Source organism: Bacillus rossius, chromosome 3 (assembly GCF_032445375.1).
Source record: "Bacillus rossius redtenbacheri isolate Brsri chromosome 3, Brsri_v3, whole genome shotgun sequence".
Lineage (NCBI taxonomy): Eukaryota > Metazoa > Arthropoda > Insecta > Phasmatodea > Bacillidae > Bacillus > Bacillus rossius.
In genome coordinates, this window is record NC_086332.1 from 41,362,580 (window position 1) to 42,480,268 (window position 1,117,689).

Genomic DNA, 1,117,689 nt, shown 5'->3' on the forward strand with positions numbered 1-1,117,689 from the left:
TACGATACAAATAAGGTTTTTTACTCCACCATGGACGATATACCGTGGAGGTATTCCTATAAGGAAAGGTGGATCGCCAGATTAAAATGTTTGGGAACCACTGATTTAAAAGATTTGTTTGAAAAACATAGTAATTCCAAGTGACAGAATAAACCACTTCAGGGTGGTCGGTAGCGCACACAGGGACAGACTGTGAACTTTATCGATGATCTCGTCCGACAAGTACCCGCATTAAAAACATGTTCTCGTGGCAGCGGCAGCGGCAGTAGTAGTAACGTGGTGGTTCTGGTGCACCCGCCCTTCAGAGAGGTCCCTCGGGAAAGACACACGGCCGGATGCGCAGCGCGCGATCACAATGCGGCTCTCCGCGGGCAAACACTATCTGATATTCATATCGCGGGCCGGCAGGGGAGGCGGCCGTGATATGCGCTCCTCACCTGTTCGCCCTCGCCCCTAATAACTCTTTAGTGAGGGGCTGCCCCCTTTCACGCAGCGACCGGCACTGCGCCCTTTGTTGCGCCTCCTTCCTCCTCCCCGGCTGACGCCACTCGGTGGCCGTGAACTCCGCGACCACGTGGCTGGGTGAAGCAAAGGCAAGGAAGGGTTTTACGACACTCCCAAGGTTATTTCGATTAATTTTCTTGTTGATTCATCACGATAGCCATTTTTTTATTTTATGTTTCGCCTCAAATTTTCTCAACAGATATTTACGTCACGCAATGCAGTAATACGTTCAAAACGGCTGCCGCCTACGATGTACTCGAGGAAAATTTAAAATTAATCAAACCACTTGCTAATCATGAAGTAGATATTAACTAAAAAAAATAACAACCTTATCTTACCTTTCCGGAGAACTGACGGGAGAAACTGAAAGGTTGGCTTCAGCACCGAGTTTATTATTTTTTTTCGATCAGGCAAACTGACAGATGAACTCCGCGATCGTGGGGCTGTTTTAATTGTATGCGTGGTCGCATTTTCAAAATGCGCCTTCACGAGAGACCCGTAATGGCGGTTGAGGCCGGGTTCTCGCGGAGAGCGAGCGAGATAAGCGCTGACCCCCCCGCCGGACCGCCGCGCCCAATCAGCGTCAGGGTGCGCACAAAGCCCCATTCAGCGGCCGACCCCGTGTTTGCCGACGTCATCAGCGCCATCGCGCACGCCCCGCTTGGCGTCTATCGCCGCGCCGCGCCGCGCCGGCCGCGACTCAATTAGATGCACGGCGCGACCTTTTGTGCCGGCGTCTTTCCGCTCCGCCTGCCCGCCCGCCGTTCACAAATATTTATCTCTTGCCATCGGTAGGCCGACTACCCACCTGGTCTTTGTGCGCGCCTCGACCTTTTTTTTTTAGAAACTCATTTCGCCGCGTCGCAAGGCTTCTATTTCACTTCGGATAGCGGCGATTGAAAAGTGGTGGCCGCGGATCCAGACTCGAAACACCGCCCATTGCTGTTCGACCTTGGTTCAGTTCGTGGAACCAAAGGTTGAGCCAGTACCTACCGGTTCTTTGAACTTTCTAGGGTCATTCCTCGTCAACTATCAATCTGTAAATGTCACTTACAAAGGGGTGCCGGGAAAAGTTCAGATTCAAAAATATCTGGTGTTTTTAAACAACCAAAGCGAAGAAACCTGTTTCTGTGGCCAGAAGATGAAAGGAATTTTGATGCTTATATCTTACTAGCTTTTACCCGCGGCTTCGCTCGCGTTGATATCCTCAAATAAGTATCAAAGATCATTGCAAAGAAAATAAAATAATATGGTAATTGTTTTTTTTATTGCGCGACTGGGATCATCAGTATTTAAAAATTCTAAGATACAATTTAGCTTAAAAAATGAAAAAAAGCTTTATTGAAATATGTTTCACTATTACAAAACATAAATAATTTTAAATAATAACATTTTAAAAAGTTCAAACTATTAACGTATAATAAATTATTTTTTCTTTAAAAGAGCTTAAATCATAGTATTATTCTAGGATGCTCCTGTATACTATGTTATAAGTTTTTCTGTCCGGTGTAAGCATGTGTAGATTTCGGGCATTGGACACACGCGAACAGGCTACATGGGAAAAGCACGGCCTTTCCAAATGAACCCCTTCTACCGGCAATGTTTGCCCTTGCGCTTTGTTGATGGTAACAGCAAAACTAAGCCTGACGGGAAACCGAAATCTTTTGTATTGTAACTGTAGATCAGTGGAGATAATTGGAATTCGAGGTATGATAACAATTTCCCCTTTACCGACACCTGTTAAAATGGTGGCACCAAGTATATTCTGCCCCAATGTATGATCCGAAGCCTCGTTCCATTACATAGTCGAGGAACATCTATAGGTATTTCGCATAAGCATGACTTGTGCATTTAGTTTCATTTGAAGTTTATGTGAGGTTACATCCGAAAGTTCAAGTGATGATTGTATCTATTAACAAATACTCCTTAATTTGCCCTTGCACCTCTTTTAAAATATAAGTGTTGATTTTATTAAGAATATCATTTTTTCGCACCAATATTGCTCTTGCGCGTAACCACTTATCACTATTCAAATTTTGTTGTAAGTCCGGGAAAACTTGGGTAATAAGATCCACATCATTTTCTACTAAATTACAAAATTCTCTTGAAATTAAAATATAACCTTTAGCATCAACGTCCAAACAACCATCACCGAAGAAAATAAACAGACACCTAACCTCTAAAATTAAAACAATTTTTAAGTATTGCTTGGCGGTGACAGAAAATTAAAATTGAATAGTGAATTTACCGCTGGTATTACAGTATTAGATTGGTGAATTATTTAATTTACTTTTTGAAACGCCAGATGGCGTTAAATTTCATTCAACTTACTCAAACTCTCAGTCGGACGATCATACATATCAATAACAATTTTTTTGCCCTTCAAAAAAATAAATATTTTTAATTTATAAAATGTGTCCTATTTCCTTTACTATACCCTTGAAAATATGCGCACAAAATTTCACGATGATCGGTTGAGTAGTTTCCGCGTGAAAGCGTAACAAAAAAAGAAACAAACTCACATTCGCATTTATAATATTAGTAAGGATGAATGTTTAACTTATTAAAACAATGGGTGCGTGTACTTATGTTATACTAACTTGGCGTAATAAAAAACTAACTTTAATTCTGCAAGCAAGTATTAATAGAAATTAAATAATAAAAGGACAGGAGTGATATTATAAATATGTTTGGTAAACTATTAAGTTAATGAAATTTAAAAATAATAAATATATATCAGTTTTTAATATTAATATAAACACAATTATAAAATTATTTATATAATTCAGAAAATTATTCTAGATAATTTTAATTAATAATGAAAATCAATAAGTATGCTTAAGGTTTATTCTAATTTATTTATTTTAATTATTTACTAAATAATATAATTTTTAAAATTTTTAATGCCAATAAATTAAACATACGTGAATATAGTCTCAATTATATACTTAAATACGCTTTAAAGTTTATAAACATAATTTCTATCACTAATATTCAAAATAAATAAATGTTTTTAATGTTATGGACAAGCATTCAATATCAGTCACTAAAGTATATGATTTAAAAGAACATCTAATTTTTATTTGTATGTAACCTTTTATTATCCTGTGAATATTTCGTTGCATGGTGCGCGCGCTTCATAAAAATGCACTCTCATAATTTTTTCATAATGCGCCTAAAGAAGTAGGCCCTATAACTAAAAATAAAAACATGGATGCGTGGCCACTAAGCGCGTTATAAGTGAAACTTCGCAGATTAGATGCATAATGAATTTTTGCTGTTTTAATATTTGATACACGCGTAATCGTGCGTTGAAAATACACCTTTATTTACTAGTTTATTTACGTGTCTACAGTGGAATCTAAGAATGAATTAATGGGCTTATGATAGCTAAAATATTGTATATAACCATACTGGAAATGTCTATACAAATTGTCACAATTCTAACGCTAACGCCGTATAAACCTCAAAGTTGAGAGTTCAAAGTTATGAATTACGAGTTGCAAAAGTTAGGAAAAGTATGCGAACGAATGCAAAAGTATACAAAGTATGCAAAATAGTACTAATGAAAAGTATGCAAAAGTATGAGAAAGTATGTAAACGTTTAGAAAGAATATTGGAAAGTATACGGAATCATGCGCTGCTTCTGGCATCTGTAGCCGGCTGTAAAGATGTTTCAATTCAAAACTTTTTTTTTACCCCGCGCCACCGAACAATATTCATTACATACGTTACGCACGCAAACTCCGTTACCTACTCACGTCTGTTATCCTATGATTCTGATATTACTCTTTCGGCTGTAAAAAAAAAAAAGTTTCACCTTCAATATTTAATGGCAAGTACAATTGTTGACAGCAAAATATTGGTACCTGTTTCTGTTTGTATACTTTTGTCAGATAATCCCAAGATATTTATAATTTAAATTATCTAATATTACAAATATGGGATTTAATAAAGAATTTACACCCCTATTGGCATTCTTTTGGAGCGTAAGTTATTCTTTCCAGAATCAGTTTAGAACCCATACAATACGCTATAACAAAACTAGATACAACACATATCTCGCATTAGCAGGCCTACACGTAATTCATCTTTAACACGGGGTTAACTCGCAAATAGCTTAACTGAGCGAGTTACTTCAAGAAGCTTATTAAGTCTGTCTCCACGTGCAAAATAGTAATACTTAGCAGTGACGTATCAGAACCAATTTGCCCTATTACAGAACACCTCATTTACGCAGGAAATAACAATCTTACAGATTAGGAAAAAAGCTAATGTGATTAATAAATGAGTTATAAATATTTTATTTAAATCAGATCTTAATCTTAATGAAAAATAGATTTTTTTAGCTAAATTTCTTATGAGGCATCATCACCTCACAAAACTAAAGCACTGTGTTCGATACATAAGTTACATTTTTTACTTTAATTGACAATGAAGATAGTAAGACGGTCAGCTTCGTATAGAACTTTCTCAATGAGAAGCTATACTAATAGTTTCTGTTGCTACAAAAATACGATTTTACTTCTATAATTAACGTGTTAAATAAGTGTGTGTATTAGTATATAACCACAAGTCTAACCATGTGTGGCACAATAAAATGTTATGATTATGGAACACTTGGCTGAGTCCAACTACACATAAAATTTTAGTTCAAATTCTCTAGGAAGGTGGATGCTTATTACACTATCGCTTTCTGTTGACTACATTCCGGGTTCGCTACGGTTCGAGTTCACTCTGTCCGAGTTCACTCTAGTTCAAGTTCATTCTAATCTGAGTTCCTGAGTTCACTGTCCACTCTATTCTAAATTAATTCCAGTCCTAAACATTACTTTACGGATAATTACAGTTGCTTGCATGTGAATTATGAGCGGCTGCATGCTTTACTTAGTCCCAGGAGTTAATAAACTGATGAAGTGGACCACATAGCCCAAGCACTGGGATCGCATGGTAGAATTTTTCTCCCCCAGTGCCTAAAGCTTTCACTGTACCATTCTCTTGTCATGAAGGTCTATGTATGTATCCTGCTTTCTTTAATGCGTGCCATATTTCCACCCCGCGCCTGTGACCGAGTCACTTTGTCCATGCAAGTTCTACTTGGGCGCGCCTAGCTAGATTAAGTCTAGAATTAAAAGAGAGGTGGAACTGACGGCGCTTATTGCTAAAGTGGCTGACCAATCACCAAACAAAGCTACCCTTATCTGTATATTTTGCAAGCTCAAGTCCTTAGGCCCTTTCAAGGGACAAAGGCGGTCGAGAGGTCAGGTAACTCGCCTCCCATCGCAACTATCCGGGTTAGATTCACGGCCGGGGTCAAACCCGAAATTTTTCCCTAGTTGGTAAACTTGGCGGACGTTGCTATGGTCCGTCGAGTGCTGCCGTTCCCACACTACTTCCCTTTGATTCCGCTTCATCACCATCCATCGCTTCCAATGGTATCGATGCCCACGCTGTTCAAATTTTAACCTTAAATTCACGAAGAACTTTGGATACCAATTATTCCGGAAAAATTGTCAATTTATCGTCATCTTTGCAAATTTACGAGAACCAAAATTAATTTACTTTAACTGTGAATCCACAGGTGTAACATTGTCGTACAAGCAAAACACAAGTTCTGCTCGCGCACTTGTGTGTTTACCTGGTCCATACAGAATAAACCAAACTCGGAAATCGAAATTTGGTGTTGTTTCTACGAAGATCCGGCTATCTGAAATTACGAACGCTTCGTTTATTTTGAGATTAATTCTTCGTTGAAAATTCCGTATATTTACTGTAGCTTCTAACAGCGCATTGGACGCTAAGGACTAATTAATTAATTAATTAACTTACCAACCCAGGCCTCTACTCGTGTAACTTACTCATCGCTTTTTCAACACGCGCGTAAAAAAGTATAAGTTCAAAAATATGTATAAATGAGCTTCGTGTGTGGATGGCATCGCGATGTTTGCGCAGACGTGATCGTTAGTGTACAGTAAGCGCATCGCAGTCCCTGTGCGCCGGGCCTCGCAAGAGACGCAGGCCGTACTAGAACTAGTAAGTATTGTGAAAGGATGTTTCAGATGTTCTCAACCATAATGAGCAGTATGAAACATACTATTTTCTATTTTCTTTTTTTTACAAAATGTAGCTGTTGCAAATAATTACTCGAAGCAATTATAATAGTAACATAAGTCTGAAGAATTATGAAACATTTTACAATTTACAATTATTTTAAATGTATGTAACTTTTTTTTTTTTTGTAATTTTAAGGAAAGCCATTTTCATTCAAATAAAAAAAAATAGCTGTCTTTTACTTTCTGGCGTAGGTATTTTGTCTTCAAGGGACACGCGGGGGGGGGGGGGGGGGGGGAAGTGCGCTACATTCCGGGTCGCGGGCGTGGGCGCCCTGGCGGGCCCTCGGTAAACACACCCGCGGGGCTGCGCGCAAGGGCGACACACACTCCCCGCGCCCCGCCCCCGCCCCCGTCATCACGTGCTCGGTAGCTCTGGCTGGAACCACCAGCGTCCCCGGCGGGCGAAGGAGAAGAACCAACCCTCGGGGTGGTAACACGCCACAAGAATAATAGCCTACGTTTAAAGTGCCACTCCCATTTATATCTCAATGAAACAATTTCGCTGCGGCCACAAACTTCGCGTTGGTTTGCATGTTCAACGAAACTTCATTCAGACACTCATTTTTCCGTCTTAAGTACTTTCTCTATTAGGACTATTTAAGATTTTTAAAAAAATTTGTTCAGCCCCGACATGACGTACCTATACCAGATTTGGGAAGCACTTTTAGACCGTGAAGTCCTGTAAGATGTTTTCAACTAATTTTGTCGTGACGATGTTTGTCGGTCGGATTCAGACCCACTCTGTAGTTACTGTAGTATTTTATGTGTTACCACCATTTTCTTAAGAAAACATGCTAATAAATTTTGTTTAACAGGAAAACAAACTAAGATAAAAGGATTTTAAATGTTTGACGCAACAAGTAGCCTACTGATAGTAAAAAATTTGTTGTCTGTAAAGTCGGTTTACGGACAATAGCTTAACGTGACAACTTTATAACAAAACATTTTTGAAATGATTGCATACTTTTATGAATAAAATTGAATCATTTTTATTGAATTATCACTTATTTGTACGGATACAAAGAAGGAGTGAAATGAAATCTACAATTTAATTAATAAATTAACTTTTATTTGCATTCATTAATTCAAATATGTTTATTACTTTAACGAAGAGATTATTTTAACTATAACTTGTATAGATGTTTACTATTTAACTTCTTCCAATCTGTGTTATTCTGTTAAGGATAGGACGATGATAGGAAAAGTAGGAAACGAATGGGAGTGTTTCAAGGATGATGTGAAGGAAAATGGCTTACCGAAAACCAAAACGCAGTCAAAAATAATATATTTGCGCCACGGACTCTGCAGCAATGCTAGGAGGAACGGGTTAGCAAAGAGCAATGAAAATGTTACATTGAAATGCATGAAAACAGAATTACGCCTCGGACTCGGTCGCAATGCTAGGAGGTTCAGGTTAGCAAAGACCAATATAAAATGAGCGTAACGGGACACAGCGAAACCGGACAATGTGCGTAACGGGACGCTTTTTCGTTTGTGCAGCCGGCGTTCATCGATTTATTAGACGTTGTCATGTCAAAAAGTTTTAGTTTTACCAAAATTTAAAAAGTATCAAATTATTGAAGTTTAATCAGTAGACAAGTTTTATCACTGAATTAAATGCGCGAATAATATTGCCATGTATTAAACATAGAATTTAATTGAAAATGCTTGCTGATTACAAACAAAAATACAAATAATTACACATTTCTCCCTGAAGTAGTTGTTTTCTCTTAGAAACACTTTTACCGTCACGCACTAGATCCGCGTCCATCTCAGCGCTCACAAAGGAACGAAGGGCTCAGTTGTGCAAGTTGTTCACGTTGATGCTGGCAGATGCCACCTCATTCCACAAACTGGCTATTTAGCCTATACCGGTGGTCCAGTTTAGGCGCCGGTCCAATACAGGCAAATTTCCCCTAACATAAATATAATGAAATATCGATTGTTATCACAATTGGCTGATATACTAACAGAATGACAAATTAGTCAGCCATCCTACTAAAATTTTCAATAATTTTCAATAAACACTCATTAGAAGGCAATGTTTAACTATTAAATATCTCCTTGGCAACCAAAGCAAATTTTTCAATGTACATCACAAAGAAGCTATGTTTATGTTTGGCTCTGACTTGCTATCCTGAAAGATATATAAAAATATAATTATACAATACTATCCTTACTAACATTAAACAGTAATACATTAATTACAGTTATTTCTGCTAATGATTTCAGTTAACACAATTTCAACACAGTTTCAATATAAGTACATAGACTGAACTAAGCAATGATATTTTAATTCCAAAGAGAAATAAATAGCAGGAAATAAATTGGTATTAAGGTTAACTGTTTTACCTCCTGGGTTAAAATACAAAAATAAATAAAAATAATTTATTCTGTATACCTGTAGGCGTACAACAGTTAATACTATAAATGTTCCACACAAAAATAATAACCTAAAAAAATTTCAAAACACATGAATTTGTGTATATATTTTTGGCTTAAATGACTGAAATCTTTCTGTAAATACTTCTTACAAACAAACATTAACCTTATTGAGCTTATTCAACATTAGTATTATATCATATAATTATATGATAATGTTATTAAAAATAAAAAAAAATTAATTATTCAATGATATTTGAAGCACGGACCTCAGGCTTCCAACGCGCACACAAATTACCACCATGCTACCAAGACCGTTAAAAAATAGGAAGGGGAATATGTATTATAATTGTAAAGGCAGTTATTTTTAGGTCATTTAAAACTTTGGACTACATTTTACTGTGACTGATTTAGTTTACCAAATAAATTTCAATGCGTATAGTATGTAGGCCTACCATAATATTTACCAAAGTGTCGATATCCGGATTTATGTTGCTGCACGTACGTCCGCCTTTTTTTTTTTTTTTTTTTTACTTTTACGTGACAACGTCTAATAAATCGATGAACGCCGGCTGCACGCACGAAAAAGTGTCCCGTTGCGCACATTGTTCCGTTACGCTGTGTCCCGTTACGCTCATTGTACGCTTGCGCCGCATCTATCTCTCCTCCACTCAATTGGCTTATGCGTCCGAGGAGAAGAAAGACAGCGGCAACACACAACTTACATCTACATGTGAACTGTTTCGTCGACTGTTTATAAAGTGAAGTGAAAAGTTAATGTGGTGTTCATTGCTTATTACAACAACAATTTAGGAAATAAAGGTTAATTATTCTTGCATTTTAAAAATCTGATTACTAGTATAATTTCAAGTACTTATTCTTTTATTATTAAAATAAAAATGGTTCAATTTTATTCATAAAAGTATGCAATCATTTCATCAATGTTTTGTTATGACGTTGTCACGTTAAACTATCGTCCGTAAATTGACTTTACAGACAACCAATTTTTTCTCGAGGTTTCTGAAACTTCTGCGCAGACGCAGCATCATTGTTGCGCATTTTCGTTCCCTATTAACGAAATTAGTCCAACCAAATGCCGTATACCGAGAGCTAAGGTATTTACACACCAATAAGAACAGAAGTAGGGTGTTTCAGCTACCGCCTGTCGTCGCATTCTTTCTAAATCGAACATGAAAGGACGCGAGCGACACATTTCACGTAAGGATTCCTCGGCGATTCTGTAAGGATCCTGCCAACTATTCGCAATGTCAACAAAAATGACTGAAATCTTATAAAGATGCACTTCATAAGGATACCTTAGCCTAATATGTCCCTTTAAGGTGTTCTGAATGAGCAAGTTCGGGTCATTGACCAGATATGGATGCAGACTACACGCACGAGTTGTACGGTAGAAATGTTTTAAGTCCATGATAAGGCAACAAATTTCACACTCAGATTACATAACGTCTGTTTTAATTATTATATAAGTATATATATCGTTACTTGAAATGGGGAGTGCTTGTGATTAATTTTTTTTCCCAGGCAACTTCAATTACGTGTGTGTGTGTAGTTTGCGTATACATTAATGTGATAAATTAATTAGCTTAATATGTAGGGTTCAATAATGAATAGTGTTTTTAGTTTTTAAAGTAATACTCTTTTGTTTATATAAATTTTAGTTTTTGTAAATTATAGTTTTTGTTATTGTTTATCTATCTTTTTTAAAATTTTATATTTGTATTGTGTACTTTTTCTATGTAAGGAAAGATATCATTTAAGAGTAGCCTACATAGCCTATTGAAAAAAATAATTAATTAATCTTTGTTTCCCTTAGTTTAAAGTGTGAGCTATTTTCTTATCTTAGTCATTTTTTTAAGTGATCACTTCTTTGTTTTACTATTTAAAGTTTATTTTTATTTGTAAAAATTATTTTTTAAATCTGTAATTAATTGTAAGACAAGGCGGTGAATATGCCTTAATTTAGCCAACTGTAAAAATAAGACAAATAAATAAATAATGTACGTCGTGGCGGGTGGCTCTCGGTACGGTTTGAAATTATGAAATCTCATATCACTCTGTATGTCCGAGTTACAATGCAGTGAGTGTTTGATATTTGATTGCTAACATGTTCTTTGTAATATTACGATTTTACTTTGATGTATCGTTAGTAAATAGGCTAAACCCTCATATCTTTGTTTACGTCAGATTAAACTTTATATTTATTCTGACATCTTAAGCTTATGATTGTCTCGTGCGCGTAAACAATAATCCGTGCATACAATAACTTGAGTCTGCGATTTGGCCCACAGTGCTAAATTAAACTTATCATTGTGACGAAACGAACCAAAGAAGTTGCATAACATTTTTAGGTTCATCGATTTTTTTTTGTAAGCTGGTGAGGGAGATTTCCAAATCAAGTGTCGGTAATTAAGGTTATTTCTCAGGTTGGAAAATTGTGTTGAATAAATGTCGGGCCTTTTTTATTGTGATAAAATGCGAAAATAAGATTAAATAATGAGATTTAAAGCAGTTTTATGGATAAGCATACAGATTTAATTTTTTTTGTAAAGGTTACGTTAAATAAAATATTTTTAGTTTCCCACCGTTTTTTCGGTACAAATATTTTATCCTGATTGATTAAACAAGTGTATCACGTGTTTGTAGACTCGGTTAATGTTGGTCACAAATAAATCGCTACTGCGAAGCCTCTCCTGCGCTTCTATATTCCATCCACGGTCAGATTGCCACAGACATTTGTTCTGAACCTACACTGTAAGACACCGTTCGAAAATGTACCATGCGTATGCATATGAGTTGTACGAAATTACGAATGGGAAACATATTTCTCACGAACCAATAGTATCCCTACGATGCATATTTGTTTAGGAAACAAGGTAAATTCATAGTAATTTTTTCATAATCACATGGTAGTTTCCACACAATGTGTACGTATGTTAATATCGTATTAAAAAAATTAAAAAAAATTATAGTGTGATGCTAAAATTTTCATTAGGAAAACCATTGAAGCGTACAGAACATAAGAACAAATAGCGAGATTGCAATACAGCCTACAATTAATGTATTATAATTACATTTATTAATTAAAGTAATTTACAGTAAACGAACACAAACATTAATGAAGAACAATTATGAAATATGGTTTCTTCTAAAACACATATCTTCAATTTCGTGTAAATTTATGCTAGGGAACGTTGTTATTAATCTTCCTCGGTACTTCAAATAAAATAAAAAAATATCCTGTTTAGAATTAATTAGAGAAAATTTTAAATAAATTTATTACTTTTGAAATATTATTTATTTTTCAGAAAGGATTTTTTTTTTTTTTTTTGCGGTTTTCGGTTTCTTTTATTGTTTTCATTTGAATGAGGAAGTAGGCTCTACTGCGTTTCACTTTCGTTCATGGTTGTAAAATACTAAATAAAATATTAAATCTTAATTAGTTAGCTATAGGTGGAGATAGTGACTACAGCTTGCGTGTATGCCTAGAACACTTCAGTTCACTCATACCTAAGCTTTGTTTCTGCATATAAATAATTTTAAGTGCGTGAACAATTTCAAACACAAACAAAATGTAAACTGAAACGCAAATAAATAATAATGTACAGTGAACTCGCTCAATATTTCCCCTAACCAGGTCATCAGTTCGCGGTGCGTTAGGGGCAACGGTGCTTTGGAGGCCAGCCTACCCGCCTCCCGTCAAGCCGATGATATCCTGGTTTTCATTTGTGATTGGGAAACAAGGCGAACGTTGCCGTGAGAAAGGGACATTCCTGTCGCTGTTCCATCTCACTTTTACACCCATCTGTAAAGCCTCAGTTACGTTGAGCGACTTTACCAGCTACTCGCCTGCGAGTCCACTAATTGCTAGAGACATGCAAAATTCGCGGATTCATTTCGCGATAGGCCAGCATCAAAACAACTATACCTTCGTACCGCTTCTGCGACTGGCCCACATTTTATCCGGGGAACTGTGAGCCAATGGGAAACACTAAACCAAGAAAGTGCCGAATTACGGACAGCCTAGTTGAGACGTCTCACGCGTCAGTAGCCATTGAACAGGTGTCATTTCCGCGAGTATTTAAAGGACTGTGGAGTCTATCCTAGAGGTCAATGAATCCGTGAATTTAGCAGGTTGCACTCCGTGTATTATCGCCGACTCTTTGACTCGCCGCTAGCTTCCGTCCACGGAGTGAAGTTGAAGGCCAGCAAGTCTTTCTATTTTTCCTATCACTCGTTGCCACAACTGTGATTTGTTTGTTCGTAGAAGTCTCAATGAACAGCAGAATGTTCGAAACTTTTTAAAAAATAAACAACAATGGTATGGTTCCTTTCAAATAATAACAAAAAATCTTAACTTAAAAGCAAAGTTGTTGAAGAATAAAACTGTTAACTCACTAATAACACGGTAAACCTCTTGTGAGCGAGTTAACTTGTTTCACTTTCCTTGTGAGATTCGATACTCGCTGAAATAGTGATGTCACACATACACACACGTGTTATTTTTTCACCGGTGATAGCTAGTAAACTCACGCAACGTTATTTACGCTCAATAATGCTATAGCTATTTAACTAATTCTTGGAATGGAGCAAGGTAACGTAGTGATAAGAGACTGACCACTCGAATGGACTCACTATCTAGGCAACCCGGCCTCGTATCCGGTTATTATATTTTCATTGCTATAGAGTGACATATAGACCTGATATATTTTCATTGCTTTAGAGTGACATATAGACACATTTTCATTGCTAGAGTGACATATAGACACATTTTCATTGCTAGAGTGACATATAGACACATTTTCATTGCTAGAGTGACATATAGACATGAGATTTAAAGAGATGTATAAATATGGGTAGGTATATAGAGGAGCGGGATAGAGAGATACAGAGATAGAAAGAGATGGAGAGGTGTATATATAATGTAGATACAAATATAGATAGATATATAGATACCTATATATAAATAGAAATATAGATAATTAGAGAGATAGAAAGAGGCTTTGTATATTTGTAACTAGGACAAACAAATAACAAAACAAAGTTGATTGAGGCACTGAAAAGCATGCCAGGCATTAGCTAGTATTTAAATCAATATTAGAGCAGGGGAGAAAAAAATATTTTACTATTTATAATGGCTTGGCGTACATTATCGTCGAAACCAAAAGGAAAATATATATATATATATATATAATGACGGAGTGTGGACCATTGTGAATCGCTTGGCTTGTTGACGGACAGAATGGATGGCGGACGGACGGTTGACGGACGAACGTGACGGATCATTGAGAGTCCAGCTTTAATGTATCTTATGACATCGTTGTCAAAAAGAAGTCTTTATATATATTTAAATTAAAAAAATATTCCATCCATAATTTGTGCCCCCTAATGATACCGATGTCTTGGAGTCACGAAGTGAAGGTGGGTTGATAAGCCAGCGTGACGTGCGTCACTCTTGCTCCAGGGGGGTCGGGGGTCCTCGAACTAATGGTCGAGTCAACACCGCGCCTCGCCTCAACCCTCCCTGCTCCACCCTTCCCGCGCCGGCCCCTGGAGTTACTGTCGTCTGCAACCCGACACCGGGCGGCATCCATGCCGACCCCGCCGCGAGCCCTGCCGCCTGGCTACAACTGGCCTCCGCGCGCCTTCTAAACATTACGAAAATATTGTTTTTAAACTGAAATAACAAGCTTCGCGAGGGAGAACATATAATATGATTTATTCAGCCACAGCCGCACAGGTCGTTTTGGTTATTTCAAAATTTTTAAAGTAATTAATATTACTTAAGGTCTATTTCCTTTGTCACGATAGCTCTCTTGCGTGTTGCTTCAAAAATAATTTTGTCGCCAGATTTTTACGTACTGAGTGTCATATGGTACCTGCAAAATGATTGTGATCACATGTTTTCATTTAGTTGATAGCTCGCATAAAATAACGTTTAGTTAATATATAGATACCAAAATATGTGATCAAACAACAATTTGCCCTAATTAAATCCCCTAAAAAGGGGGTTGTCTGTAAAGTCGGTTTACGGACGATAATTTTACGTGATAACGTCATAAAAAACATTGATGAAAAATTGCAAACTTTTTAATTTTTAAATATTATTTACATTTTTTTGCACATTTAATTTAAATAATTTTTTTAAATATAATCACGAACAATTAGTTGTAGAAATAAATTGAAAACAAATCAATGTCAATAAATTGTTAATTTGAAATGAAATTGGACAAATAAATCGAATTTTTTAAATTGCTCCTTTAAAAAAACCCGCCTTAACTTGTTTGATATTATACATATAGGCCTAAGATTTTCTCGCACGGTGGTTGGCCGGTTCTTGCACTCTCGGCTCAGGCGGAACGTGACAATGAGTAATGCTTTTTCGTGCGCGCAGTCGGCTTTCATCGATTTATAAGACGTTATCACGTCAAAAATAAAAAGAAAAGGAAATTATTAACATGGATATCTGACTGAACTGTCAAACGCGTCAATTATGACGGATGGGTAGCCACCATGATAGGATGTGTCTTCATCACTGAACTTATTCAGACATCCTAATTCATTTAATTTCCCCACCCTTGCCCACAGTTCCCATCAACTGGCATTCCTACGACGAAAATGTCGTTGAGCAGTGAATAACAACTGATGAGGTTCATTCAGTGGAACTAACTTCCTCTTTAGCCTTCCTGCCGCAGCATCGGAAACTCACTGCCTTATGCCAGCCAAGGTGCGACTTTCTCGAGACCATTCTGGGTGGCCAAATATAAACGTCTACATTCGACATCATTCAAACCATGAGGGTAAGAAGTTATGGAGTGGTTGTGTGCGATGTTTGTAATGGAAATATTCTAACTCAAATTTATAACGGAACCCCCCCCCCCCCCCCCCCCCCCCCGCAGTTTTACATCTGAATAGAAAAACTTTTTTTTTACAATGAAGTTTAACGATAATGCCGTGCTTATGTATGGTTAACATCTTTGTTTAGCAATACTTACTACATTATGTTTTTTTTTTTTTTTTTTTTTTTTTTTGCGATACTATCTGGTGAATTTGTTTCAAGTTTGAATCCGCCTATACGCAGCTATGGTTTCCGCAAATCAATTATTGTTAACCAGAGTGGCTTCAACTTCAGGACGGATTCCCTACAGTTCACAGGGATGAGCCGGAAGTTAACCGAAGTAAAAGGTTATAGGTTAGGTTAGGTTCTGTTCGGTTAATGTAATATATAATAGTCTTTTTTTTCCAGGATGGTAGGTTGGTAAAATGAAAGGTTGGTTAGGTTAGCTTTATTTAAAATAGTATGTGACCGTAAAATACACAAATCCTTGCAATGTAGTGGCTCAGATCAGTTGCTTGATGAAGCAGTCCCAGGCAGTCATCTGACCGGCAGACAGGGATGCCCGCACTTGCCATGGACCCCCGGGTCGCTAGGAGCTCCAGGCTCCGGTCATGATCCTAGATTAGGCCTACTTGACGTTTTTGAGGGGGTTTAGGGAACATGAATAGTAGCTTCGAAGAGGTGTGCAGATTAAATGGCCCTGAGGCTAAGTGACTGTATTAGATTATATTTTAAACTCTAGTCACCTAGGCGGTGATAAGTTACTATACTGCGTGGGTCATTCAGCCCTTCTTAGGGAGGAGGGGGGTGAATTTTATGAGTTAAATTGCTTTCAGAGCAGTGGGCCTTTTCTGCTCGGGTCTTGATTTGTTTCATTTAGTTTTAAAGCTGGTTTGGACTTTTTTTTTTCCAATTTCTTGTTAATTTATAGCTGCAATAGAATTTACTGGGGTCTGTTTGCTTGGTGTTGTTTACGTACGAGGTTCCCAAAACCGTGGGCCGCTGACTCCCTCCCTCTACCAGGAGTAGGGGGGCTAGGTCTGTGGAGGTGTCGAGTCTCCTCGACCCAGGACTGGCTCGGAGTGTACCTGGAGCGGCGCAGCGCTGCAGACACCATCTCTGCCAGCTACAGCACCGCACCGCGCTGGTTGACGTGCTGGAGGGAAGCAGATCAGGGTGCTGCCAGTCGCTAGGGGGCTGCTTCCCGGGATGTGCGGGCTCTGCCGCGAGGTATGGGTACCGGCCTCCAGCAGGCGAGTCACTGAGGGAAAGGTTTGTTTGACCCAACAAAATGATTTTGTCAACTCAAATGCATGTTTGGTTAAACGTAACAAATCATTTTTTTGTTACTTACCGAGTTTGGTTAAACTAACAAAATATTTTGTTCCACCAAGTAGATATTTGTTTCGCCATATATAAACGAATATTTGTTTGGTTCGAGCAAACATTTTTCTCTGTGTGGCCTACTGGCTGGTGGTGGCGCTCTCTGTGGCACGGATGTGGACCAGCCAGCACTGGGTCGGGTGGGGCCGGCCGCGCACAGTCGGCGCCCGGCCTCTCTGGCGCCCCGGAGGACAAGTGCCAGGACACTCCCTCCCCGCGCTGGTCCGCAGCAGGCGGGTGTGCTGGTCCCTCCTCTCAGCTGGGGCCGGCAGTGACACTCCTCGCCGCCGTGCGAACAGCAGCCCCCGCCGCGGGAAGGACGCCTGTGGCTGGGCGCGCCGGAGTCTCACAGGCTGTCCCGCAGCTTGCCGGCTCGGCGTCTGGGTCGGGCTGCGTTCCTCGGGCGAGATGACCCTCCCGCACGCGAGGAGACAGCCTCGAAGGTGTGGCCCGCGGGGATGCGTAGAGGGCGGGCGAGAGTCGATCACTCGTGCGGCCGACATCTCGAATGAATTTCAATGGTGGGTCGAGGTCTTCGGCCAGCTCTGTTGAGGTCTTCCGTGTCTTCCGAGTTCCGCGTGAAGACCGTGGTCCACGTGGGTGTGGGAGTCGCGGGGGGACCTCTGAACCGAGTGCAGGTCGGCAGGTTCTGTCTGACAGCAGCTGGCTCTAACTGGGTGTCGATGCTCGCAGGTGCCTGGACCAGTGGCGTAGCCAGGATTTGTGTATGGGGGGTGTTAAGAAGCATGGCCCCTCCCCGTATTGAAGCGGGTTGGTGGGGGGGGTGTCCTCCCCCGGGAAAATTTGGATTTTAAGGTGTAAAATAGTGCTATTTTAGCCGTTTTCAGTACTTAAATTTAAATATTGTAATGGTAAAAATTTTATTAATTTTAATATGAAATTTTTTTGAGTGATGCATAAGAATTTTTTTAAAGATTTGGTGCTAAAGGGGGGGGGGTGAACCCCTAACACCCCCCCCCCCCCTGGCTACTACACTGGCCTGGACCACCACGGCGAGCAGCGATGCCTCTGCGTCAGCTGGGGCGCTGCTCGTGGCGAGCCACGAGGTCCTCGCTGTGCAGCTTCCCCTCCCGCGAGTCCCGCGAGTCCCGCGAGCCCCGCGAGCCCCGCGAGCCCCGCGAGTCCCGCGAGCCCCGCGAGCCCCGCGAGCCCCGCGAGCCCCGCGAGCCCCGCGAGCCCCGCGAGCCCCGCGAGCCCCGCGAGCCCCGCGAGCCCCGCGAGTCGGGAGGGCTTCGCGCGGCCGGGGACGCGGCGAGGCGGTGAAGCTGAGCGCCCGGTCGAGCTCGAGGCTTGGAGTCCGTCGAAAGTATTCTTGAGTGTTTTCTTCCTCGGCATTATTTTTGAAAGATTTGTGCAATGGGAGTGCATGACTTGATGTAAGCTTTCGGACATAGGGACGCCATTGCTAAGCACAATTGGACGTAGTTATGCAAAAAGGAACCAACCCACAATTTTGTTATATTTTATTTGAAAATAAATTAAAATAGTACAAGGTTGATCGTACCGTCGTTGCAATTATTATATAAGTATTTATACTAGACCATTAAAATTATACCCACATTATGTTATCAATACGAGAATTACAATTTATAATTAACTTTAACTTCAAACTACTCAGAATAGGTTTCATGTGGGTTGGTTCCTTTTTGCATAACTACGTCCAATTTGTGTTTTTGTCTTTTGTGTTTTTTTTTTTTGTAGTTTTCTTCTACAGACATACATGTGCTTAGCAATGGCGTATGTCCAAAAGCTTACATCAAGTTCTTCCTCGGCGCGGTGCTGGAGCGACGGCAACCCCCCTTCGCGCGTGGCCGTAGCGAGGGCTCGCATGCTTGCAATACAGTGTTTTTTTTCACGAGCGATCGGCAAACTTCGGAGAACTTTGGAACTGTGTGGTTGAACGGCAGTCTTCCCATTTGGGACAGACACCCACTCCGTAGACTAATGTGTAGTAGTTCAAACCCATCTCTAGTAATTCCTAGGACACATAGGCTATGAACGAATAGTGACTGATTTGGTGTCGCATATTATGTTTGATACGTGTTCTTAAAAAACCGTGGGATTTTTTTTTCACAGACACGCGATATTTCGATATTAATGTGTGGTTGAAAGCATTATAGTACAAGTTCTTTTAATGACGTTGAAAGAACAAATGAAAAAATATAACCTATATATGAACCAACTCTTTACCCTAAGTAAATGCAGCATACTTTAACGACCTCAGGAAAGTAGTTTATTTAACACAGATCAGAATCTATTGCAAAGGTAAAATTTTATTTCGTTTATTGACTGAAAAGTTACGCGTGGTATTATAATAACCTCTTACAACAAATTTTCCCTTAATTAGTTAAGGCGAAGTGCCTTATGTGTGTAGTGTTTATTTCATAATAACCATCTTCAAATAGGCTGTGTGGTAAATTTTGTTGTAAAATGTGCGTTTGATGGGTACTGTTTTAAAAATGAATATAAATAGGTTAGATAAAACGTTTGGGAAAATCTTTGTGAAATTCTATTAATAAATTATTCGTTGCTACGTGTTCTCCTTTTTTCTTTATGGATGCGAAAGCTGGACCCTTGACCAAAATCTAGAGAAAATAATGAATGCTTTTGAAATTTATCTGTATCGCCGTCTGTTACCCATGCTCTGGGTGCTAAAATTTTCAAACAACGAAGTTCTTCTTCGAATGAGGAAGCAAAAAGAACTGCTGCTCACTACAAAGCAAAGGAAAGCTCAGTATCCAGAGCACGTTACGAGAGGTGAGAGATACCAGCTATTGCAACTCATCTTTGAAGGGAAGATACACGGGAAAAAGGTATGTTGGGAGGATGAGGAGGAATTCGTGGCCGAAGGTCTTTCGGAGATGGCACAACTGCACGTCAGAACATACTCTCCATGCTGCAACATCACGCCCAGAGCCTGCTATAACCGCCAACCCCCGTTACGGGAAGGCGCCTTAAGTACAGTCGTGTTATGAATTTTACTTCTTTATTTTCTTTTGTTTCGATTAGTTTGGTCACGCGGTCAATCACAAAGACTTAAGCTGGGTTCACAATTATAAATACATAAGCGAGTGCATAACAGGCCATGCACACGACTGTGCACAAGACCAGTGCGGAATCGGTTCATATCAGTTGTACGAAATTACGAATAGGAAACATATTTCTCACGAACCAATAGTATCCCTACGATGCATATTTGATTAGGAAACAAGGTAAATTCATAGTAATTTTATCATAATCACATGGTAGTTTCCACACAATGTGTACGTATGTTAATATCGTATTAAAACAGTATTTAAAGGTAACAACGGTTGAAATCTTACTTCTAATTTCAACCGTAAAATTGATGTAACTGACAAAACATAACGTGCTTTTGTTTTTATTTGCGACAGCAGAAAATGAAATTGGAATGAACACTAACGTGGATTATTGTTCAGACATCTGACTCTCGGTCAATGCACAGTAGTGTAGGTCTCCCGTGTCTACCGCGAGCCAGTGCAGTGGGGAGTGCGCATGCGCGGACGAGCCGTGTTGTGTTGCCCTCGAGTTCCCCGAACCTCGACGAGGTCTCCCCCCCCCCCCCCCAACCAACCCCCCTCAACATTTTCGAGCCGCCGGTACAAAGTGAGTGTCGTCGAGTTGACATACTTCATTCTCTTAAAAGTGTTCCTTCCAGGCCTCCTTGTATAAACTGGCTTTCGAAAATAATACTATGCTCCAGCCGTGGAAAGAGACTATGGAAGAAGGCTGTCCTTTTTTTTTTTTTTTTTCATAAAAAGCTGGAGGAGCGGGCAAACAGAATATTGTTTCTTTTTCCGATGCCGCTGGTTCTTTAAAAGGCGGACGGACTGGACTCCCCGGCAGCCATCTTGCTGCGCAAACACTCCGCGCTCAGGGATATAGATTACACATTCCGTGCGTGTACAGTCCGAGCACGAAAAGCGTAGGGCACGGAAACCGAGAACACCTTTTTCGACGCAACAGTGTTTCCGGGTTCGGCAGATATTTCGCTGGCTGGGCAAAATTGGTTACTTGTAGAATTACATGTAGCTAGGCGCAGTAGCGGATCCGGTTTCCAACTGAGGGCGGGCGGATGACCGCAAGGTTTTAGCGTGTACACAGAAACAAACAAATTTCTGTAGTTTTACGAAGGATTATTTCGGAAAACAGTTGTAAACGAAATATTTAGTAACACTACAAGATATATAATGTAACTTTGTACAACATATGGCTATGGCTATTTTTGAAATACGTTTTATCGATATAATACTGAGAATTTCTGACAAAAAATTGGCGGATTGTTTTATATGTTAATTCATTTTTCATTCAAGCATAACTTGGAAGAGATAATCGAATATTCAATAATTGTATTTTATTTTGTATTATTGTGCTTATTACTGGAAAGCTAAGCAGGGAACAACTGTTTACAAATAACTTTAACTATTGGAAGTACTGGGTCAACACAAAGCATAAATGCCCGGGTAAGAATCCGAACCCAGAATTACTGCGAACACTATTTTGTAGTTGATACAATAGTTTTCATGTAAATGTACACAAATACAAATATCTGTAATTTTACATGAATAGCTACACATGTTCCATTTACAAAATATAAATTTACAATGTTCTGAGTACCTCCCAGTTTAATGGGCAATTCGAAATGTTTAAAAAGTAATAGCTCATTTAAATGCAATTTTAACGCTGTACCGATGTCTTGAAAACACATCACAAAAACTATGGTTTCATAAATTTTTTTAGACACTAACGTTTAAATCAATTACAGTACACAACACTAAAAATAATAACATGATATGCATTACAAAAAAATTACTGACTTCAAAGGTTAGGCGTGAACTGGATTAGATTTTTTGTATCACTCCAGTGTTTTAATTTTTTAGTTTTTTGGTAGTTAAAGAGGGGGGGGGGGGAAATCTCCCCCCATTTGTCCCTCCCATAGATCCGTCATTGTATTTGAAAAATTTCTACACATAATCTTTAGGCTATTCCATATTAGATTGGTGATATCTGAACTTTTTGCAATACTTTCATAGGCCCTAGTTATTATGAATAGGCATTCAATTATTTTTGGCTAGTAAAATGTACTTTTTTTTACTAATAACAATAGTACCTCGGTTATGACGTTCACAGCTATTCCAATTTTGTTCAGAGTATAAAATAAAACAAGAAATACAAGAAGAAATATATCATAACAGTGTTCTAGATAAGCCGTACTGAAAATTTTAGATTTTTAAAGTCAGGAACAAAATCGTGTTCAAAAGTCTTTGATCTGTAGATAAGTGAGGCAGTGATAGGAGAAGTAAAATAATTTGTTAGAAACGGAATGATTGATAATGAAAATTCAGTTCTCGATACCACGTGTGCGATTTATGCATTCATCTGACTGTACAATGTAAATGGCAAATGTTCAACTTTGAGTGCTCAAAAGAAATTTTAAGTGTTAACTTCACGTAAGAGCGTCCGTTTGAATAACAGTACCAACTTTTACTTGAAATTTCTAATGCGATGTACCGTTATGTGGTGGATTTCATGACTGATTATATAGCCACCACTTACTACATTTTACAGGCATTATTAATAACAAATATATATGAGTGGTCCAATTAGAGATACCAGTTGTCCAATTAAAGAAACCGGTTGCCTAAAGTGAACCTATTGCAGGGTCTTGGAAAAATATTTTTTTCCCACAAAATGCAATTATAAATGTTTTTTAAACTCTATATTATATTGTAGAAATGTATACTTAATAATAACCAAGTATTATTTTCTTGAAACCATATGTTTGATTCAACAAAATTACAACATTGTGGAAACTGGTCCAATTTTGGAGACTTTCCCCTATATATTTGAAACGATAACAAATATGGCTAAATGTTGACATCATCTTATATACATAACTGGTAACTATCAACTCATCTGGAGCGGGTGACATCGGCCCGAGTGTGCGTGGAATTGTGGAATTCATCCTGGAGGTCATCGCATCCTGAGAATTTTCCCGGTTTTCTAGTTATAACTCTTGGTTTTTCAGGTTCGCGTTGGTCGCGTCGCGCCAGCCGCGCCGAGGTGATCCCGGAGTCGTCTCGCGCCCTCGCGGCGGCTCCGGGCCTCCGGGAGCAGGGGATTGTGCTCCGGGAACAATGCCCGGAGCCCAAGTTGGGCCGGGATCTCAGTCGCTCTCTCCCGGCCGGGGCCGCCTTCCACAGAGCCGAGCTCGGTAATAAAGTTGATCATCATCGTCATCACTTAGTAATTACTCGTCCCCCTCCTCGGTGGCCCTTCCCCCATTGTGTCATCCCCCCCCCTCCAATTCTACCCCAGATCCTCCCCCGCCTCACGATTCAATTGTATGCAAAATTCTAGGAAGTTAATAATGTCACTTGCGCTGCGAGTCTGGAGGTTCTGCCCCAGCGGGGCGGCCCGTCCAGGCGAACAACCGCCCAAGTCGCGTCTTCCTCTCGTCGGCGGTGCCTGCGTCCTCTGACCCCTCTGACCCCTATGACCCCTCTCCAGCCGAGCGGATGACATTCCTTTAGCCAATTTGTTTTTCCTTTTGAAGGCTGGTCAAAACATGCACAATGTACATACTTTTAGCTCTCTGCACTGTTTTTTTATGGAACTGAAATTATCATGTAAAATTACCTACATTTGTAAAATTGTATATTTGAATGAAAACTACTGTATCGCTACAAAAAAAAACTTTTGTTAAGGTTATTTGTAAACCGTCCACTGAATAGCTTTCCCCATATCACCTGCGCACATTAATGAGCATGATAAAAAAAAATAAAGGCCAGTTTATTTAGATTATCTTTCCCATGGTTAAAAAAAAATTGTGATTGTATTAATCAATCATTATTTAATCATTTTCGTATATGTTCAGTATTGTTTCAAAAAACGTATTTCATACGCCCAAAAATAACTAGTAGTACCTACTACAAATTATTTATTGGCAACTGGTTTCCAATAGAACTTTTTGTAAAACTAAAAAAAAAAAATCTGTGTAAAAATAATTACTTATGTAAGTATATAAACTACTACAAGTCCTTACTTGATATTCTTTAAATATCATCAAAGTGTGTTTAAATTTAATTTCATCATAGTTATTTTAGTGCGTCACTTTTCTCGGTGATCATTCAGTTTTATTACAAAATAAATATTTATCGAGTGCTCCAGGCAAACAAACTATCCGTTAGAAAAAAAAAACTAAATTTCAGAATTACATACCTACACCATGTGCATGCCCATCAAATGAGGACCGTAAAATTATTTAAAATATCGTTAGCTCGCCTATATTTATTTTGACATAGCCTACTTCGGTCACAGTTTGTACTTAGATCTGAAATAATGTTGAAGTGTTTCATAAATTAAGAAATATTTCACTTTAGAAAATTTCTAAGCATAGTCATATCTTTAAAAATGTGTTCTATTTTTGGAAAGATATTATTAAAAATTTAGAAATTAATCTAAAAACAAGTGCGCTGGATATGAAATGCCATTGTCGAAGACACGATTGCAGGCATATGTGTGTTTTAATATCATTAAACTTATCAGATGGTTACAGCAAATCACGTTTTAACTGATATTTTTGGAAATTTTTAGGAATACCAGCTTTGGTTTATTTGCTCGGATAGTTTGTTGCTGCAACTTCCTCAAGGTTGATTAGAAAACTCAAGGAAACCTCCATAAATGCAACAGTTACCCTGTAAAGGAGGACGCTGCTTTCAGTAAGTCAGGCTGGCACAATGTCCATTTAAAAAAAAAACAGTTTTTTTTTGGTCATCCGATTTGAATTGAAATTCGCGTCCACCGTCCGGCAGGAGCCACAGGCTAATTTGTGAAACCCACGACGCGGTGTTCAAATGGTTAGGAGCGCACCGGAGGCCAGAAGGTCCCGCAAGTACGTTCCCGCGGAGAGGAACAGAGGTAGTCAGAGGGGCATGTGTCGTTTTGCCTAATTTTAGGCAAAACGCCGTTTAGGCAAAACGCCGTTAGGCAAAACGACGTTAGGCAAATCGCCGTTAGGAAAATCGCCGTTTGAAAAATCGGTGTTAGGCAAAACGCCGTTAGGCAAATCGCCGTCAGGCAGAACTCCGTTAGGGAAAACGCTGTTAGGCAAATCGCCTTTAGGCAAATCTCCTTTAGGCAAATAGCCGTCAGGCAATTCGACGTTAGGCAAAACGCCTTTAGGCGAAATGACTTTAGGTAAATCGCCGTAACGAATTCAGGTTTTAGCAAACCGCCTTTAGGCAAATCGCCTGTTACTCAGTCAGAGCGTGGTGGAGCCTGAAAGCACCCACTTGCGCGAATCTCCCACTCCAGTTTCACTGTTTTTTTTTCCTTTTGTGATTTTCCGACGCGGGGTTGCAACGGTCCTGAAGGCTTCGCGGCTGCAAGTCCTTTACTGCTGTTGTTGCCACGTCAGCTCCGTGCGCTGAAGATATTGCCAAATGTCCTACAGCAGCAACAAACAATCATATAAGAGGATCATACCTGCTGATATTATACATAGTAAAGTGTGTTTGTCTATTTGTCCTTATTTCACGCAGCAACGGAGCAACGAATCGACATGATGTTTTTGCATACCTACAGATAGTTTATGAGCCGGAGAGCGACATAGACTACATATAATTATGAAAATCCATCCCTAATGGAGTGAAAAATTGATAAAATTCAGTGTTATAACAGAAAATACTAAGAGGTAGGTCGTAGACACACAAACAGTGAGTTTTTGTCATTCCTCTACGTCCGCCACACGGTAAGGTCTGGCAACTTCCTATCCTTTTCCTTGGCGAAACCCATCCCCTTAGTGAAGCTCGCGGCTGCTAGCGAACTAAAGGCGCTAATAACAGTTTAGTTGGGAACTTCGTCAATACATGGCGTTGCCTTGAATTTGAAACGTGCTATCGTTTGGTGCGTCCGTCACGTCTTGCCTAGGGGTAACGTGTCTTCCCACTAAATTAAGCCTAAGATTGGCGTCCATGTTTTGCTGATGCGTAGCCTTGATGCACCGATACTGTGGAGTCAACGGGACTTTAAAATCAAAACTTCCCATTTTTCAAGTGTATGTCCTACAGATATGAAAATCGGTAGTGGTGTTCCTCATATAGTGTTAAGCTCGGACAATGCCGGATACTTCAGCTAGTAAACAATACAAATACGCTCATCACTTTTAGCCCCTGTCACATTCCAATCTTCAGGGGTACAACTCAAAATGACGATAACTAACAGTCAAAAATCAAAATTACTAAACATATATAAATGTAGCAAACTGTAGAGTAAATAGGAGACGAATGTATCAGAGGGCAAAGTAAAGCCACTTCAGAGAAAATAAGTGCAACGCGAATTCTTACTGTATTGTTCTGAATTATATTTCAAAGTATGGCAATACTTTTGTAAAAGAGTGTACATTTGATAAAAATATTTTAAAAATTAAATAGACTTAATAACTAAAGTTTCAGTCTCTACAAATGTTCTTTTATTTGGGTGTGCCACCAATTTACTTATTTTTACGTCTGTACGATTTGCGTCTTGGGACGACTCGTAAATGAAAAGATTTCAAACGTGTATCTACATTGTTGAACCGATTGTGAACTTGCAGGTTTGACACCAACACATCCGGGAGGAAAATCCATTCAAAGCTATAACTACAATCTCGTAAAAAAAAAAATTAAGTTCTAAAGTTTGATTTCGTAAAAGCGTATTTGTGGAGCACACCTAGTGTAAAGATCCTGTTACTGCACCACGCCCACCTCCTTCCCCCCTCAGGCACAGCAGTCCGCGGCAGCGATTACACTGCGCGCGGCGCACCTAGTTTGTGCGCGAGGCTCACTTACACTAAGCGCGCAATGCCTCGTTCTGCCAGTCACAGCGAGTATAGCTACAGTTACGGGCTCTTTAATTCCTCCTGGCCACCTCTGATTCTACTCCCATGAAGGTCCAAAACTATTCCATAAGCTAGCCACACAATTTTAATATAGCTAATAAACTGCTTTGGGAAACTACAAATTTATTTTGTTGTTATTACTAAATGTTTGGCTGTGTGAATACTAAAAAAGTGTAATGTTGTGGATAAAATTTGATTTTATTTACCTTGTGTGCCTACTCGTTTCTGGTTACTGAAATTCCTAGTGGCCAGGAAGTTATACGAACTCGAGAAGATTATTTTTAGTTTATTTATTCATAAGTGCTAAGAGGATGCGAAATAATACCATGGATATGCCGAGGCGTCGTATGACGAAGCGGTATCATTTTAATACATTTGATGTAGCCACGTTCTCTTCTACCTATACAGAATGTACCTGAAATACACGTTCAAACTGAGGGCAAATATACAGGCCATGCAAAGGAGACAGAAACTTCTTAGGCTCGAAAAAGCTTCTGATTAACGCTAACGCTGTTGCTGTGCACATTAAGATACAAAGAATCCCTGTCAACGTTGAATGCCATATTGTAATTTTACACAAGAAATCATACGCATGTATGTATGATGTGTTTGTTTATCATGTACATGATCACTGATCGGACGTTCTACGTAACGTAGATCCAGTGTAACTCATTGTATGAGAAAATCAATGATCCCCGCGATAAACGGAGGCATTACCAGGACAATTGTTGGGAAATTTAGGCATATTAGCAGTGGTACATTTCCTATGCATTTGAGTTTTTTCTATAAAAATTTAAGAAAGGTTATCATTGGATCATGGACTTCCATTACGTGATGGGAAAAATTTATCAAATAAAATTTCAGAGTGCGAAGTTTTTACGTGTATTTAAGTTACATCGTGTAGACCCGAACAATTCTGACGGGTCCTTTGTGAACAACTGGCTGACGAGACGCCGCTCCAGATACCAAACGGAGCATGCGCTTTCTTGAACGAGATACATCATGTAGCGCGTCTTCATCCCGTCCAGTCTCATCCTTTTCTTTTAGTCACAGCTCCAGCACATTCAGGGCGTGACCATGTCCTGTCCATTAAGGGAGAGCGATAGTAACGGAAAGAAGCCATCTTGGTTTCACCAATGTTTAGATCGTAACAATCTTAATATATATAAATCCTGTGTCCTGATGTTTGTTTCCAGTGAACTCTTCACCAAGTCAACCGATTTAGATGAAAATTGGAATTTATGTGTAATTTTTTCCAACTTGAGAGATAGGATAGTTTTTATTTAGATTAATGGTCTTAATAATTAATAATAAATAATAAATAACCGATCGCCATGGGTAAACAAAAAATCATAGATCATAAACATACAAACAGTAATTGTGTGACATTTCTCTATATCCAACACACTGTCATATAGCGCTATCCGTTTCGCTTTAACTCGCAGACAATAAAGCTCCATGTGTTTAGCCCGGGCAACGCCGGGTACTGCAGCTAGTTTTCTATAGTTTAACTGTCAAAACTTTGTTTTTTAAGCATACACAGAAAAAAACTGTCCGTACTTTTACAATAGATTCCTTTGGAAACAAGTGAAAACCAGTTGCCAAGAAATAGTCTGTAATACTACAAAGCAGATATTGTAACTTTGTATAACACATGGCTATGGTTATTTTTGCATATATGAAATACGTTTTTCAATATAATAGTGAGCATTTATTATTAAATTATCGCATATTATTATATTTTAATTGATGTTTCATTCAAGCATAATTTTTTAAACCATGAAAAAGATAATAGAATATTCAATAATTGTACTTTATTTTGTTTTATTATGCTTATGATGTGCGCAGTTAATACAGGAAAGCTATTCGGGGAACTGTTTACAGATAACTTCAACTATTGGAGGTACTAGGACAACACAAAGCATAAATTCCTGGGTAAGAATACAAAATAAGTATTACTGCGAACACTGTTTGATACAAATTTACAAATGTATGTAATTTTACGTGAATGTTTGTTCCATTTACAAAATAATTACAGTGTAGTATGTAATTTAATGGAATACCTTAAGGCAAAACTGACTAGTTACTACAAATATTACATTGGGTAAAATTGTACTAGTGAATTTATTGGTGTTTAATTTTGAATTTAATTTTGGGAATGACTGGAACTGTGAAATATACTGTAAACAGACAACAAGTGATGGTCATTAAAAATATCTTTATAAGCGATGCCTGCCATAGCAAAGGATATTTTTTAATAGTATACTAAAAGATCCAAAATTGTTATGACATGAAAACTTCTGCACCTAATATGGCTGATTTTATAAACAATGCACAATTTTGTGGAGAACTTTGTAATGAAATCATACCAGTAATTCAGATATATTTATTTTGTTCTTCATTACCTCATTCCGAAAACTAACCAATTATTGATAAAATTTCACATTCAGTGAGTGTAGTTTCTGAAACCAATTACGAAAATAAACTTATTTAAAAGGCTAACCTATAAAGTGGTGGTTCTATTAAAGGGACGACGGGGGAGATCCCTACCTTTTTTTTTACCGAATTCCGCTATAACTAAAAATAACTGGAGATATCAATTAAATTAAATACGTAATAAATTTGTAAAAATGTGCAATTAATTTCAAACTATTTGACTCCCCATTTAAGTTGGAGGTATTTTATAACTACCGTCCATACCCCTCCAGTCATTCGCTAACTTCCCCTCCCCCCCCCCCCCATTTTCCAAATCGGCCTTTTCAAAATTCAAAATTGGGCCCGCACTGAACGCCCATTGCACTTTTTCCTATGACATCAAGTTGTAAAAATGACTTCCTAATTTTCTACCCATTTAGCTGCAATTTTGCTGAGCCATTTTTTAACCTTTCATAATTCAATTACAGAGGAGTATTTTAAAGAAGCAGGCTTGATAAGTATGACAAATATAATTTCTGTTCAATATGAGTTTGCTCATAAATCATCGTTAAATAAGGCGAGTTTACTCATTTATGCGTTCCGTATGATTTCAAAGATGCCAGCGAAGAACTTTCTAACTGTTTTTAAAATTATTTTACAATAATTTTAATTATTGTTCATTGCTCTATCTTAAAGGTCAGCTGATTACCACTGGTGACCAGAGAGCGACAAGCTATTGGGGTGGAAATTTTCTGCACCCTCTCTGTGTACTCCGATGGCTCAAAAGTGTCAAGTTCAATCGTAAATAACACCTTACTGTCAGAATGTGTACAGTACTGCTAACTGATTTAATAATTCAATAACTCAGTCGTGTGTGTTAGGATTTAATAATCAAGCGCCTTCCATATTTTACAGACCATACCCCTTCTCTAAAGTCATGGAATTATGTCTAGTGTTTGATTGGAGGGATGATTAAGCAGAGATATATTTGAGTGGATAGATTTTTGAGTGGAGACGAGTAAGGTAATGACTTAAGGGGTGTCCAGGCCAATCCAACCAAGATGCTGTGCGAGGCGTGTCTCGTCAGAGATACATATATGCCAAAGCTCTTTCGTCGCTAAAATCACCACTTTATACTGGAAAATTCACCTACTATCACTTCTGTAGACTATGCGTCTCTTCCATGGGCTTGAGCTACCATATTTTGTTGCAATAAACTCTAAAAAAAATTTAAAAAAATAAAAAAAATTGAGGTACTCAAATCCCGCCGCATTAAGCACTAACATCAAACCAACATTATATATATATATATATATATATATATATATATATATATATATATATATTCGGACTACAGCTTCGACAAAATATGTGGTCGCTTATTTAACCATACAAAGCGAAAGTTGCTGAAAAGGTTTAGGTACTTTATACAAGGTTTGTTTTTACATTTTTTTATAAATATTTTACTAAATATTAAGATTTTTTCTATTATTTTTCCCTGCTCTTTTTGCGCAAATTTTGTGGTTTCTTTTATGTATCTTCCATTCCATGCATAGCGGTGTTGTATTCGCCCCTGTGGTTAGACCACCAGCAGTGCAGGCAAGGCTGGCTTCGCCTCGGCCGGCAGAGCGCGGGTGAATGTAGTAGAGGGAGTTGTGCGGTTCTGGTCCTCGCCCCGAGGTGATACGCTGAGGGATTATATGGTGAGAATGCCAGGCAAGTACCAGGCGTTTCTAATTAAAATGTACACAATATTGAGTGGTAGCGGGAATAGAGGGGGGGATGGGAGGCGGACGCACTCACCCTACTCCCTGCAAATTGTACTCCCCTCTCCCCATTCCCCTCCACCCGCCCGACCCCGCGCATACAAATAGGTCGTGCTACATGCGACACCCATACCCGCAGAGGAATAGGGTGGAGGGTGGCTAGTGGCGGGTTGGGGATGGAGAGGGGGGGGGGGGTGTAGGGGTGATCAGGGATCTGGCATTCCAGCGAGCAGGCGTCGCTGCAGGGAGCTCGCTGCAGCTAATATACCTCGGTGTGTGGCGCCGCCTTTCCCGATACTGTGCACACCCGCGCCGCGTCGCGGTGCGAAGGAGAAGCTCCACCAGGCCTGTTCACTCTTAAGGCTCGGCCCCAAGCTTTATAGTTGGTATTTACTATTCTCCACGTCGCTGCTGCTACTACGTATATTTAAACAGGTACAATGTTGTCACCGCGGACTTTTATTAGTTCAAGGTTTGACCAATTTCCCTTCTTCTCTTTTAAGGCGGTAGAACAACATGCCTGAAAACTGTGACACAACGAAAATTTAACTTCACATAATCGAATATTAAAAAAAAAATCATTTAAACATTGTTCGTGTACCGACCTTTATCCTAGCATAATCCTCAATTTGGCGTTTGTATGAAAGTTATACCATAAATACTGGTGGAATCGCGTTTATCCAGGATTAGCATATAAATCCCTACCTACCATTTAGTTGATTTGGATTTTAACGTGTCTTGCACTATATAGCTAAGCATTGCGTATTATGTAGCCTATTGTTGCAAATTTTATCGCTAACTATATTATGTAGTCATTTACTCTAAGAAAGCCCACATTTTCTGTATTGCTACAGCTGAGTGAGGCGAATGTTTTGACTTCTACATGCCCTTTTTTTAATATTCCTTCACATAAATATGTAATTAGTAAAAAAATTATTGTGTGAGGATGAACAGTAAGGTTGTTTGAAACTTATCAGCTCATTATTTACCGTTTACGTTAAACATGTTTTCACTTGCAAACTTTTAAAGTAATTTAGTTTTCTTTAAATTACACAAAAAAATTATTTTGCCTATTTTTCTTTTGCACAGTTTACTGTCAAATTAATTTTTTGTATCATTTTGGTATCATAATAAAAGAAAGAAATGTATTACAAAATTAAATACTATGCATATAAAAAGTTAATAATTCCCACTTCTTCATGTTTTGGTTACTATACCTGTAACATAAATTTGTGTAAACTTACTTTTATTTTGGTGTCATAATTCTTCAATTTTTTAAAAGCATTTCACGTAATTTAAGTATAACATTGTTGCTGATTATTTGCTGCGACTTCTGATTTATTTTCTTATAGAAGCAAACATCTAGAGAATAAAAAAAAATACATATACCTATCACTTCTAAGATATAACTTATTGTTTTGTTAGAATGAATTTGTGTTAATATAATGAAGTAATTTCAATGATTTTGTTTTCTTAACAATTAAGCATCAGCTTTTATTAGAGAAAAGCGAGCTTTCTGTGTGTGTTTGCTTCAACAGCTGTGAAAAACTATTTTAGATAATTATCAGAGCAAATTAAACAGCAATAAATTACATAATATAATCTAAAAAATGTTTTGAATTACCTATTAGCTTTTCGATGAACTGTTAAAATTAAGGTACATTAAGCATGCGGATAAACATTTGATGGCAATTTGAGACAAATTTTCTTGTCCACTTAAATCCATAAATAACGTTTGAATGGATCCCGTTACATTTTTGAATTGGATGCCAAAAAAAATTCAGTTAATGTTTTTCGGTAACCGAACATGCCGCTGTACTGGCGGTAATAAATAGGATCCATTTAAACTGAGGGTTGTTAATTTTGCCTGGAATGTTATTTTATTCTTTTTTAGCTGTAGGTACCATGTTATTATTGCGAAACAATATAGGTAAGCAATGCTGTCAAAACAACAGGAGGTGGAATGAGTATTGGTGATCATGTCATTTTTATTTATCGCTTAATTGTTTTTCACGGAAAAGTTTATTTTTTACGCAAACGAAATTGCCAGGCCAGAATATTTCATCTCGTAATTTTGTTGGAACATGAAGTCAGAAATAGGTAACCGTTTATCCTAGTGTTGTGCCGTATCTGCACTGGTAAGCATTTTAGGTTGATTTTTAAATAAAATTCAAGGAAAACAAGCTGGAAATGGGGGGGGGGGGGGGGCAAGGAAACTTCCGGTGTCCGGTGAATGTTATTTTTTTCATGTACTTCCGTTTTTCATCGAATAAAGCATCATGTCATTGCTGCAGAAAGTTTATCACTGGACCCTCACAACTCTCACACGTGGACAAAAAGTGATGTAATTCGCGAACTGAGTGCCTCTCTATTGAATTACTGTATATTCTTAATGCTCAGCGAAAAATAAATATTTAAACAAGCATCTAAATTCAGCCTGACATGGCAACCAGTGGTCCTGGAAATGATATCGTGCAATTAAATACCCTGAGAAGCTAGTCGAGAGAATGTCTAAATACATTTTAATTTTAGTTATTGGTACCCAAGTTTACGACTGCAGTAATTTACAGTTCTAACGATGTGAAGCAAACTGTTAAACACGGTGTCCAGAAACTCTGTCAAGAAGAGAAGGACTATGTCAGTAAAGGTTCTGGCTGGTCTCTGTCTAGTATAAACCGATTGGAGCTAAGAATTAGTCATTTCACGCCTATGCGGACCTAAATGTTTATAAGATTGCTAACCTTCGCAGGTGATCCTGTAGTAGAATAGAAATTAAGTAATAAAATTTATTTTGTGAAAGTACTTTTTGGTGTTTTATTTCTCGAACCTGCCACTATTATGCTAAATTTATGTTATATTAAATTAATTTTATATCGTCCCAGGATCGAACCAAGTTTAGAATCAATCATTACTTTAATGAGTGAATTTTTTGTTGAGTTTTAGATTTTTTTCCCGAATCTCTAGCTAAATAATTACACGATTCCTAGATGGCGTCCAAATTTCCGGATGGCGGGCACCTCAGTAATAATAAATGATTACTGCACTCTAGCGGGTTAGAATAAAACTAGCATGATGAAAATGTACTCTATAAAACGAGAACACACACAAGATAGTGTCCTCCAGCAGGCGAAAACAATATGGCGGACATGACGTCATACCAGCTGACAATATATACCTTGGTATTGGTGGTGGAAGGTTAGTCTGCCTGCGGCTACCGTGGAGGAAGTATATGTCATTTTTTTTATTGTTGGTCTTACCAGGTTCAAACCGAGGACTGAAAGGCGTAAGTGCAATTTTTAAATATTATTTTATTAAAATTTGATTAATAAATTTTTATTAAATTTTTTGAAATTTTTTCCAAATTTCTAGCATACAAATTGCAGTTTTTCAAGATGGTGGCCGTAACAAAAAGTGCAACATTCTAGAATCCAATATGGCGGATGTAATGTAAAGTGTAACGATGACGTAATAGTCATTCAAGATGGCGGGCATTACGAAAACTGCCAAATTTATATCATTCAAGATGGTGGTTGTAACTATATGTGCAACGGGTTTTTTTTTAAAAAAATATTAAAAAATTTTTTTTTTTATAAATTTTAAATTTTTTTCATTAAAATCGGATAATAAATAAAGATTTCCAAGATGGTGGACATGATGTCATACTTGCTGACGATATATACCTATACCTTGAAGTAAGTGGTGGGAGGTCAGTCTGCCGGCGGCTTCCGTGGAGGAAGGACCTCGCCGGGTTTGTCCCGAGGACTCCGAGCTCCATGGCGTAAGTGTACATTTAATTTTTTTAAATAATTTTTTATTAAATTTATATTATTACATTTGATTTTTAAAAAAAAATCCGATTTTATAACATAACAATTACGAATTTTCAAGATGGTGGCCGTAACGGAAATTACAACATTTTTTTGAAAATATTTTTTAGTAAATGTTTATTAATTGATTTTTTTTAAATTTTATAATTTTTTCATTAAAATCCTACAATAGATATAGATTCACAAGATGGCGGCCGTAACGGAAATTGAAACGGTGACGTCATTATCCACGATGACGTCAGAGGCTTATCGGAGGATGCTTAAGCCTATTATGTATGTGGACATTTCTAGCCCTGGTATTTTAATGGACTAAAAACGGGAAAATTTCCCTTGAAACGGGAATTTTTCTCTCGAAAAGAGAATTTTTTTATTTTTTAAGTTGTTTGAGATTTTTTGGCGGAATTGTTTTCCAAAAAAATAGAAATTTTGGCGAATTTTGAGGAATTTTGGGCAAATTTTGAGGTTAAAGGTTTAGGACAAAATTCAAGGTCAAGGTCATCCAAGATGGCCGCCGTGACGTCACAATCCAAGATGGCGGTCGGCACCACGGCACTACCGCCTGGCGCCTGGCGCCGGAGGAACATTTACATACTACTGCTACCAATTTTCACGTGCTAAATGTTATTAGTTTTTTTAAAAATTATGCATTTATGAATAACTATTCAGATTTGTTGTTTGTTTGCGCCATGTTTAGTCGCCATAAGTATTTTTTTTATGTACTCCTATGACTCAAATTATACTATCTGATTGCCTTAACGCTTTTTTCATCTGAAATTACATTAGAATATAATATAGCTATTGTAATTTATAATAGCCTACTGTGATATACGTCTCGTTTTATATTATACACTCACTTTAAGGGTGAGATGTTTCAGCTTTTCTTTCTTTTGCGAGATTGTTTCATCATGTTTATATTTTCATCTTAAATTTACGAAGAACGTTTTTTCACTATTTACCCATGGAACTCCTCGAATCTTGAAATATTATTCATTAGATGTTTTGAACAAAAATCATCTCAGAGTGCTAACAAAACCTTTCAAATCTGTTTTGAATCTAGTTGTCGAATCTTCCACAGGAATGTTTATTATGTTCACACCGGGGCAATTTAATTAGAAGTCGGGACCCAGCTTAGTTTCTAAGAAGATCAAGAGTTATCACGTAGAGACCTGTAAAATTCGCGGATTCATTTCGCGATAGGATAGAGTCCAAATACTTTTGACATTGGTTTGCTTCAGTGATTGGGCCACAGTTTATCTGAAGGACTCTGAGCCAATGAAAAATCTTTAACATAAGAATTAGCGAATCACGATCATTCCAGTCAAAAGGTGTTACGAGTCGGTAACCAATCAGCAGATGTAATTTGCACGAGTGCATAGAAAATCATGGAGTCTATCCTTTATGGATTTGAAATCGACAATTTTACAGGTCTCTAGTTATCAGGAAACACTAACAACTAGAGATGGTGGCAATCAAATCCTCAAATACCATCAAATCGTTAGTATTTGAAAGATTCTATATTCGATGAAAAAATAAGAAGAAAAATACTACAGGAAATTATATGAATTAAAAATTCAACACTGATAACTTCTGAAGTTTATTAGGTCAATTTTTCATATCCATCCTGTTACCATGCCTCAAGATATCGTACTTTTAACATGTAATCAATATTAATAACTACAATTTTCGAGGCAAAAATTCTATACATTAGATGAAATGAAGGAAAAACTACTGTAAATGCCTATTTCCATTATTAAGAATTCAAATTTATATTGTTTTTTTAAATTTTTGACTCTTTGTCTGTTTGTTCGAGCATCAATCGAAAACTAATTGATGGATTTTGATGAACTTATTTTATTAGAAAGGTCTTTGACTAACTTAAAAACCAGGATGATTAATTATGATGATTAATTATATCTCTAAAACTAATTAAGTTAAAGAAAATATATTCAGTACCAATAATTAACTTACAAAACCATTCAACCGAAAAATTTAAATTTGCAAAAAACAACTCATAGGAGGTGAAAAAAATGGGTAACTTATTTTAAAGATGAATAATAATATTTTCGAGTTTAATTAAGAGTAACAAATGACATTGGGTAATATTAATAAACATATAAATACAAACAACCACGATATTTTTATTTTGCGAAATTAAACACCTAAGGGGTTAAAAGGGGGTAGGAATGTTTTTAAGATTAATAATTATATCGCCCAATATAATTAAGCGTAATAAATGATATTGGGTACCAATAATAAACATACGAAAACTACTACTAGCAATTTTATTTTAATATTTTGCGAGATTCAACCCATAAAGGGTGAAAAAGAGGTAAATATGGTTTGAAGATAATTAATTATATCTCTGAAGCTAACCAAGGATAAATTAATACATTTTAGGTACCAATCATAAACACACAAATACTACGAACCAAAATTTTACCATTTTGTGAAATTCCAACCCTATGTATGAAAAGAAATGAATATGGTTTTAAGATAAATAATTTTAATTTTGAATTAAATCAAGCATAATAAAAAAGGTACCAATAAAAAAACATACTAAAAATACCTACCACAAATTTACCATTTTGCAAAATTCAAATTCTAAGGTTCGTAAAAGGGACATATGTGTTTTTAAAGCAAAAAGCCAATACTTCCCAGCCAATTAAAACTAGAAGTAAAAAAACTCAAAAACTTGCATCTAGAGTTACGTATTGCTTATTTTTTGCGTTTAGTAAAATTCGTCTTTAAATGGAGGGGGGGGGGGGGGCGGTGAAAACGGGGTAAGTTTTCATTTATTTAAAAAAATCATTTTAAGCAACTAATTAAGTAATACGTAAAAAGTATAATAGCTAAACTAAATATTATTTTACTAATTTGCAAGATTCCGCCACTAAGGTATGTAATGGGTTTAAATTTGGTTTAAATAAAAAATGCATAATTCCGAATAATAGATCGAAGGGTTAGAAATTAAGAATGTACAACAAATATATAGAGTTACAAATTGTATTTTTTTTCTTCCGGGTTTCGTCTTTTAAGGGTGTGAAAAGGGAGTAAGTTTTGTTTTATCATAAAAAAACTCATTTCTTCGTAGCAATTAAAGTTGGATGTAAGAAACTTTGCATGAATAAAGTAAATAATTAATTATGTAGAATACTTTTAACATTTATCGATATTCAACCCCAATGGCAGTAAAACGGGGGCAAGTTAATTTTGAAATCATATATCCAAAAATTAAGATTAAGGTAAGAAAATGAGCAAGTATAATGTACACAATTACGATTTAATATCATGATTTAACTTTTACCATTTTTCTATTAAATGGTGAAAACGCGGTTAATTTTTTTTAGTATAAAAGTCATATCTCTGAAGCTAATCCAGTGTAATATAAGTTATGTGACATGAGTTATAAACATGTAGCATTTACCATTTCTTTTTACAACTTGATTAAGTTCTACTTTATAAAAGGTGAAATATTGTATATATGGTTTTAACATTTAAAAATAGTATCTTCTGATCAAATTAAGTTATTTTTTTAACATATTAGAAATTATAAATAAACTTACCTTAAGCTACCTTCTCTTATTCAACGTTCTCCGATATATCACCTCTTAAGTTGTAAAATGCAAAAATATTAATTATTTATTTAAAAAATAAAAGTGTTATGGAATCCATTAACACAGTAAGTATTGTCAAGATAAATTTAACTCAAATAAATATATATTTAAGTTTTTTATAGTTATTTTGGAGTTCATATTTGCGCTTAAAAAAATAAACGGGATCAGTCGGTTTTTATTTTTTGGTAGAGGATATTGCCATATTTACTTAGTTCTGATCTTTTACATAGAATCCGTGTGGGGAAAGAGGAGAGGGTTAAACAATTTGGGGATTTTGTTTAAATAATAGGCTACTAAGTAAACTAAGAAACAACTAATACATTGGATAATAATTTGACGTCAAATAATGATGTAATTGTATCAAACATTTTTAAATAATGGGAGGTATTTTTAATAAGATGAAATTAATTAATTACTCCAAACATAGCTTTAACCACAGTAAAAGAAAGTGTTAAGTGTAAACGATTGCATAATCTTATTTAAAATGAAATATGTGCGTGTTTAACAATTTTTTTAATTTTCTACCTCATGTGATTAAAACTAAGTAAGTGTGATTTCATCAAGCTAAAATATATAAGTTACTTGAACACTTTATAACACAAGTTTTAAAATCCGATATTTGAATCTATACTAAAAGTTAAAAAGACCTACGCATATACAATTTTAAAAAAATTCATTCTTAAACTGTTATGTCATGTAATATCCCTTTTATGCACCTGGCAAATTTATTATGTCTATTTATATAATAAAAATGATTGGAATTAATTTCATACATTTGTTTCAATGGTAAGATATCAGCAATGCGATTTTGACTGATGGTCACTTTCAGTTGTTAAATCTTGAGGAGTTTCATCGTCAATAGGTAATATTGCTTACATCACTACCAATTTCTTCCAACCACTGAGAAAATGTTTTTTTTTTGTAGTTAGAATTAGTTTACTAACACGTACTTTTTGCCATATCTAGTCCTGAAAAACTTACCATGGCGTAAATAAATTCCAGACTTACACATTTACTGTACCTGGGTCTCAGAGAGACAAAACACAGTGTCCACTGGACGACGGTTTTTGGCCGACTGACAGCTCTACAGCATCACGCTCCCTCCTTCATGATATGAAGGTAGCAGCTCGAAGTAATAAAAAAAACTTGGCGGTAAAAAACAGAATTCCTATAGTCACTCATAATTTACAGCAACTTGGCTACATAAGGTTACGGAGAGATTATTTTGGAAGGATTGTTTGAATCCTTAGCGGTAATATTTTCTCCCCCATTATTGTTGTCTGTATATATTATCGACCAGTTTGTGTTACTTTTCACGTGTGTTTAATGTATTTAATAACATTGATGCATATGTATTTATGACTTGTTTTAACGAAATCATCAAACAAATTGATAAAGTATTAAACGCAAATAAATTAAAACCTAAAATATAAAATTTACTGGTTTTATTTTCTCAAACAAAATAATTTCTTAAATTAGTTATATGTAATGTTGGAATTCTAAAAGTTTACTAGTACCTGGGCTTTCAAAATTCAGTTGTATATAGGTACATAAAACTTAGCTACTCACAAAAAAAAATTAAAACGATGGGTTTACCGGTCGCTCTCCTTCGCAATATCCGTGGCTACGGTCCTGGAACCGGAAGCCCGTCACCGCTAACCGAGCAGGGGGGGGGGGGGTAAGGCATCTCATCAGTCGGGGGGGCTGGCGCGGCGCTAAATGGAGATGTCACCCGGGCATGGCGTCTGTCTTATCGGGGTCGAGTGGGGAGTGTTTCACACTCATTGAATAATTCATCTAATTAACCAGGGGTTGGGCGAGGTGTGGCGGCGGAGGGATTACCGGCCCCCCGAGATGGCTGCCGGAGGGGAGGGGGAGGAGTGTCCGCGTTCGCATTCACACGTCAGGCGCCAGGCGTCGGGGCGCTGACACGGGAGGAGGGCTCGCAGTCGCCGGGCGTCGCGACGCTGAAGACCCCGTACACACGCCGCTCCCCCCCTCTGCCCCACTCATCGTCCCTCTCGAGGCCCGTTCCTGTTTCCTCCCCTGCGGCGAGCACGCAACCGCGCCTTGCAGACAACCTCCACGCCTCATCTCACAAACAACTCTTTCTATGCAGTCATAAGGGCGTTTTTACTGAAATGTTGTCAGTTGGAACAGTATTGGGCAGAGGGGTGACGGGGGTGGCCGCATCCTGCCCACAACCTCTACAAACAAAATATTTGAAGATATATATATATAAATACCAATCTACACCATGTCACACCTAACCTTTGAAGACAGTTAAATTTTTTTTTTTATTAAAATCTATTATTTACATATTTTTTGTGCTACTGTAACGTGTTCTTTTTTTAACTTTACAGAAGAAAATATATATTTAATAATAAACATTTTTTCAAGGCGTCAGAAATGGGTTAAATAAACCCTTTAAGGAATTTTTTTTTACAAAATCTCGCTATTTATATTTAACTGGGAAATCTCCTTCCCATTTCATAGTACCTACTGCTTGGGGGGGGGGGGGAGGCTGAGACAAAGTTGTTGACAGGAATGGCTGTAACTGTTCAGATTTTGCTGTAATGCACTATTGAATAGCGTTTAAAGTGGTTTTGTTAATATTATTTTACAGCCTGCTGGGTTTCGGCAGCTACTTCTTTCACGTGGTTTGCTTTATCACAGCCCACCCCGTCATGGGGCTTTGCCCAGCGTCTATACCTTTACTCCAGTACATCTCTCACACCTACACCCCATTCAACTACACGCTTCAGTGAAAACAAGTAGACACTCGCGAGCAGGCAATGTACACTTGGCCATGGGGAAAACACGGAGTACCCAAAAGTATCCCCACAACAGTGAATGTTCACTCATATGACTTATTTATTGTCATTGAAGATGCCACCCACTGTAAAAGTATAAGTGAAAATCTTTTGGTAAAAGGGAGTTGGTAGTTTTTGTATATTAAACAATTCATATCAGAAACATTAGTCAGCTACAGCTTATTTAGCTTCGGAAATTTTTTTTTAATATAAAATATAAAAAGTTCCATTTTACCGTCTTAGCGATTATTAAATTAAAAATATATATAAATGGCTCACTACGTTGTGTATGTAAATAATCAATTTTTACCTTCTCCTTTAAAATATTTGGTTGTATAAATATTCATGGATGAAACTGAAATTAATTCCGGAAAATGACAAAAAAGGAATTTGAAGTTTTACTGTGTTTATTGCGTCCTTTGAGAGTGAATTAGCGTGACGGTGAAACATTGGTCTCGAAATTACGTGCCATCGAGTCCAGATTTCTGGCTTCCCATTGCTTGCAGAATTTAGCTCTGGGCGAATGCTTGGTTTGTCCATCACAATAGGGCCGACCAGTCACGATGTAAACTCATGATAGGGCCGTGGCCGAATCCTTTCACTGAATTCCCTGACTTGTGACTGAATGTCAGTACTTAATGTTCCGCTGTCGACGAGACGGAGAAACCAACCTCACGATGTAACCTCATGCGTACAGATTTGTGACAACATCGTGGTTGCGTGTTCAAGGCATAGCTCTACAATATTACAGATATCCTGCTAACGTTACCTAATTATTATGGATATTTGGATTTTGTATGTTTGTTAATTTATTTTATTAAATCAATGATTTAGTTGAAATTTGCCACAAAGAACTATTGGGCCACCACATTATATATAAATGCGAAATTCCATTCCTAAGATGGTGAAAAAATAATAAGTTTGGTTTCATAATAAGAAATCACACAATTCACCGAAGCTAAACATGAGGACTGTAAGATTTTGGGTATGAATAAATTACATGGCAAAAAGACCAACTGTGTTTGCTGAAATTATATCCTTAAAAGTGTGAGTTTTATAGTAACAAATCATATCTTTGAAGCTTATCAACTAATCTTTTAAAATTGGTAGGCATAAACTGGGCATGAATTAAATAAAGTAGTATCTAATCCTTATATAACTTCCATTTTTTGACACAACTGTTCATTCCACAAAGTACAATAAAAAAATGACTTTCTCTTCTTGTTAGCAAACCGCATCATCGAATGTCTCAACGTGATGTTCAAGACGGTATAATAATCGTGTATGTCCTGTAAATTGCTTATATAAATTTCTCATCAATCTTGAGTTTTTAATGACGAAATAAGTCCCGCATGTTCATAATTTTTTCACCCAATTAGCTAGTCTGCCCTAGAAGGTAGCTACAATAGTGGCAGTCGAAACGTAAAATACGTATAGGTACGGCTGGGCAGGCACCCAAGACTCTGGCCACGAGGTTTGTTCCGTTTCCAGAACAAAGAAGGATATTTGCAGCTGCGTGTGGAGGAGGCGGGGGTTATCATCGCGCGGCGCGGGAGGCTGGTGTCGCCGCGCCGCCCCCTCTTCGCCCCCGCGTCGCGGCAGTTGGCTGAGAGGCGGGCCAATAGCGGGCGGCGGGAGCCGCGCAAGGAATATTGAAATGTCAGACACATGCCACGACGCGACCCGATATCTCGCTATCTGCTATCTCCATCGGGCCGCGCGCCGCGCCTCTCATTATCCCGTCCCCCTCTGTCTCCGGCTGCCCCCGGCTTGGGGGCTAGTGTAACACCGCCTTCCTTCGTCCCCCCTCAGCGCTCTTCGGCATCTGAACTCCGGCGACCAGCATCGGGAAGGGAATGATTAGCGTTGTTGTCTAGAACTACCCGCGCCGTGTTTCCCGTCTCAGCTGGTAGCTTGGAATATCTGATATCCTACAACTTGTCTGATCAGAAAGATAACTGTATATATTTAGATTTATTTTTTTTTCTGAGCTTTTTTAAAACACGATACATCACAGGATTTTACATTTCATCAAGAGTTACGACAATTGTTTTTATTCCACTGCCAGTTTTATTGGCCGCACTGAAGGAAGACAGGTGGAAGTGAATCTTGAATATTTTCCATAGTTGAAACAAAATATGCACCTACTATGCTTCGTGCTCGTCCTGTAAATTAGTCCGGTTTGACTTTCGTCTTATTGCGATACAAATGAACGGTGTTTTATATCTGCGTTCCACGCCGTTAAACTTGCTGACTTCGTAAGTGAACTTTTAAAAAATGAAAAAAATATAGGTATAAGTATGTATATCTCACGTATATCTCACACACTTATTGCATAATTAGCTGGAATAGTTTTATTTCTAACGTTTTTGTACGGTATGAATAAGGAGAATCAAATGGAATATAAAATTGGATTTTTTTTTTTTTAAGGTTTAAAGTCCATTCTTCTGGTTGCTATATGTTGATTAGGTTAATTTCTTTCAGAAAGAAAAAAATATTTATTCTTACCTGGCCTTTTAAAATCCTCAGAATTGTAATATTTTTAAAATGCTAAATAAAATAAAATAATTTTTTCCCCCCGAAAGAATTAAAACCATATCTCACAGTAACCACCAGCATTGTTTTTTTAAACATAGAAAATTTCCGTTATTTATTCCATTTTGTTCTACTTATCCATACTGAACAAAAATGTTCAAAATACAATTTTTTTCAGTTAACTATGCAAAATGTATGCTATAAATGTACACTTTATTGAAGTCCGGCCGCTCAAAATGTTTACAAGTTTAACTGTGGTAAACGTACATATAAATTAGTGACCTAGAACGGGACACTCCCCCTTAAGAATTATTAATAAATAAAAATAACTATAATCTATCTTGTGTTAGACGTCTTTGTTTGCATATAGGCCTATGCAGAACTAGCTAACAACCCGCGGAGTTTTTCGCGCAGTTTCAGGGTATTGCTGATGTTGCGCCATATTATCTAAGTAAAATATGTAGGCTAATTAATTACGAACATTTTTACGAAAGACACAGACAGAATAAACAGTTATGGTGTATGAAATATTTAATTATAAAAAATCCGTTTAACAATAATATTTTATTATGTTGATATGCGTAAGCCGGTTTTAATTCTTAGTAGGCTATAGAATAAGTATCCTATTTTATAGTTCCCGGTTTAGTGTGTTCGAAGATATATTTTACCTTGATGAAATCACACTTACTCCCTTTACTTTTCATTTAAGATTATCCCATCGTTTACACTTACAATTTAATTTTGTTTAGTTGTAACTATGCTTAAAATAATGAAATAATTTGACTGTATTACAGACATTTTATTTTAAGTTTTTCTTAATAAATTGCATCTTAATTTGAAATGTATAGTAGAGTTATTAAATTTCTTAGCCAGCATATGAGTTGATTCTTAGTTATTCTTACTATTAATTAAAACAATTTTTTTAATTTTTCACCCCTCTCCTTATTACCCATAATGATACCTATGTGAAAATTCGTAACTTCAGATTTAGTAAGTAAGGCAAATTCCGTTAAAATAAAACCAAACTCCTTCCGTTTTTTTACCGGCATGAAATCGAATATTTTTATAATAAACTTACATTTATATAGAAATTAAAATGATCTTGCCAATATTGATTTAGTGGATTCCATAAATTTTAATCATTTTTAATAATAACCGCCGCTATTATAACTTAAGAGGTGATATTTCGAAGAATGTTGAATAAGAGAAGGTAGGTATAGGTAATATATGTTGATTAATAATTTCCACTATCATAAATTAATTTTGAATTTATCAGAATAAATTATTTATTAGTGTTAAAACTATATTTGCAATTATTCAACCTTAAAAAGTAGAATTACAGGAAGTAGTAAAAATAGTTGATAGATTATGTGTGTTTAGAAATCATACCGCATAACTTACATCCCACTTTATTAACTTCAGCGATATTAGTTTTATAATAAAACAAAACTTACCCCTTTTACACCCTTAGGGACGCAAACTCGCAAAGTGGTAAAATAATGATGTAAGGTATATTTTTTTATTATTCTAACCAAATAATTTACGACGTACTTAACTTGTTTCGGAGATAATAATTTTTAAATAAGTTTAAAAACGTACTTTCACCCCTTTAAATGACGAATTTTGATATATAGACTATATATGTAGGTATATATGTATATATAATACGTAACTCTACCAGCAAGCTGTTCTATCATAGTTTCTAACCTCAAGTTCTAAAATAATCGGAAGTGTTTATTTTTTTTTTGTGTTAAAACCATAATTACCCCCTTTACCCCACTTAGGGGTTGAATTTCGTAAAATCGTAAATTATTTATATTCAAACCATATTTACCCCTTTTTCACCCTCTGCAAACTAATGATATGATGCGCCACAGAAGCCAATGAAAAGCACGTAAAAAAATTTACATCCGACCGAATCATATGTGCGACCCGGAGAGAATGTGATACGTGGAAGCATATTTGAGACCAGAAAAATTCTTGGATTCATTGGCGCTAGGCAAAAAATTCAAATACTTTTATCTTGCGATAATTTTGCTATTGGCTCACGGGTTCCCTGGAGGACTCTGGGCCAGTGAGAAAGAGACCCTCGGCCAAAGAAGTGTCGACAACTCTCGAGTCAACGGCCGAATGAGAAGGGGATAGTCGATTAAGCATGTAGATTACTGCGGAGTCTGTCCTAGAGTTCACTGGAACCGAGAATTTTGCCCGTCCCTAATCTTAATGTAGGTGGCAGAGGCATTTGTTTTCTGCGAGGAAAAAAAAATATCTGAACGCTAACTAGACTGCGCTGCAGTTTTCCCGCTTCAGCAGCTGTTGCTTGTAGCCGGCGGCTGTCTGCAAGAGAAGCCATTGCCTCGTTCGGCCGCGGGTCATTCAGGATGTGTTTGCTTCCGCATATTCTAACCGCTGGGGTTGATGTGCCAACAGTAGGCGTGTACCTGAAAGAGAAATTCTACCAATCACGAAACAAAGACGACGGACGCTATAGTTTTTTTTTTTTTTTTTAAGTCACAACTATAGTCTCGAAATCTTTTCCGAAAAATACGCGCTGCTAACCACACGGCATTGACTGTATTAGGATGTGGAGTAAAACTGGCACCAGGTAATGAGGCTAATTTTTTGAGATCTCTAAAAGGCGCTTCTGAATTTTACCGATAAACTACGCCTTCTGGTTTATTGCAACAAAATAAGTTGAAAACGTATGTACGAAATGGGTCTTTGAAGTTGAAGCTGTACATTTGTCTTGTAATTAATATAGGAAGTATTTAATGTTAAAAACTGAGGGCCTGGATTATGTTTAATTTAATGAAGTTCTACAGCCACCATGTTGCAAAATTATTTCACTGAAATAATTGGAGGTAACATCTGTATTTTTTCACATATGTATTACGACTCTCAATTATTTCAATGAAATAATATTTCGACAGCAGCAGAATCCATTCAATTAAACATAATCCAGACGCACAGTGTTCTATCTAAAATACTATTTTTTATTTAAAAAAAATTGTTCAGTCCTAACTTCAAAGACCTATACAAGCTTGAGAAAACTTTAAATCATATGTCGTACTTATAGATCTTTTCACTAATTTTGTCGTAATGAACCTGCAGCCCATAGTTTGTCTGCTGAATTCAGATTCACTCTATGTAAATAGAAGCATGGAAATTTCGCGGATTCATTTCACGATAGGCTAAAATACAAATAGTGCTAATTTCTGCCTCTTCTATTGGCTCACAACTCATCTGGAGGGCTCTGAACCAATAAGAAACACTCAACTAAATCTGTATCGAATCACAGGATACTACGTTAGAACCTCTCACGAGACAGCATCCAATGATCAGGGGACAGTTGCCCGAGTGTGCGTGAAACTGTGGAGTTCATTTTAGAGGTCATTGATAGAGACCTGTAAAATTCGCGGATTCATTTCGCGATAGGATAGAGTCCAAATACTTTTGAAATTATTTTGCTTCAGTGATTGGGCCACAGTTTATCTGAAGGACTCTGGGCCAATGCAAAATCTTTAACAGAAGAATTAGCGAATCACGATCATCCCAGTCAACAGGTGTTACGAGTCGGTAACCAGTCAGCAGATGTAATTTGCACGAGTGCGTAGAGGATCATGGAGTCGCGAATTTTTCCGGTCTCTAGTAATTATTTTGGGACGATAAATGATTGACGAGTTCGATGCTTCACGGTGGCGATCCAAGTTAGATTAAAGCCGGCGGGTTCGAACCCTGATCCTTCGCAAGAAGGGAACGATGCGGTCGTCGTGCTTGAGTCATTCGTTCGCCCGATGACCTCGAGGATGGACTGCACAAACCCCTACGTGCTAGGGCAAATGTCACATCTGCTCCATTGCCTACTGACTTGCTAGACCTGATAACTGCGACGCCTGTGATTCGAGAATTATTTCGTTGATTGTATTCGATTGGTTCAGAGTACTACAGATAGCTTGACGCCCAGTCGTAAGAGCGTCATAAAGGTAAGCGAGTTTGAATTCTAACCTATCGCGAAAGAAATCCACGAATTTGGTCGATCTCTACTTATACCTAGAGACCGGAAATATTCCCGGAGTCATTTCGCGACAGGCTAGAAGCCAAACACGTTTACATCTTTTCCTGCGTCTGTGATTGGACCACAGTTGACTAAAAGGACTCTTAGCCAACGAAAAACCATCAACGTGAGACGTATCGAATCACAAGCAACCCGGACAACAGGTCTCCTAATTTAGTAGCCAATGGGCAGGTGTCATTTCCCCGAGTACGTAGAGCATTGTGGAGTCTATCCTGGATATTTACGAAACCGCGAATTTCTCCAGTCCCTACTAATACCTAACTTTTGCAGATAGTCCTTGTTTTCCTATTTTGTAACCGAATCTTATCTATTTTGTAACGGATTCTTATCATAATTTGAGAAATTTATTTATGGCAGGGAAATGTAAACAGTTAAATTTCAATATTTATTTCCTTCTTTTCTGCGGCATTTCTCCCGCTACATCCTCTAGTTGAGAAGTACGTTCCACACTCGACTGGGCCAATCAGAGTGCAGCTGCATCATTTCGAAACGTCCGTGGTCCGGGTGTAGGCCCACATAACTACGCTGTGCTAGGTGTATTTCTTTAAACCATATATGAAAATGTTGCATAGTTTGCAAACTATAGATACTGGGGTAAAAAAATCGCGTGATAAATTATCATCTCTTATCGTAATAAAGGTTTGAGTATAATGAGTAATGTAAATGTATATATTTAAATATAAGTACCGGGGGTAATATTTAGGCATATTCCTATATAAAGCCCCAACCCTAAAGCCTTAAGTGGAATAAGTCTGTGTAGCTCACAAGCTCTCCACCTTCCCAGAAACACCACGAAAATATACAGTTAGCTGACGACGTAGCTGTTAAATTAAAACATAATGGTCTTTCATTTTATTTTCTAAAACCAAAACTCACAAAATGACTGATTTTGTGTTTATTTACAAGCATGTTTTTGTGTTGCTTGAAAAGTAGTACCTAATTATCTATTCTTATAACAACGGGGTGGCAGGAATTTTAAGTGTCCAAAGTTTCTCGTGGTAATTTACTTGCAGTAATTGTGATTGCAAACGAGTAGAAGTAGCCATTCCATTTTGAAGGAAAAAAATTAAATGTTTTGTCTGATCTGTACGTCTGCAATGTATGTTACGCAATTTATAAACAACTGCAGCTTTCTAGACGAAACCTTTTGAAATATAACCTTATAGCATACTGTGACGGATAATGGACGTATTATGTTGTTTTATAAGGAGTGATTTGAAGGCAAAAATGTAATTTGATTTTTTGTTTCAGGTCATTTAGCCTACATTGAATAGTCTTTCATATTAGTTAAATATTTTTAATATCAAAATAATTGTGTAACCTTTAGGTATGATTTATTATACGTACGTATTTATATTACAGAAAAAAAATTGTTTTTATTGCGGTCTTAAAACTCAAAAATTAAATAAAAGTCAACCTAGAACGTTATTTGCCTATGTACTCCCCCTCCCCCGATGTAAAAACAATCTTAAGTTCTTACTTCCAGGTTTTGTTGTTTCCATAGAGATATAGAAACTAAAGATACCTTTTGATGTCTTATCGGTACTTACCTGAATGCCTAATAATGCTTTAAAAAGTACTAAAATGTAACCCAATAATGACTGGTGTGACCTAGAACGTTTTTAGACAATTGATATAGGCCTAACTTCTCATACTTATAGGCCTACTTATTAAAATAATTAATTGTTCTCATATTTCAAAAACTGACATTTCCCCGTTCGTTGTTTTTGGAACAACTCAAATAATTGATTTAAAATATACGTGCTATTTTAGCTTATGTATTAGTCCAAATTGTCTTAACGTATGGTTACCCATTTACTATAACAATATTTTTAATTGAACATTATCGTTTTAGGCAATGACTGTTTTCCACCACCAAACAGATGTAAGTGGGAGGAAAAAAACAAAGAACGTAAAAGATAAAATTTCCGGGTAGGTCCCATCTTTTTTGAGCTCATTCTTCCTTCTTACTCGTTATACAGACCGTCCTAAGCCAAACGCAGATGACTTTTGTTAACGGGTGTTGGTTCTTGGAGAAAGATGTGTTTAGACAGCGTGGCCACTGAAATCTTCTGTACTGAGCGGCCGTTTGACGTAGCATTATGTTTTCCTAAATAGCTATATATGAACTGTCCTTCTGTTCTCTAGAGTTTGTGTTCCGTTGCACTCTCGGGCGTGTTTTTTAGTTTCGAAGGTCCGTGTGTTGTCGTTCGAGATGTGTTTGAACACTCTGAGCCATGTGTGTCGCCATCCGTGCGTGGAATATCAAGGCGTGCCAGCGACGAGAAAAACAACACTGGCTTTTCTCTTTTTAAGAGTATATATATGCACTGACCAATGTTTGTTCAATTTTTTCCCTATAATGTTCACTGTAATTTTTTCAGCATACGTTGTTTTTTATGTAAATTTAAACGAATTTCGTTAAGATGGATTTGGATAGTGTTCGCGGGTATTGTCGCCATCGGGAGTTGCGCATACTGTTAGAGCAGAGCAGGAGATTTTAATGTCTGCAGTGTCTTCAGCAGCAGGGCAATGGTTGTCAACAGTGCCAGTGACATCGATAAAGGGCGCGGCAACTAACGGTGTTCCATCATCGAACTGTATGTACTGTGACGTCAAAAACTTTAAAACTCGTGACTACATCGTACACCATTGTAATAATAACTCTGAAGGCACTAAATATCAGTGCAACGGGTGTTGTATTCAGTGCATACGTTATGGAAGATTGAAGAAACACATCAGGAATAGTGATGGACTGGTTGCGCATTCATCGGAACCAAAATGTATCTTCTGTTGCAAGACGTTTGTGCACATGTCCAGTGCGAGGCATCATGAAATAGGCTATATCACTTGAAACTGAGTATCTACTCTGTGCTGTGTTTTGTATGTGGTAATCAACTGTCATGTGGAAATTAGAAAAGCCCTGAAATTACATTCCAAGGTATGCAAAGGACATGCTATGTTCGCTAAGCAGACTGTAGAAATTGAGAAACGCTAGTAATTTGTTTCTTTTGGTTCTTGTAGTAGAGTAGAAATTATGTAATTTTTTACATGCTTTATATTAGCTTCACCTGTATGTTTGTCCGCCGTCTGTAACTCTGTCTGTCCGTCTGTAACTCTTTCGACTAAGAGTGAGTGACTCATCACTGTAAAATGTCCCACTCATTTCATTACGTTCGTTAGCCGAGCGGTCTAAGGCGCGCGACTTCTGTGACGTCAGCTTTCGGATTCAGCGATCGTGAGTTCTACTCCCGGCCACGCCGAAAAAAAAATGTTTTTTTACCCCGGTAAATTCTAATATTATATCCATACATCTAACTGCAAATGATTCGTAGAGACTTTACCATTTCTTTGTGACGTTGCAATTCCAAATAGTTATCTCAGATGGTAATAGGTAGTGTCGGTAACTCATTTCCCTATGATAATTATACATAAATATAGTTTAAAAAACTAAAAAAACATGCTTTTAAAGAATATCAAACTAAAAAGTTAAAAATAAATATAGTTTAAAAAACTAAAAAACATGCTTTTAAAGAATATCAAACTAAAAAGTAAAAAATAATTTTAAAATTAAATTTATGACAATAGTATATAAGCAATACTAGTATAAATGAGAAAAAAGCATGGGGCGCTTAATATTCAAAAAATATGGCAAAAAGCGCCTCAAGCTTTTTTCTCATTTATACTAGTATTGCTTATACACTATTGTCATAAATTTAATTTTAAAATTATTTTTTACTTTTTAGTTTGATAATCTTTAAAAGCATGTTTTTTAGTTTTTAAAACTATATTTTTATTTGTAAATTTGTTGTTTTATTTCTTAAAATTGTCATGTTTCTGGTATTTTTAGTTAAATTACATTTTATTTAATTGATCAAGGATCGAACCAAGTACTTTATGCAATCGAGTAAATCATTATTTTAATAAGCGATTTTTTTATGATTTTTGGATATTTTTTCCGAATTCCTAGCTTAATAATTACAGATTTTCAAGATGGAAGCCAATATGGCTGACATAATGGCGGATTTCACGACAGTTGACTGCCTGTTAATAAATACTACTGCACTCTAGCGAGCAAAAATTAAACTATTATGGTGGCAGAGCCTTCTAGCAGATGAATACAATCTGTCAGATCCAAAATGGCGGCCTCCAGCAGGTGAAAACAAGATGGCTGTAATGACGTCATATTGGCTGACGTTATATCTTACTTGGCATAAGTGGTGGGAGATCAGTCTGCTTCAATGGAGGAAGGGGCCATCGCCACTTTTAATCGAATGACATCGCCGGGATTCAACCAAAGACTCCATGACAAGGGTACTATTTTTTATTAAAATTTTAATTTATAACTTTTTATAGATTTCAAATTTTTTTGCGAGTTTTTTATTATGATTACGGATTTTTAATATGGCGGTCGTGACGTCATAATCCAAGACTGCGGACGTGACGTCATCCAATATGGCGCCTGGGGCCAAGATCGAGGTCAAAGCTGCCCTCCAGAGGCTTTTTTGATACTTGACGACGGGAAATTTTTGAATTTCGAGAATTTTTTTATACCTATCTCAGTGATACATGGAGTTTACCTACCTACATTCTAGCGGACATCATAATTTATGGCTATGAAATAAATAATTAATATTTTACTCATAATGTATAATTATGCATTTATATTATGGTTATAGCGTAATGTAATTACGACACAAAAATAATCCAAAAAATTGTTTAGTTGCAGTAAAAAAAATAATATTAGGTATATCTTAGGAATCGATAAAGCGTGATTGAAATGGTTAAAACATGGTAAACGCTAAGTGAGTCAATAAATTAAGTATGTATGTACGTAACAAATAATATGTTTAAATTCAAGCATTACCTATAATGTAGATACATAGCAATAAACTGTCTAAAATTGTATCAAATCTGCACGGGAAAACTAAGATTTTTTATTAGCATCTAGAGTAGCATCCCTAATTATTTTTAGGCCTTCCTAACGTTTTTTTTTTAAAATATCGAAATAACGATGGCAGATCAAATAAAAGCATAACAATTTTGTTTGGTCTTATAGCCTTGTGTGGTATTACACACAGCACACATCCCATTCACGCGTATTCCACAAAAATACTTCAACGGAATGTGTGTCATTCCAGCAAGCACGTTGTTCACTATCATCACACCCTGCTCACATCTTTAGACCTATACCTACTGGTATCGGTACCACAGTTATAAAATAATAAAAGATAATAAGATTGTAAATGTTGTGGGGAAAGAATTTTAAACGCCCGAATTGTCAAGTTGTAAGACTGCAATTTTATCACAAGAGCAATCTTTTTTACATGCACTGATTTTATCTTTTTGTTTTTGTCAATATTAGTATACCTTCATCGCAGGACAGTTCAAAAATTTCTCATAAAAATGTGTTTGTGTACCACACGCTGATAATTCTTGGTTCTTGCAAACAAGGGCAATCGCCTACTTGTCGGTTTTCTCACAGTCGAACCTTAACTCTTTGTAGCCTACAAGGGATGGAAACCATTTATTCCAAAAATAGATTAAAATTTTTCCAGGCTAAAAATTACAGATATTGGATATGTTGGCATCGTGATATTCAGGATATTCATAAACCTAGTAATTTTAATGCTAGTTGTTAATTCATATTTAATTTTGTTTTATTTCAAATATAAATATAGAAACATTAAAAGCCCACTTTTTCAGAATTGTTTATTTACAATACTTTCATTAAAAAAGTAATATAAAGAATTTTACCTTCTTAAAGTAGGTATACCATTCCGGAAAATGAATCGTTTTAACTTTATTTACTGTCTCACAAAAGCGTCCCAAGATAACATGCATAACTAGCAACTTAAAGGGGCAGAAAGTAAGCTAAAGACAGGTTATTCAGAAAATTTTAATTAATAATAATTATTGAAAACTTTCCTTCTTTATAGCAGGGATCACGCATTCAGATATGTTCTGTAAACTTTAAAACATTAAACTGTTAAAAAATTTCACTTTAAATTTACGACAAATCACACAGGTTGCCTCGTATTTTTAAGTATTATCTTCGAAAATTTACGGTACTGAGTTAAATTATTATCGACATGACTCAATAATAATCTTATTGTACACTTAATATTTTTTGTTAAATATACAGAAGAAAACTATTTTTTAACTTGCACGCTTGTGTTTGCTCTGTTTGCAACGAAACACTCAACTCAAAGACGAAATCAGACGTAGTTCTACGAAGATCTAGTTATCTGATATTACGGAGATTACTTAGTTTATTTCAGCTTAATTATTCGTTGAAAAAAGCTTATATTTACTGTTATTTTTAACAGTGTATCCATTTAAAGTATTGTTGCAGTAGTTTTCATGGACGTCGATCCGGGGGGGGGGGGGGGAGGGGCTGCCCACTTAGAATCAAGAAGCCCTTTACTGGGGGAACCCTCTTGTTGCGCTTGCAAAAAGCGTGAATGTAGATCGGGTTTGATAAATTTAAACTTTAAAAAAAAATTGTTTATGAAAAACTCTCAATATATTTTCAAACTTTTCTGCTTATTGCATGTATATATGTAGGCCAAAATATACGCAGTATATCCAGAAATGACTTGTTTCTGTTAAAAACCATGCGCAAAACTCTCGGGCCGCTATAACACCCCCCCCCCACACCCCCCCTTTCAACAGGGAATATCCTACAGATCTTCGCCCCCGGTAGATGTAATCATTCTCAAAAATGAAATCAGTACGAAATGATGTGCAATGCTTTAAGGCTAAGACCCATAATTTTGCAGCCACCAGGAAAAATTTATACACTGTAGGTAAAAAAATAATTAGTTGGTAGTATTGTAAATAAAGCTTTGAATTTTGTAGATGTCAGATGGTAAAACAACTGTTGCTGAGGCCTGAGAACTGGCGAGGTTACGTGTCGTGTCAGTCCCCCTCAAAGGGCGAGCGGCCGGGAGATGTACCCACCCGGAGAAACAATACCGCACCCAGCTGCTGGAGGCAGAGGGGAGAGGGGAGTGAGGGAGTTACATACTTGGTTGGGTTCCTCTCGGCCGATATGAACAGATATAAGGTTTCAAGGCACCCCGCGCCATGCAACAGTGGCCTATGTGCGCGGCCTCGCCTCGCTTGTGACCGTCCTAGCTCCCTACTCCCTCTTCCTACTCCAAATTCCTCTTCTTTTTTCATACGTGTGTACATTCAGGGCGCTTGACTGGTGATCTGCAAGTCCCTGTTTCGATCCCCTGGCCAGGTCAAGGGTTTTTGTATGTGGTAAACTTACCAAACGAGTTCATGATCTCCAGGGACCGAATTCCTTCTTCCCTAACCTATCCGCCTTTATCGATTCAAGTATTGATCTAATACTACTTTTTTGAATTATGTTATTATAACTAATTAATTTAAATAGCTGCATGTTTTGTGATAGCACCGGGGAAACTAGACGCAAATAATAATGTCCAAAATATTTTTCTTTCTCTTTACCCCCAGTCGAAAATTTTTACCTCCATAGGGGAAATGAAATCCTGACTAAGGGCATGTTTTGAGATGGATATGCAGGTGCGCCACGGTTACCTTCGTAGCGGCGTTACCTGGGGTTAGGAAATTCAGATAGGATATTCATCATCGTCAGAGGCTGCTGTTGAAAAATCAGAGTCCGGGGCAGGGAAAAAAAAAATCAATGAACCTGTCGCTACGAGTTCCCCCACGCCGTTCAAAACTACAGCGTAGGCACGGAATTCCCAACGAGACTGCCCTTCAAACAGACGAAGGGCTCTTCATTTCTGCATACAGCTTCGAGAAAAACTACGCCGTATTCGGACCTCAGAGTTTTGTACTTATTTGGTTAAAATGTGCACGTGGGAGATTGAGGGGTATTTTTATTTCTGTGGATTTAAACAATTTTTTTTTTTGAAGTTTCCTTTGTGAAGCAGTGGGTTCTTGACTTTGAGGTTAAAAGTTATAATAATGTAGAATATAAAATAAAATAAAAAACAGAAACCGTTTACTGAGTAGGCCTGTGTTCGATCTCGATGCTTAGTTCCTTGTTGAACTTCACCTCGCCAGACGCAAGGAGGTTATTAAACAACCCATCGTCACCCGGAAAAGGGAAAGAAAATTAACAGCTCGTGTATGTTCATCCACAAGTGAATCGGTCGTTTCTAATTAGGTCTTTAGTTAATTAACGTTTCATATGGAAAGAAAAAAAATTTTAAGGGCGCATAATTAAACAACTTGGTGAGAGGAAGAAAATATATTTTATAGGTACCTACATATCAATATGAGTGGGTATTTGTAATATCAGTTTTAAAAAATCCTTCAGAATTATTTTTTTCGTGGGTGAACTTAATTTTGGAAAACTATTGACTGAAGCCCTTTATGCATGCACTGATTCGATTCTGCTTTCACCCCTTTGACGAACCTTTTTTTACCCCTCATACGCCAGTGGCCATAAATTTTATCCTTTGAATTAAAGCCCAGTTGAAGCTACCACATTATTTTTAATGGCAATTATTATTAGGATAAACTCATGACTTGATAGCCACACAATAAAATGCAAACACCAACATAAGTTCGTAATTTTTTTTCCAAATGAAACAAATTTTAGTCTACCGTCTTAACCCCTTGACCATCGTTTACACTAAATATCAAATTTATAAGTAATGAGAATACAATTTGCATAGTAAAATGTAGATTTGTGGGGTTTTGTCGTAACTGTAAATTTACTCTGACAAATAATTTGTTACTTTTACAATGACTTATATGTGGAGATACAAGAACAGTGTATTGACAAAAGAAACATGACGCTGTTTAACTTAACTCTTGATGTGTGTGTGTAATTTTATCTATGTATCCACGTGTGTAAATTTAATACGTTAGTTATTGTATCTATTAAAAAATGAACATTCGTACATTTTTTACCAAAGCCTGTAGCACATAATTTGTTTTCTAGAAACATTAGTGTAATATTACACCAAATGTCTTTTGTTTTTAAATGACACGACAAATATGTAAAATTGCTAAACCTTTGGAATTGCAGAGTTTTTTACACATAAATAGTTTTAAAAATTTTTAAGAATTTGTCATATGAACTCGGTGTTTCCACAGCTGTATGATGCATACAACTAAGCTTCTATGGTCTCATCTTAGAAATGTTTATTCCTAGAAATGTATAATTTGCAAAAAAAAAGTTTAAAAAGCCAACATCAAGTACGAGACGAAGCCTCAAGGAAATAAACCCCTGGCTTTGTGCGCGGGAAGAGTATCTGTTTGCTCGAGTGAGTGGCTGTGTAAACCCCTGATGCGGGAGGGGGTTAAAGGCTGCAACAGGAGAGTGAAGAGGTATAGCAGTAGTAGTGTCTGGGTGAAGGATGAGGGAAAGGGGGGGGGGAAGGGGGTTTGTGAGCACTTGAACAGATTAGTCATTGCGCGGTTGAGGGGCTTCGCCCCTCGGCACCCCACATTGTTACCAGCCACTCACCTGCGCTGATTAGAAAACACCCTCGCGGCGAACCTGCGCCCCGACTCCCTCTCGCTGGCGGAAGTCTCCTAGCAACACGGCGGCAGCGCGGGATCTCCGCCGCACCAGACACCCGCGGCGGGCGCGGCCTCCTGACCTCGCTGACCTCCCGGTGCCGTGTGCACTGCGCAGTGACGTCCGTACAAGGATCTCCCCAGTCATCAATTTCAATAGTTTCGACCGTAAGCGTTGTACAGGTGTTGGTTCAAGGTCACAATCAAAGAGTAACTCAAAACAGTTTTATACAAGAGCACGTGTGACTACTGCTTTGTTGTTTTTGTTTTTTTTTCCTCGCTTGCAGTGCGAAAGACTGGCTACTTTCCCCCAACTAGTAGAGGGTGAACCTGTAAACTTTATTTGGCAACAGGATGGAGCTCCTCCCCTATTGGGATCTCTTTGTACGAGAGTGGTTGAACGTCGAAGTCCCTGACGACGACTCTTTTTCGTTGCGGCCTCCACGTTCACCTGACAGACCACCGTGAGAGATTTTTTTTATCCTTTTAAGACTTTACAAAATATATTTTTCTACGTTCCGCCGCTACCAAATGAGTTGCCAGAGTTGAGACACAGAATTGAAGAGGCTATTGCTTCCGTTACTCCGGACGTGTTAACCGAATTGTGTGAAGAATATTGGACTTTAGGTTGGATGTGCGCTGTATAACTAAAAGTGCACGTATTGAACATTTGTAAAATAATAACTTTGGTTAGTTTACCTTTAAATTTGACGTATGAATTGTTGGTCAATCGTCTAAAATAAAAATTTATAATATACCATGGAAACTGGGACTATATTTTATGGACATTCTGTATAGCCAGCTGCATCTCAGGTGTCACTGGCCACACTGAGCTTTGCTCGCTGTGTTCGCTATGTTGACGATCCTGTTGACGTCACCGGGTGTTTCATTCTCGGCTATTTTTTTTAAAAACGTCACCGATGTAGCACATGCGCAGATAATAGAACAAACATCTGTTTTCGCGCGAAATTGGGCTGTACTTCAGCGTTTTCTTTTATATGAAGTTTTGTTTCGATCTCAGTATTGTGCTTTAAATTGTCATGTCGATGGAAAAGTCCATTGAAGAAATGTGAAAATATCCATGTTTATGGAATAAACCGCAATGGAAGAATTCTAGCAGGTAGGATATGCTGGACAATGCCTGGGATTTGATTTCCAGAGAATGCTATCAAACTGAGCTGTATTTATTATGAAATAGGTAATCCGTAAATTTGGTTTGGTTCTCATAAGCAACTGCTTCACAAAATGATGAGACTGTTTCAAATTATTTTCTTTTTAGTTCAACTTCATGAACCCATTTGTTTTTATGTTTAGGTAAATACTGTGAAAGCCAGCAGAATATTATCATCGTCGGAATCATCACTCTAAACCCACGGCATACGTCTCTCCGACATCGCGAACTTGTCTGATCTGTCTGGCCACATTGCATATACAGCGAACATAGCGAACATCGCGAACATCGCGAACATAGCCTAGCTTTCTGCGTGGCCTCGCCTAGTTTCGCCGCCGCGTGGGTGGCTGCGGTGTTCTGTTACACTGCTAACAATTACAGTAATTTTATGGACTTTTTGACGAAGAAGAATTTAACTCAAATAAACAAAGAGTACTTCGTAATTTGTAATAACTTAATCTTCGCAGAAACTACGTCGTGTTCCGACTTCCAAGATGTATGTTTCGTTCTGAACACACACTTGGACAAAGAGAAGAGTGTTGTTCTTACTGTGGACTTAACCAGTTATTGAATGTTTCGTTAGTAAAAGCAAGAATATTCTTCTGGTTTTATGCTCAAATAAATTGAACTCAGTGTTCGTAAGTTCAAGAGGATAGCCGTATATTTAACGAAGATCCCTGGATAATTTGTAACCAGTTTTTTTTTTTCCGTAAATTTAAATTGAACATTTCTAACAGTGCAGTCGCGCGAAGGCACGAGCGCACACACACCTGCGGCGAAATGTTCCGTTACTCCGTGCTAAGTGGCGGCAAAACTACCCTACTTCACTGTATCGGTTGCACTGGAGGTAGTTGCTCATAGAAATTGAGGTAGAGATTGTATACGCCACCTAGCAACCTTCGTCGATTACAGAGGGTGGTAGTCAACTTTGGTAATCAGTTGCGGTATTTGTGTATAAAAAGCAAAATTAAAAATTTTTGAAAAACCCTACGACGAATGTAAACGTTATAATCGAAAAAAGATCAAATTAATTTTTTTTTTAAAAAAACCCCGACTAAAAGTAAGTAAGTAACGAAAGATGAAAATAAAAATCAATATTTAAAGTGAATAGGTAGTAAAAGGTGAGGGTGAGCTTTTTAATATTAGTTTGATAAAAAATTGGATTTTGTTACGGGAACGTATGTAGGACTTACTAACACGACAAAATTTCTACATAAGAGAGTGATTATATGTATTTTCGTATTCTAAGTATGCGTGGGTTAAATTACTATTTTTTTTTTTTTTTTTTTAAGAATTTGGATACAAAATTCCGTCAAACACAAAGCAGTCTCGCAAAAGTAATACAATATTTATGTCACGTGATGTAAAACAATCACATTTTCAAAAATAAGTTAAAACATTACACCCACGCAAAACGTCGCTTGAAGTGGGATGTGTCATGAGTTAATGACTGAACTGGCAGGCGGTCACAAGTACTTACGCAGAACCGTCCCCCCTCCCTTCCACCCTCGGACGACAGAAGGCTGCGCTACACGCTGCAGGGGTTTGTTTATTGATTTGACGCTTGAGATCAGAGAGCCGACACACACGCCAGTACACGTCTGCTGCTGGCGGGGATATTGTTTTATCTCAGCTCTCCGAACACTCTCCCAAGCTTAACCTGAAGCTAATTAGCGTGACCATGTAAGAAGTTACGTAGATACGCCGTTGCAGAGAATGTATGTCATTTAATCTTCACCGAGCTACCCAACCCCATTGGCAACAAGTACTGAAACATCGCTTAGGTATGACCAGATTTTACAACCAGAAAAAACGATTTATTATACAGAATCTAGATATCCAAAAATACACGTTTAAAATGAGGTTGCATAAGCACTGCCTAATTGCGAAGGAAGCACGAATTTAAGTGAAAATACTGTAGGTCTGGAAAATCTTCTGTTTATCGCTATATAGCCGTTACCGCGAACCACTGGATCCCTGTTATGTAGAGTGTCATGCGGGCACGGTGCGTAACACACCGTGAGTTTGGTTAGTTGTGTATCTTGCCGATATGGAATCCCACACAACAGGAATCCAGTCTATGTACTGGTACATGGTTAAAAGGTACCCATATTTTAGACGTGTATTTCAGATAGCTACACTCTGTACAGTCCAGTCCATGAACGAATGAATTTTTTCGACGGATTAATGTAAAGGCATTAAGCTGTAATTCCACACAAACTATTCCACTAGAAAAATAAAAGTATTTGTTTTTCCAAACAGCTAGGTTAGACAACCATTTCACGGTAATTTTCTCAGAAACGATGGAAGAATACTCAGCTGTCAATATAAAACTTTGGTGAATTTACCTGCCAGAAAAGTGCACTCGTTCTTGGGTTATAGTATAGTATGTTAAGAATGCCTTTGCGAAGATTGATTTATTTGGCGTTTTGCACTCCATGGCTTCATTTTCGTCATTTAAATTACTTGAATTTTACAAATAAAATCGTCTTCTACAGAACGTGTATCATCAAATTCACGCTTTGTGACTTACAGTTATTTATTTAAAGTTAGTTATTGCTCAACGGTTGATGTTTCATTATTCAATTCAAAGATTTGCTAAGGGCCTGCGAAAGTCAACAAAGTAAGCTTAGGCCGAAAGTAAAATCCATATGGGAGTAATCTGTTTTACGATATCAGGGCTAGATAGAGTGTTCAAACGGCCATCGTAGGACGTAGCTTCGACTTCATTGAAGCACAGCTGCTGTCCAGTCTGCTGGTTTGGTATGGTTTTATGTCGCACGGTTGTGCACAGAGGCTTAAGGAGAAAGTATCTCTGAGAATAAAGTGGGCTCCGAACCGCCTGGGTACCGACTTAATGTTCAGTTTGAGTCGTGCTGGGATGTGCTGGGATTCAACCCACGACCCTCAACACATTAGTACGACGCTTTGAGTTTAAGTCTGGCTCTCGTGAGCAATAAATTTATATATATATTATATTATATATATAATTTCTAACACTCCTGATCAGATTAGGTCTACGTCGAACACCTTTTCTTATTCCCTTTAGATAGTTTATGAGTCTAAGATAGTTTCTTTATTATTACAATAACGACGTGGAACTTGCCTAGCGCCGGTCATTTTCATTCTAGACTAAAGTGGACATTTTAATATTTTAAAGTTCTATGATCAATATTTTAGTGCATTTTGAGTTATCTCGGTAAATTCTCAACATTCAGACTAGTCTTATGGAATTTTTTTTTTTTTAACAAATATAGTTTTGCATCAACCGTAATTCAAAAAGTTGTGTTTTTAAGTATTTCTATACGTAGTATTTTTGAAGACATTTTTTTTTCATGTTATCATGCTTTATTGTGCTGTACAAAATCTTTATACTGTTGTTTGTGTTTTGCGGAGGATATTTAGTAAATTCTAGATTTTTAAGCTTGGTTTAAATCTCGGCTCGATTTTATACTTAATATTTGATTTATAGCCATAAATAGACCAACTTCAATTTGTATGTAAACTTTTTAAATAAAATATATTTATTAAGTATACCTTGTGCTCTGTTATTAAATAAATAGTTATCATCTACGTAATTATTTGGTACAGTGTTTTTTACCTACACATTAATGATAACTATAAAGAGTTCATAATTGTGCATATTGTTTTTGTCTGTAAGTTCGACTTATCTCAAGTTGTTACATTATTAATTTTTCTTTAGATCAGGTTTACTATTAATGGGTCTATGAAGAATTTGTTTGCTTGCCTGTAAAAATGCAGGTATTTTTATGTTAATTTAATATCTAAATAATTATTAGGTACTCAATTTGCTACTAATCGAAATTGGGAAGTGTAAGAATTGTTACAGGATAAATTGCAATAAATAAATAAATTGAGACAGTTTTCAATAAAGTCTATATATTTTGTCTGCCAACATTTAATATTTATAATTGCAGTAGTAATGAGCATCATCATTATCATTCGACTGGGTCGCAGTACACACAGAAAACATTTAAAAAAAGTTCGTCATTTTCGCCGTCAAATGTCTGAGGTGTCGTTTTCGCTGCTCTCGTCCAAAACTACACACTAATTATTGTACATTGATACAAGTGATGAAATCTTGGTGATAACATCGTTCATTTCGGATATAAGATTGCAACTTCTTATATTTACAATAGTTACGATCACATAAAATAAAATTACAAATATTCTACACATTTAGTACGTAGAAGTACATCCTAAAATGTTCAACATTCGTTATTTCAACCCTTATTTACATACGTTTTCATGCCAGACACCTCACTTAGCATGCTAGGGTGTAATATTGTCTTAGCAGTTGGCTGCCGGTTAAGTCATTCTGAGAAGTCCTTTACGATGTCATTTTGCATAGGCTCTACATGCATTTTAGAAATTCCATTAACTACCAGGCGTGAGCAAATTGAACATGCAGAGAAAAAACTATCTCATTTTCCGAGTTTCAGTTTTCACCCTTCTGGGATTACTTGCTTAATACACACACAAGTATTAAATTTATCTGATGGTCTGGTATTGGTCTTGCAAGCTGTGATTGTAAGAATGTTTGCAAAGAGGGTAGAGCAAACTACGTCTTTCGATAAACAATATCCAATAAATTATGGGAAAATTTAATAACTATGAATTAAATAGTTAATTGATTATATTTTTGAAATTCTTGAGAGACAGAATCTAGCAAGCCAAATATAATTTTATCAGTATTTGTAACACACTAATTTTGTGACTTGTATACAGAAAAATAATAAGTAGCATTGGGACAAAAATGTTCTTTAACATAATTAAACTCATTTTAAGATATTTTTCAAAGCTCAAAGATACTTTTTTGTTTACACATTTCTGTCCATAATATTTTGTGTAGATAATGTTATATGTGCAGTTGTACAGAACACCATATAATATCACTTGGTAACACATGAGAATACAACAGCAAATTATATATAATATGCAGTTGAGTTTAAATGCTAAGTAATAATTGTATTTACTCTTTTTAGTTAGTATTTTAATTATGAAATTGAATATTAAAATAATTAATTTGTGACCATTTTAGCTTTCGCCTATATAATCAAGGTTTATTTTTGTAATAATGTATGTACCTATCTACCATAATTGCAAATTTTTTCAACCATGCCTTCCAAACCTGCATATAAGTACTGTCTCACAGCATTGACTGTTATGATGTTTAAAACTGAAAACCTGTGTTATTAAAATTTAATTACTGAAAATATTTTTGGATTATGTTATCATGTAAGTAGTGTACGAAAAAAAAGTGCACTTTACGACGAAGGGCATATGTAATATAGTAGTGTATTACAGTGCATCGGAATTCTGTATTAAAACTGTATCGACAGCTTCTGGAGGCTAAAACAAACAGAAAATTCCCACGGAAAATACTTAGTTCGGGAAGGTCATTCCAAATTAAAGCTGAAATTAAGTACGCACAGTGCACGCGCAAGTATATCCAGCTGCATATCGTCCGGCGACTAACACTGTTTATTGCGGTAGTTGGAGGCGCTGTAATACGATCGCCTGGCGATATGCAACATGCTGAACACAAGTGTGCTTTTTCAGTTACGTGTTCAATTCAAATTTAGTAATAAAAGGTTTACCTTTTCCGGACCTGTTCTGGTTGGGAACTCCAGTTAGTTAAGCGGTACTGTGTAGTATTGTGGCGTGTGAGGAGACTCGGTGGAGGACTTGCGGCGCTACTCCGAGTACGAGGTCTTGTCGGAGCCGGAGGCGGAGCCCGGCGACGAGGCGGCGGCCTTGTCGCCGCAGCCCGCCCCCGGCCCGAACAGCTCGTGCGGGTGCGCCACCAGCGGCAGGCCGTACTCGGGCGGCGGCGGCCGGATCACCGTGGGCAGGTAGCCGGTGCCGGCGTACGGCGCGGCGAGGAAGCGCCTGGGCGGCTGCGGGCTGTAGCGGTGGAAGGGCGGCAGCGGCGGCGGCGGCGGGGGCGGCGGGCCGACGAGCGACAGCGGCGAGAAGGCGGACTTGTGCGGGTCGTCGGGCAGCGGGGGCGGCGGGGGCGGCGGCGAGCACACCAGCAGCTCGATGGCCTGCAGCACGTCGCCCTTGCAGCGCTGCAGCACGGCCTCGACGTCGCCCCGCCGCCGCGATGGGAACACCCTGAGCAGCACGTCGACGGGCGAGCGCTGCTGGTACTGCGGCTGGTACTGCAGGAAGTGGTGGTGGTGGTGGTGGAGGAGTGGCGGCGGACTGGGCGCCGGCCGCTGCTCGCACTTCTTCGGCAGGGACAGGTTCTCCGGGAGGGACGCCTCGCCCTCGTCGGAGCCCACCTCGCCTTCCTCGGAGCCGGCGTCCTGCTCGGGCGCGGCGAGGCGCGGCTCGGGGGACGGCGTCGCCGACACCGACAGCGGCGGGGCGGAGGGGGCGGCAGGGGGTGGTGACGGGGTGCGGCGTTCGTCGTCCTCCTCTTCATCTGGGTCGTCTGCCGATAGCCGCGGCCGCTTGGCGCCTGCAACAAGTGCCGGGGTCTGGTCATGCTCGTAGCGTTATCTGACCTACCCTGCTACCATGTATCCCAGGACCTGCTACTTGCGCCATGTACCACACTCTGCTACAACTAACTACTGGGAGAGCAGGGTAAAGTGGCCAGGGCGGGCAAAGTGACCATCGGCTGTTACTCCGCTGGTGAGTGCTGAAGTCTGGTGGCGAGGATGTGAAACATTTGTAAGATACGCCATTAGTGTTCTGAGAGCACCCGGCCTGTTTGCAGTGAAAGTTATTTGATTTATTAAGGTTTTACGGTTTTTATTATTTCTGATGTAAGGTAAGTGATAATTACTGTTGGTCATGTGTAAATGCTTAGTAATGCCATAATTATTTAATATAGCCTAGCGAAAAGAGCTAGTTTTATACTTTATAACCACATATTAATAACTGTAGAAGATGTCATAGGTTTTTTCCCCCGCTAGTTTTTGTGTAATTGCGTCTCAGAGGGCAAAGTGGCCAGGTGGCTGGCCACTTTGCCCGACTACATGGCCATTTTACCCGACCGTATGTTAACTTTGCCCGAACTGTATATTTAGCTCTATTTATGTATTAAATGATAAAAGAAACTATTGAACATTTTAATTCTTTTAATCTGCACTATAAATGTTTAACGTATATGGCAATGTGCGTGTGTTGTTTTCGTGTAGGCTACGACCTTACACCAAACTTTGTCAGCAGGAGAGGCTTGGCAGATAAAATCGCAGTACGTATCTCTAGGACGGCTCACATTTCAGAAACAAGTGCAGGTGGCCGAAAATGTTATCCCGTGATTTAGTTTCTTTAAGATAAAATAAATTAGCATTACAAATATCGAAGTGTTGCCTACAATGGATAGCATATCTAGAAGCCTGATTGGCGGTTACGGCCAGGACAGGCGGGCTCGAAAGAGGCGGGAGGCCACGTGACCCCACATGCGCAGAGCGCTTGAGTTCAGCTCATACTGAGGTTTCTCTGTAACAACCCTGGGACAGTTGTTACTCAGTTCCAAGTAAGTAAGCTGCTTGGAGAAACATTTTTACGAGCAGCTTTGCCAGCTACAGCTATTAATGGATTTCGGAAATGTGGTATTGTTCCGCTGGACCCTAACATATTTTCCGACTCAGATTTTTTCGTTGCAAAACCCACGGATATTTCATTGGCCAATGTTAATCCTGTAGAAGTTTACAGTAACGATGATGCAATGTCTGATGGCGGTGAAGAAATAGCTTAAGGAAAAGATGTTACAGTGGGTGGTGTAGTTGATACAGCTGCTGGTAATGAAGGTACGATGACTGACGGTGAATGTACAGCTGCTGATGGTGAAGATACAGCTGATGTTGATGAAGGTACAGCTGCTGGAGGTGAATACAAAGTTGATGGCGGTGAAGATACAATTACTGGAGGTGAAGATGTAGAAGCTGGCTGTGAAGATGGATAAACTAAGAGTGGAAAGTCCAAAAACATTAGCAAATGTCTATATAAGAGTTCAGTGACTGGTTCTGAACCAAGCACATCATTTGCAATATCTCCAAGAGATGGAGTCCGTACAAGAGAGAACTTTTGGAGGAGAAGTCTATAAGGGAAGGCCAAAATAACAAAAAGAGAACAAAAACAAGCAACTAAAGTCAAAACAAAACATTAACAAATCTCAAAACCCCCCAAAAAAATAGAATTGAAATGATGAAAAAACCTGCCAAAAGTAGGCGAAGCCTTTTCAATGAAGAGGACGAAGGTGAGAGCGATGACGCTGACTGCTTATATTGTTTGGAAGCATATTCAAACTCAAAAAAAAAATGAAGTGTGGATTAGGTGTTCCGGATGTCACCGCTGGGCTCACGAAAGTGTGCTTGCTGCGAAGAGGAAAATGGTGACTTTTTATGTGAAGGCTGTAGCCGCTAAACTGTTTAAGTTATATTTGATAGGTTAGGTTTTAATTTTTAATTGTTTCTTGTTTAAGTAAAGTCAAGACATTTTATTTGAAGACACTTAAAACTTTAGCACTCTGTTTGTTAACATAGTGTGAATGCAATTGCTTTTTTAAATCATGTTTTGTTGGGTTTTTAGTTCGTAATATTATTTTATTTAGATATTGTGGAAACATTTAATTTTTTAATTCCATCACCTGAACTTGCTAAAAAATTGTATGTACACACCTTGGTTTTATATTTATTATTATAATGAGTTGTGTTAATGTTTTACCTACGTCGAGTAAAATGGCCAGTCAATGGCCATTTTACCCAACATATGCGGGCAAAGTGGCCATTTGGTACAATTAATTAAAAAAATAAATAAATAAATAATGGTTTGCAAGATATAAAGAAATTAATATTTTTTTGATTGTACGTAAACTATATTATATAAAGGTTTATTTTATATTTCAATTTTAATTACAATATAAAATTTATGTATCGTTTTATCTTAGGATGGCCACTTTACCCTGCTCTCCCCTACATTAAAAATATATATAACCACGCTCTGCTACCAACCACCCATCAACACCATGAAACCTTGCATCATTGAATCTGCTACTTATTAGGGAGTTATGTGCGATCTTAGCCATGTTACTAATTAATGCACTGTAAACGTTTTTGTAAATTGAACTGAAATAATCATGTAAAATTACAGGTATTTACATTTACATAAAAGCATCTGTACCGCTACAAAAAATGTTTGTAGTAATACAGGTTTAGGATTCTTTCACTGGCATTCATGTATGTTTTGAGTTGTGCCAGTACCTACTTTAGTTAAAGTTATTTGTAAATATTTTCCTGAATAGCATCCCAGTATCAATTGCGTTCATTAAGAAACATAATAAAAAAAATTAAGCCCAACTTTGAATATTCGATTATATTTTCCATAGTTTACATTTTTAGCTTGTATAAAACATTAATCAAAATTTAAAATTACGCGCCAATTTTCGTAAGTGCGACAAAGAAAATTCAATATTGTTTACAAATAAGTATTTCATATATGCAAAAATGACAATAACAATGTGTTGAACAAATTTACAATATTTTTCTTGTAGTATTACAAACTATTTCTTGACAACTAATTTGAAAAAGCAATATTTTGTGAAATTACAAAAATTAATTCTGTTCGTAAAAATTATAAAGTTTTGTGCGATTCCTGGTCTATTTGTGATTACCATGTTTGTTCAACAATATTGACTAAATATAACAAACACACTTTTGCTATTCCGTCATTACGAATTCCTTTTCAATCTTGTTAGCAGTGTTCTAGCAATAGCCTCGCAACGGTAACGTTACACCACTGGTTTGAAATTTTAAACCCACCCAGCTAATTTTAAATATGCAAACGTTCTGCTTACAAAAGGCTACGAGTTTCTATTTCATTACACATAGAACGCAAATTACTCTTTAAAACAAAATTATTAATATTTTTTTCACGTTTTCGATTGGGGTGGGGTGGAACATCAATTAGTCTACTAATTGATGCTGAAAGAATACATTTTTTTATGCGGTTTTAAAAGTTTCGTGTGTCTTATAAGCTAGTGTAGTTTCCTCGCGTTTGTTACGTGCAGCTTCCTTGCGTCCTTGCGCTCTATTGCGAAGTTCCATCCTCGGTTTTGCGGGAACGAGCGAGACCTCGCTGTAGCCCACTGCAACATTGCGCATCATGGTGATGGTGAGGGGTGATGGAGGGGGGGTGGGGGTAAATAGTGGGGGGAAGGGGGAGGGGGTGCTCGCTAACAGTTATTAGCGGACATCGGCGCGGCGACGGGCCGGGATATGAGCGTGTCAGGGATTCCAGCACGTTCCGGAATATGCGCAGGGCTGGGGGTACGAGGGCCCTGCTTATTGCCGCCGCGAGATATATAACTGTAGCGGAGGTCACCGGGCTGCGAGGAACAACCCGACAACTCCCTCCCCCGAGCGAGCTGGTCCGACAGGGTGGCGGTTCACTTTGTTCTTGATCTGGCTGTGGAGCCGGCGTCGCATATTTCCAGCAAATCAAGTTTTCTTTAAGGAATCACTATTTAAAAAAAAATGATACCTAAATTGCCAGGTACCAACTTTATTTTTTTCCTTCGTATTTGGTCTTTTAACTCAAATTTAATTAACCAAACAGCCATGTGCCCAATGGGAAAGTACGGATTTGTTTTTAAAATTACCTTAAATGCTGATACAACTAACTTTTATTTATAAACACAAGTCTAAACACCAATTTAAATATTTATAACTTCAAAAATGACAAACTTTAATTTTATATTTAACCCCCTTAGGATATGAATTTTCAAAAATCCTCGTTTAGTGCTCACCTACGTTATATAAAGAACTCCTATAATTTACAAAATTTCATGCACAAAAATAATATGAATTTAACATTTGTGTAATAAGCAGCCTACAAAAAATTACAACTTCACATTTAGTACTCTTAACGTAACGGTGTGTATGTTGAAATTCGAAATGAAAAACTTGCGTGCTATTTATTCCATCAGTTAATTTTGACATCTATTAAAAAAATAAAGATCACACATGGCTCCATGGACAAAGTACTGTAATAATGCCAAATAAAGACTTCTTCGTTAGAGCTACGAATATTTCACGGATTTTTTGGTTTAAAAAGTATAAGTACTGGAAGTTATTATATCTAACTTACACGTATTTCAAGTTAATGATTAGAACACACAGAAAAAAAAGTTCTGTAATTTTACAAAAGATTCTTTTGGAAACCAGTTGCCGAGAAATATTTTTGTAAAACAAGAAAGATATCGTAACTTTGTACAACACATGACTATACATTTCTTACAAAAAATGTTTCACTCAAGCATATTTTTTTTCCTAAACCAAGGAAAAGTTAATCGAATATTTAATGATTTGCTTTATTATCCCATTAATGTGCACCGTCACTACTGGTAATCTACTGAGGGAAGGGTTTACAAATAACTGTAACTATTGGCGGTACTGGGACAACACAGAGCATAAATGCCCGGGTAACAATATTTTGTAGTTATACAGGGAAGGTATTTTAATGTTAAAATTTACACATACCTGTTATTTTTCATGTGTACATACACACATACAAAGTGTACCCGTATCTACTCGACGCATGGTCGCGAGAGGGCGCAGTCGGATAGGCGGTTGTTCTACCCAGGGACCGCCTCCTTCATAACGCGGGTCGTAAAGACTCGACGAAGAAGCAGTCGCTGGACCATGGCCCCAGCGCAGTTGGAGCGAGAAGGGGGGAAAGGGGGAGGGGGGTAATTCGGCTTGCTCGCTTCGGCCTCGGCGGTCGATTAGTCTCCTCCCAATGCACCACGAGAGCGAACCACGTCCTCCTCTCGTATTTAAGGCTGACCACCACACACTGGAATTTCCAACACAGCATCTGCCAGTAATTATCGCTTGTTTAGTGTAAATTCGTCCCACAGAGATCAGGATTTTTGATAAGTTAAGCAAGCGCCCTAATATTAGGACCGAGTAAAAAATTTTCAGACCAACTGTGTGTTGAAATTTTTGAAGCATCGAGGGCCCTGTAATTTTTTCGCCAAAATATTTCCAGAAACAGCTGTGTGTTAACTTTGTATGACTGTCTGTGTTCCGAGTTCAGCTGGGTTTGTTTCAGGTCCTGCATTTTCCAAAGTCAGAAAACAAACCCACGGCCGTCCAGCGCGAACGTAAACGTGTCTTAAATGGCCCCGACCAATCCGGAAAATTGCTTCTCTTGCAGACGGCCGCCAATTACAATTGGATAATCACTAGCACAGCTGTATACCTTACTGCAGTCTAATGAACAATCAGTTTTTTTTTTCCCCCGCGAAAAAATAACTCCCCCTTACGATCAGATTTTTATTTTTTTTTTCCGTGAAAAATAAATACCCCTACGTGGCACTTCACATCAAGTTAGCCATCAGCAATGGAAAATAAGCCTACTAATTTTCGGGAATTGTTCATGCGTTAGTACTACCTATTTATGCTGCTCACGGCCAAAATTTAAATTGCAATAATGTAACTATGTAAACGGGAAAAAAAGTGTAGGTAGTTTGTTGGCCAACATGAAGTCAAAGGATCCCCGGATTTTCGCGACCACACTTATATATTATTACAGCTAATTCATTTATTTTTCAACGAACAATGCTCCGCGAATAAAGGAATAGTCCTTCGCAGTCTAAGATAACTTAATCTTCGCTATAAATACGCTGTATCCCGACTTATTGTATGTCTCGATTAAACAAAGTGAACATGCATGTCGAAGAACGATTTTTTTTAGGTGTAACATCTTATCTCTCGGTATACGGCGAATGGTAATTTCGTGAATGCAATTGGAAACGGAAATGTGTAACAACCACGGTGCTGCCATCTGAGATGGATGGTGTGAAAATAGCTCATAAAGACAAAGTGAAAACCTTATAGTATTAACTTTTTGATTGATACTAAACAAGATAAGCAGTGTTTTAACAGAATTCCTTGTCGAAAATCAGTTATAAAGCCGGGTTTTAGTTTTATGTCTAAGCATTTTTCGCTTTTATCAGAGGCATTTCATTAAATAGTTTTAAATTTATATCTGCAAATCAAATGATTCGATAGTTGGCGTAGCTTCTCCGGAAGAGAATTATAGAGGCGGGTGTTGAAACCACGTGTGATTCGCGTCCAGAAATGTAGTTTCAATCAAAATTTGCGTATATTTATCACGCTCGGCATTATCTATGTGAAAGTTTTGTATTATAAGCGTATTTGTAACATGAGAACACATGAATTTGCTCGTTACCGAGGTTAGATGTTTCACATCATTGGCGAATACTGAAATATTCGCTCACAATATTTTTTTCTCATTTATCTACCCGTGGATGATTAAATTAAAAGAGGATATTTTGCACAGTATGATAAACGTTACCTTGAGTCGGGTTACTCTACCCCTCCCACAAAACCCATAGGCACATTCCGTCACTGTGCCATTTAACTGTTTCACCCCTCGTCCGTGTACGATGGCTAGGGACCGGAAAAATTCGCGGATTCAATGACCTATAGGATAGCCTCCATTATCCTCTGCACATCTCAAGTAAACACGCGTGTTCATTGGGTGCTAAATTGTGAGGCGTCTCCACTGGGTAGCTTGTGATTCGACGCTTCTTTGGTCGATAGTCTCTCATTGGCCCAGAGAGCTCCAGTTAAACCGCGAGCCAATAGCAGAACCAGCAGAATTATACACATGTTTGAATTTCAGCCTATCACGAAATGTATCCGCGAATTTTTCCGGTCTCTAACGATGGCGAAAATTCCCGAATAAGCAACGAAGACATAAGGCAGTAATTAAAACACCAGAGGTGGCAGAGGTCGAGTAGTTAGACAACTCGCCTCCCACCAGGGCGGTCCGGGCTCGATTACCGACGGGGAAGCGTGGCGTACGTTGCCCAGACTGTGGGTTTTCTCGGGGTACTCCCGTTCCTCCATCAATTCATTCCGTCACAGCTCCATATACCATTTCATTTCACTCCACGTACTCTCCAGGCTGGCCGGAACGACAGATCTGTCTCTAGGGCATGGCAGCTGGCTCCTGTGAGTGTCAGACCCGTTCCATCCATGCAGACCCTGCCCCCAGGCGGGAAACTACTTGATTTCATTTCAATTAAAATACCCACATGCTCGTTGGACGAAGTCACACTGTTAAGTTCATTATGATGGTGCATTTGCCGATGATTTCTTTTAGAACATCCCGAAGCGTGAGCTACCAATTATTTCAAGACTATGTATGATCTGATCACACGCTGCTAAGATTGGAAAGAACGCATCGTGCATGAATGACGAGAATGTAGAAACAATAATAAAATCTGAACGATTTGACAGAATTAAATGGTGTTTGTTTTGTCGGGTAGATATTTTCATTGCGGAGACCTGAATGTACAGAAAAAATCAATATAGTTTATAGCTTTAAAAAAAATTGTAAACTTTTTAATATAAAATAAGGGCTTTAAACCCAAAAATAAATAAATATGAGAAAAAAATGGCTGTAACTTTATTAAAATCACATGAGTAAATCCTCATTAGTAACCAAATCTTAGAACGAAATATTTTATGATTTTCTTTTACAATGGCATTATAAAATGTTTTGATAAGTTAAAATTAACTTAAAATTGTAATACCTATATGTTTCGTTCTAAGATTTGGTTATCGTATAGGTTTATTTAATCTTATTTTAGTCATTTTAAGCCAAACCTTTTTCAGTTCTTTTTTGTGCCAAGCCCTTATTTTATGAATAATCGCTTGCAATTATTTTGTTTTTTTTAATCCATAGGTATACTGTATTGACATTTTCTGTACATCCAAGCCTCCGTAAAGAGAATATATAGCTGAGAGAAAAAAAAACATCTAATATGCCAAATCGTTTATATTCTATTATTGTTTATATATTCTGGTCATCCATGCACGGTGTGACCTTTACTGTCCTTTTAAGGTTTGGGAGGGGGTTGTCTTTTTATCCTGATATTAAGTAAATCAATATTACTTATAGCTATAGTATTCAAACAACGATTTATCGATCTAACAAGTGTTTAAGGTATTGGTAGGCATATGCATTTATATTTCAACCCTGGCATTAACAAAGAACATGTCTTAGGGTACACAGTTTTGAATTTACCGTTCGTAAGTAGTATAAAACTATTTATTTTTACTAGATCATAAATGAATAAATAAATGAAATTCCTTTTCCTAAAAATACCCAATAACTATTTTTTATTTATTTATGACTTTAATAACAAAAATAAAGCTGTCTACAACAAATGCTACATGCAAACAGTTAATTCAAAACTGTATAGGTAGGCTACTACCTACACGATTACATGTTCTTAGTTCATACTAAGATTTGAAAATTATGTCGCTCATAACGTTATAAACACCATCAAACAAAATCAAATAAACACTTATTGAAATTGTATAACCTTGCATAAAAAATTTACAGTAGTTATGTATTTTTTTCAATCATGAGTAAATTCACGGGATTATTCAAGCAAAATAATTTAGGACACCACCTCATTAATAATCCATGTTTAATACATATTTTTCAAGCATGCGATACTCTAACGGGTTTTGGTTGTTGCGTTTCGGCACGTTAAAACAATTGTCAAAAGCAGAGTCAATAAATTTAACTGTAGGGTACAGTAGAGAATATAATGTATCAAAAGCTAAGCCATAACTTCTGTTTCAAGCCTCGGAAGTAACTATAATTTAGCTTGTCTGGACGCACGTTTCCAAAACATTAACTTCATCAAGTTAGTCCTTTTGACAACCAGAGGATAACATACAAGAGCATTTTTTCATATAGGCCTACATTGGCGTGTCTTCAGAAAATAACAATTTCTGTATTATGGAAATCAGTATAGGTTGCAGCCCATATAGTACAATTTTCCCTAGAAGTTTGAACATGCCTACTCTCACGTGTACACCGTAAAAATATTTTCGTATTTTTACAAGGAACGTCATTGAAAACTCAGTTGCCAACGATATCATTTGTAAAACTGCTAGGCAGGGCTTTGTACATTTTTTTTTAATTTACAAAGATCTACTTTGTAATTTTACAAGCGATATCCAAGGATTTTTATTAAAAAAGTACAAAACTTTTTACTGTTTTCTTCACGTGGGCTTGATTTTGAAGCAGTTATTTTTTAAGTAGGACTATTTCGATTCATTTCCTAAGTAGTGAACTACTGTTTTAGTCGTTTGTATTGTCACCCGTTAAAAACCAAAATATCTATATTTTTAGTATTTTATTCCTTTTGCTCTAAATTGTACCAGTAAGCAATATGGACTTCTTTTTTTCACTCAGAAAAATCGAACAGAGGAAGAGTGATACTGAATATTTTCTGTAACATGTATCAGGGGCAGCATTGATCGAAATTCAATAACAGCAACAGATCGCTCTAAAATTTATTGCGTAACATCCGACACAACTGATCCCTATATTTACTGTCTCGGATGGCGGTTTTTGTTGGTATAGAATTTCAGGGTCTTAGTCTACAGACAAATTTTTTGCTCCATCTATTATAAAGCTTCGGTCTCACATTACATGTCGTTCAGTTCATTTTCTTGTCAATTACATGTAACAGCTCTCTTGAATATTTTTTGTTTGATCACAAATTACTTTTTCAAATATATTTACTAAACGTAACCACGTATGTGACCAAACAATAATAAACACTTGCATGATTTTTTTACCATGGTTAGATAACGCATAATAAATACTGTTCCTGTGTATGAAATGAAAGTTTTTGTGATGAAACACAAAATGCAAGAGAGCTATCGTGATAAATTTAAAGGAATAGTCATTTAGTAACAGTAATGACAAGAAAATGAAATGACCATAAACATTTTTTTTTTGTATTTTTTCACTTTCGACTGCGACAGTAACACAAAACCACACGGGACAGATATTTTGGGAAGTAATCTGGCATGGCCTATCGTAAGAAAGCATCCCAGCATTTGCCTGGGGTCGTTTAAGGAAAACCACGCTGTTAGAAATTATAGCAAATTTAACGGACTTTTCATCGAAGAATTTAAATCAAATAAACGAAGAGTTCTCCGCAATTTCAAATAACAGTATCTTCGCATAAACTGCGCCGTATTTCGTATGTAAACACACACGTGGACAAAAGAAGAGTGTTTGTTCTTGCTGTGTACTTAACCAGGTTTTGAATTTTTTTTATACGAGAATATTCTTTTTGGATTCATGTCCAAAGCAAGTATGAACTCGGTGTCCGTGAAATTGCGAAGATCCCTGGATATTTTGTAACCAGGGTTCTTCGCAAATTGCAGGTGAACGTTTTAACAGTGTCCGGGGAAATCCGGGTTCAGTGTGGTTTGGTAAATGAAACGATGCGAGGGAAACTGCCGGATGCTGGGGGTGGGGGTGGTGTGAGTGAGGTAGGTCCTGGCGGCGAAGGGATAGGAAACGTAGGGGGATAGAGAGAAAGTGGAGATTGGAAGGGCGGCGCCAGAACAGTATATATACACACGGGCGCGGGTGTGTGTTGCAGCGATGATTTGCGGGCCGCAGGAGGTGCTGAAGGAGGAAGACAAGGCCGACGCAGTCAGCGCCCGAGGATACAAAGGGTTTGTACCGAGGGGAGGGCTACAGTCGGACCACCCCGTCGCGGACAATCGCAGCTCGCGGGGATTTATGCCTGGGTTTCGCGCTGGGACAACCACCACCTCACCTCCCCCCCCCCTTCCTCCCTCCCTCACCACCGCACGTGCGCGTGATAAGCTGCGGCCGGGAACCCGCGCCGATATATCACGGACACCCTAACCCCCCCCCCCTCCCCCCTTCCTACCCCCTCGCCGAGGGGCAATTGTGCGCGGCAGTCATTAAGGACAGCGCCAAACCTTCCCCCACCCCCCTTCACCACTCCGGTCCTCTCGAGAGAGAGCTGTGTTCAGTATTCAGTGGCGGCCGCCGAGGTTGTAACTTTGCAGCGGCTGTGGGAGAGAGCGCGCGACAACCCCTGCCCCGCGGACTTGGGTCGCTCTCGAACCGAGCATTCCTCCGGGGAGACCAGCCCCGAATGCAGAATACAGTAGTTCTGCCCGCTGCCAGAACGCTAAATGTCAGCTGAAAAGGACGTCGAAAAAGTTTTTTTTTTTCAATGATATTACAGAAACAATTTTTTTTCTGTACTTTTACAAAATATTCTTTTGGAAACAGTTTGTAAATACTACAATAAAGATATTGTAACTTTGTACAACACATTATTATATTTATCATTGCATAAATTAAATCTTTTTCTCTAGATAACACTGAGTATTTCTTACGAAAATTGGCGCATAATCTTATATTTTAATCGATGTTTCATTCAAGAATAAGTTTTTACACAATGGAAAAAATAATAGAATATTCAAAAATTTGGACTTTATTTTGTTTTGTCGTATTTATTAATCTGCGCAGTGTATAGGCTACTGTAAAGCTATTCAGGTAACGGTTTGTAAATAAATTAAAAGATTTGAGGTACTGCGACAACACAAAGCATCAATAAATGCCCGGGTAAGAATCCGAACACATTTTGTTGTAATGATACAGTTGTTTTCATGTATAGCCTATGTACAAATATAGACATTGCTGTAATTTTACATGAATATTTCTGTTCCAAATACAAAAAAAAATGTAAAAAAAACTTTTATTTGACGGAATGATTAGTGTGGAATGTGATGATGCTGCCCAACATAAATCTGTCGAAAGAGTGCCCTCCTTCTCTGAACAGACTGTGCAAATATTCGCTCTCGAGTTCGCAGGAGCTTGGCGCGACATTGCACGTGCGAGGTCTCGACTTTAAGGTCGATTCGTCACGCTTCCACACAGCGCATTTTCGCCTTTGTGAATGGTGAACTCACAGAACTTTCGCTCTTATGTCATAGGGAACTTCTTTATTCCATCTGTGACAATGGGGTTTCAAGCTGGCTTAACCATAGTTACTGGGTACAACATAGCCAAGTCTGGTTAGAGATTTCAGAGTCGATTTTATTTCGTACCTAGCCATTTTAAAAGACGGTTAAAAATCTTTTAGGGAAATTTTCGTTCTAAATACTCTGAGAATCTATTACAAAAACGCATACGAACCAAGTAGAATGTTTATATACCTATATATAATTTTCGAAGCTAACAGAAAAAGAGATAGCATAATATATTTTCATTTTGGGTTGAAAATTTTTTACAGGCTTGCAAATAGTTCATTCGTGGTATCCCGATAGCTTTCAGACGTGTAGGCTACCTATAACCTGTCGATCTGACCGGAGCTTACGCCATGATCTTGGGAGGTTCCGTCGTCTGTTTGATTGCAAAATGGTTTATGATGTAAAATTTTACCTACACCAATATTCACTACAAGAACTTTAATTAATTTTTAAAATAATTTTTCATAGTTGTGACTATAGCCTATATAGGTACATATATATACATATAAACATACACATATATACATATACCCACACAATTTAATCTCGCAGCGGTACAGAACTCATAGTTAGGTGCCATGACGATAGTTGGTTTTCTATGCTTTCATTGGTTCAAAGATCAGTTGGATGATTTCGAGTAAATTTTCCATTGTTTCAATATTCCATGTCAGGAGAGTAGAAAGGTTAGCAATCTTAATCTTCATGAAGGGAGAAATTTTTTGCCTCATGTAGGCTACATTTTGTCACTGTCTGAAATTTGAATTGGAACTCTTTGTGGGATGGACGTTACACTCAACTGTAGGTGTAGGCCTACGGAGTGGTGCGACTGTTTTATTGTTTTATTTTGTGAGCTAATTTCATCAATAAATAAGTGCGACTAAATAGGCCCATGGGTTGCGCTTTGCTTTTTTTTTTTTTTTTTCGAGAACTCTAACGTGAACATTCAAATCTTGCCTGTTTTTAAATTGGCCAGGCTGCGTGTAGTAGTTTTCAGTGGTTCGCACTGTGCGTCGAAGTGAACGCAAACCCGGGGCGAAGACGAGAAGAGGACGGGGTCTGAATGTATTTAAATAAATAAATAAATAATGCCAAGTCGGCGGCGCAGCGAATGGCGGGGCTCGAAGGTATAGGTAGGTACAAGTGACGTGTCCAGGGGGTGCAGAAACAATGCCCCACCCCCGAGCGAGCCTGTTCACGAAAATGCCCGCAGAAAACAGCGACCTCTGTCCTTCCTCGCCCTATCCGGCCGCGCGGCCACTCCACACTGTATGCGTTTTTTTGAAATAAAAAAGTATTATAGCTGGAGAGCGCTCTCCAGCAAACCTTTTATTAAATAAATAACTGGCGGAGGGCGTACGAGAGGGTTAGGGGGGGGGGGCAGGGGCGTATAAATAGAAAGATCTGCTCGCGGCCGGCTGATATGTATATACGTGTGTATATTTCTTTGCGAGCGGGGGGGTTGTAGTGGCAGCAATTTGTTGACCAAAGCATCCTCCCCCTGCCGGAACACTGCGCCAGTATCCCAGTTCCAGCGCTCATTCCCCCCCACCGCCCACCCCTTCCTTTTCCAACCCCTTGCCCTCTTGACCACCGGGCTGGATCTTTTCATGTGGTAATTATACAATTGTAAAATGTTGGGTTGGAAATCCTGCCCGGCCCCGGCGGAGCGGTGGGGCGACCGCGTGCAACAACCGGCCAAGAGCCCGGGCCTTCCTGATTGGCCGCGCGGGCCCGCCAATCGACGGCCCGCACGACTATTCCCCTCTACCCCTCCTCTAACTCTTTCACCGCCTTAACCTCTTCCCCTTCTCCTCCCCCCCCCCCCCCGGTTAATATACGTACCACTACAATAGCGAGTGAGAGAATCTTCTGCGAGTAATTAATTTGAATAAGGTGACCGCGAGTTGGTGCATCGGGACTCACTCAGGAGTGGATAGAGCGTCATGTCTCCTGTCGCCAGCAATAGGCAGTCGGCAGTTGACAAAATTACCCAGTCCTTAATCACTGAGTCCCTGGCCTCAACTTCCTACGCATTTTAGTCTACGATGTTGTGCGGGCTGTAGGATAGCTTAATCTAGATGCTACCCTTTCTGCGTGGCTTAGACCCAGAATTATTAGACGTATAGACTTCTGCCTGGGACGCACCTAGAGTCTTCCCTAACCCAGACCCCTCCTACAAATACACTTAAGTTTAAGTTAGGTTAGGAAAAAAATAGAATCTTTTACTTGGCGGCAGTTGTAACTCTTTTAAACAGCCAGTGATACCACTGTTAAGGTACGGGTAAGATACGCGAGCTTCGTGTACCATGCACTACGATGACGTTTTCATGGTTCTCAGAATGTACCATCATTTGGTTTCAACGAAAATAATTCAGTGAAAACTCGATAGTAGAAAACGATGGCTGTGGCGAATTGGTCCACTTAAGCGGTGAAAACGTGTCAGTATCACCTTTAAGTCAAGACAAGATATAGTCCTATATCATCAATCTCAACTTCTAATATTCGTTTGGCTGGATTGATACGTAATTCCAGGATTTTCAAACTATTCTCACGTGCAATTTTGCTATAGGTTCTACAGGACGTTAAAATAAATGCCAACACGGAACAAGGAAAGAGTAAAATCCTGAATAAGTCATTCAGCCTGCATTATAAAAAACACAAATGAGATATCAAGTCAAGATATTTTAGTGTACCATTATTTTGGATTACTCGTACTCTGATCAGTCACTGACGAATTAACTTTTCTTTCCATTTATTTGCACTACATAGGCCCTACACGACAGCCATCAATATTAAGTTGGTTTTTATTGACGTGTTTTGAGAAAAAACAAGTTTACCTTATGGAAATTTAATATTTGTTCGGCAAAAATAGTTATCCGTGAAATTACTTAACAGATTTTTTTAAACGAAGTTAGTAAGCAAAAGTTTTAATATAAATTAATAATTATAGTATTCCGCGATGCGACGGAAATAAAAAAAAAAACTTTATAATCGGAAGTTTGTCGCGTCCCGTCCGCGAATCTTGTCGACCGACGTCACAAATGTGTCGATCTTGAATGTTAAAAAAAAATATTATTCAAATTGGAATGTCAGTTCATTTTCATGGCATGGGCGATTTTATGAAGCTAATTAACGCACAATCCTCAGTTACTTTACACGTAAAAAAATTTATGAAATATTATTTGGCATATAACACCTTTTTTTTTTACCGTGAACAGCTGTATTTCATCCCTTGCAGTAATTATTGCTGGATGGCTGTATAATAAGATAATATTGGGAAGGATTTCAATAAATTTGAATGTATATGATCATATTCGTACTGTTACGAACGCAGACAGGACCGTGACTGTGTGTGAGAACAGGCGCGAGGTAAGGAGCGAATCACTGTCGAACCTAGCTCCAGTGAGAAGTGCGTACTGTGGAACTTGACAGACATTGAGTAACTTGCGAATAAATATTTTTAAGTGATTGGTTTTCAGACATTTTTGAGTTCATTTATTTATTAGTAATGTAAATATTAGTAATTAATAAAACTGTTGTATAACATAATTGGGCTATCCCTTTATAACCCATTTTTCCCCCACATTATATTCGAAACAATACTAAGGAAGTTATGAAATTTTTAGTAATAAGCCAGTTTTTTTTAACTCTTTGCACTAGTGGTTACTTGTATCAAAAATTATTCCAACCAAAAGTTTAAGATAATATTTATAAGGCTTGATAGTGTACACAGTAAAAATAAATGAAACATGAGTTGTTCAAACTTACAGATGATTGTAATTTTTTTTAAGATTTTAATCTCTTTATAAACCATTAACCTTAATGAAAGTGTAAAATTTTATTATTCATGTTATATATTATATATACATATATGGATATATATATATAGGTATTTCATTAGTTAGAATCAATTTATAATTCATAAGGTAATTTTATATTTCCTTTATTTTGGTTTTTGTAGTTTCTTTGGCATGTATTTTTTATCATATTTGATGTTTGTTGTCCCATATTTTTATTGTGACTGTCTTTATCTATATTATTATGTATGTTATTTTTCTATAATATTTTATGTAATATTGGTGCAGTGCTTGCCTATTAAAGGCCATGGCTGTAGGCGGGCACTCAAATATTAAATTAATTAACTTTTTTTTAATTTCAGTCCTAGTGTTTTCAGTAATTTGCAGTACTTAATAGGTGGTAATATTAATAATGTTTTAGATAAATAACTGAAATTAGGTATATCTAAAAGGTTTACAAAACAAATTAATAGATTTTATTCTGTACCTACACTGTTAGAAATTGCAGTAAATTAACGGACCTTTAACGAAGACTTAACACCAAATAATCGAAGAGTTCTTCGAAATTTCAAATAAATCTATCTTCGTAGAAATTACAACGTGCTCCAAATTCCGAATTAAGTACGTGTTTCGTTGTTGACAACTAAAACACACGCGGAAGAAAAAAAGAAGTTTTTTCTGTAGACTCAAAAAGTTCTTGAATGTTTTGTTAGCATAATAAGATTGTTACTGTTAATTCTTATTCAAAGTAAGTAAACTCAACACCCGTAAACTTACGCAGATAACTGTCATTAACGTAGATCCCTTTATAATTTGTAACCAGCTTTATTCGTAAATTTGAAGTAAATTTTTCTAACAGTACATAGTAAGTATCTAATGATTTTTTTTTCTACTTGAACCCTTGTTTTCTCCACCCCTTGCAATTGTATTAAAAAATCTTTCCAGACAAAATTTTAGATAACAGTTTTAAAATTTAGATAAAATTAATCATAACGGATTTGAGAGTGTACATAGAAAGTAAGTAATTAATTATTTTTGTCCCTCGACCCATGTTTTCCCCCACCACTTGTAGTATAATTGTGTCAAAAATAGTTTCATACAAAAACTTTAGGTAATATTCAAAAAAGCTTACAAAACATTTTAATGGATTTGATGCTGTCCTAGTAGCCTAAGTAAGCTATGAATTTTTGTTCTTTATCCCCTGTTTTATCCACACTGTGAATTAGTGTTTTTTTTTGTATCAAAAATTATTTCAGGCAAAATATGTATACATATATGTGGAAGGATTATTATAAATGTTAACAAATTTGTTGATGTACATGCAATTTATGTTAAGATTTATTAATGCAATCCTGTTTTTTAACCCCTTGCAGTAATGGTTGGCAATTTCCAAAAAAGAATTAGGGCAAAAGTTATGACAATTCTAACGGATTTGAGTGTGCATAGGAAGTGAGTAATGATTTTTTGTATTTTAACCCCTGTTTACTTCAACCTCTAGCGGTCTTATCATTGTTTCAGAAAAAAGTTTTAAATAGTATTTATCCCTAAGATTAACAAAAATTAATGATTAATAGTGTCTCTGCTAAGGAAGTTATGTATATTTTCTTGTCCTTCAACCCATATTTTTTTTTCCCCTTGCAGTAATGGATAAACTTATCAAATATTATTTTTAATTTGTCTAGACAACGATCTTGATATTACTCTCACGAGGGTTATTAACTTAAAACGGATGCAAAATTTGTGATATTAATGGAGTTACAGTGATTCTTCTGTTTTTTTTTTCAAAACAAAACAAAAAAAAATTCAATTTCTACCCCTTCGGTCTGATTTCCCCTTTTAATGAACTCAACTGAGTTTTTTTTTCATCCCTGTAGTTAATGTACCTATCATTTTGGAAGTGATATGTAGAGAATTGCGGTAGTTATAGTATCCATAAAAAAATATGTATTTTGGGATCCATGGACCATGAAACGAAAAAAAAAAATATGTAAACGTTTACCGTAAGTCGCATCACAGTAACGGCTGCAATAAGTTAGGTACCTACGTGTTAGTGTTTAGTGCGTGCTTTTTAGCCTGGAACCAGAAAATAACTCGTAATTTTACACGTATCCAACTTTGATAGAAGTCTAAACAAATGTTGCTTTCAAGAACATTTTTGTAAAGATGGAGTTTTTTTTTTTTTTTTAACTCAAAATTTGGATTGTAGAGTTCCTTGGGAATACACGTGTTTCGTTGGGTGCGTGAATCCGTTTCCCTCCACAGTCGCTGGTCGCTCCAGCGGTGACGTGGCAACAGACAGCGCGCATTCATGCGTCCGTCGAGGGCCTATGCAGAAGGCCTGGCGCGACAGCTGCCGGCGCTGCTAGGGGACATCCGGCGACGTGGGGCAGTTGAGGGGGAGGGGGGAATATTGCCGACGACTATATCACCGGCAGAGAGAGCTGCGGCGGGATATACAGCGGCCCCTCATCCCACGGCCTGCCCGTTCATCTACGTGCGTACTAGTAGGTATAAGGCGCATAAATAATAAATTTCTAAATGTTCGTGCGTTGTAAAATCTTTAATCTCCGAAAGTTCTTCTTCACCGAATGCTTTGAATTTTAGACACAACGTTGCAATCGAATACGCGCGTGTTTTTATACACCTATGTCACACCTGTGACATGTTAAAAGATAGATAAAAATATAGATAGGTAAAAACATAGATTTTTTAATATTTCCATTGAAGTAGAGTGACGTATATATAGATATAGAAAGATTTAGAGGTATAGGCATATAAAGGAGAGATATAGAGAGTTATAGAGGGAGATATATGTATATATAGAGATAAAGATATATATATATATATATATATATAGAGAGAGAGAGAGAGAGAGAATTAGAAAGAGATAAGACATGCTTTGTATAATATGTGTACCTACTTCAAACAAATTACAAAAAAAAATTTTTTTTGAGGCAACGCATGTCAGGCATTATCTAGTTAAGGTATAGAGAGTGAGTGTCAGTTTGTCTGTAGGAAGTAAACACGAAAACTACTTGACAGATTTAAAAAATATATATTTTACTGTTTTAAACCTATATTGCTCCATATGGACATAGGGTCTGCTGTATTTAAACAAAAATGTAGTATATGATACATCTAACTAAACCCGGAGAAAAGCGATCAAACTGACAATGTTTTTGGCTCTCACTTGCTAAGCCGTACAGATCTAACAAAATAACCTAGTGGACACGTAATCTATCTTTATATTCTTGTATACCTATATTATATAATCCTATATATTACATATAGGCCTAATTATTTATCTTATGTAGGTATCTTATATATTAACATTATTTTAGAATCTTAATCCAGTATTTATGTAAATTATCTTTGCCACCACATAGACCCAATTTTGATAATATAAATTCGAATTTTAAGGCCAGTTACGAATAAATTAGTTTAAACTTGACATTGATTTATATCTTAGTTTTTTTTGTTTAAAATATTTTTCTACCCGTTCGAAGCTAGATACAGCAGTCATAAGTACATAGGTAGGCCTACTCATTAAATAAGTCACATACTAGCCTACTTTTATCGTCCAATATACCTCAGGGTGCCCGGGTTCATGGGCGCAAATCTGTAGGATTTCCAGGGGGGGCCCGTGAATTCTGTGGTTTAAAAATTTTGCGCTAGAGGTCAACCGAAACAAGTCTTCTCTGGATGATAAGCTCGTATGTTATACACTTAATTTTTACGTAAGTGATATTAACAATAAAGCAGAGCAACATATGTTTTAGTAATTATTAATTAATGACTATAAGAAATGATCTCTCAAACATGTTTGAATAATTTGCTAACCTAAATACATAAAATATCCATGAAAAAATTTATTAAAATAATATACGTTAATATAACGCTGTCCTTCCGTCTGTATATCCGTCTGCCACCAGGCTGTATCTCATGAACCGTGATAGTTGGACACAAATACTAAAAACATAGTAAAATAAATATTTAAGGAGGCTCCCATGCAACCAACGTGATTTTTTTGTTCGTTTTTGCTCGATATTGAAAACGGCAACAGGTAGACGCTTGAAATATTCACAGAATATTTAGTTATATATTCACTTTAAAATAAATGATTAAATTAAAATAAAACAAATATTTAAGGGGGCTCCCATACAACAAACGTGAAAACAGAATATAATTTCACAAATGATGTATTTCTGTTGCCGCTATAACAAGAAATTCTAAAACAGAATAAAATAAATATTTAAGTGGGGCTACCAATCCCATACAACAGACATGATTTTTTTTGCCGTTTTTATAGATAATGGTACAGAACCCTTCGTGCGCGAGTTCGACTCGCACTTTGTCGGTTTTTTTTATGCCACATCACATAATTACTGCGATTCAAATGCTGTTCGTGAAATTCTTTGTTCACAGTTTTTGATGCGCCCTAAAAACCCAAAGCTCCAAAGCTAATAAACGGATAAACATCAAATGAACGAATCATATTAAAACCCTTAAAGACTATTTTATTTAGTAAAGGCATCAACCAGGTAAAAAAGAAAAAAAAACTTAATGACACAAATGAAAAATCTCGGAGATAGAACTATGAAATTTATCCTACAGCTAATTGAACCACATACATTTCTCGGCTTATTTTTAGTATAATCAGTATTTTGGCAGTGAATATTATTTAGTTAAAATATACCGCTTGATTAGTTATTAAAGAGACGCGTTTGCTTCCTTATTAACTTAAATACGGATGTGTAACGTTTAAATACTTCTTTCTCAATCTTACTTCTGTTTACTCGTGCAGTGTTACAGTTATCAAATAACAAATGTTATAAAGTGATTATCGGCCATGAATTGTGAAAATTATCGTTTGATAATAAAAGGGGAGTGATTTTAAATTCCATATTGACGAGGAAAAAAATTATTCCCTGTATATTCACATGTAACGTACAGAGCAGCTAGCCTTACAGAATGGAGATGAGCTAAAAAAATTCCAGAAAATGGTATATAAGTTTCAGTTCGTAAATAAACTAAATTCTGCTAAAATTACTGTTAAAGTATTAAGTTGTTTATTTACTGGAAAAATAACGTTACATAATCACTTAAATAAAATATATTACCTAAATAATAGTCACTACTTATAAAACAATCAAGCTTACCAGGTGAGAATCAGATTCTTTTTTTCCATTTCTTCCGTGTCACGAAATTATCCATGTTGATGTTTGCCAAGAAAGCAGAAGACTGGCGCACACGAGAGCAAAACCACTTTAAAAACAGACTACCTGAAACCTATAATACTGTCGTTTCAGAGGACAAGGTAGTGTGGGTAACAATGGGGAGGAAATGCTAACGGAACCCTACCCTAGCTTCGTCCTTTGGAATGAACGGTTTCTAGGAATTAAGGGTTTCAAAGTTCTCACTGGAAAACTCCATACCATGGCTTTCGCAGAAGGGGTAGGGGAAAATAACTACGGAACTCGAAGGTAGGAATGTAAAGCATGTCAAAGTGTCTGTCGTCGTTGTAAATAATAATCTGATATATATGTTGTGTACACCATTAACTTTAAAATCACGAAGTGGGCCCCCCCAAGGAGGGGCCCATGAATTCCAAGGGGGGGCCCGGGCCCCCCTGGCCCTCCCGGGATCTACGCCCATGCCCGGGTTAATTGATCCATCCTTTATCATTTCGGCCAAAAAAGGATAAGTATAACATTAATGTTGCAGATAAACCAAGAACTCTTATAACAAAATTTAATGCTACTTAATAAATTTGCATGTGTAGTTTACATAACATGAACATGAACTCACAAGAATAATTTTGAAGCAAACAAAACTTTGAAAGAATTTTTTAAGTCTACGAGAAAAACACTTTTTTTTTACAGAACAAGTAAATCGGAATGGGTATAGTTTTTACGTAGTTTTCTGGAAATACCTATTTTTGAAGAACGCTTCGTTCATTGTGAGATGCAGTCTTCGATTAAAAGTCCGTAAAGTTACTGTGATTCATGAAATTTTACTTACTGAAATGCAAAATTTCTTATCTCATATACACTCCAGGAGAAATGAAGAAAAAATGAACAGATCAACTAAAACTTGACAAATACGTCGGTAGAAAAAAACGTGGATGATGTTCGAATGGAGAAAGGAGCATTTCTCTACACTTCGAACTGCTGTTTCCAGGGCAAAGCAGGACCTATCTGCTTGCTGTATATTCAAGCATATGTACAAGTGGCAGCCCTTTATACGTCTTAATGAACTTGAAGGTTTCACATATTCACACAAATATTGGTTTATGTTCCCTAACGATGCGTTTCAGTAATATTCCTTCACTTAAACATGTTTCACTGCTGCTGTTAGAGTTCAGAACTTTTCTACATTGGCTGCCAACAGTGTGAATGTTGAGATATACTTATACAAAGTTAAGGTAATTGTATTTTTCAAAGGTTTATTTGAAAAGAGCTCTTATCAGCGGGAATGTACTCTTATAGAATAAAGGTAAGGCCTTATTTCAATGAACCAAATAGTAGTGTAGGTTTTATTTCAGTTACACCATCAAGAATGCAGCTTAAGAGCATTTCTAATCTGAAATATTTAAATTTGTAAGAATTTGCAGAAAATTCATGTTCTGATGGATAAATGTAGCTACTAAAAATTTGAAACGTTTTAAAAAGTATTAAATGATTTAAAAAAGCTGTATTCTAATATCGTATATTAAAATTATTAGTTTGAATTGTTTGGCTTCTGGGTTGTAGCCGCGTCGAATGCCAAGATATCACCGACGTTTCGGTCGACGTTGCAGTCAGCATCATCATGGAGCAGTTACCTACTGAGTTTATTGCAAATTCTCCTGCCTCAGTAGGTAACTGCATGGGGGAGAAACTTTAATTGCAGAGATTGAGACCTAGTTTTTGAAGTAGTTTTGGGCCCACCTGCTATATTGTAGCTTTCCAAATATATTCCTAGCATAGCTACATTGATTGTGAGAAGTAATGCATCCGCTATTACCAGGCAAACAAACCAATGAAAAATTAGTTTACTTTATTTTGGTAGCCTAGTATTTTCTGGTTTGGCGTACCAGAAATACTGCATCTACTACTAATTCACATAGGACATGCTTTTTTTTTATTACAAACCAGTATTAAGTGTTTTTTTTCACAGTAATTGCCTTCCACTTAGCAATTAGTCGTCAAGTAGTTACATTATCATCATACAGCTGAAACTTTGTATTTGGACCTCCCGCCCGAAATATTTTGCTAATACACTCTAAAAATGGTTTTGAACTTTTACAAGGATAGTCCTTGGAAACCTTGTTGCCAACGATATCACTTGTAAAATTGCAAGGCAGGGCTTAGTACTATAGGCTATACAGTTTTAAAAAGCTCTGCCTTGCAGTTTTACAAATGATATCGTTGGCAACTGGGTTTCCAAGGATTTTCCTTGTAAAAAGTTTTAAAAAAAATTACAGAGTAGTTACGGGCCCACCCAACAGATAGAGTCACATGTCTTGCAAAACATGGTTTCAGTTTCCACTGTAAGCGTCGCACTCAGGGGCGTAGCCAGGGGGGGGGGGTTAAGGGTTCAACCTCCCCCCCCCCCTTAGCACCAAATCTTAAATTAATTACTTATTCATCACTCAAACAAATTTCATATTAAAATTAATAAAATTTTTACCATTACAATATTTAAATTTAAGTAGCCTACCGAAAACTGCTAAAATACCACTATTTTACACCTTAAAATCCAAATTTTCTCGGAGGAGGACCCACGGACCCACCGCTTTAATACGGAGGGGGGGGGGCATGCTTCTTAACACCCCCCATACACAAATCCTGGCTACGCCGCTGGTCGCACTTATATATCTCCATCTTTGTTCTACGGGCAGACTGATCCCTGAAGATGGCGACTGCAACGTCGGACCGAAACGTCAGTAATACTTTCGCCTTCGATGCAGGTACGACCCAGAAGCCAAGCAGCTCTCTGCAATGGCCCGCGAAAAGCCTGCGATATCTTTATTATTCGATTTGAGTTGCAAACCGAAACTTTTCGTTCCAGAGAATTGAACCTAACTTCCAAGAATCACAGCAAGGCTCCGGAGTGTACTTCACGACAGCCCGTGGGACCAAGCGGGAGGTTCGACTCACTATTGGGAGTCCCGTTGACCCGCCGTTGCCAGCAGTTGGGCTGGCTCAGCAGGGATAGGTTTTGTTGCAGCAGGGCCGGTACTGGGAACAAAACCAAACATAGGAGCACTCGGGGGAAACCCTTCTGCTGAAGAGAGGGAAGACCAGCACAAAAATAAAATTTTAAAAAAAGGAGAGTAAGAGACCTGGATTATCACACATCTTCTACTATAGGTGTGATTTGATAACGCACACTCGGGTTTAACGAGAAAAAAAAATACTAGCACATTGATGACTTAACGTTAAGCCAATAGCAGCTTGGTAGACTGTTGTTAAGTCATGTGCACGGACGTAGCCTAAATCTGTAGGATTCGCAAGAGGGATCGCGGAAATTCACAAGGGGAGGGGGAAATAAGAGTTTTATGCGTGGGGTTAGTCGATACAAATCATCTCTGGATATAGAACATAGTTTATATTTTTACATTTACCATCCACGTTACATAGTCACGCTTTTGCAAGCGCAATAGGGCCCTTTCAGTGAAGGGCTTCTTAATTCCATAGGGGGGGGGGGGGAGGGAGGCAGGCCCCTTACCATCCCCCTCCCCAACGATCTACACTCACGATCATGTGGGTAGTCATTTTTTTTAGTTTAATCCGAGTAAGGGTCCGTAATTTAAGAGATCACGCAGACGTTGCTTTGACCCCTTAATTGTTAAAGAGAGAGAGAGAGAAGTGAGTGTAAACCACGTGTCTGTGGGAGAAAGAAGTTGAAAGAGAGAGAATTGGAGTGTGGGGTGGAAGAAGAATCCAGAAGTACTTTGAGGAACCCATTGACCAATTTAATTACGTTTCTTGGTTACGGGTAAAAAAATATATTCAAGGATCCATTCGCAAAAGAAGTTCTAACCGCAGGCTTACGTACGTGTTTATCACTTAAGTTTTTACTGTAAAAAAATTTTGCATTCCATGAAAAATGTTTTGATTAATTTTTCATGGTTGGTCGTGTGATTTAAAAATATATTTTTTTGTGTAATCATTTTTTTCCATAAAATTAAATTGCATTTCAGGTTTCGGTTGAAACACATTTTTATTTGCAATAATTAACGTATTCAATTACACATTTGTAAATATTTGTGAAAATACGCATGCAATAAGTATTCAATTAATACTCTAATGTTACTACTAAAATTTAGTTTTATTAACACAATTAAGTCTTCATAAAAGTGTAAAAAATATATGTTAGGGTAAATTTGCAACGACCAATAATCTTGCAAAGAAATCATTAAATTTATTTACGTGTGTGTACTGTTTGTATTGTACTAGTTGAACACATCGTTATGAAAGTAACATTTTATAAGTTACTAGTCCTACTTCATCACTTCTTAGTGTGCACGATAGTCCAGAGTTTAGGACGATAGGCTATCATTTCGTAGCCTATCAGTTCACTCAGTTTACTAGAAGTGTTTGTTTGGATTATTAAATATAATAAAACTAAAAATCCGTTTCTCATAGGCTTACACAACGTAGATAAAAGGACTTTAACTGAAATATATATAGGTATATTTCTTTGGAAGAAGTAGGTACAAATTAACATAGGCAATTCGTAGTTTGTGTCACTTTACTAAACTTAGTATATTTGTTGTTCCATATGTAGGCCCTAAATATAAATACTGTAGATTAAAGGTACTTATACCAAAGATTTACCAAAACATAGCATCTGCATTTTTACACTTTTGAAGGTATTTTTATTTATAAACACAGTTTAAAAAAACAAAAATCATGTGTAGGTGTAAATGTACACTAACATCTGTAGTGACTCGATGCCACATTCATTTGTGTGTTAGAGTGCCAAATTTTTTGAAATCTCCAATAGTTTAGTGGGTGTAACAAAAAATAATACACCCATCGTCTCAAAACATTTGTCATAGCACAAAAATTAATGTCCGCACGACACCGCGACTCCAAAATAAATCCCTTTTTTTGAAGGTGTGATGATAACTTACTAAAATGGTTTGGCCGACTACTTTGCAAAAAAAAAAAACTTTTATAATTGAAGTAGAATAAATTGTATTTTTTATCGTGCTCACGATAATTATTGTGATTCTTTTTTTTTTTTAGGGGAACGCCATCAGTTTCCACGTCCACACAAAGTGTGCCTTACGCCCTTCTGGCCGTGGGGTGGACGGCCCCTCGACTAGCCGCACTAGAGCTCACGAGGAACACTCCATGAATCCAGTGGACGTAATTGGTCAAATTAAACTGGAAATAATATTAGTTTAAACTCTCTACTTGTGCCTGCCATTCCCTCCCCGTGGCCCCTCCGCACTTATCGAGAAGTCCTTCCACCCTCCCCCGTCCCCCCCCCCCCCTCTTATCGTACCCAACACGTGCCCGCACGAGCCCCTGGCAGGCGCGCGACGCTAATTAACAGTTGAAGAGCGGGCTGTTGATTGCATGTCCGGCGCCGGCCGTCAACGACGCGACAAGTTACAACTGGCACCGTGGACGAGCTTGGTGCCGTGTACGAGCTTGGCACCGTGTACGAGCTCGCTGTTGTGTACGAGCTTGGCGCCGTGTACGTGATTGGTGCCGTGTACGAGCTTGGAACCGTGTACGAACTCTGCACCGTGTTCGCACTTGATAGCGTGCACGAGCTCGCTGTTGTGTACGAGCTTGGTGCCGTGTACGTGCTTGGTGCCGTGTACGAGCTTGGCACCGTGTACGAACTCTGCACCGTGTTCGCACTTGATAGCGTGTACGAGCTCGCTGTTGTGTACGTGCTTGGTGCCGTGTACGTGCTTGGTGCCGTGTACGTGCTTGGTGCCGTGTACGTGCTTGGCACCGTGTACGAACTCTGCACCGTGTTCGCACTTGATAGCGTGCACGAGCTCGCTGTTGTGTACGAGCTTGGTGCCGTGTACGTGCTTGGTGCCGTGTACGTGCTTGGTGCCGTGTACGTGCTTGGTGCCGTGTACGAGCTTGGCACCGTGTAGGAACTCTGCACCGTGTTCGCACTTGATGGCGTGTACGAGCTCGCTGTTGTGTACGAGCTTGGTGCCGTGTACGTGATTAGTGCCGTGTACGAGCTTAGCATCGTGTACGAGCTTGATAGCGTGTACGAGCTCGCTTTTGTGTACGAGTTTGGTGCCGTGTACGTGATTTATGCCGTGTACGAACTTGGCACGGTGTACGCGCTTGATAGCGTGTACGAGCTCGCTGTTGTGTACGAGCTTAGTGCCATGAAGTAGTCTCCTGCAGAAAAATGTTGGGGATTTGTAACACAAATATTTATGGTTATTTTTGCATTATGTATGATACAAACTTTCTTGACAACTGGTTTCCAAAGGAATATTTTGTGAAAACACAGAAAAATGTTCTCTGTGTATGTCGGTCTTCTCTTCTCATCGACAACGTGGTAATTGGAGACGGTAAGAGGTTGCAAAATTAGAGTGGAGCACTGAAGGAATGAATGGGCGGGAGGAAAGGAAGTATCCCGAGAAAACCAACCAGCTCACGGCAACGTCCACCAAGTTTCTCATTGGCGAAATATAAAATATCCTGATTCGTCCCCTCTGGGAATCGAATTCGAATGAGCGTGGTATGAAGCCTGCTTTTCTCCGTTTTTAGAGTATGTAGGTTATCTCATTGTGCGAATAGGTTCCTTCACTGAGCGAAGCCAGGAGCAGTCCAGGTCGTTCCAATACACATTGTCAACGCTCAGGCCACTTTCAAGCTTTTTTAAACAGTCAACGTGTACCGCTAGTTCACTGAAGAGATGAGCGAAAATGTCGATAATCTTCATGAACTTCGTCTTTATATACGCCACTTTCAGAATAATTATCGCGAAAATACGCATGAGCTAGCTCTAGCAGTTTTTTTGTACTCGTGCAAATTCTCGTGGGAATCGCCTTGATGTTCTCTGAGAAACAGCAATTCGTACAGACCTGGAGTTCCGTATGTTTAATAATACTCTGTATAGGTATATGATATTCAAAAATTATATTTCATTAGCGCCGAGGAACCATTTATTATGGATGGAAGCCATGTCTCAACTAAAAATTCTCGTTTCCAAAACGAAAAGATAGCAGCAATGGGTTGGTCCTAACAAAGACTTAAAAAATATATATATCCTTTGGGCTCAGCCTACTGGTGTAGGTAGATTTAGAAGTACCTATTTATTCTGAAAATGATATCTGGATATTTCTTTAAACTGTAGGAACTTTTAAAGAACTTAATGTTCATTACATCCAATATGTTCTCCAATATTCCAAATTGATCGGTTAAACATTTTTTCACATTCCACGCAGCTAAAATGCTTCGAATGTTTTTAACTCAAAACATCCAGCATTAGAACTATTTTCATATTATGTCTACTAAGATAGTTCAGAATTTGACCTTCAAACACTATTTTTCTTTCCTTGAATTATTACATGGTAGTGTAAAAATTTGCTTTAGACTAAGGTTTGAAATAATATTATGATAGTTTGAAAAAAAACTCGAACGAATTTGTTAAAAAAAAAGTTTGAATTTTTTTTTAACCCCTGTTTTTACGGTTGGTAATAGTTTTTTTTAAACCAAACATTGTTTCAGCATAAAATTTATATAATGTTAGGATTTGTACAATGGTTTTGAAAGTATTATCACTAAAAAATTTATGATTTTTTTTTTTTTTTTGTATTTCAATCCTTCATATTTCCACCTCTTGCAGTCATGTTGGTTACGTATAAATTTACTTTAGAAATAAGTTTTAGACAATATTTATAAACTTTAAAATAAAAAAGAACATCAGTATTATATATTGGGGGTTCCTGCGCCTGGGTCCAAGTTGAGGTTTGAGGATGGGTTCAATCACCAACCGTCCTGAAGTCACGGCAGCCATCTTGGATTACCTTGACCTTCGACCTTAAAATTTGCCTTAACCTTGACCTCAATCACTATTTTGAATTTCACCATCTTAAAATCGAGCACCGAACTCCCCGCAAGTTGCCATCTTGAATTCTGATGCCACATACGCCAACTTGTATGTGTATTATCTTTGAAAGATTTGTGCAATGGGAGTGCATGACTTGATGTAAGTCAACTTGGATGTGACATCACAGTCAAATTAAAAAAATTACAAGTCCAATAATGTGTTTTATTTTTTATGTAGATACCTTATTTAATTCTCGGTCAGTAGTAGGCCTACATTTAGGTATATAATAATTCCTCCGGGCGCTGATGCCAGTCCGCCATATTGGCTTGTGACGTCACGGCAGCCATTATGAATGACTTTGACCTTTGATCTTGACCTTGAATTTTACCTTGGCCTTGACCTTCAAAATTTGCCCAAAATATGCAAAATAGACAAAAACCTCCAAATTTGCCAACAATTTGCCAAAATCCACCAAAATTTCAAGTTTATAAAAAGGGGGGGGGGGGGTAATCCGCCAAAGATCCCCAGAAATCGGAAAAATAAAAATGTCCCTATTTCGAGGGGGAAATTCCCGTTTTGAGGGAAAATATCCCGTTTTAGTCCTCAAAATGCCAGTAGCTTGAAAAGACCTCAAAGTGCTTTAAATTCCGCATCTACAAGCCGCCCTTAGGACAACGTGGTTGCCATTTAGAATTGTTACGTAAAAGTTGCAATTTTCGTGAATGCTTCCATCTTGAAAATCCGTATTTTTATGCTAGAAAATCGGGAAAAAATTAAAATTAATGAAAGCATTTATTTTAATAAAATTATTCCGCCATTTTGAAAATCATCCACCATTTTTTATAATTCTGAAAAAATTTTAAGTTAATAAACATTAGGAATTTAAAATAATGAAAAAAATAGTTTTAAAAAAGCACTTACATCATGGAGTCACTGGTTATAACCTGGTGAGAACAAAAAAATGGCGACGGATCCTTCCTCCACGGAGATCACCGACAAACTGACTTCCCACCACTAATTCCAATGTAAAGGCGGGGCAAGATGGGGTGGTTAAGGGATTTCGTAATATATTTAATAAATTATTTAGCAGAATATGTTTTATTATGAATACATGTTAACATTGTCTTGTTTTCTTTCAAACACATTGGTCAAAATGCTTATAACTTTTTACATTAACGAAAAAATTTCGTTTTCTCAGAGAGTGGCAAATGCCCCATCTTACCCCGACCCCCGGGGTAAGATGGGGTGGTTGTTGGGGTAAGATGGGGTATGAGTAAAAAGTTTTAAATGTGAAAGGTTTACATGTTATAATTAAAGTTTCAACATAATAATGAGTTATTATACATAATTACATAAAAACATTAGGTATTATCGCTCACAAGAACTTTAAAAGTACCTATTAAGTTTGAAACCTTAAAGCAATAAAGTTTTGAAACAAACCATTGCCATTAAACACACGCTTATAAGAAAGATTTTCATTTTCTTGCTAATAAAGTTTAGATTTTACTAAAGTGAACCATTTAGTTTTGCTTACAATGTTCACAGACAAAACTGACTTCATCATCTTCATCTTCCTCTCCGGCACATGAGCCGTGTGCCCATCTGTAGCAGTGTCTACATGACACCCATCCTTCATTAGACTGAGTATAAAAGTAGCCGCAGTACAAACATTCTGTATCACAATTTCCTTCACTGTCTGAGCTATCCACATCCTTTTCCGATGAAACATTTTTAGATTTTATTTTTCCTGCTCTTCTCTTGGCCTTAATCCCCTTACACTTTTTTGGCAAATTTTTCTTCAGTTTTTTGTCAGATAGTGTTTTCTTCTGTACTGTCTCATTTTGCAGTTTGCCCTTCCCTGAAAGTTTGTCTTCGAGTTCTCTTTTATAAGGAGAACTTGTAATTATCGCTGTTTTGCCTTTTCGACATGCTACCTTCCTAACGTTTCTTTTTCCTACATGAGGAATGGGCAATATTAGATCTGGAGAAGTGGTGAAAACACTCATCTTCCCTGAGTCACTGAGGATGGAGTCGTCTTGGTGGCTCGAAGGCACAAGATGATGTGAACATCCAGGTTCGTTGTTGACTTGAGACGTACCAGGGTCAGCTGTTGTTGCCTCGCTGAGTGCACATTCATTACTGACAGTAGGATAGGTGTGGTCAGTAGTGTTTGATGCATGAAAAGCTGAGTCAGGAAAAATATCTGAATCAAAAGGATAAATTCCTGTTGCCTTGAAGCTGTTTATGGCATTGCTCATTGTTGCAGCTCTAATGAAGGCTTTTCCTAGAATCTCAGCAATCTGAAACATAGTGACCGCCTTTCCTGGGTGCGATCTTAACCAGTTTGTTGTCTCTTGGTCATAATATGTGCTAAGAGGTTTCATAACTCCAACATCAAGGGGTTGTAGTCTGTGGGTGCAGTGAGGTGGAAAACACATTATAACCACCCCACATTCTCTGGCTTTATCGAGAATGTTTAAGTTTTGAACATGAGTTGAATGCCCATCCAGCAGGAGGAGAACTGGACGTTCCTTTGATGCACCTGAAAACTGCACAAAACTCTCAAACCAACTTTCAAAAATATCTTTCTGCATCCAGCCAGAAATGTGGCACTGCGCCCACATTCCAGGAGAGCAACCGTTTAGCAGTTCGGACTTCATCCTTTGCCTTGGGTACACCAGCATGGGTGGCATAAATGTGCCGGCAGCATTCATGCATAATTCAACAGAAACTGTTTTCCCTCTGTCAGCTGAAGTCAATGCTCCAACCTGCTTTTTTCCTCTAGTAGCAATAATTTTAGATGTCGATTTGGGAACAGCTGAAATTCCAGTCTCGTCACAATTGTAAATTCGGTCTGGTGTTAAGCTGTAGCTGTCATAAAGTTCTCCCAGCAACTTATAAAACTGCGAAATATTTTCTTTGTTGAATGCTGTAGCACGAGCTATCGATGTAGGCTCGGGCTTCCGAATCGACAGATCAGGATTCCTTCTCAAAAAACCGGCCAGCCAATCTGCACCTGCTTCCTGCTTTTCTTTATTAAAATTATGTTTCTTATTATTTTTTTCAGCTAGCTGAAAAGCCAATTTTTTCAAATCATTTGTTCTGAGACCAAATAGCCGACTTTCCATGTGCTTTACATAAGCTGCCAGCTCCTTTTCTTCGTCCATGGTAAATACGGTGGTCATGGGACCTAACTTTTCTCTCACGCTTTCCACATCTGTCATCTCATTCTGCTCATTTTCTGTTCGATGTTTTCGTACCTTACGTTCCAGTGTGGTTTGTGGAACATCGAATATTGAAGCAGCCTTGTAGTAACCCATTCTTCCGCTCAGAACTTCATTCACTGCTTTCATCATAGAATCATCTGACCAAGCTCCTCTGTTACTGGTCCGTTTATAACAGCGAACCATTTCTGGAAAATAAAAATAAATACATTCAATTCACTGGAAAATTCCGAGTTTATAAACAGAACTATGAACATTTAAAGAGATACATTTCTTATTAATCTACTTTTGAATTTTGGATGATTTACATGTAATAATTAAATTTAAAACACAATAATCAGTTACGATATGTAATTACATAAATTGTCGGAAGACTAAAAACATAAAAAAATGCTTGCATGGATTTTAAAATTATAAATTTAGAAACCAATGAACAATTAAAATTTCAAATATACCTAAACATTATAAAAGAACAACAGTTTGTAATAAAAACCCTCATTTTCATATTAATAAAGTTTCATTTACAAGAGTGATCCATTTAGTGTCACGCGCAATGTTCACAAACAAAATTTATCTTCAGGATTAATTTTTTATTTATGTAGGTCAATACTGGGGTAAGACGGGGTACCTCCCCATCTTACCCCGGGCATTCGTCCCCGTCTTGCCCCAAACCACGCCTTATAGGTTATACCGACTTAGATTAGTACCAACGAACGATAAAATTATAGTAAATACTGCATTTAAATCCATAAAAGGAGCACTATTGATGGTATGATAAATTTTATTTAGATATATTAAAGCAACTTACCGTTGGATGATAGTAAAATGCTGAAAATTACATCAACGTCGGCGAATAATGCAAACTTGTATGTGTATCATGAACAACTGAAGAGAAAATGGCTCCAACGCTGGTATTGCTCTCTACGATTACTTTGATTTAGTTCCAACTGTCACCGCTAGATTGCAACAGCTGGCAGGTTTGGAAGTGCCACTACCCCGTCTTACCCCATATCCCCATCTTGCCCCGCCTTCCCCTACCTATATATTGCGTCAGCCATTATGAAGTCACGTCCACGAACTTGTTTTAGTCTGCTGGAGGCTGCCATCTTGGATCCAACATATTGTTTTCGTCTTCTAGAGTGCGCTACCACCATTTTAGTTTAATTTTTAAACACTTAAGTGCAGTAAATATTTTTCCAAGGCGTCCGCCGTCTGGTCGTTTTGGCCACCATATTGTAAATATGTATTTATTAAGCTATAAATAAGGGGAAAATTCCAAAATTCATCAAAAAATCACTTGTAGATAATGATTTATTCCAACGATTATATTCCTTGGTTCGATCCATGATCAATAGAACAAAAGTTATTTAATTAAAATTACCAGAACAAATTATCACTCTAGTATTGCGAACCCCACGACCATGCACGCTCGACGCGCGCACAGTTCACAGACTGCCCGCCAGATCGCTGACGTTGCGTCGCCGCCTGTGAACACAGGCGCTTGCTTGTTGCCGCTGCGGCCGTGCAGTTTTCTCCGTCCGCGGCGCGCATCCCGAGTCAATCTTTGTCCTCGCGACGAGGAGAAGATTTCCATTTCGCCCGCGAAACAAAGTCGCGCTTGTCCGGACAAACCACCGTATAGTCCGTGTCGCGTAACTTGCACCGAATTCGAACAGTCCTTAAACGCATAGTACCAATGGTACTACCCATTTCAAAAACATCGCTTGCAGAGCAGCGACATGATGTTTGCTTAGCGGACGCTACAATACCTGTCGAGTAGCCTACGCATTAACTACCTGCACTGTAAATTTTATTTTTGTAAATGGAACTGAAATAGTCATGTTAACTCACAGATGTTTGTAAATTTGTACATTTGCATGAAACTTTACATACAATTTTCGCAGTAATACCGGGATCTGATTCTTTCCCGGGCATTTATGCTTTGTGTTGTCCCAGTATGTAGACCTACCTACATTAGTTACAGAGAGGTATATTTGCAAACATTTCCCTGAATAGCTTTCCAGTATTAACTGCACACATGATAACATAATAAAGTTAAATAGTTGAATATTTTATTATTTTTCCATCGTTTCAAAATTTATGTTTGTATAAAACATAAATCAAATTTTAAATTATGCTTCAATTATCGTAAGTGCGACAAGAAATATTCAGTATTGCTTTGGAAAAATTATTTAATATAGGTATTACAAACTATTTCTTTACAACTGGTTTCCAAAGGATTCTTTCGGAAAAGGACAAAAAAACTATCTGTACGGCTGCCATGCTATACTCACAAACGTGTGCATGATTTCAGACGACATAGTGTGTTCATTGGTCGCTGTCACTGTTCATCTTCTCTCCGGGTTGCAAATAATTCGACCTTCAGAGGGCAGGTAAGTTTTCCCACGAAAAAAAAAATGTTGCAGTCTAATAGGCGTTCCACATTTTTTTCGCGAAAATAAAATTCCTGTCCCTACATTTTGACTGTCATCGAAATAATAACGCGAATTTCATAGGCCCCTAATAACCACATGATTTTTAAGACCTAAATAATTCGCATATTCATTTTGTGATATGCTTAACTTAAAATAATTATACTTTTCCGCTGTTAATCTGGAGAAATCTTGACCAATTAGAGTCAAGCAATCAAAGAAGTATCGACTCACAAGTTACCCAGAAGAGACGCCTTACAATTCAGCAGCCAATGGACAGGCGACATTCGCCCGAGTATGCAGAGTATCTTGTAGTCCGTCCTGGAGGTCATTGAACCCGCAAATTTTTTGACGGTCGCTGATGATTTAATTATGGATAGGGACCGGAAAAATTCGCGGGTTCAATGACCTGTAGGACGAACTCCATAGTTCTACGTACAATCGGTCAAATGCCACCCACTCATTGGCTGCTGTCTTGTGAGACGTCCCAGCGTAGCAGTTTGTGATTCGATAAAGCTTTGGTTGGGTGTTCCTCATTGGCACAGAGTCATCCAGGTGAGTTGTGAACCAATAGCAGAGGCAGCACTGAGGTATAACGATTTGTATTTTAGCCTATCGCGAAATGAATTCGCGAATTTTTCCGGTCTCTAATTATAGAACATTTTCGACATGACAACAATGGCAGATGGCTGCGCAGACACTGTGCACGTGTGGACCGTCAGCTCGGAGACGAGTTGGCGCGGGCACAGACTGTACCTGCGGGAGCGAGACGACCGGAGACGGCGCACTGTTGCCGCTGTTGGCATTTAGGAACCGTTTCCTGGACAAACACTTGCCCGCTGTTTGCGCCGCGCCGCCAGGGCCGGGGCGAAACCTCGTCTCCGCGCGTCAACAGAGCGCAGTCGGCCCGTGTTCACAAACCGCGCGTCGCACGCGGGAACGCAACAAACGCAGAAAAAAAAAGTTTACAAAATAAATAAATCTACTTTTTTTAACAAGCCTTTATAAAGTTTACCTAAGTCGCAAAAACGCAACGCAAGCATCGGACAACTCTCAACTCCTTGCGTTCCGTCTCGCGTTTCCGCCTTCAATGTTCGAAGTGAGCGTTCCGAAACTTTCAGACGTGTAGGCATACGTTCATGTACACCGAAGACTATGATTTTCCTTTTACTAGCCGTATCACGTTTTCACTTACTAAACTATTGCGCAGTGAAAGAAAATGACTTTTGTATAATCAAACTATTATTATCTTTGAAAGATTTGTGAAATGGGAGCGCATGACTTGATGTAAGCTTTTGGACATACGCCATTGCTTAGCACATGTTTTCTTCTACAGACATACATGTGCTAAGCAATGGCGTATGTCCAAAAGCTTACATCAAGTCAATCAAACTATTAAAAATATCCCACGTTTTAATGAAGAAAAAAAAACTATTTAGGCATAGGTATACTCAGAAATATCCTGATGAAGAAATTATTTTTCTACTGTTTCATAATTCCATGTTGTGATGGTTTGCGAATTTCGAGCTTTGTAAATGATCATGGTATTTTTGTGTCGGTTGAGTGTTGCGTCCTTGAGTTTCTTGCGTAGTTTATTAACCCGGGCTCAAAGCCTTGGTTTCGCCCACCATATTGATTTGATGAAATTTCACGTCATTATTTTAAGTCAAAAATTTATATACGGATGTTTCATTGCTTCAGACCTGCAAAATCAACTTATATTTCCTAGCGCCAAGCTATAGGATCCATACCCGTGAGCGTTATCAAGTGTTCATTTTCTGCTGTTACACTCCGCCTTCTCTTCAGGTCGTAAAACCATTCGGTTAGATGTTTTCCTATGTGTTTGTAATTGAGTCCTAGCCCCTCAGAGCGTGTCAAATAACCCGTAGGTCAATGACTAGAGACCGGGAAAATTCACGGATTCATTTCCTGATATGCTAAAATTCAAATAATTATAGCCTACCTCTATGCTGGTTCTGTTATTTTTTCACTGTTAATCTGGAGGATTCTTGGCCAATTAGAGACCAGCCATCAAGGAAGTATCGAATCACAAGTTATCCAAGAGAGACGCCTCACAAGTCAGCAGCCAATGAACAGGTGACGTTCGCCTAAGCATGCACAGGATCGTAGAGTCTATCCTGGAGGTCATTGAACTCGCCAATTTTTCCAGTCCCTGCCAATGACCAAGGAACGTTCAAGCGTACGAACATTTTCATTCTAGACTGTTACCAAAAATTGCGCCAATTTCGCAAGTCTCTATTCCTTGCATTGCATTTTTATTTATTTCGCTGCTAGATATACGCCGTGAACAATTATTACGAGCAAAGTAATAAGCTTACATCAAGTTGGAAATAATCTCCTGGAAAATACTCTCCTCGGCTAACGATGCGCACTCGTCCTAATGTCGAGTCCATCACTGGAAGCATTCCTGGAAGGGCCTTCAGCTGCTCCATCGTGGCCCTCTTAATGTTGGGAATGTTGTCCAAAGGTTTTCCTTTTAGCGCGATCCATTTTTGTGGACTCATTTTCGCAATCTAAACGTTATGTTAATGCGTTGTTCGAAATCTATGATCAGATATATGGAAATTATGCGAATTCAATTAGTCGCATGTTAGAATGCAAACCTTCACACTCTCGCGCTGTGTTCATGATTGGACCGCAGTTATTTGGAAACGCCCATTTACGACCGTGAACCAAAGATGCTCATCTAGGAGAGAAGTAAGCGAATCAGATAATGCTAATTAACAAGGATAATAATTTCTCGTTAAGAAAGCAACCCATGGGAAAGCAAAGAATGGGTTGAGCACACCTATTCTATCCTAAGGCCAGAAAAATTTTCGGGTGTCTATCAATGATGCGTGACAGACACGGCAAACACGATCACGCTCTTCCGGCTCTGGAAATCGACTGACAAGTCACAACTTGTTCAAACTTGACACAGGCAATCAGGCTTATTACTTCCAACAGTTGCTGCTATAAAAATTCATTCACCGTACATTTTTTTATCACACCTCGTATTTTTTCATTTGTAAATCACTCAGACAAGTTTCCGCAACTAAAACTTTTCGTTCCACTGGCCTATCAACTGTGTTCTGAACTAAAAAAAAAATCAAAATCCTGAAGGTGGGTAGTTTTAGAGCTATAAGCATTTTTTCAAAACGTTTTAAATCCCTACCTGACAAGTCACAACTTGTTCAAACGTGTTCAATTTAGTTATGGAACCATCGATAGATTTTGCGGAAATATTTCAATATTAGTTGTGTTTTAAAACACTGTAGGATGGTCTGTGTTCCCGATGCATGTCCACTGTCGGCACACAAATCACAGCAGCTGTGCGCGGAAGCAAACACGCCCTGAACGGCCCGACCAAATAAGGCACCGGCTTCTCTCGCAGGCAACAGCCAATTATAGCGAAGACACCTCTGGCGCTGACATACCGTGTTGAAGTCTAATGAGTGTTTAGGTCTTTGCACGAAAAATATGGTTAATTAAAGTCAGCAAAGTATTTTTTTTTTTTTTGCAGTTTAAATAGTGAAAGTTATCCGATTAAAAATTGTTGCCGCGTAAGTCGTTCGAAGAAATGTTTCCTAGAAAATATGGAATGTTTGATTTTATTTAGTTTTTTTTTTTTTTTGTCAACAGTAGGGTTATTTATGATTGCGTAGCAAAAGTTTTAGTCACGGAATGTAATAGTTTGGTGCAAGGTGAGGATTTAAAAGTTTTAAAAAAATGCTTATAGCTCGAAAACTACCCACCTTCAGGATTTTGGTTTTTTTTTAGTTTAAAACAGTAATTTACTGGTTTATCAACTGCTCTCGGCTTGACGTTGATTATGAGATATTATACACATGCCCCTAATGTTTACTCACTACAAATTAGTTTTCTGTACTCCCTGACTGTTAAAAATTTTCACCTTAAATTTACGAAGAACGCTGTTTATAAATTATCCAGGGATCTTCGAAAATTTACAGTACTGAGTTAGCTGATGTAGAACATGAATCAACAACAATAATCCGATTATACTAACCAAAATTCAATATTTTGTTGAATATACATTTAAACATTACTTTTTTTTCCTTTCACGCATTGTGTTTACCCTGTTTACAACGAAACACTCAACTTGTAACCCTTCTTCCTACTTAATTGGAAGAGGGGTTGCGTCCCCGACTCACTCTGGGCGCGAAGGGAAAAAATAAATATTAAAACCAGGCATAAAAAGCTAAACAATATAAATTCCCCACACCACTGCCCAGGGGTCAGGCCAAAAAATTCAAAGGATATAATAGCAGAGTAACCATTAAACAAACAAGAGGCAAGACTTTGGACGTATGTTATTAAAAAATAGAAATTTGCAAAAATAATTTTTACTATACATAACCATACAAGCTTAGTTACAAAAGCTGACGTTAATAATGGCAGCATCTTATCCCCATTTGCGATACTAACAATAACCTTTAAAAAATCGTAAAAATATAAATACTGATAACAACAAGTATAAAAATATATAAGGGCGTGAGGCGTGGCCACTATAAAATATCAAAATATACTGACTGCCCTAATACCAAAAATCAAACAAGACAATCAATATAAATATATAAAAAATTTTACAATAATAAAACTGAAGTACAAAAAATTTATTTAAATAAAGTTTTTAAACTCTCAATCAACGGTTTAGTCTTTCTTCAGATGTTCGTTGCTAAAGACTTGCCAAAAAAACAAAGTTAATATCCTAGGCGTGCGCTGGCTTCCTGACCTTCCTCACCAACTCCAGAGTCTAATGCCACGCCGGGCCATAGGTACGAATTCACAAAGGCGTGAACGATGACCAAAAAAAAATTATCTTATTTTTTTTTTTAAGGGAAATGTAGCAAAAACTCTTCACGTAACATAACTATGTTACCACCGAAGTTTTTATCATATACTTCAAACAAAGTCTTACTTCTTTATTAACTTGCCAATGATTTCATAAAAACGTAGAATGGCCGCACCAACCAACATCAGGCTGCGCATGTAGTCCAATACCGATCGCATACTTTTAATAATACTGCACAAGCTGATATATTAGCTAAATGCAACTTTAAGTATGCCAATTCCGAAGACAAAGTCTCAAAAACAAATTGCAAAATGTTCGTTTCTTCCAAACTTATACTTTTATTACAACTACAGGCAAACGGGCGACCTTATTAAAAAATCCCACACTGGAACAACGTGTGAAACAAATGGGCCTCTTCACCAAACAGGCTAATAAAAGTTCCGTCCAAATAAAATTTAGTATGGGAAAATACACAGTTCACTAGGTTTGCCAAAAACCAGTGCAGCACCACGAGGGTAAAAATCAAAATCGCGGCCTCTCTTTACCTTGATTTCTTCTGTACCACAGGGCAATCCATTTGCCCTGTCACCCATCGTGGAGCCTCCATCCCAATACTCTTCGTCGCCCGTTGCCGTCCGGCATACCAGTCCGCGCCGTCACATGGCTCTGTCCACGACGGTCGCTCGGCACAAACTCTCCCCAGGCCCCAGCTGATTTTTTCTTCCCGGCAAGCCGAATGTCTGACGTCATCAGCCAACCGCCGGGCGCTCGCCAAGTGGTAATTACGTGAAACACAATCGATGTTCTTAAACTCATAATCGATAGCTACCAAACGGCGTATAACTAATTAACAGAAACAAATATAACTAAAAAAATTTACAGATAAATTAACATTTATTAAAAAAGCGTAAAAATACGTGAAATAAAAAACCATATAAAACTAGAGACCAGCAACAAAAATAAATTACAAGTAAAAATGTGGCCCTGCCGGCCACAACCTCCGCCTTGAACAAAAAAAAAAATTTAAACAGCAACCTTAAAAAACTAAAACGTCAAAAAAAAAACCTTGGACTTGGAGACAAAGTATTCTCAAAAACTTCTAATCCAACAAACCAGCCCAAACTCAAACAAACAAACCTGCAACAAGGAAAACTTGCCTCCAAAGCCTCAGTCAAAATTTCAACGCTCAAAAAAAAAAAAAAAAACAAGAGAAGGATTTTCCAACAAGTAACGGAAAAGACAAACTAAACTCACAAACCGAACAAACGGGATCTAAGTATGCCAAAACAAAACAAACAAGCTCCAAAGTCAAGACCGAAACGTATTAGACAAAACCTTCTCTCTCAAAATTATCAATAACTAAAGGTTGCAAACTAAAGCAAAGAACTATAAAAACTATAACCTCACAGGAAAAAAATCAAAACCATCACTGGAAATCTAAAAGACCACTAAAATTCCTGGTGCTGATCCTGCTCCCGCAGCTTGCAAATTAGCGTAAACCTGTTCTTTGGGAAGTTTATAAATCCAAGAAACTGCCATTATTAAAAAAATCAAAAAAGTCAGCAAAATCGCAAAAGTCCAAAGTCTCTGCCTAGCAGAGTGGCGCAGGTTGTAACCCTTCTTCCTACTTAATTGGAAGAGGGGTTGCGTCCCCGACTCACTCTGGGCGCGAAGGGAAAAAATAAATATTAAAACCAGGCATAAAAAGCTAAACAATATAAATTCCCCACACCACTGCCCAGGGGTCAGGCCAAAAAATTCAAAGGATATAATAGCAGAGTAACCATTAAACAAACAAGAGGCAAGACTTTGGACGTATGTTATTAAAAAATAGAAATTTGCAAAAATAATTTTTACTATACATAACCATACAAGCTTAGTTACAAAAGCTGACGTTAATAATGGCAGCATCTTATCCCCATTTGCGATACTAACAATAACCTTTAAAAAATCGTAAAAATATAAATACTGATAACAACAAGTATAAAAATATATAAGGGCGTGAGGCGTGGCCACTATAAAATATCAAAATATACTGACTGCCCTAATACCAAAAATCAAACAAGACAATCAATATAAATATATAAAAAATTTTACAATAATAAAACTGAAGTACAAAAAATTTATTTAAATAAAGTTTTTAAACTCTCAATCAACGGTTTAGTCTTTCTTCAGATGTTCGTTGCTAAAGACTTGCCAAAAAAACAAAGTTAATATCCTAGGCGTGCGCTGGCTTCCTGACCTTCCTCACCAACTCCAGAGTCTAATGCCACGCCGGGCCATAGGTACGAATTCACAAAGGCGTGAACGATGACCAAAAAAAAATTATCTTATTTTTTTTTTTAAGGGAAATGTAGCAAAAACTCTTCACGTAACATAACTATGTTACCACCGAAGTTTTTATCATATACTTCAAACAAAGTCTTACTTCTTTATTAACTTGCCAATGATTTCATAAAAACGTAGAATGGCCGCACCAACCAACATCAGGCTGCGCATGTAGTCCAATACCGATCGCATACTTTTAATAATACTGCACAAGCTGATATATTAGCTAAATGCAACTTTAAGTATGCCAATTCCGAAGACAAAGTCTCAAAAACAAATTGCAAAATGTTCGTTTCTTCCAAACTTATACTTTTATTACAACTACAGGCAAACGGGCGACCTTATTAAAAAATCCCACACTGGAACAACGTGTGAAACAAATGGGCCTCTTCACCAAACAGGCTAATAAAAGTTCCGTCCAAATAAAATTTAGTATGGGAAAATACACAGTTCACTAGGTTTGCCAAAAACCAGTGCAGCACCACGAGGGTAAAAATCAAAATCGCGGCCTCTCTTTACCTTGATTTCTTCTGTACCACAGGGCAATCCATTTGCCCTGTCACCCATCGTGGAGCCTCCATCCCAATACTCTTCGTCGCCCGTTGCCGTCCGGCATACCAGTCCGCGCCGTCACATGGCTCTGTCCACGACGGTCGCTCGGCACAAACTCTCCCCAGGCCCCAGCTGATTTTTTCTTCCCGGCAAGCCGAATGTCTGACGTCATCAGCCAACCGCCGGGCGCTCGCCAAGTGGTAATTACGTGAAACACAATCGATGTTCTTAAACTCATAATCGATAGCTACCAAACGGCGTATAACTAATTAACAGAAACAAATATAACTAAAAAAATTTACAGATAAATTAACATTTATTAAAAAAGCGTAAAAATACGTGAAATAAAAAACCATATAAAACTAGAGACCAGCAACAAAAATAAATTACAAGTAAAAATGTGGCCCTGCCGGCCACAAACTCGAAGTCGTAACCAGGCGTAGTTTCTACGAAGATCCAGTTATCTGAGATTACGGAAATATTTAATTTATTTCAGGTTCATTCTTTGTCGAAAAGTCATAAATTTACTATAGGGTAAATGTGGGAGAGATGCCCCAGTGGGAGACATGCCCCAGGCTGTCTACTTCGCAAGCCTCCCACCAGGGGCAAGGTCTGGCTATCAGCGTGTGTTCCTGCCAGTTGGTACTGAACGAGCCAGGAGAAAATACGTACATGTTTTGTGTGTGTTTAATAATTTCGCTCCGAAAAGGTAAGAATAAATGTTATGTGTATGGTGTTATAATACAGTGTGCGTGCTAGATGTATGTTTCGTACACAAGAGACCTAAAACCTGTATTTTTTTAATGTGAGGTGAAAGTATGTTCACTGCAGAGAACTTAACCTCTTTCGCAGCCATATTGCTGTAGACACACAATTTAAATTCACGTGGGGCATCTCTCCCACACAAAAGGATAGATGCCCCAGTTGACTATGGGAGAGTCGCCTCGAATATACCTAGGCTATGCTAGAAAATTGTGTAATTTATACCAGGTAATAAAATATTCTCATGACAGCTGTGTTGCTTCTCAGCGTTTTGAACATTATTCCCGTGTGAGAATATGGGAGAGTGGCTTCAAAAAAATTGCTTGAGTGTTTTTTTTATTTATATACACCGTTTTGAACTGTTATCAGGAGTGGCGAACGAAAGGATTACCAAGCTACTTATTTTTGTTAGTTATATCTGCAATTTAATCACTTTCTTAGAGGAACGGAGGATTTAGTGATAACAGGAGGTGGATGAACAAGAAACAGAGATAAAATAGCTTGTTTTAAATGCAGAATTATTTTTGAAATGACTTAAAGAGAAGTTCTTGCCCAGGAAAATACTTGGTAAACACTCCTGATTTTGGATGGACACCCATCTCACCTAAACAGCTTAGAACTGCTCGATTTTGCTGATGAAAATGACATTTTACTTTTTTGTTTACCAAGCCACACCACACAAGCAAGTACTCCAACCTCTTAGTCGCAGTTTTTTTAAGCCTCTAAAGACATTTTTCAAACAAGAAGCTTCTAATTGGATGCTTCACAACAAGAACAGAAAAATCTCAAGACTGCAGGCAGGACTGCTGATTGGAAAGGCCTGGATGAGAGCTGCATCAATTGATACTGCCACAGCTGGTTTTCATGCTACAGGAATACATTCATTTAACCCAAATGCCATGCCAGATCGCTTTTTCAGCATTTATGATATTTCAAGATCTGATCATCTAGAGAAGACTTCTGTGGAAAAAGATGAGGACACCCCAACAGCTTCTAGGCGATACGCAGCAGGAAATATGGTTTCAGACACAATAGTGGATCCGACCAATGAGCCAAGGCCTGGGATTTTGGATAGAGCTGCAGAAGTATCATCTGCACCTTCCTGTTCACCGTTATTACTAAACAGGACTAATAATTCGGCCACAATTCCAACCACTGCAGGAAATGGAATGCGAAACCCAACACTTGGGATGAATTCACCAACGTCTGAATCTGCAACTATAGACAAACCACAGATTGGCAATGTTGACATGGCAAAGCAAACACCCACGAAGCATTTGATGGAGTTGAGTCCAATTCCTACAATCCACAAATGTAGTATGAAAAAACAAAAGCAATCAGCAAAACTCATTTCAAGTGACGAAAAGAAAAAAAAAATTGGAATTAAAGAAAGCTAGACAGAGAAGGGGGGAAAGAAAAAGAAAGCTCAAAATGACGAAAAAGAAGTATTAGCATTGAGGACGACAAACCAAGATGAAGAAGAAAACGAAATTTGTGTAGACTAAAGAGAAGTTTGATTGGATTGAGTGTGTTTAATGCAAAATGTGGTTGCACGAAATGTGCACTATGTATGGCTCTCAGTGTAACATTTGCGGCCGGGAAGAAAAACGCCAAAAAATGAAGAATCAGTACATTTAAAACTTCTAAACTTCTGATTTGGACGTATCACTAATGACTCAATTGGTAAAGTGGTTTCAACAACACTATTTTGTTATCATAGGCCTATATCTATAGTGTGATTTAGTACAACTTTCTTCATGGGGCATCTCTCCAACATGAGGCATCTCTCCCACATAGGGTGGGGCATATCACCCATAGATGGCCAAAATACATATGTTCACACGTTTATTAATTATATTGTTATAAGAAGTGTAATACGTTACTGAATATTTTTCCTACAATCTTCAAAGAATTTGAATGTAATTAAAGTAATAACAGCCTTTCTGGGCTATTATGTGATTTTGTAATGAAATTTTTTCCTTAGGTAGTGCATTTATCCCACATTTACCCTAATTTACTGTAATTTCACGATTTCACGATGGGAGAAACTTGCCATCCAAAGGAAGAGTAGGTGCTCCTGGTATGAACGAGAACAGGCATGTACGTGGAACCCTAGCTGCCAGCGACACCTCTCTGGGACGAAGGACCGCCGGGAAGACAGATATCGTACGGTCGCAGCTACAGTCGAGGTGGAATACTTGTATATGCACTGTTATAATGCGTTCGTTAATTTGTAGTACTAGTGTAGAGGCGGTCTTGACCAAATGAAAACCCATTTAATTCAGAATAATCTCAATTTATTACCTTATTAAACAAACCAAACACTATCAGAGTATTAGGCACGAGACCAGTAAAATTCGCGGATTCATAATGCGATAGGCTAGGATTCAAATAATTATTCCTCGGTGCTGCCTCTGCTGTTGGCTCAAAACTCATCTAGAGGACTCTAGGCCAATGAGGAACTCTCAACAAAACGTGAATTTTCCTGGTCCCTACTTATACACTGTTAACACAGACTCAAAACTTATAGATTAAAAAAATAACATGCCTGAATTTTATGCATTAAACTTCAACAACGCATTTTATTTACTGTGGGGTTAAGGGTTTTTGCAATACAAATTTTAAAATTTTATAAATTTAAAATTAAATGAGAAGTTTCCAACGCCTGAGGCTCCGTATAAGTAGGGCTAGGTATTAAAAGTCTAATATGGTGTCCAAGGGGGTGATGTGTGGTTATTATTTAAATCCAAAATTGTGGAATTAAAAATACCAAAATTGTCTGTAACCCGAGATGCCAGGTTCAATATGACAGCCAGGGTCAGGGTCATTCAAGATGGCAGCCGGGCTCAATGGCCAAGGCCAAAGTCAACTGAAGTCAAATATCATCCAAGGTGGCGGCCGTGATATCGTGGAGGATGGCGAATCGACACCTCGGCCTTTGTCCTGCGCCAGAACCTACCAAACTATACTACTACTACGATATTTGAGATCGTTACAGAATAGTTGTTGACCTTCGTCCCGTAGTTTCCCTGGGCGCGGTGCCGAGCTCGCCAAAGAGTGGGTGCCGCAAGGGGGCAGGGGGCAGGGGCGCAGGGCGCCGCAGAAGGCCTGTCTCCCGGAGCCGACGTCGAGACGGAAGACTGAGCGTTTGGTTTTTTTTTTCTTTCCGTGAAAGAAGCTGCGGAGAGAAGTGGTGGGGAGGGGAGGGAGTCGGGGTCTCCTCCGCGCAGCACATCCAATTTCCTGGGCGGCGCGCCTCGCTGCTGACGGGACGTCTCTTCAGTCGCCAGTTCGATTATTTCTGCCGTCGAACCAGACCGCTTTCCCGCCCGCGCCCCCGCGGCAGCGCAGTTCGCAGTCGTTCCTCCGTCGCGACCAGCACCGGCAACACTGTGCCCGCTGGGGTGATGCCTATAGGCGGGGGGCCGTCGCTTTCCCGTCGTGAAGACATCGCGCCGTGCTGTCGGTGCTTCCACGAGTGTTCCGTTTCCCTGAAAACTTAGTGCGATTGTGTAAATATGTAAAATAATAATAATAATAGTTCGGAAAATTACGTGAATTTACGTGCTTCCAACGACAGAAAAATAAAATCCGTAAAATTCCGAGAGACAAAATATAGGCTACCTAAATATCTTCCGGAGTCCTTCGTAAATTATCGGATGTTTTGACCGACACTTTCCGTTTCTCGTTACGCAAAACATTCATGGGAACTTACGGAACTTTTTGTGAATTGCAATTATTTAGGGCCTATTAATCGATTTTTTTGACGTAGTTTCATAATTTATAGTAATTATAATAGTCACACAAAAATCCAACAGACAAAAAATTTAAAAAAAGGTTAAAATAAAATAATTGAACAAATTCTAAATATTACAAATAGCGATTTCAGATTACTAACTTAATCGAATTACAGATCATTTACTTTGAAAAATTGTATTGCTAGTGGTATATATATGTGTGTATGTATGTATGTATATATATATATATATATATATATATATATATATATATATATATATATAGTTTGCAAAAGGTTTTCCTGAATCCCATTTGCAACTTCCTCAATCTATACCTGCCTCAGCTCTTGCCGAAGTTGGTGCATAGCTGAACCTGGTTACAAAAACCACGGCTCAATAAATGTATTTAAAAAAACTTTCCTGTATACATAGGTATACGCATAGGCTACACGTCTACCTACATTGGCATTTTCTGGACTTCACATGGGAAAAGGGCAGTTAGGTAGCCTTTAACCGAGCGAAGCCAGTAACTGGCGAGTCACTTGAACTTTTTTTTTAAAAAAAAAGAGGTAAAAAACGTTCCGGTTTTAAATTTAAAAAAAAAATGTATGGCAGAGAAACCGTACACAGCAAAGTCTACAGTTTTTTTTTCTCTCCCCAAAATTAAAATTTTGTATTCAGCTGCTCGCTTTTATTGCCTCTCGTTGTTTCTGAAACGGTGCCAGAGAGGGGGAGGGTCGTTTGAGGAGGAGGGGAAGGAAGGTTAAAAAAGGGGGGGGGGTACAGAGGGGGAGAGTTGCGCTGAGATTGGAAATAAGTGTTTCGTTTCAGGGCGCGGGCGCAGACTCCCCTATCTTTCTCTCTGTCCCTCGCAGCCCTCGCTGCGTATATATCCCTGTCTCTTCCCCTCCACTCGCTATCCCTCGTGTAAAACGACGCCTCGCGACCCGACTTTTTTTTTATTTTATTATTGCTCGACTGTATTCCTCGGGCAGATACCCCCGTCCTCTTGCGCGCAAGAACGGCGCAAGACTCCTTTAGTCACAGCGACAACGCATAAATAGAGACCTGCAAAATTCGCGGTTTCGATGGCCTTCAGGATAGACTGCACATACCCCTGTACACTCGGGCAAATAACGCAAGTTATTTGGCTGCCGACTTGTAAGTCGTCTGAGCTGGTTTGTCTGTGATTCGATCCTTCTTTGGTTGAGGGTTTATAACTGGTTGAGATTCGTCCAGATGAACAGTAAGCCAATAGCAAAATTATCTAAGAGGTGTATGTGTTTGAATTCTAGCCTGTCGCCGAATGAATCCGCGAATTTTGCAGGTCTCTACGCATAAATAGGTGCAGGAATTTTTTTTTTCGAAAAAAAAATTGAAATCACGGACGCTCCTTGTGATTAGCGGCCGTTCTACAAAAGAAGCAACCGCCTCATTTGGCCGAGCCATCCAGGGCGCTAATGATCCCGCACAAAACTGATTGTGATTGAAGTGCCGACAGAACACGTGACACCTCAAACAAACTCAACCTTTTATCTTTCACACAGACGATGTTGCGGTGTTTTAACACACAGCTACTCTCGAAATCTTTCCGCGTAAAATACCAGCCCTCTTTGCATGGTACGCCAGATGGAATAACGTTGCCAGCCCGTCGTCAACTGTTATCTTATGCGTCACTTGATTTATGCTATCGCTATAAATAAGTGAATCAGTCCTCGAAGCAAGATAAAATAATAACTGATTTAAAATAGTAGTTAAATTTATTTTGACGAATTTTACTTTATTAGTTCTTGCAAATTAGAAAATGTTTCATAAATGTAAGTCTCTCTGTGTCTTGAATCATTATTTTATGTCCCTAGATTAGAGTAAACGATTTTTATTAATATGCATTTGTCTTGAATCATTATTTTATGTCCCTATATTAGAGTAAACGATTTTTATTAATATGCATTCTATAATTTTGTATAAAATATGTTTCAGGAATTCGAGGATATATAATTTTAAGGCTGTGTGTATACGACCATTTATTCTTCCATGAGTTCTAAAACACATGTAGCCCGTGTTTTATACGGTCAAAACACCATACAAATAGTTATCTACACACATGTGATGCGGTTTAAAACCACCGAATTCACGAGAAGCCAACTCATCTACTCACAAGTCAGTTTTATCTTAAATAGTTTCTTTCACAAAAAAAATATATTTGCTAACAATATTGTAAATTTTGAGCATGTATAAATTTGTGAACGTAGGTATGTATGGAGTGTTCCATAATCTACAGTGAATTCCAATCTTAATTAACACAGATATTTACAAACATGACAACTCGCTCATTAAACTGAGCAATAAACAATCGATGCTTAAATCTGAGGCGCCTCACAGTAGTATATAATAGCCGGTCCTGAAACTGGTTTCTGGTTGTGGTGCTTGGTGCCGAGCCACATCTCTGACGTCACGTCTATCTGTGACGTCACGGCGGCCATCTTGGACGAGCGTAACGTGACAATATGCGTATCGTGACACTTTTTCGTGCGTGCAGCCGGCGTAACGGGGCACAGTGTAACGGGACACAGCGTAACGGGACATAACGTAACGGAACAAGTAGATCACGGCAGCCATCTTGGATCCGCCATCTTGGATCCGCCATTTTGGATGACGTCATTTTGTTTTCTAGAAAATTCCGGCATTGTGTTGTCCGCCATATTGGATGATGACGTCACCGTTGCAATTTTCGTTACGGCCGCCATCTTTAACTTTTTTATTTATTATCCGATTTTAATGAAATTTTTTTTTAAAAATTATAAAAAAATTTAAATAATATAAATTTAATAAAATATTTATAAAAAACAAACATTATCGATACGGAGCTCGGAGTCCTCGGTTCGAACCCGACGAGGTCAAAAAATTAAAAATGGCGACCGATCCTTCCCCCTGTGGTGGCTGCTGACAGAATGACCCCCACCACTTTTTTCAAAGCATATATATCGACAGTGAGCATGACGTCATGTCCGCCATCTTGAAATCTGGACGCCATCTTGAAAATCTTTATTTATTATCCGATTTTAATGAAAAAAATTCCAAAATTCATCAAAAAATTAATGTATTTGAATTCTGTTTGATAATATCGATGTACGTCCTTGGCTCGATTCCCGACGAGAGTAAACGGTCGATCCTTCCTCCACAGAAGCCACCTACAGACTGACCTACCACCACCAATAACTAGGTATTTACCATCAGCTGGTATGACATCATGTCCGCCATCTTGTCTTCATCCGCTGGAGTCCACCATCTTGTTTTCGTCTGCTAGAGTGTGCCGTTACCATGTAGTATAATTATCTGGTCACCATACTTTTGTCCTCAACTGTTGACATTGATCATTGACCTTGGCCTTTGACCTTGACCTTGACCTTTGACATTGACCTTGAAATTTGACCTTGACCTTCAACTTTGACCTTGACCTTGAAATTTGACCTTGACCTTGAAATTTGACCTTGACCTTGAAATTTGACCTTGACATTGAAATTTGACTTTGTCCTCGAAATTTGACTTTGTCCTTGTCGACCATCATGGATCCAACATTTTATGTTCAGTAGATGCTACCAGGAGCTACCACCTGCTGGAGTATGCCATCTTGTGTGTGTGTACTCGTATTATAGAGTACATTTCCATCTGGATAAATTTATTCTAACCCGCTACAGTGCAGTAATCATTTATTACTGTGACACACGCCATCTTGAAATTTGGACGCCATCTTGAAAATCCGTAATTTTAATGCTAGATATTCGGGAAAAAGTTAAAAATTCATTAAATAAATTTGTAATCTATATACTGATTGATTGGATCGACTAAGGTCCTTGGTTCGATCACTGACCGATAAAAAAAACTCTAATATTTTAAAAAGAACCACTAAAGTGACAGGTTTGAGAAAATAAAAAACACCACAAGTTCTATTAAAAAAAATTTATTACATAAATTCAATACACTACTACAAGTACATAAAAAAAACACTGACAAATTACTAAAGCCTTTTTGGATTCCTCGATTCAAACAGTCTTCTTATTGTACGGACTAAGCCTTTTACATGTCTTTAAATGTCTATCCGATCAGGTCATCACCGCAGCCAGAGACGGACTGAAGTTCATATCACTTATATTATCTCATTAGACGGTACAACACATGAGTCAAATCAATAACCATGTTCATTATATGTCTCGGAGCATTTTTTATAATGACGATGTAAGCTATCGAGACGTGAAATTAGTTTATTGCACTTATTGCACTGAAATTGTATTCTTTGATCATTATTAGAACAACCGCTTCTTTCATGTCTGCGAGCATTTGAGGTGATAGTAAATGATGCTCCACAGTATTTGCACTGATGCGAAGTACGCTCTTCATTAATTGAAGAATCCATTGCTGATGATGAAACTTCAGCTGATGGTGGAACAGCACATATCGGTTCGCAAGAACAGGTAATTACGCGACTTATGCACCAGAAGAAACAAACTAGGCGATCCTTACACCACCGACGTCAGTAACAAACCGAGCGTCCTGCTGTCTAGGACTCGCTTATATACATGCACCGTATGGAATAATACGATAGTCAAATCAATATCAATTTACTAAAATACTAGAGTCAAAACAACATTAAAAAATAGAAGCACCATCAACAAAAAAGGAAGCAAATTTGGACGCACCTACAAAAAAGGAAAAACAAAAGGAAGCACCGACAACGAAAAGGAAGCACCGCCAACGAAAAGGAAGCACATTTGGAAGCACCGACAACGAAAAGACAGCACCGACATCGAAATGGAAGCACATTTGGAAGCACCGACAACGAAAAGGCAGCACCGACAACGAAAAGGAAGCACATTTGGAAGCACCGACAACGAAAAGACAGCACCGACATCGAAAAGGCAGCACATTTGGAAGCACCGACAACGAAAAGGCAGCACCGACAACGAAAAGGCAGCACCGGCATCGAAAAGGAAGCACATTTGGAAGCACCGACAACGAAAAGGCAGCACCGGCATCGAAAAGGAAGCACATTTGGAAGCACCGACAACGAAAAGGCAGCACCGGCATCGAAAAGGAAGCACATTTGGAAGCACCGACAAAGAAAAGGCAGCACCGACAACGAAAAAGAAGCACATTTGGAAGCACTGACAACGAAAAGACAGCACCGACATTGAAAAGGAAGCACATTTGGAAGCACTGACAACGAAAAGGTAGCACCGACAACGAAAAGGAAGCACATTTGGAAGTACTGACAACGAAAAGGCAGCACATTTGGAAGCACTGACAACGAAAAGGTAGCACCGACAACAAAAAGGAAGCACATTTGGAAGCACTGACAACGAAAAGGCAGCACCGACAACGAAAAGGAAGCACATTTGGAAGCACTGACAACGAAAAGGCAGCACCGTCAACGAAAAGGAAGCACATTTGGAAGCACTGACAACGAAAAGACAGCACCGACAACGAAAAGGAAGCACATTTGGAAGCACTGACAACGAAAAGGCAGCACAGCCAACGAAAATGCAGCTCATTTGGAAGCACCGACATCGAAAAGGAAGCACCATCAACGAAAAGGCCGCACCATCAACGAAAAGGAAGCACATTTGGAAGCACAAGTTACGAGAACTTAGTCTTAGTTAGAAATCTGAATACAAGAAAAAAAAAACATTAAATTTTTATAATTGCAATTATTTATTTCTTTACATTATACAAATACAAGTAAAACAAGCCATTATTATATGTAGCCAGCTTTCCTCAGTTCTTTGAGTATGATTGATATTTCTTTGATGCACGAATAGTTTCCTGCACAAAGCGAGTCATGTAGAAGTCTTAGCCGGTCAACCAATATGTTTGGATCGTTCCATGAAGTGTAATCAGTCTCTTCTACCACCATCTTCATTGCTTGATTATTATAAATATTATTTTCTCTGGTGTCTTCCGTTTTAACACCATCCTCAGGGTTACTTTCATCATCTAGCCAGCGATCATCACAAGCTTGATCCGATTTATTTAATATATCACGTTGTTTCCATCGTTTCGGTCTCAGGACACCACCACAGTCTTCGATCTTGCCTGCTTTAGTTGCTTCATCACAGTCTATACCTTTGTCAACAGCCGCAGAGTCGCTGTAGCAATCACCGTAGAAGGCATCATCTTCACCTAGATTACCGTAAGAATTCGATGTCGATGATGTCGAAGCGTCTTCATCGTCTTCATGCTTCCTTTTTAGGAGTCCATCATTTTTACAAAGTAGGAAAGATCTACTTGAATTCGGCTGGAATGTATTCTCACTTTTTACGTTAAAGATTCTTCCATTGTCTTCATTCTTCCATAAATCATAATTGTCCTTCAATTTAAGTTCTTTGTCGAGATCGGAAGAACCGCAATCATAATCTCTCCCAAGACAAGGAAAATTATTGTCGTAATGCAGATCACTCTTCCTTAGTCTAGTAGAGCCATCGTTGTCCTCTAGCTTGTACACAGGCTTGACGTTACAAGTTCTGTCATGTCTTTTTAAGCTCTCTCTCCGCGTAAACGACTTGCTACATCGAACACAACTTATCATATTACGTAGTGGATTTTTATCACAGTCATTCTTCTCGTGTTGTCTTCCATTCTTTCTCAAGATAAATTCTTTGCTGCAAAACTTACACCTGTGTCCTTTCGTTACAGCAACAGTCACCGAATCAGGATTCATATTAGTTACTGAGACTATGGTCAGATGCAAACTGAATTAATTAAATTAGATACATTACTTAAATATAATTTTTAATATTTCATCTGCAAGAATTAAGTTACATCATACAAAAGAAATTGTTACATGTGGTCTCGATTATTAGCATGTGATGTCGCCACGTGTTGTGTTGAGTCATAATTTATTTAGTTGTTTTATGTGGTATGCGGGAAGCTCACTAACGATCGCAAAACAAGGATGGCTTCGCTAGACATCAAGGAGAAGGAAGTTTGTCTTACATGTTAGTGCTCCACGGATGTCTCATGACATATTATTTGACTGAGTAATGGTTGCTTAATTTTTATTTCCACCTGGTAAAAAAATTACAAGTGCTGATTTAGTAACAGATATTCTCGAATTAAATGTAACTCTAAATAACACGTCATGACTCATTAGGTAAATATCCGTCATGCAGAGAGCGGTTTCTCATAATAGACAGAAACACTTGAAGAAACCACAGGAATAATCAGGAGTTCATGGAGAAATCCATCATAATATTGAAAAAATAATAGGGAGCACACGGAGAAAACCATCTCACGTTTCTTTGTTATCATATAAATACAGAAAAAATATTTAATAATAAAATAAATTAATAAAAAAATTTAAATTGAAAACAAATTAAATTGAAAGCAGGAAATAATCAGGAGCACACGGAGAAAACCATCATATTATTGACATGGATAATCAGATGCACTCGGAGAAAACCACCACACGTTTTCTTTGAAATCATAAAATTACAGGGAAAAAATTTTTTAAAAATAAATAAAAAAAATTCAAAAAAGGAAAAAATTACCAAAATACATAAAATTCTGGCTTGTACTAGAACTCTATCTTTGTTACACAATGAGAAGTTCACAAGCTAGCAGAATCTATTTATGTATTTTGGTAATTTTTTCCTATTTTGAATTTATTTTTATTTATTTTTAAAAAAAATTTTCCCTGTAATTTTATGATTTCAAAGAAAACGTGTGGTGGTTTTCTCCGAGTGCATCTGATTATCCATGTCAATAATATGATGGTTTTCTCCGTGTGCTCCTGATTATTTCCTGCTTTCAATTTAATTTGTTTTCAATTTAAATTTTTTTATTAATTTATTTTATTATTAAATATTTTTTCTGTATTTATATGATAACAAAGAAACGTGAGATGGTTTTCTCCGTGTGCTCCCTATTATTTTTTCAATATTATGATGGATTTCTCCATGAACTCCTGATTATTCCTGTGGTTTCTTCAAGTGTTTCTGTCTATTATGAGAAACCGCTCTCTGCATGACGGATTTTTTACCTAATGAGTCATGACGTGTTATTTAGAGTTACATTTAATTCGAGAATATCTGTTACTAAATCAGCACTTGTAATTTTTTTACCAGGTGGAAATAAAAATTAAGCAACCATTACTCAGTCAAATAATATGTCATGAGACATCCGTGGAGCACTAACATGTAAGACAAACTTCCTTCTCCTTGATGTCTAGCGAAGCCATCCTTGTTTTGCGATCGTTAGTGAGCTTCCCGCATACCACATAAAACAACTAAATAAATTATGACTCAACACAACACGTGGCGACATCACATGCTAATAATCGAGACCACATGTAACAATTTCTTTTGTATGATGTAACTTAATTCTTGCAGATGAAATATTAAAAATTATATTTAAGTAATGTATCTAATTTAATTAATTCAGTTTGCATCTGACCATAGTCTCAGTAACTAATATGAATCCTGATTCGGTGACTGTTGCTGTAACGAAAGGACACAGGTGTAAGTTTTGCAGCAAAGAATTTATCTTGAGAAAGAATGGAAGACAACACGAGAAGAATGACTGTGATAAAAATCCACTACGTAATATGATAAGTTGTGTTCGATGTAGCAAGTCGTTTACGCGGAGAGAGAGCTTAAAAAGACATGACAGAACTTGTAACGTCAAGCCTGTGTACAAGCTAGAGGACAACGATGGCTCTACTAGACTAAGGAAGAGTGATCTGCATTACGACAATAATTTTCCTTGTCTTGGGAGAGATTATGATTGCGGTTCTTCCGATCTCGACAAAGAACTTAAATTGAAGGACAATTATGATTTATGGAAGAATGAAGACAATGGAAGAATCTTTAACGTAAAAAGTGAGAATACATTCCAGCCGAATTCAAGTAGATCTTTCCTACTTTGTAAAAATGATGGACTCCTAAAAAGGAAGCATGAAGACGATGAAGACGCTTCGACATCATCGACATCGAATTCTTACGGTAATCTAGGTGAAGATGATGCCTTCTACGGTGATTGCTACAGCGACTCTGCGGCTGTTGACAAAGGTATAGACTGTGATGAAGCAACTAAAGCAGGTAAGATCGAAGACTGTGGTGGTGTCCTGAGACCGAAACGATGGAAACAACGTGATATATTAAATAAATCGGATCAAGCTTGTGATGATCGCTGGCTAGATGATGAAAGTAACCCTGAGGATGGTGTTAAAACGGAAGACACCAGAGAAAATAATATTTATAATAATCAAGCAATGAAGATGGTGGTAGAAGAGACTGATTACACTTCATGGAACGATCCAAACATATTGGTTGACCGGCTAAGACTTCTACATGACTCGCTTTGTGCAGGAAACTATTCGTGCATCAAAGAAATATCAATCATACTCAAAGAACTGAGGAAAGCTGGCTACATATAATAATGGCTTGTTTTACTTGTATTTGTATAATGTAAAGAAATAAATAATTGCAATTATAAAAATTTAATGTTTTTTTTTTCTTGTATTCAGATTTCTAACTAAGACTAAGTTCTCGTAACTTGTGCTTCCAAATGTGCTTCCTTTTCGTTGATGGTGCGGCCTTTTCGTTGATGGTGCTTCCTTTTCGATGTCGGTGCTTCCAAATGAGCTGCATTTTCGTTGGCTGTGCTGCCTTTTCGTTGTCAGTGCTTCCAAATGTGCTTCCTTTTCGTTGTCGGTGCTGTCTTTTCGTTGTCAGTGCTTCCAAATGTGCTTCCTTTTCGTTGACGGTGCTGCCTTTTCGTTGTCAGTGCTTCCAAATGTGCTTCCTTTTCGTTGTCGGTGCTGCCTTTTCGTTGTCAGTGCTTCCAAATGTGCTTCCTTTTTGTTGTCGGTGCTACCTTTTCGTTGTCAGTGCTTCCAAATGTGCTGCCTTTTCGTTGTCAGTACTTCCAAATGTGCTTCCTTTTCGTTGTCGGTGCTACCTTTTCGTTGTCAGTGCTTCCAAATGTGCTTCCTTTTCGATGTCGGTGCTGTCTTTTCGTTGTCAGTGCTTCCAAATGTGCTTCTTTTTCGTTGTCGGTGCTGCCTTTTCTTTGTCGGTGCTTCCAAATGTGCTTCCTTTTCGATGCCGGTGCTGCCTTTTCGTTGTCGGTGCTTCCAAATGTGCTTCCTTTTCGATGCCGGTGCTGCCTTTTCGTTGTCGGTGCTTCCAAATGTGCTTCCTTTTCGATGCCGGTGCTGCCTTTTCGTTGTCGGTGCTGCCTTTTCGTTGTCGGTGCTTCCAAATGTGCTGCCTTTTCGATGTCGGTGCTGTCTTTTCGTTGTCGGTGCTTCCAAATGTGCTTCCTTTTCGTTGTCGGTGCTGCCTTTTCGTTGTCGGTGCTTCCAAATGTGCTTCCATTTCGATGTCGGTGCTGTCTTTTCGTTGTCGGTGCTTCCAAATGTGCTTCCTTTTCGTTGGCGGTGCTTCCTTTTCGTTGTCGGTGCTTCCTTTTGTTTTTCCTTTTTTGTAGGTGCGTCCAAATTTGCTTCCTTTTTTGTTGATGGTGCTTCTATTTTTTAATGTTGTTTTGACTCTAGTATTTTAGTAAATTGATATTGATTTGACTATCGTATTATTCCATACGGTGCATGTATATAAGCGAGTCCTAGACAGCAGGACGCTCGGTTTGTTACTGACGTCGGTGGTGTAAGGATCGCCTAGTTTGTTTCTTCTGGTGCATAAGTCGCGTAATTACCTGTTCTTGCGAACCGATATGTGCTGTTCCACCATCAGCTGAAGTTTCATCATCAGCAATGGATTCTTCAATTAATGAAGAGCGTACTTCGCATCAGTGCAAATACTGTGGAGCATCATTTACTATCACCTCAAATGCTCGCAGACATGAAAGAAGCGGTTGTTCTAATAATGATCAAAGAATACAATTTCAGTGCAATAAGTGCAATAAACTAATTTCACGTCTCGATAGCTTACATCGTCATTATAAAAAATGCTCCGAGACATATAATGAACATGGTTATTGATTTGACTCATGTGTTGTACCGTCTAATGAGATAATATAAGTGATATGAACTTCAGTCCGTCTCTGGCTGCGGTGATGACCTGATCGGATAGACATTTAAAGACATGTAAAAGGCTTAGTCCGTACAATAAGAAGACTGTTTGAATCGAGGAATCCAAAAAGGCTTTAGTAATTTGTCAGTGTTTTTTTTATGTACTTGTAGTAGTGTATTGAATTTATGTAATAAATTTTTTTTAATAGAACTTGTGGTGTTTTTTATTTTCTCAAACCTGTCACTTTAGTGGTTCTTTTTAAAATATTAGAGTTTTTTTTATCGGTCAGTGATCGAACCAAGGACCTTAGTCGATCCAATCAATCAGTATATAGATTATAAATTTATTTAATGAATTTTTAACTTTTTCCCGAATATCTAGCATTAAAATTACGGATTTTCAAGATGGCGTCCAAATTTCAAGATGGCGTGTGTCACAGTAATAAATGATTACTGCACTGTAGCGGGTTAGAATAAATTTATCCAGATGGAAATGTACTCTATAATACGAGTACACACACACAAGATGGCATACTCCAGCAGGTGGTAGTTCCTGGTAGCATCTACTGAACATAAAATGTTGGATCCATGATGGTCGACAAGGACAAAGTCAAATTTCGAGGACAAAGTCAAATTTCAATGTCAAGGTCAAATTTCAAGGTCAAGGTCAAATTTCAATGTCAAGGTCAAATTTCAAGGTCAAGGTCAAATTTCAAGGTCAAGGTCAAATTTCAAGGTCAAGGTCAAATTTCAAGGTCAAGGTCAAAGTTGAAGGTCAAGGTCAAATTTCAAGGTCAATGTCAAAGGTCAAGGTCAAGGTCAAAGGCCAAGGTCAATGATCAATGTCAACAGTTGAGGACAAAAGTATGGTGACCAGATAATTATACTACATGGTAACGGCACACTCTAGCAGACGAAAACAAGATGGTGGACTCCAGCGGATGAAGACAAGATGGCGGACATGATGTCATACCAGCTGATGGTAAATACCTAGTTATTGGTGGTGGTAGGTCAGTCTGTAGGTGGCTTCTGTGGAGGAAGGATCGACCGTTTACTCTCGTCGGGAATCGAGCCAAGGACGTACATCGATATTATCAAACAGAATTCAAATACATTAATTTTTTGATGAATTTTGGAATTTTTTTCATTAAAATCGGATAATAAATAAAGATTTTCAAGATGGCGTCCAGATTTCAAGATGGCGGACATGACGTCATGCTCACTGTCGATATATATGCTTTGAAAAAAGTGGTGGGGGTCATTCTGTCAGCAGCCACCACAGGGGGAAGGATCGGTCGCCATTTTTAATTTTTTGACCTCGTCGGGTTCGAACCGAGGACTCCGAGCTCCGTATCGATAATGTTTGTTTTTTATAAATATTTTATTAAATTTATATTATTTAAATTTTTTTATAATTTTTAAAAAAAAATTTCATTAAAATCGGATAATAAATAAAAAAGTTAAAGATGGCGGCCGTAACGAAAATTGCAACGGTGACGTCATCATCCAATATGGCGGACAACACAATGCCGGAATTTTCTAGAAAACAAAATGACGTCATCCAAAATGGCGGATCCAAGATGGCGGATCCAAGATGGCTGCCGTGATCTACTTGTCCCGTTACGTTATGTCCCGTTACGCTGTGTCCCGTTACACTGTGCCCCGTTACGCCGGCTGCACGCACGAAAAAGTGTCACGATACGCATATTGTCACGTTACGCTCGTCCAAGATGGCCGCCGTGACGTCACAGATAGACGTGACGTCAGAGATGTGGCTCGGCACCAAGCACCACAACCAGAAACCAGTTTCAGGACCGGCTATTATATACTACTCCTCACGTAGTATTTTGGAACGAGGAGGCTATGAATCAACTCATGCTGTTTCCGTAGGTATCTATACCTACGTAGCGAGGATGTGTCCTTGTTTTCGTATCTATAATTTTTAATTTTCATTATTTAATAGCTACCTAATTAACAAGCTGTCTTAGAATTTAAAATAAAATTTAAAGGGCTAGAAATTCAAGTTAAGAATACGAAATATAGACAATAAAATTTTAAAATATGTCATGGTTGATTTAATTCACAAAACATTAAAATAGTCTTAAATGAATTATTCCGAGGAATGGCCGTGCTACTAGCGCGCCTAGACCCATCGCTGCTGCCCGGTTTGGGACCGGGTCTGAGTAAAGTACCTACTCACCGAGTAGCATATGTAACGTAGCACACGATCGTGGCCTGTGTATTTTCTCAGAGTGCTTCATTCTCATGCTTCGTATTTCCTGATCCCCAGTCCAACCCAAGGTTAGTAACCTTGAATTTAATCAAATCACGCGAACTTTCATTGCATTTTTTTAATGGCGTCGAAAAATAACTATTTTTGATCGCAGTGTCATGTTTATGTAGGTTGGATACAATTTCCGCAGGAAAGTGCCGATTTTTGGCGTTAGAAAGCTAAAATATTTTCACAGAATAATTCCACACGATTTCGTAAGTGAACAGTGAACAAATATTTATGTTTTGTGTGAGACGATTAACTGATGCGAGGTGTCAAAAAAATGAAAATTGGCAAAAACTACTGGAAAAAATTATTACTTACTTTAATGACAACACCTCCAGTTTCCTTGCTTTTTCCTGATTTTAATTACAATGTCTCCAGTTACCTTACTTTATCCTGACTTCAATGGTCATTCTTCCAGTTTCCTCGCTTTTTCTCGACTTTCGTGACCTGAAGACACCCGTAACCTCTCTACAATCGAATTTAGAAGAAAAAAGCGAAACACGTTTTGTTACTTGCTATGACAGTTATTCATGTTCAGTTTCTTACATCCCTCTTATTTTTTACTATAAAATCTAACTCACTCCTTGTTTACCCCTTTTGCAGTCAAATCTTGAGGAAACATTAAAACATGCAGCAAATCATAAAGCAAATATGTGTTTTTGCTCTCTATCAACTTTGGTTCCGCTTAAACTATTTACATGAAAATTCATATCTTTGTGTTTCTTTTTTTAGCTTCCATATTTTATGTTTGTATATTTTTTTTAACTTGGTTTGCAAATATACAATCAATTTATTTAGGCACTAGGTGATCAAATCTGCAATAACTTTAAAAGCATGCGTCACATAACAAATAGGCTATGTGCGTGGAGTCCGCGCTTGACAGAAGTGAAACTTCTTGCTTATTAGTTATAAATAGAGATAAATTACTAATATTTTTAATAGAATAAGAGATAATAATTGAGAAAAGTAGGGACGCAAATTAAACAACTCTTTTCCACACAATTAAATAAATTGTAGATTCTTTGAATAAAAATTGTAGGTACTAAAATGTTTTTTTCGTAAATTTAAAAAAAAAATGTTTTTAAACAGTTCTTAAACTTGAAGCTTGTCGATAATTAGGTATTTATGCAGCTTAACTAACTGTCCAAATGGACGTGTGTAGTCTGAGGTAGGTATATGGCATGTTAAAATGACAACATGGCATACGAACTTAGCTCAATGCTACTTTGTTGAGCCACAGTTAAACCACAGCTACACTCCGATCGAGAAATATTCACGCCTCTCAGTTGAACTTAACATTTACACACTCGGGGCTCTTAACTATAACACGGTGTGTGATTTAGTTAATCAAATAATAATTCGTGACATATAATTACCTATGTCAAACTAAAGCGTGAAAAGCATTATATCAGCAGAAAATTTTAGGTATACAGCTAAAAAAAATACATAACACTGTTTAACAATACTGCTTTACACAAGTAAATTAAATTAATAATACATTCATGAAAGAACAACATTTTCTTTCGAATATGACCCGTGGCACGGTGCATAACAATAAGTGCAAACCATGTTGTGTTGACCTCTGTCCAAATATTCCCTAAAGTTGGGGGGGGGGGGGGGGCGTCTGGCGCAGGCGGGTCCCTACCGCAGTGACCCGCCTATCCCTGCAGCACGGCGGGGTTCAACCTGAGCCACACGCCGCCACGTGGAGCCCGCTCAAGGCTGCTCCAGCGATCACCGCCCGCGCCAACGGCCACGGAGTGGGGATAGCGCGATTCCCACTCCCAAGAAACAATCACTCAAATGAATGTGCGCAAGTGCACGAGGGCGCAAGAGCAATTGAGCAAGAGAGCAAGAGAGCAAGAGAGCAAGAGAGCAAGAGTGCAAGAGCGCAAGTATGCTGTGTCATTTGTACCTTTACCTGCCGTCTCCTATATCGGTTCCACCACCACGTACTTATATGTTCTCCTCCTCTCCCGGTTCCCTCAATACATACCTAGCTATTACCCCTCATGCGATCGGAATTTTCGTAACGCTCGAAAATTATTATCCCCTTCATCAAAGAAGTTTCATTTCAAAAAATGTAATACATACGACAAAAAAGTTTTTAATTTTTATTATCTATCAGTATAACACTAAATGTAAATGATTTGAACAATTTTTGGGGTTTAGTAGCTGTTAGCCTGTTTCTGAATGAACAGTAGGTACAAATAAATCCATATTTGTTTATGTAAACTTATATTCTTCTCAGTCAGGGCTGCTGGCTGTAAAAATGACGAACAAGCACTCTACACTGGTATCAAGAAGAGGTCTGTCCCCCCCTCTTTGAAAGACAAAGAATAGAATTGTATGTCCCCATGAAATCGGCAGCTGTGCAAGCAAGGTACTGAAAGAGTTCATATGGAGCACACGGTATGTGAAAGTGAAGCTAAACAAACCGGACCGTTGTTACGATACGCTGAGAAGTCTTAGTTGTGTTTGTGAAGACACAATAGCACTCGTTATAACTAATGTGACTATTTACAGACTTCATACCTCCTTTAATGTAGTTATATAAAAAGTACAACATTTTGTATTATTATTAGGTATTTTATAGTTCGTAGACGGGATTTTTGTGCGGAAATAAAAATATTTACTACTTAAGCTTCTAATTCTGAGACCACAGAGGGTGAATAATTTTAATGTCTATTTTTTCAAATTTACCTATTATGAGATCTGAATGGTGGATCGTCTTACTATTATTAGGGAATTACTATATTTGCAGGGAACTTGAATTAAAAGAAATATACTCTGGAAGATAATTCTGTTTACTTATTTTGCTAAAATCGATAAAATAATTTCCACATTTCACAAATAAACAATCAAACTGATAATTATTTTGGATTAATTTTAAATTATTTGCTTTCAACAAAACATTATGCACTTATTTACCGGAGATTTAAATAAACTTATTTTTAAAAGAGAGGGCCCCTTAACAATAATTGTTAAGCTTGCAAAACAAAATTAATTTCGTAAACTTTTATATCCTATAGTAAAACCATGGAGATTTATCTGTCTTTTAGAAATGTTATCATAGTAAAAAGTTGTCTCTCCTTTCTGTGGTTGTAAATACTGCAGGCCAGTAGCTGACTTGAGCTTAACGTGCAGGTCAGAAATTAGGGGAGAGCCGCCCATCTGAAGCACGAACTGACGGTGGGCGTCGATACTGGAAGATAGAAGTGGTGCATATGGGCCCGAAACTCTATGAAGGGGAAGGGGGAGCTGGTACCCACAATACTGTGGGTAGGTCAGCCGTCACACCATGACGATGGCAGATACGTCGATTTTCTTGAAAATGTAATTCAGGGAACTTAAGAAAGATGCACTGCACTACATATATTTAGAAAGTAGCAAAGTCTGGGAGTACTCTCCCATTCGTTTGAGAACTACATCCCGAAGTTATTGACCGTTCACGAAAAACTTAGACGGAGTGTAGTGGAGACCAGCCGCTCTTGTGGGAACAACGCGCAGTTAGACTTCCACGGAAGGGCACAAATAGGAGGGGGCCTTAGTTCCTAGCCCTTGCCACTAGAGGACTTAAAGGGTTCCACCAATGGGAGCTTAGAGCATTCAAAACCTGAGATTTGGGAAATTGGGGTTTTTGGCGACAAAGTGGTAGGTGACAGTGAGTGACACTAGGTGCCGGGGAGAGGAGAGGGAAATCATGCAGACGTCGTGGCGACAGAAAAAAAATTAGGCGGGCGGGGAGGGGGGAAAAATGCCATAGTGGCCGCTTGCGCAGGTCGGATGCATGGCGCCGTGCGTGTCTGCGAGTGGAACGGGAGCCAGGATATAACGAAAGATGCAGCGCTTGCGCCGGGGGCTTGAGGTTGTACGTGATGGCAGGCGAGGAAAAACCTGGCATGCTGCCAACGTGACGAGGTACGGCGTGACGCGTCCGACCACTGCTGTCTGACCGAGTACTGGTTAAAGTTTGAATTGTAAGAGCTCCGTGGGGTGCATAAATTAAAGAAAATTAAAGATGAGCCTTTCGATGCTCATCAAAAACATGAATAAAAAAAATTAGAACTGTGCCAAGCAAAGTCCTATTTTTCGGCACAACGCCTTGACAATTCCTCTTCCGAATATGGTGGTCATAAGATACACTCAGTGCTTTCCGATGAATAAGACAAATAAAAAATGGTGATTTCAATATGAAGCCGTCAGTTGTGCCTCTTACATCCCCCCTCCCCCTTTTTTTCTTTAGCGTACCAACTACTGCAATAGCACCACGATTATTTCGTAATTTTTTATTATTATCTCAAGCTACCTGTACATCACAAGACCACTTTAGCGTGCTTTTTGGCCGATGCCAAGGTCAGAGGTAAAGCTGCGGAAAATTTGGCGGTTTAATTTGGTCGCAAGCTATAGTGCAAACTTCCATTCTCTCGCATTGTGATCGTGATTGGAACGCAGTTACTTTGACTCTCCCCATCTACGACCATGAGCGAAAGATGTCCAGCTGTGAGAGAAGAAAGCGGTCGGGCAGTCCCGATTTACAAGAGCGGAACTTTTCTCGTTAAGAACTCAGCCGACGTGAACGCCAACGTTGGTAGAGCAAACACAAGGCTCTGGATTGTAGCCTGGCGCCAGAATAATGCGCGAAATATCCAGTGTCTCTAGTCAGAGTCTTTGCTTGGACTGGGCTGCACTTGATTGGGTCAGTACTTATCCTTGTTTATTACTGGCTCAGGTTCTTCCAGGACGTATAACAGTGGCGGCTCCAGTGGGTAGACCTGGTAGCCCCGGGCCTACCCGACATTTTCAAAATGGAAAATTGGAAATAAGTTTTTTTTATAAAAATACACAATTAATATTCAACGTTAGGTTTATTTTGAAAACGGGCCGTTGGCAATGAAATGAAACTACACATTCGCCTGCAGAATTGTCAAATTTAATTTAACGTACGAGTCGTGTTGTAATATTCACCTTTATACGAACACTAGTTCAATCCTAACAATTAATTTTATGACCTTTATGGGTGTGAAAGATTATTTTATTGACATACAATCATGCGTTTATAATACTTCTTTTGATTATACATATTGGACTTCAGAGAGAAATAAATTACTCCCAGAAAGCCATAAAACTTACAAATTTTCATCTGAATCTTAAAAATTCCCCGGATCATCCTCTGATGTGGGGGCCATATCCCTGGTACAGCCCGGACTCCCATAACTGTGCATACGCCCCTGTGGTACAGGGACTAAACAAAAAATAATCCTGAATCCGCCCCTGGCGTGTAAAGACAACTACTCTAGTCTAAACATTTAAGAGAAGCAAATGTGTTTCAAGTCTACTTTGCCCCCGAATAAACCCGCGAAATCCTGTTGTTCCTCAAATTGCCAAGCATCAACGGAATGTATTTTTTCGCGAAAAGATTTCGATAATAGCTGAGAGTCAAAACACTGTAGCATAGTCTCAACTTTCGTGGATGGCTGGGTTTATTTCAGGCACATCACTACAACCACGGCCATCCAGTGCGGAAGCAAACGAATTCTGAATGGCCCGGCCGAACGAGGCAATGGCTACTCTTGCCAATTTCAAGGGGACAATTCGCAAGCGCAGGCATACCTTATTGCAGTCTAATGAGCGATCAGATTTTTTTTTCTCTCTCGCGAAAAATTCACGTTTATTTATTTATTTACTTGTATCTTCGGTGTTCGGGACCAGCAGCGGTGGACGTGGGTCGTTGTTGCGCGGCGGGCGACAGTCAAGTATACACACTGTGTCGGCCGACGAGGGGCGGTGACATCGCAACCCCCCCTACCCTTCATCAACCCCCCCGGAGAGCGGAGAGGGTTGGGGGGAGGGATGACGGCCCTACAGGGAGGCAATTAGCACCTGTTGAGGGCCCTACACGCCGCCGGCTGACGACACCACAGATAGCTGTCCTGTGCCGAGCCCTCGTGAAGAATATCAGTCGACGGGGAAACACCCGGGACTTGCCGACTATTCTTGCAACGGCTAAGGGTTTTTTTTTGAGGGCGGGGAATAAATTCTAACATCTTTTAAAGAACGTTTATAGCGATGTCAGATATTGAAATATATATCATGGAAACTGCAATGTTGTAAAAACATTACCAAATAATAATGATAAGAAACTATTTGTTTTAATCGAAAAACAGATTCGTGAAATTTTTTGTTATTGGAAAGGGTGGTTTGATTTTTTAGATGTGCTGCTTTATTTGTATATTTTAATATAAATTTATAAATGTGAGGAACGAAGGAGAGGGCCGAAAAACATACTTTGACGCCTCATGTTTACTTACTAAGGAGAAAAAAGGGGGGGCGGGCAGTCACCCTCTTTGGCCTCTACCCCCTCGTGTTGGCACGGCCATGTGAAATACCCTTATTTTGAAATATATCATTCATCGGTATAATACTGCCAAAGTAGACCAAGTCAGAAAGTGGCAAAAATGGGATGAAATTACTATCTGCCGAGATATATCTGGCAGAAGTTAACCTCGAAAAAATTCCCTAGCCATTGTCTTAATCAGTACACAAGGAAATAAAATGTATGTATTTTAAACCAATAAAATTAATGAAGTTAACTTATTCATTTTTGCCACTATGTACGCAAAATGTATTTTCAACTTCATTTGTTGCGAATCACGCGTAGTCTCCGCACCCTCTGCTAGAAATTCGCTGTCAGAGCAGCTAAGTTGACAATTAAATCATTTCAATAACAAAGACTGAAAATTTAAACTGTAGGCCTAAGCATGATAAAATGGCTCAGATAAAAGCGAAGAAGTTTTTAAAAAATAATTAACACTTGCTTCGGGCCTGATTTCGACAAGGATTTTTATTATAACACTGCCCATCTTGCTAAAATTCATTAAACCGCTAATATCATAAATTTTCCTTTTGGATTGGTGAACTTTGGTTCGCGTCATCCACCACAGATGGCAGCACCGTGTTTGTTACACATTTCCGTTCCATGCGGCTTCCGTTCCATTCACGAAATTACTCCAACCAAATGCCGTATAGCGAGAGTTAAAATGTTTACACATCCAGGGCCGGTGCAAGGTAAATTGGCGCCCTAGGCGAAAAACCTTAATGCCCCCATTCCCCCCGCCGGACACCCCAAAAAAAATGTTCCTTGCCTCAAAATACAACACGTAAGCCTAAGATTTTGTCAACAATCAAATGTAAGCAGGCTTGTGTTTCTTTTTTTTTTTTTACTTTTTTACTTATTACAAATCATAAACAGGTCACCGTGGACTTTAAATAATTACTTATATCAATATAAACATTCCAAACTGTTACAAAAATCCATTTTCATCTAGTTTCAATAATCGTTAAACATATGATATGAGCTGTTATGTGTCGTGCTGCGCCGCCCCCGGCTACTTGGCGCCCTGGACGCGCCGGCCCTGTACACATCAAAACCTATCCCCAGCCCACTAAAAGAAGCCTATTCGCGCTGCGTAAAGCTGGGAACTACGGGCACCTCAGCTGGTAGTTTCGGAACAGCCATCCCACTCGACGACTGTGCGACATTCGCCGTGTACAAGTCTGGACTGCTTTGGCAAAAGCACGCACACGGAAAACGCGCACGGAAGTTGTTTTCGCACAAACAGATAGCAACTGCTACAATGTAGAACATCACAAGCACAGGAAAACAGCAGCTCGCAGGAATTGTCGATCTTCTAACTTTCATCTTTGCTGAAGATACAATGATTTCTGGTCGTGGCCAATCAGCAGACACTAAGTCAGCGGCATAGAGTAGCGGATGATTGTTCTCATACGTGCATATCAGAGATAAACAATGAAACCTATTTGAATATGATAGGTCTACGTATTTGCAAAGCTTTGTAGTTAAAATTCCTAGTGCTTAAAAAATAAACAGTGGAAAGTAAATTGGTGTTTTGAGATAAACAACTGTGTCATATAGCTAATAATAGCTAAAAAAATAAATGTAAAACTTTTAAACTGAAAATTTTGACAGAAGTAAATGAGGGGGAAAACAAATGAAAATTTCGAAGAGTTGTGTTTTGTGCGTGCGCTGCAATTGTGCTGTTTGCACGCTGATTGCTTGCTATAGTGAATGTAGCCTAGGATTAAAGAGGATCATAACCCATCCACCATCTTGGATTTTTTTAATTTATCCTCAGCTTACAGTATCTAGATATTTAATATTTCTTTTCTTTCTTTTTTGTCTCGACGAAACACACGACCTAGCTTTTTACACTATTTTTTGAAGTTAATATTCGCGGTCTATAGTAAATATTACGTCATGTGCAGTTACCCACGTGACAAAATCAGTTTTTATATCCCGGCATTTACATACTGAAACATGTTAGTTAGGCACAATATAACAACTGCAAAAACGTAAATAAGATAGTCCAAATATTATTTAGGAATTGTTAAAAAAAATTGGATGATGAATTTAAAATATAAATTATATAAAATCATTCTACCACGAGTTGTTTAATAGGTACCTTTTGGTAAGGTGATTTTCTAATGAAATACAGGATAATTGTTTATCAAACGAAATACTTTCCTCGGTCAAAATTAAATGTGGTTGTCTCTCAATTTACAAAGCACGGTGAAAATCTAGAGCTTAATAAACATGTCGATATTTTTCTCCTATGACGTTAACGTATTTTCTGGTCACCGAATTCTTTAGCTCACAGCGATCAGAACAGTACATACCTGACTACGCCTGCGATGAACCACTTGGAGTAAGGCAACCTCCGCGATAGTGGCGTATTGCTAATTGTCAGAAACGCTGGCGCTAGACGCGTATTGAAATATAGCTACCATAGGTAGTATATTTATAGAGGTTATCAAGTTGCCACGAGTCTATTCTATAAAGTTGGTTCGATAAATATGTCATTATTGTTTATAAATCAATTATTTACGAAATTTTCTATCATTTTTTTTAAAAGAGATTTATGTGTACCAAGAACGTAATTCATGGCCCAAATTTGTCATTTTCTAATTTACTAGCTGCAGTACCCAGCGTTGCCCGGGCTGAACACAGGGTGAAGGGGAACTGTTTAGAGATCAGATGTAGTTAGTAATTGTCTTCTTAAGTTGAATATCAAGTGTGCAAAATAATTTATATTACTTTCAGATCCCGACAGACGTTGTTCTGCCAGTTTATAGTTATTTACCTGGTCTGTATGTAATCTAGACTCTATAAAGCAATATATAAAAACTGAAAAATAAGGGATTACTAATATTGAAAAGATTCCATTATCTAGCTAATGCTCGGCATGCATTGCAATGCCTCATTCAGTTTTGTTTTGTAATATTTTTGAAGTAGTTACACATATACAAATAATCTATCCATGTCTCTAAATATATATTTACCTTTATCTACATCTATAGTCCTATATATCTATTTATCTCTCTATCTGTATTTATCTCTTTATATCTACATATATAGGCCTACCTCAAACTATCTCTATGTATTCTATATGAGGGTACTGATTGCTTCCTTGTTAATATCACACGGGTGTTTTTTACTTGTATGGGAAAATTAAGAATGATAAGGCATCTAGTGCGTGGCAACAATGTTAATAGGCAATAGAAATAAAATTCTAGCGCCTGCGGCGTTGTCAACACATACTTCGTACGTGTACTGCATGTTGTATCTAACCCCCGCCAACGGATTTGATTCTAAATTGGACTTTTAGTAAGGATCCCTAATGTTATTGATAATATAATATAGCCTATAGCCTTTCTCGATAAATGTACTATCCAACACTGAAATAATTTTTCAAATCGGACCAGTGGTTCCTGAGATCAGCGCGTTCAAACAAACAAACTCTTCAGCTTTATAATATTAGTATAGATTAATCAAGATGTATAATTTTACTACCACGAAAAAATCCGTGCAGGTGAAACATCAAAAAATCATCTGAATAATATACACGTGTAATACTAGGTATATTACTGAACGTAATAACAACAATAAAGAATTTGTTACTTATTCCTACGTAGAGAAGCGCAAATTTTGCGTTCTTTTCTGATACCAGGGTAGACTGCAGGCACTTGGATGTAAACCTATATATATATATATATATATATATATACTAGTTCAGTTCAGTAGGTAACTCCTCCCTGATGATGGCGACTGCAATGTCGACCGAAACGTCGGTGAATTATTCACCGACACGGTTACAACCCAGAAGCCAAGCTACTTCAAACAATGGCCGTGAAAGCCTGCGAACATTATATGCATATATGTATATCCTATCTATGGTGTAATTATTTACTATTATTTTTAAGTATTTATTATTAATTTTTTTAATAATTTTTTAAAACAAAACTTAGCCTCGTACGTCTGGAATAATGTAGCTTTATACCTAACAATGAAATAATTCTTGAAATCGACAGTGTTCGAGTTTACTTAGAACAAACTATTACTGTAAATAGCACACACTCACACATCCACATAGGTATATATATACATACACATATATATACACATACATATACACACAAACATATAGGTATATACATACACACATAGGATACAACCGTTCCTAACTCCGTGATAATAGGTATTAGTATAGATAATTATGTAAGGAATTCTGAATAATGAAAAAATGTGTACTTTTTGGACAGGTTTTAAAGTTCATAACTTACTACTATTGGTTTCAAAATTTAAACTGCGTTTCGTTGAATGTGATGCTATTAACCAATAACGATAATAAAAGTTTTATCGTCAACATTTTTGCTATTTTCAGTCTTATTTACGTCAGAAAATTTTAAGGGTAACCAAATGCAATAGAAAATAGTTTATATATTTAATTTTAGTGCAACACATTAACTCACATTCCGTATAATTATTTTTAAAGATTATTAAGTAGTAGGGTCTATAACTGTGTTTAGACCATTGTTTTCTTAACATTAATACATCATATAAAACAAATGTCCAACTTATTAACCTAGCATGCTAGGGGTTTTACTGAAATTGGATTAACGTGTTCAAATTCGTTTATTTTTTATTTGGACATTATAATTAATTACAGTACATACCACTATGAGGTAGCACTTGGGATAAAGACTTCTACCACGATCTCTAAAGTGGGTTTATGATTTAAATGAATCCTAACTGAATGCCGAGTTTTGTTTTATCGACCCAGAGTGCCGAAACGTTGTTGATTGTGTGTTTTAATGAACTTTTTCATAATGTTATTTGTAATGACTGGAGCCGTAAAAGGAAAGAAATATTTAATTAGAAAACTTTTTTCAAAGCGTTTGCGGCAGTGCGAAATGTAACACAAAAACGAATGGTTCGTTAAATACGAGAGAAAAAAATTGTATTCTCCTTTTAAAGACTTTTCAGCATCTGAAGTGAAATAAAACAAGACTGAGTGAAGAAAAATACCAGGTTCGTTCATTTCCAAAAGGTAATCTATTAATATTTTTTTGAATGGAGCAAGATACAGAAATATTTCAGAAAGCTGGTTCTTGCATGAAACAAGGACATAAAGTTCGTGCATTAGTGAGCATAAATTTTGCTCAGGTATTATTTTTACAATAGCATCGCACGTCAGTAAGGTATGTGATACAGTCAACTAGTACCGGAATGATCGTACTTATACATTGAAAATAAATAATTTAAAGATATCAAGAAATAATAAAAATATGTCAATTGGATAATATAAAAAATAATAATTTAATCTAATTGCATGTACAAATACTTGTTTGGCCATTTTTTAAAAATCCTTTAAAGTTAAGAATTGAATATAGAAAAATATTTGATACTTTTACAAAAGATTTCTTTGGAAATGAGTTTCCAAGAAATAGTTTGTAATGCAACAAGAAAGATATTGTAATTTTGTACAACAAATTACTATGGTTATTTTTGCATATGTAAAATAGATTTTTTAGAGATAATACTGAATATAAATAGTTGTGCTTATGAAAATTGTTAGTTATTGATATTTTATACAGTCATAATTTTTTTTTAAATGTTGGAATAAATATTTGTTATCTAACAATTAGCTTTAATTTTTTATAGTTTTTGTTAATACTGGAAAGATATTTAGGGAACGGTTTACAAATAACGTGAAATACTTATTGGAGGTACTGGGACAACGCGAAGCACAATTCCCGGGAAATAACAATAACCCAGTATCACTGCGTCCAATTTTTTTTGTAGCGATGCAGTTGATTTCATTTAAATGTACAAATTTACAAACATCTGTAATTTTACATGATAATTTCAGTTCCATATACAAAAAAAATATATATGTATAGTTCTCAGCAATAACCCTCTTCTTCTTTAACATGCGTGTTTACCTTGTTTACAATGGAATACAGAACAAACTGCAAGTCGGAACCCTGCGTATTGATTCCACGAGGATAGAGTTATCTATGGAACTACGAACTCTTCGTTTATAGAAGGCCCATTATTCGTTGAAAAGTCCGTAATATAGAGTTAGCCTATTTATAAAAGTGTATTGGGGGTTCCGATGTGTAAGGTAGCTTTCCATTACGTACATGGTTTGTGTTGTTTTTTTAGAACTTAGGGGTGATTTGGCCTAGCAATTTTTCAATTATAAATATTTGCACTAAAGCTCCCGTGCGAAATGTTTTGGTTTGACGTGGCATAGGACTCAGCTTTGACTAATTTTTGAAATCAACACTTATGAACTGAGGTGATTATCATGATAGTTGTAGTCACCCGCGTTAAATATAAGTTTTTTTTCCTCGCGGTGCTTACAGACTAGAGCCTGTTAGTAAATAAGTGGTTGAACACGGTGTAGAATACCTGGGAGATATGATTTATGCCTTGACATGCCATAAATTGTAATAAATAGTTCAAAATTTAAATCATAACAAAAATATGTAAAAATCCAATATGGTGGGGCCTAATTCCCCTTAAAGTTGCTTCTCATCCTATGTGACGATACATGTTGTCGCATGAAGCCCACACTCCTGGCTAGGGAATGCAATCTCGAGACGAGATCGCTAAGTCGAGATCTCGAGGGATAAGAAATTCGATCTCGGCGAGATATCGGCATTTTTGAGATTTCTAATGGATTTCGAAAAGTATTGTTTTAATTAGATAACTGAAAAATTATTGAAACTGCTTAGTAGTTGTGATTATGATGCGAGTAAGATACAACATGAATTATTGAAAAAAAAGTCTTTATTTTTATAATTTTTTACTTATGTTATGTTAATGAACACAAAATTTCAGACCCGTAAAATCTCTTATAAAGAAAGTGCTTATTTTAACAAAGATAATGATAGTGAAAACGAAAATTTACAAAAATTGCTATTTCCAAAATCACTCCTAAACTAGGAGTGAATACGAGTGATCACTTATAACTAAATTATTAAAAGTGATTTTGGAAATAGCTTCTTAAAAAAAAATAGCGCTTAGAGTGCTGTCGGATAAACGGCATCTTATGTCAGTCGCTATGTATCCAGCGGCTGTAAAGGCCCTCTCATATTTAACGCTAGTTGGTATCAGCGTGAGCAAGCTGTTGTATGCAAATTGCAAAAACATTCCACTCGATCCTTCACTCATAGATATCCATCTCGTTTTTAATCACGGACTCTAGCTTGTTTGTAATAGTAGCAACCCCCCCTCCCCCCCCCCCCCCCCCCCCCGCGAGAAAGGACTTTTACAGGCTTTCAACGTATCTTCTAGTTCCTCTTGAAGACTTCTATTTGATCTTACAGCAGCACGTAAATTCATATCCTCTGCAATCAATGAAAGAAGCAAGTCATCCTCGTTTGCCAAGTTTGCTGCAGTACCGGTATTTATTTCATTACCATAAGTTGAGCTCGAGACTTGAGTAATAGTACCTATCTGGTTGTGTAGTGCTGCGATGTAATCGTCTGATTATATTTTTAATTTCCTTTCTTATAATATACTTGCTAGGTTATTGAAAAGTTTCGTCGCCATTCAATAGTCCTAAATCATCCTGATAACTAGCCAAATTTTTTTAAATACAAAAATGCAGCAGTTGCATTTATACGACGCTCGGAGATACGCTTTTTCATCGACTCGGCTAGTTTTTCTGACAGTGGAGTCTTCTGGTCCTCTAACTGGTGAAGCATGAACCGCAACGTATATTCTGCACTTACTAAATCTGTATCGTGGCGGCACAATACCTCGACAGCCAGTTTTATTGGCTGGAATGTATTTTCGAAGTCGCTAAGGACTGCATGTTCTTCATCCGTGAAAGAGTAATCGGAATTAGAACTGAGAGAGAGAGATCGATTAAAGCCTTGGCCACACACTGTTTTACTTTATTGTATGTGCTTATCATATTGCAAAGGCTAGACCAACGAGTTTTACAATCAAGAACCAGTTTAATTGTCTTGCCACCAAACTCCTACTGAATGGAATTCTGAAGGATATCATTCTTGGTGGGAGAGTTCTTACAAAGCTTGACACATTTTCTTAGTTTTGCTACAATCGAATGGTACCTATTCCGAAGCCAGATCAGCTTGTCTTACATGTAAATAAAAGTATAAACCATCGTAAATATCTGGGTTATCTTCCAATTCTTCCTCTTCTTCTGTGCTGTGATTCGTGTTTTGTTCAGGATTAGGTTCTATATTTTTTTTATAAATGATGTCTGTTATACCCAACTAATAGTAATTTTTTTATTTCCCATTTTTTTTACACTTTGTTAACCATATTCATTTAATTAACCAGGAAATTTAGCACTCACGAAAGCAAACTTGTATGTGAGTGCATCTAGTCACTTCAAATTACATGCGGTATTTTGACGATTGTAAACATTTGTAAATGTATAATAGCTGAGAAATAAATATATAAAATATAACCTAAGAAACTTTACATTAGTTATATAAAGATGAAAGTTAAAAAGAGCAAATTATTAAAATTCAATATTATGAATAAACAAAAAAGTATAAATTATATCATTGTTACATGAATAAATGAAAATATAATTAAATTAAAATTAGTATTTAAGTAACGTACAGGTACAAAGTTATAACAATATATAAAACTTACTTAAATACTAAAGCCATCTCTTCATCAGTTAAATTATGTAGCCAAATATTAACATATTTTTTATTTTGAAAATAATTTTTTGTTTTTAGTTTTGCATGAAGAATAACAACAATTTTTGGAAGCAAAAATTCTAAAGATCTCTGAGATATTGTTTTATGAAATTGAGGGATTTGTAAATTTATATTCTGTCTATGCCATGTAGGATAGTTATGATCTATATAATTTAACTGATTATCCCTTTGATACATTTTAATTATTGCAGCTCTAATAAACAATATTTTGATATCAAATACATTTAATAGTTTAATAAGTTCCTTGGATCGGTACATGTGGTTTTGTTTGAAAATAAAACGTAAAATAAGTTTTTGAATTGTTATAAGTGGCTTAATTGTCGTTTTACTCATCCCTCCCCAAGCCAGAATACCATACTGCATAACAGACTGAAAAATAGCAACGTTTACCATTATAATACCTTCAATAGATAATATTGTTCTTAGTTCAACGAATTTATACACCATTTTTCGAACTGTATCCCGTGCGCGTAGCAAAGCTGTTGAAGTGGTTCAATCAGACGTCCGATTTTCTTCATGACACTGGCTCCGTCTGTGGTTATACCAACTATGTCATTGTCTAGGGATACATCATAATCTGATACTTTTTTCTTTTAAAAGCTGAACACAAGACTCTGAGGACATACTTCCGAATATGCGCGCCAGTCCAAGATTCCAGAAAGTAGGCTGGTTGTTGATAGTTGTATGAACATTAATATTCAGAAGCGCCTACTCATTCCAGACGTCCATTCATCAAAAGAGAGTGTAAATCTATAGTCTTCGTTCTTAAGCTTTCGAAGATCTTCTTTCACTTTTATTTTGAGTGTCATACCATAATTCATCACAATTAATTTAATAGTGTTTGGTGAAGAAGGTAACTTATAATTGTTACCTTTTGAAGCAAAAAGATTCTTTATGTCCTCGGATGAGCAGAAAACTCGAAAAGGCAGTCCATATTTCGGTACCATTCGAAAAATCATTTTTTTTCTTTCACAGTCGGATTGAAAGTAATCACTGATTTTAATATTTTTAGGGGGCGTTTGGCATTCGCTATTTTCTTGAGCCTCTTTGTCTATAGGTGATGGTGGCACTGACGACATTGTAGTAGACATTGACGACGACGGCAGAGACGACGACGACGACGCAGCATCAAGTTGCAGAGTGGTTGATGTCCTTCAAACTCCCGCATTCAATGTTTTTGTGTCAATTTTGTGGATTGACTTCATATGGACATTTAATCCTTTTGTGGAACTGGCTGAAGTTTTCAGAATAGCATTACATATTTTGCATTGGGCTGTCAAATTATTCACCGCTTTCTTAAAATATCTCCATACCGGCAACGAACTATGTAACTCCATGTAAGGTTCATTTTGATTGGTTGTCGACATTTTAGTATTAACTTAACAGTCTAGCACTTGCATAACAAAATAATACAAATTTTCATTCAATTAATCCATAAAAACACGTAATTTAAACACACCATGACAGTAACTGCACAACCAAAACAATTATTGTAAACAAACAAGTGCCTGCACGCACTCGAATATCTTCCGCTCACTTACTCTAGTCAGAACTATATCACTTATTATTTTCTATTCCGCTCGCCCAACATCGTGAATACTCGGGAATAGTCGGGATAGTTTGCGTATGCAGTCCGACTTTTTCCTTAGCCAGTCAGCGACTCGCAGAGAACACGCGTCATGCGTCGCTGACTACTGCCGCTCGATCTCGTCAATCTCGGCCGAGATCTCGTCATTTTATGCTTCCAGATTGATCTCGAAAAATGAGGCGAGATCTCGGATGACCGGGATCTCGCTAGATCGAGATTGTATTCCCTACTCCTGGAGGTGCTTACACGGAGTTTGAATACGGCTAATAGGGGGCTAAAGGAAGACGTGAAAGATCAATTTTAAGGTTTATTTAACATATAGCTTGGGCGTATTTTGGGTTTAGGTATTGATTGGTGTAGAATATCTCTGGAAGCAGTGCCAAGGAATGCTTCGTGTAGCTTTGGCACTATACTCTTCCTTGATTTTTAAGCCACAATAAGATACGGAAATGTTCTGTATTTAAAAAGAAATTTACGAAGTAAAATCCCATTCCCCGACATTCCAGACTGCATTAGTTAAAACGATTCATGTAGGATCACTGAACTCCCAGCACCGTTCATTTCAGTGACTAGAGCTCACTGATTTGAAAATGGTGTTTCACTATCTTTTGCGTGAATTTCACTCTTTAAGCACATGTTTATATTGAAACCCGTTGATATAATCAGTCAAAAAAAATAGCCAGAAGTATTTTCAGTTATTATACTTTCATTTATTCATATACGGAGTTTACGTTTGCGTAAATTTACTGTGCAGTTCAATGAATTATTTTGACACTACACTTTAAAACAAGATGAAAAAAAGAAGCGCCTATATAGTACTGCCTGTAAAAAGCCACACAGAAAGAAAAGAGTTGTTTCGTAGCAAAACGGATAAGATACCGTACAACAGAAGTGGGGCCGGGATTTTATTTCGGGAAAAAAAAATTTCGGATCACTTTGCCAATTTTTCTTTTAACTTGGCAACCTGAAAAATGCTATTTTACGTTTAATCCAAAACAAAACAACATGGATTACAAAACCAAATCGTTTTTGAAGGACGACCACCGAAATTGCGAGGTAGGGAATAGGTTTATACAGGTTGATTCAGAATTCGTGTTGGATACATACGTTTGTTAGAAAAGTGAAACTCACCACACAATGTATGCTCGGAACTCAGCCAATGAAGCGCTAGGAGGCGCTTTCCAGAAAACTTTAGGCAAACGCTCAGATAACAGCAACCGTCGTCATTTTTGCGATGGATCTCCGACGAGATGGATGGCTCCGTGAATCAGGAGACGGCAAGACGTGCATCACACGCACGGGCCGGCGGGCGGCGGCGCAAAGATTGTACCGTTTTACAAGACGTTCGGTGAAGCCCGTGTCGCTGTTTGCGGCCGCAATTATGAGCAGCGGTTTCGATGTGGGTTTTGTGGAATTTTCCTGTTCTTGCTTCCCATAATTTCCTAACTCAGCACATGCCGCCATACAGAACTCCACCGGTTGACTTTCGAGCATGTTGCTTGTCCACTTGTGTTCTATCACCCCCAATTACGTAATCATGTAGGTACACAAATTTTGAAACACTATTTATTCTGACACCCTCGTCCGTTTTGCCACATCCCTGATGGTGTCGTAGTTATATTCTAAATTAATTACGAATGCCTTAAGTATAATTGACACGATGTCAGAAGGCTGGAGAGAGTAAGATCGCAGTAGGAGCAGACGCGTACGAATGGGTGAACAAGGGAGAAGGCGATAGAAGGCGTATGCGAACGAGGGGGTGAAGCAGTAAGGCACGAGGTGGTCTCGAACAGACGAGTGGAGTAGATGAACAAACGCAGAGACAGACAGAGGAAGAGAGAGAGATCGAGAGAGAGAGACGTATGGATGTTAAAATGGTGAAAGTGGAGCGGGAAAAAAAACGGGGGGGGGGGGGGGGGGGGGTGGTTTGTTGTTGGCGAATGTTCGCTAAAGAGTAAAGCAAACATTTTTTTTTTTTTTTTAATATTTGTCCCTCTCATCATACGTAGGCTATTCAGACTTTTATATACATTAAAGTAATTTTTTAAAGAATTTTTTTTAACGTTTGTATGGCCACTTTGTAGACTATAACACGTGAAACTCGCTCTCACACTGTGTATTTATTGTTATGTCATATAAGTTTTTAAAGTGCTTTTTCTCAAATTTAAACTCGATATCTCCCTGGAATTTTTTGTTCTGCCAAAAATTTTCAACCGATTATTTACTAAGTTCAGGTAATATATTTGGTGCAAAAAGTCACGAAAATTATGATAATCACAAATAATTGCGAGCCTTTTTATACCCATGATATTAGGCTACACTGAGTGAATATCTGTTGAAAATATTTGTGGCATAGCAACAAATGCAAGGTCGGTATAGTGTTGGAATTTAAGTTTTAGCCCTTAATAGTAAAAACCATAAAATGAAAACTTCAACAAGGCGTGTGAGACTGCGGTTTAAAGTTATCAATACTCGAGTCGTAAATGCCACTTCCTTTTTAGTCAAGGTTAATGAGACGTGTATATAAACTTCTGTCAAATGCTGCATAGGTGCCTATTAAATTCCACAGATGTGATCAATTTATTATGCTTTGCCTGACTTCGACCGACTTCAATAACGTTACGCTGGTGAGTGAGAAACGTGTACTATTCTACTTATGGGCCTAAATAAAAGAAGATTCACTACGACAAGTTTGTGAATAACGGAGCTTACAATTAGGTGAAGTCCTCTACAGGTTTTTTTATGTTATTTAAATAAAATGACAGAAATGTTTACCATAAGTCTAAAAATGTATTATAGGTAACAGACTCTGTTGTTATAATAAACCAGAATTATTTGATTTCAATATTAATATGCTTAAGAGTTGGACAGTTTCAAGCAAAAACTTAGAGTATAATTTTTACTATAAGCGCCCAGAAAAGTATAATAATGTTAAAGTATAAACACTCTAAGTAAAATATAACCAATTTTTTATATTCAAAGTAATCAAATCGGCACGAATTTACGCAACAACCTTTGATTGGCAATAAAAAGTGACAGAGCATGCATGTAGAATGAATTTGAAACTAATATACTTATGTATTGTGTATATAATTAGGTACATTCTATGCCAAAACTAATACATAAGTCAACCGTGTCGGCTGTGGCTCGGTTATCAAAAGTGCCACTGCGCTGTCCTACTAAGTAACACTCGTCTCCGCATGAGACCGCTACTGACTGGTCTAAGCGATTATAGAGACCTGCAAAATTCGCGGATTCATTCGGTGATAGGCTAGAATTCAAACACATATACCTCTTAGATAATTTTGCTATTGGCTTACTGTTCATCTGGACGAATCTCAACCAGTTATAAACCCTCGACCAAAGAAGGATCGAATCACAGACAAACCAGCTGAGACCAGCAGCCAATGAACTTGCGTTATTTGCCCGAGTGTACAGGGGTATGTGTAGTCTACCCTGAAGGCCATCGTAACCGCGAATTTTGCAGGTCACTAGCGATTAAGTAATCGATAGATGTGTTAGCCGCCCGAGTGAAATTAAATCCCAAGACTTGGGTGGGCCATATACGGTAGAGGTACCCTAGTTTCCTAAGCCCATACATTGGGTTATATATAAAGAACTTGTAAATGTATTTTTGTTCTGAGACGCTATCTTAAAACCTAACTAGTAGTTTTTTTAATTTGCTATTTTGTGTTTTGAAGTTTATGGATCCAACAATAATTCTAACCACTACACAATCGAATTACTAAGGACTATTTCTTTATGTTTTATGCATTTCACGCCTTCGTAATAAATATTGCCGTTAAAAAATCCGAAATGAAATATTTTGTGGTAGTCAGGCAATTGGTGACTATTGCGTCTTGACCCAAATCAAACAAAACTGACCATTAAAGTATGAACTATATATATAAAAAAAAACAATAGTTTAAATATATATGCATTTTAAGGCGAATAACTGAAACGTAAGATTACTAAAATATGTTGATGTTAGGGCTTTTGGACTAGATAATATTTAATCATAAGGGGAGTACCGAAATACCTCTTTGAGTATAGGTACTCATAATTTTTTAATTTTGATTTTTAATTTCAGTTAAAAATAACTACATATTTCATTTTTTCCCCGTTGCACGTTTAAACACGTTGTAGCATCCATAAGGACGGATAATTATAAAGAATTAAAATTATGTCTCAATCGTTAACGTTTTCAACCTTAATTAGGTATTTATAATTTAACGTTTGACAAAGTAATGGGTCAATTTACTTGAAAAGTTTTGATGAAAAACTTTTGAACACATAGATCTATTCCTGAAATATTATTACGATGAACACATATTTTATTGTTTCTATAGGTAGGTATAGGTACCTAATTCAGTTGACTCAATTTAGTTAGCTAAATAAAACAAAATTTTAATAAGAGTTATTTATTGCAATGAATTATGTATATCGGATCTTTTCCTAGGATCTCACGGCTCTGCAACTCACAGCGCTGTCACAGCACAGAAGAAAGACGAACGAGATAAAACGGCCAATCACAGCGCATGTCCTCAACCTGCGCGCGCACATAGCACCATCCAGCCCCGCCACCACACGCGCCATGGTGATTTTTTTTTTAATTTTATAATTAATTAATTAACTAAAACATTTTAGATTTTATTGTTTTATCAGTAGAGCTGTACTTACGATATGTTACATTTACGTGTTTTTTTCTCTAAGTAGCCTTTATTTAAGACTATGTTGAATTAGTGAATAAAATATATTGATTATGTCGTGTTTTTATCGTTTTGAAATTTCATGTTAGATACAGAAAAAATGCATGTCGTTACTAAAAAATGAGAGAGGCTGTTTACTTAGTATTCGGCTCATCTCACACGAAAGTATGCCGACCCCTGCGCTGCACATTTGAGCACTCAAACATGTAATTATGCCTACCTACCAGTCACTGAAGTCCTCGGTGGCCGTAATCGCTAACTCGTCGCGCGCATGCGGCGAGGGTCGCGGCTTCGATTCCCAACACCCCAAGAATGACTCAATGTTCACGAGCATTAAGTGCCAACTATACCTACTCTTGGAGGTCCCGTCGCCTTAAGCCTCGGTGCGCTTGATCGTGCGACGCAAAAACATATGAAACAACCAAGTAAAAACTGACAATCAGTAAATTGGAGCAGTTTTTTTTACACGTGAATAATTAAAATTAGGCTGCCAATCTGGTAATCCTGCTTGTGAAAACGTAAAAATTAATTAATAAATAAATAACACGCGTGGTGACACGTCCCGCGACCCGGCTGTTAAAAAGTTTCGCCTTGATTTTGTTAATAACATTAGTTGGCTACGTATTATATAGGGATCTTCGTAAATTTTTAGGATATAGCTTGGTAATTACGAACACTTAATTTACATCATTCGAGCACGAACTCGCAAGTAATTTTGTATCGTGTTATCGAACGCCTTCAAAAACTTGTCAAGTCTACTGTGCAGCAGAAACACGCTCATTCCTTTCACGTAAATGTTTAATTTTTTTTTTTTACTATGGAAATCAGAACTCAAAGTCGAAATACAGAGTTATTTCTGCAGTGTTAAGTATTTTCACCCTGAATTTACGAAGAGCGCTAATTACAAATTATCTAGGGATCTTCGTAAATGTAGCCTACCTACTATTGTCTTCGTAAGTTTACAAGCGTTGAGTTGACTTCCTTTTAATCATAAATCAACGATGATAAATTTATTATATTAACTAACGTTTTAAGGCTACAGGAAGAAAAAAAACATGTTTTCCCCTTCTCAAAGTGTGTTTTCCTTGTTTACAACGGAACACATTACTCGGAAAGTGTAGTTTATAGGAAGATTAAGTTATTTGAGATTACGAAGACCTCTTAGTTCATTCAAGGTTGATTCTTCGTTGAGAAGCCAATAAATTTATTGTAATTTCTAACCGTGTTGGAAGATAGGACATTTAGGGGACTATTAAGAACCCTTCGTCGAAATGTACGTACATTTATTAGGATTTCTGGTAGGGTTTATCTTCTGAGCATCATACCAAGAAATTACAAAAAAAAAGCTGTAGAGGCCTACGTTAAAATTAATCAATCATTTGGATCGGCTTGATTGGTGTTAGTATGAACTTTCTTTTAATATAATTTTATTACAAAAACCGAGTAATGAACCTTTTTTTTTTTTCATATACAGACACCAATGTTTTTTTTTTCAAATAATGCAACGGCAAAAGTACACATTGAAAAACTAATATTCTAGCAGTAAATAAATTTCAAAGAAAGGGGATGTTTGAAAATTGCCTTCTCTTGTAAGTAATACCTATACTTCGCGAGTTTTCAGTAGACTCAAATTCCTATACCTTACATTGTGTATGTCTAGTTCTTTTTCAAATTGTTACCTATTAAAACGGTGCCTTGAAAATATCAAATACCTATACTTATAGGAATATAATTTAGTTACCTATAGCTAGTGGCATGCATATTTCGCGAAAAGATTCGGAGACTAGCTGAATGTTAAAACACTATAGAATCATTTGTGTTTCGTTATTGTGTTAGTTTCTTTCAGATAGGCCCTACATGTCAATTGTTACACCAATCACAGTAATTCTGAGTGCTGGCTCGGTCAAATAAGACGACTTCTTTTACAGAGGGCCGCCAATAACGAGGAATAAACCGCTGGTGCGCGTATACATTGTTGCAGTCTAAAAGGCATTCATATTTCTCTACGAAAAATGCCTGCTCCTAGCTGCTATGATTTTGCTAGTTTAAATGTATTTCACATTAAACGAATAAAAAATATCAAAGTAAAATTACTTATTTCTTTATAAGAGGGTATCACGTAAACATAGCCTATAGACCATGTCCATAAGAAGATGCTTTAATTTCAAAAAAAAAATTATATAGGCTATAAATACTAGAAGCCTAAGTTTGAACAAGACATAAAAACGTTTATATAGCCTACCTACCTATATGTACTTGGTCGGTAAAATAAGTCAAATAGGCATGTCTATTATATAAGTAAATCCCATATGACTTGTCAGAAGTATATTATCTTATATAAAATAAGTATATTGAATGAATATTTAATACTCTATGAAAAATTAATGATTCACTACAGATATAATTTTTAGAAAATATAAAAGTAGTATATTAATGTATTTTCAGCACCAGACTTCAAGACTGAGGTGCCGAGGTGTCGACCGCCATCCTGGGTTGTAACGTCATGGCGGTTTCCCGAGGCCGCCGCGCGGAGTGGCGCGAATAATTATCGCCTTTCTGGACTTTTCGGGCATCGGGTCGGCCCAGGTGACGCGACACTTCCAAACCCCCTCCCCCAGTCTGTTCCATAAAGACTGCCAAGAGTATAAAAGCAGCGACGCCGGCCTCCACGAGAGTTCCGAGCGAAGAGCGGAGCGGCGGAGAGAGTGACACTGGCGATACCCGTGCGATGAGTGAGAAGTGAAGAGGGCAAGTGGCCCTGGCTGAGCGAACCGGACCTATCGGGAGGCGGTACCTGTGAGTGAAGGCCTGGCGAGCCAGTCGGGTGCGACGAGCGATAGTTGAAGACTGTGCTGCGGCGCGGCGTGGGTGAGTGTGCGGAGGAAGCGTATAGAGGCGGACAGAAGAGCCAGCCACTTTCGAGCCAAGCTCCGGTGGAAAGTGTTTTAATGTTTCAATTATCAGTGTAAGACTAATTGTGGTGGACAGAAATCTTCAGTGCATTAATTAAATTTATGGTGTAGACATTAGTAATAAATAAAACTGAACCAATTAATTGGGCTATACCTTACGAACCTAGTTTACTCCCCACATTATACTCGTAACAATATGTTATGTGTTAAATTACACAAAATCGTTTTACGGCTTAGATCATGCTAGAAAAAGTGTGCATAAAAGTCAATAGTGACTTTATAATTAAACTGAATTGGGTTATTTCAATGGCTTCCCTTCAAACTGTTAAAAAATAAGTACCTAGCTATCACTTTTTAAAACTTAAAAAAAAAAATTAAATTTTAATATATACTAAATATTTTTGAGTTGTTTACACTCCAACACGAGGTTTGTAATTCAAAGCGCTGTGTTTAACTGCATAGCCTACTGGCAAGTGAAACGCAAGGTGAAACCAATAAAATCAATGAAGCGATATTATTAAAACCCGCTTAGCTATAAGGAACATTTGATCTAATTAACAATTAAAAGCAATAATTAAATTACAATAGTTTTGTTTTTCCTTTACTTTAGAGGGACTGTGACTTTAAATATTAGTGTGACAGATTTACATGACTGATAACGGTTTGAATGTACTTATATTGTTTACATAAATTCGGGTTTATTTTAGTTAAATGAAGTAGATTGATATGAATAATATCCGTTGTATTGATCAATAATTTAATATAATTATGTTTTTCCTTGTTATTATTTGGTACTGAAACAATTATTGGTGGATCCATAATAGGTATAGTTCCTGAAAATAATATGTTTGACAAAATGTTTTAAAACTCTCTACTGAGCTAATGTAGCGACACAAACATTCAAACATTACTTAAATCTTTTCCCACATATGTAAGTTTTCTTGAATAAAATGTATATATAAAAATGTATTTTGAGCTACTTATTCTAGAATGTCACTTCTAAGTGTTAAATAGTCTATTTCTTACGGAATTATAAATCAGGCATTAATTCATAGCTTAAGTGTCTATTAAAGATCCAAGAAACTAGCGATATTTTCCCAATAATTAACAATTGGTATTTTGGCAATGAAGATTATGCATCCACTTACAGATGTAGGAAGTATTTATGTATATACCCCACACGGTTTTGAATACTTGGCTTTATGGGCTAGTATGAAACCTCATATTCTATTTAGTTATTTGAAGGCCTATGTACTAAGATAGATACTACTAAGTCCCAATACACAAAGCCAGCGAACATGATGTTAATAAGTGTTTGTAGGTATTTTAGATTGACATAAATCTGCTTTGTCGTATTGGAGCATATTGCGGTAACCTACTACTGCTATTAAAATATTGGCCGAAGGAACTATATTTTAATTCAGGAAATGATTTTAGTATAAAAATGTCTCTATTAAACACAAAGTTTTGTAATTTTCATTTAAAAAAATATAAATGTGTAGAGGTGGGTCTTTAGACATTTGTGTATGTATGTATGTGTGTATATATATACATATATATACACCCATGGCTGCTTAGTTAAGAGAAATAAGTATAATGAAATTTTATCCAAAAGAAAAGAAACACTATAGGGAACTGCCATTGTAACACGACATCCCTCCCTGCATGCGCGGATAGAAAAATAGCTCATCATTTTTATTTCCCGTTGATTGTGATGCACCGACTTATCCATTCAGCACAGACGAACTATAAACAAACCGTCTGGTGCTGCGTCGAACATGTGAAGCTCGTGAATGTGGAACACACTACAAAACGGCTTTCTTCGCCACAGCAAGAGGTTTGTTGCAACGAACAAATATTTGGTTTAAATTATGAGCCACTGCTGAATTAATTATATTTGCTGTACACCCAAAATTTTATTTGACATTTATATTTATAGTAAAAAGCAAGCTTGCATTGCCATTAAAATAGTGCAATAACTTTCTTAAGGTCCAACCCAGCTACTCTTACAATAAATAAAAGTCTGTGTACAAGCCAAATTATTGTCATCTCAAAGAAATATTAATTTTCAAACAAAAAATATATAGATCTTATAGAAATAACCTGGGAATGTTTACTAACGTTATATAAAGTTATGATGGTATTTTCAATTTGAACAAAAATTTGGTTTGGATAGCATATATGTGTCGTTGCTTTAAAGAGAGTGTGTGTTTGTTCTCAACAAAGGTGAACACACGCTTGAACAAAAGAAGATCGTTTTTACTTTAGACTAAACCAGTTTTTGAATATTTTTTTAATGTAAGTACCAAGAATATTCTTTTGGACTCATGTTCAAAGTAAGTGAACAACTCAGTGTCCGTAAATTCACGAAGATAGCCGTAAATTTACGAAGACCCCTGGGTAATTGTAACCAGCGTTCTTCGTAAATCGATGGAGAAAATTGTTAACGGTGTACCTATACCTCGTGAAAATAAATTTTCGATTCTCGGTTCGCTTCATGTCTGTGATGCGCACAGAAAATAATATTTTCTGTATTTTCACAAACAATTATTTAAAAATCATACACAGCATTCAAACTACCTATTTCTTTGACCCTTTACGAACGAATCAGTGTGAATCTTACAATTTTTGTGGAATGTAATATAAGTAAATAAATATGAAAACATTGGAATAATGCATAATTTTCACCAGCATAATTTTAACCTAAACCAATACAAGCCTGTAGATAAATTCATTGTTTATGTTAAACATTCCGATAGCATGTGTGATTTTTTTGTAAATAATACACTAACGTTGCATAAAGTTTAAATAATTATAACTAATTTTTAGTCCAAATTATTTTATTGTGTAATTTAATTGTTATGTGCATATAAGATACCTATAGAACCTCATAATTTGGCGTTAGATTGCACCATTCGGCTAGACCTATAGGCCTACTTAGGGACTGAAAAAATTGGCGGTTTCCAGGATAGACTTCACAATCCTCTACGTTTACGGGAAAATGCCACCTGCTCTATGGCTGAATTGTGAGATCTGTTGTCTGAGTTGTTTGTGATTCGATACGTCTCACGTTGAAGGTTTTTCATTGGCTCAGAGTACTTCTAGTCAACTGAGGGTCCAATCACGGACGCAGGAAACCAAAAGGTAGCTAAGCGTATTTGGCTTCTAGCCTGTCGCGAAATGAATCTGCGATTTTTTCCGGTCTCTATGTATATTCTTGTAGGTATCAGTTGTTTTTTTCCTCTAGGAAAAATGACCACATGGGCTAGATTTGCCCTTAGCGCGGGAAACGTGCAGAAGTCGAGGTTTGAAGTCTGAGCTGTCTCGGGTCCTGAAGACATCGCGAGGTGAATGTAGGTACGCCTTCGTGTTTTATTCACAAGCGCCGAGACGTGTGGTAAGCGGAATCCGGAAGAAATCGCGCATATTTCGCGACCGGCTACAATGTAATTTCTTTATAATATTTTTTTTTTTTGCAAATGGAACCGAAATATTCATGTAAAGTTACCGATATTTGTAGATTTGTGCATTTACATTGAAACAACCGTATCACTACAAAGTTGTGTTCACGATAATCCTGGGTTCGGATTCGTACCCGGGCATTTATGCTTTTTGTTGTCCCGGTACCTGGTAAAGTTAAAGTTACTTCTAAACCGTTACCTAAATAGCTTTTCAGTACTAACTACGCGTATCAATAATCATAACAAAGCAAAACAAAGTTCAATTACTGAATATTCGGTTATCTTTTCCATGATTTAAAATATTACGCTTGGATGAAACATCAATTTAAATTTTAAATTATGCACTAATTTTCGTAAGAAATACTCACTATTATCTCTAAAAACGTATACTTGCATAAGTAACCATGTTGCACAAAGTTACAAAATGTTTCTTGTAGCTAGTATTAAAAACTATTTATTGGCAACTTGTTTCCAAAGGAATCTTTTGTAAATGTACAGAATTTTTATTTGCAGAATCCAAACGCTTGTAAGTATATGTTGTGTCTGATATTCACCCGCGTTTTTCTGTGCCCATCACAAAAACATTTGTGTTTTGTTAGTCCTAAACCTAGAGTACTTTTTTTAAAAATTGTATTTGGTAGAAACCTGTAATATTCTAGTCATTTTATGCTGGCACCGGGATGAACTCCACTCAATTGTACACGAATAAGTCTGCGTCTATCGTCCATTGGCTGCTGTCACATTTCACCGTCCGGGCTGGATGTTGGCCTACCGGGCGCATCAGCACTACTTCTGGTCCAATGAGAACGCATTCCAACCTCTCTCCAAATAGCCTAACAAATAAAGCGAATTTCGAACGTCACTAGTAGGCTAATTCTTTAATAACATTGATGCAACTTGTTAAATAGGCCTATATGTCATTTTAATTGTGTATTATTTGAAGTTATATTTCTTTAGGCGCGTTATGAAGAAAAAATTATGAGAGTGAATTTTTACGACACGCGCACAACATGCAACGAAATTTTACATAGAACGAAAAAAAAAAAAGAAGGCTAAATACAAATTTTAATTATATTATATGTGCTTTTAAGTCTCATACTTAAGTGATTGATATTAATACTGTTCCGTATAATTAAAATCATTTAGGTATTTATTGTGAATATTAGTGATAAAAATTGTGTTTAGGGATAAACTTTTTCAAGTGTATTTTCAAGTCTATTTAGGTCTATATAGCTAAGTGATGTTATTTTCCCGTATTTATAACGATGTCAGGTTGCTTTTAAGCTTCCATTGTAGCTGGCAAGTAGTGTCTGGGGAAGGTTTAGTAGTCTCCTGGACGTTGTTTACATGGGAGTATTTGTGAGGTTATGTTCCCGTAGCCTACAAATAACTTGTTTTCAAAAAATTTATAAACTATTATATTACTATAGAATAATTAATTAGAATTAATAATTTATAATAAACATAAAAACATTTATGTATTTATTATTAATAAAAATAAATTTATATTATTTTACTAAATTAAATGAGTAATTATATCCATTGAGTATTTATTTCATTTTTTTTTAATTTGATTGAATTGAAACGTTACCAACCGTATTTTTAATATCACCTCCAATTCTTTTTAATGTTTTGTTTCAAATAATTATTTGCATGCAAAAATAAAGTTAGTTTTTTACTTCGCCAAGTAAGTATAACTTCTGAACGCGCGTAGGTACGTATGTAGCCTACCTACACGCACCCAATTTTTTTGTTTTTGTTTGCATATCGTACCTACCAATGTGAGAGAAGGCGTGCGACAAGTGTACATGCTGTACGAGCCCTGTGGTCACACGGCGGGCAGCCAATCAGCGGGTCCCGACGGCTCTGCCAGGCCCTGTGGCAGTGTAGAGCCGGTGCTTTTCAACTGCATTTCCCTTGCGTGTGTGTGGTGTTCTCAGGGCCGGCAAGAGGGACGAATTCCCCGACCAGAGGGGCCCGCTGGAGTTTCAACATTTTTTTTTTTCCCTTTCAAATAGGACGAAAATTAAAAAGTCTATTATTAAAAGAGTTCGTTCGAAACCTTTCAAATCACGCGAACGTGCTGATCGCATTTGCAGTTATGGACACGGTAGTGTTTACAGTTCAGAAATATTTGTTTTAGATGGTGTTTTTTTTTTTTTTTTTTAAGTTGTACTACCTTAAATAAAAGGAAAGGAGTCCGAAACAATTATTTGCTTCCAGACCTCACGACGGCCCTTATAATTTCCCGTTTTATGCCTATGTGGAAATTTATGGTAAAAGAACAATTAGATTTTCACTAGCACGTAACTTAAGTGCCTCCCATTTCAGGTCATGATTTTATATTTACAGTAATTACAGGTCAATTTGTGGAATTTTTAAATGGGTTAACATTCACGAAATAAAAAAAATATATAGGCCTACATACCTCGCATAGATACCTTTTGCATAATTAGTTGCCAAAGTTATATTTTTTTAAACGTTTTTGGGCCGTACAAATAAGGAGAAACAACTGGAAAACAGGACTGAAACACTTTAGGTTTAACTGCAATGCTACTGGCTACTTCAAGAAATGGTTAGAATTTCTTTCAAAAAATATTATTTAATTTTACTTAGAATTTCAAAATTCTCAAATTTGTGAGGATTTTGACAGCCAAGAAACATAAAGTGAGTTTTTAATGATATAAATGCAAACCATATCATGAAGTAGCCAGTAGCATTGCAGTTAAAACTAAAAAGTTTCAGTTTTGCAATAAATGAAATTCTCCTTATTTGTACAACCCAAAAAAGTTAAAAATGTAACTTTGGCAGTTAATTATGCAAAACGTATTATGCTGTAGCCTATATATTTTTAATTTCATGAAAGTTAAACCGTATAAAAAGTTTACAAGTTGATATATGATTAATATAAATATAAAATCATGACCTGAAATAGCAGGCACCCCCTTAAAGTGCTGGTCAATACATATCACAGTTATTATTTAGTAAAAATTATAAAAACTTTCAAAGATTTTACTTCCACGTATAATGACGTGATTCTACCGGAAATTTGATCGTGAGCGTTTGTGAAATTAACCCAGCTAAGAACATAAAAATTTATTAAGAGACCCAGGTTGGCTTAAAAATCTGATTTGAAAGAATTAACTTTTTTTTTAATTTGCCGGTGGAGGGCCTCAATAATAGTACCTAAATAAATAGTCCAGGGCCCCGCCAAATCTACACAGAACAAATTTGTTGTTCTTTTACAAAATATTCCTTTGAAAATCAGTTGCCAAGAAATAGTTTGACTTGATGTAAGTTTTTGGACATACGCCATTGCTAAAAACTTTTTCTGTTGAAGAAAAACTAATAAATAAAATAAATAAATAAAAATACCCAAAAGATAACAAGAAATAGTTTGTAATAAAAGAGAGATATTGTAACACATGACTATCTATGGTTATTTTTGCATGTGTCATATACCTACGTTTTTCGAGATAATAGGCCTACTGTGTACCTATCTATTTCTTACGAAAATTAGTGCATCAATTTTATTAGAGTGAAATTTTTCTAAACCACGGAAAAGAAAATCGAATATTCAGTAACTGGACTTCATTCTGTTTTTATTATGCTTTTTAATGTGTGCAGTTAATACTGGGAAGCTATTCAGGGGAACGGTTTACAAATAGGCCTAACTTAAAACTATTGAGGTACCTACTGGGACAACACAAAGCATAAATGACCGGGTTACGAAGAACCCGAACCCAGTATTACTACTGCGAACACTATATTTTGCAACGATACAGGTGAACAACTGCACAAATATAAGTAGGCTATATGTAATTTTGCACGAGTATTTCTGTTCCACTTGACCAAATCAAATAGTAAGTAGACTTAATTGCTAAAGACCGGAAAAATTCGCGATTTCAAATCACTAAAGGATAGACTCCATGATCCTCTATGCACTCGTGCAAATTACATCTGCTGATTGGTTACCGACTCGTAACACCACTGTTGACTGGAATGATCGTGATTCGCACATCCGTCTGTTAAATATTTTTTCATTGGCCCAGAGTGTCCTTCAGATAATCTGTCGCCCAATCACTGAAGCAAAATAATGTCAAAAGTATTTGGACTCTGTCCTATCGCGAAATGAATCCGCGAATTTTACAGGTCTCTAGTGATTGCAGCCTAGAGTGCAGAGGCTCGATCGCGCAGCCTGAGCTGCGGTTCCCCGGGGGGCGAGGCGCGTGTCCGCCCCCGGCTCGCGGTCAGCCTTCCCGCCCCCAGGCGCCTCGCCGCCTCCTTCCGCGTGTGCTTGCGCAGTTCACTTCACAGACCAACTTACAGCTTATCATGTGGCGTCGTGGTACTATACCTACTGGTAGCAGTTTGAGTGATATTCCTTGTTTCTCGTTTGAGGCAAAAATAATAAAGTATTACAAAATAAATTAACAAATTAGCGTTTTAATCTAGAAAGAGACTGTAACCCATACGGCATACCTATACCTTTATACAATACTTAACACCAATAAAAAAAAAGTTTTCATTGAACCACAAGGCAGGTAGTTTTGACACGCCGCTAAAAACATTACAAAATTTAAACGACCCGGACCCAGTCGCGTGGAATATCTACGACCGGAAGGTGAAATGTGGAAGGAGCCCCCTGGACTTGAACCTATAATTGTGTACAAGTGTGTGGAGTTGATCTTGGTACCTAGGTACCTACTAGAAGGATAAAAAAAACGCATATTTTGCAGGTTTCAATTATTAATTGTTGGGTTTTTAGCCTACTTTTGATCATGGATAGGATAATTATGACAGCTAGTAAATCTAGAATGTCTAGGCATAATAGTGTAAGTCAAAAAAGTGAGTTTTTCAGGAAAATTTAATTTTTATTTTTAACATTTCACTTTACGTCCTACCTATTTATTTTGTTCCTACGTTTTGTGTACCTAGCTATAGGCTACAGTGTATTTTAAAAATACATTTTTTAAAATATAATTTATGACACAGCTTAAGTTTGAGTTTAAGTTCTAACTAAAAATTTATAAGAAAAAGGTATGACATTTTTGCCAGTTTTTGACCCATGCTTACTGTTTGGCCTAAACAGTCTGCAACTTATGATGAAGTTTAGACGTATACTTATACCTATGCGTGCTCTCATGTGGCTAGGTTGTGGAAACTGAGCTTTAAGGCCGGGTTTATAAACTATGCAAGGAAAACAACCAGCACCAGAAAATTAAGGTCTTTTATAAAGCACGCAAGTCGCGAGACGTTACTAACCCTAAAATTAAAAAAATAAAATGTAAAACAGTAGAAAACAATTTTCTATCTCGGGCTTCTTTGAAAATTCATATTTTTCATTAAAACAAAAGATACTTATTGTCAGAAAACCTAATTTGTAGGGGCCGGAAAAAATCGTGGATTCATTTCCCGATAGTCAAAAATTAAAATATTTTTATCTTTACGATACTTCTGCTGTTAGCACGCGGGTTACCTGGATGACTCTAGGCCAATGAGAGAGCCTCGGCCAAAGAAGCGTCAAATCACGGGCAACCCAGACTAGACTCGAGTCAGCAGCCAAGGAGAAGGGGATCTTTTGCTCAAGTATGAAGAAAACTGTCGAGTCTATCCTAGAGTTCCCTGAAACCCGACTTTTTCCGGTCCCTAATACGTAATTTGGTGTAAGTATGTGTGATTTTCTTTCACTGCGTGAAAATTTAACACGTGTAAACGTTGTGTACCTATAGCCTAATAATAATATACATCGTGGTTTTTCTATGCACAAAGCATCTTCGTCTTAATAATTTCGGAAAACATCTGTTTGAGTATGGCCGTCTGAAACGCCAGCCAAAAGCGTTATTGCGCCGATAGGTAGTCGTCAGTACCTGAGGGCGCGGTGCTGGCCAGAGGCGCCGGGGGCAGCGGGGCGGGCGGGTACAGCAGCCCCAGCTCGCGGGCCTCGCTCTCCTCCTGCGCCTGCTGCCTGCGCAGCGCCACCTGCGCCGCCATCACGCGCTGCCGCTCCGCGATCAGCGTGCACTTGGCGCACGCGCAGTCGCGCCAGCGGCAGTAGCGCTTGTGGCCCTTCAGCGCCGACACGACGCCGTGGTTGCGGCAGCGCGCGCACTTGGGCGTGCGCTGGTAGCGCTCCGTGGCGCGCAGGAAGAAGGCCGGCGGCAGCGCGCCCAGCACGCCGTGGCCCGACATCAGCGCCGACACGTCCACGCCGCTCGGGAGGCTCATGGCTCACTGGCGCGGCGCGGCCGGCGGCCGGGTCTGGCCTCCCCTCCCCTCGCGCGCTCCGCCGCCCTCCCCTCCGCGGCTCCCCCGGGCCAATCCCCGCGCGGCGGCGCCGAGCCAATACTGTAGCGGCTCGCGGCCTCGCCCCGCCCACCCGCCGAGCCCCGGCCACCTTGTAGCCGTCCGCGTCTCCGCGCAGCAGCGGTCTAACCGCCGCCTCTCCGCGTGAGCCATCGTTTCAACACATTACCTCTTTATATTTTCATCTCTGTATGGGCCGGTTTGTTCCTGAGCGGGAAAACTACCAAACAAGAATTATATTATTCTTTTGATACTACTGTTAAAATATATCAGCTGGAAAAACTCATAACCATGTAGAAAACTTTATTTTAATCACCAAATATTATTTGTATACTATTTAAAGCACGAGCAAAATAAACAATTTTTTATATTTTATTTTCCTATCTATTACCTAACGCAGTTAGGGCTACCATTTTTTCCAGGACTTTCGACAAACTTTTTGTATAGGTAGGTAGGCCTACTACAAAAAAAACCTGATATTACTTCTAAAAATAGTTAATAAACTGTTTTACTGCATGTAAAATACTGTTACAACTTTTAATAACACAGTTATGTGATAGAAATAATATACCTATAAGTATTGTCAGTTTGTACCTAAAAAAAAGGATACAACAAAACAATCCCAGTAATGTATTAAATTGTAATAGCCTATAAGATAATGTTGGAGGAACTGTGTGGAGGCACCGGCTCAGTCTCCGAGGCTGACCGCTCGCCGGTTTCCGCTGTTCCGCGCGGCGCTGGCACGTGCCTTGTCGGCGTCGCACGGCTCGCAAGGGGTCAGTTGGGAGACTGCGTTATGCGAGGACACGAGATGGCTGGGTGGAGAGAGCCGAGGTCAGTCCAGTGCAGGTTACTCAGAGCACTAGAACTGCGTTAATAACTATAGCTAAGACGTGGAGTAGAGTCTGTAAGAGGCCACAAGTCTTACCACGGCGCGTATGGCAAAGTTATGGCATGCTGTATGCATTCTAGCGAGAGAGAGAGAGAAAAATGGTATACTGAGGACAGGGAGGTCAAAAATTATGGTAGGCCTACGTGGAAAAGGATGAAGATAAGAATATATTACTTAAAGATGTCTTACAGCGCAGAGAGACTGCCAGACATCGAGAGGAAAGCAGGCAACTCATGCTACATTAACCATTTGTCCCTCCTCGTTGACTTTCGCAGACACCACACACACACTAGATCTTCCACCTTCTCCAAGGAAGGGCAGGGTGGAGAGACATTGTGGGTGGGCGGAAGCTTCTCAGTGGGCTAGGTATAAGTACCTGCGCCAAATATGGCTTGTATCCCTTATATGGCCTAGTGATGGTAAAATGTAGGTACTTGGCTCAGAAAAATCCGCTGGTTAGCACTATTCGACTATTGCACAGCAGATAGTATCGACTGTTTCCCGTTAAAGGTAATATAGAGTTTCACAGGTACAATGACTCGCTACAGAACGTGTTTGTTATGTTTTGAGAAGTTGACTGACGAAGCTATCTTATTTACAGACATAAAAAAATAGATTGTTTTACATAGGCTACATTAAATCATATAATAAGTTATTCAACTTTATCATGTGATGTTCAGAATTTTATACTCTTTTATATGGTACCTAGGTAGGTAAACCTAATGGGCAATTTTGTCATTTGAATAAAATATACGTAATTTCAGTGCGGTTATGCAATTAACTGTAAGTTATCCTAATATGGCCTGTGTATGTCATATTATGGTAACATATGCAATAATACTATTGATATTTGGTGAAACGTTTTTAATTTTATAAAAAAGAATTTTGATTATTTTACACAATTAGAAAAGTACTTCAGTGTTTGTATGCATTTATGAGAGGTATTTTATTGTTATAAATTAAATTATCTTAAAATGAATAACTTTTATTAACGTCTTTCTAAATTATTCTATAGAGGAAATTAAAATTTTAAACGTTGTTAGTAGGATCTATTTATTTAATTGAAAAAAAGAATATTATTCGAATGGAAATTATTTAAATGATTTTTTTAATCTGCTTAAAGAACGATTCTGTGACTGTAGGCCATATTAAGAGCACTATGCCATATTAAGTCTACAAAACTGATTCTCACAAAAGGTTTTTTGTTATATTTGCTATATTTCAAGACACATCTTATAGTATTTTGCGAATACACAATACAATGCTCTACAATACAAGTGTGTTATTCACTCATTTATTCCTTTGGTTTTGTGTGTAGACACATTCAAACTTTTGCTAGGCCATTTACCTATAGGCCTAACGGCAACGAGAGACAAACTAATTTAATGTCATTGACGCTGTGAAACGTTTATTTGAAGAAAAAATAAACTTTCATTGAGAAAACTCACAGCAGATATTGATCTATTGAGTACCAAATATATATAGGCCCATATAATACGTACACTAAGGTCTATTTGAAACTATCTTAAGTTCACTGAATTGTGGACGTAGGCTATAGGTAAAATACCTGATACACCCACTTAGGCTATATGCAGATAGGTACTGAGTTTTTCTTTAAAGTCCTCGAATTAATATTTTGAGAAAGGCAAATAAGTGTGCCTATAGCTATTAGGCCTATTGTTGTAACACTTCTGGTAAAATAATAACGGCTATAAGAACTTATAGACATATAAATAATTATTTACATTATTTTATTTAATAGGCTATTATTTTTCTCTTATTAAATCATTTCAGAAAGTTAATAATTCTGAAATTTTAATTATTTTTTTATTTTTCGAACCAAAAGTTTTAACAACCGCTTGAATTATTTCAGAGATGCAGTCGCCATCATGATGGAGCATTTACCTACTGCTTTCTCGCGATGTGTTTACAGCTGAGAAGGTGACAAGGTGGGTTAGAAAAGTCATTACAACTCACTTTAATGTAAATTTCTCTTTGACCATCTAATATAGAGCACTTTACATTTCTTACTTTATTTTTAAGAAACTTTATTATGCTTTAAAAAGATTCAATTCCTGTACAAATTGTTTAAAACCCCTTATGAAAACAAAACTAAAACACGAATCGTGCTGGTTCAAGAATACATTAAATATTTACCCAATTCCGAAAACTAACGTTCTTCGTTATCTCACAAAGAGGCGTTCTTCAATTCCAACTACAGCCAGAGAAATTGCGAGGTGTAAATAAAAGGAGACGATATGAATCTAAAAAAAAAAAAAAAACTTTAACTTTTAACGAATAAAAACCTCCACACAATGAAACAAGTTAGACTGTATCTCGTACGCCATGTTGATTTTTTAGTGGTTTTTTTTGTCATTACTTTTAATTAATTGTAATTCCTAAAATTTTTAACTCTACTTATGCCTCCCTCGCATTTATTTTTCTGCTACAAATATTTTCAGCAGGTATTCACATAGTGTAATATCATGGGTGTAAAAAGGAACGCATGTCTTCGTAATTATCATCGTTTGCGTGCCTTTTTATACCGATTATATTAAGGACAAGTTGACGATGTTAAGAGTTGTTCATTGTAGACTTGTAGTAACTACTTGAAAAAAAATTTTTATTTAAATATTATCTAAACTATTCTGCCTCAGTAACGGGGAAAAATGACAATTCTGAACAAAAATTGGAAAATATTATTTTTTAGAATGCTGCAAACGTCAGTAAAATAATTAATTGGACATTGTGTAATTTTTTAAACAACATGTTACTAAAGGACTATTGTGTTTAAAATTGTAGTTAAAATTTAACTAATAACTCAAAGTCTGCGTTTTTATTAACAATAATCACACACAAATTTTCTTCCTTCAAAATTTTAGCAGTCCTTGTGCCACCTTTGTGGCATTTGCAACACTCTTATCCAGTCTTCTGATGGAGGGTCAACATAAATCTCATAGAACGCAAGATTCTGCACTATGGAAATTTGAGCTGTGGTCAAGCGTGTTGAAAGTTGGCGCTTCTACGTTTTTTTATGGGAATCAAACTTTAGTTTCTTAGAAACTATGACACTTTTTATGAAACTTGCACATTGCTTATGACTTCCATTTTTTTTTTTAATAGGCAATGTTTTAAATCAAAAACACTTCTGCACAGTTTTGGTTCAACGGGAGTAGAGTTTATTGGAGGTCCTAGCTCAGCGGAAGTTGCATTTCTTGAGGGTCCTAGGACAATGGGAGTACCATTTTTGAAGGTCCTTGTTCTTCAGTTAGCTCTGCCTCGAGTTCATCAGAAAATCATTATTAGCCATTTCTGAGGGTCAGCCTTTAGGTTCTGTACACCGAGCAGTAGCATTTTCACTTACGGCATTTTCCAAAACAAGATCCATGATCTGTGATTATCGGTGCAGCAAAATCATGTTCGTTAAACACTAGGCTCGATTCCACATTCTTTGAACCCTTAAACTGCATTACCGACCGTAGGTGCTATGAAATAAGCAGTGCTTAATAGCTCACCAAACCTTTTTGACATTAATGGTTGGCCCTGGAGTAGTGACCATTAAGTTGACGCAAGCTTGGCTGTTATAGGTCTTTTACAGCGTAAAACATGAAACATCCAGCAGTTGAAGACGATGGGTAGTGTGTGGTGGAAATCCAACCATGGTGGTATGATTTCCCCGGCAAAAGTTTATAACCTCTACTGTTGTGTATGATTTATTATTGTCTACAATCAACAGAACATAGGAAGATTCACTGGAATGTTTTATATGAAGACTGACATGTTTAAAAAGAACACAAATATTTCTCCATTGTTCACCCATTAGCACTGCAATGCACGACGGTTCTTTGCGCGGCTCTTTCCACAAGTTCAGATCGTTATTTTTAGAATATTTTTCATTGTTGAACCCTGCACATTGTGGAACATATAGCTCAATAAAAACACCAAATTTATAACAAAATTGCATGCAAATACCAAAAATAAAACTGTGAAAAGGTCTTGGGGCAAGATGACGAGTCGTCAACTTGCCTCAGTCAACTTGCCCCGATCGGCAATGTTATAAGTCATGGTTTTTATCGATAGGATTAACCAGAATAAATTATTAATTTATAGTGATTGAGAAAAGCACATTGTCTAAGGTAATCATGTATAGCATAGAATAACCAAATATTTTACCTATTAGTCCATAAGATCATACGTCGAGGGTCTTGAAAATTACAACGTTTCAGACCAAATACCCGAACATCATCTAACAAACGAAATGGCAGCAGCGGTTTCACTGTGCGAGTCCTTGGTGTCCAGCCGTGTGGAGTACTAGTAGTGTCCGTAAGGTGGTGCTACCTAGCAGTAAGACCTTAAACTAAGTCGTTCGTGATCTTGCCCCGCTCGTCAACTCGCTCCGGTCTCCCCTGCAGTATTACACTGAGTGAATGCCAGCTGAAAGTAATTGTGGAATTTGTGGAAGAACTACAAATGCAAGGGAGGTATTGAGTTTAAAATTTCATAAACTGCTTGGGAAAAAAATTAATCATGAAAAAAAATCAAAATGGTGTGTGAGATGAGCCTTAATAACTGAAACCTTTCTGAAAGGGAAAAAAATGAAGTGAAGTATAAAATAAGGTGACAATACAGGGCCACTCAGCTTGTAGGAGCGCGAGCATAGCGAACACAGAGGACACTGCAGCATTTCGTTTCTTTCGTTAAATTTTTCAAAGTAAGTTTATAATAAAATCACCCCAGTATTTTATGTAATTTTTTTTCAATTTAAATTTTTTTATTAATTTATTTTTTTTATTAAATATTTTTTCTGCATGTATATGATATCAAAGAAACGTGAGATGGTTTTCTCCGTGTGGTCCCTATTATTTTTGTCAATATTATGATGGTTTTCTCCGTGTACTCCTGATTATTATTGTGGTTTCTTCAAGTGCTTCTGTCTATTCTGAGAAAACGCTCTCTGCATGATGTATTTTTTACCTAATGAGCCATGACATGTTATTTAGAGTTACATTTAATTCGAGAATTTCTGTTACTAAATCAGCACTTGCAATTTTTTTTTACCAGGTGGAAATAAAAATTAATCATCCATTACTCAGTCAAATAATAATGCTATGAGACATCCGTGGAGCACTAACATGCAAGACGAACTTCCTTCTCCTTGATGTCTAGCGAAGCCATCCTTGTTTTGCGATCGTTAGTGAGCATCCCGCATACCACATAAAAGAACTAAATAAATTATGACTCAACACAACACGTGGCGACATCTCATGCTAATAATCGAGACCACATGTAACAATTTCTTTTGTATGAGGTAACTTAATTCTTGCTGATGAAATATTAAAAATTATATTTAAGTAATGTATCTAATTTAATTCATTCAGTTTGCATCTGAAAATAGTCTTAGTAACTAATATGAATCCTGATTCGGTGTCTGTTGCTGTATCGAAAGGACACAGGTGTAAGTTTTGCAGCAAAGAATTTATTTTGAGAAAGAATGGAAGACAACACGAGAAGAATGACTGTGTTAAAAATCCACTACGTAATATGATAAGTTGTGTTCGATGTAGCAAGTCGGTTACGCGGAGAGAGAGCTTAAAAAGACATGACAGAACTTGTAACGCCAAGCCTGCGTACAAGCTAGAGGACAACGATGGCTCTACTAGACTAAGGAAGAGTGATCTGCATTACGACAATAATTTTCCTTGTCTTGGGAGAGATTATGTTCGCGGCTCTTCCGATCTCGACAAAGAACTTAAATTGAAGGACGTTGATTATTTATGGAAGAATGAAGACAGTGGAAGAATACTTAACGTAAAAAGTGAGAATACATTCCAGCCGAATTCAAGTAGATCTTTTCCTACTTTGTAAAAATGATGGACTCCTAAAAAGGAAGCATGAAGACGATGAAGACACTTCGACATCATCGACATCGAATTCTTACTGTAATCTGGGTGAAGTTGATGCCTTCTACGATGATTGCTACAGCGACTCTGAGGCTGTTGACAAAGGCATAGACTGTGATGAAGCAACTAAAGCAGGCAAGATTGAAGACTGTGGCGGTGTCCTGAGATCGAAACGATGGAAATATCGTGATATATAACGCCCCCAAGCTAACAATGTATCCCGTGAGGGGAAGTGTCGTGACACCTCCTCCAGTCCCCTCCCTGAGTAACACACTACAGGCGGGAGCGGTACACTCAGTGAAAACTGTTGTGGACCTACGTCAATAACACAGCCACTATATTAGCTGATTTCACGTTTCGTTCCACCTATTTCCTACATATTCAAGTGAAATACGTTTGTTATAGCATACACATCCGCAAAATTAGAATATAGGTACCTTCAGGTTACATGCAAACAGCAACTGGTCCACAAACATAACAAGTAGACAATTGCTGTTTGTTGAACATATAAATACAAATGGAATGGCATCTGGCTTACCATTTACATCTAACGCACTCATAGCACAACAAAGATGTTTAATTAATACACTTGTACTTACAACTGCCTAGTTCAGACACTCGAAGCCTGAAAGTGCACCATCCGAGGATCTTCCACCACTGTCATCACTGGAACTGTCAGTATCTTCACAAACATCGCTTTCACTTCCACTGTCACCGTCTAGACGTATTATAAATTTTTCCATTTCCTCTTCAATGCAGTGGTCGTTTTTCCAGTACTCCTCTTCTTCTCGTTTAACATGTGACACAGCTGCCGTCCAGTCGTTTTCACAAATGCTGTTAATGGCTTCTTCTGTCAACATTTGTATATGGTCGGCTTTTTGTGAAACTTTTTGTCCGACACACGAGATTTCACAATGTTCCAGATATATTCAATTGCATTTAAATTACAATGATACGGTGGCAACCTGACTACTTCGTGACCATGTCTTTCAAGGATGTCTTCCACACGATATTCCGGAGACGGGCGTTGGCACTTGACGATGTTAAGTAATTCTGACTTTGTCATGTCTTCTTCATAAGCAATGTTGTTGCTATTCAGCCACTCTTGAATTTGCGCCTTGCGCGATGCCACAGTCGGGGCTTTATTAATCTGCACTGAATGGTAGGATGCATTATCCATTACAACAATGCAATGTGTGGGAAGATTAGGTATAAGCCGTTCAAGTACCCACTTGGAAAAGTTATCATAATTCATCTCATAGTGATAATCTCCGCTTTTACATTTGGATTTGAAGATTAAGAATGCGCCAGGAACAAAACCCGAAACCGAACCAGCGTGCACAATAATCCATCTGTGTGCTGCTCTGTCGTTCTTAAGTACACCCTGCGTATCTGGATCTTGCCAGAATTTGCTCACAGTGTATGCTTCATGTATCCATGTTTCATCAACATATACAACTGGTAATTTATTCTCACCTAAACTGTCATTTTCCCTCATTCGTCACAAATACCTTCCCCTCCAAGCGACAATATCTGTCCTTTCCATCAATACTAGTCTCTTGTCTTTGCATTTATTAAATCGGAAGCCAATCTGTTTTAATATTTTCCGCAACGTTTCTCTACTTCCAGCAAAATCGATTTCTTTCCACAATACATACAGTAATTTCTTCAATGTTGGCACTTCCTTTCGATAGGCATAAAAGTTTTGAACTGTACGTCGAACAACACACAAATCAAAATCACCCAGAACAATTTTTTTACGGCTTGTCTTCCGTTGTTTGCCCGGTGTACATACTCGTGTATATGTTAGTTTTGCTATGCTCATTTCCTTACGTATTTGCATATTGTTCCCACAGATTTTCCAGTCGCAGCTGCAGCTCGTTTTGTAGCATTTTCGATGGGATGTGCGTGTTTTCCAGCAAGCTTCTCTGCATCAAAATATGAAATAACATTTCCTATAATTTCACGTGCTTGACTATGAATAGTCGGACGCGTTATCCTAGATGATACCATTATTGTATAACGTTATTAATGCATATATTCCACTCGATAGTTGATAACGCAAGCAGCAACCTTACATTCCAATTCGTGAACTCACACGTTAACCACGCCGGATGAACTGACGTGTTCACTTGTCACGCATCGCTGACTGTACTTGGCGATAGCCGGCTCGCCACCTGCTGCTCGTCACCGATTGGCCAGGTCAGCTACTTACTCTGTCTCTCTCGCGCGCGACCGCATTCTTTCGAGATACATTGTTATCTTGGCCGAGTTATATTAAATAAATCGGATCAAGCTTGTGATGATCACTGTCTCGATAATGAAAGTTACCCTGAGGTTGGTGTTAAAACGGAAGACACCAGAAATCATAATATTTATAATAAACAAGCAAGTAAGATGGTGGTAGAAGAGATTGATTACACATCATGGAAAGATCCAAACATATTGGTTGACCAGCTAAGACTTCTACATGGCTCGCTTTGTGCAGGAAACTATTCGTGCATCAAAGAAATATCCTTCATACTCAAAGAACTGAGGAAAGCTGGCTACATACAATAATGGCTTGTTTTACTTGCATTTGTATAATGTAAAGAAATAAATAATTTCAATTATAAAAATTGAATGCTTATATTTCTTGTATTCTGATTTCTAACTAAGACTTAATTCTCGTAACTTGTGCTTCCAAATGTGCTGCCTTTTCGTTGGCGGCGCTGCCTTTTCGTTGACGGTGCTTCCAAATGAGCTGCCTTTTCGTTGGCGGTGATTCCAAATGAGCTGCCTTTTCGTTGGCGGTGCTTCCAAATGTGCTGCCTTTTCGTTGACGGTGCTGCCTTTTCGTTGTCGGTGGTTCCGAATGTGCTGCCTTTTCGTTGTCGGTGCTTCCAAATGTGCTGCCTTTTCGTTGGCGGTGCTTCCAAATGTGCTGCCTTTTCGATGACGGTGCTTCCAAATGTGCTGCCTTTTCGATGTCGGTGCTTCCAAATGTGCTGCCTTTTCGTTGTCTGTGCTTCCAAATGTACTGCCTTTTCGTTGTTAGTGCTTCCAAATGTGCTGCCTTTTCGATGACGGTGCTGCCTTTTCGTTTTCGGTGCTTCCAAATGTGCTGCCTTTTCGATGACAGTGCTTCCAAATGTGCTGCCTTTTCGTTGACGGTGCTTCCTTTTTGTTTATTGTGCGTAGTAGAAAATGTAGTGACTAAATATTTACTAGCTCAAAACCTCTTGGCGTTTAAAATATTTTTCAAGGTCACTTGGTCTTTTAGTATGTCTAAAAATGTCACGATGGACTAATTGAATATAATTAGCTAACGACGAAGAAGGTCATGCGGTCCTGAAATGACTAGCCTATACGTCTGATATTGACATGACTCGGTCTCATGGTCTGAAGACAATTAAGTGGCCTGTATATGTGGCTTTGTACATGAACGGCTTATATGTTATTCAGATTAATGAAAAATTAGACTTGCATGTTAGGCTAATCGGCACTGTATTTAATTCGTTGGTCAGGTATATTGTCTTGAGTTGATTTTCGTAGAGTGAATTATTAATAAACTCCGCGAAAGGTAATGGAAAACAGAACCTAAAATTTATTTAATAATTAGTTACAACTGTCACTGGTCTGAAATCGAACCGTGGACAGGAATCCATTGATTCAATTTGTATATTAATAAATGATTTTTTCGGAGACTTTTGGAATATTTCCCGCATTTCTAGCTAAATAATTACATGATTTCAAGATGGCGGCCAAATTTAAAGATTCCAGGCACCTCAGTAATAATAATTACTGCACTGTAGCAGGTTAAAATAAAACTAGCATGATGGTAAGACGAGTACACACAATATGGAGTCCTCCAGCAGACGAAAACATGATGGTGGCAATGACCACTAGCAGGTGGTAGCTCCTGGTAGCATGTACTGAACATTAAATGATGGATCCATGATGGTCGTCAAGGTCAAAGTCAAAGATCAAGGCCAAGGACAAATTTCAAGGTCAAGGTCAAAGTTCAAGGTCAAGGTCAAAGTTCAATGCCAACAGTCGAGGTTAAAGGTAAGGTGAACAGAAAATAATACTAACATGTCGCCTGCACACTCTAGTAGACGAAAACAAGATGGTGGTCTCCAGCGGACGAAGACAAGATGGCGGACATGACGTCATACCAGCTGACGATGTATACCTTGTTATTGGTGGAGGTATGTCAGTCTGTAGGTGGCTTCTGTGTAGCAAGGATCTGTTGATTTTTTTTTTTGCTCTTAGTGGATTCGAACCAAGGACGGAAATCGATCTTATCTATCAGTATTCTAATAAGTTAATTTTTTGATGAATTTTGGAATTTTTCCCGATTTTCTAACATAAAAATTACGAGTTTTCCCAAATGGCATCTAAATTTCAAGATGGCGACCATAACGATAATTGCAACATTAATAGGATCCAATATGGTGGTCGTAAGGATGGCATCGTACTTAACCGAGATGGCTGAACGAAACGAAACATGCATCATATATAATCCAAGATGGCAACTGTAACGATCAGTGCAACAGTGATTTTTAAGTAATATTTTATTAAATTTTTATTATTCAATTCGATTATTTAATTTTTTTATGATTTTTAAATTTTTTCCCGATTTTCTAACATAAAAATTGCGGATTTTAAATATTGCGGGCGTAACGGAAATTGCAACGGTGACCTCATAATCCAAGATGGTCGTTCTGTATCAAACAGGTAGTGCTATTATTACTTAAAATTAAAACAAAATTTCAAGTCCGAATATGCATGTTAATTATTTATATACCTTATTTAATTCTCAGTCCGGTAAATGTCTTGATAGTCGAGCGGTTAAAGGTGTATGTTTTCCAACCTAGCGGTCAGAGCTGCGCTGGTTCGAATCACAGCGCTTCCAATGTATTTTGCATAAAAAATTAAATTTAATATGTCGATAAGGATCATAATAGCTATGGTAGGTAATGGAACATCGACCTTATGTGATGAGACAGAGCGACACTGGCACTATCTAGGAACAAACAACAGAAACAAAGTCGACGGTATCCAAGATGGCGGCCTCCAGTGGAACAGAAAAAAATCAAGAGCGATGCTGGCGCTATCTAGGAACAAACAACAGAAACAAAGTCGACGGTATCCAAAATGGCTGTCTCCAGCGGAAAAGAAAAAATTAATATGGCGACAGAGACAAAATTTCATCATAATGAGTGGGGCGATAGATTTAAAGATGGCGGATTCAAGATTACCGCCGTGATCTACTTGTCCCGTTACACTGAGTCCCGTTACGCTGTGTCCCATTACGCTTATCCAAGATGGCCGTCGTGATGTCAGAATCAGAGATGTGGCTCGGCACCGGAACCACGCGTCGGCGCCTGTTTCAGGAGGAACTATTATATACTACTCTCGTCGCCAAACGAAAACCATTCAATTAAAAGACGTCAAAATTTTTAAAACAAAACTATGAAATTTCCTGCCAATGACTATATCAGTTAATGTTATTTATGTATGTAATTTAAAGTAAAAAATATTTTTTTATCATGTCCTGTAGACAGTCAAGCGGCAAATGCAGACCAAAATGTAGTATGCAACAAATGGAGGGTATCAGCGGAAGAAAATATTGCCATCACCCGGGGTCTTGAACTCGATACCCGGGGTGAGCCTAGTAGTTGCTGGTGTTTCTGTTGAGGTGTTTGTTCTCCGGGAGGGCGCCAGGCTAGTCTTAAGCGTCTAGCCGTTGTTGTGGTGGGTCGTCGGCCCCAGCGTGCACTACTAAGCTCCTAGGCTATATGGTGGCTGAACACAATGAACACACACACGTTTTTAAACGGATGGGAAACGCGGGGAACGGCACGTCCATCCTAGTTGATGACCCGTTGTCGACTGCCGTTGACCGCGGCCGGCCTAGGAGGGGGGGCGGCAGCGTCAGCCTGCATAGGCTAGGCTAGGGGTGCGGTATCACAGCGGGGTAAGGTACTGGCGGGGTGGAGACCGGGCTTCACTGTCACAGGCGGTACGACGTCAAACGCCCCCCCCCCCTGGAGAAGCCCGGTCTTTCCCTGCGAACGGTACCCCGCAGCATGGTTGCACCCCTAGCATTGGCAGCAGGTCCAGGCTGGAGGCACTTGGAGTGGCAGCAGCTGGTAGGGCCCGCGCTCTGCTCACAGGTCATCCCGCTGTGTGAACACGGGGGCTTCTTCAGCATACCGGGCGCCCCGGATTGTTCCCAGGTGATAGTCTGCGAGGTATCTCGGTGGCCGTCTGACCCGTTGGGGCCGTCCGGTCAGGTTGTCATGTTGGCGGAGGTCAGTTTGGATAGCTGACGTGGTCTCTTCACTTTCTGGAATCCCGGGTGCTGCCAGACCACTCGAGTTCTGGTTGGTTCGGTCCTGCTCTGGTTCCATTGCGGGTGGTGACAGCGCGTGGTCGCTGCTCCTATCAGGTGTGGTGTCTGCGCCTGTGAACAGCCTTGTTCTCATTTTTCGATGCATTTGTCGCTGTGGGGTCATTGGCTCATTGAGGCCATTATCATCCAGGTGACACGGGTGCTGGGATGGCCGGCAGGGCTGTTCGTTAGCCTCGTCGTTCGGCTCGATCACATGGACAGTGAAGTGGGCATCCTCCAGGGATGCCAGGTGACCCCAGGCACCCCGGGTCAGTGACACAGGTGCATCGGGTTCAGTCTTGTACGGTTCGGTCACGACCGGTGGTGTACTTGGTGCCTCGTCTGCATCGAATGTCGTTTCATCCGCCGAGACATCAGTGATAATTACTCGTGGTAATTGTTTGCGTCTGAACCGTCGGCGTGAGACTTGCCCACCGTTCTGGTCCTCGTCCCCCTCACCCTCAGGGGTGGTCGGATCGTCCAGTTCTCTCCTGGGTGCTGGGTGTTCTGGTGGAGTCAGTGTTACAGGCGATTCTGGAGCCTGTCTCCCGGGAGTTTGGCAAGGCGCAGGTCATCACGATGAATCTTCTTCACCCGCCGTCCACCTAGGCGCACGAGGTATGTGGTCTGGCCCAGGCGTCTCTGTACTGTGTAGGGGCCTCCCCAGCGGGGGGCCAATCCTGCGCAGTAATTACGTGGTGTGGCCGACAGGGGATGGACACGCACAAACACTTGGTCTCCTGCTTGTACGGTGGGTGGCATGTGGTTCGTCGTTGGTGTTATTTCCATCGCGTAGACTTTTTGCCGTTGGCGTGCTTCTTCGTGTGTGGCTGTGCGGCGGCGGTCTCGCTCTTCCGGTCCTTCTGTCGGGTGTGGTACTCCATGCGTGGCCCATTCACCGGGCAGGGGTAGATTGTGTCCCTGAACCATCTCGGCGGGTGTTCTACCAGTTGCCGCATTCACCCGACGGCGCGTGCAGAACAGGGCATCTGAAATGTGCCTGTCCCACTGCGCATGGTCTGAGCTGAGGCGTATGCGCATCTGTGCCTTCAGCTCCTGGTTGCGGCGTTCGGTGGGGTTTGCCCGCGGGTGGTATGCAGGTGTGGTGTGGTGCTGTATTTGGTGGTCGTCGCACCAGGTCCTCCACTGTCGGCCCAAGAACTGGCTGCCATTGTCGGAGAGGGCTGACTGCGGGTAGCCCCAGCGCGGCAAGAACTCTTGTGCCAGGATCTTGGTGATGGTGGCGGCTCGCACATTTCGACAGGGATAGGCCTCCGTCCACCGGGTGAACAGGTCAGTTACTACAAGCAAGAACCTGTTCCCCCTCGGTGTTCGTGGATATGGGCCCATCACATCCAGTGCTATTGTCTGGAAGGCTGTGGTGGGTTCCCGTGGCCGCTGCTGCTCCTCCCCATCTCGCAGTCTTGCCTTCCGTGATTGACAGACTTGACATTCGCGCACGTACTCGCGTATATCGCTGGCGACTCCGGGCCAGTGGTAATATTGGCAAACAGCCCGCTTCGTCTGATCGGTGCCGGGATGGCTGGCTAGGTCGTGGTCATGGTAGAACCGTAGTACAGCTTCCCGGGCTTCAGGTGGTACGTACGTCTTCCAGTCCACTTGGTGTCCAGGTGTACGGCACCACACTGTCCCGTCTCGTACACACCAGGTGTCATGTTCCCCCATCGTCGCCTGTTGGCGCCGTCGATTGGCCTCTGGTGACGTCCCTTGGGCTTCCAAAACTCGGCGGTGGACGTCGGCTGCTGTACTCGGTGGTACGTTGTCTTCCTGGGCATCGGCTGTAATCCGCGTGCATGTTGCATCTGGTTGGGCTTGCCTGTTTTGGTGGCTGGGTGGCCGCATATACTCCCAGTCTTCATGGTCGGCTAGCTCGCTGTTCTCGTCTGGCTCGCGAGACAGAAGGTCGGGCAGCTGGTTGTCTGTTCCAGGGACATGTTCGACTTCAAAGTCAAAAGATTGCAGGAACAATGCCCACCGGATCAGCTTGCCCTTCCTTCCCTGCATGGTGTGCAGCCAGGTCAGGCACCTGTTGTCGGTGCGGAGCGTGAATGGTTTTCCTTCCAGGTGCGGGCGGTACTTCTTCACGGCCCACACGACAGCCAGGCACTCCTGCTCGTTACTGTGGTAACGACACTCTGCCGAGCCGAACTTCGCACTCGCATAGTCGATGACTTGTCGGTCTCCATTTTGGTCCAGATGGAACAGCACAGCTCCCACTCCTAGGGCACTGGCATCGGTTTGCAGGTACAGGTGGCGCTCTGGGTCCACCCGTGCCAATGTGTGGCAGCTCGTGAATGCGGCCTTGATGTGGTCAAAGGCATTTTGTGCGATCGCATCCCACCTGTAGCGCAACTGTGGTGATAAAAGGTCTGTGAGTGGAACAATGATACTTGAAAAGTTGGGTATATAGCTCCTTAACCAGTTAACCAGTCCCACGAAACGTTGTAGCTGTTTGCGGGTCTTCGGCACCTCAGCCTCCGCGATTTTCTGCAGGTGGACTGGTTGTGGGCTGTTGCCTGCCGCATCCACCAAGTGCCCTAAGAACTCGACTTTGAGCGCCCCGACATGACACTTGGCTGGGGCTGCTGTTAGGTAATGTGTCGCGAGCCGCTCTAGGACGAGGGCAAGGTGGCGGATGTGGTCCTCCCATGTCTCGGAAAACACAATGACATCATCGAGGTAGGCTATGGCAATCTGTCCCACAAACCCCTCTAGCACCCGCGTCATCATCTCCTGGAAGGTGGCTGGTGCGCACTTTAAGCCGAATGGCATGGCCCTGAATTGGAAGCGCCGCCCATCTGGTGTTGTAAAAGCAGTTTTACCTCGGTCCCCAGGCCGTATGGGCACCTGCCAATAGCCAGCCTTGAGGTCAAGCGTGCTGAACACTTTGGCTCGTCCTAAGCCTGCGATGGCGGCCTCGACATTGATCTGGGGCGGAGGTGAGCTAATGGTGATGGCATTCAGGGGCCGGAAGTCCACACAAAAATGCAGCGAGCCGTCCTTTTTCGGGGCCAACACCACACATGAATTATAATGGCTATTGGAGGGCTCGATGACGCCATCCCGTAACATTTCTGATACCTGCTCTCTGATGGCGCTCTGCTCTCGGAAGCCATATCCCCTGGGTGGTTCATGAATGGGTTGATCATGCATGGTTGGGATCCGATGCTCTGCCACTGTGGTGCGTTGCAGGGGGTTGGCAAGTGCAAACACATCCTGCCTCTCTTGCAGCACCTTTTCCACAGCTGCCTGATACTGCGGGGGTACATCGTGACGCAGTTGCGCCAGTGTAAGCGGTTCGCCAGATGGTTCGGGTGCGAGCCCCGTGGCATACACTGTGTATCGCTCCCAGGTTCCCACGTGGACTCGTGCAGCCTTCAGCTCCACCACAGCATCATGCTCTGCCAGCCAGGGCTGTCCTAATACGAGGTCTTCATGCAGGTCCTCCACAACAAGGGCAAGAACTGTGGTCGACATTTCCCGAAGGTTTACCTGGAGTTCGGCTTGGCCCATTGTCATCCCTGGCCGTGTAGTGGTCGCGAGGCGCAGCTCGGCACGGTAGGGTTGGAGTGCTCCCGGGGGTACCAGGCTTGGGGCGACAAACACATGGCTCGCACCTGTGTCGACCAGTGCCGCCGTCGGCTGGCCATTCACCTCCACCGGGATGCGCAGCAGGTGGTCGTGTGGCCGGAACAGTTGGCCCAGCGTTGGTGTGGTACCTGGCATCATCCTGATAGGTGGTGGTGCAGGTGGCATTGAGGGCATTGGTCCTGTGGCCAGTGATGCCGTTGGTAAGGATGGTGCCAGTAGCACTGCTGGTGGTGTGGCTGGTGGCGCCAAGAGTGAGGTTGCAGCAGGTGGTGCCCTGGCTGAGGTCATGGCAGGTGGTGCCGAGAAGGGAGTTGCGGCAGGTGGTGCCGAGGAGGGAGTTGCGGTAGGTGGTGCCGAGAAGGGTGTTGCGGCAGGTGGTGCCGAGGAGGGAGTTGCGGAAGGTGGTGCCGAGAAGGGAGTTGCGGCAGGTGGTGCCGAGAAGGGAGTTGCGGCAGGTGGTGCCGAGGAGGGAGTTGCAGCAGGTGGTGCCGAGAAGGGAGTTGCGGCAGGTGGTGCCGAGGAGGGAGTTGCGGCAGGTGGTGCCGAGAAGGGAGTTGCGGCAGGTGGTGCCGAGAAGGGAGTTGCGGCAGGTGGTGCCGAGGAGGGAGTTGCGGCAGGTGGTGCCGAGGAGGGAGTTGCGGCAGGTGGTGCCGAGAAGGGAGTTGCGGCAGGTGGTGCCGAGAAGGGTGTTGCGGCAGGTGGTTCCGAGAAGGGAGTTGCGGCAGGTGGTGCCGAGAAGGGAGTTGCGGCAGGTGGTGCCGAGAAGGTTGCGGCAGGTGGTGCCGAGGAGGGAGTTGCGGAAGGTGGTGCCGAGGAGGGAGTTGCGGCAGGTGGTGCCGAGAAGGTTGTGGCAGATGGCGCCATTCTCGCGGGGGGTGGGCCCCTCAGTCCCGCACCCCCGGTGGTCCATTTCCCGACTGCGGCACTGTCTGCTGCTGGCGTAGTGGTGGGGGAAGTGGGCATTCACTGTGCCAGTGATATGCCCCAGTGGCGCAACCCCGTTGGCACTGAGGTGGCCGCTCATGGTTGCGTTGCGATTGGTTGTCCCGGCGGCCTGGCTGCGTGGTGATCTGGCGTGACGCCAGTGCATCCTCGATGGCCCGCTGCCGCCTGGGTGATGATTGAGGCTCACTCGGCCTGGCTTGGTGGTTGGTCACTGGTGTGCCCGGTAACGCTAGGCTGTGGTACCCCCGGTCTGTCATTGATGGGTTTCGGCGCCACACTATCTGGAGGTTTCTTTCAATGGCCACTGCCTGTTGCACATAGTCTTCTACCGAGGTGTGTCGGTAGCAGCGGAGGAAGGGCTGAAGCTCATCACGCAGCAGGGTGGTGACAGTCGGCAGTGCTGCCATTGGTTCTGTGTTCGGCATGATCCGCCGAAACAGCTGCAGTTTGTGGGCGACAAACTGCTCCACTGGTTCCCCGTCTCGCTGCTGTCTCCCGTAGAATTGGGAGGTACACTGTACTACCGCCTCTCCTGTGTCAAAACGCTGCATGAACTTGGTGGTGAACTCCGGCCACAGCATTCCGAACTGGCCCCAGAGGCTCCACCAGTGACATGCCACGCCCCGCAGCTGCTCACTCGCACGTTCTGCCCATTCGTCAGATGGTATTCCCGCCCTCGCTAGGCGCACCTCGCATTGCCGTAGAAACTCGCCCGGGTTCTCCTGCGGCAGTCCACTGAACTCCGGTAGTGTTGCTCTACCCGTGTTCGTCACCATTCGCGGTGCCCCCCATGTGGCGCTCAGGTCGGTCAGTGATGTGTGTTCCCGTGCCTGCCTTGGTTTCTGCTCGCGCTGTGCGCAGTTTGCACACTCTGTTGTTTCTAATTTATCTGATGGGTTTCCCGTGGCGGTGTGCGTGATTGGTGCTGTGGTCACTAGGGCAGGCGGTGCAGTTGGTGGTAGCCCCGCTTCGTCCTTCCCTGGCCACACAGGATTCCATTGCATTTCCCATGTGGACTTTACTGTTTCCCGCTTGATCGGGAATTTTAAGGTGTCGGGTGCGCATCGGCATGTGTTATGCCACGGTAGTGTCCCTGTTAATAGGTCCATGCCCTTAGGTAGGTAGCAGTTTGCACAGACTGTGGTTGAAATGTGTGGTAACATTTTACCGGTGAGCAATTGTGTTGTTGATGTCACTGGTAGGTGTCAGTTGATTTAGTGTAGCTAATATAATTTAGAAGGATTCGGTCGCGTAACAATTTTTACCAATATAAAATAAATTCACACACAATGTCCGGTGCTGTTTGGTGTAGTCGGGGTGCGGAATCGTGCGCGCGCACTGGAGGGAGGGGTGGCGCGGTAGGCCGCTGCCCGGACGACCGCACAAAGAGTAGAGCGATAACTTCGGCTGGTGGGAGAAGCAGGGTGGGCTGTAACGGAGTTCTCGCGGTGCGGGGGGGAGGGGTGTGGGCCGCTGCCCGGAAGGTCGCACAAAGAGAAGAGCGTTAGCTCCGGCTGGTGGAAGGGGGAGGTCGGTCTCGCTCCTTTGGAATGTCCAGAAGTGAAAGGGAGGGGAGCCCTTTGACCACTGTCCTGGTCGCGCCTGTCTGTCTAACCCCAATTCCTTCACACGCACGAGATGGCCGTTTCACGCGCACTGGTTTCCTTGGTGTTGGCGGATCGCGGAAAAACACTGGAATTATTAATTTTTGTCACACGCATGGGCGCCAAATGCCATCACCCGGGGTCTTGAACTCGATACCCGGGGTGAGCCTAGTAGTTGCTGGTGTTTCTGTTGAGGTGTTTGTTCTCCGGGAGGGCGCCAGGCTAGTCTTAAGCGTCTAGCCGTTGTTGTGGTGGGTCGTCGGCCCCAGCGTGCACTACTAAGCTCCTAGGCTATATGGTGGCTGAACACAATGAACACACACACGTTTTTAAACGGATGGGAAACACGGGGAACGGCACGTCCGTCCTAGTTGATGACCCGTTGTCGACTGCCGTTGACCGCGGCCGGCCTAGGAGGGGGGGCGGCAGCGTCAGCCTGCATAGGCTAGGCTAGGGGTGCGGTATCACAGCGGGGTAAGGTACTGGCGGGGTGGAGACCGGGCTTCACTGTCACAGGCGGTACGACGTCAATATATACATTTTATTTTCGTGCACCTGTATAATACTAATGTGAATCGATGTTATTTTAGCAGTAGATAAAACACCCAGAACATTTCGGCGGCGTGCGGTACAGTGACAAGTAGAAACATCTCTGTAGGTTTAGCCACACTACTTTTAGGTAGGTATATGGTTATTTCAATTTTAAAATTTTCTATTTGTACAGCAGATTCTGATAATTGACAACATAATACTCAAGCACATAATGTATGCATTTAATACAATTTCATTTAATATAACAATGACTCTAGGTTTGGTTTATAATAATTTGTTGCAAAAGTACGACACATTTCAGCAACAGTATGAAATATTTAATACACACAACACTTGCAATTGTAGATGTTGTTACATTTATCCAGAAAGCAATAGAAATAGATAGCTACATATTGCATTGGGCAAGCTTAATTTCTGAATTCTTAAGTTAATAAAAATTTTGTAGTTTGGCAAAAATGTAAGTAAAATATATATTAATAAACTATATTCAAACAAGACACACAACATAATAGGTACACATGACTCAATGTTTAAGGCTTTGAACGTGACATTATTTAAAGTTGACAGTACCTAGGTATTACAATTTGATATATGTAGGCTATTACGTAGTTCTTTTAATTTATCGTAGCTCGTAGCTTCAAATTTAAATTCCTATTGTATAAGAAACACTCAGTTCCACATTACTTTCAAATCTGTGCACATGTTAACTTATAACCATTTAAAAATAAGGCGATAACATTTGATCATATGATGTAAATTGCACCTAATATGTTATTATTAAATACATGGCTGTACAAATAAAGTTGTCTTCCCATCTACAATATCTTATAGTTGTTGTAGGCCCCATTAGTTTGCTACTTTCTTCATTTTTATTCGTTTTCTTCTATTTTCATTCAACGTGTTTTCTGCAGTAGTGTTAAGTTCCTTAATTCTAATAAAGGTACGGGTTCCAGCGAAACACTGCACAACATCGTATGGCATGCTGTTCCCAATCCTGTGTACAATTGCGTCTGTAACTTTCCTGAATATGTTTTTTTCTTTACAAATGTGCTTCCCATGAATACTAAGGAAGCATCCTTCAGCTATGACAATGTTGCTCATAAATAATTCTTCTGTGGGGGTTACCAAACCCCCCGGGATACGTACTGTATGCGTGCTGAGGTGGCAAATTTGTCCCTCCCAGTTCGGGATATTGGTTTCTAAATCTGTGGGCAACGTATAAGGCTATATACGCTAAACCTTCGTAAGACACTACTTCTCTAGGAATAATGGAAGTCTCCATATCTAATGCGCAGTCTTCATCGCAATAGTCGATAGATTCCCTTAAATCCTTTAAGGTTGTTGTGATTTCCATCTCCTTGTGAAGTAATTTTTCATTTCTCATCCGACCCCACTAACGGAACGCACCCCTAGCTGCCATGGCCCACCCGAGTCAGGCGAGCCCCTGATGCAAAGGTAGAACCAAGGGCCGTGTATAATTAATCAAACAACTCGACCCCAGTTCATTAACAATCAAACATAAATTAATGGTAACTCCACTATTAATTAAAAACCCCGCCCAAGGAAAGTGCGACACAGGAGTGCCCGAGTCACTCACGTGTGAACTTACCTTAATAAGTTTGTGAGTGCCTCCTTTGTGGCCTTCAGCCTTAATTAATTATAGTGTTGTGTTAACGTAAATATTACCTCCCAGTTTTTTTGTGTGTAACTAGCCACTGGAGCAGTCAGCAAGTGCCGAACAGTCTCTGGTGTGACTTAATATTTAAACTTAATTTACGTAAATTAGTTAACAATAATTATTAAAGAATATCTGCAAATCAGGTTAATTAGCAATAATTAATGTACGAATTTAGAGCTGCTCTCAGCCTTTATTATTAATATAATTTCCGAATAACGGAACTTTAGCAACTTTGGCGTGAGAGAACGCTGAGACCTTCTCTCGCGCCAAGGGCAAACGCCAGTACCGAGCGACTCGCGGACCGGGGCGACGTGCGTTCCATGGGGAGCCATCATCCTTTGTCCACACCGAACAGTACTTCTGGTATGTAATTATAGTCATACAACCCAAACCTATTTTCTTCTTTACGTTACCTCCCTGTGCGTCCCAGGTCCTTTTAGGTGTAGGGCCTAACCCAGCCGCTTAACTATAAACTCCCCTCAGAAGACATTACGTGGGGTAGTTTATATTATGGCACGGGCCGACTCCCACTACCAGTGAACTTTCATTAATGTCGAGTGCACAGGCGCCGACGAAAACTACATGTAGACTTTGTATCTAATTTAACTGTGGGCCGCGATTCATACAGGTGAATCGGGGCGCCGCCAAGATAGCAATTTTCGGGATTGGCCACCTCCAATCAAACTCCCCCTTTACCTCGGCTGGCGTGAGGGCTTAACTAGTGACAGTGCGTCAGAGCACTCATATTGAACTATGTGTAACTTTGTAGGGTAATTCCTTGTATGCCGTGCAAGTGTAATGTAAGTGTAATTTGCGAATGTAATCATTCACCTGATTAAACAACCACTCCGCACCCTCCGTGCGCGACGTGCTTAAGATAGTATAAATCTCGAGTTCGTGTTTGTTATTGTATTGAGCCTCCCTATCCCAGCTAGGAATCAGTGTATTATGCTGCACAGGGCCTGTGATGTGATACCAGCTACGGGCCCCTCCAACCACGAACTTCGCCGAAGTTCCTAGCGGGCCACGCAGGAGCAACGCACCCAAGAAACCCAAAATTGGTTAGACGCTGAGCTAACCTGGCGCCCTCCCGGAACACAATTTCAATAAGAGCCAGTTTCCCGCTAGGATACACACCCGGTCTCGAACATGAGAATCCGGACGACGGCACCATTATGGTACTTTTCCGTCTTTTTTTCGAAGAGGCCAGGTGGAATACTATCATGATAGTATTTTTCCAGTATGACAGTCTTACGCACCCCCATTCTACACACTGACTATTCTGAGTTGAGTATAAATAGCCAGTTGGATCTTTCGTGGATACAGGGACGACATATTTTTTTAGATGTTTGGGTTTTCTGTTTTGATTTATAGTCATTATCTTATGTGTCACCTTGATTATATTACAAAATATTTTATGATGATAGCTACAAATGTTCGTAACAGTCATCTATGAGAGGCTGCGGTACTAACTTGTCAATATAGGTCCGATACTACCATAGAGCACACTTAGTTTGTAGGCCCTTCTCTAGTATGTGGAAGCACTAATTGAGGTTAATATAGTGAATGTGGCAACAATTCAAGTCAGACACTCACTCCCTAACTACTACGATCACCAAATGAGTATATTTATTCTAGTAGCTCCCCATGCTACTGTAATGAAAGGCATTCAAACTATTGAAATTATCTGGATGGTAAAACAGGAATTTTGTGTTAATTAACATTTTTAAAAACTGTCATGAATATGGATTTTTACTCACTTTGATCACTAGGTTCATATACAAATGGTTGATTATTATAGAGTTCGTGAATAAAAACAAATACTTGCCATCACCCGGCCTCTGTAGAGGGCCCGGGAAGTACCTGATGGGTGCTACGGGCGTCGCGGTGCTGCTGTTGTCTGGGGGGGCGCCAGGCTAGTGAGACACTAGGCCATTGATGGTGGGTCGTGGGTACTCTGCCCCCGCGTGCTCCGCCAGGTACGTGGCTTGAAGTCTACCCTGAAATCCCCTGAGGCTGCTCGGCCGTGTGGAAGACGGGGTGGCGCGAAATAATTGCAAAGCGACACTGGTTACGTTTATTTACGTTTACTTAACGGACTTCTCCGGTGGTACACATGGGTACGTAGTACTCCCTATGTGTACGCTACATGGTGGCAGAACCGCTAAAAACACTACGCGAATGCGTTTGTGCGACATCTGACCTGTTGTACAGTTACATTGGGCGAACCCTACCACCCAGGCAGACACACCAGCCACTCTACTCGCCCTAATGGAGCATGTGAGGCAAGCCCAGGCTGACGACCCCGACATGCAACGCGACCTGGCCGCGTGTGGGGAAGGGGTTCAGCCCCATCAGCATAGTCTGGACGGGATTTTGCAGAATCGGGCCCCAGGTGATATGGACAGCTGGCAGATCCATGTGCCCCCTGCGGCGAGGCAAGGGGTCCTTCAATTGTTTCACGACCATGATCTGGCCGGCCACCCAGGGGCTGAACCGACCCAACATGCACTCCGAAAGCTGTTCCACTGGTCAGGGGTTGCGCGGGATGTCCGCGAGCACGTGCGCAGCTGCCAAACTTGTCAGCAACGCAAGGCGCGCCGTACAGACGGGGAAGAACAGCAGTGCCCCCGATGACCGTAGGAACCCTTCCATACTGTGGCCCTCGACGTCATGGCGCCCTACCCCTGCACGACCCGGGGAAAGCGCTTCCTCGTTTGACCACCGATGTATTCACGCGATGGTCAGAGGCATTCGCCGTGTCCAACGCACACGCATGGACGATAGTGGCCCTCCTGGACAGCGAGGTGTTCCCCCGCTATGGGTACCCAAAGACACTACTCACAGGCAACGGTACCCAGTTCACAGGGAGATATTGGGCGGCAGACTGCCGACGCTGGGGAGTTGAGCATCACACTACCCCGATGTACCACCAGAGGGCGAACCCGATGGAGCGATGCAACCAGGACATCAATGTTCAGTTGCGCCTCCACCTGGGGGATGATAACTCGAAATGGGACGTACACCTGCCCAAGTTGCTCTACTGCCTGCGCCAGTGAGTCAACGCCGTTACCGGCCATTCCCCCGCGGAACTGCTCCACGGTCAGGACCTCGCCCTACCAGGCGAACTGCGGGTCGCCGAGGCAGCAGGGGCAGTCACCCGCCCACCAGCCATTGACCTAAGGGAAGAGGCACGATGGCACCAGGCCCAGTTCCTGGCCACCCGAACCCCACAGTCAGCCACTCCCCCAACACCACTGGAGCCAGGGCAGATGGTCTATGCCCGGTGTCACCATCTGTCGTCCGGCGGGAAGAACTACTACGCGGGGCTGAGCCCCAAGTGGGTGGCCCCCGGGAGGTCTTGCGATGCCTAGGCCCCACCAGATACCTCATCCGACTCCCAACAAAAATCCACAGGGATGACCTGCGTCTCGTTTCCACCGCCGAGGATCATTCTGAGGGTGGGGAGTGCCCAAAGGCCCCCACCCCAAGTGCACCAGCCTCACGAGCCACGTCACCAGTCGGCCAATCACCCTACCACCAACCCACCACCATGGACACCACATCGCCATCACCACTCCCATCACCAGCTCCCCATCCTACACCACCAGCCATGCCACCAGCCACACCACCACCCACCACCTCACCTGCCAACACGCAGGACGTGTGCAGGCCCACCATCATAGCTGACGCACCATCACTGATGTCACCGTTCACATCACCAGTCACATGCCCCATGTCACCCACCATGTCACCCGTCACGACTTCCCGCCATCTTAGCCGAAGTGCGAGAAGCGAGCTAAGGGGACTTGGGCGTCTGATTGACAGGTTGGACCCAGGGGGCGAATGCCCCAGCGGGCCAACTACCACGACCACTCAGCCATCCCCCGAGGTATTTTAACCTCCCAACCAGCCTGAGGTCAAACAGTCCCACCGAGCACGCAGGGCGCCGATGGGAGGATGCTGTGCGGGCAGCAGCCAAGAGGTACCCATTGCTCCTCCCGGCAGGGGGGAGGGTGGTGACCAGACAGCCCCCGGAGTGGGAGGAGGGAACGTTAGTGCCGAGGGACCATGACAGTTCACCCGAGCCCGCCAAAATCCGGGGCACCTCAGGGAGTTCATTTGGCGCCCACTATGACCACCAGTAGACCGGAAACCACACCCCGACGTACCCCACCTCAGTGTCATGTCTCTGCTTCCCCTGTTCGCCCAAAACCCAGCAGCCTCGGGACCAATCCCCCAAGGCAGTGTCAGCCTCAGTGCAACGAGGCAATGTGTGTGACCGGGGCATCGATGACCATAGCAGCCTCAGGAAAAGGGGGTTATTTGACGCCAACCATTAGTGCTCCTCGAATCCGCACAGACCTCTATGGCGCGTTGCTGCCTCGCCCCGAGCGTGTGCGACGTGAACACACCTGGGTGCAGGGTGGTGCAACGCCCCGAACATAAGCTGTCCCGCCTAATCGACTGTCGCCCGCGCGATAAACGACCACGGGGGTACTGTGAGGTGACCTGATTATCTGGACTTTGTAATCAACTTTCAGCACTCTTAAAACCAATCTTAATTGAGTAATGGCTATGATTAAATGTTATTTGTAATTCTGGACTTTAGCGCGATTAGGCGGCGTGCATGGCCCGGGATTACTTTTGCACACGACAGGTTTTCGCGGGAGCGAGGCTGGGGAATCGTGCGGACGCCACAGCCATCGCCAGTTGATCACCGCCCTCCAAGGAGACTAGTCACGAGTCGCCCGCGGAGCCTCTCGACCTCCGCCCTTGCCATCTCTACCGGAATTGCGTGAGTTGAAAACCCGTCAGCTCCGAGCGGAACATTAGAGTAGCGCGGCATAAGCCCATCAGAAACATGGCCTATAGAGCCCGGCTCCCAGTAAGCGGGCCATGCACGACGCAGCGCATATATAGCGTTCCTTATTATAAAACACTCTAAATTGAGCCTATGCGTATCTGTTACAACGCCCCTAGCATAGCTTCCCTGGTGGCTAAAACAGCCGGGGGTAACTCTGACGAAACGACCCCTACTGCCTGCCGGCCACGTGGCGACGTCCCGCCCTGAGTCAAGAGTCTCGGCTACGCACTAGCACATAGTAATATTGCTAGTTGGTGCCCAAAAGCAACTCCACACCCTTAAAATAACCTCGGCAGAAAGCAGAGGGCGTCAATACATTACTTACAGAACAAAACACGACCCTAATATCACACAGTGAATTCGCCGCTGCAGTCTCGCAGGCCGCGGTTACGAGTGGTCTGGATACGGCCAGTAACGTAAGTCTTAGGGTGGCTCAGTGAGTGTGACCTTAAGTTACACTTACTTGTGGTTGCAGCCGGCAGGCGTATGCGCGGCGGTTTATGCAAAGCGTGTTGGCTGGAGTCGGCCAGTGCCGTACGTGGCGTGGTCCGCGATGCAGTGCGGAACCACTAACTAAGGTGGTTGGGATAAGCCCGGACCCACAAAATACACGCCGAGTCGATGTGAGCAGCTATGAAATAAAAGAAAAGGTTTAAGTTGATACCGTCCCCGCTACCTGTTTTGAAAATACGATAATTAAGAAGGTTTTAAAGAATTTTGATCTCAAAGGCGGGGTTCCTGGCCTCGTGGCTGCAGGCAGGGACGTGTCGGCAAAGGGCTCCCCGGGCTGTTATGACCTCCCAGGACGCCGTATTAAAGAAAACACACACGTACGTTTAACAGATTTATTACGTCGCACACGTTACACTTCTCTACATCACATATGGCACTCTCACGCGACTGGCCGCCTTATCGTCGACCTCCACTCAGCCTACACCACCCTCAATTGGCGGTACTCTTTATGGTCGCTCGGTAGCCCAGCGGCTAGTACTTTAAGAGGGGTAGGTAACACGGCGAGTTACAAGACGAATGCTCGGGAGAGCGGCAAGTCCGTTTCTGCACACGTGGATGTTTGTGCGGGACGTAACACGGGATACACTAACATCTGGTTATACAAGTTCACTTAACAAAGAAATACTACACTAGAGTCACTAAGGGTTAGTCCCGAGTTCGGGGTAAAGTTCAAGTGTCCCACTTAGGTGGTCACACAAAAGTGGCTAATCCGCGTGGTGGCGAGGACCACGTTATGCTGGAGATGGGCGCGGCGGAATCCGGCGGGATATCTCGTCCGCGACCGTTGCACGTCCCAGGTGATGAATCGTTATTAAACTCTGTTTCGCATTCGGCACTGTGCCGTCCCGCGTGGGCAATGAAGTAGTTCCCCGAGGTTTTTTTTAATAGCGTGAGGCGCAGGCGCCACGACGGGCTGCCTTAACAATTACACTTACGTAGCACTGGAAAGACTCGATGGCGAGTCACACATTTTAACGAAAGACCGCACGAAATATCGTACGGCCGGTTCGGGCCGACCGGGGAGCTGTTGATAAAGATTTGAAGATAGTTACCTATTGCTGTTAACGTGGAGATGGCGCGAAAGATGAATGCTCCCCGTGTGCGGGGCTGCCGGCCCAGGTGAGAGCTAGATCGCTACTGACTATTCTCCCTGGCCACCGGGCCAGGGAGGGGGAAAAATCCGCGGGAAACTGCGGAGCGCGGGAAGATGATTCTGGCCAGTTTTGTGAACGATATTGGTTTACAAAATGATTAGTTAATTAACAATAATTATTGGCTATTTTAAAAGTTTTAGTTTTTGATTGTTTTATCAAATGCATGTACACAGACTACCTAGTTGCGCAGTGCCACACCCGGCCGGGCGCTTTGCACACGTAGGAGGCCGTGACTGACGTCACGCCGTTCGGGGCACTGCACTACGTTGCACGCACGGGCGTGTTCGTGGCACGGCACTGATCAGGTGTTGAGGACACATAACAGCCTGTGCTCTCAGAGGGAGCACCGACGGCGGCATCAAGGTATTAAAATGACTGCAGAATGACCGATCGGTGAAACAAAGTGAAAGGCTGCTCTCGGACACACGTCTTGACCCGGCACAGAGTGGTTGGAGACTGCCAAACATGGCCGCCTCGCAAGGAAGGGAAAGTTTCGCGTCCTTTTTGAGTCGGTGCCAAAAACTTATATTAACTTAATTTGTTCCAGGTGCCCAATTAAAAGGTAGCACCTGGTAATTGGGTGCTTAAGGCTTAACAATTGTTTTAGAGTAATAGGTATTTAATTATTTGAATTGTGGCATCAAGTTGGCGACTGTAAATTTATTAACATATTGTCTCACTGTGAAATGTTTTAGTGGGATTTCTCCTTGTCCGACTTGATCATTGTCACGGGCACTTTAATTAAGGCCAATGAATGTTAATGAGGTTTGTTGTCTGCTCCGTGCATGTGGTGCTCGCATGGAGTGGCTACGACGCACTTGTTTAATGTCTGGTAATTAGTAATTTTGTCCTAATGGCTTTTCCCTTAATTGTTTTATGGGTTCGAGCCCCCAGGGTTCTGTTACCTTAAGTTTCTTTACGTCTATTGGGGTCTCGCGCGAGGCTCTCGCCTGACTCATTCCCGCTGGCCTGGGGGTGCGCTCCGAAAATTGGATCGGGTACTAGCGATGCGGAGCATGGGCTTAGAGGCCATGGTCGGTACGACGTCATACTATACACCTGTAACGTATTCAACTAAATCAACATTGAAACTGATTTATCTACGAACGCCCTAGATGTTAATACGCCTTTAGGCCCTTTTTGGAACGTAGCCATTGCCAATGAGTTCTCTCTTGTAATTTTTTTTATAATGTTCCCAAAAAAATGAGGATTTCCTCATCTCATCAACGAATATTACAGCCCTTATTTTAGAAAGTAAACAGTGATGTTAACGTCTATGGTTGTTATGCTTATAAGGTTTTTTCTCTGTTTGGTGGTGGTGCATCGTGAATATCTTGAGAAATGATTTTAAGTAATTTAAAAGGAGAGCGATTTACAAAAAAATTAAAATATAACACTCTAAAGGAAGTGCAAAGTTTATTTTAGTTCAGTTTACAGATATGTTCTCAAAAAATGTGAGGTTAAGGATAGGACAGTTTTTTTTCCTTGCGACTTGTTTTAAACAAAAAGTAAATTGGACTGCCTATTGAAAGATAGCGTGTGATATTTATTACGTAACTGATCCTGTAACAATTAAGGTATTTTTTTTTCAAGAATCACTAAAAGAATTACTTTTTGTGTATACTATTTTTATTGCTAGTCCCTATGTAGTATCATATGCTCGTTAGTGCCTCCAGAGCTACTAAAGTCGTAACAAGAGTTAAAGGATGGTTTGTAGAGCTGGAGAATGCTAGTAGCAGGATTTGGATGTACCCCAATGGCGGCTCTTCTGTGAAGTAATAATAAAAATTCCAAAAATAATTTTTTTTTTTACTAGAGACATTCATGTATGTACACTGAAAATAGCGTTTCTAAATTCCTATTGGTTTCTAAGAAATTTCATTTTAAATATTATACTAAATAGCCTAAACAGTGAAGCAGCCATCACAATGTTGTGCTTTAACTGCGCGCTAGTTCAGAGAGATACCGTGCTAGAATACCAACGAGCATTGCACTTATCATCCCGCCTCACTAACTAACACAGATACACCCCTGATTAGGTGGGGCCCTTAAGCCCTCTAGACTGTTGACATCAAAGTGGAAAAGCTTTTGACAGACGTGTGAATCATTGTGTATAGCTTGACTTGTTGAAGGACATAACGGATTATTGATAGTCCACCTTTACTCTTCGTAACGATATGACAAAATGTGACAGTGATATGCTGCAGATGGCAGAGAAGGATGGCAGCGGGGGGGAGAAGCTGAAGCCGGACAGCGTGATCTCAGAGCAGGAGCGGGAGTGGGCCCAACATGCCCTGGCGGAGTTCTCCAAGGGCAACTACGGGGCTTGTCTGCAGCACCTGTCCAAGCTGGAGGCAGCCCGCCCCCAAGACACCAAGGTGCTGTACAACAAGGCAGTCGCCGAGTACTACCGCAGCGAGCTCAAGAAGACGGACCAGTTCCGCAAGAACATGAACGTTGTCTGCGCCCAGGTGAGCTCTGGTTTATGGCTTAGTAAGGTGTCCAAATTCATAAGTTAGATCAGGGAAGTCTAAGTAAATGAGTTAGACAAAGGCTTATCTGTACCACTAGCCTATAAACTGTGTCATGTGTATTGAATTTGTGTTCAGTCTTCATTTGTTGTAGTGCTGGTTTCGAGTGGGGTTGTTTTTATATTATTAATGGGAGGTGGAATTTCATCTGTGATGGTGTCTTGGAGTGTGATATAAGTAACATAACTGTGCGTATAAGTAATTCTTCCTGGGCTTTTTGGTACCTTGGTACCTGAGGAATCCTTAAGTACATGGTGTCTATGGCATGTTAGGAAGTAGCGAAATATTATTAAAACCTGGAGAAGTCAGGAAAAAGTCTGGGAGTCTTTTTGTGGGTTTTGCCGGATGCCCTGATTAGCTAAGTTTGCAATAGTACGTCAGTGGTTGTTGTCACCCATTTTGGTTTAAATGGTTTCTCTCTCTCTCTCTCTCTCTCTCTCTCTCTCTCTCTCTCTCTCTCTCTCTCTCTCTCTCTCTCTCTCTCCTCTCTCTCTCTCTCTCTCTCTCACACACACACACACACACACACACTCACACTCAACTCACACTCACACTCACACTCACACTCACACACTCACACTCACACACATCAATGCTCCATTCTCATCGCCTCACCCTTTATTGTCTGTGATGACCCTGCTGTCAATTAGACATGTAACCGTAAGTGCTTGTACTACGTGTACACATGTCATGCATTTACATTCTAGCCTTTGAGTGTTTGTTTTTGATAGCGTAGGTTACTGTCATTGCGAAATAAGACTGGATGGCCGTCAAAAGCCGTAAAAAGTTTTGATTTCCAACAAGGTCACATGCACAATGTAAAATACAACTGTGTAAACAAATGCAGCTGTCTAGTTTCTGCAGCAGCCACATGATCGCAGCAATACAATCACCCTCAGAGAGTTCTATATCCAAACACTCTTGTGTTTTAAACATGTTTCTGTGCATGTTCCCTCAAGTAGAGCAGTGTCCCCAGTGGCGTAGCCAGGATTTGTGTATGGGGGGTGTTAAGAAGCATTCCCCCCCCCCCCCCCCCCCCCGTATTAAAGTGGGGGGTCTGGGGGTCCTCCCCCCGGGAAAATTTGGATTTTAAGGTGTAAAATAGTACTATTTTAGCAGTTTTCGGTTCTTAAATTTGAATATTGTAATTGTAAAAATTTTATTAATTTTAATATGAAATTTGTTTGAGTGATGAATAAGAAATTAATTAAAGATTTGGTGCTAAGGGGGGGGGGGGGGTTTGAACCCCTAACCCCCCCCCCCCCCCCCCCCCCCCCCGCCACCCTGGCTACGCCCCTGAGTGTCCCGAGTGTTGACGTGTAGGGTTTGCTCGCAGGCTCACGTGAGCGTGGAGGAGGTGGACTCACTGGAGGATGTGGAGCACTGTGTGATCTACTACAGCCAGGCGGTCATCCTGTTCCACATGCAGCAGCACAGCTCCGCGCTCGGCATCATCAACAAGGTGTTCAGCTTCATAGAGCCCATGGGTGAGTGGCCCGTCGGAGGTCATGCCATGTTGCTCGTGTGATTAGTGGTCCAGCGAGATGATTGTGAACATTTATTCTGCGATATGTGACACAGTGTACAACAAAGTTCACGGAGATTACCACAGAAGTGAGTGAGTACAAACACAACCTTTTTTCAGTTTAACTCTGACTGTTGATGACCTGTCTGAACCTTTCAGAGTGTCATCATGCATTTTTGACGGTATTTATCGTACTGGTGCTACGTTATATTTCACATGTCTTATTGATTGGTAGGATGACACAAATAAAAAGTTAGATAAGTACTTTAATCATAACATGGTGTGAAATTTTTTATTGACACAATTTTATTTTCACGTAGTCAAGTGTCTTTATAATACATCCTTACTGAAGTTTAACATGAACAATAATTGTAGTTAAGAACTGTTACTGTAGTAGTTTTATTTTGCAAATGTATGGTTTATTTTTTGGTGTGGCATTGTGCTTATTAGGCAAAAAAAGACACAAATTTTGTACTGCGGCTTTAATTTGAATAATTACAAAACAAATTGCCCAACTTCGAAATTCTCGTTACAAGAAAGTAAAATACTGGAACTAAATAATGAGTAAAACTAAATAATAATGTTTTACTAACAAATTAGTTTATTGAACGCACACATTAACTGTTCATTGGTTTCTTGCCCTTTTGATTTTATTGTTTTATACAGTAACTAACAAATCAAATGAATTATAATGAGACACTTTCCTTATGTTGGTTTGTACCTGTTTCAGTTGTGCAATGGAGAATACTGCGTGTTCATAATCACCCTGCTGGCTGATACAAATAGTCATTTAGGCCTACCTCTCTAACATTTTTGTTTTCCTTACTTTCATTAATAAAGATAATGAATATTTAGGTTGTTCCCACAACCCTTTGTAAGTGTTCCTAGTGGCTTCTATATATGGCTTGATAACGTCAAGTCTGTGTGAATGTTTCAAATATAACTGGGCTACTTTGTGCCTTATGATTCCTCTTGATGTACACTAGCTGTAAGAGAAACAGATTTATTTAGTAGGTTTCATTTCAAGTATTACGTACTTGGCTGCAGTCTGTAAAGACACAGCTCTGCTTTTCTTAATCGTTTGCCAACGTTCTGGGATGTACCAAGGGGTATACAGGTTGTTGAGGCTAGCTGGGAGGTGAGGCAAGTGTGCTGTGGACTTGGTCGCAGAGGAGAGCCTGGCGCACCGTGTGTGCCTGCTGCTGATAGAGCTGCACCTTCGCGCCTTCCAGCCGGGCAAGGCGCTCACGCTCATCCAGTACATCGAGAACCAGTTCGTGCTGACGGAGGGCAGCAGTTTGGGTGCCGACAAGGACATCAAGCCCTTGGAGAAGGAGGGCAAGGAGAAAAAGGTGCGGTTCGGTTCGTCCTTCGATGCTCGTGGGGGGGGGGGGGGGGGGGGGGGGGGGGGGGGGGGGGGGGGGGGGAGCGAGGTGGAACTCGGTGAGGCAACGGACTCGCGTTCTGCAGGACTTCGGGGTTCGGAGCGTCGCTTCTCCGTGGTTACCCTGTGGCTCCGGGCAAATGTTTGTCTGGTGGGGTCTAATCCCGATTTCCTTGAATTTAAATCCCTGTGAGTACCTTGAATACCCCTCGAATCTGAATCTAGGTTCCAAGGGTCAAAAATAAAATATTAACTATCGTGTTGAAATATGATACCATTTAAATGGTTGTTTCACATACTAAGTTTCCATAATCAATATACATTTTGTAATTTTATTTATATAATTACATTTTAATAGTACAACATTTTGGGGAATGGTAACAGGATAGGTATGAAGAAACAATTTGACCTAGTAAACTTCACAGGCTATCAGTTTTGAATTTATTTTATTTTATTTACCTCTAATTTTTTTTTTAATTCTTTTTATTTTAATATCAAATCCTTTGAATACTAAGGATTTTATGGTATTTGAGGATTTGCTTGGCCCGTTCCTATTCCTTACTGTGGGTGTGGTTTGCAAAATGCTTTTGAGCATTCACATTTTAAGTCATTGAAACTATATATTTCATTGTAGCATACCCAACCTCACTCTTTTCGGGGGCCAGATATTTTTTAAACTAATCAGAGAGCCAGAAATATGTGAATTAATATTGCATTTCTTACAACAACATTTTAATATTGTTATATTCTGTGGCATGTGATAAAGAAACAAAAAATACTTCTTTAACAAATATTATTTTTAAAAATCTGGCAAGTATTATCATAACAAAATATACAAATTAGTGATGGCCCGATATTCAATATTCAATATCAGAGATCGGTAATATCGGCACATTTTTCAATATCGGACATCGGCAAATACTTTCGATATTTTGATAACCAATGTTTGCTCTTGCTAATAATACTTCTCACATAACCTTAACCGTAATTGTAAGCTTATTTTCCGCGGGCGTAATTTATCTTTCTTCACGTCACCATATTACCTAGTAATTCCAAGCATATTTTCCACTGAAACAATTTTAAGCCTTTTTCTTCTTTCTGATACTGCAATGCATCCCGACGGTACAATTCTTCCATGTGTGCACAAATCCCAGTCATTAGTGCTTATTTATTCGTTTCAGATATTCGCAAAATGTTTTCGCTTAATGAATTTTCGAAGTTCACTAAGTGTACATAAGTTGAAAACATAAACAAAAATAATTACAATATTTAATTTAATAAGTGGTGTAGCCGTAAGTATACATGAAGAAGAATAACGTTGCTGCTTGATATAACAGGCATTTTTTTTCCGTGTCGTTTCAGGGTCGCCAACTGCTGTTCTATACAAAGACGTTACGTAAGTTTTACAAAAGCTAAAATATGAAACGTGTTTAAGTAGGGCAAGTTGCAGCAAAGGTATTATGTTGGCTATATTGAGTGCATTGCCAACAACATAAATAAAGATGTGTGGTTTTATAAAACTCTGCAGTACGTTTCAAAGTTGTATTGAAATTACTTTTCACGTATTTTTAACGTGCTTCGCACCAATAAATGGAGTGATACACTTGAACAATGGTCACAAAATTTGCTAATTGAAGACCTTCCTTTCTAGCGTGTCATTTACTGTGATGAAATTTTACAAAGGGCCAAAGTTAAAGACATATTGTCAGCTGCTGGGCATGTTGAAATTACAACCGATTTGTGGACGTCTGGTGCTGTTGGTGACTTTATTAGTATAACTGCCCATTTCATAGATGAAGAGTGGGAATTCATTCATCTGTCTTTAGAATTGATTCCATTTTGTGGTGCCAATCACACAGGTAAGCTCATAGCCGACAACATTCAGGCAGCCCTTTCTGCATGGGGTATTGAAGAAAAAGTGAAAATAATTGTTTCAGACAGTGCAGCGAACATGAAAAATGCTGTTTCTCTGCTACATTGTATCATTCATGTTCCTTGTGTTCAACACAGACTGCATTTGGTTGTGAAAGATGGGTGCATGAATCTGTCTGCTGTCATAAAATTGACTTCAGCAGCAAAACGAATTGTGTCACATTTTCACATGTCTGTTACATCAACAAACTTGCTTGCCAGGTCAGGATTACTGTGCTGTCGGCATTTGTAGTTTGCTCAGAGTTGATTATTTACTGTCACTTTTCATTTTCAGTGCACTGTTTCCTAGTTTCTAGCAGTTTTGTTTCCCATTTCATGTTTGTGCTTTTGGTATTCCCGTTAAAACTAAATTGACGTTCCATAATCCGGCATGGCAATAATCCCGAACATGCTGGATTAAAGACCTGCTGTATTTGACACTCAGGCTATTTTGCACAGTCATGGAAGAAAAATTCAAGCAATACTATGCAGGTTAATGAAATATAGTAATATGTACTTTCTTTTGCCTCAAGTCTCGACTGTACGTTCCAGCAACTGGCAAACAATGCTCAGAATAAACTTACAAATTTGAATATGTGTAATCTGTCAATAATTGTACATACCATATTTACCCGAAAATAATGTGAGACTGAATATAATGCAACTCCAAACTTTTTGATTTTTAGTATATCAAAAAGGCTTTATGGATTGGAAATCACAATTCAATTACTAAGCACTTGAAAAGTATTTAGATTATTAAAATTATTCCATATTTACTAGATCCTTTCTGGTGCCACATTCATCAGTAGAGTGATGTACATAGTCTTTCTTGAAATACCAAGCTGCAGTTATAAAAAAAATGTGTTTTATGACTGTACTTCCTAAGTGGTGGCAGTTTAGAATGCAAAGAATGTGGTGTGTGGTGATGTACGGAGGTTGCTGGGAGAGTGAACAAGGAGGGGGGGTGTTCGCCAGCAGCCACAGTGAGGAGGAGTAGAAAGAACCCAGTGACAGACTCCATTAACACCCTGTCCTTCATCCTGCATATCTCATCTCTCACACCTGTGCAGAGTCAGGAAGCCCCGGACTAAAGTGGCATGAGTGAGGCAGTTTACAGGCAGAGCGTGTAGTTTTACAACTAAGCTGTTCCAATGGCAAGATACACGTTTATGATTATAATGCATCCCCCCCATTTTCAGTGTCCACAGTTTTGGTAAACATCGTACTAATATTATATTCAAATAAATATAGTATTTTTTAAACTCTTAAACTGTGTCGTTAGACTTATCTCAAATGTTTATATGCGGCATGCAACTTTTGTCGAATGCTATGTATTCCTTCACTGCGATTCATGTGTGTATTCGAACTAATTATTTCGGCACATTTGACCTTTACTTAAGATTTGCAGTAAGGTTTGGACATGTAAAAATCTTATGAATTCTCCTGTAATCCAATGTGTCATTGAAATTTGTCAACTATACAATTTTTAGTGTACATATTTATATTTTCCCTCCCCCCTTTTTCATCTTTTCTACTTTCTGGTTGATATTTGCATTTCCTTTTTCTGCAGCAGAAGAATTAATTGCAAGTTCATGAAAAGTCTGTGGTGGACTATAGTTACTATATTTGTAACTTGTAGGCAAACCAAACCTGTGACTTGTGGCTGTGGCCGCCCTGCAGGTGCCGGCGTGCGTGGACGCAGCCACGGAGGCGTTCAGAGTGAAGCTTCTGAAGTACCGGGCGCGCTGCTACCTCATGACCCACGCCCTCAAGGCCTGCAAGAAGGAGCTGAAGAGCGTCATCGCCTCCGGGGGCCTGGTCAGTGGGACCTTCGCCCCTGTCCGGCCGTTGTGCCCGCTCACTGCACGCATGCGAATCAAACACCTGTTTTCTCCCACCACTTCCAACAAATCAAAAAAAAAATTTAAGTTTACAACCATTTTTCAGAACTAAAATAATTTTAATTTTAACTGACAAACTTACAGTTAAATATGTTTATTCATCATGTATGTACCCCAAAAATGAGGTTTTCATGTAAATTCAATTTGCATTTTCTTAATTTTTCCTTCTAATTAACATTCTAAATCACACCAGTTACTTGACTCCTTACTCACATGCATTAACGTCCTGCTACAACAATTACAATAAGCATTCCTGTATAAAAATAAAATAATAGTTTCAAAAATTAAAGATTCAACTGCAATAAGAAAACTTTTATGACCAATCAGAAACAATTTCATAAAAAGACAAGTTGTGTCCAAATTATTATTACTATCTTTGTATTGACTAATTTTACTTATTTAATTAAAGGTTTAATTAATGTTATTGGTTTAAGTGTTTTAAAAACTTAACCAACATTATCTGCTGCAAGCTCTTGCAACCAAAGCACCTTTTTTCTTGTTCAAATATTAGATATATGCTCAGTACTATGTACCATAGAGTACATACCTTGTGAAATAATTTAAAACATTTTCAATTGCATATGTCTATGCTTTTATTATGGATGACATGAAGTTCCATAAAGGGTGCTACACTGAATGGTTAGGGGCTTAAGGCATAAAACAGAGAATGCTAAGGGCGAAACTTGACTCACCCTTGTCCAGCCTCTATGGGACTTTCAGCTTGACAGTATAATTTTTTGTTGTAATATTAAAGATGGAGGCTGCCTGAATGTCCTTGAATATAAAACAATTTTTAATAAGCTGCTGTATTGAAAGAAAAAATAAAGATGGGAATTGTCTTCTTCAAAAAAAATTAGGGATTGGTACTCGTAATATGTGTAATGTAACACGCTAGAAAGAGGTAACAAACACTGCAATGATAAATCTGAGCAAACTAAAAATGTCGGCAGTGCAGTAATGCGAACGGGCTGCCAAGGCCAATAGCTGGAGTTTAGCTGAAACAAATCCATACGCAAGAGGCTCCATTGGTATTAAATTAAAGAATGTGCTTGCTGAACAAGAAAATGCTGAATAAACAACATTTCACTGGGTGTTATTGTGATATACTATATGTATAACTATTCATGAGCATAGTAAATGAAACTTTTTTTTCCTTGTTCTTTCCCAGTGTGTTAGTTTAACACCAAAATGCAAGTTAATATACACCATGTAGCACCGAAATGCAAGTAAAATGGTGGAATTAAGCAGCATTTAACCAAAACTTAATTCAAATCATAAAAAAAGTAATCTTTTAATGTGTAAAATTCAAGGACTGCCATTATTTATGGACAAAATTTGTACCAAAGTGAAAGTGCATGGATCAGAAAAATTAATTTATTGTGCATCTCAAATTGAATCACTTTAAAGCCACAGATATTCACTAATTTATTTTTATTGCTCTCAATGTATTGGTTTTAGACTAATTTCATACAAATTATTTTATATTAAAAATACAGCATTTAAATTTTACCATTATTTTGGTGGAGTAAGTATTAAAAAATAGCTTTTATTAAAAATAGAATCAATAACACCGAAATCTTGTATTCTAAAAACAAAAGTGAACCAAAAATAAAACCAAAAAATCTTGTCTCTAGTGATAGTGTTATTTCTATCTTGACACAAGTTTTAGGCTTTTGTCTAGCTGTTGTGTAAGGGTAGTTTCTTGACCATACTCTCTGATGCTGTTTCAGACAATTTCGTCAGTATTTCTAAAGGCCAATCTGGAGTACCAGAAGGGCAGCTATGAGAAAGCTATCAAAGTGCTAAACTCCATGCCTCAGAATGTCCCTTCTTTCAAGTAAGTTTCCAGCAATACATTATTTCCATCCTTTGAGCAGTTGAATGTTATTCTTTCAAGCTGCATTTTACTGTGTAGTTTTTTTTTTTTTTTTTTAGCATGATCCTACTTTGGTTTTTTTCTCTCCTTTTTTGTGTTACTGATTTTATGTAATAGAAATATATTTGTAAGTTTCTCAATTTATTTTTTGTCATAAATGACTTGGTTGACATATTTTTTCCCCCACTCAGTAATAGTTACCATCTGATAATACAGGAATGTATGATATTTTTGCACCACGTATTTGTAGCACTGTTTTATTATGTAAACCATACAGTTGGAATAGCATTTCAGAGAACATGTTTGCACTCCAGACTTGAAGTATTGCTTTAGTATTTCTGAACACATTTTAGAAACACCTTAAGCCTTAAGGGGATTGGTGCAGGACAAAAAACAGTCATTCGTCAGAATTTGTTGGAAATGAGCTTAAGTGTTTCATAAACGCTTGTTTATTACTACTGTATGGCCAGCCAGCACGTATATAAGCTAGCGGGTGAGATTTGGCAAGTTAGTGGCGAGAGAGCTTCTGTGAGGGGAGGTTGTCGAATGTTGCAGCTCTGAGGCCTGCCATCTAGCGGGAATCTTTCGAAGGTCTTCCACAATATCGCCTTTCTCTCTCTCTCCAACACGGACACCCAACCAGCTCTTATCGCTTCCCATCTCGCCCTATCCTTCATTCTCGGATCAGGTAGCCGCCCTTCCCCGCGTAGACTTTCGTGTTACTCCAGGAAACCAAGATAACCTGTGAACAATTTGTCCAAAGCTGAATTTTTGTACTGTGGTAGAGTTGACTATGCTTAATAACATACCGAAAGTTTACCGCTGTAGACCTTGTGCGTTATCACCGAAAATTTGCATTTAAGTCCTAGGTGACAGCAACTTGCATCAGTCCATTAAAATGCTACCCATTTATACAGTTTTTAATTTAGACTGTCCATAAACTTACCAAATAATCTAGAAACTGTAATACACCCATTAATGTTAGAAAAAATTTAAATTTTTAATATATATGATATAAAGCGATTAATTCACGACATATTTTTTTTTATCTTTGCCACCCAGATAAAAATACGATTTACACCGATTTGAAAAGCCCAATGCGAAAAAAAGTCTAAATAAATGTTTTTAATTATACTTTTAGCTTTAAGATAGTATATTTATAAAGAGTCTAGCATAATTAGTTGCCTCATTAAAGCTGCCCGAGCGTTGCAGTGTACTGCGGCCGTACTGATCTTTCACGGCCGGCGGGCTTTGAAACACGCTGCGTACTGCGACACTCAATAAACTTGGTCTTATTTATGGATTACTTAACATATATTTAATGCATATGATAGGGTGTATTCATGTTACATCTATTGAGATATACATATTATTTTTTTTATATATGAATGATTTTTGATACAATAAAATTAACAATGAACAATTTCTGCTTGGAACTTGTAAATCAAAATTCTAGAGGACCTCTGGTTTTATATATGTGTGTTCGTATTTTATTACAAAAATTTTATTATTAAAAATTATTTTAATACCAAAAAATATAATTATTTTTTATTTCTAATACATTATATTATTTTAGATCAGAACTGTGCAAAATTTTAATGTAGCCTATATTATAAAATATATATATATTTAATTGTATGAAATTAGTTTACTATATAACAATTGAAGAAAACGATACACAGTTAATGTGCTTATTGAGTTTTGTCACTTTTATAACATAATTCGTATGATAATATTATTTTTTTCCAGAAAATAAATAATACATAAGTTGTGTTGTAAAATGTATTGATAGAATTACATATTTAGTATATTTTTTTTCTAAGTTAATTCATTGGAGTGCTGCGCCTAGCTTACTTCGTTGAATTGCTAGTGGCAAAGAGCGGTGGTGGATGTTTTTGCAAGAGTTTGACCTATTTTATGACCCAAGCTGTGAGAGGGTGTTCGTCCCAGAAATCCTAACGGTCAAGGAAAATAGCCTTTCTCTGTAGTCACGTACGGGTCTGCTACTGGCGCAATATCGTCAGTTTATCACAACTTTCCGGGAAGTTCTATTGTTGTTATTTATTTATAATTTAGAAATTAAAGAGTCGATCATACTATCATTTTTACCTAAGCAAATTGCATCCTGGAAGATTTTTTATCTACGTTTGCAGCAAAAATCACTTGCAGTCAGGAAACTTTTATTCTTTCAGAGTAAAATTCAGTCTGGAATTACCATACATTAAAAACCTTAGTTTTCTGGAGCAAAAAACGTCCCAGCACGAGCGACTGTAACACTGCTGCACCACACACTACGCAGCTTGAAATACATCAGTGGTCAGACTATTGTACCAGACACTCAAAATATACACATTTAAACCGTTAAAAAAAAAAAAAAAAAAAAAACCCAGACAATATTTATGAAGTGATTTTGACGTTACGCTCAACATATTTATGTAACATGTAGTCAAATTTCTATAAAAAATATTTTTTTTCTTACCTTTTATCATTAAAATTACCAATTTAATAATAGGACGTTTAAACTTTGAGGTGTTTATCACAGTTACCATGTAGGACATTCTTTTATATTACTTTGGTGCCATCATGAGAACCGACTTAAAAAAGTATTAAAGTTATTAAATTTACGAAACATTTTTGTGGATCATTGTAGAAATTATCATTAAGGACTCAACTGCTCATTTATTGGTGTGATCATAAGGTTTCATCGGTAAACTTTTGATGTGTTACTAAGAAATGTTCATTCTACTACTGTACAAAATTTTTCCTGTGGGATAATTTTCCATGTATTAAAAATTTTTGTTTCTTAACAGCGAAATTCGTCTCGACCCGAACCTACTTCGACAACCTCGCAATAGTATACACTACGCGGCTCGGATCGCTTTAGTGGTCAGACTAATTGTATGAGACACTTAAAAAATATACCAATTTAAAGATGAATAAATATGCAACAACGATTACTTCAAGCGATTTCCACGTTGGGCTCTTTAAGTTTATGTAAGATGTATTTATATTTCCTTAAAATTGAATGAAAGTGAATTCGTTAACTTTAATGATTTAAAAGGTATATTTTATAGAAACATGTTTAAACTTTGTCCTTTTTATCACTATCCTCAAATAGGGCAATGTTTCTAGATTATTTTGGGTTCCATACTGACCGTCTACTCCATAAACTGAATTTGCAATATCCATTATTGTGGATCGTTGCAAAAAAATTTCATTTTGGACTTAACTGCTCGTTTTCGGTGTGACACACAAGGTTTGCGGCAGTACTTAAACTTTTGACGTGTTACTAAGAAATGTTCATTCTACTACTGTACAAATTTCGGCTTTGGGATAATTTTCTATGTATTAAAAACCTTTGTTTCTTCACAGCGAAATTCGTCCCGACCCGAGCCTACTTCGGCAACCTCGCAGTAGTATACACTACGCGGCTCGGATCGCTTTAGTGGTCAGATACATTGTACCAGGCTCTCAACAAATAAACTAATTTAAAATTTAAGAACTAAATCGTGATCGTAAAATGGCCGCCATGGTGATTTGCGAATTTATGGAGAAATAAAAGCAGTTAAAATCTTATGTAGTTTCCAAGAGACATTATTACATCACCAATCATCTTAAGTAACAGGTTTACAAAATTTCAACATATTCATTAACTAGTCAGTTTTTTTTTCAAATGTGTTAGTATTAACAATCTGGACCATATCTAGTCGGTGAGGTATGTATTGTTACAGACTATCTGTATTCCGGTATTTGGATTTTAAAGCTACTTAATGATTCGCTTTCAATGTCTATTAAAATATACCTAATGCTAATTACAGGAATATTTCTACTCGATTTCAAAATTATAATTCCTGAACATTTGTAGCGGACACATTTCAATGTAACACTCACTGATTTTCGAGTTGTGTTGAGGTTTCGCATGCCACTTCGTGTACACGAGATGGCCCCTGCTCTGGTAACAATGAGTCATCACAACCGGTGCCGTCTGTACGAGCGTTTTCACAAGTTATCCTGAAATATGTTCTTAAATATTAATTCAAGTGAATTCTTAAAATCCTACACACCTTATCTTAAGTGTCGTAAATGAATCGTTATATTTTGTAAATCCATATAATATAGGAGCCAACATGGCGCGAAGCGATGGACGCGATACGAATAATATATTTTTTTTTACCAACCACTACATCAGTAAATATTTGTGGTTTCCATTCGCTATGAATTCAAGCATGTAACATGTGTACTGCTTCTTCAATACGGCCACAGTTAAATGGGAGGCTCTGAATCACTGAAAACTTCTCAACAAAATCAACGATGAATCACAGGCATTACAACAAACAGTAGTCACAAGTCAAGTAGCCAATGAGCAGGTGACATTTTTCGAGTCCGTAGATGATTGTTGAGACTATCCTACAGGTCAATGGCAATGCGCCCTTACGCGCATGGTTAATACCCCGCATGAGTAGAGTGTAAAGGCGTAAGCCTGAGATATATCTAGGTCCTCATCTAACCGCGCACACTTAGATTTAACTCAGGATAGGGTGAAAAATGTTTACTAATTTTGCAGTCCTCACAGTCACCAACGAAACGCCAGCAAAATAAATAAATAAGGCCACGAATATTGTTCGTGAATGAAGGCGAAGCTGATACTTTGGAAACGTTACCAGCAGATATTAAATAATGTTTAACTATTATTTACGTAGCTTACTTCTTAAAACTGCATTCATGTAAACTGATTTTGTGTGAGACTATGTTGAGTGTTTTCTGCTACACTTATTTTTCTGAAAAAAGTCTATTGTGGCTTAATAAACTTGTTAACATTGATGCCTGTCATAAAAAAAATTCAAACGTAATTATACGGATACATGTTGAGTATAGTTTATGAATGGTTCACGCATTGCTGTAAAAAAAAAACATGTTTACAATTTTACACATATTTCTGTTGTCGCATCGCGTCCATCGTGTTGTACATACGCAACTCTGAAAAATAAATGTATGATAAAAAAAGCTATAATAAAATAATCTCTTATCTTTCTTTATTCTTTTTTCTAAGTGCTATAATGGCTTTCGATAGTTTTGTTCTTTTGTGTACTCTGCTTGGTGGAGGTTTCTTCGGCATTTTATTCCTGAATAAATCTCACGCTTACAACAAAAACATCTAACTAAATCACTGTGCTAAATAGTAACAGAGAATAACCATTCAATTATACGCCGAGCTAGACCAAACACGTTCTCTTATCTACTGAAAATGAGTACGTTGACCATATCAGTTTCCCGCGAAATCCCATCTCCCCTTCGTAAACAGCAGACAGCTGTGGCAGGCTGCAAAAAGTTAGAGAAACTGTCGCAAGGTGTCACTACTGTCCAGCGCGCTCCATAATTCCTCGTATCCGAGCTTGCACGCTGCTCAAATTTCTACAGCTACGTTTTTACTTTAGGTCCGACTGCAATAAGTTAAAGATTAAAATAAAGTCAATCATTCAGCCGACATATATGTAGGCGTTTGAATTACAAATGAAAACGCGAATGTTATTAAATTCGCAAATGAATATCACGCAATTTCATAGCAGCTCATTTATTAAAATTCAAATTGTAAATACGTTAAATTAATAATGATTACAGATAAAATAATGGTCACAGTCATATCTTCCGTGTCTGAAAATTTATCTGCGAAAGTTTTACCACTGAATTCTTTATAGTTTATTAATAAAGCTTGAATTTAAAAAATTCCCGAAAATCAGCAATAACTTAAATTAAAATAAAAAATAAAAAAATAAATTTTACACCAGAATGGTTCAAATGTTCTCTAGCAGCTGAATCATTAACAAATATATTGTTTTTTTAATACGATGCTGGTGCACCAATCCCCTTAAGGTACTTTTACTTATTTCTCAGGATTATAAGCACTAGTTTTTCTGGTCATTCATTTGACAGTGTGTGGGAGAGACAAGCATATGGTAGAGGATGGTACTCTCAGAGCTGAATGTGTTGGTGACTAGAGCCACACTAATTGCCCTGCTTATTACTCCTCGCAATGTCAAAACTAGTCATAGCTGACTTTTCATGACAGCCTAACTGTTGAATGTTACAACGTAGATATATACCGTGTTTTATCACATAATCGTCGCACATTTTATACCAAAATAAAGTTTAAAATGTAAGGGTGCATTTTTTATGCGGAAAAAAAAAATTGTTAGGTAAAGTTATTCATAAAAACAAAACCCATTCATGGAAAGTACGTTTATTTAAAAATAGGAGTATATAAAAGCACACGGAACAATTTAAATTAATAAGTAATGCAACGAAAACCTTTTTTTCAACTTTAAATGGAAAAACAAAATGTGAATGCGAGCCTAAACTTGTGTAACTATCGTCATAATACACATCACAAAAGTGTGCAGGCCAACAAATGTAGTTAACTCAGCTCTTGATAGAGAGCGCGCGTTGCATGCAATTGGCGAGATATCAGTATCGATATTCGACTACATGTGCACGCTCTATACGGGAAGCAACATAACCAAACATGAATGATGCTAACTAGCGCTGGCTACATTTTTATAAGCGGTACACTGCGGCGACGCAGAGAACAGATAAAGGTTATAACGTTTAAAAATGTCTTTACAAGAAATTTCACACTTCAGACAACTTCGTATTTCCGTTAATTAAATAAGTTAGTGGTAATGTCAGAATAAGTATTAAATTTCTACTTTAAAATACATTGTTTTATACTGAAAAGATACCTACACAAAGTGCTCGGAATCTAATAGCGGGACCAAAAACATCATTCGATGTTTATGTGAGAGGTTTTTTAATCCAAATTTTGACGCCCTAAAATATAGGTGCGACGATTGTGCGATAAAACAGGGTATGTCCCGCATCACAAATTTTCACCTACTAGGTAGTTTGATCCAGACTGTTTACAGTTATACACACATTTAGGATTATTTGCCTTCATCTTGAATTTTTTATATATTGAGCCACAGCTAGATGTACATCTTCTCTTTTAAAATTTTGTTAAATTTAACATTTTTTCAGCAGACTGGTTTTATGGCTGCTGTTGTCAGTTTATTTCCTCCTTGGGTTAGAGACTAAAACCTGTTGATAAATACCAGATCGTTACAAGGTATATTAGTAAAGGTTTATGAAATTCGCAATTGCGATAAATGCTAAATAGATGCGAAATTTTTCAATTACTGCGATTATTTGTGATACTTCAACATTTATTAAATACAGCGAAACCCCTTATTTACGTTACCGTTATTTACGTTTTCTCGTTATTTGCACTATATTCTTCAGGTCCCGTTTAGTTCCCATTTAGTCCAATACAATACTTTCACGCGAATTACGTCTCAAAAATCGAATCCATCCCGCTATTTACCTCACGTAACAATACAACCATAGTAGGACTAAAAACATTGTGAAAAACGTAACGTTTATAGTCGGCAACGAACATTTTAAATCGCAAAATATATATATTTTATAACATGAAAAGTTGCTTTTATTTCTAAACATAAAATAATTTAAGCCTAGGCGTGTAAAAGTTCGAGTAATTATAGTAGGAGACAATCTAAAATGTACTAGGGAAAAACGTAAACTCACGAATGTATAAACGTAACGGGAATATTACGACTTTACGAGGCTGCTTATAAGCACAGGATGTGCACTGATTAGAGAGATGCTTAAACAACGTTTTGTTTGTGTGCACGGTCGTAAGAGCGCTAGTGTGCTCACTGCTCAATGTTTGTTTACGATTCGTTGCCAAGGCTCATTTGTAATGGCGGAAATTTTTCTTTCGTATTTTTGTTTAGGACTTTAGGTTATTTGCGTGCTACTTGCTTATTGCTTCGTAGGTGGAAACTGGAAAATATCTGGCGTTTATTTATTCAATTATTTAGTGGTCATATTTTCATTGAGGTAAGATTGTTAAGTTGAGTATAAAATTACGTATTCAGTAAAATACAATGCCGCCACGTGTACGAAAATGCTGTGTGCCTGGTTGCGATGATAAATTTGCTGTTAAGACACCGCTTCCCAGTTTACGAAGAAACGGTACACAATGAATGGATACAGAGAGTAAACGTCGAGAAGCTGAAAACTCTCCACCCTCTTAATGCTGTAGATGTGATTGCAAACTTCAATAGTAATGCTAGCTTGTGACATAGGTGGTTTTAGCATAAATAGCTACTTAGGTCATTCTTCCACCAATGTTTATACGGTTAGTACTGTGCACGGCCACAACAGCGCTGCAAATAGCGTTCTAGCTGTAATTCAGAGAGTGGCCTTTCTATCCCTCCCTCTCTTTTCTATGCTTATAAGTTCTGATACTATATTTATGTCACAACTTAGCCGAGATACTGGTACGAGACATAAACTTCACAAGATAAAATGAGCGCAGTCTTGTAACTGTTTTATATGTATTTTATAATTTCGAAAGTATTGTACAGTTGACGCATGTTTTTTAAACTAACCATTTATTTCTGGGGATCGTTTATAATTAATTATTGGTATCAAGACATCAAGATGAACGTAAACTTGAACATGTCACGGCAGCGAGAAAACTGGTGCGTATACCAATAAACTGGTATTAGAACTGGACAAAACTGGTACACGGGAGGTGGAGCTTATATATTTTTTCCGCTAAACTCGCATCTATTGGCTGGCTGCTGATGGAAGGTCACGAGTCTGGGCAGAGCGTTGAGTGAGTTATACTGCGCATGCGCAGCTCAGAGAACAGAGAGAGCCAGCCGGCGGCTACGCCGCGCCATAACAGCTGATCGAGTACAATGACCTTTCTCCGCGCACGGCGCGCTATTAACGGTAAATTTACAATTTGCGGCCCTTTTTTTTAAATTTTTTTTCTGTGGTGCAATGCGTATGTGTAATGTAGCCCGTATTTGTTATGAACGCTGCAGGATGCGACTGTATTTTAATTAACTTTAACGTATTTCTTACTTTTTCCTTTATTTACACTTTTTTACTTTGTCCCCATGAAAAGTGCAAATAAGGGGTTTTGCTGTAATTTCAAAACATGCAACTGATATCCCCAAAAATCACGAACTCCATTTTAAAATTCACTCTGTCATTACTTAATACCTATGTGCGTTGTACATATGCTTTAATTATTTACAACAAAATCAACAAAAATAAATGTGAGTAAACAATTTTTTTAAATGCTACAAAGTGCTAAAAATCACAAAATGGAAAATGCTAAAAATCACATAATAGATGCTACAAATTAAATTTTTAAATGCTCTTTTCATACACCTTTATATATTAGCTTTGGCTAATTTATAGTATCTCATTCTAAAATTTCAACATTATGATAAGTAACTCAAAATTTAAATTATAGAAAAATTTGAAAAACCTAAGATGTAGGGGACAAATCCTTTATAAGGCTCAACTCCACTTGCTATTTTGGATTGTTGCATTTTCATTCTTTTTTTCTAATTATTATGAATGTTTTACCATACATACAAGCATCATATTTCTTTTTCACTTTCTGTAGTAAATTTATTTAGGGTATATTTGTTAAAAATAAGGCAGATATTCATAATTTATTGTTTGGCCTTACTAATTGCGTAATGGTTAATCGCTCAGTAGCGGCCAAGCATCTGAACCGGACGATGTGTTGGCATGTGTGCTCCTTACCGTCATTGTGTGCGTGTTTAAGTCTACGTGAGCATGTGTGAGACCATCACATACCTAGTGATTATCATTATTAACATCATTATTTACTCTTCATTAACTAATCAACCTGATTTTCCAGAGTTTTCACATCACAGCACTTATCAGATCTAACTTGATTATTATTCAGTAATATAGAACAAAATTAATTCATCAGATAACAACCAATTAGAAAGTATACAAAATAAGCTTACCAAACTTTTCATTCTAAAACATTTTTCTCCACCTAAATTAACTTCTCTTTCTGAATGGCGGGACTATCTGGACTCAATATTTATAAAACACTGTTAAAGGTTCAAAATTAACTGTAAATATGTCCTTGATAACACTAATATAAGGGTTCCTTAATTTCACCGCCATCTAAAATCTACTTTATGTACAATTAATAAAATCAATGATATTATTTTTAAACTAGTCAAGAACTACAAAAATTTGATCAATAATGGTAAACTTGTAAACAAATTATTAATTATTTCAGTTTTCTGTACCCCGTTTTCAACAACCCTTCTAAAAATTATCAATAAATAAAATAACTTCATTTAATTAATTTTCTTTATGTTATTATATTATATTACAATGATAATTTCATGCTCGGCTGTTATATTTTATCCTCGTGTATATACTATAAAATGTATAAAAATAAATGTCTTTCTATCATTGTTAATCATAAATTTTCTTGTATAGTATGATCAATTCGTTATTTGATTGTTTGTTGTGTCCGTGTACACTTTTTTTCTTCTTGTCCTTGTGTCTTGTTTGATTGTTTTAAATTTTGTGTTATTGTTTTTCTGTGTTTTTTTTTTTATTTGAATTTTTGTGCACACCCTTGAAACCTCGAGGTGTTGGTGTGCATGTCACAATTGTAATAAATAAATAAATAAATAAATAATTTCGTAATGTGTATTTCCGATGCTGGGTTATGTATACAATGCAGAGCCTTAGTCCAGCACGGTGCTCCGTCGCAGGGACGCAGGGGAGAGCCCGGCGGTGCTGTTCTACAACGACATGGGATGCATCCACCACTACATGGCCAAGCCGCACCTGGCCTGCTTCTACCTGGGCAAGGCGCTGCAGGAGAACGACGCGGCCGTCCGGAGCCTGCCGCGACCCGACCCGTCGGAGCCGATCTCCGGCCGGCCGCTCCACACCCTGGGGGCCAACCGCAGCCACGAGGTCCTGTACAACCTAGGCGTGTGCTTGCTGCACGCGGGTCGTCCCGCCCAGGCCTTCGACTGCCTCACCGAGGCCGTGCAGGTCTTCCATGTGAACCCGCGCCTCTGGCTGCGGCTGGCCGAGTGCTGCATCATGGTCCACAAGCAGGTGCCCGATATTTGTCCTCGCGTACCGTTGACTGCGAGGTCACTGACACAGACCAGGGATGTTTGGAAAAAGCTTTCGAAAAGTAATCTGCCATGGCTTATAGTAGTAAGGAAATTCCCCAAAAAAATTTTCCTCGGGTTTGAATCCAAGTTATGACCAGCTTGATTTGATATTTATCACTCCGGGCAAATACTGAGATGAGTCCTCATGAAGTTCTTGGCTGATTCCTTTCCCAGTATTCCTGATCTGTGTCATTGTGAGTTGTGGTCTCTGATGACTCTTGGTAAGACTTAAAGGCACAACAGCTAAGCTGAAGAAAAAGAAGCCGCTCTGTTGTTTCGTAAAGCAACAAACAAACCTTGGGTTCGTGTAGGGGTAGCGTCAGTGCCATGGGGGATGGAAGGAAGGTTGTGAGATGGGCGCATGCTGTTGCAGAGCAACAAGCCGCATTTCGAGGTGAAGGAGCGCAAGAAGGAGCTGGTGCGGAGCGTGGTGGGCAGCGGGCCGCACCGAAAGGTGGTGCTGAGCCCCTGCCTGTCGCAGGACACCCGGTACAGCTGCGAGGGCCAGTCGTACGCGGTGCCTGTGGCGACGCTCGAGTTCGCCACGTTGTGCCTGCGCAACGCCCTGCTCCTGCTGCCGGAGGAGGGGGGGCTGCCCGCCGCCCCCTCCAACCCCCTCGGTCCCCGCGAGGTGGCCATGCTGCGCTGCTCTGCGCTGGCCGACAGCGCCTATGTGGGCCTGTGCCTGGGCGATTACGTCACGGCCCTGGGCCACGCCCGCACCCTGCTGGTGCAGCCGGACCTCCCCGGCACGCACAGGTGATGACATGAAATAACTAGCCTTGCTTCACTATAACTATGTCTTTCATTAATTACAAATTACAAAAAAAATTTAAATTTGGTACTTAATAATGAAAGTACCTACTTTGTATTGAACTGTTACTAGATGTAGAATTTTTTGTAGGAATTAGAAAATATAATGGTTCTTAAGACCTAAAAATGTGATATATTTTGTAATGAAATTCCACTCTACAACCATTATAATCTCGTGTCATCTTGCCGTCAACATTTTAATTTTGTTTAATTTTCATAGTTTCGCAATTTACGTACTTTTTTTAATGACTACAAATCCACTGTTTCTCCAAAAAAAAAAAAAAAAAAAAACTAGTATTCTGTTGGCAGCCTCACTTTAAACCCTTCCCTCCACTCAAGCCACTGAACATTACCATAGTTTTCTGCAAATTTATTAGGAAGAAGTATTGTATTTAAAAAATTTATGTTTCAGTAACAAAATGGAGAACATTAAAGGATGTTATAAATATTTTAACACTGTGAAATTGTATGCTTTATTATTATTTTTTTAAGTTTATTAAAAAAAAAATGTTGGTATTCAATTTAAAATTGTAGTGACATTCTGTTAAGTATGTCAATCAAATATTTCTCCTTTAGTTTTGTGTCCTAGCTAACAATTGTTACATACACATTATGTGTTGTTTAATTATAGTGCTGAATATTGATTTATATTGTAAGATACAGATATGTGTTTATTTTGGGCAGTTATAGATAAATAAATTGATAAAAGAAAGTTACTAATGATTATTTTAACACATTCAATAATCAAAAAAAATCACTTTAACAGCATGATGATGGTCTCAAATATTGAAGAGCTATTACTGTATCTAGTTTATATATTTTTTATTTTTTACTAGTTATTACCTAGTAAAATTAATTTACCACATATTCCAGAAGTGTTGTGATTCTTTCTAAGAATGTATTTATATTTAACCACCATATAATTATACTATAATTGTGATGAACTGCCAAGAAGTTAAGGGGGGAGTGCATGTTGTGTTGGCAGAATGCTAGGGCACATGTACGCCGCGGAGGCGCTCATCTTGATGGACAAGATCTCGGAAGCTGTGGAGCACTTGAACCCAGACAATGTGCAGGACCTCTCCCTCGTGCCTCCCGTCAGCGACGTACGCGAAGCCGACCACGAAGGGGAGGAGCGCAAACCACTCAGAGGTACGCATCACTTGTCTGTCACCCCACACATGCAACGCTTGTTCAGGTGATGGTTTTTTACTTGGGAATGTTTACCAGACATTTGAGATTAATAGTTTTTTTTTTTGGAGTGTCAGTTATATTCAGTAACAAGTAAGAAACAATCTATGACTACATAACGTATTGTAGTCAGTGTAGATTGGTGTCCGTCTTGGCTTAGGGTGACGATATTAAGAAACTCATTTATTATTCTAAATTAAGGAAAGAGCAATAATGACGTAAACTCAAGTCCTCACCAGCAGGTACTTGCAGACACACATTCACCACACACAGACATTAAGAAAAAAATTCATGGTGGTTTCTATATTTTGTTGGTTTGACCAGTTTCCTGAGAGGTGTTGCTGACTGCAGTGAATGTTGTGTGTTGCAGGCTGGTTCCCCAGCTCTGTGCCGACAGCTCGTGCTACCATGCAGTACAACCTCTCTGTGGCATTTGCGATACGTGGAGAGTTAGACAAGGCTGGAGAAACACTCAAGCAGGTAAGAATATGGCTATGGCACTTCTAAAACTTAATTTACAGTGTTAAAATTTGTGAGGCTGTGGTAGTCAGTCATGAAATGGTTTAGCAATTTTATTCAGAGTACAGCGGAGCTGATATAAGATGTTTCATTTTGATGTTTTTTCCTAGTGTGAGTACTGTAGTTTTCACCATTTAAATTGAGGTAAACTTTACAAAATTAAAAATTAAAAATTAAATTTTCACCTTCAAATGAAACATGAAACCATTTTTAGGCATTTAATGAGGAATTTTAGCATGGAAAAGCAATAAAAAAGGATTTTATTTTTGCTTACTCTCGGATAATATTTAAGGACTTGACAGCCGTGATTCGGGATGAGGGAAGGGAGAAGTGTATTTATGGTCTGTGCATGGAACTTATTGAAATGCAGGTTTATAAACAAAAGAGGAGAGATTAGTTTTAACTGCTTTGCTTTTAAAAATTATAGATGGCAAGTCTCGAAAACTTGAGCTGAGTTGAGTGAGTACATAGCTTCAACTCGACTCTGCTGAAAAGCAGAGTTCATTGTATTCAATGATACAAGTACTTTTTAAAAACTCTGTATGTACTATTTGACATGTGCAAGGAGCATGAAATTACATATCACATTTTGGAAACCCTTTGCAGTTAAACCTCACATTTATTATCTTACAATTAACGTTTCCCTGAAATTTATCCAATTTTTCTTAAAGTATGGTTACTTTACGTACATATGTAATTACACTGCCAAAAAAATGTAGATACATCCCATATATTTACATCTTAAACCCTATAAATCAACACCATTTTGGAATAAAAGGCCAAAAGAACACCATACATTTGTAACTTAACAAACAAACTTCAAAAATAAAATATTTTAATGTCAGCAATAAATTTTTTCTACAACAGGGTAAATAAATTGTATTGATGTTCGGCACAAACATTTAAAATGTGGAATGGCATTATTTTTGTTTTGTTTTGCTCTATGGCCCTTTTATAATCTATTTTATTACCATTTCTTTTTTAAATATTTTAATGTTTCAAAATACCTAAGTATTTTCATTTTTGAAGTGGGGAAAATTTTTGCTAACCATAAACAGGAAATATAATACCAGTATTGACCTTTTTGTTGTTCCTATTTACATTTTTTGCTTTGGTAAATTTCGTAGTTTATATACAGTTTATAATACTCTTAATTTACTACACCTAAAATAAAGCTTTTGCAACTACTCAAGATAGATTCGATTTTTAAGGACTCTGCTAAAAAATAATCAAGTCTGGACTTCACGCAATCTCACCCATCTCTTTTGAATAGGAATAACTTTTGCACGGAACTAGGAACGAGAGTCAACCAGAACCATGTTCGAAGCTGGAGGAATATAAAAGTTGAATTTCACAGCATCAGTAAATTGTGGCTGGCTTCTTATAGATCGGAAAGTTTCCATAAATTGAAATGGAATACTGCAATGCCTGCGCAAATTGCAGAAGAATGGCTGCAGTGTTGGTCATGAAATTTTACATTTGAAAGTGTAGGAAATTTCACATGAAAACAATATTGTTGGGGCACAGTTCACATTGATAGACACTTGAAGATTGCGTAAATTGCCAGTTCACTGACATTTACATTTACTTATTCATCATAATAATTGGAATTCAAACAATTTCTTTTTATCGGTGACTTAAGTGAAAAACTTTAGTAAGGATCATACTACGTTCTTTTAAACTCAAATGTTGCACAAAATGTGTGACGTAGGCTCAGATAAATACTGTTTGTTTGAGGTTGTAATAAGTTCACTGTTGTCATAATTTAGAGATGATGTTACATTTGAGTTATTGTATTATATGCACAGTTGTGTGAAAATGTTTTTTTTATTTTGTTATAATTTTTTTTAATTCATTATGAATTACCTAAATATTTTTCAATCTTGAATACCTATTTTGAAGGTTTATACAGTCCTAAGAGTTATGTTTATCGAATTTTATTTCACAACAGCCAAGAATGGTGAACAGGAGTAATCCTGCTTACCTGACACTGAATGTAATATTGAGCTGTTGCTAATTTTCTTTCTGAATGCATATTATGAGTTTTGATGATGTGAGCTTGACTTGTATTAGTAAAAGAAACTAGAGTTTTTAAGCAAGTATGATGTGAACTTCTTGCTTAACGCAATATATTTGTTCCAGGTATGGATCTCAAAGAACCAGATGTGTGATATTCCTGTCCATGTCATAATGCTGGCTCTTTACATTGAACTACAACTAGGTGAGTGGGTAGTGAACTATAACATACACGTTCTGCATATTTATTTTGTTGTCAACATAACTCCTGTACTCGGTGCACAATAGAAACCTTTTTAGTAATACAAATGGAAAACCCTAATTTTATTTATTTTCATGTTCATTGTACTTCACTTTACTATTGTCTCATGTAATGCTCACAGGGTAGGAATTTGCAGCTTTGTTCACTTTCCTGCACTACAATTTTTGCTGTCCCCTTCAATAGTGCGAGAAAGAATTTTCACTTTATTTTGTTGCTTTCTGTATAAGTGTAGGCATCCAGTTATATAATTGCCAAAATTTTATATATAATGGCATAATGGCTTATTGACTGGTAAAGGAAGAATAATAAACAAGGAACCATTTGGCAGTTTATACTCACAATGTTAATTTTTTGCCACCCTGTACCACCAATTTTCAAATATTGTTTCCCACCAAAAACTGTGTTCATCACACTAGTCTAAAGTTATTTGGTAAGCTCAGTTTTATAACTGATCATCTGACGTCATTCTTTGAAATAAGATAAATGGGGAAAACAAACTTGAATGTTGTGCCTAACTCTTGCTAAAAATTTAGTAACTTGACAGAGAAAATTGCTTGCTACCCTTCATAGTAAGCATATATATTCTAACTTCAATAGAAAACTTTAGATGTGTGACTTAACAATATGTCTGTATGTACAATGGTTACTGCTATGCCTTTTGAACAATGTTGGGTGAGAGACATAATGTGATTTGAATTAGAAATAAATAGTTTTTGAAATATGTGTATCAAGAATTATATTGGTTTGGATTTGCTAAATGCACTTGTGAATACAAAAGATATAAGCAAACTCTGTGTTGTATTGTGGAGTGGGAGAATAGTGATGGATCAAAACATAAAGTCACATGACTTAGAGTTTTCCTTTGTGTAATTACTAATTACTAATCTCACAAATTCAATGTATTTTGTAGGCCTTTTAAGGCATTTAATAATAAATTAATGATTCTCGTTGCCATAACACAAGTTTCGTAACATGTTGACTGGGGGGATGATGTGCCACAGGCATGTTATGTTGTTGAAACATTGACTATCAAAAAAAAAAATTGCTCACAAACGAACTCTAATTATTCATACTTACCAAAAATATTAATGTTTTTCAAACCAAAAAGACCACAAATTTTGTTTTGGAACATAATTTGCCTATTATCACAGTAGCTAATAGACAGAAGATTAGGTTGTGTTTTTTATATCCAAATTTGGTGAAATTTTGTAAATGTGATGCAATATTCAACATACAAGATGTTGAAATGTTACTTAGAACTTTATTCAACAAAATATTGTATGAATTAGTGGGACAAGTCACAACTTATTTGGAACAAGAAATTAATCAGCGAGTTTAATTCAATTATGTAAATGGGTAAGAAGAGGTGTCTTGCATTATGAATTAGGAAACTTGATTAATTTTTACAATCCATTTTGTTTGAATATTTTGTTAGTGCTTCTTACTTAAGTACTAAAATAATAGTATTCACTAAATTTTTTATTTGAGTTAATACAATAATTGTAGCAATTTGAGTGAAATTTGGTTAAAAAGTGATTGTTAAGAGTTATAAGAGTTATTTACCCTCTAAAATCTAATTTTACTACACCTTTTATAGTATAAATATTAAAAAACACTACTGGTGGCCTGCAACATTGTTTCGTACAGCCTGCCTGAAGATTTTTTTCAACAAATAAATATCTCGTAAATTGTCATTTATTTACAGTTTTTTGTTTGTACATACTTATATGTAGAACAAGTTATCAGAAAAAAACTGTTCGGAAGTTATAATATTCTCACAGAAATATTTAATTAGTATTATTTACATTTTGCAATCTATTTGTTGTTTCTGGGTCATTGTTATTGACCTAATAGTTTATATTTTTTTGTAAATCCCGTACATTATTTTTCATTTCTTCAAAACAGAATAACATAACATTAAAAAATTGTTGTAAGAAAAATATTACTATTTCATGTGAGTCAGGCCCTCAGATTAGTTTAAAACAATAATATCTGGCCCTCGAAAAGGGTGACATTGGCATCGCTTTTTTTTTAATGTACAGGTCAAGCTTTTGTTCATGAGTATAAGACACATACATACCTAAATTTGGTGGTCAGTGGATTGGTGGTGAAAGTCTCATGCCATGGTGTGCAAGGTCACCTGATGCAACAATCTTCTGATTTTTTTTTCTTATAAGACCATGTGAAATTCATAGAGAGAGAGAGAGAGAAAGAGAGAGAGAGAGAGAGTGTGTCTGTCAGTGTCAGTGTGTGTCAGTGTCAGAATCTCGTTGAGCAGATGCATGTTGCTGTACACAGCACACAAGCTATGCCTGGCTTGTGCTGGAGTCAATGTCACAGCGATGTTATGCCTATACTGACGTTCTTGGTAGAGTAGTGCACTTTTTTGTGATTTTGTATAGTTTTTTATTTCCTTTAATTTTTTGACATATGTACATAACTTTTGAAGTTCATTTGGCCTCCTCATTGTTTTTTGATGCACCACCATAGCATATTGTGTGTAGTGCATGTTGCCTACTACTTTTCAGGTAAATCCATTTTCATCTTTTTACACTTAAAAACGTATGGAGTCAAGGAAAACAACATGCTTGAGATTGTTCAGACTAGATAAATCTTTTTTGTTAGCTTTAATGTATGTACACAAAAAAAAACTGATTACAACTTAGGCGTATGAAGTTAAATTCAAAATAAATAGCTATCTATCATCATTCATTAATGAAGAAAAATTATTTTGCCAACATTATTTTCACAGGTGTTCTAAATGAGATATTTTAAGGATGTTTCTATTTTTATTCTAATTGCTTGTGTTGATTGTTGATTAGCATCTTTAGTATCTGCATATTTTTCTGTTTCATTATTGTTTTCATCACACACTCGACTACCAAAAATGACCAGATAAAAGGAAATACTAAACACCTAGACCTGTAACAACAATCACCTTTTTCAGATTTTGTTTTGATTTAAAAAAATAAATTAATGATATATTTTGTCACTCATCTTTTTCCAATCCCCCAACCCCTTTTCACTCATTAACTAAAACTATGAAAAATTAAGGAATTTGTAGCAAGCATGCTATCCCAGCATTTGCATGTAGTGATTTCAGAAAGCCATAGCAAACAAAACTGAAGGTGGCTAACCTGGGATTGGAATCCATGTTCATCCGAGTCCAGTGATTTATTGCTGCACCATGTAGCTTAGTTACTCCGACTTATGATGCTATCATTGAATCAACACATAATATCGCATTTGTTCACTCATTCACAAATTACTCCTGATACATAACCTTTATGATACATCTTTTCTAATTGTTTGAAAGATAAAACATCAGGATTTATTATAAACTAGAATAATGTTTTGTTGCATCTGTCCAATACAAATACATATGTACAATTGAATTTTAAGATATTTTTGAGGAAATAAATGTATGACATTTATATACAAAACCATAACAAACAAATTTTCATCATAAATTAATAAATGTAATATTGTATACCCTTATTTTTTGATTATAATTTGTCAGAGTAAGGGAGTATAATTTTAGAGGATTTGTATAATTTCAACTCTGTGGAGGCACCAATGTTGTGCAGTTATGCACACCAAGACATGCCGCTCTTGCAGTTAGTTTTGTTCTCTGGAGCATAGTTTGAAAATGCTAACACATCTCTTGGCAGCATGGCAGAGATCGAATGAGTTCAGTGTTTTTTATGCAGGGACACCACATGGTACGGTAGTGTAGAGAGAGAGAGCCGATGTCGGTACACTGCAATATTGTGATTTGAGTAAGAGAAATACATTAAGCAACTAAAACTTGGTGTAGAGTCTGTAAGGCATCTCGAGACTTACCGTGGTACACTGTTGGTGGGTGCTCGCGATCGAGTCTTGGACTTGGGTAGAATAGAGTGTGCAGCGAATAGACTTCATGTACAGAGCTGAGCATGCAGATGACAAATAAATATTCAGGTCCTTGGAAATACCTGTCGGCGTATTAATTGAAGGACACTATGACTAATTCAAGTGAAACCTTACAGTCAGGTGACAAGTACGAAGATCACAAACCCAGCACCCTCCTCTCACCTCAACTCCTACATAGCATCACTCTTCCTTCATCCCCTTTTAATCCAGTTTAAAACTAGTGGTATCAGAACTTTTTGTTACGTTAAATGAAAGAACATCTCGGCACATTACGAAAGGTGTCGGGTACTCCCGTTTCTCCTTACGAGTCTTCCCTTCAATGCTCCATTCTCAGCTCATCACCACCACTATATCCAGCGACTCCAAATGTTTACAAGATGCTACTAAGCCCTGATCCATTCACAAACACACACTCGGATGGAGCAGGTTACTGGTATCCCCATGTCCCGTTCTCGGGCCCACTGCAGTGGCTGGTGTGTTAACTGCAGGTCACGCAGACACTGCCCGCTCAATCATCAAGCAGCACGCCTTGCAGTACCGGTGAGGCACGCAGCTGTGGCCGCTGCTCACGGGAGCGATCTGTCTGGACGGACTACGTGGGAGTGCGTGCTGCTAGCCACAGTGTCTGTCAGCGTGGTCCACAGCCTGATATTTAGGTTGACGCCTGCCACATATTTTACTGAAGCCACTAAGTTATTGAGTATTCGAGTGACGACCATGGATGACTTAAAAAATAAATACTAAAAATCAAGTTTTTTTTTTACTTTTGCTTGTCATATTTAATTCATACATTAATGAAAATTTATTTAAATTTAGCAAAACTTTGCTTGTACCACATATGAACCAGCAGTTCCAAAATCATATGAGAATATAAGAAGTACAATCTCTCACTCGACTATTTAATAGTCAAGATATTTTTTGTATGTGATGATAACTAAGGCTCTGGAAGGATTTGCATGATTTAGATACATAATTGGCTGCATGTATCTGGTTTTGTCAAGGTACACTACCTTAATATCAAGCTTCTAAATCAATGTTACTTTGCTAGATGGGTGTATGTTATAATGTAATTATAATTTATTAATTAACTGGCTTGTCATTTAATGACAAACACCTGCCACCTTTCATACCTATATCAGACCTGCCAACATTCAAATTTAAAAAATCTGAGGTCCTCGATAAAAAATTTCAGGCCCATAAATAGAGGTTAGATATAAAAAACAACAAATGACAATCTTTAAATTTAAGTGACATACCTGTACATATGTTACATGGTCTCCGTTTCAAAATTTATTTCAACAAATTATAGGTTACAGATTTAATTTAGTTGAACATAATTTAGCGCTGTCATGTAGTGATCATGCAGGGCCGCAACTAAAAAAGATGTAAAATAACATTCTGCTCGTGTAACACTATTATCACTGTTCACAGCAAAATTGAATTTTTTTATTGGAAGCAATACACTTCACGTGTTAGTTGTGTTTTTTTGTAGCGACATGTTTCACAATGTCTCCTCTTCCACTAAGCGAGATAGAAAAATCAGCATGGCACACGCTATAAAACGCAACATTGCTTCCTTTACGTGACTTGAGTATTGATGGAAACTCGTTACTGTAAGCTTTCGTAAAACTTGTTTTGTAACTTTTACAAACAAAATCTTGGCGCCCCGAAAAATCGTGAGGAAACACTATTTTGGCGTGAGGGCGTGAGATGGACCTTAAAATCGTGAGCCTCACACCAAAATCGTGAGAGTTGGCAGGTCTGCTATATAGTTCAGTTAAATTCATTGTTTTTTTTGTTAATTTAAATAATTTTATGGTTTGAAGTGCACTGTATACTTACTACCTGTAGTAATTGTTTTGCTTTATGCTATTGATGTCAGTGGCCAATAAAATAATTTTCTTATCTTTAGAAAGGCTTGTGTGCAGTCCTGTTTTTTTTAAAATATATATATATATATATATATATATATATAATCTGTTAAATTCATACACCTATTCCATTAATATCTCTTGTGTTGACATAAGAATAGTGCATTACTATAGAAATACTGTAGATGTATTCAAAAAAATGTGTTGAAATTTATAATTATTATGAAATTGAGTAAACCTACAAATTTTTTTTAAGTGTTAAGTACATGCATTGTGATTACATACATAAACATAGTGATTTTACAGCTTATAAAATTGTTACAATCATAGGCACAGTATTAAGTTTTAGGAAGGCAACACTTCATGCAGTAGACCACCAATTTATTACATTCCCGGCAAACTGTTTGAAAGTAGGTAAATACGTCAGGTGGTTGATCACATTTCATTAATTTTTTTTTTTTCCATTGCTAATGACTATGGCCAATTGGTAGATATGTGATGTAATTGCTTAATAGTCTCCATTTAAATGACGATGACAAAAGCATAATGACCAATATAGGCTCTATATTTGGAAAAAAAATTTATTTAAGGGCTTAAGAGGGGTTAAGCAAGAAGATATTGACAGTTAACAACTCTGTAGTTGATGAAACATCAGGGGTGTAGGGACAGGGGGGACATGTCCCCCTGAACTTTTTGGGTGGAGGGGACTGTCCCCCCGAACTTTTTGGGTGGAGGGGACTGTCCCCCCCAACTTTCTAGACCGTGATATTATTTTATAATATTATTCTGCCCAACTTTATTTGTAATTTCTTCACTCATCAAATTTTATCTTAAAATTATTATTGTTTCCTTAACATCGATGTATCCAATGGTTAAAAACAAAAATTGCTTAAAAAGCGCTATTTTGCACTTTTAAAATCAAAATTTTCCGGTGGAGGACCCCCGTCTTAGTAAGAGGGGAATGGGTTTACATAACATCAAAATCATCATTTGTCCCCCCCAACTTTATGAACACAGCTACACCAATGTGAAACATGTCACTTATTTAGTTACTGTGCATGAATAACTGGTACGTTAACACTAATTGCATATAAATATTCCTGGCCACAAAAGGAAATCATTTCAAGTATGTATATCTTCATCAGTTGAGAAGATTGTTGTCCCTACAGTTGTTGTGGCCAGTTACAACTGACAAACTACAGTTTCAAGAGTTTTGTTAATCAATATTAATCAGCAATCTGGAACTAGTCAACCTAGTATAAAAAATAAAACCTTCATGAAACTTCTACATGCATTGAATAGTTATAAACCTGTTTTTATGAAATGAATTGTGTGAAGCTTTAAATATTTATGTATGCAAGTATTTTACAAATGGATTATAACATGCGAACTAACAATCAAATTATAAAATTGTGTAAAATACATTTGGCTAGTAAAGTTTTCATACTGCTGGTTTGTTATAAGTGAATAGAATATTGTTTCAAACTCTAAATCCTATTGTCTCAATTGCAAGAAAACGTGCATCCTTTCATTTACAATAAGTACATCATTTTACCATTTTGAAACAGTTTCTGCATAATTTACCATATTTTGTCATCTATACTTAAGCTATTAATAATTATTTATTTTGAGCTTGTGTTTTGTGTTGAACACGTTGTGATTTATTGTAGTATTTGTGCAAATAAAATATTGTTGTAATATTATAGTCTAATTATTATTGCAATTAGTTTTCCCCCTTTCCAAATTGTACCTTTACACAATCAGATAAGGAATTATTGTTTGTGCATCCATTCTGATGGCAAATAATCATGGCAAAAAATCTTTTTCAATATTTTTGCACTGATCACTATTTTTCTGGGACAAATTAATGCTGTGTTCAACCTCAGTTGGGTGGACGTTGGGACAAGAGCGAGGGCTGTTGAGATCTGAGCCACTCAGTGATCTCTGGCAAGCCAGAGGTGGTGCAGTGGAGGGGTGTATGTAGAGCATCAAACCAGATACTCAGTTGAAGGACTTGGGAGCACCTCACATATAACCAACCAGTTCTCAGAATTCATTATGTTTCATACTTTAGAAAAAAATTGAGGTAAAAATCCTTCAGAGATAAACCCCGACTGCTGTGTCTCATACCTATAAGACTACAGACTTTAACCATCTTATCACTGCAAAGAAAAATAAGTTAAAACTCTTTTTAGGAAATTCTGAAATAACCAAAATATATTTTAGACATGAAAATTTTTTTTTACATTGTAAATAAAAAAAAAATATAATATGTAGGAGACTTTATTCAACCTCAAAGGTTTGTTAACATAGCAAAAGTACAAATGACATTTCTAAATTACTACAAAGTCAATCATGCTCTTATGTACATATCTTAATTTGCATGCAGTCATGAAATATTACAGTTCTGTATAATTTCTGATGTTTCAGCACGTCAATATTTTTCTCGTCATAAAATTTATATAGAAGAAATAATAATCAAACTCAAGAAGTAACACAAATTTAGTGTCTGCCGAACAGACTATAAACATATAAAATGAAATTTCAGACAATAATGTTGAATATTGTATGTTGTCACTTATTGATGATCTACCTTCATCATGAAACAAGGCATAATAAATAAATATCCTTAGTCATTTACCACCGAAATACTGATGACAACACATTATTGAAGTAATACTTTTAAATGGATAAATTTCTATGGACGTGCAAAACTGATAAAAGAGTACCACTGTCAAACATTCAGGCATAAGTAATTCACAAACATGTTAACTTTTAAAATATAATATCATTGTCCTTCAAGGTGGCAGCATAGATAAATGGGTGGGCTAGCCATTTCACATTACTACTGCTATAGATATTTAATATAAAATTTATCTCAAATTCATGATATGCAGTGTTGCATGAAAAGCTATTTTAATTAATTTTAAATGCGCTATTCTGTAGTTGTTTGGGAAATCAAAGTGTACTGGTTAAAACTACAGAAAAATCTCATAATCAACCTGGGAAAAAAAATAGTTTTAGTATTCCATGGAGAAAGTAGGATATCTGGAAAAAAAAACTTTTTTATGTAAGGTAATGTGTTTTACCGCATAATCATTGCATTGTTTTTTTAGAGCGTAAAAGTTTGGAAAAACAAATTCTCACATAAAAATTGCATGATGTTTTTGGTCCTGCTATTAGGTTCTGAGCGCTTTGTGAAGGAAGTAAACATGACCTTGCCAAGATCACAGGACAAAGTACTGTGCTACAGTAATCAGTTTTAAAGTTTCCACCGGGCAGTGTGGTAGTTATAATGGGAATATACACTAATTACAAGTACCCACAGGATACAATTTCCCATTCAATACGGTCAAATGTTTTGGCCCCGCCAATTTTCTATAAGATGTACTTCTCCCCCAATAAAATATCTATTTTGAAGTTGAAATCCATTATTAAATTAATAGAAATACAAAGTTGTCCATAGTGTAATTTTTCTTTCAAAGACTTTACTAAAGTTTTAACATTTAATTTTTTTTCATCACAGCAGCATAGCACATTGGCATCATCATAGTGCGTGCACATAATGGGTAACATCAATATTGATCGCAGATTGCGAGCTGTCTCGTGCCGAGTAACTACATTTGATAGCCTGCACTCTTTCATGGTTAGTGTGTAGGGCTTAGACGCTACTTATGGGAACACTTCATTAGTTAAGGCTCTTTTTTTTTTTTGTTTTTCAGTTTTCATTTGAACAAAATACGGTTTTGTTGCAACAGGATTATTTTGAATGGTTTGCCGTGCTTTTGTACACACTGCTTTTTAATTAAACGTACTTTCTATGCAATATGTTTTGTTTGTCTGTAAAACCACCTCAACAAAAATGCTTCTCTCACATAAGTCACTACTTTTCAAAGTTGATTTTAGCATTAGATGTGCGACGCTTATGCGATAAAACACGGTACTATAGAAGGTTCCACTGTGTACCATCTTTAGGTGAAACTGCACTATGACATAGCATATATTGCTGAACAAGTTTTCTCTGTTTATCTGTTGGGTGTATTCCATATAGCTTTATATTTTTTCTAGAGTTTTGTATTGTGTGCACAGGCATACCCTAAAACTCTGTGGTTACTGTGCAGACTACACTCACTGTATGGCTAAAACATATAAACAAGCACTGCAAATTTTTAACTCCAGTGTTTTTCTGCAAAAGGCTATTAAATAGTCAAATAAATTTTTTTATTCCATTTTGTAATTTAGGAGCAAAATGCATGTATGCACGTGAGGTTGATAGCTGATGACTAATGATACATATGATGGTTCCCTTGTAAGCATGCAGATGGACAAAATTATTCAAGCTGCCACCTTGTACCGGATAAAGTATTTATAGTATAAAAGAAAGAATCCTAGTAACCACTTTATGAAAAAATTCATCACTACAGACTACAGGATATTTACTTGTAAGCTGGATACCAATATTCAGATTAATTTAGTTTTGAAAATAATTGTAGAACAAGTTTGCAGTAGTAAAATTAACTAAACCTGCGGAAAGACTGCAAGATTACAACAAAGTGACAAAGCATTCATCATATACAGTAGTCCTGATTGGTGAGAAGAGATCATAATACCAAGTAATATGATATGCAATCAGTTATTTGAAGGAAAAAAACAATGGGTGAAACAAAATATCTGGATCTCATTTTCAAGTTGTGTTTGTACTTTTATATCACAAAGAAACAATATTTTACGACCATATTCTCAAAAAGTCATCTCCGAATGTTATTTATTCCTAATTACGTATAACTAATTTTACATGATATTCCTAAGATAAAAAGAACATCATTTTCACTCCAATTCTAACAATTTAAATTTCAAAAATTTTCCAAGTTAAAATGGTATACATGTATATTAAAATGTTCCGAAATATAGATGGAAATAAAACAACTACACTACACACAAAAATAACAACTCTAAAACATATTACTATTTATAAATCACAACAAATTTAATTCAATATAGAGATAGCAAAATTAATGAATACATACACTTCAACATAGAATAGTAGTATGTATGACAGTGCACATCAAACCCTGCATAGGGACTAGCACTTGGCCATCAGGGCAGCAAAGGAGGAAGCGACAGTGCTAGACAAGACAGACCAACATGCAAGAGCGCCCCATGTGAACACCCATATCCTCGTCCATTCGTCGAACATGGCGGAAACACACCCCTGATAGACAAGCACTCTGCTCCCCGAGCATTTACTTTCAACATCTGTGGGCACACACAATGGATTGTTTGGCTTGCTTCCTATGACACAATCTTTTCTAGGTTTAGTCAAAGAGAAAGTAAGAAAAATTTTTTTACTGGGTGCACGAGCCCGGCCCCTTAGCGTCCGTTAGTTAAATTAATGGACCACTCACCTCCCACATGCAGAAGACAAAAGAGGCACCAATAAAATAAAATGTAACACGGCACATTGAATGACAAGCTTCTCTCAACCCTGGCCAAACAGTTCACACACCCTACAGCAAAACACCCCGGACAAACCTGTCTCCCTTCCTGTTTCTATCGCAGCTGACATCTTGCTGGGACCGCTACTGCCCTCGGCCCCTTCGGACGAAGACTAGCAATCGTGCCCTCGTACCTTGGCAGAGCATCACCGACCCAACAATACCCAGCCCCGAAGGCGTTCCCCGAGAGACGAACAAGTGGAGAGAACCGACCACTACAATGCCTCTGCCATCATGCCTGGGAGCGCCAAGCAAATGTGCTCCCTCCTTTCAATGTGACAAGTCACCACTTGCATAGCTTCAGGAGTGCCAGTAAAAGGAAGGGAATACTTCCAAATTTAAATTTTATTCTGTACAGGACATGATTTTTGGAAGAGTTCTAAATGGCTTCAGAACACTCGAGACTACACACAAGACAATTCGCATCAATGCAAGGCCCACAAAATACATAAAAAATTTAATAAAATCTTGTTAATCAATAGACATATATTTATGGCTATCTTATTTAGTCTGGCACAATAAAACTTCCTATTTCAAGGAATTGCATAAATGGTAGCTGTGAATCTGTCAGTTACTTCCAAACTACTTTCACAAGTTTCCTTGAGTCACCCTGCATGTACAATGCTCCAACACAACTGGTTCATTGTTTTGCACCATAAAATAAACAAAAGTTCAGTCTTGTTTTAATACACAAAATATACGTAATATACCAGTCATAATGTTGAGTACCTTTTGATTTATTTGCAAACAAAATATAAATTGTGTAGTAAACTTTTATACATAGACTAAACTACATTAATGTAAAATTATATACAGTATTAACTACAGCCTAAATCTGTAGTAATTACTAGGCAATATAAACTTGATAATCAAAACAAGATGCAATTCAATAAAAATCCAAATGATCAAATAAATTTACTTAAACAATAATTCAATAATATAATGCAATTTTTTTTTTTTTTTTAAGAATATTATACTATCAAGACTGTATCATGAATAGGAACTTATTTCTGAGCAAACAACACCTAAAAACAAAGGTATTCTCCTACTGGTAATTGCCACACAAGACAGGCTTATTTTCACAATGTTGAGATGTAAGTCTTTCCATTGGAGTAATCATTTAATTACATATGTAATGAAAGTTATTAGGGGATTAATAATACCCAGTACAATTCTACCACAGAACACATTAGACAGTGTTTAATTAAATAATTTAAAATGTAATTCTCTCAGTTGAGTAAATAATCACTTTCTGCTTGATGAAATACTGAACCCAGACTATGTACATACTGGTACCGACAGACGTCTGTGCATGCCTGAGCGGGAGGGAAGGGAGGTTAAGCTACTTGAAGGGGGAAAAGAGATGCACCCTCAGATCAGACTATGCTATCAGCTGTTTTACAAATACATATAAGCTATGACGAGTTCAGTTGCGTAGAAGGCTGTTGAGTATGATGGTTACACAGGTACGGGAAAGTTATTCAAAGCAATGAACGAGTAATTATAGTCTGTGGTTCAGCATTGTAATGAAAAGGCTAAAAGAGGTTGTCTTCTAGAGCCACCTCAGACTGCAACAAAAAGAGCTGCCAAATATACTGGCGTTAGTGAAAGATCTTGTGCATTATTCTTAAGCCAGCAGAGAACAGTGGAATGAACCCCAAACAGCAAACGGTACAGTGAAAGAAAGTTTTACGGCATGCAAAAATTTTTTATACTTAACAAAATTAGGTTGATGTCAGTATACATTGCTTAAAAATTTATATTTAAAATGCCTTACTGCATGCCACTTCTGCAGGGATTCACTACCAAATTTTTCGAAATAATTTCAGCAGTAAGCACGCTAATAAAATGCAGTTAATACGAGCAAGGTTGTTAACAGTTTCATTTGAATAATATTTTGGATAGCGTGAATTTTGTAGCCATTTTATTTCTGTAACATATAGAAAATAAATATAAAGTTATTGTCCTTTTTTCCTTTTCTAAGATACCTACATTTATCATAACTGCGTTTAATTTAAATTCAACGATACTTATTTTTTCCCGTTGCATTTGATGTAATCAGAAGAATTTTATTCAAAGATACAAAACAAAAGTTTGTACAGAGCTTCAAAATTTCGACAAGAGAACTTTATAAGTTAACATTTTCTTAAAACAAAATTTTGTATTCATGTATCTTTTTGTAAATCCCTGCAAAAGTAGCATCCGGTAAGGCATTTAAAATTGAAATTTTTAAACAATGTATACTGACATTGACCTGATTTTGTTTAGTATAACAATTTTTTGCATGTCGCAAAACTTTCTTTCACTGTACCATGCTTTTCAAACCGTAATCTTTGAATTTTATTTTATTGTATCCAGACACTGTAGATACTTTCCCATAAATGCTGTAGTTTTTTTCTGATAAAATTGTAAAATGATATGTAAGTACTGTTATGTATTTTTGTACATTCACTTACAGAAAGTAACTGAATTTATACAAAACAAAAACACAGTTATATGTTGTCGCTAATAAACGCCTCTGTGTCCTGTACTGTTCTCCAATGTTTTCTGTTGTTACCCAAGAACAAATACCAAATGCAAGCGTATGCCACCGGGCTGTACTGTTGTCGCCCGGCCACAGACTGGGCCATGAAGAATTTCAGCATATCAAGTAGGAGGGTAATAGCGTATTTAGACGTCTGCCGGTACCTACCTGTACTTAAACTGATAAGAATTATACCCATTTGGCTTGATGTTTTGAGTCTCATAATTAAAACTACATTTTCAATTTTAATGTAACTGTGTACAAATATATTCTACTGCTTACTTTGAAAAGATAGTGAAACTTGATGATGCTACTATCCAAAGCTTAACTATTTAGGTAATTAAAAAGTTTTGAGTGTGATGAAACACAAAATGTTCACAGTTAATGTTCAAGTATAGTTAAAAGTGAGCCTTTTCCGTAGAAAAGACCTTAAAATTGTACATTAAAACATGAGACTTCCAGTAATAAAACATATTTGCAAGGTCAGACATGTGTTTCCATTACAAAAGTCATTACCTTAAAGAAACCACTACCAGTATGTTAATAGCAAGGATAGTGTATCGTTCAGAAATTGTGCATGTTGTACCTATAGTTTATTCCTTGTGTGTAGCACAGTACCTAAATCTTAAAGCAGCAGAAAAAAATGTTTTGCCTGTTATAAGTGACCTAGTTTTTACTTGCATACTACTGGCACATAAGTTCTACTATGGCAGAATCATCGTCCAAGTGAGCCTAACTACGATTACTTCAGTGTGACCCATCCCTACACAATTGATCCTTTTCATAAAACACCAAAATGCACCACTTCAAACAGCATTTAAATAAGCAGAGTATTTACATTCTGCAATCTGCCTGCTAGAACTTTCTGTTGATCCTTACATTCGTACCTATTTTAAATTACACGTAACACTCACTGTGACTGTGTCTAACCACTATTAAAACTCATTGCGGAATAAAGGATGAACAAGAGGTAACAACTTGCAGTTCAACAATACAATAAATGCAAACAAAGCATTGTAGGAACTAAGCAACCATGGTCCACTTCACATGTGGTACATCTGCCGATACTGGTAACAAAGCAGATTAATAAAGTTACATGCCAAATTATATTTGCCTTTCTTCCATACAATACAGATGGTGTTAAATTATTATTGTTTTAAAATTATGTTGGTAGCAATGACTTAACTTTTAAAAAACACTATCCTATTGTTTGTAGAAGTAACATATAGTAATTGGTTAAAATCATTTTCTTATTTATAAAAAAAAATTGTTACATTTTCATTGCTTCTGAGTTTCCCTGTTTAAAATATGAAAGCAGAAGTAGGACAGTGAAACAACATCCAGTTGAAGATTTTAAAACCTTACCAAACAAAATAGTGCGAAAAGCAAGATTGTCAGAGCCAGCCTCTCAAAATTCGACTGGGTAGCAACTAGGCCTGTTAACCAGATTGGTGCTACGAGCCGAAACTACTGTGCAGTGCATAATGCCCAAGTTAAAACTCCTGAGGTAGGCTTGTTTGAAACACCGCATACCTCATCAGAATGTTGCGAAACAGAAACTGGGCTCTAACACAGCAATTTACTACACATACTATAGCTACAGATACGGTACTTCACAACTAGGTATTTAAAAAAGTTTTTGGCACTTATGTTGGACACGTACACACCACTACTGATATTAACACATACAGCTGCTAGAAACAAAATTATTTAGATATCCAATTTTGAAATTCAATAATTTCCCCCCATGTATCACCATGTATTGATCCATAACAAAAATACACAATAGTGTTGTGTTTTACAAAGTATTAACAGTAGATAAAACATTGCACTCTCAATTGTATACAATTCAATTGCATGTATATGTATGGACTCAACTACAGAAAATGCGATTAACTTCTCAGAAAGTTGGACCACAGTAAAAATCTCAAATATCTTTGAAACTATGCATATCCTAATGAGTTGAAAAAAATCTAAATATACATCTATTAAAAACCATACAAAATTTTTTGCACACATTGCTTTGATGTGTACCATGACACCATTAAAATGTAGGAAAATCTAAATATTTATTCATTGCAATCACATGATTAAAAATTAGTCAGTCTTATGGTTTGACAAATCTGTACATCAGTCTTTGATAGTTTTAAGAGGCACATTTTGTCTACATCCATTTACAGTTACTGGAGTTAGAATATACTAAATAGGGCAGAATGAAGCATTAAAAAGTGAAATATTTTACAACACACTATAGACCATTGAATTTAAAACATACTCCTCTTTACCTGACTAATGTGCCACTGTTAAAAAACAGTATAGCTGACAACTAAACAGTCTTATAAATCATATACAATTGATTTGGAGATTAACAGGAACTATTTCATGATGCCTAGGCATTGCAGTTGTTAACATTAAATAAGCAAAAAAAGTATGTGGTGCAGTATTTTTCTCAGCCTACTAAAAATATTTTAACAAGAAAGTTACACATATTTTTCTCATCTGACAGGCATTAACGACAATTAAGGGTAGTGAATAAATAATATTAAAAACATTTTGAAAAATTCTCAAAATTTGTCATTTATCTATCTACATATTCATTTATTTTTTACTTCACATCATCAAACACAAAATATGCATCATTGAATCATTAACATTTATCATTGAAACCAAATTTTTATCCTTCTCTACTTCCTCACTATCTGGCCACTATGGATGTCACAACTTAAGGGCATTCTACATTTGAAATAACCAAACTGGATGATATTATTCTGATACAAAGATATATTTCACTGATAATACTGACAAACTTTATAAAATTGACCTGTAACTAAGTGTACGTAGCTTATTTTCTCACAATTTTTAGTTTTTTAAGTGCTCACAGCAAAACGTTGATTAGGGCTGTGTGAATATCCAACATTTTCAACATAAAAAAATTAACACTTCAAAATTACTAATTTATTATATGAACACAGCTGCTAGCTGGCTGAGAACATCTGCCTCACATATGTTTGGCTGTCCAAGTAACATGATCCGATTTACGTTATGGCTTCCAAGTCATGATTTAAATCCTACTAAGTCGGGTAAGTCACTTCGCAGACAAGCATGAGAGCTAGTATACAGGTTGAGACATATTTCAGTGAACAAAAACAAGTTGTATAAATTTAAGTACGTTGTCACTAAAACTAGTGCTGCAACAGATTTTTTGTTTGATTGGAAAAAAAATTTTGGAGGAGATTTTATTCTTTTTTCAACATGGACAGAGGTAATAAAACAGATCACAAAGTTATTGGAGTAGGCGATTTTACACGTAGTGCTGTGCGGAGAAACTGCAAGAGTTTTGTGCGGCAAGAAAACATTAAGAGAATACAAATAGTGTTTCAAACCATATCAGAAACAACTTTATGAATTTGTTGAAAAAAGTTAGGGTTATTCTAGAAAAATGTCAATAAAAAAGAAATGTTAGAACGTATATTTCATAATGCTGTCAGAACCATAGCTTATGCTACAAACAGTGCAAGTTACTGTTAATTATTATGCACCTAGTCTGAGAGTAAGGCTTGGTTCCGAATGTTCTGCTAATTTATTTACAAGCCAAAGTAAAAGGTTGGAGAGTACTGATGATGAAATTGTTATCTTCGCAATAGTGACAAAAGTCAAACTTAGGCTTTTAGTATAAAATGGACCAAAAACAAAATTTATTAAATTACAGTGCATAACCAAATCATTTGTCTGCCACCCATATGAACTGATTTAGCTGGTATGGAGTGGTATGAAAAATTAAATTCACTGAGAATCTCTTTCACTATAATCTAGTGACTAGATGTCAAAAACAAATGTGTGAGTTGTTCAGCAGTTATTCTGCTGACAAGTGGGAAGAGTGTTGCTAGCATGTGCAAAATATTAAAGAGGACTTTGTGAAAAATAATGGCAATACGGCAAGTCACACACAGACAATTAGGAAAGTTCTCTCTCTGATTCAGAATACGTTAAGTATTTTTTTATTCTAGTTTTTATGGTATGCAGTGGAAATTTTGTACTTCTGTTTCAACGATTTGAAGCAGAGCATACAGTACATGCACAGGGTCACAGAGCTATTAGAATATTTAGGGGGGGGGGGGGGGGGGGGGGGGGGCAAATCCCCGGGGCCCGGCCACCAGGGGGGCCCAGAAAACAGAGGGGCCCAGAAAACAGAGGGGCCCTGTTTCATTTCAAGACTTTGAAACGCTTAAATTTACTTTGATAGCAAGACAAAAATTACAAGTCTGGAAACCTCAAGTTAAGCAATTTGTTCGTATCACATTTACAATCTTGGCCACGGTAACTTTATACAAACAAGTCTGCCTGGAAGAAAAATGTGATAACAGACTAAAAGGAGAGACAAAAAAATATATCTATCAAAATATTTTGTTGCATCTTAGAGGCGGCAGCTTGGTATCGCTTGACAGAAGAAAGTTAAATACCTGATAAGGCAATGAAAAATCTGCTGGCCAGGATAGGTGAATGTTATGTGAGGGAGATGTTATCCAAGATAATAAGCAGGACAGCTTCTACTGCAGCCAGTAACTCAGATTTACTTACGCTCCTTTATTTACCCTCCATGTGTATGTGTAATTTTTTTGGATCCAGTTGTCTCCAGTTTGCTTGGAATATATCATAGATTCAAAATCTCATGCAAGAAACAGTGGTGTGTATCACTGAACATGCAGATAATAAATAGGGTAGCTTAAAAAATATTTGTTACGTGACACATGCAAGACTTAACAGAAGAAGTCTAGTACTATCTTCAAATAATTCACAAGTCTTAATAGTTTTTAAATCTACTCTGCAGCCTGCTGTACAAATGCTCAACAAATTAACAGAAACAATATTGCTAATTTATTTCCCAATATGTGTGTTGCACTGCACACAATCTGTGTACTTTCAGTTTCTGTTGCTCAAGCAGAAAAATCTTTCAGTGTGCTTAGCAGAATAAAGAATTGCCAGAGAACAACAATGGATAAACAAAAACTTGCTGATCTAGGAACATTATGCATTGAATCAAGACTTGCTTTGAAATGTTTGCTAATGTGAAAGCATGAAAAACTAATTTCGAATGATTATTGTTTTTTAGGTTGGTCAATATTAAATATGTTATATTTTAAGTTGTTTGGTACACACAAATTGTTAAGTTTTAAAAATTTAAATTTCATCATAATTTTTGAAAAGTCATACAGGGATGAAAATGAGGTTTTATTGAGAGAAATTTAAAAAACACTTGGTGTTGTTCTATCTATACAGTACTATAATCTCTTAAAGGTTTGCAGTCTTTTGATTATTTTTTTTTTAATACAAGGGGTTAGCAGTCTTTTGATATATATTTTTTTTTTTTAAATACAAGGGGTTTGCAGAGTTGAGTACTTAGTAATAGAGAGGTAGTCCGACAAACTTATTTGCACTCAGGCCCTTAACTTCTCTCGACAGCCCTGCATATGCAAGATGAGTTCTGGAGCTCTTCCGTACTCGGTGCTATTAAAAATGACTAGGTACACCATAAAATGGACTCTGCTTATCATTATCATAGGTTCTTCAACCATGCCCTTACAAAGGTACCTATTTAAATTTATGAGATTTGGAAAGTCACTTGTACAAGTATCCTGGGTAAACAACTAATTCAACATTTATTAAAAGTAAACTAAATTTTAAAGAAAACTTGGCAAACATACTATTTTTTATTGGCTTCAATTATTGATCCCGATAACCAATTTCAAAATGCTGGGATATGAAAAAGTGACCAAGCAAGTGATCAATTGAAATTCTATAGCTACGCAGCCACTCTTCCGAAACAAACTCAAGCACAAGGTTTGGTTTGCCTGCTTTATAATGGTAGGGGAAGACATTATGCACACAGCAAAATCCAAGAACGCTCTTTTGCCTGTGTCACATTGAACAGTAATAAAACAAACTGACTGAAAGTTAGGATACTGTCATTGTACCAGAGGTCACTGCTAACTGTGAACTGTTAGCTTCTGCCAATTGTATTGTTACTCATAGCTTCCCTAGATGCTGGGAAACCATATGACAAGTAAGTAAACATGTGTTTGTATGTACATACATATGTGTATGCACTCTACATGCTAGTCCTGATTTCAACATAAATTGACCTAAGTACATTGTATTTGAATTGTCTGGAATAGTTTTAACTAGAAAAAGAAAATATTATGCAGCCATTTAACACTGATTCTAGATGTTACTTTTTTTACACTAGATTTATCAAGGGTTTTTTTTTTTTTTAATTTTTTTTTGGAAGAAATTTTTAAAATGTTTTTGTTACATCAATCTTTTTTTTGGTTATTTTTGCTAGTTTTGCGAGGTTTCATTTAAAAATTTTAATTTGATAAAAACTAAGAATAAAAATGACCAAATAATCACAGAAAAGTAAATATTTTAAGATCAACACCACATAGCTATGAATTTTTAATACAAGGGACAATTGGGGGGGGGGGGGGGAATAACCTAACAGCAAGGTGAAACACCTGCAATAATATTTTGTAAAGAATTACCTTAATAAGATTATACTTTCAGGTGACAAAGTTGGTACTGGACATATCTAGTGCTATCTATTGAACTTGTGTGATGACACTCGGTTTTCATGCAAAAATCTTGAAGCTTTCCAGTATTATTCTGTAGCGTATTTCTCACTACATAACTGCCCTGTACATTACACAGAATACTGCACCACACAACCATAATAATTGCTTTACTTAAATTACATGAAAAAATGGTCAGGAACACAAATATCAGCCTGTGAAAGTATTGAGTTACTGTCCATTTTGCACTGGAACTGCCTTTCCTTTCTCTTAAACATCAGTTTCAAAATCAGTCTCCCTAAGGATGCAAACCACACAGCCTTAGGCCATTGCTTATAATATTGTCAAAATGAAAATGACTTTTCTTAAAAGTCACTTAGATTCCTTTGACACCAGGTGTGCTCTTTGCACCTTCCCTTATACCTATAATATAATATATATTAATATGTATCAAAACTAAACAATTATATTTCTCAGAAAAACATTTATACCACTTATTTACTCCCTGCCCCAACCGCTCCCCGAATTGTTGAAAGAAACACTGCACAAAAACAGTTCTGGTATGTACAATGTTGCAAAGTTGGTGTAACTCTGATGTCAGTATGCATACATAACCACAGTTCACATATCAAGAACGAAGTTTTGAAATACATAATTCTGATGTATTAAATGGCACATTGACAACTACACCCCTCTTACTGAAGTGAATTAATGTCATTAACAAATAATAAAGGATATTCAAAGCATCTTACACAAGAACAATATCATGTTGAAATTTCTAGCACAATCACCATACAATGTGGGTTATTTCAAATAATTGCCTTCACATTAACATGCTCCCAAATGCTATGTCCTAATCTTTAACTCTCTGCGGAAATAAAAGCAAAAATGGTTATGTTACTCCATGTAGAACAACTATTAAGAAATTGATAATATTTATGTTACGTGTGACCTTTGACTATTACCTACTAATGCTTGCCAATATTTATTATTTACTTGCTCAAGAGTAGAAATCAAATATTAGAATTATTTAATCTACAGGATACTGAAGTACACTACAGCGCACCCTAAATTACTAGAGAGAGGTAGACTAAAATCCCGGACACAATCAACATAAGCATTTCACAAGTACAACACAGTATTACACATAACATAACAGTTTAACTTCATGTATTTTTTTTTAACTAGTTACAATCGTACACTGTAGTAAGCATTTACAAAAGCACAGTTTTAGTATAGAGTACAGCTTGCTGTAAGTTTTAACTCCTGCTTAATGTATACTGTTTTTTTTTTTTTTTACAAAAACCTAGTTATGTTTTCAGCAATTCTTATTAACTACATTGTCATTTGAGGACTTTATTAAATAAATGAGAATAACCATCTATTGACTAGATTGTGCCCAATACTTCTTTTTATGTTCACACTATGGGGTTAATTATATTTACTTCAGCATGTAATTTTGATATCCCACAATGACTTATTTTGTAAATTACCCCCCCCCCCCCCCCCCCCCCCCCACCACCACTTTTTCTCTTTAGATTACAGAATGCCAACAACAGTAGCAATTAATTCAAAACAAACTAAAATATTATAAAAAAAATAATGGGGTTAAGTGTAGGTCCTTTCTACTCATGCCCTTGTCTTGTTTCGTATTGTGCGCTTATCTCCATTAACTATCACGAGTAAATGTTAATGTTGATTGTGGCCCAGTTTTGAAAACAAAACAGTGTATTTAAAAAAAAAATTGATGGTTAAAAGTTACTCATTAACTACCTCATATCATCATATACAATAACATAAGAGCAAAGGCCATTAAATATTATAAATAAATGTTCAGTCAACTAAATATAGAACAATAGCATTCACCTAGACATCATTATTTAAATTGCATATTATTTTTAAACAAAGAAGGAAATAACATTGTAGTTAAACAGCAATTTTTGTAAGCACAATGTAAAAGAAAACCGTAACAGCAACCTAGACTAATTTATCAAATAGTTTGCAGACATCATCTCAGAGAATTAGGTTTGTAATTTATCTTTTTTATTTTGCATTACAAAGGAACTTGACTACTGTGTAATTGAGGCTATAAACTAGTTGACAATAAAATATATATTTTAAAATAGCTACTGTGTGAACTGAGTATGTACATAAATGCCAAATAAACATCAGCAGTATGTAGTTTTTGGCATGCTCAGTCTTATGTTCCTATAGGCCTATGCTGAATACAGAAGACAGTCTTTTAGGCATATCTGCACATCTTTACTTTTAACCTTCAAATGTTCCACACTAATCTCCATTCAGTCTTCACATGCAGACAAGATGAATGTGTCACGATTTTCCATTTTACACGACAATATAAATTTCGGTTACAAATTCTGTTTTATAGTAGCTGGCTTGGATTGACGGCCAGAAAAGTTTCGCAGCAATGTAAATAAAATATTGGTTTGACATATCAAATATGTGATGCACAAGATATTTTTTTACATTATGTACAGATTCCTGAAGAGACATATTAGTCATGAAGCAGTTCTCATATTACTTGCATCCACACACATAATGTGAACATTTTTCCTGTCTGCCCATTAAAGAATGTTTTCTAAATTTACTCTCAGTCATGTTCATCAAACTGGATTAAAACAGTTTGATGAAAAATTTTTGTTCACCCTCTTACTTTAGAGCAAGTCAATAAACAAAAAAATTGAGTGTTTTGATTGTTTTAGTAAAATCTACTTAAAATAGTTACACATAATAGTAAAAATGATCACATGTATAGTATAAAAAAAAACTTAAAATACCTGGACCCTGTTGTTCCCAAAATCAACGACGATGATCTTACCATCAGGTGACAGACACAACCCACTCGGCGTCTCCAATTCTCCTGGTTTTTGTCCTCCAGAGCCAAACTCGTGCAAGAAGCTCCCATTGGCCTCGAATATCTGGATGCGGTTGTTTCGCGAGTCCGCCACGATGATGTGGCCTTCGTCGTCGACAACAACGCCCTGGGGGCGGCAGAACTGCTTCTGGCCCGAGCCCGGAGCACCCAAGAAGCACGCATTGTGACGGAACTTGGTGTCTATGGTGACCAGCCGGTGGTTGTTGAAGTCCGTGATGGTGATGTCCCCGTTGTGGTTGAAGCATACACCTCTCGGGGAGTCAAAGTGCCTCCACATGGGCTGCTGCTCAAATCCAAACTTGTTGAGGAAAAGGCCCTTGGAAGTGAAGAGCTGGATGCGGTGGTTACGTGTGTCCGAGACCACCATCAGCCCCTCCGCATTCACCGCTACATCCCACGGGTAGTTGAACTGCCCGTTCTGGTACCCCCTCTCCCCAAACTTGAACAGGAACTTGCCAGCGGGGCCAAACACCTGCACCCTGTGGTTATCCTTGTCGACGACCACGATGTGACCCTGGGTGTCCGTCGTGACGCCGGCGGGCCGGTCGAACTGCCCCGGCTCAGAGCCCTTGCAACCGAACTTGAACAGGAACCTGCCATCCTGGCCGAACACCTGGATGCGGTTGTTGCTGCGGTCTGCGACGACTATGTTCCCCGAGCGGTCGCAGCAAACCCCCCAGGGTCGCAGCAACTGCCCGTCCTCCTCCCCCTCCTCGCCGAACACCAGCACGGGCTTGCCTACGTTGGCGTAGTCGCGTGGCGTGTGGACGCGCACGTGGAACGGGCTGCCAAGGATGGGCCGGCCACGGATGGTCACGTGGACGGTGTGCAGGCCCTCGACCAGAGGCCGGTAACTCACGCCGTAAGTGCCGTCCTCGTGGTCCACGACGTCCGCGTAGCACGAGCCAGAGCGGCCGGGCCCGGCCACCGTCGTCACCACGTGGTCCGAGCCGCGTGCCCGTGGCTCCCCCAGGTGGTCCTTGGCATGCACGGCGAAGGCGGCAACCCGGCCCCTGAGCGCCCGCACGAGGCCTTCCCCCGCAGCGAAGCTGTGCGCGGCACTGGCAGAGCTGCGCACCTGGCCGGCTGTGCTCAGAGCACGCAGCAAGCCTGCATCCGGCTCCAGGAATGCCATCTTGTCGTCCTCGGCAGGCTGCAGGAGCGGGGGCAGGCGGTCCAGATCCCTGGACACGCGCTCAAGCGCATACAGCACATCCACGCCGCTGCCGAACTTCACCTCCTTCTGCAGGGCGTCCCGGGAGCTGGCCAGCTGCACCAGCAGGCGGTGTAGCCTGTCCCTCTGTGCCAACAGCTCCTGGCTCTTCATGGCCCGCACCTGCCGACACACCACCCACGTCTGCTGCACATCTCACTGGACAAGGAGCGTGAAGATGGTCGAGGCGTAGGAAAGGAGACGTTTCGGGACAAACTCACATTTCACCATAACAAAAATCCTGAAATTTGTTCCCTAAGGAAGGCTGTGTTAGTGCACATTTTCATAGAACTTCAAAGTTACTCCTTACTATAAAGGTTAAGTATCCCAAAATGGCTGCAAAACATGTGCTACTACCTGTAAGTAAACTAAATACATTAATCTTTAGTTTCTCATTAGATAGCCCTACAGGAGGCTCACATACTACTTATGTACAGTTCCAAAATGAGGTAGTTTCAAATGAAAACAATAATGGGCACTAAAAAAATTGAAAAATTGGCTTAGAAACTGTCAATATTCTAGTGTGTGCTTATATTTTGCATTTGCGCAAAATACCCTGAATATCGTCCATACTCGAAAGATGGCGACCTTTAAACTCTGGTGAAGTTTTTTTTTGTATGAGGGACAGATGTTTCTGGTTGTTTGCGCATGCGCGAAGACAGCGGCCAGGGCCGGTGCAAGGTAAATTGGCGCCCTAGGTGAAAAACCTTAATGCACCCCCCCCCCCCCCTCTCCACAACCCACAGACAGCATAAAAAAAAATATTCCTTGCCTCAATATACATCACGTAAGCCTACTAAGATTTTGTCAACAATCAAATGTAAGCAGGCTTGTGTTTTTTTTTTTTTACTTTTTTACTTATTACAAATCATAAACAAGTCACAGTGGACTTTTAATAATTACTTAGGCCTATATCAATATGAACATTCCCAACTGTTACAAAAATCCATTTTCATCTAGTTTGAATCATCGCTGAACATATGATATCAGCTGTTATGTGTCGTGCTGCGCCGCCCCCAGCTACTTGGCGCCCTAGGCGGTCGCCTAGTTCGCCTGTACGGACGCGCCGGCCCTGACAGCGGCGACGTGGCCAGGATGGCGGACACAGCCCGGCGCGGCGCAGAGCGCGGCCGAGGAGACTGACCTTCTCGACCTGGGCGAGCAGCTCGAGCTCGCGCTTCTGCGCCGCGCCGACGACGCGCTGCGTGAAGGCGTGCACGCCGCCCGCCGCCAGCTGCGCCGCCAGCTCGACGGCGCCCGCCGCCGCCTGCGCGCGCGCCGCGGCGTCCCTGACGGCGCGCAGGCCGGCGTCCGCCTCGGCCAGGGCGCGCGCGGCGGGGCGCGGGTCGTCGTCGCGCGGCGCCATCGCCTGCAGCAGGTCGGCGATGAAGGTGTCGGGCGGCGAGCTGGACGAGCCCGGCGACGAGCAGGACAGCGCCGCGGCGCCGCCCAGCAGCGAGGCGCCGGCCGGGTCCGTGGGCGAGGCGGAGGCCGACGAGGAGGACAGGTAGTGCGCCAGGCCGTTGGAGGAGGGGGCCATGAGGAGGCCCGGCGAGTCCGCGTCCAGGTTGCCGGGCGAGTCCATGTGGTGCAGGAAGCCGGCGCTCATCCTGCGACACCGGCGCGAGCAACACGTCGTCAACGCTTTACGTCAAAGCGAACTCACGCAGTGTACACCCTACTGCCTACTGGGGTTTCTCCAGGGCCGGTGCAAGGTAAATTGGCGCCCTAGGCGAAAAACCTTAATTCAGTCGCTTAGGGACATAGCGTCTTGACATCTTACCTTTCTGCCGAATCTCATTACTGGTTTTACAACTATGCTGTGTAATATGTAGGCGAGTGCATGGTCTCTAAGATTACTCAACTTTCTGTGCATTACTATCCTTCACTTAATACCCAAACAGGAGCTGTAAATTTTGAACATAGAACCTGCTACTGAAGCAATAATTTTTTTCTGCACAAATCACAACCAATTTACTTTCCCATAATTTGTATCTTATATAAAGTCAACAAAGAAATCCCCAAGATAAATATATATACACAAAACAATCCAACGAGATGTCCTGTATGGATTATCATGTGAACCAGATACATTGGAAATGACGATATTGTGTGGCACGCTGCTACAGAGAACTTATCGGACAGCATGATAGGGCTACACAATTCAGGCGTATCGCACAGATGTGTCTGCGCAAATTGTGACTGGTCCCTTATAATGCAAGTCGTAGCAGTTGATAAAATACTGTACATACACTTATTGGGGTAAACTGAATAAAATTGAATTTTTTTTACAATAAATATAATTTTTTATAGACAAAATACGCCACAATGGTAGTTTACGAGAGTTGTCGCACGGGCGGCGAGGCTAATAAACACTCATCTCGTATGTGGCTCCGAGGTTCGTGGTCCGAAAAAGGATGGCAGGAAGGAGGGTGAAAGTCGAGGAGGAAGGGGGCGAGGATTATGGGATATCTTTATCTTCACCCGGCACGTCATCGCAGAGCGAACACCAGTGCAGGGCGTAGGGTGTCGTCAACGGTCTGTGCAGCTATAAAGAAAACTATTTCCGTGCCTCGTCTTTGCAAACATTTAATCTTTTTTTTAATTATTGGCAATTTAAATGGCTTCTTTTAAATATCCCAGATTGTATTGCATCCATATTTAATTTTCTAGCCAATTCACTGTGCAGCTAGATCGACACAATTTGGAGGGGGGGGGGGGTGGAGAGAGGCTTCCTAAAGAGTTCACGAACAGGCTTTAGTAAGTGTTCTGATCATACATGCACATGAACAGCAGCGCCTTGTTAACCAATGCCAAACTGACCCTCTGTCGTCGACGGAGTCGGGAATATTCGACAAAGCAAAGCAGTTGCCGCAGACACGACAGTCCTGACCTGCTAGAGTCTGCTAACAAGTCGGTATCTACACTCTTGGGCATGTTCAACAGTTAGCGTGGACACATAAAACCGGGAAGAGCTCGAATTGTTTATAGGAGTCACTTGGATTAGGCTTGGAATCCGACAGCCTCACGGACTAAGTTTTCTTTACATAAATTGGGTTTACTACTGGGTTGAAAACGAGGTCATCGCCGGTGGACAAACACCATTATGGTAAGGAAGAACAAGGAGGCTGTAGAACAAAGAGAGAAAACACACTAGCATGAACAAAACACGATCTTTCCTGAATTCACGACGGGACGAGTGAGAAAGCAGGAGGAGGAATGGCGCATGCGCAGAGAGTGCCGAAGAACAGAGATAAGCAGCAGGCCGACGTGCCCCAGCTCATTCGAGTGCAATCAAATGTGGCAGAAAGACGTGTGCTGGAAACTGTTCACTAACGGAAGTGCGTGCTTTCGGGCGCGTGGGTTGCGAAGAACTTCGTGAAACCGCTGGGGCTATCAGCAGGAGGGTTTTTTCTGGAGTTGATTTCTCGGTACGACAAATGTATCAATGTTGGTGGCGGTCATGTGGAAAAATAGCTACACGGTCGTATTTTGTTATCACATTGAATATTTTTTTTTGTAATATTCCCTGTGAAAAAAAATACGAAACTTACTATCGGAACGTCCCTCGTAAAACCGTCCCAGAATTCACCTGGGGTGATCTCTGTAAACAAAGGCGCGGGCTCGGCTCCAGGGCAGGGTAGGCCGTACAATCGCCCAGGGGCCCCGCACCAGCCATCATACTATCGATACTGTCGACATAAAGGTCTGTCATCAAATTGTAGACTCCTAGTCATTTTATAACGATAGACATCATTTATTCGAATTTAAATTTAAAATTTACAAAATTTCGTAAGATAAATTAGCTGGCTTAAAAAAAAGTTGTTTTAAAGAGTTTGTATTTTTTTAACTTTCCAAAGGATGGCTTGGGGGGGGGGGGCGGCTCACTGAAATTTTCGGGGGAGGGGAAGGGGGGAGCCACGCGGCCCGAGAGTTTTGCACATGGGATTAACCGATACTGTCATCTCTGGATACAGTGCTTGTATGTTGTAGCCTATACTGCCCTCTTTTTTTTTGTCTACAACCTACGTGCATGCAATAAGAATAAAACTTAAAAATATACACACATTTTCCCGTAAGACATAGTTCTGACATAAAACCCGTTTCAAAAGTCACGCTTTTGTAAGTGCAGGCAGACCCCCCTCAAGTGAGCTGCTCTTGATTCCAACACCCCCACCCCCCTTTCCGGATCAACGCCCATTGCTCCCGAACTGCAATTTTTCTCTGGGGGCTGTTCCATAAACCACCCCACCCCCCTCTTCACAAATCAAGATAAGGCCCCTCTCTAAACTATAGGGCGTCCGGGGTCCGGCAAAGACTAGAGCGCCACTGCCACGGCAGCACCGGCAATCAAGAGCTGGGGCCTCCCGCGTCGCGAGTCCGGCGTTCCAACGCTCAGCCCTCTCGCTCGCCGCAGCCATCTTGGACTGCGTGCGCCGCAAACAACATGAAACAAGTTGTACACGTGTTGACTATCGGCGTCTTTCCTCGGGAAGCCTAAGATGTACATCAAGTTCAGTCCCTGCCCGAACACGCCCGAATATTCACCTTAGGCCAACCTCGGGTTTATTTATGTATATTTATATTTCTCTGTTTATTTTAATGTAGCTATAGTAACCTAACTAACCGTAACCTAACGGACCACTTTTAATATTTTAATTCATTTTTCCTGCGCAAAAATAAAACAAATCCCGAGGTTGGCCGAAGGTGAATATTCGGGCAGGGACAGAGCTTGATGTACATCTTAGGTTTCCCTCTTTCCTCCCATCCCAATCGCTCTACAAAATCGCAAACATGAAAACTGTTTTTTTTTCTTCTCCTTCGTTTTAAAATGCGATAACCGCGTCGTAAGTACATAAGTAGTTAATTAATAATAAATCTAAATGTAAGTATGGTCAAAAAGTTCATAATACGTGTACGAAAAATCTACGGATTTTTTTATTTTTTTCGTTCGCATGTGGAGTAGCAGCCCTAAACGTTTTCAGGGCTTTGTAAAATTGTATTTAGTCGAAGTTAAATTGAGGCACAGAAACTATTGAATATAATCCGAAACTATAATTATTCGGGCTTTTCTAACAAATGTCATGGAGCAAAGAAAATCTGAAAGTATCCAATCTCTGCTCAATGCGTCAATCCGTTTTAGTGAATAGCGACTGGATAATCTCGCTCATTTAGACATATAGTCTATAGTGTCCACCCCCTCATAGATGTGTGACCATGTGAATGCCCTGAAGCCTTTGAGTACCCTTAAAAAAAATTCTTACTGGAGCTCTTCCGAAGTATAAATTTCCCCAACAAAAAATTGGTTGTCCGTAAAGTTGGTTTACGGACGATAGTTTGTGACAACGTCATAACAAAACATTGATGAAATTATTGCATACTTTTATGAATAAAATTGAATCATTCTTATTTTAATAATAAAAGAATAAATACTTGAAATTATACTAGTAATCAGATTTTAAAAATGCAAGAGTAATTAACCTTTATTGCCGAAATTGTTGTTGTAATAAGCAATGAAAACCACATTAACTTTTCACTTCACTTTATAAACAGTCGACGAAACAGTTCACGTGTAGATGACTTGTAATTAATTCTAAAAACTGGCGTTTAGCTATAAAGTTTAAATATAATTATGAACAAGTTTTCATATAAATAAACTGTAACCAAATATCTATCATCAATTATATGAATCACCATATTGTTTAGTCAATTGTAACAACCTATTATTACTGCACTCGCCGACAGCGTAACGGGACACTTTTTCGTGCGTGCAGCCGGTGTTCATCGATTTATTAGACGTTGTCACGTCAAAAACTAACCATGTTACGTTGGCCCTGTGCAAGAAATAAACGGCGGATGTGTCCTTTCTGCACCACCTCACTGTGTTGACCACGGTATGCAGGCATCTTATCGCAACCGAGATCGTCCTTACCGTAAAGTGCGTCATTCCGACGGCCGAACAACATGCGTCTTCCAGAAGAAACACGCCACGACTACCCCGACTTTCTAGGTCGTACCGCGTCGAAAATGGTAGATTGTACCGACTGCGGCGCACAGCGAGACGTGAACACAATCCAACATTTCGACGCTAGTCGGCCTCGAAAGCCAAGAACGTTTATTATTAGTATATTTATTCGACTTTTGTTTGGCGCAGTTAAGAAGTGTACGCCTTCTCTTACACGGAATCACATAAACATTTTATATCCAGGAATCAAACATTTAACTAAATACATTACATACTTAGTTTATTACTAACATAAACGATATAAAATAGTGTATTAAATATTAAAATAAATTTAAATAATAACCTAAACCATATGTAATATTGTTTTAAATAGAAAAAAATAATCAAAATTATGATATTGTCATTTTCACTCACTCAGTATTTATTGCCGTAGTTACGTGTCTGTGAATTTAGAACCAATTTTTTTTTTTCCTGGTAGACCGTTGGTGTCTATCATCCTGGTTGAAGCGTTGCAGAGGCGAGATACAGTAAAAGCTGGACTCACAATCACCCGTCCGTCACCGAGCCGAGCGATTCACAATGATCCGCACGGCCGTCAAATACTTTTACATGTTAATGTTGCCAACAGACTATAGATCTTAAAGATTGGTCAATATTTATCTTTATATATATATATATATATATATATATATATATATATATATATTGTGTGCGTGTGTATGTCACTGAACTCCTCCTAGACGGCTGGACCGATTTTGATGAAATTTTTTGTGCGAGTTCACGGGGATTCGAGGATGGTTTAGATTCACAATTGGATATTTTCTCTCGATTCTGAGTTAAGAAAAAACTAAAAAAACACGCTTTAAAAGCAAAAAAAACTAAGCATTGTTGATAAATAGCTTCCATGGCAACGGGCTTTTCCATTGTTGTTGCCTTCTGCGTAAACATGGGAAAGGTTTTTGGTAACGGCAGTGGCGTGCCCAAGAGGAGGGGTATGTATAATGAGAAGATACAAAATGTCCAGCGTAGAAATACTTACCGCCATATGTACATTTGGGCAGGACAATGTCTGTCGGGTCCGCTAGAAAGATATATAGAGATATATATGTAGAAAGATATTTAGAGATATATATGTAGAAATATATAGAGAGATAGAGATATAAATAGAAAGATAGAGAGAGTTATAGAGATATACATAGAGAGATAGAGAATTAGAGAGATAAAGAGAGATGCTTAGTATACGTTTAAAAAATTACAAAAAAAAATTGATTGCGGCATAGCAACGCATGCCGGGCATTATCTAGTATTGTATAAATATACTATATTGACATTGTCAGTTGAGACTTAGTAAATCATTAAATTGAATTTTTTCCGCTGATATTTATTTAAAAAAAATTTCTAGTTGTTAAAATATGTTCAAAAGTAAGTTAATAACATTTAATGGAAGCAGCTAAACATATATAAATATGCTTAAAAACTTTTTGGGATAGAAAATGTTGCTGACGATAGGTATTTTTCTAACAATTTGGAGGTTATTTCATCAGTCCGTCGAAAGTTAAAGCTTGGTAAGGTTTTGACGGACGGACGGGTGACAGACCTATGAGACGGATGATCGTAAGTTCATCTTGACTGTGAAGGATTTAGACCATTTTTGGATTTATGGACGGGTAGGCTATTAGAAGTTCACAATTTGATTTTGAACGGGTCCTAAGATTGTGCCGCGAGCTTGAAACAACTGAGCCTAGTTTAAAGTAAGAGTGCAAGTGATCACGCATTTTAAAATTATAAATAAAGCTAATGCAAATATTTTGAATTTTTTGCAGTCGTTTTCCCAGTTAGTCTGCCATGTCACTGTATATTCTATCGCAGTAATCAATATGAGGCAACAATAACGACTGCACGATGACCTCTGAAGTTTGCAATCTATGCATCTCTCTTCAACCGCAGAAGACAGTGCTATGCCTGCCTGCCTGCCTGCCTGCCTGCCTGCCTGCCTCCCCCCCCCCCCCTTTCCCCAACCGCCACCATATTAAATGATGTGTTACCTCATTTTCAAGCCATAAGTTTTTATCTGGGACCATTTCTTCAGGTGTATAAACATCGCATTTGGTGTTCTGTATCGAATGTTATCGCCAGATAAGTGCTAATTGCAATATGCAATTTGTAGAGTCAAACAAAATTGCACGACTCACTCTTTATAAGTTCATTTTCTGAGTTTCCATAGCTGGTTAACACACTTAATTTTCCATCAATTTCTTTAAGAAAATCTGCATTTAGCGGGGGGGGAAAATCAATATAGACGATGAAGCCGAACCTTTGTACAGCCAGGGTATAACTGAAATTATATCCACAGAGAATGGAGAGTTCCATTAAGACGTGATTCCATCCGGAAATTTTACGACTGCCATCGTATTTTGACGTGAATACATCTTATAATAAGGATGCTGGTATAAAAAGTGAAGAGTAACGGGAAAAAATATATTTTGAAACGTTATAAAAATATAAAACGGGGTTAGTGAATACGAGTTGTGCATGTATATCGGTGGGGTATGGAATTACGCATGCGCCAATTTGTTTCAGTTAGGTCACTACGAGTAACACAAGTTTCGGGAACGTTTGATTCCGGGTGACAGATTCATCGCTGCCTTAGAACCAGATTTTTCTAACGCACATTTTGTAAATTTTTCAGGAGAGTGAATTGAAAGTTTACACTGATACATTTTGTATGTACCTTAATTGATTTATATTAACTCGCAGTATTTATTTAGTTTGATAATCGAACAGCCATTCCTGCAAATTAGAAGACAATTACTCATTGAGTTGTTAAAACAGAGTATATAAAGTAAATACGTGCACCGGAGTTAGAAAAAGTAAGCTGTTCTTTAAAGGAATAAAATTTCGTTAGTGTTCTAACTCCACATTTGTTATTTTGGAACATGCATTAAACTTTTGAAGTTAGGTTTGCCTTTGTATAAAGATTGTATTAATGTACAAAATATGAGAACTTATAGTAATTAATTAATCAATTAAAATGTTACACAAGTATAACAGTATGATAATAGGCATTTCAGTTCAAACAATTATACTAACTACAACTTATTTGAGAATAGAGTTCCACAATATTTTGTCAGTTGCACTAAAATATGTATACAATGATTTAATGTCCTTTACTTTTGCTGCATCTAGTTGAGGTTTTCCTGTCACAATGGACGGAGATGGTAAAGAAGACGTTTTGCTTTTCTTTGCGCCTCGTGAAGACGTTCGTAAAAGTAAAGACACTTTGTTCAGTAGAACAGCGGGCTGTAACGTTGTTATGAACAAGATAGAGCCTTCTCCCATTTTATAAATGATGTGTTTCACTCTACTGAATGGTACATTGTTCAAATTTGTTAGTTTGGCTACAGTTTTGAAATTTTGAAAACTCGTATTTGAACTACTTTAAGTTTTTTCGTTGATCGACAGTTTAATAATGCTCTATGACAAGAGGACTATGTAGTTCAATCCCACGGAAATGCCTTTCAATTACGCTATGGAGACTATCCACCTCTTGCACACAGCTGTGTCCTGGTTCTTGAAATTTTTGTTCAATTTTCTTAACTCAACTGTCATTTAGATCAACAAAGTTTTTCAGAGCTAGCGCCATAAGTGAGTTCCTGTTTTGTGGTACACACGAATCACTCCAAAGTATAATATGCTCTAGAGTAGGTGTTTGTTTCACTATATTTTCCCAGAGTTTTGTTACAGCTGATGCAATGTCGTTTCCTGCTCTTCCGGCAATGCCATAAAATGCAATATCCTTGTTTGGTTCTTATGTCATATCCTGTTAAGTTATAAACACAAAGTTTACGTGTGTAATAGAAAGAAGATGTACTGGATTGTGGACATGAAAGTACCTTCTGAAGATCGGAACACACTACTGTATAATTAATGAGATGGAAAATTTCAGCCTTATCTTTAAGTTTCTCTTCTCTAGCAAACAACTTTTCTTCTTGATGCTTATTAAACACCTGTTGTTTTTCATTTGGTATGGTTTCAGTATTTTCCTTTAGGGTTTCTAACTCTTGACACATATCACATTGGTCAGTTTTTGGTACATGAAACCCTATGTTGTATTCAATTGTGAATATTTCATTATACAACCATTTACTTTGTGGTTCAATGGGTGGTTCTTTCAAAATACATTGTTCTCTGTACATGTCATACATCTTAGAGAGATTAAAACCCTGTTCAAAATATTTTCTAGATGATTGTTGCCTACAATAGTGAGCAGGTACTCTGTGGAAGCTGTCTATGTGATCTCTAATTACTTGTCTGTCTGCCTCTCCAATACGTTTTGAGGTTTTCTTTCCTCTTTGATCACCACCTGTAGGGGTTCCTGTCAACCCAGGCTTCTTTTTGTCATGAAAATAGTTAATGCGTTGCTGACTGATATTCAAAACACCAAGATAAAAGTCCTTGCAAACCCTTATTTTATTCCCACTAATATTAAAATAGTATTTAAACGAAAATGTTCTTGGCCTGTTTGAATTACTTTCTTTTCGAACCTGTTTTTTTTTTTTTTTTTTGCTATTCTTACAGTAGTCATATCATATAAATGGAATTTTTCATCATCAGTAAGTGAATTAAATTCTATAAAAATTTCTTGAGTGGTTTCATTGTCTATTACACATGCACACTTATTTCTGCACTTTGTGTGATCTCCCTTAATAACAATCATTCTTTCACTTACCTCCTGATCACAGATATTTGTTATGCTTTACCAGATTGTCTTAATGTCTTCCTAACTGTTTGTTTCCACATTTTCTTATTTACCTTCCTTTTCTTCGTTATTCGGGTCTCTTCAGGTAGTATGTTACCTTCAGCCGTGTTCTCTTCTACCTCCACTTCTGCCAGTTGTGCATTGTTTCCATGGTTGGTTGAACAGGTTGCTGTAGTTGTAATTACTTCAACAGCATCTTCAATGGATATCATTTCATCTTCCAAGACTTCAAACACGGCAATTCCATTCTCATCAGGCCTAAAATTAAAACCAATTTATCCTATGACACATTTTAAATGTTTAGCAAAGCTTGTTGGTGTTATTGTGTTCAAATAGTAGTTGCATTGTTTTTTTTTAACATAACGTTCTGATATACTATGTAAAAAAACATGTATTTAAGATTCTTAGATCATCTATAGGCTATTACTTTCATTTTTGATTACTTGTCAGACTACAGAATATTTTCCTCTGGAAGGTTAACCAAAATAAGTAAAGATACAAAGTTTGCATCAAAATATCCTTAAGTAGAAGTAACACACACATGCAAATGATTGATTGTGGTTGTTCAATAAACTTACCTTCCTGAACATACAATGTTTTGCCAGCCATTAGAAAAATCTTCATCTGGGTGTATTTCATCGCCGTTCAAAATGTCTGTATCAGCCATTATACAAATGTGTTTCTTACAAATTGTACTCAAACACTTTGAATTTTTATACTCAGTCAATAATACTTTTCCAACAACAAAACAATCACAACAAACAATTCACCTCTGCATGGCACAGATATTAGGCGTACCCAGGGGGGGGGGGTTGTTTTGAGGGTTCAACCCCCCCCCCCCCCCAAATAAAGGCAAGAATATTATGAACACTCATGTCATTCGAAACTCATTTTCTGAAGTTCCACACCGAGCGACGAGAGAGAACGTCACCAAGCAGCCCAATTGGTAAGTTAACGTAAACAAATTTGAATTGCAGTGGTTGGTTCATGAATGGTCAGTCTAAATTCTCAAATCAAGGTGATTGGTCTATGGAATAATTAGTTCAACTCTACTTTGATTATGTTTTAGATTTGCTTTGTAGAATTGGGCATTGAGTAACAGTAGCGATTGCGACCTAATTTCATACAAAACTCCATAAAACTATTAAAACGTGGGAGGGGGGATGTTTTTTGGTCGTTTTGTCAAGGTACTTTCATTTAAATACTGTACGTGTAACACGAAGAAGAAAAGTCGATTATCGCAAGGTGCTTAATTTCAAAATTGAAAAGCTGAAATGTAAATTTTTCGCCTTAGATGAAACGGACCTTGCTGAGTGAAACGTGTTGTGAAGTTGTGTTTGAGTCAGTAGCTCAAAAAAGGCCTCAACTCAATGCGTGGGTGTTTTTAGCAAATATTGTAATATAATATAATTTAATATATTTGCATAATATATTAATTTTAATATAATAAAATAATATAATTTTAACATAGCGAACGCTGGCGACACCTGACTTCAGCCATCCACCTGTAAGGTTGATACGCCCCCCCCCCCCCCCCTTTCCGGACGGTGCTCAAATAATCGAATATAATGTTAATGCCGCCACACGCAGACTACTTCGGCCCCAACGCGCCTAAGGAATTTTAAATTCAAAAACTACTTTGAGCAGTTAACAACATCGTAATTGTTGCAACCAAACATTTAACGAATTTTTCCAGCTATAATAAATAACTACAACAGGAGAATACTTGAAAAAAAAGTACATTTTAAACAGCTATATTTCCTATTCAACATGCGCTTATCCTATAAGACCAGGACCTGCCGCTAGAATGCGCTGCACAACGTGTCTCCCGTTGTTCCGTTGTTTTGACAACTTTCCGTTCTTGTTCTACTACAATATTATTTGTTTATAGTCTGTAGTTCAGTCATCGCTAGTTAGTTAATTGGAGTGCAAACATTTTTTTTAACTTTTACAAACAATAAGTTATTTTGGCCCGCTAATCGTAAGTAAATGATTGAGCATACCTTGTTAACATATTAATATAATATTTTTATATGATAGTAGTCCAGAGCCGATCTTTGGCTCACCTCCGCTAGAAATATTTCTAAATCGCGACGCATGAAAGAGAGGTTAGTGTGCTGCAACATGTTTAATTTCCAGTCCAGATTAAATACAGTATTTATTTTAAATATTTGTTTTACGTATGTATATTTTAATTGTTTTAAAACTCTACGCTAACTCCGCTCTAGGCGTTGGCCAGACTTTGAACAATAGCAATCCTAATGACCCCTCTAGGGAGTAATGACATTTTAACGTAATTTTATAAATTATATGTGTAACTTTTTCATATAAATATTTGTCAGGTGTTGTTATTTTTAATTTAACGTATATTTTTGTGTTCCGCACCATTGTTGAACGCGGAGTTTGCTTAGTTAAATTATGAAGTTTGAAACTATTTTAAATCTCGGCCAATCAGGAGCCAGCTTTAAAAATGTATCAAATTTTAAATCAACTGATTTAAGAAAATGTAATAGCCTATTGTGTTGAAAAGACGTCCCGTTTTGGACTTAAACCGAATCCTGCAGATATAATAGCTTGAGGCAGGCATCCGAACTAAAGGATGACAAAAATCGATGTACATTAAATAAAGTTATATTGTTAAGGCTTTATCCAGGATAGAGTAATTAGGTGTGATAAATATACGTGGGTAAGAACGGCGATATTCATTGAACTGAACTTTATGTGTACCATGTATCCCGCCTAAGGAAAGGATTTACAATATAGCCCATGTGTTATTTATTTGAAAAAGAATTAAATAATAAATATTAAATAAATAATATTAATATTTTTATTAATTATATATTCTTCACACAACTACGCCTACCCAAAGGAGTGTACGAGTCTCTATATATCTACCGACTGAAAAACTTTGTTAAAGCTAAAGTTAGCCGCAAGTGTATATTTTGAATAAGTCTCAATTTTACACCCATGCCTTACCCGGGACTCAAATCCAGAACCACTCGCGCCGTAAGCCGGTGTGCATCCGACTACGCTATTTACAAAACACTGCTCGTTCGTTATAATATTTTTCCATGTCAATGCTGAAACTGTTGAGAAAACTTAAAATTTGGGGGGGGGGGGGGGGAAATTATATGTAATTATATTACTTAAATAATTATGTAAAGTAAGTACTTGAAACTCATCAAACTCTAATTGTTTACATTTCGGTATGTATTTTCACATTTCTAGAATTACCACGAGTAATTATAACACTTCCGTGACAGACCATTTTTGTTTCAAAAAAGAGCTTTCGAATGTTTCTTTACGTAAGCTAAGAAATAATTTTTGAAGCAGCTGAACAATTAAACATTTATACATTTTAATATTTTAAGATGCGATATGCATACACCTAGAAGACATTAGGAGATTATAGTTTCGTCCGCTCATTCGTCAAAAGTATAAAGTTATCAAGCTTTAGATGGACGAGCGGATGAAATTTTTCGGTCCATCTTCGCTGCAGGTCACGTAATTGACGAATGGATGACGGATAGACGGAGATGACGGGCTATTGTAATTTCGGCCTTAGTTGTTAACACCCTTATAATCAAATAATACAGCAATTATTCTATTGTCATGACAACGTCAACTTATTAGGCATAAGTTTGTAAGTGCATACGCAGGTCCATTTGGTTAACTATTTTTTTTTTTTTGGGGGGGGGGGGGGGTGTTTACATATTTTAATATTGTAATGTGAACTTACTTAAGTGAATTGAAAGAAAAATTATATACAAGTTACAAAACAACAATAGCTCAGGTTTTAAAAATGAAATTTGAGACTATTCTATTTATTTACTCAAGAATAAAATAAATTCATTGGAATGAAATCAAAGGATGAAGGGATATTTCTACTAAGTTAGGTTTTATATTATTTTACTCTTTATTCAACTTAGTGTTTTTTTCCCAGCTGGGTCTGTCAAAGATCGCTTTCCTTATATAAACAAACCTTACTAAAATATAGTCCATGTTTCTCAATTTCCCAGTTAGCGGAATGTTTAATTTTTAGGTTCGGTATTTTTATTTTTTATTAATAACAATGCTATTTGTTGTTGTTATAGGTTACACTGTAAAATAAAAATTGGGGGGAAAAAAAAGAGAAAAGTTACCGATGAAACCACAGACATTGCCCACGTGGAGCAAGTGTCTTTTTGTCTTTGCTACCTGAATGCCAATCATTTAAACAAGCATGAAGTCAGAGAAGCATTTTTGGATTTTATTCCGACTACTGACCTGACAGGTTTGGCTAACCTTATTGTAAGTGGTTTAAAGAAGAGCGGAATATATTGCCGCTATGTAGTTGGCCAGGGATACGATGGGGCAGCGGCAATGAGCGGAATGTTTCATGGTGCTCAAGTGTATGTACGGGAAAAATGCCCTTTAGCTCTCTATGTGCACTGCAGTTCACACTCACTGAATCTAGCAATATCACATTCTTGCTCTCAATCTGACATCCGCAATTCTGTTGGTGTAGTGCAGTATATTGGTAGCTTCTTTCACAAATCAGCTCAACGTACAGACATCCTGAAAAGAAAAATAAGAGAACTTCTTCCAACTGACCACCAAAAAACAGTTCTGGCTATGTGTGAAACTAGATGGGTCCACAAACATGATGCAGTAATTCGCTTCAAAGAAATTTACGATGCTATTGTGTCAGCATTGGAAGAGTTGCAAGAAAGCCACAACAATGATACAGCGCAGAAGGCATGTCAAATGCTGAGTACGTTTCGATCGACCAACTTCGTTATAGCATTGTTTATCTTGGAGAAAATCATGAGCTATACTATAACCCTTTGTAAACAACTTCAGGCAGTCGACTGTGATTTGATAAAAGCGTTTAATTACATTGATGTAAGTATTAGCTACCTTGAAACGTATTAGAAATAACGCCGACGACGAGTTCCAAACTATTTTCGAAGCAGCGTCTAATGCTTTGTTACAAAATGCAGGAATCATACAAATGCCTAGCATAGCAAGAAGAAAAGTGAATCGTATGAATGCTCCAGCCTGCGATGTTCAAATCTACTACAAAATCAACTTTTTTCATCCCATTTGTAGAGCATGTAATAAGCCATCTGAGTGATCGGTTTTCCAAACATCGGAAAACCATTACTGCATTATGCAGCATTTTGCCCCACAACTGCGTAACTTGTACTAACACAGATATTGACGAGTGCATTGCTACGTGTGCAGCAGTTCTGCCAGAAACGAATGCTGCAATTGTCAAAGCTGAGTTTGAAATCTGGCAAGAAGCGTGCCGCTCTGACTACAGCACTAAGAGTGCTGTGGAAGCACTGGACCAATGTGACGCAGGCTTGTACCCTAACATCCACTGCCTCCTAAAAGTCTTGGCGACCCTTACCGTCTCAACGGCAACTCTGGAGAGGAAATTTTCTTGCTTAAGAAGATTAAAATCCTATCTGCGAAACACCATATCTCAGGAAAGACTGAATGGATTGGCCTTACTGAATGTCCACTACAACATCCACATCGACCCGGAGAATGTGGTTAATGAATTTTCAAAAAAAAGAAAAAAAGAATTTTTCTGTAAAATGTTTGTAAGCTTAAAAAAGTTTAACCCCCCCCCCCCCCTCAAAAAAAATCCTGGGTACGCCTATGAGTTAGAACGTGCTGTTTCTGACTCTTGTGATGAAAATATTTTGACTCGGCTGCTACACGTGGATAGAGAAATAGGAGTTAGAACAATAGATGTAAAAAAAATAGAAAAATAAACAAACAGGAGTTAGAACAGTCTGGTTCTAAGGCAGCGTCATCTAATTAGAGAGCAGATCACAAGCAATAAAACCAATGTTAATAAAATAAAATGCAGTTTACGCAGAAAATAGTGAAATATTTAAACAAAAAAGTTTACTACGTACATATCCATCAACTGTGAGACGAAGTTAAAAAGAATAGTGCGAAAAAAATTACTATGACGAGGCATATGGCAAATTTATTCAATCGGAATTGCAAGAAACGACGATTAGAAGAAATAAAAGCTAGTGACGTTTTCCAAAAGGAGCCACTCGCCGGTGCCGAACGGACCAGACGTCGCAGGAAGAGGAAGAAAACCAAGATGGCCTAGTACGAGTGCAGGCATCAGCGATAATCAGCCGCGGCCTGGTATGTGTGAGACAGTAACAGAAATTATATTCATATGGAAATCATAAAACAGTTTGATTGGAACAACTGTTTTCTTTTTTTAACTACCGATTTACACGACGCATTCACGCTAAAAACTAGCGGCCATGTTGTCCCGACACCCGTGCGCGCGCAATTTTATGGGGTATTTATCACCCGTTCGTAACTAATTATTCTGAGTGTGTCCCTCTTAAAAATTGTCATTTGAAATCGTGGTACCAAAAATGTCCAAACCAAATTTTAATTTTACCAAACAGACTAGTGGAGGTTCCTCGTGCATACCGGGGGGAAAAAAAAAAAAAAGGAAAATTACTAGCGTTCAGGGGAGGGGGGGGGGAACTTTGGGAGCCTCTGGTGGTGATTTCCTTTGTATTCACAGCAATTTTTTTTAATCACCCGAAGAAATCGCTTTTTTTTTTAAATTAGAACTTCACATCAGTGAAGAAGGATAAACTCATTAGTTGAATAAGGACACGTGGTAATTTAAAAACAAACCAAAAAAAAATAACTTGCCAAAATTGCGGCCCGGCCGGAAAGAAAATAAAACAACCTGCTCCGAGGCTACCGTGACCTTGGCAGCGGGCAGAACCGCGGAGCGAATACCCGGCCAGCAACCAACCAGCGCAGCGAGGCACGAAGAGAAGTGAAAGCGACGGGGTGGCTTGTCCCTTCCTGTTCCCCTCCCTTCTCCCCCTGTCGTATCCCCACCCCGGGGGTTCTATCCCCCGGCGCCAGGGGCCGATGTTTACTGGCAACCGACAGCTTCCCGACAAATCTACCACAAAGACATTCACCCGAGCTTGGTGTCTTGCAGCGCAATTCCATCAGCTGCACCCGACGTGCACTGTGTCGTAACTGGACGACAGTTATGATTCTTACAATGGGGGAATATCGTTTTAAATCAGTATTTCGGACATACGCCATTTCTACACAGTTATGTTAGTACCAGGCTCTGGAAAGAACTAGACAGGCGACAAGGCAAGCAAAAAAATCTTAACTCATTTCAAACACAGGCTGAAAAAAAAAAAATCTTTGGTACACTTACATACTATGATCTACTGATCGATTTTTAGTTATCTGTAAATTAGCTTTTTGGTTAAATGTTGCAATAGTTATCTCTTGTTTGTGAACGTTTAGTCAAGAGCTTAATTCTGCCTTATATCTTATTACCTGTTATATCACATATGTTAATGATATGATTTTTTTCAATTTCAATAAATGATTTTATGTAATAGAAAATGTGGTGTAAGTGTTAAGAAAAGGCTTATTGCCTTAACTTCACTACCATTAAAGACGAATATATAAAATTAAACAGAAATATCCGTAGTAAGAAAGAAAGCTGAATAGACGAACACAGAAAACAAGCCAAAATCAGCCGATTTAAGTGTTAAATGTAAAAACAGCACACAGAATTCCTTGGAAGGAATTAGAAAAATGTCACATTTCTAACAACGATGAGACAGTTGCAACTAAAACAGTAAATATAAACAACCACCTTGGACAAAACAGCGACAGACTTGAGGAATCCAACGACGATACTAAACATATAATCTGGATAATTGTACGACAGTAAAATTCAAACATGGATTTCAATTTGAGAGTCTATTACTAGCTATTCGTGGGCGTGACGTCATTAGCCAACCAGTATTAATTACATATGACAAGCAAAACTCATATTTGCCTCACAAAAGGTTTGTATTGTGTAGATATTTTAATTCTCAAATCACGTTGCTATAGTGATTTTTATTATTTTAGTTTGAAATCAAATGAATCACTACTTTTTTTCATTGCAACTTTGTATCACACTGCAAATTTTAAACAGCAATGCCAAGGATCAGTTTTAAAAGTAGATCGGGCTTCAACTTTACGTGTTGTATCCGAAATAACGGTCAAGTCGGCGAGTTACTGCACAAAGCGAATATGTACACATGAGTGGCTGCGCTGGTAAACTCGCGCCCAATATAATCGACGCTGACAACTTGAGAAACATAAGTTTCGTTCATCTACGAGTCAGGCATCTTCGGGTTTTAATCCGCTGTAAAAGTAAAATGTATGTTAGGTTATGTAAGGTTTATTAATTTTTTTATCGTCTTTATTGGTGGCAAAGTTAAGGCGATACGCCACATTTTTTATTACATCGTGCATTGAAATTTTACAAAAATAAGCATAACAAACATATGAGATAAAATAAATAATAAGAGCACCATTGAGCTTTAATTACATGTTCAAAGATAAAAGGAAATAACTATGAAATTTAGCCAAAAAGCTGATTGACGGGTGATTTGTAGGTATGTTACATAAATAAAATAGGTTTTAACTGGTTTAGGTTAGTTATGTTTGGTCAGGGACATTTGAAATACTCTTCAGAAGGCAAAAATAACGGATTCTGGTAAATAAATGCTTTTTTATTTATTTATTGTGAACGCGAAGTTGTACGAGTATGCGGCGATCGGACATGTTCTGTGACTGACCGTGAGTCGATGAATCTTAGTCTTCCCTCACATCTTGGGTGTATTTGGTGAAGAATTCGTTTTCATATTGTTGAGAATGTTAAGTAGGAAGTACAGGGAGCGGGTGGGGTGGGGGTTAACCGAGTGTTGTGGACGGTCAGTGAGGGGTGGGCGCGTGGGTGGGAGGGAGAGATCGAGAGATGGAGCAGCGAGTAGTTGCCTCCCCTCCACTACCCCACCCCTCACAGCACCCGGGTCCCCAAACATGTTCAAGGCTACGGCACGCCGCCAGGCCCCCACTCCCGGACCCGTCTCACACGAGCCAACTTCTGTGGCATCCGCCTCTGGAAGGAAAAAGGTTCGAATTTTTTTTTTATAAAGAAAATTACTAACTAGCTATTTCGTGCCAATTCTGACATGTAACTTCTATCGACGTTCTTGGTTTGACAACTGAAGCCATGTTCCAATTGTTTTCGCACTTTGGAACGTCACGATGGTCACTTATTTGCATCTTGCACTAGTGGCAGAAAGTACGCTAGTTTAATACAAACCTAAAATGAAATTAATAACAAATACCGTACCTTTCGAAACAATTGTTTCATTTTTCCAGCTACTGTTTCATATTAGCATAATCAAAATAATACATAAGCTTTTTTTTTATTTATTTGACATGCTTTGGTGTATTTAAGGCGTGTAAGTCTTCTCTAACACTGAACCATATGACATTTAAAAAATACCATAAGTAATATCTAGCAATCAAACAAAATGTCTACAAAATTACAGCAATTATGTACTGATGAATATCTACAACTATGTGGATAAAATATGTAGCAGGATTAGAATTATTTCTTAAGTTACTGCACTTTTAAAAAGAGAGGTCATCAAGAGAAGACAAGACACTCAATTACACAAGGATAGAATTCTAAGGATTTAATATTATTTTTTTTACATTCGCCATTGCTGGTTACAATAATTCATATAGAAACATCACTAATGGACAAATATGAATACGCAAAAAGAACACAGAAAACAAGCCAAAAGAAGCCCATGTCAAAAGTTAAATTCACAGACAGCACAGCGAATTCCATTAGTCAGAACAGCACAGACAAACACGGTGGGCGATAACGACGAGACAGTTGCAACAAGAACAGTAAATAAAGACGGACAACAACCTTGGACAACGCGGCGACAGACGGTCCTACAAAACGATATTCTGGAGACCACAACGACCACACGGAAGGATGCAGTGTGGGCTTCCTAAGACAAAAAAGCTGCAAAGTTTCGGGAACTGACACCCGCCCTCGTCATCAGGCACAGCCAGATGATCTTTCGTGAGGAAGGAATCGCCCATGGTCTGTAGCAATGACCATGCCAGCAGAACACCTGCGAGAAATAATACTAGCGAGGGCTCTGACGCGCTATTTCGATACGGCTTTTCGCTGGCAGAGTAAGCTCAAGTCTGGGTCGTTAAACATGTCTCAAATTTGTCTGTTCTCAAAAGTAGTACCACTGATACTCATTTTCAAACTGTCACTTGCAAAGCAACACATGATGTTCGTTTGATAACACTGACAGCCATATAAAGTTGTTTGAAAACACTTTGACAGAACAGCGTTGTAAAAGAACTGTTGAGTCGTGTTATAACACTTACTCAGCATGATCACTTTGCGGCTTGCCTACTGCGGGAGAATGGTCTTAATGTAATACTACATCATATTGGCAACAATTGACTATGTTTTATTACATTTCAGCAGGTGTGTGTGCCAATTTCGAGTTAAATACAACTTAGTTTTCTGTTCATCTATCTTTGCTTATTTATTTTGGATTCAAGTTTTTTTTTATAGCAAGTATTATTTTATATGCTTTATTATTTGATTTTTAATAGGCAATGTTAATTTAGAGAAATGTAAATACATGTTTAGTTAATTTAGACAAATGTAAATAAATGTTTAATGTGGTTAATTGTAAGAAAAGGCGAATCGCCTTAACTTCGCCACCAATATAGACGATAAATAAATAGGCGACACACAAGAATATACGAGTATACGTTTGTTATCATCGCTACACTGTGAGGACAAATCTCCAAAGTGGGCAAAAAATAACTTTTCCGCAAATGATCCAGAACATTTTCTGCTGATAGTGGAAAGGCGATGTCAAGTTTTTATTTTCTGGTAAAAGTCAAGAAAGAGTGTATACATGAAATTACTGCTTATTCCAGGTATGCGCAAACAAACTAGGGCAGCTGGTTATAGTATTTCTGACGGGTAACTTCTCATAAACGTTCTTAATTTGATAACTAAAGCTATTTCCCAAATATTATTTTATTTGCATTTTAGAACGCTTCGTTTGTCACTTATTTGCATTTTGCACTAGGTCAGAAAATACGAGTTTAATACAAATATAATACGAAATTAAAACAACATAGTAACTTTATAAATAATTAGTTAATTTTACTAGCTACTGTTTCATATTAGCATGATAAAAATAATAAATATGTTAACTGTTATTTATTTATCGACATGCTATGGCGCATTTAATGCGTGTAAACCTTCTCTAGCACTGAACCATATGACATAAACAAACAATAGGGATATCTAGCAATCAAACAACTAATAAATTACAACACTTACTGATGAATAATTTACCAAACAACATCCAAGTTTAGTACAAAAATAAAACATGCGTTTTAAATGAAAAAAAAAAATGATTAACATGTACATATTGAAATCATAATATTGGTTTCGCTTATATATCCGAAGCAATTTCTAACAAACTTATCGCTTAAAGATAATGCTACTCAGTGCTCCAACGTGATAAATCTGGGAGTTCTGATAAAACACATTAACCTGGAAGAATCAGATAATTCAAATTAGCGAATAAGTACATTCCTCCCTTCATTTCTTACTACGGTTAAAAAAATTCTCTCTTCTAGTATGGAAACAATTCTAGTATAGGCCATAAATATGCCTTACTTTGATTAATGTGATGTCTAGTTGTTTCCTAATCCGACAGATAAACTAGATACGCGGCTTCTAAATCTTCAAAACTGACGTATGTGTAGAATTTATTTTAAACCTTAAATTCAGAGAAGATCTAACCCAATACTATCAGCTGCTAAAATTGTTCAAACTCACTCAAAGACGCAATATGCAAACACTTATCGCTTATAAAGCACTGCACTACTTTAGTTATTCACTGTCTTGTCCATTTTTATAACTTATGTTTATCTGTTCAGTAACATACCTCTATTAATTTTATGTGTGTGTATGCTAATGGTATCAAAGTAATGCAAATTACCTGTATTTCTCCTACGGCCCCCCCCCCCTCTTCCGGGTTGACAAAGTCTTTTGTACCCTCCAATTTAATTGCAGCAGGTTATGTCTATATCAGGATAATATGTAAATTATTTTTTTGTGGATTATGTTTATAGCGATATTTTGCAACCGTGAGTAGTAGGCTCTGGAATAAATTAGACCAAGCGACAAGGCAAACAAAAAATCTAGCATCCTTTAAGTACAGGCTGAAAAAACATCTTTGTAACAACTGCTCACCATGACCACTTCGCTGTTACCCTACTGCTCGATTCTGTGTGTGAATGTGCGAGTGACTGGTTTTAATGTAGTAGCACCTATTTTTTTTTTTTCGGCTTTGATACTATTTGCTGTATGTTTAATTACTTTCCTTTGTATGTATGTCTATGCTTAGTTTTTAATTAATTTAAATTAGTTATCGTTGAATCTTTTGCAATAGTTAATATTTGAATATTAAGTTAAAATTTTAATTTGTTCTCTTAATATTTAGTCTATATCATGCTTAGTTTTTAATATTCAACTCTTAGATGTAATTGCAGAAAAGTGGTTAAGTGTAAGAGAAGGCGCCTTAACTTCGCCACCAATAAAGACGATAAATAAATAAATAAATAAATAAGCTTTCCAGCATAAATATCATCGTCAATTCTACTTTACATTTCTTCTTTATATTAATGTTAATTTAAAAATGTGGTTAAGAGTAAGCTTTGTCATGCACCACGTTAAAAACTATAATAAATAGATGTGTGTCGCGAAGTGCCGAACGCACAGCGGGAAGTTGGTTCGTGTGAAGCGGGCCGCAGCGGGTGTTGTTTCCCTGACCTGCCTCACCCAACCCCTCCCTCGCCACTCCGCGTGACGTCACTCCCTCCCCTCGCTCGCGCGGCTCCGGGCACAATCGATAGTGGCGCGGGGCAGGTTCGGGACTAGGCGTGGCTGCCGCCATGCCCTGCTCCCACGCCCTCCCGTGAGCTTCAATCGCGTACCCGGGAGAGAGGGTCCATTATGGTGGAAATCGCAAGGAAAAGCAAGTGAATAAAAATGATTTCCTGGCCAATCAAGTTTCACACATCTGTGGCGTCAGCGCGAGACAAAATTCCCGGGCGCATCAGACATCCGTAGCGTTGCGGGCGCGAGGTTACGGTAATGCGCGTCATTATTTTGTTTTCCAAATAAGGTGTTTCTGTTTACATTTAATTTAGCTGTGAAATATTTTTAATGTATTCACGCAGTTTGTTTTTCTTTTCTTTCGAATGAGCCTTAAATTAGGATCAAAACATATTCTCTCAAATGTAGATTTAAAAAAAAAAAAAATTGTCAACATTGATGGCTGTCGTATAGGTATGTGGTGCCGTTATATAAAATGGTCAGAAACAATATAAAACATACTCACAAAAACACGATATTTAGATGTCGCATTGAGTCCATTGCGCTATTTTGATCCTACAATAACACGGCGCTATCAAAACTCTCCCATGAAAACTTTTTTTTTAATTACAATGTTTTCAAGATCGTTATATATATATTTTTTAATTAAATTAAACATAAAGTGTTAATTTTTTGCTTAAATCTTTACTGCCCATTATTGACTATTGTGAAGTATATGAGATAATTTAACAGAAAATCTGGCATCAAAGTTACAAAGAATCCAGAATACATGCAAGTCGGTTTTTAAATAGTTAAACTCTTGTTCATTATATTTTGAAAAATTTTAGCCCAGATAGTTTGTGCAACCAGGAGTTTAGTTCTTAAACTATTAAGTAGATTTCTAAGAAATACCACCTATCATAGCCGATACCATGGTGCGACTTTCGAAAAACCTTTTTTTATATATAGTTTTACGTTTCATTGTGCATAGACCCCAAAACCATCAACTGAAATATATATATATATATATATATATATATATATATATATATATATATATATTAGTGGACACGTAAACTGCCCTAATTTTTCACAAAACAATTCCAAATTAATACATAAAATATTAACACTGAAAATGTCGGTCGAGTTCGTTAATGGGAAATATCCGACTAAGGGCTAGAAATGGCGAAAGTTTTTTTTGAAAAACAGAAAAATCGCTATAACTACCATAATATGATGAATATCATATCCATTTGAAAGTATTATAACGCGAAGGAGTAATATCAAAAACTTATGTCTAAAAACATTTTTTGATACGACCAACCTTAACTGCAAGGAATTAAAAAACAATGGTTGGAGGGGGAAAAAATCATACCTCCCTTCGTAGGCACAACATCGAATTAGTACAAATTATGTATTGATATTATAATTTTTATCTAAAACTTTTGTTTGAAACAATATTTGATTAAACGAACCATTGCTGCAAGGGGTTGAAAAAACAAGGTGTAGAATACTCCCTTTGTAGATATAGGTATTATCAATTCTGTTGAAAATGTTTGAAAAACTTAAAATTTTTATCTAAAACATTTGTCTGAAAAAAATCTTTGATAAGACGAACCATTGTTTAAGGGAGTTGAAAAAATTAAGGGGTAGAATTTAAAAATAACAATTGAATAATTTATGTACCATGTACAATGTTAATTCATATCTTAGTAAGCACTATCAAATTCGTTCCAATTGTTTGTAAATCTTATAATTGTTATCTAAAACTTTTGTTTGAAACAAATTTTGATAATACAAACCATTATTGCAAGAGTTTGAAAAAACCTGGGATTAGAAATGGAAAATAAATAAAACTTTCTTACAATGTACACTATCGAATCCATTCTTATTTTTGTTTAACTTTCTAAATTTTGTCTAAAACATTTGTTAAAATGAGTTTTTATCCAACCAAACATACTGCATGGGTGGAAATAACAAGGTTTGAAAGTAAAAAATAATCATTATTTATTGTATGAATCATAAACTTCTCTAAAACTTGGGTTGAAACAATTTTTGATGAAACGTATTATTACCGTATAAAAATGGGGTTGAAATTAAAACAAAAAAATTCAAAACTTTTGTAGTATCAAATTCGTTTTAATTTATTTAAAAAATCTTATTATCTTAAAACTTGGTGCAAAGCAAATTCTTATACGACAACGCTATTTGTGCACAAGACGAAAAATATTGTTTGAAGGTCAAAAAATTAAACAATTATCTTAGTTTGCATATAGTATTAAATTCGTTCTAAGCTATTCAATACTTGATACATTGAGTTAAAAATATTCGTAATATTTTCGCTGCTTGGAAAATGTGCAAATGTTTAATCGATCATTTTGTAATATAGGAAAACATAAAAATGTTATGTTCATTAAGTTTTTTTTTTAATGTTCCAGAAGTTTATAGTAGTTTTCAAAATATTTCCAGAATAATTAGGTACTTTGAAATATACCTACGCCTGTTTGGCTGTGCCGACAAGGATTTTTATAAGTTTATGAAGTATGTTTTTGTGTAATTGTGTAGTAATACGTTTAACAGCCTTAACTTCACCATTAGGTCAATAAATAAATAAAACTTAACAAAACGGTTTAACGGCACACATCAACGACCAATCAAAAACCAGCAACTTAGCTCTCGAACAAGGCGCGGAGCGTAGGCGAGGTTACACTTGGCAAGTTTGTCGCAAAGAGTGGATTGGCCAAGTGTGCAGCTAGTGAACTCGCTTGACTAGTGTATTCTATTGACTCGCAAGAAAGCGCACTTAACAGCAAACCCATAACATCAAGCAGAAACACGCGTGGAAAAAAATTCTGTCGTGGCTTTAATTAAAGTAAATCGGTGTTCCAAATAACCAATTTTGGTCCTGGAACCAACTGGACCAGGCGACAGGGCAATCTAATAACTTTCCTACCGTCGAACCCAAGCTGAGAATGCTTCTTTGCAACATCTACTTAGTATGATCACTTCGCGATTTGCTTCCTGTATTATCTGTGTGTAAATGTGAAAGTATATATGCAAAGAAATTTTTTTTAAAATTTTATTTAGTTTGGCAACATGTGACGTTACAGCTTTAATTTAATTGCAGCTTATGTATGACTATTTTAGAGTTGTATAAAAAATAGGATTTTGATTGGATTAACACTTGTTTCTAACCAATTAACAATCGCTTAATTTGTCATCCAGCATATTACCTATCTTATCATAAATTCTATGTTAGGTATGTGAAATATATATATTTCGAATAAACACTACCTACTGTAGTCATTACCGGTGCGACCTCCGAAATGTTTCTTTTTTTTTTTTTTTTTCGTTTCATGGACTATAACCCCAAAACTTTATTCTATACTGTTACGAACGTGAGCAAGGCCACGACACGCGCAGGTGCAGCGCTAGCTGGCTGAAAGGTGGCCGCTGCAACATGAGATGTGCTGCGCGCACCCGCGTCGCCGTTTCCCCCCTCCTTCCCAACGCTCCCCGCGCGACGCTGATAGCTAAGACACCTGACTCCTCACAGCTGCGGAGTTACGCGAGCCGCCGACACGTGTTTCGAGAGATTTCTGCCGTCGTGTCGGCGCGGAATGACGCGACTGGCTCCGGCCGCGCTCGTGAGTTCTGGAAATGGCGGCTGATATATAAAACGAGGACGGCGGCTTCGGAGTAGAGAGTTGGAGAGAGAGCCCAAGCGGGAGCCTTCCCGCGGCGGAGTTTCCGGGGCGATAGTGCCGCGGGTGCGGCAGAGTGGCGAAGTCCTTGGACGAAGGTTACAGGGCAGGGAGTGAGTGAGTTCAGTGGAGTCGGGAGTTTTCCCGCGGCGGAGTTTTCGGGCGATAAAGCGGCGAAGTCCCTGGACGAAGGTTCCAGGGCGAAGAGTTCAGTTCCGGGAGATAATGTCGCAGGCGCGGCGAGGTTCCGAGCGAGGCGTCGAGTGGGTCCTCGGCGAAGGCAAGTGCGTCGGCGGCGGCGGAGTGCGGTGACGAAGTCCCGCGGCGGAGGTCCACGAGGGGTGCTGCGGCGAGAGTTGCGCCAGAGGTGCGGCCCAGCGAGGTGTGCGGATTGTAAGAAACGAGTGACTGGGGAAGCAACATTAGTTATAAGTACAATTGATTGACATTTTTAGATTATTTGCTAGTAATGTAGTAATGTAAATAGCGGCCATCAATAAAACTGTGTGTGTAGTAAAATCTATTAATTGGGCTATCCTTTACGAACCCGCGGTAAATCGTAACAATAAATATAAAATACACATACATAAACATGAGCTATAACTGCTGTAATTTTGCACGAATCACTTTCAAAATGATACATTTTATAAAGAGTTGTACAATCTTGAACGAGGTCATTAATGAGGAAAATCGAACCAAAGGGGTAGAAATGGGAAGAGTTACAGAAAAATCGCTATAACTCTCGTAATGACAAATATCGCATCCATTTGAAGTTATTGCAGCTCGCGAAATCTAAATCAATTTTTGATACGATCAACCATTACTGCGAGGGGCGGAAAACAAACAGTGGTCGAGGGGGGGGGGGGGGGATGCTTAACTTCCTTAGCAAGTACACTATCGAATTCATTCAAATTTACTCTAAATATTACATAAAACGTTTTCGATTAAGACCAACCATTACTGCAATATGTGGAAAAAAACAGGTATTATACACTATATATTTATATATATATATATATATATATATATATATATAGACACACACACACACACACACAGAATGAGTCTGAATTAAACCGACAAACTTCCGTTGTGGGTTCATTACGAAACAAGTTGAAAACCTCTATACTACTTATGGTTTTAAGTACTTCCCAAGTCTCTTCTACGTCTTTGAAGTTGGGACCGAACATAACATTTATTGTAAAGTAGCTGTACACAATTTTTTTTGAATCTGTATGAAGTAAGTACACATATACAAAGCATCGCTCTTTACCTCTCTATGTCCCTCTATTCATTTATATATGCAAATCTCTATTTCTCTATATCTCTATATATCTATATCCCTCTATGTATGTGTTTCTTTCCATATATCTATATCCACATCTACTATATATACATCCCTCGCTCTATTTTGCTAAATATATGTGTGTGTGTGTGTGTGTGTGTGTGTGTGTGTGTGTGTGTGTGTGTGTGTGTGTGTGTGTGTGTGTGTGTGTGCGTGCGTGTGCGTGCGTGTGCGTGCGTGTGCGTGCGTGTGCGTGCGTGTGCGCGTGTGATCTCCCTCTATGTCCATTTCTTCCTATCTTATCGTTTTCTTCACAAAACAGAAAACGAACACGTATTCATTTATATATATACTTATCTATACTTTTATCTTTCTTTTTACCTGTCGCAGAAGTGATATAAAACACGCGTGTATTCTAATGCAACGTTGTGTCAACATTTCAAAGCAATATTTTCTAATTGTTTAGTTTCACAATTTTTGAAGTGAAACTTCTTTGGGCGCGATTAGAGTAAAATTTCTATTACAATTTCATGGTCTAATTTAAATGCATCGTCTTTCGTGAAACAGATATAAAAAGAACACAAATCGGGGTTTGAATGGCCAAAGACGTTTCACCACTATCCCGCTTTATTTTTATTTATTCAATTAAAAAAACGCGCGTATACGAATGCAAAGTTGTGTCAAAATTTCAAAACAAACTGTGAAAAACTTTAGGAGATTTAAGATTTTGTACAAGTGTTAATTTACAGTTTTATTTGTATAGAAGATAATAGAGAAAGTATTTAAGATGGACCACTGGGCGTCTGGATTATGTAGAAAAATTATTTCTTTAAATAACTGGGGCAGTAGTATCACAAATATAAGTTGAAAATAAACGTATTATGTACTCATAATTATTGCAATAAAATAATTTTCCTACAGCCACAAAATTCGCAGTGATTGTAGAACAAAATGAGTTGTTCAGACTGGAGGCTGCTCGTGGTTCCTAAGTCACTAAGCCAAACCATGGCATGACCGGGACGGACTGGGAGAGAAGATTCTGCAATGGTTTTCAACTGCCTTCCGTAGTTTGGGCGTGAAGGGACAGCGAACACCTAGCCTGAATCCAGGATAGGACCTTCATTCAAATTTAATTAATTTTTTTGTTAATTAAACCGTCACCTTCATCTACTTATTACAGACTCCATTGACGATACAAATTTAAACCCACGCCTGACCCCGGGACTCGAACCCAACAGACCTTGCGTCGAAATTAGGCGTGTTACCGTGGTCTGCAAACCCAAGCGAATTTCCTTTTTCCAAGGAAGTGATTCAGTTCATCGTGCAGAGCAGTTTTCCGCGCCGTGACTTCGATAAGTATCTTCTTCGAGGCAAACAATGGTCAAGTAGCGTTGGTGGTGTAATGGTCAGCATAGTTGCCTTCCAAGCAGTTGATCCGGGTTCGATTCCCGGCCAACGCACTTTTTTAAAAATTATTTTTTCTACTCTTTTCAACTGTTTTATCTAGAACTCTTCAATTTTTTTATTTTTTTATTTCACAATATTAATAATATAATGTTATACTAACATTAATTTAAAATTATTTTATAATATATAAAAGTAATTTTTTTTTATTTCATAGCCATACAGTATATACACTAGAATGTCGTTACACCTTAACCCACACATTCACGGATCGATTAACTCTTGTTTAAAAATAAACTGTCCCCTTCAGTGGACGAATAGACAAAGGGTTACAACAAATCTGTCAATTTGTTCTGGGTCGAAAAAAGTCTTCTTTGAGATAAAAGGCCTTTAATTAAAGGTATCAAGATGGTCACTTGCGCCAGTCACGAGGTGAATGCATCAAAACTTTCGTGATGTTAATGGACTTAAAAAAAAAAAAAAAAAAAAAACTTACGTACCAATTCGGTGTTAATAAATTACGAAGCTCGTCGGAAGTAAAATTGTCCATGAAATTTGTCGTGGGGTCGTTTGTTTATCGCTCGTTGTGACTTTTCCTGTATTCAGTGTCTTACCGGCGGGTGGACAGGGAGGCTGCGCCCAGACGCCTGCCTACACAGTGGGTATATATGCTCTACTCACTGTGGTCCACCTCCACGCTCGTCTTTTTGGAAGTCCAAGAGTTTTACTTTTCTTTCCTGCTTTTCTAATTCTATTGAGGACCCTTTGTGCTGAGATGTGTTGTATATGTTACAGTTGGTAAGTGTGTTTTTAGTATTGTAAAGTTGGTGTAATTTCCGTGTTGCGAATTTGTTGTTTTGTAAAAGAATAGCCTGCTGGGCGTTCAGTTATATTGTGGTGTTGAAACAGTAAAGTTATAGAAACGTCTATTGTCTTATTTCATTACAGTCACAACAAGATGTAAGCTGCTGAGTTGCTCCAGCGAGCGACAAATTAGTTTTTGCACACAAGTGTTTCAAAATTCGTGATATGTACGCTGGGCAGTTATGGGGTGTCGGAACGCAACTGGACGAGTGAAAGTCGACGCACGGTGTATGCTCGGAGCTCAACCGGTGAAGGGTGTTTTTTCCAGCACGCTCACCCGATACCTCGTGTCTCGACTTGATCCTCTGGAAATCACGCGAGGAGCTTCATCTGTGACGGATGTCCCTACGAATCTCATGAGGACCTTGTTTCCCGGGTCCCCGTTGCTGCCGCCGTCGTTCACGGTGGTCAGTACATCGTCGGTGCGAATGAAGCCTGCTAGTCACTGTAGGCAGGATTCGCAGGGGAGCAGGGAGTTTTGCGGGGGTGGTTTCAACCGACACAATTAATCTATGGATAGGGTGCTTGTATGTTCTATACTGCCCATATTTGGGCCTATACGCTAACAAGCAGGAAACTTTTAAAATATACATAAAGTTTTCCATAAAACACAAGTTCTGACGTTCACGTTTATCAATCCTTGTTCACAGTTACGATTATGAAAGCGCAAATAAGCCTCCTCAGCGAGATGCTTCTTAATTCCAGGATAGGCAAAAGTTCATACTAAAAAAAAAATTATTAGTACGTTTCGCATTATTTCAGCGCTACAACAATTTCACATAGTACCATACATTAAAATAATTTAAATCAATGAACAACACCATTTATAAATTAAATAGCTGTTGGCCTGGGGTAAATAATGGTACACAATATCGATAAATGCGTCCCTTCATTTTTTTTTTGTCGTAACAGCAGAAATAACACTTTCGCTTCGCAATCAAGCGCCTTCGATAAATGATTCACTGCGCATTGTCTGAGTTACATTAAAAGTGCAAAGCATCGGCGAAAACGAAATACAATGCTTCCATTGTCCAGCACCGCACGGGAGTCGAAGTCTTTTTTTATATCCCACTTCCCGGCTGTCAGCAGGCGGCAACCATGTGATCCTAGCGTCACCTCGCGCCTTCAATAACACGTGGATAAAAACCGTCCGATGCACCGCTCGGGACAGCAGAATATCGCTTCGTTGCGAACATACGTTTCTCACCCGCGCGACGAGCTAAACCAGGGACTAACTACGTGGAGGGCAGACGGAGGCCTGTGCCTTGACACCACATATGACGGAGGGCGTGGGGGGGGGGGGGGCCTCTTAACTGGCAGTCATCTTCACTATAGATATTTACTTGAGTATCGTGTTAGAACCGGGAAAAAAAATGTTGGCGGGCAGATGAGCTGAATTATTTTAATTGAAAGATACCGCCAGGTATGTCGTCAAATATTTACACAAATTGTATTTTTCGCGTACTATCCAAATTGCTATGTATTGAAAATGAAATGACTGTAAATAAATGAAAGTACTTTTTTACCATCCAAGTTAAATATTATTTTTTTAATCGTGGGATTAATATGTGGTAGCGATATGAGTATTCTCGGGAAAGGTTTCGGTTTGGTTGGTTTGATGGGGAAAAAAAAGGGGGGGGGGGGGAAGGGCGCCAAGAAGTCTAGTTACGTTCCTGAGAAAAACTGACGAATATTCAATATAAAGTGTGTGTGCCTGTCATGCAACAAATGTACGACAGCCCTCAACACTTGTAGGAAATGTAACACTCAGTTGGCGTACGTGTACTTATTTAAGTGCTCTCACAAATAAGTTTAGAAAACACACCCTTCAAAAATACACGAATAAACAACAGTATTACCAACGCAATAGTTAAACCATATTTTGAAATTAATATTCTGACGTTCATTTTAGTAGAGTCGCGGGGGAAATAGAAAACATTTCTAATCGGGAAGTCTGTTTCGACCGCCATGTGTCGCGCCCAACGTCATGGATGCGTTGAACGTGATTGGTTAGAAAAATATTCGCGTATTACGCGTCGCGCCATTGTGATTCTAGAATAAGCTGGACTTTTTTTTTTAGTGTTTTTATTTCTGCACAATCAATGAATGGCATAAAACATAGTTAATAGCTTACACGATTGACCATCACACACGGCGAAACGGAAAATTCTATAATGGAAAAAAATATAAAATAAAAATTGCGACGACGATTGACTTCCATCGGAAACAATGTGCCACTTAGCTCACTGTTTATTGGCGCCCAGTGCGTGACTTTACCAAGTCACAGTTGGTGGTTCCTGCCCATTAGATGGGCAAATAAAGACGTCTTGATGGTCCAACTAACTGGCCACGCAACTGGGTGATTTGAGTTCTATTTTAAGAGCAACCCACGCCACCGTGCAAGACTGGGAAGTTCGGTGTAACGTATTTCCCACGCCCGGTCTTAAGAACGCAGCTTTGAGAAACCACGTCAAAGCCACGTCCGACGTCATCATCGACCCCAGCTCCAAGAAACATTCCTGGTCACTGAGCGGACTTTATCCCCCGAACTAACACAACCCAAACCCCCTCATCCCATATGTCATGACATCATCTACGCCAAGGAATGAAACACAAAGAAGTGAGCCAGTTCCTCAGAAAAAGACACTGCTACGTGCGAGGGATGTGGAAATGAAGTGGGGAGGAGGGGAGGATGATTCACAACACTTTCTTACAAAGCCCGACTAACAACGTGAAAACTGTGTTTGGTAACAATCTAATCTAGAAACCAAAAAAATTTGCAACCAAGAACAATGATTTGGGTGCTAAAAATAAATAAATACTACGAAAATGAAACAATTCAAATACAGCTCATAATCTCAACTACATGCCGAAAGGAGGAATAGTGTGTATATTGTTACGAGTGGGTGGAAACGGGTTCGTAAGGATAGCCCAATTAATATTTTACAGTTTATTTACTTACTACTAACATTTACATTACAAATGAAATCATCATACTTAAAATGTCTGTTCACTAATCACTATGTATCTGCCAAGTCCACAGTTCGCACTCCTCACTGGAGCTAGTCTCAACAGTAGTTCGCCCCCTACCTCGCGCCTGTTCACACACAGTCTCGCGACACTCGGCCGTACTCGCACGGTCCCGTCGCTCCGCGCCTCGTCCTCTTCGCACCACACTCCACTCGCCTGTTGGAACTCTCGGGACCCCAGCGGAGGCCGGCTTCGCCGCTTTTATACCCCTGGCAGTCTTTCTGGAACCGACTGGAGTGGTCGTGACGTGTCGCGTCATCCCAGGCCGTACCCGACGCTCGAAGCATCCAGAACAGCGGCGCTTATTCGCGCCTTTCCGCGTGGTGACCAGTACGCCCGCGGGATTCCCAGGCCGCTAAGGGATAGGTAACAGCGCCAAGGAGGGAGGTGGAGAGGCCGGGCCACTCCAATCCCCGAATGTATGCGCGAGTGACGTCAGTGGCCGTGCGGGCCCGCCAGGCCGTCCGGGTACCGGGCGCGTGTCGCGTTCTTGCCTCCCACATTCGTAACATTATATTGGCACCCAATTCAATACAGCTAATATCCTCGCGGTCACTTTGTTGGACTGTTATGGCGGGTGGAGTGGCGAGGATGTGAACCTAAACAACAGAGAGTTCAAAAGGTTGTTGGCACACCAATACCCTTCGTACATCACTCAATGTTTGCGAAAGTAAAAACGGATTAATCACGCGGGTACACCATCTTTTCAAGATTTCTGAGACTGCCACACATGGCAACACCATGTTTAGGGACACACTTCCGTTCCAATCGACTTCCGTTCCCTTCACGAAATTACTTCTACCAAATGCCGTATACCGAGAGCTAAGATGTTAACACATCAGAATGTAATATAAGATTTTACTATGGTTTGTAGCCTATCGCTGTGAATACTTCAGAGCGATTTTTAATTATCAATGATTGATTCTTCAAAAGAACATTTCTAACAGTATGATAAACGTAGCTGAGTATCGAACCCACCAGGGTTCCCACCAACTTGTTTCTGTAAATTTCCCTGAGTTTTCCCTGTCCTATAATATATTTTCCCTGTGCTAAATTTAAAAAAAAATGAAATAAACTAATCACAATAAGAATAATTTTACATAATATACAGGCATACCTATGCTACTAACATAAGGGTATTATCAGCTATTTTATTACCTGCTAAATTGTTGTGAACATTTAGACATACATAGGCCTAATGTTATACCACTTCTGCTGCATAGGAAAAAAATGTTTAGGTATCTTGCATATTCAATGTACATTCACAAAATATTACAAATATGTACTGGTTATTCTTTAAGCCCAATAAATATTTTTCTTAATTTTTTTAATTTTCATCTCTAAATGCTCTTTTTGTTTCTCTATTTCCAGTTTTTTATTTAGCAGCTCTTGAATTCCTACAGTCTTGCGTTTTCTTTCTTTCTTACAATATCTGTCCAACTTCTTGTCCTCTTCTTCATTTTGACATTTTTACTCCAGGGCACCTTTGTACCATGAAGCTGCTCCTCTGGCATATTTGATAATTTCCTGATATACTTGAATACAATTTTCACCACCAGCATTACTAACTCCATCCCAAACTCGTCGCAGGCCAATCAAAGATTCCTCATGGAGATTTTCAACAAGCATCTCCTTATTGATGGAGAATCCAGATTCCACAAAAGCATTACCATGTGAGAGAATTAATATAATTTTCACTGCAAGCCATATATCTTTAAACTGTTCTTTTCCAATCAACATATCTGCAAAAAAAGTGTCCAATCTGTTATTGTGTACATGAAATGATGCAAGTTTGTCAGAATTGATATTAGTAACAAATTTGGTAAACTGAACACTAGCTCTATCAGATTGAAGAGCAGTTAGGTGCTTGGCAGACATAAGAATTTGCAAACATGTATCCATGCTTGTCCTACACTCTTCCTGTTTGTCCAACAATTTTCTAGGGTCCAAACAAGAAGCAGCTTTAACCATTTTGTATTTTATTGGGCTATGTTCAAGTTTCTTGGCAATCTGAACCATGCATGTTTTGCATTCTGTTAGGAACCTTTGTTTCTGAAGTTATTTTACATCAACCACACCTAACTCATGCTTTGCAGCAAATCCAATTTTCAACTTTGCGAGTGGAAGTCCCAGACTTACATCGTCCAAATTAATACTAATAAAGTAATAAGCTGATATGCAGTTATCTTGGCTTTCAAAATTTCCATATTAATGAAACGTCCCAGCAACTCTCTTAGCAAGTCCTCCAATTCCTTATGCAGAGATGGTAACATTGGTTTTAATGTTTAGAACTTCTTTAAAAATGGTTCAAGTGAAGAAGCCATTGTCAGGAAAAAAAAACTCAGCTTAGCTAGCAACAAAGGATCCCTCAAACAAACCTTCACTTTCTCAACAAAATATGTAGCAGGTAATTTAATGGTCTTAAAAAAAATTTTCAAGTGAGGAAAAATTTGTATTGCTCTCTCACACACTGGGACATTTTCCAACCACCAACAAATCACAAAATTTGATCAGAAGAACACTGCAACTTGTAACTTGTCTGAAGTCTGATCGTCGAGCAGGTGAGTCTTTGAACACAGAATATATGGCCCTTAAAAATTGAACAACATCCCACCCGGTCTTTCTAAAACCCATTTGAAAGGCACCATGAACAACATGGAGACCACAAGATCCCAGGTCTAATATCTGGATCTTCTTCGCACACCTTAGTTTTTGCATTCAATTTTTTCATGAACAACCAATTGACATTCGGCCCATCCATGGATACTTGTATAATTTTGGATAGTTCCACATCCTTTAGTTCCTGTTGAAACCCTTTTAAGAGATCTCAGCTGTAGAATGGCCTAAAAATGAAGAATTCCAGTACCTGGTCATTACTTGATTTTTGTTGACGTCCCATATACGTACAGCTATGTCCATTTGTTGTACCTTTTATACCCTATTGAAGGATTCATCAAAGCATGCAACAATGTATTTTGTGAATCTGATTTCATCTGTAAGTTTGTGGAAAAAATATGGGGCAAGTAACTAAGTATGCAGTCTTGGTACTACTAAGCTACATTTCTGGTGCAATGGAACTATATGGAAACATTTTAGCAAACAAATTGCTTATTCCTTGTTGGCTATTAAAACTGTCTTTTTTCATAACAACATGTAATGCCCACAATATTTCTGCCTTTCTGACATTACTGTCTCCCTGAAAATGTATTTTATTTACCATGCCTGAAGATTCCTCTTTCAGAGCACTGAATGATGATGATGAGTTAACAATGAACAGGATGCTGGTGTGCTGGATGCTAATTCAGAATTTGGTGCTGTGGAAACTCTTGAAATAATTGATCCCTTCGTTTCTTGGTGATTTAAAGGCTTTGTTAAGTATGCTGACATAGATGCAGAAATACTGCTCGCAGTAACCAACTGTTTTTGAAATTTCCCTTCTTGATGGCTCTTCACATACTGCCTACCCATACTACTCAAAGAAAATACCTTTTTACACAAAATACACTTTGCACTATTTTCATCACCCTCAACACGACGTAGCCACTTTTTCCAGTCAGGAAACAGTGATCCATCTAGCCAAGCAGGATTGAATTTAGACATCGTGAATGTCACACAATTATCCACTCAGACTATCAAGAATAGGCCTAGGCCTAATGTAGAGTAGCAAAACACATTCGATACTGAATCGCTTAGTCTCATAAGTTTCACCGTGTTTTCATTGCACAATTAAGGAAACTGAGCTAGCACACACCCGTGAACGTAACCTATATTTCTAATGAGAAAATAATAAGAGGACCGCCGTTGATTTCTTCTGGGAAAAAACACACTTCTCACAATTGACTAAAAAATTTCAAATATATTTAACTTCTTCTGTAGAACTCTTGACTCAGAATAACACAATGTGTAACTATTTTAGCGGTGTTTTTGTTGTGTTTGATAGGCAAAAATCTCGTCATGATACCATAATACTACCAACAACACAAATTACAGTGATACAAAAACACCACCACAGCTGAAGCACTTTTGAAAAAATACATCTAAATAAATGAAAATATGTTCACTAAACAATCTTCAAAAAGTTTCCAGCATACTGGATACTTCAAAGTTATGACACAAACGGCCAAACGTATACGAACTACGGTGCCGCCGTTTTCTACAACTGGCTTGGCGCAGCTCGGCACGGTCCGGGGCCGCCTAGCATGAAATTCGGCACGTCACAGCTGTATGGTGAACCAAACTTTCCCGGGACTCGTGGCTTATCTATTACTTTGATTTACATGTACGACCCGCACCCCAACTTTCCGATTTTGTTTTTAAGAAAAAATGTGCTTGTGATACATGTATTAATCAATATATAAATATATATACACACACTGTGATTGCCGCACAACAAATTTCCCTGAGTTTTCCCTGTGTTTTTGACCCATTTCAATTTCCCTGAATTTTCCCTGTTTTCCCTATCGTTGGGAACCCTGCCCACGATCTTATGGTTGTTAGAATAGTGCCTTAACTTCCTATCCATCGTACTAATTAAAAATAATTGTGTAATGGGAATACCACTTTCGTAACCTAACGTCAATTAAATGGGATTTTGTCAGTATAAATTGCAATGTAAATTATTTTTTGCAGTTCCTTGGTAGCTGTACATCTATAATATAAAAATGAATCGCAAAATGTGTTGGTAAGCGCATAACTCAACAACGCCTGGACCAATTTGGCCAATTCTTTTTTTTAAATGTTCGTTGAAGTTCAAAGATGGTTTTTACGGCGAGAAAAATTCGAATAATTGCCGGAAAAACCCTAAAACCAGCCCTTTTTTTATTCCCATACAAACGTTTATTGCTATTGTATTGTTACAAGCACTCACTGTTGTTTAAACAATGTAGGTATGTTCCTAACGTCAAAGAGTCAATTTGCACTTTATTACCTCTGTACAAAGTTCAATCATATCTATCAAAACAGTGTGCGTTGGAGCACAGATAAACAAAAAAAAAACGAAATAGAATAGTTCAATTTGGTCGGCTTCGCGATATTATTTTATTTGTTTTACTTTAAAATGCATCAGTTTTCAAGCCATTACATCAGTCAAACAAAACCAGTGTTACCAAAAGTGTTTTATAAGTTTAAGTTTTTATTATTTCATATCCCTATTTTAAATACGGCTTGAAGGATTTGACTCCAAGTCATATCAAATTTTAAAAAAGTTGAAACAACAACAAACTGTCAATGTCAGTGTTTTTTTTCTTGGATTTTAGGTTACCTACCCTAATGAGTTTGCTTTTGTCAACTGATACACGAAACAAATTCTTACCTATATAGTGTTTTGTGCAGTGTTTATTTACCTATGATCGCTAATTATTGCATGTGACAAAATATAATATTATAAATGTGAATGTAAGTTTGTTTGTTACGCTTTCACGCGAAAACTACTTAACCGATCATCATGAAACTTTGTACATATTTTCTTGGAGGTATAATAAATAAATTAAATAATTCGCTAATTTAATAATATAATACCGGCGGTCAAATACCTACTATCCAATTTTATTTTTCTGTCACCGCCAAGCAATACTTAAACTTTTTAAATTTTTGAGGTTAGGTGTCTATTTTATTTGGTGATTGTTGTTTGGACATTGATGCTGAAGGTTATATTTTATTTTCAAGAGAATTTTGTAATTTAGTGAAAATGATGTGGATCTAATTACTCAATTTTTTTGAACTTTTTAAAATGTTAGGATTGAATTTTTTTTGTAATAGTGAAACATATATCAATAAAGCATGTTTTCAGTTTCTTTGAAGCTAAATCGTATGTTAGAATTCCAGTCACGCAATAAAAAAAAAATTACCATATTTTATTTTATTTGCAATGATCTTTGATACTTAGGACATAACGCGAGCGAAGCTGCGGGTAAAAGCTAGTTTACTCATAAATATTTTGCACTTTTGCAATGTCTACAAGTAGACTGTAGTGACAAAATTAACTGGACGCGGTTTAATTTGATGCTTGTTAAGTGTAATCTCATCCATACATCAAAATGTGTAGTTTTACACGTTTGTTATTGTGATACGTGTAGGCCTACACTCAAGCAATTTTAATTAAGCCTATAACACAATTTGGTTTTATATAAAATTTGGTGTAAAATTACACCAAGAGTACTAGTTTTTAAAAATTACTCGACAAATTGTAAAATTACTCAACCTTTGTAGATGTAATTTTGCGAATTTTAAAAACACCCACCAACAAAAGGAAATAATGTTTGTCAGTATCTTTTACGGCCACGAGTAGCAAGCACTGGAATGAATTAGAAAAGGCGACAAGGCTATCAAAAAAAAATAGTCCATTTCAAGCACACGCTGAAAAAAAATCTTTGGAACGCCTACTTACCACGATGACTTCGCGGCTGACCTAAATGCTATAATCTATGTGTTAATCTGTGTGTTAATCTGTGTGTGAATGTATGAGTGACTGGTTTTCAATGTAATGCTGCTTATTGTTATCTTATTTTGACATATCCAGAGGCATTTTTTAAAGTGATAATTACTTTCCAGCACGTTTATGCATATGCTCAATTTTTAGTTACATGTGAATTTAAATTTAGTTAAATTTTGTAATTGTTACCTCTTATACTTCGAACAGTTAGTTAAAGCTCTATTCTGCTTTCTATTTGCTATCTTATCATCTGTTATGTTTATGTTATTCTTATTATTGTAAAATTTCAATGTTTAATGTAATAGCAGAAAATGTGTAAGAAAGAAAAGAAGTATCGTCTTAACTTCGCCAGCAATAAAGGCGATAATAAATAATGAGAAAGCAAACAGCGGACAAAGTTGATCCATTTTCCTCCTTTCCCCCCCCCCCTGCCCCCCAATTTCCGGGCAAGGAAATAAATTTTGCTTACGCTTCTGGCTACGAGATAGATTTTAGAAGCTAAAAGCTCAACGACGCGCCAACTACAGTCCGCCTGGACGCGTGTTTTTGACAGCTCTGTTGGCAGATGAAGCCGTCCCAAGCAGCAGAACAAAAGCATTTTGCGTTCCGGGAAGAGCCCGCGGCGACCGGCGCGACCCCATTTTCTCCGTTCCCGGAACCCGCCCTCAAGAGAACACAAGGAACGACGCGCATTCCACCGCCGCGCCGGGTGGCGGCTAGGACAGGTCCCAAATTAGGTCTCTCTCCACTCCTTCCGCGACCAGCGACCAGCCAAGAGCGTGCCGCGAACTCCATCGCTCGCCGGTGCGACTTCGCCGTCCGAGGAAATTACTATACTAAGTTGGCCTTCTGGCCAAACGGCGCGCAGAGCTCCTGGCGTTAACGCGCCATTTACAAACCGCTCCGCATTTATTACAAGTGTGTGATCACGAATAGCATTTTAAGACCCATTGTATGTTTCTACAAATAAAAGTTTCGTTCCGTGGTTTCGTATACAGCGTGTATTTATGGACAGTGAAAAAGGCTAAAACAGGTGTTTTCAGGTATGAAAAATTCGAACACACAGTGGTACAGGGACGTGCAGGGAGCCTTTATGTATAATATTCCAACATAGATTTTAGGATCACCGCTACGATTATCATATAGGCGAGCTACCGACGAGAAGACTGCACACCAGTTCGGTGCCTGGCGCGTAGAGGCGTGTGATGCGAGAGCCAGTGTCACCCTTAGCGACCGCGCGCTTTTAACCAGAACTGTTGGTGCCTGATGACTGGAACAGATGCCAGTTCCCGAAACGTCGCAACTGTTTTGTCATAGGAAACCTACTGTGTTGTTCATATCTGCTTATCTTCATCGCTGTGTTGGAATATTTGCTGCGCTGTCTGCATTTACTGTTATTGCTGAAACTTAACCACCGTTGTTAGACCACTGTTGTTCGTCTGTGCTGTTAATTCTTTTTTTCATGGCTACATTCATTCCACGGACTTCTTGGGCTGTCTAATATTTAAGTGTGTTTTCTGTGGGTTTATGTTTACATTTCTTTTTTTGCATTTATGATTTTTTTTCCTCCATGACAAACAGTGAACGTATTAAGGGCTCCGCCTACCCGGCCATACATACGGTGTGCAGAGCTTCAGGAAAAACAACGCGATTTCAAAACTACTCAAGATATCCGAGTGGGGTCTGTTTGCGAAAAAGCATCTAAGAGTTCGCTGAGGGCCGAAAAGTACTTTTGATTTCGGATTAAGTTATTAAACTATATTTTTATAAGAGATAAATGGCTAAAACGCGTGTTTTCAGAGTAATTTTAGGCTTGAAACATCTGGTACAGATTCTTGAAAGCACTTAAGGGACTTGCATTACACATTTATCTTAATTTCTCCGCCCTATGATGTTACGGTCACCGCTTAAATTTCACAGTTATCCTGTGACGACGAGAAGACTGCGCGCCAGTTCAGAGCCTTGCGCTTAGAGGTTATACCGCGATAGAAGCACCAGCGAGCGTCGCGCTTATCACGCCTTACTAACACACATACATCCCTGACGAGGCGGGCCCCTTAAAGAGTGTAATTTAGACACATGTAAAACCAATATTGTTACGATTTATTAAAATAAAATAATAAATCGTCGTGTGGGAAACTACTGGGTTCGTAATGGATAGCCCAATTAAAGATTTTACTACACCAGTTTTATTGATTGCCAATATCTACGTCACTAACAAATGATCTTCTAAAAATGACCAATAATTAATTACACCTAAAGAAATGTCTATTTCCCAGTCACTCCGTTTTTACACACCGCACACATCGCTGAGCCGCACCCATTGTGGACCTCCGTCGCGGCACTCCGTCGCCGCCGTCGCACTTCCCTTCGCCGAGGTTCGCTCGACGCTTCGCTCGGAACTCTCGCCGCACCCGTGGCACTCTCGCGTCCCAACTATCACTGAGAAACTCCTCGCCCAGGAACTCCGCGGCACTGTCGCCGCGGAACCAACTGGCCTGGAGGCCGGCGTCCTGGGCTTATATAGGCCCAGGCGCCATTTCTAGAAGTGACGAGCGCGGCTGGGGCTAGTCGAGTCATCCCGCGCCGACCCGACGCCAGATTTATCGAAAAAGGCGTCGGGAGCTCACGCGACCGCAGGCGGAATTCCCACAGCTACCAGGTGTCAGGTTAACGGCGCCGAAGCAGAGCATCGCGCGGGGAGCGGAGGGGAGGGGAAGCGGCGACCCTTGTAATCCACCAGGCGCGCGTATCGCATGTCACGTCAGCGGCGGCCACGTGACGTCAGTGGCTGTGCTGGGCCGCCAGCCAGCTCCGAACCCGCGCGCGCCGCGGCCCTGCTTACGTTTCGTAACAATATAGGCACCAAGGAGGTGGTCTCTTTAGGTCAACACTGTGGTGTGGCATATTAGCAAATATCGTAATAGGACAATATAGGAAACACTGACCAATTAACATTGGCGAAGTGCGAGACACTTTACGGCATTGCTTTCAAGCTTATTTTACACTCCACGCCACTAGATTCCACTACTGTAACTAATTTCATGCAGGTAAAAAAACGCAGGTACACTCCACACCTCCAGGTTCGCTGACATCACTTGTCTCGCGCATTTCTTTAACAGTTCCCCATATTGTCCCTATTACAGTATTTGATATTATGGTGGCTAACAAAAGTTTAAGACCACAGGCTTTTCAATTTCATTTTTAGTTATAATTTAATGATTATTTTGTGAAATAGTAAGACATTCATCTATAAAAAAATTGCGATATGACATTTAATTTTCAAGATTTAATTATTAAATTTCCAATACTTACTATACAATCTTACATTTTTTATAATAAAAAATGTTGTAAATACTAAACTTTTTGGTTGATTTCAGTATCAATTTTTTTTTCCAGTATTATAAGATGCATAAAATCATTTTTAAAAACTAAAAACATTAAAAATTAATTACTTTACACTTTGAAAGATATAGGGAAAAAAAATTAAATGTATTTGCAGGTTTAAATCTAAATAAAAATGTTGTTGATAGAGCTAGCGAGACCGTATAGGCACCTATCAATAGCTTGTACAACAAGCTATGAAATAGTGCCCATAAAATTTCGCTAGAGAGATAAAGAGCAAGAGAGAAGGAGCGAGAGCGAAAGAGGAGAGAGGGAGAGAGATTGGGAAAGAGAGATGGAAATAGAGGAAAAGAGAAAGAAAGGGAAAGAGAGAAAGGGGGAAAGAGAAAGAGCACGGAAGAGAGACAGAGAGGAGATAAAAATAGAAAGAGATTGCGAGTACTCATACGTCAGGTCGGCGCTACTGGAGTGTCGCAAAAAAAATTCTGAATAAAGTCGACGTTAGTACTCATTGTCTCTATACCCAATATCAATGCACAGTAAGTATCGGAATTGTCTCTTACAAATCTCAGGGTCGTCGTGAGAAACGAAAGGCCCGGGGGCAAAGGGCGAAGGGCCCGCCTCCCGTTACTAATTGTACCATTACACCAACCCTAAATTTAAAAAAAATCTAAATAGTAAACGTTACCATGGTCATAACTGTAAAGATTATCTGCACACATCGCATACCTAACTTATAAGATTTCCAATGGATTATATTAGCTATGTAACTGTAATTGTTCTACAATAAGTATAGTCTCACACATTAAACTTATTTCGATTCGAAACTTACCCCTCCCTCACAAAAATGCAAGACCCCCGGGAATTTTGTCCCCCCCCCCCCCCTTTTTTTTTTCCACTTTCGCTATCCCTTTTCACAAAGGCCCTGACGAATCTACTGAGGTGCTGTAAGATAAAAAAAAAAAGCTTTTGCTTCAACATTTTTGGCACACAAGATTTTGCTTAGCTAACTAAATCCTGTTCCGTATTTATCTGCTACAGTTATTTGGTTTAGGTGTTGAATATGCTACACCTGTAACCTAACCGTATTCCTAGAGCACATTACCGTTCCCAAACCCTTAGACTGTCAGTCCCTTAATTTTAGGAAACGGATTTTGGTGACCAATCCGTGACCCATCTATTGCCCAAACTGCTACACATGCGCATGAGTTCAATTTTTCAGTGAATTCGTCCAGATGGCGGACCCGCGTCTGGCGCCATTAACTCGTATATTCACTTTCGTGAACATCGGAGGACGTATCAAGCGTGTCTGTGTGCCAAATTGAACTTTATGGTAGCGAAACTATCCTGGTAAACACTGTCCACTTTAATGGTCATAACAAGAAAAAAAAATTCAACTTCAAAAAGTACTTGAGAAAATTTGAATAACCGTTTTTGCCATATTTTTGTTCGTAACAGAGTGGCGAAGTGCAAAGAACAAATAAGCATGAGTATAGTTAGTAGCAAGTTCGAAACCGGACAGCGGGGAAATTTGTTTCAACTTAATAAAACGTATTATTGCATTTTGAACACAATAATTCATGTATAATAAACTAAATATTATTTGTTTCAGTACAGTGGCGGATCCAGAGGTTCACCTCGGACGGGGGAACTCTAGGATTTCAGAATAGCCAGAGAAAAAATGTCTTAAAATTACTACATTTGTATTTAATCTACTCACACTACACATAACATCCAACCACCAGATGTTATGATTCTACAAGAAATTCATTAATTATATTAAAATATTTTATTGGTTTCAGAAACAATCATTTTTGTCGGAAATATTAATGTAGCCGACAACTGGTTTTTCGTGGGGGGGGGGGGGGCACTTGCCCCTGGTGCCCCTCCTTGGATCCGCCACTGTTTCAGTAATTGCTATAATAAATTCTAATACACATCTCAGTCTGTTGGTTTGGTTATTTCATGTAAGGTAGGCCTATGGCCCTTATTCTTCTACTTATAATAAAAAATAATCATATAAACAAAATAGAAGTAATAACGTATTTTCTGTTTGAACAATTTTGCTACCAAAGAATGATAATTGAAAAAAAAATGCCATCAGGTTTGAACCAGATACGCTGTGGTTTCTCCCATTACTCAAGTGCAAACGTAAACAAACAAATAATGTTGTGCATCAAGTAGCATGCTGGTTCCGCGATGTTTAACTGTTTTTAGCCTCGCGCAAGGCACAGTTTATTAAAATGGCTGCCGATTTGTCACCTTGTTGGGAATCGGGTTGGACACGATCTGTAATAACCCCGCGAGTTTGGTTTCTGATGTGGCCCAACATGGCCGTGCTTATTTGCCATCTCACCCGAACGTCTTGGATAATATACCCCTAACATAAGGGCGTCGCCAACTCTGAACTGATTTCTACGAGTTGTTTTCTGATACGGTCCATAAGCAACAAAAGTACGAAACTTTCCAAAACTGTAGAAGTCACTCGACCACTGCCTCTGTCGCGAACCGTGAAAATACTGAAGGTAACATACTGTTAAGATTTATGTAGGTAGAACTGAGTTCGTAAGGGATAGCCCCATTTAAGTTTTATTAATTAATAATATTTACATTAATAATAAATTATTGTACTTAAAAATGATTATTGTCAAGTCACTCAGTGTCTGTCAAGTTCCGCAGTTCGCACTCCTCAATGGAGCTAGGCTCAAGAGTGGTTCGCCCCTTACCACGCGCCTGTCAACACAGTCTCGCGCCACTCAGTCGCCGCACTTTCACGATCCAGTCGAACTCCGCGTCGCGCCAATCTGGGGCCTCTCACTCTTTTCGCCGATGTCACACCTTTGCCCACGGAACTCCGGAACTGTCGCGGGACTCGCTCGGAACCAGGGGCGTAGCCGGGGGGGGGGGGGTTAGGGGTTCGAACCCCCCCCCCCCCCCCTTGCACCAAATCTTTAATTAATTTCTTATTTATCACTCAAAGAAATTTCATATTAAAATGAATAAAATTTTTACCATTACAATATTTAAATTTAAGAACCGAAAACTGCTAAAATAGCACCATTTTACACCTTAAAATCCAAATTTTCCCGGGGGAGGACCCCCAGACCCCCCGCTTTAATACGGGGGGGGGGGGGGGGCCATGCTTCTTAACACCCCCCATACACAAATCCTGGCTACGCCATTGCTCGGAACTCGGCACTCTCGCGGCACCCCGTCGCCGAACTCGCGCGGAGGCCGGCGTCGCGGCTTAAGCACATCAGGAGCGTCCTTCTCGAACCAACGAGAGCAGCTGTGACGAGTCGCGTCATCCCGGGCCGACCCGACGCCCGAAACATCGAGAGAGGCGGTGTTCATTCTCGCTACTCCGCGCGGCGGCCCGCGAAATTCCCAAGGCCTCTCAGCGATAGATAACAGCGCCGAGGCAGGACGACGAGGAGGAACAGAGGGGGGGAGGGGGTAGCGACAACCCTTGTAATCCGGCCAGGCGCGCGAGGCATGCCTTAGTCAGCGGACCGCACGTGACCCGGGGCGTGACGCCAGTGGCCGTGCAGGGCCGCCAGTCAGCTGCGAACCTGGCATCGTGGTCTGGTCTCTCGCGTTCGTAACAATACACAAGGCCTGAGCATTTTTTAAAAGAAGAGCCAACATACAGACGCTACAGAGTTGCAACGCTGACAAATGCATACAGCAAGTATGTACATGAAGTTTAAAAAAAGAGGTGTATTTGCATATGTACAGGTATGCACGTTAAAGTTATACTTACTTGGCATAAAACAATAACTTTAATTTTGAATGAAAATAATTAACGTAAATAAAATATTAAAAATGCTAGAGTGATATTATAAGTACAGTTGGTAAAGTATAAATTCTATCAAATTATTTTTAAAAAAATACTCAGTATTCAATATTAATATAAACAATCAAACATGTGTATAAAATTAATTATTTAATTAAGTAAAATTATTTTTATTAATTTTTTTAATTAATGAAAATCAATTAATATGCTCTGTGTTTATTCTTATTTATATATTTTAATTATTCGTTAAATAATTTATAATGCAAATAAATTATACACATGGCAACATATCCTCACCTACATAAATACACTTTAAAAAGTTTATAAACACAATTTATATTACTAATATTCCCAATAAATAAATGACTCCAGACGAGAGTCCGCCATCTGGACGAAATCAACCAAACAGTGAGCAGATCAGCAACGGACAGGAAAACAAATTCCGTTCTCTAAATATAAGAGACCGGCCGTGTCCTATCGTGCACTAAGAATACGGTTAGGGTACAGGTGTAGCATATTCAACACCTACGCCCTTATTTTTGTCTCTTGGAATACCGACCGTAGAGGCGAAGAGGCGTGCAATGTGCAAGCCAGTGTCGCCCTTAGCGCCCCCGCGGTTATAGTTAAACAAGGACTTTCACGAGGCTAGCAGCGCTGTAGAGATCATCGGAACTGGTTAAGACTAAGGAAGCGAGGCGGCCAGATGAATCACAACAGAGCAAAGGCCAGCAGATGTCGTGTCCGACGACAAACCAAGAACGACAAGGAAAGAGTAAACATTTACTATATAGCCTGTCATGAAACTTGTCTCAAATTAGGCGGATCTCGAAAGAAGTAAATTTAATCTACTTATCCTTCCACTGTTGTATCAGCAACGTTTGTGAACAACTTGATGTGGTTGTCTGTTAGTAAAATTACGAAATGTTTGCAAGTATCATTTCTGAAACTACTATGTTCGTAAACCCAGGGGACCCACGGAATTTATGGCTCCTCACAGGAGGGGAGGGGGAAGGCGCTTGGGCTTGCGAATTCCTACCTATGGAAGGGGAATCATAAGCGTAATCACGCGAGAAATGCTGCAGATTTGCGCCCCTGTAGTACGATTGTACTATTTTTGAGAACTGTCAAATATGAGACAAGTTACATGAAACGAACTAATTTGGCTTCTGGGTTCAGTCCAAAGAGTGAAGGAATCCTGAAAAAGCGACCTAAACCTCGAGAAATGAAAACTCGATTCCAGGAAATTATGAAAAGTAGATTGGATCGAGAAATGGCTGGGGTGCATTCAAGCCTGGAACATGAATGCCATACCTACTCCTTTTATGCCTGGCACGGAAATTTTGAACTACTAGAAATGGCTCCGATAAAAGCGAAAAAGACTCGAAAAAAATCTTTTAACTCCCGGCCCTGGACCTGAATTTCGATAAGGAATTTTATTAAAATACTTTCCATCTTGTTAAAATCTACTAAACAGTTAATACCACAATGTTTCCAGGACCTTTATTACTCAGAGGTCTGAAAGTGAGTGAGTGGTCTTATGCTCGTTACGTAAGTAGCTAAGCCGGCGCAGAATTTTTTTTTAATATTCATCAAACCAATATAGTAAATTTAAATAGTTACTGCTGAAACCAGCACAGTACTGTGCTGATTCAACATTATATGTTATTAAAAAGGTGGGAAAAAAATTCCAAATGGCGAGATTAGAAACGTCCCTTGAGGTTAACAACGCGCGCTCTACCGATGTGCTAACGAGCCCTTTGTAATTACAATTAGAATATGTATTATAATTATTGTAATGTAGTGCCAGTTTTTTTTAGATACCTACTTTAAAACTTGAGATTACTTTTTACTACTACTATTTTAGTTTGCCAATTATATTCCGGGGTTTTCACTACCATAAAGTTTTAACTAGCACACCAATACCCTAATGTTTACTAAAGTAACAATATATATTTCTCTCCACTAGTATTAAACCCAATATTGTCCAGGCCTTAGGCCGGTATTCCACTGTAAAATATTTTATAGGTAATTAAATGCTGTACAGTGCAAAGAACTAAGATTACAAAAATAATTGTGATTAAGGTTAAGAATTAATATAACTAAAACAATATACATAGAAGCCAATTTTTTTTAAAAATCTTTTCAGTATAAAAAAATGGGAAAGGGGGGGGAATCATCATGACCTCTAGCAACGGAGCCCACAGAATGATGTGGGGGGCCTGTCATCCATAGTAATGTTTTCTTTAAACAATTCAATGTCAGAGCTGCCAACCTCAAATCACACCCATCAGTAATGGCAATTAGGTATATGAAAAAAGTACGCGTAAATCATGCACGATAAATTTTTCCTGGGGCATTATAACACACTCACAAGATAAAACAACGACAATAATATGCAAAAGAAAAAGAAAAATATGAATACAATGCAAATTAATACATAAAAAAATCTATTTGAACAATACAATCATCTGAATATGTAAGAAATATTAATAATTTTACTGGATATTTTGAATCTTCAATTCAATGTATTCAAAGTTAAACTTTAAAACAACTGTCTTTTTATTTGCTTCTTTTATCCTGGTTCGATAAGAAATGTCATGTAAACAAACAAGACAAACACAAGGACTTGTAAACAATAACTGCGTTCGTTACTTTCGTTTCTTCAGATGTAGCGAAAAAACGAAAATATAGATTTATTGCTAGTCACGGCTTTAAAATGTTCTGCATGTTTCTATGATTCAATATGCCGTCTACAGTCATCCCTTTCACCATGTGCAATCGAAAAGTCACACGCGCATACATTACAAAACCGTGGCGTTCCAAACATTTAAAAACGACAATCATGGCCATTCTTTTGAATATTTAAGTGGAAAGTTCTGAAGTCTTGCGTGTTTTTTCCCACAGATGCACATTATTCTGTCTCACGCTTCATTTCTACAACCGGCACTGAAGAACACAACACTATCGAAAAAAATAAAAACATTTTCACGTCTGTAGACACGACAAAAACCGGACAAAAACACTATGATGAAAAAAATGGCTTTCAAGAAATAAATTAATACAACACAGGTTAGCCAAAGTACCGTACAAAAATTATCGTGATGTAAGTAGCCTTCAAACGATAAGTCCGAGGATATGTACTAGTTGTATCGTACAACGGACGTAATACCATCCCATTATTATTTGAAAACACGAGAATTAATTTACTTATTTCGACAGTACATCGTACATGCGCACACTTACTAGTTCCGTTATTTGAGCAACCAACCGAAGTATTCAAACAGCGTTCACGAAACACGCACAGCAGAAACGTAAATTTTTCCGTTACCATGCAGCACAAAGCCTCGTTTCCGTAATAAACTAGCGATGTTCCGTAATTCCGTAATTCGGGGTTAAAATCCGTAATAATTACGGAAAATCCGTAATGGTTGGCAGCTCTGCAATGTGGTTAATAAGTTTAACTGTTTAATGAACACTTAATACACTACAAACAATCAAATGCTATGCAATTACTGACTACTTCTTTGACAACAATATTTTATGTAGTGTACTTGACAGCCTAGAACTTTTATAAAATAAGCACTAATAAAATATTTTATTAAAAGATGGAAAATATATTTTATAAAAGATGTTTTATAAAATATTTTACAGTGGAATACCGGCCTTAATTATGACTCACTTTGATAATTGCAATATCTTGTTCCCTGATCTGACAAACTAGCTAAGTGACTTCAGAAGCTACAAAACTGCTGTGCAAGATTCAAACAAATTTCCGAGACCATCTAACCCAATACTATAAACAGCTAAAATGGTTCAAATTCACTCAAGGACGTATCCTTGCCTATAAAGCACTGCAGCCGGAATCTGTCAGCCAATATCAATTACATACATTGTCACCATAACCATGACACATTGCGCAAACAACTCTATGCTAGCAAACAACCCCCGTACATTTATCTAAATATGTATCAGGATAATTTGCAGCTACGAGTAACAAGCTCTGGAAAGAAACTACACCAGGCGAAAAGGTAATAAAAAACTAGCTAATTTCGCAAACAGACTGAAATAATATTTTGGAACACCTTTTTACCATGATCACTTCGCGACTTAATACCTGTTTAAATCTGTGTGAGAACGGGTGAGTGACTGGATTGAACGTAATGTAACTTATTATCTGGTTTTAGTAATGCGGGCTCTTTGACAGTTAATTATTTTACAGCACGTGTATGTCATCTGCTGAATTTTTATTTACCTATAAATTAGCTTTTTGGTTAAATTTTGTAACGATTGTAAGAAAAGGAGTATCGCCTTGACGTGCCCCCCCCCCCCCCCCCCAAGAGAAAAAGAAAAGATAAATAATATTCCCACGCTTATCCCAAAATAATGTAGGGGTTGTAATGATGTCCGCATCATGTTGTTGACGTCACGAATATTATGGTATCTCGTAGACTACTCCCCCATAGTCGTATCCCGCCAAGACCCACTAATGAACTCCTTGCAAACATCAAAATTGTGAAACTAAGATAATTTTTATTAATATGTTTCGTTAATATTTGTTCACTGCTGCATGGATTTAATTTTTATATTATATATACATGTAATTTATATATATAATTTCTAATCATGTTCTAGCCTACAATGCAGTACTGTATCTACTTTCCTAAAATTCGCAAGTACTTTATTTTCACTTTTCCAAGAAAATTTACGTAGTTAATACGCTTTTATGGCGATTCTTGATATACTAATTAATAATAAATAAATAACATGCATTTCAGAGAAGATTGTTGCTGAATCATGTAAGTGCCTTTAACCTTATATACCATGTTTAAAATGTCACGTCAACCCCTCACGCTTGTTTAGCGAACCAGTTTTAATATCATTACGTAATGAATGAATAAATAATCTGTGGCTGATAAAATTGTCACGTTAATGCAACTCTGTTTATGATATGCGTTCCTCCTATTTAAAAGACCAGTAGAGAAATAAAAGCTATTTTAGTTGGAAGCTGTTTGAATACGCACTGGTCCATCATTAACCAAACCACTCGACGCTGCATAGTCCACAATGCCTACGTCTCCGCTCACGATGGGTATTGGTGATTACGCTTAGCTGCTTGCCTCCAGTTTCCAAACCTCCACGCACAACCCACTGGCCCACCACGTGATTTTAGCGCAAATGGGATACTGGCGGGGGGGGGGGGGGGGGGATGGACAGCGGAAATCTCTACCCTCCGAGGACAACCATCCGTGGGTGGCAACAACTTTGCTCGTCGCAAACAAGTCGCTAGCCGCCGCAATGCCGCAAAGATCAAGAATATCCATCCACCTGCTCCTTCAAGGATGCTGAACTGCTTATTGCATGCTACAAGCGCGGACACACACACACACATTTCTGGCGAAATATTCCAGCACAAGTTAAGATTTCACAATAACGCCCGTGCAAGAAAACAGTTTTCACTCGAGTTGCTCAGGCACCGTGTACAGCAGACGCTTAACGAAACTCTAGTGACGTAGAAAACAGTTTTCACTCGAGTTGCTCAGGCACCGTGTAAAGCAGACGCTTAACGAAACTCTAGTGACGTATTTTCACCGAGAAAAAAAAAGGTAAAGGAAGGTGACGAGGGTTATCAAACGTTATCACTAGCTACTCCGTCAGTTGATAACTTACATAGTTTTCTGAGTTAGGAATGCTCGTTAAATCATAGCTAAACAAAGAACGTTAAACCTTGTTTATCCTGGCTAACTGTAACTAAAGGCAATCCGGATAATCTAGGTAATAAACAAAACACAAATTTTAAACTGGCAGACTTATGTACAGTTGAGTAAGGTAAAACAAACACATGATTTGTAACAAAATTACATAGCATGCCCTTTATTGTTTACAGGTCATTAAACAATATAAAAAGTATGAATTAAAATCATTTCTAAAGAAATAATTCGTCAACTTTCTTCTGTTTCAAACATGCATGGCGTTTGAATGAATCATACTCAGGGATATTATCGTGTTCTATCCGTCTTCGTTTGGATAAATGTACAGTACAATCGTCGGTTTTATGTGAACATTATATTAAATATCCAGAGATCTGATCCGGATCAACGAGATTTTACTGTACAAATTTTCAGAAAATCTTAATATATATAAATCCAGTGTCCTGATGTTTGTTTCCAGTGAACTCTTCACCAAGTCAACCGATTTCGATGAAAATTGGCATTTATGTGTAATTTTTTCCAACTTGAGAGATAGGATAGTTTTTATTTAGATTAATGCTCTTAATAATTTATAATTAATAATAAACTGATAACCAATGTATAAGATTGCCAGACAACTTCTGTACAGTTGTACAAAATAAAAATGAACTGATCGAGAGTGTATTTCCGGATATACTAAATAACTATTCAAATCACAATTGGCTAAGTAATCGTGTTATTTTGGCAGCACAAAATGTTGATATGGATCGAATTAACTACCATATACAACAATTATTACCAGGTGATTTGATGTCGTTTAAGTCAATTGACGCTACTGTAGATGAAAACGAGGCAGTGAATTTTCCAATTGAATTCTTAAACACTCTGGACATATCAGGAATGCCACCACACAATCTTCAATTAAAAATTGGATCACCGATTATTATTCTGCGTAATTTGAACCCCCTTAAACTATGCAATGGCACACGTTTGGTTTTGTCTTTGATAAATCCTTTCTAAATTACTCAACCACAGCAACGCGTGGCCGGGTCTGCTAGTAATGTATATAAATGAATTGTATGTAAACATCATGCAAGCGAGTAACCAGTTCAACTCTTTTCTTTTGTAATAGTCACTCGACGAGCTAGCGACGTCATGCTTCGCCCTAAGCAACCCATCTCGCGTCCGTGTGCGTAGTTGCGTTATCAGTTTCGCCGTGACGTACAGAGTCGGAGGCCTGCCGAGGCCGGCCACGCCTGACCTATGCCATGCCCACGCCGGCCGAGGCGCCGGTATTGATTGCGGGCGGCCACGCACCAGGGCAGGCGCCCCTAACCTACCCCACTGCTCGCCCCCGACACACACACACACGCGCACTCACTCACTCACTCACCTCGTGCACGCATCTCGCCGCCAGGCTTCCCCTCCCTTGCGGACTCTCCCTTGTGTCGCTCCGACACACACGCGGCGCGGAGCTGGTCCCTGCCCCAGCGCTGTCTACCCTCCTACTGGCCGCCGGGGAGAGCCGGAGCCTGGGCCGAGCCACCCCTCCGGCCCCTCCCGCGCCCTCCTGCAGCGTCGCCAACATTGGCATCCGCGCACAAACTAACCTAGCTCACAGTCCCCACGGCAGCGGCGTTGCCACGTCGCCGATACTCCCTCCCCGGCCCCTGAGGGGAGAGGGAACTCCTTTCCTGGAAGTAGGGGTGTGCTGCCTGGGGGGGAGGGATGGAGGCGGGATTCCGGACAACGTTTTAAGGCTGTTCCGCGCACCCGTCGCACGAAGGTGCGACACATGAACATTTCAGGACTTGATGACGCAACGGGCGATACTTATGTAGTAAAGTCGTGTACCATGATTGTAAGTTGGCGCTTAATTTTTGTTATTATTAGATTGTAGAGCAGCTGGAAGTCCACTTCTTAAGTTTATCAAACATAACTTCATAAATTAATTACAGATTAAGTTGTAATCCTCCAAAATATATACCATAAACGTTAATTTATTATAACTTAAAGTAAATAATCACATTTTTTCCTATCCAATACGAGAAATAATGAATTTCACTTTTGCACTGTACCAGAAAATTATAAATGAATTCTGTATTTCATGATGAGTTCTGACTTAATATTTAATATTTTACCTGTAATGTATTTACTGGAAACTAATAAAGCCACGATAAAAAATGATTCTCTTCATCTTTATGACGAATTAACTATCAAATAAAATAGTTCACAACATCATTTATATCAAAATGCCACCTTATATAGTATGTGAAAAGCACTTTCGAAATTTTTAAAAATTATTACATGTTTATAGTTCATTCGTGCTAGTCTTAACACTTTTGGAATCAACCTTTGAAAAATCGTTGGTGTGAATAAATGTTTATATTCTATGCTTGGTATACATTCAGTTAGGTTGGTACTTGGCAGTGAAATAAGAATGTTTCAAGTATTAATGACGTATAAAAAGTGTAACCTTATAACTGGCAGTTATAAAAATTTCAATTTTAATGTTTTATACTAAAAACAGTTTCATGGTGACAAGTCAATACACATTTCGACGTGCCGACAGTAAAATGAAGTTGAAAGTAGATCTCAACCACCTATGTAGCCTGTATCATTTTTGAAGCTATACCAGTTATATGAGTATGTTTATATGACTCTTAATATTAAATATAATAGAGTATAACTTTTTATGGATACTCTTGGATTACCACTCTGTGATGGTAATTTCATAGGTTATTAAAGGTGTTGTTAGGCGCCATCTACACAACTCTGAGCTGTCAACAACAAATATACATTGCACGCAGGGCCGACTCGCTATTTTTTTTACTAAATAACTACAGATACTTGTATAAAAATAACAAAATTTTATTAAATGAAAAATAGTGAAAATGGAAAAGAAAACTATTATCACTGCACCAGATGTCAATATACATTAACCCAGATCATTCCAACATTATTATTGTAAATAAAAACAAATAAAATGCAATTTCAATTGGTTTTCATAGCGTTCCCAGTGTGGTGGACACAACACAGCAAATCTTTTCATTCGTCGAACCCTGTACTCGGGTGTATAGAAATCGAGTAGATTCAAAGTTGTTAATGATTTTAATTAATTTTCAGGCTAAAAAAAATATCTGTAAACACTCGAGAATCTGCGTCCCAGACCAGAGGTCTGGTCTGGAGAGTTCGTGCGTGTTAATTTGCATGTATAATTGATTAATGAGCGATCTGAATTCTGATTGTAGAATGGGAGGGTTTCAGGCACGGGCCTTGAGGTGGGCACAAGTGTCTAGCGGCAGCACCGCTACTTCCTGCAACTGGCTGCTAATGCCGAGCCTTTCCGAAGTTGGCCGATCGGGAACTCCTACCCCTTGGATGTTTTTTTTTTACGCGCGCGTTTTTTCTCTCCAGTATAAAAAAAAGCCACATAGACTGTTTAGTGGATGGTTGGTTATATTAGGTAAGTATAGATACATTAAAAATACTGTAAAATCATCTTATGGTTGCTTAGCAAATAACTTTTTTAATATGTAGCTATCCAGCGCTAGGAAACCGTTTACATGATTTCACAGTATCTTTAATGTAGCTATCCTAACCAAATCAACCGTCCACAATATTTTAAAGTATTTATAATGTAGCTAACCTAATCTAATTGACCATTAGTTATCATGTCCTTACCTGAAAATTACAAGCTGCGTAAAATTGCAAGGGAATATGGGGCGTCCCGAGAATATTTGTGGAAGACAAAGACTTCCTAGATTTTATACGGTATGAAAAATATACAAATCCACGAAGTAAGTTCCTTCAATTAGGTATTTTCCTCTAAAAACAATTACAAATAAATACCATTGCCTTGTTTATGGTCTTTCCTTTTATCAACACCTCCATATTTATTTACAATGAACCAAAAAAAAAAAAACGAAAATGCACGATTGGACGTTTTGCTCTCTCGTCAGTGAAAAGAAGGCTTCCCGTTGCGGGATCGCGCCGCCGGCCCCGGAACGAGCGTGAGCGGTGCGGCATGTGCAGCCAGTTGCAGGAAGTAGCGGTGCTGCCGCTAGACTCTTGTTGAGGTGGGCCCCGTGGCTCAGATCCCACTGCGGTGTGCTCGACAGGAACACGGCAGAGGTGGGGCAGACCTTGACCCGACCCTTCGTGCTCCGGAGACAATGTCGTCCCCTCGGAGTCAGGGCCGTCGAGAGAAACAGGGCTCGGGGGCAACTAATATTGTCGGGCCCCCTTCACATTATCGAATGCACAACTTTTCAAATTCCCACAATTTAAAAAAAAAAACCGAGCTAGTTTTATCAGTACCCGCCAGCAATGCGTTAATATCGGTAACGAGCAAACTCGTGTGTGTTCTAATGTTGCAAGTACACAATTATGAAACGAAACTCGGAAACGAAATTTAGCTGGGAAGTCTTTAAAAATGATGGCGAGCTTGATAATGTACGAAAATTGTGTTTTTAACGACATTTCCGGACATTCACAGTTAATGGCACTTGCTGCTGCACCGGGCAGGGGGCAGAGGGGGGGGGGACACACTTCAACCCAACACTGGGCGGAGAGTGGACATAGCGGCGCGTGGTCTCAATTCTTGGGGCTGGAGATTCGACACCCTGTGCCTTCTGAGCCCCTGCCAAGTCGAGCAAGCCACAGCAGAATATAGTTGCTGTGGTACTGGCAATGCCCCTGGAGTACTTCTCACGGCTCAGGCAGCGGGAGAAATATCTGCATGCGATCGACTTCCCGTGGTCGAGAGACTTAAGACACACACGTACGCGGGCTTCATCTATCCCGGCCTGTAGCACATCATGTCCTGTGGTTATCACATGGTGGGAGGAAATTATGAGACAAATACACGTTAAGCCAGATCTCGGTGAAGGCAGTAAGTTATTTCGCGTGATGCAGGGTGAGCTGCTACAACACCTGGAACTACAAACCGCAAACGCAGTGATGCATGTTGAGAATGATAACGTAACAGTCCAAACGTCTTGTTTTCCAAGTTATGCCTGAGAGATGACCCTATGTGTGTAAAGGAAGTGGTTTACGATTGTCGGCTAGGTGCAGTGACGGGTCGTGTACGAATTAGTTTTGACCCTGGACGGACTCGCCGACGCGTGCCTGAACTGCTCTCTCGTTGGCCGCGCCTCAGGACGCATTTGCGTAGCTGTGTTCATAAAGTTGGGGGGGGGGGGGGACAAATAATGATTTTGATGTCATGTAAACCCATTCCCCTCTTACTAAGACGGGGGATCCGGGGGTCCTCCACCGGAAAATTTTGATTTTAAAAGTGCAAAATAGCACTTTTCAAGCAGTTTTTGTATCTAACCATTGGATACATCGATGTTAAAATTATTATTGTTTCCTTAAGATAAAATTTGATGAGTGAAGAAATTACAAATAAAGTTGGGCAAAATAATATTATAAAATAAAAAATATCACGGTTTAGAAAGTTGGGGGGGACAGTCCCCTCCACCCAAAAAGTTCAGGGGGACACGTCCCCCCTGTCCCCCCCGGTTCCTACGCCCCTGCCAGGTGGAGAGGGGAGGTAGATGGCCGTGAGCACGGGTTCGAGTCCTGACTGCAACCCCGCCAAACCACCCAACTCACGCATACTTCAGGGGTCACCAAACATCCGTTATTTACATCACCATTAAAACCTGATATCTATTTTCGCAGCCAGTGGCAGTGAGCGGCAATCCGCGGCCTGGAACTCTACGTGGGCCCGCGGTTCGATGCCCGGATCTGGCACTCGGACCTCGAGGCCCGCACTGGCTGTGATGTCAGTACAGTTGCAGCTCACCTTGCGGCGGTGTTGCCTGATCAAGCAACCGGTCTGAGCCGTGTGGTAGGGGAACCGTGCAAGGAGAGGGAAAGGTGTCGGGTAGAAGCAATCCGGCACGACGACGAGAACATAACTATATATGTGTTTGTATATATGCATGTACTTATTTACAGAACATAATGTTAAGTCCTATATGCAGGGGCGTAGCCAGGGGGTTAGGGGTTCAAACCCCCCCTCCTTAGCACCAAATCTTTAATTAATATCTTATTCATCACTAAAATTTCATATTAAAATTAATAAAATTTTTACCATTACAATATTTAAATTTAAGTACCGAAAACTGCTAAAATAGCACTATTTTACACCTTAAAATCCAAATTTAATACGGGGGGGGGGGGGGCATTCTTCTTAACACCCCCCATACACAAATCCTGGCTACGCCACTGCCTATATGCAACTTTACAGTAATAGGAATGAGTATCTAGTTAGTTGCGGGATTCAGAACTTGACGATAACTTTCAAATGCTTAATATAGACATGCTGCAGCATTTATGTCGCAATTTAGCATTTTAATGTTAATTAACGCAGGCTCTTCGATGGCTGTGACTGCTGAGGTGACTTGTTCGAGGCTAGTTCCCTCGGCTCAAGACTTAGTGCATGAGAGTGAGACGAGAAACCAGTAGTAGTCCATTGACAAGTTACATTTGGGGTTGCGTTTGTCAGATGACGCAATTTTATTTTTTAGATATGAAGGGGGGTTAGTGTAAAGTTAAATCCAAGTTGGTGGGGTTGCAATCCTTGTCCCACGGCCGCCATCTTGGAAAAAGGGGTTCAAATTGTTTTTACGGTTTATCTGCCAAACTATAGATCTCGCAAAACAAATTATTCAACATTTTTTGTTGAAAATAAAATCATCTATAAGTTTTGTCTAGTAACGTTTAGTCGTAGAACCATAAATAAAAAAGTTATAAGCGAAAATCCATAAAACTTTGAGAAATAAAAATCTATTTGTCAATATAAAGTTTTTTTCTAATCATTTTACAAAAAAATGATATCAACCCTTTTTGTAGATGGTGTTTTAAGGAACTATTTTTATTATAAAATTTTTTAAATTTATTTATTAGTTAAGGTTTTACAGCGCTGCGAAACGAATACTATTCTTCAGTATTCATAACTATACATAAATATAAATATTGATGATTTGCCATAATTTTTAATCATATTGTTATTTTTATAATTGTTTAATTATTGATAATGCAATATTGTTATTAATTAATTATTGACTCTTCCCCACCACCTACGAGGTAGTGTCTGGAGGCGCGTTTTGTTTTTACGTGGTATCCCCAGTAGGCATAATCCACGGTGATTTTCTAAATCACAACTACTCTGTCCTCTGTCTGTTTGATGGACCAGGCTGCGGCTCAGCATCTGGTTGGCTTTCTATATTAAATGCTTGATGGAGAACCGGAGAAGGAAGTGGCGTCAATGTCGGCGGTTCATCTTCAAAATAATTTTCTTCAATTAATTTCGAGAGCTCCATTATGTTGCTGCAAGTCTCTCCAGAACAATGGAAGCACACCGCAGAGCATTTCAGGCCTGCTTTTCGACATCCACACATCGCTCCACAGTTTCCTTTCCATACGCAGAAAATTAATTTTAGAAGCTCAGTGGGTGCTGGAGGTTTAGAGCTCTGCACTGGCATCAAAATTTTTTCCACATTTTTTCCAGCCCCAGTCTTCAGGATCGTTTTAATTACGAAGCCATGACTGGACCTGATGGTAGACTCGGAAGCTATGAAAGCGAGCTGTATCTTGTGTTGGAGGAAGTGAAGATAAATTAAATGTACTCTTTGTCACTGAATTGGCGAATTGTTTATATCTTAGGCTGTCAAGAGAATTATCACCTTTATTAGCCACCATATAAAGAGATAAAAAAACGTTCACCAATGGCAGTGAGCAAAGCAGGGTCAACTCTCTTGTTGAGGAACAACTTTAACAAAATATAATAATAATAATAATAATAATAATAATAATAATAATAATAATAATAATAATAATAGCAGGCAGATGTTCTTTTACTCCCAAACGGTCACTTGGGTATTTTCGACCTGCGCATTATTCTCGGTAATGACACTCTCAATGATTTGACCTTGTTTAAAAATTAATAAATCCAAAGTTTTGTGATGGAGTGTCAAATCAATAATTAATTAATAACAATATTGCATTATCAATAATTAAAAAGATTATTATAAAACAAATAACAAGATGATTAAAAATTATGGTAAATCTACACTAATATTATAAAGAGGAAAATTTGTATTTTTGTGTGTATGTTTGTAATGAATAAACTTAAAAACTACTGTGCCGATTTCAAAATTTTTTCCACCATTAGAAAGCTACATTCACCCTGAGTAACATAAACTATATTTATTGCTAGAAAAGATAAGGAATCCTTACTAAAACATTAGTAACGTAACCCAAGGTGTAAAAATAATGCCATAAAACATCTTACATCGCATACGCTGCGGAAACTATTGATGATAGAACAAAAGTATGTCCTACAATATTAAAGAACATATCATTAAATACAAAAAACTTTGCGATACTATATGTCCAACTATTATCGTTATGTCACAATAACCTCTTTTTAAATTTTTAAAGTTGATAGACCATGTTATTCATACTCCTGTTTCAAACGCTTTAATTGTTTTGCCATGGAGGTCGGAATGTTGCCTGGCACAGCCATGCTTGCGACGCGCGCTATGGTTATCTATGGATGATAGGTTTGTTTGCGTTTGACGTGTCACGAGGCTCTTTCCTCTTTATAATCTACACTATAATAGTAAGTATTTATCAAAAGTTCTATTCGTTATATGGATGAGAGGTTTGTTTACGTTTGACGTGGCACGAGGCTCTTTCCTCTTTATAATCTACACTATAATAGTAAGTATTTATCAAAAGTTCTATTCTTATTTTATCTTGGACAATGAATTAGCTCAAACTGTTAACAGTCTATAAATTCTTATAGACACAATCTATCCCGACATCGAAAATCTCACAGAAAGAAATAATTGGCTCTGTTCGAGGGCGATAGTGTCACCGAGCAACGACTCAGTAAATGAGATAAATAGAATGATTATGAAAAAAGTACCGGGTGATTTTAATTGTTACAAATCTATTTACACCGTATGCAACATCGAAGATACAGTGCACTACCCACAAGAATTTTTAAATTCGTGAATGCCTAATAAATTAAAATGGTCGATTAGGTCAGGTTAGTTACATTATAAATACTTTCAAACTAAGCGGACATTAAAAATAATGTAAATTAATTTTAATGGTTGTTTAGTTTTAAAGTATTTATAATGTAACTGACCTGACTAAACAAACCGGGACAAAGGATGAACAGTTGGAACTCACGTAATTTTTTTTTACTTATTAGGGGTCGGGAAAAATCACGAAATATCACAAGGGGGAGGGGGGTATAGCGTGACCTTGACTTGCCGTAGCCAGGCAACAATATCCCAGCCCGCCGCAACATGAACCACCCGGCTCGGCTTGCCAGTCGCCAGTAAGACCATTGAATGGTAAGACTGATTTTGGCGCCGAATACATGCGTAAATCACATATAAGCCTTTCCTTTATTATTTTTATGCCAGTGAGAATAAACCTGCAACCTTAATGTGTGTCTGGACATTTTTATCACTGTGCTTAATTTTCCAGAATTACATTAGATTATACCTGTATTTAAAGATAATATTCTGAAATTTTTAAAAATATTTTGTACCAAAAAAAATACACGTGATTTATTGGGGCGGGGAGGGGGGAGGGGGGTAGTCTAAAACCTCACCACAAATCACTAAGGGGGAGGGGGGGTTAAACATTTGCTAAAAAAACATCACGTGATTAATGGACGACCTCTTACTTGCGCAACAATATCCAAATAACAATAATAAAACATTACAATTTGAAACGTTAAAAATCTCACCTAAGTTAGAGGCGGGTACAATTCCTTTGCCATTAGTAGAAAATGATGTAGTCGTTCACCTACGTCGCGAAAAAAAAATAATAAAAAATTGATACTTATAAACAAGAAACAATGGTACACGCCGCACGAATGCACAGATATTGTGATGAAAATAAAAAAATTCTATATCTCCTAAAGTATTTGGAATTTCTTATCTCCGCCGGGTTTAATGCAAAGAGGAAGTTAAATAGCATATAATAAAAGTATTTTCGGATTTTTAACATTTTTTCCGCAAATACCGCTAAACTACATATTTACCAGAAAGGTAAGCCCTCCCAGTATGTGTAATGGCACAAGACTTTTGATAAAGGAATTACGAAACAATGTGATTGTAGCAACAATCATCACTGGGCCCGCGGCCGGACAGCTCGCTCACATTCCGCGAATCCCGATGATTCCGACAGATTTGCCTATATCCTTTAAAAGGTTACAGTTTCCTGTGAAGATATCGTTTGCCCTTACGATAAACAAATCACAGGTACAAACTTTTTCGATTGTTGGCATCGACCTAAGAAAAGAGTGGTTCTCTCATGGGCAATAATTATATGTTGCCCTTTCTCGAGTATGATCTCCTGAAAATCAATATGTTTTGTTATCACCTACAAATACCACTGCCAACATAGTGTACAATGAAGTTTTAAGGTAAATTTTTTGTAAAATAAAAGTTAGAACCAATAGAATTAAATTAAGCTTTAACATAAAAATGTAAATACAGAAATGTAAAAATTACACTGACTTAGAAAAACTCTTTAAAATAAATACAGGCACCTAAAACAAAACAACAACAAAAATATTAATAAAAAAATGTAAATATATAAAAAAACTTAGGAAATTTAATTAGGTAGGATCAGATAAAAATGTAAAAAGTAATATGTCTCCCTTAAGATTAAATAAGTTACTTTAATAAAAAAACGATGAACAAATTCGGATTGTAAGTATACATAGATGATGTGATACTGTGTTAAAAAATTATAGAAATCAAACAACAACAAAATGTAAATAAAAAGTAAAAATATGAAAAAAATATATTGTCCACCCGTGCGAAGCCAGGACGGGCCACTAGTCATTAATATTTATATTTATGTATAGTTATGAATACTGAAGAATAATTCGTTTCGCAGCGCTGTAAAACCTTAACTAATAAATAAATTTAAAAATGTTTATAATAAAAATTGTTCCTTAAAACACCATCTATAAAAATGGTCTGATATTTTTTTTAATTATTAGAAAAAAAGTTATATCAACAAATAGATTTTTATTTCTCAAAGTTTTATGGATTTTCGCTTATAACTTTTTTATTTATGGTTCTACGACTAAACGTTACTGGACAAAAGTTATAAATAATTTTATTTGCAACAAAAAATGTTAAATAATTTGTTTTGTGAGACCTATTGTTTGGCATATAATCCGTAAAAACAATTTGAAACTCTTTTTTCCAAGATGGCGGCCGTGGAACAATAGTTGCAACCCCACAAACTTGGATTTAACTTTACACTAACCTCCCCTTCATATCTAAAAAAATAAAATTGCGTCCTCTGGCAAACGCACGCTAAGTAACATTTCAATGGACTATAGGCCCATCCTCAAAACAATGCAACATTGTTCATTTATCTCGATGATGGGATTTTGGACGAATTATTTCTTTAATTAATGCTTGTAACCTAAAATTCCACAATTTAACTCAGGTTAAGCTATGTGTAAGCTATACACTTCACAGACAACTCGCGTTGCGAAAGCGTACAAAAACATTTTATTGAAATACAAGTATATTAATTAAATACAGCTGCTTACTAAATTTTTTGGAGTTATATTTCTTTAGGCACGATATGGAAAATGAGAGTTAATTTGTACGATGCGCATGCAACGCAATTTTCATAGGAATATGACGTATCCACGTGTATGAACATGGAACCTAAAGTATTGGTGTGTCAAATGAATCTTTATGGTAGTGAAACTACCATGGAATATATTTGGTAAACTAAAATAGTCATAGTAAAGAGTTATTTAAAGTTTTAAAAACCTAACAATCTTCCGTCAGGCTTCTAACGTAGTGGTTATAGTGCGCGGTTAATTAAGCTATAGGAACGTGGTTCATAACTTGGGAAAAAAAAATTTCATTGCAGATTACTAGAACATACAAGTGTGCTTTATCATATTGCTATAATATTATTAAATACACAGCTAAGTTCATTACTTAAAGTAATATTAAATTAAATACGTCACGCATAGGTAAAAATAAAACATTATAAATGTATAGGGCCTAACTATAATTTAATACTTCCTATTATATATGAAACATATAGTCAAAGGTGTGCGGAAACTATGAAGTATTTTTTTTTTTAAAGATTTTTAGCCAGTTAGTGTGTTTTTTTGTATTGATTGTGAATATTATTGATAGATTTTGTGTTTATAATTTTACGGTAGTGTATTTATATAAGTGAGGTTCCTGTTAGAATAACCTTTTTGCATTTAGAAATTTTTGTCATTCAGCTTATTTACTGAATAAGATTAACTCAATTATTCTTCTAAATAAAATGATTAATTGATACATGTTTTGTTACAGTAAAGCCAGTTCAGTGTCTTAATATATTTGTAAAACTCCTCGACCCCGGAGCAACCCCCGTACGACTTCACACGGGGAGCACCAAGAAAAATACGTACTCCCCCATTTGGAAGCCACCCAAGAAGTGTTTTTTTGTTTCCACCCACCGTCTCTTTGGTAACCTGACTTGTTGCAAGGGATTGTATTCCATCAGACAAATGCCACCATTTGCCTGAGCAATCCGCCTTGGAGGAGCTGGGGCGCGAACCCGGTTCCTACAAGATACAAGTCAGGCGCTCTACTCCAGAGCCAGAGGGTAGATCGGCAATCTGCATTCTTCCTAATACTGACAAGATGTAAATTTAAGAGTGTACTGTAGTTATTAACACATGTTTAGTCCTGTGCAGTTGACTTGGCAAGCAAAGGTGACATTGGCCGGGACACGTGCAGGTGTAGAGCTGGCTGGCGACTGCCGCAATATGATATGCGCCGCGCGCGCCATAACAAGGATTGTCGCTTTCCCCCCCTCGTTCACCCCACTCCCCGCACGGCGCCTTGCCTTTGACACGTAACTGACACCGGACAGCTGGGAGTTACGCGAGCCGTCGACACGTGTTTTCGAGAGATTTCTGCCGTCGGGGCGGCTCGCGATCACGCGACTGGCCCCGGCCGCTCTCGTGAGTTCTGGAATTGCACCGGGCCCTATATATATATGCCCGAGGACGTCAGTGGAGTGGAGTGGAGTGGAGTCAGTTCGGAGTGTTCAGTCGGGAGTTCTCCCGCGGCGAAGCTTCCGGGCGATAGAGTCGCGGGCGCGGCGGAGCCCCGAGCTAAGTTGCGAGCGAGGAGTCGAGCGGATATTCGGCGAAGGGGAAGTGCGTCGGCGGCGGCGGAGTGTGGCGACGGAGTCCCGCGGTGGAGACCCACGAGGGGTGCTGCGGCGAGAGTTGCGCCAGAGGTGCGGCCCAGAGAGGTGTGTGGAACGAGTGACTGGGGAATAGACCTTTCTTTAAGTGTAATTAATTATTTGCCATTTTAGAAGATTTTTTGTAAGTGACATAAGTAGTGGCAATAAATAAAACTGTGTAGTGTAATAAAATCTTTAATTGGGCTATCCTTTACGAACCCGTGGTAAATCGGAACACCATGTAGAATATAAAAATTAAAAAAACACACACACATGCGCGAGAGATGTGTAACATTTAACTTCGGTAAACAGCAAATTCAAATGTTCTCATGTTGGAAATACACTATTAATACGAAACTTGTAGACGAAATTTAACGCATAATTCTTTAAAATAATGCCGAGCGTGGTAAACATATGCAAAATGTGTTTCCGCACCCGTCGCTAGAATTAGCAGCAACTACGTCGACCATCAAATTATTCCATTTGCAGAGATAAATTTTTAACTTTATAATGAAATCCCTCCAATAAAAGCTATGATTTTCGACCACGAATTTTATTAAAAATTTTCCCCTGCTATGCGCCACCGATGTAACATTTCCCTTCAATTCACGAAATCACACCTACTAAATGCTAAGATGTTACACAACAAAATTTGACAAACGTGTTTTTAAATCTTATACTTAAGTGATTGATATTGAATACTGGTCCATATAATTAACCAAATTATTATTTTTTGTGAAAATTAATTATTTAAAATTAGTTTATAAATTTTTTAAAGTGTATTTATATAAGCGAGGTTGCTTGTAGGCTTCTGTTATCGCTGGCAGGAAATGTCTGTTGAGGGTTTAGTAGTCTCCTGGCCGTTTACATGGGAGTATTTGTGAATTATGTTCCCATTTGTACAATTTATTTGCATTATAAATTATTACATTACTAGCTGCAGTACCCGGCGTTTCCCGGGCTAAACACATGGAACTTTATTGTCTGCGAGTTAAAGCAAACTGGATAGCGCTATATGACAGTGTGTTGGACATAGAGAAATGTCACACAATTACTGTTAGTATGTTTATTATCTATGATTTTTTGTTTACCCATGGTGATCGGTTATTTATTATTAATTATAAATTATTAAGACCATTAATCGAAATAAAAACTATCCTATCTCTCAAGTTGGAACAAATTACACATAAATGCCAATTTTCATCGAAATCGGTTGACTTGGTGAAGAGTTCACTGGAAACAAACATCAGGACACAGGATTTATATATATTAAGATTATTTAGTAAATAATAAAAAATAATAAAAATTTGATAAAAATTTGGTATATATATATATATATATATATATATATATATATATTTTGTTTTCTTTAATAATTAAAATTTATACACATTTCAGTTTTTTATTGTATACAGAGAATGGATTTATAGTTTGGTTGATTGAATTTTTTGTTTACTAACTGTCTTTTTATTATTATTTTTCCAATTATTATTTGTACGCAATATAAAAGTTAGTTTTTTAATACCCCACTTCTAACGCGCGTAAATAAGTATACACACCCATTTTTTTTTTTTATCAGTTTAGGATAAAAGATTTGTTTGATGTCTCTGTAGTTAGTATTGTTTCAAATTTATTTAATTTATTTGATACTACACTCCATTTAAACGAATTCACTGGATAAAATTGATTAATGTAAAGCAGAGATGGATGACTTGGCCCATGGTAATTTTTATGTGTATGTATGTATACACATTATAATTTAATTAATTTCTGTAAGCTACCTTCGACACAAAATTTTCTGTTAAACATTGTAGCAGAAATATAACTAGTTAGAAAAGACTTTTTATAGATATCTACTGCAATGTAGCATGTAATTGAAAGATAAAATTTACTATTCTGACTACAAACATTGGAAATTATATATGAACTGTTAACATAAAAGTCGTTGTTTCTCATGCAGATTTATGTAACATTTTTTTTTCAATAATTTCCACTTAAAAAGTCAGAAAAAACTAACTATTAGTTTGAATCATTAATATATAAAAATAAACCAAAAATTCTGGAAAAAAAAGTGTGTTGTGCAATTTTTTATTTAGTAACTTTACCAAACAATTGCATTTCTCACTCCAAATCGCCGTCGCATTTAGTTTCCTTAGTCTTGGAAATAGCACTAAACTAAAACCTTCACTGTCTATTCATTGTTAACCGTTGGAGTCTTCTGAAATAATATTTCTAAGTCTGTTTCAAAATCTGCAGCAATTCACGTGTTAACTTGCATTAATTTTTGGTTTCAAGCCGACTCTGGTTTTGTGCTTCTTAGCCTTATCATGATGGCAATCTTTTTTTCTACTTCCCCCTCCAAGATCAAAACAACTGTTACCTTCATAAAAATTCGCCACAGCGCGACCCCCTTTTCACAATGTCCCTAGACGTAAACACCCTCCTCCTCCTCCCCCGTCAGTGCCGCGACCAATCCCAGCGCGCTTCAAGGGCCAGCACGCGAGTCAGCCTAGGGTTTGGAAATACGCGGTGTTATTGAATTGTATGTCAGAGTTTTGCTTTCGAAAGGTGTTTTAGCTGTTGCATTGATATTCTATTATTATTACTATATGTTTAAGGTTTTGTTTGCTAAATTCATTTGTAAAATCTCTGAAATGGTTTACGCACAGTGATTTTTACAATTTAATTTTAAATTTGAATTAAATTTACCACAAACATATTGATTAAACAAACCTGAAAGCATATATGGCTGTAATTTGTTTATGTGTATGTAACAGTAAGAAAAAAAATACAATTTTTGGTATTTTTGGTTGTAGCGCTGGCAAAAAAAGTATTTTCGCTGTGGCATCGCCAACTTGGCCGTCGCACTAAATATTGTTATTACAGCGCCATGCGATATTTTTCTGTGATTAAAGCGTAGATCACACATCAAGTGATTCACAAAAGGCCACAACATAGTGGCTACTAACAATTTTATTTCATTCGTAGTCATCCCCCCCCCCCCCCAAAAAAAAAAAAAAACGCCAGTGACTCCACAGCTAGTCACTGTTAACTTCAAGCATTCCATTAAATTATATCCTATTCTTTAACGAAATCGAATTCTGACCATCAAACGATAGAATTATTGTTATGGTCTAAAACTCGTTGAAACCAATTCCGGTGGTACTTTTCCATGCCATGTTTGAGAACACACGAAGAAACGCACCTTCTCCATCTCGGAACTGTTCCGCTAGCCGATGGCTCTATTCCGTTCATTCCACACATATTCGGTATTTCAGATTGAGACCATGAATTTGAAAAAATTCCAAGGTCAGTGTGTGACTTAATGTCATGTTTTGCAACTGCGTGTTTTCTTTCTCGACAAGTGTCTCCCGGGAACCGCCCCTGGAGGCGTGACCTCCCGCGAGGCACGGAGGTGGATGTCAGACAGTCCTCGCAATCCTCCACCACAGAGCAAGGAAGACATGGTCGCCACTCAATAATATAACCAACGCTCTTGTTTTCTTTGGAAATCAGAGCGAACTGTGCGGTATTCAGAGGAAACCTAACGACCTAAAAAAAATCTTTAACTTTTCGAAACAAAAAGTTGGCTACCTTGATTTTTTAAATTTATTTATTTTGGAATCGTTCTTTGCCGGGAATTTTCACCATAAATGTTTCAGATTATCTATTTTCCAATGCGGAACAACCAAAAACACTATGTTAAAGTGCTTTATCATGTGTTTCGGAACTTAAAAAAAACTGCATAGCCGCAAAGCATGAGTGTTTGAAAATAATAACTTCAGTTTCAATCGCAAAAAAAAAAAAAAAAATACACACGTGCACGGGGCAGCCGTGCTTATTTCATTGCTACCAACATAGTACAACGTTGTCAAAAATGTCTTCAAATATTCATATTTAGCAATTATACTCAACACGTCACTCCATTAATACACTTTTCCATAAACTGTAAAATTACTTTTTTTAAAGTTATGTTAAAATATTTCTATGTTTTCTTTGTATTTAAAACTTAATTTTTGAAGTTGGAATTTCTCAACTGCACAGTTGTTTTTTTTTTTTTTTTTTTTTTTTTTCCGGCGATACTCCGCCTACTCAGTTGCGCGTAGGGTTACCAGACGTCCGGCAAAAAGAGGACATGTCCTCCTTTTTATGTATTTTTTTGCGTCCGGCCGGATTTTTCTTAATGCTCCAAAATGTCCGGCTTTTTTATGAAGTGAGATAATTCCTGCAGTTACACTCTGAGTAAAGCGCGCGGTGCGCGGTAATGCGCTGTCCACAGAGTCACCCCACTAGTAAGTAGTTCTATGACAGCTTGACAGGTAGCAGCACATGCAGAAACACGTGTTTTTAATATGCTGTATATGCGTAGTTTTTTTGATTCTTTATACTGAAACTGTATTAAATGCCAAAACATTGTAAAATATCGTACTCCATTGTAATCAATTCATGGCTTTTTTAAAAAAATAAATAAAATATTGTCCTCCTTTTAGTGAAATGTCCTCCTTTTGCGAGGTGAATGTCCTCCTTTTCTGTTATCAGTGTCTGGTAATCCTAGTTGCGCCCCTTGGCCTCCGCTCAGACGGCGTCTGGTCCGGCCGGGGCGCTGCCTCGCGCCTGGACATGCTCACCTCCTTCGCGCGGGCGACCTCTCGGGGTCTCCCCCAGCATGCGGGGTCAACCAGGCAGACGTGCGGTGCGCAGAGCTTCAGAAGAAGTTGTTCGACATATCCGAGCGGCGTCTGTTGATGAGGGCGGATGTGTAGTTGTGTTTCCGTATTTACTTTTATAAACCTTTATTGTTAGAAGAGTGAAAAGGGTTAAACACACTTTTTTCTTTTCTTTTTAGAATGATTATTTAAGACATGAAACACCCGGTGCAGAGTCCTGAAAGCGCTTCCAAAAAATTTCAATACATTTTTCTTCTTCTTAATTTCCCTGTCAGAGTTGTCTCATGCACGACGAGAAGACAGCGCGCTAGGTCCCGTGCTTCAGCGGAGGATGGAACAGGAGTTCCTAGCCCGCGGACGGAGATCAGCTCGGCAATGCCGAGCTCTTCCGTTTACGTTGATCCGTGCGACCAATACAAGCCGAGTATTTGGCTGCGGTGGTGACCATGGTTTTTTTTTTACGTTCTAAACATGTTAAAAATTGTTTCAAGGTAAAATCATATCTAGTATTCTATTATTATTGTGTGGTTAATATTTAACAGATATGTAAATTCTTCCCGTGCTGTGATCCCGAAAAAAAAAAAAATAATACTTCGTAAATTTTGAAATGCAATCTCTTTGGTTGGCATTTGTTACGTTCCCGTGCATTGTGGAATCAGCAGAGACGCGGTAGTCTCCGGTTCCGTGCCGCTGTGGAAGGGGCCTCAGAGGCGATGCCGCACTGGGAGAGTCCACGGACGGCCCACAAGGAGGGGGACTTCTACAGCATCAAACACGGACACGTCACCGCCGGCTGACCGGCGGGGCCCGCGAGTGACTCACTCGCCGCGTCGCTGCACCCGCGTCACGGCGCCTAGCGAGCGTGGTAGCGCGATAAGCCTCCGTGCTCGGCGTGCTGTCGCGGAGCTGCGCAGTTCTGGCCGACGGCAACGGGCGAATTCGTGCTGCGTTATAACGCGAAACTCGGACACGAAATTTAACACAGAATCGTCTAAAGAATATCGGGCATGATAAACATATAAGCATACTAGCTGCAGTACCCGGCGTTGCCCGGGCTAAACACATGGAACTTTATTGTCTGCGAGTTAAAGCAAACTGGATAGCGCTATATGACAGTGTGTTGGACATAGAGAAATGTCACACAATTACTGTTTGTATGTTTATGACATGATTTTTTGTTTACCCATGGCGATCGGTTATTTATTATTTATTATTAATTATATATTATTTAGACCATTAATCGAAATAAAAACCATCCTATCTCTCAAGTTGGAAAATTACACATAAATGCCAATTTTCATCTAAATCGGTTGACTTGGTGAAGAGTTCACTGGAAACAAACATCAGGACACTGAATTTATATGTATTAAGAATATGGTGTTTTAATAAATGACATGTTGTCCATAATTACATATTGTTAAAAATAAGTTTGTAACATTACTTTTATGAAAATACACAATGAAAGACTAGCGAAACCATAGTTGAATGATCAAATATTTATTTAAAAACATTTTTTTTCATGTTCTTATTAGGTACAAATGTGCGCGCACGCAATGCTATGGAAACCCATTCGAGTTGTCATTGCGCGTGTCAGCAGTTTTCTTCATTTGGCATCGTGCGCGCGGCAGGCCGCCATGATGGTAGTTAGCAGTATAGTTAGAAACTGGTTCCCCCAACAAGCACGTGGTACTGTGGATAGGCCTACTGAAAGCAATCATTCAGAATTTATTTCAATCACAAGGGTATCTTTTTCGTTGCCATCTTCCTCCCCACGCACGCACGCACGCACGCACGCACGCACAGACAGCCTGCCTCCCCTTCCACCCGGGGTCAATTTTGTACTGTTGACTCAAATTTGGACATTTTATATTTTGATACATAAAATTAAAATTTTTAAACTGGATGCACAATTACTGTAGTTTCTTTTCGTGGGAGAAAAAACGTCAGATTAGTAGTGTCGATAAATAATGTGCTATCATGTTCCAAAAAATATAGTGTTCACTAACTTTTGATGCTACTAGGGAAGCCCCTTGGCTGTGAACTGCCAAGCAGTCTTCTCGTCGTGCATGGGACAACTGTGACCGTGACATATGACGGAAAAATCGAGATAAAGTTGTAATGCGTTCAAGAGTCTGTACCGGTTGTTTGATATCTAAAAAGAACTCTGAAGACACGCTTTTTAGCAATTTTAACTCTTCTAATAATACAATTTAAAAACTTTATCAGGAATAAAATCTACTTTTCGACTCTCAGCGAATTCTTAAATGCTTTTCGTAAACAGAAACCATTCGGATATCTTAAGTAGTTTTAAAATCGTGTTTTTTTTTTCCTGAAGCTCTGCACACCATATGGGTGCCTAGGTAGGCAGCGCCCTTAATTCACAAACAATTACGTCCGTAGAGTTGGTGGTTATCTTTTGTCTCAAACCTTACTCTCCAAAATAGTTAACAGTGTGGATAACTATCTTATCGTAAAAATATCATCTTGTTATATTTGGAAAATATCAAATACTTACGGCCTTGTCAAAGAGTAATTCACCTCAAATAAACGACGATGTTCTTCATAGTTCCAAATGACTAGATCTTCGTTAAAAAAAACGGATAATCGCGACTTTAGAGTTGTGTGTTCCGTTGTAAACAGGGTAAACAAACGTGAAAGATTTTGTTAACACTCCAAGATTATTCTTGTGAGTCCATGAACAAAGCGAGTAAACTTAGGACGCGGTTACACGGAAATATTAACTACTTCAGGTAAACATTTTCAGCTTTTGTGTGCGGTTACACACAGTCTGAACATGTTTCGTTCGATGCCTTTTCTCATTTAACTTGAACAGGTTTTAAAAGTAGTTCAGAACGGCATCTCTTCTAAAAAAGCCTCTGATTGGCTGTTGAGTGTTGAGAGTACAAACAGTCCTTTGCGAAAAAGTTAGATGGCGGATGTTCCTGGCACAAGTTCGTGTAATATTTTACCGACTGCAATTAAACATATCAACAGGTAAATATTTTGTTGTTTTAAAATTGATGCTGACAGTAATACTCTAGCAGAGGTACACTTTATACCAATTGGCGTGTGACCCTACACTTTCACGTTTGTAAATATGTTTACTTAAACATATTCACCGGAAGAAGTTCGTTGTTCTGCGTAACCGCGCCCTTAATATATCCGTAAATTTACGAAGAATTACGTAAAACGACGAACAGTCCTCGATAATTCGAAACAGATGTCCTTCGTAAATTATTACAGGTGAATTTTTAAAAGTAGGTATGTGCAAAACACGTAAAGCAACTTAGATTTATCAGTTTTTGACGTGACGTCTAATAAATCGATGAACGCCGGCTGCACGCACGAAAAAGGATGACTCAATGTCCCGTTACGCACATTGTCCCGTTACGCTCATTGTACGCTTGCGCCGCATCTATCTCTCTTCCACTCGATTGAAACAACCATCGATTTGACTTTTTAGAGGCACATTAAACTTGAAACACTCCCATTCGTTTCCTACTTTTCCTATCATCGTCCTATCCTTAACAGAATTACACAGATTGGAAGAAGTTAACTAACAAACATGTATTAAAGTTGTAGTTAAAATAATCTCTTCGTTAAAGTAATAAACATATTTGAATTAATGAGTGCAAATAAAAGTAAATTTATTAATTAAATTGTAGATTTCACTCCTTCTTTGTATCCATACAAAATAGTGATAATTCAATAAAAATGATTCAATTTTATTCATAAAAGTATGCAATAATTTCATCAATGTTTTGTTATGACGTCACGTTAAACTATATTCCGTAAACCGACTTTACAGACAGTTTTTTTTTTTTTTGGCTTGCAGTTGCAGAATTTCATTTCAGCGGTTTGGTGGATCGGAAAATAGAACCACTCTGTCCGCTGTTCGGTTTTTTTTTTTTTTTTTGCTGGTGTGAATGACAGATTTTCTTTTTAAGTTTTCGGGAAGAAATATAACACCGACCTAGAGGTTTTTCTGTATTAGTTGATACTACTGGAGTACGTCTTGGCGGGTCGACTCCCTAGAGCTCAGCGACCTTGTAATCGACACGTCCTTCCTTGTCTGCTCCGCAGATAACAACGGCCTGGAAGTCTCCATGCCGTTCCGAAAACATTGGTCGAGAACAATCTTACGTACGGTGAAACACAGCGCAGATCTTAATGATACAAAGATGCGATAATGCTTTACGGTAATTTATTATTTAAAGGTAGTGCACTATTTGCTCGACTGGGCAGCTTAGTTAAACATAGTTAAACATAGCTATACAATTCTTTAAAGTTAAGAACTAAATTTGTAATTGTGGTTTGCTGTAGGAAACACAATTAATTAAGACTTGCATGTAACTCCCTCGCTGATGCTTACTTTTCCATTTGGTTTGGCTGAAATGTGAAGACGATCGACATGACACTTTCACGCGCTTCAAGAACCTTACCACTTTTATGCACACGGGTTGTTATTTTTTCCATAACAGCACTCTGAAAGAACCATTTTAGTAATTTCGAGGGGTCCGAAAACCATATTTATAACAAACCATCCTCGCGTATTTTATAGTCTCCTGTTGTTGTGCTTGCTTTATAAACAAGAGAGGCTCCAGGAAGGAAACCCTGCCTAGAACCAACGCTTAAAACTATCAGCCTGTGCGCTGCATTTCCTGTTGCCATTACCTACACCTTCAACGTCACCTTTCTTTTGCCAACATTTCTGAAAGGTTAAATTAGTGTCAACCCAGGATTCATCCATGTCAAATATATTCTTCCCAGTCTCCCTGCACTGTTTCATCTGAGTCAGCTACCGTTATCGCCAAGCAACAACGTCAGATCTTTCGAGAAGAAGCATTCGCTTATTTTGGCTTCTTCTCCACACAAAACCCATTTCTTTGAGTATTTTACGCAGCGATGTATTTCCCTAACTCCATCCGAATTTTTTCTTACAAAACTGGCAGTAGTTTCCTTGTCGTTTTTTTACTGCATAAAATTCGTGGCTGGTGTCTCTGATCACTCTTCTATCAAAGTCATCAACTGACAACAAACGTTTCCCAGTTTTTTTTTTTGGCTTGAAATGAATAATTAAACATGAGAGGCTGTTTAACGGTCAAATAAAGGAGTGATATATATGTAAATATAAACATATAAATTGTAAATAAATAATGTATTAATATAATATACATTAATATATATCATAAAATCATATATATCATAAAATATATAATGCAATATATAATGTATATAATGTAATATAATATCATGTAATATAATGCAATATAATGTGTAGCAATATCGGCTACACTTGTAGATAAAAAATATTCTAACAAGCGGTGCAGAAAGTTTGGAAAATTGCCAAATGCAAAACAAACAAACCGCGGGTGAAATTACGGGGAATGCGTTGAAAAACTTATAATGTTGTTGTTTGTTTTTTATTTGGCGTCTCTCTGTTGTGTTTTCGGATGCGCGAAACTGATCTTTGGCTTATACCTGTGTATCGCGCAGCTCTTTCGGTTGCATTTGTTAGAGGTACTAACAGACATATGTTGGCAGCTTCTTCATCACAACACTGGATTACACTACTTCTAATTTCCCGCTCCCCACTATGTATTACTTTATTGTATCTTGAACGTCCTGCGTCGGGCTCCATTGTTCACTTCAGACTGAGAGCGTGGCGCCTGATGTTTTTGCTATGAACCGCATAGCGGCTGATGTGCGCGCGCAGCTGCTTCCCCTCTCATTTACTCTTCCCCGCTTCCCCGCAAAACGACACGCCAAGACGTCGCGGCCCTACAGTACCATTGCACTACAGTAACGAGAGCGCGATAGTGCGTGCTATCGACTTCTGTCGCCAGATCGTCTTTCCCGCGTTTCGCGACATACGACACGTCCCTTATCGACAACGCTTCTGGAGTTGTTCAGAGACAGCGAGATATCTATCTTTCTCTACTCCACGCATCTCGGATGCGTATGCGAAATCGGAGAGCGAACTGCGGAAATGAGATATTATCAGTTTTTTTTTGTGCCTCGGTAGGAAACAAAAGAAATGAAAGTAAGTTCCCAGTCTAATTTCTAGATCCCGAGTCTCGGTTCAGTTGAACACGGAGCGCCGTCTCACGCGAGTGTCGGTGTGCGTGGCTGTCGTCCAGGGCCGGCTGCGGCGATCAGCGAGCAGAACAGGTCCGCAAGGCAGCGGCGACCGAGCTCCAGTGCCGCCAACGTGAAGGATTCCTCGTGCAGAGCATTACCAACCCAAGCTCATCTCAGCATTCAACTAGAGGTGTAAAAGTAACGAAAAAAAAAGCGTACCCGTATGTATTCGTTAATATAACATTTAGTACTCGTTACTATCGTATCGTTACGTTTCTCGTTACTTCTGATACCGCATAACATGCTATGGTATGTTGCAGCAACGAATCGAGTCGTATTGCGTACGCGTACAGTATGACGTCGCGTAAATAATAATAAATAGAATATAAACAGTTAACAATATTTGATAATTAACAGTTTTCGTTAACAAAGAAACAATTAAATCTCTATTAGAGCGGTTTTATTATGTTATCTCTTTTAAGATAAAAACAAAAAAAACGTGAAAATACGCGATAATAAAAAACATACATATTTCTAATTTGTAATTTCTTATAAACAGTAAAAAAACTTGGACGACGAATTTCCAAATTATACTTTACTTAATAAACAAACATCGTTCTTTGTAACGTAAATTCATCGAATATGCGCGCGCATGCGTGAAACATACAAAAAATGCGAGTAACGAAATCCAGCCGTGTGTAACGTTTCGTTACTCGTTACTAGATGTCGCACCCGTTACTCAGTACCGAATACATACGGTTTGCTACAGCTCTACATTCAACAGTCCCGTGTGCCGCGATAACTATTGCGAGGTAAACGTTCCTCCTATACAGAGCGAGTCTGAATACGATCAATTTCCATTGGGTGCAGATTCAACACGAAAACAATATCTGAAAAAAATATATATACATACACGACTTATAAACAAGTTATTAAAAAAAAAAATAGAGAAGCACTAAGCATCTGGATTATGTTTGATTTTGAACAAATTTCTACAACCACAGAAAAGTTAGTCACTGTCGTAAAAAGATTTCATTGAAATAACTGATAGTAACAACATTATTTAAGATATTTCAATGAAGTAATTTTACAACACCGACGAGTTTTGCTGTGGGTTGTATAGCATTGTAAAATGTAACATTGTAAAATTAAACTTTCTCCAGACGATCAGTATTTCGTCTTAAGTACTTTTTCAAATATTTGCAAAAAAATGTCTTTAAAGGTGTACCCATATCAACCTTAGAAGGAACCTAATATAATATTAACTTAATTAATTAACTTAAATTAAAAAATAATTTAACTTAGTTAAAAATATATTCAACTTATTTTTTTTGTGATGAATCTGTAGCTGGAGATCTTCGGTCAAATTGTTACTCCTACAAAAATGACCTTATTTCCTCAGTGTAAACAGCCCTTGGTCAGCCTTAAAACGCAACGTATTTTAACTATTTTTTCCGTAGTCACCGTTACATCACTCTCGCTCATGTGCTACCGACTATCAACATTGCCATTATGAGTCTGCTAATAATATATTCTGGACATACATGTAATGATATTGTACAGTATTCTCCAGGCGGCGTAAAAATTGTGACCTAAAACGAAAGTGTTATTGAATCTTGTTTGACACAAGTTACTTATTAAAACTAAAAATATTAATATACGGAACATAAAATAACATATTTCGCATTTGAACATCTCGGAAAATTCAAGATAATATTGGCCTGTTTAACATAACTCACGTTGAGTCCATGGGCACGCACCTTAGTACTCCCATTGAATATATATAACTTATAGAAGTCGCGAGGGGATACGATTTATTCTGCCAGTTTTGGAATCAAAACTGAGGTAGTTGCAAGCTCCCCCGCCAGACAGCTCTGCTTTCGAAAAGAAGGCACTCGTGGTTAGTGTCTCCCACGCTAGAGCGCTATAGTATCGCTTGTCTCAAGGTCGCGCGCGTATTATCTCTCTCTCTCTCTCTCTCTTTCTCTCTCTCTCTCTCTCTCTCTCTCTCTCTCTCTATCTTTTGTATTTTGTTTCCGTTGCTGTGTGGAGGGCCAGCGCATTGACAAGGCGGAAGGTTATGCTCGTCAAAACGATACGTAAATATATTGAACACAAATGTATTTTGTTTAAAGAACCGAAAGCAAAAAAATATTTCTTGAAATATTACACAATTATTTAAAAAGAGCCACATATATCAGTACTTCATTGGTGTTGGATTCCAGATGGTGTAATAAATATTGTATTTGAATAAAAATCGGTCCAATTGGAAATAAAATAAATATTTTATTCGCCAAATTAATTAAAGTACCTCATAGAATCCACTTTAATATAAATTCAACCAAATGTATGCAAAGAGGAAATTATAAAATACCAGACACTGTTATATAAATAGCTGATCAGTGTAAATCTGTGCACGAACTTAGTCATGCATTAATAAAAACTTTAGTAAGCTCTAACACAAGAAACTCGTTTTTATCGGGGAAAAATATTGTATGTTAAAGAAATAACTAAACAGTAAACATGTACATACATAATATTTATGTTCGCATACGTGCAGTGAATATTATTTTGCAGTGATAAATTAATATTTTATTAACATGGCTAGATCTAAAAAACAGTTTATACAAAATTTTAAAAATATTTACTACCTATACTTTTCAGAAGTAAAGTTGGTTTGTAAATTCTCCTTCAGGAGCATTATAAAACACAGTGCATTAAATTGCGTTTCAAGTCAAATAAAAAAAAAATTAAAAATGGGTGGAAGTAAAATAAAAATACCACAAACAAATGATTATACGTACTATTTTATCATCTTTATAATTTACAAATAATGAGGGCCCAGTAACTTTGAGTTAAGTTGGTGTATAAAACTCTAGCGAAAAACAGTTCTCTGTGTTCTAGAGTTGTTTGAAGAGTTTATTTACATGCACAAAAACTTTCAATGTAAAAAAAGCCACATAATCATCCTACCATAGTAGGTGACATTTTTGACAGTTCGTACAACGAAATTTGTGACTTTGACATATGAATTATATGAAGCATTAAGAATTTGTGAAGCAATAAACAAAACTAACACATATTCATGTAGTGCAAGACTAGCTAATCATGTATTAATAACTTTTGTTTATTTTACAGTAAAATATTCAGCGGCCAAAGACTTAATCCGTTGCAATAAATGTAATCTAAAGCCATCTTAAGTGAAACAAACTGTGGCTAAATGAGGCCCAGTAATTTTGAGCGAAATTGTAATCGTGCAAGTTCCCATGTACCACAGCTGTATTTACCTTATATTATATGTATATGCATAATAAATTTAAAGATCACTTAACAACTTAAAAATAAATAAAACAGAGTAAAATATAAATTTCAAAGAATTATTTCATTCTAAATATCAGTATATAAAACTCTTCCATTGCGTATACATTTTTTTAACTTTTACTTCCGTACATTCTTAACGATACGAAACATGCACAATGCCATCTAATGACATTTAACAAAACTATTGTGTTATTGTCCCTAGGTATTCGTTACGTATACGTTTTATACGTTAAGTAAAATAATCTCATTAGTAAGTACTATTTTTACAACATTAACTAATGTAAAATATTTCATTGTCGAGCTTTAGCAAACGATTTACACACGTGCGATCACTGACACGTATAGAGGAAAGTTTATAAATCAATGACTCGTTAGAAAATGTACGTGTTTGTTTCATCATCTGTGAAATATGTAAAAATATGATCGTGTAAAACGCAGAGGAATAATCAACTGTCATATGTCAGGACTGAGATTATTTGTCAGAAACGTTTGTTGAAAGCTTTCAAACTAGCAATAGTTCTAATGAGGGAATAAATAGCCGAGTCAAAATATGCTAACATTTCGCTTGTACTCGAATTAAATCCGATATTTTTGTTACACTTTGCACGTATTCAGTAGTGTCCAGGGGAATTAAAATCAAAAGTCATGATGAATAGGAAGTGAGGTAGTCAGAAACTAGAAAGGATTATAAAAAAAGGCATTTGTTTTTTATTTTTAAAAAAATATCTCGTAAATGAGTAACCTTAAAAGAAAAAAGGTTTTAATAAAAAAATGAAAGAGTATTAAAAATCCTATAAAAATTATTTTCACTTTTTCATTTCTATAATATTGTTTGAGATAGTTTCACTTAAAAAATGAGTTTTTTTATTTATCTCAAACCTTTTTCCTATAGCAACTGACCTATATATTTGTGAACCGTGCCTCTTGTATGCCAAATGCTGTCACTTGACTTTACAAAACATGTTTAAGCTAGAGTCCATGATGACCCCAGAATTAAACATTTTTACATGCCAGGGTTACTTCTCAAAGAAAAGAACTGATAGCGTTTGGTCAGACAGACCACAGAACAGACTTAAATGCGTAACATGAAAATTGTTGGAAGCCTCACACGAGGACGAGGATTCACTGACAAGTTCTTGAGCGAGTGGACCTTGGGTATGACTGCATTTGCATCTGCTCATCATTGAAGAGTTATGCGCTACTCATTTTATATCTTTGAACGACTAGATTTCTGACAATATCGAAGAAGTAGGGATGCAACAGATTAATATAAGATCTCTGCTTAGCTAAATAATCACCCACCATTTCCTGGAACACAACAAATCATCTATATAGCAAATGGACTAGTAGGGGATGCCACAGTTACCTTTTTCAATGCTATAGTAATTGGCGAGCAATCAATACAGAATAATGTTGGAAAAATTCTAATCAAGCATTGTCACGAAAAGATCAAGCTCTCCCTCGGGCGAATATTAGCTACACTATTACATTCAATTGTAATAGCTCATTTATCATTTGTTAGTTTTCCAGAGGATAACGATAAGTGAAGAAAAATAGGATGACTTGATCATGTATATGCAGTATGAGTTGGCTCCATTTCATTTAGCTCTCTTTGACGAAGCTGGGATACGCAAAACCAAGAAAGCAACCCTGTACATGTTTTATGTGACGAGGGAGAATTTGGACTTGGAGAACCCTGACTTTGTTCTTAATGGTGGATTCTTACTACACAGTCATATAGCCGATAAGAGGTACTGATTCCTCTATTTGCCCAAAATATGTCAATTACATTATCATTTCCTATTTATCATGACTGTTGATGTGACGTTCCGTGCAGACCACTGAACAATTGAAACACAAAATCATAAACATCGGATTGAATTTGAGCGCAAAATATACTTTGACTGGGCTAAAAGTCTATAACACCTCGTGTTTAAATGCGTACCTAATTTTTAGAATCTCAATATAAGTGTCTTCCAGGTGAATTTTTTTTCTGGATACATAATAAAATATTTTTGAATTTAAATTGTTCATAACTTAAGTAATAACGGTAGAATCCAAAGTATTTTAAACAGTTTTATCTACTTAAAAAAAGTACGGAGGTGGTTGTGTGGACCAATGTTTACCACGTTTTTGTTTTTATTTTTGTATAAAACAAAAGTTCGAACTTAGGTTTTTCTTACACTAATCCACTTAAAAAGTATGTTCTCTGGTAAATAAACGCAAAATTTTTCACATGACGTTTTTTGACAGCGATCATTAAGCTACTAACATCTTAATATTGTAAAGTAATAAACAAAAAAATACTAATGCAGCTGCAGTCTATCTACTCACAAATAATTAATTGTTTAGTTATTTATTAAGCACATTTTGCTATCTATCTTAAAATTTTGTTGAAACGCTTGCCAAACAAATGCATTTTATGACAGACGACGTGGGTAATAATTGGCTAAAACTTTGCGTTTATTAAAATTTACATCGAAAATTAACTAGCGTTCACTCGGTTTTAGTCAAAATAATGAAATTAAAAATATGTGGTTGCTGTAATATAATTAGTTTTTTAAAGTAATTAAAACGTGGATATTTTAAATATAATAGAAAATAATTCTTTACTAATTCATATTAAATAATTAGGACTTTCCTCGCATACTTGCGTCAACTTTTTTTTTACACAGTATATAACTGATAAATAATGTAAAACAAAATTGGCAAGTTATAATTCACAACTTCCCTGTCATTATTTTTCACTGGAAAACGGAACATTGATGTGCCTTGTGAACCGATCCTCGTATTCTGACAACCCGTGTACGCACATTTATTACCCTTCAGCATGTCTGAAATTATAAAATTATCAATGCGAAATAAAGTTAAAATAAGTAGGTATTTAACTTTTAAATTAAATCATATTTTAAAACTCAACACGGACTGAAGGCCTGATACAAAGTTCTTAGGAGCTAATTTTCACGTTACTAGGGTACACAATCCCTCGATACAGTGATCCCAGTAACTGTCTTCTCCCGGGGTTTCGTGGCTCTCAAAGGCAGTGGTAAGGAATACTTATCGTCAAGGTCGCCGAACGGTGCTGATACCAGCTTCCCGTATATGGGAGGGTGACTGGCTGGTTAACCTAGTACGCCCTAAGACCGCTAGGGGCGTGCGCTGTCGATACCCAGCGATTGAAGCGATCGCAGCGGCGGAGCTTGGAACTACAACAATTCTTCTGCGAAACCGGACAGAAAATTTAACCTGGGCTCGCGACTTCTATACATTATATATATTCAATGGTACTCCTCACTGTCATGAATATTGACACGCACAATGCATTAAACATCTGCATTATTGCCAGCAGTAGGATAGGGGTTTTTAATTAAATGAGTAACATCACGAGTAAGATGAGGGCGCATAATTTATTGTTATGTGATTCCTTAGTCGCACTTGCTAATAATTATGTAAATTATTATTTACCACCAGTAAAATGTTTTCTGAGCTTAGATGAAACTCTTAAGTGTCTTAAAATACACTTCGTGCGTGTTTTTCATTATTAATAATAAAAACATTACTTTTTCCGCTCATATTGCTGAATTTTTTTTAATGTGCTATGCCTATTTCCTGTGATGGAGTCGACTGTCAATGGCTAAATACAAGAACATATTACTACTAATATACCTACATAATATTTAGTTTGTAAACTTCTTGGATATAAACAGGAAATAATATTAGTTGTAAAAGTAGTACCATTTCAATATACATTAAAAATAAGTCTTAAGTCATGTTTTTTTTTTAAATTATGACTGCATATTTAATTAACTGCAGTCACGGTAATTGTAACTTGAAAAAAATATGCTACGAATTTTCATTCAATAAATTTAACGTGTAATTTTTTCATACATTTAGAGTTATGTTTTAATATCGTGGTTTAAAGTTGGCTTTATTGGCAATTTTCAAAATATTAAAACAATTTTTTACAAAGAAATTAGATACCTACATATCTAACATTCTTAACATTTTCCAAAAGAATTTTCAGTAAAATTCCGAAAAATAATACAATTACTACAGACGTTTCTTGTTTTAATCTGAAAACAGTATTTATAAATTCCTACTTGTTTCTGAGATATTACCGATTAAAATGTTGCATTACAAAGTCTGTCCATTGACGTGGCCGCCGCCATTTTATGCTTTATTTGCTTTGCTGATCCGTGTATAAGAACGTGTACATTTTGTATTTAGATTTTGTGATTCAGTGGAAAGCATATTAAAAAAAAGATACTTGAGTCCCTAATCGTCAACCATTATATATATATATAATATATATATATATATATATATATATATATATATATATATATATATATATATATATATGGGGCAATATTCAGGCACGGAGCGCCGACCTGTTACGTGCGATAGCACCCATCAAGAGTTGACGCCTGGGTTTGGATGCACAGTAGGGACTCACGTATTGTTTTAACTTTTAACTTAACTTCCACTGCGTCACAAATCAAATACAAAATATACACGTACTTATGGCGCCAACCGAGTCACTGCACAGACTACGTAATGCAACCTATAAACGGTAATTTCTCAGAAACCAGTAGGAAATTTAGGATTTGTTATTTCAGGGTAAATAGAGGAACGTCTATTAAAGTTCCAAAATAAAAAAAAATTCTGATTTTTATTATTTTATTTACTATAAAGTCGTGACTTTAGAATTTTAGCGAATTTTCACCCTCGGTTCAAGTTTTCCGTTTTTAAACCTTTGTCCATTGTTAGACAGACTAGGTGGTACAATATAAGTCAATCAAATGGCGTTGTCGGGATTTACAGTTATTTTATTTGTTTCTGGTTATGTTTTGTACCTGTAGGAACTAAATCAAACATGGACACACACCCCTACACCCCTTTATAAATGTTTGGGGTTGTGACAATCTATCAGGAAAGAGAATAGCATACAAATAATCCAAAGAGAAATAAACACCAATCTGTATGTCCTGCGATTGGGGGTGGATTATAAAGGGGTGGGGTTGATTTATGAAACATTCTGACTCCCCCAGTCAAGCCACACCCATCTCAGAATGTCACCGACCTCGCCATTTTGTCCTGGCTATGCGCTTATGAAGTATCAGTAAGTTGCTAACATGAAAACAAAACTTGTTAGACATTTTGTAGTCAGGTTACATTATACGGTAACATTGCTATGTTGGAAAAGTCCGTATCTCTTCATTGTTCAGTATTGAAAGGTATAAAATATGTGAAAATATCACATTAATAATTATTTGACAAAACAATGCCTGAACGTATTTCATAAAAAGTTAAAAGTTGATTTCCTATTGTTAAGAATGAAGTTACTGGCCCGATTTTTTTTGAGTTGTACCTACTTATAAGCTTTCCATGGGCAAATTAGTATATATATATATATATATATATATATATATATATATATATATATATATATTCATATACTAGCAACACTCACTGTATATTGTTGTAAATAATTTTCATTTGCAACAAAAATACTAATTAAAAAACATTTAATTGTTTCTAAGTACAGTAGTTATATCAATTTCAGTGAACTAAGTAATTTAAGTGAACTAAGTTGAGTTTCTTTAATACGCGTATTTTTCACAACTTGCTTGAATTTTCTAACAGCACGTAGCTCTGATATTATAGCTTGATAATAATTCATATTCGTTGTTTAATATTTTCCATGACACAAAATTGCGGTATAACTTAATGCATTTGATTTGAACTCACCTGTCAGTAGACTCTCGGCTGCAGCTACGACTGACAAATTAAACAAACGAAGGTGCCACTCACTCCTGAACCTACTGCGGCACCGCTGCACTTCGTCTGTGGCACGCAATTGTACGCAAAATGGCGACGCGCGCTTTCCTGTTGCAAAGCTAGAATTAGCATACATTCACTTTACACTCACGACAAAACTCATTTTAACTCTTACAAATTTCTGAAATAACAATCATTCTCAAGAAACCAAAATAATTTGTATTGAAATTTAATTTTGCAGTTGTTTGTAACACTTCGTTTACTTTTTTAAATTATCATCTATTTTTTACTTTTACAATTTTTCAAATTTATTTAAGTCTTATTCGTAACTTTTACATTCCAAAAATCTTCGATTACGTTTGTCATATTGTGAAGATTGTCTACTCTTCTCGTCTAATTAATGTTTTTAACTACGCAAAGCAAAATGAATTAAAATACCATTTTAATGTGATAACAGAAGTTATATTTATATTTTTCGTACGTTAGCCAAAGTTTAATTTGTTTCTTCTTTCTTTTACGCAATGAACAAAAAAAATATAGACAGTTAATTTGTATTTTTCAAGATTATGATATCACTACACATAATAAATATTTGGTACGACAGGGGCTAATTCAAATAATTTATATTAATTAGGCGTATGTTCCACGAATGACAGGTCATAACACATATAGGTACAAGTGAACTTTCAAAATTGTTACTAAGCTCATTCATGGATCTAAATATTTTAAACAGTCTTAGGTTGTAGAAATTTATATATTAGTTAGCCCTATCAATTTTACAATCAAACTTGTTTTGGTTATTGACACAAGACCGTCAATAGATGTGGGTAATATTTAATTCATATTCATAAACGAATTAAATTGCAAATGCTTAGCTTAAAAGTATTTTCAAAATCCACCAAGAAATATAAAAAAATTCAATAAAACTGGCGCCTTTCTAAGTGAGATTTTATTAACTTATCGTTAAACAGAACTCGTAGGCCTAGAAAGCTATTTTGAAATGCTTGTGTAAAATATCACTAGAACACTCTGAATTAATTGATTTAATTCCAGATATAAGAGACATTGCAACTGCTAGAGCATTATAAAATCAGCTCAATGTATGAATAATTTATGTTTGCAGTAGCATAGTAATTTAATGTAGGAAAAAACCAATATCTTAGATTATTTTTTATTATAACATTAAAAATTAAATAATAACGAAATGCTTATGGACTCTTTAAACCTAGCTAGTGGGCTATTACCTATATACTGATATATTCTTTTTTTATTCGTTTGGCATCATGTAGCTTCATAAAATAACCTTATTTTGAAATCTGTCCTATAGTTTATAAGTTTACTTCTTATAAACAAACATGCAAATAAAACTCATACACACTGTTCATAATATTAATATATATAAATTGTTTTTGACAAATTTTGTTTGCATAAGCCCAGTGACGTAGCCAGGATTTGTGTATGGGGGGTGTTAAGAAGCGTGGCACCTCCATCCCCCCGTATTAAAGCGGGGTGTCCGGGGGTCCTCCCCCGGGAAAATTTGGATTTTAAGGTGTAAAATAGTGCTATTTAGCAGTTTTCGGTTCTTAAATTTAAATATTGTAATTGTAAAATTTTTATTAATTTCAATATGAATTGTGTTTGAGTGATGAATAAGAAATTAATTAAAGATTTAGTACTAAGGGAAGGGGGGGGGGGTTGAACCCCTAACCCCCCCCCCTGGCTACGCCCCTGTATAAGCCTACATAAATCATTACTACGCCAAGCTTGGGAGAGCGTGGTTTGTTAATGTGCTGAAAAACTGTGTAATAAAAAGTAACTATGCCCTTGCATTCTAACAAAATAAAATAATGGATTATAGGCTAAAGGTCCTAAAACAAGCCTAAATAGGTCACTTCACAGGTGGTGATACTAAAGGTTTTACTTTTCGCTTATTAGTCACGAACCGGGCGCCAACCAAATGGTTAAAAATTTAATAATTTATAAAATATGTTGTGGTGTGATCACCTCAAATGGGGTTACAGTGGCCTGGAGTGCTTGTGATGAGGTAGTCATTAGTCACGAACTGTGCGCTAAAAGAGTGGCTAAAGTGTAATAATTTATTAAATAAGTTATTGCGTGGTGATCACCTCATATGGGGCTGCGGTGGCCTGGCGTGCTCGTGATGATGTAGTCATTAGTCACGAACTGTGCGCTAACAGAGTGGATAATATGTAATAATATATTAAATAAGTTATTGCGTGGTGTATTCAACCTCATATTGGGCTGCGGTGGCCTGGCGTGCTCGTGATGAAGTAGTCATTAGTCACGAACTGTGCGCTAACAGAGTGGATAATATGTAATAATTTATTAAATAAGTTATTGCGTGGTGTATTCAACCTCATATTGGGCTGCGGTGGCCTGGCGTGCTCGTGATGAGGTAGTCATTAGTCACGAACTGTGCGCTAACAGAGTGGATAATATGTAATAATTTATTAAATAAGTTATTGCGTGGTGTATTCTACCTCATACGGGGCTGCGGTGGCCTGGCGTGCTCGTGATGATGTAGTCATTAGTCACGAACTGTGCGCTTACAGAGTGGATAATATGTAATAATTTATTAAATAAGTTATTGCGTGGTGTATTCAACCTCATATTGGGCTGCGGTGGCCTGGCGTGCTCGTGATGAAGTAGTCATTAGTCACGAACTGTGCGCTAACAGAGCGGATAATATGTAATAATTTATCAAATAAGTTATGGCGTGGTGATCACTTCATATGGGGTTGCGGTGGCCTGGCGTGCTCGTGATGAGGTAGTCATTAGTCACGAACTGTGCGCTAACAGAGCGGATAATATGAAATAATTTATCAAATAAGAAATGGCGTGGTATATTCAACCTCACATGGGGTTGCGGCGGCCTGGCGTGCTCGTGATGAAGTGGAGCGGTCGCACCATGGTTCTATCGGTGACGGGGCTCAAGCTGACGCGACTCGCGAACCGCTAGTCGGTAACCAAGTTGTCCTGAGACCTCTGAAATATTGCTACACAACGTTACATTTATCTCAAGGGCCGCTTACGCGGACATAACGTACGGTGCGCAGAACTCCAGGAGAAACCACGCGATTTGAAAACTACCCCGATAACCGAGTGACGTCTGTTTACGAAAAGCATTCAATAATACGCCGAGGGCGGTTGAGTATTTGTTTACGTATTTCGTTATCAAACTTAATTTTTAGGAGAGTGAAAGGTGTGAAACGCTTGTATACGGAATACTTTTTAGGCACGAAACACCCAGTAGTACCGAATCTTGAAAGCACTTGAGGGACTTGCAAGACACATTTAACTTTATTTCTCTTCCATATGATGTTATGGTCACCGCTCAAATTTCGTAGTTTACCTATGCACGACGAGAAGACCAGGCGCCAGTCCACAGCCTTGCTCTTAGAGGCGACACTTCGCTAGAAGCACCAGCGAGCGTCGCACTTATCATCCTGTCTCACTAACACAAGTACACCCCTGACTAGGCGGGCTACTCAAGGTAAGCTTTTCAGTGCATGACCATGCAACGTAGAACTCTAGGTTGAAGTTTCTAGCTTGAATTTTTTTTTATTAATCTGTAACATAAAATACTACAATACATTTGAATGAATAAAACAGCGGCGTCTTCTGTGGTCGTACACGCTGATTTAGCACTCAGCGTGAACCGTAATTCTGCACTTTAGATTCAAAAGAGCTAAGTTACAATTGGGAAACTTCACGAGAGGGTGTAAACACTACTCTTTACTGTGTTTTTCACTAACATCCATACGTGTGTGGCCAGCAAGAAGGGACTTACGATTTATATATTCCAGATGTTTTTTTTTTTCCCCCAACAGCCACATGCAAGGCAATGGGGAGAAACTAAGGTTCCGGGTAAAATAATTTTGACGGGCCCTTACCCCTATTGCTAAAAGTTAAATTTTCCAACGCCACAACTCATCATAAAAATGCAATGACTGTAAAAGTTTTCGTGGCATAACTATAAACGTGAAAATTACGCATCAATACCAAAACGATCATTGTATGTTCGGATAAATACAATTTTCTACATCACTTTATTTCCAGAATTTTTTTTTTGACCAGTTAATGTGGCTTGTATCGATAAGCGCTGTCCTACGAAGGGAACTTTTTCTTGCAATTGTACGTTTTCAAGTTGTTGGCTTGGGGAAATTTTTTAACTTGCACCCGTATTTTTATTTCGTGAGAAAAATGTTAATTTAATATAAAATAATTTCAATGATATACGCCGGATACCTTTCTGCTGGTAAACACTGGTTATAATATATAGAATACTTACATAAACACATTAAGAAGCCAATAGCTGATGTCAAATATTACATGCGCCTAGACAGTACAAAGAATTTCGTTGATTTAATATAGTTAGAAAATATTACAGCACAGACGAATACACTGGGCTGACAACGACGAGAGAGTCGCGACAAGAACATTAAATACAGAAAAAGAAACCTTGAACAACACAGGAATGAAACTAAACAAATAATCCGGACAGCCAAGCGATAGAACAGCGGAGCGCAGACGAAGGTTTTTCTAGGGATTCTTGTGTTAGCCAGAAATGTTTTTTTTTATTTTTGTCCATGGAATTAATTGAAATAAGCATTTCCCAGTGAAAGAATAATTCAAATAACGTGTTGCGTTCTGTGCTCTTTTCTTTCCTTCGTTTTTTGCCAAGCTTTGTTGACCTGAAATTGATCCTACAATCTTATCAGGAGAAGACGGATCCGATCTGATACTGACGATCGACTATTTCACCCATCTCTCTCTTGCTCGCGCGAAACTTAAGAAAGGTTCAGTCTTTTTCTGAAGGCCCCCGCCTACCCGGGCACGCATACGGTGTTGCAGAGCTTCAGAAGAAACCACTCGGTTTGGAAAATTGCTCAAGACATCCGAGTGGTGTTTACGAAAAGCATTTCAGAATATTCTGAGGGCGGATGGGTAGTTCAGTTTCCGTCTATAGTTTTTTTAAATTGTATTTTAAGAAGAGTGAAAACGCGTGTTAACAGAATAAAATTTTAGACCTGAAACGCCCGGTAAATATTATTGAAAGCACCCAAGGGCCTTTGCATTACATTTTATTTTTTTCATTTCTCCGCCATCTAATGTTAAGGTTACCGTTCAAAATTCCATAGATGTCCTATATGCACGACGAGAAGACTGCGCGCCAGTTATGCAGTCTTACGCTTAGAGGCGACACCGCTCTAGAAGCACCAGCACTCAGGGGCGTAGCCAGGGGGGGGGGGGGGGTTAGGGATTAAACCCCCCATCCCTTAGCACCAAATCTTTAATTAAATTTCTTAATCATCGCTCAAACAAATTTCATATTAAAAATTAATAAAAAAAATTACCATTACAATATTTAAATTTAAGTACCGAAAACTGCTAAAATAGCACTATTTTACACCTTAAAATCAAAATTTTCCCGGGGGAGGGCCACCGGACCACCCGCTTTAATACGGGGGAGGGGGGGGGGCATGCTTCTTAACACCCCCCATACACAAATCCTGGCTACGCCACTGCCAGCACTTATTGTTCAGACGGATCACCTGGCGGCCCCGGATAAAACCTGCACGGAGACAGTAGTTGTGTGTTCCACGGAGACCCCACACAGCTGCCGGTGTCTCCGACACGCCGCTCCGCGCGGAAATGTGCTATCAACACAAGCGGTTTCGCTTTACAAGCAGCTGCAGCTGTCGCTACGCTGTGTCGCTGCGCAGAGGCGGACGGTGTTACAAGCATGCGTTTTGAGGGTCGGCTTTCATGTCAGGCACATTGAAACCATGATATAGCAGTATTTAAAACATTGCTCGAAAACAAATTCGTGAAACTATAATCGAGGTTCAGGGCCTCAAGTAGTGAAGTTGTTTGTCAGCTTTCGATGCGAGGTGTTCTGGTTTCGAGTCCAGGGGTAGGATAAGGGTGAAAATTTGTGTCGTCTAAATTTGTCTCAGAAATGTGCCAAAAGTAAATAAAAGTGCCGAATTAAATAAATGCATATCAATATAAAAGTTATAAGGGGTTGGCACATAAGTCATGAATATTACCAAATTAAAAAAAAATTAAATAAAATTAATGGGGAGTAAAGTGTCTTGGATTAGAAGACCAATCAGGTGAAGATATTTCTAATTTTTTTTTATGTTGTCCATAACCGGATATGATGTCCCTTTAGTTTTGAGCTGCGACTGGGAACAGCAACATGTATAAACTATCAAGCAGGCTTCCCCGATTGCTATATGAAACTATTAGTCTCGTATTGAAGGGGCACAGTCTGTTGTAAAAATAATCAAAGCAGGTGTCACGCAAGGCAGTATTTTAGAGCCTGTTTTATTTAATATATTTAACCACGACATGTCTAACCCCAATCATTGCTTAGTACAGTTTGGCACTGTTCAGTAGGTCGTGCAGTTTAAATCTTGCAGCAGAAATACTACAAACTGCATTAAATTCACTAGATCAATGGTGTACAAAATGGCGAATTAAATTAAATCCTACCAAATTCTAAACCATAGTATTTACGCGGTAACACCCCAAGCCACTAGAAAATAGGCCGCGAATAACTCTATTTATTCAGTAAATTACGCATAAAACCGTAGTTAAATACCCAGGTGTTCACATGGACCGAAAACTACTATAGCGCGGCCTCAGACGCGAAACTAAAGACAGCTTTTGCACGAGTAATGACACTATATCCGGTCATGAGTAGGCGACTAGGTAGCACTGTTAAATAAACCAACTGTAACTTAAGCGGCACCAGTGTGGGCAACAGCAGATGAATCCCATCCAGTAAAGTTGCAGAGAATACGTAAAAAGTGCATTCGTATCGCGACTAACGCACCTGTGTATTGCCCCGTCAGGACCAAGCACAGGTAGCTTAAACTCGAACTCCTAAAGGACTATTATATTAGGACTGAACAAAAAATTCTACGATGAATGTAAATTGAACGTGAATCCGTATATTTCCTCTCGGCGATCACGACCCGTACTTGCATCGTTAATATAAAATTCCGATTTGAAACTTGGCACACAGGCCACCGTAGGCACGCTGTGATTGGCCGGCTCGCTCGGCCAATCACAGCGCGGCGTGAAATTCCTTTGAGTGGACCCCAGTTCCGTCGTTGCGGACTGGTGAGAAAATTTACTCCGCGATCAAACTTCAACTTATATTTTAATAAAACTTAAATATATAGTTAGGCTACTAATGCGTAGCAATAAAGAGCGTCGTACTACAAAATGCAGCCCTCTGCCCTAGCATTCAGTACAAATACACACCTATCAAGTTGGCGATACCTATACCAGTGGCAAGCTGCTTGCTACCGGAGGGCGCCGTTGCGTGGCACGATCGTAATGACTTACTAAACTTATGTAAATATGAATGCCTGCAGTTCCCGGAAATTTTAATACGTTGACAGGTCCTCTATAAGGCCATGTTTTGCTTATGTAGACGTATGTTTAGTGTGTAAGTTGTATTAATCTTTTCCTCCCTAGTTTAGGTGCTGTCTGGCAGCTGAGTGAGTGGCCCGGTACAGCCACTCACACCAGGGGCGTTCGCGTCCCTGGTTTCAAATTCCAGTCCTGATAAAAAGCAAAATGGACCACGAGTCCAAGTACCCAAACCCCCGCATAGTAGACTCTTCTCTACTTTGTCCAACTCTTCATCCAGACCATCTGTCTCCTGTATTTTCCTACACTTAATGCATGCAAACTTGCTCCCCACATGACTGTGCCCAGGGTTTTCCCGGTGTCTATGTATGTTTTACCTGGACCCAACTTAACTAGTAGTTTAGCCTAGATTTAAGAGTGAGGGGAGTTAGTCATGGCATCTATTGCTGCTATGGCTGGCCAATCCGCTCCTAAAACACGATGCATGGTTTATCCCAGGCGTATAGGTTTCGGCCTGAGACACACCTAGGTCCCCCCCCCCCAAAAAAAAACCCTGACCCTCCCAAAAACATTTAGTTTTAGTAAATTTAGGAGAAAAAAACAACAACAATGTTTAACGAAAACGTTGCATTAAAATTTGGCCTTGAAATTTTACCCCCATCGCGTCCAAAGAATTTTCACCTCAAATTAAAAAAAAAATCTTAAACTTGGTCCTTAGTTTTATCTTTAGTATGGTTCCACCACTAGCCAACCACCTACACAGTGTGGTAGGTCGGTGGCTAAACCAAATTAAGTCACAGAAACAATAAGGCAAAAAGCCAAACAATTTAGCAGGTACACAATTTCATCCATATATCCTCTAGGCAGGAGATAAAGGTCCCACGGATCGGATACTCCAAATCCAAATTGCAAAGGGTATCTGGGCGGCACTCAATAGAGCGCAGGTCCAGAGCACTCTCAACACGTCTTGGAGTCGCACAATGCAGTCGTCAGTCGTGAACTAGTCATGGGGGACGAGAGCTACGAGTCGCCTCGGGGCTCCGAGGAAGAAGGCTGGACGTGAAGAAGTGAAGGTGGGTCACTGGTTGGAATCCCGCAGCAGCGAGTGGGCGAGTGGTCCAGGGCTCGGCTCGGGGTATCGCGCGGCGTGGAGACGTGTCCTCGGAGACCCAGCGAGTAGCGAGTAGCGACTGGAGCGAGGCGGGCCCGCCGCCCGACCACACCAGCACCGAGGCCGCGGCGTGCTCGCTGCCACCTCTGATTTAGTTCCTTGAGCCCAGCGAGCTGGCACCAGCTGCGAGGACCAAACCAGGTCGCCTCCCAGAATCTGAGGTACACCCGGAGGTCCTGAGAATGGTTTTCCCAACCTAACTAAAACTGAGTGTATTTGTTTGGGAGGGGTCTGGGTAGTTGAAGACTAATCATACTCGGTTCCAGCCACGCAGAACGGGTAGTATGCATCATGTGCTTCGTTCGGGATTGGCCAGCGATGGCAGCAATCGACGCCATGACTAACTCCCCTATCTTAAACTCTAGACTATAACTAGTTAAGTTGGGCCCAGGTAAAACCTGCATAGGCACAGGAAAAACCCTGGGCTCATCCATGTGAGTTTTAATATTGCAAGCATTAAGCAGGCAGATTCAGTACAGTATAGGAAGGATAGTCAAGGAAGAAGAGTTGTTCAGGGTCAGAATGTTTTAACCAATCTGGGGTCGGGAGCTTGGATCTTGCGGTCCGCATTGGTGTTTGTGCGCGTCTGGGTAGGTGCCACTGGCGCATGCGCCTCTTTACGGCGGGTGACTTCATGGAAAGGTGGATGGTATTGAGCGCATATTAACAATAGTTATTGTAAGTTAAATTTACGTTAATTAATCGCGAACTGGCGCACAGGGTCTCACTCCAGAAGAGATAGAGTGACAGATTGCCTGTTGCCAGTAAAAGTATGTCGAAAGTTAGCGAAATTATCAAATCTGCCATTGAAAAACCCTGGATCCAGCATCTATGCTTCAGGTGTAACGAGTTAGTTAATGTAGAAATTGCTAACCGTGAGTTGTTGCGTCTGACCACACTCGGGAAGGGACAGAGTTGCAGGTTGACCTGTATAGCCAGTAGGCAGTTGATCGGTCGGAAATATTAATCCAGTCCTTCGAAGTGGGGCTCTAGCCTAAACTTCTACGCATGTGTGAGCTCCAGTGTCACCTGAGACGGCGGCAGTCCGAGAAGAGGCTGCCCGCCTCGGGTTCCACAACAATCACAGTCACCATCAACCTACACTATCTTAGAACTTGTCTGTTCATTCACCCAATACGACTAGAAACCACAGCCAGCTAACAACCTACACACCCGTAGGGCTTAGGCAGGGTAGGCAGCCCCCTGAAACTTTTCCCACTGGGATTCGAACCCACGAACTCAAATCACACTTACACATATTCTTCCACCGTGCTCCTGAAATCGCCCTCAGCACAGCACGGGTTCGAGTCCTGACTGTAACCCCCGCCAAACCACCCAACTCACAACACCCCAGGGTCACCAAACATCCGTTATTTACATCACCATTAAGACCTGATATCTATTGTAACAACTAGAGGCAGTGGGCGGCAATCCGCGGCATTGAACTCTACGCGGGCCCGCGGTTCGATGCCCGGATCTGGCACTCGGACCTCGAGGTCCGCAATGGCTATGATGACAGTACAGTTGCATCTCTCCCTGTTGCGGTATTGCTTGATTAAGCAACAGGTCTGAGCCCAGAGCCTTAGGCTGTCGACGACGGGGGAGTCACAAGAGAGCCCCAGCCCCGGAGTCGACGGCGCCGGAGCAAACGGCGAGGACTGCCGGCAGGTCTTCTTTTAGGGCGATAGCATAATTAACGCTTCTTTGTGTCGTAACTGTTTGGTTAGCGAGTACAGCACTACTCGCCTAGCGAGTAACGTTTTTAAGTAACCAACCTATCCAACAAATCAGTCTTTGGTGGATACCAACTATACTTGCCCAGTGAATAATAATAATGTTAATGGATATGATTGACAAGCGAGGTTCCGAATATTAGTTCCGTTTTATGGATTTGTAATGAAATGTAAACTCAAAACTTAAAAGAGTGTCACTTATATGGCGTTTGGTTAAGATATATCTATCCATCATGTCACAGTAGCCTACATGCATTTATTAATCGTTTTCTATCATTTGTTTTTAGGCTGGTGTCGAAGGAAAACACAGCTGATGCCAAACATGCTCTAGGAAGATGTCTGGTATACGTTTTTGAAGTTCTGGCTCAACAACATTTTTATTGTAAACGATGTAGAAACTAACCGAGATGGAACACTGAGCGTCTGAATTATGTTCAATTGAGCGAAGTTCTACAAACACTGCAAAATTTATCTCTGAAGTAAAATAAGCTGTGGGTTGAAGAACTTCTTTAAATTAAACATTATCCAGACGATAAGTGTTTATATTAAATACTTTACTATCTACAATAAAATTGTTGTACACCTCCAATATTGGGGAGAACTTTCGACCACAAGTCTCAGAGATGTTTTTAACTTATTTTGTCGTGATAAACCTGCAGCCGAATTTGTCGGTCGAAATCAAACTCACTTAGTTTATAATGCACTAGCTAATGCCCGGCATGTGTTGCAATGCCTAGTTCAAAAATTTTTTTGTAATTTGTTTGAAGTATGTACACATATCTCTATCAATATTTATCTGCATATATATCTACCTATCTATCTCTATAACTCTTCTATATCTCCCACTATATCTCTATATATCTATGTATACACATCTATATATCTCTGTCTATTTCTCCCTATCTATCTTTATATATTTCTATCTCTCTTTTATATTTAATGCAATTAAATTCTGTCATGCGTGCTTACACTACACTGAAAACACACGAACTGCCGCTAAATATATGAAACACACACATTTGTTGTAACTATTCGCGCGCCATCTATTGTAAAGTGGTTGTACTAATTCAGAAACCTTTGCGGAACACCATATAAAAGAGGAACTGTCGAAATATTTACTGGTAATTATCCGATACGACTCGAGCGCCACCTGGTGTACATTATCCCACATAGACAGTAACCTTTATCGTGTTTCAATGTTCAAGTGTGCAAAATTTCATAGAAATCGGATGAACAATGCGTTCACAATGAAATGGCGAAATATCATCAAGAATAATATTAAGTTCTGCTTTAAGAATTGGCTTTATCGAAATCGCACCTAGATATTTATCTTTCTCGTGTTTTAAAGGTCGAGTGTGCAAAGTTTCCTCGCAATCGGATGAATGGTTTAGGACAAACAAACAAACAAACAAACAAACATTTTAATTTATATATATGTAAAGTTACCCATCGTCATTGCAAGACATCTCCAAAGTACGCGACGCCCGACTAAATTTATAACGCTAGCCCGCCATTCGCGGGCGTGCCACGGGGTTGCCTAAGTGTAGAATGTCAGGCGGCCTTTAGCAACGAAAGCAATTACCGAACTGCTTCGATCCTGGTACTATTTTAGTATCAGATTACGTAGTGATGATGTTTATTTTGAGGATTAGTAATTTCAAAATTATTTCCGGACTTAAACGGTTGTAGAACTGCGCCGCAAAAATCTCATGCTATTAAAAATAACCGGATAGATAACCATGGAAAGACGCTTTGTGTTTGCATGAAAATTTGTTCTTGTGATGTCTATGAGAAACAGGAGGATTTCACGTCACACTGTTTATTTAATAGTATTGTGGGCTCCGAACCATTTTAATCCCGACTCTATGGCCATAAGTCAATGGTCGAAGAGGGAAGAAATGTAGATATGGAAAGAGAGACAAAATGATTACTAAGTTAATTATTCTCCTATTTAAGGGTGCGACGCTCGGTGGTGCATCTAGCGCGGTTTCACCTCTATGCGCAGTGGACTGGCACGCAGTCTTCTCGTAGTGCACAAGGTAACTATGAGATTTGAGTGGTGACGACCATACATACATGAAGATAAAGGTGTGATGCAAGTTCTTCGAGTGCTTTCAATAATCTGTACCGGGTATTTAATGGCTAACAATTATTCTGAAAACACACGTTTTAGCCATTTTTCTCTCTCCTAAAAATACATTTTTTTCAGCGCATCCTTTTAATCTTTCCGTAAACAGAACGTACTCGGATATCTTGAACAGTTTTCAATTTTTTTTTCCTTGAACCTCTTGACACCATACTGTAATCGCGCCCCGCGTATTCAAGGCCCTGAAATACTTCACTGGAGTCTGATTCGGCAGTAACTCACTCTTTTGTTTGTCGCGCACCGCCGTTCTCGAAAACTCTTCCACTGCTTCACTTGCGCGCCGGGCCACGAGCCGAACAGTCGCTCGTCACCTCGAGGTCGCAGTCGCCGCCACACTTGATCGCGTGTACCGCCAAAACCGAAAGACTGACCAAACTCCGCCAATACCTTACCGCCATCCGGAGCACTCAGTTATGTGTGAGACCAGAAACCGAGGTTTGTACGAGGGACGTTCCGAAAGTAAGTTTCGTATTTTTTTTTCACACGGAAAATCTATCGCGAAAATAAATTACACAGTAACATCATAAACTATACAGCTTGAACTATTTTTCAACATAGTCACCACCAACATTGAGATATTTTGTCGTAGCGTGCAATCAGTTTGGAAAAAACCTCTCTGGTAAAACACGGTGCCCTGCGATGCAAGAAATTGTCGCACAGCCTGCTCCACCTCAGCATTGTTTTGGAAGTGATGCCCCGAGAGTGCGGCTTCCAATGCAGGGACAACAGCTCACACTTCCATTGGCGACCACGTTGTCAGTACACTAACGCTGCCATCGTGATTGGCACTCGAATAACCTCGGGCACGCTGGTCTGCTACTACTGTTCTCTTCTTCGGCGCTCTGAGCATGCGTCATTCCTCCTCCACTGACGCTAACAGCAACGGGTGTGGATTCTTATGGTGATTGTTTGTTTCATTTTCAAGAGGAGGGGGTGGTTGTATATAAAAATACAATATGTTAAAATTTTAACACACATGCATTAAAAAAAACACACACTAGTTTTGACACTTACACACATTACTCTTTCAAAAAAAAAAGACGGAACTTACTTTCGGAACGTCCCTCGTACATCTCACCTTGTGCATATTATAACAAATGCACCCCACGCTTTTGTAGAATCACTTGGATAAACAAGTGGGGTGCAAGTCCTGTGGGATTAATCAGGCACACGGCGTAAGTGTTGCAAGTTGAGATAACTAACGTTTTTTTTTGTTAGAGCGCTAACTGGCGTGATGTAGTGTCGTGTCGGTGAGATTAAGTGGCTTGCGAGTGTGCTCAAGTGCAAGTGGTTATTTCAACTCGGTTGTGGCGTGCATCGTAAAGCTGTGCGAACCACTCCGACGAAACCCAGTAGACACTTGCGTGAGTGAGACCTGACATTCGCACAGGCATTTCATCATGTGACTGTGCTACATACGGAAAAAATAATGGGTGCGTATACTTATGTACGTGTGTTAGAAGTTATAATTACTTGGCGTAATAATAAAAGACTAACTCTAATTTTGCATGCAAATAATTAATAGAAATAAAAATAACAAAAGGACTAGAGTGATATAAATACTGTTGGTAAAGTATAAAATCATAAATTTTTTTACATAAATACTCCATATTCTTTATTAATATAAACACGTGTATAAAATTAATAATTTAATTTACTAAAACATTCGAGATAAATTTTAATTAATAATGAAAATAAATAAATAAATATGCTGAATTATTATTCTAATTTATTAATTTGAATTTTTTATTAAATCATAATGTAATAATGTATAACTTATAATGCAAATAAATTATACATACGGGAAACAAACACTTCCATGAAAAAGGCCAATAGACTACTAAACCTTCCACAGACACTGCCTGCCAGCGACAATTTAAGCTTACAAGCAACCTGACATCGTTATACACACGGGGACATAACCTTATTTGAAAAAGTTTAATAACACAATTTATATCATTAATACTCACAATAAATAAAAGTTTTTAATTATGCAGATGAATATTCAATATCTATCACTAAAGTATAAGATTTAAAAGCACACATAAAATTTTCATTTGTATGTAGCTTTTTTTTATCCTGTGAATTTTTTTTCATGCGCGAACATCGTAAAAATTCACTCTCATCATTTTTCATGACACGCCTAAAGAAGCATATATTAAAACAAGAATTTACATAGTGTTAGTGCACTATTAGCCACACTATGTACCGAAAATGCTGCCTTCCAAAACAGTAAAATTCAGGGCTAAGATATTTCTGGCTGTAGATAACTATCCTTAGATCTCAGAAGTAGTAGAAGTGGAGACCTGAAATGAACGAAAGTTATTTACACAATTAAAGCCATGTATTGTTGGTAATTAAGAGTTCCAGATTATGAAAAGCCCTTGCCAAGACCTCTTTTAATCTTTATTTTTTATTGGTGGTGGCGGATACAAATTTATTTTTTCAAGAGGAGGGGGTGGTTGTATATAAAAAAGACAATATGTTAAAATTTTAACACGCATGCATTAAAAAAAACTTAACACTAGCTTTGACACTCACACACTTACATTGGCCTACAGCAGCAGCTGTAGGCGACGTGGCTTTTCACACAGTTGAAATTGCAGATGTTGTAAAAGCTCACCGTGCATCATGCAAAATAACTGCGCCTTCATTGAAATTTTGCACAAAAAAATTTCTCAACTTTTGGAGGGGGAGAAGATATTTCCCCCTACCTTCTCTCATTGCGTCAGCCAATGATTTTTCTTAGTTATTTTACCCTGATGGATAATGCATGCCTCTTAGTCTGGAGTCCTAATGGAAGCTGCCTACTGGTTTTCCTACATGACCCTGGCTTGACAAGGTGAGCTTATTTATTTAGGGAGGGACATATGTAGGTGCGTCTCCGGGCAGAGCCTACACGCTTTTTCATGCTGGGGATTAATAATGCAGAAAAGGGTCGCATGCATCGTGTACTTTGTGCGGAGATAGGCCCAACAAGGCAGTGGATGATGTCACGACTAATTTCCCTATAGGCTAACTTGTTATTTTGATCCCCCCTACTTCCCTGTATAACCTGCATATATACAGTGTAAACTCTGTGCTCAGTTATTCGTAGTTCAACAGGCATCTGTTGTGAGTGCAGGAAATTGCAGAAAGAGAATTGCTCGGATGAATAGGTGACGTCATGAAAATCCTCTTTCACCTTTCCCCAAATGCGTTGGTAAATTGTTCCATTAAACGATGGTTTATTAAAGCGTCTTAAAAATTTATTATGGTATTTTGTAGTTACTTAGTCGTTTTTTTTCTCACAGAAATGTTAATCTTGTAACTTAAGATAGTTTTACTGCATTTATTACAGTAGTCATTTTAGTTAGCACATAATTATGCCCAGAGACGAGTCTCACTCTACCTATGATTTAGTACGCAGGACCGCTAATCTAGGATAATTGGCGCTCTCAGCGATCATAAACAATCATCAGTTCCGAAAATCACATCACCGACACCGGCAGGACGACTATTCATATTGTTACGATTTATTAAAATGAAATAATAAATCGTCGTGGGAAAACTAATGGGTTCGTAAATGGATAGCCCAATTAAAGATTTTACTACACATTTTTATTGCCAATATTTACATCACTACAAAAATCTTCTAAAAATGCCTAGTAATCAATTACACTTAATAAATGTTTATTCCCCAGTCACTCGGTTTTTACACACCGCACATCAAACTATTGCCGAGAACTCAACTCCCAACTGAACTCCGAGGCCGGCGTCCCGGGCTTATATAGGCCCAGGCGCCACTTCTAGAATTCACGAGCGCGGCTGGGGCCAGTCGCGTCATTCCGCGCCGACCCGACGCCAGATTTATCGAGAAAGGCGTCGGGAGCTTGCGCGACCGCAGGCGGAATTCCCACAGCGCCTAGACAGAGCGTCGCACGGGGAGTGGTGGGGGGCGAAACGACGACCCTTGTAATCCACCAAGCGCGCGCGGCAAGTCTCACGTTGCGGCGGCAACATGACGTCAGTGGCCGTGCGGGGCCGCCAGCCAGCTACGAACCTGCGCGCGTTGCGGCCCTGTTTACGTTTCGTAACAATATGTATCTGAAGAATTTGGTGATTCTATTTGATGCGAATTATATGACATACACATTTGTCAAAACTTGCATGTTTTCACATCTTATATTCCGAATCATAATTATATTAACAAAATATATGGGCTCAAGAACTCTTTTCAAACAATCCAAAACAAGAATTTTTTTTCTGATTATTTATTATGATGATTCACACCTATTACAATTCTGCTTCAAAGCTAGTTTCAAAGCAACTTTTTCTACAAGTGCTGAACACAATTGGTTTGATCATGTCCTGTGAGTGTTCGGTAATGAGCTTTATAATATTTGGTTTGGCCTTCCATTGATGGATAGTAATCTGTGTTATACACAATATTCATTTTACCATTTAAAACTAAAATTGTAAGATTAGTCAAGTGTTAAAACAATTTACATACTTTTAATATTATAGTTCTAATGTGATGAATAATGTAAGCACACATTTCTTATCACAAATTTCTAAATTATACAAATCTATATTTACTAATTATTTTGTAAATCAAGACATTTGATTTTAGCATGAATATAAAGGTTTTTCTTTACATGAGAAGGCCAAATTAAATATCAAATGACCAAATGTAATTTCCAATTATTATAAGTATCGTGATAAGAAAATGCACACAGCTTGATACCCAAGGATCTATTAAAATTATTAATACTAAAATTTATGAAAATAAAAATTTATTATCAATAAACAAATATTAAAATTCAAATCAATGGTTTGAGTTATAAATTGATCATTGCAAACCCGTTTACAACTCAAATAAGAAACACCATTTAAACTCAGTGTGTAATAAAAATTATTTTAGACCTTAGAGCTGAAACTAAATATTTTTTTAAAATTAAAATGTATCGAAACCAAAGCCAACATCTCATGGGAGCTAGCCTAGTGAGAGAAATTTACACATTACGATTTACATGCTGATTATCTGATGACCTCGACTCTACTAACTGACCCATGGTCTGCAGAGGGACAGCACCTGGTTCTCCGAATGAGCAGTTAACGACATCATATTCGTTATGACTGGCCGTCTCTTTCCTACCAGACTGATCCTAACCCTTACAAGATAACATAGGCCGGTATTCCAAGAAAAGAAAATAAGGGTTTGGGTGTTGAATATGCTTCACCTGTACCCCAACCATATTCCTAGTGCACGATGGGAAACGGCCAATTCCTTATTTTTAGGCAACGGATTTTGGTGTCCTATCCATTGCCTTTCTGTTTTCCAAATTCCTCGCATGAGTAGAGCTCACTCTTCGTCGATTTCGTGCAGATGGCTGAACCACATCTGGCGCCATTAACTCGTATACAGTCAATTTTGTGATCATGGGGGGACATACCAAATGTTGGTGTGCCAAAAGAAAACTTATGATAGTGAAACTATCCTGGAATACTTTTTGTACAATTTTTGTATACTTTTAATGACAATAAAAACAAATAATCGCAACTATAAAAGTACTCTAGAAATTTTAAAATTACACCATCTGTAAAAATTTTGCCATATTGATGGTTTGCAAACATCCATTAGAATGCTTTGAAATCTGGATCTAGCCTCGTTTATTTAAACTGTTGATTTTTTTGTTACCTAACAGGGATTGAGTTTAGACACTTTCTGTAGTACGATTTGCGAGTTAAGGTACAGTTGTATCCCAATAAGGTAGTGCTTATTCGCAACCTTACCCGCATGTCCTGGCCAGACTAAGCTCGGACTTATGGATTGTACCCCTTTTAACAAGTGCTTGTGTATCGTACCAAAACTTTTAATGTACAGGCTGGGTGTTGTTGTATGTTTACATGAACATAATATATACCTATACTGTTTAATGAACCGGTTTATGTTTTGCAGGTTAGTTATGGGAAAGGAAAAGGACTATTACAAAGTGTTGGAACTTTCGAAAGATGCTTCAGACGATGAAATAAAGAAGGCGTATCGTAGGCTGGCTTTAAAGTACCACCCAGACAAGAACAAATCTCCCGATGCGGAGGACAAGTTCAAGGACGTGGCGGAGGCATACGAAGTATTGATCGACAAAAAGAAGCGGGACATTTACCATCAGTCCAGTGATAAGGGGCTGGGGAGAGATACCCATGTGGGTGGCAGGTACACTGACGGCTCGTATACCTCTTACACCTCTTGCATCTTCCACAGGAATCCATGTGCTACCTTCGGGGAGAGTTTTTGCACATGCAATCCATTTCAGAATGTCTTTTACATGTGCGATTCGTTCGCGATGGCGAGCAACCTGCAAAGGGCCAAGGAAAAAATGCAGGATCCGACGATTAAGCGCGACCTGTATGTGGATCTAGAGAACATCCTGCATGGCTGCACCAAGAAGATGAAGGTCTATTGGCACGTGCTACAGCCAGATGGATCGGCCCGCAAGGAGGAAAAGGAGTTGACGATCAACGTGCAACCAGGGTGGAAGGCTGGCACCAAGATCTTATTCGAGCGCGAGGAGGACCCGGACAGCATCAAGATACCTGTCGACATCGTCTTCATCATCCGCGACAAGGCACACCCCATGTTCAAGAGGGAGGGCAGTGACCTTCGCTACACCGCCCGCATATCCCTCAAGCAGGTTGGCACATTCTTACAGTCTTACAGTATAATATTGATGAATTGGTTATACAGTTGATGTTAGACCTGCATGTGGTAACGTTACTCTGAACTAAAAGTAGTGTTTTAAATTGGTTTGGCTATCTACTTAATTTGGTAAATATTCGTGTGACTTCTTGAAACGTGCCCCTACCCCAAAATTTCATAACTTGATAGTTATAATTGGAGACACTTGAATACAAACTTAAATTCCACAGCTGTTACCATAATTTGTATGGAAAATAATTTTTTCTGTCAAGTAACACATGCTTTCCTTAAAATTTAGTACTTATTTTTGTTTTTAATAATTATATGAAACATATTTTTGGCTAAGTTCTATGCAGGTAAATTAAAAATAATAATTGCTGGTTATGCATGGTAAAATGTAGTTTTACAATGTTTATGTGATGTAACTGGAGAGTTGCCGATAAATACGATTAACTTTGTGATGGGACGCATTTGCTGTAAAGGAGCATCATTTGAATTTGGTTGCTGTTTGAAGTACCTAATCATTTTAAACTATTTGAGAAAAATAGTGTTATTCTTTATTTCATTTACAGTAATATTAGAGATGTGTTTTAGCAGTCTTAAGCTCCTATTCTTATATATTTGTGTCTTAAATAAAAATATGGTCTCCTGAAAGAGATAACCACTTAAAGCCAGAGGGTTTATGCAAGACTCAATTTCCATCACCAACGACATCAGTGTGACATAAACATAGTATGAACTAACAGTTTATTTACCTATAAACTGATTTACAAATTTTTATTTTGTGGGTAGTTATACAATTGTTTCTTTTTCTAGCAATTGAATGATATTTTTATTAAGTTGTGGACGTAATTATTTATAGATAGTATTGAAAATATGAAATTTATGGGTAGAATGTTAAGTATTTTTTTATTTCTCATTCGAGGATAGTTAAAAAAAAAAACATTGTTCATGATTAGTAGCTGAGGGAGCTTTCTTATATGATAAACTAGCTGCAATACCCGGCGTTGCCCGGGCTGAACACAGGGTGAAGGGGACCTTTTTCGAAATCAGATGTAGTTAGTAATTGTCTTCTTAATTTGAATGTCAAGTGTGAAAATTAATTTATATCACTTTCAGATCCCGACAGATGTTGTTCTGCCAGTTTATAGTTATTTACCTGGTCTGTATGTAATTTAGACTTTATAAAGCAATATATAAAAAAGCTGAAAAATAAAAAGATTACTAATATTGAAAAGATTCCATTATCTAGCTAATGCTCGGCCTGCATTCCAATGCCTCATTCAGTTTTGTTTTGTAATATGTTTGAAGTAGTTCCACATATACAAATCATCTATTCATCTCTCTGTATATATTTATCTCTATCTACATCTATATACATCTATGTATCTCTATATCTCTATTTATCTCTTTATATCTACATATATACTTCCCACTATCTTTATATCTTCTATATATGTCTCTATATAGCTCTATACATCGATAGGTATATCTCTTTATCTAACACATTTTATTCTCTATACCTCGCTCTATCTCAACTTATCTCTCCATCTCTATCTCTCTCTCTATATGTATATATATATATATATATATATACACACACACACACTATATCACTCTATCTCTGTCTCTCTTTTATATTAAAATTAATTGTGCATTGCGTGCGCACTTATACAACAAAACAGACGAAGTGCCGCTATGTAAAATGAAATAAACACATTTTTTGACATGATTCGTGCTCCAACTATTGAAAAATAGTTATACCGTCTCAGTAACCTTCATGGGCATGCGCATAAAAAATCACCAAAATTTCATCGCAATCGGATGAATGGTATAGGAACGCATTCAACACAAACAAACGAAAATTAAAGACATGACAAACGCATCAAACGATGGTGCGTTTAAAATTCGAGGCAACTCTATCTATTAACGAAGTTAAGAACAAAACTGTTATTAGCGCCTTTATTTTGTTAGCCGCTGCGAGCTCCACTAAGCGGACTGGTCTCACCAAGGAGAAAAATATTAATTTGCCAGACCTTACTACTGTGCCCGGCAGTTATCTTAGCGTCTGAGCTCCCTAGTCCTGTCTGTGGGGTAGGGGAGGGCTAAGAGAAAGCGATACCCTATTGTCAAGGTCAGCGGCCAGGTTTGTACTAGCAGCACAGAAAACATTCGGCGCGTGACTTCCTACACTACGTAAGTCTGTATCCACGCCCGTGGGGACCCCAGGGCGGTAAGGCCTTTTGGCTAAGAGCGCTGGGTTACCAAGCCAAAAGTGAGAAATCCTATGAATTATACTTGTACTACGTAAGTGTAACATTGTGTAAATTGCAGTGATTGTGCTCGAATATTTGTACTCATCTGTCAGGAAAAGTAACAAACTATTATCTGCACCTGCAACGTTTTACTTTGTCCCATAAAATATACTTACGGTGTTTGCTAATTATTATGCTAACCAAAATTAATTGAAATGTTGTTAACTCAGTAACTAGCGAAAACCAGAAACGATTTATTTTGGAAAACTAGGTCACTTAGTATGTTAAATAAATCTAAAACTATGCTTCTCAATTCATTGTGTTCTCAAAGTTATTTTTTAAAAAAGGTCTTACAAGAAAAAGCAAACGACCAAAACATTACGCATTTGTAGCTCTCTGCGCGAAAGCTATCTCACAGTTGATGACGCAGGAGCCAGTCTAGCCCTTATCGTTCTCCGGTTTCCGTACCTAAAACGTGCCATTTAGCGCTAGATTTACATTTAACTAAACATGGAGCTTGTTATATTTGCTGCTTTAACTTCATGTCAGTCGTTTAGGAAACACCTGACTACCAACGTTAATGGCATTTAAAAAATGCCTGTGTATGTGTGGCTTTATATTTTAATGCACCTTTAATCGATTATAAATACAATTTGCATTGTACTTCCACTTTAGAATGCATATTATAACCTTCAAAACCTCATATATATTATATGATTTGTTTAATGTAAGTGTGAAGTTCTCTTTCCATGATAATTGATTGTATTAGGTGACGAAAAACAAAATTAAGTTAAAATTAATTAGTATTATTACTATTCGATTGCCAGCATTCATAGAGTACAAACAATGCAGAACATATAACTTACAATGTTAAACTTTCCATTTAAGCTACTTTTGCGCTTTTTGGGAGTAATAGCAACTTATACCATAGAATAAACGGTTTTTATTATTTCCCGCTCTCCGCTATTTATCACTTTACCGCGCCTCTGCGAGCTGCCACCTTCTCCTTCCATTTTCGGGTATACACTGAAGGGCGATATTTTCCTAACAGCCACTACATGGCTCTCGGCTACGTGTCGCCTGCTTACCCCCTCTTCTTTCTCCCGTCCCGCTGTCCCCGCACCAGCGCGCTGAGAGACGCTAAGATAACTGCCGGGCACAGTATGTGTATGATCGTGTCAGACATAGAGAAATGACACTCACTATTTGGATGTCTATGACCTATGATTTTTTCTGTTATAAAATGAAATTATCACTTTTTCACTCCCTTAGGGATGGAATTTCATATTAATATGGGGTCTATGTGTTAATCCAGGTTATAAGCTAGCTGTAGGCCAAATTTCATTCAAATTCATTCAGTAGTTTTTACGTGAAAACATCCATCCATACTTACAAACTTTCGCGTTTATAATATTAGTAGGATTAAAATCTCAGTCACTATATTTAACATTCTTAAAACATATTTCATGCATTAGCACATTACATAGACTCAATAAACTCATTACCTATTTAATACTGATAAAATAATTGCCAATTATTAAAAAAATCCCTATTATTTAATAATATTACAGTTTTATTCATTGAGTTTTTTGTCTTAATAATCTTGCTAAATACATACTGAATCGTATAAAACTCCTTAACCACCATTATGTTGAATGAGAAGTTTTCAGTATGCACGATGTTAAAAGGTTAACATACAGTCTTAACTGATATTATGCAAAAAATTGTATAACTTTCTGGGGGGGGGGGGGGTGTTTATAGCCCCTATACATCCGTTGCATCTGCCACTGGAAACTAACTAAACCCCTTGTATACATGTTTTTTATATAAATATTTTTTTTCAAATCCTCTTTTAAAATAAATTTCTGTATCCATCACTATGTGCAATATTCAGTGATTGGAACCTGCCTAACATTTGATATCAGAATTCTGCATCCACATTCTTCAGAAGACAAGTATGTCTCCAAATGCTCTTAAAACACTATTATGTGTGATGGGTGTTGCAGTTGACTTACGGGCGAGTGTTGTTCCACAGGCGCTGTGCGGCACTCTGATAGAAGTACCGACGCTGAGTGGGGAGAAGATCCCACTGAACCTGCGACATGAAGTGATCAAGCCCACCACTGTGAAGAGGATCCAGGGCCAAGGGCTGCCCTACCCAAAGGAGCCCAGCAAGCGGGGGGACCTCCTGGCATCCTTCGACATCAAGTTCCCTGATACAGTTTCGAAAAGTGCCCAGGACATACTGTGCAATATGTTACCAAAATAATTGCTTCATTTCATTCTCGCTATTTGCATATTCACATTATTGAAAATTTTCAAAATTGATTTTTTTATTTGTGTGTAATATTTTTATTATTTACTAATGTGAAAGATTTTATTCTACAGATATTTTGAAATATGTGTATGTTAATTATCGCTACTGCCACTTCTATTATAATAGTTTATTTGTCAGCAGAGTGGGCTGTAGTGATTTTTTTCCTTTATGTATAGGGGTGATATAGTATTGTGTATAAGTTATTTCGAAGTCCTACCTCGCTCTCTTTAAAGACAACTTGTTCCATTCCAAACATTGTTCTATACTACCAGTTACAGGGTGTCGAAATCCTGGGGATTTTGTGCCGCGGGTAAAAACTAGCATAATGAGATCTGACCTGTGTGCTATTTCATAGTGGCTGATAAGTAGTATATTGAGTTAACTCGGCAGAGGTACCTAAAGTGTAAAGAGCCGCCTACTCCTAATGGATTTTACACTACTGTTAATTAAGGAAAGGGGGTTCTCTGACATGAGTGAGTTTTATTGTTTACACAACCCTCTTACATGTGTGGTTTGAATGTAGTCTGTTCCATCTCGTTCTCTTCGCATCACATGTTCTACTGGACACTTGCTCATGTCTCACAAGGGTGGTTAGAGCAGCTGCATCGTAGTAGATAAATGGTGTGGCCAGCGCGATCTGATGCGGGCTGTGGGGCCTTAGCAATGAACACTGCATGGTTGTGAATGAAGACTACATGGATGCAGACTATGCCGAGTTGCAAATATAAATATCCTACATCCTACAAGCTCACTACAAACCATGCAAGTCATTGCCATGCAGACACAATTACTTTAATTAAGTGTGTTAGGTATGCCTCATCTAAATATTGTACACTAAACTGCCACGAGGGACGTTAATTAAGGTAATCGTCATGTGGGCAAGACTAATGGGTACCAAAAGTTCTCGTCCAGTATTAAATGAAAAGAACATTGGTTGCATGCATCGCTTATCACGGCGGCGCTTTGTGGGCAAAACTGACAGTCTTACATCATTAAGCTATTAAGTTGAAGCCTGAGTTACGCACCACGACCAGGCAGTAAATCATGTAACACATGGTCACAAGTCCCTTGGCTGGGGTTGTTCGCGGAGCCAGACACGAAGGTTTAAGCTCCACTGTGTCGAACAATCTAGCCCTTTTGCTGTTTGAGAGGCAACTCCTCGAGCCCCCTAGTGGCTGTGCGCCACTCGAAGTCGTGAGTTAGCGGTTCGTCGGATGTAGGCTATGTTTGAAATACTATTGCACCAAGTCAGGATGGTTTATATATATATATATACATACATACACATACACACATACATATGATATTGAATGATTTAATTAGTCTCATTACATTCTAGTAACTAATGCAGAAAACTCAGTCCATTTTCGCGCGGACATAGTCGATATCTCGGCTGAGACATGTGTTAGTCTCGTTGCACTGTATTGCACTTGCCACTAATGTCGGAGCACAATGGACTCTGCGACTAGAGGGTGCACCGACGATTGTCGTTGATGTGGAATGATCCACACTGCTGTATTCCAAATTTTCACAAATGCATAAGCCATACTCTACGTTAAATTTCGCACCCATAATATTTGGATCAAATACCAAAAGCCTTTTTGTTCAGAACAAACCTCGCACCAAACCTTTTAAAACCGAACTTATGCCCTTTTTTTAAAAACTTCTATTAAATGTTTTCTGGACTTAATTAAAGAAAATTATAAATTGACTTTTATGTTTTCTTGGAAACAAATAGCATACTTAGTACCGGGGCTAACTTCGGCCACTTTTTTGGCACTCTTTATTATTTTAACAAAAGTACTGTCCATAATTGCAAAATGTCTGTAGTATATTTTTAACTGTACAATATCAGGTTTTAAGGTATATGCCGGTAACCATCTTAGATTTGTGACACCACACCCAATATCTTGGAAGACCTTGCCCTGTTGATGTTGTCATCATCTTGGAATCTATAAATACTAAAAAAAAAAACGCCATTTATAATTTCGCACATTTTTCATGGTGAGATTCAAGCTGCCATCCGCATTGTATGTACATTATCTTGGCTTTTAGTATTGAATATAACACAACTAAAAAATTGTTAATTGATTACAGAAACTTCTATCACAGAATATACAAGTTTGGGTTAGTTTCCCGATGGATGTAATTAATTAAAAAAAATAGTGACATTATCTTTTACCAACATCTGACTGACTACTACAAACTTTATCAAGTAATCTGTGACTCCTAAAAATGTGACATCAGGTGCCAAATTTGCCACCATGTTGTATTCTCTTTCCGCCTGCTTGAGTATGTTAGTGTCGATCACCACCTTGCTTAATTTTGTATCATCTAAAATGCACTAGTATCAATTATAAAATCGTTAGATACATTACAGGCTGTCGTATTACTTATCGGTATTATCGGTAGCCATGTTTAAATTTTTTAATATACACCCAAAAATTCAAGGTTTTCTTTAATATTTTAAAAATGAGAAAAACTTAAAGTTACTTTAACAGACTCCTCATCGTTCCACTTTAAATCCTTAACAACAGCCATTATCTTGAAAATCGGCAACTTTTAACTAAAAATTTCCAATAATTCCTGATTAATTATTTATTTAAAAATACAATTATTTTATTAATTATAAGTCTTTGGTTGTATCAATGAAGAAGGTAAAAAATAATTACAAATACTTTATTAAATTGACTCACCATTCATGTCATGGTCCCAAGACATAACTAATGTGCAAATGATGTATGGGTGCTGTCAATTAAAACATTATTATTGACTTTTCAAGTTCATCATGGTCTAGTTAAATTTAATTCAGTTTAATAGTCTTAAGTCTAATTTCATAAGAGATTTCAAAGATACTCCAAGACTTATGAAAATATTATACTATCTACACTGTCAGAGGTCCATTTTCCGATGGAGTGGAAACATGGCAGACGTCGCTTAGAGGCAGTAGATGGTGATGTTGCACGATGCCAGTTCTCGGAGAGATGCCTCAACAATGTGTTTCACTGAAAATGTAATGTGTACACCTGTTATAATTTTCATACGCTAAAAAGCCAGCTCCTGTATGTGAGTCAGCAAAAGCTAAGCTGCACCTGAGTAGTGGTAAGCGAGTCTAGCTACAAACCTTCGGGAACATGATACAACTAGTGGGAGCTAGCAATCAGTAAGAACGCTATCAAAAATTCCAGAAAGTTTTGCACAGCATTTTCCTTGGGAGGGATAGGGGTGGGGGTTGAAAAAGGCCGCGAGTGAGATGTTGTGGCAACAGTACACAGACAGGCAGAAACAGTATGAGGTTGGACATGAAGTCAGCATGAGACAAGAAGTTGTAAGTGTCTAATGATGGACAGAGCATACAGCAAGTTCTAAACACAGCCTAACCACAGCTCGTAGGTTTGGAGTGAGTAACCAATGGGTTAGAAACTGGAGCATTTTTGCACTCATTATACTGTCAGAAGCTTATAGATAGAGACCTGGAGGAAGTAATGGTGATGTTAGCGATTAGATGATGATCTGGGAGAGCACTGAGTTGTGAGTAGAATTCGGTGATCGACTGTATGAGCCAGCACGGTGAGTCTCTTCATGCCATGGTAAGGTAGTCGGAAGAGGTAGTGTAAGAGACACTAGAGGAACGAGTATAAAAATGCTGAGCGAGTCATCACTCGCTGAGCATGTGGTGCTGTCAATGCAATGAGAGGCAACTCTACAGAGGTGTCCTGCACGGGGAGTTCGAGGAGGAAGTTCAAACGACATCGAAGGTATAGAAATGCCGATTCGACGGGTGAGTAACGTTTTTGCTAGGTGAGTCCAGCCGTTGCCATGTGGAATGAGGATCCAGGAATGCGTTATGATCCAGAGTTACGAGTTGTGTACAAGGAGCGAGCGAGTCGAGATGCTGCCGAGTACATTCGCAAGAGCAATCAAAACTTTCCTCGGATAGATTACGACCTTAATGGTTAGTACCTTTTTTTTTTTATTTCAGTCACATTCGCCATTGGCGAGTGAACAGTCACTAATTAGCGAGTTATTATTTTAGTTAAGAGCAAAAGTTGCCATTTACTAGTGTAAAACTGCCAAAAAAAATTATTTAGATATAGCCATTTCATGTATCCATAACTTGTGTTCCGTTGGAAATCACTTTAAGAATAGTTAAACATTAATTTTTGCATTGCTTTTCATGTTTGAATTTTTTTTAAAGCAGTCATAAGTGATTGAACTATATGCTCTTAAAAATCGTATATTTGGCAATTTCGAAAGTTTAGAGAAAGTATAATTTCTCAGTGCCGAGTTAATGAATTCGGTCATTTTGAGAGTTAAAAGTAAGTATATCTGTGTCCGAAGTTAATGACTTTTCTTTATCATTTTGTAGGAATGAAATGAAAGAAGATCTTCGATGGCTATTCAAGAATTATATTTTCATGTTACAAAGAGATGAATGTATTGTATCTTGATTGTGAATGTTGTATTACCGGGAATTGTATGTTGCTGGTTCCAAGTCCTCTTGTACTTTCTCAATCATTGTTATGAAAAATCACAAAATTTTTTACCCACATTGGGAGGGAAAATGATGGCTGAGAAGCTGGCAGATGCAGTTACTTTTTTGCCTGTGGGCATACCCCTAATGTCAACCACTACAACCACACTCCAGTTGGGAATAATAAACAAGGAAGGAAATGATAACGACTGGGGTTGGAAAACAGTACTCACAGAACCTGTGATAGCTGGTTTGTGCTTTATTGCAGCACACATACACTAAGTGCAGCGACATCCATGTCTCATAACTTTAGCAGTTGGGAATTTGTACTCTAACCTTGCAATTGCCTTTAGTCCAAAAGTGGTGTGTGATCACATGTCGCCAAATTATTAAATGAAAGGGCTCTGAAATTGGCTCTTCCCCTTGTTATCTGGCCGAACACCAGACCATGCGAGTTTAAAAGTAATGACGTAAGTAATCCCCACTAAAAAATCAAGCTAGTTGCGCGAGGAGCCTTTAAAGAAAAATATATGTTGAGATTGTAATTTTTGGGCCATTGTTTTAAGCCTGTTCCCAAGTACCATTTGTGGCATGCTGAAACTGTTGTAGAGCGCCTTGGAACTATACAGCTGTGATCAACGGTTGTACTGCACTGTGTTTGCTTAGATGTGTTTTAAAAATCATAGTTAGCAAGACAACTATGTTAATTACCTGTATTAATTGTATTTTTCTTTTCTTACATTTACAGTAAGATAGACAAAAAAATTAATTTAGCTGTTTTAATGGTGAAACTTCTATAAATCTTCAGCCTTTGACACTGAATCTCGAGCAATGCCTTCAGACTCAGTCATTTTTCTGTCCTGGTAATGTATGAGAGTGACAAAACTGGTCTCTGTGGGGGCATATCAGGTCCCCATAACGTGGGCCAACTAGTAGTCCGGGAAGCTTCCACCGCAGAGTTCTCCGACGCAGGAGCGACCTCGTTCAGCCTCACTGGGTCGGATTATCAACTCCCGCCTCAGAGTGCGAGGCTAATATTTTATAAATCTGACACCAGGCAAACAACAACAATCTAACAGTCAGCAAAGCAACCAAGCGATGTTCGCCATGTCTCCACACTCGGTTGGAGACAGGTCCATGTCAATGTTAGAAAATCAAATTATTGGCAATAAGAAACTCTAAAAAGCAAAAAAAACCTAAAAGATGGAGTTCAAAGATACAGCATGAGACTGCGACTGTGGCCTTAGGTGGACTGTAAGGACTCCAGGATGCCACTTCCGAATGCACGGACGAAAGTGACATGAACAACAATTAAATTCTAACCTTATTGTGGCCAGTCTGTTTCAAAATGCTTTGAAAAGAAAACATTACTGACACTGAGCTTTAGCCATCTTCCTTGTTCAAGGTCTTATTAGAATGTAACAATCGCACATCACTGATGTCTGGCTGCTGTGATGTTGCACGAGGGCGCGCCCTGCTAGTGCGGCATGCAGTAGACAGTAAAAAGAGGGCTGTAACCTGGATTTTAATTTAAATGTCAAGGAAATACGTGATCAATACATTACTATTATTAAAAGAAAAAATGTTCTGTTTTCAAACAATTATTGAACAATAATTTTTTCCAACTTAATATAGTGATTTATTATTATTTTTATTCATTAGGTACAATGTTCCAGAGAGCATTTCTCCGTTTTGGAACTGCATGCATATGTAACAACATTGATTTTTTTTTTTTTTTAAGTAAACAGATGCACTTTAGTCTGTATCAGAATGAGATCCAACTTAAACAATATAAATTTCACAGTTAACACAAATATCCATAATAAATCTAAGGTAACAATTACAGTTTATCCTGTATGAACTGAGATAAACACTTGGACACGATCAAATGCAAATTATAAACTTAAGATATTCATGATACATTTAAGATAACAAATGTACTTTAGCATGTAAATATTGTAATGAGACTTAACATAAATACTATAAACTACTCATGTAAAATATTCACCATACATTTAATATATTACAGAGTATTATTTTCTTAACATGAGTAATTTAGTAAGATTTACACATTCTACTATACACACTGTAAATTTATCGTCCTTACACATACAATTTAAATAACTTGACAATCAAATTTTAAAATTAAAACAAACCAAATACACGTAATCGAATGAAAAACTGGAGAACATCAAAAACCAAAGGAATCCTTGTCATATTAAATTAATAGAATCCAAGTAACATGTTAATATACAATAAAACAACCAACAACCATAGGCGTGCGCAGGACTTCAGTATTGGTGGTGCCAGATTACACAACAGCCCTGTCATTCACGGACCCGAGCCTAAAGCGTGGGTCCGGGGGTCCTCCCCCGGAAAAATATGGATTTGAAAGCGCAAAATGGCGCTATTTAAGGTGTTTCCGAACAAAAACATTAAATACACAGATGTAAAAATTTTTACATTTTTTATGACAAATTATGGCTTTGAACGTTATAATCGTCAGGAAAACTACTAAACTATTTACAGTTTTAAGCTTTGTTGAGCCATAAAGTAAATTGCACAAATTGTTTGCACGGAATTCATGCTGGTGGCTTTGAAAAACCGTACTTACATGTTTTCTGAAGACGCGAAATAAATGCTAGAAAAAACATTCTCAAATGTTAAGTTTTAAAATCAACAAATCAAGGGAGTTTTTGTAACATACCTCAAATATGCAAAATATTAAAATAATAAAAATACGCAAATAAGAGTGGGCAAAAGTTTTAACTTTTGGAATACAACAAAAATGTTTTGTCGGCGACTGCATATAAGTCATCGAGTAAGCCTTTTCGGGATCAGGCTTTTTAATTTTAATCACCCATTTATACATCATACAGACATATATATACAGCAATTAACGAACCATACAACTGTCAACTAGTGAAAATAAAATTATAATTAATTAATGAGTGATCATAATAACAAACACAGGCTGTACTCGTGTACTCATTAGAACAGTAAACTGATGAGTAAACAGTAAGAGTAAACACTACACAGTAGTGCTACCTGGCGGACGGTGGCTATTATTCCGTGCGTCTGCCGAGTGGAGTGAACAGTGGACACCGAGCGCGCATTCTATGTAATTCGAGGAGAACTATGAGAAGTATTTACATTTCAGAAGTTTCGTAGCCGCGGCTCGCGTGTACAACACAAGTAACTGCAACTGGCTTGTTTCCGTGTGTATAGTTGGTTCGATTGATAATTGATATACTGATAATGTTATGAGCACATATCTGTAACTCGACACGATTGGAAAACATATTTTTTTTTGGAAATAATACGGATTTTTGTAAGTATGTATTATTTCTGCTTGTAAAAAATAAAATAACGTTAACACTAATGGTGGTGCCAAGGCACCTGTGGCACCTACCGTGCGCACGCCTATGCGCCAACATTACAAAACACACACACACACATATATATATTTAAAATCAAAGGTTGAACTTTGTAATGAAATGCCTCCGATGATATACGAATCCCGGCTTTGGATATGATTTTCGACAAGCAATTTTATTAAAATGCTGTCCATCTTGTTAAAATTCACAAAACAATTAATACTCAAAATTTTCCCAAATAAAAATTAACAGGATGAATGTATATATATATATATATATATATATATATATATATATATATAGTGGCGGAACCAGGATTTTGGTTTGGGAGGGGCTTGACCCAGCTGAGGCTAGGCTCTATCAAGGCAAACACAAAAACAATAGTGGACCCAGATGCTTTTGGAGGGGGCTTGAGCCCCTTAGCCCCCCCCCTTCTGGATCCGCTACTGTATATATATATATAGACGTCGAACCAAGTGCCTACCTAGCTCCCTACAGGCCGTTATGACGAGGCAACTCCCCTCCTGCCCCAGTTATGCGTGTGTGGTGCAGTGTAGCCAAGGCGAGGGGGGGGGGGGGGTGTTAGGGGCCAGTTAGGCGCAGTGGTACCAAGTACGACCCCAGCGACGTGGGCGATGTTTTTTTTTTTCAGCAGACAATTTATGTATCACAGAAGAAACTGAATTTGTATGTATTTTTAGTTTTATTTGAAGGGTCTTGTTCTGATTGTGCACTGGGCGACTTAGGTCCCGCCCCGCCTGCGACACGTCACGAGCTCCGCGGGAGACGTTGAGGGGAGGGGGAGACGCGTCAGGAGGGGTAGCGCCGCGCGCGGGCGGCTGCAGTCGTGAGCGAGTCACTGGCCTGGTCGGTCGCGGAAGTGGAGAGGTCGCGGTTTTTTCCCAGTGCGGGTGAGCATAGTCATTCAGCGTCGCTGGTCAGGACGAGGATAGGCCTTTTGCTAGACGCGCGGAACTACATGGCATCGCCAGTAAAACCTAGGCTGTCGTAATTCATTTTGTTTATAAATATAGGTTGTGAGAACCGCGATTGGCCCTCGTGGCGCGGGCGCCCTAACAGACAGTTACGAGTCAGACGCGAGAGACACGTCTCGCAACACACAGAGACTTGGAGTATATCCTGAACATCGTGTAGCCAGTAGACTTCGTGTCAGAGCCAGTAGCGCATTGATTTGCAGTGCGGCACTGATCGGCATGGCACAGCTCACGGAGCCGGGCTTCCCTCTTAGACGTGCACAGGCGGGGACGGGGTCAGCCCCATGTATCAGGGTCGGTGTGTTAATAAACCAGCAGTCGCCCATTGAACTTGGACATTGTGATTACGAGCACCAGGTTAGCTTCCCCCGGAGGCCACGAGGCCTGAACCCCCCTCTACCTCGAGCAGTCGGGCAGCTGCACCCTTCCCGGGGAATAGCCTGGACGACTATATATATATACACACACACACACACACACACACATACACGACACACACAGCCTTTAATGAAACCCACAAAATATAACAGAACATTAATTTTGTTTGACAAAAGAACCCAACAACACCATAAAAAGTAAAACAGCAAACGATCTGAAATAACATATACTGTAATACTTCACCACAAAAGAAACCAGCTAAACACTGACATCACCCGTCGGTGCTCCTCTGTCGCACAGGCCGTTATGCAACATCGAGGCCCCCCTTCCCCTTTTAAACCTGGTGCATACAGCAAACACACTAGTGGCGTAATTTAGTGCAACGAAGTAAAAAAAAACCCGAGGTCGATGAGTATAGCCGCCCGCGCGAAGTGTGGATGTGTGCATAAACCTCGGCAGTGTATATAGCCTATTCGTCCACCAGACATAGATCCCAGACATTTGTAATTCAATGAAAAATTAATTGTGAATTTAAAGTAACTTCATCACTTGTCTTTCATACTTGAAAGTATATTGTTCACAGTCGACTATACCCGCAAATCTCAGCCCAAGTCGTTCCTGCACTCTAATACTTCGCGCGGGAATCTCTACCCCGGGTAGCTCCGTGCTGCCGGGGCCACATCATTCGCTGCTCGCTCGGTACAGAGGTCGGACGCGGCCGTGCACCACGGGGTTTACAATATCTTGCCATCTCCGACTGTAACCTCCATAGCGTTATGTTTTTAAATACGTTTGCATATGGCCTTTGGCCAGCTTTGATTTCGGTACGGTTGTAAGGAACCCACCGCATAACTTTTTCATTCGTTCCGAGTAACGCGTTCTCGAGTTTTAGGTTTCTTACCTTCGCAATTGACAGGCAGTATTCGCGTAGGTACATATCCTCGGGTAGGAAGTAGGTACTATTCGTGAACTTTTCGAACTTAGCCCGAACTGGGCTGCCTATGGACTAAATGTGCCATCTTTCTGCAAAACTAGCTAACTACCACTGTAATCTGCAGTATGCTACATTCTTCCGCGTGGGAAACTTGCTTGCGAGAGCCCTCTACCCATGCTTAACCCCAGGGAATGTTTCTCACTTGTGTAACATCGTCTCCGACTAGACATTGAACAAAACTAAACTCAACTACTCGCGAGATGTGTCAAGCTATCGATGTCGGCGCTTCTTAGTTTCCCGCACCGACTCTCTACCAGCTGCGAGTGTTATATTGAAATATTTGTGTAATGTTTAATGTTCCATTCTCTTTCGTTCGTATAGTGTTTGTTGTGTTCTACATCACGGACGTGAGGTATCAGTATGACTGTAACTTCGTACAATAATTCTCGGACATTCGCATTCCCACGGAGTAACCAACGAACACTCATCCTCGCTGTCACACCCCCGCTCTAGCTGTAACTGCAACATTTCTATATCATAAATACGTAGATACGTGCTTTAGCACTGTCAATATCCGGGCTGAGTGTGGTGGTAGCACCAAGTAATAAATCAAAATCTACTTGGAGTCACATTCTTTCACTAGAAAAAAACTACCGCTGTCACCAACCACATGACCTGAATCCCCTTTAGAACTCACTGGGCACTGATATCAGTCTACTTGAACCACGAGACAGCCATACAGTAGCAACACAATACAATCTGTTCAAACATAGTTTTCAACAGAATCCATCAAAAAACAACCTACAATACTGGAATATTTGGTTTTTGTTTTGATTATGATATCCTGCCATTTGTTGATGTGAATTGGTGGTTGTTTGTTGATCGCTGAGGATACCAAGTAGACTAAATTAGTGAACCCTGTGGGCCAGTTCACAGTTCGAGCTGAGTCGTCTCCAGGTGTGACATCATCAAACTGCTGGCAGGAAACGGAATTTTAAGTGGCAGAAACTCCTTTCAGCTGTTGTAGCCACCGGAGATACTAAGTTACTGGTTGGTTGACTAATTTTGTAATTATTACACTGCAAGCTCTGTAAGATTGTATTTATTACACACATCACTGTACATGTTGCTACAGTAGACTTGGCCAAATAGCCTAAATTGGTGAGTCCTGTGGACTAGTTCACAGTCAGAGAGGAGACCCTCCTCTGGGACGTGATGTCGCCATGTGGCAGGCAGGAATGAATGGTGTTTAACAGAAACCCTGGTTGTTACAACAACCGGGGTTCTGATTTTCATCACAACATTAATTCTGGTATGATTGTTTTTATTGAGCATGACACTGCACACAGTGATACTGTCCTATGCCAGAACAGTGGTCACACATGGTGTGATTACAGTTACACTCACATAACAGTTATTAGTGGTTGAAATAGAAATTTACATTTTGAGGGCTCATTGGCCTTGGAACAGAAGTGTTTAGCACTGGTGTTTATGAAATTCTGCCCTGAATGGTCAATAGCTGTACACAAACTGCAATGTGGTAATGTACTATGTTTGACTAGTTGTACATTACATTACAATTATATTAAAATTTTGCGACTTTTTTTCTAAAAGTAGATGACACATACAAACCCTACAATGTGTAAACACTCAACACTAAATAACTATGTACTTTAAATGTGGATAATATTTATGAATGAATTATAATTAACCTGGTGTTTTCGGCCCTAACTTAGTATAGATTCCACATGGACTATGAAGGTAGAATGCTCCGAAAGTTCTCCTGCCATTTTAAGCAAAGAAGACAAACAAAGGTAGCCCTATGCAGGTGAAACTGTAAGAAAGCTTAGTATCTAAAGTTCATGTCGTGAGACCTGGAAAAGTCTGTTTTCAGGTTAAAACTGATTATTTACATATTGCACTGAAACATCCCATATGAGGGTACAAAACGTTATGTGGTCGGTGAGCTCAGGTCGACCGTGGAGGGCTAGCCGCGTAGCAAAGGGAAGAGATTATTTAAATGATGCTATTGCTGAAACGTGAATGGTGAATAATGGTTAAATGCTTCACAAGCGGCATGCATTAGCCTGGTTGAAAGTGGAAGATAAACTGAGCGCTGGCTACTCCGACCTTGCTTCCTGCACCAGGCCAAGATCGCACTAGTTCATAATTAGATTAAATCTTAATACAGAAAAAAATGTATTGAAAGCATTGTCTATTAATCACTGATTCACTAAAATAACAAAATACACTATTGAATTGATTTCCATAGTGGTTGTTCAACTCATGACATTCATTGTACCATGGTCCGTCTAATGTGCATTCCGGTCATCACTACGCGCAAATGGGATTAAACGAACAGCAATGGGACATAATGGTCTGTGCGAACTGTGTGAGTACCAATGGTTGTCTTCAATGTTTACATTACTTTCGTTAAAAAACGGAAGTGGCAATAATTTATTAGAAGGCACTTTGGTCTTACTTCAGAACAAATGTTGTACATCTCTGCTCTCTGAGTTTATTTGGTAAATCACTGTTTGTCCATTACTATCGAAAGCGATGCTTATTACATGTGGCTGGTGGTGGCTCGTGTAGAAACATACCAAGAGAGAAAAACAAACACTAAAACCCACGAAACTGGAATCCTAAGACAAGAAAACTGCTCCAGTTTGGGCAATGTAAATGTAATATGCATAATTTATTATGTGGTGCTTGGAACTAAGTTAAACTAACAGCACATGGGCTGTGAAACTGAGGGAAACCAAAGTCCTCGGACCAACTTAGCTAAAACTGAAGGCACTTACATGGTGGCCCAGTGCAGGCGAAGCTGAAAAACATCTTGGCGACAGCAATCATTACATGAGGCCCGGATACAACCCGCATTTAAAGAATGCGAAAATGTGTCCTCCGAGGGCACATATTAGATTATGCTGATGATAAGCCCCTAGCCAGCCATGGAAGGCTACCCCCAGGGCCGATGAGAAAAAGTGGAAAAGATGTGATGCATCTTGAGCGACACACAGTTAGCCTTGTTGAAAGCGAATGTCGAACTGAGAGAGGCTGTGGTTTCCGCTTCTTACGAAAACGTGCCACATACCAGGTCACAGGCATGATTAGTTATTGTTTACTACATCACTTTGTTTAAAATTGAATTTCAATGCAAAAATGTGAGTTATTGAAATCTCTTCATCACTGGCTACATGGTTACTCTCACATGAGAGATTTAATTTATATAGGTACTTCTTAATTTATGAATTCTCAACTTATTTTTTGTTTTAATCGTGACCTACATATTTACTTTTTTTTTTGAGATCTGAATCAACCATGACTTCACTATATTGGTTTTATGCTTTAACTGCCTCCATCTGGTGGTACTGTTACTGAGAACCGTGTTGAACTTAGTGGTATTGAAGTGATTTACAGTAATTTAAATATGAGATTGGTCCAGGAGGGAGCCAGGTTAGCACAGATGTCTAACTCAAGTGTTGGTGTCGGTCCCCGGCTCCAGTGTGGCTAACTAAAATCGGTGGCTGCATCTGTTGGTGAAGACTACGAACTAATGACATCCTTGAGTGCTCCCTTCTCCGCATAGGTACCGGTAGTTGATTTCTAAGGAGGTTCTGGTGGGCGTGGTTTTATTCACACGAGTCGATGGGCAGATACTCAGTCTAAGTTGGTATGCTACAAATCACACTGGGAACACTGTAAACACATGTTGCACTTGACATTACTCATTAACGCCCTCTAGCGAGCGTCCCGCTATAGAAAGATTGTGTTCCGAATAAGTCAGCCCTATTCTCTTTTTAAAACTCCACTGTGAATTCGCGCGACGAAGGAGAAGTTACAACAGGAGGTGTCACACCTTGCACCGCAAACTAGTCCAGGTGTCGCGGGTATCACTAGAGGAATAGGAAACCCTAACAAGGCAGGAAAGAATGGATGCGAGTGTGTCAGAATTAGGTGCCCAGAGGATTTCGTAAAAACAACATTTTATTAACAGCAACGTTCTAACAAACAAACAGCTCATCTAGTTCTCGAACTAACATTGATCTTTTGATGCGGCACCCCTGAGTGGTGGGCTTGAATACTCGTCGTGGACGGCTATAACACAAAAAACACAAAAATTAACAATCTATGATAAATTATCAAAGCAACACCCTTAATAAAGTCGCCTGCCCCGAGTGCTTTAGGGGCAGGTATCAGGGTTCCCTAGGGCCTAGCCCATTGAAGTACCGACGTTGTGAGCGACGAGGACAGCTCCGGTTACCAGCCTGGACAGCTGGCAGAGGTTGGGTAGGCCTCCACCGGACCGCGGGTTCGCTGGGTGATTGAGGAGTCCCAGTGTGAGGCGGGAGACCGGGGTAAGCGCCAGAAGTGATGACAACTCCAGAGGGCTAAGGGAGCATCCAACTTTCTGGTTAGCTGAGTGGAGTAGGGGGCCGGAGGTGGTGCATAAACTGAGATGGGTAGCCTCAGTCCCTTTGCATAGCTAAAACCTCTAACGCTCTTCCTGGTTGCGTATGCGGCGTATCCGCATCCATGCCCATGGGGGCCCCAGGGCGGTAGGGCGAAAGCTAAGAGCGCTGGGTTAACAAACCAAAAGGAGGGGAAACCCTCTATTCAGTCTATACTGTAGCCCCCACTCGCTCGCCCTCCTGGAAGTTGCCTTTGCACTCTCCTATTACGACTTCTAACTTGAGACTTGAATTCAAACACTATCTTCCTTTTCTTGTCTCTATCAATGTTTATGCCATGTAGAGGTGTCACCAAGATGAAGTCCGTCGGGGTTTCTAGGCGGCAGCAATTCCACGATGTTGACAGCGTAGGGTGGGCAGCGGTGTCCGAGAAGCAAGGCGGCCTGCCTCGGTGAAGTCCCAGTTGTTCTGCCTTGAGGGAACGATGGCCGACTTCCTTTTCCAGCGAAGCGGCGTGCAGCCGATGACGCCCGACCGCTTCCGAAGAAGCCCGACCACCAGCCGCAGCATTCAAAGCCCCCCCCCCCTCCCCGGGTTCTCTTGTGTTGCGCGGGCGGCATCCACAGTCTGTTAGGGGCACTGTCGATTCTGAGTGTGTACGAAGGTACACACGTTACACAGGTATTCGTGGTTAATTAAATGCCGATGGTTTCGGTTGATTAAAAAGATATACTACCAGCACACAAAACTCAGTGATGTATGCATTACTGCTTCCAAAAGTGATGTACATGTCCTCTTTGTACTGTGAACTCCTGAAGACTGCTGCAAGAGTGAATATGGTGGAGAGAGGAGGAACAGTGCGCTCGTGTGCCACATCCATAAAATAATAATAAATGCTTTACGTAAAATTTAACATCTAAAATCTTGCAATTTACTTAGTTAAATTACCCAAGTGGGGAACGAATGACAGAAGATATTAATTATCGTGTGTTATCTATATGGTAATTATTTATTCGAAAAACTCAGTCAAATCAGAGACTGTTCGTAGACTGTGTGCTACTCCGTTGCCTAAATCCAGACTATTTATATATTATTAAAATACACTCAGTGAGCACTACAAATTAAATCTGGCCTGGGGCCGCCAAAGTTATTAAGGCTTTCGTCAAACCAGGTACTCTTAAGTGATCACATGCATACTTAACAATGCACTTCCTTTTGTTAATATTATGACTTTACAAAAATTATTACAGGAATTACATCCACTGTTACTTATACAGGTACCTAACAAATGGCACGGAGCACTTACTTAGTTGCGGTCACAATCACAAACATGACTCGTGCGGTTGTGATGCAGGGATTGGTACTGGAGGGGTAGAGACAGGGTTTACTATCATAGGAGATACTACATCAGGACTTTTCTACTGTTTCACCACAAGGTCAGAGACTTTAAAAGCAACTTATGCACACACGCAGCAGCCAAATTATTTCAGCTTTCATTCTCTTAAGAAAATTTTCTGTGCAATGGTTTATGCTATGTACTATTAATAACCACGATCAATAATTTTAATTCATTATATGCCATCGAGAGTAATTTGAATTTGTGTTTGTTTGTCTGTTCGTTGGTTATCGTGAAGGCTTGATTTGTGATGTTTTTAAGGGGGCGGGAGCCAAAATCTCTTATGTCAAGACAACAGAAGGGTCCAGTTGATATTGTTTTAATTCATACATTTATCAGCTAGTTCGACGAAAGTACACATTTACTAAGAATATAATTAATTGAAAAACTTTCACTGTATCAAATATCTTTTGGACACGTAAACAGTTATGGTCACGATAAAATTTACATGATTATACACACACACACACACACATACATATATACATGCCTGAAAATATTATTTTCCTATACTCTTTAGGTTCTCTCGATGGAATATGCCTTTTATAAGGTGGTTTTACGATTTAGTATCTTAAGAATTATAAACTTACTCTGTACACTGTCAAGCAAATAGTTAAATAATATTTAGTTTATGATTAATTAGTGATCGTTTATTGCAACTAATAAATACGAGCGATATAGCAGCCATGTTATTTAAGCTGAAATATTGTATTCTCAGGTATCATTTGCATTTTGAAATGGATTTAAGTTTATTTAATCGTTTGACATCTAATCCACTGCCTCGCGGATCGGTATTGAATGATTGCAGTTGTGCCCGGCGTCAATCAGTGATTTCGTGCACTGATACACGAGACTATCTCAGGGGGGATATTGGCCACGTGGCTGGAGGCAGCGGTACGTCGGCAGAGCCGACTTCTTGTGCCCTTACTGGCCGTCTCAAGCGTCACACACATAGTAATTAGTCACTACAGGAATGTTCAGAGAGTACGGAAATAAACTATAAAGTACACTCGCGGGGTTTATTTTACAAAACACTCTCGTACATGGTGCTGCCCAGTAGCTGACCTGTCCGGAGCATAAGAGAAGCTCTTCTGGCGCGTGATGGGTTGTTGGCGAAGGCTCCACGTGTCCCGGATCGTGCATCCCTCCCGGAGAGTTGAGTTCTACTGCTGAGGCCGCGGGCTGCTCGCAGCTGCCCAGACCATTCCTGCGCGAATTCCGCGCGCCAAAACCGAAAGACCGGACAGTCCAACTAGCTTGACGTAGTTGCACAGTGAACAATTTTGAGCAGACAAAAAAGCCTTCCATGGTTTATAAAAGTATTACCGTAAATTGTTACCGAATTTATATCCATAAATCGGCGAAGCTTTCCCCCGTCCTACATCGATAGCGCCCTTTCGCGTCTATCGATACATCGTTGCGGCGCGGGCCGGTCGGCGCACTGCACTGAACAAGTCGACACCATGGCAATGAGCAGTAATAGCCTAAGGTACCGGAGGGAGCCCCAACAGGTGTCATCATGATGTTGATTAATAATTTGTTTAGCAAAACATTTTTATTCATGGTGAAATTTGTTGTGCACCTATTTACTTAAAAAATAAGAAAACACCAAACACAAGAGCTGGTATTAATAGTCTTGATGTCGTACCGACCATGGCCTTTAAGCCCGTGCTCCGCACCATCAGTACCGTATCCCGTTTTCGGAGCGCACCCCTAGCCTAGTCGTAATGAGTCAAGCAAGCACCCCGGGCGTGACCTCAATTAACTGAATTAAACATCAGGACACGAAACCTCGGGGGCTCGACTACGGAAAACAATTCCCAAACGAGGCATTAAGACAAAATTAATTAATCACAAGCAGTGAGCAAGTGCGTCGTAGAGACTCCGTGCGTGCGCGGCACGCACGGAACAGAAAGCAAACCTCAATACTAGCCACAGCGGCTACTGGCCTTGATTAATTGGCATGTGATAGTAGTGTAGCCAAACTAAGGGAATTCAAACCCAAACAGTGCACATTGGGACAATTTATAGTTAAATTTACAGTCACCAACTTGGTGCCGCTTTTTAAATTATTAAATCATTTAAAACAACTGTTAAGCCTTAGGCAACTATTTACCAGGTGCAAAGTTTTAATCAAGCACCTGGAACATGTTTTTTACTCATATTATAACAAATTAGGTTATTATAAGTTTTTGGCGCCGACTCGCAAAGGAGGTGAAAGTTGCCTCCCTTGCGAAGCGGCCATCTTTCGGCAGTCTCCAACCACTCCGCGCCGGGAACAGACGTGTGTCCGTGGGCAGCATTCAAGCTAGTTTCACTGATTATTTTTATTCTGCACTATACCTTCATAACTAAATCCTTTTATTAATTCACCGCTGCCCACGTCGACTCGGCGCGTATTTTGCGGAACCGGGCCTATCCCGACCGTCTTTATTGTGATACCGCGCTGCGTATCGGATCACGAAACTTACGGTACTGGCCGACTCCAGCGAGAGCATTTTATTTAAGGACGCCGTTCATATGCCTGCCGGCTGCACTATCACGCAAGCGTTACTCCAAACTTAGGAGCCCGCTCATCGAGACCCCCCTGCACCCGTTAACTTTCGGTGCTGGCCGTCTCCAGCGAGCATTGACCTACGTCCCGCGAGACTGCCGCGGTAATCATTTCAGTGTCGCGTAGTGTTGTGTTTTTTTTTTTTGGTTTTTGATCGTTTTGTAAGTGTAACTGTGTAACCGCTAGACGTTGCGAAGTGTTGGTGAGAGTGTTTGTAGCGGGACTGAACCGCGGAGCGAACATGTAGAGCGTACCATGTACACACGCGGACCCCTGGTGAAGCTCTTAAATTAAACGTAATTCTCACCAACTTGTGTTACAATCATTTCCGTAGTCTTCCGTCCTCCACACGGCCGAGCGGCCTATACAGCCAAGGGAAAACCATTCAGGTTAGATTTCAAGCCGTGTACTTGCCGGGTACGCGGGGGCAGAGTACCCACGACCCGACATCACCGGCCTAGCAGCCCGCTAGCCTGGCGCCCCTCCGAACAACAACAGCATCGCGACGCCCGCATCTGGATAAGCTACCATAAATATTAGTTTAATAAAAATATAATATTTCACTACACAGCAAAATAAATTTTAACATTAAATAAGAAAAATTTATGTTTGAAATTCAACAATAAGTTTGAACGAATATAATAGTGCAAGCTACGTAGGATGGAATTTTAAATTTTTAAAATATCTTTTGTTATTTCAACCTCCAACGAGATGTAATAACTTCATTTAGATCATTTAGATGATATATTGGTTTTTTATGGGATTTAGTAAAAATGTTACTATCTATTGAATCAAATGTGTAAATTTATAAAATTTCAGATATTTCTTCTAAAAGTATGTAACCTATAATTAATTTTTGATATTTTACTTTCTGCATGTCACTTGCAAACAAATAACTTAGTTGTCTTAGCATTAAATAATAGTAGATTTATGGTTAAAGATATTGAATTGAAACTCCAGTTACATAACATAAAAAGGATAAAAGTGAATTGGGTTTTGCTTTTATGTAAGGCTAACAGGCACGTAGTTGAGTTCCTATAAAGGCTTCGTTTATTCATCAATAAAATAAGACATTCATTTCCTAATATAATTGGTTAATTTGTCTTGTTCAAGTTACTTGTGATTCTGTAATTGAATTTTTTTTAGAAGTAAAACATATGTCACAAAGCCTGCCGAGTATGAAATAACCAAACCAATGGACTTAGCAATATATTTAAAAATATTATAACAATTGATGCCGCCCGTCGGTGCTCCCTCTGATCGCACAGGCCGTTGTCTCTCCTCAACACCCGATTAGGACGAGTGCAAAGAACACGCCCGCGCGTGCCATGAAGGGTGAGTTAGGGCAGTGCGCCGAACGGCATGACACTAGTCACGGCCGGCTGTGTTGTGCGACGCACCCGGCCAGGTGTGGCGCTGCACCATCAAAACATAGTGCACATGTAATTGTATTTCAGAGAAAAACTAAAACTTTTTATTTCCTTAAAAACTCTAACTACCTTATTAATTCATGTTGATACAGGTGCTTTTGTGTTACGACGCTGGCCGTCACCATCTTCCCGCGCTCCGTAACTTTCCGCGGGAAGTCGAACCCTCCCTGGCCGGGTTGCCAGGGAGCGGAGTAAGTCGCAGTCAAGCACTCATCAAAACCGGCAGCCCTGCGCACGTGAAGTTTTCACCTTCGCGCCAAAACCAACATGTAGTGTTCTAGGTAAACTTTCTTAATCCGTTTTCATCCGTTCCACGGCCGGCCTTAACCGACCGTGCGAGATTTCGCGCGGTCCTTAACTAGTTGATTATGGCTCAGCCATGAGCATTTTTCGCATTTTACGCAATTGCTCTTTTTTAGGGTACCACGCCAATGGACCCGCGCTTCAGCCTTAGTAAATCCGGTAGGAGTTTGGACTTTGCCCACGCAGGGCTGCTCTGTAGCTAAACGCGTTCACCGACATTTAATAACGACTGAGTTTCTGGGATGTGTAGCGGCCGCGTGTGAGTTTTCCGTGACATCGATACCACCGCATCCGCGCTCAGCACTCGTGCCCACTACACCACAGCGAGGACGGAACTCTGGTAACTATTTCCAACCCAACCTGAACTCAACATCTTAACGGCTTCATTTCGCTCCTCAGAGCGCTTCCCGATCGGGATTAGTCATACAGTGGTAATCCTAGGGTTAGTTTCAGCCATCAGACGCATGTAGTGTTCGCCGGTGTCAAGGGCGTGCTAAGTGCGGAAATGTCCGCCATGTGTACTAGTAACTTTGTAGCCGTGTCTCGCATGCTACAACCACAGTGATTCTCTTGTAACAGATGGTTACGGCTCATATATCCGAGACACAAAGTATAGTGACCGTTGGCCAGGGGAAAAGAAACCCAATAAACAAAAAACACCCATATAATTCTCCACTCGCCCTCGGCGACATCTCTTTTTATCTTAATTAACACACAAAAGCTCACGCATTCTACAAGGCCTCTCAGATGGGCTAACATGAGGTGATTAAATTATGTTGTCGCATTACAAACATCAACGTTATCACAAGGAATGAGCATAATAAAACAATATGAATTACACGACTAATGAAGGCCAATAATATGAAATGCTAGGGTACAAATACGCCAGTTACATGCGTATACAATCTACTATCTATATATATATATATATATATATATATATATATATATATATCACAGTAAGGAATTACGTTTAGACGTCGCAGCCACGACAATAAATAATCATGCATAGAATCTCAAAAGTCTCATAAGACATTAAGTACAATAAATACAAACGTGGAATAGTCAAATAGGCATGAGGCGTGCGGATCAAGATCAAACGACCCTACGAAACAAGCCCACAATCAAAAACGTTCAAATTCCCGGAAACCAGAACAAGACGCAAAAAAGATACTATATAAGGCAGACATAACTACGCATAATTACGGAAATATTGCGCAACTAACAACTGCACATGGTAGCAACCGGCAAAACAGTAAGCAATCAAAAGGGAAAATCAAGAGCATCCCACTATAACCAAACGATACTGCAATAATACTGCCTTTAGAAAACGAAACATGACTTTTCCAAAGTGAATTTCTACAGGTGGCGGCCGAAACGGAATTTAGAAGAGTAGGCACACAACGATACGTCACCTTAAGGCATGGCTAATGGCACGGCCACCTCGTGCGACGACAATCCTGAGAATATACCGAAGAATTACCCCTCAGGCCAGCTACTGCCGAGCTCCGCACACCGCATCATACCCATACTAACTTGTCTAAGAGCAACTAAATAATGAACGAGACCCAGCGCGCGCAGCCGCTTTAAAAACCTCGCAGGTGGTGCTGAGGTCACTAAGGCACTAGAGGGGAAAGAGGAGTGGAAAGGAGTGGGGAAGAGGGGAAGGTCGCCGATCCGACGCATGTGCGAAAGTCAGGGCTAAGTACCCGCTTCATCTTCATAATTATTTAGGGTAAATTGTAGGCATTTTAATTATTTAGTTTTGTACTCAACTGCTCCACTGTCTGGCGAGCTCTTAAGATTATCCCCCCGACGCATCATGCGCCGCCAACTCACGTATCACTAGTTTCAGGATAGCCTGCACTACCCTGGTTGGGTATTTCGCTGTTTCCGCAAGACGCTAACCAGTGCCGCCATTCGAGGGCTGCGTGTGCGGAGATGAAAAGGTAGACGATGATATGGCCAGTGGCGTGATGGCGCCATGTACTATGTGACGTGTTAATAAATTCAGTTGGACTCAAGTGTTTCCTTTTTGAATCGACACGGTGTCCTGGGTGGCCTAAACAGCCCGGGGAGTCCTTTGTCGACGCGTCCTTGCCTGCTGCCACGAAGCAAAGAACCCCGCCCTCGAGTTAAAATTCTAAATTCATTAATTCAGAAATCAGGCAGCGGGGACAGCGTCATAATTATACAAACAAAAATATTATCAATACAATTTTTCTTACAGTTATATTTGTATTCAATAACCTGTTACTAATAAAAAGAAGTTTAGTATATGACATAATTTGAATCACAGATACAACTTTAACTGGTTTTCTGTGTCCGCTATCAATCACCCTAACCTCTACACTACCGAAGTTCTAAGGATCTTCAGAGGAAGATTATTCATTATTAATTTTGGATGCCACAGACTTTTTTTTATTATTTTTAATGGATTCTGGATGACAAAAATGTAGATTTAATTTTTCTGATGGTGATATGAACTTTATCAACCATAATTAAACTCATCGTCTTCCACGTCCTTTTTAATTGTTCTGTTTTCAATATGTAAATAGATGGGTATGTTTAGCACTTGAAAATGTAACCAACAGTCACAAACAAACACTAAACTCATTTAAAACACATATCAATTGCTGCGGCACTTCATATAGGATTTATAGGATTTATATGAGTTTAAAAATACGAGGTTCACGAGAATCAGCCATTTTATACACTGCGATCTGAACAAGCAATTGCTTGAGACATGTCTGCAGTGGTCTGGGCAAAGACTGTCTTATTCGTGATCTTTATCAAGGTCTCAGCGACTATGAAACATGCTTATGCGATGGTATTCTCAAGCAACGACTATGATACGAGAGAGTGCCCTCCCGGAAATAAGAAATATGGGACTATCATAAGATGGTCTTCATCAAGACTGTCTTGTTTGCGATCTCTTGAGACACTCTCAAGCAACGTCTATGGCACCCAAGTTTTTAAATAAGAATGCATAGAAGAATTTCTTGACGAAGGAATTGCTCAAGACATAAATATAAATACCACCCCAGGCTTCGATTGAATCTTAAAAATTGCATTTCAGCTCGTCAGCTAGAATCCATACACAATTCAGAATCGAGGAATTTTTATTTTAATATATAAGTATTTGGTCATGTAATAGTAATATCATTAATTCCAAACAACCATAAAATTGTATGTAAGTAAATAAATTCATGAATTGAAAATACATATTAATATACTCTTATAATAATAATAATAATAATAATAATAATAAACGACGAATGTATCATTATTATTAACTGACAAAATTATAAAAAAAAACTAAATAATCAAATCAGATCTTTATTTTAAATTTACATCGATCATTATTCTTTGTATTTTATCTTTTATAAATGTGATGCCAGTAATTTAGTCCCTATTTATTTCTTATTTCGTACAACATCATTCCCTGCTTCCAAATGAAACATTATTTCGCGCCAGTAACACATTATACTGTGCTTTGATTGGCGCTTCCCTTATTTCTTAAGGAAAAAGATAAATTATAACTATCTCTTTTGATTCTCAAGTCAACCTTATGTTTCTCAACGACCCTTTAAATTTCCTACACGACATTTATAAACCTTTCCGCTAGTTTGCATAGATTCAAATGTTAAGCGAATGATTTTTTCTCAATTCGTATTCCTTAATTTTCTTTCGTGAACTTAACATTAGCATAGCATTTAAATGATATCACAGTAGAGAGAGATTTTTTTAAAAAAAGAAATTTCATTGATTAGTTTGCGTGTTTTGTTTCCATAAAAGACATCCGTCTGTCAGAGTATTTTTTCGGTTAAAATGTTTAGACTTTTATTAGTCAAGTTGATGTGTCACTTGTAGGGAAATTATTATTTTAATATATCATTACTACCTCCATTAGTATGGAGAACCTGAGCGTGTGTTTATTTTGTTTGCGCTTGCGCACTCTGAAGTATGAACTGCTACATTCACAGATGGGTACCATGTTATGAAAATTGAAACTTTAATTTTGGTTAAATAAATCTTATCTTGTAATGATTCAAATGATAATTCAGCTGAACGCAATGTATATATTTATATTTTGGATTAATTTCATAACTTTTATTTAACACTTAATTAAATTTCTTACGCATTGTAGTTTGCTATGGCACGTTGGCTCTGGAGCTGTGCCAGTTTCCAGAATATTCAGGGCTGTTACAGCACGTAAGAATTTTACGCCGTTCCCCTCCTCCCCCTTGGCCCATTTAGTTATTGGTTAGTTCTCCATTGCTGAAGGTTAGTGACAGTCGTTTTGTGACGTTGTACGTTGTTTGCGTTGAGTTGACTTATTCGTGTTTGAATTTGAAGATTTATTAGTTACAAACGATAAAGGTGAGATCTAATGTAAAAATTTTATTTGCCCGAAACTTATTTTTAGAACTTTGTGCAGCAGATGGCAAGAAGATGGTGATCAAAGTATGAGATGCTATTTTTGGTTTATGGTACTTGGATGTAGTTTGAAATTTGAGTCAGGTTAGTTTCCAAATAACAAGGTGCCGTATGTCGGGATTTAATTACAGTGCTTTTATATGTGCAATTTAATTTTTCACTGGCGGATATTGAGCTTAGCGTGACTATGTTAAGTACATCACTCCTACGCTCGCCACCAATATATTGTGTGGGCCTAGGCGTAGGCCTAGCGCATGTAGAGCAGTCTGTAACAAGAGTTCTTAACCGTGCTGGGGAGTATCTAACGTAGAATGTATTTAAGTATGTTACGTACAATATTTTGATTAATGTTGCAACGGTAAAACATTGCATTCATTTGTTTCTCTTGTGTTAGTTTTCGTTTTATTTGATTAAAATCAAACATACAGATAAACATTTGTTATAAACCATGTTATGGTACTGCTTCAATTGGTAATTATTTGACGTCGCGGCTTTTTAAAAGGCAATAAAAAAATCGGGAAACATGGTTCCAAAAACACTACACACGTCCCTAAATTTACTCCCGAGGGATGGTTTCGTAATCCCTACTAGTTTGTGAAAAAATTAAAGTATTATATCTTGCATTACAATACCTGTTATTTTACGCTGCCGTTGCCGCCGCCATTCAATGTTTACCCGCGATAAATAAGAATATAAATGTTTTCCATATACTAGAGACCTTCCTAAAATAACTCTGCAATGGTTTCTTAATTCCTTACATTAATTGTTCGTGTTTACCCGTATGGGTTTTTAAATTTTTTTGGAGAATATTAGTCATTGTAGGTGTTTTAATAATTTACCTAATTAGTTTAAATGACTGTATTCATTTGTAAGGAATTTTTAATTCTTGTATTTCATATTTGTTTTATTACAATAAGTAATTGTATTACAAAATTGCATTTAAAGTACATAATATTTTGAGTCACGTGTATTCATTTGTAAGGAATTTTTAATTCTTGTATTTCATATTTGTTTTATTACAATAAGTAATTGTATTACAAAATTGCATTTAAAGTACATAATATTTTGAGTCACGCAATAACTAATAAGTCTAATGGGAGCCTAAAATTTGAATTGAATTATTAACGTCGTTAATTTTTTGTGAGGAATACGAGCTGTGCACTGAATTAGCTGACACATTGAATTTTGCAGTCTTTCCAGGGTATTCTATAATTACAGCCTTCATATTTTCTATGTTTGTAATGACAGGTGTTTCATGTAACCAAGTTTATCTTTGGATCCTGAGGGCTACATCGTGATGGCATGATCCTGTTGGCTTGATCCTTTGGTACATGCTTGCTTCAACTTTTTTTGAAATTATTTTTTTAAAAATATTAATTCCACATTTGCAAAAAATAATTCCATGTCACATGGTAATTCAATGCTGTAATTCATTTGTGGATGCTTGTGCTGAATTGAAAATACACAATTAAACATTTTGAATGCTCCATAACTGCATATCAAAGGATGTCAGCCATTTTTGTTGACAGAGTAGTTAAGAGGATCCTTACAAATATATATAACGCAGTCTCCAATAAAGGACCCTTACATGCTCTCTTGTGGTGTTTCAAGGCATGCGGTTCACGTTCAACTTTTAGTCATGGTAATTTGTCTAATAGACTGACTAACTATATTTATTTTTTCTTTTCACTAAGTACATTTTTGAGAATTGTATAAAAATATATTATGAAAAAGTTTTTGGTGGATAACAAACTAGTAATAATTGCTTAAACATATTTGTATTCACACATCAGACTATAAGTAAAGTGATTTAGGATATATTTTATTAAATACAGCCTTGACAGTAATAAGCATTTTGGTTAGGCTTCAATTGAGATATGCATTTTTGATATGACTAATTAATTTGATATGCATAAATAAGCTGTCAATCATAAATACATTCTAAAGTAATGTTTTGATAAGTTGTTAGAAACCCAGTATTAGTTAATAATATAGGTAATATATGTGATTTCTTTACACTTAATTCAGTATGTGCAATTACATGAATTTTAATTAAGTTGTTTTGTATAATAATGGACATTTTTATGATTTGCAGGTTAGTGATGGGAAAGGACTATTATAAAGTGTTGGGGTTGTCGAAAGGTGCATCAGATGATGAAATAAAGAAAGCATATCGTAAGCTGGCATTAAAGTTCCACCCGGACAAGAATAAATCACCCGGGGCGGAGGAAAAGTTCAAGGACGTGGCAGAGGCGTACGAAGTGCTGAGCGACAAGAAGAAGAGGGACATCTACGATCAGTTTGGCGAGGAGGGGCTGAAGGGAGGCACGCCTTCAGGTGGCGGTCCCACAGATGGCTCGTACACCTCGTACACCTTCCACGGGGACCCGAGAGCTACCTTCGCGCAGTTTTTTGGCTCGGCCAGCCCCTTCCAGGCGTTCTTCGACATGGGTGGTCCGGGTGGGAACCGCATGTTTGCGTTCAACGAGGATGACATGGAGATGGAAGACCCGTTTGCGACGCTGGGCAACCGGCAAGGTGGCGCCTTCCGCTCGCACTCGTTCAACTTCCCCGGAGGCTCGCCGAGCCGCGCCAAGGACAGGGCGCAGGACGCCGCGATCGAGCACGACCTGTATGTTGCTCCGGAGGACATCCTGCGCGGCTGCACCAAGAAGATGAAGATCTCGCGGCGCGTGCTGCAGCCGGATGGATCGGCGCGCAAGGAGGACAAGGTGTTGACGATCAACGTGAAACCAGGGTGGAAGGCTGGCACCAAGATCACATTCCAGCGCGAGGGGGACCAGGGCCGCAACAAGATACCTGCCGACATTGTCTTCATCATCCGCGACAAGGCACACCCCATGTTCAAGAGGGAGGGCAGCGACCTTCGCTACACCGCCCGCATATCCCTCAAGCAGGTGGGCACATTCTTACAGTCTTACAGTATAATATTGATGAATTGGTTATACAGTTGGTGTTAGACCTGCATGTGGTAACGTTACTCTGAACTAAAAGTAGTGTTTTAAAATGGTTTTGCCATGTTATATAACGAATGGTCGTTTCTCTGACACCTCCCACTCCTAAATTCATATTATTACAATTTGACAGGTATGTTTTCAATCATTTTAAGGTGAGTACAGGTAATGTAAAATAATGTTATTTGACTAAAGGATTAACCACAATATTCATGTTATTATTAAAAAATATTGTAATATTATCTCTAAAAAATTTTTTTTAAAATTCCTGTGAATGGTTTGTCAATATTATATTCCATTTAATTTCGCATGTTATACCAAAAAATATAATGGTTATGCAATTTAAACAAGGTATCCACGTTTCAGGAAAAGTTTGATCAGGGAATTTCTTGAAATCCTATAATAGTCAAGGAAATTTCCATTTGATCATACTTAGAGAGGAAAATGTTATGCTATCAATAGCTAAAAAATTTTTATCTAAAGTTTTTTATTGCATAATTCACACTGAAATGGCCTATCATGTGAGTTTCTGTTAGTTGTAATTTTTTTTTCATACCATTCTAGTTTAAATTAGGTATAATAATTATTATATAGAAGCGTATGTTTTTTGCAGTAAATTGTGAAATGGTTAGTTTATAAAAAATAGGTGAAATTTGAAATTTTGGTCAGTCAGGGAAATTATGTTACAGGTTTTTTGTAGACACCTTGTGTAAGAATGTTATTTAAAAAAAATCTTTAAATTTTTTTACTAGGTATTTGTAGATACCCTTGTATAGGCAGAGTTATTGAACTTGAAAGAAACTTTTAAAATTATGCATTTATGTTAAAATTCCTGATGGGCTGGTGTGAATAGAATTGTTCTATTTTTCAATGGTAATTTTCACTATGATGGTGTATGTAAAATTTAGTTTGGCTATTGATGTTTTCAATAGCTATTTCTTAGGCTAATGCTGCACATGTTGGTTTGCAGTTTAATAAAGTTTGTGTTAACATAGAGTATTATCATTAAGTATGCAGATACATTTGGATGGGATATAATTGGTGGAAAGGGCCATAGTTTGTAGTTGGTTGTTTGAGCACATACTCACCCAGTTGAATAGAAAGAAATAAAATATATATATTTGGTCCAGTTCTGAAATAGATTGACCCACTTGTAGCCAGCTGGTATGTGCAAAATTTAACTTGCTTGTGCCAACGAGGTGAGTGACATAATAGTCGAATGTACAAATTATTCACCTACAGGCTGATTACAAATTTTGCTTTCATTAGTAGCTATAAATTTTTTTTTTTATCATGAATGGTTTTTAGCTTGGTTGGGAAAATCAATTGTGGGTAGAAATAACCAAGTTATATTATATTGTGGAAATTATTTCCTTATCATTCAAGGATAGGCCTGGTTATTTAGGCAACCTTCCTGTACATTGAACATTCTTTAAATTTAACATTCTATAATTGAGATTTCATGCAATAACATATTTCATGCACTCTAGCCCTGCTGATAAAAATAAACAATGAAGAAATTGATTCACATTTATCTAACAATATTAGTTTCTTTCATTTGTTTCTTTGTCAGATGTTATTTTGTATGATGAAAGGTGAACTGTTAAAAAAACCTAGAATTACAAACCACAAAGGTCGATACGTATGCTTGTTAAGAATGGTAATCTCAGTGTTCAAAAAATTATTTTTCAGGGGGAATAAGTGGGGAAAAAAAATCATTTAAACACGTATACTTTAAAAATGCAAATTTTTTATAACTTTCTGGGGGTGGGGGGTTTATAGCCCTTATACATCCCTTGCATCTGCCACTGGAAACTGCCCAAATCCCTTGTATAGATGTTTTATATAATATTTTTTTTTTCAAATCCACTTACAAAATACATTTCTGTGCAATATTCAGTGATTGGAACCTACCTAACATTTGATATCAGAATTCTGCATCCACATTCTTCAGAAGACAAGCATGTCTCCAAATGCTCTTAAAACACTATTATGTGTGATAGGTGTTCCAGTTGACTTACGGGCGAGTGTTGTTCCACAGGCGCTGTGCGGCACTCTGATAGAAGTACCGACGCTGAGTGGGGAGAAGATCCCACTCAACCTGCGACATGAAGTGATCAAGCCCACCACTGTGAAGAGGATCCAGGGCCAAGGGCTGCCCTACCCAAAGGAGCCCAGCAAGCGGGGGGACCTCCTGGTGTCCTTCGACATCAAGTTCCCCGACACCCTGTCGCAAAGCGTCAAGGACATCCTGTACGACACGTTACCCAACTAATGGCTGCGTTTCATTCTGACAGTGCTAGGGTGTGTGCGTTAATGAATGTGTTTGACTTTTTTTCTGTAAATAACTTATTAATTTTAAAAATGTATTTTTTTTTTTTTTTAGATTTATCATGTACGTATGTGCAAAATGTGATACTACAGATATTTTAAAATGTGTATATGTATTTTGTTCTGCATTGTGAATGAATGGTAAGTGTGCTTGCTGCTGCTGCTGCTACTTCAAGTAGAATAGCTATTTTGTTCACAGTGAGCTGTAGTGTTTTATTTTTCTTTATATAAAGGGGTTATCTAGTATGGCATAGAAGTTATTTCTAAGCTCTACCGCGCTCCTCTGAAGACCCCTTGTTCCACTCCATCTGTGGGATGGTAAGCACTGCCGTATATGTCTGCTACAGGTTCTGGTGAAAGTAATGGCCTAGTTAGTGTCGCTGCAACATGTTGGTTTCTCTGCCAAATGTTGACTTGTTACACCACCATTACATGTCTGTCAAAAGCATTTCTTAATACTGGGTGTGTGATATTGATTGTAAAATTTGTAAACTTAACAGACTGATTTAGTGACTGAAATTGTGTGCAAATTCAGATAAGTTTTTTGTTACTTAAGAAATATGCAGATGTATTAAGAACATCTGTGTACTGTATACAAATAAACCACATGGTTTTTACTAATCATTTGTATATTTTAATTTTTTTTTATTTTAGGTAAGTGAAACATTGATCACTGGTATTCTTATGTGATTGTTTAGCTATCTTGCATAGGAGATATGTATGAAATTAAGCATTCATTTGGCATAGCCTATGTTATGTCTAAAAAAATTGGTTTTGTGCTCCACTTTTAAGGGGAATTTTTTTTTTATATCAAGGTTGTTAGGTTGAATACAGTTCTGAATATTGAAAGGAATACAGTTTGCTAAACTAAGGTGAGAAATTTGTGCGAACAGTAAAACCTATTTTTGAAATTTTAAACTTGAAAAACATTTATGTATTTGTTTTGGTTTCCTCATGCATACCAATAGTGGGGGAAAGAAAGGCTAATGCCATGGGCTAAAACAGAAACTATAGCACTGATTATTACAAGAAGTGAATGTGATAGTTTAAACAATTCATTTACAATCATCTACCACCACGGGAATAAGTTAAAGCTATATTGCAGCATTTATATTAATGAGCTTATTTTATTACTCTTTCATAGTTTTTTTTAAATGAATTTAATTATGTTAATATGTATCAAATAAAAATAAAAGAAGAATAAAAAAATTAAAACCCTGTTTGAAGACTTCCATATAATGTATTCTCAATATTAGGGAACACTAAAAACATCTGTATTAAAAAATTTACAAATGTTTAGAAATTCCACAGCAAAACTGGGATTCCTAACAAGTTGTTGATCAAACAGCATATTACTTGATTTTTTTTATTCGAAAATATGCTTATTTTTTTATATTGGTTTTGAACACCATATATGATAAGTGTGTTCCCTTACACAGAGTATTTTAATGTTGAAGATAATTTATCATAAAAAATTAGTACACATTTCGTACTAAGGTGACAAGATAAAATGTTCGAGCCATGCACCATTTCTTATTAAGTAAACTGTTACCAATGCAATTTAGATAGCGTACAATCTCAAAGAGAACAGTTTGCGATATCACTTGAAAATCACTTATTTGATTTGATTGTACACAAGTGTTATGGTAACAACTGTGCTCATAAACTGAATCAAAAAGAGGTTTGGAACAGAATACGCAACATCATTTATTTAGAATATAATTTTGATTGAACCACTGTTTGTATAAGTGTTTATTTTAAAAATCCACTATGTAAATTGTTTTCTATATACAGTAGAACCCTGTTATAATGTTTTTCAAGGGAGCACAAGAAAAAAACATAAGCAGGAAAACGTTATAAGCAGGAAATTTCAATTTAGCTCTTAACAATGTTTGAGCTTTGTACCAATGGACTCACCAAGCTATGTAAACAACTTTAATGTTAAAACCAGAGATAGTATACTTGATACATGAATTTTCTGAAACAAGCCAACAATTTTTCAACTTCGTTTTGTTCCCTGGTTAAATTTTGTTTGTCTTTACAGATACACTGCCACATTTTTTGTAAAATTGTCTCACGATTCATGATGACAACATTAAGAGTGAGAACGTCTACTCCTTCGCCACCTGAAAATGTTTAATTTTGGGATTCCTACGTATGAATGAAAAAAAAAAATTATTTGTAAGCAATAGAAAACACATTTAGTTATGCCCTCGCTCAATGGTTGGCAACTTAAATATCGTAGGACTATGTACGTGCATCTGAATACCCACGGGAATGGCAAGGAAGAGAAGAGTTGACTAAGGGTGCCAACTGACACGTAACTATGAACATTGTGTACCTTCAGTATATTGCATAAAATTGTATTTTAACAAACTTCTTGTATTGTATGGCAGTGATTGTAAACATAAACATACATAAAGGAAACTTTTTATCGTAAGTGTTGGAATAATTTGGTTTTAAAACATTTTTTCCCCATTTATGGAATGTTAGAAAGCAAACATTATAAGCAGGAATATACACTATTTATGAACGTTATATGCAGGAAATAAATACATTGTCCTTATGGGGGAAATATTGGGACTTTAAAAATATGACATTATAAGCAGGAAAACATTATATGCAGGAACATTATAACAGGGTTCTACTGTAGTAGTTTTTAGATTTACAATTTCATTTATACTAACAGCATACGAAACAACACAAAATACATTATCGGTTCTATGTGTGTATAGTTTAGGAATACATATACCGTACATGATAAAATTACCATACAAATTTGTCGATTTTAGCTGTGGTAGGCCACAGGCTGAGATATGGTCACCACAATTGCTGCAGGAAGCCAGGTATTTAATCTTGGCAAGGGACGTGATGTCACCTCTCGGCTGTGACATCACCTGAGGCTAGCCCATGGAGTTGACAACACTGGTAGGCTAATCCCTTTCAGTCGCCCAGCACAGCTCAGTACGGTCCGGGTGCGACAAGAGGGAGGCTAGATATTGTAACTGCGATAAGACACCAGCCCCTGTAGAGAAGCCTCCGCTACGTAGCGGTATTCGGGCGACTGCATTAGCCTTCCAGCACCCTTAGTGTGAGAACCTCACATAAGAAGTATAACATTTAATATCAGCTATAGTAGTCTGCTGTTCCATTTTGATCTGAACGTTCATTATGGTTAACTTTTGGAGGGTGGGTTTAAACAAAATGTACACAAGTTTAAAATTTCAGTCTAAGATAGTTTCATTTTTTGTGAAATTTTTCCTTCATATTTTAGAATTTAATTTTTTGTTTTGACCAAAGTATAGGAAAACCAAACATGCTACTTTCTGTATATGCCTTGTGTTACATGCTTGGGTAAAGGGGGCATATGTTTTGTCCTGTGAGGCAACCCTTTGTCAGAGTAGAAGGAAGAATTGCCTGAGCTGTCAAGATAAAAAGATAAATATGTATTGTGGAAATTATTCCCCGTGTTTGGATGCTGGTGGTTTCTAGTAAATCCATTAAAGTTTTCTTTGCCACATTTTACCATAAGGCTGGCATAGCATTGTGTGCTGCATTATGGACACTAGATGCCTAATAAATCTACGACTGTTCTAATATTTGTTCAATTATGTTCCCAGGTACGTATATACACTGTTAAATAAAGTAGGATGATATTAGTTGCCTATGAAAAACCATGCTAAATTTGTCTATCTGTAGTTTTCTCCAAATTCATGTTGCTCAGTGCAGTGAAAAATAAATATGCCACATAAATAATCCTTAAAAAGTAAAAAAAAAATCCCTGGAAATCTTTTTACCCTCCCAAACAGGGAAAACATTACACATCAAGAAACTTTTTCTTAAGTCTGGGATCCCACACAGCAGCAATATTACAAAAAATTGTAAATTATATACTAAAAGGACAGGGGTGATCAGAATTCTCATGTCTTGTTTTTTGACCACACGAGGTATTTGGGACACCATAACAGCCACAGTTACTAGGTCTAAAGTATGCTCTAACAGCGGACAAGGTTTTTAATCAGGCGATGATAAAAGAGAAATCAAGTCTAGCACCCTTACTGGCAATGCTATACCTTCATATTCTTTCAAACGGCGGCATCTATCCAAACACACTGCAGATGCTAACCCTTGCTAGGTCCCTCCCAACTTCAAATTAACTGCAGCAATTCTGAAATTGTGTGACCAGCATGGTGAATTCACACTAGCACCAATTTATATTATGTACTTGATACTTCATATATTATTTTATAACAAGTGGAACATACACTGCTCAGTGTTTCGGTGACAATACGTACATGAATAGTACAAGCAAGATTTATACAAATATTTGGCAAACAAATTCCAGTGATTATTATTTCCATGTTCTTGTAAAGTAGCAAAAACTCCACATGTTTTTAGAGCAAATCTCTCATAATTATAAGTATCTACATTGCTGCCTAAAATGTGTCCCCAAAAGACATATGTACTTGAAGTGTATTACTTTTGATGCCCGCAATCAAGTTTTAGCTCTTTAATTAAGAGAGCATGCAGAATAGGGCTCTGCAAATGTGACTTTTTCAATGCAAATCAAATATTTTAGGAATAGCGAATAATTTGCAAATATTTTCTAATTAAGTTATAAGTATAAATCTGAATAATTAGTCAAAATTTGGCATATTACAAATTATTGTTTAAAAGAGTAATGTTCTTTAGCTTTATAAACATTTTTATTACTCAAGTAACATGTAAATTTTTATGTCTCTTCAAATGGTTTAGTAATAAAACACAATCAGTGATATAGAAATGTCTTCATCAAAAGCCAAGCCTACACCTTGCCATTAACATTACATGAATTGCAGTGCAAAAAGACCAATTCCTTTACATGTTCTGGATCCAGGCATTGCCTCTTGGAAGTGAGAATGTTCCCAGAAGCAGAAAAACAACATTCTGAACTTCACTTCTGAAAATTAAAAACTGCAAAAAAAAGTTTATGAAAGTAAACAGATCTTCGATGTATGTTTTATTTTCTGCAATAAATAGTCAATTACCAATCAATATATCAAAGAGTTGTTTATTACAACTGCTCGTAAGCATGGTCAAAATTTCTGTTCTCAGAGTCTTTTGGAATCAAACGTGTCAAGGCAAAATAATTTTTAATGAATTTTGTTTATAGTGTATTTTTAATTTTATCTAATTATTTACATAACATTTTCGGTAGTTTAAAACGCGATTGCGCTGGAGCAATTCTAGCAACACAACTCTCTGGCCATGGGCCGCTCTGCTGGCCATAACCACAAATAGACATGTTTTCTTTTTTGCTGTACCCATGATGGCCGCTGTGTTTACTTTTCTATCGTTAAAAACAATTCTCTAGATTTGTATTAGTAAAATTAATAGAATGGTGACCAAAGAGTATGTGTGCATTAGTTTTTAAAGGTTTTTATGAAAGCTGATGTGCTGGCATTGTTTTAAACAGTTATACACTATTATATGGCACATGGCTCGCCCAAATATTCTGCTAAGGATAACTGGATATAATAAATTAATTATGCTACACATCACATAAAGTTTGCAGTTAAAATCTTAAGCATTTATGATAATTTTCATGCTACATTGGCTGTAACTGTTCTCAGTATGCCCGGTCACGAGGGTGTGGACACACTCGTAGTGAAAGCGTGCCAGGGCTGCCACAGCGGAGGATGGCACGGCGGGGCGGGCGGCAGTGCCGAAGGGACCTAACCTAAAATTTGATGTAAGTAAAGGTCCGCTTACAGTTTTTTTCTTTCATTAAGTCTCTCAGGAAAATTATTTTTCGAGGTTCGACATATTATTGTATCACAACACGTTTTGTCAAACAAAAGTAATATTTTAATACATTGGAAATATTTGCACACCCCTAATGCAGAACTGGCTTTAACAAAGTTTCCGCCACATTTATAAAACTCAAAGGATTAGAAGGGGGGAGGGGGAGGAAGAGCATTAAAAAAAATAATTTGTTACATATTTGACATGCAACAAACTTAAATCACGTACCATTAATTTGCAAACATTGCAATGTAATCTCAATTACATTTGCACAGTTTTATTAAAGTATGGTTAATTTTACATAATTATAATGCCCAAAACATTTCTTCCGCTATTCAACTTTTGATGTGATGTTCGAAAATGCACATGTATTGCCATTTTAGAAGTTGAGACATTCTGTTCTAACCAGGAAATGGAGACGTAAAAAAAAATAGTTAATTTCCTTTCTTTTCAATAAGAGTATACTTAATGCGCATGATTTTCACGGCCACTTACACTGCTTAAGATATATAAGATTTTCTTGGAGAAAAATAAAATGTACATGTGTATACAAATATTGCTTGATTATGCTGCAAATGGCAATATTTTTTTTTGTAAATTGACTGGTTTCCTTAACCACTCTCACCTTTATAATCAGGAGGGCTATGAAGATAACCCTGAAGGAAAGCTTTTATGAATAATTATTTTTTTTATTGCATCTTTGCAAGGCCTCTATGAGTGATGTGATACTTTAATTAGTTTATCAGTTGTTCACTGTTAAAATACATGGTTAGGTCAGGTACATTAAAAATGTGAAATTGTGAGACCCACCTGTTAGGCTGGGATAGCTACATTAAAAATACTGTCTCACATAAATTAATAATGTAGCTATTTTAACCCCCTATTACTAGTTAATATAATTTTAATGTAACAATTCAAAAAATGTTCATAATTTTTTATGTAGCTCATCCAGCCATTCTCATCTTTTGTAATATAGCTACAGCAAAACCCCTTATTTGCACTTTTCATGGGGACAAAGTAAAAAAGTGTAAAAAAACGGGAAAGTGTAAATAAAGGGAAAAGTAAGACATACGTTAAAGTTAATTAAAATAAGTCGCATCCTGCAGCGTTCATAACAAATACGGGCTACATTACACATACGCATTGCACCACAGTAGAAAAATTAAAGGCCCACAAATTGGAAATTTACCGTCAATAGCGCGCCGTGCGCGGAGAAAGGTCATTGTACTCGATCAGCTGTTATGACGCGGCGTAGCCGCCAGCTGGCTCTCTCTGTTCTCTGAGCTGCGCATGCGCAGTATAACTCACTCAACACACTGCCCAGACTCGTGACCTTCCATCAGCAGCCAGCCAATAGATACGAGCTTAGCGGAAAAAAATATATACTCCGCCTCCCGTGTACAGTTTTGTCCAGTTCTAATACCAGTTTATTGGTATACGCACCAGTTTTCTCGCTGCCGTGACATGTTCAATTTACATTCATCTTGATGTCTTGATACCAATAATTAATTATTTATGATCCCCAGAAATAAATGGTTAATTAAAAAAATATGCGTCAACTGTACAATACTTCCGAAATTATAAAATACGTACATATAAAAAAGTTACCAAGACTACGCTCATTTTATCTTGTGAAGTTTATGTCTCGTACCAGTATTTCGGCTAAGTTGTGACATAAATATAGTATCAGAACGTTTATACGCGAGTTTACGTTTTTCCCTAGTACATTTTAGATTGTCTCCTGCTATAATTACTCGGACTTTTACACGCCTAGGCTTAAATTATTATATGTTTAGAAATAAAAGCAACTTTTCATGTTATAAAATATGTATATTTCGCGATTTAAAATGTTCACTGCCGAATATAAACGTTACGTTTTTCACAATGTTTTTAGGCCTACTATGGTTATTACGTGACGTAAATAGTGGGATGGATTCGATTTTTGAGACGTAATTCACGTAAAAATGGGTTGTATTGGATTAAATGGGAACTAAACGGGACCTGAAGAATATAGTGCAAATAACGGGAAAACATAAATAACGGTAACGTAAATAAGGGGTTTCGCTGTATTCTAAACCAATCACTATTTAAAAATTGAAATAGGCTAATGTTAAACTACTTCATGAATCACAACTCTCTTGTAGAAAACATCCAAGAAAGAAAGAATTTTTACAGATGCCTTCTTTCAGCATTACCATCTACGGATATCATAGGGTTAAAAATCATACAAAATGAGAAAAACACTGTTTTAACTACATCTGATTTTTTTTCTCAATTAACCATACAATTTTCCTTGACTTCAAAAGTCTTCACATCTACTGAGTTTACCAGAATCCAGTGGGAATAAAATGATTTTAAAATAAATTATAAATAGCTATGATTGACAGTTATATTTTACTTATTCACAACTCAAAATATATTAGTACTGAACTCTGCTCGACTTGACTCGACCCAAATATTTTTCTGTACTTTTTGTTTGGCTGTAATATTTCCTTCAAAACGTAACATCTGCTCAATGTAACAATCTTCCTGTTGATGTTGCCACTTGCTATGTTCAATGTGTGCTCATGTTACTAACCTTACTGCAATTGGCAATGCAACTTCGATGAAATTCACCAAGAGACAAAACAATGGCCATTTTGGTGGGAAAAAATTACACATTGTGATGTCACCGTACGGTGCAAACCACTGTTGTAACTTTATGTCAATACATATATCAAGTACACGAACTTGTGACAATTTACAAAGTGCGACAAAGAAACGAGACATTACGTAGGAACGTCACCGTCGCCCCGACAGGAAAGGTCCACAGAGACTGCCACGAATGTACACTTCATTAGTCCTCGTCAGTACTAAAGACGCGGTGCGGTGCGTCTACCCGGAGAAGCTGCTGATGAACTCCTGCACCACCTTCTTGAGCTTGGCGTCCGTCTCCTCCACGATCTTGCCCTCCTTCGCGATGCTGGCCAGCAGCGGCTGCTGCGTCGTCCTGCAGCACATGACCCGACCCCTCCCCTCAGCCTGCTTCCCTTTCATCATGTCTACCGAGGAGCACTTTCAATTTGTGAAGATTAATACCTTCAGATTACACTACAATCAAATCCAAAACTCAAATTTCGACACGAAACCAATCAAATCGGTACATCACTACCGACAACTTAACCAGTCTCATGTAAACAAAACATTTTTTTTTTGAATCTCAAATGCTCATAGTTTTTAACAAGATTCTGATTTTAATAATTTAAAAACAGGTTGGCACTGTCACATTTTTTTTTCCCTATTTCTGTTTAGAAATTTTGAATTATGCATGCTAATTGGCAGAGAACTGTTTTCAAGATACATGTACATCAGTACATGTTAAGTAACATTTTTTTTTTTCACAAAAAAAAAAAAAAGGTAAAAATACAAATAGGCATAGGTTTTAATGGATGAAAGATTCACAAATTTAGCATAAGTGCATTTATTAGGCCTTAAAAAAGCATCATATCTCACATTGTTAAAATAATTGTTACTAGCTACCACAGTAAATTTTTAAGTATTACTAAAAATAAATGATACATATACAAATTAATATTAAAATTAACTATCATTTGTATATGGCCTTCAAATTCAATATATATTTTACTAATAACTGAACTAAACTCCATTTGAAGAATGAAAAAAATAAAGACTTTTTATTTTGAAATAACAAAAATTAGATATGCTGGAAAAAAAAAAAATTTTACTCACACCCTCAAGTACACATAATGAAGAGATGATTATTATTAGAAAATTACAAGTGGAGATGATTGTGAAAATTGCTTAGGGGCGCATGCGGGCTTATAGGGTCATCTAGTCGACATCAAGGTCATTCAAGACAAGGATGACGAGGCGAGAAAATGGATTACTGACAAAATAGTAGGTGGATGAAACCCATTGGCTCAAGGCTTCGTCTACAATGTTGTCTGGTCTCAGATTCACGTACTTGACGTGCTGGAGGAACTCGCGCTCGAAGGCGGTGATCTTGGCGGGGTCCAGCTTGTCCAGGTGGCCCCTGACGCCACAGTAGATGACCGCCACCTGCTCCTCGATGGCCATGGGCACGTACTGGCCCTGCTTGAGCAGCTCCGTGAGCCGCACGCCACGGTTCAGCAGCTGCTGCGTGGCTGCGTCCAGGTCTGACCCGAACTGGGCGAAGGCGGCCACCTCACGGTACTGCGCCAGCTCCAGCTTCATGGAGCCGGCCACCTGCTTCATGGCCCGCGTCTGGGCCGCAGAGCCCACTCGGGACACCGACAGACCCACGTTGATGGCCGGCCGGATGCCCTTGTAGAACAGCTCAGTCTCCAGGAAGATCTGGCCGTCCGTGATGGAGATCACGTTCGTGGGAATGTATGCCGACACGTCACCTGCCTGAAATGTACCGCAACCACTACTGATCAACAATACCAATTTTTTAAAAAAATTTGTTTAATGTTCTTTTTTATTTGTTGGGGTTTCAAGTCTGTTCTTGATGGGTCCAGTCCGAATCTCAAAGAGTGCCTCAAATCCACCCCTTGAATCCAAATATACATTTCAAGAGTCAAAAATAAAATAAAGAACAAGAGATAAATTTTTTGTAACAAATATAAATACTTATTCACAGTCGGTTTGCTGTTTCTGAGATTGTTGGTTACATTTTAAATTAGGGGTGAGCCGATCACCACATTTGCTGATGCCAGAAATGTGGTACCGATCATGCCGATTTTTTTGACCGATTCGTGCTTTTTTAAGTTGGTTGTAAAATATGCTCCAAATTACTTGAAAAGTATTGCATAAAGATACAAATGTTATCACTGTTGGTTAAAAAAATATATGCACTTGTTTACGCAACTTAGACAAAATTTTATTGTATTGCATAAACAAAATTAATAGAAAAACTATTCTTACAGGGATCTTCAACGAAACTGAATGGCTAAGTCCTTGCACACCATTTCGGTTATAAGTCGCGTAATTTTAACAGCTCTTGGGCTAGTTTATGGAAGTGGTGTTTTCTTTGCGAAGAGTTCTAACACCGAAGTTTGTTTCAGTCTGTCAGACTTGTGTAGCTTGGCAGGCGTACTGTGCATTTTAATTCTGGCACCAGAAGTAGTTGCATCCGACATACTTTCATGACTTGCATCGCTGTCTGTCATTGTTTCCATTTTCAATATATCTGCATTTATTTCACGATCATGAAATGACATTAAATGTCTCGGCAAATTTGTGGTGTTGAAGCCACGTGTCGAATTTCCACCACGTGAAATTTCGGCTTTGCAAAGGCTGCATCTTGCTTTCACCTCATCACCTACAACAAGGGTAAAATGTTTCCAAACAAAGCTGCTTTTCTTTGACATTTAGAATCAAAATGCAATATTTAACTGGAAAATATAAACTCCAATTTTTAACTCTGACTTTCAAGACATTAACAAAATGACTAAACAAAAAAATGTGATAAATACTGTATTCTGTGACTGTTGTGAACACGCCAGACAGTCGAGGTCAACTATCTCAGTTTGTTACACAATTGATTAGTAATGACTTGTTTTCAATCGAGTCGTCCATATACATACGCATGTTTTATCGCATAATCGTTGCCCCGTTATTTTAAGAAGTTCAAATTTGGAGGGAAAAAAATTCGCAATATGTTTTGGTCCCGCTGTTAGATTCTAACTGCTTTGTGTATGTAGTTTTCCCATATAAAACAATGTATTTTATAGTTGAAATCTATTATTCATATGGATTTTACCGTTTACGTATTAAATTTACAGAAATACGAAGTTGTCTGATGTGTAAATTTTCTTTTAACGATGTTTTTAAACGTTTTAAGCTTTATCTGTTCGACTTTGTCGCCGCTACGTATCGCATATAAAAATGTAGCCTGTTGGCATTATTCATAATTAATTATGTTGAATCTAGGGATGGGTCAGGTCGGTTCTTCGGTTCCCCGATTCAAGGCCCCCGGACCGGAACCGTTTTCGGGTACTGAAAAGATCGGTTTTTTAAAGTTACGGGGTTAAGGTTCATTTTCAGTATTTTCACTACACTTTAAATTTAAAGCACAACCGTTCGGCATAATTATTGTTAAGACGTGTTTCAATGATTTATTTAATGGTGTTTTCCATTACGTATAATCGTATGAATAATAAATAGGTAAACAAAACATTCCGCATACCTAAAACAGACGTTACCGTACGTACATACCTCAGGCGATACTCAATGCGCTTAAGAAAATTGATGCAATCACAGCCATAACTATGTTCTATATTATATTTAGTGCCGGGATAACTTTATTCTGTAAATACAGTAGAACCCCTGTCATACACTTTTCAACGGAGGGCACAAAAATGGTGTATGATGCGGGAAAGTGTATGAAAAGGGAATGGCAATAATGAAATTTTTTTCCAATCTAGCATACCAGCACAATGCCAGATTAAACATAAATACATATGTGTAAATAATTACATTACATTACTGAAATATATGAATTCATAATTATATTATACATATAATAAAACCACCAGAAATGTAAAATACAGTCCATAATCAAGTAAAGCTGACATGAGAAACAGTGGCCTTAAAAAATACAAAAAAATCCAATCGTAAAAAAACAATAACAAACGGGTATATTCAGTTCAAAGATAAATGACTGCACAAAATATGAGATCCGTTCCTTGGTAAAGCACGTGCACCATTTTCATGATCATTTCTTGTTTGCGCCACTAGTCTCGCTTGGTGCTGGCCATAGATGCTACTAGCGAAGTGCACAGTCTTCCTGATACTATCCAAATCTATGGTGCAATAAAGTTATTTTCTTACGTTTGCAAATGTAAACAATGATCGTTTTTCAAAATAAAAGCATTAAAACGGAGTTTATAAGGAGGAATATAAAAAAAAATTTGTGAACTTTAGGACTTTTCCGCTTCGTAAAAACGTATGAAACGGGAAAGTAATGGTTTTATAAGTGTATGTTCCAGGAAAGTAAACCATTGTAAATATAGTACTTTCGGCGGGACCGAAATTAATCGGTGTATGACACGGGAAAATGTATGAAACGGGAACGTATCATCGAGGTTCTACTGTAAATGTAGCACAATACAGATACAGTAGAACCCGTTTATAGTGAACCCGCCTATAATGAATTCCTGTTTATAGTAAATTTCCGTCTCGGTCCCGGCAAAATGATGTGAGGTTATGTATTAATTTATTGGATATAGCGCACAACTTTTGTCAATGTTGATACGTTTTCCCGTGTACCACGAACAAATTTTGCCGAGATAATGCACATTTATCTCAAATATTTTCATATAATTACAAGTATTTTCACAAAACGTCTATTCTGGATCACATTGTTTTTCTCCCCAATATGCTACTCCATTGTCCACTGTTCATAATATAAACAAGTCGTAATCGAGTGGCCTCGGTAGGCTACGTGTAGTCAGAAATGGTGCTCAGTTTGGTGAAAATAAAAAATAGTTTTCCCTGCATAGTTAAAGAATGGGCGAACGCGTGTACATTTAATAAGTTATCAAAATTAAACATAAATTACCGTCACACAAATACGTATGTACATTATAGCAGCAAATTCAATATTTTTACGTCTCATTTTTATCATTCACGTTTCGGACATTTTGATCGAGTAAGGTTTTTAAGACTACCACTAGATAGAACTCAGTGGACTAAATTTTTCCATATAAAGTAAGAAATTTTCGTTCCAGCTTTAGCAACTGCGATACTAAATGATACGTAGTGATCTTTGATGCGCCAGACTCGTTATTTTCCGTTTATTTACTTTTGACGGTAAAAAGAATTTCGTGTTATTAAACTGCAAATGTGCTTCAGTAAGAAATACGTACATAAAAAAGGGTGAAAAACGCGTTAAAAAACGTAAGGCATTATCTGTGCGAGATAAAGTGGACATTATTAAAAAGGTAGACTCCAACCCCACTGTCCCGCACGTGTTAATATCAAAGGAACTGGGAATTGCAACATCCACATTAAATACAATATTAAACAAGCTGAACAATCTTCTTTCTCAAGCTGCGAATACGTCACAGAGTATTAAACGCCTGAAAAAAGGAAAATACGCCGATGTCGAAGAACCATTAATAGAAAGTTTGTACATGTGTAGTGTATTAAAAATAATATCTGCATTTGCTCATAAAACTGTTGCTTTGAGTATTTTCATTCGTTCTTTTCTTGGCTTAGGCCTATGTGTAGTTAAGATTATGCTTTTGAGTATGTATTGCCAATATAAAAGTTTTCCCAGACATAAAGTTTCCCCTCTATAGTGAACATATAAACTACTCCCTTCAGATTCATTATAACAGGGTTCTACTGTAATTGAAAAATTTTCCGAAATTTCCTTCTTGGTCATATGGTTATATTCATTTAGTTATGGTAATACGTGGCTGCGCTGCCATGTTTTTGTGAACAGTGACCAACTTGCCATGGATTACACAACTTATCATAAGTTTGAACTTATAAACTGTAAACGTTATTTTACCATTCCAGAATTAAACCATATGGTTTTAAATGTATTGTAAAAATTTAAGTAAACAATTAACACCCTTTTAGATGTTAATTTAACATGATACGGTACTTATTTTACAGTAATTTTTAAACAGATGCGACCAATAATACCGGGAGGTTGGTACACAGCCAGAACTTCGACGTTTTGTTTTTGCTACAGTCGTGGTTTATGCGATAAATAACACAGGCCTGCGATGAAAAAATTGTTTGGAATTTAAAGGGTGATTCTTAAGTATTTTAGTGTGCTCAATTCAGGAAAAATATTTTAAAAAGTCCATCACGTACAGTTTTTTTACAAAATATACTTACCGTACAATTGTTATATTACAATTTTCCCCTCAGGAGTAAATGCATACACTAATGTTTTCTGATTTTGTATATTTATAATTATAATTGCGGGGTCTAATTAGTTTTAATTGTTTTAAAGATTTCTGGTATAAAAGCATTAAAGTTCAAGAGCAGGTGATAAAGATGACTTTCGGTAGAGGAATGAGAGCAGCCAGGGTGAAGAGGTTCTTGGCCGCCAGACAGCCAAGAACATGTTCAATCAGGTTCTAACAGGATTTTTCATGTTCTGTCCTTCTCGTTCATAGCACTTCTTACTTTCCTTCTATCATTCTTCCCTTGGTGTGCCGACCTCCGTAGCGTAGTCGGATGCACACCGGCTTACGGTGCGAGGGGTTCTGGGTTCGAGTATCGGGTAAGGCATGGGTGTTATTTACAAGCTACAAATTGATTGATTAGGGCATGATAATGATTCGAATATGGACGAATTGTACAGAGATTTTATTGATAAGATATGATAAAAGAAAAAAAAGCTTCGTATAAGGGCACGCTCATTTCTGGCTGAACGGGTACCCCCCAAGGCCATAACTATCAAGGTAGAAGAAGAAGGTTCCCTTGGTGTTGACACAGTTAACGTGGTCTTACAGTCGTATAAAATCTAATTTGCTCTTGGTTTTGTTTGTGTGTGTTTTTTGTTTTTTTGACCACTGACTTATTTATTTATTTATAAAATGACCTCCAGAGGATGTCGTGTTTCTCCTGATAAGTTTTGTTATATTTGTGGAAGTTTTATTGTGAAAAAACAACAGAGAAATATTACTGATTTTGTGAAAACAGCGTATTTTGCCTATTTTGGTATGAAGCTAGGGGACCAAGACAAATCGTGGGCACCACATAAAGTGTGTTCTATTTGTGTAGAAGAACTTCGTCAGTGGACCCAAGGTAAGAAAAAATCTTTTCGATTTGGAATCCCCATGATCTGGAGAGAGCCTCGTAATCATTCAGATGATTGCTATTTTTGTTCTTGCGATATTCAAGGTTACAATTTGATTAATAAGAAACAGATTTTTTATCCAAATATTCAGAGTGCTATGCGTCCTGTTCCCCATGGTCCAGATATTCCAGTACCCGTTGCTCCAAAGTCATTAGATGATATATCACTACCAGAAACATCTGAAGAAGAAATCACTGTTTCAGGTGATGAAGAATTCTATATACCTCAAAGTGAACCTCAACTGTTTTCCCAATGTGAATTGAACGATTTGATCAGGGATTTAAGTTTATCTAAAGAATCTGCTGAGTTGCTATCTTCTCGACTGAAAGAAAAAAATTTATTAGCTCCAGGTACTTCTTTCTACTGGTACAGAAACCGTGAAAAACATTTCACTCCATTCTTCACTCAGCATGAGGAACTGGTTTACTGCCATAATATAACAGCGTTAATGGGTATGTTTAATATTGAGTATAATAGCAATGAATGGCGTCTTTTCCTTGACTCGTCAAAGAGAAGTTTTAAAGGCGTACTTCTGCACAATGGTAATAAGTATGCATCAGTACCAGTAGCCCACTCTGTTTACTTGAAAGAGCGTTATGAAAATTTAGAAATGATATTGTCAAAGATTAATTATAATGAACATATGTGGACGATTTGTGGAGATTTAAAAGTGATCTCGATGTTACTGGGACAGCAGGGAGGGTACACAAAATTCCCATGCTTTATATGTGAATGGACAGTAGAGACAAAAGTTCACATTGGATTAGAAAGGAGTGGCCAAGAAGAGAAGCATTAGTACCAGGAGTTAAAAACGTGTTAAGAGAAAATCTTGTCGAACCAGAGAAAGTTCTTCTGCCCCCACTCCACATTAAATTGGGTATTATGAAGCAATTCGTCAAAGCATTGCCAAAAGATGGCCCGTGTTTCAAATACTTGGGAGAAAAGTTTCCAGGATTGTCTGAGGCGAAATTGAAAGAGGGCATTTTTGTCGGCCCTGATATTCGTAAGTTGATGAAAGATGATGTGTTTGAGACGAAAATGAATATAACAGAAAAAGAGGCTTGGCTTTCTTTGAAAGAGGTAATAACCAAGTTTCTAGGAAATTATAAGGACCCTAACTACATGTTCATTGTAGAGAATATGCTGACTAAACTGAAAAATCTGGGTTGTTCGATGAGTTTAAAACTTCACTTCCTGAATTCCCATCTTGACTACTTCCCACAAAACCTAGGAGCTGTGAGTGAGGAACAGGGTGAAAGATTTCACCAAGACGTGAAAGAAATGGAAAGGAGGTATCAAGGTCGATGGAACATTACTATGATTGCTGACTACTGTTGGATGCTGAAGAGGGACTTACCGGACAAAGTCTACAAACGAGAAAGCCATAAAAGGAGCTTCAAAAAGAAGAGAATGAGGCATAATGAAGACGAATAAACATACAAATTGGTCATATCATACAGTAAATGGTGTTAAAAGCGCTCTAAGTGATTTATGAACAATAAATTTTATGATAAATAAAAATAAAGTGAAGTTTCTTGATCATTTATAAAATTGTATTATTTCTCCTAATTTTTATTTGCATTTTGTAGGAAAACCTTACGTGATGGAAAAAAACCATGGTCATATTTGGATTCAGCACACTTAAAAATATAAAGTTCAGCCACCAAATGTGAGACAATTTTCAAAAATTCGAAAAATGCAGGCCTGTGTAATTTGTGTTATTGGCACGTAAATTAATAAAGGAAATATTCAGCTTTGTGCACGAGGAGTACGTTTTGTTGCAGTAATGTCGTCTGCGTTTTCTTTTTTCTATTTTAATTTGAACAAAATATTTTTGTTGCGCGACTTATTAAATGGTTTGGTGTGGTTTTGTTTACTCTTTTTAAACAAACATACTTTTCATGAATATGTTTATTTTTTAAGAATATCTTTACTTTTTTTTTCTGCAGAAAAGATTAAAACACGTAAGTAACAAATGTTACTCAAAAACGTCAAGCAACAGTTCTGAAGCAAAAAATATGTCGGCGCTTTTGTGTTACGTAAAGAGAATTTTTTGTCTTCAGAAAGCGGTAATCAGCAAAAAGGATCAGCATGCATGAAGCCGATCATGCAAATGGCAAAATGATCAAAATCGGCCGATCTTAATAATTGGCAATCGGCATCGGCTCACCCCTATTTTAAATAGGTAATTCGTAACGTTTTTACAGTATTTTAAATGTTGCTAACCCAAACCAACTTAATTTACAATATCACATCTTTATACCTAACTTTATCATTTGCTAAAATGATAAACTACTTGAAGTGTCACAATGCCATCTTGCAGAATACAGTAAAACACCGTTTTAACGAACTTCATTAGAGCGAACAATTCATTACTACGAACTATGCCTTTGGTTCCGCCAGACGTCCATATAACATAACGTAAAAAAATTTCACTAGTACGAATTTTCTCGCTCTAATTTTTAAAATATTCTATAAATATTCATTTGAACGAACACTTTTCTGCCCGGCACGGTAAACGACAAACGGATAAAATCGTCGCCATTCACCCACAAACTGCCATCTTATTTATTTTGATACGCGCCATAGATGACTGCAATGGAATAGTGTTGAAATTAATGCACAAAACTGGTGTAGCGACTATAGCGCTGCATTGTGGTATTCGCTGACATTACTCTTTGTTCTATGCTCGCACGACGTGTATCTTATGCGAAATTCTACATCATAAAGTATTGCTACACACACATCTCTGATCATTTCCTTGTTTATTGTTTGAGAAACGTGAAGCCTACAACTCACGTAGTTTCGGTTCCCTACCACGTTCGTGCAACTTCGGATTTCTCTCAAAAATTGAAATTTAAAAAATCAAAGGGTTAGGGGTCAGTCACAACATGCTTGTTTTCATTGGAAACTTCTGATTTAGCGGCTGAAGTAGCGTTAATACCAAAACGCAAAACTTAGGAAACCTTCGGAAATTCTTGCAGGGAACCGAAACTACGTGAGGTGTAGGCTTCCCTTGAGAAACGTGGCTATACTACGAGTATAACTTATTTTTACATGTGTCGGGTCCATTTGTTTTTATAGTTTAAAAAACCGTACTACTGAACATGTCTTCTAGGTAACGAAAGGCGATTGATGTGAAACTTGAAATGTTAAAAGCAGTAGATAAAGGAAATAAAGACTGATGTGGCTAAAAAGTTTGGTATTTCCAAATCAACATTATCCACAATTCTCACCCAGCGATGCAGTTTGGAAGACAATAAAATGTAAAAAATTTTTTCCTAACTTTTAAATTTTATATTTTTCATTTATTACAGCATTTTTGCAAACAGCTTGTCTTGATTCCAAAGGTAGGCTTACTGCTTTGGCAAACAACTTACCTACGTATTTCTGTATTGTACATATACATACTAGTATGTATGTATGTATCTTGATCCCAAAGTATAACTGTTAAAGTAATTGATGCTTGTACCACTCATATTGGTATAAGATTTTCTACTTTGTTTTTTAACAAGATCGAGTTATGTTAAAAACCCCAAAACAGGCAATCGTTGTGATTTCGGTATAAAGAACTTCATTATAACAAACTGCCATAATTTTGGTCGCTTTGTGTTCTTTATAATGAAGCTCTACTGTATTTTGAAAACATGGCAGGAAATATTTTTAAATTTGTAGTACTACCAATATGATTACTGCAATATAAATTTATTTCCATAATTGTAAAAATCTATTTGCATAATTTGGCAAAAGCCCTCCATAAGAAAAACCCAGTTTTTGCCATGTTCGGTAGACCAATACAAGAACTGCAACCAGCACGAACCTGTGTCTCAATGACGGGAAGAGCGGTGAGGGAGCCGCCGCCATTGGTCTCGTTCATCTTGGCGGCGCGCTCCAGCAGACGGGAGTGCAGGTAGAACACGTCTCCGGGGTACGCCTCTCGGCCGGGCGGTCGTCGCAGCAGCAGAGACATCTACAACACGCACCAGGTGCTGCATGCTGAGACATTCCTACATCAGTCGGGAGATTATTCACTGTATTACAACTACAGTACTATACAGTAGGCTTCAAATATGTTTCCTATGTCATAGTTATTATGAAAGTGATATTGTTTTTACTAGGGATGTGATACTTAAGACTGTTTTCGGTTCGGATCTGGTTCTTAAAAATTAGTTCTCAATTTTAGGTTCACCTCCACACAACTTCAAGTCACATCAAAGATACAGTATGTCCTAATAAATGATGGGTTTGTTTAATATGACTTATCAGCACCCCGCTTTACCATAATCCATCCACAAAGTCAAGCCCCTAGGTAGCACAGTTGCTTTACATGACACTAGATGCTGGATCAGCACTGTACCAACATCCTGTGACGCAGCAAAATCTTGTAATACATTCTACCTAACTTTTTATTTTTGCAGTCAGTATTTAATTTAGGTATACCAATAAAACAATAGCTTGAGAAAAATTTAAATATTTGTTCAAAAACGATTAAGTAAATGATAAAAAATTAATAAAAATAATACTGCAGTAGTAGTAGACCCAGACACAAAATTTCTCGGTTAAATTTGGTAAAATTCTTAAGTAAATTATGAATTTCTTTAGTTAAAAAGAAATATATAAAAAACCAAGGGACATGTACATTTATATACATAAATAAAACATAAAATTAAATTAAAAAAAAATAATCAAGCATTTTCTACTTAACTTGATATTTTCAAAGATAATTTTAATACTTGTTTAATAAATGTGGGTAGATATTTGTACGAAATAATAAAAGGGCCCTCTGTCTTGCAAAACCCAACCCCTCAGAATACTGGACTTATTTCCGTCATTGGGTAGTTTGGCTTGAAAATAATGTACTGGGAAAAATACCCCATTGAAGAAAGGGGTGGAAGTGATGGAAAAACGTGGTCAGCCAGCACTGGAGGAATGAGAGAGGTATAAGTACCGGCCTTGAAGATTTTAGAGCGAGAGAGTGGGCAAACAAAGAAGTTTCATAGTTAGTTTTGATCTGCTTTAAAAATGTCTCATTGCTTATCTAAGTTTTAATAACAAAATAATTATTTTCTTAAAGATAAAAAAACCACAGAGACAATTTATTTTTCAAATTCTAGTTGCCTGAAACCGAGATAAATATGTCATGGTTCAGTGTCCCATTGATATGGTGCATTAACACCTATAAGTTTTATGACTAAAGAATAAATTAAATGACTAAAAATTTGTGGATATTCGAGAATACTAAAAATTCTGGAATTAAATCATTTACAAAAAAATTTACAAGTCAAAATATATTTAACTTTCATTACAATTCCCACTGCTCAATAGTGATGGGTAATTATAGCAAATTCACAAATCAAAATTTTTTCTGGTCTCTAGATAAAAGTGATATAAAGCTGCAAAAGTCAAAAGTACAGTGAAACCCCGTATTTACGTTAACGGTATTTACGTTTTCCCGTTATTTACCTCCTCTGTTTTTGGCCCAATTTATTTTCCATAAGGCGGTATGTAGGGATGTGCGAAAGTGACTTTTTCCACACGAAATGAAAGTGAAAGAAAATTTATCAAGTTTCGCGAAAGTGAAACGAAAATGAATTTTTTATGAGATAAATATATTCTTAACGAAAGTTAAGCGAAATTATTTAATTAACAAAGAAAAAAGTGCCCCAAAATTTGCTCTTCAGTAATAAATTCTATTACATAAATCATTTTGGTACCTTTTGATATATATATATATATAAATATTATTATTTAATATAATCAACATCCGCCCTAGACCACACAACACAGCCCCATGTCACTCGTAAATTTCAAGAATCAATCCAGATCTTTCAGCGCACAGACTATTTCCTTTACAGTCGTAATGTCGCAGTCTATGATAATATATTTATCACGTGCATGGTTTTGATGAAAAAATACGTGAATACTGCGGAACGGCCATCTTGCACCACTGTCACACATGGCTAGCTCAGGAAGCTGTAGACCAGGCAAGGGACATGGTCAAAACAAAACATAACAAATGGTTGCTGCCAAGTGGTCATTACACGCAGTGACTTGTTGACCTTTTTGTCTAATTGGCTGTATATTATGAGGATTTTATATGCCAGTCAGAGTATGTAAAATTTAAATAAAGCAGACGACAATGTTTTTGTTTGGCTGTGCGCGAATAAAAGTAGGTACGTTCTTTGTTTATGTGTATACGGTAAATACTAAATACTGTACTAACAGTTCTGGAATGTATGTTTTACGAATATAGTACCTACACTACTGTTTGAAAGCAAATGAATCAGGTAATTTTTCAAATATTGCATGATTTTGTTTTGATACCTAGGCCTACTGTAATCACGGTTGAATTTTGTTTACTTTATCTGCCATGTTTGTTCAAATTATGATTTTACCGTATTTTCATTAATGTGAGTTTTTTTCATCACCACGTAAATTAATCTTAATGGAAATCTTTTTTCTAATTAATGTCTTTATATGATTTGCATATGTTATTACATTATTAGTAATAACAAGCAAATCATATAAAGACATTACAGTAGAATCTCAGTGCTAAGTACTTACAGGTACCTCAAGTTTTTGTACTTAGTACTGAAACATGCATACATATCTTTACAAAGAGAAAAAAAATATATAAAAAATTGCTACAGGAGAGTCGCAATGCCATATGTATTAGCAACTGCGACTTGCTTTTTTCCCCTTGTCTAATTCTCTGAGTATATCCACTTTTTCCTTAAGCGTGAATTGCTTTCGTTTCTTTTATCTCCAGGATCATTCATATTGTAGCACAAATACAATGCGGTGCCTAAATAACGTAACCTGAAAATAAACTCAACACTAACAATAAACAATTCCGGCACAGACATCAAACAGTATTTTTAGCGTAGCGTAACACTTTTGTCTAAATAATTAATACTTCTCTCGAACTTCCGTCTTTCGATGTATCGAATGGTGTTGTGTTGCTCACGTCGCATACTACGTACAGTATAATCTATGGTTGTGCGCGCAACTGTTTGTTAACTTTGTTTTGAAAATTTAGAGGTTAGAAAATACGTTGCGGTGGTATTTGTGTATCTTTGTTCTACTACATTAATCATTTAGCTGGAAATTTATTTACCAGTTTAAGTAAATTTTGGTGTAGTAATGCCACGCTACTAGTAGAATTTTTACGTTATAGTGAAAATATGATACTTTAAACTGAAACCGTTTTGCATGGCGAAGATACGATTTTTGGCCGGGACTTAAAAAAAATTCGTTAAGTGAAATATACTTTATAATAAGGTACGTTATTGTACCGGTATTCTACTGTACATTTTTATTAAATTACGAGTTCTTTTTCAACTAGAACAAACGGAACTTCGGTAAGCTATTGAACTTTCGTTTGGCTCGAAATATTTTGCTAAAAACGAACTTCGACAGATGAAATTCTAACCGAAATCGAAAATGAAAGTAGCAAAATTTCGATTTCGGTATCGGTATACCGAACATTCGCACAACCCTAGCGGTATGTCGTTTTCACACTTGTTACGTCGGAAAAGTTTCTTCATTCCCGTTATCAACGTCTCGTTCAGTGTTTACAAACATCGAAACATGGCCGCCATAGAAGAAAGATACATCAAAAGCTGCGTATGTGAATGAGTTCGCGCCGTGAACAGTGCAAGTAACCTTGCACAATTCACAATGACTTCTATTTCCACAGCTTTCCGCTACGAGCGCTGGTAGTATCATTGGCTTTAGCGGTAAATGTATTTGACACATCTTTAACTCTTTGTCGTTATTAATATCTGTGAGAAAATGGAGAAAGTGAAACTGCAAAAAACTATCACCGTTTGCGATGAAATTAAAATAACTTATAAGTTAGACGAATATGTTGGGATCACGTGTGGACCTTGCGAAAGAACTTTCAATCCCTGTGAGTACACTCAACACCATCATCAAAAGCCGAGAAATCATCACTGCAAATGCCGCACGATGTGGGACAAGTGCTAAAAAAAGGTAAATACTGTGTTTTATCGCATAATGGTACACGCGTGTAATTGTCGCAACCATATTTTAGGCTGTCAAAATTGGGATCAAAAAACTTCTCGCGTGAACGTCGCATGATGTTTTTGGTTCCACTAGTAGATGCTGAGTGCTTTGTGTACATATCTTTTCCGTATAAAACGATGTATTTTAAAGCAGAAATCTAATATTTATTCGGTCATTACCACTTAATAAATTAATGGAAAAATACGAAGTTGTTTGACGTGTATATTTTCTTATAAAGACTTTTTAAACGTTATTTCCTTTCTGATCGACTGCGTCGCCGCGGTGGAGGTATAATCTAAAATTTAATTTTGGTCATTACCACTTATTTATTTAATTAACGGAAATACAAAGTTGTCCGACGTGTAAATTTTCTTTTAAAGACGTTTTTAAACGGTATTTCCTTTATCTGAATGTCTGCATTACAGCGGCGTACCGCTTATAAAAATGTAGCCAGCGCATCATTCATGTTTGGTTATGTTGTGTAATGTTGCAGAACCCTGCCCTCCTAATTAAATAATTTTTCTTTTAAACTATTCTCATGAATGTAAATATTTCTTTAAAAATCTTTCTAATTATATTTTACCGTTTGTTATATATTTTAGGGTTGATATTTTTCACTTGCTATGTTTTTAAGAAGGTATTTATTATTTTATTAGACATTTTCTATCATTAGTAATTTTTATGTAATTATTCACAAATGATCCGTTGTACTAGATTTTTACCTGTTTAGGCCTACTTTTACAGGTTTTTTCTCAATAATTTTAATTTTGTAAAGTAATTCGTATTATAATTATTGTTCTTAAATTTTATTAACGTGTTGTAATATAATTATAAATCACGGGACTGTGTCTGGGCTTGTGTGATGGTTAGAAAGAGAGGCATGAGAGGCCTGGAAGTGTAAGTGAGAAAGGAACAGTGCTTCCCCGCCAACCGAGATAAAGACGGTAATTTCCCCCCTGCATGGGAACCGAGTGATAACTGCTGTCTCACGGTGTGGGAGAGAGAACGAGAATGGGAGTCCCCGATTTCGAGGTGAAATTGAAAAGAGACTGATCAGGGGAAGCCCAGAGTTCTGTGTGTAAAAGATTTTTTCATGTGTTGTAACTTGCTCTGTGATTGGCTGATATCTGTAGAGTGAATGAAGCGTGCGTGTGATTGGTCGGTGAGGTCATGTGACGTCTACTCCCTGCGTGGAGGAGACGAGTTCATGAGATCATCAGTCGTCTGTCGATCGCTGCCACAGTAGGTCGCGTTCGGTGGCTTCTCACTAAATTATAATGTAATGTACTAAGAGATAATTTCACGTTGGTGGTCGGAGCCAGGCCGAATATTAAGTCAACCTAATTCGTTTTATTTTCTTTCGGACAATGAATTAGAAATTGCGGCCACCTTCGTCGGCAGTTGGCTCGGGGCGGAATTCGTTTTCGCTGGGTGCTGTCCTCTTCGAGGTCGCACCATCTTCGTGTTCTTGCAGTAAAACACTACTGAAGGACTTCATCTACGATATTATTTTTCGGTAATTTCTCATCATGCGAACTACGAGCATCTGTTCGACGGGCATATACATGTGGAACGAGTGAATGAACAATTGTAAGTGTTTGGATTCGTCGGGGCATTCTGTTTGGAAAAAAATAAAAAACAACAAAAATTACAATCGGCGTTGAACTGTTTATTTTGTATATAACGAACCGTTATAGTTGCTTCCCGCATAGAGAGCGCACACGTAGTCAAATATCTATATCTCGCCGATTGGATGCAACGCGCTCTCTCTGTCAGGTGCAGAGTTAACTGCATTCTTTCGTGGCAAGTGTGTACTACGACACGTTAGTTCACGTCAGATTCAAGTGGCTTGCGTTCGCGTTAAGAGTTTTGGTCTTTCTATTTAAAGTTGAAGAAAGGTTTTTGTTTAAGGAATTATTAATATAGATTGTTTGGCGTGCTCTTATATACTCCACCATTTTTTAAATAAACGTACTTTCCATAAACGGGTTTTGTTTTTATGAATAACTTTACCAAACAAAATTTTTTTTTTCCTCCACATAATCGTTGCACCCCTAATATTCAAACTTGATTTTAGAATAAAATGTGTGACGATTATACGAGAAAACACGGTATGTAAGGACTCAAATTTCAAACAGCTGGAAGATATTCTTCTTGAGTGGTTTTCTGGTGCACGTGCCACAAATTTACCAATTAATGGTACAATACTGAGAGAAAAAGCACGTGTTATTGCCTCTAGGCTGGGAATTAGGGATGGGACGAATCCACATTTTGGTCGAATCTGAATCCTTGTTCGAATCCTCAGTGTTTGTCATCGAATCTCGAATCCCAGTCCCACACTAAATTTCACATGTTATTAAAAAAAAATCACATGTGTATTTATAAAATTATAAAATAAGTGCATAGTGTATGTACACCTGATATAAAATAGACAAATAACCTCAAAAACCACACACGTAAGTTTTTATCCGTCTAATTCTCTGTTACATTTATCCTTCCTATGTTTTCAATAAAATACGTTTGTATAACAGACACCATTTAAAAAAAATTAAGTTTTTTTCTGCAATGTTATATTATTGAAGGTTGGAAATGATCGAGTAGTTATGCTAATTGACAAAATGCAGCGTAGTTTATCTTATGTTTGTGCTATTTCCGTTACCTTTATAATATTATTTAGGTATACAATTTTTTAGAGCTGGATGAACCTCAGTTCTCTAGTTTCGAACTGAATCGAACCATAGCAAAAAAATTTCGAACCGAGACGAACCAAACCTCATACAGAAATAATTGTTTGGAATTAAAATGAACCGACCACCAGCATTTTGGTCTTTAACTGAATGGTGAGAAAGAAAAGTTCTCCAGCCATATGTAAAATTAAAACATATGGCTTAGCTTTATTAAATTGCAAAACATTTTATAAGTTAAGTTTATGCAATAAATAATGAAGGAAAGAAAACAGTTTAGAGAAAATCATTTTGCATTTAATTTCTTTATATATACTTTTAATTCATGAAGAAGTTCCATCTAAATTTCAAAAAGACTAGGTATCTTCCTTTTTCAGTGTACACTAACCTTCATTAAAAAAATATATTATTATAAAGATGACGAACATTCAGCATAAGGCCACATAACATTTTTAATAAGTAACACTTTTTAATAGGACATTAAAAAAAAGTCGAATGTGAATTAAGTTACCTATCTACATTACAAAACCCGCTGACTGCAGTTGCTGTTTTCTTGGAAGAATGCTGCTCGTCAGAATAAACTTTAGACATTTTTTGGGGTGGTTCTGGGTCATCTGGGTCGTCATTATCTTTTCTCCATTTAGAAAACTTCAACGACGTAAGCCTGCTCATCGCAAATCACCTCAAGAACAATAATTTTGTTAACGTAACGTAAGCAGTGTGGTTATAGAAATTTGCGTCGGAAAAAACAAAACACGAGAAATAATGATGGCTGCCGCAACTACGCTAGTCAACTTAGTACCGTACTGTAAAATTTACTGGACCAGTACTTTTAATACACAAGATTAAATTAATATTTTCAGTACCTGACTGTTATAACCAAAAAGGCCAAAGAAAATAAATACATCCCAGTAATTTAAAATAGGTACGTAATTTACGTAATCATTTCCTACCGCATTTGTCTTGTGTAAACTTGATCACGTTAGTTTTGCCGAAATACGAGAGTTCTCGTACATGCGCTTTAGTTTAACGTATGGGTTACGCAATCTTTGGTGATTTTACAACACTTCTCGTACACGCACTATAGTTAAAGGTATAATATACAATACCTTTGGCATTTGTACGATAGTTTATATTACGTAGTACGAGAAATGCATACAAAAATCTCTAAAGTAAATAAAAAACAAAGCGCGCCTATATGAAAAAAATTCTATGCGAGTTATGCGACAATTAATAATTTTTTTTTGTCTGCACTTGAAACTGTTGAGGCGACGATTATGCGATAAAAGTAGGATTATTACATGTAATGGAATTTTGTTGTGCTGTTTTGTGAATGGTCTCAAATGGGTGTTAGAAAATTAGAAAAACGTAATTTTTTTTAAATGAACGTTCGGTTTTTCGAATATATTTTATGAGGTTTCGAACCGAACCGAACGTAAGGGTTCGGTTCGGTTCTAAATTTTCGAACTTCGCCCAGCACTACAATTTTCAATTACTACCTAAAACTCTTAAAAACCCACCTCGAATCCTACTTCGAATCCCACCTCGGATCCTACGAATCCTCGAATCCATAGGATTCGGTATATTCGACGAATCCAAGATTCGAAAATCCCATCCCTACTGGGAATTCAAAATTTCTCAGCTTCCAATGGATGGATTGATCGGTTTAAGCAGCGTCACAATGTAGTTTACAAGGTGGTTTGTGGCAAAAGTGTGGATGTGGAGACTGTGGAACATTGGAAGGAAAAGCTACAGGAAAAAATTGCTGGGTTCGACCCGAAAAATGTTTTCAATGCTGACGAAACGGGGTTGTTTTTCAATGTTCTACCAGACAAAACCTTTATTTTTAAAGCGGAAGTGTGTCACGGAGGTAAGCTCAGCAAGCAACGGATTACTGTGTTATTGCTTACCAATGCAGAAGGAAGTGAAAAATTCCCCCTTTATGTCATTGGCAAAGTGAGGAAACCTTGGTGTTTTAAAAACATCAAGTCACTCCCAACAAAGTACGAAGCAAACATCAAAGCCTGGATGACCAATGCTTTGTTTCAGAGCCAGTTGCATGCATTTGATTTAAAAATGGCTTTGCAAAATAGGAAAGTTCTTCTTTTCATAGATCAGTGCTCTGCTCACAAAGCAACCATCCAGCTTCGCAACACTGATATTGTCTTCTTCCCAGCAAACTGCACGAGTTAGCTACAGCCCCTTGACTTGGGTATCATTCAGGCATTCAAGTTTTTGTACCGCAGATATCTAGTTTCAAGGGCAGTAACAATGCTTGATGTTGGAAAAGACCCTTCTTTGATGAAGATAAATCTGCTGACTGCATTGAATTTTAGTGCAAGAGCCTGGAAATAAGTGAAAACATCAACAATTCAAAACTGCTTTGCAAAAGCTGGATTTGTGTTCCCAGGAAAGGCTTACACTCTCAGTGTAGATGATTACAGTGACATTGAAGATGTTGATGGACATGAGAGTGTGTTGCAGGAGAAATTATTTCAAGATTACGTGGATGTGGACAGTCAGGTGATCACTTCGGAAGTGCAATACATATAGAAGATATTGTAAAAAGCCATGTCAGTACTTCTCAACAGGATACTGACGAAGATGATGAAGTGACAACACCCACGAGTAAAGATGCTCTTGCTGCTATTCAAACACTGCAAGACAACATTGGAGTATCTTCTGGTGAACACTGTGATGGTGTTTTTGATAATTTTCATACTTTAGAGAAGCAGATCATGTGCATGAACACTCAAAGATGCAAGCAAACCAAGATTTCTGATTATTTTACAAAGAAATAGGCCGAAGTTAGGCTTGAAAGTTGATGTACATAAGCCTACAAAACTTTTTTTATGGTAACATTCTATCATGGCACACATTGCTTCAATGCTGTATTCACACAATTTTATAAGTTATATGTTGTAAATTTAATTTTGTTTACATAGCCCTAATGAAGGATTTTTTTGTAAAGATATTTCGTTTACAGTGTTTTTTTTTTTATGTCTCTGACTACTAAAGTAAAAGGAGTGCATTAAACCAGGTATGTTACATTTTATAAATATGATTCCCCCAATTTACACTTTTTGTCTCTGTTCCCCTGAAAAGTGTAAATTAGGGGTTTCACTGTAATATCTACAGTTAATGTAATGAGGTTGTATTAAGTTTTCCATTGGTTTACTTTTAGTTGAAATATGTGCTAGTGAAGAAGCATTGCAGTAATTCAAATTTGAATGATTTAAATAGGGATGGGGCGAATCCTGATTTCCTCGAATCTGAGTCCTAACTCAAATCCTCGACTGGAATTGCAGAATCTCGAACCCAAACCCGAATCTTTTAACAGATGATGTCCACATATCTAATGTAAGCGAGATGTATTCTGCTTGCACTAAAAGTCCCTTGACTTTATCCAGGGTGGCCACTCTTCTGGGATAATAAAATTCCTGGTTTTTTCAAGGGTGGTTTTTATCAATATTTGCATACAATTTGCATTTTTGTTACACAAAGCACACACAATATGATGTTTTATTGGCGTTAAACAATAGACAACTTAACTATAGACTTAAAAATTAAATTAATGAACTTGCTTAAAACAAAACCTACCACCAACAAAAAATTTATAATCTCACGTCACAAAAATTACTTGACACCAAACGCACGTGTTTTGCCCCTCTTGCGTGGCTGGCTAATGCTGTTCTTCCCATACATGCTACCGATATTGATTTTAACATTACACAAATTGCAAATAGCATGTGTCCTGCACTTTGGATCTTTCTCCACCCATTCAAACTCTTCCGTATATTTGTCATTGTACGTGGTGACCGAACTCGTTGACATTTTGATAGTCTGCGCCAATTACATGTTAGATTAAAAAATTCAAAACAACGTCCCGCACAACTAAACTTTTTAAAAAAAACTCTAGAAAAGTATCCGTGATACCGTGACGCAACAACATGAGCGCAAAGTAAAAACAAATATACATACAAAACTAGTGCTACCAACATGCCGTGCGAGAAATTACTACCACCCTACAACAACATTTTCAGCCAAAATGCTGTTGCTTTTGAATACATAAACATATTAAGTATGGAAGTCTGAATTGTTAACAGTTTCTTACGTACTACAAAAGTTTTTAAATGCAATATGAACAAATTGACTTTCACAAAATATAGCACACGAGCATACTGTCGTGCTTCGACGGGTGGTGAACGTGCTCATTTAACAGCCGTATGTTATTGCGATCGTTACTTCATAAAAAAATCCCCGGTTCTAATAAAAATTCCTGGTTGATTCCAGGTATTCCTTGTTTTTTTTAAGAAATCCTGGCTATTTCCCGTATTTCCCGATTTCCCGGTTGGCTGGCCACCCTGCTTTATCACATGTAGTTTGGTACATTTCTGGTATAAATGTATATAAAGACAAAAAGTTTTTCTTGAGAAATTTCAGTTTTAGTACAGATTAGCGGTTAGGATTTTTTCTATAAATAAGCTAGCGGTCTGCGAGCCTACGAATTTTACTTCGAGCCGAGCTCGAGCTTTTGTGGTACAGTTACACTTTTGGGAAATTATTTTAATCTTAAACTTAGTATAATGTTTGAATTAAGTATTAAAATGAAGTGGGCATATTAATTTTGGGTAACTATTTACAGCGTGTGTTTACATTTTGCACTGCTAGAAAAAAAATAACATTTTTTTTCCATTGAATCTTACCTGTTTCCATTGGTTCATTAGTAACTGATATCATCCAACTAACATAACCAAGTATGTGTTTGTGTAAATGTAACTTATCTTTGGAAAAATTTCATCCTTGTCAATTTTTCTGGAGTCCTTACTGAGCTTCAACAAACTTAGCACCAAAAATCATGTTGTTTGAAAAGTACATTCACATTGTTTCAACATTTCCACTTTTCAGCACAATAATTCTGAGAGAGATTGTCACAGAGTATTAAATTCTGTTCTTTAATCTATCATGCAGAGCAATAATTTGTTCTGCACGTTCAGGAGTTAAATTAGCTCTACAATTGGAGATAGTGTTTCCAGCAAAAGAGAAGCGTCTCTCGCTGGCAATCTGCTTGGCTGGAATGGTTTAGTAAAATTGCTTAACCTCAAAATTAGTGTCATAAATATCTGTAACTGGTCATTAAAGTTTAATCAATTGAAAGTAATAAAAATAAAAGCATTTTACTTCATTCAATTTACACTTGCAAAAAAAACATACACACAATAAACCTACATGGAAATTAAAGTCTTTTTCAATAGGTATCCTGAAGTCTGAAATATGTTTACTCATGTCATTAAATGTAGAGCTGTATTGAAGAAGCCGATTTTGCCAATATTTAGTTGAATCGGCATTTCTGCCGACTTCCGATACAGTACACTCGTTAATTTTTGGCCGATATTACTGAAAAACGAAAGAGACTGCCATAACCTAAAAATCCACAAGTACCATTTTCACTTTTCGTAGTAGTACTGCATTCTTTCAGATCGCATTATTTCTTAGCAACATGTGCCAACCGTACATATCAAAGTTTAACATCCTTTTTTTTTTTCAACAATGTTCTTTAATTTAATATGTCATAAATAAATAATACATTACTGTCACGGTAAATATACATCTCAGTTGTTACGGTAACTATAGTGCAAATATGGTAGCTATCATGCTTCTGTAGTAATTATGGTATTCTACAAAGAATCTTTAGTTCTTTTTATGGTAATTATCTTAAAATAACTATTGGGTTTGTACTGTAGTTATGGTGCATCATCCATATTTCTTCGTACAGGAAAGCACCAGTACAACGAACTTCAGTTAAACGAACACTTCACTTAACCGAACTCATTGTTTGGTCCCGCCAAAAACGTATATAATAACCTTGAATTTTGTTTCATCTTAACGAATTTAACATTTGTCTGTTTCTTCCTGAAACAAAAATATTCACTTAAACGAACAAACTTGAGGCAAATTTTGAAAAAAATTACCATCCAAAAACTTGTACTTTATTTTTAATTTTCTTATTCAAACGTAACAGCGTGTACGTAAACAAAAACATAACCTACTACAGAGCTGCCAACCATTACGGATTTTCTGTAATTATTACGGATTTAACACCGAATTACGGAACATCACTGGTTTATTACGGAAACAAGGCTTTGTGCTGCACGGTAACGGAAAAAATTCCGTTTCTGCTGCGCTGTTTCGTGAACGCAGTTCGAATACATCACGTGTTTGCGCAAATAACGGAACTAGTATGTGTCCGCATGTAGCATGTATTGTCGAAATAAGTAGATTAATTCTCGTGTTTTGAAATAATGGGATGGTATTACGTCCGTTGTACGATACAACTAGTACATATTCTCGGACTTTTCGTTTGTTGGCTACTTACATCACGATAATTTTTGTACGGTACTTTGGCTAACCTGTGTTGTTTTAATTTATTTTTTGAAAGTCATTTTTTTTCATCATAGTGTTTTTGTTGTGTCTACAGACGTGAAATTTTTTACGTTTTTCAATAGTGTTGTGTTCTTCAGTGCTGGTTGTAGAAATGATGCGTGTGACAGAACAAAAGTGTATCTGGGGGAGAAAAAAAAGAACGCAATTCTTCAATACTTTCGACCTAAGACCTAACTATTCAAAAGAATGGCCATGCTTGTCTTCAAATGTTTTGGAACACCACGCTATTTTAATGTATGCACGTGTGACTTTTCGATTGCACATGGTGGAAGGGATGACTGTAGACGGCATATTGAATCAAAGAAACATGCAGAACATTTTAAAGCCGTGGCGAGCAATAAATCTATATCATAATTTTTTTCGCTACATCTGAAGAAACGAAAGTAACGAATGCAGAGTTATTGTTTACAAGTTATTTTGTTTGTCTTCTGTTGTTTGTTTATAAGACAGTTCTTATCCAACCAGGATAAAAGAAGCAAATAAAAAGACAGATGTTCAAAAGTATAACTTTGAATACTTTGAATTGCAAGGTTGAAAATTTCCTGTAAAATTATTGACAATCTTACATATTCAGATGATTGTATTGTTTAAATAGTTTTTTTTTCTTTGATTCATTGATTTTCATTGTATTCATATACATAGGCCTATATTTTTCATTTTTTTTGCATATTCTTGTTCTTGTTTTATCTTGTGTGTGTCATAATTCCTCAGGAAAAATTTATCGTGCATGATTTACGCATACTTTTTTCATATAATTGTCATTACCGATGGGTAGGGCCTGGAAAAATTAGCATCTATTTATTACATAATTAGCATTTATGATGTTGAAAATTAGCATCTATTTTCCAGAAATTAGCATCTATTTTTGAGAAATTTGCATAAGATATTAAAGTTACATAACAATACAAGAAATTGTAATAGTGTTTATACCCATTATGACGAATTTTAACACAAACCAAAATCATTAAACGGTATTTGTAAACAAACGTTTGACCACTAGTAATTTCAGATGGAAACAAACTGACGATTCGAGTTGACCAACTTCAGTACGCTAAACGTGCACCACAAAATGTATGATTTGTCCCTATGTAAAATATTGATCAGAAAAAAAATTTGAAGACTAAAGTGATTATCAACGAATGTAAAAAACCGCGTACTAAAATATTTGTAGTAGTTTTCAGCATTTAAAATATTTTCATTTTTATCTTTGCAAGTTCACTACGATCCCGTCAACGACCTAGATATTTTCTAGGTTGTTGGTTTCCGTGATGCGCTTCCCGGGAAATTTTGTTTTGTTAGGTTAGATACTCTTCATGAACAGGCAACACACGATGCAATGGCGAACGTAGGCGAACGTGATGTGATCTAACAAAACAAAATAACTGCGTCTATAAGTAGTGTGAACATTCTTTTCTAAACAACATTCAACGGTATCTTGAGTAAATCGTAAAGAATAAATTTACAAAATTACTTATTCTATACTATCATGCGTGATATTTGGTTAAGGAATGTTTTATAAATAAAGGTTAGGATTCGGATTTTATTCCTTCAACAAGCCTTGTCAGAAGCTATTGTTTACGGTAATTGTGTTATGGTGGCTATTTTCAAAAAAAAATACTTTGAGGAATGTGTGTTCAAGCCATTTTGTTGCATTCTATAGTGGTTTTTCGCCCGATAATGGCAATTTTACCGCGATTTCGCAAATATAGCATTTATAACAACAATTAGTAAAAAATCGCATCTAACCTCAAAATTCGCAAAAAAATCGCATCTATCGCAAATTGCGAATTTTTCCGGCCCCTACCGATGGGTGTGATTTGAGGTTGGCAGCTCTGCCTACAACGTGTCTCCTGCCCATAGATAAAGCATCAGCAGAGAGTATGTGAACAGGTTCTTCAAGCGGTCATAGACTAATGACAGATACTGAACATTAGTACACTTAAGGTGTTTCATGTGTTTATCGGTATACATATTTATAACAATGCTTATGTTTCAGTATAAAGAACTTAAGTATAACAAACTCAACTATTTTTTGGTCCCTTCATGTTCTTTATAGTGAAGCTTTCCTGTATGTTGTTCATTTGTCTTTTCTTCATATTTATGTGTGCCATTATTTGAGACGGGAAGTTTCAGAAAAAATTTTAACGGACATTATATCACACATTTAATGGCGTAAATGATGAGACCTCGGGCAATTTAAACGCTTTATACGGAAAAACATACCATGCGGGACCTCGTAAGCGAGTTTTACTGTATTTTTCCCCCCCGTAAATAGTAAAAAACCGAATCCTTTGACGAATCCTATATCAGACCCGCCGAACCTTCGAATCCCTAGGATTCGGCGGATATTGGATTCGGTCGCCCCATCCCTAGATTTAAAACAATAACTTAAATACTTCTTTACAATAGCAAAAATTTTCTTCTAAGTGAATAACTTGGAATCTCCCAAGAGTTCATAGACAGCAGATACCTGTCGGTAGGCCACAGCCTGCTTGGACAAGTCGTCGTAGATGATGAGCGCGTGCTTGCCATTGTCACGGAAGAACTCTCCCATGGCACATCCAGAGTAGGGGGCCAAGTACTGTAGGGGCGCTGCGTCAGAGGCAGTCGCAGACACGATGATGGAGTAGTTCATTGCCCCTGAAAACATAACAAGATAGTAACAATAACAGACACAGAAAAAAAAAAAAAAAACTTTTTTTTTGTGCTCTCACCCATTCTGAAACACAGGCATTAGACTGTTACGAACGTGACATTGGCCAGGAAACGTGCAGGTGCAGGTGCAGAGCTGGCTGGCGACTGCAGCAACATGATATGTGCCACGCGCGCCTGGAAGATAACAAGGATTGTCGCTTTCCCCCCTCCTTACCACCACTCCCCGCGCGGAGCCCTGCCTTTGACACGTAACTGACACCTGACAGCTACGGAGTTACGCGAGCCGCCGAGACGTGTTTTGAGATTTCTGCCGTCGGGACGGCGTGGAAAGACGCGACTGGCCCCAGCCACGCTCGGGAATTCTGGAAGGTGTCTGGGCCTATATATATGTGCCCAGGACGCCAGCCTAGTGAGTGGGGAGTTCAGAGTGAAGTCGAGAGCTTTCCCGCGGCGGAGTTTCCGGGCGATAAAGCGGCGAAGTCCCTGGACGAAGAGTTCAGTTCCGGGCGATAGTGTCGCGGGCTCGGCGGAGTTCCGAGCGAGGCGTCGAGTGGGATCTCGGCGAAGGGGAAGTGCGACGGCTGCGGCGACGGAGGACCACGAGGGGTGCTGCGGCGAGAGTTGCGCCAGAGGTGCGGCCCAGCGAGGTGTGCGGTGTGTAAAAATGAGTAACTGAGGAAGCAACATTTCTAAGTACAATTGATTAATTGGCATTTTTAGATTATTAGCTAGTAATGTCAATAGTGGCAATAAATAAAACTGTGTGTGTGATAAAAATCTTTAATTGGGCTATCCCTTTACGAACCCTGTAAATCGTAACAATATTCTAGTGGTTTACCTAACATTGAATTGAACCATGTTTTGTACCAAGATAAAATATCAAATACAAAAACTCAAATTTTTACTCAATATTTATACTGAATATTAGGGATGTGCGAAAGTGACTTTATCCACACGAAATGAAAGTGAAAGAAAATTTATCAAGTTTCGCGAAAGTGAAACGAAAATGAATTTTTCTATGAGATAAATATATTCTTAACGAAAGTTAAGCGAAATTTTTTAATTAACAAAGGAAAAAAGTGCCGTAAAATTAGCTCTTCAGTAATAAATTTTATTACATAAATCATTTTGGTACCTTTTGATGTATATATAAATATTACTATTTAATATAATCAACATCCGCCCTAGACCACACAACACAGCCCCATGTCACTCATAAATTTCAAGAATCAATCCAGATCTTTCAGCGACAGACTATTTCATTTACAGTCGTAATGTCGCAGTCTATGATAATATATTTATTCGTGCACGGTACTGATGAAAAAATACGTGAATACTGCGGAACGGCCGCAATCTTGCACCACTGTCACACATGGCTAGCTCAAGAAGCTGTAAACCAGGCAAGGGACATGGTCAAAACAAAACATAACAAATGGTTGCTGCCAAGTGGTCATTACATGCAGTGACTTGTTGACCTTTTTGTCTAATTGGCTGTATATTATGAGGATTTTATATGCCAGTCAGAGTATGTAAAATTTAAATAAAGCAGACGACAATGTTTTTGTTTGGCTGTGCGCGAATAAAAGTAGGTACGTTCTTTGTTTATGTGTATACGGTAAATACTAAATAGTGTACTAACAGTTCTGGAATGTATGTTTTACGAATATAGTACCTACACTACTGTTTGAAAGCAAATGAATCAGGTAATTTTTCAAATATTGCATGATTTTGTTTTGATACCTAGGCCTACTGTAATCACGGTTGAATTTTGTTTACTTTATCTGCCATGTTTGTTCAAATTATGATTTTACCGTATTTTCATTAACGTGAGTTTTTTTCATTACCACGTTAATTAATCTTAATGAAAATCTTTTTTCTAATTAATGTCTTTATATGATTTGCATATGTTATTACATTATTAGTAATAACAAGCAAATCATATAAAGACATTACAGTAGAATCTCAGTGCTAAGTACTTACAGGTACCTCAAGTTTTTGTACTTAGTACTGAAACATGCATACATATTTTTACAAAGAAAAAAAAGTATATAAAAAAATAGCTACAGGAGAGCCGCAATGCCTTATGTATTCGCAACTGCGACTTGCTTTTTTCTAGACACCTGCGAGTACTCGAAATTCGAGTTTCGAGTCGAGTTTTTTTAGTAATACTCGAACTCGAGCTCGTGGCTTTTCAACAACTCGAAATTTGAGCGAGCTTTTCTTGTACTGTACCTTTAGAAAGAAAAAAAGTCTCATTATATCGGAATAAAAGTCTTACAACACTATTATCCGTTATTTTATAATGTAACATGATCGACCGTATACATGAACACATCATTTTTACGTACCCGGGATTTACGAATTTCCGTGATTAATTTTTTTTCTTCTATAATTTTCCGCATAGCATTAATGTATCACTTTCCCGCTTTATGCGGAAGCATTTCCCGCATTTTACTGTATAAAGCTTTTAAAATATCCGGGGTCTCATCATTTACGCCATTAAATGTGTGATATAAAGTCCCGTTGAAAATTTTTATGAAAGTTCTTGCCTTAGTAATGGCGCACGTAAATATAAATATGAAGAAAAGACAAATGAACAACAACTTACGAAGAAATATGGATGATGTACCATAACTACAGTACAAACCCAATAGTTATCTTAAGATAATTACCATAAAAAGAACTAAAGATTCTTTGTAGATACCATAACTACTACAGAAGCATGATAGTTACCACATTTGCACTATAGTTGCCGTAATAACCGAGTTGTGTATTTACCGTGATGGTAACGTATTTATTTAGGACATATTAAAATTAAAGAACATTATTGAAAAAAAAAAGGATGTTAAATCTTGATATGTACGGTTGGCACATGTTGCTAAGAAATAATGCGATCTGAAAGAATGCAGTACTACTAAGAAAAGTGAAAAGGGTACTCGTGGATTTTTAGGTTATGGCAGTCTCTTTCGTTTTTCAGTAATATCGGCCGAAAATTAACAAGCGTTTCGGAAGTCGGCAGAAATGCGGATTTAACTAAATATTGGCAAAATCGGCTTCTTCAGTACAGCTCTACATTTGATGACATGAGTAAACTTATTTCAGACTACAGGATATTGAAAAAGACTAATTTCCATGTAGGTTTATTTTTATTGTGCATATGTTTTTTTTGCAAGTGTAAATTGAATTAAGTAAAATGCTTCTATTTTTATTACTTTCAATTGATTAAACTTTAATGACAAGTTACAGATATTTGACACTAATTTTGAGGTTAAACAATTTTACTAAAGCATTCCAGCCACACAGGTTACCAGCGAGAGACGCTTCTCTTCTGCTGTAAACACCATCTCCAATCATAGAGCTAATTTAACTCCTGAACGCGCAGAACAAATTATTTTTCTGCATGATAGATTGAAGAACAGAATTTAATACTCTATGACAATCTCTCTCAGAATTTTTGTGCTGAAAAGTGGAAATGTTGAAACAATGTGAATGTACTTTTCAAACAACATGATTTTTGGTGCTCAGTTTGTTGAAGCTCAGTAAGGACACCAGAAAAATTGACAAGGATGAAATTATTCCTAAGATATGTTACATTTACACAAACATATACTTGTAAACTGTGGTTATGTTAGTTGGATGATATCAGTTACTAATGAACCAATGGAAACAGGTTAGATTCAATGGCAAAAATGTTTTTTTTCCCTAGCAGTGCAAATTATAAATGCACTCTGTAAATAGTTACCTAAAATTAATAAGCCCACTTCATTTTAATACTTTATTCAAACATTATACCTACTAAGTTTAAGGTAAAAATAATTTCCCAAAAGTGTAACTGTACCACAAAAGCTCAAGCTTTGAGAACTTTCAAGTAGGCTCGCTCGAGCTTGGCTCAAAGTAAAATTCTTAGGCTCGCAGACCTCTAATGTAGGTCTATCTATTTAGTAGGCTAACAATGATAATGGTTTCTTTTTTTATTTCCATATTTTTCTCAAAAGTTCTCACATTTTATTACTCCATCACAGTAAATTTATGTGCAATGAACTTAAAAAAAAAACTCGAACTCGACTCGATACTCGCGAGTATTTTAGCAAACTCGCTCGAGCTCGACTCGAAGTGAAAATCCTCTGCTCGCAGACACCTACTTTTTTCCCCTTGTCTAGTTCTCTGAGTATATCCACTTTTTCCTTAAGCGTGAATTGCTTTCGTTTCTTTTTATCTCCAGGATCATTCATATTGTAGCACAAATACAATGCGGTATCTAAATAACGTAACCTGAAAATAAACTCAACACTAACAATAAACAATCCCGGCACAGACATCAAACAGTATTTTTAGCGTAGCGTAACACTTTTGTCTAAATAATTAATACTTCTCTCAAACCTCTGTCTTTCGATGTATCGAATGGTGTTGTGTTGCTCACGTCGCATACTACGTACGGTATAATCTATGGTTGTGCGCGCAACTGTTTGTTAACTTTGTTTTGAGAATTTAGAGGTTAGAAAATACGTTGCGGTGGTATGTGTGTATCTTTGTTCTACTACATTAATCATTTAGCTGGAAATTTATTTACCAGTTCAAGTAAATTTTGGTGTAGTAATGCCACGCTACTAGTAGAAGTTATACGTTATAGTGAAAATATGATACTTTAAACTGAAACCGTTTTGCATGGCGAAGATATAATTTTTGGCGGGGACTTAAAAAAAATTCGTTAAGTGAAATATACTTTATAATAAGGTACGTTATTGTACCGGTATTCTACTGTACATTTTTATTAAATTACGATTTCTTTTTCAACTAGAACAAACAAACTTCGGCAAGCTATTGAACTTTCGTTTGGCTCGAAATATTTCGCTAAAAACGAACTTCGACAGATGAAATTCTTACCGAAATCGAAAATGAAAGTAGCAAAATTTCGATTTCGGTATCGGTATACCGAACATTCGCACAACCCTACTGAATATAATTTTAGAACAGAATTAAATGAACATAACCTCAACAGGAATACAAGCATGTACATTACCTACAGACTGTTATTTAAGCAAACACAAACAACCAAGTTTAATTGTTTTTGCACAGTCATGTCCCATTCATTGGACAGTTTTTTCTGCTATTTAGTGTAACAGTTTGGGGGATGCACTTTTCAATGGATTTTATACAAAACTCAGGGTTATTCACATGAGAAATCATTGTAATGTCTATGAATTTTGGTATTATTTGTAGGGTTGTGCGAATGTTCGGTATACCGATACCGAAATCGAAATTTTGCTACTTTCATTTTCGATTTCGGTAAGAATTTCATCTGTCGAAGTTCGTTTTTAGCGAAATATTTCGAGCCAAACGAAAGTTCAATAGCTTACCGAAGTTCGTTTGTTCTATTTGAAAAAGAAATCGTAATTTAATAAAAATGTACAGTATAATACCGGTACAATAACGTTCCTTATTATAAAGTATATTTCACTTAACGAATTTTTTTTAAGTCCCGGCCAAAAATCGTATCTTCGCCATGCAAAACGGTTTCAGTTTAAAGTATCATTTTCACTATAACGTAAAAATTCTACTAGTAGCGTGGCATTACTACACCAAAATTTACTTAAACTGGTAAATAAATTTCCAGCTAAATGATTAATGTAGTAGAACAAAGATACACAAATACCAACGCAACGTATTTTCTAACCTCTAAATTCTCAAAACAAAGTTAACAAACAGTTGCGCGCACAACCATAGATTATACCGTACGTAGTATGCGACGTGAGCAACACAACACCATTCGATACATCGAAAGACGGAGGTTTGAGAGAAGAATTAATTATTTAGACAAAAGTGTTACGCTACGCTAAAAATACTGTTTGATGTCTGCGCCGGGATTGTTTATTGTTATTGTTGAGTTTATTTTGAGGTTACGTTATTTAAACACGCATTGTATTTGTGCTACAATATGAATGATCCTGGAGATAAAAAGAAACTAAAGCAATTCACGCTTAAGGAAAAAGTGGATATACTCAGAGAACTAGACACGGGGAAAAAAGCAAGTCGCAGTTTCGAATACATATGGCATTGCGGCTCTCCTGTAGCTATTTTTTTATATATTTTTTTCTCTTTGTAAAGATATGTATGCATGTTTCAGTGCTAAGTACAAAAACTTGAGGTACCTGTAAGTACTTAGCACTGAGATTCTACTGTAATATCTTTATATGATTTGCTTGTTATTACTAATAATGTAATAACATATGCAAATCATATAAAGACATTAATTAGAAAAAAGATTTCCATTAAGATTAATTTACGTGGTGATGAAAAAAACTCACGTTAATGAAAATACGGTAAAATCATAATTTGAACAAACATGGCAGATAAAGTAAACAAAATTCAACCGTGATTACAGTAGGCCTAGGTATCAAAACAAAATCATGCAATATTTGAAAAATTACCTGATTCATTTGCTTTCAAACAGTAGTGTAGGTACTATATTCGTAAAACATACATTCCAGAACTGTTAGTACACTATTTAGTATTTACCGTATACACATAAACAAAGAACGTACCTACTTTTATTCGCGCACAGCCAAACAAAAACATTGTCGTCTGCTTTATTTAAATTTTACATTCTCTGACTGGCATATAAAATCCTCATAATATACAGCCAATTAGACAAAAAGGTCAACAAGTCACTGCATGTAATGACCACTTGGCAGCAACCATTTGTTATGTTTTGTTTTGACCATGTCCATTGCCTAGTTTACAGCTTCCTGAGCTAGCCATGTGTGACAGTGGTGCAAGATGGCGGCCGTTCCGCAGTATTCACGTATTTTTTCATCAGTACCATGCACGTGATAAATATATTATCATAGACTGCGACATTACGACTGTAAAGGAAATAGTCTGTGCGCTGAAAGATCTGGATTGATTCTTGAAATTTACGAGTGACATGGGGCTGTGTTGTGTGGTCTAGGGCGGATGTTGATTTTATTAAATAGTAATATTTATATATACATCAAAAGGTACCAAAATGATTTATGTAATAGTATTTATTACTGAAGAGCAAATTTTGGGGCACTTTTTTTCTTTGTTAATTAAAAAATTTCGCTTAACTTTCGTTAAGAATATATTTATCTCATAGAAAAATTCATTTTCGTTTCACTTTCGCGAAACTTGATAAATTTTCTTTCACATTCATTTCGTGTGGATAAAGTCACTTTCGCACATCCCTAATTATTTGTAATATATGATGTACAAATATTTTTGTTAGAGGGTTTTTCACCCCATAATTCATACAGATGTTTACTATTTTCAAATGGGCATGTCCAAATGTAAATGGTTTATGGAAATCTGTACAAAATACCTCAATTATTAACACAAACTTACAACTGGGTAAACTAAACAACACAATTATTTTTTGGTTAGCTTTAGGCGTAAAAACTAACCAGTGTCTGTCAATCTCTTGACAATCTGCGCCACAGTGGACCTCTTCTGGCCGATGGCGACGTAAATGCAGTACAGCTTCTTCTTCTCGTCCTCGCCGTCATTGAACCTCTTCTGGTTGATGATGGTATCAATGGCCAGAGCAGTTTTACTGCGCAGCAGAACCCATCACAAGCACTTCAAAAATTTATTGATTTTCTTCCCCTAGTTATAAATTATTAACCTCAGAACATGTTGCCCTCCATTATTTAGTCATAACATAACAATATGCTTCCTCAAAATTACAGTTAAATAAAAACCAAAACTTGCCAAGCAGTTTCAAGTGTGAAATATCAAAAAATTTCTACACATGAATATTTAAATGCACTACTAAATTTGGCATTCATATTCAATTTGAACTAAACTGATATTCACAAAGCTCTAGTTAAAACAGAATGTACACTTAAAAAGGATTTTTAGCTGAAGTTTATAAAGATGTAGTTCAATTACATTTTTTTAAATTTTTTTATAATGTAAAAATTCATTCTTTTTAACATTATGTTCAATATAACCCTTGTGGGTTTAATTTTTTGTTTTAATTAAAGTGTATTAAAGAAGCTTTAACATACTTATTTATCTGTGCACTGTATGTGAGCTTGGTTAAAAGCACAGATTTTATTACAGCCTTTTCCTCTCTACATGCAGGGAAAAAGATTAGTTTGCTGACAAAAAAAGAAAGAAAGGATGTGAGGTCAATAAGTCATTTTTTCTTACGTTTGTAGTTGGATGTTTTCTATAAAATCAATACAAGTTTCCTCAGCCACGTTTTGAATGATCAGGTGGCAAAGCTTTGAGCACCGTTTTACAGTTAAGTATAAAGTGTGCTGACAATTCCACTGTATTTTTAACTCTTCCCATTAAAAATTAAGTAAGTCGATGACATGGTTATATCTGACCAACTATGTTAAATCAGTTTTGTCTGTCCAGTTTTCTCAAAATTTAATTCACTAAATGTAGTGGAATATAAAAACCCTCAATATGAATATTTTTTCTGCCCGACGAAGATGGGGAGGGAGATCTTAGTGATACCGAAATTTTCGCTGAATTTCAGAATCCCACACAGGCCTATAATTTTTATACGTATATCTAGCTGCCCAAGACAAGTTACAGTTTTACACTGCGTTGCTGGATGACCGGCACTAACCCAGTCTGCCTGTCTCCAATGATGAGTTCTCGCTGGCCACGGCCAATGGGTACCAACGAGTCCACGGCCTTGATGCCAGTCTGCATGGGCTCCCGCACGGAGATGCGGGGGATGATGCCTGGAGCCTTGATGCCCACTCGTAGCCTGAAACCACACGACCACCCATCACTCACAACCATTCTCTGCTTTCTGTGCACACATTTTTACCAATATATTATTTAATACATTTTTTTTACAGAAGGCTTGTAATTAAAATTAAGATTTTTGTATAAACTGGCAAATAAATCACAATTTTCAATAGCACTTTTGTTCCCAAACTTTACAAATAAACAAAGTTGAGTTCTAACAACAATTTGATAGTTTGAGTAACCATGCAATTGGAATACATAATTTTCAAATCAAACAGCTTTGTTACCCCAATTCTTCTCTCAACGATAAATTTAAGAATAATTAGGTTAGCTAAGAATCCACACACAGCAAAATATTTTTGTACATTGTAGCCATTCAGGAACTATTCATGACTTGTAACTGGAAAGCAATCTAAGGTAATTAGGCTCAGATATCTTTAATCTGCTTTATCTTTGGCAGCAACCAAGAAAGAATTTTTACAGGTAGGCTGGAGGGTATCAGGTCTGCTATGATGAAGATTCCTGAAAATATAAAAGCAGTTATAACACTGATGTTGTTGTGTTTTATATATTGTATTAAAAATTTGTGTACTTCCAGCCCACCACTATATGGCGTAGCACACAAAACTTATTATTTAGTTCTTACAAATAGTTTACTACAAGGTTGATAGAGACAGACATACCATGTGACAATCAGGGATGTTAACCAAGGAATTGGCCACCTCAGTATTTGTTTGGACTTGTAAATATTGTGTGTAATTTAGTGTATAGTGTTTGGAAACATTTGAATTTTGAACTTCTCGTGCTGCTTGCCAGCAGCGCCAAGTTTTTCAAGTTGGCTGCCTGCCAAGGTGCGTAGCCCTGCAGCTTCCGGCAACGGATCAACAGTTGTTGTTGAACCATCTTGGCGGTAAGTTGTGCTATCGTGCACGCTTGCTGCCAATCGAGTTGTTTGCGAGTGGATCATAATTAATTGTGACGTTTTTATCTGGATTTTTCAGTCTTGTACGTCTCTAGACAAAACAGTATTTGTAAATCCTTGTAATCCTGAACGAGGATGGCTCCACTTGCCTGCTGGTGCCCTTCAGCGGGCCCCTGCCGTCGATGGGGTTCCCCAGGGCATCCACAACTCGCCCCAGCAGGTCCTCGCCCACAGGCACATCCACGATGGCTCCCGTCCTCTTCACAATGTCCCCCTCCTTGATGAGCCGGTCGTTGCCGAACACCACCACGCCCACGTTGTCGGGCTCCAAGTTCAGGGCCATTCCCTGCCACCAGACACCATCACTTACTCAGTTGCTGGCTGGACTACTTTTTTGAATGGAAAACACGAGAAAATGCACTGCAAACATCTTCAAATCAATTTATGCACTAGGTTTTAAGGAGCTTGCCTAGACAGTGGTGTATTCATGGTTCGTACCCTCTTGTGCAATCAAAAATTAAGGACTCTTAACAACCCCTTTACTTCATCACCTTTCCATTATTATGAAGTAGAAAACTATGTGTAATATCACATCCACCAAGAAAATAATATCAAATAATTAAGTAAAAAAAAATTAATTTCCTTGGTTAGTTAAATTCTTACAGATACACCTCTATTATCCATTATTATTTCTGCAAGACACATCTAAACCAAGCATAGTATCTATCTGAAATTTGAAGCCCTAACTACTCATTTGATCACATTTACATTTTTTGCTTCGTAAGTTAAAAAATAAAGACAGTAAAAAACACATTTTCAGTTTAAAGGTGAGATACAAAATACAAAAAATGAATTCAAAAAGTTTATTTATAAAATCTTATCACGTGGCCCAAAATTCACCACTTGTACTATGCAAGCACAAAGAGGTTTTTTTGCTAAATTTGGAGGGTAAAAAAAAAAAAAAAACACCATTTAAATTCCTGCATTTATCCATTATTTGCATTCTATGAGTCTTAAAGAGTTTTTAAGGATTCTTGGTGAAATTTAAGGACTTTTAAGGGCCCTTATACAATAAAAGAAAAATTAAGGATTTTTAAGAATATTATGGAGGCGTACAAACCCTGATATTTGTGTAAGCGATGCACAATGGTAAGCATGACGCTCGCAGGTGTTCCTAACTCAGTGGTATCGCCTCCAAGTACAAAGCTCTGAACTGGCGCAGTCTTCGTATCGTGCATAGGCCAACTATGATATTTGAGGGGTGACTATAACATTATATGACAGAGAAATGAAGATAAAAGTATAATGCAATGTCCCTTGAGTGCTTTCAAGAATATCTACCAGGCAATAATTGCCTAAAAATTATTCTGAAAACATAAGTGTTAGCCATTTTCACTCTTCTAAAAATAAAAGTTCAAAACAAAATCGGGAAACAGAACTACTCATCCACCCTCAGCATATCTTTAAATGCTTTTCGTAAACTAACATAACTTGAGCAGGTTTGAAATAGCATGGGTTTTCTGCCTACCATGTGTGTACAGATAGGCAGGGCTCTTAATCCATATCCCATAAGCCTTAAAATGTGTTGTAAAATCCAAACCCCTGAATCCATCAAGAAAAAAATACATATTAATACAAGATGAATGGAATTAAGCTACCTTAACACTTTATTTACCTTTCTTCCTGCAAGGGACTCTCTTAAACAGTGGGATAGTTGGGGCCACAGAGGTTGAGTGGTCAGGCCACTTGCTTCCTGCCAAGGTGATTCCCAGCAGGGTCAAAACTGGATATTTTACAAGTGGAAAACATGGCAGACATTGCCAAGAGCCATTGGATTTCCTTTGGATACTACAATTTCACCTGACACATTCATTCCATCAAAGTACAATTATTCTATCACCCCTTGTTAATGATGACTGCAATGTTGAGAGCTAAACACCATCATCTCAGGGATAGTACCATGTGGCAAGGGGTACAGCACATTTATTTTAATAGCAAGCATTTCTGGGCATCCTCAAAAATATGCCTAACAGCATAAGGCATTTTGCCTATTGCAAAAGCTGGATTCCGCCGAGAAGCCAAAAATTGCAGTTTTTTACAAGTGATATGTTAAAACTAAGTCATACAAGATATACAGCTGAGTTAACTATTTCAAAATATTTAGTGACTCTTCCAAGGTGCATTATATAATTATTACTAGTATAAGAGAAATTAAAGTTGGTCATAAGAAGCATTCTTTCAAGAAAAAAAAAAAATTATATACAAGTCATTAATATAAATTTTTTTTTTTTTAAAATTTAAGGTTAAAATTCAAACATTAGTTATTGCAAATCAGCTTTGCTTTCTAGAGTGGGTCAGATGTGCCTTCAAAACTTACGCTTTGGAAAACACTGTGGTGCAAATTTACTACAATTGTATAAATAATGAACTATGTAACAACAAAATTAATAGAATGCCTCAAAGAAAATAACTAAAAAATAAGATGTCACACAAGTATTCCCTTATGTTAAGTATTTGGACTGCGAGTCGACGCCTGAGAAAAGAACAGGCAGGACAGTCACCTTGAGTCCAGAAGAGAACTCCACCATCTCGTCGGCCTGGATGTTCTTGAGGCCGTAGACGCGGGCGATACCGTCACCGATGCTGAGCACGCGGCCTGTCTCCTCCAGGTCGGCCTTGGGCGCGGCTCCCATGATCCTCTCCTCCAAGATGGAGGAGATCTCAGCGGCACGCTGGCTGCAGGATACATGCAGCTTGCGGGCGGCCACCTGGGCGGCTGGCCACGTCAGTCCCGACTGCATGCAAACACACACACACACACACAATTCAACATGCTTAGAACCCAATAAAAAGTCTAGAGAACACACTTTGGGCAAAGAATTTTTTTTAATACTTATTTAAATAGATTTTCAGTGTCTAAAATTTTCTTTCTTGTTTTGTGCTCTGTAAATGACGGGTTTAATTTTCCTCTAATTATCAGACCTTTTTAGCGTTCTGACCACCCCCTGGTTCCAAAAGAGAGGTTCTACTGTATTATATTCCATGTGAAATGATCAGGATGCAGAAAAAAGTTAGGCCACCAACAGTAACAAAGTTACAGTTGTAATATGTATGTTTTTTCAGCAATAAAACAAAGGGTTCATTGATTCCTACTTCCCTAACCACAGATATACTAAAATTCTAATAATTAGTATCTCGTTGATGAAACTAAAATGTAAAATTTTAAAACACCAACTTTAGATAATTTGACAGTAATTCTATGTAAATGTGTAACAAACTACCTCAGACATTTAGAAGACTCACTGATAATTGTGAAATAAAAGGTTTTCAATACAAAAAATTTCTAACAAAAATGTGTTTTTTTTTTTGGGCTGTAAAATTATTCTTAATTCTCTTGCTCAAGCCAGCTGCTACATTTATTGTTTAGTTAAATGTGCTTAGCACCAAAAATAAAATTCTGCAGGTAGATGAGTATACTATGCACTTGATTCACTCTTACTGCATGAAACAAATATGAAAATTTAATCAAAATACTGATAGACAAACTAACAAAATATTAATAACTTAAACATTAAAAAAAATGTAATCTATTAAAAAATTTCAAGGATTTTTTAAATTATTTATAATTCACAAAAGATTAAATCCTAGTTATGAATTTAAAATTCTGCTTTTACAGGACAGTTAAATTAAGATCAGTAGCACACAAAACAAACAAAATTGGGAGATTTTTTTTATAAATTAAATATCACCCTTCATACAAGTGCCACGCCCCTATGTCTGTAGTAGAACAACAATAATAGCTTTCCCTGAAGTAAACTAGGTAACGTGTTTGGAACTGTGTCTCTTGGCTAAAACATGTTAGTGTTTGACCCAGCATAAGGTGGTTGCATTATGAGTCAGCTCGGACTGTGAAGTCTGAAGGGGGTTCATTAAATCGGGTACGTACGCGACAAGACATTTGGCGTATTGACATGAAGTTAAAGCTTGAAGGTTTAAAGGACTATACCAGCATTTATTGCTTGAAGAAAAGGGAAAAATAAAGAATTAAGGCGTCCAGACTAATATGTATGTGGCTATCAAATTTAGACAGCAGAGAGGACTTCACATGAAGTTTAGATGACACCTTAGCTCATGAAATTGTTTTGGTAGGGAAACATCAGACATCCTCTTTTATTTAAAGTTAATTCACTATTTAATAGTAATGTTGAAATGCACATGAATATGGCTTTACTAATTAACTTGTTGAATCTGCTGCATACTCATTAATATTATGTTGGTGCTGACCCAAGCATGGAAAGGAGTTTGTAAATTTAAAAGATGTCGTTTAAAAGTATTTTGTTTATATATTTACACAATTGTCTTGTTTACGAAAGAGTGTGATTTTGTGTTATTGCATTTTGTTTTAGAATAAATTGTGCCAACCTACATACCAGCGCTTCCATTTGTTCAAAACAACGTCAAACGGAACAGCTAGTCGTATGTAATTTGCTGTTTTGCTTTGTTAAGTAACGCTGTATACGTTATTGTAGATGCTGTTAGCAGCAATTTTCTTAAAAAGTTACCACAGAATTTGTGATTTTGCATAATTTATAATGTTTCCATCAAATCCATTAAGCAACACATGTCTTTTTCATCTTTAACAAATACATTAGCAACCCTGAAAGATTGAAATGACATTGAAGTTTCAGCATCCTTAGATGTCTTAACCAAAATTACAAGTTTAACATTTTAAATATTCCGAACCTTGAAAAATATGAATCCTCATAGCTGGAGTATAAATCTAGATAGTTGTAAAGGACCTTGAAGGCTGTGAAAATTAAATTTTTTCTAGTTAAAATGGGTAAATAAAATGGAAAATAATAAAATTGCTCTGATTTACTTGCTACAGCAAATTTAAATACATTTCACTTCAATATGTTTTCTAGTTTTAAATGGTTTATAAACCATAATATCTATGGGATTCATTACCATCTCAAGTATTTCCGAATACAGCAGGAATTTTAAAATGCTGTCTTTGAGGAAAAAACAACAAAATTAGAACCTTCTAAAATTTTTTGAATTTTTTTTTCTTGGAAAGGCAGAGACTTTACACATTTACCTGTATCAACCAATAGAGAGCATTATTTCAAATGAACAGAGCAAATTCATGAACCCACTGAGACAATACCTCAGCTTCTGAGAAATGAGGCAAATGACTGAAAGGAAATGTTAATTAAAAGATTTTACATATTATTAATGTAGCTGACCTAATCAACCTTTCACTGGCAATCACATTTCCCTAAAGCCACTACTCTGCAGAATTACCAACATTTTAAACTACTTGGATGCTGCCGTCCAAGTAGCATCAAATACTGTTGATAATTTCAGTCACATAGCATGTACAGTGTATACCTCAAAATATAACTCTTAAATTCTAAAAGGCACTAGACCTTAATACAATATAAATTAGTTCAATATACTACCACCTCAGAATAATATCATACCTACAAACGAAAGAGAAGGCTGTTATTGTAAAATAAGATTCTTTATATTCCAAAAAAAAAAAAAAAAATTGTGTTTTAAGTGCTATCCGGCTGATAGGTAGACTAATTACTAATACACCTGAAAATAGTCCACAAAACCACTCTGACCTATATTTAGATTTTAATAAAGATTTATGCGTACCAACTGTCTTATCCTTGAAAAGTATCCTTAAATTACGAAAAAGGCAAATTAAATCCTCTACAAGATGAGAGCAGAGGACAGCAATGGGTGAAGTGAACGAACTCAGTTATAACATTTTCAAACAACGTATTACATTTAAAAAACAGATAAAAATGTTTAATTAGTAATACTATCCCTCTATTACCTGTGGAACAGTGCTAGGCAAATGCCTAGCAACAGCTGCGGCCAACCGGAAAGATAACAGAGCCATTTTTCACTACCTTCCCAAATCAACCAAGATGGAGGAGGAGAGAACAGACGACACGAATGATCCCAAGATGCCTCGCAACCACAGATATAACAACATTAAAGACAAATAAATGTGCATACTTTGTTGACGTATACGCAAGAACGTCTGTGACACGTATCTTTACGTTTTGGTCCATAAAATTTAAAGAGTCATTTACCTTCGGTATTCAAAGTTATTGGTTGTAATTATTAAATTAAGACCGATAATACAACAAACATATTTCAAACACAATTTTCATGAAATCCAATCAATATCAGTAATGTATAGAACCACTCTTTCGCAATATTATTTTATTTTTTTATAAATTCCCCTATACAACATCAATATAAAATCAACTAAATTGTTGCAAATGTAATTCTACAGTTGTCCACTTGTATATTTTTCTTTATACACAGATTTTGTATTTTTAGTGTGTATGCACATTTTAAATGTATAAACATAGCTCGCGTTGTACGGCATTTGGTAGGCGTAATTTTTTAATGGAATTGACCATTGAATTAGGAATTTCTAGTAGTCGGCATGCTGTGACGTAGCTAAACACATTTTCTAACCTGACCATCGCCATGTTGTATACGCCCAAAACATTGTGGAAATTGTGCTTGGCTACGTCTGTTGATGGTAAGTAAGCATGAATGGGAATCTCCATCGTTACACACAGTTACTTTCATTAAAAAAAAAAAAAGTCATTTAAAACTGTTTACACACTGCAAACCTACACTTCAGCTATTGTTTTGGGTGTTCAACCAATATGGTGCGACAATTAGCTGAAGGAAAAAAAGGGCTTCACACAGTTAGCATGTAATCATGCAGAAATGACCACCCTCTGGAATGGATGGTACCTAAGTCGTCAAGATGGCGGATCCATGTGTAGGAACTTTCGTAAACATTAGCATACATAACAAACATATTGGTGTGCCAAATGAAACTTTATGATAGTGACACTGCCCCGGATATATTTGGTACCTAAACTAAAATAGTCATAGTAAAAGTAATCACAAATTTTGTAATATGTGAGAAAAAAGGCATTACAATTAATATATTAAATACTCTCCTTGCAAAATTTCCATACGTTTGGTAGCACACTTATAAAGCTCAAAGGCGAATTTTTGACATGGTTGAAACCTGATCACTGGAAATGTTTCTTCTTTTAATAACACAATAATATAATATTATGTTATAATAATGTTGAATCAGCTCAATAAGGTTAAGGTTGGTTTGTAGGAAGTATTTTCAGATTATTCCAGTCTATTAAGCAAAAATAAATATACAAACATGTACTTAGTGTTATAATGTGTGTTTTAAATGTTTCAGGTTAATATTTTAGCAATGCCATAGTAGTGTAACTTATACTGTGTGTAGAACATTTATAAAATTAACCGTTTAGTGAAATTTAACAAGATGGGCAGTATTTTAATAAAATTCCTTGTCCAAAATCAGGTCCAAAGACAGGGTTTAAGAATTATTCGAGTCTTTTTCACATTTATAGGAGTTGTTTCGATTAGTTTAAAATTTATCTGTTTTGTTCTGATATTTTCTCGTGATGGTGGCAAGCATTATTTACGATTCAGACCGCAAATTCTAGTAGCAGGCGCAGAAAGTATGTGTGAATAGCATCCAGAATTGTGGTATTGGAAAAATGAATATATATTATTTTTTAATGAATACTCGTGTATCCACACCTGTTTAAGGGTGAAACCTGAAGCATATGTGATACCACCTGCAATGCACATTGCACACTACACTTTTTTTTCTTTCCTGTGGCGATTCCTTCGGCTGATGTTGGAGCTCGTCGGATACCTTCAGGCTTCCATGGACATGTCCAGCTGTCAGCCATGTTTTCCAACAGAATCTAGTGACGTCTGAAGAGTTCTCTGCCTCCGCAGCTGTTGATCACAAGGGGTATAAATATCCCCTTCGAGCGAGAACAAAAACAGACCACAACAGACAGAATGCAAGGACACACCGCTGAAGCTACCGCCATCCACCCGCCGAGCTACACTGTCAACTGCTGCCTGCTGTCACTGCCATGCTGAAGTTGCATCGTGAGGATTGAACTTAGATTCTGGTGTGCCCCGGAACTCTTTAATGCATAAAACTTTGTAGTTAACTTGTCACCAGGCAGAAATTTGGGCCCACTTGTAGAAATTCAAGGCAGAATAGTACGAGTAAAGAAGTGAGTGGTAATTTAGACTTGCTCTACAATATTATTGCTTGAAGTATTTAAGTTGGAGGGCGTAATAGAGGCTGATCAATGGTGGCAGCGAGGCTCAGGAGGTGGCTATGGAGACACTGTAAACATAAACTAATATTTTACTGTGGTGTAATATTATTCAACATTTATTTTAACAAGGAAACTAATTGATATGGCTAAGTTTACTTTCAGCACTTGAGTTCCCTAGAGGTCTTAAGTTACTGGTGGTCATAAACTGTTAGTAATTGTTGAAGAAGAAAACAGTTTCAAAATAAATTTGTATTTTTCTTTTAGTGTGTTAGGTTCGCTAAACTTGTAGGGAAATAAAATGGCTGTACAAGCTGAATTAAGGACTGTGGTCAAGAGCGAAGGAGGGCATCTAGGTAACAGAAATATTTGCAGTGAGCTGTCCAGTGCTTATCTGCGAGTTGCAGTGCTCGCTAACCACGAGTCAACACCTCTGCTACATACTTTCATTAGCGGCACAGGTCGAATGCGCTCATAGACAGCTATTACAATCGTACTCTACTCGTTTCCTTCGAGGTGCTACAGATCAAATGATGTTCTTGGTACACCACGACGACCCAGCGAGTAGACTTGGGAACCAGCCGAGTTCTGATGTAATGAGCTTCACATGATATGCTTTCACAAGCAGTAAAGGCGAGTACAGAATGTTACAGAGACCAAAGAGTTTGGCAATGAATAAGTTCGAGTACTAATAAAACATATTTTGCTAAGCACACTTTAAATTCCAGAACTCATAAAACATATTATATAATCTCGCGTATGAGACACAAAGGCTTAATTGTAAATAAAGACATTTGTAAGCAACAATTTATTGCCTTATGCTTTGGCAGAGATATATTTTTGGTAACATTTGTACATAATATTTTTAATCTTTTAAATATATCTATTTTTTTATGGCCTCATAAATGGTAAACTATTGAGGACATCTCGCCTGCCTCTGTCGGTGTTCTGATACTGTGCTGTGCCTGGAGCGACAACCATCGAATTACTGTGCGATAGTGCATATCTCAGGGCCAGGGTAATTGGCCATATGGCCAGAGGCAGCAGATGTATTCCCTTGCAAGCATCCCCCAAGTTGTAGGCCCCTCGGGATGCCATTATTGTAGAAATAAAATATGAAGGTTCTGGACTCATATTTAATACCAGCAACACAGCCCTTTATACGGTTCTATCTCTGTGCCTAGCCTGCCGAGGGATCGTCCCAATGCACTGTAATCGGTTGTTTATATGGCGATTCGAAACAGACGTTTACACTGATGGCTGGTCATGTTGCACGTAGGCACGGGTCCGGTTACACAGTCATTGTTGCCATTGGCACAATTACCCTTAGTGTGTTACTCTAAGGGACTACACATGGAATGCTCGGCTCGTAGTTTCCCTGAGTAAAGTATTATGGTCAGTAGGATGCCAAGGCTGAGAGCCCCTGCAGTTATATATACTTACACTAACAAAGTTGCACTAAGGAATATACACGGAATTTTCGGCACACAGTTACATGAATGAACACCGTCTTCGGTGAAATGCCTGGACAGAGAGCCTCTGTATTTATTCTCCTGCATGGGCTCTACACAACCCACTGTAAAATCCCAGGTGGAATTACTCGTCGGTATATTCCGGTACACATTTAGCCCTAAGGTGGCCCCATGTGGGCTAAGCTAGAAAGCCTGATGGATAAGTCCTTGGTTAAGTGAAACTGGGACCATTCTTAGTGGTCAGGTAAATAAAACGAGCTAAAAATACTTAGGATATTGAATGTCTCTCTTGGAAGAGGATTTAGTAACTAGTTAAATGACTAGTGTGTTAGATCTGAGTTGAGAAGGACCTGTAGCAGATTTGATTTAAATGGATTAAGAATGATTATGCTATTGAAAACTGCTTCAGTGCTGACAAGATGGTGATGGCTTTGTGTTGTATTCAGATGGCCAGCCCTGATGCTGGGCGAGGTCATACTGCCGCGGCCTCAGTAGACGCTACACCACTCGGGGCCACATTTGCATACGAAATGCAGAGAGAGCGGGAGACAAGTCTGGCAAAGTTTATAAGCGTACTCGCACATTGAACAGAGGTTATTTACCTAATACCTTTAACAATGATTTGAAACTGTTTAATAATGAGTTTGTTATTAATTGGCATATAAGTAATTAGCAGAAGATACCTATACACTCTAGTCGATAGTCATGAGGGCGGCCATATACGTAGGTGGCGGGGGCCATTCACTTCACTGCACTCTGCTTCACTCGACTCTATCACCCTCCCCATTCCTTCGTGCACACGCCCTGAAGGAACTGTAATGGAGCATAACATCCTGTGCGAGCCAGGTCTGCGGCGAACCTTTTCCTGCGTCCACTCGCCCGTCGAGTAGCACTCTCTGATCCCAAAAGTGCTCGACCCGGACTTCGCTGGGGGGGGGGGGAAGACTTCTAACAGAAGCTCCACAACGAGCTTTCTGAGAAGACTCGACCATTCGGAAGAAGGACTGGCCACGAATCTCCCTTCATGACTCTACAGCAAACATGCCTTGAATTCACATTGGCACACTTGTTCAAATAAATCTTACTTCCATGACATAGCATGATCACGAACACAGCTCCAATATCATGGCGACGACATAATAAATCCTCCCCATTGATCACCACACACAGGTCGTTGAAAATTACTCGTAGTCAGTGTTTCACAATACTGTCCTGAAGAGCCTGCCCTATCGCCAGATTACTGCTGCCATTTATGCACATACATTCCTCTTGCACCAAGTATCTTGCTTTACTCGCTACCTCATCACTCGCTTGGCAAGTTAAATATGTCATATCACCGACGAGTCTTGTGTCAAACTATGCACTTAGCACTACCAAATTCCGATGAGCGAGTTTCTGCAACTTACTCGCTCGCTCAGCGAGTAGCAACTCACTGGGTGAATAGAATATACTAGTCGTCGAGCGAGTTATCTTCGTTCGCTATTGCATGGCCTCTTCGTTAACTACCGCTCACTTCCTCATCTGCATTTGCACCAAGTCCGAGTTCAAGCATAATTGATGCTCTTCTTAACAAATGTGCGGCTACATCTAATATCGTAGACAGTCGTGGATACTGGCAGCATGACGGCATGTGAATGGGTGGCGATCAAGGCCGCGACTTGACGCCACTCTTCTTGTAGTCTCCTTCTTCGCCTGTGTTTGTGTGCTCATGGAGGGGTATATATACCTGGCAGCTTCAACCGATTTCGATGCCCACAACTAATCTGGAACTAGCTACCTTTCATGTGACACATGCTGTGCGACCGCACCAAGGAGCAGACAACTGGTGAAGCTTCGGAGTATGACTGGTGGTATTCCATCAGGGGTTTATCCGAGGCAATATCGAGAAGAAAGGAAGATCGTTGCGGTGGCAAAATTACACCGCAACAAGAGTGATAAACCATTTTTGGTAAAAAAAAAAACCCCTCTATTAACACCATAAAATTAAACTTGATACAGATGCTGAGAAAGTGCTAGAGAGCATAAAGAAAATATTGTGGTTAAACATGCGAGCACTTTCATATGTGGATGTATATAAATATGCAATTTAATGTCACTTTTGAATTACTGGGTATACCGCCGCATACACACCAGTGGGGCATTCATGTAAACTGGATGTGTGGAAAGGAGAAACTGCCAACATATGCTAGAACCTTTCCTAAGAGGAGACCGGTGTAACCATGGCCCAAATACGTCCTCCTGCTACTACTCAGACCGTAGGACTGCCCAAACAGGGAGCGCAAACCGAAAGAAAATGAATGCTATGGGGACACCCAACTCCATCCTGAGTTTCGAACTGCCTCGAAAATACCAGTGACAATATAAAATAAACCAAAGTTCTGAAATGTTCACAAGAACACTGCTGGCTTACTTCGAGTACCAGTCTCTATCTATGACAGACAGGTAGCAGTCCTTCTTGACATATCAGTCTAACATAATTTCATCACTGCCTGATGAATGCCAAGGCACCAGGTCTCTTAACAGAACGAAGCAATCCAGTTAGCGACTCGTGACCAGAAGTGCAGGACTGTGGGCAAAACTTTAGCCAAGATATGTGTATGGGACATAATAACAACTACATATGTACTCATTAGGAGGACCTGGAACTCAGACAAACAGGGTACTAGGAACAAGATGCCGCAATTGTTTACACATCTGCACGGAGAGTCGGAGGACTCTACACTCTTACGGGACTCGGAAAAGCAGATCCGGTCCCATGTTGTGCCTAATGAAATGGAAAATGCAGTGCCCGGGAAAATACCAGCAACCTAAGCAAGAACTGATGGATGCCATGAGGGAATATTTCAACTCATCATACCCACTGAGACAGATAACAGTTATCAAATATGCAATAACGAACATAACATACGAACCTCGGTACTCCCATAGTTGTCTTTATCTATTACTGACATAGTTACAAGTTACATACTGACAGTTGCAAGAGATCAGTCGGCGAACATGCTAGAAGAGGGTTTCATTGAACTCAGAGAGAGTCTTTACAATCTAGGCTCTTCTTGGCCGAGGACAGTTTATCCCGTTTATAAGTAAATAAGAGGGCACTGAACAATGTCACAAAGAGCCCACCCCAACCACTTAAAAACCACAACACCTCAACCTTGTTCGGAAAGGTTAACATCCTCTCGTCAATCGATCATAGATTGGGTGTTTGGCTGAGTTCCATACGCCCAGCTAACAGACACAATTCTGCACTTACAGTTAGAGATGGCAGGCAGTGCACGAAATTCTAGCATAAATGTAATTCTGCAAGTGGAGAAATTTGGAACTCCCCCACTAGCAATCACAAACGCCATTGTTCCTGGTGTGTTTAGGAATTGCCATTTGTCAGGCTAATTAGCCACTAACCAGATACCACCAGCAATCATTCTCCCTGTAAGAAGAGACTGCTGGGAAATGCTAAGATTAAGTGCGTCACCTGTGAACATTTACAATTATCCTGAGCATGTTGAAGTTTGCGCATTATAATTGGCTGCTCATAGTGGCCATTCAATTGTAGTTTTGTAGGCTACAACAGCCATCAATAACTATGGAAAGTAGCAGCTAACGAATTCTACGATATCGTCAGCAAACCATCATACCAGCCAGCTGGTGGTAATGTTGGTTAAATAAAGCTAGCGATGATCAATCAGAAAGACTGAGTAATCAAAGCACAAATGTACGAGTATTCTCGCTATTTCGCACGTTGATTTTAAGTATAAACTAAGTAGTCCAAATGTGAATCAAATCTGTATGGCGAAACTAGGGATTTCTGATTGCATTAGGAGAATCAGTACTGCTGAAATGCTGTAAAATGCTGTAATTCAGTTGTTACATTTTAGCCACATGACTCGATCATATTTTAAATATGTAAAAATAAATAAAAGTGCTTTACACACAATAATTAATCAACCAAAAACGATTTGTAACCAAAATGTCTATCAAAAATGAAGACGATACCTACACACAAAACCTGTCACATTCACATTACGATGGCAGCATTCTTGCCAGTTTTCTTTGGTTGATAATTAGCAACCATGAACTCAGTCTTAAACTGAGAATTGACGGTATCTACATAATCGTGTGCTCGTCGGCATTAATTCTTGAGTATTTCAAACGTGAACCCGCCTAACGGCTAACCTATCACATGAGCGTGCCTTAGCATGCGGGGCCACTGACCATCAAAATATAAAACATATGATTTTTCCTGACCAATATGCAGTTAAGAATATATTTTCCAGGTTTATGTATAGGCAACTCCGCCTTAGAATGGCAGGCATCACAGTGAGATTAAGTATTGCAAAGATAGCTAACGTGAAATCCCAACAATATAAACAAGCATTTAATATTAAATGCTTCAAGAACATTGGTAAATGGAACTGTAAAACATCATGACCTTTTCCCTCGATCCTAGGTGGATGTATTTCTAGATCTCCGCATGCACAAACGCTACAGCATTTTATCATGACAGAGAAATTTTTTAGCGTAGCCTAATGCAGCTATTAAGACGAAATATTTTTGTAATCTTTATACCAAAGTATGCTGCAACATTTAAGGTAGGGTAAAGTTCTTATCGTAAGTTATCTAAAAATTAGAATTAATTGATATATTTAATATTGTTTGTTTTAACTAATAATTTTTCGCGTAATATTTTAATATAGTGTTATTCCAAATTGAAGAGCAATCAACATCAATGTATGTTAGTAGTTGTCTGTAACGATGCTTAAAGTTTCATGAAACATTTAATATTTGTTTAATTTTGCAAGACACGTGATAAATTTATAACGCTATAATTTAAAATACAATCTATTTTCATAGGGACGAACATCTGAGTGTTTGAAAGTGCTTTGTTAAGAATTTGAAATTTAATACTTTATCGAATTGTAACACATATTTAATTAAAATTTCGGGAAAATTGTATTACTTATTTCGGATGATGTTTACCTGATAACGGTAGCAATATCAGAACGTGGTTGAAATATGGAAACATTAAAAGCCATGATCCATGTCAATCTTCAGAACGTAACACATATTTTATGGAGAGTGGTGACTATATTAAAAATAAGTAGAATAAAGATGGGGGTACAAAACCCTATTAGTGCACTTTAAGATTGTATCATGGACGATTTTTTTGAGTACTATTATATCAAAACTGTGAGCCAAACTGTGAGCTCAACCACCCGCTGTCCTTCTTTGGACTTCTCTCCTTCGGTCTTTCTTCTGTAACATACGTCCATACGTAGCCTTACTTAGCGCGGCACGGTTAGCAGTCCTCTAAGCGCCGACGGGCTTGCGCAATAGCCTGTCGTCTCCGTCCATCGGTCACGCGATGTGCAGCCAATCAAATGACCGAATATTTCTATCAGCTCGTCCGTCAAAAAATTGGCAGGCTCTAACTTCCGACCGACGACGGACGGATGGACTATAGTTATGGTGCGGTTGCGCCAGTGAATTGTCACAAGAATACAGGCCCGTGGAGTTTGCGTTTTGTTCGTTCAGTATATTTTGCGTAAAAACATTACGGTTGTTAAAACGTTCAAACAATTCATTCATGACTCTGAACTCTTCCGAAGATATGCTTATACAATACTTACATGAACACGACATAAATACCAAAGATCATCGATATAAATATCTGAGAGAAAAACTTGGATTGTTGGCAGCACTTATTTGGGAAATTATTCTGACGGATGAAAAGTGACGGACGGGCGGATGGAGGCGACGGGCTATTGTAATTCCAGCTTAAACCCAAACAAAATGTTTGCAGGTTAAATCAAAATGGAGTTACACATTCTATAACCACAAGTTACGACGGCGCAAGCGGATCTAAAGCTGGGTTTATCGAACCTCGCAAGAAACGCAATAGCGCAAGGACGAAACAAAACTATGGTGGTTTATAAAACATGCAAGTCACAAGCCATCACCAACAATATAAAATAATAATAATGTATAAACAATTGAATAAATGATCTTAATCGGGCTTCCTTCCATAAAAATAATTTTTTCCCCCTCATACGTAAACGTATGAGATTATTAAAGTGTAATTGTGTTGAATGAGCTATAGTTTAATACGTGAAAACGCGATGCTTTGATGAAAAAAATAGACGCGTGTATATATACTTTATACTTATACTTTCTCGGCATGATAAAAAACTAACTTTAATTTTGCATACAAATAATATAAATTAAAAAAATGAGATTGGAGTGATGTTACAAAAATGGATCGTAAAGTATAAATTCAGTCAATTTCAAAGACTGTAAAAATAATCAGTATTCAATACATATTAATATAAATACGTTCATAAAATTAATGATTCAATTTAGTAAAATAATCTAGATAAATTTTAATAATGAAAATCAATAAATATTCTAAATGTTTATTCCAATATATTAAATGTAATTATTTATCAAATAAAACTGTAATAATTAATAATGAAAATAAATTATACGTACGGAAACATAACATTACTTATGTACACTTGAAAAAAACTATAAATACGATTTCTATCACTAATATTCACAATAAATAAACGTTTTTAATGAAATGGACCAGTAGTTAATGCCAATCACTAAAAGCGCATGTATTATTTTTAATTGTATGTAGTTATTTTTTTTTTCATCATGCAAAAATTTTGTTACACGGTGCGCGCGCATCTTAAAAATTCACTCAAATCAGTTTTCCACAACGCGCCCGAAAGAAAATCGTGGCCTTCTATCATCACGCCTGAGTGTTTTTAAAAGTTTTCGGAACATTTGACTTCCAAATAGCCTACACGAAAGGCGGAGACGCGGTAACGCACGAACGTGAGCTTGAAAACACCGTTATGTTTAACTTGTGTGCGCGTTGCGTGTACCAACCCCCCGGGTCCATGTTGGCAACGCCGCGGCCGCCGCCTCCTCTGCTAACCAGGTGCCGGCCGGCGGTCCTGGGTGGTCCCGGCCGCCCTCTTGTCTACCTGCGACCGCTTTTTAAAAGCTTTTGATTGTAGACAATTTATAACAATAGGAGGCGGCGGGTCTGGCCGGCCGCCGCGTCTTGCGTCCTCCCGCTGCGACCGCTGGCGGGGCCGAGAAGTCGTCGTCCCGCAACGCATTCACGTAGCATTGGCCTAGAGACCTGTAAAAATTCGCGGATTCATTTCGCGATAGGATGGAGTCCAAATACTTTTGACATTATTTCGCCTCAGTGATTGGGCCACAGTTTATCTGGAAGGACTCTGGGCCAATGAAAAAATCTTCAACGGAAGAATTAGCGAATCACGATCATTCCAGTCAACAGGTGTTACGAGTCGGTAACCAATCAGCAGATGTAATTTGCACGAGTGCATAGAGGATCATGAAGTCCATCCTTTAGGGATTTGAAATCGCGAATTTTACAGGTCTCTAAGCATTGCTTACAATTCAAGAGCAATCAACATCAATGCTCTACGTCCTAGAAGTTGCCAGTGACGAAACCTTTCATTTTTGTTTAAACTTCGCAAGACACGCGAAGAAAAAAAATTTCCACAACGTTCTAATTTAAAGGACAATCACACGATGAAGTTATTAAATAACCAAACGAAACTTCTGGTAGCCTATCGGTAAATTTCTGAGTACTTTAAAATGCTTTCTTAATATTTTGAAATTTAAATACGTTATCGAATGGTACTTCGGGGTAAAAAAAATTGATTAGTTCTTTCGTATGACGTTCTATCTGATAAACGGCGACACTGGTAGAATATGGTTGAATTAGCCATGACAGTCTTCAGGGGAAGTTGATGAAAGTCCTGTATTTCTGGGTTGCGTGACTGTGTTCCGTCCTTTGGACTGACTCTGTGAAGGTGGATTCATGACAGAAATAAAAGAAATCTCAGCACAAGATTTCGAATCTACTAATTAAAAACTACGCATAATACGTCGTGTGTATGGAGACCCTGAAATAGCGCCACAGCCAATGAGAGTAGACTAGGGTATCTTTTTGACGGGAGTTGGAAACTGTTTGTATTCAGCCCGCTGTCAAAACGAGCAAAATGATTGCAATTTTACTAATATTTCATCAGTTTGTTCTACTAAATAAAATTGGTCATTACTTTTTTACATTAAAGGACCGCATAATTTCGTTGGCTAATTAACCTATAAGAGCTCAGCTGTGAATCGATTTCGCATATGTGAGTAGTTGCGTGCGTAATCTCTTAAGTACTAAATAATGTTTTCATTTTCGCATCCACCTTAACTTGCGAATTCAATTAATGTTTATTATTATTGTTTTGGGACCGTATTCCGTTTCAAACTGGTCGGCAGTCTTGGTAACGAGACTTCTAAGTAACAACTGTTACTGGCGGTAAAAATCAAAAGGCGAACCTTTTGTTGCAGTGAAAAAAAAAATTGAAGTCTACTACTTTCCTAACTCAACACTTAGTCTTGCTCAATACAAAGAAGAAAATAAACAATAGTTTAAAAAAACTAAAAAACACGCTTTATATAGAAAACCAAACTAAAAAATTGAAAATAAATTTTAATAAATTTGAATTAAGAATAGTGTAATTTTTTTTTATAAATATAAATTAATAATGGTGTAAATAAGAAAATGATGTATTTTATTTAAAAAAATCGTGGGGTGCATGATGTCAATACATATAAATATTTTGACAGATATGAGTAGAAGGATTATCATTTCGATAATATCTTAAAAAGCACCCCACGCTTTTTTTAAAATAAAATACATTATTTTCTTATTTACACTATTATTAATTTATATTTATAAAATTATTTACACTATTCTTAATTCAAATTTATTAAAATTTATTTTCTATTTTTTAGTTTGGTTTTCTATATAAAGCGTGTTTTTTAGTTTTTTTAAACTATTATTTATTTTCTACTTTTTAGTTTGATTTATTTATAAAAGTGTTTTTTCCCCCCTCAATTTTATCCAGGTAAAAATCCTTAAACTGTAAGTTTTTCTCTCTATCCAAATATGTTTTTTGATATATCTGTCAAATTTATCCATATTTTCCGTGTTTGATGTCTTTTACTTAATGATTTACTGACCTTGGAATAGTTTGGAGTATTTGTAACTGCTTGGTGTAGATTTGCAGGTTGGTGTTCGAGTGGAATTTCAAAATTCTGCTTATCAGGTGTAGCTATTGAGGTTATGCATATGGTGTTTGATTTCCCATCTGCTGTTGGTTTCACAGCAAAATCAAACCTCAATTTTTCCATGTTTCGTGAAATATTTGCATAAAATGTTGTTTTATAATAATGTTTCACTATTGGTTGATTGGTAAAATGAAACAAAGACGTAATTGTGTTACTCTATTTAACGAAAGAAACAACATTTAAAGCCCTTATTTCATTTTTTTTCCTTCGTATTTTTACAAATATAATTAATTTTCTCTTCAAGAAAGTATATATTGTTCACAATAATTATAACCCACTCTCACTTTTCATTTAATTAAATGTCACAATATTAGTAGGCTTTATTTATATCGCGCCAAAGACAAACTGAAAGAAAAGAGTTCGCACATGAGCGAAATGGTTTTCTTTACATATGTCTTTGTTTCATTTTACCAATTATATAAATTGACCAAAATCTTATTTTGCAAATTGATTAATGGAATAATCTTATCAAATTAGTGTATTGTCAACGGCCCTCGATAAATTTACAAAGTTTCAATGAAATCTGGCCGTTTAAAGTGGGTTAAAATCGCTCCCAAAGGAGTCGGTTACATACATACAAACAAACATGCAAACAAACATACAGGTGAAGCTAATATAAAGCGTATAAAAACTATATTATTTTTTGATGCCCCGGGATAAATGTATTAAAACTCCGTGCACACGAATAATTAATTAAAAAAAAAGAAGCCCTAGATCTAAGATAGTGCGTATATTTGATTCCATTCGCTTTAAAGTTAGGCCTACTTATCTTGATGTTTAAAAAAATTAAACAATTCCCTAATAATATGAAACATACATTACCATGCTTGCACTTTCTACTGTTATTGGCACGTGCTTCGCTGAGATTGACTGACCTCGCTAACTGCAGCAGATTTAGTAAAATATAACCTTACGCACTAGAGACAATGCGTTCTCACAGGAACTGAACAACAGGTTTTCAAGTTACCAGAATGCTGGCCGGTTTAGAAAACGGAGTATTGCCATGACGCAATACTGCAAAGGAAAACGGAACAGCATCCACGTGCAGGGTTGGGTGTGTTGTGGACACCTACTCCAACATATAGCATTAAATAATTGATCAGCGATATTATCTTATATATGTCACTTTGTCACCAAATTTGTAAATCTGCCCGGGCCCCCCTGAATTAAGAAGCTCTCTCACTGAGGGAGCCCACTTGCGCATGAAAAATCGTGAATGAGAAACGGGTTTGATAAACATGAACGTCAAAAATATGTTTAATGGAAAACTTGCGGTATATTTTAAATGTTTTCTGCATATTTCTTGCATATAGGCCAGGATATGGGCAGTATAAAACGTACAAGCACCCATCCCGCGATGACTTGTGTCGGTTAAAAACCACGTGCAAAACTTTCGGACCGCGCCTCCCTTCCCCCTGGGAATTTCTATGGACCCCTCCCCCCCTTCACCAAGGATTGAACTCACCAAGTAAGTTACCCGCGAGACTATGAAACATGGAAGGTTTGTCCTCTGGACTTTCTTGCAGATGGTACACAGGAAGTTCGCAGACGAGGTTGCCACGTGGCATGCACCGAGAGAGGGTGCAAGAATGGCTCCCGCGCACCAGGAGGAGGCAAGTCAGCTGCAGAACGCCGCGCCACTTCAGTTGGTCGCGACGGCCACGCAAATCCCGGGCGACGCGACCCGGATTAATACTCACGATTCAATAGGAGTCGGCGTACCGGCTGCTGAAACAACAACCGCGAGTCTCCTACAAACACAGTTTCTCATCTGATCCGGCAGTTGCTGTTGTATACCGTACTATACGTCATCTCATATTTATGTTCAGTACAACGTCTCAGACCGGTATTCCAGAACACAAAAATAAGGCTTTAGGGTATTGGATATTGTTACGAAAGCAGACAGGACCACGATCTGTGCCAGGTTCGGATATGGCTGGCGGCCCCGCACGACCATTGACAGCACGCGACATCCATTGACGTAAGGCATGCCACGCGTGCCTGGCCGGATTACAAGGGTCTTCCCCCCCCCCCCCCACTCCGCCACCTGCGCACCGTCCCACCTCGGGCTATTGTCACCTTTAGCGGCCTGGGAATTCTGGGCTTACAGAGGCCCCCGCGAGGAGTGGCGTGAATAAGCGACGCCGTTCTGGGTGTTTCGGGCGTTGGGTCGGCCTGGGATGACGCGACACGTCACCGCCGATCTCGTCCCTTCGAGAAGGTAGTACGGGTATATAGGCGTTGACGCCGGCCTCCGCGAGTTCAGAGAGTTCGGAGAGTTCCGCGAGTGAAGGGAAGTGCGACATCGGAGAAGAGGGTGAGAGACTCTCTCGAGAGTGGCACGACACGGAGCGACGAGATCGAGAGAGTGGGACCGAGTGGCGCGAGACTGTGTGTGTGGACAGGCGCGAGGTAAGGGGTGAACCACTGCTGAGCCTAGCTCCAGTGAGGAGTGCGAACTTTGGAACTTGACAGACATGGAGTGACTTGAGAATAAACATCTTTAAGTGCATGTGATTGGTGATAAGACATTTTTAAAGTAAAATTATTTATTAGTAATGTAAATATTATTAATTAATAAAACTGTAATAAAACGTATCTGGGATATCCCTTACGAACCTAGTCCCCCACATTATACCTTTTCATAACAAAATGTTACACCTGTACTCTAACCGTATTTGTGTCCTATTCGTTGCCATTCTGTTGCCCAAATTCTGCTCATACACAAAGCTCACTTTTTTGTTAATTTTGTCCAAATGACGGACCCGCGTCTGGCGCCATTAACTCATATATAGTCATTTTTGTGATCATTGGGTGATGTACGAAGCGTGTTGGTGTGTCAAATGAAATCTTATTATTGATAAACTGTCCTGGAATATATTTTGTACACTTTAATTGTCATAATAAGAATTTATCACAATTTAAAAGTACTTAAGACATGCGGTTATATTTTTATGCGATGGTGCTCTATTTTGTATTTTTTTTTCCGTAACAATTGTATTGACGGTTGCAAAAGACCGCTAGAATGTGTTGAAACCAGTTTCTAGACCGATTATTGAAACGGTTGCCTATTTCTTTCGTTACTGGGATTCGATTTGGACTCGTTCTGGAATACGGCCCACGAGTTAGGTTATGGTTGTATCCCAAGGCAGTACTTATTCGCTACCTTATCCGAACTTCTTGGAATACCGCCCCTAGCTCTTATATACCTACCGGTAAAATATTGCAAACATGCATTTCCATTCGCGTGTTTCGGAATTAGGATGCGCACAGCATCTCTCCTTTTTTTTCTTATTCTGTTCTCTTAATCTGGAGAGATATAAACCAAAAGACTCCATATTGGTTTAAACAGTTTTCAGGTCAAAACCATTTTATATCATTCAATTGTCAAATTTTGGCTTCGTTAGAGTGAAGCATATAATTTAGTGTAATAACTCAAGTAAATAATAACTACAAATAGTTAAGTGTAGCATCTAATTTAGTATAATAGCTCAATTAAATAATAACTACAAATAGTTAAACCTGTGCACTGATTGGTAATTAATACAAAACTATTTTCCAGGATACCGAAACGTTGCTAGGCGTTCATTTTCTAACCGTTTGATCGAGAGCATGTCGACTTGGTCGCCTAGTGTGCAGGAGCCCGAATACTGCAGCAGGCTCGAGAAGACGGAGAACTCTGGACAACCAGCTCATAGGGGCTCACGAGTTTAGAGTCGTGCGGCTTCCTAGCCGTATGAGCTTGGCTTTCCAGCGACCCCAGCTACGTATAGACCAGAGGCCGAAACTCGAAGCTCTTAATGGCATGTCCCGTTCCCGGTCATCCCTACTAATATCATAAATCTGAAAGTGTGTTTGTCTGTTTATCCTTCTTTTTCACAGCAACTAAGCAAGGTGTAGACATGATTTTGTGCATGTAGTTAGTAGGTAATTATAGTTCGTTCTGGCACAGGGGCTGGGAGCGTGGGATTTCGGGGATTCGAGGCGGCCATCTTGGAATACATCACTTCCGGCGGCCATCTTGAATTACACCACTTCCGGCGGCCATCTTGGAATACGTCACTTCCGGTGGCCATCTTGGATTACGCCACATCCGGCAGCTATCTTGAATTACGTCACTTCCGGCGGCCATCTTGGATTACATATCTTCCGGCGGCCATCTTGGATTACGTCACCCCGGCGGCCATCTTGGATTCTACCATTTGGTTTTCTAGAACATTCCACTGAATTATGACGTCACATCCGCCATCTTGAAAATCCTCAAATATTAATTTATAAAATCGGGAAAAATTTATAAAAAAAATATTAATAAAATTTTATTTTAAAACTTGATGACTTCGTCATCGAGATTCTCACTCCTAGGCGTTTCACTTTTCGTTACGATGCCATCATTATCAAGCTCCCCACTCCTACCCATGCACTATAGTCTGCTGGAGGCAGCCATCTTGTTTAGTGGAGACCGCCATCTTGATTTCATCTGATGGATGTCGTCATCGGGTGTAGGTTTCTAAAGTATGTTAGTGTATTTAAGGTCGAGTTTTTATTTTCTACCAGTGTTGTTATGACCCTAATAGACCAAAAAATTCACAAATATTGTTAAAATAAATCACAAAATCCACAAAAATCCAGTCATTTTGTTGTTGTGACCACCATTTATATTTAAAGACATACAATGTATGTAGGGGTTGTTTATATTTCCCAACAGAGTTGTTATTAGCCTTATGGACAAACAAAAAAAAAATCCACAGTCATTTAATTGCTGTGACCACCATGTTTTCTTAAAGACATAATCATTTATAGGTTTTAACTAAAATATATGTCATTAATACTATCGTTGTGGATGCGATGGTTTTAATAATGATATTTTTATTACTCCATCTTAGCGGACCAGAAATTTTTCAGAGTCCTCACAAGTCCGTGTTTGTGTACTCGTGTTTTAAAGCTGCATGGAAGCAGATATTTTAATGTTTGCGTATAATTTCAATCTTTTTAATATGATTAACTTGAGGAATAAAGGTTCTATATTAAAAATAATAAACAGTATGTAGGTAAATCATATTTATTAAAATAAGCTCGGACGCTGCAAACAGATAATTCTCAAGAAATGAAAAATACATACACATCAAACAAAACTATTCAACAAAAACTGAAACCATATAGCAAAAATGGAAGCTATACAGCAAAAATGGAAACTATACAGCAAAAAATGGAAACTTTACAACAAAAACGGAATCTATACAACAAAAACGGAAACTATACTACAAAAACGGAAACTATACAACAAAAATGGAACCTATAAAACAAAAAACGGAAACTATACAACAAAAATGGAAACTATAAAACAAAAAACAGAAACCATGCAACAAAAACTGAAACTATACAACAAACACGGAAACTATTAAACAAAAATGGAAACTATACAATATAAAATGGAAACTATACAACAAAAACCGAAACTATACAGCAAAAATGGAAACTATACAACAATCAACAACAACCAAACTGCCAAACTATTTACAGAAAAAAAATTTATTCATCTTCTCCGATATAGCCTTAGGGGGATCGTGCGGATACCGTATTCGCAGATTAACCGTTTGTCCCCACGTTATGGCCAGCGTTTTGCTGTATTCACTGTACAGCACATGCTTCCTCGACCGTATGGCTCTAACACCTGCCCTCCTTGTGCGGTGGTCCTGCAGAGCATCCAGGTAGTCACCGAATGTTATACGGTTTTTGACCACACAGCGCTGGATGCCCTTGGCCTTCTTCTCAACTTTGTCACCGCTCTTGTAGGCATAGAGTTTTGCCCGCAGACTGACAAACTCTTGTTTGATTCTCTCTCTCTCCCCCCCCCCCCCCCCCCCGCACTCATCCTTAAACTTTCCAACAATCTTTTTGTTGACGGGGGAGAAGCAAGGGTGGTCGGAAGGGTAGCAGCTGGTGTCGAATCCAGACATGAACTTAGGGTCGGCTTTGAGATCATGGTAGAAGTCCTGTGTCTGGATCTCGTAGACGAAACTGTCTGTATCCATGTACGCCAGATGAATATTGTCATGATCTTGGTTTCATGGTTTTGTAGTGGAAGTCGTACATGATAGTCTTTGAAAGATCTAGTACGGCCAGTCCGGCATAGATTGGCTTATCGAAAATTATGGTCTCATGGTTCAGGTGGACTAGAGACAAGTTCGGTTCGTACATTGTGCGGTCCTTGAAGGATGGATGACACACCAGTTTCTTGAACCGGAACACACCAACTCCATTTTGAGCCTCCGCCTCTTGTTCTCCATCAATTTCCCGAAGGTAGAGTTCAAAGCCAACTTAAAGAATTCATTCTCAAATTCGTTGGCTGCTGCTTTGCGCTTATTCATGTTGAGCTGAATATACGGCTCTAACCATGCCGACTGCTCAAACTGGACTCTATGTATGCTTGTGACTTTTAGGCCATGCGAAACTGCTTGCTGGAGGTTTTTGTAATGTACAATGTAGTGCTCTTTATTTTCCAGCGTTGTCATGAGTTTTGATTGCTTTGAGCCGGGCGGACACTGATTGACAGGGAGAAACGGCAGGTCTTTGTGACTTTCATGGAGCTCGTGAGGATACTCCACGTCACACTCGATAGTGTAGCCTGTAGGAGAATCTTCTGGAATAGACATAACATCAATAGACGTGTCTGACCATTTAAAATGACGAATAGGAAGTGGTAGAGACATTGCCCATCCATACAAGTTATTCGCATCAATGTACTCCAAGAATGTAGATGACTTGGATGCATCGTATGTCTCGGGCACGTAGGTGTTGGCAACGCAATGACGCTTGATACTTGCGCTACACCCCCTCGAATACCTGCTTCCACAAACATATACATATCGTAATCAGTTAGGAGCTCTAGCTGTACTCCTGTGGTACGAAACATCGCATCGAAAGCGAACCCAGGACAAGAAATGTAGTGTGAGGGGTCTAGACTGTATGTCTCCAAGCAAAGACTACGAAAATTCTCGAATACGTCCACCAGGATCAGGACATCTGTCTTTAGGTACAAGTCAGCGTACTCCCCCAAAGTATTACACTGAACCTAAATCACCTGAGTAACATTCTAGGTGAAAATAAAATTAACGCCTCTAGTGTAAATGTTGTTTGCAACTACTACAACCTAGACAAGGAATGCCTCGTGGCAGAACTGCAGTGTTTTTATAAAATGGAAATTATTAAGAACAAGTGCATTTAAGAAAGAGTGGTTGCATCTGAATGTGTAGGAAATAATGTGAAACATATTTTTTCATTAATTTTAGTTTTTTTTTTCGTTTGTATCTTACCATACCTATGAACTCGGCTTCTTGTGAGCGATATTTTTCATGTTTGAGACGGTTAAAACATATTGCAGGAATTCTTTAGGACAAGAAAGGCTCTCTTCTTTGGCTCTGTTAGCCATTGAAAGAGAAATAAAAATTGACATATCGGATGTGATTACTGCTTTTAATTCAAGTCGAAAGCGAAGATTACATTTTCAGTGAATGAGATAAAGTAGAAAAACTTAACTGAAATTGTGTGTTATTTACAATAAAATGACTACATTTTTTGTTACTTATGTCATTTTACTATATTTTCTGTAAGAAAAAACCTTCGCATTAATAAGGCTACATATATTAGAATGGGAGTCAGTGTTGAAATCATGGTTTTTTTTATTAAGATTAAATCCTTCTCTTTTCCCCACAGTAACTTCTACATTAACGCGGCCGAAAACTGCTTAAATAGCACTATTTTGCATCTTGAATTCAAAATTTTTCGGGAAGGGGGGGGGGAGGGCCCCCGGACCGCCTGATTAATTCGCTGGGTTGGTGTTACTTCATTTTCCCGTTGCCCCCGCCAACAAAAATGCTGAAATCCCGCCCCTGACTGATTGGTGTGCTCACAGTAGATACATAACTGAAAATACACATCCAATCACGAAACACAGACGATGTACAGTGTTTTGAATTCCCGCTAGTCTCGAAATCTTGTCGCGAAAAATGCATGCCCCTGGTGATGGTTCAAATCCCATATTTTCTCGAATCCAAATATTAAATTGGAATCTAAAATAGCATCTCGAACATACTCCTCGAATCCGAATATACAATGGTCAAAATAAATTAATGTATAAGAAATAGAAAATGTTTATAAGGTGTTAAAACATTAAATTCCTTAATTGTTTGTTTAAGTTAATTATATTCCGAAATGATTACATAATTTAATTTAATTGATATAATCACATATCAAAAGCATAATACCTTGGCGAACACTAATATGATCTAGCAGGGGCATAGGAACCGGGGGGACAGGGGGGACGTGTCCCCCTGAACTTTTTGGGTGGAGGGGACTGTCCCCCCCAACTTTCTAGACCGTGATATTTTTATTTTATAATATTATTCTGCCCAACTTTATTTGTAATTTCTTCACTCATCAAATTTTATCTTAAGGAAACAATAATAATTTTAACATAGATATATCCAATGGTTAGATACAAAAACTGCTTAAATGCGCTGTTTTGCACCTTTGAAATCAAAATTTTCCTGCGGAGGACCCCCGGACCCCCCGTCTTAGTAAGAGGGGAATGGGTTTACATGACATCAAAATCATTATTTGTCCCCCCGAACTTTATGAACACAGCTACGCCAATGTGATCTAGTATACTTCAACTTATCAGTGTTGAATTTTTTTAAATTTACATTTCCTCCAATAATTGCTTTAGAATCATTTTCCCCGAATATAGAATCTTTCGAATATCAACTGAGGATTTGGCGGGCCCATTCCTAATATTTATGTTTAGTTAGATGTTAATATGAAACAGCTATTAGGCAAAGTGAATTTGCTTGGTCCGAAACTACTGAACAAATCTTTTAATTCTTTTTTGAGAAAACAAGCCCGAAGGCTTAAAAACTATCCTAATTTTACTTACACCCCTTTGCTTCTGACCGCCTCCATTTTGAAAGGAACATCCCGTGGCTTTGATGGTCCGGGTTTTTCTTATTACCACTCCTTTAAAACTGCAGGAAACAACCGATTGGTTGAATTACTTCAGTTGAAATCGAACACCGTATGTAGTAAACGGAGATTAGCTAGTTCTGTTTTTAACAGTAAAGCGTTTTGTAGTTTAGTGTAAGCAGTGAAGTGTCAGGGAATATACAGGAAAGTTTCTTTGTTGTAGAGCATGCTAATTTAACAGACACATACATACTTTTTTATTTTACTCCAGTTAAATATAAATGATTGAAAATTCTGTATTTTCATTTAAACTTTTTATGATAACGATCAACGTTTCGTAATTCCGACGACCACAGGGTGATTTGGATTTTTATCATTGTTGGAATAGTTCCATGAAAATATAAAATGATAATTTTAAGTCAGATAAAATAACCAGCAAACCATGAATTACATTACTATTAAAATTTTAAATATCTGAGTTTTTTTCCCCAGTGACTAGGATGACACTAGCGTCAGGCACTGGATTCGCAGCTGATACGACATCTATTGAATACTTACCAGAACCACAGAAGCTATCTCTGCCACATCACGATGTCACGCGGTCTTGCTCTCTTGTTCACCAGCAATCACGTTCGAAATTCTTCCTATGTCTAGCCAAATGAGTTCATACGTTAACGATTGTTGACCAATGCATCTAGATACCACTGTTTGAACTCGGACATGAATTCAAGAGCAGTTGATTTTTAAAGCAGAACCAAGAACCAAGTAATTTCATCTTCAATCAATGTATAGCGATGTGTTCGATTTTCAAGATAATTTTCATTTTTCGTTTTATGAAAGGAATTTAATTACGTTATCATACTAACAAAAATTAAGTCTCTTCTGAGATTCAGATATTCATTACTAGGTTTCAATTGCACCCTGTAATTTAAGAACAGCTTCCTATTTTTTTTTAAACTTAAATTTCCAGCCAACTTCTGTTAAATGTAACGCAAGAATTAAGTATGTTGAGGACAATTATTCTTTCAGAATTATATTCTATACAAGACAATACCACATTTTGTCAGCATGATTTGAATCATTTGACTAGATCACTTGAGTGTTTGGATTTTTCAGTTCTTGAGAAAAGAGTTTTTGTTTATACAGAGTTCAATATTGGAGGTATACCGAGTGTAAACTAAGAAAAATGTGTAAAAAGAATTAAATTATTTTTGTTCTGATCAAATTTTTTGCGCACAAGTTTATTGTCTGATCTTAAAGGTATAATTGATTAATAAAAAACATGTACCTTTTCATGCCATGCTAATTAAATATAAATAATGTGTAGTAAACCATTTTAGAAACTATTAGAACTCTTAATTTAATCATACCTTTATAATCAAACTGATTTATCAATTTGATAAACAAATTAAAACCAAATTTGTCACTAAAATGTTATACTTTGTGGTGTTTCATATTTATATGAAAGAGAGCTCTTTCTTATTTTAGTGTTACTGTACGTTCGTACAAATGTGACATAAAAAAACAAAATCCATACTAACCTATACACAAGAGAACAAACTATGAAAGGTATTCAGTTAATGATTTTACATGTCAAAGTAAGTTCTTTAAAAGATCTTTTAAAGAATTTCATAACAAGCATTTCTAAAAAAATAATTTTAATGACGTTGTCTTATAAAGAACTTAAAATAGTTATAAACTGGGTATGTATCCTTGTTGAAAAAATCTGCCTAAAGATAATCAGAATGAATGTCATGTAGCCTATACGATTTTAAGGGTTTAAGTAGATTATAAAAGAGTGTTTTTTTTATTAAAACACAACATATTTTACATCATATTCGATCATCACCTACGCGGCAGTGTTTGCATCACACGTTTCATTATCCAAATTTTTGTTGATTCTGAGTAAACTTAGGGATGAATATAATTACTAAGTGGATCTTGAGTATCTCTAAATATGTGGCAGAAACTTAGAAAATATGTGCCTTTTTTTTTATTTGGTGGTGTCTTGAACCGGCACCGTATGTCGGGCAGTCTGATGAAGACCCACGCGTGGTCCGCACTTCGCTAGGTCGGAGCAGGGACCAATCAGTCAGGGCTTGAAGAGTTTGAGCGAGGCGAGGAATAGTTGGGGGGTCAAAAAAAAATACAACCATATCTATCAGCGGTTCTCCTGTTCCTTCTGTTTCATTATACAAAAAAAAAATATCATGTCAATAAATAAGGCAGTGTATTCGAAATGTATATGTATATACAAATATTTACAGTAGCACATGCTACCGAATCAGACAATGTACAAAGGTAAACACATTCAAACCATCATAAAATGTACCTAATACAAACAGTATAATTACTTCCAAATTCAAAAAAGTCGTTAAGCAAATAAAATATTTTTTTTAAGCTGTTAAAAGTGTTTACAATAATAAACAACAAAAAAAATAATATTCATATTAATACAAGACTTCAAGAACTAATAATGTACAGGAAACCGGTTAAGGTACCTAAAAAATCTTACGAACATTACTTTACAATAATTATATGGTAATTTTTTTTCCGCTACACAAAAATTTCCTACTTTTAATAATGCTGGAATAGATCTCTAAGTGCTCACAGAACATTCCATCCGTTATTTGAGGTGAAATGAAACCAACGTGTGGACAGCTTCCCCAGCGCGAGAGACCGCCCCTGCCCGCGGGAAAGGCGTGTCTCGCGGCACTGGATGAAGCGCCTCGACCAAAGGCATGCACGTATTTCTCGCTCGGCGCTCGCCTGGCGGACAGTCTTCTGCGGTTCGCGTTGCGAGTGACCAGTCGAGCTCTTGGGAATGATTGCTTTTTTTATTTTTATATATATTTCAAACACGAATGCGACCGCGCACCTATACAGCATGCGAGGCCAGCAGCTCAAAAAAAAAAAAAAAAAAAAGGCGGGGGGAAAGGGGGGGGGGCGGTCCCTAGAAAATGCACTAAAACCCAAGGGCGGTCCCAGGAAATCTTTTCGGGAAGGGCCATCGTACGAAGAAGAGATCGCAGTTGCAAAACAAGACATTAAATAAGTCACTGACTGAACTTGGAATTCATGGTCTCAAATACCAAAATATTGAATGTTTCGTACAAAATTTGATGAAATCATAATTTAACTCGTGAATTTAAGTATTTAAGTAAGCATAAATACAACCTCAAATAATTTTCAACCCCCACCGACCCCTCTGGAACCACTATTGTGTAATGGCTATTTTTCTCTCTATATGCGCGTTTAAGAGGCAGTCAGGTGACAATACACTGAAAAAATAAAAATAAAAAGTTTTGAGGACACTACAAAAAATATTTTGTCCATATACATCCCACCAGATATTTTCTAGTGACTACAAAATAATTTGGTAGAGTCCACGAAATGACTTGTTTGGGACAAAATTGTTTTGTTAAGACTACAAAAATATTTGGTGGCGTGTAGGCCATGTTGACAAAATACTTTCTGGTAGTTACAAAACCTTTTTTATTTATGTCGGCGCGAGGACCAGTTTCACTACAGCGACAGGTACATGATCGACAACCTAGCGAGAGTGGTCTAACTCACTACAAACACATAACAAGCATTGTTTTTTTTCCCTCAAAATTAAGAACGTGACAAGTGAAACACGTTCTGACAAGGCGTAGCCTGCCTAATTCACAAACTACTTTCTCTCCAGTTCAAGACAATACACACAAAAATATAAATAAATAAACCCATTTATTAGGGACAAAATAGATTTGCATTGCATCCATTGACGTGAAATTCTACATCACAAAACTATCAACTGTGTTACAAAAAAAATTCTATAAAATAATTGGTGAAAAGTGCTATAAAGCGAAATATGGCAACAGGTACGTTATAAACACAAGTTAATATATATAAAACACATTTGGGATTAATGTTGTCAGATAAAAGAAGAGACTTGACAAATGTAAAATTTCAGACAGTTGAGTTACTCCAGTTTAACCTAACATAAAAAAAACTTAAACGTAATTCCAGTAAAATGCTGGAGTTGACACGTTATAAAATGCACAATCACAAAACTATCTGTAGGCTACCTAAGAGAAGCATCAGTGACCTCAAAAAGTAGATGGAATGGTACAATTTCGCTTGGTTGTGGAGACGGAGAATGCCTCGTAAACAAAGACGTGACAAGTTACGGTCTCCCGGGAGAAGTGGTTACACAGTCAGATACACGCCAACTTCTGAGAGACAAACCGACCTGCGAACATGGCGTTCAAGTCCGTCAGAAAGGCTGTACTGAAACAGAAACGATTAATTATCGTCGCCTAATCTAGTTCAAACAAAAACTTGCCACGCGTCAAATTTGCTTCTCCCATCAAACAACCACGAATGCACTCTCGGAGGACACAGACTTTTTTCTCGTAAAGTAATATGAACGGGACAGTTAGAAAAAAAAATACACATCGCGTATTTCATTCCGTTAAAAGCGAATCAAAAATCACACATTGCCAAGATTTATAACTGGAATGTATGCGTATTTGGCGAAAGACTATATTTTTCACAGAAACAACTCCCTAGTTCTAATGCAGCCCTTTAATTTCTGCCACATGAGACAATGTCACCGCGTGTTAATGTATTCGAATTCAGGACACTCACGGTGGACTGTTTTCTTTTAAAGAGAAAACGTGTTGTCATAACGACAATGTTTATTCCGTCCACTTAACGTTTTCGGTTGAATAATCCAATAAAACGTGAGCAATCGATTTCGAAGGTGTCAGTCAAGTGGCACGTATCGCTATCGCTAGAGAGGCTGTGCCCTATTTTCTACAAGACTATGCATTATACTTTTATTAAATAATATTACAAAATTCAAATAAATTAATTAACATTTACGGGTGCACATTTGTATTAACCCCTTATAAAAACATTAAGTACGATACATAACTGTAAGGCTGGGTTCACAATAAAAAAAAACATAAGCAAGTGCACAGCAGGCCATGCGCACGACTGTTCGAAGTCGGTTCACATTTGAAATCTTACTGTTAATTCTAGCCAATGAAATTTGGCGATGTATCCATCTGTGTTTGTAAGTAACTATATTAACTACCAAATGATTATCCCTTGATTACTGACCAGTAATTTGTAAGCACAGTATTTCAACATATAAATAAATAAGGGTTATATAAAATTGTTAGCTAACCTCGACACTTTTTTTTTTGCTAGTGACTAATAAGTAACAGCATTAATTAATTTTTAAAGCAGGAATTACACCTGCGCATTGTAATATCTGGACAATTTCTTGGCAAAATATGATTGATAAATATAAACAGTTCTCTAGTCTCGCCAAAGTGGCTTTCTACTATACTCTCATGCGTCCGTAACAGAAATAAAATATATAAATTTACCTTCCATGCACACGACCGTCATGTACACTATTGTGAATCAGTAGGTAGCTTGTGCGCACGACCTAATGTTAATGTTACTTTTTTTTCTTTCAATTGTGCACCCAGCTTATATAGGCGACAGACACTGCTGCCAACTCGACAACATAAATGGTGATGTGCGTGGAAGGAAAGCACGCGGGTTGTTTGTTACAGGGTGAAGAGTGTAAAGGGGGGGGGGGGAGACCACGGCGGACCGTTACTCGGCGGTGCCTGGCGTAGCAGCACGATAGTCGAGCGATGCGCGGCGAGGGCACACAGGCCCCCCTGGCTGGTGGAGGGGGGCAGGAATGCCACGGCGAGGGGAGAGAGTTACTGCGGGGCCGCCCCGCCGCGCGGACCGGCCAACAGCAAATATAGAAATGTTTAGGAAAGGTAAAGGTGGGAGACGGGGATGGGCGGGACAGAAATAAAAAAAAAACAGAGGGGAGAAAAAAGGATGGGGGATGGGAGAGTGACTGTAGACAAAAAATCAGTGGGAGGGCGAGCCCCGTCATAAGCAGCGCGAGCTTGAAAAGCAAAGAATGGAGAAGTGGCGTTCCTTTGACGCGGCTTTTCTTCGGCTGTTGGCGGGAAGCCTTGACGGGCCGCGCCGAGGCGTGCAACCGCCGACGAGTGTCTCCAGCTGAGTCCTACACGCTACACGCAGGAATGCTCACGTCGCGGAATGGAGGTTGCTGGGGGGGAAAAACGAAACAAAAAAATAATAAAATAAAAATAATTACATCGACACACAGAGCATCGTGAACGCGTTCATGACGAGGAAGCTGCGTAGCGGCTCATCCAAGTGCGGGCGGCTTCCTAACAGGCGGTTCTACAAGATGCTAGCTACGCGCGGACCGCGCGCACTGCCGGGCTCGCGAGCACACGCCTGGCTCAGTAAGTAGGGGGAGCGAGGTGGTTCCGGCGCAGTCAGGAGGGCCGGCGCGCCTTGCTGCGGCCGCCGCCGCCGCGGTGGTGCTGGTGCCGCCGCGGGTGCTTGTTGCTCGTCGCCTGCTGCTTCCTGCGGTAGCCGCGCCCCAGCGCCGACACCTGCTGGTTGTGGTGCGAGATGTCGAACTCGGAGTCCTTCTTCAGGAACTTGACGCACGTGCTGTTGGCGCGGGCGGCCTTCTTCCTGCCCAGCGGCCGCCCCCGCGAGTTGAAGCCCGCGAAGTACGCCTCGTTCGCCACCGAGCGGTACGTGTTGTAGCCGTTGGTGTCCATGTCCTCCCGGAACTCGCAGTGCGGGCCCCTGTTGCTGGGCTGCAACACGCGTCGCATCGGTCACCACGCGGGGGAAACACAGCACATCCTCTACGTTAGGAAGACATTTTGTAATACTACAAGAAACACACTGCAACTTTGCACAAGACTACGGTTATTTTTGCATATATGAAATACGTTTTTCAAGATAACTGAGTATTTCTTAAGAAAATTGGCACAATATTGTATATTTTAAGCACGTTTTATTTTGGAACCATGGAAAAGATAACAGTAATCGTACTTTATTATTAATGTGCGCAGTTAATACTGGAAAGCTGTCCAGGGAACGGTTTACCCATAACTTTAACTAATAGGAGGTATACTGGGACGACACAAAGCATAAATGCCCGGGTAAGAATCCGAACCCAGTATTACCGCGAACAATTTTTTTTAGTAAAACAGTTATTTTCATGTAAATGTACAAACTTACAAATGGCTGTAATTTCACACGAATATTTCTGTTTCATTTAAAAACACAAATCACAATTCACGGGTCATCCTGGTCTCCACCCTAAACCCTCCACCTCCACCCTGTATATCAGCTTCGTGTAGGGATTAGTCTACGGGGTGGCTATGTCAGCAACTGGTTAGAAAATAAAACCGTAGCTGTAAAAAGGCTAAATGCTAGGCGAGTGGGTAATAGCTTGAAAGGAACAATAAATCGTAAAATATCATATAATGAAAAGATGATTGTCAAACCAAGATTTTAACAACACATCAGCAAAGAAGTAGCGTTAATTTCATTACAATATTTATTATGTGCATAAATGATAACTTGTTATACTATCCAGATGGGAAACGGGTTTGGGGGGGGGGGGGTGGAGGGAGGAAGATCTGATTTTGACTTCAATTATTAACGTGGCAAATATTGCACACACCCACTCCCTAAATTCTTATCTCCATTATTCGCTCGCACTGAGCAATAAGCATCAAAGTGACTTTTAAGACATGACATGGAGGGCGATATAAGGACTTCGGAACGTTTAGTACTTTCCGCCATTTTGAATTCCAACATTTTGATTTATGACGCGATGCCTCCATATTAAAAATCCGTAATTCTTATCAAAAAAATTAGTAATAAAAATTAAAAATTTGTAAAAAAAAATATTTTATTTCTAGCTGAAGTACCCGGCGTTGCCCAGGCTGAACACAGGGCGAAGGGGATTTTTTTTTTCCTTTTCGGGATCGAATGTAGACAGTGATTATCGTCTTAATATGAACGTCAAGTGTGGCAAATTTATTTAAGAGCTGCCCAATTTCTGATTTAAGAGGTAGAAAAGGGTGATGTGGAAAAATAGTTGAGGGGGGGGGGGGCTGGAGGAAAGTAGTGTTTTCCTCATTTTTAACGTCAAGTGTGCAAGATTCAATCTAGGAGCGCCAAAATACTGCTTTAAGTGGTAATAAAAGGAAAAAATAGGGGTTGCTTTCGTAATCTCGTGTTTTCAGTGAACTTCTTTTTCTTAAATTGAATGTTGACGATAAATTCCCCTTATTTGTACGTGAATTGTGCAAAATTTCACCAAATAGAGCCAATAATCTGCTTTAAGGGGTAATAAAGTGTAATGGTGTTAGTTATTTATAAATTTCATATAGCCAGGAAAACGCGTAGGTTTTACAGTAATTTTATTTTTATTTTTAACATAAATAGTGAAAAGTTTCATTCAGGTAGTGAAAAATTCTCCTTAAATGGTTGGAAAGGGAAGTCGGGTAGTTTTTAGAAATATAATATATTCAATAAACTTTTATTTATGAAAACATTAATGCAGACGGTAATTTTCCTCCTCTTTTGAACGTCAATTGTGCAAGTATTATCCAGTTTTACCAGTATTATACTTTAAGTGGTTGGAAAGGTTGAGAGAGGTGGCTTTTTGAAATCTCAAATAAATCATTTGATGGGAGTAAATTAAAATTAAATGTAGACAGTTAATTTTCTCTTACTTATGACTAAAATGGATTTAAAAAATATTCAGTGAACTCAACAACACAGTTCAAGGAAACTGAAGCAGGGAACTGCCATTGTCTGTAGTAGTGAACCACCCCAGCATTGCCTGGAGTGATGTCGGCAAAACTATGGGAAACAGAATTCAGAGAATGGCTGTAGCGGGACTCCATCTCGCGGCCTCTGTAATGCGAGTCCAGGGTCACACCTCTGCACCACCTCGCTAAAATTACTGTGGTCATTATATTTACAATCTAATCATCTGAAAGTATAAAAAAAAATGTATTTTGAAACAGCTTTGTTAACAATTTTTTTTATTAACACCTAGTCGAGCTTTCAGAAAGTCAAATTCTTATTGCTGGATGATGACAAAAAAACTAACAACATAGATGACCTCTTGGCAGCATAAACGCACACTTTACATGAACTGTCATAAAAAGTACTGTCAATACTGAATTTACAAACGAGGCTCGTATTTTTAACAGTGAGTTCTGGAGGAACTGTGTGCGGGGAAAAAGTACAGCTTATGAACCTCAACACGCATGACCAAGTATATTATAGCCAATTGATTCCATGTTTTCAGTAGGCCTAAAGTCAAAATTCGCCTTTAAGTTCATGACGAAATTTAATTAAAGACATTTTTGTTGTAGAAAAAAAGGCTTTTTGTTTAAAGAATTTTATATGGTGGTATAATTAATTAATTAAAAATCACGTGTATAAACAGGAAAAAATTATAAGCAAATCAATTTAGAATAATACCCCCTAGAGGAGACGAGATCTCCTGGGTTACAACGGGCTCCGAACCACACGGCTGCCAACACGGTGCTCGTGGGGCGAATAACGCCGCGGTGTAGAGACGGAACCACGCCAGGCTAGACTCCACGGTGCTATAGATAACCAACATATAGGTACGTCAAGCGAGCGTGACTCCTCAGCGACCACAGCCCTGGAAGGCAATAAACAACTGGAAACTACCGGAAATGAAGCATCCTGTTTTGTCTACGTCTACGCCAAGTACTGCGTTCGCTACAGTTCACGGTGACGAAGCATCTGCGAGGTAATCGTCAAGTGCTTCAATGTAAATTAAACAGAATTATTAGGAGCATTGTATTGTTCGCGAAACGATTTCGGGACTTGCTGTTGCTTGTTCAAACAGTAGAGCATCGTCTGTGTTTTGTAATTGGTTGAGTTTCTGCTGTCGGCACACGACTCTCAGAAATTTTGTGCGGAAGCAAACTCGTCCTGACTGGCCTGGTCGAAGGTGGCAACGGCTTCTCTTGCAGACGCCCGCCAATCACAACGAAAAAAAATGTTGGCGCGGGTACACTTTACTGCAGTCTGCCAAGCGTCGATTGTTTCGCGAAAACTACATGCTCCTGGGTATGCATTTAATTAATTTACTATGTATTTATGTCCTACTCGAGTAGCCTAATTATTAACCTTACTGTCATTGCATCTTATTTATTCAACTAGTGATGAGCTCACAGGAAAATAAATCTACGTAGCTACTGACTAATAGTCACTCACTACATAATTAAAAATAAATAAATATACATATAGTACAGCTACGTTTTGTGGTACCTACTAATCAAATTACTAACATATAACTATTATGCCCCTCATTAGTGTGTTTTTAAACATTCCAAGGTGTCATGAATTCTACCATCACGGAGGCTGAACGATCAAAAGAAAGATATTACATTTTGATGTCTGAATTCACTTCCAAAGTGACTTTTTAAAACTTAAAAAAAAAAAAAAAATAAAGCTTCACATATAATTACGAAGCTAAATGTCAAGCAATGTTAACATAACATGTATCGTACTGTATGGAAATTATACTGCCTTGTGTATTGAAATGTATTTAGGAAACGATTAACACTGTGTCTGAAAATGTTATAAGCTAGTCAGTGGCTGATTCAGTGGAGGGGGGGGGGGGGAGATTAAAACTCTCTACCCCCCACCGCCCCCCTCGAAGATGGGAAAAAAATTGCTACTTATCAGTGCAGGCAGTTATGTTATTTTGGGTGGTGCAAGGTGAGATGTTCCAACACCTACAATTTCAACTGTGTGAGAATCTACGTCGCAGTAGGCTCCTTCTGTCAGCCCATATGTCAGTGTCAAACGTAATGTAAGTACTTTTTGAAAACACGTGTTAGAATTTTTTAATTTTTTTACACCCTTTCCTTCCCACGAAAAATGATTCTTGTATCCTATACCAAGCGGGTTTAAGTTGAATGCCGAGGTAGCTGATGAGCTACGCCCGAAAAACACACTTGGGTGGAAACTGTTTCTTTAACCGCTGGGCAAGGTTACTATTACATGACACAATGCATCATAACTAGGGACCGGAAAAATTCGCGGGTTCAATGTCCTGTAGGATGAACTCCATATTTATACGTACACTCGGTCAAATGTCACCCACTCATTGGCTGTTGTCTTGTGAGGCGTCCCAACGAAGCAGCCTGTGATTCGATAAAGCTTTGGTTGGGTGTTTTTCATTGGCCCAGAGTCATCCAGGTGAGTTGTGAGCCAATAGCAGAGGCATCACTGAGGTATAACTATTTGTATTTTAGCCTATCGCGAAATGAATTCGCGAATTTTTCAGGTCTCTAATCATAACAAATAAAAAAACAAAGAAATTATGAAAACATTCAATAAATGAGCACGATGTTTAAGATATTCCAAAGCAAAATAAAGTATATTAAAGTTTTTTTTTAATGTACCCAACCTTGCAAATAATTATTTAAACTGCAGTGTGTAACATTCACGTTTCCCCTGATATTAAAAAATAAATAAATAAATTTTAGTGGGCAAGGCCCCGCCTAATGTTGACTGTGTATTAGTAACATATTTTTAAATAAAAAATCCCCAAAAATATGTAAAACTTATTAAATGTTTAAGTACGAAATATACTTGAATAGAATTATGTTGCACCTTGATTTCCCATTTTTTTTGTATTTACTGTTTAGATTTGCGTTCCTCAGTAATTAAATGAACTACATATTTTACATTACTGAAGTTATACCCCTCCCTCCCTCCCACCGAAATGAAGTCCTGCTTACGCCCTTGAGACGGCTCTGTGTCCTTGCCACACAGATCAGTTGATTTCAATGGAAGCGGTACAAAATCCATCAATTTGTACACGTGACCTAGCTGCCGAAAGTTAATTAAAACTTACGGGTAGGGACACCTGTATTTCGCGATTTCATTTCATGTCAAGGTATTTCACAAAACACTGTAGCTTTTTCTAAGAGTCATGGCAAATTGTGAGGGTGCAGCAGTACGGTGACCACATTCTCATTGGCCCCGTCAAGAGCAGGACGACACCTCTCACCGACCTCAGCCAACAACCACAGGAGAAAAGCTACAGTATTTTGTGAAATACCTTGACACGAAATGTATTCGCGAAATACAGGTGTCCCTACTTACGGGTAAATCTATTTGATGCATAACTGCCAACACAAACTCGTGGCATATTTTTTCCCCCATTTTGTGAAATGCTTCATCAAAGTCCGATCAACCGAGAGACGCACTGCGGCACTCACCAGGCCGACCAGGCGCCACCTCTTGTTGAAGCACAGGTACCTCTTGGACGCCTCCGCGAATATCGTCAGCTTCACCGTGAAGTCGTGCGACTGTATCGTCAGGTTCTCTGCGAACACAAGGCACCGCACATTGTAGCCAACCAGGCGGGCGCACGGGCTGCCAGCCAATCACTGGCCTCGGTACTCATGTGCGAGCAATGGAGTGATGGAGTTTTGCATGCAAATAATTAATAGAAATGAAACAATAAAAGTACTGGAGTAATATCAAAACGTTTGGTAAAGTGTAGATTCAATCAAAATAAAAAAAATTAAATAAATACTCAGTATTAAAAATTAATATAAACATGTGTATACAATTAATTATTCAATCTAGTACAATGATATAGATAAATTTAATTAATAATATGCCAAATGTTTAATAAAATTTATTAGTTTTATTTATTAAAAATATTTTATTAATTTATAATGCAAATAAGTTATACATAAAGGAAAATTATCTCACAAACACTCCATGCACAGCGACAATGTAAGCTAACAAGAAACCTGACATTGTTATACATACGGGAACACAACCTTACTAGTATAAATACACTTGAAGTTATACTTCTTTTAAAACACACTAGAAAAAGTTTATAAACATAAAATTCACAATAAATATTATTTTCCGTGGTATGGACCAGTTTTCAGTACCAATCAGCGAAGTATAAGATTTAAAATCACATATCTAATTTTTATTTGTATGTAGCCTTTTTTTATCCTGTGAAAAAATTCGTTGCATAGAGCCTGCAATTCATAAAAATCCATTCTCGTCATTTTTTCATAACGTGTCTAAAGAAGTATAACTTAAAAAATAAAACATCGATTTCATACAGAATTATAAATAGAGACCCGGAAATTTCGCGTATTTCTCTGGAGTCAAGGTAGAATTCCAAGTCCTACCTGTGCTAAACCATGTTTACTTTCTCATTGGCTGATTTCATTGTTAATCGGCGCTACCTGATTCACTCACTTCTCTCCTAGCAGAGGTTAATTGGCTCACGGTCGCAGCGGGGCGTGTCCAAATTACTGTGGTCCAATCATGATCACGGCGTAAGAGTAAAAGTCTCCATTCTAACTTGGGACAAATTAATTCGCGAAATTTCTGTATCTCTAATCATAAAAAAAATCAATGGTGAGGATTTGTTGAATTAGGTTTTGAAAGTCTTACAATTAAATTTTTTTTACGGACCTAACTTGCAGAAAAAAAATTGTAATATTGTGAATTTTTTAACAAACATTTGTATGACAAAATGTATGCTTTTGAATCCAAATTTATCCGAATTTGGGGAACTACAATGCTTGTTTGTTGATATAAGTCATTAGTTTTATAAATTCCAAAGAAATGTTCGGTGCAATTTACATTGCTATATTTCAAGATGTATATAATTATAAAATATTTGGGTAACTAGTTTCCACAGAAATTATTTGTTTAATTTACACATAAAAGTCTTTAACAGTCCTAGTAGGTCATTGTTTTTAGTCCGGTCACCTGCACTACAAGTTCAAAAGTGTTTTTTTTTATCATCCCCACTATAAGATTGTACAATTCCCCAGAACATCATATAGGTACCTAAAGTTCTGATTTCATGCACTTTTCGGTGCTGGTCAATAAATTGGTGTAAAGCTGCTCTCTCACACCCAAAGAAACAACATAAATAAAAAGAAACATTCCATAGCATTAAAATATTCATCCAACATTTCGGAATCGTGTCGGAAACTTCTGAGATGTATGGCGATAATAAGTGCATTTTTTTAAAGCACAGAATTATGAATTACAAAAAAAAGAGGGGGGGGGGGGGAGCGTGGGTGGGAAGTAGCATTACAAAAATATACCCGGTGACTATAAAATGGCGATAAGTCAAGAATGATGGCATGTCCTGATGCTCATTGCTTAGCGAATCTGCCCACAGAGAGCGACACGACACACACGAGACAGCCTATAGCGGAGTGATATTCTACGCAGTCTGGAAGGTGAGTGTGTACAACACGGGAGTCGGTCTCGAACTCGGGAGGAAATTATTTTTCCTCCCTTCGAGAGGAAAATTCCCATCCCAGCCAGAAATCGAAGCAAAAGGAACTTTGGCTCGCAAGCCGGATGCACTGTAACTACTGACTGCGCGCTATGGTTTAATTTAATAAATTTACATTGCAAAAATAGCACGTTCATGATGCAAAAATTTTACGTACTTTTATATATTTTCCCATTAAAAAGTTTTTTTTTTAAATGAAAAAAAAAGTCCTCACAGTTTACATAGTATATTTTTAAAGCACAGTTCTTAAGCATATGTTCAGAAATGACAGTGGAAATGTAGTTTCTCGCCCGAGGTATGGTGGCACGGGGCTGACACACACAGGAGCCGGCTGTCCTACCCGAGGGACAGACCTGTCGTTCCGGCCAGCATGAGGGGGGGGGGGGGGACGGGGGGACGGGATTGATTACCGCAGACCACGGAAACATCCGCCACCGGGACTCGAACCCTGGTCACCCTGGTTCCAACCACTCGACCACCGCGGCCTCTAGGTCCTCGCAACAGAGACTATACCATTTTTTTATTAACCAAGACTTCTTCCAATGTATAAAACGGCACATGTCCAACACGTCCCAGTGATCTTATCCGAGTCACGGGGCATATTAAACAAGCTAGATAATTACCCCCCCCCCCCCTCTCCATCAAATACTGATTTCAGGATAAAGTTTTGAGTTGACGATTACCTGAGAGCGTCGGAGGTTAATTTTTGTTCAGTTCGATCTATTTTGAAACAATTTCACACACACGACCAATATAGGAGATAAGTTTCTAAATTCTCTGAATAGTGCAACGCAAATAGCAAAATGAGTTTTGTCTATCTGCTCAAATTAAAAAAAAAATTTAAAAAATAAATAAATAAAAGGGGCAGTAATGAGAAGATCTGAGATATTTTCCAGCACGTATGTTAAGACGGTCATCCGAGAAATGCGACACGTGCATTGATAATGACATTAAAAAAGGCGTGACTTCTACCCACCAACTCAAAGAAAGAATGTTAAACAAACAAAAAATCATCAACTTTTTCATTGAAGCTGCAAACATGAACTGGCCATGACCTATTTTAAGTTACATCCTCAACGCAATGACTGCGTGAAAAAAGTTTTATGATCCCGCCATTTTTGCTGAGTAGCACGCATGAAGTCTTAAGCGCTAGTGATTGATTGCCGGAGCCGAAAGAAGAAAATAAATAAATAAAGGTTTCAAGATGGAGATGTTGCGGTGAGGAATGGAGATGGGAGATGGGACTCGAGATGCAAAACACCAACAAAAGAAAAAAACATTACGACTTGCTCCTTCCAGAGCGCGCGACAAAAGGCGGATGACTGATCGCGAACTTGACAAGACTCTCGGATCGGACGGAAGCGTGCGGCGTCGGGGCGGACCCCCGGCCCGCGCGGAAAGAAGAGGAGCCCGCCGGTAATGATGACTTATCGGCGGGTAAATGGCGGCGGTTAAAGACGCGACGGGCGATCTGTTTTGCCGCGGGGAGTCCGATTTATTCCCCTAACCCAGCTAGAACTAAGGTGCGCACTTTGTAGGAGGGGTCCGGGTTAGGGAGAGACCTCGGTGCGTCTCACGCCGGAGTCTACGCGCCGGATCACGCTGGAGGATCGTGTACATCGTATGTCTTGTGCGGGGATTGGCCAGCCGCGGCAGAGACTGAAGCCGTGACTAAGATTTCACCCAACAGTTCCGAAACATGGCCGAAGTTCACCGCTTGCTTGTGCAACTTCGTGCCAAAAAAAGAAAAAATATATAATTAGAGACCCAGAAATTTCGCGGATTCTTCTGGCCTCAGGATAGAATTCAAAGTTATAGGTGTGCTCGACCCATGTTTACTTTCCCATTGGTTGATTTCTTAGCGAGAACATTTTTATCCTTGTTATTTGGCACTACCTGATTCGCTTACTTCTCTCCTAGCTGGGCATCATTGGCTCACGGTCGTAGACGGGCGTGTCCAAACAACTGCGGGCCCAATCATGAACACAGTGCGAGAGTGTGAAGGTTTGCATTCTAGCTTGCGACTAAATGAATCCGCGAAATTTCCGGGTCTCTAGATATAATGTTGCTGTCTTAACATACCAAAATTTTCGTTTTAAGTTACGATAAACTATACACGCGCGAAAACCTGAACCCCTTCCCCTCCCCTCAAGGACCAAACCTACGTCTTACGGTGCTTTTGCAACAATTCTTAAAACATAATTTGCACTAACGTGTATTATTTTGGGCGTTTGACTCCCAGTCAATGAATCCTAAGCTTATCGTTCGCGGCGCACAATGTTGCTGTCGCATGAGGAAGTCCTCTAAGTTTCACATCACCGGCTGCACGCACGACCGCTCGACCAACTACGGTAGCGCCTATTACAGATGAAATAAGTGCGGGTGAATACTATCTTCGAGTGAAAAGCTAACTACTTCTACAGATTAACTGGGAAAGAAATTTCAGAGCCATGAATTACATGAAGTTGATGAAACTATTTCAGGTTATTTGGACACGGAAGACACATATATATGCTAATATTTCTAATTAATTTTCTTTAAAACTAAGTTAATTTAAACTTAACCTAACCTGACCGGCAAGAATTGTACATAAATAACTAACTGCTTACTGGAACATTTCTAGGATAAGCTTAGGTATAAAACCTATTTTATAACGTAAAGGTCACACCTAAGAAAAAATTAAGAGCCATAAACCCCCAACACTCAGATATAATCAAAGAAATTTTTTAATTCGAACATAATAACCACAGATTTGAGGCCCGTCTACCTGGGCACACATGCGGTGTGCAGAGCTTCAGAAAATACCACGCGATTTGAAATTGACTCTATATTACTTAGTGGCGTCTATTTACAAAAAAAAAAAGCATTTAAGAATACCATGCGAGTGGATGAGTAGTTCTGTGTCCGTATTTAGTTTAAAAACTGTATTTCTAGAAGGTTTATTATGGTTGAATAATCTTTAAGCATGAAACATCCTGTACATATTCATAAAAGCACTCAATAGACTTTCATTTCACCTAAAAAGCTTCGTTTATCAATAATATAATGTTGTTGTCACAGCTCAAATCTCACAGTTGCCCTAAGCACGAGAAGACTGCGCACCAGTTCAGACCTTGCGCTTAGAGGCGACACAGCGCTAGAAGAACCAGCGAGGATGCACTTTATCATTCCACCTCACTAGTAACACAAATGCACCACTGACTAGGCAAGCCCCTTAAAGGTGAATTTTTAAATACATTTCACGGCTTATTTAGCATAATAACTTGTAAAACTTGTGACATCGAGTACAAATACAGTAAGGGATTGATATTTTTTATTACTACAACATCAGAATTTGATCAAATTTAACGACTTCATCAAATTCCCGCGGGAAGAAATATATTATTCATGTTATTTCCCGGATTAATATTGCTGCTACTATTTATAATTGTTGAATAAGCTATCGCTATTAGTTTACGACGTGAAGTTCCTCCAACAATACTTGATACGATCATTGCTATTAAAGTCACTAAATTTATTTTGATATTTGATATCACTAATAGTGGGATTAATTATTTATCAGGTCATTAGTTTGTTTAACTTAAAATCCTTATTAATCTGATTAATTATAGACCAATTATTATTTTATTATAATTAATTTTTTTTTTCTATAATTTAGGTTCAGCATTTTATAGTATTACTACTGGAAATGAAGATCGTAAATAGATAATAGTAGGCACGTGTTGTGACGAGCGTGTTCGTTACAATAATCAAGCCTGCTGATACTAATGCCTGATCGAATGACCAATCACTGAGGCGGACTGCTCGAGCGCTCGTCGGAACGGCCCGGGCGACTCCCCGCGGCGGGCGGCCTCATTGTGCCGCGGCGCAGACCCTCCCCCTACCCCCCGCGGAGCCATTCAGCGCGCCCCGGACCTGCGCCGCCAATGGATAACGCGCCGTAAAACCGTCAAATATATAAATACTGGATAATTTGTTCAAAAAGCATGGAGATTTATCGAGAGGGGGGACGACGGAGAAGGTGTGGAGGGTAAGGAGGAGCGCCTGACTGCCTCGTTCGTAACGCTTCATCGCGCAGAAGGTGAGCTGGTCGAGGTTCCGACGACTCGCATCCCCCGGGGATGTGAAACAGAAATGTGTCTTATAAAATTACAGATATTTGTACATTTATTACATTTACTGGGAAAACAACTGCATCACTACAAAAATAATGTTCGCAGTAATACTACGTCTCCTTTCTTTTAGATTTTTATTATTTTTCCTCTTGTTCCCTTATTTCCTTCTCCTTGACAAACCTGAACATCTGTTCGATACTCATTATCGTATTTGTGCCTATCTGAGCCTCCTCCTCGGATTCTTACCTGGGCATTTATGCGTTGGGTTGCCCCAGTAGGTACCTACCTCCACGATTTAAAGTTAGTTCTAAACTGTTACCTGCATATATTTCCAGTATTAACTGAGCACATAGTAATAATATTAAAACAAAATAGAGTCTAATTATCTAATATTTGATTATATTTTCCATTAAAAACGATAATTCTGCTTGAATGAAACAACAATTAAAATATACAATTATGCACTAATTTTTGTAAGAATTATTCGGTATTATCTCGAAAATACGTTTTTCATATGGAAAAATAACAGTACTCATGTGTTGTAAAAAGTTACAATATCTATCTTGTAGTATTACAAACTATTTTTCCAAAGTAATATTTTGTAGCAAAAATTGTTCTCTGTGTGCCGAGGTACATTTACCTTAAGTTACATATACTGATCAGGTGCGTACACGAGGTAGGTCCACAAAAGCCTCCTCAAACGACCGCAAAACAAAATAACAAACAACCCAGAAGATTTAATATATAATTTAATAAAAATGTCATTTATTATTAAAGTGCACATACAGCATTTTAGAATTTTCTACGGTATTTATCTGCAATCCCCAAAATTGCAAGACTTCAAATTAGCAAGTAATAGAATAATTTTTACAGTCTTTTCTTCGGACAACCCCCAGGAAGAAATGCTACGCGTGCCACAGAAACCGATTGCAAGGTCATGACTTAAAGTTGGATTTAAACCAAAATCCTCGTAATCTGAAAATAGATAGTCCCCAAGTATCGGAGTTAGCCAAATTCAATGTTGCGATGCTACCCGCCTCTCCTTAATAGATAAAAGTACCGTTTTCTGCGTTATATATATCGTTATATATATATACATATAAATTTTTGGTGCACGAATGTAATAATGAAGTGTTGTGGTGGACGTTGCAATGAACTTCAAGTTTTTTTGAGTGCTATCGTCTCCCCACTTCACTGCATTCCCGGATAATCGATCATCTACATTTTTTGTTAGAATTTTAAATTTTTAAAAATATTTATCTAAATTTCTATTATGACAAGGCATGAATAATTTCTTTCCAAGCAGTCACACATGATTGCAATCTGACATCTACCAACAGGCTCCCCGTCTGTGAACGACGCCGAAGGGTGGAAACGAATATTTAACACGGGCCACACTACAACTTGCACGAGTAACTCCAGTCTACTCTGTTAGTGTTGACGTCATACAGCGCCCAAACCCTTGTCCTATGCCTTGTAGTGCTAAGAAGCTGTACTGCACGATGTGTCAAAATGTAGCTAGCTGAATACAAAACTGGTGGAGTGTAAACTCCGTCATAAAATTTTCGAAAAAACAAATAATAATACTTCTTTACGTTTTTGCAATGTATGTTGCCTTACTATTTATTTAATATCTGCGACATATAATGTACATTGTACATTATTATCGTGAATCAATATTAAAGTTAAAATACCCTTTAAATCATAATGTTGATTTATAATGACTAAAATATTGTTACAACCATTAAGTAAAGATCTATTACGTAACAATACTACGTAAAAAGCAATTAAAACGAAGGAAACTTTACAATCGTGCTGAACGACAACAGATAACATTTAGTGATGCTAGTTAAAGTTTCAGTAAACATTTTGTAATAGCACAGTTTATCGTTGTTTTAATTTTTTATTTCGTAAACAATATGGAACACACTTTGCACCGGATATGAGTAACTGCTGCGAGCCACCGAGCTGGCCATAGTCACCCGGCGCGCAAGTAAACCGCCATCTTGTCCTGGTGCTGTGCTTTCTCTGGTACGCGGACAACCGCTGCGCTCCCCTGCACTGTCCTATGGCCAGTTGCGCCATTCTGCTATTCGATCCACGATACAATGATCTCAGCCCAAGAATGATCTAATGATCATTCCTCCAAACGTTGCGCCAACACATTTTGGGACTGAACGAACTTCGCTCGCGCGAACCGGATTTCACAACGTTTTCAATCCCCGACAACAGGTGGCAGCACTGTCAAAAGAAATTTAGGTACATCGCTGTTTGTTGGGCTGGACCGATATGAAGTCGCTGCAATCGATTGTGACACGGCAAACAAATGGTTGATAAGAATGCCGCAAGATAGCAGCACATATAGTCGCAACAAGTCTTTATCTTTTGAATTTCAATAACGAGTTTACAAGAAATATTTTGTAATGCTACAAAAATATTGTAAATTTGTACAAAACATGGTGATAGTTATTTTTGCATGTATGAAATACGTTTTTCGAAGTAATGCCGGCGCATAGCTTTATATTATTTTAGTTGATGTTTTATACAAGCATAATTTTTGAAACCATGGAAAAGATAATCGAATATTCAACAATTTGACTTTATTTTGTTGTATCATGAATATTATGTACGCAGTTAATACCGGAAAGCTATGCAGGGAACTTTTAACTACTGGAGTTACTGTGCCAAAACAATGCATAAATGCCCGCGAAAGAATTCGAAATCAGTATAACTGCGAACACTATTTCGTAGCGATACAGTTGTTTTCATGTAAATGTAAAAAAAAATATAAATATTTGTAAGTTTTCATGTATATTTCTTTTCCATCTCAACAAAAAAATTATAGTGTGTAGGCTGAATTGGGAAATAAACATAAAATGCAAGAGAACCATAGCGACGATTTACGGGACTGATCATACAACATCAGTAATGACTATAAACCAAATAATTAACGTTGCGTGTGAAACAGAGCTCTAAGAATCCCTTCACTCTGGGCCACAGCGAACCCGCCGCTAGGACACATTGCCATTTGCCAGTATACAAATTGATTTGGAGGAAGAAGGTGCATTGCTTGTACTGTAGTTACAGCGAAAGAAATGCCGTAAAAACAGACGATTGTTGGGTTCATTCGATCCTACGCGACCGATGTAGGTAACTTCTTCGCCAAAACCAGATACGTTTTAATTTTTTTCACGTATGAGAAGTGGGAAATTTGATGACCAATAAAAATGACTGGTGTCGATACGCAATCTAGAGGAGAGAAAGAGAGAGAGAGAGAGAGAGAGAGAGAGAGAAAATGCATAAACAGATTTATTTAAGGTCACGTACTTTTTGCTAAAAGATCATCAGACCTAGCGTGTGTTGAAACATTGCCTATGTTTCGTGGTTGGCTTGGTTTCTTTCAGGTACATGTCTACTGTTCAGCAAACCAATCATAGCCATCCAGTGCGGAAGCCAAGGCGTCCTGAATGGCCCGGCAAAATAGGGCGATGGCCTCTCTCGCAGACGACCGCCAATTACAAGGAAACAATCGCTAGCGCGGGCATACCTAATTGAATATTATTTCACGGAAAATAAATGCCCCCGTAGGCATATTTCAGGAAGTGGCTCGAACAGAAATGCGCCAGTGCGCGCGCACTACGCCCTGACCAGGTGGCGCGCTCAGACGGAAGGCGCGGGAAATAGCAAGCTCCGGCCTGGGGCTGGCGTGAACGCGCCACTCGGTGTGAACAGTTACGGCGTGGCGCGCTCGCAGCGGCAGTGCGTGAAGGCAGCCTTGTACTCGTCGCAGGGGAGGGAAGAAGAAGGAGGGGGGGGGGGGGAGGGCCGGCACAGCGCCGTTGTTTACCTGCGGCGGGCACGCGCCTCGCAGTCCGAGCGAACACACCGGCGCCTCCGTCGCGCGCGCGGCTGTGTGGGATCTGCAAGCAAGCGATCTCTCGGTACAACAACGGTGGCCGCTTTCCTAAGACCCACGGGCAGCCGTGCCCGAGGGTAATTGGGGGGGGGGGGGGCCTCCCTCACTCCATTAGCTATCAGGGAAAGGTATATATATAGGTATATTTATATATATTTTAAATATATATAATATATATAGAGTTAGTGTAGTCAGGTGGTTTTCCTTCAAGATAATGATTTTAAAGTCGGTATTACGTAGGAGTGGTTTAACAATTAATTTTTTTTTTTTTAAATAGCGGTACTGGAACTTTTTAAAGGTTATTCTTGAAAATTGCCATTCGTCTTCCAAAATATTAAATAAAAAATACTCAATTTCCCCAGGTCTATGCCCCCTCCCCTTACAAAACTGCAATAAGGCGTGCCCTCGCTAGCGATTGTTTCCTCGTGATTGCCGGCCGTCTGCGAGAGAAAAGCCATTGACCTTTTTGACGAAGCTAGGGCACTGCTACAAAGTTTTAGCACACAGCTGGTCTGAAATATTTTTTCGCGAAAAGTACATGGCCTTAACTAAGCGTCACGAGTGTTTATAACCCAACGACGCATCAACTGCAGTACGCCATTATTAGAGCCACGGAATTTTCGCACATTCATTTAGTCGCAAGCTAGAATGCAAATCTCCACACTGTCGCACTGTGTTCATGATTGGACCGCAGTTATTTGGACACGCCCCTCTACGACCGTGAGCCAACGATGTCCAGCTAGGAGAGAAGTAAGCGAATCAGGTAGTGCCAAATAACAAGGATAAAAATGTTCTCGCTAAGAAATCAACCAATGGGAAAGTAAACATAGGTCGAGCACACCTATAACTTTGAATTCTATCCTGAGGCCAGAGGAATCCGCGAAATTTCCGGGACTCTAGCCATTATACATATACATATAAATATATATACACACATATTTTGTGTGTGTTTGGAAATGAACCATTCAGTGACGGGAATAAAACATGTTCCACTGCGCAGCTCGTGCGCGCAGTCTACACCCACGCCTAGTCCATGTTCGAGAGACGATGTAATTGAGCACAGTGACTGCGACTCTCCCGGAGCTGAAGTTGGCCAAACTGTGGCGTCGACAGCTCGACAGACGCCAGAACGATGACAGTTTCGACAGGCACGTTGAGCGGCCCGTTCTCTGAATCTGAAAGTTGTGCGGGACGGTCGCTCTAATATTGGTTTAATCGCAGGTGGCCGGCTCCAGGGACGTGTTTCTGGAGGGGGCTATCGAACAAAGAAAACTTTGGGCGATATAAAAGAGTAATTCACAAAAAAATAAGTAAACATAAATGTACCTTCCAAAATAAAATCAATAATGAAATTCAGAGCTCGGGAGCACCCTCCTCCCCCCTTCCTACCTCAATAGTCGCGCTTAGTTAACTGCCCCGCAATTAAGGCAATCATCAATTTTAAACGTGTAGAAAGGTCGAAAACGATATTTTATTTACAGACGACAGGAAAAGCTATACGAAAATGAGCATATGTTATCTTCTCACGTTTTAGTAAGTCAAAAGAGACGAATATAAATTATTTACACCCGGTAGAAAAAACAAACAAACCAAAAAAACCTTGTAAGTAAAATATTGTAATAATTATTTCTAGAGCGTTTTTGTTGGGGGTTCGTAAAATTAACGTTGAGCCACCCTTGAGAAAATATACCTCTAAAAGGTGTCTGAAAGGCAAAACAAAAAACTAACAAGCAGCTCCCGAAATTTCGATTTCATCTTATTTTGTTCCTACGTGCTCGCTCACCACTGGAGCGCAAGACTATCAGCCGTTTACTAATTCAATTTTGGGGCCTCGATTGCCGTGGTCGATAAGAAGTGTGGCGAGGAGGCCTCGCCAGCCCCCTCCATCCTCCTCTGCTCACCCCCCTTTCCTCATAACCACACAGCTCCACCGCCGACCAACGATTTATGAGCACCGACTAGGTGTAATCAAGAGAGCGCATCGTCTCTTGCCTTTCGGTTCGTGGTCGTACGCCCTCGAAAACCAGAGTTATCTTCTTTCCGGTAATTACATTAGTTAATAAGTTAATAACTTCTACAAACTGAAGCACGCAGCGCTCGTGTTCGAACCACGGTCCCAACCGTGCTGATTCCTTTCTTTCAGTGATCTTCCGACACATTCCGGGATGGCTCCTGTCCAAAGACCATTGTGCATCCCGTCTCTAATTACCTCACACTCCTAACAGGAATCAAAGGCCGAGTACGCAATACTTTAGGGACATGTATTTGTCGCGCAATAATCTGATCGCTCGTCAGACTGAAATAAGTTATGCGTGCGCTAAAGATAGTTCCTTCGTGATTGGCGGCCGTCTTCAAGAGAAGCCATTGCGGCCCATTCAGGACGCGTTTGATTCCGCACTGGATGGCTATGATTGGTGTGCTGACAGTAGGCCTGTGTCTGAAATAAACCGAGCCAACCACGAGACAATGTTACAAAGTTTTCACACACAGATGGCCTGTAAATCTTTACGCAAAAATGACAAGGTCCTAGCTATACTATATACATACCTATATGTACCTCGGAGGAATAAGATACTATGATAAAAAAAAATTTTTTTTCAAGAGAGCAGTTTAAAGAATTTAAAATAGTCGCAAGTCAGAATGCAAAACTTCCCATTCTCGCACAGTGTTCAATTAATAAGGATAAAAATGTTTTTCGCCAAAAAAATCAACCAATTGGAAAACAAGCATGGGCTGAGCGCAACTACACATGTCTTTGAATTCTACCCCGAGGCCAATTGAATGCGCGAGATTTCCGGGTCTCTAGTAACAATTCATAGAACTGTCGAATTTGGGTCCATTCACAAGACAGAATATAAAAATAACCTCCATAACTGGATATCTGGGGATTTGACACTCCCTGAAGGACTAGAAGTCAATAACAAACTTGCCAAAGAAAAAAAAAAGACGATAAATGTCCAAGCAGGGGAGAGGGAACAAACACCGTGGCAGCAACCAATCAACACACGGCACCGTTCTGATTATGTGCTAGAATGCGGAGTTTATCCCGGAACCAGAATTTTTAACGATAATTTCGCAGATATCTAGTTATAAGTTATGGATAAGTAAGTATAAGCTAAGTGCATATACGCATATGAAATATATAGGTTGAGGGTCCATTCCCTATAGCCACGTACTGAAAGAATTCGCGGTTTCAGTGACCTATTAGTAGGGGTATGTATGTATATATATATATATATATATATATATATATATATATATTCGCTAAAAGATTCCGAAGTCTAGCAGAGTGTTAAGACCATCGCAGCATTGTCTGTGTTCCGTGATTGGATGAGTTTCTTTCCGTCTACAGTCGGCACACGAATCACATCAATTCAGCGCGCAAGCAAGCGCGTCCCGGAGTGGCTCGGTCAAATTATCAAGGCGACGGCATCTCTCGCATCAGACGGCCGCCGAATCACGAGGAAGAAACATCTGGTGCGGGTGTACGTATACCTTGTCGCTGTCTAAACGGACGTTCAGGAGTTTTCAGGTTCGCCGAGTCGCCGACGGGCGGGCGTGTGGCGCTTGTATCGCTCGTGAGCCGAGAAGGCGCTGCGTCGGACAGAGAAGCTTTGATGGGAGGGGTGTGGGGGGGGGGGGAGGTTAGCGCCGGGGCGCCTCAGGGCCCGAGAGACGTCAATTACGGCGCCGAGCGCGCGCGGCCCGGCCTCGCCGCGGCCCTAATTGATCAGATACGCCGTGTGGCGCCGCTCTGGGAGCCCCCACGCGCGGTCCAGTCGCTCTTCGGGTGCGGGGACACACACACAAACACGCACACCCGAGGATGCTGGGTCGGCGTCTTCATCGCGGTCACAAGGGCACACTCCACACAACCTGCACACCTGCGCATCTGGAAGGTTAATTCATGACAAAGCTCGCCTTTTTTTTGAACCCACGATAACACACTAAGTGATTTATCTGTTTGAAAATATGTGTGGTAGAACAAATGCAAGAGAGGTATTTTGTTAAAATTTTACAAATAGACTTCAAATAAAAGTAAATGACGAAAAAAAAAAAAACAATATGTAAGAGACCGGGCATTACTGCACTGCTAAAAAAAATTTCACCTTGAATTTACGAAGAAAATTGGTTACAAATTATCCAACAATATTCATACATTTACGGATGTATCCTTAAATATACTACAGGTGCGAAGTTTGTTTGCTTTGATAATGAACTCACAAGGATTATTTTGGAATACTAAAAAAAAAAAGTTTTTATTAGATCTTCGGCCAAAAAAAATATACTCTTCATACGTCCACGTGCCTTTTAAACTTGTTAACATCGGAAAACGAAACACAGAAAACGAAAGTCAAAATATGGCGTAGTATCTACGCTGAGGGGTCTACCAATTTACTGTTTGACAAGTTGGATGACTTGAGATTCCATCAAATAACTTTTATAAAAGATCGATTCTAAACTGTGTTGCATGTTTGTTGGAATCAGCCACGATTCTCGCCGATGCACCACTCTCCTATCCGCCTCGCCCCCTTTAATCGTCTTTAGTCACCTCGATGTAGACCATATCTCTGAAGAAGTGTTACAAGCTTCAAAAGAACGTGTTGAAGAAGGGACTTTAGACAAAGTGATGAAATTTATAGTGATGATAGTGAATGACTAGAGACACTAAAAATTCGCGGATTCATTTCATGATACGCCAACATTCAAATAGTTATATACCTTTGTGCTTCTCCTAATAGTTCACTGTTGATGTGGAAGAATTTCGGTCAATTAGAAACCTGCCTCACAAGTCAGCAGCCAATGAAAAGGAAACGTTTGCCCAAGCACGCAGAAGATCGTGGAGTCTGTCGTGGAGGTCACTGAATTTTTCCAGTACCTATGAATGACTTGTTTAGGATATTATGTGTTATTAGTACTACTCATAAGAATGGGACATAAAAAAATAGCATGGTAGATTTATTATGCAAAAATGATTAGTAAAAGCTATTCTGCAATCCACTGGAGTTTCCTCTTAACTTTATAGTTGGAAGAATTTTTTTTTTAATTGAGAGGTTATTATTTAATGGCGAAATACAGACTTTTTAAAAGCAGTGTGCTTTTACTTATTGGCTGGGTTAAATTCGGAACGAGCTTCTTTCGCGTTGCAAACACGGACAAAGTACTTAAAAAAAAACATAAATATTTTACTATTTACATAAATTGCAGTCAAATATTTGTTTATTTAAACTGCGGCAAGTACTTTTGTCGAAAAATTTGACAATTATTAAAAGGAGCATGCAAATCATTTCATGATGTTTGACCGCGAATGCTAAGAAAACCACGCGAAGCAGCTTGCCAACTGTGAAGACAGAAAAATTTCAGAAAGTTACATCATGAGGACTGTAGCTGAGAACCTGCGTGTTACTGCAACTTATGAGCACATTAGGTTTTCTGGCTTGTGGGTTGCGGTACTCCAGCTGGAGATTGTTGCCCTGAATGGCGACTGCAATGTCTACAGACAGAAACATTGACTGAACTCTTCACTTCAAAAGTGAAGCGGCCGAAAACCAACAAGCCAAGAAGTCTCAGATAATGGTCGTGAAAGCCTGTGAGCGATATTAATGAGCAAATTGTGTCCATGCCCAAGAATAATATATTATACATGTGTGTAAATATAATGAGTTACTCACCAAACATCTCCGGTATTGATTCGCTGGCTAGCACGCTGCCGTTCTTGTTGACCCGCACCGTACTGCAACTGCACTGGTTGTAGAGCCGCACGGACCGGACCATGGAGGGCACAGCTCCGCAGATCACAACCTGCGCACGGCACAGCACTCACACGGTTGCCGAGACCACAACCTGCGCACGGCACAGCACTCACACTGTTGCCAAGACCACAACCTGCTTACAGCACAGCACTCACACTGTTTCCAAGATCACAGCCTGCGTACGGCACAGCACTCACACTGTTGCCAAGATCACAGCCTGCGCACGGCACAGCACTGACGCTGTTGCCAAGATCACAGCCTGCGCACGGCACAGCACTCACACTGTTGCCGAGATCACAGCCCGCGTACGGCACAGAACTCACACTGTTGCCAAGATCACAGCCTGCGCAAGACACAGCACTCACACTGTTGCCGAGATCATAACCTGCGCACGGCACAGCACTCACACTGTTGCCCAGATCACAGCCTGCGCAAGACACAGCACTCACACTGTTGCCGAGATCACAGCCTGCGCAAGACACAGCACTCACAGGCACAGCACGCACATACTGTTGCGCAATAAAATATCATTAGATATACGTAGTGTATAAGCTACCGTTGCCTACACGGACATTTAATTGTCAGCAGACACTGTTATGAAGTCAACAGATGTATTGAAACATATATCGACTATAAAATAAAAAAAAAACTATACATTGTTTTGTGGTATTTCTTCTAAGATTAAAAGTTTTGTAATTAAAAGTAAATAAATTTTATTATATTGCTTTGTAACATACCACGTATTGAATTCATAGGTTACTCTACAGAATAAGACGACATTATTTTTTTATTATCTTTGAAAGATTTTTGCAATGGGAGTACATGACTTGATGTAAGCTTTTGGACATACGCCATTGCTAAGCACTTTTTCTGTAGAAGAAAACAAAAAAATACCCAAAAGACAAAAACACAAATTAAGAAAAAAATTACTGTTGTCAACAAGATATAAACACCACATAATATAATAGCAATTTTTTGCTTAATTTGTGTTTTTTTTGTGGGTATTTTTCAGTTATCTTCTACAGAAAATGTGCTTAGCAATGGCTTATGTCTAAAAGCTTACATCAAGTTAAACATTTTTTGTTAGATATTTAATATTTTTCATATGTGTCTCTACCTCAGATTAGTTTAAGGAATGATATCCGGCTCTCGAATAGTGGAGTTAGCCATGACTGCATGAACTGTAGTATGCGTGGTGTTTAAGCTCGGCTAGCGCTAACTTGAAAACGTAGAAAACATGTTTTCCCCCTTGATACCGTGCGGGTTGAAAGAATAGTTTATCAATATTTAACAGCTTATTTGCCAATGGGGCTGTCAAAACGCGTGTCGCTGTGGAAGCAGATGGTTCAGTGTTGAGGTTATAAAATCTATAACCGATTGGGCCGTCCGAGACTAAATGCAATGAGCAAGAGTCTGAAACCTCCTAACAAGTAGATCACATTTTACTTTACACTTAAATAATTTTTGACGTGATAATCCAACATGACTAAACAACTCATCCTAATTATTCCACGCCAACAAAGTCGATGGCACGTCTAATTAAAATTAAACCTTAAAATAGCAAATTACATTTTACGAGCTGTCCATTTCGAACGTGGGAATTTATTTTACGCGATTATACTACGGACCCCAACATTGAGCATACGTTATCAATATAACTGTCATAATCAAGTGATAGGCGATCATGCTTGGGATTGCAACACATTAAATCTGACAATTAATCTTTTGGAAAATTTTCGCATTTCGATTTTTCTTTTTAATGTGTAAACATCTCAGCTCTTGGTATACGTTTTCTTTTAACAAATTTCTCTGTGAGCTCCACCTGATATGAAGGGGGGAGGGAGGAAAGCCATACGAAATACGTAATTGTTTGTATGTACACAGAACGTGTACACGTGACCAACTTGTACAGAAAATGTGCCAGGTGATACGTAGAAGGGCCTCGGTGAACGTAACCGCTAGTCCTGGGTTCGTCTGCCCGCTTGGCCGGTGTGTGTCGCTGAGGCCAACGCCGAGCGCACGCAGCACGAGGCACTACACGACACTACACGACACGCACACGACACGACACGATACAGCAGAGTAGTTGATTTCCGTGCAATTACATGAAAATCAATGTGCACAAAATCAGTCGCTGCACGACGCCACAAAACTGTTGCGATCAGACACGAGGCGACAACATCGAATGACTGCTCACACTTCGTCGCGAACAGACTGTTTGACAGCTCCCAGTGTTCTGGGCATGCGCCAGTTTATATATATTAAAAAAAATTGTCAACAAAGGCATGCCGTAGTGTGTTTATAGTTGAATAGATAAAAAACTGTTTTCCATTGTTAATTTAATTTGAGCAAAACTTCGCTTGTAAAATATATTGATATTTTCTCAGTATGTTGCTGCAGGTAAGATATATTTTTATTTGATCCATCTTTGAAGGAATATCACGACAGCGATTTGATTTGAAGAATATGGGAAGATATGACGTGCAGAAATACGGCGTTAAGCTGTCGCGGGCATCGTAAGGTGTCGCGCCATGTCGCGTCACGTCTTGTCTGATTCTGTGTATGCCCAGCCTAAGACTTCAGCAGCGGGTTTTTTCCCCCTCGAATATTCTTCCGACCGCTTTTTTTTATTGGAATGCACAGTGCAGGTCTCTAAATAATGCACAGAGTAAACTCATCAAAATAGAACACGTGTGAGCAACGTATACAGAATAAATCACCGAGCAGAAACTCGCTACCGCCCCGCTTCAACCGCACAGCGCAACACCAGCCTAAAGGCCTACAATGACGCGGAAACGTAAAAACGGAAACGGATCCAAACTCGCGATCTGGCTGTCACTTCTGGAATGCACGGAACCGCATCAAACGGCAGCCAATGAGATTGAACTTCACCGTCACGAAAAAAAGAAGAAAATAAAGTGGAGATCCGATGACGAAACACAATCAGGATTTACATATAAAATAATTTATAAACCACAGATAAATGATATAAGACTAGATATGCTTGTACTTGAAACAATTTTTCACGTATTTAATTTGTAAACAAACATGGCTACCACCGCGGCCATGTCGGATTCTGTTGGTTGGTTGTAGAACGGGCCTCACTGTGGAAAGAGGCACCAATACCGCGAGCCCCACCAGGCTGCCTACCCCCCCGGTGGTCAGGGGCTAGAGACCATGGTGAGGCAGCCTCGCACAACACACACGCACATCTATACGTAAAGCCACCCTGATATACACAATAAAGCCCATGGTGGATGTCATGGAAATAAATAATTACTGCACTCTTGCGGGTCAAAATTAAACTAACATGGCGGTAGCGCACTCTAGGAGATAACAATTTGTAGAATAAAATTTAGCGGCCTCCAGCAGACGAAAACAAGATGATGGACGAGACGTCATTCATACTCTCTGCCGTAATATATATACATTGGCATTAGTGGTTGGAGGTCATTCTGTCGGTGATATCCGTGGAGGAAGGATCTATCGCTATTTTTACTTTGTTCTCACCAGGTTCAAACCGACGAACTCCAAGCTCCATGATGCAATTGAATTTATTAATTAAAATTTTACTAAAACTTGATTATTTTTTTTATTAATTTTAAATTTTTTGAATTTTTGAAAAAAATAATAATGGATTTAAAATATAGTAGACGATTTTCAAAATAGGGAAATGTTTTTATTATTAATTTTATTGAGTAAAATATTTAATTAATTTAAATTTTTTTTTCCCGATTTACGGATTTTCAAAATGACGGCCATAACGAAAATTGCAACGATGACAATAAAATTGAAAATGGCGGCCATAACATCCTAATTGACAAGGTCATGACCTAAGTGGCCTACTTTTAGGATTCTTAAGTCACTTTTAGGACATTTCAAGCCACTGGTATTTTTGAGGACTAAAACGGGAATTTTTCCTTCAAACCGGGAATTTTTCCCTCGAAATAGTGAATTTTTAATTGGTCTGATTTTTTGATATTTATTGGCGGAGTTTTGTTTCTAAAAACTGGATATTTTGGCTACTTTTTGGAAGATTTTGAGGAATTTTAAGTCATTTTTGGCAATTTTTGGCAAATGTTGAAGGTCAATGTAAAAGGTCAAGGTAAAGGTCATCCAAGATGGCCACCATGACGTTACAATTCAAGATGGGGGACATAGACTCCGGCTCCACACTTAGAACCCAGGCGCCGTACCGGCCAATAGCCTATAGGTATACTACTAATAGAGTATGATATAAGCGTTTTAAATTATTAGCAAGCTGGGTGTTGGTATTTTGAACACTATTATTCATCTAATTACGAAATAGACACACTGCATCATTTATGAGACGTTGTAAGAACTACTACCTGAATATTTCTCATAATATTAAAATCTTTCTGAAACATCAACCCGTAATTTTTTTTAAAATGTTTTGAGTTAGGCACATCCTTGCTATAGTTTGCCATTTCCACATATAAAAATAATTTATGCAGAAAAGGAATTTAAATAAAATAGGTATTGCAACTTTTTCATGAATTAAGAGGTTAGGTCTGGGAATGTTCTGAGAGGAATTCAAATAATGTGAATAAACGAGTTTTTTTTTTCGTTGTATAGGAATATAACGCTACTGGTGATAATTTTAGCAGAGAAGTAGGTATAGAAAATATGACTCACCATCAAGAGACACAGCAACTTCGCTGAGACGGCAAGCTGTGGTAACCTGCAACAAAAACAGAAACACGTATGGTATTTGCCATTTTACAACATTCCAGCACAAACATTCCGTCCCAGCTCACAGCATTCATGACAGGCATTTCTGCCGGCGAGAAGCGTCCATAACAACGCAACCAGAAAGAACATAAAAAACAAATAGGAAACAAAACGCCTCATAAAGATTTCTCATCAGTAACTATTCTTCGTAAGTTGATTGTGATGGGAAATTACGCCGTGAATGCGCAAGAGAGATATAAAAGCTATAAAACATTAGCAAAAAAAAAAAACTGTGGTCTAACATCATTCTTTCAGCTCATCTGTAAAAAATAACTTGCCTGCATGTTCCCCCCCCCCCCCTCCAAGTGTGTTACGTGTTCAACGTTTATTTGTTAGTAAAATCGCGAGCTGTCCAACTGTCGTAAGAGAAAATTATCCGAGTTGATGGAAGCATTAACGATTAAACGTGGAACTTTCACCACGTTTATGTATGCGGAACAAACGACGAGGAACGTTTTCCCAACACGGCGCACAGCGGAGAAATGAAAGGCTCGCCTGATTAGTCCACAAAACCGATTACACGCTCGAAGTCGAGGCCTCTTCAGGCGAGCGTGTGCGCTGATGTGTCATTCTCGTGTAGCTAGAGTCCCGGCACGCCGTCTGTGGCCTCTGCGCTCCCGGGGGCCCGCCCAGTCGGGGCTGCGTCTGTGTCGGCGAGGCGACGCAGACAGCGCAGACGCTCGCTGGTGCTTCTGGCGCGGTGTTGCCTCAGTCTTCTCGTCGTACACGGGGCCGCTGTGAGATCTGAGCGGTAACTGCAACCTTACTAGGAGGCTGCAAGGCGCCCGTTCGATAACGAACAATATAACATATATTATAATTTAATATACCTTCACTAAATTTTTACTAACAATTCTACATATTTCTTTTAATATTGTGCAAAAAAATATTTATAATATATTTATATACCTAAATATGATATGATAAAAAATTTTGACAAAAAATTATATTTATTTATATTAAGTGCATCTGTGCTATTTACTGATAATTTTTGCACCAAGAAATTAAGTGATCGCAAAAGAAGAATATAATATAAAAATTCAAAAGTGTGTAACTATATACAAGCAAATATTTAAAAAAAAACTTTCGGGCATACAAACATGTATACACACAAAATACAAAAAGAAACGTTTTTTTTTAGTAAAATTATGAAGTTCAAAGATATAAGCATATTGAAACAATTAAAAAGATTTTCGAAAGAGTATAAGTAAAAAATTCAAAATATCATCAAAAGTTTTCCAGTGAAGCGAACTTAGATTTCCGAAAAGGGAAACATTTTCATCGTTTTTCGTTTAGAGATAAACTTTCTGGGATACAAGATTTTTTCAGTAATTATAAGAACCGTTATTATTCGCAAGGCGTCGAATGCGTCCATTTAAAAATTATGAATACAAAAAAAAAATTAATTAAATAACTAAGGCGCGTTCCACTTATGTATCTGTATTTAAAATGTTACTGTCTCTTTATACACATATCTCTTTGGCGTTACAGAGTCAGTGATTTAGTAATGAGCGTAACTACCTATAGGATATGGCGGAGAAATGAAGATAAAACTATAATGAAAGTCCCTTGCTATGCTTTCAAGAATCTATACCGGATATTTCATGCCCCAAAATTAATCTTAAAACAATAGTTCTAGCCATTTTCCCTCTTCTAAAAAAAAAAAAGTACAGTTCATAAACGAAACACAGCACTACTCATTCGCCCTAGCGTATTATTAATTATTTTTCGTAAACAAAGAGACCACTCTGATGATATCTTACGCAGTTTATTTTTTTAATTGCGTGAGTTTTTTTTCTGAATTTCTGCACAGAATAGAGTGTGCCAAGGTGGGCAGCCATTAACCGCGTGACGTAGGTACATCTCTCTTTCGAGCTCCTTGTCGTGTCGGAAAGAGGGCAAAGCAATTACTCTTCAAGTCCGTCTCCCGGCGCGACTCTTCTTTCACGAGCAGCGCAGAGTCGTGACCGAAGTGTTCGTTATTTCGAGGTGTCCGAATCAGGACCGTCGAGAGGGGGCAAGGGAAAAAGGGGGGAGGGAGGAGGGATGACTCGGGAACCTGGTTGATTTTTTTTTATGTGAAAAACATCTTAGTCTCGGTATTTGGCATTTGGCGGGAGTAAATTCGCGAATGCGGCGAAAAAAAAAAACGGAAATGTGTAACCACGGTGCTGCCATCTGCGGCGCATGGCGCGCACCAGAGTTCATAGACACAAGTGAAATTTTTACAGTGTTAACTGTTTAGTGAATTTTGAAAAGATGGCCAGTATTTTGATTAAATTCCTGGTCGAAAATCAGGTCCAAAGCCGACGATCAGTATTTTTTTTTCAAGAATTTCTTGCTTTCATCAGAGTCGTTTCATTACCTATTAACTTTTCGCTCTGCAACGAATGATTCTATATTCAACGTAGCTGCTCCGGCAGCGAATTCTGGAGGCGGGTGCGGAAACTACGCGTGATTCGCGTCAAGAAATGTAGTTTAAAACGCAAATTTCATATATTTTTCAAGCTCGGCATCATATTAAGGAATTCTACGTTAAATTTCGAATCCGACTTTCATACTGTAAGTTTATTAGCAACATGAGAACACATGAATTCTCTCCTTACCGACGTTAATTTTTAACACAACACTGGCGAGTACTGAAAGTATACCTCACATTTTTTGCCTATTACTACTATAATTAATGGGTAACCTTAAACGGTATGCAATATGTGCTGATTAAGTTTACAGTATTTACGCCACAGGTACGTTTACAGTATGTATTTAGATTTTTTTCCCACACTAGGACAGTTTAAAAATTGTACGTTAAGCCATGGGGAGGGGGCCCCGACTAAATTATTTGCCCCTGGGCACTTATTTATCACGACGGCCTTGGTCCGATCGACCTGAGTACTCCCGTGGACAACCACGGCGCCGCATTTCATTCCAACCCTGACCAGATCGAACAAGAAACCAGTAAAATTGTTTTTATTTCCCGAAGTAGGTTTCTTTTGTCGATTTGCCCGTGGTTACGTCCTGTCGTCTCTCCGACTGGCACATGATTTGATCTCTTATATTTAGAACCTTTTTTGCCCCAGACGCTAAGGACTTATCGTGGTAAGGAATTTCAATTCCATTTCTCGTCGACAGCGAAGGCACTAGATACGCACACGAACAATACAAGTCAAGGAAACGTGTTGTTAAAAAAAAACCCGGCCACCTCCCAGAGGCCAGGTTGAAAGGACCGCCATTCGAACCCATGACCCCAACGAATGCGAGTCGAATGTTTTATTTACCGTTTATCATCCTCATTCTTCGAGAAAGGTCACTCGAGTTTGTGACGGCGTTCATTGCCGGTCCGATTCCGGACAACAACGCGAATTCAGTTCAGTGTAAAAAATTTTTTTTGGCACGTTTAGCACAGAAAATAAAACAACCAAAATATTAGATTGTATTGCTTCAAGTCAAACATTACGCTTTTCAATTGAACATTTCTGTGGGATTTTGAAATTGTTTGCTGCATCTCCATGCTTATCGTAGTCTGGGAGACTAACGAGGTGTTGGCTCTCCAGTTAAAAAAAATATCCGACGGGAGAGTTTTATGCAATTTTGCTCTGTTGCATTTGTATATCTACAAGAATATATATATATATATATATATATATATATTTGTGAAATGACAAAACACGCTGTTTACGGTGTAGATGCCGACGCGACGCCAACATCTACGGAAGCACTCGGCGGAGACACCGCGCGTGCAGGCAGTAAAGTGACGCAACAAGAAGATGATCACGAGGGCATCCACTCGGCTCCAACATGGCGGCGTGATGGACTCCCGAGGTTCAAAACACACTCCGACGGCACGCGGTCGGTCGTTTGTTCATCGACTGACACCTTTCCTGGAAGCCACCTTCGCTTATTGACCTGGCGCCGCCGAGTTTCGGGACACGCCCCCTTTTTCCCTTCCTCCTTGCCCTCCTTCCCCCTTCCCGAACCCTTGGGGATGAAAAGAATATAGTGCATTCCAGCTGATACTGAAGATTTTGAATTCTTGCTAAGCCCAGGTTTACAAATTTCGCAAGGAAAGACCGTAACAACTACAGAGGGACATACAGGGCTTGTGCCCCGGGCCACAAATTTGGGGGGGGGGGGGGGGAGGGGGGGGCGGCAATAAACTGGCACAGTCATTTTCACTATAGATAATTATTTGAAGGAGGGCAGATGAACTGAATTATTTGTATTGAAAGATACGTACTTGTATATATTAAAATATTAAAAAAAAAAAAAAACTGGTATTTTTCGCGTACTATCGAACTTGCTAAGTATTAAAATGAAATGACATGCAAATAAACATATCTGTTTACCATATAAATTGGATCAAAAATATTTGGAATGGTGGGATTAATACATATATGTGGTGGCGATGTGAGGTGTTGTCGGGAAAGATTTAGGTTTGGTTAGTTTTGAATAAAATTAGGAAGTTCCAAGATGAGTTCTTGCCCCGGGCGGACACTACTCTATGTATTTACTTCCCTGTTCGTAAGAGCGCAACGAACACAAGAAAACTACTCTAGTTTACAAGACACGTAAATCCAAAGACATCGCAAACCTTGTAAAATTGTAGACAAAAATATTCTTTATCGATTTTTCTTTTCGTAGTCATTGTTTTTCACGTAAAAGTGCAAAATTTTCAGTTATTTGATTTAAAGGCGTTATTTGCTTTCACTGCGCGAAGGTTTGGTACGTGAAAAACGCGGCGCGTGTGACAAAGCCTTCTACAAGTCCGTTACTAATTGTGCGAGGCGAAATCAATGTATGTAGGCTATCTTGGCTTTATAGGATTAGCCTCGTCGACGCGGCAAAGCACCTCCTGAAGCCAAGATAACCCACAAGACGGCGACGCCCGAGAAAACTTCAGTTGACTTTAAAGAACTTGAAGTACCTATATTTGAACCGTGTATTCTTATTTATATTCACCTTTAATTCCGTCGACAGTAGGTCTGCCCGCTACAAGGGTATATATTTTTTTAAATTTCGTTTTTATTTGGTGTTCTTCTGACGTTGAAAAGTGCTAACGCGTGTATATTCACGAATAGTTTTACAATGTAAAGTTTTTTTTTAATGGAACACAGATATTCATGTAAAATTACAGATATTTGTAAATTGTACATTTACATGAAAACAACTTTATTACTACAGAATGGTGTTCGCAGTAATACTGGGTTTGAATTCTTACCCAGGCATTTGTGCTTTGTATTGTATCAGTACCTCCAATAATTAGAGTTATTTGTAAACCGTTCCCTGAATAGCATTTCCAGTATTAACTGCGCACACAATAAGCATGATACAACAAAATAAAGCCAAACAGGTGAATATTCGATTATCATTTTCATGCTTGAAAATATTTATGTTGGAATAAAAAAATTATTAAAATATTAAATTATGCAGCAATTTTCGTTAGATATACTTAGTATTATCTCAAAAAACGTATTTGATCTATGCAAAGTTACGATATATTTCTTGAAATATTACAAACTATTTCTTGGTAACTGGTTTCCAAAGGAATATTTTGAAAAAAGTACAGAAAAAAATATTTTCTGTGTTAGGCACGACAAACGTCGGTAAGCAGTAGGTAGCGCAGGAGGTGCAGAGAGCATTTCGCCTCTCAACATTCCGGTGTAGAATTACAGCGTCACCACTCAGAGACCTCTGGTGGCACGCTGCCAAAACATAGTCTGCCCGTAAGTTCAATACCTTGTGCTTACGGCCCTGTCACGCTGTCGAATTTTCGTCTCCAATTATATGTGTAGAGACCTGCAAAATTCGCGGATTCATTCGGTGGTAGGCTAGAATTCAAACACATATACCTCTTAGATAATTTTGCTATTGGCTTACTGTTCATCTGGACGAATCTCAACCCGTTATAAACCCTCAACCAAAGAAGGATCGAATCACAGACAAACCAGCTGAGACGACTTACAAGTCGGCAGCCAATGAACTTGCGTTATTTTCCAGAGTGTACAGGGGTATGTGCAGTCTATCCTGAAGGCCATCGAAACCGCGAATTTTGCAGGTCTCTATATATGTGACAACCCAAGCTGGTGGGGTGGTATTAGATAACAAAATATGACACGATTCCCTCCATCAAATAAAGTCGGACAGACAACCACTAAAATGTTTTTAATCGTGTCACAGTACCAGGACCACCCACAAAGGGTGTTTGGGGGGAAGAGGGGGGGGGATTGCCACGGGCCACAAAATACTCAACTTGTAAAGGTGGCCACATTTAAACCGAAATTTAAAAAAAGGAAGACAAACTGTTGATTAACTGAAACTAACATATTAGAGAACCAAAATATTTTTTAACATTGCGCAACGGGGGATTTGTTTACTTAGTCAATTAAAAAACTCAATCGTTTTCGTTTTCGCTGGGCACGATTCCGATTTGGCTGATTCCTTCGAACATCCAAGAAATTTCAAAACGATTCCTACATACATAGATAAGCTATTCAACTTGTCGAACAAATATAGCTACGCTAGTGAAGTTTCCGGTTACATCTTAATCGCCCAAAATCATTTGGCAAACCGTTCCAGAAGTTTGACGTGCGACAGGGTCTTTAGAAGCGACGGGAAGCCTGACGGGCGGGCGAGTAGCGCCCCTATCGCACTCATGCTTACACACCTCCAAGCCCTGAAGATCAACACAGAAGAAACTTCTCTGTACTCATACAAAAGATTCATATGGAAACCAGTTGCCAAGAAATATTTTGTATCACTGCAAGAAATATTCTGTAACTTTATGGTTATTTTATCATACATAATTGATGTTTCGTTCAAGAATATATTTTTTGAAACCATGGAAAAGTTGATCGAATATTCAACAATTTAATTTTTTATTGTGTCAAGCTTGTTGTGTACGCAATTAATATTGTAAAGCTATTCAGGGGACGGTTTGCAAATAACTTTAATTATTGAAGGTACTGGAACAACACAGAGCACGAATGTCCGGGCAAGAATGCGGACCCAGTATAACTGCGGACACTTTTTGTAGCGATGCAGTTGTTTTCATGTAAACGTACAAATTTATAAATATCTGTAAATTTCTACATGAAAATCTCTGTTCCATTTACCAAAACTGAACCCTTACTGTCCATAAATGCGACGGGACCTCCAAACCACACGTACCCTCCTCACCCGGGACCCATAAACTGCATCATGGGAACGACTGGGATCGAACCACGGACCCACACCACCTGAGCGCCCGAGAGCAACACCACAGAGACGGAGCGAAATGGCGCTAGTGGGTGAGACAGTGGACTCGCGTTCCAGAGAGATCTGGGTTCGAATATAGGTCCTGACTTCCGCGGTTAAAAGGCCACGCTAATACTAAGTAGGTCCCTTACTACGCAGTAAAAAGAGTCTGAATAAGATCGATAAACATGGGCTGAAAACGTAAGACTTACAGTATTAAGTTGGTATACGCCTTTGAAGTTGGAGCTGAACAAATAATTTATTTCAAATGATTGAGGAAGCTTTTAAGATGGAACACAGTGTTACTATATATTGTTTAACTGTACAAAGCCGCACAGCCCAAGTGATACTTGTTGCTGTTAATTTTCGTAAATTTTTTCCTTTAAATAATTGGGGATAGCAACACCTCAAAAAGACTCACCATAAATATAGGCAGGTCCATATATATTTCAAGAAAAGTTTTCGAGACTGACTGTGTGTAAAAACACTGTATCTTCATCAGTGCTTCGTGGTTGGTTGAGTTTTTTCCCTGTTGCATGTCTACTGTTAGCACACGAACCACAGCCATCCAGTGCGGAAGCCAAAAAAACTTCCTGACTGGCCTGTTAAATGGGACAATCAATGGCTTTTCTTGCAGACCGCCGCAAATTACAAGGAAACATTTACTAGGGAGGGCATACCTTTATGCAGTCTAACGAGTGGTCAGATACATTCGCGAAAAATACCTGCGTCTATATATAGGTAAGTATGTACTTTCAAAATTTCGCGATATTATTTGACAGTTAACTTGTTGGGCACTGTTATACCTTTTAATTGGATGTACAGTTGAGCCGTGTGTTACTTGTCACGATACGTTACAAATCAGAGATACGCTGCGAAAATAATCTACGATGGCCAATAGCACGGTACCATCCTGCTTGGCGTGCCTTCAAGCAAACCACGGAGATAAGAAACCAGGAAAACCTGGATTCGAACCCGGGTCGGCCGTGATGCGATGTACAGTGCGCTACCACTGTGCCAGTTTGCGAAGTCTGAACGAAGTAGACGGAAATAGAGTTTACAACAAAACCTACAAACATAATGCCTTGACTTTTGACTTCTGGAGTATCTTTTATAATATTTTAAAGACCAAAACGTTTATTACTTCAACAGAAAATTTTTTATTTGCGCCTCAAAAAACTTTGAAATTCTGCACAAAGTGAATTAATACACCACGCTCCGATGCAACACCATGGGAATCCTCACGTGCCAAAAAAAAAAAAAAATGCCTATCTGCTCCAAAAAAAAAAAAACCCTGAAACACCAACTTGCAACCAACTAAGAATAAATCTGAATCCTGTAGGCATGACGGCAGTTAAGGACACCGCTTACCGTCACACATGCGGCATGAAAAGCTTCAGAACAAGTAAAAATTTATTATGGTTTTAAAAAAACTAAAAAAAAAAAAACACGCTTATATCAGTTACACACTAAAATAGTTGAAAAATTCCACTATCCACCTCCTGGCTTCATCAGATCAGTTCGATGGTACCAAATTATTGTATTGTCATCCGAATTGCATACGAAAAAAATAATTTAATAATACGTGGACAGCGTGTTAATGTTTTCCGTTTCCATAACTCGTTTTCAAACTGTAATTTTATAAGAGTGGAAATGGTTAGAAAGCGGGTTTAGGCACAATAAATTATTAGGCTTGAAACGCCCGGTGCTGATTCTCGTAAAACACTCAAGGGATCTGCATTATACCATCATCTTTGTTTCTCATGTCACCTGTATCGAATCACAGGCTAGTGTGCCGGCACGTCTCGCAAGACAGTTAATGGAGTAGGTAACGTCTGTCCAAGCGTACGTCGAACTCTGGATTCCTTTCTATGTACTTAACGTGAAATTTTTTGAAAATTCTAAGGTATCAATAATTCTAATTCATGACTTTTTAATGCATGTGCGGCTCCTAATGGCAACTCGTTTACGAATGCGGTTACGAATATGTAGGGGCATGCAGATTTCGCGAAAAGATTTCAAGACTAGATGAAAGTTAAAACACTATAGCATCGTCTGTGTTTCGTGATTGGGTGAGTTTCTCCCAGGTACATATCGATTGTTACGACACCAATCACAGTGATTCAGTGCGGCGGAAGTAAACGCGTCCTGAGTGGCTCGGTCAGATAAGGTAACGACTTCTCTCGCAGGCGGCCGCCAATCACAAGGAAGGAAACCACAGGTCCGGGCATACCTTGTTGCAGTCTAATAAGTGTTCACATCTTTTCGCGAAAAATGCCTGCCCCTATGAACAAGTAACGGTAACCGACCAAATATCACAGTTGCCCTGCGCACGACGAGAAGACCGCGCGCCGGTTCAGAGCATTGCGCTCTATAGAGTCTTTGAATATATATACTGTATAGAAGTCGCCAGCCCAGGTTAAAATTTCTAATACGGTTTTGAGGTAGTTGGTTAATTCACCGCCGCAATCGTCACCATCTCTAGGGCATCGACTTGTGGTGGTCCCTAGCGGACAAGTGTCGAACTCTTCAAACACCCCTTCCCCCTCCCGTTGAACGACCTTGAGCTGCAGTGAATGATAGATGGGGGGTGCGGGGAATGACAGCGGGCGACAGGGCTGCGCTCTAACGTGTAAATAACAACTAAGACGGTACAGGGCGTTACGGCAGCGCACTGCAGCGGTGAAGTTCCCAAGCTGCTCTTCATACGCTTCTGAAAAACGTAGAGTAAATCCTATCCACTCGCGACTTCTATACAGTATATATATTCAAAGATAGAGTCGGCACCACGCTGGAAGCACTTGTCAAGGGTGCTTGTCTTGCCATCCCACCCGAACTGCCTGACCTGACTTGTCTCCAGGACTGCCAGAAGTCCCGGCCAGGTTCTCTCTGGCGGAGGACGGCGGCGGCGGCGCCGGGACTCACCGCGACATGGCCCCCCGGGCGGCGGCGTGCTGGCTCGACGAAGCAGGCGGCAGATCGTGTCGTGTGGGGGCCGGCGCGCGGCAGCCGCCCGTCATATAGCACAGGGCGGCGGGGGGAAAAAAACCGCACCTCCGGAGACGTCCTCTCTCGACGGCCACTCTCGAGGGCCGGTTGGCCGCCGCCTCCGCCGCTGAAAGCCCTGCTCGGCGACCGCCGCCTTTTGAAACATTGCGTCCGCGTCCAGCCACTCGATCGTTTCCTGGCCGTAAGAGCTTCGCAGCGGCGCCGTGCTTCACGCTGAGCTACCACATGAATTAGCGCACATGTCCTACAATTACGAGCGTTTTCGTTCCCGGCGTCGTTTTCGATGATATTTTCGGAACCACTTTCCTAGGGCGTGAGAAATATATAAAACTGCATTATTTTCCACTATCTGTGCCGCCGAAATCGCTTACTTGGGGGGGAAAAAATATCACACATTTTATGTAGATAGAATATATATCGACAATAATTTTTTTTTTTACCAAAACAAACAATAACAGTTTCATAAAAATCTTTCCTGCAAAATAAAATGTGTTTGATTTACGTTCAGAAGTAAGCAATAAGAATTTAGTGCTACGTATAGCTGTGCATTACCGAAACAATTTTAACTTAACTCAATTCTTTACTACTGTAAGAAACTTCTACCCTTATGCAGTACTCATCGTCACTGAAACACACAAATAAAAGTAAAATTGTAATAATGTTTTACTGAAATTGGTAGTTTACGGGTACGGTTGGAATAATTGGTAGGTATGTAGATTTTTTCTCCTTGTTATAATGCTTTACGAAAATTTATTTTTGGTTTTTAATGATCAACATCTTCGTAACAATTTGAGATATCACGATAAAATAAAGACTAAATTAATCCTGACGTTATCTTTAAACGTTTGAATTTTAAGTCAATAGAACCATCAGTTTTTTTCTTATTTAATCATTCCGTACCGACAGACAAAACATTTTAACGTTATATTTAGTTTAAGTATTTAATTTGTCACCGGAGAAATTTTTTTTTGAAAGTAATACTTCGATTGTCACAGACACTTCGATTTAATTGTTTCGTCTTGTAGAACTAAAATATAATTATGGATTTTTACGATACTACAAGTATTGGTGTATGCGTAACTGCATGATCCGGCATAGTGTCTACTGTCTACAGAATACTGACTGTTACCGAGAAATGTGTTTTTCATCATGGTACTTTTTTCTCGGATGACTAGTTACTTGATTTATTCAGACCTAATAAATTAGTATATTATTAATATATTATACGCATACATATAAAATATAGGTAGATTCTGTTTGGTTTGGTTTAATTTTAAATAGAGCTTTATATATTTCATGCAAAAGATTTTTTTTATTATCTTCTTCCAAAATAAGCTCTGGTATCCCGATATCTTGGCCTTGACAAGCAAAAACGCAACGAGTGTCGAAATCCGGTGTAAAAACCGACGCATATCGTTATCAGTTTCCAAAGTTACGAAAACTACACTAGATAGTTGGCGTTCGCTCAGATTGTGGGGAATAAATGATCGTTGTAAGCGTTCTGTCACCTCTTGATAAGTCTAGCACAGATTCGGGCAGATTCGGGAAAACTTGCTCGTTAGTAAAGACGTCGTTAATCTAGACGCAGAAGAAAGTCACGCTGTAGCCAAAGTTTCCCACCGCGGGAAGAACTCGCCTGAGGCTATACATATCTATATGCGTAAAGATAATTAAAAGTAAGGACCTGTTCTAGTCCCTTTCTTTATCCTAAAGATATCTTTCATACATAAGGCAAATACGGAATGGACAATAAATCGAGCCACGTTTATATAGCATATACTTTTCGCGTCAAGCTGGACTCAACCGTGCTATACATAATAAAGACACATTAGCGTGCGCCCATTGGAATATGTTGCACATTGATTGGGTTATAACTTCTTCTCCTTACTGACCCAGGGTTGTCCAGGGCATGTCAAGACAAATGTGGTCCAATCATACAAGTGAAGATATTGTGTATGTTTTTTAAATCTACTTTGCTGCCAAATGAATTCACGAAATCCTCGTGCCTCGACAAATATCTTCATGTATGAATACGTAAATAAAAGTAAATTGGAGAGGTGGAGGGAGATGACTGTTAGAGCCATGATTATATTTCGCGGATTCATTTAACTCCAGGTTCGACTCAACTTGAATGTGCATAATAAAACCTTTCTTGAAATGCTCAATTGCGTGTTCAAGAGCACTGTAGTCGAATAAAAAAAAATAAAAAAAGCTACAATGGCGCCTGATAAATTCGAGAAATAATTCTGGATCTAACGACTGTACATTAACTACACGTAAGACGTCTGAAAGGTGGATATGTAGCCTACTTGAATGAAGACAGACAAAGTTGTCTTTCTGCATAACAGCTACGAAACTCCAAGCATTAAGGAAAATAAACTTAAGAAATGTAAGGGTTGTATCGTTGATTTCCCGAGCCTGTTGTAGGTGATGTGCATCTAAAAAAAACCCTTCAGATTATGCTACTTAAGGTGGGTTTGCGATTTAAAATTAAGAATTAGTCGTGTACTAGCGATATAACTATGTATACTAGTGGGATGGTTTATGATTGTCGTGTAGATGATTTGACGGGTCGTGTGCGAATCATATGTTGACTTAAAACTTAATAGAGATTGTTATAGTAATATTTATCCTTAAGAATTATGGGAAGCACCAATCAGAGAACAGTAGAATGTGTTGTTGGCGCGAAATAATGTTTCCTTGGGGAAATCAGGTTATGAGATAGTACGAAAGGAGTAGGAAATAACGAATTATCATTAGGGACAGGAAAAACTAACCGTTTCAATGATCTCTAGGGTTGACTTCACGATAGTCTATGTATTTGGGAAAATGACACTTTCTCATTGGCTACTGGTTATTTATGGCTATTTTACGAGTCTATAAATATGTTTTCAAAATTAATTAATTTTATTGGTTCGGAATAGACAATAATAGCATTACATGAAATAGTATTTATATTGACGTTAAATATTTGTATGTTCTATGTAAGAATTCTAGGTTAAAGTTTTCGGTTTAACCGTAGCCATCTGTCTTACTTTTGTCTTATAATGTCACCATGAACATACATGAGACGAAAACTACAAATTAACAAAAAAAAAAATCACCTTAACCAACATGGTAGCTCTCTCGCCCGTTTTAATTGGCTGGAATATACCACTAATTGAACCATTAACTGGAAATTTGACAGCATAATTTAATCATCGGCGTACAGGTTAGGTTTGTACATGCCTAAGTTTTTGACGTGACAACGTGTAATAAATCTATAAACGCCGGCTGCACGCACAAAAAGTGTCCTGTTACACTCATTGTCCTGTTTCGCTGTGTCCCGTTACGCTCATTTTATATTGCTCTTTGCTAACCTGAACCTCCTAGTATTGCGACCGAGTCCGTGGCGTAATTCTGTTTTCATGCATTTCAATGTAACATTTTCATTGCTCTTTGCTAACCCGTTCCTCCTAGCATTGACTGCATCTTAGTGTTGGGTAAGCCATTTTCCTTCACATCATCCTTGAAACACTCCCATTCGTTTCCTACTTTTCATATCATCGTCCTATACTTAACAGAATAAAACCGATTGGAAGAAGTTAAATAGCAAACATGTATAAAAGTTTATAGTTAAAATAATCTCTTCGTTAAAGTAATAAACATATTTGAATTAATGAGTGCAAATAAAAGTAAATTTTTCAATTAAATTGTAGATTTCATTTCACTCCTTCTTTGTATCCATACAAACTAGTGATAATTCAATAAACACGATTCAATTTTATTCATAAAAGTATGCAATCATTTCATCAATGTTTTGTTATGACGTTGTCACGTTAAACTATCGTCCGTAAACCGACTTTACAGACAACCAATACTTTTTTTTTCAATGGTAAACCCACCTTTAGACACGCCGGCACTTCTAGCCTGCAAGAACACGAGGAACACGTGGAAACGGACACATGGAGTCGATGCAGGCCCGCGATAAGATTATCCTTATAAATCGGGGTCATCGCTTCGTAAACAGATAACGCAGTCGCCGTCTCCTGAGCAAGGTGGATTGAGAGGGGGGGGGGGAGGGGGGGGAGAAGCGGCTAGCGGCGTGAGCGAAACCGGTGTGCCGCTGTGAAGTCCCGCGTCCGTGCGCCTTTCGCTCGTCTGCCGGCTCGGATGAGCGCAGCGGCGCCAGTCTGTCGGATTGGCAGGAGAATCTGCGGCCAATGGGTAGAGACCGGAAAAATTCGCGAATTCATTTCGCGACAAGCTAAAATACAAATAGTTATACCTAGGGGCAGGCATTTTTCGCGAATAAATCTGAACGCCTATTAGACTGCACCAAGGTATACCCGCAGCTGCGGATTATTCCTTGTGATAGGCGGCCGTCTGCAAGAAGAGTAGTTGCCTTATTTCACCGAGCCACTCAGCACGCGTTTTGGTTCCACATTGAATTACTGTGATTGATGTTGTAACACTGAACATGTACCCGATAGAAACTCACCCAAGCACGAAACACAGACGATGCTACAGTGTTTTAACTTTCAGCTAGTCTCGAAATCTTTTCACGAAATCTGCATGCCCCTAGTTATACCTCAGTGCTGCCTCTGCTATTGGCTCACAACTCACCTGGATGACTCTGGGCCAGTGAGGAACACCCGACCAAAACTTTATCGAATCACAGGCTGTTACGTTGGGACGTCTCACAAGTCAGCAGCCAATGAGTGGGTGGCATTTGACCGAGTGTACGTAGAACTATGGAGTTCATCCTGGAGGTCATTGAACCCGCGAATTTTTCCGGTCCCTAGCAATGGGCGCGGCGCGCGGCAATGGCTCGAAGTTCACGCTAGATTCTCCCCCCCACCCCTTTCCGAGTCGTGGCTTGCTATCGGCCAGTTTACACCGGGCTGGCGCTTCGATCCGCGATCTCCGCCCAATAAAGGTCACTCCTCTGAACGCTGCGCCAACACCACGCTCCGGGACCACCACGACCGTTTTTTTCGCTCGCGCGAACTGAAGCTCGTGTGTGGAACGATATGAACTGGCTACAGACGATTGTGCCATTGTGAAAACTGTTGATGTTGTCGCTACAAGATAGCAGCTCATGTGGTCGCTACCTGGTCACTTTTGATTTTTAAGTACGACTGAATTAAAAAAAAAAAATACCGGTATTTTAAAGATGTTGCAAAACAAAACAGTCTGAGATATAAATAGTTTTTGTTAAAAAAACACGAATTTAATATAAAAGTAATTGTGACGAATCATCAAGACTTACTAAAGCATTGCACTAAATAACTGATATTTGAATATACATGTGGAAAGTGATTGTAACGCTAGAAAAAGCAGGATTTTTAAAAATTTGTATCTAAAATTTAGTAATCACTCTCTGATTTTTTAGCCTGGTGATAATAATAAAGTCAACACTAAGTTCCCTGTTGAACTTCGCTCAGCGATCGATCAAAACACAATGGCGCAACTGAAAATGTGGTCGGACAAAGATCAAACCAGTTAATGAAACGAGATCCCTACACACACACACACGCACAAACACACACCTACACACACACATATATTATTTTCAGCAATACATCACGATAGATAATAATATGTCATCCACGCAGCTCAAATAATTCACTATGAGGTCTAGGCCTATGTGCGCTCAATTAGAGGAAAACATTTATGATACTCAATGTTTCTCATCCTCGTTATGCTTTTTGCAAGCGCAAGCGGACCTCCCCAAAGTGAAGGGCTTTTGATTAAATACCAGTGGGGGCTAAGGTCCACCTGTCTCTTGTCTCTCCCTTTCCCCGTCTCTCCGGTCACTCTTCCCTTCCCCGCCCGGGGTGGGGGGGGGGGGGGGTTATCAGGATACACACCCATGTAAGAGTCGCTGGACGAGATGAACACTCGTCACAGCCACGATTACTGTCTATGTTCCTAGAGATCAGTGGCGGTTTCAAGGGGGGGGGGGGATAGGGGGACTATATTAAAAAATATATATTTGTTAATCTATGTGATACATCTCGGGGAAGGCAGGGCAGCATGTTATTTTGGATGATGCAAAGTGAGCTGTTGGAACGCATGGAAATCCAAAAACCACACAGAAAATGATTAACTGCTCAAATCCCCTTGTTGTTGACGTAAGGTTTCAGAACATAACAGCTATTTACTTTTTTTTTTTACAAATCCCCTCCCGAAAAAAGAAAGCTTTGTATCCGCCACTGCTAGCGATTATAATTTATCGCGAGAACACTTGATCAGCTGATAGGCTGCAATGCTTATTTTTGTTCATGCTTTTAGCGTCTATTTTTTTCTTCAAAAAACAGCATCTATAATTTTATGAATAAGCATACATTATTATGAAATCAGCATTTTAATGAACATTATTTAAACGTTAATATTTAAACTTTAAATGTTTGAAAACTAAATTTTTATATAGCACAAATAAAACTATCGGTTAAAATTATGTACAAAAACCTAATTGTTCATGCAACTCTAGATAAAACCCACAAAAAAATTAAATCGCTTAATTTACTTAATAATTGGTAGTGCAATATGTCTAGCAATAATAAGTTCCGAGATTAATTCATGGTAATTCACAAAACAACTGGAATAATGTTCTTGGGTTTATATATTTTGAAGTTTTTCTTGGATGCATGTAACTTGGCTGCGTCGCGAAGCATGCTGGTCACAAAAACTAGTACCACGTACACTAGAGAAACATGGTTCAAGTGTAACATTTGGAAGAACACCAAGCACCTAAGCTTCTGTTGTGATTAACACCATACTCCCGCTATTGCAAAATGCAAGATAGTGCAGCCTGTTTTTTTTTTCACTTTTCATCTGTGCAACGAAAAAAACCCGACCAATATGGTGTAAATGTTGTGTTTGTGTATTAACTGAAAAACTTATACGTCTCACGTCATAAAAATACATTAAAAATATTTAATTACACATGCGCATGTGTTCCAGGGAAACTGCAAGGTACGAATATAAAGTGAGTCAGGTTAATGAAAGTCTACAGAACTAAATGTGAAACGATACTTTTTTTTTAAAATCTAAAACTGTCAAAACATTAGTACTGCATACGTGGTATTTTATAATGGATATTTAACAATTGAATGCAATTTTTTAATAATTAACTGAAAAAAAGCCATTAGCTAGAAAATCAGCTAAAATAACAATTATGTTGGAAATGAGCAAACATAACATTGAAAGTGACAATTAACAAAGAAACAATAGCATCTATAGCAAGAAGCTAATTTTTCTGGCCCCTATGCATTAAATATAACGTCCGAGTAACAAAAAAAAGTACTTACGGGAGAACACAACAAAAAAACTACAGCTAGAGATTATTAATATTGCGAAGCACTTTTTGTAATGTTTACGGAACACTCTTAACTTCTTCCTACTTATATCCGGTTGGATTAAATTTTATTTTGAAATGACGTCCAGATTTTCAGACGAATCACGGACTTTCTATAATGCAGCGGCTGCTTTCTCACCGGCCCATTCAAGAGTCACGCAACCTTGTTTCACCGGATTTCACCGGACAGGGCCGGCAAGCTAATAAATTTGGCAGACACGCGCATATGGGCCTACAAAGCGTGTCGAAGACTAATAAACATTCACGTCCCCACCTGTAGTGCGCGCCAATTGACGTGGTCGTTCCTTGTAAGTGTTTACTCTGTCATTAACGCGTTTGAATATTGAAATTCCTGTCCCGATATCGAGGGGTTACCGGGGAAAAAAAATATATTAAAATAAACGGGTACAATTATTTTGCTGTCAATACTGAGACAAAATTTTACTTGCCAGAAAAATGTTGCTCTCTGAAACATTTAGGAAGAAGGGGTGTATGCAAGCCGGCAAAGGGAGGGGGGAATAGAGGAAATATAATCCCCTCCAAATGAAAACAAACTTATCATTCCCACCAGCGAAATAAATTAATTGGAAAGCAAACAGTGGAAAAAGTAGTTGTATCTTGCCAAAATGGAATTCTGCGTACGCTCTTGTCCATAAGAAATGTGCTATGCACTTCCGGACTTCTTCTAGACACAAGAAAGGGCTCTCTCCTTCATAGGTTTCTAGAAAATACCAGATATACAACTTTTTTTTTACAACAACCCCACGATTTATGTAGTCGGTTGGAGTAGGCTACATGCACACCAGCCTGGGTTTAACTTAAAACTTAGCGCAGCCTGGGGGAGACAAGGAATAATGACTTTTCAGAAGAAGTTGGATTTCAAAACGTACACGTATTCTGATTGGCTGCGGAACGCGCTGGCGGAAACAATGGCCGAAGGGCGTCGAGGGGCGTGAAAAAAAAAGGAAAGGAGGAGTAAACAGGAGGCTGCGAGCGATTCGCTGCAGGAGGGCTGGGGTGTTTCTGCACGGCCGGTGACAGGAAGCGGCGAAGAAGAAGGAGAGAAAAAAAAAAAAACACGATGACGGGTTTTCAGACCGTGACTTGCATAGTCGGTGCGATGCACTGTTTGGAGGAACTCGCCGCGGGGAGAGATGAAATAATAATAATAATAATAATAATAAAGGTCCTGCCGGCATTGTCATGGTAATGGAAGCCCGAGGACCGACGTGTGGATGACACGTTTGCGCACTCACCGCACGTCGGATCTACCTGCTCCGAGTCGGACGGCAATGACAGGCCCCGCTGACGGCAGGCGCAGTACTCCGTCATCGCGAGCACATGACAGACGTTCGCGGTGCTTCGGCGCGCCGACCGAACTGCGAGCCTCCTGCTGACCTTGCCGTCGTGTCGCACACACACACACACGCACACGCGCGCTACAGTTTATTTTCTTTCGGACGAGAATGTACGTTTTACTAATCGGGACACCAGTTTTTTAAAAAAAAAAGTGGAGTGTGATGAAAACATGATGGATTTAGAAACATAAAAAAAAAACCCGAGTTTAGTAGGTACATTCCTAGGGACTGGAAAAAAAAAAACATTCCCGGGTTCGATCATCTTCAGGATAGACTCCGCGACCATCTCCACTCTTGGGCAAACGTCGCCCGTTCATTTGGCTGCTGACTTGTGCAATGTCTCACCTGGGTAACTTGTGATTCGATACTTGTTCGGCTAAGGGTCTCTAATTGGCGAATAAATAGCAGAAGGAGCACAAATATTTTAATTTAAGCATATCATGAAATGAATCCGATGTGATTTTTTTTCTGGTATCTATCCATAACTGATACCACATATTCGCAACATAGAATATAATAGTCGATGTATAAAAATATATACATATATAAGTAGTGTAAAGGTTAACACATTCACTACTAAAAAAACGTTTTTGTATATTTTCTGATCACGACGAGTAATATGTATAGAGGCAGGCGTTTTTTTTTTTTTTTCGAAAAAATCTGAACACCCATTAGATTGCAATATGGCATGCCATGGCCGGTCTCTATTGATAGGAAATGTAAACAGAAAATATTAAAAGATAATTGTAGTTTTTTTCAGCAAAGGAAGAAACGTGATTTTGTTAAAACAATTACACAAGTATATTTGTTTATGGTTTTAAGAAACATTTTGTTTGCACTACATGAGAACGCTTTGCTGCGAAATCGAAGTTCAACACGCCAAGGCCATAAACGCCTGCTACTGGTTCAGGATCGAACCACAGACCCTTCACCCGCCAAAAGAGCGGGCCCAAATCAGATTGAAGAGAGACGCGCCTTTATTTTGATTTACGCAAGAACGAGACGTTGATGGCTACTCCGTAGACAGCGGAGCCCACTTTACGACGCAACGTGCCAATCATGCAGCGGTTCCGCTGCTATTCGAGTCAGAGGTTTACATGTATACATACATGTATATATATTTTTTGCAGAATGGGCGTCGAACAAGGCGGGGCAAAGAAACAGCTTCGGCGCCCTCAGACAGCATTCACACTGGCGCCGAACGAGGCCCCCCCTCATAAAATACGCGTGCGACGACTACGAGACGTCATTCACACTTGAAAGGTCCGTATCTGAGCTGTGCGGCCAGTAAAACGCCACTTACGTCCGCGCGATAAGCCACGAGTGTCGCCGCTCTTGAACGCGTCGGCGACTGAACTTGGGTGTTTGTTGCACTCGCGGGCTCAAGTCGAGAGTAATATCTGTGAAAGTAATATTTTTTTTTTTCCTCCGTCTCTCCTTGTTTCCTGCGGCGCGCAGCTCCACTACCTCAGAAACACGAAAGAGAGAGAGAGAGAGAGAGAGAGAGAGAGAGAAAGAGAATTAAACAAGAAAAACAACTTATTCTTCTTTATCTCTTAGCTCTTCGCCTCTCTTATGCCTCTTTTAGACCTTCGAGACGACACTTAATAAAATAAATTATTTGTTTTCGGTCTGAAATGTATGCCGTAGATATGAAGTGAGGCGGATGGGAAAAAGAAAACAAACACGGGAGAGAGCGCGGCGTGTCTTGTGGCTGGCGCTGCCGGCGGACGACCGGGGAACTAACTGCAACGCGACACCCATCGGGCCATCACGTCTTGGAGCAAAGAGGGCGTAAAGAGAGAAAGAGATGGAACTACCGGTTTTTAACCTCGATTGTCATTAATTTGCTGCTCGTATTGGGAGAGACTAACGGTTATAGCTTTCCAGACAACCACTTCACATGAATTCGAACGCTTTTAATGACTTACCAAACTTTCGCTCATAAAAAAAAAAAAGAAACAGGTTATGATTGGTTTATACGTCGCACGGATGTGCACAGAATGTTAAAGGTGACGAAACCTCTGATTACAAACGCTCATAGCTTTATGACCTCGCACGAACATGATGACATAGCCATATCTGCCACCAGAGAACAATTTTTCAGTTGTAAATTGTAGAATACAAAAAATAATACACTATGTTTTCACTTGAAAGTTAAAAAAAAAAAAAAAATTACTGAAACTTCGAGTGACATGCGTGGCAGTATTTTTTATCACCTTTGTGAAACAAGGAACAAGAACAGAACGGTTGGTCTTCCTACTGGTGTACACACCAAAATACAATACAAAAAAAGTATAGAGATAAACTTAAATTTCTTCTATTGTCAAAACCATATTTCCTTATACTACTAACATAATTTTACACGGCAATTTCACTTTACCATTCTAAATGTTGCCATAACTAAAACTCGTTTTTCTTTCGAGGTAAAAAAGTTAAAAAACATTTTAAACAAATAATAGGACATAACCGTACACATAATTAAAAAAAAACAATTTAAATCCCATTAAGTGTTACCTACAAAGTTTATGAGTCAGTACGTACACGTAAAATTAGCCTTCTTGATAGAAAAGCCTCTGTCAAATTTTGCAAAAAAAAATGTTTTAAATATTTTTAAAACCAGATAAAATGAGGAGCGTTAATTGGACTAAGCTCCTTGGTGGTCATTATCATTCTCTATACCTACATTAGGTACTGAATATTTGCATACAAGGCGCAGGTGTGTAAACTGATAGACGATAACAGTCTTTAATTTTTTTTTTGGCGACTACTAGTGTAACTGGTTCTTACTTACGTGATTGCGGAATCTGAATGGAACTCAACGATGAATGAGACGCCACTGTGAACAAACTCGTGTTTCCTTGAGATAGCACAGTCGGAAACAGTAATTAGTTTGATGAACGCTGTCCTTGAATTTGTAGCGTCTTAATTCGGTCTCTAGATAAGGAATGTTTACCGTGACTAACGTCAACGAACAGAGAATAAGGCCACCGAAAGTGACAAAGTGCGTTTCATATTACTAACATAATATTGAAAAATCATTTGAATTCGGTGATCGCTCATTCGTTTATCTCTGATTAGTAGGGGCATGCATATTTCGCGATAAGATTCTGCGACTAGCTGAAAGTTAAAACACTGTAGCATCATCTGAGTTTCGTGGTTGGGTGAGTTTCTTTCAGTTCCACGTCGATTGTTACAACACCAATAACAGAAGTTGATTGCGGAAGCAAATGCGTTCTGAGTTGCCAGGTCAAATAAGACAACAACTTCTCTCACAGACGACCGCCAATCACAAGGAAGAAACCGCTGGTGCGGGTATAACTTGTTGCTGTCTAATAGTCGTTCAGATTTATTCGCGAAAAATGCCTGCCCCTACTGATTAGGCATAATTTCCGGCTGCCAGCTTGTAATCCGGTTACGTGATAGGCTACGACATATTATCGTGTGAAACAAACCTATGCTACACCCAGGCTGAAAACATCACCCGCAATACCTATCCATATCGTGCTAACATCTTGAAAGTGACCTTTAAATTAAATTGCTGTCAGATATTTTACGTTTGAGTGAATCTTTCATAACAGTAGTTTTACATATAAAATTTATTGTTACGAGTAGTAAAACAGGTTCGGAAAGCATAGAAGAAATAATTAATTACAGTTTTATTTATTATCTACGAACATTTACACTATTAATTAAATTATACATTTAAAATGTATCTCCACAAATTAATCACTCCTTCATCTTGTTCACAGTTCACTCTCCCCACTGGAACCCGGATCGACAGTGGCTCTCCCTACTGCTCGTCCATTACTGCGCACCTCTGTCCCGACACACTGCCTCGCACTACTCACTCGTCCGCGCCGTGACACAGTCATTGCACACGAAGCCCGTCGCTTGCCATCCGGCTTATCGCTCTCCAAGGGGTCACTTCACTCTCCACTCCACTGGCTCGGACGCTGACGACGCCGCTTTAGTACTTCTCAGCCCCCCCCATTCTGGAATATCCTCGCACCCATTTAACGTGTCGCGTCATCAGGGTATGCCACCCGTCGCCCGAAGCTCTCAGAACACAGGCGTCCTATTTACGCCACTCCACGCGGCGGCCTCCGAGAACCCGCGGAACCCTCCAGAGGGACGGCTGCGGAAGACAGGAGCCGGGGGGGGGGGGGGGGGGTAGAGAGGTAGCCGCGGTATGCTCTGCGTCAATGGGCCGCGCCCCACCCGGGGGCCTAAAGACCAGATGACCACTAGAAGGTTCAGCAGAGCTATATGTAGGCCTATATATGTACCTGTAACAAATTAACGCTCAGTTTAAGTTACTGTATTATTCTTTGTTTCATTTACATACTTATATGCCAACCACGAATTACTTCAGTCCGAACGAATCTGTCATGCAATTGTATGGACATCATTCCGACAAAATTAAAACTATGGAAAGTGTTCTAGCTTGTGTACTTATTGACATCGTCATTGTCAAGGCCCTGTCAAGCTTTAAATTATTAACATTGAAAAATATAGATGCTGCAACATCGTGGCGGAGCGTACCATTTCCCACACTAGTCACACTCTTCGTGTTCTTTTTCACCCCAGGAAAAAAAAAAAAAAAAAAAAAAAAGATGCCGACGACAACCGGGCTTCAGACACGAAAAGTCAACAACAGGGGGGAAAAAAAGACACGTGTCACTAGAGTCACCAAACGGGCTCCAGCATATGAACACAGCACTACAGAACAGATCCGAACCGAAGCGCCGAGCAGTCACGAAGCTGGCAGAGAGAGCGCACGTGTCGCGCAAGCCCCGGGCAGGGGTGACAAGTCACGGTACAGCCGTGGATGCGCACAGTAGTCCATGTCTTCAGCGCACGGCATTGACATTGTCCGAGCGATCTGCCAAACTTCAACTTTCGAACGGCACTAACAAAATCATTGAATCGTGTTTTGTCGCATTACGTAATTCACAGCACTGAAACTCAGGCATACAAAGTGCTGTAGAATTGTCGCAATTGCAAACGTTTGCGACATTTCTATTGGCAAAAATTATCCAAGGTCATGCGTAGGTCAAAACCACTTTCCGCTGCGGTTTTTGGCTGGTTATTCTTCGGACGTCATTTCCTACACAGTGCACGATGGATATCTCACGTGAATGCACTCAGCCGTAGCCAGGATTTTGTGAAGGTGATCCAGTATAACAATTTTATATATAATTTTTATATGTAAATACCTTTATAATTTAATCATTCAAAACGGGTGCGTGTACTTACGTACGCGCGCTAGAAGTTATACTTACTAGGAGCAATATTGAATATTAATATAAACACGTGTATAACATAAATTATTTCATTTAGTAAAATAATTGAGATACATTTTTTTGGTAATGAAAATCATAAATATGCTGAATATTTACTTTAATTTATTTATATTAATTATTTATTAAATAATGTAATAATTTATAATTAAAATAAATAATAAATTCGGGAATAAGACCTCTCTTTCATAAATACACTTGAAAATACATTTAGAATTATTTTTATAAACACAATTTATATAACTAATATTCACAATAAATACATGTTTTTATTATCATATGGACCAGTATTCAATATCCTTCATTAAAGCATAAGATTTAAAAGTACTTATGTATGTACTTTTTCATCCTGTGAAAATTCGTTGCATGGTGCGCATCTTAAAAATTCACTCACATTATTTTATCCTAACGCGCCTAAAGAAGCATAACTTCAAAATGATTGTCACACTAAAATCTCAGAGGATAGTAGACTGATAAAAACCCCAATGTTTAAATAAATATTTATTTTAAGTAATGGTATTGCTTGAGAAAAGAAAATTGAAAGTTTTATATTTTGGGTTTAATTACTTTGTTAAAAAGTAAATTATTTAATGATTTCGCTAAAAAAAAAAGTCATAAATATATATTTTAATGTTATTAAATACGTTAAACACCCACTTAATGTCAAGTTTGTATGATAAACATGCTTACAGAAAACATGTATGCAAAACAGAAATTAAATATAGTCTACTTTGAAACACAAGTCCTGCCATTTCTGTGTATGTAGCACATAGGACTATACACGGGGAGAACATACATTATCGTACTTGTCCACTAAGGACTACAATAAGCGTTCTAAAATAATTTCTCTATACGTTTATATAGCTAAGTTGATAATTTTTTATTATTCTTTCTTAGCCTTTTTTAAAATTTTAAATACTGGAAGGGAGGGGTACTGGAACACGGACCCCAGGCTACGTCCCTGAATGCATCGAGTAAATTTACCAACATTAAAATGTTAAAAAATTCATTTGAAATAACCAATCGAGCAGAAAATGAGAACCACTACCGTCCCACAGTACTGTCCATTTAAGGGATATTAGGTCTCGTCATATTGCAATTTCAAGCATTTTGATACTGCTTGCAATAAAATAAAGCTTCATTGCAAAAAACTGTTTTGTCAACAGGGTACAGGACTTAGCTTTGGCTACTTATTGAAGTGAACGCTTGTGATAATCATGATAGTTGTAATCGCCTGCGTGAAATAATAACTTATTTCCGTGTGGCGCTTACAGAATACAGCCTTTTCGTAGGACCATGTATTTATCGCGAAAAATATTTCGAAACTAGCCGAAAGTTGAAACACTGTAGGTAGCATCGTCTTTTTTTTTGGAGGGGGAGGGGTAGGGGTGAGTTTATTTCAGGTACATGCCTACTGTTAGATGATCACCAATCACAGTAATTCAGTGCAGAAGAAAACGCGTCCTGAATGATCCGGTGAAACAAGGTAACTGTTTCTCGTGCAGACGGCATACCATACTGCAGTTTAATTCGCATTCCGTTTTTTTTTTTTTTCCGCTGAACAAATGACTGCCCCTGTACCTGTTTAGTAAATACGTGGTTGCAACGAGGTACAGAAAATCTGGGAGGTTTGATTTTTGCCTCGACGTTCCAAAACATCGGGATGAATGGTTCAAAATCAGCGCGTCGTAAGAAAGTGGCCCAGTACCATTCAACGTACAAGCAACATAATGTATGTACAAAGGACTATTTTCTTATTCTCGCTGCGACCTGTCTCATCGTCTGTGCCCATGCCACACTGTCAAATATTTGTTTCCAGCCGTATTTGATGATAGAGTTGGAGGGGTAGTATTGGGTGTAAAAATAGCTTCCAATTGTATTTATCAAATACATTTGGACTGATAACCTCAAATATGTTTTAAATCATGCACCGCTAATGAAGTTTATTTTTGGCATGAGCTATCTCAAAGTTTTCTATTTCAAACTAATTTTGAAATTAACTAATTTTTCACAGTGCTGGATAAAAGTTTTGAACGTATCTGATTTGTGCATTTTCAAACATTTTAGGCATGTATAAATTTAACTCACAATAATACTTATTACATAATAAAATTAATGTTCAGTGAATTTTCGAAGTTATAGAAACATAATTCCCCTTTTACACATAAAATTATTTCGCATGACATTTATATTAACATTATTTTAGTTACTTCAGTTTTATAACCTTTTTTTAATGTCCCATGTGTATGACGCCATTTTAAGATTAAATTTTACGGAAACGGATGTGTTTTCCCGTTTAAATTAGGTGCGATTTTGATTAGCTGATTGCTTCCAACATATTTTTTAACCTGTCCTATATGCAAAATATTTTATAGAAACTCAAGTCATTCAACCGGTCAAACAAACACGGCTGCGCTAGTGACGTTTCGGTGACGTCATAACTCTTCAGCTCTATTCGACACAACATACTGGAAGGTGCTGGAGGAGAAAGTTTGACAGAGTGGCAGGGCCTTTTCAAGGCCGGGATTATAAACTACGCAAGGAACGCGAGACGCAAAAAAAAAATTTCAACAACGACTTTTCAAATACTCGTTCATAAACTACGCAAGATTCTCGCGTTTCGACTTGCGTTTACGCCTTCAATGTTCGAAGAGAAGTGTTCCTGAATTTTTTTTTGAAGAGGCAGACATTATGTGCATGAAAGGTTACGATGCATCACGTTAAACTGTGGCACAGTTTAAAAAACCATTTTGTTTTTAAAGTTTCACGTATTTTCATGATAAACAACGAATCGTCAAAAAGAACACGTGGAAGAAATTTTTGTTTCCAGCTGTTTTCACAAGTTGGTGACGTCTTGCGATTTTCGTGCTTAATGGACAACCGTAAGTTCCCTCGCGTGGGTTGCGTCACAGAACAATGAGGGAGATATAGAAGTGCGACTCTTACAGTGGAAACTAGAACCATGTTTCGCGCAACATGTGACGCTATCTGTTGGGTGGCCCATAACTACTTGCAAAAAAAACTCGGGATAGAGGTTATAATACTAAGTTTTAGGTTAATATAAGTAAGAGGTTTATTGACACAGGTTAATGATGTAAATTTATCTACTTGATGACTAATTGTTTAGTAAAAGTGATTTCAACTGTGCGAAAAACACTTAATGATGTTTTATAATAAAAAAAGAGTCATGTTAAATATAAATGAGTAGGAGATGCAAAATTTTCTGGTATGCCACACCACAAAATATATAGCTATCAAAATCATTTTCACTGTTATTTTTTGCCTGATAATAGCTTATCAGAGCTTAGTATTTGACTGAGTAAAAGATGTTTATTTTTTGAATTCCACCTGGTAAAAATATTGCAAGTGCGGATTTAGTAGCAGAAATTCACCAATTAAATGTAACTCTGAATGAAATAACATGTGTCATTAAGTAAAAAAATCCTTCATGCAGCGATAGGTTTCTCAGAAATGGCCAGAAGCACTTGAAACCACCGGAATAAGCAAACGGGCATTACTTCTCACAATCAATGTAGCTTTGTTAGCAATATATCGTGAAAACTACTATCTAGTGGGCGGGCCCAAAACTACTTCAAGAAACTAGGTCTGAATCTCGGCAGCTGAAGTTTCTCCCCTGTGGGTTGCATGGGGGACGCACCACAACGCTGAAATACCACAACGCCGAACGTACAATAACGCCGAAAACCATAACGCCGAATGCCAAATTGACCGCAACGCCGACAGCTAGAAAACTGCTGTGTACCACAACGCCGAAATACATTAACGCCGAAAAATGTCATTGAAGGACTGACACAAAGGTTAGGTTAGGTAAAGTTAGCACACAAATTCATTCAGTTGTTTTTTTTTCATTTTGCTCCTGTGGCCCCCCTTCCCCGCAGCAACATTTTTCGGCGTTACTGTAATTCGGCGTTGTGGTACACAGCAGTTTTCTAGCTGTCGGCGTTGCGGTCAATTTGGCATTCGGCGTTCTGGTATTCGGCGTTATTGTACGTTCGGCGTTGTGGTATTTCGGCGTTGTGGTAACGACCCGGTTGCAAGTCGCCGGCCGCGGTCCACGTCTCGCGCGGTGCACGCCGGGACGAGCCGGACCCCGGCCGCGTGTTATTGAAGCAGTGTGGAGTGCTGCGTAAATATTATCGCCGCGCGGCCGTGTGACGAGGAATACGTGGCGCGCCGCAGGAGGACGTATCTGCCTCCACGCCGGACCGGCCTTCGCCACGGAGGTACCACGTGGAGTGGCCGTTGAAGTCACTCTGGTCGGAAAATGGTTAGTAGGGGACAAAAAAAAAAAACAAAAAAAAAAAACACCCACGGCTGTGTAAAGGCATAATGCTAAGAAGTTTCTTTAGGGAGAATGATGTTAGCAACAATCATAAATACTTTACCGTTTAACTTCACTAGAACAAAGTTTAGCTGTCCATTACTTCCAGTATTAACAAGGTGAAAACCTGCATACAACCCTTCCCTAACTTCTTACCTCCATATATTCAACCACCCAAATCTCATTCAGAGGAGAGAATACTGACGTACATAGATCGAGTTCGGGCTTGAGAGCAAACTGCCAAGATATGAGCGCCAATGTTAAGCGAAACATTACTCCCCCGTACCCACCCTTACCTTTATATAAACTGCCGATGGTAAAAAGACAAGCCCGAATACAAAACAAATTTTTTTTTAAAAGTTTGAGACTCTTGTACGTTCTTTGAACGATTTTTGCAATGGGCAAAATTGATTTAAAACATTTTCATGGACTTATGCTCTTGCTGTTTTTTTTACTGTATGTCACAAATAAAACACAAAGAACGGACTAAAATGGAGACTCTTGTGTTTTGATGCTGGGTGTCTGTAGACCTTTTGTTTTCTAGCAATAATGCGAATGTAAGATGTACTAATGAATTACGTTGTGTAGGGAGGAAAAAAAAAGGTCCGATGATTCTATTTTTCGGTGTGCATCATTGATGCTGATTGGTCAAGCGAACGTGTTACGTTGTCGTAGATGTGGGGCCACAAATATTCCATATAGGCCTACTGCTCAGGCTTGTCCTCGCTCTGGCTTTGTATTCATTCAACGATTTATTCCCAAGAACCACTCACCGTTTTTACCAGAGGCATTATTTTCGTGTACGCGCATGCGTGCCACGAAATGATTTTTTTTTTCATAGCGTGAAAACAACTTTGAGCTGTTGATGAAAACTAAGTAGGTAAATAGTTATCGTTGGTATTTTAAAATAATTTATACGATGTCAGCTTTTTTTTCAAACGATACTGTTCATAACAAAAGATTTTATTTTTTACTAGCTAAAGCCCAGCATGCGTTGCTATACCTCTTTTCAATTTTTTTTTGTGATTTGTTTTAAGTAGGTACACACACACACACACACACACACACACACACACACACACATATATATATATATATATATATATATATATATATACACAAAGAATCTATTTCTAACTCTCTATCCATATCTCTCCGTATCACTCTATCGCTCTCTATATCTCTATGTATCTGTTTCTAATTATATCTCAGTCTATCTCCCCACCCGTATCCACATATATCCCTAGCTCTATCTCTCTTTGTCTATATCTTCTTATCTATATATTTATCTTTACATAACAGAAGACGAACACACAAACTTTTAGTGATATTTTTAACTATCTATATTTTTAGCAGTCTTTTATCTGTCACAGGTGTGACATAGGTATATAAAAACACGCGTGTTTTCGAATGCAACGTTGAAGTAAAAATTTCAAAGCAATCAGTGAAGAACTTCCGTGAGATTTAAGAGTTGGACCGAACGAAAATTTACATTTTTATTTATACAGATGAGAAATTGCGTAACGAATTTTTAAACACATGTGCCACATTTCTCGTAAAATCAAATCACTGATGGCAGTGTGTCGGTGGTCTTCCTTCAAGCGACTTCACCTGTCGGCTCGGTACCCACCTGCAACGCTGACTCATCTGCACTCTTGGACCGAGAACACCGCCGGGCATTATGCAGTAAAATTTGGCCTCTGTTATTACCAGAAGTGCTTACCTGGGAATTGCTGGTATTTGCTTTTGAAAGAACCCAAACCCAGCAAACCAGTCAGCCGGGTGCTTTTCCACATACAACTTTCCCAGTTCTTCGGTCATACCGCGGCGAGACAAAGACGTCTGTGTATTCTGCGATTTTTACTTTTTTTTTTACGGTCGTTGTGAACACTAGTGGCCGTCAAAAAACATTAAAACTTGCTAAACTCTTCGTACACCTCGTTGGTCTATGCACACCTAAGATTAAACTGATACTTAACCTTTAGTTGCCTTTTAAACATTTTATTTTGGCTTATTAACGACCCCGCTTTTATGCCTTTTGGTTAAACAGGAGTGATAGGGAGAATATGGCTTACAAACTAAATAAAAAACGCCACACCTATTCATGCCTTAAGTGGTGTTCTACCCAAAAGTTGGCGCTTCCAACAATTACGCTACGGAATTTATTCATGCTCCATTTGATTTTTAATTACTTAGATAGTTTAGTTGATTGTGGATGAAACCCTAATAATCCTGTACGGCATTAATTTTATTAATCAAAATCATATCATAAGTACTGTATTCGGGAAGCCAGTTTTACTAAAACGAAATACACGCATGAATATTTTGTTTAGTGGAATAATTTCCTTTCAGAAGATATTAATTCCCTTGTCAATGTCGGTCAATGGCGAGTTGGATGTGGCTTCGGGTCGTTTTCTCAGACAATGCCCTTGAAAATGTGCGATTAGAGCTAACATGCATTTACAAAAATCCTGATATACTAAGTCCATTATCATTGTTTTAATTAATCTTTCAGCTGATTGACAGCCCTATTGACTACTTAACTAAATGATTAGAAATTTAAAAATATTAGCATAATCTTTGAGCTTTGTTCCATCTTTGTTTAACCTTGATTGGTGTTCACAAAAATTGAGACGTGATTATGCCGGAGATTGGCTGCGAACCATGACTTGCTTTGGCTTCTCCCCGAGAATATTTAATTACGAAACTAACTGAAAGGTACACTCTAAATCGTTTTTACAGAATTTAATGATTGAAATGTTAGCAACTAGAAATACTTGCTAACAGGCGGTCAATAAGTGATAAATCAGTGTGGACTCAGGAAGATTAGTGAAATCCACTGATTAGGAGCAGTTTCAACAGTGTATGTGATGTATATAGTTGGGATTATATATATTACTAACATAAATTTTAATGTTAAACACTCTGCTGAGGTTTGTAACGTCTGAGAGAATCTGCATCTAGAGGGGAGAGACAGGTGGAAGGCGAAACGTTCACCGCCTGATCAACAGAAATAACCGCGGTGTTTACGAGCAGTGGCATCACGACAGCGACCGGCAGTCAAGGACGCCCATAACCTTCCCCCTCCCCCCCTCCCCAAGCATACATTCCACGCCTATAAACAGACACTTCTGATATTCACAGGAAAGGCCAGGTTTTCCCCTGAGGCTACCTCCCGGGAGAATATCGAGTTGAACAGGCAACACCACAACCGACATATTGCGATGGTGCCGTCGGATTCGTAACGAGTCGATGTTTCGTGGGCTGTCCGGCACTAGAGTTTGAGATTAAAAAATCAGATGCAATTTTGACGGTCAGCTGATGTGTTTAGTGTTGATTGCGAGCTTCCTGAACGCGGATGAAGCCCGGGTCGCAATCGAACCTACCTATTGGCTCGAGCATCGAGATTACTGGATTTTCGCACACACTCGGTCACATCCCAATCACCGTACATTAGAGTCAATCATCGACACACTTACTTATACATAAAAAGTATACACATAAATATATTTTCTGTACTTTTGTAAAAGATTCCTTTGGAAATTAGTTTCCAAGTAATAGTGTGTAATAATACAAAAAATCATATTGTAACTTTGTACAACACGTGGCTATGGTTATTTTTGAATTTATATGAAATACGTTTTTCGAGATATACTCAGTATATCTTACGAAAATTGGCGCATTATTTTATAATTAACTGATGTTTCATTCAAACAGAAATATTTAAACCATGGAAATGATAATCGAACATTCAATGGTTGGACCTTATTTTGTTTCATTATGCTTATCAATGTGCGCTGTTAATATACTTGAAAGCTACATTCAGAGAACGGTTTACAAAAAACTTTAACTATTGGAGGTAATGGGACAAACACAAAGCATAAAAGCCCGGGTAAGAATCCGAATCGAGTACATATTACTACGAACACTATGTTGTAGTGATGCAGTTGTTTCCTTGCAATGAACAAATTTGCAAATATCTGTAATTTTACATGAATATTTATGTTTAATTTACAATTTTTTATTCATTGTGGTAAAAAATCAATTCAAAATAGTGGCTTATCTATGCGTGGTTACCAATACCTGAAACTAACTTCAGACCGAGAGTTTTCCTACTGTTTAACATGCCGATAGAACCTCAAGTGGTGTGGAAGCGTGTGCACCATCATGATTGTTTTACGTGCTCATCCGGCGATGCGAAAGCAAACAAAGGTTTTTTATTTTTCTTACCGCGAAACCACTTGACGCTAGAAGCGAAACCGTTTCAAGTCGTCTACATGCGGTCGATACGGAGAAACAGGGGCGCGAACCTGTAGGATTCCCAGGAAGGCTTTTACGTGTGGTTTTAACCGTCACAAGTCATCACTGAACTTTGTAGTATTCCCATGTTTTGAAAAAAAAAAAAAAAAAAAAAAAAAACTCAGTCATCACACAGCATACGTTATGTTCACTAGGTAAAAAGAGCAGAACAGCTAATGTTTTCACAATTATTTATCAGTGTTTACAAAGAGTGGCCATAGCTGGTGGCGTGCCCCCAAAGAGGGGGAAGGAAGTTATCGAAATTGTGTATATAACCTTTTCCAAGTGTATTTATATAAGTGAGGTTATGTTGCCGTATGACTTAACGGTTTCAGGTAGCTTGGGAGCTTCCATTTTCGCTGGTAGGGAGTGCATGTTGAATGTTGGTAGTCTCCTGGCCGTTTTTCGTGGGAGTGTTCGTGGATTATCGGATGGCAATCCTCGGCCTGGAATCTGGCAGTCGGACCACGAGACCCGCGACGGCTATGGCGACAGTACAGTTGAACTTACCCTGCGGCGGTATCGCCTGGCTGGGCGCACCAGCTCTGGCAGCACGGGGCCGCTAAGGGCGACACTGGCTCGCGCCTCGCACGTTTCTTCGCCTCTATGCGCCGGTCACCGAACTGGCGTGCACGCAGACTTCTCGTCGGTAACGCGCCTCTTAGAGACTTTGGGCGCCGACCCTATAATTTAAAGCGAAGATATTAAATCCCTGCACCACTTAGAATACTGTTTTTTTTTTCATACCTTAAAACTTCCGTGAAAACAACCATTACAGCATTTTTTTAACAGTGTAAAAATATTTGCTAGAGACTAAACGATGAAACGAAACTGGTTTAGACAAGTGCAATGGTTCTCAAATTATGTTCGTAATCAGATACTTCCAAGAAATATTGAACGGTTTGTAAATGGCGGTTTTACACCTGGAGCTCGTAACGCTGTTTGACTGCCCAAAAAATCGAATATATATAGGTATAGTGCATAATTTTTGTATAATTAGCTGGCAAAATTGAATTTTTAACATGTCTGTGCTGTATTGATAAGGAGAACCAAATATAATAATTAAATGAAAAATTTTGGGTTAAAAGCAATATATTATTTTTGTTTGTATGTAGCCTTTTTTTTCCATTCTATAAAATATTCGTTGCATGGTGCGCACGTCCTTAAAAATTCACTTTCATCATTTTTTTCATTACGCGCATACAGACGTATAACTTCAATATATAATATATTTTTATTCTGGGAATCTTCTAGGAAGCAGTTTATTTATTGTGGAATGACAGTGGGTTTTTTAAGGGATAGGTTAGATCTAATCTGATCTAACCTAAGTTATAAAGCCAAGACACAAGAAAAAAAAATAGCGGTCATGCGTCTGGAATACGCGTCTTCTGCGTCCAAATGACAAGAAAACGTTTATTCTACTTAATTTACTACCTACTTCTGCAAATTCCCCCCCCCCCCCCCGATAATTCTGCGTGCGTAATTTCTACCGCGCGTTTTCCATCGAAGATGGACGCTTCTGAGGTTTCACGAGCGGATGTTCGGTACTGTTCGGGCGTGCTCGGCCGAAGGAGCGGTTTTCTGGTTTCTCCCCCGGCTGCCCGCAACACTCGTGGTTGGAAGGCGCGGCGCGCTGGGTCCACTCTCCCGAAGACGAGAGCCCTCGGAGGCTTACTACTTTCACCACCACGATGCGCACGAGGTGACATGAGAGTCTTTCCCCCCCCCCCCCTCCCCCTCCATCCACCACACACAATCTACCGCTTCACCGCAGGGAAATTTAGCAAATAGATTTGGCAACACGCTAAGCTCAAATTATATACTTTTTTTTCTACACCCACAATTTGTTCTGATGTTATTATATATGTATTTTTTTTTGTCACCAGATCTGGAATTATTATTTTTTTCTGTGAAAAGCTTGTAACAAAAAACTTTTTGTAAATTACCAGCAACGGGAATAGTGAATTTAATTTTTTTTCGACTTATTGTAAAATATCGTTAAAATAAACCCATGTGTATAAAATATCCAAATGAAATGATAAGATTTCCTGATAACATCACTCATCGTCATCTTGATAAAGGGTTACTATCAGTTGAAAAAAAAATCCGATGCCCTTTCAACACATATAGATATTCATTTACAGTGGTTTGTTACCACAAACGCAAAAAAATCTCAATTAATTATTGTGAATTTAACTCTAAGCATGAGTTAGATTTTTATTTAAAAAATTATACATTTTAACAACTGCACTGATGAATATCATTAGAAAATCCCCCTCCCCCCCAATCAATGGTAGGAAGCTTGGCTTCACTCAGTGTCTTATTTTTAAAAACAAAATTTCGTTAATTTTTAAGTAACGACTAGATTGCGTACTTCTTTAAACAGGTGTGACCACCTGCCTCTTGACTGTCACTATTCAGAAGGATGCCTACAGTTTACAGTAAGCTGAAATTTTTGGACATCGGTTAGAAATTACAGCGTTTCAAATCCAAGTGATTTGAATTCACGAATTAAAAAGAAAATTTAATACGAACAGTCTGTATGTAACTTTTCCATGCATCTTCTGACTCAACAAGTTAGGTAATTTGTCTGCACAAACTTTCGAATAAGCTATGCTAGCTTTTGATATTTAACAACAAATTACACAAAATTAACTTTGTATACTTGTAATCTTACACATCCTTAACGCACACGATAGAATTCTAAATATGGAACCACTTGTTTGGATAAGGGGTCGTGGGGTGATTATTTGAGCATTTTATCTTTCACAGCTTAATTTTCTCATTCAAATATTAATATAAAATAACAAGGTAATGGGAAAACTGACAAAGGAAAATAAAAATATACTCTGGAAGTACAAACATCGATACTGACTCACAACTAACAGAATAAACAGTCCCACCCACATACAACATAAAATTATTTCCATGTTTTTTTCTACAAAATAATAGCAACGGGTAATATTTTGTCAAGAACGCATTTCAAAACACCAATGTGGCTGCCACAAACGATTTAAAAAAAAAAAATATGCCCCAAAATATTTGGTGGTGACAACAACATTTTATCGTCTCAATCATCATTTATGTCATAGGCGTGCGCACGGTAGGTGCCACAGGTGCCTTGGCACCACCATTAGGGTTAACGTTATTTTTTTTTTTACAAGCAGAAATAATACATACTTACAAAAATCCGTATTATTACCAAAAAAATATGTTTTCCAATCGTGTCGAGTTACATATATGTGCTCATAACACTACCAGTATATCAATTATCAATCGAACCAACTACACACACGGAAACAAGCCAGTTGCAATTACTTGTGTTGTACACGCGGGCCGCAGCTACAAAACTTCTGAAATGTAAATACTTCTCCTAGTTCTCCTCGAATTACATAGAATGCGCGCTCGGTGTCCACTGTTCACTCCACTCGGCAGGCGCACGGAATAATAGCCGCCGTCCGCCAGGGTTTATTTAAAAAAAGAGAGAGAGTTTAGTTAGTTCAAAGGATAGGCTTACTCGATGACTTATATGCATTCGCCGACAAAACATTTTTGTTGTATTCCAAAAGTTAAAACTTTTGCCCACTCTTATTTGTGTATTTTTATTATTTTAATATTTTACATATTTAAGGTATGTTACAAAAACTCCCTTGATTTGTTGATTTTAAAACTTAACATTTGAGAATGTTTTTTCTAGCATTTATTTGGTGTCTTCAGAAAACATGTAAGTACGGTTTTTCAAAGCCACCAGCATGAATTCCGTGCAAACAATTTGTGCAATTTACTTTATGGCTCAACAAAGCTTAAATCTGTAAATAGTTTAGTAGTTTTCCTGGTGATTATATTGTTCAAAGCCATAATTTGTCATAAAAAATTTTAAAATTTTTACATTTGTGTATTTAATGTTTTTGTTCGGAAACACCTTAAATAGCACCATTTTGCGCTTTCAAATTCAAATTTTTCCGGGGGAGGACCCCCGGACCCCCCGCTTTAGGTTCGGGGTCCATGAATGACAGGGCTGTTGTGTAATCTGGCACCACCAATGCTGAAGTCCTGCGCACACCTATGATTTATGTGGCAACCAAATTTTTATGTCACTAATAAGCCACTTTGTGGACACATCAAAATTATTGTACTGCTACCATAAAATATTAAGATAGGTGTATACTGATAAAAATATCTGTAACCAAATTTTTATTTTTCGGTGTAAACTTTAATTTGTTGTTGTATTTCCAGCTGCAGCATCACTGTTACACACTGCAACAAAAATAGATTACATGCACTGCTATTAAATTTAATTTTAAAATATACCATGTTAATAAAAAATCATAGCGATTTAAAAATAACATTTTACAATATATTTAAGTATTTTACATTAGTTCTTAATATAACCACTAGTTTATGCAAAAATACATATTACACACTAAACTGACCCGCCATTATACTATTAGGCTTACTCGAGATTCAAATACAGAATATTGTGATTCTAAAGGTACGAATTTACAATTCGCAGAATGTCCACTCAAATCTGTGATTAAACTTCCCTGATTTTCACTGACCAAAATTTTTAATTTACTTGACTATTATTTTAAATAATTTACCTAAATTTCAATTTAAAAAAAAAAAATACATCTTCACCATCCTCAAAGCTGGCCTAGCTCTCGCCCCACTTGCTTTATTTATTTATTTTATATTAAACAGAACCTCGCGTAGGCCGATTTTACAGTATGTATGACTATACACTGAAACACCATCTAAAAAAAATGTTTTTACTGTCTGGGTTGTGGCAGACTGGCTCATTACCCGGGATTTCAAGTATATTCCATGACTTTCCCTGATAATCCCAACTTCCCTAACTTTTATCTATGTAGTTTTCCCCGACTTTCCAGAAGATGTACACCCTAAGTTGGTTCAACCTCAATTGAACATTTCTGAAAGCTATACAAAAAAAGTGCTTACTTCCTCTATGCCTCCACTAGACGGAAAATTCAACATTGCCATGGACCTGCCATGGAGGTCACGCCCAGATATGGCTTGTGTGGGACAACAGAGGAGGAAGACAAGCTTGCTGAAGTATTTAACTACAAAGTGAAAAAAAATTACTATCTTAGAACATTTTTGGAAATTAGGAAACCAAATAATTATCTGTAATGTTTCAAGTAGAGTAGTGTAAATTTTACAATGTTGATTTTAAAGCCAGGTTGTAAAACTAACACTTTATTTGAGCAAGCAAGTAGGGTTGTTTATCGTAAACAAGGATAACTAAGTAACCTATGTTCTGTAGAAATAAGTTGGCAAGATCCACAATGTTTATCGAGATTATTTTGCACCAAGATAAGACAACACTGCGCTTTCTTCTTACTCTTACGATTGCAAGAATAATTTTTACAATAGCTTTTACTTTAGGGTATGAATCGTGAACATTAAGATTGCAGCATGTGTTTCCCCATTGGCTGAGTTGAGTGCGGAACACGATTCTTTCTTCACTTAGAACCAATAAGAAAATACTAATTGCAGAGAGACAATTTTACTGAAGTGTAACAAAACAGAAAATATTCGCAGTATAAATCATTATATTTAACACTGTTTTACTTGTTTCGTCACAATAAGTATTTTCGCAGCTATTTTATAAACTTACGTTTGTATTACTGTTTATACTTCCAGAGTGCGAATACTGTCGCAATGCGAAGTCGCGAAGGCCTTTTTATTAACACGTTTGTTTTAGCTTCGCCAGTATGTATATATGTAACGGAATCTTTGAACGTGATTTTCACCCCCTTCAAAACGTCGGATTATTTTAAAACTTTGCACACTTATCAAGGACCGATGACAATGAAATAATTTAAATAGTTTGTCTCATTATCCTTACCAGGATATTCAGGATTAGCGATTTTTTAATATCCGATACCCGGTAGTGTCTTTGTGCCAAGTACCAAGGCGCGTGCTAATGCATGCGCATGGCTTAATTTTTGAGACAAGCAATGACTATTGGCAGGATCCACTAGGGAGTTTTGTTCAATAAAAAAAAATATAGTTCAAAAGAATTGTCCCATTATTTGCTGTCTCATTTAGGAATTGAAAGGTTCGTAGAAGATCGTCACACTCCGGCTCAAGGATGCATACTAATCAAAGTTTCTTTGTAATCGTAAATTCGAGTGCTTCGAGTGTTTTCCAAGACCCAAACCAAAATGCACGGAGTCTAAACAGACAAGCTAAATCCGTCCTAAGTGCAAAGTCACTTTAGTGTTAAGCGGAAGTTAGGGTTCAAAGAAATGCGCTAACGTTCTTATTCCGTAAGAAAAAAACAAACAAAGAAAGGAAAACAGCGCAGTTCTGTAAAGGCCGTTCTACAACAGTCCGAACCTGTGGGCGGCGGTCATTGTTCTTATCCTAATGTGAATTAGGTCACACTGTCGCACGTAAAACTACCCAGTATACCATTGCGATGTGAATCTCTTATTTCTGTAGTAGTCACCAGATCGGAGTAAATATTATAAGTAAAATATTTTGTTTGTTGTTTTCTTACATTAATCATGCACTAATAAAATCTCGTATTGGTATTCTTGGCTTCCTATCACACAGTTCATTCCTTTCCGTTTAAGGGACCCGCCTACCCGGGCACGCATACGGTGTGCAGAGCTTCAGAAGAAACCACGCGATTTGAAAAATTTCCCAAGATAACCGTGTATTGTCTTCTTACGAAAAACATTAAAAAATACACTGAGGGCGAATGGGTGGTTCTGTTTCCGTATTTCATTTTCAAACTGAATTTTTAAGAGAGTGAAACTGGCTAAAAAGCAGATTTAAGACTAATTTTTTTATATATGAAACGCTTAGTAAAGATTCTTGATAGCACTTAAAACGACTTGCGATACACTTTTACCTTCATTTTCATGCAATATATTGTAATGTTTACCGTTCAAATATCATGGTTGTCTCATGCACGGCGAGAAGACTGCGCGCCAATCCACAGTCTTGCGCTCAAAGGCGATACCGCGCTAGAAGCACCAGCGAGCGTCGAACTTATCATCTCGCCTCACTGACATAGATGCATCTCTGAATAGACGGACCTCTTAAGAGCACATTTTTGGAACGGGAACCGGAAACCTCAAATGTATAAGTGTTCTCCTTCTATATTACCGAAGAACACAGATTTGGTCATCAAGTTCAATTCGACCAATGTATTCGGACCCGAGAGATTCGGACCACTGTATACACCATCCATGACGTCAGAAGGTCACGTAGACAATAAGTGATCAGTGTCCGTCGGACACAATTCGGGATATTGCTACTGCAGACGATTAATTAATAGGTTAACAAGGTAAGAAATAAGCAAACGTTAGTATCAGTAATAGACTGATCCATTTACATAACGTTCTTAATCATTGTTTGTAACAGCTAAATGTAGTGTAAGAACAGTTACACGGTACCTATATCCAAGCTTATCGTTGTTCCTTTATTAACAGCCTGAGAGTGTTGTGGCAATAAAATTGTGGGGTTCTATAGTCAGAAAAAACTTGCAATATTCTTTTTATTTTCAGGTACTTGGCTAGACTTCATGCACCTGGGACACAAACCAATGTTTTTGTTTATTTTTTTTTTCTTTTGCATTGGTTGCTACCGCATATTTTTCTCCTTACAGGTTGGATACAATGAACTTAGGTATACCTTTCTCGTTGGTTTATTATCCTTAGGGGCTTGGAAAACTACCCATGAATAGAACCCTGTAAAATTCGCGGATTCATTTCGCGATAGATAGAGTCCAAATACTTTTGATATTATTTTGCTTCAGTGATTGGGCTACAGTTTATCTGAAGGACTCTGGGCCAATGAAAAAAGAAGAATTATCGAATCACGATAATTCCAATCAACAGGTGTTACGAGTCGGTAACCAATCAGCAGATGTAATTTGCACGAGTGCATAGAGGATCATGGAGTCTATCCTTTAGGGATTTGAAATCGCGAATTTTACAGGTCTCTACCCATGAACCAAGTCAATCGTGTACCTACATATTGGTATACATTCTAACCTGCCTGTCTTCAAATAATAACGCCGGAATTTAAGGTCTCTAAATAATACCATATTTTTCTCAGTTTGATCATTAATAACAAAACTATACCAACGAACCATTTAGGCAAAACGAAGGAACAACTTGTTATCGCATGATTTCTTTTTCAATCGCAGCTGCTAACGTTATCAGTTAGGCGTCCGTAATTCACCAACCGAAGAGAGGCACCACTAAGGGAGAAGAAGGTTTTACCAATTCACGTAAATATTAATTATTTCAATTTTTAGGTTTACTTTAAACAATTTGTTTAGTTAACTATAAACCTACACTCACCCAGGGACGTAACTATAGACTAAGTCCCACCCGGGGCAAGAACTCATATTGCCGCCCCTCACTCTTTTTTCAAACCAACCTAAACAAAACCTTTCCCGACAAAACCTCATATCGCCAACCCATTAATTCCACTATTCTAAATATTTTTTTTGTTTAACTTAGATGGTAATTACAATGATTTATGTGCAGTCATTTCAATTTAAAATGCATCGTAAGTTTCAAATAGTACCAGAGAAAAAAAAAGGTTTTTAAATATTTGACGAAATACGTGTATGTATATTTCAATACAGATAATTCAATTTTTTTTGTGTTATTACAACACTAAGATATTCAAGTAAATATCCATATTAAAAATTACCCCCCGCCCTTCTCTTTCCAAGTGTGGCGTCCAGGGGACAAGCCCCTTCTGCCCCCCCCCCTTCCCGTTTTTCTGGTTACGTCCCTGCATACAGAAAAGAGTTATTTATAAAGTTTAATTATAAAGTTTAAGGATGTTGTTTAGAGTAAAACTTGGCTAACATTTCACTTGCATGTTAGATAATGTTAGGGTGATCATATTGGAGAATTAAAGGTTTTGCCCTAGCATAGTATGATATTAATCGTGGGTTAAATAAACGCACACAAGCACCTATCCATACATTTTGATGTGAATTGCGAATTCAAACAACATCCAAGATATTTAAAAAAAAAAAAAAAAAACAGTTTTGACATGTGGTTTTGAGGTGCTTAAGCAAGTGGATTACGTAGGTTCTGTATTAAAGTTCTTTTTTTATTTTTATTTTTTTGCGGGCAGTATTCAAGTGATTGACCGCCATGGTCGACGATCGCCGATGTCGTGATGTTCCACCAGCACAGATGCGCACGTTTCCAGGTCACGACCGCACGTCTGCGCGATGGCGGCCTGGATGCTCTGCCCGTCTCCCGGCGGCGAGGAGGGGAGTCCTTGGTCGGAGGACTGCTTCGTGACCGCTTCCATCACGCGCGCTTCGCTCAACACATTCTCTAAACTTGCAATGTGTATATACATATACAGGGGTGCAACAACTAAATTTACAAAAGGGGGGGGGGGGGGGTAATATACCTTTTTATAAAGTTTCATCGATCCCCCCTATTGAAGCGGGGGCGGGGGGTCCGGGGGTCCTCCCCCGGGAAAATTTGTATTTCAAGGTGGAAAATGGTGCTATTTAAGCAGTTTTATTATCTAAAAATTGATTACACAGCACAGCACTTTCTTTGCCCCCGTTTGCCTCCACTTCAAGGTTTCAGAAGGGAGGGGGGAAATACCCTTGCCCCCCTGTTGTTGCGCCCCTGTACATATATATACATTGCAAGTTATATATATAACTATATATAATATATAGTTGCGAAAATATTGTCTCGTAATCAGAAAATAAAATTGCCATGTGTTTTTACAAAAGATTCCTTTAGAAAACAATTGCCAAGAAATAGTTTGTGATACTGCAAGGAAAAAAGATTAAAACTTTGTACAACGAATTGCTATGGTTATTTTTTTGCATACGTGAGATACGTTTTTGAGATAATACTGAATATTCAATACACCTATATTTTAAACCATTGAAAATATAATCTAATATTCAATAATTGTACTTAATTACGTTTCATAACGCTTATTAATGCGCGCAGTTAATATTTTAGGTTCTGTGTCAAGTGACTTGTCTCAAATACGAGAGTTGAATAATTATTGGCTTCTGGGTCGGTGACAAGTCCATGAAAATGATGCGCCCGACGTTTCAGCATTTTTTTTCAGACTTGAAGATGGCTGCAACGAGACATGCCGAAACGCCAGGCGTGTTATTTTTTATTGACGTTAGTATGATTTGATTTATTTTGGTGCAATGTATTTGTTATGGGACTATGAGGCTTGAGGCGGGAGGGTTGCCATTCGTAAGGATTCGGCCACGTTCAGGCGTGTTCGGTCATCATTGTTAACTTTGGTTTATAAATCTGCATTAATGTCCGATATTTCGTTTGTTGTGAACCTGACTATGCTAGTATCGGTCATTGACAGCCGACATATTCTATATATAAGTATAATTTTTTTGGCATTGGCTATTTATTTTGTAAAAATCGCTTATTGTTACTTTTTATAAAGGTCCTTTAAATTTTTTTGATGGCTTCAAATTTCTTGGAGGTAAGAGGATTCGAAACCAACATTTTTTTAGTTGGAAACAGATGTAAAAACAGCTCAAAGTTGAGGATCATGGGTTTGAATCCAATTATCTCAAAGAAATTTTAATTTTACCAAAATATTGAATGGAAATTTATACGGGATAACATAAAGCGGTTTTTACAACAGGAGTAGCTAATACCGAAAAGTATATAAACAAAAAAAATATAAAATTTGTCTGCATATTCTCGTTCACAAGAAACAAAAAGGCCGGGTATGAATGCGGATGTATAAACCGAATGTTACCGAAGATGACAGACGAGCTCATGATCACACACATCAAGTGGCGAACACGCCCGAAAGTGGCCGAATCCTTACGAATGGAAAGCCTCAAATGAGCCAGCCTCAAGTCTCACATTGCACCAAAAGGAACCAAATCAAACTACTCACGTGGCCTCGACCCAGAAACCAAGAAGAAGCTAGTGACTCATGGCCACGTAAGCCAAACGTTCTGCAGGTTCAAATTGTACGGTTCTTGAAAGTAGTAAGCCTAGGTACCAGTGGTACCCACTTACCAAATGACACTTGCAAATCTAGCGAACACTGACAACAAAATCATTCACTTGCCATCATCACATGATTTTGGTTAGCTAACACTGACAACTAGGTTATTCGGAAACGTACCAATTTTCAGAACCGAGAATCCCGGTACTAGTCTTTCACGGAACCGAGAATTCCGGTTACTTTCGGTACTAGGTAGTTTTTTTTATTAGTGGTGGGGCAGTCGGTGATTGAAGTAGTAATAGTGACTTTGGACCATTAAACAAGTTTTAGTGGCTAAAAGTTAAAAGATAAACAAACATTTGTGTTACAAGTTTTTATTGAAAAATATATATACTAACGTGAACAAATCACTTTATTCTCAGTCTTACTCTCAAACTTTGACTTTGGAAAGAAAAAATTAAACAAATAATCGTTTTAACGCATGCAAAATCACAGAATTATTAACTTAAAATAACATTTCCTCTTTTCATAAAAAAAGTTAAAAGAAAAATATCATTATTTAAAGAATATTGGCAATGACAAATCGCAGACATAATTATATCTATCTATGTTAGAGAATATAAAGTCAGTCAATTAACTAAAAATTTAAATCAATTCTGAATAAATACTTACAATTGAAGTGCCATCCAGCAAACATTTTCTGTGGATGTCGAATCCGGAAATAAAAAATACAACCGGGAATCGATTATAAATTCCCTGTTATTTTATTACTTCAAAAGTACAGGAAATTTCCGGTTCTGAACTCTACCGACAACCATATGTAGTTGTTTGCAAATTAAGTTGAAAAATCTAAAGTAGATGCGGATACGTAGACCGCTGGTACTGCCTTTGAGAACCATGGGACTTGGGACAAGTCACTTATGACTGTCTCTGCGCGGTCCAATTTCCCCCGCGCGCCGCCGGCACCCAGGAAGCTGTGTCGTCGAGAGAGCAAGATGGCGCCCGTGGAGGAACAGGAGGGTGAGGGGGGGAGCATGGGCATGCCGGCCGCGGCATTCTTGTGAGACGCACCCGGCCTTCGGCGTCGTTCCCGCGGGGGGCCCCCCGGCCAAGGACGCCCGCCGACGTAACGCGATCCGCCGTGCCTGTACGCGGGGACATAAATAACGGCGTGCGTGAGGACGCCTAACCGGAGCGCACACAGCCACGCGGTGGAGGCCTCTGAGATTCATTGGGCCCCGATCGGTAACCGAACACGCACTCCCACGGTCGCAAAGAAGAACACAATTTCGCAAGATCTCACGCATTTCCACGATTTTATAGTATTTAAAATTAACCAAATCAACCTTTCATTTTATTTACGATCCCATGAAAGTACGAAAATCTACCCTCCCGGATAAAAAGAACTATTTTTGAAAAAAAAAATTAAACTACAATAACCTATTTTATTAATGTAGGTAATAGACCTAACCTAACCGAACAATTCAAGACGGTATTTTTATGTGAATTTCACTATGTGTTTCAGACCTAACAAAACAACCTTTTACCTCCGTAAAAGTAGGGGGCAGGAGGATACCCGAATAGACACGAGCGCGGATGTATCGGGCGTCTGACTTGAAGTCGATGAACGCGCACGGAACTGCGCGCGCGACTTTGCGGACCGCAGACACAGCGTGGAGCGTGCTACGCAGCGGGGCTGTCGGAGACGAGTGTAGCGGCGGGCGCAAGGTTGCGCGGTGTTGCAATGCATTTAGGGCGGTATTCCAAGACGTTCGGGTAGGGTAGCGAATAAACACTGCCTTGAAGGGAAACAACCGTAACACAATACACGTGGGCCGTATTCCAGAACTTGTCCAAACCGAATCCCTGCGCGAGGCTAGAAACTGGGTTTCAATGAATTCAAGCGGAAGTTTCGCAACCATCGATACCATTGTTACAGAAAAAATACTATAGGCCTATATAGCATCACCGTCGCACAAAAATAGAACCGCCTTTCTACTTCAAGTAGCTACTTGTAAAATTGCGATTGTATCTTGTTATGACCGTTAAAGCGTACACAATGTATTCTAGAATAGTTTCTTATCATAAAGTTTTATTTGTCACACCAACACGCTTGCTACGTCCCTCGATGATAACAAAAATGATTATATACGAGTTAATGGCGCCAGACGCGTTTCCGCCGTCTGGACAATATCAACGATAAAGTGAGCTCTGCGCATGCACGGAATTTAGGCAACAGAACGGCAACGGATAGGCCACCAAAATCAGTTCCCTAAAAATAAGGGACTGGCCTTGTCCTATCGTGCAATAGGAAAACGGTTAGGGTACAGGTTTAGCATATTCAACACCTGAACCCTTATTTTTGTGTCTTGGAATAACGGCATAAGTGTTGGCAATTCCATTCATCGTCAACTTTCATTTAAAACTGTGTCCCACAGATTTTGTCTTATCACCAGATATTCACTAAACGTTATTTTAGATTTGCGGAAATGGTAGTCGCCGCTATCAGATAACATTTAGTAAATAACTGTTGAGAAATTTGAGTCGAAACAATCACACGCAAGAGAGCTATCGTTAAAGACCCGGAAATTTCGCGTATTTATCTGGCGTCAAGGTAGAATTCAAAGTAGCTACTACATGTGTTCAACCCATGTTTGCTTTTCCATTGGCTGAATACTTAGCGAGAAACAAAATGCCCTTGTTAACTGGCATTACCTGATTCCTCACTTATCTCCTAGCTGGGCGTCATTGGTCCACGGTCGCAGAGGGGCGCGTCCAAATAACCGTGGTCCAATCGTAAACACGGCGTAAGAGTATGAAGGTTGCACTCTAGCTTGCCACCAAATGAATTCGCAAAGTATCCGTATCTCCAGCTATCGTGATGTATTTGCAAGGGAATTCCGGCAGTGACAAGAGAGAAGCGGAACGACCACACACTGTTGGCGAATCACACGCCGATGAAGGTCACGCGCGCAGAGAACGGGAGTAGGTCTGAATGCCCCACCCGGCACTCCATCTCTCGTGCGCCGTCAGACCAGGGTGGTACAAGGCGCAGCAACAGATTTGCAAACGGGACAATCGGGCATTGGCCCAGAGCGCCAGTTTTTTGGAGGCGGAAGAATTTGAGATGCGAAAAAAAATTGGACAAAATAATTTGAGAGCCGGGAAAAAATAAGTTTATATTAGGCCTTGAACCAAATACTTTCGAAACAGATTTAAAGCTCTTTTAACAATATTATACAGTATACGATAAATCATATTTAGAGACGTGTAAAATTCGCGATTAAAAATCCCTACAAGGATAGACTCCATGATCCTCTATGCACTCGTGCAAATTACATCTGCTGATTGTTTACCGACTCGTAACACCTGTTGACTGGAATGATCGTGAACTGCTAATTCTTCTGTTAAAGATTGTACATTGGCCCAGAGTCCTTCAGATAAACTGTGGCCCAATCACCGAAGCAAAATAATGTCAAAAGTATTTGGACTCTATCCTATCGCGAAATGATTCCGCGAATTTTACAGGTGTCTCTATTCATTGGCTCAAGAGTCCTCGAGGTAAACTGCGGTACAACCACCGAAGCAGCTAGAAGTTAAACGCATTTTGATTCTCCCCTGTCGCGAAATGAAAGAACTATATTTTTTTCCCCGCCGGTTTCTGGTCCACGCGAGTCCGGTGTCCGCGGACGGGCACTCCTCCGCCCGCCGCCGCGCGCTGCCATTGGGTCGCCGGCTGGCCACTCACGGCGCGCCTCTCCGCGGGAACCGCTTCCAGCCTCGATTGAGGTCACGAGCCGTCCCCGCCGCCATGCTCGCCGCCTCGGCACGTGGTCGCAGCCCTGGGACGCCGACTGCGCCCGTGGTGGGCAGAGAGGAGGTGCGATCCGCGAGCACCTGCGTGACGTCAGCGCAGCGGCACGCCGAGGGCGTCTGGTGCTGTTGCGACACCACACGTACCGCGCCATGCAACGCTCTTGGCCACATATACATACATATACATACATTTATATATTTATGTTTGAGATTGCAGTCGTTACTAAGGTGAAACTTGCGGAAATGATCCACCGAGTTCTTCGTTTCTTGGCCGTAGACACCAAAATCAAACAAAGTAGACTCATACGGTTATACATCAAATAAATAGATGGATAAATTTTAGTCTAACAGGGCATAAATAGGGACCGGAAAAATTCGTGGGTTCAATGACCTGTAGGATGAACTCCATAGTTCTACGTACGCTCGGTCAAATGCCACCCACTCATTGGCTGCTGTCTTGTGAGACGTTCCAGCGAAGCAGCCTGAAGCTTTGGTTGGGTGTTTCTCATTGGTCCAGAGTCATCTAGGTGAGTTGTGAGCCAATAGCAGAGGCAGCACTAAGGTATAACGATTTGTATTTTAGCCTATCGCGAAATGAACTCGCGAATTGTTCTGGTCTCTAGGTATAAATAATTTTTACTCCCATAATTACAATGCACTAGCTGCAGTACCCGGCGTTGCACGGGCTGAACACAGGGTGATATACTGTCCGCGAGCAAAATGTATAGCTTTATATGACAGTGTGGCGGACATAGAGAAATGACACACAATTGCTGTTTTTATCTCTATGACCTATGATTTTCTGTTTACTCACGGCGACCTGTTGAACGGTTTAGCAGTTGATGAGCTGCAGCGCCATCTAGCAGCGAGTTACAAAAAATGGATAGCATAAAAACCTTTTTTTATGGAAAAAAAAAATTATGTGCCAACTTTCATGACGATCGGTCAAACGGTGTCGGAGTTTATCAACGTCATACATACAGACATACCAACATCCCATTGTGTGTGTGTGTATATATATAGGTATAGGCCTATATATAAAATTCGTTTCAAGTTATTTTACCTCCTAAGAGAAGTACAATTTTTTTTTTCAAATAACTGTTGGTTTCAAATAACTGTAGGTTTTTTTTTGATAAAAGCAACATTTGGCTCTAAGGTAAAAAAAATAGGGGTTGAAGGACAAAAATTAATTTTAATTCCCTTAGTGCGGAGAGTATCGATTCAATATCAAGTTGTTGTAAACCTTCTTAAATGAAATATGTGAAGTGCGCTTGTGGTTGCGAATCGTGGACACAAAACGTAAAAACATTATCTCTTGTCAGAAATGTCTATTATCACCTATTTTACTTAAGACATAAATTAATGAAGAAATAAAAGAATAAATATATATACTAATCTGATTATTACTACAGAGACACGAGTATTCCACGTATTCATTTCATCAAAAAAAGAACAATTAAGGAACACGGAAAATTTAAGTGTTTCAAGTATATTTAGGACAGTTAGTGAAGTTCATGCTGGAACCAAAACATTCGTAAAAACCTCTTGCCACTAGTTATAAAGTGTATGTATAGCAATTTTATGTTACTTGCATGATCTATGATACGTATATAACAGTATACCACAAGACTTTTAGATAATTATTTTATTTAGATCTTTAATGAAAAATTCGCTGAAACTTATAGAAGTAGTAATTCTTGATAAGTTTGGCTGAAAAAAGATGGTAGGCCACCAAAAGTAGAAGAATATCGGATCTTGGAATTCAGCTTTTTTTTTCCATGAAAATAATTGTAGTTAGTTGACCTTGTATAGTTTATTTCATTTCGCAGAACGACCAAATCTGTAAAACTACTGAAAAACAATCTTGGTTTTGAGTCTCAGAAAATATATTAAGGTGTATTTTCTGCTTTACAAATGCAAATTTTTCGAAAATGAACAATAAAAATTTGTAATCACCTAAAAACGGCTAAATCTGAGACGGCGTCTTTCGGCTTGTATCTCGTCTCCTTAAGATCCCCGCTTAGTCAGTGGTGTATGTGTGTTGGTGAGGCGGGATGATAAGAGCGACGCTCGCTGGTGCTCCTAGGGCGGTGTCGCCTCTCAGCGCAAGGCTGTGGATTGGCGCGCAGACTTGTCACCGTGCATAGGTAAACTACGAGCTTTGAGCGGTAACCATAATATTATATGGCGGAAAAATGAAGATAAAGGTGTAATGCAAGGCCCTTTGGTGCTTTAAAGCATCCTTACCGGGCGTTTCATATCTAAAATTTTATTCTGAAGACACGCGTTTTAGCCCTGTTCACTTTCATAAAAATACAGTTTAAAAACGAGATACGGAAACAGAACTACCATCCGCCCTCGGCGCATTCTCAAGTACTTTCGTAAACAGACCCCGATCTGATATCTTGAGCCGTTTTGAAATCGCGTGTTTTCTTCTGAAGCTCTGCACACCGTGTGTGTGCCCGGATAGCCGGACCATTAAGAAGCCCGTCTTTTTCTTTTTTGTGGAAATATTTCGTGACCGCAGATGCATTCCAGACTTCCCGCAGCTCCGTTCCGCTCGTGTGATTGGACCGCTTAAAGCTGCCCCGCTTAAAGAAAGTCGACACGCGAATCTCTCTGACGTTTCGTGCCGCAGTTAGGCCGGGTTTATAAACCACTCAAGAACCCAATAACTAGAGCCCGGAAAATATCGCGGATTTATTTCGTGATATGCCAAAATTCAAATAATTATACCTTTGTGTAGTTTCTGCTATTTGTTCACTGCCAAACTGGAGGATTATTGGCCAATTAGTAGGAGCATGCATTTTTCGCGAAAAGATTCCGAGACGAGATTAAAGTTAAAACACTGTAGTATCGTCTGTGTTTCATGATTGGGTGTGTTTCTTTCAGTTACGTATCTACTTTCAGAACACCAATCACAGTAGTTCAGTGCGTAAGCAAACGCGTTCCGAGTGTCTCGGTAAAATAAGGTAACGGCTCTTCTCTCAGACGGCCGCCAATCACAAGGAAGAAACCGCTGTTGTGGATATACCTTGTTGCAGTCTAATGGGTATTCAGATCTTTTTGCGAAAAATGCCTGCCCCTACCAATTAGAGACAAGCAATCTAAGAAGTACCTATAGAATCACAAGTTTTCCAGTAGAGACGCCTCACAAGTCAGCAGCCAATGAACAGGCGACGCCGTTTGACCGAGAATGCAGAGGATCACGGAGTCTATCCTTGAGGTTCACTGAATCGGTGAAATTTTTCCAGTCCCTTGCATTAACGCGAGGCGAAATTTTTTTAATAACAATGTTTTCTTATACTCGTTCATAAACTACGCAACATGCAACATATCAACGCATGCATCGCCCTACAAACAACATCTTGAGTTTCGGGTTGCGTTTTCGACGGCCGTATTGGACGTGAAATGTTCCGGAAAAAAAAATTATGTCCATAGATAGTCTCAATGTTGTTTTTATTATATTAGTAGTTGGAAATGGGGGGTTCAAGCACAGGCGCAGGAGCCAGGAGCCGGCCGCCATCTTGGATGACGTCATTTTTGACCCAAAATTCCTCAAAATTCCTCAAAAATGACTCAAAATGACTCAAAAATTCCCGTTTTCGAGGGAAAAATTCCCGTTTCGAGGGAAAAATTCCCGTTTCGAGGGAAAATTTCCCGTTTTATTCCGTAAAAATCCCAGTGGATAGAAAAGTCCTAAAAGTGGCTTAATCATCCCTAACGCAAGCCACTGTTAAGCCGCTATCAGGACTTGACCTTTGACCTTGCTAATCTATGCTAATCTATGCTAATCTATGCCAATCTATGCCAATCTACGCTAATCTATGCCAATCTATGCCAATCTATGCTAATCTATGCTAATCCGTATGCTAATCTGTATGCTAATCCATACTTATCTGTATGCCAATCCATGCTAATCCATCCACCATTTTGTATTTCTAGAAATTTCCACCAACTTTGAATCGTGACGTCACCGTTGCACTTTGTGTCATGGACGCCATCTTGGATTTGAATTTTTTTTTTCGAACTTTGAAATTCGATGTAAACATCAACCACCATCTTGTTTTCGTCTGCTGGTGGCCGCCATCTTGTTTTCGTCTGCTGGTGGCCGCCATCTTGTTTTCGTCTGCTGGAGGCAGCCATCTTGTGAGAGTGCACTCACGCCATGTTAGTTTAATTCTTACCCGCTAGAGTGCAGTAATCATTTATTATTACTGTGACACCCACCATCTTGTCATTTGGCCACCATCTTGAAAATCCATAATTATTTAGCTAGGAATTCGGGAAAGATTCCAAAATTTATTAAATAAATCACCCATTAATTTATTTATTGAATCGCTGGATTCCCGTCCTTTGTTCGATACCTGATCGATGCAATAATGTTTAATTTTATGTAAAATAATAATAATTTCAATAAACCATCTTCAACATTCTTAAAGAGACTTTAAAACCTCTACTACCATCATCCTATAAGCCATCAACACCAACATCTTGGAAAATTCGTAATTATATTGCTAGAGATTCGGGAAAAAGTTACAAATTCATTAAATAAATTTGCAAACAATAAAATGATTAATTATGTCGACTCAGGCCCTTGACACGATTCGGAATGAAGATGGAAAAAAATAAACATAATATTATAGTGGCAGGTTCGAGAAAGAAAACAACACAAGTTCTTTCACAAAATAAACTTTATTACATAATTTCTACTTTACTACACGAACACTTGCGAAAGCCAGCAATCTTATAATCATTTAGGTCCGCAGCGGCGTGAAATGACTAATTCTTAGCTCCAATCGGCTTATACTAGAAAGAGTCCAGCCAGAACCTTTACAGACATAGTCCTCCTCTTCTTGACAGAGTTTCTGGATACCGTTTTTAACAGTATGCTTCACATCGTTAGAACTGTAAATTACTGCAGCCGATGTCTTGAATGCACACTTCTTCACTTCGTCTTCGAATGGATACGGCTTTCCATATATACAGTCCAACCACAAGTTGTATTTTAATGAACCGTTTGTTGCTACATCATCAGTAAGCTGATTGATTATGTTCTCTTTGATATCATCAAGAAAATTACAAATGTCTTTCGACTCACCTAACGTATTTGGATAATAGTAGTCTTTCAATGTCCCACGAAATGCAGACTACGCCAAGTAGAACCCATTATCATTCACTTGTAATGCGCCGAACACAGTCTTAGGTTTATTTTCATGTTCAGACGTCATACCAATCGGTTGCTGCACATCGGTTTTCTTGCTTGTTCTCTTACGAGTCTCCAATCTAAAGCGAGGAGTCGAAGTTTCTACAGGTAGTTCTTCAGTAGACACACGGACTTTACCGTTGCATTTTTTCACATGTCGTCGCAAACTGTCAATACGTGTAAACCATTCATGACACCCATCACAGCGAAACTTTATACGAGATGGATTCTTCTTGCATTTACTCCGCTCATGTCTTCGTGCATCATGAGAAAATGCGAACGACATATCACAGTAGCTGCAAGGATACCGTGGTGATGAAGACGATCCTTTCAGACCCGAACCAGATGATGTTGTTGCAGCAGTTACACCATCTCCAGGCATACTCTTATGAACATCAATACATCGTTGCTGCACCGAAACCTTTACTTTCTGCCGCACAACAGGTCCTTTGCATGTCTTCATGTGCGTTTTCATATTATCTTGTCTTGCAAATTGCTTGTGACATTTCTCACAAACAAACATTTTACGATAAGGGTTCTTAGCGCATTCTCTCCTCTCATGTCGTCGAGTATTGCTGCTGTTTGTGAAAATCTTGTCACAGTAACAGCACCGATGTTCGTTAGTCGGTGTTGAATCACCAGTCATTGAAGTTTCCATCGAGGGCGAAACGAAGTTCGACGAGTTTTCCTGCGTAGTCAGCACCACCGACATTAAAGTCTCTCCTGCTGACGGTATCGCGACTGTTGAAATCTCCTCTTTTGATGACGTCGTCTTTGCCGACGGGATCTGCACCTTCTCCACCGTAGCTGACGTCAGGGTTCCCGTAGACGATGGTGCGTCGTCCATCAAGTTCGGCGTTTTAGATGGTAAAGATGCCATCGAAGTCTCAAGAACAGGCAATTACACGACGTATGCACCAGTAGAATCAAACTAGGTGATCCTTACACCGACGACGTCAGTAACAAACTGAGCGACCTGCTGTCCAGGACTCGCTTATATACACGCACCGGTTGGAATAATACTCTAGTCAAATCAAGAACCAATTACTATAATACTCGAGTCAAAACACCATTGAAAGAAGAAGCGCACCAAAATAAGGTAACGCATTTGGAAACAAATTCATCAAATGAAATGAACACGCAATGCACGCACTTGCAGCTTTCATCTCAAGGTATCATTTAAATTTCATTCAAGCGAAGTATCAAGCCAATGTCACATCATATTATCATCCTATTGGTCATACTATCCTCAAAATATAACAGTCTTATAAATCACACCAGTTATAGAAGGACTTATAGTTTATAACACACATCATTTCAGCCATTGTTCTTTAACAAATTCGAATTTAAAAATGTAAAATGTAAGTACTTGTTAAGTTGAAGAACCAGGTACGTAAATATATTATATACTTTATGGACACTGTAGGCACAAAAACCATGAAAGTACATATGTAAGAATGATATTTAATAAAACTAATATTAGCTCTATACCCACACGACTATGTGTTGACTGCTGTGTCTAGGGTGTTGACCTCAATTTATACCGCTAGGACCTCCCTCCAGTCCAGTCACGTGTACCGTTGCTTCCGCTGTTGTCCCCCGCCTTGCTGGCGGCCTCCAATATTCGAACGAGGTGATCAACCATCCAAACCCTAAACATGTTCGCATTGTGTCTTGAGATCGGACCTGGACATCCAAGTTACATAGAGTATAATATACTCTGAAATACATAATAAAGAGAAAATTGATATAAATAACATTATACTTGGCTTAATAGTTCCAGAAGTAATGAACACACTGCTTGACCAGTGACAGGTGTAACTAAATATTAAATATATTTTATTTTCCATTACCTTTCGTGGAATTTATTAATCATTCACTCTACGAAAAACAACTCAAGACAATATACCTGACCATCGAATTAAAATACAGTACCGCTATGCCTTACATGAAAGTCTAATTATTCGATAATCTGAATAACCTATAAATCGTTCATGTACAAAGCCACACATACAGGCCAATTGTCTATGGACCATCAGACCGAGTCATGACAATATCAGACGTATAGGTTAGAATTTTCAGAACCGCAGGACCTTCTTCGTCTTTAGATAATTACAGTCATTTAGACCATCATGAAATCTTAATACATACTAAAGGACCAAGCGACCTTGAAAAATATTTTAGTAACACCAAGAGGTTTTGAACTAGTAAATATTCAGTCACTACATATTTTACTATGCGCAATCAACAAAAAGGAAGCACCATCAACGAAAAGACAACACATTTGTAAACACCATCAACAAAAAGGAAGCACAATCGGAAGCACATTCATAGAAAAGGAAGCACAATCGGAAGCACAATCACAAAAAGGAAGCACATTTGGAAGCACAATCACAAAAAGGAAGCACATTTGGAAGCACAATCCACAAAAAGGAAGCACATTTGGAAGCACATTCAACGAAAAAGGAAGCACAATCATAGAAACAACGCACAATCGGAAGCACAATAAACAAAAAGGAAGCACATTCGGAAGCACATTCACAGAAAAGGAAGCACAATCGGAAGCACAATCACAAAAAGGAAGCACATTTGGAAGCACAACCACAAAAAGGAAGCACATTTGGAAGCACAACCACAAAAAGGAAGCACATTTGGAAGCACAATCCACAAAAAGGAAGCACATTTGGAAGCACATTCAACGAAAAAGGAAGCACAATCATAGAAACCACGCACAATCGGAAGCACAATCAACAAAAAGGAAGCACATTTTGGAAGCACCATCAACAAAAAGGAAGCACATTTTGGAAGCACCATCAAAAAGGCAGCACATTTTGGAAGCACAATCAAAAAAGGCAGCACATTTGGAAGCACCATCAACAAAAGAAGGAAACACATTTTGGAAGCACAATCAAAAAAAGGCAGCACATTTGGAAGCACCATCAACAAAAAGAAGAAAGCACATTTTGGAAGCACCATCAAAAGGCAGCACATTTGGTAACACAAGTTACGAGAACTAAGTCTTAGTTAGAAATCAGAATGAAAGAAATAAAAACATTAAATTTTTACTTTTAATATTTAATTTATTTCTTAAGATTATACAAATAGAAGTAAAATAAGCCATTATTGTATGTAGCCAGCTTTCCTCAGTTCTTCGAGTATGAAGGATATTTCTTTTATGCACGAATAGTTTCCTGCACAAAGCGAGCCATGTAGAAGTCTTAGCCGGTCAACCAATAAGTTTGGATCTTTCCACGATGTGTAATCAATCTCTTCTACCACCATCTCACTTGCTTGTTTATTATAAATACTTTTAATATCACAATCGCCCCAGTGATCATAATAAGCGTTATCAGATTTATTTATTATAACACGTCGTTTCCATCGTTTCGGTCTCAGGACACCGTTACATTCTTCGATCTTGTCAACTTTAGGTGCTTCATCACAGTCTATGCTTTTGTCAACAGCCTCAGAGTTACTGTTACAATCACTGTAGAAGACATCCTCTTCACCCAGATTACCATATGAATTCGATATCGATGATGTCGAAGTGCCATTATCGTCTTCATGCTTCCTTTTTAGGAGTCCATCATTTTTACAAAGTAAGAAAGATCTACTTGAATTCGGCTGGAATGTATTCTCACTTTTCACGTTAAGGATTCTTCCATTGTCTTCATTCTTCCATAAATCATCATCGTCCTTCAATTTAAGTTCTTTGTCGAGATCGGAAGAGCCACGAACATAATCTCTCTCAAGACAAGGAAAATTATTGTCGTAATGCAGATCACTATTCCTTAGTCTAGTAGATCCACCGTTGTACTCTGGCTTGTACGTAGGCTTAACGTTACAAGTTCTGTCATGTCTTTTTAAGCTCTCTCTCCGCGTAAACGACTTGTTACATCGAACGCAACTTATCATATTGCGTAGCGGATTTTTAACACAGTCATTCTTCTGGTGTTGTCTTCCATTCTTTCTCAAGATAAATTCTTTGCTGCAAAACTTACACCTGTGTCCTTTCGATACAGCGACAGACACCGAATCAGGATTCATATTAGTTACTGTGACTAATGTTAGATACAAACAGACAGTTTTCCAATTGGAACCATTACTTAAATATAATTTTTTAAATATTTCTTAAGCGATAGTTATCTCATGCAAAGGTACTTGTTGTAAGTAGTTCTGCTTTTCAACAGATGACACCACGTATTGCTTGCAGGTAAATATTATTTCTTTCTTTCATGCGGGATGCAGGATTCTCACTAACGATCGCAATAGAGGGATGGCATCGCTAGACTCCAAGGAGAAGGTAGTTTGTTCTTCCAGTTAGTGTTTCTCAGATTTCTCAGGGTATATATTATTATTTGACTGAATAATGATTTTTTTTAAATTCCACCTAATAAAAATAAAATAGAAGCACTCAGAGAAAACCATCAGGGATGATGTCGTTTATAAACATCATAAATTACCATTTTTTTAAAAAAAAGTCCAAATTTAATCCTGCTTAAGCAAAGAGTTCACAAGCCCGCTTGTGCTAGAACTCTCATGTTGCTTAAGCAAAGAGTTCACAAGCCCGCTTGTGAACTCTTTGCTTAAGCAACATGAGAGTTCTAGCACAAGCCCGCTTGTGAACTCTTTGCTTAAGCAACATGAGAGTTCTAGCACAAGCGGGCTTGTGAACTCTTTGCTTAAGCAACATGAGAGTTCTAGCACAAGCGGGCTTGTGAACTCTTTGCTTAAGCAGGATTAAATTTGGACTTTTTTTTAAAAAAATGGTAATTTATGATGTTTATAAACGACATCATCCCTGATGGTTTTCTCTGAGTGCTTCTATTTTATTTTTATTAGGTGGAATTTAAAAAAAATCATTATTCAGTCAAATAATAATATATACCCTGAGAAATCTGAGAAACACTAACTGGAAGAACAAACTACCTTCTCCTTGGAGTCTAGCGATGCCATCCCTCTATTGCGATCGTTAGTGAGAATCCTGCATCCCGCATGAAAGAAAGAAATAATATTTACCTGCAAGCAATACGTGGTTTCATCTGTTGTTGAAAAGCAGAACTACTTACAACAAGTACCTTTGCATGAGATAACTATCGCTTAAGAAATATTTAAAAAATTATATTTAAGTAATGGTTCCAATTGGAAAACTGTCTGTTTGTATCTAACATTAGTCACAGTAACTAATATGAATCCTGATTCGGTGTCTGTCGCTGTATCGAAAGGACACAGGTGTAAGTTTTGCAGCAAAGAATTTATCTTGAGAAAGAATGGAAGACAACACCAGAAGAATGACTGTGTTAAAAATCCGCTACGCAATATGATAAGTTGCGTTCGATGTAACAAGTCGTTTACGCGGAGAGAGAGCTTAAAAAGACATGACAGAACTTGTAACGTTAAGCCTACGTACAAGCCAGAGTACAACGGTGGATCTACTAGACTAAGGAATAGTGATCTGCATTACGACAATAATTTTCCTTGTCTTGAGAGAGATTATGTTCGTGGCTCTTCCGATCTCGACAAAGAACTTAAATTGAAGGACGATGATGATTTATGGAAGAATGAAGACAATGGAAGAATCCTTAACGTGAAAAGTGAGAATACATTCCAGCCGAATTCAAGTAGATCTTTCTTACTTTGTAAAAATGATGGACTCCTAAAAAGGAAGCATGAAGACGATAATGGCACTTCGACATCATCGATATCGAATTCATATGGTAATCTGGGTGAAGAGGATGTCTTCTACAGTGATTGTAACAGTAACTCTGAGGCTGTTGACAAAAGCATAGACTGTGATGAAGCACCTAAAGTTGACAAGATCGAAGAATGTAACGGTGTCCTGAGACCGAAACGATGGAAACGACGTGTTATAATAAATAAATCTGATAACGCTTATTATGATCACTGGGGCGATTGTGATATTAAAAGTATTTATAATAAACAAGCAAGTGAGATGGTGGTAGAAGAGATTGATTACACATCGTGGAAAGATCCAAACTTATTGGTTGACCGGCTAAGACTTCTACATGGCTCGCTTTGTGCAGGAAACTATTCGTGCATAAAAGAAATATCCTTCATACTCGAAGAACTGAGGAAAGCTGGCTACATACAATAATGGCTTATTTTACTTCTATTTGTATAATCTTAAGAAATAAATTAAATATTAAAAGTAAAAATTTAATGTTTTTATTTCTTTCATTCTGATTTCTAACTAAGACTTAGTTCTCGTAACTTGTGTTACCAAATGTGCTGCCTTTTGATGGTGCTTCCAAAATGTGCTTTCTTCTTTTTGTTGATGGTGCTTCCAAATGTGCTGCCTTTTTTTGATTGTGCTTCCAAAATGTGTTTCCTTCTTTTGTTGATGGTGCTTCCAAATGTGCTGCCTTTTTTGATTGTGCTTCCAAAATGTGCTGCCTTTTTGATGGTGCTTCCAAAATGTGCTTCCTTTTTGTTGATGGTGCTTCCAAAATGTGCTTCCTTTTTGTTGATTGTGCTTCCGATTGTGCGTGGTTTCTATGATTGTGCTTCCTTTTTCGTTGAATGTGCTTCCAAATGTGCTTCCTTTTTGTGATTGTGCTTCCAAATGTGCTTCCTTTTTGTGGTTGTGCTTCCAAATGTGCTTCCTTTTTGTGGTTGTGCTTCCAAATGTGCTTCCTTTTTGTGATTGTGCTTCCGATTGTGCTTCCTTTTCTGTGAATGTGCTTCCGAATGTGCTTCCTTTTTGTTGATTGTGCTTCCGATTGTGCGTTGTTTCTATGATTGTGCTTCCTTTTTCGTTGAATGTGCTTCCAAATGTGCTTCCTTTTTGTGGATTGTGCTTCCAAATGTGCTTCCTTTTTGTGATTGTGCTTCCAAATGTGCTTCCTTTTTGTGATTGTGCTTCCGATTGTGCTTCCTTTTCTATGAATGTGCTTCCGATTGTGCTTCCTTTTTGTTGATGGTGTTTACAAATATGTTGTCTTTTCGTTGATGGTGCTTCCTTTTTGTTGATTGCGCATAGTAAAATATGTAGTGACTGAATATTTACTAGTTCAAAACCTCTTGGTGTTACTAAAATATTTTTCAAGGTCGCTTGGTCCTTTAGTATGTATTAAGATTTCATGATGGTCTAAATGACTGTAATTATCTAAAGACGAAGAAGGTCCTGCGGTTCTGAAAATTCTAACCTATACGTCTGATATTGTCATGACTCGGTCTGATGGTCCATAGACAATTGGCCTGTATGTGTGGCTTTGTACATGAACGATTTATAGGTTATTCAGATTATCGAATAATTAGACTTTCATGTAAGGCATAGCGGTACTGTATTTTAATTCGATGGTCAGGTATATTGTCTTGAGTTGTTTTTCGTAGAGTGAATGATTAATAAATTCCACGAAAGGTAATGGAAAATAAAATATATTTAATATTTAGTTACACCTGTCACTGGTCAAGCAGTGTGTTCATTACTTCTGGAACTATTAAGCCAAGTATAATGTTATTTATATCAATTTTCTCTTTATTATGTATTTCAGAGTATATTATACTCTATGTAACTTGGATGTCCAGGTCCGATCTCAAGACACAATGCGAACATGTTTAGGGTTTGGATGGTTGATCACCTCGTTCGAATATTGGAGGCCGCCAGCAAGGCGGGGGACAACAGCGGAAGCAACGGTACACGTGACTGGACTGGAGGGAGGTCCTAGCGGTATAAATTGAGGTCAACACCCTAGACACAGCAGTCAACACATAGTCGTGTGGGTATAGAGCTAATATTAGTTTTATTAAATATCATTCTTACATATGTACTTTCATGGTTTTTGTGCCTACAGTGTCCATAAAGTATATAATATATTTACGTACCTGGTTCTTCAACTTAACAAGTACTTACATTTTACATTTTTAAATTCGAATTTGTTAAAGAACAATGGCTGAAATGATGTGTGTTATAAACTATAAGTCCTTCTATAACTGGTGTGATTTATAAGACTGTTATATTTTGAGGATAGTATGACCAATAGGATGATAATATGATGTGACATTGGCTTGATACTTCGCTTGAATGAAATTTAAATGATACCTTGAGATGAAAGCTGCAAGTGCGTGCATTGCGTGTTCATTTCATTTGATGAATTTGTTTCCAAATGCGTTACCTTATTTTGGTGCGCTTCTTCTTTCAATGGTGTTTTGACTCGAGTATTATAGTAATTGGTTCTTGATTTGACTAGAGTATTATTCCAACCGGTGCGTGTATATAAGCGAGTCCTGGACAGCAGGTCGCTCAGTTTGTTACTGACGTCGTCGGTGTAAGGATCACCTTGTTTGATTCTACTGGTGCATACGTCGTGTAATTGCCTGTTCTTGAGACTTCGATGGCATCTTTACCATCTAAAACGCCGAACTTGATGGACGACGCACCATCGTCTACGGGAACCCTGACGTCAGCTACGGTGGAGAAGGTGCAGATCCCGTCGGCAAAGACGACGTCATCAAAAGAGGAGATTTCAACAGTCGCGATACCGTCAGCAGGAGAGACTTTAATGTCGGTGGTGCTGACTACGCAGGAAAACTCGTCGAACTTCGTTTCGCCCTCGATGGAAACTTCAATGACTGGTGATTCAACACCGACTAACGAACATCGATGCTGTTACTGTGACAAGATTTTCACAAACAGCAGCAATACTCGACGACATGAGAGGAGAGAATGCGCTAAGAACCCTTATCGTAAAATGTTTGTTTGTGAGAAATGTCACAAGCAATTTGCAAGACAAGATAATATGAAAACGCACATGAAGACATGCAAAGGACCTGTTTTGCGGCAGAAAGTAAAGGTTTCGGTGCAGCAACGATGTATTGATGTTCATAAGAGTATGCCTGGAGATGGTGTAACTGCTGCAACAACATCATCTGGTTCGGGTCTGAAAGGATCGTCTTCATCACCACGGTATCCTTGCAGCTACTGTGATATGTCGTTCGCATTTTCTCATGATGCACGAAGACATGAGCGGAGTAAATGCAAGAAGAATCCATCTCGTATAAAGTTTCGCTGTGATGGGTGTCATGAATGGTTTACACGTATTGACAGTTTGCGACGACATGTGAAAAAATGCAACGGTAAAGTCCGTGTGTCTACTGAAGAACTACCTGTAGAAACTTCGACTCCTCGCTTTAGATTGGAGACTCGTAAGAGAACAAGCAAGAAAACCGATGTGCAGCAACCGATTGGTATGACGTCTGAACATGAAAATAAACCTAAGACTGTGTTCGGCGCATTACAAGTGAATGATAATGGGTTCTACTTGGCGTAGTCTGCATTTCGTGGGACATTGAAAGACTACTATTATCCAAATACGTTAGGTGAGTCGAAAGACATTTGTAATTTTCTTGATGATATCAAAGAGAACATAATCAATCAGCTTACTGATGATGTAGCAACAAACGGTTCATTAAAATACAACTTGTGGTTGGACTGTATATATGGAAAGCCGTATCCATTCGAAGACGAAGTGAAGAAGTGTGCATTCAAGACATCGGCTGCAGTAATTTACAGTTCTAACGATGTGAAGCATACTGTTAAAAACGGTATCCAGAAACTCTGTCAAGAAGAGGAGGACTATGTCTGTAAAGGTTCTGGCTGGACTCTTTCTAGTATAAGCCGATTGGAGCTAAGAATTAGTCATTTCACGCCGCTGCGGACCTAAATGATTATAAGATTGCTGGCTTTCGCAAGTGTTCGTGTAGTAAAGTAGAAATTATGTAATAAAGTTTATTTTGTGAAAGAACTTGTGTTGTTTTCTTTCTCGAACCTGCCACTATTATATTATGTTTATTTTTTTCCATCTTCATTCCGAATCGTGTCAAGGGCCTGAGTCGACCTAATTAATCATTTTATTGTTTGCAAATTTATTTAATGAATTTGTAACTTTTTCCCGAATCTCTAGCAATATAATTACGAATTTTCCAAGATGTTGGTGTTGATGGCTTATAGGATGATGGTAGTAGAGGTTTTAAAGTCTCTTTAAGAATGTTGAAGATGGTTTATTGAAATTATTATTATTTTACATAAAATTAAACATTATTGCATCGATCAGGTATCGAACAAAGGACGGGAATCCAGCGATTCAATAAATAAATTAATGGGTGATTTATTTAATAAATTTTGGAATCTTTCCCGAATTCCTAGCTAAATAATTATGGATTTTCAAGATGGTGGCCAAATGACAAGATGGTGGGTGTCACAGTAATAATAAATGATTACTGCACTCTAGCGGGTAAGAATTAAACTAACATGGCGTGAGCGCACTCTCACAAGATGGCTGCCTCCAGCAGACGAAAACAAGATGGCGGCCACCAGCAGACGAAAACAAGATGGTGGTTGATGTTTACATCGAATTTCAAAGTTCGAAAAAAAAAAATTCAAATCCAAGATGGCGTCCGTGACACAAAGTGCAACGGTGACGTCACGATTCAAAGTTGGTGGAAATTTCTAGAAATACAAAATGGTGGATGGATTAGCATGGATTGGCATACAGATTAGTATGGATTAGCATACAGATTAGCATAGATTAGCATACGGATTAGCATAGATTGGCATAGATTAGCATAGATTGGCATAGATTGGCATAGATTAGCGTAGATTGGCATAGATTAGCATAGATTAGCATAGATTAGCAAGGTCAAAGGTCAAGTCCTGATAGCGGCTTAACAGTGGCTTGCGTTAGGGATGATTAAGCCACTTTTAGGACTTTTCTATCCACTGGGATTTTTACGGAATAAAACGGGAAATTTTCCCTCGAAACGGGAATTTTTCCCTCGAAACGGGAATTTTTCCCTCGAAAACGGGAAATTTTGAGTCATTTTGAGTCATTTTTGAGGAATTTTGAGGAATTTTGGGTCAAAAATGACGTCATCCAAGATGGCGGCCGGCTCCTGGCTCCTGCGCCTGTGCTTGAACCCCCCATTTCCAACTACTTATATTTATGACTTTTTCAAAAATTTACTTTCGTATAGTGAAAGAAAATGACTTTTAAATCAAATGATTAACCATTTTATATGTTTTCATGACAAATATGAAAAAACAAATGTAGCTCAAGGGAGGAAATTCGTTTTCTGTTGTAATACAATTTCCATTTGTAGGGTCGGTGACGTCTTGCGACCTCTGTGTTATAAAAAAGACCGTAATTTTTTTGCATTGGTTTCGTGCTAAGTTTATGCGTCATTGCGTTATTCGCGTAGTTTATAAACCTAGCCAAGAACGTCAGCAAAGTAAGGAAAACACAGACAAGCATTTGAAAACCCAAGTGATGACATATACCAGCACGTAGATGTGCTGAGATACAGCCTGAATTGACAATTTTTACCCAGAAATTTGTGTCCAGAAAATTTGTGGTCAGAAAAATAGCACATGCTTAGTGACGATGTGTATGTGAGCCTCCATAGCCTTCTGAACAACCGAATAGATTCTATCCGCTCATTGCCCAATGGCTTTGAAGGATGTCTTGCCTGCACTGGCATCATCAAATTAAATTTTGACACAAGTGGATTCACGGGTTATTCACAGAGAGCTGCAATCTCCACGCAATTATTTAAAGACAGATTAGAATGTATGCTAATATGTGTATGCTGGACTGCCGTTTTCATTGTTCGCGGGCAATTTGCCATGGAAGGGCAATAAATAGGGACACCTGTATTTCGCGATTTCATTTCATGTCAAGGTATTTCACAAAACACTGTAGCTTTTTCTAAGAGTCATTAAATTGTGAGGGTGCAGCAGTACGGTGACTACATTCTCATTGGCCCCGTCAAGAGCGGGGCGACAACTCTCACCGACCTCAGCCAATAACCACAATAGAAAAGCTACAGTATTTTGTGAAATACCTTGACACGAAATGTATTCGTGAAATACAGGTGTCCCTAGCAATAAACCACTAACAATAAAATACCTGATTTCATTTTATCCAACCACATACAATCCGGACACAGATAAAAATGTGTCTGCAGCAAATGCAAATGCAAAAAAACAAAAAAAAACACAAAACACACTGTAAAGTTTGTGTGCAAGTGCGTGCAGTCAGTCTAACCTGGTACCAGAAAATAACGGGAATTTTCACATAAGTCTGTAGTTGTTCATAGTTAGGGGCAAAGCATTTACCGCGAAATTTTTTCGAGACTAGCTGAGAGCCAAAACATTTCGGCTTCGTCTGTGTTTCGGGATTCGTCGAGTTTCTTGGAGGTGCATGTCTGCTGTCAGCACACCACAATCACAAAAAAAAAAGTCAAATAAGGCAATGGATTCTCTTGCAGACGGCCGCCCAATTTCAAGGAAGAAACCGCTGACACGGGCATGCCGTACTGCAGTCTTTTACGCGCTCAGATTTTTTCACGAAGGAAGAGAAAAAAAAAACAATTTGCCTGACCCTAACAAAAGCCATTTACAGAATAAATAATTTTCACAAATAATTACCACAGGCGCGTGCCATTACTAGGCCGGTGCTCTGGAGCAGGGGCTCAAATCTCGCGGGCACGCGGCCAGATAGTCACAAGTCATCTCGGGATAGGGTGATAGTAGATATATTGTATATACTTCCTAGGTATTATGTTCTCCTATATGCATTCAATAAGCAGAAAAATTTAAAATATAAGTAAAGATGATTTTTCCATGAAACATTGTTTCGACGTTTGCGTTTATATCAACCCTGTTTCAAAGTCACGATTTTTGCAAGTGTAGGCGGGGCTCCTTCAGTGAGGGGCTTCTTAGTTCCAGAGGGAGGGAGGGAGGGTGGTTGGCCACCCTAGCGCCCCCTCCCCCCCCCCCATCCACCCCGGATCATTCTCCATGCCTGTAGCGAAGGCTGTAGAAGTTAGAGACAGCAGGTTCGCGTGGGCGAGGAACGACTCCCGGGTGGAGGGGGTTGCGGCCGCAAGGTCACGGAGCGGCGGTGCGCGAGGAAGAAAGTGGCGTGAGAGAAATGGGCCCCGCCGCGGGTAATTGCAGCCGGCTGGCGCCAGCTTGCGTCACAGCCGCGGAGAGGAGTTGGAGCAGGAGGGGGGGCGGGACCCCCCCGTGCGATGCGGGTCACCGCACCGCTCAGTCGCTGACAGACCGCTCTGCGCACGCGCGCTCCACTTGCAGCCTGGCCTCGGAACACAACGAGACCGGGCGTCACTCCGCCAATGTTAGGTAACCGCCATTCCCACGTCCTTATTTTCTTTTATTGCAATTATTTCTTCAACAGTGTTTTGCTACATCAACGTTACAAATTACTAGAGACCTGTAAAATTCGCGATTTCAAATCCCTAAAGGATAGACTCCATGATCCTCTATGCACTCGTGCAAATTACATATCTGCTGATTGGTTACCGACTCGTAACACCTGTTGACTGGAATGATCGTGATTCGCTAATTCTTCTGTTAAAGATTTTTCATTGGCCCAGAGTCCTTCAGATAAACTGTGGCCCAATCACTGAAGCAAAATAATGTCAAAAGTATTTGGACTCTATCCTATCGCAAAATGATTCCGCGAATTTTACAAATTACTAGAGGCAGGAATTTTTAGCGAAAATATGGGAATACCCATTAGACTGCAACAAGGTACATCCACAACAGCGGTTTCTTCCTCGTGATTGGCGGCCGTCTGAGAGAAGAGCCGTAGCCTTATTTTACCGAGCCACTCAGGGCGCGTTTGCTTACGCACTGAACTACTGTGATTGGTGTTCTGACAGTTAAATACGTAACTGAAAGAAACATACCCAATCACGAAACACAGACGACACTACAGTGTTTTGAATTTCAACTAGTCTCGAAATCTTTTCGTGAAAAATGCACGCCCCTTCAATTTACTAGAGACCGGGAGAAAAAAAAAATCGCACTTTCATAGAATTAAAATACTTTTAACTGTACGCTGCTTCAGTGATGGGACCGCAGTTTACCTCAAGGATTATGACCCAACGAATAACTTTCAACGAAAAAAGTGTCGAATGAAGAACGTCAAGTTAATTGGAGTCACGGTGTCACGGTCAGTAGTAGCCAATGAGCAGGTGTAATTTCCCGAATACATGAGTATCGTGGAGTCTATCCTAGAGGTCATGGAGACAGCAAATGTTTCCAGTCCCTGCGAATTTCTAGGGATTAATAACCTCTAGGATGAACTCCACAGTTCCATGCACTCTCTGGCAAATGTCACACGATCATTGGCTACTGTCTTGTGAGAGGTCCTTCTCGTTGGCCCAGAGTCCTCTAGATGAGTTGTGAGCCAATAGCAGAGGAAGAACTGAGGAATAACTATTTGAATTCTAGCCTATCGCTAAATGAATCCGAGAATTGTTCCGCTCTCTACAAATTACTAGGGGACAAGTATTTTTCGTGATAAGATTTAAGACCAACAGTGTGTAAAAAACACTGTGGCATCGTCTGTTTCATTTTTGTTTGAGTTTCTTTCAGGTAAAAGTCTACTGTCGGAACAACAATCACAGTAATCAATGCATGAGCAAACGCGTCCTGTTTTGCCCAGCAAAAAATGACAATGGCTGCTCTTGCAGACGTCCGCCAATTCCAAGAAAGAAACCGCAGGCGTTAGCATACCATATTGAAGTCTAAAGGGCATTTAGATAATTTTTTCCCCCGTGAAAAATGTAATCTCCTATGCTACATTTCTCATAGGTGGTCTCGAAATCTTTTTGCGAAAAATACATGGTCTTATTGATAGAATCCACAGTCTTCTGCATACCCAATAAAATTTCAGTCGAAAAGGGCAGGCATTTTTTGCGAAAAAAATCTAAACGCCCCATTAGACAGCAATAAGGTATGCCTGCGCCAGTGGTTTCTTCCTTGACATTGGCAGCCGTCTGCAAGATAAGCCATTACATTGTTTGACCTTATATGATTTGTGACTCGTAGGTTTCCTTTTCATGATCAGCACATAAGTCCATCCCGAATTCCAGACAGTTCCGAAGTTCACTGAAGTGAACGGTTGGTTAGGTCATGTTAGCTACATTATAAAATTTATAGTATTTAATAGTATTTATAGTATTTAATACTATAAATTGATCCACGTTAATTTAAAGTACTAACCTAACCAACTTACCCCTTTTTAAAAGAATTTCTAATGTAGCTAACCTAATGTAACCAACCATTCCCACGATGTCAAAAAATTTATAAAATTTATACCCAAACTAATTACTCGTTAAAATGGTAAACTACGAACATTATGTAATTTTTTTTTCTTCAGAGAAGTGGCATTTCTTCAGAATTAACAATTTTTTAAACGATAAACATAAAAATTATAAACATACCGTAAGTATAATTAAAAATTCAAATCCTTGAAGTGTTAAATTAAGGTAAACAGAGAAAGTGAGAAAAATGGATGTGTTAGAAGTTATACTTACTTGGAGTAATAAAACATTAACTTTAATTTTGCATTCTAATAATTAATATAAATAAAATAATACAATTACTGAAGTGATATTATAAATATAGTATAAATACAGTATGAATTAAATCAAATTAAAAATAAATACCAACACGTGTATACAAATTAATTATTTAATTTAGTAAACTAATCGAGATAAATCTTGAATAGTAATGAAAATGAATAAATATATTAAATGTTTATTCTTATTTATTAATTATTTGTTAAATAATACAGTAATAATTGATCATATATAATGAAATAAGATTGGACATAGGGGAACATAACATCACTTATATAAATAAGGCTTGAAAAAGTTTATAAATACAAATTTCTATCACTAAATATTCACAATAAATGTTTTAAATTATATCGACCATTATTCGATATTCATCACTTAATTATATGATTGAAAAGCACTTCTATATTATTATTATTTTTTTAGTAGCTTTTTTCCCCCCCCAACGTATGAACGTTTCGTTGCACGGGTGCGCGCGCATCGTAAAAATTCGCACTCGCCTGAAGAAGAATAACTTAAAAACACGAGGAGAGAGAGAGAGAGAGAGAGAGAGAGAGAGAGAGAGAGAGAGAGAGAGAGAGCAGGCGGCCTGGTGCGGATGCTAAGTTTCCCGCGGAGACACTATAGGCCAGCGCGGGGTCGACGAACCCTCGGGATTGGCGTGGACGCTGGTCGGGGAGACGGCCGATACCCCGGGAGGCGGGCCCCGGTGTCAGGTGTCGGCGTGTCGGCGTGTCGGCGTGTCGGGTGTCCGCATGCGGGCGTCATCCGCGCCGGTGTTGCCACGTCGCGTCGCGGCGGCCGTCCCATTTCGTGGCGTTTCTCGCCGAGAGGAGAGGAAACAACGTAGCTATCTGTGACCATGGCAACGACTATTTTACGCATTCTTTTCACTTCAGGCTAGACTCCACTATCCTACACTATTAAACATTTCCACTTTTAAATTTACGGAAAACGTCGATTACGAAGAACAATTTTTTTTTTTCAGGGATCTTCAAAAATTTACGGTAGTGATTTAACGTATATTTCAAACATGAATGAACCATAATAATAATATTATTATTTTAAAGAAACCTTCGGAATCTGGTTTTAATACAATTTTATTTGGACATACGCCATTGTAGTTTTGTAGTGTAGGTCACGGAAAAAAAAATCGAGAATTCAAAATAAGAATATAAAAATTAAAATCCAAACCCACAGATAAACAAGCCAAAATCAGCTGATGTCGGACAGATGGACACGATGATGAAACCCAACACAACGACGACAGCACAGACAGCATCATTCAAACTTTAAATATCAGACTGCACAAGAATTCCGTGGTATGAATTTAGTCATGAAAAATTAACAGACGAACACAGTGGGGTAGCAATGAAATAGTTTCAACAAGAACAATAAATTCAGACATACAAAAAACCTGGACAACGCAGCAAACATACGTACACAACGATGAAAATCATCTTCTTTCCAGTTTTCTATTTGAATTATGTATATCGAGTCCATACCAGTACATAAGCTTGTTGACTTTATAGCTTAACTCTTTTTACTATTATTATTATTATTATTATTCCACGCTCATGTTTACACTGTTTACAATGAAACACCCAACTTTTGTCTCGTTTAAAAATGCGTAAATTTCCTGTAATTTCTAAAAGTGTACACACAAACAAGTTTTTTTTTTAGAGTGCTAATTGGTAGAGACCGGGGAAAAAATTGCGGACTCACTTCGCGATAGGCTCGAGTCAAAATGCGTTCAACTTTTTTGCTGTTCCGGAATTGGACCGCAGTTTACCTCAAGGACTCCGAGCCAATGAATAGCCCTCAACGAAAGAAGTGTCCGGCCAATGAGAATACTTCAACTAAAGAATTACCGACTCACAGGCTATCGAGTTGGGACGTCTCGCCAGTCGACATAGTCCTCAAGGTCACTGAAAACGCGCGATTTTTTTTGGTCCCTACTAATTGGTCGATAACAAGGTCACATCCTCCAGGTGGCTGCACGTGACGGGGTTAACTACTGGTACAGGTTCGTCAAGGCCTGTCGAGAGAACTGTGGTGTCAGCGTGAAGCAGGTGTGCAACATGATTATTTTTTTGTTTGCAAAAACAATGAATCCGTGAAATAAAAGTGTGTCTAGAAACTGGTAGAGAGCTATGAAATCTAGAGTAGGGTAGGTAAGGCGTGTTCCACTTATGTAGTTGTCTTTCAAATGTTACCTCTAATTTTTACACTTGTATTTTATTTTTTATACGCATCTGTATGGAGTAGGCTAATATTTGTGCTTCATGATACGCGTGTCTCCGAGGTATACATATATCTTTGACGTTACAGAGTCAGTGAGTCATTGGTTCGAACGAAGGTACTTTGCCTCGTCCCGAAGGAAAAAAAAAACAAACATAAAAACAATAAAACTACTTCACACATTTGAACCAATTATACGGAATCCCAACAGAATGTAACACGTGGCAGCACCCACTGCAGGAAATACATTTGGCGGTTTTATGTCTCTATAAATGGGGCAGTGTGATGTACGTTTAGAATGTTTGAAATTAGTAAATTAAATTTTTTTTGATGTTGTGTTCATTAAAAAACAAATACCTCTTTGTTTCTGCTTGTACGATGTGTATACGAATGTGCAAATACAACTTTAACACAGACATTTACATCACACTAAAACAGTCCAATCGTACCGAATATTTTTTTAAGCAAAATGCGGAATTAGAGGCAAGGAACGAAAAATTGATTAATATGGGCTGGCGGTAGGAATAAATAAGTTGTCATCAATAAAGAAATATTTATTGATTGTGATAGAATAAATAAATTAGATTATTTATGTGGTACATAGCAGTATTGGTAGAAGTGGGTGTTGGTATAAATGGGAGTTCACCTTATATTAATTGCACTTGTTTGTAAAAAAATTATTTTAATGTTATATCTCCGGTTCCAGTCATCGTAACGAGATAAATATAAACCAGTTTTTAATTGTAATCATTAGCTTTTAAACACAAAAGATTTCATCAAAATCGGACACCGTAGTTTTTCCGTGATACTCAAACAAACAAAAGGTCAAAATTTCAATAATTATATAGAAATTCAATTAAAAATAATTCAATAAAAACTAGTTAAATTCAAACTATTTAAACTCAGGAATAAATATAGCTACCTATATAATAATAATTAATTTATATGGATCAATTGCGTGGTTTTTGCTACATTTGAGTTCTTAATAATTAATATACATTATGAAATATATTATAATAAACATATGAACTTAAATGTCGTGGTAAATTGAAAGACTAAGTCTGATATTTCTAAATACAACTTGGGATTTTTCAAATATAAAACCAAAGATTTTTCGAAAGGGCGTTAGTACGATATTCAAAATATCATTAAAAGATTCCCAGTGACGCAAACTTAGATTTACAAAATGGGAAAATTTTTTACCTTTTTCGTTTAGAGCTAAACTTTCTGAGACATGAACCTTTTTGGTAATTATAAGCGTAGTTATTCGTAAGGCGCCGAAGGTGCCCATTGAAAAATTTTGATTATAACAAACACTTTAAATTAATAAGTAAGGCGTGTTCCACTTATGTAGTTGTATTTCAAATGCTACTCTATTTTCTCTATTTTTATAATTATATTTTCTATTTTATACACATCTCTATGGAGTCTATGGAGTCGGCTAATATTTGTGCCTCATGTTACGCCTGTCTCCAAGATATACACATATCTTTGGCGTTACAGAGTCAGTGATGAGCGTTACTATAAATATAAAGGATATCATCCAGTCATTTTATTAGTTTTATTTCTATTAATTATTTGCATGCAAAATTAAAGTTTTTTTTTTATTTCGCCAAGTAAGTATCAACTTCTGAAACGCGAACATAAATACACACACAAGTTATTCTATATATGTAACTTAAAATATTGCAAGTAAAACAAAAAAAGTGTATTGGTATGAAAACTATTCAACACCAAGATGGCGTGTTACGGCCCCCCAAACTCCATCCGGCAAATCCTGCCCTAAGTGCTCTCCAGCTTGCTGCGCTAGACGGGCGGACGGGCAGACGGGCAGACGGGCAGACGGGCGGACGGGCAGACGGGCAGACGGGCAGACGGGCAGACGGGCGGACGGGCAGACGGGCAGACGGGCAGACGGGCAGACCCGCCGCCGCGTGAAACCAGAGCCGGCTCGCGGGTAAGCCGGGGAGCTGAGCCGGCGCGATCCCGGCGATATTGCGGCCACCGGCGAGAAGGCGACGTGACGCAATGCGCGCAGAGGCCCCGCACGTGGGCGCGCCGAGGCAGATAAACCGTCCCTAATACGTGGCGCGGCGGAGAGCTGGGGCCCCCGCTTGCTTGTCCTCGGGTAATTACAGCGGCTCTCGACTCGGGGGTCCCGCCTTGTAATGAGACTACACACCACACATGTTAATTACAGCGCGACCAAACAAGCCGTGGGTAGACTGACTGCCCCGGAGGTAGCCGCGGCGCAATCACGAGATAGCATCTCGCGCGCACCCACACGGCCGCTCGTAAATAGCGAGAAGGGGGGGTTTCCCCGCCCGTTCCTCCGCTTCTTCCCAGGGGCCCCGCCAATTATGCCATTCCTCCTCGACCAGGCGACACGGGGATAACTCCCTCTCCCCCCACTCTCCCCCCACTCTCTCTCCCCGCCGACGATCCCATCTTCCTCCGCGAGCCCGCGCGCGCAACACTGTTCCAATCACGAGCTAATGATGACGTGGACTGATCGTCCTCTTGCGAGCACGGACGCGTCGCGGGCGTGCGATCTGCCGACCACTGTTCGGAGATGGCGTGCTGCGACGTAGTTCAAGTCACGCTCTACCCCTCCCCCCCAAAAAAAACACTTGCCTGAAGACGGGCCAGTGAGAATGATTTGAGTTTCCCGCCCTTGAGCACATCATGATAATAAAGTAAAGTCCTTTTCAACTGACTTCAACCAATGTTTGGCATGTCCAGATTATCAGTTGGTCAAAAGTAGTATGCAAGCATAGGCTATTTTGTTTTAGCAAAAATCTCTCTTCTTTTTTCATTTGTGAAATAAGTGTCTTAAGAAAATAATTGTGAGTGTTTAGGTACAGAGGAATTCACAAGGTGAAAAAGTAATGAAATAGTAGTCAGGGCGGTCTTTCCCTTAATCTCTTGTTTTTATATATTTACAATTCAGTCCTTTTAGATAATACAAATAAATATTTTCAGTTTTAACTGAAAAAGTTAAACCATTTTTTTTTTCAAATCCGAAAAAGATAATTTATGTTAGCACATAACAAAAATCCAAAAATAATTTTCAGTGTACTACCAGATAATAAATTATACAAGCAGACGGACAGTAAGGTGCAGGCGGGCGGACAGGCAAGCAGATAGACACGCAGAAAGGGAGGAAGAGAAGCAGTCAGGCAGTTAGTCAGGCAATCAGGCATACATGTTTTTCGAACAACAATCCCAGCCTCGCACGTCCATCCTCCCTGTTCCTGCACCCCTTGGGTAGAAACAGGGAATAGTCAAATATTCTTAGAATTGATAGAGCCACAACGTCGAGTGGACTGAAGCTGGGATCGCGAGTCAGGCGCTGGGAACAACCTTCCGTGGGTCAAGAATGCTCCCACAAGGGAGTTCCACAATGAGGCGTGGAGCCGATCTCTAGGTCCCCACTCCTCTAGCCGACCGCAGCCCATTGTGCTGGTCCTCACACCCACCACAGGCCGGCTGCACGCTTCCAGGTCCTTCCAGCCCCAGAAGGAGACACGCTCTTTCCATTCGCAATCAGAACGGTCGGTTGCCCGAGTACTCTGAAGACACAGTACTGCTGGCGCTTACCTTGAGCTACCACTTCCTTCCAGGACTCCTCAATCACCCAGGAAACCAGTGGTCCGGTGGAGGCCTGTCCAACCTCTCCTAGCTGACCAGGCTAGCACCGGAGTCGTCACGCCGCCCACCACGGCGGATCTTCACAGGGAAAACCAGGCATACAGACAGGCATACAGGCAAGCGGCTGGCAGTCAGGCGATTGTGAACCATCCAGCCTTGTTGATGCCCGCGGTGATGATGGGAAGAGTTTTCATAACTCTATATTTACAAAAGATAATTAAGATTATTTTGATTTGTTTCTGTAAAATTATATTAATAAGTTAAGGTAGTATACAACTCAAAACGTAATTATAATAGTGATTATTACCATCGCGAAAGTGTGACATGCTCACACCATGACTAGCGCACCACTCCACTCCCCTCTCCATTTTTCCAACACCAACACAAGCATTGCTGGATTGGTTGTAGTAGCAAAATATCCAACTTTGAGAATTGTTGTCTTTTTAGTCATGGATAAGGGCACTTTTTTTTTTTTTTTTTGCGAAATGACCTGATCGCTCATTACACTGCAATTATGTAACCCTGCACTAGCGATTGTTCCCATGCGATAGGCGGCCGTATATGCAAGAGAAACCATTGCCCTATTTGGTCGGGCCATTCAGGGAGAGTTTGCTTCCGCAATTGGTGGCTCTGATTGGTGTGCTGACAGTAGGCATGTACCTGAAATATAACCAGCCAACCATGAAACACAGACAATGATACAAAGTTTTAACACACGGTCTGAAAACCTTTTCTCGGAAAATGCTTGGCCCTAGTCACGGAGTTCCGGATTGTCAGGAGAAGGCAAGCTGGGACACTTAATTGATGTCACTTTTAACCTCACCACCGCCATAATGAAAAACCCAAAATCAAACCGGAAGATAGTTCTTGATCACGCCTGACGATGATTACTAAGTATGCATTAAACACTGTCACTTTCATAAATACAGCCCTTTAAAACTTTTACCACATTGAAAACACTACAGTTTAGCCGGTGTTCTGTCAGTGTTGTACATCATGTAATTCGTTTACTCTCAACTCTTGTGCCGCACCTCCTCTCAGAGATAACTTCTTGGTGAGTTTGGCCTTAGCATCAAGCCTTGGCTGCGGCCCACCAGCAAACGCAATCACAGTAAATTTACGCACTTTAAACGATGAATTAATCTCAAACAAACGAAGAGGTCATCGTAATCTCAGATAACTGTATCTACGTAGAAACTTCGTCGGGTTTGAACTTCCGAGTTGTATGTTACGATGTAAGCAAGGTAAAACACACGCGGAAGAAAAAAAAAATGTTTTTGCTGTAGACTAAATAAGTTTTTCAATGTTTTGTTAATATAATACAATTATTATTGCTGATTAATGTTCGAAGTGAGTGAATTCAACACCCGTAAACGTATGAAGATAACCTTAAACTTACGAAGATCCCTGGATAATTTATAACCAGCGTTCTTCGTAAAATTTAGGTGAAATTTTCTAACAATGAGGTTGTCCACCAATCATGGCACATATCCATCAGCAGGACAAGTCTATAAACACATAAATGGCTAGCCCCTGGTTCTAGTGGTGTGACTTTAACTTTTATTTAATCAAGCGTGAATCATAATGGTTACATAGAAATTCATTGAAAACTAAATGTTGTATACAGTCTTTTAATACGAAAGTGTGAAAACTACTCGGTGCCATTAAAACGAGCCTTAAAAGACTCTGTTAAAATTGTTCCATTGTGAATTAGTTTGGTATAGTTCTAAGAGTTTTCACTGAAATTCCACTGATCTGCAGTAGTTTTAACAGCTAAATATTCAGAGTGTACCATTTGTTAGAAGGAGGAGATGAAGGAAAAAAGTGAAAAGAACTCATGAATAAATAGATCTACAAGATTCGCGTTGTCACATGAAGACAATATAATGTACAACACCATTATACGCCTGACCGGAATTTTCGTTTGTTCGAGGACATAGTTTGCCACAGCCGTAAAGGACAATAAACCGACAAGAAAAATACCTAAAACAATTTTATCCAACCATGTGGAAACCGGATGGAAGAAAAAATGATCCAGCAGTCGTTGCCAAAAAAAAAAAAAAAAAAAAGACATTGACTGGTATGTGTTCACGTGAGTGCAGTTTTGTACAGGTATCAATCACGCGTTTATCTTCGGCGTGAGTCTTGACAGTTGAACAGAGAAAAACCAAGCACAAAATACCAGTCGAAGAGAAACAGTCCACCTACAAAACATTTTAAAAATAAACAATAAATAAACGAACGAAAAAAGAAAATCACATATTCAAATTTGCGCAACGTGATTCCAGGTACAGCGATCTTTTAAGCGGGTAAAAAAAAACTGAGGGGGGAAAAAGGGCTATGGGAGGGAGAGGAGGCGTAATAAAATACATGCAAAAGTAAAAAATAAAGACGTCTGTTCTGGTTGCTGTTTAACAAGGGCAAGAATGGCGCGCTCGGACACGGACACCAGATTCTGAGGAATCCAGGCCACCAATCACTGACACGAGACGGCGGGAGCGGCTGGCCGACCAAGAAAAATTCCAGCTCTTGTGTGTTTCCGAGTCCTTGTACACTCTTCTCCTTCCACATCCCCCCGGACCACTTTCACAAACACACGGCCTCTGGCACACCGGAGACTTTTTTTTTTCTTTCTCTCCTTCTTCTTTTCTTTTAATCTGATCCTTATTCTTGTTGCGCCTGGTACACATCATTCTAATTTATTTGGGACGAGTTTCGGTGGTGCTCCGTCTTTGCCGCGTATATATTTGCTAGGTGGTCCGCGACGGCTGTATGTCGTGGTGGTCCACGTGCTCATCGTCTCCCGTGCACCGGAGCCCGGCGGCTTGGGCTCGGAGCCGGGAAATCCCGGTCCCGAGATCACCGGGAATTCCCGCAACTTTCGCAATAGTAAAAGAACCGGGAATTTAAAAATGATTCTCCTTTTCTTTCTGTATTATCGGGACTCAACATCGACATGGAATTTTTGCTGAATGGCGCTTCAATTGTAAGCATTTATTCAGAAATGATTGAAAGTTTTAGTTAATTAAGCTTAAAAGGCTGACTTAATTTTATTTTCTCTAAAATAGATGGATACGAAACTGTGGTTTGTCGTTGCCAACTTTCTTCTTTAAACAACGATAGTATTTTATTCTTCTAAGTTTGCTATGGAAAGAAGAAATGTTATTTTAAGTTAATAATTCGGTGATTTTGCATGCTTCAATACGATTATTTGTTTAAATGCTTGCTTTCCGAAGTTAAAGATTGAGAGTAATATTGAGAATAAAGTGATTTTTTTCACGTAAGTGGATAAGTTTTGCAATAAAAAACTGTAACATTTGGTCACTAAAACTTGTTTAATCTTTCAAAAGTTACTTTTATTACTCCAATCACCGACTGCTGCATCATTAATAAAAAAAAACTACCTAATACCGAAAGTACTAAGAATTCTCGGTTTCGTTGAAGACTAGTACTGAAATTCCCAGTTCTGAAAATCGGCTAAGATTCCAAATACCATAGTTCTCAGTGTTAACAAACAAAAATCATGCGATGATTGCAGATTATCAGTTTTGTTGTCAGTGTTCGCTAGATTTGCTAGAATTGCAAATGAGTTTTGGGAAGTGGGTACCTTCGGTTACAGTTCCGAACACCCTGCTGTCAACCAGCTGTCCGTGGTCCCGAACGATGCCGTTCGTTTGACGTTCGGTTTACCAACCTCGCTTGCATTTCAAACGACAAACAACAGCGTTAACAATCAACAAAGTCGAAAACTTCATAAAATTCATAGAAAGGTGCAGTTCGTGCCCGCGCCGTAGATTTTCCCGTTAAACGTAGGTATGAAATCCTAACAAGTGTTTCGTATTAATATTTGATTTAATTATGAATCTTAACAATCACGCACGCGCCTACACTGGTACGATGACGTCACAGGCAAAACAAATACTGCGCGGCAAACACGTACAGACATGAGACTATCAGTTGTGGGCTTAACCATCGTTGACGCATTATTAGTCTCGTAGTTATTAGCGATTCATATCTGACGGTATTTTGCACACAAAAAAAGTTTAAATGACTGTTACTGTAACGAGCGAATAAACTTTTTAACGCCAAAAAATTTTTAAATGCAACAAATGTGAAAAAAAAAAAAAACGAGACAATATAAGGCGATATAAACCAGGGACAAACAGTTTAATGTAAGACTATTTTGGATATTTCATTTCATTGCAACTACTATTAATTAAGGGGTTTTACGATAAATTTAAGGCATTTTTTGTTGGGTCACAGTTGTTTTCGTTCTGTAAAAAGTCATGACAGTTATTAAGAATATGAACACTTAGGCAGCTTTTTATTTACCACTGTTAGATAATATTAAGTAAACATCTGTTAAGAAAATTTGAGACAAAAAAAAATGCAAGAATGGTATTGGGATTTTTTTTTCCACGGAGATACCTCAAATACCAGTAATGACAACATAATTTAAATAATCAGCATGAAGCGTAGGCGTGAGACGTAATCAGGGTATCCAAATTACATAAAAACTCTCTAGCATACAAAATACTACCACAAAAAAAGTTTTGCAAGTTACGTTAAAGAGAATAATGTGAGGCCTGACATCAGTTCCTTTAGATGAAACGTTTAATTACAATCAGTTTTAGATATCTTACTGCCGAACTAAATGTAACAATTTGGCCTACACGATTGTACTTTAAAAAGAATACACGCGCATTTGGAAACAGTGATGACAAAAGTGAAAATATTTTGCACACAAAAACTTTTTGCTGTTATACTTCATGTTTGGTTGAATTTCCTCTAGCACTTGAAAGACATTTTCACGGCCTTGACTTTCATTTCTCGGAAAATCGCCTATATACGCAAATTAACGACATCCATCAGAAACTTGATTTTAACGGATTCTCCCGTTTAAGCATTAAATAAAATTTGTCTTTATTTTATAATGTACATTTAACATAATATCTTCTTGCAATGATTGGTGGCGTAGTTGTTTACCTATTTTATAATGGTGGCAAGTTGAAAAAATCATTATTTATATTTTTGGGTGTAGTTTTTGATAATCATTAAAGGTAGCACAACAGATTTAGATACATAGACATGCAAAACGTTTTATGCGACAAAAATGTTGGCAAAAATTATCGATTTCACATCTAGACATAATTAATTATTGTAATACTTATACAGCATATGTGTTACCATTTACTAAGTAAAATTTTAAAATAATAGTTGTAATAAGTTTTTACAACAGTAAAATATACCAAATGTTAGCTCAGTTGTTGGATTATAAATATTGACTAGCTCCACTTGTATGAATTCAGACAAGTATGCATTAGAAAAATAACCAGAAAAAAATACTTAGTCATGATGCGTGGTTTAGTTTTCAATGCATCTTGATTATCCCAGAAGAAGGATAACAGCAATCCATAAAAATACACTATTTGCGGGGGGAAAAAAGTTGCACATAAATTGAACTACTCTAGGGTAATGTAATATTTAGTATTTTGCTAGCCAAGTTAGATTAATCTTTTAAATATGTTATAAATATATTTCGTTTATTTCTTACACAACATTCCATATGAAATATTAACATTTGTTTTAGTAAGTTTGAAAAAAAAAACGTTAAAATGCTTTGTTTTAATTTATTAAGGAGGTGGTTAAAATTTTGTCTAAAATAAATAAAAAAGAAATAAAATATTATTTCTTCAATTTAATTTACAAGTATATGTATGAACCTATGCCATACTTGTATGGAAAAAAAAATTGTCTAAGAGTTGTACGTTCTGAATTGAAGATATAAAAAAGTCCAGAGGCCTAACTGAAAAAAAATCACCCGAAATTTCACAGCGTTACTTCACAGCAGACAGGTTAATTTCACTACGAGTGGCTCTGTCAACGTACAGTGGGCATAGACTCAATTTCTACACTGCACATCGAACATAGCCTACACTTTACATGGGCACTCACATACTAAGTTATAAGTAATGGAATGAGATGCAAGCAAGATACTCGTAGCATTAATACAAAAAGGATAGGTATTTTTTTATTGATGATTCCATTTAGCGAAAATAAAATTGCATGTTTCAAATTTCATCACAGCGAAGTCATGAATAAATAGGCAGGTGAAGCTAAATGAGTATTAAATATAACTGGATCTTAGCGTTAACATATGTTGCGAACAGTAGACTTATTTTAGCTGAGAAGTAAGGTAGTGATTTTGTTACAGAATAGCATACATCGACGCAAAGCAATTTTGCATTTCCCAGCTGTGAGTCAGTGTGGGCAGAAACGATGAATATGTAACGAAACACAAAACTTGTAGTTTGCTCTAAATAAAATACATTATTAATAACGTCGAGTATTTCGTATAGACGTACGTTTTTTTTTTCCTCGCGAATAAATAACATCGACGGGACCGAGCTGAGCGCAATTTTGATAAAAAAAAAAAAAAGGGGGGGGGGAGGAGGAGTGTGTGACGACAGCTGCTAATAAACAAATTACGCAAATGCTGAGCTCGGAAGGAGATGATTTTTGTATTAAGAGATCACGTTTGCATGTGACGAGAGAGGCGGCCGTCGGAATGATTTACAAGGGCCATGAATATAAAGCGCGCGGTGCGCGGTGGGCCGGGGACCGGAGGCAGCTGCGCGCGCATGTCCGCGATCAATCACGCGCGCGGCCAGCGCTCCCCGCGGCGGGACCGTGAATTACAAGCTCGCCGGCGCTGGCCGCGGTGTTTACGAGCGCCGGAGCGCGGGCAGCCGGAGACTGACTGGCGCTGTCGCCGCCGGCGGTCGCGGGGTCTCTGCAGGGACGGGTCGTTACCACAACGCCGTAATACAACAACGCCGAACGTACAATAACTAGAGACCGGAAAAATTCGCGGATTCGTTTCGTGATAGGCTGAAATTCAAACATGTGTATAATTCTGCTGGTTCTGCTATTGGCTCGCGGTTTAACTGGAGCTCTCTGGGCCAATGAGAGACTATCGACCAAAGAAGCGTCGAATCACAAGCTACCCAGTGGAGACGACTCACAATTTAGTAACCAATGAACACGCGTGTTTACTTGAGAAATGCAGAGGATAATGGAGGCTATCCTAGAGGTCATTGAATCCGCGAATTTTTCCGGTCCCTAACAATAACGCCAAATTAATACCATAACGCCAAATGCCAAATTGACCGCAACGCTGACAGCTAGAAAACTGCTGCGTACCACAACGCCGAAATACAGTAACGCCGAAAAATGTTGCTGCGGGGAGGGGGGGGGGGGGTACAGGATCAAAATGAAAAAACAAATTAATGAATTTGTGTGTGTTTCTTAAATTAATCTTAACGCCGAAATACCACAACCTAACCTATCCTAGGCTAGCCTAACCTAGCCTAACCTAACCTAACCTTCCCTAACCTAACCTTTGTGGCAGTTCTGCAATGACATTTTTCGGCGTTAACGTATTTCGGCGTTGTGGTAATTCGGCGTTGTGGTACACAGCAGTTTTCTAGCTGTCGGCATTGTAGTCAATTTGGCATTCGGCGTTATAGTTTTCGGCGTTTATTGTACGTTCGGCGTTGTGGTATTTCGGCGTTGTGGTGCGTCCCCTGCAGGGACGAGTGCGCCTGCAGCCGAGGCCACACACACAGGACGGTCCAGCCCGCGACGTCGGAGGTTCGAGTGATGATTCCGACGATGATGACATTCTGCCGGCTCTCACAGTGTGTGGACGTAAAAATTAAAAAAAATAAAGTATTTGAAGAATTTTATCATTTGATGAAGCAGTTGCTATCGAGGACGAGACAAAATCTAAGAATTATTTCAGGATAAATTCAACTCAGGTTGATAGCATTCCCTTGGAATCATATCCCAGGCATTGTCCTGCATATCCTGCGTGTCCTTCCATCGTTTTATTCCATAAACACGGGCATTTTCGTAATCTTTCAATAAACTTTTTCGTCGACTTGACTATTTAAATCACAATGTCGAGAGAAAATAAGCATCATAAATAGAAAGTGCAGAAGAACAGACGCGCATGCGTGAAGTCAGCGAAGTTTTAGAAAAAATAGCCGAGAACCAAACATAGCCACCATAGCGAACACATCTTTGTGTGGGCAGTGACACCTGAGATGCAGCTGGCTGTATTTTACTCGAGTAGCGGACATCGCGAACATAGCGAGAATAGCGTCCTGCGTGGCAGTAGCTTTACACGAATTAATACATAAAGCAAAGCCCGTAGCCATGATTTTGTGAAGGCGGGGCTCCAATATAACAATTATAAAATATTTAGCAAGTTTCCTTATTAGTTGAATTTTAAATTAAACATTGATTGTCACATTAAAAACTCAGGGAATAGTAGAGTTTTATAGATCCAACGTTCACGCATAGAAACTTAAGTAATGATTTTGCCTGATATCTAACGTTTATGTAATAATAGCGAAAAGATTTCGAGACTAGCTTGTGTATTAAAAATATTGTCGCATCTTGTTTGTTTTGTGAATGGTTGAGTTCCTCTCAAGTATTTATATGTCTACTTTCGGGACACGAATCGCAGCAATGTTGTGCGGAAGCAAACTCGTCCTGATTGGCCCGGTAGTAAAAGGTGGCAATGGCTTCACTCCCTGACGGCCGCCAATTACAACTAAAAAAACTGTTGGCGTGGGCACACTTTATTGCAGTCTAACGAGCTCTCAAATTGTTTCCCGAAAGAACACGAGAACGTGCCTCTACTGATGTTTATTTTTTGTCTAGCATAACTTCTCTAAACTATAGTGTCTCTCAACCTAAGATTGCAGTGTGCATTTTATTGGACATTATTTTACTCTCATTAGTGATGTCCTTATTTATGCGCACTATATGCTTCCAGGCATACCCAAGTAGCACAAAAGTTTTAAAAACAACTTTATAATGCCATAAAAAAGTCTTAAAATAATCCTACTATAAAAATTTGCTTTATAAAGAAAAAATTGGGAATATGAATTTGGAAATAATTTTTCTTGTGTTTCATCATATTTATTACATGATAATATTCAGTTCATACTTCTACGAAAATGTAACTGAAAACTACAATTTCGGTGTCTATAACTTTTGTCATGGAATTTTCTACATCATTTATAGAGACCCATGAATTTCGCGGATTCAATGACCTCCAGGATAGACTTCAATATCCTCTACACACTCGGGCAAATGCCAACTGTTCATTGGCTGTTGACTTGTGAGTCATCTCGACTGGGTGGCCTGTGATTCGACATTTCTATGAGTGAGGATCTCTAATTGGCCCTCAGTCCTCCAGATTAACAGAGAACCAATCACAGAAGCAGCACTAAGGTATAATTATTTGAATTTTAGCATAACACGAAATGAATCCGCGAAATTCTCGGGTCTCTAATCATTTATTATAATAACACTTGCTGTGTTTGACCATATCACATAGTAAGGGCCATGTACATTTCGCGAAGATATTTCCAGACCAGATGTGCGTTATGATTATGTGACATTGTGTTTCGTGGTTGGCTGGGTTTATTGCAGATACATGTCTACTGTCGGTACACCAATCACAGCCATCCAGTGCGGAAGCAAACGCGCCCTGAGTGGCTCGGTCAAACAAGGCAACGACTTCTCTCGCAGACGGCTGCCAATCACAAGGAAGAAACCACTGGTGCAGGTGTACTTTGTTGCAGCCTAATAGGCGTTCAGATTTATTCGCGAAAAATGCCTGCCCCTCTATATCGGTAACTCATATTGACATTTAACATCATACACACATTATAAAAACATTAGTCCTGTGTTACCACATAAAAACATACATTTATATATTTAAACATATAATCACAAATATACCTGTCAAAAAAATTGCTACTATTGTTAGTATAGAAACCATGACATTTTACAGTTTATTCATACGCTACATACTAAATATGCAAGATGCGTTCATTTGCTCACTCAAATTTACAGCCAATCGATTAATGTTTATGCATTTTGTCGTGCTGATTACGTAATTTTCTTGTTCTGAACATTTGTCTTGTTCCTTGTTGAGTCAGATTTTCAACCGTGAAGTCTCTATTTCTTCTCCTTAATGTATAGCGAAGGGACCCCTGCTGTGGGATTAGCTAGTCATTTATTTCATGTCGGTTATTTTCATGTTTCAATTCCCGCTGAATATCAGTTCAAGGTTAGCTCGTGTTTTTTTCTCTCCATGGCTTTGATTTACCATCGATTTTTGAATCCTGCTCTAGTTTAACATATTTCCAACACAAATCGGGAACCATCAAAACGTAAGGAAATTTATTAATCTGCTTGAGACGCTTGTTATTTTCACAATTTTTTTTAGCAGAGTACAAATAATGAACAATATGTTTCATTTTTGCTACACATCAGTAGATTTGTCATTTTATTTTATTTTACGGGTACCAAACATTATTCCTAAATTACGCATTAAAAACACATTTCGTGAAATCTAAATAAATTCCGTTTATGACTACTGACATAAAACCTATTACGAAATTAAAAAGATTCTCAAATTAATTAATTAATTAAATTGGAATGGAATAATTAACACCCCGCTTACATGCCATTAGTATAATCAGAAGCAAAGAGTACTTACACACATAATCGAATACTTAAATTACAATTAACAGCGGAAATAACATGTATTGGAATACCCTGGGATCTGAACCCACAATCCCACGCACATAAGTTGGTCCTTCAACAAACTGCGCTACGGAATTAGAAGCAGGGCAACGGTATCGACAACGCAATCAGGCATGGAGTTTAGGAACTGTCAACATGGCATAGTGTGAAGAAGTTGAAGTAAGCTATCTTTATACCTAACAAGGGCCTCCCCGGAATCAAAAAAGCCCCTATGAGGGGGCCCGCTTGCACTTGCTAATTCGTTTCTGTAAAATGGGTATGATAAATGTTATCCCACGGGCCTTGGGAATCCAAAAGATTTTTGCCCATAAGCTTAGCTACTGTTGCGTCATCAACAATATTCTTGGTACTTGTTGCGCGAAGAAACCGGAAGATAGGAACTTCGAATGACGTGACGTTCAACGGACAGTGCCCATCGACAATTTGAACATTAAAGCATCATCCCTACATCTCGTAAACGAACGACGAAATGCAAGAGTTGAATCGCACTTCCCGCCATAGGTTCCAGAGTCGATAACTCAGTCGACTTTAAGGACCCCGCCTACCCGGGCACACCAATGGCCTGCAGAGTTGAAAACTGCTCAAGATATCCGAATGGCGTCTGTTTACGAAAAGCTTTTTTTAATATACTCCGAAGGCGAATGAGTAGTTTTGTTCAAGGAAATCGTTTTAAACTGTGTGTTTTGAAGAGTGAAGATAGATAAAACGCGTGTTTTCAGAATAATCTTTAGGCATGAAAAATCCAATACAGTTTCTTTATCTTCATTTCTTTATCATATGCACAACGAGAGTACAGCCCACCAGTCCACAACCTTGCGCTTAGAAACGACACCCATACCCAGGACCGTCGGTAGGGAGGGGCAGAGGGGGCAAAATCCAAGCCCGGTTGAGTTTCAATTTTTTTTAATGCATGACTCGTAGAGACCTGCAAAATTCGCGGATTCATTGACCTCTAGGATAGACTCCACAGTCCTTTAAATACTCGCGGAAATGACACCTGTTCATTGGCTACTGACGCGTGAGACGTCTCAACTAGGCTGTCCGTAATTCGGCACTTTCTTGGTTTAGTATTTCCCATTCGCCCACAGTTCCCCGGATAAAATGTGGGCCAATCGCAGAAGCGGTACGAAGGTATAGTTGTTTTGATGCTAGCCTATCGCGAAATGAATCCGCGAATTTTGCATGTATCTATAGTATGAGTTTACCCTGAGAGTAGGACGAAGTTACACGTATATTGCTAATTGAAATCATTGAAAATGTACAAGTTAGTACAAGTTATGAAACATGCTCAGGTCACATTTACAATTATGGCTACTGTAATGTTTACAGTGTTTAGATTTGTTTTTAAATGTGGGGTTTGAAAATATTTCCACTGAGGAATGGGGGAGTGGCCCCCGGCTTCACCTTGCTGGAAGCACCAGCGAGCGTCGCACGGACACAAACACAGCCCTGACGGGGCGGGCTATCTGAAAACACGCCGGAATGTCCCCCGCTGCTATCTGTGTCGCCGCGCGGCCGGGGCATGTTTACGTCGGCTAGGCGGGCGAGCGCCGCGGCCAGGAGCGGCCAGGAGCGGCCAGGAGCGGCCATGCCTCACAGGGCGGCCGGCCGGAGCTTGTAATGGCGCTGCCCACGCGGGGTCTGGCCGCCGGCCGCGCGTTAATAGCGTCACTTCGTTATCGGGACCCGGTCTCGCCGCCCAAATCGGTTTATATATTCCCGGGTAATGGCGGGTGTGCGCGAGCTGCAGGAGTGTTCGAGGAGGGGGAGGGGGAGGAAACCTCTCAATAAAACAAGCGGCGGCAGCGCGCGCGGTGGCGAGCCGTGGAAACTAATTGACAGCGCGCCGGTGCAGGCTCGCGGCGCCGCCCTAACCGGTTTCCCCCGAGGGGCCCCCCGTTCCCGCGCGCACAGCTTTTACGCGCACTGCCCGATAAACAAAAGTCACATGCCACGTTTAAATAGAATGCCGCGGGCCTCGCTGGTCGCAGAGTGGCGAGACGACCACCACGACGTTCGCACGGCGAAAAACTCGCCCGGGAAACGGAACTGCTGTCCGGAGATGTCCAGGTGAATCGGGAATAACTGTTACTTGGCCAGCGCAAGCGAAGACTGTATAGAAGAGCCACACAGCCATTTCGTTTAATTTTTTTTTCTGCCATAGGGAAAATTTGAACAACGTTGTTGGTAGACATGCAGAACAAGTTTTCTCTTGATACTTCGTCCATGGTCTTCGTTTCACGACAAAGTTGACAAACCGATAACATACACAGAGTACTGATCTCGACCGTGTCGACTCTTGATACCTGCTCGTTCAACACAAGCCACTCCGCGCGCTCGAACGCAGGAAAACAACTGGCCGGAACCAGACGCGTGTACCTGAGGCCGTCCCCGCGGTGCGGACCGCCGGCACCAGCAGCGCGGCGGGCGGGCTTCATGTGCGCATGCTCGGAGCGGCGGGCCTCGGCAGCGCTCCGCGCGGCCGCCGCTCGCAACAACTCGCGCGCCGTTGAACGCGCAGCTGGTAGCTCTTTGCTCTATGGAGAGGCGACCGGCGCGGCGCGGCGGAGGGAAGACGACAACCGACCTCGTAGTTGCAAAAACCTGTCACGTGTTCTCTGGCCAGCTCGTTGGGTCGCGCCCTGGCGTTTTGGAGGGGAGGAGAAGCCACCAATCCCGTACGGTATTCAGAATTGAAGCAGGAAGGAAGGAGCAAATTTATGATGCCTTTAAACAACATGGCGGAGCAGCAACTGTACAACTACAAGTAACACTACAGTAAGTAATCCGTTTTCATATAAAGTACGTAACTGATTGAAAGTTTAAAGTCTTAGTTTATAACGTAAGACTAATACTATTGAGCAACAATGTTTCGCATGAACTGGTCACCATTTGTCAGGGAATAAATTTATGCATGTCTTCTTCCCAATTCACTATATTCTACGAACGAGCGTATGTTTTATAATTTTATTCTTCAAGTATTTGTTACACTTATTTTTAATAATTTCAAAAAAGCGTATTCAAATATTTAATGTTGTAAAATAAACGTCGCATAATTTTCTTAGTTCATTTTGTCATGGAGCTACCTTAAATTTCCCGCACCTATTTTTCTTAACGAGTGAATATAAAACAAACATAAGTTTTTTTTAAGTACCCATGCCGTAACGAATATTTTTCGTGTGGAATTCGGGACGATTTAATTCCGTTAAATAGTTTTCGAGTGATTGGATTTAGATTTGCACAAACAAAGGTTTACGTCCTGCGGTAACAATGTAACTTCTCGAGATAAAAAAAAGTTCTATTACATTTGTTTTTAGCGTGTTATCTAAATATATATAACTCAAAGGTGACTGACTGACATAGTGATCTATCAACGCACAGCCCAAAACACTGGACGGATCGGGATGAAAATTGGCATGCAGGTAGATGTTATGACGTAGGCATCCGCTAAGAAAGGATTTTGATTAATTCTACCCCCAAGGGGATAAAATATCACTCACTGACTCACTCATCACGAGATCTCTAAAACTATACACCCGATTGACTTGAAATGTAGCATAGTTACTCATTTTTTGATGTAGACGCTCACTAAGAACGGATTCTGCGGAAATCCGATCCTAAGGGGAGTTTTGGGGGCGTAATATATCAAAATTTCCAGTTTTTGGTAGGAAATCACCATGGCGACGGCTGTTGCTTTGTTGATGCTTCATTCGTCTCTATGGCAACGACTATTTCATTGTTAGTGCAGTCCTCATCACCGTTGAAATTTTGGCGTGTACTTTAAATATCAAAAATTGCCCTTTTTTCAAATATATATATTTTACAGACTTGAAACTTCACAGTAATGTACCTTATGTTACGCAGGATGACATTTTCCGAAAATTAGATCCCATGGGTGGTTAAAACCAGGCAACAGTGAGTACTTTGTCTGCATGAGAACAGGATTTTGCATTGTTCATGCCTTCTGCGTCTCCATGGCAACGGGCATCGCGTGGCAGTGGCGTACCCACAAGGAGGGGCATGTATAATGAGCGGCAGCAAGAGTGATCTGCCTGTAGACTGCCGTAGCGAAGTACGGGTACATCAGTTGTACGTTGCGTGCACGAGTCGGGAAACCATCGGTGCTATTCATTTTCTCTCCGGTACATTATACAGCATTGTAATAAATGTTCACTGAATTTTTTTTATTTACCATTACTGTAAATGGGAGATGTGGCTTAATTTTTTCCATTAGTATAGCCGTGCGAAGTCGGGTCGGGCAGCTAGTATTTCATAAAATTCAAGTTGACAGGTTATGCGTGATGCTATAACAAACACACACACGAAAAATAAAAAATTGTTTCGGCCTTTTTATCACTTTTATATTACAAAATTTATCACTACCTATCTTTAAAATACACCCAAATAGGACTAATAAATTACTTCTTTACATTATGTATTATATGAAGCCTATATGAGTATTAAATAAGACAAATATTTATCATAAAATATGTTACTGTTTTTTATATTATGATTTAAATTTTTATAATAGATATTAATTACTTTAACTTAACAAAATAAATGTATAATATTTTTAAGTGGGATTTTGTACAATCGGTAAGTTTTACAGCAAGGTATAAGAGTTTTGTGTTACAATTCATACCTACATACAAAATTTGGTAGTGATAATTTTGTCTTTAATTTCGAAAAATTCTAACATTAATTAACTTGGGATTTGTATATCTGAAACCAAGAAGAAATATTGTATTTTGTAAAAAAAATTATTTATCTTTCTACGCTATTTAAACTACGGGCTAAGTATCGATGAATGTTTAGCAAACTTGTTTTAATATATGTTATTAAAAAAATTACAATATTTTGTTCAACTTCGAAGTGATTCAGTAAAGATTTTATTTATACAACAAGGTATTGTTCAGTGTTTATAACGGAAACTGTAAAGGTTTTAGGTGAATAACATTTTTCATTACTAGTTAGGTAAATGCTCACGTTTTAACTAGTTATGACTTTTAGTATTTCAGTTTATATTTGTAGGCTTACATTTGTTTCTAATATTTTTATCACTGCTTGAATAAAAGTAACCAAATCAAGCAAAAATAAATAAAATAAAAAATATATTAAAACGACTTTTGTATCGTAGGTAAAAAAAATTAATGTTTATTAAACTGTTGTATCTTATTCTTAACATTAACTACCATATCTGACATTTTCTTTATAATAAACATTCCTGAGACTCAATGTTCTGGGGAATAATGCAATCCTAATTGTTTTTTTTATGGACGTAGCGTATTTGCCCTAAGCAAAAGAAAAAATGAAGGGAAGGAATAGTTCTGTTCAACGAAATTACTCTTTTGTGGCCACTCAAACTGCTTACGGCATACAATTTTATATTTTTCTTCTAGTTTTGTCAGGAGGGCATTTATAAATCAACACTATTATACTTATTGTTACGTAACTTTAATTATTCCACTGGTAAAATTGGTTGTTGAGAGTGGCCCTACTTAACGAGCTTATTTTACCATGATTTTGTTTTCGTAAGTATAATATACAATGAGTTTAACAAGGATATGTCATTTGGCTGTCTGTCGATTTGCGTGTGATTAAACCATAATGTAATGAACAATAAACTTATGGATAAGTACTTTCAAAATATTTCATGAATAAATTGGATCGGTTACAGAGAAGACTTGTACATCACACCAATGTCGTTTCTGAACTCGAAAATGGAACCTCTGCGATTGGAAGACAAACGCCTCAGCGACCTTGGCTCCGGAGGACGACAGGCTAAATTTGCACTCCAAAACAGGTTTATTCGTTGGCCACATCCAAAAGCAGATTCAACATTCCAACAACTCTCTACGTAAAGTGACTTTTTTTCCTTAGTTTAGGTAGAAATGTCTTGGCTGTGTGTTGTTTCCTTGAACCAAAAGCGGCGTATGTTGAAACATCAGTGTAACTGAGGTTGGTAACTGGCAAAAAAAAAAGTCTTTACAAAACACTTCTTGCTTGGAAGTAGATAATACTGCATGCAAGCGTAGATAATGCTACTTCAGCCTGAATGTTTAATATCTAGTACGAATATACATATGCAACACCGATCTAAGAACATATTTTTTACATTTAAGTTACATTACTTTAGTTTCACACTTTGTGAGTTCCTAAACTATACCTAATTCAATAATTTTATTGTAACTAAACTATTTTTCGGATTTTTTTTGTGTGGTAATAATCTTACGCTATACCTAATTATTATATATAATTATTTTATAATAATTAATAAAAGAAAAGAAAATGTATTTATTTCATAGCCATAAAGTTTGATGCTCATTAGAATGTCGGTACACCTTAACCCACGTATTCAAGGTTTGATAAACTCCATAGCCTATATCATTGAGATATAAATTTTCCACTTCAGAGGACGAATAGACTGAAAGGGTTAAAGCTTCAAATGAATCATGAAGTTATTTAAAATGGGAGACTTTATTTCTAGATCGGAGGCCTTCTTGGCCATTATATTTATGTGCCAGACGTTTCGGCATTCCTTGTTGCAACCATCCTCAAGGGCGAGTAACAACTGGTGGCTGGTGTTCTGACCCAGTATTTATATTGGACCATTTACAGGTAGACCACATTATTTAGCTCCACGGAAGCTATGAAAGAACTATTTGTATTCGCCACAAGCTACAGTACTCTCAGAATGTTTGTTTAGTACTTCAGGGAACATATTTTACACAAAAAGAAACTGTAACTCATAAACATTAAATACGTTTTTTTCTTACTGAAATATATAAGAAGTTAAATATTTCTTCAGAAATCATTTATATTTTCACTCCTGATTTTGAGATATAGATTTAAAGGCACACTTTTAAGAATATAATTACATATTCGGTTTTATAAAAAAGTGGATTCGACCCATCACTACAAATCTCCTATGCAATCGTAATGGTTAATAACGTCCATTACGTGTTTGAGAACATCACCACGAATTTCTTGCTGTGTAGAATGTCTTTTTTAGGGGACAGCCAAAAAATAAACGACTATAGTCTGTGCCACTTAACTTGTCTCAAATTTGATGGTGTTCGTGAAAATCTTCACGTGGTTGTCGGTGTTCGTAAAAAAATATCATCATGTTGCTTTGCAAGTAACAGTTGAGAAATGGGTACTATCGCTACTACATATTTCTAAGGACTATCAAACTCGAGACACAGGCCACTAGGGTGCGGAAAATGCGGCCCCATCGGGTGTCTTCGAGGCTCGCAGGCATGACAGGAACAAATATACTCTCAACAGTTCGTTACACAGAAATAAATTTTCTGCGTTTAAAAAAAAAAAAGATTCCTTTGGAAACCAGTTGCCAAGAAATAGTTCGCTAGACTACAAGAAATATATTGTAAATCTGTACACCACATGGCTACGGTTATTTTTGCATATATTAAGTACTTTTTTTTCGAGATAATACTAAGTATTACTCACGAAACTTCGCTTAAAATTTTATATTTTAATTGATGTTCATTCAAGCATAATATATTTAAAAAAAAACGCGGAATAGATAATCGAATATTGAACTTTTTTGTTTTAACTTAATTTTGTTTTACCGTGTTTATCAATATGTGCAGTTAATAATGGAAAGCTATTCAGGGAAACGGTTTACAAAAAAAAAAAACTTTGAACTGTTGGAGGTACTGGGACGACACAAAGCATAAATGCCCGGGTAAGAATCCGAACCCAGTATTACTGAGGATACTATTTTGTATTGGTAGAGGTGTTTTTAATACAGACGTACAATTTTTTCAGACATCTGTAAGTTTAAAGGACTGTTTGTGTTCCATTTACAAAAGAAATTTACGGTACATACACGCGGACCCCTTCGAAGGAAGGGCCGCGCGCATCACTCGGCGCTACGCAAGAAGGTCCCAAGAGCCCGCCCACGCCATTTGTACTCCGGCGCAGCGGCGATAAACACATCGCCCGTGCGGCGGGAGGGACCTGCGCATCAATCACTGTCCGAGGCTTTATCCGCGCTCTAATTACTGGGAGCGACTATCGCCGTCATCGCGGCCCAGGGGGAGGGGGGCAGACGCCGGCTGGAGCCGGCTTCCAGCTGGGGGCACGCGAGAGGAATGACGCCGCGCGAGACCTTCACTCGCGGTTGTCAGATGCACCATCACCACGGTGCTTGTACCATTATGGAGCCTTGCCTACCAATTAATTTCTCCCAGCCTACGTTGGTCTGAAGTCCAGGTAAGGTGAGGACCCAGGACCATATCATGCTGGGATTTAAAACACGCGGTAAAAGTCAAGTGCGGCTTGTAGGTACCTACTTGCTGAAGTTTCTGGCCAGTCATGGCGGCAACTGATGCCATGATTGACACCTCTTTGGTCACCCTAACCAGATCTAGCTACCGTGGCCCAGGTAAAACCCATAGGCCGCGTCAATTGGGGAATCAAATACCATGCATTAAAGCAAACAAGGTCACTACTGGATAAGGGGGGAAAAACGTTCGCGTGAGAAGAGTTGGGTTACACCATTGAAACAGGTACCAGTTCGAGCGCAAAGTCTCGGCGGTCAGTCTCACCATTTGCAAGCTCGCTGATCACCAGAATGGCATAAAAAAAATTGATTGAGTCTCTGGAGCTTCCTGCTATGGCGCATGCCCCGGGCGAGAATTAGTATTTTTGTATTTTTTTTTTCATGGAATAGTTTTATAAATTATACCGTCAGTATTTTAAGTTCATTCCGGCAATATGTTTGAAATAGCGTTCTAAATTACTTAGTTTTAGTTAGTCATAAACCAGGCAAATTAACAATTTAAAGAAATTGCTACCAGTAGTATAAGGTTTCTTTGATATTCGGTCTCACACGCCATTTTGATTTTTTTGTTCATTAATTTTATTTAAAGGCTATTTATAAAATTTTAACTCGATATCTCCCTCAGATTTGTTGTTCTGCCACACATATTTTCAAAAGTTATTCACGGAGTGTAATACCGCGGATGTTAAAAGGAGCGCAGTCTTCGTATTGATTTTCACTTGCACACCTTTTGACACACATTTTATTACTCCAGAAAATATCTGTTTGAAATATTTTTTAGCAGATCAACAAATTCAAGCAGGTATCGAGGTACAATTCTACACAGAGAAAAATGTTTGTTTGAATCAAACAAATATTTGTTTATAAATGGCGAAACAAATATTTACTTGGCGGAACAAAATATTTTGTTAGTTTAACCAAACTCGGTAAAAAACAAAAATAATTTGTTAAACCTAACCAAATATACATTTGAGTTGATAAAATCATTTTTTTTTGGGTCAACGGAATGTTTCTTACTACAAAATATTTGTTTGAACTAACAAAATAAGATTATTTCGCCATATATAAACAAATATTTTGTTGAGGCAAACAAACCTTTCTCTCAGTGTAGTAATCGCCCCCGAAACAAAGTAATGACAAAAAAAAAACGATCAAATCACCATGGCCTTAAGAACAAATGGAAACTAAACAGCATATACGGTAAATTCAAAACATTATTTAGTACTATTTTACCATTATTTAAAATATCCCGTGCCATACGACACTGAAGTCCTCACATCACAGAGTTGATCCTCTCATTGATGTCCGCACGCACACACGCACTCGCGCGTGTGAGGCGCTGGCATTAGCTACCGGCTGCACGAGACACGGCTACCCGGACCGCCCCACGGCGACGCGACGTGAAGTATTCCCGCAGTAACAGGGAATCACGTCCTCGCTCCACACGCACACACGCACTAGCGCGTGCGAGGCGCTGGCATTAGCTACCGGCTGCACGCGACACGGCTACCCCGACCGCCCCACGGCGACGCGACGTGAAGTATTCCCGCAGTAACGGGGAATCACGTCCTCGCTCCACACGCACACACGCACTAGCGCGTGCGAGGCGCTGGCATTAGCTACCGGCTGCACGCGACACGGCTACCCCGACCGCCCCACGGCGACGCGACGTGAAGTATTCCCGCAGTAACGGGGAATCACGTCCTCGCTCCACACGCACACACGCACTAGCGCGTGCGAGGCGCTGGCATTAGCTACCGGCTGCACGCGACACGGCTACCCCGACCGCCCCACGGCGACGCGACGTGAAGTATTCCCGCAGTAACGGGGAATCACGTCCTCGCTCCACACGCACACACGCACTAGCGCGTGCGAGGCGCTGGCATTAGCTACCGGCTACACGAGACACGGCTACCCCGACCGCCCCACGGCGACGCGACGTGAAGTATTCCCGCAGTAACGGGGAATCACGTCCTCGCTCCACACGCACACACGCACTCGCGCGTGCGAGGCGCTGGCATTAGCTACCGGCTGCACGAGACACGGCTACCCCGACCGCCCCACGGCGACGCGACGTGAAGTATTCCCGCAGTAACGGGGAATCACGTCCTCGCTCCACACGCACACACGCACTAGCGCGTGCGAGGCGCTGGCATTAGCTACCGGCTGCACGCGACACGGCTACCCCGACCGCCCCACGGCGACGCGACGTGAAGTATTCCCGCAGTAACGGGGAATCACGTCCTCGCTCCACACGCACACACGCACTCGCGCGTGCGAGGCGCTGGCATTAGCTACCGGCTGCACGCGACACGGCTACCCCGACCGCCCCACGGCGACGCGACGTGAAGTATTCCCGCAGTAACGGGGAATCACGTTCTCGCTCCACACGCACACACGCACTAGCGCGTGCGAGGCGCTGGCATTAGCTACCGGCTACACGAGACACGGCTACCCCGACCGCCCCACGGCGATGCGACGTGAAGTATTCCCGCAGTAACGGGGAATCCCGTCCTCGCTCCACACGCACACACGCACTCGCGCATGCGAGGCGCTGGCATTAGCTACCGGCTGCACGAGACACGGCTACCCGGACCGCCCCACGGCGACGCGACGTGAAGTATTCCCGCAGTAACGGGGAATCACGTCCTCGCTCCACACGCACACACGCACTCGCGCGTGTGAGGCGCTGGCATTAGCTACCGGCTGCACGAGACATGGCTACCCGGACCGCCCCACGGCGACGCGACGTGAAGTATTCCCGCAGTAACGGGGAATCACGTCCTCGCTCCACACGCACATAAGCACTCGCGCGTGCGAGGCGCTGGCATTAGCTACCGGCTGCACGAGACACGGCTACCCCGACCGCCCCACGGCGACGCGACGTGAAGTATTCCCGCAGTAACGGGGAATCCCGTCCTCGCTCCACACGCACACACGCACTCGCGCATGCGAGGCGCTGGCATTAGCTACCGGCTGCACGAGACACGGCTACCCGGACCGCCCCACGGCGACGCGACGTGAAGTATTCCCGCAGTAACGGGGAATCACGTCCTCGCTCCACACGCACATAAGCACTCGCGCGTGCGAGGCGCTGGCATTAGCTACCGGCTGCACGAGACACGGCTACCCCGACCGCCCCACGGCGACGCGACGTGAAGTATTCCCGCAGTAACGGGGAATCACGTCCTCGCTCCACACGCACACACGCACTAGCGCGTGCGAGGCGCTGGCATTAGCTACCGGCTGCACGCGACACGGCTACCCCGACCGCCCCACGGCGACGCGACGTGAAGTATTCCCGCAGTAACGGGGAATCACGTCCTCGCTCCACACGCACATAAGCACTCGCGCGTGCGAGGCGCTGGCATTAGCTACCGGCTGCACGAGACACGGCTACCCCGACCTCCCCACGGCGACGCGACGTGAAGTATTCCCGCAGTAACGGGGAATCACGTCCTCGCTCCCAACCGGCCCGTCCTGATGCCGCAATCTCCCGCTTGCGAGGACGCCTCCACAGGCTGTTTCTAAATACGTGCTACATGCGTTAGAGGGACGATAGAACGCAACTTACACTTTTAATAATTTCTCCTTAAAATTACGGAGAATTCTGGTTACAAATAAATAATCCAGGGATTTTTATAAATTTACAACTATCTTCGAGAATTTACGGGTACCTACTTCGTTAATTGACTTTCAACAAGAATCCACGAAACTAACTCTGGTATACTAGCAAACCACTCAAAAACCCTTTTTTTAATACTCCTGAAAAAAAAAACACTTCTTTCTTTCATGAGTGTGTTTACTCTAAAACCCAGAACTTGGTATTCGAAATACGGCGTAGTTTCTATAAAGATTCATTAAGTTATATAAAATTACGAAGAACTCATAATTTATTTAAGGCATATTCTTCGTTGAAAAGTCCGTAAATTTACTGTAATTTCTATAATGTCTTGGAAATCAACCGGTGAAATGCCGGACGACGGTACGTACTGTTCCATGATATTAGGAAAATATTCAGAAAGAGACGGAATGTCAGGGCAACAAAGAAATTAAGAAAAAAAAAATTACGCGACAACTTCCTGCTACCAGTGTGTACACGAGGGGAGAGGGGGTGATGGCGGTACGTATCCGCCCACCCCAAAATACCAAAAAATATTTTTAATATCCACCAAAAAAAAAAAAAAAGAAGAAATAATTTTATATCAAACAGCAGGTAAAATGATTCTATCCCCCTCTCCCACTTTTCAAACTGATATTCTCCATACCCTCCTGCCAGCTTCACAAATCTCACATCACAACTGCTCGACATTGCGGCCGCCAACAGCATTGTTGGCAACTTCCACACCCACCAGTAATCACTTTCATGCGATACACCCGCGCAAAACAAATACATACCTTACACACCACAGACTAGATTCTATAAAATATTTAACACCCACTCCTATAAAGTAACGAGATGTTGCGTGCATTAAATAATTTTTAAATTACGCAATTGTGCAACTCAATCAATATTTAAAGTTTGATTTCTTCAGGAAAAAGTTTACCTATCTATCACATGAGCTGCACAAGCGAGATTTATCGTACGAAACGCTGATACACACGATATTTCAGACGAGACGTCAGGGTTCTCTTCTCCGTAACTCTTGGCAGTGCTGCAACAGTGTCGCGGGTTCATTCACATCCTATATGTGGCTGGTGACAGCCGTACCTTAGCGAAAACACGAGTCGTGTGTCGCACGGTGCCAGCAGCAACGGAAATTCCGGTCAGAACCAGGGACGTAGCCACAGGCGGGGGGGGGGGGGGGGGGGGGGGGGGGGGGTTAGGGGTTCAACCCCCCCCCCCCCCATTTGCACCAAATCTTTAATTAATTTCTTATTCATCATTCAAACAAATTTCATATTAAAGTTCATAAAATTTTTACCATTACAACATTTAAATTTAAGAACCAAAAACTGCTAAAATAGCACTATTTTACACCTTAAAATCCAAATATTCCCGGGGGAGGACCCCCGGACCCCCCCCCCTTTAATACGAGAAAGGGGGGGGGGGGCATGCTTCTTAACACCCCTCATACACAAATCCTGGCTACGCCACTGGTCAGAACAAGGTGTTTATCTGTATCGACGGGACCTTCTTCGGCAGACGGTTGCTGTGAGCTGCGCGTTTGTACGTTTTCTGGGAAGCGTACTTTATGCCACTTCGCCGGTCGGCGTTGCGCGTAGACTTTTGTTTGTCGAGATGCGTTTTTCGTCCCCCCCCCCCCTTCCTTTTTTTTAGCGTATGTACCGTTGATTTTGAAACACTGTGTGTGCACGAGACTGGCGCGCACGGCGGTCACGACGCACACCTGTCGTCGACGAAGCGCGCGACCGCCTGAACTTGACGGTCATCTCCCAGACACGAGGAGGAGGAAGCGACAATAGAGACTCGCGTTCTCGCCTCCACGCGCTCTGGAGAAAATCAGCGGGTGGGCCTCTGAAGTGAAGCTTCTTTATGGCGTCATGTTTGTTCCACTTGCACTTCTGTGACGACACCATAAACACTGGTCGTGGCGAGACAATGTGGCCGTTCACACGTCAATCGCACATTTCACACATTACTCTTGCGCCTCTGAACATTACCAGAAACTTAATTTGGCATCCCTACTAATACTTATTATAAATGCGAAAGTGCGTTTGTTGGTTTGTCCTTCCTTCAAGCAAGCAACGAAGCTACGGGTTGGACATAATTTTTTTGCCGGGCCGGAGAGTGATATAGGCTACTTTTTTTTTAGTCCGGAAAATTGTACGGTTTCTGTGGGATGGATCTGGAGCGAAATTCTGTTATTACCCCTTCATGCCAAAATGGCTGAACCAAGTGCAATACAAACATCGGGTGTTTCTCAGTGTCCGCAACACGGTCGATTTTAAAGTAAAAATAAATTCATCCCACGATATTAAATTTTATTTCAATGGCCACTTGCAATACCCACTGCTCCGCAGCAATATTTTCAGAAACACTGTACACAAAAACGCCAAAACGAAACTTTCAGGAACCAAATCAGGAGGTTAGGGGTCGCAGTAAGCGACCAGGTACTCCTACACGGGCCTCGGGGTTCGATGCCAAGTCCTGGTACTCGGCCCCCTAGGCCCGCACTGGCGATGATGAAATCCTTGTCAGACAGTCGTGATGACTGCTTGGGGTTGCTTCATTAAGCAATAATTCTGAGCCTCACGGTCAGGTCTGGCAACTTCTTATCCTTCTCCTTGGCGATACCTGTCCGCTTAGTGGAGCTCGCGGCGGCTAACGAACAAACGGCGCTAATGGGGGAGTTCAGTTTTGAATATCCTCAATCGATGGCGTTGCCTTGAAACTGAAACGCGCTAACATTTGGTGCGTCCGTCACGTCTTGCGCAGGGGTTGCCTGCCTTCCCACCAACTGGAGCTGAAGGTCGGCGACCCAGTTTTGCTGCCGCGTGACCTTGATGCACCGAGATTGTGCAACGGTACCAGGCCGTGCATCGCAGAGCTGGGGAGAAACATACTCTCACCGGAGTTGCTAAAGGAGAGAACGTGTTGATTACCTGCATCTCAATAATTCCCAATAATTTGCCATTGCTGCAATTCCTGCTGATGTTAGCATTTGCAATGAAAAATAAGTCCCAATGCCAAACATTGAAAGAGGCAGGAATTCATTCGGGCACTCTATGCTCCTCGCATAGTAATCTCTATTTTGGTTGTTCAAAATTCATACCTGTTAGCGGAAAATAATAAATAATATAATAGTATCTACAGAAATATATTCCATTGAATTAAGAGTGAGAAACAATATATTCCACGACTCTACTAAGTCAATGAAGCGCAAAAATCCGATACAAATCACTCTCATCTAACTTTTTAATAGAATTCATTTTCCTTCTTTATTCATTCCCCTCTGAGCCCAATTCTGAAGTACACGCAGACGAAGTCGCGGGGAAAAGCATGTTCTAAATTCAGATAGGTACTTAATCTAGGATACAAAACAAATTCACAAAGGCCTACGAATGACCATTTAAAAAAAAACCGTTCTTAAAACGGTTTTGCTACGAATTAAATTACGCACTTGATAATGCTTAACATTTTTTTTTAAATTTTACTTTTTGATAAGATTAACAGATTAAAAGGTTTAATAGGTTTGTAATGAAGTTTCGGGATTTTTCAGCAAACACATGCACTTAAAACGATCGTAATTCACTAAACAAAATGTAGCAAATAAAATAGGTTGCTATAAATTTGTGTGTTCATGTAAAAGTGGAATTAATTATTATCATACGATAACATTTCTGATAGGATTTAATTCATTTATTAATCTGATTCGCTATACCATTTGTAGAAACCAAAATAATGCACGTGTCCGACCTGCTCCAGAACAGTGAGCGGAACCGCGTGCTTGTATTCCGTAATTCCGTCACCGACTAAATGTGGACTCGGAGTCACTTCGCTACCAAGTGCCCACGCCGGGGCCCGGAATTTATGTAGAACTCGTGCCAAAAGGCGCCCGCGTACAAGCGGGCGATAAATACTTCGCAGCCGGAAAACGCGGACAATTTCCTTAAAAGGATCGTAAATCGCCGAGTGGCCGATATCACGCGGTGCTACACGGGAAATGCATTAATGCGCCCGTCGGTCCGTCACGCGAACTGCGTCCCCACGCGTTTGGAATATCTGCCACAAATCGTTGACTATTTTCGGTCGGTTTTTTTGTATTCACGCCCTTACAAACGGCCGTAAATGATCGGAAACTCTTACGGAAAAAAAGTGAATTCACGGAAACGTGGTTGGTGAGGTCGATAAATGTAGCTGACCCCAGTTTTTTTTTTTTAAGTGCGTAAGATTTCCGTTATATTTAAAAATATTTTTAGGAAACAAAAAAAGGTACGCAGAAAAACTAAAAAAGATTTATTTGCAACTAGTAGTATGTTTTGGTATGTCCGGGAACAGGCGCAGGCGCGTGGTAGTGGTGGTAGGGTCAATGACCGATTGCTCTGACGTCACGGCGGCCATCTTGGACTCAATGCACAGAAATGAAAACAACTACAATCTGAGGCTCACATAGGTAATATATGTCAGAATTGACACACACGAATATATAATTATTATTATTATTATTACAGGAAAATTCCTAAAACATATCGGTGCCAAGTTGATCAATGTGAACATTTCGATGACAAGTTGATCAATGTGACGGTGTGAGCTTAGTGATAAGTGAGCACCGGCAAACGCAGAGAGTGGTGCGTGCAGCGCGCGTGATTTGAATTGTTTATGGCGAATATAAGTAAGTTGTTTTTTCCGGAGAAGAGAACACAGGAGCGCCTCGCGGCGACCCCTGCACTGCACAAACTAACTGCACGTCTTGAAACGACATATTCCACCTGTAACCGTGCAACAGCCTCGTAGGACTGGTCCCCGGCCCGATGAACGCTTTTAGTATTCGCGACGTCGCACAGTTACCTAAGAACACGTGCCATCATTGGGCTCAGACCAAAGATTGCATATCATCCATTCCCTTTGAAGATTTCGTCTCAAGTCATACTGGATAGTCGCATCGGGTGAATCTGAGCTTCAACTACAAGAAAAAAAGTATGAAATAAATATTACTGATGGAATAAAACCTGTGACGAAAGGAAGAGAATATTTTCAGCCATCTGTTGAACTTGCGTGTACAAGGAAACCAACGCTTAGTTTGGAAAGACAAATATCATGATATGTGCGGTTGCAATTAGACGTTGTATATTCTTTCAGGGGAAGTATACGAGGTAACAGAGGAGAGGAGGAGGAGGGAGAAGGGGGGGGGGGGGGTTTAGTCCACTAACCACAGAAGTCAAGCTCAGGCGACATCACTGCTGGGAAATGTACGCCATTTAAGGGGAGGATGCTTGTCGCAAGCCGCCCGCCGAGATAGCCAGGAATAACTGTGATAACGTGCTGGGAAAATAACAGGAAAAAGAGGAAAGGGAAGGGGGGGGGGAATCTTGTGGCTGGACGGCGCCTCGTGACGCACCGTGACACTTGGACACTTCCTCGCCGCCAGCCCGGCGTCGCGACGCGCTCCTGAGGGACGCTCTCTCGGCCGGACGTCATCCTACAGCTCCCCCCTCCCCGCTCTGTATCACCCGCTTCTCTACCGACTCTACCCAACATCTGTTATTTATTTATTATTCTTCCGTGAGTCAAGGCTCCGGATATATATTATTTGCATATGTATTGCAAACAATTTTACCTCCTTAAAATACAATATATAATACATACATAGAAAAATATTACTGTTAAGTATATACATAATAATGGCAAAATATACTTTAGGTAACTATTTTCATAAAGAAAAAATTAAGAGACTATATAATAGATGTAACAGATACTATAACGACGATGTCAGGTCAACTAAACAACTGTTATATCTCTCTATTTTCTGTAAAATTAAAGAATTCATCCAGAGAGAAGGAAGGATATTCTTTAAGAATTTGTTTAACTGTTTTTTTAATACTGTGTGTGAATATTTTTGTGCGTAGCGGGCATAAAGTACGTGTCATAATGTGTAGTTTATCTCACACAGAGTAAATGACGTTACTGTTACCGTACGCGGGTTTTGTTAACTTAAAAAAAATATTATTTTGTATTCCACTTGTTGATCATAATAAGTTTTAATATATGTTTTAATTGTATAATATGTTTAATTTTATAATTTTATAAGACCGAACAGCAGTGTTTATTGGCAGTATTATTGCAGTTGCAGTTATTCTGAAAGAAAACAAAAATATTTCAATACTAAGCTTTTTGTAGCAGTCAGATACTATAAATAACAAGGCAGTCAATTAAATTATGAACTACACTCAAACAGAGCCAACATTTTTAATATTAAACAATATAAAAAAATAGTTCTCAAAAGCGGCTGAAACCAAGATGGTGTCTTACAGTTACGTCTCCTAAGAAATGAAAATTGATTATAATCAGATGATGCTCTTGATGATATGCAAAAAAAAAAAAAAAAAAAAAAAACAACCAATGTATTTCCAAAATTTTCATATCAAATTTTCCTTTACAAAATACCATGTTACCAGATGTATTTTAAAAATTTCATAAGATTATAAAATTGTTCCTAAAATATATGTGCTCTATGGCGTAAATCTGGCCAAAAGAGCACGCCGAATAAATACAGCGGAAATAATGGATTGGAAATAAATATTATATTTCCATTAAAATGCGCACCGCAAAGTATGACACACGTTATAACTTGTCTAAAATATTTTACGGTTCTCAGAATGTAGTTACCAGTTCTACCCGTTTCCACAAATATCACTTGAAAAGCAACACACGATGTTTGTTCACAAACACTGAAAACCACGTGACTTTTTTTTTACAAACAATATTGGAAGAACAGCAGTGCGCAAGAATATTTAGACCATTGAACTGTGCCAAATTTCCGACACGTTACACGACACAGATGGTTTGCTTTAAAGCAAGAACAGGATGTCCACATTCTGAAAAGTCAGAGAAGAAACTTGAAATACTGGAAAAGCCATAGAAAATCTTCAGTCATAGTAATTTGAGGGGCAAATGTCATGCTCCGGCATGTCAGCCACTGTGTCTAAGGGTGCGAATACTAGCATAGCCAATAATGGATCTGTAAACTCACAACAAAAAACGTTGTAAGCTAACGTACGAACCACTACAGCTGTAGATGACGCCGCGCTGATACATCATTCAGCGAGACTTTCGACTGAGGCTATGCCTACATTTGCTGGATTGTCCATTGAGAACCCAGTTAGATTTTTAACACCGATTCGAAGATGTTTAGACACACGAAGAGCGATCGATTGAGAAGTCTTAGTTCTTGTTTGAAACACAGCGCTTTTTACTGGTGGGAAGTTGTGCAACCCAACACTGACCGGTACACATCATTACGTAATTATTTTCTGCAACAGTACTGGAATACGAAAATTCAGGGAAATTTAACGGCCCAGCTACATGCGGAGCGTTATGAACCTCGCAAAAATGAATCACTTTAGTCACACCGAAGCTCTATGTTCGCCCGTACGAGATATCTAGATCTCCATATGGGTGATGATGAATTTGAGGCGATTATATTACCCCAGTTACCCATACGCAACTAGGTTCATTTAACGGGAAGAACTCTTGTCATAAGATCGCTTGGAGTGTCTCAACAAAGGTTCATTATCGTTAGAATGCTATGTAATGGCCTTAGATATTGTGAAATAATAATTTTTTTGTAGTTGGTATTTTGTGAATGATCATACACGTTATAAAATGGCGTACGCGTGGCTCTGTTTAAACTAGACAGGCTATGGGGATGATGTAGGCTGGATTTTATTCAATTATTTCAGAAAATTTCAAAATTGGTAAATTACTAAAAAAATATTAGGAAAATTTTGAAATTTATTTGTAGAAGGTCAGGGAAATTTTGTGTGAACGCCCTAAAGATAGATCCCCCAACATTTCGATTGCATCAAATTCACTTCTATTGTTCTCCGCTTAGAATCACTCGTCCAAAATTACTGGCGTCACGAGGCACGAATATTATCCCTTACAGGAAGAGTTACCACGTTATTGTCTGGCACTTCCTGACACGCTGCAGCATGCCACATCTGGGGAAACATGACTATTGAATCATGTGGGAAACGGCAGACGCAACAGGTACACTGTTAGCCACAGAAGGCTGACTTAGACATGTGTTTCGTCGAGCCGCAAAACGATGTGATTAATCTACTGTGGTTGTTATCAAAAAAATAGTTGAATGTTTTTTAATTAATCTTACTCATCAACTTTAGACATCTCTCCACACCTTCAAATATAATTTCTACGGTCCACGTGACTTGTGCGCATACGTACAAGAAGGGGGTGAACAAAAAAGTAATCCATTTCAGTTCAAAGACGGGTCCAGGAAGAAGAAAAAGTAAGCGGTTCCCCTTCCCTTCAATATTTGTTAGCGAGGTGTTTATGTAGAAGTCCCTTTACACAACTTTACACTCTTTTAATATATATGTGTGATTGTTTTAAAAATTTCCTGATCGTTATTTATATTTTAAAGTAATAAACAGAGACTTCAAAAATGCACTAAACCAACGAATGCTATCCCCAAATTTATTTCATCCAAACTCATGCACTCCGGACAGAAGGGAAAATGTGGCAGCAGCCGATGCAAGGAAACTATAGACTGGTTTTTGTGCAGTCTAGCTTGGTGCCAGAAAATAGTGCGAACATTGCATGTCTCTAATAATAAAATGTTCAACAAGAATAATAGCCACAGGTGAAATATATTTATATATATGTAGACGTAATAAGTATACACGTGGGATATAGTTCATCCTATGTGTGTACCTACGTTTTGCTCCTCCTCCATATTTTTTTTTTTAAGAAATGACTTGATTCACCCTTGTTTTAAACGATAATCAATTTTCTAAAAAAAAAAAAAATGTAGCACTTTTTATGAGAAACCAAGTCGGGGAACTAACTCCTAGCTGCCGGCATTTGGGTGTGTGTACATAAGACAGTGAACACAATTCATCTATTCCCATTTTGTGGGCAGCGGTTTTATTTTTCTTTTAATTTTTTTTCTTTTCAACAGTTTTATTTCGTGATTGTAGAGTTGTTCAGTGGGAACACCCCCGTATGAAGGGCTGCGGCCGAGGCGTCGACGTTCCGTGTGCTCGGTAAGTCTTCGGCCGATGATGGGGCCCCAGCCCCCATACCATCTCTCCCGGCCCGCTTCCCCCACCCTTTTTCCCGCAGAGACCCCCACAATTATTTACGAGCTCCGGAGCGGCGTGTGCTGTAATCAGGAGGCAGCGCCGCCTTCACGCCCGTCCGTGCCTTACCGACTCTCGCCTTGCCAGTCGAGGCTGCGCCGAGGCGCCCATGTCGGATAGCAGCTGCTGCTTTACGGAACATTCGTGATTCGTCCGCGAACAACTATTCGCCGCATCTACTTCCAAACAAAAACAACACCACGAAGAAGTTACAGTCTCCGAAACCATCTTGACCCGAAAAGCTTTTTGCGATGAACATCTTCATGCATTCTTCATTCTTCGCGAAAAGATTTCTATACTATCTAAGACCGTAGCGTTGTATTTTATACGTGATTATTCGAATTTCTTTCAGGTATGTACTGTTGCCACACAAATCACAGGAGTTCAGTGCGGAAGCAAACGCGTCCTGAGTGGCTCGGTCAAACAAGACAATGGCCTCTCTTTGCAGACGGTCGCCGATTGCCGGCACGGTGGAGATAGCAGTAAATTTACGGACGTTTCTAAAGAAGCAATTCCTACAGAGCGTATGATGTAGTGCGTCTAAAACAGTACGTCTGACGCATAATTTGCGTCACTCGGTCGCCATTCCCTACTGAAAGGATGAGTGAGCGCCGTCTGTTGCTTTATTTAACGTCAGAAGAAGTTGTAGGTGAAGACATTTTACTGCAACTAATAAAAAAAAAATGAACAAACTTAGAATAGGCTGTATTTTTCTCACCTGGTCTTTCCGTGAATCCCGTAGTTCCTCTCCAAGTATTACCCATTCACATTTAGGTTCTTGTATAGCGGTAAAGAAGTAAAGTATGCAAGGAAATTTTGAAATCATTGCCACCAATTTCTGATCCTCCCCCAATGTGAATAATATCTTTCCCTCAGACATGTTCGAAGGTTCTGTTTTAACGGCTGCGTCTATAATGCTCTTCAAACGGTACGAACGCAAGATTCTTCCTCCCCAGGCAGCAACCGCAGATAGCTGTCGCATGGCGGGGAACAGTCTCTTAATCAGCCTCAACATCGAAACGTCATAACACTTTCATTACTTAACGGATTTTGATGTGTTTCGTATCTCATTTTAAAGAACGTTTTTTTCTTTAGTTATGTGCGAATTATTTGTTTTAAAAAAATGGGGGTCAAGGAATGATTAATTGACCCCAACGTACCTGTTTACATTCCATTCTGTAGAGCGTGTCATACCTAGTCTGCAGTTAAGAGTAAATGGCGGGCACTGCTGCCCGCGTTATACTACTACTCGACGACATAGCTTAGTTGCGTTCCACTAATTATTCGTGTGGCTAAGTTACACTAACAATTTTATTTGGAATTCCACCATAAATTATATACATATAATACATTTTTAACATTAATTTGGTCTATCTTTTTAAAAGTAAATACATTGTCTGGTGACAGTGTCATTTCATTTTTAGTCATTCTAAAACCTCTAATTCAATAGTAATTCAACAGTGCATACCAAAACAAAGACAGCGCTAGTGGCAGAAATCGTCTATTGGAAAGAGAAAGTGGATGTCCATTACAATGCACACTGCTAACCTGGGACGAGAAGCACTACGGCAGTGCTTCGAGTCAGGCACTAAACAGGAATCGCGCCGTAACGGAGAAAGCATACAACAAACGAAATGTTCTTCGCAGCTCCAGATGACTGGATCTTCGCATAAAATACCCCGGGCTCCGACTACCGTGTTCTCAGTTCCGTTGTAAACAAGGTGAACACGTAAGTAGAAGAAATAACTGCATACTTGATAATCCTTGAGAGTTCATGTCCGAAGAAAGTAAAGGAGGTACCGGTATATCTTCGAAAAAAATCTGTAATATTAAAAATTGATGAATCCCTGTTTAATTTGTAGTTATTGTTCAATGTTAAGACGTTGGGACCACAACGATTTATGTTAAACAAAATTCTATAGAACGATCTTACTTAAGGCTCTGTATCACACACTCTGTTGGTTATTTAGTTTTTTTTCATCACTACTATTTAAAGGCTCTATCTGCAATTCAAAATTTGTTGTTCTGTCACCAATATTTCCATCAGATATTCACTAAGTGTAATATAATTGGCGTAAAATGGTTGCGTAAGTGTTCGTGATAATTTTCATTGCGCGACTTTTCACACCCACAATGTTAAACTTGATGAATATCTGTTGAAAATATTAGTGATACAACAACAAACGCAACGGAGGTATCAAGTTAAAATTTCAGAATTAGCCCTACCCGGGGACACAAGCAAGGTGCAGACCTTCAGAAGAAACCACTGCTCTAGTGGTCCCAATGTGGTCTCTTGTTGACGAAAAGCACTGAAGAATACGCTGAGGGCGGCCAGGTAGTTCTGTTTCCACATTTCGTTTTATTTATTTATTTTCCAAGGAGAGCGAAAATAACTAAAAAGGCGTGTTTTCAGGATACGGTTTAAAAATCGAACACCCGGCAAAGTATCTCAAAAGTAACCAAAGGCCTTGCAGTACACCTTTATCTTCATTATAATGTTATGTTTACCGCTCAAATTTCACAGTTGTCCTATGCACCACGAGAAGATTGCGCGCCAGCTGACAGAACTGCACTTAGAGGAAACGCCAAGCGAGCGTAAACTTTACACTGTTAAAAATTACAGTAAATTTACGGACTTTTCAACGGAGAATTCACCTCAAACAAACGAATGCTTCGTAATTTAACTCGTGGATTCTGTTTTTCGGTGTAAACAGGATAAACGTTGACGTGGAAGAAATAAGCGTGTTTTAGCATGAGTCCTAACCAGTTTTTGAATTTTTTTAAAATTTCTATACAAAGATTATTATAGTAGAAATTTGTACTTGTAATTTGTAAATCCACGAAGGTAACGATAAATTTACGAAGATCCCTGGGTAATTTATAACCAGCGTTCTTCTTAAATTTAAGGTGAAATTTTTCAGCAGTGGTATCATCCGGCCTCACTAACACACATAAAACCCTTGACTAGGTGGGCCCCTTAAACAAAGGCAGAGACGAGAAAACGAGAACAGTCCACGTGGCGCGTTGGCCCGAGCCTTAACAGGGACGGCAACTGCTCGACCGTCGCAGATGCTCGAAGATGTCTTCCTCCGTCACTCTCCGCTGATCGCACTTGGCTCGTCCGTCGCCCCGCATGGTTAGCGTCTGTCGACAGCCCGCCGGCTACTTACGAAACACTGCATTTACATTTAATAATAGGCAACTAACACCACCAGAGATGATATTAGAACGGACCGGTTTTTAAATGGCAACAGAGAACTACTTTTTTTCCCGGTTAAGTATGTATTCGGTAATCGATGAAAGCCTTAAAACTCACACTCTCGACGTGTGATGGCTACACTGAGTGCAGGTACTCCTGAATATTTAAAAGTATGACACCGTAATCGAAAATATACGAAATTATGGAGAGAGAAAAAAACAGGCCCGAAAGGTTAGCCCCATTAATCAACTATAGTTTTATTTATTGACTAATATTTACACCATTAATTAAATCATAACAATCTAAATGTCTGCCCACAATTTTATCACACCTAGGTTCACATTTTACTCTTCCCACTGGAGCTCGGCTCGACAGTGGCTCTCTCTAATGTTCTCTGATCCTTGAAGATTCCATCTTCGCACGCGAAGCCTAATGCTTGTCGCTCGCTATCGCTCGCTGTCGCTCGCCAAAGGGCCACTCACCCTCTTCGCTTCACTGCCTTCATCAGTCTCACGCTCGCTGGTTTCGCCACCAGCCTCTATAACTTATTGATTTCACAAGTGGTTTATGCACCACTCAACCCCGCCCTGGAAAGGTATCGTAGCCCTTCGAAGTGTCGCGTCATCAGGCTCGACTTAAAACCCGAAGTTGCGAGAACAATAGCGTTCTAGTTACGCCACTTCACTTGGGGACGTGCCCAACACTACAGAGTAAAAGGAGGCGCATCTCTTATCGGATTGCCATGTAGCGGAGTGACGGGTGCTACCTGTGCCCTGGATCCCCACTGGCCGGTGCACCGAGCCGACTGGCCTGCCTTTTTGCCTAGTCTCTAGCATCCTCGTAACAACATTTTTGATTTTAACTTTTGGAAACAAAACTAAGAATTATTAAATGCTGTGTCACCAAAAGCATACAACAGATTTTCCGTTAAACTACATTTGCCACCAGATATAACAAACGAACCATACGAATAGGAAATAAAAATCGTGAAAACAGATTTATGTACGAATTTATCCGTATGCCACAAAGCCATCAGTAATGGAAAAATCATAACAGTACACACCCAAATGTTACTATTATTTATAAGAATGTCTCAGTCATAGTTAAATGCGTGTTTCAATTCAACGAAGTGCTGAGGTATCTCTAATCAGATAAAATACAGCACAAATCAGTTCACAGTAACTAAGAAGACGTTGTGGCGTTCGTAGAAGCAAACTAAACCATGAAACTTCAGAGTCTTGACATGTTAAAATACTTCAACGACAATGAATTTTTTTTGTTTCACTGTAAACCGAATTCCATGAAATGTATTCTGTTGTATTTCAATTACGTATTTTCCGCACGTGTAGTGTATAGTAATCGCTACTAGCTCTTCACTCTAATGCGTTAAAAAATGTACTATTTTTAGAGATGAAACTAACCAAAAATACCATCCAAATACTACCTAATAACAGAAGCGATAAAAGTAAGCTCATAATCAAATTCAATGAAAAAAAATATAACAGCTGGCGAACATCAGTGCTAGGAATCAGCTTTACGACTTTCCAGTATGAATATCACACAGACTAAACAATTTTCTGCGTATAACAACGCTACGTTACTGCAAAAATGACAGGCAAAATATCCGGTGGTCTGTCAACTTACGGGCACAATTACACTTCTTAGAACATTCTTGAAAATGTGTTTTGCTATGACAAAAAAAAATTGGGGTCAGATAAGAACCACTCCAAAGTTACACGTTGCGGCAAACCAAATATTTGGTTTGAAATGTATAAAGGCATATAGTGGTGGAGTAGTTAATTCTGTTGTAAAGTAAAGCGCATGTTAAAAGCCAAAGTATTGAAAACAAAGTAAAATATTTATGCGAAAATAAGCAAAACATACGAAGAAAAAATTAATCACCAATAATCATACGTGTTGTCGTTTTGTTAAAGTTTGATTTATATTATAACAAATAAAAATGCAACACTTTTTTTTGTTTTCTTTAAAGAATGTTTAGTAATGGCTTAGACAAGGGAAGGGGGTGTATCGGGATATTATCCCTGCTCCACTCAGAATATGCGTGAAATGTATAGATCTGTCATGTAACTCAGCAGTCGTAGGTACCGGTGGACACCATTTCCCAAATGCCACATGATTAGAAACCAGAAAAATTCGCGGATTCATTTCGTGATATGCTAAAATGCAAATAATTACACCTTTTTTTCTGCTTATACTATTGGTTCACTTTTGATCTGGATGACTGTGGGCCAATTAGAAACCCACTCAAAGAAGTATTGAACAACGAGTTACTCAGTTGAGACGCCTCACAAGTCAGCAGCCAATAAATATGTGAAGTTTGCCCGAGTATGCGGAGGATAGTGGAGTAGACTATGGTCTAGAGATCACTGACGCAGAGAATTTTTTCAGTCCCTACACATGATGTTTGTTCTCGAAAACTGAAAATCATTTGAAGTTGTTTACAAACATTGTTGACATCAGCAGTGGCGAAATGTAACGTATACCATTATTAGAACATTAAAATTGGGGACAAGTTAAAACAACACGAACTATCAGCTACTATTTTATTTTGTAGTCGCATTTGGAAAAATCTGTGCACCGAAAAGTTAAGTTTAAAAAAATTATTCTGTGGATGTTGCTTGGCTGGATTTTAGCTGCTTCGAAATCGAAGATTTCGTCAGCGTTTCGTTCGACCTTGCAGTCACCATCTTCAGGCTAGCAAGTACACTATATATATTTTTTTACTTTTACAAGAAAAATCCTTGGAAACTTCTAAAACTGCAAGGTAGAACTTTGTATCATGTGTAGTTTTACAAGAGATGTCGTTGGTAACTGAGTATCCAAAGACTTTTACTGTAAAAGTACAAATTTTTTTTACAGTGTAGTAGTAACTGCTATCCTGTTGATGGAGACTGCAAGGTCGACTGAAACGTCGGTAAAAACTTCGCCTTCGACTTGGATGCAACCCATTAGCCAAGCAACCCCAAAAATGGCAGCGAAAGTCTGCGACCCTTATTAATACTACTTCTTTCTCCCGAAATAAAATCCTGGCCACGCCCATGACAAAATGTGAGTGATTTAAAAAGTAAAAAAAAAAAAAAAAATACACTCCTCGCGCGCGGGGCGCGTCTGCAATCTCGCGGCGCATTAGAGACGCGCATATCCGCGGCGCTCGACTAATTACTCCCGCGTTTAATGACGGCCCGGTCTCGGACGAGTGCCCGTCGGGTTTACGATAATGATAAAATTGGAAAAAAAAAATCGTCGCGGTGAGCCCCTCGGTGCAAAAACTAATTACCAGGCTCGCTCGTTCCGCGGAAACTGTTTACTGTCGTGAATGGGTGGTGGGGGAATGGTAATGGAGGGCGATGGGAGGGAAAAAAAGAATAATCTTCTCATTACGAGCGCGGCGTGCAATCCTAGCGAAGGTATACGCGCTGACAGCCGGGAGCATCTACCCGCCCAGGCTCGGTTCACAATTAAAATTAATAAAAAAAATAAAAATTAAAAAAACGCACTTTGGATCATCGCCGTAAAACTTTCGTGAAAAAAATACGGCATACAATCATAACAAGTGTTTTGTATTAATAAGTAATTATAGAGACCTGCAAAATTCGCGGTTTCGATGGCCTTCAGGATAGACTGCACATACCCCTGAACACTAGGGCAAATAACGCAAGTTCATTGGCTGCCGACTTGTAAGTCGTCTCAGCTGGTTTGTCTGTGATTCGATCCTTCTTTGGTTGAGGGTTTATAACTGGTTGAGATTCGTCCAGGTGAACAGTAAGCAATATCAAAATAGCAATAGCAAAATTATCTAAGAGGTAAATGTTTTTGAATTCTAGCCTATCACCGAATGAATCCGCGAATTTTGCAGATCTCTAGTAATTAAATTATCAATCGTAACAATCACCCATGCGCTGGTACACTGGTACGATGACGTCACAGGCAAAATAAATACTGCGCGGCAAACACGTGGAGACATGATCATCCGTTGTGGGCTCAACCATTGTTAGTCTCGTAGTTATTATCTAATCACTTCTGACGGTATATACACAAGAATGTTCGACCGACTCTCACTGTAGTTAGAAAACTGACGTTTTCACGTAAAAAAAAAATTTGAAAAAGGCAGGGTCGTCGTGTTGTGAGACGGAACCGTTAACGATCAGTTGCTGTGTGGTTTCTAGATGGAGCTAACCCATCTGATGCTGTTTTGTGTTCTTTGATAGACGAATGCTGTTTCCGTGACGCGGTTACCGTTTGAGTAAGGAAGCAACTAACGGTACCGTGTTCAGTGTGGCCAACACCTGTTATTCTGATTGTGCTTGTCTCAGATATTTTTCGTTGTGTCGACTGAGTAAATAATTCTTTACTACTTCTGATGCAGTAATAATTTTGTGTTTCCCGACTCGTTAGCATTAATGTCTGCTTTATTATTTCTGAGTAATGTAATTTGTATGATTTCATTCTTGCACGCTTGTGCACACACACACACACACACACACACACACACACACACACACACAAAAAGTTCTAAAGCTGAACCAAGCTCAGGAACAATTAACGACCTTTAACCTTCCTGTTCACCGTTATCCAGCACAAAGCCAAATTCCTCGTCAGTTTCCTGCTCAATGTCAGGTCGTTATCAAGACGATGGCTTACATAACCTTCAGCTCATACAAAGGCCCGACATTCCTTAGGTTGTACTGGAGCATGCAAGTATGTCCAGCTTTTGCTTCAGCAGAGACTACAGTAGCTATGGGTAGAGCCACAATTTTTTTGCATGTTCTTTTTTGCGTCAGGCTGGACTAAATCCTGCTGTTTAATCAAGCAACTTAATTGTGCACATTGGCTGATACCGAAGTCGGAGGCTTCCCTGGACTGGATTTCAAACGTATCCTTGTTTCTTACTGGCCCAGGATCGTCCAGGAAGTGTCAATAGAATTGAGGTCCAATCATATAAGTGAATATATGTGTTTCAAATCTACTTTGTTGGCGAATGGATACCCGAAATCCTAGCTACGAAGACTACAGAATACACCTGATTATTTCGACTCATACAGTGTGAAACCATTTTATTTCACACCATTATTTTTGTTTCAAGTCAATTCCAGCGATGTTTGTTGATTTTTAAGCACGGAGAGAGTTGGCGCGGTAGTACGACATTTAACTCACATTTTATTATCTCGGTCTGGCAATATTGATTTCTGTCTTCGATGTTTTTTTTAAATTAAAGATTGGGACAGTTAATTACTGTTGGCCATAGCTATGGGCTTAAAAAAATTCGCGGTTTCATTGACATCCAGGATAGACTTCACAATCCTCCACCTACTCGGGAAAATACCACCTGCTCATTGGCTACTAAATTGTGAAACCTGTTGTCTGGTTGCTTGTGATTTGATACGTCTTCCGTCAAGGGATTTTAACTGGTGCAGAGTCCTAGTTAATTGTGGTCCAATCACATACGCGGGAAAAAGCTAAACGTGTTTGGCTTCTAGCCTGTCACGAAATAAATACGCGAATTTCCCCGGTCTTTCAACTACTCCCCTAACATCCTTTGTCAATGTAGCTGTCTTACAAATTTTCTACTAACTCCTTCACACCCTTCCACAATAAAACATATTTTGTAAAATTTCGGGCGAGTATCCATATTTAAGTTCGAAAGACTCGTAAAGAAACTTACTTTTACAAAAGATTCCTTTGGAAATCAGTTGCCAAGAAATAGTTAGGAATACTACAGGAATGATAATGTAACTCTGTACAACACATGGCTATGGTTATTTTTGCAGAAATCAAATAAGGTTTTAGAGATAATACTTAGAGCCACGGAAATTTCGCGGATTCATTTAGTCGCAAGCTAGAATGCAAACCTCCACACTGTCGCACTGTGTTCATGATTGGACCGCAGTTATCTGGACACGCCCCTCTACGACCGTGAGCCAACGATGTCCAGCTAGGAGAGAAGTAAACGAATCAGGTAGTGCCAAATAACAAGGATAAAAATGTTCTCGCTAAGAAATCAACCAATGGGAAAGTAAAAATGGGTCGACCACACCTAAAACTTTGAATTATATCCTGAGGCCAGAGGAATCCGCGAAATTTCCGGGACTCTAATAATACTGAGTATTTCTTACGAAAATTGGTGCAAAACTTATATTGTAATTGCTGTTTCATTCAAACTCACCTTGATACCATTGTATTTATTTATTTTTAAATATTTTTCACTGTGAACAGTACAAATGTACCAGATATATTTCGGCTCGTCAAATCACAGGACCTATAGCGTTGAACCCTTATTTCTAAGGCGACATTATGGCCCAGTGTGACTATTCAGACATCTGAAGCTTATTTATCGCAACATTATACAGTGGCATGTACTAGTACTTTTTCGTAAAACAACCTGAGCGCTCGACAGACTGCAATAAAGTAAACCCGCGCCATAACAGTTTATTTGTTGTGATTGGCGACCGTCTGCAAGAGAAGCCATTGCCACCTTCGACCAGGCCAATGAGGAAGAGTTTAGATTGCTTCAGAAATTTCTGTGATTCGTGTGCCGACAGTAGAGTGTACCTGAGAGAAACTCAACCAACGACGATGCTACTTTGTTTCAAAAAAACAGCTTGTCTCGAAAACATTTTGTGAAAATTACAAGGCCCTAATAATCAGCGGCTACAGTTCTTACATTAATACAATTCATAATGACAACAGAGAGAGGAAGCTATAAATGTATTATTTACGTATTGTAATGTCTACAACCAGGAAAAAATCAATCGAAATACGTATTACAGAAAAATTTCCCGATCCAAGAATCGGCCGTAAAATATGTGGGAAACATACGATTCACAAATTCTTTAACACACGTCCGACTACTTGCCTTCGCGTAGATACGGTTTTTTTTATAACTTCACGTGTAACTAACCGTTTTAACGCTTGTCTTTGTAGAGATGTGGGCGCCGCTATGCTGAGACCCTACTCGCAGATAGCTCGCTTCAATAATGACAGGGAACTTAACGTAACAAAGATACTTCTGCCATTTTCAAATCAATATATATATATATATATATATACTAGATAATGCCCGCATGCGTTGCAATGCCTCAATCAATTTTTTTTGTAATTTTTTAAACGTATACTAAGCATCTCTCTTTATCTCTCTAATTCTCTATCCCTCTATGTATATCTCTATAACTCTCTCTATCTTTCTATTTATATCTCTATCTCTCTATATATCTTTCTAGCGGACCCGACAGACATTGTCCTGCCCAAATGTACTTTTTGTGAGATATGGATATGGCGGTAAGTATTTCTACGCTGGACATTTTGTATCTTCTCATTATACATACCCCTCCTCTTGGGCACGCCACTGCCGTTACCAAAAACCTTTCCCATGGTTACGCAGAAGGAAACAACAATGCAAAAGCCCGTTGCCATGGAGGCTAATTATCAACAATGCTTAGTTTTTTTGCTTTTAAAGCGTGAATTTTTAGTTTTTCTTAACTCAGAATCGAGATAAAATATCCAATTGTGAATCTAAACCATCCTCGAATCCCCGTGAACTCGCACACAAAATTTCATCAAAATCGCGTACAAACAGACAGACAGAAAAAGTACTGTTTTATTATAGTAAGATAGATGGATTATTCTTACATGTTCGCATCCATGCAGTATTTGAAAAATCAGCATGCATAGCCCCACACCTATAACTATACGTATCTGCTGCCCACGACTTTTTCCGCATGGAATTTTGTATTATCTTGCAGCATTTAGAAATTTAAACATTATAACATAACAGTTGATACAGTTGTAGTAGTTTTCTTATGTTCACAAATGATAATTTTTCTCACCTCTATTTCAGTCTTTGCAATAAAAATATGTTACTACCTAAATTTTGAGTAAATATGTTTCTACTTTCAAATGTAATGACGGGAAGACACTTCATAAAATGTCTTTGTAAACCACATTAACTGTTTTTTCCGTCTCGAGCTAGAATGTAAAATTGTCTGCATTACTGACCCGCGAGCAAGCTACATGCATTTCAGAGAGAGAGAGAGAGAGAGAGAGTGAGAGAAAGACACCTATTGAATGTCTATCTAACTAATTTTTTTATGAGAGCATATTTTCATTAAATAAATCATGAAATCATTCAACGATAAAAGCTGTTTATTTAATTAAGCGGACGGGTTCGCTCCAAGGAGAAAATTGACGCGGCGAGACCTCGTGGACATAGAGAAATGACACACACTCACTATTTGTGTGGCTATGAAACATGATTTTTTTCTGCAATTTAAATTGTAATATACAAAAAGGGTATTGAAAATTGAAACAAATATGGCGACACTATAAACTGTCAGGATCTTTATTTTTTTCTTACTCTCTACTTAGTTCCTTACAATAGCAAAACTTAATGGCTTCTAATAATGCGTTGCAATTTTTGCTTTTAAAGCGTGTTTTTTTTTTAGTTTTTATTAACTCAGAATCGAGATGAAATATCCAATTGTGAATCTAAACCATCCTCACTATTTGTGTGGCTATGAAACATGATTTTTTTTCTGCAATTTAAATTGTAATATACAAAAAGGGTATTGAAAATTGAAACAAATATGGCGACGCTATAAACTGTCAGGATCTTTATTTTTTTCTTACTCTCTACTTAGTTCCTTACAATAGCAAAACTTAATGGCTTCTAATAATGCGTTGCAATTTTTGCTTTTAAAGCGTGTTTTTTTTTAGTTTTTCTTAACTCAGAATCGAGATAAAATATCCAATTGTGAATCTAAACCATCCTCGAATCCCCGTGAACTCACACACAAAATTTCATCAAAATCGGTCCAGCCGTCTAGGAGGAGTTCAGTGACATACACACGCACACAAGAAATATATATATAAAGATTTTTTTTTTCGTTTTTAATGGCTTACGCGTCTTTGTTACATCACTTCAAAAACTCTATGCAGAACTCTTAACTCGCACGTTTGTTTCAGCTTAAAAAAAATTATAAATACCGACGTTTCACGAAGGCAAGTAGTATTCGCATGGCGGTTGTAATGTGTGTAGCTTGGGACAGACGTCTTGCGGCGAGGCGCTGATGAAAAGGGCTGGCGCAGGGCAGCCAACTTAGCGATCTTGTCACTGCAGTCTGGGCCACGCAACTTGTCTCAAAGTTGACAGTATCCTTCTAGAACTATTGTCTTGTCAACGATGTTTGTAAACAACTTCATGTGGTTGTCGGTGTTCGTCAACAAACATCATGCGATGCTATGCAAGTGGCATTTGAGACAAGGATACCGCTCACACGATTCCTGAGAATTGTAAAGTCTTGACATTCGCAGACTTTATTCGTCGCAACCCTTTTCTAGCAATTAGCAAGATTTTTAGCTATTAGAATAGTTTGAATTGGCGACTTTTAATTACTTATTTATTTAATGTTAATTAATTTCAATATTTTTTTAGGACGTTACATATTTGCTGTTATTCTCGAAAATGTAAAATTGTAGGAAGGTGTCGGTAGTAGCCAATTTATCTTCAGGGATCAATGCGATCTTAACGGATGATAACTCTACATCCACTGGTTCGTGACAATGTGGATCTCTAATGTAGTGGTTCAAATTTGAATATTAGATTGATTTAATGGAGATGCTATAAAATGAGTAAGAATTATTATAGGTTTGTTTCTTATTACTTTAAAGTTACACCCACACAATCTTCAAAGTCTTCAGAGGACCAAATGGGTCAAGCTGTTTTTTTGCAAATGTTAAGAACTAGGACAGTAAAGTAGAAAACCAGTTTTCTAAGCATGTAGCATAGATGGATACTATTAGGCATATAGAGAATGAGCCTGAATTCGACAGACAAATTTCGGCTGCGGGTTAGTCACGAATAAATGAGTTGAAAGCGCGCACGCGCACACACACAAACACACACACACAGTTACAGTTTAAAGTGCTTGCCAAGGTGCTGAAAAACATTTTTCGTCATGAAAAATAACTAAATTCTGCAAGTCAGACACACTGATTCTAGACAATGTTTAATTGAGCAAAGTTTTACAAACCACCGCAAAACTTGTTGCCGTCGTAAGATGATATCAATGAAGTTATTGGCGGTAGAAATATTATTTCCCATTTAGTTTTGCGACGTAATGTTACCCAATTTTTTTACAATGAAACCATTTTTTAACAAGAAGTTGTGAGGTGGTTGTAGAACTTTATTCAATTAAATGTTATCCATACGCTCAGTTTTATATCTCGGATACTTATTTGCACCAATTTCAATGGCGTGTATCCGTTTCGGGAAGCATTGTTGGTGTTTTCAACATACCTATCTTTATCGTTGTGAACCTTGCAGCCGAAATTTGTCCATTGGATTCGGACTCACTTCTGTACGAAAACAATCAAACGACATTAAGTATAACTGGACAATGGAATCAATAGTGACGGAGTTTAAAAAAAGAAAGAAAAGTGTTTGGTGAAATTTTTAGCGGCTGAACGCCGCCTGATTGGAAGACTGTTAGCGAGGTTCGAGCCGACCCTGTTGGCAACCCTGGCGGCCGAGGTGAAAGTCCCGCGGGCGCTAAGTGCCGGCGTCAACCGAGGCGCTCAGTCAGACACCCACAAGGGAACCCCCTGCCCCCCGCCTCAGCCCCGTCGGACCACGGAGGCCACCGCTCGGAATATATTTTTTCTCCGTACTTTTACAAAATATTCATTTGGAAAACAATTTCCAAGAAATTCTTTTCAAGAGTACAAGAAATATATTGCGACTTTGTACAACACTTGGCTATGGTTATTATTTTTTTTTACACAAATGCAATACGTATTTTCGATATAATACTGAGTATTTCTAACGAAAATTGGCTCATTGTTTTATATTTTAATTGATATATCAATCTTTTCAATGGAAAAGATAATAGAAAATTGAATAATTGGACTTTATTTGGTTGTTTCATGCTTGTTATGTGCGCAGTTAATACCGGAAAGCTATTCCAAGGAAACTGTTTACAAAATAACTTTAAGTGTTGGAGGTACTGGGACCACACGAAGCATAAGTGCCCGGGTAGGAATCCGAACCCAGTATTACCGCGAACAATATAGTTGTACAAATGTTAAAAATCTCTGTAATGGATAGTTCAGTTTCTTTAAAGAAAATGACAGTGCACGGGCCATAATTCACTGCAATCGCCCGACGATGTAGTACTCTCTCGTGGTTATGTCCGTCAGTTGTGGTCCAGGTGCGGAACTAAACAGACGCAAGAAAGTTGCGGTGGCGCGCTTGCTTCGACAGACGGAGAAGAAAAAGGCTTTAAGCGAGTGCGGGTTCATTCCATACAATTTTATTTCACAATATTTGATCGTTGACTGTTCACTGGCGGTGAATAGAAGCGGGAGATACTCGTAGAAACAACTCCGGAAGGAAAGGCATAAATTTAGTTAACTTCCGGGACGGGCTTGAGCCGGAGAAAACCCTGCGCTCTTGCACCATCTCTTGGACACAACTGGAACCAAACGAAAAAGGAGGTCCAGTGGTCAAGAGTAGAAATAAAGTGCGAAACTACAAGAATCGAGAAGTTAGGACAAAAGTTAAATAGAGAGCCAAAAGGAGAGGCAAAAGGTCGTTGAATTTTCTAGTTACTATTCTGGGGGTGGAATGAAGAAGACCACTCCTTCGGAAGCTGCACGAATGCTTGCGGTTGCCACGCGCGAGTAATGCTAACGTGCAATGTGCGGCATTATTCCACACGGGGCCTAGTCGTGACTCACACCGCGAGTCCTTGGCCATAGAGTCGCACCCAATCAGCGCTTTGAGGAAGGCCAGAGGGCTTACACCGCCTGGCACCGCTGTCTGAAGGTGCGGAAACTCCTTCCGCGGTCATGGGACACCACCCTCGTGACCCACCCTTCTGCACACGGGCATGACGTATAGCGCGGCAAATTGCTGCCGTAAAGGCATAAAGCCTTCAGCCTGTGGGACGTACCTAGAGTCTTCCCTGACCCAGACCCCTCCCAAATAAATACACACAAATTGGTACCGGGCTCCAAGCAAGACCTGTGTATATCTTGGCTCAGCGAACGGGAGGTTGACAACATGGCCTGGTTTTGGTCTTGATTATTTTGGGGCTTTTATTTTACTCCATGTGATTGCACCCAAGAGCTGTGGCCCCGAATAACCAGATACACATAGGGTGTGCTGATATACAGAAAAAAAAACAAGCTATTTTAAAACTACACAAGATATTAGAGTGGAGTCTGTTTACGAAAAACATTTAAGAATACGCTGAGGGCGGATGAGTATTTCTGCTCCCGTATTTATTTTTTTAAACTGTAGTTTTAGAAGAGCGAAAATTACAGAATAATTTTTAGGCACGAAACATACGGTACAGATTATTGTAAGCACTCAAGGGACTTGCATTACACATTTAGATTCATTTCTCCATCCATAAAATGTTACGGGTACATCTCAAACCTCATATCTTCATTTATCCCCCATATTAAGTCATACTTACCGCTCCAATCTCATAGTTGCCCTATGCACGACGAGAAGACCGCGCAAAATCTTACGCTTAGAGGAGATACCGCGCTGGAAGCTCCATCGAGCATCGCACTTAATCATCCCGCCTCACCAACACAAGTACACCCGTGACTTTGCGGGCACCTTAAAGGGTGAGAAGGATAGAACCCCGACCGCATACTGCGCTCATTCAACTGTTTTTAAAGTAACAGCTACAGACGCCTGTAATTTTGAGAAAACGTTTAGTGTGAAGAGATTCCTCAAAACACTGTAGTACTTCCCTGCTGCTAAAAGTCGGCAAGAATATTGTTGAACGTGGAGAAAAAAATTTAAGGATAACCGTGTACGTTCGGCGGAGCAGCTACAGTATTTACATTGCGGGAGAGCTCCTCTTGCCAATCAAAGCCTGGACATGAACACAGGTATGTCCAAGTCTGAATAACAGTTGAATTTTCCCGCGAAGTGCGTAAGTCACCGCATGGGGGGTTTATTCTTCGTGTATAGTTCTGATGATATTTGAATATTGATGAGTAACTGTTAGGCGATAAAACTTAAGTTTTTATGTGCAAGGAATGTTTTAATTTTTTTAATTTTTTGATGGTAAATAAATTTCAATTGACGTGGCTTTTGATGCTCTGCAACACGCATTAATACAGAGCCCAAAAACCACCGTTTCCAATAAAAGCACATGCTTAAATAAGAACCGCGCTACCGACAGAAACCGTGAGTGGGGAAATATCCGCAGTAATACGATCTGTAAAATAAGAGCGAGACTTTCTATGGCCTATTTTACAAGCAGTTGGAGGATTTATCGTCGAGTTCTTCGATAGCAATAAACATGGGCGGCTCGCAAACATCACCGAAAGTAACCGACGATGCTATCGCCTGGCGTTTCGAACTCACAACCCACCCCTCCCTTTTTCTTCCCTAATACACACACACACACATACACACACATGGCAGGTTGACCAACCTGCCAGCCGCCACCCGGCGCGGAGGACGAAGCTGTTCAAGGCATGTCCTGGATGTGGTTATGGACCAGGCCCACGAGCTGTGCAGTGAGATGATAATTTCGGGACCAACACTGGACTGATAACTGGCCGATAAACCTATACTGTAAACATGTTTCTTGATGGACTCAGCTGGTACGTTGTTACGGTTTTAAAATCTCTTATGGACTTTTATTCAACCCGAGTTTAAATGCTGTTAATGCCCGATATTTCGCTTATTTAGCTACTAGAACCACTATTCTCAACCGTGCTATACGCACGTTATAAAACTGCTCAAGGTTAGGTCTCATGCAGATTTTGACAATTTTCCGTCATTACTTTTTTTGTAGGGGTTATTTATAAAATTCTAACTCTATACCTCCCTTGCATTTGTTGTTCAGCCACAAATATTTTCAACAGACATACACTTAGTGTAGTTAGTATGGGTGTAAATAGTCGCGCAAATGATAATTACAAAGATTTACGCGCCTTGAAAATGGTTGTGGCATAACTTGTGCAAGGAGGTATCGAGTCAAAAGTTTTAAAATAGTCCTTAAAAACAGAACTGACGAAGGAAAAAAAAAAATATTGGCGTGTGAGACCGAGCCTTAAACGTGCTCATTGGCCGAGGCTTTCTGTTCCTTGGGTTGGTTTCCACGTGACAGGGTTTCTCCTTGCTTATTACCGACCCCAGGGTTCTGCAGGACATGTCAAGAAATCTGAGATCAAATCGGTTAAGAGAAGCAGATTTATACGTGTTTCAAGCCTGCTTCGCTGCCGAGAGGACCCGCAAAACGTTGACGCATCGTCTTCAAAAAAACACAAGTGTCGACGTCGAAAAAAAAATCTGATCTTGGCAGTCACGATGGTGCACGGGGAAAAAAATATTTCTGTTATTTGTTCGAAAGATTCCTTTGGAAACGATTTGCCAAGAAATAGTTCGTAACACCACAAGAAAGATGCGGCTTACGAATATTTTTGCATAACTGAAATAAGTTTTTCGAAATTAATAGTAGTGATAATTGGCGCATAAATTTATATTTTAACCGATGTTCCATTCAACCATATATATACATTTTTCTAAACCACGGAAAAGATAATCGAATATTCTACAATTGGACTTTAATCTGTTTCGTTATGCTTATTAATGTGCGCAGGTACTACTGGAAAGTTATTCAGGGAACGGCTTACAAATAATTTGAACTATTGGAAGTATGTCCCGGTAAGAATCCGAACCAGGTGTTACTGCGAACACTATTTTGTAGCGATGCAGTTGTTTTCATGTGAATGCACAAATGTAATTTCACGTAAATATTTCTGTTCCATTCACAAAAGGAAAATGGCGGCGTGGACCGCCGGCCAAGGACGGGCCAGCGCGCAGGGCCCGTGGTGGGACGAGCCGGAGGTCGCGGCGAGGCAAAGCGCGCGACCTCCGCGCGGCGAACAGCGGAGTTAGTTCTCTCTGGCGTCGCGCTGCGGGGCGGAGGCGCGCGCGACGCTAACTCTTTCTTCGCGCCGACGAGTGTCGCGAGTCACGCCACAATGCTCCGCTTCTGTGTTCAGGGTTCGTACGGGGGCAAGGTGGAAAAAAAATTGGTTGTCTGTAAAGGCGGTTTACAGACGATAGTGATAGTTTAACGTGACAATGTCTTAACAAAACATTGATGAAATGATTGCATACTTTTATGAATAAAATTGAATCATTTTTATTGAATTATCACTATTTTGTATGGATACAAAGAAGGGGTAAAATGAAATCTACAATTTAATTGATAAATTTACTTTTATTTGCACTCATTAATTCAAATATGTTTATTACTTTAACGAAGAGATAATTTTAACTATAACTTTTATACATGTTTGCTATTTAACTTTTTCCAATCTGTGTTATTCTGTTAAGGATGGGACGATGATAGGAAAAGTAGGAAACGAATGGGAGTGTTTTAAGTTTAATGTGCCTCGAAAAAGTCAAATCGATGGTTGTTCCAATCGAGTGGAAGAGAGATAGATGCGGCGCAAGCGTACAATGAGCGTAACGGGATAATGTGCGTATCGGGACACTTTTTCGTCCGTGCAGCCGGCGTTCATCGATTTATTAGATGTTGTCACGTCAATAAAAAGAAAAAAAAAATATATATATATAATGTACGCGCGTTAGAAGTTATACTGATTTGGTGTAGTAAAATCAACAAACTTTAATTTTGCATGCAAATAATTTATAGAAATAAATTAATGTTTTGAGTGATATTATAAATACTGTGGATGCTAAGTATAAATTTAAAAAAAATAATACTCACTGTTTGATAATAATATAAACTCGTGTATAAAATTAATTATTTAATTGAATGAAAAATAGATATTAAGTTAAATTAGTAATGAAAATGAATAATTATGCTGAATTATTTATTTAAATTATGAATTTAAATAATTCATTAAAAAATGCGATAATTTATATTTTATAATGAAAATAAATTATAAATACCTGAATATAACCTGACTTACACGAATACATTTGAAAAAGTTTATTAACTAAATTTTATCACTAATATTAACAATAAATAAATATATTTTTAATTATAAGGTCCGGTATTTAATATAAATCAGTAAAGTATATGTTTCAAAAGCACAGATATAATTTTTCTTGTACCGATTTAGTATTTTTTTTAATCCTTTCATTTTTGTCGCATACCGCGCGCGCACTGTACCAAATTCATACTCATATTTTTTTTTATAACGCGCCTAAACAAGTTTAACTTCAACATTACATTAAAAAAAAAAAAACATTATTAACAGGTTTGTGTTTGGTGTTTCAACACTTTCAAATAAACTAATTACGAAACAGAGACACTGCGTAATCTGCGGGAAATCGTTAAGAACCAGGAACCAAAAAAATATTTTAAACTAACCCTTTCAAAACTATTGATTTTATAGGTACATCTAAATTTTTAATAAATTACGTTCTTCCTTTTGTTGTTTGTTAACGTATAGCACCCTTCTTTTTCCACAAACAAGGCTGAATTACGAAACATACCCCCCCTTCTCCACCAAGGGCCTTTTTCCCTTTTGAGCTGGGTCCGCTCTTGTCTGCAGAAACAACACAGGGTCGCTCATTGAACGTGGTCCTGTCAGGACGCGCACTGCTAGCGGGCGACGCGTTGACTGTCCAATCGCCAGCCTCGTCCGCCGGGCGACAATGATTTGTAGGGCCATGAAAATTTCGCGAAAAGATCCCGAGAGTAGCTGGAAGTTAAAACACTGTAGTATCGTCTGTGTTTCGTGATTGGGTGAGTTACTTTGAGGTGCATGTCGATTGTTACAACAACCAATCACACTAATTCAATGTGGAAGCAAACTCGTCCTTAGTGGCTCGTGCAAACAAGGCAATGACTTATCTCGCAGAAGGCCGCCAATCACAAGGAAGAAACCGCTGGTGTGGGTATACCTTGTTGCAGTCTAGTAGGCGTTCAGATTTTTTCGCGAAAATTTCCTGCCCCTAATGATTTGGTATTTTGATAATTACAGCGCTTCATGAAAGATATATATATATATGTATATGTATATATATATTTAGAAAACATGACGGGCTGCTCTCATAGTCCAGAAACACACAATGTGAAACTGTGTAAGTTATAAGTTCCAGATCTAAGCTGTGAGCTCATCACAAGTTGTGACAGTTCTGAGTTATAAGCTGCGCAGTTACAAGTGTTTAATTTACCTAACTTGTGACATCTGTAAGTTTCGTTTCATCATCATTCTCAACTTTGTGTAATGAACTGCCGCTGAAATTCTCCCAAAAAAAAAAAAAGGAAAATCATTTAATGCCATCGCTGTTAATAACTCGAAATTGCATGTGAGGTTGTAACATTCAGGTATCTAATCTGCGCGCAACACTCTTGCCTAAACTCGAAATCCCACTTTTCCTCTTTTGTGCTAACTTTGTGCTCACGGCGCGTTATTGAAAATCTTCCCCCCCCCCCCCTTTTTTTTTCAAAGTTATGAACGCAACTAAGATTCATTGACTCCGAGTGTGACGCTTGAATAATCTGCGTTCAGACCTAACCTGGACACAACCCAAACAATTTTAAAGGATTTTTTTAAAATTCTGTTTATTTTTTTTTTTTTGTATTATAAAAGTAAATGTTGGTTATATTAGGGTTGCTATACAAATAAAATGTTCTCAAAATTACGTTCAAAATTTTTTTTCCTTTCGAAATGGTAGGTTTTAGCGCGTTTAAGTGATCGTAACTAAAATGAAAGGTTGGTTAGGTTAGAGACAGCTAAAGTGCTCTGAATACCGTTAGAAAGTATGAATTTTCGCAAAATGGTGTGTTTTAAATCCCGACCGCGAATTTGCACGAACGAACGAATGGGCGAAAGGGTAAATTTTGGGTATGTTCGGGACAGATCGGGGGCCGACGAATATTGAGCTTCCCCGACGAAGAGTCGAGCGCATGGAAAATACCTGGCTAGTCTGCTGTTCCTCGAAAAAACTTCCACGTGACGCAGAAAACAATATTATCTACGTTTACAAAAGACTCCTTTGGAAACAAGTTGCCAAGAAATCTATACTAATATTATAAAGCTGAAGAGTTTGTTTGCGTGTTTGTTTGTTGAACGCGCTAATCTCAGGAACCACTGGTCCGATTTGAAAAATTATTTCATTGTTGGATAGTACATTTATCGAGGAAGGCTATAGGCTATATTATATTATCAATAACATTATGGATCCTTACTAAAAGTCCAATTTAGAACCAAATGCATTGGAGGGGGTTAGATACAACATGCAGTACACGTACGAAGTGTGTGTTGACAATGTCGCAGGCGTATAGAAGTTTATTTCGTATTGCCTATTAACATTGTTGCCACGCACTGGATGCCTTATCATTCTTAATTGTCCCATACAAGTAAAAAACACCCGTGTGATATTAACAACGAAGCAATCAGTACCCTCATGAGTTCAATTAGTATTTAAATACTTTTTATCACTTTAAATCGCAAACCTAAACTATTGTTTTTTTTTCCTCCCTCTGTGTTAAATTTGTTTTTTATTGCCCTTTTTTTCAAGTATATATATTTTACAGACTTGAAACTTCACAGTAATGTTCTGTATGTTACTCAGGATGACATTTTCCGAAAATGAGATCCCATGGGTGGTTAAAACCAGGCAACAGTGAGTACTTTGTCTGCATGAGAACAGGATTTTGCATTGTTCATGCCTTCTGCGTCTCCATGGCAACGGGCATCGCGCGGCAGTGGCGTACCCACAAGAAGGAGAATGTATAATGAGCGGCGCAAGAGTGATCTGCCTGTAGACTGCCGTAGCGAAGTACGGGTACATCAGTTGTACGTTGCGTGCACGAGTCGGGAAACCATCGGTGCTATTCATTTTCTCTCCGGTACATTATACAGCATTGTAATAAATTTTCACTGATTTTTTTATTTACCATTACTGTAAATGGGAGATGTGGCTTAATTTTTTCCATTAGTATAGCCGTGCGAAGCCGGGTCGGGCAGCTAGTAGTTTATAATATTACAACAAATATAGCGTAAAATTTTTACAGCAAAATGATTATTTTTTTAATGTATGTAATACGTTTTTAGAGAAAATACTGAGCATTTCTTATAAAGATTTTTTCATTATTTATATTTAAATTTATGTTTAATTCAAGCAATATTTTTTTTTAAAACCATGGAGTGTAATTCAGTATTCAACTATTGAACTTTATTTTATTTTTATTGTGCTTATTAATGTGCGCAGTTAATATGGAAAGCTATTCAGGGAACGGTTTATTAATATTCCCTGAGGTATGCCCAGGTATGAATCCGAACCCAGTATTACTGCGAACACTATTTTGTAGTGATACAGTTGTTTTCAAGTGAATGTACAAGCGTACTAATATCAGTTTCAATTACAAAAAAAGAAATACAGTGCACTGTTATTGTACATTCCGTTTCCCGCGCTTCAGGAGACGGGGCGAATCCCTCTTCAGCGCCGCTAACACGGCACTCAAGTGGCGCGCGGTGACTTCGGCAGAAAACCGGTACAAGCACACGATTCCCTGCTTTTAAAATTCAATAAAAGTTGCCGAGATGAGAGAGGGGGAAAAAATTTTAATTTTTATTATAATACAAATTGTGTTGAAAGTTTTTGAGCGAAGTTGCGTGTCGAGTTCGAATACGAGCCATCGCTTGTGCTAGTTACGACACACAAGATCCATATTTTATAACTTTTTTTTGCACTTATCTCAGAACTCGCTATCCAACACTATTTTCTCTCCACGTAGCTGGGAATATTAACATAAATAGAGAGCAACACAATGTACCACATAATGGAACGAAGGTATTCGTATCCAATCAAGAACCAGATTTTCTCAAGGTGTTCACCACTCAGGACATGACTTGAAAGATAGCATTATAAATAAAGAAAGAGAAGTCAGTATGGCTCTTTCTTTTACTCTCTATTCTAGTGTATAAAGCGTTCGAGCTGGTCTCGACATCTTCATTATGAACCTGAATTATTGCACGTTATCGCAAATGAGTGACAGTGTCCATTGCCCGTTATTGTGGCAGCACGTTGAGAATCGCATACATTCTTCTAGTTAGTCTGACTACGTGAAACCTTTGCCGTTTTCTTTCTGACGATAAGCTATTCAAATGTTCAACTGGTTGTAACGATATGATTTCAGTTGGAATATATGTAAGCCAGGCTACGTGAAAGGTTTTTTTTATTTAGCAAATATGGACGGTAAGAATTATCATATGTTGATTAGAACTGTCCAGAATAGCTGGAACATGCCAGTAAAACATTGTTACCTACAATTTTCTAACACGTTTATGTAGGACTTAAAAAAAATGAAAGCTGTTACTTCATGTTGATCATAATTAGGAAGAATGCAATTTCCTTTTGGCTTTTGCAGGTAAAACAATAGTGTCAGGTAGAAATGTGAGATGGAAAATGTTCCGAGGGAATTTTCCTGGATAACGTTAATTATTTTTACGGATATTTTTTATAATTTTTTTATATTACCAACACAGATTTACATAGTTGATGATAGGTTGTTATACGTTATACAATGATTTATTTCCTGCAGATTAATAGGTACTGTTTGAAAACAATTTTGTGCTCATAACAGTTCCTATTATATCCATCCCTACTTTCATATGTTAGGCGAGTCATTAGGTGAAGAAGACAAAATAAATGTTTAATATGGTGTTGTTTGTATAAAAATGTAAAAATATATTATATGATACGTGTGTTTCTGTGAAAGTATATTTCGTTGGAAAATTCTTCAAGATTTTCAGAATATTTTTCCATAAATACTTTACCGGAAAACTAACATGTCTAGTATCAGGTACGTATTCCAGAGTAATGTATTGTTTAATTTACACTGTAAAATTAGTATTTTTAAAAGAAAATATTTTGAAATTTAGGTTTCCAACAAATGTCTTTGCGAGGTTGTAAAACTAACAATTAAAAATAATACCGTTCAACCAAGTTATATTAATTTTGACTCATCGACCCGTATTGACAAATATGTTAGAGGAATAAAAAAAAGCGTATGAAATTACGTGAAATATCTCACACTTCCAACTGCAGAGCTGGCGAGAAACGGAGTAAAAATACTGGCTACAACCGCTTAGAGCAGCTAATCCTGGTACTAGAACTGCGACAAAGATAGACCTAAAGTGACGTGAATGGGCTCTCAAACAAGAGCGCATCCGGTTGGTCGGTAATTGCGGATAATGAGATTAGCGCAGATAGAGAGGCGTCACCGGGGACTGTTGATGGTGTGAGTAGTTGGGTGGGGGGAAGGGGGAGGGGTGTTAAAGTCCGTCACTCGGCTCGTACAAGCTCGTTGCTGGTGCAGATGCGATAAACGAATGGGCACTCCATAGGGAGCAATAAGCCTTTATTCAGTTGTTATACCGTAAATCGAGCCTTGGAAAGATAATTAAATATATGCTAGCCCCTGTATGTTACTATTAATTACTGAAAGTTTTGGACGTTTAATGAACAAAACACTTCTGGCTGGACACTGGAAGTAAAGGTAAGGTCATGAAGCTTTTACGTCTTTGCCTGCCGTCTCGTGTCCTTGATTGGTGACAATGAAGCGAGTGGCATTTATTTCCACAGTGACTCCCTACGCATTTTTTTTTTTTACTCATTGACTACATTTCACTATATTAAACAGGGAAATTTAGCACTTATAAAAGTAAGCTTGTATGTGAGTGCATCTAGTCACTTTAACCTACGTACGGTATTTTTACTTTTGTAAACATTTTAAAAATTGTAACATATTTTCAAATAATTAAAATAAAATAACTTACAAAATATTACATTTATTTTTACAAACGCTTTTTTTTTAGTCAAAAAGAGTATTTAATTAAAATAAAAGACAAAGTATAACATTGTTTCAGAAAAAAAAGCTTTGTAAAAAGCGAAAAATTAATATTTAAAAGAAAAGAACAAGTAAATAATATACAACAGTATATTAAACCTTACATATATATTAAAGTAATCTCTTCAACAGTTAACTTTATTCAGCTAAATATTGAATAATTTTTTGTTATTAATTTTCTGAGTAGAATAACTAAATATTTTGGAAGAAATAATTCTAGAGATCTCTGTGAAATGGTTTTACGAAATAGAGGTATAGGTAAATTTATGTTCTGTCTATGCCATGGAGGAAAATTATGAGCTACATAGTTTAACTGATTTTCCCTTCGATAAATACTCTTTATTGCAGCTCTAATATACAGTCGTTTAATATCAAATAATATTAAAAGTTGAAAATTGAGTCATGACTGAGGAAGAGAGAGGCCCGCTGACACTCGCCATATGAGCAGGACGTCTCAGTATCATGGCTACCGAGGCATCCAACCTTAAGACAAGCACATTAAAAAACAGGATAAGCCGTAGAATGCTAATATAACATTTTAGTATAAAATGCTATCACTTCTTCGCTTTATTCACCCTCTCTCTCTCTCTCTCTCTCTCTCTCTCTCTCTCTCTCGGTCTGTATCTCCCCATCTCTCTTCTTTGAATAACTTTTTGCAACATGTTGAAATTAAACTTGTATCCATACGTGGATCACATTAAATTCTTACACTGTTTTGGCAATTAATGTCATTAACTTCGTAAAAAAACAGCCTAAGTTGACTTCGTTAAAAAAATTCTACATCCTTTTAACTACAGTCTATAAATGTTTATCTGAACACTTTGAAAATCATCTGTTGAAAAAAAAAACAATCATTGACCGTAAACTAGGAAAGAATAAACGTGTTTACTGGCTTGTATACACTCACTAACGTTGGCAACATGTCAAGGAAAGTATTTTCCCAACTTAACGTCCAATAACAAGCGCTATGTCTGAAAATTTGTGACCAATAAAACAGGTTTCTTTCGTTCCTATACATTAGAATTATATTTGGTGTTACGGAAAACTTTTTATGTTCCTGACAAATATAACAGCTAAAGTTTGCTCGAAACACACAAGTCGCCAGGCACGTTGGTAGCACAGATATTTGAACCGCCAGACCTCGGTGCTAATTGGTCAGGTTCGAGTTCCAGGTAAGACGAGAATGCATTTGGCATTTTTGATTGTAATATTACGTTGATTTTAGTTGGAAAGCCGTCCCAAGATTAGTCTAACGGCTCACAAGTTCTTAAACAAATAAAAACTAGAACCTTTGCAATTTTATGTATACATGTGATGGATTAATACTCAAAATAGATCAAAAGCAGGGATCTTAAAATGGTTGAATACACAAACAATTCTTCTGGCTTTCAAATAATTTGTTGGGATGACTAGCCCAGGTAAATTTACGGTATCAGTAATACTTGGCTAAATTTTTTATAAGTTATACTACATTCCAGATAATGTGAACATTCTTATTGACGTCTGACAATGCCATTCCAATCAAAAACTTCACAAATTGTTTCTTTAAAATGGTCTGCCTTAAACCTTTTCCAACTGACAACATTTTACGTTATTTTACATTATTTTCAGTTCAGCTGTATGCACTACTGGAATGCTAATTTTCTTTTTATATACAATCAATTTCTTAAAGATTTAATATTTATTAATATATTTCCATTGATTTTATGTATGATGAGCGGCACTGAATTTTTCCTACCTAAAATTGGTTGTGAAAACACCTGTTTTGGCCAATTTAAATATAAAAATACAAAATGAAAACGAAACTATGAAAAAAAAAAACTTGAAAAGAGCCATGACAATTTATTCAATATTATTTTTCAAGAGGAATCTTAGAGAAAATCTTCAGCAATTTTTCTAGAATCTCTGAAACTCTGTTGCATACACAGAAAACAATATTTTTTGTACTTTTACAAAAGATTCCTTTGGAAACTAAGTGCCAAGAAACAGTAACACTACAAGAAAGATAATGTCAATTTGTACAACAAATTGTCGCGGTTATTTTTGAATAAGTATATGAAATACGATTTTGTTTCCAGGGAACGGTTGACAAATAACTTAACTAATGTAAGTACTGGGACGATAAAAAAACTTAAAATACCAGGGCATGTAAATGTGCAAATTTCCAAATAGCCTATCTGTAGTTTAATAAGATTATTTATTTTCCTTTTACAAAAAAAAAAGAAAATACAGCGTAAACAGGCAAAGGAATCAGTGGGATTATTTGATAAATCCAGTTAAACCAATTCTTGTTTTTATTTGAAACTTTTTTGTTCGTATAAAACTCAAGTTTTCACAACATTATTTTTACCAAAAAAAATTTAAATCTGGGAAAGCTAAAATTAGATGTAGCCTGCTAATAGATTTGTTTATCTTAATTTTGTTTTGTTTAGGCTTAGACTTTATTCGGATCAATGAATTTAACTTCTCCAGTCTTGTTAAAGTTTGACCTAATAAATTTATGGCTTTGCATATCTACGGGTCAAAAGAACAGGGCCTTAAATTGGCCTTGGAACTAAGATAAACTTGAAAAGTGTGCACATTAAGAGACAACTAAGTTAATTAATTACTACGACTAGAGATAATACGACAAATTAACAAAATTACCCTTTGAAGACATTCACAAAATTAATTTCAGCTTAGCCTACATCACAAACGTGAAAACGTATCGTGGGGTAATGGGGAAAATTCCCTGTACAGAAAGGAAAACAGGTGTTCACGCTATTGTTACTGCGTAGTTCTCATCAGACTTCTAAATACATCGCTTTCACCCTGGATATTACAGTCCACACACAGGGAAAATAAATTTGTGGATTCTACAAAATATTTTGTAGTGACAGTTAAATAATTTTTTGATGAGCATGAAAACACTATAGCGACATAAAAATTTGTTTGTCCCTAACCACCAAATTATTTTGCTGCACGTTGCCCGAAAATACTTTGCAGGATGAACAATTGGAAAATAATTTGTAACAGACACAAACCAGATTTTATTTTGGTGCATTCTCCGAAATATGAGGAAAAATAATTGCGTGAAACTCCCAAGGTTCGTCAATGATAGCAGCATAATCAGCCCGAAGGAAGGCTGACTTGGCTCCCACGGTGTGGCCAGAGAAGAATAGGTGAGGTCAGAACATACTTGACCAGAAACGAACACGTGCTGGACAGCACCAGGCCTACTTGTAATCAGCGATGGAAAAAAAAAACAACATATTTTTCTTTTGTTAGTACGAAGCACACCGTGTATTCGACACCCGCCGCATACCACAACTGAAAACGTACACCTAAGGAGAGCAGTAAATTCATTTTATACACGGTGAACGACAGTTATCTGGAATGGTTTGCGTGTTATCTCACTTCTCTGTAAAGGAAAACAAGTGGTATAGTTCCTGGAGCAGCGTAACCAGTTATCGTCTAGGCTTAAAACACTTTCAACACTACGTAGCAACATTTTCTATGTAAAACGTTAGCGAAAACACATAAAATAATCATTTAAAAAATAACATTTTAGAGGCATTTTCCAACATTATATTAGTAATAAAATGCTTAACTCCATAACGTAACAATATCTGAATGACATTTCTTATACACACGCTTTGCACCTCATTGTTTGTGACGTTGCATGCAAGGAAGTCAAAAAATTGTCTATAATTTCCAATAGTTAATATATTACAAAATAGTTCTAATAAGCTCGAGTTTGCTTAATACTGTATATATGAACAAATATTTAAAAAAAAAAAAAAAAAACACACACGATGGTCGCTAGAACATTGTCACATAGACCCACGGCAATGATTTTATTGGCATAGGGATTATATTCAAAAGGTGGAATGAAAGTACGGATTTTTAAATTTTATTTAATGTATTTTTTCATGTATTTTACAGGAATTGTATGTAATGTCAATTTCATATAATAACGATTAAGGTACGTGGTTATTAGTCGTTTCTTTTCCCCTTTGGTTTGTACTGATCAAAGCGTTGAAGCTGCACTAAGCGATGCACATCTCCATCATGTAGTAGTTAAAGGAGTATTCAAAGACATGTATGAACTAATAAAAACTTAATTAAGCATATTATACCTATTCATATAAGCGCCCACAATTTTTGTTTACGTATGTGAATGCGTGTACAAACAGTAGTTTTAGAGTCATAAGCATTATTTTCCTCGAAAATTTTAAAATCCCCGTTGTGAGCCAAACTATAAAATACATTGATTACAAAGTCCCACATTATACTACATACTTTAATTTTTGTTACGCAATTATGAATAGCCATATTAATGATAACAATTCCAAATAACATCAATCATATCATACCTACATTTAGAAAAAAAAAATTCTTCGCACGACTAATGCGACAGAAATTTTAAATTAATTCATTTTGATTATTCGCGTTTTAAAATATCCTGTAAAAAATTGTAATAAGTTAAAATGGCAAGTTATTTTAAAATTTGGTTCATTTAAGCGTGATTTCAAAATGGTACTATACTGACTACTTCTCTTTTTTATAATTAAAACATTATTTGTATTTATTTACAAAGCTACCTAATTTAAAATCTCGGCTAGACATTGATTCCTGGGACATTGTGTATAGATTAATTTTATTAGTATGCAATATATTTTTACACTGCACGTGTACTGTCTCGCACGATGGGTCTCTTCAACGAGCGATCGGCAATATCCGGATTAGTTCGACCATCCGGACTTCGTCTCCCGTGCTTTCCTGACATCGCTCCACCTGAAAGCTAGGTTCAGTCCCTTGAAACAGGCCGCGACATGTCTCTAACGACCTCGCAGTCGTCGAGGCGACGAACATTGGCGCTGAAATCACAACGGCTGGACGGGAGCGACGAGATGCACGCGACGTGAACGAAACAATCTTTCAAGCCAATCCCGTCAGATCCCTCAAGTTTGCGCGAATAAAAAATAATATTCGTGGAAACTCTTTGGACTAAACAAATTTTCCTCTCGAACAGGTCCGCTCAACCAACTTGCTAACATTAATGGCGGTAATATTTAGTGTTTTTTTTTTTTCGCGCGGTTAAAACCCAGCATGTCTACAGAAAAAAAAAGTTTATACTTTTACAAAATATTTGCCAAACAAAGTTTGTAATACGACAATAAAGATATTGCATCTTTGTACAACACATGGCTATGGTTATTTTTGCATATGTGAAATAAGTTTTTCGAAATTAAACTGATTATTTTCGACGAAAATTAGCGCATAATTTTATATTTTAATTTATGTTTCATTCAAATTTATTTTTTGTTAAATCGTGGAAATATAATCTAATATACAAAAATTTTACTTCATTTGGTTTTACAGTGTTTAATGATATGCGCAGTTAATACTGAAAAGCTAATCAGAGAAGAGTATACAAATAACTTCATAAATTACAGGGTGAGAATGCAACCCCAGTATTTTTGGGAACACTATTTTGTAGCGATATAATTTTTCATGTAAGTGTACAAATTTACAAAAATCTGTAATTTGACAGAAATATTTCTGTTACATAAAAAAATTAAAGAGTTCGCAATAATACGATATTATGCTGTGAGTACGCGTCATTCACGTCACATGTCATTATTGCAGTAGCGTATATCGAGGAGAGGCGCTACGTTCAAAATTCACTTTATAATATGCCGGCAGTCTGGATCGAAAATGTTTGTACACTCGAAGGATCATTTTAATTTTATGAAAACACCCTAAGGTAATAGAAGCCAATGTCTATCTCCTGAAAACAAATATCTCGTCGAATCACGTGCGACTCGGAGAGAAGGTGAAACGTGGCAGCAGCGAATGAACACGTGATCTAGACTTGACCTGGAACCAGAGAATAACTAATATTTTGCAGGTTCATACACTTTAATTGTTTTTTTATTGTAAATGGAACAGGAATATTCATGTAAAATTACACATATTTATAAATTTGTACATTTACATGAAAGCAATTCTATCACTAAAAAATAAGTGTTCACAATAATACTGGGTCGGATTCTTACCCGGGAAATTATGCTTTGTGTTGTCCCAGTACCTGCAATAGTTAAAGGTATTTATTTGTAAACCGCTCCGTGAATAGCTTTCCAGTATTAACAGTGCACATTAATAATCATTATAAAACAAAATAAAGTCCAATTATCGAATGTTCGATTATATTTTCTATGGTTTAAAAAATAATGCTTGAACGAAACACCAATTAAAAATAAATAATTATTCACCTATTTTCGTAAGAAATACGTATTTCATTCACGCAAAAATAACCATAGCCATGTGTTGTACAAGGTTACAATATCTTTCTTGTAGTATTACAAACTATTCCTTGGAAACTGGTATCAAGGAATCTTCCAGTAGGTGTTCAATGGAACAGGTGCTGTCACGAAGCTTATTTGTGTGTAAACTTGGCCCTGTCAACGCACCGTTTGCATCACCAGCGTGAATAGTTCTTGACGTCCACTCGCCTCCGCGCGCCGAGCTGTACCGCGGTGCCAGCTGACGGCGGAGCCTCCCCCTCCCGGAAAACCGGGCGATACGTCTTCCCATCGGGGACACAGGCTCCAGGGCCTACTTTCCCCGCCGCCTGGTCGCGCACGAACACGCATGCGCAGTGAACTTAGGCGCGAGATACTGCTCGACACGCCGACGTCTCACCTCACCTCACGTCAATAACCACGTCGTGCCCTTTTCTTTGGAGAACTCCTGTGATGGGGAGGATTTGATTCAAAACAGCTTTTAATGGACGTGCGCCGTTGCTGGTTCACACTGTACGTCACAGGAAAATCAAGAATGGACAACCCATACAAGTACGTACATAAAAATGAAGGAAGGCCCATTTCGGGTCCTCGCCTTAGATTCTTTGTGAAAACGTTGCGATGAAATCATAACAATTGTTTCGTATTGATATGTAATTTAGTCACCAATCCCAACAGTCACGCACGCGCCTACACTGGTACGATGACGTCACAGGCAAAACAAATACTGCGCGGCAAACACGTAGGGACATGATCTATCCGTTTCGGGCTCAACCATTGTTGGAGCATTATTTAGTCTCGTAGTTATTAGTGATTCAAATCTGACAGTATTTTGTCACACATGAAAAAGTTCGACCGACTATGACTGTAACTAGCGAAGAGACGTTTTCATGTCAACAACCCAATATTAGCTGACGTAAAATGTTAAAATGCCGGGAGAGCACAGATAATCCCGTTAAAGAAATTAGTTAGAAATATATCACAGTGCAGACGAACACAGTGGTCTGGCGACGAGACAGTTGCAACAAGAACAGTAAATACAGACAAAAAAGACCTTGGAGAACACAACTGCAAATGGTCGAGGTAGCGATGATACTAAACGAATAAGGCGGACAACACAACGACGACAGCACAGACGAACACAGCAGGCTTCCTAAGACAAAACAGCGGCGACATTTCGAGAAATGACTCCCGTTCCCATCATCAGGCACAGACACAGCAGGCCAGTCTGATGCCCCTGGTGTCGCTACCGGCCTGTGAAAGCTAAGTTCGTGACACCTTTGAATATATATATACTGTATAGAAGTCGCCAGCCCAGGTTAAAACTTCTAATACGGTTTTGAGGTAGTTGGTTAATTCACCGCCGCAATCGCCACCATCTCTAGGGCATCGACTTGTGGTGGTCCCTGGCGGACAAGTGTCGAACTCTTCAAACACCCCTTCCCCCTCTCGTTGAACGAACTTGAGCTGCAGTGAATGATAGGTGAGGGGTGCGGGGAATGACAGCGGGTGACAGGGCTGCGCTCTAACGTGTAAATAACAACTAAGACGATACAGAGCGTTACGGTAGCGCACTGCAGCGGTGAAGTTCCCAAGCTGCTCATCTTACGCTTTTGAAAAACGTAGAGTAAATCCTATCCACTCGCGACTTCTATACAGTATATATTCAAAGGTGACACTAAGGTGGATAGCTTCTTCTATATTTTATATTCATGTATTTCTTCATGACCAAAAATCTATAGTTTGTTGTTCAAAAACAGACCACATTAGGACACAGAAAATATAAATATACCTCTGAACGAAGGTGAGAGTGGTTATGCGGTTATTTTCGGAACAAGGCCTTCAACTCTGAAACGAACTTAAGTTAGTCGTCAGTGTCAAAACATAGGGTCTGGAGTTGAGAACCCTTCAGTGGATTCAAACTGCGCCTCACCACTTAACATCTGTGTCGAGTGTCCGTAAAATAGCTTTCACGGACCACAGTTTGTAAGTTGCTTACCAACCTGATGGGGTTGTGTTAATATATGCCGTAGAAAGCAACGTGGTATGTAAGGCGGGGCCTTAGAAAATCGCTTAAAGGTCATATAACCTATGTGGACTTTTTAGGCGCAGTAAGTGCAGTGTCGGTAAGAGCGTAGTTTACCTAACAACCTTCACAATAAAGCTACTTGAATTCGGGTAGATTGATACGCGAAGGTTAATGTATAGCATCACTGCTGCGTCATTTCTACCTCTCCCCTGCCGTTACGCTACGTACCTACTTCCCCCTCCTTACCGTTTTCCCTTTCGACCGGTAGCGCATGCGTTGGAGTGGCGTCGCCGCCGACGCACTCTCCTCTTCTACCGGGTCCTCCCATCCCGCACATAACTTTCCTAACACTCGAAAATTGCAGCGCCCTCAGCAAATAAGTTTCACTGCAGTAAGTTGAGCGGAGGTGTGTGAAACAGGCGCCAGCTCCGCGCAGGGTCGTGCAGGGAAGGGAAGCCTACAACTCACGTAGTTTCGGTTCCCTACCACGTTCGTGCAACTTCGGATTTCTCTCAAAAATTGAAATTAAAAAAATCGAAGGGTTAGGTTAGGTTAGGTCAGTCACAAAATGCTTGTTTTCATTGGAAACTTCTGATGTAGCGGCTGAAGTGGCGTTAATACCAAAACGCAAAACTTCGGAAAACTTCGGAAATTCTTGCAGGGAACCGAAACTACGTGAGTTGTAGGCTTCCCGTGCAGGGAAGCGCACTCGTGGTTCCCACGAGCGGCGGCTACGGCACCCCCGCGCTATCTCTGCGCAGGAATGTTTACGACCGCTTCCTGGCGGCTGCCGCGGGGGTTGGCTCGCGCGTGGGAACTGCAGCACCGCGACCGCCGCCGAGGACCGGGCGGGACGCAGCGATAACCATTCACAGCGCGCACAGGTGGCCCCATTCACGGCAGCTTGGGGCAGGCCGCCGTCAATGTGCGTTCACTCAACAGGGAGTTAACACTCTTAAAAAAAAATTGGTTGCCTGTAAAGTCGATTTACGGACTATAGTTTAACGTGACAACGTCATAAAAAACATTGATGAAATGATTGCATACTTTTATGAATAAAATTGAATCATTTTTATTGAATTATCACTATTTTGTATGGATACAAAGAAGGAGTGAAATGAAATCTACAATTTAATTGATAAATTTACTTTTATTTGCACTCATTAATTCAAATATATTTTTTACTTTAACGAAGAGATTATTTTAACTATAACTTTTATACATGTTTGCTATTTAACTTCTTCCAATCTGTGTTATTCTGTTAAGGATAGGACGATGATAGGAAAAGTAGGAAACGAATATGAGTGTTTCAAGTTTAATGTGCCACGAAAAAGTCAAATCGATGGTTGTTCCAATCGAGTGGAAGCGGCGAAAGCGTACAATGAGCGTAACGGGACAAAGTGCGTAACGGGACAATGTGCGTAACTGGACAATGTACGTAACGGGAAAATGTGCACAACGGGACAATGTGCGTAACGGGACAATGCACGTAACTGGACAATGTACGTAACGGGACAATGTACGTAACGGTACAATGTTTCATTTGGCACACCAGTACGTTTGGTATGCCCCTTAATGTTTACGAAAGTGACTATAAAAAGAAGTATGTTGCTACACGTGGGTCCGCTACCTTTGTAACACACTTCCGTTCATCGAATTCCGTTCCATTTTCACGAAATTACTACCAAATGCCGTATACGGAGAGCTAAGATGTTTACACTTCAAAAAAATATCACACCATAAATTTATAAAGAACACTGTTTGCAAATCAACCAGGGTCTTCTTAAATGTATAGCTATTTACGTAGATGTACGTTTACTAAGTATTTGTGTTAGTGAGGCGGGGTGATAAGTGCGACACTCGCTGGTGCTTCTAGTGAGGTATCGCCTCTAAGCGCAAGGCTGAGGACTGGCACGCAGTCTTCTCGCCGTGCATCGAGCAACTTTGAGATTTTACCGGTGACTATAAAATAATATGGCGGAGAAATGAAGATAAAGCTATAATGCAAGTCCCTTGACAGCTTTCAAGAATCTGTACCGGATGTTTCATGCCTAAAAATTATTAAGAAAACTCCGCTTTTTGCCCATTTTCACTCTCCTAAATATAGAGTTTAAAAACGAGATACGAATCAGAACCACGCATCCGCCCTGAGCGAATTCCAAAATGCTTTTCTTAAACAGACCCCACTCCGATATCTTGAGTGGTTTTCCAATCGCGCGGTTTCTTCTGAAGCTCTGCACACCGTGTGTGTGTTCAGGTGTACGGAGGCTCAGCATGAGTTCACAAGAATCATCATGAAGTATCAACAAAGCCCTTCTAAACTTGGTGTCTCGTTTTCACTGGGTTAACGTGGCCAGTAGAAACACAGCGCTGAAACTGGTTATCAGGTCTTCCTCGTGCCGTAATATGCATGCTCGAAGTCTTCAACACAGCCTCTGGGTGTGAGCCTGTGGTATAGACCGGCTCTCGCTCAGAGTACAGCACACGGCTTATGGCACGCACTGTTGCCAGATCTCTTTATTTAAAACGTTTTGAAGAAATTCAGGAGTGCGCGAGAAGCATTTAAAGGATACATTTTAATATTTTATGCATTTTTAGGCTTATAACTACTATCACGCTCATAAATCTGTAATAAATCACCTCTTTTAAACTTAAAACAAGCATTTTTCGAAGACCGACGCGCGCAACGAACGACTTGCAAGGGAATTGCGGCAGGGACGGTGAAGAGTCATCATGATATTTTGCTTGAGTGCTGCCGGGAAAACGAGAAAAAAAAAAAATCAGGATGGCGATATCGATGATCCAGACCTCGACCCTCCAGAGATATGTCCCTAGGAATTCTGATGTTTTCGGCCAGTTAGCGTGTCCATGATATTACATATACCGCGGGACATGGGTGCCAAATCTCTCTTTCTCTCTCTCGCGAGAACCCGACCGCGCATCTGAGTGCAAAAACAATGGGACAGAGCAATTGATTTAGGCCCAAAAATAGGCTAATAGACCTCTCTGGGCGTGACAGGGGCTCAAGTAGCGGTCTCCGTGTTTAATGTGTTTTATATATAACTTATTAATATTTCAGACTATACCTAAGTAATGAGCAGTTAGATAGTAAAATATTAGAGAATATTTACTTTATTAAAATTTAAGGCTAGGTAAGAATATTGCGTTTTGACAATCGTGTATGTATACATATATATATATAATACACACAGACTATTCAGTAAGTAAATAAATAAAAACACGTTTTCTTTTCATAGATTTCACAGAGCATCATTATTTATAAAAAAATTACAGCATGATTATTACGTGAGTATACCCCCACCCCTCATCCAACAAAAGGTTAAACAACATGGAATTTTCTCTTTCCGGATCCTGTGCCAACGCCATAACTTTCGGGGTTGAAAAAATAACAGATCTAGAACTCGCGGCATGATCACTCTGCGGGAGAGCTATATGTAGGAAGTCTTCGACGTCTGACACTCCCACTAGTTACGATCCGATGAGAAATTACATACACTAACAGGGACAAACTGTCGTGCGTGAAACTGTTCAAGGTTTCTTTATTTCTTATTTACACACAACCATTTTGTTAGAGAACGATGTTTCACTTATGGAACCAGACCTCGACAAGTGTGTTTCTCAGTAACAGCTCACTACATTATAGACAACGATGTTCGACTAAAGCTGGAATCACAAAAGTGTGACGACAGTTATGGTGTTTGTGTGGTTTGAAACCACGCGACAAAAAGAGAAAAAACACATATAAAATGTTTCCTGTACATTTGCACTATTACATATCCACGACAGCATAAATGTTCACAAGTTTGATCTATTTGTCCTGTTTGGGAAGGGAAGGGGGAATGTTTAATCGAAAATTAATATTGATACGTAAGTGAACTTATTTAATAGATTGTAAAATAGAATTTAATTTTTAAAATACCTACCAAATTCAAACTTTAATTAACATTCGAAAACAAAATTCATTTCGGTAACATCGCACCCATAACGCTACAAAAAAAGAAAAATATATATATTCAGGAAGTCTGTCTTGAGCGAATTTTGACCCGCTGACGTCACTGGTGTGTCATATTTTTCGTTCGCGCCTTGTCCATCACGTCGTTCCGATCACGCTGTTGAGATACATCAGAAAACTCACACATGGGTGTAAGAAATACCTAAAGCTAAAATAATTTTTTGAAAAGTTTCACGCCATAGCTTACGTAATGGTCAAATAAACTATTTACTATACATTACATCATACTCTCTAAAAATTAAACAGTGAAAACTTAGAGCAAAAAGTGAAATATAATAAAAAAATCTGTTTGAAAGTGCTCTGTTTTGAGTCAGTTTGGAGCAGTTTCATAAATTTTTTCCAATTATATCCCACTGATTCAGAATTTGCATTTGGGTTTTAATACATAGCGAGTATTCTATTTAACTTATATATTTAAGAAGTTGGGACCTAGATATAGGGTATAATGTTTATATGCAATGTTCCTACACTTAACGTTTAGTTTTTGTTCAATGTTGTTTCTGACTTAGACTGAGCCCTTTACTCTTATTTTTCGTTTTCTTCGCTTTTTTTTTTTTTAGTATTACTGTTAAAATCTTATATTGACATTTTCTTCTTTTAGAAACGTTTGTTGTAAGAATTACAAATTTTAGCGCTGGTAAATATATATTATTAATTTTTTAAAAAATATGTAAAGATGGGGTTGGAAAACATTTGCGTGAGTAGTAAAGGGTATTCTGACACAGGTTCGAGGCTCAAGATTGAGAGGATGGGGTCAATACCGACCGATCTCTGGCGTCACGGCGGACATATTGGATAACCTTGACATTTAACTTTGAACTTGAAATTGACCTTGACCTTTGACCTTGACCAGAACTTTGACCTTTGACCTTGACCTTTTACACCAGCCGCTATCTTGTCGTTTGCTGGAGGCCACCATCTTGGATGATGACACGCTGCCATCTTGGTTTCGGTCTTCCACCGGAGGCCGCCATCTTGAATACCGACTTCATTGTTTCTGCTGTTTTTTTCCTAGAGAGCGCCTTTATCGATCCACCTCATGCACATAATGTTGAAGTTCCATTACCTGCTAATTTTGTATGGTCCTTATCGACACAATCGATTTTTTTTTTTTACAAAATACATTGGAAGTGCTGTCAATCTAACCATGACAGCTCTGGCCTTTGGGTTGGAAAATATACGCCTTTAACCACACGGCCATCGAGACGATAACTAGAGTGAAAATTAATTAAAATATTAAATAAATAACACATATATTCGGAATTTTATTTATTTTTTAATTCGAAGGAATAATGAATATCCTGTTTGAGACAGAGCCGCCATATATTTTTTCAATACGTGCTACAAGGAGCGCTAGTTAGCACACATAACCTACGGCAGAGTGCTGCTGCCATCTTGTTTTCAGTAATCAATACCAGGAGCGCTAGCATACACATTTTGACAGAGTGTGTTGCCGTCATATTAGTTTAATTTTAACCCGATAAAGTGCAGGAATCATTTTTATTAACAGACTATCAACTGTCACGGTATCTGCTATCTTGACATTTGGGCGCCATCTTGGATATCTGTAATTATTAAGTTAGATAATCGGAAACAAATTCATAATATAATTAAAAAAATTGAATGTTAAAAATAATCATTGATTCGATCGAATCGTGTCCTCGGTTGGATCCCTGGTCGATGCAAAAAGATAATTTTAGGTAAAAAAAAAATATTTTTTCCATAAAATATGGCGAAAAATCCTAAAAGCAGTTCGCGTTTTAAATGATTTAACTTACGCACAGTAGGCACCTAAAAGCGAATATAACACTTTTGAATCAAAATATTAAGAATTTAACATGTTTTCGGGGGGAAAAAAATAAAAAAACTTTTTTTTCCGTGCAGTTTTACAGTTTGAAGATGTAGGGTTGGTGGTGTCTTGCGCCTTGTGTTTTTACATAGTTTTCTTGTGTTTGTTGCGTGTTGCGTGCTTCTTGGAAAGCGGGAGACATCCCCCGAGCTTGCGCAGCCCCTGTCAGCAACTGCGGCGAAGTTGGCCGACGAACGCTCCCGCGGCGACGCGACGTCTCAAAGGCCGGCGCGGGAACAATGGGAGCCCGCATTCCCGTCGTTCGCGACGCCACCTCGCCACAGAGGCTGCGAGGCTGCGGCGTGGCTGGCGATACGGGTCGTCGGCGGACACCCCGACCGGCGGGAGACCAAGCTATGGGCCCCGGGGGCAAATAGTTTTGTCAAGCCCCCTACCCCCTGCATTTCATTTTTTTCCCCCTAACCCAACTAAAACTAAATGTGTTTGTTTGGGAAGGGTCTGGGTCAGGATAGACTAAGTGAGTCGCAGGCCGAAGCCTTTACGCCTAATCATGCTGGGTTTCAGCCATGCAGAAAGTGTAGCCTGCATCGTGTGCTTGGTTTTTTAGATTGGCCAGACATGGCAGCAATATTGATGCCATGACTAACTCTCCCTAGTTAAGTTGGGCCCAGGTTAAACCTGCACAGACGCAGGGGAAATCCTAAGCTGGTTATTGAGGGGTTAACTAGTGCAAGCATTGAGCAGGCAGGTTCGATACAGGACAAGAGGGATGGTCCGGGAAGAAGAGTTGGTCAGGGGCAGAAAGTTTCAACTAAGTTGGGGTTGGGAGCTTGGACCTGGCGGCCCGCATTGGTGACTGTGCGCGACTGGGTTGGTACCACTGGCGCATGCGCCCCTGGCGGCGGGGGACTTCATTCGTCGCCCTGCGGAGGCCAGTCAGCACGCATGCTTAAGACTAGGAAAGAAGATGGTGTTGACCGCATATCAGAAAAGAAATTGTATTAAATGAGTTACACCTTTTTTTTTTAAATGTACAACGAAATTAAAACCCAAAAATTACATACATACTAGTGTGTCCCCGTGAGAATAACCAAACGGTGATTTTTTTGCTTTGATTATCACATCATGCTATAAAAAGTTATCATCAATCATGAAATAGTTATTGATTGTTATATATAAATCAATTGCCACATGTGTAATATAAACGCTCATCATCTGAGAAATGCTCGATCGATATGGTTTTTTTTGTGTTCGTAATTGTCAAGACAAGGTTTCGATGAAAGAAATTTTTGGAAAATCCACCGGAAAATTCTGAAATTTTTTTTTTCAGTTTGAGAGTTTTGTTGTCACAGGTTTACATAACAAAAACAAATTCCGCATTAAATATTTCAGTGTTCAACCAGTGATTATCATATCTTTGGTACATTTAAAACCGTCACATGTTTTCATAAAATAGCCGTTTAAATTATCAAATTGTAACATTCGTTTGATTTAAGTTTGTAGTTAATTGATATAAATGTCACCAGTGAGGCATCCAAATACCGGTCGGCGTATGCGCAACGCAAGTCAACTACATGATCGTAAAGTAAATGAGACTGACGAAGAGCGTAGACACCGTTTGGAAGAAAATCGAATAATAAATTCTCGAGCGCGATCCATTTTGACTGCAGAACAACGGATACAGTCTTGTTCAACTCTCTCAGTTGGAGCTTACACACAAAATAATTTGGAACGGCAACAAAACAGACTGCCAACCGTGACAATTACGTCGCGGATGTATTGGTCGACTTCGGAACACGATAGAGATGCTTTGAGTCAATCAGTGTGAACAAAGCTCCCACTTTTGAATCAACAGTAGAAAACCGCCTACGACACATTGATGATATCTTCCTCGATGCACCTGGCGGAACTGGATAAACGTTCCTAATTGCATTGCTTTTTAGTTTCGATTCGCGCACAACGTCAAACAGCGCTGGCCATATAATCATCTGGGATCGCTGCCACATTGCTAGAAGGAGTACGAACAGCTCATTCTGCGCTCAAACGGCCACTGTATTCGCAAAAGATAGATGAACCGACGTGTAACATCGCCAAAAATTCAACAATGGTGAAAGTACAACATAATTGCAAAATAATCATTTGGGATGAATGTTCGATGGCGCACAAACGAGCATTGGATAGCACTCCACCGAACCATGAAAAATTTGGGCAATAATCAGAACCTATTTGGAGGTTCGATGATTCTTCTGATCGGCGATTTTCCCCAAACGCTGCCAGACAATCCAAGATCAACCGCAGCTGATGAAATATACGCTTGCTTGAAGTCATAGAATTTTTGGAGATACCCTCAAGTTAAAAAAAAAACAACAAAAAAATGAGTCGCTTTACAAAATGAAGAATATGCGGAAGTGTTTTCCAAACAATTATTAGACATTGACGATGGAAAAATTCCTACTGACGCTTCCACTGGCCTCATTTCGTTTCCAAATAATTTTGTCAATACCGAATATCGGTACAAATAAAAAAAAAATAAAAAAAACATCATATTTGGTTGAGTGAAAGATCTATTTTGGCACCGAAAAATAAGGACGTAAACGATTTGAACTTAAAAATTCAAAATCAAATCGCTGGCCAATTTGCATTCATTTAAGTCTATCGATTACATTACCGACACAGATGAAGACGTCAAATATCCAATTGAATTCCTGACTTCGTTGTCTTTAGCAGGAATGCCGCATAATTCGCAGCTCAAGGTCGGTTCGGTGATAATCATGTTACGAATTCTGTACCAACCGAAACTATGCAAAGGAACAAGACTCGCTGTTAAGAAGCGATGAAAAACGTAATCAAAGCAACTATTATTATAGAAAATTTCTAAGGCGAGGATGTTTTTAATCCCAAGAATACCACCGATTCCAACCGACTTGCTGTTTCAATTTAAGCGTGTCCAGTTTCCGGTTCACCTCGCATTCGCAATGACGATTAATAAATCGCCAGGCGAATCGTTGGAAGTGTGTGGAATAAACCTTGAAATGCAGTGTGTGTGTGTGTTTTTTTTCCCATGTGCAGTTGTACGTGGCGTGTTGGAGAGTCGGTAAACCATCGGCACTATTCGTTTTCTCTCCGGGCGAAAAGTCAAACCAAAAGTATATGTTCATTACCAAGCGTTGCAATGAACGAATTATTAAAAACACCAAAAAGTGATTACTAGGGGCATGCAAATTTCGCGAAGAGATTTCGGGACTAGATGAAAGTTAAAACATGGTAGCATCGTCTGTGTTTCGTGATTGGGCGAGTTTCTCCCAGGTACACGTCGATTGTAACAACACCATTCACACTGATTCAGCGTGGAAGTAAACGCATCCTGAGTGGCTCGATCAAAAATAAGCAACGACTTTTCTCGCAGACGGCCGCCAATCGCAAGGATGAAAACCACAGGTGCGGGTGTACCTTGTTGCAGTCTTAATAAGTGTTAAGATCTTTCCGCGAAAAACTACTCCTGCCCCCTAGTGATTACTAAAACAACGAATTCAGAATTATTTCATCGTTTCATTTAATTTACTAAAATTTTGATGAAAAAAAAAAGATGAAGCTTATTTCCAATACGAAATATTGATGTTTGAGGTATGACTATAGATCGTGAGTAGGAAAGGTAAAGCATATTGAACTCCCCCGCCAGTGAGCAGGATGCGCCCTTGGCGACCTCGCCGGACGACGGCAGCGGCCGTGACCCGCCGCGACGCGACGCGGGGCCCGCGGGTCAGCGCCGACCGACAACTGGATTTATGGGCTCCCGCGCCGGGGACAAACACACAGTTGGTTTATCTGGCGCGCGGCGTGACCTCGCTTGCCCGGGGGGGGGGGGGGGGAGGGGGGGATACCCCCGGGGGCGCCAGTTCGCGATCAACTAACGTAATACAACTTACAAAAGTATTATTAATATGCGCTCCGCACCGTCTTCCCTTAACACAGTTTCCAAGCAAGCGTGCTTACTGGCGGGAAGCCTAAGATGTCCATCAAGTTCTGTCCCTGTCCGATTACACCCTAAAAAATTCACCTTCGGCCAACCTCGGGTTTATTTATATTTATTTATATTTCTCTGTTTATTTTAATTTAGCTATACTAACCTAACTAACCGTCCATAGTGTTTTAAAGTGTTTTAATGTAGCTAACCTAACCGACCACTTTTAATATTTGAATTCATTTTTTTCTGCGCAAAAATAAAACAAATCCCGAAGTTGGCCGAAGGTGAATTGTTCGTGTGTAATTGGGAATGGCAGAACTTAATGTGCATCGTAGGTCTCCCCTGACTGGCAGCTACAGGGCGACAAATGAACTCGCCCGCCGCCAGGGGCGCATGCGCCAGTGGTACCAACCCAGTCGCGCACAAACACCGATGCGAACCGCAAGGCCCAAGCTCCCGACACCAGCGTGGGTGAAACATTTCTGTCCCTGGACCATCCTTCTTGTCCTGTACTGAACATGCCTGCTTATTGCTTCCAATGATTTGACCCCAGATGAATGATTTGTTTCTAGTTCGTCATTATATCTTTTTATGACCATGAATTATTACATGAAGGATTAAAAAAATAATGTTACTATTATAAAGTTTAGTTTGGCACACCAATACGCTTAGTAAATCCCCTGATGTGCGCGAAAGTTAATATGTACGGGATATCTGAGACTTCCACAGATGGCAGCACCGTGTTTACAAATTTCCGTTACAATCGACTTCCGTTCCATTAACGATCTTACTCCCACCAAATGCCGTATACCGAGAGCTAAGATATTTACACATAAAAAAAAAACCTCACTGATGACATGGAACACCTATGCAGTTAAAAGGGCATTAATTATTTGGAAGGTTTACAAAAACATTTTTTTTTTTTAATTTTCAGTTCATTCAACGATAAAAGTTTTTTTTTCTTAAACTAAAAGTTTACTTCTTAAGTTCAGATTGGGCTCGACCCACGCCTCGCCAGTTCGCTCAATACTGCAAACAGCAACAGTCGCCTAACAGTCGCCTCAGCTTCTTCACTGTCCCCGCTACCAGCACGTCTGTCTTGTGCACGAAGGCAGAGTCTGTCTCACGCCTAGACCGCAGCTCGGAGTGAATGGCGTGCATTGTTGCCGGATTGATACTACTGATTGTTTGCGTGACATTTTTTAATTTTAAATACCATTATTACTTACAATTTTACTATATGCTGATTCTTATAAACTCAGTATTATTACAGTTGTATACAGTCTGAAAGAAAAAAATAAATAAATTCTAAACATAAATTCATTATTTCTAAGGAAAAAAAAACTATTTGTAAAAGTCGGTCACTACTAACAACAGGAAATTTCCATTTAACGTGTATAATACAAACAAATTGGATGACAAAAATCGATTCAAACGAAGATGGCGTGTATCAGTTAAAAGTGAGAATTGAATATTTGCAGTTGATGCTCTTGAAGAAATACAACAAGAAAATATATTTCCATATGATCCTTTAACAATTTTATTTTCAAAATATATTTTTTTAAATTCTCATTTCACCATGTGGCGGTACATCGCGAACACGCCCACTCGATGGCGCAAATAAATAGTGTGCAACACACCATTAAGTTGTGTCTAATAAATTTCGTGCTCTGGCAACAGAGCACACTGGAACAAGGAAAGCGACGGTAGCATTGGAAAGAGATAGTAAAAACTTCCATTGAAATGCACGCTGCGATCTAAGGACGAGAAGACGCTGTGGCGCGTGACCATCCGTCGCCCCGTGGTTCGGCGCCCGGTTCTCGGCAGTCACTGTGCTGCCCGGCAGTGGCGTGGCCAGGGTTTGTGTATGGGGGGTGTTAAGAAGCATGGGTCCCCCCGTATTAAAGCGGGTGGTCCGGGGTTCCCCCCCCCCCCCGGGAAAATTTGGATTTTAAGGTGTAAAATAGTGCTATTTTAGCAGTTTTCGGTACTTAAATTTAAATATTGTAATGGTAAAAATTTTATTAATTTTTAATACGAAATTTGTTTGAGTGATGAATAAGAATTTTAAATAAAGATTCGGTGCTAAGGGGGGTGGGGGAGGGGGGTATGAACCCCTAACCCCCCCCCCTCCTGGCTACGCCCCTGCTGTACGGGCAAGCAACTGATCCCGCTTCGGTCGATGCCGAGGTTATCCACGCGGTCGAGCTGCAGCGCGGCTCCAGAAGGGACGGAGGCCTCCCCCCGGGGCGCAGGAGAGCGGCGACTGGGGGCGCGGCGCTAACCAGGTGAGACCACAAGGGCGCGAGTGGCTGGTCCTGGCCGGGGGGAAGGGCGGGCGAGGAAACACTCGAGGGAAGAGAAGCGACAACGTCGCGGTGCCCGCCTGCCGCGCTCGTCCGTCACGAGCAAGCCACCGTTTACCTTGACGTCCCTGTCACGGACGGGGAGGGGGGGGGGGGGGGCGCGGCTGAATTGTACCCCCTTGGAAAGGGTACCTTTCCAGTTTGCGACATCTTTGTACTCGGAATGGTTAGGTTAGGTTAGTTTAGTTTAGGTTAGTTAAGGTTAGTTTAGTTTAGGTTCGTTTAGTTTAGGTTAGTTTAGGTTAGTTTAGGTTAGGTTAGGTAAGGTTAGGTTAGAGGGGATAACTTTCACGATTTTAAAGCAGAAAATAATATGCATTTTAAGAAATCGGAAAGGGTACCTTTCCAGTTTATTTTCTGATGTGTCATTGTACAGAAAATCCTGAAAGGTACCCTTTCCGAGGGGATACCTTTCCAGTGCATATTTGCATTAAAAACGAAACATTTTAAGAAATCGGAAAGGGTACCTTTCCAGTTTCTACCCAGCTACACTACAGCCACCATAAGTCTGAAAGGTACCCTTTCCAAGGGGATACAATTCTGTCGTCCCTCAGAGGCCCGGCTACAACAGTCCCAACCTGTGGGCCGGCTCCGCGTCCTTATCCTGACTTAATGACGCCCAGTGGCGGATCCAGAGGTTCACCTCGGAGGGGACACTCTAGGATTTCAGAATAGCCAGGGAAAAAATGTCTTAAAATATTACTAAATTTGTATTTAGTCTACTCACACTACACATACCATCCAACCGCCAGATTTTATGATTCTACAAGAAATTAATTAATTATATTAAGATATTTTATTGGTTTCAGAAACGATAATTTTTGTCGGCAATATTAATGTAGCAGACAACTGGATTTCGGGGGCGGGGAGGGGGGGCACTTGCCCCTGGTGCCCCCCCTTGGATCCGCCACTGATGACGCCACACTGTCGCGCGGTAAACTTCCCGGTCAACAATTGCGATGTCCGATTCCACTGATTCACAAAGTAGTCACCAGAGAGCAGTAAATATATAGTGCCAAAATAAGTTTCTGTTTCTTGTTTACGTGCACTGTAAATAAAGAGTAAGTTTTTTTTTTTTAATATTCATTTAACTTGTGAATGCAGTTGGAGTTAAATAATATTAAGTTGTTCGGTAGTGCAAGAGTAAATGTTAATAAATGAATTCTAAGAATTTGTGTGTTCCCACTTTGAAAAGCGCCGGTCACAAACGGACAGCAGTAAGCAATACTTTTTTTTACCTCGGTCTTCTTGGCTTCCTGTTCCTACGACAGTTCGTTATTTTTTTTGTTGATTGATTTCCTTTTTGAAACGGTAACCAGATACAGCAAATATCACGAGTGTTCTTCTATGCTACCAAAGGTCACAGATTGGGACAAAAGGTTCAAGTTGACCATTGTATTCGGACCAGGGAGATTCGGGCCATCACTCACACCACTCATGATGCCAGAGGCTCACTTGGACCAATCAGTAACCAGTGTCCGTCGGACATTGCAATTTTTGACGGGCCTTTACCCCACGAACTGCTTGGCAAAAGAATCAGCTTTCAACAAATACGTGAATTTCAAATGAGCTAACGATATTTCACATTGTCAATCTCAACAAATATTATTATAAACAACCAAAATAATAATAATAATAATAATAAAGAAACAAAAAAATCATACCAACAGTAACTACATTATTTTCGACAGTTTTCATGCAAGTATGTACGTACGTATGTATATATATATATATATATACACACACACACACACATACAAATTAATTTTTAGTACTTGCTGTCTTTAAAACAGACTTATTAAGAAATTTCTGAAGACCACATAGTGCTTATTGACAGAATTATTGTAGTTTTAGTCAATTGCAAAAATGAATTCAATACTAAACGTCAATGACTTCACCAAGGAAACTATTACGAAGCAGCCAGACACTAATAACTGAAGGAATTCAACAAAGCCACCATTTGAAATCTAGACGACAGTTAAGGTCATGGGCTAGAATCTGTTGAAACTAAGGTCGCACTCTCTGTTCCTATCTCTAACCCTTAAATTGTTATTGTAAACCCCCTCCCCCAGAAGCTCTTGAAATGTATTTTTTTTTGTAAATGGAACATAAATATTCATATAAATTTGTACATTTAAATGAAAACAACTTAAATCACTACAAAAAAGTGTTCGCTGTGATAACGTTCCCTGAATATCTTTCCTGTATCAACTGCGCAAATGAATAAGCATGACACGACAAAATAAAGCCAATTTTTTTTAAAAATATTCGATTGTCTTTTTTTAATGGCTTAAAGAAAATGTCGGAACGAAACATAAATTAAAATATTCAATTATGCACCGATTTTCTAAGGAAAAATACTCAGCTTTATTTCGAGAAAAAAAAAACGTATTTCATACATATATGCAAAAATAAGCATAGCCATGAGTGTTACAAGTACAGTATTACAAACTATTCCTTGGCAACTGGTTTCAAAAGGAATCTTACGTAAAAGTACAGTAATTTTGTTCGTGTGTGTGTGTGTGGCATGCCGTTAGGGGCGAGGTGTCACGGGACAGCTGTTTGCTCGCCCAGGCGGCGACAAACAAGTAACGCTCTTCGCCCCACACCCTCCCCGCGGGCTAGGTGTGTGGGTGGCCGCGGGCATGGGGGGAAGGGGTAGGGGGGGAGCGCGTGCGCGCTGGCAAATACAAGGCGGTCGTTATCGCCCGCGGCAGGAATGCAGTCCGACACTCCACAATATTGACCGTGCGCCTCGAGTCACGCCGTAAATTCCCTTCCCCCTCCCCCATCAACACCGAGAGGTTTATGGCGACCGAGAGCAACGGTTCGCCCTGCACCTGTCACGGGGGAAAAACCATTTTCGCAATTTTTGGAATCACAAAGGCCGGCATTCCGAGACAACGGAAATAAGGGGACAGGTGTTGAACATGCCACGCCTGTATCTACCCTAAAAGTACGCATTCCAAGTGCACGACAGGACACGTCAGTCCCTCACTTTTAGGTCACGGCTTTTAGTACCCTGTCCATTGCAGATCTGTTGCCCGAATTCCGCACATGCGCAGAGCTCTTCTTTTTTTTTTTTTGACTTGACAACGTCTAATACATCGATGAACGCCGGCTACACGCACGAAAAAGTGTCCCGTTACGCACATTGTTCCGTTACGCTGTGTCCCGTTACGCTCATTGTACGCTTCCGCCGCATCTATCTCTCTTCCACTCGACTGTTTATAAAGTGAAGTGAAAAGTTAATGTGGTTTTCATTGCTTATTACAACAGCAATTTCGGCAATAAAGGTTAATTATTCTTGCATTTTAAAAATCTGATTACTAGTATAATTTCAAGTATTTATTCTTTTAGTATTAAGATAAAAATAATTATATTTTAATCATAAAGTATGCAATCATTTAATCAATGTTTTGTTATGACGTTGTCACGTTAATCTATCGTCCGTAAACCGACTTTACAGACAACCAATTTTTTTTATAGGTTTCGTTCACATGCCGGACCCGCGTCTGGCGCTATTAACTCGTATATATTAAATTTCGTAAATATCTGGGGATGTACCACAGGTACTGGTGTGTCAAATGAAACTTTATAGTAGCGAAACTATTCTGGAATACACTTTGTACACTTTCATAACATGAAATAGTCGTAACATAAAGAGCACTTGATAAAATTAGAATAACACCATTTAATTCGTGCGATGGTGCTGCTACCTCCAGGATTTTGTCTGTAACAAGTGTATCGATAGTTTCCAAACAGCCACTAGAATTCGTTGTAACCGGTTTTTAGCCTCGTGCAGGGAACCGTTTATTAAAACAGTTGATTTTCTGCATCCTCGCTGGGATTCGGTTTGGACATGTTCTGGAATACGGCCTGTGAGTTAGGTGATGGTTGTATCCGAATGCAGTGCTTATTCGCTACCTTGGAATACCTTGGAATACCGCCGTAAAGTTCAATTCCCTTCAACGTGGTTGGATGTCTGTACTTTCATCACACCTACAAACTTATCGGGAGTATACAAAACCATGATAGCTATCGGCGTTGAACTTACTGCAGACGTACTACTTGTAAATAAATGTATAGGCTTGGCCTCACGTGCCAGATTTGTAGTATACCTTCAACTGTTTATGTAGACGGATACATTTTGTTTATGTTTAATGATATTATTCTACATTTATCAAGATTTAATTTAAGAATGGACGAGTTCAGTGAAGAACATTTAATTAATAAAGTTCAGGCTAATTGTATTTTATACGACTTTGGTTTGAAGGACTACAGAAATCGGTATCACAGTACTATCTTACATCTTATTGGCAGTTGATGACTTCAACCTTCGATTACATTCTAGTAGGTCAACGCCCATGCTTAATTTCGAGTTACGTGTGAATTAATATTCTTATTATCTTTTATTTTTTTAACATTTAGTTTAGTTATAAATCAAGTTTATATTTATAGGCAGTAATTGATCATCACGTATATTTTTGGTATGCTTTATAAGTTTCATTTTTAATATGTAATATTAATGTAGATAATCATAAAATTTGGTTTGGTATGAGAAAGGGCGTGTTACTTTAACTTCTCCAACAATGAAGACGATAAAGAAATAAGTAAATTACTAAGGAATCCAACTTTAACGCACACTAGTTTATTTAACTACTTGGGAACGACTTCGGACGGCCATTCCTGACAACAGGTTCGTGAATTAATACTTCAACATAGCCTGTCTTTTACGTGTCACAACCTACACGTTACGATAGAAGTTTCATCAGTTAAAGCCTTTTTGACCGAAAGAAAACCTTATTAGAGAGTCAAAAAAAGTCACGATTAACTGGAATGTATTTTACCTCTGGGACTGAGGGGAAATCAGATCTTGAGAAATCTGCTTGAGGCTGCTGAACCACTGATCGTTAAACTGAGATATTTGGTTTTCCAAAAGAACTTAATTTAAATTAAATAAGCTGTTACAATTAAGAATTGCAGGCCATTGTCTGAAGTTGCTTGGCTTTTGGATTCTAGCCGCGTCGAAGCCAAAATGTTTCACCAGCGTTTCGGTTGACCATGCAGTCACCATCTTCAGGGTAGCAGTTAAACACAGAGGGTCTTGAAAGTTCTCCTGCCTTCAGATTGGCCCACGTCTGCAGCCAATCAGAAAATACTTCCCAATTCTTCTTATTTACTTGAACTAGTTTAGCTGCACCGTGAAACGTTGATCATAATGATTTCATTTCTCATATAAAACGTGTCTCCAATTCCGATATAGCAACTTTTCCTTAACCGATTATCCGGTGTTTTTAGCATAAATAATTCGATCGATAAACGCTGTACAAAATAACGGCTTGGTAGCAATTTGCTATCGCGCTTTTATAAGTTTTAATATTGACCGACACATCTTAGTTATGTCGTATCGGAGAAGTCACTAAAAACCATCCTTACATAGATTCATCAAAAAACCAGCGAAAGAAGAATTTCTAAAGTTGAAGGCCACGTATTTAGTACCCGTGAGTATGAAAGCCATGCAACAAAGCATTCTTCAATAAGCGTGTAAGCCTACACTGTCAAACACACGTCAGTCAGACAGCCAATCACTGAAGCGATTGGCTAATCTCTTCTATGAAGTAACTTAAAGGTGTAAAAAGTTATTAACTTCTGCCTTTCGTAACTACACTCTGGTTATTTCGAGGAAAAATAAAACTAATCCCTCGTTTGTCATTTGCGGACGCTAAACATATGATGGAGTTACTGGAAAAAGTGGGTAACCTAAGTCCAGTTTCTAAATTTGTTGTTTTGAAGCAACCACGACGAAGAGAACGGTTTGTGTCCGGAAGACATAAGGAAAGTGCACGACATATTTCTTATGGATATTTCGGATATTAAATAAAAAATTGGAAAATATAATTTTGTCTCGCCGTTGTTAGCAAAAAATACTTGTATCTGTTTTTGTTTGGTTCCATCATTTTCTCTCTTTGAGTTAGGCCATTGCGCGCTAAAATGGGGAAGGGGGGGGGGAAGAGGGGTTCTGATTGTAATTTGAAAATCAATTATGAAACAAACAAAAATGGTTGAAACTAATATAACCGGGAAGAAATATAAACCAAAGATTCCATCATGGATTCAACAGTATTAAAGGCCCTGTAAATTCACATTTATTTAACTAACAATGCTGTTCACTAACTGTGAACGAGATATGGGATATATATATATATATATATATATATATATATATATATATATGCGAGCGTGTTTATGTGTCAAAACTTCAAAGGTTCAAACAAAAACATTTACTGACACAGTCCACTCAATTATAAACTTTGATTAACCACATGAAATACTCCTGCGTTTTGCCACACTAACTCACGTTTTCACAATGTCATACTTCACTATTGTTAATATGTAAACATAAAGAATATGGGAATTAACAATGAGCATTAATCGATCTTAAACAGCCTCAGAATAGACACAACTTATAAAACACGTAACTGTTGGGCTCAAAAATTCATATTGGGCATTCACTCCAGTACATGCTTTAGTACAAATTGTGCTTTGAGATTCTGTTGCCATGGACAATTAAAATATTACTGGCAAGCTTGGTATAACTCTCTATTAAAATGTCTTATTAAAACGCCACTCAGAAACCTCCTCAAAATTACCAGCATTTAAATTACCGACCTCTTTATTCTTTAACTCAGATGTTACGGTAAAGACCGCCGTGTATGTGGTCACTGTCGCTGTCACTACTCGCCCCGTTCCGTGGTCGCGCACCTGTTCTTGGCGCGACCTGTGGCTTCTCTGAGGCCGCAGAGACGTAGTCGCCGACTTCCACGTCGCGTCAGCACCAGATGGACTCGCCTCGGCCTCAGCTAGTCGTACTAGCCCGTGACGTCGGCTCACTCCCCCCCTCCCCCTCCACCCGCAGCTCACGAGGGCGAGCGAGTGTCCGGGTAGCTTTACCACCTCGTCCTCTGCCGTCGAGCCCGAAAGCCCCGGGCCATTTTTTCCGACTTGTCTGCTTGATCCTATACTCATTGCTGTTACTCGTACTCGCCGGGCGAGTGTGCCTCGCTCGTCCAGGGACTCGAACCACTCATGCAAGAAGTCAGTTCCCCTGCCGGATACTGCTCGCTCAACTCAGACTCACCCCCGAGAGAATGTTGCTCGATCAAACCGACCACGTGTCCCGACCGCCACCTTTACTCTATCTCCGCGTTCACTCGTTTCTTAAACGTTTCTTTACTCGTTATTCCCCTAGAGATTTCTCACTCTTCGAATCAGGCCTCGGAACCGGGGCCCTCTGCACTGGTGACGTCACACCAACACCTCGGTTATGGTTCCTAGTGACAGGGCCAACCCCGATGATGTCGTCCCTGGGTCGCGGCGGGCGGGCAGAGCTTCGCTGGGCAGTGGCGGTGCCGGTCTCTCTCGTCACTGCAAAAACTGGGATTTCCACACCCCTCCAGGGGCAACGATCTTCCTGAACTAGGATATCCTTTTCTTTCCGCTCGTCCTGAAGTGGCGCGGAATGCGTAAGCACCCTACGGAACTTTCCAGATCGCCTTTTCTGTGCGTCCAGTGGCTCCACTTCTTGCCGGGAAACTGAGTTATTTGCTGGGTTAAATGGTAGACGGGCACGAATGTCTTTTCGCTACGACTTCTATCTCTCCACTATACCGTACGAACAACAATTTTCATAAATGTGTGCTAGAAAATAAACCTCTGCGAATTTTATATATTTATATAATAGATATTTATTTTTCTCAGAACTCTGAAATAGCAAGATAATATTGCAGTGTGTCGTAAGTATACATATCGCTGGAGATATTTCGGGTAGACCTTATCAAGATGACTGTTATCTAGTCTTATCTGCCACTTTTGTTCCGAGGTGGTTAACAGATACTTACTGTTTTAGAGTTCTGTTGTTACCTAGAGATAAATTCCTTTATCCATGTTTGAAAACTGTTTACGAATAAGTAATGAATGTTAGAACATTTTTGACTAGGTTTAATATTATACATATTTAAGTAATTCGCCTACCTAAGGATAAGAGTTTTAAATAGGTAAAACTAACACGGCAATTAGTTATATTATTTTTAATGAATTAACATTGTCACAGTGGATATGTTTATGGTATTACTATGTCAGACGATTAAGTATATGTAAAGTATTATACGTTTTCAAAAGACCTGGTTAAATATGCAACACGCTTAGAATCAAAACCGAAGCAAACGCCTTCTTTAATAGGTGAAGAGAAGACAATTTGCAAACATGCTGAATACAAGACCTTTAACACGGGAAACCTGTCAATTATGAAATGTGTTACCAAGCAGCCATTCATTTTTTTCCAACAAATATCTCTAAACATTATTTTGTTGGAATCCTAAGTTACTGAGGATCTTGAATGCTGATTTTATTACTTTTTAACACACATGCCAGTTCAGTGCAATGAATTTACTTGGTCGTTTTATAGTTTAATAATAATGTAAAACTAATGAAATGTTATAGTAGAATTTGACTAGATATTTTAATTAGATTAAATATTTGTACTCAATTAGCTTTACTCAATCAAGGAAAATATTTATTTCCACTTAAAAATACGTAACAACCACAATGTCTCCATTTTTTAAAAATAAATTAATGAAAACTTAAAAAAAAATTAAATGTCATTACTTTGGACAATAGATGACAACAAACTGTTGACGCTAGTTTTTCTCTGAAATAAAACATCACAACTGCCACTATGAAATGAGGAAGCATTCACTCCCAATGATAGAGGTATCTTTGGAATTTTTATTATTGCTGTTATAAAAACAAAATAAAGGTTAGATTAAGTATTTTTTTTTTGGGATAGTAGCCTTTACGCACGTCTAAGTGAATGCAACTAAAATTAAAGTTTAGTTGCGTTAATTACATAAATAGTATGTGAAAACGTCAATGTAGAAATTAAAATTCTCGAAAAGATTAGTTTCTTTTCTCGTGAAGATAGATTTGGTCGTGACTAAACTGGAAGGTTGGTAAAGTTAAGTCAGTGGTATTTAAAATACTCTAAAATCGTGTAAATACATTAAATTTCGCAAAATGGTGATTTGATTCCGAGCACGAAGTTGTACGAGCGAGCGGCGAACTTCCTATGTGTTCGTGGAATGATCGAGGAAAATGAGGGGGGGGGGGGGAGAGGTTGTCAGTAAGCAATGCGACCATATTCGGGAGAGAAAGAAAGAGAAAATAAAACGCACACGTCAATCGTGTCTCTGAAAAGGGGGAGGGGGTGGCAGCCGGGGTGATAACCCCTTCCTAGCCAGAATTTTAATTTTATTTTAAACGGTATATTTATGTTTACTTACATAATTAAATTCATGAATTGAACTTGCATGTCATGAAAAGTTTTATGAAAGTACTAAATTTCAGTATTCATTCCATGGCCACTCTCTGGCTTATTTAATGTCATTTTTTGCAACCGAAATTGTCTTTGTATTATAATAGCCCCTTCCGAAAAGTCTTCCTGGAACCGCCCTGGACACACGTAGGTATATAGAAGAAGTTTGAGTTGGGAAGCAAATTCGTCTGTGCGGTCGCCTGCGAAGCAAGACCAGCGAACGACTCCATGAAGCTGGACTCTCAGTGATCCGTCGTGTCAGTCCGTCATCTGTCCGTCCGCCATCCGACTGTCCACCAAAAAGCCGAGCGATTCACAATGATCCGCAGGTCCGTCATAATGTTTTTTTCCACTTGGATGCTGCCAACTGACTAGAAAGCTTACATTTTTGAGAAAGTTCATGTTGTAAAATTCATCAGCTCGACAATCATTATATGCTAAGCACTTATAAATCTTTTTCTTGTTCACTCCATTATGTATCTAATTATATTTCCGACCTATTGTATGCTATTAATTACAAATTAGCGTCTCGGTTGATTTTTGTTTCGATTAGAAATTTTTTTTAAACGTGTTAAAACGCACGTTAAAAACATAATATTGGAGAAGCTAAACAAATAAACAAACTGAAACACATTTTAAAATAAAGGGTATGTGCTTTTGAGACAATTTGGAGGTAATAAATTATTCATCTGTCCGTCCATCAGTCAGTAGGAAGTTAAAGCTTAGTAAAGTTTTGACAAACGGACGGACGGATGCCATTTTCTGAGCATTCATATTGGATGTAGGTCACGTGATTGACTGACGGATGCGATGGAACGCATTATTTCTAGTGAGTTCAGCTTAACGCTCACGAGCGTACACTCGTGGTCCTAGATTTACGGAGGCATAAAATTTCAATAAGAACGAATGAGGCGTGTGGAGTAGCCCCCAGACTCTTCCGCAGAAATATTTTTAATATAAACTCTTTCAAACAGTTTTTTTATTAAAAAAAAGCCTATCTGTAACTTATATAACGACGATGGTTTTGCTAAGTTAACTTAAAAATGTTGGTATTATTTCCTGAAAAGTTATCCCCGGGTTGGTTTTGCAAAACCTTCCGATCAAAATTCCTGTGACATCGCGTCTTTAAAAGATCTTATTGCCCGATATACAGTTTTTGTAATGCAATTGCCCGACTTCCCCCGCCAGGGAGCCGCCCCAGTATGCGAGCGCTTAATTATGCTATTGAACAAGTGTGCAAGTATTCAAAAGTGCAAGTATGCAAGTGTACAATTTTTCAAGTTTGCAAGTATGCTGCGTCATTTCTACCAGTTCCCCCACACCACGTGCCAAACGAATTATCGTAACGCTCGGCAAATTTAGTCCCCTCAGCAAGGAAGTTTCACTTCGGAAAGAAAAGGAAATGAAAGGTCGGTGGGAACCCCCGCTGAACTGCACGAGGCCATTCGACACGGCTCGGCGTGAGTTCGGTTTTACGTTCTTTTCGTGATATAACTCACCGGTTCCGCGACTTTATGGGAGTGAGAAGCTCATAGTGCCCGCATTCGTAAATTATTTTCTGGCTCCAGGGTTGACCTCGCGTTCTTTTGCTTAACATCGGTACGGTGTCGTTTCTTCATTGGCAGTGACCCGGAATTTTCGCGAATTCGTTTGGCCTCAGGAAAATCTTGGTGAGAATACTTTTTATAACTTTTTTTTTTTTGTTATTTGACACTACCTGATTCGCTTATTTCTATCCTAGCTGGGCATCGTTGGCTCACGGTCGTAGAGGGGCGTATCCAAATAACTGCAGTCAATCGTGAACACCGTGAAAGAGTATGATGATATAAATTCTAGCTTGCGACAAAATTAATCCGTGAAATTTCCTTACCTCTATTAGTTGATTGCCGCCACATTGTTCCTTTTTCCCTGGTTGCACGTGATTGGGCCATTCCTTTTCTTCTGCAAGTTTGTTATTGACTTCTAGTACTTCATTCAGGTCCAATGACAAAAGTATTATTACGCGGTTTTATTTTTCAAGTCAGGCTATAGGTTCAACCGTGCTGTAAGTCATATGCATTGTCATTTTAATAGGGAAATTTCGCGAATTCATTTGGTGGTAAGCTCTTAAGCCGTGTTCACGATTGGACCATAGTTATTTGGACACGCCCCTCTGCGATCGTGAGCCAATGACACCCAGCTAGGAGTGACGTGAGTGAATCAGGTAGTGCCAATTAACAAGGACATAATGTTTCTCGCTAAAAAAAAAATCAGCCAATGGAAAAGCAAACATGGGTTGAGTACACGCAGGACTTAAAATTCTACCCTGACCAAAATGATTACGCGAAATTTCCGAGTCTCTACTTACGAACTTAGAGAACATTTCCAATTCTTAGAGTGCGCCGGCTATAATTGTCACTTTTGTAACACATGCGGAATTTTCAGGAACGATGGCATAAAGACTATTGTTGCGTAGTCAGACTAGCGAAAATCCTACCACTAGAGACTTGCAACGTTAGAGTTATTTTTGAAGACAGGCTAGAATGTAACAATGATACACTTGACTGGTAAATGTAGAGTAATGTATTTTTCACGCAAAGATTTTCAGACCAGTTGTATTTTAAAACTTAGTATCATTGGCTGTGTTTCAAGGTTGGCTGGTTTTATCACTTCTACTGTCAGCACACCAATCACCATCTTGTGCGGAAACAAACGCGTCCTGAATAGCTCTGAGAAATAGGCCAATGATTTATGTTGCAGACAGCGGTCAATTGTAAAGAAAAAATTGCTAGCGCAGGCATACCTAATGAGTAGAACCAAGAAAAAAATTCGCGGATTCATTTCGCAATAAGCGAAATATTCGTCAGTGCTGCCTCTGGAGGCCTCTGGACCAATGAGAAACACTCAACTAAAGCTGTATAGAATCACAGGATACTACATTGGGACCTCTCACAACACAGCAACCAATGAGCGGGTGACATTTGCCCAAGTATGCATGGAAGTATCAATTTAATCCTAGATGTCATTCAACCCGCGAATTTTTCCGGTTCCTACTAATGAGCGATCCAATTTTTTCGCGAAAAATACACGCCCTTAACTAAATGAGTTATTTATAGCCTTTGCTATGTAGCATGTACTGTGTCTCCAATTTGATCTGGCAGGTGAAGGAAGTTGTTTACAGACACTGATGGCAGAAAACTAGCGGCAGAAAAATGCGTAGAACATTGGTACCTACTACGTTTGAGACAAGTTACGTGGCGCAGACTCTAATCAATTTACACGGGCCTTGGGTGCCGATATCTGGTTCTTGGAACCATACATCTTCCCAGCACGGGCCCCAACCGCTGGTGTGTGGAATCCCATACTGGGAGGGGGGGGGGGGGGGGAGCGGAGAGCCTCCCAAAAGGTCTGATGCTGAGTTCCCGCGCTGCAGGGGATATCGCGAGGCAGCGGGATTCACGCGGAAAGTTCCTTTTCGTTTCCTCCACCTCACCTGTAAATCACTGCACCCCAAATCCCTCTTCACCCTCCTCCCCCCCTCCGCGTGGACCCCCGGTACCTGGCGGCGCGCTCCAGGGCGAGTGACCAAGGTCACCACCCCCCTTTCCACCGCTTCAGAAAGTCTTCGAAACCCTTTTTTGAAGCGGAGAAAAGACCGAGAGATCCCGTGGTTTTCGGTCCACAGTGCCCCTCCATCTAACATTTTTTTTTTTTTTTTTTTAAATATTTCTCCACTGCGTTTTGATTTTTTTTAAAAACCTTCCCACATCATTTCCCGATTAATATTTTGTCTGTTCTTTGAAAATTAATGACATTTATCTGCAGTTATTTCTTTTACAAGAACAACCAAAATAAAATAGTGTCTAATTATTTTCCCTTTTTTTTTATTTCATATGAGAAAACATTTAAGCCAACTGTTCGCAATAATTCCAGAAATATTTTCACGAGATTTCATATGCAGTAAATCACAAGCTTTTATTAGTGATTTTTCATCTCTAAGTAATAGGTACAAAAAAGGATACAGAGATATTCATAGTGGAGGGAAACTATCTGTTTTAAAAAAGTATTTAACCACGTAATGTAAATCCTGTCCAGCACAACAACTACCACTTTCTCCTCCCCCTCCCTTATTTATACCGTCAGCTGAGTTCTCATATCTTTCAACGAATTGGACATTCAACCAATTTGTTTGAAATTAAATTTTAGAATAAATCAGCAAGGTTTCGTTACTTTTGTATTGCCGTTCGCCAACGATATACTGTAACGATTACAACAATCTAGTTGCCTTGTGTATATGCTCAAACGATTGACACGAGGATACTACCAGGAGAACATCCAACAAATTGGCGAAAGATTTTATTAGGTTATGAATATATATATATATATATATATATATATATATATATAATTGTATGAAATTAATATTTTTGTGAAAAAGATTGTTTTAAGTTTTAAAAAATCGTTTAAGCTAAGTTATCTTAAATTTCACTGCAACCACGTCATGATGTACGTAATAACTCAAAATGTTTTCATCACAGTAAATAAAGTTAAAACTTAAAACAAGTTAAACCTCATAACTGTTACACTATTCGAATTTAAGAATATCACGGAATGTATCAGCGAACTTTTCCGGTCTCTCTACCCATGAAACTATTTTTTAAATTCCTGATCGCAATGTCTTCTTCAGTTGTACTTCTAGCAATCGCCTGCGCAATGGCGGCTAAAAGGAAGACCTCTCGGGCAGGGCTCTCACACACAGGAGGACGCAGTTAATGATCATGACATTGCCCATGGGATATTCACAAAATATATGGTCTCAAGTACTGAAATTTAGTATTTTCGTACAAATTTTGATTTGAAAGAAGAGTTTAGCACATTAACGAAAGTATTCAAGTTAACATTAATATTCCCTACAAACAGGGGCGCAACAACTAAATTTCCAAAAGGGGGGGGGGGGGGGGGCAATATACCTTTTTATAAAGAATCGGGGGTCCTACCCCGGGAAAATTTGTATTTCAAGGTGGAAAATGGTGCTATTTAAGCAGTTTTACTATCTAAAAATTGATTACACAGCACTTTCTTTGCCCCCGTTTGCCACTACTTCAAGGTTTCAGAGAGGGAGGGGGGGGGGGGCAAAATACCCTTGCCCCCCCCCCCTGTTGTTGCGCCCCTGCCTACAAAGAAATAAGAAGTAAAATTTGGGCTCGGAAGGGGCTATCGCCCCCTGCGCCCTTCCTCTGGAGCCGCGCTTGCGCTTGTGGGGGTGGTCGTCGGAGGAGGGTTCCACGACTCGTCCAGGCTAGCCGCACGGAGGCAGTGTGTCGCTCGGTCAGGCCCGTCGAGCGGTGGAGGGTGAGGATGAGGGGGGAGGGCGCCAGACGGCGGCAGACGAGGGTCGATGCCGGACGCGGGTCGATAGCCGGCGCTGCGCTCCGCAGTGCTCCCGCGCGCCGTCGCAGCGAGCCCCCGACCCTCGCCCTATCACCTCCCCCCCCCCCCCCCCCGTTCTCCCCCGACATCCAGGGTGGAGCATGTCCACTAACAAAATAAAAAAAATTCCCCGTGCGGTTGAGAAATGCCAACATCAAAAATTAAGAAACAAGACATAGAAATTTCTTGAATACGCAACGGCCAGGGACTGGGAATAAAAAAAAAAAATATCGCGGGTTCAATGACCTTCAGGGATAAACTTAACGATCCTCTGCAAGCAAGGCTCGGCTACTTTGCGCGAACATTTCAGGAATCTTTCGTGAGCTTATTTTTTCCATGCATCAAAAAAAGCTTGCGATTTCGTTGTATCTTCAAGACTTCGTTCTGCGAACGCACTTCTCAGACGTTTAAAAGAATAAAATGATTTATTTTTTTGCACAGTATCTTCGCGGGAAACATTATCTAAGTTGAGTTTTGAGGTTTTGAGCACCCGCTTAGTCTTGGACTAAGTCTTATGTGGACTCCTCACAACAGAGCGGGAGTAAAGTTGGAGCTGTTTTTCAGCCACTTGGCACCTCGTCGCAACCTTGCTGTCTCTACTTCGCCCCGAGGCAATACAAAAGAAAAATAGAGCTCGTAAATTTTTGCAAGCGTGGCACTCCTCCAAATTATGATAAACCATGGTAACAGTATATAGTGGACTCTAGTAATTTAGAGTTAGTTTTTTTCTTTGGTTCACGAGAATTGAAAAGATTTTGCAACGTTCTTACCGAGTGTTGTGTGTGTGTGTGTATGTATGTATGTATATATATATATATATATATATATATTTATATATATATATAAATTGCCGCATGTATGAAAGATCATCACTTGTAAACTGCTCAACCGATAAGTATTTTTTTTGTGGGACGAATATTATTGAAGAACAAAGTTTTAACCCAACTTTTAAGGTAAATTATTTTTACACTGCATCTCACATCACATATACAAACACAAAATTTCACAGAGGCTCATAAATCAAGTAGGTATTTGTTTTCTAGTTTACAGATTCAAGGACAAATTCACCATCGTGCAGGAGTATTGTTGCCGTCCAAGAATTGTGATCTCAAATTTCTTCAGACATTTGAACACGGAGTATATTTTCGCAATATCCATTTTGCTATATCTCGCCACTAGATGACGCTGCAGCGTATCAACTTCTAAACCGTTCAACCGATCGCCATGGGTAAACAGAAAATCATAGATCATAGACATACAAACAATGATTGTGTGTCATTTCTCTATGTCCATTAAGTTGTCATATAGCGCTATCCATTTTGCTTTGTAACTCGCTGACAATATATCACCCTGTGCTCAGCCCGGGCAACGCCGGGTACTGCAGCTGTTTGTAGTTTAACTGTGTGTTAAAAACGTTTTAGCATCGTCTGGGTGCGTGACTGTTTGAGTTTCTCTCAGGTACATGTCTACTGGCGGTAAAAAAAAAAAATTGTGGGGGAGCAAACTCGTTATTTTTGGTTGGTCGAAGGTGGCAATAGTTTTTCTTGCAGACGGCGACCAATCACAATGAAGGACACAGTTGGCGCGGGCACATTTTATTGTAGTCTAACAAGCGCAAAATGCATGCTCTACCCTTATGTCGGTATAAAGAACCACGATTATTTCGCGGATTCTTTTCGCGTCAGGCTAGACTCAACCGTGCTGTATATAAATAAAGATAGATCAGTGTGCTCACTAGCTGATACGAAGGTAAGATGCTTCACATTCTCTTTGAACTAGGTTGCACGAAAATGTTTCAACATATCTTCTTCTTGTTTATTACTGGACCAAGGGCCTGTCAATACAACTGCGGTCCAATCATGTAAGTGAAGCTTGTAAAATATATGTGTGTGTGTGTATGTGTGTGTGTTTCAAGTCTACTTTGCTGCCGAATGAATCCGGGAAGTACTCGCGTCTCGACTAAAACGACAAATTTCCCAACAAAGTGTGACGGCGTGGCGTGCTTGCGTGCCGCACGCTTCATGACTCTCACAGACACGCCTGTCCCCGGCGAAGCGACCTGTCGAACACGAACTTATCACTCGCGTGCCGAGAGCGAGGCCATTAATCCAACTATCGATACACTACTGTCGATACGATGTCACCGATGTCCCTCCGACTTCATGGGCCTTCCGAGAGACGTGAGCCCCACACATGCGATCCGCGTACAAAACTGCCACAGACTCAATAAAAAGTTAAAAGGCCTTTTAGGCATGACCGCAGTATTGAAATCACTAGGGGGGGGGGGGGAAACTGGAAAATTTCGCTGATTCAATTACCTCTACCTAGGGACCGGAAAAATTCGCGGGTTCAAAGTCCTGTAGGATGAACTCCATAGTTATACGTACACTCGGTCAAATGTCACCCACTCATTGGCTGCTGTCTTGTGAGGCGTCCCAACGTAGCAGCCTGTGATTCGATAAAACTTTGGCTGGGTGTTTCTCATTGGCCCAGAGTCATCCAGGTGAATTGTGAGCCAATAGCAGAGGCAGCACTGAGGTATAACTATTTGTATTTTAGCCTATCGCGAAATGAATTCGCGAATTTTTCCGGTCTCTACCTCTAGCATGGTCTCTTCGATACTCTACGTATTCGGGAAAATTACACATGCTCATTGGCCACTGGCATCTGTTAACTTGATGTTTTTGATTCAACACTTCTTTCGTTGAGGGTTATTAATTGGCTCAGAGTCATTGAGGTAACCTGTGGCTCAATCACTGAATAATCAAAAAGTTAAATGCTGTTTTATTCTAACCTATCACGAAATGAAAACGCGATTACTTCCGGTCTCTAGCCATCACGTATGGGCCAGGATAACTCGCGAATACACTTCGCGATAGGGTAAAATACAAATATGTATATATTTAAGCTTATTCCGTTAAAAAAAAATGCAATGGATTAAAAACTGTTGAAACCAATATGACGTTTTTTCGATTCCTATTTACTTCCTTTAAAAAAAAATTACCTGTATTTTTATTTTTTCTAAAGGAATCTTTAGCACTCTCTGACCATTTTACTTTACTTATACTTCAGATCTCGCAAGAGCTACAGATGTCACTTTGTAGTTCGTCACATATGATGCAGTAGGCCTAGTCATGCATGAAATTGGAACATTGGAGTCCACGCAAAAAAAAAGTTTTCTTTGCTTTTACGAAAGATTCCTTTGGAAACCAATTGCCAAGAAATAGTTTTAAATACAACACGAAATATATTGTAACTTTGTAGAACACATGTTTATGGTTATATTTGCATATATGAATTACATTTTTCGAGATAATACAAAGCATTTATTTTAAAGAATTGGCGCATAGTTTTATATTTTAATTTATGTTTCATTCAAGCATAGTTTTTTTTCAAACCTTGAAAAAGACAATCTAATATTCTTTAATCGGATGTTATTTAGTTTAATTATGGTAATTAATGTGGGCATTTAATATTGGAAAGCTATTACAAATAACTTTAACAACTGAGACAACACAAAGCATAAATGCTCGGGTAAGAACCCGAATCCTATTACTGCGAACACTATTTTGTAGTGATACAGTAATTTTAATGTCAATGTACAAATTTACAAATATCTTCAATTTTACATGATTATTTTCGTTTCAATTCCAGGAAAAAAAAAAAACTACTGCATATCACAAAGACAGAGTGCTAGTTTGTTTTAAGAAGTAAACTCAAATACTACTGCTGGACAGATTTGAAAATATCCTTTCACTGTTATGAAGCTACATTATTCCAGATATATTATTCAGATATGTATCCGTTATATATGGCAATATTTGTACCTTGTACTGGAGAAAAACGACCAAATTGACTGCAATTTTGGTCTATGCTGATCAAACCGTGCCAGTTAGGCTGTAACAAAATAGTGGATTCTCAACACGGCCATCAGCACGCAGTGCTCACGTGGCTTTCGAAATAAATTACCAGATATATTCTTATATAGCTTATGTATCTGGCAAGTAAACACAATTTCCTGATTTTCATCCAGTATTTATGTAATTATCTCTGATGTCATATCGACGCTGTATTGGTTAAATAAATTTGAATTTGTAGGCAAAAATACGAACCAAAAAAAGAGAAAAACACGTTAATTTTATATCAGTTTTTTAATTGTTATTCTTAAAAGAAAATTTACTGGTTTAGAATATAAACCCATCCATGCGAGGTAAGGTACGGCTGTTAGTGTGAAAATTAAGCGGACGCGGTGCAGACGTGGCAAAAACACGTTTCCAGTAATGAATGCGGATGGAGAAATAAAAAAAATTATAAATGGCAAAAAATCCAGAGACAGTGTGTAGGATGTGTCTTCATTCGCTAGTTTTACGTCCGCAAGGATTAAAATGACTCATGTGCAAGGAAGGAATGCATCACTAACACCAGTAGCACACTTAGCGGGGTCCTGGACTTTTAACTTTTACGGAGACCCTCACCCGGATAATTAAAATAAATAAATAAATAAAAATAAAATATCTCTTTCAAACAAAATATTAAGCCAACATGGAACTTTAATTTCGACTGTGTTTTTTGGGAATTTATCTTTAAAAATGTTGATATTCTTTACTGATAAATTATATTTTGTAAAATTCCGATGGAATCGCGTACTTACACGTGGCAATAAAATATTTGAAAGTTTATCTATTACGAACTTATGAATTGAAATTTGAAATCATGAAATGAAATTTCAATTTTCCTTTTATCATTAGTGTCAATATTAAAAAAAAAACGCTAGACAAACAAGTAAAAAAAAAAAAATTAAAAACATCGGCCTGGGGTCCGGGGGTCTGTCTGAAGCCGCCCCTGTCTAACACGGTGTAGTAAAAATAAAGACATTAAGTTAAATAACACACGCAACATACAAACGCACATTCCTCTTATTCTCTCTGTCTTTTTATTTCTCTTCCACTGCCATAAGTCGCACTTTACAACTTAAAACGCAAAAAAAAAAAAAAAAAAAAGGCTCAGTGGGAGAAACGTTTTCCAGATTTGTAGCTGAGGCTGTAAAATTAGCTGGCTGAGCGCGGGACTACGAAGTTGGCAGCTTTATGGAACGAGTGATTTGCTGTTGACCTTAGGACTCGCAATCAAATTACAGCGAGCCGTAGTTTCTGCGCCAGAATATTACCCCATCTAGCCTCAAGTTGAGAGTCTATCTTCGGCACACTCGCTCTTTTCACCAACACTCAGCACGAAAACGTTGGGTCGCAATGTCCAGTGGCGAGAAAGGACGAGGCGAGGGTGGCTTTGTGACTGTTGAAACCTGTACATTAGTTACGCTGCTAAACAAAATAATTTAAAAGCGTGTGTGATATACTTTTACCGCCCTGAAAAAAATCTCGTCCACCAAATTGTGTTTGTTTTATAAAACTTCATGTTTTATCTTAGTTGTCCAGCTTTGAACACTTGTTTATCAGCCTAATTTTTTTTTATTTATATAACACCCACATTTCAATTCAAATTCGTTAAGAAATTAAAACTTTTGTATTACACTACAAATAACCAAAGCAATTTTCAATGAAAAAGAGAATCCAAGTAAGTACTTCTCAATACATAATAATAACAACAATTTTAGGTAACATAATTACGTTATTATTTCGTAATGGGTATTGTTTAAATTATTACCAAAATTAGTAAGAAAATAATTTAACATATACGCTGTATAGTCATGTTAGACTATAAACTATAAAAACATAATTTTTATTGTCAAATATTACCATGTAAATTATATGTTTAAAAGCATACTTTTCGACCAAGCCAAATATGTTTAAAAAAAATATATATATTTTATGTCTGGTGGTGGCGGATAGTTTTTGCCAAATTATTCATAAAAACCTTTCACAAATTTACTTGAGCAACCCGTTTAATAAATTTAAATAGATGATGTTTTATATTTAAAGAAGTAGAGTATTGAAAGAAATATTAAATAGAGAACCTTGTTAATATGCAGAAGTTATTTCGAGTAACCTAGATAACTATGTCACAGAGTAGAGGAACCGGTTTGGCCATTATGACATCGGTTTCATATGATAGCACGGCATCACCACATTCAAATTCTGGGTTTGCTCTTACGTATATTCCATGAAAAATTTCTTTCCGATATCTCTGGTACAGGTCGTCGGGTGTTAACGGTGGATTAACACCACTTAGCGTACACACGCAGGTTTTTGAAGTTGTACTTCTTTAGGTGCGTTATGAAAAAAATGATGAGAGTAAATTTTTACGATGCACGCGCCATGCAACGAAATTTTCAAAAGATAAAAAAAAAAAATGTTACATACATAAAAAACCTTCTGCACAGCCTACAGGCGTATGTAGATTTCGAAGTACCCATTTAGTCTGGAAATATTATATAAACTTCTGGAACATGTTAAAAACTTAATCTACATAACATATTAATGTTCTGCAATATTAAAAAATTATCGAATAAATATTTGCTCATTTTCCCTGCAGCGAATATATTATGAATATTTTAACTGACTGTATCCAGCATTGAATAGCTTAGAACGAATTTCAAATTACATGCCAACTGAGGTAGTTATTTATTTATTTTTTTGACATTCAAACGATATTTTTCATCCCTTGCATTAATAACGCGGTCGTTTAAAAATTTGCTTTGCACCAAGGTTTAAGATAATATTAAAATGGTTTAAAATAAATGCAAAAGAATTTGATACTAAGAAAGTTTTGAATTTCTTAATTTTCAACCCATATTTTAACGGTAATAATTCGTTTCATCAAAAATTGTAGATTAAGTTTAGGATTTTTACAATAAATTAAAACGGGTTTTATAGCATATCTATTAAAAAAGTACTTAATTATTATTTTTCACTTTCAAAGCTTGTTGTTTCTCCCCCCCCCCCCCCTAATTCCTTGCAATAATTGTTTGGCATATATAAATTTATTTTAACAATAGTTTTAGTCAATAGTTACAAAGTTAAACAAAAATAAGAATGGATTCGATAGTGTACATGGTAGGGAATTTTATTTATTTTCTTATCCTAACCCCAGGTTTTTTCTACCCCTTACAATAATGGTTTGTATTATCAAAAATTGTTCAGACAAAAGTTTTAGATAAAATAAGTTTTACAAGCAATTTGAACGAATTTGATAGTGTGCCTACTAAGGGATTTATGAAAATTTTGTCATTCAAACCCTGTTTATTCCACCCCTTGTAGTCATGGTACGTCATATAAAAAATGTTTTCATACAAAAGTTGTAGATAATAATTCAAGGTTTTAAAATAAATTGGAACGAATTTGTTAGTGTACATAGTACGTAAATTATGGATTTTTTTAATTCTACCTTTTTTTTCCAACCCCCTGCAACAATAGCTGTATCTTATCAAAAATGGTTTCAGAAAAATTTTTTAGATAAAAATTATAAGATTACAAACAATTTGAACGTATTCGCTTATGTACTTACTATATTTTGTCATAAACCCTTATTCTTTCCACCCCTTGCAGTTATGGTTGGTTGTACTAAAATTGTTTCAGGCAATAGTTTTTTTACATAATATTTATATGGTTTACAAACAAGTAGAATGGATTTAATAGTGTGCATATTAAGGATGTTATGATTTTATTCAACCTTCGAGTTATAATACTTCAAAGAGATGTTATATTCATACTATAATGGGAGTTATAGAGATTTTTCTGTTTTTCGAAAAACCTTCCCCATTTCTACCCCTATAGTCGGATATTATTCATTACCGAACTCAACCGATATTTTCCATAATTATATTTTATGGATAAGTTTGGAATTGATTTATGAAAAATAACAGCAGTTACCATGTCTACAAAAATGTTATATATATATAACGATAGTTTTGGGGTTTATGGATCATGAAACTAAAAACTATATAACATATTTCCGGAAGTCACGCCATGGTAACGGCTAAAATAGGTAGTATTTTTTTTTCGAAAACTACCTAAATAAAAGGCTACGTACAAATTTAAATTAAATTTGTGCTTTCAAATTATATATTTTAGTGATTGATATTGAATACTGTTACATATAAAAACATTTATTTATTGTAAAGAATTAATTAATTTTTAAAATATTGTAAAGTGTTTTAAATGTCACTGACATAACTCAATCAACTTTTTATTTTTAGCTACGATCTGTTAGACGTGCGAAAACCCACTCTACCGAGATAAGGAAAAAAAAACGAATATTAGCGAGACTTTTAGTAACTAAACAACGATTTCACGTTTTTTTATGCAACAGACAAAACATAACCAACCTTTTACTTAAAAAAAGAAGAAGAAAAGAAAGTGGAGCTGTACGAACACCGATTATTCTGACGTCTAACTAGAGGTCAATGAATGTTAAGATTTCCCGTACGTTACGCGTTTGGTTGTGAATCCAATCCTGTAAACGACCTCGCTTTCAACAAGACGTCAAGCTCATATAAAAATACATCGCTTTGGGTGTCTACAGGCGTGAGTGGATATCGAAGTACATATTTCTTCTGGAAGGATCTGGAAACTTATATGCATAAACATCCTTTACTTGTTCTCCATTGTTCCAGAATGATCGAACAAACATTTTATCATGTTCCACACAGCGAAAATGGTTCTAATGTATTTAACGTGCCTTGTTCGGGGGGGGGGGGGGGGGGGAGATTGGCCAGCCATGGTGGCAACTCATGCCATGACTGACTCCCCTAGCTTAGATACACTCTATAACTAGTCAAGTTGGGCCTATGTAAAACTTCTGCATAGACACAGGGCAGGTTCAGCACAGCACAAGAAGGATGGTCCGGGAAGAAGTGTTGGACGGGGCAGAAATGTTTCAATGTACGTCGCAAGTATTTCCAACTGTTCTCTGACGTGGTCACGATGGCTTATGGAACGCAAAACCCACCTCCCCCCACCCCACCGTGACGAAGGAGCCGCGGGAGCGACAGGCTGGGGGGCCTTAGAAGGCGACGTGTTTGGGAACTGAGACACGTCTGCCGCACGGCGACGAAGCCGTCGCAGCGTCTCGCCCCGGGTCCGCTGTTGATAGCGGCTATCACCGGCCGCCGACACACACACACACACGGGCCGTGTCGCTGACCGCCGCGCCGCGCGAGAGTTGCGTCTCTTTGGGCTGCAGTCCGCCGCACGCTTAGCTTGCAGGTTGCAGTGCAGAGTGAACGGCGATCACTAGAAACCGGAAAAATTCGCGGGTTCAATGACCTCCAGGATGGACTCCACTATCCTCTACACACTCGAGCAAATGCCAACTGTTCATTGGCTGTTGACTTGTGAGTCGTCTCGACTGGGTGGCCTGTGATTCGACACTTCTATGAGTGAGGGTCTCTGATTGGCCCTCATTAATTACTCCAGATTAACAGTGAACCAATGTCGGAAGCAGCACTAAGGTATAATTATTTGAATTGTAGCGTTTCACGAAATGAATCCGCAAATTTTTCAGGTCTATAGCGATCACTTGTTGCCAGACTGACACCAACCAGCGTGTTAAAACTTAAAAGTCTTTATTTTGCACTAGCTGAAATTTCCCGGCGTTGCGTTGCCCGGGCTAAACACATACTAATATCTATCTATCAGGAACGTCACTACCGGGTTTCAAGTCTGTAGGGACATAACACTTGAACACCGAGAAATGTTTTATTCATTTTAAAGTCCCATTGATTGCACTATCTCGGTGCATCAAAGGCTACGCATCAGCAAAAACCGGGACGCCAATCTTCAGCTTCATTTTTTTTGGGGGAAAGCAGGTAACTCTTAGGCAAGATGTGACGGACGCACCAACCGGTAGCACGTTACAATTTCAAGGCAACGCCATCTGTTGAAAATTTTTTAAACTAAACTGTTATTAGCGCCTTTAGTTCGCTAGCAACTGCGAGCTTCACTAAGCGGATGGGTTTCGCCGAGGAGAAGGTTAGGAAGTTGCCAAGATGACCGTGTGGCGGACACAGAGAAATTACACGAACTCCCTGTTTGTATGCATATAACCTAAATCCCATAAATTTTTATTATAAAACTGAATTTACCTCTTTTTCCCTCCCTTAGGGAGGAAATATCTAAATTATATGTAGTTTATGTCACTCTCCGGCCCATAAACTATATTTGTATAGATATATATGCATGTATGCATGCAAAAAAATTATGTCGATCCGTTTCTCCGTTATTGCGTGAAAAAAGGTCAAACAAACACATTTTCGCATTTATAATATTAGTAGGGTTACCATCTTTAATCATAGAAAATTGTAATATATATTTTTAAATTTAATAATTTCTTTATTTTTCTAAGACTACAAAATACCGACAGTATTATTACAGTTGTAGTCATTCTGACAGAAAAAAGATAATTAATGCTGCACACCAACTATTATTTTACAGGAGAAACTATTTGTAAAAGTCACTATTATTAACAAAGTGTTTCACGAATTCTTAAAATTACACGATACAAAGAAAATGTCAACCAAACATGGTTGAAAAAAAGATGGCGTCTTTCAATTAGATGTCAGATGATGATCTTGATGAATACGTCAGGAAAATGTTTTCGCAGTTCTCATTCCGAATGTTTACCGTACAAAATACAATTTTACCGATACATATTTTTTTTTTTCATTACATTATATAGTTGTGTCTAGAATGTTGGCGCTCTATGGCGTGCATCAGGCAACAGAGCACACAGAAACAAGGACAACGCTAATAGCAGAAATAGTGAATTGGAAAAGAGAAAGTAAAATACCCATTTAAATGCACACTGCAATGCAAGGATGAGATGTGCTATATAGTCACGAGCGCCGCACTTGGAGAACATCTCATGATATGCTCCCGAAAATAAAGGTTCGTTTAAATTCCAACTACTCTATTACAGGCACGAAGATTTCGTACATTCATTCGGCAGTAAAGTAGTCTTGTAACACATATAGATCTCTATCACTTAAATTATTGGACCATAGTTGTATTGATACGCCTGGGCTAGTAATAAACAAGAAGAAGTGTTGAGTTAATCAGCGCAACCCAGTCCATTCCAAGGAATGGAATGACTCTAGGTTTGTTTTACTCGCCGTCTCTTTTGCTCCCTAGGAGTTGTAAGAGTACGGAGCAAATTAACGTAGGTGATAAAGAGTTGGTAACTCTCATATTGGCAAAGAGAACGACTAGAAGAATTTATTGTTTAACATATTGCACTAAAAACAGACGTTTTGACAATCTACAATTGCGTTTAAAGATTCGTCTGAAGGTGGAACTGTTTTGTCATTGCCTAATATCATGCCACAAACTTATGAGAGCTTAATTAAAATGGTTTTTATTTTGTGTCTAAACATAATATCGGAAATAAGGATATACTTCACATAACCTGTAGTAATTAAGTAAGTACACCAACATATAGACTTTTAAAAAAATCATCAAATATAAATACACATTGTAATTGTTTATTTGCAACGTGATACATAAGTTATCCATTGCCCTAAAAATCACAATACACCGAACATTTCGAACAACACAGAAGTAGATGATCCCGCCGAAACAACCAACAGACTACTTTGTCCTTGCAAATCTTCCTCAAGAGGAAGAGCATGGAGGGTGTGACTTGAGTGACCTGAGAGCATCTGGCCCCCAAGAGTAGAACGACCATCCCCCATACTGTTTCCGGCAAGGACAGAGAGCTAGACTGCGTGTAAAACAATCCTTGTGCATTTGGTTTCGGCCAATGAGAACACTAAAGTGACTGATTTTGTAGAGTATGGTTGAGTCTTGGCGTGAAAATAATCCGCTAAACAATATTGTCTGTTGCGAAATTGGGGCTAGGTTGCATTCTCCTGCGAAGAACTTTATTCGCCCGAGTTTCTGGGAATGAGCGCCGTGCTGTATGACAAGGCGAAGAAAGAGGGAGAGGGGGAGTGGCTGCACTGGAATGCTCAATTTGGAAACCCGAGAACTCAGGTTACCTGCGGCTATTGTCCGTGGAGAGAGCAGGTAGGTCCTCAGAGACCGCACCGCTGACCATTGTCCCCTCCTTTACGACCTCTAGGCAGGGGCGAAGAGGTGTGGCAGACTGGGCAAAACCCGAGCCGGAGGGGGGGGGGGGGGGGGAGGGGGGAGCCATCCTTCAAGCGTGGCTTCAGCCCCAGGGCAGCACGGTGAAAAGTCCCTTTGAGAATCGTTCAGGTACGAACTGAACTGCGGCGTTACCAGCGGCAACCGCTAAAGTAAAGGAAAGACCGTCCCGTTCTGACTTTTAAAGCGTAGTTCCTTAATAATAGCCCCACCCAAAGCCCACCCGCATCATCACTTAACTTCATCTTTCTCTAAAAATTACTACGTATCACAGAACTCACGTAATGCTTTTCATCGGTGCATGAATCTGTTGAGCTTTCATCTCCGTGCCCATTTTCCAGGGTGTTTTTACGACGTGATAAACCGGTATTCCTTCTACCTTTTAAAAATGTGCGGAGATTTATCGAGAGAGATTTATTTGAAGATTTCTCAAGATTCCTTAATGCGGCGTCTCGTAACGTGAACCATTTGAGAAATTGTTCATGCGTTATGCATCTGTATGTATTATTTTCTAGTTTCTTCTCCCGGGCGTTACAGCAAAAATATCTGAAACGGACATTTTCGCCGTTTCGGTACGAAAATTCCGGCACAAAATATTCCCAAGTTCTTTAGGCTCGTTTGCCGTTACAACGGAAAGTAAATTACATCTGATGCTGCGAGACACTGTTTTAAATTACAGAAAATTTACGACCTTTTGAGTGAAGGTTGCTCATCAGATAAATGAGTAGTTATTCTTGGTTTTAAATGACTAAATCTTCGTTTCGAGTTCTGGGTTCCCTTCTAAATAAGGAAATTTTGAGGAAGAATGTTTTTTTTTTCCTGTACACGTTACAATTTTATAAAGGTTTTGAAGGTTCGAGTTGAAAGTAAGAACACTCAGTACCTGCATGTAGGCCCGCAAATCTGTAAGTCTCGCAAGGTGGGGGGGGGGGGGGGGGGGGCAGAAATTTACTGATGGGTTGTAGGGGGGAGGGGGAGGGCAGCGGCCCGAGAATTTTGAACGCGGGGTTAACCGGCACGTCGTCTCTGGAGTATAGTGCCCACATTTTGGCCTAGTTTTACACAAGACATAGTTTTTACATCAAATCTATTTCACAGTCACGCTTTTGCAAATGCAGGCAGGCCCCGTCAGTGAGGGGCCTTTTTATTCCAAGGGGTGCGCCCCCCCCCCCCCCCCACTCCCCATGGAATATACGTCCATGCCTACACGTAAATATACTGAAGATATCCGACGATTTATGAAGATCTTAGAATGATTTGTAACTGAAACAGGAGAAATTAAAAAAAAAACGAAACCAATTTCTCGCGACGGGTACAACAAAAAAAAAAAGCGGAACAAAAACCAGCAAGCAATGCTGCACGTGTAGGCCTGCCCCGGGGCGGGTGCGCTGCAAGACGAGGAGCAAGGGAATTGAAACGACAACAGCGCGGTTTTTAACTACCGCTCTTCGCAAGCAATTAATGCTTTCGTTAACATTTCCAATTTGCGGCGGGAGGCGTGGCGCGCCGATGCCGACCCTTCAGCGCCTCGGGCGGAATGAAACACGGCACACAAAAGGCGCGGGTAGCGTCTCTTCGGGCAGCAACTGGGCGCTGGGGCGCGACCACGGAGCCTCGAGTCGGAAGGCTGGAGTTCCGTCTCGGGTCTGGCTCAACGACGCAGTGTCGGTCATTTAATTTTTACCGCATTATTTTTTTTTTATTTTAAGGCCTCCACCCACCCGGGTACACACGCGGTGCGCAGAGCTTCAGGAGAAAAAAAAAAACGCGATAACAAAACTACTCAAGATATCCGAGTGGGATCTGCTTACGAAAAGCATTTAAAAATTCGCTGAGGGCAGGAAAGAACTTTTAATTTCGAATTAAGTTTTTAAACTGTATTTTTTATAAAAGTTAAAATGAAAAAAAAAGTGTTTCAAAGTAATTTTTAAGCGTAAAACAAATGGTACAGATAATTGAAAGCATAATTCTATCTTCATTTCTTTGCCATACAACGTCACCGTTCAAATTTTATAGTTATCCTGTGACGACGAGAAGACTGCGCGCCAGTTCAGAGCCTTGCGCTTAGAGGCTATACCGCGCTAGAAATACCAGCGAGCGTCGCGCTTATCAACCCACCTCACTAACACACATATACTCCGAACAGATGGCCCCCCTTAAGGGCTAGTTCAGTAAATTTATCTCAAATGCTCTCTTTATTTCACAACTTTTGTCACCAGATATTTACCATGTGGTATCCAACAGAGTTGAAAAGGCGAGCAAATGATCAATTAAATAAGAAATAACTTTTTTGGGTGTGCTGTCCGTGAGGAATAGGAGGAGGGTGGGGTGAATTAATAGCATTTAACGTCACACAATCATGCACAAAGAATTATTGAAGTTAGCGTCGAATCATTTGGGTACCTACTCGGTTCTCATAGATTCCAATAATTTTGGGTAACCATCCCCTGAAATATGACTTTCTTCCCCTTTTTGTTTTAATTTTACAGGTATAAAATCAGGCACTCTATGATTAGGCACATTCTGTAATCCGGTACCAATCGAGCAGCTCACGTTCATAATTTTTTTTTCGGGTGGATTTCGGAGTTTTACCTTGGCTGGAGTCGCAATGCCACGACGGACACGATACGACAAACCGATTTTACGTCGTACATCGTTCCAGCACAGCAGAATTAATAGCGTAGGCTCACAATGCCACGACGAACTCTAATACGGCTGTCGGCAAATCTTCCTGTGCCAAACGCGCCCATAAAATGTAATATAGAATGCGCTAAATACAGATTATGCCCTATAGAATTATTTTATTTCCTGTTGATAGTTGACAGCACATAATAATATAATATGAAGTCTTTTCTGGGACTAGGTGAGATTATTTCTTAGATACAAATTATATATACCTATACACTTATACAGAAAAATAATTCCGCTGTTACCTATGCCTATAATTAAAAAGAAACGTAGTAAACAGTTGAAATCACACCACAAATGTGAAAGTGTACCCAAAGGTAAAATTAAATTTCTTTTTTTCAGCACACAGATTTACCAAGTAGGTTATAATTTTTGAAGTTTTTGTTTTGTAAGGTGTCCGTTTTGCCTTACGCCGTGCGGCACGACACGACAAGACGAAATTAGAAACAGAATCTGCTTCTTCCGGGCCGCGCGTATTTTGTCGGGGTGACGTCACGGTGACCTTGTATTTCATTGGCTGCTGCGCGTGTCGGGCCTGTGGTGTCGTGTCCATCATGGCATTGTGACTTCAGCTTTACTGCGATGCCGGCGTTTATGGTTCGCTCAGAGTTTTTTTTATTTCAGTACAAAATCTTCTTGTTTTCTGGCGGGTCACATTTCACGGTTAAATTTCCGTGATTTATTTTATTTTATTTTGGAAGACCAACGATCATCTGTATTTTTCTTACTTTCTATAGAAGAGCTTGTTATAACTGGTTTTAAAAACCACTAAAGCCCCCACCCTCGATCAGTCCGAACTGACAGTTTGAACCTATCAGTCGCAACTGAACAGTTGGAACTGCCCTTGTGTGAGCAAGGACGGTGGACTGATCAGTCGGAACTGATGGACTGACATCAAATAGGACTGTGGGCTCGACAGCACTCAGTCCGAACTGTCGGTCGGAACAATCAGTCCACCAGTCCGTCAACTGAGAGTAGTGGTAGACTTATTTTTTGTTTATAATCTTCGTTTTTTTCCCCCCTTTTGTCTAGCTTAAAGTGCAACTGCAACTGCAGCATGCAAAGTTTCTTCCATTTTCCACGTTGAAGCGACGTGTACATCCAACAGCAGTAGCAACACCGAGACTGATCGTGTGTGGCGAGGCTTCAGTTCAAGCCAGAACTCCGAACTGAGAGCAGGACTGTGCCGGTAATCCGGGCCGGGGAACCCACGTCTGTTCGACCGCGAGGTCGCGAGAGACGGACACACGCACTCACGACGAACAGAGCGACGGGGGAAACTGGGGAGAATGAAACTGCACAGGCCTACGGTGTGGGACCGCGCCGGCAGAAGCCTGGATGGGTCGGACCAGGGTCCCCTCGAAGAGTCGAGCGCCTTTCTGCAGCGCCTGTTCACTCGACGAGGATGCCACTGACGCACACACAGCAACACACGCACGCGCGCGGGTGGAAGACGAAAAAGGAAAACGAGGGGGAGGACATTTTCAGATAAGGGCAAATGAAAAAAAAAAAAAAAAAAAAAACCTCCGGTCAAAACCAGAAATCGTCCGAAAGTTGGGAAGTAGGCGGACGTTTCCAAGAGCCGGGCGCTCCGAACCCCTTTCAGCCGATGCATTATAGTCACCGCCTCTCCCTTCATCCTTCGCGACGACGAAGACGTTACACCGTGAGACATTCTTCTGCACGCCAATCCCTCCGGCCTACAGACCCCAAGACAAACACGCTAAACACCACGTCATTACTCATACTTGGCTCAGCTCGATACATCACGTCGAACTTGAAACTATCGTCTATTTTAGAGGGGGTTGGGGAAATATTCTAAGTGGTTTCGGTTCTATACTATTTTCACAAATTATAATAAAAGATATAAAAAAAGCTCATCGCTTTATGAAGAAATGAATTTTTTTACAGTATCATATTTCTCAAAATATATTCATCATTTAATCAAATTATATTTATACAACTTCTTTCAAGAACACATTTTTTTCTGAAAAAATTTATATTTAAAAAAGTTTAAATAAAATTCTGATTGCCGGAGACAAATGTCAGTTTTAATATAGGAATATGTACCGACTAATGGGCCCGCCTAGTCAGGATTGTGTTAATGTTAGTAAGGCGGGATGGTAAGTGCGACCCTCGATTCTGCTTCTAGTGAGCTTCTAAGTGCTAGTTATGAACTGGCGCGCAGTCTTCTCGTCGTGCATAGGGAAACTGTGAGATTTGAGTGGTGACCATAATATCATATGGCGGAGAAATTAATGTAAATGTGTAACACAGGTTCCTTGAGTGTTTTAAGGGATTTGCATGCATACAAATGTTTTAAAAAACACGCGTAGTAGCTATTTTCACTATACTAAAAGTACAGTTTACAAGCGAAATAGGTTAACAGAACTACTCACCTATACTCAGCGTATTCTAAATGGTTTTCGTAAACAGACATCACGCGGATATTATGAGCACTTTTCAAATCTGCGTCCAGCTAATACTTAAATATCCCTAATTAATATTATAAATGATAAAGTGTATCTGTCTGTCTGTTTTTCTTTCATGCAGCAACGGAGCAACGGATCGACATGATTTTTTTTTGCATACAGATAGTCACGGACCGGAGAGTGACACAGACTACATATAATTTAGATATTCCATCTCCCTACGGGAGTGAAAAAGAGGTAAATTCAGTTTTATAAAAGAAAATCATAGGCGGTAGGTCATACTCACACAAACCGTGAGTTTGTATAATTTCTCTATGTCGGCCACACAGACATATAGTAAGGTATGGCAACTTCCTATCCTTCTACTTGGCAAAACCCATTCGCTTAGTGAAGCTTGCTGCTGCTAGCGAACTAAAGGAGCCTAATAACAGTTTAGTTTATAACTTCTTCAGTAGATAGCGTTGAACTGAATTTGTAACGTGCTATCGTTTGGTGCGTCCGTCACGTCTTGTCTAAGGGTTACCTGCCTTCCTACAAAATGAAGCTGAAGATTGGCGTCCGGGTTTTGCTGATGCGTAGCCTTGATGCACGAAGACTGCGCAATCAATGGGACTTTAAAATCAATTTTTTTTTTCTCCGAGTGTACGTGCCACAGACTTGAAACTCGGTGGCGATGTTCCTTACATTGTGATGTATTCAGTCCGGGCAGCGCCGGGTTACTTGAGCCAGTAATCGAACAAATTGTCTGCTGTGAGAAGACAAGGCCACGCACGCACGAGCGACAGCGACTGAGATGGATCGCCGTCAGGCGAGGAGGGCCCGCCCCCCTCCCCGCACACCCTCGTGCGCACCCCCGCCGCGACGAGGAGAGTGGTCGCCCCGTGGTCATCAACACGGCCACTGCGATCTCTCGGGCGAGGTCAAGCCCGAGGTGACCCCATCGGCCCCGCCTTCTTCACGACCACCACATGGTTCCCGTCTCCCTATGCATGTAAGCAACCGTTATCTATATTCGTACAATGTATTTTTTTTTTTGTAAATGGAACAGAATACAGATATTTGTAGAGTCGTACATTCACATGAAAACAAATGTATCACTTCAAAAAAAAAGTGTTACGGTTCTCATTCGGTCATTTATGTTTGTTTCGTCTCAATACCTACAATAGTTTAAGTTATTTGTAAATCATGAATAGCTTTCGAGTATTAATTGCGCACAAGAATAAACATTATAAAAAAATATTACAATTAAGTACCTAATATTCGATTATTTTTCCATTGTTCGTAAAAAAAATATGTTGCAATTTTCGTATGCTCAGTATTATCTCGAAAAATCTATTTTATATGTGTGTTGTACAAAGTTACAATGTATTTATTTTTATAACCTTTCAATGCTCTTAGTACATCCGCCGGTGTTCGTGAAAGTTATACAAAACGGACGAATCACGCAGGTCCGCCATCTTTTCGAGAATTCTAGGACTTCCACAGACGGCAGCACCGTGTTTAGAGACACGTTTCCATTCGAATAGACTTCCGTTCTATTCTGTGAATTATTCCTACCATATGCCCTATACCGAGATATAAGATGTTTACACATCAAAAGTCTATATGGCGTGTGAGGTTTTATACCACCAGCTGATTTCCTGATCATTTGGTGACGGTGGGACGTTCCGAAATGTAACCTGCCGCGGAAGTATTTCCAACGCAAACAGTTGGCGAAGAAAGACAAGTCACAATTGTTAAGGTCTTACAACCACAACCAATACATGTGTGTTTTATGAAACATCTGATCGATTGTTTTATGGGCTTGACCCAGTAAATTAACAGTAATAGTGCTGTTCGTAGTAACTTAACAGTGTATTGTTTTTCACAGTAGCTGCACTGAAATAAAATGTAGAGCCAAATGGTTGTTGAATCAATGTGTCCACGAACTAGCCTAAATAAAGCCAAAGTTTTCGTTCTAGAAATGAGCAAGGATTTTTTTTAAAATAATATTATAGATTTATAATTTCTTAAATTAAAAAACATATAATTTGGTGCGCATTCGTCACGGCGAACATTCACTGAAAGCAAGACGTGGAAATGAATGATTAAAATTTAATAAATGTTTTTCCCCAATACTGAAAAAAAGAGCAGTGAAACTTCAGATAGATTTTTTATAGATAGCAATAATCAAACTTTAGTACCAGCAACAGAATGATCTGGGTACAGAACATTTTAAACAAGTTAATAAGAGCTCCATGTGCTGCAGTAACCATTAAATAGCCTGAGTAATGTTAATTAGTCTCTAGATTGACATATTTGTCACGGAAAAATTCAAAAACGCAATGAAAACATGAACCCACGTAGAACAAGCTGAAAACAGCTATGTCAAACAGATGAACCCAACGATGTACCTAAACAGGAATTATGGACAACACAAACGACGACAGCACAGACGAACAAATTCAAACTTAAATATCAGCAAGCACAAGAATTCCTCGAAAGGAATTTAGTCAGTCATTAAAAAAAAAAAATTACCAGCACAGACGTAGACAGTGTCCGATATCAGTCTGTTTGTGCCTGATGACGGGAACAGATGCCAGTTCCAGAAACTTCTCAACTATTTTATCACAGGAAACCTACTGTGTTCGTTGGTGTTGTCGTCGTTGTGTTCTCCATATCTGTTTATCTTCATCATTGTGTTCGTATAGTTACTGCGTTGTCCAAGTTTTGTTGTCTGCCTGCATTAACTTTTATGTTGAAACCTTTTCGTCATTGTTAGCTCACCGTGTTCGTCTGTGCTGTTATTATTTTTTTATGACTAAATTCCTTCTACAGAATTCCTGTGCTGTCTGATGAATTTAAGTTTGAATGTGCTAGTCTGTGCTGTCGTCGTTGTTTTGTCCATGATACCTACTTAGGTACATCGTTGGGTTTATCTTTTTGACATAGCTGATTTCGGCTTGTTCTCTGTGGGTTTCAGCTTTCATTTTTATTTAATAATTTGCGCTCTTGAATTTTTTTCCATGACGAACATTGCAAAACTGCAATGGCGTATGTCCAAGAAATTGTAGTTTAAACTGTTCTCAACAGTAGTACAAGTGGTTTATGTATCTTTCTGCCACTGTTGTTCTGACTATTGTGTTTGTATTGGTTGTCATCGTTCGTTAAATCACAACTTGTGATGCTTTGTAAGTGACCGTTCGGATATGCGCACCACTGGTACTACTTCCGAGAAATGCCAAATTAGAAACATGTTACGTGACACAGACTGGTGAGGCACCAGAGTTCCAAGTGATTGCGCACGGACTGTACAAGGCTGACGACCCCTGAGGTGGAAGATTGAAGGGAACACCCTAGCGGCGGGAGAGTGTGTTATCTCGTAACTGGGTGTGTGTGTGCCTTCCTGTGGTAACTTCCCTTCCCCCCCTTACACAAAACTATTCTGACCTCGACACGCTTGGGGGTCGAAGGATAGATGGTAACAGACGAAGAGACCGAAGAAATACTCCTACCTGATAGTGCGTTACACGGACTTCCAAAAGTCATTGCTAGGGACTGCTGGAGGAACAGGTAATTCTGTCATAAATTCCTCACTCGAGAGATTTACTGGCGCTATTTTTATTCTGAAAATATCACACAATTCAACAATCACGTGGATTTGGCGGCAACGAATGGCTGATCTCTTCCTGAAGAACACTTCAGATATGAAACAACCAACAACAGATGTCTTAAACAATTACAGTCTAAATAATTAGCAGTTTTTAAAACACTGTAGCTTCATCTGTGTTTCGTGAGTAGTTAAGCTTCATTCTGTTCGTTTGCAATCTATTAAGCAGTCAGAATATTTTCACTTAAATACTGGCCCATACATTTTCCCGTCAGGCTAGACCAAACCATTCATTAAAAAACAACCTTGTACATAATATTGTTACAAACGTGAGCAAGGCCGCAACACGTGCAGATGCAGAGCTGGCTGGCGGCCGCCGAACATGAGACATGCCACGCGCGCCTGGAAAATTACAAGGATTATCGCTTCCCTCCCCCCCCTCCCCTCCATCCCACCACACCCCACGCGGCGCTGATAGTTAAGACACCTGACACCTCACAGCTGCGGAGTTACGCGAGCCGCCGACACGTGTTTCGAGAGATTTCTGCCGTCGGGTCGGCGCGGAATGACGCGACTGGCCCCAGCCACGCTGGTGAATTCGAGAAGCGGCGCCTGTGATACATAAGCCCGAGACACCGGCCTCAGAGGGCAGTGGAGAGCTGAGTTAGAGAGTTCAGTCGTGAGTTCTCCCGCGGCGGAGTTTCCGGGGCAATAGTGCCGCGGGTGCGGCAGAGTGGCGAAGTCCTTGGACGAAGGTTCCAGGGCAGGGAGTGAGTGAGTGAGTGGAGTCGGGAGTTTTCCCGCGGCGGAGTTTCCGGGCGATAGAGCGGAGAAGTCCCTGGACGAAGGTTCCAGGGCAGAGAGTTCAGTTCCGGGCGATAGTGTCACGGGAGCGGCGGAGTCCCGAGCGAAGTTCCGAGCGAGGCGTCGAGTGGATCCTCGGCGAAGGCAAGTGCGTCGGCGGCGGCGGAGTGTGGCGACGGAGTCCCGCTGCGGAGATCCACGAGGGGTGCTGCGGCGAGAGTTGCGCCAGAGGTGCGGCCCAGCGAGGTGTGTGGATTGTAAGAAACGAGTGACTGGGGAAGCAACATGTTTTAAGTGCAATTGATTATTTGCCATTTTAGAAGATTATTTGTAAGTGACATAAGTAGTTGCCATCAATAAAACTGTGTGGTAGTAAAATCTATTAATTGGGCTATCCTTTACGAAACCGCGGTAAATCGTAACAATATAAATAATATCATTTATTAAAAAAAAATATTTTATACATTATTTTACTTATTTTCCTTAAATAGTTGCGCAGACCAAAGATTTTTATTGCTGGAAAAATTTGTTTACAACGGTTAGTATAAAAAAAATCTTAAATGTGTGGTTATTTCTGTAATCCTGTTCCGACCACTATCACGCTATCTCATAAGCACTGTAATAGGCCCATTTCATTTATTTCATTCGTTACTATGAATGTATTCAAGTTATCAGTGAATTCATGATACGTGTTTTAATTACAGGTTTCATGTTGAATATTCAGTAATCAAAAGTCTGCACTATAGCTTGGACGGACGGCAGTGGCAAGGGACGTCATGCCGGGCTGCACTCGAAAGCTGTGTTGTTCGGTCACGCCGGAGCTAACGGTCGCAGCCAGGGTGACTGACTAGCCCGTCTCTTTCTTTCCTCCTGGTCAGCGGGGAAGCTGCATTTCAAGGATAGACGACTATTAAATTTAAAAATATTCCATGAATGTTAGTTCTAACGTAAGAAAATCACGTATCATGGTATTAAATGTAAAAAAATATATATAAAAAATGCAAAGAGATGACACTATAACTCTGCCCACAAACGTGAAATTTTGCTGTTGGGGGCGGGGCTTAGTATTTTCGATGAGTGCTGATTGGTAGACCGGTAAGAGCTCCCGGTAACTGGACTGGCCTCCTCGAAGGACAATGCGCGGAGAGGAAAGAGGAGTCTCAATACTGCCACGAAGGCGTACTGACGTGTCCGACCTTCGAAGAGTCGGCACTACTTGTTTGATTCGGTTCTGGGTCCTGAATGTTTGACGCCGACCCTAGGGAATTGTGTCGTCCTCAGGAGGACACGAGATAAGTCTCTGATTTACTATAGAATTCTAATAGTAAATGAATGATTATTATGTAAAATTATTCACAAATTGTACCTGAACCTCCCGCAGCCAAGTTTAACGAGTGGCCAATTTTTAATTAAATTGTTGGTTCTTTTTTTTTTCTGATCCCGCAAACACAGTACTGTGATTTTATCCTTTGCCTAGCCGGAGCAAAGAGTATAACAGGCCAAAGGGCAGGTAACTGACGGCATTTCATCAAAACAGGGCGGGTTACAGCATATACGTCTACCAAGTATTTTATTACGATATACATGTGTAGGTATCTGTACCTACTTAACCAAACTTCTAGTGACCGTTACAATAAAATATTACCATCGGTAAAAAATTACCAAACAACAAAATAACCCACATTCATCAATTTTCTTGTTATCGTGGACGTTCAAGGGCAACATAGTATAAAAAATATTTCCTCTCACTTTACTAACCGTTAAACTTTATCCTCTGAAACTCTATATCTGATAAAGAACTAGTTCTTGCTTTGTTATTATTTTATGTGCCAGTTTTGTCTAGTGGTTGATGGGGGGGGGGGGGGGGGGGGACGAAAAAACAACTCCGAACCACTGTTACACTGACATGCGACTTACATTTTTGTGTGAAACGGATTTATTCCTCTGATATTTTATGTTCAGTTTACACGAATCTGAAGAAAAAAAAAGTTGTCCAGCAGGTCTTTCTCCACAACCTCCTTTGATGAGATTTATTTTCTCTAGTTGTGTAACATCACCATCCCCACAAAGGCGACTGGTTTGTTGCTACAAAAATACCTTCCAACAGTAGCCGCACTGAAATTATTGAATGAACTGGCCACGCTTTGCCACTATGTAGCAAGTGGCATCTCTGAGAAGTTATGTGAGAGGTTTCTACTCACATCTCCACGCACACTACTGAGGAATAATTCCGTTCTTATATACTTAGCTTCTTAGATAAAATGCAGCTGAACACCCAATATTTATTTTATCACAAAGTTTGTTTTATTGTTGTACTTGATTGACGGTAGTATCTTGAAGGCGAATGAGTACCAGATACGTAAGAAATTTGATTCCGTCAGATAATATGCCAGCGACAGTTTAAGAAATGTTACAGTACTTCAGAAGATAAAGTTCTACAGCAATTGAGTGAAAAGTTCCCATTTTCATCATAAAAAATAATAAAATTTTCTTAGAAAAAATAGGTTTGATCTCAATGTAACACATTTTAAATTTATAAATATAAAGGTTTAAATTTCCCACCAATAAGCCTTCTAGGATATATAGTCCACAAAAAAAACCTCCACCTGAAAAATACATTATAGGTACTTCAGACATTTCATAACTCTATATTCACGTTTGGTCCACAAAGAAACACATTTAAACTGCATCTCGGTAGTCTTAGTACAGAAAAACACTATTTAAAAAATATTTTGTAGAAAAATAAAATAAACCTGAGGAATAGTATTAGTGAACTGTATTGACATTTGAAAATTCCTTTAACATTATGCATACAATCCTTCCACGTAACATTAAATTAAGCAGTAATTTGTTCCATTGATTAACTTCCTGATTTAAAATTTACCTCTAAAAGCACCACACGTTAAACTATAAGAATGTGTCAAAATGATTAATGGTTAATATTATCTCTGCGGTGTCAACGTTATCGTCGATTACAAAATATTCGAGGACAGCAAATTTCGAATGAATTTTTGGCTATCACAGAAAGTTAAGAGACTATTTTGGGAGAACCAAATTTCTTCATGCGATTGCGCCACCAAGAAAATATTCAGCTTTTAATAGTACCGAAGACAAAATTAAAAAGAAATTTCCCCTGGCGAGTTGCCGAGTATTTTACTTGACCTAACAACTTCAGTGTATTGGGTTAGGGTGGCTGCGGGTAAAGGAAGACTCCAGTTTCGTCTCAGACCGAAGCTTATACGCCTTACGATGCGAGGTTTCAACCACGCAGGAAGTGTGGCATACATCGTGCTGCTTAATTGGGTATTGGGAAACCAAGTGATTTGCAATTTATGCCATGACTAACTCGTATATTTTACATATATAGACTACTACTAGTAAAGTTGGGCCCGGGTCAAACCAGCATATATATTAGGGAAACCCTGGGCACAATCATGCGGGGTTCGATTGGGCACGCATTGGGCAAGCTTGTTTAGGACAAAGGCGGATGGTCCAGAAGAAGATATGGACCGGGCGTATAATGCAAGGGCTCTGGAACTTGGACATGATCGTCCGCATTATATTTTTGGACCGTTCTTTGGTTCGGAAACCAGTTGGCGCATGCGCCCCTGAATGTGGGAAACTGGTTTTTTTTTCCCGCCCTCCATGCTGCCAGTCAGCTGCTGATGCCAGTTTTCCGGAAATGTATTTTTGGGAAAAATATCCAATAAATATATCGGAAAATTCCCTGCAAAACCGGATAATTTTCCGACTTATACCTGTATACTTTCACAGAAATATAGAAATTATTTTTACCAACGTTTTTAGCACAAGAACCAAATAAAACATACTTTTTGTCTTTCATAACCCCCTAGCTAGAGGCTCACTTCTTTCGCTAACAGTTTCTTATATCCCTAATCTTTAAATGCGAGCATATTATACAGTTCTATACCTACTTTTTTACCTTTAAACATTTTTTACCTTCACATTAATATATTGGTAGGATCCTTACTAACCTCTACCAACTGATATGAACAAAAAAATTGTGGTTTATAGCAACAGTCTAGTCAGAGGTGTATTTGTGTTCCCGAGGCGGGATGATAAGGGCGGCGCTTGCTGGTGCTTCTAGCTCGGCATCGCCTCTAAGCCCAAGGGTGTGGACAACTATGAGATTTGAGTAGTAATCGTAACATTTAATGGCTCAGAAATAAAGATAAAGGTGTAATGCAAATCCCTTGAGTCTTATTATTCTGAAAACATTCGTTTTAGCCATTTTCAACATCCTAAGAATGCCATTTAAGGGGATTGGTGCACCAGCATCGTATTATAAAAAACAATATATTTGTGAATGATTCAGCTGCTAGAGAAGATTTGAACCATTCTGGTGTAAAATTTATTTTTTTATTTTTTTATTTTAATTAGATTATTGCTGATTTTCGGGAATTTTTTAAATTCAAGCTTTATTAAAAAACTATAAAGAATTCAGTGGTAAAACTTTCGCAGATAAATTTTCAGACACGGGAGATATGACTGTGAGCATTATTTTATCTGTAATCATTATTAATTTAACGTATTTACAATTTAAATTTTAATAAATGAGCTGCTACGAAATTGCGTGATATTCATTTGCGAATTTAATAACATTCGCGTTTTCATTTGTAATTCAAACGCCTACATATCTGTCGGCTGAATGATTGACTTTATTTTAGTCTTTAGCTTATTGCAGTCGGACCTAAAGTAAAAACGTAGCTGTAGATGTTTGAGCCGCGTGCAAGCTCGGATACGAGAAATTATGGAGCGCGCTGGACAGTAGTGACACCTTGCGACAGTTTCCCGAACTTGTTGCAGCCCGTTCCCACCCTGCCACAGCTGTCTGCTGTTTACGAAGGGGAGACGGGATTTCGCGTGAAACTGATATGAAGTCAACGTATTCATTTTCAGTAGATAAGAGAACGTGTTTGGTCTAGCTCGGCGTATAATTGAATGGTTATTCTCTGTTATTATTGAGCACAGTGATTTAGCTAGATGTTTTTTGTTGTAAGCGTGAGATTTATTCAGGAATAAAATGCCGAAGAAGCAGAGTACACAAAAGAACAAAACTATCGAAAGCCATTAGAGCGCTTAGAAAAAAGAATAAAGAAAGATAAGATATTATTTTATTATAGCTTTTTTTGCCATACATTTATTTTTCAGAGTTGCGTATGTACAACGCGATGGACGCGATGCGACAACAAAAAGATGTGTAAAATTGTAAACATGTTTTTTTTTTTCCAGCAATGCGTGAACCATTCATAAACTATACTCAACATGTATACGTATAATTACGTTTGAATTTTTTTTTATGAGAGGCATCAATGTTAACAAGTTTTTTAAGCCACGATAGACTTTTTTCAGAAAAATAAGTGTAGCAGAAAACACTCAACATAGTCTCACACAAAATCAGTTTACATGAATGCAGTTTTAAGAAGTAAGCTACGTAAATAATAGTTAAACATTATTTAATATCTGCTGGTAACGTTTCCAAAGTATCAGCTTCGCCTTCATTCACGAACAATATTCGTGAGCTTATTTATTTATTTTGCTGGCGTTTCGTTGGTGACTGTTAGGACTGCAAAATTAGTAAACATTTTTCACCCTATCCTGAGTTAAATATAAGTGTGCGCGGTTAGATGAGGACCTAGATGTGTCTCATGCTTACGCCTTTACACTCTACTCATGCGGGGTATTAACCATGCGCGTAAGGGCGCGTTGCCAATGACCTGTAGGATAGTCTCAACAATCCTCTACGGACTCGAAAAATGTCACCTGCTCATTGGCTACTTGACTTGTGACAATTGTTTGTTGTAATGCCTGTGATTCATCGTTGATTTTGTTGAGGAGTTTTCAGTGATTCAGAGCCTCCCATTTAACTGTGGCCGAATTGAAGAAGCAGTACAAATGTTACATGCTTGAATTCATAGCGAATGGAAACCACAAATATTTACTGATGTAGTGGTTGGTAAAAAAAAATATTATTCGTATCGCGTCCATCGCTTCGCGCCATGGTGGCTCCTATATTATATGGATTTACAAAATATAACGATTCATTTACGACACTTAAGATAAGGTGTGTAGGATTTTAAGAATTCACTTGAATTAATATTTAAGAACATATTTCAGGATAACTTGTGAAGACGCTCGTACAGACGGCACCGGTTGTGATGACTCATTGTTACCAGAGCAGGTATATACGAAGTGGCATGTGAAACCTCAACACAATTCGAAAATCACTAAGTGTTACATTGAAATGTGTCCGCTACAAATGTTCAGGAATTATAATTTTGAAATCGAGTAGAAATATTCCTGCAATTAGCATTAGGTATATTTTAATAGACATTGAAAGCGAATCATTAAGTAGCTTCAAAATCCAAATACCAGAATACAGATAGTCTGTAACAAAACAGACCTCACCGACTAGATATGGTCCAGATTGTTAATACTAACACATTTGAAAAAACTGACCAGTTACTTAATATGTTTAAAATTTTTAAACCTGTTTAGATGATTGGTGATGTAATAATGTCTCTTGGAAACTACATAAGATTTTAACTGCTTTTATTTCTCCATAAATTCGCAAATCACCATGGCGGCCATTTTACGATCACGATTTAGTTCTTAAATTTTAAATTAGTTTATTTGTTGAGAGCCTGGTACAATGTGTCTGACCACTAAAGCGATCCGAGCCGCATAGTGTATACTACTGCGAGGTTGCTGAAGTAGGCTCGGGTCGGGACGAATTTCGCTGTGAAGAAACAAAGGTTTTTAATACATGTAAAATTATCCCAAAGCCGAAAATTTGTACAGTAGTAGAATGAACATTTCTTAGTAACACGTCAAAAGTTTAAGTACAGCCGCAAACCTTGTGCGTCACACCAGGGGCGCAACAACAAGGGGGGGGGCAAGGGTATTTTGCCCCCCCCCCCCTCTGAAACATTGAAGTGGGGGCAAACGGGGGCAAAGAAAGTGCTGTGTAATCAATTTTTAGATAATAAAACTGCTTAAATAGCACCATTTTCCACCTTGAAATACAAATTTTCTAGGGGGAGGACCCCCGGACCCCCACGCTTCAATAGGGAGGATCGATGATTCTTTATAAAAAGGTATATTCCCCCCCCCCTTTGGAAATTTAGTTGTTCCGCCCCTGCGTCACACCAAAAACGAGCAGTTAAGTACAAAATGACAATTTTTTGAAACGATCCACAATAATGGATATTGCTAATGCAGTTTATGGAGTAGACCGTCAGTATGGAACCAAAAATAATCTGGAAACATTGCCCTATCTGAGGATAGTGATAAAAAGCACAAAGTTTAAACATGTTTCTATAAAATAGACCTTTTAAATCATTAAAGGTAACGAATTAACTTTCATTCAATTTTAAGGAAATATAAATACATCTTACATAAACTTAAAGAGCCCAACGTGGAAATCGCTTGAAGTAAACGTTGTTGCATATTTATTCATCTTTAAATTGGTATATTTTTTAAGTGTCTCATACAATTAGTCTGACCACTAAAGCGATCCGAGCGCGTAGTGTATACTACTGCGAGGTTGTCGAAGTAGGCTCGGGTCGGGACGAATTTCGCTGTTAAGAAACAAAAATTTTTAATACATGGAAAATTATCCCAAAGCAAAAATTTTGTACAGTAGTAGAATGAACATTTCTTAGTAACACGTCAAACGTTTACCGATAAAACCTTGTGATCACACCAATAATGAGCAGTTGAGTCCTTAATGATAATTTCTACAATGATCCACAAAAATGTTTCGTAAACTTAATAACTTTAATACTTTTTTAAGTCGGTTCTCATTATGACACCAATGTAATATAAAAGAATGCCCTACATGGTAATTGTGATAAACACCTCAAAGTTTAAACGTCATATTATTAAATTGGTAATTTTAATCATAAAAGGTAAGAAAAAAATATATTTTTATAGAAATTTGACTACATGTTACATAAATTAAATATGTTGAGCGTAGCGTCAAAATCACTTCATAAATATTGTCTGTGTGTGTGTTTTTTTTAAAGGTTTAAATGTGTATATTTTGAGTGTCTGGTACAATAGTCTGACCACTGATGTATTTCAAGCTGCGTAGTGTGTGTGCAGCAGTGTTAAAGTCGCTCGTGCTGGGACGTTTTTTGCTACAGAAAACTAAGGTTTTTAATGTATGGTAATTCCAGACTGAATTTTACTCTGAAAGAATAAAAGTTTCCTAACTACAAGTGATTTTTGCTGCAAACGTAGATAAAAATCTTCCAGGATGCGATTTGCTTAGGTAAAAGTGTTAGTTTGATAAATTCGTTAATTTCTAAATTATTAATAAATAACAACAATAGAACTTCCCAGAAAGTTGTGATAAACTGACGATATTGCGCGAGTAGCAGACCCGTACGTGACTACAGAGAAAGGCTATTTTCCTTGACCGTTAGGATTTCTGGGACAAACACCCTCTCACAGCTAGGGTCATAAAATACGGTCAAACTCTTGCAAAAACATCCACCACCGCTCTTTGCCACTAGCAATTCAACGAAGTAAGCTAGGCGCAGCACTCCAATGAATTAACTTAGAAAAAAAAATACTAAATATGTAATTCTATCAATACATTTTACAACACAACTTATGTTTTATTTATTTTCTGGAAAAAAATAATATTATCATACGAATTATGTTATAAAAGTGACAAAACTCAATAAGTACATTTACGGTGTATGGTTTTCTTCAATTGTTATGTAGTAAACTAATTTTATACAATGAAATATATATATATTATAATATAGGCTACATTAAAATTTTGCATAGTTCTGATCGAAAATAATATAGTGTACTAGCTGCCCGACCCGGCTTCGCACGGTTGTATTTATGGGGGGGAAAATGAGACCAAATCGAATAGCACCGATGGTTTCCCGACTCTCAAGCACGCAACGTTGTCATGGAAACGAAGTACCCACTGTTTCCCGGGCTTAAACACCAATCAACATTGATAATCAGTTTATTATTAATTATAAATTATTAAGACTATTAATCGAAATAAAAACTACCCTATCTCTCAAGTTGGAAACAATTACACATAAATGCCAATTTTCATCGAAATCGGTTGACTTGGTAAAGAGTTCACTGGACCTTTTTAGAAATCAGATGTAGTTAGTAATTGTCTTCTTAATTTGAATAATTTATATCACTTTCAAATCCCGACCGACTTTGTTCTACCAGTGTATAGTTATTTACCTGTATATATCTAAAAATTGGTGGTCTGTATTTAATGAGTGATGAGGACTACACTAACAATGAAATAGTCGTTGCCATGGAGACGAATGAAGCATCAACAATGCTACAGCCGTTGCCGTGGTGATTTTCTGCCAACTCATACATACATCACATTAGAAAACTCTAAAATTATCAGATTAAGACCATTAATCGAAATAAAAACTATCCTATCTCTCAAGTTGGAAAAAATTACACATAAATGCCAATTTTCATCGAAATCGGTTAAGTGGTTTAGGAGTCCATTGAGGACAAACATTGTGACACGAGATTTATATATATTAAGATTAGAAATAAAACATAATTATATTTTTGGGTATTAAAATCATTTTGAATAATAACATTTTTGTAACAAAATACGAACACACATATATATAAAACCAGAGGTCCTCTAGAATTTTGATTTACAAGTTCCAAGCAGAAATTGTTTATTATTAATTTTATTGTATCAAAAATCATTCATATAAGAAAAAATAATATGTATATCTCAATAGATGTAACATGAATACACCATATCATATGCATTAAATATATTTTAAGTAATCCGTAAATAAGACTAAGTTTATTGAGTGTCGCAGTACGCAGCGTGTTTCAAAGCCCGCCGGCCGTGAAAGATCAGTACGGCCGCAGTACACTGCAACGCTCGGGCAGCTTTAATGAGGCAAATAATTATGCTAGACTCTTTATAAATATACTATCTTAAAGCTAAAAGTATAATTAAAAAACATTAGACATTTTTTCGCATTGGGCTCTTCAAATCGGTGTAAATCGTATTTTTATCTGGGTGGCAAAGATAAAAAAATATATGTCGTGAATTAATCGCTTTATATCATATCTTAAATATTAAAAATTTATTTATTTTCTAACATTAATGGGTGTATTACAGTTTCTAGATTATTTTGGTAAGTTTACGGACAGTCAAAATTAAAAACTGTATAAATGGGTAGCATTTTAATGGACTGATGCAAGTTGCTGTCACCTAGGACTTAAATGCCAATTTTCGGTGATAACGTACAAAGTCTACAGCGGTAAACTTTCTGTATGTTATTAAGCATAGTCAACTCTACCACAGTACAAAAATTCAGCTTTGGACAAATTTTTCACAGGTTTGTGCATTTTTAAGTCTTGGTTTCCTGGAGTAACACGAAAGTCTACGCGGGGTAGGGCGGCTACCTGATCCGAGAATGAAGGATAGGGCGAGATGGGAAGCGAAGATAATAGCTGGTTATCGCGGTTCGCTTTCCGTCCGTGTTGGAGAGAGAGAGAGAGAGAGAGAGAGAGAGAGAGAGAAAGGCGATATTGTGGAAGACCTTCGAAAGATTCCCGCTAGATGGCAGGCCTCAGAGCTGCGACCTTCGACAACCTCCACCCACAGAAGCTCTCTCGCCACTAACTCGCCAAATCTAACCCGCTAGCTTATATACGTGCTGGCTGGCCTTACAGTAGTAATAAACAAGCATTTATGAAACACTTAAGCTCATTTCCAACAAATTCTGGCGAATGACTGTTTTTTGTCCTGCACCAATCCCCTTAAGAACCAAGTACGGAAACATAACTACTCATCCACATGTTTCTTGCAAAAAGACAGCACTCTAATATATCTTGAACAGTTTTCAAATTGCGTGTTTTTGTTTTAACATCTGCACACCGCCCCAGGTAGACGGGGGGCCCTTGGACAGTACCTACCAATCTGAAAGAATGAAATTATTAAAAAAAGCATATCAAATGTTAAACGATGTAAATTTATGTTTTAATGGAAAAAAAAGGGGGAAAAAAATTCCAAGCAGAAACGTTTACTAGGAACATTTTCCCAGCCACATGAGTACTTATAAGTAAAGAAGATATTTTTTTTCCTAACCTAACAGAAGCTAAGTTTAATTGTGTGGGAGGGGTCTGGGTTAGGGAATACTCTAGGCAGAAGCGTTTACGCCTAATCATTCTGGGTTTCGGCCATGCAGAGAGGAGAGTATGCATCGTGTGCTTTGTTCGAGGGTTTGACTAACTTCCCCAGCTCGAGCCCTAGGCAGTAACTAGTTAAGTTGGCAAGACCGCCGGTGGCCGAGGGGCAGGGGGGGGGGGGGGGGTGACCGCGTGCCCGCGGGTCGCGCGGCGAGGGGTCCCCCGTCAAGGCGCGCGGGGCATAAATCAGGCCGCCCGCTTCCAATTACAGCCGAGTGAAAACGAGCCGGAGCGCGCGGTCGCGATGCGCCGAAACAAGAGAAGGCGCTGCTCGGTCCCGCTCCCGAGTCGCTACCACTCCGCGCTACTCGCGAACACGCTACTCGCGACGCTCTGGCCGAGACGCGGGCTCCGGGTGCGAGTCCCGGGTCAGGCACGGGTCGGCAATCCAGCGTTTGTATAATTTATTCAACCGACTAACTTTCCTACACGTAAAATAAAACACAGACAAAATAAATAAACAAATTCGTAACAAGTAAAAGATAAATTTAAAAAAAAAATGTCGAAACATTTATACCAATACTAATCATGATATTATGTGTAAGAAAACACTTAATTTAAGAAAAAAATAAGCCTAAGAGATACCAACACTAGACGCTAATATACCATAAAAATGGAGATATACATATGTAATAAAAATAAACACTTATGTACAATGGAAAATAATAACTACCTATTACGAAGATTGTAAAGAAACAATAAACACACACGCACACAATTACCAAAAGTTGCATAAATATTAGGATAACACTGTATAATTTCGTAACAAAAAAAATTGTGAACGTCAAATTAAATCAATTAACGTTCGTCCGTTGGTGATTAAAAATTACCGACAAGCCGAACATAAAAATAAACAATGAAATAATGATTAGAATTTTTAGCTGGTAGGCCTAAGGTCCCAGCTCCGATTCCTGGTCTGATCCTTCCCGGAGTAGGCCTGGATGTTGTGTTGTCCCTTCACCTTGACACTGCAAAAGGCAATGGTGAACCACTGCAGAATCACCCTGCAATGAAGACTTCCACCAACGTGGCGTTACCTGGGATCGCCGTGCTCGGACACGAAAACTTAAGGACTCGCCATTGTCATAAACGTTTTCAGCGAAAACATATTACACGCCAAAATATTTCAGTGACTTATTTCTTCGGTTGGTAGACCTATATGTATTTATTGTTTACACCGAAGAGTCATGACAAATAAAAACCCAGTTGAAAACGTAAACGGAGAAATACCAGGTCCATCGGTGACATTTTCGCGATGTTTTACTAAAAGGCTAATAAATATTGGAATTAATTACGCCTTAAGGGGGAATAGGCCTCGCCATATTGTATTTCCATCTACTCAAATTTCGAACAATTTATCAAAATGTTTGGCATGTCAAGGCATAAATCATATCTCCCAGACCTTCTTGCGGCCACGTAACTAACATGCTATAGTCTATAAGCGCCTCCAAGAAATAAATTATTATTTCTCGCGGGCGGCTACAACTACCATGATAATCACACCAGCCAAAGCTAAGTCCTATGCCATGTCAAACCAAAAAAAAAAAATTGGAACGGAAGCTCCATCGCAAGCGGTACCTATCAAAATGTTTGTAATTGCAAGATGGAGTGGCCTAATCACCTTTTAACATCTCTCGTCGACATCTAATTATGTAATTTGAGACCGATGAGAAGAAAAGACGAAACAGAGCGTGGTCGGAAGGCATGAGCGGGTGGAAACCGGGAACACCCGGAGAAAAAAAAAAAACAACTCACCGGCTTACGGCAACGTTGCCACATTTCGCGCTTGCGCGGAAAAAAAAAAATTCAGGTGCAATCCGGATCGCCCCCGGCAAGCAGCGATCGATGCGCGAAATGAAAAGTATCTTACCGGTAAGGTAGTGTTGGTGTCAAACATCTCGAGAGCCGAGTTCCTCCGTGGCACGACAGAGAGCGCAGCGGTCGAGGCTTCACGCGCGGGATTGTCCGAGTGAGACCGCGACTTGTCTCGCATTTGACAGCTTTACTTTTACAAAAGATTCCTCTGGTAACCATTTGCCAGGAAATAGTTTGTAATGCCATAAGAAATATATTGTAATTTTGTACAACACACGGCATATTATATTAAATAGGTTTTTGGAGATAATACCATTTCTCACGAATTGGCGCATAATTTTATATTTTAATTGATGTTTCATTCAAGCATAATTTATTTGAACCATGGAAAACGTGATAGAATATTCAATAATTGGACTATATTTTGTGGTATCATGCTCGTAACAGCTGTTCAGGGAACGGTTTAAAAATAACTCTATCTGAGGTACTGGGATAACACGAAGCATAAATTCCCGGGTAAGAATTTGACACGAATATTTCTGTTCCGTTTACAAAACCACAAAAAAATTACATTGTACCCACCACCACCACCCAAATGTCACTTGCGTGGTAACATTCGCTGTTTGTTTACGAGCACTAACTACCGCGTGAAGTTGTTTCTGTTAGAGAGAATAACGGTGTCAGAAGGTGAGGAGGATATACGTAGACCATAAATAATGCTTTTGAAAAATGTCAAATTTAATACAAGTTACATGAGACGGACTATACGAAAACACTCACACGCTGATTGGCCATGACTGATGATTTCTTGTAAGATGCCTCCGAAGAGTCAGACCACTAGTATGGAATGTTCTAATATGGAAGTTCTAGTAGTTTGATGACTGTTTCCAGAGTATTTGGCCGTTCGGGTTTTTCCTGCAAGGTGAGAAATTGTGTCCATATGATGATTGTTTGGTGATACGTAGAAAATGTTTGAGGGGTGAAGTATTTTTTTATGCCAAAAAAGTTATGTCAGTAATATAACGTAATTCTGAAGAAAAAAAATCATCTTCAATATTGTTTTAATACAAATGGAAATTGTAATAACCACACAAGAACCAAAGGAAGAGTGATTGGCCTTCTTTTAGATATATGTATTAAATAAATTCATTTCTAATTCTGAAACAATACATGAGCATAGTACTCCCTCTCCTCATGGAATTAAAAATTCCCGCACTGTAGAGGCAATTTAGTGTGAAACGGTGATTATAAATGTATTAACGCCAAAACATTGATTTACAGAAATATTTTAAAAATATTATAAAGTTTTATATATCTAGACCACCTAGTGAGATAAAGAGCACAATTATTTTTGAGAATCCTACGGATTTGCGCCCTTGCGTGATAAATATGGTAAACTGAAACCCAATTAGATTTTAAAATGTGTTTTTTTAAAGTTTTTTTTATGATTCTTTACCTGAAAGTATTTACATTAGCTACATAATTTACCACAATTCTTTTCTACAGCAATTTGCTTACCATTTGCATTCAAATGTACCTATTTTTTGCACGTCAGGTATGCTTAGACAGAAACAATCACTGTACCAATACAAAAAATAATAATAAGAAAATTTATAATTACGACGGGGAGTGGTCGCACTTCACATAACTCATCCACGTACCTAATAGCAATTAGTAGTTTGAGATTTAATTACAGAATGCTAAAAAGCCATTATAATAAATTTACCACAACTATTCAAAGAGACCCGCACTTCACATTTACCGAACACATAAACGCTTGTCCGGTTAATCAAATAAAGCTCAGGGCAACGTAAATGGCTACACTGTGTGTGAAAGAGAGGGATGGAGAGATGAGGAAAGAGAGAAAGGAAAGAGGGAAAAAGAAGGGGGAGGAAGAATCACACATAGTTGAGATATGACTCACCACCTACCCCTGTTTCAATTCCAACCAAACATCTTGCTAGTGGAAAAAAAAACAACCGACAATTTTACTTTTTATTTGATGGCTAACTACATTACAATAATATTCAATTTTGAGAGTGATTAATTTCTCAGTCAAATTTAAGCATGTATGTGCCGACAGTCTATGGCTAAACATGTACTTTAGATACGTAATCACAGAAACTGTTCAATTTTTAATTAGTTTCTTGTAGTTTCAACTTTTTCCAGCAAAATTCCACTGAATTGCAGTTATTTATGTACACTGTAAACTGAATGGCCAGTGGCCTAGGTGGCGGTAGTTATTTGGTAGCGATTGCAAATATAAAAAAAATCCCTTTCGGCATAGCTTAGAGTTGTAGGTAGATTTCGAAGTACTTATTTCTTCTGGAAGTGTTCTGGAAACTTCTATAAACTTATTGGATCATTTTAAGATATGAATGTACATAACATCCTCTATGTTTTCCAATCGATTAAACATTGTCTCATATTCAGTGCAGCGAAAATGTTTCTAAGGTTTTTAACTCAATGCATCCAGCATTGAATAGCTTAGAACGAATGCCTAATAAGGTAGTTATGCATTTTTGACCTTCAAACACTATGTTTCTTTCCTTGCCGTAATACGTGGTCGTATAAAAATTAGCTTTCGACCAAGGTTTTAGATAATATTAAGATGGATTATAATAAATGATATCGAATTTGATAGTAAGGAAGGTTTTATTCATATTATTTCAACTCCTGATTTTACGGCTTTAGCTCGTCTCAGTCAAAGGTTTTAGATGATGTTTATAATTTTCGCAATAAATTATAACGAAATAAGTATACCTATTAAAAAGTAATAATTTTTTGTCTTTTAACCCTTGTTATTTTCACCCCTTGCAGTAATGGTTAGTTACATAAAAAAACTTTTAGACAATATTTAGAAAGTTTGAAATAAATAAGAACAGATTCGATAGTGCACACGATACAGAAATTTTATTTATTTTTATTCCAACCCCTGTTATTTTCCACTCTTTGCAGTAGCTAATGGTTGATCGTATAAAAAAATATTTCGGGCAAATATATTGGATAACATTTTAAGGTTTCACAATAAATAAAGAAAGGATAATAGTGTACGTGGCACGGAAAATATAATTTTTTATTTCTACATGTTGTTTTCAACCCCTTAATGGAATGGTTTATCTTATCAAAAATTGTCTCAGACAAGAGTTTTATATAAAGATCTTAATATTTACAAACAATTTGAACGGATTTTATGGTATGCCTACTAAGGGAGTTATGATTTTTTTGGTTTCACCTCCCCCCCCCCCCCCCTTCATTTTTCACTACGTTTGGTAGTATGGATTTTTTTTAGACAAAAGGTTTTTGGTATTACTCCTACTAAAACGGATGCGATATTCTTCATATTATGGGAGATATAACGATTTTTATTTTCAAAAAAACCTTCCAATTTCTACCTCTTGGGTGGGATTATGCTAATTAACGAACTCGACCGAGATTTTCCATTACCATATTTTATGTATCGGTTTGGAAGTGATTTGTGCGAAATTTCGGCAGTTATCGTGACCATAAAAATGTGATATATATGTATATATATATACACACACATATATATATGTATATGTGTGTATATATATATAAAATAAAGGTAACGGCTTCAAAAGGTAGTCTTTCTTTGAAATCCACCTCAAAATTGCAAGTTCCTAGTTTATATATAAAGTATATTTAAATGGGTATAAAGCCCACTCTTTCATAATAAATGGGCGGCAGCCGAGCAAATGGCGGCTTTAGTCACACATCACCAAGGTTGGGTGAGACCCTAGTACTTAATCTTGACCGTTAATGCCACCATGACTGGCCAATCCCTAAAGCATACGACGCATGGAACCCTTTCCTACGTTGTTGGAAACCCGCTCATTACAAGACGTAAAGGCTTAGGTCTAAAACGCACTTTAATCCCACCTTAACTCTGACCCCTTTATCGTATCACTATTATATGGTTTTAAGTTAGTTAGGATAAAAATCTTTCGACTCACTCAGTCGTGATGTCACTATAGCTACTTAGGTATATCAAGATCTAGGTTGCACTGCGGGACCAATAATCTCACTTTCCACGTGTCACATCTTACTGGCCTGGTTTACTTCGTTTACGATAAAAAAAGATATACGCGCACTATTGGAAACCTCAGTGAATTTGTAAACTTTCTAACTAAGAATGCACCCGAAAAATAAACAAAGGGTTTCTAGTAGTTTCAGATAATCGGATCTCCGAATAAACTACCCCAGATTTCAAATTCCGAATTCCCTTTTTCGTTGAAAACACGATAAAAATTCACGCGGAAGGAAGGCTGTGGACAAGTTAATACCCCAAGATGATTTACTGGCCCCCCGCCTATCAGGACAAACAAACTGTGTGCAGAGTTCCAGAACAAACCAGGCGTTTTAAGAACTGCTCAAGATATCCCAGTGTTGTCTGTTTACGAAAAGCATTTAAGAACATGCTGAGGGTGGATGAGTGGTTTTGTATCCGTATTTAGTTTGTAAAATTTATTTTTAGGAATGTAATAATTTCTAAAAAAAAAAAAAAAAAGTGTGTTTTCAGAATAATGTTTGGACATGAAACGCCCGGAACAGATTATTGAAAGCACTCAAGGGACCTGCATTACATCTTTGTCTTCGTTTCCCCGCCATACAATGCTATGGTCGCCGCTCAGATCTCACGGTTATCCTATACACGACGAGAATCCTGAGGGCCAGTCCACAATCTCACAATCTTGCGCTTAGAGGCGACACCGCGCTAGAAGCACCAGCGAGCGCCGCTCTTATCATCCCGCCTCACTAACACAAAAACACCTCTGACTAGGCGGACTTCTTAAAGTAAATTAACCGTGTACCCGTAAATGTACAAAGACATCGGCTGTCTCACGAAGATCCACGTGAAATTTGTAACATTGAAACATTCCAAACATTTAACGGGATATGTCCCATTACGAATCATTATTTTATATTTACGTTCCACGCGGTTAAACCCGCCGACGCTTTGTGTGGCTGAAGTTTCACAAAATTATATATATAGTATACATTTAGCATAGTTAGCTGGCAAAGTTGCGTTTTTAACGTTTTTGTGCAGTTTGGATAAGGAGAATGAAATGGAATGTAAAACGGGAACTTTTTAGGTTTAAAGTCGATTTTACTTGCTAATGTGTAATATGGTTTGGTGTAGTTCAGAAAAAAAATCTAAGTTTTCATAGCTTTTAAAACCCTCAAAATTTGTGTAATTTTAAATGGCTTAATATAATTAAATAATATAGGTACTCTGAAAGAAAAGAAACTATACCACGAAGTAAACACCAGCACTGCCTTTAAATTCAAAACATTTTCAGTTATTTATTCCATCTATTTCTCCATATACATAATGCACCAAAATGTTAAAAATTCAACTTTGCCAGCCAATTATTTAACAAGTATGCACTATATATAGATATAATTTTTTTTTCCTAATGTTGAAGTTCTGCCATTAAAAATGTTCACAAGATTAACCGTGTTAAAAGTAAAAATTTGAAATAATGACCTGTAGGGTGAAATTTTTAAAAGCATCTGCCGAGCAAGAACGGGTCGCTTTAGGAAGATCTCAGAAGGCATTCGGGATTGGAGAAAATTGGCAGGATGGTACAAGAAGGTGTCCAGCGATTTGGCAGCGAATGACAACAGGTGATGGACTGACCGTTCAGAGCGGGCTGGAGGCACTCTGTGAGGTCGGCGCACGATCTTCGTGGTCTTCCCCGACGAGGGAAGGAAGCACTGCCTCCATCGTGCCACCTCCAAGTGCGCTGCAACGCGACCCACGACGACGTCATTTCAGGATGGAGACGTCTGGTCCCATTTGGCGACACATCTCAGCGACAATGTGGATCGAAGGGAGCTCAGCTCCTAACAGCTTGGGTGGTTCGCGAAACTTCGAGAAGTGTTTTTCTGTATCTCATGATAACCCTCCAAAAAAAAAAGACAAAACTTGTAAACAGAAAATATTCTCCTATGGTAAACATTCAAGCGTCTCTGGCAAACTGTGAATATCAGAATGAGTGACTTCGTTGATACTTAAAGAAAGAAGTTGGAATGTCGTGCCTGGCCTGATAATCGTTTCCACGCCATCGTTGGTGTGAAAATTTATGTTGAACCTTTCTAAAACAGAATCTTTGGCACTACTAGACATAGAGTGATGATGACACCATACATACTCATCAAAACTTGTAAGTCACACGGTATAATTTTTTTTGCCAAGGTCGGTATGCAGATGTTACAATTTACGCGCATCGTGCAAAATGTCTGCCATGGCCTTGGTCGAACCAGTGGTGTTGTTTTTAAGTTCACAGGTTTGGTACAAGTGAACTCGCTACGCATAACGAAGACTGTCAATATGTAATAAGAAAAGAGGCTTTAAGCCTTTACTAATTCGGGAATGTAGTGTCATCTCAATAATCACGAGTCTATACGGCGCAGGTGCTCTATTCGCAAGAAGAGGAGTCGCATCACGACTTCGCGACTCTCTGGTCATTGGTAGATAACGGCAGATAGCGAACACGATTGTGACTTGCGGCGAAGCGAATGATTAGAGCTCAGTTTGTTTACCCCGCTTCGCGCGAAGAATAAGAAGAATGGGAGTGGGAAACGAGCAGTAAATTCAAGAGAACCTCGCTTGTGAATGATAATGGAGGAATCGTGACATCTTGATAATCCGTCGCCCGGAGTCAGATAGCTCATCTTATCGAAACTTACAAAGCAGGGAGAAGAAAAAAAAAGAGAAGCGCCGACTTTTCTAAACGAGAACGCTCTGTAAACCGGCTAAGGTAAATAACAGCCATATTACATAATTCTTGTGAAAACAAACTAGAAGAATGTAGACCTGTATAGTATGTTTTAAGACTCTGTACCGAGTGTTTCACGACTAATAATTATTCTGAAAATACAGTTTAAAAATCAAATGGGTAAACCGAAGTACCCATCCTCCCTCAGAAAGCATTCTTCATTATTTTTTTCGTAAACAGACCTCACTTGGCTAACTTGAGAAGTTTTCAGATTGCATGGTGTTTTCTGAAGCTCTGCACACCGTATGTGTGTCCACGTGGGCAGGGCTCACTATCTGAAAACTCGAACTAGCTTCTGACAACCATACCTGTCCAAAACTGCACGAAATCTAACTGAAACACAGCTGACAGAATATTAGGACAAATTAGTTGTAGTATCTTATCTTGTTGCCAGAGACGGAAAGGAAGAAAGGAAACACTCAAAGGGTAGGCTACAGGAACGGCATGTCATGAAGGGATATCAATAAAACCTTGTTTATAGTGTATGCGGTTGTAAGAATTTGTATAAAAAAATTATTTACTTTTGTGTATTCGTGCATGAAACTGGAAGAACTAAGATTTTTAATTTTTTTTTAAATCAACAACTTGTTTTATTATGTTATTTATTATCTGGATATTCAAGTATTACAAATATTTACTGTGTGACATTGATCAATATAAATTTAAAAAAAAGTTGATGCGTGTACTTACGCACGCGCGTTGGAAGTTACAATCACTTGGCGTAATAAAACACAAATATAATTTTGCGTGAAAATAATTAAAACAAAAAAAAATAATGAAATGAATGGAATGATATTATAAATACGGTTGGTAAAGCATAAATTTATTTAAATTACTAAATTTAAATAAACACTCAGTATTTAATATTAATATAAATACCTACTTGGTATAAAATTAATTATTTAATTTATTAAAATAATAGTTACATTTTAATATGTAATAAAATTAATTAACTATAATGAATTCGTATTACAATTTATAATTTTAATTATTTATTAAATAATACTGTAATAATTTATAATGCAAATAAATTATACATTCGGAAACATAACCTCACTTATATAAAACACTTGAAAAATTTCGTAAACACAATTTTTATCATTAATATTCACAGAGAATAAACGTTTATAATTATATGAACCAGTATTCATAAAATCAACCGCTAAAGAACCGCTAAATAACGGCTAAATAATTTAAAAGCACATGTATATATTTTTTTTCATCCTGTCAAAATTCCGTTGCGCAATGCGCGTGCATCGAAAAAAAAAATCATAATTTTCATTTGTAACGCGCAGAAAGAGGTAGGCATAACTTGAAAGAATCTGAATTCGCTGAGATGGTTCACTACACATGTTCTCTACAGAAACATAATGTCGTTAAGGTCCGAGGCCCTCGGCGCGGTGAAGGTCTGGCGTCCCGGCCCTGAAGCCACGCGAAGACCCCGCTTCTCGCGCGCCGACTCGTCTACCACTGGCAGCAGTTCCCAGCCCACGTCACACCGTGCCAAACCAAAGTCGTTTTTTTTAGGGAATCCCTTCAGTGGGGTCTCTTCACACAATGTTGATACTATTTTTTTTTCTCGCCGTTACTAACAGTTAAGGGCTGTTTCTGTAAATTAAACACAATACCTCCCTTCCAATATTTTGAACAGACTATACTAAGGGTGATATAATTGCTGTAAAAAAGTCGTTCCAGCGATTAACATTACCTAAACTTTTGCGACTTTTTTCCATAACACTTAGCAAATATCTGTTGTGAATAGATGTTGTTACAGAACAGCGTATGTATTAGAAACAATGAGAAAATGATAAGAATAATAAATAAATAACATGTAAGACCCCACCTCTAAAACAGTTAAAAAGTTAAATATGATAAATTTTCATCAAGAATACTGTTAAAATTGTCACCTAAATTTTTTTACGAATTACAGAATAGCCAAAGATCTTCGTGAATTTACGAAAGGCTTAGTATATTTGAGTTTTCTTACCCTTGAACACGAACCCTCAAAAATAATCTTGGTCTATTAACGAAACAGTCGAATCGGTATTTTTCTTTCCGCGTGCGTGTTTACGTTGCTTACGGGGAGACACGGAGCTCCTCGGAGGTCGGAGTCCATACGAGTCCATACGGTGCAGTCCATATGAAGACCCAGCTGTATGTTACTTCGGGGAAACCTTCGTTCATGCGAGGAGCGTCTTTCGTTGAAAATACCGTAAACTTGCTGTCATTTCTAGCAGTGGAACGCGCCAACGGTTAGGGCCCAAAGAAATGCATGTAATTGGATTATATTGCGATTCGTTTTGACACGTCAAAAATGATAAATCCAAACTCACCATGATAACTCAGAATCCCCAGTGAAAGATGTTCAGCTGTTGGCAGGGCTGAGTGATTTATCATTTCTCGTGCGAGATGGAAAAAAAAAAATTTGAAGGAAAAAATGTAACATAGTTACAAGTGTAACGAAAATTAACATCAGCTTAATAAGCTACATTTTGTGTCTCGTTAATGCCGGAATATAAAAAAAAAACTTTAACACGAAGTTATGAAGAAATACATAACATTCCAGTATGGAGGGTTACGGTGCCACTTAATGTATATTGCGTAGACGACTTCAGGCACTGTGATTAGCATGAATAAAAAATATGGTGTATCCACAGGAGCGTACGCAGAATTTCATTTTCCGGGGTGGCGAAGAAGGAAAAAAGGAGGAAAAGGGGGGGGGGGGGGGGGGGAGGAGATAAATCCATTATGCCCTTTTTTTTCTTTAAAATTCTCAAATTCTTTCCTTTTGTTGTTGAGAATGATAGTTTGTGGGGGGAGGGGGGGAGGAAGTGGAAGGGTACGCCCCTGACTGTTCATGTCTCTGTGACACGCGCTGTTCTCAAATCTTGCTGCTTGTCACGAGGGGAGTGAAATGGGGCGACAAGGGCAGGGGGGGGGGGGGGCGCGCTTCTCTCTAATGCTGCCCGAGGATCGGGAGTCCGGGAAGCCGGAACAACGCTGAGCCTATCCCCCCCCCCCCCTACTTCTTCACGCCCATCACACTCGCGAGATGGAGGAGCTACTTTGGCGCCTCTCCAGGAGGGGATGTCGGCGGGCTCGCTGCTCTCCGACATCCCTCGCCAAAAAAAAAAAAACCGAGAGTACGGCCACCAGTCTCGCTTCCCCCGACGCCGCCCTAAATCTGCGGGGCGACCGCTACACTGCTCCTGGCATCTTGTCAAAGGCGGCGAAGGGGGGTAGTGTCCGCTCGGATCCCAGCCTAGGAAGTGCAAGTCCTCTCTGGAATTGAAAACGAGTTGAGTGTGGTTTTCGCACGCCATCCTCGAGCCAGTCCACCGGCACAAAGCGAAACGTTAGGAAATTTCCACGTAATAAATAAAATTGAAAAAAAAAAAAAATTACGGACGTAATAACAACTCTAATAATGTCAATAGACACGACATATGTTATGGGCTTTGTATATATCTTAGTGTATGATCTATGCCTTACTTATATCAAAGAAAAATTTTCAATACAAAATATAAAAAAAATACTTTTTATGACATTAAAACAGTTTAAACCAGAATAGCGTCTTCTGATTACTATAACTCTCCAATTCCGCAATATTTTTTTTTGGCTGCCACAAAACTTTTATTTTTTTCCCAGTGCAAACAACTGTTCATTTGAATCATTCTGCAGAAGTTAATTCCCCCCCCCCCCCCCCAAAAAAAAAAACCGGTTGAGCGATGTATTCAGTTTTACCTTCTAAAGTATTATTATTATTATTATTAAATTTTAATTACAAAATATTGTGAAAAGTTTGAGTTTGTGGGTGACGCCGAGCCTTAAGAGTGCCAAAAAAAAAAAATACGGTATGCGCACGAGTGTTCCGACACGCGCACGAGAGTTCCGGCACGCGCGCCGTAAATCCGGCGCGCGATGTGGGGCGAGGCGAAAAGCGGCAGCGCGTGCACCGCCGCGCCGCGCGCGGCCTCCAGGTGGCGTATCTTATCTGGCGCCGCGAGGTTATCGCCGGTCGATTGGTCGACTGTCGCGCGCGGGGCCTCCGCGACGATGCGTGCGGGCCGCCGGCAGGCGGAGGCGGGCTGGCGCGGGCAAGCTCGCGCGATTACTTCCTCTCTTTACTGCACATTGTTCCTCTCTCTCCTTCATCCACTTCCCCCCTTCCACCCCGCAACCTCGTGCATTCCGCTGACGATAAACCACCCCGCGCCGCAGTTATCTCTCTTCCCCGCGAGCCGCCCGCAGAAAGGTTACCTCACACTATACCTAAGCGGCAGAAACTCCAGTTGTTGCCGGGCGCAACAACAATCTCGCGAAACGCCAAAGACACGGTTTTATCGCTTTTTTTTTTTTCCCAACAAAGGTCTCTGCCAACTTATTTTTTTTTCTCCCCCGAAGTTTTCTGGCACGTGCAGCAGATTATTGTACAGCCCGTGTCAAAACGTATTACCAGTGGTGCCCATTTCTCAAATGTCATCTTGCAAAGCAACACATTGTCATAGAAAACCTTCTTTTTTTTCGTCGGTGTTGTCATCGTTGTGTTGTCCATAATATCTGTTTATCTTCATCGTTGTGATAGTATATTTGTTGCTTTGTAAAGGTTTTGTGTTCTGCCTGCATTTACTGTTATTGTGGAAACTGTCTCGTATTTTGTTACCCTATTGTGTTCGTCTGTGCTGTTATTATCATTTTCATGACTAAATTCCTCCCATTGCATTCTTGTGCTGTCTGATATTTAAGATTGAATGTGTTGTTCATAATATATGTTTAGGTATTATCTGTTTGACATCAGTTGATTTAGGCTTGTTTTCTGTGGGTTAATGGTTTCATTTTTATATATTATTTCGCATTTATGAATTTTTCCCATGACAAACAGGGAAAAACAGGGTGTATGTCCAAGAAACTGTAGAAAATCAAAATTCCCCATTGCATGAATCATTTAAAGAACGTATCACATGATGTCGGTTTGTAAACACAATCACAAGAACTTATTTCCAGTCACTGTTGACATAAACGACAGTGGCTGAAGGAAATGCAGGACATTAATACTTCTGTCAAATATCAGACAAGTTACATAACACAGCGATAAAGGTAATAACAACCATAAAATGAATTTATGTAACAACAAGTATCACTAGAGAGAACTTGACCACAATATTTGGCGAATGATTCCACCGAACTAACCTAGTTGATCAAATTCAAACGTGATACCGCTACTAGGTTAGAGTTTTGATAGGTTTCTGAAAATTCAAATCTGGATAAATGAAACAACACTAAGTCCTAAATTATTTATTCGTTTGTCACTCTTAACTGAGCGCGCGCGATTGAGTATATTTCGTGCCTGAACATGTCAAATCACATGTCAGTTGAAGATTCACTACAGACATTGTGAAGACTAGGAATATATAATTTTGTCCACGCTTCTGCTAGCTGCACTATGCGTGAACCGGTTATCACTTTTGAAGTTATGATACCTCAGAATCATATAAAATAAATCAACGTAAATAAATTGTTTGAAAAAGGAAACTTCATTTGAAGACCCACCAATATATTCAATTTTTATATCGAGGGAATGGTCTTTAATATAGCCTACACTAAAGAAAAAAAGCAACAGTTAAAATAAGTAATTTACGAAAGGCTTGCATGCTATAAATAAATAAAGACCTAAATATCGTTTTGATCAGTAAACTGTATTCTAGATCCTATTGCATAACTTCTTTGTTGGGCAGGAATCCAGCTCATTGCTGTCCCTGTGATAACAATATGAAAAGGTGGCGTGCATAGAGTTTTTTTTTCTTACAAGCATGTGTTTTCTATAAAAACCCATCTATAGGGCCACGTATTTTCCACGAAAAGATCTCGAGACCAGATGTGTGTTAAAACACCGTGTCATCGTCTGATTAGTTGAGTGTCTTTCAGGTACGAGTCTACTGTCTGCACACGAATCACAGCCATTCAGTGCGGAAGGAAACACGCCCTGTTTGGCTCGGACGAAAAAAAAGGCAATGGCTTCTCTCGCAGACAACCGCCAATCACATGGAAACAACCACTTGCGCGGCTATATCTTAATGGAGTCTAATGAAGGTTCAGTTTTCTTCGTGAAAAATACCTGCTCCTGCTCATTTCGAATCTCAATCCAACAATTTTTATTTCAGTTTTCCGGCAGTTTTCTCGAGAACACTCCAGGAAGACGCTAGAGACCCGGAGATTTCGTGAATTTGTTTGGCGTCAGGTTATAATTCAAAACGTTATGTTTGCTCTACGAAACGTTTGCTTTTACAATTAGAGAAGAACATTTTGTTATTGTCAAGCGGCATTTCATGATTCGCGTTCTATCCTCCTAACTGAGCATCGTTGGCTAACGGTTGTAGAGGGGCGTGTCCAAATATCTTCTGTCCACATTTTGCGTTCCTACTGGCTGGTATTATGCTGTAGAACCTCCCCTTCTTTAAAGTGGGTCAATGTGATTCGATCAATCTACAGCTAGCGGGTAGTTACTGGCCCACAGTCGTAGAGGGGCGTGTTCAAACAATTGTGATCCAATAATCAAAGCAATGCAAAAGTATACATATTTTTCAGTCTACTTTGCGACAAAAAATTCCATGAAATTTCCGGGTATCTACTAATCATTAGAGACCTGCAAAATTCGCGGATACATTTCGTGATATGCTACAATCCAAATAATTATACCTTAGCGCTGCTTCTGCAATTGGTTCACTGTTAATCTGGAGTAATGAGGGCCAATTAGAGACCCTCACTCATAGAAGTGTCGAATCACAGGCCACCCAGTCGAGACGACTCACAAGTCAGCAGCCAATGAACAGGTGGCATTTGCCCGAGTGTGTAGAGTGTAGTAGAGTCTATCCTGGAGGTCATTGAATCCGCGAATTTTACAGGTCTCTACTAATCATGAACATAGAGGATGAGTATGAAATTTTGCATCCTAGCTTGCTACCAAATAAATTCGTACATATGGTCATATATTCCTAATATGTAGAGATCGAAAAAAAATCGTTCTTTCATTTCGCAATAGGCTAGAGTCAAAATACGTTTAACGTTTTGCTGCTCCAGTGACTGGACCGCAGTTTACATCAAGAACTCTTGAGCCAATAAATAACCCTCTATGAAAGAAGTGTCGTATCACAAACATCAAGTTAACGGGTGTCGGCAGCCAATGAGCAGGTGAAAATTCTCCCAATTACAGAGAGTATTGTGGAGTCTATCCTGGTGGTCATTGAGACTGCGGAGTTTTTTTCCAGTCCCTACTACTAATCTGTAGAGACCTGTAAAATTCGCGGATTCATTTCGCGATAGGATAGAGTCCAAATACTTTTGACATTATTTTGCTTCAGTGATTGGGCCACAGTTTATCTGAAGGACTCTGGACCAATGAAAAATCTTTAACAGAAGAATTAGAAAATCACGATCATTCCAGTCAACAGGTGTTACGAGTCGGTAACCAATCAGCAGATGTAATTTGCACGAGTGCATAGAGGATCATGGAGTCTAACATTTAGGTATTTGAAATCGCGAATTTTTCCGGTCTCTACTAATCTGTTGGCTAGACTAAATGCAAATATGGTTAAAAAAAATTTCCATGCAATATGGCTAGCAGCAAAAAAACATCGCAGGTAAAAATTAAAAAAAGTGAAATCCTCCAGCTATTTCCGTAAAACACAAACCAGCCGCACGTCTGGAGTTTGTAATTGAACTGCCGGGCGAGGTGGCGGGGGCACGGGGGAGTTAACGAATGCGAAATTACAGGCCAGCTCATTTCCCCGACGTGGAGCTCGGGCCGTACTCGACGGACCGGCGTTAATTGGGCGAGCAGACGCGTTGCAATCACGGGAGGGAAATGAGTTGAGCTCTGAACTCCTGCCCCCCCCCCCCCCCCACACACTTTTTCTCTGCCCATCCATCTGCTATTTGGGGTGTCGCACCCGAAGGTCCAGAGATGGACGCAAGGCCGTCAGTGGCTTACAGTTACCTGCAGGAACTCGCAAAAAATTTGTTGATTTTAAACAAGGCCACGCGCGTTCGTTTACGAACGATACACCGAGTTCAACAGGGCTTCGTTGAAACCATAGAATGTCAAGTGAGCTAATTTTAAGCAGGAACATATTTAAAATGCAATAGTAATGAACAATTTAAAGGTAACATGTGTTTATTGTAAAAAATATCTGTAGACCAGGTGTGTGTTAACAGTTTTGTCTGCAGTGTCTATGTTTTATGGTTGGCTGGGTTTCTTCTGAGGTACACGTACAGGCTACTTTGAGACAGGAAAAAAAAAAATTATTCGTGAATTCGCATCGCGATAAGCTAAAAATTCAAATACTCATACATTTGCGCTACGTTTTTGCTATTGGCTCACGGGTTATCCGGAGGACTCTGAACCAACGAGAGTCTGTCAACCAAAAGAATCTCGAAATCACAGACTACCTGGTTGGAGAAAAGGAGGGGGGGGGGGGGGGGGGAAAGCGACAACCCTTGTAATCCACCAGGCGCGCGCGGCACGTCTCACGTTGCGGCGGTCACGTGACGTCAGTGGCTGTGCTGGGCCGCCAGCCAGCTCCGAACCTGCGTGCGCCGCGGCCCTGCTTACGTTTCGTAACAATATTATACAAAATATATGTTATGCAAAATGAGTCTGAATTCGACCGAAAAAATTCGGTTTGCAGGTTCATCACGTCAAAATAAGTTGAAAACCTCTATACGACTTATGGGTAAAAAAGGTTTCCCACATCTGGTAAACATCTTTGAAGTTGAGGCTGAAAAACTATTTTTTTTTTAAAATAATTTTAGGGAGAGAAATTAAGATCGCACTGAGCGTCCGTATTGTGTTTAATTGAATAAAGTTCTACAGCCACCGCGAATTTTGTGGCTATAGCAAAATAATTGGGAGTAATACCTTTATTTTCCACATAAGTATTTTTTGACGTCCCTTATTAAAATGAAATAACTTCGCCACCGCCACAAAATTTGCTGTGGTTATAGAACTTCCTTCAGTTAAACATAATTACAGACGCAAAATGTTCGATCTTAATATACTTTCTCTATAATTTTCGATAAAAAAAAGTTGTTCAACCCTTAACTTCAAAGACGTATGCCAGACTTCGGAAGCAATTTAGATCAAAGGTCGTATATATAGAGACCGGAAAAATTTGCGAATTCATTTCGTGATAGGCTGAAATTCAAACATGTGTATGATTCTGCTGGTTCTGCTTTTGGCTCGGGGTTCAACTGGAGCTGGCCAATGAGAGACTATCGACCAAAGAAGCGTCGAATCACAAGCTACCCAGTGGAGACGACTCACAATTTAGTAACCAATGAACACGCGTGTTTACTTAAGAAGTGCAGAGGATAATGGAGGCTATCCTAGAGGTCATTGAATCCGCGATTTTTTCCGGTCCCTACGTATATATGTTTTCAACCCTTTTTTTTTTGTCATGAAGAACCTGCAGCTGAAGTTTGTCGGTAGAAATCTCTCTCACTCTGTACGTGTGTGTGTGTGTGTGTGTGTGTGTGGGTGATCAGGTGGCCGCTCGACTTAACTAACGCGGCACACTCCCGGGGCGAGTGTCGTTAGGTTCGACCCCCAACTCCCCCGGCGATGACTGCGTTCGACGGTCGGCTCCCTGGTGGTGCGTCGGACGCCCCGTCAACTCCGAGGCCCCTGTGCGCGACGTGGAACACGGGCAGACTCGCGCCGGGAGAAGAGGGCCAGACGAGCAGGAGCCCCATTAGCGAGCAGCGGCGCGCTCGTTAGCGCTGTCCGCGTCAACACCGCGGACCGCCGCTTGGCCCGCCGGCGCTGGTGACCGACAGTACCTTGCCGTCCACGCCGTCGGCAGCTGCGCGGGGAAGTACCAGGTGCGCAACAACAGGGGGGGGGGGGGCAAGGGTATTTTGACCCCCCCCCCCTCTCTGAAACCTTGAAGTGGGGGCAAACGGGGGCAAAGAAAGTGCTGTGTAATCAATTTTTAGATAATAAAACTGCTTAAATAGCACCATTTTCCACCTTGAAATACAAATTTTCCCGGGGGAGCCCCGCTTCAATAGGGGGGATCGATGATTCTTTATAAAAAGGTATATTCCCCCCCCCCCCCTTTGAAAATGTAGTTGTTGCGCCCCTGGGAAGTATTACACCGACCATTCTGGCACACGCCGGCTCACGTACGGCGTGCAGAGCTTCAGGAAAGACAAAAAACACTAAAGATTACCGTTTACGAAAATAATTTAATATTATTACGCTGAGGGCGGACGGATGGTTCAGTTTCCGTGTTTCGTGTTCAAAGTATGTTTTTTTTGGAATACATTTTAGGCATGACACTCCCCGTAGAGATCTTGAAAGCACTCAGAGCACTTGCATATAATGTTATGGTCGCCGTTCAAATCTCATACTTGTCCTGTGCACGATGATAAGACTGCGCGCCAGTCCACAGCCTTGCGCTTAGAGGCGATACCTCACTAGAAGCACCAGAGAGTGTCGCATTTATCATCCCGCTTCATTAACACACATACACCCCATATTAGGCGGAATTTAAACTTATAGGTAGAGACAGGAATAATTCGCGATTTGAATTACCTATAGGATATACTCCATGAGCCTCTATGCGCTCGGGAAAATAACACATGCTCATTGGCTGCTGACTCGTGACACTTGTTAACTGTGATGCTCGTGATTCGTTACTTCTTTTTCTGAAGGTTTTTAATTGGCCCTGAGTCTTTTAGATAAACTGTGGCCCAATCAGTCAAGCAGCAAAAAGGCAGACGTATTTGGATTCTAGTCTATCGCGAAATGAATCCGCGAATTTTTCAGGTCTATATTTATAGGGTTATATGCTCAGTATCGGTATTTTTTTTTAATAATTTGAGATTCATAACAATCTTTTTATTTTGTTCGCCTACATGTATAGCATCCACGGTGTATTAAATCTTTTAAATTGGTCGTTGTTATTTACGTATTGCTGAACGTTAGTACATACATACCACGACTGAAAATGGCTACGTGGACATTAGTACGACCTACTGTCAACAGATGGTGCTAGCAGCAAAAATGTTTTTTTTTTTTTTTTTTTCCCCCGCGAGCGATCGGCAAACGTCGGAGTATTCCGTAACTGCTCGGGTGCGGCTCTCGTCCCCGCGGGTGGTCGGGCTGTCGCGAGGTTGATCCTGACCGCGAGCCCGCCTCCTCGGGTTCCGCCGCAGAGCGCCCGCGCGGGAGTCAAGCACGCGAGGCATCCACGAAATTCCAAAGAGCGCGGAGAAAGTGACCTGGGAATACTTTGAAGCGGGCAGCTGCCACGTCTCCGCACGCGCCGGCCGACAGAACCCAGCGCGAGGAAGCACAGCGACCCTAACGGTGCACGTCGCCTTACCTTGCGCGCACCCCTTGAGCCGGGGGGGGGGGGGGGGGGAGGGTAGGGCATTGCCCTCAGCACAACTGTCGGGTTCAGCTGATGCGAACAATGCCCTGCGCGTTCGTATTGTCCTATAGCCAGGGACTTGGAAAAAAAATTCGCTGTTACATCAACATCCAGGATAGACTCCACAGTCCTCTACGTACTCCGGAAAATGACACCAGCTCATTGGCTACTGGATTGTGAGACCTGTTGTCCAGGTGGCTTGTGATTCGATTAGTCTCACGTTGAGGGTTTTTCACTGGCTCAAAGTCCTTCTAGGGTGGTATTTATATTCACGTCTTGAGCAATTCCTTCGTCAAGATATTCTTATATGCATTCTTATTTAACATTTGTGTGCCATAGAGATAGCTTGAGATGATCTCAAGTGATCGCAAACAAGACAATCTTGATGAAGACCATCTTATGATAGTCCCATATTTCTTATTTCTGAGAGGGCATTCTCCTGTCTCATAGTCTTTGCTTGAGAACACCATCGTAGAAGCATATTTCATAGTCGCTGAGACCGTGCTTAAGAACACGAATAAGATCGTCTTTGCCAAGACCACTGCAGGCATGTCTCAAGCAATTGCTTGTTCTGATCGCAATGTAGAAAATGGTGGATTCTCGTGAACCTCGTATTTTTAAACTTAAATAAATCCTGTATGAAGTGCTGAAGCAATTTTATATGTATTTTAAATAGGTTTAGTGTTTGTTTGTGACCAGTGGTTACATTTTCAAGTGCTAAACAGACACGTTTATTTACATATCGATCACAGAACGAGTACAATGGATGTGGAAAACGATGCGTTTAATGATGGTTGATGGTACATATCACAATCAGACAATTTAATTCTACATTCGTGACACCCAGAATACATTGAAAATAATTTAAGAAAAAGTAGCATTAAAATATTGATATATCATAATTTTCGTTAGAGGTTTCGTAGTGTAATGGTTAGGGACAAAAGGTTTTTTTTAAGTTTCCTTTTATGATATGTATATATTCTGTGCCATGTAAAAACTGAAGTGTTATTATGTAAAAATTTGGCAAAAGAGCAGGAAACTGCTGGTATGTCTAAATAACCCTGCAAACCATGTATTGTGACAATTACGAAAAATAAAAACCTATTAATTGTTAAGTGTTGTTTCAAAATCATGGATAGAGAAAACAATACGAATGTGGTTCAAATCCTGGCACTGACAATATATTTTTTTACAGTTAAATTTAATGAAAAATGCAAATATAGCTTTAAGAGAAATTTTATTAGATTAATTTTTTAAAATCTAATTGTTATAATATATTTAAATACATAGCTCAGTTTATTGATTTGGTTATTTCATACGCAGTAGGCTTTGAGACATACTGTAGTCTATATATTTTACTTATAATACGATTAAATTATAAAATCACAAGTAACTTGAACAAGAAAAACTAACCTATTATATGAGGAAATTAATGTCTTATATTATTGATGAACAAACAAACACTTTATAAAGGTTTTTACAAAATTTTAAGTTCCATACTATGTACCCTTATCAGATTAGTTCAAACTTATTGTTATAATTCTAAACATACATTTTTCTTACTTAAATTAAAAATTTTTCTTTTACTGTGTAGTTAAATCTGATATTTTTATTAAACTAACATTTACTGTACCTTAGCCTGAAGCTGAAGCAGAGTGACATTTTCTCAAAAAAAAAAAAAAAAAAGTTTTTCACTACCTGAAATATTTTTTGATAATTCTGTAAAGACAAGTAGCTTTTAAACAAGTGGTAATTCAGTATTAACAGTTCTGAAGATGTAACGTAATTTTATTATTTTTTAAAAGGGTATCATTAAATCGTTAGACACATAATTTCTTAATGTTAAACTTGCACAGGAAATACAAAAGTCTATAAAGTTCTTAATTTCATTAATCTCAAGTGACATAAGTTGAGATGTACTAGAAGGTGTGCATATTTGTGGTCGCAAAACATCAATTTTTCCATGTGTTATTCAAGAGTATTAAAACAATAAACGAATTCCTCAAATCAACGTACAAACGCACTTCGAATGTAGTGATATATACTCACTAAATCTTGTTACTATAAATAGCCTCAGATTCTGGGGTTTCAGTGCTTGGTGTGAATAGTACCAGAATATTTAACGAAAACAGTTAAATCGGCAAAGTTCGTGTATGCTCGTGTCTTTTCGGCTGTCTCAAGTAAGTGCTTCGTCAAGCCGTAAGTACGGCAAACAAGCTCTTGCTTGAGCATACAGTCTTCATGAAGCTAGTCTTGTTCGCGGACTATGAAACATGGAGATTGAAATCGCTGCCTTGAGAAACAAGACCGTCTTCGTCAAGACGGTCTCAAGACATTGCTCAAGATGCGACTATAAATACCAGCCCTAGTCAACTGTGGTCCAATCACAGACGCAGGAAAAAGGTAAACGTGTTTGGCTTCTAACCTGTCGCGAAATGAATCCGCGAATTTTTCCACTCTCTACCTACAGAAATAGATACGTAAATATCGCGCATGCATTTAGTTGCAAGTTAGAATGCAAACCTTCACACTCTCGCACTGTGTTCATGATTGGACCGCAGTTATTCGAACACGTCCCTCTACGACCGTGACCTAGCAATGCCCAGGTAGGAGAGAAGTAAGTGAATAAGGTATTGCCGATTAACAAGGATAAAATTGTTTTCGTTAAGAAATCAACCAATGGGAAAGTAAACATGGGCCCAGCACACCTATGGCTATGAATTCTACTTTGAGGCCAGACGAATTAGCGAAATTTCATGGTTTCTACCTATAGATCGTCTCACTTTTAGTTTGCAGTTCAGTGTAAATGGCGCCCACTCCTGCCCGCGTTATACTGCTACTTGACGACATATCAGTTGCGTTCCACTAATTATTCATATTGCTGATTTACACAAATAATTTTATTTTTGCATGACATTATAAATTATATAAATGTTTTTCTTTTTAAAATTTTAATATTTTTTGAACCTTTCATGACTGCAAAATAGTGTCTATTGACAGTATAATTTCAGTTGTCGTAATTCTGAAAACACTTATTCCATATTAAACTCCAATTGTTTCACACGCGAAACTTAATGTAGCAGCCTCTCACTTTTAATTTCAGGCCTTCCATTAAATCATATGCTAATCTCCTGAAGAGCCAAAATGTTATTATTAGATTGTAAAAAAAAATAGTTGTTGACAAAGACATTTAAAACCAAGATGTCCCCTTGTAAGTAAACACTATACTATGCTTTTGATAAAATACAACTAAAAGATAAATTACTACCCAAAGTATGATCTAATATTTTCCTTTACAAAATACAATTGTGTTTTAAATGTTTCACGACTTTTCATATAAGTAATTTTTCTGAAGCGTAATTGGAGCTGACCCTGCACATCACAACAAAAAAACATTTCCCTGCACAAGAAACAGTCTGCACTTTTACCATTTCCATTAACACTGCCAGACTAAAGAAAGCAGATATAGTTGTTCGATCAAACTTTGAACCTATATATTAATTTGATTGTAATCAGCACAAAGGCAGTGTATACGTGGCTGTCCATCAAATTTATTTTATTAAAGTGTTTGTCTGTTACTAATTAAAAATTATTATTTATCAATACGGTCGGGATAAATTCGCGGTTTCACTGACCTCTAGGATGGACTCCACTATACTCCTATGTATTGGGAAAATTACACCTGCTCGTTGGCTACTGACTCGTGACACCTGTTAACTCGGTGTTTGTGATACGACACTTCTTTCGTTCAAAGTTATTCATTGGCTTAGAGTCCTTCATGTAAACTAAGCCCCAACCACTGAAGCAGCAAAAAAATTAAACGCATTTTGATTCGAGCCTATCGCGAAATAAACCGTGATATTTTTATCCGGTCTCTATTAATTAATGATTGGCTAAAATTAGATAATTATTAAAGTTACACAAATTTTTCAGCAAATACATACAGTTTTTTAGACATTAGCATACTAAGTATACTATAATAAATTAAATATACGTTCTTGTATATATAAAAATACAGTAAATAATTCAAATATTCCAGGTTTTGATGAAACCATTTCCATTACATGACTTTTTTTCCCTGTTTACCAGAATATCCCTGTCTGTGGTAACGCTGACAAGACTCAATAATCTTACGAGCACCATGATTATGGAAAGTCTACCAACCATGTATACGCAGTCGGTTAGACCATAGACTGATGATCGATATAGACAAGTTTCTGTCTTCCGCGCATGAGACAGACATTAGCTTTCAATCTGCCAACTTAACTGTCACATTGATGTAAACATCCGCGTGTTTTTTTATACAGATGGTACGCCTGTGGACACCGTTTTTTTGTAATTTTTTTTAAGTAAATTATAAAAATTGACTCAGAACATATTGTTTTACGAATGGGAAAACAGGTTCGTAAATGACATCCCCAATAAATTCAATACTGTTATGTTTGATTGACTACAATTAACACTGTTAATTAAATTAAAACAATTAAAATGTCTGTCCACAGATCAATAACTCGTTAATTAAGTCCAAATTCTAATCTACCCACTGGAGCTCGACTCGATAGTGGCTCTCTCTCTACTGCTCGTCGCTTACCGCGCGCCTCTGTCCCAACACGACTCGTACTACTCACTCGTCCGCCGCACATATAACACCCGGGTGCTTCGATGCGTCAATCTTCGCACACGAAGCCCGTCGCTCTCCATCCCACTCACCCTGTTCGCTTCACTGCTCTCTCCCTTTATAAATCCGTCATGTCCCGACCTGGAAAGTTCTCGTAGCCCTTCGAAGTGTCATATCATCAGAATCCCCGACTTAATACTCGAAACTGCGAGAACAATGGCGTCCTAGTTACGCCACTTCACGAAGGTGGGGCTCTGTAAACGTGCCGAACACTCCAGAGCCGCAGAGAGTTCTCCGAGCTGAACGAGAAAGCGTTTGGAGGAGGGGAAGGGGTAGCGAGTGCGCCGCTGCTAATCGGATTAGGCTTGCGTCTATTAATGAAACGCGGCCCACCCACAGGAAGGCAGGCAGGTTCGGTTTGGCCGGCCAGCATCGTCGCCAGAGTCCCGCAACTATACTGAAATTTAACTACAGTATAACAAAGAATCAAGCACTTACCGAAGTGAAACTCAGTCATAAAGAGTGCTATGACATGCCATGCGCCAAATAGTTCTCAACCACAAACTGCTTTGAATGTTATATTGATAAAAAAAAGCCATTTAATGCTGGGCTCTGAATGGTTTCTACTGCGCATCTTGGATACGTGGTCTACATCCATACTTAGTCTATGGGTTAGACGGCCAGAGACCGTTTCGCAAAGGTACAATAAAACGGCTCTTGCGATTAAAATGTGTTACGAACGGATGTTGCACACAGATTCTCTGAAAATGTCAATAACAATAAGTAAAAGTTCGCTTTGTGTGACAGGTGCAGTTGGTACACTCGTAACTACAAATATGTGACCACGCAAAATTATTTAATTAAAACTACCAGTAACGACTATTATTTTTTGTTGCAGGATAGTTGTTTTATGACTCTAGTTCGTTTCTATATATCTTTTTATTTTAAATCTTTATAGAATGAACTAGACCGCAACATCTTTTTAGGAGAATTATTAGTACATTTGTAAATGTAACCTAATTAAGATGTAATCTATGCAGAAAAAAGGTCGCAAAAGAGTGTCAGCTATAATGTTATAAGTTACAGTTTTGAATAAACCAGAGCTTTTTAGAAGCATACGAGTAAACCTCTTACGTTCTTTAAATGATTCATGCAATGGGGAATTTTGATTTAATGCAGTTTCTTTGGACATACACCATTGTAGTTTTTCATTGTTAGACATGGAAAAATTCCGAAGAAAAAAATGAAGAACAAAATTCACAGAATTTTTTGTCCATGCTGCCGTTGTTGATTTGTCCATAATACTTGTTTAGTTTCATCGTTGGTTCCGTTTTTCCGACATCAGCTGTTTCAGTCTTGTTTTCTGAATTTTTTTTATCTACGTATATATATTTATTTTGCTTGATTTTCGGAATTTTTCCATGACAAACAGTGCAAAACTGCAATGGCGCATGTAAAAAAAATTAAATTAAAGTAAACCACTTGCAAATATGTCATAATTCACTTGTTACAAGTTTACAAGAATTATTTTGCGGAACACTTGTAACAGTATATTTTTATAAAAATAACTTGTAACACTATACTTGTTGGGTTGAAATGGGATCTGGTTCTCAAATGTTGTGAACAGTGTAAGAATATGAGAACAGCTCACGGAAACGTTCGTTCCGCTTTCCGCCCGACAACACATCAGCGCGCGTAAACGTAGAAAATGACAAGAAACGAGAATGCTTGGTACATTCGTAACACAACCAACCGTGATAAAACACTCAAAAGTGAATCTGCAGTGAAAAATGCACGTGCGTTTGAGATTTGAACATTCGAATATTGATATTAAGTCACTGACCGGACAACTGTGCACCTTTGAACACCTTTTGCCACCACGGAAAGTTACAAATGGTTATCCGAATACGAAAACATTGCATGCGTTTGTCACATACCGAGAGGCGCGCGTAAAATTTATGCGTGTGGAGACCGGAAAAAATCGCGCTTTCATTTCACGATAGGCTGGAATCAAAATGCGTTAAAATTTTTTTTTGCTTCAGTGATTGGACCACAGATTACCCCAAGGACTCTCAGCCAATGAATAACCCTCAACGAAAGAAGTGTCGAATCACAAACATCAACTTAACAGGTATCACGAGTTCGTAGCCAATAAGCAGGTGCAATTTTTCCGAATACAAAGAGTATCGTGGAGTCTATCCTAGAGGCATTGAAACCGCTAATTTTTCTTGCCCCTAATGATATTAAATAAATAATAAATAAATATTTTCTGTTACCAGGCTGCGCGCACGTTTATTATTATTTGCATTCAATTATATCACTTTTTTTATTCTGCCCGGATTGCATATTGTTCAATAAACTGTCCGTAAAGCGTGTAATGGTATACGCACTAGTCTTTTCTGAGACAATAACGCGAATTGGTAAGTTTCTAGTCAATTGGTACTTGTATCAAAAGGGTAGTGACACACTCTACCCAACATCCACCCAGACTGTTAATAAAGGGACAGCAATATGCTGGGCTGTGGGCAGCACCGTAGAGAGTTAGGGATCAGAAAAGGGGAAGTGAGTGAAGTGATGTAAAGGGGAGGGGGGAGGAGGTAATATTGGAGCCCGGAAACAAGGGGGAGGGGGCAGTTGAGTTTCAAAATTTTCTTAAATGTGAGGTTACCTCGAGAGTATGACGAAATTACATCTATTACTAATAAGTTGGGACAGGATTTTTCTCGAGAAAAAGTAGCTCAACGCCTGTTAGACTGCAACAAGGTATACCCGCACCAGCGGTTTCTTCCTTGTGATTTGCGGCCGTCTGCGAAAATATTCGTTACCTTATTTGACCGAGCCACTCAGGAGCGTTTGCTTCCGCAACAGATTACTGTCGTTGGCGTTGTAGCAATCGACATGTATCTGAAAGAAACTCATCCAATCACGAAACTGACGATACTACAGTGTTTTAACTTTCATCTCGTGTCGGAATCGTTTCACGAAATATGCATGCCCCTACAAATACGCTATTATTTTAGTTTAATAATTGTTGTCATTAAAATGGATTAACCTCTTGATGCTCTATAAAATTTACCTTTTTTTTTAAAAAAATAACGTATCATGTTTCATTGATAAGCATAGTCTCTCCAGGGATCCAACCCGTGATGCAGTAAATAAAATTTGTTTTCTTGAACACCATACGTCTGTACAAACAACACTAGATTCTTTACATTCCCGCGTGAGCTAATTTATACATAACACTTACCGCTTCCGTTATCAGCTCCCATTGTTGTGCTTGATAAGTAAGATACTCTCTCCGAAGATGTATTTGAAAGATAACTTGTCCTTGTGTTCTTACTGGACGAATATGTTTCACTGTATACGCCACTAATTTTGGTTTTTATTCCTGCATCCAGTAGACGACAGAATTATTAAAATTTGTTTTTTAATGCATAATGTATCATAGTGCAGGAATTTTATACTTGTTGTTACATATTTTACGAACTAATTATATTATTTAATTAGGGATGAAAAAATCGAAGGTTTATGTTTTCTACCACGAAAAAAGGTCACCGTACACAAGAGACATTAAGTTATAAACGGGGTGAAAGCATGTATGATAATCATTCACAGAAAAATTATTATCGGCACTTTTGGAACTGAAATCGTTCGTAACTAAGTTTTCAAAGATTTTCCATGTAAAAGTTTATGAATTTTTTTATACAGTGTTTACTGTTATGTAACGAATGTTTTTGTGATTGGGCGCCGGATACCAGATTATCATTTAGAGATATAGATAGAAACTTTACTGTAAATAGATACCGTTTTTGTGCAGAAATAATATTTATCAATAATGATGGCAGAAATATAGATAAGGAGTTATAACCAACACATGTAAGCCTAGTTTGGAATACACCCACTGCCTGAAACAGTTCTACCTAGAAGAAAAAAATAACAGGATTTTAAAACGAAGAACACGCAAAAGAAAAGCCAGATCGCAAACGCTGATGACATATGAAAAGGTCGAGCCTGAAATTTAAAACCTTACAAATGGCTGTAAGGTAACCATTTTGTTCACAGTGGACTAACTTATACACAAATGAAGGTAAGCTGTGGCTTTGCTAAATTTACGAATAGCTGTACAGATAAAAAAATTCTTTTGATCCTTCAAAAAGATTCCGAGGTAAATTTGAAACAAAAATATAATATTCTGTAGTCCAAGCATGCTGGAGCCACCCGGAATTCCGAGCATAAATATCATTCCCTCCTGACGTCTTCTTCTAAGTTATTTTCTTGGAATAAAAAAAAAACGAACCATAGCTCGACTGGAAAGACTGCGATGCGGGGGGAAGGCCCAGGTATCTGGCGCGTAGCACGAGGGAGTTGCGTTGTGTAGGAGGAGGAGGGGGGCTGTTTGTCCGGGCGCCGAGCGGCGCGCTGTGATTGGTCGGCGCCGCGACCCGGAGTGGCGCGTGTCGTGTTACGGTCGTTACGAACCGCCTCCGACCGCAGTCCTACTTCCGTTACACCACAAGTGTCGCCTTACAAGACGATAACACACAGTCCTGCCACCAACACCGCAGGCTTTTTATTATGAGACAGGAAAAAAAAAATGCAATTAACATCCCAGAGATGGCGTCTCTCAAGATGAGCTTGTAATAACAGAAAAAACCAGTTTTGTTACAGGATGAATGACAACGATAGCTGAGGGGGGAAAAAGAATATTATCATCTCAAGAGTAAAAAAAAAAAGTTAACTTTAAAAATTAACCTTTTAAAACTGTAGCAAATCAGAGGAATTTCGCTAGAAAATAATCCATCCTTTAAACTAATTCAAGAATTTCCTATATATTTTCTGTGAAATATCACTGATAATCCCTATTTTTGAAGTTAAAATTATTCAGGCGTGTTGTGAAAAGAAATGATTTGAATGAATTTTTATGATGCGCACGCAGCATACAACAAAAATTGACGGGATGGAAAGAGGCTACATATAAATAAATGTACCTTAAATCATATACTTACTTAGTGACTGATACTGAATACTGGTCCATATAATTAAAAACATTAATATTGTGAATATCAGTGATAGAAATTATGTTGATAAACTTTTTCAAGTATATATATATAAAATATGTTATGTTCCTGTATGTATAACTATGTCAGGTTGCTTGTAAGATTCCATTGTCGCTGGCAGAATGAGTCCGTGGAAGGTTTAGTAGTCTCCTGGCCGTTTACATGGGAGTTTTCGTGAGGTTACGTATGCATAATTTATATGCATTATAAATTATAAGTTTTACATTATTATTGAATAAATAATTAAAATTAATAAATTAGAATAAACTTTCAGCATGTTCATTGATTTTCCTTATTAATTAAATTTCATCTCGATTATTTTATTACATTAACAATTATTTTTATACACGTGTTTATATGATTATTGAATACTAAGCATTTTTTTTAAATTTTTTCAATTTCTTTGAATTTATACTTTACCAAACTTGTGTTTAATATCACTCTAGCCATTTTATTATTTTATTTCTATTATTATTTGCATACAAAATTGAAGTTAGTTTGAAGTTATTTAGTTTTATTAAATGTATACTTTACAATCGTATTTTAATATTATTAGAGTATTATTATATATCTTTTAATTATTTGCATACAAAATTAAAGTTAGCTTAACGGCAAGTAAGTATAACTTCTAACGCGCGGACATAAATACATGCTCCCATGTTTTTCCCATAAGAGAGTATTTTTATGCATCTGATTGAATACGCTGAGGTAATTTAATCAGAATATAATATTAAAAAAAAAATGGCTTTAAGTTATTGGCATGAATTCATTGTCGGTAATTTTAAGCTGTGAAATTGTCGAAAGAAAATAATAATAATCGTATTTTTTTCGATAGCTAAGTAAAATAGATTTACATATATTTTATGAAATAAATCCAAATCATGTAATGAAGCAGCCAATGCATTGCTTTAAACTTACAACGTTTCAGTTCTTTAATCAATTTAACTATCCTTATTGGAATACCCGCTGCGCAAAAACAGTAAAAATGATATTTTAGCAGCTAACCGCGCAACAAGGTATGCAATATTAATTATTTTTACCTTGGAAAACCAAGACAATTAAAAAATGAAAATATTTCACAGTAACTAACTTAAACTTAAAATAATAAAATGAAAGCACCTCTTAAAAACGTATTTGACAGGATTTTAAGCTAAGGGAGTTTCAGAGCTACAGGAAAAGGACTTCTATTCCAATTTTTTTGATTACGTTACAGTAATATATTTCAGTTCATATACATGTTTATGTATTATTCAGTCATCAGACTTATGAGATGATGATGATAAATAATACACACATCAGTACAATTTCCACATGATTTTCCTTTTCGGTTTGTTATTATTTTTTTTCTTCCTTTATCCGATGGTTATAATCCATACCTAATAACTTGGACGGATTTTTGACGTGATAACGTCTAATAAATCGATGAACGCTGGCAAGAAAAAGTGTCCCGTTACGCTGTGTCCCGTTACGCACATTGTCCCGTTACGCTGTGTTCCGTTACGCTGTCGGCGAGTGCAGTAATAATAGGTTATGTTACAATTGACTAAAAAATTATGGTGATTCATATAATTGATGATATATATTTGATTACAGTTTATTTATATGAAAACTTGTTCATAATTATATTCAAACTGTATAGCTAAACGCCAGTTATTAAAATTAATTACAAGTCATCTACACGTGAACTGTTTCGTCGACTGTTTATAAAGTGAAGTGAAAAATTAATGTGGATTTCATTGCTTATTACAATAACAAATTCGGCAATAAAGGTTAATTATTCTTGCATTTTAAAAATGTGATTACTAGTATAATTTCAAGTATTTATTCTTTTTCTATTAAAATAAAAATGATTCAATTTTATTCATAAAAGTATGCAATCATTTCATCAATGTTTTGTTAGGACGTTGTCACGTTAAACTATCGTCCGTAAACCGACTTTACAGACAACCAATTATTTTGTTTCATTTAGCTTAGTTCAGTGTTTTTTTACGCGATCGTATTGAACGCCACGTGCAGCCGGACGGGAAAGTTCAGCGAGACGGAATGAGCGAATGACTCAACGCCTGCCCTGCACTCCAAGCAAGCACGTAAATAACGATAGTGTAAGCCGCGCCGGTCGCAGGCGGGGGTCAACCACGTGACAGCCGTCTCTTGCGGAGTGGCGTGAAACGAGTCGTGATTGTTTCGCGCCGCGAGATAAAAGTACCCAAGAAACACAATAATAATCATAATAATAATTATGTGGATACCGGTGACGACAGTCTTACGCAACATAGTCTTCGTTCGCGTCTCATGCGATGCTTCGCATCGCAGCACGCTTTCTAACCAACACGGCTAGTGACGCGAATCAATGGCGGCCACCGCATCGAGTTTTGGGAGGGCGACTACCTGTGGGTTATGGATAGAGACCGGAAAAATTCGCGGGTTAATTTCGTGATATGCTAAAATTTAAATAATTATACCGTTGTGCTGCTTCTGCTATTGGTTCACTGTTAATATGTAGGACTCTTGGCCAATTAGAGACAATCAATCAAATAAGTATCCAATCACGAGTTAGCCACTTGAGACGCCTCAAAATTCAGTACCCAATGAACGGGCGCCGTTTGCCCAAGTAGGTAGAGGATCTTGTAATATATCCTGGAGGTCATTGAACTCGCGAGTTTTTCCAGTCTCTAGTTATGGATGATGTGGAATATGTGATGTCTAGAGACCGGAAAAAAAAAAATTCTCGGATTCATTTTTCGCCATAGGCTAAAATTCAAATAGTTATTCCACAGTGCTGCCTCTGCTATTGGCTCAAAGCTCATTTGGAGGACTCTCGGCCAACGAGAAACACCCAACTAAAGCTGTATCGAGTCACAGGTAACGTAACGTTGGGACCTCTCCCAAGACAGCAGCCAATGAGCGGATGACATTTGCCCGAGTGTGCGTGGAACTGACCCGCGAATTTTTTTTTCCTGTTCCCTAGTAACACCCAGTTAACGGGGAGTTAGAAATCGTGAAAAATAATAGCCCCTTTAAACAACTACTATAAAGAATATCTGACTTATTGGAAATTCGTCATCAAAACTATACTTTTTTATCGGATTTTAAATATTAGCTATTTAATTGAGAAGCACTAAAAGAAGGAAAATATTTTTATATAAATTTGAATTGACTTCAAATAGTTAAATACGAACTGGGGTGGATTTTCTTGTCATACTTTCATATATATATATATATATATATATATATATATATATATATATATATATATATATATAATTAGAGACCCGTGAATTTCGCGGATTCATTTCGTGTTATGCTAAAATTCAAATAATTATACCTTAGTGCTGCTTCTGTCATTGGTTTTCTGTTAATCTGGAGGACTGAGGGCCAATTAGAGACCCTCACTCATAGAAGTGTCGAATCACAGGCCACCCAGTCGAGACGACTCACAAGTCAACAGCCAATGAACAGTTTGCATTTGCCCGAGTGTGTAGAGGATATTGGAGTCTATCCTGGAGGTCATTGAATCCGCGAAATGCACGGGTCTCTATATATAATAGATAGAGACCCGAAAAATTCGCGGGTTCATTTCGTGTTATGCTAAAATTCAAATAATTATACCTTAATGCTGCTTCTGTCATTGGTTCACTGTTAATCTGGAGGACTGAGGGCCAATTAGAGACCCTCACTCATAGAAGTGTCGAATCACAGGCCACCCAGTCGAGACGACTCACAAGTCAGCAGCCAATGAACAGTTGGCATTTGCCCGAGTGTGTAGAGGATATTGGAGTCTATTCTGGAGGTCATTGAACACGCGAATTTTCCGGGTCTCTAATAATAGATATAGTTTTAGGTATAATGGTCAGTTGGGGGAGGGGGAGGGGTTACCACAGGACCGACACTAGTGAGTTTTCGGGGCACTTTTGCGGTGCCCTAATATTTTGGAACAGTACGCAGAAAAAAAAGTGATTTTCAAGACTCATCGCCCCGAATATTTGAAGTAAGAAATTTTTAAAATAACATAACGTTTTTAAACAAACTTGAACTTAAATTTCGGCTATGTTTTTCCTAATTTACCTTAAGAAATAGATATTCTTATTAAAATGAGTTAGTTGACATTCTATAACGAAAAAAGTGTTCACTTGAATGACAAACATTTGACGTGACAGGCGCGTCAGTGATAGAAGGGTCGGTGAGGGGCCTAGGGATGTTGCTCGGCTCTGGACGCCATGATATTTTTTTCATAACAAAGTTTTTTCTAGCCATTAAAAACGAGGTGTAACAAAAATAAAAATTCTCAGACAAAGCATTTTGCAAGCCATTATAACACGAGTTGTCCTCATTTTAAAATAGCCTGGTCATCGTTATAAATGTTTAATGCACCAAAAAAAAATGGAGTGTACTGTATACAAATTTGGTGAGAAAGGGTGTGAAGTATACTACAGCCAGCAAAACGTATTGTTAGAGACCTGCAAAATTCGCGGATTCATTTCGTGATATGATACAATTCAAATAATTATACCTTAGCGCTGCTTCTACCACTGGTTGACTGTTAATCTGGATTAATGAGGGCCAATTAGAGATTCTCGCTCAAAGAAGTGTCCAATCACAGACACTCAGTCGAGACGACTCACAATTCAGCAGCCAATGAACAGGTGGCATTTGCCCGAGTGTGTAGAGTGTAGTAGAGTCTATCCCGAAGGTCATTGAACCCGCGTATTTTTCCGGTCTCTACTTATTGTTGAGGAAACATAAATGTTTTACCCAAAATACTCCCAGACACTTGAGTAATAGAAAAACATATAAGCTATAAGCTTCAAGCGTCAAAGTCATGACAGTTTCTATGACACGTGGTGTGTCAGTGTGTAACAATGTAAGTTAAAACGCATGTAGCCATCTTACGCGTAACTATGCGACTTCAAATCCTCGCCTACTCTTACAACCACGAATCTGAAAATTAACCTGCTGGCAAATGCTAACGTGCCATTTATAGCTATTTTAATATCACTAAAAAAAAAATGGGTGCGGGTGCTTATGTGCGCACGTTAGAAGTTATAATTACTTGGCGTAGAAAAAAACACTTTAATTTTGCATGCAAATTATTAATAGAAATAAAATAATATAAGCACTGGAGTGATATTATAAATAGGTACGCTGGTTAAGTATAAATACAAACAAATTTTAAAAAACCAAGCAAATACCCAGTAAGTACTCAATATTAATATTAACATGTGTATAAAATTAATTATTTAATTTAGTATATAAACGAGATACATTTTAATTATAATGAAAATTAATAAATATGCCGAATGTTTATCCTAATATATTGATTTAAATCATATGTTAAATAATAATGTAAAATTTATAATTCAAATAAATTATGTATATCTAATTTCACAAACACTTCCATAAACACGGTCTGAAGACTACTAAACTTCCTACAGACACTCCCTATCAGCGACAATGGAAGCTTACAAGATACCTGACAACGTTATACGTACGGGAAAATCACCTCTTTTATATAAAAACACTTAAAAAAGTTCATAAACAAATTTCTACCTCTAAAATTCACAAAAAAAGTTTTTAATTATATGAACCAGTATTCAATATCAATCACTAAGTATATGATTTAAACGTATAAATAATTTTTATTTGTATGAATCCTCTTTTCATCCTGTCAATTTTTGTTGCACGCAGCGCGCGCATAGTAAAAATTCATTCTCGTCATGTTTTCATAACGCGCCTAAAGAAGTATAACTTCAAAATAAAAATAAAAACACTTTTTAAACCTGGAGGCAGGGAAAACATCTACAGTGCAACCCAGCTATTCTGAACACTTCTGAATTATCGGTAATTGAATTCTTTCAGTTAAAGAAAACCTTTAAACACGTGAAACTTAATAGTCCTGGTATAGCTGGTTCAGGGAAGAAAAAAACTGTAATATCTGTATCCAAAAAATAAAATAAAAAGTTCTCGAAAAAAAATTTTGTATTACGTTCTATAGATCAAACGCTGTAGTGGAAGTCGTAATGACTAGGGGCATGCATTTTTCGCGAAAGGATTTCGAGACTAGTTGAAATTCAAAACACTGTAGTATCGTCTGGGTCTCGTGATTGGGTGTGTTTCTTTCAGTTACGTATCTATAGGGGCAGGCATTTTTCGTGAAAAAAAAATCTGAGTGCCTATTAGGCTGCAACAAAGTACACACGAACCAGCTGTTTCTTCCTGGTGATTGATGGCCATCTGCGAGATAAGTCGTTGCCTTATTTGACCGAGACACTCAGGACGCGTTGGCTTCCGCACTGAATTATTGTGACTGGTGTTGAAACAAAACGACAAATACCTCACCCAATCACGAAACACAGACGATGCTACAGTGTTTTAACTTTCAGCTAGTCTCGGAATCTTATCGCGAAATATGCACGGCCCTATGTATCTACTGTCAGAACACCAACCACTAGAGACCTGCAAAATTCGCGGATTCATTGACCTCTAGGATAGCCTCCACAGTCCTTTAAGTACTCGCGGAAATGACACCTGTTCATTGGCTACTAACGCGTGAGACGTCTCAACTAGGCTGTCCGTAATTCGGCACTTTCTTGGTTTAGTGTTTCCCATTGGCTCACAGTTCCCTGGATAAAATGTGGGCCAATCGCAGAAGCGGTACGAAGGTATAGTTGTTTTGATGCTAGCCTATCGCGAAATGAATCCGCGGATTTTGCATGTCTCTACGGCAATCACGGATTGTTCAGTGCGTAAGCAAACGCGTCCCGAGTGGCTCGGTAAAATAAGGCAACGGCTCTTCTCTCAGACGGCCGCCAATCACAAGGAAGAAACCGTTGTTGTGGGTATATCTTGTTGCAGTCTAATAGGATAAATAGATTTTTTTCGCGAAAAAAAAAATGCTTGCCCCTAGTTATACAACGTGTGTCTCGTATTCTGAGGCCCAACATGCAACTTAAGAGAGTTGAAAGGGGAATAATCTATTATTAGAGACCTGCAAAATTCGCGGATTCATTCGGTGATAGGCTAAAATTCAATCACATATACCTCTTAGATAATTTTGCTATTGGCTTACTGTTAATCTGGACGAATCTCAACCAGTTATAAACCCTCAACCGAAGAAAGATCGAATCACAGACAAACCAACTGAGACGACTTACAAGTCGGCAGCCAATGAACTTGCGTTACTTGCCCGAGTGTACAGGGGTATGTGCAGTATATCCTGAAGGCCATCGAAACCGCGAATTTTGCAGGTCTCTATCTATTATTATATATGGCAGAGTTTTCTGGATTGTTCCGGACCAGAGGTGACGTGGTCGACGGTGGAGTGTGACTCCGCGCGGCAGTTGACGGGAACTGCTCGGCGCGGCCGGAGTCTGCCGGGGTCTGCCGGGGCATCCTCCCGGACGACGAGGGCTACCGGTCCGTCAGACGCCTCGTCCCCGCGCCGGCAGACTTGCTCCTCAGGGCGAGCCCACCAGTCCCGACACTCATTCCTGACCACTTCTCTCACACGCGAACTCTACTACAGCAAACAACACTGCCGCTAGTCCAGAACAATGCGCTCAACATTGTTTTTAGATTGTAACTAGTTCTGAATCTGAGCGACTTGTTGTTTCTCTAAGTTTGAGACCGTTGCGGCTTCCACTACAGACCTCACGATTTTATTGATACATATTTTCAACTTATCAAATTATATAATATGAATTTAAAAAAAAATTGATTTTCCTAGAACATGCGTGTTTTTTTTGTTGCGACTGTAGCTATGACGTCAGTATACGACGACAGACTTTTCTATTAGAAATATTTCCAATTTTCATCTCGTCGCAGAGGATTGTCGTTGCTGTAATTTGTGTCAGATTTTTTGTTGTTGTTTTTGTTTTCGAATGATGGTAACACTGGTGAATTGGTGATATTTTAATTATTCGTACATTAGGGTTTTCTTGAAATGTGTTTACGTACAGCGATTCTTCCGAATGATCGAAAATTATTTCTCTCAAACATACCTACCAATAAATAAAAAAAGTTCAACATTTATGGCTGTCGTGTTGTGCATAATGGCCAGGAACATTTGAGTTACAGTCGTTTGTTTTTGGTTGTCATTCGGGTAGAAACAGCATGTTTACACTAACGCGACTTTTTGCTGTAGCATCAGGCCATTGCGAATCCAGAATTATCGTGTTCCTCAGTATTGCGATGATCGGGAGGCTGTTAGCTCCAGCGAATCAGAGACTTCACGTGTAGCCCGAACATCGAACGTTCCGTCCTACTTCACATCACCAGAAAGGATGGACAGTTCGTGTACTTTTCACAAGAAAAAAAAAAGGCGCGAATGGTTGAGGTTGGTTAATGAATTCATTGTAGACCAAAGTAATAACTGAATGCCGTGTCCTAAACGTATAAAGTGGCGGAGTGTAGTATAATTTGTTAAAGATAACAATTTGTCACAGTTTAAAAAACAAAATTCGGCAAAAATACGCTAGGCAGCACAAAAAGCTATTTCTCGCTTGCCGCTAGAAATTACTTAATCCCACTCTTGTGAAAATACTTAAAAAAAAAAAAAAAATATCCAGTCAACTGTTTCGAACTAATCACCGCACCGCAAAAACTATGTATTGATTTTTAAAACTGGTTGTAAATCTCACCACTAAATTCAGTTTTACAACTAACTGTAGAATAGCCCGATGTGTGTTGCAATACTAAAATTTGGTACCGTGTTTTGTTGCGGTAACGGTAAAGTCATTTTTTTCGGAGTTAAGTGATGTAAATTTTTTAATCTCTACACAATTAAGTTTTGAGGAATATTCTTCAAAAATTAATTTTTATGAGCAAAAAAAGTCATCAGAAGAGTGGTTTAGATTATTTTTAACTTTTGACGAAATTTAAGTTCGAAGTAGATCTTAAATCAATTCTGATCACATCAGCGATATAAATGTAATTTATTTTGTGCGTAGCAGGTAGTGAATACCCCAGACGTACGACCCGACACCTTCGCGTTCCCGAAAACACGAAAACCGCCATGGAAAAAATACTGGGAACAAAATCTCGGATACGACCACCGCACACAAGAAGGTTCACGTATCAATAAACACTCGGTACGTGCAATTCAAAACAGTCAACCGTTAAAAAATTAGTATATAAATGAACGTTGCCATTGAACAATTTCAATTACGTTGCGAAACGATATATATATATATATATCTCGCGAGCCTTAAAAAATAATAACTTCTCGGGGAACACATAATAAAGCAGAACACTTATACCATCACACTGATGTACCGAAAGCATGACCAGACACGTAACAGAAAATATTTTGATTAAAGTAGGCCTATGCGTGGTTTGCTAACAAAATATAATTTTTCGAAACGTTGTTTTCAACAAGTGTTGGATTGGCGGGTATAAAAAATAAATTACGAAGAACTTCTACAACAGAAAATTATTTTGCGGTTTATTCATGTCAAATGGTGTAGAGAGAAAAAGACAAGATATATTACGAGCTGCACTCAAAACAACACGACCAATATTACTGCATATCGCAGTGTGTTCCCGTATGTCATAACTGCAGTTACGCGGTATCAATACATTGCATGTATAGGGCAAGCCTGCTGTTAAATACCGTGGCTAGTGTATAATATGCATTTCTACACAAATACATATTCGCGAAGAAGTACACAATACGTACAACACACGCTTGTTGCGTGCTGCTCGTGATATTCCACTGTGGATTTTTAAAGTCCGCTCAATACAGCGCTGGCAAAGACAGATTATCAATAATTTACATTATCTTGACACTTTGTGTCAAAACAAAACACACGCTTATTTACGAGGGCCTCGTCAAGGTCAGATCGACTAGCTTGTATTTCGTGATATTTCACATTAGACACAATTTAAAAAAAAAAACAGTATGTCGAATGTGTCGAACGAATATTGTAAACAACAACGCGCGGAAGAACGACACACACAGTTAAGAGCGAATAATGGATAAATGGCGTTCAGATTAATAATCTAACTGCTTGTCGCTTGTGTGTGGTAACTGACACGCTACTGGGTACGGGATGTGGTCAATAGAGCGACGTAAGAGGTTAGTGTAAATAATCCCAATACAACTCGGCCGAGATATACAATAATGTAGTAACACAAGTACAATATTGAGAATTGCTGATGCCAAATAATAAAATAACAAAATCTAAGCTTGGTTTTTTTCCCCTACCAGGCTTGACATCACGGAAAAGGCGCACCCGCAAGCTAACGTTGCTGTGCAGAAGCAGTGGCCCGTCAACCCGCCACGGACCGACCCGGAGGGAGGCAGCGCCCGGTGCCAGTAACATCGCGAGCACACACGCCCTCCCCCACGACGCTAACCTCGGTGCTGCTCACGTTTTGGCGCGAACGTGTCGGGGCCAGGGCGAGCGCCGAAGACTCCCTCCGAGGCCCGCGCGGGGACGATCGATGGCTCGCCGCAAAAAACGTTTCAACGCCGCTTCTTCAACGGTTTCCGACGGGGAGAAGAAAAAAAAAAGGCGCGTTCCAAAATGGTCTAAAACAAGACGCGATGACACCAGAACAGTAGATGTTGGTATGTTATGGGTGGGTGCTGGAAGCGGAGCCGCGTACTCACGTGTATACGGTGAGTAGCATCCAGCACGCTAGGGTCTCGTGGGGCCACGCACCACCGGCCAGGATGCTCGCATGCTGTGGATCCACACTCGCGCGCGCACTAGCCCCGCTCCATGTCCGCGCACACTGCCTGCCTTCGCCGCGGTCCGGGCGGCAACTGTGCACCTGCGCACTGCGGCGAGGCCCTGCGCTGTCTCTCCCGCCCGCCGCGCGCGCTCGTGTCGCGGGCTGCCCGGCCCGGCCCGCGCAGGCGCACTGGCCGGCTTCCCCCGCCGCCCGCCGCGCGCGCTGCTGCCGGGCGGCGCGCAGGCGCCGTGCGGGCCGGCCCGCCGCGCGCGCCCGCCGCGCGGGTTGCCTGCCAGCGCCGTGCAGGCGCACGAGCGCTGCCCCAGCCCCAACTCTGATGGCTGCCAGAAACTGGCTTCAGCGCCAGCTTTCACGTGGCACGTGGCACGTGTATTTACTGGCCCGTGATACAGTGTTTCATGTCTGAAAATTCACTTGTAATCAGTCGATCGTTCGTCACCTATGTGGAAGGTGGTACCTTGAAATTCATCATGAGTACTAATGAGAATATTCTGATAAAAGATCTAGAGAAGAAGAAAGCTGTGAAACGGAGCTCTGACGACCTTGTGATGTTTTTGGAAGTTTTCCATATCTTGGGTACGTTTGTGTAAAATAGTCAGAGTGAACATGTTAACAAAAATGAGCGCGATATTGCAAGTTATAAATTAAGATAGGATCTGATGGCATGAAATTGCAGTACCAGGCTTCATATTTCTGAGATCACTAGCGGCCAGTGACAGGATGTTAGTATTTGCCTCGTGTATAAGGTTTTGACCGGGGCCAGTGTTTGCCTTCGTCACTAGCCACCTCCACTCGCCCCGACTATATCACCGTCTAGCCGGGCACACACACGGTCCAAAGAGCTTCAGGGAAAAAACGCGATTTGAAAACTACTCAATATATATAAGTGGGGTCTGTTTATGAAAAGCATTTAAAAACCCTCTGAGGGCCGCTAAATAGTTTTGTTTCTAGATTAAGTTTTTAAACTGTATTTTTTAGAAGAGGTCAAATGGTTAGAAGGCGTGTTATCAGAGTAATCTTTAGGCATAAAACAACCGGTACAGATTTTTGAAAGCACTTGAAGGAATCGCATTACACATTATTATTCATTTCTCCTCCATATAATGTTACGGTCAACGCTCAAATCTCATAGTTATGCCATGCACAACGAGAAGACTGCGCGCCAGTTCAGAGCCTTGCGCTTAGAGACTATACCGCGCTAGGAGCACCAGCGAGAGTCGCGCTTATCATCCTGTCTCACCAACACACATCCACCTCGATCAGACGGTGCCCTTAAGGAGTGGGGGTCCGTCGCCTAGGCCCGCGGCTCGGCAGCTCCGAAGAGCCTCCTGACAATGAAGCCTGTCATTGAAATGATGACAATAAGGTTTTCCAGCACACCCTGCGGAGGCTTTGTCTCTCTGAGCAACCAGCCTGAGCAGCTTTTCTTTACGGCTTGCCATTTGGAACAGTAACACACAACGGATAAATCAATTAGGTATAGCGATCTCCAGTTATATTCATCTGTCTGGTGGAACTAGTTAAATCAATTACATATAAGCCAATGAAAAGGTTCGTGCTTCTGATACTAATTGTAATGGTACCATTTTGAGATGGGGAAGAAAGAAGGGGTTTATGAGGTTGGGTAGAGGTCAGAACCATAGCCGCTGGAATTTGGGTCTCTGGATCTTTGCACTTGTCGGTTAAAAATTTGGCTCAGTCTGGGGAGTCATAAGATATATTACTCATAAACCAGTCCATGCTTGTTCTATTTCATACAACTATATTTATTTCCTTTACACGGATCTTTCCTGTACAGCCTTGGTCGCATGGATGTTTTCACTCTCCCTAGGATCGAACTGAAGACCTCCAGCGTAAGCGACCCGAGTGCAGTGCCTCCTCAGACTATCGGGTAGGCAACCCACTATGCTCGTTGATAACTATCATTCTACTATACAAGTCAATCTTACGTGTTTCTCGGTACAAATATCAATACTATATCTAGGTATCTTTTTGGAATATAACACTCTCTGCACACGTGCAACTGCTAGTCTTTACGGTAATGAAGTAAGTCAGTCAATAACCTTTCTCGTTCTTTAAATGATTAATGCAATGGGGAATTATTATTTAATACAATTTCTTGGACATACGCCATTGCAGTTTCTCACTGTTTGTCATATAAAATAATTCAAGAAAGAAAATTAAGAAATAAAAAATAATAAAACCATAAACCTACAGAGAACAAGCCGAAATAAGCTATGTCAAACAAATAAACCCAAATATGTACCTAAAAAGATATTACGACGACAGCACAGACGAGCGAATTCAAACTTAAACATCAGACAGAACAAGAATTCCGTGGAAGGAATTTAGTCATGAAAAAAAAATAAAACAATAACAGCACAAACGATCACAGTGGGCTAATTTACGTTCTTGAATTTTTTTTCCATGATAAACAGAGCAAAACTGAAATGGCGTATATACAAGAAATTGTATTAAATCATAAACTCTTTCGCTGCAAGTTAGCGATTCCAGCGCAAAGGCACAGGCCAACCGAACTCTGAGCTGACGAAGCAGACACACTGTCTCACGCCACAAACTACCTGATACTACTAATTACAATTTTAATTCCCTTACACCAGGGGTCGCACTCAGGATTTTCTCAATCGTATAAACATGGGCGGACGTTACCGTGATCCGAGTGGGTTTTCTCAGGATACTCCCGTTTCCCCACGAAAATGCACACATGAATTTTCTTCGTTGTCTTACCACCAATCATTCCGCTAAGTTCGTTCTGTGCGCGCATAAAATCTTTATCGCAGAATTTAATATTCAGCAAAAAGGTTCAAAATACTGTAAACGTGAATTTTCGACGTGACTTCTACTACCATTTGCTTGAAATCCTGTAGTTATGTGGCCAGGTTTTTTTAATACCTTCTCCACAGATTGAATCCCTTATTACAAAAACCATAGAAAAATTATCTGCATCATAAGTCTTCTAAGTTAGTTGGTCAATGAAATAAGTTTGTACTACGTGGTAAAAAAAAACTACAAAAATATCTGATAATTAGAGCCCAAAACTTTGGTCAAGTATTATTCAAGTTAGGTCTCACACGTTATGTTGATTTTTTTCCCCTTCGTTTTTTATTCATTACTTTTATTCAAAAGTTTGAACTGGATACCTCCCTTGCCATTTTTGTCCTGTCAGAAATATTTTCAACACATATTCACTTAGTTTAATATCATGGGAGTAGAAAGGCGTGCAAGGCTTCTTAATCACCATCTCTTGCGTGGTGCCTCTCTGCACCTACGACATTACACCAAGTGAATATTTGTGGCAAAACAACAAATGCAGGGTAAGGGTTGGAGGTTATTGGGTTGAAATGTTAGAAATAGCCCTTCAAACAGGTTCATGGCAAAAAAAAACATGGCGCGTGAGAACGAGCTTTAGCGGGAGTGCAGAAAAATTACAATATTTGAACGCAAGACGTCATCAAAAGAAAAAAGAAAATTGACGGGGATTTTTTTTTTTTTAATGTGTCCTCGCGTGACTGTAGGCGCGGGTGTAGGGCCGGGGGTTTGCTGACGTACATTCTGCGGAGGGAGTCCGTGACTTCTCCCGTGTTTTGTCTTGGCGAAACACTTCCTTCCCCCTCCGCCCCCTTCCAGAGCCGGGAGGGCGGGCGAGGTGGCGGCCGCCAATATTTGCCCAGAGCCAGCGGGTGTCGCTGCCGCTCGCGCGAACCCGCGGCGACACGCGGGCGGCGCGGCGTTCCGCAAACACGCCGACCCACGGCCGTCGACAGGGATGGCGGGAGGGCGAGGGGGCCAGAATCCCCCCCCCCAGGGCAAATTTGGAGACATTAAAAAAAAATGGTTGTCTGTAAAGTCGGTTTACGGACGATAGTTTAACGTGACAACGTCATAACAAAACATTGATGAAATTATTGCATACTTTTATGAATAAAATTGAATCATTTTTATTTTAATAGAAAAAGAATAAATACTTGAAATTATACTAGTAATCACATTTTTAAAATGCAAAAATAATTAACCTTTATTGCCGAAATTGTTGTTGTAATAATGTGCCGTTTCATGTTTCGGCACTCGTAAAATAGTAAAAATATTTTTGTTTTCTGTACCTAATAATTATTTTATATTGAGTCTTATAATGTTTACTTGTGTTTAATTACATTTTAAACCTAATTTAGTTTTTTTTAAATTTAATTTTATTAATGATATTTACTTTAAATTTTTTTATTATATTCCATTAAGCACACAATTCTATTTTTCGTTTGGCTTCAGTCAAAACCTTCCATTTGTTCGCCGGATGTTCTGTGCTAGCCTAAGAGTTTTTAGTAACGCCCGCCTGTCCGCCGTGTCCCGGCGTGCTGTCCACGTGATTGTCAGCAGTTGCTTGCAGTTTCTCCTCGCTTCTTCACGTGATTTCATATAAAAAATCTGTACTCTAGACCATTTTTTTTCCTAGAGCATTTTTTTTAGTACCGTCCACGCAACCTGGTGGCAGTTCGGTAAGCTTCCGATGCTCCTTTGTTTTAGAATTACTTACCCGTTTCGTCCGTTGTTCTCGGCATTCGCCAAGATGGCTCCGGTCAGTGATGGTGGTTGATTAATGTACTTTTTCGCACCATAGTTTTTTTTTTTGGTAGACATCTCACTTAGAAGTGGTGTTTTTATTTGGTTTTAAAAGATGACGTAAAGTCAGTGTAAATTTCTTCAGCCTCCGATTTCGGTAAGTCACGAGAAAGCATGAGAGAGAGTGAGAGTATTTTTTGTTGTTGCCTTTTTTTTATTTAATTTTTGTTTCTCGGCAACCTTATGTTGCAGGAGGTTAACGTTTTGGATCCTCTTCAAGTTCTTTACGTTTGGGTTATTCTTTAACCTACCTTCAAACATTTTGTATTGAATCTACGTCCTGTCGGCCCGGGAAGCACGGTTCTGCGCCGGCTGCTGTACAAGTTTTCGTCTTGAACATGTCACGGATATTTTTCATCTTCAGCTAAGTCCGTTCTTTTTTTTAATGAAATTTTATTATTGCTTGTCGTCCAAACGTTTCGTCACCTAACGCTTACAAAAGAAAAAGACTTTCGTCGCCTAATGTTGAGCAAAAGATTTTAATTACCTAATGTTTCCAAAAAAGGACTTTAATTACTTAAATGAAGTATTTTGTAATATGTTTTGTTTTGTTCCTGAAGAAGTTTTTAATCTACATGTAAAGTTATAGACTCAATTAGTAAAATCCTAATTATGGATATAACATGATATTTACATTTATTATAAAAACTAAATAACTAATATAAAGTAATTTTTAACATTATTAGCCTGTAATTTGGGTGCACCCTAGGTTTACTATTGATAACAAACATTCCATTTTAATGATAATTGTATGACTTTTGTTTACCTCTTCAGATGAGTCATTGTTTTTTTTTGTTTAGCTTTAAATGTATTTTCTAGCTAAATATATCACCACTAATAGATGAAGATACGTATGTTGTTGTCATTTACTAAACTAAGTTCCCCTGGACTTACGTAATTATAATTGATGAGGTGTATTCTGTTGTGAAGCTGGTTTACCCTGACACGTTTCCAGTCAAGCATTTTACTTGCATAAACAAATATTTTTATAATATCAATATTTATTTAATTATAATTTGGTAGCAGTAATAAGTCAAGTCAAAATCATATAATAATAATAATAAACAACCAGTTGTCACAATAAGCAATGAAAACCAAATTAACTTTTCACTTCACTTTATAAACAGTCGACGAAACAGTTCACGTGTAGATGACTTGTAATTAATTTTAAAAACTAGCTATAAAGTTTAAATATAATTATGAACAAGTTTTCATATAAATAAACTGTAATAAAATATCTATCATTAATTATATGAATCACTATAATTTTTTAGTCAGTTGTAACATAACCTATTTTTACTGCACTCGCCGACAGCGTAATGGAACACAGCGTAACGGAACAATGAGCGTAACGGGACACAGCGTAACGGAACAATGTGCGCAACGGGACACTTTTTCGTTCGTGCAGCCGGCGTTTATCGATTTATTAGACGTTACGTCAAAATGTTCATCACCACCAATTTTTTTTCCCCATTTGGTGACGTGCAGAGTTTCAAATATCGGCAACACAAATGTTTCTGCACTCCCGTTAATGCCCACATTTATTAACACTGTAACGAAAATTTGATTCCCTCAAGTTATTTAGGTATTTTTGTTAGTATGCATCATGCACAAATTATTCTCATAAACCAACAGACTTGGAGGACTTATGATACGATTTATATATTTTGAGGTGTTTTTTTTATCCGTGGAGAAGGTAGAGGAAAAAAACTGGTCACAAAACTACGTGATGTCTGCAGTGTCATAAAACTTTTGGCTGAATATTGGAAGGATATGAAAGTTCGCATCTTCCATGGGTGACGAGAATATAAAAACAATAATAGTTTCTGAAGGACTTGACAGATTTCGATGGGATTGTTTGTGTCGGCTAGATATTTTCAATGTGGATAACTGAATGTATAGAAATAGTCAAAATATGTACATAGTTAAAAAGCATTTGCAAAATGTTTTCATAAAATATGCGCTTGACACAAAAATGAACAAATATGAAAAAAATTGGTTGTAAAATTATTAAATTTACTTAAGAACACTCTCTGTTATAATAAATATTAGAAAAAAATATATAATTTTTTCAAATGCATTTGTTTTTAAATTTAATATTGTGATGTATTTTTTGTTTAAGATTTGTTACTATATAGGGTTTTATTAAGTTATTTTAATAATTTTACAGTGGAAATGTTTTTACATTTGTTTATTTTTGTTACAAGCCTTTATTTTATGAAAAATAGTTTGCAACTATATAAAAAATCTGTTCACTGTATTGGCTATCTCTGTACATTCAGATCTCCGTAATGAAAATATTTATGGCCGACAAAACAAACTTCATCAAATTCTGCGAAGTCGTTCAGATTATATTATTGCTTTTATATATTCATTTTTTCATACACGATGACACTGCGAAAACACTGAGAATTTTTTTATACACGTACAGATAGTTCAAATACTTAGGTAATTCTATAGGCCTGCAAGTACACAATGGTCAAAATCTACTTTTGGAACAAACTTCGGGGATCGTTACTGGTAATACAATGAACAAGAAAGTCATGCGTTCATTTGCTTGGAAGGAATATTACAAGGGAAATAAGGGCAGCTTTTGTTTTACAATAATAAATCGTATATCCGAAGAAAGTGCAGCAGTACATACATGTAGCACGACCAACACACAGAAAGAGTCGCGTAGTGTGCTTTTCACAAACTTTTGTTGCTAAGGGGGTGAAAAGTGGGTGAGTTGGATTGTGGGTTTTGACAAAAAGTCATTGGATCAAAGTTATAGATCGATACCGTTAGATATCTCGAAACAGGTGGAGATATCTAAAAAATAGCAAAACCTTAACAAATTGCATTGTGCTAACTTGCAGACTTTCAGCAACCAAAGCATTTTATTTCATTCTGATACTCACATTACTTAAGCACAATTTTTTTTCGTACACAAGTTTCCACCAAAAATATTTTGCACTTTTAAAATTTTTAGTAGTAATAAAATCATTTTATATATAATAAAAATGTTAAATTTTTCCATTATTATTTTTTATCTACACCTAATTACCATAACTTGTTTTCAACCCATTTATTTTATTTATTTATTGAAAGTATCAGGCACGAAATTTCAGCTGGCTTTGGAGGTAGACGTTTAGGAGAAATTTCTCTCCTTACTTACTAGAGTTAAATTTAATGGTTAACAATATAAACAGTATACAGATTATAACGTTTCGTGTCTGCACAGCCTGCTACCGTAACCGTGCAAATAAGTATGAAAATACTATTATAATGGGATTGATCTTTCAGACAGGCGTTGTTGAATTATGTGATCAAACATATGTTATGAGCCTCCAAAAATACTTCAAAATATAAGATATCTTGCATCCTTTAAAGTAAAATTGTATTATTTTAAAAATTAATCTTTTATCATTTAGTTGAAGTTTTAATTAAAATTTACTATCATAAGCACCATTACCAAAATTGTATAAAGATAGATGAAACAATGAAAATAATGTGTGAATTTTTTTCGATGATCAACTATATAGCTCAATATGAGACAAAAATAAGTCATAGGGAAAAACTTGAAGATCTCACTAAATAAAATACTATCAGTAGTTTTACCCACACTGGAGCTACAAAACCATTTCTATTGAAAGTTAAAAATTAAATTTTTAATTTATATACGTATTTTAATTTTTCCGTTGGTTTAAGGCTGAACACTTTAAACTGGCGAAAATTTCAGCTTTCTTTAGATCATCTGAAAGTATGTTAGAATTTATTTAGATGAGCGAGTGAGTTCTATAAATATTATACCAATGACCCACAAGTCGATAAGTCGCGTAACCCTAGTTTAGTCATTTAATAGTGCATTCATTCGTTCATTCATTCATTCATCCATCCGGGGGCTGCCCCAGACGAACGCGCTCCACGGAGCACTCCGCAACAACCGACAACGACAACCCACACTGCTCGCAATCCACGGAGTTAGGAACTGTCAGGGACGGCATGGAATCACTTTTTAATCTCGCCGTTGCCATATTGTTCCTCTCAGAACATTTCGGAAACGGTTTTTTATAACGTCAGATGATGGTAAGTAAGTATGACCGTTAAAAACGGCCACTTAAAAAAAATCGTTATTTAAAACTGTTTTACACAATGGAAACATTACACTTCAGCCAATGTTTTTAGCGTCTAACCAATATGGCGCAACAATCAACTGAAGGAGAAAAAAAAGGCTTCACGCAGTTAGCATATATTCATGAAGACGTGACCCGCCCCCCCCCCCCCCCTTGTCAAATCACCCTTTTCTTCGATCATTTATTCTTTGGAATCGACATGGAACAGTCATTGTTGCATATGAAATGCAAAACATTCGTCTTAAACCTACCTTATACCAAATAAAACATTTATACTGATCAGAATTTTCATATTTTAATGCCTTATTGACTAAAAGAAAAACCCTGTTTAGCATAATTTTAAATGTGTTCAGAATAGAGACCTGCAAAATTTGCGGATTCATTCGGTGATAGGCTAGAATTAAAACACATATACCTCTTAGATAATTTTGATATTGGCTTACTGTTCATCTGGACGAATCTCAACCAGTTATAAACCCTCAACCAAAGAAGGATCGAATCACAGACAAACTAGCTGAGACGACTTACAAGTCGGCAGCCAATGAACTTGCGTTATTTGCCCGAGTTTACAGGGATGTGTGCAGTCTATCCTAAAGGCCATCGAAACCGCGTATTTTGCAGGTGTCTAGTAATTTATTTTTTTGATACATAGGCTTTCTTTAGCTGGACAAACTTCAGGTCACTCGGGCTAGTCGCGAAGGCGCTGTGCTCTGTAGCGCGTGTGACAGAATGCGGCATGAAACGACGAAACTTCCAGTTGGGAGAGTGAATCGAGAAACCCTAAACAACGCGAAAGAGTGAAAGATAAATGAGGCGAACTGAAGTTCGTGCCGACGTCGACGTCGATGATACGGGCAAACATGACTAGCACACGACCAACTGCGCGCGCTGTGCTTCCCTGGAGACGTTCTCGCGAGAGATAATATTTGCTCTTCTTCGTCAATAGTTCACTGTGAACGAAGGGGCTTTGCGGGCAAAGCTAAACACTTCCTGTGCTATTTTTCGACGCCGTGCTGTTTGTGTTTGGAATTTCTACTTGAACATTATTAAATGACGAGGTGACCACCTGGGACGTATGGAATTTACAAAATTGATACATACACGGAAAAAAAAAATTGTATATGCTTTTACAAAAGATTCCCATGGAAACCAGTTAGTTGCCAAGAAATAGTTTATAATATTACGAAAAACATATTATAATGACTCTGGCTATTTTTGTATATATAAAATATGTTTTTCCAGATAATACTGAGTACTTCTTACAAAATTTGGCACAATATTTGTATTTAAGTTCGTGTTACATTCAAGCATAATTTTTTTAACCATGGAAAAGATAATCAAATATTCAATAATTTGACTTCATTTTTTTGTTATGCTTACTATGTGCGCAGTTAATACTGAAAAGCTATTCAGGGAACGTTTACAAATAAATTAAACTAACGGAGATACTGGAACAACACAAAGCGTAAATTCTCGGGCAAGAATCCGAACCCAGTATTACTGCAAACACTATTTTGTATTGATGCAGTAGTTTTCATATACATGTACTAATTCACAAATATCTATAATTTTACATAAAATTTTTTCTTCTATTTACAAAAACAAACAAACAAAAAATAGTGTATTTCCGTCAACTTCTCAAATGTATTTGTTTTGACACGTGAACAGTAATACTTTCAACACTCATACTTCTTGAAGAGGTTTTTGGCTTAAATTTCACATGATTCTTCTCTTTCAAGGAGAAGTAATTTTTTTTCTCAATGAGAACGTTGATACGCATAACTCAGGGTCAATCCACGCATGCAAGCACTGATCTATGCCAACTATACACTAAATAAGGTCACTGTTATTTCAGAAAAAAAAAAAGCTTATTTGTAGATTAAATTTCGCATTTCGAGATTTTTAAAAATACTGCTAAAACTAGTAAGATTATTTTCACAGATGCGTGATTTTATCTCATTTATTCTTCCATCTGGTAAAAATAAATCTGTATTTTGAAATCAGTGACTTAAATCAGTAAATATTTTTTCAGCTGAGCTATTGTTACGTAAGTTTTAATTATATTGTAAACAGGTACAGTGTTAGTATTTAAAATAAAAATTGAACAAGATTGTGTAACATTAAACAAATATGTACAATTAGTGAGATTTAATTTATTATTGTATTAAATGTTTGAGATTCATATATAAAATATATTTAAAGTAAATGAAATGGAAGAAATTAAAAACAATAAAAATTTTTAATGAGTTATGTTAAAATTTATCAATACATATTTTACGAAACTAAACGTCTTTTATAAATCTTTATGATTTTTCAAGTTATTAAAAATAAATATAAATAAATACAAATTTCGTAGTGTAAATGATTGAAATTCACGACGGGTATTATTATATCATTTTAATGGAAAAATAATTGAAAACTGTAATAGTTTCATAAGTAGATAATTTTTTTTGTTACGAATTATGTTTTTAAGAAGTGACAGTATTTAAAAAAAATTGTTTGCAATTTTTTTAAAATATTAAATTATGGTTAAGTATTACAATTTATTCGAATTGGATGACCCCCTGCCATATGACGTTCGGGAAAAAATTTAGTTCCGTGATTAATACGGAATTTTATTCTAATATTAATTCAAATTTCCGATGCAATGCATATCTGCAAGTTATTTTGGAATTTATTTTATAGTGTCCAAAAAAATTACATAGTATTTAAAACTCAAAACTAGGAGCTGAAATACCGCTATACGTGAAATTGGTTGAGCGGTACACTTACATTCACACATCTGCGTACATACACGTAGACACACACAGGCTAGGAAGTTGAACTCATAAGACTTTCCTTCGGAAAATAGACTAAAAATTAGATCAAGGTCAGCTGCATGACATATGGCTAGATGTTGGGAGATGCATACGCAGAAGTATGTACTTAAAGTGCAATTGACAAAAAGCGTAGTTTTGTGTAACTATAGACGAGGAGGTATTAAAGTAATAGCTTGAAAAATCGCCGAAAGTTGTTTTTACACATTTATAAATATTTCCAAAACATGGGTTGGCAATATCATGAATTAAGTATGAAATCCAAAACCACAAAACACTTCTGGGCTCTCTGTTGCAATGGAAAACGCAGCTGTCACAAATAGACTTTACGAGCCTTACGAGTTTTACGCAAGAGTGAAAGGTCCACGCGAGGCAGTCACCCAGGAGAAGATGGGCTTAGTGAAAGTGTGAAGGTCGACCGTGTAAGATACTCTCGCCCGTACAAGGTTACACTCCCATTAATTGCTGGTTTTACCCATGACAGTAAAATTTTCTACTTGAAAATTTTAATTTTAATATTTTTACAAGGTAATTTAGCGTAGGTGTCACTATTATTCATGATATCAGAAAAATTATAAAATGCATTACGTCGTTCGTTTCAAAATAATTAATCATTTTATGGTTGATATATGATTTTAAATTCCCGGAAATCACATATCTCTTCGGAAAAAAAAGGTTGTGACTATTCCGAAACAATTGGTCGTGTGTAGATTTGTTTCCCACAAGCTGAACACAGATGGCATGCATAGAGGTTTACTCCATAAGCTGAAGGTTGAAACGTAAAATACAATAATCTTTGAGAGTTTTTCTGTACACAAGCATTTAAAATTACTTTTAGTTTTGGTTTTTGCTCAGATTTTGCACGTTACTTGCTATTTGTCAAAAGTCAGTCATAACATTCGTAATAAATTTTTTTATGTCGGACTTTTGGCGTTACGTGGTGGAAGAATATTCAAAGAGTTTTACACAACCAGGACTTTCACACAACTTCACTTCTATTAGTCATATTGTCAAAAAAATTTCTTCAAAAATATTTGGGATCAGCTTTAAAAAAATCCCACAAGGCAGGTTAATTTTTCTTTTAATTTGTACCTAAGGTTCCCGCCTACATGGACACACATACGTGTTCATGGCTACATAAAAATAAAAATAAAAAACAAGGCTGTTTGAATACTTCTCAAGATATCCGAGCGGTGTCTGTTTACGAAAAACATTTAAGAATAACGCTGAAGGTGGATATTTCCGTATTTGGTTTTAAAACTGTGTTCTCAAGCTAGAACGCGTGATTTCGGAATAATTTGGAACTCCCGATAGAAATTATTGAACTCACTCAAAGGGACTTGCATTACAACATCATCTTCATTTCCACGCCATATAATATTACGGTTGCCGCTCGGACCTCATAGCTGTCCTATTCACGACGAGAAGACTGCGGCGTCAACTGAGATGCGGTTCCGCGCTAGAAGAACCAGCGAGCGTCGCCTCCCTAAATGGGAAAGAGCGCTTCTCCAGGCGTCGTCGACAGCTAGTACGTCAGGGATTGTAGCACACAGCGGGCACGTCGGGGGAGGAACCCGCGGTAAGGACACATCCCGGCATCTGCCCAGATCCTCTGCAACGGTCGAGGGCCGCGTGACGATCGGGGGGAGGGGAGGCGGATGACCGCGTCAACCTGAGGCCGCGACGGTACCTGGAGGGCTGACTGACGCCTCAATCCCCTCGCGGCCGCCGTCGGCGGGACAAAGAGCCGGGTCGAGGGCAGGAGCTTCTCACAGCGGGGCCGGCCCACCGCATAAATCAGGCCGCGCGTGGAGCTAACAATGTCCTCCGAGGTCCCCGAGGAGGGGGGAGGGGGCTGCCGACCTACCGCACCGCTCCGTTGATGTGTCGCCTTCGGGGGAGATACCTGCTCGGACCTGCTCGCAGCTGTAGCCACCGCGGGCCTCGTGGTACGAGTGCGCTGCCTGGGGGACGCGGCAGTAGGCCGAAAATCACCAGACCGAAAGGAACTAGACCGAAAGTCATTTGACTGAAAGGCATTAAACCAAAGTCATTTGTACGAAGGCACCAGACCGAAAGGCACTAACCCAAAGTCATTTGACCGAAAGGCATTAAATCTAAGTCATTTCTACAAAGGCACTAGACCGAAAGGCACTAAACAGAATGTAATTTACCGAAAGGTACTAGACCGAAAGGCACTTAACAGAATGTCATTTACCGAAAGGCACTAGACCGAATGGCACTAACCCAAAGTAATTTGACGGAAAGGCACTAGACCGAATGGCACTAACCCAAAGTAATTTGACGGAAAGGCACTAGACCGAATGGCACTAACCCAAAGTAATTTGACGGAAAGGCACTAGACCGAATGGCACTAACCCAAAGTAATTTGACGGAAAGGTACTAGACCGAAAGGTATTTAGCCGGAAGGCATTAGGCCGAAAATTTGTAAATTTAGCTCTCTGGGAGTATGTCTCAACTCTGGCACCAGAGTTGACTTAAAGGCACTAGACCGATTGTCGTTCCTCAGAAATTTCGGACAAATGACTTTCGGTCTAGTACCTGGAAAAAATTCACGTTTTCAATGGCCTCCAGTATGGACTCCAAAATACTGTATATATTCGGGAAAATTACACCTGCTCTTTGGCTCGTGACCCTGTTAATTTGATGTTTGTGATTCGACACTTATTTCGTTGAGGGTTATTCACTAGCTCAGAGTCATTGAGGTAAACAATTTATCGAACCTCTAAAGCAACCAAAATTTAAACACATCTCGAAACTAAACAGAGATTTTTTTTCCGGTCTCTATGGTCTAATAATGGGGTGAACTGGCGTATTCCGCAGTTCGAATCTCAGTCAGTTCCAAACTAATGCTGTCTTTTCATAGTTTCTCGAAATCACTCCCCGCATATCCTTACTATAGGTACATAATATCACCATAAGTTCAAGACCGTAAGTAAAACTTCACATAATATTTGGTTCTAAAGTTCTGGTGGAGATTGCTTCTTAGTCCCAAAACCGCTTTTTTTAAATAACTTTTGTCATATGGCTAGGAACATTTATAAAAAAAAAGCAAAACAAAGGCGATAATAATTTTTTCTCTGAATTGCCATTCTTTCGCGTTAACTTTTTTTTCCCAATTACGATTCAAAACATATTTACCGTATTATTCCAAAATTCATCCATTTTTACTTAATACAGGATTTTAAAACTATATAAAACATTATGTAAACTCTTTTATTTCGAAAACCTTTAAAAACAATATATTCTCTTATAGTACACATTTTATAGAACTTAAACATAATGTTTTAACAAATAATATAATATATAATTTGGTTATACTTTGGAATAATTAATCAGTTATTTATTAATAATTGAATATTAGAGAGTAAATTAACAAACGATTTCTACTAGATGTTTATCAACCAAAAATTATCATCTAAAATATATTGATAGTTTTAAACTTTTTGTTGAACCTGGCGATTCCTTCTCGAATAATCCTGATTGGAGTCATGTTACCGTTTCTAATCACTGGCTATCGAGAGTCAGGATTATCGGCTCAGTGGTGACAACCTCCGTAGCACAGTCGGGTGCACTCGGGCCCCGAGCGAGGCATGTGCGTGAATAAGTATTTGTCTAAAATAAGCCTCAAACCTTAACCCCGCCACTAAACTTTTCAGACTGGAAATTTAGCTTATCAAACGTCAGTCATTAAAGTTGGCTAGTTGGGAATGTAAAATAACAATCAACCAGCCAATCAAAAAAGGGTGGGTTAGAACTTCTGAATAGTGAGCCAAATGTCCCGGATTCAATTCCCTGCCGTAGTGGTAGGACTCGGTATTGAGGTGTTCAGTCCACTCCACAACGGCAAACCACCGCAGAATGATTCTGTCATGAAAACCACACGTGCGCTAGTAGGGAGAGCGTGCCGACTCTGGAACATAGGCGAGGGGGGAGCGGGGTAATCCGGGGATTATCCCATTTTTTATGGTTTTTTACGCATTTTTTATAGTTTTTTATGTGCAAATCCAGTTTTTTATGCGCTAATCCAGTGGCTAATCCGCTAATCCAGTGGCTAATCCGGAGATCCGCAAATCCGCAAATCCGCAAATCGCAAATTCGCAAATCCGCCATTTTGTATTTCTAGAAATTTCCACCAACTTCGAATCGTGACGTCATGATTCTGTGTCGTCTGCTGGAGGCCGCCATCTTGATTTATTCTGGCCGTCATCTTGTTTCGTCTGCTGGAGGCCGCCATCTTGATTTTTCCTGGTCGCCATCTTGTTTCGTCTGCTGGAGGCCGCCATCTTGATTTTTCCTGGTCGCCATCTTGTTTCGGCTGCTGGAGGCCGCCATCTTGTGTGACGTCATATAGTTCTGTTGGTCGCCACCAGGTAGCAGCAGGTATTATTTTATTTTAACTAAAATATTTTCAGTGCCGAGGCTGGGATTCGATCCATGGGACGTGAAAACGTCCAGGATGTCGTGGTTACGAGGCGGACGCCTTGACCACTAGACCACGAGACCAATTGGAATATGGTGGAATAAATAATCTATATATGCTACGTACTGACGGCAAGTTTATGATAAATGGGGGAGGGTGTTTTTGCCTTCCTTAATGCATACCTAAGGCGCCACATTTGAAATTAAAATTATTATACAGCCGCCATCTTTAATTCCAGCACAGACTACCAGATGGCGCCAAATTCAAAAATTAGTTGCCAGAGGCGCCGCCATCTTGGTTCTCAAGTTGGCTGGTAGATGTCGCTAGTATCGCGCGCCAAATTCAAAAATTAGTTGTCAGAGGCGCCGCCATCTTGGTTCTCAAGTTGGCTGGTAGATGTCGCTAGTATCGCGCGGCAAATTCAAAAATTAGTTGTCAGAGGCGCCGCCATCTTGGTTCTCAAGTTGGCTGGTAGATGTCGCTAGTATCGCGCGCCAAATTCAAAAATTAGTTGTCAGAGGCACCGCCATCTTGGTTCTCAAGTTGGCTGGTAGATGTCGCTAGTATCGCGCGGCAAATTCAAAAATTAGTTGCCAGAGGCGCCGCCATCTTGATTCTCAAGTTGGCTACCAGAGTGTGCCACCGTCGCCATCTTTATTTCATATTTCAGCTGCCAGGGCGCAGCACCATTCGATAGGTCGAATTCTAATCGATATATTTACTTTTATTTCATATTTCAGCTGCCAGGGCACAGCACCATTCGATAGATCGAATGCTAATCGATATATTTACTTTTATTTCATATTTCAGCTGCCAGGGCGCAGCACCATTCGATAGGTCGAATGCTAATCGATATATTTACTTTTATTTCATATTTCAGCTGCCAGGGCGCAGCACCATTCGATAGGTCGAATGCTAATCGATATATTTACTTTTATTTCATATTTCAGCTGCCAGGGCGCAGCACCATTCGATAGGTCGAATGCTAATCGATATATTTAGTAACAAGTGTTGCTACCAGAGGGCGCGATATTTAAATTTAAAAAAATATTACAACCTTTAAACAATTCTCCGCCATCTTGGATTCAACAGCCCCACCATCTTGGAAGCACATGATACACCCAAGGACTCATTCCAATACATGCACAGAGTGCACCGAAAAGATTGTTCCCTTACATGCACAGAGTGCACCATATTGAATGATCATGATATGTGTTCCTTTATATGCATCAGAAGCAGGCATAAGAAATATTTCTTATAGGCATACTTTAGTGTTAGCTTTCCTGTAATGCATTTAATAATAGTGTAAGCTCATTATTATTATTTAGTGATAGTGAATTTATAACTATGATGTGTAGTCTCATTCTCTTCATCTCGACGTGGCGGAAGATTCTCTGTAGTGTAAGCTGAAAAAAAAAAAATAAAAACTTGTGTTTAAATTTATAGTGGTATGCTGCTTTCCACATCACCTTAGAGACTATGTCTCAGGAGGTACAGCATTAGATGCGTTAACTCCTTTTTTTTATACATGGCGAGTTTCCCCGAGAGGCCTATTTTCCATGTTTAACAAGGGCGCAAGCATTATGCTTCACCGTCACTCTCTCCGAAGCCGCTGTCCACTCCATCATCTGGCTCCACTTGCTCTTGAGCCTCCATTACAGCTTCAAAGCATGCTATAATACCGTTGTAAAGGTATGTTAGAAACTCGTATTCCTCTGGAAATGCAGCGAACAAATTGATCGCGGAGACCTCTAGATGGTGTACTATCGCATCTATATTCATGCCGATGCAAGCATGAAGCGCATATTCAATGCAATCGCGCATTTCCTCAAAAGCAGCCATGTTCATTATGGAATTGTCAGAGACAGAATGAAGACTATAGTTGACCTGGTCTTGACGGAAAGATGACATGCAACAAAGTTTAACCACATTAGCATTTAAAATCAGGATAGACTGAAATTTACTTTAAATTATTAAACAGACTAACATTTAAAGAAAACTATCAGATTCACTATCTGAACCGTGTAAATAAGATGAGTGCAATCTCTACATGTTAAACATACCGATGGTTTTATCTCCACATGCGCAGTACAGTAGTGCATGAGTTCTGTCCAACATTCTTAATGTTTTATGGGTGAAGGGGGAGGCAATGAATCGAAGTTGGTTGCCATCTACCCAGTTGGCCACTCCGAGCGGAGGAGGAGTTTGGAGCGCTGTTGTTGTCCTACAACTCGACTCGGAGCAGCAATGCTTATTGAGCGTACCAAGGTATGAGGATAGTACAAAAAAAAAAACTGGAAAATTATAAAATAAAAAAAAAAGTTAGAATCTCTTATTATGTGGGGAACTCAGGTTCAGGGATCTAGACGGTAATGTCCCCATGGAAGCGTGCTAATTCCATCATCGGAAATGCTCCGCTTGTCGTCACCTGATGACAACGCCACCTTAGTCACGCGTTCAGTACAAACAATGTGATTTCGTGAACGAAAATGATATTGAGTCCCCCAAACCCGTGAATTTGTTTGCAAGCAATCCAGATATTGCTCAAAAAGTAGCGAGCTGAGTACACTGGCCTTCACACCCTTGGCTTTAAGCGTAAAAGCACCATCGTCCATCTTGTATGCATAAAGTTTGGGGCGAAGACCAACATACTCAGTAATGATGCGTCCAGCGGCTTCATCCTTCATGACACCAGTCATGCCGTGGTTGACTGATGGAAACCTTTGAGCATTATCTGGAGCATAATTCGAAGTGTCGAATCGAGAAGCCAAATCGGGGAGAATCGAAGAATACACATCGCGACACTCGATGTGGTACAGAAGAGAATCGGTATCTGAGTAAAGCAGGTGCAGAGATGGAAAGGGAAACTTAACCTGCATATAGTTATAGTGGAAATCATAGAGATGCAATTTGGATAAATCTAAGATGGCCACACCAGTGTAAAGGGGTTTGTTGAAGGTTACCGAACCTTTGGCTAACTCAATGAGGACCAGATTCTCATCGACGATCCGCCTTGCCTTAAATGACGGACGACCTATCAACTCTGCCGCACCATATATGGTATCGTACCGCGAAACCACACGTATGTCACGCTCCCTACGCGGCGACTGCAAAGATTTGCCAAAAACGGAATTATTCATTAATTTATAGAAGGATTTCTCAAAGGGGTTCGCTGCCTGAGCACGGCAATTCAGATTATACCGTACGTACGACGCCATCCAGGATTTTTGTTCAAAGCGCAAAACACGATGAACATTGTCAAGAACGGCCCCGTACGTAAGGTAGTGCTGCAGTGTTTTTGCATGTAAAACATAGTTCTTTCGCGGTTCAAGTGTCAATAAGAGCTTTGACATATTGCCGTTCACCGGTACGCCATTCACGGGTGCAAGCGGCAGGTCTGACAGCCGGTCATGACATTCACGCGGAAAGGATAGATCCACCTCTATAAAACATGAGCAGTCACCATCGGTGTCCATGGTGCTAAAGTTCCAGTTTGCATATTCGAGTTCCTGCACCCACTGGAAGTTGCCCACCGGAAGCTTACCAAGCATCGTATGACCATAGAGAGAATTTACATCGAAATAACAGATGTAGGAAAATGGCAGGCTGGAGTCATAATCGCTCATGTAAACATTGTTAGCCTTCGCATAGCGCCGACTAACGTTGGTGATCCCACCCCGAACAGCATTCTCCAAGAAAAGATAGATATCTGGATCGGTGACTAATTCCAGACACACCTCAGACTTGCTCAACAAACCGTCCCACGCAAGTGATGGGGCCGTAATGTAGTGCGCCGGATCTAAGCCATAGGACTGGCAACAAACTGAACGGAAATTCTCGAACACGTCAGCCAACAAACACGTATCCACCTTCAAATACTGCAACGCGTAATCGTTCAAAGTCTTACAGCGGAAAACATTCCACGCAGATCTAGCGTGAGCATAGTCCCCGTTACTCACGTCAGTCCCACTAAGAGCATTATGAAATGCTTCCCTAGGGGGTAGTGAGGTCGTCTGCAGTTCTGCCATACTAGTGACGAAATCGTATGGGAACACCCCTTTCCTACGAGCTAGATCAAACTGTGCGTCTTCTGGAAACTGGACACGAGTGAGGCTCAGCTGAGCAGGCGAGAGATTACCTGCCAGAGTATCCAGAGATGAAGTTAGGAAGTTAAGGGAGTCAATGAATCTTAAACGCACTGTTCGAGTACCTCCTCTCGCATCATTACCGGTAATCGGTATGTACTTTGTTATGCTCTTGTAACTTTCAAGAGACGTGCCTATAACCCTGACCTCCCCGGGGTTCTCCAAAATGGAGGAACCGTCAGGTTGTGCAATATGACGTGAGACTAATGGTCTCATCAAAAAGTGGGCATCATAATTCTGAAGATTGTGGAAAATAGCCACCAGTTGGTTCTTCTGCAGTCTAAATGCAATATTACACTTAGAATGCGCATAGCCACGAATCTCACCGGTCAGGTGGTCATGGTCCAACACTGACTTGTCACCTAGTGTCTTATTACATATATGGCAATGTGTCTGACTCGCCAACCGCGCAGCAACAGCAGGAGTCTGGGCTTTCATGGGAACGGTCTTAGCATAAATCGCGCACACCCACTTAGTCATATAAATCAAGGTAGAGACCATGTCGGCAACACAATTTTCCCCTTCAAAGTGCACATATCTGGTAAGCGAAGCATCGTACGAACAAACTAATAAAATGCTACATGCATAAGGCACGTGCTCGTTCACCGTCGTGGTGCTGGAGGCATCGGCCTCCGGTAAACAGGTGGACATCGGTTTCAAGTAGGTCTCTGTATCGCAATAAGCGACAAAGCCCATACGTTCCTTCTTGGATACATTTGTGAACTCGAGCCATTTGGTCTCCTCAGTCGGGAATACTGACCGAACGGCCGTGTGTTGGCTGCACAAATTAGTGTAGGAGTTCAACTTGTCCGCAGTATGGAAATACTGAAGACAGCGGTCGCAAACCCACTTTGTATGTTGATCACGCGAGAGTTGAGAAGAAAGCAAGCGGGACAAATTCTTAATAGTCACGAAATGGAGATGAGCGGGAGCACCAGACGCACGAATAGCCAAAATATTCACATGGCGATCACATCGCATAGAGGTAATGCAAATCGGCTGGATACTTGCATCAGTGGGTTTGTTAAAATCCTCGTCAATAATCGTTCCCTGATCACTCACGCAAGAATAAATGTTCACGGAAATATTATTGAGTCTCTCAAAGATCTTAACCTGATGCAGTGTCATGGGGAACGTCATACCGGTCGTATCAAAAACCTCGAGAGGATTAGGATACGATCCAGTACGAGTAACCATCCCAGCCGCCGGCGTCACACCTGCCATAACGGCATACAGAAAGCACATCTCACGGTCAGTCTCGATGTTTACACAAGCTTTGCGGTTAGACAAAAATGCAGGCAACTTTGTATGCGCGGCCCCCACCGTGAATGGTCGGTATGCAGAGACATGCATGTCGAGATGTTTTACATGACTCAACATCCATCCAGACCCGCGCAAAGCAAACTCACTTACATGCTCCATAAGCACAGAAACTAATGTGAAACTGAAAATTTCTGCTAGGTCCTCACTTAACAAAACAGGGATACTTTTGGAAGCGAAGTGGAAGCTTTCACTGATGGGCCCCTGCCCAGGATCCTCCTTAATAAATACCGCGGCCAATGTAAGATAAATTTTGAATGGGCGGAGAACGCCACCCACTACGTCCAGAAAGGGTTCCCTGCACCTGGAGAGAAATCTATTAATGTTGGGGTCGGGCTGGGGAATATCATTCGCGATTCTGGAATCAACAAGTCGACCCTGGAATGCGGAATCTAAAGCGACGGGCTTCAGGCTAGGCAAAGAGGGAGGTGGCGTGTCTTCGATCTCTAGGTTGGATGAATCATCAGCCGACGATAAAATCACTGACTCAAATGATGATGAAGATGAAATCAATGAATCAATAGATGATTCATCGAGCTCAGACATCGAAGGCTCGCTTTCCTCAAATCTAGCACGCTTATTAGAGTATGGAGAAGACATTATTATAAAAGGAATTTAAAAAAAATAAAGAAGGATACGCTCAACAAGTTAGAACCTGAAAAATAAATAAAAGATGCTTGCTCTAATATACTGAAACCAACAGCTGTATCAGCACTTATTATTTTCCATAATATGTGTAAAAATTTGTATTGAAAAAATAAGTGTAAATATGAAATAATTGTATGTCATGAGAAAACTTCTTGTAATATTTATTTGTGAAGTATTTCAAGTTGTAAATAATGTAGAAATATAAAATGTTTAAGACATGTAAACAATGTGCAAGAAATTAATTATATGTCGGTATATTCTGAGAATGTAGAGAATTATTATTTACATGGAACATACTGTATTGAAAACAAATGTATATCAACTTCATATCACGCTTAATATTGTTTAAAGTTTGACAAAATTTATTTAACTGTTTGCAAGCAAAGAACGAGCTCTGAATGGTTGTTGTTTTTATAAATCGCGCATAGCGTTCAGTAACAGAATGAAAGATGTATTAAAGAAATATTAAATACACGCATCCCGTTGTAAAAATAATTATGAAAACAAGTTGATTCTCAATCATTAATAAATAAGCGAAAACAGGAATAATATTCAAAGTAATATAATCGCAACAAAAAAATAGAGTTTAGTAATTTTTCCGTGATAATACACAATTTAAGTAATATAAATACATGGATTTAGTTATTGCTTAATTCGACCGTTTTAACGTGTTTATTTATTTAAAATAGTGGACATATTGTTAAATAAGAACTGTAAACACAGTGCGCGAACGTGTTTTAACGAAACGAATGTACTCCATCTCGTGTTGTCAGTCAGAACTGACAGAACACATACCTTATCTGGAGAAGAACGTCTCTCTGCGGAGGAGGTATCGAGGGCTGACGAGGGCTGGCTGCGATCAAATGAGGTTTCCGACCTCTGTGGCAGGTGTATATATATATAAATCTGCGTCGGGCGATGACCTGAATTCTCGCGGAATCGCCTACTCTGTGTGTCGGCTTTAGATGACAGTTATAAACTGAAAATTATTAATTTAAGAAAGTTGAGTAGATTATATTTGGTAAAATCATTTAATAATATGGTGATCATGGAAAACTAGTTAAACTATATGTTTTTTGTTTTAGAAAGTAGATTTTCTACCATTCACTTTTTTCAGAATTAAAATTTAATTAATGTTTTTTTTATTATAGCTTACTGAAAACATTTTTCTGCAATCGTTGTAATGCATTACAACGATTGCAGAAACTGTCAACCAAGTCTGTGACAGCATATAGACACCTCTTAGGTGCGACGACAGTTGTCTGGAAAAACAAATTCCTTTCTCTGAAAATAGAGAGCTTCATCCACGGGCTCTCGCACGTCAACCCGCTGGTCGGCCCAGGAAGGCAGGACGTTTCAATGCTAGCTTTTATTTTATATCAGAGGAATACTTAAATCATAACAATAAATCAGAGGTTACACATTAGTTTTATTGTAGTCAACATACATTTCGTGAACGTGCGGGCGCAGAGACTGATGGATAATTTGAATACATTTTTTTTAAAATTATACTAAACCAGAAAATTATATAATTGAAAAGAGTATTAATAAAAAATACAGTAACCTACACGTTATTTACTTAAGTTGCAAACAGTTTCGGTAATAAAATATGCATTATGCTTTTAACAATTTATTTTAAAACTTTATGCAAAACTGAAATATTACAAGAAAATCACACATAATGTTTGCATACAAACCTGAACATTTACATACAAAGAGTATTAAAGTGACGATAAAAAAAAGATTTGAATGCTAACTTGAACATTTCCTTACACACAAAGAATATTATATTTACGTATTCAGCTGAAACATTTACATACACAAAGTGACAAAAATTCAATTATACTTTGCTTAATAATTCTAGAAGTAATGAGCGCACTGCTACCCGGGCCATCTCGTCAGTTCTTTGTATGGAAGCACTAGACTCTGTTTGAACTCCGACATCTTGACTCACCGGTCCTAAATGACTGAGATCTCTGGTTCGACTCTTGCGAGAGGCAGCAGGCTTTCGCTGTCGTCTGGTGGACTTCGGTGTCGCCTCGGTGATTGGCTCAGCTACAGGTATGATGGATGTTGGCGAATCAGGGCTGATTTGAATGCATTCAGGGATAACCTGAACCGATTGGGTAGCTGTCTGGTTGAATGCGTGTGCGTAGACGTCTTCACTCGTGGCAGGCAGCACTGTATCGTGTCGAAGCATGTTAACAATACATTGTCCATAACCCGAGCAGTTAATTAATTCAAATGGTATGTCTTGAGGTCCTGGGTCGAGTATTTGTTTCGAGTGAAACATGCCGTCACAGCTTTCCGATATGTGTTTTAAATTGTCTTGACTCCACTCGCTGTAATCAACACTGCCTAGACCAGGATTTACACTCACGTATTTCTTGCTTGAATGAAAGTTAGACATCTTGCTTGGCACAGATCCTCACACCGACACAGTTTCAGCTCGACTGTCGACCCAGGAAGCGGCGATCCTATTTAAAAATATATTGCCCATCCGAATGAATAAATTGATTACGAAATTCCATAGAGTAGAGCATCTCGTAGAACAGTCCATTATCTATATCCCCATAGTTGCTTGCTTAGATGCGTCGACACCGAGAATTTGTTTTCTCGTAATAAACGACCTCTCGACAAGGAACACAAATGATTACTGCAAGGCGTGTCGTGAGGTGGGTTCCACATGCATGTAGCGGGATTATGGCGATAGTGTTTAATTCCGGTACACCATTCGGAGAAAGTACTTTCATAGTCTCTGTCACGGGATGTCTTGAGCTCATCAATAGTACAGGGAAACTTTGCCATTGGATGACTAAGATTTATTACACAGTCTTTATGCTGACAGTCGAAAACAGTCAAGAGAGTCACGGACTTGTATGGTCTATCAGCGTGCCACCTCAGTCGGAAATGAGTATTTTCGCGACAAAGTTCGAAATAAACGTATCGAAGACTACTCAATCCAATATCAAATTCATAGAACTCTACATGAAATTCAACACAGTTCAGACTTGCACGTTTGTAAAGATATCTATTTTCGGTATTGTCAAACAAAGTCGAAGGCTTCATTTCTTTAGATCGCGGATCAGGAGGATAATTAAAATATCTTGTCGCTTCATCCCATGTTAAGATGCTCGGTGCCCACAATTCATCTATTACGGCATCTTCTTGGCTTTGAGTTATATCATGGAATCGCGGTGATAACATGACTGACATAGGTATTGTCTTAGCTCTCAAACTTAAGCGAATGGGGTGAATCGATAAAGTTTACACTGAAGGAAACTACATGTCTCGTAGCAAACACTGTTTTCATAAGTTGTGTTGTGAACATAACCATCACACTGCTCCTCCCAATGCACAACTGTCTCTGGGTTCGTGCTGCGTCTCAAATCACACCTTACTGCAGAATAATCTGGTTCTGAGGTTATACTTTCAGTAGCGGCTGCTGCCTTAAGTTCTTCTAAGGTAGTAGGAAATTTACTGTCGGGTCTCAAGTAGTGCACAACACAATCTACCTGATTGCAGGGCGTCTCAATAAAGTCCGGAGCCTCCAGATCGCAATCGGTGCTCCAGTGATGATTGAAGTTGCAGACTATGAGGTGGAACTCTCCATCTCCGGTAAGGTATGCCACACGACGAAAGCCGGGTGACACGTCTGCGTAGCGTGCCGATGGATCGAACGTCATTTTTCTTGAATATATAGTGAGTCTACGCCCGCACGACCGCGAACTGTACGCTGACTGTCGTACCCCGGGACGATGACCTCAATTTATAGCGCCTCCAGTCCAGACATGTTTACCGTTGCTTCGCTTGTTGTTGATTCCATTTCGAGCGCGTCATCCAACATTCCAGGATCGCTGTGTTCTAGCATCCAAGCCCTAAGCAATGCGACATTACGGCGAGACGATACAGGTCTTATGCTGTCACGATTTTGAGCATACATTATGTCTAATTTTTTGAAAGCCGGGCAGCCATATTCCTCTTGTGCATCCACTATGTGCATGTGTTTGAGACAGTGTTTACCCAACCATCTTTTCTGTTCGCTTCCAGCAACTATTACAGTTCCACTCAAGTGAGTTGTCAAGATGGTGGAAAGACTGTTGTAGGGAAACAATCCGTGTTCCCATTTTAAACTATGAAAATTTTTAGTGAGCCACGCATTACTTCTCCGGTATTTACGACTAATGTCTCTCCACTCAAACGGTGGTTTGAATGTTCGCGTAATTATGTTCCCCTCAGAGTCAGCGATGCTAAGTTCCTTGGTAATAAAGCCATACTGAGAGAAAAATCCTTGCAGATTAACATACTTCATGGTGGCTGAGACACGACTGAGCCTCTACTATGCTTAACTCAGTATTTTAACAGCTTTGTCTCGTGGATTATAGGAGACAAGTCTGTCGTGCAATATTATTGCAAATGCTTGTGTTAAGATCGGTAGGTTGGCTGAGCTTGTGATCTCCAACTTGCAATCTATGATATTCGAAGGTATTTTCTCAGCTTGACGGCTTACATCAAACATGAATAACGTAGCCAGTTCCTTAAACTGATGAGGGTCAAGCAAAGGTGCATTCTGCTTTCCATAGTAAGACTCTTGAAAATTTGAATACATATCATATGCGATTAAGTAAAATCCATTGTCGAAGTTTATGTCCAAATCCGTGTACGGATAACTTTCTGAATTCAAGAATAGTTTTATATTCTTTATGTTGCAGTGGTCAAACCTCGATTTATCGGCAGCCATTACATTATGTTTAGCCGATTGAAAGCCGACTATTATGTATCGTGGTTTTTCCATCGAGAAGCTTGTCTTTACTGACCAGCTGACATTTTGTGCTTGTGGCATGCTGGGATATGTTTCAACAGACCAAGATCTAAATGCTATATCTATATTTCTGCCTTTCTCCACAAGCTTAAGCAGTCGCGTGCGTTCCGCTGGAGACACTTGGATGTGTGGTACGGCCCAATCGATAGAGTTTATGGTTAAATTAACTGCTTGAGGCTGCGCACTCGCATCTACGATCGAGTTAATGTACGTATTTTCTAAAACTATAATTAACTCTTGTTTGGAGTTTAGAAGTATACGGTGATAATCCTCAGCAAAGCCGAGGAGATGGCTTAGCGGAACACAGATTTCGAAAACACCATCGGCTGTTAGAGGCAAGCTATAGTTTTCCTCGAGACACCATCCCTCCATTTTGCTGATGGCGTATTCATCACGAGTTCGTGAAAGATAATTCTTCACTGTAGATACCACTCCTAGTGATCTGGTCTGGTCTATAAGAACGCCGTTCAGTTCAAATCCTATCCGATTGATCATATGTAATACACCATTGTTTATAATCTTTGCATGGTCCGGTTTCCGTCCGTCTGCCTTTACGAGTTTTCCACGTATACGCAAAAAGGATTTTGAGATGTTTGTGTATGCATCATGATTTTGAATCACTATACGGATTTCAGAGTTGGGGGCATAGGGTCCATTTAAGTATGGTTTGTAAATATGCAGTTCAGTTTTTGAAATAGAATCCTCAAATTGTGGTGCTTGCTCGACTTCAAGAATGGTGTTCTCCATGAGGATAAACTCTAAATCCAAGTTTTTTAAGGAATCTCACGTTAACAGATGTTAGCCGCTTGATGTCTCGTCGTCTACTGGATAAGGACACACCTGAACCGCTCCATTTATGCTTAGAAAAATATTTCACTCCCATTGTTTTTTCAAATGCAGTCTTAGAGTTATTTCTTCCTTTCTTAGGTTAACTAAGCGTCCTTCCTGATCGACTATTTGAATGTCGAGCTCCGATATCGATTGAACGGTAACTGGGACATAAATGAGCGTGGTAGGTCGTTCATTTATCTTATATCCCGGAGGTACTATGGGGGAAAATTCATGAATAGTATTGTTTAATTTACCATTCAAGTATGTGTGTCCCACAGCATTGCTTGTAATTCGTATAACATTCACGGGGAATATATTTACAGGATTTGTCGATTCATGCAGCTCACCTGCTTTGTATACTTGAGAAGAAAATCCAAGCATTTCACCTAATGTATTTTTTCCACTAAAATCCACATGTATATTCTTGCTGAACATTATGCACTGTAAGGTGTTGGGGTTGCCTCGTAATAGAAATGTTGAATCTGCAGGTAGGTTCTGTTTTATGTAAGCTTCCATGTCACTTATTTCATATGCACCTGTTGGTAATTTCATTTCATGATGTTCATTGTTTGCGATGTATCGAAAAACTTGATTATTTTCATCAATGTTCGGTATCGAGTTATATGTTGTCAGATCGATAAATGCCATTGTCCACTCTCCATCCAATTGCAAGGGAGGGAAGTAGTAGGTTCTCATAATCGAGCTCTTCCCAGTTAAAATTAATGTTATTGACATTTTGTCTAGTTTACACTGCGTCTCGCGTTGAGTGTGGTCTCTCTATAAACACTCTGTCGCATATGTGGCTTATGATAACACTAATGCTTCTTATATATTGATACTAAAAATCTTAAGCATAAGTGACCGCAATTCCATGAATGCAACTTTTGTTGTCTGTCATAATTATAGGTTATGTTGCACTTGTTTAAATATCGTATCAGTTCCACTGGTGGAGGCAAGTCTCCGAAGCTATCGTAATATTCAACGTTAGGACCGGTCTTGACATAAGCAGTCCAATGCGTTCCCGGTCCTTTGGATGAGTCTAGATTCAAAATAGCACTTTCATTATGCAATGGTTTCTTAGGTAGCGAATCGCGCATGTATATTTGTCTAAAGTATGGTATTTTCAATTCTTTTATCGCCTTCATTAACTCGAGGTTTGTAAGAGCTCGCTTTGGTAAGTTTTTGATTATCGCTTCCTGCTCCCGCGATTTTTCTTTCTTCTTCTTCCTCTTCGCTTTCCCCCACCACCCGACTGTGGGTAGGGGCGTAGATAAAGTCCTGAACCGTTTTTTGCTGCACGTGCTATCGCTTGCATACGTGCCTGACTCCGGACATCGGAAACAGTTTTAGCAACACCCGCAGCTCCACCAATTAAGCTGCCTAATGCAGCGAGTGCTGGAAATATAAATGGTAATAGACCACCCTTCTTCCCCAGGGCTTTCCTGACAGATTTACGGTTTCTCTTCTTTGATGATGATGAAAATCTTAAACCTGCACCAAGCTTACGTTTCACTCTCATAATCTTGTTAACGGTCCACGCGGATACTCTCTGTCCAAATTTAGTTTCGGGAGACTTTCTAATCTTCTCGGCCGTGTCAGCTAATATTTTATCCGCTTTATGTCTTTCAGCCAAGTTATTACTATTCGCATACACAATATCGTGAAGACGACACGCCTCGTCTAGTGCATTCACACCACGATCACCTCTTGCTAGTCTCTCAGCTAGTCTCGTGCCAGGTCCACAGAAATTTTAGCCCGGAAGATGTGCCTCGAATGGTAGCTTATTTATAACAGAATTAACTAAGCCTGAACCTCTCTTCCGTCTCATACAAGACATATCAAGACACTGAGTGGTTTCACTATAAGGATGACTGTTTTATAGTGTTTAGGTTTAGTATTAAGAATGGAGGTTGTTCAACAACAGCTCGCTTTACCAATTTCACTAATTGATGATGATGTGTTTAGTAAAACTGAAGAACGTCATGGATCTCTGTTACCAAATACCATACGGTGTATAGTGTCAGGTCCTTCGAATTCTGGCAAAACTTGTCTTATTCTTTCACTTCTAGAACACCCCAATGGGATACGTTTTGAGAATGTGTATTTATATAGCAAGTCCCTAGAACAACCAAAATATCAACGTTTAGCCCATGTGCTGGAAAATGTCGGGGGAGTGAAATTTTTTAAATTTCGAGAAAATGCTGATGTTTTAGACCCCAGTCAAGCCCTCCCCAACTCTGTGCTAATCTTCGATGATGTTGCTTGTGATAAACAAAGCATTGTTCAAAAGTATTATTCTATGGGGCGACACCACAAGATCGACTGTTTCTACTTGGTACAAACTTATACCCAAACCCGAAAGCAATTAGTGCGAGATAATTGTAATCTAATAATTTTGTTTAAAATGGACGATCTTAATCTAAAACATGTGTTTTCCGACCATGTTGGTACAGATATGAGCTTTGAGAGATTTAAAACTCTTTGCGGTCACTGTTGGAACAGTCCTAATGAGGATGGTTTCATTGTGATAGCTAAAGATTTTCCTCTACATAAAGGGCGTTACAGATGTGGTTTTGATCAGTTTATTGTGATAGGTTCATGAATCATGATGTCAAAGTTCGGTGGTGGTGGACTTAAACGATCGCACGACTCATGCATGATGTTTACTCGTGAAGGGGACTGCGACTTAAGCTGGAAACATTTGAAGAGAGTTGGTGATCCTAAACAAGATGGTGATGCTGCTAATAAGAAGTATGTTGACGCAGTAAGCGGGGCTTTTACACATGCTTTGCATTCGATGACTGATGGTATGACACGACAAGTTACAGATATCAACAGATCACTTACTGTAACAAGAGATGTGCAAGTGGGGATTATGGAGTTCTTGCGCAATATGGAGGCTAAAGAACAGCATTTAATTGCTCAATTAAATGAAAGTCTTTCAGCTGTGTCGACAAAGTTGGGTGATATGTGCACCTCGTTGGAGAGCAGGTTAGATTTATTCGCACAAACATTTATAGAGGAACTAAATGATGCACTAAATGCTAACATGGTTGAGATGGTATTGAAAATTAATGCTGGAATTGTACAACAGCTTTCACAAATGAATCGCACTGTTGGTGTTTTGACGATTACTCCTGATGAATATTCTCGCGGTGTGTTGTCTAAGAAACCTTCACCTCCAAAACCAGCACCTGCAAAAACAGCATCTTCAAAACCAGCATCTCCAAAACCAACACCTCCAAAACCAGCACCTCCAAAACCAGCACCTCCAAAACCAGCACCTCCAAAACCATCAAGCTCTAGACATGCCTAGATCACTCACGTATTGATGCTAGTTGTATATAAAAGGGTGATATGCTATCGCTAACTCTGCAGTCATGGCTCTTGAGGCTAGTAAGTTGGAGCGCGTCATAGAAAATGTTCGTGCAAAGTATCTACTTGCCAAACGAGCTCGTTTGGAGAGGGATGCAATTAATGAAGAAATATTCAAGTCTGTTAATTCGCGTTTGGATAAACTTGGACCTACTACATCGCTCGCACAGTCTATCGATACTGTGAAGCAGGATTCTGCGGAAGAAGCTACTGTGAAACAATGTTTAGAATCAAGCGACAGTGATGACTCGAACGCTATTCCTTTAAAACATCACGGTGTTCCATATGATGATTCTTTAGGTGGAGTGCAGTCTTATTTGCAGAGCTACAGCCTTCGCTCTGGTGATGGAACCTATGGTGTATCTAAACGACATAACCGCTGGTTTTTAGGGGACACGGAAGTATTTTTTCACGATAACAATATGATTCGCGTTAAAGATGAACTAATACAACCTGCTCCTGGTTTATTTGAACTTTTATTTCGCAGAGAGCCGCATACGTACTCGGAATCGGCCCTTAAACAATATGGTAATCTACTAGAGCTTACAAATGCTTATTTTAAAAAGAATGATCCTGCAACAAATCTCTATAAAAGCACGTCACATGCGAAATTTGATATCATTAAGCAACTGTTTCCATATATTGGTTCGCAGCAACGAGGAAGTGGATTGTTACATAAAACATTGGATTTAGGTCGTAAACGAGAGTTCATTTATTGGAATGATCCGAATGAGATAGTAGATCGACTCAGGTTGTTAATGGCCTCGCAGGCTTCTGGCCACACCGGACACAATAACGAAATCCTTTCGATACTTGAAGAGTTACAAGAATCAGGATACATTGCAAAATGAGCGACGCACAGCGTGGGATTGCATACGAGCTTCACCGAGGCAAACGTATTATATTTCCTCGCAGAAGGGTTTTAACATATGGACTCCATGATTTACTACAGATTGATTTGGTAGAAATGATACCATACAGTAAAGTGAACAGTGGTTACAAGTACATCCTGACTGCCATAGATGTGTACAGCAAACGTGCTTATGCAGTTCCAGTTAAACAAAAGACAGGTGTGATGGTTACTGCTGCCATGAGAAGTATTTTGAAAGAAGCAGGAAGTTTTAAAAGTATTCAAAGTGATGCGGGAACAGAATTTGATAACTCAACTTTCAGAGCTCTTATGAAAAGAAAAAATATTAATCATTATTCCACTCACAGTGAGATTAAAGCAAGTGTGGTAGAGCGGTTTAATAGATCTCTAAAATCGCTGCTTTTTTGCGAGTTTTCAGCTCAAGGAAATTATAAGTGGCTTAAAATTTTACCACAAGTTCTACGTGTCTACAATAACAGATTCCACCGCACCATTGGCATGGCTCCGAATCAAGTGAAGGATGACTCTTTGCTACAAAGTGTTTACAAATATGTAAAGACAATTGACCCTAGAAAACCTAAGGCTCGTGTGGGGGATCATGTACGCGTGTCACGAAACAAGAAAGTTTTTGAAAAGGGGTTTACACCGAATTGGTCTCACGAAGTGTTTAAAGTAACAGCTATGAGGTCCAGCTTTCCGCGTGTGTATAACTTGAGTGATATGGATGGAAATGAAATACAAGGTGTTTTTTATGCTTCAGAAATTCAAATTACAAAATACCCCTATACATACTTGGTAAAAAAAATTCATCGAAAGCGTGGTGAAATATTACAGGTGTCTTGGAAGGGGTTTCCCGATACCGTGAGGACATGGGTAAAGAGAAAGGATATGGGAGTTTAAGATTACATATACACATTTTATTTTACCTTATTGCTTGTTCTCAATCGAAGCATATTCTATGGAATCGTTTGTGTGGGCTGTTGTTGAGATTCTATTCCTGCAATGTATTTATAATGTGTGGACTACTTCCTGAACACGACCCAGCACTCTGCAGCTTGGGATCAACAAGCTGTGACGTCAGCCCGCGCTGGGCGCCTCATTGGAATGTGTAGCGCGACATCGGGGTTGCATGTCATCTTTCCGGTCAACTATAGTCTTCATTCTGTCTCTGACAATTCCATAATGAACATGGCTGCTTTTGAGGAAATGCGCGATCGCATTGAATATGCGCTTCATGCTTGCATCGGCATGAATATAGATGCGATAATACACCATCTAGAGGTCTCCGCGATCAATTTGTTCGCTACATTTCCAGAGGAATACGAGTTTCTAACATACCTTTACAACGGTATTATAGCATGCTTTGAAGCTGTAATGGAGGCTCAAGAGCAAGTGGAGCCAGATGATGGAGTGGACAGCGGCTTCGGAGAGAGTGACGGTGAAGCATAATGCTTGCGCCCTTGTTAAACATGGAAAATAGGCCTCTCGGGGAAACTCGCCATGTATAAAAAAAGGAGTTAACGCATCTAATGCTGTACCTCCTGAGACATAGTCTCTAAGGTGATGTGGAAAGCAGCATACCACTATAAATTCAAACACAAGATTTTATTTTTTTTTTTTCAGCTTACACTCCAGAGAATCTTCCGCCACGTCGAGATGAAGAGAATGAGACTACAAATCATAGTTATAAATTCACTATCACTAAATAATAATAATGAGCTTACACTATTATTAAATGCATTACAGGAAAGCTAACACTAAAGTATGCCTATAAGAAAAAATTTCTTATGCCTGCTTCTGATGCATATAAAGGAACACATATCATGATCATTCAATATGGTGCACTCTGTGCATGTAAGGGAACAATCTTTTCGGTGCACTCTGTGCATGTATTGGAACGAGTCCTTGGGTGTATCATGTGCTTCCAAGATGGTGGGGCTGTTGAATCCAAGATGGCGGAGAATTGTTTAAAGGTTGTAATATTTTTTTAAATTTAAATATCGCGCCCTCTGGTAGCAACACTTGTTACTAAATATATCGATTAGCATTCGACCTATCGAATGGTGCTGCGCCCTGGCAGCTGAAATATGAAATAAATGTAAATATATCGATTAGCATTCGACCTATCGAATGGTGCTGCGCCCTGGCAGCTGAAATATGAAATAAAGATGGCGACGGTGGCACACTCTGGTAGCCAACTTGAGAATCAAGATGGCGGCGCCTCTGGCAACTAATTTTTGAATTTGCCGCGCGATACTAGCGACATCTACCAGCCAACTTGAGAACCAAGATGGCGGCGCCTCTGACAACTAATTTTTGAATTTGGCGCGCGATACTAGCGACATCTACCAGCCAACTTGAGAACCAAGATGGCGGCGCCTCTGGCAACTAATTTTTTGAATTTAGCGCCATCTGGTAGTCTGTGCTGGAATTAAAGATGGCAGCTGTATAATAATTTTAATTTCAAATGTGGCGCCTTAGGTATGCATTAAGGAAGGCAAAAACACCCTCCCCCATTTATCATAAACTTGCCGTCAGTACGTAGCATATATAGATTATTTATTCCACCATATTCCAATTGGTCTCGTGGTCTAGTGGTCAAGGCGTCCGCCTCGTAACCACGACATCCTGGACGTTTTCACGTCCCATGGATCGAATCCCAGCCTCGGCACTGAAAATATTTTAGTTAAAATAAAATAATACCTGCTGCTACCTGGTGGCGACCAACAGAACTATATGACATCACACAAGATGGCGGCCTCCAGCAGACGAAACAAGATGGCGACCAGGAAAAATCAAGATGGCGGCCTCCAGCAGACGAAACAAGATGGCGGCCAGGAAAAATCAAGATGGCGGCCTCCAGCAGACGAAACAAGATGGCTGCCAGAATAAATCATGATGGCGGCCTCCAGCAGACGACACAGAATCATGACGTCACGATTCGAAGTTGGTGGAAATTTCTAGAAATACAAAATGGCGGATTTGCGAATTTGCGATTTGCGGATTTGCGGATTTGCGGATTTGCGAATTGCGGATTTGCGAATTTGCGGATTTGCGGATTAGCCACTGGATTAGCGGATTAGCCACTGGATTAGCGCATAAAAAACTGGATTTGCACATAAAAAACTGGATTTGCACATAAAAAACCATAAAAAATGCGTAAAAAACCATAAAAAATGGGATAATCCCCGGATTACCCCGCTCCCCCCCTCGCCTATGTTCCAGAGTCGGCACGCTCTCCCTACTTGCGCTGCTTCCAGCACAGATCGTTACCACTTCTGTGCCTTTGGTTTGGTCTGTGTTTTTTACTCATCATTTTTGTAAACTCATGTTAAGAAATGGAAAACCACCATTTAAATTCAAATTATATAATTCTAACGTCAGGGGTTATTCACTTGCTGCCAAATTTATCATAAAATGTCTGCATTAAATGGTCGGGATTTTCTTCTTCGAAGGTTCATTTCCAAAAGTGCTTAATTTAACGCGAACGCACACACATTAATTTTATTTTTGTAAAAAAAAAAAAAGGACCGAGATGCACTGTCGTGCGCGCTACAGCTGTGAATACTGCGCTGAAAAATTTTGTTTCTTCAATATAGCAGCCTGCCTGACTTCTCGTTAATATGACTCAAATGATTTTCATGTTGAGAATGAACAAGTAAGGACTACCTTCAAATACCTCAATACCTTGCATTGTTCAGATAGTTATTGTAATAGTTAAAAAAAAAAAAAAAACAGTCCGAATGGGACAACACGCATTCGGAAGTTGCAAGTTCAAATCTCCGGCCAAACGATTCCGATTTGGGCTTTCAGTGTAAATGGGATGGTTACTTTCTATCGGCCATGACTAGAGACCGGAAAAAATCGCGATTTCATTTCACGATGGACTGCTTCAGTGAATGGGCCACAGTTTATCTCAAGGACTCTTGAACCAATAAATAACCCTTACCTAAAGAAGTGTCGAATCACAAACATCAAGTTAACAGGTTTCACGAGTCAGTAGCCATGAAAAGGTGTAATTTTTCCGAATACATAAGGTATCGTGGAGTCTATCCTAGAGGTAAATGAAACCGCGAATATATCCAGTACCTAGCCATGGCATGTACCTAAAAACTCACTTCCACTACGTTTCGTTTGTCACGTGCATCCATCTCTAATAAATTCATTGTCAAAGTGACGCAATGCTCAAATAAATAAATACAAATTAAAGAACGATGTATAGGCCTATACTGTGTAGTAAATTTTTCAATGAATTACAAATGCGAATTTTTCTGGTGTAGTCTCATTACATAGAAGTGAGCCGTAGGTCTTTTTACGTCAGGATTTTCCCCTCATCTAACCAAGAGTCGCAGTTAAAAAAAGAGTCAAATCTCTTAGCTCGTTGGTTTCTTTGGCCGTAAATCTCTTTGCTAGCTGCTGCAGGAAAGCAGGTAAAGTGCATCTCCTCGCTAACTTGCCTAGCGCTCGGGGCACTGTGCATCGTGGGAGGATTGTTACGTGTCACATCACCTTCTCCAACTCTACCCCTCCACCCCAACCACGTCAGTTTCACTTCCCCAGCCTCCAAGTGTACTCGTGTGCTTCGTACGCTCATCCAAATGCAATAAAAGGCGCGCCATTCGTCATGCGCGACGCGGCATTGGTTCCGGGAACAGTTTTCCTTTTATCAACGCCACTCTGAGCTGTCATTACATTTACTAGCGTTAGAAATGATTGGTGCGGCTTGATTTATATTGCTCTTTGCATACCTCCCGTTCACGCAAGCAAACACTCAAAGTTTTTAAGTGTTTGTCCCTTAGGGCAATTTTTTCCACTCATAATTCCGAGAAAAAATTAATTTTTAATATTTACGATGTCATATTTTCAATTTACTCAAACCTTTTACTTTTACGTTAAAACTTGCACGAAGGGAGAAAACGTTTTCACTCACACAGAGAATGTAAGTTAGCTTCGCACGAAAGGAAATAGCTCTAGGAATAAAACGTATACAGATACGGACATAATGACTTAAATACCTACAAGAGAATTACGTTAATAAATGCCGAATGATGTGCAAAATTGACCGCCAGATTATTAAATATTGTATCAGATTGCACCCCAAGTATGCTTAATCAAATATCTCTATAAATTTAAATATGATTAAAATAGTAGTACACAAGACAACTTTGACTGCCAGCAACAGCCAAATTAATCTTACCTACTAATAAGCGGGCCAAACATAGGTTGAGGGAAAAAAAAATCCTAAAAGGCTAAATGTTACAAAAGTGAAGTTAAAAAAAGAACATTTATGACCTTAAATTATGAAACATGACCGAAGATCACAGAGTGATTAATTTTTGACATCAATACATTTTCACAGATCATATATTTTGTTGGCACAGATGGAAGTACAGCGTAAACATATTACATCCTCAGTAACTGCATACAAGAAGTTGCATATCCGTCACTGAAATGCTGTCAGTTAATATTTTTTTCACTGAAATTCCTCGAGAGAGACAATAACATAGTCTTGAAAAACAGTTTTAACAAATGTAATGAATATAATATAAATGCATAATATTACACACATCGACTCATTTATCGGTGATAAAACGATTGTTAAAAACATTTTTAATACGTCAAGCATCGTAATATTTAAATTAATATATATGCATCCAAAACCCTTACGAGTTCGCCAAAATTCTGTCTATAATATTAAATATAGTAGAACTAGGAAATTATATATATATATATTACAGCCAGAGCTTGTTAGCCCATTAATTTAAAGTAGAGTTGTAACAATAATATAATAATTTGTTGTAGATGCTCCTTTAGAAGTTCATTAACAATATATAAAGGATCCTGTGAATGTGACTAGCTCGCAGTTAAAAAAAGGTAGATTTCATATGGGAAAAAATATTGTTTGGTTTAAGAAAAAAAATCAATTATGAAACTATGAATTTAAGACGTAGTGTTAATGGGTCTCTGAGTCATTCTTCACCGATTTGTTTAAAATTTCCAATTTTTGAGTTATTTTTAGTTATTTTTATATTACTGAAAATTATAGGCATATACATATAACAATATTTTTTTTTAGTTATACGTTACAAAATAAATCTCATACAAGCCAGCCATCGGACGCAACCTGGCAAAATGTATTAAAGATAAAGGAAATCTGTACGCAATACCTATTGCTATTTGCCATCAAAAACTGAATTTCGAACTCAAAATTTGTCAGTAATTATTATTTCTCAATTAGTGCTAACTTGTGCCGTGGCGACATAAATTGTGCCACATTAAATAAAAGGTTACAGCGTGTTATAGGTCGGTGTCTAACTTGAAGTCAATTTGGACTCCAACTTATTATTTTATTTTATTTTATTTTATCCTATTTTCAATAGATACAAATTATCACTAGTGAGATATTAATGAATATTTATATAGTTCGAAATTAAGATATATGGCGGCCAAGCTGACATGTGTGAAAGCTGCTGCTCGTATAATTAGAGAGCGGAAAAATTCGCGGATTCATTTCGCGACACGCTAGAAGCCAAACACGTTTACCTTTTTTCCTGCGTCTATGATTGGGCCACAGTTGACTAGAAGGACTCTGAGCCAATGAAAAACCCTCAAAGCGAGACGTATCGAATCACAGGTAACCCAGACAACATGTCTCACAATTCTGTAGCCAATGAGCAGGTGTCATTTTCCAGAGTACGTAGAGGATTGTGGAGTCTATCCTTGATGTCGATCGAGTCCCTAACGTATGATGGACTCACGCCACGTACGAGAACAATCCTGGGTAAGTGAATCGAGAACCTGGAGGAGATGTTGCTCTCAGGGTTCATTCTCACGAGAAAGAAATCACCCGACAGCCTTCGGTTGTTTCACTTTACGGGCTGATCCGTCTCACGCCTCGAGCCTCACGGAAAAAGAGGCATTGGGTGTTTCATTGTTATTTTTTTTTTATTCTCCACACACCACGCTCAGTGATTCGAGCGAAAGCTGTTTACATATTTCACACGTGACTGGTAAATGACAAGGCACCGGCCTTTTGGAGTGGTTGGGGATAAAGCTTTGCGGCTGTCTGCTCCTACGGAGAAACCTGCTATTCACAAACCCCGAGTCAGGCGCCAGAATAATACGCGTTCGTACATTCTCGAATCATTATTATTTTAAGTTTTACTTCTATATGCGCGTTATTAAAAAAATAATTACAGTGAATTTTTACGATTGCGCGCACACTATTTATTGAAATTTTCACAGGATGGAAAAAAAATAAGCTACACACAAAAAAATCTACATACCAATAACAGTTATATATGTCCTTTTAAATCTTATACCTAAGGATTTTTATTGAAAACATTTATTTATTGTGAATATTAGTGGTCGAATTGTGTTTATAAACTTTTTCAAGCTTATTTCCAAGTGTACTTATATAAAAGAGGTTATGTTCCCGTATGCATAACTATGCCAGGTTGCTTGTTAAGCTTCCTTTGTCGCTGGTAGAGAGTGTCTGTGGAAGTTTTAGTAGTCTCCTGGCCGTTTTCACGAAAGTGTTTGTTAGGTTATGTCCCCGTACGTATTATTATTTACATTAAAACTCATTACAATATTACTTAATAAATAATTACAATTATATGAATTAATATAATCATTCTACATATTGATTGTTTTTAATTATTCATTAAAATTTATCTGTATTATTTTACTAAATTAAATTATTAATTTTACAAATATGTTTATATTAATATTAAATACTCAGTATTTATTTAAAAAAATAATTTATGCTTTACCAATGATATTTATAATATCACTTCAGTCCTTTTATTATTTTATTTCTATTAATTATTGCATGCTAAATTAAAGTTGTTTTTTTCGCCAAGTAAATATAACTTCTAATGTACACGCGATCATTGTTTTTTGGAGGGATGTTTTTGGCACGCATTGGTTATCGTTATTAAAATTATGAATTAAAGACATATTTACGGACATAACGCTATTACTGGTTTTCACTGTATATCATAGAGAAACCACAAGAATGGACAATAAATGTGAATACGCAAACACACAGAAAAAGCAAGCCAGAATCAGCCGATGTCAACTCCCAAACGCTGAGACAGCACAGCGAATTGCGTATAAAGAATTAGTAGGGCGAACATCACGGCAAAGATGAATACAACGGGCTGACAGTGAATTTTTTTCCTGAGAATTATACCTTCCACGGATTTCTCTGTGTTGTCTATGCAATTAACATTTGACATATTCTGATTATGGCTTGTATTTTTTTCCGGGTGTTTGTATATTCATCCTTCTTGTCCATTCTTATGGTTTCTCTAAGACATACAGTGAGAACCAGGAGTGGCGTATGCCCTCAAAAAAATGTTTTAAATCAATCTTCATCAATGCAAGGATCATTCAAAAAAACTTAAAATTAAGGTGGTATTTGGGGTTAGCTTAGCAACATCTAAAATTCTATAAACATTTTAGTAAAAAGATTTTCGCAAAATCATGTGTTTTTTTTTAAATTCCGATCACAAAGTTGCAATAGCAAGCGGCGTTGTGTTCGAAACTGTCGGGAAGGAATGGGAGGTCTGACTACACTTCAGTGAATTGGGTAATAAAACTTACCCTCTCAGAAGTTTATTTACAACATATTGTCAGTTGCCGGGTGTCGGATAGTCCACGTGTGTTGTTAGTAGTGAAACTTCACACATAGAGGGACAGGGAATTTGTTGTCTGGTGTCTTAGCAAGTCTACTGTGCTCGGGTTGTGCTGTCGTCATTGTGGTGTCCAGAATGTCAGTTTCGTCACATCGCTGGGATTCGCCTGTGCGGCTCTGTGTAGTTGTGTTTGCACATTATCTGTTAAGTATCATCGTTGTTTTCGTCAGATTTTTGCTGTGTTGTTAGCCCACTGTGCTGTCAAAATGATTTTTCGACTAATTCCTCCCTCGAAATTTCTGTGCCGATTATGTAATTATTTAAAAATTATTTTACATAGAATGATTTTAGATTCTTTACTGTGTGATTGCATGTTCATTGTGCATTCGTCGTTTTTCGTCCGTTATTGAGGGTTCTTATGAACTTAGGGGCAGGCATTTTTCGCGAGAAAATCTGAAGGCATATTAGACTGCAACAAGGCACCCCCGCACCAGAGATTTCTTCCTTGTGATTGGCATCTGTCTGTGAAAGAAGTCGTTGCCTTATTTGAACTAGCAAATCAGGGCGCGTTTGCTTCCGCACTGAATAGCTGTGATTGGTGTTCTAAAAATAGATATGTACCTGAGAGAAACTCACCCAATCACGAAACACAGACGATGCTACAATTTTTTAACTTTCATATGGACTCGGAATCTTTTTCGCGGAATACGCATGCCCCTACATATAGTGTAACCATCAATTGCGCGAGTCCAAAATAACGTCTTAAATAAATCTTCCCTGTTGCAAAAGAAAAAAAAGCTATTCAAAGAAGGAATCAGTGGGGTAGAGAACTCCCTCGGGTTGGTGTCTGGGTGTCTGACTCCACTTGAGTGAACACGCAGAGCAGTTGGGTGGTGATAGGCGTCTCTCCGCGGTAAAGGACGGCGAGGAAATAGGAGGGTGTAGGGGAGGGGGGCAGAGCGTCCACCAGCGGAGCCGGGGCGTGATGCATCACTCGAGGTGATGACGGATCGGGCCTGCCCCCCTCTCGACGGGCCCAGGGTACAGTCCGCTCGCATGGCAACCTTGCTGCTCTCACTTCCAGGCTGGGCTCCGACCGCCATTTTCTCCTTTCAAAAACATTCCAGTCGTACTTCTTTAGGCGCGTTATGGAAAAGTTGACGAGACTGATTTTTTTTACGATGCGCGCGCACCATGCAACGAAATATTTGCGGGAAGATGGCGCACCAACATGTATGGCCATAAACACCATATATATATAGTCACTTTAATTAAAGATTATGGGACATAACAAACGTATCGGTGTGCCAAATGAAACTTTATGATAGTGGAACTACCCTGTAATATATTTGGCAAACTAAAATAGCCATAGTAAAGAGTAATTTCAAGTTTTATAAAACCTAAGGATATTTGTATTATAACATCTTATAACACATATTCTCCATGAGAACATCTGTCAGACTTCATAGCACAGTGGTCATAGTGCGCGGATAATAAGCGGAAGGGCCGTGGTTCGTAACTCGTTAGAGGAGCTTTTTACTTACATTTTTAAAATTAGATTACTCGATTATACTAATTATATTTTTAAAATATACATATTAATGCATTTTGCTTGATTATCGTATTGCTATACAATTGTATTTATATGTTTATATGAATATGGAATACTGAGTAGCCTACTTATTTAATTTTTACCATAGCAAATTTCAAAATAGTTCAATGTCTTTAATAAAAAATTAGTATAATTTTTAACGCGCGTACATAAGTACACGCACGCCTTTTTTAAAGTTATACTTATTTAAGGGCGTCGTTGGGAGTGGAATTTTCTTCATGGACAGAAATCTCGAAAAGATGGCTGATCGGCGTAGTTCATCACAGGACATTAACAGACTGTAGGTACTAAAAATAAACAAATATATAATAGTAAAACTATCCTAAAATAATTTTTTGTTTTCATTTATAGTCATATCAAGAAATAATGGCAACGAAAAAAATACGTTCTGATTCTGGCATTCAAATTAAGATAATCCTATAGTTTACATCAAAAGAAAGAGGTAATACAGCATTCATAACACTGGTAAAACTCAAGAAAATAATTATTACATTTATTCCCAGCCATGGGGAATGAAAGAATTTCTTGAAGAAATGTTTACTGTTGAATCTTCATTTTTGAATCAGCTCAATAAGGTTATTGCTTGTTTGTAGGGAGTATTCACAGCCTGATTCAAGTCGTTTGAGCAAAAACAAAAACTCAAACATATACGAGGTGAGATAAAAAAAAGAAAACCTTTCGGCACAGCCTACATGCGTAGGTAGATTTCGAAGTACTGTACCTATTTCTTTGAAATTAAAATCAACCTCTTGCAGATATAAAATATTATAAAATATAATTCAGACAAAAGTTGTAGTTAATAATTTAAGATTTTACAGTAAAACAGAATGGATTTAACAGTGTACATGAAATGTATTTTTTTTAAATTATACCCTTTATTTTTTCAACCCCCTGCAATAATGTTTTGTCTTATCAAAATTTGTTTCAAAGTTTTAAGTAACACTTAAAGATTTACAAAAAATTTTAACGGCTTTGATAGTGTAGCTACTCCTTGAAGTAAAGGTTCGTCTAATCAAAAAACGTTTCAGACAAACATTTTGGATAAAAATATAAGATTAATAAATAATTTGTACAAATTCGATGTTATGCCTACGAACAGAGTTGTGAATTTTTTGTCCGCCATCACTTGTTTTTTCAACCCCTTGCAGTTATGGTTGGTCTTATCAAAACCTTATTCAGACAAAAGATTTTGTCATTACTCATACGAGTTATAAAACTTTCAAACAAATGTGATATTTTCCATATTACGGGAGCTAAACGATTTTTCTGTTTTAAAAAAAATATATCTTCCCCATTTCTACCCCTTTTGGTCGGATATCGCTCATTAACGAAATCGACGGAGAAGTTCCACTGCTAGATTTTATGTATCAGTTTGGAAGTGATTTGAGAAAAAATGTGACAGTTATCGTGCCCACAAAATTATGATATATATATATTTGAATTGACGATGGTTTTACTGTCTATGGACAATTAAACAAAAAAATTTGTAAAAAAATTTTCCATAAGTCGCGCCATAGTAACGGCTATAGGTAGGGGCAGGTGATTTTCGCGAATAAATCGGATCGCTCGTTAGACTGCAAAAAGTTATGTTCGCGTTAGCGATTGTTTCCTTGCAATTGGTTGCCTTCTGCGAGAGAAGCCATTGCCCTGTTTGGCCGGCCAGTCAGAACGAGTTGGCTTCCGCAATGAACGACTATGATTTGTGGACCGACAGTAAACATGCAACGGAAAGAAACACAACCAATCACGGAACACAGGGGATGCTACAGTGTTTTAACACAAAGCTGGTCTATAAATCTTTTCGCGAAAACTACATGGCCCTAGCTATAGGCTATAGGTAGTATTTCTTTGAAATCTACCTAAAATACAATTAATGTTATTGGAGACAAAGTAATAAGTTTACATTAAATTTGGTCTAATATCTTTTAAAATACTTTCCTTAGCCTGCGATGCACACCCATACCAATGTTAATTCTATGATTGGAAGCATTTTTGGAAGTTTTTTCCGGAAGGGCCTTGAGCGGCTCCATCACGGCCCTCTCAATGTCGGGAATAGTTTCAAAACATTTTCCTTTTAGCACGATCCATTTTTCTGGTCACTGTTTCGCAAACAAAACTTAATGCTAACGCGTTGTCTGAAATCCATGATTAGACATAAGTAGGGACTGGAAAACTTCGCGTTTCCGGTGACCTCTAGGATTGACTCCACGATACCCTATGTGTTCGGGAAAATTTCACCTGCTCATTGGTTATTGACTTGTGAGACCTGTTAAACTGATGTTTGTGATACAACACTTCTTTAGTTGAGGGTTATTCATTGGCTCTGAATCCTTCAGGTAAACTGTGGTCCAATCACTAAAGCAGCATAAAGTTAAACGCATTTTGATTTTAGCCTATTGCGAAATGAAACAGCGATTTTTTCCGGTCTCTAGAAATACGGAAAACCTGCGCATTCATTTGGTCGCAAGTTAGAATGCAAACCTTCTAACTCTAACACTGCGTTCACGATTGGACCGCAGTTATCTGGACACGCCCCTCTACGACCGTGAGCCAAAGACGCCCAGCTAGGAGAGCAGTAAGTGAATCAGGTAGTGCCAATTAACAAGGATAAAAGTTTTCGCTAAGAAATCAACCATTGAGAAAGAAAGCATGTTTTGAGCACAACTGAGGCCAAGCGAAACCGCCAAGATGCGCGAGTCACGGTAAACACTGCATCACTCTTCCGCGGCTCTGGAAACCGACTGACAAGTCACAACTTGTTCAACCATGAAACTGACTATCTGAATGTATCAAGCTATCGGCCTTATTATTTCAAATGTACGTAGCATCAGCATTTGATTCTATAAAAATAAATTCACAGTATTTTTAGATGACACGTCTTACCCATTATCATAGTATGTGTTTTAAAATGTTTCAGATTAATTTTTTTTAGTAATGCCATAAACGTATAACTTCTAACGTGTGTACACACGTGTATATGTATGTAAATTATTTATCCGAGCGTGTGGCATCTTAAGGCATAAATAATATCTAAGAGATCTAGAAGATTTACATTATTTTCTGGCACAACACACTTGGTGGCATTTATTGCACTGGCTGCTGTCCGGATTGCATATTTGTTGTTTACTGTAGAGGAAATCGTACATGAGGATTTTCGACAGAAAGAGGACTGCCAAAGAGGCATATATGGACTTGCTGAAAGCGATGCCATCCTGCGACAGACGAACGGTTGCCAGTCTGTCGACGTGATGCTCACGGTCCTTGAATGAAGGACGAGCAACGTTCTTGCGTAGTTGTTCGTCACGAAACACCAACTGCATTCTTTTGCGCCTGAGTTAATTATTCGTAAGTTTCTCGAAGCAAGAGTTGCTAACCAGCTTGTAGAAGTTCTTCTCAAACTCGTTTCGAGAAAATTGCCTTTTCCCAGTATTCAAATCAAGGTAGGAAACTTTCTGTGTTCGTCGGTGTTGTCATTGAGTTGTCCGTGCGTAATATCTTTTTATCTTCATCGTTGTGTTCGTGTATTTTCTGCGTTGTCCAGGTTTTGTTGTCTGGCGGCATTTACTGTTATTGTTGAAAATATCTCATCGTTACGGCCATGCAGATTTAGCGAAAAGATTTCGATACCAGCTGAAAGTTAAAACACTGTAGCATCGTCTGTGTTTCGTGATTGGGCGAGTTTCTTCCCGGTACATGTCGATTGTAACAACACCAATCACAGTAATTCAGTGCGGAAGCAAACGCGTCTTGAATGGCTCGGCCAAATAAGGTAACGACTTCTCTCGCAGACGGACGCCAATCACAAGGAAAAAACCGCTGGTGCGGGTATACCTTGTTGCAGTCTAATAGGTGTGCATATCTTTTTGCGAAATCTGCATGGCCCTACTCATCGTTGTTAACCTACTGTGTTCGTCTGTGCTGTAATAATTTTTTTCATGACTAAATTCCTTCATGGAATTCTTGTGCTGTCTGATATTTAAGTGTGAATGTGTTTGTCTGTGCTGATGTTTTATTGTCCACAATACCGGTTTAGGTTCGTCGTTGGGTTTATCTGTTTGACATCAGCTAATTTAGGCTTGTTTTCTGTAGGTTTATGTTTTCATTTTTTTATTTCTTATCTTGTATTTATGAATTTTTCCCATGACAGACAGTGCAAAACTGCAATGGCGCACGTCCAAGAAATTGTATTAATTAAAAATTCCTCGTCGCACGAATCATTTAAAGAACGTATTTAACAAAGCCAACTGACAAAATTTGAAGACTTCATACAGTAGGTGGATTTTATCAATTGAATTATTTATGAGAAATTGCCTGTTTGCGGTTGAATTAAGGTTTTTTAAGACGAGGCAAACTATTACTGAATGGGGCCGCGAATTTTTTCTGGAAACGATTTCGAGACCAGATGTATGTTAAAACACTGTGGCATCGTCTGTGTTGCATGATTGGTTGAGTTCTCTTTTCAGAAACGTGTCTGCTGTCAGCACACCAATCACAGTCATCAGGTGCGGAAGCAAACATCCCTGGTTGGCTGGCTAAAATAGGGCCATGGCTTCTCTTTTGCCGACAAGGAAACAATAACTAGCACGGGTATATCTTATTTCAGTCTTATGATCATTCAGATTTTTCTCGCGAAAAATGAACCAATGAAAATGACTGTCAAGTGTATGATGACGCGAATTTTGCAGTTGTTAAATAATAATATCTCACCAAGCTTTAATTCTGCATTAAAGAAACCAACAGTTTGCTGTGTGAAAGCGCCGGAAGAAAACAACTATTATTTCACTGCAGCAACTTCCAACGTCATAATTATGATGCTAGCACCAAATGTTGGCATGAATTAGCGCCCAAAATTAAGTCATATTCCTTGTCAAACCATGACATATGATACGCAGTCTGTACTGCAGGTTGTAGCTTAACTTTTTTGAAAACCCAGATATATGGGACCGATACCCCTATTGGCTTGGCTTTAAGCACTATGTTGGTTTTTTTTTAATTTTCTGTTAGTGACAGATAGTAATGAAGAAATTTTTCAAACATGAGACTACAGAAAAAGGGTAGCACAATAAACATTGGGAAATACATGATACATGACACAATTAATCAAGCAAAATTTGTTATTTTTATCGTCCCTTGACTTTTTTTAAAAGTTTGAAAAAAAAAGTAATTTGCAAAGCTTATATAGTGAAACATCCTTAAAACTTGCAACGAAACCAAAGTTATGTCATGAAAAACCACATCTGTGGTTTTCATTAATGTTTTTTTCTATGTTTTAGAAATTGATACAAAAAAATTCAAATTGATGGTATAACGGGGCATTTGTAATATCCTCCCATCTTTAAGAACCTCATTACAGCCTGCTGGTTATTAACAGGATATTGTCTGGGGACGCCGGGAGAAAATAGCTAATTATTTCTTTAAGAGCAACGCTACAAATGTCACAACCTTTTCGCCAGTCCAGGAGGTTTGACGTCGATAACTGCCTGAAGATAAGTTATATTCCATGTCGGATCATAAACTGAAATCGAGAGGCGAAGGCATCGACCATATTCTATAGCAAGGAACCAACACAGCAAATGCCTGGAGTCACTTCAGGAAACCGTGAAAAACCAATTTAAAGACTTTGTTTTTATTCATCTCTTGATGAAAAGAGGGGGGGGGGGAAGAGAGTTTTCTAGCTTATTCGCGTCTGTGGGATTTTTGCTGATGTTTGCATTTTTAGTAGGTTACAATATCTGGATGACCAAGCTTTGTAACTGAATGTTTATTTTTACAAGCTTATAGTTTCTTTTTATAAAGCTACGTTCCACGTGAACAGCCCGTAAGGTTATGCAGAGACTTAATTGTAACGGCATAGGTTGCGAAGATGGTATTGTGTGTACCTTCATGACTGTTTTAAATACTCACTGCAATAATTAGGAATGAGATGGTGCAAGGAAGAGCAGGAGTACAGGACTTGTGAGAGATTACGGGAACACGGGCATGTCCATAGAATGGGGGAAGAGAGTAGATGTAGCTGAAGTACACAGGAAGAAGCCCCCGAGGAGGACCAACGAGGAGGTGGGATGAGCAGATGGTTTAAAGGCGTGCGGGAGACAGGAAATGAACGTAAAAGAGCGAAGGAGAAGGAGGAATGGTGACGTGCCAGAGGAATATGGAGGCATTTTACTTTGCTTACCCGGCCGCCTGCTGGAAGCAGTTGTCGATGATGATGCTGTTGATGATTACGAAATACATTGGACGAAGAAAAATGTGGTGCAAGAAAATAAGAAAATAAATGTGGCATTTGAAATGTTTTGCTAGTCTGCTAGAGGTCACTGCCACCATATTGTTTTCAGTGGATTTTAAACTACGCAGGAAAGAACAGCCAAATTTACCTGCAGGTCAACAATTTTCGATTGGTGCTTCACACACCTCGCTCGGCCATTTTTTCTGTTAGGGTTTGATGACGTAAGACAGATAATCCGGGTGCAGACGCGGCCGTTTATGCGCTTGGCTTGTAACTCGTGGGAGGAAAACAATTTCGCTCGGGCACTCTCTTCTTCGCGGTTGCGCAAGAGGGAGAAGAGCAATTAAAAAGCGTGTGATGGGGGGTTTTTCCCACGCGGGTACACAGAGTCCTCGAGCTGTGTTATGTAACCACTCACATTCCAGCGGGTCGTTACTGCCCGCGTCTTGTGTTGTTTGCGCAGCGGTGGTTGGCTGGCCTGAAGCCCCGAAGCGCAGCGGAGTGAGGCGTGCGTCGGGCCGCGATGCGCAGTCCTGCCCGTGTTTGCGACGCGCGCGCATCCTGGTCCGGAGCCGAGGCGGATCCAATCCTCAAGCACGGGTTTCTCAAGGGCAGCTAGGTAGCCCTGCGCTAGCGTGATGCATAAACACCCGGAAATTTCGCGTATTTATCTGGCGTCAAGGTAGAATTCAAAGTAGCTACTACGTGTGTTCAACCCATGTTTGCTTTTCCATTGGCTGAATACTTAGCGAGAAACAATATGCCCTTGTTAACTGGCACTACCCGATTCCTCACTTATCTCCTAGCTGGGCGTCATTGGCCCACGGTCGCAGAGGGGCGCGTCCAAATAACCGTGGTCCAATCGTAAACACGGCGTAAGAGTATGAAGGTTGCACTCTTGCTTGCCACCAAGTGAATTAGCGAAATATCCGTATCTCCAGTGATCCAAGAGAAACTACCGCCCTATTTGGCCAGGCAAGTTAGGGAGAGTTTGCTTCCGCAATAGGTGGTTCTGATTGGTGTGTTGACATGAGGCACGTACCTGAAATATAACCAGCCACCCATGAAACACATACAAGGTTTAACGCACAGTTGGTCTGAAAATCTTTTCGCGAAAAATGCATGGCTCTAGACATTATATGCACGTGTCGTGGCTATTGGACAAGTTCGGGAAAAATAGCCATTCGCTGACAATTTGCGTATTCATATTGCGATAGGCTAGAATCTCAATACTTTTGCCTTTTTTGCTGCTTCATGCTTCGATGATTGGGCAACAGTTTGGTCTTAAGGACTCTGATCCAATGAATATCACTCAACGAAAGAAGTTTCGAATCACAAACATCGGGTTAACAGGTGTCACGAGTCAGTAACCTACGAGCAGATATAATTTTCCCGAGTGCATAGAGGATCATGGAGTCTATCTTATAGGTCATTGAACTCGTGAATTTTTCCGGTCACCGGTGATTCTTGCAGTGCCATGTTATTAACTCAGTCAATTAGTCGAAACTGAAAACAATTTCTCATTCATTAACGCCTGGTAATCATTCAAGCACATATTTTATTTACATTCCAAGAAAAAACAGCTAAGAATTTTATGTGTATTAAGGATATGAATTTGTGCAATAACTAAATATATGAATTCAGTACTATTAAATTCGACCGACAAAAATTGTGATTGGGGAAGGGAAGGCAAGGGGAAGGCCAAGCTAGAAAGAAAGTTGACGAGTTGTCAGATTGTTCTGAAGGAAGTCACAATAATTGTGTCTTTCATAACACACAATTGTAACTAATTTTAAACTGGAAAGAAGTTTTAATTTTCAAAAGTAAAAGATTACCTTTCAGAAATTTTCAATGTCCCTGAAAAATAACATCAAAGTGCCTGAAACATTTTTGGTGCATAACCGCCGTATATTCGTGGAGAATAACTTAGTTTCGGACGATGTTAAACAATAACGGCCTGAAAGACGAAACCATATGTCTACTGAAATATTTACCTCAATGCCGAAATATTGTCACAATTAGGCGAATTTGTTTGCTTCATTGCATATAATGCCTTAAAAGTTAGATTTATATGTATCCATAACATCGCAGCTCACATTTTTGTCTAAAGCATTTAGCGAATATTTATAAAATCCTACGTCCAAATATTAATTGGGCTAGGAGCAATTAATTGGCTGTTGGAGAAAGTCTCCTACGTGGAATAAATTAATAAGTTCCTTCTTGTCGTCCATACGCTATGGATAGAGACACCTGTACTTAGCGAATACATTTCATTTCAAAGTATTTCACAAAACACTGTAGCTTTTTCTTATAGTTATTGGCAGAGACCTGCAAAATTCGCGGATTGATTCGGTGATAGGCTAGAATTCAATACATATACCTCTTAGATAATTTTGCTATTGGCTTACTGTTCATCTGGACGAATCTCAACCAGTTATAAACCCTCAACCAAAGAAGGATCGAATCACAGAAAGTCGGCAGCCAATGAACTTGCGTTATTTGCCCTAGTGTATAGGGGTATGTGCAGTCTATCCTGAAGGACATCGAAACCGCGAATTTTGCAGTTCTCTAGTTATTGGTAGAGACCTGTAAAATTCGCGGATTCATTTTGCGATAGGATAGAGTCTAAATACTTATGACATTATATTGCTTCAGTGATTGGGCCACAGTTTATCTGAAGGACTCTGGGCCAATGAAAAATCTTTTACAGAAGAATTAGCGAATCACGATCATTCCAGTCAACAGGTGTTACGAGTCGGTAACCAATCAGCAGATGTAATTTGCACGAGTGCGTAGAGGATCATGGAGTTTATCCTTTAGGGATTTGAAATCGCGAATTTTACAGGTCTCCAGTTATTGGCTGTGGTCGGTAATAAGTGTTATCCCGCACTTGACGGGGCCAATGAGCATTCGGGTACCGTACTGCTGCACGCCCAAAACTCGTTCCGAATCTAAGAAATAGTTACAGTGTTTTGTGAAATACGCGGAATGCAGGAGTCCCCAGCTGTGGAGGCTGATGGAAAACGCAGTATCGACGACAGATCAGACCAGTCTCCTGCAAAGTTGCTGAACGTTGTTGAGTCAGACCGGTCGGGTTGCGCGCAGTGGCGTAGCCAGGATTTGTATATGGGGGGTGTTAAGAAGCATGCGCCCCCCCCCCCCCCCCCCCCCGCTTTAATATGTGGGGTCCGGGGGTCCTCCCCCGGGAAAATTTGGATTTTAAGGTGTAAAATAGTGCTATTTTAGCAGTTTTCGGTACTTAAATTTAAATATTGTAATGGTAAAAATTTTATTAATTTTTAATATGAAATATTTTTGAGTGATGAATAAGAAATTTAATTAAAGATTTGTGGCTAAAGGGGGGGGGGGGTTTGAACCCCTAAACCCCCCCCCCTGGCTACGCCCTTGGTTGCGCGGCACAGAAGCGAGGAGACGCAGTCAGTCGCAGCCGCTGCACGACCTGGCAACCCTGTCGCGGCGTCGCGGGGCGCGGCTCCCGAGGCGCATGCGCTGTTCGCGCGCCGCCGCACGGAGGCTGTAAACCTGCCCGGCGCAGCGATAACCCTTGTCGCAGGGCACGCCGTGACCCCCCCCCCCTCCCACGCACCACTCCTGCACACCGTGCCAGGCGCTCGGCGGCGTATGTCTGGTTCACGGCCATTTACATCACGTTTCCCCTAACCCGACTAAAACTAAGTGTAGGGTATACGTTCCCAGTAAACACTAACATAATAAAGAAATCATAACATGCGGTATTAAAGTAATTTGTAAGTAGTTTTCTTTAATTATTTTATTCATTTGGGGTTTGCAATACTTTTAACTTTCTGCTACTTAAGTGACTGGACCACAGTTTACCTCAAGTACTCCGAGGCAATGAATAACTAAATAAATAAGTTAATGTTTATAAATATAATTTTACAGTGACAGTTTTAATGGTGAAATAAAATATTTTAAAATATAATTTTTTTTCTCGGGTAATATAAACAAACCACAAAAAGCAGAAATATTCAGAAAGAGAACATATGTTTATTCACTGAAGCATGTAACATACTGGAAACCACACAGAGCTTGAATAGTTCCTATTTCATTGAATAAAATCTATTAATAACGTTGAGATTAGTTAATTGATTGAATTCGGTAAATTTACTTAATACATTTGGAAAGAATTCTAACGTATTTAAATTAACTTTAGGTAGGGACCGAAAAAAATTGCGATTTCCATTCGCGATAGGGTGGAATCAAAATTCGTTTTTAACTTTCTGCTGCTTCAGTGACTGGACCACAATTTACCTCAAGAACTCTGAGCCAATGAATAACCCTCAACGAAAGAAGTGTCTAATCACAAACATCGAGTTAACAGGTGTCACGAGTCAGTAGTCAATTAGCAGGTGTAATTTTTCCGAATACATAAGAGTATCGTGTAGTCTGTCATACAGGTAATTGAAACCACGAATTTTTCCAGTGTTTATAATTTAAAGTTTTATTTTTAGTACTGTGTAAAAACAAAGAAAAATTTTTGAAACAGGATGAGCGCTGAATTGTTATTCTTGTTAAAATAAATAAATAATCAGGTCCCAGGCTGAAGCCTTCACGCCTAGTCATGCTGGGATTAACCATGCAGGGAGAAGGTCACATGCATCGTGTGCTTTGTTCGGGGATTGGCCAGCCATGGCAGCGATTGGCGTCATGAATAGAGTCACGATTATTTCGCTTTAGGCTGTACCAAAGATTATCCACCTACGGGCTGTACTCAACTTACGTGTTTATCCTTACTAATATTATAAATGCGAAAGTAACTCTGTCTGTCTGTCTGTTTGTTACCTTTTCCCGGCTGAACGGCTGAACGGATCGTAATGAAATTTGGCAAGGAGATAGATTATATCCTGGGGATGGACATAGGCTATCTTTTGTCTTAAAAAAATAAATGTAAAACGGGTTAAAAAAAAATATATCTTAATTTTATGTAACGTGTGTCATAGATATACAAACTGTTAGTGTCATTCCTCTATGTCTGCCGAGCAATAGCTTTCAAGCCATTACGTTACGTTTTGTTATTGTAAGGAACTAAGTAGAGAGTAAGAAAAAAATAAATATCTTGACAGTTTGTAGTGTCGCCATATTTGTTTCAATTTTCAATACCGTTTTTGCATATTACAATTTAAATTATTTTTTTTACAGTACCGACTTATAACTTATTTGCATGCAGTTTGGTTTAGTGTTTATAATTTATCTGCTGAGCGTCAAGAGTCATAGGGCTACTGAGACCGAAGACCAGAAATATTTATCAATTATGTATTATATTGTTGAAAAATTTGAATTTTAAGTAGTATAGGAAAGTATTTCCTAAAACTGGGTTCTGGGTGTGGAGCTGTGTGTACGGCGGCCATGTTGAATTGTGTCGTCACGGCGGCCATCTTGGATGAGTGTAACGGGACACCGCGTAACGGGACAAGTTTACCTTGACATTTGACCCTCAAAATTCGCCAAAATTGGGCAAAAATTGCCCAAAATTCCTCAAAAATCGCCAAAATTTACATTTCTGTGGAAAAAAAATTCCGCCAAAAAATCTAAAAAAATTCCACAATTCAAAAATCAGGATTTCGAAAATCCTCAAAAGTCGTTTTGCCCTAGAAAGAACCCAAATTCCTAAAAACGGCTTAAGCATCCATGTCTACAGCCTCCGGTAAGCCATTTCTAGGAATATAAGGATACCATGACCGCCATCTTGGATTATGTCGTCACCGTTGCAATTTCCGTTACGGCCGCCATCTTTAACTTTTTTATTTATTATCCGATTTTAACGAAAAAAAATTTAAAATTTATAAAAAAATTCACTTAATAAATTTTAATAAATTATTTATAAAAAATGTACTTTTACGACACGGAGCTCGGAGTCCTCGGTTCGAACCCGGCGAGTGCAAAAAAAAATTAAAAATGGCGACAGGCTCCTTCCTCAATGGTGGCTGCAGGCAGACTGACTCCCTCCCCTTTTTTTTTCAAAGCATATATATCGCCATCTAGTGTTTATATAAATATAGACACATGGAGGAAGTTTCTGTCCTTGTTTTAAGACGTGCGCGCCGGTCAACAAACCACGTGCACGCATCCTGGTTTGTAGTTGAGGGCAGAACCATATTACGTCGGCACATGTTCCGTGGCTATTTGACAAGTTTTCAAATAAACCTTCGAGAAAAATCAGCCAATCCGTTCTTGTAGTACTTGCAGTTAATTTGATTCGGCAAGAACATGAAAAAATTCCCGGATTCATTTTGCGATAGACTAGAATCCCAATACGTTTGTCTTTTAACCTGCTTCAGTGATTGGGCCACAGTTTATCTGATGGACTCTCGGCCAATGAGAAACTTTCAAAAAAAGAAATATCGAATCACGAGCATCCCAGTTAACAGGTGTCAACGAGTAAGTAGCCAATGAGCAGATATATTTTTGTCCGAGTGCGTAGGGGATCATGAAGATCATGTTTAAAATATATATAAGAGTTGTTTTTAGAACGTTCATTGGTTGATAGCAATGTCACATCCTTTGGCGTGCTACTCGTTACTGGGTAACCGCTTCTTCTTCTTGTTTGTAGCTGGCTCAAGGTCTTCAAGGGCGTGTTAAGAGCACTCCAGTCCTGTCGTCGGCGTGAAGTAGATGCAGATGTTCTTCGAGTCTACTTTGCTACTCCCTCGTTTTAACATAGACCAAAGCTTGTTAAGCTGGGCCCATGTGAAACCTTCACAGACACAGGGAGACCCCAGAAACAATCGCGTGGGGTGCAATAAGTCATGCGTTGAGAAAACAGGCAAATACAGGACAAAAGATGATTGGGTCCCGTGTGAAGAATTTGTCAAATAGAAGAAGGCGGGTGGGAACATGAACCTTGCGGTACGCAATATCAATATTATTTTTATTCACATATGCCTGCGTCCCTGGTGGTTTGTGGCTTCTATCATAACTCAGAAAGAAACTGTAGATACACGCTTACAAATTAGAGACTTGACAAATTTTTTCTTCTAAATTATGCAGTGCGAGTAATGTACAGGCATATTTTGTTCTGTTGCAAAATGTTGCCAAAGTTTACGTTGTTGAAAAAAATTCAGGTGTGTATTCAAAATCAATTATTTTTGCCAGAATGATACCTCTTTAAGGTTCATTTCCTGTGATCTCTCAGTCTGGTGATTAAAATATATTTGCTAAATTATGCAATATATATTTCATAAACAATTGTAATCAACAAAAAAATAAACACTGTGAGTGACGGTGAGACTTAAGGTTTACGCCTGGTCGGTTGTGTTTTTTTTTTGTGAAGCAGAATAATAAGTACGACGCTCGCTGGTGCTTCTAGTGCGCCATCGCCTCTAAGCGCAAGGCGCAGTTTTTATCGTGCACACGCCTACCATTAAAAACAACATGAAGAAAACGGCTAAAAAAACTAAAAGAAACAATAAGGAATTATTATGTTCCTTCTTTGAAATTCAATACGTAGTTACTTTTTTTTTTTTGGCAAAAGCTAACCTCTGCTTGTTTTCTATCTTTTGTACTTTTTTATCTGTACGTCTTGGTTTCTTTGCGTCGGATAATTGCTAAGTGATGACGCATGTCTATTATTTTTTACCAAAACAGTATTTCCCTGTTTCTGTTGCGGGATTAGGTACGTACAAAAAATTCCTAGTTTACTTAACTGCCTACGTACAACACACAATTGTGAAACTCTCAATAATGAAAGAGGAAGGGAGGGGGTTATATACTGCTGCACTTGTTTTTCAAAGCAATGGCCATGGATTTCAGAACATATATCATTTTAGCTTATGTCTCTAAGAACCACAGCACTTTGCTTTCGATCCTTGTCGAAGTGAAAATTCGTGGGCAAAAAGGGTAGCTGTTTCTCAAACTTATGCCTTGATGCCGTGAAGTTATCGCTGTGAGGATTTGGAAAAAATTGGCCATGATATCACTCTGTACCACTGGATCGATCATTTGTTACTTGAAACTTCCTGAATGACAGAAAACCAATCACAAACCTTTTAAAAAAAAGTGACCAAGTTAAGAGGTATACGTACTGTGAAATCAAAAAGTCAGCCTTGATTTTATGTACAATAATGTGAATCCTACCCTAATGCTGGCGTCTCTGTTACAAGTGACTTCCTCCTCGCTGTTACCTTCAGTAGTCAGTTTGTTCGTCTATATCAGACGAAAACAGCGTGAAGAAGTTTAGAAAATAATAAATATGACTAGTCGTGCCAATAATTATAAAAATTGTTTAAAAAATAATTAGTACCTACATGTAGCAAAAAAAAAATACAAGTTCCCATATAGCGGGTTGTGTTCCTCATTAAAGCTCAGTTTCACATACCATGTTTTTTATTTAATTTCCTTGTAATCACTATTATTTGAAGGCTTTTTTTATTTAAATTTATTAAAACACCGCTCTTTCATATCATGTTTCGTCTCAGATTTTTGCGGTTGATAATTAACGAAATATGATCTAGTAGCGATAAAAAAGTTCACTCAATTGCTCGTAATTATAATTACTTGTGTGACCTATTGCAGCTCGGAAATAATGTTTATTAAATATTTTGTGAGAAAATTAGCGATCCGACAACAAATGCAATGGATCTATCGAAGTATATTTACAGGGAAATACCTTAATTAATGGCACGAAAATTAAACAATTCCTCGTGTGAAGGAAGTTTGCTGTCATAACATAGAAACAATAACTTAGAAACACACAGTATATAATTTTATGCGTTACGTTTTAAGTTATGTGGTTTGAAGTTTTGACAGAAGTTGTGTGTTTATAAGTTGTGCATTTCTAAGTAATGACGTGTGTAAGTAACTATCCATGTGCCCAATTGGAAAATATTTGATCCTCATTTTTTAAGAGTTGCAAAAAACGCTGATACAACTTGAATTTTACGTATTTTTAAAACAGAAGACTAAACACCAGTTTACTAAACTTCAAAAATTACCAAATATTCTTACAAACTTTCATCCCCTATTTAACCCCTTTAAGGGGGGGGGGGGATTTTCAAAAATCCTTTCTTAGTGCAAACCTACGTTATATAAGGAACTTCTATGCAAAATTTCATGCTTCTAGACTCACAAGTTTAAGCTGTGCGTTGTTTGTCAGTCAGTCGAGTTGATGTGGTTGGGCGATGTGTATTTCTAAGTTTTGACATATCTAACTTGTAAAAGTTATAAGTTATGACATATCTAACTTGTAAAAGTTCTAAGCTATGAATTTTCTAAGTTGTGATTATTCTAACTGATGACAGTTCCAAGCTACGTGAATTTTTTCCCCCCTCGATATTTCCTAGTTGCGACTGTTCCGAGTTGCGTGTCTGTAAGTTATGCGTGGATCCCCGAGCGCATGGCGCCGTCTCCTCGCGCTGATTGGATCGCGGCCGTCGACAGCCGACAGTTGACGCGCGAGAGCCGTTCGCTCTGCGGCACCGGGAACCGGTTCCCGGGAACAGATGATACCTGTCACGGGAACTGATACGGCCGGGAGACCTGGCTCCGACTTCGACCGGAGTCCTCCACGTGTCTGCCGCAGACAAATGCGAAGGGGGGGGGGGGGGGGAAGGGCACGCACCCCCTCCCCTACGGTTCTTCCTAACTCCTCATCATTCGCAGCTCGGTGAAAATTTATATGGTTGCAGCTCGTTTCTCTCTCTCGGAAAAAAAAAAATATATTTTCGCACCACATGTCCGGCTAGCAAATGAGTGCGGTTAAAAAATAACTTATACATTTATTTAAAAAAAAAAATGTACTGGATTATTGAATTCCGTTGGTTATCTGCCGAGTGTTTAAGCTATATTTATGTTTAAGCATGAAAATTCTTTTAGGATGAGCGCACGGCATTTGGAAAATCTTTACGTATACCCATCCAAGAAACATTTTCAACTTTCTAGGATGTTACTTATGGTATTATCTAACTCAGCGCCTGCGCGTACAGAATTTAAAGTTTATTCATTAATATAGGCTACTTCACAAAAAAAAAAAACTTCACAGAGATCTTTTTGTTTCCAAAAATTGAAATATGTAATATTCCTGAAAAGTATTTAAAACTAAAAATATTCTCAAATAATACATTGTACCTACCAAGTTGAGGGATTGCAAGTTAATAGTTTTACAGTAAAACGCTTCGCGTTATTTAAAATACAATTTCAGCAATCTCTTAATTTTATGATATCCTGCGAAATTTGTACAGATAAATTAAAGCAATGTTTAAGGCCTTTTATGCACCTAGTGTGCCGAGGTGTTCACCTCAGGCAAAGTAAAATGTAACATAATCTTTTGAAGCTGAGCAAACAAGATGATTAAAAATTAACTGTGTACAACGGTACTCACGATGTATGCACTGCAGTATTGTAAAGACACGTGAATATTTTTCCGATTTAGTTACATGGCTTCCTGCACCGTGCATGCAAAAAAAAAAAAACAACAGAAAGAAATATAGCTAGTCCATCCCATTGTAAGTTCGTGCTATTATATGATCACATAATATTATTTTAACTACATAATATCTAAAAAGCATTTTATCACATAAAAATGTTGTCGGAAACATTCCATAAACAGCTTTGTTCATTTACACGAACATTAGCTCACATAGGAAATGCATGTATATAAGAAATGGTACAACGTAATAAGTATATAAATGGCCCTCCAGGAAATAGTGCCGGTGCGTGTTGCCGGTATCGGTGTCCGCCATCTTGGATTTGACGCAACGTCGGTCAGCTCGAATGATCTTGACCTTCAAAATTGGCCAAAAAATATCAAATAATTATTCAAATTTTGCCCAAAATACGCCACAATTCACCTTATTTCCAGTTTAAAAACAATCCGTCAAAATATATTTAAAAAAAAAAATTCAAAAATTATATTTTTGAAGGAAAACATCGTAAACAAAATTTGAAGTTCTATAAATCTCTCAAATACTTTTGCCTTTGAAAAAACTAAAATTCATCAAAGAGGCTTAAATTCCTCATCTGCAACCCTCCAATAAACCTCTGAGAACATTTGACCTTGACCTAATGGATATCATGGCCGCCAGTTTTAATTGTAACGTCATCTTTGGAATTTGAGTTACAGCCGCCATCTTGAAATTTTTATTATTATTGGAAAAAATTGGGAAAAATTTCAAATTAATAAAAAAATTATTAATAAAATTTTGTTAAAAAATGGTCCATCCTTTATAAATATGACTCAATCGACCATTTTGAAAATAAGTAATTATTATCCAAAAAATTAGGAAAACATTTTTATTTAAGAAAAAATAATATTTATCCAATTTTAATAAATTTTTAATTAAAAAATCTCAGTTTAATTAAAAAATGAGTCCTTTTCTAACTCGGCGAAGGCAAAAAAAATGGTGGCGGAACCTTCCTGTAAGGAAGACACCAACAGACTTACCTCCCCCCACTAATGCCAAGGTAGGTATGTGGGGTATCACTAGCCATTTTATTCTCATCTGCTGGAGATCGCCATCTTAGATTATGACATCATTGTTGCCATCTTGTTTTCGTCTGCTGGAGGTAGCTATCTTTATTTTCAGTACTTGTTACCAGAAGCGCTAGTTTCACGTAGTACACACGTTTTCTGCCAGAGTGCACTGCCACCGTCCTGTTTTCATTACTCGACACCAGGAGCGCTAGATTGTTAATCGCCAGACCGTCGAAGCATCCATCTTGTCGGCCGTCTTGCCCTCTATTGGATAAAAATTAAATCAATATGGTGGGAGTGTCCTCTAGCAGATGTCATATTTATGTAATATGTGTCACTAGCGCTCCTAGTATCGAGTACTGAAAACAAGATGTCGGCAGTGCACTCTGAAAGACGATGTGTGTACTACGTGAAACTAGCGCTTCTGGTAGCAAGTACTGAAAATAAAGATAGCTGCCTATAGCAGACGAAAACAAGGTGGCGGCTATGATGTCCTAATCCAAGATGGCAGTGGAATTGACGTCATACTAGCTGGCGATATATCTACCCTGGCATTAGTGGTAGGAGGTCAGTCTGTCAGTGGCTTCCGTGGAGGAAGGTTCCGTCATCATTTTATTTGTTCTCGCCGAGTTCGAATAAGGACTCCATGACGTAAGTAGGTTATTAAATTAAAATTTAATTCTTAGAAAGTTTATTTCAATAATTTTTTATTAAATTAAAATTTTTTTTCGAACTTTTTGTGATAAAAATTACGTCTTTTCAAGATGGTCGATGACGTCATTATTTCAAAATGGTGGAACGTTTTTTATTAAAATTTTCTTAATTAATTGTTTATTAATTTTACAATTTTACAATTTTTTCGATGGTAGTTACATATTTTCAAGATGGCGACCGTAAATAAAATTGCAACGATGACGTCACAACTCAAAATGGCGGTAATTATATCATAATAATTGAGGTAAAATGTCATCAAAAGTTTAATTGTAGGTTTGCAGATGAATAACTTAAGCCTCTTTGATGAATTTTCTTTTTTTTTTAAAAGGCAAAATTCTTTTAATACATTTTTGATTTCAAAATTTCATTTTTTAAAAATATTTTTCCATCAAAATTAAAATTTTTAATTGAAATTTTTTTTTAGATTCGTTTGGTGGAATTTTTTTTCCCAAACACTGGGAATTTGGCGAATTTTGGCGAATTTTGGGAAAATTTAGAAGGTCAAGATCAAGGTCATCCAACATGGCTGTCGTTACTCGAAATCCAAGATGGCGGATACCGCCACCTACACCACGCACCAACACCAGTTCCCGGAGGGCCATTTATATAGGTACTACTGTAATAAAATGTATCAACTTGTATTATTATCTGTATAAACATTAAAAATAAAATCAAATAGCCCTACAAAGAGGCTAGTCCAATACCTATAACATTTTAGACTGTTCATTTGTTCAAAATGCAAACTGAAAATCCTAACACTTAAAATCTTTATTTAAGACAACCAAATAAAAATACTATCATATGATTGTTACAGTAAATTTAACAAAACAACACACCATTATTTCCAAATACCTAGTTGAATTGCTTGAAGTGGAAAACGAGTCTCAAGCACCAGCTTTCAGCATTATGTTACCAACAGATGAAGACTCACGGGCTACTTGCTGGTCATTTAAATTGGAAGCTACGGAGCAGTCGTAAACCGAGGTGTTTATTTATTAAGAGGGCGTTAAACCGTCTCCCAACTACCTACCTCCCAGTTTTAACAGGACGCCATAAAGCTGGGCTTTTTGTAAGGAACATTTGGAGCACTATCCCCTAATGTATTCGTTCTTACAGCTATAATTCATACACTAAACACTTTATAAGACGTGTTTATAATGACGTTTCCTATTTTCCTTCAGAGAAACAAACTCTTTTAAAACCACGCTTTGGTAAGCAGGTCTGCTTCTGAGTCCGCGCAAGTACATCGCTCTTCTTATCCCGACGACGAGAAAACTTTTACTTAAAACATTTTTAATGAGTTCCTAGTTTAAGAGAAACGTGATATTTTCTGTTTTTTTTTTTTTTTAATATAAGTTCATACTTAACGTTACATGCAGTAATATTCTGAAGAAAAAAAAACATAAGTCGTTATATTAACAAAAGAGTAAGTACTTGTCGCATGAAAACTTAATAATAAAGAGGACTTAAAGTTACTAGTTCATAGTGTTCTTTTATTTTCCGTGGATAAACGTTTGGAGAACTTATATAGTAGTTTTTTTTTTTTTTTAGAAAAAACCTTGCGTTTACAATTATATTAGTTGCCATCTTTGAAGTGTTACAGATGCCTCATTTGAATAGTTGTTTCGTGCAGCGCAAAACCAAAAGAAAACTTTATAAAATGTACCTATATTTAAAGAATTTAAATGTATATCTAATTTATGTTTACTTTTAAATGTTATATAAGAAAAATTTTATGCTATTGATTTATAAATATATATAATTTCATTTTTTGTACTATATTAAAATGATAAATCTCATTTGCATGTTTTCATATAAATCAGTTATACGTTTGCCACTGTAATGACCTTTAAAATATATTACAATTTTAATAACAAAAACAAAAGTGTTGCATTTCGAAGAAGTGCGTTATATTTATTAAAATAGCTTCAAGGACATTAAGAATGGAAGAAAACTCTTCATTATAATTTTTTTTTCTAAAAATTCATTCATTGTATGTTAAAATATTATAAATAGGTAAAAATATTATGACAACTTATAATTTATGCACGTGAATATTAAACGATCTCAACTATTAAGATTTTAATTTATGTATTAAATATGTTTGTATTAAAATTTTGAAACAACACAAATAATATTAAATGTATTAAATATATGATAAGAAGTAGTTTTATAAACTAATTGATTTAGGTAAGCTATACTTTTAAAAGAGTAAAAACATATTCTTAAAATTCATGAGTTAAACAGTAAGAAGCTTCTCTCCCAATAAAAGTGTTTTAAAACAATATATATTTTGAGGACTCTGTACTTTGAGAATCAAGAAAAGATGCTTCATATAATCAAAACAGCGCAAATGTTTCCATTTCTTAATAATTTATTAGTGTTTTTATTGGACATTGAAAATTAACTTTTGGGTCGTAAAAATCTTTTTACGCAATTAATATTTTTAGAGATATTTGAGATAAGTTTTGTCAACCAATTATTAAAAAACTATATAATTTTTGTTGACAAAACTTCATTTGAAAGATCCATAAACCAAATGTCATTAGAACCAGTTAATACACAGGGTTAAAATACAGCATTTTATTAAAACGGATCACTTACAGTTAGAAGTTTTAAAAGTTATTGGAGAAAAAGTAATTTACGGGTTGGGTAAAGTTAGCAAAAAAAATCCTGGACGAAATAACATAAGGTACATGTAGAGGATGAATAACGCCTATATGTGCGTTGAGTGGGAGAAAATTTAACAGGGGGGCACATGCCAACACACAACTGCAGACACCGACGCATGTAGCCTACATACAAACATTCGACCACAGATGAAGGTTATATAATTAGTTAGCATAGCCTTTTGAAACAAAGGTTTTAAAAAACCCAAAGAAATTAATAAAATTTACTGCGGACACTTGTACTTTCTCGTCTGACAGTCCATGAAATAAACTTTTTTCAAGAACACCTTCATGGCCAGCTTCACCAGACAAGTTTAATATATTTTTTTCTCTTTTCTCGTTGAAAATTTGTATGAAGAATTATTTTGTAAAAAATTAAATTAAAGAAGCTAATTTGTATGTGTTCACCAGTTAAGTGGACAAAAAAAAAACATAGTTTCGGTTACACGTTTATATTTGTCTGACATTTTACAAACAGCAAATAGCAAAAAATGAATACCCGGAGACAAAATTTGCTGCAGAAAATAAAACACAGAATATTTTTTTTCTCCCTTTCACAAAACGTTCCTTTGGAAACATGTTGCCAAAAAATGGTTTTCTAATACTACAAACATATTTGTTAATTTGTACAAACACGTACAAATTGTTATTTTTACTTAGATGAAATAAGTTTTTGGAAACAATATTGAGTATTTATTGTCACGCTTACAAAAATTGGCACATCATTTTAAAGTTTTATTGGTGTTTTATACAAGCGTAAAATTTTTTAAACCATCAAAAATATTATCGGATATTCAACAATTTGACTTTATTTTGTTTTATTGAGTTTATTAGTGTGCGCAGTAAACACTGGAAAGCTATCCAGGGAACGGTTTACGAATTACTTTAACTAATGCAGGTACTGGAACAACACAAAGCATAAATTTCTGGGCAAGAATCCGAACCAGGTTCTCATGTTACAAACACACTTATAATACAATAGTCGGACACGAAAATCAAGATTTCAAATAATGCCGAGCGTGATAAATATGTACTCAAAAAATGCGTTTTCAACTAAATTTTTTGACGCGAATAGCACATAGTCTTCACACTCGCCGCTAAAAAAATTCGCTGCTGGAGCGGCACCGTCGACTATAAAATCATTTGGTTAGCAGAGCAAATCAAAAAATATATATATAACTTAAACCCGGGTTTGGACCTGATTTTCGACAAGGAATTTTATTAAAATACAGCCGAGTTTTCCTTTGGCTTTGTGAACTTTGGTTCCCAACCTCCCGCCACAGATGGCAGCACCGTTTTCCATTCACGAAATTACTCCCACCAAATGCTTTATACCGAGAGCTAAGATGTTACACATAAAAAAAAAGAAGAAGAAGAATGCGTTCGAGGAAACTGTCGCGGGTGAGTGGAAGAGTCACAAACGAACCGGCTCGCGGGCCGCGGGGTTGGCTGGGTTAGGCCAGGACTGATGGCGGGGCGACGGGTACGTATTTCGGTTGCAATCGCTCACTTCTCCCTCCCCCCTCTTCCGCCCTCCGCACAGGACGGTCGTGGGGGGGGGGGGGTGAAATGCGAGAAGCCGGGGAGGCGACGAGGCCCCCAGGTATCGGCCAGCTCAGCGCCGTAACGAGCCATTGTGTTCCCGCGGCACGCGCACTAAATTATCCCCGGCTCGAGGGAGAGAGAGGGTGTGTGTGTGTGAGGGGGGGGGGAAGGTGGGACCACACACACCTCTCTGGCGCCTCTCTTCCTTCACCGCCGCATCACTCTCGCCCATTACGAGCCGGCCCGCTGGCCACACAAAGAGTCCGTCCCCGTTTGACTCCGCAGCTGTCTCGCCGGGTGCGTGTTTGGTCCGGGGGTGGCATCGCACTATCGTCGGCCGTTTCCGTGTGATGAATCGCGAGCCCGCCGATAGGGACGGCTTCGACCCTACGTCTTTGTTCGGTCGTTCCTTGGAAGCCAGGAGCAGGTGGAGTTCTCTGCGTGCGCCTTTTTTCGCTCGAGTCTTGGCTTCAGGGCTTAGGTTAAAAACAACTTAAATACAACATAGGACAGCCAACAATAAGATTTAAATCTTTAAGAAATACACTCTAGGTATACATTAGCAATATAACATTCCTACACTTTTCCTGAAGTGTTACTACTACCAACTATTCCTACAGATTGATCAATTTTATTTGCGATGGTTAGAGACACGGAAATTTGGAGGGATTCGTCCGGCCTCAGTGTAGAATTCTAAGTCTTAGGTGTGCTTAATCCATGTTTGTTTTTTCCATTGGATGATTTTTTTTAACGAGAGAATTTTTTTCCTTGTTAGTTGGCAATATACGATTCGCTTACTTCTTTCCTAGCTGGGCATAGTTGACTAACGGTCGTAGAGGGGCGTGTCCAAATAACTGCGGTCCAATCAACGAACGCTGCGAGGTTTGCATTCTAACTTGCAACTAAATTAATGCGAAATTTCAGTATCACTGGCAATGGTTGTGTGGTGGAGGTCAGCTAAGGGAAAGTAAAATGATATAATAGTTAAAGCTTGGCAAACAAGATTCCAAAAAATGTTTAATGTATGCATTGGTATTCCCGATTCCCGTACTGCATTATTTAGTTACATGATTTAGTTACAAGATTTCTGCACCTCGCATACCAACAAAAAGGGAACAGAAAGCCAGTGTCTGTCAGTTCGTGTTAGTTATATGATAACATTATATTGTTAATTTAGCTATATAATGAGAAAAGAGCATTGTATCACACCAAAATTTTGTTCCATAACCAGTTTTGTTCATTTACACGAACTTTCGCTTACATGGGAAATAAACGTATAGGAGAAGTGATACAATGTAAAAAAAAATATGTTCCAACTTGAAGGGGCACAAATATTACCAATTAATCAGCGTTCATCTTGAATAGTTCTTCTATTTTTTTTTAATTAAAAAGGTTTTCAACTTTAACTTCGACATCGTATAACAGCTTGAGAAGCACTTTAGACCACAACTAGTATCAATTTTGATATGAAACGCCAGCAATGGCTTATGTATTTTTCGCGAAAAAAAATCTAAACGTTCATTAGTCTGCAATAAGATATACCCGCGCAAGAGATTGTTGCCTTGTGACTGACGGTTGTCTGCGAGAGAAGCCATTGCCTTTTTTTTTTGTCCGAGCCAATCAGGGCGTTTGCTATCGCACCAAAGGGCTGTGATTCGAGTGCCGACAGTAAACTCGTACCCGAAAGAAACCCAACTAATCATGAAACTCAGACGATGCCACAGTGTTTTAACAAACATCTGGTCTCGAGATAATTTTTTTTTGGGGGGGGGGGGGGAGGGTGGCCCTAGATTTTTCCATGAAATCATTTTAAATCAATCTTCGCCGCTGCGAGAATCATTCAAAAATCGTTTATAGGATTTCAACTTATTTCTTCTGTACCTGTAGTCAAAGCTTGTTGGTAGAATTCAGACTCAATTTGTGTATAGTATTATTTTCTGATATGTTATTATCACATTACAAAAATCGTAATTTCAAAATAAGTTTACAAATTTGGCATTATAACTGTTAAAAAAACGGAGCTATTAGTGATCTTAAAGAGAAACATTTGGCGTGCAAAAAAATTGTCCGCAGGTTCGCGAAGTTGTTCACGTGGTTGCTGACTTTAAGTAAGGGAAAAATATGACAACAGAGCGAAGCACAAATGTTTTCCAGACGGCGTGACACAGCACATCAGAACTGGAGATAAGAAGCCGCAGGTTATCTTTATGGCGGCAAATATTGTTCGCAAAGCTGCAGCAAACAGGTTTACATATGTTACGTGTCGCCTCCCTGTTTCCTCCGCTGACCAGTATACTTGTTTCACGGCTATTTGGTGATTTAGATCGTCCATAAGGATGATTTATAAGTAGAGACGAAAAAAAATTCGCGGACACATTTCGCGATAGGATGCAATCCAAACAAGTGCAATTTCATGCTGTTTCAGTGATTGGACCGCAGTTTACCTCAAGGACTGTGAGCCAGTGAATAACCCTCAACGAAAGAAGTGTCGTATCACAGACTTCAAGTTAACATGTGTCACGAGTCAGTAGCCAATGAACAAGTGTAATATTCCCGAATACAGAGAGTAAAGTGAAGTCTATCCTGGAGGTCATTGAAACCGCGAATTTTTCCCAGTCCATAGCTGTAGATTAAAGCCTAGAAAAATTCGCGTTTTCAATGAAATCTAGGATGGACTCCACAGTTCTCTACATATTCGGGCAAATGTCACCTGTTCAGCAGTTTGCCGAATTGTGTGACGTCTCAACCGGGTAGCCTGTGATTCGACACTTCGTCTGTTATAACCGTTTCTCGTTGGCCCGGTGTGCTCCGTACAAACTGTGGGCGAATAGGAAAAAGGGGGAACAAAAGTTTGCGTTTTTGAATTTTCGCGGGTCACGAAATTAATTCGTGTCAGTTTTTCTTGTCCCTAGGTGTAGGTGCTTCAAGTTGTCCAATATCGAGAGAAGACACGAATTCGCCCCACAGGGCCTATCAAACATCCTTTGCTAACTGACTGGACATCACTGCAATAGCTAAATCAACTTAAAACCTCGTTCTAGGGCCCCAAAGCCAGTTTCTGGCCAGTTTCATATGCCAGATACTTAGGGACCGGAAAAATTCGCGGATTAAATGACCTCTAGGATAGCCTCCATTATCCTCTGCACTTCTCAAGTAAACATGCGTGTTCATTGGTTACTAAATTGTGAGTCGTCTCCACTGGGTAGCTTGTGATTCGACGGTTCTTTGGTCGATAGTCTCTCATTGGCACAGAGAGCTCCAGTTAAACCGCGAGCCAATAGCAGAACCAGCAAAATTATACACATGTTTGAATTTCAGCATATCACGAAATGAATCCGCGAATTTTTCCGGTCTCTACAGATACTTAATAATAATTGATTCTCCTTTAGGATTTTCATCAGATATATGTGAATGTCACAGTAGTGACTGTGGACGGTAGTTGTGGACTCGGGGGAGCTCCGCCACTCGGTGGCTGGACTTTGCTACCTGTGTGAGGTCTACCTGCGTGGAAGCCCGGGTGCCGGGACCGTGTGAACATCTTCTCCCCCCCCCCTCCTCGCGGACCGGCGGGGGGGGGGGGGGGGGGGGGGAGACCCCGGTCGCCCTTACGTCCCGACCACAAAGCTCGGGTGCCCGGGCCAGAAGGTAGTGACTTCCCGAGTTCGCCACGGCACTTCATTGCCCGGGGACAGCGCGCGGTTTGCTCGCGACAGCGCGAGGCCACACACCCTCCGCCTCCCTCGACCACTCTGCCTCCAACCCAGCTTTTCAAGTGATACTTCTTTACACGCATTGTAAAAAACTTGGTTGTCTGTAAAGTCAGTTTACGGACGATAGTTTAACGTGACAACGTCATAACAAAACACTGATGAAATGATTGATCCAGAAGAAAATGAAATATCATATTCGGCCTGAGACTGAGCCGTAATAGGATTTTGCAACAAAATTATTTAGGCATTAAAAATATGATATTCTTTGAGGAAGTATTTTTTTTTAATTTTTCTATCTTTTGTATGATAAAATCTACCTCTGCATACTTTTATGAATAAAATTGAATAATTTTCATTGAATTATAACTATTTTGTATGGATACAAAGAAGGAGTGAAATGAAATATACAATTTAATTGATGAATTAAATTTTATTTGCACTCATTAATTCAAATATGTTTATTACTTTTGTAGATCGCGTGCGCCGTATTTATTTTTACAAGTACAAAAATGAAGGTATAGCGGCGGCGACGATTCGATCCGTCAACCTTTAGATTAGTAGTCAGCAATGCTAACCGCATGGCCACGAGGACATGTTAGAAATAATAGTTTCAGATGTTATATATATATATTTATTTATAAAAATTTTGTTCACGGTAGGGGAATAACATTATTTCGTTTTTGTAACACGAATGCATAACAAATACGCATCCCAAATACACCAAACTTATTTATAATGTGTTACAATATTTTTAAAACTTTGTGCAAAAGATCCCGGGTGTAATTTGAATTATTATGTGTCACTGTAAAACACCATTGTTCGTTAAAAACGTATTTGAATATTCAACATTACTTTTAAATAACCGTACAGATTGTGCTGAAAATCGGTGGAAAATCGTTAAATTACATAATATTAATAATTCAAACGACGAAAATATGATTGAAAAGTCAAACCTTGGTTGTTTCAATCGAGTGAAAGAGAGATGCCACGCATGCGTACAATGAGCATAACAGGACACATCCGTAGTGGGACATCCGTAGTGGGACAATGTGCGTTATGGGACACTTTTTCGTGCGTGCAGCCGGCGTTCATCGATTTATTAGACGTTGTCGCGTCAAAAATAAGAAAAAATTAACTCGGAAGTCGAAATACGCGATAGTTTCAATGAAGATTCTGCCGTGTAAAACTAAGAAGGACTCTTCGTTTATTTGAGGTGAGTTGTTCGTTGAGAAGTCCGTGTGGGAGCGTGGCCGCGCGTGTCCGCCGCGTGGCGGGGACAGGTCGGCGCCACAGCGCCACAGCGCCACAGCGCCACAGCGCCACAGCGCCACAGCGCCACAGCGCCACAGCGCCACTGACGGCGTGTCCGGCGCGGGCGCCGCCCACCCGGAAGCGACCTCCACAAATATTTGGATCTGGGGGTCTCCATATCTTATCTCGCCCTCAGCTTTCTGCGCCTGCGCTTCACGCCTATAAACCCCCCCCCCTCTCCCTCAAAAAACCACACTTTCCATCTGGCCACTCGACGACAGCCGATAAGCCTCTGCTTGTTTTCCTGGCATTTTCTGCGCTCGTTCAGCGAAGGTATATCCAGCTCCCTCCTGACAGCCACGAGTTCTGGAACGAACTACTGGACCAGGCGGAAGGACAATAATAATAATAATAATAATAATAATAATAATAATAATAATAATAATAATAAAACACTTTGCCAAATTCAAAACACAGGCTAAAAATATATATATCACTTCGTGGCTTACCTTAGTGCTTGAATATGTGTGTGAATGTGTGAGTGACTGGTTTTCAATGTAATTCTGCTTATTGTTATCTGGTTTTGGCAACGCCAGATTTTTTTGAAGTGTTAATTACTTTCCAGCACGTGTATGCATATGGTAAATTTTGTATAATTTTTTTAATGATTACTTCCTATCTTTGACCTTTTAGTTAAAGCTGAATTCTGCTGTCTATCTTATTTCCTATTTATGATCTATAATGTTTATATTATGCTTATTTTTGTAAAATTTTAATGTGTGATATTATAGCAGAAAATGTGGTTAAGAGTAAGAAAAGGTGAATAGCCTTCATTTTGCTACCAATAAAGAATATAATAAATAAATGAAATATTTTGGAGTAGCCTTAACCGGTGGGGCTTATGGGGTTAGGGTATGGAACAGCCCTCAGAGGAAAAGTAGATGGTTCAGTGACCCTGCTTTGAAATATTCATGAAAAAAGCACGTATAACTCAGTACAATTGATAGAAATGATACTTCAATTGGCAATTCAAACCTCGACTCGTAAGTATATCGTAAGGGGAAATTATATATATATATAGGGAGAGAGAGAGAGAGAGATAGAGAGGACAATTTTCTAAATTAAATGAATAAACAAAATTAATTCTCACATCGAAATAACTGCTCAGGTAATCAATAATTATTGATATAACAATAAAGTTTAATTAACAATAAATAAGTATATCTCACCGTTGAAACACTCGCCATAAAGAAAAACTGTGCGTGTCACTGTTCCTCCAAACAATTCTGCCATTTTGAACACGCTATTTCTCTGAACGAAAAATTAAATTCAACAGGTAGCGCAATCTATGCGGGAAATGCAGGGACTGTCTCAACAGCACTCTCTACGCTGCTGGTTGAACAAGAAGGAACGCGAGCGCTCTGGTAGCAAATGCAAATTTCAAGGCACTCACAACTGACTGTATAGGATACTTATATCTATTTTCTGAAACAAGCGCATGCGCACACTCTCTGTCTTGTTCTTTCATTCATAGTGTTCTCGTTATATCTCTTTGGCCAAGAACCTAGTCTCTGTCCTTTTCGCGTCAGAAAATTTTCCCAACAATGCTTCATGAAAACGTTTTATTAAAATTATTGCCTTGAAATTTTACTCTCATCCTGTCCAAAGAAGTTTCACTTCAAAAAAACTTCTTTAAAGCAACGTTTTTAATCCAACTGAAAACATAAAATTTTTACAGCGGTTGAACTAATTGATTCGTATGTTATAATAGTAACAAATTATAAGAACAATAAAGATGATATGTTATATAAATCCGAATGAATTATGGTTACATTACACAGTTAATAGGATTCTAGAGTTAAATAAATTAATGTGTGTCCGTAACAAAAAAAAACCGGCTAAGGGTTCGGGGCTGCTCTACGGAACTCGATTACACGCACGGAGACTTACAATAACACGGTTGATCTCCGAACGTCTTGGCTACCGACCTAATGCTCGGAAATTTGAGATGTGCCAAAGGGTAAAAGGGGGGGGGGGGGGCTTGTCGGTATAGATCTGTAAATCGTGTCGCAAATGATAGTGATTATGAACACGTGAGTGACATTTGAACGCGATTAGATAATATCACAGAACACGTAAGGACAGAAATGACATTGAATGTCGATCTCAGGGAACTCGCGCTCTTATCGGACATTAGCACATATCCCCGCTTACAAAATGGCCGATACCAAGGTAAACCGACTTGCTATATCCCGCCAGATGATACTTCTCTCCTTACTTATTTTGTGCAATATTAAGTAGCCGAAATATCTATTGAGAATAATTGATTATAATTGAAAATTATAAGTTTACGGGCAAAGACTCTAAATAATAGTAATGTCAAGATAATGAACTAACGAATTTTTACATTTTTACATTTCCCTCCCCAAGAAATAGCCCATTTATATAATTTAAAGTTATTCTGCCAAAAATATTTCCAACAAATCTTCACTGATTTAAATGTAATAGGTGTAAATAAGACACGCAAGTCTTCGTAATCATCATCATTTCAGCGACATTTCGCACTAATGATATTACATTAAGTGAATATCTGTTGGAAATATTTGTGGTAGAACAACAAAATGCAAGGGTGGTATTGCGTTAAAGTTTTAGAAATAGCTCTTAATTGAAGTAATGATAAAACTACAAAAAAATAAATATATATATGGCGTGTGAGATCGAACCAAAACTCCAAATTCCAGTTAATTTCAGTTCGAAGAGTCAATTAATTAGCCACCGTGTCACTCCAGTTCACTCGGCAGGATTATTATTATTTTTTAAGTGCACAAACTACTTCGCCGTGCTTCACCAGGCCCTCGCCCTGCGCTTCCGTTAAAACTACTTCACTGTATGGCATACCTATGTACTGGGAAATTCGCGGTGTCAATTACCTTTAGAAAGACTACTTGATACTGTGTGTATAAGGGAAAATTATACCTGATCATTAGCTATTGACTCGTGACACCTGTTAACTTGGTGTTCGTAATTTGACATTTATTTCGTTGTGGATTATTCATGGCTCAAAGTCCTCGAGGGAAAAAAAATAAATTTATAGTGTCATTAGTAGAGACCGGAAAAATTCGCGGATTCATTTCGTGATATGCTGAAATTCAAACATGTGTATAATTCTGCTGGTTCTGCTATTGGCTCGCGGTTTAACTGGAGCTCTCTGGGCCAATGAGAGACTATCGACCAAAGAAGCGTCGAATCACAAGCTACCCAGTGGAGACGACTCACAATTTAGTAACCAATGAACACGCATGTTTACTTGAGAAGTGCAGAGGATAATGGAGGCTATCCTAGAGGTCATTGAATCCGCGATTTTTTCCGGTCCCTAGTCATTAGTGTCACGTGATTTTACAGCAGTTTTCTTTATGATTCAACCTTTGTTTCGTAGTGAAGATTAAAATATAAATCAGTTTGAATATTTTCTTATAAAATAAAATTTAGTAACATCAGTCAAATATAAAAATAAAATTATTTTACAGGTATTTTAATTTCTTTTTATATTATACCAAATTAAAACACACAAAACGGTGTTAAAACTCGTGAATTTTCTTTCACTCGAAGTACGCGAGAAGTAAACAGATTCGATTACTTCCGGACAAGCATACTTCAGTCGCAGTTAGGAGCGCCCTCATGATCTCACTTCCAAGGACAAGTACGTATAAAATGGAACATAAACTTATCGCGATAAAAGTCTGATTGCTCATTATTAGGGGCAGGCATTGTTTGCGGAAAGATCTGAATACCCATTAGACTGCAACAAATTATACCCACAACAGCGGTTTCTTCCTTGTGATTGGCGGCTGTCTGAGAGAAAAAGCCGTTGCCTTATTTTACCGAGCTACTCGGGACGCGTTTGCTTACGCACTGAACTACTGTGATTGGTGTGCTGATAGTAGATACGTTACTGAAAGAAACACAACCCAATCACGAAACACAGACGACACTACAGTGTTTTGAATTTCAACTAGTGTCGAAATCTTTTCGCGAAAAATGCATGCCCCTACTCATTATTCTGCAAGAATGTAGCGATTGTTCGCCAGCAACTGGCGGACGTCTGCAAGAGAAGCCATTTACTTCCCTATATGGTCAGGCCATTCAGAACGCGTTGGATTCCGCACTGGATGGCTATGATTGGTGAGCTGACAGTTAACCTGAAATAAACCCAGCCAACCACAAAACACATAGATAATGCTACAATGTTTTAACACACAGCTTGGTTGAGGCCAGTGATGCTATGTTCGGCTGTAATACTTTATACGTTGAGAACTTTTTTAATAACCACATATTTATACTATTGTATATTTTCATCATTTTAAATATTTATAATTTGGTCTATCCGTTCAAAAGGTCACAGTTTTGTACGTTTTTAAATTTCTTTGTGGATGTAAATAAAATTGCAGTACGATTATTAACCTTTACTTACGTTGTATGCTTTTGTAAGCTCTGCTATTTCTGGGACCAAATTAATGTTTTTTTTAATTCTGCTCTACTTTTTAGGCTTTGCATTTTATACCGTCCTTTCTACTGGTTGTTATCATTTTTATTATTTTGACGTGACGTCAAATAAATCGATGAACGCCGGCTGCACGTACGAAAAAGTGTTCCGTAACGCACATTGTCCCGTTACGCTGTGTTCCGTTACGCTCATTGTACGCTTGCGCCGCATCTATCTCTCTTCCACTAGATTGGAACAACCACCGATTTGATTTTTTTCGAGGCACATTAAACTTGAAACACTCCCATTCGTTTCCTACTTTTCCTATCATCGTCCTATCCTTAACAGAATAACACAGATTGGAAGAAGTTAAATAGCAAACATGTATAAAAGTTATAGTTAAAATAATCTCTTCGTTAAAGTAATAAACATATTTGAATTAGTGGATTCAAATAAAAGTAAATTTATCAATTAAATTGTAGATTTCATTTCACTCCTTCTTTGTATCCATACAAAATAGTGATAATTCAACAAAAATGATTCAATTTTATTCATAAAAGTATGCAATCATTTCATCAATGTTTTGTTATGACGTTGTCACGTTAAACTATCGTCCGTAAACAGACTTTACAAACAACCAATTTTTTTTATTTTACGGAATGTGGATTTTATTTTCATTTTATTTGAAAGTGCAGCCAGAAAGCGACGGAGTTGTGCGCGCGTGCTAGGGTGCGCGCGCAAAAACACGTGGTCTCGCTGTGTTGGGCTGCTCCCAGGCGCGTGCGCGTGGTCAGCGGGGGAGGGTTGCGGCCTCTGACGTTTCAATCGCCGCCGCCCCCGATAAATAACTGGGCCGGTTAGGACCCCGCCGCCAGACAAACCAGGTCGGGTGAGGGGATGCCTCATTTGAATACCAGGGCCCGCCGTTTAGCGGCCGCGGCCCGCCGGGGGCTGCGTTTAAGGGTCGTTGGCGCGGCTCCCGCCCTGCGCCTGCGCGGCGCTATCGCGGGCAGAGATCGCCGCGCGCGGACCCGGGGAACAGCCGCTCCAGCGGGCAAGCGCCAGCCCACGTCCACATCCATCCCCGTGGCGTCGCGTCGCGAGGAACGAAACTACGCACCCGACAATGCTTTTTGAATTCCATCAGTCGCAAATTACGAAGTAAATAATCATTGAAGAAGACGGCAGTGGCAAAAAAAAAAAAAAAAAGGCATTCATAGAGACTGGAAAAACTCGCGAATTCAATGACCTCCAGGATAGATTACAAGATCCTCTGCCTACTTGGGCAAACGGCGCCCGTTCATTGGGTACTGAATTTTGAGGCGTCTCAAGTGGCTAACTCGTGATTGGATACTTATTTGATTGATTGTCTCTAATTGGCCAAGAGTCCTACATATTAACAGTGAACCAATAGCAGAAGCAGCACAACGGTATAATTATTTAAATTTTAGCATATCACGAAATGAACCCGCGAATTTTTCCGGTCTCTAGGCATTCAATGTATAGTGTCCATAAAATAATGTCCCAATTTCATTTAGACTATTTAAAACAAATCATACATAAAATTGAAGGCATACTAACGTATGTTTTTTTGCAAAATTTTAATATGTTCACCCTTAGCCATACGGCACACATACAACCTAAATTCCAATTCTTCACCACAATTTGGTTAACACGTACGGAGTAATGGAAGCAATAGCCTCTTCAATTCTGTGTCTCAACTCTGGCATAAACCATTAGGTAAAGGCGGTACTTAGACACAATCTTTCATGAAGTCCCAAACGAAAAAAAAATCGTATGGCGTTATGTCAGGTGAATGTGGAGGCAAGCGAAAAAGAGCTCTGTCGTCTCGACCATTACTACCAATTCAACGGTCAGGGACTTCGACGTTCAACCATTCTCGTGCAAAGAGATTCAAATGAGGAGGGGCTCCATCCTGTTGCCAAATAAAGTTTATAGATTTTCCCTCTACTAATTACAAGCTTCTAATTTCAAGCTGCAGCGAGAAAACAAAAAAGTTGTATTCACGCACGCGCTTATCTAAAATTGTTTGAGTTACTATTTAAATGCGATCTTGAACCAACACTCTTAAATGCTTACAGTTAATGCTATTAAATTTTATAACTGGGACTTTTTTAAAGGGACATTCTATATAAGGTACTTAGAAGAAATAATATGGAACCAATAACTACACGAATGAACGGCGGAGTGTGTGGAAAGTCTCTTTGTTCATTCCAGCTCATTAAAATTGTCACCGAATTCTGTCCATGCCTATGATAAGAGAAGCATAGAAGTAATTCAACAATATCACATAATATTATGGAGAAAACATCAACGTTATGAGACGTGAAAATGCATTGTGAATAATATACTGTAGCCACTAGACGTATAAAGGTGTTTAAAAAGACAAAAAAAAAAAGAATTAATGGGTTTAAATCGTTTCGCTAGTTAAATATTCTCTTGGAAATTTTTATGAAATATCTTCTACAGCTGGTTACACATTTTTTTTCTTTAAACCAATTGTTACAGAATAGTTTCGAAAATTGATTATATTATTATGATATCCTGGTGTTAAAAAAGTACAAATATTAAGATTGAGAGCATTCTAAAAACTTTCGGGTACTATAACGCATCGAGTTATCTAAATAACTCATAACCTCTGCATCTCTCTTATGAATTCACGACATACAAATTTCTTCAATATGCGAGAATTCTAACCTCTACCTTGCTCTGTAAAAACTTTTTAAACTTGTAGATGTCTCTTCATGAAATACCACAGCGAATTTAGCACAATATTTTAAGGACAAACCATGTTGTTTAGTTTTTTTTAACACCAGAGAACCACCACAGGTGCAACATAATGAATTATATACACCGATACATATACCATACATACTTTAGTCACAAAAGCATACTGCATATTAGCCAATCTGAACGTTTTGGCATCAACGCCTTTACATAATTATTGTCAACAATTGCAGAATATTCAAATTGAACACGTAAGGTCAATTAGTTTTTTATATTTTATAGATGTAAAGAAAGTGAAAGTTTACAGTTTTGTAATTCACTATATTCTTGAGGCATGCCCGTAACTTTTATTCGGTTTTTGTTTTAATTTTTAGCAATGCTTAGAAATTCCTTGTTATATGAACTAAATAAATTAAAAGAACCCAGATGTAGTACCTGCTAGCGAAAGTGAGGCTAAAGAAACGCTGACAGGCAACGACCAGAAGATTTCTCTTCCCAATATGGCGTCCATAATATCCACTGGATACTTCTTTATAAAGTAAAAAACAGTTACTTTCATTAAGGCGCAGTCAAATGTGGCTTCACACTATTGGCTTCACACTCTTGGTTTCCCACTCTTGGCTTCATATTCTTGGCTTCACATTCTTGGCTTTACATTTTTTTATTTAACTCTCTTGGCTTCACTCTCTTTGCATCACACTCTTTGCTTCACACTCTTGGCTCCACATTCTTGGTTTCACTCTCCTAGCCTAACTCTCTTGGCTTCAAATCTTGGCTTCAAATCTTGGCTTCACAATCTTGGATTCATACTCTTGGATTCACACCCTTGACTTCCCACTCTTGGCTTCACATTCTTGGCTCCACACTCTTGGCGTCACACTACCTCCGCTAATAATACGTCTTTATGCTTCCTCCGTGACAATAGCTGTGCCTTTATGTGTCCTGCATCTTGAATGAAGCCATCTCCCTCCCTCAAGCCAGGAGGTTGCTATGCATGCATCACTACATGGGCGCTCCGTGAAACCAGCTGTGCCATGCTTGCATAACACCCAACACCAAAGTCAAGTGTTTGGATTGTAAAAAAGGTTAAAAAGTACTTTATTTAATGGAAGTGACTGTGTTTAATGATAGAGATTCTGATTCGCATTTATTAACCATCATGAAGACCGGTCTAACAAAATTTCCGGAAATATTTTCTTACGACGCTGAGCTAAAAAATGACTTGAAACTAGGCAACGCATGCCATCTCTCAACAATTCCTATCTCCATGCTCAGAGCCCCGACGAGGAACTCAGTATACTGAAAGCAGTTTGTCCGAAATGTCGGAGAAACGACTGTCGGTCAAATACTGTTGGCCAAATGTCTTCTTCGGTTGAATTACTTCCAGTCTACTGCTTATTGCAAGAGATAAATATTCGAGTTTTCTGTCAAATGAATGTCAGCCAATTGACTTTACCGTTAAATGACTTTCGTTACACTGTCATTTCCCGGCGAGGTGAAAATTTCGGGTTTACGGTCAAATGCACGTCTTTTAGGTTAATGGACCTTCAGTCTGCTGCCTGTCGGTCAACTGACTTTTGCAAGAGTTGATTTAAATTTTCCCGGCGAAACAAATTTTCGGGGATTGCTGTCAAAAGAATGGCGGTCAAATGAACGTATTTTATGTTAATGACCTTCAGTCTACTGCCTGTCGGTCAGCTGCCTTTTACAAGAGTTGATTACATTTTCCCGGCGAGATGAATTTTCGGGGATTGCTGTCAAAATAATGGCGGTCAAATGAACGTATTTTATGTTAATGACCTTCAGTCTACTGCCTTCGGTCAACTGCCTTTTACAAGAGTTAGTAAATTTTCCCGGCGAGATAAATTTTTGGGGTTTTCATACTGTCGGTCAAATGATTTTTTAGGTGGAACAACGTTTCGGCAGCAGGTGCTACGGTCGGTGCGCCGGCGGACGGCGGCCTGCGACGCCCGCGCTCCGGCCTAGGGCGTGATGTACGACGGCGCGCGCGCGGGGAGCGGAGGAATGCGGCCCGAGATGGTATCTGGCGGGCGTAGCGCGCAGCGGGGGCGGACGCGGTCCGGTCGAGGGGAGGAACCCGGTCTTCTCCTGCCCCCGGGTACCTCTGGACGACCCCCGCCCCGCCACGCGGCAGGGCGGGAAACTCGTAAATACTCGCCGTTTACCAGACTACCCTCCGGAGAACTGCTCATAACTACACGTCACGCAACCCATGGAAAATTCCCATAATATAACCACCGTTATCCTTCATTTTCGTCATACATCATAATGAATTCCTTTTCTATTTGGGTTATGGGTAGAGCCACGAAATTTTCGCGCATTCATGTAGTCGCAAGCTAGAATGCAAACCTCCACACTGTCGCACTGTGTTCATGATTGGACCGCAGTTGTTTGGACCCGCCCCTCTACGACCGTGAGCCAACGATGTCCAGCTAGGAGAGAAGTAAGCGAATCAGGTAGTGCCAAATAACAAGGATAAAAATGTTCTCGCTAAGAAATCAACCAATGGGGAAGTAAACATGGGTCGAGCACACCTATAACTTTGAATTCTATCCTGAGGCCAGAGGGATCCGCGAAATTTCCGGGACTCTAGTTATGGGCTTATTTCTCGTTGACAGTTCGGTTTCCAGAAATTTTAGCGCACACTCAGGGCACTTACGACACTAAGGGCGACCTTCTGTCGCAGCGACTGGGTGACAGAAAGACGCAGCTTCAGCACACGAGCGTTACTTTTGTCGCAGTATCGAGATGAATTTCGTGGATTGATCTTACCTTCCCGTACTCCTCGTTCGGAACGCACGTGCAAAACAGGGGGAAGAAAAAAACAAACAAACCAAGACATCTTACATCTAGTAAGTCAGCGGCTTATTACAGGACATTTTCCACAAGATATATCAAGATCTGAGATGTTATCCTTCAAAGTTCTTTAACTACTTTAGGATTTCTAGAAATTCTTTTGATGAACTTCTTGTTTAAGCTGGTCAAAAAATTAAATGCCAAACATCTAACACGAGAAAACCTGTGTGTTCAGTAGAAAAAATTGGTTGCCACGATAAAAAATTTATTTGTAAATGAAACTGAATTAATCGTGTAAAATTACAGATCTTTGTAAATATGTGCATTGCTACAAAACATTTTTCGCAGTTATAGTGGGTTCGGATTCTTGCCCGGCCATTTATGCTTTGTGTTATCCCAAGTACCAACATTAGTAAAACGTTATTTGTAAACCGTTACCTGTATAGCTTTCCAGTGTTGACTACGCACATTAAGAAATATAATTTAACTAAATAAAGTTCAATTGTGAAATAATCGACTCTCTTTTAAGTAGTTGAATAATTTATTCTAGTGTAGAACATCAATAAAATTTTAGAATTATGCACCAATTTCGTAAGCGCGACAAGAAATATTCAGTATTGTTTCCATATACATATATTTACAATATGTTTCTTGCAGCATTACAAAATACTTCTTGAAACTTGTTTTTTAAGGTTATCTTTGGCAAAAACACAATTTTAGTTGTCTAAGAAGTGATTCCACTCAGGAAAGTATTGATTAGCTTAGAAATAATAGGTATTATAAATTGATATTTTCTTAACATTTTCAGTGTAAGTGTAATTTGTTTGTGCGATTATTTGAGATCAATAGATCTCGGTCCCACACGCCATATTAAACTTGTCAATTTTTCCTTCATTACTTTGTAGCTCGGTACAGTCTTTGCATTTGCTGTTCTGCCACAAGTGTTGATAATAAATTACAAAGACGTGCGCGCGAACTCTGCTCGTGTACAGAAAAAAAAAATTCTGTACTTTTACAAAAATATTCTTTTGGAAACCAGTTGCCAAATAAATAGTTTTTAGTACCACGAGATATATATTGCAAATTTGTACAACACAACGCTATGGTTATTTTTACATGCATGAAATGCGTTTTACGATATAATACTCAGTTATATTACAAAAATTCTAACATAATTTTAATTAATGTTCCATTCAAGTATAATTTTTTCTTCAAACCATGGATGACATAATCTGAATTTCAATAATTTTACTTTTGTTGTTGTTGTTGTTGTTGTTGTTGTTGTTGTTGTACCGTGATTATTACGTCCGCAGTAGATACTGGAAAGCTGTATTCAGGGAACGGTTTACAAATAACTTTAACTATTGGCGGTGCTAGGACAACACAAAGCACGAATGCCCCGGTGTGAGAATCCGAGCCCAAAGTATTGCCGCGAACACCATTTTGTAGCGATACAGATTATTCCGACCTACGGCCGGCATTCTCACATTCCTCTCCCACATATGCGCCCTTTAGGGTAGGGTGGGAGAAACTTCCAGTTCGTTTTACAATACAAGCCAGAGCTTATTTAAAACAGAACTGTTAGGGATCACTCCCTGATACAGAGTTGTTTTAGTGTTAATGTAAGTTCACCGTTTCCAAAAAAAAAAAAAAAAAATGGCAGCGTGAGAAGTCCGCCGAACCCCCCTCACCCCCCGCGCGGGCCCGCGGAAGGCCTCGGCAAACACCGGTCGGTCTCCGGCTGGGAGCGCGACGAGGGGCAAACAGCTTGGGGCCGCGGCGGGCAATAATGTGCGACACGTGTTTGCCCCGGCCGCGGTCTTGTCGCCCGAGCTGCCGCCCGCAAACATGTGCCAACCGCCTCCCCCTCCCACCCCCTGGTCACTCCGTCTCGCGCGCCATCTTCATCCGTACTTCGATGTAAACAGGAGGTTCTGAGGCACCGCATGCGCCCGTTGAAAAAAAAAATTATGAACATAACTAGAGACCTGCAAAATTCGCGGTTTCGATGGCCTTCAGGATAGACTGCACATACCCCTGTAAACCCGGGCAAATAACGCAAGTTCATTGGCTGCCGACTTGTAAGTCGTCTCAGCTGGTTTGTCTGTGATTCGATCCTTCTTTGGTTGAGGGTTTATAACTGGTTGAGATTCGTCCAGATGAACAGTAAGCCAATAGCAAAATTATCTAAGGGGTATATGTGTTTGAATTCTAGCCTATCAGCGAATGAATCCGCGAATTTGGCAGGTCTCTAAACATAACAAACACTTTAATTTGACGCACAAGCAAATTTTTACTAAAAACTATTTTTTTTACTATATTGAAAAATACAATTATTTCTTATATACGTATATATTAATGATAAAAAGTATCAGGTAAAAATTGTGAATAAAAGGCATCTGAGCTATTTATCGATGATTTTAGCAGCAAGAAATTAATCCAAAAGGGTAAATCTGTGAACAAAAAAAATACTTTCGGGCATATACGGAAAAGAAAAAACACCAAAGTTTTTTTTAAATAAAATATAAAAACAAAAAAATTTAGAAAGGTCATGAATACAAAAATTTTAATATATCAAAATATTCCCAGTGACAAAAATTTGGATTTTCAACCAGCAGAAAAATTTTAACAGATTTTTGTTTGGAGCTAAACTTGCTGAAACTATGCTTATTTAGCAGTTATAAGCATACTTAATTATAAGGCGTCTAAGGCACCGTTGAAAAATGAAAACACTTTGATTTAATGAATAAGGCATGTTACACTTATGTAGCTGTAATTCAAATGTTACTCTATTGTTATACTTCCATTTTATATTTTATATACATTTCTATGTAGCAAGCTAATATTTGTACTTCATGATACGCCTGTCATGGGCTAGTGAGCACACATAAGTGACTCGTTTATGTATAGAACTGTTGAGTCTGCCCTTGCGCGGACAGAATCCGAGAAATGATCGTAACTATAGAACTCTTATATTAACACAGCTCTTTTCATGATAAAACAGGAATAATTACAATAAATTATGAAACACTATACGGAAAGTCAAAATAACAAGACCGTTTGTAGAAATATCTATTTTACCCAACTTTTATGTTGGTAGCGGCAAACAAGAACATCCAATACACTCGATGGTATCGGAACGTTAATAAATTGATGCCAACCGAGCTTATGAAGTTTATAGCATTTACCGGTGAAGACATTTTTAAGGAATTTTATGTACCAATAAAAAAAGCAGTAAATATTCGGAGTTTTAATCCACTTCGTCTGGGCTTAAAAAATAAAACATTTACTACTGTGCGCTGTTGAACGGAATTCGTCGTAAACGTGCAAGCCAGTCAACGTACAAATATATGAGTACCCTAGAATGGCTTTCAAGTATTATTATTTAAACGAGAACACGTTTAGTATAACCAAACGATTTTACACGATTAAATCGCAGCATATTTATAGTTTGTGGAGTGGTGATGTTAAAACCCACTTACGCGTTTTATGTCCTAAACGTCGGATGAAAAATGGAGCAAAACTAAGTTCTCTTGAATTGTCTTACGTACGGTCGTGACATAATTTATATGAAGAAAGGCTAATGTTTACATGTGGTAAATGGTCTCACAGGAAAAAAAAAACTTATTTCAGCTATTTATTAATAATTTGAATCATCACGTTCAATTACGTAATATGGAATAAGAACTAAACATTTTCAAATAAAGCTTTTGTAAAGCTTACGAAACCTGTAAAATTCACGTTTTATTACGTGACAGCTTTGACTGCAAATATTTGTGCACTGAATCACCCTTGACAATAGCGCACAGGTTACTCGACAAGTCCTGAAACATTTAAAAAATAATATTACCAGAATCGTATGCGACCCGGAGAGATAGTGAACTGTGGCAGCAGAAAATGAACTATTGTTATAGTCTCGATTATGCACGCTGCACACGTGTTTGGATTACAACTAGAAACCTGGAAAATTCACTGGTTCAATGAATTCCAGGCTAGAATTTATTGCTACGTTCCCTCATGCCTTTTTTATTTCTTCACTGTATGTGATCATTAAACGAAGATATTATTATCTCACATATGTAAACCGAGTGTGGTTTGATCTATCAGTTTCTTGTGGTTCGTCATTTTCAGAGACCCGATAATTTCGCTGATTCATTTGGTGCCATGCTAAACTTCACAACATACTCTACCCACATCTTTAGAGAGACTGGAAAAATTCGTGGTTTCGGTGACCTTTAGGATAGACTCCACGATACCTTATGTATTCGGGAACATTACACCTGCTCGTGACACCTGTTAACTTGCTTTTTATGATTCGACACTTCTTTCGTTGAAGGTTATTCATTGGCTCGAGGTAAACTTTGGTACAATCACTGAATCAGCAAAGAGTTAAACCCATTTCGATTCTACCCTATAGCGAAATGAAACCACGATTTTTTTCGGTCTCTACACATAGACTTTCCTATTGGCTGATTACTTACCGTAAAACCTTCCTTTCCTTTTAATAAGTGAATATGATTCACTAACTTTATTGCTAGCTGGTAGATGACTGGCCCCCAGTCATAGAGGGCAGTGTTTAAACAATTGTGAACCTATCGTCAATGCACTGCAAAGTTATACATGTTTGCAACCAGAATAAAAACGGGAATTTGGCAGGTCTGTAGTAACGAGGGAAAAAAATATTTACTCTAAGATGCACAGGGGAGGATGATGTAACGTCGAACTAAAAGCCTTCACTAAGCGTAATTTCGCCTCTATGGCTGGCCTGTGCAGACCTTCCGCTCGTAAGCGAGAACTTTGAAAGACATTGTGTGAAAGTGGGGTAAAAAAACTTATTCTAATTGAAAAAAGCGAATTAGGACGTGTCGTATCACAAACCATTTTTATAATTTTTTCTCATATGTGATGCTTTTAAAAAATCTTTTAAACCCACAAGTTTGTATAAAATTACTAAAACGCCTATTTATAATAAGTACATTCATACAACCCAAGTGGCATACTTCTGATATATAAGGAAAAAAACAGTTTTAACCTAGATGCGTGTAATGGATGTGATCCTTAAATTCATGCAACTTTATGAAAGAGTTTTTTTTTAAAAAAAGGTTAAGCCATTATAAAAGCATAGTTTGGTTAAACTGTTTCTGTTTTGGTAAAACTATTGTATTTTTTTGTCTTTTCGTTTTGTCGTGTTTTTGTCTCGTTTCAACTGTTGTGTTGAATTATTTTGGTTTCAATATTTTTGTGTTGTCATCATTTGTGTGTTTTTTTGTTCACTTAGTACTTTTTTCTTTGTTTTTTCTTTGTTTGTTGACCATATTTCTGTTTCGGAATATTTTGTGGTGTTTATATTCTTGTTGACAACAGCAATTGTTTGCTTAATTTTGTGTGTTTTTTGTCTTTCTTGTGTATTTTTATTTATTTTATTTATTAGTTTTTCTTCAACAGAAAAAGTTCTTAGCAATGGCGTATGTCCAAAAACTTACATCAAGTAATGTTTAGTTATAGTTTAGAATTATTTTCTAAGTCATAGTCATTTATTACAATCCAATTTTTTTTTCTGGTGAAAGATATAGCAGCATATAAGAATGGTATTTTATCACCAAAAAATAATACATTTTTAAGATACTTTAAAATGAACTAGTTACTTTTTTATGATCGCTAATATTTTCGTTACATTAAATATTTGTTTTTATTAGTAAAAGTAATATATTGTATTTGCAAGTGGTTAAGTGCCAGACTAGGCGGTCAGCGCCGTAAATTAACCACATGTAAAAATATGAAGTATAATCTATAAATAAATTATTGGATGAACTTTGTAACATGTAGTTGGTAAAAGTCTAAAGGTAAGCAGCGGGTAAACTCATAGCACTAGGTCAAGTGTAGGCTCGGGCCTCACACCAACCACGCGAGGGCGCTACGAAGTCCTTTCAGGACACTGGTGGGAACCCAGGCTGGCCACACTTAACAGCAGAACATTCTGACTGCCGACACATCTCATTTGAATGGTTTGCGAGCGTGCGTGGTTGACCGCCAGTACGACACATTTCCTTTAATGTCATGTGCGGAACTGTGGAAAGTGTGATCAAGCAAAGCAAAATAAAATAAAAACATAACTTTTGAACGTATTGAAATTGAGCCCACTAAGGAAGTTTTGAAATTATTATTTTTTCCTTCATCCCTTATTCGTTACGCCCTTTGCAGTAGGTAATGGTTGGCCGTTTAAAAATTGTACCAGACAAAAAAAATGCATTTATACTCTAAGGACGCACAACCACTCAAAACAGATTAACTATTTTTTTATATTAATGTAATTATAGTGATTTTTGAGTGCTTCAAATAATTTTTCCCCACTCTGATCCCTTTTTACCCATTAATGTACCTGGCTGAGATTTTACAGCCAAGTATTTTGGGATTCGGTCTAGATGTAACGCATGCAAAATTACGGCAATCATTGTGAGCATAAAAGTGAATGTATAAAGATCGATATAAGGATATGTAGCCTAAGTATTTATGTACATATAAATTTTTGAGTTGCCAATTATTTTGCGGTCTAGTGACCATGAAACGAACAACTAGATAGAAAATTCCCAGAGTCTTACTTTGGTAACAACTACAATATGTAGTTTTATTTTTAAATGTACCTGAATTGTACACGGCTGTGCTTGTACTGCTACTCTGGACAACGTCTCCTAGGAGGTAGACAGCACGAGGCTCCTGAGTCAATGCAGGCTGCCTACGTGTCAGGCGCGAGGTTCTCTTAAAGACGAAGACGACCACCGAAGTATCGAGAAGAAAAATATGTATTCTCCAACGAAGTTGTTTCTCATTAAAGGGGAGTGGTGGAAATTAAAGAACAGAATTGAACAGCATGCATGCCATAAAGTTAATTTTTTCTGAAAACATCGACATCTGAAAAGCATACTCGTCGAAATTGATTGGTTACAACGACGGAAAGGTTTTTCACAGACATCAGGGTGTTAGAATAAGTAACAAAATAAAATCGATTGAAAACTTTTTTGTGAATATGTTCCACAAAATAAATACGTACACCAGGTATTGGAAATAATACGAGGTTACCCACCGCGCAAGAATAAACAGGATGTTCGCGAACATAGGTAATGCCAAAACGAGACATTATTGTTAATGGAAATATGTCCGGAAAAAGCAACCCCGCACAGTCACAGGCGCGAGGAGCAGCGCGAAAATTTGAATCTCCCGCGCAAAGGGCGCCAACCGTTGTGGCCGAGAGAGACGCTGAACCGTCAACAGAGCCGACTACTCACTGGGCTGTAACTGCTGTTTGCTGTTGCATTTTAATAACTTTCAACGTCTGTGCCACGCTCGACCCCTGTGGACGGTGCCCTGGTTGGGCGCGAAATTCAAATTTAACTTTACAGGTTTTTTTTTTATGGACGCATGCTGATCAACAAATGATTTTTGTGCCTCAGTTTCGTTGTTCAACGAACACCTTGCATACATGTGCGTTATTGGGTTGTTGCGTTTTTTTTTTTTTGCGTAGTTTACAAACCCGGGCTTGGCGTGGTCTGGGCGGTGAAGTGCGGCCGCCACACACACACACACTGACGCACACACACGCACACACACCCTCTCAACGACCCACAGCTGTTGACGGGCCGAACGGTGGCGCTGAGTTACGAGGCACGCGGGGACGCAGCCTCCTGCTTTCCCCTTCCCCCCCCCCCCCTCCCGAAGTCCCGACGAGCGTTTAATGGTCGCGTCAAAGTCCAGGTAATTGAACAATTAAAAATCCCTCCCTCCGACCCCGTGGTCGCGACCCGTGATGGATGGCGCCTCGTGGTCCCACCGGCGGCCTCGCTCGTCCCCGGCTACCCTGCGTGCCACAGCCGCGCCGGCACCGCAGGCCACGTCGTAAGGGCTGTAACACCGCCTGTTGCCGTGCCCCAACAGGTGCAACAACGGTCGCAGTTCTTGTTCAACAAGCGAGTGAACTGCCAAGCGTAAATTTTTCAGAATTATTTTACCCACGAACATAAACGTTTCGCGTGTTCTCTTGTTCATCCGACTAGGACTGTGTCGCAAAGCCACGTTCATTTAAATCGGTTCGGTTGTGAACATACAACAACTATAACAATAATTATTACGTGAAATGATACAATTTTAACAACACTTTTATTAATTATGTTCGGAATTAAAATATTTTAAAAACCCATCTAATGCCTCTAAATTTATTATATCACAGTTCAAGAAAACAATTAATAAAAATGTTTATCAATATATTATTGGTGCTTCAGATCTCTATAATATCATATGCACTAAAGTACATTAATGTCCGACTGCCTATTGGCTGCAGCTCTGTCCCTTCCCCAGTGTGACCCAAAACAACAACTCGTAAGTAGCCTTTTTTAAAAAAATTAATGAACTCTTAGCTCCTGAAGCGTTTATATTGGATCTATGGTATTGCAATGACAGGTTTGATAATTTCGCTAACTGCCGACAGTCTTTTACTGGCGACAGGCGACCCGCCGCTCTATCTCTTCTGGAGCGAGACCCGATGCTACAGTCTGCAATTAATTAACGTAAATTATCTTACCGTAGGTAGAGACCGGTAAAATATCGCGCTTTCATTCCGCGATAGGCTATGATCGAACTGCGTTTAACTTTTTACTGCTACAGTGATTGGACCACCATTTACCTTGAGGACTCAGAGCCAATGAATAACCCTCAAGTAAAGAAGTGTCGAATCACAAGCATCAAGTCAAATAGGTGTCACGAGTGAGTAGCAAACGAGTAGGTGTAATTTTTCCCGAATACATAGAATATCGTGGAGACCACGCTAGATATCATTGAGATAGAGAATTTTTTTCCAGTTACTAACGATAAATATTATTATATGCGCTGAAAACCGTCTTCCTTTCCATCGTTTAAGCAGCCGCAGGGTGACGAATGTTGTCGCTCCCCGCCAGGGGCGCATGCACCACTGGTACAAACCCAGACGCACACAAACAACAACGCGGGCCGCAAGATCCGAGCTCCCGACCCCAGCGTGGTTGAAACTTTCTTCCCCGAACAACTCTTCTTCATGGACATTCCTTCTTGTCCTGTACTGAACCTGCCTGCTCAATGCTTGCACTATTTATCCCCGCATGAATGAGCCCAGGGTTTTCCCTGCGTCTATGCAGGTTTTTTCCCGGGCCCAACTCAACTAGTTATAATCTAGAGTTTAAGAAAGGGGAGTTAGTCAATGCATCAGTTGCTGCAATGGATGGCCACTTCCCGAACAAAGCACATGATGCATGCTATCTTTGTGCATGGCTGAAACCCAGCATGTTTAGGCGTAAAGGTTTTCAGCCTGGTACGCGCCTAGTCTTCCCTAACCCAAACCGCTCTCAAACGAATACAATAATTGTATTAGAACTAATGTAGAACTAATTATTAGTTAAAGTTAGGTTGGGGAAAACATTCTCTCGCAGGCACCGTCTGCGTGCCGAGTACCGACGCAGGCCGGGCCACCATAGAGCCCACCCGACTCGGTTCACAAATTTAGTTACTCAAAAGTGCACCCAATTTAATTATTCATTTTTCAAAACCCTACTCGATGCTACTAATAAAAATATTGCAAACTTCCTGGTGGAGAAATTCTAAATTTTTGCTCAGCATCATTGCATTTGTTTTCCAGTTATCAGGAGCCTGAAGAAGCATGGTCCATAAATCTCGCCAGCACGTACTTGCGACTTTGGAGACGGCATCGTTACGGAGAGCTTGAAACATTATCTTCTATGAACAGAGACTAGATAAATTCGTGGTTTAAATGACCTCCAGGATAGACTCCACGATACTCTATGTGATGGAGAAAATTACACCTGCTCATTGGCTACGGGCTCGTGACACCCGTTCAATATTGATGTTAATGATTCGACACTTCTTTCGTTGAGGGTTATTCATGGGCTCAGTGTCCTCGAGGTAAACTGTGGTCGAATCATTGAAGCAGAAAAAAGTTAAACGCATTTTGATTTTAGTCTATCTGGAAACGAAATTTTTTTCTCCTGTCCCTATCTATGAACTATCTAAAAAATACCTTCAATTATATTTGTAATTTAGGGCTTGACAGGGATTGAAAAATAGCTAATAGTACCTGTACACATTTTCTTAACGTGATACCTTATAATCATTTCAATAATAATTTTGAAATAAATTGTTATCAGGTGACAGATGATTCCCGTTAAAAATATATATACACTAGCTTTTTATTCCCCACCTTTTTTTTTTCCACAACGAATACGTAGCTACGCCATTGCTCGTATATGCACCACTTCGATTCGATAACTTAATGCCTAGCTGCTAGTTCCTGGTAAGTTGGTGTTCATGCCACTCTAATTGGCACCCGTATGACTGTGGGTGTTTGCTACAGTAGAGATTCCGGGTTATTGAAACACGCAGAAGAAGAAAATTATTGATTTCAATATGTGAAAAAAAAAAAAAAAAAAAAGATCGAAATAAATTTATTTCTTACTGTGTTTTCTAAAAGTGCTATACAAATAGGAGTATGGGGAATTTTTGATGAAATGGTAATTTTCAGAGAATGCGGACTGAAAACTCACCCGGAAGACCACGTCATAAGAATGCGAGTCAGTAATATTACCACATTGCCTTGATCACATACTTTTACCACTCACTGTCTATTGGATGCATTAAAAAATTATCTAATAAATCTCGCCTGGATTAGTTTTATTTATCAATATAGCTGTATTAATTTTAAATCTACAAAAAATTTGGTTGGTAGATCTTAAGTAAATAATACAAAACAGGTTTATTTTAATCCTATTTATATGATTTATGTTATTTTGGTCATCTTAAAAAATAACAACAAATAAAACTTTGGATGATATTATGTATATAATTCAGTGCGGCTTGCATAACCTTAGTTAAATATACAGTTGGCACTTGATTAAAAAAAGACATAACACCACTGGTAAAAAGTATCATACCTAATTAATAAATTAGTCTTAATATAAGTATTTATTTTTATGGTCATCACGTACATGGAGCATCCCCGTCAACTAATATTCAGCTCATTTCAGCGGAACCCTTAAGGCGCATGGTAGGAAGCTGTCTAACTGGTAGTCATGACTTTAGTTCCCCCTGGCAGTTACATTTTAATGGTAACTGCCTAAGTATCAGGTACGTTTCTCTCCTTTGCCTTTTGTCTACGAGGCAAGATATCCTTTTTTTGTGCCTCTTCACCGCAAAGGTTATAAATGTTAGCTGAATTACTCTAATTAGTGTGGCAGAGCCGCACCGCCCACCGATTGGCAGGCAGCCAGTTTACTGGGACCTCCACGCTACGGACAGCCCGGCCATGTCCTTGAGGAGAGGAAGGGTTAGAGAGAGAGACAGCACTCAGAATCCTAACTATCCTGAACAATTGATGACTGTCAAGAGAACTTTACACTAGACATTCGCATGTACGACCTGATTACAACTCATCGTCGATGAGTCATCGATTTTTAGGAGGATTTATAAATAGACACCTGAAAAAATTCACTGTTTCGATGTCCTTGGGGATAGACTCCACAATCCTATACATGCTTGGTAAAATGATACGTGTTCATTGGCTGCTGATTTATGAGTAGAGACCCGGAAAATTCGCGTGTTCAATGACCTCCAGAATAGACTCCAATATCCTCTACACACTCGGGCAAATGCCAACTGTTCATTGGCTGCTGACTTGTGAGTCGTCTCGACTGGGTGGCCTGTGATTCGACACTTCTATGAGTGAGGGTCTCTAATTGGCCCTCAGTCCTCCAGATTAACAGTGAACCAATGACAGAAGCAGCACTAAGGTATAATTATTTGAATTTTAGCATAACACGAAATGAACCCGCGAATTTTTCGGGTCTCTATTTATGAGACGTCTCAACTTGGTAGACTGTGATCTGACACTCCTTAGTTTGAGGGTTTCTCATTGGCCTGGATTCCTTCCCACTAACTGGGAACCAATAGCAAAATCCCCACAGAGGTAAAATGGTTTCAATTGTAGCCTATCACGAAATTAATCTGCGAATTATTCCTGTATTTATGCATAAATAACCAATGCGAACAACTAGAAGTGTAAGAGCTGGTGTTTTCAGTGCACACGAGATGTGGAGACCTGATTTGCGCGATGAGGCACAATCAGAAAAATGTTACACCCTTTCCTCGTGGGACATCCACACACCGGAAAGAGAAGTCAGCAGACTGAAAATCATTTGTCCGACATGTAAGAGGGGCAAATTTAGCTGAAGTGACTGTTTTCGTTAAATGACTTCAGATCAAGAGTCTGTGAGTCTACGGTATCAAAGGCGTCGCCAGCCGATGGCCAGCCGATGGCCAGCCGATGTCCTAGGGGAGGGGGGGTCAAGTTGTGGGAAAAATATGTATTTTTTGCATGTGGCTACATTATTTTATATCTCTAAGGCTCTAGGGGGGGCAAATCACCCCCTACCCCCTCCCCCCCCTGGCGACGACCTTGTATGGTATGCTTATGGGCTTACAACATTTTACCTTCGAGTAAAACTTTTCTTATATTTTAAATAAAATTATTATCAGCCAAACGACCGTCTTTTAAATAATGTAAAATAACCTTCAGCAAAATTACTTTATGTCCACTGCCAGTCGGTCTACAGCCGTGTTCGTATATGCACCACTTCGAGTTAGAAAACTTTAAGTTTTGCTGCTTGCTCCTGGCAAGTTGGTGTTCAATCCTCTGTTATTGGTAGCAGTACGACTGTGGGTGGTTGAAGTGGCTGGAATTCCGGGTTAACGAATCACGCAGAATGTCAAGACTGATTTCAATATGTGCAAAAATTTTGTGCTTAAATAAATTTTTTTCTTACTGGGCTTGCTAAAATAGGTAATTTGCAGAGAATGGGGGCTGAAAATCGTTTAGAAGACGACCACCTCAGAATGTGAGTCAAGAATATTGCCACATTACCTTAGTAACATAATTTTTGCCAAAATTAGCAAAGGAATAAACAAGCCACTTGCAGCCCTGCTAGGTGTTGTTTTTTTTTTTTTGCGGCCCGCGGGTAATCTTTTGACGTTTGGCGTTACTTTTATTTCAACCCTCATAGTACGAAGCGGACTAAGTCCAAGAAAGACGCCTGGTAATAGTCGGTTGGTTGGACGCATTTCTATCTTATCTAAGAATTATCGCCTAGGCTTGTTTCAGTCATCAAAATACTTCAATAAATAGAAATGTAAGACAAAATTTGGTTGGTAGACTCGCTTACTTTGGAGAGAATCTCTTCTGCAATCATAGTTTCAATAACACGCCGCAGCAAGCTGACATGACCCAGACGCTGCAAACTGCGACGCAACTGCGCTTAATATTTTCCAAGTGTAAAACACTCGTGATGTCCGAGTAAAACCCTACACGAAGCAGGCCTACACATCTATTTAAAATCCAGATTGGGGGTACATTCACTTATGTAAAAATATGATATTAATGTTAACATCAATTGAAAATGAAAACATATCAATCTCACCATTTAACGTTATTAATTCAGAGTTTGTAAAATAGCCCGTCACTTTTGCAACTTATTTTTTCACGAGTTAGGGACAACCCAAACGTTTGTCGATATTGTTTAGGTGATTTCGTCTAAAAGGGTTTGGGGAGATGGCAATCTAACTATTCTATAAGTACGGGTGTTTTCTTCCAAGACAATGTGATATTGGTTGCGGCTACTATCCGTCGAAAGACCTCACCGAGACAGACGTCGTCGTCAGCATTACTACATCTCCCAAAATTGCACACTCGGTGTGCACAGTTGATTGAGACAGGCGCGCCACGTCGCCTCCAGCTTTTTATTGCCGGCGGGGAACAGCCCCGAGTCCCATCCGGCAGTCAACGCTATATTTACACCGCGGCGCTCGCGGCCGCCGGCGTATTGATTCCGAGCTTGACGTCAGAGCACTAGACGGAAAGAGAAGATACATCCGCGGCGACACACCTTTGTACTCGCATCTCTCTCTCTCTCTCTCTCTCTCTCTCTCTCTCTCTCTCTCCTACTCGCCGGGACCAGCCGAGGCTGCGCTCGGGCTCGGATGTCCGCCGTGAGAGGCGCTCAAGAGGCGACCTTCACTGCTTAGCCGTCCACTACACCACCCTGCCCCCCCCCCTCTTCGCGTCAGAAACCTGCGCGCCGCTCATCGACCAGGGCTCGTTTCTTCGATAGGTATCGATAGAGCCACGGAAATTTCGCGGATTCATTTAGTCGCAAGCTAGAATGCAAACCTCCACACTGTCGCACTGTGTTCATGATTGGACCGCAGTATCTGGACACACCCCTCTACGACCGTGAGCCAACGATGCCCAGCTAGGAGAGAAGCAAGCGAATCAGGTAGTGCCAAATAACAAGGATAAATATGTTCTCGCTAAGAAATCAACCAATGGGAAAGTAAACATGGGTCGAGCACACCTATAACTTTGAATTCTATCCTGAGGCCAGAGGAATCCGCGAAATTTCCGGGACTCTAGGTATCGCTTATTTGCAAGAAACATTCTCCCTCGCGCTATGGAGCTTTGACCAAACTTGTAATTCCCAGAGGAGTCTTCCCCTCAGGAAACAGAAAACCAACCCCCTCACTTGCAGTGAACTACTCTAAATGGAACAAAATAATCATGCAAAATTTCAGATGTTTGTAAATTTGTACGTTTAAACGGAAACCACTGTGTCACTACAAAATAGTGGTCGCAGTAATAACGGGTTTGGGTTCTTACCCGTACATTTATGCCTTGTGCTGTCCCAGTACTTCCAATATTTAAAATTTATTTGTAAACGGTTCCCTGAATAGCTTTCCCGTATTAACTGCGCACATGATCAAGCGTAATGAAACAAAATAAAGTCACAATTATTTAATATTCGATTATCTTTTCAATGGTTTTACACAATTATGCGGCAAATATTCGTAAGTAATATTCAGTATTGTCTAGTAAAACGTGTTTCATGTATGCAAAAATAACTATAGCCACGTGTTGTAAAAGTACGCCAATTTACTTTTCTATGTATCCAAGAACCCCTCTCCTTTGCGAATCCTACAGATTCGCGCTGTTGAAAGCGAGTGTTTCAGAAATCTCACACACACCGAAGTGGCATGAAACGCGGGAAAAGGTGGTACAGCAATCAAATGGGCCCGTTATGTATTTTGAGGTTTTAGTGATCGGCCCTAACTGTTGCATGGCCGGTGACTCCGAGGTGTTGGGCCACCGAACCGCACTTGGATCGTCGAGTCGAAGCTCATAAACTGCGAGGTGAGTGAGCCGGCGCCTGGGACACGGAAGGTTGCAGCAAAAGATCGCTCGGTGCTTAGTTGAATCGCACGAGCGAGAGCATGCGCTATTGATAGGGACCGGAAAAATTCGCGGGTTCAATGACCTGTAGGATGAACTCCATAGTTCTGCGAGCACTCGGTCAACTGTAACCCACTCATTGGCTGCTGTCTTGTGAGAAGTCCCAACGTAGCAGCCTGTGATTCGATAAAGCTTTGGTTGGTTGTTTCTCACTGGCCCAGAGTCATCCAGGTGAATTGTGAGCCGATAGCAGAGGCAACACTGAGGTATAACTATTTGTATTTCAGCCTATCGCGAAATGAATTCGCGAATTTTTCCGGTCTCTAGCTATTGAATAGGCGGGAAAAAATGGGGGGGGGGGGGGGGGGGACACGACAAGTTAGTTGAAAGAGTGAAGCCACCAGGAACAAAGTAAAACAACAATCGTTGAAGTGGTGTTACTCGAATTGTCATCAGCATAATTTTTTTCCCGTCAAATGCTCTGGCTCGTGACACATTTGAATACAAGCCAAGACAGTCATGGACGTAACTATAACGGGCAGAAGGGGCTCGTTCCCTGGGCGCCACTTTTATTTTGGGGGGGAGGGGGGAGGACGCTGAACTGGCAGAGTAATTTTTATTTGCTTGAATATTTCAAGTACAATATACAAAAAAAATAATCTTGTGTTGAAATATGCCTACAATTGTATCGTCAAATATTTAAAAACTTGTATTTTTCGCGTACTATCCAACTTACGGTGTATTAAAAATTAAATAACTTAAAATAAATTTATTTATTTACCATCTAAGATGAATCAATAATGTTTGTGATAGTGGAATTAGTATGTGGTGGCGCTCTGAGGCGTTGTCGGGAAAGGTTTAGGTTTGGTTAGTTTGGAGAAAAAACTTAGGAACCGCCAAGATGAGTTATTGTCCCGGGTGGAAACTAGACGTCTCCAAAGACAGTTAAAAAAACAGTCATATCCTAGGCCAGGTTTATAAACCGCGCAAGGAATACAACTACACGACAACGCAACTCTCAACCAGCTCAAGAAAATAGCAGAATTTGACGCGTACAAGTGATTAAAATTAATAAAAATTATGTTTCTCATATTTAGAAGTAATAACCATTTGGAGGTTCCATAATTTTGAAACAAAATGGAATAAAATTCTCGATGTCTTGGATATAAGTACTATTCAACAGAATAAAACTTTTTTAAATATTTTTTTCAAGGTTCGACTTAGCGTAGAACTATTATAAAATTTGGTTCTCTGCTCTCTATAGAGTGTCCACCTTCTGGCATAGGCCCTGGAGGAGGGTGGGGGTGGAATCCACTCACGACTTGGAAACACAAAACTTAGAACAGTCACAACTTAGAGTTATCGAGAAAATCCACATGACTTAGAACTGTCGTAAGTTAGATCAATCACATCTTAGAAACACGTAACTTAGAAAAACACAACGCCAAACCACACAACTTAGGAACATCATAACATAGAAACACACAACGCCAATCCACATAACTTAGATCTATTATAACTTATAACTGTCGCAACCTAGAAAAACGCAACTTATAACTGTCATGACTAAGATTTACGTAACTTATAAAGACACAACGGCCAACCACACATCTTAGAAACAACACAACTCAGAAAAAAAAATCATGAAACCTAGGTACACACAAATTATCTCTGTTTTGAGCTTGGAAACACGTAACTTTGAATTTCATAACTTAGAGACACACAAGTTAGAATCTTCTACACGTCTGATGTTGTTTCCAAGTGACGACAGCAGCCCGGCGGGGCGACGCAGAGACGGCGTGTTTGCTCAGGTAGCACCCGTGCCCGCCGGGGCCGGAGGCGGGACGGAGGCGGCTAATGGGGCGAGACAATACGGGGCTGGCCCGCTCTCTGGCCGCGAGGCTGGCTTCGCAGCGCGCCAAGCACACCACCCGTACCACCCGTGCTGTTCACTCCAGCCAACCACATCTCACGACGCATCCAACATACATTGCCAGTGTTAGCAAATTACTATATATAGCTATTAACTACCAAATCATTTTCCCGCATCAGCCCAGCAATTTGTGAAAAAGTTTTTTTCAGCATATTAGTTAATTTGGGTTATGTAAATTGTTTAGTTTACAATTTTACCCCCAAAACATAGTTATTATATATTTACATTAATACTAGTTACTGGAGATACGTATATTTCGCTAATTCACTTGGTGGCAAGCAAGAGTGCAACCTTCATACTCTTACACCGTGTTTACGATTGGACCACGGTTATTTGGACGCGCCCCTCTGCGACCGTGGGCCAATGACGCCCAGCTAGGAGATAAGCGAGGAATCAGGTAGTGCCAGTTATCAAGGGCATATTGTTTCTCGCTAAGTATTCAGCCAATGGAAAAGCAAACATGGGTTGAACACACGTAGTACTTTGAATTCTACCTTGACGCCAGATAAATACGCGAAATTTCCGGGTCTTTACTAGTTACTTTTATAAGCAATAGGAATAATTAATTTTCAAAGAAGGAATAATATACACCTGTGTATGGTAATATCTCGATAATTTCTTGTCTTAGTATAATTAATAATTATAAACAGTTTTCTAGTCTACTCTCTTAGGCTGTTGCGTTATGCGTCCGTAACAGAAATAAAGCATATTATTACCCTGCCATGCACACGACCATCCTATGCGGTGTTGTGAATCAGTAGGTTGGAAAACATGGCGATCAAGTCTGGTGCGCACGACATACTGTTCATACTGTTACTGTTATTTTTTCAATTGTTTTCCCAGCTCCCAGTCTCAAACGCCATGTTGAAATGTATTCATTTCTTTCGTATTTACTTTTATTTTATTGCTATTTGTAAAATATCTTCTATTCATCTCCCTTGAATTTTTTGTTTTGCCACAAATATTTTCAACCCACATTCAATTAGTGTAATATCATGGGTGTAAAAAGACGCGCAACCATTCTTAAATATCATCACTTACGTGACTTCTTACCACCCATGATATTACACTGAGTAAATAAGTGTCAAAAAATATTTGTGGCAGTAAAACAAATGCAAGGGAGGTGTCGAGTTAAATTTCCAAGATTAGCCCTTGAATAAAAGTAATTACGAGAAAATTAAAAAAAAATCACCATGTTGTGAGATGTTGAACGTAAGGGTGAATGTCCAAGTTCCAGGTCAATATTTTGTATTTACGTTTAACACGGTTAAACGTACCAAATATGTTTAAGTGGCCGAACTTCAAAATGAAGATCATATTTGCATAATTTTGTAAATTTTTGCATAATTAGCTGGCAAAGTTGAATTTTTAACTTTTATTTAGTGTGAATAAGGAGAACCATTTTAAATAAATAACTGAACATTTTTGGGTGTAAAGACAATGCTGGTGGCTACTGCGTGGTATGATTTTTAATTATTTCAGAAAAAAAATTTATTTAGCCTTTCAAAATCACAAAAATTCTGATGATTTTAAAAGGCCAAAAAAAAAAAAAAAAAATCTGTAAGAAATTATACCAGATCACATAGCAGCCAGTAAAATTTTCTTTGAACCTATTAATCTCTTGTTTATATTCAATTTAATTCTCCGTATTTAAAACCGCACAAAAACGTTAAAAATGCAACTTTCCCAGCTTATTATGCCGAAACGTACGTGATATACATGTTCCCATTTTATGAAAGTTCAGCAAGAAACTCAAAAAAGTCGGTAAGTTTAATCGTGTGGAAAGTAAATATAAAACAATGACCTGGAAGGGGACATTTACCCTTAAGGCGCGGTATTTCACGTCGATTTAGACATTTCATTTTCTTTACACAAGGAATTTCCATGTAAATATATCCCGATGGCTCCCGAGTTTTTTTTTGTCACAACGTTATTTTTGAGCTGTAAATGGTCGTTCACGTGATCGTAATTAGGAAAACTTGTGTGAAAAATTTATCCTATTATATAACCTTTCAGTAACTAACCGTTTATCTGTATTCGAGACGAAACATTAGACGTAATAAATACGCAGGGAAAGTCCTCAAGCAGTAGTAATGGCAAGACAATGTAGCGGCGACGCCAAGCCTTGAAACGTGCGAAGCAGTGAGCGGCGGAACCAGTGTGTCAAGAGACGTTCGTGCCGTATCACGCTACAATAGTCTGATTTCCATAATAATTAATTATTTTATAAATGTTTAAGTGGGCCACGTGGCTGTTTGCGCGAGCTATGAAAGCGCCAGGTCAGTGTTGTACCATTTGGAAAACTTGCTTTAAAAATAACTTATCATTGTCAAGCCATTAATTTGAAGAAAAAAAAAGTTTGGAGTTGTTGCTAAACACATAACGGAGTGTTATTAACTTAAACCTTAGGTAAACATATCTTATGAATCAGAGGTATCTCTCATAAATTTAAACTGGGAAAATTTGTACACGTAAGACATGTAACATGTTTTTTTATTGTAAACTTCTCATACGATGTACAGGTTAGAAACTTCAGTTTCATTTTTACGGAAGTTGTCAAGAATTTTATTTCACAATGGGCGCAAGTTCTTTAGAGCCCACAACAATCATGTACGCCCTATCTGTCCGCACGGAAGCGGATATGCCACTATTAACAAGATAGCATAACACTTTTGGATTTTACACTATGAATATTCCAAGTTAACGACTGTAAATATTTTCCATAAAGTCATACATAGGACATTTTTTTCCAAAAGTATAGCATGTTTGATTTGATTTTTAATTATTATCAATAGAAGTGTTATACAGGATTACAAAACAAAAATAAGCTAAGTATAATATGTATATTTGCAGGCACAGCATCTAATAGTTTGGCATTGAGTGGACAATTTAAAATTATAGAAAAATAAATTCCTGTAACTAGAATACTAAGACAATTTGTTGTTTTTTTGTTTGTTTTTTATTCATTATCGTCATTTATTCTCACCTGCCAAATGTTCTCGGCTTGGATTTGAATTTTGGGACATCCTGCACCAAATTTGTAACACCTTAAGGTACTAGTTTTATGCTAGATGACGGCTTTAAAATTCATTCCAGAGGTAAGATCTCATACAAGACAGTTACGTCCATCACTATATCACTAAGATTTATTTTAAACAAATTAATATTTTACTCCAATGCGTTTCCTTCATCCGCACCAAAAAATAAATAGCCTTCACACAAACAGTTTGCATATGGTTAAGTGTTGTCCACTGTAGTAACTTTTGGTTTTTTCTACACAAATATGCAATGCAAAAAATTGATGTTAGATTTAATATTTATATGAGTGATATAATTATGTATTTAATGTCACTTAAATTAATCAAATGTACTTGAACAAGACATAGAAGTTATTGATGGCATATATACTCTACTGTTAACAAGTGCTTTACAACTGTGGTTCACGAATGAGGACAAAAAAATATATGTTTTTATTAATAATACAATATTTTGTATTTATAGTCCCTCTTTTCCCACCGATAGATAACACGTCCTTCGCTTCACTTCACGTGTTTGATGGTCAATCTTATCAGGAGATAGAAGTTCCGGGAACAACGTGTTTGAACAGAGCCTGTCCATAAACAGGCATCAGGAGCCCGCTGTGAGTTCACTGAATGGTTTTCTGGGAAGGACAAAATATAATTCCGGACCCCGAAAACTTGCTAATAAACACGTCTGGTGTTTGAAGTGTTAACCACAAACTCTGACTTGAAGTGTCTGGAATAAAACTCTCGCAGGCTTCAACTAAATATTTGGTCCTTTTTTTATTTTGTTATTTACATAACTTTATAATATTTCTAATTACTAGAGAGACCGGAAAAATTTGGAGATTCACATCGCGACAGGCTGAAATTCAAATAATAATGTCTTTGTTCTGCTTCTGCTATTGGTTCATCGGTCAACTGATGAACTCTGGATCAATGAGATACTACCAAGCAAACAAGTATCGAATCATAATCTATCTTGTTGAGACGTTTCACACGTCTACAACAAATGAGGAGAGGACATCACTAATGAGTAGAGACAGGAAAAAATCGCGCTTTCATTTCGCGATAGGCTAGAATCAAAATGCGTTTAACTTTTTGCTGCTTCAGTGATTGGACCACAGTTTACCTCAAGGACTCTGAGCCAATGAATAAGAATAACAAACCCTCAATGATAGAAGTGTTGAATCACAAACAACAAGTTAACAGTTGCCAGTAGCCAACGAGCAGGTGTAATTTTCCCGAGTACATAGAGGATCTCGGAGTCTACTAATAAGTGTAAACAAAAAAAATTGGCGTTTGTAAGACGAAACAACCAAAACACAATGTTAAAATGCTTATTATTTTTATTCAAAAATTAAAAATGAAGCTACATAACCGCAAAGTACGAGTGATGAAAATCATAACCTCAGTTTCAATTTAAAAAAAAAATGACTTGCACACGTTCTGCTAACGCTACCTTTGACAACAGAATGAATATTCATGGTTTGTAAGCCACATTCCAATGCAAACAACGTGTGAACGTGTTCCGCTGAATGCAATGCGCTCTGTTCCCGGGACTAGGAAACACTGCGCCGTCATCTGGCGGAGTCCGCCCCGGGTGGCTCCAGGGAATACTGCCGCGGTTCATCGCGCCTTCCCTCTCGAGATAACAGCCCTGCCACGCTGTCAAACTGTACCTGAGTTAGAGCGGCAATATTGGACGGAGAATGGCATCCAATTTTTTCCATCAAATAAATTTGAACAGATAGCCTCAAATATGTTCTTAATAATTTCTAACTATCAAAGTTTCTTTTTGGAGTGTGATATCACAAATATTTTAATAATAACCTCATTTTGAAATTAAATAATGGATCACAGTGTTGAATGGAATTTTTGAACTTTTAAAACAGCCATATTTTTAACTCACGTCAATACTCGTTAGTTAATCAAATTAACGCTTAATAAATTTTAAACCGGAGAAATTCACGGTTTCCATGATCTCTAGGATAGACTTCACGATACCCTTATGTCCTCTGTAAAATTACACCTGCTCATTGGCTACTGACACGTGACACTTGTTAACTTGATGTTTTTGATACGACACTTCTTTCATTGAGGGTTATTCATTGGCCCAGAGTCCTTGAGGTAAACTGTTGTCCAATTACTGGAGAAGCAAAAAAATTGATTCTAGCCTGTCACGAAATGAAACCACGATATTTTTTTTTTCCGGTCTCTAGCTTATGCACACATAATAAACTTTTTACAGTACTTTTTTTTTGTTATTTCACCTTTGTAACATCTTAAATATCCCACGTGTTGTTTTACGTTTTTAAGATTCGTTTTGACTAAAAACGTACGTCATTTCCGTTTTCGCCAAGCAAGATTTTTGATCGGCTGATGGCATCCAACACCCGAAATATTGTCGATGGAAACTCAAGTCGTCCAACTTGTGAAACTAACGTTTCCGATGACGTCATAACTTTCCAACTTGATTGGACGAAACGCCGGGGAAGGTGTTGGGAGCGAGAGCTTGACAGTGTGACGGGGAGGGTAGGGGTAAACAGCTTTAGGGCCGCTGCAGCGAGATGCTGTTGAAGGAGGGGGAGGGGAGAAGCGTCGGCAAACAGCGGGGACGCGGCGGCGGGAGGACAATAGCGCCCGGGACGAGCCTCGAGCCCTCTCCAGCGGCCAGCAGGCTGGAGGCTCCAGGGCCCTCCACGCACGTGCTGTGTCTCTGCGCTGCACGGGACAGGCGCTGCTGCGCAACAGTCCTGGAGCGCGTGGAAGAGGATCAACTCCTCCCGTCTTGCAGGTTCACGAGTACCCCTCCATACATTGTCAGCAGGGGGGCGGACGTTCAGCGCGCAAGCAGACGCGTCCTGAGTGGCCCGGCAAACAAGGCAATGGCTTCTCTTGCAGACGGATGCCAATGGCTCATTATGATGGGCGTTCAGATTTTATTTCTCAAAAAAAAGGCCTGCCCTAACGAAAAGACTAACTTTCTGACATTTTAAAGAATATGACAGAGTGTTTAACGAACATATATTTTATTTGGAGACAAAATTCGCAGTAAAACATAATACGTAGTGTTTATGTAGTGAACATTTTGAAAACATTTTCGCCAGACAAAACTAGAAACGTGAATATGTTATAAAACAACTTAGGGTGTAGGGTGGAGTCTTAATTAACAGACTCCAATTAGCAACCACCCGGAGCAAATAGCCGACGTGCAGAGACGCCTAATTTAGTGAAAGTGTTTGGTCACGAGAGGTTTATCATCTCACTGTAGCATTTTCTTTGTGTTTTTGTTGGTAGAGTAATGTTTAACATTAAATAGCAAATGTCTGGACGCCCGTTAGACCGTACCTGCGCCATCTGTTTCTTTCTTGCAATTGGCAGGCGTCTGCAAGAGAGAAGCCATCGCCTTATTTGTACGAGCCACTCAGGATGCGTTTGTTTCAGCACTGTGATTAGTGTTCTAACAGTAGACATGAAATTAGACTGAAAACTGAAAGGAACTCACCCAATAATGGAACACAGATCATGCTACAGTTTTTAACTCTCAGCGAGTATTGAAATCTTTCCGCGAAAACTACATTCCCTTAATTATAAGTAGATAGATACACTGGTTGGACATTGTGTTAAAATTTTGTACCATTTATTCCATTATCAGTATTATTTATTGAGAGGTAAATTCTCTATATTGACTAGGCCAATAAGAATGCTGATTGGCCTTAAAATAACTATGCCAAATCTACGTTTATTTCACTCCAGGATCGATACAACTTTCCTACATACAGGCCTATTCAAGCATTTTTAGAACGATCATTGGTAGGGGCAGGTATTTTTCGCTAAAAAAATCTGAACGTTCATTAGACAGCGCAATTGATGGTTTCCCTGTGATTGGTGGTTGTCTAAAAGAGACAATTTTCATCTATTAATCCGAGACAATCAGTACGTGTTTGCTACCGCACTGAATGGCTGTGATTCGTGTGCGGACAGTAGACTCGTACCTGAAAGAAACTCATCTAATCACGAAACTCAGCCAGTACCACAGCGTTTTAACACACATCTGGTCTCGAGATCTTTTCGCGAAAAATACGTGGGCCCAATCATTGGTCGTTAATAAGTTAAAATCCTTTGACTGGTCACACGTGATTGGATAACCACTTCTTCTCGTAGTTTGTGTCTGACTGGGGTCGTCGAGGGTAACACGCAGCAGATCTATATGTGCTTCAATTATAATTTTCCACTCAGTGAATCCGGGATATGATCGTGTACCTAGCTATTTAAAGTTATACTTTATTCTACCAACCAAAACTCTCTCGAGACCAAACGCTTTCGCGAAATTCAGGCTTCTCTGAACGTCAGTAATTTTCTCCGGGTGGTTGCTGATTGACATCTGTTAATTAAAGCTCAGCTCTACACCTTAAGCTGTGTTATAACATATACATTATTAGTTTTGTCTGGTGGAAATTTTTCCAATTATTTTTTAGCGGTATAATCACTATATATTATTTTTTACTGCGAATTTTGTCTCCAACTATATTTATGCTAAACAATCTGTGCTTTTCTGTAAAATGTCAGACAGATAGCCTTTTCGTAGGGGCAGGCATTTTTTGCGAAAAAGAAACAGCGATTTATTTTTTGCAATTGGCAGTGTTCTGCAAGAGAAGCCACTCAGGATGTATTTGCTTTCGCACTTAATGATTATGATTGGTTTTCTAACATTAGACATGAACTTGGAAGAAACTCACCCAATAAAGAAACACAGATGATGATACTGCAGTGTTTTAACTCTCAATAAGTATTGAAATTTTTTCGCGAAATATACATGCCCTAACTATTCGTAAAAAATAGCACCTAATGTTTGACTACTTGAGTCGCTCCCAAGAAGTTACGTTTCTGTGATTACACATCTGGACAATGCGCACAATTTAACTTTTGTAGTCACATTAAAAAATCAAAATATCGGCAAATAGAAAAAAATACTAGACATGGTGGGTTCATCCGCTGTGTTTAATTTTTGGGTTTTCGCCAGTAAAAGAAAAATTTCGAAAAAGCATTTATAGAATGTATTATAGAAGCATTTTTGTATGTAATAGCTAGTGTGAAAACCCAGAAAATGAACTTATCACACGGACCATTATGCTATTGAATCAGGAAAATTTTAATTATAAATGTACGCACACGTCATACAAATTGGAGATGACATAGAGCATGTATTTGGCATTAGAAGTTGCTGGAGAACACAAAACGCAATACTTTCATCCAAAGAAATTTTCCTAAATTAAATCTTCGTAACATTGAAAATCTGTAGCCCTGCAGGGCGGTTGAAGCCGAGACTTTTTTGAATCTTATTTTTTTTTTACATTTTTTTCAACCTTGAGCTATTTATACGAAATTTTGGCATGGTAAGACATTCATTTTATTTCATACCTTGTTACAGACTCACAATCGTTCTTTGACTACACTCTGTAATCGCCGTGAGAAATAAAGCGACTAAAACTAACAATTACTCCAGTCCAAGAGTGTTAGCTCCTTCGCGTGTTCGAATGTAGGTCCTGTGCTACGCCAAGCCAAGCTCACTTGCGCGGTGGTTGGGGTGGCAGAAAAAAAAGGGGGGGGGGGGGGGGGAGGCAAAGTATTAGAAAATAAAAATTGTGAGATATAAACCCTTATTATAACATACTGTAACGATGGAAATCATATTGAAAAGAAATTGTTTATGCTTTGTCATGCCAATAGTTTGAACAAATAAGAAATTAAAATATAAAATACAACAAAATAATATTGATTCGACTTTAACTAAAAAAAAATGTTTAATATTAAGTCAACCTTTCACTCCGTGTTCAGTTTTGGAATTTTTTTGCTCATGTAATATTTTTATGATAGAAAACTATATTATGGAAAGCAATTTATATGTGTTAACCAGCTCAGGGAACTTAGAAAATTAACTAATAACGAGTGGCTTATTAGAGGTTCCAGACTTCCTGCCTGGCACGGGACATTAAAAATAACGGCACACTTGCAAAAGTAAGGGTACATTACAAATATATTCTGTTTAATTTTGCATAGTCCTGAAGTCATGGAATAGGAACGCCAGACAAACAATCTTTCGCAGTTAAAAGCCGTGTATCTCGACATTCGAATGTTAACGACGTATTCCTTTCTGGAGCATCCGAAAACAAAATTCGCTTTATGTAGGGGAAAAAAACAACATATTTTTGTACATGTTGAATTATTCTGATCATTTCCCACACTTATCGACTTCATTTATTGTAACTTTGTTTTTTAGTTTCGCTAAAGTAAATTCTCAAAGCTAAATTAGCCAAAGCCTAAATCTAGCGATTTGTGTTTTATTGCAGATTATGCTTTAAAATGTTGTTTTATATTGAACCCTATAAATATATATTTTTAAAAAGCATATAGTAAGAGTTATAAGAGCATGTTTATAAAGCTTTAGTTGAGCCATATAAATGTAAAACCATTTACAGCGTTGGTAATTAATCATAAGTTCATTCTTGCCGGCCAAACGTATATGAAGGTTGGTGGAAAACACTATTAAAGAACGCGCAGTTTTTTTTTTTTTTTACTGTACTGTAAAGTTTTTTCCTTTGACTTGGGTTCGTTTGCTTCCGAGATGCAGAAACAATGGTACGTTCTCGCACCGCGATGGCTCCAACCCGGCACGCCGTAGCCGAGGCCAATACAAATGGTACGAGCACCGTACTAACGACGCGACACCTCGCCAGTCGCCGCAGCGCATGCGCGCGACGACATTCTTCTCCCCGCCGGTGGTGGTAAGAGGTTCGGTGAAAGGGGGAAGGGGTGGAGTGATGGAGGGGGAAGTGGGAGGCGTGCGTGCGTGGCTGCGTGCCTGCCTCCACCTGGAATGCAGTGTGTAAACAACGGGGGAAAGACTGCCGGACCGCTCCCACACACGTCGGTACAGCTACAGCCTGCACCTCGGCGGATCCCACCGCCCCGCCCGTCCGACAAACTCGCTTGCGCCACTGCGCCTCGCGTCCCTTTCGAGGCGGAGTCGCGGGAACTATTACTGTTACCAGCTGAATTACCCGGCGTTACCTTGGGATCACCTCGTTCTCAGCTGATGGCTGCATAATATCAGGTCTGTAGGAAATTTACATGAAGAACGGGAAGTTTTTTTTTATCTTAAACGCACAGAAAAATTTTGTACAACTTATTGTTAAAATATGCGCAATTTTGATTTTTAAAGGCCCCTCAACCCGTTTTGCGAGTGGAATACACGTGCCAAATGTCAATTTTCTAGGTCTAACAGTTTCTGAGAATTCGTGATGAGTGAGTCTGAGTGGTATTTTATGTTATCTAAGGAACTCCTATGCAAAATGTCATGCTTCTATACCCAACCGGTTTTAAGCTGTGCCGTTGTCTGTCAGTCAGCGTTAAGAGTTTTTATCAAGTGGATATAATAGTGTATTTGTGGCCAGTCACTAAATTCTTCATCGCTTACTACTTCAAGGACGGTTAACAATATGACTGAAGATGATGGCAACAAGATGGGCCGAAACGCCGGGCAAACCATTTCCACGGCCGTGGCTTTGAACCAGAAGCCACGAAGTGGTCAAGAAACAATAATAAAATTAAATGTGGCGAGGGGAATCGGTGGAATCGATTTTTCATTCAAGAATCTGTGAATCGATTTTTTCTCGGATAAAGCGATTCCTCCTATACGGCTAGCTATAAGCTTCCTAATACCATGAGCTATAAGTGCGTCGCAAGCCAGGCTCTCGTGAGCGCTCGGGCTGTTGGGGAGCGAGTGTGGCGGCGCGGCACAGACGACAGGAACCGTTACGCAGAGCGCGGCGCTAAGTGGCAGCGCCCGAGATGTTCTCCTGTTAACCACAGCTTCAGACCATTCAACAAAAAATAACATTCCATCGAAAACATAACACAACCACGTCCGAAATATTCGAAAAAAAAAAAGTTTAAAGCCGAGGACACGGAGATAAATGTGCTAGCGAAACAAGCACTACCGTTGCCAGGATACGAATAGACAGAATTTATTTCTCTTCAATTTCGCGTTCATAATATTAACAACGTTGTCTCATTGACAGTACGGGGATTGTATATATATCGTACAACAGCTGCATTCCCCTTATACCCCCCTCCACCAAATTACTTTATGCTTTCTCTGTGTTTTAAGCAATCACAATATTTAGTCACAAATTAGTAAATCATTTACAGTGATAATTTCTAAAGATTCATCATAATTTATTGTTACTCATATAAATATTATGTGGTTTATACTAAAAATAAAATTGATATAAAACTATTTTTTTAAGTTTTAAATTACATGGAAAAGTTTTTAAGTTTTTATTTGCATGTAAAAATTCATAGGTTAAAACTTAGTTGCAATATCCTCATAAAAACTATGAATGTTGCGAACAGATGAGATTGTTTATTACAAACGCACATCTGATACAACCAAATTGCGCCTGCATTCACCATTTCTTCCCTTTTTTGCTATTAATTAATTTAATAACCCAGCCTTTTATAACCTCTTATCATATATCCGTCCACATTTTTAGATGTATTATTACGAACTAATGTGGGGAGAACTGGGTTCGTAAGGGATAACCCAATTAATTTTATTACCATTTTATTTATTACTAATATTTACATTACAAATAAACGATTGTACTTAAAAATGTATTATCACCAATCACTGAAACTTTAAAATATTTATTCGCAAGTCACTCAATGTCTGTCAAGTTCCGCAATTCGCACTCCTCACTGGAGCTAGGTCAAAGAGTGGTTCGCCCCTTACCTCACGCCTGTCCCAAAATACAATTTCGCGCCACTCAGTCACACTCTCTCGATCGCGTCACTCCACGTCGCGCCACTCTCAAGGGGGTCACTCACCCTCTTCGCCGCTGTCGCACTTCCTTTCACTCGCGGAACTCTCCGTACACTCGGAACTCGCTCGGAACTCCCGCGGAGGCCGGCGTCGTCGCTTACATCATGGCATCCTTCTCGAAGGGACGAGAGCGGCTGTAACGTGTCGCTTTATCCTGGGCCAACCCGATGCCCGAAAAATCCAGAAAGACGGCGTTTATTCGCGCCACTCCACGCAGCGGCTTTGGGAAACCCGCAGGATTCCCAGGACACTTAAAATGTCAGTAAGAATAGTCCGAGGCTTGACGGTGAGCGCGGTGCGAAAAGGGGGGGGGGGGGTGTTAGCGAGGACCTCTGTAATCCGGCCAGGCACGCGTGACATGCCTTACGTCAATGGACGAAAACCTTACTTAAATTTATTTGTGTAAACGCTGGAGTTCTAAAATTCTTCTAATCCCTGAGATTTATTGTGACAATCTACTTTCTTTAAAAAGTCAACTACAAAGAAAATCTTTCTAATAAAATAAGATCGCGTGTAACTCAGTACACGTGGTAGAAGTGAAACTTCTTTGGAAATTAAAACCTCAATTCTTAAGTATATTTGTTAGGGGTAAAATAGTAGAGTGGAGAGAGAGGGGGAGGGAGAGAAAGAAAACAATTTTCAAATAACTCAGTATAAATAAGATTACAGAAAATTATTTAAAGGATTAAATGAAATCATTACAGCCAAAATATCTGTTAAATTTTTGAATTTATCTCCGTAATATTTACATTAATGTTTGGGGCAACTACTAAAATATGAAACGTGCGTTCACACGTTGTGTACGTAGTTTTAAATGTAGCTAACCTAACCAAACGTGTACACAAATATATAGTATTTTAAATGTTACTTACCTAACCTAACCAAATCATTGAATTGTTAATTATTTGTAATCTACTTAAAATTACACAATGCCATTTTATACAATGATTAGAAACAAGTACGATTTTTTTACGTGAACACCTCTTTAAAATTGCTTCCTTAGTAGGAGGCAATTAAAAAAAGCTAAAGGATCAAAGAATTCGTTACGATAAGTGAGGACTGTGATGTATCGCGCGCGTTGGAGGGGGAAGCGCCGCCATCTTGAGGTCATTTTGCTGCGTTTAGAGATTTACATTTGGTATAACTTTTGACTCGGAGAAGCTACGACATTCTTTTGAGTTTCAATCGTCAGCTCTCGTCAAAATATATCGATTGCATATATAAAACATTAGTGTAAAATAGTTACAGTTACGTACACGTATTCACGTACAACACACGGCCGTATCCATGACACTGCCACACCCAACTTTTTTGGCCCTTATATCATTGCTGGTTTACATTGCAAGTCATTGTGAAACTTCAAGGACGGACAGAACACAAGCCTGAATCAGCCGATGTCAGAAGTCGAATAAGAGAATTCCGTGGAAGGAACTAGTTAGGAGAAAAAAAATAATACAGCGCAGACGAATTTATCTATGACATCCTGCTTAATCAAGTAATGGCGTAATTCAAAAAATTGCAAAATTTAATTGGGGTCTAAGTGGAAAGTTTTCAAATAAAAAAAAAGACTTTTATAACAGTAGCATTTATCCCTTGGTAAAAGGTTTACCAACATAACTGACAACCAAGAAAAATTAAGATAAAAAATTTATATATATATATATATATATAATTAATTCATTCATTCATTCACATACATATCAACAGTGATATTTTGCCTCAACTGTACCCCAGCACAAATATCTAAAGGCTTGTGTAGAAGTAGAAATGAACGATACCATAACGTCCCTGTAATTTTTTTTGTCAGGAAACCGTGGGAAAGCGAAACCAGGACGACCGACTAGTGTTCGTGCGCTGCATAGCGCCTACCACGCCGCGGGGTAGGCAGCCCCGCGCGACGCCGCCGCGCCGCTGGGTTGCGTCGTGCAGGCCCTCGCAGGCGGAGCGCGCGAGGGTCAATATTGATGGTGAGTCGGCGAGTGCCCTCCCTCCCCCTGGTCACCTCTTCGTCCTGGCCGGCGTGGTGTTTGAGCACGGGCGGCAGCTCCAGACAAACACGGCGGCCGGGCAACTGGGGCCTCTCTCTCCCCTCCCCCTCCCCCCCCCCCCAACACTGCGCCGCGCCCACAGACCTCCCAGCAGTCAGCTCCTACCACACTCTGACCGTCTCCAGCTCGGAGTAATGAACGAGCAGACTTATATCATTGCTGGTTCACACTGCGTGTAACGAACGGACAAAAAAAAAATTGAATAAAAAAAAAATTGGTTGTCTGTAAAGTCGGTTTACGGACGACAGTTTAACGTGACAACGTCATAACAAAACATTGATGAAATGATTGCATACTTTTATGAATAAAATTGAATCATTTTTATTTTAATAATAAAAGAATAAATACTTGAAATTATACTAGTAATCTGATTTTTAAAATGCAAGTTTAATGAACCTTTATTTCCGAAATTGTTGTTGTAATAAGCAATGAAAACCACATTAACTTTTCACTTCACTTTATAAACAGTCGAGTGGAAGAGAGATAGATGCGGCGCAAGCGTACATTGAGCGTAAAGGGACACAGAGTAACGGAACAATGTGCGTAACGGGACACTTTTTCGTGCCTGCAGCCGGCGTTCATCGATTTATTAGATGCTGTCACGTCAAAAAAAGCCAAACTCAACCGATGTCAAATCTTAAATCCATAGACAGCACAAAAAAAAACCCCAGCGGGCTGACAAAAACGTGACAATTTCGCCAAGACCAGTAAATACAGACAGACAGCAACCTTGGACAACATAGCGACAATGAAGCGACGCACATGCTAACTCAGCGATGAAATTAATCATATATTATGTCCGTTCGTCAGGTTTGCGTATGTCCGAAAAAAATATTTTTAATCAGTCATCCCCAATGGAGAAATCATTAAAATGAAGAACCATTCAAGGTACGTATTACGTAATGACACTGGCGATTTTTTTTTACATCGCTGTATCCCGGTGGTATAAAGAACACCATCTCACAAAATTGTAATTTTTTTTTAAGAAAAGGTGTTTTTTTTAGTTTCAAATTATTTTCATGTTCCTTCCATAGTAATAAAATTGCTGTTTTAGAATTTAACTCAGTATTTTTTTTAATCTTTAATAAAAAAATACTTCATTTAAGATAGTAGTTTGACGTTTTAATCGCGATAACTCTATCTACTTTTAAAACAGACAACTCGTCGAGTACAGATGATAGTGAATGTGAAATCACGTTTTGATGCAATACATAACGAAGTCCACGAAGTACGAAGCACCAAGTGCACTGGGTCTCGCGGGTAGAAAGTGCCACGAGGCATGCCGCTGCAGCAGACCGAAGACGGCGCCGAGGCGGTGTCTCCGGCGGGGTCAGAGGTCGCCGCCTCGCGCCTCCCACGCTCGCCCTCGCCGGCCGTCGACCGCTCCCAGGGGGAACTGTGCCCGCCGGATGAGTTAGGGCTGGGCCGCCGGAGTTGACCCGCCATTTACAAACACCTCGAGATTTATCAACGGTGTCTCATTAGGAACCGCATTTTAACAGCCGTTGCACTTTCCTGCGGTAGCTTCCTCTGGTCGTATTTCATGGGCTTAAACGGGCATATACACGGGTTTTAAGGAATGAGACATCTGGAACGCAATATAATAATATTGTATCCCACTCTATTATTGTGTGGTCTCTGCTTAAAGTCTCGTGGAGACCCTTACACAAAAGAAACTAAATTGTAACATTTTTATATGATCATACCCCAATGAGAATATCTACACCATTAAGTACCTACAGTTCAATGGAGTTGAGAAATACATGAGAAAACTTTGCATCAATTCCTCCGACTTAAAAAACCATGACGGAGCAGGGCTAAGATGAAGATTAGCAGGTGACGCAAAATAACATTCTGGCGGGTGCATCATTCCTATGTCTACCATGTTGGTCGGGAGTGTGCTGGTTGTAGTGTACGATAACAAAGACGCAGTATACGGATTTTTTGCGGAGATTCTAGAACCTCATCGTACCGAGTGCCATTTCGTACGCAAGCATGGATGGGACTGGTGTTGCGATCGAGACTACATCCGAAAAGTTCATCGTGAGGAGCTTTCGAGATATATTTTTTAAGTGGGTGTGTGGAGAATTCGAAGGGGGATCAACCCCGAGAGTGCAGATTAAGAATTTCTTTTGGCGATTTTAATTTGGAATCCACGAAACTACCTGAATTAAAATACGCAAACCTAAAACTTGGAAACATTTCGTAGCGCCATAATGTCACTGAAAATTAGTGTATAATAAATGTTTCTAAAAAAACCAACTTTGTCTTCAAGTAAAACAGATATTATTTCAAAACGTCCAGCTGATACTTAGACATTCTGGCACTGAACAAAACCAACTGTCGTCCGATGGCACCAAATATATTATTTTAACAGTAAACAGTGTCATTCGACAAAAGCTCTCAAGTTTGTCAGTACAAAGTAAACTACTTAAGGTAATAATAAACAGAGTTAAAACAATTGAACATACCTGAATATGAATGCCACGTCACCTGAGCGTGATGTTTAGTCGGCGGGGGTGATACAGGCTGATCACCTGCTATAGAAAAAAAAACCCATACTTTTAAATACGTTTATAATAAATTAAAAAAGCACATTTTACAAAGAGAACATGAACAAAAGAGATATACAAAATATCCCAGAACTCAAAGTTAAGCTGAGAACAGTTTATAGGCCAGTTTAAAAAAGAACAAAATTAAAGATACCTATATCGTGGTTTTTTAGTTTTTTTCAAAATTTTTAAAATAATTCCCGCCCTGCACCAAATTATCGGATATAAATTTTGGTACGCAATCATGAATAACCGTACTACTAATAAGAATACATACAAAATCAAACATAAGGTACTACACTTTTGGAGAAAATTCTCTATCACCACTCATGCGGCAATATTTTTAATCGTGAACTTTTTAATTTTGGTTTTTTGAATCAGAACCGTAATAAATTGACCTAAAGACTGTTTTCCTGTTCACCTTAAGTTTTGAGACATTCTGAATATAAAAATAAACTCAAATAAAAACTCAAATAAAATCATACACTGCCCAACGAATTCAGCATTTGTAATGGTTTTATTTTGAATCTTCTTTCAGCGTGTACTGTATCTCCTTTCAGCCACACGTGCTGTAATTGAGATATTGTGACTTTTGTACGGATACAAAAGTTTTTCATTGTTGCAACAACAGTTCTTGCTCCAGTGTTGTCCTCGGTAGATGTGATGCCCATGTGACACGTACCTATGAATCAAGCCCATTCCCTAGTGTGATACATATTACTGAGTGTTTTGGGCCTTTTTGGAGGTGATGTGAGACCTGGAAATCACTCCTTTATTTCAACTTCACTTCAAAGAATATGTATCAAGAAATACATCGGCTTCACTGATTGGGAAATGCACTTGCAAAATTATTAAATTTAAATATAATGCCGGTAACCAACAAAAACAGGCAAAGTATTCTGATGTCAACAATAATACGAAACTCATCTGCCAAATTATTTTAATGTCTTAAACATCCATTAGGAAAAAAAATGCTTTGCATTTCCTGACTTTTTCTATTAGGTTATTATAAAAAACCAGATTTTAGAAACTGGATATACGACTTGGCCTTCGTCTATTTCCAATGACAACTTATAGTGTCAATAATTTGAATGTTTTAAAGTTTTATTCACTGTAAGTAAACATTTAGCAAGATTTTAAAATGCCCAGATTATATGGCCAGTATTTTACGTACTTACCCTGACTTGTTGCCAACTTTGGTGGATGTGTGCTGAACAATTATTTAAGCTGTATGATTCATCTTTACAAGTAGGGATTTTATATTTGAAAAGTTGTGAATCACGAAGGATGAACTGCGCCATAGAGTGCGGGGCTGGTAGTACGTATACCTGGCCGCTATAAAACCTCAACAAAGGCGCAAATATCTTCTAAGTGACAGACGTGGCTGACTGGGGGACCGGCGAAGGGTCGGAGAGGGATGATGAATACATTAACTGGCGAAGTGTGACAAAACACGCGCCAGCCAGCAACCCCCATCGGCGAGGGGGGAGGGCTTGCATTGTGCGTTGAGTGACACCTGCCCCCCCCCCCCCTTTGTCATACAGTGAGGGGGAGGGGCTAGCGAGTCCCGTTCATGTCGGCTGTAAGAGGATTACCCTCATCGGGGGCAGTCAGGTTCCCGCGCTACCTAATCCTGTTACCCGGAGCTCGTATCACCCTCTCACCTCTCTACACACAATCTCTCTCTCTCTCTCTCTCCCTCTCTCTCCCTCTCTCTCCGCCCCGGCCAGGACGACTCTACACTCGCCGCACCAAGGTTTCACCTGAAAGCTTCACTAAGGTACAGAGATACGAGCCATGTTTATGAAATATTTCCTAGTAGTGAACCATGTCTAGTAACATGGGCATATAACAGGGGAAGGAAGGGGGGGATGGAATCAAAAAGCTACTCGCTGAGGGAACCCGTTTGCGCTTACAAAATCGTAACTTTAAATGGGGATTATAAACATTATTACGCGGTTGTTATCTCATGGGAATACTACAGATTTTTGTCCATTACGAGTAAGATTTTGAAAAAAAAAAAAAAAGTAGTATTATATGCACGCGTTAAAAGTTATACTTTATTTTAAATGCACTAAAATAGTTGTAAATGTCATAAAAATTTTCAAAATATATGTAACATGTGGACTGCAACCCATAGTTTGGCGAATAAATTAAAAGAAAGGTTAGCGTTTGTAATTTAAAAGAGAATCGACAAAGTGTTAATATTTTCGACGCCATGTTTGTTATGACGCAAATTTCTTGGATAGCAAATTCAATATACTTTTAAAGTTTCTTTTTGTCTTGTTATGACTGTTAAAGTTTACAAAGTGTATTCCAGGATAGTTTCACTATCAAAAGTTTCATCTGGCACACCAAAAGGCTTAGTACGTCCCCCGAGATTCAATAAAGGTTGCATGCTGCCACACGCCATCTTGACGAAATCAGCTCGTGGGTATAGCAGAAAAGCGCATGCGCTTTCAACTTCAACCTGTTAAATTTCCGCTGCATGGTGCGCACGCATTTCTTTGGATACTAAAATATCTCCTTCAACGCGACTAAATAAGTAGAACATAAAAAATATATATTGTCGGTATTTATCTATATAACAGTTGTGAAAAAAATAAACTCTAGCTATATATTAAAGATAATTACAATCACATCCGCAAAATTATTTGCATTTCAATAGGATCAATTATGAAACACTAACCTCTGAAATTAACTTGTAAAACACATACACAGAATGCGTGAACAGTCGCCAATAATAGATGCTTCCGTGACGTCTACACTGACCTGCCTGCAACTTCTAGACTCTGCACGGAGGATTATTTCTGTGCGTTCATCCTTCGTCAGCAGCGGAGTGTCTCAAAACCAGACCCAAATTTCACTTGCAGAGCAACAAATTATGTTTGTTTACGAACATTTACAATGACGTGAAGTGGTTTACATACGCTACTGACAGAACAACATTAGCATAAGGTTACGTAGACCATTGGTAATACTGTCGAGTGCAGTCAAATTTGAAACAAGTTATAATACACACTATATACACAAATCAACAATAAATTGTTATTTGAATTTGTTTGAGATTTATAGAAGGTACGTTATTACATTTTTTTAATTTTTTTTTTTTAATTTTGATTGCCCAATTGCTTTTTATTTTCCTTTTTTAATTTTTTAGAGGGTGAACTGTCAAAGTGGGCATTTTGTTACGTATTTTTAGGCGTGGGAATTATTTTAGTAAAATATTTAATCCATTATAATATATCATTATTATCATATACCTATTTTAATTCAATAAATAATAAAATGTATGTATCTGTTTTTAGCAAAACCCACGCAGTTAATTCATATAAATTTGGTATCATTATATGGATAGTGGTTTTATTATTGAGTTAAAAATAGTTTGAATTAAAATAGTTTATTTTTGATTGATTTATTGAATTTCTATATTATTATGGAATATTTGTATGTTCGAGTATCGCGCGAAACACACCGGACTGATTTTAATAAAACTTTTGTGTTTGAAAGCTTATGATTAGTCTTAAAATTTTTGTATAGTTTATTTCACTACGATGACGGGAGCCGGAAATATAACAATAAAACCACAGAAGTATGTCTGTCTGTTTATTTGTTTGTTCGTTCGTTCGATTATCACGAATAATCTACTGGACCGATTTGATGCAACGTTTTGTGTTTAAAAGCTATTATAGAATTAGAAACTGGTATATATTTTATTTCGTTACAATGACAGGAACCGGAGATATAACGATAAAATAAATTTGTTTTTAGAACCAAGAACAACCAATATAAGGTGAGCTTCCATTTATATCAACACCCACTTCTACTAATACTACTATATATAACATGATGTGATAATTAACAAAAAAACCACCGTGCGATACACACTAGTATATACTAATATTATAAAGTGTGTTATTTGTAAAATGTAAACTCTATAACAACTGGAACTATTTCAAAAATTATTCCACTGTATTAAACTAAAATGCATATACAATTTGAGCCAAGCATTAAGTTCAATTCTAAAATAAAACATGTTTCCATAAGATATAGAAATATATGTAGCTAAAAACTGAGAAAAGCGACCAAACTGACTGGAATCTTAACTTACGCTGATTAAACCGCTACAGATATAACAACATAAACATGTCACGCTGACACTCTATTATATAATGCATGTGAACGTAGTTTTCGGAAGTTAACCAGTCTTTCGGTGAATATTTTTGCCCTCATGTAGACATATTGATGAAATAAATTTGCTATTGAGGGCTGGATATATAATAAAATAATTACTACTTGATATTAATTTAGATATCAGAATTTTATAGGGATTATGAAAATAAAATTTGCTTTGCTAAAAATTTAAGTAACCGGGCGAAGCCGATTGCCAATGTTAGTGTTAGTTTTTTTCTAAAAGCATGTAGCGTAACTTTACCCTTAATATTATTCCGTAAAATAATAGGGCCACCTCTTACAGGGCACATATTGCCTACCCTACCCGTCATGTCAGACTATTTATAACATCTTCTCATGTCATCTTAGAGATGTTTCACTAAGCGGATTGCGTCACATGATACGTACCACACGATAAAGTGTATGTTGTTGATTAAAAAAAATTGGTTGTCTGTAAAGTCGGTTTACGGACGATAGTTTAACGTGACAACGTCATAACAAAACATTGATGAAATGATTGATCCAGAAGAAAATGATATATCATATTCGGCCTGAGACTGAGCCGTAATAGGTTTTTGAAACCAAACCATTTAGGCATTAAAAATATTATATTCTTTGAGGAATAATTTTTTTTTTTAATTTTTCTATCTTTTGTATAATAAAATCTACCTCTACATACTTTTATGAATAAAATTGAATCATTTTTATTGAATTATCACTATTTTGTATGGATACAAAGAAGGAGTGAAATGAAATCTACAATTTAATTAATAAATTTACTTTTATTTGCATTCATTAATTCAAATATATATATATTTTTTACTTTTGAAGTGTCGTGCGCGCCGTATTTATTTTTACAAGTACAAAAAAAATTTCAGCCGCCGGGATATGATCCGTCAAACTATCGATAGGTAGTCAGCGTTGCTAACCGCACAGCCACGAGGCCATATTGGAAACAATTGTTTCAGATGTTATAAATTAATAATACTCCACGTACGATATTTGTTTGAATTTCTTTTAACTAGCATATTCTCTGTTGGACTCGAAATATTTACACGCTCGTGGGCTCATAACTATAATACGGTGTGTGATTTAGTTAATCAAATAATAACTCATGACATATAATTACCAATGTCAAACTAAAGCGTGAAAAGTGTCATACCAGCAAGAAATATTTAGTTACACAGCTAAAACAATACTCATACAACACTGTTTAAATATACTGATTGACACTAGTAATTAAAATAATACGTACGTGTAAGAACGCCATTTCCTTGCGAATATACTCCCATGGCGCGGTGCACAACAATAACCTCGATGAAACCTGAGCAGTACGCCGCCACGTGCCGGCCGAGTTCTCTGTACCGTCCGCAACATACCAGAGAGATGCCACGCATGCGTGCCCATTTGCATAGTAGCCTTTCTAATCTGTCCAACTCTTCTTCCAGAACCATCCTTTTGTTCCTGTAACCAACCTGCTTGTAATTAATGCATGAAATTTTGCATCCCGCATGTCAGTGCCCAGGGTTTTCCCTGTGTCTATGCAGGTTTTACCTGGGCCCAACTTATCTAGTTTTAACTTAGAATGGTCAGTGAGGGGAGTTATTCATGGCTAAAACTTTGCCATAGCTGGCCAATCCCCTCCTAGCACATGATGCATGCTTCCTCTCCTGCATGGTTCATAACCTGCATGCCTAGAGCGTATAGGCTTCGGCCTGTGACGCACTTAGAGTCTTCCCTACTCAGACCTCTCCCAAACACACTTAGTAATTAGTTAGGTTAGGAAAAAAAAACAGGACATATCCGTAGTGGGACATCCGTAGTGGGACAATTTTTCGGGCGTGCAGCCAGCGTTCATCGATTTATTAGACGTTGTCACGCCAAAAAAAAAAAACTTTTTTCTTCTTCACAAATTGTGTCATTGTCACTCACAAAAATTTAATTCTGTGTTTTCACAGCTGAACATTGCATGCAAAGTAACTTTCGTTCTCATATTTTTAAATGTTTCTTCGTAAACATTGATAACTAACCCATGTCAAAAATTAGGTGAGGTCTCACGCGCCATTATTTTTTATTTTTTGCTTTTCTCGTCATTGCTAATAGTTAAGGGATATTTATGTAAACATATCATTATACCTACATCCCTTGAATTAGTTTTTCTGTCACTAATATTTCAACAGATATTTGCCAAGTGTTCTATAATCGGTGTAAAACATCACGCTAGTGTTTGTGATCGCTTTTCACTTGCAAGACGTTTTACACCAATTATACCGCACTTAGTAAATATCTGTTAAAAATATTTGTGATACAATAACAGATACAAGATATGTTAAGTGTTAAATTTACAGTAATGTCTTTAACTAAAAGTAATGAATAAAAAATGAAAAAAAAAACCAACATGAAGGTGAGAACCCCTCCTTAATTATACTAGTGAATAAATGAATACATCAACGGTATTCTCACAGTTACGTTGAGAGCGAAATCAACTCTGCTCAGTTTTATGCAAATGCAAATGAGAATAATAATTAGCTTTGTAATTAAGTATTCGTGTCTAACGCAACTTTAATGTTTCACGAGATTTAAACTTCGACATGTGACATTAATTACCAAGCTCATGTCAAAGTAATTAATTTTTTGAGTAGTAGCGAACGTAATCAGAATTAACAGGCAGAAGATTTTTAACGGGGCTCATAAATATTCAATGTTTAACGTGAAGCAATATGCTTTTGTTACTACATTCTAGTCTACATTGGACTACATGCCGGGTGTGACGTAGTTTGTACAGAAACTGAAACTTTAAGATCTTTCGGCTGAACAAAACAGATAATTAAAAAAAGTTTATGAAATTATTTTTATAATAAATTATCAAACTTACGTTAGTGTTACGTGCAACATACGCGGGTCACACGCAGTACATACATGTACAACGTGTTGTGTGTTTCTAGGAGATCACACCGCAACATTTGAACCGATTTCACAAAATTGCTGTGAGAGGCACTTTCTTAGTGTAAAATAAGAATGTGGAAACTAAAATAAAAAGAAGAATATAATAAACTTATGTTAAAATATTTCATGATATACCATTTACTTGTGGTTTCCGAGCAACGCTGCGAACGCTTGGAAGGCGAACGTTCACGGGAAAATAAAATGATAAAGCATTTTCAACTTTTTTCCTTTAAGTGGCCTTAAAATAATTTTTATAACACCTTTTGAAATAAATACTTCTCTAAAACTACTTGTAGCTAAGCAACAAATCTGAGAATACCTAAGCAGTAATATTAAGTTTCAGAATCTTTTCTTATTTTCTTATAAGGAATCATTTGTAAATTGTTGTCGGTATTGTTCGAAAAATACTGTGTACACGAGTGGCAAAATAAAAGGGGACGAAAACATAAAAATAATAAAATATTATAACATCGATGTCGAATCAGACACGTAATTTAAATCGTATTGTAATAGTATTTTGGATAGGTGTTAAGTATACATATGCAATATGCTTTAAATTTTTCTGTGTTGATCACTGTTACATACAATGACAAAGTTCAGTTCAAAATAAAATTTAAAAAAATGCCTTGCATTGGTAGGCCATATTTGTAAGATCTTTGGGAAGGGGAACTTTTGGTTATTAATTTTTTAAAAAATAAAATTGTTTTCCACCCATGGCATAGGAAACTACAAGAACCAGTTTTGTCAAGAATCTTCCGTTGTTTGCCTTAGAGCCCAGCTGGGCATGAATTCGTTAGTAATTCTTTATTTGCTAGGAAGTTCAGTCTTAGAAGTAAACACATCTTCTATACTATAATAAAACAGTAGTTTTTTTCTGTCTGTCTGTTTGTACGCGGTGTTCTACAAAACTACTATACGAATTTTAATGGGGTTTTCAAGTTAACTTGAGCGTAGCAGGGAAAGAAATATAAGCTTTATTTCATCAAAATCGGCTCAAGGAAAGAAAAGAAATTTTAATTTTATGACATACAATATAATCATTATAAGAAACCATTCAGTTTTGCTATTGTAAGGAACTAAGTAGAGAGTAAGAAAAAAATACAGATCCTGACAGTTTGTAGTGTCGCCATATTTGTTTCAATTTTCAATACCTTTTTTGTATATTACAATTTAAATTGCAGAAAAAATCATGTTTCATAGACACATAAATAGTGAGTGGGTGTCATTTCTCTATGTCCACGAGGTCTCGCCGCGTCAATTTTCTCCTTGGGGCGAACCCATCCGCCTAATTAAATTAAATAAACAGCTTTTATCGATGAATGATTTATTTCATGAAAATCTGCTCTCATAAAGACACTAATGAATCACCAACATGTTCGATAACAAGAAATTGTGATATGGCAAAAGTGTTACAAGATTGCTCTCTAATCGTTTGGGATGAATGCACGATGGCGAATAAAAAAGCAGTTGAAGCTGTGGACAAGACACTACAGGACATTAGGCGCGATGAAAGGCCCATGGGGAATGTCACACTACTATTTTCTGGAGATTTTCGGCAAACTCTACCAGTTGCAAGTCCAGGGACTAGAGCCGATGAAATCAAAGCTTCACTGAAGAATTCTTACCTCTGGCCTCAAATAAAAAAACTGAAACTAACAATTAACACGAGAGCACAGCTGGGTGGTAATTCTCGTGCGCAAGAATTTTCCGGTGTTCTATTAAAAGTTGTAGAAGGTGCCCTCCCTGAGCAACACGGTCAGGTGACGCTTCCAGAAATACTTGGCAGGGTCGTATCTTCGGAAGACGAACTCATGCGTTCGGTATTCGGGGATCTGTCAAACATACATCAGGAACATACGTGGTTATGAGAACGTGCCATACTCACTCCAAGAAATGACCAAGCTGCTGCAATCAATGAAAAATTTTTAAACGAATTGAATGGGGCTGAAGTAGTTTACACATCGTTTAACAGCGTCCTTAATCAGGACGACGCCACTAATTATCCAGTTGAGTTTTTGAGTTCTGTCACTGCAAGTGGTCTTCCTGTTCACAAAATTGTTCTCAAAGTCGGTGTTCCAATAATGCTTCTGAGGAAACTTACTCCCCCAAAATTGTGCAATGGAACCCGACACTGGATGTGGCTCAGGTGAAAATGTTTTCATATCACGCATACCGATCATCCCGAATAACTTCCCGTTCGGGTTCAAGCGCACACAGTTTCCAATAGCAGTTTGTTTCGCGATGACAATAAATAAGTCTCAGGGTCAGAGCCTTAAGGCAGCTGGTGTCGACTTAAGGTCTGATTATTTTTCCCACGGCCAGATGTATGTGGCTTGCTCGCGGGTCAGTAATGTAGACAATCTTTACATTCTAGCTCAAGACGGGAAAACAGTAAATGTGGTTTACAAAGAAATTTTATGAAGTGTCTTCCCGACATTACATTTGAAAGTAGAGACATATTTACCCAAAATTTAGGTAGTAACATATTTTTATTGCAAAGACTGAAATAGAGGTGAGAAAAATTATAATTTGTGAACATAAGAATACTACTACAACTGTATCAACTGTTATGTTATAATGTTCAAATTTCTAAATGGTGCAAGATAATACAACATTCCATGCGGAAAAAGTCGTGGGCAGCAGCTACGTATAGTTATAGGTATAGGGCTATGCATGCTGATTTTTCATATAGGTACTGCATGGATGCGAACATGTAAGAATAATCTATCTATCTTACTATAGTAAAACAGTAGTTCTTTTTCTGTCCGTTTGTCTGTTTATACGCGGTGTTCTACACAACTACTATACGAATTTTAATGGGGTCTTGCGTATAACAGTCATTACTTAATTATTTGCCTTCAATGCAGTTACCTTATTTCACGTCCAGCGAAGCGGGTGGGTTCGGCTAGTTATTCATATAGGTATAAAATGAACCGAGAGCGGTAATTGAGGAGCGGAAGTGACGCGGCTGACGCATTACGCAGCCACGAGTGGACGCGAACCGGCGGGGGAGGTGAAAAGGGAAGGCGCGCCCTGTGCTGGGATGAAAAGCAGACCAGATGCTCGCTCCCGGGCCAGGGTGATGAAACGTCCGCGCGGGCCGTGGGAAGAAGAGTCCCCCCAGCGTGCGCGCCATGTGTTATGTAATTTGAGAGAATGGCGCAGGCAGGCAGGCAGCGCGTGTTGGCCCCACAATGAGAGTGGTGGCGGGCCAATTGAATCCTCCCGGGGAAGCCGTTATCGGGCAGGACGATCAGCACTCATGTCTCGACCGTCCCCTGCCGGCTGGCTACAGCACCAGACTGCCTCTTCCCCCCTACCCTCTTCCCCTTCCTGTTCGACCTACCCATCCTTCCACTCGGCGGCTCATCCGTACATTTAAATATGATACAAACATGCGAGGGGACAGCATGCGGAGAGGGAGAGTTGGCGCGCTCGCCTCGTGTACACCGCAGCGCGTCACGCGGACGACGTCCGCGACCGCTTTTTGGCTTTTGATCGGCGTGATTTAGAAAATGTGAACGAGTCTTTTTTTTGTATTCGCCAGAGATGTGTAACATCTGACCTCGGTAACGAGCCACTTCGTGTGTTCTCTTATTGCAAATACAATTTTAATAAGAAACTCGGGCACCAAATCTAACGTAGAATTCTTTAAAATAATGCCGAGCGTGATAAATATATATATTAAAATTGTGTCTTCAACTACATTTCTTGACGCGAATTGCACGTAGTTTCCGCAACCGCCACTATAATTCGTTTTGTAAACATAAATTTTAAACTATATAATGAAACGGCTCCGATAAAAGCGAAATATACTTGAAAAAAATACTAAACCAAACCCCAGCTTTTTATCTTATTTTCGACATAGAATTTCATTAAAATAATGACCATCTTGTCATAATTTATTAATTTGTTACTACTATAAAGTTTCCAAATTTTGGGGTAGGCTGCGTGTCGGGAGATGGCTGAAAAAAATTTAATGTGAATACGTCGTGTGTAGGGTAAATTTTAAAAATAAAGAACTAGATCCAATCTACTGATTATAATTACAATTTCAAATTAATGCATGCACTCGTACTAGGCAGCGGCTGAACACTTTCGCTGATGTTTGCACTCGTACTAGACCGGGCGCGTCCGCCATCTTGGATTTCTTCCTCTCCTAGCAGAGTCTGGTCTGTTCGGCTCCGAGTGGCACATTTTTGGAAGCTTCACAAGTAGTTCTTTTATACTCGTCGTTTATTGCAATTACGACTGTATAAATTCGCCATGTGCATACGTACTGAATATTTTGCACTATTCTTCTAATTCGTCTCACTGTCCTTATATCGTAAACTTGTCAAAACTTCTCCAACTTGGATAAAACGGTTCCCTATTTTCTGCAGGAGATTAACTTTATTTGATTAAAATTGGTTAACGCTTGTGTCCAGTATCTGCTCTCAAAGTAGATGAATCACCCTGAATAGAACCATCGAGAAACTTGCCTATTACTCGCAGTGACCTGTACATATAAAAAAACGGTTTATGATGGCGTATGGAAAAAACCTTACCCTACCTATATATTATGTATGTACAACTCGAATATGCTAAGCCTGATTTATATTTTATAACGTTTAAAAATCTATCTATTTTCATTACACTCTACTTTTCAAACCAGCATCCAGATTTATGAAATGTATTCAAGTCATAAAACCCAGGGTGTTTGTCATTACCAAAATTAAGGTTTTACGATGCATAGTTATGAACGTATTGAAATTACTGTATTCAACAGGAAAATTTAATCCCTTTTTTAAGACTTCAGCACACTCCGTTAAGGTTTTGTACATTTTTATTGTTGGCTATGTTTGGTAAGAGGTGCTTTCAAGCACTAGTCTGGCCCAATAAGAACACTGTCGCTATACTACCGAACGTCCATGATTGAACTGAAAATAACGTACTGATATTAAACTTTATTCTATTAACCAACCAAGTAACGAAAAGCTCAATTGTGCTGGGAAATATCATGATACTGATTGCTTTCACATGCACTTTCATAATTATTAGGAAACTTAAAGCTTTTAAAACTGGGTTGCTAGAATGCAAAGTCCATATAAAAATGACACTAAAACTACTTAAATAACAACAATTTGTATGAAAGCAGCTTGTTAAAACTATGTTAAATAGTTATGGTGAGAGCTGCAATGAAATGCCTTTTTTTTGTTAATGGCAAGATTCCTTAATTCAATATAATTTCTCAGACGTACGCCATTGAAGTTATGTTATGGAAAAAATCAAGAGCGCAAATCAAGAAATAAAAATGAAATCATAAAACTCACAGAGAACAAGCCTAAATCAGCTGAAGTCAAACAGATAAACCTAACGATGTACCTAAACAGGTATTATGGACAACACAACGACGAAAATACCGACGAACACTGTAGGATTCCTATGACACAACAGTTGTGACGTTCCTTGCTTTCAGTTTACTTTTGTCCATCGACAGTGAACACAGATATATAATCAGTTTGTTTGTCGGTTTCTTTTAGTTTTCCAGTAAACTAGACCAAAATTAATCAACCCTCTATAAAGTGTTCTATTATATTAATTGCAAATTTTATTTTGAGTTTGTGAATTTTTTTTTTGTTCACTGTTCATTTGAGTAGGTATAGTATAAGTGATATGCTGTCATTGAAATCAATAATCGTATGCCACTTGAGAACTAAAGTGCACTGTAAGTATTTTTATTCTGTACGCGGGTGTTCAGGGGTGTCCTGATGACCCGCGGGTTGAGAGACGAGCGCCGACTGGCCACGCCCCTGTGATGCGCCCGTCTCGACACCAGGATAGCGCGACGACTGGAGTGCGCTCCCCGGGCAGCCTGCGGACGGGACAGGGGAGAGGGGGCAAATTATTACAGAGAGTGCCATAAACTGGCCGGCGCGCAAACATTGCCGTATATCACCGGCAGGTACTATCAAAGCTTTATTTGTGACGGCGAGGGGGAAGGAGGGGAGCGGGGAGGGGCTCGGGTATCAGGCACATTACCGCCCAGCGGTCGATCTGTGTTCACAGATGGGAATACAAATACTGCGTCATGCGCGTCCGGGAACCACGGCTGGGCGGAGCGTGAGAGGACTCGCCGGCGTTTCTCTCCGTCTCTCGACGCATCTCTCTCTCTCCATCCGTCTCATCTCATCTCTCCTCTATCCAGCTCTATCTCGCTATCTCTCTCATCTCTCCCCTACTTCCTCTCTTCAACCCTCTTCATTCCATCTCCTATACCATACAATCTCTCTCTTCATTTCTCTTCTCTCCACCTTTCTCTGTATTTCCCCTCTTCATCTTTCTCCTTATCTTTGCATCTCTCTCACCATCTCTCTGTTTCATCTCTTCTTACTTAACTTATTTCTCAGTATTTAGCTTTCTTCGTCTCTTCTCAACCTCTTTCTGAGTATTACTCTTTTCATCTCTCCACATGCCTCTTCGTTCTCTCTTCATCTTTTCTTAATCTCTTTCTCAGTATTTCCCTCTTCTTGTCCATACCCCTTCATATCTATCTCTCTGTAGGCGTCGCTATCTCCCGCTCCTGTGCGACCAGCTCAACAGATGGCGACTCAGGGCCTTGCCTCGCGGCACGCGCTGTCTCAGCCCCGAGGAGTGACCTCGCAACTGGCTGTGGTCGCACCGAGCGCACCTTCCACTTCCGTGGCTGGCGCGTGCCGCCCAGCGGCTCTTGCGCGGTCATTCATGAAATGGATCTGCGTCAGTGGGTTTTCAACCGCCTATGTTCATGGAAAAGAGAGTGCAGAACGGTTCGTTGTGGCGATTCACGGCTGGTAGCTAGGTTTTTCTTGAGCAACACCTTGAAAACGTTTAAACTAGTATTTTTTTACAACTATTTAATTACAAATTAAGTAAAAAAAAACGTACTGCCATACTGCACAGAAGTACTGATTTTTTTTCTTCCTGAAAAAAAAAAAGAACAGGAAAAATTAATAAACTTTGTTTCGGCTGTAAAAATCTAAAGAATTTCGAGACAACTGGTGGTGCCTCTAACTTTAAAGGTTTCAAAACACGTCATAGGCATGTTTGAGAGGGATTACTATGTTTGAGAAGGAAGGTGGGGAGGGTCGTGGAGGGAAAGTGGAAACACTTCAATCAAGCATGATTCGACATTTTATCTACGGCACGTAAACTACCCAACCTGTTTTATCGTCACCAGTCTGCAGAACTATGCTATGTATACATTACTTTGTTTCCAATTTATGACCGTACATTAATTAACAAACAACCTTAAGGGGCCCGCCTAGTCGGTCGTATTTGTGTTATTGAGGCTGTGAACTGTCGCGCAGTCTTCTCGTCGTGCGTCGGAAAACTACGAGATTTGAGTGGTAGCCATTACATTTTATGGCGCGCAAATGAAGGAAAATTCGTATTGCAATTTCCGTGAGTGTTTTCAAGAACCTTAACCTGAATCTCCATACCCGAATTTTATTCCGAAAACGCGAGCTTTGGCCATGGTCAATCTATTAAAAAACGCATCTATAAATTAAATCCGGGAACATAACTATTTAAATCGGTTCTCAGCGTATTTCCAAATGTTTTTCGTGAGCAGACAGACACTCGTATATCCTGAGCAGTTTCTTAAACCACGGAGTTTTTTTTTCCTGAAGATTTGCACACTGTGTGTGTGTCCAGTTAGACGCCGGGGGCCTTAAGAAGGTAATCCTCACAACTGGTCTATGCCAACGGCACATCCTGCCGGTAAACGTTAAAAATAAAGGGAGGGGTTTCGTGGCATCCGGCTCAAGAGACATTTGGGTAACGACTCGGTGCGGGAAAGTTAGCAGTGCCTGGAGTCGGCGTGGAAGCCACTAACCTCGCCACATCAGAGCGACTTCGTGGCAACCGAAGATACACATCTCGCCCGCATAGAGTGCGACCAAGTTGTTGAGATGCGCCTAATTTCTTGCGGCCTGGCGACGTATACTTGATAAATAAATAAATAATTGTCACAAACCATTGATCCGGGATGGAACTGAACACTCTTCCTAGAAAGACTAATCGATAAGAAGTTGGAAAAGCCCCATTCAATACCTACAAATCTCCGCATGCGTAATTAAACGGCTTCTATGGTGCATTCCGGACAAACCGAACGCTTTGGAATTCTCTTAGTCAATTGGAACAGTCTAAAGGCTGACAGGCTGTGTTTTAAGTCGAGTTTTGTGCAAATGTAACAGGTTGACTATCATAAGTTGATTTAGAAATCTTCTGTTAGCTTGAACATAATGTAAATAACCAACCTTATCTTCTTACTTCCCTTTCAATAATCGTTTGCTGTTTGCAGCAGTTGAATAACGTCCATGTTTTATTTGTTCTTTTCATATTCAACGTCCCGAGGTAATTTCGTGAGAGCTGTTGCGTAAAAATATTTTTAACGGGTTGCGTTTCTATGGATTAAACTTGCTATAAATTTTCGTTTATTTATTGGCATTAAAACCAAAGTGACATAAATAGTTTTTTTGTAAAAATAACTAGCATCCCATTCGCTGGAACGGACGGTTGGGTCGGAAAACCTGCCCCCACCCCATATCCTTCCCCCCTCCCTCAAACCACGCGAGACTATCCCCTCCCCACCAGCGACCAACATCCCTAAAACTCTCTCTTCTCTCTCCCGTTTCTTGCTTAAGTTATACGGGGAGAACATCTCGTTTCTTTACACAGAGGAACAAAACAAAACAAAAAAACTTTTACTATTAACCGAAACAGCTATAGTCATGAAACACGTGTATTCACGCTCATTTTAATGTACATTTACAATTCATTGATCTGACTTATTTGAATTTTAACTTTTTGTGAGTGCACGTAGTCCAAAATTGTATGACACATTGTGCTTGAACCCACAGATTACCTGCCAAACTCAGGAACTTGGTTTAGCTGTAAAATACTGGTACCTACTAACTAAAAATGAGAAATCACCAACATATTAAATAACAGCACATTTGCTAAACATTAACACTTGGCAATCATACATATACACACTATTGGTTATTATCTGAATTTATTATACAAAATATTAAAATAAGAAACTTAAGGTTATAACTTTGATTCGACATTTACGATCGGCCTGCGTACAAGTGTTATTTGAAACTACGTTATTAACCTGTTAAAAAAGATTTGCGTTTAATCAAAAATGTTAATTCTGAAATGGTGAAAATTATTTTACGAGTCTTTAATAAATGAAATAAGAAACAAATATAACATTAAAAAAACATTTTTCAAAATGGTGACTTTACTTTACCTGGGAGTACGAGAGAAATACACGTATTCGCTTACTTGCAAACCTGCATATTTCACTTCCAGTCCGTGATGTCACTTCCGGGGACAAGAACATTCGAACATATACTTCAGGCTTATTCGTACACGGCCTAAGTCATGCATGTAACCGCATCAGCATGATTGATTACGTGGAAACAGGTTGACGTTTTTTTTCCCCAGCTCGTGGTCCCTTGCGTAGTTTTTGTTCGAAATGATCGAGCCCCATTTACGCAATGTTATGGGCGTTACAATATGGCAATGGCGAGGTGAAAAGAAAAAGTGACTTCAACTGCGCCACAGCATGCTGTCTCCTGACGATACCCAACTCCATGGTTGCTGTTGTCCTGGACTGTAAATCACGGACCGTGAGATGCGTTCAACACCATCTTCAAGCGCACGGGCTGAATAGAATTCGTTGGGCGACGAATACTAACGCCCCCCTTCCAGAAAGATCCAGACGCGCACAAACACCAATGCGAGCCTCAAGGTCCAAGCTCCAGACGCCAGCGCGGTCCTTGATTCCTCTTTGTCCTGTATTGAACCCGCCTGCTTTTTTGCTTGCGCTGTTTAACCCCGCAGGAACCAGCTTAGGGTTTCCCCTGTTGTATATGCAGGTTTTACTTGTGCCCAACTTAACTAGTCATAGTCTAGAGTTTAAGATATGCCATAGCTGGTCAATCCCCGAACAAAGAACACGATGCATTCTCTGCTCTCTGCATGGCTAAAACCCAGAATGATTAGGCGTAAAGGCTTCGGCCTGGGACGCACCTAGAGTCTTACCTGAACCCAGACCCCTCCCAAACCAATACATAGAGATCTGCCATATTCGCGGTTTCGATGGCCTTCAGGATAGACTGCACATACCCCTGTACACTCGGGCAAATAACAACAAGTTCATTGGCTGCCGACTTGTAAGTTGTCTCAGCTGGTTTGTCTGTGATTCGATCCTCCTTTGGTTGAGGGTTTATAACTGGTTGAGATTCGTCCAGATGAACAGTAAGTCAATAGCAAAATTATCTAAAGGTGGGTCTACACTATATAACAAAAATATGTTATATTTGTAACATGTTATATAACAAGTTACACAACTTGTTTAATAACATGTTACATAACAAGTTAAATAATAAGTTATATAACAAGTAATACAACTTGTTTCATAACATGTTACATGTTTTTAGACATGCATACCAGTGTGGACAAACGGCCAACATGTTATAAAACAAGTTATTTAACTTCCTTAGATCTTTACCGACACTGCATGGGAAACATATAACTTGTTTTATAAAACTTATTTTGTTATTAAACATGGTGTTATATAACATTTTTCTTCATGTTTTAATAACAAGTTATATAACTTTGTTGTATAACTTGTAATATAATTTTCATTCTTTTCATTTTGTAACATGTTTGTATAACTTTGTAATATAACATTTTATAACTTGTTTTGTTATACAGTGTAGACCCACCTTAAGAGGTATATGTGTTTGAATTCTAGCCTATCACCGAATGAATCCGCGAATTTTGCAGGTCTCTACGGAATACAATACATTTAGTTTGAGATAGGTTAGGGAAATGAAACATTGTGACGGGATCGCGAGGGCTCGGAGCTGGAACGGGAGCGGACTACTTCTCCGCGGGCTTCCTCCACTCCCGTTGCCCGTGGCGACGTCGCCGGACCTTCTCGCCGGTTCTCTCTGGCCCGGGGGGAGGGGGGAAAAGGCGCCAGACGACCGCCGAGTGTTTGCCTTCATAATGAGTTGTTTGCCGACCAACGAGCGGCGACTGTTTGCTCAGGTGAGCGAGCGGCGCTACCGTCCCTCTCTCTCCCCCCCCCCTAACACCCTCCCGGCGGGCCGGACGTCCAGGTCCTCCCCGGCTCGACGACCTCTCTCGCCGACACGACACGTCGCTCCAGTTCTCTCTCCTCGGCCCCGACCTCCGGAACTGCTTAGCTCACGAGAGTCTTCCAGCACTCTCCGGAGACGTGTGACATCGGACCCCTGCAGCGAGCTTCAAAACAACGCCGTGGTAAACATACGCAACTTGTAATTCTCAACTTAGTAAATTTCTGGACGCGAGCCACGCGTAGTTTCCACAACCGCCGCTAGAATACCGCTGCTGTAGCAGCTACGTCGAATATAGAATCATTCAATTTTTGCAGACGGAAATTTTAACCAATGTAATGAAACGGCTCTCAAAAAAAGCGAAAAAGAATTTAAAAATATACCAAACCCCGGCTTGAACCTAATTTTCGACAAGGATTCTAGTGAAAAAGTGCCCTTCTTGTTAAAATTCAAGAAATAGTTAATACCATCAAGTTTCCGTTTGGTTTTGCGAAATTCGTTTAGCTCCTTCCGTCACAGAGGGTAATACCGTGGTTACACATTTCCGTTCCATGTAACATTTCGTTCCGTTCACGAAATTACTCCAACCAAATGCCATGTACCGAGAGCTAAGATGTTACACATCAAGAAATGAGAACTTGGACGTCTAAGATAAACGCGAAGATATTCCGAACGTCGATAAACTCATTAAACTCTTCCACAATGGATATACAGTAATTTCACATGTGACAAACAAAGTCCTTTTTAAAGCCGAAAATTCCATTATAAAGAATTCTTGCTCGTAAAAAATTATATAATGATTATGCCTATACTGGATCTCCTCCTTCGCTAAATCATGGCTACGGCCCTGCCATTAGGTAAAGGCTATTTCTGTAAATTTAACACCATACCTCTCTTGCTTTTCCTGTTCTGTCACATATTATTTTCAACAGATATTTATTAAGTGTGATTAAATGGCTGTAAAAAAATCGCTCAAGTTATAAAAATTTCAAACAATTGCGCGGAAATATAAAAGTATAAAGAGATACTGGGCGCGTCCTAAGTCCAAATCACGCGAAGGGAAAGGAATGTTTGCAGTGTTTTACCGAGTTCTAAGAGCTAAGCCAATATACTTAGTAAATATAAATATGAGATGGTGTACAACCAAAGCAAGGTATACAACAATACTGTCGGATAAAATGAGCCGTTGTTTCACAGCCAGTGCGCCGACTCCTATTGAATCAAGGGCATTAATCCGGGTCATGGCGACCACCTGGTCTGCACGCCATACCCTAGATTGAATCGCCGACGCGTGCCTGAACTACGCTCTCATTGGCCACGGGGGCTCGGGTTCAAGGTCGCAACAAGGGGATCGAGTTGTTCTTTTTTTTTGCGCCTGTACTTATTTACAGGACATAATGTTAGACATCTCTGCAACTCAAGGCTAACCCTTTCAGTATATTCGTCCACTAAAGTGGAGATTTAATATCTCAATGATTCGTGGAGTTTATCAAACTCTGAATGTGTGGGTATATGTGTACGTACATTTTAGTGGACATCATATTATTTTAGGTTATGAAATAAATAATTTATTTATTAATAATTGTATGAAAAATATACATTAATATTATAATTATAGTGTAAGATAATTGACACACAAAAAATTAAAAATATATATATTTTAGTTACAATAAAAAATGTATGTGTGTGTGTGAAGTCCACGCGCGACAGAAGTGAAACTTTTTGCTAATAAGGTAAAGTTAGAGGTAAATTAATTGTATTTTTTTATTGCACAAGAGATAATAATTAGAATAGTAAGAATTTGGGTATGGTCTCAAATAAAATAAAAAACCTTTTTCCGCGGCCTGTACTCTGGTATCCGTTCACTGGCACTTTTTGGCGCCTCTTTTGCCGGTTCATTGCAACGTTCTCTTTGATAATAACTATTATCTGCTTCGGCTTTCTTATTATTATAGGCATAATGTTAAATCACGGTTTTCAGCTGAATAAAATGAAAGAACAAAAAAAAAAACACTCCAATAGAACACAAATTACGCTTATAAAGTCTACCTCACAAATCTATAAGTCATTTTGGCATTTAAAAACACAGTGTTCACAAATAAAAAATAAATTACACTTCTAAAGCTAACTTATTAGTCTATACTACATTTTTTACATTTTCAATGACACTATTCACATTAAAATGAATGATAATTATAAAGTTAATAGAACAATCAATAACTATTTTCCTCATGAATAAATAAATTGTAGATACTTTAATAAAATAAAATAAATATGGTAGCGTCAATATTCAGCAGCCACGAAAACTGAAGGAGTGGACAAAAAAAAATAACCAGCGTTAACGATAATTCCGTAGCATCACATCATTTTTACCTCTCCCCTGCACGTCTCCCCAATCCGGGGCCGATATACAACTGGCATTCAGCATGCTACGCCATGTACATCTTGCCCTCTTCCCATTCGATCGCTAGCGCATGCGTTGGAGTGGCTTACGAGCGGTTCCCCCGCCACGTACCTAACTGTTCCCCTCGTGCGGTCGGAATTTTCGTAACGGTGGAAAATATTGTAGCCTCCTTCGAAAAATGAAATGAGACGTGCGTTAGTTAATAATTAGAGACCTGTAAAATTCGCGATTCATTTTGCGATAGGATAGAGTCCAAATACTTTCGACATTATTTTGCTTCAGTGATTGGGCGACAGTTTATCTGAAGGACTCTGGGCCAAAGGAAAAATCTTTATAACAGAAAGAATTAGCGAATCACGATAATTCCAGTCAACAGGTGTTACGATTCGGTAACCAATCAGCAGATATGTAATTTTTGCACGATTGCAATAGAGGATCGTGGAGTCTATCCTTCAGGGATTATGAAATCGCGAATTTTTCCGGTCTCTATTAATAAATAATGTTCGCAGGCTTTCACGGCCATTGTCCGAAGTAGCTTGGCTTCTGGGTTGTCGGTGGATTGTTCGCCAAGGACGCGGCTACAAGCCAGAAGCCAAGCTACTTCACGGATGTCAGTAATTGATAGAGACCTGCAAAATTCGCGGATTCATCGACCTCTAGGATAGACTCCACAGTCCTTTAAATACTCGCGGAAATGACACATGTTCCATTGGCTGCTGACGCGTGAGACGTCTCAACTATAGGCTTTCCGTAATTCGGCGATTTCTTGGTTTTAGTGTTTCCCATTGGCTCACAGTTCCCCCGGGATAAAATGTGGGCCAATCGCAGAAGCGGTACGAAGGTATAGTTGTTTTGATGCTAGCCTATCGCGAAATGAATCCGCGAATTTTGCATGTCTCTAGTAACTGATGAAGAGTGAGGCGGCCGTGTGTACCAGCTGGAGCGGCAGTTTCCCGCGCGCGGCAGCCACGGGTCCGGAGCAGAGGTCCACGAGGCGCGGCGCCCAGGAACTCGCCGCCTCGCTACCGCGCGTGAGCGCCAGGGCGCTCCCAGGGTTCCCATCGCCCACACGCCGTCGCGCGCTGCGGCGATAATTTATCGGCGTTATAAATACCCCCTCCCTCCCCGAACACACGCACACGCGCTTCTTTTTATTATTATTTCCTTACCTCTGCGTGCAAGGTGCGCGGTGCGGGCGCTTGATTTAGTGGCGGCGTGCATTCGGCGTCCCGCTCCGGCTTAATTGGTCGATGGGGGAGGGGTTAAGGGGGTAGGGGGGGGAAACCGGACACCCTTCGGCCCGCCGGCGCGCTACAGTCGCGCTTAATCGGTTAATCGAGCCCTTCCGGAGAACCAGCTCTAGGTCGGGCTGCCCCGGCACAGACTAGGCACTCCCTCCCCCGCCCCTCCCCCTGGGTTATCATCCCGTCTCCAGTTCAAGTCTACCAAGTCACCTAGATCATTGGCTCCCCGTGTTCTGGCAGAGACCCGCCACGCTATAGCAGGACTTCACTACACCACTGTTTGAAAAAAACTGAGGCTTTGTAAAGTTTTCTGTTCGTGTGTTTTGTTGTTGTACTACTTCAGAACTGTTTTTTTTAAATTTGATTGATTTTTTTAAATCTTTGTTAACGGTTAAGTTATTTTTGTAAAAAGTCATGTGTTAACACTTTATTTTATAAATCCTGCAAATTTTTGTTAAGACATGTGTGCCTCAGACTAGCCTAAGTACTAGTACACTTAAACTAGGTTTCTAAAATTTAGCACGTTGTTAATTAAAGAAATATATATTTTTTGAAATAAATATCCTAATGATGTTTAAAGGGTTTAAGGTTTTTTTTATAATTCTTAAGTACATTGTCAATATTTAAATTGTTAATATTTGTTCCAGCATAATAATTTGCAACTAGAAACCGAAGTGTGTTTGATTGATTATTCAGTTACAATTATTTATTAGTTTTGCTAGATTTTAAGACGAATTTTATAGCCTCATCAGCCGCCATTACGAATAAATGGATTTAACACATTAAATAAACACTAACGGCAGCGACATTAGAATGCATCTAAAAAGTAAATTACTTTATTAAGTGTACCATTTCATGCACAAATTGGGACACGTTACAAAAAATTAAGAGTACGTATCTACATTCTGAAAAATTGCCGTTAATCAGGCCAAATCATCAAATATTAGTTTATTTTATCGTTGAGAAGCTGCATATGCCTGGTTGATAAAAAGTACACCAGAGTTACCAGAAGAATTTCCACTTGCATTTCTCCTTGAGAAATACATTACGTATGCAAGCACCTCCGCAAACATTTGTGAGATAAAAAAAAAAGTATCTGGTATTGCTTAGCCTGAACAATGTGTGGAATTAATGAGACGGACCACAGACTTTGAACCTCTTCGCAGCAAACAATGGCGCGCAGCATCACACGTGCGGTCGCCGTAATTGTTTTATAGAAGACTGTGCACACACATTGAGAATGGTTTATTTGTATGCATGAGATGATAAATTCGCCTGAAACTAACAAACGGTCAGAGAAGTTTAACTGAGGCTGTCACTCGGTCCTGTAAGGCCCAGAAGGGTTTCGTCGACGGAAACGGCCAAGGTCTCGGCTAGGCATCTGACTTCTTGGGAGACCAACTCGGGTGATCAATAACAATGAAATCCCTTTATCTTAAATCATTTTTAACATGCCTTTTTTTAATATACCGCGTTTTTAAAACGGACAAAAAAAAGTATAAAATACAATATGTCCATGAAAGAATGTCCCAGTTATAAATTTTAATAGTATCAGATGTAAGCGTTGTATAATTTTGGATTGAGGTCACAATTAAAGAGTAACTAAAACAGCTTTAAATAAGCGCATGCGCGAGTACTGCTTTGTTGTTTTCCCGCTTGCAGCGCCACCTACGCAAAATGGCGACTCCTGAGCGTAAAGCGTTTTGTGTTCTGCAATTTGCTAAGAGTGAAACTGTAATTTCAGTTCAACGTGCGTTTCCCATTGGAATCTCTTTGTGCGAGAGTGGTTGAACTTCGAGGTCCCTGACCGTTGGATTGGTAGTAATGGTCTAGACGACAGCGCTCTTTTTTACTCTGGCCTCCATTTTCTCCAGACATGACGCCATGCCAATTTTTCTCTTGGGGCTTTATAAAAGATCGGGTCTACGTTCCGCCACTACCTAATGAGTTGAGACACAGAATTGAAGAGGCTATTGCTTCCATTACTCTTGACTTGTTAACCAAATATGGGAAGAATTGGACTTTAGCTTGACTGTGTGCCGTATAAATAAAGATGCACACATTGAACATGATGTGTAAGGAAAACTAGGTTAGTTTACCTTCAATTTGATGTATGATTTGTTGTAAATAATCTAAATTGAACTTTTATAATATATCATTGAAACTGGGACATTATTTTATGGACAACCTACATTTTCTCCTAGCCCCATGCATATTGTCCTGAAAATATGTTATTGTGAATTTTCAATACCTATGAAAATACTCGTAATATTTAAAACGAGAAATGTGGGGTGCATGAAATTGATAATGAATGATACATGAATGATGCATGAATAGTTCACCTAATTCACCAAAAATTTTATTTCACTGCAAATGATATGATCTGTTGTGTGAGTTTTCTCAACGACCGCTATTCCCTACAATCCTTACTATTTACTATCTACTGCGTGCAGCCCGTGTTTTGCGTTTTAAATTTTACATGTATTTTCATAGGTATCACAAATTTATAATCACAAATTTTCAGGACAATCTTTAAGGGACTAGGAGAAATTAGTTTATACATTTTAGTCCGTTTTAAAAACGTGGTATAGTAAAAAAATATATTTAAATAATTATTTTGTGCACTTTAGTCTTAAGTGTGTGAAATTTTCAAGTAGTTAATAATGCAGTGTCATCCAGTTCTGAGCTATGTTTAAAGTTTCAATCCTCTAGCTCATCGGGAAGTTGGTTCAAACTGGATTGCAAAATTGGTACAGACAAAAAAGCGAGTTAACAAAAACGTGATAATAAACACATAGGTACGCCTGAAAACGAAAAAAAAAAAAAAAAACAAGAGTTTTGTTCCCGAAACGCCACTGCTCTCTTGTCGTAAAAAATCCACCATTATAGACATACAAAATTCGCGTTATTATTTTAAGAATGACTAGTAATTACACCATAAGACGCTTGAATTATTTTAATTGCTTGTTTATTGTCCCGTAGGACAATAAACCAACAAGAAAATAAATGAATTAGCTTTATCCAACCAAATGTAATCTGGACAGAAGGAAACATGTGGTAGCAGGCAATACAAAAAGGACATGGACTGGCTTGTGGCCAAGAGTGTACAGTCTAGGCTGGTGCCAGAAAATATGCATGCATTTGTCAATGTTATCGTCAAAGTGTTCTCCAGAAGTTATTATTTCTTGAAGTTTTACCTAAGGTGTTCGTTTGTGGTGTAATTTTTGTTGTGATGAGTTATAAAAACGTTTCCTGTTATGTGTATTGTTACAAGTGGGAAAAACAGGTCCGGAAAGGACAGCATTGTTAATTAGTTTCAGTTTTATTTATTGGCTAATATATACACCATTATTTACACGATTCAAATGTCTGTCCACAAAACATTTTACTCTCTCCACTGGAGCTCGGCTCAATAGTGTTTTTTTTTCTATTGTTCGTCTAACGTACCTCGGTACCAACCCGCTGGTTCGCACTACTCACTCGTCCGCCGCGTCAGGACACCGTCCCCGTGCTCTGATCCTCGATGATCCGATCTCCGCCTGCATCTCGTCGCCCGCTATCGCTCGCCAACCTCTTCACTCCACTGCCCTCGCGGGTCATTCTCCTCTTTTGTAGGTCTCGCAGTTCTTCGAAGTGTCGCAGCGACACAATCCCCGACTTAACATTCGAAGCTGCGAAGAACAATGGCGTCCTAGTGACGCCACTTCACGCAGACGGGGCTCTGGGAGCGCGCTGAACTCTCGAGAGAGGCAGAGATGCGCCGCTGCTGATCTGATACCGTGTAGCGGTGATAGACGGACTGGCGCTACCTGCATCGTTCCCCTCCAGCAGGCCGGCTCGCCAGCCTCGTCGCCAGCATCCTCGTAACAGAATTGTGCTTTCGTGTACTCTGTTCGATAACTCATTGTTTGGTTTTCGTCTTATGACGCGATCGCCGAGGCAACACGCTCTCGTGATTGGTCATGGTTCAATCCCCACCTTTGTGTTTACTGTATACAGAGTGTTTTAAAAATTCGCGCTGCATACGTTACGGCGTGATAGAACACAACTAGACTACTACAAGTCGCTATTACAATGTAGTATGCTCGGAAATCAACCGGTGAAGCGCTAAAGGGCGGCGCGTGCTGTGTTATGACAGGATGAGAAACAAGTCGGAAAGAGACGGCATGACGGGAGGCACTCCTTGCTCGCCCGGCATTCCGCCTGCCATTCGTCAGCAATCATCATCTTGCAGGGTGTGATCGCTGCAAGGTTCACGCCTCTGGCACGCGTCTTGTTAAACGTTCTGGGTACAATCTTTGCGCCTGCCTTGCGCCGCCGCCCGCCAGCCCGTGCACGTAATGCATGTCGTGCCTTTCCCTCTGTTCGCGTGAGCATCCAACTCGTCGGAGATCCACCGCACAAATGACGACGGTTGCTGTGTTGTCTGAGAGTTTTGCTGGAAAGCGTCTTCTACAACACCGTCGGATGAGTTCCGAGCATACATTGTGTGATGACGTTTGCTTGTCAAGTTACGTTACGTCAGCTTCGAAAGTATCCAACCCCAAATTTTTGAAAACTTCTGCACATTAACACCACCTCGTGTCATAAAGAAGGTTACGTTAGAATCGTCACGTGTTTAGCTATTTTTATTTATTTATCGACTTATTTTACGAGGCGAAGTTGAGGCCTAGTCTACGACTTAACTTGTAAAATTTAATGCAATGTTCAAACCTAACAAACATTCATAACTAAGCTAATCTAAATAAGAGTCAATAAACAAGAACATGGTAAACAACTTACAAAATGCAATAGCACTAATTAACAGCCTAATTACTAGCAAGTAATGAAGCTTAATTCGCACATATTAAAAAAAAGTTCCTGATATCAAAATGATATATTTTTAATGGTAAAAACAGGACAGTAATATATTAAACCAAGAAAATTATAATAAATCTCATTACAAGTACATTGGAAACTGTGCCATTGCACATTTGTAGTAATGCGCATGCTCACTTTATCTATTTTATAGTTATTGTTTTTATTTTATTTTGTATAGCAAACTGGGAGCCATATTTTTTTTTAAATTCTTGAATTTGTAAATCATCTTGTAACCAACAATTTCAGCATAATTTATATTTATAAAATGACAAGTTTCTGTGTTAAAATTCTTATATTAGTTTTACAACAAAATAATTTTACTTTTGTCCATAATGAATGTTGATTTGGGAAACCGCACTATAATGTAACTCTATTTGTTTTACATGTGCAGTCTTTCATGTCTCAACTCTATGGTCTTCTTCAGTTGCACAAAATAATACGTCTTTCTTTTTGAAGCATGTCGGCCATGATGTAACTGTTCCTAGCTTCGGCCGTTTCTTAATCTGTTGACATCAATGTCTTAATTAATTCTCCGTACACCGCAAGTGGTGAGTAAAATCGCGCATTCCTTCAAGAATATGTGGAAATTATATTTTGTTCAATTATCTTATTTTTTAATACATTTATGTACAGTGTGTGTGCGGAAGGCGTGGGTGGCCATGGACGCGATTACTTCGTAACACACAACTTCTTCGTCACCTGAGTCATGGTGCTCCTCAGTGCCTGATGCAGCTCGTCTAATCAGGAAAGATCTTCTTTGTTACTTTCTGCATGCAGAAGAGCAACCATGAGCCACCACATATCTAAAGAGAAAATTTTAACCTAGCATTTTCGGCATTGTTTTGGACTAAAAATTAATTAATTTTTTTGACTCAACCTATGTAATTTTTAACCTATGTAATTCTTAACATCAAAATCAATGTGTTCAACTTAAGTATCTAAAGGGGCCCCTTATCTTAACATTTACTTTTACTATCAGTATGACTGTATACTCATCAATTGATATTAACCTTGTTATTGTTATTATTTAAAGTAAAAGAATTTAAAGAAAAGAAAATATAAGGAACAGAGAAACGATATTGTTGTATTCATTTAACTAAGACCACTGTTTGTATTAATTTTGACTAGTATATATTTACTATTTTATCCTGTAATATGGCCTCCCCAGTCGGCTCAAGGTTCTCATGATTTTCTACACGCCTAACAAGGCACCATTGAGCCCGTTCCCCATGCTTTCACTGTTGACCTCTGTGCCTCCTTGGTATTTGGCCAGGTTGAGGTAGAGAGGGCGGCAGAAAACTAAAAAATATTCATCACTTAACTAAAAAATTAAAAATTTTAACCTATAATAACCCATTTGAATAAGCTCTCACACACACACATACACCTGTACAAAGCTCTTAATAATGATTACCTCCACTACTTATTCCACTTTGCAATATTATACAACAGACTTCCTGAAACATGAACGTGACATATGTTGCCTTATTAGTTTTTCAAGCGAATTCCAAGTGCGCACTGCAGCTACAGATAAAGATTTAGAAGAAGCGCTGGATTGATGCATTGAAATCAACAAAGGCAAGTTAACTCAGTGCTTTAGCACATACCAAGGACTTACTTGCTGTTGAGAAACATTGCATTTATATTCGTATAAAATCAATTTATTTGCATAGTAATTAACTTGTGTATAATCTCGGAATGATCAGACATTCTGAAAAGTAACTATGAAAATGTACCTGCTTACGTAACATTAAACATTCAGAACTTAAAAAAGAACTAATGTTCATTATTATGGGGATAAATTACTTACAAATATTTTTAGAAGTTAACGTCGTAGCAGTTTGTGAGAAACAGCTTGAGAGCACCTGCTTCGGGCGATGTTATGTATCCTGTCACTCGCATGATGGGGCTTTCACTGACAGATGCACTTGCCACGACAAATATGACATATAGCGAGGTGAGTATCACTGGGAAATTGCCTCCGAGTATTCTCTATAACATTTACAATGCTTACAGCGTTATTTTACAGAGAGGTGTAACCTAAGAATGAAATTTGAATTGTTTCATAACTACATCTTTTTCAATTCACTACGCGGTTCACTTTTTAAGGCTCCCATTCGCTGATCACGATGGTTGTCCTTTAGTTGATTTCAGATTCTTACACAAAAAAAAGTTATCATTGAAGTTAAATTATGTGCACACGAGCTGCGGAAGCACAGACTATATTGAATTTATAGTAAATGACGCAACGCTATTAGAAATTGTTGATCACTAATACTTATTGCATGGTCGTAGATCCCAGAGAAGAGAGAGGCTGGAATTAAAAAGTCCCTCTTTGTGGAGGCAATTGTAACTACAAAACGGGTATGCTAAACCTAATAATAACGCCAAAACAATGTTTTAAGGGAAACTTTTTTTGAGTATTATTAAGTTTTCTGCTTACTGCATGTATATATAGATGACTTGTTTCAGTTCAGTTACTCCCTACGTACAATGCGCCTTGGGCCGCAGATTCCGGGGGTGCTCCCTGGAAATCCTACAGATTTGCATCCTCGCTTGCCTGAAATTTTATAAATATCTGACAACAAGTAGAATATGCCTGTGCACAGAACTCGAAAGGCTCGTGCAGGGTAACATCGGGAGAAATTGTCGTGGATAAAGTAGAGAACAAGCCCAACTTGGCTGGTGAAGCGGAGGAGACGCAAGGGTCAGGAGGGAGTCCCGCGCGACTTCGTCTGGGTCTGAGTCTCGGGTGTGTCGCAAGGCGCGGCGGGAGACGTGGGACAGAGGGGCTAGAGAGAGAGAGAGAGAGAGAGAGAGAGAGAGAGAGAGAGAGGGTGAGGCGAGCAGGCCGGCCCGGGCGGGGTCAAGGTCAGTGTGTTCCCACGCCCCAGTGCCTAAGGAGGAGGGGAGAGGGGTCAAGGCGCGAGGCGCTGCCCGCTGTCCGCAGCGTGCGTGTGCGTGCGTGTGTGTGTCGTAGGAACAGGCGGCGCCCCGGCGACCAGAAGTGCTGGATACTCCACCCTTCCCTCCCCCCACCCTCACCACACCATCCTGGTGACAGGCGCTTCGGGGGGTCCCCGTCGCAGAACCGGCGTCAAAGCAGAGGAGGAATTGTGTATGAAGACGACACTATATAAAAAAAGAGGCTTTTACGAGGTTATCGGCGTGTTGTTTCGGGGCCGAGCCCTTCGACGTTGACATCACGGACAAAAAACACGGACACATCCCGTGCTGCCCATGTTCATGGTCGATCATGAGAACGGAAAATAAATTACCTTCTGTTTACTACTCCGACACTTGTGATTTGTTATAGCCGCGTCTTTTTGTTGCTCTTGGTGTCTTGGCGCCCCGATCACATTCCACTGTTTATTTTCGTATAATCACTAGCCTATTAATTAATTGGCCACTCCTACGAAGTATACATATTTTTGGTCAACTTTCGTGACATTTCCATACACGCAAAATTATTTTTTTTATTATCTGGTAAATATCATGTGCAGAACAGTATTATTGATAAATTGACAGTAATGGCCATTAAACCAAGCAATGACGTAAAAAAAATAACAAACTGGGAGTGAGAGATGCTTAAGAGATTTAATAAATAAGGACCATTAAGTTTCGCCGACAGCTGGTTGTCATGAGACGAGAATGTAATTGCCGGCATTCAAGGGTTGGAAGCAGACTGGGGGTTTTGTAAGTACCTCGGAAACCCCACCGACTAATGGAAACGGCCGTCAGAATACAACACAGACATCCGGAAAATCGTAGGGTCAGACAATGTCGTTGCGGATGCTCTCTCCAGAGTGGATGCTGTCCCTGCAACCCTGGATTATTAAGCTCTTGTTGCTGCTTCAAGAACTGAACCGTTTTCTGCAAACAAGGTACTTATCTGCAGCTGAAGAAAGCATGCTTGCCAGATTCCTCATTTAAGGTCTGTTGCGATGTCTCCACACCAACAGCACAGCCATTAATAACAGTCCTCTTTTCGCCTGGTTGCATTCAACTTGGTACATCAGTTGGCTCACCCAGGTATCAGTGCATCTTCACTCCAAGATTTGTGTCGCCATCTGTCAAGTCAGACTGTCTCTTCACTTATCAGTTCCTTCAGCAGGTACATGCCTGTGTTCCATGTCAGCGCTCCAATATTTCTCATCATTTCTCTTCAAATATTGGTTCCTTCAGGCGAGCGCCTGCCTACCATGTCAGCGCTCTAAAATTTCTACAATATCTCTTCACATATTGGTTCCTTAAAGCATGTGCTTACTTACCATGTCATTACTCCAAAATTTCTCGTCATGTCTCTTTACCTATTGGTTGCCTTGTTCCGCCTGTCTTCCGTTTCGGCATAGTACATATTGACATCATGGGACCTTTGCGAATCTCTTCCAAGGTTACTGTTATTGTGAGACAATCATCAATCGCTTTACTCGGTGGCCAGAGTTAGTTCCAGTGGAGAAAATTTAGGCTGCAACCATAGCCCGAGCACATCACATCACCTGGACCGCACAATTGGTACACCATTACAGATCACCAACAAACAAAGGTGACAATTTGAGTTCTCACCTGGTTAGAATTACTGGCTTTCGGACCACAACCTTTTAATATGGCTCCAGTGGCATGGTGGAGAGAATGCACAGACAGCTCAATGCCGCCATTTGTTGCTCCATGACAGAGAACCAGGTGACCACCTTACCTACCAAACTATTAAGAATCAGGGCAGCATGGCGTTAGGATCTCCGTGCTTACTATATAGGGAACCACTACACCTACCTGGCGAGTCGCCCATCCTAGGCCTCATTAAAGAACTTCGCCAGCTCTTCAGTGAACTCAGACATGTTGATGGCACAATACACATAGGCAGAAAACGTTCGCTCTTAAATATATTGCAATAGCCACAGAAGAATTTGTCTACCGTGAAAGTCCAAAAGGGTGCTTGCATCCTCCTTATGAAGGGCCCTTTTCCATTATTATTCGAGCAGCAAAAACTGCGTCACTCCAAATGCATGGTAGGCAGGCTACTGTCTCTTTAGATCGCCTCAAACCTGCATCCACCATCAAAGACATCCTTCCAGAGGACAACGACATGACAGTTCGTGCAGCTGGGATGGCCGCTCCACCGAATTGTCAGGGTGCCGACGTCATACCTCCTCAGTCTTCAACGACGAGATCCCGCCGCCATGCCCGCTTCCCTAACTGCAGCCGAGGTGGATCGCAGATCACTAGCAGGGACATCGCCACCGCATCTGCCGTGCTGGGTCCACCGTGCGGCGCACGGCAACTGCTGCCGTATCTTGCGTGCACCTCTAAGCCGAGGGGAGCAGCGCGCTCTTCAGGGGATGACGTCCCCTCGCCTAGGGGTTCCCAGGTCTGCGATGAGACAAGCGTCAGTCCTTAAACGGGGTTCTCACGTTCAATTCGAGTCATTGTGTGGAAAATGTAGTGTTCGGTTGCGCACCAGGCTGCGCCCGTAAATAGTTATTACCAGCGTACCTGGTGTTTGATTTAAGGGATCCGTCTAGTGAGGACGAATGATAAGTTCGACGCTCGCTGGTGCTTCTAGCTACCTCTAACCGCAAGGCTCTGAACTAGCGCGCAGTCTCCTTGTCGTACATACGGAAACTATGAGAATTTAGCGGTTACCAAAACATTGCATAGCGGATAAATAAATATAAAGATGTAGTGCAAGTCCTTGGAGTGATTTTAATAATCTTTGCGGGGTGTTTCATGTATTAAAATTATTTTGAAAACACGAGTTTTAGCCACTTGTACTCTTCTAAAATACTGTTTAAAAACGAAATACACAAACAGAAATACCCATCCACCCACAGCGCACCCGTAAATTATTTTTCATAAACAGACATCACTCTGTTATATTGAGCAGTTTTTAAATCACGTAGTTTTATCTGAAGCTCTGCAAATCGTCTGTGAGCGCAGGTAGGCGAGATCCTTAAACGCACCCTACTTGCCCTGCAATTTATGTAATTAGTATCCTACCGGCCACAAATGTAGTTATAGATTCTCACGCAGTTAGCGAAACAATGCGAAGTGACACATCCCTTCGGAGTGTCCAGAAGTAGCAAACAAACTGGTTTCCGCTTCAGTAAATGTAATATAGGCATTGACTTTCAAAATGCGCTTAGTGAAGCAGTACGCTGCAATAGGGAGCCACGGCGGATGACAAAAATACTGTAAATAATTTTTTATTCTACTTTACAAGGAAAATCCTTGGAAACTCATTTATCAATGATATCACTTTTAAAACTTCCCAGGCAGAGCTTTGTAAAATTGCAAATGGCAGAAAGCTCTGCCTTGCAGTTTTATAAGTAATATCTTTGGCAACCGATTTTCTAAGGACTATCCTTGAAAAGGTACCTACAAAACTTTTACAGTCCTCCGTGACGCAATTGGTCGCACGTAGATTTTCGGTGCAAGAGGTTCTGGATTCGAGTCCCGGGTTGAATATGGTCATTAAACTGTCAAAATTGAATACTGTTTGTCAAACCAGTCAATAATAAGAGATAGTTCGTGATGGAAAAAGTGATCAGATAATTTGTCTTCCACCAAGGTGCTGAGGGGATCAAGACGTTTTCGCAAGTGAGAAACTTGGAGGACATTTTCCGGTAGTAGATGGAGGTTTTAACTCGGGGCACCCACGTTTCTTCCAACCAATCATTCCGTCGGTGCCCCACACTCGTATCATGTTCTTGAGGCGTTAGGCCCCCAGTTCATTCTGTCACCAGTTTGTTTTTTATTCGTATTGTCAATAAGAGAGGTGGAGGCTTACAACCTAAAATCAATCTAATGTGGGAGCTGGAAAGGCCACGCGCGCCCGTGCGGGGATCCGGATTTCGGGATCAGTCGCTCACGTGTTCGTGAAGACGGCCGCCGCAGCGCGTGTAATTGTAAGCCGTCACCGTCATCTGTCTAGAGAGCCGGGGTGCAGGCGGGTGTGGGCGGGAGCAGCGCCGCCGACGTGTCTTCGGGGAGTCCCGTGAAATCAGCCCCACGATTGCCGCGGGACCCTGAATGCGCTCCGGGCCCCTTCTCCCCTCCTCGGCCTGACGCCGACGAGCGAAAGGTACAAATAGTTTCCCCGAAAAAGCAACCACCGCCGCCGCAGCAATAATTGGACAATCCCCGGGTCGAGGTAATGGCCGCCTAATTGATTTAAATATTTATAAAGGACGCGGCGGAGGCGGGGCCGCGGCGCGGCTAATGAAGCATATCGGCGGCTTGTCAGGCCTCTAATGGCGGCCGGGGCCTCGCAGTTACCCTGCCTTCTCCTTCAAAACCCTCCCCCCCCCCCCCCTCGCCAACCCGGCAAGAGGACGACCTGCGCGCGCGAGATGCGCGGTGGACGTCACCGCCACCCAGCTTGCCGTCCGCGCTATACAGCGTGTCCGCGACAGTCGGAGCACTTTCTGAGATACTGCCACGACCGAGTCTGGATTCCACCGACCAGCTTCGACTGCAGGTTCGTCTCGAAATAAATAAATAAATAAATATGTGAGCTATGGCCTAAATTTGCTTCCTAAGAATGACATATGTAGGTACTACTATTTTGAAGTTGGAGCTGAAACACTGGATTAATTTCAAATAAGAGAGAGAGTTTTTTAAGATGGAACACTAAGCCAACCATAGTCGTCAACAGACCAGAAGAATAACTTTAATACGTTAAAGGAAATTAGACTAGAAATCTCCATTGAGATAATTTGCATTCATAGATATAAGTCCATAATCATATTTTCTTCTTTAATTAACACTAGAACTCATTACATCCTGAAATAATTGTTAGAAATATAAAAATATCCTATATCAAAACATAGATTTACTGAAATAATGTCGTTCGAAAAGTACGCTAAAGTGGCGAGTGCATTCCAACAGCTCGTATTTGTACGTATTCGCGGACGTGACAACATCGTTTAAAAAATTGGCCGCTTGAACTAGCAACAGGAGGCATATTTAAGTCTTTATAAAATACTCCTGCACGCAACATATTATAGTATTTTAACGATACCGCACATGTGATTTGTCTGGATAACTTTTCTTCTTATTTTCTATAGTTATATGCATGCAGAAATGCTTTGCGACAGGACAGCGATAAAAGGGGCTCGTTGCAGAAACTGAGAGGTTTGTATTTATTTTTTGCGAACATGTTGTGATTGCTGGTACGTAGGGGCAGTGATTTGTATCGAAAAGATTTCCTGACTATCTGCTCGTTAAAATCATACAGGAGAATGTGTGTTTAAGTGAGTTTCTCAAGGTACATACAAAATATCAGTCTATGAATCGAAGTCATTCTCTGCGAAAGGAGACGCGCCCTGATTGGCCCGGCAAAAAAAAAAAAGGCAATGGCATCTCTTGCAAAAGCCGCCAATCACAAGGAAGAAGGGGAGAAGCGATTCCAAGTGAATAATAAAGCAGGGAGATGGAAAGGAAGAATTTTATGAACACAATATTTAAAGTTTTTATTAATTAGTTAAAAAATACTTACCCCAAAATACCAATTAAATTAATAAAGATCGCAGGCTTTTGTGGCCGTCGTCTGAAGTTGCTTGGATCCTGGGTTGTAGCCACGTCCCGAGTATTAAAAGGCAGGAGAACTTGTAATAACCTCAGTAGGGAACTCTACCATGATGATGGCAATTGCAATGTCGACCGAAACGTCGGTGATATATTCGCCTTGGACGCGGCTACAACCCAGAAGCCAAGCAACTTCATAACAATTAATTGTTATTTATGAAAGTTACAAACATCTTATTTGATGTTAATGAAAGTAACATTATTTTAAAAAATTTAAATAAATGATCGAAGAATCGATTCCGTTTGTATAACAACAGCGTTTCCCTCCCCAAATGTGCTTCATCCTCTCCCCTCATAAACCTGTTGTCTGTATTTGCCCCCGAGCGCGGGAAAGTCATTTTGCTGTATAGTTAAGATTAAGACTGTTTCGCGAAAAAAAAATCTCTGCACCTGATAGGCCAGCTGAGACGAAAGTTTTTGGCACTACTTTTGAGAACCGGGGAAAAAGAAAGCACAAGATATCCTCTATGCAAGATTACTTCACTCGGCTGTCCGAAGAATGCTTAAGTGAATTCGAACCACTTACATCATCGAATAAGTGCTTAGAAAACAATAAGCGTTTCTGGAGGTAACAAGGACTCCTAAAACGAACACATATTTGCATATGCGGTAAAAAACAAGAACTTGGTCTATAATATACAAGGCCCACGTAAATTTTGGGCTATTTCTTGGACATTAACTAATACCTACCTACTGTTTTAAAAGTACATGACACATTATGTATAAAATTTATTTATAATGAAAAGTATAGTTGAAATACTTCCTTTTACATCTAGTCGAATTACGTTACATATTAAATTAATAAATATTTATAAGGGAGTATCACGAGAGTAGAAGAGTTAAATGCTAGTTCGTAATTTAAACGTCCTTCTGTGAACGCACAAGACACCGTACAGTGTGTGAAATTATAAAAACCGTCATTAGTTCTAATAGCCAGCGATTAGCATCACACAAGGCCGTCATCTACCCGACATCAGACGGCTACAGTTAGCGCTCCGGCTCGAGCCACAGGAATGCAGTGACGGATTACCAGTGAGAGAGAGAAAGAGCTGTGGCCAAGAGTAAACAGTTTATGTACTAACTAGTCGGAAAACATCATTGTTGCCCCATTTCTGTGATCTGAAAGCTGAAAGGCATCGCTTTATTCGACTTACTAGAGTTATGAAATCATACACATTGTTATTAGTTGTAGATACCATTGTACCATGATGCCCATTCGCAATTATTTTATTTGTTAAATTTGTTCTGACTTTCCAACATCACTAAATAGTTGACATTAGCACAGATTTCATATTCTGCAGTCTTTAAACTAGTAGTGGCAGCTAGCAAAACATGAAGTAAAATGCATGTAAAAAAACACATATTTGCTAGCCCAGTAATTAAAAAAAATAACCGATGGTATTTAAGATAGCGACGATGTTCCGACATCAAAGAGGATAACATAGTGTGAGAGGTACATTTAAAAAGATTATCATTTAGACTTTCTTTTTTAGAATCGTAAATTATAGTTTGAAGAAGAAGAAGGAAGACGTTGAATCTAAACTATATAATACGTTACATTTTGTGCGTGGTCGAATGTATTTGAGGTGATGTGTGTAGAATAATGTGTACCTAATGTAGGTCTTTCTCGCACACTTCAGAACAAGAGAGAGTTTTATCGAGGAACCAAACCGAATGTCAAAACAAATTAGACATTTGTAGAGCGATTGGTGTTTTTTTTTTTTTGTGTTATTGGTTTTCATTTTCAGGTTGCACTCATATTTCCCCATCTAAAAAGTAGCTCATCCAGCTTTGATGGAGTGTTGGTACTGCATAACTCTAGCCTCACATCATAGATGTGGATTATAAACGCTCCATGCGTAGTATTTCAGTTCTCCAACTGTAGTTCAGTTACGTTCTAGTTTCGGTTACCTGCCAGTGACTTGCGGTACCTGGTGCGTTGGCTGTAGTACGTAGACGTGTACCGTTGAGCCACGTGCTGACGTATCGTCTGAAACCTCCAGCGATCCTCCTTCGTTACGATTTATTACCGTTTTGATCTCAACCTGTTGTGTACTAGGGGAGTAACATTCTAGATTTTATAACTCACAAGAATGAATAAGTGGGCGTAAGTCACGACGACATCGAGGTCATGTGATACGATGAGAGTGATGATATAAGAATGGAGGAACGATAAAATCCCACAGGATTAAAACACAGCATCATCCGCCACGTTTTCCACATGCGAGGCGAGTGATCTGAATACTCGACTACCGTGACTCCTCTAAAGAACAATTTAATGAACAATAACAGTAAGAGTAGGTCGTGTGCAAAAGATTTGATCGCCATGTTTTCAAACAGCGCATAGGATGGTCGTGTGCATGGGAGGGAAATGATTTGTTTTATTTCTGTTACGGACGCATGACGCAACAACTAATGAGAGTACACTAGAATGCAATTTTGGCGGGACTAGAGAACTGTTTATTATTATCCAGAATATTTTGGTCGGAAATTTTTGAGATATTACAATGTTTAGGTGCATGTAATTCCTGCTTTAAAAGTTAATTATTGCTATTACTTCTTATAGGAAATCACTAGCGATTAACGTAAATAAAAATGTTACTAGGATGAATGGTAAAATAAAAAATTTACAGACCCCAAATTCATTTATAATGTGTGTTGAAAAATTGCGCTCACAAATTGCTGGTCAGATGTCGTGGGATAATCATTTGGTAGTTAATATATTTAGTTATTTACTAACATTACCAACATATGTCAGATACATCGCAAAAATTTTATTGGCTGAAATTAACACTAAGATTTCATATGTGAACCGACTTCGCACAAGTCGTGTGTATGGCCTGCTGTGCACTCGCTTACGATTTTTTTTAAATTGTGAACACAACTTTTAGCTCTTAGGAAAATAGGTTTGGAGCTTCAAGGTCATTTTTAGTTATGCTTACTTATATTAACTTTACTAAGTTAACTTTATACGCTAGTATGTTCCTACTGCAGCCAAATCCATGATTCCATTCTGTTCAACGTTTATATTCTTAGGGAGAGTTTTGGTTAGTTTCCGAAAATGATCTCAGCTTTTCTATTGGATTTTTATGAGGAGCTGTTATATAAGATTTCAATGTAGGTTAACCTTTATGTATTTTCTCAACTAGTTTATCTTCTGCGGCTGAAATGAAACGAGGGCAGTCTCCTATTACCGCGTACAAATGTGTGCGTTTATATTGGTTGTCGTCTACTGAAAAACAAATTTTGATTTGTTTCGAGTAGTAGCCCAACTTGAATCTTTCAAATAACATAGTCAGGGTTTTTAAAATTCTCAAATGTTTTGAGTAGCAGTTGCTGAAATTATTTGTCTGTTTCGCAGGTTAATGCTCCAAAAAAGATAATACGTTCAGCATCCAGTTTATCACAGCATTTTATTTTATTGTTAACTAAATGTTTAATCAGAGAATTTTGTCTTGTTTGAGTATTTTTTATTGTAAACTTTGATACGAGAACAAATTTCTATAATAAACTTTATCTCGTGGTTTTTGTATTCTTGGTAATTTCTGTTTGGGGGAAGGTGGGAGGGAGAAAATATATGTTTGCCAAAGGTGCGCAGAAAATTCGATATTGAATTCTATTGGAACAAAACACAGAAAAAAGTCATCACTTCATTCTCTGATAATATTAGCATCTTCTAACTGAAGAAACCATTATGATTTTATGTACATATTGTGACATCATCAGATAATGGATTTGTTTGCATCAATGGCAGCTGTAACAAGGTAAATTTTGAAGTTTGAATGATAGGTGAAAGTTTTCTTCCGAAGAGTTTCACCTTTCCGATGACAAAATGCTTCCAGGAAAGAGTTTAATCCACTTCTCTGGTACTTGTAGCCTTCACTTTCACACCAAATAAGATATCCTAGAAAAATCATAATTGGTAGGTACCGTTTTGTGACCAGCTCTTAAAAAGAAAGGATTTTTTTATTACAAAACGCTCATAATGATGCTATAATTTAAGTTTCGTTGAAATAAAACAAGAGAAAATAAAAATCATCTCCTTTGTTGGCTATTTTCCAAAATTATCTATACCAACGCGATATATTTTGAAATACCTGACATCGTACACAAAAATATTCTGCTAAAAGATAAATATTTGAAAATAGAGATTTGATAATATAAATATGCACTGTGATATTCTTCATTTGTTGGATACATACACATTTCAGAGCAAAAAAAACAACATTAATTTAAACAATCTTGTACACTAATGCATTTTTTAAATATTCTATTCAATGTTGCGCTAAGATGTATTCATTTTTAAAAACCCATATTTACTTTTCTTTTTCTTAATCGTTATCATCACGAATGATGCAGGAAATATTTAATCGTGTTTCACGTCATAGACCCGCCTACGTGTACCACGTAAAAGAAAGGTTCAGCAAGTGGAATGTGAAATAGAATTAGACCATCTTAAAAGCAAGCCTTATTAAATATAAAAATAAACATTAGTACAATACGGTTTAATGGTAATGTGCAGAAATACATACATTAACATACATCATACATCATAATCTTCCTAATTGTCCGTGCCTCTCACTTATAAATTTTTATCTGTAACACGGCTGTAAAGGTAAAATTTTGTTGGTAGACCTATTCGTCTTCAGCTTATCCCATTGCTACATATTTACAGCAAGTTATTTATGGCTGGCAGAGTGCATTTCAATTAAATAACTTATTCTGTCAGGAAAAATCAGTGGGTATCAATGAGAAACAATACAGCGGGTTGCGAAATTTACTGGAGAAAAAAAATGTGAGTCTTTCAGTACTTGTCAGTGATGTGTAAACATCTAACCTCGGTAATGAGCAGATTCATGTGTTCTAATATTTCAAATACGAAACTCAAACCTCGGACAAGAAATTTAACGTAGAATTCTTTAAAATAATTCTGAGCGTGATAAATATACGAAAATTGTTTTTTCAACTACATTTCTTGACGCGATTAACACGACGTTTTTGCACTCGCCGCTAGAATTCGCTGCCAGAGCAGCTATGTCAACTATAGAATCATTCTATTTCCATACCAAATTTTAAATATATATATTTGTATATAGTGAAACGGCTCCAAAAAGAGAACAAAACTTGAAAAAGAAAACTTAACCCCGGCTTTGTACCTGATTTTCGACAAGGAATTTTATTAAAATACTGCCCAGCTTGTTAAGATTCATTAAACATTTAGGCAATACTATGAAGTTTCTCTTAGTTTTTGTGATCATTAGTTGTTGCCATCCAACACAGATGGCTTCACCGTGGTTGTTATATATTTCCGTTCATTAACTTCTGTTCAATTCACGAAATTACTACCACCAAGTGATGTGTAGCAAGAGCTAAGATATTACACATGAAAAAAAATCGTTGCCAAACTGGTGGAAGCTGCAATAAAATCACTGTAGTACACGCATTTAAATTATAAGATTTAGCTGATTAAAATAGAGCAGTTTCAACTGATTATAGGTAATATTTTCCCTTTTTGTAACAACTTAAAAAATGTTTTAGATATTGTTAGAGTTTTCAGGCACGATTATAAAACACTTTCTGAATCCTCCTTCTATTATCAAATGCTGGACACGTCAAGGTATGGTTTATCACATGAAATTTAACACGTGAAAATTCAATAACCCTCAATACTTGACTGCACACGCCATGTTGAGTAATTAATTGCATTTCCACGTCATTATTCTTGGTTTATCGCGATTCCTGTGGAAATTTCACCGTAAAAGCATTGTAACTGTTGTTAATTTCTGCGCCAAATATGTTCTGCACGTTATTTGCTATGTAAAAAAATTTCAGGCAATATTTATAATTACAATTGATGCTTTAATTATTACACCATGTACATTCACTAGAAGTTTATTGTTCGTGTTTCTGCACTTACTTTGAGAAATACCCTACTGCATAATATATAAATGTGAATGTTTATATTTTTTTAGTGATTTACGAACTTAATATTGAACTTAATATCGTGAATTTCAGAATAGAGGTGGCACATATGTTTGATTAAATCCAGGGGTAATTTTTATCCCATATAAAAACACATTAAAATTAATTAATTTACAAAGAGAGAACACGGCGACACGAGCTACATTAGCAATATAAATAGGTGAGTAGCCCGTTTTAAAATTTCGATAAACATTTCGTTTTCATTATTGTTTATTTTCGAATCTTATAGTTAAAGAAACAAATCTAAAATATTCTAATTTGTCCTAGCGCTGCATAGCGCCGACACGGCTATTATCAGGGTTATAGATGCTGAGAAGTGCGTCAGAACATTTCGCGACGGAACGTGAATCGGACAAAGGGCAGCTTCAGGATTAATTTTTAGATAGTCCCGAACTGTACCGCAGGGACGTATGCACAGTTTTTGGGAGTCCGGGCTCATCCGGGGGATTGACCCAATATCAGAGGGCGGTTCTGGAAATTTTTAAAATAAAGATGCAAAATGGTAAGTTTTGTGACTTTCTGAAAGTAATTTATTTCTCGCTGAAGTGCAATATGTATGGTCTATTAATAAGAAGAATTATTATAAACGTAAGATTGCATGTCAACAAAATACACTCTAATACCTATAAAGGTCACAAAATCAATTGTTAGAATTATGCTTGTGTTAATACAAGGTGAATATTTCAACACAAATCGTATGCTAATGTGAAATGATACAAATCTGCAGGCGAATGTATAGTTCCATTTCATTGCCAACTGCCCTTTTCAAAATAAACCTAACGTTTAATATGAATTGTGTATTTTCATAAAAATTTCTATTTTCCAATTTTAAATTTTGAAAATGTCGGGTAGGCTCGGGCGCTGACCACGGGTGTCTTCGGCTAGGGCCGGGCCCTGTAACGAGCATGGGGCCGGGCCCTGTGACGAGCATGGTTGGTGCGTGGAGGGGGTGAGAGCGGGGGTAGTGTGAGACGCTAACTGGGAGACTGTGCGATGACGGAGATTTGCCCTCGAGACACAGGCGGCGACACCCTCCCCCCCTCTCCCCCTCTTCTCACCCATTACCGCGCGGCGGCGAGGGCTGTTATTACGGCGGTCCGAGCCGCCAGCCCGATCCCCCTCCCCACCCCTCACTCAGAACAACACCATCCCTTGTGATGCCGTGGTACGCACAGCTCTCTCTCCAAACAACCTAGCCTGCTCTCTCGTTTGATTTTTTTTTTTTTAACAAGCAAACGTTTTACTTAGCGTAATGTCTCTTGCATCATACACATTTACGTGTTATAATACATTTTACTACAGACAAGCAAAATTCTCGACATTTGGGGAAAAAAAAGCTGGAGCTTAACCGTTAATAACTTTTAACTACTTTTTCAGTGGGCCATAAGTAGATTTGACGCGTTCTGAAGGATAACAAACCAATTACAACGTTGAAAATTTCAAACGATACAATGTGTAACTTAATAATTTGAAAATGTGTAACAAAGTTTAGTGAACACACCTTGATGGTTTCGTGGGTACTCATTTTAACAGTGTGATAGAGTCTACACTGTCCATGTTGAAATAAATAAGTAAATACATATTTGCCAAACGCCTAAACGCGAACACAGGTTGTGAGTATATTTAGTATTGTTATATATCTGGAACACCTGTGAGCGCAATTTTACTTTGTTTATTATTTAATTTTTATGAAATATCTTGGGTTTAAAGAATATCTAAGTGGATTTATCAACACAGATCTTTGATTGTTTGTTTGCAAATCATGTCTCCATATATTTACTTAATTTGATTACGAGCTGAAAAGCAAGTGATCGTAATAATGAACATTCGCGGTACATTTTACCAATAACAGATGATAAAGTTTGTAACGAAATATGAATTTTGAAAGAGTGACCGTGATGAACCTTCGTAAAAAAAAAATTCCCTCAAATGATAGAAAATACAACCCTGTAAAAAATTTTCACTTTAATTTTACGAAGAACGCTGGTTACGAATCACCAGGGATCTTCATAAATTTACGCGTATCTCTGTAAATTAACGGTTAATGATTTAACTTACATTGAGCACTAAACTACAAGAATAATCTTGGCATACCACAAAAAAACATCCAAAAACTTGTTAAGTCAACAGCACTTTCCTGTTTACCCTGTTAACAGCGGAGCACGGAACTAGGAAGTTGGAATACGGCGTAGTTTTTACGAAGATAGAGTTATCTGAAATTTCGAACAAGTCTTCGTTTATTTCAGGAAATTTCTTCATTATGACATCCGTAAATTTAATGTAATTTCTAACAGTGAAGACAATGAGATAACCAACATGGCCGGTGACGCTAAGTCGCAAGGCTTGGTCTCACACGTCGAGTTAGTCATTTAAATTTACTTGTGATTACTATTATCTAATTTTCTAATTTTACAGAAATTCCGATAGATCTTTTACATTTGTTGTTGAGTCACAAATTTTCTCAACATATTTTCTCACTTAGCCTTTTACCAGCTGTAAAAGGGTACGGCTATTTACCACTGTTATTTATAGGAACTACTTAGTAAAATTTTTAGACAAAACGTAAAATTCAAGAGAGCCATTGTGATAAAATCACAGAATAAACACTCAAATAGTAGTAAATCAGACAAGAAACCGAAATAACGAAAATGGTGCATGAGGACTAATTTTAAGGAAGAGAAATAGTTACAATTGATGGATAAAATGCCACATTGTTTTCAACAATTTTTATGCCCTAACAATTTTCAAACGCGTATTATTGAAATTTTGCTTGCGTTTAAGGCAGAGATCAGAGATTCAAAATTTTCAAAGTTTATAACATGTTCTCTATTGACAGTCATGGTTCGTACCTTCTTACGCAATCAAAAATTAAGGAGTTTTTAAGGAACCATTTACCACTATATAAAGATAAATAACCATTTGTAACATCATAAAATACCTTACGAAAATAACTGTTAATAGTTAATGCGTGAATGATAATCTTTTTGGATTCTTACAGATACGCCTATATTGTCCAGTATTATCTCAAGAACACATACCTAACCCAAGCATAGTTTCTATCTGAAATTTACACTCCATATACTTAATTTGATCACTAATTACGTTTACATTATAAGTTCAAATTAAGACAGTAAAACACGAATTTTAATTATAAAGGTGAGATGCTAATTATGAAAATCAAATTCAAAACATATTTTAAAAATAAAATATAATCACATGGCCAGAAATTCGCAAATTGTACTGCGCGTGAGTTGTTTGCTGCCGAGTAGGAAACAAAAGAAAATCGAAATTCCCGCTTGGATCCTTTATTTGCACGCTATCAGCTTTTAATAAGAATTTTTTTTAAGGAATGTAAGTGAAATTTGAGGATTATTAGGGGCTTTTATTCAATTAAAGACAAATTAAGGACTTTTTAAAGATATCTAGGAGGTGTATTACTACTTGTGAATACATCTCTAGAAACGAATTAAAAGCGAAACTACAATGACTCCACAGGGGAAACTATTTGAAGCGGCCGGTACCTTTTACTTCAGGCACTCAATTAAATGATACGCCGTGCTTTAAAGAAGCCAGATCGTGGAATGCGCCAGTCTATAGAAACTATTGCAACCGAGATGGCGTCTCGGAGGTGTCTGTCCCTCCGCCTGCGGCTCCGCCCGAACATTTTAATCAGCGCGCGCGTGTTCTACCCGGGGCGAGAGCCGCTGGTTAGCGGGCGTGGCGCGACCAATCCGCGCGCCGCCATGCGAACCTGTCATCAGGCCCGGCCCTTGGCTCGTTAGCTCCGCCGCCGGCGCCGCTGCTCTCGGACGAGGCCCGTCTGCCGTCCCTGTCGCCGTCTCAGCACCTGAACCTGGTTCAACTAACTGCACCAGGACAGCACGGGGTGCTGTCACAACTTAGAAACAACTTAGAAACACACAAGATAGAATATTCTAAGTTATGCCTGTTCTAAGTTGTGTGGTTCTAAGTTATGACGTTTATAAGTGTTGTGTGGTTCTGAGTTGCGTGTTTATAAGTTACGTGTTTCTAAGTTGTGATAGTTCTAAGTTGCGTGTTTCTAATTTATGACAGTTCTAAGTGGTCAGTTTCGAACTTGTGATAGTTCTAAGTTGTGACGTTTCTAAGTTGTGTGGTTCTGCTTTGCGTGTTTATAAGATTCGTGTTTCTAAGTTATGACAGTTCTAAATTGTGTTTATAAGTTGTGATAGTTCTAAGTTATTATTTTCTACGTTACTACGTTTCTAAGTTATGTGGTTCTGCGTTGCGTGTTTCTAAGTTACGTGTTTCTAAGTTATGACAGTTCTAAGTTGTGTGTTTCTAAGTTCTGTATTTTAAAGTTATGACCGTTCTAACTTATGACAGTTCTAAGTTAAGTGGATTTTTTCGTGGTTTCTTAGTTATGACAGTTCTAAGTTGTGTGTTTCTAAGTTATGTGTGGTTCCCGGACGGCACTACTGGGACGTCTGACCGGGACACACAGGAGGAACCGCGTGATTTCAAAACTGCTCACCGTTGTCAGAGCCGTGTCCTTTGAACTGAGGTCGGGTGGGCGATAATGTTTCCGTATCTCGTTTTTAAATTCAATTTTTTTAAAAGGTTTGGATACGCTAGATAGCACTCAAAGGACTTGCGTTACGCCCGTATCTTCATTTCTCCCGCCATGTAAGGTAATAGTTATCGCCTAGATCTCACAGTTTCCCATGTACGCACGACGAGAAGACAGCGCGCTAGAAGCACCAGCGAGCGTCACACTTATCATTTCGCCTCACAAACTAGGCGGACCCCTTAGCATTCTTTTTATATAACATCTTTTTAACTACAAAAAAATTTTTTTTTTCTTTCAAGTAAACGAATATTATTTGTGATTTTTTAAAAACACTATAGCACATTGCATGCGATATTATTTTTAAGGATGTTGCATGAGCTCTGTTGCTTATTATTGAAGCAAATTTTAATACAAACATATCCAAAAATAAAATAAAAAATATTTCCGCCACTGTATTTCTTTTGAAAAAATTTTATAACGCAACTCTCGTTATCACATAAACTTCGTGTTTTCATGTTAAACAGCTTACGTATTACTTATTTTAAAATTCGCGATATGGATCGTATGAATTCTGTGTCAGTTAACTTAAAATAAAGGAAAAATTTGTATTATTAAAATACAACTTAAAAAAAAAAAAAGATTATAACAAACGTTGTCTGCGGTTGCTGAATTCAGAATCGAATCGGGCCTGATTGTTGCACTCTTCGTGGCCCTTGGAGCGTAACACCGAAGACGTCATCACCTCGACTCGACTCGCTCTTCCTGCTGCCGAGACGCTTCACTCTGTGCTGCATCAGGAGCGAGGGAGAGAGAGAGAGAGAGAGAGAGAGAGAGAGAGAGAGAGAGAGAGAGAGAGAGAGAGAGAGAGAGAGAGAGAGTGAGGCATCCCGCCGGGCGGGACAGTAAAAGCGTACAGCTTTTATCAATTATGACAGGCGCGCGCTGCGGCGCGAGTGAGTAGGTTCCGCTGTCGGCGCCGACCCCTGCCACTGCGACGTCGCGCGGAGTGTCAGGTCCCTGTGTGTGTTGCGACACCTCCGGGGGGGCCGGCCTGGTCTGCGCTGGCGTCGCCTCTGGACCGGCGCGCAGTCGCCTCGTCGTGCTCGGGCCAACTCTGGGATATCTTACCAAACTATTTATCAGCGATCTTTAGAAAATTGTAGTTATTCTTCCCGAAAAAAACTAAAAACAAAAAAAATATATTTTCAAACAAAAAATTGGTTGTCTGTAAAGTCGGTTTACGGACGATAGTTTGACGTGACAACGTCATAACAAAACATTGATGAAATGATTGCGTACTTTATGAATAAAATTGAATCATTTTTTATTTTAATAATAATATAAGAATAAATACTTGAAATTATGCTAGTAATCAAATTTTTTAAAATGCAAGAATAATTAACCTTTATTGCCGAAATTGCTGTTGTAATAAGCAATGAAAAACACATTAACTTTTCACTTCACTTTATAAACAGTCGAGTGGAAGAGAGATAGATGCGGCGCAAGCGTACAATGAGCGTAACGGAATAATGTGCATAACGGGACACTTTTTCGTGCGTGCAGCCGGCGTTCATCGATTTATTAGACGTTGTCACGTCAAAAAAAATATGTTAATATTTGGCTAGATAATTTAACTGATCAAGATATTGCTTTGGTAATTAAGTGAGTTTTATATATTGTTGTAACTTTGTGCATGTACTTTACTTTAAATACTAATTGTTATTGAATTATGTTTTAATTTATTCATGAACCAATGTTACACTTTATAAGTTTTGTGCGTTATACATTATATTGAATTTTAATAAATTGCTACTTTTAACTTTCATCTTTATAAAACTAATGTAAGGTTTCTTGGGTTATAATTTATATATTTATTTCTCACTTATTACAAATTTATAAATGTTTACATTTGTCAAAATACCGCATGTAATTTAAAGTGACTAGCTGCACTCACATACAAGCTTGCTTTCGTGTGTGCTAAATTTTCCTGGTTAATTAAGTGACTATTGTTAACAAAGAGTAAAAAAGAGAAATAAATAAATTATTATATTATTATTATTAGCGATAGCCATAACATTATACAGCGGAAAAATGATTACTTACTGGGTGATTCATGCCTTAAAATAATTCTAGAATAATGCATTTTAACAATTTTTACTTATATAAATATACAGGTTAGGAAACAGAACTACTTTCCCTTCTTCAGCGTACTCTTCAATACTTTTCGTATGCAGACACCACTCTATCTCGAGCAGTTTTCAAATCACGTGGGTTTTTCCTTGGTTAGTGTGCAGACATGGCGCGTGCCGACAGCCGAACAAAAGGCTTCCCGCAGTGTCCGTCTAGAAGTGCACGCACGGCCGAACTCTGGTCGCGCGCAGCGCTTCATCTGGAGTTATCGCTTCATTTATCACGTGAACAATCTAATTACAATATAATACAAATTCTAGGACGTACGCACAGTTGCAGTTTTGTGCTGTCTGTCATGGAAAGAATTCATAAATGCAAAATCTATATAGGTATATAAAATTCGATGCGTGGATGTATGTTCCTTGTGGACTACAAAATTGCTGGACCGATTTTGATGACATTTTCAGGAAATTTTCAGATGAGCCCAGCTGGTGATCCTGTGAAGTTTGGTAGCGATCGGATCAACAGAAATTATTTTTTGAACAATAGTGTGTCATATTTTCAATACAAATTAATACCAAATTAGGTTTTTCTATTTATTATTTTTTATTTTTTAGATTTTTGAACATTCACAATTAAAAGCGATATTAGGGTCGCTAATAAGAAATAAAAATGAAACATAAACCCAAAGAAAACAAGCCTATATCACCTGAAAAACAGATAAACCCAACGATGAACCTACATAAATAGGTATTATGGAAAACAAAACGACGACAGCACAGACGAACACATTCAAGCTTAAAAAATTCTGTGTAACGAATTTAGTCATGTAAAATATAGTAACAGCACAGACTAACATAGTGGGCTAACAATGTTGAGACGGTTTCACCAATAACAGTAAATGCAGACAGACAAAAGAACCTGGTAAACGCAGAAAATATAGAAACACAACGATAAAGATAACAAATATTATGGACAACACAATGACGTCACACAGAACAATCTTCTTTCTTTGCATTTACAAATTTTCTTCATGAAAAACCGTGCAAAACTTCAATGGCCAAAGTCCAAGAAATTGCGTTAAATAAAAATTCAACATTGCATGAAACATTTAAAGGTTAAGGGGCCCACCTCGTCAGGGGTGTATGTGTGTTATTGAGGCGGGATGATAAGCGCAACGCTCGCTGGCGCTTCCAGCGCGATATAGCCTCTAAGCGCAAGTCTCTGAACTGGCGCGCATTCGTCTCGTCGTCACAGGATAACTGTGAAATTTGAGCGGTGATCGTAACATTATATGGCGGATAAATGAAGATAAATGTGTTATGCAAGCCCCTTAAGTGCTTTCAAGAATCTGTACTGATTGTGTTATGCCTAAAAATTACTCTGAAAACACGCGTTTTAGGCATTTTAACGCTTCTAAAAATACAGTTTAAAAACTTAATCCGAAATTAAAAGTACTTTTCGGTCCTCAGCGAACTCTTAAATGCTATTCGTAAATAGGCCCCACTCGGATATCTTGAGTAGTTTTGAAATCGCGTTGTTTTTCCTGAAGTTCTGCACACCGTATGTGTGCCCAGGTAGGCGGACCCCTTAAGGCCAGTCGTTGATGTCGTCATTCGAGGACAGGTGCAAATATTCCCACAATTACGAAAATTTTCGGTTGATCGACTAGACAAGCTTCAACGGTGACAAAATGATTCCATTTAATAAATAAAAGACACGTTGTGCCTAGTAGTATGTAAATGGGCATACTGGCACACGGGTTCTGGGTGTGGATTGTGATTGTCGGTCCGCCATATTGGATTGTGACGTCACGGCGGCCATCTTGGATGGTTGTGACCTTGACCTTTGACCTTGACCTTGAATTTGATCCTCAAAATGTGTCAAAATCCGCCAAAATTGGGCAAAATTTGCCCAAAATTCCTCAAAAATCACCAAAATTTCAATTTCTGTGAAAAAAAATTCCGCCAAAAAATCTCAAAAAATTCCACAATTCAAAAATTCCCGTTTTCGAGAGAAAAATTCCCGTTTCGAGGGAAAATTTCCCGTTTTTAGTCCTTAAAAATCCCAGCGGCTAGAAATGTCCATATGTAGGCTTAAGCATCCATGTCTACAGCCTACGATAAGCCTCTGACGTCATCATGGATTATGACGTCACCGTTTTAATTTCCGTTACGGCCGCCATCTTTAACTTTTTTATTTATTATCCGATTTTAATGAAATTTTTTTAAAATTATAAAAATATTCATTTAATAAAATTTCAATAAAATTTTTTTAAAAATCATACATTAACGACACGGAGCTCGGAGTCCTCGGTTCAAACCCGACGAGTGCAAAAAAAATAAAAATGGCGACCGATCCTTCCCCCCCGCGGTGGCTGCAGGCATACTGACTCCCACCACTTTTTTTCAAAGCATATATATCGTCAGGTAGTATGACGTCATGTCCGCCATCTTGTCCTCGTCTGCTGGAAGCCATCATCAGTGTATCGTCGGCGAGAGTGCGCTGACGCCATGTTAGTTTAATTCTTATCCGCTAGAGTGCAGTAATCATTTATTATTGCTGTGACACCCGACATCTTGTCATTTGGCCGCCATCTTGAAAATCCGTAATTATTTAGCTAGAAATTCGGGAAAAATTCCAAAATTCATTAAATAAATTTGTAATCTATATACTGATTGATTAGGTCGACTTAGGCCCTTGGCACGATTCGGAATGAAGATGAAAAATAATAAACATAATATACTTAATAGTGGCAGGTTCGACAAAGAAAACAACACAAGTTCTTTCACAAAATAAACTTTATTACATAATTTCTACTTTACTACACGAACACTTGCGAAAGTTAACATTATAATAATCATTTAGGTCCGCATAGGCGTGAAATGACTAATTCTTAGCTCCAATCGGTTTATACTAGAAAGAGTCCAGCCAGATCCTTTACAGACATAGTCCTCCTCTTCTTGACAGAGTTTCTGGATACCTTGTTTAACAGTTTGCTTGATATCGTTAGAACTGTAAATTACTGCAGCCGATGTCTTGAATGCACACTTCTTCACTTTGTCATCGAACGGATAAGGCTTTCCATATATACAGTCCAACCACAAGTTATATTTCAAAGGTCCGTTTGTTGCTACGTCATCAGTAAGCTGATTGATTATGTCCTGTCTGATATCATCAAGAAAATTACAAATGTCCTTTGACTCACTTAACGTACTTGGATAATAGTAGTCTTTCAATGTTCCACGAAATGCAGACTGCGCCAAGTAGAAGCCATTATCGTTCACTTGTAATGCTCCGATCACAGTCTTATGTTTATTTTCATGTTCAGATGCCACAGCAATCGGTTGCTGCACATCAGTTTTTTTACTTGTACGCTCACGAGTCACCAATCTAAACTCAGGAGTCGTAATTGCTGCAGGTAGTTCAGCAGTAGGCGCACTGACTTCACCTTTACAGTTTATCGAATGTTGGCGCAAATTATCAATTCGAGTAAACCATTTATGACACTCGTCACAGCGAAACTTCATGCGAGAAGGATTCTTCGTACATTTACTCCTCTCATGTCTCCGTACATCATGTGCAAATGCAAACGTCATGTCGCAGTAGCCACAAGGATGCCTAGTTGAAGACAAACCCGAACCAGATGTCGCTGTTACTGCAACTGAATCATTTCCAGGCATACTCTTATGCACATCAATGCATCGCTGTTGTATAGAAACCTTTACTTTCTGCCGCACTGCAGGTCCTTTACATGTCTCCAAGTGATGCTTCAAATTAGCATTTCTTGTAAATTGCTTGCGACACTTAATACAACCAAACATTTTACGATAAGGGTTCTTGGCACATTCTCTCTTCTCGTGTCGACGAGCATTGCTGATGTTTGAGAAAATCTTGTCACAGTAACGACATCGATGTTCGTTAGTTGACGATTCGCCATCCATTGAAGTCTCCATCGAGGGCGAAACAGCGTTCGTCGAGGTTTCCTGTACAGTCAGCACTACCGGCATTAAAGTCTCTTCTGCTGGTGGTATCACATCTGTTGAAATCCCCTCCAATGTTGACGTCATCGTTACCAACGGGATCTGCTCCTTCTCCGTCGTAGCTGTCGATAAGGTTCCCGTAGTCGATGGTACAACCTCCGAGTTCAACGTTAAAGACGGTAAAGATGCCATCGAGTTCGCAACAGGTAATTACGCGATTTATGCACCAGATTAAACAATCTAGGTGATCCTTACACCGCCGTCGTCAGAAACAAACTGAGCGTCCTGCTGTCTAGGACTCGCTTATATACATGCACCGGATGGAATAATACGCTAGTCAAATCAAGAACAATTTATTATAATACTAGAGTCAAAACAACATTAAAAAAATAGAAGCACCATCAAAAAAAAAATGAAGCACACTTGGAAGCACCGACAACGAAAAGGCAGCACATTTGGAAGCACCGACAACGAAAAGGCAGCACATTTGGAAGCACCGACAACGAAAAAGGCAGCACCATCATCGAAAAGGCCGCACATTTGTCATTGGCTCCAATATTCATTGGCTCCAATATTCATTGGCTCCAATATTCATTGGTTCCATCAGTCTATTGATTCTATCAGTCTAGTGACTCCAACAGTCATTGACACCAACGGCCTTTTTCTTCATCAGCTCCAATGATATTTGGCTAGAATGCTACGAGTCTAAGAGACCATGAGACTACAATTCTACGAGTGTACAAGACTCCTCCAACTACCTTCAAGTGTATAAAGCTCCAAATGCCCCAACAGCTCCAACACGCAATGTACGCGCAATACATGCAATTTACACGCAATAAATGTAATGATTACACAGTACACACACACACACAGGAAACGGAACGTACACACAGTACACACAGGAAACGGAACGTACACACAGTACACACACAGGAAACGGAACGTACACACAGTACACACACAGGAAACGGAACGTACACACAGTACACACAGGAAATGGAACGTACACACAGTACACACACAGGGAACGGAACGTACACACAGTACACACAGGAAACGGAACGTACACACAGTACACACAGGAAACGGAACGAACACGTAATATTCACGCAATTGACACACAGTACACGCAGAGTACACGCAATTTACGCAAAGTACACCCAATGTACGCAATGTACGTAATATATATGTAATGTACACACAATGACTACGCTTCGTTCGCGCAGGACAAGCATTTAATGAAAACGAAGCACGTTTGGACGGAAATTCTATAAAACGAAAGCTCATTTAACGAAAAGGAGGCGCATTCTCTCGTTCATTCAACTTGGTAGGATACGATCTTCAATGATAAGTTAGGATATAATCTCTCCAACAGTCTATGAATCCAACAGTTTATATTTCCATTAGCCATCGACTCCAACAGTCATTGACTCCAACAGTCATTGACTCCAACAGTCATTGGCTCCAACAGTCATTGCCTCCAACAGACATTGTCTCCAACGGCCTTTTGGTTCATCAGCTCCAATGATATTTGGTTAGAATGCTACGACTCTAAGAGACTATGGGACTACAATTCTACGAGTGTACAAGACTCCTCCAACTACCTTCAAGCGTACAAAGCTCCAACTACTTCAGCAGCATTATGTTATAATAGTACAAGGCTACTTGACTACGAAGCTACAAGTCTACATGGCTCCAATTGCGGCATCTGTCTTCGTCTGAATTTTCTCTTTGACTCCAACTCCGCCCGCCAGCATCTCTTCGATCTGCACCTCGATTATGTTATAATAGTACAAGGCTACTTGACTACGAAGCTACAAGTCTACATGGCTCCAATTACGGCATCTGTCTTCGGCTGAATTTTCTCTTTGGCTCCAACTGCTACAGCAGCATTATGTTATAATAGTACAAGGCTACTTGACTACGAAGCTACACATCTACAAGGCTCCAATTATCACATCTGTCTTCGTCAGCATTTTCTCTTTTGCTCCCACTGCTCCAACAGCATTATGTTATATGATTCCATGGATACTTTGTTACATAGCTACAGGTCTACGAGGTTCCAATGCATCATGTTTACGAAGCTTCCAGAACACAGGGTTACGAGACTGCGAGGCTACAGGACTACGAAGCTTCCAGGACACGAGGCTACATGGCTACGAGACTACATGACTCTAACTGATTACAATAGCACCACTCAGTGGTGAGAGTTAGGTTATCTCATGCAAAAGTACTTTATGCATGTAGTTCTGCTTTTCAACAACAGATGTCGCCACATGTTGCTTGCAGGTAAATAATATTTAGTTCTTTTATGCGGGATGCGGGATGCTCACTAACGATCGCAAAAGAAGGATGGCTTCGCTAGACTCCAAGGAAAAGGAAGTTCGTCTTACATGTTGGTGCTCCACAGATGTCTCATGGCGTAATATTAATTTGACTGAGTAATGATATTTGTCAATTCCACCTGATAAAAATATTGCAAGTTTTGATTTAGTAGCAGAAATTATCGAATTAAATGTAACTCCAATTAAAATGACATGTCTCAATAGACAAAAAAAAATCCATGCAGAGAGTGGTTCCTCAGAATAGTCAGAAACACTTGAAGAAACCACAGGAATGATTGCAAGAACACGGGAAAAACCATCAAATTATTGACATTAATAATCAGGAGCACACGGAGAAAACCATCATAATATTGGCAAGAATAATCAGGAGCACACGGAGAAAACCATCATAATATTGACCAGATTAATCAGAAGTACTCGGAGAAAACCACCACATGTTTTCCTTGATATCATAAAATTACAGGGAAAAAATATTTTAAAAAAATTAAAATTAATAAAAAAATAAAAAAATAAAAAAATGCATAAATTTCTGGCTTGTACAAGAACTCTATCTTTGCTCAACAATGATAAGTTTACAAGCTCGCAGAAACTGTTTATGCATTTTTTTATTATTTTATTTTTTTTTTATTATTTTTTTTTTTTTAAACATTTTTTTCCTGTAATTTTATATCAAGGAAAACATGTGGTGGTTTTCTCCGAGTACTTCTGATTAATCTGGTCAATATTATGATGGTTTTCTCCGTGTGCTCCTCATTATTCTTGCCAATATTATGATGGTTTTCTCCGTGTGCTCCTGATTATTAATGTCAATAATTTGATGGTTTTTCCCGTGTTCTTGCAATCATTCCTGTGGTTTCTTCAAGTGTTTCTGACTATTCTGAGGAACCACTCTCTGCATGGATTTTTTTTTGTCTATTGAGACATGTCATTTTAATTGGAGTTACATTTAATTCGATAATTTCTGCTACTAAATCAAAACTTGCAATATTTTTATCAGGTGGAATTGACAAATATCATTACTCAGTCAAATTAATATTACGCCATGAGACATCTGTGGAGCACCAACATGTAAGACGAACTTCCTTTTCCGTGGAGTCTAGCGAAGCCATCCTTCTTTTGCGATCGTTAGTGAGCATCCCGCATCCCGCATAAAAGAACTAAATATTATTTACCTGCAAGCAACATGTGGCGACATCTGTTGTTGAAAAGCAGAACTACATGCATAAAGTACTTTTGCATGAGATAACCTAACTCTCACCACTGAGTGGTGCTATTGTAATCAGTTAGAGTCATGTAGTCTCGTAGCCATGTAGCCTCGTGTCCTGGAAGCTTCGTAGTCCTGTAGCCTCGCAGTCTCGTAACCCTGTGTTCTGGAAGCTTCGTAAACATGATGCATTGGAACCTCGTAGACCTGTAGCTATGTAACAAAGTATCCATGGAATCATATAACATAATGCTGTTGGAGCAGTGGGAGCAAAAGAGAAAATGCTGACGAAGACAGATGTGATAATTGGAGCCTTGTAGATGTGTAGCTTCGTAGTCAAGTAGCCTTGTACTATTATAACATAATGCTGCTGTAGCAGTTGGAGCCAAAGAGAAAATTCAGCCGAAGACAGATGCCGTAATTGGAGCCATGTAGACTTGTAGCTTCGTAGTCAAGTAGCCTTGTACTATTATAACATAATCGAGGTGCAGATCGAAGAGATGCTGGCGGGCGGAGTTGGAGTCAAAGAGAAAATTCAGACGAAGACAGATGCCGCAATTGGAGCCATGTAGACTTGTAGCTTCGTAGTCAAGTAGCCTTGTACTATTATAACATAATGCTGCTGAAGTAGTTGGAGCTTTGTACGCTTGAAGGTAGTTGGAGGAGTCTTGTACACTCGTAGAATTGTATTCCCATAGTCTCTTAGAGTCGTAGCATTCTAACCAAATATCATTGGAGCTGATGAACCAAAAGGCCGTTGGAGACAATGTCTGTTGGAGGCAATGACTGTTGGAGCCAATGACTGTTGGAGTCAATGACTGTTGGAGTCAATGACTGTTGGAGTCGATGGCTAATGGAAATATAAACTGTTGGATTCATAGACTGTTGGAGAGATTATATCCTAACTTATCATTGAAGATCGTATCCTACCAAGTTGAATGAACGAGAGAATGCGCCTCCTTTTCGTTAAATGAGCTTTCGTTTTATAGAATTTCCGTCCAAACGTGCTTCGTTTTCATTAAATGCTTGTCCTGCGCGAACGAAGCGTAGTCATTGTGTGTACATTACATATATATTGCGTACATTGCGTACATTGGGTGTACTTTGCGTAAATTGCGTGTACTCTGCGTGTACTGTGTGTCAATTGCGTGAATATTACGTGTTCGTTCCGTTTCCTGTGTGTACTGTGTGTACGTTCCGTTTCCTGTGTGTACTGTGTGTACGTTCCGTTCCCTGTGTGTACTGTGTGTACGTTCCGTTTCCTGTGTGTACTGTGTGTACGTTCCGTTCCCTGTGTGTGTACTGTGTGTACGTTCCATTTCCTGTGTGTACTGTGTGTACGTTCCGTTTCCTGTGTGTACTGTGTGTACGTTCCGTTTCCTGTGTGTGTGTGTGTACTGTGTAATCATTACATTTATTGCGTGTAAATTGCATGTATTGCGCGTACATTGCGTGTTGGAGCTGTTGGGGCATTTGGAGCTTTATACACTTGAAGGTAGTTGGAGGAGTCTTGTACACTCGTAGAATTGTAGTCTCATGGTCTCTTAGACTCGTAGCATTCTAGCCAAATATCATTGGAGCTGATGAAGAAAAAGGCCGTTGGTGTCAATGACTGTTGGAGTCACTAGACTGATAGAATCAATAGACTGATGGAACCAATGAATATTGGAGCCAATGAATATTGGAGCCAATGACAAATGTGCGGCCTTTTCGATGATGGTGCTGCCTTTTTCGTTGTCGGTGCTTCCAAATGTGCTGCCTTTTCGTTGTCGGTGCTTCCAAATGTGCTGCCTTTTCGTTGTCGGTGCTTCCAAGTGTGCTTCATTTTTTTTTTGATGGTGCTTCTATTTTTTTAATGTTGTTTTGACTCTAGTATTATAATAAATTGTTCTTGATTTGACTAGCGTATTATTCCATCCGGTGCATGTATATAAGCGAGTCCTAGACAGCAGGACGCTCAGTTTGTTTCTGACGACGGCGGTGTAAGGATCACCTAGATTGTTTAATCTGGTGCATAAATCGCGTAATTACCTGTTCTTGCGAACTCGATGGCATCTTTACCGTCTTTAACGTTGAACTCGGAGGTTGTACCATCGACTACGGGAACCTTATCGACAGCTACGACGGAGAAGGAGCAGATCCCGTTGGTAACGATGACGTCAACATTGGAGGGGATTTCAACAGATGTGATACCACCAGCAGAAGAGACTTTAATGCCGGTAGTGCTGACTGTACAGGAAACCTCGACGAACGCTGTTTCGCCCTCGATGGAGACTTCAATGGATGGCGAATCGTCAACTAACGAACATCGATGTCGTTACTGTGACAAGATTTTCTCAAACATCAGCAATGCTCGTCGACACGAGAAGAGAGAATGTGCCAAGAACCCTTATCGTAAAATGTTTGGTTGTATTAAGTGTCGCAAGCAATTTACAAGAAATGCTAATTTGAAGCATCACTTGGAGACATGTAAAGGACCTGCAGTGCGGCAGAAAGTAAAGGTTTCTATACAACAGCGATGCATTGATGTGCATAAGAGTATGCCTGGAAATGATTCAGTTGCAGTAACAGCGACATCTGGTTCGGGTTTGTCTTCAACTAGGCATCCTTGTGGCTACTGCGACATGACGTTTGCATTTGCACATGATGTACGGAGACATGAGAGGAGTAAATGTACGAAGAATCCTTCTCGCATGAAGTTTCGCTGTGACGAGTGTCATAAATGGTTTACTCGAATTGATAATTTGCGCCAACATTCGATAAACTGTAAAGGTGAAGTCAGTGCGCCTACTGCTGAACTACCTGCAGCAATTACGACTCCTGAGTTTAGATTGGTGACTCGTGAGCGTACAAGTAAAAAAACTGATGTGCAGCAACCGATTGCTGTGGCATCTGAACATGAAAATAAACATAAGACTGTGATCGGAGCATTACAAGTGAACGATAATGGCTTCTACTTGGCGCAGTCTGCATTTCGTGGAACATTGAAAGACTACTATTATCCAAGTACGTTAAGTGAGTCAAAGGACATTTGTAATTTTCTTGATGATATCAGACAGGACATAATCAATCAGCTTACTGATGACGTAGCAACAAACGGACCTTTGAAATATAACTTGTGGTTGGACTGTATATATGGAAAGCCTTATCCGTTCGATGACAAAGTGAAGAAGTGTGCATTCAAGACATCGGCTGCAGTAATTTACAGTTCTAACGATATCAAGCAAACTGTTAAACAAGGTATCCAGAAACTCTGTCAAGAAGAGGAGGACTATGTCTGTAAAGGATCTGGCTGGACTCTTTCTAGTATAAACCGATTGGAGCTAAGAATTAGTCATTTCACGCCTATGCGGACCTAAATGATTATTATAATGTTAACTTTCGCAAGTGTTCGTGTAGTAAAGTAGAAATTATGTAATAAAGTTTATTTTGTGAAAGAACTTGTGTTGTTTTCTTTGTCGAACCTGCCACTATTAAGTATATTATGTTTATTATTTTTCATCTTCATTCCGAATCGTGCCAAGGGCCTAAGTCGACCTAATCAATCAGTATATAGATTACAAATTTATTTAATGAATTTTGGAATTTTTCCCGAATTTCTAGCTAAATAATTACGGATTTTCAAGATGGCGGCCAAATGACAAGATGTCGGGTGTCACAGCAATAATAAATGATTACTGCACTCTAGCGGATAAGAATTAAACTAACATGGCGTCAGCGCACTCTCGCCGACGATACACTGATGATGGCTTCCAGCAGACGAGGACAAGATGGCGGACATGACGTCATACTACCTGACGATATATATGCTTTGAAAAAAAGTGGTGGGAGTCAGTATGCCTGCAGCCACCGCGGGGGGGAAGGATCGGTCGCCATTTTTATTTTTTTTGCACTCGTCGGGTTTGAACCGAGGACTCCGAGCTCCGTGTCGTTAATGTATGATTTTTAAAAAAATTTTATTGAAATTTTATTAAATGAATATTTTTATAATTTTAAAAAAATTTCATTAAAATCGGATAATAAATAAAAAAGTTAAAGATGGCGGCCGTAACGGAAATTAAAACGGTGACGTCATAATCCATGATGACGTCAGAGGCTTATCGTAGGCTGTAGACATGGATGCTTAAGCCTACATATGGACATTTCTAGCCGCTGGGATTTTTAAGGACTAAAAACGGGAAATTTTCCCTCGAAACGGGAATTTTTCTCTCGAAAACGGGAATTTTTGAATTGTGGAATTTTTTGAGATTTTTTGGCGGAATTTGTTTTCACAGAAATTGAAATTTTGGCGATTTTTGAGGAATTTTGGGCAAATTTTGCCCAATTTTGGCGGATTTTGACACATTTTGAGGATCAAATTCAAGGTCAAGGTCAAAGGTCAAGGTCACAACCATCCAAGATGGCCGCCGTGACGTCACAATCCAATATGGCGGACCGACAATCACAATCCACACCCAGAACCCGTGTGCCAGTATGCCCATTTACATACTACTGTGCCTGCATATTTGAAGAATTTATCTACTTGACATTATCTAATAAAAGTTTTCATGGTTTGAAATTGAAAATTTATGAATTCATACAGAAGATAGCAAAGATTTGAATCTTGGAATTTATAATTTTCGATTCCATAATAATTTTAATGACATCCAGGTTATAAAATGCGACTTATGACCAGGAAACATTTGTAGCTAACCGAGAAGTTGAAGTTGAAGACGTTCGGAAAGGCAGCAACTGCATGGAGTTCGAGGAAACGTGCACTCGATGAAAGCAACCACGTTCGAACACTCGAGCAGACCCTGTTCTAACAGTCGAGGAGACCCTGTTCGAACAGTCGAGGAGACCCTGTTCGAACAGTCGAGGAGACCCTGTTCGAACAGTCGAGGAGACCCTGTTCGAACAGTCGAGGAGACCCTGTTCGAACAGTCGAGGAGACCCTGTTCGAACACTCTAAGAGACCCTGTTCAAACAGTCGAGCAGACCCTGTTCTAACAGTCGAGGAGACCCTGTTCGAACAGTCGAGGAGACCCTGTTCGAACTGTCGAGGATACCCTGTTCGAACTGTCGAGGATACCCTGTTCGAACACTCGAGGAGACCCTGTTCGAACACTCGAGGAGACCCTGTTCGAACACTCGAGGAGACCCTGTTCGAACACTCGAGGAGACCCTGTTCGAACAGTCGAGGAGACCCTGTTCGAACTGTCGAGGAGACCCTGTTCGAACAGTCGAGGAGACCCTGTTCGAACACTCGAGGAGACCCTGTTCGAACACTCGAGGAGACCCTGTTCGAACACTCGAGGAGACCCTGTTCGAACAGTCGAGGAGACCCTGTTCGAACAGTCGAGGAGACCCTGTTCGAACTGTCGAGGAGACCCTGTTCGAACAGTCGAGGAGACCCTGTTCGAACACTCGAGGAGACCCTGTTCGAACACTCGAGGAGACCCTGTTCGAACACTCGAGGAGACCCTGTTCGAACACTCGAGGAGACCCTGTTCGAACACTCGAGGAGACCCTGTTCGAACAGTCGAGGAGACCCTGTTCGAACACTCGAGGAGACCCTGTTCGAACACTCGAGGAGACCCTGTTCGAACACTCGAGGAGACCCTGTTCGAACAGTCGAGGAGACCCTGTTCGAACACTCGAGGAGACCCTGTTCGAACACTCGAGGAGACCCTGTTCGAACACTCGAGGAGACCCTGTTCGAACACTCGAGCTGACCCTGTTCGAACATCGATCCCCGACTCCGAGGCGGGGCAGTCGGGGCCATGGGCATCTGCATACAATGAAGGCGGGCGAGCGTTGTGCAACGCGGCCAGGCGTCGGGCAGAGACCCGCTCTGCTCGCGAACCGTCGCGTCCCCGGCTCCCGGTCCTCTGATGCGAGTCCGACCCCAACTCGCGAACATCTGGGCGGGGAAGACGAAATAACGCGTATTGCCCAGCTGTGGAAACACGTAGAAATGAACATATAGACCGTAGCTGTGAGGCAATCTCTCAGACAAAACAAAAATTGTCAGCTATGAAAGTTTTCCCGAAGTTTTACAAACAAAAATTGGAGCGTATAATACATTTGGCGACATTTGAAATAAAACGTATAGCGAAACATGTCACTTTACTGGCATATTCAACGACAGCTGGGAAAAAAATCTATGACGTGATTTTTTTACACGGAGATTCACATAGCACCAGACCAGTCAATAACGTATCAATAATTATGTTGCTATTTCTATAAGAATTCTAGCTGGGGAACCCATCCTTCGCCACGGCAGTCTGCAGACAGAACACTCTCGCACTGCTCGTAGTACACGCCTCTCCTCGTAGGCGCGCCACTGCCGTTGCAAAAGCCGTTCCCACGGATACGCAGAACGCATCAGCAATGCAATGGCGGAATTTTATCAAGAATAATCATGTTCTGCTTTAGCGGTTGTTTTCTCAAAATCTCACCTAGACCTTCCTCGTGTTTGAATTCAAGTGTACAAAATTTCATCGAGATAAAAGCAAAACGGTGTATTTGTACGAGAAACAAACAACTGCAATCCAAGGAACGTTTAGGAACTACGTACCTATATATTTATGGTATATTACAGCTCCACTCCAATTCAACCCCCCCCCCCCCATTTATTTTTAAACAAGTATGATTTTGAAATGGGAGTTCAAGCTTATATTTGTCGCACTTGGTCGTGAAAAAAAAAGTGGTTTAATTGTAATACATCCGGCTCCCGTCAGCGCGGCGAGATAAAATGTATACACCAGTTTTTAAGCCTAATCATAAGCTTTTAAACACAAGATGTTTTTTTTTAATCAGAATGTGTCCAGTGGTTACGAACAAACAGACGAACACACTTCTGTTTGGAGTTTTGTAATAGTTTTAGATGTAGCTGCGGGGGAAGTCATGTCGGCGCAGACTGCAGGGAGAGGTCGGGTAGTGCCGGCGCAGAGGCGAGGCAGGCTACTCGCCGCGAAGCGCCGGCAGGGGTAGCGCGGGTAATGAGCCGGGGGGGGGGGGGGGATACGACGACGACACACCGGGAGTTCCTTCCAGTAGGAGCTGCTCCTCCTCCAGCGCGATCACGTCGCGGTGATAAGCCCCCATTCTCGCTATCGCAGCGCGCCGCGGCTCATCAATCATGAGCCGCTCATGCATATTCCATCTCTCTCTCTCTCTCTCTCTCTCTGACGTGGCCTGCACGCGCGCGCCTCTCGGCGGGGAACACTCATGCGCTCATTAGGCAGCCGTCACGCGCCCGGGCCCAGCTCTGCCCCCTTCACCCCTGGTCAGCGAGCGAGTGAATTACGTGATCTCGTTCTTCTGTTTCCAACAGGTCTTGTTTCCCTCCATCCAGATACCTTGTCTGTGGAGTTGCATCAGACTCTTCCTTGCGATTTTCAACAACTTTAACTCCTGCCAGGGGCGTACGCAGATCTGAGGAGGGGAAGGGGGTTGGTTGATATGTTAACCCCCCCTTTCTCCCATAAAAAGTCCTAAAAATAACTGTCATTCCCAATAACAAATGGAAAGACTTTGAAATATATCAACTGAACAAGCGTTTGCTGCCAGGCTCTCTCACTATATCAAATTCATTAATCACTGGATTGTATTATATACTTTAACAAGGCTAAATTTTGAAAATTAAACGACAGAAAATTGTTTAGACGTAAAAACTGCTGAAATGAAGCCTCCGTGCGTAACCGCGCGTAACCCTATCAAACAATCGCTGTTTCTCTTTGAATGACAGCCTCAGGTGGGATTGTTTGGCTCCCAGACCAGTGGCAACCAACACGTGACCCAAGGGCCATTTTCGGTTGTGACCCGTCACTAAATAAACTACATTCACGCCAAATAACATGTTCTTTCCTAATTTCAATATTAAATATCGCATTTTCCATACATATTTTATTGAAATTCACTTACAATATAAACCAAACTGACACTAAGATAGATTGAATAATAAACTTTATCTCCCCCAGTTTAATAAACGACCAAGAGTGAAAGAACATATTTCATTTTGGTTTTTTTTCCTGTGCCAATCAATGTAGCCCGATTTGTAACCCATTGAAAATTCACACCTGGAACACATTAGTTACACCTACTTGTGTCTGACCTGAATAATATTTCGTTATTGCATATGCTGTCTTGCGTTGTAGGAAAAGGTTCAAGGTTGAGTTCATCCAAGATGGTGGCCTTGAGGTCACAATCCAATATGACGGATACTGACAGCTATCACCGGCACCAGTTTCCAGAGCAATTAACATAATATATATACTACTCATACCCATACATACAATCTATCGCGAAACAAAATTGGCATAAAATCTTAGACGGAAGGGATTTAGTTGATACTTGAAAGGCCACATTGATGCAAATTGGCTCACACTAGATTTTGTCTTCTTTTTTTTAAAGCAGCCCTCATTTTTAAAGTTTTGGCAATCACCCTCAGAGTCGGAACTGTCGAGTGTAAGGCCCCCAGGTCTGCTCTGGGCTTCGAACCACCGCACAGATCACCTACCTGACGATTGTGATCAGAGTAACGCCAAGAGATGGGCTGCAAATCTCCTATTCCATCCTACAGAAGTATGTCGTTTCTAAGTAACGTGTTTCTAATTTACATATTTCTAAGTTATGACAGCTCTAAGTAGTAGTGTGTTTCTAAGTTATGACAGTTCCAAATAGAGATTTTTTTAAGTTACGATGTTTCTAGCTAGTGTCGTACGGCGTTGCATGTTTCTAAGTTACGTGTTTCAAAGGTGTGACGGTTCTAAATGTTGTGTTTCTAAGCTGGGATAATTTTAAGTTAAGATTTTCAAAGTTGTGTGTTTCTAAGTCATGTGTTTCTATTTTATGACGGCTCTAAATCAAGTGTTTCTTAGGTGTGATTATAAATTATATTTACCTCATTTTGTGTGTTTTAGCGTTGTCTGATTTTTAAATTACGTATTTATATGTTCATATCGTTCTAACTTATGACAGTTGCAAGTTATTGGGATTTATTTTTTAGAATTTTAATTTATGACAGTTATAAGTTATCTGCGGATCCCCGCGCACCCCCTGGGCGGGGAGGGGGTGGCCTCGCCTATTCTCCTCACGTCGTCGTGCTATAAATCCTCGCCGATCGTTCGACGCCGCGCTTGGCGCGTCACCGACCCCGAAAACAACAACAAAAACAAGTCCATTCTGTTATTATTAATTTTTTTAAGAACTCTTCCCATAAATCAATTTTTTCCGCCAACTTGGCGCCGGCGTCTCGCGGGGTGTTATTAGCCACGTGTTAAAACACACCACCCTTTTTTTTTTTTTTTTTTTTTGAAAATTCAAATTGGAACGTTGAAATAAAACTATGGATGCGTTTTGTTTGCTGAATGGAGCGGCTGATGCGGCGCGACCGTAAATTTTTTTTTGGTGGCGGGTCGAGGCGCCATTAACCGCGCAGACTACCCGCTGGCTCCGGCTCGCGGCGCGTGACCTTTCACCTCTACGCTTGCCTTTCGGACCGCTTCCCTCCCTCCTTTTCACCAAAAAAAACCTCCTCCCGTCGGCAACCACCCGCGAACCCGCCCGCACCGCCGGGAACTAACCCCCTGCGAGAGAGCGGCGCGTTGGCCGGCAGGGACCTCGGGGTCTGAGCTTCACGCTGGCGGAGTGATACCTCCAGGCAGATAGAGACGGACAAGTTTTATTTTCGGGAAACCACACGTGGCTCCGGTTTTTGAGGTTTTTACGTTAATTTTATTCGTAGGCAATTTCTGCCATTTAGCCCCTAAGGAACATGTGCATTGATTTAAGTGGTTTGTTACTTGTGTATGAGGGTGTAAGGTAAAAAAAAAAAACACGTGAGCTAGTCTTTCAGTACTCGCCAGTGATGTGTAACAACTAATATCGGTAACGATATGTTGCAAATACACTTATAATACGAAACCCGGCCCTCAACACGTAATTTAACCTAAAATTATTTCAAATAAAGCCGAGCGTGATAAATACATTTGCAAATTGTGTTTTAAACTACATTTCTTGACGCGAATCACACGTAGTTACCACACCTGCCGCTGGAATTCGCTGCTGGAACAGCAAACGTCGAATATAGAATCATTCTGTTTTGCAGAGCGAAACGTTAAACTGTATTGTTACGAACGCGAAAGACCAGACCGCGATGCCAGGTTCGGAGCTGGCTGGCGGGCCTGCACGACCACGTGCGGTCCGCTGACGTAAGGCATGCCACGCGCGCCTGGCCGGATCACAAGGGTCGTCGCTATCCCCCTCCACCTTCTGCTCCCCACATGTAGTCCTGACTTGGAGTCGTTATCTATCGCTGAGCGGCCTTGGGAATACAACGGGCCGCCGCGTGAACAAGCGACGCTATTCTCGACGCTTCTGGCGTCAGGAAGCCCGGGATGACGCGACTCTTCACAGCTGCTCTCGTCGGTTCGAGAAGGACGCCATACACTACTTAAGCAGCGACGCCGGCCTCTGCGGAAGTTCCAAGCGGATTCCGAGTGAAGGGAAGTGCTACATCGGCGAAGAGGGCGAGATAACATTCCGAAAAAGTAACTTTCACGTTGGCATATCATTAATAATTAAATAAGATAATTTGTTAATATAGTGAAAAAGTAATATGTATGTAATTGATTATATATATATCGTCATATCGCCCACACCCATGGAGTTAGGAATTGTCAGGAGATGGCATGCTCTGTCGTAGTTGTCACGTGTTTTATCTCGCCGTCGATAAACTATCACGCCAAAAACATTGCAGAAATGGTGCTTGAACACGCCTGATGATGGTAAGTAATATTAATTATAATATCCGCAGTTAAACACAGTCGCTTCCATTAAAGACAGTCATTTAAAACTGTTGCCACAAACTACACTTCAACCAATGTTTTGGGCGTCCAAAACATCTAGCGTAAACAACGAGCCGGTTGAAATGTGATCTAGCACACGTGTCCACCCCCCCCCCCCTTCCTTTACAAACTCCATTATTCAACCATAAATTATAATACATAGAGTATAGCACACCAGAAAGACGACACACTTAAACGGAAAACAATTATTACACTCGCTACAACGCTACACTAATCTATGCCGTGTGAGCCAGCAAGTCGATCCCCGACAGCAAGTGAACATTGTGTTAGTCAAATCACAGGCCTTATATGAAGCAGCTGACAAGTAAAATTTTCAAGTTTAAGTTTTGTTTGCATCTCGAGTCCATGTCAGCAGAGGTGTAGCGGTTGCCTGTGAGTGTGGCGAACCTTGCTGTGCCATCTTTGAAGTGAAGTATTCCGAAAACTTTTGAAGACGCAGACATAGGTATAGCAGACTGCAATGTTATTATAACTATAAATTTCCGTTTTGACATAAATTTCCGACAGGGTTGGGTGTCACTTCGGCTGAGGATTCGACACCGCGCAAAACTCGCGAACCACGAAAGCGACGCAGTTGAAGTAAATATATATCTTAGTAGAGAGGACTTTTCTCGTGGTCGTTACGTATTACTCACCCGGGTAACATTTGCAGTGATGACGTAATGAGCGCTAGTGGGGGGCGTCGATTTGAAGACAGTAAGAGCTGTAACTCCGAGAGTAATAGACAGATTTGCGTGATTTAAAATTTATTTTGCTCGTGAGTGAGCACTTAGTTGAGTGGAATGACTATAAAGTTACTAACTTTGGTTTTGGAGCTATTCTTAAAATGCCTAAGCGAAAACGGGTTATGTTGGAAAAAAGAAAGAAAACACGCGAAATCGCCTGAGCAAAAGAAAAAAAATTAAAAATGCAGAGAAGTGTCTTAGGTATAGAATGCGGCAAAAATTAGCCAAGATAAATGAGCCAGTGTGACAAAACGATCCCCCGAACGAGGCGTGAAATATTCTGATGTTGATATGGAGTCAGTTGAGCCGGTGGTTGTGAACGATGGACCGAGTTTGTCGCGGATTTGTGTCGCAATTTTTCTGGCGTGGTTCCCGACCGTCAAGTAAGACGTTCATCTAATTCATATCAAAAAATAAAGCAACATCAATTTTGATGATTTTTTTTTTGTTTCCTGCACAACATTCCATTGCAGCGCGATGGAAATTCATGAAACAAGTCCCTGGCGGCTGTAGTCAAAAATACAGCCACCCAGAATTTTAACAATCACACAGAGTTTTTCAGGAAATTCAACACCCGCAAAAGCAAGCCATGTGCGCTATATGAACTATAGCAGCCACGTAATGAAAAATAAAAATAAATATTACAAACTTTGCAAAAAATCACAAAATTACAAAAAAAAAATTCAAACCCAAATATAACAAAACAAATCTTACAAATGTTTAAATGTTAACGTTTATATGCATCGCGTATTTACTTGTTAAACTTTTACAAATTGAAATACTTTTAAATAAAATATCTGACAATTTCACACGATTTCGTGATATGCATGTTTCATAGAAGAAATTTGTTTTCTACTGTTTTACAGTTTCAAGTTGCAGACTTGGTGACGTCTTGTGAACTTTCGTGATTTACAAACGACCGTTTGTTGCGTTGCTGCGTCGTTTGCGTTGTGCGGTTTACGAACCCGGCCTCAGACTTTCCCGTTGGCGAGGCGAGGCGTGTCAGCCTCGTGACGTCACATCGCCTACATCTGATTCGCGAAGCAGTGGCGCCAACATTTCCCTCCTTCTACATTAAGTTAACGAATAGAAAGTAATTCACGTATGAAATATCGGCGGGATATACGTATATATATATATATATATATATATATATATGCACACACATACATATTTTTTGTTTGAGCCCAGAGTTACAAGATTTACGTACACTCACTCGCTCAAGTTGTAAGAGATCACAGCTCGCCATTTCATCAGCAGCAATGCGTCATCTCAACGAATGGCGCTGGACTGCATGGTCTAGACGGGTAGTTCGACCCGGCCAGTTGTATGGTGGCGTGGGAGAAGGGGGAGGGGGGGGGGGGAGGGAGATAGCTGGGTTTCGAAAAAACTTAACCCTTTTTTTTTATCCTTCACATCGCAGCTTTTGCGTGAAGATTGAATGGAATTTCCTCCTCCACCCTTGTTTCCCCCCTGAAATTTTCGAACGTCATGACCACAAGTGAAGAAACGAGGCAAAAGTAAAAAGAAGAAAAGCGGCACTCAGCAAACAAAATCATCAAGTATATATGTAGATGGTTGGAAAGTGAGTTAAAATACTTAAATTTAAAGCCTTTTTTTCCCACTAGTTAAAAATCATTCCACGAAGTTTAAAATTAAAATTTTTACTCACATTGTACGACTTTTTTGTTGGTTTAGTCATATAAATTCTAATAATTATGTTATTTTTAAAAAAAAAAATCCATTTTTTTTCTGAAAAATAAAATAAAATTAGAAATATTTGTAATATGGAACAAATTATCTACCGTGTGTAGGTACTAATCTTCACAGCGAATAGGCGAATGAACATACTTCGTTTTGTGTTTATTAACATTTTTTTGTAAAATAACTTTAAAACTTTTAAATTAGCTGGTCAGGACACTAATGAAGTATCTGAAGCTGTTCTTTATTCTTATATATATATACACGCCGGTTTATTTTGTCACATCGTGACTAGTAATAGTTTAAAAAAGCTGATAGTTGATTAATTATTATTAATTAAATGGTGCCAAATTCCATAAAAAGCTTAAAATTATTATAATAAAGTTTAAAAAGTAAGTTACGAAAATTATTCATCAGCGAAAATGCAGTTGATACAAAGGTAGCGTTTCAATAGTAGGACTGTACGCGAAAACGTTAAAAGTAATGTCACCGCCTAGATTTTGGTTGTATCAGAAAAAAAAAGAAGTGCTTAAGAATTTTTGTGAAAGGGTGGTGTAATAAATATATAGGGTTTACAATGTGCGCTACAAAATAGGTCATTGCTCTCAGCCGTAAAAATAACTATGACGTTCCAACTAAAGGGGTACGAGCCCACTAATGTATTCACAACACCGCGACTGTTCTCACTTAGCGTCTACCACGAACAGCTATGTAAGGCCTAATGCGATTGTCATGCCACGTGAGCTGTATCATTTACGGTGTTCCGTCATGTCACAGGTAACTGTTCAACAAGTTAATGATTTCGAAAGAAACAATTCTGATTCATCGCAGATAGCTTGACGAATGCGCTAAGAGTCATATCGCATCTCTTTTTTTTTACAGTTGTAATTTATGCCGTCGCTAGGGACAAGATTGTATGGTGAGTTGCGGTGAAGTCGAAACGACATCGAACAGCATGGTCATTTAACACCGAAAATGTAAGTCAATTCATCTTAAAGCACCGAAATGCAACAAAAAAAATCATGAATTTAATAAGCATATTTAAGAAAAACTCGACTCCCAAATGATAATTTAATCTTTTAGTATATTAAATGTAATTACTGTAAATTATTTAGCATAGAATCAGTACCAAAATGTATGTACTAAATATATTCGAAAAAAAAGTTTTTTTTTTTAATATTGCAAATGTTGTTAGGAGTATTTTTTTTTACACTACGCCATTGTTACATTTTTAAAACGCACATATACTTGCTGATTTATTTTTATTATTTTGAGTAGTTGGACATATATTTAAAAAGTGCAACATGTATTAGTCAAGATTACACTATTTTGATGAAGTAAAATCATTGAACTAGTAAGTAAGTGTCGTATTAATTGAAATTTGTGCTATATTTACGAACTAACAGATTTAATAAAATATATTAAAAAATAACACCGAAAACTCTTGTTTTAAATACGAAATTGGCCTAAAAATTTAACCATAAAATCTTGTCTGTAGTAATGGCTCCAGTGACTTTTCATTATCCTACTTGGTTGAGTGTTCATGGTTACCGAATATATATATATATATATATATATATATATATATATATATAAACCCTTCACTGGTCCTGTAATAAGTATCTTGAAAGATTGACCACTGTCAAACAAACCTTTTTCGAATATTTAGCTCTAGTTATAAAAGCGGATTCTCGTATCGACATAAGACATATTATGGCTTAACAGAGAAATAGGCCTAGATTTGGACAAATATTGATGTCAACGTTCTTAGTATAGTATGACTTAGACTGGTGTCGTACTATGCATTTCTGCTGCTGCTGCTAAAACTACTATAGAGTTTTTTTTTTTTATCTTTTCTGCTGGATACTCTTTAGACCGCTTTTCATAGAGCGCACAATGAATGTCTCTAAAAAATTAACTAAGTAAATTTATCAAAATCGCACGTTCAAACAATCGATCTAGAAGAAATCACCGAGTAGAAACTGTTAACCGCTTCGGTTCGGACGCATGGAGTTATACAGGCCTAATGCCACTGGTAGTCGCATATCTGAAACAATATAGTGCTTTCAATCTAAACTTAACAGTTATACATTTTGGGGAAACCTAATTTCTATTTATTTAACGAATTATATGCTAAAATTAATGCGTTCAGGACGAAGGCTACACACGAACGTAGTTAATCCAAAATCGTCTACCAGGCCGGGCATGATATAAAAATTTGTCTCTGGGTTCAAACAAACCCTTTGTTTAGGAGTGTTTAAGTAGAAAAGGCCGTCGATGAACAATCGTGTGCGTAAGCAGGGGATCATAGCAGCAAAATACCTGGGGGTGCTGCCTTGTTGCGGGTCGCGCGACGAGGCCTCGACAGGATCCCACGCTGGGGGGTCGTTACCACAACGCCGAACGTACAATAACGCCGAATATCATAACGCCGAATGCCAAATTTACCGCAACGCCGACAGCTAGAAAACTGCTGTGTACCACAACGCCGAAATACAGTAACACCGAAAAATGTGGCTGCGTGCAGGGTGGGGGGGGGGGGGGGGGGGGGCACAGGAGCAAAATGAAAAACAACTGAATGAATTTGTGTGTGTTTCTTCAATGTATCTTAACACCGAAATACCACAACCTAACCTAACCTTTGTGGCAGTCCTGCAATGACATTTTTCGGCGTTAATGTATTTCGGCGTTGTGGTACACAGCAGTTTTCTAGCTGTCGGCGTTGTAGTCAATTTGGCATTCGGCGTTATTGTACTTTCGGCGTTGTGGTATTTCGGCGTTGTGGTATTTCGGCGTTGTGGTGCGTCCCCCACGCTGGGTGTCGCCTCGCCCGGAAGGGGGCTGGCGTCGTCTTCGTCGCCGACTGCCGGCCGCGGTCACAGCCTGCGACTCCCCCTCCTCGCACCCCCTGCACCCAGCGACTAGGATCCGCGCTGCGACGTGGTTGTAGCCACTTTTACAACTTCGCCGTCGCCACTCTGTCCGGCCCGAGACATCGCGCGAACTGCTTCTTGATGACGTCACATGGTGGTCAGCAAGTGTGAGTTATAACAGCCATAGTTTAAAAAAAAAAAAAAACAGCCACTTTCATGAACAAATTCATTTGACGTCCAACCAATATGGTGAAACCATTAGCTGAATAAAAAAAAATGGGTGCGTGAACTTATGTACTTATACTTGGCGTAGTAAAAATACTAACTAAAATATTGCATCCAAATAATTAGTATGAATAAAATAATAAAAGGACTGGAGTAATATAAATACAGTTGGTAGAGTCTAAATTTATCCAAATAAAAAAATTAAAATAAATACTCAGTATTAGGTATTAATATGAAAAAAAAATTAAAATAAATATGCTGAAACTTTATTCAAATGTATTATTAATTTTAATTATTATTATATAATATTGCAATTAATTGTAATTTATAATGCAAATAAATTATACATACGGGAACATAACCTCACTTATATAAATAATCTTGTAAAAATTTATAACCACAATTTATGTAACTAATATTCACAATAAATAAATGTTTTAGTTGTATGGGCCAGTATTCAATATCAAGCACATATATATATATATATATAATTTTTATTTGTAAGTAGACTTCTTTTTATTCATCCTGTCAATTTTTGTTGACTGTTGCGCGCGCATTGTAAAAATTCATTCAGATCAATATTTTTTTTTATATAATTCGCCTAAAGAAGTATAAGTTGAAAAAAATAACCGGTTTCGCACAGCATGTAATCATGCAGACGTGAACACCCCTTGATCCACAGCCTTCCTTGCTCTCTGCAAGCGAAGGCATGTCGCGCGCGACTGAATAATCCCGACTCGTTCTGCACGCCACGAGTCAAGACTCTCTCTCTCTCCCCCCCCCCTCCCGATCCTGTCGGGACACGCTGTGTTATCTGGGGCGTAGTCAATCGTCGAGTAGGGAATAAAAAGAAATATACAAATCTCTCTCGTTGCGAAAGTTGGAAAATGAAAAGAATGATTGGCACCATGCCACGACTACGGGGCGTAAAGCTGTTCACGTCAATGACGAGGGTCAGATATTGATGGGGGGGGGGGGGGACTGTATTGTGTCCCACGCTTGGACTTCAGTGCAGAGTAAACTAGGACCACTGTTGCCAGATTGATACCACCCGGATTATTAACATTAAAAATATTATTTTTGTATACCATCTTTAATTATAAGTTTTACTTTTTCTATTTTTTCTATTTTTGTTGATTTTTGAAGACTATTAAATAGTATATCTGGACAGTATCATTACGAGAGAAAATAAATCATTGCTAAAACACCAATTATTACTTTACAGGAGAACCTATTTGTAGCAGTAGCTATTAATAATATGGCATTCCATTAAATTATGTGCAATGCATAAACAGACCTTGAAGTATATTTATTTAATTATTGAAACTAACGGTTGAAACCAAGATATGTCAAGATATGTTCCAGTTATGTCACTTTAGAAGTAAAAATTGAATGTTATCAGACGACACTCTTGATTAAATACAACAAAAAAATGTATTTACAAAATTTTAAATTTTAATATTCCTTTAAAATATACAATGTTCCTGACTAATTTTAAAACATTTTCGTAAAATTGTAAAGGCACGTCTAAAACGGTGAGCTCTGTGGCGTGATTCCGGCAACATAGCACGTCGAAAGAAGGCAGCGCTAATGGCACAAAAAGTGCATTGGAAAAAGAAAGTAAATGCCCACTAAAATGTATAATGAAAACTAAGGACAATACATGTTTAAGTCACTTATATTAACATTAATGAAGATAAAATAGACTAAAGCATGAATATAGTTTTTTTCAAACTGAAAAGTATTATTAGTAGGGCAAGCAATTTTCGCGAAAAAGTCTGAACGCCTGTTAGACTGCAACAAGATATACCTGCACGAGCGGTTTCTTCCTTGTGATTGGTAGAGACCGGGAAAATTCGCGAATTCATTTCGCAATAGGCTAATATACAAAAATAGTTATACCTCAGTGCTGCCTCTGCTATTGGCTCACCACTCACCTGGATGACTCTGGGTCAATGAGAAACGCCCAACCAACGCTTTATCGAATCACAGGCTGATACGTTGGGACGTCTCACAATACAGCAGCCACTGAGTGGGTGACATTTGACCGAGTGTACGTAGAACTATGGAGTTCATCCTGCAGGTCATTGAACCCGCGAATTTTTCCGGTCCCTAGTGATTGGCGACCGTCTGCAAGAGAAGTCGTTGCCTTGTTTGACCGAGCCAGTCAGGACGCGTTTGCTTCCGCGCTGACTTATTTTGATCGGTGTTGTAACGATCGACGTGTACCTGGGAGAAACTCACCCAATCACGAGACACAGACGATGGTACAGTGTTTTAACTTTCATCTAGTCTCGGAATCTTTTCACGAAATTTGCATGCCCCTAATTATTAGTAAGTATCCTAAAGCTCATCTCAAAATTAAAATTCAGCTTCATTTCCATGTACAATTATGAAAGAAAATATGTTTTATTTTCATGGCACATGGCAACAAGCCAAATATGACACCAACTAATATTCCATGTTTTGCAAGTTTTGCCTTCACACGCCAAGATAGGTTATTGCATTATATGGCATTTTCGATAAGTGAACATCTTGGCTCTCGGTATACATTTGGTAGGAGTAATTTCATGAAAATTGAACGGATATGCGAGGCAACGGTGCTGCGTCTGCGCAGAAGTTTCAGAAACCTCGAAAAGATGGCGGGCACACATGTAGCAACATAAACCCGTATATCGTAATTTTCTTAAATTATTGGGTATATACCAAAATTATTAATGTGCCAAATGAAACTTTATGATAGTGAACCTACCCTTGATTGTATTTGAAAACCTAAGATAGTAATAGTAAAAAAAACAATCCCCAAGTTTTAAATGGCCTAAAAATAACTGGCTTTACAACATTATAATTGGTTTTCTCCCCAATGTTTCCCAACGGTCTTAGTACCATGATGGTAAGATGTGAGTTTCGTAAGCTGCCGTCCGTGGTTCAGATCTCGTCGAGAGAAGACGTTTTTTTGTTTACATTTTAATAACATTATAATATAATAATATTTTATAATAATGTTGAATCAGCTGAATAAGGTTAAGGTTTTTTGTAGGAAATATTTACAGACTAATTTCAGTCTTTTAAGTAAAAACAAATAAATAAAAATACATTTAGCGTTACTTGTTTTAAAAAGTTTAAGTAAATATTTTTGTGTAGAAAGTTTATAGTATTGACTGTAAACGAATTTTAACAAGACGGGCAGTATTTTAATATAATTCCTTGTTGATAATCAAGTCCAAATCCGGGACCTATTGGACTGAAACTTTTAGTTTGAAAAATACTTCAAAGATAGCGCCAAGTTCGTAATGCTTCTGAGAACCATAAAAATATTAAATATCTTTGACGCCAAGTTCGTTCCAACACAATTTTTGTGGCTAATAAATAATAGGTATTATTTAAATTTGATATTATATTTTTTATGGCTATTCAAGTTTACGAAATGTATTACAGGATAATTTCACTAAATTCACTACCATAATATTTGCTTTGGCACATTAGTACGTCTCCCGTGGGTTCACCAACTTGACGACTTCGGTTCGTGGCTATATCAGTTTCTGCACGCATGCGCATTAGACTTTCAACCTGTCACATTTACGTTGTGTAATGCGCGCTTATTTCATTGCATTTCTAGTACATATTAAAATTTCACTCTCAACGTGCCCAAAGAATTATAACCTCAAAAACGATGGTACCATATTGTTAAACAAAATTATAGTAAGTTATCAGAAAGGGAAATTTTTTTTATCTTTTTTTAATGAATACTTTTCATAGTTTTAAAGCATTCTGCGTTAAATTTGGTGACCGAGATCGTATTAAATGTTTATTGGCAACAGGATAACACATGAATATGCGCGTTACCGAGGTTATATGTTTAAAAATCACTGGCGAATTCTGAAAAACACGCTCACAATTGTTTTTTTTTTTTATTAGGCTATGCATATAGGCTACATTTTCAAAACGTAAGTTTTGTTCCAGATTTTGTCACCAAATATGTATTTGCAGATTAATCGTGTCATAGCAGGCGTTATACGTTAATTTTCTGTCTTTTTACAGTTGGCATACGTGTAGAGATGTGTTATGGAGAATAGTTTTTTGGGAAAAATACACTGGCCTAGTCAGGAGTGTATATACCTAATTGTACTAGTGAGACGGGACGACAAGTGAGACGCTCGCTGGTGCGTCTAGCGCGTATTAATCTCATCGTGGTGACCATAACATTTTATGTAGGGACATGCATATTTTAAGAAAATATTCCGAGATTAGATGAAAGTTAAAGCATTGTAGCATCGTCTGTGTTTCGTGATTGGGTGAGTTTCTCTCATGTACACGTCGATCGTTACAACACCGATCACAGTAAGTCAGCGCGGAAGCAAAACACGTCCTGAGTGGCTCGGTCAAGCAAGGCAACGACTTCTCTCGCAGACGCCCGCCAATCACAAGGAAGAAACCGCTGGTGCAGGTAAACCTTGTCGCAGTCTAATAAGTGGTCGGAATTTTTTTTTTGCGAAAAAAAACCTGCCCCTTATTATATGGCAAAGAGATTAAATAACGGGTGTTTTTGAAAATGTCATTGACTTAGAGACCTGTAAAATTCGCGGATTAATTTCACGATAGCATAGAGTCCAAATACTTTTCACATTATTTTGCTTCAGTGATTGGGCCACAGTTTATCTGAAGGACTCTGGGCCAATGAAAAATCTTTAACAGAAGAATTAGCGAATCACGATCATTCCAGTCAACAGGTGTTACGAGTCGGTAACCAATCAGCAGATGTAATTTGCACGAGTGCATAGAGGATCATGGAGTCTATCCTTTAGGGATTTGAAATCGCGAATTTTTCCGGTCTCTAGTCATTGTTGAACCTTTTTCTGCGCTTCGCTGCGTAGTTTTAAAAACCCGGCCGAGCAAGCTAGCGTAGCGACGCGGCACTGACCTCGCCCAACGCACAGTGATTCACAGGGGCGGGAGAACCACGGGTGCGTGGGTGACCTGTTGTTCTGGGGAGCCGCTAGGGGGGGGGGGGGGGGGGGGATGGTGTCGGCCCACGGCTGAGTCACTACCAGCCCATTGTTCTTTACGCCTCGCTCGGTGGCCGGGCGCGCTGGGGCGTCGCGGGGCAAGAGGTTTGGTTCGGCGCGACGCGTCTAAAGTGTTGGACGACACTTTAAAAGTTAAGTAAATATATCCCCCGCTGCATGAATCACTCAACTGACTTCTACGACCGACGCATGTACACAGGGGCGCAACAACAGGGGAGGCAAGGGTATTTCCCCCCCCCCCTCTGAAACCTTGAAGTGGGGGCAAACGGGTGCAAAGAAAGTGCTGTGTAATCAATTTTAGAAAATAAAACTGCTTAAAGAGCACCATTTTCCACCTTGAAATACAAATTTTCCCGGGGGAGGACCCCCGGACCCCCCCCCCCCCCCCGCTTCAATAGGGGGGATCGATGATTCTTTATAAAAAGGTATTTAGCCTCCCCTTTGGATATTTAGTTGTTGCGCCCCTGCATGTACAGCACAACCTCGTTCATCCGGTCCTCGTTCATCCGGATCTTCGGATAGTCCCGATCAGATTTTTAACACATTTTATTTAATTTTCACATACAATTTGTCTACGTTATCAAGAAAGTAACTAAAAGTATGCCAAATGTTCACTTTTTTTTAGTTCGATTCAACGTACAGTTCCCGCATAGATGGTAGAATATTATGGTAGTAAAATTATTTCTTGGTTGAGTTTAAAGAAAGCGCAATAGCTGACCAACATCATGGCGTAGGTACTTGCAGCGTCAGCCCGACATAGCTCCAGCTGAACTATTAGTGATAAAGCTTTTGCGTCACCCTACTTCATTTAAACGCCATACGTGTTTGAAACAGAAGCGAGTTTACGATTTCTTTACTAACAAATGTTATTAAAGTTTTTTTTAATATTCCTTTATGTCTATAAATAATAAAGGACATACATATGTATCATGTACTTTTTTTTACAAAAATGTTTATTTTTATCGTAATAAACGGCATATCTGCTTATTTAAGGAATTTTTTTCACTTATTGTCATATTAACCAGATTATCTGGATTTTCGTTTGTACGATTTGCTTTTGGTTTAATTTTATTTAAAAAATATTTTTTAAGTGTTATCGGCGGGTATTATTTATTTATTTTTATTATTTTTGATTTTATTTTTAATTTGATTTAATTTGAGTTTGTTGTGGTGAAGGTCGTGGGGTCGACAGCAAAATACTGACGTGACTCAAAGTTATGAATACCAGATCGGTACACCAATAGTTTGTATGCCGCTATCATTTGGAAAATCTTACAACGTGTGTCGCAAAACCCACCCTTAAACTTTTTTTTTGTAACTTTGGGTGGGAAAACCAAAAAAATTACGCAAATTCTTCAATACAGCATATCAAGCATAATGAGTTGCGTGATAACTAGAGGTTCCTGCAAAATTCGCGTGTTTTTTTTCTGGTTCACTGTTTAAAATGTTTATCTCCAATTTAAGACGAACGTTGGTTAAAAATATCCAGGGATATAAGTAAATTTTTGGCTATCTTCGTAAATTTACGGAAACTAAGTTATATTACTTTGGAAATGAATCCAAAATAATATTATTTGTTTATTAACAAAACACTCTTCTTTATTACACCTTTGCTAAGAACGAAACATACAACTCGGAAGTCGAAATACGGCGTGGTTTCCAAGAAGATTATGTTATTTGAAATTATGAATAACTCTTCGTTTACTTCACGTGAATTCTTCATTGGAAAGTCCGTGAATTTACTTTAATTTCTAACCGTGTAGACTGCACACTCTCAGACACAAACCAGTAAATTTCTTTCTTGCATTCACTGCTGCAACGTTTTTCCTTCTGAACGGATTCCATATGGTTGGATAAAATTAATTTAGATATTCTTTAATAAGTTTATTGTCCTTTAAGGCGTGACAAACTACCCATGTGCCAATGAAAATGCCTGTCGTCAAATAATAAAACAAATATCGCAGGTCTCCAGTAAAAATACAAAAAAAAAATGGACCTACACTCTCCTGCATAATTGTAGCCTACATGAAAAACACATCTGTAAAATTACACTGATAAAAATTTTCACCCTAAATTTACGAAGAACACTGGTTGCAAATTATCCAGTGATCTCCGTGAATCTATGGTTATATTTGTAAATTGACGGGTACCAAAGTTACTAACTTTGAACATGAACCAACAAGAATATTCATTCATAAACTGGTTAAGACTACTGCTAAATACACATTCATTTTTCCACGTTTGGGTTTATCCTGTTCATACCGTAAACTGAAATCGGATGTCGAAATACGGAGTTGTTTCTAGGAAGATCCAGTAGTCTGAAATTACGAAGAATTCTTCCTTTTTATTTGTGGTGAATTATTCGTTGAAAAGTCTGTAAATTTACTGTGATTTCTAACAAAGTACTTCTTACACCATACGTGCACATGTAGGTTACACACCATATGTGTACAGATGTAATGATGAAATTATTCTGTAGAATAATTTGTCTTCGTGTACAATTTTGGTTTTGCCAAAAATACGTTTATGGTCATGATGTTTAAAACATCTTCTGTGTATTTGTTGGTGCGTTTTTTTTTTTTCGGTTACGTACAATAAATTAGCGCTGGGAAACCTCCCGCGCGGAAGATCACGGTGCAGCGCTGGAGTTAATTAATCCTTGACAGAACGAGTAATTAGTCGAAGAGGCTAATTTTATGCAGCTACGTGTTCGCTGAGGAGAAACAGCTAGCCAGGCCTTGACAAGCTTAATAATACGAGAACGTACATTTCGTTTTACGCCGGAGGCACGTGATAGGTTGCCATGAAATACCCAACCCAAGCCTTGATCCGGCTTACGTAAACGCTTGTTTTTTTTACGATTAATTCCTTACCAGTACGTGAAATCATCGAAAGCTTGGCATAAAGGGATAGCATGTGCTGTCGTGGTGGCTTTTAATAGTGGAACATGACGTTTGAAGGTAGGTATGCGAAACATTTATACACTGTAAACTTTTTTTTGTAATGTTCCTAAACAACGCAACGTATACCAAATACTATAAAGCTCAATACCATTCTCTCTTTGTACATCACCGAAACCACTGCGTTCAGTGCTCCTGGCGATAGTTCTTTCGACAACAGCAGAGATTCAGTAGTTATGAAACGTGATAAAGTTTAGGATAATTATAGTGTATTATTTTACTGATTCGTATATGTATTTTTGTGACTTCATTATGTCCAGAGAATATAAGCAGATATTAATGTGTGTTTCTTTTAGATAGACTTCGAAGAAAGACTACCTATTGTAGCCGTTATCATTGTGCAACTGCCGAAGAGTTTTTACATAGTTATTTCGTTTCATGTTCATAGACCATAAAACCATCAGCAATTCAAAATTGTGTTATATATAACCACATTTTATGGACATTATAACGATAATTACAGTAATTTTTTTACAAATCACTTCCAAACTGATAATAAAATGTGGTAATGGACCATCTCATTCGAGTTCTTAAATGGGGGAAATCCGACCAAAGTGATTTAAATTGAGAAGATTTTTAAAACATAAAAATTGCTGTAAATCTCTTAATCTGAGAATCTGAGATATAATATATATCGCATACGTATGAAGTTATTACCTATATCTCGTTAGAGCAATACCAAAAACGTTTGGAAATATAAATTTTTATACGACTAACCATTACTGCGAGGGGTGGAAAACAGGAATTTTAGGACAAAAATTCATAACTCCTTTAGTAGCCACACCATTATATACGTTAAAATTGTTTGTAAATTTCATAAAAATTATCTAAAATTTTTGTCTAAGACAATTTTTTATAAGATGAACCATTGCTACAAGTGGTCAAAAACATGGGTTCGAAATTTAAAAAAATATATATATAAATGCACACTATTAAACCCTTTAGTATTTATTCCAGAACTTTTAAACATTATATTTATCTAAAAATTTTGTCCGAAATACTTTTAATACAACCTATCATTAATGCAAAGGCTGGGAAAAAATAGGCATTGAAGGACCAACAAATTCATCAACTCCTTTAGTAGTTACTCAATCAAATCAGTTAAAATTGTTTGTAAACCATATAAGTATTATTTAAAAAAAAAGTCTATGACAATTTTTGATAAGTCGAACCATTGCTGCAAGGGGGAGAAACAAAAAGAGTTGAATTAAAATTAATAATTTCCGTAGTAAGCATACTATCAACTATCACAATTATTGTAAAACTTTTAAACATTTTCTACAACATTCGTCTCAAATTATTTTTGATACAACCAACCTTTATTGCAAGGATTGGAAATAACAAGGGTTGAAAGACAAATAAATCATAACACCTTTCGTTGATATACTATCACATCAATTATAGTTATTGTACAAATTTAATACATTATCTAAAAAAAATTCTGATCCAACTTTTGATGAGACGAACTGTTACTGCAGAGGGGTTAAAACCGGGGGCTCAAATAAGAAAAACTTTAAACTTCCTTACTACGGGTAGTATCAAATTCTTTCAAACTTATTGCGAACCTAAATATATTATATTTTTAATACCACCAATTATTAGTGCAAAGGATGAAATATATAATTTGAAATAAATAAAATTCATGCATATCTTATTAGACATAGTATTAAACTTGTTCTAAGTTATTCATGACCATTCGAAACATTTTCACTGCATGGAATATCAGCAAGTGTCTAATTGATCAATTTGTAATATTGGAGAACATATAGGATGTTATTTACATTAAGTTATCAAAATGTTCCAGAAGTTTATAGAAGATTCCAGAACGTTGCAGAAGAAATGAATACTTAGAAATCTACCTGTACTTGTAGACTATGCAGTAAATGATTTTTTAGTTGTTTTGAACGACATAAAATTCGCATCAAAATCAGATGGAATATTTTGTAATGAACTAGGTGTACGGCAAAATAGAGCAAGTGATAATGGTATAATAAATATAATGACTATGGCAGAAACCATCAATAATCTACATAGTGTGAAAGCAATAACATTTTATGTCATTCAATATTTTACCCAACTGTACAAGCATGTGGAGTGGTTTCAAAACATGTGGAATAACTAAAACATTTCTTTAAAGAGGCAATGTTACATTTTTATTTATCACATTCTTTTAATATATCTCTTGCGTGGCAGCGCTAGTACGCATGGTTTGCAAGTTTCGCCATGCTAAACACACGTGGTTTCCGGTCCTAAGCGGTTTAGTATTGCCTATGATTTGTTAGGGCTAAACACACAAGTATGGTACATATACAATTAATTATTTTAAAAAAAAACGTATAATAAATACCACGATTTATGGAAATTAATTTACCATTAGTTACGTCCCTGAATTATAATGGTAAAAATAGTTAAACATTTTTGTTTTTGTGTACATTGAATGCGGAGGGCAAAGTGAATTATTTTTCCCAGTTGGTAAGTTGTTAATTGCGGGGTACGTCCGATTCATTATTTTGTTGTACTTCATCATATTTATTTCAATCAAAAAATTTGCCAAATTCAATGTCGTTCAGCTGATTCTATGGAACCTCTGCTTCAAAAGCCATCAGATTGCCCAAGAGTCTCTAATTACCAAGAAACCTTTTTTTTAGATTTTTTCAACTAACCTTTTATTTTATTTCGAACTAGTGTCTAATCAACGAGTTATTAGAGACGGATATACTCAGCATCACAGACCAAGGAAACTAGAGAATGAATGAGACATGGTATGTATTTACTAAGGAACTATCCCAGCTGAATGGATGAAGAAAAAAAAGTGAGTGAGTTTTTCAGTACTCGCCATAGATGTGTAACATCTAACCCCGTAAAAGATCGAATTAATTGGTTCTCATTATGGATACATTTATAATACGAAACTCGGACACGAGATTTTTCGTAGAATGCTTTGAAATAATGTCGATCATTATAAATATATTCAAATTGAAATAACACGTAGTATCCGCATTCACCGCTAGAATTCGCTGCCGGAGCAGCTATTTCGACTATCGAATCATTCCGATTTACAAAGAGAAATTTTAAACTATATGATGGAACGGCTCCGATAAAAGCGAAAAAGGCTTGAAGAAATACTGAACCCCGGCTTTGAACCTGGTTCTGGCTGGGTGCGATGAGTGACTGGTTAGTGCCGCTGATGTACTGCGAGCATCATCATCATCATCATCATCATCATCATCATCATATTGCCATCCGGGGCAATAAGCGTGGGCGAGGCCAGAAACCGAAGTTTCTATAACTCGCTAAGTTCATAGTAATTCAGGTGCACCCCACACTGGTGAAGAATCATTTGAATCGACGGCGGGGGTGCGTGTCTTGTGGGATAGGTTTGGCACACGGGCCTGTGTGTGCGCTGGTAGGTCGTGTAATGCTAGAAAAGTTACGTGTAGGCCTACCTAATTCGGCGGGGGAGTGAAGCACCCCACCAGTTAGATCGGCTAACTGGCGTGATGTAATGTCGTGTTGGTGTGCATTAGAGGCTTCGCCTGCTCGACCGCCTTATATGCTCCCCTGGGAGTAACGGTCAGATAGACCTAGAAGCTTCTAAAACAGCCTAGGGAGCCACTACTTTCATTGACGCCAGGGCCAGTTTGGTTGCGTCACAGGAGCTGACGTGGACACGTTAGCGTTAGTTAGGTCAGATTTATTAAATTTCTTTAATATGCACCGGATAAAAATTTTCCTCTCCTTAGTATTAAGTTCAGGCTGGCTGGCAGACGGGTGGGGAACTACGAAAGTCGTTCCACCAAAACCAATGCCCAAAACCAATGCTGACAGCTTAGGCGCCTTACAACTAAATAGTAGTCTAGAGTGTAGGCGAGTCAGTCATGGCATCAATTGCTGCCTTAAAGAATACTTTCTATTAATTAATAGCCTAATCCAAAATCTAAAGCAAACGTAACCAAAACAAAAAGAAAAGTAACATATATGCTAGGGTTAATGGAATATTAGACAATGGTTGGAATTCTAACCAGTTAGCTATTATTAAACTGCAGGTATTTAAATTTTCTAATACATTTAAAATGTTCTGCTCTAAAAGAATTCTCGAGAAAATTTCATTAATAAGAGTTTTAATGTATATTAAATATCAAATAATTTGCCTTTGTCTATAAAGTTAGGACCTTGTTATGGGATATCCTTTTTTTACAAAGTTCCTACACTTAATATTTAGTTTTTCGTTTAACATGTTTCTGACTTAGATTAAGCCCTTACTGAATTTTTGCCTTATTTGTTTATTGTTTCTTTTATAGTCTCAGATTAAAATTTTCTTATTTTAGAATCTTGTGTAGTAAGAATTTTTATTTTAGCGTTAATGAAATATATTATTAAGTTTTTGTGGAAATTTTATAAAAATGGTATTGGAAAAATAGCTGCCTAACCGTGCATTTTCCTTGAAAGATTCGGAAGCATTGGTACTACTGAACTGCCACTGAATTCTTCAAAAATCTGCACTAGATGAGAACAATGCAAACATTTCCTGAAGCATCAAAATAATTCCTTGATAAAATTAAAATATGTACACTGCTCTGAAAAAACGTTTTTTTTATTATTTTACTTTGCGGAATTTATGGTTTGTCTTCAAAGTTCTACTGACCTCACTTTGTTTTACCATGTTTATTTTTTCTTCTGGAGGTAGTTTCTGGAACACTGTTTTTATATACGCAATGTGTAAATTTTTAATGGCATCCACTAATGGGTATTCCATGTGATCATGGAACATGTGGGGTGCATTTTTTTTTCCTAGCCTAAGTTAATTCTAAGTGTGTAGGGGAGGGTCCAGGTTAGGGGAGGACCTAAGTGTGTCTCAGGCCGAAGCCTATACACTCTACCATGCGGGGTTTTAACCATGCAGGACAAGGGCGCGTGCATCGTGTGCTATTGGGGTTTACTGGCCAGCCATGGCTGCGATTGGCGCCATGACTGACGCCCCATTGGTCGCCTAGCTTAAAAGCTAGCTAATGTGACCCAGGTAAAACCTGCATAGACACAGGGAAAACCCTGGGCCGGTTTATGCGGGGATCAAATAACATGCATTAAGCAAGCAGGTAACTACTGGACAAGAGGAAGAAGGGTCCAGGTAAGAAGAGTTGGAGGGGCTGAAAAATCAACCATGCTGGAGTTGGGTGCTTGGGCCTTGCGGCCCGCATTTAAAGGTTGGGAGCTCCTGGGTTATTATTAGCCAGGGGCGCATGCGCCCCCAGGGGCGGGCGACTTCACGTCAGCCCAGCCACAGCTGCCCAGGCAGCCACAGTGGGGTGCATTTTTTTTATTCCTAACCTAACTAAAACTAAGTGTATTTTGGAGGGGTCCGGGTTAGGGAGGGACCTAGGTGCGTCTCAGGCCGAAGCCTATACGCCTAGTCATGCTGGGATTAGCCATGCAAGGAGAGGGTCGCATGCATCATGTGCTAGGAGGGGATTGGCCAGCCATGGCAGCGATTGGCGCCATGACTAACTCCCCTCACTCTTAAATCTAGACTATAACTAGAGATAGGTTGGGCCCAGGTAAAACCTGCATAGACACAGGGAAAACCCTGGGCACATTCATGCGGGATGCAAATTGGCATGCATTACGTGTAGGATTTTACAGGAGACAGAGGATGGTCTGGATGAAGTGTTGGACAGAGTAGAAAAGAGTCTACCATGCGGGGTTGGGAACTTGGACTCGTAGTCCGCTTTGCTTTTTATCCAGGACTGGATTTAGTGACCAGGGACGCAAGCGCCCCTGGTGGTGAGTGGTTGCACTGACCACTCACTCCGCCGCCAGTCAGCACCTAAAAAACTAAGAAACTAAAACAGAAAAAAGATAAATGACTTACAAACTAGGCATTTCGTTACGAAATATGCAAACACCCAACTCAGGGATGGACGTGCAGTGCTTAAGATAAAACTAAAATAAGAACTAAATTTTTTTTTTAATTTTTTTTTAGATTTTTTATTATTATTTTAGAAATATATATTTTTGATGACTATTACTAAGTATCTAGGACTTATTACTAATTTACAAATCTCTAATATCTACTACTATACTACTAGTTAAATATAGAGGAACTGTCGGTGTATAAAGTTACAGGTGAATTAAGTCAAGACCTATTCGCATTCTGGCATTGTTGCAAGCTTGTAATTCAAAATCCCATGTATTTCAGAAACACAACCGGCACTGGAGGTGAAGCCTGCCAGGCGGGCCATGCCCATCGTGCATAGGGAGTCAGCCCTAACACAACAGGCAGTGAACCCAGAGGTCGGTTAGTACATACACCTGCGTGCTTCGAACCATTTTGAATTAGCTAATTATTCATTAATGTCTATAATTTAAGTTTCAACTCGCGGGAGACTGATTGGCCGATCGCTCAGCCAGCCACAGCACACTACGGAGGTCTGTGAGCCAAGATTGAATTTGGCATTTTATATTTTCCATGCAACTCTGGATCTTGTTCGCCCAGTGATGAAATATATGGGTTTCTGCTTATGGCACATTTATCATAGAATTTTTGCGCAGTTCGGAAATAATAATGTTTTAAAAGTTCGAGTTTGAGCTCTCTGTGCATAGCCCTTACGGGGCAATACACAGGCGCATCTGTCGCAATACGAATACTCTTATTCTGAATTCTCTGTAGCTTGATTAAGTGAGATTCCGCTGCTGTTGCCCACACCGGCGCTGCATACGTGATTATTGGTTTTATTAGTGCGTTATAAATTATTATTCCGTTTTTAACAGAGCTACCTAAACGTCTGCTCATGACGGGGTAGAGGGCCATGAGCCTAGTGAAAGCTGTTTTTCTTTTCGCCTCTATGTGATCGCGCCATAGTAGTTTCCTATCCATGTGCACGCCTAAATATTTAACAACATTTTTGTGAGGAATTTGCTCATTGAAAAGTGTTAGTCGTGGTCTATCTTCGAGTGGCGGGAGATGTTTACGCGTAAAAACTATAGCTTCTGATTTAGTAGGGTTTACCTTAATTCGCCATTTTTTGCACCACTGTTCTATTGAATTTAACGCGGTTTGCAATCTGCCTGCTGCGAGTTCTAGAATACTAGATCTGCTAAACAATACCGTATCGTCCGCGTAGCAGCCAAACTGAACTGATCGGTGTGCGGGCTTAGGCATATCATGGATATAAATATTGAATAAAACCGGCCCCAAAATGCTGCCTTGTGGGACTCCTGCTTTATTTTTAAATCTGACTGTGCTCCTTCTGTCGTGACTCTAAACGATCGATTTTCTAAATACGAGGCCAGTAATTTAATATAACAATCGGGGAAGCCAGTTTGATATAATTTATAAATTAAGCCTTCATGAAGTACTCTATCAAAGGCTTTTTCTATGTCCAAAAACGCTACGAGATCCGAGGGCCGAACAGCCCCGGAAGTGGCCGAAGACTGCCGAGGAGGCCGAGTCGCGCCGCTCGCTTGCCCTTCTCTCCACGGCTCTCCTCTCATCGTCTTCAGTGGGCGTACACGCATTTGACAACACGGAACTAATCCTCGCGGGAAAAAACGCGCCTCCTCTCCTCGCCTCGCTTGGGAAGCCTAAGATGTACATCAAGTTCTGTCCCTGCCCGAACACGCTCGAATATTCACCTTCGGCCAACCTCGGGTTTATTTAAATATATTTATATTTCTCTGTTTATTTTAATGTAGCTATACTAACCTAACTAACCGTCCATAGTGTTTTTAAGTGTTTTAATGTAGCTAACCTAACCGACCACTTTAAATATTTGAATTCATTTTTCCTGCGCAAAAATAAAACAAATCCCGAGGTTGGCCGAAGGTGAATATTCGGGCGTGTTCGGGCAGGGACAGAACTTGATGGACATCTTAGGCTTCTCGCCTCGCTTCGCGCCAGTGGGCGCGCACATTGTAACAGCCCCAACTACCATAGAAAGAAAAACCTGCCATTAAAATTTTCACATAATTTGATATTTACTACAGTTAATTGACATCGCTAACCTCTTATTCGTAACAATCTATCAACGGACACAAACCTGGTGTATGAAGTAGCACCCGTGCGATAAATACCATCCGAATGTGTGTTCATACTCGAAGGTGACGGTACATACCGTCAGAACGACGTCAATATTCGGAATTTAACGAAACATATTGTGTTCGTAACCACGCAGCTTCTTCCTGCGGCAATCCCAGGACCTTCGATAGTTACCGTGTTCCAATGTGCCATGCGCGGGGGTGGGTTTGGGGGAGGGGGTGAAATCAGTAACCACAACGTAACAGCTCCATGATAGATTCGCGAGGTAGCAGTTCAAAAAAAAAACAAAAAAACAAACAGAAACATAAGTAAAAGGAACATTCTAAATTATAACTGTTCAGGTTCAAATCAAATCGAGGGCCTCATGTTTGTTACTCTGTCGTTTTGGAGAGCCCAGCCAATAAAAAATAAATAAACATAATACAAATTGTAATTTAGAAAACAAAACAAAAAAACTCAAAAATTTAAAGTTTATTTAGTTTGCCTGCAATAGAAGTAAATCAGAATGGCAATGTTGAACAGTCTCTTTTTTTATATATATAAAAGTCGCATTCTTACGTGACCAGTCACTAACCTCTTTTTTGGCTTCTGTGTTCCAGCCATCATCAAGGAAGACCAACAACTGAACTCAGTACAAGATGGCTGCAACAGGGCGTGCCGTAACATCGAGCACTAACGTAGTCTCAACCCAAAGCCAATAATTATTGTTAGTAAGAAAACAACATTTTCCGCATTTGTTTTAGCAGAAAACGCTTTTCAATTTCCTGCTGACATTCATTTCTCTAGTTTTTTGTTTTTAATTTGCTGGCTTAGATCTCTAACTTACACTAGTTAAGAGTATATATTACAGGCGTTTGCGGCCATTGGGTAATGAACTACCTTGGCTTTCAAGTCTCAGCAGCGTCGAAGTGTTAGGATGTACCGACGTTTCGCTCTGCGTTGCAGCAGGCATCTTCAGCAGGGTTGAACAATCAAGTTTATTTATTCAACCCTAGGTATGCCTCTTGCAACGCAGGGCGAAGTGTCAGTGCAACCTTTCACTTTGACGATGCTCAGTTTTGAAAGCCACGATATTTGATTAATTTCAAGTTTTGCAGTAACGGTAGCGAGGTATATACATAGTCTGTCTCACGCATAGAGTGCAGTACAGATTACATGGCTTCCACGGTTACCAGAATGATACTTCTGGGTTTTTAACCTTAAAATACTTATTTTGTATAAGATTGATAATTATATTAAGTTGACATTTTTTTTAAATTTACCTATACATATGTTGAATTTGCAAGACCATGAAATAGTGTCGTTCGACAGTATTACCACAATAGTTATTTAATAGGAGAAACAATTTGTAGCAGTCGGTCGCTATTAATAACAAGACATTCCCTTAATTATGTCCTACTAGCTGCAGTACCCGGCTTTGCCCGGGCTGAACACCGGGTGATATATTGTCCGCGAGTTACAGCAAAATTGATGGCGATATGTCCAGTGTGTTGGACATTAAGAAATGACACATAATTACTGTTTGTGTATCTGTGACCTATGATTTTCTGTTTACCCATGGCGATCGGTTGAAAGGTTTAGAAGTTGATGCGCTACAACGCCATCTAGCGGCGAGTTACAAAAAAAAATGGATGAAAAAAACACTTCGATGTGCCAACTTTCATGGCGATAGGTCAAACGGTGTAAGAGTTTATCGACGTCATACATACCAAAATCCAATTATATATATTCTTATATTTCGAAATTTTGGGGCTTTCACTTTTGCGAAAAGTGGATGTTCAGGACCTCGAATGGTTTGGAACACTCCCATCTCGAAAGAAATATTTGAAATTCCTGAAATTTTCGAAATTTTGGGGCTTTGTCCCAGAGGGGGAGGGGTGATTTTGAGGACCCTGAATGGCTGGGAAACAATAAAAATCGAAAGAATGATATTTTAAATTTTTTAAATTTTGGGGTTTTGACCCCTGAGGGGGGGGGGGGGGTGATGTTGAAGACCCCCCAATGGCACGTAAACACTCCAAATCGAAAAAGAATAGGTTTTTGGAAATTTTGGGAATTTTTTTAATTATTGGGTCTTTGACTCCCTGTAGGGGGAGGGTAGTTTGAGGACCCCGAATGGCTCGGAAACACTCCTAATAGTAGTAGTATAGTAATGGGCATACGGGCGCAGGCTTCAGGCTGAGGATTGAAGATTGTTTACATTGTGACGTCACGGCGGCCATCTTGGAGGAGTGTAACGGGACATAGCGTAACGGGACAAGTTTGACCTTGACCTTTGACCCTCAAAATTCCCAAAATTTGGCAAAAATTGCCCAAAATTCCTCAAAATTCGTCAAAATTTACATTTCTGTGAAAAAAAATTCCGCCAAAAAATCTCAAAAAATTCCACAATTCAAAAATCAGGATTTCGAAAATCCTCAAAAGTCGTTTTGCCCTAGAAAGAACCCAAATTCCTAAAAGCGGCTTAAAACTCCTAAGAGCTAGCCGCTCTAAGCCGCCGAGGCCATGACCTTGAAAACTAGGATGCCATGGCAGCCATATTGGATGATGACGTCACCGTTTCAATTTTCGTTACGGCCGCCATCTTTAACTTTTTTATTTATTATCCGATTTTAATGAATTTTTTTTTTAAATTATAAAAAAATTCAAATAATAAAAATTTAACAAAATAATTATAAAAATATACTTCTACGACACGGAGCTCGGAGTCCTCGGTTCGAACCCGGTGAGGGCAAAATATAAAAATGGCGACCGATCCTTCCCCCGTGGTGGGTGCTAGCAGACTGACCCCCACCACTTATGTCAAAGTATACATATCTTCACCTAGTATGACGTCATGTCCGCCATCTTGAAATTTGGACACCATCTTGAAAATCTTTATTTATTATCCGATTTTAATGAAAAAAATTCCAAAAATTCATCAAAAAATTAACGTATTTGAATTCTGTTTGATTATATCGATGCACGTCCTTGGTTAGATTCCCGACGAGAGTAAACAGTCGATCCTTCCTCCATGAAAGCTACCTAGACTGATCTACCACCACCAATACCAAGGTATATATCGTCAACTGGTATGACATCATTTCCGCCATCGTGTCTTCATCCGCTGGAGACCACCATCTTGTTTTCGTCTGCTAGAGTGTGCCGTTACCATGTAGTATAATTATCTGGTCACCATACTTTTGTCCTCAACTGTTGACATTGAACATTGACCTTGACCTTGAACCTTGACCTTTAAATTTGACCTTGACCTTGAAATTTGACCCTGACCTTGAAATTTGCCCTTGACCTTGAAATTTGCCCTTGACCTTGAAATTTGCCCTTGTCCTTGTGTTTTGATGTATAAACTCAACAACATCTATTGCCGGATAATGTATTTTATTTTCACCACAACTAATTACAAACCACTAACACAAACCACCATCTTGCTAGACTCCTTGTTTGTTTTCCCACAATGCCAAGCACTACAAACAAGTCAATATGATGAAAAGAGAAAGGAGAAAATTGTCTATGTCCTGTAAATATTCACACATGCGTGCACATACCGCCCACCAAAAAAATGACTTTTTTTTTTTTCCATACTTCATACATAACCTTGATACTAAAACACAAAACGAATAAGATCTAACATCACAAAAGCTCCTGATTATGTCCATAAGTTTAGGAGATTGGTAAAGGGCAAATTTTTGTCACAGGTCTCACAATTTCACCAGTAGAAGTTCTCAGTGTGACAACTCTTACAACACCATCTCTACCCGGGTGAGTTTTGATAACTCTGGCAGTTCTCCATTTCAAGGGTGGCAAGTTCGAGTCCTTCACTAACACTAATGCATTCTCCTTAACATTGGGTACTGCAGTATTCCACTTTGTCCTTTGATGGAGCGTGTGGAGATACTCGGTGCTCCAGCGTTTCCAGATGCACTGCTTCAGTTTGGTGATGAGCTGCCATCTATCCAAACGATTCTCCAAAAGGTGGGATAGATCCTGTTCCGGTATGCCAACAAGAGGAGAACCAATCAAAAAATGTCCAGGAGTCAAAACATCAAATTCTGAGGGATCTGCTGACAAAGGGCACAATGGTCTTGAGTTTAAAATTGCTGAGATTTCAGTAAAGAGTGTGGTCAGTTCTTCAAATGTGAGTATTTGATTGCCAATAACTCTTTTCATGTGCACCTTTGCCGACTTGACAGCTGCCTCCCATAGACCTCCAAACTGTGGGCCAGCGGGAGGATTGAAGTGCCACACAATGTTGAGGTCAGCTAGGTGATCTTGCAGCATCTGCCAGGCAGGCTCAGTAAACAAGGCTTGACGAATTTCTTTCATGTGTCTGTCAGCACCAATAAAGTTTTTACCTTGATCTGAATGTATGTCAGATGGTGTTCCTCTCAGAGATACAAATCTTTTTAGAGCAGCTAGAAATGCTTCTGTACATAGTGAGGACACAACCTCCAAATGTGTTGCCTTACTTGACATACACACAAACAAACAAAGATAACTTTTACTGATTGGGGCTTTACGTGTTTTGGTGGTCTTAGAAGAAAAGGGTCCAGCAAAGTCCACACCAACCTTCAGAAAAGGACGCACTTGTGAGAATCTTACACTTGGGAGATTCCCCATTAGAGGTGCAGGAGACCTTGCAGTCAACCTGAAACATGAGATACACCGATGAATACAGTGCCGAATGAGATGTCGAGCACCCACAATCCAAAACTGCCTTTGAATGAGAGATTGAGTAGCTTGAGGTCCTGCATGGAGATATGTGACATGGTAAAAGGTTACAATAAGCTTTGAAAGATGACATTTTCCTGGAAGCAATACTGGGTGTTTGGTACTTTCAGGCAAACAAGCATATTGCAAACGTCCGCCCACCCTGACAATTCCGAGGGAGTCAATAAATGGATACAAACTCCGCAAATTACTGGAACATTCATTGCGCTTCAGGAGTTTGATTTCTTTCATAAAATACTGATGTTGCACTACATGGATCCAAAACATCAGTGCAGACTGCATCTCCTCACACTTCAATATCTTAGAATCACAATGCGGGAGTTTTGAGAATACACTTTTGGCTCTGAGTATCCATGCTGTTACTCGCTTAAGTTTTGAAAATGATGAAAATGTTTCCAACAATTTCACCAATTCATTTTGTCTGTCCTCTTGCACTGCAAGGGCCTGACTTTGCACCGGCTTGCATTCTGGAAGCTCTAGGAAAGGTGATACCTCAAATTTGTTAACAGGCCATTCTGTGTCTGAATCTACCAACCAATCTGGACCATGAAACCACAGAGAACTCTCAATCAATTGATCAGGATAAACACCTCGGGATCTTAAGTCAGCTGGGTTGCACACTGAGGGAACATAGCGCCAAATTCCTGGGGGTGTGATAGCTTGAATCTCGGACACACGGTTTGCTACAAAGGCCTTAAACTTGTGAGGAGATGATTTAAGCCATGACAACACAGTCGTTGAATCTGACCACATGTACATAGTAAAATTGTCCAATCTGCTCTCAAACAATGTGTTCACATATAACCACAATTTAGCAAGCAGCATAGCACCCAATAACTCAAGTCTGGGGATGGACAATGTCTTTAGCGGTGCCACCTTTGACTTGGCGATTACTAGATGGGTTGAGACCATACCAGTTTTGTCCAAAAGTCTTACATAAATCACTGCAGCATATGCCTTTTCAGAGGCATCACAAAATCCGTGAAACTGAATGCAGCAGGCATCCAGAAAATGGATATATCGTGGAATCCTTACATTAGTCAGGGAAGACAATGATGTTCTGAAGTGTAACCACTGTTGAGCAACCTCTGCAGTGACTGGCTGATCCCATTCTAATCCCAGTGTCCAAAGAGTCTGGAGCAATATTTTAACCCAAACTATAACTGGGGACACCCATCCACATGGATCAAACAACCTAGCAATGGTGGAGAGAATTCCTCGTTTTGTGACAGATAGATGGGGTACATTGATGTGGTACATAAACTCGTCAGTGATGGGACACCAATGAATGCCCAGAACCTTAACTGCTGGACTTGTGTCTTGATCAAAGCTTCTGAGAGTCTCGCAATGTGCTACAGGCATATCCTCCAACACACTGGAATTGTTGGATGACCATTTACGTAACTCAAATCCTCCTTGAGCTAACAAGTCCACGAGTTCACACTTAAGTTGCACTGCCTCTTCTACAGAATTTGCTCCTGTTACAATGTCATCTACAAACACATCTCTTAACAATGTTTTTGATGCCTGAGGATATTTCTGGGCTTCGTCCAAGGCCAATTGCTGCAAGGTTCTCAAAGCTTGGTAAGGAGAAGATGCTAAACCATATGTGACAGTCTTCAGTTGATAAACATGGACACTTTCTTCGGGAGACGGTCGCCATAGAATGCACTGGTATTTCCAGTCATCAGGATGGATTTGAATCTGTCGATACATCTTACAGATGTCTGCAGTGAAAACAACAGGACTAGTTCGAAAGTTCAAAAGAATATCACCAATGTTTTTATGAAGTTTTGGACCAGTAAGGAGCAAATCATTCAATGAGATGCCTTTAGAAGTTGCTGCTGACCCATCAAACACCACACGAAGTTTTGTGGTAGAACTTGATTCCTTGAGTACAGCATGATGAGGAATGACATAGGCTATTTCATCATCTTGACCCTGAATATGCTGAATGATTGTCACGCGGGTCATGTGGCCTAAACATTCATATTCTTTGAGAAACTGGCTATATTTCCTCGCGAGATCAGGTGACTTCTTCAACCTACACTCTAGGCGCTCAAATCTTGATAAAGCAGAGTGCAAAGAATGACCCATGTCCTTCACCTCCTGATTGAATGGTAAACGAAGTATGTATCGCCCTTCAGCATTGCGTTCATGTGTTGCAAGGAAGTGGTCTTCACATTTCTTGTCATCATCTGATATAAGGTCGACTGATGGCACTTCTTCAATTTCCCAAAACTTCTGTAATTGTACATCTAGGTTAGTTGTTCTTATCAAGCATGACACAGGTGGGTTCACATGTGTTTCACACTTGGCCTTACCACTCACAACCCAACCAAACAGAGAGTGGAAAGCATTAGGCTCCCCTGGTAATTTAGCTCCAGTCAGCACTTCACTGACGATATCAGCTGAAAGGAGCATGTCAACAGGCCCAGGTTTGTCGAATGATGGATCTGCTAATTTTAAACCCTTGAGGTGAGTAACTGAGCCTTGTGAGATTCTTGAACAAGGCATGGGATGTGTTATTTCAGATAGAACTGTGCCCTTTACATTAAACTGAATATGTTGAGAATCCACTGGTTTTATTGAACAATGGACAATGCCTCTGGCCCCTGGCACAGGAGTCTGACCAACACCAGCAATTTCGACATTCTGACGATGACGTTTCAATCCCAACCGCTGTACACAATCTTCAGTCAAAAATGTAGTTTGTGAAGCACCATCTAGCAAGGCTCTTACCACTTGAAACTGTCCACTTCCATCTCTCACATGCACAAGAGCAGTGGTTAATAAAATGGTAGTTGATTGATCCTGATTATCACCTGACAGATGTAGCGATTGTAATTTATTTACAAATGGTTCATAAGCTGGAGTATCATTTGTATCATTTTGAGTACTCTCTGGCTGAGTTGGGTGATTGTTGTGGTTAAAGTGCAAAACTGAATGGTGTCTCTTTTGACAATGATTGCATGAAAATTTTGATAAACATCTCTGAGCATAATGATGTTTTTTCAAACAATTAAAACACATATTTTGCTCCTTCACAAACTGCATCCTCTCATCAATGTTCTTAGACAAAAAATGTTCACACTTACTAAGTGAATGATTTTCGTTACAAAATGCACAGCACATAACATTTCCAACTGCTACGAGGGCAGTGCTTCGGCCACTGGTTGGTATAAAGGGTGGTTTCACACTAAATGTTGCAGTCCTGTTGTAGCTACGACCAACTGTAGAGGTTTTAACCTCATGATTCCCTTGAACACTAAGCAGTTTAACATTTTCATTCGCCACAGCACGACGCTCTAAGAATGCAAGGAGATGGTCACAAGTGGGCAAATCTTGCTCCACAGCTATTTCAAATGATTCACGTAAATTTGAGTCTAGTTTCTCAAGAAGAATATTCAGTAGGAGAAAGCTCCACTCAGACACTGGAAAATTATCAGCCCTTAATGCATTCAAATTCTCTTGCACCACACTAACAAAGCAGGATAATGAGTCTGGTGGGTTAGAATGCACAGATGGAAGATGAAGTATTTTCTGAACATGAATGGTAGCAGCAATGCGTAGATTCAGGTATTTCTTTTCCAGCAATGACCAAATTACTTCGTAATTTTCGTTGGTGAGGGGTAAATTACTTACCAGCTCACTTGGCTCATCTTTCAGGCATCCAATAAGATAATGCAGTTTCTGCACGTTGCTGAGTGACACATCTTGATGCACAATGGATTTAAAAAGCTCAGAAAAGGATGCCCATTCTGCCCTGCTTCCTGAAAACACCGGCAAAGGAAGTGGAGGCAGGACTGCACGTGAGAATGTTGCACGAGAGGTTAGGTCTGCCGCTCTAACTGTACACCGATTATGTTCAATACGAAGCTGCCTAAACAACCTTTCGAACGTCACAAAGGCTGTCCCCAATTCATCAACTGTTCGTACTTCTGGTTTCGGCGGTACTGCACACAAAGCAAAGTAGTTAGCCAGCAATTCTTCTTTCTTTTCTGAGACTTCTTCAAACGCAATTGCAAATTCTTCAAAAAGATCTGGATTGTTGGCTGTTTCCTTTAAAATTGCACTAACTTCGTTTACTTTGTCCATAACATAGTCAAAAATGATAAGCTGTAACTCGGTTGTTGAAGCCGCCATGACACCAATAGCACACACACACACAAATGTTTTTAAAACTGGTTGCTCATATCTTTTATCCGGCCCGGAGGACCAAAATTATGTTTTGATGTATAAACTCAACAACATCTATTGCCGGATAATGTATTTTATTTTCACCACAACTAATTACAAACCACTAACACAAACCACCATCTTGCTAGACTCCTTGTTTGTTTTCCCACAATGCCAAGCACTACAAACAAGTCAATATGATGAAAAGAGAAAGGAGAAAATTGTCTATGTCCTGTAAATATTCACACATGCGTGCACACCTTGAAATTTGACCTTGACCTTGAAATTTGACTTTGTCATTGTCGTCCATCATGGATCCGACATTTTATGTTCAGTACATGCTACCAGGAGCTACCACCTGCTGGAGTATGCCATATTGTGTGTGTACTTGTATTATAGAGTACATTTCCATCTTGATAATTTTATTCTAACCCGCTACAGTGCAGTAATCATTTATTATGGAGGTGCCCCCCGCCATCTTGAAATTCGGCCACCATCTTGAAATCATGTAATAATGTAGCTAGAAAAGCGGGAAAAAATCCAAAATTCATTAAATAAATTAGTAGTCCATATAATGATTGATTGGATCGACTAAGGTCCTTGGTTCGATCCCCGGTCGATACGAAACAACTTTAATTTAAAAAATACTAAAAAAGTGTTAGGTTTGAGAAAATAAAAACACCACAAGCTCTTTTAAAAAAATTTTATTACATAAATTCAATACACTACTACAAGTACAAAAAAAACACTGACAAATTACCAAAGCCTTTTGGATTCCTCGATTCAAACATTCTTCTTATTGTACGGACTAAGCCTTTTTACATGACTTTAAATGTCTATCCGATCCGTTCATCACCACAGCCAGAGACGGACTGAAGTTCATAGCACTTATATATAGTGTCATTAGCCGGTACAACACATGAGTCAAATCAATAACCATGTTCATTATACGTCTCGGAGCATTTTTTATAATGACGATGTAAGCTATCGAGACGTGAAATTAGTTTATTACACTTATTGCACTGAAATTGTATTCTTCGAACATTATTAGAACAACCGCTTCTTTCATGTCTGCGAGCATTTGAGGTGATAGTAAATGATGCACCACAGTATTTGCACTGATGCGAAGTACGCTCATCATTAATTGAAGTATTCAATGCTGATGAAACTTCAGATGATGGTGGAACAGCACATATCGAAGTCTCCTCCAGTGTAGTCAGAGGCGTTGCCAACAGGATCTGCTCCAACATCGTCGGCGCCGACGTCATGGTTCCCGTAGTCGATGGTACATCCTCCATCGAGTACGACGTTAAAGTCGGTAAAGATGCCATCGAAGTCTCAAGAACAGGCAATTACGCGACTTATGCACCAGAAGAAACAAACTAGGTGATCCGTACACCGTCGACGGCAGTAACAAACTAAGCGTCCTGCTGTCTAGGACTCGTTTATATACATTAACCGGTTTGAATAATACGCTAGTCAAATCAAGAACAATTTACTAAAATACATTAAACATTAAAAAAATAGAAGCATCATCAACAAAAAAGGAAGCACATTTGGAAGCACCTTCAAAAAAGGAAAAACAATAGGAAGCACCATCAACAAAAAAGGAAGCACATTTGGAAGCACCTTCAAAAAGGAAAAACAATTGGAAGCACCGACTACGAAAAAACAGCACATTTGGAAGCACCGTCATCGAAAAGACAGCACATTTGGAAGCACCAACTACGAAAAGGCAGCACATTTGAAAGCACCGACAACGAAAAGGCAGCACATTTGGAAGCACCGACAACGAAAAGGCAGCACATTTGGAAGCACCGACTACGAAAAGGCAGCACATTTGGAAGCACCGACTACGAAAAGGCAGCACATTTGACAGCACCGACTACGAAAAGGCAGCACATTTGACAGCACCGACAACGAAAAGGCAGCACATTTGGAAGCACCGACTACGAAAAGGCAGCACATTTGGCAGCACCGACAACGAAAAGGCAGCACATTTGGAAGCACCGACTACGAAAAGGCAGCACATTTGACAGCACCGACAACGAAAAGGCAGCATATTTGGAAGCACCAACTACGAAAAGGCAGCACATTTGGAAGCACCGACAACGAAAAGGCAGCACATTTGGAAACACCGACAACGAAAAGGCAACACATTTGGAAGCACCGACTACGAAAAGGCAGCACATATGGCAGCACCGACAATGAAAAGGCAGCACATTTGGAAGCACCGACTACGAAAAGACAGCACATTTGGAAGCACCGACTACGAAAAGGCAGCACATTTGGAAGCACCGACAACGAAAAGGCAGCATATTTGGAAGCACCATCATCGAAAAGCCAGCACATTTGGAAGCTCCATCAACAAAAAAAAAGGCAAAAAGGAAGCACAAGTTACGAGATCTAGGTCTTAGTTAGAAATCAGAATACAAGAAATAAAAACATTAAATTATTATAATTTAAATTATTTATTTTATTGCTTTACATTATACAAATGCAAGTAAAACAAGCCATTATTGTATGTAGCCAGCATTCCTCAGTTCCTTGAGTAGGAAGGATATTTCTTTGATGCACGAATAGTTTCCTGCACAAAGCGAACCATGTAGAAGTCTTAGCCGGTCAACCAATATGTTTGGATCTTTCCATGATGTGTAATCATTCTCTTCTACCACCATCTTCCTTGCACCTTTATAATAAATATTATGATCTCTGGTGTCTTCCGTTTTACCACCAACCTCAGGGTAACTTTCATGTTTGAGACGGTGATCATCACAAGCTTGAACAGATTTATTTAATATATCACATCGTTTCCACCGTTTCGGTCTCAGGACAGCGCCACATTCTTCGATCTTGGCAGCTTTAGGTGCTCCATCATAGTCTATGTCTTTGTCAACAGCCTCAGAGTCACTGTAACAATCACCGTAGAAGGAATCGTCTTCACACAATTTACCGTAATAATTCGATGTTGATGATGTTGAAGTGTCTTCATCGTCTTCATGCTTCCTTTTTAGGAGTCCATCATTTTTACAAAGTAGGAAAGATCTACTTGAATTCGGCTGGAATATATTCTCACTTTTCACGTTAAGGATTCTTCCATTGTCTTCATTCTTCCGTAAATCATCAACCTCCTTCAATTTAAGTTCTTTGTCGAGATCGGAAGAGCCAAGAAAATTATTGTCGTAATGCAGATCACTCTTCCTTAGGCTAGTAGATTCATCGTTGACCTCTAGCTTTTACGCAGGCTTGGCGCTACAAGTTCTGCCATGTCTTTTTAGGCTCTCTCTCCGCGTAAACGACTTGCTACATCGAACACAACTTATCATATTGCGCAGTGGATTTTTAACACAGTCATTCTTCTCGTGTTGTCTTTTATTCTTTCTCAAGATAAACTCTTTACTGCAAAACTTACACCTATGTTCTTTCGATACAGCGTCAGATCCCAAATCGGAATTCATATTAGTTACTGAGACTAATGCCAGATACCAATTGAGTGTTTTAAATTAGATCCAATACTTAAATAGAAATTTTTTCATATTTCATCAGCAAGAATTAATATATCTCATGCAAAAGTACTTTATGCATGTAGTTCTGCTTTTTAAGAACAGATGTCGCCACATGTTGCTTGCAGATAAATAATATTTAATTCTTTTATGCGGGATGCGGGATGCGGGATGCTCACTAACGATCGCAAAAGAAGGATGGCTTCGCTAGACTCCAAGGAAAAGGAAGTTTGTCTTGCATGTTGGTGCTCCACAGATGTCTCATGGCGTAATATTAATTTGACTGAGTAATGATATTTGTTAATTCCACCTGATAAAAATATTGCAAGTTTTGATTTAGTAGCAGAAATTATCGAATTAAATGTACCTAACTCCAAATAAAATGACATGTCTCAATAGACCAAAAAAAATCCATGCAGAGAGCGGTTTCTCATAATAGTCAGAAACACTTGAAGAAACCACAGGAATGATTGCAAGCACACGGAAAAAACCACCAAAATATTGAAAAGAATAATCAGGAGCACACGGAGAAAACCATCATAATATTGACCAGATTAATCAGAAGTACTCGGAGAAAACCACCACATCTTTTCTTTGATATTATAAAATTACAGGAAAAAAATATTTTAAAATAAAAATAAAGTAATAAAAAAATAAAAAAAATAAAAATAATTAATAAAAAAATAAAAAAATTAAAAAAATGCATAAACAGTTTCTGCTAGCTTGTAAACTTATCATTGTTGAGCAAAGATAGAGTTCTTGTACAAGACAGAAATTTATGCATTTTTTTAATTTTTTTATTTTTTTATTAATTATTTTTATTTTTTATATTTTTTTATTACTTTATTTTTATTTAAAAATATTTTTTTCCTGTAATTTTATGATATCAAAGAAAAGATGTGGTGGTTTTCTCCGTGTGCTTCCGATTATTATTGTTAATATTATGGTGGTTTTCTCAGTGTGCTCCTGATTATTCTTGACAATATTTTGATGGTTTTCCCCCGTGTTCTTGCAATCATTCCTGTGGTTTCTTCAAGTGTTTCTGACTATTATGAGAAACCGCTCTCTGCATGGATTTTTTTTGGTCTAATGAGGCATGTCATTTTATTTGGAGTTACATTTAATTTGATAATTTCTGCTACTAAATCAAAACTTGCAATATTTTTATCAGGTGGAATTAACAAATATCATTACTCAGTCAAATTAATATTACGCCATGAGACATCTGTGGAGCACCAACATGCAAGACGAACTTCCTTTTCCTTGGAGTCTAGCGAAGCCATCCTTCTTTTGCGATCGTTAGTGAGCATCCCGCATCCCGCATAAAAGAACTAAATATTATTTACCTGCAAGCAACATGTGGCGACATCTGTTGTTGAAAAGCAGAACTACATGCATAAAGTACTTTTGCATGAGATATATTAATTCTCGCTGATGAAATATGAAAAAATTTCTATTTAAGTATTGGATCTAATTTAAAACACTTAATTGGTATCTGGTATTAGTCTCAGTAACTAATATGAATTCCGATTTGGGATCTGCCGCTGTATCGAAAGAACATAGGTGTAAGTTTTGCAGTAAAGAGTTTATCTTGAGAAAGAATAAAAGACAACACGAGAAGAATGACTGTGTTAAAAATCCCCTGTGCAATATGATAAGTTGTGTTCGATGTAGCAAGTCGTTTACGCGGAGAGAGAGCCTAAAAAGACATGGCAGAACTTGTAGCGCCAAGCCTGCGTACAAGCTAGAGGTCAACGATGAATCTACTAGCCTAAGGAAGAGTGATCTGCATTACGACAATAATTTTCTTGGCTCTTCCGATCTCGACAAAGAACTTAAATTGAAGGAGGTTGATGATTTACGGAAGAATGAAGACAATGGAAGAATCCTTAACGTGAAAAGTGAGAATATATTCCAGCCGAATTCAAGTAGATCTTTCCTACTTTGTAAAAATGATGGACTCCTAAAAAGGAAGCATGAAGACGATGAAGACACTTCAACATCATCAACATCGAATTATTACGGTAAATTGTGTGAAGACGATTCCTTCTACGGTGATTGTTACAGTGACTCTGAGGCTGTTGACAAAGACATAGACTATGATGGAGCACCTAAAGCTGCCAAGATCGAAGAATGTGGCGCTGTCCTGAGACCGAAACGGTGGAAACGATGTGATATATTAAATAAATCTGTTCAAGCTTGTGATGATCACCGTCTCAAACATGAAAGTTACCCTGAGGTTGGTGGTAAAACGGAAGACACCAGAGATCATAATATTTATTATAAAGGTGCAAGGAAGATGGTGGTAGAAGAGAATGATTACACATCATGGAAAGATCCAAACATATTGGTTGACCGGCTAAGACTTCTACATGGTTCGCTTTGTGCAGGAAACTATTCGTGCATCAAAGAAATATCCTTCCTACTCAAGGAACTGAGGAATGCTGGCTACATACAATAATGGCTTGTTTTACTTGCATTTGTATAATGTAAAGCAATAAAATAAATAATTTAAATTATAATAATTTAATGTTTTTATTTCTTGTATTCTGATTTCTAACTAAGACTTAGATCTCGTAACTTGTGCTTCCTTTTTGCCTTTTTTTTTGTTGATGGAGCTTCCAAATGTGCTGACTTTTCGATGATGGTGCTTCCAAATATGCTGCCTTTTCGTTGTCGGTGCTTCCAAATGTGCTGCCTTTTCGTAGTCGGTGCTTCCAAATGTGCTGTCTTTTCGTAGTCGGTGCTTCCAAATGTGCTGTCTTTTCGTAGTCGGTGCTTCCAAATGTGCTGCCTTTTCATTGTCGGTGCTGCCATATGTGCTGCCTTTTCGTAGTCGGTGCTTCCAAATGTGTTGCCTTTTCGTTGTCGGTGTTTCCAAATGTGCTGCCTTTTCGTTGTCGGTGCTTCCAAATGTGCTGCCTTTTCGTAGTTGGTGCTTCCAAATATGCTGCCTTTTCGTTGTCGGTGCTGTCAAATGTGCTGCCTTTTCGTAGTCGGTGCTTCCAAATGTGCTGCCTTTTCGTTGTCGGTGCTGCCAAATGTGCTGCCTTTTCGTAGTCGGTGCTTCCAAATGTGCTGCCTTTCCGTTGTCGGTGCTGTCAAATGTGCTGCCTTTTCGTAGTCGGTGCTTCCAAATGTGCTGCCTTTTCGTTGTCGGTGCTTCCAAATGTGCTGCCTTTTCGTTGTCGGTGCTTCCAAATGTGCTGCCTTTTCGTTGTCGGTGCTGTCAAATGTGCTGCCTTTTCGTAGTCGGTGCTTCCAAATGTGCTGCCTTTTCGTAGTCGGTGCTTCCAAATGTGCTGCCTTTTCGTTGTCGGTGCTTCCAAATGTGCTGCCTTTTCGTTGTCGGTGCTTTCAAATGTGCTGCCTTTTCGTAGTTGGTGCTTCCAAATGTGCTGTCTTTTCGATGACGGTGCTTCCAAATGTGCTGTTTTTTCGTAGTCGGTGCTTCCTATTGTTTTTCCTTTTTGAAGGTGCTTCCAAATGTGCTTCCTTTTTTGTTGATGGTGCTTCCTATTGTTTTTCCTTTTTTGAAGGTGCTTCCAAATGTGCTTCCTTTTTTGTTGATGATGCTTCTATTTTTTTAATGTTTAATGTATTTTAGTAAATTGTTCTTGATTTGACTAGCGTATTATTCAAACCGGTTAATGTATATAAACGAGTCCTAGACAGCAGGACGCTTAGTTTGTTACTGCCGTCGACGGTGTACGGATCACCTAGTTTGTTTCTTCTGGTGCATAAGTCGCGTAATTGCCTGTTCTTGAGACTTCGATGGCATCTTTACCGACTTTAACGTCGTACTCGATGGAGGATGTACCATCGACTACGGGAACCATGACGTCGGCGCCGACGATGTTGGAGCAGATCCTGTTGGCAACGCCTCTGACTACACTGGAGGAGACTTCGATATGTGCTGTTCCACCATCATCTGAAGTTTCATCAGCATTGAATACTTCAATTAATGATGAGCGTACTTCGCATCAGTGCAAATACTGTGGTGCATCATTTACTATCACCTCAAATGCTCGCAGACATGAAAGAAGCGGTTGTTCTAATAATGTTCGAAGAATACAATTTCAGTGCAATAAGTGTAATAAACTAATTTCACGTCTCGATAGCTTACATCGTCATTATAAAAAATGCTCCGAGACGTATAATGAACATGGTTATTGATTTGACTCATGTGTTGTACCGGCTAATGACACTATATATAAGTGCTATGAACTTCAGTCCGTCTCTGGCTGTGGTGATGAACGGATCGGATAGACATTTAAAGTCATGTAAAAAGGCTTAGTCCGTACAATAAGAAGAATGTTTGAATCGAGGAATCCAAAAGGCTTTGGTAATTTGTCAGTGTTTTTTTTGTACTTGTAGTAGTGTATTGAATTTATGTAATAAAATTTTTTTAAAAGAGCTTGTGGTGTTTTTATTTTCTCAAACCTAACACTTTTTTAGTATTTTTTAAATTAAAGTTGTTTCGTATCGACCGGGGATCGAACCAAGGACCTTAGTCGATCCAATCAATCATTATATGGACTACTAATTTATTTAATGAATTTTGGATTTTTTCCCGCTTTTCTAGCTACATTATTACATGATTTCAAGATGGTGGCCGAATTTTAAGATGGCGGGGGGCACCTCCATAATAAATGATTACTGCACTGTAGCGGGTTAGAATAAAATTATCAAGATGGAAATGTACTCTATAATACAAGTACACACACAATATGGCATACTCCAGCAGGTGGTAGCTCCTGGTAGCATGTACTGAACATAAAATGTCGGATCCATGATGGACGACAATGACAAAGTCAAATTTCAAGGTCAAGGTCAAATTTCAAGGACAAGGGCAAATTTCAAGGTCAAGGGCAAAGTCAAATTTCAAGGTCAGGGTCAAATTTCAAGGTCAAATTCCAAGGTCAAGGTCAAATTTCAAGGTCAAGGTTCAAGGTCAAGGTCAATGTTCAATGTCAACAGTTGAGGACAAAAGTATGGTGACCAGATAATTATACTACATGGTATCGGCACACTCTAGCAGACGAAAACAAGATGGTGGTCTCCAGCGGATGAAGACACGATGGCGGAAATGATGTCATACCAGTTGACGATATATACCTTGGTATTGGTGGTGGTAGATCAGTCTAGGTAGCTTTCATGGAGGAAGGATCGACTGTTTACTCTCGTCGGGAATTTAACCAAGGACGTGCATCGATATAATCAAACAGAATTCAAATACGTTAATTTTTTGATGAATTTTGGATTTTTTTTCATTAAAATCGGATAATAAATAAAGATTTTCAAGATGGTGTCCAAATTTCAAGATGGCGGACATGACGTCATACTAGGTGAAGATATGTTTACTTTGACATAAGTGGTGGGGGTCAGTCTGCTAGCACCCACCACGGGGGAAGGATCGGTCGCCATTTTTATATTTTGCCCTCACCGGGTTCTAACCGAGGACTCCGAGCTCCGTGTCGTAGAAGTATATTTTTATGATTATTTTGTTAAATTTTTATTATTTGAATTTTTTTATAATTTTAAAAAAAATTTCATTAAAATCGGATAATAAATAAAAAAGTTAAAGATGGCGGCCGTAACGAAAATTGAAACGGTGACGTCATCATCCAATATGGCTGCCATGGCATCCTAGTTTTCAAGGTCATGGCCTCGGCGGCTTAGAGCGGCTAGCTCTTAGGAGTTTTAAGCCGCTTTTAGGAATTTGGGTTCTTTCTAGGGCAAAACGACTTTTGAGGATTTTCGAAATCCTGATTTTTGAATTGTGGAATTTTTTGAGATTTTTTGGCGGAATTTTTTTTCACAGAAATGTAAATTTTGACGAATTTTGAGGAATTTTGGGCAATTTTTGCCCAATTTTGGGAATTTTGAGGGTCAAAGGTCAAGGTCAAACTTGTCCCGTTACGCTATGTCCCGTTACACTCCTCCAAGATGGCCGCCGTGACGTCACAATGTAAACAATCTTCAATCCTCAGCCTGAAGCCTGCGCCCGTATGCCCATTCCTATACTACTAATAGTAAAAAAAAGTATTCTTAAATTTAAGAAATTTTTCGAAATTTTGGGGTTTTGCATTCCCCCAATCCCCTTACCACAAATTTGTTGGAGAACACGTCTTTGGGTAAACGTTCCGCCATCCCCCGGACACTTTAGTTAGTAATGACTTAATTTTAATACAATTTCCTCCAATTTTTCGAAATTTTGTGGCTTTCACTTTTGAGAAAAGGGAGGGGGGGTGGAGGTACAGGACCTCGAATGGTTCGGAACACTCCATCTCGAAAGAAATGATATTTGAAAATCCTGAAATTTTCGAGATTTTGGGGCTTTGTCCCCAGAGGGGGAGGGGTTATTTTGAGGACCCTGAATGGCAGGGAAACACTATAAATCGATAGAGAATGATTTTTGAAATTTTCTAAATTTTGGGGCTTTGACCCTTGAGAAGGGGGGAGGGGGGTGATGTTGAAGACCCCGAATGGCTCGTAAACACTCCAAACCGAAAGAGAATAGGTAGGTTTTCGAAAGTTTGGGAAATTTTTTTATTATTGGGTCTTTGACTCCTTGTGGGGGGAGGGTAGTTTGAGGACCCCGAATGGCTCGGAAACACTCCAAATAGTAAAAAAGTATACTTAAATTTAAGAAATTTTTGAAAGTTTTCGTAATTTTGGAGTTTTCAACTCCCCCCCCCCCCCCCCCACAAAATTGGGTGCGAAGTCGACTTTGGGTAAAAGTTTCACCATGCCCCGGACACTTTAGTTCGTAATGACTTAATTTTAATACAATTTTCTCCAATTTTTCGAAATTTTGTGGCTTTCACTTTTGAGTGGGGGGGGGGGGGGGGGGGTGGAGGTTCAGGACCTCGAATGTTTCGGAACACTCCATTTTGAAAGAATAGATATATGAAATTTCTAAAATTATCGAAATTTTGGGGCTTTTTCCCAGAGGGGGGCGGGGGGTTCTAGGACCCTGAATGGCTCGAAAACGCTTAAAATCGAAAGAGAAAGATTTTTTAAAAATCTTAAACTTTCGATATTTTGGGGCTTAACCACCTGGGGGGGGGGGGGGGGGGGGAGGGGGTGATGTTGAGGACCCCTAATGGCTCGGAAACACTCCAAATCGAAAGAGATATAAAGGAAAACTTATTACCTACCTATGAATAATTTTCTAAATAAATTAATAAATATCTCTATGTTTAAGAATTTACGTACACACATAATATTAAACTTCAAACTATACACACCAAAAAAAATTAAGGATGTTTGTGAAACTATTTTTTATTTGTCATAATGTTTAAAACATTTGTAGGATTTGTTGATATGTAAAACTGTGGTGGCCATAATCCGCTTATCCAAAGGAGTATAGAAATTAATAGAGATATCACCAATGACGTATATATATGTCGTTGGATATCACTCCCTGTACACACCACAAATCTTTGAATTAAGTAAAAAAAAAAACATAGTCCAAAATGAAACAAAAAGTATAAATAACAATTAATTTGTCAAAAAAATTTATTCAACTGGAATGACAATGTTAACATCCACCTGAAATTTAATAGAAGTAGGTAGGTAAGAATATATATATATATATATATATATATATATATATATATATATATATATATATATAAGAAAATAAATGAAATTAAAACATTCATAAATAAAATTATCTCACACTCAACTAAACATAATGTTTAATATGAAATAAAGGAAGATGGCAATTACACGTAACTATTCTAATTAATAAAAAAAATCGACCTACCTGAAATAGTAAAATTCAAATTTTTCAACAATATATTACATAATTGATAAATATAATATCTTGATGCTCAGCAGATAAATTATAAACACAAAACCAAACTCCTTGCAAATAAGTTATAAGTAGGTACTGTAAAAAAATAATTTAAATTGTAATATACAAAAACGGTATTGAAAATTGAAACAAATATGGCGACACTACAAACTGTCAAGATATTTATTTTTTTCTTACTCTCTACTTAGTTCCTTACAATAGCAAAACGTAACGTAATGGCTTGAAAGCTATTGCTCGGCAGACATAGAGGAATGACACTAACAGTTTGTATATCTATGACACACGTTACATAGAATTAAAATATATTTTTTTAACCCGTTTAAAATTTATTTTTTTTTATACAAAAGATAGCCTATGTCCATCCCCAGGATATAATCTATCTCCTTGCCAAATTTAATTACGATCCGTTCAGCCGTTCAGCCGGGAAAAGGTAACAAACAGACAGACAGACAGAGTTAATTTCGCATTTATAATATTAGTAAGGATTGTCAAACCAAGCCAAAATTTCTAGTATAAAATGATATAAAAACATGGGTGCGTGTACTTATGTACGCGCGTGAGAAGTTATACTTCTTTGGCATCATTAAAAAAGTTTTTAATTGCATGCAAATAATTAATTACAATAAAATAATAAAAGGGCTGGAAAAAGATAGTCAACTCAGCCAATAAAGTTAAGTTTAATTTTGAAAAATTAAATAAATAAAATTTAGAGAATAATAAATATATATGACATAATTTGTAATAAATATTATATTCTTAATTTTAAATAAATATTATTGAATTTTTAATATTTTCAAAGAAATTTAATATTAAATATAATAAATAATATTAAATAATAATACATAATATTAAATAATATTATATATGATATTAAATAATAATAAATAATATTAAATAGTAATAAATAATATTAAATAAATTTAATAATAAATTAAAAATTTAAATTAAGTTTATTCATTTTTTAAATATTTATAAATTTCTTAATTTAATATTCACTTTTCATTCTTATCAAAAAGTTTTCATTACATTTGCTCATTTATTTTTATAAATATTATTATTTATTCGATTTAATAATAAATATTAACAACTAATATTTTAATTTGATGTTCGTTTTTAATTTTTATCACAATTTTTTTACAAAATGTTTTATTACATTTATTTCTTTATTTTGTAAATATTAAATAACCATTAATAAATATTTAACATTAATAATTTAATAATATTTAGTATTAATTGTATTAAATAATAATATTTTGATTTATATCAATAAATAATACATACGGATAGTTAACCTCAATTATATTGGAGCACTTGAAAAAGTATATAAGCACAATTTTTTTACTAATATTTACAAATAGTAAATAATATTAATCAAAATATTCAATTTAAATCACTACTGAATATAATTTATTAACACATATATAATTCGCACTTGTATGAAACTAAAATACGTGTTGTGAATGTAAAAACTAGAAACATGTGGATAAATATTATAAATATGAAAACAGTGATCAGAGGCGACGAGCGTGCCAACATGCGCGACTAATAGAGGTTCTATTTCTATTTTGTTGGTAGCTTTTTTTCGAGACATAATGAGCGGTTTAGCGTGCAGCTTCAACCTGTTAATTTTGTGTTACAGTGATGCGCGCGCATCTTGAAATTTCACTCTCATCATTTTTTCATAACGCGTCTAAAGAAGTATAACTTCAAAAATGATGGAGAAAACGGTTAAAACCAAGATGGCATATTTCGGTTACGTTTCCTTTAATTATCAGATGTTAAAGCCCCTTTAAAATGCACACTGCAATCTAAGCATATAGCTGCAACCCATCTTATCACTGTGTCTATATGAACCATGAAGGTAAGAAGAAAGCGAGTTGGTGTGTACAATCTTTGCCACTTTAATACTGGAAGTCAAATTGAGAACACCACCCTACCTTCCTTTTCTATCTGCATAGCCAAGACACTTTTGGTATAACGAAGTTGAACGTTAATTTATTTCAGACGCGTGTGTATTTTATGTTCGTATAGTTAAATATTTACTACACGATGGGCATATTTACGATTCTTCCTGGCGAGTTCTTTTCAAGCTATTAAACCAATAATTTATAGCATATTAGCCTTCATACAGCTGCGACTCTTGAAATGGAAACTGAAACCATATTTAGCGCGACATGTGACGCTAACCATGTTTGGTGAGCCCATAAATAATAGCAAAAAAACTCTAATTTTTTTTGGGAGAGGGGGGGGGGTTAAAATCTAAAGTGCTAAGTATATAATGTTAATTTAACTATTTGACACTTATTGCAGTTTTGAAATAAAAAATTATGTTCTATATAAATTACTAGAAGGTGCAAAATTTTCTGGTATGCCGCACCACAAAATATGTCGCTACCAAAATAAAGTGAATAAATTATCACTGGTTTGTTTACCTGATAATAGCTTGTTCATTACTTCTCACAATCAATATAGCTGTGTTCCAAATGTGTTATGAGAGCTACTATTTAGCGGGTGGGCCCAAAACTTGGTGTCAGTCTCGGCCGATGGAGTCTCTCCCCCACGAGCCAGCCGACTTGAACTCGAGGACAGACGCCCACTGCACCTCCATGTAGCGGCACGCGGCAGCCCGGTGGACAGGGGGAGGGACCCCAGTCCGCACTCGGCCGCGGGGCGGCGACCCCCGCGGAGGGCAAGGGAGTCCTCGCCAGCGGACACCGAGCAGACCGACGGACCACCGCGGCAGACCGAGGAGGGGTTAGGGGGAACGAACTGGTCCTCTGGCGCTCCGCTGCTATCTGATCTCCGACAACCAATTACATCCACACCTCCGGTGCAGCGATAAATAAGGCGCGCGCTCCGGATGCTTATCGCGGGGTCTTCACGGGCCCATCGCCGCGGCTTCCCCGCGCCTAATTACTGGCGCCGGGCAGCCGAGGCCTGCCGGGGCGCACTTGCCCTGCGCGCCGCGGCATTCCACCGGCTCCGCTGACGTGTCGCCGTTAACCTTTCCAACATTCAGACGTGCCTGACCTGTCGGCTCACTGGCTCAAGAGAGACCCGCTTTCCATTACCGACAACAGTTTGGCATTTCTCGCTTGTGGGAAAAAAAAATTTCCCTTCTGGATCCAGGGCTGCACCCATGGGTGTTGCGTTGTGACTTCAACTATACATGTCACGGAAGGCAATGGCGGACCATTGCAGTTTCACCTCGCTGGCTCATTTGCATCTACCTCACAGTGGCCGGGGCACAATCCACCCTCTGTAATGATCGCTTTTACATCAATTTAAATATTTTTTTTTTACTAGACGTATAAACGTATTAAGTGTACGGGGTGATTTGTAGAGGTTTAGACAAACTGAATGGGCGTGTCAGTGGACCCATTTAGAAAATACTTTATTCAGCAAAAAAGACATAGGGTTCCAAATTTTTTTGTTTTATATACTTTTTAAATATTTTTCTTAAGTTTTACCGAACTTTGACTTCTAACCCTTACAGCTTTTTTTTTTGTCGCGTGTTTTGGACATGATTTTTTATATTTAAGTTTGGTCCCTGATGCATCCTTCGTCTATGCAAGGCAGTGTTAGAAGCAAAGAATAATTAAAGAATTAATTCTGAACTCATTAAGTCAGAAAAATGGAAACCAATAGGCAAAAAGGTCAAATTTAACTTAATTAAAAATAAAACCTAATCGTGCTTAAGAAATTCAAGTACTTTTAAAAACTTCCGTAGGTAATGTTTATTACAATGGTATCATAATTTTGAATAAAAATATCAGCTTGTGTAAAAAATAAGACGTAAGGGTAAAATGGAAAAAAAAAGTTATAAAACTAATTAATTTTTCTTTATCAAATGTAATAAACATTACTCGAATATTGCGCCTTTATTTGTAATAAACAGCATGATACTTGATTAAATATTTTTTATTCTTAATTTTTTGAGCTCAATTTTTCCTTTGCATCTCATTTTTTTACACAAGCTGATAAGAGGGAATTGTAAAGGTGGTCACTCGGCTCAAAGTTCTGTAGGAGACGTCCACTCCCAGGTCTGCGGCGAGTCTTTTTCTTGCGTCCACTCGCCCGCCGAGTAGCACCCTCCTTCCCTTACAGCGTTCTTCCCGGTCTTCGTTGACGAGAACAGCTGGCGCGAGCCGCTCCAGAAAGCTCGACCACTTGGACGGAGGACTGGCCACGATTCCCCTTCCGTGACTCCCCGGCGAGCACGTCTTGTCTCCATCTATGCACACTTGTTCACAACTATCTTAGTGTGCAGACGTAATAGCACTATCAACACCATATCAACATGGACTGAGGGACAAAACGAGTCCACTGCACGCATCAACACAAAACTCGTTGATCGTTAGTAATTGTCAGTGTTTCGTACTTGTACTGTGTGTGCCCTGCCTGCCCTTGACTAGCCTGCCTTGTCGCCAGCTCGTTCGCAGCTGTTGATGTACTTAGCACCTTTTTTTCCACCAACACTTTTGGCTTACTCGCTTTCTCACTACTCGCTCGGTGAGTTTTTTTTTTTTTTTTTTTTTTAAGTAACAGGTGCTATTTTGACCATCTATCTGTACCCGAATCCAATGAGCGGGTTTTCCGCAACTTACTCTGTGAGCGAGTACCAACTTGCCAGGGCTAGTTAAGTAGATCAGTCCTCGCGCGAGTTACCTTCGCACACTGCAGCACTCTCTCTCTCTCTCTCTCTCTCTCTCTCTCTCTCTCTCTCTCTCCCCGATGGCAGTCACTTCATTCCTCATGGCCGCTGGTGCTGAGTCTGAACTCATTAATGGGTAAAGTCTCTCTTACTCCAATCTGTTGATATGGTGTTAATGTTGATGTGGTGTTGATAGTGTTATTACGTCTGCACACTAAGATAGTTGTGAACGAGTGTGCACATGTGGAGACAAGACGTGCTCGCCGGGGAGTCACGGAAGGGGAATCGTGGCCAGTCCTCCGTCCAAGTGGTCGAGCCTTCTGGAGCGGCTCGCGCCAGCTGTTCTCGCCAACGATGTCCGAGACGAGCGCTGCAAAGGAAGGCGAGTGCTACTCGGGGGCGAGTGGACGCAAGAAAAAGACTCGCCGCAGACCTGGGAGTGGACGTCTCCTACAGTACTTTGAGCCGAGTGACCACCTTTAAAAATACCTGTTATCAGCTTGTGTAAAAAAAATCAGATGCAAAGAAAAAATTAAACCCAAACAATAATAATAAAGAATATTTATTCAAGTATCATGCTGTTTATTACAAATAAAGGTGCAAAATTCGAGTCATATTTCTTACATTGGATAAACAAAAATCCAACGTCGTGGCTTCCGGCAGCATGGCGGCGCGTAGATGGCGGTGGAGTGACGTCATCCTCTGCTTCTCCACTTCGGCTTCTCCGCTGGTGCGCCGGCACTACTTGCTGTGGGCCCGCGGAGGAGTGGGTATGTATGTACCCTGCGGCTCGGCGCCCAGAACTAACCAGAACGATCGCGCATCGAGCAGAAGTATCACTCCGCGTCTGGAGTATGGTGGAAAGGTCGCGAACATTCTCGCGCTGGAACTTCTTTCTGGTCACATGACCAGGTCACAAGACTGACGCAAAAACCTCTTTCTCTGGTAGTTAGGCAACTGGAAAAGCTGTACTGTATGGCGGGTGGTGAGCACTCATGGGTCAACGAGATACAAACGGATAAACGTAGCGGACGGCAAAATTACAACCGCAACAGATTCAAAAAATGTAAGACGCTGGACAATCTCGCTATAAAGAAAAACGTATTTACTGAGAGTGTTAAAAAATCGCTAAATGTATCTAGAGATCATGTTGCTAAGTTGGCATTTCTGGCCGTAGTTTTATTGCTTTTTTCATTCTGTTGAGGCTTCGCATCTCATCGAGAGCACAGTAAAGCGAAGAATAGGGAGAAATCAACTTTGGCCTGTCTTATGTGCACCACCTACCTGTGCATACATGCTTCAGGTAGAAATGACGCAGAAGTGATGCTACGGAATACTCGTAACGCTGCTTATGTTTGCCTACTCTTCTGTTTGCCCAAAGGCTAACGATTGACTCTACCATATTTCTTTTATTTTATATTAAGTATAAACAATTAATTTATTCGTGTGGAAAATAATAATTTATTTGTGCAATTTACTTTAAAGCATCAATCATTTTTACATATGTGAATAGTGCGATGAAAATGTAAAAAAAGACATATATTTAAGGGGTTAGCTTTATAAGTGTTGTTTTATTTTTGGTATGTCAAAACTGTAATTTTAAATGTCAAAAGTACTAGTAAACGTGTGAGATAGAATTTATAAGAGTAATTAATTTATGTTCGATTGAAGTGTTTATTTTTTTAATTTGAGTTCATATCCGCATCCTTACTATTCTCAATTATTATCTCTTGTTCAATAAAAAATTACTGATCATTTATCTCTACCTGTTCCTGATAAGCAAGAAGTTTCACTTTTGTCGCGCGTGGACTCCACGCACACTTGTAGACTTCATTTGACCCTGATATGGATCGTGATTCCTCAGTGGACTCCATCCCGTGGTTCGTTGTCCAGATCACGAGCGCGCATGCGTACAGCTAATTAACGTTTTCGTCCGGAGATGGTACAGGCGTTCCTCGGCGGGCGACCGCCCCGTGGAATGTGGTCTCGTGCCCCTCTTCAACTGCGCTCGTGGGGGCTGTCCTGTTCACGTGGCACGCCGACACCGCGCAAGAATGTACAGTCGCTCCACGTGAGCCTTGCCCGATTATCTGTGCCGAGATTCCTTCCGCCGCTACGCAGTCATTTGCAGACACCTGCGTAGTTCGCGTCGTTTTTCCAGCAACAGGGCTCATTTCAATTTCGAAATGCTTGTTGTTGGTTTCTTGTCACCCCCGTGGCGGGTCAAAACTACTCCCGGCCCAACGACAACGCAGATAAAGTGTGTGATGGTATGCGTTCCAACCTCTCTCCAGATAATAGCGCGAATTTTGTAGGTATAGTCTTGACCCACGAACAGGCGTTTATGCATGTATAACAACAAGAGAAATAACAATAAATCTATACGTTTTAAACTAAGGAAGCGCATCAAGCAAATAAATAATTCTTCGTGGTTCAAAACAACTAGATATTCGTAGAAACTACAGCTTATTTAGACTTTCAAGTTTTGTGCTCAGTTGTAAACAGGCTTAGAAGGGAATTTTTTTCTCCGTGGAGTAAACAAATTTTCAGAAGTTTTGTTGGTACCTAAGATGTTTCTCGTGAGTTCATTTTCAGAATGATCAAACAGAGTACCAACGCATTTGCGAAGATCAATTGATCATTTGTAACCAGGGTTATTCGTAAATTAAGGTGAAAATGTTTGACAGTGCATGTTAGTATTTACACTGACGCGTCCTTTCCTCAGCTTGGCAGAAGGTTGTCATCTAAGCATAGACAGAGTCAGTATAATACTTATATTTATTAAGGTTTATTTTGTTAATATTTTATTTTTACTTCGGACTCGACTGATTCATGAACTCGAGAGTATCTCTCACCCTACCCGAATACTCAAGATTCTTCATTCTGAGTGTAGAGTGTGTGCTGTCATACCTTATTTACAATAGAAGAATATACATTGTGCAATAAGACCCTTACATTTTTACATTCAACCAGTTTTTTTTGTCACTTTCACCAAACAAATTAAAAACTTTATTTTTGCATGCAAAAACCTTGTAGATATTTGTATGTCATAATTACAAAACCTCCGTCCGTCAAAAGTATGAAACTACAAAAACTTTTGACGGACGGATGTACGACAATTTTCGGGCTATATTATTGGCTGCTTGTCACGTGGTTGACGACGGATGGCGGACGGATGGATGACGGACGGAGGCGACGGACTAGTGTAAGTCCGGCTTAAGTCGACAAAGCAGCGGTGCGCATGCGCCCTTCTTCGGCGAGTGTGTTGGCGAGCAGCGGACGTAACTTCGATAACACCCGGGATAGTGATGCTATACGCCTGATTTCCTCCTTGTTTCACGCCCGCTTATGAATTTCATGCATTTTATATGCGTGAAATTTTTTTCTGAAACTTAAAATTAATTATTTCCTTGACCGCAGCAAGATGACTGGACTACTTTTCACTGAAAATGTTTTACACTACCTGCACTAACTAACTAACTAACCGCAAACGTAAATCGTAGTCAGCGGAGACTAAAATGTGTATGATTGTATGATTTGGGGAGGGTGTAGTTAGCGCATGGGGTTAGCCAACGTTAAGTCTTCTCTGAGCCCCCACAGTGAGGGGCTAATTAATTCCAGGGGGAGAGGCTGGAGATTAGATCTTAAATCCTCCCCCGCCTTCCGCACGCAAGTAACACAGAGAGACAGATAATCTCAATCATGTCTCAAAACTTTTCTCAATACCAAAGTTTATGATTTGACTGAAGTAGCCCTAACTTTTAAGTTATAATCTCAACTTGGAATTAAAATAACGCATCGATGTGCAAGATACCATTTAGAGATTATTTGTACATTTGTGCAGTTATTTACTTTTAAAAGATGTGTAAATGACTTTTTTTTGTTTTTAATGAAAAATTTATTTTTATACGACATTCGTTAAAACATTTTGTTTTATTTAATTATATCACTTTTATAACCTTCTTAATCGCCAATATTGTTCGCATTTTTAAAGATTCGTTGTGATGGAAACGGACGCCAATTAAGTTTTTACTGAGCACAATTCAGATTGGCTCGTTCCATCCAGCATATTTTAGAACCTATCCCGTATAGAAAAAAATGTGGTGTGACTGTGTCATGGAAACGGCCGTGTGTTGTACGTGAATACGTGTACGTACCTAACAGGCAATATTTTCTATAAAAAATATAAAATACGCTATTTTTTATTTTGACACCATATTTATTCACTTTAACTATTTTGCACTAATTTTTATATATACAATCGATATATTTTGTCGAGAGCTGACGATTGAAAATGAAACGAACATCATAGCTTCTACGAGTCAAAAGTTATACTAAATGTAAATCTCGAAACGCAGCAAAATGACTTCAAAATGGCGGCGCTTCCCCCTACAACGCGCGCGATGCGTCACAGTCCTAACTTAGCGTAACGAATTCTTCGATCCTTTCAGTGGTGTAATTAAATATTGGATGGAGATGATAGATATGTAGCTGCAACACCAAATTGTATCCCCCGATTTTGTTATCATTCGTTTTTTTAATTGCCTCTCACTATGGAAGCAATTTTAAAGACGTATTCACGTCAAAAATATTTGATGTAACTTAAGACATCCTAATTGTCCAAAATAACATAGCTACGCTAGTGACGTTTTCGATGACGTTATGACCCTCCAGCTTTATTCGACCAACTTGACTTGGGAGGTCGTTGGAAGAGAAAAGTACGACAGTGTGACAGACGGAGGCCATGACCCTTGACCGAGGATCGCTTAGGGTAGTAGGGGGAGGGGGCAGGCGTCTGGCAGAAGTGCCCGTCTGCCGATAGTAAAACAAAACAAAAAAACATTCGCCTCACGCACTCGCGTTCTTGCTGACCGCCAGACGCCTTCATTACAGGAGTGTTCGCTGACTGAAATGTTTAGTGACCACTACAATCCTTTTAATGTGAATTTTTTTTTAAAGGATTACATACTAAGGTCCCGCCAGAGTTAGCAATGAAACGCTTTTGCTGTCGCCGAAAATTTTAATATATATCTCGAGATTCAAGAGTTGTATCGCCAAACGTTGTGTATATTCTGAAAAACAGACAATTGTACGTTGCACTGTTAGTGAACTTACGTAAATCGTGCGCCTACGTCATTGAGCGGGGGAAAAAGGAGGGGGGGGGGGGGTTGAAAAAGAACCTTGATATTCACCCTTTGCGACCAAAGAATTAGTCGTAACTCTGCAACGGAAAGGGGTTGCACGAGTTACTTGTGCGTGGTCTTGTGGATATTGAGGTGCTCTAACGGGTTGGCTAAGCAGAAGAAAAAAAAAGTTGTCGAGTGAAAAGTTGTGCTGGGTGACAGTTTACAAAACGTTCTGACATTGCTTGTTTCAGATAACGCCGCGCAACGACAGCAGCATTCAGCGCCAGAGGCGGCGGTAAAGTGCTCAAGCGCTCCGGCCTGTTAGTGCCGAACCATACGTGAGCCAAAACGTACCAACAGAACGAGTAAGGCGCCTTCGCAGACTTGAAGCGCTGGGCGCTGTTGCAGGGCCACCGAATGCGTCGACCAGCGCAGAGGCTAGGATGACTGAAATCAACTCCAACCATGAAGACCCGATGCAGATGAACGAAGACGAAGCAAATGAAACACCTCTAAGCTGATGCGCGGGGAAATATGGCACCTAATATTCTTAGGGATTCCCATACAAGTCTACAGCCAAGTGAGCTCATCCCATACGAGCGTCCGGATCACTATTTAATAAATTTGGGTACGCGTTTAACAGGAAAATAAATAAAAATAAATACATTCATAAAAAGTTGAGTTTCATTTCTTTCCTCTTAAATTATACCTGATGGTCTACGAGGTTTGTAGTGATATTACCACAACATTTTTTCTACAATAAAGACACTACACAATATTTTGTGGTGGCAGCAAAATTTTCTGTTGTCTCGACAGTTAATTTTTTTATCGCTTTATTTTTTACATGTAGTTAGGTGGCAATGGCAACCTTCTTGTCGTCTTGTCCTACACTAAGCCAACCAACATTAAAATCTAAAAAAAATATATATACCTAGTGAACAGTTTGAAAAAAAACTAAATAAAAAGAATAGCTCACATCACTTCTACTCAACTAAAGACTAATTACACTTCCCCCCCCCCCCCCTCCAATTGTAGGCTTATCATGCGGTTATAGTTTCGTATTGGAAATAAAATAAATAAAAAGATAAAAAACTATGATCTATAAACAATGAAACTTACGGACAGCGAGTAACATTAGAAAATAAAAACTATTCTTCATCAAGCTTATAAGTTTAAAACGATATAAGCTAACATAAAACCACAAAACAAACGCACACACCCTGACATGAAGTTGCATGACGAAAATAAGAATCGGCTTCGCCCGTTGACACAATTTTCTACAAGATACAAAATTCAATGCAATTAAGCGGACCATCCGTATCAGTTGTCCTTGAATAAAATAATGACATTAAAAATACAACAACCTTACATGGTGCACCAAGCAAAGCTTAACAATAACATTTGTTCTCACTAAGAAACCAATCCACGCACACTAAAAAAAAAAAGTCTTCCCCGACTTCAAACTGAAAGGTGCGTTGCCATTATAAACCTTTTCCCGAGGTTTGAAAATAAAAATTCCATCAGGTTAAGACTAAACACTTCAAGATTGCAAAATTAAATTTCTCTATCTCATTTATATGTATATTAAATTATTTGTAGACAGTGAATGAGTGAGCCGCACATTGGTTATATGTACGTGTTAATGTATATGTGTGTGTATATATATATGTATATATATATATATATATTAGTCGGGATCCTAGGTGGTCGTAATCGCCAACACGATACGCTCATGTAGCAAGGGCCGTGAGTTCGATCCGAACCTCTGCGTGATCCTAATTTATGACCTCTCAGTCGGTTTCCATGGGGGTTTAGAATCCACTATAACCATAGCGGTACTGTAGTTTAAAGCCAGTGTGCATTATCATAATACATGTAAAACCAGCTCAAATCAAATAAAAAACAACCGGCCAAAAAAAAAAAATTTTTAATCGTGAAAACTTGTCTGAATTGTTACGTATGGATTGTTACAACGTGCAGCATATCTGAGTAATGACTAAATTTATTTACAATAAAAAGGCAATTGTTTTATAGTTGAACATTGATAGAAACTGCCATACATAAAAAAAGGTCCAGTTGTTTCCTGCGGTGCAATGCTCCGCACTGAAGCCTCAGTCCGCCGGGCGGGGCCGCGGCTGATGAGTGGTCAGATCACTAGCCTTCCACCAGATCACTAGCCTTCCACCAGATCACTAGCCTTCCACCGAGGCGACGCTGCTTCGATCCCACACAGGTTCAAACACGGGTGGTTCACCTACGAGCGAGGAGCTCAGCGGATGTCGAGGCAGGCTGGTGGGGTTTCCGCCTCGCTGCTCAGTGTCACCAACTCAAACTCAATTAGTCTCTAACAGCCTCCACGTCGACGAGACGTCATACGCGACGGAGAGAATTATTGATTGATCCATTCATTAGTATATTCACAAATTTTAACTTTACAATTGAATGGTTACCCCGAATATGGATGTAACCAAGAAATTCACATTTTTAGCAGTTACATCTAATTTCACAGTCATTCCAACTTTTCAAAAAAAAACACACACACACACAAAATTCTCATGTAGGAAATTGGACTTTGTACATTAGTTGCATTCAACTAAAAACACGTGTTTCAAATTTTTGTCGGTTGGTTCTCCATGTGGGGTAGCTATTAAATAATTATAGATGTAGGTTACCTTTTACTATAGCTGTTATAAATCATAAACTAAATCTAAGAAAAATAGATTTTATTTTATGTTATAATATTTTTCTGTAGTTATTTATAAAAATTTTCCTTTGTTAAAGCATAAATCATTCAGTAATATGTAGCTATCAAAAGACCACAGCACATAGTCCAATAAAATTATTGTCATAGGATGTCATGGGCTTGTTTTCTGTGTGTTTGCGTTTTAGACTTATTTATTCGTTGTTATTGAGTTTTTTTTATGACATACAGTATGTGTGTATCCAAAAGAAAAGAAAAATAAAACGATATTCCCTATTACAATAATCACTCAAAGAAAGTATTTTTACAGTTTACAGTTTACAGTCCAAAAAATGAACAAAATAGAAAAACATTTTATGGCCTAAACGCTTTTAAACCATTTTGGTGTCTTCCAGATAATATATATTTATATCTTTAACTAGTGCGCTGTATAAACATTGTTAAGTCGTCACTTTATGAACTACTGATTGAGCAGTCATACAGCTTCCTTTTGTGGCGGATAAGCTGACTGGAAACCACGGTGTGACGAGGTGATAGCCCCGAGTCGTAAAACTGAAAACCCCACTTTCATCCGGAGGCTGCTTATTAACCTGGGGGAGTTTTAATGGCGGGCGATAAAACGTGGCCGCGAGTCCGTTGCAAATGCAGACGTCGGTCGGTGGGTCTGTTCCACCCGAGGGGAAGACACAGTCTCTGAAACACACGTGCGCACTCCGGTTCGACTGCAGCAGAGCGCGCTGCAGGCTTTGAGCTGGTCGAGGACCGCAGGAGCTCGGAAAACCGTCGCGTCGGCTTCCAACTGCTCGCGTGGTCAATAAAAGGAGCAGTTCGACTAGCAACATTATTTAATAAAATAAAATAAAAAATCACCATGAGCGAGTATTTTTCCAGAGATGTGTAAAATTCAACCTCAGTAACGGGGGAATTCACGTGTTCCCTTGTTGCAAATACGCTTCTTATAATACGAAACTCGTAAACGAAATTTAACGTATAACTTTTTTTTTTAAATAATACCGAGCGTACGAAAATTATGTTTTCAACTAAATTTCTGGACACGAATCACACGAATTTTCCACTTACGCCGCTAGAATTCGTTGCCAGAGCAGTTACGTCGACTATTGAATCATTTGCTTAGCAGACAGATATTTTACAACTATACAATGAAAGGCTCCGATAAAATCGAAAATGACTTGAAAAAATACATAAACCCCTGCTTTGGACATGATTTTCTACAAGGAAACGTCTTTAAAACTACAGTCCATATCGTTAAAATTCATTAAAAAAATTTTTTTTGGGGGGGGGGAGGGGATATATTACCCCTCTCGAAGTTGGAAAACAATTGTAAAATATCAATGTTGGTAGTACGTTATTTTGGGTCATGCAATGTGAGCTGTTACAACTGTGTGCAATTTCAACTGCGTACGAAGCCGCGTCGCCTACGGCTACGTTTGTAAGCCTATACACGTCAGTGTGCTAGTTTTAATAGTAATGTAATTTTTTTGAATACACGCGTTCAATTTTAAATATTTTTTTGTTTGTTTTAAAAACACCTACACTTCAATCTCCACTGTCACGATAAGTCTTAATAACCTCATTGTCGAAAATCCTAAAAAAATATATATATTTATAACAATTGCTATTGAGCTCAGTGTATTAAAATTTAGCTTCTATTTACACGTAGCAATTTGGTATCTGAAAATGGCATTATATTTAATAGTTATTTTTGTGTGAAGCATTTTATTCTAAATATTTTTGAAGAATTTAATAAGTTTTAATGGGCAGTGTGAGTTTCCACCAGGGATTCGAAGCCGCGCCTTCTCTGTCAGGAGCACACCTACTTGGGGCGCCATAACCCAGTCGGCCGGTAGGCGTAGACTGACTAACACTGCTTTCACGACTAGACAGAGCACTAGACAATGGCCAGCACATGTCAGAGACTGTGTGGAGCGATTTGAGTCGGCCTGAATTCCCGAATACATCAACTAATTTATTATTCCCGGCTGTTATGAATTAAATAAATATGCTGGTTATAATAAAATTAAGCATACAACAGTTTTATTATTAGCAGTAAAAATTTGAAGAAAAAAAAATAAAGAAAATTGTAATGCAATAGTTCCGATTGTAATTCGTAAATTAAAAAAAAAAACTTTAAATCGCAAGCAGAACTGATCAATTACCTTGATGATCTCACGTGATGTCATTACGTTTAATAAGATACTTATTCTTTTTTCTACACCAAAAAAAATACATACTTATAGCTACTCATGTACGATTACAAATACAATTCCATGATTTCGTCGCACAGATAGTTGCCCGCCGTCTACGCAACTGATTTTTTTAGGGATTAATTTTTAGTTGGTAAGCATCTAGAGCCTTCCACCAGCCATAAAAGAAGGGGATGTTAATGAGGTCCATTAAACGCTTTTATTTAACAGTATTTAGGGGTGTTGCACTCGAAGTTGTTGTCGGTTGAAAAGGGAGGAGTGGTTGGAAAAGGTAGGGGAGGGAAAAAAATGGACAGCGGCAACCCCGAGTGATGGGTTGTGAACAAGTGCTGATGCGGGGAAATGTGTGGTCACGTGACGCGGTGATTACAGCGGGCAGGAGCGTGCGTGTGTTGAAGAGGGGGAAGGAGGAAGGGGGGGTTGTCTACCGCGGTACCTCCCGAAACACAGGGGTTACGAGCCGCGCGCAGTCGGCCGCGTCCTATTTATAACCGTCCACTATAATTATAATTTTTAAATCGTTAAGTCGCCTTTCATTTCTCCCCCCCCCCCTCCGCCCGTGCGAGATTGTATGGAAATAAAAGCCGGCCGCGGTCTGGCAGCCGCGGAGAGCGGCGGGGAGCGAGAGGCTGTCTGCCGGTAATTAACAAGCCCTGGCAGGTCGCGGAGACGCGCCGCGCGTGACCCGACTGCTCATGGGCAACCCGCTCGCTATTGGCGAACCGGCAGGGCCAGTAGTCGCGCTACCCGCGTGTCCAGCTGTGCGCGCGTCCCCGTACACAGAGAAAAAGGTTTGTTTGAATCAAACAAATATTTGTTTACATGTGGCGAAAGAAATATTTACTTGGTGGAACAAAATATTTTGTTAGCTTAACCAAACTCGGTAAGTAACAAATATGATTTGGTACACCTAACCAAATATACATTTGAGTTGACAAAATGATTTTCTTGGGTCAATAGAATCTTTCCTACTACAAAATATTTGTTTGAATTAACAAAATATATTTATTTCACCATATACAAACAAATATTTTGTTGAGGCAAACAAACCTTTCTTTCAGTGTAGCCCCAGCCTGGAGGCAGGTGTTTGTTGCTCATTACTAGTGACTGGAAAAATTCACGGTTTCAATTACCTCTGGGATAGACTCCGCAATACTCCATGTTCTCGGGAAAATTATAACTGATCATTGGCTACTGACTCGTGACACCTGTTAACTTGATGCTTGTGATTCGACGCTACTTCCGTTTAGGGTTATTCACTGAATCAGAGTCCTTGAGGTAAACCGCGGTCCAGTCACTGGAGCAGCAAAACGTATTGCGCATTTTGATTCTAGCCTATCGAGAAATTAAACCTCGATGTTTTTTTTTTCCGGTTTCTACTCATTAGTATATTTCGCGAAAATATTCCGAGACTAGTTGAAAGTTAAAACATTGTAGCATCGTCTGTGTTTCGTGATTGGGTGAGTTTCTCTCAGGTACATGTCAATTGTTACAACACCAATCATAGTAATTCAGCGCGGAAGCAAACGCGTACTGAGTGGCTCGGTCAAACAAGGCAACGACTTCTCTCGCAGACGGCCGCCAATCACAAGGAAGAAACCGCTGGTGCAGGTATACCTTGTTGCAGTCTAATAGGTGATCGGAATTTTTCGCGAAAAATGCCTGCCCCTACTCATTAGACACACCAGAGGTTTCTGCCTAATGATTGGCGGCCGCATGCAAGAGAAACAACTGCCTTATTCAACCCGGGCCATCCAAGAAGCGTTTACTTCCGCGCGAAATTCCAATGATTCGTGTACCGACAGTTGGCACGTATACCTGAAATAAACTCGACCAATCACGACAGACAGACGATGCTACAGTGTTTCTTCACGTAGCTGCGGACAGAAGTGTGGTTTTTTCCACGCTCCATGAAAACACGTACCGCTGTGGATAATAAATTACGAACCAACATGAGGATTGTGCTTCGTTATGATACGTGAGACGTGATTTCACGGCAAAAAAAAAACACTGAAGTCAAAGGCAAGCAATCTCTGAATATTTAATGTGTGCGTTAAATAAACTATTTTGTCAGTAAAATATTTTAAAATGTTTCTCTAGCAATATTAATATTTATTAGTTTAAGTTTGAAGAATTTAAAAATACCCGTAATTAATTTAACAATTTTTAAATTTAAATACGTAGTAAAAAATGTGTCGTCAATGTTGCAATACCTGTGTTTTGCCCTAGCAAACATAAAAACACTGATAAGAGAACTGCAGTAACAGTGCCTAACTTCAAATATTATTTACGTTAAACTTTACTGTAAATATTTTTGGCTCCTTAACACACCGAGCTATTTGAAACGATAATCGTACCATCAAAATTCCACATTATTTAATGTTCATTATATTTAAATTACACCGCTAACCTTATTTTCGTTTTACACCATCAACTGATACACACGTGGATTGCAACGTAACACCGTTGCGATAAACACCGTCCTAAATATGTGGTTATACTCAAAGATTACGGAATGTGCCGTTACTAAGTCATCAATAGTCGGGGTTACAGGTAAAAGTTATGTTCGTTATCACGCAGCTTCTTCCTATGCTAATCTTCACGACATTCGTTGTTTACCTGCAGATCTGTAAACATTGTCGCAACAAAGACATGCCCCTGCTGATGCCTGCTGCTAAAGAGGGAGTGGCAGAACCAGGATGAGACGTTTCGATGCCCTCAATCTTTTCTCGCGCTCGTTCGCGAACTAGTGTCGTTTCGAACATGTCTCCTCGTGTTCGCGTCCATAACCGACACTACTTAACTGACGCGTCTAGGGAGAAGGAGGAGTACGGGGGAAACCAAACTAGAAATTTTGTACAAATATAATAACAAGCACATTAACTATTTTGTTTTTTGGTTATCGGAATTTTATCGGACTGATCATGATTTCTGAGAGGTGATAATATTAATAAAAAGTAACATTACCGGAATGTATTTGTACCGGGGTGGGGGAAGGGGACACAATGATAAAACTCACCAACTCATTCACCTTCGAAAAATCGAGTTGCAAACCCGCAGCTAATCGCCCCGGCGGGAGTGGACCCCGAATCGAACACTTCTTAGGCAAAAAATATATATATATACTTTAGGCGAAACCACTCACTTCCTACCCGCCATTGTAAGTACTTCTACACGATTTTATAATAATGAGTTCGACGTTGATAAGCAAATGACTTTTTAGTACATTCAAGCTAATGTGAACATTTTATGACAAACCTTTGACAATCACGTCTGTCCACAGCTGCACAAAAAAGTTTCAAACTTAAAAACATTCATCGTACCGCTGAGTGGGGTGGTGCGCTCGTTCAAATCCGGTTTTTGGTTTTCCGTGGTTTCCCCAAAACCACCCAGGCAAACCCTTTAGTGGTTTACTATCATACGTCATGGGCAAGTCCTTTCAGAAGTGTTTTTGCATCGTGCTCTCTACACGTGCTTCCTCTTTCACGACCTCGTGGCCCAGACAAACGAGACACCACTCGTATTGTAGGTGGTTTTTGGCAATAAACATTATTGTCACTTCGAAAGGAGCTGTGGACTAGCATACTCTCAAATTTTTAACAGTTGTGTCAAAATTACAGTTATTTTGAAACAGCATAACAAACCGTTGCTGCTTCTACCTATATACCCAATTTTCGTGAAATAACACTTAACCAAATGTCGTTATTGATCATTTTCTACCAAATTCTCAGTAGCGTGCAAATAAACATAACGTTATGTAGCAGCTAATATTGGTAACAGAGGAATTTTTTTACTGGTAGCCTGTCAATGTAATGACCTGTAATTTTTTGTGTTCGTTTCAAAGTTCGGCTGAAAATGTGTGTCAATATCAGCTATATATATTTATTGTAGGCTATGATTAAAAATTGTACTCGTGGATTATTTCTCAAAAACAGAAGTTTTCCTTTCAGGATCTAAAATTTTTTTGTCGTTTTCGTTCTACAATGTATAATTTTATAATATTCAATAAACAAGAAAAAAAGGTTAATTGTTGTATCCTACCATCAAATCTGTATGATTCCCGATCTTGAGCTTTTAAGGTAGCAATAAAAAATAACAAGTTGCTCTTTGTAATTCAAAGTTTATCACATCTCTACTGTCACTCACTCTTCTTCGCTATTGTCAAACCTAAACACGAAACGTTATAAAAATATATTTATTTTTTATTCCCTTGTAGCATCCATTGGATTGTGTTTATTTAATCAACTTTATACGTCGCTGCCTCATTCAAGTCGATCACAACCCTGGCCGTCGGAACGAGATGTGTAATGTATTTGTTGTCTACCAATACGCTTCCCTCAGTGTTGTGTTGGTTTCATGCCTGGCCCACCCTTCACATCCACAATAGAGTCATAAAAGTTCTCATTTCGATAAACTAAAATTTGACTTCGGTCGTTAAAACGGAATAAAATGTGATTCACCACCAGCAACGTCCAACCACCCCCCGCCCCCCCCCCCCCCCCCCCCCCCCGTTTTTAAATGGTGATTGTAAACATTAAAAAAAATTTCCTGAACTCTTAAAATTTTCGCAAATAATGAAGCAAGCTTACACGCACACGTGCAATCAAAGATCCGAATATTGTTGGGTTTGTAATGCAGCATCGAATGAACCACGATCTGTGGGATATTAGAATACTATATCAGATTCCACCATGTTAAGGCTTAAAACACCATGTTGCGAAGGAAAGATGGGTGTCTACAATTTGAAAGGATGTAAAATAAACGGACGATACTAGATAAGAGAATGACATGAACGATAACGCAGGATAACAACTTACGGACAAGATAATCTCCTGGTTTATGATAATCATCGGTGACAAGTCGCTCCGGCTGGTTGGGGAGAGGGGGTTAGCGGGAGATACACACAACACATGTCCTAACTCGACTAAACGTCACGCAGCAAGTGAACGTGAGCGCCCGGATTATTATTGCCCCGGCCGGGCGATAAACACGCGCGCGTCTCTGCCCGGACCGGACTCTATGCAAATGGGGCGCCGGGTCCCGGCGAGCCGCGCCGTAAACATGTCGGCGGCGAGCTGTTGCTCGGGACGCGCGTCGTCGCGGGGAGAGACCGCCTGCCTCGTGCTCGCTGCCGCCTGTCGACGGGACCCACTGCCCCGCCCGACAACGTGTCGGCGAGTGCTTCGTGGCAGTTCCCCCGCAGAACCGCCCGACACCGTGTCGGCGAGTGCTCTGTGGCGGTATCCCCCGCAGACCCGCCCGACACCGTATTGGCGAGTGCTCTGTGGCGGTATCCCCCGCAGACCCGCCCGACACCGTGTCGGCGAGTGCTCCGTGGCGGCCGTGTCGACGAGTGCTCCGTGGCGGTTTCCCCGCTGTCCCGCCCGACACCGTGTCGGCGAGTGCTCCGTGGCAGTTCCCCCGCAGACCCGCCCGACACCGTGTCGGCGAGTGCTCTGTGGCGGAATCCCCCGCAGACCCGCCCGACACCGTATTGGCGAGTGCTCTGTGGCGGTATTCCCCGCAGACCCGCCCGACACCGTATTGGCGAGTGCTCTGTGGCGGTATCCCCCGCAGACCCGCCCGACACCGTATTGGCGAGTGCTCTGTGGCGGTATCCCCCGCAGACCCGCCCGACACCGTATTGGCGAGTGCTCTGTGGCGGTATCCCCCGCAGACCCGCCCGACACCATGTCGGCGAGTGCTCCGTGGCGGCCGTGTCGACGAGTGCTCCGTGGCGGTTTCCCCGCTGTCCCGCCCGACACCGTGTCGGCGAGTGCTCCGTGGCAGTTCCCCCGCTGCCAAGCCTGACACCGCGTCGGCGAGTGCTCCGTGGCGGTTCCCCCGCTGCCCCGCCCGACACCGTGTCGGCGAGTGCTCCGTGGCAGTTCCCCCGCAGACGCGCCTGACACCGTGTCGGCGAGTGCTCCGTGGTGGTTCCCCCGCTGCCTCACCCGACACCGTGTCGGCGAGTGCTCCGTGGCAGTTCCCCCGCAGACCCGCCTGACACCGTGTCGGCGAGTGCTCCGTGGCAGTTCCACCGCTGCCCCGCCCGACACCGTGTCGGCGAGTGCTCCGTGGCGGTTCCCCCGCTGCCCCGCCCGACACCGTGTCGGCGAGTGCTCCGTGGGGGTTCCCCCGCTGCCCCGCCCGACACCGTGTCGGCGAGTGCTCCGTGGCGGTTCCCCCGCTGCCCCGCCCGACACCGTGTCGGCGAGTGCTCCGTGGCGATTCCCCCGCTGCCCCGCCCGACACCGTGTCGGCGAGTGCTCCGTGGCAGTTCCCCCGCAGACCCGCCTGACACCGTGTAGGCGAGTGCTCCGTGGCAGTTCCCCCGCAGACCCGCCTGACACCGTGTCGGCGAATGCTCCGTGGCGGTTCCCCCGCAGACCCGCCTGACACCGTGTCGGCGAGTGCTCCGTGGCAGTTCCCCCGCAGACCCGCCCGACACCGTGTCGGCGAGTGCTCTGTGGCGGAATCCCCCGCAGACCCGCCCGACACCGTATTGGCGAGTGCTCTGTGGCGGTATTCCCCGCAGACCCGCCCGACACCGTATTGGCGAGTGCTCTGTGGCGGTATCCCCCGCAGACCCGCCCGACACCGTATTGGCGAGTGCTCTGTGGCGGTATCCCCCGCAGACCCGCCCGACACCGTATTGGCGAGTGCTCTGTGGCGGTATCCCCCGCAGACCCGCCCGACACCATGTCGGCGAGTGCTCCGTGGCGGCCGTGTCGACGAGTGCTCCGTGGCGGTTTCCCCGCTGTCCCGCCCGACACCGTGTCGGCGAGTGCTCCGTGGCAGTTCCCCCGCTGCCAAGCCTGACACCGCGTCGGCGAGTGCTCCGTGGCGGTTCCCCCGCTGCCCCGCCCGACACCGTGTCGGCGAGTGCTCCGTGGCAGTTCCCCCGCAGACGCGCCTGACACCGTGTCGGCGAGTGCTCCGTGGTGGTTCCCCCGCTGCCTCGCCCGACACCGTGTCGGCGAGTGCTCCGTGGCAGTTCCCCCGCTGCCCCGCCCGACACCGTGTCGGCGAGTGCTCCGTGGCGGTTCCCCCGCTGCCCCGCCCGACACCGTGTCGGCGAGTGCTCCGTGGGGGTTCCCCCGCTGCCCCGCCCGACACCGTGTCGGCGAGTGCTCCGTGGCGGTTCCCCCGCTGCCCCGCCCGACACCGTGTCGGCGAGTGCTCCGTGGCGATTCCCCCGCTGCCCCGCCCGACACCGTGTCGGCGAGTGCTCCGTGGCAGTTCCCCCGCAGACCCGCCTGACACCGTGTAGGCGAGTGCTCCGTGGCAGTTCCCCCGCAGACCCGCCTGACACCGTGTCGGCGAATGCTCCGTGGCGGTTCCCCCGCAGACCCGCCTGACACCGTGTCGGCGAGTGCTCCGTGGCGGTTCCCCCGCTGCCTCGTCCGACACCGTGTCGGCGAGTGCTCCGTGGGGGTTCCCCCGCTGCCCCGCCCGACACCGTGTCGGCGAGTGCTCCGTGGCGGTTCCCCCGCTGCCCCGCCCGACACCGTGTCGGCGAGTGCTCCGTGGCGGTTCCCCCCCAGACCCGCCCGACACCGTGTCGGCGAGTGCTCCGTGGCAGTTCCCCCGCAGACCCGCCCGACACCGTGTCGGCGAGTGCTACGTGGCGGTTCCCCCGCTGCCCCGCCCGACACCGTGTCGGCGAGTGCTCCGTCGCGGTTCCCCCGCAGACCCGCCCGACACCATGTCGGCGAGTGCTCCGTGGCGGTTCCCCCACTGCCCCGCCCGACACCGTGTCGGCGAGTGCTCCGTCGCGGTTCCCTCTCTGCCCCGCCCGACACCGTGTCGGCGAGTGCTCCGTGGCGGTTCCCCCACTGCCCCGCCCGACACCGTGTCGGCGAGTGCTCCGTGGCGGTTCCCCCGCTGCCCCGCCCGACACCGTGTCGGCGAGTGCTCCGTGGCAGTTCCCCCGCAGACCCGCCCGACACCGTATCGGCGAGTGCTCCGTGGCGGTTCCCCCGCTGTCCCGCCCGACACCGTGTCGGCGAGTGCTCCGTGGCATTTCCCCCGCTGCCTTGCCCGACACCGTGTCGGCGAGTGCTCCGTGGCGGTTTTCCCGCTGTCCCGCCCGACACCGTGTCGGCGAGTGCTCTTGGCGGTTCCCCCGCAGACCCGCCCGACACCATGTCGGCGAGTGCTCCGTGGCGGTTACCCCGCTGCCCCGCCTGACACCGTGTCGGCGAGTGTTCCGTGGCGGTTCCCCCGCTGCCCCGCCCGACACCGTGTCGGAGAGTGTTCCGTGGCGGTTCCCCCGCTGCCCCGCCCGACACCGTGTCGGCGATTGCTCCGTGGCGGTTCCCCCGCTGGCCCGCCCGACACCGTGTCGGCGAGTGCTCCGTGGCGGTTCCACCGCTGCCCCGCCCGACACCGTGTCGGCGAGTGCTCTTGGCGGTTCCCCCGCAGACCCGCCCCACACCGTGTCGGCGAGTGCTCCGTGGCGGTTCCACCACTGCCCCGCCCGACACCGTGTCGGCGAGTGTTCCGTGGCGGTTCCCCCGCTGCCCCGCCCGACACCGTGTCGGCGAGTGTTCCATGGCGGTTCCCCCGCTGCCCCGCCTGACACCGTGTCGGCGAGTGCTCCGTGGCGGTTCCCCCGCTGCCCCGCCCGACACCGTGTCGGCGAGTGCTCCGTGGCGGTTTCCCCGCTGTCCCGCCCGACACCGTGTCGGCGAGTGCTCCGTGGCGGTTCCCCCGCTTCCCTGCCCGTCACCGTGTCGGCGAGTGCTTCGTGGCGTGGTGGTTGCTTTTCCCCGCTGACTGACGGCCGCGCTCCGCTGTGGATGCCCTGCGATCCGTCATACTCGTGAGCCGCGGTCCAAACCAGTCACGTCAAAGGCAAGCAACCACCACAGGGCGGATCTGGGTTGAAGCTCAGGGGAGGGCAAAATGAAATTTTCCTAATAAAATCTAAGTACATTTTATTTGTGGTTTAAAAAACTCAGCTATTATCTGTAGAACTGCAGTAAAATAGTACTTAAGTAAGGTTGGGAAACTATTATTAGGAATTATGAGAAAATATGAAAATAATTCAGGGTTCAGGGGAGGGATGCCACTATGCCACCTCCCTCCCGCCCCCCGTTCAGGATCTGCCAATGTTTTTTAAGCGATCAAAAATATCTGTGATAATTTAGATAATTATTTATACATTTGTGTAGTCAATGTTGCAGTACCTGTGTTTTGCCTCGCAGATAAGAAAACTGCGGTAAAGGTTTCTTTACCGCAAATATTATGATGGGATGACCCACATAATTTTGTGCTGGAATATTAAATATAAAGACTTCTGGCACTTACTATGTTAATAATTTTTGTATCTATAAGTAAGGACAAGTTTATGTGGTAAATTGCGGTAAAACCGAAATAAACATGTCAAAACGTCGCATAACACCGGAAAGAAAGTTAAAACAACATATAGCACAGAAATGCAAGTTATATCATGGATAGGGACCGGAAAAATTCGCGGTTACAATGCCCTCTAGGATAGACTCCACAATCCTCTATGTATTCGGGCAAACGCCACCTGCTCATTGGCTGCTGACTGGTGAGACCTGATAACTAAAGTGCTGGTCATTAGATTCTTGTATTGCTGAAGGTTTTTCATTGGCTCAGAGTCCTTCAGTTGAATTGCGATCCAATCACTGAAGCAGTATGAATGTAAAAGTGTTTGAATTCTACCATGACGCGAAATAAATCCGCGAATTTTTCCGGTCTTTAATCATGGAAGTAAGTAGCATTTAACCAAATCTTAATTAAAATCAGTGAAAATGATCTTTTGATGATTGTAATTCAAGGAATGTGTTTCCAGCCAAAAATATTGAATCGAAGTGTATGGGGTCAGAAAAATTAATTATAATTTGTTTTATTGTGTATCTGTTATTGAATCACTTTTAAAACACAAATTTTCACTAGTTCATTGTTATTGTTTTGACTGCATCTGTCTTAAAATAATTTATTATAATTATTTGATCGTAAAAATACAGCATATAAATTTTTCCACTGTTTTGGTGGAGTGTCAATAAGTTATTTACTATAGTACCCCGTTAAACCATCTGTGCACAGCCGTGCTACATGAACAATATCACTATACAGTTCATTATTCTTGTAGATCGCCTTGCACAATCAGGTAAGGAAAATACAAGCAAGTTCAGGATGTCCATAAAATAATTTCTCAATTGCTCTGGTATCTTAGAACAGTTTAATTTAGATTGTTTACAAAAAATCATATATCAAATTGAAGGTAAAATATCTTTTTCCTTACAAATTTTCAATAGGTGCACCTTTGATTGCACGGCACTCATCCATCTTCAAGTTTAAATCTTCCCATATTTTGGTTAACACGTCCGGAGTAATGGAAGCAATAGCCTCTTCAATTCTGTAACTCAACTCTTGCAATGGGGAGGAACTCCATCCTCTTGCCAAATGAAGTTTACAACTGCGCCCTCTACTAATTGGGGAAAGAGCCCATCTTTCAACATAGGTTGCGCTGCAAGCGATAAAACAACAAAGCAGTACTCGCGCATGCGCTTATCTAAAACTGTTTGATTTACTGTTTAATTGTGCGCTTGACCCAACACTCTGCAACGCTTAAAGTTGATACTGTTAACATTCATATCTGGGACATTCTTTTGTGGACATTATGTATAAAAGAAAAAAAATTCACTTGAATTCTTGACAGGCATAATTTTATTTTCAGGTTCATTTATCTGCCTAACCAGGGGCGTGCTTGTGTTAGTTAAGTGGAATGATAAGAGCTACACTCACGGCTGCTTCTAGTAGGGTGAAGCCTCTAAACGCAAGGCTCTCGCCTGGTGAGCTGGAACTCAGTTTTCTTGTCGTGCATGGGACGACTGTGAGATCAAACTGGTGACCGTAACATTTTATGGCAATTATGGAAATTAAGACAAAGGTGTGATTCACGCACCATTGATGCTTTCAAGGATCTATACCACTGTGTATTTACAAATCTAGAATGATTCTGAAAACAACCGGTTGTAGCCATATTCACTTTACTAAAATATAACAGTTTTAAAACGTTTAGACTTACTAAGCAGCTGATTACTTTGAAAAATTGCGAACTCACAAACCTTCACCTTTTAGATATATTTTTAAAACAGAATTTACAGGGATATACGCCATTGCTGTTTATGCTGGTTGATATAATAAAAACCTCAGGTAATGTACAATAATCCAACATTAGCTTATGTCAATTGCTACATGCTTAAAACAGCACCGAGGATTCCGTGGAAGGAATTTAGCCAGAAAAAAAATGTACAGCACAGGCGAACACAGTAGCTTGACAATGATGAGACGGTTGCAACCGGAACATTAAACAAACAAAAAAGCACTCCGGACACCATAGCTACAGACGAACCCAGTAGTGAAAATAAACAGATAATCTGGGCGGTAAAACGCTAACACCGCCTTACGAACGCATTGCTTCAGGCCAAGTAAGAAAAATTGACTTGAGCAATAAGTAACGATAATAAAGTTAACAATGTACGTCAATATCAGCTCAAGTAAGCTACTCAATAAAATATTAATTGAACCAATATCATTAACTTATCTCGAATATCCCATCCCCCGTATGAGTATTTCAATAAAGGCTACTTATAGGATAAGTCAGAATTTGTCTCACAAACTTCGCCTGTAGGTTCGTCACTAAAAAATATTTTGAAAACTGTTATAGGGTGGAAGTGATTCCCTAGGCTGGTATACGCCTTTAAGTTGGAGCTGAGCAATATTTTTACTGCTAATAATAGAGAAAGATTTTAAGATTGAACACTACTGTCTTGATAATGTGTAATTAAAAAAAAGTTTTACAATAACCGCAAAACCTGTCACTTTTGTTAAATGATAATTTTCTTTTAAATAATTTGTGATAACAACACGTCAGATAAATTTATGGAAAATAATGGTGCGCCCCCCCCCCCCCCCAACACAATTATTGATTTTACGATAGCGACTAGTTTTGCGGTGGTTGCCGAAATGTTTTTAACTAAACATTGTCCATATTATTAATGTTCCATCTTAAAAAACCTTTTTATTAGCAATAAGTAAGTTGTTCAGCTCTATATTCCATGGCGTATATCAGCCTTCGAAAGCTCTTTAGACCATATGTCATTAAATGTTTTATCTTATTTTTAGTGGTTTACCTGCAGCAGACGTTCATCGTCACAATTATGACTTATTCGCTATTATTAATGCCGAAATTTAATGTTTATCAGTTAAGCACATTTATTTGAAAACAATATAGATGTTTATTTTTCTTTTTTTTTGCTACTTTTGATTTTATTTTGTGGCTATCACAAACTATGAATTAAAAATAACTGAATTATCCCCACGAGGTGAAATTTTTCTTCCATCTTTTAGTTCCGATCCGTTCCTGAATTCGACGACACGTCAGCGTAAGCTCTTTCCCTTCTCTTGACAATATATCGTCCGTAGCTGTTATAATTAATAATGACAACAATTCACCAACCTGCTGGACTCCTCTTCCCTGCCTGAAAACCAGTTCTGGTATCGTGTTCCAATCTGTACACGGCCTGAACTTTTCTGTCCGGCATTTGTGTCTTCGCCGGACTCCCAGGGACATCTCTCTTCGTTAAGACACTCAGATATTTCCTCTCTTGCAACACTCCCCTGCTCCCACTTGATTTATACGAATATCAGGTCCAAATATTAGTGCCAGCATTTCTACAAAACCACGTCTGTTTCGACCACTTAGGTGCTATTCAGTGTACTTTTCTTCAGACTGTTACTGAGGTTTTGCTCACGAATATTCCTCAACGTTATATTTCACTGAGACGAAATTCAGTAGTTCTAACATACTACCATTACTCATACTAGGGACACCTGTAAGTGGTAAATAAAATCTATCAATCTCTTCATAAAAAATGTGTTAAAGTGGTACTAAAAGTACTTATATCTGAATATAAATTGCAAAGCTGTGTAAAAATATTGACGAAATTATATAAACGTAATTTAATAAAAAAAAATTTCGAATAAATGTTTACTGAACATATCAACTTGTTTACAACCATATAAAAATAAATTAAAAATTAAAAACTTAGGCCGAAGAACATTTCACAATTAAAACAGTTTACGTTTACTTTTCAAACTTTCGGTGAACCAAAATAAGTGACTATAAAATGAAAAAAAAAACTGTGAATTAGTAAGAAAACTGACATAATTGAGATTAAAAATTTTACCAAACAAATAAACAAAAATTGCAAAAAGTATCTGATATGTACACAAAATTAATAAAAAAAAACCTCATTTCTCGTTTTCCTTTTTAGTCGGATGTTGATTAAATATTTTGTTACAATTCCTTAGTTTAACACATGAAAATCAAGACTCTGAACCAAATAAGGAGAGAAGCCAAGAATCAAAATCACAATAACAGGTTAGGTACACATAATAAGTATACTAAATAAATTATATTGAAATAAGCATCATTACAAACTTTAAAGTGAATACAAGTTTCTATATTATCAAGAGATGTTAAACATTTAGCCATTAATACGATAATGTTCAAACTTTTAGTGTTTTCATGTGGACTTATTTTCAGTTATTTTTATCACATCTAGATAGTAATTTGTCTGACAACCAAGACAAATATTTCTTTACTATGTATTTTTCATTCTCCGATTTTAGTTTTAAAAAAAATTGACGGAGTATTTTATGCTTTAATGTATATCACGTGTATTCTCTATTCTGTTTGCATAAAATAACTTCTTAAATAAAGAAAATAAAATTGTATTAGTATCTTAATGGTAAATTAACGATTTTTGGTTTTATTAATTTAATTTTTTAATAATATGTATATTCTTTTTGATTATGTGTTAAATTAGGTATATATTTACATTATAAACACACACACGTTTTGCTCCTGAGAAGGTAATTTGTTTAGTTCTGAATGATGAATCGTAACAACCTTCTGAGAAGGACTTACTCTGGGAAATGTTTATTTATTAATATATATATAAGTAAAGGTATTTGCTGTTACTGCTGTGATTGACAGTTCACAGAAAGTTGTAGCAATCACATGTCTAGTATCATGTATCATGTATTTAGTATCAGGTTAACGCAAGAAAAATGTTCAACCATCCATGCGATTCAGCTTATTGATCTTCATTTTTATTAGCCCATTTAATTAAAGTTTTTACCTTTAAAAAAATCGCAAAGCTGAATTTTTGGTACGATTTTGGCCTTGGTGAACAACATATATCGTGTTCGCCTCCTTGATTTTTGGGCCCTTGAAGTTATTAGTGCCTACCTACATTTTACACTGTTTACCACTTTCGCATACTTTCAAGGGTGTACAAGGAAGGATAAACACCCCCCTCCCCTAAATCCTAAGAATTCGTAAATATATATAATTTTCACCAACGAAAGGAAAAAATTTGAAACCAAATGGCAGATAAGGTTATAACACCCTCCCCCTCTTTTTTTCTTTTGCCAATGAATTTATGATTATCTCCTGAATGCTTAGACGCAAAATATAGTCATACGTGAGCTAGAGTTAGTCTTAAATGAATAAAAGTTAGATAAGACCCGATTTCGTTTGAGCTTCACAGGAAAAGAAATAATGATTCGTATTTTGAAACAAATAATAATTTCAAAAAAAAAACTATTTGTTGAACACAGCTAATAAATTGGCCCTGGTTTGTCTAATATTAACATTAGCCGAACATCACACGTTCAGAAGTTGTTATCTGTAGCTAAATAACGGTATGCTGCTTTCCTTCACACGAACAAAAAAAAAAACACGTATGAAAAAATCATGGGGATGATATTTCACGAGCGGTGGCAGGGGGACGAGCCTATTGTGAAGGGCGCGGGTCGGACAGAACCACAGCGCGGAACGGCGCTTGCGCAGAGCGCAGGGGCAATCAGCCCGGTGCCTTACCCCAGGAAGCCCGGGCTGAAGGCAGCTATACATCACGCCGCGCGGCCGCGCCAACCGGTAATTACGAAAGACAATATTATTCGAGAAGCCCCCCCCCCCCCCTCGTTTGCGGGGGAGGGAGTGAGGGGGGGGGGGAAAGGAGTGGATGATTCTCATCACGAGCACGCTCTCGTATGACTCGTAAATCACAGTCAACGCGCGGCCCAAGTGAAGAGCGTGCCGTCTTAATACGCGCACACCGTCCGTCGGCGCTCTTGGGGCCCTGCTCTCAAGACGTCCGGCGACGTCTGCGCTCGTCACCGCTCTCACCCGGATGGTGGCCTCGTCGCAAGGAGCGTAGACGCAAACAGACATTTCACTCCCATGATAAACACGATTCCTTATTTTCTCTCTCTCTCTCTCTCTCTCTCTCTCTCTTTGAAACGATTCTGACACTACCAACCACACAGCATAAAACCAAATAAATTTAGTTTTGTACCGAATTATATCAGGACCTAGGTCTCTTTCAAACTTGCTCGGGTTCAGGATCTAAGTCTATTTAACACATTTATGCGTTTTGATCAAATATCGTCTAATTCGTATTTGCGTGTCTTGATATTCATTATAAAAAAATTAATGAATTTCATATTATTTTATGTGTTCCTTGAATGATGCCATATTGCGTTCGAGAGTTTTTAAGACGTAATAAATTTTTATTGTTTGATATTGCTAGTTGGCCTTCTCTATTAGGAGAACACACATTAAGAGATGTGCAAAGAGCAATGTGTCTGTGGATAGTATGATTACAACCGTGGTCATTCTCAAAAATAATAAACGTCATTGATTTCGCAGGAGAAACCATTTGTGTCAGATAGACACTTGTAACTTCAGGCACTTCGTTAAGTTGCATGCATTAACAAAATAAAATTAAATAATAAAAAAAAATTCATGCCATTAAAAACCATGTACTTGCCAGAGATGTGTAACGTCTAACGAAACTCTGACACGAAATTTAACGTGGAATTCTTTAAAATAATGTTGAGCGTACTAAAAATACGCCAAATGTATTTCAACTAAATTTTTGGAGGCGAATCACACGTAGTTTCTTCGCCCGCTACTATATTTCGCTGCTGGAGCAGCTACGTCGACTATCGAATCATTCCATTTGCAGAGCGAAATTTTAAACTATATATATATATAGTAATTTCACTGCAATTGCTGGGAACTACGGCTTCTGGGATACCCACGGCCTACACACGACGAATACGGAAGAGTTGGTAGCGCTGTATTGAGGTCACTTTGTGGTACACGGGGACTTTCCGACGGGCAGGCCCACTACTTCTCCACAGGCTCGTTAGCTTAACGCCGAAGATTCAATTTCAAGTGCGTCGCTTATGAGCACGATGATAATTTTTTAATATTTTCGGCGAATTTACGATCTTATCGTGTGGTCGTTCCTCACTGACAGTAAAGATTGGGGGATGGGAGGGAAATGGGGGCCATGAAAATGTTAATCAGGTTCAGCACGTGTAGACATGCTGATAGACCGTCCAGTCGCGGGCGGGGAAGTGGTCCCGCTCTTCTCGTTGCTGACTGCACGTCTAATCGAGGGCAGAGGAGTAGTCCTGCTCTCCTCGTTGCTGACCGAACTTCAAAAGTCCTGGCAGAGAAGAATTTAAGTTATTGTCTTTACTGATAGCACGTCAAGTAGCGGGCGGAGGAGTAGTTCAAATGTCCTCGTTACTGATTGCTCGTCTAGTCAGGGCAGAATAATAGTTCATCTGTCCTCGCTGCTGACTGCCTGTCTAGTCGTGGGTGGGGAAGTGGTCCAGCTCTCCTCGTTGCTGACTGCACATCATGTTTGGTGGGCTGGGGAGTAGTTCAGCTCTCCTCGTTGCTGATTGCTCGTCAAGTCGCGGCGGAGAATTGGTCCAGCTCTCCTCGTTGTTGACTGCACGTCAAGTGGTGTCAGAGGAGTGGTACAGCTCTCCTCGTTGCACGCCTGAACAAACAGGCTCAGTGGCTCAAAGGGAGCCACTGTGATCTGGTCAAGTGGTCAGACCACTTGCCTCCCAGCGGGGTTAGGTCAGTGCTTTTCGCAAGTGGGAGGCGTGGCGTTCGTTTCCGTGATCGCCTTTTTTTTTTCTCATGGCTAATCCTTTCACACTTTCTTCACCCAATCCTTTTTTCACTACTCTATCCACATCACATTAAGTCCCAATATCCCCAATGGCTTTGAGTTATCGAAACTTTACCCTTAATTTACTTAACAATTCACTTACATTTCGTGCATTTTTGTGCACTATAGGTTAGCGTCGTTTTGCTGTGTTCACAAAAATTCATTTACATGTTTGAATTAAAAGAGTATGTTTGAAAATGTATCTTGTATACTTATGCTACTTGTCATGACCTTGTCTGTTAAGGAGTGGTACCTTGGGCGAACCAGACCCTCAACTACAATGGAATTTTCCACCTAGCTAGAAGAGTTACCAATGCTAGCCAGCCGTAGTGCTGACTGCGACACTTGCTAGTGCAACAGTAGAGGAAAAAAATGACTACGGGTGCAATATTTTTCTTATGGGACTACGATTTTGGTGGTGGAGGCTTGCCAATCGGAAGGATACGACAATCTTGGACTCAAATTTTCTCAAAATAACTCAAAATTCCTAGAAATATTCCTATTTTCAGGGGGAATTTTTTTTTTTTTTTTTTTTTTTTTTTTTTTTTTTTTTTTTTTTTTTTTTTTAGAGAAATATCCAATTTGATTCCTCAAAAATTCAAAAATTCGAAATTCGGAGTTCCTCAAAAGACTTTTTTTGCCTTTGAAAGAACCTGCATTCCTAAAAACGGCTTAAGACTCCTAAAACCAAGCCGCCCTAAGCCTCCCACGTCACGAACTTGACCTTAACCGTAAACTTTAAATTCTTTAATTTTTGACCAAAATATTCCGAAAAATTTCCAAAAAATATTAAAAATTGCTTACGTCCCATCCGCCATCTTGGATTCTAGAAAAGTAGCACTTTTCGTTACGCCCGCCATCTTGAAAATCCGTAATTTTGTAAACTATAAATTCGGGCAAAATTCCAAAAATTATCAAAAAAATACATGAAAATAATTATTGATTGATCGATATTCGTCCTTGGTACGATACTTTATTGATGTAAAATAAATTACTTTGAACAAAAATACTTATTTAATAAATCACTGGACTAACAGTACACGCTATGTACTCACAGCACACACACAGGGCACGCAATGTAAACAGTAAAGACGCAATGGACACCCAATGGACACACATTTCAAACGCAATGGACACGCAGTGGACACACAGTACACACAGTAAACACAATAAGCACACAATACACACACACAAAACACGAATTTGACTAAAAGAAAGCACATTTGAACGAAAATTCAATTTGATGTGATACGACTGTGCTTGTTTTACTTTCTTGCGTTGTTTCAGTAGTCCATTAACCCCGGCTTACAACCCCCGCTTGCAGATATGGTACCGTGAACTCTAACACAAATCACCTAAATCGGTCCGAAAATTAAAAAAAAAATTATTGAAACTGTTTTATCTCGAATCACTTTGGATCAGGTTTGACTGTTTTCCAGTGACATTTCACTAATTTAAAGCAGTTTTCAACAGTTTAATGAATACAGAGTAGCGCCCGCTGTGACCGTGGTGTGGCGCAGCGTGTTTTAGTGACGTCAGCTGTGCATGCGACATTAGTCGTGCCTATATAACCTCCCTTCTGAAATTCTTTTCTTCGCCACGGGTTTTACAGCGAGAAAATGCTAATTTTCACTGTACCACCGCCTCGTTCTCGTTATGAATTTAAATGGCCTCTTTATTTTCAATTCTCCTCGTATTCCTGGTACTCGTAAACCATACTTGTGATAAATAATCACGCCATAATGATTATCAGGTTAACAACAAAATTTACTAGAAACGCCGTGAATCCGCATTCAGTAACTCACGGAGCTCCCATACTATCTCCATACAAACTAGTGTTACAGCGACGAAGGCACATTTTAATTCAAACGACGGATCACTTACGCCGCTTCTGACTTTTAAATATGTGTTGATTACAGGACCAACATGTTAAGATTATACGGTGAGGATGGTATGCTCGCTATCCCTAACCTAGGAAAAATATTTCATTTAGGTTCTTTTCCCCAGACCACCCAAGCAGCAGCGAGAAGTACTTCCTGACTGCGGACTACCACTATGAATATTTTACACCACGGTCCTGTAGTCCTAATTACATTTAATTTCTCTTTACTACAAACTTGTTCTCACTTATTATCATTACCTTGTTTTTAATCAATAGATTATACAAAAAATACCAAGGGGAGGCCCTTGATTTAACTATCAATTAAGCTCAATTAACCTTTCAATTTTGAGTTGATGGATGGGGTTGTAAAATTCGCCTATTTTATTACACTAAACGATTGAACCTTCCCTGGTAAGGTCAATTTTATTAGAAGTGTCCTCAAACGTTTTCAGTTACGTAATGCTTTCTCACCAAGTACGACTAACTTCTTTGAAACTGCATAGAACTTTAGGAAACCTAACACTAACTTCAAAATATATTTTTTTTTGAATTAACCGTTTGTTAGTTTAAAAACTCAACGCGACTTAATTATTTTCGTTCCATAACTACTACGTTAATTTTTTTTAAATTAAAGTATAGTAAAGTTAAGAGTTTTTTTAATCGAACAAGATTTTTAAAAAAATATGCATTTCTTATGTTGGCAATAAAACTCGATTACTTATATAACTAAGGTTAAGTCAATTGATATGTAATGTATAAGGGGATTTCTTAAATATTAATTAATAGGAAAAACCCCGCTAAATAAATGCAGCCAATTACTATTAATTTCAAGTATTAAATTAAATTACGTGCTGGCCTTAACAAATTAAAATTTTCAATAATAAATTATAACAAAATTAATCTAAAACACAGTTCCGTGGCTAGCATAAAATATTTTGTCTATATAGACCTTACCAAACATTTCGTTGTGACAGCAAAATAGATTTCTAGTCCCAAGTGAAAACTTTATTTGTGACAACAAAATATTTGCAGTCACGAATGAGTCACTATGAGGTCACAAAAAATCGTCACCTGAAAATATGTAATAAGGCGTATTCGACAAAACAATTTGTGGTGGCTACAAAACTCCCAAAAATCTCGCAAATCCACAATGACTTATATTCGTTAAAGTCTGATTCATATAACTTGTTACAAATTTAACAGTTGTTCTTGAAAATAGTACCAACAGTTCCCAGTTTTTAAATGCCACTTGTAAAGGATCACATGTTGTTGGTTTACGAACTTTGAAAAACATGAAGTTGTTAAAAATACTGTTGGTGAAACAACAGTGGCAGAAGAATAAATGCTTTATTAAGAACTGTCAAATTTCAGGCAACTTACAGGAGTAGTATAGGAATGGAGCTCTGGCTACAGGAGCCAAGAGCCGTATTGGATATTATCAGCCGCCATAACGGTTTCTGACGTCACGGAGGCCATCTTGGATGACCTTGACCGTGACCTTCAGCATTGCATTGACACCGGAGCTCATTTTATATGACCTTGACCCGGCCGTCATCATGAATTCCGCCATTTTAGACTCCACGCTTTTATTTTTCTAAAACTATCTGCCATATTTAAATATGAAGTCACGTCCACCATCTTGATCTCGACGTCACATCCACCATACTGAATTTTGACGTCAAGTCCGCCATCTTGAATTTTTACATTACGTCCACCATATTTGATTCTGACATCACAGTCGCCATCTGCAATTCTAACATCACAGCCACTTTCTTATATTCTGATGTTACAGCATACATATTGTTTTCATCAGCTGGAGACCATCATCTAGAATTATGTAAGATCCACTATATTGCATTGTTCTGCTGGAGGTCGCCAACTTGGAAGATATCATGTTCGCTATCTATGTTTCTGCTGTTTGTTCATAGAGTGCGCCAGCATCGCTCTGTCGGTCGAAGTTCCTTTACTTAACAGTGTTTTTATAGCTCTTATAGAGATATAAAAATTATTTTTTTCATACAAAATACACTGGAAGCGAGGTGTTCGAATCATAGGTAACTCATACCTCTGGTATGGAAAACATACATCTTTGACCACACAGCCATCGAGACATTTACCAGACTAAGAATTAAAGAAGGTATATACAAAAACAACAAATATTTGGACATACTTTTTTTTAATATGAAGGAATAACAGCAACACCTATTCATGTAAGAGGCCAAGCCGACATATTAATATTCAATCAATATTGCCACAAGGAGTGCTATTATCGCGTAGTGCACACATCGCCTGCTAGAGGACTCTGCCGCCATTTTTGTTTTTAATACTTTATACTAGGAACCCTAGTGTCACATAGTACACAGATCGTCTGCTAGAGTGTGCTAATGTTATTCGTCTCTAATGTGTTCGGTGTAGAGTTCAGCGGGTTTTTCAACGGTTCGCGGATTCCCCTTGGGGGAATCCGTCCTGGGCGTGAAACACGTGCGACGCGCCGCCACTTGATGCGTTCTAGCGCCGACATGTTTGTGACGCCGGCTCGCCTCCAGCCCCGGAACTGACTCCAGTCGCTTCCAGCCCCCTGGAGAAGCAGCGAGCAGACGTGGGTTTGTCGGGTGATGGGAGGGGGGGGAGGGAGGACGCCTTCGGCGTCGCCCGGCCACCGAGTTTCCAAACTTCGCCCGAGCCGCCTCGCTCGCCTCCACCCACCCCCGCTCCAACCGTTGGGCGCCTTCTTCGACTTCTTCCCCTCCCCTTCCCGCACCCTCCTCTCCCTTTCTTACGAATGCTACGCGAGCTATAAATATATTTTCTCCTTAGACGGCGGGAAAGTTTTTCGGTTGTCGAACTGCAGTATATAACCTGCTCCTCGGCGCCGCGACACACCACCGAGAGAGTGGAAGCAAACATCCCGCGCGTTATAAGTTATCCTCTCCCGGGAGTTTTGTTACATGAGCTGCGAAGAAAGAATCGAGGCGGAGCCGGGGGGCAGGGAGGCATCTTCCGAACACGTGCCCTGCCCCGTCGAAGACCTCGGCCCCACTCTTCTTTTCCCTCTTCTCCCGCGTCGCTCGCGAGGCATGAAATAATAACGATCCGCGCCGTCTTGCGAAAGCGAAAACATTGAAACAGATTGTCGGTCCCGCCAGTTGTTTACTGGCTCGCGTACTATAAACAACGAGGTTCTTTCGCAAAATAATGCAGAGAAGTTGCTTGAAGAAGTAAAGATAAAAATTTTATTCACATCACTTCATTCGGATTTTTTTTTCTTTTAAAAAGAATATAAGTTTAGATAAATGATTTTTACATCACACGGTTATGTCCTAGAGAGGCCTAAGACGTCTGTCCGTACAAGGCAATGGTGATAATCCGAAGTCCAAACCACAGGTGTGCGCAACTTTGAAAACTCACCTAAATACGAGTAACTTTTTTGACGTGACAACGTCTGATAAATCGATGAACGCCGGCTGCACGCACGAAAAAGTGTTCCGTTACGCACATTGTTCCGTTACGCTGTGTACCGTTACGCTCATTGTACGCTTGCGCCGCATCTATCTCTCTTCCACTCGACTGTTTATAAAGTGAAGTGAAAAGTTAATGTGATTTTCATTTCTTACTACAACAACAATTTCGGCAATAAAGGTTAATTATTCTTGCATTTTAAAAATCTGATTACTAGTATAATTTCAAGTATTTATTCTTTTATTATTAAAATAAAAATGATTCAATTTTATTCATAAAAGTATGCAATCATTTCATCAATGTTTTGTTATGACGTTGTCACGTTAAACTATCGTCCGTAAACCGACTTTACAGACAACAAATTTTTTTGTAATTTGCCAGTCAACTCACGACTGCTGACGAAAATGCATCACTTCATGTTTTACACAGAGTGGCAGGTAGGTACCCGTGTGGTCGGGAAACATTCATTAAATGCCATTTGTTTAATTTATCTTCATACAACCAAGTAACCAAGGAAAATAGCACGTTCTAATTGATTAAGTGACGTGTAATCTTGAAATCTGTAAGTTTATGTTCAATGTTTTAATTTTGATTGTATTTTCAAATACTTACATACACATATATATTAGTTTTAACAGCCATGTAGTTATTTTGATTCAAGTGAAAAAAAAGAAAAAAAGATAATGCTTCGCTGATATCACAAGTTAGATGGTCATAAAATGTCTCCCCATCGTGAAATAGCTTTATGGGCGTCAGATTGTTCCATTGGGGAAATTTGCTAGCGTGGGTATAGAAATCACAGGAAATTGTAAAAAAAAAAAAAAAAACTCTTTTATTTTTCCCTCTGCAGTACCATGGCTGAGGATGGTATGCTGAAAAATGGGTGCATGGCCAACACGCGCGTTAGTAGTGAAACTTCACACTTCAGTGATCCACTGGAACGGTGAAACCAAACAATAAAGTACACAACAACATACTCAAGTCTACGTAATAAGCAGCGGGAAAGACTGTCTGGGTGTGTTTATGACCGTATTTCCAGCGCGTTAAGTCCAAGAGGAGTGGCGGTCAGCAGGTAGAGTGTGTCACAGTGGAGTTCTACAAACCTGTTTCCTCTTAGGTTTAGCGTGTGACCACTGAGCCATCTCAGCAGTAAACAGTTATTTTAATTTATTTGCAATTTTATTTAACTGAACGACTTTTTAAAATAAAATAAAAACAATCACATATTAAAAAAAACATTACCATTATTTTTAATATCCATGCAAAAGTTCCACGATTGAATGTTATTTTTAAAGAGAAAACTCTTTTTCGTTCCCAGTGTAACGAGAAAAAAATATCACTATAGCGTGGCTTTACTAACGCTTGCCCGAGACTGAAGAGTGGGGTGCTCAATATTCTCCTACCCCTCTAATTCATCGAGCACTTTACTCCTGAAAGCATAATTTGTCGTTACGTCGACTTAACCTACTGGCTGTAAGAAGTTTAACCTCCAAACACGTATCAATCAAAACATATTTAAATTTGCAACATTTATATTAAACTATTAGATTTATCTTTATTATTACTTAACATAGATACGGACTACCACCCTTACATTAAAAAAAAATTTCCGCTTTTCTTCCTAAACTTTACTTTAGAAAAATTGATGAGTTTGTTTCATTAAATAATTAAATTTTTCGATTTTTTATTGATGTCTATGCCGTATAAGGCTAAGAAGCGTTCCCACCAAGTAGAATTAAATTAATTACACTGATAGTATGCCATTAGTAGTTAGATTACCTTTCCTACACAAGGGTAGAACGTAGTTATTGGCGTGGAAATATGGGTCGGGAGGGTAGAAGAGACGCGAAGTTACTTTTCAACGTATCTTAAGGCGCACAGATTTCGTGGCCGAAGTAATTTCCTCGGAGGCTGGGAATGTCGTGTCGGCGGTGCTGACAACCACGATAACCTTCTCACGGAACCGTCCCGTTTTTTGGGTTCAATATTTCTGTGTCGTCATCATTTGTGGTTTTTTCGTTCTCTTAGTACATTTTTCTTTGTTTTTCTTTGTTTTGTTGACCATATTCCTGTCACGGAATATTTTGTGGTGTTTATAACCTTGTTGACAACGGCAATTTTTTGCTTAATTTTGTGTTTTTTGTCTTTTTTGGGTTTTTTTTTTATTTATATATTTCTTTATTTTTATTTTTTATTTTTTCTTCAACAGAAAAAAGTTTTTAGCAATGGCGTATGTCCAAAAACTTACATCAAGTCATGCACTCCCATTGCACAAATCTTTCAAAGATAATAACCGTCCCGTTGTCCTGTGCCCCGGCGTCTGTTCGGCGCGGCCCCCTCCACGTCTTCCTGGGGAACGACGACTCCGAGGCAGGGGCACCTCTGACCCGCGACGGCGGCCGGCGTCAGGGCCTCGCGGCGACACCCAAGGGCCGGGGGCAACGCCCGGCCGATTACGGGATGATGACGGGGCCCGCGCGCGATGAAGACACTGTTCATCACACCAGGGTCCAGGGAGCTCGGTTGGGAGCCCCGCCTATCCGGGCACACACACACACGCACACACACACACACTCGTGATTCGAAAACTGCTCAAGATATCGGAGCTGCATCTATTAACGTAAAGCATTTAAATGGTGCTCGGATTTTTCCTTTTGTTTTGCTATAATTCTAATGTTGAACTATTTATCCCAATTTTTTACCACGTCAAGGCATGAATCATATCTCCCAGACCTTCTGTACCTTGTTGCAACCACATATTTACTTACAGTCCGTAAGCAGAGCCGGGAAATAAACTTATTATTTCACGCGGGCGACTACAACTATCGTGATAATCACACCAGTTCACAAGTGTTGAGTTCAGCCAGCAGCCAAAGTTATTTCCTATGCCATGTCAAACTAAAAGATTTATCACGGAAACTACAAGCGGTATATGAATATATTTGAAACTGCAAGATGAAGAGGCCTAAACACTTTTAATAATGCGCTGAGGGTGTATGTGTAGTTCTGTTTCCAATAATTTTTAGATGCGAACTCGAGGGCCTTGCAATCCACCTCTAATCATTTCTCCGCCTATAATGTTACGGTTGCCGCTCAAACCTCATAGTTGCCCTATGCACGAAAGAGAAGACAGTTCAGATCCTTGCTCTTAGAGGCGATACCGCGCTAGAAGCACCAGCGAACGTCGCACTTATCATCCCGCCTCACTAACACAAAAACACCCCTGACTACGCGGTTACCTTTAAGGGTGTATATCCCATTCCAGATCATTGTTTTATTTTTACTTGTAGACTTCTTGAGTGGCCGAACATAAACAAAATGAAACATACACACATATATATTTCAGAAATTTAATTTAATTTAATTTAGCCTTTTAAAATAATAAAATAATTGTGATGATTTTAAAAGGTCAGGTAAAATTAAAATCAAAATTTCTTCGGAAAGAAACCATATCACATTGCAGCCAGTAAATTTGACTTGAAACCTAAAACGTTCCAGTATTATATTCCATTTAATTATCCTTATCAATACTGCACAAAAACTTTAAAAATGCAACGGTGCCAGCTAATTATGCATGAAGAGTGCGTTGTACATTTTGTTCATTTTGTGAAAGTTCGGCCCTCGAAATGTCAGCAAGTTTACCCGTGTGGAATGTAAATATAAAATAATAAAAATATTTGCCAACGAATAATGCAATACATATGTAATGTACCGACACTCGACTCAATGTTTTAAGGCAAGGAAAGAAAATGAAGCTACAAGTTTAGAATTCTATTGAACAATATTAATCCAATGTTGGACCCGTGGGAAAAATAAACAAGAATTAGTCCACAAATATTACTGCTTAGTCTAGGGTTGTCTTAAGGAGAAACAACCAGCCCATACCATTTTTAATTTTTTTTATCTGAGTTATTTAATCAAGTCTCTGGCGTGTTCGTTTTATTTACAAATATTTCTATATGCAATCACTATGTGAAATAGTGTAGATAATAACAGTAACGTAATTTTTTTAATCAGTCCAATTTAATATGCATAAATGTAGATAAATTATTGTTGGAATTTGTCAAATTATAGTTTTAAAAATGGTATGACATAAGTAATAGCTTTCGAGGCTTTTGTATCTTGTTTAATTCTGATATTTACTAACAGACTTCAATGTGTAACCACTGTGATGACTTAACGCCAGCAACCACAAATGTTAATGATTAATTAAAATTTTTAATTTAACTTAAATTATTATCAAAATGTGTAGCTTTTCTTGAGTTCTTTGAGTTGTTTAATGGAACTGTGTTTATTTTTTTTAGATTTTAAATTATTTTATTTGTAAAAGCATTTTGTTTTTAGTTGATTATTATATATAGTTTCAAATTTATAAGGCTTTAATAATTTGGTTAAGCCTTTAAAAAGTACCATTAACTATTATAAAAAAAATATTAAAGTACTGTGGAGACTTGATATTTTAGCCAGCAGTGGGTTGCTGGAAAACATTCCCTTTTTCGCACTGCCGCGGCAAAGGTGGTGGCGATGACGTCAGCGGTCAGCTGATCGCAGCCAGCGCTGGGCCGGACGTATTGGCTTCGGTGGCGGCCCTGGACGAAGCGTGGCCCTGGGACATTTTATTTTGACGTGACAACGTCTGATAAATCGATGAACGCCGGCTGCACGCACGAAAAAGTGTCCCGTTACGCACATTTTTCCGTTACTCTGTGTCCCGTTACGCTCATTGTACGCTTGCACCGCATATATCTCTCTACCACTCGACTGTTTATAAAGTGAAGTGAAAAGTTAATGTGGTTTTCATTGCTTATTATAACAAAAATTTCGGCAATAAAGGTTAATTATTCTTGAATTTTAAAAACCTGATTACTAGTATAATTTTAAGTATTAATTATTTTATTATTAAAATAAAAATGATTCAATTTTATTCATAAAGTATGCAATCATTTCATCAATGTTTTTTTATGACGTTGTCACGTTAAACTATCGTCCGTAAACCGACTTTACAGGCAACAATTTTTTTTAACCATTCTTTTACTTTTATAATTTGATTATTTTTTAAGGCTTTAAAAAATCTTCACAGAAGGAAAAGAAATTGTACATCCAGATAACGCCCAGCATTTACATGACTTCCTTTCACAATATTGGGACGGATAAGTGAAAATAGCGCCAATGTTAGGGTAAAGGTTCTTACCCAACCTGGAATTTAAATTCCGACATATGCACATCATGTCTGGGTTCGATCATTCATTTCTTTGGCTAGGGAAGGTTGTCTTCCCAGTCCTCACTTTCGACTAGCTCGCTTTAGTCGTCTGGCTCATGGGACAGCAGGTCAGGCAGTTTATTCTCTGTCACAGGGACGTATTTCACCTCAGAGTCGAAGGACTGCAGGAACAATGCCCACCGGATCAGTTTGCCTTTTCTTCCCTGCACTGTGCATATCCAGATGAGTAAGCATGTTTTCTGTGCACAGCATGAAGGTTTTCCCTACCAGGTTCCATTTTCTATCACCCACACACGACTGACAGACACTCCTGATCGTTACTACGTAACATCAAGACTGCTCGTCTTATGTTCGCATCAGTTAAATAAATGCTTAAGATAAAATTTCCGGTATAATCACATCGTTATACGCGGCAATGATAGAAATCGTGAATTGAAATAGGCATTGAACCGCACATCAAGTTGCAAGATAATAAAAAATTTAATTTTCCTTTTCCCATTACTGTCCGTGCTTTCAACAGAAAACTTGACAGAACGATGATAAATAGGTAGGGACCGGAAAAATTCGCGGGTTCAATGACCTCTAGGATGAACTTTATAGTTCTACGTAAACTCGGTCAAATGTCACCCTCTCATTGGCTGCTGTCTTGCGAAGGTGTCCCAATGTAGAGGCCTGTGCTTCGGTTGAGTGTTTCTCATTGGCCCAGAGTCATCCGGGTGAGTTGTGAGCCAATAGCAGAAGCAGCACTGAGGTGTAACTATTTGAATTTTAGGCTGTCGTGAAATGAATCCGCGAATTTTTCTGGTCTCTATAAATAGGGAATTATCGGAAGCGCCGGCGCGGGCCCCTGCTTGGCTTCGTGCTGCGGTACGTCCAAGGAGGAGGGCCACCGGCCTCCGGCTGGAGCTGAGACTTCTGTGCCCGTGTCTGTGGCCGCGGGTCTGTGCTGCTTGAAGCCTGGAGCTGCTTCACTTCGCTGTGAAACGTTCTGAAGAGAAAAGGACAGAGAATAGGTACTTGGCAAGAAGAGATATAAAGATGCGTTGCTGGGCTCGTTTTCGTTCTCTTTCTTTGGGCGATGATTCGTTCCCGCCCAAAAAAAAAAAAAAATTCAACCTGGGGAGATAGATGAACGAAAGAATATGACAGAGAGTGTGCTAATGCGCTTGTTTAAAAAAAATAGATATAGGTCTTATATACAGTCATCTGCGAATGCCTTAAATTTTATATTTGCTATCAGCGCGCTCGAGTTCCTTCTTGTTCAACCAGCACCCTAAAGAGCGCTGTTGAGACAGTCCATGCATTTCGCACACAGCGCTACCTGTTATGAATTTCATATTTCGTTAAGATATTTGGGTGTTCCAAATTCCAGAATTGTTTAAAGAAACTGTAACATGCGTAGTTTATATTAAACTACACAGTTGAAAGAAGGTATACTAATTGTACCATAGTGTATCATAAATCATGAGCACCGAATCTAATAGCTCGTGGTTCTAACTCCACCCAAATTGTTGTGGCCCTGTTGTCTTAAAGACACTTCTTCGATCTTACGAATTTCTAATTTTCGCTATGATTAACATTTTTATTTTTGCAGTAAAAAAGTATATAACACGCTGAATGTTGTAGCCACCGCATCAAGGAAAAAAAACGTCTCGTTACTTCAGCAGGGATTGTAAAAAGTCATAATGCTTACACTAGCCTAACATAGTTGTCTTCAGAAAAGTAAACAAACCTAGACATTGCGCCATGTTGAGCCATAACAAGGCGGTACTGTAAGTTACGACTGAAAATTGAAAAATAACGTAACCGTGTATATTAATCACCATTAAAGCCTTTACTTTGATGGCCGTGAAATTTTAAAACAAAACTTAAATTTTTAACGGATATTCTGTTTTAAAGAAAGAAATCTACAGTGATTTTAGCTAAATATATATATATATTTTAAATTTTACTTCAAACACGCTGCACTACAGTAATGAGATTTATTTTCCTGGCATTTTAAAGAATTCCTCTAGCAAAACGAGGTCTTTCACAGGAGCTGAGGACCGCAGACACATTCATTCAACAGTCTCGACTCCCACGGGTTCAATCGCTAAAAGTTCCCTAATCCAGTCGTGGAGTGCTTATAAATTGTCTAGAACATTGCATGGCCGAGGCGTAGTGTGGACAGAAAAAAAAAACACTTTATTTAAAAAAAAAAAAAAAGTAATTTGGCGCCACCACAGTCTAGACAATATCGATGTTTCCCTTTCCCCCCAGAGAAAAAACTTGCGTTTTAAAGACAACGCGGGGAAATGAAACACTGGTGCATTTGCCATTCATCTTCAACCTTTGGAGATTAAAAAAAAATCACGCATTGTAAGAAATTTACAGAGTCATTAGTCCCGGTCTCTTCCTCTATGGTTGGATTAATTTATTTTTATGAAATTTCTCCTTATTTTAGGCAATTATTTAGAGTTCACACAATGTGTATTTATTTTATTTTTCATTGCAAAATATGTCGCCTGATGTCAAATTTTTATCATACGTTCTATTACATATGTAAAGAGTCAGAAATTCTAGCATTGTTAAAATTACTTTTTTTTTGTTTCAAAAATCCGGAATATATATATGAATATCATTTGATACGCTTTAAAGTTTTGGATATTTAGAGAACACATTTAAGAGAAATAAAACAAGAAGAAGGAAGAGGTACACTATGAAGAGTGGAGTATTTCACATATAAAAGCTCATTAGCAGATATGTTATTTAGTAATAATGGTATATGTGTGTAAGTAATGTTGGTACATTAATCCTCCAGTGAGATCACTTGGAAACCAAATATGACTCCTCATTGTAAAGTGTGTAGAAACAATATCATATTTTAACGTGACAGCAGTTCCACTGAACCGACCGTCTGACCCACAGTCAGTAGCCATGGTTGGTGAACCATAGGTCACAGAATCGATTCCCGGATGGGACAGGGACTTGTTAAGTGCGGAAAACTACCCTCCCTGGCTCAAGACATCCATGCCACGGAAGGCAGCGTGATATCACTGCAGAATCACGTTCCCAAGGTAACCTCAGAAGCGCTGCGGCTTCCAACACCTGTAGTCATCCCCCCTCGGAATCGAAAAATAAAGTAAACATAGACATTTTTCAAACATTAAATAAATATATATATATATATATGTTTTCTTCTAAGGGACATTTAGGAAGCTAACACTACTTTACGAATTTTATCTATTGAATTGTTGTTGTACAGCCTTGTTAGTGCTCGGGTCATACGCCATGTTGATTTTTTTTTCGTTATTCCTTTGCATATGTTTTTCTGACAAAAATATGTATTTTCAACAGATATTTACTTAGTGTAATGTCATATGTGTAAATATTCACTCGAGTCTTCGTAATTATCATCACTTGCGTGACTTTTACACCCTAGATATTACACTAGGTAAATATATGTTGAAAATATTGGTCGAAGAACCACAAATGAAAAGTAGGTAGGCTATCAAGTTGAAATGTTATAAATAGGCCTTAAAAATATTAAAAACTAAAAAAAAATCAACATGTCGTGTGGGCCCGAGCATTAAACTTATACTTACAGTGTGACGGAAAAACCCAAGAGATTAGAAACCGCTAAGAACCGACAAAGGTGGTGTTGTTTGGAGAAGGACTATAATACATCATAGCATACCTCAGAATCACATTAAAGTTGTATTACTGGTAGATGGACACACCCAGAAGGAAAAGGCATATATGAAGAACATTACAGCAATTCACACTACGTAACCCTGTTTCTGTTCGGACAGACGGTAGACCGCGCAAGCAGCCCATGAACAAGGGACTCCTTAGTGCGCAAGTGCGTGCAGTCTAGCCTGGAACCAAAACTTAACGAGGATATTTCAGGCATTTGTGTCGCCTTAACACACCCATTAGCGCAGCGACTGCTGCAATGCTGATGCAATACTGACCACCGAAGACTCCACTGTAAAAAAAAAAAACCTGAGCGTGTACTTACGAACGCACGTTAGAAGTTATGCTTACTTGGCGTAGTAAAAAAAAAAAAACTTTATTTTTGCACGCAAATAATTAAAATAAATAAAAAATAAAACGACTGGAGTGATGTAATACGGTTGGTGAAGATTAAATTCAATCAAAATTTAAAAAAAATTAAATAAATACCCAGTATTCAATGTTATACGTGTATAAAATATATTATTTAATTTATTAAAGTAATAGAGATAAATTTTAATTAATAATACAATTCAATAAATATACTGAATGTTAATTCTAATTTATTAAATTGAACTACTTATTAAATAATAATGTGATCATTTATAGCGCATATACATATTACATATGGGAATATAACAACACGTAAAAAACTGCACTTGAAAATACACTTGAAAGAGTTTATAAACCAATTTATAACACTAATATCCACAATAACTAAATGTTTTTAATCATATGAACCAGTAGTCAATATCAATAACTAACTACAATATATGATTTAAAAACATATATATAATTTATATTTATATTTAGCCTTCTTTTGTATGTAGCCTTTTTTTCATTCTGTGAAATTTCGCTGCATGGATCGCGCGCATCGTAAATATTCACTGTCATCATTAATTAATAACGTGCTTAAAAAAATGTATTACAAAAAAAAGATTGTGCAGTTTTACACAAAGTGTAACCTATGTGGCAGGCTAGTCTACAATGATTTTACACAAACTATTTTTCATGTATTTTTACTCTTGTGTCCGAGGAAAATTGAAATTACTTGGTGAATATGCTATAGTTGGAGTATTTTTTACTACGTGGTGTATGCATGTGTGAACTAACCACATCTGCCAGTTTATTTAACTGCATCATTTATAAAATTTACATGAAACTATGGACAAGTGAGTTTGTGCTACTCTCAGAAATATCATGCATATTTTTTTGCGGCTTATGCCTGTTAATGAGCAAGGCGATTTTTAATAACGATCAGAAAAGGGGCTGAGGAGGGGGGGGGGGGAGGGGTGACTCGATGGCATGTTTGCATTGTAAGAACATTTCAAAATATCTGTGCACTTGCATACATGCCTACTTGTATACTTGGGCACTTGCATACTTTCTCACTCGCATGTTCGCTCACTCTATACTTGCACAATTTCCTATTCATAGAGACCTGCAAAATTCGCGGATTCATTCGGTGATATACCTCTTAGATAATTTTGCTATTGGCTTACTGTTAATCTGGAAGAATCTCGATCCAGTTACAAACCCTCAACCAAAGAAGGATCGAATCACAGACAAACCAGCTGAGACGACTTACAAGTCGGCAGCCAGTGAACTTGCGTTATTTTCCCGAGTGTACAGGGGGTATGTGCAGTCTATCCTGAAGGCCATCGAAACCGCGAATTTTGCAGGTCTATACCTAGAGACCCGGAAAAGTCGCTGGTTCAATGACCTCCAGGATAGACTCCAATATCCTCTACACACTCGGGCAAATGCCAACTGTTCATTGGCTGCTGACTTGTGAGTCATCTCGACTGGGTGGCCTGTGATTCGACACTTCTACGAGTGAGGGTCTCTAGATGGCCCTCAGTCCTCCAGAATAACAGAGAACTAATGACAGAAACAGCACTAAGGTATAATTATTTGAATTTTGCATAACACGAAATGAACCCGCGAATTTTTCGGGTCTCTACCTATACCTATTCATTGCTTTGACTCTATTTGTGAAGTTTGTTTCACTTCTGCTGCGCGGGGCGGCCGCGCGGCCGCGAATTTTTTTTTTTTTTTTTTTTTTTACGGTGTCGCGCGCGGTCTCGCCTCGGAGCTGCGTGGACGACCGACGCAATAAAACCCCGCACCGACGGAAGTATACAATCCTTCTTTTACGCGAGGCGCGCGAGCAGAAACGCGGATGGAGCGCCGCGCCGCCGGCCGCGACACGCAGAGCTCGTGCAAACAGTTGCCCGCGGTTTTTACGACAGCTGGGGTTCAAAGACTCCTCGGCGGGGCGGGTGTCCGCGTGCTGCCACTCCCCCAACCCTCCCCTCTCCCCCGGGGGGTGTCGAGTCCCGGCTCACACGAGCGAAGACGTCCGCCGTCGCCTCTCAGGGTCTCCCGGCACGAGCAGGTTCACGCGTCCTCGTGTTGCGAACACGCGTACAACACGATACTCGAACACGAACATTTTTCCTAGTTATATTTTAAAAAAAATAATAATTTGTTGTCTGTATAGTCGGTTTACGGACGATAGTTTAACGTGACAACGTCGTAACAAAACATTGATGAAATGATTGCATACTTTTATGAATAAAATTTAATCATTTTTATTGAATTATCACTATTTTGTATGGATACAAAGAAGGAGTGAAATGAAATCTACAATTTAATTGATAAATTTACTTTTATTTGCACTCATTAATTCAAATATGTTTATTACTTTAACGAACAGATTATTTTAACTATAAGTTTTATACGTGTTTGCTATTTAACTTTTTCCAATCTGTGTTATTCTGTTAAGGATAGGACGATGATAGGAAAAGTAGGAAACGAATGGGAGTGTTTCAACTTTAATGTGCCTCGAAAAAGTCAAATCGATGGTTGTTCCAATTGAGTGGAACAGAGGTAGATGCGGCTCAAGCGTACAATGAGCGTAACGGGACAATGAGTCATCCTTTTTCGTGCGTGCAGCCGGCGTTCATCGATTTATTAGACGTTGTCACGTCAAAAGTCAAATCGATGGTTGTTCCAATCGAGTGGAAGAGAGTTAGATGCGGCGCAAGCGTAAAATGAGCGTAACGGGACAAAGATTAACGGGACAATGTGCGTAACGGGACAATGAGTCATCGTTTTTCGTGCGTGCAGCCGGCGTTCATCGATTTATTAGACGTTGTCACGCCAAAAATTAAAAAACTGCTGAGCGTGATATATGTATACGCAAATCACAATTAGTTACCATACCCGCAGCTAGAATTCGCTGCCGGAGCAGCTACTGCAACCATCGAATCATTCGATTATTTGCAGAACGATTTATAATGTAACTGCACTGTTAAAAGCGATAAAGATTGGAAAGAAGAAAAAAAACTAAACCCTCGGCTTTGGACCTGATTTTTACGACAAGGAATTCTATTGAAACACTGCCCATCTTGTTAAAATTCACTGAACAGTGTTAATAACATAAAGTTTCCCTTTTTATTCGTAAACTTTGGTCCGCACCGTCCCCGTCCCCCCCACAGATGGCAGCACCCTGGTTACACACTTCCGTTCCATGCGACTTCCGTTCCATTCACAAAATTAAAAAAATATATATGTATGTTGATTTGGGTGATGCAAGGCGAGCTGTTACAACACCTGGAACCACAAACAACAAATGCAGTGATGCATGTTAAGAATTATAACGTATCTGACAGATCTTGTTGACATTTAGTTTCTTGAGTACTAACATAATTGTTTGTTTTTTCCAGCTCCCCTCCCGAAATGAAGCGCTGTCTCCGCCACTGGCGACCACGCCGGCCCTGCGTGCGAGGAGTGCGAGTCCGGCCGGGTGAGGCGTGGTTGCAGGTTGCCATCGTCTGTACTCTCACAAGGGTATATATAAACAAAAATGTAGATGTTCATTCGTTCAAAATCTCTAATCTTCGAAAGTTCTTCACCGATTGCTTTGGAATATTGGCACTACGTTGCATTAGAATACAAGCGTGTTTTTATATACATATGTCACATCTTTGACAGGTAAAAAGGTGATAATATAGATAGGTAATAACGTTATTTTTTTATATTTTCATTGCTATAGAGTAACATATATATAGGGAGATATATAGACATAGGTATATAGAGGAGAGATATATAGATAGAGGGATATATATAGAGATATTTAGAGATAGAAATAAAGAGAGATAGAGAAAGGTATATACAGATAGAGATATAGAGTGATATAAAGATATACAGGTAGAGAATTAGAGAGAGAGAGGGACATATTTTGTATGTATACACACTTTAAATAAATCACAAAAAAAAAAATTGATTGAGACATTGCAACGCATGCCGGGCATTAGCTAGTGCCAAAAAAATTTAATTAATGGCATTGAAAAAAGGTCATAAAAGATGGAATGTAGGCTCCCTGGTGGTGAAAGATAATTAAGAACCAAAACGTTTATATAAACCAGCCGTGTGCCCGATCCTTATTTTTGACGAATTACCATAAACGCTGATACAACTGACTTTTATTTATAAACAGAAGCCTAAACAAAAATTTCCATATTTTTAACTTTAAAAAATGGCAATCTTTCATTCAATATTTTGTCCCCCCTAGGGGATGAATTTTCAAAAATCTTTTTTTAGTGGTCACTTACGTTATATAAGGAACTCCTATGCGAACTTTCATGCTTCTAGACCCGAGCGTTGTCTGTCAGTCAGTGTTAAAGTTTTATTCATAACTCAACGTCAAGCTGAGAAAAGTTGATACGTAAATTAATTACGGTTCTGAATAAAAAAAACCTAAAATTAAAAAAAAATCATAGTTTTTGGGTTATTGGAATTTTTTTTCAAATATTTAAAATTCACAATCAGCACAATTTCATTTGATACTGCGACTATTAATTTTTCTTACACAATCATGAATAACCATATTATTGATAAGAACTGAAAATAAAATCCAGCATGTTATACTTTCGGCGGAAAGAAGAAAATTGTCGGACGAGAATACTGCGCGCCATTTCAGAGCCTTGCGCTTAGAGGCGATACCGCACTAGAAGCACCAGCGATCATCGCACTTATTACCCCGGCTCACTAACACGAATGTACCCCTGACTAGGTGGGCCGCTTGATGCTTTCACTTTGATGCTTGTAGTATAATTTACCCGGCTAACAGAATAGACTGTAATTTCCTATTGTAAAGTGAGTAAGACATAAACACGCAGGCCTTATCCAGGATTTCAATCCAAATCCCTCGCGCTGGTTTCTCGATGCTCCAACCAACTCGCCATGGAGGTCGGTTAATGTTTGCCGAAAACATATTCACCATTTACAACGGTCAATGTGAAAACCTCAAGTGTATATGTTCCGTTCCAGATTATTATTTTATATTTACGTTTCCTACAGTTCAACGTAGCGACTTATTGAGTGACCAAACTTTCACAAAGTGAAATACTTATATATATACATACATACAGAGCATAGGTTTTGCTTAATTAGCTGCAAGCTTGGTTTTTAAGGTTTTTTTTTTGTATAGATAAGGAGAATGAAATGGAGTATAAAACTGTCACTTTTTAGGTATAAAGTTAAAATTTGCTGGCTGCGATATGATACGGTTTAATTTCTTTCAGAAAAAAAATATTTTGCCTGTCCTTTTTTATGATTTTATAAGACTAAATAAAATAAATATATACATATCAAGGAATTTTAAACCATTCCACGCAGAAGTTACCAGCAGTGTCTTTAAACACACATTTTTCAGTTATTTATTTGTTATATATGTTTATATATATACAAAAATGTTAAAAATTCAACTTTGCCAGCTAGTATATATTATATACACACATTTTGTGAAAGTTCAGCCACTCAAAAAGTCTGTTAAACGTAAAAATAAAATAATTACCTGGAACGGAACATACACCCTTAAGTTTCATGTCAAACACACTGAAATAATGGTTCGCATCACTATTTGCATATAGCGATATAAATATGTAAATTGGAAATGTTATTTGAATAAAATATTCTGCTACAATAAATATTAAATTGACTCGACAAAATTGTTTCGTCATATCTGCTGTAAATTTTGTTACGTGTACAAAATCTATTGCGTAACATATCAACATATCGCCTGGAATGTGCGACGTGATTTACAATAGCAGTTACTACTCAGCATTCATCGCACCTTACATGACATATTATACGTGCATTCGCAAGAAAATGGCAAGGGGGAAAATTACTAGACTTGGTTCGAATGTAGTAACCAACCAGCTCGTGTTTCACTCATTTTCACGGCAAGACTATGATTTATCTTCGTGGTTAATGGTGGACCGTGCAGTCATTAGACGTAAGGAAAAAACTATGGAATAAAAACATTCCTTTTTAAAGGGTGTGAAATCTCCATAGAAGGATTTAACATCTTAAATCTAAAGGGCAGTGATGTTTTGACGTTTACAACACGGAAGATGGAAGATACAGTCTCACGACAGGATAAATAGCTACAAGAGCAAAGTAAAAGTACATACATCTTTGAACCACGCCGCTCGTTTGAGGTCTTCCGACACAGCTATAAATAACCTTCCTCATTGACGTAACAAATATTACACGTAAATATGTCACTATCTATTAAGGAATGGATATACCATTTCTGGCTAGACATTCGGCGTGATGTTATAAATAACATTTTAAAAGCAATGCCGTGTGCATGAGTTAAAAATTTACGAAAACGCAATTAATACGCATCTACGTCGTTCGCTCTTTTTGCTCGAGCAAAGAAAGGGAAAAAAAATCTGAAGTTTTTTGTAGTGAACTATCTGAACACTCCCAACACAAAACGTAAAATTGACTAATGATGACTGCTTGAAGATACATACTTATTAATATTTAATACTGATTATTTATTTAAATGAAACTAATTATATATATATATTTTTTTTGAATTTACACTTTACCGACCGTATTTATAAAGTCACTTAAGTAGGTACCTTTAACATTTTATTTATATTAAACGAAACCAAACATGGCAGAAGATCGGCAATGCATAGGACCCAAAATCCGTTCCTTAAAAATAAGGGACTGGCCGTGTCATATCGTCCACTAGGAATACGGTTAGGGTACAGGTTTGGCACATTCAACACCTAAACATTTTTCTTTGTCTTGGACTGACGGCCTTAATACAGGGGATGGGATGTGGCCCGATCTGTTACCTCGTGGTGGTTCTCTTCCTCCCATAGAAGTGATAGATGATATAGACTGATCTTTGTCTACTGCGCTTGAAACCATTATTGGCTTACAGTACACAATATCCAATGGCGGAAGCAGTCATTTATTTTTGGAGTGGGAAATTGAAAAAAAACACACATAAATATGAATAAAATTAGAATTTGCACATGAAAAAAATCTGAGAGTGTCCTTGAGTACTCGCCAGTGATGTGTAACATTTAATTTCGGTAACGAGCCATTTCATGGGTCGTCGTGTTGCAAATCCACTTATAATACGAAAATCTAACACGAAATTTAAAGTAGAATTCTTCAAAATAATTCTGAGCGTGATAAATATCCGCCAATTTTATTTTCAAATAAAATTCTGGACGCGAATCACACGTAGTTTCCTGCCGGAGCAGCTACAGCAACTATCGAATCATTCCAATTGCAGAGAGGAATTTTAAACTGTGTAAACAAACAGCTCTGATAGAAGTGGAATATATCTTAATAAATACTAAACCCCGGTTTTAAACCTGATTTTCGACAAGTAAGTTTACTAAAATACTGCCCATATTGCTAAAATACATTCAAACAATTAATACCATGAAGTATCCCTATTATTTGTGAACTTTGGTTCGCACCATTCACCACAGATGGCAGCAAAGTTGTTGTTACTTACGTTACGTATTTCATCTACAAGGGGCCAGAACTGTTACAATATAAATGCCAGCATTAGTCACTTGCTGTATAGCTTGTTGTTCCGGGTGATGGGACAGCTCTTTTCCATCACAAAAAAAACATTACTGCCTTTATCGAAAAATCGAAATTATTTCTTAATAAATTCATGGAAAGAAAGGGGGGAGGCAAAGGTCACCCTATCCTCCTCCTCTTAGGGCCGGTTGCACCATTGAAGATCGCTGGTCGATCCGAGATCATACGAGGTAATGAACCAGGATAGTCACACAAACGGATTGCACCATTCGAGTTCACCTTCTAACAGAGGATTGAGGTGAACCTCTGTTTGAACCACCGAAATTGATGGTTCAGAGCAGTTGGATCCGAGATCTTGTGTATTTTTCGTTGGTTTGTTGTGTTTTGTAGTCGTGTTTGCATAGATACTGGTTTGTTTACAATTGATATTTTGATGGGTTACAATAGTTTACAGGAAATTTAGGCCGATATGTTTTTAGGTATGCCCGAAGTACGGTAATTGTCATCATAATGTTATTTAAAATATAATGCCAATTCTTGCCAAGCTTCTTCCTTCTGCTTACAAAACACGCCATCAGTTTCCTTATACTCTAAAATATCCTGTCTTTCTTGCACCAAATCGACAAGGATGATTTTTTTCTTTTTCAGAGAAAAAAACTTTTTTTAGATACTGAAATTTTCTTTTCCATCGTCATGTGTACTCGCGTGTAACCCAGTCAACTAGAGCTGTAGCAAACCGTATGTATTCGGTACTGAGTAACGGGTGCGCCATCTAGTAACAAGTACGTAACGAAACCTTACACACGGCGGCATCTCGTTACTCGCATTTTTCGTATGTTTTACGCATGCGCGCGCATATTCGACGAATTTACGTTACAAAGAACGATGTTTGTTTATTAAGTAAAGTATAATTTGGGAATTCGTGGTCCAAGTTTTTTACTATTTATAAGAAAGTATTTTTTACAAATTAGAAATATGTATGTTTTTTTTTTTATCGCATATTTTCACGGGTTTTTTTTATCTTAAAAGAGATAATATAATAAAACCGCTCTAATCAGATTTAATTGTTTCTTGGTTAACAAAAACTGTTAATTATCAAATATTGTTAATTGTTTATATTCTATTTATTATTATTTACGCGACGTCATACTGTACGCGTACGCAATACGACTCGATTCGTTGCTGCAACATAACATAGCTTGTTATGCGGTATCAGAAGTAAAGAGTAACGTAACATACGATAGTAACGAATACATACGGGTACGCTTTTTTTCGTTACTTTTACACCTCTACAGTCAACTCGCAACCTGCCACAAGTTTGTAATCAGTAAACAAATAGGCTTGTATGTAAATATCAGTATATCACGATGCCAACATTTACAGCAAGAACTTCAAACATGCTAAAGAAAATTCTCTGTGACTAGACGGAATTCAGTAGCCAATAGAAAACTTGCTTTCATTTTACAATCGATCTTTACCAACCTAAACTTAGATCGTGAGATCGAATGTCTGAACTCGTAAGTTCACTTTGGTGCAACACATATACACTGGATCTTAGATTCGACTTGAGATCACACTGAAACAAAGGTCTTACGATCTCGGATCCGAACAGTTATTGGTGCAACCGGCCCTTAGTCTACCACTGACCATCAGAACTCTCAAGATCAGATATTGTGGACAATTTACACAAGCGTTTTTTTTCCCCAAAGATACTCCAGCGTTAGTTAAAAATTACTGAATACAAAGTAATAAAGAGAAGCAGAACATCTTAAAATTCACCAGTTATGAAATACAAAACACTAACTATGCATCTACAATTCTGCACACAAAAAAAAACTATACTAGATTTTATAACCTCAGCAACGTATGACACGCCATTTTTTGGCAGATCTGTAGGCATAAAAAAAAAGGTCGTTCAAAGTCGGACACAATAATTCCACTTTGCTTGCGTCCAGAGCCAAGCTGGAATCCCACTTCAATGGCACCCAGAGCGAGGCTAGTTTCCCACCTCGCTGTCGTCCGGAGCGCGGCTGGGATCTTAAAACTCAATCACTTTTGATAAGTCTATGACCTCAGCGCGAAAAATTTCTCGGACGTGATATGCTTCCCGATCTGAAGTTTTTTTTATTTGCATAGCGTCGTGGGTGCTATTTCACTATAATGAGCTTTAGAATTTGTTTTTCGAATGATTGGTGACACAATCATATTTAGTGAATTTTTGGGGTTTTATTTACTAAATTTTTTTGTGAAATCTTTTTATGTACGTTCACGTACAACTTATTTTATTTCCGAATAAGCATTAGCATTAGATTAAACTTTTTTTTTTTATCAAATAGGTCCATTGAAACTAAATTGTAAACTTTAATAGCCTTCGTATGTGTAGTTCAAATGCAAAGGGGGGAAAAACGTTAGATATCTTATTTCCAGTTTGTAGCGAGGTAAAAGGCGCATGATTTCAATGAGAGGTATTTTTCTGTCGCATCGCAATTCTTCGCGCTATCGTGATTCCAGCAATGTTACATGGTCGTGGGTGCTATCCCAACATCCCGGCAGGAATCAAATTTTTGGAGCGCAGTTTCGGGGTTGGCCAGTTGGTTCGGAGCCCAGTATTACTATAAAGGTTGAACTTGTTAATTTCATATAACAAGATGGATGAACAAAATTAATGTAGCATATTTATAATTTCACTTCACTACACATTTTATTTCTCTATGAACCATAAAATCAGTAATTTGTATTTATATCTTTGAATGTAATACTTCCTTGCTCAAGTAATGATATTTGTTTAACGAATAAGAATAGTTTTTTTCACAGTTCACATGTAATATTATATGACGAATATTTGTAAAACAATCTGGTATTGGTGGAAAAGATTAAACAAAAATTATAGCTAGCTAATAAAAGTTTTGTTTGGAAGGAATGGAGACAACGAAAGGTAATTGATATAGGAACTTCGAATAGGAAAGACATGACATTCTTATGACTGCAGAAATTGAACTTATAACTGGTGAAATATTTTGAAGAATTATAAGAAATGATAGTAAATAGGAATAATATTAATGATTTGAAGAGAGTTATTGAAATAAAGAAGAATTATTATTTATAAGAAGATTTGAGTACTACAAGGCGATACCAGGAAGAAGACTACGAGTATAAACTACGAAGATCTGAAATCATATTAAGGCGTTCCCAGGACGAAGAAAGAAGTATTTATAATATTCAACTGTACGAGAACATACTTAAACGACGAGAGGCGTTCCCAGGACGAAGACAATCAACGATAGGCGTTCCCAGGACGAAGACGATCAACGATAGGCGTTCCCAGGACGAAGACGATCAACGATAGGCGTTCCCAGGACGAAGATGGTCATCTAGAGGCGTTTCCAGGACGAAGGTTTGAAACAACGAAAGGCGTTCCCAGGACGAAGACGACTCATTAATACTAGGCGTTCCCAGGACGAAGGTACAAGACAGCGAATGGGCGTGCCAAGGATGAAGACGTAGAAGATTCATTGCTGAGGTCCTGGCTGAAAGAAGACAAACCTAGTAACGCATAGTTCGTTACCACGGAACTATAATAACAGGTCGGTTATATAATGATGAAGGAATGTCACAACATTTACTAGCTTGCAAAACTGACACTCGGGAATATTTAATATCACTTGAAATCCCTTACTAAATCTTTTCACACTACCAGATTGCTAAAGTTAGGGACAACTTGAGTTAAAGTTCACTAAATCGTTGTAGATAAGCTAATCCAAGGTTTTACGAATTTTTCCACAACATACCCAACTCTACCCCTGAATAGTCCGGACAAAAATAAATGAAATTTTAATTAATGGTGTGTAATACAAATTAATTAAAATAGAAGTAATTGTAATGGTTATTCATTATTACAACTTCGTAGAAGTTGTTGGCGCCCACAAATTAAATTAAATGATTCGTTCTTTTGTTCTTATCATATAAATACACTAGAACGAGTCTAAGTACTTTCGAGTCTTATAAATTCAAATATATTTATTATAAATAATAAAGAATTTGATAGCTAAGGCCCGTTTAATTACCTTGGAGGTCCAAGGCCATTGAACCCACGTGCACAACCAAGCATCACCAAGTCAAATTGGGCTCTAAGTGCACGCACGCCCTTTCACCACGTCATTAAATGTGATAATTTTGTTTTGAAGCTCTGGCATTATTTTTGTACCATGGCCTTAAAATCACATATAAAACGTATTTACCAGAAATAACATCTTCAGCTCCAAATTTGCAAACGGGGCGGACGTACAACTAGCTTTATCGTCGCTAGTGTATGATCTCAAAAATATTCACAGGTCTATTAAGGCTGAATACTTTCTATAACCTAATAGTCACCAGTAGGGACTTAATGATATGTTTCACGGGGCATGTTTTATTATTGTTTTAAACTATATGCAGAACACGGAACGTAATAAATGAAACTACAGTAAGTAAGGGGTTAGAGGTTTTTTTTTAACTAATTGCTTCCCCGACGAACTTTGTCAGCAATAAATAGTGTTTTGCGCGGAGCTAAACGCTCCACGCGCTGGCAACCGGCCGTGCGTGGTCGCGGTCTGCAGGCAGCCACGCCTATTGGCTGCCTCCCAAGCCCCCGCGACGTCTCCGCGACGGAACACTTCGTTAACAGGAGTTTAAAAAGGAAGGGGGGGGGGGAAGAAACATTAGCGACGTAGAATACACAAAGGCGCGTCGCGCAGGGGCTAAAGGTGGGTACACCGATTGAAAATTAATAATTGAGAATTATCCGTGTACTTAACACATGACTCTGTGTATACAGTGTGTACTAGCTGCCGTGTAGGAATTAGGACGGGTCGTGTGCGAATCGTAAGCTGACTGAAGACCTGACAGAGACGGTCACGTTTCATATTTTCCCTTAAGAATTAAGTCAAGCGCCAATCAGAGCACAGCAGAATGCGATGTTAGCGTGAAATAATGTTTCGTTGGGAAAAAAGATTATGACGTAGTACGGAAGGAGTATGAAATACGGAATTACTTGCATCATATTAGGAAATGATAAAATTTTTAGAATAACACTGCACGAAAATTAAAAAAAATAAAGCTCAAATCGGAATATTTATTTTGATTTAAGCTTTCGGAAATTTATCATTCTAATGTGTGTCTGGTTAGTTTTTGCTATTAGACGAGTATATAAATATGCATTTATAATTCATGGATATATTTTCTTATTGTAAAGCCATTTTGGTACATAACCAATACCACCACGGATAATAGTGTTACGTTAAACAAATTATTAATCGGAAATGTTTCAAACAAACCATAAATGCACTTTAAAATGCAGACATACCTACGAATACAAATATTCAACTTGAATAACATGGTTGCTTTCTCGCCCGTTTTTTATTGGCTGGAATCCAAGACGACTAATTCAATCATAAACTGGATATTACTTAACCATGTGCTCGTGGGCGTACAGTTTAATTTTGTAATCCTTAAGTTTTTTGATCGTAAACCCACCTTAAGGGAATCTTTAACCCCGATGGGATGTAAAGTATCGCAGGGCCGGCAAACCCGTAGTTGAGTCAGGTTACCGCCTAAGGTGGCAACATTTTAGGGGCGGCAAAAAGGGAGGGGTAAAAAAATCCAAATTTTGGTTAAAAAAAAAACAGCTTAAGGCAAGATTTGCCTCTTCAACATTGATCTGTAACCATTTATATTTTTTTTTCAAATCATAGTTTGTTTGTTTTTGCTATTTTATTTTATTTTATTTTACAGAGCATTGAAAATGGTTTTAAAACAAAGCGGAAGCTAGCTCTGCAGCTCTGCTTGAATAAATTTTATTTGTTCAAGACATCTTGTTTGAGTGTGTTTTTTTTTTTGTCCTTTATCTTATTTACAGCGTCCGGTACTTTGAATTCGCAAAGGTGGTCACCTTGGTTATGGGAGGGGCAGCATATGTGACTCTTTCCTAGAGTGGCAGGCCTGGTTGCGCCGTCCCTGAGTAATATATATAGTTAAGGAAAACTGAACTCGCCTGGATATTTACGTGCTGTGCAGGGAATGAGTACTTTTTTTTATCATCGCTAAAGATTTTTTATTTTATTCGTGAGGCAGTTTTCTTGGTTTATTTGGCCTTCGCGTTGTAACACTGTTCACCGATTTTGTTCCCCGATTCTGAGTTTTTTTTAGAAGATAATTAACACATTTCCAGCCGCCAAAGGACGTTGGGGCTCCTTAAGGAACCGGGTATGTTAATAAGTACTAATACTAATATACTTTTTAAAAGGCATGATAATAAAGGTTATTAATAGCTGTTGGACACGGGTTATAAATATTTTTTTTCTCCCCTTTCAGTTTTTTTTTTTTTTTTTTCCGTAAATATTCCCCTCGCGCTCGCGAGGTGCACGTTAACAACTCACCTCGCGTACTTTCATACTCGCCGTGGTGGTGGCAAGCCTGCTCGCTTGGCGATTAACCTGTCACTGGGTTCGAGTCCAGTTCTGACCCTCCTGCTTTATGCACTGGAACATTATCCTTCTGTAATTTTCCATCCAACTATGCACGAGTGTTACATAGCAATGCGGCGCATTTCGTTCGCCAGTCACGTCAGCATAAAACACGACTTTTTTTTTTTTTTTTTTTGCGATTTCATATATCTTCGAGTAACATAACATTACAGTGGCAGAACATCTTATTGATATGCAGAGAAGGTAAAATATAAATTGATTTTTTTTTGTCAGGAACTGAAATAATTCCAACGCAGAAAGCTACACAACTTAAAAACAAAAATGTTATTTTTTATAAAGCTGTTCTCTCCTTAATCGTTTTACCACGGGAAATTTCACACACGTACTGATCCTACAAAATAGTTTTATACGGAAATTTAAAAAAAAAATATTCAATGAATTCATTACCAGATGTAAGTCTTATTTATCAACAAAAAACCTGCTTTGGTAAAACGATTTAAGTGTGAATGTATAGCAAATGTACTTATTATTAGCAAATGGTAAAACGATTTAAGTGTGCATGTATAAACTTAACCAGTAAATAAACAATGGGCAGAACTCATTCTTAATGGGATAAGAAAAATAGTTATCACATCATAAATTAACTACACGGCGACGTCATATTCCTAAACTGAGCTGAGATTCAAATTTCTATAGTTAAACATCCGTAATACGCACATTCCTGTAGAAAGCACTGATCTGAGATTTTCTTTTTTTAAAAAAAGCATTACTATTCTAATGCGCAGCGACCACGTCCATACACTGTCAGATGCTACAGTCAATTTACGTTATTTTCAAAAGAAACGCGCATCTTGCATCAGCGAAGTGTTCCTCATAGTCAGAGTTACCTGTGTCTTCGTGTGAAGTACACCGTGTTATGTGCTTCCTTGTCAACAGCGTAAAAATTGATGTGGAAGCAAACAAGTTATTTTAGGTTCATTTAACGCACATGGTGTGATTTTACGTTCAAAGCTTGTAACCTCTGTAGTTGTCAATTTGCGAAGGTATTCGTTTATCCGGATAACCAGTTAACCAGTGTTATTCGTAATTTTAAGATTTATTTTATTTTTATGTGTAACGTCTTAGCTCTCGGTACACGGAATTCGGCAGGCGTAATTTCTTGAATGGAACCGAAGTTTCTTGGAGCGGAAATGTGTAACCACAGTGCTGCCATCTGTGGCGGATGACAAGAATAAAAGTTCACGAAGACAAAGGGGAACTTTAGTGTGTTAACTGTTTGATAAATTTTAACAATATCGACAATATTTTAGTAATATTTCCGGTTGAAAATCAGATCCAAAGCCGGGGTTCAATATTTTTTCAAGTCTTTTTCACCTTTATCGGAGCCGTTGTTGCATTAAATAGTTTAAAATTTCGGTCTGAAAATAGAATGTTTCGATAGTTGACGTAGCTTCGCCGGCAACGAAATCTAGTGGCTGGTGCAGAAAACTACGTGTGATGCGCGCCAGAAATTTAGTTGAAAATACCATTTGCGTATATATGTCACGCTCGGCATCGCATTAAAGAATTTTTACGTTGAATTCCCATGTCCGAATTTCGTATCGTAAGTGCATTTGTAAACAGAGAACACGCGAATTTGCTCGTTGCCGGCTTACTGGAAGACTCGCTCACGTGTGTATTTTTTTTAACAGCGTAGTAGCGGAGATAGTCGAATACCTCCGAGGCAGTCGCCTGCGCTTCATCATACGACCCGAGCCCTCAACTGCCGGGAACTAATGTCCTCCCCTCGCGACGACAGTTGTCCCGAAGTCGTTCCGGCCGCGACAAGCCAATGAAGATGTCCCCCCGGGAGAGGAATAAAGCGACGCCCGTCCCCTGGGAGGCTGCCCGGCATCCCTCCGCCCCCTCGCCCCCCCCCCCCCCCCCCCATCTGGTGGAAGACGTCCGCCGACGACCTCGAGGGCTGACGCCGTCCGGAGGGGGTACCTGCTTGATCGCCTGTCGGGTCGTAATAATGTTCCTCAAACAGGGGATAAGTTAGGGAACGACGGGGCGCGCGGGACTGGTTCCTGCCGGCACCCGCGGCGCCCAGCGCGTGCGCAGTTCGTACATACGCCCCCCACCCCCTACCCCCTTCCCCCTTCACCCACCATTCACTTACCCCGAGTCAAGCGCCCGAGAAATTCGCGCTCCTGCATAAATTGCAATTTTTTTTTTCTTTTTGTAAAATTAAAATATAAGTACAATCCGTTTGGTTTGTTATATAAACATTTCGTAAAAACAATTGATAACTTCCTTTAGAAAATATAATTTTTACACATAATTTAGATTTGAATTAGTAGCACTACTCATTCAAACTGTGTGAAATCAAACATATAGTATATAAAATATTTTTAAAAACACATGGTTAAATCGTCTGTCAGTTATGGGTAAATTTACACCTACTTTGTTTGTGTTATTTACACAGACATATTTTTTTCTCTTTTTTTTACGTTACTAAAATAAAAGGTTGGTTAATGTTACGTCAGTTATGTGAAATTGATGTTAAAGTATAAAAATTATTTTAAAAATTTTCGTTCATTCTTAATTTTTTTTCACCTCCAAATGGTAGGTTTTCGCACGTTTAGTTGATCGTACCTCAAATGAAAGGTTGATTGGGTTATGTCGGTGGCAGTTAAAATACTCTGTTAATCTTCATAATGTGTTAATTCTCATTAAAATAGTTATTCCGACCGCGAAGCTGTACAAGAAAGCGGCGAATTCGTAATATGTTCGGGACTGCGAGACTTAAGACAGGCAATGCTTCGGGTGCTCTGGTTATTGGTGCGAGTAACCCCCCCCCCCCCCCCCAACACCCATTATGCGCGCTTCTGAAGTTGTACCTCGCAGTAAATTCACCGACTTTTCAACGGAAAATGCACCTCATTATACGAAGCATTCTTCGTACCTCCAAATATCTGAATCTTTGTAGGAACTACATCATATATTTCAACTTCCGACGTAAACATATACTTAGAAGGAAGAAGGGAGTATTTTTCCTTTAGATTTAAGACGGTTTTGAAGATTACTTTGATGTCCTCATATGATTCTTGTAAATTCATCTTCAGAGTATGAAACCACAGTGCTTCTAAAGTTACGAATATATCTTTAAGGTTACGAATAATTAACTAGTATTCTATGTAAATATAAAGTGAAACTGTTTAACAGTGTTTAATATCCCGCCATCAGAGATATGAATTATTTTCAAACTAAATATACATTGCAGTAAAAGTTTATTCGATTTTTTTTCTTGACGGACATAGGACTAAGCTTTTGATACTAATGGTTAAAAGCTAAAATTCGAATACTTGAGTGAATACTGAGTTATATGAAGTCACTTAGGCCTATGTTAAATAATCTATTTTCGTTCGATGGTTACAAACTGCAACTTGTGAATTAATACCATATTATAACAAAGTATATAAAGAAGTTAATATTTTATTTTTGGCATGTCATGCCAATACTTTATACAAATAAATCAAAAGCGAAATTAAAACAAAAATTGACAAATTCAAGATGGCGGGTTGTAATCCTCTATCAGTCTAGTCAAATCGAGGTCATTCAATATGGAAACATACAATAACAAATATCAAGATCATTATGAAGTATCAGGCTCTACATACACAGCAAAAATATGTGTTTTTTTTTTTGCAAAAAAAAAAATTTCTTGTAAAATTCTTGACAATTTTTTGTAACATTAAATGCAAAAGAAGCTGTTTACAATTCCCAATACATAAGTGCATAAACACACAATTTATGTGGTATCTCAGTGTTAATCATAGACATGCAGACTACTATGCTACACTTATTTCTTGTTCAAATAAAGCATAAGTTATTTAATGCAACCCACAGAAAACTATTTTAATGTTAACACTGTTCTCATTGTGGTATTACAAAGTAATATTTTTGTCCACTTAACTTCCTAATAATTGTTTAAAAGTGATACCGACAATTTTTAATGGGAAAGGTTAGTAAATATAAACGGTCCCAGTACTTGTAGAGGATAATTTCGGAAAAAACGTACAAATTAGAAATCGGAATGTCTGGACTGGAATTTTAATGTGCGTGCTGAGGTAAATATTAGGTTAAATTGCGCAGTTGCAAAGAATGATTTTATTTACAAGGACTGATATCAAAATCGTACATAACAATGACATATATAACATATATACAGCATTCTTTAAAATGCCAACACTGCCATTTGACGTCAAAATTGAACAGCTGTGAGTGGTTTTTATTCAAAATAATTGCTCATGAATTTATAGTTGATATTTTGACATGTGTGCAAATATTGTGCTTCGTGTAGCTGAAAAGGGTTTCTGTTAAATAATTATAATTATATCATCAGCAAGATGACCAATAAAGCTTTGGCAATAATTTCTTCATCGTCGAACAATGTAAACATTGAAATGTTCATAAAATGGTGTTTGGCGTATCACTGTCATTGTTATTTTAATAGTTATATATTTAACGTATTTAATTGTATACATGTATATAATGAATGGGAAATTGTTACAAAAGAGTTAATACATGTTTGCCACAAGTACTCTGTGCCATGCCTGACCATATATAAATTAGCTGAAGTATCCGGCGTTGCCTGGGTTAAACACATCATAATAAAAGGTACATCACTACAAAGTTTCATGTCTGTACGTCATACAATTGAAAAACGGGAAATTTTGATTTTAAAGTCCCATTGATTGCACAAATTTTGTGCATCAAGGCTACGCATCAGCAATACCGGGACTCCAATCTTAGGCTTCATTTTGTGGGAAGGCAGGCGACCCTCAGGCAAGTCGTGATGGACGCACCAAACGATATCGCGTTACAAATTCAAGGCAACACCATCTATTGACGAAGTTCTAAACTAAACTGTTGTTATCACCTTCAGTTTGCTAGCAGCCGCCCTTAGGGACGTAATTTCATAAATACACCGAAACGATCTATATGCGAAAATAATGTCGATCCGTTGCTCCGTTGCTGCGTGAAAGAAGGATAAACAGACAAACTCACATCGTTGGTCAAAATTTCTCCAGCAGAGTCTAAATACGAGTAGCAACGTGTTTTTTCTTCATTATTTTCTGTATGGACTTCGAGGTTCTGTAGGCACCATACTCCTAGCCGGTATAAGCACGACACTACTCGGTGGCGCTGCCTGCTGGCTATGTTCTGGCAACAGCTGTCGTGAGCAAGCGAGCGGGATGCCTGGTATACACGAGATGTTGTGCAAGCTGGGGTTGCATAATCCTACTGCGCGGTCCCTGGCAGGCGTACTACACGTTGCTTGGGTGTGTTCATGTTGTCGGTAATTCGGTCTGCATTTTCATTCATTCAACTTTGAACAATTTAAAATTTGAAAAATTTTGGGGGAACACCTAATCAATAGTTCTTAAATTCCTAGCTCGCATAAGTGATGTTCGCACAACTATTTCACCAGTAATGATTCTTGATTCATCATCAATATAGTTCATATTTTTAAAAATATACATCGCAATTATTAATTTGAAAAAAAAATCTTTGTGTTTTACTTTTATAATTTGCGTAATATCGGTATCATTTTGTAACAGTTTATATTACGTCATCAAGCTTTGTTAATTTACTACCTCAAATATCGTATGTGTAGAAGATTACTGTTTCATCCAAGAAAGTATAATGATGTTTATATTAGAAAATTAATTATTTTTTTGCTGGAAAAAATTATATTTTGTGTGCTAGACTAAATTTAATATAAATTTTTATTACTTACAACAATACATTTTTAAACGGTATTTTTTCTTTTGAGCTGACGAAGCCTAATTTTAACTACTGTGTTGTTATTTATTTATTATTTCTCAAATTTATTCCACTTGATTTCTTTGTGGTAAAAGCACCTTTGGTTAATGATGGCTATAGACGGATTCTTGTTTCTGCGCACCAGATATAAACTTTTATTTAAATTAATAATAATTTTCAGTTGTTATTTGACGCAAAAACATGTTAAGGGCACTCGTTATGACGTACCAAACAATTTAATCGAATTGAAATTCGGAAATGCAAAACCTCTTGGAGAGTTCATAGTTTCAACAACCTGTCAAAGGTGTAAGCAATGACTCGTGTTTTATTTTTTGTTGATAAATAGTTCAACCTGTTGGCTCAGTGGCTAGAGCTCCCAGCTGGCGATATGAAGGTCACGGGCTTGATTTCTTGCCTTCCCGGATCTATGACTGGGTGCTTTTGAAGTGAAACTTCTTTGGGCGCGATGAGAGTTAAATTTCAAGGCCGAATTTTAATGCAACGTTTTCGTGAAGCATTGTTGTGAAACGTTTCTGACGCGAAAAGGACAGAGAATAGGTACTTGGCCAAAGAGATATATAGAGATCACAATGCTATATACGTTGCTGGGGTCGTTTTCTTTCTCCTCTTTGCGCGATGATTCGTGCCCCATCCCCCCAAAAAAAATATAACCGAGAGAGATCGATGAACGAAAGAGTGTGCGCATACACTTGTTTCAGAAAATCCTATACAGTCATCTGTGAATGCCTTGAATTTTATATTTGCGACCAGCGCGCTCACTTTCCTCCTTGTTCAACCAGCAGCGTAGAGAGCGCTGTTGATACAGTCCCTGCATTTCCCGCATAGATAGCGGTCGTTCAGAGATTTGGGATGTTCAAAATTGCAGAAAGTTTTGAAGAAACAATAACACGCACAGTTTTTTTCTTTATGATGTGAGTATTTCAACAGTGAGTAGCTAATTAATCATTATTTATTGATTAATAATTATTGATATCTTTAGCAGTTATTTTAAAGTGAGTAATAATTTTGTTAAATCATGTATATTAATATATTTTTATTTTTATTAAATTTTTAATGAATCCAAAAAATGTTACGATTCTTAAATACTTGTAAAAGAAATTTAAGCCAAAAAATCTCGCGCTGTGTTACCTTGTTTCCAATCATTGTAAAAAATGGCATTTCCATATTTTAAGTAGTTTACCAATAAATTAACAGTTTAATGATTTGTTTAGGTTAGATTGATGACATTTAAATTACTACAGATTTGTGTAAACGCTCAGTTAGTTTAGGTTAGGTTAAGTTAGCTACGTTTAAAAATATTGGAAACTACGTGTGTACAGCTGCTTACGTACGATTCATATTTTACTTAACATAAAGCTAAAATATCATATCGAGGAAATAAACTCAAAACGTTAACTGATATTTTGGCTGTAATGTTATCATGTTGATACTTAAAATATTTTCCTTAAATCATAACAATACTACACGTTTCTCTCTCTCTCTCTCTCTCTCTCTCTCTCTCTCTCTCTGCTGCTTTATCCCTTACGATATACTTACGACTCGAGGTTTTAATTATTGTCATAGAAGTTTTACTTCCATAACGTGTACCGAGTTATACGCGCTCTTATTTTAAGAGAAAGTTTTTCTTTTTTAATTGAATTTTTAAATAAAGTAGATTGTTACAATAAAACTCAGAGAATAGAAGAATTTTAGAACTCCATCGTTTACACATAGAAATTTAAGTAAGATTTTTGCTTGAAAAAAAATAAATTGAAAGTGTAACATTCTGCAGTTTCCCCTCGCAGGTCACCTGCCAGCGCACATCCAGCCGCAGGGCTGACCACTCAATCACCGAGGGTCGGCGGGCAAAGTGTTTCAGTGGCGCGGCTTCACGGCGCGCCGGTCGGTGCGCCTCGCTGGCGGCGGCGGGTCGCGGAAAGGACAGCCGGGGACGGCAAGGTCGCTGGGTCGGGGGTCAGCCGCCGCCCGCATGCTGATGAGCTGACCGCCGACCTCGGGACCCCCTCCCTCTCCCGCCCCCTCCACAGAGCCGGCGAGACCACGTGGCCGCGCCGGATTCCAGCCGCGGGAGAGCGCTCATGTCTGTTGCCTTCGGGAACCACACATGACTTAGAAACACACTACTTAGAACAGTCATAACTTAGAAACACACTACTTAGAACAGTCAGAACTTAGAAACCTCGAAAAAAATCCACGTAACTTAGAACTGTCATAAGTTATAGAGATCATAACTTAGAAACACGTTACTTAGAAACGTCGCAACGTAGAAAGTCATAACTTAGAACTATCACAACTTAGAAACGCACAACTTAGAATCGTCATGACTTAGAAACACGTAACTTAGAAACACGCAACGCAGATCCACACAACTTAAAAACGATCATAATTTAGAAACACGCAACTTAGAACAGGCATAACTTAGAAGATTCTATTTTGTTTGTTTCTAGGTTATGTATTTCTAAGTTGTGACAACAGCCCGTTTCCTTCAGCTCTCGGTCTCATTGCTCGCGCGGAGGCTCCTTTGGCCACCCTGACTTACACCGAGTACTCCTGAGACTGATACCGGACAGTTCTGTGCTACCAACCCAGGCGAAAGTGTGAAAAATAATCTAGCGGCGTGAGGTGTTGACTTCAGATGTTTTATGGATAAGTTGTTAAATTATATATTATTTTATCTAGTGTCAAACATAATTATCTTCTTTTCCAAGAAATTTGGAGCACTTAACGTTTATTTCCTCCCATAGATCTGTGTAATGAATAAAGTAAATTCTAAGAGAAAAGAAGGATATTCTCTTCGAACGTTGTTCATACTGGGAATACCGTCTACCATCTGTCGGACTGGTGTGAAAACAACGCCAGGTTTACACACAAATACTATGGAGTTGTCCGGTATTAAGTCTCTTAGCGTCTCTTCTTACAAGCCGTAAGCGTGTAGACTCCACCTGGGGGTTCAGAAAATACGGAAATTATGCCTGATGGCGGAACTAGGAACTCGCGAAAAAAAAGCTAATGTTTCATCCCGCCATCTTTTTCCGAAACATCATTTCATTCTGTATAAATTGTGGCCAGAATATTTAAGGTAAAGTCTCGGACTACATTGTGATTTTATTTTATTTTACCGTCATTACTATTTTTAAGGGTTCATTTCTGAAATTTGAACAAGATAACGACCTTTCATATGTCCTGACACTGGCGCTCGGTCACTACATTGCTTACAGATCAACAAACAAATGTATTCCTAGATACCTAAGATAAGATATTTTCTATTTTGGATTCTTTTTTAAAATCAAAACTATAGTTTCTCTTGATTACCGAGCAAAAAATATTGACATACAGCCTTGGGTTATCATTTGCCTGAAGCGACTTCTAGAAAACGTTGTTTTAAGAGAACTCAGAATGGACAGATTGGTACTACAACTCGGATTCTCGTAAATTTGAGTCCTCTATTTTTAACCCTGCACCTTAACTAGGTTTGGATTTTTCTATATTTGGCGTAATTCATGCTAACTTACAGATTATTCTGAATGTTATTTAACAATTCTGCGAGAACACTAAGGTACCTGTACCGAATATAGCCCACTTAAGGTTTGTAATCTAACTTCATTATTCTGCAAAAATACTGATTTGTTGTCAGGTACCTGTATCAAGTCAACCTATGTTTTTTTTAAATTTAACTTAATTCAGGTGACTGACTAATACATCTATCAATGACTCAAGTGCTCGTTTGAGTTTAATCTGTAGCGGTCTCAGGTGATGCGATGGATACTAACAAAGCAGAGAATAGTGGACGTATTAAAAACTCGGCCATAATCGGCACGGTCACCTTAAAACACATTGATTCTTAAGAGAAAATCACCTTTAAAAACCACGTGTTCGGTTCATTTTTTTTTAAATATATTCCCATACTATTCAAATATATACATCAGCTGACCATAATTAACGCAGGTCACATGTTAGCCCTGTTTGTACAATTTTGACTAGTTTTGAACGTAAAATGAATTTTATGGCTTTTGTTTAGCCGCAGATCTAATGAATTTCAATACCAAAAATTAAGGCCATTTCAAGATTAGCTGTGGGATAAAATACTGTAGCATCGTATGTGTCTCTTGATTGGTTAAGTTTCTTTCAGATACATGCCTACTGTAGCGCAAAGAATCACAGCAATTTTGTGCGGTAGCAAACGCGTCCGGAATGGTCTGGTCAAAACAAACAATGACTAGAGACATGCAAAATTCGCTGATTCATTCGGTGATAGGCTAGAATTCAAACACATATACCTCTTAGATAATTTTGCTATTGGCTTACTGTTCATCTGGACGAATCTCAACCAGTTATAAACCCTCAACCAAAGAAGGATCGAATCATAGACAAACCAGCTGAGACGACTTACAAGTCGGCAGCCAATGAACTTGCGTTTTTTGCCCGAGTGTACAGGAGAATGTGCAGTCTATCCTGAAGGCCATCGAAAACGCGAATTTTGCAGGTCTCTAACAATGACTTATCTAGCAAAAGTCCACCAGTTAAAAAAAAAAGCTAGTGGAGTTTAATGAGTGTTCAATTCGTCTGTCCGTTAACCAACAAGCTGAGTAATTCACAATGACCCACACGTCCGTCATGAAGTTTTCACTTGAATGCTGCCAACTTAAAATACGGCTTAAATTTTTGAGAAAATTTATCTTGTTAAGGTTTATAGTTTAACAATCATGTACGCTAAGCACTTAATATCACTGAACTGATATTTTTTCGCTTTTATATATATTTAAATATGTTTTAGAGTTATCGTACGTTGTCTCGGTAAATTTTGGTTTCAAACCTAAAACTTTAAAACGTGTTCAAACACAAGTTAAAAACATAATATGAAATCAGGAAAACAAATAAACAAAATAAAAATCTATCAAAACAAAGGCAATGCATTTCAGAAATTTTTAGGGTTTTAATTTCACCCGTCCGTCCGTCCGTCGAAAGTTAAAGCTTGGTAAGGTTTTGACGGACGGATGGATTTTTCCGTGCTATCTCATTGGCTGCATGCCACGTGATTGACGGACGTATGGAATTTTCTGTGCAATCTCATTGGCTGCATGCCACGTGATTGACGGACGGACGGGTGACGGACGTATGTGACGGTTGATTGTTGAGTCCAGCCTAAGGCGCTCAGAGCTCCAGTTGTTAACACGCCATTTACCAACCCCTCCAGATTAATAAAAAATTTGTGATCACGAATAGCATTAAAGAGCCATTGCACTTGTCTATGCAGGTTTACGTTTCATATTTCGTCTACAACGTGTCATTTTTGGACAGTTAAAAAGGTTAACATGGGTGTTTACACGGACGATTTTATGTATGAAAAATTCTGCACACATTATTTATTGTAAATGGTTTAGAGACGAGCAGGGAGCCTTTATATTTAATATTTCACCATTAAATTACAGGATGTCCACTTAAAGTCCTATTGAGCCGCGATACCAACTGCACGCCAGTTCGGTGCCAGGTACGTAGAGGCGAAGAGTCGTGTGATGCGCGAACCAGTGTCACCCTTAGCGCCACTCAGCCAGGCGACCTCTTTAACGCGGTGTTTACGGGAGCGTGTCCCATCCCATTTCATTATTTTATTTTTACGTTTAACACGGTTAAATTTGTAGAATTTTTGAGTGGCCGGAATAAAACATATATATATATATATATATATAGCGCATACTTTTTGCATAATTATCTGGCAAAGTTGAGTTTGTAACATTTTTGTGCAGTGTGGCTAAGGAGAACCAAATGTAATAAATAACAGGAAAATTTTGTGTTTAAAGGCAATGCTGGTGGCTACTGCGTGGTATGGTTTTAAATTCCTTCAGAAAAAAATAATAATTTTTTTAATTTAGTCTTTAAACTTGATAATAATGATGATTTTTTAAGGCCATATAAAATTAATTTTTTTTATGAAAGAAATTAAACCATATCACATAGCAGCCAGTAAAATTTACTTTAAATATAAAAAGTTCCAATTTTATATTCCATTTAATTCTCCTTATCCATACTGCACGAAAACGTGTGTAAAAAAAATGCAACTTTGGCTGCTAATCATTCAAAACGTATGCGATGTATATTTATTTCATTTTGTGAAAGCTATTCATAAAGTCGGTAAGTTTAACCGCGGGCGAACGTAAACATGGAATAACGACTTGGAATGTAGGCATGCTGCCATAACCGTCACCGACTCGCCCGAAGTCCCGCTCCGCGACGCTCTCTTTCTCCCTCGCACACCGGTCTCCAATCGAACGTGCAATCGCTTAAACCCGCAACTAGTTCCTCGCACGCCATAATTAGTTAGCACACGCCATCCACGAGAAACGACTACCCTTGTTTTTTCTTTCGCTTCCAGACACTTTTTTTTATAACCGCTTATTAACACCTCCGCTTTTGTACCGTTCTGCCAGCCGAGAGGCAGTTCCGCAGACTCAACTAACGCCCGGTCATTCCTGGTAGCGACCGGGCCCTTCACAGCTCCGCGCTGGAACCGCAACATCGCGACGAACATGCGAGTCGAACACGCAGTCTGTGCCCGAGCGACCAACAGAAATAAACTATTTTATACGTGACATGTTTCTGGCCATTTAATATGCAGAATTAACACGACAGCCATCAATGTTTACAGTGTTTCTTTTTAATCGACGTTAGAGATGTAAGTTTTCCAGAAAAGGTTTTTTTTTTAACGGAAAAATTTTCCAACGAGTTATATTTTCACAGAAAAAATACAAATAAATTTTATCGACCGTTTTAAACAAATACAGCACAATTGCAAAATAAGTTAGGCTATTAGGCGACAGAGAAAGAAAAAAAAAGAATTATACATACAGACATATTCCATAGTTCTATACGTTAGTTTTTAAACACTACTATAATATAACTAGTTAGTTGTAAGGCACCTAGTGTCCATTGAAGAAAGATGAATATAACACTTTAATTTAAATACACGTAATATTTAATAAAAATACAATTAATTTTTATATTGTGAAACAGAAAATTATATGAAACGATAAAAAAACTATTTAACAAAAAAATATTTCTAATGAAGAACCTCTCATTGCGTGTTAATTGTCTCTGGTGATTCAATAATATTCCTTGTGGATTCGATTCAATATACACTAGGATGGCAACCATATTGGCAATGCGATTCGTATGAAGGTGCTCCATTGAATAGAGTCTGCAACAAGATTAGCATTACAATTAAAAATTTTCCTTAACATCTATTTGCGATCAATTTAATCCTATAATTAGCGCTGTAAAATTGACACAATAGTAGTTGGCAGATTAATATCTGCAAGTCGAGGCTAACAACTTGAATTATATTAAACAGATATACGCGCCCAAAACGTTTCAAACTAGACACGGCTCGCTACTTTATCATTGAAAAATGCTGAAACTGCTGGCCTTGTCAATATATGACGGTATGTCACCCGCATATTATCTTTGCACCACGGACTCGGCAGAAATGCTAGGAGGAACCGGTTAGCAAAGAGAAATTAAAACGTTACACTGTAAGCACATGAAAACAGAATTCATACAGCGTTACAGAGTCAGTCAGTGATGGGCGTATTTATATTATTTATGGTTACGTTGAGTTTTACAAGTGTATGAAATGTTTGTAATAGAACGTTAATCCGAAATATTATACCCACGTAAATATTACAGCATAGAAAGACTGAACTAGTATCTTATCACATCAATCTATGTTAAATTATTTTAATCTATGTTGGTAATGGATTAACAGAAAAATTTCCGGTTGTATTATTTCAGAAAATTTTCAGAACGGAAAATATGTCTCCGAAAAATTTCTCGCTCACATTTCTAATTGAAATATTTGAGAGATATGTGTTCAATCAGAGTTCAACCTTAATTTGGAAAAATCACAATGGGTGAACACTTTTATAAACCAAACTAGCTGCAGTACCCAGCGTTGCCCGGGCTGAACACAGGGTGGAGGAACTGTTTAGAGATCAGATGTAGTTAGTAATTGTCTTCTTAATTTGAATGTCAAGTGTGCAAAATAATTTATATCACTTTCAGATCCCGACAGACGTTGTTCTGCCAGTTTATAGTTATTTACCTGGTCTATATGTAATCTAGACTCTATAAAGCAATATAGAAAAAAAAACTGAAAAATAAGGGATTACTAATATTGAAAAGATTCCATTATCTAGCTAATGCTCGGCATGCATTGCAATGCCTCATTCAGTTTTGTTTGGTAATATTTTTGAAGTAGTTACACATATACAAATAATCTATCCATGTCTCTAAATATATATTTATCTCTATCTACATATATAGTCCTATATATCTATGTATCTCTCTATCTGTATTTATCTCTTTATATCTGCATATATACATCACACTATCTCTATGTATTCTTTATGAGGGTACTGATTGCTTCGTTTTTAATATCACACGGGTGTTTTTACTTGTATGGAAACATTAAGAATGATAAGGCATCTAGTGCGTGGCAACAATGTTAATAGGCAATAGGAGATAAACTTTAAGCGCCTGCGGCATTGTCAACACACACTTCGTACGTGTATTGCATGTTGTATCTAACCCCCTCAAACGCATTTGATTATAAATTGGACTTTTAGTAAGGATCCCTAATGTTATTGATAGTATAATATAGCCTATAGCCTTCCTCGATAAATGTACTATCCAAAACTGAAAGAATTTTTCAAATCGGACCAGTGGTTCCTGAGATTAGCGCGTTCAAACAAACAACCAAACAAACAAACTCTTCAGCTTTATAATATTAGTATAGATTATGCCACGTGTTCCAGTAACGTCACGTCCGCGATGCGATGGAAACTAAAAAAAAAAAAAAAAAAGCTTTCTAAATCTCTACGTTCATCGCGTCCGATAATTTTGTCGCGTTGACCTGACAGATCATCGAACGTGAGTGGCCAAAAATTATTTTATTCTCATTGAGTGTATCGCTTCGTGACCGTCGCTATTGTGTTATGTAGCATTCGCTCTCTCCAGCGTCCAGACGCGACTTGCTGCGACAACAAGTCGAGATTTTTTAAAATTTGGTCTTAGTTGAGAACTGCCGAACTCGTTTGTTTGTTAAGGTTCACTATCACACGGTTATCCACTTGAGTTTAAGGGCTCCGCCTACCTGGTCACACGTGGTGTGCAGTGTTTCAGAAAATAAAACCACCTATTGGAAAACTGTTCAAGATATCAGAGTGGTGTCTAGTAGTATGGATATGTCGGTCTGATAACAGGCTGGAGGCTGTGTTTCCGTGGTGCCACCGCCATCTTTGATTGTGACATTACGACCGCCATCTTGAATTACCTTGACCTTGATATTTGACATAGACTTGACCTTGATATTTGACATACACTGAGAGAAAGGTTTGTTTGCCTCAACAAAATATTTGTTTATATATGGCGAAATAATCTTATTTTGTTAGTTGAAACAAATATTTTGTAGTAAGAATGATTCCGTTGACCCAAAAAAATGATTTTATCAACTCAAATGTATATTTGGTTAGGTTTAACAAATTATTTTTGTTTTTTTTACCGAGTTTGGTTAAACTAACAAAATATTTTGTTCCGCCAAGTAAATATTTGTTTCCCCATATATAAACAAATATTTGTTTGATTCAAACAAACATTTTTCTCTGTGTAGACTTGACCATGACCTAGACCCCGTACACCATTTTTGATTCCACCATTTTGAAAATCTGTAGTTATTATCCAAAAACATCGTAATCAATTAAAAAAATTATAAATAAAGTCAAATACAATTTAAAATTTTTCTAATAAAACTCGCACTTATACTATGGACATTGAGTCCTTAATTAGATCCCGCTGAGATAAAAAAAAATGGTGACAAGTTTTTTTCTCATTGATGTCCTCAATTAGACTGACCCCTATCACTTTCGCCAGACATATTTCCACGCCATGACATCATGGCATCCATCTTGAATCCGCCATCTTGTTCAATTCTGCCTGAGTTTGCATCCGCCACGAAGACTGGCAGCCTGCGCTATGGAGGAGGCTTTGAAATATATATGTAGGCCTACACGTACTCACGCGCACACACACACACACACACACAAGAAGGACAATGGGGTGACATCGAATGTTTATTTCGTGTCGGAGTGTTCGTGAGCTGTGCATTAAGACCGCGTTACAATGACGCGCGAGTACGCGCGCAGTTTACAAGCCGTTATAATTGGAACCAATCAGTCACGCCGAGAGTCGTGGCTCCGGGAACGCAGCACCGCACGGTTGCTACAGAGCAATTAAATGCGGAGGAATGAACTGGCTTCACGAAGACGAGTGCCGAAGAATTTAATTTCAGTTGCGCTGTAGACGACATGATGGAGACGGGAACGAATATCTGTCTGGGCAGGGTTTCTGGAAGGATGTTTGTTAACTGAGTGGGAGGAAAGGGGGACAGTGCTCCAGATCTGCCTTTCAACATTTTGACAAAGAAATACCACATGACGCCAAGAAATATTTTATTTCAAAGTGATTACAAACGTGCTCTTTTATTTCTACTTTTAAAAATAATGCTACTTTTAGAGTCAGTCCATTATTAGTTAGACATTAATAATTACTTGTGGGCGTATTCTTGTAATATAGGTTATAATCTAAGTCACATATAAAGTATATATTTTTCATATTTTCTTTCATATTGTTATTTATTGTGGATCGATAATGTTTGGAGAAGTTACTTGTCATACAGCCAGACGAGTTCCGTATCTGCAGGTCATAGGTATAGTTTGAAGACTGTTGGAACACATGTTTGTAACTGACACCATGGCATGTCTCATGGTTGAATGGTTGCCTTGTAAAGAGTCATTGTTCGCAGTGACGTGTAGTGGAATGATGCAAAAAAAGTATTAATTTGTGGTCTCAACTATGATTGAACCTATGACCTCGTAATTTTATTTTAAGAGTCAGTTGTTTAAGTGATGTGATATTCAAATAAAGTATTTATAAGTATTTTAAAACCTTAATTATATTTTTCCTAATTATAGATCTAGCCTAGAACCCAAATCGATTCAACTTTAAAAATATTTTATTATTAAAAATTTATAATTTTTATAATCTTTTGAAATTTTCTGCAGAGAGTCACGAATATTCCATATGATTAATACTTCTAAGGAATGATTGATCTGAATTAGTGACCAGGTAAATAAATATTTTAAAAATAATTTATAATAAATGTTTCCTAAAATTAGTAACGATTTTTAATAATTTTCAATATGGTGGCCTCGATGGCTGACAAGACGACGGCCGGTATGGTGTTAGATTGTCTGGGGATTGACACTACAGCGCTCTGGCGTATAACACGTGAACCAAAATGGCGATTGATACTAGCATATTTTAGAAGATGAAAGAAGAATCAAATATGGCTGCCAATGTGGCTGCCATGACGTCACTATGGTGAGGACAGGCATGTATTCCTTTGTATACGTGGTGGGAGGTCAGTCTAACCCCTCCTCCATACTGAATCCTTTATCTTGTGTTTTAGAAAATTCTTACGCCACTATTTTGGTCTGGACGTAATTTTGTATTAAACATTTAATGAAAATGTACAAAAATTAACAAAAAATTAATCTAAATGCACTTATGGCACTGATTTTTGAGGTTTTGGGTTAGATTTATGATTGCTGCATATATATATATGCATATATATGATTGCTATATATATATATATGCAGCAATCATAAATCTAACCTAAAACCTCAAAAATCCGTGCCATAAGTGTATTTCAATTAATTGCTTTTTTGTTAATTTCTATACATTTTTATTAAATGTTTAATACAAAATTACGTCCAGACCAAAATAGTGGCGTAAGAATTTTATAAAACACAAGATAAAGGATTCAGTATGGAGGAGGGGTTAAGATCAAACGTTAATGTCATAAACTCAGATATGGTTTACAAGGAAATGGGTCCCTTTCCAAGGAAAAATTGCGTTTTTCTGTGTCAAATGGTCCCTCTCTAAATTAAATAGCCTCTCCTGATTTTAATTACTTTGCATATTTTTTTGAACAGGAAATTTTCCTTCGTAAAGGTAAATTTGGAAATAAAATGAAATATTGAGAACTTTTGTGACAATTTTTTGCTCAAAAGTAAAGATCATCCATGATGGCTTACATTGTTTTAGACCACCAGCAAACTCTACTTTCCGTCTGTAATAAAATCTAATAAAAATTCCTTAATTTTTATGTAATGAATATAAAGACGCTAAAATACAAATTAGACAATATTTTATTAAAACGTATTAATGTATTAACTATACCTAGATCCTGAACCCGAAGCATTCTAATTCAACACAGATCCTGATTTAATCCGGGACAAAACTAAATTTCTTTGGTTTTATGCTGTGCAGTTGGAAGTTTGAGAATCATTAGTTACAGATTTCAGAGAGAAAGAGAGAAAGAAAAATAAGGAATTTTGTTTAACCTGGGAGTGAAATTCATGTTTACGTCTATACTCCTTGATTGTAGCCGTGGCAGCTTCGCAGGCATTGCGGCCCTAGTGCAGTCATTGACGGCCGAACCGGTCTATAAATAGTTCCAGAGCGGAGCGTGCGGAATCAATACCGGCCTCGCGTCGACTCGCGGAGGAATCCCAAAGAGTAATGACGGTTGTGGACCGACAGCCCGAGCTGTGAACACCGCGTTGAACAGCTTACTCGACAGTACTACAGTCAAGGCGCCGTATTGAATGCATACAGTGTTTCATTTTTATGTCGTTACTATTATTTGAGGACCTTTCTTCTAAATTCATTACGATAGCCCTCTAGAATGATGTGTTCCGTCGAAACTTCAATCACTAGATATTTACAAAAAAAAAAAATCACCCAAACGTCACGCAAATTTTTATGATTATGATCGCTTGCGCAACCTTTTAGAGCTCAAAAAATAACGTTTTGTAAATATCTGGTGAGAACATTATGTGCACCAACGACAAATGTAAGAGAGCTTTTGAAATTGATTTACTGAAAATAACTAACTCGACATCTTGATAGTATAAATCTCTTGTCTTCTGTCAATCTTCGTACGAAACGCAAGAACGAAACGTATCGAGCTTAATATGCCGTCGCAATCGAGGTCATTGGAAACGATTAATGATTATCAGATGCTGATGGAGCTTTGGTGGGCTGAATGTTTGCCGGGGGGGAGGGGGAAGTGGGAGCGTCTCGAGTAAAACAAACCGACGTACGGTAACGTCCACTACATTTGACACTTGCAAAAAAAAAATAACAATTCCGTGTAGACCACACCGGGACTCCGTTTTGGTGGGAGGCAAATAACTTGACCAGATTTTTTATAGATATTATATACGTCGACATTTTCGTTTATGGTTTGACATATTTAGACATTTTTTCCGCTCCTGGGCTAGTAAAGTATGCTAATAAATCTCGGTGGGGCTATAGAAGTAGGTACCTATAGTTTTTTTTTCCTGCGACACATCCCATGGCGTGTGTTGTGAGATTTGCCAGTGCGCAAGTACGCAAGTTACGTGTAGTAAAGAAGTGTCACTTCGAATATTGTCAAGTGCTTAAAAATTTGGGCGTATTTCGGATCATTCCTTCTTCCCCGCCCCCTTGGAAAAAACTATTTTTCCCCCCTAATCGTAACGCAGGCGTACTGTCGGCCCAAGGCTGGCCTCACAGTTTATTAATATTATTAATATTAATATTACTCACCTATGAGTGTCTCAGGGAATCAACATTTTTCTTAAAAAAAATGTAATCTCTACAGCACAACATACATTTACAATATTACTACACACCATATTCATTTAATTTTTTTTTTCAATTGCGCAACCAGGTTTGATCTAGTTGTATCACAAGGCCAACTCCATACTTGATGTTACCAATTTTTTTTAGTACGAGTTTGATCAAATTTTTTCATTCTAAAAATGACCGTAACAAATTTGGTTTTCTCTGAGCAAAAGAAGATCCGAGCGGAGCGGCTGCCAGTTTGTTCCTGATCGACTGTTTACATGTTCAACTCTTGTGAGTCCACTCGGTGCGCGATGGAGGGACGTCCACTGGGCGAGAGAAGCGGCGGAGAAAATGGCAGCGGCAGTTTTTTTTTTTTTTAGTTTTAAATTAATTTATTTCAGCAGTAAAATACATAGTTACGAAAGAACACAACACCCAAGAAAAATAGCACGCTCCAGCTGACTCAGCTTTTTCGTGCTCAAAAATAAATACATGATACAATAGAACCAACACAAAAGTACAAGAAATATCATCATTACAAATTTCCAGGAAAAAGTATTCAAAAAAAACCAGAGCACAGCAAGTAAATAGTGAACAGTAATGAATTAAAAACGACCCGAAGTAATGAAAGAAAGATGGAGGGTCGGAAAAACAAAATTAAAAGGCAGTTCGCCACCTTGCTTTCAGATGGGAGAATGAAAGAAGTGACTCTGGGGGCCAAAATAGCGGCAGGAACGCCCTCCGAGTCCCGGGGCGGGCCGCCGGACACGCGACGCCTCCAAGGCCGTATTCTTTAACACGCGTGTCGCCGGGCTTTTGGCACCTCCGCCGGCCGCCCCCCCAAGTCGCCGCCTACACTGCAAAAACCTGCTGCGTGGTTCCCGGCGCGCTCCGTCAAAGACTGTCCCTGTTTCAACACTCAGGTGATCACTGACCGTCCGTATAGGTTCGGTTCATCGACGACTGAAAAATTCCACAGAATATTTGGATGGTTGGCGACCAGTGTTCATGTTCACTATTACAAATTTGAACTCCAGAATTGCTTAACATCTTCGTGTAACATTCCTCTAACTTTGCAAACTGTAAATTGAGGTTCGTATGAATAACGATGCACAAATTAGTATGCCACATACATTTGAGACGTTTACAGGCATATATTTTGTGGCCAGCAATAGGATCAGTTGTCTATAATATCCATCAGTTATACCCATTTCGCAGGATTAGACCATCATACACTTCAACAACATGGCCTTACTCGTTACTTCTCTTAATCTCCACCTCCTTCTTAGCTAAACATTTGTATAACGAATTAATTTAGACTATTTACAACACATCATACATCAAATTGAAGGGAATTTGACGTAGTTTTTCCTTAAAAATGTCCAGTAAGTGAACCTTTAGTTTTGCGACACACATCCAACCACAACTTAAAAGACGTATACCAGCCTTGGAAAGTTTTTCAGAATATAAGTCGCGTATGCTATATTTTTTTCAACTTATTGAGTCGAAATGAACCTGCAGCTGAAGTTCTTCGGTCTGATTCAGACTCATTCTGTATGAGTGCAATGCCTAATAGACGACCATTTAAAATCATGTTCTTAATATTTTTGGTATAGTAAGAATGTTCGTATCATTATCACTGCCACTGTTCAGCGCAATAGACGTGTTGATATATAAGCTATCAGATTCATTCATAGCAATGTGGATTTTTTGCAAATAGAGGATGAAAAAGACTAGCCTAAACCGCGGAAGGTTTTCAAAAGTGTTCGGTTAACTGCGAGCAATCTTTATATAAACCTATAGTGTAACCAGTAATGGCGTTTGTCCAAAATAATTTTTTAATAAATTTTCCCCATTGCAAGAATAACTCAAATAACGAATTCTCACACTTATTGGACAATGCTCAATGACTCATTACCACTTTCCTGTGGTTTCAAGTCGTCAACAAAGTTTCAGTTCTGAGTCCCGCTGTGACTGGCGAGTCTCCACTGAAACATTCACACTGAATTAATTACGTCATTTGATTGATGTATTACCTGACATGCCGATTCACACGGGACTTAAATCACTGTGCTTACTGCCAGGCAGATTACCACAGCTGTCCTGTAATTGGTCGCTGACAAAATCACACTTTCCTTATCAATCCCTTTGTATTTTTAATCATTAACAATTATAATCGTACATTTATTGAGCTCATCATAAATTACTTATCTGATTCGAATTTTTATTAAGTTTTGTTTAAAAATAAATACCCAAAAACATTTGAGGTATTCCAAACCTATCAAAAAATATTATTTTGTAAGTTTCCAGCTATGTGGCGATTAAAATCAATCAAACACAAGTAAAAAAGATGACAAATTATGGGAATCTTTACATCTTATTACCCATGGAGGTACTATGGAGTGGATGTCTGATCTAAAGTTAAAATCACTCTAGTTAACAATCGTGTAGCAAAACAAACCATATACTAGCTGTGTGCTAAAATTTCGTTTAATAGATTAAAAGGCACTCGCTAGAAAGTATTATAAAAATTTCTTCATGATGTTAATTACATACAGGCAAGTAATTTGGCTCAGGTTTTATATAAAATAAGCAAGGAACGTAACGACGTAACAACGCAATACGCAGCAAGTGCAAAGAAATATCGGTCGCTTATAAAGGACGAAAGCTGCAAAACGTCACCACCCTAATACAAATTTAAATTTAAAAAAAATATATATAAAACAAATGTTTTCTTAGTGTTCTTTTGATAATTTCATGTTTTTTTCATGAATACATATGAAATAATCAACAATGTTATAAAAAAAATTATATTTTCTTTTGCTGTGCGAGCTATTCGCTTCAAATATGGAAGGCGGAAAACGCAAGAAGTTGAAAGTTGTCCGATGCTTGCGTTGCGTATTTTGCGTCTTGCATAGTTTGCGTACGGGTATCGAAGTTTTTGCGTCTTGCTTTTCTTGCGAAGTTTATAATCCCGGAATCAGCGTTAAACTAATTTAAAACCAAAAATATAGCTATTCAAATAGCAAAGTGGTGGAAGGAGCGTTACCGCTCTCATTTTGACTTCCGTTATTAACATTACAAAGTTTCCACACATTCTTTATAACTTCGTATATCCGAGGATAAAACAGACGTGGGCTAACACTGACGATGTTTTTAGTTCGTGTATAACAAACACAGATGTTCGTGGACATAGCTCAGTCTGACTCGCACTCACATCATGCCCCTGCATTCCGAACAGGGCTAAAGAGTGGTTTGGGCTGACAATGGTATTTCTTGCTGCGCTATGTATAGTCCATCCACGGTAACCTCCTACTTTTTTAAACGAACCTTTGAAAAAACACACCAGGATGCAGCATGTTTGGTTCGTTTGCAAAAATACTTTCCATCATATGCATATTAAACATGCATTAACACTAAATTACCGTATAATGATGTTAAATAAAATTTTACAAAAAAAGTAACTATCTATGTACAATATTATTAATATTAATGATCTCGCATGTGTGTAAATGAAACAGTGAGAGAAGTGGTGTGTTGGCAATGATTAGAACGAAATAGTTCCATAGCCAAAATATATATTTTTTGACTTTCCGCGTGTATTTAAGAATTTGTGTGGGTATTTGTTAAGTTTGAACATTTTTTTAAATCTCTGGTGAAATAAAAACGTTATGTTAACGGTAAAAAAATATTACGTGCCGAAACCGTGGTCGCGCATTAATAATGTTAATAGTCACTTGATTGTTTTCTCTTTCAGCCGTTTGCAGTCTGCACAGATTACGCCATATTGCAGTGTGTTTTAATATATTACTGACCGTGAAATAACGTACAGTTTGTGTTTCAGGATTTTGTGTTAATATTATGTATTTTAACTTTGTTATATTATTTATTATCTACTATTGTAATGATGGAATTTGTTATCGTTTTGATATTTTGTGTGGTTCTTGTGATTGCTGTAATGGTAATTGGTTCCGGAATGGGGAAAGCTACTTCTTCGCAGCGTCAGATGGACATCATTAACGTCGCTCAGAACTTATATGTTTTAATTAAAAAAGGCGACTTGAATAAATGTGACGTTACGCAGACGACCGCGTTTCTTCTCAACATCGCAAAGTCAACTGTTCTCAAGTAAGTAGGCTTTTTTCGTTTTCATGCACGTAAAAAAAATATCGACTGTGTCCTAAGTATTGTCGGCCTGTGTTTTAACTCACGAGGTTTTTTGTGTTTTATTTCCAATTTATATTTTTTGGTGTGAGACAACACCGCCATGTGGCGTCTCTGTTGAAAAGTTAACCTAAAATCATATTAGGCCTACTCAGGTCCTAACAATAACAATATAGGCACTTTCAAGTATTTTTATGGGTGTGATACACGTTTGTTTATAACGATGTTTATAAACTTTATGATAGGTTTAACTATAACATAAGGGAGTGATTTTATAATTTGCATTTAATTAGTTTTTCATCTGTTTGGGAGATCACAAAATAAATAAAAAAACACTTCATTAATTTCGTGGACAAAGTCTGTCATGTTTCCATTTAGTGACCACAAAGCAAATATTTGTGACAAAATGCCATATTTGGAACACTGCCTAACTGCGTATTGTGAACGGGTCCCCGGAAAAGTGTTATGACAAATGTTTTTTTTTTTTTTGGTTAGGTACTACAAGAAAGACATTGAAGAAGTTTCAACACCAGGAAAAAAGAGGAAAAAAAGGCCACAGGAAGGAAAGTCACTTGACACAGTCGACGATTTCACAGTAAATGCAATCAGGAATGCAATTTACAGGATGTACGCTGAAGGTAAAAATTTGATACTGAAGAGTAGTTTCAATATCACTGGGGTAGGCCCTACTTAATTGTATTCATTTCATATATCCATATGCAGATTGACCGGTTCAGTTTTTTTCCCGATATCATCTGTCCTTTAAAAATACTTAACATTTTTGAGTGGTTTGTTAGGTTTCTTTATTGATATGGTATTGATATATAGAATATTGTGCAACATATGAAATAGGTACACGTCCTTTTAAGGTTAGGTTAAAGTTAGAAAGAAAATTGTTACATTCTAAAACTACAAGTAATGTTTATATCGTTATACACAGTATACATATTAAATAACCTCAACTTTTATGATGTATCAGAAGGTTAAATAATGACTATTTCCAGTATCAATAATATCCAGTTGTGCGCTTTAGCAGTAATTGGTTACAAATTAGTGAGTTGTGGTCTAAGCAAGCATGGTTATAAAAAAAAAATTGGGATACTTAATTGGCTAAATTGTACTGTGTGGCAGGGTCCAGTACAATATATATTCTATTGCAAAATAGTGTCATGCCCCGCCTAACCCTTTAGAAAATATAGGGGTATTGTTATTTTATAAACAATAGGCCTACTTCATTGTAATGAAGTATCATATGAAAACACAACTTAGCCAGACAAACTGTGTGTTAGTGTATGAAGTAACAGAAGGTTATAAAACAGTAAAAGTTTAGTATCGCGTATCCGATTCGATACATTGATCCTGATCGCATGATCCTGCAAATATTGATCCTGTGATTGATGATGCTTGCTTTTCTAATTTATTACGTTTAAATATCCTGTACAAAACCAAAACTAAAAACCTGTGATGTAGTAATGAGTTATGATTTAAAGTTGAATAATAATGAAAATATATATGTTTTATTAAACTTATGATAATTATTCTTGCTATACCACAATATTTGATTATGTTCAGGATCTTTGATCTGAATAAATGAAAAAAAGCATGCACCACACGATCAATAGGATGTACAGGTTCATGCATAAAGATCTAGGGATCACATGGGATACACGATACAAAACATTTACCTACAACACAGTGTAGAGCTTGTAACTTATTGATTGCTAAATTGAATGCTGAAATAATAATGTTTTACACAACTTCAATACAAACGCGCAATATAATCGTCATATCATTGCAGACAAAAATACTGCAATGTAGAATTCCTCTAAGCAAACTACAAAATTTAAATTAATTTAAAAGTATTTTTGAAATGTAAGTTTATTAAAACTATTTAATAAATGTAAATTGTGCACTTAAATTATCTTCTACGGGGTTGTGGTTTCGCTTAGTTTTGTGTACCTCTGTTATTTCATGTATTGTTAATGTATGCAATAAATTTACAGGTTTGAATGTTACAGTCGACACCATTTTGAAAGAAATCAGGGAAAGACAAATAGATTATTATGGTGGAAGATCAAGTCTTCATAAATTGTTAAAGAAGATGGGATTTTCATGGACAACTGTTGATGGACGAAAAGCTTTGATAGAGAATGAAAACATAGTATTGAAGCGAATAGATTTCTTGAGAAAGTATAAAGAAGAAAAAGAAAGAGGTGCCAATTTCATATTTGTTGATGAAACATGGATTTTCCAGAGAGGCAAGGCATTAATTTATTTGAAAATTTGTTCTGTGGTCCAATACAAAGTATTTCATTTCCATTTCATATATTTTTCAGGAACTGTATCAAAGTCATGGCAGGACAAGAGTCTACAATCTGCGAAGAGACGTACTGTTGGAGATGGTAAAAGGTTTATTGTTGTTAATGCTGGAGGGCGCACTGGCTTTGTGCCAGGAGCAGGATTACTTTTTGTTTCAGGTCAGAAGACTGCAGACTACCATGGCGAGATGAATGGGGAAACTTTCTTGATGTGGTTTGAAGACATGTTGGTGCATCTGGAGGAACCCAGTGTCATTATAATGGACAATGCTTCATATCACAGCACCCAGGTATGTGCAATGGTAAAGCGGTGTCTTTTTATTGCTCAAATTGTAATGTGAAAAATTTACATGTGTATAAGTACGAATATTCGAGACTAATACATTTTGCCAGCAATAATTGTTATCTTAATAGTATGCCTACACTACATTTTTATAAACTATAATGTTTGAGCTGAAATTGATTACACACACACAGATATATATATATATAATGTAATTGAATTACATCGTAGTGCAAACTAATTTAGTAGAGGGTTTGAAATACCAAATAAAATTTTTTTATTGCAAATAGCATTTGAAAATGACATAATTACTTGTTTGGTAAAAGGACCCACTTTATGAATGCTCTGTTGCCCTACTTAATAAATTAAAATAATATTTTCAAAAAAATTTCTAGTCACTAAACTAACATGCTTTGTTAAATTTAGAAATTCATTACGACAATATGCCAAAACACATGTTTGCTTTGCATAAGTACAGTAGAACCCTGTTATAATTTGTTTTTAAGGGGCTACAAGAAAAAAAAACATAAGCAGGAAATTCAATTTAGTACTTTTTAGTGTGGATTTATTGCCAATGGACTCAACAAGCTGCATAAAGATATATTTGATGCTCCAATTTGCTTGTAGCAAGCCAAAAACAATTTTTCTTTAACATCATGGTGCTTCCAGCTTCTATCTGCTTTGTCTTTACTTACACATTGTCTCATTGCTGTAAAATTGTCTCATTTCTGTATAATTGTCATAATTCACGACAGTGTTTACAGTGGAAATGCTTAAGTCCAGTTCTTTTGCCACTTGAACATGTGATTTAAGTGAATACATTTGAAAACACACAGAATGGCTAAAAATTTATGAATTTATTTGTTTTCCAAGGGTGTCAACAGGCAGTTAACTGCTAACATACACATATACATAGACAGTATAGACAAAGGCTTTTAATTTTTTTCGTCTTCTAAAATTTTATGAAGTGAACATTACAAGCACGAAACGCATAATTTGTGAAACATTATATCCAGGAATTAAATACATTGTCCTTATAGGGAAAATATTGGACTTGAAAAATAATACATTATAGGCAGGAAAACTTTATAAGCAGTAAAATTGTAACAGGGTTCTACTGTCATGAATTCTTATCAGCTACTTGAGTATTTAGTTAAATGTTGGCACAACGTAGGTTGAGAAAACACCTACAACGAACTGGACCAAGGCTGCACTGATCGCGTGGCTGGAGAAGAATGGGATAAAACATGAAAATAATTTGTTGAAAGTGGAGCTGCTGAGAATAGCTAAACAAAACAAGCCCCGAATACGGTATATTATTTCGTTTTTTTTACAGCATTTCTTTAAAAGTGAGATAGTTGCAAAAAATTACGTATACACCTTGTTCTAACACACTTTTCAGATATGAGGTAGACGAGTTGGCTCGTAACTATGGCCACGAAATTCTACGACTCCCACCCTATCACTGCCACTATAATGCAATCGAACTAGTTTGGGCTCAATGTAAACACCATTACAATAGTAACGTGGGGCGGGCCAAGAGATTTGACAATGATGCAGTTGCAGCCATCTGGAAAGAGGCTCTTGATGCTTCCACACCAGAGAGGTATTTTCATGTTGCATGACCAATGGGGTATTCCTTTTGAAGTAGAAATTGTTTTATTTTCCTGTAGAACATTCCTCAAGCTTCAGCAAAACCCTTACCATACATTTTTACATAATACGTAAGTATTGTTGCCTAGCAGCCTGGTCCTACCATTCCTTTTGATAACTTTGTGTGCTAGTGTGTGTATAGTGTGATTATCATTTTGTGTATATTCATATACCAGTAATACAGTTTTAAAACAATTGGTAAAAATAAGTGGTTTGAATTTGTGTAGTTGTCGTTTTGAAAATGTGTTGCATGTATGTGTTTGTGTTCGTGTTTGTGTTTGTGTTTGTAATTTTATTCCCATGTGATTCATACATATCTGTGTAGTTTCTAGATCTAACAGTGATGACTTATTTGCAAGGTTTTTTTTTTTTGTAATTGCAGTCCATTTGCAATTGTTTCATTTCCATAAATAGTTTTGTATTTATTAGTAATTGTGATATTACTTTCTGTTATGCTTAATCTTGTGTCAATGACTTTAAAGTTATGGTGGGTTCAGTGCTGTAGGCAGATTTCAATATTCAGATAAAATTTCAACGTAGAGAATTTTGAATATTTTCATCTAGCGAACTTGAATAGGTATTTACACATGTAGTTCTTGCACATTAGTATTTTCAAAAGTTATGTTATTATAGTGAAATACATATACAGTAAATCATCAAAACTATTCAAAAAATTAAATTTTCGCTATATCTCACTGTTTTTGTCTGGGACAAATTTTAACCAAAAACAAACACAAAACTTATGAAATAAATATTTTATCATATGCATTCTAAGCCTTTATTGATAACATATATAATATTTACAGCTTTATTATATCTTGAATAAACCACTATAATTTTTTTTTTCAGATAACATAAAACAAAACATGTTACTTCAAGTATTAAATAATAGCTTTGATAGTTGAGGAAAACACATTAAATGAGTTTTGTTGTGTTTAAAAATACTTTCTTGTGGAGTGAGTTCAAAATTGTATGTAATAAAGAGCATGCCATGCATTGTTTACTATGCCGTTTTGACAGAAACAAACATATTTTGTTATAGAGTGGTTTTTGCTATAAACAGGTCATTTATATAGAGGTTTTACTGTATACATTAATTTTTTTAGATGGGCGAGGTGTGTGGATCACGTGGAGAAGCTAATTCAAGCAGACTGGGAGAGAGAAGTCCACATAGACAGCGGCACCATTCCTCCACTCATCATCCACCTCGGCGAGGATAGTTCAAGTGAAGACAGTGACAGCGAAGAATTTGAGGTTACGACACAGCAAGTAGATGGAGACAGTGAAGTACTGGCAGTTCCTCTTGATGATTTACCCGGGTGTTCTTATTGAGGTCTGTATGTAATAAACACCTGGGCAACTGTAAGTATTGGGGTTTGAAACATTTTTTTTTCTTTTATGCATTCCCATGAAGTATGTTGATTACTGGAACTTTATGTATTAACTTTATATTACACGTATTATGAAATGAATATTAAATTTCATTTCTGGATTCGTATAGGTGTATGTGAAACATTTTATTTTGTTGTGTGTCTTCATTTTTCAGTGAACTTACTTGGAAAACAAAAAGCCAGTCCCCATCCAGGGCCACAAATAAATAATGCATATAAGTGGTATAGAAATTACTGTCAATTCTTCACCACAATTTTACTGTTCATAAAATTATGATTTTGTCTAATAAGTATACTCAGGAAAATGTATATAACCATATTTTTATTTGTGGCCTTAACCGGCAAAATGGTAGGGGTTTATTAAATAAAAGAAGAAAATTCATTTTTAAATGTTTTCATCTGAATTTGTTAATTTTATTAAACCTTCAATCCTTAGTCTTTTCCAGATTGCTTAGATGGACAGCCATATGTATAATTTACAATACTTTTTTTTTCAGATGCAGAAAACTGTGTTGAACTGTACTAAATGATGATATTTATTGCTTACATAAATGTTGTAAATTTATATATTCTCCTAAAAATTTACTTTAAATTATATGTTATTTCTTTAGCTAACAAACTTATTTTTTAATATTTTTACCATTGGGTATCATAAATAATGTTATGAACATATGCATGTATACTTAGATCATATTCAAATTACTTTTATATATATATATATATATATATATATATATATATATATATACATACATACACACATTGTTTTGACAGCTGGTGATTGTAAACAAACCATTTGACATTTGTCACATGGCAATGTTTTTGTTTACATACGGCGGAAGGATACATAGTGACATTAAAGTAGATCCGGTGAAAAGCAGGGCTTCAGAAAAGTAGGAGGTTACCGTGGATGGACTATAGCTGCTGTTTTCAATTCAATTTATTTCTCCCTCGTAATTCTGTTTCCAAGAAGGCGTGTGCAGCCAACTGTTTGGCACGTCAGGCATGGACAATATGAATACAGATTTTTGCAAGGTAATTCGTTTCCACTGAAAGGGTGTCATGTTAGAGTTCAAAGTGCTCCATCTATGTAATGTTAAGGGCCCCGCCTACCCGGGTACACATTCGGTGTGCAGTGCTTCAGAAGAAACCACGTGATTTGAAAACTGCTCAAGATATCAGAGTGAATTTGTTAAAAAAAAATTGATAGTTAGCTGAGTAGTTCTGTTTTCGTATTTAAAATGTATTTTTAGGAGAGTGAAAATGGCTAAAAGCGTGTCTTCAGAAAATCTTTAGGCATGAAACACCGGGTGCAGATTCTTCAAACCACTCAAGGGTCTTGCATAACACCTTTCTCTTTATTTCTCCGCCATATAATGTTATGGTCACTGCTCGAATCTAATAGTTACTCTTTGCACGACGAGAATACTGCACGCCAGTTCAGAGCCTTGGGCTTAGAGGCGATACCGCGCTAGAAGCACCAGTGAGCGTCGCACTATCATACTGCCTCACTAACACAAATACACCTCTGACTAAGCGGGCCCCTTAAGATCAGATTTCTGCTGGAATCAAAACAGAGCGACGGACGTGACGTGATCTATGCACCAAACACGTTTTTCACATCCTTGACGTCAGCGCGTAAAAATTCGCTGACGCGAGTTACTTTCCGTTTCTACTTCCATCGCGTTGCGGGTGCGACATTTAAAAATTAAAGTCAGAATTGAGTTTTTTGATTGAAGAAAAATTGGTACACTGGTAAAATTAATTATCCTTAGTATATTTATGAGATTTTGTTTACCAAATTTGTTTGTGGGATATTTTATTACGTTCACGTACAACGATTTTTCCGAATAAATAATTTGGATTAAAAATAGTTTACTCAAACAGATAAATATTCCTGTTAACATTGTTTGCTCGCATATATAGTGCGAATATAATGGCAAGAAACATGTTATATCTAGTGTATGATTATGTTTGTCGCGCGGTCTGAAACCGCATGTTCAAATAATAATGCGATATATTACTGTAGCTTCACGTTCTTCACGTCGCGTCTGTCGCGCTCTTGTGATATCAACGATAAGTTTTCGAGATCCATATTCCCAGCCAACTGTAACAGCGCAGTTGTTTGAAGCGACAACTTTGGTGCGACGGAATTGGGTTCGAGTCGCGTGCAAGGAATGGATGGGCGTGGCGTTTTGAATTCCAAGATGAAATTAAGTTCAGATATCGGTTAATGTATTAAACTTCCCCCTGATTAATCTGACAGCATCGTCAGTAAGTCAAATAGAACAATATAAAAATAACGTTGAGAGGCTGCTTGAGACGAGGCAGGCCAGCCAGATCGGCGCGCCACCCTGCGGGATCCCTAGGAACTTCCTGCCCTCTTCTGGAGCGAGCAAAGCGGTTTACAATTGAGTCTGGAAGCGGAGGTGCTCTGAGTCTCTCGACGGTTCGGTAGGGTTTCCGGAGGCTCGTCGCGTGAAGTGGCGTAACTAGGACGACATTGTTCTCGCAGCTTCGAGAGTTGAGTGCGACACTCTTCGTAGGACTACGGAGCATTTCCAGGGCGGGACTCGGCAGGTGTACAGGACCACTCCGGCCCCCGGCGGGCGAGTGAGTGGTTGGTGGCGACTCCGGCGAGTGCTCGGAGCGATGCGAGAGTGAGGCGACCACTTGGCGAGCGACCAGTGCGGAGACCGGAGCACCTGGTACATTATTGTGGGCGCGGCGGACCAGAGAGGCAGTGTGTTGCGACCGAGGTCCGTGGTAAGAGACGAACAGCAGAGAGAGCCATTGTCGAGTCGATCTCCAGAAGGGAGAGTAAATAGTAGACTTATTTGCAATGTGATTATTTAAGTTGTTTTAACTTATCTGTAAGTGTAACTATTAACAGTTAAACAAAACTGCAATTAATTAACTGAACTCCCCATTTGTAATAGCAATAATAATTTATATTGTTATTTTCGTTTTGTAAGAAGGTTAGTAACCAAGCTATTTTCTAACACTCCGAACCTAAAAAAAAAATGCCACAGGTATTAAACGCTACTCACGTTGTAAATAATGCATACTTAAAATAATATAGACCTCAAAAGTTTATTTGGCTCTGCGGAATTCCTGGCTGAGCATTAAATGTTAGGCTATTCATCATTTGTTCCTCAAACTGTCCTGGAAGTCTAGAAACCCACGGCGACAGCCTTAGTTCCACGGGAAGCCATCAAGTTTATAACCAACACGTGCCGACGTACAAAATAGTGGCGCACAGCGGGGCGAAGACACCAAGATGTTTTGTCGCACAGAGGAAGAAAGGAACGCCTCGCTACGCAGGCGCTTGAGCCAGGGTTTGGGGGGGGGGGGGGGGGTGATATCAGGCGGCAAACTCGCGAGTTTATGGCGGGGCAATAAAACTGAACGGTCCTCCATTCCCGCTCGCCGGCCAGCCTCGAGCACAACTTTTCGTACTCGCTCGCTCGGACGATAAACGTTCGTTTGAACCTCCGCGCCCCTCGACGTCACGACGACTCTCCCAGGTCCGCTCGAGCGCCGCGTCCGCAGTGAAACTTCCCCTCGCCGGGCGCACGCATTCGAGGGGAGGGGGGGGGGGCGAGGAGGTTTTCAGCGTTGAATGGCTGAACGGCGACGATTCAAAATGTTTTCATCGTGGAAGTTTGTCGTGTCTAGCTTTTGCCGAAAGTTTCAGTTATGTCATCATCAATTTGAATCATTTATTTCCAAACTCAGTCGGAAACACCATTGAATATAAATATTTTCAGAAGGCGGCGGGCCACAAAATAAATGTCTTCGCAATAAAAAAAAAATCGTTAGTACGGTGGCCCGACAAGAGATGGCGTTGTAATCGCCTCGTCGAGCTGGTGGCGCCGTTGTGCGGTGAACCATGGAATTACTTCGAGGTAATGCCAATTTGTTACGGACCAAGAGAAAACGACAGTTATGAACTGATTGTTAGATTCATAGCTAACAGCACAACGGCGCCACCAGGTCGACAAAGTACAATGCACTCTATTATCCACTCTTCCCAAACATACACATACTCTCGCAGTGGATAATCGGTGCAGATGTGCAAGCTACGTTAGCATGATAATCAGTGGCGGATGCAGAGGGGGAGATAATGGGGATATATCCCCCCAAGTTATGAAAAAAAAATTGAAAAGAATCCGTGAATGTAGTATGTTATTTGGGGTGATACAAAGTGAGCTGTTAGAACACCTGCAATTTCAACAGTGTCAGAAGCCACTTAGTTAGCTACAGTTACTAATGTAGGTCTCTAATTCAGTGTGTTAGTGTCTAAAGTAAAGTAGGTTTTATTTGATTACACATGTTCAATTTTTTTTTTCTATTTTGTTCTTCGAAAAAAGTTTACCCCAAAAAAATTATCCGTATCCACCCCTAGGTGAGTTGACGATGGTTACAGTTCGAATTCCTTCGGTCACTCATTATTCCACGATCACCCGACAATGAGTCGGTAAATTTATTACGGTTTTGAGGCCACTTGCAGTTTCCTTGGAACCCTCGTAGAAATTTCTACGCACTCCTACAAGGCGTAAAACATAGTACTCCGTGGCAGAACCCAAACTGCGTGGTGACGTAATTTATTGACTTTACACAGAGCGGGTTGCTTTCAAACAAATCTTTCAAAAATTTGTGGTGTGGAACACACAATTGGAGCACTTGTATGGCTAGAAAAAGGTTTGCGAACTTTTTAGGCTACTTCGGAGCTAAAAGCGTAAAAAAGTATTTAATAGTTTCAGATGAGTGCATCATATATATATATATAAATCTAGTGTCTTGATGTTTGTTTCCAGTGAACTCTTCACCAAGTCAACCGATTTCGATGAAAATTGGCATTTATGTGTAATTTTTTCCAACTTGAGAGATAGGATGGTTTTTATTTATATTAATGGTCTTAATAATTTATAATTAATAATAAATAATAAATAACCGATCGCCATGGGTAAACAAAAAATCATAGAACATAAACATACAAACAGTAATTGTGTGACATTTCTCTATGTCCAACACACTGTCATATAGCGCTATCCAGTTTGCTTTAACTCGCAGACAATAAAGCTCCATGTGTTTAGCCCGGGCAACGCCGGGTACTGCAGCTAGTATATATATATATATACTGGATTAAATTTTCAATTTATGTTTTATAACTCCATACAACGTGCGGGTCTGTTTTAATAACAACTACAAACAACAGTATACGGCCTTTCCTTGCTCGCGTTAGATAATTTTGACAAATATTGTTTACTGTATTTCTACAAAAAAAATTTACCAAGCATAAATCTTACACATCACGTAAATTTTAATGAACGTTTTCCATTGCAATTGTTAATAAGCGCCAGCAACCGACACGACAACACAAGCACTTAAGACTCATGAACCACACAAAATTATACAGAACTTGCACGTCATCAGAGATCTTAGAAACCAATCAGACTATTCCTAAGTATGTGTATAGGACTAGTAATGTTTTATCCTGTGAGTTTTAAGACCTATTATGAAAATTAAAATTCGCAATTGACATTAAACTTTATAGATAATATAAATACAACCCATTTTGGCAATGTCTTATACCTCGATGACCACGTAAAATGTATTACAATTTATGTAGACATGGGCAGATAGAATATGCATGTGAGTCCGTTGAGATTCTTCGATAAAAAATTTTTTAATCATTTTACGTAAAAATAATCTGTTTTCCCAGTATTAAAAGTGTGGAACCAATTTTGAGATAACTCGTTTATTCTGAAGACTGTTAACACTGTAATTTGGAAGGGAACAAATTTACTAAAAGCATTGAGAGGTTCGTCGGTAGTTCCTCGGTAAGGAATTTTCCTAATGGCTTCACGGAGGGCTGGGTCGAGAGTGAAATGTAGTTCGGTCGCACGGTTAACACCCCTCCCAACTGGTCACACCAGTTCTGACGCACTGGCCGACACATCCGTGTGCTGTTGGATCCCTGACAGCCCCACCTCCGTGTTCATCCCCCTTCCTGAGTTGTCTGGGTCAGCCAGCGCGCCGCGCATGCGCGTCTAGGCCACGAGGATGCTTCCGCTCCTCGGAAACGTTCGGAGGCAGTCGGCGCTCAGAGTGTGTGTCCCTTTAAAGGCCCGTCAACAATAGCAATGTCCTTAAACTGTGTCCGAAGGACACTCGTCGCTGATTGGTCCACGTGACCCTCTGACGTCATTCGTCAAGTGGGCGAAGGTCCGAACCTACCTGTTCGGAAGACATTCGTCAATTTGAACTTTTTGTCCCAACCAGTGTACTTCGGACACAGAAAAAAAGAACAGAACACTCACGATATTTGAATTTCCGGTTCCCGTTTGAAAACGTGGTGGTTATTTTTGTTATTGAAGGAAATGGAAGGTGTTGTAAGTCAAGAAGAGCCACTTTGCCTTACTGAATAAATAAATCTATAATATTGAACTCCCACAACTTTCATAAGTTCGATCTCAAACTACAAAGCATCAAAACAATAAACAAAAACATTTGGTTTGGCACATTTACTGCGATCTGGTGACAACTTTAGAAATCAATACATTCGGACATCGGACATCGCAATTGTGGACAGGGCAGTTTTCCGTGTGACAATGTGACGTCACTCACATTCGGATAAGGACACGAACCACGCACAGGTTCGGACTATTGTAGACGGGCTCTAATGCGCAGTTGACGACGCGAAGTGTTCCTTATTTTTTCCATTAGTATTTCTCATAGTAAAGCTGGGTTCACAAACTAAAAACACAAGCGGATGCACAGCAGGTCAAGCAAGAACACAACTGTGCACACGACCTGTGCGAAATCGGTTTACGATTGAAATCTTACTGTTAGCTTTAGCCAATGAAATTTCACGATGTATCCATCATCAATTGGTAGTGGTAGTAACTATATTAACTACCAAGTGATTATACCGTGACATCTGACAATTTATTTATAAACACAGTTTTTCAACATTATATATTAATTAGGGTAGCGTAAAAATTTTTAATTAACCATTCTAAACACAAAAGTATTTAATTTTTATTTATATTAATTGCTGTTGACTTTATTAATAATATCTCGACATTTTTTTTCCCACAATATGAATGATAAAAATAGTCCTACCAAAATGGCTTTCTACTCTACTCTCATTGGTTGTTGTGCCATGCGTCCGTAACAGAAATAAAATACATTAATTTGACTTATGTACGCACGACCTACCTTCCATGCACACGACCGTCCTATGCGCTGTTGTGAATCAGTAGGTTGGAAAACATGGTGGTTAACTCTTGTGCGCACGACCTACTGTTACTGTTACTGTTAAATTTTTTCAACTGTGCACCCAGTTTAAATCTAAGTGCGTGATCAACCCCCATCACGTACGTGCTTGCATCCGAAATCGTCGCGTCGAAACGCCGGGCTCGTTATTGTAAGCATCCCTGGCGCCTGGTGGGTAGGCATTCGGTGATGCAGACGAGAGCTGCACGCTGTCTGCCTTTCAATGTCTTGTTATGAATCGCCAAGTGTCAAGATCAGCCGATGTAAACAATTACAAAAAGCATTTTTTTTTACCGTGTATTTTTAAGTCAAATAGTTTCGTTCCTTTCCCTTAAACATTCTGTACATAAACCAGCAATTTGACGTGGTACATATTTCAATTGACTATTTACGAACTAAAAACCCCTTCCGTATTGAAACTAAGGTAGATAAAATGTCATTACATACAACCTTTGAATTATTATTGCAATGGGTGATATTTATTAAAACATTTTCTTACATACGCAACTTGTTTATTGCACTGTTGTCATATAAAAATCGCAATAATGGATAAAAAAATATATATAACATTCGCAGAAACAAAGAAAACAAGCCAAACTAAGCCAACGATAAAAGTTAAATGCATCCTGCTTCCGTTAACATGCACAAGCAGACAGTACAACTGTAACCATCATGACACATGATTAGATAGTTATAAAGAAAGGGTAGTAACTTTGGTCAGTCGTAGCTATAGTGATTAAAAGGTATGTAATATTATTATCAATTTCTTTACCGAGTTCAGGTTACAATTGTTTCTTTTTGTAAGTTAAAGTAAAAAAAGTGGCGATTTATTACAAATTCATAAGCGCGATAGAATAAAATATTATAAATATAATATGAGTTCTTAAAATGTTTCTCGTGCAATCATAATCCCAAAGAAAAAGTCTCCGGAAATACGTAATGTGTTAGAGATTTGGCAACAGCGCGCGCAATAAGCCATGTACTGCAATATAAAGGCCTCCACACACGATCATTCAAAACTGAGCAGTCGGAACTGTTGTACTGACGTACTGATGACTTCTCATCAAATCCGACCGTGGGCTCGAGAGACCTCAGTCAGAACTACCGTGGGCGGGAATAGCGTCGCGCCAGTCCAAAACCCAGTCCAAACAATCAGGCTATCCATCCATCAGTTGAGTGATCGTGGCAGACATCTTTGTGCATACTTTGGTCATTTGATATGTTTATTCCCCTTTCAAGCTAAAAGTGCAACTGCAGTTTCAACATCCAAAGTTTCTTCCATGTTCTACGGTGAAACGATACATCCAACAGCAAACAGCCACCACAAGACTGATCGTGTGTGGCGAAGGGCTTCTGTTCCAGTCCGAACTGACAGTTGAGGCCGAGCAGAGGGGCCTTAAGAGTGACGGTCTGTTGTAGCCAGTAAACAAGCTTCCCGGTTCCTTCCCTGTCCCCTGCAATGCTGAACGCGGCCGTCGGTAATGACGTCCGCTGTCTCCGGGGTCGGCGTGGGTGGCGCCCCGCGCGGCGTTCGTCGACAGCTTCCCGGAAAGGCGCCCCTGCACCGGAGGGGGGGGGGGGTGGGGGTTAGAAGGGGTAGGAGGGGAGAGAGAGAGAGAGGGGAGGCGGCGCGCGACAGGTATTCAATCACCGGCCGCTGATATCTGAGGCTGGCATCGCGGCCCGCTTCCTTATACAGGCATAAGCATGCGGGCCGACAACAGTTTCACACTGGCGCTCTCACGGGCCCAGGGCGGCGCCCTTGGGCCGCGCGTAGCAAGGGCGCAAGTCTCCCTGGCGCCGCTGTCCGCCTCCCGGTGGCGGTGATGGAGCAACCTCCCCCTCTCCCCTCCTTCCCCCCGGACAACCCCCTGGAACCATTATAAAACTGGATATGCAGGATGGGTCTGAATTCCACCGACAAACTTTGACTGCAAGTTCATCTCTATACGAGGTCTAAATTGCTCCCGAAGTCTGGTGGTATACGTCTTTGAAGTTGGAGCTGAACCACATTTTTATTGTAAATAATAATATAATCGAGCTGAAACTCTGAACGTCTGGATTATGTTTAATTGAATGAAGTTCTACAACCACCGCAAGTTTTGTCGCTGTCGCAAAATTATTTCATCGAAATAATTGAGGTAGTAACACGTCACAAAATTATGTAAAAAATAAAAGTGCTCCTACAGTTTTTTTAATAAAATAATTACTAAACAGCGACAGAATTCACAGCAGTTGTAGAACTTTATTAAATCAACAATGATACAGACGTTCAGTGTTCCATCTTAAATACTTTCTCTGGTATTTACAAAAAAAAAATTCAAACTTCAAAGACGTATACCAACCTTGGGAAGCACTCATCCTGAACAACAAAATATATTCTACGGGGTTTTGAATTCTCTGTTGTTGTTTTTTTTTTGTTCACTTGGGCTTTCGAGGTTGTGCTGCGTCGAAGTAGCACACGCACTGTATCACTGTATCACTGCTCTTCATTGTAGCAGGCATCTTCAGGATTGAGAAGTCAGTTTATGCCTGCTGCAATGCAGAGCGAAACGTCAGTACAATCTACCACTTCAACGCGTCTCAACTTGGAAAGCCAGTTGGACAATGGCCGCGTAAGCCTATAATATACTTTTTTTTTTGTAAAAAAAATTTTTTTTGCATTTTTAATTGTTATTGTGCTATGTGAAAAAAAACTTAAACGTTCGAACTTTTAAACATTAGGTACACAAATCATAGTTTTTATAATGACTTTTTAAAGACGTCAGAAACTCGTTAAAAGAGGGATTTATTTTTTCAAAATTTTGGACTCCTCCGGGCACCCGCCCTCGCAAGAAATTTTTGTTGGGTCCGCTATTGTCACCTTATCAATCACCTGACAGTCACTCACCCCCTCCCCTCTTCACCCAATATCCTGTCCGAATTCAAGTACGCAATTATGTACTTGTGATCCTGTGAACTTTACTTGCCCTTGTGATGTAAAAAGAGTATTTTCAAAGAGTATCATTATTGGACTCTATATATGGTACAAGCCAATCAATAAATGAATTAAATATTAGCCAAAAAGATAGCTCAATATCGTATTTTTTTATTGATTAATTTCTAACACTGGAATGTATGTCAATCTTAAGTTTCTACCTTCATGCATGCATTAGTTGTAACTTATGTATTAACTTGTTTTCTATTGAATATATTAAGTTTGGATAAACAATAACATGAAAAATGATTTCACGAGTATTTTAATTCCCAAAGTGTTCTGTAGTACCTAACCTACAAAATCTTTTTCAAAACAGCGACGTTTCTAAACCTGAAAGTGCGCGAAGAGAACACAGGTTCGATTATTTGCGTACATGCATACTTTAGTTGCAGTAAGGACAGCCCTCGTAATATAACTCCCGGGGACAAGTACGTACAATTGAATACGCCAGTTCCCTGCCGTTCCGCTCTACAGCACCGGAGTTTGTCAGACGTACCATTATTGTGGTACTTGTACCATTATCGAGCCATGTGTGCCTGGACCGTATTACATGGTACGCAAGAATACTGTTATTCCTTTACAGTGCATATAAACAGCTAACGAAGCGTATGTTTATCATGCAATAGTGTTTCAAGAAAAATTGCCATTACTGTAAGTTTGTTCAGCTTATGTGTAAGAAAAAGTTATTTAGTTCATATAGTATCATTGAGTAGGTATTCATTATATTTATAATTTCTTATTTTGCATTTTATTCCATTAATGTCACTTTTAACGATAATTTAATAATTAGTTCAACCAAATGAGAAGCTACTTCACGAAACAATTTCACAGAGAACTTGAGATTTTTTGCCTGAAAAAATAAAATACCAAAAGTAACATTTAAATAAAAAAAGTTTTAAATTAGAGTCAAATATATTAATATTGACGATATTTCTCTAATATAGAATTAATGCGTTTTTTTATCTTGTAGTTTATGAAGATTTTTTTTCTCTTTAAGGAGATTTTAAAACTGTACATATTTGGAATTACTGTGTTGCTTTATTCTGCAAAAATATTTGTTTAATTTGTCATACACCAACCTAGGACCATGATATATAATTATTTGGCTGTGCAGTTTAAAAAACTTATGAAAGCGGATGAAGTGTGTAGCGCGCCTTTACAGAGCTTTAATTTTACTTAGGTATGCAGATTCAAAAAAAAAACAGAGATGACAAAACGAAGCATGAGTAGCGAGACCTATAGTTCACGAAGCCCTTCAGGAACGAGCTTGTAATAGAACTGTGAACGCTAAGTAGTCTAAAGTACCCGTATAAAAGTCAACGTTGTCATTCCACGTGTACGCGACACAATCGTAGGCATTCGTATAGCTGACAGGAGAATGCACATGGTGGAATGTACAGTCTGTCCTCGGTGGTTATTTATTTTCTCTGGGGACTGTTGACATTATCTCCATTATCTCGCTGCCTCTTATCTTCACTCTCCCGTTAAAAACAGGTTTGACCTCTATTTTAATTCAATATTCCTGTCGCACTTCGGAGATTACGACAAAGATTTCACTTTTACGTTACCCCCATCTCGTTAATGATACAGTATTTTTTTAAAATTGGTTTGAGCACTAGACACTGGACACCAGCTTTGTGCCTGTTGTGGAAGTGAGACGAGAAGGAGGGGGAAAATAATGGGGGGGGGGGGGGAGTCTCAACCAGGGATTTTTTTCGCAGCCAGCTCGGGGCAAATAACACCAGATGGGCCCACGATTTCATTACATGCTACTATGCAAATTTTTAAACCATGATAAATGTTTATGTGCATTAATTTTTTTTGCCCCATACAACCATTTAATCAGAATAACTTCAAGGACAGTCGTGTTATTTGCTGGCCGACTAATTAAATGGCTTAATAATTAAGTCATCAAAAAACTTGTTCAGGTGTTTGCTTCAATAAAACATGTAAAAGTTCTTAAATATTTTGATCAAACTAATTTTTATGGCATTTTAAAAAACTTTTATTTTTTTTTAGTTTTTAATTACGGAAAGTATTTGTATATTATCCAGAGATCTTCGTACATTTACGGGTTCTGAGATTAATCACATTGAAAAAAAATAAAAATCCTTGGCATATTGAACGAAAACTCAAAAAATTCGTTTGGACTACAGCATACACATACACACACATGTTCCATCCTTCCACATGCACACTTACCATGTTCACAGTGGAACACGGAAGTTGTATTGAGGTGTATTTCTACGAAGACTAGACTATGTGAAGCTAAGAGGAAACCTTCGTTTATTGAGGTGTATTCTTAGTTGAAAAGTAGTCTACAAAAAATATACAGGAATTTCTGTCAGTGAATATCTCTAAATAGTATGAAACACCATCGCTATCTGTGTCTGTCTGTCTGCTCGCTTACTTATTCTCAACTACGCAATGTATTTTGATGCGGTTTCCAGCGTCCTTATACTTTACCATAAAAGGTGAACATCATCGTCGCTATTTGGCCAGAGTTCCGCACTTTACAGACAAACAATTTTTTTTGATTAGTAAACACCTTAGCTCTGGATATACGGCATTTGGTAGGAGTAATTTCTTGAAAATGGAACGGACGTCAATGAAAAGAAATATGGCACGAAGACAGCGGACCCACGTGTAGCAACATAAACCCGTATATAGTCACTTCGGTAATCATTAGGGTGTATGCCAAACGTATTGGTGTGCTAAATGAAACTTTATCATAGTGAAACTGCCCTGGAAATATATTTTGTAAACTAAAATAGTGATGGTAAAAAGTAATCCCAAGTTATAAAATACATAAGAAATCAGTAATATCACATAGATAATAATACATAGTCCCATTCCCTAACCTGAAATGTCCCGACTGCGCAGTGGTATAACGCGGAGTTTATATTGTCACAGAGTAATTTCAAACCTGTTTAGTGAATTTTAACAAGATGGGCATTAGTTTAATGAAATTCCTTGTCGAAAATCAGGTCCAACGACGGGGATTAGTAATTTTTCAAGACTTTTTTTCGTTTTTATCAGAGCCGTTTATAATAGTTACAAATTTCCTTCTGTTCTGTGCATTTAGTGTTGCTATCTACGAGTGATGGTGGCAATACACGTTTATGATTCAGGCAGCACATTCTAGCGGCGAATGTAGAAGGTACGTACTTGAAAAGCGATAATTTATCATGCTCGGCACTGAACAGTGCGACGCATTGTCATGTGGTTTTTCTAAGCCCGGGTTTATAAAATACGCAAGAAACGCAATAAAGCAAGCCACGCATATTACAAGTTTATTTGCAACATGAGAACACAGGAATGTGCTCGTTACCGAGGTTACATGTTTACACTTATGACTGGCGAGTACTGAAGGACTCGCTCACACCCTTTATTTTTATATTATAAATCATGATTTTGTGTGTTTCACAGGAATATATCGTGAAGTTTAAACGGTTGGTAAGGTGCGTATATTTACAAGAAATAAATCTGGGCAACTTTTTTCCAAAGAATTTCTTTGTAAAATGACAAAGTAGTTTTTATAGCGTAGCTCTGAAATGCAATATTTACAATAAATACACCTTGGCAACTTGTTTCCAAAGAATTTATTTGTAAAATACCAAAGTAGTTTTTACAGCGTAGCTCTGAAATGAAATATTTACAATAAATACATCTTGGCAAACTTGTTTCCAAAGAATTTATTTGTAAAATAAAAAGTGGTTTTCACAGCGTAGCTCTGAAACGCAAGTCGCGACGTGATGCTGGCGGGAGGCAGGAATGCAGGTGGAGTAACGCATCCGTGGCGGCCAGACAGTTGTTAAAACTGCAGTGTTGCACACAACTGCGGGTCAACCGTACTTCCCCTGGAGCATAAAACATTTCTGCACTCCACACGCATGTACATTATCCTTTCTTTCTCTTTTTTTGCAAACTATTTTTTAGGGCCACGCGCGGACGTTTGTCGCGATTCCGGTGAATTTATGACTCGATAAACCTGGAGCTCGCAGAAGAGATATCTCAGCGATATTTCGGACGTTAAATCCGCAGTCCAGGAACATAAATTCTATTAAATTTTGTTTTATGCAGGAATCGTATCCAGACTCGCCACTCGCAAACACGCAATTGGAGCGTGATTTAAAGTAACGGAATACACCTTCCCATCGGTGTTAACAGTTTTCATTTAAAAAAACTAATAGAGAGTTTGTTTATATTATCTACTAGTTGACGTACCCGTGTTTTGCAACTGCACGCATAACACTCGCACACCATCCGGCCGCACCTCGAATTAAATAAATAAAACTTTATTCAACTGATTCAACATTAATATTATGATATTATGTTATTAAAAAAATAACTAAAAAATCCAGTGACGAGATTTGAACCTCGCATCTTGAGGTTATCAAACGCGCGTTCTACCGCTGTGTAGCTACCTCTCGGTAATTTAGTAGGAGGATATGTAATAAAATCATTTACTGCCAATTTCCTTACGTATTTTCAAAAACTGTGATTATTCTTTACCGTTGCGATTTTGGTTTATCAAATATATTCCAGGGTAGTAACGCAATTATAAAGTTTAATTTGGCAGTTCGTTATGTACCCTAATGTTTACGAAAGTGACTACATGCGAGATTAGGTTGCAACAATGGGTCTGCCATTTTTGTGACACATTTTTCCTCAACGCCGTCCGTTCCATTTTCATAAAATTACTTCTACAAATGCCGTACACCGAAGGCTAAGATGTTTACACGTCAAAACGACCGATGAAATTGTCATTGCCGTGGACTCGCAGAAGGTATCAACAATACAAAAGCCCTTTACCATGTATAGAAATAAAACTTCAACAATACAATAGCGAAATTATACCTATAGATATACGAGGGCTGTTTTTTAAAACCTCCGATGAGCTATAAAAAAATACAAATTAACATAATATCATAAATTTATCATTAAAAATTTCAGCAGGGGCTTACTTATTTTTCTACATAATCGTCGAATCGATCGATTAGCCATAAAAAAATTGGTTGTCTGTAAAGTCGGTTTACGGACGATAGTTTAACGTGACAACGTCATAACAAAACATTGATGAAATGATTGCATACTTTTATGAATAAAATTGAATCATTTTTATTGAATATCACGATTTTGTATGGATACAAAGAAGGAGTGAAATGAAATCTACAATTTAATTGATAAATTACTTTTATTTGCTCTCATTAATTCAAATATGTTTATTACTTTAACGAAGAGATTATTTTAACTATAACTTTTATATATGTTTGCTATTTAACTTCTTCAAATCTGTGTCATTCTGTTAAGGATAGAACTATGATAGGAAAAGAAGGAAAGGAATTGGAGTGTTTCAAGTTTAATGTGCCTCGAAAAAGTCAAATCGATGGTTGTTCCAATCGAGTGGAAGAGAGATAGATGCGGCGCAAACGTACAATGAGCGTAACGGGACACAGCGTAACGGAACAACGTGCGTAACGGGACACTTTTTCGTGCTTGCAGCCGTCGTTCATAGATTTATTAGACGTCACGTCAATAAAGACAAATTATCATAACATCAAAATTTTATCATTAAAAAATTCAGCACGTGCTTACTTATTTTTCTACATAATCGTCAAATCGATCGAGGCATTTGTCATATCGTGACACAAGCTTTTCGATACTTTCTTCGAAGAAGTTAGCCGCCAGATAATAGAGATAACAGGGCCAGAGCCTGTATATCACTCTATCTCTTAACGCCGCTGTGAGGCGGGTGTACTATGATCGCGCGGCGCACTGGCTCACGCGTCAAGAATTATCGCAAGAGATGCGTATAATGGGGCGTGATTAGTCCACCCGCCTCACAGCGGCGTGGTGAGGGAGAGGGGGATCCAGGCGCTGGCCCTGTATCTCTATTCACTGGCGGCGAACTTCTTCAAAGAAGACGTCGAGAAGCTTGTGTTACGATATGACAAATTCGCTACAATTTTTGCGATTATGTAAAAAAAAAATACGTAAAACACCGCTGAACTTTTGGTAGTAAAATTATTATGATATGTAGATTTGACTTTTTTTATTTCATATTTCCTATTTCCTCGTATTATTATATAAGAATTGCGCGCCACCTATTGAACGTTGATGTTACTATGTCAGAAACCTTCGCGAAGGTGCCAAAAACTGTACATAATTTCAAATCAATCGGATTAACGATGCGCGAAAGCACAGAAGACGAACACACAAACATTAATTTTTATACATAAGATTGCTTTGTAAAAACTTATGATACCAATTCACAATTTCAGATCGACACAAAAAAATCATTTCAATAGCATATTTTTTGTCAGAAAGATTTCTATAACGCAGAATTATCTTTGCAACGGTTTTCTCTTTCAGTCAAAGACTTAAAACATTTCACACCACGAAAATTGAACCACTCAAAATCTGGAGTGTTTTATATGACACCTACTAATTTACAGTGAAACGTTTAAAATTATATAGGCTAGTTAAAATTAATAGTATATAAAACAAAAGCCTACATTTCTCGTTGATATTTACGGTAGAATTTGAGCCACTGACTGTCTCGTTTCAGGCATGAAGTTTGTGTGCTGCATGCAAAACACGAATCGCCTTATTTCAGTATGTTTATGCCAAGTTGAGGCAACAACTGTCTCTGCGAGCACGTTTCTCGGCCACGTGACGCGTCACGAGCGAGTGCGAAGCGCGCAGAAACACGACCACGCTCGCTGGTTCACAGTCCCAGAGACAAACAGCAGTGCTGGGACGCCCTGTGATGACACCGGTGTCTGCCAAAAGTTATGAGTTCGTACGGACCAAGGAAAAGATCGAGAGTGGGGAAAAACTACCGCAATAAGTTAAGTTAAGGTAGTTCACGATTCCACTTTAAAAAAAAAAACTGTAAGGCAGACTTTTAGTACTCGCCAAAGATGTGTAACATCTAACCTCGGTCACGAGAAAATTCGTGTGTTCTTTTGATGCAAATACATTTATAATTCTGTTACGAGTGGGAAAACGGGTTCGTAAGGATAACCTAATTAATTTTTATACAGTTATACACTATTTACATTACTAATTAATTCACAACAATTAATGTATGTTCACAAAGCACTCGCACTTTAAAATGTATGTTCTTTAATCACTATATATATATATATGTGTGTGTGTGTGTGTGTGTGTGTGTGTGTCCGGTCTACAGTTCGCACTCCTCACTGGAGCTAGGCTCGACAGTGGTTCGCCCCTTACCTCGCGCCTGTCCACACTCACAGTCTCGCGCCACTCAGTCGCACTCTCACGGTCCCGTCGCTCCGCGCCACACCACTCGCAGAGGGCGGTCTCTCGTCCTCCTCGCCGAGCTCGCACTTCACTCCTCTCGCCTGTTGGACTCTCGAAACTCCCACGGAGACCGGCGTCATCGCTTTTATAACCTTGGCAGTCTTTCTGGAACCGCCTGGAGTGGTTGAGACGTGTTGTCGCGTCATCCCGGGCCGAACCGACGCTCGAAGCAGCCAGAATAACGGTGCTTATTCACGCCACTCCATACGGAATACCCAGGCCGCTAACAGCGCCGAAGAATGAAGGCGCGGGGGCAGGGGGTGGCGACTCCGGGCCGCTCTTATACCCGAAGGTATGCGTGTGACGTCAGTGGCCGTGCGGAGCCACCAGGCACATTGAGCACGTCACTACATTGCCAACCACTTCGAAACAACACAAAACTTGGAAACAAAATTTAATGTAGAATTCGTTAAAATAATGTCAAGCGTGATAAATACACACAAGTTGTGTTTTCATCAAAATTTCTGAACGCGAATCACACGTAGTTTCCACACCTGCCGCTAGAATTCGCCGCCGAAGCAGCTACGTCAACTATAGAATCATTTAATTTGCAGACAGAATTTTTAGCTATATGGCTCCAATAAAAGAGAAAGAAAACTTTTTAAAAAATCTGTTTTGCCCCTAATTTTCAATAAGTCAGTTTATTAAAATACTGCCCATCTTGTTAAAATTCACTAAACAGTTAATACTATAAAGTTTCCCTTTGGCTTTGTAAACTTTGGTTTGCGCCACCCACTACAGTTGGCAGCACCGTGGATACACATTTACATTCCCTGCGACTTCCGTTCCATTCATGAAATGACTCCTACCATGCAGTATACCGAGAGCTAAGTTGCTACACAAAAAAAGTGCCGAATACCGAGAACTAAGATGTTACATATAAAAAAACTGTAACACTACTATAAATACCAAGGACGCTTTAACCTTCTATATGTGCAAAGTCGAGCTCCTTACTTGGGCACAGGCTATAAATGGTCTTAATTATTATATCCTTAAGTTGATAAATATATTTATACTATCACACATAGTTGTTCTATATAAAACCATAAATTTTAATATTATACTATTGCTGTACACACCCACACAAACACACATATATATAACCCAAACATATTCCAAATACCTCCAAAAATTTTAAGAGGACTTATCTTTTAAAGTATCCGTTTTAGGGAAAAACTGAGAAAACCTTTTCCCTATTTAAAATCGAACTATATTTTTGTTTAACAAGACAGCACTGTTAGCTATTTTAAAATAAGTACTTAAATGACTTTTTCAATAAATTTATTTATTGGTTAGTATATATTTTTGAATTTATTTATATCCTTTAAGCTTCTGGGTACACTTTAGAGTAATTTTAAAATCTGAAAATGGCTGTAACTTTTTTAAGTATTCATTTTAGGAGAAAGCAGTTAAAATGTTTCCCATTTGCAAAACCCAACTATAATTATGTTTAACAAGATGGTACTATTGATTTTTCAAAATACAATTTTAATAGTGCGCGCTGCTCCTTACTTTCTGTTACACATTTTCGTTCCTTGACTTCCGACGCATTTAAAACATTTCTCCCACCAAATGCCGTATACCTGGAACTAAGATGTTACACATCAAAAAAATCTCAAAATATCCTGTAATAATACTGTTGATACAGTACAACACTAAAAGAAACTCTTAAAAAAAACTAATAAATACACTTTGTTTGAAAATTTGTATAAAAATTTTGTGTTTCAACCTAAATAAAATACTACAACCAATAAAATTGTTTAGTAAATATATTTTAAATGAATAAATTTACCTGTTTGTAGTACAAAAACAGTTTTATACTATTTTTTTATTGCCTGACAGCGAAACGAAACGTGAAAAGATGTCGGACAGGGGGAGGGGGTCTCAGGATTCGGACGCTCCATGGAATTTCCGCACTATAGCACCATCGCATACTTGCGCATATTATTATACCTGTATTTGTGCAGTTTCACTTCAAACGCGCGTGGCAGAAACACACCCATGAGTTTTTGTGTGCGTTATGTCGTTGTTACATTCCTCCCTCCTCCTTTACCCCAGAAAGACAATTCCCATTTCTCCAACGAAGATAATGCTGCTGGAGTCGATGGTTCGAACTAACGAATTCGCTCTCCTTCGAAGCTATCGCTTTATTAATTCCCTTTCGCGGGCAATAAGTTTCGTAAAATTATGTGGAGGGAGATTGTTTCCTTTCTTGTAAACCACAGTTCAGTCTAGAGCACTTTATTTCGATATTCTTTGGCACTATATTTTTCCGCTGACAGGCTGCAAATGTGTTTTGCTGTAGGAATTAGTTGTGAGATATATGTTTTCTGCCTATTTTTTATTTTATTTTTGCGAGCTAGATATCGTATTATTTATGACTGTACATAAACAGGCGCCTTTATTTACAGTCCTCCTGTTCTCTTTTTTAGTGCTATCTTTCGTTTTGGCGCGCTCAACTACCAATAACTTTTCGGCAATTATCTGAATTTCTCTCGTGTTTATAGCATTCTAACGGGAGAGCGAAATAAAGTTAACGTTGATCAGAACTTATACTAGTCTTACCCTGCATAATTCTTAAAATAAAAGAATGACGGTGGCGTATAAGTTACGAGCAAACGTAAATGTTACTCTCAGTTTTAATGACCATTCGTTTCGATCCTTTCAGCATAATAAAACAGTAACCCTCTTTCACCGCAGTATTGTAGATGGTTTAATAAAGGCCTGTAAGCTTAAGTTATATTCTGCTTTAAATATCCAAGCAAAAACAAAAGCCGTTTATATTTTTTTTTATTAAGATTTCTTTCAAATCTAAAATTTTACAATCGTAATTCTTATACTAAATTATTTCAAATCATTTAAGTTTGCTTACACATTATTAAAATAGTTACCAATTTTTTAGACTATTTTTAAGTTGGTACATTACAAAATTTTCACAATGTAGAACACAGAAATGATTATCTGTACTTTTATACAAATGATTCCTTTGAAAACCAATTGTCAAGAAATAGTTTGTAATACTCCAAGAACGATATTGTAAATTTGTACAACTCAGATTATTTTTGCATACATTAAATGCGTTTTTCGAGAAAATACTAAGTATTTCTTACAAAAATTGGCACATAATTTTATATTTTATTTTTCATTCAATCATAATTTTTTAAAAACATTAAAATTTTAATATAATATTCAACAGTTTGCCTTTATTTTGTTGTTGTATCATGCTTCATATGTACACAGTTAATAGCGATAAACAAACCGGGAAACGGTTTACAAATAACTTTGATTTTTGGAGGTACTGGAACACAGAGCATACATGCCCGGGTAAGAATCCGAACGCAGTATAACTGCGGACACTGTTATTTAATGATGCAGTTGTTTTCATGTAAATTAAATGAATATTTTTATTCCATTTATAAAAAAAAATTGAAGTTCATCACAAAATACCTAGAAGCTGTCAATATCTGGGTTTTAGACCAAATTTACAGTCACTTTATTTAATAAATTTTCTGTGCAACTTTTCATAGACAGAAATATTCAAGAACTGCATTTACCTTCTGAATGATATTATGTAGAGAGACATGCAAAATTCGCGATGTAATTTAGTTTCATTCGCCCCTGAAGGACAAAAAAACCAATAACACAATTATCAAATTGAAATTACCCATCACGTGCAATCCGGGCATGTCACAGCAGCCAATGGACGATATACATTAACTTAGGCCCTGTATGTACACGAGTGTGTTGAGTTCGTTCTGGTACCAGAAAACAATGCTCATTTTGCAGGGTTTATTAAGTGAGCTTACTAACAAGTTACAAACCAGTTAAATATTCACCATACATTTGCTGTATGAAAAAAAAAAATTCTGGTCATCACCAAAAGGACGCTCTCTGGAAAATATTTAAAGGAAGATTAGGCCCCTCCATTTTGCAATTTCAAATATTCTGATGCCGCTTACAATAAAGCTTCCGAGTTTAATTTTTTGGTTGGACTTGGCATAGGATATATTGTAACGTTACTTGGTGAATTTACTTTATTAGTATTTACAAAAAGCATAAACCAAAAATAAAATCTTTAATTATTACTTTACTATCCAGTGACTCATCGTAGTTCTCTACTACAATACTAGACATACATGAGTGAATATTTAAGACAAAATATTACATCAAAATATATTCTCAAAATATATGAATTGTTTATATTATTACTTTCATAAGTTCTCAACAATAACACAAAATTGAATGAATAAATTTACATGTAGTGAATTGACAAATAATTTCAAGAACATATAATCAGTTTACTCTTATTTTAAGGATATTGTTATACCATAACGTCACTCACTGGGTTTGAATCTTTAAAATGAGTTCGCTGGATCAATAAATAATAAATAGGGTGGCACACATTTAACATACAATGTTACTCAAGAGTTCAGGTTTAGTTCTGTTATCGTGGTTTGAAAATTATTAAGATGTTCTTAACTATTGGTAACAAAAATTAATGGATAGGACGACTTAACTTATATGTTGTTCAGTCTCTGTGTTCCAGATGGCTAGCGGTGTTAGAACATGAGATCCTATCTCTACCACTGGGTTTTTTTTAAACTAAAATGTTACAACAGTTTATAAATGGTATTTATAAATATTATAAAATGATTCATGAACGTATTAAAACACAATTATATGGCGTCAGTTATACGTAAAATGTGATATTCAATGGTTATTACTAATACTTTTGTATGGCGATTACATTATTGTCTATCGTGGATCATAAGACAGTCATGCAGTTTATTTACATCACTGTTGCACTTCTACTATACAAAATCCTTTAGGATTTGCACCTAAATTATACACTTCAATTATCTGTGAAAGTTTTGCAACATCTTATAATACAGGATGGTCTAGCAATTATAATACATTTCGTAGATTTTTCCGACGTCGTGTGGCCATCACATCTCATCCCTTCGGTTACAGCATGATGAAGACCCACGCCCAAAATGTCCTTTATTGTTAAGAGTCCGAAGGGCTTAACAAGCAGGTCTGCTATTGGCCGGATAAATAAAATAATTAAACATAACCTAAACTTAATTGTGATAAGCCGAAACAGTCTGAGATTCCTGTATACGTTAAGTAATTATCAAATGAAATAAAATAGTGTCCAAAGAATAATAATACTGCCAATGAGTAATGAAACAAATATCAGATTAATCATAAAATAAACATAAAATATATATAGGCACATAGAGGTCTAACGCTGTGGAACTTGCTAAGATAAAATGAATGTTTTATGCAATTGTTCCGTTACTTAAACTAACATTGCCATATTTATATTACTCGTTTTATAAATCTGTACTGGATTAAAAGAATCAGTACATTATGTAGCGTTGACTGCTTATTGAAGTCAACACTTGTGAACTGTTGTGACATGACAGTTGTAGTCACCCGCGTAAAATAATACCTAAGTTATTTTCTCACAGCGCTTACAGACTAGAGTCCGTTAGTAAATATGTGGTTGCAACAAGGTAGCTATAGAAGGTCAGGGAGACATGTTTTATGTCTTGACGTGCCAAAAATTGAGATGAAAAGTTCAAATTTATAATTATAACAAAAATATGGAAAAATCCTAGAAGGCGGGGCCTAATCACCCCTTATGGAAATCAATAGGGGAAGGTGCCGTCAGTACAGATGTTTAGTGCATTATAGCTAATACGAACACTTTTTGTGTTTTCGTGACAAGTATTTACTTTTTTTTTTCTGTCAGGAAGGCATTCAAAATTAATACCACTTGCAGGAAACACGATGCCAGTTGAAAGAGGTGACGCGTAAGTATAATTTCGTGCATTCTATAAACAAGCAAGACAGCCAGAAGTCGAGTCAAGCACGGCCACATCAACTGGAATGCTGTGTATTCGAGGGCGTTCTGCATTAGCGGAGGGCTGCTATCCTCTCCCAACCCCCTCTCTCTACGACAACTAGTGAGGAATAAGGACTGTGCATCCTGCGCCGCGCAGATAAGGCAGCAGGCACAGTCTGCGGCGACCAGCCCTGCGACGCGGGGATACGTCTGTCTGCAGCTCATTTTCCGCATGAGTGACAAGGGCTTCTACACTTCCCTCCTCCCCCCCCCCCCCCCCTATTGCTCCGAACAAGCCGCCGCCGCGCCGTGCACTGAGAGAAAACAAACTCTGCCCGGGCAACGTTAACTACGCTGTTGACACACGGACGACAAAAGATTCCACATGGTTATGGTTACTTTTGCAAATATGAAATACGTTTTCCGAGATTATACAGTAGTATAAAAAAAGTATTATCTGGGACAGGGTTCACCAGGTGGTTCCTGTGGAGCCGAATGTGAATTATGACGTCACGACGACCATCTTGGTGTAAAATTTACTCAAAATTCCTCAAATATGGCTCAAATATCCTCAAAATTACTAAACATTGCCCTATTTTGAGGGAAAATTTCTCGTTTTGAGAGAAAATTTCCCGTTCCAAAGTAGATGCAAGGTTTTTTTTAAATTTCTAACTTCTTCTTATTATAATTTAATTTGAAGTGTAGTTTATTTCTTTGAAAATACCTATCCCTTTTACCAACCTATATGTTCGAACTTCGCAAACTGGTAACATTTTGGTCGGTAATTTTCGTGTTTATTTTTTGTGCATACAATTATTTATTATTCTTAATTTATTCAGAGATAGTGACGTAATGCTAACAATGAGTATGATACAATAACAATTTGTAAACATTAAATCCAATAGTATTACAGGGTATATTTTTTCAACTACATATACGATCATTTGCAGTTGTGAAAATTTTACTTAAACGTTAACATAAAAATTAAATAAATTATTTATAGAAAGTTTTCTAAGCATATAAATAACGGCGTCTTTTTTCCTATGTCAACAGTCAGTATTGTTGAATATATTTATGAGAAGTTGTGTGAATAAAAATTTGTAAAATAAATTTCATTTGGAAACTTAATTTACAGTTTGTTTACGAAACTGAGGAAAGCTCTTTTCCTTTATACATAGTTGTCTTAACTAAGCTGTGAGTCCTCAAAATTATCTCACTTTGAGAAAATTATACAAATTGAAACCTACTAAATTTAATTTATCAGTTAATTATAAATATTAAAAATATCCTTAGACACTAAAAAAACACAAATTTGTACTGAGATACAAACATATATAAGAAATCCTATTAGGATACATTGTAATTTACGCATTCAAACAGGATTGCGTTAAAATAATTTTATTACGTAAATACAACTGAACATGGCTTAGAAATATTTCCCTGAAAAAAAAATTAAAAATATTTTAATGTCATAAGTAAATAAAAAATAATCAATTAAAACTGGTTATCCCTGACTATCACAACTTTCAAAGCACAAAGCAGGGGACAACAAAAATGTTTAACATCAAAAAAATTACAAAATAACTATCTCAAACCAGCTCGCTTGTAAAATATCAAAGTGTATTCAATCTTTCTCCGACGATAAGTTCTTAAACGAGATAAAAATATTTCCATACAGAACGAGACCGCGCTCAATACAATACCAGAACTAAAAATGTAGAAGTAGGAGATCAAGTTGAAAAAATTTAATGGAACTGTGGCTCCTAAAACGTCCACATTCCTAGCAGACTTCTCGATGATATCGTACAATTTAGCCGCCATTTTTCTTACGATGCCTGCATCTGTCATTCTTTCTAGCAATAAACTTAATCTAAACAAAAATGGAAAATTTATGCGCATATGGTGTGCACCCATAATAGAAAATAATTTGGAGTGCATAATGTGAAGAAGAGGTCGTTTCATACAAACATTTTCTGGTTTGGTTATATCAAATGCAGGCAAAGATGAAATAGATAGTACAGTCAAATTTCTGTATTTTTTTGTATTTTCAAGGCCATATTTATAACTGTCTAGAGGAACCAACATACTAAGTAATTTTTCTGTATACTCATCTTCCAAGGCAAATCCGTTTACGACTGTAGATGTGTCGACAAATACATTACCACCTAGATCACTTGGTATTCCTATTCTCAAAGAATATTTAACCAAATCTTCAATTGTATTTAAATCAGGATAATACTGTGGCTTTACTAAATAACTAGACAATGAGCCAGTATAAGCATTGTTGAATACGGTATTGAATAAAAAAACAGTAGAAAATATTAGACGTACTGGTGTAGACTTTATGGTTCCTTGAAACATCCCGAGGAAGAAGATCCGAAACATTTCTATATTTCTACATTGAGACAATGTACTAGGGTAGATAATGCAAAGAATAAACTTTCCTAAAATAAAGAGGATGAAAAAGAATGCGAGGTATGCCACCCAGGTACCGGCTGTGAATGGTAAAATTGAATTCATCCACGGTGGCATCTGTAAAGCTTTTGGTACTATGATGACTGGGTGATCATAAAAGTATGGGCCCGTCGATCTCTTTAGTTGATCAGCCTTAAGGAGAAATTCACAACACACTTTGAAATCTGTGGTGGTAAAGAGGTTATCCGGCTCCTCCCACGCCCTACCATTGTTGTGTATTTGAGTCACGTTGCTGACCAAAGAGAAATTCATGTGAGAACTGAAGGCCTTCACAACATCCAGCACGGGACCTTCATACACCATATTCCCTGAATCATCGACTGATATGTGCATGTATGGATGAATGTCGACCATCGCCACCTTCAATGGAAACCCATTTACATTAAAGAGCTTATCACAAAGTAGGCAATCATCGTGGTTAGTATAATCAACGCTTTTTATCGCACCACCTAGCCTGAAAGGGTCCAGGGTTATCATCTGTAACCGGCATTTATTATCAACGACTGAACTACGGCAGAAAATTGCGATACTGTTAAGTATTTCGAAACGTTTCCACAGTTGCCTCACGGTCGCTTCCATTCGCTGTCTGGACTTCTGGGCTAAACTCGTCATTGCGAGAAGGAAAATAAGACTGGCAGTTGTAAATATTTAAGCGCAACATTAAACTAATAGTCTGAGCGAAGTGCTCAGTTTTGTCTGAGACTATTATGAAACCAGTGCTGCTCATGGAAAAGTTTACAAAGCTGTTGCCAACTAACTCATTCCCAGTAATAACTGAGTAAGAGAGCTGTGCATGGATGCTGCGCAAGAATAGATGTTCTACTGGCAGAGAATAAGAGAGTACGATGTTCCTCACATTCTGTTTTAAATGACGGTTTTTCAGTAGTGCAGCAACGCCCTCTTCTATCCGGTGCAGGTTTCTATGCTTATCTATGCTGAACCGTTGGTGAATCTCTTGCATAACATGTGACCGACATATCATCACCAACAACACACACACTAGCCATGGCTGATGAAAAGATTTCATATCCTTTAGAGAGCACCTGCAAACAAACGGAACAGTTTATTTAGTAATTGTGCAAGCTTATAGCAATAACCTGTACTCAGTTTTCAAAAGCCCATGCAAAAATGATTGATTTACCGTATAAGGAAAACAATGGGCACTATCGAGAGCCATTATGATTTGTTGCAGATGTCCTTCACCAAGGGCTTAAGTTCTCGGTTAAATATATCAGTTGACAAAGAAGCGTATAATGGTTCACATAACATCATGGCCTCGCCACATGAAAATTATGTCGTTAGCATCTTCTGGGTATACTAATAAAATCGTTACTTAACTACCTCCACCGCTCCCCTCTGCAAAATAACTGTAACATTGATGAAGGCGTTTGGAGGCACATGTAAAATTAAATAGCAATGTATCCTGGGAATTTTGAAATATGCGTTGAATTTTTTTTCCCGTTATTACGAAATCTGGGTATTCCTTCTTTTTATTTTCAGAAAATGGAAAAGGCTATTTATTGACTTAGTTGTTTCCAGAAAGGGACAAAACGTGGGCACAGGTTCCGACATAAATTATTCCCAAAACGTAATTAAAGTAACAACATCCATATGTTTAGAAATTGAGGTCAATTTTGTACATAATGATTATGCACAGAAAGCTTAGTAAGTTGGTACTCCCGAGATAATAGTTGACTCCAAAACACTTGGATGCCAGTTCTCTGATCAGCGTCTGTTAACCATATCAACTAAATGTTGGGAGCGGCCATTTATGAACTGTCTTTTTTCATTGTATGAGTTTAATACCTTAGCAAGCATGGCCAGTAAATATACTTAAATAAAATCGGTATTGGTTCCTGTCACTGATACTGGGAAGCGATAAAAAGTAAGGACTGGTTATAACCAGGATATACCTTATCGTAAAAGCTGGTTAGTTACTAATTTTTTTTCCTTCACTCAAAACCACGAAAGCTAAGTACTTGTTAATTTTGTATATGGTTAGTTGCCTAGTATTTGTTTCTCACCATGTAATTTCCACGAACATTCTCTCTGGTTGGTTTAAGCACTCTAGTAGATTGTTAGGCTAATCTGTTTTTTTTTTTTTTAATTTAGCAATCCTAAAAATAAACTGTGTACAGATTTTTAGCAAGAAGTATAAAAGTTTCTGGCCAAAGTTTGCCTTGGCAACCTCAAGAACACGGCCATACAGTTCAGAAAAATGTACGTACTAGGCGAAATTTCTAATGAATAACTCATAAGCATACAAGCTAATTACTTACTGATTTATATTCGCACAGCAGTGAAAGCAGTGAACTTATTCCTTCTCGGGAAAAAGTAGCAGCCGAGTATTTTATTTTTCACTTGAAAAATCCGTGATCTTGCTGCTTTATGTTCTTCGTAGATGGCGTAAAAACGTTCCACTGAACGCGAAGTTGAAGACTCCTCTCTCCAGTTTGACAGCGATGTAAAAAAAAACTTGTTCTTAATCCTTTGGCCGTCGAGTAGCCTCACGAGACACGCCGAGCCCTCGCGGGTCAGCCACAGGTGCGCGATGACACCTCTGCGACAGGATGCAGTCCTCGCAAGCTTGCACAAGCTGCCGCGTCGACGCGAGGGCGCTGTGATCGCCTCGTGTCCTGTCGATCCCGCTCCGATGATAGCGGTGGCACGCGGCCAGCCTGCGGGAGATTATCTGTGCGCATTACGGAACCACGGCGTTGCCCAACACACGTGCCGCAGCAAACAGCAACAACGCGCGCCACCACCGAGAGAATAAGCATTGACTCGTCGGCCGGTGTCACACAATCAGTGGCGGATCCAAGGGGTGGGGGGGGGGGCCACCAGGAGCAAGTGCCCCCCCCCCCCCCCGAAAAACCAGTTGTCTGCTACATTAATATTGCCGACAAAAATGATTGTTTCTGAAACCAATAAAATATTTTAATATAATTAATGAATTTCTTGTAGAATCATAAAATCTGGTGGTTGGATGTTATGTGTAGTGTGAGTAGATTAAATACAAATTTAGTAATTATAAGACATTTTTTCTCTAGCTATTCTGAAATCCAAGAGTGCCCCCTCCGAGGTGAACCTCTGGATCCGCCACTGCACACAATGCGGTTGGAAGCTTGGAACGGAGCGTTTGCCAGTTTACACTCGATGACTTCTCCGAAACCGATTGTTTGCATGTTGGAATTATGATAAATTTACCGAGTGCAGTCTTCACTGACCTGCTTTGTGCACTCTGAGAAAAGCTGCAGGAAAAAAAAAATTCGCCTCCAAGAAACGCTGCGGAAGTCTTAGTCGCAGCGGAAGAAACGCGCTGCGTGACACTAACCTTATTTAATTCACAGGAAAATGGTACGCCGAAAATTTTATCCGGCAACTTTGAGTCTGCAACACTGGCCCATTTCGTGGCATTTGACCTCAATGACGCGTGAGTCAATGTCACGACATTTCATAGTTACGACCCCTGGGTCTAGTGCCGCATATACGATTACATTACGTTTTTCTCTGAAAATATGAAAACTATTAATCAAATTGTACCTTTATTGAGAGTCAAATTAGGAAGTGTGCTCAGAGCTCAGCTATGCTACGCTAACCTACGACATTACCTGATTACGTGCGCCAAAAGAATTAATTAACATTCACGTGTAAAATTGTATCCTATTAAGTTATTGAAATATTTAACGTAGTAAAGCTTAAAATATAAATTGTGTGAAATAATTTCAACGTAAATATAACTTCCGGAAAAAATAAGTTTCTATTCAATTTCGAGGCTGGCATTGTTTCGAGTGGTTTTGTAAAATTACATAATAAATGTAATCTTACAGAAGTGTAATAATTAATAAAGCTACTATGAGCTGATGTTTTGTTGTTGTTTTTTTTTCGTTTCTTGTAGGGTTTTTAATTGGATAGCGTACTTAATGCTTTTCATAATAACGAGGTTCCTGTGTGACTTTGGCCGTTAGCTCGTCACTTTCATTTGACGTTGGTCGCAAGGTCGATTATTCCGGTCTGGAATGACTCATTTATGAACACCGAGTCGTCAACCAAGTGGTTTTAAACCTATTATAAGCTTCCGCGCATAATCGTGCGAAGTAAAACACCCACAAAAAAAATCGAGAAATAGATATATGTAACAAACCTTATGTATAAAAAATTAACGTGTCTTCGTATTCTATGCGTTCGCGCATCGTTCATCCGATTGAGTTGAAACTTTGCACAGTTCTTGTTGTCACTTTCGCGAAATATTTCTGACATAATACTGTTACGAGTATAATGTGGGTGAACTGAGTTCTTAAGGAATAGCCCAATTATGTTTTATTACAGTTTTATTAATTTCTAATATTTACACTATACATTTTAAATACTGCACTCAAGATTTATGTCCACATAAATAATTAGTCTTACACTGGTCATTGAAACATTAACTCTTACCACTGGAGCTTGGCTCGACAATGGCTCGCTCTTCTGCTCGCCACTGTCCGCTTCCTCCGCACACTCACCCACGCCGCGCCGCAGCACAGTCCTCAACTATCGCTCGTCGCACCCGACTGGCTCGCCAGGCCTTCACTCGCAGGTATCGCCTCCCGATAGGTCCGGTTCACTCAGCAAGGGCCACTTGTCCTCTTCACTTCTCACTGATCGTACAGGTATCGCCAGTATCACTCCCCGAGGGGGAGACTCTCTCCGCTGCTCCGCTCTTCGCTCTTCGCTCTTCGCTCAGAACTTTCGCGGAGGCCGGCGTCGTCGCTTATATACCCGTGGCGTCCTTATCGAAGGGACGAGAGCGGCCGTGACGTGTCGCGTCATCCCGGGCCGACCCGACGCCCGAAACACCAAGAACAGCGACGCTTATTCACGCCACTCCTCGCGGCGGTCTCTGTAAGCCCGGAATTCCCAGGCCGCTAAAGGTGACGATAGCCCGAGACAGGATGGTGCGTGATGAGCGGAGGGGGGCGGGTAGCGAGGACTCTTGTAATCCGGCCAGGCCCGCGTGAGATTGCCTCGGCGCGCGACGTCAGTGACTGTACGGGGCCGCCAGCTCCGAACCTGGCGCGCACCGCGGTCTTGTCCCTCGCGTTCGTAACAGTAACATCATACAATAGGTAGTACGCGAGTCGTATCGGATTTTTAAAATTTTGGTACTGTATTTTTTAAGCTTTATTTGTATCCATGGTAACGAGATTTTGCATTGTTAATACCTTGTGCGTCTCCGTGACAACGGCCATTGCATCGTTTTTTTTTTTTTCATTCGAGATGCTGCCGTGAGCTGTACGAGTATTCTGGGTGTAGCCTGCCGCGGCAAAGCACGGGTGCATCAGCTAGTACTTTATACAACCTTTTAAATAACTTTCTATTGTTAGTTCCAAAAAAAATATTGTATGAACTTTTTTTTTCTTTTTTAAGATGTTTGCATATAATTAAAGAAATATGTTTGGTTAGAATTACTAAGAACCAAAGTAAATTAAATCTTTGTTTCAAATACACAAACCTTATATATTAAAATGCATACTATACAAGTATTAGAAATCGCATGAAATTATTTTTAACGGTTTCCAATCTTTAAACATATGTATTACTACATGGACCGGAAAGACTCCGTAAGCTTTAAATTATGTACATTTTGTTATATCCAAATTAATCTCATACATTCTAACCCAAAGAGACAGGATTACTGAGACAGTAAATGAGACTGGGGTGAATAAACGGGCAGTGATGATGAACTAGCGGCTGGCAAGCTACAAGATTCACGCCTCCCTTAGGGATCCGTCAATAAAATATTATTATCAGATAAACTGTCGTGTATCAGCCATCATTGTTTCCATGTGTAGAATAGTTTATCAGCAGATACCGTTTTGACGCCATGATTTTCTCGCAGACACATTACTTTTTATGTAATTTATATACTGTTTCATGGCACTTTTTTTAAGATTTAAAGTTGTGGTTTTTTTAATATTATTGTAAGCACAATTTTCAAGAGAATTATTTTCCTTTTCATCATATAATGCCAATTATTGTATTTTTTTGTTATTGTAGAGAATAACACGACACTAAAAAAAAAATTGTGGTAAGAAATTTAATAGTTTGGCCTGAAACTAGTTTCTCTCGTTGGCCATCACTGGTATGGAGGACCGCAAAGGAAATAATAGCGATAATAGCAACTGTCCCGGAGGTTCTGCGAACGATACGTCACGTCGGTCCGATGTCATGATCACGTTAAGTGCGCTTACGCGGACAACTGCAGCGGGTAAGAACATCCTGGGCGGGCGTCGTACTGCCGGCGACGTCGTCTTCGGCGCTGTCTTGTCTAGACGCACTCCCCGCCAGGCTGACTACCCGCGCGCCGCTCGTTTTACTGCGGGCGCGGGAGACAAGCTTCCCTGTCGGGTTTATGTTCCTGTTGTCTCTTCCATGGGGGGGGGGGGGGGGGCTACATGCGCTTGTTCTACACTAACGATTCGTCTCTACCAACATCAGAATGACATTCACATTCAGAGCTAAATTATAAGTAATATTAAATAATGTGATTTGTGAACAAACTGTAATTTTACTCTCTTAAAATGATTATCTTGACCTTGAACAACATTTTGATGTTAACAAAAAACATTTAACATTTTTTTTTAAAGATAAAGTTGTGAAACAACAAATGTTACAACGTCAGGTTCCTTGAATTTTAAAATCGCGCTAGTCAAAAGATCGCTGTGTTTTGCATATGCCTGTCTCGTGTATTTAAAATAATAATAATAATAATAATAGGATGCATAGCTATATTAATAATGTGTAAGGCCTGAAAGTAAAGGGATCGACAGACCTCGGTAAGAGTTCGTGTTTTTAAAATACCAACATTTATGTTATTTTTTTGCGCGCCCGTGCGTGTTTGAATGTAGACTATCAGTCTCGAAGGCACTTTTTTTTTGCGTATTTGCGGTATTTATGGCTGCCACTTTCAATAAAGCCAGTTTGTTTGTAAATGAATATCGCGATTTTGTATGTAATGTATTCGGACCAGGCAGATTCGGACCATCGCCCACACCACGCATGACGCAAGAGGGTCACGTAAGCCAATCAGTGATCAGTGTCCGTCGGACACCGTTAATGTCATTGCAATTGTAGACGGGCCTTTATGGTCACGCAGGGACCACGTCGTACAAGTGGCGAGGATCCACACGGCAAGAGCGATTGAGGTTGCAGATAGCGGGGGATCTGGACTTTATTATTTTGAGGTGAAAAATAATTTAATTTAACTTCCTATCCCATATTTTTCTTCTACTTAATAACATTATTTTATTTCTTTAAACATTTTTAGAAAAATAATAATGTAGTTGAAATATATAAAGTTATTCTTTAAATATCCATTAGAAAGTAAGGTAAAATCTCTATTTTACAATGCTTCAGTTGGTTATAGAGAATGTCCTATAACTCAAAATCAATCTTATAACAGTTGATAGGCCTCGTAAATATGTCGTGGACTTCGAATTAAAGGCATTTTTTCAATAGTTTTTAAATATTCACCCTGCGCCATATTATTAGATTCTGAGACTAAAACCTATTTCGCCACGCTATCATAAATAAACCTAATATTAATAACAATTCAAAATAAAATCCAACATGCCATACTTTAAGGAGGAAAAAATATATTTGAAAGACTAATACGGTAAAAAAAATTTAATCGAGTAAATTTGACTAGTTATACTTAAAAAAAATAACTTTGCTAACTTAGCAAGTTATTTGGAAAGATGGCTAATTAAAGCAAATAACAAAGCAACTTTTTTACAGTGTAAATAGTAAACGTTACCCGATTAAAAATTGCTGTCAAATAGATATGCAAATAATTTTTCTTCCCCAAAAATATAGCATGCTTTATTTTATTTTGAATTATCAATAACAGAATTACTAATGGCAGAGTAGCTAAAACTTTTAGTCGGAAAGTCTAATAATTTTGTGCAGAGTGGTGATTTAAAAACTTATGAATAAATGCCCATAGCTCGAAAACTACGACACATTTTGAATTTTGGTTTTTTGGGTCAGAAACGTAATTAATTGGCTTATCGATGTCATTGACTTGACGTTAAGTTATGGGACAATCTGTATACGCCGGGTAAGTAACAACGTCCTCTCTTCTTCAAAACACTACCTTTAAATACATATATAAAGCAACTCATTATCCAACTTAAATGGATGTACAAACTATCATCATCAAGGCCACATTCACATCCATTAATTGGAAACGAGTGTGAGCAAAACATAATAATCTCTTACCCAGAGCAACTCTGCAAGTGTATAGTGGCTCAGCTTACATACACGATGTTCAGAAATTGTGTGTACAAACTTCGTAAGAAGGAAGGAGGTAGGCGAGTGAGATCTAGGTTGAAAATAAGACTAAACCGAAATCCGGAAGATATCGCAAAAACAATGGGGGGCAAAAAAAATTTAAAATTTAAATTTATTACCTAGATTTTGAATTCTGAGATGTAGAGGAACAAGACATCAGTTTTTGAATGCAAAATTAATTAATTAATAATTTAAAATTCATCTACCCAATTTTACACGTTTAAAATTAATAACTAGAGTTTTGTGTTTGTCCATAATATTCGTGCATACACACACGTTGCTGCATTTAATGAGATAAATCCATTATTTATCCATTCGCCTATACTTGTCCACTAGCGTTACTGGGACAGGCAATACATTCCTCCCCGTATTTTCCTGTGCCATGCAAAGAAGTAAACAGGTTAAAAGAAAAATTATAACGTATCAGTTTAATCACCATAAACCTTACCATTATGAATTATTTATGCTTGGCATGTGATTGGAGAAACAGATGCTTGATTAGGAACTCCTGGTTCAGTGCCAACGACTGCGCACGCAAAAACCATTATGCACTCGACAACCGTGACACAAATAGTCACGCAAGCAGATCGTAGCACAGATGAGACAAATAAAATGCTTGTGACACGTCATACACTGATGCACGGCATGATGCAAGGTTGGTGTTGCAGCATTTTTAAAAAAATAATGTGTACTTTCAATTTTTTTTTATGAGTACAATACGTTTCTTTCGATACTCATGAGTAAAGTATCGATAATTTTAATTCGATACCGTGTCCCTGCTAACTGACTTTATAACTTTACGCATTCTTGTCTGGCTAGGGGAAAAGGTAGGGGAAAAGATATATTTGAATCAAGAACACTGTAGGGAGTAATTCGAACCAATAAAAAATATGGGCCCAGAAGCACAGTGATTACTGATTATACATTCGTTCTTCTGGGTTCATTGCGCAGACGTTCTTACGCGCTGTATCTACTCTTAACATGTATACCTCCTGTAAAACGGTTTAGCTTCAGCAGTAAGGAATTTGAAGCTGTTTCTGATCAGAGGCTAGGTGACGACGTGGGCTCGGGTCTGCACTCCATTACATCCTCAGATAGCCACCGGAAAAAAAAAAAGAAAATTCCGTTGCCGTCATAAGATAATTTTTTTAATCTAGACTAGGGATCGGCAAGCAACGGCAAGCCAGCCTCATGCGGCTATTTTCCTAGGATCTCAAGGCTCTGCAACTCACAGCGCTGCCACAGCACAAAAAAAAAAAGCCGAACAAAATCAAACGGCGCAATCACAGCGCACGTCATCAACTTGCGCGCGTCCCGCCCCGCCACCGCGCTCGCCCTGGAGTTTTTTATTTTAATAATTAATTAATTAAAATAATTCAAGATTTCTCGTTTTATCAGTACAGATCTACTAATGACCACCATATATATTAAATTTATGTGTTTTTTTTCTTAAGTAGCCTTTTTTATGACTATGTTGGATATGCGAATAAAATATTTTGATTTTATCTCTTTTTTTTATCGTCTTAAAATTCAATGAAGATACAGAGGAAATAACATGTTGCCGCTCCCTAAAAATTTGGAGAATCTGTTCACTTAATATCTGGCTCAACTCACTCTAAAGTCTGTCGACCCCTTGACCTAGACCCATTAAGACACATCGGCTTCTGCGTCGAGACCGCGTCCGTGGAAATGGTGCGGCCGACGTTTTCTGCATGCCTTGCTGCGCAGGCAACTTCAGGGGGCGACCAATGCGGCTGTTACACGGCATACCGTAACGTCAGAAACACCATCATGTTCACGGCCTCAGCCCACAGGCCAGGATGTGGTTAGCGGCTCTGCACCAAAAGGCTAAACGATCTAAATAATATGTATCGCTAAGTGTTTCTTATTTGTGATTTATTGTATAATGTACATACAGATGGAGTCATAAATCTCCATACAAATGGTGAAAGCGGTGATTGATGTAAGCGCTGCATGCCACTTACAGCCAAACAAAATAATGCCAATCCGTTCTCCCTTCGTTTTGACTATTTGTAAGTAGAATTATAACTCACCCTGCATTATTTAACCCTCCTATTATTTCATTCGGACAGTAAAATATTTTAATGTCCACTAAGAGGCTTATTAGTTACCTGGTGGTCACTCATAAATGATTTAGTTAAGGCTACAAAATAAGTTTGGTGCCACCACGAAATATTTGGTGTGGACACAGTTTTTTTTTATAGGTATCGCAGTGTCCTCACGTGCTGACTGGCAGTCGCAGGGCGACGAATGAAATCACCCGCCGCCAGGGGCGCATGCGCCAGTGGTACCAACCTAGACCCGCACAAACACCAAGGTCCAAGCTCCTGACCCCAGCATGGTTGAAACTTTCTGCCCTGACCAACTCTTCTTCCTGGACAATCCTTCCTATACTGTATTGAACCTGCCTGATTAATGCTTTGTAGCCCCGGGCCTATAGCACAAGCACCGGGGGTCTACAAAAAACCTTCCACACTCCACTGTTACAGGAAAGCCAAAAAGTCAACGTCGCCCTTCCCTGTTGCGTGGGTGTAGGGATCCAGTTACCATCAACAAGTAATAAGGTGGCACGGGAGACTATGGGACTCAACATCTAACAAAAAAAAACTCGTGTTTAATAAAAATAACATTTACTTAAAAAAATATATATCACTTGCATACCTAATTTGCGTAAATCCCTTCAGCGCCTATTCCGTTACGAGCTCTATCAATGAACAAGCATATGACCATCCTCATACTCCTATACATGCAACTAGTAATAATATTATAATACATTAAAAAATAATAATATATTAAGAAACTAACAGTCCACTAATGAGTCCAACTAAGGTACGTAACATAACTGCAGCGCGCTACTTGATTATACTTATGGTACCATTTATTAATTCTCATCTGTCCCACGAAAACGTTATTATTATCTTGAAGTTAATAAAAATTAAATCAAAGTTAACCAGGGACGACAGTTTCTTCGCCGTAACTGAGTGCACACGAGTATCGTAGTACTAGGTCCGATTTAACTCTCAATATGTCTCGAAGACGGGGAAACTCTCATGTTGGTGAATAATGCAGTTGTTTGCCTTACTTTGTGGTTGCGTCGTGCTGTCATGCCGCTACCTCGGCGCTCGCCCGGGCCCGGGAACTCGCCGACGCTGCTCGCGTCGCGTGATGCCTCTCGCCATACCCTGGGACTCCCACTAGCCCCGAAGACGATACTTGCTCGGCCGCAAATCTGCAAGGCCTCGCCGCTACTTCCCGAAGTGCCCACTTCGGCGTCCAGACCAGCACTCATCCAGTCGCGCAAGCCGCACACTGCTCGTCGGCTCTTCACTCGGCAATCCTCGACTCCACCGAAAAACCCCGAAGGTGTCAAGTCACACTGGTGCCAACTTCACAATCTGTCAGTACGTTAAATTACGTGCAGACCGCACCAACACGGGAAAGTTCGAAATAAAAAAAGTATGTTACCTGCTACTAGAAATAAATAAATCTAAATTAATTAATCATAAATAAATACCGTTAACAAAACATAGGTAACTGGGTGACGCCGTTACCACCCCAGTGGTAACAGCTTGCAATATTTAACCTCACGTGAACGAGCCCAAGGTTTCCCCTGTGTCTATGCAGGTTTTACCTGGGCCCAAGTTAACTAGTTATATAGTTTAGATCTAAGATAGGGGAGTTAGTCATGGCATCAATCACTGCCATGTCTGGCCAATCTCAAAACAAAGCACATGATGCATGCTACCCTTTCTGCATGGCTGCATGGCTGAAACCGTCCCAAACAAATAAAATAGTTTTAGTTAGGCTAGGAAAAAAAAGTCAATGGCGTCCACCATTGGAGTTCACGCGCGACCCTTCGATGCGACCAGCGGATGGAAGTAAAAGGGCACGGTCCCTGGCCAATACTTCTGTGCCGAGCCTGTCTCGGAGAAGACTCGTGTGTATGGGCTTGTATGCCGACATCATCTGACGTTAAGCGCTCGCCGTCTAGGACCGTTCCAGGAGCTGTCAGCAGAGCGGGGAGCGGGGTGGCGGGAATGCCTCCCATCACCGACGCCCTGCCACTCGTAGGTGGAGCGTTAGCAGCGGCGCTCGCTGGCAACCATGCAGAGGGAACGGGTTTTTAATGATCAAGGACGGGACAAATACTTAACTTCAAACAGATGCAATATTTCTTATATTAAGTTGATATAGTGCTTGTTCGATTGATAAAAAAAAAACCTTCCGCATTTCTACCTACCTGGTTCGTATTTACTCATTAAAAAAAAACTGGACCAATAATTTCAATCTCTATAATATATGTACCTGTCTGGGAGTAACTTGTGCAAAATTACGTCAGATATTAGGTTCACAAATATGTGTGTGTGTGTGTGTGTATGTGTGTATGCAAGACGAGTGAGGTCGAATGTTAAGACGATAATCATTGTCTTTTTTTATGTTTGTGGAATTGTTCCCCCCTGGCCTAACTGTTTACGTTTGCGAGAGGATGTGCGGAGGGAACGCCCGGAACTTTGGCGATCAGGTGACTGGTTCCTTCATCGCGACAAAAACCCCGCACACACGGCCTTGCGAGTGAACCGCTATTTGACCTCTCAGGGGCGGTCTGCTGTTCCCCACCCTCCGTATTCGCCAGTCCTAGCCCCGTGCGACTTTTCCCTGTTCCCGAGAATGAAGAAAAATGTAAAAGGGAAGCGTTTTAATGATGTAGAGGCGGTAAAAAAACAGCTTCGCAAAGGGCACTGGAGGATACCAAAGTGGAAGAGTTCCAGAGGTGCTTCAAACGGTGGGAAAAAAGACTTGATAAGTGCACCGCATCTAATGGAAAATACTTTAACGGTAACTGAAGGAATTTTGTAAAAAAAAGTAATAAATAGTGAAATAGCGTTCAATATTCTCTTATAAATTATCTCTGAAGCTAATCAATCAGGATACAAGTTATGTGCATAAAATTGTAAATATTTTTAAAATAAAAAAAAATTTGGTCAAGTCAAACTATTATGCTAAGATATTGAAAATGATAAATAAACTTACCTTCAGCTACCTTCTCATATTCAACGTTCTCCGATATATAATCTCTTAAGTTGTAACAGGGATTAATATTATTTAAAAAATAAAAATAGTTATAAAATCCATTAAATCAGTTTTGGAAAGATAAATTTAAACATAATAAGTTTATTATATATATTTTGGAATTCACGTCTGTGGTAAAATGAAGAAGAAAAACGGGATGAGTTGGGTATTTTTTTGGTTAACGTATATTGCCATATTTACTTTGTTCTGACTTTTTACATGGGATCCGTGTGGTAAAGGATAGGGGTAAAAAAAATTGGGATTATATTTAAGTAATACTTAGAAAATTAAGAAACAACTAACACGTTGGATTGTAAATTTAATATCTGTACGCTTTATTTCAAATAAAGAAGTGATTGTATCAAATATTCTTACGGGAGGTATTTGTAATAAGGTGAAATTATTTAATTATTATAAGCATTGCTTTAACCACAGTAAATGAAAGTGTCAGTGAAAAAGATTATTCAAACTTAGTTAAAATGAAATAGGTGCGTGTTTAACTTTTTTTTTAAATTGTTTACTTCATGAAATGAAAATGATGAAAGTGTCATTTCATAAACGTAAAAATAATATATACTCGAACACTCTAAAACAGAAGATTTCAAATCCACTACTTTATCTACACTAAAAATTAAAAAAGGCCTACTCATATCCACTTAAAAATATATAATTATTTAATGGTTTTGTTATTAAATAAATATTTTACGCACCTGACAATTTTATTGCGTCTTTTTATTTAGTAAAAATGTTAGTTACTAAGCACATATATTTATTTCAATGGTAAGGTTTTAGCAAGACTCTATATTTGCGCGAGCGAAGCCGCGGGTTTTAAGCTAGACAATAAATTTAAAAAAAAATTACTTGCCACAGCAACTGTATATATGTGAAATAGTAGCATTGCGTCGGGCAGGATAAAGGAACACGTGGCGCAGGCAGGGGTGGTTCAAAGAAGATTCCAGGAGGGTCTAGCATACAAAAAAAAAATAGATGTATATCAGCGGATGACCTTGGAATTTAAAAAAAAATACTGGTATCAAATACTGTGATGTAATAGTCTTATACACAACCTTTGATGAAAGAAAAGATTAACATATCAATTTATGTCTTTAAGAAGACATGAATATACCCTTAAAAACACACACAACCGTGGCTCGAGAGGGGCTGTTGCACCCACCGCCCCACCTCTGGAGCCGCGCTTGGTCGCATGCAGGACAGAGCAGGGCAGCGCTGCAGTAGCTACACTGCCTCTACACTCGCGGGCCTCACACACAAGCTGTGTGCAACGCTCAAGTTTATCCATCACTTTGTGTTGAGAAACAAATTAACAGAATTAGTGAGAAACTACCCAGCGATATACGGCACCATCCATTCACCACCTATGAGAATAAATTTTAAACTTTACGTATATATATATACATATATATTTTATTTAACATTAGTGCCCATTGATTATCACTAATTGTATTCCACACATAAGTGTCAACACTCCCATCCTTGATCTTTAATCTTTAAGTCTGTGAAAAATCAATGAAAATTAATGATGAATAAAACAAAGTTGTTCACAGTTATAACCCCTTCGTGATTTTCTTTTTTTTGGCCCACCGTGTATTTCTAACTTTTGCATGCGGACCTGACTCAAGAACACAAACCTAGTTCATCAGCCAACAAGACGGCCACGGTATTGGGTAAGATGGTTCCTATCTATATTTTGATTAAACCACAAGCATCTCGACACAACATAATGCAGGGGTTCGCAACTGCTACAGAGTATAATATCCCCCTCCCCAACCCCGGGCTGCTCCCCTCTGTGATGTCCCAGAGTGCTCGAAGTGCTCCTGGCGCCATGTCGCGGGCGCGCGCAGTCGTCAGTAAGTAAGCGCAGCGCTGTCTCTGCAAGGAGCAAGCAAGGGTTCCCCCGGGCCGGCGGCCGGGCCTGCAGCTGTGACGGCGCTGTTGACACGGCGAGCCGCAGATAGCTGGTGGCCTGGGCGGGCGGGGACAATGCCTCCTTCACACACGGCACACACACCCCGCCCCCTTCTCCCCAACCCGCCATCCCGCCGCAGATAAGATAGCGCCGGCCAGCGCGTGCTCTCCGGCGGGGTCTCGTACCCGGCGCCTCCACTTTTTCCCCTCAACTCTCCCTTCCCCGCAAACCCTTTACAAGCGCGGCGGCTCCGTGGTCTCGACTACAACTAACACGTGCCCCAAAAAAAATACCACGTCGGCACAATTTTTCGTCGCACCGTTGGAACGCCTAACAAAAAGAAGAAGAAAAAACAGCGTCTGCCAAGAGTTTTGCGTAACCAAAGAAGGTTTGCTTTTACCACGCAAACTATTCTAAATAAAATAATTATTTTTTTTTTGTTTATTTCTGCCCACATAATATGGCCTATTATGTTTTGTTTGTTTTTTTACGTAAATTTCGTGTTCCTAACTTCCACAGTTTCCAGTCATTCATATAACAACAAAACGTTCACAAAGACATGAAGTGCTGTTACGCTAAAACAAGCTATTAACGATACCCCGCGTGACTTTTTTTGTTTCTAATTTGTTTTACATGTGGTTCCTGCGGAGCACCTTCTAAATAGTCTACAAAATTTCCAACACGATCTTTGGTATTGGGTCAGAGCAATACGTAATCAATGGGAACTACAACATTCTATCTCACCGCGTTTACCAACCAAAAGCCAATGGCACACGGACGGACGGACTGACGAACAGGCAGACAGACAGACGGACATAGTTGCAATAATGACGCTAGACCTGCATTCTCAAGAATACGGGTTAGAATCGCGATTTCTGTCTTCCGTGGTTTTCAGTGCACACACTGGTTTGCCAGAAAGGTAAACTTAAACTGGGCTTTAGGAAAGTGTGACAGTGCTGTGAATACACTGAAAAGTCAACTCAGCAAATATATTTTCATTTTTAGTTACGTCCTGAAAAAAACCGACGAGAAACTAAAGAATTGCCTCTCTTAGCAGGATCTTTTAATATTCCACCAAGTTCTTGTGTAATCATATTAAAATGTAAATTTTTTGTGTTAGAGTAAACATACTCATATATATATATATATATATATATATATATATATATATATATATATATCTAATATATAAAATTCTCGTGTCACAGTTTTCGTTGCCATACTCCTCCGAAACGGCTTGACCGATTTTGATAAAATTTTTTGTGCTTATCCGGTATCTATGAGAATCGGCCAACATCTATTTTTCATCCCCCTAAATGTTAGGGGTAGTCCACCCCTAACATTTTTTTTTTAATTTTTGGACAAAAGTTTTTATTTTATTTTTTTTATAATGTGGCATTAGAAAATACATACAACCCTAAATTTTCACCCTTCTATCATCAACCCTTAATTTTTAATATATTTTTATATTTTTCAACCCCGGTCGATAGCTGATCAATTAACACTTGATCAACCTTCCCCGCCTACAGCGAGCTCATTACCTGGATTAACTCATAGACCACATATTAATATGAAATGCCATCCCTAAGGGAGTGAAAAAGTGATAATTTCATTTTATAACAAAAAAAATCATAGGTCATAGACATACAAATAGTGAGTGAGTGTCATTTCTTTATGTCTGCCACACGATCATACACATAGTAAGGTCTGGCAAATTCACATTTTTCTCCTTGGCGAGACCAGCCCGCTTAGTGGAGCTCGCAGCAGCTAGCAAAATAAAGGCGCTCATAACAGTTTTGTTCTTAACTTCGTCAATAGATAGCGTTAGTTGCCTTGAATTTTAAACGCACCATCGTTTGATGCGTTTGTCATGTCTTTAATTTTCGTTTGTTTGTGCCGTATATGTTCCTATACCATTCATCCAATTGCGATGCAATTTTGGTGAGTTGTTATGCGCATGCCCGTGAAGGTTTCTCAGACGGTATAACTATTTTGCAATAGTTGGAGCACAAATCGTTTCAAAAAAATGTGTTTATTTCATATTATATAACGGCACTTCGTCTGTTTTTGTTGTATAAGTGCACATGCATGACACAATTTATTTAAATATAAAAGAGAGTCAGAGATAGAGTGATTTATATACAGAGTGAGAATGAGAGAGACAGAGAGATAAGTTGAGATAGAGCGAGGTATAGAGAATGAAATGGGTTAGATAAATAGATATATAGATGCATAGCGCTATATAGAGATTTATATTTAGAAGAGATAGAGATAGTGGGAGGTAATTATATATGTACATATGTAGATATAAAGAGATAAATAGAGATAGAGAGATACATATATAGATGTAAATAGAGATAAATATATATTTAGAGATATGAATGGATGATTTGTTTATATGTAACTACTTTAAACATATTACAAAACAAAACTGAATGAGGCATTGTAATGCATGCTGAGCATTAGCTTGATAATGGAATCATTTCAATATTAGTAATCTCTTATTTTTCAGCTTTTTTCTATAGTGCTTTATAAAGTCTAGATTGCATAAAGACCACCAATTTTTCGATATATACAGGTAAATAACTATACACTGGCAGAACGTCTGTCGGGATCTGAAAGTGATATAAATTATTTTGCACAATTGACATTCAAATTAAGAAGACAATAAAAGTTACTAACTACATCTGATTTCTAAAAAGGTCCCCTTCACCCTGTGTTCAGCCCGGGCAGCGCTGGGTACTGCAGCTAGGAATTCCCTAGAAATAATTTATATGGCAAAACAACGTTTGCCGGGTCAGCTATTATATATATATATATATATATATATATATATATATATATATATATAAAACTGGGATTAATCCGTTTAACCGAACAACATTACGAGACTTCATAACACGATAAATATTTTTATCATGCCAACTTACTACACAAAATATCCTCCTGATCCAGTCTTCTTGGAAAGATAGGTCATTTTACTTGTCTCCCACCAAGCGATCTATGTTTATTTCCTGCGAGATAAACCGAGATTCATCGCAGATTTTTAACGTGATCAACGTCGCCACGAACCGTTGGTTTCCTCTAGGTGCTGGTGAAGTCCTAATATTTTTTTTTTGTGTTTCATTCATTTATTCGTATTTTATTTATTCCATGAAAGATAGGCTTAATTTTATTGTGGTCAATTGATGTTTGTATGATGTATTTTGGACCAAAGTATATCAGCGATCATGGTCCTCGAAACAATTTCGCGAACTTACCGTCATCTCCTAAGTACACACCAATATGGCACATCGGCGTTTATTCGCCATCCAACTTTAAGCCCGCTGGGTTACTTATCTTAACATAATCAGGTCATAAGCAAGTTACAGAAATCTCCATCTGCCGCCAGGAATCGAACCCATGCCTTATAGACTTCCGACTGGTTTAAAATCATTTGCATTTTGTCCGCATAAATGCACAAACGTCCACATTAATGCAATAAAAAAAGTATGTGTATTTATGTACATTTTGATTTTTATTGTAACAAAAGTTAATTTAATAAGTACTCAGTATTCAATATTCATGTAAAACGTGTATAAAATGAATTTATTTAGTAAAATAAACGAGATAAATTTTTATTAATAATAAACATAAATAAATATGCTGAATTTTTATTCAAATTTATTAATTTTAATTAAACATTAAATAATAAATAACTAAATTAAAATGTATAATACAAATCTTTATATATATATTTCTTGTGTGCGTGTGTATGTCACTGAACTCCTCCTAGACGGCTGGACCGATTTTGATGAAATTTTGTGTGTGAGTTCACGGGGATTCAAGGATGGTTTAGATTCACAATTGGATATTTTATCTCGATTCTGAGTTAATAACAACTAAAAATACACGCTTTAAAAGCAAAAATTGCAACGCATTATTAGAAGCCATTAAGTTTTGCTATTGTAAGGAACTAAGTAGAGAGTAAGAAAAAAATAAAGATCCAACAGTTTATAGCGTCGCCATATTTGTTTCAATTTTCAATACCCTTTTTGTATATTACAATTTAAATTGCAGGGAAAAAAATCATGTTTCATAGCCACACAAATAGTGAGGATGGTTTAGATTCACAATTGGATATTTTACCTCGATTCTGAGTTAATAACAACTAAAATAACACGCTTTAAAAGCAAAAATTGCAACGCATTATTAGAAGCCATTAAGTTTTGCTATTGTAAGGAACTAAGTAGAGAGTAAGAAAAAAATAAAGATCCTGACAGTTTATAGTGTCGCCATATTTGTTTCAACTTTCAATACCCTTTTTGTATATTACAATTTAAATTGCAGAAAAAAATCATGTTTCATAGCCACACAAATAGTGAGTGTGTGTCATTTCTCTATGTCCACGAGGTCTCGCCGCGTCAATTTTCTCCTTGGAGCGAACCCGTCCGCTTAGTTAAATAAACAGCTTTTATCGTTGAATGATTTCATGATTTATTTAATGAAAATATGCTCTCATAAGAAAATTAGTTAGATAGACATTCAATAGGTGTCTTTCTCTCACTCACTCACTCTCTCTCTCTCTCTCTCTCTCTCTCTCTCTCTCTCTCTCTCTCTCTCTCTCTGAAATGTATGTAGCTTGCTCGCGGGTCAGTAATGCAGACAATCTTTACATTCTAGCTCGAGACGGAAAAAACAGTAAATGTGGTTTGCAAAGACATTTTATGAAGTATCTTCCCGTCATTACATTTGAAAGTAGAAACATATTTACTCAAAATTTAGGTAGTAACATATTTTTATTGCAAAGACTGAAATAGAGGTGAGAAAAATTATCATTTGTGAACATAAGAAAACTACTACAACTGTATCAACTGTTATGTTATAATGTTTAAATTTCTAAATGGTGCAAGATAATACAAAATTCCATGCGGAAAAGTCGTGGGCAGCAGATACGTATAGTTATAGGTGTGGGGCTATGCATGCTGATTTTTCATATACTGCATGGATGCGAACATGTAAGAATAATCTATCTATCTTACTATAATAAAACAGTACTTTTTCTGTCTGTCTGTTTGTACGCGATTTTGATGAAATTTTGTGTGTGAGTTCACGGGGATTCAAGGATGGTTTAGATTCACAATTGGATATTTTATCTCGATTCTGAGTTAAGAAAAACTAAAAATACACGCTTTAAAAGCAAAAAAAACTAAGCATTGTTGATAATTAGCCTCCATGGCAACGGGCTTTTGCATTGTTGTTGCCTTCTGCGTAACCATGGGAAAGGTTTTTGGTAACGGCAGTGGCGTGCCCAAGAGGAGGGGTATGTATAATGAGAAGATACAAAATGTCCAGCGAAGAAATACTTACCGCCATATCCATATCTCACAAAAAGTACATTTGGGCAGGACAATGTCTGTCGGGTCCGCTAGAAAGATATATAGAGAGATAGAGATATAAATAGAAAGATAGAGAGAGTTATAGAGATATACATAGAGAGATAGAGATATAAATAGAAAGATAGAGAGAGTTATAGAGATATACATAGAGAGATAGAGAATTAGAGATATACGTTTAAAAAATTACAAAAAAAAATTTATTGAGGCATTGCAACGCATGCCGGGCATTATCTAGTAATATATATTATTTTAATACTTGAAAATACACTGAAAAAGTTTATAAATACAATTTATGTAATTAATATTTTCAAAAATAAATGTTTTTAGTGATATCGACAAGTATTCAACATCAATCACTAAATTTCTGGACGCGACTCATACGTAGTTCCGTACCCACCACTAGAATTCGCTACCGAAGCAGCTACGTCGACTATCGAATCATTCGATTTGCAGATCGAAAGGTTAAACTAAATAATGAAACATCTCAGATAAAAACGAAAAAGACTTGAAAAAATACTAAACTCCGACTTGAACCTTAATTTTTACTAGGGATTTAATTAAAATACTGCCCACCTTGTTGAAATTCATTAAAAAAAAAGTTAATATATGTAGTTTCCGCACACATTAGATGACTATTTTATTAAGTATTAAAGGATAAATATACTTTTGTAAAGTTTTATTTTTTATTATCTATGAGAATTCATGGAACTTCATTTCCTAACAAACGAAATTTATTTAATATTATTTTCAGTAAATAATAGAGGATTTAGGTTTAGTAAGTATGTATCAATCCAATGAACTGAGCTATGTATTTAAATATATTATAATAACAGATAAACAAATAAAATGTATTCGTAAGTATTTCCTTAAAGCACAATTTGAATAATCCTTAATTTGTAATTTTTAAAAAATATATAAAGAAATTTTCCACTGATGAGTTTTGAACCACGTTTATTATTCGTGCACAATAATTACTTCGCTACGAAGCCTAACAGAAGATTATAAGGAGATTTAAGGAGAATGTGTATTACTAGAAGGTTGTAAGGTGCCTAAGGTGCTCGTTAATTTGTATAAAAGTGACTATATACGATTTTACTCATACACGTGGGTCCACCGTCTTTCTGTGAAAATTTCGTTGCATGGTGCGGGCGCATCGTAAAAATTTACCTACTCATTATTTTTCCATAACGCGCTTAAAGAAGTACGCCTTCAAAAAAATTAGAGTTCTTAAAAAAAATGTTCGTACACAAAATTGCACTAAATAAAACTACACAAGATTGACTTTACAAGCAATAAAACAACCTTCTTTTTTTTTTGTGAATTTTTACTTTATTTACATAAATTTAAGCTAAGCTGATGTTGCCTTATGACTGCTTGATCATCATTTAGCCTATGAGAGTTATTCACTTACGTCACATTCCACAAAGCTGCCGACATGTAGTACACCAAAGCAGTGCCCGCACGTGTTCTTCAGTGGACTCAGCACACGTCCTCCTCGCACCACTCGTCGCGGACCAGCAGCGCGCACTTCTCGGCGATCATGACCACCGTGGCGAGGGCGCCCGCGCCGACGGGGCTCGGCACGACGGAGGCGTCGGCCACGCGCAGCCCCTTGACGCCGCGCACCCTCAGGCGCGGGTCCACCACGGCGCCGCGGTCCGAGGCGGGCCCCATGCGGCAGCCGCCCACGGCGCCCCACCGGCCGCCCTGGGCCACCGCGCGCACCGCGCAGCGCCACCACGGCTCCGAGTCGCGCGGCCAGTCGCGGCAGCGCCCCACGTGGAGCGGCAGCGGGGCGAGGCCCGCGGCCGCCAGCTCGCGCGACCCGGCCAGGCGCAGCGCGAACCGCGCGCCCTCCACGGCCGCCGCCACGTCGCGCGCGTGGCCCAGGTAGCTCGCGCGGATGGCGGGCGGCGCCAGCGGGTCCGCCGACTGCAGCGACACCTCGGCCTTGCTGCGCGGCCGCAGCACCACCGGCGACACCACCAGCCGGTCATAGTAGCAGGGGATGTGGGCCGCCGAGTTGTTGCCCGCGGGGCAGTTCGGGTCGTCTGTGCTCACAGTCACCGCGTCCTTCGCCGCCAGCTCCGTGGACAGCGACAACATGATGTCCGGCACGTCGTCGGTGGCCTTCGCGAGGCTGGACCTGACGAACGCCACCAGCTGCGACGGGCCGGGCGTCGTGAGGGGCCCCGTGCCTTTCACGTACTTGATCAGGTCGAGGAAGTAACCCTGCAGCTGATCGGGCACCTGTGCTGCCGGTCTCGTTAAGTTCAGTTTGATCAAAGGAATTTCTGGCGCGTCGTACACACTCTGGCCTACCTTCAGATCCTGTAACAACGGGATGCCGAACTTGCTGAGTGTTTCGTTCGGCCCTACACCGGACAACATCAGCAGCTGTGCCGAACCGACGACGCCAGCTGTCAATATGACCTCTTTGTTCGCGTAAGCTCTTACGGGCCTGCCAATGTTCACACCAGAAATGTACTCCACGCCAATGGCCTGCCGTGCTTCTGTGTTGAAGAGTACTTTCGTAACTCTCGAGCGTAATTTGACGGTCAGATTTGGTCTGTCCTTCTGCAGGAAAGCGCGACAGACGCTCGTCCGACGGCCGTTCCTCTGGGTGCCGTGCACTCGCATCATGCCCTCCTGCGTTTCGCCGTTGACATCCACGTACTGCAGCCCCGCGGCAGTGAAGGCCGCCTCGAGCGTCTTGACGTTGGCGTCCTCGTAAGGGAACTTCTGCACCGGCAGAGGACCGTCGGTGCCGTGGAAGCCGGACACCTGCGCCAAGTAGTCCGACACGCTCTCCGACTTCTTGAAGAGGTCGAGGACGTCACCGTAGCCCCAGCCGACGTTCCCCGCGTTGCGCCAGTCGTCGTAGTCCCTGCTGTTGCCGCGCAGGTAGAGCATGCGGCCGATGGCGCTGGTGCCGCCCAGCAGGCGGCCGGCGGGCCAGACTTGCTCGCGCGCCGGCGCCTCGGTGGCGGCGCGGTGGCTCCAGTCCAGCTCGGAGCCCAGCAGCGCCGGGTGGAAGGCGGGCACGGCCGCGACCTCCGGCTCCTCTCCGCCGGCCTCCAGCAGCAGCACGGTCCAGCGGGGCTGCTCGGCCAGCCGGCGCGCCAGCGCGCAGCCCGCGGTGCCGCCGCCCACCACCACGAAGTCGTGGCGCGAGTCGCCGGCGTCCGGCGCGGCGGGGCGGGCCCTGCGCGCGCGGGCCACCACGTACCTGGCCAGCGTGTAGTACAGCAGCGGCACCGTCACGTTGCAGACCGGCGCCGGGTCCTGGTCGCGCGTCAGCGCCGCCAGGAGCGCTTCCATCGCGCGCTGCGGCACCACACCCGGCATGCTCCTTATCGCCACATTGCTTTATAACATCAGATGATCATTAATAAGTACGAATTAGAATCTCTGTCCTTACAAAAACAATAAATTTCATTAAAAAAAGAAAGTTATTTCTCAATAAAAACACCACTCATTAGCCAATGTTTTGACAGTCTAATTAATATGATACAACAATTAGCCGAACGAAAAAAAAAAAAAAAAAGGCTTCGCACACTTACAATGTACCTATATATGCTGCCGGTTAGCTTGGCAGCAACTCAGCGAAAGTTGCAGTCTTATCTACGTAAATCAGAATGAGATGTTGGCGCGTGATAGCAACATTTTTGGTACTTCCAACAGCCTAACGTGATGCACGTCTACAGGCCGCCAGGCTAATGACGATGCTTTTTTAGGTGCGTGGCGGAATAATTCTGAAAGTAGATCTTAAGTATCTATTGTATCTATTGTATGCATTGTTTCGACGATTTAAAATGAATGAATAATAGGTATGTCAATAGTTGATGATTTATTAATGTTTTCATGGATTAAATTAGTGCTCATTTTAATGGCTTTCAGAATCTTAAAGGCCAATTCAGATTTCATTCCTGGCATAAATTAGGAACACGATATAATTTGTACAAATTTTGAGTAACAGTTTTAACGTAGCCTTAGACGTAAAAACTCTAATTTTAGGATATCGTAAATAAATAAAATAAAATTGCTTTACTGACAATAAAATATTTTAGTTTTAAAGGTTTTGAGAAAACAAAATTTTTATTCGTTTATGAATAATATTGCAGAAAAAAAACAGTTTTACAACAAAATGACACACGAACGGTTAATTCAAAACTATAGCTTTACTATATATATATATATATATATATATATATATATATATATCTGTATGTTCGTAGTTCACGCTAGCGTTGAAATATTTATTGACATAATCATTCACAAATCGTTAACTATATTTAAATTGTGGATTCATGTAATATCATTAGCAAAAACACGACATTGCTAAAGTTGCCTTAAGTGTGACCCAGTGGCTTTCAGTAATACCTACACCAAAAATTTAAATCTGAATTAACGACGACGTGTTACTACAGCTAGTAACTTAATGGTTTAGTAGTTTAACTGAATAGTTTGCAAATAATTTAAAATAATCACTATTCAATATTATTAAAAATACATGTAATTGCTATCTCTAAAATAATTTTCAAACTAATTTATTATTCATTGATGTCACCTTAAAGCTCACAGAATTTTGTTTTCTGAGAGAAACCTACCCCAACGACAGCTTTTGTTCGTAGATGAAACGCATCCTGTAACATTAATAACGAAATTAATTTTACAAACAAACTCACGTTACTTCATGATACTTGTGTAGATTACATTTATATAATGCGCAATTACATGATACATATACCTACACGTAGTTTCTACTGGGATGGATTATTTTGATCAATTTTGTGATGTTCCAAAAGGAAGTTCGTTACTTTTCTTTATCAAACTGTTAAAAATGTTAAGGAGCCCACAACCTGAGCCCATTCACGGTGTGCAGAGCTTCAGAAAAAAAAAAACGCGATTTTAAAACACCCTAAGTTATCCTAGTGAACAAGGGCGCCCATATGATAATTTGTAGGGGGGGGCCAGACTTAGGGGTATGAAGTATTTTTAATATTTTGGAAGACAACTGCGGCTTGTTACTAGCCATAAAATAGTTCCAGTTCTGACCCTATTAAAATTTTTTGTCCTGTTACTAAAATACTAGACTACAGTACTCATTCGCCATAAAAAATCTATATTGGCTACTTTATTAATTAATTATTAACTATTTTATTGAAACAAATGAATTTTTAGCAACAAAAATGCAGGAATACAGTCCTTATACTTTTGCAGCGTCTCGGGTACACGGATATCAAGAATACAGTCCTTCAACTAATTGCTCTCTTTACCCATAAATAAATGTCGCGTACAAATTAAATTAAAATAATTATAAAGTTTAAAAAGTGTTGGTCAAAAGATTCAACTTTGGGAGAGAAGCGATTTAAATATGTTATCACAGTCAGAAAACAGTTGTTTTTAAATGTAACACCTGAACTACGCTTATAATTATAGTCAAAAATTGTTTCACAATTAAATGTATATTACTATGTTTAGATATGAATCATAATTGCTTATCATTTAGAATTAGCACAGATGGATTCAGTAGTCGAGGACTATAAGTTTATTTAGTGATAGAAAAGCGCAGAAAAAATTAGTTTATTATTTAACTAGACAATTTAACCAAACAGTATTTAGAGGTTAAGGAATTAAGTGACACCAAAACCAATGAAAATAATCGAAAATTTCTAAATGCTGACATAACTCATATATCAGCTTTCCACAGAAGAGTTTAGTTCGGCGCAATTAATCCACACAAAACAACTGGACACTATGTCGACGCATATTTTAAGAATATAAGAAGATCCACGTCGCAGTATAATTTTTTTTTCGTGTCGTGTGGTGCGGGCCCCCATTTGTGGTGCGGGCCCATAGGCTACAGCCTAGATAGCCTGCGCGTAAATACGGCCCTGATAAACCCTTAAATAACATGTTCAGTACTTAACTTCAGAATTAAGAGTACATTAGAACCTCGATTTTACGGAGCCCGGACTCAACGAAGCCGCGATTTTACGAATACATTTTTCAGGAACCATCTAAAATTCGGAAAATTTGACACCAAAATATATTTAATAAAAAATTTAAAAAACTATGAAAACATATAAAAATATTAATTTTAATGCACAGCGTATTCATATTTTTAAGCTAATACTACATCCATTTACCGTTAGTGAATATTGTATACGTTATTGCGTCATCAAACTCAAAATCGAAAAGAAAAAAATGGACTAGGTACACTATTTGTCGCAAAGTTCGAAATTTCTTCGATTGAAAAATTATGTCAAGGCTGTAAAAATATTAATTTTACTGCAAATGAACTATACTCAACATTCCTTACCCATTCCAACATTTCCAGCTCGTGAGCATAGCAACTGAGCTTGAAACCTTGTGAAGCGTGAGAGAAAGAAACGATATTGAGTACCTAGCTACTTCCTCTCCTTTCCGCTAATATCCAGCAACCCATGCCATTAGGCATTATCTTGACATGTGTCGCATTCATTACCTTCGCTGCATCGGTTTCCCAGTAAAAAACGCTCAAAAATGGTATAAGTGACGCAGCAAGTAGACGTGACGAGCGGGTTTTTAACTAAGCTTTTTTTAACTTACTATACAAACAAATAATTCCCTATGGCTATCACAAATTCAAGGGCTTCTCGCACTAAAATGTACTGTGTTTTTAATGGATGTCTGTCGTTACAGAGCAGCGTTTTTCTTCACCAAATAAGCCTATGATTAGAGACCGTAAATATTCGTGGATTCCTTTCGAGACAGGCTGGAATCCAAACTCGTTTAGCTTAATGCTGCGTCAGTGATTGGACCGCAATTTACCTGAAGGACTCTGAGCCAATGGCAAACACTCAACAAAAGAAGTATCGAATCATAATAATCGCAATAAACAGGTGTCCCGAGTCGGTAGCCAATAGCCAGGTGATATTTGCCCGAGTACATAGAGAATCGTGGAGTATATCCTAGTGGTCATTGAAACCGCGAATTTTTCCAATCCCTACCTATGATCACTTTTATGAAACAATACAGGTGTACACTGAACTGTGTGCTTGTTCTCCTCGATTATGTTACTAAAAGTGCGTTCATTAATATTTTTCAAGCCGATCTGTTAAAGATTAACTGATAAATATGATAAGGTGAAGTCCATAAAAATGCAAGGCAGGGAATTCTTCCAGCCATGGGCGTAGATCCCGGGGGGGCCAGGGGGGCCCGGGCCCCCCCTGGAATTAATGGGCCCCTCCTTGGGGGGGCCCACTTCGTGATTTTAAAGTTAATGGTGTACACAACATATATATATTATTTATATATATATATTTATATATATTTTTATATATATTTATATATATTTATATATATTATTATTATTTACAACGACGACAGACACTTTGACATGCTTTGCATTCCTACCTTCGAGTTCCGTAGTTATTTTCCCCTACCCCTTCTGCGAAAGCCATGGTATGGAGTTTTCCAGTGAGAACTTTGAAACCCTTAATTCCCAGAAAACGTTCATTCCAAAGGAAGAAGCTAGGGTAGGGTTCCGTTAGCTTTTCCTCCCTATTGTTACCCACACTACCTTGTCATCTGAAACGACAGTATTATAGGTTTCAGGTAGTCTGTTTTTAAAGTGGTTTTGCTCTCGTGTGCCCCAGTCTTCTGCTTTCTTGGCAAACATCAACATGGATAAGTTCGTGACGCGGAAGAAATGGAAAACATAATCTGATTCTCACCTGATAAGCTTGATTGTTTTATAAGTAGTGACTATTATTTAGGTAATATATATTTTATTTAAGTGATTATGTAACGTTATTTTTTCCAGTAAATAAACAACTTAATACTTTAACAGTAATTATAGCAGAATTTAGTTTATTTACGAACTGAAACTTATATACCATTTTCTGGAATTTTTTAGCTCATCTCCATTCTGTAAGGCTAGCTGCTCTGTACGTTACATGTGAATATACATGGAATAATTTTTTTCCTCGTCAATATGGAATTTAAAATCACTCCCCTTTTATTATCAAACGATAATTTTCACAATTCATGGCCGATAATCACTTTATAACATTTGTTATTTGATAACTGCAACACTGCACGAGTAAACAGAAGTAAGAGTGAGAAAGAAGTATTTAAACGTTACACATCCGTATTTAAGTTAATAAGGAAGCAAACGCGTCTCTTTAATAACTAATCAAGAGGCATATTTTAACTAAATAATTCACTGCCAAAATACTGATTATACTAAATATAAGCCGAGAAATGTATGTGGTTCAATTAGCTGTAGGATAAATTTCATAGTTCTATCTCCGAGATTTTTCATTTGTGTCATTAAATTTTTTTTTTCTTTTTTACCTGGTTGATGCCTTTACTAAATAAAATAGTCTTTAAGAGTTTTAATATGATTCGATCGTTCATTTGATGTTGATCCGTTTATTAGCTGTGGCGCTTTGGGTTTTTAGGGCGCAGTGTTATAGCGGCAACAGAAATACATCATTTGTGAAATTTTATTCTGTTTTCACGTTTGTTGTATGGGAGCCCCCCTTAAATATTTGTTTTATTTTAATTTAATCATTTATTTTTAAATTGAAATTAGAATAAACACTTTTGGAAAATGGTAATGTATGGGTGGGGTGTTATCTATTTGCATTATATTCACGTATATTATTTTTATAGATTTTTTCATGGATATTTTATGTATTTAGGTTAGCAAATTATTCAAACATGTTTGAGAGATCACTTCTATAGTCATTAATTGATAATTACTAAAACATATGTTGCTCTGCTTTATTGTTAATATCACTTACGTAAAAATAAAGTGTATAACATACGAGCTTAATATCCAGAGAAGACTTGTTTCGGTTGACCTCTAGCGCAAAATTCTTAAATTAAATTCACGGGCCCCCCCTGGAAATCCTACAGATTTGCGCCCATGCTTCCAGCTCATCAACCCTACCCTGGATAGTCTCGTCTGTGTTCAGTCGTCTCTGGCAAGGAGTGGACAAGTTTGCAAACTCAAATATAAATTTATTTTAGTAGCACGCGTCTTACGAAAAGGAAATATATCCAAGAAAGGCATGTCGGACAACCTACTGTCACCACACAAAAGTTAACATGATGCAATGCGTGGTGCAACTGTGTTTAGTCGCTGTGATGTCACTTTTATATCACTCGTGCAATGAGGCAAGTTGTGGAATGCTAAAAAAATAAGGGGAACGCAGGGGAGGGTAGAGGGAAGACGGCAGTCATTGTTTTTACTATTTTATATTATATATATATTCCGTTCAATAAATTATAACATGTATCTTCACGGGGTGGGGTGTTTAAAATTTTATGAAGATAACGATTTTACGAATGCAATCCAAGCGACCGTGAGCGTACGTAAAATCGAGATTCCAGTGTAAATTGCTTCCGAGTCTACTGAAGGTAGCGGAATCCTTATCCCTTTAAACACTTTTGAAGGGGAAAAAGTGGTTTTCCTCTAAATTCAAAATTCCAACATAAATTTTACGTTGTAGACTTTTCTGAACAATAATTCTTATTTGAGTAACTTTAAAGGTGTTAGCTTACCTTAAAATTTGTGAATATTCTGAGCGGATGTGACGAATGAGGAAAACTAAGAAACACTACATAATAACAATGGTTTTTATCTTTACACTTTTCACTGATTTATTTACACTTAAGTTATCTTTACTGACTGAATACACTAAACTAAATCTAGACCAGATGCATAAAACTGTAGACCTAAAGACTATTGAAAAATCTGTTTTGAGATGTTATTTGTGAACATACACATTATTATGACGAAAAAGTAGCAAAACATTTCGCCGTCTACAAGTACATGTCAACTGTCGCGTCGTCTAACTCTGACTTGTCTAAATCTGTTGCGTTGTGTTATCGAGTGAGCTTGGGCAGGATTACGAAGGGGAATGACTCGCCACGGGCGTTGCGCTTGAACAGCGTTTTCTCCCTGTTCACAACACCTTATATCGCAGCAGCAGAAACTAATGCTTCAACTAACATAAAAAATGAAGTAGACATGTAAAAAACGATATACAATAATATCTTCGTGTTGAACCACTTCTACATAATACCGAATTTAAATAATTTTCTTTAAAGTAAAACACCTGACTACACTATATTTTTTTTCCTTCCCTGAAAGCTAGGGGGGGGCCACGGCCCCCCCCCCTGCCCCCGGGTATGGGCGCCCTTGCTAGTGAAGTCTGTTTACGAAAACCATTTAAGAATACACTGAGGGTGGATTTCCGTATTTCGTTTTGAAATTGTATTTATAGAAGAGTGAAAATGGCTTGAACGCGTGTTTTTAGGTAATTTCTAGGTTTGAAACATCTGGTACATTTTTTTTTTAAGCACTCACGGGACTTGGATTGCAACTTTCTCTTCATTTCTCGGCCATTTAATGTTGTGGCTACATATCAAACCTCATAGTTACCCTATGCACGACGAGAAGACAGTTTAGAGCCTTGCTCTCAGAGGCGACGCCGCGCTAGAAGCACCAGCGAGCGTCGCACTTATCATCCTGTCTCACTAACACACGCGCACACACCTGACTACAGCGCACAGCTGCCTTGTCTGGGAACCGCTTACCGTGTGCGTAGCTCTGGCCTGCAGTGCGCGCTGGGTCGGCGGCGGGCGAGGAACCGGCTCCCTATCGAACTGGGTCGTGCGATACACCACCAGTTCCCGGGGGAGGCGACCACACGCGCCCCGACAACCGGTCCGAGCTGTCCCGAGCTGTCCCGAGCTGTCCCGAGCCGGCTACCGTCTTCCGCGCACGACTCCCGACACTTTCTTCGTGCGCAACACCTCAGCTCCCGGTGTACGGCATCTGGCGGGGAGAAACTTGGTGAGTGCGAGGAAGTCAAGTGCTGCAATCTGTGGCGGATCGCGCGAAGCGAAGTTCAGAAAGACAAAGGAAAACTTTATAGTATCAACTGTTTATAAGGATTTTTTCAACAAGATTGGGCAGTATTACAATCAAATTCATTGACGTGAATCAGGTTCGAAGCCGGGGTTTTGTAATTTTTATTAAAGTTTTTTTTTTTTTTCACTTTCATCGGAGCCGTTTTATCGCCTAGTTTAAAATTTCGCTTTGCAAATAGTCGACGTAGCTGCTCCGGCAGCGTGTTGTAGCGACGGTTGCGGAAACTACGTGCGATTTCGCTTCCTGGAAATGTAGTTTTAAAACACGGTCTGCGTGTATTTATCACTCTCGGCGTTATTTTAAAGAATCCTGAGCTAACTGTCATGTCCGAGTTTCGTATTATAGGTGCATTTGCTAAGTGCCAACACGTGAAGCTGCTCGTTACCGAGTAGGCCTACTGAAAGGATAGCTCACTTTTCTTAAGTATACTTCTCTAGGCGCATTATGTAAAAATGATAATAATTGAATTTTCGCGAGGCGCGCGCTCGCACCATGCAACGACATTTTCACAGGATAAAAAAAGTGACATACAAATAAAAAATTATATATGTGCTTAAAATCTTATACTTTGGCGATTGCTATTGAATACGGGTCCATATTAATGATATAAATTGTGTTTATAAACTTTTTCAAGTGTATTTATAAAAGTGATGTTAAATTTCTGTATGTATAATTTATTTGAATTCTAAATTATTATTTATTGTATTATTTTATTAATAATTACAATAAATATAATAACAATCAGCCAATTAATTTTCATTATTAATTAATATTTATCTAGAGTATTTTACTAAATTAAGTAATTAATTGTATACACATGTTTATATTAATATTGAATACTGAGTAATTATTTAAATTCTCTGATTAGATTGAATTTATACACTACCAACCGTCACTCCAGTCCTTTTAATGATTACATTAATTATTTGCATGCAAAATTAAAGTTAGTTTTTTTACCACGCCAAGTATGTATAACTTTTAACGCGCGTACATAAGTACACCACCCAAATTTTGGATATCCGGGAGTTTTCCTATGAATTAAAAAAAAAAAACCTTTGCCTGTGCTATCCTGGTTACTCATTTCACGTGCCATTGAATTATCATTACAGAAAAAATTACAGTAAATAAATACAAGTGTTTTAAATAACATGGTAACGTTAAATAATGAAAACACAGAGTTTTCAGTATCCACCACTGATGTTGGGGTTACCGCTCAAGATGTCTCAGCACTAGAAGCACCTGTTAAGTATTAAATTATGATTCCACCTAACCCCTTCGTGAGTAAATACCTGTCATCATAAAGTTCGTTAGAGACAAGTGCGGAATGATACGGTAACATTGCGCGAATACAGAACGGTCATGGTGGTAAACATCCGCTACACTTCCAACTTGCGAAATATCCCGGGTTTGAACTCGCCGGATATCGAACCCGAACCGCCGCGCCGGTGAGAAGCGACTAGTCTGACCGTAGCCTTCTGTCTTTCCTAGACACCTGGAAGATGATGAGTTCGGGTGGGGTCAAAACAGCGGAGGAATGATCGTGGTGGGCAGGAAATAAATTATGGTTTAACGTCTCGCCGACATCAGAGTCATTAGAGACGGTGAGTGATGAGATTGGAACCAAGCAACGACGGAATGAATCGGCAAGGAGAAAGGGAGTGCTCCGAGAAAACCTACCGACTCACGGCCACGCCCAGCATAAGAGGGATATCGGAATATTCCAACTGACCACACGTTTCCCACTTAACCAGCATACCGTCAGGGATTAGAGTGCGGACTGCATAGTATTTGGAGATATTTTTATTTTTGAGGTCACTAAAGATCTTAACGCACAACTACACGTGCCTGGAAGATTAGGGAAAAGTCCTCCATTTGCCTAGAGAAATTTCGGGAGAAAAAGAAAAATTGTTCAATAGAGGCCACAGTTTATTTTTCTTCTGAGAGAACCCTAACTCAACGATATATTTTATTCGGAGATGAAATATATCCCGTCACATGCAGGATTAAATTAATTTTCCAAACAAAGAATTAATTAACAAATTTGGATTCGAACCTGGGTCCTCGTGGCCAGGGTCTTGCCACTTCGCTCCAATAACTTTAAATTGAACATTGATTTTTGAAAATACCTTTATTAGGTTAAAAGTTATTATCAACTAAATTCATGACTTGATGTAAGCTTTTGGACATACGCCATTGCTATGTACATAGCAATGGCGTATGTCCAAAAGCTTACATCAAGTCATGCACTCCCATTGCGCAAATCTTTCAAAGATAATAACTAAATTCATTATAAAAATAATTACGTTTACTTTAAGCTACGTACTGAAGAGTGGTAATCACTTTCTTATACTGCCGGTGTCGAGGATACATTTTTCCGACAGTCTGTTGTTTTTCTGGAGCGGCTAATGGCAAATCCTGCGGGAGCCCGACCACGTCCGCCGCTAATGACGTTGTAATATAGGAAATTGAAAATGTTGCTGTAAGTAACGTGCAATAAATTACCAGGCCTAAGACGTGAATCACACGACCATGTAATTTCACGTTGATGATTATTACCAAACACGGACCACGAGCCCGCCCGCTTCGTCCAGTTCTGTAGCGGGATCGGGCTGGAGGACAAACGACCCCGCCACCGCCCCTTTGCGACCGGCTACCCGAGATAGGATTATAAAAAATAAGCTGATTACAGATTTTCAACACTTTCATAATAACTTACCGGAACTGTTTCGTGTTAAAACTGTTGGGGGCAGTCAATAACCACACAATCACGCCACGTCTTCGCAAATAAATTACATGAATACATTAACGAGGGATGATGGATGTCGTAGTGCTTACCATTCAAGGAAGGCTGTGGAGGAGGCGGCAGAAGAGGCATCTCCGGGCACTACAGCAGACACAGTGTGAGCTCCTACACAAGGTACCAAGCCATCTGAGAGTGACTGCAGACTGCTCACCGACACAAGATGTCAGATTCAGCGCACCGGTAAACAAGATACCGGCGCTTTTCTTCTTTCTTGCCTTGTCACCCGAGTGTGGCCAGGCACCTGCCCCGCCATTGTTTCTAGGCGGTGCACGTCTTTCGTCTCAGTATTATTGGGTTTGTTAAGTTGGCCACCTGGCTGGAACGCCAAACTTAGTTCGAAGCTTCAGGTGCTAACGCTTGCTTTTTGTTTTCTTTTTTTCGTCAGTACTTTTATTCAAGGGCTGTTTCTAAACTTTCAACCCGATTATCTCCCTAGCATTTATTGTAATGTCACAAATATTTTCAACGGATATTCATTTAGTGTAATATCGTTGGTGTAAAATGCGCGCAAGTCTTCCTAATTATCAACATTTGCGCAAACTGGATTTTAACATCCATTAGCTATTTTAGAAATAGCCTTTACATAAATACAATGACGAAAAAAAAATATCTACATGGCTTTTAAGACCGAGCCTTAACGAAAATCATACTTGAATAACAAAGACTCAATTGTATGAAATGGGTCGGACGTTATTGCTACAGTTCATGTTTATATCCAAAATGGTTTACCAACTATGGCTTTCAATTTCTCTTCGCTAAATTACAGTTGATTTGGTCTGTGCTTGTTCCTCCTTCAGTACCCAATTACAGTGAAGAAAAAGGGTCATGTAAATCCAACCAAGCTTCTAACTTGTTGATATTGTCATTATCTCTCTTAATGCGACTTTCTCGCAGATCTAAGTGTTATTCTGAGGGGGGGAAATGGGTGCTAGAACTCTCTTCAAAAGCCTCATTTCTTACTGAAACTGCCGTTTTAGTAATAATGTAAGCATTAAAAATATGCTCGGTGAAACCTCTTCTTACTATTCCTCCCACCACTTTTAAGTCATGATTCGCGGTTTGCTCTATGACCATATCAGTCCACTTACCTGAACAAACTTTGTTTGTGCATCTTACACATAAAGTTTTTCGAGAATTGTTCATACTCTAATGGGTACATTTCAATAGAGAGTTCGGACATCAACTGCATAAATAGCTTGCCTTCGAATAACGTAAATTACCAATGGAAATTAAGTAAAGCATCATCATTTTGGCAGTTAACAAATGGAACTCACAGTTGCCTGTTCTTTCAACTTTAATGTATTTCTTTAGTAATTTTATCATCTTGAAATACTGTACCCACAGTTTCACAGTTGATCCTTTCAGTTCAGTGGTTTCAAGTTGTAATCTGAATTTAGCTTCAAGGCTTCTCATATGTGGAGGTTCTCTCACTGTGTATCTGTCAGGAGGATAGTTTTTCATATCTTCAAGGAACTTGATCATGATTGCTCATGATTCTCCAGAAATATTAACATTATTGAATATCAACTTACCTAGAGCAATAGACATACTGATACTGAGTAGACATATTTACCAAGAATGTGCTTTAGGTACTGAGTTTTCAGCATAGATTAGTAATAATAACTCCTGAAAGCCACTGTCAGCCATAAAGTATTCCATTGTTCCTAAAAATGACATTAGATGGCAACTCCTAATTTTGGAACCGCATCAACAGCTTTCATAGATAAGGGACGGTCAAAAGTGTCAAAAACATTATGCAGTCCCAAATTTTCCCCTTCAGGTACTGCCATGTTAAAACTGTATGGATAATGCTGAGGGCAGCTGTTTTAACTTTTGATATGTTGCTGCAATCGGAGCAAGTTACTCTTTCCAAAAATCCATGCATCCTGGAGTTCTATCCATATTTTTTAACTTGCCAGCCATCCATGTATCATTCCGACATGAAGGATAGTCACAGTATTGATTGACACAATATTTTTTTTTCATTTGTTATTGACTTAACATAAGAATTTTTAGTAATTTCAAAAAGATAAACATAGAGAGACCATAGTACCGAAAGTTTCTATTTATTGCGATGGGATAAAAATCGGCTGGATGAAAAAAATTGTTGAAGTTTAGTTATATCAGGCGCTTCTATACCAATAATAATCGGGCTCACGAAGTAGGGAAAAAAACACATACACGCGCGCGCGCGCGCGCGCGCGTGTGTGTGTGTGTGCGTGCAAAAGTAACAAAAGAAAAGGTGCACTGCTATTGGTTATTTGAACGCAACCACCGTTTTACTGGTGCATTTCACGTTTTCCTCCTTTACCTCACCTCACTTTTTACATGTATTTTCGTTTATAAAAATTAATATGTCTTTCTAGAGTGAATATATCGTCTTGCTTTAAATTTCATTCGATCAAGCGTCAAAAATTATTCCAAAGCGTCAATTTCTTAAGAGTGTACGAAAATTAATTTTTCAGTTTCAAAAACCTCTCTCCCCTTTCCCCCCAATAACCATTCACCCTATATATATTTTATGGACTATTTAATTCTCCGTTATCATGCACAATTAAAGTATTTTTATTTCATTAACGGACCAAGGTTTGTCTTTTTAGTAGGGTTTTTGGTACTATTTTACCAGTGTAATAAACCCTTATTAATCAGTAGATGTATTTGGTTCGTTCTGGGACAGGGGCTGGGGGCTGGGGATTAGGGATTATGTCACTTCCTTCGACCATACACACATGAAAAAGTGTCCCGTTACGTTCATCAGCCATCTACGCACGAAAAAATGTCCCGTTACGTAACGAACGAACGGAGGAGGACGGACAGACCAGCTCGCCAGGACGTCTCGCTATGAAAAGTATTAGGCGGTAATAAACAGCCAGGAGGTAACGAATATAAGCCTACTTCTACACGTGTTATGAACGCCGGATACATACGGCCAGGCAACCGTGTGTTTTGGCGCGCTCTACTTCCACGACGCGCAACGGCACCGGCAAGTTTTTATTACTACCTCCTCTCAAGTTCTGATCTCCTAATACTTCACAGCAGAGAAGCGCTGTTGGTCGGAGCCCGTAGGTACTTCCTTCGCACGCCTAACCTAACCTAACCTAACCTAAACTACCCTCACCTAACCTAATCCATATGCTAATCTATGCTAACCTAACCTAACCTAAACTAAACTAAACTAAACTAACCACACCTAACCTAATCCATATGCTAATCTATGCTAACCTAACATAACCTAACCTAACCTAATCCATATGCTAATCTATGCAAACCTAACCTAACCTAACCTAAACTAAACTAACCTTAACCTAATCCATATGCTAATCTATGCTAACCTTACCTAAACTAAACTAAACTAAACTAAACTAAACCAAACCTAACATAACCTAACCTAACCTAACCTAACCTAACCTAACCTAACCTAACCTAACCTAACCTAACCTAACCTAACCTAACCTAACCTAACCTAACCTAACCTAACCTAACTTAACCTACCCTAACCTAACCTAAACTAAACTAAACTAAACTAAACTAACCTAACCTAATCCATATGCTAATCTATGCTAACCTAACCTAACCTAACCTAACCTAAACTAAACTAAACTAAACCTAACCTAACCTAACCTAACCTACCCTACCCAAACCTAACCTAACCTAACCTAACCTAATCCATATGCTAATCTATGCTAACCTAACCTAACCTAACCTAATCCATATGCTAATCTATGCTAACCTAACCTAATCCATGCCAATCCATGCTAATCCATATGCTAATCTATGCTAACCTAACCTAACCTAACCTAATCCATATGCTAATCTATGCTAACCTAACCTAATCCATGCCAATCTATGCTAATCCATGTCAATCTATGCCAATCCGTATGCCAATCTATGCTTATTCGTATACCAATCTATGCTAACCTGTATGCCAATCTATGCTAATCCATATGCCAATCTATGCTAATCCATATGTTAATCCATGCTAATCCATTTGCCATTTTGTATTTCTAGTAATTTCCACCAACTTCGAATCGTGACGTCACCGTTGCAATTTTCGTTACGATCGCCATCTTGAAAATCCGCAATTTTTTATGTTAGAAAATCGGGAAAAATTTTAAAAATCATTAAAAAAATTAAATAATCGAATTAAATAAAAATCTTAAAAACCACTGTTGCAGTTATTGTTACGGTCGACATCTTGGATTATATAAATGTTGCATATTTCGTTACACCCGCCATCTTGGTTGAGTACCATATCATTCTTACACTTTTCGTTAAGACCGCCATATTGGGTCCTATTAATGTTACAATTATCGTTATGGTCGCCATCTTTAAATTTAGACGCCATCTTGAAAATCTTTATTTATTATCCGATTTTAATGAAAAAAAGTTCAAAATTCATCAAAAAATTAACTTAATAGAATTCTGTTTATATCGATTCCCGTCCTTGATTCGAAACCGGCGAGGGCAAAAAATATAAAATCAACAGATCCTTCCTCCACAGAAGCCACCTTCAGACTGACCTACCTCCACCAATAACAAGGTATTTACCATCAGCTGGTATGACGTCACCACACCTTTGACCTTGACCTTGACCTTTGACCTTAACCTTGAAATTTGACCTTGACCTTGAAATTTGACCTTGACCTTGAAATTTAACCTTAACCTTGAAATTTGACCTCGACATTGATCTTTGACTTTGACCTTGATGTCCATCACGGATCCGTCATTTTATGTTCAGTACATGCTAGTGGTCATTGCCACCATCATGTTTTCGTCTGCTGGAGGTCACCATATTGTGTGTACTTGTCTTACCATCATGCAAATTCTATTCTAACATGCTACAGTGCAGTAATAATTTATTATTGCTGAGGTGCCCACCATCTTGAAATTTGACCGCCATGTTGAAATCATGTAATTATTTAGTTAGAAATGCGGGAAAAATTCCAATAGTCTCCGAAAAAATCAATTATTAATTTACAAATTGAATCGATGGATCCATGTCCAAGGTTAAATTCTTGACCAGTGACAGTTGTAACTAATTATTAACTAAATTTTAAATTCTTTTTTCCGTTACCTTTCGCGGAGTTTATTAATCATAAGTCAATATACCTAACCAAAGAATTAATACAGTGACGATAAGCCTATCATGAAAGTCTAATTTTTGAATAATCTGAATAACCTATAAGCCGTTCATGTACAAAACCGCACATAAAGAACAATTGTCTTCAGTCCATGAGACCGAGTCATGTCATTATCAGACGTATAGGCTAGTCATTTCAGGACCACATGACCTTCGTCGTTAGCTAATTATATTCAATTAATCCATCGTGACATTTTTATACATTCTAAAGGAGCAAGTAACCTTGAAAAATATTTTAGTAACACCAAGAGGTGATAAACTAGTAAATATTCAATCACTACATTTTGTACTACGCGCAATCAACAAAAAGGAAGCACCATCAACGAAAAGACAGCACCACCAACGAAAAGGCAGCTCCGCCAACGAAAAGGCAGCACATTTGGAAGCAACGACAACGAAAAGGCAGCACAGCCAACGAAAATACAGCACATTTGGAAGCACCGACAACGAAAAGACAGCAGCGACAACGAAAAGACAGAACATTTGGAAGCACCGACAACGAAAAGGCACCACATTTTGGAAGCACCGACCACGAAAAGTCAGCACCGCCAACGAAAAGGCAGCTCATTTGGAAGTACCCGCTTTCGAAAAGACAGCACATTTGGAAGCATCGTCAACGAAAAGGCACGGACCGCAAGACCGGGCCATGAACAATGTCAGTCATATAGTCCATGAACACAGTACACACAGAAAAACGAAATGTACACCCAGTACACACAGGAAAACGTAATTTACACACAGGAAAACGGAATATACACACAGTACACACAGGAAAACGGAATGAACACACAGTACACACAGGAAAACGGAATGTACACACAGTAAACACAAGAAACCGGAATGTACACACAGTAAACACAAGAAAACGGAATGTACACACAGTACACACAGAAAACGGAACGTACACACAGTACACACAGGAAACGGTACGTACACACAGTACACACAAGAAACGGAACGTACACACAGTACACACAGGAAACGGAACGTATACACACAGTACACACAGGAAACGGAACGTACACACAGTACACACAGGAAACGGAACGTACACACAGTACACACAGGAAACGGAACGTATACACACAGTACACACAGGAAACGGAACGTACACACAGTACACACAGGAAACGGAACGTACACACAGTACACACAGGAAACTAAACGTACACACAGTACACACAGGAAACGGAAAGTATACACACAGTACACACAGAAAACGGAACGTACACACAGTACACACAGGAAACGGAACGTACACACAGTACACACAGGAAACTAAACGTACACACAGTACACACAGGAAACGAAACGTATACACAGTACACACAGGAAACGGAACGTACACACAGTACACACAGGAAACGAAACGTATACACAGTACACACAGGAAAAGGAACGTACACACAGTACACACAGGAAACAGAACGTACACACAGTACACACAGGAAACGAAACGTACACACAGTACACACTGGAAACGTATACACACAGTACACACAAGAAACGGAATGATCACACATACAGTAGCGGAAACACACAGGCTTAGTTGGAAATCAGAATACAAGAAATAAAAACATTAAATTTTTACTTTCAATATTTAATTACTTCTCAACATTACACAAATACAAGTAAAAGAAGCCATTATTGTATGTAGCCTGCTTTCCTCAGTTCTTTGAGAATGAAGGATATTTCTTTGATGCACGAATAGTTTCCTTCACAAAGCGAGCCATGTAGAAGTCTTAGCCGGTCAACCATTATGTTTGGATCTTTCCATGATGTGTAATCAATCTCTTCTACCACCATCTTACTTGCTTGTTTATTATAAATACTGTCAATATCACAATCATCCCAGTGATCATAATAAGCATTATCAGATTTATTTATTATAACACGACGTTTCCAACGTTTCGGTCTCAGGACATCGCCACATTCTTCGATCTTGTCAGCTCTAGGTGCTTCATCACAGTCTATACCTTTGTCAACAGCCTCAGAGTCACTGTAACAATCACTGTAGAAGACATCCTCTTCACCCAGATTACCGTATGAATTCGCTATCGATGATGTCGAAGTGTCTTCATCGTCTTCATGCTTCCTTTTTAGGAGTCCATCATTTTTACAAAGAATGGAGGATCTACTGAATATAGGCTTGAATGTATTCTCACTTTTCACGGTGTTGATACTGCCATTAGTTTCAGTCTTCCCGAAGCCATTAGCATCCTTCAATTTATGTTCTTTCTCACGATCGGGTGAGCTAATACCATCACGCTCAGGACAAGGAAAATTATTGTCGTAATGCAGATCACTCTTCTTTAGTCTAGTGGATCCATCAGTGTCCTCTATGCCGTAAGTAGTCTTGACTTTACATGTTCTACCATGTCTTTTTAAGCTGTCAATTCGTGTTAACAACCTGCTACAACGATTACAGCTTAACATGTTGCGTAGTGGGTTTCTAGCACAATCATTCTTCCCATGACGTCTAGCATTCCTTCTCATGGCAAAATCCTTGCCACAGTAACTACAGCGGCTTCCTTCCGATTCAGCTGCAGATAACAAACCACGATCCATGGTAGCTTCTGTGACTAATGCCAGATGCAAACTAAGAGTTTTAAATTAGATCCAATACTTAAATAGAAATTTTTTCATATTTCATCAGCGAGAGTTAATTTATCTCATACAAAAGTACTTGCTGCAACTAGTTCTGCTTTTCAACAACTGATGACGTCACGTATTGCTTGCAGGTAAATAATATTTAGTTCTTTAATGCAGGATGCGGGATGCTCACTAACGATCGCAAAAGAAAGATGGCTTCGCTAGACTCCAAGGAAAAGGAAGTTCGTCTTGCATGTTGGTGCTCCACAGATGTCTCATGGAGTAATATTAATTTGACTGAGTAATGATATTTTTTAATTCCACCTGATAAAAATATTGCAAGTTTTGATTTAGTAGCAGAAATTATCGAATTAAATGTAACTCCAAATAAAATGACATGTCTCATTAGGAGTAAAACTCCTTCATGGAGAGTTCGGTTTCTCAGAATAGTCAGATACACTTGAAGAAACCACAGGAATGATTGCAAGAACACGGGAAAAACCATCAAAATATTGATAAGAATAATCAGGAGCACACGGAGAAAAACCATCATAATATTGACAAGAATTATCGGGAGCACACGGAGAAAAACCATCATAATATTGACAAGAATTATCGGGAGCACACGGAGAAAACCGACAAAATTTTGACAAAAATTATCGGGAGCACACGGAGAAAACCACCACACATTTTCTTGGATATCATTAAATTTAAAAAAAAATTAAAAATAAAAATAAATTAATAAAAAATTTAAAACAAAAAAAATCTACAAAAAAATACACAAAATTCTGGCTTGTACTAAAACTCTATCATTGATGAGCAAAGATAGAGTTTTAGTACAAGCCAGAATTTTGTGTATTTTTTTTGTAGATTTTTTTTGTTTTAAATTTTTTATTAATTTATTTTTATTTTTAATTTTTTTTTAAATTTAATGATATCCAAGAAAATGTGTGGTGGTTTTCTCCGTGTGCTCCCGATAATTTTTGTCAAAATTTTGTCGGTTTTCTCCGTGTGCTCCCGATAATTCTTGTCAATATTATGATGGTTTTTCTCCGTGTGCTCCCGATAATTCTTGTCAATATTATGATGGTTTTTCTCCGTGTGCTCCTGATTATTCTTATCAATATTTTGATGGTTTTTCCCGTGTTCTTGCAATCATTCCTGTGGTTTCTTCAAGTGTATCTGACTATTCTGAGAAACCGAACTCTCCATGAAGGAGTTTTACTCCTAATGAGACATGTCATTTTATTTGGAGTTACATTTAATTCGATAATTTCTGCTACTAAATCAAAACTTGCAATATTTTTATCAGGTGGAATTAAAAAATATCATTACTCAGTCAAATTAATATTACTCCATGAGACATCTGTGGAGCACCAACATGCAAGACGAACTTCCTTTTCCTTGGAGTCTAGCGAAGCCATCTTTCTTTTGCGATCGTTAGTGAGCATCCCGCATCCTGCATTAAAGAACTAAATATTATTTACCTGCAAGCAATACGTGACGTCATCAGTTGTTGAAAAGCAGAACTAGTTGCAGCAAGTACTTTTGTATGAGATAAATTAACTCTCGCTGATGAAATATGAAAAAATTTCTATTTAAGTATTGGATCTAATTTAAAACTCTTAGTTTGCATCTGGCATTAGTCACAGAAGCTACCATGGATCGTGGTTTGTTATCTGCAGCTGAATCGGAAGGAAGCCGCTGTAGTTACTGTGGCAAGGATTTTGCCATGAGAAGGAATGCTAGACGTCATGGGAAGAATGATTGTGCTAGAAACCCACTACGCAACATGTTAAGCTGTAATCGTTGTAGCAGGTTGTTAACACGAATTGACAGCTTAAAAAGACATGGTAGAACATGTAAAGTCAAGACTACTTACGGCATAGAGGACACTGATGGATCCACTAGACTAAAGAAGAGTGATCTGCATTACGACAATAATTTTCCTTGTCCTGAGCGTGATGGTATTAGCTCACCCGATCGTGAGAAAGAACATAAATTGAAGGATGCTAATGGCTTCGGGAAGACTGAAACTAATGGCAGTATCAACACCGTGAAAAGTGAGAATACATTCAAGCCTATATTCAGTAGATCCTCCATTCTTTGTAAAAATGATGGACTCCTAAAAAGGAAGCATGAAGACGATGAAGACACTTCGACATCATCGATAGCGAATTCATACGGTAATCTGGGTGAAGAGGATGTCTTCTACAGTGATTGTTACAGTGACTCTGAGGCTGTTGACAAAGGTATAGACTGTGATGAAGCACCTAGAGCTGACAAGATCGAAGAATGTGGCGATGTCCTGAGACCGAAACGTTGGAAACGTCGTGTTATAATAAATAAATCTGATAATGCTTATTATGATCACTGGGATGATTGTGATATTGACAGTATTTATAATAAACAAGCAAGTAAGATGGTGGTAGAAGAGATTGATTACACATCATGGAAAGATCCAAACATAATGGTTGACCGGCTAAGACTTCTACATGGCTCGCTTTGTGAAGGAAACTATTCGTGCATCAAAGAAATATCCTTCATACTCAAAGAACTGAGGAAAGCAGGCTACATACAATAATGGCTTCTTTTACTTGTATTTGTGTAATGTTGAGAAGTAATTAAATATTGAAAGTAAAAATTTAATGTTTTTATTTCTTGTATTCTGATTTCCAACTAAGCCTGTGTGTTTCCGCTACTGTATGTGTGATCATTCCGTTTCTTGTGTGTACTGTGTGTATACGTTTCCAGTGTGTACTGTGTGTACGTTTCGTTTCCTGTGTGTACTGTGTGTACGTTCTGTTTCCTGTGTGTACTGTGTGTACGTTCCTTTTCCTGTGTGTACTGTGTATACGTTTCGTTTCCTGTGTGTACTGTGTGTACGTTCCGTTTCCTGTGTGTACTGTGTATACGTTTCGTTTCCTGTGTGTACTGTGTGTACGTTTAGTTTCCTGTGTGTACTGTGTGTACGTTCCGTTTCCTGTGTGTACTGTGTGTACGTTCCGTTTTCTGTGTGTACTGTGTGTATACTTTCCGTTTCCTGTGTGTACTGTGTGTACGTTTAGTTTCCTGTGTGTACTGTGTGTACGTTCCGTTTCCTGTGTGTACGTTCCGTTTCCTGTGTGTACTGTGTGTATACGTTCCGTTTCCTGTGTGTACTGTGTGTACGTTCCGTTTCCTGTGTGTACTGTGTGTACGTTCCGTTTCCTGTGTGTACTGTGTGTATACGTTCCGTTTCCTGTGTGTACTGTGTGTACGTTCCGTTTCTTGTGTGTACTGTGTGTACGTACCGTTTCCTGTGTGTACTGTGTGTACGTTCCGTTTTCTGTGTGTACTGTGTGTACATTCCGTTTTCTTGTGTTTACTGTGTGTACATTCCGGTTTCTTGTGTTTACTGTGTGTACATTCCGTTTTCCTGTGTGTACTGTGTGTTCATTCCGTTTTCCTGTGTGTACTGTGTGTATATTCCGTTTTCCTGTGTGTAAATTACGTTTTCCTGTGTGTACTGGGTGTACATTTCGTTTTTCTGTGTGTACTGTGTTCATGGACTATACGACTGACATTGTTCATGGCCCGGTCTTGCGGTCCGTGCCTTTTCGTTGACGATGCTTCCAAATGTGCTGTCTTTTCGAAAGCGGGTACTTCCAAATGAGCTGCCTTTTCGTTGGCGGTGCTGACTTTTCGTGGTCGGTGCTTCCAAAATGTGGTGCCTTTTCGTTGTCGGTGCTTCCAAATGTTCTGTCTTTTCGTTGTCGCTGCTGTCTTTTCGTTGTCGGTGCTTCCAAATGTGCTGTATTTTCGTTGGCTGTGCTGCCTTTTCGTTGTCGTTGCTTCCAAATGTGCTGCCTTTTCGTTGGCGGAGCTGCCTTTTCGTTGGTGGTGCTGTCTTTTCGTTGATGGTGCTTCCTTTTTGTTGATTGCGCGTAGTACAAAATGTAGTGATTGAATATTTACTAGTTTATCACCTCTTGGTGTTACTAAAATATTTTTCAAGGTTACTTGCTCCTTTAGAATGTATAAAAATGTCACGATGGATTAATTGAATATAATTAGCTAACGACGAAGGTCATGTGGTCCTGAAATGACTAGCCTATACGTCTGATAATGACATGACTCGGTCTCATGGACTGAAGACAATTGTTCTTTATGTGCGGTTTTGTACATGAACGGCTTATAGGTTATTCAGATTATTCAAAAATTAGACTTTCATGATAGGCTTATCGTCACTGTATTAATTCTTTGGTTAGGTATATTGACTTATGATTAATAAACTCCGCGAAAGGTAACGGAAAAAAGAATTTAAAATTTAGTTAATAATTAGTTACAACTGTCACTGGTCAAGAATTTAACCTTGGACATGGATCCATCGATTCAATTTGTAAATTAATAATTGATTTTTTCGGAGACTATTGGAATTTTTCCCGCATTTCTAACTAAATAATTACATGATTTCAACATGGCGGTCAAATTTCAAGATGGTGGGCACCTCAGCAATAATAAATTATTACTGCACTGTAGCATGTTAGAATAGAATTTGCATGATGGTAAGACAAGTACACACAATATGGTGACCTCCAGCAGACGAAAACATGATGGTGGCAATGACCACTAGCATGTACTGAACATAAAATGACGGATCCGTGATGGACATCAAGGTCAAAGTCAAAGATCAATGTCGAGGTCAAATTTCAAGGTTAAGGTTAAATTTCAAGGTCAAGGTTAAATTTCAAGGTCAAGGTCAAATTTCAAGGTCAAGGTCAAATTTCAAGGTTAAGGTCAAAGGTCAAGGTCAAGGTCAAAGGTGTGGTGACGTCATACCAGCTGATGGTAAATACCTTGTTATTGGTGGAGGTAGGTCAGTCTGAAGGTGGCTTCTGTGGAGGAAGGATCTGTTGATTTTATATTTTTTGCCCTCGCCGGTTTCTAATCAAGGACGGGAATCGATATAAACAGAATTCTATTAAGTTAATTTTTTGATGAATTTTGAACTTTTTTTTCATTAAAATCGGATAATAAATAAAGATTTTCAAGATGGTGTCTAAATTTAAAGATGGCGACCATAACGATAATTGTAACATTAATAGGACCCAATATGGCGGTCTTAACGAAAAGTGTAAGAATGATATGGTACTCAACCAAGATGGCGGGTGTAACGAAATATGCAACATTTATATAATCCAAGATGTCGACCGTAACAATAACTGCAACAGTGGTTTTTAAGATTTTTATTTAATTCGATTATTTAATTTTTTTAATGATTTTTAAAATTTTTCCCGATTTTCTAACATAAAAAATTGCGGATTTTCAAGATGGCGATCGTAACGAAAATTGCAACGGTGACGTCACGATTCGAAGTTGGTGGAAATTACTAGAAATACAAAATGGCAAATGGATTAGCATGGATTAACATATGGATTAGCATAGATTGGCATATGGATTAGCATAGATTGGCATACAGGTTAGCATAGATTGGTATACGAATAAGCATAGATTGGCATACGGATTGGCATAGATTGACATGGATTAGCATAGATTGGCATGGATTAGGTTAGGTTAGCATAGATTAGCATATGGATTAGGTTAGGTTAGGTTAGGTTAGCATAGATTAGCATATGGATTAGCATAGATTGGCATGGATTAGGTTAGGTTAGCATAGATTAGCATATGGATTAGGTTAGGTTAGGTTAGGTTAGCATAGATTAGCATATGGATTAGGTTAGGTTAGGTTAGGTTAGGTTAGGTTTGGGTAGGGTAGGTTAGGTTAGGTTAGGTTTAGTTTAGTTTAGGTTAGGTTAGGTTAGGTTAGGTTAGCATAGATTAGCATATGGATTAGGTTAGGTTAGTTTAGTTTAGTTTAGTTTAGGTTAGGGTAGGTTAGGTTAGGTTAGGTTAGGTTAGGTTAGGTTAGGTTAGGTTAGGTTAGGTTTGGTTTAGTTTAGTTTAGTTTAGTTTAGGTAAGGTTAGCATAGATTAGCATATGGATTAGGTTAAGGTTAGTTTAGTTTAGGTTAGGTTAGGTTAGGTTTGCATAGATTAGCATATGGATTAGGTTAGGTTAGGTTAGGTTAGGTTAGCATAGATTAGCATATGGATTAGGTTAGGTGTGGTTAGTTTAGTTTAGTTTAGTTTAGTTTAGGTTAGGTTAGGTTAGCATAGATTAGCATATGGATTAGGTTAGGTGAGGGTAGTTTAGGTTAGGTTAGGTTAGGTTAGGCGTGCGAAGGAAGTACCTACGGGCTCCGACCAACAGCGCTTCTCTGCTGTGAAGTATTAGGAGATCAGAACTTGAGAGGAGGTAGTAATAAAAACTTGCCGGTGCCGTTGCGCGTCGTGGAAGTAGAGCGCGCCAAAACACACGGTTGCCTGGCCGTATGTATCCGGCGTTCATAACACGTGTAGAAGTAGGCTTATATTCGTTACCTCCTGGCTGTTTATTACCGCCTAATACTTTTCATAGCGAGACGTCCTGGCGAGCTGGTCTGTCCGTCCTCCTCCGTTCGTTCGTTACGTAACGGGACATTTTTTCGTGCGTAGATGGCTGATGAACGTAACGGGACACTTTTTCATGTGTGTATGGTCGAAGGAAGTGACATAATCCCTAATCCCCAGCCCCCAGCCCCTGTCCCAGAACGAACCAAATACATCTACTTTAATCATTAAACTATTGTGTCTCGGTCAATTTTTGTTTGAAATATATAACTTTAAAAACGAGTTCAAACACAGGTTAAAAAACATAGTATGGGAGCAGCTAACAATCAAACGAACTAAAAATTCTTTTAAAATAAAGACATTGCCTTTCAGACTTTTATGAGGTTGTGATTTCATCCATCCGTCCGTCGAAGTTAAAACTTGGTAATGTTTTGACGGACGGAGGAATGGAATTTTCCAGGCCATTTTATTAGCTACAGGTCACGTGATTCACGGGTGACGGACGGATGCGACGGATCATTGCGAGTCCAGCTTTATTCGTAAATTTCAGCTCAAATTCTTTCAACAGCGGTGAAGCGTAAGAGGCATGCTATATGCGAGCCAGTGCGCGCCCAGCTAGGCCTTGGCGTCATTGCTCTGATGCCAACTCGCTAATGGGTCGAGGAAGTTGGTGGCTAACGAACCTGTCCCAGAAGTCCTTCTTACGACAGCACGAAAATCCACGAAACTATTTGGACCCAGGACCCTCTGTTGCGAAATGAAACGCCTAAACAGACTCAGCCACGCAACACCTTCATTTTATTTCAGGCAAGGGTCACTTACTTTATTCAATGATCTGATTTCTATCCGGTAATTCAGGAACAACGCTTACAACTTAAATCATCTCATCATCAGATATGCAGGTCTTCTTAATAGATGCTTACTTTTGCAACACGATATTCCTTGAATTAGTTTTTATTTAAATTTACTACTTCTTCCGAGTATCAGAACTGATGTTAAAAATCACTTCATTTCTCCTAAAAAGTGCAGCACAAACTGTTAGCTTGACTGTAATATATTTTTATTATCACGCACTACCTACCACAATTTATATTTTTCCTATATGCATTTCTTAAAACCGGTTAAAAGATTCTTAAAAAAATTTTTAAAAACTTCGCAAAAATTACTGAAATTTTAAATTCTGTTTCTCATATTTAAAAAAATGACCCACTCAACGAAAAAAAAAAAATTGAGTACAAATACATTTTTTAAAGTATTACAAGAGGGCAAAAGAAGGAATGAAGTCCAAACTAGTCCATTATTGAATATAAGAATATCTATGGTTTTCATAAAATGCTTAAACATATTATTTACACACTAAAAACTCTTTTGAAAAACTACTTACAATGAAGTAGCCAAATTGTAAAATCTCAAACCTTCAACTTTGTTTTAATGAACGGCGTTAACGGTCGACGAAATTAAAGAGTTAACAGATACGGACACTTATCTCCTTGCTATTTCAAACTAGTTTTTTCTTCAGAACCCATAAAAATAGAAACATATTGCAGTGAAGGTCTATACATTATGTCAAATTAATTTTCAATCTAAACGTATCATTTTATCAAAATTGATTTACTGGCGAACCTAATAATATAACTTTTGAAGCCAGGCTGTAAAAACAAAAATAATGACGTTTTTAAGTACAAATTTTGACCTGACGCGTCTTTCAAATTGAGAGCTAAGTAATTTATGGTATAAATTAAGCGCGAGTACTGTGGAACCAGTTCTTAACGTATGCACATTTATAAAGCAAATGAGTTAAACTATGGAATATTGAATTTCATTAGACCGGCTCGGCGTGAGGTGAGTTGTTAAGGTGAAGAGCCAAGAGAAAGAAGGGAGAGGGAAAGACACGTGTAGAGACGCATGCAACATGTTCTCACAGCTCTCCTCCGCAATGAAAATAAGGTAAACAAAGGAGCACGTTCAACCAACTGCTGCAAAAGCGGTGTATCAGATTCGTTATCGTAATGATTATTCTTCTTTATTCCAACTATAACTTCGCAAAGCTCAAAAAATCTCCTAAACGTGTTACTGTAGGTATTATGTCTTTCATAAAAACTTGACGCGTGTTTCATGTTTTGGACCACATTAAAATATACGTATTTGACTTTTTAAACGAAACCAACAAGCTTAGACTTAATAACAAAGTATTGAAACCAATCAAATAAAAACGAGAAACATATTTTTTTTTCTGTTTAATTTTTCAAGCCAAATCATTATTCAAAATTGCGTGTAAACTTGTAAGCGTTTTGAAAGTCTAAAACTCCACGATATGTCTGCGTGACAATCGATTTTCTTTCAAAATTCAATTATAAAGAACACCTACTCATAAAACATAATCTTCACACCGGATCCTGCCTTGACAAAATCCTGGTTACGGCCCTGCCTGCAGTTTTGAATTCGCGCGTGATTTAAACAGTTTCTCGTCAGTTAGAAATCCAATTTAAATACCGACTCAAGATTTAGAACTGTAAGGGTATACATATTTACTGTTAACAAGCTCACTTTTCATTCAGTCGCAAAAAAATATGCAGAACTGTAAGTGCATTATAATATTATCCCACGTGACTAACTGTAAAAATGATACAGGTATACAAACCAGAGAAAAAAAACACGTGGGCGAGTATTTCAGTATTCGCCAGATATGTGTAACATATAACCATAGTAACGAGCAAATTGATGTTTTCTCATTTTGCAAATACACTTATAATGCGAAACTCGCACACGAAATTTAACGTAGAATACTTAAAAAAAAAAAAAAAAAAAAGTACCGTGAGGGGTAGACTGGGTACGGTTGAAACGGTGGCCGGTTGAAACAAAGCGGATATCTCGACACAGAGCGTGATGGGGTGAGGGGTACTAGGGGAGAACGAAGCGGGCGACAAGTCGAAACACTAATTTTAGTGGCACGTCGCTCTTCGCGCACTGTGCTTGTGTATAGGAGGCCCCATTGTGTTTTTTTACGGAAAAGTAAGTATTGTTTGTTCGTACATTTTTGCAATTATTATGGTTTTATTAAAGTTAGAGTATTGAGAGTTTTGTATCGTTTTAATTGAAGTTTGTAGAATATGGATGTATGATTAGTTTTTATTCAAATTTATTACAATTCTTACTGTGAACTGTTTTATACCTAAAAGTGGGGTTGGGGACAGTTGAAACATTTTTTGTGGGTACGGTTGAAACAGTTTATTTATTAAGTTTACTTGTTTCTTAGATGCCAAGGGTACGCTACAGGAAGACTACGAGAGGTCAGGCCGTCTTATCAACGTACTAACAAGCCTAGGAAAATCTAAAAGCCGGATCTTCGTTAAGAATAGCGGCAGAAAAGAATGGACTGAACCACTGTTCCCTGTTGAGGTATGTACGTAAACGAGATGCGACTGATGGCGATGGAAATCAAGAAATGGGATATAAGGCTCAAAATCGAGTGTTTAACTAGGAAAAAGAGCATGAGCTATGTAAATATTTAATTATATGTGCAGACATATATTTTGGCCTAACTAAAAAGGATGTTAAGAAATTGGCATACGAACTAACCGTCAAATACGACTTATCACGACCTCGGACTTGGGATGACAAAGAAATGGCTGGCGAAGAATGGTTTCGCATGTTTATGACAAGAAATCCTGAACTGCCAGTACGTGCAATACAGACTACAAGTCTTTCTAAGGCGACTAGCTTTAATAAAAATAACGCAGATGCTTTCTACAACAATTTGGCTACTGTCATGAACCGTTAGAAATTTGAACTATATATATATATATATATATATATATATATATATATATATAACTGATGATGAGAACGGCATAACTACTGTGCAAAAACCCGACAGAATAATAGCTAGGCATGGTGGTCGTCAAGTAGGTTCAGTGACTTCAGCCGAGAGGGGTTTAGTCACAGTAGCATTTGCGGTCAATGCCATTGGAAATGCTATTCCTCCATTCTTCGTCTTTCCGCGAGTGCGATACGAAGATCACTTTATCAGGGATGGACCAATAGGATCTGCTGGAAGTGCAAATCCTTCTGGCTGGATGCAGGATGAAACATTTATTAATTTCCTTGTACACTTTAAGAAACATACAAATGCTCCTCCTTCACATAAAATCTTAGTTGTGCTTGATAAACACTCTTCACATATTCGCATTAACGCATTAGATTATAAGTATCGCGAAAGCCTTGAATATTAATAAAAAAAAAATATTTGTGATGTTCAACTGTGCCATTACGAGTCGTAAAATGTTATTATTAGATGAATAAAACATGTTCATTTATTATATTTTTTATTATTTGCACGTGTTTCATTTAACTCCAGGCACTGTTTCAACCGACCCTGGCATGGGGACAGTTGAAACAAATCACTTTTTTTAAATTTGATTTTACACATAAAATACAATAGTGATCTCAAATAACTTTGCCCATTAGTAGACAGATATATGGTCTTTTATTTAATATATTTCGTACATCGATCGCTTAACTAATCCCGATGCAATGGACTATAAACGCTAAAATTTTTCAACCGTACCCAGTCTACCCTGATAAACAATATGGAAATTATGCTTTCCACTACATTTCTTAACGCGAATCACATGTAGTTTCCGCATCCGCCGCTAGAATTCGTTGCCGGAGCAGCTACGCCGACTATCGAATCATTTGATTAACAGACTGAAATTTTAAACTGTATAAAAAAAATGGCTCCGATAGATGCGGAAAAAAAAAAGCACAAAGGCTTGAAAAAAAATAATGAACTCCGGCTTCGGACCTGATTTACGACCAGGAATTTCATTAAAATACAGACCATATTATTACAATTAAATAAACAGTTAATACTATAAAGATTCCCTTTGGCTTTGTGAAATTTTGTTCACGCCATCTGCCACAGATTGCAGCACCGTGGTTATACATTTCCGTTCCATTCACGAAATTACTCCCCCCAAATGCCATATACAGAAGGCTAAGATGTTACACATCAAAAAATATACCTTCTTTCTGGGACATGTGTCTTAACGGGCGAAATAGTTTTCAAATTATTTCAACAAAAAAAAAGTACAAAGCCTTTCGAAACAATATTATGCTAAAGATATTGTTAAATATTCCTTAACATAACACTTGCTACTTGTTCTGAAGAAGTGGTGTTGTAGGCAACGTAGCACAATACGGCGAGTAAGCAATATCTTGGTTATCATCAAGCCTCGAAACCAGCACTATCTAACACAGTGAATTTGTGTTTAATACTTTCGCCATGAAGAATATTTTTAACTTCTCGTCATTGCTATTATTAAAGGGCTCTTTATGATGTTCTATTACAATAACTCCCTTTGCATTTGTTTGATTTCACAAATATTCTCAACAGATATTAACTAAGTGTAACAATATACAATGGATGGAAAAAAAAGTCACGCAAGTAATAACAATCACGAACACTTCGGACTATTTACACCAGTTACATTAATTACACTTAGTGAACATCTGTTGAAAATATTTGTAACAGAACAGCAAATGCAAGGGAAGTGTAGTGTTAGAATTCCAGAAAGAGCCCTTATATAATGGAATAAAGATTAAATGAAAAAAAAAGAGCACGTTCAGTAGACGCGACACAAATGAAACTTATTTTGCAATTAAAAACTCGCCTCGTAAGTATGTTGTAAATGGTACAACTGAAAGAGAAAGAGAGAGAACGAGAAAGAGAAAGAGAGAGCGAGCGAAAGAAAACAATTTTCTAAAAATAAAAATAAATGGTTGACTGTAAAGTCGGTTTACGGACGATAGTTTAACGTGACAACGTCATAACAAAACATTGATGAAATTATTGATCCAGAAGAAAAGGAAATATCATATTCGGCCTGAGACTGAGCCATAATAGGTTTTTGCAACCAAACCATTTAAGCATTAAAAATATTATATTCTTTGAGGAAGAATTTTTTTTAAATTTTTCTATCTTTTGCATGATAAAATATACCTCTGCATACTTTTATGAATAAAATTTAATCATTTTTTTGAATTATAACTATTTTTTATGGATACAAAGGAGTGAAATGAAATGTGCAATTGAATTAATAAATTTACTTTTATTTGCATTCATTAATTCAAATATATTTATTACCTTTGAAATGTTGCGTGCGCCGTATTTATTTTTACAAGTACAAAAAAAAATTTAGCAGCAGCCGGGTTTCGAACCGACAACCTTTGGTTCAAGAGTTAGGTACGCTAACCACAAGCCCACGAGGCCATACTAAAATAATCTAGTTCCAGATTATATCTTTATAAAAATTTTGTTCACGGTAGGGGAATAATATTAACACGATTTTATAACAAATACGCATCCCAAATACACCAAACTTATTTATAATATGTTACAATATTTTTTAAAACATTGTGCAAAAGATCCCGGGTGTAATTTGAATTATTATGTGTAACTGTAAAACACCATTGTTGGTTCAAAACGTATTTGAATTTTCAACATTACTTTTAAATAACCGTACCGATTGTGCTGAAAATCGGTGGACGATCGTTAAATTACATAATATTAATAATTCAAACGACGAAAATATGATTGAAAAGTCAAATCGATGGTTGTTCCAATCGAGTGGAAGAGAGATGCCACGCATGCGTACAATGAGCAAACAGGATACATCCGTAGTGGGACACTTTTTCGTGCGTGCAGCCGGCGTTCATCGATTTATTAGACGTTGTCACGTCAAAAACTTATAGAGCGTGTGTAACTCAATACATGTGACAGAAGTGAAAATATTTTTGCAATTAAAACCTCAACTCGAAAGTATAGGTATTGTAGAGGGTAAAACGGCAGATGGAGAGAAAAAAAAAAAAAAAATTAAAAAAAATCAAAAGTATTAATAGGATTTAAGGATAGTATTTGGAGGATCGAAATGAAAACATTATAGCCAAAACATCGGTTAAATATTTGAATTTATTACTCGTAATATCTTTATGGTAACTAAAATATGAAACGCACGAACGCAACTGTTCACACGTTGTATACAATAATTTTAACGTAGCTAACCTAACAAAGCGTTTACAAAAATCTATAGAATTTTACATGTCACCTAACTAAAACATTGAATTGTTTATTATTGGTAAACAACTTTAAATATTGAAATTTTATATGATTAGACACCATTACCTATAA

At 38.8% G+C, this 1,117,689-nt stretch overlaps 10 protein-coding genes, 1 long non-coding RNA gene and 1 other non-coding gene across 23 annotated transcripts; 7 read left to right on the forward strand and 5 right to left on the reverse strand.

The window, feature by feature from the left end:
- Positions 1 to 159,370: 159,370 nt before the first annotated feature.
- On the reverse strand, positions 159,371 to 159,757 carry LOC134531276 (doublesex- and mab-3-related transcription factor A2). The gene has a single exon (XM_063366969.1). The coding sequence runs from the start codon at positions 159,755 to 159,757 to the stop codon at positions 159,371 to 159,373; it is 387 nt and encodes a 128-aa protein (XP_063223039.1).
- A 29,430-nt stretch (positions 159,758 to 189,187) lies between these two features.
- On the forward strand, positions 189,188 to 219,586 carry LOC134530570 (CCR4-NOT transcription complex subunit 10). 5 transcript variants are annotated; one of them, XM_063365526.1, is made up of 12 exons: positions 189,188 to 189,508; positions 190,139 to 190,402; positions 191,799 to 191,949; positions 193,158 to 193,339; positions 196,963 to 197,100; positions 198,914 to 199,020; positions 209,706 to 210,060; positions 210,496 to 210,881; positions 211,921 to 212,087; positions 212,497 to 212,606; positions 214,788 to 214,866; positions 219,324 to 219,586. In XM_063365526.1, the coding sequence occupies exons 2-12, from the start codon at positions 190,139 to 190,141 to the stop codon at positions 219,377 to 219,379; spliced, it is 1,995 nt and encodes a 664-aa protein (XP_063221596.1). In that variant the 5' UTR covers positions 189,188 to 189,508; the 3' UTR covers positions 219,380 to 219,586. The 5 variants fall into 5 exon arrangements, with proteins under 5 accessions (XP_063221596.1, XP_063221595.1, XP_063221593.1 ...); XM_063365525.1 differs by having other exon boundaries at positions 189,197 to 189,508; positions 190,126 to 190,402; XM_063365523.1 differs by lacking the exon at positions 219,324 to 219,586 and having other exon boundaries at positions 189,197 to 189,508; positions 190,126 to 190,402; positions 214,788 to 214,970.
- A 13,269-nt stretch (positions 219,587 to 232,855) lies between these two features.
- Positions 232,856 to 294,015, reverse strand: LOC134531278 (E3 ubiquitin-protein ligase TRIM71-like). Its single transcript, XM_063366970.1, has 3 exons — positions 293,862 to 294,015; positions 240,545 to 241,010; positions 232,856 to 239,523 (listed from the first exon to the last, which is right to left on the reverse strand). Exons 2-3 carry the CDS (start codon positions 241,007 to 241,009, stop codon positions 238,081 to 238,083), a joined length of 1,908 nt encoding a protein of 635 aa, XP_063223040.1. The 5' UTR covers position 241,010; positions 293,862 to 294,015; the 3' UTR covers positions 232,856 to 238,080.
- Positions 240,921 to 349,485, forward strand: LOC134530566 (dnaJ protein homolog 1-like). Of its 5 annotated transcripts, XM_063365513.1 has the most exons (4): positions 316,191 to 316,447; positions 316,545 to 316,706; positions 343,989 to 344,721; positions 349,017 to 349,485. In XM_063365513.1, the coding sequence occupies exons 3-4, from the start codon at positions 343,996 to 343,998 to the stop codon at positions 349,248 to 349,250; spliced, it is 960 nt and encodes a 319-aa protein (XP_063221583.1). In that variant the 5' UTR covers positions 316,191 to 316,447; positions 316,545 to 316,706; positions 343,989 to 343,995; the 3' UTR covers positions 349,251 to 349,485. The 5 variants fall into 5 exon arrangements, with proteins under 5 accessions (XP_063221584.1, XP_063221586.1, XP_063221583.1 ...); XM_063365514.1 differs by lacking the exons at positions 316,191 to 316,447; positions 316,545 to 316,706 and adding an exon at positions 240,921 to 241,115; XM_063365516.1 differs by lacking the exons at positions 316,191 to 316,447; positions 316,545 to 316,706 and adding an exon at positions 298,386 to 298,405.
- On the forward strand, positions 269,301 to 269,372 carry Trnag-ucc (transfer RNA glycine (anticodon UCC)). Its single transcript has one exon. It is a non-coding gene; the product is annotated as a tRNA-Gly (tRNA).
- A 23,912-nt stretch (positions 349,486 to 373,397) lies between the features above and the next one.
- On the forward strand, positions 373,398 to 379,921 carry LOC134530573 (dnaJ protein homolog 1-like). Of its 3 annotated transcripts, none has more exons than XM_063365530.1 (3): positions 373,398 to 373,937; positions 376,090 to 376,912; positions 379,011 to 379,921. In XM_063365530.1, the coding sequence occupies exons 2-3, from the start codon at positions 376,097 to 376,099 to the stop codon at positions 379,242 to 379,244; spliced, it is 1,050 nt and encodes a 349-aa protein (XP_063221600.1). In that variant the 5' UTR covers positions 373,398 to 373,937; positions 376,090 to 376,096; the 3' UTR covers positions 379,245 to 379,921. The 3 variants fall into 3 exon arrangements, with proteins under 3 accessions (XP_063221600.1, XP_063221602.1, XP_063221601.1); XM_063365532.1 differs by having other exon boundaries at positions 373,525 to 373,841; XM_063365531.1 differs by having other exon boundaries at positions 373,755 to 374,078.
- Positions 379,922 to 387,750: 7,829 nt separating this feature from the next.
- Positions 387,751 to 430,444, reverse strand: LOC134530572 (ATP synthase subunit alpha, mitochondrial). The gene is made up of 9 exons (XM_063365528.1): positions 430,204 to 430,444; positions 426,917 to 427,150; positions 424,505 to 424,701; positions 423,306 to 423,449; positions 422,125 to 422,273; positions 414,519 to 414,688; positions 398,713 to 398,862; positions 389,049 to 389,476; positions 387,751 to 388,073 (listed from the first exon to the last, which is right to left on the reverse strand). Exons 1-9 carry the CDS (start codon positions 430,267 to 430,269, stop codon positions 387,959 to 387,961), a joined length of 1,653 nt encoding a protein of 550 aa, XP_063221598.1. The 5' UTR covers positions 430,270 to 430,444; the 3' UTR covers positions 387,751 to 387,958.
- A 23,843-nt stretch (positions 430,445 to 454,287) lies between these two features.
- On the reverse strand, positions 454,288 to 724,486 carry LOC134530575 (fibroblast growth factor 17). Its single transcript, XM_063365534.1, has 5 exons — positions 724,285 to 724,486; positions 484,780 to 484,825; positions 480,043 to 480,172; positions 464,271 to 464,377; positions 454,288 to 458,786 (listed from the first exon to the last, which is right to left on the reverse strand). The coding sequence occupies exons 1-5, from the start codon at positions 724,302 to 724,304 to the stop codon at positions 458,454 to 458,456; spliced, it is 636 nt and encodes a 211-aa protein (XP_063221604.1). The 5' UTR covers positions 724,305 to 724,486; the 3' UTR covers positions 454,288 to 458,453.
- On the forward strand, positions 572,203 to 956,639 carry LOC134530576 (uncharacterized). Of its 2 annotated transcripts, XR_010074838.1 has the most exons (5): positions 572,203 to 572,461; positions 835,213 to 835,372; positions 924,110 to 924,208; positions 926,548 to 926,654; positions 956,215 to 956,639. It is a non-coding gene; the product is annotated as an uncharacterized LOC134530576 (long non-coding RNA). The 2 variants fall into 2 exon arrangements; XR_010074839.1 differs by lacking the exon at positions 924,110 to 924,208.
- A 7,675-nt stretch (positions 956,640 to 964,314) lies between these two features.
- Positions 964,315 to 969,720, forward strand: LOC134531279 (proline-rich protein 36-like). Its single transcript, XM_063366971.1, has 8 exons — positions 964,315 to 964,318; positions 966,193 to 966,390; positions 966,517 to 966,808; positions 966,925 to 967,196; positions 967,279 to 967,401; positions 967,528 to 968,109; positions 968,241 to 968,358; positions 968,475 to 969,720. The coding sequence occupies exons 1-8, from the start codon at positions 964,315 to 964,317 to the stop codon at positions 969,718 to 969,720; spliced, it is 2,835 nt and encodes a 944-aa protein (XP_063223041.1).
- Positions 969,721 to 1,029,440: 59,720 nt separating this feature from the next.
- Positions 1,029,441 to 1,036,329, forward strand: LOC134530574 (uncharacterized). Its single transcript, XM_063365533.1, has 4 exons — positions 1,029,441 to 1,030,270; positions 1,030,802 to 1,030,944; positions 1,032,310 to 1,032,914; positions 1,035,667 to 1,036,329. Exons 1-4 carry the CDS (start codon positions 1,030,047 to 1,030,049, stop codon positions 1,035,778 to 1,035,780), a joined length of 1,086 nt encoding a protein of 361 aa, XP_063221603.1. The 5' UTR covers positions 1,029,441 to 1,030,046; the 3' UTR covers positions 1,035,781 to 1,036,329.
- A 47,637-nt stretch (positions 1,036,330 to 1,083,966) lies between these two features.
- Positions 1,083,967 to 1,093,557, reverse strand: LOC134531280 (glucose dehydrogenase [FAD, quinone]-like). The gene is made up of 2 exons (XM_063366972.1): positions 1,093,197 to 1,093,557; positions 1,083,967 to 1,085,927 (listed from the first exon to the last, which is right to left on the reverse strand). Exon 2 carries the CDS (start codon positions 1,085,919 to 1,085,921, stop codon positions 1,084,080 to 1,084,082), a length of 1,842 nt encoding a protein of 613 aa, XP_063223042.1. The 5' UTR covers positions 1,085,922 to 1,085,927; positions 1,093,197 to 1,093,557; the 3' UTR covers positions 1,083,967 to 1,084,079.
- Positions 1,093,558 to 1,117,689: the final 24,132 nt, after the last annotated feature.

Bases quoted from the DNA above. Each gene is read 5' to 3' on its own strand.
- LOC134530566 (XM_063365511.1), top strand. From the start codon at position 317,209: ATGTCGCACCCGTTACTCAGTACCGAATACATACGGTTTGCTACAGCT. The intron at 317,298-343,988 runs GTAAACGTTCCT...TATGTTTTGCAG, and splicing joins GCCGCGATAACTATTGCGAG to GTTAGTTATGGGAAAGGAAA. The intron at 344,722-349,016 runs GTTGGCACATTC...GTTGTTCCACAG, and splicing joins CCCGCATATCCCTCAAGCAG to GCGCTGTGCGGCACTCTGAT.
- LOC134530574 (XM_063365533.1), top strand. From the start codon at position 1,030,047: ATGATGGAATTTGTTATCGTTTTGATATTTTGTGTGGTTCTTGTGATT. The intron at 1,030,271-1,030,801 runs GTAAGTAGGCTT...TTTTTTGGTTAG, and splicing joins GCAAAGTCAACTGTTCTCAA to GTACTACAAGAAAGACATTG. The intron at 1,030,945-1,032,309 runs GTAAAAATTTGA...ATAAATTTACAG, and splicing joins TTACAGGATGTACGCTGAAG to GTTTGAATGTTACAGTCGAC.
- LOC134531278 (XM_063366970.1), bottom strand. From the start codon at position 241,009: ATGAGCGCCGGCTTCCTGCACCACATGGACTCGCCCGGCAACCTGGAC. The intron at 239,524-240,544 runs GTCAGTCTCCTC...GTGTGTCGGCAG, and splicing joins TGCTCGCCCAGGTCGAGAAG to GTGCGGGCCATGAAGAGCCA.
- LOC134531276 (XM_063366969.1), bottom strand. From the start codon at position 159,757: ATGAGCCTCCCGAGCGGCGTGGACGTGTCGGCGCTGATGTCGGGCCAC.
- LOC134530570 (XM_063365523.1), top strand. From the start codon at position 190,130: ATGCTGCAGATGGCAGAGAAGGATGGCAGCGGGGGGGAGAAGCTGAAG. The intron at 210,061-210,495 runs GTGCCCGATATT...ATGCTGTTGCAG, and splicing joins GCATCATGGTCCACAAGCAG to AGCAACAAGCCGCATTTCGA. The intron at 210,882-211,920 runs GTGATGACATGA...TTGTGTTGGCAG, and splicing joins GACCTCCCCGGCACGCACAG to AATGCTAGGGCACATGTACG.
- LOC134530572 (XM_063365528.1), bottom strand. From the start codon at position 430,269: ATGGCTCTGTTATCTTTCCGGTTGGCCGCAGCTGTTGCTAGGCATTTG. The intron at 427,151-430,203 runs GTAATAGAGGGA...GTTTGCATGCAG, and splicing joins TGCCTAGCACTGTTCCACAG to TCGGGACTGACGTGGCCAGC. The intron at 388,074-389,048 runs GTACGTGAATCT...CATGTGCTGCAG, and splicing joins GAGTTCCTCCAGCACGTCAA to GACGACGCAGCAGCCGCTGC.
- LOC134531280 (XM_063366972.1), bottom strand. From the start codon at position 1,085,921: ATGGAAGCGCTCCTGGCGGCGCTGACGCGCGACCAGGACCCGGCGCCG.
- LOC134530573 (XM_063365530.1), top strand. From the start codon at position 376,097: ATGGGAAAGGACTATTATAAAGTGTTGGGGTTGTCGAAAGGTGCATCA. The intron at 376,913-379,010 runs GTGGGCACATTC...GTTGTTCCACAG, and splicing joins CCCGCATATCCCTCAAGCAG to GCGCTGTGCGGCACTCTGAT.
- LOC134530575 (XM_063365534.1), bottom strand. From the start codon at position 724,304: ATGCTACTCACCGTATACAC. The intron at 484,826-724,284 runs GTGAGTACGCGG...TTTTTGTTGCAG, and splicing joins ATGCTACTCACCGTATACAC to GTTACCACAGCTTGCCGTCT. The intron at 480,173-484,779 runs GTGAGTCATATT...TGCCGTGCGCAG, and splicing joins AGTTGCTGTGTCTCTTGATG to GTTGTGATCTGCGGAGCTGT.
- LOC134531279 (XM_063366971.1), top strand. The intron at 967,197-967,278 runs GTAGGCGAGTGC...GTTCCCCCGCAG, and splicing joins GCAGACCCGCCTGACACCGT to ACCCGCCTGACACCGTGTCG. The intron at 967,402-967,527 runs GTGCTCTGTGGC...TATCCCCCGCAG, and splicing joins GCCCGACACCGTATTGGCGA to ACCCGCCCGACACCGTATTG.